Below are 1145763 nucleotides of genomic sequence, written 5' to 3' on the forward strand. Positions count from 1 at the left end.
TCTGCTAATGGAACAGTAATAAATTGACTTCTAACAATGTTCTGCTATACCCATAGAGTAGTGAGTGTCTTGATCATCCATAATCAGAGAAGCTTCCTCCTTCAGTAGATGCACAACTGTGCAGAGAGTGAGAGATCTTGGGATATTCGGTCCTAAACAGAATGCTTTCTTCAAACCATTTCACCTCAGGGCTAAGAAACAATGCAGAAGAGGAGGTAAAAAGATTGAGAAATAAAGATGAAAGCATGATAAAAAAGATTGTAATGCTAACCATGTGGGCGGCCGGGTGCCGGGGACGCAGCCCCGCTGCTCCTAACACAACAGAGTGGCGCCCAGACGTAATGGGCTAAATCCACTTAAAAACCTGAGAGAGCTTAATTTTTTTAAATTTATTTATTTATTAAGGATTTCTGCCTCCTCCCCACAACCGCCTCCCATTTCCCTCCCCCTCCCCCGAGAGAGCTTAATTTTAAACAGAGAAAAAACAGAGTTTAACGCAGAGTTTTGCTCTTTGTTGGTGGCGAGCTGTAGAGAGATTTCCTGATTCAGCAACAGCAGCAGAAAAAAAGCTGAGTCATTTTAAAGCGAGGCTTTCTGGGGCTGTGCTGCCTGCATGAACTCTGGCTTTAAAGCATTTCAAAGGCTTTTAGGGGACTGGATGTTTGTGTTCCCACTTGGGATCGGAAGGAGAGTGCTCTGAGACCTTGCTGATGGCTCAGCGCTCCCCGCCTGCACCTGGGCAGATGGCCTAATCAGCCTTAGGCAGGCAGAAGAGCATGGTGGATTCCTGCCGCCATACAGAGATGTGTTTTCAGACTGCACAGTGCTCTGCCTGTCAGATTTGGCTGTAACTTGATGAAAAGAATTTCTGTGTTGCACACTCAGTGTCAAAATTAAAGTGCTGAGTGCCGCTCCTACCTGGCCGCCCCAGAGCTAGCACAAAATGGTGCGTCCTCAAGTTTGAAATTTTCTTGACTCAGCAGCAGGAAAAAACTGGTTGTTTTAAAATGCCGGCGCTCTGGGCTGTGCCACCATTGCGATCTCTGTCTGGCTCCTGCGGGAGACAGAGCTTTTGAATGGAGCATTTGGAGTAATATGCTATGGCTTGCTTGATGACAATGTGGACTGCTGTGTGCCTGGAACTGTGTGTGGCTCAGGGGCACCAAATGGCTCTGAGGTAGGAGCAGCTTGGCTCAGTTCTGCAATGCAGGCAGGAACTACTGTAATTACCTTAAAAACAGCGCAGTTAAGGTTTCGACTGGGCAGGACACAGGCGGTACCATATTACTTGTACATGATGCAACTTAAGTTTTTAAGAACTGCTTAACATTTTAAGAAATGCTCCTGGATAGTAAAAAAAAAATTACAGATTCACAATGGAACAGATTCAGACACTGTTGGATGAATGTACTTAGGCTTTGGAGAGAGAAGAAAAAGAATATAAAGAATAAAGTTAATGTCTAAAAAAAGGGTAAAGTCTTTAAAGAGACAGAGTACAGATAGTTAAGAGATTAAAAGACATAAAGATTTGGACCTTGAGGGGTTTCTGATCCTACTGCACGCACTGGCTTTGTGGGAGCCTAGGCAGGTTGGATGCTCAACTTACTAGACCTGGATGGAGGTGGGGGTTCCTTGGACTTCCCACAGGACAGGGAACCCTGATTGCTTTTCGGGCTGGGGGGAGACTTAATTGGGGGAGGGGGAGGGAAATGGGAGGCGGCGGCGGGGAAGAGACAGAAATCTTTAATAAATAAATAAATAAATAAATAAATAAATAAATAAATAAAAAAGAAAAAAAAAGACATAAAGAAAAATAAAATAAGCAATGGAAAAATGGAAAATTCACAGAGAGTCTGGACAATGTACATTGTGTTTTCTTTAAATTTTTTTCACTTTTATTTATTTATCTTTTTATTGAGAAAAGGAAAAAAAACAAGTTTCTACCTCCTCCCAGCCTCCCATTTCCCTCCCCCTCCTCCCATTCTTCTCCCCCTCCTCCCACCCTTCTCCCCCTCCCCCCACTCCTCTCCCCCTCCCTCTCCAGTCCAAAGAGCAATCAGGGTTTCCTGCCCTGTGGTAAGTCCTAGATCCTCCCCCCTCCCATATCTAGGAAGGTGAACATCCAAACTGGCTAGTCTCCCACAAAGTCAGCACATTAAGTAGGATCAAAACCCCATGCCATTGTCCTTGGCTTCTCATCAGCCCTCATTGTTCGCCATGTTCAGAGAGTCCAGTTTTATCCCATGCTTTTTCTTTCAGTCGCAGACTGTGAAGGAGCTAAGTACAGAGACACATTTCATTACATGGGCTGCCAAGCTAAACCAGAATAGATATAAGGGTATTACAATTTCCAAAATTTGGGTCTAAGGATATGATGCTTTGGATAGGGTCTTCTTTTGTTTTCACAGAGGACCAGACCCTGTGGATTGATTCTATCCCGATATGGTATGATAGACCACGACCTCCCTAAAAGTTGCTGTGAACACCCTCAAAAAATTACTTCACTCAACTGCTAACTGAGATAAACCTGGCACATAGGTTACACCCTAAATGATCTGATTAACAGCGCCCCCATTCAGCAGGAAGCAGTTTGGAGGGAAAAAACTGTGCCCATGTTCCCAAAATATTGTTTATAAATGTTCTTTTACATTTAAAGGGGGATATGATATAGGTATGAATAATTTGCATTGGTATGGATTTTAAGGTCAATTTTGTTATATGTATATGTATTTCTGATATTGATTAAGGTATTGTGATTGTGTAGTTCATTTTTAAAATGTAATGTATAATTAGGAAATATAGGTTGTTGATGGGTAATCATAAATAATAGTCAAGTTTGTAGTCATGTTACTTAAATTTTCTAGATATATTGATAGGCATTCTTCATATCTCTCAAAGGCTGCCGAATACAGCATTTAAGATATTTTAGTAACTTAGGATTTTTCATGACAATGAGACATGTCTGCTCCTGGCGGCACAAATCTACTTCGAGAGGAAGATGGGCATCGAAGAGGATCCTTATGGAGTTTGATAGCCATTTGGGCAAGAAACTGTTCTTGCCTGGACTGTTGCATAAAATGGACACAGAGAACCCTCAGAGAGAGGACTGCTGAACTTGCCTAAAGGTGAGACAGTCTTTTGGGGTTCATGACTCATGAAAGAGTCTGCGAGACATTCTGCAGGACACAGCAGATGGTGACTGAACTGTCTTTGAAATTTCCTGCTTCATGGAAATGTCTGCTAGATACTATGGGCCTGGAGGCTGAAGATGGATGCCCCAATGGTACAGAGGAACTTTGGGTGACTGTCCAGGCAGTGAGATGTCTCTGTAATTTCTAGAGCTTTGGATTTCTTGTTTGCTTAGGTAATATTATATCCTTCTGGAGTCTTTGATGGAGTTGAAGAATGGTTAGTTATAGTTATAGTTTTCCTTAGTTATGATAAAAGATAAAGTAGATATAAATATTGTAACTGTAATTCTTGCTTGATATCTGTTTTGTTATATGTAATCTTACTATGTTAAACTGAAAGCCTTTCTTTTTTGTTTAAACAGAAAAAGGTGAAATGATTGGGGAGAGTCTTCTGTTTTGTGTTAACTTCATTGGTTAAATAAAGAGACTGCCTTGACCCTTTAATAGGACATAAAATTAGGTAGGCAAAGTAAACAGAACAGAATGCTGGGATAAAGAAGCTGAGTCAAGGAGTCGCCATGATTCTCACTCCAGACACAGCCGCAGGTTAAGATCTTTCCTGGTAAGCCACCTCGTGGGCTACACAGATTATTAGAAATGGGTTAGGTCAATATGTAAGAGCTATCCAATAAGAGGTTGGAACTAATGGGCCAGGCAGTGTTTAAAAGAATACAGTTTCCGTGTAATTATTTTCAGGGTAAAGCTAGCCGGGTGGCGGGACACATTCCAGCCCGCCAATCTTATTACAACATTGTAAGAGCCAAAGGTGGTAGATGACTCCATGGAAACAGTGTCTTCCAGACACAATTGGACTAATACACATATGAACTCATAGCCACTGCGGCAGCATTATAAGACCCTTCTTGGGTGTAAGTCCCCAGTTCTGAGAGAGAGAAGTAGACACAATTTACAATGTTTAGCCAAGAAGCTATTTCCAGCTGATATCCAATTGTAAATAAAATATTAGTTTTCCCCAATGGAGTATCACTGAGTGTATCAGCCATACTACCATCTCCAACAGTAGATGGTCAACACAAAACAAACTCAGTGGGAATTTTGTTGATTGTTTTGTCACATATTTCATTGCTTAGAAATATCATGTCTTACCAATCTTTTGTTTGTATATTTTGGTTTCTGATTTTGCGTTTTCACATGCATGTGTGTTTATATCTCTATATGTGTTTCTTGTGGTTTTGTCTTTTTCACTTGTCTGGTAATTTTTCTAAAGAGAAAGAAGGCATATTGTTGAGTGGGTGAGAAGGTGTGGAGGATCTGGAAGGACATGGGAGAAAACCATAACCAAATATACTGTGTAAAAATTTTATTTTTAATAAAATAACTAACAAATGTAAAATGGATTAAAGACTCAACTATAATGCCTAAAATTGTAAAACTGCTGGTAAAAATATACATGACATTAGTCTGGGTAATGAAATTTTTATATGAATTCAAAAGCACAGCTGGCAAAACTAATATCAGACAAAGCAGAGAAGAACAAATTAAAAAGGTATTACACTGAAAGAAAATGACAATAAAAAGAGACAAGAAAAGTTTGGCAGAAAATATTTATAGATCATGTATCAGAAATGGGACAAATACTTTAATTTTCCAAGAATTGAAAAAATTCTTTGCAAATAATGTATTTTTTATGGGTGAATGACTTATTTATTTTATCTTGGAAGGTGCAAACAGCCAGAAGATATAAAAATGCTTTATATAACCAGTCATAAAATAAATGTGATGAATCAAAAACTCAGAAATTTACTTATACATTTTAACATAATTATAAAAAGGATAAATTTCAGTGAAGATACTGGGAAAAAGAACACTTCCATATTGCTTGAAGGAACGTAAATTATTGCAACTGTTCAGCAGAAACAGTATGTATGATCCCTGAAAACTCAAAAACATAACCACAACATTATCTAGCAATTCCATTGTTGGAGCGTTATCCCTAGAGATGAACTCAGCATGCCAAAGGGATGTCAGCATTCTCTTGTCATAGTGATATTAATTACAGAAGCCAAGATATAAAATAATCCCAGGTACCTATCAGTAAGGTGAACCCATGATGAAAATGTATAAATACATAATTATATATACACAAGATATAAGTATTTGGCCTTTAAGTAAAAGGGAGTTCTTGCATTTCCAAAAACACAAACAAACCAGCAGTACCTTTATGCTATGTGAAGGAAGAAAGGCAAAGAAGACAAATATTGCCTGACAAGACTTATACTTAAAATCTAAAATAGATTACCTTGTATAAGCCAGGAATAGGATATGGTAGTTAATAGGAATTAATGGGTGAGATGAGGCTAACGAGTTGGGTCTAAGGATGCAGACTTCAGTTGGATAGCAGAAATAAGTTAAAGGGATCTGTTGTATAACATGGTGAGTAAAATTAAGTAACTATATGTGGTGATACTTTGTGCTGCAACAAAGAAAGCTTGTCTGAGGATCAGAATGTAAAACAAGCCACTCGTTAGCCAGAGAGGCCAGGCAGTGGTGGCACACACCTTTAATCCCAGCAATGGGCTACCCTGGGTTACATAAGATTGATTGAGTGTAAAAGAGAAACAGAGCCAGATGGTGGTGGCTCACACCTTTCATTCCAGTACTTGGGAGTCACATGCCTTTAATCCCAGTAGTATGGAGGTGGGGGCAGGAAGGAATATGGTTGGGTGGAGAGTGGAATATAGGGTAGGAGGGGACAGGAGGAGGCATTCAGTCTGAGGATTAGTGGAGACAGGATCGCCCAATTGGTCTGAGACTCCCAAACATGGGCTTTTGATCAGATTTCCAGTACCAGTCATGCATTTCCTCAATAGAAGTGGGTTTTTATCGAATTGGAAAGAATTGTTTATCGCCATAGCACTATTGTCACTATTGTATCCATAGGGACATCTTGTCTGGATTGTAATTGTTTTAATCCACAGGATTCACAGATTAGCAATTACTGCTGAAGACTTTTCTCCTCCAGCAGTCTCCACAGCACATTTGGGTACAATAAAATATAGCCAACAAGGAGGAAGCAATAGGGTCTGTGCTGTGGAGTTTTATGTCAAATTGACACAAATACAGTCATGTAAAAGGAAGAGACCCCGTTTGAGAAAATACCTTCACAAGAATGGGTTGCAAGGAAGACTGTAGGTCGTTTTCTTAATTAGTGATTGATGTGGGAGAGTCTACTCCATAAGGCCACCCCTGGGCAGGTAGTATTAGGGTCCATAAGAAAGCAGGTTAAGCAAGCCATGAATGATCAAGCCAGTAAGCAGCAGGTTCCTGCCCTTCATGAGTTTCTCTCTTGACCAAGACAAGTTCTTACTATGTAAATGGATGCTGCTTTTCATTTCCCACTCACCCAGACCCAAATAATCACACAGAAACTCTATTAATTACAACACTGTTTGACCAGTAGCTTAGACATATTTCTAGCTAGTTCTTATATCTTAAATTAACCCATTTATATTATTCTGTATATTGCCATGATGTTGTGGCCTACTGGTAAGGTTTTCTGATGTCTTTCTTCTTGGGCTGCTACATGGTGTCTCCTTGACACAAGCCTGGCTATATTCTGCCCTGACAAAGGTCAGAGAACTTTTAGTTTGTTAACCAAGGAAAGCAACACTTATACAGAAGGACATCCCACATCATCTTACCATCACGTTCTAGTGGGCAACACAACTAAGGTAAATGGTAACAACTTGTAGTTTTGGAGAATCTCTTGGGTCTCATCTTATAGGGTAAAATGATGTTGAGTGTCATAAAAGAGATATAATTTTCTTGAGTACTACAACCTTTAAACAGACTCATACGTGTGTTTGTGTGTGTGTGTGTGTTTATGAAAAGAGTCACTTTTCCACCTTTGTTCTTAGGATATTCTTTATGATAGGAACAGTAACGTCTTTTGGTCATTGATTCAGATCATATGCCATTTTCTATATAGATAACCAATTAAATTTTCAGGTATTCATACCTAGAGACTGGTGTTTTTGAATTGTTTCGGTTTGTTTTTTTCTTTGTTTGGGTTTTAGTTTATATAGACTATTGCACTGTTATATTAAAATATTTACACATGGTTTGTGAATTCAGGGGTAAGATTAGTGAATATATATGTGAAATGGTCTATTATTTTCCTTCTCTGTAAAATGAATTTTTATAATGATTATAACAGTCATGAAAATAATATTCATAAAGTATACATGAGGGCAGAGAGATATTATGAACATAATAAAAAATAGACTTCCCCTTGCCAGGGCTGTTTATTCTACTGTTCTTGTTGTCCAAACTAACAATAGTGGAAGTCCCCACTAAATTACCAGCTGGGCCCTGCTATCCAGAGGAACTATACAGGCACAGAGGCAGATGTTCTTTACTAGAGAGGGGGCAACATCCTTTGTGTTAATTGTAAATTATATTTTCCCTGATATGGATTCTCTTCTGGCCTGTAAGTATTTCTACCAGCAAGACTAGTTATCATTAGTGATTTCTCTTCCCACACTGCTGTGTGCCTTGTTCTTTGAGTCTGTTCCTACATGTTCTGGGATAGCAGCTCCTTTGATCAACATCTCTGATAAAAATCACTGGAGCAGGTAACCAGGAATCCAGAGAGTTTTATTTGTATTGGAGGCAAATAAACCCTATTCTGTAGGTATGTGGTTATAAACCTAGCTAACCCCAACCCCATTACTCAACATATGTCTTGAAAGTGATATGGGTACATGATTCATCTGGTTCTATGAACTCATAAAGGGAATCAGTTTAAATGACCCAAAAAATTCTACTTTAGGACTATGAATATATGTATAATCAAGTAATCTATCCCCATACCTCCGAAAAATTCTTTACTACATTGATATATCTTTATAATACAACATTAATCAATAACTGAAACACTAGGGATTCCAAAGAGAAGTATAAATTAATCATTGTGGACAAGAGATGTTTGATCTCAGTCTTTAAAGGATGTATTCTATGAGTGATGATAAGGAGTAAAAGTATCTCTGGGTGAAAATGCTGGTTTGTCAATCATGTTAGTGCCTATAAAAATAAAAGTAAAAATATAAAAAAACTACAATGTTTATTTCTACAGTTACATGCTGTGAAGAGTAATCACTTGTTCTGTCATTTTAAGTGTTTGTGACACATATTTCTCAAGGTGATTTCAGAAATGATGGACCAAGCAATAGTGCTCCAAAGTCACTCTAAAGTCCCTGATTCGGCATCAAATTTGTGGTGTTTTTTTTGCAAAACAAATGCCCTATAACTATCTATAGGCAGAGCCAGTATTCATACTTAGGCTGCCATAGATCCAGAATTTAGATGGTGACACAATTTAGATCAGAGCCTGAATTTAGATGGTGACACAAGCTCTCTTTTATAACCCAGTGTGGATTAACACTTCCTTCATTTTTCAAGTCTCTACCCAGGCTTAGTTTATGCCCTGCAGGATATTTTTCTGAAGAGACTACTCTCTATTACCTACCTACCACTGACCCCATTCCCCTCTGCCTCTTCTACTTGAGGTACTCGTGTCATTTTTAGGTCTTTCTTGAAATTAAAATTCTGAGAAGCAGCATCAACTATATTCAGTGATATATAGAGCAACTTTGCAGGTTTTCTGTGTGGAAAATAGAATTCGCAATTGCATTCACTCTGCTTTTATGCTCTGTAGCCCAGGCAATCATGAATCTCATGAAGCAAGCTACAGAGCCCCAAGGGCTATGGCCATTAGTTGTCAAGGCTGCAAGCTTTAATGTGGTTCCACAGCACAGTGGGAGATGATGAGAATGCCATACATTATTTTAAAAGACACAGAAGAGCCTTTCTGATTGTCCTTTGCACTAAGTTTAGACTACAGTTGCTTTAGCCATGAATTTGTACTGCAAGCATCTTGAATACAGCAATAAAAATAAATGCAAGTTCTCACTATAAGAAGGTTTGAAGAATGGCATATGTTTGTGAGACCACAGTCTTTAAGGCATTTAAAAATAGTACAGTCACATTGGTCATATGAACTGATTTCTTTACCTACTAGAGAGCTTCCTCCTTTTTTATTATTTGAAGAGTTGGAATCCTATAGATACAGTATGATATACTAAAAGGAGGTAGACAAATCTGGATTTGGTCCCACATTGATCATTTATTAGCTGTATGACTGTGGCTTATTTTCTTAATGCTTGGGTTAAATACATAATCAGGTTGATTTTCCTTCAGTTTTCAATGAAAAAATATTTATTATTCAACTCCCTTGAAGTAAAAAAATTACATAATTTGTTTATATATTCATGTTATAACATATGATGAAGTTTTACAATTTATTATTATGATTAGCATATTATTAACATATTGTTATTATGTTTTGAGAAAGGGCTTCATTATTCATAAAAGTGGTCTTAAATTCATGGTCTTCTTACTTGCCTCCAAGTGTTAGAATAACAGGTTTGCATTAGCATGCTTATTCCTGAAATACAAAATGATTATATTAGTAAAAGTTATTCTTTTATGTGGTAATAATACTTGAGATTTACCGTTTTGATTGGAATAGAGGTGTCTGGAGGGGGAGAGTATTAAAACTGATGACTGGAAAGGGAGACATTTGGAAGTCAGGTAGAAACCTTATGATAAGAAAACTCCCAGGAATCTATAAGAATGACCTTAGCTAAGACTCCTAGTAGTAGTGAATACATAGTCTGAACTGGTCATCTCCTGTGATGAGATTGGTGACTACACAATTGCCATCACAGAGTCTGAACCAAGAACTAGGGAGTCTGTATGGAACTAGCCTAGGCCCCCTACATACTTGTGATGTGGGAGATCCTTCTGTCTATTTGTTGCTGTTATTGGTTAATGAATAAAGAAACTGCCTTGGCCTGCTGATAGGGCAGAACTTAGGTAGGCAGGAAAAAACAAACTGAATGCTGGGAGGAAGAAGGGGAGAATCAGAGGGAGACACCATGGAGCTGCCACCAGAGTCAAACATGCCGAAACTTTGCCGGTAATCCACTGTTATGTGGTGATATACAGATTAATAGAAATGTGTTAAATTAATATGAGTTAGCCAATAAGAAGCTAGAGCTAATGGGCCAAACAGTAATTTAATTAATACAGTTTCTGTGTGGTTATTTCTAGGCTAAGCTAGTCAGGTGGTCAGAAACCATGCAGCCCCTTCCACCAACATATTTGTGACAGTTAAATAGCTTGTTCTACTTTTGGGACTCCTAAAAATGGGAGAAGGGGCTGACTCTTGGGAACCTATTCCTTATACTGGAGTGTCTTGTACTGCCTTAATACAAGGAGAGGTGGTTGTTGATATCTATGGGAGGCCTGCCCCTTTCGGAACAGAAGCAGAGGAAGAAATGATTGAGTAGGATGGAGGTGAGGTGAGTGGAAAGAGTGGAAGGACAGGAGGAAGGAGAAACTGTGGTACAGATGTAAAATAGATAGATAGATAGATAGATAGATAGATAGATAGATAGATAGATAGATAGATAGATAGATAGAACAAATAAGGTATTTACCCTCTTAGCCAATGTGAAATAACACGATGTTATTAACTATACTCACAGTGCTTCACATTAGGTTTTTAGAATGTATTTCTTCTATAATTAAAAATTTTTAACATACTGATCAACATCATCTCATGTCCAATAACACTGAATCTATACTCTCCCTTATAACTCTTTTTCTCTAAGTTTTACATTTTCTTTAAATTCCACATATAGTCTTTCAGTGCCTAACTGAATATACTTTATTATATACTTTCTAGGTGTCATAAGCTTTCCATTGACCAACTCATTTAACGTTCATTATAAACCCATGTACTAGAAAGTGTTGTGTCCATATTATAAATAAAACAACCTGACATCCAATTATACGGCATAAACATTCTAATCTTGGTTGCAATCACATTTTACTTTTATATTCAACATGCTTCTCCTTGCTCTGGGAAAATATCAACAAAAACAATTTAAGGGAGGAATGATTTCAGAGGGTCACAGTCCATCATGGCCTGGAAGGCAATTAGAAATACATCATCTGACAGCAGTAGGAATATGGGGCAGCAAGTCTTCATGATGATGCTGATTAGGAAGCCTAGACCGTGACTGGAAGCAGGAGTGGGTATCATTTTAAAGGGTCACCCCAAGGGACTTAGTTCTGCTAGTCGGGCTTTCTTCCCTATACATTTCACGAACTTTTAACTAGTGTCCCAGGCTGGAGACAAAGAAATTCAAACATGATTCTACATGGGGGACTAATGCAACATGTTTTCAGTCCTACTTCAGAAGTTCTAAAAATGTTAATAGAGCCAACACTACAAATGTGCAAAGTTCAAAGTCTTTTATGAACCTCAAGACTATCACTTAACTAGGAGGCCTGGGAAAAACCAAAAGAATGCCACATATTTCTACTACACAGCACGAAAGAACAAACATTATCATTCCAAGTGAGAGGAATGAATGCAAGCAGAAAAAGATTGAATGGAAGTAAGAGGATAAATATTAAATACTATAGCAAATCATGATTAGTATCTGAAGAAAATGGTGGCTCATTCCTACTCTTATGGCCTTGATATTTTTAGACATGTGATCTTTCTCTTAAGATGGTTCCACTTGGTGCCTGAATGTTTTCTAGGGTCTGCATTAAAGATTATACTTCACCTTAATAAAATTATGCAGAAATACTGACCTTGATACACAATGCCTGATGTAAATTTTTTGAACCTAGTGCAAGCACCATGAGCCTGTAACTCTTATCGTCTTTATGCCAGCAAAACCAGCCCCACATGAATGATGTCAAGTTCCCCTGTCAACTTAATACACTGCAGTGTCTACTGGAAGATGATTATAGCCTCTGAGTGCCTGAGTGTCTGAACTTGGAAAAACTTCCATATGTTGTCAGTTTTATCAAGTTATCCCTATGGCTTTTTTCCAGGTGTTCTCTTTTAAATCATTTTTTAATTAAATTAAAATATAGTTACCCAAGTAAACTTGTGTAATATTATATCTTTCTGGAGTCTTTGATGGAGTTGAAGAATGGATAGTTATAGTTTTCCTTAGTTATGATAAAAGATAAAATAGATATAAATATTGTAACTGTAATTCTTGCTTTATAACTGTTTTGCTATATGTAATTTTACTATGTTAGAGTTAAAGCCTTTCTTTTTTGTTTAAACAGAAAAAGGGGAAATGTATAGGAGGGTCTTCTGTCTATGTGTTATTATCATTGGTTAAATAAAGAGACTGCCTTGGCCTTTTAAAAATATATATATAGTTACTTCTTTTTCCTGTGCTTAACCCCTCCTGTTTTTACCCTATTCTTTCTTTCAAATTCCTGGCCACCATATACAAATCTTGTCAGTATAAATTTACTTGTATGGATCTTACTTATCTTGACATTGGATTTGGGGAAAACAGTTGCAGGATTCTTCCCTGGGGAAAGTTATTGTCTCTGCTCCATACATCCTTTTCTGTCTGTAGTTTCATCTAGAGTTTGGTTCTATGAGAGTATCCACTTCCACATTAGCATGTAGGTTAGTGTTTTCCTTGTTTAGCTCTTGTTTTTGGCAGCCATATTGTCAAGACTTTATGTCTACAGTTTCCCTGACATTTTCAGATGTAACACAACAGACATCTTGTTCCTCTGATTTTTACAGTCAGCCTTCCCCTCTTCCATGAAATGACCTGAGCCTTAGTCATTGGAGTTTAGTGTAGGTGCAGCAGTGAGGGCTTGGTATGATACTATCATTTGCTCTCTACATAATATTTGCTTTTCTGTAATCACCCCCGTATGTTGCAAACAGAAGTTTATTTGTTGAGGGGTAAGAGCTACCTGTAGGTATGTAATGATAAATATTTACAACACAGTTAGGGATTGTGCTGGTTTAGTAAGGCAGTGGTTTTAGCTCTCCTTCAAGATTCATGACCTCACTAGTCTTAGGTATTTTCTTAGGTTTCAGGTACCAGACATGATTTGCCTCTTGCTGAGCAAGCCTTCTTTGTGTCAAATTAGAGAGCTGTCGGTTACCACAAAGATATGAGTGCTACTATTGCATATTCAGGCTTATTGTGTCGTGGTGATCACTTTTATATCCCACACACATCATAGCTCAGCAGGAGTATTGGTTGCATCCCTCATTTAGAAGCTTGCATGGCATGTTCTGGTACCATGAAAGCTAGTCCTTATGGAAGAGACTTTTGGTCAGATTTTGTTCTGATCATCCAGGTACTGTGACCAAAGTAAATGTTGTCTTCAGTAATAGGGATTTACCATAAACCTGTAGGAGACAAACAAGGGCAACAGCTTATAATGTTTCAATAGCCCTTTTGACTCTTCTGACAATAAATCATAAAGTGGCTTCTTGTGCCTGATGTTTGAGTTTTTGTTAGATAGGATGTGACCCTTAGGGGCAACCATTGCTAATGCATTTGAGAAATTTTCATTTCTTTCTATGTGCATGTATACACATATATGTATTATGTGTGAATTTGTGATAAAAGACACTATCTTTTATGAGTTTTCAGACATCCTTACTGTTATTTTATCCTCTTTTCCCCTCTCCTTCTTTGCTACCCTTCTCCCCCCCCATCAATTAAGCACAATCCATTTGTGCATTTCTTCATTCAGATTACTTTTACCCTGCTCTTCCCCGCTCTTTTGCTCACTCCTCACAATGGTTCCTTTTTACTTTCCTAATATTTGCACTTACTTCAGGTTATATGCCCCCACCTGAAGAGCTGGAGTTGGGAACCTCAGATGAGAGAGAACATGGGATGTTCTTCTTTCTGGGTTGGGGTTGCCTTACTCATTATGATCATTTCCAGTTCCATACACTTGTAAATTTTGTGGACTCACATTTGTTTATAGCTAAATAGCATTCCATAGTGCATATGCACCTCATTTTCATTAACCATTTGTCAGCTGAAGGAAATTTATGTGGTTGTTATTTCCTAGTTATTGTGAATAGAGCAACAATGAACACAGCTAAGCAAATATCTGTGGAGTAGGATGCCTTAGGCATATTCCAAGAACTGGGACACATGGCTCACATGATAGACTTAGGTTTACCCTTTTGAGAGTTCTCCATAGTGAATCCCAGAGCATCTGGGTCAGTTTGCAATGCCAGCAGCAGTAAAGGGGTCTGCTTTTTCCATATCCTCTCTGGAATTTTTGATCCTTGCCATTCTGACCAACATAAGATGAAATCTCAAAGTTGTATTGATTTGCATTTCCCTCCTTGCTAGGGACAATGGATGAACACTTTAAGATATTTCTTAGCCATTTTTATTTACTCTTTTGAGAACTTTGTTCAGTTCAATTACCCATTTTTTAACGAATTTTGTTCTCTTTTAGGAACTCTGTTTTCTAGTAAAATATTCCTGTATAAGTTCATTTTCACACCCTGGAATCGTCAATTGGAGGAGTCATGCCCTCAAGAAACTGCCCTATTGTCACAGCAGGAATTGTATGACATCTTTTAAGAGGAACCAATCTCTTTAACAAGTGCCACTGCTTGTGCAAAAGTTGCTTTGAAACTTTGAATGATTATGCCTTCCTTTCTTTGATATACTGCTTATTTTAATCATCCGTTAAGTTCTATTTTCACTCCTTGTTTTCACTATAAATGTAGCTAAAAGGAGTCAGTTATGACTGTGTTACATCTTGAATATTACTCTTTATTAAAATGGCTTTTGACAAATAAATTAGTCCATTTCTTTTGCCTTTAGCATTGCTTAGAACTTCAGGATATAGTGTAATAATGTAGACGGATTCCTTGCCATAATGTGTTATGAACGACTTCTAATTCAGTTCCCAATGGAGCTGTTGCTCACATCTGAAACCTCATGTGCACAGTAGTCATTGTGTAAATTCCCATCATTACTCTGATCACCCATACTCACCCAATAATATTTTTTACAGCAGTTCAAAGGATTCTCTGGTCAGAATGTCTAAATACTTTCTCATTCGTTCATAAACCTACTAACCACAAAGCACTGTACAACCCTGGTATTGATATTCATTCTAGATGGTTCTTGTCTCCATGGCAGTATACCAGTAACAGATTAAGGAAGTAATTATTTGTTTTAATTCATGAACTTGAACAAATTTTGGTCCATATGCAAAGAAGGCAAAATGGAGCAGCTAAGCCCATGGTGGTGCGAACATACAGTGGCTGATCCTTCTCATTTCATAGCTGACCAGAAATCATAAATTAGAACCAAGAGTGGTATAGCATTCAAAGGCACATTCCTAGTGACGTGCTTCCACCAGTGAGCCCCCACCTAAGAAAAATTTCAAGCCCTTCAAAAGTAGTGCCAGAAGCTACAGAACAAATACTCAAAACAAAAGTTGGTGGGGAATATTTCCCATTCAAACTGTAACAAGTACTATGTGCAATTCCTACTCAGCCAGAAGTCTAGACTCGGCTAGGACTTCCTCAGTAATTACCTTGAATTTTCTAAATGCAACTTCATCATTCTGAAGATCAGCAAGGCTCGCTTCAAACGCATGGCCCTTGAGGCCACTGGATGTAATTTTGCTTCTAGAGTCCTTGTGACTAGTTTTTTTCCAGTGTGTCTAATCCTGAAGATATTCAGAGCTTTCATATTATTCCAATCCAACTTAGAAGATGGATCAACCACTTTCTTCTTGACTCCCTTCTCACCACCTTCTATCAAGCGCTTTTTCTTGTCAATCGCTATGATGCACAAAGAGAGCCACAGGGGCCTAGGATTTTATCCTGAATAGTTAGGGTTAAAAATAAAAATTCCATAATAATGAAGATTATTTTATGTATGCATATTTATACAAAGCAATGGTTTTCCCAAGACAATTTTATACATAATTAGCATATTTTTGAAGATCTGGACCCCTCGTTGCCCTCTTTTGTTCTTTATTTCCTTCCCCTTGTTCCCTTTCTCTTTTCTAATATTACCTCTTTCACTCATTTTAATTTAATGTAGTGATGTTTAATTCACATATGACGATAAAGGCAATAATTATGTCTCTGTATTTGGATTACTTTTTAACATAATAATCTTCCATCTTTCCATTTTTCTGCAAATATTATGAGTCAACATCATGCTACTTTTCTTACTTCTTTTCTTCAGATTAGTTTTAAATCAGGTATTAAGCTACATCCAACATTGATTTTAGAATTGATTTTCTAGTTCTGTGACAAATGGTGTTGTTACTGGAAAGATTTTTATCTGGCTCTGACTACTTTACCATTTTACTGCATTTTTCACACAATTTGAAATAAGATTATGAAAGGACATAAAGATATTCATTTATCACAGATTATTATGTCATTAATTGCAAATTCACAATAATAAACCAAAAATATTGGAAAGAATAAGGGAAAGAAAAGTCTAGCCCTGCTAGACATTGCAAGAGATATGAGTAACAGTTAACACCTGATAGTATTTCTAAGCATAAGTAAATAAATAAGAAAAATAGCATTCCAATATATCCTTACAATAAACTAAGTTGGTACGTATTGTAGGCATTCAACAACTATCTACTGATGGGCTGAATAAAAAATGAAGAGGCATCCATCAGCAAGCAGTGGGAAATGAAATGATAGAGAAGCTTTGAGCTCTGTGATGTATAATCTTAAATATATTTTTCTCATAAACTTTGTAATAACTTTATAGAAGAGGTTTTATTTATCTTGATTTTCTAAATGAAGAAACAAAAATCTAAGAGATTTTAATAAAATAGAGCCAACTCAACCAAGTAACTGGTATTAAATCCAGGACTGGAGCCCTGGCTTTTCTGGTCCTCGAACCTATTTTCCCTTGTCTACATTATACAGTTACATTATGATTAGGAAGTGCAAAAAAGACCCATCATAGCCAAATCAAGCTGCAAAACAGTAGGAGGAAAACCCTGCTATGGCTCTCAATCTTTGATATTTTGCATGTTAATGTCTATAAATTAAACACATTGCTTTAAAAATAACAGTGAGCGGTAGGCAGAGAAAGGAATCTTGACACAAATACAACACACAGACACACACAGAGAGAGAGGGCAAGGGAGGGAAAGAGGGAGGGAGGCAGAAAGGGAGGGAGGAAGGAAGAGAGGGAGAGAAACACAGAATAAACAAAGGCGATAGAGAGATATTTCCATCTAAAAGGACATGCTTTCTGTTTTATTTTGTTTGTCTGTTTATTGATTTTGAGACAGGATTTCTCTGTAGCTTTGGAGCTTGTACTGGAACTAGCTCTTGTAGACCAGGCTGGCCTCAAACTCACAGAGATCTGCCTGTCTCTGCCTCCTGAGCACTGGGTAAAAGGACAATGCTTAAGAAATAGCAAGTCACTATTTTCCAATTTTGGTGGACATCTTTATTGATAGATCATCAACTACTCTTAACCTTCAGCTTGAATTTTATCTTATTTCCATGCCGAGTGGCAAAACTAACCATAGACTATTCAAAGCAAACAAAGCTCTTAAGCTCACTTTCTCTTATAGGCAAAATATAAATAGAATTCTGCACTCTAGAATGAACAATGGTTTTAGTCACTAAGGATCTTGAAGAATGTAGACAAACCCCAGACAGTAAAGAGGAGATGAGATGTTGTGCCACGGTTGAGGGTTCCTGGTTCTGCATCCCAGCCACTAGCTGAATCTTGCACTAACACCAACTGGAGGTGCAGAAAACACACTAAACTGACTTAGGGGCTGTGCAGAAGAACCCAAAGGCAGGAAAATACTAAACATTGCTGAGAGCATCCATCCCAGGAAAAACTTTACCTTCCAGGAGCTCTAGACTGGCACCACCCCAGTGAAGGCTACTTATTAAGTCATTATATTTAACTTTATTTTTAGAATTGTATCCTTTCCTGAAACAGTAACAGATCTTTCTTAATGCTCAGATATTTTTTCCAGAAATAAATCCAAAGAGGCAAAGCAAGTTTCCTGAACTTAATTGCCAAGGCAATTTGTGTACTGCCTCTAGCCAGAAGAGAGAAGCCGAGGAACTATTAAAGGTTTCAAAGACCCAAATCTTAACCCAGCTGGAAGCAAAGATCATTTGAGTGATAGTGAGTCTGTCTTTTTATTTCTAGCCACCCTATCATACAACAATTCTAACAATGTCTTTCAGCTACAATTCCTCAGAGGGGATCCTGGGAGAAAGCTTATCTTACTCTCCCCCTTCACTCTCTCTCTCTCTCTGTGTCTGTCTCTCAATCAATCCAAAATTCAAAATTCATATGTGTTTCTATCTAAGTGAAATGATTTACAGTTAATTTTAAAGTATAAATGGTTATTCTTTTCTGAAGAAAACCTTCTTCAACTGATACACAAATATTATCGTCATCATTGTCATCATCGTAAGAAACAGAAAACGTTTTGAGTACATAGCATTTACCAGGATCTCCAATACTAGGTTTACCAATAACTTAGTTAAATACTAATAACTAGTTAAGTAAGTATTGTTTCATCATTCTCATTGTGTTAGGGAGTGAGTTGAAAGACTAAAAATCTTACTTGATGTTCCATAACTACTTAGTGGAGAAATATATTCTCCTACCCTGACTAATGATAGACATTGGTATCTAGTGCATTGGCCTTAAACCGGGAAGGATGACAATGATGTTGGGGAGTCTCCATCTCTGTCATCTGCTCAGATCATGTAACAGTGACTTTGTCAGCAAATAATGGCATCCTTTAAGATCAAGGTTGTTTAACATCAGCATTCACTTCTTGTCTGAAATACATATTGACTGACTCACAGAGAAGTTTCTAAAGATGATTGACTTTGTATATCATCGTCTGGTTTATCTTTTGAAAGGATGAATGATCAGACCTGAAGTTTTCCCTTGAGGTACCTACCATTTAGACTAATGACGGACAGTGACATATGTGGACAGTATAACTTCACCAATAAGTTATGGGGAAGGCAGACAGATATGAACTCAAATATACTAAAGCAAAGAAAGAACATTTCGTATCATTTATACACTTGGGCAAAATGAGTGTGTTTTAAGCTGAGGATATCTTCTGTTTGGAAAGGTGATGCCCAGACATATTCTGTACTGACCTTTAATTACATGGACGTGGTCAACTGCAGGACCACTTTACAAACGTGAAATTAGGAATGGAACTGAACAAGCAAAATGTGTAAGAAATCTTGATGCTGGTCATGTAGAGAGAAGGCTTAGAAGATATCACAACCTGAATATGCACACACACATTGAAATTCCCTGGTAAAGACCTTGTGTTTATCAAACAAAGAAGATAAGAATAAAATGAGAAACAATTAGAAACATCTCTTATCCTAGGTAAATGTGAATGCTGAATGTTCTAGTATACAAAAAATTTAATGTAGCTCTTTGGTTTGAATTGGTCAATTGTATTATAGCTTCTGAATTGATGTTTTGCAGCAAAAGGTAGCTTCTTACATTGAAAATATATAGTATTTACTGTATAGTTTGTATGTGCCAGAATCTATCTAGGCACTTTATGTTTATTATTTCATGTCATTCTCAAAATAATCCCACAGAGTATAATCCCTACCAGAAAATTTGGAGCCTATGATGATAGACAGGTCTGTTGGGCTTTGGGCATGAAATTTGCCCAATCGAATAGTGTGTTGAAGGTTTTTCCTTGGTTCGGACACTATTTTTGGAGATGATGGAGATGTTTTTCAGTGGGGTCTAACTAGAGGAAGTAGGGTGTGTTTTTGAAGGTGTTTATCTGACCCCTGTTTCCCTCCCCTCTCTCCTTTCAGTAACTGTGACATTCAGAATCTTCACTGTTGACAATGGACCCTCTTACAATATGAGAACAATCTTAAGCAGTTTCTCCTCATTTTTATTATCCTTGCCCCTGGCAATCTCCAAGAGCTGTCTATAGATTTACTTGAGTAGGATATTTTATATAATTTCTGGTTTCTTTTAGTTATCATAATGTTTCAATGCTTATACATGTTACAGAATGGATAAGAATTTAATTTGAGACAAAATTATTATCTTTTATTATTTTTTCATTTATTTTACATACCAATAAGTTTCCCATCCCTCCTCTCCTCCCATTTCCTCCCTCTGCCCCCCATCTACCCCTCCCTATTAACTCCTCCATCTCCATTCAGAAAGGGACAAGGCCTCCCTTGTGTGTGAACAAAGCCTGGCACATCAAGTTGAGGCAGGACCAAGCTCCTCTCCCTGAATCAGAGCTGGGTGAGATAATCCAGCATGGGTAACAGGTTCCCCAAAGCCAGCTAATCATGCCAGGTCATGATCTCACTGCTAGGAGCCTCGCAGACAGACCAAGCTACAAAACTCAAACACATTGCACCTAGGTCAATTCCATGGAGGCTCCTTAACTGTTGGTCCAGTGTCCATGAGCTTCCACGAGCTTTGGTCACCTGGCTCTGTGGTTTTCCCCATTTTGGCCTTGACCTCCTAGCTCATACAATACCTCCTATTTTCTTCAGCAGAACTCCAAGAGCTCAGCCTAATGCTTGGCTGTAGATCTCTGAATCTGCTTCCATTAGTTGCTGGGTAAAGGCTTCCTGATGACAATTGGGGTAGTCACCAATCTGATTACAGCAGATGGCCAGTTCAGGCACCCCCCCACTATTGATAGGAGTCATAGATGGGCTCATCCGTATGGATTTCTGGGAATTTCCCTGGCACCTGTTTTCTCCCTAATCTCAAAATTCCTTTTCCCATCTTTTATTACATTCCACTTCTGTCTTGCCCTCAATCTGCCTCCTGTCCACAGCCTTCCCATCATGCCCCATCCCAAAACCCTGCCTCCCACACTCCCAGTTTACCCATGAGATCTCTTCTATTCCTTTTTCTCAGGGAAATCCTCTTTGGTCCTTCCTTGGCTCTCTGGGGTTGTAGATTGTAGGTTGGTTATCCTATACTTTACTCCTAATATCCACTTATGAGTGAATACATACTGTGTTTGTTTTGTCTTTCTGGCTCTGGGTGTCCCCACTCAGAATGTTTTTTCTAGTTCCATCCATTGAAGCAAAATTATTTGACATTGTTTACAAGTATTATAATATGCTTATTTATTACTTTGTGACAATTTAGTTTTTAAATACTCTTTGAATTTTATGAAGAATGTCATTACAAGCGTTTGTGTACAAATGTTTGTTAAAATATCAGCTTTAAATAGATCATATGCCTAGGCCTGGTGATGGTGGCGCATGCCTTTAATCCCAGCACTCAGGAGGCAGAGGCAGAGGCAGAGGCAGAGGCAGAGGCAGAGGCAGAGGCAGAGGCAGAGGCAGAGGCAGGAGGATCTCTGTGAGTTCAGGACCAGCCTGGTCTACAGAGCTAGTTCCAGGATAGGCTCCAAAGCCACAGAGAAACCCTGTCTCGAAAAACCAAAAAAAAATAGATCATATTCCTAAAGAATATATTGTATTAAAGAACATTTTATTATATGCCTTTCCAGAAAATAGACATTTCTTCGTCCTTCCATCAAGTTGCAACTAAACAGACTACTCACTATATCACATACATTAGTTAATTCTATAAACTATAACTCAACACAATATTAAACACTTTGAATATTAACACCAGTGTCTTCTAAATTCTTTGCTTCTCTTTCCAATTCCTTGAAACTTCTTCATAATGTTTAACATACACTAGACATTCTTATAGTGTATCTCATATTTTATATAAATATATCATACATTGATGATCAACAGCAATTTCTACTTGAATCATGTTATTTTAGGGCCAGAGCTGTGTGTTCATAGAGATAGAAATATGCTAGTGTCTTACATAAAATATCTGATAAGAGCATAAACTGCAAATCTTCCTGATTTTATTACTCAGGACCTGTAAAACTGCAGACAAGCTTTTCATTTGTCTTGTTTTCCTCATGCCCAAACTTGGTTTAATTGTGATATTTAATTCATTAAAATGAGAAGAATACATATTCAAAACGCTTAGCATAATGCCTATTATAATACATTATTACTTATGATTTTATCTATTATTAGATGTGTTGCTTAATACAGAAAATTGTACCTGGTGTTAGAAAATGGAAGCTGTAATTAGTGCCAGTAATTTATGGACCATTTAGAATCAGACTCAAAATCCATATTTGAGAGATACAAATAAACGGATATAACTATTTCCATTGATTGAAGGACTCACTATTTCTGAATTCTGTATACCACTCAAAGTAATACATAGATTTACATAATCCCTGCTAAAGTCCCAGTGGCATTCTTCACACAAATATAAAAATTATCTCCAAATTGATAGAGAAACATGCAAAAATCCAGATAGCCTCAACAGTTCTGACAAGAAAAACAGGGGGATGCATATGTGGTTGACTTGTATACAAGACACAGTCCATAATTGTCTTAACATAAATATTTATGTTATGCCTTTGAAAGTTTATATGTTTTCAGAGAAAATGGCTCAGACACCAATGAAAATGGGTGGCCCAGGTGATCCAGCCTTCCAGAGTGCCTCTGTTGCATTTTCCTCGGAGTTCTGCATTAAGAAAAACTTCAAGGCTACTATTTATGATGATAGAACCTCACAGACTACTCTTGTCAGAACTTCAGATAAGGCTTTCATTTTCCCATGACACAGAGACAGAACAACAAATATTATACCTAATTTTCTAAGGATTTAATTATTATCTAAATTTTCTCAGAGTCCCTTTATAATATGAGGGCCTGTTTGTTGGGGTTTCTGTCCTGACCAGTTCCCACAGCTGGTTAGCCCCAAAGAAAATCACACAGAGGTCTCCATAAGATTATACATTGATTGGCCCATTAGCTCAGGCTTCTTATTAACTCTTGTAACTTATATTAACCCATTATTCTTATCTATGTCAGCCACATGTCTCGGTACCTTTTTCAGCAGGGTAGGTCACATCTTCCTTCTTCTGCGGTCTGGGCAGGTATGTATAAGAGGTGGCAGAAACATTGTAAGAGCTAGAGGATCAGGAAGATTGCTGTGAGACTGTCTCTCCTAGTGATTTCAGAAACAACACCTATAAAGTCTCACTAGCATGACTGCCTATAAATGAACTGGAAAAGAATGACACTAATCAACACACTAACGTGAATGGATGAAGGCTGATGAAGTCTCGATCATACACAAAGAACTACACGCAATTAGAGAGTGCTGAGAATGGGAGAAAGAATCTTCCCCAGGGAAGAGCATATAAATGGCCAGTCCTGAAAACATACATATGTGTTTTTCAGACCAAGCCAGTTATATTCGGGGATATATATGTACATATGTTATGATTAAAATGTTTAATATTTAGTTTGATAATTTCATACATGAATATTGTATTTCCATCCCACTTCTTCTTCTCCAGCTCCTCCCACATACTACCCCAATACTTCTCAAATTCATGACTATATATATATATATATATATATATATATATATATATATATAGAGAGAGAGAGAGAGAGAGAGATTTATACATACATACATACACATACACACAAGTCAGATTGAGTCCACATAGTGTTGCCCATATGAATAGATTTCTTTAGGGCTAACTACTTGACAATGTGTATATCAGAGAATTGCTCCTGAAGAAGATTGGTTATCCCTCTTTGAACAGACTGTGTCTACAGATCTTATTTAGAGGTGGGGACTTCTGAGATTCCCCCAACACATGTTGGGATGTGAACTGAAAACTAATTAAGTTTTTTATCTCTATCTGTAACCTGCATGTTTGCCTTTTGTATAACTGTTAGACTGCATTTTGGTTAGGTAGTATCACATAACTAACTGCATTCTGGTAACTTCAATATAGATAGAAATCTGTTTAGTTTTCAGATCTTTCCTGTAAAATGTCTCCTTTGGTTCCTCCTTCTATTCCCATTTAAGCACCTTATTCTTATATTCAGAAGATAGGAACTCCTAGAGGCAGAATAACATTTAGTCTAAGGGTCTTCATATGAAAAGTTGCCTATCACTTAGTGGGACTATACTGCAACTAAGAAATTAACTTTTTTTTTTTACCATATTAAGTCTCAAATAAGTTGAGGTTGTTTTTGGAAAGCAATTAACCTTTAAGAGTGCTATAATTATTTAATTTGTGTCATCAGTGCTTAGTCAGTTAAAACAGAGGGGAAATCAGCTGAAAAGCAAGTATAAAGTGTATTTTTAAAGCAAGGGCTTTCTCTCCATTTTTTTTGTTTTTTGTTTTTGTTTTTGTTTTTTTGTTTTACAAGACAGGTTTTCTCTGGGTATCTTTGGTGCCTGGTGTCTGCTCTGAAACTAGCTCTTGTAGACCAGACTGGCTTGGAACTCACCGAGATCTGCCTGCCTCTGCCTCTGCTTCTGCCTCCTGAGTGTTTGGATTAAAGGGGTGTGCCACCACCACCTGGCATTCTCTCTAGTTTTGTACAAACTGGCAAACCCAAATGACTAGGATAAAGTCAGTGAGGCTTCAGCTTTGTGACACAGTCACTCTTAGCCTTGTACTAGAGCCGAGCTACCCCCAAGAATGAAGTCTCCATGAACTTAGTTCCCTGTATTTTTCATCTCATTCATGCATGCTGGGACCTTGATGGTAATGTCACCCTCTTCTCTGCCTTATTTGATAGTAATACTAAACTAGGCAATTTGGGGGTGGGGAGAATGTGTGTGTCTGTGTATGTGTGTGCATGTGTATGTGTGCTTTCTTATGCTCATGTGCTTGTGTGTATACATGCAAATACACAGAGAGACCAGAGAGGTTAGCATTGTCTTCCTCAATTGATCTTTACCTTATTTTAGTGGTATGAGGTCTTTCGCCACACCTGCAGCCACTCATTTATCTAGGTCTGACTGACCAGAAAACCCCAGCAATCCTCCTGTCTCCATCTCCCAGGGTTGGGATGAGAGGTGACCTCTGAGGTGGATGGGTGCTGGGGAATCTAAACTCGGGTCCTCATGTTTTTGCAGCAAACATTTTACCAAATGAACAATCTCCTTAGCCTCAGATGACTTCTGCTAATTTGTTTAGCTACTAACTTGACGTTGCCAGAAGCCAGTTGATTGACTTCCTTGAGCCTCAATTTCCTTTTCTAAAGAGAAGCATATCTGTGTCTTCAACCTTAGTGAGCAGTGGTTCTTAATATCAAGATATTCAGTTTATTCTCAGAACTGCCGAGGTGGATGAGAGCTTCTCTTACTCATACCTTCCACATCCCTTGAGCACAAAACCACCTCCCTTCTGCTTTCTTGTCTATCTAGAGGCATCTATGTGAGAGATATGTGTCTATGGGTTTCTACATCTGAGCTGGTTTTATGCCTGGCACTCACTTTATCTGCAGAGAAACAGAGGCCACCTGTGTTCTCTTTGCCAATTGCTTTCTCTGGCTAAGCTAGCTGACCAACCCTAACCCTGCCACAAAGACAATTTTCTCTGCCATGATTTTCTAGGGGGAATTAATTTACCCTTTGCTTTGGCTCACTGGAAGGCTCTATCACAGCGACATCTGTTTAATGGCCATGTTTGTCCAAAAAGAGACTTGAGAGTCATAATTTTGGGGCCTGGTGAAAGGACAGGCATAGGAAACTTAAGAAAGCCAGTATTCTCCATATACAATGTGACAGTAACACACAGAATACACATGTGCTCTGTACCTCTTGCAAAATTACACCCTTTGGAATTTCAGTAGAGGTAAATTCTAGGCTGATTGCTTTAAATCCCCCAGTTCTATGTGGTTGGGTTTCTATGAACACTATTTTGAATAAAAGAAGTTTGATGTTAGGAAATGAGAGTAAATACAGAGGATGGAAGAGGGGCAGAGAGCAGAGATGAAGAAAGGGAGAGAGGGAGGGAGGGAGGGAGGGAGGGAGGGAGGGAGGGAGGGAGAGAGAGAGAGAGAGAGAGAGAGAGAGAGAGAAAGAGAGATTTTTTTCTAAATCACAGGAGATGAAAAGGAAAAAGGACAAAAATCAGCTTTACAAACACTCAGAAAAAGAAAAACAACTAACATTATAATTAAAAATCCACTTTTAGGCTGTCATGTACGGGTGGGTAAATAGGAAGCTGACAATCCAGGAGTCAAGGATGTGTGTCTGGATGGCAGAGCTTGTGATTCAAACAACTTAGATGACTGGCATGAAAGCGCAGTAGCCAAGCCTGCTGAGACAGGCATTGCCGCGAACCCTGTAAGTTGGGAGCCCTGGCTGAGACTGGGAGAGGCGTCCTCTCAGTTGCCCCAACTCTGTTTTAGGAGTACTTCCAGACAATAGAAAGGCAACTTTCTTCCCTTTATGTTTGTTATGGGTATTAAATCAAACGAAGAAATAAGAAATATAGCTATTCACTTCGGATGTGGCCTCCTTTTGTATATTACGGTAGTTTGGAATTCCAGTCTGCTATATTTCACTAAATAATCCTATTTGAGGTCATTTTGCAATTTCAATTTCATGTCTCCCAATATATTCTTGATTTTACCCCTCTAGACTGTTTTTTTTATTTTAAATACTATGTTATTACCCTTTCTAATTTTACTAAACAACTGGTTTCGTTGTAATATTTTGTATATGTCTATAATATATTTTGATCACCCTCAATCTTTGATTACATATGGTATCCCCCACACTGTTACCTTTCCTCTACCTCCAAGACCTCGTAATACTTCCACGTATTATCTCTATCATATTCATTTTTATCGACAGCCCTCTCTTGCCAAGAGCTCCTAAGCTAGAAATGGGACTGTGTGAGGCCTTCCTTCTATCTATGCTGGAATTTGGACCAGCTTAAACCTGCGATGCTCTTGTGCATGGAGTCACAGTCATTTGGTTTCATGTGTGCTACAGCCCTGCCACATTCAGAGAACAACTGGTTCACAGTTGCTGTTGGCAATTGATGTCTGCCAGGAAGAAGAGTGTCAGTTTCTTCATATATGGTCCCTGATAGGCTATGCATGTTCCTTTGCATACGTGAACACAACAGCAGCACTAAATTTAGAAAGAAATCATAAAGTTGGGAGGAAAAAGTGGGGTCTGGGGTATGGGAGGAATTGGAGGGAAAAAACTTGGGATGGATTTGATCAAAACACATTATATTCATGCATGAAATTCATCTCAATAAAATGCTCTAAGTGAGATAAAAACAACCAAAAGATGCAATGTAGCTATGAATAACTAGAGTTTCTTTAAAGTTTTTGTTTCAGGGCCCTAGATTTTAGCTCTGTCACCAGGAGAAAGAAGAAATAATGAAAAGAAACAGAGCTCTATTAGCAGGTAGGGTAGGAGGTTGTGTTCATTTGTCACAACCCACCACAGTGTATCTTTGTCTCCCAATGAGTCAGATTCCTCTAATCATTGATAGCAAATCCACATGTAGAAAGCCAGCAATCGGATATCTGGTGGCACCATGCAGCTATCCACATTTCCTGGACCTGCTCTAGATGATGCTAGTGGGAATTAGGAAGTACATGTCAGTAAATCAGAGCAATCCCTCACCCACCGATGTTCCTCTTTCTGTTCCCATGGTTACAGCTGCCTAGTTAATGCCAATTCTTCAAGGCACAAAGATCCTCCCAGGAACATGAATCCTAAGTGAGGCCCCATACTTCTATTGTTCAGTTGATTGTGTAGGACAAGTAAGCTTGATATAGAGTCATTGGGGCCCAGCATTGGAAGTTAAATCACTACCCCTAAACTTGTCAAGTTCTCTATCCCTTGATCTGTATTCCTCGTCTTTCTCCTTTTTTTTTCTTTTCACATGTACTGCTACAAAGAGTTGGATTATTTGCACTCATTCTATACAATCATGATTGACTCACAATCACATTTGAATGTATATAAACCAAATAAGACAAATAACTATGAAACTATCACCTAGTAAGGAAAATTACATTACCAAAACTTAAATCTACCCAGCTACTTATGCTCTGTCATATCTCCTCGCCCTCTTTCTGTTACCAGAAGAGTAACAACTGTCTGATATTATGTATTTGTTGTTGTTATGATTTACTTATTCTCTCTCTCTCTCTCTCTCTCTCTCTCTCTCTCTCTCTCTCTCTCTCTCTCCACTAACACTTTGGCACATTATCAAAACCTCAGTGGCTGCAGCTTTCCGGAGAGCAGGCCCTGCACCTTGCCTGGGCATCACAGTAGTACTGACCCTGCTGGCAGCAGCACAGGTGAGCCTGCCCTGAGTGTCTGAGAGTGGGAGAGTTGGCCCCCACCCCTTGTAAGCCATGTGGCGGTGAGGGCAAGGGAAAAACGCATTCCTCCCATGCCCCTTGCCACCTGTGGTGGGCAAGAGAAATGATCCTGCCCCTCACCAGCTGCAGCACATGGAAGAGCAGGCCTCCCCTGTTCAGCTCAGTAGAGCTGGCCTTGGTGGTATAGGTGTAGGCAAGCCAGTCCCAAGGGTGTGGGAGCAGGGGAACCAACCCTGCTCTTGCTGCTTGCTACTTAGGTGCAGCTAGCCTGGATTGTGTTGGAAAGCTCATCTTGGTGTTGAGAATGAGGCAAAGCTGACCTGATGACCAACTCAACAACCACTCAGACCCAGAACAATACCTATGAGTTGACCCACCCCAACCTTCACCCCATCTGTGATCTGCTGGAGCTCATGACACAGGGCAAAAACAGGATATCCAAGAGGAGTCCCAGTGAGGTCCAGCCTCAATAGTATAGCAGAAACCAGAGACCTTAAACTAGACCAACGGCTTTTTTTTTTGCAATGGACACTTGCAAGTAAAGATGTATTAACCATAGGGTATATTATATGATTCACTATGTCAAACTACAGCTCCCACAATGATATTTTTTATTTCTTTTAAATTTTTCTTTAATGTTGGGAGGGGTAGGTTGCAAGGTCAGAGGATAGAGGCAAAGGGATGGAGAAATGAATGCAACTGAGATTCATGATGTGAAATCCACAAAGAATCAATAAAAAAGTTAAATGAAAAAATTCTTAATGCCTCTGACCTTACCTATGCCTTCTATTAAATAACAACAATGATCCTAGCCCCAGAGCATTTTTTCAGGCTCATGTGCTTGGCTGTATACATAGGGTCTAAAGAAACAATTTGAATATGAAAGTAGTTTTAGCAGCAGAGGCAGCAGCAGCAGCAGTGGTGTTAATGCTGTTGCGCTCCCTCGGCCCTCTTTTTCTTTCTTTCTGAAATCATGATCATCTCCTATAGGACACTATATTTAGTCAGTTGGCTTTTGCCAATTCTTAATTTTCACTACATTCCCACAACACCTATCCATATCTGCATTCTAGCCTGTTTTGTGCTAAAAATAGGTTTGTTTGCCTTTAAAGTAGTGGTTCTTAATATTATGAACACAGCTGGGAACCTTAGAAGTTCCAATCTAAGCTTTTTGCTATTGCAATTAAATGAAACCTTTAATAGTAAGATGTGGGCCTCAGCATTTTTAGGTTCTCCTGGTGACTTTAATGGACAGCCCATGTTAGACCTTAGTGCAGACTTCGGGAAACTCTGACTGAAAAGGTCAAATTCAATTCTTTGTTTTTATTAATAAAGTGTTCTTGCTCAAATTGACTTAATTTATATTTATTTATGGTTAATTTTATACTATAATACCAGAGTTAACTAGACAGTGGCAGACAAAGTGGAGTCATTTGTCTTTGTACGTGCCGCACACAAACTAATTGTATCACTGGAACTCAACATCATTTGCTATCTGAATAATTGTAGACAGAAATGTATTGGCCCCCATCTCAGACAATAACCTAGGTACACGATTATGTCATATACATCTCTCAATTCCCTGCACTCGCCATGCATCATATTTTATTTACAGTTGTTAAGAAATTGCTCAAAGAATGGTCAGAAATAAAAATGAAAATGTTTGAAGTTTGTTTCTTTCAGTTCCTCTGCCATTAAATGTTTTTTTTTATAGAATCTTGGTCTCCTAACTTGTTAGGAGAGGATGAATAGAGAACACTAGAAATATGAAGTCAGGGATGCTAGCTAGCTTTGTTCCCTGTGTTGACTGTCAGAGCCCTGTGCCAGCTTTCTTACCACAGCCATCTGGAACGCTGCAGTTTTAGGATCTTTAATTGGCTTTCCTCGTATTCGAGTCCATTTAGTTTGAAAAATGAACTGGGTGATTTTTGGAGATCTCTTACATATTTTACATTCATGTTGTACCCTGCCTACCCTTACTTAGCTGTTTCATGATTCAATTACTTCTGTCAGAATAAAAACTACCTGAGAGAAATATTTCAGATGGAAGATTGATTGATTCAACTCAAGGTTTCAGTGGTTATTGGTGATCAACTCACTCCATTTTTTGGAGATGCTTTAAGGCAGAAGATTTTTAGCAGAGTGTAGTCCAGCAAAGCTATCCAGCACAAGAAAGCTGGAAATGGCAGGGAGAAAGAAGGGGATAGAGCGTGTATAGTAGGAAGACACACACACACACACACACACACACACACACACACACATGTAGAAAAATGAAGCAACATATTTTCTCTTAATTTTCATTACTTGTCAATAAGTTAATCAAATTGTGAATCTGCCAATTAATTTATTCACTGCTAGGGCCAGAGGTGGGAATTTCCTAAAATTCCCACCTCTGAACACCACTGCATTGGAAACAAAGCCTTTATTTAACAAATGTGCCTTTTGGGGGATACTTTATATCAAATTCATAGTACAGTGGTTTAAAGCTAAAATTTATTTTACTTTTAAAATTTTCAAAACAATAGTTTTCATACGTTCTGACCACACTTCCCCTTCTTCTTCTCCTTCTAGATCATCCCTCCCCCCATCTATCCAACTCAATGCTTCCTTTTTATACTCTAGAAAACAGGCCAAAACACTAACAAAGAAAAGTAATGAGAAATGCACACACACACACACACACACACACACACACACACCATAAAAACAAAAATCAGAACCCATAATATATAATAAAATTACCAATAAGGCAAAAAAAATACCCAAACAAAGCAATAAGGGACAAAAATTCTTCGAAAATATCACTTGGTTTGTTTTATGTTGTTCATCTTTGGTTGGACCTGGGGGCCTACACTTAAGTATTACAACTAAAATTTTTGAGTCAAGGACATCTTGTGTGAATTTTAGCGGTGAAACCATAATATTTACCCTCTGTTTCTGAAACTGCCAAATGGTCACAGTAGTACATAGCATATAAGGTCTTTAAGCAGAATAAATGAGACAATTCCTAAAAAAGACTAAGCACAGTGCTGGGAAAATAGTAAACACTGAGTTAAAGGGAACTATTGTTATTCTCATCATTATCATCAGATAACTTGTATTCCCAGTCATATTATAAAGCCTTTACAAAGCAGTGGCTATCTCTTACCCATTTTTCATCTACTCTTTGCCTGCCCTATACAAAGCAACTCTCAAGACATTAATTGCTTGAATTGCATCACCTTAAATGGAGCTGATGATATTGATGTCAAGCTCCACCTTACCTTACACTCTCCATTGCCCATATCCCACAGCATCTGACTGTTAATCAAGGCCATATAAGAAAAATAGACACGGGAGCGCCAGCGCTGCCGCCACCGCCGAGGGGTGCTGTGTGTCGGCGGAGCAGGCGGCCATGGGGAGCCTCCGCGGCCAGCGCTTGGCGGCTGGACATTGCTTTAGGTTATATGAAAGAAATGCTTCTTCCTCTCTAAGGTCTACCAGAAACACTGACTTGAAGAGGATCAATGGATTTTGCACCAAGCCACAAGAAAGTTCCAAAGCTCCAACCCAATCTTACAGACACAGAGTGCCCCTGCACAAACCCACGAACTTCGAGAGGAAGATACTGTTGTGGTCAGGACGCTTCAAGACGGAGGAAGAAATCCCGGAGACAATCTCGTTTGAGATGCTTGATGCTGCAAAGAACAGGCTCCGGGTGGAGGTCATCTATTTAATGATTGCCCTGACAGTGGCAGGATGCATCTATATGGTTATTGAGGGTAAGAAGGCGGCAAAAAGACATGAGTCTTTAACAAGCTTGAACCTGGAAAGGAAAGCCCGTCTGAGAGAGGAGGAAGCTATGAAGGCCAAAACAGATTAGAAGGATTTGTGCTGGATTTGGAAAACCTGGGAGTGAGGTTGTAGTAACAAGCGTGCACTGGAAAGAATGTGGTACGACACACGCTTTGCACGGATTTATTCCACTTCCCCACTTCTGCTGTAGAAGAACAAATACATTTTCTTAAAGAATGAAAAAAAAGAAAAGAAAAATAGACACTGAAATATGTAACTTGTGTACCAGACTTGGGGATATCTAAAATTAATTCATGTACCTTGTGGAAATAATCAGTAACTATCAAAATCTTCACCTGTATGGATACATAATGCATCTGTTTTTATGTGGATAAAGGAACTGTCAACTAGAGTGGTACTTCCAAAGTGTTTGAAATTTCTAAAATAGTCCTAAAACTCACATCCACAGAATATGCAACAGTACAGACTTTCCATCTTTCACCAGAAAAAAAAAAAGAACAAGAAAGACATTCTACAGCTGGAAACCATTCTTCTGATTCAACATTCGATTGGACTGAGGGACTGCTATGTAGCCTGGGACTAATTCACTGTGGTTTGGAAATGTAATTGTTTATACTTATCAAACACCACTGTACAGGGACTTTCAGCTTGTCTGGACATGACTGCTTTCACTGATTTATTTAACACTGTCCTCGGGAGGATAAATGTAATAGGCACTTCTACCAGTGAGATATGACTGTGGGGCAGGATAAAACCCTTGTCAGTTCAACAGCAATCAGTACAAAATCTGAGATCCTGATTAAAGGGTAGGTTCCTGAGCACTCAAGGCAAATAGCAAAACCTAAGAAAATTTACTTCCCTCAGATCCTGCCTGCCTTTTGCCTGGCCACTGCCCCAATTCCACAATAGGGAATGCATTTCCTTTTCAACATGCCTTTACTTTAAATGTGTATTTGATTAACATTTGTTTAATATAAAAATGAACACTTCATAATGTTATTGGGATGGAGAATTAACACAAAGAAAGAGTGCTTGCCTAACATGCATATGGTCCCGAGTTTAACTCTCAGCGTTTTATAGCAAAAAGAAAAACCAAAATCTAGCTTTATTGAGATATACCTCACATCCATAGCTAACTGCATAACAATGCAATTTGCATATGCATAGGCCTATTGAAGAGATCACCATAATTGTGGTAATCGACACTTGCAAAATTAAAGTATCTTTGTGTGACAGCTGCCCTCTTAGGAAACTTTGTCATGCACATAGCAGTCACATGGGCTTAATGAGTGACAAAGTTTAATATGGGCAATTATCTGAAAGATTTGTATTAAATTCTGACTAAAGGATATTTTTAGGCTTGGGGGGGGCAACAAGAAAAGCATTCTATGACATGATTCTTCCTTGACTGTTATTTTATTTTCTCTTGTTAAAAACAGTGAGATTCTATGAGTGATCAGTGATTTTTAAGGCAAAGCAATTAAATAAAACTAAACTTTCAGAAGCATCAAAGAAAGCACTTGTCCCAAGCTGATAAGTCTGGGGCTCCTGTTCCAGTTTTTAACGATGAGATGCAAAAGGGTCTATGAATAAAAATGGCCTTACAGAAGTTAGGTGAAGAAACATCATTGATTGAGACTGTGAAGAGTTCTGCACAGATACCTGCTGGATGTAGGGTCAGTAAGGCTGGTACTGTGGCATGCAATCAGTTCAGTCTCAAAGAATTCTATGAAGGGGTTCATATTTCACACTTAATAATGAATGGTTGTCTTACAATTCTTCATTTCTGATCTTGGGTTTCTTAAATGAATCTGATGAGATGGTCAAGCTAGAGTGGACTCTATGCTTTGACTTATGTGGGTTTTGATTCTTTTGATCTTCCTGTCTTCCTAGAAATGATTTCTCTGCTCCCTGATACTCTGTATTCTACCTGGCCTCCAGTTCCATATCCCTACTCAGCAACAACTACCTCTCTTGATTCTTATTGGGAGACTTCTGGCAGAGGCATAAAGGAGACTCAGGAACATGTTTGTTGTTTATTTTTCTTTAAACAGCATGCCACCCTCAGGAGGCATCTTTGCAGAACTATTGACAGGTGATTTTGTGGAGGTAAACCTCAAAATCAAAATCTTCCTCAATTAGAAGCCAAACTCTTTCCCCTGTGAAAATGATGCTGCCTTTCAAAGGCATTACTGTTTGGTGTGGGTTGAGATAGCAGTCCTGTGAATAGAGATTGATTTTGTTGTCCTTAGATGGGGCATTGCATGTGCCAGTTGTAGGAATAATCTCAGAGGTGAATCCTAAGAACTGGTGAAAGCTTACATCCACTTGATGTTTATGCTCATATCCAAGAATATATATCACCAAATAGGAAAGAATACCACCAAAAAGAACTTCAGTGGTAGGTAAAGGCAGAGGACAAACATTGTCCCTATTCCCCTCCGTCTGCCAACAAGAGGGAAGCAGGTAGGCAAACTGCAGATCTTCACTTCTCTCCCTGCCTCCAAGTCCAATCTGCTGGTCTCACCCCAATACTGTAGCAGAACACCTAATGTGACTCCCATCTCTCCAGTCTCCATTTCCAGTGCATCATGCAGATCTTCTCCTATGACTTTCCTTCCCAACTCACCCCATTGTCTCAGCCTGCAGCTGCAGCAGGCAGACCCCAGGAACCCACCCACAAAGCCTGCCTGAAAAGCAGGAAGGCCAGTGAATCAGGTAGGTGAGTTTCAGACCTTCACCCCCTCTCCTCTCCAAGTCCAATCCCAGAGGCTCATCCACAGCTCTGTAGAAGACTGTCTGTGTGGCCTCTCTGCACCCCCTACTCCTTTATGAGGGAAGGAAGCAACTCCTGGTAGAACACCCGCTATCCTCCTTTTGTGGATCCCCTAAACTACCTTATGTCTTCTAGCCCATTCCTACTCTTAACAGTCAGCTCCCAATACCTAGAAAAATATTCTACCTGAAATCCCAAGTAGAGACACCCGTGAAAATCCCAGAAGAACATCCTACCAGTCAAACTACAGTGACCACACTCTCGTAAAAGCCAGAGAGGGCAACAATAAAAAGAACAAAATACTTACCCAACAAAGATCAAATCAGTTATCAGCATCTAGAATTATGATCACCCCAAACCCAGATGCTTAGACACCAGTGTAAAAATAAAATCAGTAACAGTCATGACAATGTCTCCACTAGAGCCCAACAACCTCACCATAGTAATTCCTGAGTGATAGGCAGAAATTATGTGATCATCTCAGAAAACACAGAAAGGGCCTTCAACAAAAATCCAGAATAATTTCATGATAAAATCCTTGAAACATGTAGGAACAGAGGAAATGTATCTGAACATATTAACTTTTCTGTATAACAAGGTGATAGTCAAAGAAAACCCAGAAATATTTCCATGAAGATCAGAAAAGAGACATTTCTGTCTACTTGCTCTGTGCCAACTCAATATAGTGCTTACCATTTTAAGTAAAATATTAACACAAGATAAAAACAAAATTATACAATTAGCAAAGGAAAAAGTGAAAATATTCTTATTTTGGGATGATATAATCCTTATTTTTAGATATGATTCTATAGATAAAATTCTAAAGCAATGGTTCTCAACCTGTGAGTCATGACCCCTTTGTGGGTCATATATCAGATATCCTGCATATTAGATATTAACATTATAATTCATAACTGAAACAAAATTACAGTTATGAAGTAGCAATGAAATAATTTTATGGTTGAATGTTGTAATATTTCATTTGTTGTATTTTAATAAATAAAGCTTGCCTGAAGATCAGAGAGTGAAACAGCCCCACTAGTCATTCATACACACCAGGACGTGGTGTCACACACCTTTCATCCTAGTAGACACACTAGTTATCCATAGAAGCCAGGCAGTAATGGTACATGCCTTTAATCCCAGCACTAGAGAGGAATATAAGACACAAGGAGACAGGTATCAGGCTCAGTCTAATTCTGAGATTCCTGGATGCAGGATCACTTTTTCAGTCTGTGGTAGGTGTAACAATCAGTGGATGGCTGCTTTGCTTTTCTGATCTTCAGGTTGAACCCCTGTTCTCTGTCTCTGGGTTTTTATTATTCGCACTACAGTTGGGAGCCACCTCAACATGAGGAACTGTATTAAAAGGCTATAGCATTAGGAAGATTGAGAACCACTGACACTGACTCCTAAAGAAAACTCTTTCAGCAAAGTGGCAGGATACAAAATTAACATACAAGGCTGGAGAGATGGCTGATCAATTAGGATCACTGGCTATTCTTCCAAAGACCCATGTTCTATTCCCAGCATCCACATGCTGGGTCACAACCATCTGCAATTCCAGTCCCAAAGGATGTGATGTGCACTTTTGGTGTGTGTGTGTGTGTGTGTGTGTGTGTGTGTGTGTGTGTGTGTGTGTGCATGCACGCCCCCCACAATGTATAGTTATACACACAGAAAAACACCCATACAAAATTCAAAGAATTAAAAGCCAATAAAACAAAGTTAACATGCAAAATTCTGTAGCCTTTCTATATACCAGTGACACACATACTGAGAAAGAAATCAGAGAAACAATTGCATTCATAAATGTCTCAAAAATCTTTGAATAAATCTAATGAAAGAAGCAAGCAATTTCTACAGCAAAATCATCAAAACACTAAAGAAATAAATTGAGGAAGACACTAGCTATTTAATTCTCATGGATTGGAAGAATTACTATTGTAAAAATATCCATCTTATCAAATATAATCTCAGATTCAATCCAATTCCAATAAAAAGCAATACCATTCTTCATAAAAACAGAAAGTCAGGCTAAAATTCATATGGAAACATGAATAGCCCTGGATAGCCATAGAAATCCTATGCAAAAATAATAAATCTAGAGATATTACTATATTTGGCTTACTGTTATATTTTATAGCCACGGCGACAAATGCAGTGTGCTACTACTAGAAGGAAAACAGAAGCATAATTCAATGAATAGAAACAAAGATGCAGATATAAACTTGTGCAGCTAAAGCCAACTGATTTTAAGCAGAGATTCCAAAACTACATGCTGGAGAAAAAAAAAACAGCCTCTTTGAGAAATAATTCTAGGAATCACTTTGCTAAAGTCTCACTCCTCTGTACAAGATGATGAAGATGGTGATGATGATGATTCCAACTGAACCACAGATCTCAATGTAGGATCTGAAACTCTGAAACTATTAGGAGGAAAGTAAAGAAAAAATGTTCCAAGGTATAGAATATGAAAGGGTTGTATGGCTAGGACTCCAGTTTCTCAGTATATAAAGCCAATGTTTCAAGAATATGACCCCCTGAAATGACAAAGAAAAAGCTAATGGAGTGAAGAATGAGCCTTCAGAATGTCACAAATCATTGCCAGCTATACAGCTAACAGATGATTAATATCTAGAATAGAAAAATAGTTTTTAAAAACAAAACAGCAAGAGATCAAAAAACCCTTAATAGTTAGATTTCTAAAATGAGACAGTTTTCAAAAAAAGAAACACAAACACCATTGTCTTGGTTAGGGTTACTGTTACTGTGATGAAACTCTATGATGAAAAGCAATTTAAGGAGGAAAGGGTTTATTTCACTCAAAGTTCTGCATAACGGTTCATTAAAAGCAGTGAAGGTAGGAACTCAGGCATGGCGTTCTGACTTACTTAATCTGCTTTCTTATAGAACCCAGTACCACCAGCCTAGGAATGGCCTCACCCACAGTGGACTGGACCCTGCTACATCAACGACTAACTTAGAAAATGCTTTACAGGCTTTCTTACAGCTCCATTTTATGGAGATATTTTCTCAATTGTGATTCCCTCTTCTCCGATGACTGTAGCCTGTGTTAAGTTGACATAAAGTTAAGAGAGCAAAATTTATCCCTTGTCAACTTGACACACAACACTTTTTAAGATTTAACTATTCATTTTGGTACATTCTGCAAAGATCTTAGATTAATAAATATAAAAGAAGCATAAAACATATTACAAACATCAAAGTCAGTCTTTTCCAATTTAAACACTTTAAATTTTAATCTCTGTAAAAAAAAAATCCAAAAAGTCTCTTTTAAAATCCAAAGTCTCTTTGAAAAATTCAAAGTCTTTCAATTGTAGACTCCTTAAAATTACAAAATAAGCTAAATACTTTCTTAGTGAAAGAGAGAAGAACCAATATACAATCACAATTTTAACAAATAAAAGCTGAACGCCCACAGGGTAAATGATTAAATGTCCAATATCTGGAGTTCACTCACCATCTTTTAGGCTCCTCTAAAGGGCTTGGATCACGTCTCCAGCTCTGTACTCTGCAGTACACCCAGATTGTCTTCTAGACTCTGGCAGGCTCCACTCCACAGCTGCTGCTGTCCTTGATGGTCATCCCATTGTACTGGAATCTCTGAAATGCTGGTGTGTTCTACTGCAACTGAGCTGTGCTTTCACCAATAGCCTCTTCTCGGCTCTCTTCATGGTACAAAGTTTTAACTTTTCTCCTTGACCCCTTCGGTCCTGGGGCTTCCACTGCCACTGAAGCTGCACCTTCAAGCAATGGCCTCTCACAGTGCCAAGCCTCAGCTGCTCTCCATGACCTGTTCATGCCTTCAAAAACAGTACCACCTGGATGACTTTTAAACCACCAAGTTCGGCTGCCAGTTCAAAGTTCAACCTTGGCCTGCCTCTGGAATACAGCTTCTTTCTGCTTTCAGGAAGAGCATTCCAGAAGATTTCACCTCAACAATTCTGGTCTTGTCTTAATCATCTCTAGTTTCTCAGCTCCTGCTCACCAGCATCGAGTATCCCAGCAAACCAAAGGTTTCGCTTTAGTAGTTCTGGTATCTTGTTAATTATATCCCATTCCTCGGCTCCAGTTAACATGACCCCATGGATTCTTCACACAAATGGCCTGATAAAGTCTGTGCTTCCCTCTGAAACTTCAAACACCAGGCTTGAATCATCTGCATTGCTTCAAAAATCTTATCTTCTAAGTTCCTACAGAACAGCCCACTGAGATCTCAATACTCAATGGCTTTCCTACTTAATGTTCCAAAGTCCTTCCATAGTCTTCCCACAAAACAACATAGTCAAATCTGTCACCAAATTATCCCACTACTGCTGTACAAATTTGTTTTAGCTAGCGTTACTATTGCTATTATGAGACATCATGACCAAAAACAACCTAAGGAGGAAAGGGTCTATTCCAATCACAGTTCTACATAACAGTTCAACATCAATAGAAGTAAGGGAAGAAACTCCCAGGCAGGGCAGGAACCTGGAGAAGAAGTGCTGCTTACTGGCTTGCTCCCCTGTGGCTTGTCCTCCCACATTAACCACTAATTTAGAAAATGCTTTAGAGGCTTGCTTACAGATCAATCTTTTTTTATTACTTTAGAAATAATACCAATCAAAATTTCTACTTCCTCCCCTCCTCTCACTTCCCTCCCACTCTCCCCACTCCCTCCAGTCCTTAGGGATGGCAAGGTACCCTGCCCATTGAGAAGTCCAATGCCCTCCCCCCTATATCCAGGTTTAGGAAGGTATGCATCCAAATAAAATAGGATCCCAAAAAGCCAGTACATGCATTAGAGACAAATCCCAGTGCCATTATCATTGGCCCCTCAGTCAGCCCCAATTGTCAGCCATATTCAGAGAGTCCAGTTTGATCCCATGCTAATTCAGTCCCAGTACAGCTGAAGTTGGTGAGCTCCATAGCTCAGGTACACTGTCTCATTGGGTGGACCAACCCCTCATGGTCTTGACTTCCTTGCTCATATTCTCCCTCCTTCAGCTTTTCAACTGGACCTTGGGAGCTCAGTCCCATGCTCTGATGTAGACAAAAAGGCAACCTAATGAATGGGAGAAGATCTTCAACAACCCCACATCAGACAAAGGACTGATCTCCAAAATATATAAAGAACTCAAGAAACTAGACATTAAAATTCTAAACAACCCAATTTAAAAATTGGGTACTGAACTGAACAGAGAATTCTCCACAGAAGAATCTCAAATGGCCAAAAGATACTTAAGGACATGTTCAACTTCCTTAGCTATCAGGGAAATGTAAATAAAAACAGCTTTGAGATACCATCTTACACCTGTCAGAATGGCTAAAATCAAAAACACCAATGATAGCTTATGCTGGAGAGAATGCGGAGTAAGGGGAACACTCATCCATTGCTGGTGGGAATGCAAACTTGTGCAACCATTTTGGAAATCAGTATGTTGGTGTCTCAGAAAATTGGGAATCAGCTTACCTCAGGACTCAGCAATGCCACTCTTTGGAATATACGCAAAAGATGCTCAAACATACTACAAAAGCATTTGTTCAAATATGCTCATAGCAATATTGTTTGCAATAGCCAGAACCTGGAAACAACCTAGATGCCCTTCAACTGAATAATGGGTAAAGAAAATGTGGCACATTTACACATTGCCTTTTTGTCTACATCAGAGCATGGGACTGAGCTCCCAAGGTCCAGTTGAAAAGCTGAAGGAGGGAGAATATGAGCAAGGAAGTCAGGACCATGAGGGGTCTACTCAGTGGTAAAAAAAAAATGACATCTTGAATGTTGCATGAAAATAGATGGAATTAGAAAACACTATCCTGAGAGAGGTAACCCAGGCCCAAAAAGATGAATATGGTATGTACTTACTCATAAGTGGATAATAGCTATAAACAAAGGACATTGAGCCTGTACTTCATTATCTTATAGAAGCTAAGTCATAAGGTGAACCGGAGAAAAATCTAAATAGACCACCTGGAAATTGGAAATAGACAGGATTGACTGGCAAGATTGAGAGCATGGAGGTGGTGGAGAGGGAAGGGTAGGAGGAGAGGAGGAGGTGAGAAGGGAAGGGTACAGGAGAACTTGAGGGAATGAGATGGTCGAGATGGAGGAAGGACAGAGGTGAGAGCAAGGAGATAGATATCTTGATTGAGGGAGCCATTATATGGTTAGCAGAAACCTGACTCTAGAGATATTCCCAGGAATCCAAAAGGAAGACCCCACCTAGGTCCCTGGGTAATAGAGGAGAGAGGGCCTGATCTTGACTTACCCTGTAGTCAGACTGGTGTTTATCTTTAATATCACCATAGAGCCTTCATCCAGCAACTGATGGAGGCAGAGGCAGAGACTCACATCCGAGCATTGGACTGAGCCCCCAAAGTCCAGTTGAAAAGTGAAAGGAATGAGAATATGAGCAAGGAGATCAAGACCATGAAGGGTTCACCCACTGAAACAGTTGCCTGAGCTAATGGGAGCTCACCAACTCCAGTTGAACTGGGAAGGAACAAACATAGGAACAAAATAGTTCCTCTGAATGTAGTTAACTGTTGCATCGCTGGGGCATAGTGAAGGGCCACTGGCAGTGGCACCAAGATTTATCCCTACCATACGTACTGACGTTTTGGGATCCTATTCTCTTTGGATGGTTACCTTGCTCAGTCTAGATATAGTAGGGAGGGCCTTGGACCTTCCACAAGGCAATGTGCCCTAGCTACCATTTGTTTTTCTGGTAAGGTAGGAGCTTGAGGTTTAAGCTCTTTGAAAGGTGTTTGGTCTGTACAGGGCCAGCCTATATCCAAACATTGTCAAAGAAAAACTCATGGATACAGAATAATATATAAAGATTTTTCCTGGCTGAGAATTCAAAAACTTCTTTAGTTGAGTTAAATGTGGAATAAGATGCTTAAGACTGATATCCCTTTCCCAATAGCATCACTACAATATGGAGACTTCCTTACTGTTACCAGGCAACTAACAACTATTTGCTGTCACTTCTTAAGTTGGACAAAGTAGTTGGTCTAAAAATAGTACAGTTTCAATTGAGAAAAATCATTATATTGAGAGCTTTAGGGTTGTAATGGAGAGAAAGAACTGCATAATATGCCTTCCTTAAAGGATCATATTCGCTTATACGGTTAACAGTATATAGGCAGGTCCTGACTTAGTAATTCATTAAGACATTACCAAGATTTGTTTTCTTCTTTTTTACTTCTCAGGTCTGTTTCTGCACCAAACCTTAAGCAATAGATTTTCTTCTTTTGATCATTAATCACAAGGTGACTGATAGTAGCAGTCAGGCAGAACCTTCTGCATCTTATTGTAGTTGGAAGCAGGGAGGAGAGCACCCTTAAGCATTCTCAGGAATAGTCATAAAATTCATATGTACATAAGTTCAGGATACAAGCCTGCCTCCTGGGAAAGGAACAGAGGCTCAGTCAAAGATGTTGGATGATAGATGTAAGCCTTGTTTTCAGGGTTGGAGGTGAAACACTACCCAAGAAAGTAGACTGAAAATAGCAGGAATTTATATCTCCACACAAAAATTAGACTTCATAGTCAAAAGCAGAATGGTTGCCTGAAGGGCAAACAGCAAATATATGATATAATCATACCTGTTCAATCTCTGATTTTTTTTGATGAATAAAATATGCTTATGTATATAGATGTGGAAAATTTTAAAAGCCCCAACCTTAGATGAAGACCTACAGGCAATTAATACCCATGGAGAGAGAGAAAAATCAGTCTTCTCCAGGGATAAGCCTGCTGATAGATTATCCAATACAAAGTGGTTAACCCCAAGCACATTCATATATGAAACAACATTAAATGGAATATACACACACACCAACACACACTTAAACAAGAGGTCACAAATTCTAGAAAAAAATGGAGGGATATGAGAGCATTTGACAGGGGAGAAGAAGGGATGGAAATGATGTACACAGACCACACAAATATCAAATTTTCAAAGCAACTTTTAATTTTTAAAGGAGAAATATTACATCCAAACTAATTAAAATCGGGAGACTTTTATTTTCTGAAGACAAATCTTGCAAAAGAAAAGAAAAATTCCATGATAAATAAATGTCATGGAAACTAAACTAATGTTTAGCCTACCAAAATGTTTTAGACAAGCTGATATACTAAGACTGCTTGACATCACTTTGTCATATATGTTAAACGTAGAGAGGCCCATAGAGAAAAAATGTAGGAAAGCAACCATTTATAAAGAGAAATCTAAACAGTGGTAGGCATCGATAATTGGTGTTCTTTTATAATTTAAATCACGATAGATATATATGGTGACTAATTAATGCATTGCACTCTATTTTTGAAAATTTCTAAGAAAATAGACATTTAAAGTGTTCTTACCATATATAAATGACATGGGTCTGAGTTAATGCTCATGTAAACCAACTTAGTTTAGCCATCTTGCAATATATACATATTTCAAAAACATCATGTTATCCTTGATAGAAATATGCACCTTTTATGATGGGGTGGAGAAACTCTTCTTCAGTAATATAGCTACTGATAAGTTGCCCATCATCCTAGAAATAATCCTTCATTCATGCTCCTATAAGCAACCTTGTTTAAAGTCACTGATTCACAACAACAAAACACATGAAAAGAGAAAGAGGACTACTTGGAAAGAAAGATGTAGTAGGGATGGGAAAAGAGACAGTAATATAAAAGAATGTGATTGAAATAAATTATATACCTGGATGCAGCTGTCATAATGAAAGTCATCATTATATGTGAGAAACATGACAATACAGTGCTTAATAATAGGAAAAAAAACTATCATAGGTTAGGGTGATTCTTTGAATACTTACCTGATAGGCTCAAGTTACTTGCACAGTTGAACCTCAATTGGTGACACTGGCTAAGGGGTTTATATAGAGTTGCAGCCTTGCTACAGGAAATGTGCCACTATGGGTAGCCACTGAGTGTGCAAAACTTGATTCCACTACCAGTTCACTCTCAGCTTTGTGTTTCCATTTGAAAAGCTGTCTCTCAGTTTTCTGCTCTGGCTACCTGTTGCCACGTTGTCCCTACCAATGTGTTCTCTACCATTTTGGAACTGTAAGCCAAAAGAACCTATTCCTTCTACAAGTTGCCTTGGTTCATATTTTTTTATCACTGCAATGAAAAAGTAACTAAGACAGAAAGAAGTAGGCTATTGCTGTAAAGAAACTGACCATGTGAGTTTTTGAGGAATGTGGAAGACCTTAGGACTTTGAACTAGAAAAGCACTTGAAAGCTATAAGTGCAACTTTATGGGCCAATGTAGTAGGACCTTGGGAGATAGCAGCAGTGAGAGCTATGTTGACTGTGAAGACCCAGCTCAAGAAGTTTCTGAGTGGAACAATATTTACCCCTGGGCAGGACATTACTGTGATATTTTGGTAAAAGTATCTGGATTACTTCTCTTTTGTCCTAAGAACTTGCCTGAGGCAAAATTAAAAAGGAATGAGCTAATTTATTTGGCAGAGGAAATATCAAGAATCTCCTATGCTGTTATTATTATCATTAATGTTTATGTGGGTTTAAAATCAAAACCAGCAAGTAATGCAGAAAGAAAGCAAATCTATACTGTTTGGAGGAAAAGAAAGTACTATGAAGCTCAATGTTGCAGTCAAGGCAGGCATGTTGTAGAAGGGAGCGGTAGGCTGTGTTCCCAGTGCCCGGCCGCTTAACACCCAAAATAACCACATGGATATTGTATTAAATAAATTACTGCCTGATCCATTATCTCCAGCCCTTTATTGGCTAACTCTCACATATTAATTTAACCCATCTCCATTAATGTGTATCGCCACTTGACTGTGGCTTACTGGGATGAATCTAACCAGTGTCCATCTCGGAGAGGAGAGCCATGGCATCAGCCACACCACCTTCTTCCTCCCAGCATTCTGTTCTGTCTACTCTGCCCACCTAATTTTCTGCCCTATTAAAAGGCCAAGGCAGTCTCTTTATTTAGCCAATGAAAGTAATACATAGACAGAAGACCCTCCTATACCACAGGCACTAAGAGGGGCCATAACTATTAAGGAGAATAGCACAGTTAAGGAGGGGACTTTTTCTCTTCACTAAAACAAGAAAATTTCACAAAGGCAAAACTTGTACCACCTCATTCTGCTGAAAAGCAGAAATCCTAAGAAATGTTTTTGATTCCAGAAAACAACTGAATGAAAACACCTTCTGCTAATTTGCTTTGACGGGAAGCATGGTCCATCCAAAGCTGGCAGTCAAACTTGGCTGTTGTCCAAGTTGATGGAAGTATCAAAAATGAAAGAGTACACTTCCTGATCAACCTACAGGGCTACACTGCCCGGTACCTCCTCTCTCTTCCTATCCCATCCAGCTTACATCCAGATCCCCCCACCCTCTGTTTCTCTTCCCCCTCCCTTCCCTGGTGGCAGAGAGCCTCCCTGCTCTGCCTGCTTGGGCGCTGGGTCCTAACCCCAAGCGTAGGGTAAAGGGGAGCTCGGGGGCTTCTTTGTCCCCATAGCCCGCCTGCAGCAAGCAGGGTGGGCCCTTTGTCTGCTAGCGAACCAAGCAGCACGGAGTTTCGATCAGGGCACCTAGTGAGACATCATTGTGGTGAGTGAGTGCTGCCGCACCCGGGAACAGCCCTCCTACACTTCCTGATCAACCTACAGGGCTACACTGCCCGGTACCTCCTCTCTCTTCCTATCCCATCCAGCTTACATCCAGATCCCCCCACCCTCTGTTTCTATTCCCCCTCCCTTCCCTGGTGGCAGAGAGCCTCCCTGCTCTGCCTGCTTGGGCGCTGGGTCCTAACCCCAAGCGTAGGGTAAAGGGGAGCTCGGGGGCTTCTTTGTCCCCATAGCCCGCCTGCAGCAAGCAGGGTGGGCCCTTTGTCTGCTAGCGAACCAAGCAGCACGGAGTTTCGATCAGGGCACCTAGTGAGACATCATTGTGGTGAGTGAGTGCTGCCGCACCTGGGAACAGCCCGCCTACAGTTCCTGATCAACCTACAGGGCTACACTGCCCGGTACCTCCTCTCTCTTCCTATCCCATCCAGCTTACATCCAGATCCCCCCACCCTCTGTTTCTCTTCCCCCTCCCTTCCCTGGTGGCAGAGAGCCTCCCTGCTCTGCCTGCTTGGGCGCTGGGTCCTAACCCCAAGCTTAGGGTAAAGGGGAGCTCGGGGGCTTCTTTGTCCCCATAGCCCGCCTGCAGCAAGCAGGGTGGGCCCTTTGTCTGCTAGCGAACCAAGCAGCACGGAGTTTCGATCAGGGCACCTAGTGAGACATCATTGTGGTGAGTGAGTGCTGCGGCACCCGGGAACAGCCCGCCTACACTTCCTGATCAACCTACAGGGCTACACTGCCAGGTACCTCCTCTCTCTTCCTATCCCATCCAGCTTACATCCAGATCCCCCCACCCTCTGTTTCTCTTCCCCCTCCCTTCCCTGGTGGCAGAGAGCCTCCCTGCTCTGCCTGCTTGGGCGCTGGGTCCTAACCCCAAGCGTAGGGTAAAGGGGAGCTCGGGGGCTTCTTTGTCCCCATAGCCCGCCTGCAGCAAGCAGGGTGGGCCCTTTGTCTGCTAGCGAACCAAGCAGCACGGAGTTTCGATCAGGGCACCTAGTGAGACATCATTGTGGTGAGTGAGTGCTGCCGCACCCGGGAACAGCCCGCCTACACTTCCTGATCAACCTACAGGGCTACACTGCCCGGTACCTCCTCTCTCTTCCTATCCCATCCAGCTTACATCCAGATCCCCCCACCCTCTGTTTCTATTCCCCCTCCCTTCCCTGGTGGCAGAGAGCCTCCCTGCTCTGCCTGCTTGGGCGCTGGGTCCTAACCCCAAGCGTAGGGTAAAGGGGAGCTCGGGGGCTTCTTTGTCCCCATAGCCCGCCTGCAGCAAGCAGGGTGGGCCCTTTGTCTGCGAGCGAACCAAGCAGCACGGAGTTTCGATCAGGGCACCTAGTGAGACATCATTGTGGTGAGTGAGTGTTGCGGCACCCGGGAACAGCCCGCCTACACTTCCTGATCAACCTACAGGGCTACACTGCCAGGTACCTCCTCTCTCTTCCTATCCCATCCAGCTTACATCCAGATCCCCCCACCCTCTGTTTCTCTTCCCCCTCCCTTCCCTGGTGGCAGAGAGCCTCCCTGCTCTGCCTGCTTGGGCGCTGGGTCCTAACCCCAAGCGTAGGGTAAAGGGGAGCTCGGGGGCTTCTTTGTCCCCATAGCCCGCCTGCAGCAAGCAGGGTGGGCCCTTTGTCTGCTAGCGAACCAAGCAGCACGGAGTTTCGATCAGGGCACCTAGTGAGACATCATTGTGGTGAGTGAGTGCTGCCGCACCTGGGAACAGCCCGCCTACACTTCCTGATCAACCTACAGGGCTACACTGCCCGGTACCTCCTCTCTCTTCCTATCCCATCCAGCTAACATCCAGATCCCCCCACCCTCTGTTTCTATTCCCCCTCCCTTCCCTGGTGGCAGAGAACCTGCCTGCTCTGCCTGCTTGGGCGCTGGGTCCTAACCCCAAGCGTAGGGTAAAGGGGAGCTCGGGGGCTTCTTTGTCCCCATAGCCCGCCTGCAGCAAGCAGGGTGGGCCCTTTGTCTGCGAGCGAACCAAGCAGCACGGAGTTTCATCAGGGCACCTAGTGAGACATCATTGTGGTGAGCGAGTGCTGCGGCACCCGGGAACAGCCCGCCTACACTTCCTGATCAACCTACAGGGCTACACTGCCAGGTACCTCCTCTCTCTTCCTATCCCATCCAGCTTACATCCAGATCCCCCCACCCTCTGTTTCTCTTCCCCCTCCCTTCCCTGGTGGCAGAGAGCCTCCCTGCTCTGCCTGCTTGGGCGCTGGGTCCTAACCCCAAGCGTAGGGTAAAGGGGAGCTCGGGGGCTTCTTTGTCCCCATAGCCCGCCTGCAGCAAGCAGGGTGGGCCCTTTGTCTGCTAGCGAACCAAGCAGCACGGAGTTTCATCAGGGCACCTAGTGAGACATCATTGTGGTGAGCGAGTGCTGCGGCACCCGGGAACAGCCCGCCTACACTTCCTGATCAACCTACAGGGCTACACTGCCCGGTACCTCCTCTCTCTTCCTATCCCATCCAGCTTACATCCAGATCCCCCCACCCTCTGTTTCTCTTCCCCCTCCCTTCCCTGGTGGCAGAGAACCTCCCTGCTCTGCCTGCTTGGGCGCTGGGTCCTAACCCCAAGCGTAGGGTAAAGGGGAGCTCGGGGGCTTCTTTGTCCCCATAGCCCGCCTGCAGCAAGCAGGGTGGGCCCTTTGTCTGCGAGCGAACCAAGCAGCACGGAGTTTCATCAGGGCACCTAGTGAGACATCATTGTGGTGAGCGAGTGCTGCGGCACCCGGGATTCCTGATCAACCTACAGGGCTACACTGCCCGGTACCTCCTCTCTCTTCCTATCCCATCCAGCTTACATCCAGATCCCCCTACCCCCTGTCTCCCTCCATCCCTCCCTTCTTGGAGCAGAGTGCCGCCCTGTTCAGCCTGCCTGGTCGCTGGGACTGAACCCGAAGGTGAGTGCAAAGGGGAAGGTGGTAGCTCCTTTGTCTCCATAACCTGCCTGCAGCAAGCAGGGTGGGCCTTTGTTTGGAAGCTAACCAAGCAGCAAGGAGATCGGAACTGGACTCCAGGAGAAACATCACGGGGGAGTGACATCACTTGGAAGGTACATCAGTTGGCAAGAAGACCTGATCCTGTAAAAGAAGATCCATAGGAGAATATTGGAAGGAAGAGATGGGGAGACGCCAATGCAAGAATTCACCCAACAATCTGAAGAACAACACGAAACCACCAGAAGCCAGTGACCTCACAACAGGAGGACATGAACACCTTAATCATGAAAAAGGAGAAAAGACTGACTTCATGACAGTGATTGACACCCTTAAACAGCATATAAAAAACGCCCTTATAGAAATGGATGAGAAGTATAACAGAAAGTTCGAGGAATTGAGTAAATCAGTGAATGATACCCTAGGAAAGCAAGGAAAAACAATCAAGCAGATAATGGAAACAGTTCATGATTTGAAAAATGAAATGGAGGCAAAGAAGAAAACACAAACAGAGGGCCGGCTGGACATGGAAAATCTAGGTAAACGAATAGAGACTACAGAAACAAGCATAACCAGCAGAATACAAGAGATAGAAGAAAGAATCTCAGAGTCTGAGGATAACATAGAGAAAATAAACGCACTGATCAAAGAAAACAGCAAGTCCAACAAACTCTCATCACAAAACATTCAGGAAATATGGGACACAATAAAAAGACCAAACCTAAGAATAATTGGAGTAGAAGAAGGAGAAGAAGTGCAGCTCAACGGTCCAGAAAATATACTTAACAAAATTATAGAAGAAAACTTTCCCAACCTGAAGAAGGATGTACCTATGAAGGTTCAAGAGGCATACAGAACCCCAAATAGGCTGGATCAAAAAAAAAACATCCCCTCGCCATATAATAATCAAAACACAAAATATACAGAATAAAGAAAGAATATTAAGAGCCGCAAAGGAAAAAGGCCAACTTACTTATAAAGGTAAACCTATCAGACTTACACCTGACTTCTCTATGGAAACCATGAAAGCCAGAAGGTCCTGGATAGATGTACTGCAAAAACTAAGAGACCATGGATGCAAGCCCAGACTACTATATCCAGCCAAGCTTTCGTTCACCATAAATGGAGAAAACAAAATTTTCCAGGATAAAAACAAATTTAAGCAATACATAGCCACAAATCCAGCCTTACAGAAAATAATAGAAGGAAAATCACTAACCAAGGAGTCCAACAAAGACCTCAATAACTCAGACATCTAGAGACCCTTCACCAGCGCAACTCAAAGAAGGGAAACACACAAACCCTACTACTTAAAAAGTGACCGGAGTTAACAACCACTGGTCATTAATATCTCTTAATGTCAATGGACTCAACTCACCTATAAAAAGGCACAGGCTAAGAGACTGGATACGAAAACAGGATCCAACATTCTGCTGTCTACAAGAAACACACCTCAACCACAAAGACAGGCACCTACTCAGAGTAAAGGGCTGGGAAAAGGCTTATCAAGCAAATGGACCTAAGAAACAAGCAGGTGTGGCCATACTAATTTCTAACAAAGTTGACTTCAAACTTAAATCAATCAAAAGAGATGGAGAGGGACATTTTATACTCATAACAGGAAAAATTCATCAGGAAGAAATCTCAATCCTGAATATCTATGCCCCTAATATAAAAGCACCCACGTATGTAAAAGAAACATTGCTAAAATTCAAGGCAGCCATCAAACCGCACACACTAATAGTAGGAGACTTCAACACTCCTCTTTCACCAATGGACAGGTCAATCAGACAGAAACCTAACAGAGAAATTAGAGAATTAATGGAGGTAATGAAGCAAATGGACTTAACAGACATCTATAGAATATTCCACCCAAATAGGAAAGAATATACCTTTTTCTCTGCAGCTCATGGAACCTTCTCGAAAATTGACCACATACTTGGTAACAAAGCTAACTTACACAGCTACAAAAAAATATTACTAACCACCTGTGTCTTATCAGACCACCATGGATTAAAGTTAGAATTCAACAACAATGCTACCCCCAGAAAGCCTACAAACTCATGGAAACTGAACAGTCAACTACTGAACCATACCTGGATTAAGGAGGAAATAAAGAAAGAAATTAAAGTCTTCCTTGAATTCAATGAAAATAAAGAAACAACATACTCGAACTTATGGGACACTATGAAAGCAGTCCTGAGAGGAAAGTTCATAGCACTAAGTGCCCACTTAAAGAAAACAGAGAAAGCACATATTGGAGACTTAACAGCCCACCTGAAAGCTCTAGAAAAAAAAGAAGCAGACTCACCTAGGAGGAGTAGAAGACTGGAAATAATCAAACTGAGGGCTGAAATCAACAAAATAGAAACACAAAAAACAATCCAAAGAATCAATGAATCAAGAAGCTGGTTCCTGGAAAAAATCAACAAGATTGACAAACCCCTATCCAAACTAATCAAACGGCAGAGAGAAAATTTGCAAATTAATAAGATCAGAAATGAAAAGGGGGACATAACCACAAACACAGAGGAAATTCAGAGAGTCATTAGATCTTACTACAAAAGCTTGTATGCCACTAAACTGGAAAATGTAAAAGAAATGGACACTTTCTTAGATAAATACGATTTACCAAAATTAAATCAGGACCAGGTGAACAAGCTAAACAGACCTGTCAGTCGCGAAGAACTAGAAGCTGTTATCAAAAACCTCCCTACCAAAAAAAGCCCAGGGCCAGATGGTTTCAATGCGGAATTCTACCAGAACTTCCAAGAAGACCTAATACCTATACTCCTCAATGTATTCCACAATATAGAAACAGAAGGGTCATTACCAAATTCCTTTTATGAAGCTACAGTTACTCTGATACCAAAACCACACAAAGACTCAACCAGGAAAGAGAATTACAGGCCGATCTCACTCATGAATATCGACGCAAAAATCCTCAACAAAATACTGGCAAACCGAATCCAAGAACACATCCGAAAAATTATCCATTATGATCAAGTAGGCTTCATTCCTGAGATGCAGGGCTGGTTCAACATACGAAAATCTATCAATGTAATCCATCATATAAATAAACTGAAAGAAAAAAACCATATGATCATTTCATTAGATGCTGAAAAAGCATTTGACAAAATTCAACATCCATTTATGTTAAAAGTCTTGGAGAGATTAGGGATACAAGGGTCATACCTAAATATAATAAAAGCTATATACAGCAAGCCGACAGCTAACATCAAATTAAATGGAGAGAAACTCAAAGCCATCCCGCTTAACTCAGGAACACGACAAGGCTGCCCACTTTCGCCATACCTCTTCAATATAGTGCTGGAAGTTCTAGCAATAGCAATAAGACAGCATAATGGGATCAAGGGGATTCGAATTGGAAATGAAGAAGTTAAACTTTCGTTATTCGCAGATGATATGATAGTGTACATAAGCGACCCCCAAAATTCCATCAAAGAACTTTTACAGCTGATAAACAGCTTTAGTAATGTGGCAGGATACAAGATCAACTCCAAAAAATCAGTCGCCCTCCTATACTCAAAGGATATGGAAGCAGAGAGGGAAATCAGAGAAGCTTCTCCATTCACGATAGCCACAAACAGCATAAAATATCTTGGGGTAAATCTAACCAAGGAAGTGAAAGATCTATTTGACAAGAACTTTAAGGCATTGAAGAAAGAAATTGAAGAGGATACCAAAAAATGGATGGACATCCCTTGCTCTTGGATTGGGAGGATCAACATAGTAAAAATGGCAATTCTACCAAAGGCAATTTATAGATTCAATGCAATCCCCATCAAGATCCCATCAAAATTCTTCACAGATCTGGAGAGGACAATAATCAACTTTATATGGAAAAACAAAAAACCCAGGATAGCCAAAACAGTCCTATACAATAAAGGATCTTCTGGAGGCATTACCATCCCTGACTTCAAACTCTATTACAGAGCTACAGTAATGAAAACAGGGTGGTACTGGCATAAAAACAGAGAAGTCGACCAATGGAATCGTATAGAAGACCCGGACTTTATCCCACAAACCTATGAACACCTCATTTTCGATAAAGGAGCTAAAAGTTTACATTGGAAGAAAGAAAGCATCTTCAACAAATGGTGCTGGCACAACTGGATGTCAACCTGTAGAAGAATGAAAATAGACCCATATCTATCACCGTGCACAAAACTCAAGTCCAAATGGATTAAAGACCTCAATATCAGCCCGAAAACACTGAACCTGATAGAAGAGAAAGTGGGCAATACCCACAACAGATGGGCACAGGCGATCGCTTCTTAGGTATAACCCCAGAAGCACAGACATTAAGGGCAACATTGAATAAATGGGACCTACTAAAACTGAGAAGCTTCTGTATAGCAAAGGACACTGTCACTAAGACACAAAGGCAACCTACTGACTGGGAGAAGATCTTCACCAACCCCGCAACAGACAAAGGTCTGATCTCCAAAATATATAGAGAACTCAAGAAACTAGACTTTAAAATGCTAATTAACCCAATTAAAAAATGGGGCGCTGAACTGAACAGAGAATTCTCAACAGAAGAAGTTCAAATGACCAAAAGACACTTAAGGTCATGCTCAACCTCCTTAGCGATCAGGGAAATGCAAATCAAAACAACTTTGAGATATCATCTTACACCTGTAAGATTGGCTAAAGTCAAAAACACCAAGGATAGCCTTTGCTGGAGAGGCTGTGGAGGAAGGGGTACCCTCATCCATTGCTGGTGGGAATGCAATCTTGTGCAACCACTGTGGAAGTCAGTGTTTCGGTTTCTCCGGAAATTCGGGATCAACCTACCCCTGGACCCAGCAATACCACTCTTGGGAATTTACCCAAGAGATGCTCTATCACATGTCAAAAGCATTTGTTCAACTATGTTCATAGCAGTATTATTTGTAATAGCCAGAACCTGGAAACAACCTAGATGCCCTTCAATGGTAGAATGGATGAAGAAAGTATGGAATATATACACACTAGAGTACTACGCTGCGGTAAAAAACAATGACTTCTCGAATTTTGCATGCAAATGGATGGAAATAGAAAACACTATCCTGAGTGAGGTATCCCAGGCCCAAAAAGACGAACATGGGATGTACTCACTCATAATTGGTTTCTAGTCATAAATAGGGTTCACGGAGTCTACAATAGGCGAATCTAAAGAAGCTAAGTAAGAAGGTGAACCCAAGGAAAAACATATAGTTATCCTCTTGGATAAGGGAAGTAGACAAAATTGCCGGGGGGAAAAGTGGGATCTTGGGGGTGGGGTGGGATGGGGGTTAGGGGAGATGGGGAGAGAAAAGGTAGAAGGGAAGGAGGGTGGACTTGGGGAAACAGGAGGATCGGGATAAAGGAAGGTTGGATAGGGGAGCACGGAACCACAATTCTTAGTTAAGGGACCCACTTTAGGGTGGGCAGGAGACTTGACCCTAGAGGGGCTCCCAGGTGCCCAAGCTGAGGTCCCCAGTTAGTTCCCTGGGCAGCTGAGGATAGGGAACCTGAAATGACCCTACCCTAGAGCAATACTGACGAATATATTGCATACCATCCTAGAACTTGCATCTGCCGATGGATGGAGATAGAGACAGAGACCCACACTGGAGCACTGGACTGAGCTCCCAAGGTCCCAATGAGGAGCAGAAGGAGTGAGAACATGAGCAAAGATGTCGGGACCACGAGGAGTGCACCCACCCACTGAGACAGTGGAGATGATCTACTGCGAGCTCACCAAGGCCAGCTGGACTGTTACCAGAAAAAGCATGGGATAAAACTGGACTCTCGGAACATGGCGAACAATGAGGGCTGATGAGACGCCAAGGACAATGGCACGCGGTTTTGATCCTATGCAATGTGCTGGCTTGGTGGGAGCCTAGCCAGTCTGGATGTTCACCTTCCTAGATATGGATGGAGGGGGGAGGACCTAGGACGTACCACAGGGCAGGGAACCCTGACAGCTCTCTGGACTGGAAAGGGAGGGGGAGAGGAGTGGGGGGAAGGGGAGAGGGGTGGGAGGAGGGGGAGAAGAGTGGGAGGAGGGGGAGAAGAGTGGGAGGAGGGGGAGGGAAATGGGAGGCTGGTGGGAGGAGGTGGAAATTTGTTTTTTTTTCTTTTCTTTATCCTCCTTTTATCAATAAAAAAAAAGAAAAAAATAAAAAAAAATGAAAGAGTAAAGGGTTTGTTGATCTTCCTCAGTGGTTTCATATGGTTTCTGAACCCAAGCAGTATGTGGCAGGGGAGTCCCTGAGAAGGCAAGAGCCTAACAAAGGCCATGGTGTGGGTCTGTGAAAGGGAAGCCTGGGTTTGTGGTGGAGAACCCAAGATGTTGCAGATTCCAGCACTGTGACACAGACATCTGCAAAAGAGAGCTGCAAACAGGGAGTAGAAACAACCCATGGGAAATTAGAGGGAGGTATGTTTCCTGCAGTAGATCTGAGGTCTTAGCCATCTAATCTTTTAAACTAACTTACCGGACATTGGACATGTAGCTACAGGGTTTGGCTCTTGCCCCACTGAGATTTGACTTATGTCAGAGCAGTATTCCCTCACTATGGCCCCATTGTCCCCTTTAGGAAGAAAATGCACACCCAGTTCCATTGTATGTTAGAAATCCGTAATTTTGCTTTTTTACTGTAGAAGAAGCTATATGAAGAGATCGTCTTGCATCCTAAAAGAGACTTTGGACTTTTTGAGCAGTATCGAGACTGTGAAAGACAATAGAGACTTTTGAAGTCAGACAAAGTGCATTATGCATTGTGATAAGGCTAAGAGTCTATGGGCGCTAAAGAGTGGAATGTGTTAGGTGGAAAGAGAAATATACTACACAGCCTCAGGGACTTGAACACTTGATCCTCCATTGGTGGAACTGTTTGGGTGAAATTGTGGGGATTTGCAGCCTTTCTAGAGGAAGAATGCCACTGTGAACAGGCTTTGAGAGTTCATTCTCTGTTGTGTCTTTGTGGTTGAGGAGAAGGTCTCTCCGATTTCTATTCTGGCTGCCTGGTGTCGTGCTGCCTCCATTATTATGTACTCTCTTCACCCAGAACTGTAAGCCAAAATGAGCTTTCTTCTACAAGTTCCTTTGCTCATGATATGCTATCACAGTAGCAGAAAATCAACTAGTACAAGGGGTCAGGGGGCTTTTATAAAAAAGATCAGTTAACAAATATTTTTGGTTCATTGGGCTGTGCATAAAATAACAGGAGAGCAGTCAACGATACTGCATAAAAAATGAATATGGTTGAGTGTCGGTAAAATTTTATTTACAATCCAAATTGTAGGTTGGACTTGCCTCATAGGTGATAGATTTTTTTGGATATTACTATAGATAGAAAATAATATACAGTGTAGAGTATGTAAATGTAAGTATATTTGAGACATGTTGATGTTACTATCATCTTGATGCCTATGTTCCATATACTTAACCATTATAAACCTCAGTTTTTGCATCTGCATAGTAATGATAACAATTATGGATATCTGAAAGGGTTGTTGTGGGAATTAAAGAAAAATGTGGCGTAGCTAAAAAGGCACATATAGAAAATTGTCAATAAAATGTGGCTGCTATTATTATAATCACTAACTTTAAGCAAACAAATGGGAGTTCTGATGGATAATGCTGTTTGTGAAGTTGACAGGATCTAGAATCATCTAGAAGACAAATGTCAAGGTATGTCTCTGAGGGATTATTGATTTTAGGTTAACTTCTTGGCAGGCCCATGAATGATTATCTAGATTAGATTAATTGGAACATCTGTCTTCGTTGGATTCAGCAGAATCTCAAGCCATGAGGTACTGGACTGAATGAAAACAAGCAAACATTGCTAATAGCAGCATTTTTTGCCCTCTGCTTACTAACTGGACATGTCCTATGACCAGTTGCCTCCAGCTCCTGCTGCCGTGACTCCCCGATTATGATGGACTGTGACTTTGAACTAAGAGCCACTTTTCTTCACTGATTTGCCATTATCATGTAATTTTGTATCAGCATCGCGGAAAGTAACTAACTCCCAAAATACATGCCATGAAATGGTACTACTGTCATAAAATAAACCTGTCCATCTGTGCTTAGGGCATAAGATTTGATTTGCTGGCAGAATATGGAAATGCTTGAAACTTTGACCCCCAAAAAGTCCCTGAATGCTATAAGCAGAGATAGATGGGCCATTCTGATGAGATCTTGGAAGAGCAGAATGCCGAGAGACTGATGGAAAATGGAGGTAAGGCTAATGAGATTTCAGAGGAGAACAAATACTCTCTCAGGAACTGAGTGCATATGGTGTTGTGGCCCCTTTTCCAAACATCAGCAATCAATACCAACACAGATTCTTTCACATTCTGAAATGATTGAGTTGAGAGAGTACTGTTTTTAAATTATATATAAGCTGAATTTAACCCACATAAAGGAAAGTTGATTTAAATGGCAGGGTGTAACCCTAAGGTCTCCATTATATCACTAAACATTAATTACAAATTGAAAGCAAGTGGATTTAATAATGAATTCATGGATGAAAGACATCATTAATAACTATGGGAAACATACTTGATAACTGTTGTCAAACATAGCGTTAATATGTAAAAAGAACAAGTTTGTCTTCCCATGAATACCCCTAAGAGTCAATTTGTTGGATTGGATATTCCCTGAGGCTGATGCATTAAAGCACTTCTGAAGTGTAAATAGCTAATAACTGGTATCTGAATTAATAAAAATGTATATTAACCTTGAGTTTTATGTGATGGTGACCTGTAGCAAGCATTCAAAGACAATAAACTTGTCGTCATCGCCTGGCATTATTCAATACCTGGAAACAATGTTGTTTAAAAAAAGACTCAATAGCCTTAAATGAAGTAATAGAAGTATGGAGGCCTTTTGTTAGTTAGAAACTGTTAGAATCCTGACTCAACAAACAAGAGCCTACCCAGTTAGATAATGTAGACACAGTGTATTTTTAGATGTGTCAAGTAATTTCCCCCCAACTCATTAGAAACACAAATGAAATTTCAAAATTCTAGAAAGAACTGATTTGTTCTGTGTTTCGTTTATAGACTGCTGTCCAGAAAATGAGTTTCAACCAGTTGCTGTGTGAATACCAGTTATTAGAGTGGCTGCTTTGTATCGAGCCTGTGGGAGGTGTAATTAAGTTAGATAAGCTAATCAGGATGGATGTGAGTTCAGCATATTCCCCTTCTATCTCCCATAGCACAAAGCTGTAGCAATAGAAAGATATGCTTTGGGATTGTGGTGTGGCTCAGTGGTAGTGTGCTTGCCTGAAATGTGTGAGACCCTTGGCTACATCCCAGCAGTTAAAAAAAAATACTAGCATGAAAAGAGAAAGGACGAGATGTGCTCTCATTTTTATCTCAGTTACAAACTACATGACTGGGGTAGATAAGTCAGCTGTTCCAAATCTTTATTCATCATCTTTAAATTGAATTTATAACACCTACCTCATCAATATGCAGTGAGCATGAAATGTTATAAATGGATATTCCATCTTTTAGTAATATGAGACTTAACTGAGAACCATTGACAAATCAAAGTTCTCATTACAGTGTCTGGCATAAAGTAGGTGTCAACCAACAATTAACTTCCCATTTCCTAAACAGATACAGAGCCATATTTTATAGCCAAGTGGATGAAAGACTACTTTATGTGAATCAAAGTAGTCTTTGATTCACATAAAGTCCTCCACTATGTTACTATGAAATGAATGGTATTAGTGACTACAATCATAACCAACTTCTCATTGAGCTGGATAGATAGAATACTCATAGTCATTTAATCTACAGGTTAGAAATCAATAAAAGGAGAAAGAAGTTCAAGTATACCTAATAATGGAAATTACTATTAGGCAGTAATATTAGCAATTTAGTGTGTGGATGCCCAAATTATAGTTGTGTTCAAAGACTAGACAGCATGGGATGCCCACTGAGATACATTTACCAAAATTGTCCTATTGACCCTACTAATTGATCTAACTCACCTATGAAACTTTTATTTTTAATCATGAATTTTGAGCCATGAGGAAAATAAAGATCTTTAAAGACACGATTTTGTGGGAAGCATTTTTTATTCTTCTGATAGTAGCTTCTGAACCTTAATAAAGAGACGGTTATAGAGGCCACCAATGCAGAGGATTTTTCAGATGTAACACAAGCTCCCTCATCCATCCTAAGTGTGAGTGGTACTTGATTTTGACAACATTCTGGTAGAAATTCCATATACCCTAAATGTTCTGTTTTTGGAGATCATATGAGAGAAGGTGCATTCAGGGAGGTATGGCCATAGACTATTTTTCTTCAGAGGTCACAGCTGTAGTAATAAAATCAAGGTTCTTCATGGTGACATCCCAGAATTAAAGCAAGGGTGAGTAATTAGATCATCATGAGTAAAAAAGCAAGAGATGTGATTCTCCTCTAGTATTTTGTAGCTGGCACAAAATGGAGGTGGGGTAAGTAAGATCAATCATATACTTCTCCCTCACTGGGGTCTTTTTCAGTGGCTAAAGTCTAGTTACATCTTCATCCATGGGAATATACTCAGATAGACTTTGAATTCAATAGAAATGGAAAAATCAACTACTTATGGCAAGCACCCTGTTCTGATATGCATGGAGATAGATTAGGAATGATAGGAATTTTATTTAGTCTCTGGACACATGCTAGAAATAAAGGGAGAAGCCAGCTACTGTTGAGGAAAGGCATCTAGGGTGACTGACAATCAGTATACACACTGCGACTCACACTGTGTTACTGACTTTATGTAGGGACTTTTCTTAGAGTACTCAGAGGCATTTGGGATAATACAAAGGATTACTGCTAGTAATCCACTCAGGAAACTCCTGTATAAGGCAATCACCACTTTCTTTACTCGCAGTGAGAAGTAACTGGCAAACAGGCTGGAAGACTTGTGTCAGGTGACCAGGAAATATTTCTAAAACAAAACTGAAATAAGAAAGTAACTATAGTCACAGTACTAGGAGACCACTCAGTAAGAAGAAAGTGGTGTGAGTATCACAAGAGCTGATGATACAAATTGGGATGGCTTCATAACACAATCCCTGTCAAATGGCATGCAGGCCAGTATCCCATCTCTGAGATTAAGGATATCAGTGTTCTATTTTTAGTTATTCTTTCTATGTATAGGCACTATACAAATCATTCTGTTGTTAATGTTTTCTTCGCACTTAGGATTGGGGCCTACCTCACTGGATGAACTCAATCAACAAAATAATCTCCTTAATGCTGTATCCTTGGCTGTGGGCGGGGGGAGTTCTAAAGCTTATACAGTAACAGCTTATACCTTTGAGTGTGTGGTACATCTTTTGTGTGTGTGTGTGTGTGTGTATTCTAATTAGTTTCATTAAGTCCAATTAATTCTAATTTCTTTTATAACTCTGTTATGCTAACTTATCTGTCATTCCAGTTGAATTTGATAGTATATAGTGCATGATAACTCTATAATCATTTTAAATGATAAAATGTTTGACAGTCAGAAGTACAGAATTTTAACAAATCTCCATTGCTTTGCGCTACAAACTACTTGAATGAGGGCATGTAAAAGATGTCATTTACTGAGAATAATTCATAAAGAGACCCCCAGAAGTGAAAAATGAGTTGAAGCTCTTAGCCCTGAATTGAGTACCTTCTCTTGGACACTGTGAAGTTCAAATATTTCTTGCAATAAATGTTATAAATCTTGAAAAGATGGTCTATGGTGATAAATAGGTGGCCTTAAGGTAAAGAAGCATAGCTAATCAACTTACATGTTGAATATTCCTATTGACATCAAAAGCGCATAGTATGTTCAGTAAGAAACTGACTAAAGGGCCATTTGAGTGGGTTTCTATTTAGAAATTATGCCTATCTCGACAATTTTCACAAAACTATCCTTGAATCTTCTAATCTATAATCATAAATTTCCTCTCTGTATGTGGAAGTATTCTTGAACTACTTCTAACAATGCTTTGTATTTTTCATTATAAAAGTCTTAAGTTCTTTTTATTAAATTGTACTCATAGATCTGGATGTTTTATTTACATAAATGAATTTACCCACTTTACATTGTTTAATGTTTGTTGTACATTTGCAATAATACGATTAAGTTTTCTATATTGACATTGTATCATGTGACCTTACAATTTTTTTCTAGTAATTTTGCATTGGGTATATATTTGCATGTTCTTTAAGAATTTCTTTTGCATGTTCTTTAAGAATTTCTACATTTCACATTATGTTACCTACAAATAAAAATGGGTTTATTTTTTCCTTCTTCTACTACCTCTCCCAAGAAAATAAATAAAAGAAGAAAAAGAACATGACTATAGGTCATTTGGAATATCCTTTATTATAGAATTAGAAGAGATAAATGAGGATTATTTATGGAAATCTCAGACTCAATCAACATTTATACAACTCTTCTTGTTAAAATTTCTCATATAATCCCAGTACTGAGAAGGGGATTTCATAGCACAATCCGAGTATGTGTATTCAGATCATCTTACTACGACAGTTTATAAAATAATGTAGATAGAGAGCAAGCTACTGACAAAAGAACTAATTGCTTGTGAATGCAAGTAGGGATTGGCACAGTGGTTAGTGAGGCACTAATGGATGAAGAGATATTTCTTGGTGCAACAAGATGAGGGCAATAAGGCCCTATATGGGTTCAGCACTAAAAAAAAAGCACAATCCTTTAGGACAAAGACCAAAGTACAACGGCACTTCATGTTGTCAGAGACCTTGGTGGCTACAATCAATGAGTGATCTTCAGAAGATCCATTACAGAGAAATACATCACCACCAAGAAGCAAGGAACAAAGAATTGATAATTACCAGCAAATACTGAGCAACATTAGATGTTAAGATTTCTAAGAAGCTGTGCCTTTCTAGCACATCATTCCATTTTTTTTTGCAGAAACATCTATATCATCTATTTATACACAGAGCTGATGTGTGCCAAGAGTACAAGACAAGCAAAAGAAGACCCCAGTTCTTGAGTTTTGTGCACAGATGGTGTTAGTGTATATGCAGAGGGCTTTTCAGATGAGTCGGTTGCAAAAGTTCCATGCCATCTCATTCCTCTATGATGTCCTCAATTAGATGACAACACCCAAAGGTGGTCCATGAGAGTATAGCTTGGTAGCAATTGGCAGTGTTTTAAACGGTGAGGCCTAGAAAATCACAACTACTGCAGGCTGGAAAATGAGCTCTTGGTGGAGATTTGTGTCTATTCAGGTAGCAAGAATGTGTTGTTGCTGTTAAATAACTACAATATTACACCTTAAGCAAAAGTTTTTAAATAACTTAGTTGTTTCTTATCCTAAACCATTAGACATAGCCATCTATAGGTTCAGATCTCAAATAGGAACATTAGTGTAGATATGACTAAGCTTGGGTTGACAGATTTAAAGTATGTTAATTGCCAAAAAGGCTATTTCTCAAAGAAAGATGCCAGCAATTAAGCGGTACTCAGTTCAAATGATGAAAAAATCTGATTTGCCAATAGTCAAGAAGTTCAACAGGTTGGATAAGCAGGTGTCTTTAAATGGCAATAAAATATATAGTTTCATGAAAAGGTGGTAGATATTCATGTCCGGTAAGATTGGCTTGTATGAACACTAGATTCTAATTAATAGGCAGAACAGAATTCAGGTTCTAGTCTCTCAATGACAAGAATATTGGTAGGATATGATGATGCCACTATGATCGCAAACAAAGAACCTGAACAAGTAAGTAACTAAGACACAGATGAGTAAAGAAGAAGATAAAAGCTTTGGATTCTGTCCTAGGCACACAAGCTATAGGGCTTGGGCCATCAGAATCAACGAAGATTTCCCTTCATTGGTAGGGAAGTGAAGCTGAATACATCATCATCAGTGTTATATTTTTACGTGTGTGACTCAGACTGGAGATACATTTATCTGCAAAATTTCAGAATTCTTGCAAAAATTGGCCATAACTAGAAAGTTTCTGTTCATTGTCTTCATCATTGTTGCCGTGTCAAGTTTGGTCAGGGGCCATCTTCCAACCAACAATTTCCAGTTGTTTAAATTCCTGGCAGCATAAATGTTCCTACTTGTTTTAAGGTGATGTCACAGCAACTTATTTGTATTTTGGAATTTGTGAAAGTTAATAAATCACTAAGGCCAATGGTGAAAGGGCTGTGCGTTTACAACATGATTTCCTATATTCCTTTTACTCTTAAGCTACATTTTTCTCCTTGCTGGAGTTCGAGAACGTTTAGCAAGGCATTCTCTCGTGAAATGACCAGCCTGGCTACAGTAAAGACATAACTGAGTTTCTTGCTGGCGGGCTCTCTTGGCTGGGGTGACTGGCAGTTGGGCTCCCTGAATTTGCTTGGGCTCATCCTTGGCTTGTAAACCTATGGGGCTGAGGAAGGATAGGTGGTGATTGCTTGTGGAAGAAAACATTGGAACCTGACTTTCTGACTGTAGGAGTTCTGGCTTGTCTTTGTATTTTTTGTCCAGCTGAATGCACTGAGTGACCAAATCTGGTAGATTGCTTATTATGTCTGTGATTTCCTCATCCTGGGTGGGCTCAACTTGTCCCTTTTGGAAGTTGATGCTCTGACTGTTCTCACTATAACTCAGATTTTGAGGAAGAACTTGGAAGGCAGTAGCATCCTGCTGATTGTTGTCTCTACTGTCAACCTTAACATTCATAGGCAGGGTAATTTCTTGTTTCATGGGTTCACCAAATGACTGCTGTAACTCAAGAAGCAAGTTTTCATATTGTTTCAATAGATTACTCTGGTTGGACTCAGAAACGATGTCACAACTTTGCATCTGCTGGGATAGGCAGTCAAAAAAGTGCTTGACTCGGGCATCATCTGCAGGATTGGAAATCTTGAGAGCCGTCAAATAGGTAGTCACCTGAGCAAGAAACCCTGTGGCATTGGTTGGCTTACCATGAAATTGAGGGAGATGGTTGCCTGAGTAGGGTACAGACATCACTGGGGTATTCTGGACAGGCACAACTTGCTCTCTTAAAGTGGGGTTATCATCAGTTGGGTGCTCTATTTGTGATGGCACAATCAATTTATCTCCTTTCAACAAGGAAGTCTCTGCCTTTAAGGTAGGTGGTGATTCTGTGCACTTTTCCATTCTCCTCTGGAATTATATAGAACTGGATAGAAATTCAGTACCAGTATATAAGACCAAGGGACAGGCAGTGATTTGGTTTGGGATCAGAAAAGACACTGTCATGTACAAGCAGAAAACAGCTATTCAATGTCACTAGAGAATGCTGAGAGCTGAGCTGAAGGTATACCACAAAAATGTTATCTTCTACTCATCACTGCTTCTTCACGGAGAATGCCATCATTCAACACACTCAGAAAATATGCATCACCCTGGAACACACAGAAGAGAGGATTTGAATTAAGGAAATATCATAGACACAGTAATATTTCTGCCCTCTGTTTCTTTGTAAGTATAGACATTAAACTTAATACTAACCCTTTATTCTAAAATGTCTTTTATAATCACTGTCAAAGGTTTTAGATTAGAGTTCAAAATAGCATTGGCTATCATCCCGACCAACAAAATTTATGATTTCACAGATTAAAAACAAAGACTCAGAGAAACAAAAATGTTCGCTCAAGGTCACCCAGCTAGTTAATATCAGATTTGGTATGCTCATCAGGGCAGCAATGCAAAACAGCACTTTCTCCAGCAATTCATATTCTGCTTGAGTGTTATGATACATCATGCTACTGATCATTCAAAACCTGATATGGGGACAAGAACATTGGATCTTAACAGAGGGGTTTTTTAGGAATACAGAAATCCAAGTCCCATCACAGACCCACTGAATAACTTTTCACACTTTGTCAAAATTTCCAGTGTAATTAGAATGTATATTGTGGTTTGAGAATTACTTTGTTTAAAATGAAATAATTACTGACTGTATTTCACACTCACACCTTTAAGTCTATTTTGCTGACAGATACCTGGATGCGGTGTTGTTAGTTAATCTGTTTTTTCTCCCTACAATGTCCTTGTCTGAGGTCACATTTTTGTTGTCATGGAAATAATTAGGACATCACAAGTAAGATGAGCACATAAGGTTGAGAACCTCACAAATAAGAACAGGATGTTCTTAAAGGTATAAAGATCAAAATATTGAACACTCTTCCAAGAACTGATACAAAGAATACAGTAATGAATAAAAATCAAAAATATTCCTCTAACATATAAGATGTCAGTTAGTTTGAATTATGCTTTACTTTAGTCCCTTTCATTGCCCTTCCTTTCAGAGCATACACTCTATATGCACTTACATTAAAGGACTTTTAAAAATGTACTTATATGTGCTACCAGGAGGAAAAAAGTATATCACTGAATCTTTCAGACTATCAGTCTCTCAATGGATAGACCATGGACCTAGAAAAAATAACAAATATTACTGTTATGTTATGGAGATGTAGCAACAAATAAACTCCTAGCGGCATTCTGCTCTACCCATGGATCAGTGTCTTGATCATCTATCATGAGAGAAGCTTCTTTGTGCAGTAGATGAGAACTAATACAGACCCATAACTGGACAATTTATAGGTACTGAGAGCCCTTGAGATGTGCCAGTGTAAATGTTATGTCTTCATCACTTTCTCTTCCTCCAGCCTTCAGGAAGCTCTGTAGAAAAGAAGGCAGAAAGACTGGAAGAGCCAGGAGGGATGGTGGGCACCAAAGAAACTCTGTCGTCCAGATACAAGAGGACTGATTGAATATTTGAATTCAGAGACTATGGCAGCATCCACATGGCCTGCACAAGTTCAAGTCAGACAGGGTCCCAGGGCTGGGAGGGGGAAGTGGATACCAGCTTCCATACCGAACCAAAAAGCTATGCCCAATTGTCATCCACTTGCAAAGGAATCGTTATTTTTCTCCAATGGAGTCTCACTGGGTATATTAACCACATTTAAGGGTGAGCCCATGCCTAGCAGTAGATGGTCTAAGGATGGACCAATGCCCAACAGTAGATGGCCAGAACAAAATAACACCCAGTGATATTTTTGTAGATTGTTTTATCTCATATTGCTTTGTTTAGGTATTTTTGTCTTACAGGCATTTTGGTTATATATTATGATGTCTGGTTTTATGTTTTTGGTGTGTGTGTGTTTATTGTGGATTTTTCTTCATTTTTTTCGTCTGGTTTGTTTTTATTTGTTTGTTTGATTTCTAAAGTGAGAAATAAAAAAGGATTAAAGTTAGCAAGGATTGGAGAAAAGTTGAGGGAGGGGAAAAAGTGATCAGGATATATTATATGAGTATATATATAAATGATGCATATCTGAGCAGTAACTGCAATCACTGCACTTGGACTTGGGAGTCCAATGCAGGAGAGATTAAGCGTTTGGAGCAAGATACAGGCTAGCCAGAGCTACAAAGTGAGATGTTATCAGTAAGAAACAAATAAGACTTGTTTTCATAGGTTTCATTGAACAGTCCTATGCTCTAGACTAATAGAATGTATTGTAAGACTGAAACAGCATAAAACTGTTGTCTAGAACTCTGTGACAAACACTAGTGGGGATTAATTTTGACCACAAATAAGTCATTTATGTGTAAGTTTCCATATATATATATATATATATATATATATATATACCTATTGTATCTATGAGAGAGAATGGTTGTGTCAGTGTGCTATAAGAACAATAATCTAGCCGGGCAGTGGTGGCACACGCCTTTAATCCCAGCACTCAGGAGGCAGAGGCAGGCGGATATCTGTGAGTTCAAGGCCAGCCTGGTCAACAAGAGCTAGTTCCGGGACCGGCACCAAACCAAAGCTAAAGAGAAACCCTGTCTCACCCCCCCCCCAAAAAAGTACAATAATCTAGGTGGCAAAAAATGGCAGGATTTCTTCTAAAATTAATTCAGTACAGTTGGGCAATGGGTGCTGCCTCATGAAGCCTATGCATATTACGTGCCGACAAAGGAGAAAGAGCCATTTCTTGTTTCCTTTTCATATCTTAGTATTCTGGAGCCCTGTTATACCTTCTAAATATCTCATTTCTAGGTTACCTTCTGTGACTACATCCCTGTCATTCTTGATAGGTTTCCACCAGTACTAAGATAATAAAACATTAACAAGAGCTAATCATCAGTATATCTCAGGATATTACTTTTTACTCAATATGCGTAACAATCAACTTGGTTCCAGTATCTAGAAAGCCCACTTCAGGGATTCTGGGGTGAATTCCAGGAATAAGCACATTTCCAACTTGGGCTGCTCTTGATTTGTGATGTAGATGGTTCCTGTGCAAAGTATGGTGCCTCAAGGAATAAAGATGTAGTAGTAGTGTCACAGAGAAGTAAGGATTGGAAGAAGGTATATTTCAAAATAAGAAGGTGCTTGAGAGATATGGTAGAGTTGATGCCCTATTTTACTTTTACATAAAATCCATAAAGAGCAGATACCATCTTTCAGATAGCAGCAGAATGCAATAAACAAGAGGCTCTGCAGAAAAAATGACTTGGGCCCAAATCTTGACTCAACCTAAAGTTGTATGGTCTGGGCAATTTATGTAATCCTCTGAGAATCACTGTCCAAACTTTAATATATTCCTCATAAAATATAAGCCCAGCGTTTCTCTTTCTCTCTGCATATAATATATATGTACATGTATATAAAATGCATGTGTACATGTGTTCAACTATATGTATATGTTCAAATGTTTATGCATGGATCACAGCTTTTCTCTGATGGCATTATTCATATTGAGTGCATTCTATTAGTCAGCAATGTAGAGCCTCTGGCCTAAGTCAAGAATGAATTTCCAATTACATTTCGTCTTTAGTCTTAACAGTTCTAAATGTAGTTATCAAGGTACAATGTTTCTCAAACTCACCATGAACATTTTCACAGTACAATAAATAAATCTACTCATAAAAAGAAATGCTTCTAACACCTACCTCCTAGTGTTTTTGATGGCTAACAAATGAACGGACATCTGCACAGCTCCATGCAGATGGCAAAGACCCCATAAATGTTAGCTATCATTTTTCTAGGTCCATAGGTGTGTCATCTGTGTTTTATAAGTCAAATTTCACCTTTTCAGATTTCTGAAAGGTGACACAGAGCATTACTGTTTATTATATAACATTTCCTGCAGTATCTGGGGAAACATCCCATAATTAAGCCATTAAAATTTCAGCAGGAAAAATGTCTGAATATTCATACTGAATTCAATATAGACAAAATTCGTGTCAAATCAGGTCAAGTTTTGCTGCCAACTAGGTTTTATCAACAAAATAATGAAAAATTGACTTCCATCTCATAGGCCTCTTTGATTTCAGAATCAAAAGAAGAAGCATTTGTAGACCTCCAGTAAACCCCTTTATTTAATTGGCAAGGTATGGTTATAAATTTCCCTTTATGCCTTTGCCTTTTGCCCTTTCCTTTTATTTTCAGCAATTTCATATCTCTGTGAGGGATCTTGATTCTATACAGAATTATGTATTCAAGGTGGCTTAGCATTTAATATTTCTAATTATGTAGTGGGGTGAAACACTTGGTAAGATTAAAAGCATTAGCCTACATGCAAATTATACAATGCCACTGTTGTCAATGGCAAATACCCATTCCCTCGGAGAAAATATACCTGGTCATTTCGGTTGGAAAATTCCTTTTTCCAGAGATCATTGACCTTCTATTGGATTCCCCATAGAAGATACTATTGCAAAGACAGCCAGTCTGAAGGATTGGGCCTTAAAGAGCCAAAGCAGAAACAAAGCAGCAACCTGAAATGCATACGTTTTGGAGCATCAGACTAGTATAACTGGACCAGATCTGATACAAAACTGCATAGATTTTCTTAATGTGGACTTGTTTCAGCTATAACAAGAACTACAAATACTTTTAGTAAACTGTTGTGAACCATTTCTTTATATTCACTTGGCTCAAAACCACAGTTAATATTTTCTCTGGACACAAAATTTCCTTCTAAAACCTTTTGAGACCACTTTGAAAGAAATACCTTGCTGTAGATCAGATCCATAATGTGTTACAAAAAAAGGGTTTGTTTTTTATCTTGGATCAACTAGAAGTTGGTAAGACCCTTAATATGTAGGGCATGACAGAAGGCTCAGGTAACCAATGCAAGTTTTCAAGGGGTTCATGGTCCAGTCTTTATTACTCTATTTTCATGTTCTGGACTGTATTAAAATGTGCTTCCTCCTGCCAAAAGGCTAAGAGCAGCAGGGCTGACTACAGATCAAAACCTCCAGACTAGTGAGCCAAAATTAATCTTTTGCTCCCTTAATCTGATTGGTTCTAGTAACAGAAAGCTGACTGTCTCAGGCCATCAATGCTCTAGTGTCTATAAGAGAACTGCAGTTCCGCTGTTCTCCAAGTGTGTAATTACTTCTTCTACCATTCAGAAGAATAACCTTGAATAAGACATGTTTTTCTATTGAAAGACCTGGATAAATCTAGGCCCCTCTAGCAGAAAAAATAGAGCCAAAAATCTAAGCAGGAAGAGAAGAGCCAAAATTCTAGGTTAGCCAGTTCAGTGCCTCTGTTTTAGAAACTAGCTGAAGAGAAAGTTAGATTATAATCTTGAGAATAATCTTGAGAAACAGGGAGTTACCCCCTTGTGATTATCACTGGTATTTTCAGAATTTTTCAATGATCAATGGTATTTTCGGAATTTTCCAATGACTGACCTCCCTACCCCCTTTGGATTACTGGGTTGTGGATTTTTCCCTTAAATACCCCTTCTCCCAGCAACTCGGGGTCGAAGTCTCTACCCCTGTATGGGAAATGAGTTTCGGCCCTAGTGCATGGGTTCCTGTCAATAAACCTCATGTGAATGCAGCAAGGATGGTCTCTTGTAAGTTCCTGGGGGTCTTTCATTATCTCTGGACCTAAGTATCTTTATATGCATACTGAAGAATATTGGGCTTATTATTAAACTTTAGTGTACTCTAGGAATTATAACTGAAATGGTTAGCAGAGGAGCACAGGAGTGCTTTTTTAGGCATTCCTAACAATACTGATTTAAGTGACCCTCAGCTTTATCTTGGGAATATTAGAGACTGACCACACACACATATCATCTCTCTCTCTCTCTCTCTCTCTCTCTCTCTCTCTCTCTCTCTCTCACACACACACACACACACACACACACACACACACACATACACACACACTGTCTCACACACACATAATTACAGTGTTCTCAGAAACTTCTAAAAATTTACCATATAGAATTTTTGATTTCATATATAATAAGTCTGGGACATTGACTCTGGGATGAAACCTGGTAATATGACTATTAAACAGCCTCTGCAAGTGAGGCTGCAGCAGAAACTGCAGTTAATGCTTTTGAGAAACTTTAGGTTTAGTGCTTACGTAGGGCATGTCTTAGCATTTTCTACATTTTTGAATGAAGAGTGGAGTCAGGACTTCACTTTTTAGCTTAGGTTGGACTGAAATTGCTATGCAGCCAGGGTTGGCCTCAAACTCACATTTTTCCTAATTCATCAGCCTAAGTGACTAGATTCTGGGTATGTACCTCAATACATAGATTGTCGTTTTCAGAAGTAAACAAATATGTGTCTCCCAAAGCCCCTAAAATATGGTATGTGGATTGTTTTTTTTCTAAGCCTTCAGTACTTCCTTAAGCAATGTTTCAGTGAAGGTCAGGTCTGGGGACGTGACATTCGGCTAACATGGAGATAAAAGACCATAGGTAACAACTGAGTTTACCGTGTTCTTGGGACTTTGAGGCTCCCTTCCAAAGGGCACAACATTCTATTCTTCTTTATCTATGAATAACAGAACAGTTGCCCACAAACCCCCTATTATAACCACAGCAGCACAGCTGCTATGACTTACATCCTTTTGGCCATTGAAATGAATCAGAGCTCTCAGACTTTCTTTTAATTTTCTATCTCCTTTTATCCTCAGCTGGAGCCATAGTTTGGCTTTTTATGAAGTTACAAGTAACATGAAAATTCCATCCTTCTTCCTCAGTTTTCCTTTATAATGTTTCTTAAGTCATCAAGGAGCTACACTTGCTACATAGAGATTTCTCTATCTACATGCACTAAGATTTATATCACTCAATAACCACTTTCACGTTCATTATTTCATTTCTTGGCTACAGTTTTGCTGTTTTTCAAGTCATAAAACAAGCTACTCTAATGTTAAGTCTGAGTCAGGGAGCAAGGGAGGAGTTTGAGACATGATAAGTATTCTTCAAATGACTCTCATGCAGACTGCTTTATTCTCTGAGATGAATAAAGGACTAGTTAAAGCTAGAATTGGGAAAATGGGACTAGAGATGGGATGACTATCTCTATAAGTTCTGAGTTCTACATCATTGGAGAATAAGCAGAACTAGAATTCCTCCATGGTGGGACATTAGAATACAGACTCCAAGCGTCAGAAAACAGCGAGGCATCATAAACGTGATGTTATTTTTTCAAACCCATGGAATCTATAACGTGTCTGAACGTGGAGATAAACTATGAGGAAATGGCTGTGAAGTGATTAGATTCTCACCTGCAGGTCTACCACTCAAACCAAACTTTACCCACTGTAAACCCATACTACAGTCCCTATTCCTGGGGGAGATTTAATGCCTAAGATACACAGGTCTTGTTTACCAATTTGAAGGCTTAGTTTGGTTTCTTTGTCTGCTCCCTATGCTTACATCATTTCAAAAAGCGCATGCTGTTTCAAGTAAACAATTAGGGAAAGAATGGAAAAATTCTGATCTACAGATTGCAAATAGTCATAAAATGAGCCCTTTAAATTTGAAATGAAAGGTCTTCTCCTGCATTCGTGCTCCCTGCTGTCTCTTTCATCTTTAATTCATTAAGTGCAATTCACTTAGTGCTGAATACCACTTGCAACTGATGAGCTGACAGAGCCTAGCCCACTTAGATTCAAACTTCTTCTGCATTTGCAGGTCCCTGTGGTGTTGGGCAACCTGCTGCTCTGCTCAAGGTAGAGAAAGCTTAATATACACAACTTAGTATATATCGTGTTTCGTGGTTGCAGGAAATCTTGTAAAAGGCACACAGTAGTAGTCCTTCTCAACCTTGTGGGACCAAATGACTCTTTCACGAGGGTCTCCTATCAGATATCCTGCCTATTAGAGATTTACCTAATGATTCCTGACATCACAGTTACGAAGTAGCAACAAAAATAACTTTGTGTTTAGGGGTCAGCACAACAGGAGGAACTGTATTGCAGGGCTGCAGCATTAGAGGGTTTGAGAACCACTTGATTAGAGAGATCTTACAAATGAAGAATTGAGACTCAAGAAACAGAAATTGGTTTGAGTCCTGTTTATGGGCCACTCTACTATGGTCTAATTCCAGGCCCTTACTAGTTAGTCTTTTTGTCCTCACAAAGCTTTGATTGGGAGAGAGTAAGCTATACAGAGATTATATGCTCCATGACAATCAAGAACGGCATTCTGTTATTTCATAGCTGGTAACATCTCACATACATGTAGAGTATTTTGTGTATTCTAATTATCTTACTACTATTTCACTCTTTGATAAGCTATGAAGTTGGTAAGGCACGGCAGCCTCGTTCAATCCAACTCAATAAAATAAGGAGAATGTAAGTCTGTAAGAAAGTGATGGGAATATTTTGATGCAAGTTGGGTGTCGGGAGGAAGGAATGGGTATGGGTATTATTAACATACAGTATATACATGTATGACATTTTCAAAGAAAAAAAGAAAAAAAAGTGTTTAAAGGACCACAATTATTTGATGTTAGATTTGGAATTAGAATCATCAGCATGTGTATTTAACACAACTGTGCCCTTGGAATTAGTTTTCAATGGTGTTTGGTTTTGTTTTTTTTTTAATCTGGAAGTTTGAAATGAGATACTTTGAATCAAAATCCCAATCTCACTTAACCCAGACTATGAGACCTTTAACAATTTACCCCTGTGAGCCTTAGTTTTCACATTTGTAACATCTGTGTTGCTAAGAGAGTAATATCTCACATATAGCTGAGGCAATATCATATGTACAATTACTGGCATTTAGTAGACATCAACATTTGCAACATTTACAGCATTGTATTTTCTGTACACACTGGGAATTTGCTGTCCAAAAATCCTTGTCACCAGCATCTGTTTCTATCTGGAGATCTGTATTGTTGTGGAAAGGTAATTGTGCCCATCTCCAGATGTGCAGCAAGAACGGCTTAATATAAGTCATTTAACATATTACTTGCCCACATATTTCTCCATTGCAATATTTGTATCACTTGTAATGGATTATTAAACATCTATATCTCTTATTAAACTATAAGATAAAAGAGAGAAAAATCCAACTTCATCATTATATCCCCAGAACACAACATCCTTCTTTGTATAAACAGAGGCACTCAGTAATTCTCCTTTGAATTTATAACATTTGTCCATAGTAGCCATAGACACAACTAGATATTGCAGAGCTGGCTCTACTGCTCCTATCCACTATGTAGATCATCTTTTATTCTTTGCTAAAATGAGCAGAAAATCCATCTATGTACCAGTGCATCTAAAATGTGTTCATACCACAGATGTGTGAATTAACCATACAGAAGTAATGTAGGTAACGAACTGTTGCATTTGGGTTAAAGTTCAGGAGATAAGTTTCCCAACCTTATACTTACTCAGTCACCTTTGGAGAGCAATGAGAAGAAATGTTTTGTTTGGAATGTGTATGTAATTTAGCTTGTACCTATTCCTCTGTTAGAAAAGTTTTCCACTATCCCAGGCCCTAAATCAAGACTGTGTAGAGACTTGGAAAGAAAAGAAATGCAAATAAATGAAGGCAAGAGTTATTTAAAGATATGGCATTTAAAGTTGAGCTTTAGTGAAGATGGGAAAATCACTTACCTCTCATTTATAATTGGGCCTCAAAGTTGAGCAATGGGGAGATTCTGGAGAAAATGAAAACAAAAGGTATAAATAGGTTGGATTTTCACGGTGTTTGACCACCAACAGTAGCAAACCCATTTTTATATCCTTATTATTAGAGCTATCCCCTTTTATATGTTGGCTTTCCTTAGCTCCTTGACATTGAGACAGACAGTGGTTTATGTGTATCTCTGGACCATAGCAGTTGCTTAGATGCTGGCATTATTCTTAGGCATGTTAATGTCCTTAAGCTTCATTTTCATTACTCATAATTAGAGCCTCTATTATCCACCACAGATGGTTGATCATTGTATTTAATAAATCTTTAGTGAATACTTGTTCTGTGCCAGATACTACGTTGGACACTAGGAAACAATAATGAGCCCTCATGAAACATAAGCACTGTAGAACACTGGAATTCATGCATATAAACTTCTTAACTTAGCACTGCTTTATAACATCCAATTAATAAGAGATACCTACTGTTGTAATACTTAAGATATGAGGATATACTAATTAGCACAGGATCCAGAATTAGATTTGGATTTCAATTCTATTTTAATGATATCAACGTCATGTAAAACTCTGAGAATTTAGATATGTTTTAGACTTCATCTATGCCTAAATTTCTTCACCAATAAACTAATAATGGACATAAATTTTTGTAAGATTTGGGATTTAAAACTTATTCTTTCTAAAGGCCAATAACTCTGGTCTGAAAACATTATAAGCTAATCAAGGATAAAATGCATCTCAAACTTATTGAACTTTGCTAATGCAAAAAGGAAAATAAAAGAAAGAATATTGTTAGAAAGACCACAGTCTATGTGCAGATATCGCAGAGATGGACAGTTCATAGGTAGTAAGAATATTGTTAGAGAGACCACTAACAGGTCACAGTCTATGTGCAGATACTGCAGAGATTGGTAGTCCATATGTAGTAAGAATATTGTTAGAGAGACCACTAACAGGTCACAGTATATGTGCAGATACTGCAGAGATTGCAGTTCATAGATAGTATGTAAACATTTCCCTGCTTAGTATCCACCACAGGTGAGAAAACACTGTTATTATACTCACGACCTGTTCTTACAACAGACGAAAGATGCAAACTTTGAACTTCTGACTCAAGGAAGGCCATGGGTTGCTTTTTTCTTTCTAATAAGTTATATTCCAAAAATATCTAAATTTCTATGCATAAGGCTGGCTTAAAATATGTTTTATTGGCTATGTGGTTTGCCAAACTAAAATGAATTTATTTGAAAAGTTTAGTTAATCTTTTTGTTTCTGTTTTTTGGAGACAAGTTCTTTCTCTCTCTCTCTCTCTCTCTCTCTCTCTCTCTCTCTCTCTCTCTCTCTCTCTCTCTCTCTCTCTCTCTCACACACACACACACACACACACTATGTAGCCCCAACCTGCATGGAATTCACTATGTAGACCTGGCTGGCCTCAAGCCTACAGAGAGCCACCTGCCTTTCCCTCCAGAGTGCTTGGATTAAAGGTCTGCACCACACCTAGCCTCAGTGAATGAGTTTTGGCAAACATATGCGTCTGTTTAACACCATGAGACCACCGCATCTGAAGATGATAGATTTCTATTACCTCCAGATTCAGTCATGCTACTTTCAGTTAGTTTACCCATCATTAGTTCCAAGCCGCCATGGATTTACTTTTGGTTTCACTAGGTTGACCTTTTCTCAGCACTTAATATAAGTTATATCATACAGCATGTGGCCTTTTGTGTCTGGTTTCTTTAATGTATAATGTTTTCAAGAGTTCACCCACATTGTGGCACATCTCAATATTCCATTCCCCTTAATTGCCAAAACTATTCAAGTGAATGCATATAATACATTTTATTTCATGTTATTGGTAGAGTTTTTGTCATTTTGTTTTTAGTTTCAGGGAAATTTTGCATAGAGTTCCGGGAGCATACATACATTTTCTTGTTTTCAAATTCATTAAAGTACATTTGACAAGTAAGAATGCTGCGTATTTAAAGTATAACATGATATTTTGATATATGTATGCACAGTGAAATGCTTATTGAAATCATTTCTTTTGATTAAATATATAAAAGATGTTCATGAGATAAGTAAAATGTTTAACTTAAGAAACTACAAGCTGTTTTCTACAGTGGCTGTACCATTTTTCATTCTCAACAGCAGTTTATGATTATTACTATAATGTACCTTATCAATATTTGTCTTTGAACAAATGCTCAGCCTTTATATTTTTTCTGTATTTGTTGTCACAGGTACTTTTGGATGGCATGAGTTGTTTGTTCTTTCTCCTATTCTTTTCTACTATAATATTTGTCATTAATCTATTTTGCTTTTTATAACTAAAACTTTATGTAAAGAACTTTTCAAATGGAATATATTATGCAGTGAGATTAGCCAGATACAAAGTCTATACATGATCTTTTATACAATTAGAAAGTCCTGGAGCTTCACGTTGTCTTTTAAACCTTTACTATGACTTATATTTTATGCATTTATCCACAACAAAAAAATGAATTACATAGCTAAAACTCGATAATCAATTAGCTTCACACCCTCTTTCATGAATTGTGTCTTCACTATCTAGATTTAATCCTTCCTCATTACCTAATGTTTGCTGGGATCCACAAGCGTACACAGTAGATGACAATTGATATTTACAAGGACCACCCACTGGACAAGACATTTTCTGATGGAGGATAAACTCATAAACAACATTTATGGATGCATTGCATATGAGTTCAGATTGATTCTGCCTGTAATTCTATTATGTGAAACCATGACTTCTCCCGTAAAACAGCCATGAGATTTATCCCACAACCTTGGCAGTGTGTTTCTCACTTTTTTGGCATCATTATTCCTGTGTACTGACGGAAGGATGACTTCACCCCACACTGTAATTCTCTTGAATAAAACAATCCCTCGTAGTTCAGCCTTTGTTCCACAAAATGCTGAGAAACTGAGAAGCCTGTTCTCTATAATTAGCTAAGCTGACAGGGCAAATCAGCTATACTGAGAGCCTCGGTGTACGGATCACAAGCTAGACTGTTCACAGATTATACGTAAGGACAAAATCGCAGATGTCTGCTTTGTTAAATCAAGGTTTTTTTAGACACAGAGAGAGCTGCATCACTTGCCAGCTTCTCTAGCCAGGCCCAACTGATAATGGAGACCAGCGGCAACTCCTTAATAAGTCCCTTAGCAATTAACACTCTGCACAAACTTCTAACCTCAGTTTATGGTACAAAATTCAAGGCTCAGCTAACGAGCTGCTTATGCTTAAGTCCTAAAATGTATATGGGTAGCAAGAATTACAATTAACCAATCAACCGAGTGAAGAAGAAAAAGAAAAGTTTCACAGATAGCCCTGAACGCAAGATGGGCTGGCCTCCCAGTCTTGAATAAAAAGGTTGCATGCTTCCCTCCTTGTACTATGGGGCTACATACAGGATGAGAAAATGTATCCTTGGGCTTGTTTAGAATTTTATGACTGTCACTGCTCCCATTAGACACAGCGTGTAGTTTATGAACTAGTCAAACTAGGTACTCATGAGAGACTGGAGGAATGTCAAAGATAAAGAAATCAAAGCTTCTAAATATGTATTTCAAAGCAGGGCAACAGATGAGAACTTCCAAACTCTTTCTCAGCTTGGTTTTCACATTCACAAAGACCTATCAAAAATTGTCCATCTGCCAATGCTTTTTCTATCCAACACCCTCTAGCCTTGATATGGTACTGTATGTTTTTAGAATACTGCTTACTTCAACTGACAGCTTTTTTTTTAATAGAACCATCAGCAGTAATATAACTTTAATTCATCTTCACACTTTAAGACTGTCAAGTCATTCTAACTTCGGTGAGAAAGTGACACTGTAAAGGAAACTGGTTGTAGTGTGCAACCAGACCTTAGGGATTCAGTCTTCGGGGAGTCTTGAAAGTTATGCCAGAGTGACTGCTTCCAAGACACATGATCTCTTATTTTCATTGAAAAAAATTAATTCAAGAAAAAAACAAAATGAAAATATATAAAGATGTCCATTTGGTTCTACAGATAACTCTGTATTATAAAAGAAACAAAACACAGAATCAATATCTTTAGGAATGATTACCATATCAGCCATCAAATGAATTTAAGTTAAAGTAGAGGCAATGTAGTATACTAAGTGACCTTATGTGCATTTGTCATTGATAATGGCAAGACATACAGGACATTTGTATTCTTATATCTTCCACTCTTTCTTTTGCCCAAGTGACTCATTTCATTTTTAAAGTTATATAAAGTAATGGGTTTCATACAATCATTTTCATCTTCAAATGTACTTTCTATGACAACTGACATTAAAATGTGACAAAAGAAAAAATTATCTATCTTATATATCACCTAAAAACCTAAAAACAAGAAGTCCACTTGTTTTATGTTATTCCAGGAAGATAACGACCATATATACTGAGTAAGCTTTACTAATTTTAAAGAAAATACACATTATCACTAATTTTTGACATAGACAATTATAAGTCCTAGAGATTCCATATTCAACAGTGATGGAAGTTGTGATTTTTACTGACTTATTTGGGTATGATCATCACTGAAGAGGACAAGAGAATACTGGAAACCAACCATGACTCCCACAATTAATACAGAATGTTCTTGCAAAAAAAATGTGTTTCATTTTCTGTACAGCATACCCCTGAGTAGTGACAAAGATGTGAGGTTAGTCAGCTAAAATCCATTAAGATCTTATTTGTAACAGTCCAAAAACCAGCATCCTGGGCTGGAACTTAACTGAGTGGTCGATCATGAGCTTATCTGGCATAATGCCTAGAGTTCAATGCCCATCACTAATACATAAATAGTGAACTGTTAGAACTAGGTGTGTAGCTCAGTGGCAAAATGTCTGGTGTGAATAAAGCCCTCTGTTCATCTTACCTAAGAAAGAGCACGCATGAGTCAAGGCCTATTGATGAGGACCTAAAGGAGGTAGACAGGAAGCCAATGGGTTTCCTTTCATGTCTCCGAGTTCCATACAGTCATAGATTTATCCATAGTTAATTATGTTAAAGTTCATTAGCAACAGCTTTCAACATTCCTTGAGTGCTTTGCTTTTTGCTATGGTTTGTCTCACAGATATCCATACATTGAGGGTTGGTTCTCAATATAGTGATGTTAAGGGTGTAGAGCCTTTAAGAGGTGGAGTTAGAGTACAAAGAGATTAGGATTTAGGGGTAATCCTTCGAAAAGGATTAAGAAGATTTTGTGAGACAAGAGTACAGTCACTCAAGAGTAGGTTGCTATTTAAAAAAAAGTAATGCTGTCTTCACTCTCTGTTTCTCTACCTTGCTGAGTACTATATACTACTGCATTCTTTACCACCATGATTCCATATGCTATGATCCTATTGAATCCATCACCACTCTGATTCCATATTCTGTCTTGTGATTTAGGAAAGTAGACACTCACCTGAGGGCAAACAGTGATGTATTATGTAGTTAACATTACAACCACTTAATGATAACTCGAACTAAGTCTGTTTGTTGATATCTGGGGATATCTTTCAACTCCAGGATCATAGTGTAATATTAACTTATAGTCAAGATGAGCAGCAAAAATATAAAGGCAGAAATGATCCAAATAATGATCAAATAGCTATCAAATTACTGAAGAGCTATGGCTTTATCTACAAATTTTTAAAATGGGCTTTTAGCCCACTTAAACAATAATGCTAGAGGAGACCTAAAACATGCTCGGTATGGATGCCAATGAAAGATAACCCATAACAACTTCTACTACTACCATCACTTACAAAGTGTTTATTTTGAGCCTGACTAACACATTCCATTTACATGTATAATTTCATATAGTTATGAAAACAACCTAGTAAAGTCACATTTACTTTACAAAGAAGAAAATGATTTTGAAAGACTAATGGATTTCCTAAAACCTTATATTAAATAAATCACAAAGTTCAAAGTCAAACCCATGTAATTCTGATTGAGAAGTTTCAAAGATTAACAAATTATATTGGACTGCTTAGCCAGATAATATCTGGTAATAACTACACTGGAACTGATTGAAATAATTTATTAATTTGTGGAATTCCCCAAGTTCCCAACTTGTTTTTTTTCTATGATTTGAATGATTTGGTGGACAAAAGTTCATGTGCTGGAACCTTGCTTCCTTGTGTGGTATGGACGAGATGGAGAAACCATGAAGAAATGAAACTAGTGAAAGAGAACTAGGTGATGGGGTTTCTACCTCGTAAGTGCATTGAATCTGGTCTCACAAATTATGTTGAATCTCAAAAGGATTCAGTTTTGTTTTATAAGTTTCAGTTTTCAAAATACAGGGACCCACGTATGTTGTCTGTTAGGTACAGGACCATTACTTTTACTGTTTTTCTGCCGTATTGTGACATATCCAATGAGGCATTCATCCGAGCACTGGTAACATATTTGGATTTTGCCAGCCACTAGAATCATGATTGAAGTAAGCTCCATTATTGAACAAAGTTACTCAAGCTCATGTATTTCATCAAAGGAACAAAAAAACATATTAAGGCAATCTAACTGCATCCTTCAGCCCATTGTATAACATTCTATTACTTCTTAGACTTTTCTACAAAACAAAGTTGTAGTAAGTTGAGTTAGCTTGGGTAGGACAGTAGGAAGAAGCTAATGACCAACAAGAAACAAGTTAAGTGTGATGGTTTGAATGAGAACATCTCCCATAGGCTCATGTGTTTGGTCCCTAATTAGTGGAACTGTTTGTGAATGATCAGAGGCATTGCCTTGATGCAAGAGGTGTGCTACTGGGGTTGGGTTTTGAGGTTTTAAGAGTCCAGGCCGGGCCCAGGGTTTCTCTTTCTGCCTGCTGCCTTCAGATCAGGATATAAAGTTCAAAACTCCTGCTCCAGCGTCAGACCCATTTACTTTCCACTAGGATGATGGTAGATTAACCATCTAAAATTCTAAATAAGCCCCCAAGTAAAGGTTTTCTTTTGCCAGAATTTCCTTAGGCTTGGTATCTCTTCACAGCAATTGAATAGTAAAGTAACTAAGGAAGTAGGATATATAATTGGATTTAATAAATTTGGAAGCTTTTCCATAAAACTTGTTTATCATCTCCATATACTGCAATTAATATGTGAACAACACAAATTATCCTTGTTTTACAGATGACGAAGGCAAAAGAATCCCTCATGGAGGTCAAATGTCCTAAATGCCAACCTTGTATTTGATAGCTAATAAGGACCCTGTGTCTGCCTGTGAGCATCATTGTTTTGCTGCTTTTATCTGAGACATGAGGAAACAGCTAATGTTGGGTCAAGCTGAACAGGGGAGAGGGCTGAAAATTACAAAACACAGCAGACCTGAGTCTATATGCCATGTTTGGGGTGCTAGAGAAATATTACAAACTTACATAGGAAATCCCACAATTTAAGTGGAATATTGTCACCTCTTAAAACTGGAAAAAGAGTTTGGCATCAGGGGTTGCCAAGGGATTTTCTGGTTACTTCAGATAGCCTATTGATTTATACAAATACACATGTAGAATGGAATAACAAATCATATTTGCTTTCAGAAACACTATTTTGTATTCCTGAGAAGACTGGTAATTTTATGAGACCCATTGATTTTTATAAAAGTAACAGAATTTAGTCTTGAGCTCCCATGTCTGTGGCAAGAGGAAGGACTGGCACCTTCAAATACTGAGATCTTTTTGATAGTGAGGAGTAGGCTGAGAAATTTATACCCTCAAATATCTATGCCACTTTCAACTCATCTATTCCATTTTTGTGTTTTATTATTAAGCATCTCTAGTTTGCATAGAGAGGTATTGAATAACATTCATTAAAAAGGAGAAGAAACCTCTGGTATAAGGCTTATAACAAAATAATATGCAAAGAATCAAATATTTGAACATGGTCATCTGATAAATGAACAAAAGGAAGAAACAGAGGATGTGTGTTTAGCTTTAATAACCTAATGAATTATCCTTAGGGGGAAATGCTTAAAAAAATAACTTTAGATCTTTGTTTATGCCTTGCCAGTGATTCTCAAGGTATGTTCATTTGACTCATTTGTGCTCAATTTTTCTGGCTTCCTCCTTCCATTATGCTTTCCTTCAGTTTCCTGGCTGTCACCCTCTGAACTTGCCACTTCGCTGCAACCTCCCTGTCTCACACCAAGAATGAGCTCAACTGCAAAGGAAGCCAATTACCAGTGATGTGTCATGAAGGCATGGGCGTTGTTAGTAATCACTATCCACTTCCTTCATGCTATTTTGAAATTACATTTTCCTACGATGAAGACAGTAATGCTATTTCCTGAAACCCTTGGGAAGAATAGTGACTATACAAAAGTTGTAACAATCACAGATGCTTCATAAAATGCTGTTTTCTCCTTTGGAAAATGACTGGGTGCAGAGCTGACATTCAATTTGAATAATTTCTGAAGATCACAAAAATGTGCAAAGGACTGTGAGTATAGAGGGATGCTAGGTGGTGGTGTGTCGATGATGTCATGGCTAAAGGTTATTGTAGCTGGTGCAGAAAGGAACCATGGTGCTGGACATGGTGCTATAGCCAACACTCCTAGCACCCAAGAATCCTAGCAATGTTTTACTTAAAAGTCATAAAGTAGAATATTAGAGACCATCCTGAGGTACATCTGTTTCCCAGCTAAAAAATAAGGTGACTCATGGTAATAAGTGCCCAGAAGATAAGAAATAAGTTCCTAAAATTCTAAGCTTTACTTCTGGTTTCTAATCTTCATGCAACAAGCTTAAAAGTAACTGCTCAGTCCCCAAAGCAAAGTACACATTTGAACAAAATGGAAAAACCAGAGCTGTTCTTAAAATAGAACAGAACATTATGGTCCAGTGTGAACGAACAACTGAGTCTCCAGTTTAAGTGTCAAAGAGACAGACAGAGAGACTAGCTTACCTACTAGCTCACCAAAGTAGAAATTCATGAGCTTTCACAAGAGACAATCTAGAGAAAGGAAAACCTGAGTTACAAGTTCCTAAGTTACCCGTGGGTCCAAGTGGACAAGAATGAGTTAAGAACTTTTGGGACGTTCAGTATTAGGGCATTCACAGTCTTTTGTGTGGTTCACTCCAGCAATGCCTCAAGGTTCTCACAGAGAAGATCAGAGAAAAAATATTCTGCTGTTATCAGCATGTGGAGAGGGAAAGTAACCATTATGAAATCCAGCAGAGCGTCCTGCTTTTCTTAACAAGAAATGCCGCAAGGAGAAAATATTTAATCAAAACCTAATTCAGTGTATTTTTTATCAGCACTTAACTTTCCTAGGCTACTGGCCATACAGAAACCCAGGTCTCTCCAGACCTCTATGTATGTAAAGGTAAATATCCTATTGTAGTCCTCCCTGACATTTGATGTAAAGGAAGAGAGACATCCAACTCTAGCCCCCCAGTTGTTATTTCTCATATAAAGGGTAAACAAAAACTTGAGAAGCATTTGTCATATTCACTTGCCATAGGTAGAAGCTTGCCAAAAATTGGGTACTACTTCCTAAACGATGGAATGTTTCACCTTCCCATACCATATCAGTACTTACAAAAGGGCTTTTAATTTCAGTTGATTTTGTTTTCTTTTCACAATACATGTGCAAAGCAGAATAAAAAGCAAGAAAAGCAATGTGAAGACCTCAAACACACCAGAACCAGTAAGATGTGCCCAAACCTAAATTGAATAAAAATTCTGCTCCTGTCTGTGCATGTGACATGACTAGTTGTGTCTAGTTCCTTCTTTATTATCCCTGTTTAAAGGACCTGGAATTGGGAGTTACAGTAAGTCATTTATAACTTAGGTTGATTTTTGTTAGAGTATTTTATCATAGCAACAAAGATGAATATAGAATAATATTTTATAATTATATCTATTACTTATAGAAAACTATAAAAACAATCATTGATAAAAGATCATTAAAAAGCAAAAAGCAAAACAAACTATGATTCATATACCAAGGACTTTATTGGAAAAGGAGACATATAAAAACAAGAACATCTTGGTAATGTAAACAGGAATAGAAACTCTAAAGTGTGTTAAATAGAAATATGCTGGGCGGTGGTGGTGCACACTTTTAATCCCAGCACTCAGGAGGCAGGCGGATCTCTGTGAGTTTGAGGACAGCCTGGTCTACAGAGCTAGTTCCACAGCAGCCAGTGCTGTTACACAGAGAAACATTGCCCCCCCCCCCGAGAAAAAAATGAAAATAGAAATGTTACAGATGTATAACAATGTTTCTCATATTCAGAATCATGTCAATGAGTAAACTAAATAAGTTCATCTTATCCAGCAAGAGAGTAAAACAGTGGCTATGAGAAGGTGAGAAGACTTTTCAGATGGTAGGGTGGAGGCAAGATGGCTAACAGATACTGCGGTGCAGTCGAATAGAACACATAATTACTAAAAGAAGGAAGAGGAAGAGGAGGAGGAGGAAGAGGAGGAGGAAGAAGAGGAGGAGGAGGAGACATAACTGCCAATGCTTGGTAGCACAATGAGGTAATTATGGTTGATAACTAATTTAATATATGAAAATAGCTAGTAGGCAAATGCTCCAATGTCCCAACACAAGATATGGAAAATATTTAAGCTGATACCAAAGTACCTTACCCTAGTTTTTATATGTTATGTAGACACATTCAAATACCATATTTTACACCACTACATATATAGTATATATAAGAAGGAATAAGTGAAGACACACACACACAAATACACATATATATTTGCTTGTATATATATATATATATACTATTTTATGTCAGAAATAAAATTAATTTAAAAATACACTGCATCCCTAATGAAGAATCTCTTTGTTAGGCTAATTAAATTAATGCACTAGGCAAGGTTGCGGAAGAAGTCTATAAATTTGTTTGTATGTTTATAAAGCAAAGAGGAAAGGGAATCAGCAGTTTCCCTTTGCTCCAGAGGGTGGTCCCATACATATGTTCACTAATTGGACTTACTGGATTATCAAAAATAATAGTAAAATAAGGATATGTGGTGCAGGAGAACTGTCTGCATTCTGTCAATCATGTTTTAAATAAACACTGATTTGCCAGGCAGATAATATAGGCGGGAAAACCAGACAGGAAATAGAAATGATGTAATGAGAACAGGAGAATTCTGGGAAGGAGGAAGTTGATTCCTCCCACTCCTACCCAGATCACTGAAGCAGCAGGAAGTGATCTGCCCCACTGAAAAAGGTACTGAGCCACATGGCTAACAGATCAGAATAATGGGTTAATATAAACTACAAGAACTAATAAGTAGCCCGACCTAATGGGCCAATCAGCTTTATAACTTATGGAGATCTCTGTGTGATTTTCTTTGGAGCTAAAAAGTTGTGGGGAACTGGGCAGGACAGAAACACAAACAAGCAGGACCCTTCATGTTACAGATATGAAGTTGGAAAGGGGTTCATGTTAGAGAAGACTTGACAGGAACTAAACAGGGGAAAATGAGGGTGGATATGTTCATGTTTCCTTGTGTCCTAGCATGGAATTACCAAAAAAAAAAATGCAAGAAATCAGAACAGATAATACAAGGACTACATATAAAATGGGAAAATAAGCAAGAAGGAAGATGAATAATAAGAATTGGTAATTCCCCCCCCCCAAAAAATAATGTCAGGCATTAAACAAAGATCTAGTAAGCATAAAGATCAATAATTAGGAAAATTACTTCCTCCAAAATTAAAATAATTTTCTGATATGAGGACGTATTATTTTTTAATTTCATATAAATATTTTTAACGAGGGGGCAATTTATATTTATACAGTGGCAAAGGTAAGAGTCATAAAAGAATTTTCACAAAATATGGAATCAAATATATAGTGCTAAGAGAAAAAAATCTACTAATCTAGAATGTAGTCCCTGTGAAAGCATCCTTCTAAACTGAAGGAAAACATCACAAAATATATTATCAGTAGACATACTTGGCCAGAAAGTGTTAGAGAAAAGGAGAATGCTATTAGTCAGAAGGAATAAGTGATGATTACATAAAGTCAAATTTTACTTTATTGCTCAGGTCCATGTATTTGCTTATGTGCATTTGCATAGGAACTATGATAGAAAGAGTGGGAAAAAGCAATTGGGATAGTTACAATACTTTCTTATTATAAAGTACTAAAGTTATACTTTTTTAAGACAATGAGCTAGTCTATGATAAATTAAATATTACAATGATACATACACATGACATTACAAATTCATCAGAACCCATAGAGTGTTCAATACCAAGTGAGAAGTTTAATAAAAATTTGGAGGAATTGGGTGATAATGATGATGTAAGTCTATTGATCATAACAAATATGCCCCTGCAGTAAGGGATGCTGACAGTGGAGGATATACGCAGACAGGATGTATATAGGACATCCCTGTACTTCTTGTTAAGTTCTATTATAAACCTCAAACTATTTTGGAAACTAAAGTACATTAGTGATCATTAGGTAAACCCATTTTTTAAAAAAAAACATTATAAGATGTCATCTTGCACAGTTAGGATGATTACTGCTAAAAATGCAAAAATTAACAAAGGTTAGTAATGGAAAGAAAGGATTTTGTATAGTTAAGCCAAAATGAAAAGTGACACCATGGTTGTACAGAAAGGACAAAATATCAGACTAAAAGAAGATATAGAAGTATAGCTCAGTAGAGAGTGTTTATCTAGCTTTGCAGCCCCAGTTTTTATCTTGGACACTTTATCTTCAGAAACAAAAATAGAATTACTACTTTACCAACTGTCCTATTTTTGAGTATATAGCCAAACGAATAAAATAAGCATGTTAAAAAATCTAAATACTGTATTCATTGCAGCACTAATTATAATTCCATCATAATTGAATCAATAGACTTGTATATTGGTGAAAGGAGGAAAGAGCCATGAAAGATGAGGGAATCTTGTCATTTTGGCAAAAAAGTACAGAACTAGAGGATCTATGGCATACAAAACTGAGTGGGCACAAGGACACAAATATGGCATGTTTTCATTCACAGGGAAGCTGAAAAGGTTCATCCTGTGGGTGAGAATATAGTGATTATCAGCAGCTAGGAGAGGAAGCAGGTGGGCGAACAGAAGAAGGAAGTTGATTAATGGGTGATAAAATTCAGTTGGAAAGAACAAGAATTCTAAGGTAACTATATTTTACAGCAATTTGTTTTCAATTTTACATAGCTACAGGACAGAAATTTGGAGATTACTAACAAAAATGATAAGAAGTACAAGTTATCATAATTTGATGATTCTAAATTGCATATCTATATTAAATCATCACAGTGTATTTATCTACATGTACAATTATATGTCTCAACAAAGATTAAACATCCATCCTACATAAAATATATTATTTTTAAAAAACAGTAAACAAATATATTTTAATGTACTTTTTTTTATTTTTGCCTAACTGCTTAATATGATAGGAGAAAACAAAACCAAAGCAGTTGAAAGCCTTTTTCTAGGTGAGCATAATGACATTAGTGCTTTTAAGTTTCTTTTCACATGGTGACATTTTATTACATTGTTGCCCAGCCTGTTTCAGACTGGTTGCAATCTTAGTAAAACTGTGGACATGGAAGATCCCCATCCTGGGCAAGGATCCAAAAAGTTCATTAGCCACAACCTCACAATGGGACAGCTGCCAAAATATTTCTTTGCAACCCCCTCACACAATGAGAATCAACCTTTATGTTTTTAATGAGGATTTTGCAATGGCTATGAACTTTTCTGTATCTTGAAGTCAAAAGGATGAATCAGATTGTGTGCAGACAGATCAAGGAGAATGCCTAAATAGAAATAATTATGTTAAAGTCACAGATCTTTACAGATATTAACAGAGATCATGTTATTTGTTACCTTGTCAACTTGTGTCTATTAACAATACTGAATCAACACACTCCATAATGTGCCTTTGGTGCAGGAGGTCCTTCTTTCTGTGTGTTGCTTGTATTGGTTAATGAATAAGAAACTGCCTTGGACTGATAGGGCAGAATTTAGGTAGGTGGAGAAGACAGAACTAAATTCTGGGAGGAAGAAAGCAGAGTCAGGAGATGCTATGGACCTGCCGGCAGAAATAGACAGGCTGAGACTTTACTGGTAGGCCAAGACCTCGTGGTGATATACAGATTAATAGAAATGAGTTAAATTAAGATGTAAGAATTAGCCAATAAGAAACTAGAGCTAATGGGCCAAGCAGTGATTTAATTAATACAGTTTCTGTGTGGTGATTTTGGGGCTAATCTAGCTGGGCAGCCCTGGCAAACAAGAGGCCTGGCCTTCCTTGCAACATGTCTTAGCATTGTTATGACTGGACTTGAGACAATTTATATTTTTTACTTTATAGGAAATCTATAAATAGGGAGTCCCAGTTAGATACATAATTCCTTTTGTATTTTCATGACAGATAATCATTATTCCATGAGGGAAGTGTGTAAAATTAGCTGCAACACTGGATAAATAAACTATGAGCTGGTTATTGCAATAGGTACTAACCACTGAGATTTAGAAGAAGGACCTGGGCAGAGATGTATAAAAAAATTGAACTGATATAACTCAAGGTCATGATGCAAAATTGGGGATTTTACAAAAGAGAGATAATAAATAAGCAATGTCCCAGAACTTGGGCAGGAAGTCAATTAATCCCTGTACTGGTTTAAATCAAAGAGCAATGTGAACCTAGAAAACGTATGTGGTGTACTGTCTTTTTTCAAATATTGCTTCATCCATCCATCCATTCATTCAAGATCATTTTTCTAAAAAATTAAGGAATCCTAGCCAGGTGGTGGTGGTGTAGAGTTTTAATACCAGTACTCAAGGAGGCAGAGACAGGTAGGTGAATCGCTGTGAGTTTGAGAGTTTGAGAACAGCCTGGTCTACATAGCAAGTTCTAGGACAGCAGGGCTGTTATATAGAGAAACCTCGTCTTGAAAAAACAAACAAACAAAAGCAAAGGAAAGAATATGGAATCCTTTGATAATATATGTGGAACTCTGAAAATGAAGGCTATAGTTTGAAAATCACTTGGCACAGAGTTTAACCAGTAAATTTTATGACAATCTGCTTCAGTGAGTTAAGGATTAAAGACTTAGGGATATTCGGCAAATCGCTATGCTTTCTTGCATGTAAGACTAAAGTCTATTAATCAAAACCAGCCAGCTAGTCTATGATTGAACTACTTGGTACGCGATGAAGAATGAATCAATCCATTATTTGGTAATTTGTAAGGTTTCCAGGGTAAAAATCAGATACCCTCTCTGATAGCAAAATAAAGCAACAGAAAAGCTTGCTCATAATCACCTATTCTAAGCAACATTTTTGTCAAATGTAATTCTACTTGGCAGTCTATTATTTATTATTATTATTAAATAACAGCAACAAAGGATGAATCAAACAATTCACTGGTAGCTAATATAGGCATTACTATATGATACACATAGGAAGATGAAATTCTGAGAACATTAATAGAAAAAAGGGTTGCAGACAGAATAAGCCCAGTTCTCCTTAACCACAGTACAATATTGTACTAGTTCATTCAGTTCACCCTTCCACAGAAGAGGACTAAAAAGAAATGAGTCTCTGGAGCAGTCTCCACCAGTAGGCAAGCCGGTGAGAGAACTGCCTTCAGGCTGTGTCCCAACCCTTACCAACCATGGGACTCTGTCCCTCCAAGACCCACTACCACCCAGTCCCATGTACCTGAACATCCTCCTCATAGCCAGCTCTCCCCATCAACCCAGAATACTAGATAGGCACAAGTGCCAACCACAGCAGTTAGATAAACAGGTAAGTGATTGCCTCTCTACTGGATTGCCCCAAAGTCCAGACCCTAACTAAATCCCACGGAAAACCCTGTGTCCCTTCCCCTCCTAACTCAGCACCAGCAAGGCAACGGGGCCCTGGCCCTGCTCTAGTGTCATCTCCACCAGCCTGCAAGCAGGCACCTGAATACCCTCTCTGTGGCCACTCCTCCCCTGCAACTCCTACAAATGACATAGGCACAGATGTAAACCACACCACTTTGAAGAACAGGCACTGGTACAAGACACACTAGTTGGAAGAACAGAAGAGTAAACACCAGTGTAAAAATACATTCAACAACCAAAAGACCAATATGGTACTACCACAACTCACTGATCCTCCAACAGCGAGACCTGAACATTCCAATGCAGCTGAAACACAAGAAAATGAACTTAAAAGTAACTTTATGAACTTAAAAGTAACTTTATGTAGATAATAGAAGCTCTTAAAGAGGAAATTAAAAATTCTCTTAAAGAATTTGAGGAAGAGACAAACAAAAATTTGGAAGAAATGGAAAAAATCCTTTAAAGAAAGCCAAGAAAAAACATCAAACAAGTGAAGGAAATGGTTCAAGACCTGAAAATTGAAATAGAAACAATAAAGAAAACACAAGCCAAGAGAATTCTGGTAATGAAAAATCTGGGGAAGCAATTGGGGACTACAGTTATAAGCATGACCAACAGAATGCAGGAGGAGGTGGAGAGAGAATCTCAGTTGTTGAAGATAAAATAGAAGAAATAGATTGATCAGTCAAAAAAAAATATTGTACTCAATAAAATCTTAACAAAAACATAGAGGAAATCTGGACACAATGAAAATACAAATCCAAGAATAATAAGGATATTCAACAAAATTATAGAGGAAAACTCTCCCAACCTAAGAAAAAACATGCCTATAAGGTACAAGAAGCTTACAGAACACCAAATAGACTAAATAAAAAAAAGTTCCCTCACCATATAATAATCAAATCACTAAACATACAGAATAAAGAAAGAATTTTAAGAGCTGCAAAGGAAAACGTCCAAGTAACATATAAAGGCAGACCTATCAGAATAAAACCCAACTTCTCAATGGAAACTCTTTTAAAAGTTAGAAGATCCACTAGGGGACCATGAATGCCAGGCCAGACTACTATATGAAATAAAACTTTCAATCACCATAGATGGAGAAAAGAAAATAATTCTTGACAAAATAAAATTTAAACAATATCTAGTCACAATTTCAGCACAACAGAAAGTACTAGAAGCAAAACTCCAATCCAAGGAACTCAGCTACATACACGAAAAAAAAAATGGGTAATAGATAATCTTACAACATTAAAAACCCAAAGAAGGGAAACACAAACACTACCACCACCACTAAAACCAAAGAGGAATTAACAATCACTGATCAATAACATCTCAAAATTAATGGACTCAATTCTCCAATAAAAAAGGCACAGGCTAAAAGAATGGATACAAAATCAGGATTTATCCTTTTGCTGCATACAAGAAAGACACCTCTATTTCAAAGATAGAAATTACCTTAGAGTAAAGAGTTGGGAAAAGATTTTTCCAATTAAATGTATTTAAGAAGCAAGCTGGTGTGGCTATCTAAATATTGAACAAAATAGATTTTAAACTAAAGTTAATTAAAAGATATGGAGAAAGACATTTCATATTTACCAAAGGAAAAAAACCTATCAAGTCTCAATTCTGAATATCTAGACCCCCAAATACAAGGACACCCATATTTGTAAATGAAACATTACTAAATCTTAAGTCACACATCAAACCCCATACGCTAATATTAGGAGATTTCAACACCTCGCTATCACCACTAGACAGGTCTGCCAGACAGAAACTTAACAAAGATATAAAGGAACTAACAGGCATTGTGATTCAAATGGGCTTAACAGACATCTATAGAACATTCCACCCAAACACAAAAGAATATACCTTCTTCTTAGAACTTCATAGAACCTACTCTAAAGCTGACCACAAACTCAGTCATAAAGCCTTTCCTAACAGATACAAAAAACTGGAATAACTCCTTGTATCTTACTAGACAGGTTAAAGTTAGAGTTCAACAACAATGCAAGAAAGCTATAGAAAATCTACAAACTCATGGAAACTGAACACCTCTCAACTGAATCACCACTTGGTCAAGGATGATATAAGGAAATAAATTAAAGACTTCCTAGAATTTAATGAAAATGAGTTGACAACATACCCAAATTTCTGAGACACTATAAAAGCAGTGCTAAGAGGTAAAGGTCATAACACTAAGTGCCTATATAAAGAATTCACACAAGCGACTTAAAAGAAGCAAACTCACCCAGGAGAAGTAGATGACTGGAAATAATCAAACTCAGGGCTGAAACCAATAAAATTGAAACAAAGAGACGAAAACAAAGTATCAGTGAAACAAAGAGTTGGTTCTTTGAGAAAATAAATAAGATAGACAAATCCTTATCCAAACTAACCAAAAGGCACAGAGACAATATTCAAATTAACAAAATCAAAAATGAAACAGGGGACATGACAAGAGACTCCAAATGAAATTCAGAGATTCGTGATGTCATACTTCAAAAACCTTTACTCCACAAAATTAGAAAATTTAGAGGAACTGGACAATTCTCTGTAGCTGAGTGGTATTAGATTATTACATGTGTATTTGCTACAGGAGCTTGTGGTCTCTGATGTTCACCATACCTCAATTTATAAATACATCTGTAGTGCGATGTGAATTAACTCCAAAATTGATCCCAAACCTCAAAGAGGTCCCTGGAATCAATTGGTAATGTCTTACATGGGATCATGAATAGGGAGGGTAGCAGGTAGGCTAAGTATCTGCAGGAAGTCAATGCAAAATCATCAGATAAAAAGGCAGCTTTACAGAAGAGTCAGCTGGGTTGAGCTGCCATGAATAATGGATTGGTACATTTTATTGATAAATTCTGATTATACTGCGTGAGGAAAGAATCTATGTTGAATATGAGCAATTTTTTTCAAAGAAATAAGTTCAAGGTCATCCTTGACTATATAATAAGTCTGACCAGTCTGAGGTGCCTGAAATCCCGTATTTTGAAAAATAAGTAACAAACAGAGAAATTTTGAACTTTCATTATAACATCCCATTGACATTCTATGTGAGGCTCATGTTGCACTGAACCCACAAACTTAAACTCTAGAAATGTCCTACAGATCACTAAACTCTCCATTCTGTGCTGGCTTGTCCTCTTGGTTTAGCTTATTTTTCTTAGCTCATTAGGGATTTTTCCATTCTCCTCCAGTTCCACAGAAAGATCCATTTCCTGTGATGTTGCTCAGGAAGGAAAAGAAAACAGCAAGCCAAATAAATACACCACACCAAAAAAAAAAAAAAAACACCAAATGAAATAAATACATCACGCCAAACAAATATACCAAACCTAAGAAAGAAAATAAACTCCATTATAGAGTTGCTGCTTTGGACTCAGTATGTCACTTAATTTTTTGATTGGATTTTTTGAGTCAAAAGGTCATTAATTTGGACATTCAACTGTTAGTGTATATTGTTTTTATGTTCTTGAATAGTTTCCTAAAAATGAGGATGTAAAGAATGTTGGTTACAAGTGTGGAATCTCCTTTCAGGCTCGTTGACTCAGTATACGGTTGGCTTCCTTTAGAGGAATATTAGATATCGTTGTATGACTTTGGGCAAACAACTTTATCTTTCAAAGCCTAAGTAATTTCATCTGTAAAATGTGAGCTACATTTTTCACATTCAATAATTAAAAAGATAAATGGTATGTGGAGAGAATAATTCTTTATATAAACTTTACAGTAGTAATTCTAGATTACTAATCTGTTGCATTCATTTAAAAAAAACACCATTCATATTTTAGTGTTTTGTATAAGTTATATTTTTTGGCCTCATGGCATCATATTGTGAAATTAAATAACAGTTTATAAACCCATTGGCAAGCTGTGTTCTAGTCCACACACTTTAATGAATACCTACTATGTGTCTATTCTTGTGTTGGTGATATAAAAATTGGTATAATTCATACAAAGTCATGATTTTACTAATATGTACAATTGTTGATAATGCTGGTTTGACACCTATCAAATGGTAATAATAAAACAATGGGATACAAAGTAGGGAAATTTTAAGTCCATTTATTTATCAAGTAATGTGCTATATGCTCTTTCTCATTTTGTTATTGATTTTTATTGAGCTCTACATTTTTTTCTGCTCCCCTCCCTGCCTCTTACCTCCCCCTTCAACCCTCCCCCAAAGTCCCCATGCTTCCAATTTACTGATTTCGTTCTCATTTTTTTTATCATGAAGACTATACACATTTTTGTTTTATTTTGTTTTCATCCCACTTGAAATTTGGCTTAAAATACTTCTGGCAGAGCCAGAATGTAAATCAGGTCTGTTTGATTCCACAGGTCGTGATCTTAAGCACTCTACTTCTACTGCCTAAGAGATGACCTTCTTAGTGAAAGGACGTCTTTTCCTGTTTGGTCTCATAAACACTTTCACATTCACATTATTCCATCTTTGTCCACTTCTTTTTTTAATCACTACAGTTTAAAATGTCCCTTGGCAGAACAAAATGAGTCAGGAGAAATCTATGGCAACTGTTTCCTTAGTCTCCACGTAGAGTTTCTAGAGTTATCCAGTTGAAATGGAAAACAATATTGGCAAGCACTGGGAATCCACTTGCACTCAAGCTTCAGGACTTACAGGCTCAACTTGAGCTGAATAAATGTGTCCCCAGTTCAAATATTTGATCTATTCTATATTCATTTTCTATTGCTATAAAAAATATCTGGATTTTTTTAATGGAAATGGGCTTATTTATCTCATAGTTTCAGAGAATAAAAAACCTAGTTTGGAGTATCCTTCTGTTTGGCCTCTGGTAAGGACCCTTTTGAGTGCATTACAATATAGCAGATAGTGCCAAGGCAGAACATCTTGAAATGCTCTTGGGACTAACTTCTGGATAGATGATCTTGTGAACAATTTCTGGATGAGAGAGAGAGAGAGATTAACTTCCAGATAAGATGAGCTTTCCATGTGACATGGTAAAGGATAAGAGTCAGAATAAGACAAAATATACTATATTTCCAATAAGAAATGCTTCTTAATTTCATGGAGATCATGATGAGATATGTAGAAAGTAAGAAGGAAAAGAAGGGAATTTGGAAAGGATGGATACAGTTCCTCCACTTTTATAGGCTCCCACACCATGGTTATGCTGTGAGCATGGTATAACTCTCAGTTCTGTGGTTAATTATGACATTCCTTACATACTCAGGAGTCATACCCCAGGTAGAAGAACTGTTAGCCATGCTAGGGAATATGGTCTGGGGGCTATCAGAAGGGTAAGAGGAACTGCCGACATAAAAATTGTAAAGTTAAGTGTGGTTAACAGAGGTAGTTAGTATGAAAAGAAGGGAAGTTACTAAAATGAAGACAACTCTGGAGAAAATTGAACAAAAATCCAATTCAATATCAGAATAAACCATAGGAAAAGCAAGAGTTCACCTGTTCAACAAACACTCCCTACTACATATAACCAGCAATACCAATTGACACGGACCCAGGAAGAAGCTACTTCACCACTTGGGCTTTTTGTTTTCTAACTTTTATGTTTTAATTACATTTCTAGAGAAACTTTTTCTTTTTTTGCTTATAAAATATATTTTATTTTAATTCATATATTCATAAATTTTCCTCACACTTTTCATTATTAGGCAATTTTCTTTTCTTCCTTTTAAATTTATTTTATTATTATACTGTTTTTACCCTGTATGTGTTACTTTATAAATTCTGTTCTGCTTTCAGTAGTCTATCTCTTTGTTTTAAAGTGCTTATGTTTTTATTTTAATACATTTCTTCCATTTAACTAATGTTTCAAACCTTCTCAATGGGAAATATTTTGTGTTGTTTTGGGTTCTTTTGAATATCTTGTTCTCTTCTCTACAATTCCATTTGCATATCTTTTATTTACCTTTCTTCTCCTGTTTTTCTCTGCATCCTTGCTTCATCTTGCTCTCTTCCTATGTTAATAATAAATAGTTTTTAGTCTCATAGTGCATTCTGCATTTGTTTTGGCACTTTCTGTTTGCTATATTTAGCAACTCTATAACTTATATTTAACAGAGAAAATGGACGCTTCAAAATAAGTCAGTATTCACTCAGGTCAAGAACACTAATCCAGTACTATAGAAAATTCTGAAGGGAATACAGTATACACAAAAGAAGATAAAAGAAAGTCATAAGGTCAGGACCACAGGAAAGAATAAATTTCATAAGAGGGTTATGTCAACAAAGGAGAGCTGGAAAAGAGTTCATCATGTTCAACTCAGTAACCAGTAAGCTCTTAATACTAATGAGAAGAAAGAAAAGAACAAACAATAATCCAATCAACCAGAAAAATATAACACAATTATAGAAATCAGTAACTATCTCTCAGTAACAATCTTAAGGGTAAATGGCCTCAAATAGTCAATAAAGAGAAGCAGACAGACTCAGTGAGTAGATTGAGAAGCTGTCTCTTGCTTCAAGAAATATATCTCACTGATGAACACACACTGAGACTGAGCCAAAAATAGATTTATCAAGTAACAAAATTCATAAACAAGGGGGTGTAACTATTCCAATATTGGTATAGGAGATCCTTCTGTATTTGTGTTGCTTTCATTGGTTATTAAAGAAATTGTCTTGGCCTAGTTGATAGGCTGGATCTCAGGTAGCCAGGGAAGACAGAATAGAATTCTGGGAAGAAGGGCAGAGTGGCAGACGCCATGAATCTCTGGTCTGAGATGGACGTAGATTAGAATATTGACGGTCAGCCACAGTCATGTGGTGATACACAGATTTAATGGAAATGGGTTAATCAAAATGTGAGAGTTAGCCAATAAGAGGATAGAGCTACTTTGGACTGGAAAGGGAGGGGGAGAGGAGTGGAAGGAAGGGGGAGAAGAGTGGGAGGAGGGGGAGGGAAATGGGAGCCTGGGAGGAGGTGGGAATTTGTTTTTTTTTCTTTTCTTTATTCTCCTTTTATCAATAAAAAAAAATTTAAAAAAAGAGGATAGAGCTAATGGGCCAGGCAGTGTTTTAATTAATACAATTTCTGTGTGGTTATTTTGGGGGTTAAGCTAGCTGGGTGGTGGGACGCAGCCTGCTGCTCCTTACTACACAATATCTGGTAAAATAAACTTCACATAAAACTAGTCTATTGAAATAAAGCAAGGCACCACATATTATTATTAATGGATAAAATAAGCTCATTATATGGAAGTAGTACTAACCTGATATTAAAATCAGGTAAGGATACTAAAAGGAAAAGGAAACTATAGAGCCTTGATGAACACAGGAACAAAAATCCTTGATAAAATTGTTACAATCCAAACTATAGAATTAGTTGGGCACATAGGGGCTCACAGAGACAGAAGTGATAAAGAGGGAGCTGATATGGGTCTGAGTTAGGTCCTCTGCATATACCTTATGGCTGAGTAGCTTGGTGGGACTCTTAACAGTAGGAGTGGGGTACTGTCTCTGACTCATTTTGCCTGCTTTTGGGACTCCTTTCCTCCTACTGAGATGCCTTGTCCAATCATGATATGACAGTTTGTCCCTAGACTTATTGTTATATGTTATGCCCTATTTGTTTTTTATGTCCAGGAGGCCTGCACTTTTCTGAAGGAAACTGAGAGAGGAGTTGATCTGAGGGAAATGGGAGGTGGAGTTGAACTGAGAGGAGTGAAGGGAGGGGAAACTGCAGCCAGGATATAATGTTTTAAGGAAAAGAACGAGTGAAAGAAAGAAAGAAAGAAAGAAAGAAAGAAAGAAAGAAAGAAAGAAAGAAAGAAAGAGAAAGGAAGGAAGGAAGGAAGGGATTATTATGATAATCATACATTACGATCAAGTTGGTTTCATTATAGTGATGGAAATATGGTTCAACATATACCAATCAAAGCGTGCAATACAACACATAAACTACTTTAAGGACAGAAATCACATGATGCTACTAATAGGTATAGAAAAGGCTTTCAACAAAAGTTTAATATCAGTTCATTATAATGAAAAATCTAGGAATCAAATATACATAAACATAATAAATAGCACTTGTGATAAATCAATACCCAACTCTATACTAAATATGGAAAATCTGAAAGTATTTCCTCCTAAATCAGGAGCAATTCTTATTCAATATAAATGTGTAATTTAACTTGAGGAAAAGAACAAAAGTCAGAAATGCAATGGATACAGATAACACAGGAAGAAGTGAAATTATGCCTATTTCCAAGCAATAAGATCACATTCTTAAAATACATTTAAGTATTGATACCACCAGAAAACTATTGAATCAGGTAAACATTTTCAGCAATGTATCAGAATATAAAATAAAATACAAAAATCAGTAGTTTCTATATGTATCAGTAATTAATTTGCTAAAAAATAAATGAAATACCCAAAATATCTAAAAATAATATCTGTAAATAAAACTAATTATTGTGGCAAAAATATTCCTAGAATTAAACTGTATGAAATTTGTAGAGAAGTAATAAAAATATTCTTTAAAAATCTAGTCATTGGTATATCATAAAGATGATTAACATCTAGAACACATAAAGAACTACATTTACTGAACCTCAAAAAGCCAATCAACAAATAAGACAATAACTGAATAGACAGTTCTCAAAAAAGAAATATAAATATCCAATGAACACTTGAAAAAATCCACATATTTAGTCATGAAAACTGCTTTGTGATTCCATCTCATACTACTTGGAATAGTGATTATCAAGAAACAAAGGACGACAAATGTTAGCAAAGGTCTGGGAAAGCCTGGTAAATTTCTAGTGAAGCTACAAATTGCTGTAGGTGGTATGGAAAGCAGCATGGAAGTTTCTCAGAAAACAACCATACCACTCAACTCTAACTTATTTTGTTCCTACATGTGAAGGACTGTGAGCTATCATGCCTCAGTGATATTTGCACATCCATATTGATTGTTGCTATTTAACTTACAATAGCTAGAAAATTATAATAATCTAGGAAGAATGGATAAAGTAAATGTTATACATATATAAAATTGAGCTATATTTATCTGTAAAGAAAAAATATATTTGTAGAAAATTTAGTAACTGGAAAATACTATGTTAAGATAAACCAGACACAAATAAATATTACATATTTTGTTCCATGGAGTATATACATTCACATTTGTGTATATGTTTATAAACACAGATATGAGGTGATACATGGATCTTGAATTTGGAAAGTGGTATATGAGAGAGAAGGAAGGTATCCCAAGTGAGTGAAAGGGGAAGGGATATAATATAATTTGCAGTAGAGTTCATGTGACAGGAAATCAAAAAGTAGTGGTATTCTTCAGGAAGCAGATGACCTGGGTGGTGAGTGGAAATGGACAGAGATAAATAGAACAAAGTAAAATTGTATGTATATCTACAAAGATCATCAGGAAACTCATCATTTAGTAAGACAAATTAAAGGTACTAAAATAAACTTGAAAAATATCGGAAAAATATCCCGATTCCAGTAAGGTGGTAGTTTTAGACTTTACAGTGTCCCACAATGACTAAACTAGTCCATTCCTAGGGCAGTGGTCCAATGGCCTAACCATATTTCACTGGGCACTGACTCCTTTGGGTTTTAATACCTACTGAAAGTACCACACTGGCTAATCTCTAGGTCATGAATCTTCAAGTACAACAGCCAATTCATAGCATTTGTCAACTATGTCACAGCCATAATGGCCTAATTATTTCATACTCTCCAGTCACTTATAAAAAATTTCTCTAGACCACTCTAAGGTAAAATGAGATATAACCTGGTTAATCCATTTCTAATCCTTCCTCAGAATTTTAGTAGAGTCAACAAGAACTTTGGGAGAAGAAAAAAACTCATAGCCACCTACTCAGTCTCTTAGTGTTAAGGGCTAGTTTCGCTCTTCACAGAGAAAAAATAAATTTCCATTTCTAGCTGTTAATGTAATTTTCTCTGCTTCAGAGCCCTACCCAGTAATCTAAGGAAACTGACATTTTACATCCTGTAGCAGGGTTAGGACATTAGTTTGATGATATTTTTTGCCATAAGGAATTTTTATTTCAGGAACTATGGTAGCCAGTGTCACATCTCTTCCAATTACCAAAGACTTGATTTTTCTCTGGGGAGTCTTCATTAGGTCAAAGTATCTACAACAACAACCATTCCCTCTCTTGTTACAAAAGTATCCAAGGCCCCTCTGCATTTCTGATGGGGGCACAGGTTATACCTGGTTTCTGCTGTAGATCTGTCAATAAACATATTGAACCTTTTTATGGATGTTTGTTTCATTCCATGAGGTCTTCGTGCTATAGTTTTATTTAGTCTGTAATGTAGCCAAGATAAACTTCATTATTTTTCCTTCATATATGACAAAACTAAAACAAAAGGCAATGTCCTAAAACAAAAGCAGTGGTTTATACCCATCATAGTTGGCACTTGGTAGATGGAGGAAGCATTATTTGTAGTTCAAGGTCATCTTCAGATACATCGTAAATTCAATATCAATTTGGGTTATAAGAACTGTCTCAAAAATCCTTTAAACTGGAAGGAAATTTGAAAGCCAGATCTCCTCTTGTTCTTTTTTGTTCTTGTAGATAATCTATACATCCGCAGTTTAAATAAGATCTAGATGTTGCTCCTGTTGTAAACCGACACAAGGGAGACCTTTGCGGTGGGTACCATGGGGGGGTGAGTCCAAACAGTGGCGGCTGATAGAATATGTCATGCAGACAGAATTTGAGTGTGGAGTTTATTGAGATAAAGGGAATGGGGAGGGAAGAGAGAATGGGAGAGACAGAGAGTCAGAGAGATGAAGATACAGAGAGAAGGAGAGACAGACAGACAGAAATCTGTCTCTGTCAGAAGAGAGAAGGGAGTGGGCAGAGCTTGTCCAATAAAGGGACCTTTGTACCAGCATGCAGACTAGGACCCTAAGCTGGGCAGGGTACAGCCTGGGTACATCCTGCCCAATGACAGGGCAGGCAAGCATAATGCCTGAATCCTAAGGGCTCCTACATCACTAGGTATTCTAGTAGTCATATAATATCTTTCTTCTTAATTGCTTCAGAGCCTCTGATATTCTAGAACATTGTCTGAGCATAGACAGAGATTTATACCTTGTTGGATATTTGGATAAGCCCTGAAAGGAACTTCTTGAAGGTTTAGAGTGCTAAACCTAGTTGTATATTCTCAGTGTATTTAGGCTAAAAATTAATTATTTTTGTACCCAATAATAAATAATATCTAATAGTTACCAACTGCTTTCCCCAAGACACGAAGTATACTATATGCTTTGCAGAAATCATTCCATTTTCTCTTTTAACTAATCTATGAAAGTATGGACTGTTTTATTCTTTATTGTTTTGTGTTTTTAACCATATAAATATGCTGTCCATCTCCCTAGTAGTACAATATTAGAGGCTTTCTAAGATACAAAGAAATAAATTCAAAAAAGTTGAGCATATGCATTTGATTCCCTAATGTAATGCCATGTGTGAATTATGAACAGATTTTTGAAATATGAAACACTGTATACTTTAGCTATTCAAACCACAATTCAATGATTTCTGCTTTATTCATATCAGGTAGGTATCATCATAGTCAATTTTAGAATATATCATTTCAGTTCCAGTAACTAACCTCTTTGGTGTTTTAAGTAGAGACTGGTCTGGTGTGTATCTAACTCTCTGTTGAAAATTCATTGAAGATAAAACACTTTATCTTTAATGCCACAAATATCATCCAAAGGTGATGAAAATCAACTCTGGGAAGAATTGTGGAAGATAAAAAAGACCCTGTATTTTAAAGAGTAGCTGAAATTGATTTGTGCTGTAATATGTACCTAATTAATCTTTAAAGTCATCAAAAAACATGGAATTTCATTTAAAAATTCTCTGGTTTTATTATATAACATAAATTTAATTGTGTATATAAGAAAAGAATATCTGTGGGCTGGATTCAAATTCCTCACCAATAGTGTGTGACTTCTCTACCCAAGAGGTATGGTTACTAAGATTCAGTTTGGTTGGGCTATCTTTTTCTATCTACATATTTTGAATTGGAGTTATCTGGTTTGTGACTTTGAGTTGCCTATGCTTTTGACTACTGTTGTTTGAGGCCGCTTGTTTGTTTCCAGTTGCTCAGAGCTGAAATAATCACACAGAAACCATATTATTTGCAATGCTGTTTCACCAATAGCTTAAGCACATTTCTGGCTAATTTATAGTTTAAATTAAACAATTTCCATTAATCTCTGTATTGCCATGAAGCTGAGGCTTACTGGGTAGAGTTCCATCCAGCATCTTTGTCTTGCGGAGCTATGTGGCTTCTCACTAACTTCATCTTCTTTCTCACAGCACTCAGCTTAGTTTCTCCCACCTAGCTATGTTCTGCCTCACTATAGGCCAAAGAGGTTTCTTTATTCATTAACCAATAAAAGCAACACTTAGACAGAAGGAACTCCCACATCAGACTTCAGTAAGGATGTTGCTTTTCAGTTAACTTTTTGAGGAACTTCATCTCATATTAGCTCATATCTAAGCTGTGCTCACTCTCTGAAAAGAGATTTGAATTTGAATGGTACACCCTGTATCATTTTCAAAAGATAATACTTGTAGCAAGTTTGTCTCACTGAGAAGCTTTGTGTTCCAACTGCCTGATCTCAAATACCTGGCAGCCACTTCCCAAATTATTATACAAGCTTATATTAAATTATAAATGCTCAGCTAATAATTTAGGCTTAATATTAACTAGGTCTTACATTTTAAGTTAACCCATATTCCTTATTTATGCTCTGTCATGTGGTGGCACATTTATTAGTATGGTGCATTCGTCTCTTGCTCCCTCTGCCTCTGGCTGGCAGCTCCTAACTCTCCCCTTCTTCCTCCCAGCATTCCCCTAGTCTGGCTTTCTTGCATAACTTTATCCTGTTCAGTTATTGGACAGTCAGCTTGTTTATTAAGCCAATCACAATGACAAATCTTCACAGTGTACAAAGAGATTTTTTTCCACAGCAGAATGGTAAACCCTTTACCATTTTCAAAAGATACTACTTGTAGCAAGTCTATCTTACTGAGAAGTCAAATCTCATACCCAGACTCTAGTTTATCACTAAAATTCAAAGTATAAAGTAAAGGTCTTTTTACTTTCTCAGCCTCCAAGTGTATTCTCAACATCAAGACAGGCTGATGTACTATGGAACATCTGTCACTGACATGCTCCCTTTTCTGTCAGATCACACTGCCCACTAAGTGCTTTTGCCAACCGTTCATCAATGGGGCTAATTCAAAGGCTATATTTGTATGGTTGCTTACCTTAAAAGTTGTGTTAAGGATTAGATGATGTGGACCAGATTTCTATGATAGTTTATGGACCTTGGCAGATAGTCATTAAAAATAAAAGTACTGTTTACCATTTTGCTTGGATTTGTGACAGCATACATTCTTGGAGATAGGATATATAGCAGAATATGACTGGCCTATACTTTGCCAATAATATAAATTCAATATTTCTGAAATAATGTGGCCCATCTGAAGAAATAAGAAAATAGTCACAATCTCCCTCAATCTGGGCCTTGCTTGACACCTTCATCATAGTGAATACAAGAATGCATGACTCCAGTCACACTGTCTTAGTGTGTGATAGGTGTTGGTTTTGCTAATTCTGCAAGGTAGATGGAATATTAGCCTGGCAATAAACTCAGCATTGTCATGTCATTTCAGTGGCAAGTCATGTAAAAAGGCTCTTGTTGACTCTCACAGGCATCAGCACTAAAAAACTGAAACTTCGTTTTAGACAGTGTAGTGTCCTTTTAGTTACTATGATGAGATAGTAACTAAGATAGGAAGTTATTATGGGCTAAATTGTGTTCCCCTGCCCTCAAACCTACACTGAATTCCTAGCCCATAACATCTTTGAATGTAATCAATTTTAAGAAATAGTGTCATAGTCTATTTTATTTATTTTACCTCTATGACAAATCTACAGCTTAGGCAGTTAGCAAAGAAAATAAATTTCTTTCTCACAGTTGTTGAGGGTGGAAAGTCAAATATTTAATGACTGCCTCTGAGGAGATGTTTCTTGCTTCATCAAATCATGGCAAAGGATATCATATGGTAAATGAACATGTAAGAGAAGGGGTAGAAGCAATTGAACACTCAAGAAGGAAGCACATTTTAGTAGAAATTACCCTACAATGGTGATCTAAGCCCCATGCTCAATGATAAAAGCATCAATCCATCCACAAGCGTGTAACCTTGAGGACTTAATAACTCTTAAAGTTCTCATCTCCCAATACTGCAATGATGGGGATTAAGTATTAGCATGAATTTGGAAGTAGCATTCAAATAATAACAAACTCTTTGCCAAAGTAACCAAGTCGAGATGAGATCATAGTGGATTATGACAGCCCCACAATATAATGTATTAAGTATCCTTATGGAAGGAAGAGACACATAGACAAGACAGACAAACACAGAGGAAAGACCATTATGTGAAGACATAGATGCACAAAGGGAAGACACCCATGGGAAGATGGAAACAGAGCTTAGAATGATGTGGCTATACACAGAACATCAAAGATTATCACTAAGAGCTAGAAGCTAGGGGAGAAGAAAGTTTGACCCTGCTGATACATTTTTTTTTCAGATTTCTAGCCAGTATGTCTATAGGGCAATACATTTTTCATGTTTCAAGTTCTTCTGTTTGCTGTATTTTGTTATCACAGCTCTAGGCAAACAATCTATGAGGCAGAATAGAAGGAGAGTACTATTGAAAGTCAGGAAACTTCTGGCTTTTTCATTTTTAAACTCTTGGCTTGGATGATGATTTAATATCTCTGAATCTTTATTTATAAATAGTCTCATAAATGTTGTAAGGAGGTCGCTAATTAGTTACTAGCTGCTTAGCCCCAAACTTACCACACAGAAACTATTAATTTAATCACTGCTTGACTTTTTATTGGCTAACTCTTACATATTAATTTAACTCATTTCTATTAATCTGTGTATCACCACGTGGCTGTGGTTTACTGGCTAAAGTTCTGGCATCTGCCTCTGGCAGGGCTACATGGCTTCTCCATTGACTCCACCTCTTTTCTCCCAGCATTCAGTTTAGTGTTCCCCATCTAGCTCTGTTCTACCCTATCAGGCCAAGCCAGTTTCTTTATTAACCAATGGTATTCACAGCATACAAAGAAAAATCCCACATCACATAAATAAAATAATAACATCAATTTTGAGCCCATGGGATTATTATAAAGATTAATTTTGAAGAGTCTATCACATAATAACAATGACTTTTCCACAGTCATAAACATGTATTTTTAGAACCCAGTTTAGTTTAAAGATTTAAGTGCACACACTTTTAATCCCAGCACTCGGGAGGCAGAGGCAGGCATATCTCTGTGAGTTCAAGACCAACCTGGTCTACAAGAGCTAGTTCCAGGACAGGCTCCAAAACCACAGAGAAACCCTGTCTTGAAAAACCAAAAGAAAAAAAAATAAAATAAAAAAATAAAGACTTAAGTGCCTCATGCCTGTATAACCTTGAACCCAGAAACTTCTATGGTACATATACAATAGTAATTCCTAAGGTATACACTTCCTCTTAGGTATATACTCAACAGAAATGCATGTGCAAGAGTGTTCATAGAAGCAACACAAAGAATACTTTAAAACACCATTAGGTTGTTAACATTAAAATGAATAACTGTGGTATATTCGTACAATGTAGCGGTACATAGCAATTAGTAGGAGCTGCTCATAAATGACAAACAGATCTCTAATGCGATTATGAATAAAAAGATAAGAAAAACAATAATACAGACTCTAAACAATCATAAAATTTAAAACTCAGGCAAAAATAATAATTGTTATAAGCCCTAATGCTGAATGAGCTTGAGAGAAAGCAATGGTTGAAATGAGCATTAGGAAAGTCTCTGAGCTGGTGGTAACAATGTTTTCAGATAGGAAGATTGGTTACTTGGGCATCTTCACTTCAAAAAAGTCTCAAGCTGTATATATGATATTTTAATGAAAACTCTAAAAATATCTGCCAATTGACTTAACAATTCCATATGTAAAACTTCTACTTAAGGGAAAATAAAATGATTTATCTGAGAAGTGTCAGCATAGCTATATTATAATTCAGAAAAAATAAACTATATGATATGCCCACACAATGTGAGCAGCATTAGGTAGAAAATTATTTCATATACATTCTTCAATAAAAAGTTGCTTTATCAACTTCAATTGACTGTTCATTAATGATACCTTTAGAGATAGCTGAACTTTAAACTTTTCTGACTCTGTGTTTTATTCACGAGAAAGACTAATTTGCCTGAGTAATGTGCCTGCCCAAGTCACCTTCTGTTCATGTCAAAAGCAGAATAAATATGAGCATGAGATGAGCTGGGGCTGGGCCATGCAGTATTTGAGGCTGAAGAACAATAGAACATCAGTCAACTGGTGGAGAGCAAAGGTTAAAACTTGTATGAGAGAAATAGTAAATTAATAGCACTAGAGCATCTGGAAAGATATTTGTAATGAAAAAAAATGTAGAGTTCTATTTTACTTCTTACATCACAAAATCTAGATATCGCAAAGTGAATAGACTTAAAGAAAACAACAGAAAAATAAACTTAAAAATAGATATATTTTGACATACAGAACGTCTTTTGAATAATGACTCAAATTCTTGAAGCCCTAAAGGCAAGACCATACCATTTAGAAGTTCTTTGTGGAAAAAAAAATGAATGCTATGAAAAGAATTAAATACAACTTCGGATTGCCATATCAGATGGCAGATGCATCAGATGCAGAAATACCCCTCTCCTTACACAGGTTTATTATGTATTCCAGAATAGTCTTGAACTTGGGATCCTCTTGCCTAAAGATGCCCAGTACTGAGATGATAAGAATGAATCACCATGCTAGGCTTAACAATTTTCTTTTTTTTTTTTTTTATTGATAAAAGGAGGATAAAGAAAAGAAAAAAAAAAAACAAATTTCCACCTCCTCCCACCAGCCTCCCATTTCCCTCCCCCTCCTCCCACTCTTCTCCCCGTCCTCCCACTCTTCTCCCCCTCCTCCCACCCCTCTCCCCTTCCCCCCACTCCTCTCCCCCTCCCTTTTCAGTCCAAAGAGCTGTCAGGGTTCCCTGCCCTGTGGTACGTCCTAGGTCCTCCCCCCTCCGTCCATATCTAGGAAGGTGAACATCCAGACTGGCTAGGCTCCCACCAAGCCAGTACATTGCATAGGATCAAAACCGCGTGCCATTGTCCTTGGCGTCTCATCAGCCCTCATTGTTCGCCATGTTCCGAGAGTCCAGTTTTATCCCATGCTTTTTCTGGTAACAGTCCAGCTGGCCTTGGTGAGCTCCCAGTAGATCATCTCCACTGTCTCAGTGGGTGGGTGCACTCCTCGTGGTCCCGACATCTTTGCTCATGTTCTCACTCCTTCTGTTCCTCATTGGGACCTTGGGAGCTCAGTCCAGTGCTCCAGTGTGGGTCTCTGTCTCTATCTCCATCCATCGCCAGATGCAAGTTCTAGGATGATATGCAATATATTCGTCAGTATTGCTCTAGGGTAGGGTCATTTCAGGTTCCCTATCCTCAGCTGCCCAGGGAACTAACTGGGGACCTCAGCTTGGGCACCTGGGAGCCCCTCTAGGGTCAAGTCTCCTGCCCACCCTAAAGTGGGTCCCTTAACTAAGAATTGTGGTTCCGTGCTCCCCTATCCAACCTTCCTTTATCCCGATCCTCCTGTTTCCCCAAGTCCACCCTCCTTCCCTTCTACCTTTTCTCTCCCCATCTCCCCTAACCCCCATCCCACCCCACCCCCAAGATCCCACTTTTCCCCCCGGCAATTTTGTCTACTTCCCTTATCCAAGAGGATAACTATATGTTTTTCCTTGGGTTCACCTTCTTACTTAGCTTCTTTAGATTCGCCTATTGTAGACTCCGTGGACTCTATTTATGGCTAGAAACCAATTATGAGTGAGTACATCCCATGTTCGTCTTTTTGGGCCTGGGATACCTCACTCAGGATAGTGTTTTCTATTTCCATCCATTTGCATGCAAAATTCGAGAAGTCATTGTTTTTTACCGCAGCGTAGTACTCTAGTGTGTATATATTCCATACTTTCTTCATCCATTCTTCCATTGAAGGGCATCTAGGTTGTTTCCAGGTTCTGGCTATTACAAATAATACTGCTATGAACATAGTTGAACAAATGCTTTTGACATGTGATAGAGCATCTCTTGGGTAAATTCCCAAGAGTGGTATTGCTGGGTCCAGGGGTAGGTTGATCCCGAATTTCCGGAGAAACCGAAACACTGACTTCCACAGTGGTTGCACAAGATTGCATTCCCACCAGCAATGGATGAGGGTACCCCTTCCTCCACAGCCTCTCCAGCAAAGGCTATCCTTGGTGTTTTTGACTTTAGCCAATCTTACAGGTGTAAGATGATATCTCAAAGTTGTTTTGATTTGCATTTCCCTGATCGCTAAGGAGGTTGAGCATGACCTTAAGTGTCTTTTGGTCATTTGAACTTCTTCTGTTGAGAATTCTCTGTTCAGTTCAGCGCCCCATTTTTTAATTGGGTTAATTAGCATTTTAAAGTCTAGTTTCTTGAGTTCTCTATATATTTTGGAGATCAGACCTTTGTCTGTTGCGGGGTTGGTGAAGATCTTCTCCCAGTCAGTAGGTTGCCTTTGTGTCTTAGTGACAGTGTCCTTTGCTTTACAGAAGCTTCTCAGTTTTAGTAGGTCCCATTTATTCAATGTTGCCCTTAATGTCTGTGCTTCTGGGGTTATACCTAAGAAGCGATCACCTGTGCCCATCTGTTGTAGGGTATTGCCCACTTTCTCTTCTATCAGATTCAGTGTTTTCGGGCTGACATTGAGGTCTTTAATCCATTTGGACTTGAGTTTTGTGCACGGTGATAGATATGGGTCTATTTTCATTCTTCTACAGGTTGACATCCAGTTGTGCCAGCACCATTTGTTGAAGATGCTTTCTTTCTTCCAATGTAAACTTTTAGCTCCTTTATCGAAAATGAGGTGTTCATAGGTTTGTGGGATAAAGTCCGGGTCTTCTATACGATTCCATTGGTCGACTTCTCTGTTTTTATGCCAGTACCACCCTGTTTTCATTACTGTAGCTCGGTAATAGAGTTTGAAGTCAGGGATGGTAATGCCTCCAGAAGATCCTTTATTGTATAGGATTGTTTTGGCTATCCTGGGTTTTTTGTTTTTCCATATAAAGTTGATTATTGTCCTCTCCAGATCTGTGAAGAATTTTGATGGGATCTTGATGGGGATTGCATTGAATCTATAAATTGCCTTTGGTAGAATTGCCATTTTTACTATGTTGATCCTCCCAATCCAAGAGCAAGGGATGTCCATCCATTTTTTGGTATCCTCTTCAATTTCTTTCTTCAATGCCTTAAAGTTCTTGTCAAATAGATCTTTCACTTCCTTGGTTAGATTTACCCCAAGATATTTTATGCTGTTTGTGGCTATCGTGAATGGAGAAGCTTCTCTGATTTCCCTCTCTGCTTCCATATCCTTTGAGTATAGGAGGGCGACTGATTTTTTGGAGTTGATCTTGTATCCTGCCACATTACTAAAGCTGTTTATCAGCTGTAAAAGTTCTTTGATGGAATTTTGGGGGTCGCTTATGTACACTATCATATCATCTGCGAATAACGAAAGTTTAACTTCTTCATTTCCAATTCGAATCCCCTTGATCCCATTATGCTGTCTTATTGCTATTGCTAGAACTTCCAGCACTATATTGAAGAGGTATGGCGAAAGTGGGCAGCCTTGTCGTGTTCCTGAGTTAAGCGGGATGGCTTTGAGTTTCTCTCCATTTAATTTGATGTTAGCTGTCGGCTTGCTGTATATAGCTTTTATTATATTTAGGTATGACCCTTGTATCCCTAATCTCTCCAAGACTTTTAACATAAATGGATGTTGAATTTTGTCAAATGCTTTTTCAGCATCTAATGAAATGATCATATGGTTTTTTTCTTTCAGTTTATTTATATGATGGATTACATTGATAGATTTTCGTATGTTGAACCAGCCCTGCATCTCAGGAATGAAGCCTACTTGATCATAATGGATAATTTTTCGGATGTGTTCTTGGATTCGGTTTGCCAGTATTTTGTTGAGGATTTTTGCGTCGATATTCATGAGTGAGATCGGCCTGTAATTCTCTTTCCTGGTTGAGTCTTTGTGTGGTTTTGGTATCAGAGTAACTGTAGCTTCATAAAAGGAATTTGGTAATGACCCTTCTGTTTCTATATTGTGGAATACATTGAGGAGTATAGGTATTAGGTCTTCTTGGAAGTTCTGGTAGAATTCCGCATTGAAACCATCTGGCCCTGGGCTTTTTTTGGTAGGGAGGTTTTTGATAACAGCTTCTAGTTCTTCGCGACTGACAGGTCTGTTTAGCTTGTTCACCTGGTCCTGATTTAATTTTGGTAAATCGTATTTATCTAAGAAAGTGTCCATTTCTTTTACATTTTCCAGTTTAGTGGCATACAAGCTTTTGTAGTAAGATCTAATGACTCTCTGAATTTCCTCTGTGTTTGTGGTTATGTCCCCCTTTTCATTTCTGATCTTATTAATTTGCAAATTTTCTCTCTGCCGTTTGATTAGTTTGGATAGGGGTTTGTCAATCTTGTTGATTTTTTCCAGGAACCAGCTTCTTGATTCATTGATTCTTTGGATTGTTTTTTGTGTTTCTATTTTGTTGATTTCAGCCCTCAGTTTGATTATTTCCAGTCTTCTACTCCTCCTAGGTGAGTCTGCTTCTTTTTTTTCTAGAGCTTTCAGGTGGGCTGTTAAGTCTCCAATATGTGCTTTCTCTGTTTTCTTTAAGTGGGCACTTAGTGCTATGAACTTTCCTCTCAGGACTGCTTTCATAGTGTCCCATAAGTTCGAGTATGTTGTTTCTTTATTTTCATTGAATTCAAGGAAGACTTTAATTTCTTTCTTTATTTCCTCCTTAATCCAGGTATGGTTCAGTAGTTGACTGTTCAGTTTCCATGAGTTTGTAGGCTTTCTGGGGGTAGCATTGTTGTTGAATTCTAACTTTAATCCATGGTGGTCTGATAAGACACAGGTGGTTAGTAATATTTTTTTGTAGCTGTGTAAGTTAGCTTTGTTACCAAGTATGTGGTCAATTTTCGAGAAGGTTCCATGAGCTGCAGAGAAAAAGGTATATTCTTTCCTATTTGGGTGGAATATTCTATAGATGTCTGTTAAGTCCATTTGCTTCATTACCTCCATTAATTCTCTAATTTCTCTGTTAGGTTTCTGTCTGATTGACCTGTCCATTGGTGAAAGAGGAGTGTTGAAGTCTCCTACTATTAGTGTGTGCGGTTTGATGGCTGCCTTGAATTTTAGCAATGTTTCTTTTACATACGTGGGTGCTTTTATATTAGGGGCATAGATATTCAGGATTGAGATTTCTTCCTGATGAATTTTTCCTGTTATGAGTATAAAATGTCCCTCTCCATCTCTTTTGATTGATTTAAGTTTGAAGTCAACTTTGTTAGAAATTAGTATGGCCACACCTGCTTGTTTCTTAGGTCCATTTGCTTGATAAGCCTTTTCCCAGCCCTTTACTCTGAGTAGGTGCCTGTCTTTGTGGCTGAGGTGTGTTTCTTGTAGACAGCAGAATGTTGGATCCTGTTTTCGTATCCAGTCTCTTAGCCTGTGCCTTTTTATAGGTGAGTTGAGTCCATTGACATTAAGTGATATTAATGACCAGTGGTTGTTAACTCCGGTCACTTTTTAAGTAGTAGGGTTTGTGTGTTTCCCTTCTTTGAGTTGCGCTGGTGAAGGGTCTCTAGATGTCTGAGTTATTGAGGTCTTTGTTGGACTCCTTGGTTAGTGATTTTCCTTCTATTATTTTCTGTAAGGCTGGATTTGTGGCTACGTATTGCTTAAATTTGTTTTTATCCTGGAAAATTTTGTTTTCTCCATTTATGGTGAACGAAAGCTTGGCTGGATATAGTAGTCTGGGCTTGCATCCATGGTCTCTTAGTTTTTGCAGTACATCTATCCAGGACCTTCTGGCTTTCATGGTTTCCATAGAGAAGTCAGGTGTAAGTCTGATAGGTTTACCTTTATAAGTAAGTTGGCCTTTTTCCTTTGCGGCTCTTAATATTCTTTCTTTATTCTGTATATTTTGTGTTTTGATTATTATATGGCGAGGGGATGTTTTTTTTTGATCCAGCCTATTTGGGGTTCTGTATGCCTCTTGAACCTTCATAGGTACATCCTTCTTCAGGTTGGGAAAGTTTTCTTCTATAATTTTGTTAAGTATATTTTCTGGCCCGTTGAGCTGCACTTCTTCTCCTTCTTCTACTCCAATTATTCTTAGGTTTGGTCTTTTTATTGTGTCCCATATTTCCTGAATGTTTTGTGATGAGAGTTTGTTGGACTTGCTGTTTTCTTTGATCAGTGCGTTTATTTTCTCTATGTTATCCTCAGACTCTGAGATTCTTTCTTCTATCTCTTGTATTCTGCTGGTTATGCTTGTTTCTGTAGTCTCTATTCGTTTACCTAGATTTTCCATGTCCAGCCGGCCCTCTGTTTGTGTTTTCTTCTTTGCCTCCATTTCATTTTTCAAATCATGAACTGTTTCCATTATCTGCTTGATTGTTTTTCCTTGCTTTCCTAGGGTATCATTCACTGATTTACTCAATTCCTCAAACTTTCTGTTATACTTCTCATCCATTTCTATAAGGGCGTTTTTTATATGCTGTTTAAGGGTGTCAATCACTGTCATGAAGTCAGTTTTTTCTCCTTCTTCATGATTAAGGTGTTCATGTCCTCCTGTTGTGAGGTCGCTGGCTTCTGGTGGTTTCGTGTTGTTTTTCAGATTGTTGGGTGAATTCTTGCATTGGCGTCTCCCCATCTCTTCCTTCCAATATTCTCCTATGGATCTTCTTTTACAGGATCAGGTCTTCTTGCCAACTGATGTACCTTCCAAGTGATGTCACTCCCCCGTGATGTTTCTCCTGGAGTCCAGTTCCGATCTCCTTGCTGCTTGGTTAGCTTGCAAACAAAGGCCCACCCTGCTTGCTGCAGGCAGGTTATGGAGACAAAGGAGCTACCACCTTCCCCTTTGCACTCACCTTCGGGTTCAGTCCCAGCGCCCAGGCAGGCTGAACAGGGAGGCACTCTGCTCCAAGAAGGGAGGGATGGAGGGAGACAGGGGGTAGGGGGATCTGGATGTAAGCTGGATGGGATAGGAAGAGAGAGGAGGTACCGGGCAGTGTAGCCCTGTAGGTTGATCAGGAAATGTAGGCGGGCTGTTCCCGGGTGCCGCAGCACTCACTCACCACAATGATGTCTCACTAGGTGCCCTGATCGAAACTCCGTGCTGCTTGGTTCGCTCGCAGACAAAGGGCCCACCCTGCTTGCTGCAGGCGGGCTATGGGGACAAAGAAGCCCCCGAGCTCCCCTTTACCCTACGCTTGGGGTGAGGACCCAGCGCCCAAGCAGGCAGAGCAGGGAGGCTCTCTGCCACCAGGGAAGGGAGGGGGGAGAGAAACAGAGGGTGGGGGGATCTAGATGTAAGCTGGATGGGATAGGAAGAGAGAGGAGGTACCGGGCAGTGTAGCCCTGTAGGTTGATCAGGAAATGTAGGCGGGCTGGGTGCCGCAGCACTCACTCACCACAATGATTTCTCACTAGGTGCCCTGATGAAACTCCGTGCTGCTTGGTTCGCTGGCAGACAAAGGGCCCACCCTGCTTACCGCAGGCGGGCTATGGGGACAAAGAAGCCCCCGGGCTCCCCTTTACCCTACGCTTGGGGTTAGGACCCAGCGCCCAAGCAGGCAGAGCAGGGAGGCTCTCTGCCACCAGGGCAGGGAGGGGGGAGAGAAACAGAAGGTGGGGGGATCTGGATGTAAGCTGGATGGGATAGGAAGAGAGAGGAGGTACCGGGCAGTGTAGCCCTGTAGGTTGATCAGTTAACAATTTTCTTAACAAAGGGTCTTTACAAATCCAAAATCTGGATCATACTCAATAAAAGCTGGGGAAAGAAAATAAAAAAGCAGTTCACAGGAAAATACAAAAGTTATGCAAAAATAAACACAATTACATAATCCTTAACCTAGAGCAAGGTACTGTTTTGAGTGATTTGCACACAAATCCTATCCCACAACAACCCTATAAAGTTGGGGATGGTATGACTCATATTAAAGATAATGAAACTAAGAAACAGGGAAGTTAAGTGACTTGCCCAAGGCAACACTGTGCTAAATAATCGTCCTGGGCTTTGAACTTATGTTTAATTGTTCACATGCTGTTTGAACATTTTAGCATGCACACATGAATAATTTTTCAATTACTAACAATGCCAGTGGCAAACAAATTACAGAGACTATGAAATTATTTAAATTGGCTCAATGAATGTCCATATTCAAATTATCTGACATTTATAAAGGCATAATACACACCAGGTTTTATTCTAAGCACTATCATATCTTTCAGTGTTTTATGCAACATGTCTTGACAATATTTACCCTGTCCTCAAACTCTTTCTGAAGCAAACCCCGTCCCCTACCCACCCAACACTGTTTCATCTTTTTTTATCCCTGATGATCATTTTGTCAGGCCTAAATTTTTATGGTTATGTGGTCTTCCTCTTGAGTGTGGTAGACTTACCAGAGGATACAATCTTTGAGAAAACTTAACAATTGACAATAGCTCCACAGCTAGGGGGTAGGATTGTGTATTGAACCTCCATATCCACTCCTTGTGCTGGGATTTGGTCTGGCATGGGCTTGCACAGGTTTTCTGCATGCTGCCAGAACTCCTACACACCACCCCCCCCCACACACACACACACGAAGAGTGTGTTTTCTTGTAGTTATCTACCACACCCGGATCTCACAATCTTCCCATCCCTTTTTCCCCAATGATGCTTGATAGTATAAATATAAACTCTTCTAACTTTGTTCTCTGTTTTTGTAATAAAATACTGACCAAAGAAACTTGTGGGAGTGGTGGAATCAAACATATTCGGCATAAAAGTTATAGTCTATCATCGACGGAAGTCAGAGAAAAAATTCAAGACAGGAACAGAGGCAGATTCCATGAAAAAGGGTTGTTTACAGGTTTGAAATACACGTCATACTAAGCTACCTTTCTTTTTTTTCTTTTTTTAATTGATTTTTATTGAGCTCTACATTTTTCTCTGTTCCCCTCCCTGCCTCTCCCCTTTCCCCTTAAGCCCTCCCCCAAGGTCCCCACACTCTCAGTTTACTCAGGAGACCTTGTCTTTTTCTACTTTCTACTTCCCATGTAGATTAGATCTATGTAAGTCTCTCTTAAAGTTCTCATTGTTGTCTAAATTCTCTGGGATTGTGGTTTGTAGGCTGGTTTTCTTTGCTTTATTTTTAATCAGCTACCTTTCAAACAGAGTATAGGCACATCAGCCTGAGAATGGCAGTGGCCACATCAAGAAAATGTTCCAGGCATGCCTGCAGGCCAGGCTAATGTAGGACAATTTCCTAATTTAGCTTCTTCTTTCCAGGTGTGCCAAATTGAAAATAAAGATGAGCTATCAAATATACAATAGAAAAATATACACAAAATAGAAATACAAATAGATGAGTTTAAAAATGAAGAAAATCCTAAAATTCTTTCCATATTTCTATTCGTTGACTTGTAAATGCTTTGGGTTTCCCCTATTGTACAGAATAGTGCCGTATACCTGAGTCAGTAAACTTTTTAGAGTCAGATAGCAAGCATTTTAAACTTTATGAGCTAGCCGTTTTCTGTTGAAAATATTTAAACCTTCCATTGTAGTACAGAAGCATCAAGAGATAATAGGTAAATGAGTGGATATGGCTATATACCAATAAGATTTCATTTCAACTTTCTAGGTTACAACTTGTAAGCATCCTCCACAGGTTACTAGTTGTGCCATCCTTTTGTCGCTATGCTGTTTTATCCAGAGGATCCATTGCTGATACGATTCTTTTTACTATTGGAGGCTGTTGTTTCCCTAGGGCCAGTCACAGACATGACTTAAGACTTTAGAACATGTCAGTAGAGAGTTTCTGCTATGATTCAACTTCTGTTCTTAATTACTACTGATCTTCGGAGTTTCACCTCCCTGATTTTCCTCTTGTTTCACCCTCTTCTAGATATTCAGATGCAAATCCAGATAGACCAAGATTCACTAATTATATCTTCGTTGTAGTTGAGGAGAAGTGTCATTATTCTTTCCATTTAAAGGTATTTATTTTCTCTGTAGTTACAGATGCCAGGGGACAACTATTAACAAAGAAGGAAATTGAAAAGAATAATAGAGTCTATAATGAACCCTCTTAGAGTTTAGGAAAGGATTGTGTATGGAGTATTAGTGACCTAATGTTCTTTCATAATCATATTTTAAAAAATTGAGACAGACCTTCCACATTGTAGCTCAGATTGCTTCAAAACTGATGTAGCCCAGACTGACCTCAAATTCATGACAAAGTAGTGGAAATGTGGGCATGAGCCACTGTGTCTTGCTTATAGTTTCATACTCAACTGAATATTTTGTCTGGAATGGTTTTACAATGGATCAAGAGAAAGACAGGATAGACACTGAAATTAATTAGCTACAACAGTATGTTCTTTGCACGTATAGAATTCTTTATGTTATTTAGCCCAGTGGGATTCGGATTCTTCTTTCCAAACTTGAATATTGTCAAATCTCACAGTCAAAGTGATCTCTGAATTTATCAAGCCAGCTTCATCCATTAAAGAAATTACCATGCGCCGGGCGATGGTGGCGCACGCCTTTAATCCCAGCACTCGGGAGGCAGAGGCAGGCGGATCTCTGTGAGTTCGAGACCAGCCTGGTCTACAGAGCTAGTTCCAGGACAGGCTCCAAAGCCACAGAGAAACCCTGTCTCGAAAAACCAAAAAAAAAAAAAAAAAAGAAATTACCATGCTGTCAGACTCGATGGAAAATTGCCACTGTATTCTGTTATATATGCATATACAAATTACATAAATATATCATATATATGATATTCTGTAAGGCATCCTACCTACAAAATACTCTTGCTGAACCATTTTTCTTATTTACATTGTGCTATAATGTGCCTCTTAGAACATCCACTTTCTACACACTGACCGTTATTAGTCCTAAGAGAACCACACAGAAAAAATAAAAATAAAAAAAGAGAGAACCACACAGAAAAGGCACAGGTAAATCTACAGAGAATGTACTATATCTTACTCATTTTCTCTTTTACACACTATATTGTGTTTTTTTAGCCTTTATTTATTGATACAGTCTTCAGTCCATTTATAATTCTACCCATTGTCTTTCCTGTTAGTGTACTTCTTATCACAGAGGCATGCACAATTATTTAGCTATTTAAAATTTTTAATTTATTCTTTCACTTTTTTGTACAATTGTTTTTTAAAGGCAAGAATCTAATAATGACTGAAAAGTTTGAGTATTATTTCAGATGTAGTATTGAGCACATGTATGTATTATTCACTTAATCACTCAATGTTACTGTAAAATGTGTGCTATTAGTCCTGAAAGTTAAATGTGAGGAAATTAAAACACAACTGAAAAATAAATGACCTAAGATTTCATTGTTGGAAAATGCAACTGGGACATGAACCTACCTCTGACTCCAAAGCCCAAGCTTCACACAATCAGTCTACACATTGTTATTACAACATGCAAGCACTTTCCATGGTCACATATGTACTACATTTAGCACATGTCAAACTTAAAGGCAACTGGACAATTAAGTAGCCATTGAAGAAATCCAGAAGTTTTTCCATTAAGTCAATGGTAAGTTAGGTTCTCTATCTTCTTATTATTTTAACTTAGCCATTCACTTTGGCATTAATTCTTGTCACATTCTATTTTATTACTTTTAACCACTAATTTCACTTGTCACACTAACACAATTGTTAAAATGAATTAAAATAAAATATAATGATGTGTGTGTTGGAAAATATCACAAGGGAGCCCATCACTTTATTCTAACCTAAAAATTACAGTGACAATGGATCTTACAGGATAGTGTGGGATCCAAGTGCTATAAACTAGGCTGTCATCCTGATCTGCAAAGTAGATGGCAATCCTTATACTCTCTTGGGGCATATGCCCTCCAACTCCTTCTGGCTCATAGTGTCAGATCTTAAGGATGATTTCTTTTGTATTTCTGACCACTGTGACTCTCAGTTACTATTTGTTTTCCAATGGCAAGACCTCTACACTCAGGTTACTCAGTAGTTTTCTTTTTCTAATTCACCCCAGGGTTTTGGGTCAGTGTCAACCTCTATAGATAAGCCCTAGACAAAGACGTTTCAGTTCCTAAAATTTTCTTTCGGGGTAGCTTACTTCAGATTGTACACAATTAATTTATTTTCATTTATTTAAACAATATTTCTTTTAATTCTTTGAGAATTTGATACAAAGGATTCTGATCATATTAATCCCCCATCAAACATACTTCAGATCTCTTCTAACTTAAAGAACTCACCTCATGTAGATAGAAAGTTTCTCTTTCAAATACCCAAATCTTTTTTTCAAAGATCTAGTTCCTGAAATTTATAATAATCCCAGGCACAAGTAGACTTTCCAGTCACTTCAATTGTCTCATTTTATCTATGGGACCACCAACTATAAAACAAATAAGGACCCTCTCAAGCATAGCAAGATTTAGTAGAATCTGGATTTCCCACTTCAAACTGATACCCTACCAGACTTCAATGGAACCGAAGAACCAGTAGACTGGATTCCTAAAAATATACAGGCCCTGGAGGCACTTACCTTCGCTCAGGGTTTTAATTCAAAATTTGGGTCCCTTTGAGAGCCCAGTCACTTTTTGAAATTTTTTTAAAAGTTTTTTTCATTTTACATCCCTCCACTTTCTCCCCATCTCACCCCATCCACTCCTCAGGGAGGGTAAGTAATCCCATGGGGAGTCAACAAAGTCTAGCAAATCATTTTGAGGCAGAACCAAGGCCCTCCTCACTATATCTAGGCCAACCAAGGTATCCTTCCATGGAGAATGAGCTCCAAAAAGCAGTAGGGGTAAATCCTGGCCACACTGCCAGTGACTCATAGACTGTCCCAGTCATACAAGTGTCATCCACATTCAGAGGGTCTAATTCAGTCCTATGCTGGTTCCTCTGCTGTCAGGCTGGTGTTGGTGAGCTCCTTTTAGCTCAGGTAGATTATTTCAGTTAGTATCCCCATCATGGTCTTGGCCCCTTTGCTAAATTATTGCTCCTCTTTCTCTTCGATTGGGCTTTGAGAGCTCAGTCCGGTCTTCTGCTATGGATCTCTGCATCTGCTTCCATCAGCTACTGGAAGGTAGTCATCAATCTGATTACTGGGCAAGGCCAGTTCAGGCACCCTCTCCTAGTCATTTTTAATTCTAATTCTTCAGACATTGTGGTATAGACTGCCCCCTCCTTTTCTTGGGGCAATCGGCACTGTGACTCTTTGGTTTGTAAAGACTTCTAACTTATTTTTGAGATGGAATATAATAGTCTAGAATACAAGACCCAGAAAACCCTCTTTCATGGGCCATGTGTTATGTAATTTTCTGGTTCTGATTGATTAAAAAATCTGGTTACTTTTCAGAGTACTTCTTTTCTGTAAAATAAATGTTAAGATATTGATGGTGAGAAAATAAGTGTATCTAGGGAAAGAGTAGGAGAAAAGATCTCCAAAACAAAAACAGTCTTACTGTCAATCAACACTGGAAATGGTTAATAAATGATGTCACAGCCATACAATAAGCTATTACTGTGAGCAGATAGACAATTGCTTCATAAATAGAAATCATACAAGACTTTGTCCCCACATGGTAAGAACTAATAAAAAAATTAAACTGCAGAATAAAACAATCGCTAGTGTTGTTATATGACAATAAGGAAATAATCTGAAGTAGGAATCCAGAAAGCAACCCTTTTTTAATAGAACAAGAAATAAATAGGATCAGAGAAGTGAAATGTCTGTACAGTGAAAATTATAAATACTTATGAAAAATTCACACTGGGTATGTGATGTGGGATTCCCTTCTGTATGCTGTGAATACCATTGGTTAAAAAGAATCTGCCTCAGCCTGTGATAGGGTAGAGTAGAGCTAGGCAGGGAAAACTAAACTGAATGCTGGGAGAAAGGAGGCAGAATCAGGAAACACCAGGTAGCCACCGCCAAGAACAGATGTGCTGGAACTTTACCCGGTAAGCCACAGTCACATGGCTATAAACAGATTAATAGAAATGGGTTAATTTAAGATATGAGTTAGCCAGAAATATGCTTAAGCTATTGGACAAACAGTGTCGTAAATAATATCATTCTGTATGGTTATTTCAGGGCTGAGCAGCTGGGAACTAACTAGCAGCCTCCTACAATAAATTGGCCTCCTACTACAAATTGGCACTCCAATGTGTGCTAGCTAGATCCACATAAAACATAAGAGGGCTTGGAAAGGAATTCTAGACACTAAAAAGCAACGTTTAGCCATATTTTGATGGGCTCTGCTTGCTGGCAGCATGCTGCAGCTCCTTTAAGAGAGGTCTTCCTGATTCAGTAGTAACAACAAAAACAACAAAAGACCCACATGGTTTCAAAACAGTAGTATCTTGGTTCTCCATCACAAACAATGCTGACTCTTTCAGGAGGCCGAGAGATTTAAATGGAGTTTGTGAGCAGAGTGCTACAACTGATTAATGGTATGACATAGACACATTGTATACCTGAAACTGGAGCACTCTGCATGGCTTTCAGAGGCTGCGAACATGTTTCCACCATGTTGGACTAGGCTGAGCCAAAAGGCAAAGCAGACTTGGTCGTAGCTAAGACCACTTAACATTAAAGAATGAAAAAAGTTCTGGTCAGAAAAGGATTACAGCCCTATCCTTCTTGGGCTCTCTGCAGGGCCTCTACTCCCTGCATACTGCCTCTTTCTTCCTATCCCACCCAGCTTGCATCCAGAACCCTCCCCACTTCGGGAAGTACCCTACAACAGATGGGCACAGGAGATCGCTTCCTATGTATAACCCCAGCAGCACAGACATTAAGAGCAACATTGAATAAATGGGACCTACTAAAACTGAGAAGCTTCTGTAAAGCAAAGGACACTGTCACTAAGACAAAAAGGCAACCTACTGACTGGGAGAAGATCTTCACCAACCCTGCAACAGACAAAGGTCTGATCTCCAAAATATATAGAGAACTCAGGAAACTAGACTTTAAAATGCTAATTAACCCAATTAAAAAACGGAACACTGAACTGAACAGAGAATACTCAATAGAAGAAGTTCAAATGGCCAAAAGACACTTAAGGTCATGCTCAACCTCCTTAGCGATCAGGGAAATGCAAATCAAAACAACTTTGAGATATCATCTTACACCTGTCAGAATGGCTAAAATAAAAAACACCAATGATAGCCTTTGCGGGAGAGGCTGTGGAGGAAGGGGTATTCTCATCCATTGCTGGTGGGAATGCAGTCTTGTGCAACCACTTTGGAAATCAGTGTTTCGATTTTTCAGGAAATTCGGGATCAACCTACCCCTGGACCCAGCAATACCACTCTTGGGAATATACCCAAGAGATGCCCCATCATATGACAAGAACATTTGTTCAACTATGTTCATAGCAGTATTATTTGTAATAGCCAGAACCTGGAAACAACCTAGATGCCCTTCAATGGAAGAATGGATGAAGAAAGTGTGGAATATATACACATTAGAGTACTACACTGCGGTAAAAAACAATGACTTCTCGAATTTTGCATGCAAATGGATGGAAATAGAAAACACTATCCTGAGTGAGGTAATCCAGACCCAAAAAGATGAACATGGAATGTACTCACTCATAATTGGTTTCTAGCCACAAATAAGGGTCACAGAGTCTACAATTGGTGAACCTAAAGAAGCTAAGTAAGAAGGTGAACCCAAGGAAAAACATATAGTTATCCTCTTGCCTATGGGAAGTAGACAAAATTGCCGGGGAGAAAATTGGGATCTTGGGGGTGGGGTGGGATGGGGGTAAGGGGAGATGGGGAAAGAAAAAGGAGAAGGGGAGGATGGGGGGAACTTGGGGAAAAAGGATGATTGGGATAAAAGAAGGTTGGATAGGGGAGCACGGAAGCACAATTCTTAGTTAAGGGAGCCCTTAGGGTTGGCAAGAGACTTGAACCTAGAGTGGCTCCCAGGAGCCCAAGGCGATGTCCCCAGTTAGTTCCTTGGGCAGCTGAGGATAGGGAACCTAAAATGACCCTATCCTATAGCAATACTGACGAATATCTTGCATATCACCATAGAACCTTCATCTGGTGATGGATGGAGATAGAGACAGAGACCCACACTGGAGCACTGGACTGAGCTCCCAAGGTCCCAATGAGGAGCAGAAGGAGGGAGAACATGAGCAAAGAAGGACCATGAGGGGTGCACCCACCCACTGAGACAGTGGGGCTGATCTATTGGGAGCTCACCAAGGCCAGCTGGACTGTGACTGAAAAAGCATGGGATAAAACCGGACTCTCTGAACATGGTGAACAATGAGGGCTGATGAGAAGCCAAGGACAATGACATGGGGTTTTGATCCTACTTAATGTGCTGGCTATGTGGGAGCCTAGCCAGTTTGGATGTTCACCTTCCTAGATATGGACGGAGGGGGGAGGACCTTGGACTTTCCACAGGACAGGGAACCCTGACTGCTCTTCAGACTGGAGAGGGAGGGGAGAGGAGTGGGGGCAGGGGAAGAAGGGTGGGAGGAGGGAGAGAAGGGTGGGAGGAGGGGGAGAAGTGTGGGAGGAGGGCGAGGGAAATGGGAGGCTGGGAAGAGGCGGAAACTTGTTTTTTTTTTCCTTTTCTCAATAAAAAAAATAAAAGGATTACAAATATGCAATAAAGACAAATCCATTTGGAAAAGATCTTTAAATGGGCCACAGTGTTGGATAAATGTACATAGACTTGGGAGAGAGAAGAAAAAGAGTATAGAGAGTTAAAAAAGCAGTAAATTATTTTTTAAAAATTATTTAAAGTAAACAAAGTCTTTAACAAGACAGAGTACAGACAGTCATAGATTAAAAGAAGTAAAGAAAAATAAGCCCCGTAAAGATAAATAATACACAGAGAGTTTAGACTATGAATATTTTTGTGTTTTCTTTGAATTTTTTGACTGAAGAGAGACATTTGATTCTGGGGACTGTTAAGCTAAACCAACATATATGTTTCAAAGGTTTCTTTACTTTAAAATTTGGGCTAAGGATATGTTGCTTTGGAGGTTCTTTGTTTCCACAGAAGATGAGAGCCTATGGATTTCTCCCAGACTAATGTGGTTTGATGAAGCAAGACCTTCCTGAAAGGTCACCATGAACACCCCCCAAAAAATTACTTCACTCAATAAAAAGCAGAAAGCAATTTGGAAAGAACTACACCCATATTCCCAAATATTAGTTATAAATATTTGCTTACATTTAAAGGGGGCTATGATATAGAGATAATTATTTTGCAATGGTATGGATCTTGATTTCTTGATACAAATTTTAGGTAATATTGTTAGATGTATATTTCTGCTCTTGATTAAGGTATTGTGTTTGTGCAGCTCATTTAAAATGTAATGTATAATTAAGAAATATAGTTTAATAGATAGTCATCTGTAATAGTCAAGCTTGTAGTCATGTTAATTAGTTTTCAAGATATATAGAGATGTATTTCAGTTAGATAGGCATTCTTCATATCTTTCAGAGACATTTAGAATGTGACATTTAAAATGTTTTAATACCTTAAGACTTTTCATGACAATGAGACACATCTGTTACTGGCAGCACCAATAACTTCAAGAGGAAGATGGGTGCCGAAGAGGCTCCTTATGGAGTTTGCTAGCCATTTGGGCAAGAAACTGCTCATGCATGGACTGCTTGATATTATACTTCATGAACTGGACATGCATGACCCATAGAAAAATAACTACTAAAGTTCACTAAAGAAGGTGAGACAGTCTTTCAGGGTTCCTGCTTCATGAAAGGGTCTGCCATGCATCCTGCAAAACATGGAAGAAAGCAACTGACAGTCTTTGCCATCACAAGGCAGAACAGATTTTCAAATTTTCTGCTTCATGGAAATGTCTGTTGGACACTATGGGCCTGTGGGCTGAAGACTGTATGCCCCAAAGGTACAGAAGAACTTTGGTTGACTATCCAGGTAACGAGATGTCTCTGTCAGTTCTTGAGTTTTTAAGTTGCTTACGATGCACTTCCTATTTACTTAGGTAATATTATATACTTCAGGAGTCTTTGATGGAGTTAAAGAATAAATAGTTATAGTTTTCCTTAGTTTTGATAAGATAAAGTAGATATAAATATTATAACTGTAATTTGCTTTTGATACCTGTTTTGTTATACATAATTTTACTATGTTAAAGTTAAAAACCTTCCTTTTTATTTAGATAGGAAAGAGGAGGTGATATGGGATTCCCCTCTGTGTTCTGTGAATACCATTGGTTATTAAAGAATCTGCCTTGGCCTGTGATAGGGTAGAGTAGAGCTAGGTGGGAAAACTAAACTGAATGTGTGGAAAAAGGAGGTGTAGTCAGGAGATGCCATATAGCCACTGCCTGGAAAAGACATGCAGGAACTTTACCCAGTAAGCCACAGTCATGTGCCTATACACAGATTAATAGAAATGGGATTATTTAAGATACAAGTTAGCCAGAAATATGCTTAAGCTATTGACCAAACAGTATTGCAAATAATATAGTTTTTGTGTGGTTATTTCAGGACTGAGCAGCCAGGAACTAACTTGCAGCCTCTATTGCAGGTATGTGGTTCAAACATTAGAATGTTTGCCTAGCATGAATAAAACTTTGACCTCAATCTTCATTACTACATAAACCACAAGCACTTACTCTATTGCAGGTATGTGGTTCAAACATTAAAATGTTTGCCTAGCATGAATAAAACTTTGACCTCAATCTTCATTACTACATAAACCACAAGCACTTATTAGTCTGTGCTACATGAGAGAGAGAGAGAGAGAGAGAGAGAGAGAGAGAGAGAGAGAGAGAGAGAGAGCTGGGAAAATTACTACTCTTTAAATAACCTAGAGTGGTCTACAGATTAAATGCAACCTTTATCAAAATACCAAAGAAATTATTCACAAAAATGTAAAAGCCATTCTAAAATTTATACAGAATCAGAAACACACACACACACACACACGCTAAAATAAAAATCAGACAGATACCACCATCTGGAGCAGAAAGAAAATATCTGGACTATCTGAATTCAAAATGTCCTTTATGAGCTAGAGAAGGGGTTAATATTATTCAAAATCCTCAATAATACTGCACTTGCCTAGCATACATGTGGTCCTGGGTTTTATCCTATAGCACTGTCACCATGAGAAAAGAAGCACTAATATAATACAATGTTGCAGCCATCAAAACAGCATAGTGCAAACATAAATCAGGGCACATATGCCAATAGAACAGAATAGGAAGCATAAAAGTGTATCCATGAATCAACAGGTAACAGTTTTTGACAAAATTGCCAAGAATACCCCATAAAGAAATGAAAGGCTTTTCAGTAAATGAGCCTTAGAAACTGTACATTAATATATATATATATATATATATATATATATATATATATATATATATATATATATATATATATATATATGAATGAATGAAACCAGGCAACTGAATTATTTCAATTATAGAAATAAGGTAAAATTGATTAAAGGTTAAGATGTTAGACCAGAAATCATGTAACTAGCAAAAGGCCAAAAGGCACATAGGTAAAATGCTTTGAGGAAATTATAATGGGAAAAAGATTGTGCACAAGATCACAAAAGCATAGAAAATGAACAAAGCTACAGACAAATATAATTATATAAAATGACTATAAAGCATCTGTACAGCAGAAGAAACACTTGACAGAGACTGCAAACAGCTTACAAGATGGGTGAAAATGCTTGCAATGCTTCATCCAGCAAAGGTTTTGTATTTGTTAGTTTACCATTGCTGTGACAAACTACCAGAGAATTAACTTTTTAAAAAGGAAGACCTCAGCCATCAGTGGGTAAAGGAATTGCCACCAAGCATGAGAATCTGAGTTCTGGCCCTGGAATTCCCCCAGTGAAGGAGAGAAGCAAATCCTGAAAACACAAGACAATAACTTAAAAGAAGAAAGACTTATTCTGAATCATGATTTTAGAGATTTTTGTCTTTAGCCCTTTACTTTTGTTCATTCCTAACACTTTGTGAGATAATACATCATAGTGGTGGAGCCCATGTGGTAGAAGCTACTCACATTGGGACAGTCAGGAAACAGAGAAAGGGAATATAAGAAGACAAGGGAAAACATAATATCTGGTGACGTGTCCCCAGTCATGATTTCTCCCAGGTAGATTTCCTTCCTAACGTCTCTACCACCTTCTGAAGTAGTTCCAGTACAAAAGATTCATGTGTTCCACACATGAGCCTATGACAGCTCATATTAAAAGTATATGCCAAATATTAACTTGGAACATAGATCATTTTGAAATGCCATAAAATGGTGTGACAGACAAATATAGATAGATATTTGAGATTTACTGTACATCAAGATCAATGATTTATTTCTGTAAAAAAGAGTTCAACATACATAGAACATACTATGTTGAAGAAATTAACTTTGCAGAATAAAGTTGACATCTTAGAGCAAATAATCTCTTAGTAGACTACATTTTGGAAAACGTTGTCCTACTTCTCTGTGGAAGTGGTTGTTTGCTGTAGGAATTCAGTTTAATGTTCTTTGTAAAAGTTATCATGGGATAACATAATGTAGCACAAATTCTAGTTGGTCTTACTTAATCAAAATCGAGTCAGAAATAGGGGTTAAAACTGTGGAGTACTACATAGCAGAAAAAAATAACGACAACTTGAATGTTTTGGGCACATGGATGGAGCTAGAAAACATCATTTTGAGTAAGGTAATCCAGACCCAGAAAGACAATTATCATATGTATTCACTCATAAGTGGATTTTAAACATAAAGAAAATAAAACAAATCACAATTCCAGATAACAATGAGGACCGTAAGAGAGACATACATAGATCTAATCTACATGGGAAGTAGAAAAGGACAAGATCTCCTGAGTAAATTAGGAGCATGGGGACCTTGGGAGAGGGTTAAAAAGGAGGGGAGAAAAGAGGTAGAGGGAGCAGAGAAAAATGTAGATCTCAATAAAAATTAATAAGGAATCCTAAAGATCAGATAAGCAGAGCAGTAAGCCATTAGGTAAGTCTTTTATCTCTACCAATTCTACCAATGCTCAGATTTGTAGTAATATGGGGCGGCGGCGGGGCTGCGTCCCCAAACACCCCAGCCGCCTGCCCTGCCCGGCTAGCTTATGCCCCAAATAATTACACGGACACTGTATTCTTTTAAACACTGCTCTGGCCCATTTCTAATCATCTATATAGCGCCCCTAGGTGCGCTTACCGGGAAGATTCTAGCCTAAGTCCATCCTGGGTCGGAGCTTCATAGCGTGCGTCTTCCCTGGAGCAGGTAGCATGGTGGACGTCTGCTCCCGAGAGGAGAGCTGTGGAGTCTGTCCTCACTTCCTCTTCCTCCCGGAATTCTGTTCTGTTTACTCCACCCACCTAAGGGTGGGCCTAGCAGTTTCTTTATTGCTTAGCCAATGAAATCAACAGATTGATATATGACACTCCCACATCACTTCCCCTTTTTCTGTTTAAACAAAAAAAGGAAGGCTTTAACTTTAACATAGCAAAATTACATATAACAAAACAGTTATCAAGTAAAAGTTACATCAGAAACATTTATACATATAACAAAATTGACAGTAAATCTCTATCAATAAAGCAAAATCTATACTAATGCAAATTATTCATGTCTATATCATATCCCCCTTTAAATGTAAAAGAACGTTTTATAAACCATATTTGGGAACATGGGCGCAGTTTTTTCTCTCCAAACTGCTTCCTGCTGAATGGGGGCGTCGTTAATTAGGCCTTTCATGGTATAACCTGTGTGCTAGTTTCATCTCAGTTGGCAGTTGAGCAAAGCAATTTTCTGAAGATGTTCACAGCAACCCTTCAGGAGGACGTGGTCCATCATACCAAATCAGAATAGAAGAAATGAACAGGGTCTCATCCTCTGTGAAAACAAAATAAGAAACTCCTTTCCAAAGCATCATGTCCTTAGACCCAAATTCTGAACTCATACCCTCATGATATCCGTTCTGGTTCCACTTGGCAGCCCATATAATGAAATGTATCTCTGTACTTAGCTCCTTCACAGTCAAAAATTTTAAAGAAAACACAATGTACATAATCCAGACTCTCTGTGAATTTTTCATTTTTACATGGCTTAGTTTTCTTTATTTCTCTTAATCTCTTAACTATCTGTACTCTGTCTCTTTAAAGACTTTACCTTTTTTTTTTTAAGCATTAACTTTATTCTCTATATTCTTTTTCTTCTCTCTCCCAAGCCTACGTACATTCATCCAACAATGTGACTCGTTTAGCGGTCTGAATCTGTCCTATTGTGAATCTGCAATTTTTTACTATCCAGGAGCACTTTTGATTTGCGCCTTTAAATCACTAGGCGCTTAAGAATCTAAGCTGCGACATTCCTAGGTTAACTTTTTGCTTTTTGAGCGTATATCTGTAGACCAGGCTGTCTTTGAACTCTCGGAGATCCGCCTGTCTCTGCCTCCCAGGCATTGGGATTAAAGGCGTACACTACTACACCTTGAACTCACAGAGATCTGTTCGTCTCTGCCTTCTAGGCACTGGGATTAAAGGCGTGTGCTACCACACCTTGAAGTCACAGAGGTCTATCTCCCTCTGCCTCCCAAGTGTTGGGATTAAAGGTGTGTATACACAACAACTCTCTTCCTTTTTTTTTTGTTTTTTGCTTTAAGAACTTCAACTTTCAGCTTGCATATATTTTTAACACACTTCAAACCATTCAGAAATTTTCTCTGTCTTTGAATCTCTCTTTACTGCATATCTCTCTTTTTCTGACCACAAGAGCCTTTAATTTACTAAGCAATATCAGTAGGACTAAAGGCGTGGCTTTGCCAGCTAGATCCAGTCCATTCCTTAGCTTTCCAGCCTCATGGCTGAGGTATTGGCTGCAAGGTCCCTGCCAGCCAGCGAGCTACAACAGACAACACTCAAGTCCTCTCTCTGTAGCCGGCCCTCCTGCCTCAAACAGTCAGAGTTTGCCCTGGCAGGATGGCCCAGAAAGCCGGCATTTTAAAACAACACAGGTTTGTTCCTGCTGCTGAGTCAGGAAAATTTCAAAATGGAGGACGTACCATTTTGTGCTAGCTCTGGGGCTACCAGGTAGGAGCGGCACTCAGCACTTCAATTCTGAGACTGAGCGTGCAGCACAGAAATTCTTTTCATCCAAGTTACATCCAAATCTGACACGCAGAGCACTACACAGTCTGAAAACACGTCTCTGTATGGCGGCAGGAATCCGCCATGCTCTTCCGCCTGCCTAAGCCTGATTCTGCCTTCTGCCCAGGAGCAGGCAGGGAGCTCTGAGTCATCGTCACGATCTCAGAGCACTCTCCTTCCGATCCCAAGCGGGAACACAAACATAAAGCCAGAGTTTGCACTGGCGGCACAGCTCCAGGAAGCCACGCTTTGAAATGACACAGCGTTTTTTTTCTGCTGCTGTTGCCGAATCAGGAAATCTCTCTACAGCAAGCCACCAACAAACAGCAAAAATCTGTGTTAAGTGCTCTCTCCCTTATTTTTAAGCCTTCTCAGGTTTTTTAAGTGGGTTTAGTTAGCCACACGTCTGGGCGTCATTTGTAGTAATAAGGACGGCAGCGGGGCTACGTCCCCAAACACCCCAGCCGCCTGCCCTGCCCGGCTAGCTTATGCCCCAAATAATTACACGGACACTGTATTCTTTTAAACACTGCTCTGGCCCATTTCTAATCATCTATATAGCGCCCCTAGGTGCGCTTACCGGGAAGATTCTAGCCTAAGTCCATCCTGGGTCGGAGCTTCATAGCGTGCGTCTTCCCTGGAGCAGGTAGCATGGTGGACGTCTGCTCCCGAGAGGAGAGCTGTGGAGTCTGTCCTCACTTCCTCTTCCTCCCGGAATTCTGTTCTGTTTACTCCACCCACCTAAGGGTGGGCCTATCCAATGGGCCTAGCAGTTTCTTTATTGCTTAGCCAATGAAATCAACAGATTGATATATGACACTCCCACATCACAGATTGAAGGGGCAATCCTCGTCTCCACCAAATCTCACTCTCCAATGTGTTCTTGTCTTCTCTTCCTTATGTACCTCTCTCCACCCAGAAATAGCACTCCTGTCTCCATCTCCTCAGTGCTGGGATTAAAGGCATGGGATCCCAAGTGTTGGGATTACATTTATGTGGGTTCTATTTCTCCCTTTTAGACAAATTCAATCTCATGTAGCCCATGGTGGCCTTGAGTCCTGGGATTAAAAGTGTGTGCCATCACTACCTGGCCTCTAGTGGCTTACCTCTGCACTATGATCATCAGGGAAGCTTTATTTATTATAACACAAGCAAAATATCACTACAATATCGAGTACTAGTACACCAGGAAATGTAGAACTTACAAAAGGCATTTTTAAAGCCAAGGTGTGCTTATAGTTAGCAGACCCCTATTCAGAATACAGTCTTCTATAATGAGAATTGGAGGATGAACTGCATTGTGGTAAGATGTGGGGTGGGTACGGAATATGCTTTTCTTTCATAGAGCACATGAAGGATGACATTGAAAGGAGATATGCAAAAAGATGGTTAGCACAAGACTCAAATACTGATATATTTTTAGGAAATAACACTTAAGAAAATTGAGAATTTCACAACCATCTCTTTAAAAACTGTTTCTGAATATTCCCTGGAAAGTTATTGTGTACCCTTGAAGTTACTTGCATTCTAATCTGGAGACTTTTAACTTGGAAAGCATGTATATGTTCACTGCAAGACCCTGTTGCATTAAAAACAAGCATCAGCAAAGTCATATAGTTTAGAAATCAAGATTGATTAATTTATAATTTGAAAGCCTAGGGGCTAGGGAAACTACAGCAAAACAATTTTAAAGAATTTGGGGTTCAGTTCCGTCTAGGAGATAGAAAAAGGAACAGGGTGAGCTTGGAGTAATGCATCAAATCTATATCAGGAGCTTTCCTGTATCTCATTGTACATTTTGAAACTCACATTTCTAAGTTTGTGTTTCTACTTTAAGAAAAACAAATATGAGCGGAGGAGAAGAAAAGAGAAAGAGAGGGAGAGAGAGAAAGACAGAGAGAAGGAGACACGCAGAAAGAGAAATATGGGGGAGAGGAAGTGGGAGAAAAAAAGGGAGAGGATAAGGAAGAGGGAGAGGGAGGGAGAGAGGAAGAGAGGGAGATGGTGTCCTTTTCAAAGGTTGTAAATACTGAGCAACAACTTTGGGAATAGAGCTACATAAAATAATACCTGGTACAGGAGCCTTTCAGCCTACAAGCAATAAGCTGAAGATGTAATGTGTGGGTACAGCAGGGCAGGACTTCTTCCCAGACTCTAGAGCTGATGGTGCCTCTCCCTCCCTTGGAAATACACAAACTGACAGGTGGCAGCTTGCTTTTCAAACTGCTTTTCAAAATATTTGCATACGAATTATGCAGAGAAAAAAAAACGCTCCTTACCCTAGTAATAATGGATTCTTATTCAGCTGGGATTAATAATCATTATATTTGCCTGCAGGAAATTATAAATATTTATAAGCAAATACCCTCTTGAGATTTAAATATCACACAGAGGATTTAGCGGTTGGTGCTGTGAAGGGAATACACAATGGGACACCGTGCATAAAGCTAAGACTGAAGTCCCAGGCCAATTGCTCTGTTTATCCCACAGCAAGCAGATAAGTAGGCTTAGTCTCCGGTCAAGTATTAAAATCCTCAGGTTACATTTTTTGCTACTTCTCTCTAACAGTATACCTTTATTTTGGATGGTCTTTTCCACAGTTGTCAATGGTCAGTCTCATGGCTCTATTATAACTACCCCTACCTCTCTCGATATGTTATCCACAAAACTGACTGCCTTCTTGACATTCTTACTTGGATGTGCAGTACACACATCTCAAGTTAAGTTCAAAACTGAACTATCACCCTACTACAAAATCCCTCATTCCAATGGCTAGCTTCTCTGCACTTCTTAATGCATGCCCCACACCTGGAGACCTCTCTGTGGTCTGCCTTCCAAATGTATCCAGAACCCACTTGTTTCTTACCACAGTCATTGATACCACACTGATTATTTTAACAACTATAATTACCTGCCTCAAGTACTATAATAGACTCCTTTAAAATTAAACTACAGTACAAGTGATATTTACTTTATTGGGAATCCCTAAATAACTCAACCATTGCTTCCATAGAGTAGGCTATCAATAAATATCTGCTGGGCAAGGTCACATATTGCATAGTCCTCAAAGACCCACACATTTACCACTTAGTTAAGTAGCTAAGGGATTTCAATTCAACAGGTAAGTTATTTAAATGGAGGCTTCCTGTTATTGGAGACATGGCCCAGAATGGGGTATTGAGATCCATCATCTTCTCTATGTCTGTGTTCTGCCAAGAGAACAATTCTATTCTACCACTCCTTTGCAACTATGGTGTGTTGTGTTAACAGGACTGCAAAGCAATGAGGCTGGTAGATTATGGACTAGAACATTCCAAACAAGACATAATAAAATTCTCTTTGTAGGTTGATTATTTTAGGCATTTAATAACAGTTCAGGAAAACTGACTATCTCACTTACTAAGCAAAGGCAGATTGGTAATCACTTTGTTCCTTCCCAAAGACTCAAGGAATTACACCCCCAAATATAGGAGCTTCACTCATTCATTCATTTAATAAGCATGTATTCAAATATCTACTGTGTGCTATGAAGACCGAAGAAAATGACTCGATTGTCTAGATGATCATAGATAATTCTAAGTGAGACCCTATATATCCCCACAGAGATGTCCTGGGTTTTGATTTCCTTCTTATTTGGAGGCCCCAACATAACTTAAAACTAAAGTGTGCAATTGATACCAAAATTAAACTACATCCTAAGGTTGAAACAATATAAAAATACCCTGACTTGGGCAGATACTTTGTTGCTGTCTGTTTATGCTAGCCCCAAGCCTATACAAGCAGACCTTCTGGCAGCAAGATTGATTCCAAGAGGAATGCCAGTCATTAGCTTCTTTACATTCCCATTAGTTTTTCCAGTTCCTCTTAGTCTGAGATTAGAAATGGGCACATTGTATGTTGACATAAAAAAAACACAGATAAGCAGTATCTAAGGTCTCTCCAAACATCATAATTGTTTTGAACATATAAATGAGATGCCATGTGATGTGTAATCTAACCATTAGCAGCACCTTACTAACTTCAATGGTTCTGAAAACAGGTTGAGATTGTGCGCATCATATATGCCCACATTCACTTTTTTTTCTGATTATTATTATAGTAGTTCTTTGTTGGGTTACAAATGAGAATTATCTAGGTCATTAAAGCTTGTCCTTTTATTGCTAAAATGTCAATATGCATGTGGCCTCAGCCCTACACAAAGAGCTAGATGCAACTTAGTAAATTGCAAGTGGAGAGAGGTAGTCATCCACAGGGAAGGGCATACCACTGTTTGTTCAGTGGCCAAATTTTAGCCATAAAATCATACATATAAGTAACACTATATGTACTCAAAGGGTTTTGTTTGGGAATATATATATATACTCAAATTCATATATGCTTGAAATAATGATGAAAAAGGAGGTTATGTTCAGGAGGATGCCTATATGTTTGTCTTTGGATTCACCTTCTTATTTAGCTTCTCTAGGTTCGCGAATTATAAGCTCAATGTCCTTTATTTATGGCTAGAAACCAAATATGAGTGAGTACATCCCATGTTCCTCTTTTTGGGTCTGGCTTACCTCACTCAGGATAGTGTTTTCTATTTCCATCCATGTGTACGCAAAATTCAAGAAGTCCTTGTTTTTTACTGCTGAGTAATACTCTAATATGTATATATTCCATACTTTCTTCATCCATTCTTCCATTGAAGGGCATCTAGGTTGTTTCCAGGTTCTGGCTACTACAAACAATGCTGCTATGAACATAGTTGAACATATACTTTTGTTGTATGATAGGGCCTCTCTTGGGTATATTCCGAAGAGTGGTATTGCTGGGTCCAGGGGTAGGTTGATCCCGAATTTCCTGAGAAACCGCCACACTGCTTTCCAGAGTGGTTGCACAAGTTTGCATTCCCACCAGCAATGGATGAGTGTACCCCTTTCTCCACAACCTCTCCAGCAAAGGCTATCATTGGTGTTTTTGATTTTAGCCATTCTGACAGGTGTAAGATGGTATCTTAAAGTTGTCTTGATTTGCATTTCCCTGATCGCTAAGGAAGTTGAGCATGACCTTAAGTGTCTTTTGGCCATTTGAAGTTCTTCTGTTGAGATTTCTCTGCTCAGTTCAGTGCCCCATTTTATAATTGGGTTCATCAGGCGATGAAAGGAGACAGAGACCCACATTGGAGCACCGGACAGAAATCTCAAGGTCCAAATCAGGAGCAGAAGGAGAGGGAGCACGAGCAAGGAACTCAGGACCGCGAGGGGTACACCCACACACTGAGACAATGGGAATGTTCTATCGGGAATTCACCAAGGCCAGCTGGCCTGGGTCTGAAAAAGCATGGGATAAAACCGGACTTGCTGAACATAGCAGACAATGAGGACTACTGAGAACTCAAAAACAATGGCAATAGGTTTTTGATCCTACTGCACGTACTGGCTTTGGGGGAGCCTAGGCAGTTTGGATGCTCACCTTACTAAACCTGGATGGAGGTGAGCGGTCCTTGGGCTTCCCACAGGTCAGGGAACCCTGATTGCTCTTCAAGCTGATGAGGGAGAGGGACTTGATCGGGGGAGGGGGAGGGAAATGGGAGGCAGTGGCGGGGAGGAGGCAGAAATCCTTAATAAATAAATAAATTAAAAAAAATAAAGTTATGTACATCATTAGATGATAGAATTATGTATGTTGAATACTTGTGCAGAATCATACGTTGTATACTTGTATATTATGATTCTTTAGATTCATATATTAAATATTTATACATATATTTTTATATTATAAAAAAAGAAAAGAAAAAGTAGGTTATGAATTTGAAAGAGTGGGAAGGGGTGTATGGAAGGGTTGTTATGGAATAAAGGTCGAAGAAAAATGTAAAGAAAATGCAATCACAAATTAAACCAAAAATTTAAAAAATACTGTAAAACAAAAGCTTTGGGTAGATGTCAGTGTTATCTAAGTCTAAGATTACCTAGTCCAGTATTTTGTACTCATTTACATTTCAGCCCAAGTAATGCTTTGTTGACAGGAAGGGGTTATCATGTGTGTTGCAGAGATTAGCAGATGTGAATCCTTTCCCCACAGGATGCTGGGAACCCTCAGATTTCCTGAAGCTGAGAAGTAAAATGACTCTGAATATGGCTAAATGAACTCTGGGCCAGGATCTGGATGGTTAATTCTCTGTATTGGGAGCTAATGGTTTAATCTAAATTCCTCATTTCATAAAAAAAGAAAACAAATAGTGACTTCAAAAGGCAACAGAACCATCCCCGTCCACACTGTTATCCACACCAAAATGTGGGTTCTCCCTTTGTTTCTTCATGCATCTCACACAAAATATGCAATGTCCTACCTGCACTATGTTCAAAATCTTTTTAAAATCCATCTTCTCTCCTACCTACAACAATCACTGTCTTGGATACTATTACGTTCTTTCCCATTAGAAAAGCTAAACATACTTCCTGAGTCTAGTTTTGTCCATTCTCAAATCTGTTTACCCCACAGTGACTAGACTCAACATTTAAAATCTTAAAGATTGGTTTATTCCACTCTGATTCTTAATGTTCACCGTTGGCATCCTGTGCTGCATGTCTCTTGCCCTTCTATATTTCTAAGATGAGAAATATAAAAGAAGATAAAAACTATGTCATTTTGTACCCATCTATCTTCAGTGATGAGCACTTAAGAGAATGTTTTTTCTTGTATTTGATGCTGAGTAAGTGGAAGAAATTTGGGGGGATTGAGTCTTAATGTAGTTGTTACTACAACATGCTGCCTCCCCTTTTTACTGAAAGAGCACAGAGAAAAACTTGTGTTGTAAGTCTACACTTCCTTAAATAGAAGATACTTAATATAATGTAAGAGATTTTTCCTGGTGACTTACTGTCATCATTAAACACAATATGGTGTTTTCATGCAGTGATGCTTTAGGAGCTAGAAGGAGGGGTGTTATTATTTCACTTGGCATTTGAAAGTCCCAAAGAACTGAATTTTTCCTGTGTCTTTTTACTTATCAATTTCTAGTCATGTGTCATTTCTTATAGCTCTAAAGATGATTGATGGAAATCACCTAGGAATCGGTGCAGGGGAGCCCCAGGCTCTGTTCCCTTTCTATTCTGGTGTTTTGAACTTGTTATATACAGAGGGAAAAAAAGAGATCAATTATGTTAAAACTGTATACAGAAAACTGAAACTACATTGTAATAGGCTGATAATGGAGTAGATGCCTTTCTGTGAAATAAATATAAGTGTTAGGTAATACAGCAGCTCTTTGGATCATTAGTAGTATTTTGTGTACTTTTTCTGCTTCTTGGCTGTGCTCCAGCAGGAAATGGCTGCCAGAAAGGAAACTACCTGCTCCTTCCCATTACATACATAGATGAGAATCCATGCCCTGCTTCCTAAGGTCAAAATATACCCCCCAGGATTCTGTTGCAGTGTCGACTTGGGCCTCAAAACTTGACATTTGACACTTTAAGACTCTACAGTGCCTTCAAAGAAAAGAAAGCATTAGGTATTATTTGCAAATGATGCTAACACAAATACATATGAAGCTTGCATAAGTTTGTGGTATGTAGCTATAGAAGAGGAAGCCTAACTTTCAAAGAGGTATTTGGTAGACTGTGGTCCATAAGAAATGCGTGTCACACATCTTTGGAAGGCAGCCTAGCATATTAATGAAATAAGTCATTGAATCCATTGAATAAACAGATCTTTATCTTGAAGAGTAGTACACTTGTCTTGGTAGAGGATCTGAATTACATGAGTTTACATTCTGCTATAAAATTATTTAATTGAAGAATGAGAGTTGCCTTAATGTTTTTTTAAGGAGTTAAAATGCCTGTGTTCTGATGTAAACAATAGCTCAAAGCCAATAATAAACTCCAGGGAGGCATCAGAAGTGAAGAAAGGTAGTAGAATCTAGTATATACCTCATACCGGAGGAAACAGATTCTACATGAACAGCTAGAAGAACTTGTCCAGAAGCATTAACTCTATTAGAAGTTGTGCATGAATAAAAAGGGTAGGAGGATCTTGACTTGGGTTCAGTTGGGCTGAGAGAGATAGGAGTAATAGAAGAGAATAAAACCAGGCAGGCAAAGTTAGTCCACTTGCCTATGTGGCTGTAGTTAATACATTTCTAATACCTTTTTACTTAGGAAGGTATGGGGTAAACAAACAGCAAAAAAGTGAAGGGCAGACTTTTGAATCCAGAAGTCAGAAGCACTCAAGTTGAAGAGATATTAAGGGTCCTATTTTCAGCCTAAATATCCCTGGTATCGACATGAAGCCCCCTTGTTAGGTTTTTCCCATCTTGAGTTGGGTGATTTTATAAGATATGCATGAATATCTTATATTTAAATGATTTTTCAAAAACTACACCACACTGGTGGTTTGCAAGCCTTAATATATATCTGAGATTTGCATAATTGCATAATTAGCAATGTTGACACTTGTAGAAATAAGTTTAGTGTCTCACTCAAACTGATGTGGGATAGCTGTGTGCTACAAAATGCCTGACCTCCTATAGCTTTCAAATAAATAAAGTCCGCTTAACATGGATCTTTGAAGACTTAGTCTCTGTATTTCTCCAACCCATGTTCATCTTTTTCTTCCTTGGCACTGTGTCCCCAGCACACTTATTTTTTTCCAATTCCTTGTAAGCACCAACCTCTATTTTGCCTCTGAATTTCTATATTCGTTGTTTCTCTTGCCTGAGACTTGTTCTTTCATGCATAACATCCCCCTTGGCACGCTTCTACTGATGCCTGTGGCATCAACATGGAAATAAGCTCTGGGAAGCTTCCCCTGCCCCTATACAAGACTGAATTAGGCAGAATCTCTTCAGTGCCCTTTAATAGAATGAAAGTTTTACTTTTATTCCATTTTGCTGCCTAAAATTATAACTATTAGTAGATTATGACTTTCATAAAGGGCTCGACACTTCTATATAAATTTGACTAATGCAATATGTTGTTATATGCAGAAAGTATTTATTAAATGCAATTAATATAAACAATGATTTTATTTCAAAAGATGTGCTAGATCATAAAGTATCTATGGCAGTGTGATACTAGTTTATGCAATAGAAAACCCAGACTTTGTTTAACCTCATTCATTTTCTTTTTCCCATGTAGTCACCATTTCATTCTTTATGTTTCAAGTTTCAATACCACTTTTTCCTTTTACTGTTTCCCAACCTATAAAATAACACCTGCTCAGAGAAGTTCTCACTTGCCATAATGCTATTTCCAACAATACTGCACACATTGGGGTCAATTTTATGACCTGTACAGTTAGGGTATAACTACATAATTAAAAAAAAAGATAAGCAAGATGGCTCATTAGCTACAAGTTTATGCAATGTAGCTTTGGCAACCTGAGTTCAATTGCCAGAACTCATGGTGAAAAGAGAGAATAAATAACAGAAAGCTATCCTCTGGCCTCCACAGAAGGACCTTGCAATGTGGGGACCTGTACTCAGACACAAATATCTCATACATGTGTGCACACATAAACACACATACATAAAAAGAAATAATACATCACTAAAATGTCCCAGATGAAGAATGTTTTAAGTTACTGTGTTGTACAGGAACGCTGATCAATCAAGTGATTACTTTGGGGCTTATAATCTTCAGAATGGTCAAATATAATTAAATGTAACCAATTCCAGACATTTTAGTGCCAGAAAGCCATTGAAATAAATCTGAGTTACTAAAATCTCAGTTCAGCTTCATGTTTAGGAATGGGTCCCAGTAAAGAGTGTGGGAGGGGTTGCTCAGTAGGTACTTTTCAATGCACACAACAACATAAGCAACAGCTTCTATGGTAGTACTGAAATCATAACCTTGGGCAAGGACAAACATAGAGGAGAAAATTCAAGCCTGTCAGATTGATTTCTTTATGAGGCACATAGAAGAAGCTCTTCCCACATTAATTTTGTGGGTATTTAAAAAGTATGTTTTTTATTGCACCTGTCCTTCCTAGCCCATTTGATTCAACAAGTCTTGAGTGAACATGCCTGTAACATCCATGGTACTGAGTTCTGGTAACATTTGCGTTGCTATTATTGTCTATAAATAACAAATAATTTGCTTCTATAATAATTAAAACAACCTTATCACAAATGGTTTTGCTTCCCTTTGTCCATAGTTACCTCTTGAAAAAAATCCCTTCCCATCAGTGCTTCTGGCTCACGTTGACTGTACATCTCACTGTGGTTACTTACTGAAGTTCTTGTTTATGGGTCAGTCCTCAAGCTGCTGAAGAGCTTGTGTTTAATATGGAGAGTACGTCATATCTATGCCAATGGTGCCAAAGGTTAATGGTGCTTCAGATAATGAGATTTTATTAAAGATATACTAGCACACAGGAACATGTCAAATTAGAGGATGCTTTACAAAATGCAGTTAAACAAAGAACGAGTGTCTATTTTTGCAGAAAAGCTGTGACTTGCCTTCTGCCTCTGGTTTGTGTCTTTTCAGTGGTTATCATTCATAAGTAAAAATTTAGAAACTTTATAAAGATTGACCTTCCTTTACCATGGGAGTAGCAAGGCTCCCCATAACTGTGCTCAACTAACAAACTTCTATGGAGGGATTATCGGAGAGTATATAAGGGCCAAATGGAAGATTACCATATAGGTGAACCTGCAATTTGCTAGTGCTTTTCCCTCTTTAATTTAAAAGCGGCAGGCTTAGCTTTATTAATTTCAGTGAAGGTAGCATTTTACCCTAGAGACAGATGCTCAAAAGCATTTAATAGGAAAAAAATGTTGATGATGTATCTATCCATTGGTTTTTCAGCAAATTGAAGAGGTCAGAGAACCTTGTTGAGATGGTCTACTGACAAGCCATATTCCTTGAATTGCCTACCTGGGTCTTTGCTGCAAAAGAACAGCCTGCTGTTCTTTGCCATTGACTCCCTAGTGTTCTCATAACACAGGCTGACTTAGGAAGGATGTCTCTCTAAATCTTAATCTTTCTTCTCTTCCACCTGATACCTGTGAAGATCACTTTGTCTTTTCCTTGGGAAGAGGAAAAGAAGAATCGAGGCTTGAAATGAAAGAAGAGTGAGGCAAGATGAGCTACAGAGAATACTTTGTGTTTTTCTTGTGAACCCTTGGGAGATATACAGTTAAGACCTAGGAATGATATTTCTGTATGCTAGAGTCAATATAACTAAAATTTAATAGTGTGACTAACAGTCTCAATTTTCTCAAGACCAATCTTAGGACATAGACATTCAGTGTGAACATCAGTACCCTCCCCAGAAAATCTTGTATGATTGTTTTACCCAATAAACGAGTAAGAAACTGAATCTGCTGTAGAGAAGACCATAAAAGAAATTGTAGCCCAGAGTTTTCTTAACTTGTACATTATGGGAATAAACCACTACATGAAAGATCTATACTGACTAGAGCCATGTTTCTCATTTGATGCCCTGTCACTAGCACAGGTAACAGTTGCAAGAGCTCACTATTTGGTTGTCAATTGAGTAAACAAATACAAAAGCTTTTGTACTGTCTTTCATTTGGACATCAACAAAGTACTAGCTAAAATATTCTACTTGTAGTTTCAGGATCATATACATGTAACTTCCTAGACAGACATCTATGCAAAGGAGATCTAAATATGTATGTGTAATTCAAATATTCTCTGGATCAATGATAGCAGAGAGAGAAAAGGGAGTCTATATTCATTTTTGAAGTGGCATATATTGTTGACAGAAATATAATGTTAAAAGTATGAAAGAGAAGAAGAGAATTTAAATTACTATTCCAATGAAAGAGCTAGCCTGGATCCGGTGTCTTCAGCTGAATAGTTAGTGACTGCGAAGAAATGCAAAATTAATGGATTTCAAAATAAAGCTCCCTTATAGCAGAAATTCCAATTCACCAAAATGAAAGGCTATCATTAAAGGTGAAAAAGAAAGAATGAGAAGGAGATGGAGTCAGGAAGAGAGGCAGAAAAATGAATGGGCTGAAAAGCAGAGGTGTATTGGTAACTTAAATGTGTCTTATTCATGTTTTAAATGTGATTTAAGGCCAGAGCTCATGGAAGATATCCCACATGTTTGCCTAGACATGTCAGGAGAAGCCCTCTCATGTATGGAAAAAGACTGTTTTATAAGGATTGCTTTACAAGGTAGAAGGAGAAAAGGATGTGCATGATGGAGTATGTGGTTTTCCTTACAGCAAATATATTGGAGTTGTCTCTATAGAATGTGACAAAGCTCAGAATTCTTGGTCTTGAAATAAAGAGGATGAAACAGAGATTATAAAGTTTTAGAAAATGTTTTAGAGAATTGGAGCAAAAAAAAACCTAAATTGTAACAATTATCTTTCCCCAAGTGCAGGAATCAGAGGCAGTGAGATACAAAGAAACAAGATATATAAGTAAAAACAGACCCAAGGGACAAAAATGAGACTAGAAAGATTGATAGTTGAATGCTTTTAAATCTATTGAAATAAACTATTGCTATTTGAGATGTGTGTGTGTGTGTTGTGTGTGTGTGTGCCTGTACTTGTCTGCCTTAGCACATACCATATTATCTTGTTTACCAAGTGCAGTGGCAACTCAGCTGGGGAATTTTTTTTTTCCATTAGGAAGGAAGGACAGCTGTGCACTTGGCAAAATGCTGTTAAGCAAATTGTAGGCTGACCTTTTGTATAAAATGATGTGAATGTATTGTGAATGTTTTCTGCCCCATGTGCTGGCTAACTTAAAGCTGATTTTATTTAAATGAACTAAGAATTTTTATCTTTGAATTTATTTATCTTCTCTGCCTCTGCACACCATATATAACTCCAGGTACACTGTCAGAGGACATAATATTTTGAGTTGAGTTCCATGACTATCTCTAATGAGTCATTGTACCCATCAGGATTAATTACATGCTTTTATGTTTTTTATTTAATATACAGTCGGAAAAGGTTACAAATTTTTAAAGCAAGGTTTTTGAGTAATGAGTTCCCTTGCCATAACATTCTTGTGAACAAAGGGCCAACGAAAAATGCTGCTGTGAGTTTAGGAAAGAGGAAAAAAACCCAGAAAAGTATGTAGCAACTTAGCAATACAAATGATTGGATGAGACCACACAATAAAAAACTGTAAAATGAAAATAAGCAGGAAAGAAAAGAAAAGAATAGATTTGCTCTTTTCTTAACAGTATTCTGATGTAGGTCTTTTGGTAGGTAGCAAAAACAGTAGCTTCCTGGGGATTGTTGCCTTATACTTTCTGAAGTATCCAATCAGTGCTCTATTCTGTTAAAGTTTAAACATCCCATCTTCTCCATGTGAATCCCTGTGTTGTAGATTTGGTTCTGGATAACACCTCTGACAATGGAATCTAGTACTTGAGACCTAAAACAAGGACAGAGAGGTGAGCCAAGATCGTGAGGAAACCTTGTGTTCCCAATACATTGCTGCGTGGAAAATGAACCAGGAGTGTAAGTATTGTTACCATTAGCAGATGTCAAAGGAGAAAAGATCATCAGTACAATCTGCAAAATAGTGGCTGAGGGGCAGGAAATCGTAAAAGCCACAAATGGATCTCCTGCTTCAAGTTCATGCAAAGGGGGTTTAATGTATACAACACATGTGGAGGAAAAAAGCTAAAACATTATCCTTACATAACCAACATTTATTGCTCACAATTGCTGTTATTATGATTATTCCACATTAACCTTGTGTAAGAGCTTGTGAGCCATTCCATATTCCTACAAAAACATCAGTCTGATTTAGTAAATTATTTCTCCCATTTGAAAAATTGTACCTTTCAAAATGTGCATTAGTCCTGGTTAGTGGGGGGGGGGGGGCAGGCATACATTGCCTGCATCAGGGTGCTGTGCTGTGTTGTGGCACCTGTGAAAGTGGATTTAGAACCCATAAATGTGCTATATTAAGGAGCCTGAATTTCAATGTCACTCATAATGGGCAGTCAGCATTAGCTATAAGAGAAATGTCAGAAGCATCAATTAGGGAGAAAAAAAATGCTTACTTCCCCGCCCCCCAGTCCAAAGAGGCAGGAGGATGGAGAGAAAGTAGTATAATATAATGAACAGACAAATAGAAACTTTCCCAGTCTGGATGCAGGCTTGAGCACTAAGGAAAATGAGAACAAATAAATGAAGTTTGAACATATCAGTAGGGTTTTTATTAACTGAAAAATTCAAAATGTTCAAAATGAAATCATTCTGGAAATGAAAGTACTCAACTAAATACAGAATCTTCCCATGAGTTATATAACACACGAAGGGGAAATCACACAAACCCAAGTTCATGTTCAAGTCCTGGTTATTTTTTTGTTAACTGCTTCTGGAAGTCTAATCATAATAATAGACAAGTAAAGTATTATTTATTTAATTAAACTGTACAGTCCTAAAGGATCAATACCTCAGAGACCTATTGTTTATATTGTCAGGCAAACGGTCATATTTCAACAAGAATACATAGATTACTGAGAAATTTATTCTTGGTCAGTTCCAGCTTGATTTGTCGAAGCCCTGTGTCCCATGTGGGTTATCTAATAGGCCCTTCCTTAAGTTATAGAAGTCAACCAATGACAATAGCTAAGATGTACATTGTTCTGGGAGTTTCTTGGACCTCTCCAAAGAATAGCTCAAAGAGAGTTTTCCCCTGCCTGGTATTGAGGATTTTATTAAATACTTTATTCCTCTTGGGGGAAGAATTACTAGCTCAAGTGGTGTAACATGACTTAACTTTATACATGCACACACACACATATGCATACATATGCATGCACACACTTAAGTAAATGTAAAAATACTATACTTCCCTATGTCTATTTCAAAGTGTTCTTAAGTAGGTAGGAGTCAGGCTGACACAGGAGGAGTTGGAGGCAGGTGAGGGAGGTATGAAAATGATGTAAATACAGTACTCATGTATGAATTCTCAGAAAAATAAAAATGAAGTGAAAAAATTCTGATAAGAAATTATTCTTTGACTTTGATTCAGTACTATTTATATTTTGTTAAATTCATTTTCTAAAATCATATCTGAGTAATCATTGATCTAGATGAATCATAAAATGTAATTTCCTTGACCAAAGTATCAGTTTAAGCATGAGCACTTGGTCTAATTCATGCCAACAATGAAGAACAGATAAGACTTCCACAGAAAGTAGTGGGAAAAATTCTGTCTTCCTCTATTCTAGTTTAGTGGGAGTGGGAGGTATGAAACTGTGTCAGCCACTTAACTAGTGTCATGAGAGAGGTTAAGAATCACCCAAAAAAAAAAAACCACCATGTGAAGTATGAAGAGTAAGCCAGCACATCTGTTAGGATACAAAGATGCAGACAGAAAGATTGGGTTGTCATATTATTCAGCATCCATGGAATTTTAAATACAATTATGCCCAAACTAAATTATACAAATTAATTTGATTTGTATTTTTAATTACTCAAAGCAGAATACTAATGAATAACTTAATTCTGCCTTGGATTCTTTTTGTTTGTTTCTTTGTTTTCTTTTCCGCAAAATGAGCCAGTTAGGTTTGACAATGTCTTTCTGTCACCTACAGATGACCATTAATTTACAGATGCATTTTAGAATGGTGTAAAACTGAATTTCTATAATGCATTGAATACCCAATATTATAAAATAAAGAAAAATAATACCATAAGATCCATGTTTGTGGTATATGAACAGTATAAGAGGAGGGCCTGCTTGTTCGTCCCGGCCACCCAGAACTGAAATTGTATTCATTAAATCCCTGCTTGGCCCATTAGCTCTATCTTCTTATTGGCTAACTCTTACATTTTAATTTAACCCTTTTCTATTAATCTGTATATCCCCACAAGATCATGGTCTACCAGCAAAGTTTCAGCACATCTACCTCCGGCTATGGATCTATGGTGTCTCTTGACTCCATCTTTCTTCCTCCCAGCAATCAGTCTAGTCCTCTCCACCTACCTATCAGTCCAAGGCAGTTTCTTTATTCATTAACCAATACAAGCAATGCATAGACAGAAGGACCTCCCACAACAGAACAGTATTGATGTTCAGAGCAAATATAACATTTTCTCTAAGTCTAAGGCATATAAACCATTTCTTTTTTAAAAGTTTGCCTTAGTTATTTCTAATTTTTGTAATCTGGGCCCTTGAGGTTAAGACATCACTAGAATGCTTCCTAGTATTACTACTCAATGTACAAATGGGCATGTCTAGAGAGACGATGCTAATAGTATGTTAGCAGCCAAACACCACACATTGGCTATATCAGCATTGTTTTTCAGGTAAGGTCCTTTCATAACTAGGTGAGGTACTAGGTAACTAGTATCAGCCAATATCTTTGATGTCTTAAATTCCATGCTGCATGTGAACCTTTACAATGGCTTAAGTACAAAGGAGGATGAGACACTATTTAAGTTGCATTATTTATATACCAGGAAAGCACATATTGGTATTTTTGTTTCTTAAATAGTCTCTCAGTCTGATGTCTTATTTAGGGTGTGTATTGCTGTGAAAGGAAATCATGACCAATGCATTTCCTATAAGGAAAACATTGAATTGAGGAGGCTTGCCTACAGTTTCACAAGTTCATTTAGTCCATTATCATTATGGCAGGGAGCATGGCAGCATTCAAGCAGATATGGTGCTAGAGAAGTAGTTGAGAGTCCTAAATCTTGCAGGCAACAAAAAGTGGACTGAGACACTGGGCAAAGCATAAGACACCTCAAAGCCCACTCCCATAGTGATGCACTTCCTCCAACAAGGCCATGCAAACTCCAATAAAGCCATACATTCTAATGGTGCCACTCCCTGTGAGATTATCAGGGCCAATTACATTCAAACTACCACATCTGATTAAAAAAGTAAATTCATTTTTTTGATAAAACCATACTGTGAGATTTCAAAATAAGCAAAGGATTCAAGATTAGTCAATAAAAATACAATATCCTTTTAGCCACAGTGACTGGCTCGAGAGTAAGCTCACAATCCAACTTATTGAATCAGAGAAACTCCTAAGATACTATGAGAATAATTAGAGTTGAGGAGCTTGATTTTTCTATGATTGTTCATATAGTAGAATGTAATAACTTTAGAGATGCACGATGTCTTTTCTATTATATTTTGAGGGTTAGTTTCTAGCACAAACAATGTAGCAGAGAGAGGCTAGATATATCTAAGGCTAGCATTTGGAGTCTCTGCTATACTCAGTTCAGTTCCTGAGACTGAAAACATTCCTGCTTTGATACACGCACCCTTATTTACTCAAGTAGTTTGGATTGTTCTGTCATTCAGGAAGCACTGACATTGAGAAGTGGCACATTATTATATATCCTGGCCAGTTGTTTTGTCAGGTTGACACAGACTTAGAGTTGTTTTCAAAGAGAGAACTTCAATGGAAAAAAATAACCCAACCAGATTGGCTCACAGGCAAGTCTGTAATTGATTTTTCTTAGTGGTTGATGCGAGAGGGTCCAGCTCACTCTAGATGGTGCCACCCTGAGCTGACAGCTCTGGTTGCTATAAGAAAACAGGCCATGCAAGCTAGTAAGCAGCACAACCTCATAGTCTCATGCTTTAGTTCCTATTTCAGATTCCTGCCTTGGGGTCCTGCCTCAATATCTGTCAATAGTAGAGAATGACATGAGAATTATAAGTTGGAAGAATTCGTTTGCTCACCCAGGTTGCTTCATCATGGCATTATTTCATAGCAATAGAAATCCTAAGAAATCTTTAATAAAACACAAAAACACAGACATCTGATAACCCCCTGCCAATATAATCCAAAGAAGGGAAACACACAAACACTACTACTATAAAATACACAGAATTAACAAGCACTGGTCATTAATATCACTTAATAACAATGGACTCAATTCGCCTAGAAAAAGATACAGGCTAAGAGAATGGATACAAAAACAGAATCCAGCCTTCTGCTGTATAAAAGAAATGTACCACAACCTCAAAGACAGACACTCACTACCTCAGAGTCAAGGGTTGGGAAAAGATTTTCCTATCAAATGGAACTAAGAAACAAGCAGGTGTGAGTATCCTAATATCTAACAAAATTGATTTCAAGCTAAAATCAATCAGAAGATATGTAGAAGGACACTTTATACTCATAAAAGGAACAATTCATCAAGATGAAATCTTAATCCTGAATATCTGTGCCCCTAAATACAAGAACACCCACATATGTAAAAGAAAGATTACTAAAACTTAAATAGCACATCAAATCCCACACACTAATAGTAGGAGACTTCAACACTCCACTCTTACCAAAGGACAGATCAACCAGACAGAAAATTAACAGAGAAATAAAAGAACTAACAGATGTAATGAATCAAATGGGCTTAACACACACACACACACACACACACACACACATATATATATACATATATATATGTATGTATATATATATATATAATATTACACCCCAAAACAGGAGAATATACCTTATTCTCCACACCTGATGGAACCTTCTCTAGAATTGATCACATACTTGGTAACAAAACAAACCTCCACAGATATAAAAAAAAAATTGGAGTAACCCCCTGTGCTGTTATCGGATCACCATGGATTAAAGTTAGAATTTAACAATAGTCCTACTCTCAGAAAGCCTACAAACTCATGGAAATTGAACAGTCAACTACTGAACAACTACTGTGTCAAAGAAGAAATAAAGAAATTAATGTCTTCCTTGAATTCAATGAAAATGAAGGCACAACACCTTCAAACCCTATGGGATACTATGAAAGTAGTGCTAAGAGGAAAGTTCATAACACTAAGTGTCCACATTAAAAAAGAAAAAGAAAAACAGAGAAAGCTCACATTAGTGACTTAACAGCACACCTAAAAGCTCTAGAACAAAAGAAGCAGACTCACCCAGGTTGGAGTAGAAGACAGAAAATAATCCAATTGAGAGCTGAAATCAACAAAATAGAAACAAAGAAAACAATACAAAGAATCAATGAAAGAAAGAGCTAGTTCTTTGAGAAAATCAACAAGATTGACAAACCCCTTATCCAAACTAATCAAAAAACTAATTTGGAGAGAGAACATCCAAATTAACAAAATAAGAAATGAAAAGGGGACATAACAACAGACACTGAGGAAATTCAGAGAATCACTAGATCTTACTACAAAAACCTGTACTCCACAAAATTGGAAAATGAAAAGAAATGAACAGTTTCTTAGATAAATACCATATACCAAAATTAAATCAAGAATAGTGAGCAATTTAAATAGACCTATAAGCTGTGAGGAAATAGAAGCTGTCATCAAAAACCTCCCAACGAAAAAAAGCCCAGGGCCGAATGGTCTTAGTGCAGAATTCTACCACAACTTCCAAGAAGAACTGATACCTATACTTCTCAAAATTTTCCACATAATAGAAACAAAAGGGACATTACCAAATTGTTTATCAAGCTACAGTTACTCTGATACCAAAACCACATAAAGACTCAACCAAAAAAGAGAATTATAGACCAGTCTTACTCATGAACATGGATGTGAAAATTTCTCAATAAAATACTGGCAAACCGAATCCAAGAACACATCAAAAAATTATGTATCATGATCAAGTTGGCTTCATCCCAGAGATACAGGGCTGGTTCAACATACAAAAATCTATCAATGTAATCCATCATATAAATAAACTGAAAGAAAAAACCATATGATTATTTCATTAGATGTTGAAAAAGCATTTGACAAAATCCAACATCCCTTAATAACAAAGGTCTTGGAGCGATTAGTGATACAAGAATCATATCTAAATATAATAAAAGCAATATACAACAAGCCAACAGCTAACATCAAATTAAATGGAGAGAAACTCAGAGATCCCACTAAAATCAGGAACAAAACAAGACTGTCCAGTCTTTCCATAGCTCTTCAACATAATTCTTGAAGTTTTAGGAATGGCAATAAGACAACATAAGAAAATCAAGGGGACTAAATTGGAAAGGAAGAAGACAAACTTTCATTATTTGCAAATGATATGATAGTCTACATAAATGACCCCCAAAACTCTACCATAGAATGCATATAGATGATAAATGCCTTCAGTGATGGGGCAGGATACAAGATCAACTCAAAAAAAGTCAGTAGCCCTCCTATACCCAAAGGATAAAGAAGCTGAGAGGGAAATCAGAGAAATATCACCTTTCACAATAGCCACAAATAACATAAAATATTTTAGGGTAACACTAACCAAGGAAGTTAAAGACTTATTTGACAAAAACTTTAAGTTTTTGAAGAAAGAAATTGAAGAAGATAGCAAAAAATGGAAAGATCTTCCATGCTCTTGGATAGGAAGGATCAACATAGTAAAAAATGGCAATCCTACCAAAAGGAATCTATAGATTCAATGCAATCCCCATCAAAATTCCAACACAATTCTTCACAGACCTTGTAAAAACAATAATCAACTTCATATGAAAAAACAAAAAGCCCAGGATAACCAAAACAATCCTATACAATAAAGGAACTTCCAGAGCCATTATCATCCCTGACATCAAGCTCTATTACAGAGCTACACAAATCAAAACAGCTTGGTATTGGCATAAGAACAGAGACGTTGACCAATGGAATCGAATTAAAGATCTGGATATTAATACAGAGACCTATGAACACCTGATTTTGGACAAAGAATCTAGAATTATACAATGGAAGAAAGAAAGCATCTTCAACAAATGCCAAAAAGTGCTGGCATAACTGGATATCAACATATAGAAGAATGAAAATAGATCTGCATCTATCGCCATGCACAAAACTGAAGTTCAAATGGATTAAAGACCTCAATATAAATCTGACCACTCTGAATCTGATAGAAGAGAAAGTGGGAAGTAGCCTTCAATGCATGGGCACAAGAGACCACTTTTTAAATGTAACTCCAGTAGCACAGACACTAAAAGCAACCATGAATGAATGGAATCTCCTGAAACTGAGAAGCTTCTGTAAAGCAAATGACACAGTCAGTAAGACAAAAAGGCAGCCCACTTAATCAGAAAAGATCTTCACCAACCCCATGTCAGACAAGGACTGATCTCCAAAATATATATAAAGAACTCAAGAAATTAGACATTAAAAACTGGAGTACTGAACTAAACAGAGAATTCTCAATAGAAGAAATTCAAATGGCCAATAGATACTTAAGGAAATGTTCAGCTTCCTTAGCTATCAGGGAGATGTAAATCAAAACAACTCTGAGATACCATATACCTGTCAGAATGGCTAAGGTCAAAACCATTAATGATAGCTTGTACTGGAGAGGATGCACAGTAAGGAGAACACTCATCCATTGCTCGTGGGAATGCAATCTTGTACAACCACTTTGGAAATCAGTATGATGGTTTCTCAGAAAATTGGGAATCAACCTACTCTAGGATCCAGCAATACCACTCTTTGGCATATACCCAAAAGATGTTCAATTATACTACAAAAGCATTTGTTCAACTATGTTCATAGCAGCATTATTTTTAATAGCCAGAACCTGGAAACAACCTAGATGCCCCTCCACCAAAGAATGGATAAAGAAAATGTGGCACATTTACACATTAGAGTACTCCTCAGCAGAAAAAAAAATGACATCTTGAACTTTGCATGCAAATGGATGGGATTAAAAAAACACTACTTCATGTTCTGACTTTGTGGGAGCCTAGCCAGTTTGGATGTTCACCTTCCTAGACATGGACGTAGGGGGGAGGATCTTGGACTTTCCACAGGGCAGGGAACCCTGACTGCTTTTTGGACTGGAGAGAGAGGGGGAGAGGAGTGGAGGGAGGGGGAGAAGGGCAGAAGGAGGGGGAGGGAAATGGGAGGCTGGGAGGAGGCGGAAACATTTTTTTTCTCAATAAAAAATTAAAAAAAAACCACTATCCTGTGTGAGGTAACCCAGACCCCCCAAAATGCATATGGTATGTACTCACTCATTAGTGGATACTAGCCATAAGCATTGAGCCTATAGTTTAAGATCCTAGAGAAGCTAAGTAATAAGGTGAACCCAAAGAAAAACATATATAGACCTACCTGGAAATTGGAAACAGACAAGATCGCCTGACAAAATTGGGAGCATGGGAGAAGGGGAAAGAAGGAAGGCGAGAAGGGGAAAAGGAGGGAAGAAGGGGAGGGTTGAGGAGAACTTGAGGGAATGGGATAATCGAGATGGAGGAAGGACAGATATGAGAGCAAGGAAAGAGATATCTTGATTGAGGGAGCCATTATAGGGTTAGCAAAAATACTGGCTCTAGAAAAGTTCCCTGGAATCCACAAGGATGACTCCAGTTAGGACCCTAAGCAATAGAGGAGAGGGTACCTGAACTGGCCTTGCCCTGTAGTCAGACTGATGATTATCTTAAATACTACTACAGGACCTTCATCCAACCACAGATGGAAACAGAAGCGGAGACCATCATCGGAGTACTGAACTGAGCTCCCAAGGTCCAGTTGAAGAGCAGAAGGAATGAGAATATGAGCAAAGAGGTCAAGACCATGAAGGGTTTATCCACTGAAACAGTTTACCTGAGCTAATATGAGCTCACCAACTCCAGTTGGCCTGGGAAGGAACAAGCATAGGACCAAACTAGTCCCTCTGAATGTGGTTGACAATTGCATGGCTGGGGCAGACTGAGGGGCCACTAGCAATGGCACCAGGATTTATCTCTACTACATGTACTGGCTTTTGGGAACCCTATTCTCTTTGGATATATACCTTGCTCAGCCTAGATGTAATAGGAAGGTCCTTGGACCTTCCACAAAGCAAAGTGTCTTACCCTCTCTGAGAATTAGATGGGGGTGAGGCGGGAGGGTATGTGGAGGGAATGGGAGGATGGGAGGGAGTGAAAATTTGGATTGGTATTTTTTAAATAAATAAATAAATAAAAAGAAATTACCAGTAAAAATTCAGTAACTAATGTAGTTACAAAATCACCTAGCATTATGCTAGAGTTAATGCCATATCAATATATACATTTACAAGCCATAGATATGTGAAAATAGAGAAAACATACATAAACAGAGAATTTTAATTATAATCTCTTTAGTAGAATACATATAATCTTCATATTATCTTAAGGATTTTGTCTTACAGTTTAATATAAATTGTAAATTTCTACAGCTGCAATAGATTTCCACAATGTGCAATATGTCTAATTGAATGAAATATATAGATATAGATAAATAGACAGATAGATAGATGATAGATAGATAGATAGATAGATAGATAGATAGATAGATAGATATGACATAGCACACATAAAAAGAAATAGAAGAGATAACTGCAGGATTATTTTCTACACATAGCATATTTCCATTTCATTTCTATTAGAATCTTTCTTTCCCCATTAGTCTTTCTAACATAATTAAAATTATTGTTTATGATCTGAACTAACCTGAATATAGTTCTATTTTGTAACTAATTGGCTTAATCCTTGTACCAGACCAAGGATAAAGCAGCTTCAGTATAAAACCTTCTGGATAAGAAAAAAAAATGAAATGCTAACCATTTTGGGTTGGTCTGCAGTATGGATTTGAACATAAAATAGGCTGCTATGCCTGTAGTCCTCAACTCTCAATTTGGAGTCTGAAATCTGTGGCCTGGTTTAGTTAAACATGGAGCTATGGAAGATCTGTGCCACAAGTGTTCATAACAATGTTTAATTTATCATCTCAATTTCTCTTTGTGTACACATCCAGGAACTCTTCTCATATCAATAAATGAACTCTCTGTTTTCATAAGGAATCTGTGATAACATCAACATGAGATCCAGTCGTCATTTGGCAAGGCACATGCCAGGTTAATTGTAGATGGCTTAGTGGATTATATCTGGGATGGAAGAGAGAACAGATGATTCTCATTGTAAATTTAAATAGTCTGAAAATGTGTGCCTTAAAATGTGGCATTATTCTCTTCCTGATTTGTTGTGTGGCTGCCCAGAATTAGTCGACCAACTTGTTCTGTAAGTACAAAAAATACTACAGAGGAACATGGAAAGATTGGACCACATGGTCAAAGCAGGCAGACATCTTGGTGGAAAGAGTACTCATTGGACTAACTCGAGGTTTTATTCTAGTATGTTGGACAGATATAGACTGATTCTTGAGTCTAAAGGGTTCAACCACAGGAAGGGTACACGTTCTTATTGCCCTGAGAAAGGAGCTGAGAAGGAACACACAGGTGCAAGAGAAGCGGGCGAGTTTTGCTCAAGATACAGTTCCAGGTTGGGAACCAGGATGAAGCAACAGAAGAGATGAGCAACACAAATGCCATGCTGGGCAAAGTTAGGGTTTTTATATAACATTGCATGGGCTTTTTGGCTCATTTGTATAGCATAGACATTTAACATGCTCTATTCCATGTAGTTTTAGACAGTTATACATAGCATATTTTTAGGACCTTAAATGTCTACACAAGGCTGTGTGTTTTTATAATGAGCCATAGGTCACCCTCAGACACTCAGGAGTACCGGTGACATTTAGACCACCTGGGAAGCCATGTTGTAGCCTTCCTCTTGGTCAACTGGATTTTTTATGTTAATTTTGTATGGCTTTAGGTCAAGGCCTTTAGGACCTTATTCTGAGGCTTATTCTCCTTTCTCAAAACAAATAGCCAATTAAGGCTTAGGAGAATCCCACACTGGTGTGGAAAAATACTAAACTTTTTGCAGTTCTGACAACATCATGCCCATTAACTCTCTTTAATTGTTTCCTAAGTCAGCTCATTAGACCAGCAAGGGACTGTTTGGAAATAAGAAGAAACTTCAATTTCTGAAGGATTCCCTGTAAATTCAACTCTTAGAGAAGTATCTCAGGCTCCAAAAGAATTACAGACATGACCCCATGCTGACAGGGAATGGGCAGGGGCACTGACAGAACACAAGGGACAGTTTAAATTCTAAACAGAAAAACATATGCCTCTCCCTGCTGAGAATTGAGAAAACCTAAAAACAGAGACAGAAATAGCAACCCTAGCTCCAACAGTTTCCTCCCCAGAAAAAGAGTGTTGCAAGTGTCTCATATAAATCTGTATTATCTCCAGGCTTAGTTCCTATCCTTTCAGAAACATTGTAAGTTTCCACAGGTGCAATAGGCAGGAAATAGGTTGTGCTCCCTTCTTGGTCAAAGAGAAAATATATAACTATTCTTTACCATTTTTACTTTCCCTTTTTTCTTTTTGTTTTTTTTTTTTTTTTCGAGACAGGGTTTCTCTGTGGTTTTGGAGCCTGTCCTGGAACTAGCTCTTGTAGACCAGGCTGGTCTCAAACTCACAGAGATCCGCCTGCCTCTGCCTCCCGAGTGCTGGGATTAAAGGCGTGCGCCACCATCGCCCGGCTCCTTTTTTCTTTTAGAATCAAGAAGGTATGTACGGTGCCAGGTAATGAACCTGAGCACGTTATATTGGGGTGAGTTTTGTAGCCCTGAAAGAAGGGTGCTAAGCTTTCCTCTTCCATGGTGTAGTCAAAACCTCTTTTTCTTCTTGCCCTCTCTTTGTTCTCAAGTCTAAATAACAGAGAAAATGTAGGTGCCCTCCATAGCCATATTGCGGTTTCAGTTTTAATTCTCCTCCTTGGGCTGAAATTAATATTTTTTCACATGCTACTCCTACCACTTAGCTTTTGTTCATTTCTTTTCCTTCCCCCCTTTTATTGCTGTGAGGAGAATACTTTCTTGTATTAGTGAAGTTACTAAAATGAGGTTGTTTTTATTAAAAACTCCCACTCTGCCAAGGTTACATGAGAAATTAATAATCATCTAAAACCTGTTTAAGCAACTTTGAATTAGAGAAGAAATGAGTAATTTTTCCATTGATTGTCAAATGTACTTTTCTTTGTGCAGACTTGATTGTTTCTTCCTGGCTGAGGAAGAGGCACGGCTAGTTTTCAGAGACCCAGGAAGTGTCAACAGACAAGCAACATTTCCATCACATAATGGATGTGAATCCCTACTGCATTCTTGGTAAATGTAAGGACTCAGCGGGGCTTAATCATTTACAGCAACAGCGGGCTATAGCCTTTCAGGCTCTCATCTGCACTTCTGGACAGGAGACTATTGCCAGCTAGACTTCCCAAGGGTGAAACTCTGAGAGGGTTTAACAATAGATGCTCAGGCCCATTAACCTTGCCAAATTCTTTCTATTGCATTAAACCTCACCTTTTTCTCTGATACAAGGTAGAGTTTGTAACTGGAAGTTCAAAGAACCCCCACTGTTTTCTAGCTCAAATAGCAACATGGTAAAATGTTGCTGTATTCCAAGCTACCTATTACTTCTGAAGGAAGAAAATTCTAAGGTACAGGATGTTCTCTTTAAAACATTCATTTCTTTTGAAATACTAGAGAGACACAAAGATTTCTTTTACATAAACAAGTGAAGACAACTTTTTTCACCATACTTGATAATCCAAGGCTATTTTCTTGCTTGTATATAACATATTTTGAGCATTTTCTCAAGATATGCCCTATTACCTCCCCCTTTCCCTCTCCTTCCCTCCTATTAATTCTCCTTTGTTGTCCTAGATGACTTTGTTTCAGCTTTCACATTATTTATACATCTGTGCTTTTATGTACCTATAACAAATCTAGGAGCCCCAAATGAAAGAAAATAAATGAGGTCTAGCTTTCTGAGATTGGCTTATTCATTTATTAAGATATCTGTCAGAATCATCTCTTTACCTGCGAATGACACAACCTCATTCTTTATGGCTGAAAGAAATTGCATTGGGTAGACATACTATATTTTCTTTATTCAACGCTTTCTTGTTGGACAACTAGGTTGGTTCCTTCCATGTCTCCTTACTCCTTCTCAAATTCATGCCTTATTATTCCTTGTTTATTATTGTTAAATATATACATCTATAAAATATATACAGAATACATAAAATATATCACATATACACATTATAAATACAACTGCTGAGTTCATTGTGTGTTGCTCCTATTATATGTGCTAGTTTCTTGAAAAACATCCATACTGGATTCCTTCATTTCTGAACTAGTTTACATTCCCACCAGCAGCAGGGAAGGGATCCTTTATGTCCATATCCTTGCCAGTACTTTTGTTTTCTAAATGTGTACCATTCCGACTGGGGTCAGATAGAATCTCAAAGTAGTCTTAATTTCTATTTCTTTGATAGGTAGTGAGGATGAACCTTTTTGGGTGTGTAATGGGCTAATCGTCTCTCTTTTAAAAACGTATTTTATTTTCAATTATGTGAATGTAAGGAGGCAGGTTTGTGGACAGAAGTGCAATACCTATCAAGGCCAAAAAGAAGGTACATAAATTGAAGCTGGAGTTACAGAAGGTTGTCTGCTGTGTGAAGTGGATGTTGAAACTCTGGTCCTCTGCAATGGTAGGACCTATCAGTCCAGCCCTGTGTTTCACATATATAATTTAGTACACTGTGTTTTGACTATATTCACCCTTGATACCCAGATTCCCTCTCAACCTACCCAAACTAACTTTCTAACTTTGTTTCTTCTTCTTCTTCTTCTTCTTCTTCTTCTTCTTCTTCTTCTTCTTCTTCTTCTTCTTCTTCTTCTTCTTCTTCTTCTTCTTCTTCTTCTTCTTCCAAGGCCAATTTGTGTTGTTCAAATATTCTTGGATATATAGCTTTCCATTGGAGAATGGTTGAGTTATCAGGGAATACACTCTTAAGAGAAAATTGACCCCTTCTCTGTTGACAGCTCCTCAGCTAGGACTAGGACTTTATGCTCAACTCTTCTGTCCATGCTGAGTTTTGGTCCAATTTGGACTTTCACGCGCCTGGTACATGTTTTTACAGCCACTGTGAGTTCATATATATACATATCATATACATATATACATGTTATATGTATACATGCACTATATATACACATATATTGGTTCCATATACACATACACATGTGTATGTATATATAGTATTTTTCTGCTGTGTCTAGATACTGTTATATACCACTCTGATTTTTACAGTCCTGCACCTTATTCTGCAATTATATTTGATCACTGGGAGAAGGAAGTGTAGTATATATTCTCCATTCAGGACTTAACATTCTGCAATCTCTTATTTGATGCAACTTGACCAGTTGTGAATCTTTGTGTTAATTATTGTCCATTATAAACAGTTGCTTCTTTGATGAGAGGTGATCAATGCATTCATCTATATGCACAGAAATAACTCATTAGGAGCTGGTTTAATACTATGTCCATTTAGCAGAGTAATAGTAGCATGTTCTTCCCTTGTGTCCTATGACCTGTCTAGTCATAAGTTATTGGATCAATAATGATGCCAGGTATGGCTTTTATTTTTTGGAGTAGAACTTAGATCTAAGCAAAAAAGTAGTTGATTACTTTCATGATTTCATGCCACTATTGCATGTCTTGCAAGGCCAATAATTACTGTAGTTAACAGGATTCACAGCTGAGGAAGATTGATAATTACTTTTCTACTTTCCTGGCCTATAATATCTTCCTTCTTTCTAAAAGCTAGACAGTAAGGGTTAAGCTTCCAAGTCAGTAAAAGATTAATTTCTCCATATTCTATGACTCAAGTATGTGGTGGCTTTAGCAATAGGGTCTTACCACTAAGTTATAGAGCATGTGGGTCTTTGGTTTCACACTGACCTGCAACTTTAAGAGAAGTCACTCAGTTTCTAATATCATGCCTTTTATTTGTTATCATATAGTGTCTAGTAGGAGTATTTTTGCCTCATTATACAGCAATTCCATTTTAACTATTTATATGTATGTGTGCACATGTTTTAGAAAACTTCTAAAGTCTTTGCTTTCATATGACTATTTCTAAAAAGGTTTTATTGTTAATTATCTCTCCCAGTATTCATTCCTCTACCTTGTTCTCCCCTTTCCCACCCCAATTTAATCTTTTCTGCTCCAGAATTTCCTTTTAAGCCATTTATACCAGAGTATTCTGTCTCATCTTTCTTGAAAGCCCCTCACCCTGAACGATTAGGATTTTCCTGAGCTTTAAATTAAGAAATACATTATCAAAAACAGTTGGATGTGATATAAAGTCAGAATTTTGAATAAATAGCATAGACAACATTGGTCATATTAGATAGATAAGAACTTTGTGTTATATTATTAATGATTAGACAGAAAAAAGACAATAGCCCTTATAATAAGGAGTCAATTAAAGTGCATACAACATTCCCACATGTTATCTCTTTTCAGATATTATTTAGGATCACAGCATAGTTGAATCCTGGTATCTGAAAAGTGGGGAAAATTCTTTCTAATGGTAAGCAATCCAGCTATAGTTGGTTTATGCCACATTTTCTATGTTATATGTAAGTTGCTTTTTGATTTATTTATTGACTCTGGGTTCTCTTCTTGTAGGAAGAACAGAAATAAAACAGATTAAAAGAATAGCAGTAATTACCTGATTGATTTGGAATATTAAAAATGGAAACAAATACAATCTATTAATTTATTATTTACTTCTTATTTATTTTTAGATAAGTTGTCATGCACTGTTTCTTTCCCATCAACAATATATATATATATATATATATATATATATTTACTTTCACAGAATTTGGTATTGTTAGATGCCATGATCTTAGAATCATTTGTAAAGTTACATGTACAATATAACATAGAGATCTTCCCTAAGGCCCTATCTACTAAAGTTTTCACCAATATTACCAACCTGGTAGATAATCCTTTCACACTTGAGCCATTGGAAGACATATGACATCCAAGCAATAGCAGGAGATTAATGTTTACATATAAAGGAAAAGATTAGGAAAGGCTTGAATACTAAACACAAGCAAAGTGAAAAGACACTCCTCCTCATCCAGTTTCCTACTACTCATTACTATGATTTCCAAACTACACTTGTTACTTTAACAGTTAAGGTAGTGACCAAGTTACCAATGTCAACCATATTGAAGTATGTTTTACAATACGCTAGTCCTGGGATGCTCCATTTTAAAAAAATATTCATGTCAAAGTTTGGAAGGACTATAATATCCTTAGAGATTAATAATATGCAATTTGTACACTGAATTCTCTGAAAAATCTTTTATCAAATAAAGAAATAATTTATATCTTTGCATTTCTCGAAACAATTTGATCATAGAAAGTCTTTTTATAGAATTCTTACAAGCATTCATTGAGACTGATCCTAAGGGTTAAAGAGGACATTTAAAAAGACACTAGTATAGGATAATAAACAATTTAACTTATCTATCAAAATATAATGAAACAGAAAACAGTAAATAATGAAGTAATTAAACACTAAAGCAATCAGTAAATAGAATGGAAGAAGAAATAGGCACTGTCAAAACAGAAGTCTATCCAAACACAACCAGAAACAATGCAAAAGAACAGGAGCTTGTGTGATTCCCAGCCTCAATGGATACATCTGCATCAGAGCTCCTGCATCTGCAGCTCAGGGAACTTTGTGAAAGAGGAGACAGAAAGTTTATGAGAACAAGAATAACAGGAAGCCTGATGTGAAAGTCTCTCCTGAAAGTGTCTGCATAAATAAGATAGTCTGCATTTGCTGTAAAAGGAAGTTTCTTTGATAAAGGATGGTAGCTACACTTATCTGTGAGTTTAAGAATAAGATTTAGAATGTAGTAAGGAATTATACTTATCTAGTAAAATGGTGGTAGTGGACCCTTTTTCAAAGTCTGTGAACTTACTAGCCCAAAGAAGCTGACTAGATTTCCAGAAGCAGGCAGGATTTTCCTCCTGATAAGTGAGTAAGTCCAATTAGACAGCTGTTGGTTACCATCAACATGGGAATTTCACTTATTTCACCTTTATCTATATCTTTCCATGCTGGTACTTGCTGTGTTTCACAGCTCTTTAGTTGCTTCCCTACTTTGGCAACTGGCAGGGTACTCTCTAGAACACTGGAAGTTGAACCACAGTAAAGATACTTTCATGTCAGATCCAGCTTGAATCATCTGAGTCTTGTTTTCTATGAATTCCATGTCTTCGGCAATAGGGACCCAATCTCAACTTCTGAGAAGCAACAGAGGGCTACATCAATAATCTATATTGTTTATGGAATCACTTGGACTACTGTCACCAATCATTCAAAGGGAGGTTTCCAGTGCCTGGTCTTGGAGGCTTTGTTCTTATATGGTTCACCCCTAGACAAAGAACTACAGGGAACTAATGACTGTTGGAAGAATAACTAGCCTTTCCCAAGGGTGAGCCCCTTTATTGTTTGTCCAAATCAGAATAGACGGCCTGGAAACCAAATACCTACTGACAAAAATGTGAATCCAGGAGGCTTTACTTCACTTATACTTGCATACACTTAGACAGAGGGAGGGGAAGAGGAATAAGGAGAGAGATAGAGAAAGCGAGAGAGAATTAAAACATATGTTTTTATGAGTTGGAAGACATCTTCTAAACCTGGGAGTCTAAGATTAGACTAATTCTTCTCTATTATCTAAGGCATTAAATCTCATGAAGAATTTGTGGAAAACACCAGTGTTCAGGATCTACTCAAGATCAACATAATCAGAATTTCTATAGATGAGTACCAATCATCTTATTATTTAAGGTATCATAAGTGATTCAATATGTAGTCATAGTTCACAGTAGCTGAGTTATGATTTTAACCATTGACTAAAAGTTATCTTTCTACTAGATTAAAAATAATATGTCAAAGAATAAGGGAGACTATTATATTTAAGAAAAGGAAGGGAGCTAGTGGGAGGTAGATGAAATTAGAGAGGAGAACGTGGAGTGAAAATGGTCTATACATCTATGAAAGGGTCATAATGAAAGCCACTATTTTGTTTAATGAGTGTATGCTAATAAAACATGTTTCTAGTATAGCAGAGCTAATGATTCAATCATTCTATGTTGCATTTACACATATGTAGAATAGGTAACAGACACCAAAATGTGACCTTGAGAGGCATGCAATAGATTTATCCTCCTTATATCTCTAAATTTCCATTGAGTAACAAAATTCAAGAAATTTTTCTTTGAGAGATGTTATTTTATATTAGCCCTCCCCAAAAGTTCCTTCTTAATGCAAATGCTCTCTAGAGTAAAAGAACATTAAAGCTATTATTAGTCACTGGCACTATATACTATAATGTATCAGCTTGTCACCTAACAAGGCCAGGAGGAACTAGGGAGGATATAGGAAAAGAAACATTACTTACATAGATGTGCCAAGAATTACATCAAAACTTTACTGTCTTCCTTCCTTGTATTCCTCTGTTGCCCTCCCATTTTATTATGAAGATTACTCATCTGACCCTCTGCATTTGCTGCTGTGAACTAATTGAGCCATTTTTATCCATTTTGTTTCTGATGGTGAAATTGTATTTTGTATCCTATAAGGAAATGCAGTAAGAGAGCTATTTTTGATGATAATAATGCTTTTCAGTAATTGCTTCCACTAAACAATGCTGTTAAAATATCAGATAATGACAGGTTGATTCTATACAGACCTTCAAACTACCCTGCTAAAATCTGATGCTGTAGTCCTCCAATTTAATGCTATGGACCTAATGAGCTTTATTACAAAAAAGTTATTTGTAACCCCAGTATCACTTTAAAAAAATAAAGCAAAGCAACAACAGCAAATCTAGAAAAAAAAATCAAACTGCTACAGATGATGTAAATAAGGTGAAAATGAACAAGAATTACAGCACTACCACCTTGCATCACTCATGTTGACTTTAACATATTCTGGATAGTGAAATAAAAAATTTAAAAGATCTCAAAAACCGAGTTCTTTGGAGAACCCATTCAACACTAACTAGAGTATCCAATACCGTTTGTATAAATTCATTGACTTTTATACCCATTATTTAACCATGGACTGAACAACATTATGGAGCCTTAACACTTTACTTTTAAAAGAAATGTGTGTGTGTGTGTGTGTGTGTGTGTGTGTGTGTGTGTATCATTCTTCAGGAGCACCCACATTAGTTTTTTTGTTGAAACACGACCTCTCACTAAAACCTGGGACTTGCCAATTAGATGAGGCTGCTTGAACAGAGGTCTCTATAGAGCTCCTGCTGTCTCTTTTTACCACATGTTGTGATTGCAAAAGTATTTCTACACATCCCCTGGATGCTGGGGTTAAAGCTTAGGTCCTCACAGTTGTTTAGCAAATATTTTGTGGATTGGTTTATCTACCCAAATCCAAGAGATTTCTTTTATTGCCAGAGTTTATGTCTCACACTTCTTTCTTACTCATAATTTTGTGAGTCACACTTGATTGACACTTGATGATATCATTTTTGCACACAGTCAGGCTTTAAGGATATCTGATTTTCAACCTCTACTACATTTGGTATTAGCAAGCTTTCCTACATCCCTTTTCCCCGTTGGTTCATTTTCTGTTATATAATGCTCAATAAGCCCTTGTTCAAAAATGCTTTTACTTGTTCCTTGAGAGAAGGAGTATGCTGTGTATATGCAACACATCAAAGGATTCATAAAATCTTTTCCCTCTAACCTCCTCCTAGGAAGATTTCCACCCTAAAAAAAATAGCACTGTTGTAGCTTGGACTATTGGTTCCAACAATTTCTTTAATTCTCAGCTATTTCATCTATGTTCTATGTATAATTTTATATACTACATAACCCCTCTGAATCCACTGATTTAGTTCTTAGCAGGGTTTTCATAAACACTCATTGAATTCATAAACAATTCAGTAAAAATTTTTCACTAAACTGATTACATATTATCTGTTTAAGTTACTGTGTTTAAGTTACATGAGTTACATGAGCTCGTTGGGGTTTATGCCCTGCCCAGTTCCCACAGACGATAAGCCCCAAAGAAAATCACATAGAGATCTCCATAAGATTATAAACTGATGGGCCTGTTAGTTTAGGCTTCTTATTAGCTCTTGCAACGTATATTAATCCATTATTCTTATCTATGTTAGCCACATGGCTCGGTACCTTTCTCAGCTGGGTAGATTACATCTTGCTTCTTCTGTGATCTGGGCAGGACTGGGAGGAATAGGCTTCCTCCTTCCTAGAATTCTCCTGTTCTCATCGCCCTACCTCTACTTCCTGTCTGGTTGACCTGCCTGGCCAATCAGTGTTTATTTAAAATATAATTGACAGAATACAGACAAATTCTCCAGCACCAAGTTACTGAGCTTATTTTGTGCTTTGTTCATGTTAGTACCCTTCTTTATGTGCACTGGCATATTCTTTCAAGGATTAAACTGTATTCAAAGGAAACAAAGAGGAGAAGTGATCTTCATAACACAGGTAAAAATACATTATCTTAAATATTTGTCTCTTTCAGCCAGGTACAAATGGATTTTGGTCTAAATTATTCAGAAAACTGTAACTCCTGAACAATTTTAGTGTGTGTGTGCTCATGTGCACGTGTGTATGTGTGATTTTATTTTATTTTCTGTAATCAGTATACCCAGCCTAATGGTCTGCTCTACTAAATATACCATGCTATCATCGCCCTAAACTCTAGATCAGGCATAAGAAAACTCTCACCCACAGGACAAATCATTTCCTTAGTCTGTGTTTATAAATGAAGTATTGTTGGCACACAGCCACATTCATTTGCTCACACATTGACTAATGTTGATTTGAGGCTGTAATAGGAGAGATGGAAGTTAGAGCAGAAGCCTTGTTTTCTACACAAACTGAAATATTTATTACTTATCCTTTTGCATTCACATGAATAAAATTTCTTGGCACCTGTCCTGTTTCTTCTTCATTGATTCTGTACATAACTGCTGCATTCAGTGTTCTAAAACAACACTTTCGTCATGTCACATTCCTGTACAAAAACCTTAAGTAAACAATTGGTATGAAGACAGTATATACTGTTATGGACTTATTCTTCTCTTTTTTAGTGTTCAGAATGCATTGCTTTTTTTTAAAATAATTGAAGTTCATCCTTACTGTAATGGCTCTTATTTCATAGAAATATAAGAAAAATCCTTAACCTAACATCCAAGGCCTTTTGTTATCCATGTTTTTAATTGTTCCATATAGGAATCATTATTTTTCTATACCAGTAGTTTATCTATAATGTTTAACCTAATTTGGATCCCTCTGAACTCTCTTCTTTGCTTTCTTGAATATAAAATAGTTCCCTTTCTTCTTTACTGGGACAGTCTTTCTTCTAACCTGCTGCCCAAATATGATTAACAATATTGCCCCTTTTCAGTCCCCAAATTTTTCAAAATTGAACAAACAAAATGCACAGGTATCTTAATTATGATTCTATTCAACATTAAGAACGACTTTAAGCTGTTCTAATTTAGGCAAGCCTTTGTTGGATGAAACTCACAGAGTGCTTTAAATCTCTCCTGATTATTTGACTGTCAAACTGACACAGCCTAGAGTCACCTAAATTGAAGCTCAGATCTGATTTGCCTCTAGATTTGCCTGTGGGAGATTGTCTTTATTAGTAATTGATGTAGAATGGCACAGTACACTGTAGGCAGCATCATTCCCTTGACAGGAAGTCCTAGGTTGTATGAGAAAGCAAGATAAGCATTGTTCTGTGAGCAAGCCAGTAAGCAGCATTCCTCTATGTTTTCTCTTTCAGGTCCCTGCCTTGTATTCCTGCCTTGACTTCTCTCAATGTCGGACAAATAATTCCTTTTATCCCCAAAGTGATTTGGTCATGATGCTTTTATAAGACCAATCAAATTAGAATTCTCTTTGAAGGTTTTAGTATCTACCTACTCTGCAAAAACAGTATCTTTCTAGGTAATCTTGAATGGCCTGAAACTGTATAGTCTATGTTGGCCTCAAATTAATGGAAATTTTAATATTTAACCTCACAAGTGCTGGGATTAAAAGAGGGTACCACCATACCGATATTTTTCTTAGTATCTAAACACTAATGATATCTATAGTATTGAGTCTTAGACCAGAGAGACAGACTTTTATTTTTGTAATAATGACATTCAATTAGAATATAAGTACTCAGCTGGACAGTAGTGGCACACACTTTTAATCACAGCACTCTGAAGGCAAAGACAGGTGGATCTCTGTGAATTCAATGCCATCCTGGTCTACAAGAACTATTTCCAGGACAGACTCCAAGGCTACAGAGAAACCCTGCCTCGAAAACCCAAAATATATCTATATCTATGTGTCTGTCTGTCTGTCTGTCTAACTATCTAAACTTTCCAAAGAGGAAGGATGCCATAAATTTATAAATTTATCCCTGTTAATCACCTAAATATTCTTTCACATGTGTAAACTGAGTTATGTATCTTTATTAGTCAACTTATATACAACTGTACAACTATATGGAACCGTGACATACATAGAAAATGCACCTTAGATTTATCTTTATAATCTAAAACAAGAATAGTTTAGGTAGCTGTTAATCCCTTTTTGACATTACTGGTAAGTCTTTAATCTTTCAAATGATTTTTGATAATCCTCTATTTAGCTTTTATGGCTTGATAATTTTCATTCTCAAAGTGGAACAGCAGAAAGAATATTGTCATAGAAACCTAAGGATTGGAATTTTAAATTTTGGCTCTGTCACTACTTATTCAGCTCTCCAGGCATTAATTTTCTTATCAGTCAGAGAAACAAGTTTATACTAGTTTACTTATAAGAGATAAAAGTTTCAAGTTACAATACTGAAATAATTAATTACTATAACAAGCAGATGACTTTCTCAACATGGTTTTGGATAAGTAATATATTCCATAGAATTAGCTGAATCATCTGCAATTAATTTATCAGCCACAAATTGATTTTCCCAAACACTTTTTGCTTAATTACTCCAAATGTTGTATCTGAGACAGAGAATATTTATTTAGACTGTGTGAGACTGTGCATACTAAACACATATGTTCTGTTAATGAACTTATCTGGTTAATGGAATTTGGGGAAGGTGGAGATTCTGAAAACACAGTAAATTTTCTTTTCCTCTTAGATATCAATTATAAACTACTTGATTTTCTAACCTAAGTGGGCACTTGTGCCCATGTGTATCTGGATTCAAGAATGCCTAACTCAGGAAATTTCTCCTTCCCTTGTACATAGTAGGTACATGAACCCTATATTATAGACCTTCAAATGAATATTGAAAATAAACAAAACACTGAAATTTGTTGTGGTTATATTTGAAATATAGTTTCACTTCAAAAAGTTTAAATTTATGATGCCTAGATTTGCCTTGAAATCATGATCACCCTGCCTCTCTGTGTTCTGAGTGAAGGCATTTTAAGTATGGGCTACTATGCCTGAATAGATCATGATTGCCAAGTCACTAGGATGTATAAAAATCAAAAAAGAAATTGAAGAAGTGGCCCAAACCTTTCTTCCATGATGTTAATTAAGAAGAAAACATGTAGAAAAATTGTTTACATACTTCAACAAGAGAGAGGTACTGTGGCTAATTCCTAGTACTACAGGGATAGAGGATGCATCACATTCACTACAGAGTTACTGACACATGAGGCATGCAACCTACTAGAACCTCAAATAGCTGAAAACAGAAACTGGTGATCTCATCTCCAAATACCTAGAATCCAGTAGGAAAAAAGATAAAGCAGAGTACTGAATGTGTAATCAGTCAAAGCCACCTCCTGGAAGGAACAACCAATACATGGGTAATGAAAATATGATTCATATATAAAATGGAATATTGTTCAGTTGTAAAGAAATTATGAAATCCACAGGAAAATGATTAGAGCTAGAAAAAAAAACCTCGTTCTGATTAAGATAATCCAGGGTTAGAAAACAATCAGGTCATATTCTCTCTCATATGTAAGATGCTTGATTTGAAACTTTAGGTGGGATGTATGGGCAAATTAAAGTATCCACAGAAGGCAGGAAGCAAGTATGAAGCTATGAGGGGTGGAGGGAGATTTCAAAAAAGGGGGACAGAATGGTGGTGTGTAGGGAAAAAAAGATACAATGAAATAGAAATGATTAGGTAGGATGAGGTATTAAAAAGCAATGTAGAGAGTGAAATAAGAATAGGGATAACTAACATTAAATGCTTCTGAAAATGCTATATGCAAACCTACTACTATAATAATTACATATGCATAAGTATGTTTTATAATAAATCCTATCACAGTTGGGAAGCTAAGAGGCCTCAAGGCTGAGTCTACTATGATTCTCCAGCTAAATAACTAAGAGTATCAAACTGGCCTTTAAATTTGTATCTCTCCACCCACAGATTAGCGCAGCTACTGTTCCTTCTGTTTTCTTGCCATGTAGATAAATAGAATTAATCTAGGTAGTGTATATAAGAAAGACAAGGAATATGTGTTTTTTATCACATTGTCCTCAGTTACTCTTTTCACCTCTCTTTAAATTTTTTCTCCATTTAATATAGTCCCAATTCTAATTTAGTAATATATTAGTATAGATGGATTTTCATTTAGATTCTGCATATTAATACCTGTGATATTTATTTTTCTATGTCTGGCTTATTTCACTTAACATAATGCTTGTCAGGTACATTTATTTTCCTGCAAGTAACATAATTTTATTCCTTTTTTTTTTTTTTTTGGTTTTTCGAGACAGGGTTTCTCTGTGGTTTTGGAGCCTGTCCTGGAACTAGCTCTTGTAGACCAAGCTGGTCTCGAACTCACAAAGATCCACCTGCCTCTCCCTCCCAAGTGCTGGGATTAAAGGCGTGCGCCACCACCGCCCGGCTCATAATTTTATTCTTTTTGTCATAGCTGAACAAAATTCTACCATGTGAATATGCTTCATTTGCTTTATCTGTTCATCTATATTTGGCTACTTAATGTACAGGTATCTCTGTTGTATGTTGACTTAGATTCCTTTGCTATATACACAGAAGGGCTACAGTTAGGTAGTTTCATGGTCTTTTTTTTTTTTTTGAGCAACCTCCATTTTCACTTCCATACTGGCTGACTTCCCAAAAACAATATATAAATTCCCACAAACAATATATAAATTTCCTCTTGTTATGATTGATATTATTGCCAAATAATATCAAGAAACATGAAAATATACTTTACAGTTGGGAAGATGCTTTTAAAACATAATTATGATGAGGTTCTATTAATCAGATTGTATAGTAATATCTTGAAACTCAGCAATAGTACAACTAACAGATTTAAAACTAAATGGAGGATTTGAATATATATATATATATGCATGTTAAAGTAATATACAGAAATAACAAAGACATAAAAATATGTTCAATATCACAAATATTTCATGGGATAAGTGCAAAGCAAACATGATGAGCTATTAACTAATATCCTTTTTCTGTACTATTAGAAGCACTGACAATAACAGCAAGTGGCAGGTTGTATACATACACACACACACACATACCACACAGACACACACATACATTTCAACAATTAATGAATTAAAATGTGAAAAAGAGTAAGTAGGGGTATGTGGGAGGGTTTGTAATGAAGAAAGAGAAACAAGAAATGATGTTATTATACTCTACTCTCAAAAAGTAAAAGAAATAATTTTAAAACTTGGATAATGGATTTTTGACATTTATTATTTTTAAGAAATATATTTTGAAAATAAAATGCCATTCCCTCTCACAACTCGTCCATTCACACAGACTTCTCAAAATTAGTAAACAATTTAACATGAGCTATAATTATGTAAAAAAACAATGGAATCCTCGTGTATTTCTGAATGCTGAATCTGTACAATGAATTCACTTGGTTTTTAACCAGTCTTACAGTTCTCTAGAAATCCTAAAGGAGTTACCACATGACTCAGCATTCAAATTCCTAGATCTATCCAAAAAAATTAATAATCATATGTTCATAGAAAAACTTGTATACAAAGATTATAGAAGCATTGTTCATAATTGCATCAAAGTAGAAATAACACAGTATTGATCAATGAATGGTTAACCAAAGCCATGTAAGCCATATCATTTAAAAACATAAATAAATGTAACGCTTGTATATGCTATAAATATTGATGAATCTTGAAAACACTATGTTAAATGATAAGATAAAAATATGCCTGTATTATAAGATTCTATTATAATCAAATTTTAAAACACAGGAAGTACATTAATAGTTCAATCACATAGATTATCAGCACCTAGAAAATCAGTCAAGCTGATGCATGAATATATAACAATATAAACAATATAAAATGGTAATAAACCCTTTCAGAAATATAAACTAGAGGGCATATTACAGTGTAATAAAGAAGTAGGCACAGGCAAGGAAGAAGCAATTCACAAATCAGTAGATCCAAAAATTCACTTGCAGCCAAGGAAAGGCAAGTTAAAGCAAAAATGAAGTGGGACTTTAAATCTTTTTGAATGGCAAAGTTCAAATCAAGTAGCAACCAGATATTGCTAATGGAAATTTAAAGCTCTTTTACAAAGCAATCTACAAACACCTATTGAAGTAAAACATTAATCTATCAAGTCAGCAGCTCCATTTCTTACAGCTAATGCCATAGTGATTACAAACCACATGCACAAACATGTCTATGTCAGCATTCTTTATGGTGATCAAAAGAAAAACAAAAGACTGGAACAAACTAGAGAGTGCTCACTATTGAGAAAGGACTGAATAAATTACTATATATTCACTTAATAGAATATTATCTAGCAATTAGCACTAACACATCACTTTTGTCCAAGACGAATAGGAATAGTTTCAAAGGTATTTTTGATTTATAAAAGCAAGATACAAAAAATACATATAATCTTGTTGAAAATAAAGACAAAATTCCCAAGGGATTACCTGCATATTTACATAAGAATAAGAAAAATATGGAGTATTAAGGGTAAGCATGAGTTATTGTGAGTTATCTGACAGTAGAAAAGAGAGAAGTAGAAAGCAAAGGCATATGAAAATGCAAAGGAAACATGTATGAAGATTATGCAGATGTCTATGTAAAAGTAGGTATTCATCTACATATGATACCTGAAATAATATTAATATTATATAAAATTTTAATAGGGTGTAATGAGAATATTTATCTACATGCATTTTTTGTGAATTGGAAAAGTTATATAAGTAATAAACATTTTTATTATATAAGATTAGAGTACTAGTATATACATGTAACAATTAAAGTTCCTTCAATATAAAAGTGGAAACAGTCTAACTCCAGGCAAACCATTCTTTGGTATATGACGCTGAAATTGGCTGGGTATAAATCATTTTGATGGGGTTATAGAGACAATAAGAAACTTCTGGAAATAGAAGAGAACTCCTGGGTAAAATGGGAGGGGGCAGGTTGGGGGTTGGGGTTTGGGAGGTGGTAACATGAGGGATCAGGATGGGAGGGTTGGGACAGGATGGAAGGAAGGGGAGAGAAATGAAGAGATGTCTAGATGGGGCGTGGCATTTTGGGATTAGGGAGAAACCTGGTGCCAGGGAAACCCTCACGAATCTACAAGGATGACCCTACCTAAGCAATAGTAGAGCGGGAGTTTGAACTGGCCTTCCCCTGTAATCAGATTTGTGACTATCCTAATTGTCATCAGAGAGCCTTCATCTAGTAACTGATCAGAGCCCATGCAGAGATCCACAGCCAGGCACTGGGCCAGGTCCGGGAATAATGTTGAGCAGAGGGAGGAGGAATTGTAAGAGTCCCACAAAGACAGCAGGCCCTGAGTTCATTGGAGCTCAAAGACTCTGGATCAACAGCTAGGAAGCCTGCATGGGACTGACCTAAGCCCTCTGCAAGTGTGTGACTGTTGTGTAGCCTGGTCTGTTTGTGGGGTTGCTAACAATTCAGCTGGCTTTTGGAAACATAGTCCCAATTCTGGGTTGTTTTCGCTAGCCTTGATGCAGGCTGAGGAGCTGGGTCCTGCCTCAGCTTGGTGTGCTGTGCTTTGTTGAAGCCAATGGGAGGCCTGCCCCATTTGGAACTGAGACAGAGGAGGAATGGTGGTGGTGGAGGTAGGATGGAGGCAGGAGAAGGGAATAGAATTGGAGGGGCAACTGCGAGCTAGTGTAAAATAAATGAAAATTATTAATAATAGACTCAATTTAGCCATAAAAAAAAGAAACATCATGTAGAGCTTATCCATCAAACTTAAAACTTCTGTAGTCATTGTAAATGTGACAAAGCCTAGGTGGGGAAAACTAGACTACTGCTTCCCTGATACATTAATGCAAGCACTCCAACTTTCTCATGGTTTAATATTTTAATTTTAAATGAGTCTAGAAATCAACAGGTTTCCATGTAGCATCTTCATTACATACTTCTTTTTGATTACTTTTCTTTCTTTACTCTCTAACCCTCCTTGGAAAAAGCTTTGTAGTTTTACAGAATCTTTTATTTCAAATTGTTCAGCAATCTTCCGAAATACTGCATATAACCAAAAAGATTAAGTGGTAGTTGGATGATAGTCCATGCTAAATTAATGATACACTTTCTGACCATGGAGTACTTAATTTATCAAAATCTGGTTGGAAATCTTCAATTTCTTAAAATATTTGTATCAGGAGATATGAAGAAGTGTGAGAGTTACACTCAGAACATCTGAGTCCAGTTTAAATTCTCCTGTTTTCCAGCTGTTTGATACTGACAATTGAGTCATCTCACTATCAATTAGTTTCCTCATTCAAAACAGTGTCTAATAAAATACCCTCATGTTATTAGAATATCTAATGAGATGTAATAAATTAAAGCAGGTTGCCATTTCCTTTTTCTATATAGACCTTTGGCAAGGTTATATGACTTTCCATTTTATTATAAATACTCTTATAGAGTCAGGAGCCTAGAAATGTTCGGGTGGGTGGCAACATATACTAGTCATCTCTATTCATTTTAATTCTACTTAGGGAAACTTCAGTGTTCAGTCTGTGAGTGTATTCACCAACAAAAGAGAAACCATACAGAAAAGGGTTGTCCAGCATAGAAAGAGATAAATAGCTCCGTAAAAATGTCTATTGCAAATCCAATACAGAGTCTAGGAGCTGTTTATTTTAAACTTCAACTGTAGATACATGGCTCAGCTAAAGCTTAGAGTATCACCTTACACTCTAATCACCCTTTTCTTTATCATGAGCCCCATTAGTCACATTGACTGCATTATCCTTCCAATATATCTTCATGTCCTCAACCAAGAAAATTACTTAATAAATCTTCCAAACTTTTGCTGGTTTCTTGTTATAGTTTTCTTTCAGTTGCTATAAGAAAGACTATGGCAAAACAGACAAATAAACAAAAATAAACAACTTATTTCACCTTACAGTTTATAGTTACTGAGAAAAGTCAAGGCAAAAACTTGGAGACAGAACATGAACCATGAAAAAGTGTTACTTACTGACTTTTTCTCATGGCTTAATCAACTTTATTTTATGGCCTAGGCCCATCTGCCCAGTTAGGGTACCACCCACAAAAGGGGAGCCATTTATACCCATAATTAATTAATAAAATACATTCATAGGTATGTCTACAGGTGTTGTAATGTGGAGCGGCGGGCTACGTCCCACCACCCAGCTAGCTTAACTCCCAAAATAAGCACACGGAAATTGTATTAATTTAAACACTGCCTAGCCCATTACTTCTAACCTCTTTTTTTGAGTTACTCTTTTTTTTAATTTTTTATTGAGAAAAAGAAAAAAAATGTTTCTGCCTCCTCCCAGCCTCCCATTTCACTCCCCCTCCTCCCACCCTTTTCCCCCTCCCTCCACTCTTAATGGCTAACTCTTACATATTCATTTAACCCATCTCCATTAATGTGTATCGTCACTTGACTGTGGCTTACTGGCATGAATCTAAGCAGCGTCCGTCTTGGAGAGGATATCCATGGCGTCTGCCACACTGCCTTCTTCCTCCAGCATCCAGTTCTGTCTTACCCACCTAATCTAAGTTCTGCCCTATCAAAAGGCCAAGGCAGTTTCTTTATTTGACCAATGAAAGCAACACATAGAAAGGAGAACCTCCTACACCATACAGGCTAATCTGATGGAGGCAACTCTCAATTGAAGTTTCTTCATTCCAGGTGTGTGAACTTAAAAACCAAGATTTGCCGTCCTACTTTTCATCATTGATCCTAAATATAGAAAGCCATCTAGATTAGAAAACTTTAGTCTCAGAGGACACTCCTCAAGGCCAGCATCAGCATCTCTATAAATACTAAACCAATGAGAAAATCCTGACCAATTTTAACATGTTGATCATTTAAGAATCCATATCCAATCCCCAGACATTCTGACAGAATGGCCTTAAAATGGCCGTAGATCCAAGAGTATCAGATTTGATTCAAGGGAAAGTGGAGCAAAATCCGAGACAACAAAAATACAAACATTTTAAGCAAAAATAAAAGCTTAAAAGCATGCATCAAAACTAGCCCACCGAAGAGAAATGTAGAAACACATCAAAGATGATGCTTTAATGGCAATGTATATTGCATCCTTAGCTTGTGCAGGTAATTTCACGCACATATTCTGAAATGTTGAAGCCCCAACAGACTACCTTAGTGACAAAATAGTCTACTTTTGTTGTAATACACCACTTCTCTCTCATTTAGGAACTCCCAATTCTTTTCCCATGGTTCAATTATACCTCTTTTGAAATTTCTCTGTAAAGAGAATATCAGAAAGAACATGACAGAAACAAGGCACAGAAAGTGGTAACACACTGTAATGATCTCTAATTATTTCTTTCAAGAGATACTTTTCATCAACAGACACAAATTAACAATATGCATCATATGAATTTCAAACTCATATCAAATAAAATATTTTAAATACACAAATACTGTATAATGCCTATCTCTGTATATTTATCTTTTCAGATCATTAATAAGAAATCTAGGGCTGGGGAGAGAATTCAGACAGTGAAGTGCTTTCTGTGCAAGTTTGAGGACCTAGGTTTGATTCTCAGTACCTACGAAACATGTTTGGCCCAGTGGCAAGTGTTGTAGTCCCAATACCAGGGAGGTTAAGACAGGTGGGTTTCTTGGTCAGCCAACTCAAACTAACCAGCAGGCCTCATACTGGTGAGAGATATTGACTCTCGAAAGAAAAAAGAAGTAGATGGTATCAGAATGGAAATAACACATGAGAATTTCCTTTGTCCCCTACAGAAATCCACAGTACACATACACACACAAAAAAAGAAAAAGGAATAACTAATCTTGAGTAAGAAAAGCACAATGGTGATTGTTGATGTGGTACGAAAAATTGAGTGAAAAGAGCTGTCAAATTAATTTAGGGGGAGTAATGGAAGTGTGTCTTATCAAAATTAAGGTGACCGATACATGGGTATATGGGTTTATTAGACCTATCCTTAGAACTGAGAATAAAAGCTACCCTCAGCCTTAATCTGGCAATCCTTTCCTTATAATGACAATGAACAATGAACGCAGAGACTCAGGACAGACCAAAATCCTAAGAAAAAGTGACAGTTGCAGGCTCACCCCTAAAGAAGATATTTTGATAAAGCCTTCACAACTCAGGTGCATAAGAGGGGATAGGATAAAAGACAGAAGATTGGGTCAATGACTAAAAATGCTATTCTGTCTGTACTCTCAATACCACCCACTATCAGAAACTCAAACCAATGATTGATGCTTGTACTGTGCCCATGCAAGACCATTCATGGACCAAAGAGTCATGGACAGTGGAGGATATGATAGGTTCTTATGCTCTACCAATGAACTATTTCATTGGCTGTCAACTATTTCTGGGAGAGTAAATATGACTAACTTCAGTTGGATATCCACTAATGAACCTACCTAGGTTCTAAAGGATAGTTCCAGACCCATGGTCGCACAAATGGCACTTGTTAAGTTTATGAAAAGGCATAAAAATTTGAAAGATAGATTTGCTGTAGAATGAGGGCAAGTGGAAAGGAGTGCAAGGTATGTAGAAGTTAAAAGTGCTCAATATGAACTGTGTACATGTAACTAAAAATTAAATTATGTGGAATTGTGCATCTAAATGCATGTACTTTATTTTATATAGATTATACCTCAATAGAAATATACATATGAAAAATGAATAATGGTTTGAGGATTGAGCTTTTTCTAATTACTATGAATAGAAGCTTTATATACCTGAAGGAAAGAATATGACTATTCTGTCATATTAATCAACCATGTCTGTGCTATGGAAATTCAGAATGGCCTTTTCACTGAAAAGGAAATAGAAAGCAGCAATTTGCAATCCCTTCCCGCACATTCTTTCTGGCATCAGCTGTCAACTCACACCATGGCCAACATAGCTTATAAAAGAAAGCATTTGTATGTAGATTACACTTCAGGGTATTTGAACCCATGCCCAACATGACAGGGAGAACAGCAAGCAGGCATGGTGCTAGAGTAGTTTGATTCCAAGCATCTACAAAAATGTTGGAATCAGTGACAAGTACTGTCCCATTGCTAGGAAGGCTAAGGCACATAGGTCCTTGGGGATTGCTGGTCAGCCTGACCAAACTCATCAGCAGGCATCAATCATACTAGTGAAAGAAACCAACTCTTAAATGGAAAAAGAAAAGGTAGATGGCTTCTGAATGGAAACAACACATAAAAATTTCCTTTTTCTTCTATACAAACCCATACTACACATACACAATACACACGCACACACAAACACACACACACACATGAACCAGAAGCATGAAGCAAAGACAGCTGACTTGCAATGATGTGAATTTCTGAAACCTCAAAGCCCACCCTAGAGACATATCTCTTCCAACAAGAACATACCTCTTAATTCTTCCAAAATTGTTCCACTGGCCAGGGATTAAATGTTCAGACATATGGGCCTAGGAAGCTACTCTCAGCCAAACCACCACAGTTAGTTTTGTTCTATAGATCTGACCTTGAAAGAAGCAAAAAGACTTTGGAGCATTCTTTGTCTTCCCTCTCCTTTCATCTTTAGCTCTTGGCTTGATTATAGGTATATTAAGTTCACACAGTTCCCTATTTATAGGTTGTTATGAAGTCTGGCTGTCAGTAATCAATAAATCAGGGCTCAAAAGTTTCTGAAAAAAGGGTCTCTTTTATAGTTATTAAAATTCAAGCTTTTTATAAAGAGTAATTAAGGCAATGGTTTCTGAATCAGAGGGGAAGTTAAGATTCTATCAGCTAAAATAATCCCACAAAATAATTAAAGGCTGTTCTTTAGAGAGGCAGGTAAACCACATGGAGCCTAACTAGAAAATGGAGTGCAGAAAATGCAGTTTTAAAACTCCTAATAAAAGCTATTTGACATTACTATTACTAGCAACATTCGATCAAAAGCTTACATATTTAAAATATTTATTATGTGTCTGTCTGTCTCTCTCTCTCTGTGTGTGTGTGTGTGTGTGTGAGAGAGAGAGAGAGAGAGAGAGAGAGAGAGAGAGAGAGAGAGAGAGAGAGAGAGAGATTGTACCAGTATGGGTGCTGGTAACTGAAGTCAGTTCCTCTCTAAGGGCAACAAATGCTGTTTAACTATTGAGCCATCTTCCCAGACCATACCTGTAGCTTTTCACTCATCAAAATGATGATGTGAAGGCCAGTCATAATAGCATAGGCTTATAATACCAATACTGAAACTGTAGAGGTAGGAAATTGTTGCAAGTTTGAGGCAAGTGTGGTATACATCAAGAGTTGTAGGACAGTAAAGACTACTTCATAATGATTCTTTTTCAAAATCAAAACAAAATAAAGGTACGATTAATATGTTCATATGTAATATCCCTCAACTCAGAAAATCAGTTCACTTAACAAACATTGACAATATGGTATGTTATTAATATCTGGGAATCCATAAACATAATTAGACTATTCTACAAATCTGATGGATAGAAGCACAATGAAGAAGTTAAAAGGGCAGCAGATAGGAAGCCAAGGTTTTGTTTGTTTCTGTCTTTTATATTGGAACATATGGTTAGAGGTGATAGCGCCCTACTCCTCATTCTGGGTCTCCTTGCCCAGCCTTAATACATGAAGAGATGTTTAGTCTTACTGTAACTTGATACACCATGTTTTGTTGATACTCAACCTGCCCTTTCCTCAAAAGAAGAGAGGGGAGTGGATTGGGGAGTGTAGAAGCAGAGGAGGTGAGGAGGGACTGAGGGGGGGGGAACTGCAGCTATGATGTAAAATCAATCAATCAGTCAATCAGTCAATAAATTTTGGGAAAAAAGGTCATACTTACAAACTGACACTTGTCTTGGGGTAGAAATGTTCCAGATGTACATAAAGGAAAATTCTAAGTTTCTGAGGTTTAGGATTGTGAATGACATAAATTTGCTCATACATAACAGAAAGCAATTCCATAGATAGAGGCAAAGTGAAGCACAAGTAAGATGACTTTTACAAATGAGGGCAACTCGTAGAGGTTTGGGTGTTAATGTTTTCTTGAGAACTTCCCCAAGTAACTATTTCAGAAACAAATGTTTTTCTGTAATTGCCATTGGCACCTTAGGCAGATACACTGGACTTTATTTGCTTCCTATTCTGTAGTTGAAGAACCACCCACAAACTGATCCAAAGCAGAATGAATCAGTCAGGAGGTCATAAGCTTTGGAGATGCATAGACCTTTGAGTCCTAAACCTACTACTTACTACATGTGAGACCTTTTTTTTTAAAAAAAACTTACATCCCATTCTTTTCCTCTATAAGGTGGTTGGTTATCAAAGTAGTTTTGTCATAGAGTTTAGAAGATTATATTAGATGGGAAACATAAAATATTGAGCCATAAGGTCTGACACATGTGTGAAAAATAGAAGAAATAGGAGTTCCCCCTTACTCCTAGCACATGTCTGGTACTTGAGAGTAGAAACAAATGTACATTGTTATCTTTGTGTCATATCACAGCTGCCGAGGATTAAGCCAGAGTTGCAGTAAGTAGGTAACACTGAAAATACTCAAAGAAGGAGAAAAAAGAAGAGAAAAAAATGCTTTCCCTTGTAAGGCTTGCAAACATTGACTAGGAGGCAAAGAACAGGCATTGGTTCCATTTGGAAATACTCAGGAATAAGAATAGTATCAACGAAATCACTGCTAAGTAATTACCTCCTGGGGAATGTTCAGAAACTATTTGGCAATGTCACATCCATTAAGGTGGAATTACATGAATTTGCTGATATTTTATTGCTTTTTAGCTGTAAAAACTATAATTTTGCGTGATTCAACCAAATGTATCATTGATAAAATTTTAAATTGTTAAAGGGCTTTGTTTAGGTTTTTTGTTGTTTGTTTATTTTCTTCTCTTAAAGAATGAATCAGGGTAGGCTAAGAAATTGTTTCCTTCTACACAGAAAAGGGACATAAGTAGCTTTGATTTTGTAACACAGAATCAGTACTATGTGATTGTCAGACTCTAATGTCATATTATTAGTCTCTTTTGCATTTCATATTTATGGTAGCATGCGGCTAAGATTAAGCTTTTCTTTTAATCTTTCCCTTGTTCTGATTGGAGCCAGAGAGAATTTTGATAGGTCTGTAATTTAGGCAAAATGCTGTTTAGAGACTAAAGAACAGCAGGAAAAATTGGCATCATTCTTTTAACTTGCTGGAGAAAAAGTGGCAAAAGGCAGTGTATTTCTCTGCTTAGAAAAAAGGGGGAGGGAGGAGATATTGGCTGTTAATGAAGAGTAAATTGCCACAACTATGGCCTGAAGAATGAACTGAATGGTGTTTGTTAAAGTGAAAGTTGACATGGAAGAAGAAACACAGTATTTGATGGACAAATATTATATCGTTTGAATTATAGAAAGTTAAAGTCTCTTCTAGGGCCCTTAGAAAGTGTTTAGTCTAATGCTGTTTTATAGACGACAAAATAGAGGTCCAGAGAAGGAAATCAACTTTCCTAATATCAAACAACTAATAATTATACGTTCTCAAAATGATACATGTCTAATCTTGACTGAAGACTGAGCTGTTATAGGGAAAACAAATAAAGTGAGGTTAATTGAACATTCTTGAGTAATTTTGGTGTGGCTAGCAATGGAATGTAGGACCTTGTATATGTTAGGCCAGCACTCTACACATCTCCAGCCCCTTATTCTGGTTTATTCACACATCAATTTTATTATAGTCTGGTTATTTAAAATTAGCATGAATCATCCATAATAAGAGATGGGAATCTTGAAACATTCGCTGGACTATTACTTATACAACTTTCAATCTGGATAAAAGGAAAAAAACTGAATAATTCCAGGGATTGAAAGCAATGAAAAATAGGGACAAACAAACACTCTACTAATGATGAGGATCAAATCTGCTATAACCATTCCAGAGAGCAACCTGGCGTGGCATAATTTCATGAAGAAAACAAATATCCTATGGTTCACCAAATCTCTTCTTAGTATATACTCGAACTCGAAAGACATATGCACTTGGTTCCATAAGGGATATATATATATATATATATATATATATATATATATATATATATATCCTGTATCTCTGCCTGGGGTTGGTGACCATCTAGATTTTTAACTTTCAAAAAAAAATGTGGATGGCTAAAATACAATGGATATGCAATGCACTAATTCACAATTGCATGAAAGTGAATGTATGCAAAAAGCAAACTGGATATATATACATATATACTAAAAGCAAAAAAATGTAGTAAATATCATTTCCATAAATTAGAAACAAAACTAGGGATCTGAGAGTACCTCAGGAAGACAGAGAAGACAGTACCTTCTGTACTTCAAAATCATTTCAAGGAGCTTGGTCAGATATCTAGCATACATGGAAGGGAAGAATAGCTTAAGAAGGCCTAAAACCACATAGGAGAATAAGAAAGATGTAAAAATGGTGGAACATGTTCCTTGGGACAATTGCAATAGGCACAACTATAAGAAAACCAAGACAACACTATGAGACATGTTAGGGAAGACATGTAGAAGTGGTGTCAGGTTGTCAGGTGATAGTATTGTTTTCATTTCAGAATTGGTTTAAGTGCTACATGAAACAAAATTTCCAACAGACATAGACCATCAGTTTTCCAGCAAAGTAGGCTTAAATACCAAATCTAATCTTCCCGACTCTCTTTCCTTGGACCAGTTACTGCTAGCAATGCATGTAACTGACATCAATATGACTGGAGAGCAGAATGCAAATCTGTATGATGACAGTAGCAGAACATTCTTGCTGCGCTATTCTGTGAGTTAGGCACCGTGTAAATAAATCATTAGAGTACTCTCAGCTTTCATACAGAAAGTATAGTGCTGTATATATGGGAAGTATTTTATGATTGCTGACCTACGTTTTATAATTTTTGTCCTCTAAATATAAAAGTTCAAGTATCTATCTTCTCTGCCACTTTCTCATAGAGCACCAAGCTTTATGACTTTGTTATCTGACTGATGTTACTCATTCTTATGGTCTTTAGTCACCCGTTCCCTTCATCCACAGTTGCCAAAGCAGTAAAGCAGTATCCCATGAAAGCACCATAACTATGGGCTCTTCATAACAGCCTAACATCCTTTTTAATTTGCCATCTCATCTAAGGAAAAAGAGGAGAGAGAGAGAGAGAGAGAGAGAGAGAGAGAGAGAGAGAGAGAGAGAGAGAGAGAGAGAGAGATATGTCATCCTAATCATATATCATGTCTGGGAAGAACATAACTTCATCTCTTGACAGTTGAGTAACATTAGGCAAGAGATGGCATTTCTGTACATCTCAGTTTCTACATGTGCAGCAAAGAAAAAGGTCATTCAGTGTGCAGGATGTTGTGGCAAAGAAACAGGATCATGCAGGGATCATGAAGCACTGTAGCAGAGAGTTCAAATGTTTTCTGCAATAGTTGATCCTTTTACTATTTCCTCCAACTGCTGCTCCAGCTTTAGAAATCTGAACACGGGAAACTTTTGTACTAAAGTATTCTATGGGACTATTCCTTTCTTTAAAAGCATAGGTAGTTTCCAATGAGAATAATCCTCAAACCAGTATTATATTTGAATTGCTAAACTTCTACTCAAAGAGAATTGTAAAAGGTATTCTTAGTCTGGATAACAATATTTTGAATAACATCTAAAGAGTTTAATGAGTCGGGCGGTGGTGGCGCACGCCTTTAATCCCAGCACTCGGGAAGCAGAGGCAGGCGGATCTCTGTGAGTTCGAGACCAGCCTGGTCTACAAGAGCTAGTTCCAGGACAGGCTCCAAAACCACAGAGAAACCCTGTCTCAAAAAAAAATAAAAATAAAAAAATAAAGAGTTTAATTAGTCCAAGTCTAGAAAAGCTATCAAACGATATGCGTTTGCAATCTATCTTCTAATCAACTCCAACTCTGATCCAACACACACTTCACCTCCCTGACAGGGATCAGGATATCTAGAGTAGAGGGGTAAGTTTGTGTCTTGATGCACAATTTATGGAAATAGACATACAAAATACACAGTTGATCTCAGAAAAGTGGGTGGGAAAAGAGAATGTCAAGAGTGTCTTGGCACTTCCTATTTGTAAGGAAGATTTGAAGAGTAGAGTTAAAGAGAGCCAAAATTTGGAAGCACTTGTCATATGCAGAATATTCCCAGAGAGTGTAGGGTACATAAAGGGGGATTGTAAAGAGCTCCTCCTGTTATTAGGAATATACAGTTATCCCTTGGTAACCCTGGAAGTGTTGGTTCTAGGAGCCCTCTTGTATACAGAAATCAGAGAATACTTACAGACTTCATATAACATGTAGACTATAGTATGTATGTTATATAAGTAGTTGTTATGATAAACTGTTAAGACAAAAAACAAAAGACAGTGTATGCCCAGGGCAGATATATTTTCAGTTTGTGGAAGTTTAAAACTGCAGATCTACAGGACCAACTATACAATGTCTTTTGCACTTTACACTCTACAGAGAGCATGTATTAAAGTTTTTTTTTAATTTTCCAATCTTTGATATTATAATATAATTACATTGTTGGGTATTTTTATGTAACTTGACATAAGTTAAAATCATCTGAAAGTAGGGAACCTTAATCATTATATAAAATGAGAAAAGATTGTTTTCAATAAAAAGAAAAGAAAGAAAGGAAAGAAGGAAGGAAGGAAGGAAGGAAGGAAGGAAGGAAGGAAGAAAGAAAGAAAGAAAGAAAGAAAGAAAGAAAGAAAGAAAGAAAGAAAGAAAGAAAGAAAATGCTTTCATAAGATCAGGCTGCTGTCAAGCCTGTAGGGTATTTTCTTAATTAGTGATTGATGGGAAAGGGCCCAGGCAGTTATGAGAACCCCTGAGCTGATGGTCCTGGGTTCTATAAGAAAGCAGGCTGAGCAAGCCATGAGGAACAAGGCAGTAAGCAGCACTTCTCCATGGTCTCTGGATCAGCTCCTGTCTTCGGGTTCTGGTCCTGTAAGAGTTCCTGTCCAGACTTCCTTCAATGGTATACTATAATGTAGAAGTAAAGGACAAGTAAATCCTTTTCTCCCCAAGTTGCTTTATTCATCACAGCAATAGTAACTGTGACTATGACATTCTATCTTTCCCCCTTCCCTTTCCTTCCTTTGAATCCTTCTGGTACCTGTTATGTTCTCTTTCAAATTGATGGCCTATTTTCTGACCATTTGGTATTAGACGATTGGCAACTAAGGAAAGAAGAAACCAGGAGAAACAAGCTTCCCCAGGGTAGTGCAGTGAAGAGTTTAACTGTTATCTAATCAGTTTGCACATGTGACTGGTGTTCCTTTGAGCTCAACATGAAGACACTGTGTTTTATTTGTATTATATAGCAAGACCTCTTATACCAACTCAAGTTAATTTAAAAATTTATTCTCTCATTCCCTAAAGAAATAAAGACTGTTTTAACTGCAAAATCTTTCCAAAGTTGCCCCAGAAGTCCTGAGGTACTTTCTCCAAAATATATTAACTTTTTCTATACTTGAAAATCAAGCTATGTTCCTTATTAGGAAAATATGCATCACTTCCAATCTGATTCTTAGATTATTAATGACAAGCTGTCATTTATCTGTTAGTACTTTACAGATACCATCTCATTTAGTTCTTATAATAACTCTTGTACATGGGAATTATCATCTTCATTTCATAAGTAAAGAAACAGATAAAGAATATTGAAGTGACTTTTCCAAGGTCACTCAGCAAACCACAATTCAAGCCCAAATCTATTCAAGGGTGTTACTTTCAATTATTATTCATTGTGTCCTTGAAATAGACTAATGGTAGCATTCTTACTGTGCTGGCTAGTTTTATTCCTACATGACACAACCTAGAGCCATCACTGTTAACTGATGTTTCTATCTGACCAGGTCCCACAGCTATTTAGTCCCAAATAAACACACATTAATTATCAACTGATTGGCCTATTAGCTCAGGCTTCTTATTAACTCTTATAACTTATATTAGCCCATAATTCTTATCTTTGTTAGTCACTTGGCTTGGTACCTTTAGCTGCAAGGCAGTCAAATCTTGCTTCCTCTGTGTCTGGATGATGACTTCAGACTGAATCTATTCTCTTCCCAAGATTCTCCTGTTCTCCTTGCCCCGCCTTACTTCCTGCCTCATCACCCTGCCTATACTTCCTGCCTGGCTACTGGCCAATCAGTGTTTATTTAAAATACAAGTGACTGGGTACAGACATCATCCCACAGCACATCACAGAGGAGGAAACCTCAGCTGAGAAGATGCTTCCACATGATCAGGCTGTAGGGAAACTTGTATGGCATGTTCTTAATTAGTGATCCATAAGGGAGAGCATAATCTATTGTGAGTAGTGCCACCTATGGACTGCTGGTCTTAGTTCTTTAAGAGAAAAGACTGACATTTGGGTTTGGGAAGCAGGTAGGCTAATTTTAGATCTTCATCACTCCTTTCTGTTCTTCAAATCCAATCCCCCAATCTCAACCCCAGCCATGTTATCAGATCACCTGCTGCAACCTTCCTGCCATTTTCCAGAGGATCATTGGAGATCGCCTCCAACCTTCCTTCACACTCATCCTATTGTTCCAGCCACCAACTCCAGTAGGCACTCCTTAGCCCACTAGCAAAACCTTCCAGAGAAACAAGTAGTCCTAAAAAGCAGATGGGCAAGCTTCAGATCTTTATTTTCCCTCCTCTCATCTAAATCTAATCTCCTAGTTTCATGTCCAGCACTGTAGAAGAATATTTGTTGTGGCCTCTCCTTACTCTTTAATCTTATTCCCGGGGGACTAAGCAGGTCTTGGCAAAACACCATGATTTCTCTCTTCCCATCCAGGGAACCCCTCAGTTCCCCAAGAAAATCCCCAGTTTCTAAGTGAAAGCACTCAATACCTAAAAACTCATTTACTGGGAGCTCTCAGTGTCCACTATCAGGGTCCCAGAAAAATTGCCTACCAGGCATCATGCAGCCACCACACTCTCCTAAGAACCATAGACGGCAACAGAAACCAAGGAACAAAACACCCACCAACAAAAAATAGGACCATATATCAGCACCTAGAATTACAATCTTCCCAAATCTAGGTGCCTAGATACCAATGTGAAAATGCAATCAATAACTACTAGGAAAAATGTTTCCACTAGAGGCCAGCAACCCTATCACAGCAGGCACTGAGTACTGAAAAATAGTTGAAGCACAAGACAAAGATCTTAAAATAGCATTTATGAATATGATAAGAGTCTTTAAAAAGAAAAATTTTAAATCATGTAAAGAAATATATGAAAACACAAACAAACCGTGGAAGGAAAGGAATAAAACAGTTCAAGACTTGAGAGTAGAAATGGAATCAATAATGAAAACCTCAACTGAGGAAAATCTGGAAAAGAAAGAAATTTAGCCACTCAAAGAGGAACCTCAGAGGCAAGCCACATCAACAGAATACAAGAGATGAAAGAGAGAATCTCAGGCATTGAAGATACAATAGAAGAAATTAATACCTTGGTTAAAGAAATTGTTAAATGTAAAAAAAAAAATCCTGCCACAAAACATACAGAAAACCCAGGACTTTATAAAAAGACCAAAACTAAGAATAGTAGGAGTGGAAGAAACAGAAGAAACCTAGGTCAAAAACACAGAAAATATTTTCAACAAAACCATGGATGGAAATTTTTTCTAACCTAAAGAAGAAATGCCTATTAAGGTACAATAATCATGTAGAACACCAAATAGACTGCAACAGAAAATAAATTTCCCATAGAACAAAATAATCAGAACACTAAATTTTACACAACAAAGAAGTAATATTAAAAGCTGCAAGGAAAAAAGACCAAGTAGCACATAAAGGCAGATGCATTAGAATAACATCTGATTTCTCAAAGGAGACTCTAAAAGCCAGAAGGGCCTGGACAGATGTTTACAAACTCCAAGAAGCAACAGATGCCAACAAAGACTACTGTACTCAGTAATACTTTCAATCAGAGTGGATAGAGAAAATAAAAAATCCCATGATAAAACCTAATTTAAGCAATATCTATCTATAAGTATTCCAGGTCTCCAACAAACTCAGGACAAATGATTAACTACAGTACTATTAGCATATGAAAGTGCCTCTAGGCTTACCCAGTACCTGTGGCTTTTCTCAGCCCTTCTCACCCAACCCCTACCTACACTAAGCCTCTCCAGCTCAGGGGCCTTAATTCCCTTCTTGCAGCTTCTTCTTCCTATATAAATAACCCTGTCCTCCTGACTATGTGTTCTCTTTTGTTCTCTAGGCTCTGTTCCCCTCTCTCTCTCTCTCTCTCTCTCTCTCTCTCTCTCTCTCTCTCTCTCTCTCTCGCCCCTTCTCTCCTCCCTCTTCCTCACTACCCCTGTCACTTATGGTGTGGTTCAGTCTGCTGGCCATGTTCAGTCTACCACTTTCTTTCCTTGCTCTATACCACTCTTCCTGGGTTTCAGTACCAAATGTTAGAAGCATAGGAAAGAAACCAAAATAGCTGCTCCACAGGTGAAAAGAGGAAAGATTATTGCAAACTGCCAAGCTGCCAAGTCTGTCTCTTGGGAAAGCAGAGAGAAGCAATGGTGGATGGCATGTGAAAGGATTTCCAGGGTTATAAGGGATTGGATACCTGGGACAAAAGGAGATAGTAAGCTGGGTAGGGGGGCTTTGAGGTGTATAACAAGTATTTGTGTATAACAGGTCTGCCATAGACCTTGATACACTGATGGGCATCATAGGCATGTTAATGGAAGAGTTTTATGTCCCTTTTGCCTGAGATAAGGAAAATAACTCATTTTAGAAAGTGGAAATTAAATTCTCAAGTCTGAGGGAGTGATGACTTTTGTCTAAATGCCTGGCTTTGGGAAAGGGAATTTCTTGGGATCTGACAAAAATGTAGCCCTACAGAAGGCACTATAAGGAAAACTTTAGCTTAATGAAGTTAATCCAACAAGGGAAAACACAAGGAATAAATAATCCAAGAACTGCAATCAAAATAGGGAAACACACACACACACACACACACCATTATTACCACCACTAATAACAACAAAATAACAGGAGTCAATAAGCACTGCTTATTGATAACTCTCAACATCAATGGTCTCAATTCCCTAAAACACAGAACAAAAGGAATTCATAAGTAGGATCTAAACAGAAAAATTCTGGTTCTCAAGTACATCATAAATCAAATGGATTTCACATATTGACAAAACATTTAACCCAAGTACAGAGGAACATATATTCTTTTCAGCAGTTCATGGAACTTTCTCAAAAAATGAGACATACGCAGACACAAAGCAAGTCTCAATATATACAAGAAAATTGAAATAAAATCCCACATCCCATCTGACCACCATTAATTAATGCTGAATATCAATAATAGAAGCTTGCAAACTCATGAAAACTGAACAACTCACTACTGACTGAAACGTGGATCAGGATATAGATTCAGCCTCATGGAGCCCTCACTTTATATTAAGACCCTCATAAGAACCACCAAAAGAATGTGCCCCCACACTCTCTCCCTCTACTTCCATTTATCCCTCTCCTACTTTCTTCCACTCCCTTTTGTATACCTTATTCCTGGTTCTGTTTTTTTCCCTCTTGAATTTCCTATCTTTTTCTTCTCTATCATAAGGAAAAGGTCTGCAGCTCCAAGTTATGAAGAAGACACTTTCCATAAGACCAACACCTTGATTATGGACCTCCAAGTTTCTATAACTGTCCATTCCTTGTTGTCAATGCTACACAAATTCTAGTATTTTGTTATGGTAAGCCATAATTGGTAAGAGCAAAGCTTGTATAAATATATAAATGGTGATTTAATTGTCAAATATTTAAATCATCTCTTTCTTTAAATTGTGGAACAAATATGGGCAATCCAGAAGACTAGGCCATATTTTACCATATTTTAAAATTTCTCTCATTTCTGGAGTCAGTATGAGAAACATGGACAAAGGCATCTCCTTTTTCCATACAGTTTAGGAGTATTTCTGTTTGAAAAAAAAAAAAAACGATTTGCTAATTTTAAGGACACTGGACAGCATAAGTAAGAATATTATTTTGCTGTGCTTTGAGACAAGGTTTCTTTATTTTATTGATTATTATAGAGCTCTACATTTCTCTCTGCTCCCCTCCCTGCCTCTCCCCTCCCCTTCAACCCTCTGCCAAGGTCCCTGTGCTCCCAATTTATTCAGGAGATCTTGTCTTTTTCTACTTCCCATGTAGATTAGATCTATGTATATCTCTCTTAAGATCCTCATTGTTGTCTAAGTTTTCTGGGATTATGATTTGTGGGCTGGTTTTCTTTACTTTATGTTTAAAAACCACTTATGAGTGAGTACATGTGATATTTGTCTCTCTGTGTATGGGTTACCTTACTAAAAATGTTTTCTAGTTCCATCCATATTCCTGCAAAATTCAAGATATGGTTATTTTTTTCTGCCCTGTAATACTCCATTGTGTAAATGTACCACATTTTCCTGATCCATTCTTTGGTTGAGGGGCATTTAGGTTGTTTCCAGGTTCTGGCTATGACAAGCAATGCTGCTATGAACATAGTTGAGCATATGTCCTCATGGCACAATTGAGCATACTTTGGATATGTACCCAAAAGTAGTATTACTGGGTCTCAAGAAAGATTGTTTCCTAATTTTCCCAGAAATTGCCACACTGACATCCAAAGGGGCTGTACCAGCTTGCTTTTCCATCAGCAATGCAGAAGTATTCTATTTCAACCTCTCCAGGATAAGTTGTCATCAGTGATTTTGATCTTGGCCATTCTTACAAGTGTAAGATGGAATCTCAGAGTTGTTTTCATTTGCATTTCTCTGATGATTAAGGATGTTGAACATTTCCTTAATTGTCTTTCAGCCATGTTAGATTACTCCATCGAGAGTTCTCTATTTAGGTCTGTACTCCATTTTTTTATTGGATTATTTGTTCTTTTGATGACCAATTTCTTGGGTTCTTTATATATTTTGAAGATCAGACCTCTGTCTGATATGGAAAATAGGTAAAGATCTTTTCCCATTCTGTAGGCTGTAGTTTTGTGATGGAGAAAGGTCATTGGTTAAATAAAGAAACTGCCTTGGCCCTGATAGGACAGAAAATTAGATAGGTGGAGTAAACAGAACCGAATAGTGGGAAGAAGGGAAGTGAGCTCAGACACCATTTCCTCTCCTCTCTGGGGCAGATGCGATGAAGCTCCAACCCAGGATGGATGTAGGCTAGAATCTTCCCAGTAAGTCCACCTTGGGGTGCTACACACATAAATAGAAATGGGAAATCAAGATGTAAGAATTAGCCAGTAAGAAGCTAGAGCAAATGGGCCAAGCAGTGTTTAAATGAATACAATTTGTGTGTTGTTATTTTGAGGCATAAGCTAGCCAGGTGGCCAGGAGCTAGGTGGCAGGAATGCAGCCTGAAGCTCCCTCAACAGTTTTGTCTTGTTGACCATGTTCTTTGCTTTACAGAAGCTTTTTAGTTTCATGTGGTCTAACTTATTGTTTCTCTCTGTGTATGTGCTACTAGGGTTATATTTAGGAAGTGGTCTTCTGTGCCAATGCATTTAAGTGTACTTACCACTTTCTCTTCTATAAGGTTCAGTATGGCTGGCTTTATGTTGAGGTCTTTGATCCATTTGGACTTGAGTTTTGTGCATGGTGATAGACATGGGTCTATTTTCATTCTTCTACATGTTGATATCCATCTATGCCAGAAGCATTTGTTAAATATGCTTTGTTTTTTTTCATTTAATATTTTTAGCTTTTTTGTCAAAAATCAGGTTTTAAAGGTATGTGGATTAATATCTGAGTCTTCGATTCAGTTCCGTTGTTCTTCCTTTCTGTTCTTATGCCAATACCAGGCTGTTTTAAGTACTGTAGCTCTATAATAGGGTTTGAAGGCAGGGATTGTGATGCCTCCAGAAGTTCTTTTATTGTATAGGATTGTTTTGGCTATCCTGGGTTTTTTGATTTTCCATATGAAGTTGAGGACTATTTTTTCAAGTTCTGTGAAGAACTTTGTTGGGATTTTGATGGGCATTGCATTGAATCTGTAGATGGCTTTTGGTAAGATTGCCATTTTTACTATGTTAGTTCTGCCTACTAAAGAGCATGGGAGATTTTTCCACTCTCTGGTGTCTTCTTCAATTTCTTTCTTCAAAGGTTTAAAGTTCTTGTCATACAAGTCTTCCACTTGTTTGCATAGAGTTACTCTGACGTATTTTATGTTATTTGTGGCTATTGTGGCTGTGTTGCTCTGATTTCTTTACTGTAGGGATAAGTCCAGCCCCTTAGGGGGCGTGTTCGCCTCGGGCTAATGTTTACCTATAAATCTGGCGAGCGTGCTCCCATCTGCTACTTCTGCTTTCCTGGTCTCCGTGAGAATGGTGGTTCTGTAAGTCTATTTCCCCATTAAAGCTGTATATATTTTTATAATCTGTCTGCATTCATTTACGCCGTTACACTTTACCAGTATTTTATCATCTGTATAAAGGAGAGCTACTATTTTTTTTAGTTAATCTTATATCCTGCTACATTACTGTGTTTATGAGTTGTAGAAGTTCCTTGCTAGAATTTTGGGGGTCGCTTATTTAAACTATCATACCATCAGCAAATAGTGAAAGTTTGACTTCTTTTCTGATTTATATCCCATTTCAGTGTCTTCTTGCTTTAGCTAGGACCTCAAGAACTATATTGGATAGATATGAAGATATTGGACAACCTTGTCTTGTTTCTGATTTCAGTGGGATTGCTGGGAGTTCCTCTCCATTTAGTTTGATGTTGGCTGTTGACTTGCTGTATTTTGCCTTTATTATGTTTAGGTATGTTCCTTGTATCCCTGCTCTCTCTAAGACCTTTATCATGAAGGGATGTTGTATTTTGTCAAATGCTTCTTTGGCATCTAATGAGATGGTTATGTTTGGGTGGAATATTCTATAGATGTCTGTTAAGTCCATTTGAGTCATAACATCTGTTAGTTCCCTTATTTCTCTGTTCATTTTTTGTCTGACTGACCTGTCCAGTGGTAAGAGGGGAGTGTTGAAGTCTCCCACTGTTAGTGTGTGGTTTAATATATAATTTAAGCTTTAGAAGTGTTTCTTTTACACATGACGGTGCCCTTGTATTTGGGGCATAGATGTTCAGTATTGAGACTTTCTCTTGATGGATTTTTCCTGTCACTAATATGAAGTATCCTTCTTTGTCTCTTTTGACTGATTTTAGTTTGAAGTCTATTTTGTTAGATATTAGGATAGCTATACCCGCTTGTTTCTTAGGTCCATTGGATTGGAATATTTTCCCCCACCGTTTACTCTGAGACAATGTCTCTCTTTGAGGTTGAGGTGTGTTTCTTGTATGCAGAAGAAACATGGATTCTGTTTTTCTATCCAGTCTGTTAGCCTGTGCCTTTTTATAGGTGAATTGAGTCCTTTTATATTAAGGATAATAATGACCAGTGATTGCTATATCCTGTTACTTTAGAATTCATTGTTGGTGATGTTAATTTATGCATTTTTCCCTTCTTTGGGATGTGCTTCTATGAAACCATCAATTGTCTGTGTTTTTGTTGCTGTAGCCAACTTCCTTGGGTTGGAGTTTACCTTCTAGTATCTTGTGTAGAGCTGGGTTTGTGGCTAAGTGTTGGTTAAATCTGATTTTTGTCATGGAATATTTTGTTTTGTCCTTCTATGGTGTTTGAAAGGTTTTCTGGGTATAGTCATCTGGGCTAGCATTCATGGTCTCTTAATGTCTGCATAATGCTTGACCATGACCTTCTGGCTTTCATTGTCTCCAGTGAAATGTCAGGTGTAATTCTGATAGTTCTGCCTTTATATGTTACTTGGCCTTTTTCCTTTGCAGATCTTAATATTCTTTCTTTACTCTGTATGTTTAGTGTTTTGATTATTATGTGGCAAGGAGACGTTTTTTTGTTCTAGTCTATTTGATATTCTGTAAGCTTCTTGTATCTTCATAGGCACATCTATCTTCAGGTTGAGAAAGTTTTCTTCTATGATTTTGTTAAATATATTTTCTTTACTTTTGAGTTGAGCTTCTTTTCCTTCTTTTATACCTATTATTCTTTGGTTTGGCTTTTTCATTGTGTGCCATATTTCCTGGATATTTTGGGTTAAGCTTTTGTTAGACTTAATGTTTTCTTTGACTGATGAGTCTATTTCCTCTGTTGTATCTTCAGCACTTGAGATTCTCTCTTCCATCTCTTGTATTCTGCTGTTCATGCTTGCATTTGTGGTTCCTGATCATTTACTCATGATTTCTGTTTCTGTAATTTCCTCAGCTTGTGATTTCTTTACTGCCTTTATTTCAGCTTTCAAGTCTTGAATAGTTTCTTTCATATGTTTGATTGCTTTTTCTTGTTTTCTTTTTTTTAACGGATTTGCTGATGTCTTCCAATTTTTTGTTTGTTTTTTCTTCCATTTCTTTGAGGGAATTTCTCATTTCCTCTTTTAAAATTTCAAACATTCTCCTGAAGTTGTTTTTAGGTTATTTTCTTCTGCTTCATCCATATTTAGTTGTCCAAGTCTTGCTGTTGTAGGATCTTTAGGTTTTACTGGTGTTGTGTTGCGTGTATTCTTAACTTTTCTACTCATCCTTTCCTCTAACAGGTGTGGATGGGGCTCTCTGTGATTCTGTTGATTAATCTTCTAGGTGCCAGTGAATCCAAGGCTCAGATGGTTGTTCCTTGTGTTACAGTCAGTGCCACGTGTCTAGTTACCACTTTGGTCACTCAGTGTTCCTGGAAGTCACTCAGCACTTCCAGGCTTTGTTCCACTCCTTTGGAATTTGCTGTCTCAGGTCTGCTCTAGCCTAGGTTGTCAGCTTAAACCTGTTTCTGTGAATGTCCCTGGTGTGGTTCTATTCCTAGAGATCCCTGGCTTGGGCTTGGTCCTGTAAAGGACTCTGGCTCTGGTATACTCCCTCAGAGTTCCCAGGCTCAGGTGCACCCAGTCCTGCAGAGGACCAGGCTCAGGCTTACTCCCTCAGGGAGGTTACAGACTCATGCTCAGAACGGCAGATGTTTCTGGTTCCTGCCTATTGCCTTTGATGTACTAGACCAAGGCCCAGACTCACAGAGGTCCTGGCTCAGGCCTATTCCCTCTGAAGTCCCAGACTCATGCCTGGACCAGCAGAGATTTCTGGTTCCTGCCTACTCTTTGGAGGTCTCAGATTAATGAACATTCCTGCAGAGGTCCTGGCTCAGGCCTAGTTTTTCTGAGGTCCTAGACTCATGCCCAGACCCACAGGGGTCCTGAATTGGGTCTACTCTCTTGAATGTCCCAGATTCACATCTGGACCCTCAGGGGTCTCTGGCTCTAACTCACTCGCTCAGTGGTTGCTCCCCTGTACCCGTTCTAGTGGAGTTTGCTGTTTCAGGTCTACTCTGGCCCAGGTCACTGGCTCAATCCTAGTCCACCAATATCGCTGGACTCAATCAGCTACCCCTTGCATGGAGCTTGCTTTCTCAGGCCCACCCAGACAAGGTTTCTCTGTAGCTTTGGAGGCTGTCCTGTAACTAGTTCTTATAGACCAGGCTGACCTTGAACATATGAATAAATTTGGAATTATCTAATACCCTGGTATTTCGTTGACATGCATAGAAGATTACTTCATCTAGATATTGGGAAATACTACCTTCTAGCTATTTCTAACATGTAAAGCACAGACTACTGTACTGAATGAATATCTAGAATAAATCAATGAAATGCAATAGCTGTCTAAAACCATTCATTGATTTGTAGTATGTGCCAAGCAGTAGGCCAGTCAAAGTGTAAAACTGCTATTTATACATAGATTATAGATTATAAAGCCAAGTCTGAGAATAGGGATCTGTCAACAGTAGATTCTTCTCAACCCTAACTTCTAAATGCTGTTTGCCATGTGCTTTTCTTTTGTATTCAGTTTTTTATTAGAAATGTCTAACTCATAAACAAGAGTATTGGTGAAAGAAAAATTACCAGGTTCTCAACATAGATTTATCTCAGCATGGTAGGTGATTTTCTTTGTTACATTTTAATGATATAGTACACACTTCATTTTTCATTTTGGACACAGATTTGAGCTCTGTTAGAGGTCTTTGTTCAAGACCTCTCTAATCCTGCTTACTTCCTTTTAGTCCTGTTCCTTTAGTAAAGCAACCATAAAAACATGCTGCATGTCAATATTGTATTCTTGAAGCCACCCCACATTTCTCAGGAACTCTCAACCCTTACTTTTATTTGTAACTAGTATTCCTAGGCAAATATCTGTCTATTGGAGAAAAGATTGTGTAGCTCCTCTATAAGTCACTTAAAGGACTTGAGTCTAAGTTTCCTCATCGATTAGATAAGGTCAACACAATTGGTGCTATCTGTCTTACCCAGATGGCATGACAAATAATGAGTCTCTCCTGTGAGGGGATGATAAGGAGGAGGTAGAGAAGACAGTGAAAACAAAACGTGGACATATGGCAAGCAATCTGTTATGTGACTTTTCCTAGGGAGTCATGAATAAACATCTGTGATAGACTGAAGAAACATTAATCCTACAGGAGCCTAGTTCAGCTAATCAGTGAGATTATTGGGCTGATTTACAGGAACATGAGTGAAAAGTTAGTTACAGGAGCATGGATCAGTCGGAACGCATCACCCATTTAGCATGGGTGAAGACTCATAAAAGTCACAGTCTCTCAGCTCCTTGAAACACTGGCAGGTAGCTCTACCAATGATTCTTCTCACCACTAGCAATCATTTGCTGCTTACAGAGGCTTGGTGATGGGCCTTATGAACATTGCCTCTTTCACTGCTTTTAGAGCATTGTAAATTTCTAAAGCTTCCTAAGTCTTAAGAGCCTCCTTCCTCCCTCCTCCCTCTTCCTTCCTTCCACTAGAAGGGAGGTTGCTGTGATTAGAGAGAAATAGCTGTAAAACACAGTATTTGTTGATAGAAGAAAGAAGAGCAATACAAAAGGAATATTATAGCAAGATTTGGACTCTTCGCAGTACTGAAAGTCAGAATCAGCAGAGACTAGATAAAGTGAGGTTCACAAAAGAATGTAAACTCTGGAAGCATCAAAAAATATGTTGAATCTGAGTAAGAGGAATAGAAAGAAGAAATGAGAGGGCAAATGGGAGACAGTAGAAAGAACACTTGGGGATGAGCTAGAAATATAACTCCATGGTAGAGCACTTGCCTAGCATAGGTGAGTTCTTAGGTTCAATTCCTAGCAAGAACAACAAAAGTCTTTTAGGGTCTTATAATGTGTGTCCTTCTGGGACTTTTACAATAGTTCTGAAGAGTCTGCAGTTGTAAAGTTATAATTTTAAATCTATGCTCACACATGTGCCTACTAGTGTGCCTATAGCCAGGGCTTCCAGTTTGCCTGGCTGGATTGTTTCAGACAATGGTCAGGAATTAAATGATACACTGCTTACAAATATGTAGGGCAGATCCTCATCAGTAGAAAAATGATAGCCATTGAGAGTGGTTTGCTATTTACAGAGTAGTAAATTAGAGACAGTAACAGGAGGAGTAGGAAATGAAAATATCAAAAGCACTTAGAAGTGCTGAAGATGGTAAGTCCATAGAAAGGAGCCAGCATAAAGATCCCTGGGATCCCAGAGGTGTCATATGGACAAGAGTTTCCTCACAAATCCAGAGAGAGGAGGCAAGGAACCTGAGATGGGTTTAGGAAGTGCCAAGGACAAGTTCCTCAGCTTTGGGGATTTAGCTTTTTGACAGTTCCGTACACTGATTGTTCTGGAATAAGCTACCTGCTGTGGCCACTGAAGAAACCCTCCTACTTTCTTCCTACCAGCTACCTGGTAAATTCAGTTTCCAAAGAAGGTCATAGAGAATAGTAAGTATTGAGTGGAGATGACTCTTAGTTGGTTACAAGTCTGAGCCTACTGCTTCTACATAATGGTAGCATGAGACAGAGAATTGTCAAGCAAATGCTCATCTGGTTGTAGGGAGAGCCTTCTTTCTACAATGAATTACCTATTTTTTTAAAAAAAATTCAGTTTAATGGAAGCCTTGCTCATTAAGTATTCTGGAGTCACCATGGTAGTGGGTTTGAAGACTGGCTCTTCCAGTTATTTATGTTATCTTAAGCATAGTATGAAATCTCTCTAAGCCTTGTTCTTTTTCCTTTTTCATATGCAAAGTAACTGTCCCTACATAACCACTATGAGGTATAAGTGGAGCTAAGAGCATGCGTAAGTTCTGGTTGCATAATTACTGTGTATTTTTCTGTTTTCACACATTGTTCTCTTGACTAGCACACCAAAGCCTACTCCCAGAATGTAAACAGACTCTGAACAAATGTGCTTCAAAATCAAATATTCATTGAGCAGAGTGATGCTGGAGCTTAGAGGAAGGGACGCAGTATAGAAATGGACACCTAAACATCCACTTGCAATCAGTTTCCATTTGCAAATCTGTCATTCTTTCTACTCCCAAACATTTGGCAAAGTTTTCTAAAAACAAACAAGTTTTGAAATAACGTATATCTTCTAGACCTCCTGGTTCCTATCATCCCCAAGCCACCATCAAGATATAGCAGTCATGTTAAATAGCAGAATTTCAAACCAAGTCAAGAAGGGTCACTCTAGGTCACACAGCGAAATCTCTGATGGCTAAAAGAAGTCTAGTGACTTACTCCAAGTTCCATAGAAAGTCAGTGGCTGGATGGGGAGCTGAATCCAAACCTCCTAACTCTTGTAGAGCTTTGCAAAGAAGGTAGTGTGCGAAAATGGCTGAAAATTGTGAAATATCCTCCCAGTAGAACAGCACTGGCTGTACAATGGCATATTTTATTAGGGAATTACAATTGCATTCCTTCTCCCTCTGCTGAGCTCTGTTTGGCACATTGTCGGTACTGAAAATGGAGTAGCTGTAATTCTTTGAGTACTCGCTCTCCCTTCTGTGGGCATGCAATGTTCACAGCCATTTTATTGCCTGGAGATTGCTCATGCTAACAATAATCAGCATATATGCCCAGTATAGATCTAGAAAACAGTTGATATCTCCTAATGGACAAAGACAAAGGATATTGTTTTCATCCTACTTCCTGTTGTTCCCAGAACAAACGGGATTGAGAGGCTTTTAATATTGGCAGATCTCAAGGTTGAGCAAGGTATCCCACTATAGGAAATGGGCTCCAAAAAGCCATTTGCTCAGCCTCGATACAAGGAGAGGGCCTTGGTCCTGCCTCAAGTTGGTATTGCAAACCTTGTTGACTCCCCAAGGAAGGCCTCACCCCTCTGGGGAGCAAATGAGGGATAGGAAGGGGAGGTAGTAGAGAAGGTGAGGGAGAGGGTACTGGGGTTGGTATGTAAAATGAAAAGTAATTAAAAAAAAAACATAATGGCAGGTCTCTAAGTAATATGTCAGTGAATATCAAAATAAAAACAGGAGATACAGAGAAAGAAATATGGAGGACTAATATTGGATAAAGGAAGCACAAGGAAAGGTGGCAAGAGGAAATAGGAGTTTAATGGGTGAGTCAGAAAGTATTACCTGCTTCACAGTTACTATCCTGTAGCACCTAGTACTATATGCATAGCTATATGATGATAGTCCCAGGAATAGAATCATCAGTTTGCTCTATCTGTTGTAGGACTGCTGGGTACCTTTTGTTTGTTTTTACATTCCCAGAAGACATGCAATGTGTTTCTCCAAATTTCCTTGACCAGAAAACATGTTCTTGAACTTTTCTATCACAAGTTCCTTTATATAAATAAATCAATAATAAAGCTACAATTCCATAGATAGTCTATTTATTCTGGTGCTTATGAATATTTGCTCAAAGAATCAAATTCTTGAGCAGTTCTCCTGGTCTACCATATTGTCATACACAGGCAGTATGTAGATGATGGTTTGATGAATTTCGTTTTCCACATTTCCAAATGAAGTCTCTGCCGTTCTGAACACCTTTCGCTCTAAAGATCCCTGATGTGTTGGTGGGAACTTGAGAACCACAAAAAGAAATGACTCAAGCCATGTTCTTAATCATTCAGCAGCCTTGCATGGGTATTAGTCTTTGCAAGGTCTAGTTTCTTCACCATGAAGAGTTAGACCTCTGTGCCTATTCACACAATCACACTCAAGTTTAAAAGGAAGGAAGTCTGCATTGGCATCTGCTAAGATTAATGCAGCACTGAGGGACAATAGCTAGCTGATAGTAGTTATTAGGGTAAAAATACTTAGTGCTACATGATAGTAATATAAGAACTGTTATATCCAAATACAAGATAAAACCAATAACATATTGCAGATTTAGTGAACATAAAGTCAAACAATGCCTATATTTGGTCATTAAAATGTAAAAATAATAATACATCCCAAGTTTGTTCAACACCCTAAGCCATTTCCCCAGATATTATTTAAACAGTCTTACACAAATACAAATCAAACTGTGGAGAATTTATGAAGAATAGATAATATTTTAAATGTCGATACATAATTGTTTAGCTCTGAATGAACTCATTAATAGACTTTGGTATAGAGCAATTTACAATCTCAGAAAATTATATCTTATCTGCAAATTGAAGTGAACATATATACTATATTATATACAAAAATAATATTTAAGTGATTCTAAGGAAATGGTCTCAAAGGACCCTAAGTTGGTTAACAGTGCCCTACAATATTTAACACAAACACTAGGATGCATGAAAAGATGACACCATAGGACAATAATGTGGAAGATGATAACAATGATGAATAGTGCCTCTAAACTTCATTCCATAGGAAAAAGAGTCATTCTCGATCCTTTAGATGACACTCAGAAGCAACTCAAATATTTTCACCCAGAGGCTTTTAACTTCAATTATACATCTAAGTGAATATATTCATAATTTTAATATATATATATATATATATATATATATATATATATAGTCAGTGAGAATACAGATAGGAAAGGGTACCTTTTAAACAGAGGTAGTTATGCTTTTCATTGGTTGAAAAATCAAGCTACATAAGAGCAAGATAAATGTCTCATCTATCAATGTACTCTTATCACCAAGCACAAGATCGAGTAATTATATATGCTCAACCAATAGTTTTTCAGTAAATGAACTGAGCACTAACTAGATGTTGGGCAATAAGCAATTGATTTAAATTATTTCATTTTATTTTAATATTAACAATTCTATGAAATACCTTGTGTCATTACACACATTATTCAGATTAGGAAAATTATATCTACTATTATAGAGATATTTAACCAACCTTATAAAATATATATGCCAAAGTCAGGTACTTAAATTCTTGTCTTAAATCCAAAGCCAATAACTATTCTAGCATTCTGCACCTTTGTCCTTTCTTCTATTTGGAAATTCAGACATCTGTTTAAGATCTTCTATATACTATAAACATTTCCGACACCTCATAACAGTGATCTTTCAATAAACAACTCACACACACATGATATTTTTATGATCATTAATAAACTATGTCCATAAAGCTGTGATGCAGTTTGTTCTATTAGCATTGACAATTTACCATGAGCTTTCCAAGCACTGTACTATACAGGATTTCTATTATTTTAGGTATTTTTTCATAGCACTATAAAATGAAGTTGGCGTTACTATAATTCCTATTTTGCAGATCAGAAAATTAAGGTTTAAAAGAGTGAAGTGACTTACCTTAGCAAATTTTCAGCAGGAGACAGAAATAAGATCTGAACCTACACATGTCTTATCCAGGGCCCATGGCATGACGAACTAGCCAAACTAACGTAAAAGAACTTACTCCTGCCTTAGCAAGCACCATCAGGGCATGCATGATTTTTATATACATACATGCATATACATACATACACACATACATATACATATTGAGCAATGCATCCTTTGATGCAGTTCTCCTCACCATCATTTGTGGAAATTGCAAAAGGTTATTAATCTGAAGTCCTGCACTGGTCTCCAGCCTCTCTGATACACAATGTTCCTCCAATCTGTTTGACTAGACTAGATGCTCACATAGTGGCATGCTTAGGTGCACCGTCTATGGCTTTGATCTGTCACCTGTCATAGTAACATCAGAACTGCTGGGACAGTAGTGCAGCTACAGCGACACAGGAAGGGCACTGCTTTTAAAAACTTACCCTTTATTTTATTGTTTTTCTAACTACTCGCCACAGTGTACATTTAATGCTGAGAGATTAAAAAACATACATAAGCAAAGTAGATAAAAAGTAAAATATCATCATCCAACTACCTAGGGAGAACCTTTGATGACAGTTTAACAGTTCAGTGCACATCCTTTCAGACATGTTGTAAGCGTACAGGCTTTTATTTCCTTTCCATTAAGGCTCAAACTGTTCAAAGTAATTTGTAAACTGCCTTTCCTGTGAAAATGCAAAGCAAATATTTTACAACTGCACTTAATACGTTCTTATACCATTTTAAAATGACTCCATCATACCACATTATAAAATGCAATTGACTTATAATTGAACATTTAAATAGTGTCAATTCTTTAACTATTCAAATAACTGAAAGGAACATAAATGTTATCACTAGGAGAGAAATTAAATAAATATGGTATTATTACTCCATAGGATACCATGCCGCAGTTGTACAGCTTGTTGGAGAATGCTAGGTGATCACATGAATTCAGAACCAAGATACATTATTAAGTAAAATGAGGAAACTACAAAACTACATGGAAGGACACTTACTCTGCTATGTTAGCTGCAGCTTTATTCATAATAGTCAGTATTTGGAAACAACCTAGATGCCCCTCAATCGAGGAATGGCCCTCAATCGAGGAATGGCTAAAGAAAATGTGGTACATTTACAAAATGGAATATAACTCAGCTGTTAAAAACAATGACATCATGAAATTTATAGACAAATGGATCGAACTAGTAAAAACCATCCTGAGTGAGGTAAGCCAGACTCAGAAAGACAAACATGGTATGTACTCACTCATAAGTGGGTATTAGATATAAAATAAAGGGTAACTGTGCTATAAGCTAAATAACAAGGAGGGCTCAAGTGGAGGATACATGATTCCCACTATGAAGGGATATAGAATGGACATTGCTAGTGGATGGGGGGAGGATGGGAATGGAAACAGGAAGGATAAAATGGGGGGAGGATGGAGGGAGAGAGTACTCAGAGAGAAAACTGAAATCTAGGGACATCTCTGAGGTGAGCTAGAAACCTAGAACAATGGAAACACCTAGGGATCTAGGAGGGTGATCCTTGCTAAGACTCCTAGTAATAGGGGCTCTGGAAACTGAGCCAGCTATCTCCTGTAACCAGGAGAGACTTCCAGGGGAGTGACTGGGACACCAACCCAGCCACAGACCCTTCGGCTTGCTATTTGCCCTGCCTAGAAGATGCACTGCTGTAAAGATGGCACCGAAATTGTGGGAGTGACCCACTAATGACTGCCCTCCTGGAGACTCATATACTGAGAGGTAACTCACCTGAGGGCCAGGACCCAGAGACAGGATACCCCAGAGACCTAGGATAGAAACAAACGCAAAAGGCAAACAGGTAACAGAATGTTTTCCAATGGTATTCTGATATATTTATAAATTGGTGCCTAACCCAATTGTAATCAGATAGGCTTCACCTAGCAACTGAAGGAAACAGATCAGTGGAAGCAGAGACCCACAGTCAAACTTTAGGCAGAGCTTAGGGAACCCTGTGGAATAGGGGGAGGAAGGATTGTAGGAGCCAGTTGGGTCAAGGTTACCACAAGAACACCCACAGAACCAACTAACCTGTGCTCATAGGGCCTCACAGAAACTGAACCAATAACCAGGGAGTCTGTATGGGGCTGAACTAAGTTCTCTGCATATATATGTTACAAGTGTACAACTTGGTGTTCTTGTAGACTCCTAACAGTGGATTCTGTCACCTGTGTTTGGTACCCCATTCTTCATACCAGATTGTCTTGTTCAGCCTTAATACATGGGGAGGTGCCTAGTTTCACTACCACTTGATATAAAACGGCTGACTGATATCCCTGGGAGGCCTGCCTGTATCTGAAGAGAAACAGGAGGAGGATGAGTGGATGATAAGGGAGACTGGGAAGAGAGGAAGGAAGCGAAACTTTGGTTGGGATGGTAAAAACAAATATATATATATATATATATATATATATATATATATATGAAAAAAGAAATAAAGTTCTCTGACATATTATATTCAAATAATTGTGCATACAAAGATTTCTCTGGAAGTATATATACAAAATACCAAATTATAAGCAATTGTTTTACCTAGGGAGATAGATATAAGACAAATGATAGGGGTAAGTTTTTTTTTATTTTATATCCATTGAAATCATAAAGAATTTTACCTGGTGCAATATATACACATATAAACACCATGGGGATTGAAAAGAACTTTTTTATTAATATTTTTCATATTGATGCTAGGTGACTTTTCAACATGTTGGAGAAGGAAAATCAGGCTGAAATTACCATGAAACTTAATGCCAGCAATGGTGACAGATAACACTGTGTCAGGAAAACTAACTCAGTCACACGGGGAGATCTGAAATGCAAGCTTGCTACCCTACTGTAGAGTTGCTGAAGGCTGTGTCTCCAGAGATGAGCTATTGCAGACTATAGAGCTGAAGATGAAAAAAAAAACGGGGTTTCAATTCTTTTTTCAAACACAATGGTTTCTCAGCTGTGCTTTCTAACATACTTACAGGTTGGTGAAAGGACATCAAGGCTGAGAATTTGGCTGTCATTTTACTCAAAGGAGATACACTTTGAAAATGAAATCATGGTCAAAATATATGTAAAAACCTCATAATCATTCATCATGATATAGTTCACTTGTATCTACACAAAAGATTCACTTTTAACTTGATGTATATGTCATAGCTCTAGAGTTAAAAGACATTTGATAACTAGTGATCTTAACACAGTACTTCCTGACTTTCCTAGGACAGGGCAGATTGAAAACAATAATGTGTCTATGACACACTGCAGTCAAGTTGTAAGTTTACTCATGGCCAGAAGCAAAGACTGTTCATGGACTCTAGCTGCCCCAGTAGCTACCAGACCACCTAGAAAGATCAATAGCTCAGGACATCTGTAACTAGCTCAGAGCACATCAGTATGCCACAGTTTCTCAGCTGGAATGCCTAGTTCAAAGAAATAAAGGAACCAACTCCCCAAAGTACCAGTTAAAATAAAAATGCCAGCATGAGTACCCTATCATGAATGGCGTGTGGTTGGCAAGAGCAGCCTGAAAAAGGAGAAAAGCACAAAGAGCCTTAGGAACTCACTGATGGAAAGACAGCTAGCATTCCCTTATACAACTCAAGAAGAAGACAGGTACATGGGCATTGGCTACTATGTTTTACAGTAGGTTGTTTAATCCAGCATGTTAGTTTGAGTAAAATCTAATTCAAAATCTTCCTCTAACTTTGCTCTCCTGCATTTGAGTCAAGACACAAGTGTTTCTGGGTTTGAGCACAAAATTGGGTTCCCTGAAGAATCTCATTTCTCCTTTAAAGATGATAGTTGTCTGTTTATGATTACTTGGTTCATTTGAGTCAGGAGAGGGGTGTAGTCAAAAAGTACTGAGCAGTTGACATTGGATAACTAGTTGGTGTGTTCTTTCCTGGGGAAGACTCTTTCTACCACTCTCAGAATTCCTTAGTTGCCTGTAGTATTTTGTATAGGTTTGAGGAAACCTGAGCTAAACATATATGCATGGAACAACACTTAATAAAAAAAAGAGGCTGTGAATTTGAAAAAGGGCAAGGAGGGGTATATGGGAGAATTTTGAGGGAGGGGAAATGGAAGAGGAAATGATATGACTGTACTCTCAATAAATAAATATGATTAGTTTTTAAAACAATCATTAAGTATTAGACTACACATCCTTCTTCCCAAAAGTTTCCTAGGAAACAAGAAATTTAGACACAGACCCTGAAGAAAACTTTCTATAAACAGTAAGACAAGGAAAATAGAAGGCCTGGTTAATAACATTGAAAAATCAGAGAAAGACTGAGCTCCCAAGATTTTAAGGCTCTATTATCATTCTTCAGTCTCACTCTTTCTTGCTCCCTCTCTCTCTGTTTTCTCTCCTCCTTCTCTCACCCCCTCTGAGTTTCTTTCTTTCATTACTTTCTTCCTTTCTCCCTGGTGTGGGACAATTCTGCATTCTGTCGATTATGTTTTAAATAAACGTTGACTGGCCAGTAGCCAGGCATTAAGTATAGGTGGGAAAACTAGACAGGAAGTAGAGGCGGAGCAATGAGAACAGGAGAATTCTGGGAAGAAGGAAGCCCATTCCTTCCCAGTCCTTCCCAGACAAAGAAGAAGCAGGATGTGAGCTGCCCTGCTGAAAAAGGTACTGAACCATGTGGCTAACATAGATAAGAATAATGGGTTAATATAAGTTATAAGAGCTAATAAGAAGCCCGAGATAATGGGCCAATCAGTTTATAACTAATGCAGACTCTCTGTGTGATTTCTTTGGGACCTAAACAGCTGTGTGAACTGGGCAGGACAGAAACCCCAACAATCAGGCCCTCATGTTACATCTCCCTCTCTTATCTTTATGGATATTTACTGCATGTTAGAACTTTTACATGCTATATTTCCTTTGATCTAGTAGATCAAATAAGGCATAGAAAGCAACACTGTCAGTATCTAATGCATAAAAGACATACAATACCTTTGAGGCAAACCAAGCAAAAATATTCTGAGTTTATAATTAATGCTCAATATTCAGGTCAATTGCTGCTCAGACAGGAGAAATGATTTCTAAGTGATGAATTCAGGAATTAATGGTAAACCTGGGACATTGGTATTTTAATCCCATATAATTATACTGCTATCATATCATTAGAACCATCAAGCTAACCAATCAATGAATAAGTGTGACCATGTGTGTTAGTATCTATTCCTTTTAAAACATTTTTTAAACACAGGCTTGACTAGGTCTCAGACTGTCTATACTCAAAATACCACTTGTCTAATTTAGTTCTCAATAAATAGCATATATGAAAAGATCTACAGTTAGAGCTGACACTGTCCTGATAAGTGTGTCCCAAAACATCCAATACACTTTTCTGTGCTATACTTCTATTAATTTAATTCAGAAAGCTTCATGAGAAATCTAGCATAAATTAACATACATATTGTGTCATAAAAATTTTGATAAATATTCTCTGAGAAAGAGATCTAGAAAACACAACCACATTATGGCCAGAAAATTATACTGTAGTTTTACTAGGGATTTAAGGAAGAAAACAGAAGTAGGTAGCATGAATAATATTACCTTCTATTCCAGTACATGGTAGCAGATTAGACAAACCTTAGTGGAAGGCAGAGAAAAACATTTGCCTTTGATATATGAAGAGATAAACAGGAACATAGTTTTTCCATGTTCACTGTGCCCCATCCTTTGAAACTAAGAATATCTTAAGGAGAGAAAAAGCCATGAAAGAGAAATAAAAACAAAAATGGATTTGCATAAGGGATAAACTCAGAAAAGGAAAATAAACAGGGAAATCCTGTTTTGAACTGTGACTGAGAATAACCACTTCCTGAGTTTCTAAGGAGCAGAAGTGTGTGTATGTGTGTGTGTGCACATGTGTATCTGTGTGTATGTGTTTAATATGTCAGTGACTTTGAAGAAGTGATCAAATTATGGTATGTTAACCACATAAAACGGACTTGATTCTCCATAGTTCCTGGAACACTGTGGGAATTTTAGAGCAGACACAAAGCTTAAACACACATACACACACACACAAACACACACACACATCATAATAATTAATATTATAAAGAGAAAATGGACTAATGAGAAGAACTGAGAAATTATAAGACAACCAAAATAGTATGTGAATTGATTGAATTCAGATCCTTCAATACGACTGATGTTTGGGGACACATGTGGAATGATGAGAGATGAGACTGGATAAAGAGCAAGAAAGGGCCAGATGCAATAAAAGGAGATTTTATGTACTGTAAGGTAGGCCTTGGCCCCTGCTGCTCATGAAATCTTAGCCTGTGCTCCTCATGAAATCTTAACTTTACTGAAAGCCCTTTGCATCCTTTCTTCAGACTGCAATGTTGTAGAGGAAAATGAAGGATGTAGGGAGTCAGCACTAATTTCAGTTATCAATGAATATATTTCAACAATATTTTTATTACTATATTTCAACAACATGACTATAACTGACTATTGTCCCTTGCTTAAATTTGAAATTGAAATGTTGGGGAAGGAGCCTTCATTCAGTATACATTCTAACCAAATTACACAGTGATTCCAAAAGAAAAAAAAAAAAAAATATATATATATATATATATATATATATATATACTAATTTAATGAGCTGTACTCAGGTGTATGATGAACCTGGCATAACAGATAATGAAAATACAAATGGGAAATATCCATTATGATCATTTTCTCTGGAATCCCTCCCATCAGCTATGTATGAAAATAATTGGCCGCAATACATAGAAATTATCGACACACAAAAGATTTCTCTGAGGTTTGGACTTGGATAATGACATGGAGAACAGATAAGATGTCCCTTGTGTGGCATCCTGTCGGGTCTCATGGATAGGGTTCTCTGTGGCCTCTGATTTGTGCAAGTAGGCAGTTGGCAGCAAGGAATTGAAGGAAATAACTGGAATGGGCCTTTGCAGAATGAGATTTACTGAAACCACTTGAGAGCAAGGACTGAAGGGGGAAGAAGTGGCGTGTATACACTTCAAGGAGGAATGAAGAAAGGCAGCTTGAGAATACAACCAAAAGCAGTAGTGCTCTGGAGGCCCGAGAGAAGGAAGATGGTAAAAGGATGGGCAAGGCAACAAGATCAATTAAGAACAAAAGACTATGAAAAGGGAGATGAAAGAACATGTCAGCACTTCTCTGGAGACGTTTACTCTGAAGTCTATGTAAGGAACAAATAAACTTTGATACACTTAGAGGAAAGAAAGCTATCTTCAAGGAATAAGCAGCTCTTATGATACATCCAAAAAAGCCTCTAATCCAGATGCTGTCGGCTACACTACACTATGATTCAACATCTTAAGTCTTAGGAGGCAGAAGTCTTATAAAGGTTGAATTACAAGAAAATTTCTTTGCAGCAATATCTGATTATGTTAGAGACACAATGGACCTTTCGGTCAGAGCTTCATCTTCCTTATCCTTAGCTGGCTCAGTATGGTGAGACTATTAAAATATTCAATAAGCTGAAGCATTTGGAGAGCGAAGATCAGGGATTCAGGTTGCTAATTGCTAATGAAATAAATGACTTCCTAAACAGGTTAAGGTTGGAAGTGTAAAATTCCTTATAGGTTTATCTGTTTGAAAACTTGGCCCTCAGCTGAGGGCAATGTTTTAGGATATTGTGGGACTACCTAGTACATAGGATCTTAATGGAGGGAGTGAGATATAGGGAGCAGGTCTTGTGATTTATAGCCCAACCTGGTTCTAGCCCAAATTCACTGCTTTCTGACTTGCCATGATTTAAGCAAGCAGCTTTTTGTTCTACTTCCACAGCTGCAAACAGCCATGAGTACTGCCGTGCCTCCCCCACAGTGTTAGACTATGCCCTTGCAAACTATGCGCCAAAATAGTTTCTCTCTCATTTGTGTGTGTGTGTGTGTTTACTTGTTTTATCACACTAATAAGAAAAGCAACTCTTAGAGTTGCATTTAAAAAAAAAACTGAAATTTTTAAATGAACATGCTGCTTTCTCCAGTGCTTAGCCAGATGAGTACAGATTCTGCCCTAACTAAAACATTCTCCCCAATGTCCCCAGAATCGAGCCTGGATTCTATACCCAGTGTTCTGGCCTACTTGGGCCAACCCTGTCTACACTACATACAACCTCCAGTGTTCCCACAGTAACTGCCCCGCCTGCTCCAGACCCAGACCCACAGGCCCATCCCAAGGCATATCTAACGTCTCCACCAAGGCAAATCCTGCACATCCTTCTCTAGGGTCTAGCTGAGTGACTCCACCTGGTCCTTTCCTCCACACACAATTCTCACCCCCCAGATCCATTCCCAAACTCCAGGCAAGGACCAGGATACATATCCTGCAAATCAACCCATTTCCCTTTCTCCATCTGAGACATACACAACCTAACCCAAACATTCTTTCTTTCTCCCCAACTTGTATATCAGACACAGGAATAACAAAAGTAGTTACATGCCCAGAGCTCATCACAAAAATACAAACAGGAGAAATCAAGATAATATCTCCAACCTGAAAACCTACCAGGCCAGCAGAGTTGTTTTCCCATTAGAATTACCTAGATGCATTCCAGAACACAGAATTTAAAAGAGCAATTATAAAGTACATCAAAGAATTAAAATAAATTTAAAAAGACATGAAGGACATAGTTGAGCATATACTTTTGTTGTATGATAAGGCCTCTCTTGGGTATATTCCCAAGAGTGGTATTGCTGGATCCAGGGGTAGGTTGATCCCGAATTTCCTGAGAAACCGAAACACTGCTTTCCAGAGTGGTTGCACAAGTTTGCATTCCCACCAGCAAATCAAGGACATTGAGCTTATAATTCATGTTCCTAGAGAAGCTAAATAAGAAGGTGAATCCAAAGACAAACATATAGGCATCCTCCTGAATATTAACCTTCATCAGGCGATGAAAGGAGACAGAGACAGAGACCCACATTGGAGCACCGGACAGAAATCTCAAGGTCCAAATCAGGAGCAGAAGGAGACGAAGCACGAGTAAGGAACTCAGGACCGCGAGGGGTGCACCCACACACTGAGACAATGGGGATGTTCTATCGGGAACTCACCAAGGCCAGCTGGACTGGATCTGAAAAGCATGGGATAAATTTGGACTAGCTGAACATAGCGGACAATGAGGAAGAATGGGAACTCAAGAACAATCGCAGTGGGTTTTTGATCCTACTGCACGTACTGGCTTTGGGGGAGCCTAGGCAGTTTGGATGCTCACCTTATGAGACCTGGATAGAGGTAGGCGGTCCTTGGGCTTCCCACAGGTCAGGGAACCCTGATTGCTCTTTGAGCAGATGAGGGAGGGTGACTTGATCGGGGGAGGGGGAGGGAAATGGGAGACGGTGGTGGGGAGGAGGCAGAAATCCTTAATAAATAAATAAATTAATTAATTAAAAAAAAAGACATGAAGAAACAGTTCAATGAACTTAAGGAGAAAGAACTTAAAGAAAGTTAAAGACCTGAGTGAGCACTGCCCAATAAAACACAAACATAAGGCTTATGGAAATGACAACAACAATTAAAAAGTTTAAAATTAACTTCAATAAAGAGAAACATTTAAAATGATTTAAACTGAAGTCAAAAGAGAATCAAAGCCCAATAATCCAATTAGAAAACTCAAAAGAAATCATTGTAAGTAGAATGAATCAAGCAGAAGATAGATATCAGGATTTGAAGTAGAGGATCAAAACCAAATAAGCAATAAATATGAAATAAAATTTAAAACATAGGAACAGAACATATAGGAAATGTGAGAGATCATGAAAATTCCAAACCTTCAAGTTATAGGCATAGATAAAGGAGAAAAATCTCACATCAATGATGTAGACCATGTCTCCAACAAGATCATAGAAGGAAAATTTCCCAAACTTAGGAAAGACATATTCATACAGATACAAGAAGCATATGGAACACCAAGTAAACAAGATCGGAATAGGAAATACCTGTGGCATATTATTGGTAAAGCGCTAAGTACACAGAACAACAACAACAAAATGAGTATTTAAACTGCAAGAGAAAAGTCACAAGTCATATATAAAGGTAAACTCAAGGATAAGAACTGATTTCCCATGGAAACTTGGAAAGCAAAAAGAGCCTAGGGCAATGCATTCCAAATTCTAAAAGACTATGATGGTCAACCTAGACTAAATATACCCAGTAAAACCATCTGCCACGGTTTAAGGTTAAAAAAAAGTGTCAAAATACAAACATTCTACAAATTTATATACAGTATCCAAATCTACATAAAATATGTGAATCAATACTTCTGTCTAAAGAGAACAATGAGTAGAGCAAATACCTGCAGAAAAGGAAAGAAAAGGAAGCCATAATGCTTAAAACACAAAGGACTACCAAGAACACAAACAGTATCAAAACTAAACAATGCAATGACTGAACTCAACATACACCTTTCATTAACGATAACTTTAAATAATGATTGCCTCAATTCTCCAATCAAAAGACACAGGTTAGGATGGACTGTTGATTATGTTCCTCTTTCAGATGCTTTTATGGCATCTTCTAGCATCATGAAAGCTAGTCCTCAAGGAGAAATCTTGCAGGTCAGAACCAGTTTGGAGGACCTCTAGATCCTGTGTCTGAAAGTGTGTGGTGTCTTCAGCAGTAGGGAATGGACCTGCTGTATATATAGAAGCAAAAGTTTGGAAAGAAATAGCAGTGATTTATAATATTTTGGGAAACTTTTGGACTAACAACTCAAATGAGGACTTCTCACACTTGATGTGAAGGCTTTTATGTTAGATGGTCTATGACTCTTGGAGGGAGCATTAGGAACCAAGATAAAAATTTTTCATTTAAACTATGTCTATCTATCTATCTATCTATCTATCTATCTATCTATCTATCTATCTATCTATCTATCTCTATATATTTACAAAATGACTTATAACAATGACCAGCATGCCATGATAAACAAACCTAAGCATGTAGTAATGGTATGAACACCATGAAGGTATCTAAAAGCTCTCTAATTAGATTCAAGACCTGATCAACAAGAGGAAAATCATGCTTAGTACTGGAAACTGAGGCAGTTCCCCTGGACTAGTGAAGTCATGGATCTTGGAGAAGAACCTACAACAACCAATTTTCTATTAGACCAGCATAATCCTTAACTATATTCTAAATAAACATCTGTCCTTATCCCTATCACAGGTAAGTATAGTCCTTATCCCTCATCATGGAAGCTTGTCTTTAAAACATATGGAGAGCATCACTGAAAACAATAACCAATCAAAACACAGAGTTGTGGAGTCCAGTCCCAACTAATATATCTACAATATAACTACTGTACCAAAGGCTCAAGGATCATTACAAAAAGCAGATAGAAAAACTCTAAGAGCCAGAAGAACTGCAAATTTGCTGTGACAGTATATATCTTAGAAATATCAGAAGCTGCTCCAAGGAGTCTCACCAACATGACTGCCTAAACACGATTTGAACAAGAATGCCAGCAACAGACATCCTTAATGCTGACAGAGGAATGCTCATAAAGCCTTAACCATAACCAAAGTAACTACAAACAACTAAGAAATGCCGAGAACAAGAGAAATAGTCTTCCCCAGAGAAGAATATAGCACACCAATCGATGATCTATTACCAGATAGTCATCCCAAAATCATATATGCAAGTAACATTATACAGACTGAGCAGGATGTACTTATGTATAGGATTTTACGTATATAAAATCTTATATGTGCCACGTGGTGGTGGTGCATGCCTTTAATCCCAGCACTCAGGAGGCAGAGGCAAGTGGATCTCTGTGAGTTTGAGACCAGACTGGTCTACAAGAGCTAGTTCCAGGACAGGCTTCAAAGCCTCAGAGAAACCCCATCTCAAAAAAATTGGAACTTGGAAGCAGACAAGATTGCTGGGCAAAAGTTGGGAGCATGGCAGGGGGGAGAGAGAAAGGAGAAGGGGAGGATTGGGGAGAGCTTGGGGGAATCGGATGCCTGAGATGGAGGATGGGCAAATATGGGAGTAGGGAAGAAGATATCTTAATTAAGGGAGCCATTTTAGAGTTGGCAAGAGACTTGGCTCTAGAGGGGTTCTCAGGTGTCCACAGGGATATCCCCAATTAGGTCCTTGGATAGAAGAGAAGAGGGTGCCTGAACTGGCCTTGTCCCATAGTCACACTGATGAATATCTTGAATATCACCATAGAAAGTTCATCCTGTGATGGATGGAGATAGAGACAGAGACTTACATCGGAGCACTGGACTGAGCTCCCAAGGTCCAGTTGAAACGCAGAAGGAGGGAGAAGTTGACCAAGGAAGTCAGGACCACGAGGGGTTGGTCCACCCACTGAGACAGTGAGCCTGAGCTAATGGGAGCTCACCAAGGCCAGCTGGACTGGGACTGAACGAGCATGGGATTGAACCGGACTCGCTGAATGAGACTGACAATGGGGCCTGACTGAGAAGCCAATGATAATGGCACTGGGATTTGTTTCTACTGCGTGTAATGGCTTTTTTAGGATCCTAGTCTGGTTGGATGTACACCTTCCTAGGCCTGGATGGAGTGGGGAGGGTCTTGGACTTCACACAGGGCAGGATACCCTGCCCTCTCTTAGGACTGGAGGGGGAGGGGGAAAGGGGAGTGGGGGAGCAGGAGGGAAATGGGAGGAGGGGAGGAAGTGGAAATTTTGAATGGTATTATTGATAAAGCAATAAAAATTAAAAAACAAAAACAAAAGAATAAAAACAAGCAAACAAATAAAACCTTATATGTGACAATTAAATATTTGAGAGAGAGCAAGGAAGGGTGTCTGAGGGTTTGGAGGGAAGGAAGAAAAAGGGAAAATTGTGTAACCATCTTATATTCTCAAAAAAATTAAAAAGAAAAAGAACATGCTACATGTTATTGAAAAATTCAGACTAATTCAAAACATTGGCATTCATAGCTGTCAATATATTTAAATATATGACAGCTAAAAAAAGATATTGGCAAATAAACGAATGAATTATTGTGTATTCCTAGGAAAAGTTGAAAATATCTAATACACTGCCATCATCTCTGATATCTTTGCTTGTGTTGTGTCTTCCAAGGCTCCTTAAGCTACAGTACTTGATCATTTTAGTTTAGGATTTATTAGATAGGTGTATCATTCATAAGTGTATATAATACATATATTTTATATAAATATAATATATATTTCATATACACTTATGAGTGATATATATGGGGAAGAGAATCAATATTATTTATCAGCATCTCAAAGTGGCCATAAATCATTCAAAAATGAAGAAATCCTTTCAAAAGTGTTATATTTACAATGAACAGTTTGTTCAAATAAATATTGTTTTATTTAAAACACAGCAAATGAGCATTAATACCTGCTATTTGGCCAGTTAGTTCTGCCAATCAGTTCTTGACACTAGGCAATCAAGAAGCATGTATTTAAATCTTAGGGCCAGGAAAACTTTTAGGTTGTTCAAGATAGCTAGGCAGGAGAGGAATAGGTGGGGCTGCCAGGCAGAAAAAATAAATATGAAAGAAGAAGGGGAGCAGCAAGAAAAGGAGAAGAGGATGATACCACGTGTCAGCTACCCAGCAACATAGTCAGCCAAAGAGTAAGAAGGAAAGAAAGAGATACAGAATAAAGAAAGCTAAAATCCCAGAGGCAAAAGGTAGATGGGATAATTTAAGAAAGGCTGGCTAGAAATAAGCAAAGTTAAGGCTGGGTATTCAAGTAAGAATAAATCTGTATCATTATTTGGGAGCTGGGTGGTGGGCCCCCAAATAGCACACAATAAGAAGAACAACTCTATCTTTTAAACAGTGAAGTTGTCACAATAGTATTTTCCTCAGAAAATAGTATAAACTGGAAACATTTATGATTTTACTTAGATTTCTTGCAGTGCCAGAGAAGGAACTGATTTTGATCAAGAACCATCCTTTTAATTTGCCCCAAAGTAGGCATGATTCTTACAGATGGCCTAGTGTTTAGATGATGGCTTGGGAAAGTGTTTCTCATTCTTAGATTCAGGCATCAACAAATAGCTTCCAGGAGATAAAGATAGCAGGTAATTATATCTTTGCAATAGCTCACTAAAAAATTATGGAACCTTTAAAATTACAAATGGATAATGGATATGCCTTCGCAGAGTTGGCAGCTAAAGGGCAAAACTATGCAGAAGGAAAAAAATTAATATACGAGGAGCATGTGTCTAGTAGTAGATCTAGTTTGCGGAACTGGCTATGTAGCTAGAAAATCAAGGTGGATAATGGAGATCCCTATCTGACTCAGCCAGCCATAGAAATGAAGATGAAAGCTCTCCTAACAGAAGGCCTAGTTTGTTACATCTATCTCTCCAGCCATTTCGTCCACATAGATCATAATGGTCATCACTGACATTATCTTTGAATTACAGAGAACAAGACCCCTAAGAAAAAGATTAAAGACCTGACTGAGGTTCACAATGGCTTGTCCTTTGATTCTCTCCAATCTGTCTGTGTTGCTTTAAGGAATTCCTTGGACAGAAGCTTTCATAAGTTCAGTAGGAAGAGCAAAGGTGTTCTCTTTACACAGTGGATATCTTCTTGAAAAGTTACATGTAAGTCACAGATGAAAAGCCAGCAAGGTGTGTATAGTTTGCTCTGCTAAAAGGGGGTTTTCATTTATCAGTATGGCTCTTTAAAAATACTATGCTCACAGAAACTATGTAACATATTGTATATATTAATATTTTTCTTACCAACCACTGTATATACATATTCATCCCTCTTACACACACGAAGATGGATTGAGCTATTTTACAACAATCTGTGATGAAATATTTAAGTTCCTCCACAACTCATTAAGAAAACAGATGCCCACTTACTAGTGAGTACATACCATGCTCATCTTTCTGAGTCTGGGTTACCTCATTCAGGATGGGTTTTTTTCTAGTTCCATCCATTTGCATGCAAATTTCAAGATGTCCTTGTTTTTATGCTAAGTAGAACTCCAATGTGTAATGTGCCACACCTTCTCTATCCAGTCATGTATCAAAAGGCATTGAGGTTGTTACCAGGTTCTGGCTATTACAAATAATGCTGCTATGAACATAGTTGAACAAATGTCCTTATAGTATGATTGAGATTTTTGGGGGTATATGCTGGATCCTGAGGTAGGTTGATTCCCAATTTTCTGAAAAACCGCCAAACTGATTTCCAAAGTGGTTGTACAAGTTTGCATTCCTACCAGCAATGGAGAAGTGTTCACCTTACTCTACAACCTCTCCAGCATAAGTTATTTTTGGTGTTTTTGATCTTAGCCATTATGACTGGTATAAGATTGTATCTCAGAGTTGTTTTTATTTGCATTTTCCTGATGGCTAAGGATGTTGAACATTTTCTTAAGTGTCTTTTGGCCATTTGAGATTCTTCTGTTGAGAATTCTATGTTTATTTCTGTACCCCATTTTGTAATTGGGTTATTTGGAATTTTGATGTCTAATTTCTTGAGTTCTTTATATACTTTGGAGGTCAGTCTTCTGTCTGATTTAGGGTTGGTGAAGATCTTTTCCCATTCACTAGGCTGCCTTTTTGTCTTATTGACTGTGTCCTATGCTTTACAGATGCTTCTCAGTGGATACTAGCTGGAAAGGAGTGGGGGGAGGGGGAGAAGGGTGGGAGGAGGGGGAGAAGGGTGGGAGGAGGGGGAGGGAAATGCGAGGCTGGGAGGAGGTGGAAACTTGTTTTTTTTCTCATTTTCTCAATAAAAAAAGATTTAAAAAAATATTGAGCCTATAGTTTATGATCGTAGTGAAACTGGGTAACGAGGCAAAAACTAAGAAAAACCTATATAGATCCACCTGGAAAGGGGAAAAATAGGAAGGATCGCCTCACAAGATGGGGAACACGGGGGTGGGGGAAGTAGGGAGAGTGGAAAAGGAAGAAGAGGGGAAAAGAGGAGGGGGAGGAGAACTTGAAGGAAGAGATAGTCAAGATGGAGGAAGGACAGAGATGAGAGCAAGGAAAGATATTTGATTGAGGGGGGCATTATTGGGCTAGCAAGTAACCTGGCACTAGAGAAATTCCCAGGAATCCACAAGGATGACCCTAGCTAAGACCCTAAGCAATAGAGGAGAGGGTGCCTAAACTGTCCTTGCCCTGTAGTCAGACTAATCAATATCTTAAATATCACCATAGAACTTTCACCCAGCAACTGATGGAGACAGAGGCCTAAACCTGCATCAGAGCACCGGACTGAGCACTCAAAGTCCAGTTGAAGACTGGGAGGAATGAGAATATGAGCAAAGAGGTCAAGACAATGATGGGGACACCCCCTGAAACAGTTTACCTGAGCTAATGGAAGCTCACCAAATCCAGCCAGACAGGGAAGGAAACATCATAGGTCCAAACTAGTCCTTCTGAATGTGAGTGACAGTTTTATGGCTGTGGCAGATTGCCAGGCCACTAGCAGTGGCACGATAATTTGTTCCCACTGCTTGTACTGGCTTTTTAGGAACCTATTCTCTTTGGATGTATACCTTTCTCAGCCTAGATATAGTAGTGAGGGCCTTGGATCTTCCCCAAAGCATTGTGCCTTACCTTCTCTGAGGAGTGGATGGAGGGTGCGGTGAGTAGGTAGGTTGAGGGAATGGGAGAAGGGGAGGAAGTGGGAACTGGGGTTGCTATGTAAAATGAAAAAGTATAGTTTGTTTTCTTTTAAAAATAAAATAGAAATCAATTGAAAAAAGAAAGCAAATATCAAGTTGTTAGGTTCTGATAGCAGTTTCGAAAATTGTAGTTCAGGGAAATTTCAATTAATTGGTGTTATAAACCAAATCTTCTTTTAAATCCTGTTTAAAGGAAATATGTACACAGGATATCATGTTTTGTTCTCTCTAATGGTAATCACATTTCACAGAATGGTAAATTCAGTATTTTTTCAGGCATTCTTGGAAATGAAGGTACACAGATATTCAGTGTGGGGAAAAAGAGAGATACTTATTGTGCTAGTGGTTACTCAGTAGCACTGTCAATGTCTCTCAATTCAGAGAGAAGTTTTTCTTTCTTTCTTTCTTTCTTTCTTCATTCCTTTCTTCGGGCTGATGAGTGAGGGGGACTTGATTGGGGGAGAGGGAGGGACATGGGAGGCGGTGGCGGGGAGGAGGCAGAAATTTTATTTATTTATTTGGTTTTTTTTTGTTTATTAAATATTAAAAATTCCCTGCCCTGTGGGAAGTCCAAGGACCACCCACCTCCATCCAGGTCTAGTAAGGTGAGCATCCAAACTGCCTAGGCTCCCACAAAGCCAGTACGTGCAGTAGGATCAAAAACCCATTGCCATTGTTCTTGAGTTCTCAGTAGTCCTCATTGTCCGCTATGTTCAGCAAGTCCGGTTTTATCCCATGCTTTTTCAGACCCAGGCCAGCTGGCCTTGGTGAGTTCCCGATAGAACATCCCCATTGTCTCAGTGTGTGGGTGCACCCCTCGCGGTCCTGAGTTCCTTGTTCCTGCTCCCTCTCCTTCTGCTCCTGATTTGGACCTTGAGATTTCTGTTCGGTGCTCCAATGTGGGTCTCTGTCTCTGTCTCCTTTCATCGCCTGATGAAGGTTAATATTCAAGAAGATGCCTATATGTTTTTCTTTGGGTTCTCCTTATTTAGCTTCTCTAGGATCACTAATTATAGGCTCAATGTCCTTCAATGGAAGAATGGATGAAGAAAGTATGGAATATAAATATATTAGAGTACTACTCAGCAGTAAAAAACAAGGACTTGTTGAATTTTGCATGCAAATGGATGGAAATAGAAAACACTATCCTGAGTGAGGTAAGCCAGACCCAAAAAGAAGAACATTGGAAGTACTCACTCATATTTGGTTTCTAGCCATAAATAAAGGACATTGAGCCTATAATTAGTGATCCTAGAGAAGGCAGAAATCTTTAATAAATAAATAAATAAAAGAAATTTGAACGAGAACAACGGAGAAGCACATGAAATGATGTAATTATATTATTGTCTCAAAAAGTAAAAATAAATGTTTCAAAAATTAAAAACAAAAGCAGAAGATAGTGGAGACTCTTCTATCATTTTGGCTTCCTTGGGTGAGAAAATAATTCTGTTATGAACAGCTCCCTGAATGTACATCAGACCTGACAAGCAGATTTAGATATTTTCAGAGACTTTAAAAGGAGAATAGATCATGGAGAATACAGCCAAAAAGAAAAACAAAACAACAACAACAAAAAAACACACACACACATTCACTCTAGAACTTATTGGCAAGATTAATTGCCTCATAACTGCTTTAATAAAATGACTTCAAGCATATTGCAACTATAATTATCCATAAAACACCTAATAAATTCAATTTCTCCAGAAATTAGCCTGCTGTAACTGGGGAGTGTAGAAGAAGTGGGGGAGGAGGCGATACTGTTCTTCGGAGGGCAGGGAGGATATAAAGAGAAGGACAGAAGGTTGGAGGAACTACACAGTTCTTAATTGGTTCAAGCATATAGGGCTGGGTAGTATTTATTCTGCTTTTCACTTTGTGATGTTTCATAGTGATCTATGTGCCAATTGATTTGCAGGTCAATGTTTCTGTTTAAAAGAATTTTGTGTGTGTTTTTTTCTCTTTTTGAGATAGGTCTTCTCTGTATCTTTGGAGCCTGTCCTGGAACTAACTCTTGTAGACCAGACTGGTCTTGAATTCACAGAGATCCACCTTCCTCTGCTTTTTGGAGTGCTAGGATTAAAGGTGTGTGCCACCAGCACACACAATGTTTAAAAGAATTTTCTAAATGACTGTCACTTCCTTTTATTCTCTGACCATAGCTGCAGTCTGTTTGTATATACAAAAATACTTACTTGTGTATGCATGAATTTAGTTCCAGTCGTCTTTAATATGTATATTCCATTTCTCATTCTGGTCACATTGCTCCTGATTAAACTGAAAGCAGGAAAACACTGTTCTATGCTAATTCCCACACTTGCTTCACCCTGCTATTGAGGCCACAATCTACCTGCCTAATGGTTTCTTAAAGCACATTTCCACTGTTTCCACTTCTTTGTTCCCTGAGGCAGACATGCTCAGAGATGGTATCCCCCTCTTCTCTATGTGGAACATTTCCAGTTTGGGCCCTAGTCCTGTGAACTTCTGCTATGCCCTTGCTGTACAAGAAGTACAATGACAAAGGACTGAACTTTACACTGGAAGTCAGAATGAGCCTAGACCCCTCAATGACCATAACATTTTGTGCCAAATCACTAATTTCATCAAATGTTAATTCCTTTAAATGCCATTTTTTATGTCTGAAAATGTCAATTCAGTAACACAATTTGTACCTTCAACTTCACAGGTTTTATATAAACGATGATATATAAAAGAAAAGGACAAATACTTGCAGACTGCTTTCACAATTTCATATCTATTTTTCTAAACTCTGAAATAATAATTCTGTGTTAATTATTCTGCTATCAATCACCCTAAATGCATAGACAAGGAGCCCAGTCACAATGGGTACATTTGCAACACAAATTGCACACCTAAGGCTAGTGGACCATTGGAGAAGAGGGGGAGGAAAATTCCAAATGCCAGAGGGACTAGAAGTTTGCTGTGTGATCGTGTCTACTAGAAATGTCAGAAGCTACACCCATGAACCTCTTCAATATGACCACCTAAGCATGTCACGAACAAGGATCATACCAAGAGACATGCTAGCATGGATGAAAAACCCCAACTGTATAAAAAGAAACACGGTGACTGAGAAATGCTGAGAGTGGGAGAAATAATCTTCCTCAGGAAGAGCATACCAATTGGTTGTCCAATTCTAATGGCCAGAACTGAAAACATGCATATAAGTAACATTATATAGACTGAACAGGTTGCATTTATGTGTTTAGGAACATACATTGTGGTGGTTTGAATAAGAATAGCTCCATAGATTCCTATATTTAAATGCTCGATCTGTTGTTGGTGGAACTCTTTGAGAAGTATTATGAGGTGTCTCCTGTTGGAAAAGGGGCTTCAAGGTTTCTCTCTATTTCCCCCTCCCTCCCTCTCTCTCTCTCTCTCTCTCTCTCTCTCTCTCTCTCTCTCTCTCTCTCTCTCTCTCTCTCCCTCTTTCCCCCTTCCTCTCTCCCTTACCCCCACCATATCCTCATGCTTCTGGATCAGATGTAAGCTCTTGGTTACCATTCCAGTGTTGTGATGCCAGCCTACCTGCTGCCATGATCCAGTCATAGTGACCATGGACTGCAAATCTCTGGAACTGTGAGTCCCCGAATTAAATGCTTTCCAAGTTTCCTTTGTCATGCTGTTTTGTCACAGAAATAGAAAATGAACTAAAGCATATATGCATATAAGAATACATATATTTATATAATGATTAAAGCAAAAGGAAGTCAGGAATTTGAAAGAAAGGAGGGGTATATGGAAGGATCTGAAGTGAAGAAGGGGAAATTATGTAACTGTATTATAACCTCAGAAACTAAAAGAAATATTTTTTTAAAGAACTATTAAGTTAATTAAGCCAGGTACAGAAAATAATTAGTGTGCTTTTCTATTCACAGCATAAGCTGAGGAATTGAGTATTAGCAAAGCTGAACCATGTGTCCAAGGTTACCAGCTTGAATTCATCAGCAGGACTGCATTACTGTGACTCTAGTGGGCTTTGTCTTTTATAAACTCCAAGTTAAAATGTAATAGTTATTACAAGATTTCAAGAGGTGAGAGCAGGTGATATTTTAAAGACATGCTTTGTGGTTTGCCATAATAAATGCACTAATCTCTTCACTCTATTAAGGAACTGATAGATGTGTTAATCGGCTTTTCAGTTTTTTGACAAGATGCCTCAAATGATCAACTCCAAAGGAGGCCAGATCTATTTAGGGAATGGATGGATGAAGACAGAAAGAAGAGAGAAACAGGAAGACAGTGAGAGACAGCAAGAGAGGGGGGAAGGAGGGAGGGAGGGAGGAAGGAAGGGATAGAGAGAGAGAGAGAGAGAGAGAGAGAGAGAGAGAGAGAGAGAGAAGATCCTCATATCTCCTTAAAATACATACTTCAAATGACCTAATGGCTTCCATTTGGTTCTACATTCTAAAGATTTTGCTGTACCTCACAGTAGTGAGTGACCAAATTTGGAGCTTATAATCCAATTGGGAAGTTTTAGTTTCAATTATAGCAGTGTCCTAACATATTCTCTGGAAAGTAGTTTGCTATAAAAGCCATAAAGTACCAGTCCAGCCTGGACAAGTTTCATGCCATGTTAGGCTATACAGAAAAATCAGGTCTGAAAACAAAGCAAAAACAAAAAGAAGTTCAAAAGTACATTAAACCAACTTGACTATGCCTTGTGGAATCCAAATCTTTCGTGATAGAGCCCCTCTGGGACTCTGTAAACAAAAGACCATTTAGATGATGTAAACCTGTGATCTTGGACTAAAACTGTGAGCCAAAATTATTGTATTTCCCTTACCATTCCCCGTCCTGGACTATTGTGTCTTAACAGCCAAAAATAAGCTAAGATATGTATAAACCTCAATCCACAGGTCTTTCTGTAACACAATACTGGGCTGCATAAGCAGGAATGTACAATATTAATAAAACCAAATTTAAGCAATACCCATTTACAAATCCAGCAGTACAGGAGGCACTAGAAGGAAAACTTCAACCACACACAAGAAATAAATAACTCTAAGCCAGCAAATCAAAAGGAAGTAGAACATACACCACAAAAACAAAGTAACAGAAATCAACAAATACCACTCATTTGTTGGAAGCAAAGCACAAAGCTCCTTAAGGCCGCAGATCTCCCGAGAAACCAGGAATGTTAAGCACCTGGGATTGTCTTTCCAATCGGAAAGATGAAAAACCTATTCTTCCATCCAGAAACCTGAGAATTGGAAATGATTAAACTGCCTGGTGATCTGAGTTATCTGTTGGGCCAGGCCATATCAAGCTTCTACAAGCAGGACCAGAGATAACTTGTAATCAAAATGACCCTTATAGCCAGAGGCTCCTTCAAGCTCCCACAACCAGGACAAGAGGTAGATAATAGCCCAAATTACCTCTATACTATCTGTATGACTAAGACCAGACTAGACCTTTGCACCCTCAAGCTAGTACAAGTAGCCTATCTCTAGAACCCATCTTCTTGGAGAAAATGACTTGTACCCTGAGTTGAGTTTGAATTTAATTGTACTTCTTTGTGCACCAGGGATTGTATTACACCAGGAAACTATTTTTTTTTTCAAATTGTATTGGGCTTGAATACATTGGAAATAAACCACTTGTTATTAGACCCCCGAAAATCTGATCAGGTTGATGAAGTCAATCTGCACTGGGTTTTCATTCTGATCTTTTGCATATTTTGCTACTCTGTATGACACCTGCAGAGACACCCCTCACTCATTAATAATTTTCACCATCAGATCTCAATTCCTCTATAAAAAGACACAGAGTAACAGAATGGATGTTAAAATGGGATCCCTCCTTTTGCTGCATCCAAGAAACATACCTTACCATTAAAAATAGACACCATCTCAGAATTTAAAAAAGGTATTCTAAGAAAATGGACAAGTGTGATGTTGTATTAAGAGTGGCAGGGCTGTGTCCCTGGTACCCCGGCCACCTGGTAACTTATGCCCCGAAATAATTACACAGACACTGTATTCTTTTAAACACTGCTTGGCCCATTAGCTCTAGCCCTTACTGGCTAATTCTGATATCCCGATCAACCCATCTCTAATAAACTGTGTAGCACCAGTCTTACCGAGAAAGATTCAGCATGTCTGACCTGGCAGCTTGCTTCATGGCGTCTGCCCAGGAGAGGGGAGCATGGCCTCTGTCTGAGGCATCTGCCCCAGAGAGAGAAGAGCTTTCAAGTCTGAGCTCACTTCCTCTTCCTCCCAGCATTCTGTTCTGCCTACTCCACCCACCTAAGGGATGGCCTATCAAAATGGTCCAAGGCAGTTTGTTTATTACCAATGACCTTCCTCCATCATTGTGACAATTTTAATATTAGACAAAATAGACATCAAAACCATACTAATCAGAAGAGATAGGAAAGGACATTACATATTCCTTCAAAGAAACTATCTACCAAGAGGACACTGTAATTCTTACCATCTATGCACCAAAGCAAAAGTGCACCCAAGTTGTAAAAGAAAAACTACTACCACTTAAATTGTACATTAAACCTCACACACTGATAGTGAGAGACTTCAATACTCCACTCTTGCCAATACATGTCATCCAGACAAAAAAAAAAACTAAATAGAGAAACACTGGAGCTGATGTCATAAAACAACTGGACCTAACGTATATTTACAGAACATTTCACCCAAACACAGGAGAATATACCATCTTCCCAGCACCCAGTTGACCAGAATAGGAGGGTCAACCAGGGAAGCAGAGGTAAAGAGGGGATAAGGGAAGGAATACAGGGAGAAACAGACAAAATAAAGGGCCATTTGAGGGGTCATATGGAAATCTGATACAGTAGAAACTTTCTAAGTTCAATACATATATGAAGACAATCAGGGGAGATAGAGCCCAATTAGACACTTCTCATCACAAATGAAATTTCAGTACTGGCATCGGGTTACATCTAATCAATTTGTTGGTCAAAGAGTTTCCATGGGAAGCCCAAACAACATAGGTTGTTACAAAGCCTACACAAACTGATAGCAAGACCTGCTTACTGAAAACAATACCTACACAATTCATTGAATATGAAGAAGTAGAGCTAGTGCCTCCCTAGAGCTTTCACCCTACTGGCTAGTGTGCTTGTTATGAAAAGATACTCTTCATGTAGCTGCTGAATGAGAAATGTAAAGCCCATTCCAGCAACAAACCCTTCAATCTACAATGGTGTCCTGCCCACACGATAAACCAGTGCAATGGTGACACAAAGCCAGCGTCTGGTTTGACTTAAGACCTACTCCATGAGGAAGAATCCCTCCCCTACACTGCTTGGAGAACCGGAGACTAGATAGTGTATGGACCTAGGGTAAAACTAAATACTACCGTTCTGTAAAAGATATGTAGCAATAAGTGACTCCTAATGACATTCTGCTATCCTCATAAATCAGTGCCTTGCTCAGCCATCATCAGAGAAGTCTCCTTCTGAAGTATATGGTAACAGATGCATAGAACCATTGTCAGACACTACATGGTGAGTGAAAGATATTGGAACACTCAGTTCTAAATGGGATGTCTCCATCCAATCCCTCCCATCACAGCTCAGGAACCAACTAGGAAGAGGAAGTAGAAATAATGTAAGAGACAGAGGGGGTGGAAAACACCAAGAAAACATGGCCCTCAAAATCAACTGAGCAAAGCTAACATGAACTCACAGAAACTGATGTAACATGCCTAGGGCCTACACATGTAGGCACCAGGTCATCAACATATACATTACAGAATTCAGTTTAGCATTTTTATGCAACTCGTCAGTGTGTGAATGAGTGGGTCTCTGATTCATGTGCCTTCTCCTGGGCTCTTTTCTTCTGTTGGTTTGTATTGTCCAACTTCAATATGATAGTTTATGTTTTGTCTTATTATATTTTACTTGTTGTATTTTTTAAATGAAAGAATGGATGAAGAAAAATCCTGCCACTAGGTTAACGGCTAACAACTGAACTTTCATTTACACCCTCAGGGAGAATGAAAATGAGTTTTCTCCAAAGTAGTGATACTCGATATATCAAATACTCCAGGGCAGGCCTCACGTTCAGGAGTACTTGACCAGCATGTAATGGACTCCATAGTTTTGTTGTTCTGTGTATGCTTTTACTTGGTTACAGTTTGATATTTTTGTTGCTTGTTTTCCTTTTTGTTGCTTTTTGTTTTGTTGCTGTTTTCCTTTTTGTTGCTTGCTTTCCTTTTTGATGTGGTTTTACTTTATTTTTCTTAGTTTGGAGGAGTTATGTTGTATTGGGTTTTGCTTATTTTTTGAGAGAGAACTTAAAGTTGGATGGGGAGGAAGGGAAAGAGAATGTGGAAGGACTTGGGGAGGGGAAGATTTAATCAAAATATATTTAAAGTTAAAAATGGAAAGGCACAAAGCTTCTTTTTGTCTTGCTGAAAATACTGAATGAAGTAAGCTAGAGGGGGTGCAGAAGTGGGACTGGATTGGGTCAGAGCAGACACTCATCTTAAAGATCAATGATAAAAAACATCCATCCTTAATTTTTTCCATTTGTTTTCCTCCAATCTCCATTTTGAGAGGGCTTGTTCTGGTTTAGGACAACAATATATTGAAAACAGGCAAATATTAGTATGTGTGGAAAACATAATCAACCTTCAGAAAGAGAATTTTTTCTGAACCTTCCAAGCTATGAGCCACATTGATAAAGGATCCAGTCAGTGAAAATATTCCTGGATGATTTGTATTGTGTTGTACAATGTCCAATTGCTTAAGAAATCTATTTAGGCAATTGTTTTGAGAAATCCATTAATATTTAAACTCAGGTATGTCAGTGTAACCATTAGAGTATCTTTGACCTTCACTGAATCTGCTTGTCAGACTTGTTTCAACTTCTTTTTTAAGATTTAACTCCAGAACATTTGAAACAGCTTAGGGAAAGTCAAACGCCTGTGTGTTCTTCAGTGCCATGAATCTCACTAGAGGCATATCAAAGATGCAAGCCCCTCAAAATGGATTTTCAACTTTGATCAACAAAGGCATTGTGATCACAGGGTATGTGCACTGAGACACTGTTTTTAAAAGAGAAAGAAAGCATAAACATTGGTCGTTTTGCCAGTTTGGCTTAGAATGTGGCAGTAATGAAAAAAACAGGAACCTTCAACTCTGTTGGATCCTTTGAGAAATTGTCCTTTAAATTATTCAGGGTCCATTTGTCTCCATCTAACAGTGCACACAGTGTCAGATTAATTTTCAACAGTTAAGAATTAAGGCTCTTGAGTAACTCTGAGAGGAGAGTGGGCAAGTGATACATGCTAAATTGATGATGCCTGGGACAGTATGCCTCTTTTGTGTCAGGGGCTCAATGAGTTGTCAGGAATTAAACAATGTGAACAGGAGAGGCCAGATGCTTGTGAGTCAAGCACCTTACCATTACAAGATGATTACAATCTGGAAAATGCAAATCATTCTTTCAGATCACATAGCCAGCCAAGGCCAGAGAATGGCACGTGGTCTTCTTAGTTTAGAGAACCTTGCCTACTACTTTGGTTCATTTTATGTTGAAAATCCTGGAGATTGGGTACTTTATTTGAATAAGAGTTTGAATTAGCTCGCAATTATAGATGTTATAGATGCCTGTGCCTTGTTACAAATGAGCATGAGCACCTTCTAATTCCATGACAACATGGTAGATAGCATCAGGGTAAGAACACATACAAATGACTTTACACAGATGATAAGAAAGCCAAAGGCATTGGTGGGCAGAAATGCTATATGTATGACAATCTTATCTCTCAGGAAGTAGTCAGGCTCCTGAAAGAACTATGCAAATCCCTTCCAAGAGCAGCACCCCAACAATTTAATCACCATCCACTAAGCTTCAGCCCTTAAAGGTTACTTCACTTCTACACTAACTTACTAATAGCCAATTTTCCAGCACACAAATCTTTGGGAGATACATTCAAGCCATAGCCAAACAATAATACCCACTAAACATTAGATTTAGCATAATCTGAATGGTAGATTGTTGACGGCTACAATCACGTGAGATATTAAGGTGATACGGCTCAGGAAACATGTGTGGAGGGTACAACCCAAGGGTAGAGTACTTGTTTAGAATGTACAAGGCCCTGACATAAATCCTAAATACAAGGAGAGAGAAAGATTTGGGGTTGGGAGAAGCTGGAGAAAAGAAGGGAAATGACCCACTCTGTTTTTTCCTTGTAATAGCAGAGGAAGTTACAACTGGTAAAACTGATGCTCAGAGAGGGTTAAGTAGATTATTATTTGTATTCATATAATGTATGATATGAAAGTGGTATTGGAATTCAAAAAATATTGTTTCATATATGCCAAATCGGGTATTCACATTTTCAAATTTTATTTTTTGGAAAAGAATCCTTCTGCCAAAAACTTGGCAGGGATGGAAAATGTTTCAGCAGTTAAATTATTTTCCATACAGCAAGAGGAACAGAGTTCAAATTCCCAGAAACCACTAAATACTGGGTGGTCATGAAAACCCACTTGTAATTTTAATGGTGGGATGCAGAGAAAGAGGACCTCCAGAGCAAGGTGGCTAGGGAGATTAGATGAACCAGTGAACCCTAGGCTGGATGAACAAACCCTCCCTAAAAGAATATGGTACAAGAACAATTGAAAAAGGTTTTCAATATCCACTTCAAGCCCTCCCCCACAAGCATACAAGTACACAAACCTATTCGCATGTGTGCTCCTATATACTTGCGAAATATGCATGCACACATGCCTACATACCACACACATGCACATGAAAAAATCTAGCCCAGAAGCCCATGCACTGTACATAACTAGGTGTATGTGTGTATATGTGTATGTGTGTGTGTGTGCGAGAGAGAGAGAGAGAGAGAGAGAGAGAGAGAGAGAGAGAGAGAGAGAGAGAGAAATAACAGAGATTATGATTTTAAGTTGCCAAAACTATAAATGAAATGCTTCAGTACATTGGTCTAGGAAATGACATTTTTTATGTAACCACAAAAAATCATGTATTTAAGAGTTTCATGTCTAACTTGAATAAGAAACTCAAACAACCCAATAATAAAACTTCTAGTCTAATCAAAACATAAGTGTAAGCAAAAGATTGGGATAGACATTTGCTAAATGAAGACATAGAAATGGCTTACAAGTATACTGAAATGTACTCAGTCACACCAGTCATCAGTGAACTGCAAATCAAAACCACAAGAGCATATTATAACCTCAGGCACACTAAAAAGAGTGTAAGCTAAAAAGTAAACCTACTCATTTTTATAGAAAAAAAAAGAAGTGAGAAGAAAGTTTTGGTGACAATATGGAAAAAAGAAACCCTACACTGTTAAGCAGAAATTTCAGAAAATAGTAAGTAGATTATTATTTAAAAGGCCAAAAAATAAAATTATCCTATGACTCAGAAATCCCACTTCAAAGTAAATAACCAAAAGAAATAAAAGCTATGTTAAAGAGGTGTCTGCGTATCATATGGTCACTGTCAAATTATTCATAAGAACAAAACTATGGAATTCAAAATTTGACATTCTTTATATTGAATGTCTTGCTTTTGAACCATTAGCAAGTCAAACAACAAGAAATGGGACCATTGTAGGGCCGAAACAATTTATATTCCCTCTTTTGTCTGTTTCTCAAGTTACAGTGTTTTGTTTTCAAATCAGCTCTTTGTGGTGCTTCCCATTATTGTCACATATACTTAGATTTGATAGTTGATTGGAGATTCTGAGAACACAAATGAGATTTCTGACCACAGTAATGCAACTACAAGTCTTACTATTAGTGGGACAATAGTTGGATACACTTACTGTCTAGACGTATTTATTATAAAAGCTCTATTTTATTTTGAAAAGAAGTTTCATTCTATAGGATAAATTATGTGCCCATCAAAAATTCATGGTGAGTCACTTGCTCAGAATTTTGGATGTCAATAGCTCAAGTTCTTGTCATTTGCCTGGTCAAATATCATGAGGAACACTCTTTCAAATTCCTTTCTAGAGGGAAGGGCTAATAGTTTGCCAAATAATAGAAACTGTCAAACAAAATGGTACAGAGTTAAAAACATGACACACAAATCAAGGCTCAAGGAGAAACAAAGGATGGTTTAAGGAACAAGAAAATATTTCAGAAAAAAATTCTGGTTAGAAACACTGCGAAGTTATGTTCAGAAAGACAACAAGAAACACTAATTTGGGAACTGTACTTTTTTTAAACTGGACAAGATTTTTTGCATCACTCAAGGTGGGGAATGTCCAAGTTAAAATAAAGCTTCGCTAAGTCTGAGCCTTTAATATAAATGTATAAATAAAAATTATAATATAAATAACATAAAATATGTGAAATAAAATATAAATAAAAATAAAGGTGTATTTCCTTAGATAATTAAATCACTTTCCCATGTAAAAAGGACATGGGGCACTCTTTTAGTCTTATTTCCAGCGTCTGGATAATTTTCCAAACATAACCTAGAGGAAGAAAGCATTGGGACTTTAGCAACCAGAATCCAATTTCTCTCGATCATAAGTTTCTTACAATACTCAGGATGTCTGCTATTCATGTTCTCATAATTCAAAGATTCCTCATTGGATCATTTCTCAATTAACTGTAGTGTTCTTGTTGTTCCCCATGACAGAGAATGAGTTAGGATTAACTCATTTGTTTGTTTGTTTTGTCTGATTGTGGTGCTGGGGGATGGAATCCTGAGTCTTGGGCATGCTTGTCAGTTACATCTCAGACAAATGTGTAGTTTTTTTATTGAGGTAAGGAGAATCTGCCACATAGTAAGTATTAAGTAAGAGAGTTCTTCTATTTGACCCTTCTTTCCAGAAGTACGTGGTCTCTCTAGTGTGGTCTTTTAACAATACTGTGGGGTAAAACACATTCACGCTCACAGTTCCCCACTAACAATCTAGAATTCATCTTTCTCAATTTTGTTAGAACAATCAACCTTGGTCTATATGCTTTCTGTAAGACTGCAATATTAGAATCCAGCCACAGCTCTGGCCTCGCTTCTTGAAGCAGCCTGTAATCCTTTCACACAAACAGACAGGCACCTTCCTGAGACATTGTCCTTGAGTCCCTAGCAGGTGTCAGAATCGCTCACCTGGGGGGAGCAGGCTTATACAAAAACAGGATTATGACCAGAGTCCTGCTAGCCACCTTGGTGGAAGCAAGTTTATGCTAAATCTTCTGTCATCAAGAAAGTATAAGAACAGATTTAGTCCTTTCCACACTGTTTTAGATAGGCCTCTCTATCAATAGCATTAAAAATTCTTCCAATAAACACTTTAATCCCAATAATTTATTTGTGTCCCTTTGGACTTCTATCTGAGACCATAGCATAGTCACCCACCCTTGCCATTTCTATCATTTTCAAACAGGTTGGGAGCTGCAAAACTATTTAACACTTTAAACAAACTAGCTCTCCAAGAACAATAGAGAGTGTGCTCTATTTCCCAACCTTTGGGATGATGTAAACCTACTGCTGTAATTCCAGAGTATCTTACCACACTAACATCTTACAAAAGACACCTTGGGAAAGACCCATAAAGTCTCACCAACGTGGCTGACTAAAGATAAGTTGAACAAGGACAGCAATAGACATGACAAAGTGAAAGAGGTAAGACCCCCCCAAGACCTCAATCCTATACATGGTAATATAGGCTGTAGTGATATTTTGTTTATAATCTAACAAATAAAGCTTGCCTGAAGATTAGAGTGCAGTTAAGCCACTAGTAAGTCACAGAGGTCAGCCAGTGAAGGCACACACTTTAAATCCTGCACTCAGGAGATAGAGGCAGATGGATCTCTGTGAGTTCAAGGACACCCTGGGCTACACAAGATTGAAAATGTCTGAAATAGAAATAGAGCTCACACAAAGGTGATGCCAGCACTTGGGATCACAGACCTTTAATCCCAGCACTAGGGAGGTGGAGACAGGAGTGATATGCCTGGGCAAAGAGGAATATAAGGCAGGAGGAGACAGGAATAGATGTAGTCTGAGAATTCAGTCTGAGCAGTGCAGTCTGAATTTTCAGAGAGACAGCGTTCAATCTGAGAATTTGTAGAGACAGGATCACCCTTTACGTCTGAGCATTGGTAGAGGTAAGAACTCTAGTGGTTGACTTCTCTGCTTCTCTGATCTTTCAGCACTAACCCCTACATCAGACTCTGGGTTTTTTATTATTAAGACCAATTAGAATTCACGCAACAACAGGCAACTGAGGAAAAGCTGGCAGTGGGAGAGAGGTGATCCTCTCCAGGGAAGTAACATTATATGAACTTCACAGGTTACATTTAGGAATAATATATATGCATTCAATAAAAACTGATGAAAAAGAGACCACAAATTTGAAAGAGATCAAGGAGGAATAAAAGGGATGATTTAGAGGAAGGAGAGGGAAGGGAGAAATGTTGAATTATATCATAGTCTCAAAAGTTTTTTTAAAAAAAAAAACAAATTTAGCTTCATTTTAAAAAGAAAATAGGTACCACCATCTTGGAATCATTTCAAAATCAATAGCTTGTGTTTCCTTGCACGTATGACCTTGAGCAACATGAATGGATTTACTGACCCATTTTAGAAAAGGATATGGCGCAGGCTGTCAAAGGTTGACTGGTCCGAATACTGCATTCTTTAAACTGAAAGCCAAATGCATAGAAAGGAAAAAAACCATCTGTGATGACAAAGGAATGGAGATCTCCAAAAAGACGGCAGGGAGAGCCAAGAATGGCTGATGCAGCAGACTCAGAAATGAACTAACTGCCCTCCCTAAGTCTCCCACAGAAGAAATAACACCAAAGTGAACCATGCTTACTCAATATGTGGTCTTTCTTTCAAACACTGTTGTGTTTAACTTTTCTCTTCAACAATGCTGTGAGATTGGTGTGAGTTTCTCTTCATTTTGTTTAGTGTTAATGATACTGAGTCTGAACATCTCACACAAGGCCAATTAGCAAGCTTCAGAGTTGCCTTTGAACTCTTGCTTTGTTTGTCTCTGCAGTTGATGTTTTTAAATGCTGTGCAGAACTACATTTCAGAGAAAAAGTTGTTCAGGGAATCTATATCACAGTTCCTGGAAAAAGACCAGAGTTAGCTGAATGCTAGTGTAAAGCTGATCTAAATGACATGCTCTCGCCTTTTTTTTTTTTCTTGAGACAGGGTTTCTCTGTAGCTTTGAAGCCTGTCCTGGAACTCCCTCTGTAGACCAGGCTGCTTTCAAACTCACAAAGATCCACCTGCCTCTGCCTCCTGAATTCCGGGATTAATGGCGTGCACCACCACCGCCAGGCCATGCTCTCGTCTTTAGCCACAAGACTTCCTCCTTTGGATGGAGGCCCAGAAGTTTACTCAGTTTGATGGCTGTTTCCTAAATTACTTTGGTGAGGACAAAATTTTGTCTACTGAAAGCTGAACTCTGAACTACCTATCACCCTAGACAAAGAAATAGGGCTAAAATGCCACTGGGAGACAGTGGCCCAATAAGGCAGTATAACACAATTCATTATTGAAACATGTAAGCCTGACTCTGGAAAATTCTTTAGTTTCAGTACCTCAGTTTATGTGCTTATAAGTAGACATTAAGACTTATTTAGTGACTATATCAAAAGCCTTAGGATATGTCTAGTTCACGATATATAGTTGATTAGTTTGAGTTATAATTATTGTCCCCATATGAGGCCTATTCTAATTTGGTAATGGTTACGTTCGAGACTTTATAGTGTGAGCACTGAAAGAAATCAGAAAGCTAACAGTAACCTGAGCCAAGAGTCTGTGGAAACAAAGACACTAGTCAAGTAATGCCAAGTACTTGAAATCTTCCTTTCTTGCCAGTGCCATCTTTTGGAATCTACTCTGTATTTGTCTTTAAGACCTTGGAGAGTTTTCTAGTGCTACCTGTTCCCACCCTTTTGTATTTCTAATCTGAATGCATGCCTGCTTCTTAATTATTGCTTTTGGTTTCGTTTTGTTTTTTGTCCAAAGTGCCGACCTTTCTCTGTCAGGAGGCTCTTCTTTCTACCACTTCTCTTCATTAGTGTTTTTTCCCTTTTTTTTATATCTAACTCTGTGTCATTGCTATTTTTAAAAACTATCCAAGATTTCTAATTAAGCATTGAAAATCCCCTGAAGTGTTTACAGAATGGATTTGCAACAGATTTATCTATAAAGAAAACACAACTTTCCCTAAAAAATAGCCAGGTAGCCGCTGGCCTTGAAATTTTCCTCTAGGCTTTCAAACTGAATGTATCAAATTTTCCTTTTCCTCCAGACCCATGATGTTTCACCCAGAACTACTCTTCTGTAGCAAGCAGATTTTACTCAACTAGTGGCTAAGAGCCTTGAGGTCTTTAGAGTAACATAGATCTGGATTGGAGCTGTTTGCTAGTGACCTTAGACATGTTATTAATTGCTGTTCAGTTTATCTGAGAGTCAATTTTCTTCTGTATGAAATGTGAACAATGCTAAAACCCACTTTATTGGGTTTTTGAGTATCAAATGAGAGGCAACATATAAATCTGTCAGTACGGTTCCTAGAACATAACAGTAGTTAACACTGGGGCTTACTATACGGCAAGCAGTGTTTTAGAATGCTTTATATGTATTTATTTACTTGCTTCGAACCACATAAGTGCCATTAGTATCTGCAGTTTGTGAATGAACAGTGTTCTGCACTGAAAGGTTATTCTACTTGTTATCGGTCACAAAGCACAGTTGGTATCTAAGGTCCGGAAATCATGCTCTGCAACGCCTTGCTTTGGCAACTCCCACGCACTATGTACTCAAACTGTCAACATACTTTCAACAAAGGATGAGAACTTTTTTGGCAAGTTTACCATGTATGAAGTTCATCAATCCTAAATTATAGGAGGTAAGGATTGTAGCTCCCCAATCTATAGGTAAAGAAATTAAGATCCAAATATTTAACACAATTTGTTGAAAGTGAGCAAGCAAGTAAATGAAAAAGCAGAATTCTAACCACACATCTGTGTGATGCTACTGAGAATCCTATTCATCATCCTGAATATTCTTTCCTCATAAAATAGAAGAAAATAATATTACCATTTTAAGGTTATCATTTAGTTCATTACAAACCAGGTGGTGACTGTTTAAAAGAGGTAAAAATTTCTATGTTAAACAGAAAGCTTTTGTTATAAGATTCCATCTAGATGTAGAGATGCCAGAATAGCACCCTTAGGTAAACAAGAGTCATTCTAATGCCTTCAATTGAAAAAAAGTAAGTCAAGTAAAAGTAAATCTACCTGACCACAAAACACTGAAAAACAAATATTCTTGAAAATATACCTCTTTTTGTACTTCTATTAGCTTAATTATGACGCCCCATGAATTTCTGATTAAGTAAATGCCCTGCAGCCAGATCTTAAGGAGGCATTTTCTCAACTGAGTTTCTCTAATTTATGTCAACTTGACATAAAACTAGCCAGTGTACTTATTCATTCCAACTTAATAACCATTTTTTTCATAACTTACATTGTGGGTAAAATGGAACGCTATACTCTAAAATGACCAAAGAGAATATGAAATTGACCCTGACATTCTTCTACTTAAGAAAATAAATGTTAAAACAAAAAGAATATTTCTCATGCCTGACATGGTAGATCATGCTCACAACCCAAACATTTGAAGGAATGTGGGATGAGGGATTGCTTAAAGTCTATAGTTAGACTGAAATATAGCATGAGACTCTACTTCAAAAGCCAGAGATAGGATGAAAGAATGAAAGAAGAAAGGTAGGAAGAAGCTGTACATCATGATTCTTAAACTGTTTAATGAAAAACATTCTAGGGAGGATTTTGGTTAAAGGGTACCAATTTTTAGTTTTATAGAAGAAATAATTTCTAGATATCTGACAAACAACATAGAGACTACGGTAAATCACATTTTAATGTATATTTCAAATTTACTAATGCAGTGTTAAATGTTCTTACATAAGCTAAAAACTATCAAATATATGAAGTGATTAATTTAGTAATAAGCTTGATTGTGGCAATTATTTCACAATAATAGATATTAAAATATCATAGTGTACAATTTAATTATACACAAATTTGTCAATTATAGTATAAAAAGCATTTTAAAATAACAAATTTCTTGAGCTTAAGGCAATATTATAAACTTAAGGGCGTGGAACATGCATGTGTTCAAGTTTTGGTGTTGTTACAGTTTCATCTTCAGTCTTAGGTACATGGTATTTTTATCAAGAGGTTAATGAATAAATGTGTGATATAAACTAGTCCCATGTAAAATAACAGTAAGTAACTCATTGCATGAATAAGTCATAATATTTTCACATTGTCAGCAATTTATGTTTTTTTTTTGTTTCTTTCAGAAGTCTGATCTCAGAATTGAGGTCAAATTTTCATTCACTTTTTAGTCACTATTAATCTTCCGTCTTGTCTTATATATGAAATGTTCAATTCCCCATCTTACCCTTTTGTCTCTGAAAGCCCTTCTTGTTCTCCTTAAATCCTCAGAGAGTATCAACGTATCAACTTAGTTCCCATTGTGCTGTCATCTCTTTCTTACAATCTTTAACTGAGGTGGACCTACTGTTGTTCTATTGTGGTTTCTATTCTCTCCAGAACCAAAAATTTTACAGTATTCCCTCATGATAGGTGACTCTATCATTGATTCTTGGCTCTGTTTCTTTACCCTACAAAAGTTATAATCACTACAGACTCAGCTATCTCTGTATTACTAAATTCCATGAAATAAAAAGCTCACCATCCTTTAAATGCCCCTTCCCTATACTTGGGATGCAGTTAAAAAGAAGCATATGAGATTATTCACTTTTGTAGATTCAAGTTCAAGAATACCCCATTCCTTTTGAGTATACTCTCTTTCACCAAAAATACTTTTTCATTGCCAGGTAATAGGCATCATCATGCCAAGGCCTAATGGCTAACCCATTTTTCTCTCAGTGATTGGCACAAGTCTTCCTGCAATCTCTCAACATGAAGACATGACCTGAGAAAGAAAGAGAACAGGATGAAATAATAAACTAATTTGAATATAAACTTAGTGCCACAAAGCAACTGTTATCAGCTCTATAACGTCTCTTTTTCTCATTAAAATTTATCTACCTTATATCTTCTTCTTAAGGATCTTGCTCAATAATGTTACTGTCTTAAAAGTGAATCTGAAGAAAGGCATAAATATGATTAGTGCTACTTCAGAATGCCTCATTTCTCATTATGGTACCCTATACGGTCATTTGTTGACATGGAATTACAAACTGGAGATCTAGGTATCTGACTGTTTTAAATGTATTGATAATTTCTGGTTTTTCCATATGGTAGAACATCTTTAATCAAACCACTAGCAGTTGAAACAATTATTCATACTAATTATGGAATATAAAAAGATTTCAAGCTGACTGGAAAACAGGTTAAATAGTTCCTGACCTAACTAGTAGTTGTGACTTGTTTGTGCAGAATTAAACTTTATGACCATTGCCATTAGTTTATCCAAAGTTCAGAGAATGGAGGTTGCCTTTATTACAACAGAAAAGAGAAGTGGTCCTCTCTTAAGATGCTGCCAACGATTTCAATTGAATGATATAAATATTACCTGGAATTTAATTAACTTTTTCCATAATTAATTTTGATGCCGCAAAGCAATGATCAATTAGGTCTTTCCCTAGAGTGAACACTACCCCTCAAGGCTACTGTGACATGTGTCTAGGAATAAATTGGACAGCAAGAGGAGAAAGTGAGCTCCAAGGATCAAATGATTATAAGCAATGCTTAAAAATGTTGCTTCTGCACATGTTATTTGAAATTATCTTTGGCTATGTATTGAAAAAGAAAGAACAACTAAGTGGGGGTGGAAATAATAAAGAACAAGTTCTATGCCTAGTCTGGGATACAGGCTTTCAAGGCAGAGAGAATTGTAGGGATAAGCCTAATAAGCTTATCAAGCATATTACCCTAGAACTATTCATTCAACTCACTTGCACATCAATTTACCAACAAAATCAGCCACAAAAACATTTATCTTGCTGAATTTTTAGGAGTAATAACTTACACAAGAGATGCAGAGTCTGATATACACAAGGTCTTTAAGAAGCATTGATTTCTTCTATTCTTTTCTTTGAATTTTGGCTGGGATTTTGGACAAATCATGGACTATCCTAACAAGAAGAAACAGACTTATCTTTTGAGTTCAGTGGCCTCACTTTTACAGATGACACTAGAATCCAGCAAAGTTAAATGTATCTAACCAGGCTCTGAGTTCCCTCTCCAGCACTCTGAGGATGTCTGTAATTTTCTATACTTGCTGTTCCTTTCCACATAAGGACCATGGACAGGAAGAACTCTTTATCTGTTTTTTTTTTTTTTAGGGCTTACATTTAAGTCAGCTTGACATTTTAAATGGACAATCATCGATCTATAGCCCACAATTTTTGTAGCTATGTGCTAAGTAGCTCTGAGAATTACTTGGGATGTGGCTATAATCAAAGCAGACAAAAGAATCAAGGGGCCAAAGAAAAGAAATGCTATGGAGAGGAAACTGACAAAACCTGAAAGCCTGCTTTTAAGTGACAAGAAGGAATGGGAGGGGACACCTCAGATGTAAGTTTGAACAACCGGAAACATCATTGGACTATAGATAAAGTTGTGTGTGCATGCATGTGTGCGCATGCCTGCGTGTGTGTTTATGTGTGTGGTTTGTGTGTGTGTGTGTGTGTGTGTGAGAGAGAGAGAGAGAGAGAGAGACAGACAGACAGACAGACAGACAGACAGACAGACAGACAGACAGAGATTGGAGATTAACCCTATGGTCTTAAGCACACTAGTCACAAACTGCACAACTGAGGGACATTCCCAGATATTAACAGATATTTAGACTTTTCAAATAGGAATGGACTGATAGTGGCCTCAGAAAAGACAATGAGTTCGGTTTCCGTGTGTTATGTTGACGGCAGCAGCAAAGCACAGCACTCAGGTAGTGACAGCCAGCAGGAAGCCAGCCTTCTGGAAATGAGGATGAGTTCAGGTTTCAGTGTAAGATTGAGGTACCCTTGGAGCATCTGAATGCAGTTTGAGATGCAGGGTTCACAACAGAGCTCTAGTTACAGCTAAATAATTGGAACATATTTACATAAGAATCAGGGAACAGGTGAATCTAGGGAGGAAGAGAAGAATAAAGGTAAAGTAAATGAATGACAGGGAAGGAAGAGTGTAGCAGAACTCCACAGCCTAACTACATTATTAAAGCAGAGGAAAAAAAGGATTCATTTGGCATGAAAAGTGCTAGTTTTATCTACCTAGTGTTACTCAGGCTGTGTTTGAAGAAGCATAAGTATAAACCTCACCTTATTTTATCAATTTTTACTATTTCATGAGCCGCCTGCATTCTCACTGCATTTCAAATTCTCCTGTCCCTGAGGATATCAAAGGACAGAGTGTTCCACATGTGCTACCAGCTTGAATCACGGATCTTAGTTAAAAATGAGAAAACCAAATTAAAAGCCCCTTATGCCCAAAGTTAAACAAGGACTCACTTCCTGACTTCTGAATCAAGCCCTTGCCCTGGGTTATAGTGACTCGACATCGACATGTATTTACCTTTACAAGGAGTTTTAATGACTCTTATCCAAGCTGAATTCTTAAAAGAGCCTTTGTGAAGCAGGCAGAGTGAGGAACACAACCTTTGTTTTACAGGTGAGTTCCCCGAGGCTCAGGGAAATGAACAGATTTATACAGAGTGATCTGACCCAGTGGCAGGGCTGTCTGTGGGATGCAGTCGTTCATCTTCTTTGCCTACAGCTATCATCCCAATAATATGTTGCAAAAAGGATTATTATGTAGTAGCTTTATATGTGTTCAGAAGAACCTGTTATTTGTGGCTCCAAAATCTGCTTCAGTAATTGCTGAAAATGATGATGATGCTCATGGTCAATACCCCAAAGTCAATTTCATGTGCTCACCATGGTGACAATGCTCATACAGAACACAATAGAGACACCCCTGCCCTTAAATAAGATTTCTGAATAGTACATAAAGTCCAAAGGGTATTTCAACAGAGTTTTACTTTCTTACACTAACCACTTTGTAAGTAGTCTGAAGACAAAACTCCCAAAAAGAATCTGTGTCTACAGAGATGTATTGACTGGTTAGAATTGCAGTACTGTGAGGCATTTGGAATGTTGCAAATACAGAGGCTAATGTTGCCTTATCTTGGAACAGGTATAGCCTTCCAGAATAGTCATTCCATGCTCACCTCTGTGTCAGAACTAATATCTTACAGTTAATAGCTAAAAACCCTTTGAAATCCATAAACTTAGCAGGCAACTAGCTCCCGCCAATTCAAAAGCTAAGAATGTCATCAAATAGCATCTTGAGTCTGTAGAAAACTTCCCCCATCTCTCTGTACTTTTCTCTCTGATGTACCCTCCAATAAATTTTATACTCACCTTGCTTTATGGCTTTTGTTGTTCTGTAAAACTATCAAAACTTCATGAAATTGCTCCCAGTTTGGAACATAGAATTTGAGGTAGCCTAAATCTGTGTTCCTAGTCCATGGTCACTCAAAATGGCTTCAGATAAGTTGTCTCTGTCTCTTATTTATCGTAAGAAGAGAGTTGTGGATTTTGTGTCAATATTAGTGACAATACTATGAAGATTCCTTGTGAAATCATCTATCTAGCCCTGGATGAGGGAGACACATGGGAGAGGATGGCTAAGCAGAGACAATAATAAAAGATGAAAACACTGATGAAACAAAGTAAGACTGTTAGAGTTTAAGATAAGCATCAGACACTGTGTGATGTGTATATGGAATAGATGGCAACTATGTTCTGTTTACTTTTCATACACACATACTCAGCTATTTTCCACTGATTCATTCAGTCAGCTGAGTTTTGTTATGTGAGGGCTTAAAAAATTGTCCAATATTTAGAAAGCATTCAGTGAATTTTAATTATTCTTTCTTTTTCTCACCACTGAAATTGTCATCATCATCCTCATAATTGCCACTGGAAATATTTTAAAGTTTGGGCACACACAATGTGTGGGGAAATATTTGAAAGAAAGGTAAGAAAATTCTAAATGTGAAAATTATCCACCTTAATAACACAGCAAGACCTTGATTCTAAAGAACAAGTTGAGGGTTTGGGTTATCCTGGCTAGTTCTTATGTCAACCTTACACAAGCTAGAATCATCTAAGAAAAGGAAAGCAAAAGGGAGACAATGCCTCCATAAGATGAGGCTGTAGGCAATCTTGTAAGGCATTTTCAAAATTAGTGATTGATGGGGGAGGACACAGCCCATTGTGGGTGGGCCCAATCCTGGCCTAGTGGTACTGGGTGTTTTAACAAAGTACGAGCAAGGAACTCAGGACCGCGAGGGGTGCACCCACACACTGAGACAACGGGGATGTTCTATCGGGAACTCACCAAGGCCAGCTGGCCTGGGTCTGAAAAAGCATGGGACAAATCCGGACTAGCTGAACATAGAGGACAATGAGGAATACTGAGAACTCAAGAACAATCGCAGTGGGTTTTTGATCCTACTGCACGTACTGGCTTTGGGGGAGCCTAGGCAGTTTGGATGCTCACCTTAGGAGACCTGGATAGAGGTGGGCGGTCCTTGGGCTTCCCACAGGTCAGGGAACCCTTATTGCTCTTAGAGCAGATGAGGGAGGGTGACTTGATCGGGGGAGGGGGAGGGAAATGGGAGGCGGTTGTGGGGAGGAGGCAGAAATCCTTAATAAATAAATAAAAAAAAACAAAAAAAAAAAACAAAGTAGGTTAAAGAAGCCATAAAATGGAAGCCAGTAAGCAGCTTTCCTCCATGGCTTCTGCTTCAACTCCTGTCTCCAGGTTCCTGTTGTACTTTAGTTCTTTCCCTGAGTTCCTTCAGTGGTAGATTATAATGTGAAAAAATAAGCTGAACCATACCCTTCCATCTCCCAGTTGCTTTTCCCCAGGATATTTTTTTCAAAGCAATAGAAACCCTAATTAAGAGACTGGTATCATACCTTTCTACATACTAGTTTAAAAATCTCAAAATATTATAATTGTTAAATTGAGTTTTCAGGGGTTGGACAGATGGCTTAATGTTTAAGAGCATTGGCTGCTCTTTCAAAGAACCCACATTGTAACTCCTAACCTTCTGTGACACCAGTTCCAGCAGGTCTAAAACCCTCTTTTGACTTCTAGGGATACAAGACTTGCAAGTGCAGGAAAAACACCCAGACACATAAAAATAACAATGCTTGTCTCTGGTGGGTCTAGGTATTTATTCCTATCTGCTGCAGGAAGAAGTTTCTCAGATGATGGTTGAGCAAGGCACTTAGATATGAGTATAGGAGAATGTCATAAGAGGTAATTCTATTGCTATGTTTTTGTTTTGTTTTGTATTTTAAGAACAATAGTTTGGAGGTTTCCCCTAGGTCTCTGAGCTATTAATTTTTAGGTTCTTGGTCAATATGGATTCTGTCTTGTGGAGCCTTTAGTCAAATTAAAATATGGTTGGTTACTCCAACAAACTTGTAACACCATTTCCCTGGGATATTTGTGAGGCAGGACACCATTGTAGTTCAACAGGTTTGTGGCTGTGTTACTATTTACATTTCTCCTTTGGTGGTATGCAGAGTACCTTCCCTTGCCAAAGACAGTAGAAGGTGTGAAGGCTCTATATATGGACCATCTCAGATTCTCAACATTCAATGACCTGTGTTGCTATTGTCTTCAACAATGAGGTCTTGCTTTTAGTTTGTAGAGAGCAACCTATAGTCTTAGAAACAGCCTGGGTTGTTTGTGGATTATCATCAGACCCCTTTGGCCAACAACTCAATTAGATATAACCTATTTGTTGTACTAGAAGTTTCATTTGGTGACAAGGGGTGTCCAGATTGGGCTTTGTCTTCCCATTATTAAGCAATTTAGTTCAGATTTCCTTTATATCTGTATATGTTTTGCTTCTATTTCACTGGGCGTTATATCTGTTTAAATTGCTTATCTGATCTTGATTTAACTTTGTTAAGTGGTATGTATAGAAAAAATTATCAATTTCCTTTAGATTTACCAATTTGGTAGAATTTTTTTGAGGGGGGGTTTAGAGACAGGGTTTCTCTGTAGCTTTGGATTTTGTCCTGGAACTAGCTCTTGTAGACCAGGCTGGACTGGAACTCACAGACCTCCACCTTCCTCTGCCTCCTGAGTGCAGAGACTAAAGATGTGCGCCACCACTGCCTGAGTGAGTATAGATTTTTAAAGCATGTCCTGATGAGTCTGTGGTTTTTTTCAGTGTCTGTTTTTATATCCCCTTGTTCATCTCTAATTTTGTTAATTTTGATCTTCTCTCTCTTTGCCATTTAGTTAGTTTTGATAAGGGTTTGCCAATTCTACTGATTGTCTCAAAGAACCAACCCTTTGTTTCTTGATTCTTTGTATTTTTGTTTGTTTTTATTTTATTTATTTCAGTCCTGAGTTTGGTTATTTCTTGCTGTCTACTCCTTTTGATTTATTCTAAATTAATCTCACTTACTACAGTCCTTTTCCTGTGAAATGAGTTCTCTTTTGCAGAGTGAAAGACTCTTGTCAGCTGCCAGAAGAACTGCAGGAGTAAGGGGCAGCCTTCTAAAAGACTAAAAATGCCACTGACTTTGAGGAAATCTTATACAATGTACTTGCTTCCAAGATCGAGTCCCATTGTCATTAGAGATTTCTATGAGCTATAGCTGATATGCAGAAACGAGGTAGCAGCCAGCCTTAGCCTTTTGTAAATGGCAGTGCTTTTCAGTCAACCATGGTTGTGTAGCTTACTTTCAAATCAAAACAAAACAAAACAAAAAACAGCATACCACATCAATAACTCCAAAGGAAATCAAAAAATGAAACTTCCACTATTTTGAGATTCAAAGATTGGGCTTTGTTCTGATCCAAAATTGGAGTTCACTAGGAATGACTGATACGAGTTTCTGAAGCAGTAAGCTTAGATTCTTCCCTGCTCCCTAAAATCCATCCTATTAATAATGTTTCCCTTGGAAAACAATTCCAAACCATTGCTAGAGATTTTGCTTCTTTATGTCTTGCAAATAAATATTAAAGTACTGGGGAGTTATGGGAAAATATACTATTACCTAGCTATGTTTAAGGCAACCTGTAAAGAAGAATGAAAACAAAGAAGGTTTCTGAAAATTGCTTTGATTGCTAATGGTTTGACAAGCAGCTGCTCACATTACTAACTACCACTTTTTCTTATAATAATGACTAGAATTGCATGTTACAGATACCAAAAAGAATACTAAAAAAAAAAATAATGTAGCAGCTGACAATGAAACAGACATCTAGACAGCACTTGATTATAGACCTATGGGAGGTTATTATACAAGAAAAAGACTAAATTCTCAAACAAATGTTGAGTGCTTATTATATGTCAGCACTATGTCAAGTGTTATTTATATTTCCAAAAGCTAATAATTATTGATATCACCAGTTTACTAATAGACATCAATATTTTTGCTTTCTTTTTGCCGAGGTAAGATCTTACTCAGTTGCTCAGACTGATCTTGAAGTCCTGGACTCAAGTATTTCTCTTATCTTAGTCTTTGAAGTATTTGCACTACATATATGGGCTATTGCACCCAGATCATACACACACACACACACACACACACACACACACACACACATTCATTTATTCTGTGCATGGAACTGACCTGGAATCTCACACAAGGATTCTACCTCTGAATTACACCCCAATTTACAAAAAAACAGAAGTATCATCTTTCCCATAATGACAAATGCTGATAGATTGCTGGGATGTAACTCAGTGGAAGAAGGAATGTTTGCCAAATATATGTGAGGCCCTGAGTGAAATCCCCAGTACTAAAATGTGTTGATGGAGATAAAGACTCCATTTAGAACAGTACTAAATAAAAATGTATGAGGTTTATTTGAAGATCATTTTAAACTTTAAAGTATCATCAAAAAGTATAAAGGAACACTTGCATAAATACAAAGATGTACTATTTTTGAATATTCAAATTCAATAATATAAGTTGATGATTCATGTGTTAGTCTGAAGTTTATTGTATTAATTTAATTGTGACCCAAATGGCTATTTCAGCAGAACTTTTTAAATTTAAACAAGCAAGAACAGAAGCATTCATACAACAGTCAGAAAAGTAATGAAAAGCATAAAGCAATGGCAATTACAACAATGCAGGGCGACTAGTAGGGACGAAACTAGGCTAATAGAGTACATAGTCATGTTGGTGCGACTTTATGGGTATAGTTGCTCAAATGTAAGTTGAACAAGGAAGGCACCGATGGACATGAGAAAGTAGATGAGAAAAAGCCCACGAGACATCAATATTATACACACACACACACACACACACACACACACACAAACTATATGTAACTAAGGGGAGCTGGGAATGGGAAAAGTGGTCTTCCCCAGGAAAAAGCACACCAACTGGCTATTCAGTACCAAATGGTCAGCCTTGGAAACATATATGCAACTAACATATATGGCCTGAACAGGTTATATTTAGAAATATATACATATACTGCATGTATAAAATAAGAATTCATGAAAAAAGAAGCGATGATTTTGAAAGAGAGCAAGGAGGGATATACAGGAATTTTGAAGGTAGGAAAAGAAGGGGAGAAACAGAATTATATTATAATCTCAAAAATAACTATAATTATTAGATATAATAAATAAAATGTAGGCTAATATATATTACATGACATCATTTGTATTTTTATAGTGCATTACATTGCATACAAAGTAGAATATGTGTGCAAGTATTTACACAAAATATTACAATGATTCTTTCAGGAAAATTGGACTAAGAAAAAAAATTACTCTTCATTACTATACCAATTTGTGATGTTCAAATGAGTATATACATATTGTATGTGTAAGGACAGAAAACTATCCAAAATTATAGTAAAATTTAGTGAGTCAAACAAAAATCCTATTTTAAAATGAAAATACTGTTATACATGGGTTTTTTGTTTGTTTGTTTTGGCTCTTTGAGACAGGGTTTCTTGTAACTTTAGAGCCTGTCCTGGAACTAGCTCTTGTAGACCAGCCTGGCCTTGAACTCACAGAGATCAGCATGCCTCTGCCTCCCAAGTTCTGGGATTAAAGGCGTGTGCCACCACCGCCTGGCTGCTATACCTGTTCTGAATAATGGGGAACTCAAGCATGTGACCATATAAAAAATATTTGCATGTTGTTGTTAATTACAAGCTAAAATTACACCAATTAAACGACATGACTAATGAAAGGGCTAAAGCAATTTTAGTAACTGTATTATCCAGATCAAGAGAATTTATTGCACCAACTTACTGTGTACTCTTTCAGCTATGCCTAAAGTATTATCTTCATTTCATAAATTAGGAAAGATATTCTAAGAAAAGTATCCAAGAATAAGAAGAACTGAAGAAAAAACTGAGAATGTTTAGTTTCTGTGCTGTTTATTTTTATAATTAATATGAAGTTAAAATTTTAATTTTTGAGAATTTCATATATGACTTTCATATGAGATGATCTCTCATCCTTTCCAGGCACATTATATAGCCAACAATGACCTTCACCTTCTGATTTTTCTGCTCTATCTCCCAGAGTGCTGGGATTACTGGCTTGTGTGTCATCCATAGTTCTTTTCTTTCTATCTTTCAAGGATTTCTTTATAAATGAAAGGCAAGAAAAATTAAAAAAAAACTATCTTAAAATATGAGAAGACTATGGGGTTAAACTCATTTGACATTCTTCCAAATAGCATTGCTAAATGCTCTGTGATCACAGGTGTTGAAGGTAGTAGCAAACCTTAATCAGTATAAGAATGTTCTACCAATCTAGTTGTAAGGTAGAAGCAAAAAGGGAGAAAAATATTTATTCTATGTTCATGCCACATTCCTTGCATCAATAATACTAATCCCCACAGCAATACTGCAAGGAAAGTGTTATTATATGTTTTCCATGGAAGAAAATGGAAGATCAATAATGATTTTTACCTAAATCCCAAACTTACTTCCTTCCTTCCCCCCAATATCCATCCCTCCCTCTCTTCATTCCTTCTGTTCTCCTTCTGTTCTTCCTTCTCTCCCTTTTTCTCTCACTTCTTCTCATCTTCCACCTCCATCTTCTGTTTTCTGAACAACAAATCTAGGGTCCTTTGTATACTAAGCACACATTCTTCCATGGAACTCCAACACTAGCTAGGGCATGGAGTTAAATATTCTTTACCACATTGTCTTTCAGTCATTTTCCTTTGTTTGCCTTATAATAATGCAGATAAAATGTTCTTCATAAAGCATAAATCTGGTAACCTTTCCTTATTTTCCTGCATAAATGACTTAACTGAGTATACCAAATTCGTTATGATCTGATCCTTGTTTATGTTTCTGTTGCTACTCATCGCTTGTGGCCATAAAGGCTATTTGTTCGATATCCAGATATATACAGAAAAGGGTTGGTGTTTCAGTGGGAAAATATGCATCCCATATAGCATATTTTCCTACATTACCATAAATTGGCCTTGTATGTTATCTTTTATGTGGTTTGCAATTGTTTGTAAATCGTAGTTAACAATGCTTTGATCCTTGTTAAAATGGTAAGGGAAGACCACTTGAGAGGGGCTGGGGTTGTACCTTAGTTGGTAGAGTGCTTGTGCAGTGTACAAAATGCCCTAAATTTAATCTCTAACACCATATAAACTGAGAATGGTAGTGCACTCCTGTAATCCCAGTTCTGTACAGTTAGAAGCAAGGGGTCTATAGTTTGAAGTCACTCACTGTTAAATAGTGAGTTTGAGGCAACCCAACTACATGAGACCCTATCTAGGAAAATGAAAAAGAACATCCAAGCCTTGCATAAGGGAGAGAGACAGATTTTTAACTCTGAATATTACAAACATACATGGCAATTTACCAAGGAAAAGAACATAAGTGTGTAAAGATGTGGGAAGGTCATTTGTCTATCTGTTGCTTTCATTGGTTAATTAATAAAGAAACTGCTTGGCCTGATAGGTTAGAACATAGGTGGGTGGAGTAAACAGAACAGAATGCTGGGAAGAAGGGAAGTTAGGCAGACACCATACCTCTCCTCTCCAGGGTCAGATGCAATTGAGCCAGCCACCAGGTCAGACATTCTGAATCTTTCCCGGTAAGACACCACTTCGTGGTGCTACACAGATTATTAAAAATGGGTTAATCAAAAGATGTGAGAATTAGCCATTAAGAGGCTGGAACTACTGGACCAGGCAGTGTTTAAATGAATACAGTTTGTGTGTTGTTATTTCAGGTAAAGCTAACCATGCGGGAGCCAGGCAGGATGAAAAACAGGCCTACCCACCTCATCATTACCCCTCCATTATAAGTGGAGATCAGTGGATGAAAATTTTTCTAAGAGAAGTCTCTAGGGTAGGGAAACTCATCCAATAGGATCCTTGATAAAAGCAGGTGAAGGATTTAGATAGCAAGAGTAAAGGTCAAGAAAACTTATCAAATAGAAAAGGTAGGGAGATAATATAGTAGGGTCACTAATCCCTGGCTTCAAAGTCCAACTGCAGGACAGAGACTTAGCCAAGGGGAATGCAGAGTACTTCCACTTAAGTTTGGTCGAGGAATATGAAGAGAAATGATGGAATTAGAGATCTGTAGGGTCAGTCTCAACTCTAAAGTGATAGAAATGTGATACAGGTGCCAAGCTCTGCGTCACATTTCTATGAGCACTGAGTGAAAGGGAGATCAGAATAAAATGGACTTCATCTCTGTGACTCTCCCATAGGCTTGTGATAGCAGCTGAAATGGCCTTTCTCGTTTGGGTATATTAAGTTCCAAGCAAAATCTAGGAACCAAAGCATAAAGATGAATTCGATTTCGAGGGTGTTCCTGGATGGACTACTGTGAATTTCTTAGTGAACATCATTGTAGAATTTTAATTGAAGCTGCTTCTTTCTATTTGTGTGGGAAAGTCACACCAGTGATTTGCTAAAGAGGGAATTGAAATGAGCTCAATGAAATGGTGCAAACAGCTTGCAACATACACATCTCTTCCCTGACAGGCACTTTTTTTGACTTCTATCTGAGAGTGCCAGAGGTAACACTTGGGATAAACAACTTGAACAACCTAGTCATTTGACAGGTACAAACTAATCATGGGGTCTCATGCTTCTTTCTCTCATTTGTACCCCAGGAGGCATAAAAGAGGGACAGACTTTTTGTTAAAACCCTAAACATAGCTCAAATCTCTAATACCTATTATTACACTCCACATCTGGAGTAATCTGAACATTAAAGTCATTCAGCTAGGCTGGAAACTTAAAACAAGAAGATTGCATTGAAAATGGAAGGTGGTAACTGTCTCACCTTCATAGACAATCTATATGTTTTTTATCAATGTGTTTTTCACTTCTAGTTTTGACACAACCATAAAAAAGTGGGGTTTTGAGTAACTCATCCAACTTGAATTTTCTGTACATCTGTCCTTTCCAACCTAGGAAAGAAATCTTTATCAATTACTAAAAGCCACTTAATCAAAAGAATTCAGAACTGACTATAGCAGACTGCAATGAGAAGAAGAGAGAAATTACTAGGCCAGTTATCATAGTATGGATTCCAGCCTGGCAGGGATTCTGAAATCAGATTTGTGAAACTACGGTATCAGGAAAATTAGAGGATACACAGTTTACAGAACTCATCTCATTTTAATGGCAGACATTGTTAAGTTCATAATTTTGCAGCTATTAAAACTGCATTTCCCAAATTTACACTTACATATGTACATGTCTCTCTTATTTATAATAAACTATTTTTCAGATTTAAACTATATTTTTGATTACTTTTTATTTTTGAGATTATAACATCATTACATCATTTCCCTCTACTTTTTTCTACCTCAAAATCCTACCACAAAATCCTTCTTACACTCTTTCAAATTCATGGCCTCTTTTTTAAATTGTTGCTACGTGTGTGTGCGTTCCCAAATAAATAAACATAACCTCAGTTTGTATAATGGTATGTGTATGGATGTCTTTTTAGGGCTGACTGATTGATATTAGATGACCAATCAGTATGCTCTTCCTTGGGGAAGACTATTTCTTCTAAACTCAAATCTTCTTAGGTGTCTGTGGGTTTTCTTTAGGGTTGCAGTCTTATAGACTTTCCCTTGTCGATTTTGGCATGTATAATGGGACTATCTTTTTTCATCTCATGATTTGGCAGTATTTTGAGTGAGACTTTATAGGTATAGCTTCTGACATTCCTAGAAGACAGAACATCACAGCAAATTCCCTGTTCCTCTCTCTTCTACTCTTTCCATCTCTTTTCTACAATGATCCCCTAGCCTTAGGTTCAGGGGTTATATTACAGATATATCAGTTGAAACTGGACTTTACAATTCTGCACAGGACAGTGAGTTTTATTTCAGTAATCAATCTGGCATTAGAATTTGTCAGGCAAGCAATCTACCACAGTAGCTGCAGTTGTTATGAAAAGAGTAAGATCACAGATTAAGAAAAAAGGATTTATATGTATGCATGTGTATGCCTGTTTATGTATGTATTCATAGGAATGGACATGTATGTAGAAACCAGAGAATAAGTTCAGGTGTCATTCCTCAGGTTCCACCTACTTTTTTATCTGAGACATATCTCCCTGACCTGGAGCTCACCAAATAGGCTAGACTGGCTGACCAGGAAACCTTGGGGATCTATTTGTCTCTGTCTACTCAGCTCCGGTGTTGTAAGCACCACCATGGCCAGTTTTTATTGTTCGTTTGCTTACCCTTGTGCCTGTAAATTAAGCACTTTACCGATTGAGCCATCTCCCAAGTCACAAAAGGTTGCTTTTATTGCTTTCTTTTATTTCATAAAGATATCATTATAATCCTGACCACTGAAGAAAGAGAGATTAGAAAGCAATGGAAAAAAATCAGGAAAAAATCGTACTGAAGAGAGGAATCATTGGTTAAGAATACTTCACGAATTACCTTAATAATCTGCTTCAGAGCAAGATAACACAAGTCAAAATTTACTTTAAATAGGTTCATTTAGCTCTATTTCATTTTCTCAACTTATGTTATTTTTTGATAACAAGGATGGCAGAAGTTGTTTCCACCAAAATTATCCCCTAGAGTGAGCACAGGAATCAGAGATGGACCTTTCTCTTCTGCTTCGCTGGAGTTGAAACCTGCTTTCCATTTATCGTCGTATCTCATGCTCATAAGCTTCAATCGTTTGTTTTTATTTGAAAGCTTATGACTTTATCATCTAAGTCCTTTGGACAGGGATTGGAAAGATGGCTCAGTAGTTAAGAGTGCTGGCTGCTTTGGCAGATGGCCAGTGTTTGATTCCTAGCAACCATGTCCATCACCCCATCTCCTCAGGGTTCACTGCCTGTTTCTGGCCTCTAAGGGTACTTGCACACATATTCACATTAAAGCATACACACATACACAAGAATAAAAGCCCAAATCTTTAAAAATCCTTTGGATAAAACTATAACCAGGAATTTCCATACATTTTAAATAAAGAAGAATATGTACTTTAAAATGAAAACACTACTTCAGATTCATCTTGGTTTATCATCATTAGGAATTTTGAAATGTAATTTGACACCGTGGTTGTAAAAATATTAGAAGACTACTTATTGAGAAAGTCAATAATGTATTACTTTTAATCCTCCACCTTAAATTATAAAAATACAATAATAGGTAAGAGTGAAAGACAGTGCAAATAATCTGATGTCATAAATGATTAAATCCAGACCCAATTTATTCATTCTAAATTCTGTAAGGTTGTAAAAATGAAAAATTTCTTTAGTAAGCCAGCTTTCAAATACCTTGTATACAGTGTTATCTTGTGCAGAATACAAACAGTATAAACAAGGTCTGTACCAAAAATAAAGAATATCTTTGTATATTGTATATTGGACCACTGAAGTAAGTGTAAAAAGAAAGAAAAGGAAAGACTGGGACTTGAGACATGATTATGACTCTGTTGTTAATAGTAATTGCTAAAAAACAGAAAAAATATGTATATGCATATGTATTTGTATCTGTATCTACGTGTGTCTGTGTCTGTGTGTGTGTATGTGTTTATGTATTTGGCTCATGTACTTCTAGATGCAGAAATGTTCAGGCAGAAAAGAGTTAATTATATGATTCAGTTCTAATTTGAAGGTCTAGGAACAAGGAGAATCAATAGTATAAATAATAGCTTCAGTATGAGTCTAAAGATAGAATACTATCCCAAAGAAAATCAAGTACTAAGAAAGCAGTTTTTCTTACTCAACTTTTTATTCAGTTAGGTCAAACAGATTACACAAGGCCTATTTCCATCAGGGATATGGTCTATCTACATGTGTTATACCAGGTCTTCCAATTCATCATTAATCTTATCCAGAAGTGAACAGACACACAGCAAATGATTAACTACATTAGTGTACTCCCTGGTTTATTTAAAATTAACTAAAGCAGGTACTTAGAAACTCACAGTTTGTGACTAAATATTGATAAAGATAAATGTCCAGATCAAGCAATAATCTGTCTACTTGTTCATATATTGGTCTCCATTCCTGTCCCTCTAAATCATTATTAATTGGTCTCAGCAAAATTAAGTGCTACCTCTCAGTACTTTCCATGTTCTCTACCAAGTGTCCATCATGGGATCATTTGGTGATAACGTGGTAAAAATGTAAGACCTTTTCCTTAACTCACTTACATATATTCCTAACTGGCTAGGCTTCTTCCAAAAGTTTTGAATCTTTTACTTTTATTTTTTTCTCACTATCCACTTGATAATATTGGAGTCTGGCTTAAACACAAACTGCAACTCAGTCTGGAAAGGATGCTCATAGGACTTAAGAGCTGAAAGGATGGACCATCAAGGGACAGTTAGGCTGTTACAGAAGAAAACTTCACAGAAACACACAAAATCTTGTATTCAATCTTTCCTCCTTTCCGAATGTCAAAATCCATTTTCCAAATACTTTGGCTCCTGTAGGAGCTATAAGGATGTTAGGTTACATGAGACGCTGCATTCAAAATAGGCACTCTCTCAACAGATGGTGCAAAACTTGGTAGTTGAAGGGAGAAAGCTATTGTTAGGCAACATTTTAAACAAGAAAAATAGTTTGTAGGGGCTAGGGGAGACTGTTTTGTTTTCGTTCAAAACAGTAAATTACCTGAATGGCTTGCTCTATCTCAATCTAAGAATATCAAATTATCCACTGAAAAATCTGGCCTCCTAACTGCTTTTTGCAAATGTATATTATTTGTTCAACAGATTTTCTGTTCTCATGTATCTGAAGAGAAATTTTTAACATGTTCTTCGCATCACTAAAGAAAAATAGATTTTTAAAAGGAGACTCTAGAATCTACAGGATGAAACACCACATTTCTCTGGAAATATGCAAGTTCCTCTCGGAAATAATTATAGCTGCCTATAACAAATGGTGACTTTCATTTGTGTTGATCAAGCATGAAAACCTCGACAAGTCACTGCCAACTTTAGTATAATAATGTTCCTTGCATCTAAAACCTGAAGAGTTTATAGACACTTATTCCCTTTGTTGTATATGGAGAAAACTGTTGACCAAATCTGTTTAAAGACAGCAGATTTGGCAACAATTAAAAAATAAGAGAGAGGCACAGTTTTGTGAGGCCAGTTTTCATGGTTTGAGGTAGTCAATTCTTCCAGTTCTCAAAGCAACTAACTTAAAGTTAAAGCCAATAATACCTTCAAATATTTCTGCTCTGGCCAAAAAATAATTATCACTAGTCATTGGGAATATTCCAAATTGTCTTCTGGAGTAATTCCACTCTATTTTGAACAATAAATTGAAATGAAGCATAGTGGAAAGAACATGAGCTTTGGAATCAGACATAGGTTTCATTTTTGGCTCAGTCATATACTCGTTGTGATATGTTCAACGATTACTGAATATTTCTGAGTTTCATTTTCCTGAACTAAAATATAAAAAATTTGCTTTACCTCCAAAATTTAGTGATAAACAAGTTTTTCTTAAAGCACATGATGTGCCACATGGGTGAACATTATGAACATAATGCTAAATTGAAAAAAAATCAGTTGTGATGGGATATATATTACAGAATTTAATTCTTGTGAAATACCTAAAGGAGACAAACCTATAGGGATAAAACAATCAATTAGTAGTAGCTGGCAATCTGGTAAGGATTGAACAAGGGAATGATTGGTAATGCATACAGGTTTCTTTGGGGGTTGATATAAATCTTGGTCTTTTAGATGTTATATTTAAACTATATTTGCAGTAATAATTAAAATGGGGGGGCTGAAGTGTGTGAGTTCTGTTAAATGTTTTGTTTATTTCTCCTTTCTTTCCCTTTTCATGCCTCCTTTTGGGTTACTTCAATGTTCCATAGAAATTCATTCTGAGGTATTTGAATTTTTATAATTTATAATATATTTATACATTGTTTTAGAGATTATATCTGCCTCCGCTTTTACTGACTCCCATGCTTCCTTTCATAAGTTCCATTGGATTCCTTATAGTTGTTATTCCATGAATTGATTTTCTTTAAGTAGGCACGGCAATGATGAAGTTTTAAATTTAATAATATTTTTCTCACCCTTTTACTCTTCTTCTAACTTTTTTATTGCATTGAGTGTAGAGGAATGTATATCTTCAGAAATAGTAAATATTGTTCTATGAATACGCTAATCCCTTATACTTCCCTTTTATTTTTTGAATAATATTTCTGTTGCTTATAAGATAGGGTTTTTAGATTTGTTTTTGTATTAATCATTATGGCTCCTAAGGCTTCACATCAGAAATATATTAATACTCAGTTCTTTATATGTGATTAGTAATTTTGCCAAATTAATTGGAACTCATGCCATTCCAGTTCTCTCTCTGTCTCTCTGTCTCTCTGTCTCTCTCTCTCTCTCTCTCTCTCTCTCTCTGTCTCTCTCTGTCTCTCTCTCTCTCACACTCACACACACACACACACACATACACACACACACACACATACTTGTGGACTAAGATTGCAGCTTTCAGCTGCTCCATCAACAATGTCTGCTTGCCTGATGTCATGCTCCCCACCATGATGGTCATAAACTCGAAGCCTCTGAAACCATAAGCCCCAAATAAATGCTTTCTTCTATAAGTTGCCTTAGTGATGGTGTTTTATCATAGCAAATGAAAATAACTAGCACAGAAGCTGATGGCAGGAAGTGGGCTATTGTAAAGGCATGGCCATGCTGGGTTTGAAGAAATGTGCAAGACTTTGGGACTTTAAACTAGGAAAGTAGTTGAATGCTGTAAATACAGCTGAATGGCTATTCTAATAGGAGCTTAGAAGACGATAGTGATGACAGAAATGTGAATTATGGAGGTGGTTCATCTCATGAAGAGGGGAATAATATTAGCAGCTGGCGTAGAGACCATTCTTGTGGTATTTTAGCAAAGATTGTGCCTGCTTTTTTCCCTTGTTTTAGGAATCTTCCAGAGGTTAAACTGAAAGATAGTAGTTTGTCTTTCTTGGTGGATGAGAATTCAAGACAACCTAGTATTTACTCTGTTATGAGTTTGTTTGTTTGTTTGTTTTAGCAATCATTCTTACGCAGGCATGCAATGAAGAAGTTAGAATGGTACAAAAGATGTGTACAGTTTGAAGGGAAAAATAGCACCAGGAAATTGACTGTTGGAGTCAAGGCTTATGCTGAAAGAGTTAAGGAGATTCAGGAGAGGCCTAATCTGAAAGGTAATAAACTGTGAATGCCCTCAGGATAAGACCCCCACCCAAACAAGCTCCTAATTTGTGAAAAGGGCCCTAAACATATTCTGTTCATAGAAAGTAACAACAAACAAAGGTTATTGCAATTGTGATTTAAGGGGTAGAGGGCAATGTCGGCTATAAACTGGTAGCCATACTTGCCAATGCCTTGTAGATGATGCTGGCTCTAAAGTCATGAGGGATACAAAGGATTGAGATAGTCATTGAGGCAAGGCATAAGGCAGGAAAATTCCTGCACAGAAATGCCTGAGAAGACATTGCATGAAGCTGTGGAAGAGAAATCTGAGTTATGGTGGAGACCCCAAGATGTCATAGATGCCAGAACTGTGGGATACCTCCCAAGGACAGCTGCAGACAGGGAATGAACAAGTCAGAGACAGATGTATCTTGCAAGAATAAAAAAAAAGCTGGTGCCATCTAAGTCTTTGACCTCATACATGAAACTACAGGATTAGGTATTTGCCCTTCAGGATTTCATTCTTGCTTTGGTCCATTATTTGCTTACTATGTCCTTATTCTTCAATTTGGAAGGGTAATATAGATTCTGTGCCATTGTGTATTGGAAGTACATAGTTTGCTTTTTGATTTTTACATAGGTTTATAACTAAAAGATTACCTTGAGTCTCAGAAGAGATATTAGTCTTTGAACATTTAAATAGTGTTGGGACTGAAATATTATGGGTCCTTGTTGTGGGAGTCTGCTTGTTTGTTTCCTGGCTGCCCGGACTTCTTAAATAATCACACAGAAACTATATTATTTAAATCACTGCTTGGCCCATTAGCTCTAGACTCTTATCGGCTAACTCTTACATCTTTATTTAACCCATATCCATTAATCTGTGCATTACCATGAGGTCATGGCCTACCAGCAAAGAAAGTTTCAGCATGTCTATCTATGGCTTCTCTCTGACTCTGCCTCCTTTCTCCCAGGATTCAGTTTAGTTTTCTCCTCCTATCTAAGTTCTGTCCTACCAATAGGGCAGAGAGTTTCTTTATTCATTAATGGTAGTCACAGCATACGGAGGGAAATCCCAAGTCAGGTTCTTTTGAAGTTGCATTATGATTTGGCTATGACAATAATATTAGCAGGGAATGGAATGTGGTAGTTTGAATGAAACCTGTCCTCCATAGTCTTTGGCATTTGAATACTTCATCACCAATGGGTGGTACTGTTTGGGGAGGCTTAGGAGGTATGGCCTTGCTCAGGAAGTATGACAATGTGGATGGGTTTTGAGAACTTAAAAACTTGATGTATTTTAAGTTTTCTCTCTATTTCCTGCCTGTGGTTCGAGTTGCAAGCTCTTAGCTGTTCCTGTTGCCATGCCTGGTTCTTATAGCAATGCTTCCCTATTGTGATGGTGACAGACTCATCACCCTGTAGCAGCAGTCCAAAATAAACTCTCCCTTATATAAATTGCCTCCATCATGGTATTTTAGAAGAGCCATAGAAATTCTAACTAAAGTCTTTCTGTTGAGTGGTGTCTATTCTGTAATTATTATTGCCATACCCACCCATGAAAAAATAGGTTCTTTTTGAGTGTGGCTAATTTCAACTAACATAACAAGTTCTAATTTTGATCTTTATTGTGTATATCTATCCTTCACTGCCATCAGAATCCAGCTTGTTCAGTCTTCCAGTGTGAACAAAAATACCAGCACATCTCCAGAAATCTTCCAGGCCTTCAGTGCCATACTGGGGTTGCTGAATCATCCAGTCTCCCCAGCACATAGATTGCCAGTCCTTACCATGTAAACAAATTGACTTTTGTTAGCTTACAATGATTTATGTTTCATGGAAGCATTTTTCAAACACAGTGTTTTTATTTCCCACAACCCCTTCTTCCCCATTATCTCTCCATCCCTTCTTCTCTCTCACATCTAGTATTCTCCTTTCTATTTTTATGTCACACATGACATTTGTCTTTAATGTTTACTATATATATATGTGTGTGTGTATATATATGTATATATATATATATATATATATATAATTGTTCTATTTCTCCTATTACTCTAGAGAATAGCAACTAACATACTATAAATAATTTGCTTTTTTTGCTCTAGGTTCCTTCACATTTGTTTTTTTCAAAATTTTGATTATTATTTGTAGACAGAAGTTTCTGTCCTGCCTGGTCTCACAGCCATTCAGTCCCAAAGAAACACACAGAGGTTTGTATTAATTATAAACTGTTTGGCCTCTTAGCTCAGTCTTATTATTAACTAGCTCTTACAAGTTAAATTAACCCATAATTCTTATCTATGTTTAGCCATGTGACTTGGTATCTTTTCTTAGTGAAGCATTTTTATCTTGTTTCCTCTGTGTCTGAGTGGTGACTGCAGACTGAGCCTTTCCTCTTCCCAGAATTCTAATATTCTGGTCTCCCCACCTATACTTCCTGTGTAACTACTGACCCATCAATGTTTTATTAAACCAATATGAGTGACAAATCTTTACAGAGTATAAGAGCATTATCTCACAGCAAAGTTCTTGTTTTCAAAACAAGAACTCAGAATATAATCTCTTTTGTTTAGCCATTTCTCCTGACCATTATCAATAACAACTTATAACCAACACTCTAAACAAAGACAAACATCCATAATCCACTTTTTTAGGAATGTGGGCATAGTTTTCTAGGATACTTACTGCTTATTGGGGTGTTGATAATCTTATAGACACCAAAACAAAATTTAGGATTATGGTCAAGTCCTAACTAGAGTATTCTGTGAGCCTGAATCATCTCAGCCAACCACTTTGAGGCTGTACTGGATGTAGAACTTATAGAAAACTGCAACAGAGGTACTCTAAAACATCACATTATCTGGGGCATCCAATCTTATTGGAGATTTTACATAGGGTCTTCCTCGATCACGCCTTATTTTTCTTAACCAAGAATGAAATCACTGGATCTCATTTTCTGTAGAAAAAAAAATCTTCTCTAAAGTAACACATCTTTTGACTTAAATTTTGAAGTCAAGGCATTTTTAAAGTATATAGGTTGGATTAATCTAGCAACACTTATAATCAAATGTCTTTCAGCAGGTGTTGCTCCTTCCTCATCAAACAATTCAAAGACAACACAATAACATACAGTACCCACATTTTCTGTGTATTTTCCATCTGTATGTGGCTTTTTTACTCTATTTTTTAATTTTTTATTTTATTTATTTATTAAAGATTTCTGCCTCCCCCCACCACCGCTTCCCATTTTCCACCCCCTCCCCCAATCAAGATCCCCCTCCCTCATCAGCCCAAAGAGCAATAAGGGTTCCCTGCCCTGTGGAAAGTCCAAGGACCACTCACCTCTATCCAGGACTAGTAAGGTGAGCATCCAAACTGCCTAGGCTCCCACAAAGCCAGTACTAGGATCAAAAACCCATTGCCATTGTTCTTGAGTTCTCAGTAGTCCTCATTGTCCGCTATGTTCAGCAAGTCCGGTTTTATCCCAGGCTTTTTCAGACCCAGGCCAGCTGGCCTTGGTGAGTTTCCAATAGAACATCCCCATTGTCTCAGTGTATGGGTGGTGCACCCCTCGCAGTCCTGAGTTCTTTGCTAGTGCTCTCTCTCCTTCTGCTCATTGTTTGTAATAGCCAGAACCTGGAAACAACCTAGATGCCCTTCAATGGAAGAATGAATGAAGAAAGTATGGAAAATATACATACTAGAGTACTACTCAGCACTACAAAACAATGACTTCTTGAGTTTTGCATGCAAATGGATGGAAATAGAAAACACTATCCTGAGTGAGGTAAGCCAGACCCAAAAAGAGGAACATGGGATGTACTCACTCATATTTGGTTTCTAGCCATAAATAAAGGACATTGAGCCTATAATTCATGATCCTAGAGAAGCTAAATAAGAAGGAGAACCCAAAGAAAAACATATAGGCATCCTCCTGAATATTCACCTTCAGCAGGCGATGAAAGGAGACAGAGACCCACATTGGAGCACCGGACAGAAATCTCAAGGTCCAAATATTTTTTAATTTTTATTTTTAACTTGAGACAGGGGTTCTCTGTGTATCTTTGGCTGTCCTGGAATTCACTCTGAACACCAGGCTGGCTTGAACTGGCAAAAATTCATCTGCCTCTGTCTCCCAAACCCTGGGATTAAAGGTGTGTGTGCCTCCCAAGGGCTGGGATTAAAGGCTTGTGCCACCATACCCAACTACTCTATTTCTTTTTTTAAAGATTTTCTCTATCCTTTTTCTTTTCTCTCCAAAGCCTATGTATAATTTCAAACACACTGTAAATTATTAGAAGGGTTTTTTTTCTGTGTGAATTTATCTTTATTGTGTGTATCTTTATCTTTTTCTGATCACGTAAGTCTTTAATTCAATAGTGATATGGCTAAGATTAGAGCCCTGGCTTTGGTGACTGGATCCGCCCCATTCTTTGGCTTCCTGAAAGTCTAGCTTCATGGCAGAGGTACTGCTGAGAGCCACTTTTTTTTTTTAACACAACCCTGTGGAGTTTCTAGGTCTATGCCACAAGCAAGAATTATGCTGTTGGGCTTCTCATAAACACCATTTAAGTGTTTTGTAGCAAGGTCTCTTAAATGAGCTGTACAGTTTTTGGTGCTAATGCTGAGTCAGAAAGCCACTATTAAAGAAGCCACACCTCTGCATGCCTCTAGCAAACAGAATCTACCTGAGATAGTGCTGCTATCAAGAAGCCATGCTTGACTTTGTTCTTTTGTCTGTCTAGAATACTTTTTTTTCTAAAGTTTTCTCAGACTTCATGTGGATACTGTTGCCAAACATTTTAACATTATTTGTAAACAGAAGTTTCTGTACCGCCTGGTTCCACAGCTGTAATATAAGTTATTATTATAAATTCCTTTGTGCTTAGCACATTTGGGGATCACACAAATTCTTTTTGTTCGAAACAAGTATTAATGTTGCTTTTAATTTCAAGCTCTTTTCTACCTATTTATAGGTATCTATAATTTTTCAGGAGTAGTTTGAGTTAGCACATAAAGTAATGGGTTTAATTATGACATTTTCTTTTCTTTTTTTTTTTTTTTTGGTTTTTCGAGACAGGGTTTCTCTGTGGTTTTTGGAGCCTGTCCTGGAACTAGCTCTTGTAGACCAGGCTGGTCTGGAACTCACAGAGATCCGCCTGCCTCTGCCTCCCAAGTGCTGGGATTAAAGGCGTGTGCCACCACCACCGCCCGGCCTATGACATTTTCTTATTGGTTTCCCATGGCACTTTCTTTCCCCATTACCTTCCCCCCTCTTTAGTGATGCCCATCCTTAACCCCTTCTGCTTTCAGATTATGTGTTTCTATTAATCTCTTTATTATTCAAATTCTTTCCTTCTTCCCATCCCCTTTCTAGCACTCTAATGTGTGTGCGTGTGTCTGTATATATACTAATTAAAATGTATATATACTAATTAAAATTTGAAATCCTCAAATGAGAAACATGATAATTTCCTTTTTGGGTGTGGTTAATTTCAACTAACATAACAAGTTCCAATTCTGATCTTTATTTCTTTAAAATGTCATGATTTCATTTGTTCTCCTTTATAGCTGAATGAAAGTCTCTCGTGTATATGGACTACATTTTTAAAATCTGTTCTCATGTAAATAAACATGGAGGCCAGCTCCATTTTCTATCTATTGTAACAAACATGGACATCCAAATACTCTGTGGTATTCTGACTTATATGTCAAGGAGTATATACACCCAGGAGCGATGTAGTTGGGTAATACAGTATTTCAAATTTTGACTTTTTGAGGATGTAACAGTTCTGATTTACATGGTAGATTCCCAAATTGACATCCCCAGCAGCAGGGAATAAGCATGTCTTTTCCCCCTCATTCTCACCAACATCTGCTGTCATTTGTATTCCTCATAACAGTCAATCTGACTTAGTTGAGATGTGATCTCAAAGTAGCTTTAAGCAGTATTCCCTTGATAGCTACGCTGTTGAAAACATTCGAAAATAGTTAAAAAACCTTCCTAATATTTTAGTGTGTGTGTGTGTGTGTGTGTTAGAGAGAGAGAAAGATAGAGAGAAAAGAGAGAGAGATTGTGCATGTGCATACAGGTTCCTGACAAGGACAGAAAAGGGTGTCAGATCTCCAGCGCAGGTGTTGGGAATCAAACTTCAGTCCTCTGGAAGAACTGTACCTACTCAGCCACTGAGATATCCTCCCCAGGTACCATTTTCAAAAATATTTATTGGTAATTTGTCTTTGGAGAACAGTTTATTCAGTTCATTAAGTCATTTATTGATTAGATGATGTTCTAGCTTCCTGTCTGTTGCTGTATTAAAACATTCTGACAACAGTGTCAGAATAGCTCAGGGGAGGAAAGGATTTATTTGGCTTACATTTATAGGGCACAATCTGCTGTTGAAGGATGTCAAGGCAGGAACGTAGAGCAGTTAACTGCAGTAATATTTTATCTGTATTTTAATAAATAAAGCTTGCCCGATGATCAGAGACTAAAATAAACTCACCGGTCAGCCTTACAGGCCAAGCAGTGGTAATACACACCTTTAATCCTAATAGTCATAGTAGTTGCCATAGAAACTGGGTGGTGCATGCCTTTAATCCCAGTGGTGCACACTTTTAATCCCAGCCCTAGAGTGGATTATAAAATGGGAACAGACAGCTCTCAGTCTCAGTCTTCTTTTGAGGTTTCCTAGGGGTAGTACCACCATTTTTGGACTGAGGTAGAGGTAAGAGCCAGTGGCAGGCTGTTTTGTTTTTTGACCTTCAGATTGAACCCTGATTTCTCTGGGTTTTTATTAATCATGCTTCAGTTAACCATGAAAGACTACCGCTTGTTAGTTTGTTCTCAGGGTCATGATTAGCTAGCTTTCTTACATAGGTTAGTAACATCTTTCCAAGGAATGGGCTGGCACCTTGGATTTTCCTTGATCAAAATTATACGGGGTTGTTAGCTGCCCAATGTGGATGCTCACATACAGTCATCTCTAAGAGCACTACATTCTCTTAACCAGTGAGCCACCTCTTCAGCCCCTCTGGTGTAGATCTTAAATGCCATCTAAATGCTATGAGTTAAGGCTTGGTTGCAGGCTGTAGTATTACTGAAAAGCAGTATATTTAGGAGGTAAGAAATCAGGTGATTGAGGAAATGCACTTGAAAACAATATTGGATTACCAGATCACATCTCTCCTTTTCTCTCTGTCTCTACTTTCTAGCTGTTCCCATCAAGCAACTTTGCTTTATTAATTCTGTTATGCTGGTTTTTGTTTCTTTGTTTTCCACAGGCTTAATGTAATAGGGCCTATTGACCATTGATTGAAACTTTCAAAATGATGCGACAAAACTAAATCTCCTCCCCTTACAAATATTTTATCGCTGGCATTCTCTAATAGTTATGGTGTTGTAAAACCCCTTCAAAACAAAACCTTCCCTCCTGGAGGGAAGTTTGAGGCTTATAAATCTGAGGCACTAACAAAATTTACAAGGCTCAGAAAGCTCAGAGAATTATAAGATATATAAGGTCCCTCCTCAAAAAGTGTGTGTGTGTGTGTGTGTTTGTATGTGTGTGTATAACTTGGAGTAAACACATGTCACGGCACATGTGTGGAGATCAGCGGACAGCTTTCTGGAGTCTATTCTTGCCATTCACCTTGTATTAAGCAAGGGCTTCCCTTTTTTATGCCACCTCTCAACATTTTGAAGGCTAGCTGGGCCATGAACTTCCAGATGATTCTCCTGCCTCCATCTTCCACCGTAACACAATAATGCTGGTATGTGAAGTGAAAATATTTAAACCCAGGTAATCAGGGTTGCACAGCAAGGATTTTACCCACTGAATCTTCTCCCCAAGTGCCTCACACACATCTTTTGAAATGTCTCAGTGAAAGACAAAGTCTCATTTATTTCCCAGTAAGGAGCATATTACTGAAATACATTTTTCTCTGAATGAGTCATTCCATAGTGGGCCCCCTTCCTCATTATGGAACAACGTGACATATTCCATCAGTACATCATGGCTTTTAGACTTCATTGCATCCCAATTTGTATTCACTCAGCATTATCTAATAGTCTGATCAAAGAGCTATTCATTCAGTGACAAACAATGTGGCGTGCATCCTTTTCTATTCCAGGTACAGAGCTGTTGAATAAAATGTAGACATTGTTTAATAGTATAATATATTCAGGAAAAAAATGTGAAAGAAATGTGTAAGAATGTGTACCTCCATTACCAAAATACTCAGAGTAATTTCACTTTAATGTTTGATGGGCTATTAAGACTTAAAGGTAAGAAACTGTTTCCTTACTTTATACTGTACTTACACTAGAATAAAGAAAGAGCTAAACCTTGAGCAAATTGCCACTCAGCAGTTAGTAGCCATCTGTTCCTCTAATGAATGCAATTCTTTCCCTATGAACTTGCCCTTCAGAGGCCGCTCAGATTCAAGGGCTATCAAGATGAAAGTCACTGGCCTGATTGTCATAGAAATTCTATAACAAAAAGTATGACCCTTATGTAGCTTGTAAATTATAGCGATGAAATAGATATGAAGCCATTTGTTCTGCCCTTTTAGGTGACTAATTCACATACTGCCATCCAAGACATCAAAGTCTTCCTTCAAGAGCAAAACAATCTTCAGGCAAAATCTGGTGCATTTAGTCTGGTATGATCATAGGCAAGGCAACCCTTTTTTTTATTACCTCTAAAGTGAAATCATAGGCCAATAGGATGACTCAGAGGGTAAAAGAACTTGAGTTTTATCCCCAGAATCCAGTGGAAGAATAGAACCAGTGACCAAATGTTGTCCTCTGACCTTTCTAGGTACATCAGAAACAAGCACACCTGCATTAATACACACTAATGACAGTGAGTAAAATATAAAGAAAGAAAACCATCATGTCTAGGAACGTGCATTATAAGCTCATTGTCCTTTATTTATGGCTAGAAACCAAATATGAGTGAGTACATCCCATGTTCCTCTTTTTGGGTCTGGCTTACCTCACTCAGGATAGTGTTTTCTATTTCCATCCATTTGTATGCAAAATTCAAGAAGTCCTTGTTTTTTACTGCTGAGTAATACTCTAATATGTATATATTCCATACTTCCTTCATCCATTCTTCCATTGAAGGGCATCTAGGTTGTTTCCAGGTTCTGGCTATCACAAACAATGCTGCTATGAACATCGTAGAGCATATACTTTTGTTGTATCATAGGGCCTCTCTTGGGTATATTCCCAAGAGTGGTATTGCTGGATCCAGGGGTAGGTTCATTCCGAATTTCCTGAGAAACCGAAACACTGCTTTCCAGAGTGGTTGCACAAGTTTGCATTCCCACCAGCAATGGGTGAGTGTCCCCCTTTCTCCACAACCTCTCCAGCAAAGGCTATCATTGGCATCTATCCTCAAACTACAGATAATTCCTAATAAAGATGGTAGAGTTAGAAAATACAGAGTCACTTTACTTAAAAGCCATTAAATTTTCCGAGAAACTGCTATATTGATTTCCAAAGTGGCTGTACAAGTTTGCGCTCCCAACAAAAATGGAGGAGTGTTCTTCTTGCTCAACATCCTCTCCAGCATGAGCTGTCTCTTGAGTTTTTGACCTTAGCCATTCTAACAGGTGTAAGATGGAATCTCAGCATTTTGTTGTTGTTTTTGGTTTGCTTTTGATTTTGTGAATCAATCAACCTCAACACCCAGCCAGAGATTAAAAACAATGGCACCATGAAACTTGAAGATAAATGGATGGAAGTAGAAAAACTCATCCTCAGTGAGGAAACCCAGACACGAAAAGAAGAACATGCTATGTACTCATATATAAATGGATATTCTTTGTAAAGTAAAGGATGCCCGTGCTACAATCCACAGATCAAGAGAAGCTAGGTAACAAGGCAGGCTCAAGGGGGCCATGCAGATCTCCCTGGAAAGGGGAAATAGAAGTAATTTTGTAGGTGGACTGGGGCAGGTGGGGATGGAACCTGAGGGATTGAGTGGGGGAGATCCATGTAATTCACAGTGTACATAGGGGTCATACTTTTATCATAGAATTTCTGTGACTATCAGGCCATTGACATTCATCTTGATAGCCCTTAAATCTGAGTGACCTCTAAAGAGCAAGTTCTTAAGGAAAAATCAGACTGAAAGAACTGACTGGAAAGGGGGTCATTTTAGGGTCAGGTAGAATCCTGGTGTAAGGGAAACTACTGGGAATCTACAGAAAGTATCCCAGCTAAGACTCCTAGCATGAGGGGATATGTAGCCTGAACTGGAGATATGACACCTCATCTGGTCTGAGGGCTTTGTTCAGTTAAGAACTAAGGGTTTCTGAAGTTGGCATGTAGATGGATGGAACTAGAAAAAACATCCTGAGTTAGGTAACCCAGACTCTGAAAGATGAATATGGTATGTACTCACTGTTAAGTAGATACTAACTGTAAAGCAAAGAATAACGAGCCTATAGTCCATGACCCTAGAGAAGCCAAATAACAGGGTGAACCCTGAGGGGGAAAAACATATATAGATCCTCCTGGAAAGGGGAAATAGACAAGATCTCTTGAAAAAATTGGGAGCATGGGAGTGGGGGAAGTAGGGAGGGTAGAAGGGAAGGAGGAGCAGAGAGAGGAGGAGAACTTGGGGGAATGGGATAGTCAAGATGGAGGAAGGACAGAGATGGAGAGCAAGGAAAGAGATGTTTTTATTGAGTGAGCCATTATGGGGCTAGGAAGAAACCTGGCACTAGAAAAATTTCTAGGAATCCACAAGGTTGACCCTAAGACCCTAAACAATAGAGGAGAGGGGGCCTGAACTGGCTTTGCCCTGTAGTCAGGCTGATAAATATCTTCAATATCACCATAGAACCTTCATCAAGCAACTGATGGAAACAGAGGCAGAGACCTGCATTGGAGCTGCCTCCCAAAGTTTGTTGAAGACTGGGAGAAGTAAGAATATGAGTGAAGGGGTCAAGACCATGATGGGGACACCCACTGAAACAGCTTACCTGAGCTAATGGGAGCTCACCAACTCTGGCTAGACAGGGAAGGAATCAGCATATGACCAAACTAGACTCTTTGAATGTGGGTGACAGTTGTATGACTGGGACAGACTGTGGAGCAACTGGTAGTGGCACCAGGATTTATCCCTACTGCTTGTACCGGCTTTTTGAAACCCATTATATTTGGATGAATACCTGTCTTAGCTTAGATATAGTAGGGAGGGCTTTGGTCCTTCCTCAAAGCAATGTGCTTTACCCTCTCTGAAGAGTGAATGGGGTTTGGGGCTGGGAGGTGGAAGGAATGGGAGGAGAGGAGGGAGTGGGAACTGGGATTGGTATGTAAAATGAAAAGTGATTGTTTTATTTTTTAAAAAATAACATAAAAAAATAACATAAAATAACAAAATAAAATGGAAAAAAAGAACTAGGGGTTTTCTGCTCTGCTTCTCTGATCTTTCAGTATTTACCCTGATATCTGACTCTGGGTTTTTATTATTAAGACCAATTAGAATTTGCACTACACATGAACTCTGACCTACAGTCTGCCCTGCCTGTGGAATGTCCTGGGGTAAAGGTGGAACAGAGATTATGGGAATGACAAACCAATGAGTAGTCCAGCGTGAGATCCATGCCACAAGAGTGAGCCCACCTTTGACACTGCCTGGAGCTCCAAGACCCAGAGGCTGGATGATCCAGGAACCTAGGATAGACTCAAACAGGACTGGAGAGAAAAAATTCCAATGTAATGATGCCTAATGATATTCTGCTATATGAATAGATTGTGCCTAGCACAATAGTCATCAGAGATGCTTCATCCAGCAATATGGGAAAACAGATACAGAGAACCACAATTAAACACTAGGCCAAGCTGGTGGAATCCTCCTGAAGAGAGGGAGAAAGGATTGTAGGAGCCAGAGGGATCAAGGACATCACAAGAAAACCGACAGAATCAACTAACCTGGGCTTATGAGAGCTCAAAGAGACTAAAGTGACAGCCAGGGAGCTTGCATCAGACTGACTTAGGCCCCCTGCATGTATGCGGGTTATGCAGCTTGGTCTTCTTGTGGGACTTCTAACAGCAGGATCAGGAGTTGTCTCTGACTCTTTTCCTGGCTTTGGGAGCCTACTCCTCATACTGGGTCACCTTGTCCAGCCTTAATAAATGGGGAGGTGCTTAGTCTTACTGCAACTTTATATGCCAGGTTGTGTCAGTATCTATTGGGGGCCTGTCCTTTCCTGAGGAGTAGTTGGGGGCGGCAGAGGGGAGGTGGTGGGGGGAAGCATCGAAAGGAGGTGAGTGAGCGGAAACTGCAGTCAGGATATGAAATAATTAAAAAAAAACATTTAATTTAAGGGCTCTTTCTTTCCTTCCCATATGATGTAGGAAACAAAGTTTTTCTAGGTAGTTTTTTAGTGTTGAAAGTCTGTTTCTGTGGGTCTTCATCTGTTACAATATTCCAACTTTTGTTTCTCTTGTTTGTTTCCTTTGATTTTTTGGCTTTTTAATATAAGGATCCATGTAATTAAATTAGGCTTTATACAGATAATCCAGGATAATGCCTCCTTCTCAAAACCCTTGTTATTTGCATGAACAAATCCCCCTTTCCGTGTAAGATAACAGGTTGGTAGGTTCCAGGGATTAAGGTAAAAACACCTGCAAGGGCTGAGGGTGCCTCCCATATTACTTGGCATAGTTACTGTTCTGTTGCTGTGAGGTCACCAGAACAAGGCAACTTATAAAAGAAAGCATCTAATTGGAGGCTTGCTTACTGTTTTAGCAGGTGAGATGATTTCCGTAATGGTGGGAAGCATGGTAGCAGAAACATGGGCGTGGTACTGGAGTGGACTCAGGTGAGAGTTTACAGCAGGGTGCAAGCTTTTGAAATCTTAAAGCACATCCCCAATGATACACATCCTCCATAAAGGCCACACCCCTAAGCCCTCCTAAAGTAACCATCAAGTGGAAACCAAACATTGAAATATATGAGCCTATGAGGCATTCCCATTTAGACTACCACACTATTGCTTTTACTAATTTATTATCTCAGAGTCCCAAATCCCTTGATCTCTTGATCTCTTGGCTTATGATATCTGTACTGACTCTACTGATTTTTTATGTTGACCCTGGTTTCTGTCTGGATATTTTGAATTTTTCTGTCTGTTTCTCAGAAAAAAAGTACACAAACACATACACACACACATACACACTACATGGAAAAGGAAAAGGAGGTGTGTTAATCCCTCATAATAACTTATAAGATAAATACTATTATCTCCATTTTACAAATTGGGACATACAAAGGTGCCTTCACTCACCTAGGCTGCACAGATAGGAAAGAACAAACAATATTTGAGAAAATGTTAACTGTTATAATGCTAGGCTCCCAGAACCAGTATATCAAAATTAGACAAAGAAAAATGCTATGTGATACCCTGGGTTTGCACAAACATTTATTTTCCTCCCTGGATCTTGAGACAACTTGTCTTTATTTTTAACTTTAATTTAATTTTTAAATTAATGTATTCTTTTTAAGTTCCGTACAAATACATAATACATTCTGGTCATGCTTATCACCCAACACTCTCTGTTTTTTCCTTCCCCACTACCAAACTCTTCTCACCTCTCCAAAATTCCCTTCTACTAATAAGTTTTTGTTCTTGCTGGGATTTTTATTTTGTTTTTGTTTTATGACTCCATGGTTTTACTAGGTCTGCTTTTGTAGGCATAGGTATGGCAATGTCAACGGGTGGAGAATTCATTGGTAGATACATCACTGAAGAAATGATTCCACATTCCTGAGAACCCATCAACTGCCAATAGGTCTCCACAGAGGGTCTGGTCTGAGTACTCTATTCTCCATGGGTAACTCTGTAGTCTCCATTGTCTCAGAACTTCCTTCTTATTTTCCTTGATTTCCATTCTGTCTCCAAAGCAATAGCTCTCGTGGTTACTCAGAACATTTGGTAAAGTCTGGGCTGCATGACTCTATGTGAATACTTGTAAGAAACCATTTCCATATTACCCGATTTAATATGGATCATTTCGTCAGTCTTTTTCTAAGTTGCCTCTTGGGATCTGATATTTCCCTATATGCATATGGCAATATTTCCTATATTTATACAGCCAAGGACAGAGAAGGATCAAAGTCTGAATCCTTATCTTAGAGATGGTTCTTCTCTTGATGCACCAACAAAGCCAGTCTGTTGACCTTCTGGGTAGTGTGCCAGATAAAGGTTTCTGGGTACCTTGCCTATACCTTATAGCATATAGCAGAGTTTATTTACTGAATAACAGAACTAGAATTATCAACTTTACTTAAGTCACAAACACTAACTAAAACAATATTGTCTAGTAATTTGAGAAGAAATGTTGAGATTTGAGAGTCAATCCCACTATAGAGTTTGTGTTTGAACTCTGTATTCACAGACAATACTTTCTCATGTTGCCTATTGAAAAACATTCTGTCTATAAAGTCAATGTGAGAGGTTTTTTTGGGGGGGAGGTTCAAACTGAAAGAATATGGTTATTTTGAAGCACTGAAGAATTGTTAGAGTAAGTGGTAGCACAAAATGTCAGGCTGAGGCAATCGAGTGTACTACCTTATTGAGTTGACTGTAGGGTCAAGTTGGACTTACATTAGCTCTCCCCCCACTTGATATGGCAGAAGCTGTATTCTGGACTAGGGTGGTTATTTTTCCATGTGTCCTCGACTGAGTTCACTGACATTAGTTGGTGGTAGAAGATAGTATGTGACCTTTAAGCCAAAATCAAATGTCTATTCATCCAAGTTTGATATTAACTGTGACGAATAATTTTTGAGTGGGTCTTTGTTGTGTTGCTTAGTTTAGTTCCCAGAAGCAATTTAAGATAGAAAATAGAAGGGGAAAGTACATGAATTCTGAAAATTGGAAAGTCTGTCTTGTAAGCTTTAAGAGTAAAAATATAAAACATATTGAAGAAACCACTTCCCACTTGGTAAATACTATCCAAACCTGGAAGCTAAGCATGAATATAGGCACTCACTAGACCAGAATCATAAATGTTTGATTGTGTACTTTGTCCCTCTGTTTTGCTCCATTAACTACCAATCAATCACAATGAAATTGTTTGAAATTAATAAATCAAGTCATTCAGGCTATTACTACACTAGAGGGAATATGGTTGATCCACCTGCTGGAAGTAAGACTTGAAAATCAAATGATTTTTAGTTAAAAAAAAAAAGAACCTATCAATTTGGCTTCTCACCAGGCACTCATTTGTTCAAATAAAGATGAAGGGAAAGAGTAGTAAACATAAGATAGGTAGGTAGAATTCAAGGATGAGTCCTGGTTTGTAACACTTGACCTATGTGCATCCTGTAAAACTCAAAGGCTTTCTTATGTTTATCAGTAGTTACAAAGCAAACAAAAAAATATGGTGATGGTGATAGCATTTTAGTATTTAGGCTAAAACTCGGGGACTGTCAGAGCTCAGTAATACATAGTGTTGAGGATAATGCTATCATAAAGGAAGGGTTTGATCTAGTTGCCAGGAATTTCCCATTATTTTACAAGAGCACAGGTTATTATTTTCAGATATATTGATTTCTGTTTTCAATGTCTCTCTATATATTTTCTTGTGTTAAACAGGCACACACATACTAAGAAGAGAAAGCATGTTGATTACCAAGACAAGCATTTACTACTGAGCACAGAAGTATTTTTGTTTTATTTTTATTTTAAAGCAAGTAAGTATCACCTTATCTTAAAAAACAATGTCAAAACATTGAGTACAAAGGGACTAGCATTTTTGCATGTCTAATCTGTGATAAGGCATTATGTTGAGGGCAATTAGTTCTTGTTCCATGTCTGTAAGGGAGCATATTAACATTACATCTGCATAACAAATATGTGAGGAAACACCTTATAAAAATGGATTTATTTAGATCACAATTTTGGACATTTAAGTACATGATATGTTGGTCTCATTGTTTTGAGGCGGTAGCATATGGTCGGTGTACGTAGTGGTATGAAACTGATCTCTTCATGGCAAGAGGGCAAATGATAGGAAGAAAAAGAGAAATAAAGAGGGGGAATGTGGCAATTTGAAAGAAAATGGCTCCCAAAGAGAGTGGCACTATTAGGAGGTATGGCCTTATTGGAGGAAGCACATCACTGTGGGTGAAGAATTTGAGGTATCGTATACGCTCAAGCCAACCCTAAGGTTTAGTTCCCTTCCTGTAGTCTGTGATTTTGGATTCCCCTCTGTATGCTGTGATTACCATTGACTAATAAAAAAGTTGCTTGGGGCCTATAGAAGGGCAGATAAGAGCTAGGCAGGGAAAATTAAATTGCATGCTGGGAGAAAGAAGACAGAGTAAGGAGATGCCATGTAGCCCTGCCAGAGACAGAAGCTGGGGAGGGAACTTTACCTGGTAAACCACAGCCACATGGCAATACACAGATTAATGGAGATGGGCAAGTTTAGGATGTAAGAGCTAGCCAATAAGAAGCTATAGCTAATAGCCCAAGCAGTGATTTAATTAATACAGTTTCTGTGTGCTGATTTTGGGTCTGAGCAGCTGAGAACAAATAAGCAGCCTCCTACAAAAGGTCTGTGTATCAAAAATGTAGAATTCTCCAGCATTATGTCTGCCTGAATGTCACCATACTCTGGGCAACATGCTTCCCACAATGATGAAAATGAACTAAACCTCTAAAACCATAAGCTGCCACCTTAATTAAATGTTTTTCTTTGTAAGAGTTGTTATGGTCATGGTGTCTCTTTGTAACAATAGAAACCCTAACTAAGGCAGGGAAAAAAATGAAGGGAGAGATAGAAAGAGCCAAGCGCTTAGACTTCCCACTAAGCCCTACCTCTAGTATATTCTACTCCCTAAAATAGTGCTATCTTAGACACTAAGCCTTTTACATATAAGTACCAAAGATAATCCTAAGAACCAAACTAAAGTGGAGGCATTATTAACCTTATTAGAAGAAAACAAACACCATCATTCAAAAAAGTTTCAATGAATTATCTAACACCACAAATAACTGTTTTATTTAACTTCAAAGTCACAAGCAATAGATTGTCAAATTCTCAATAAAATCTTCCAGTAAATAAAATTGATGTTCTATAATTTAAATTAAAAGTTATGAAATGTCCACCAACAGGCACTATTCCTCTAGTAGCTCACAACTTGACTCCCAGCAAGATATTCAAGGGTTCTTTGAGTGTAAATGGAGAACAGAAGATTGTCCATTTTTCAAGGAGCTATTTCTATTTAGCTCCAAATTCACTGACTCTGGGCCATAACAATGATGTTTGGCCTTCTTCTGAACTCTCATCACCATGGAAACATCACACTCTGAAAGATGGATCCAATTCAAATACCAAAGGACAAATCAAGTAATAAATCTGGACTAGATTAATATTAGATATTTGTTTAAGGTTTATTTCTATCACATGCTCAATTATATCTATTGTGACCCTTTTGTGAGCCCTTGCTCTGTTACCAGGTATGTAATTGAAAAGTTGTTTAGATAAGGAGTTAGAAAAAAAGAAGTCTGTTTTTTCTTTGCCTAATATAATGCAATCGTGTATTCTGAATTCAAAGAACAACCCTATTTCTGCTTCTTGAATTCAAAGAAGTTGATGGATGTATAGCTAGGTACTAGACTATGGTTTGCTTTATGAATAGTAGTAATAAAAGTTTAACATTATTTACATATTCATTTACAGAGAATTGGATCTGAAAACAGTGATAATTTTAAGCCTTCTTTGAGATCCTCTCATGGAACAGGAAGAGTGGTGGTTAGAATAGGGAATTTTAATTTTTTTTTCCTTTTCGAGACAGGGTTTCTCTGTAGCTTTGGAGCCTGTCCTGGAACTAGCTCTTTAGACCAGGCTGGTCTCGAACTCACAGAGATCCACCTGCCTCTGCCTCCCAAGTGCTGGGACTAAAGGCGTGCGCCACCATCGCCCGGCTTTTAAAAAGGTTAAAAGATATTGTTCTACCTAAGTGGGAAGCCAGAAAACTCACATCTACCACTCAAAGAGAAAAAGAAAAAGTAGATTTGCTGTCTATTTCAGCAAAGGCCCTTGTAATCTCTTCTACCTTACCCAGGTGATCAAACTGACAAACTAATAAATAGTAAAAGTGAAAGAATATAATCTTTGCCTTATGCTCAAAATACTCAGCATGAAGTCCTAGAGCAAAATCTAATGAGTAGAAATTGACTGTCATTCCTTGATATGTCTAAAGATGCCTGTCATGTTCATTTGGGTCAGTTGATCACGAAGGAACAAAGAAACATAGACTGTGCTTATGCCATGCAGAAAAGTCTGGTAAGTCCAGTAAAATATACTTAATAGAAATTAAAACATTTAAACAGCACATTGATATCTATTATCGATAACATGTAATACCTCCATAAGATAAGCAAAACAATGACATAAATTATGACTCCATAACTAGGCTTAAAGTGGTACCCTGACTTCAAAGAGGAATCATGGGAAAGAGGATTTATTGCCTTCTATAAGGATAGCAGACACAATTCTTTCCAGAATAGATTTATGTTGCTATTTGCCTTATTTGACATTTGGGGGCTTTACCACTTATATCTGAACTTCGAGTTTTTGCTACTCTTTATCTCAGATGACCTTTCTCAAATTTCCATTGATCCATTCAAATTTTAGTACCAGAAGCAGCCCTGGTCTCATTTACTTGGGCTTCTAGTTCTAATATGTTCTATTTTGTAATTGGTCATATTTTTCTTCACCACTTTATCTTCATGTATTAATCTCTGACACTGTCCATGGGAGCATCAAAACAAAGCTATATGATCAGCTATATATCACATATATGTGTGTGTGCAAATATATGTATATATGTATGTGTGTTGTAGTCACAGAAAATTATGTGAAAGTTCTATTTCTACCACATGTTACCATGAGCGTATTACTTAACCTCTCTGACCATCAGTTTCATTAGTTGTAAAATGGCACAGGGCTTAGGGACGCTGTTAGAATTTAAGACGTAATGCAGCTAAGCGCCTGACACACAGGCAATAAATTGTAACTATTATGATCAGTGAGTTTTTAGTCTTCATACTTGGCACAGTGCCTGACATATAATAGACGTTCGGTAAATATTTATTGAGTGGAACCAAACATCTCCAACAAGAGGTACATAATAAAATATCATCCCTAGAAAGACTGGATAGGAGTAGACAAGATAATTAGTTGGCTAAATGAAAATTAATGATGTTGAATTCTTTTCTGGAGGAGATACCCTTTTGTTATAAATGTTAAGCGTCACTTGCCCCTTGGAGATTTGGGGTGCCTATTGTTTTTTTCTTTATTAGGAAGCTGGTGAAGAAAGAGTAGATGTAATGGATTGGTTTTAATAAACTGATTTTAAATCTTCTTTTGTAACAATGTCTAGATAATTATTTATATGATCATACATATATATGTATGTAGATAAAGATAGATAGATAGATAGATAGATAGATAGATAGATAGATAGATAGATAGATAGATAGATAGGGAGAGACAGGAGAGGGAAAGCGATCTTGCTAAGTGAAACAATTCAGACACAAAAAGAAAAGTTTGCCTGATCTCACATATATTTAGAATATAAAACAAAAACCATTCTTATAAGACCACAGTTTGAGGCATCTGGTTGATGAAGGATGTGGTTGGAGAAAATGAAAGATGGTAGTGAAATGATAGGAACTTTTAGTTATAGTATAAACATTTGAGGGAGGATCTAACATGTAACATGGTAACAGTAGTTACTAATCCTGTATTGACTTTTTGATATCAAATGAGAGAGAAGAGTCTATGTGTATGGACTACAAATCAAAAGAGTATTTTACAAGTGGTGATGGATGTGTTCATTAATTTGACTAAAATAATCATTTCACAGAGTATGCCCATACCAAATCCTCATATTACTGGACATTAGTACACATTATTTTGTTAATGAAATATTTCAAAATTTAAAGGAATACAAAGAAAAGTACTATGCTTCAATAAAAATGAAAAACTTCTTTTTTTTAATTTTTAACTCATAGGCATTACAGAGAAGAGATCAAACCAAAGCTCATTATGATCCTAAGTTCTGGTATTTATCAGCTCCAAATCTCCTCAATTAGGAGGCTTCTAGAGAAAGGTGTAAGCAGTGATTTTTCCTCACTATGGCTCAAGTCCTATTTGACTCAGATATAAACCCTGTCTTCCACAAGTAGAGAAGGATGCATTGCAAAAGGCTGTTGAAGTGCTGCTCTGAAAGTCTGCAGGCCCTGGGCTGTCAGTAAGTGCACACAAGTGTGTCCACATATTGTGCGGATTTTGGGGAAGGCCAACAGCGAGGGAAGTCAGCTGATGCTTGGAAATTCAAGAGGCTACTTTGAGCCTAAAATCCAGAATGAGTCTATGGTAGGATGAGAATCTCTGAACTACATACAACTTTCCCATTTGTAAATGGCTAAGTTTATTTTCAATAATCCTTTAACAATTTCCTTTCTATCATACTCTACTATTTAGGTACTGTGCTGAACTTTGCCAGTACTGATATTCAACAGGTCTCACTTAAACATTTGTCTGTAATTATATATCTCATTTGCATATATCTTCCACAGTAGTTATTACTGTATAAAACAGACCACCCTGATAAACTCATTTCTGTACAGGTATCCTCCTACAATTATGACATTTGGCAAAGCAGCCTTCAATATTGCCTTAGATTAAAAACAACATTGCTGGACAACTTCAGATACCTAAGGCATGGTGTTCCATACCTTTCATCCCAGAACTCAAATAAATCTCTATGAGTTCCAAGTCATCTTGGTCTACATAGTGAGTTAGTTCTAGGTTATCCAGAGCTACATAGTGAGACGTTGACTCAAAAGAAAAAAAATTTTAGACACCACAAAGTTAAGTAAGGTTAATAACTATCATCATGACACACTTGACAATAATGGCTTTGAAAGAACCAGGCCTAGGCTTGTGAACTCCAAACACATCTCCTACCTATACACTAAAGACTCAGTTCATGGATTGGTTTTGTCTGCTTCTCTCAGAATCTCTTCATCACTTCATCAACTACTATGCCTGACTGCTATCAAAGTACACCATGCACAGAAAGGTAAGGTTTGATATGGAGTGCATGGGCCTCATATTAATCCCAAACACCTCTTTTTAGGTACTCATGTCTTGGGTGGAAAATCTTTAAAATAAGAGATATATTATGATTATTAAGTGAACCATCTATTTGCAAGAACATGAGTTGTAGGACAACTAAACACAAACTCTGCATGTGTTTCATGAACAATATTTGGAACAAGACTATCACCAAAGACAAGTTTAAATGATGGTAGGAAAAGGAATTGATGATTGACAAATGGGGACGTGCTAGAAATGTAGCTTAGTTGATAGAGTACTTTTCTATCACCCATGGAGGACTTGGCTTAATCTCTAGTATTGCATAAAAACAGGAGTAGTGGTATATGCCTATTTCCTAGTACTCATGACGTTGAGGCAGGAGGATCCAAAGTTCTAGGTCATTCTTGGCTATCTAGCAAGTTCAAGGCCAACCTATGATAAGTGAGAAACTTTATAAAGCAAAATATCAAACATTTCAGTATTCAAAGCACAAGGTTTAGTAAAGGACAAATATATAAAACTCACTATCAATACTTAGGTACTTAATGCCTGTTTAGCATTTCCTATGAATATTTGCCAACCTTTTTAATGACCCTAAAGCATCAGTCATAACACTATTATATACCTATGGAAACAGACTTGTAGAAGTCTACCTCCATACATACCTCATCAGGATAGGAACTAGAGTTTGGGTTCATGTATTTATCACTCCCAAACCCACACTCTTGTCTTTATTCCCCAGTGCTTTTTAGTACCATGCTCCTGGGTCCTTTGGTTAAGGGGAAAGCCTCCAACAATGGGAAATACACTAGGAGGGCTTCATGGAGGAGGATACTAAGCTAGATCTCCTTGGAAAGGTACTGAATGTTTTCAGAGGGGGCTGGAAGAAAAGAATAATACTGAAACAGAAAACAATGTGCACAAAATATATCTCTCAAGTGGGAGATGTCTTTAAACACTACAGGAGGCATTTAGTGTCCTACCACTTTCTATATCACTATCAATTCCCTATTCACATCCTCTTACATTCAGCCATTCAGCAGGCTGCTGCCAGCCTATATTAGTCTTGAAGAACCTAAATGTACACATTTTCTCAGTTCAATGCATCCATATATGAACCATTTAATAAGCCATGGTAGAATTATTTACACTATAGAAATGATAGGTGGTAGACCTAATTTTATTTCTTTCTTGATTTTCTGCATTCCTTTCAAAGCTAGGTATCAGCGATCATTATCAGCACACCATTAAACAAATTCTTCAGTAGTGTGTCCAAGGAATCTGCATTTTTTTCAAAAGCTAGTGCTCAAATTCTTCAGTCAATTAGGTTTGAAAGATTTTGGCACTGCAATGAGAAAAGTGACTAACATGTTAAAACATGAGCCTCATCACCCAGACTTTTTTTTTTCTGACATTCAACTTCACCATGGAAAAAGCAATTGGTTGAGTACCTGGAGTGCCAACTTTGATCAAAATGAATATGGGTGGGTGGAGGCTAAAGGAAGAAATGTACAAAGTGAACGAGCTATGGCCAATTACAGCTATTCATTCTTAGTCATCCTCTTTCTCACATTTTCATTATGCACATCCGTAGTACAGCAGAGAAAATGACTGTAAAGTCCAGAGACTACCCAGGGAAGGGAGAGGCCTGGTGCTAGGAAAGAGGTGAGTTTAGACAGTGAAACGGAGAAAGTCAAAAAGGCCGCGAAGTACGGTAGCTATGCCAGGAGGCCCCGAAGTTAAAATGCCTGGGTTTCAAAATTTGTCCTTCCATTTATTAACGGTGTCACCTCTGGCAAGTTATTTAATAACTCCGCACCTCGCATTTCTTAGCTATAAAATGTGGCTATAATTAGCAACCACATGCTGGGCTTGACATGAAGATTGAATGAGTTCATATTTATGAAATGCTTAAATGAGTGCGTGGTGTACAAAAACTATTATCTGTGTTTTTAAAATGAATTGGCTAGTCAGAAAAAGAAAACATTCTTGAGGGCTACGGGTTAGATACTGCTTTAATTGTATTATGTTATATAGTCTGCCCAAATGTTCGATGAAAATCAAATTATTGTGGACTGCAACACTGAACTCCCATCCTCTATCAAATGCTCACCTGCATAGCAATGAAAGTCAACATAGTTGTTCACGTGAACAATATGAAGGTTTTCCTGCTATTTGCGGCACAGAGCAAACAGAAAACTCAAACAATGTCCCCCTTCCACTATGCAGAAGATTTCTGATGAACTTGATTAGGCAAGGTAGAAATAAATGTATTTATCCAATCTCATTTGATGCTTTTCCAAATATAATATTGCACTATTTTTTTCTTTTCATGATATGCCTCTATTGAGATGATGAGTTTTAATGTTTATATTTTAATCAGAATATAACTACATCACCTGTATCTTCTCTTTCCTTCCTACAACCCATGCCAGTTCTCATCTTACTATCCTCACTCCCTCCTAAATTTATTGTCTCTTTTCTTTTCACACACGTATGTATATGAATACATACTTACAACCACTTAGCATTGCTTCTATGTGTATTTGTAGATATGTATTGGATAATCAATTAGAGAGCTCATTTGTGGGAAAGACTAATTCTCCCTCTCTCATCAGTGTTTTTCTGTATCTCTCCATCTAGGGGTGGAGATTTCCTTTATTCACACTGACATATTGAAATCATTTTCTTTTTGGTTTTATGAAGTTGAGTTTCTCTGTGTAGCTTTGGTACCTGTCCCAGAATTAGCTTTTGCAGACCAGGCTGGCCTCAAACTCAGAGAAGTGCATGCCTCTGCCTCCCGAATGCTGTGCACACCACCACTTCTAGGCTTGAAATAATTTTTATCCTTCTTTCTCTAGCTATCTGGATTTGTGCCTGTCCTTGTTGCACTATTAGTACCAAACCTAGACTGCAAAATTCAGAGCATGTATCTAACCATATGTGGGCCAAGGTAAGCATATCACTGATTAACATAAATTCAGCATTAAGGCCTACACGGCAAAACGTGTGGAAAAGCTAATAGTTTTTCCAGGGGGGAAATGATTACCGTTTCTAGAAATTAAAAGGCATCACTACATGAATAGGAAGGTAGTACCATAAAATCCCACTGGAAAAAAAAATGAGTGTTAAGTTACATTGTAACAGCAATAAAGAACTTTCTACACTAAGTCAGCACTGAGAAAGTTGAAGCAGGAAGATTGCAAGGTCAAGGCCAGTTGGGATACATGATAAGACTTTGCTTCAAATAAACTTCCAGGGGACGAAGATAATAGAGTGTTCCATGGTTTATTGGATGAGGCAAGGATAACAAAGGCATCTATTGTGCAAACATTTGATAAGGTCTGCTGGAATATGCTGGGGTAGTCCTAGCACATCTTCTCTTAAAGGAAAATATATTAATTAAAAATTCCTTCAAGGTATCTTCCTATGACAATACTAACTGCAAATGTCTGCATAAATATCTTGAAGGTATAACAGATGTCCCTGGGGATGGAAAACTACAGATTATTGCCCCCTTCTTAACACTTACTGTGGAAGGTGTTGCCTCACGGGAGTGGCAGAGGTAGAAGGCACCTTACTTAGCCCATGGCCAGCTTATCCTTTTGTCCTTAAACTACCTGTCTCATTTAAGATATTCAGGTTCAAGTTAGAATAGATTGCAGCAAGGAAATAGAATTCTTTTAAGTAGATAATATAAAACATGTGTAAGGAAACTCAATGATAATTGTATTATCTCTGGCACACTGTCAGGGAATTATCTGCATTGTATTAGGTGGTGGAAGGATGCCAAAAAGCTGTTTAAAATGCAAACCCGGTGGTGCCAGTCAATCAGACTTTGGTTACAAATGAATAAGAGTGCTGGAAGGCCTCATATTCATAATTTCGGTCACCCCCATCTTTACTAACAGTGACAAGAACTGAATACAGTTAACAAGAGCTTGAACAGGCTGAGGAATAAAAAAATCTTTGCGATGATAATCTCATATCCTCACCTTTCTTCCTCTTCTCACATCCAGTTCATACTGTCTGCAAAATGTTCCCCCAAGGAGAGATGTTAAGCATCCTGCGCATGCTTCAGCTACTGCTGAGAATTGTCTATAATTCTGTCTTCATGATGCATTAACGTTTGTATCATAATATGCTCAATCTGTACTAAATGAGGGTGAAAACATTAGTAATGATTTTCTTTCCTCCGTCTGCACTCCTCTCACTGGTAACTGTCTAGAAAGCCCACGAGAGTTGTCAGCATTACATAGTCCAGGGCCAAGGGATTTTCTTAGCAACCATGTGCCATCAGCCCCATCCAGCATTTGTTTGAATCTTTCTAGTGAAGAAATATCTTCAGTGCTTTAGGTAATACAAAATGTGTTTTTCTCACTCTGGCTACTAGAGCTAAGCCTCTTTCTAATTCAGTAGTTCAATATGATCTCCCACATCATAAAAGAAATGTACTGTACATCATTATGTGATGACCCACATATGTAATCGTGTGGAAAAAAGAGGAGATTTCTGCCAAAACTGAGTTCTAAGCTTCAACTCATTACACATAGAGTAGTATGGTATAGTCCTTTTTTGTAGGTGGGAATAGATCCCCTGGATATATATATCTCTATATATTCAAGCAAAATGTAAGTTCGTATTTTTTAGGGTGATAGACAGATCCTTTGTTGATCTCTCAGAACTCGCAACCCATACTAGAAAGGGGATCTTAACTTCCATACTGACTGTGAAAGGTCAGAGGAATGGGGGGGGGCACCGAATATACTTGAGGCACTTGAGATGAGCTCAAGATAGTTTGCCTTCTCATATTCATTATATCTGTTGTGTAGAACAAATACCGAGGCGCTCTTTACAACGAAAGCTTGAGCATAACACAGCCGTGCAAAGAGTCTGAGCAATTCAGCAATCCCCACAGACCCACAGTTAGCTCAAACTATTTCCTAATAAAAAAGATTTGTGTTGGCTTTTGAAACTCATTTCATTGCTCTCTCCTCTGCTCATAGTAGACTGAATTACTTTTAGGAAGCAAAGCCCTCACCATTCTGGATTTAGATAGGTGTGATGGGGTTAATACATCATCCATCTGATCTCATAGAAGCACATGACCTGGGCCTAGCCAATAAGACTGAAGAACATCCAGCCATCATGTAAGCTTAGGGAGGTTGGCTACCACATTTTCTAGCAGTTGGGAAGAGCTCTGTCAAGAACACTACCAACAAAAAGAAAGATAGAAACAAGAGACAGGAAGACTCCTAATAACCTGGCTGGAACATCTTAACCATATACAAAATCAGCCCCCAGTAGATTGGTTACTTTTGCCTTGGAAAACCATGTTGAGATTTTTTTATTAATTATTGTTCACAAATAAAGTTCCAGTTCACAAATAACCAAACTATGGTATCTGTTATTTGGAGAGCACTTCAGAGTTCTTTTTAAAAACCCAATTAATTGAATGTTTATTTTCTTTACTGATAATAGTCTTGCAATTGTTTTGATTTGTGTAGAATTCAATTTTAATAGAGACCTTTGAAAAAATATGACATAAGTCCACAAAGCAAATAGTTTTCAAATCATCAAATGCTCCTAGAGTAACAAAACAACTGGATCTGAATCTTAAAGAGGTCTCTCTTTTATGTGGTTATCCAAAATTCAATTACATTCTAGAAAAAAAATGCACACAGAGTTCCTTTGAGGAGATATGTTTGTATCAAGAGCCAAACTAGAAAACGTATCTGAGAAATTTTTAATGTGTACATATAAGCCTATAAATACATGACTGAAAGGAATACTGGGGTGGCTGGATCTAAAGAACTAGAGAGACAGAGTGTAAAAGATATAATGGCCAAGAACAGAGTGAGAGAAGGTGTGGAGGAAGAAGTACTCTATACATGGAAATCTTCATAGTTAAGTCTTCAAAGTTTAAGCAAAACCACATCCAGTATGAAGTACTCAGACTCTAGACTCGTAGCTGCAAATTATTTGATCATGCCCTCCACTACATAAATATTTTGGAAGCTATATCCCGATGTATGTAAATTTACTTGTCTCTCAGTGACATGCAAATTACATTGTAATTCCTTAATATCCCAAATGCAAACCATATTGTTAGGATAAGATCTGACCATTAAGGATAATAGACATAAATATAAGGCATTATTTTCAAATAGTATTCATGATCATATTTTTCGTCTTTGGCTTTATTTTAGACTACTTTACCAAATTAATAAAGTCACCACAGTTTTCACTTATAAAGCAATGATGGATGAAAATCTTGTACTAGAAGCAGAAGTGCCAATTCTTCTATTTATTGCTGTTCATTTCTACTGATGTATTTAGCATGATCTTTAGACCAATGTCAGTTTAACAAAATATTTATTTAAGCTGCATGTTTATTTTGTGAACTTTTATTTTATTAATGACATAAGTATATTTATCTGAGCATATGTAAACTACAGTGCTTCACAGTGGTTTGAAAACTAATACATGAGTCTATAGTTCTGGAATTCAGAAATGTGATGGTTTAAACCAACAATATTTGCCAAATACTTGGTCTCTAATTGGTGGCGTGTTTCTAGATGAATTATGTCACTGTGGGCTGGCTTTGAAATTCAAAATCTCTTGCCTTTCTCTCTCTCTCTCTCTCTCTCTCTCTCTCTCTCTCTCTCTCTCTCTCCCTCCCTCCCTCCCTCCCTCCCTCTCTCTCTCTCTCTCTCTCTCTCTCTCTCTCTCTCTCTCTCTCTCTCTCTCTCCTTGCATTTGAAAATGTACACTCTCAGCTTTCTGTTCCTGTTACCATGTCTGATCCTTCTTACCATGCCTCCCCACCATGGTGGACTCTTAACCACCTGGAACCATAACCCCAACTAAACTGTTCCTTGTAAGTGTTTCTTTTGTTCATTAGAGTTTATTATAGCAACAGAAAAGTAACTAAAACCATGACCTTTCGTAGGCTACAGAGTCGATACGTGGTTCTCACTGCTTTTATGTTCATTATTTAATTTCCATTCATATATGGGAGCATCGACCAGGTCTAACCTCTGAACAAAACAGTGTTAGTTTTTCTAATGTTTAATGAGAGTTATTGATTTTAAGACTCATAACATTCTGGGGGATCACTGTTGTCAGAAATGGATCATTAGATCTTCACACAGCTAGTAAGAATTTATTGGATTAAATTTCTCATTAAGTATGCAGAGTCCAAAGGTTTTAAGTTAAGCAACATAATGACCTCAATTCTTGAATAGAGCTTTTCCACTGCTATTGGATTAAATGAGTCAATTTCTTACCCTACGGATGCTGGAATGAACTTCCTGCCACTCTTGACTAAAATAAACATGCTTAAAGAGACTATTCTGTCCCTGGGCTTTTTTAACCAATAATATATTTTAATTTCCAAATCCATTTAAAAAAGGAGGGGGTACCCATTACTGCAGGATAGATTTTTATTGAGAGGCAAATGAAGCTGGGGAAGGGAAGAACATAGAACCCAAAAATAACCTAGAATTTTAAAGTTGTTTTCACATAAGTTTCTGCAACAAAAATTTATAGTCGAATAGCCAACTTACAAAATATTTCTCTAGTGCTAGTTATGAATCCTAAAATAAAGTCTTCTTTTAAAAATGGATTCATTGTTGGGGGTTCAGTCTATGGTAATTATTAATATGCAAGCATTCTATGGTTAGAAGTATGGTTATTATAAATTTGTGATATTCTAAAACATTTTATGGAAACCACTTTTATTGTTTAATTATAGTGTTCATCCTTAATATAAAAGAATAATTTTGTTTTGATGAAGCCAAAGTGGACCTCTGTGTCAGGCTTCATCTGAATTTACTAATTTCCTCTGCTCTGTTCCTGACAGAGAAACAGAGCCTCAAGAGAAGGTATCCCAGATGGAGGACAAACCACATCACATTCTCTCTTATTTGTAGATCTTAGTTCTGACTGTTTAGATTTGAGTATATAACCTACATAACCACAGAAGCCAATAGAGTATGAAGGGGCCACAGCGGGAGCTCTAGAGAAGGGAACAGTAGAACACAATTGCTGAGAAAAGATAAAGGGAAGGAATGGGGTGGGAGACATTATCTGGGGGAGGAGATAAAAGAGAAAAACACTAAGGATTTTTGAAAATGCCATAAGTAAACATTGTTTCCTAAACTTCTTTAAAACACATATATGCATATAGGTATGTGTATGTGTGTATGTATATATATATATATATATATATATTTATTTATATATATTAATGGAGTTATACCATGTGGATTCATAATGCTTCCACCTGGAGCCATTTACTAACAAAAACCCTTAGTGCCAGGCCTGACAAACCTCAGTTCAAGATGGTGGTTGGGAGTCCAAGAGACTCCCAAAGCATAAGCTAATGCCATTACTCTTTATTTTTGACCAGAACTTGAATGTAAGACCCTGTTGCTAAAGATATCATACAGTCTGGACCTAGAACTTGAAGGAATTGAACTGGACATGACCTGGACATTTCTTCCTGAAAACTAGTTCTCATAGTTTTGGAAGGTGTTATGCAAGCTGTCAATGGATAAAAGTAATGAGCAGCCTTATTTATTTGGGAAGTCTACAAACTACAAAATGACTGCCCTGTGATGTATCTCTAATGGCTCAACAGTGGTATCTTTATCTCCAGAGTAAAAAAAATCTGTCTTGTTAGATTTGAGGCAAGCTCAACATGAAGGACCTCATGCCTGATACTATAAACCTAGCCAACTACCTATAGCTGTAGAGGACATAGACTAGAGAGTATGCCACTACCATTTCCTTAAATTAACAAAATGTCTAACTATGCTAAATACTTATGTGAACATCCATAGATCAGTGCAGCTGTGACCCCTTTTGAGAGAAGCTTCTTTATAAAAGCAGACAGAGACTATAACAGAAACTCACAAGAAATCAAACTACAGAGAGTTATGGGATGCCCATTGCCAACTGGTATACATTTAGCACAAGCCCTACACCTAAGGCGCAGGTAACAACACTGAGAGGGTAGTGGGACATTGGTTGTAAGAGCTGGACGACAAGAACATTGCTGTAAATTAGTGTCTTCTAGAAATGACAGAGATGTTGTAGCCATAGATCTTAACAATATGGTTGCCTAAATAAGCCCCTATAATGACAGCACCATTTGACATGCCAACATGTCTGTGGGAAATTATACAAGATACAATGTTTAGATGGAAAAACTACTGGTGGTTAGTGGGCATTGGGAAGGAGGGAGGGAGGGAGAGGGAAAGAGAGAGAGAGAGAGAGAGAGAGAGAGAGAGAGAGAGAGAGAGAGAACCAAGATTTCTATTCCTTGGAGACAAGACCCCAATAGGCTATCCAGTCCCAAGTGGTCAATTCTAAACACACATACACATGATCAACACTAAATAGGCTCAGCAGGTTGTGTGTGTGTGTGTGTGTGTGTGTGTGTGTGTGTGTGTGTGTGTGTATGAAATAGTCAGCTGATTGGGAATATAAATATTTATGTTATACACATGTTCTATATGCACATATATACTGAATTGTAAAAAAGAGGTTTGTGAAAAATAGAAGTTGAAAGGGGATAATAAGAGTAAAAATTATGTAAATATGGTATTCATACATGAAACTAAAAATTTGATTTTTAAAAATTAAGAAAAGAGTTCTCATATGATCTCCCCCAAAAAATCACTTCTGGGAGCAAACACAAACTGACTTAGAGAAGAAATTTGTCCCAATATGTGTATAGCCCCTTCACAGCACCATTATTTACAAGAGTCAAAGGGTTGAAAGAACCATGTATCTATGAGCAGACCAATGAGTAATCAAAATTTAGTATACATTAGCTTTAAAGGGGCATAAAGTACATGGATGAATCTTGAAAACACTATGGTGAACCAATTAAATACACACAAAAGACAAATATTTTATGATTTTTACTTCTCTGTTTTATATATATATATATATATATATATATATATATATATATATATATATATAAAGTTTAGAGTAGGATATTAATATTCAAAATATGTAAGAAATTCCTTCAGTTCAATAGCAGAAACCCTATCAGTAATCCTATGGGAAATAGGCAAAGGAAAGAAATCAATATTTCTCAAAAGACAAAACAAACAGAAGGGTATAAAATATAAGCATAAAGCAAAGAAAACCAGCCTACAAACACAATCCCAGAGAATTTAGACAACAATGAGTTCACTAAGAGACATACATAGATCTAATCTACATGGGAAGTAGAAAAAGACAAGATCTCCTGAGCAAATTGGGAGCATGGGGACCTTGGGGGAGGGTTTAAAGGGGAGAGGAGAGGCAAGGAGGAAAGATGTAGAGCTCAATAAAAATCAATAAAAAATATTATTAACTACCTCTCATTCCAGTATGTCTAGCACCCAGGAAATTGAGGCAAAAAGCATGCTATAAATATAAAAAGGTGATGAAATTAGACTACAAAATAAGTTCTATGCCAGCTTGGGGTAGAGAAATAGACATTATCTTTAGAAGAAATTCACTAACCCTCAAGAAAATTCAAATCAGATACACAATCATGTTATTTTACATCCACTTCAATGGCAATTGTCAAAAAATGGGGTGGAGGCTAACAGATGTCTCTTTAGTGTTCAAGAGCACATACTGGTCTTGCAGAGGACCAGGTTTCAGTTCCGAGCACACATATGGTGGCTCACAATTAACTTCAACTCCAGTTGCAGAGATCCCATGCCCTCTTCTGATATCTATAGGCTCCTAAAAGCACATAGTACACACACACACACACGTAAATTAATTAATTAAAAATCAGAATAACAAATAGAAAGGATGTGGAATAAAAGAGAAGCCATACATGTGTTCATAAGAATGTAAGTTGGTGCAGTGTCTACTGTAAAACATCATAGAAGTTCCCTCCAAAACACTAAAATTTCAAAAAATAAATAAACTAGGTTTTAAAAAAGATAGAAAAGTCAAATAAACAAATAACAAATAAAGAGCAATGGAGACATTGAAACTTGACCAGTAATGCCTGGACGACTTGTTTATCATGCCCATTTGCAATCCATTTTTTTACATTGTGTCTTATAATACATAAATTTAATTAAACTGACACTTAAGCTAAACAAAAGAATTACCATCTCATGATGGTAATCTCACTCTATGTGTAGTTGAAGTCAGGGTCTGGATCTGATGGCTCTATGCTTATATATGTTGCAACATTATTCACAATAGTCAAGGCACAGAGTTAGCTCAAGTAAACACTTATAAACAGATAATTGGTAAAGAAGAGATTATACATCTACAATAGGATGCTACTTAGCCTTTTAAAAATGAGAAATCCTGTCTAATTAGAAAATACAGATCAACATGGAGGATGTTATGCTAACTAAAATAAGTTAGACACAGAAGGCAAATGGTTTATGATAGCAATTCAATGATTGATATAAAATTCATAGAAACAGCATAAAAGAGAAATTGCAGAAAGCAGGGCAAAAAGATGAAAAGGAGGTATTACTTAAAGGGAGTAAAGTTTCAGTAATTCAAAATGAGTAAGTCTTGAGGTTTGTGAACAGCACAGTTCCTATCAAAAATACTGCATTCTATGCTAACTGCTCTTACTCTCAAATAAAAAATTGAAGAAATAAAAATAACGTGAGAGAATACATTTTTCAAAAGAGATATGTTTATGGCACAGATTTTGTTGATAGTTCATAAGCATATACTTATAAAGTCATAAACTTTAAATATTTATAGCATTTTTATGTGAGTAGTGTCTCCAGAAGTGCATTTTGTACAAAGTAAAACAACGATATCCAGTGGATTTGGAAGAGGATCATGAGAGATTATTCTTTAATGTGCTCAGAGATTCAGCAGAGCAATAAGAAGAATTTTTCAGACGTGTAAGGAACTTGTGCTAGTGTAACAGTGAGGATAGACAAAATGTCATGCAACTGATTACTTAAAATGGCTAAAATGTAAAACTGTATTCTATGCATGTTTTATCACAAATGCAAAAAAAAGTAACAACAAAAAATCTTTAATGGTACAAAAATATCCATGTCATCCATGTCTATGCGTCGCCAAAAAGTGTTGTCAATTTGCCTTCTAAATATTTATGCTTACATGTAAATATTTATGCTTACTTCTATAGACCTTGGTCAGACAGTCTTCTTTTTGCAGTGGGCATCAGTCAATGCAGAGACTTATAGCTGAAGATCTAAGAAGTAAAAACTGAATGCTTAGCTCTAAACAAGTCATTTTTATCAATCCTCCACCCCCACTAAAGCTCAGTGAGCATCAAAGAGGAGGGGTGGAAAGAATGCAAGAGTTAGGAGATGGGGAGGAGTACTGTGAAATGCTGTCTTCTAGACATGCCATTGCCATTGTACTCAGGAACTCACATCAGCTGTGCTTACTTGCACAAGACCTACATAAGATCAAGCCAAACAAAATTTTCACATCAGTGGGGTCAAAGATTGCCAGGCTTCAGTTCTTACTGAGATACTATTGTCGGTTGATTACTGCTGAAAGAGGGAGAATTATTTGTTTTTTATTGTATTGCCACTCTTCGATTCCTTATGTTCCAATTATGCTTCAGTGGGTAGTCCTACAACCGCACATATTTTCCTGGATTTTGTGAGTTACCAGAAAATAAAAGACGATGATGAGGAAGGACAGAGAAGAAGATATGAGGCAAAAGGAATACATTTTGGAGTCATAGGAAAAAAATGAGGAGTGAGGGTATATATGGTCATATTTTATTTTATATATGTACAAAATTCTCAAAGAATAAAAATTAATTCAAGAAAGAACGTATGCAAACAATAAGAGGGTACATACAGCTCTTAATTCTGCTGGGCAGCACCAACTATAATCGACATTGTTAGAATTTCAATCTAGATGAAAATTTGTAACAAGCACTGGTTTAATCTGTTGAAACAAGGTTACTTTCTTATGCTTAGAATATGTGAAGCACTTCTCTAAGACCATCTTACTTATTAATTTGTTTATATCTTTCTACAATCCTATAGAGTAAATAGTTGTATTAGTCGTATTTCACAGATGATAATAGAGCATGAAGAACCTACTGTGGTATGTGACTTTTAAGATATTACTGCATAGTAAACACACAGTCTGCTATAAGTCCCACATGTTAATTCATAGTAAAAACACAGTTTACTATAAATCCCACATGTTAATTCAGAGTAAACACACAGTCTACTGTAAATCCCACATGTTAATGCATAATAAACACACAATCTACTATAAATCCCACATGTTAATGCATAGTAAACACATATTCTACTATAAATCTCACATGTTAATTCTTTCTTACAAGCAGTTGCCTACTTCGTTGTACTTTAGTTAGTTGCTGTGACTGATTGTTTTGTTACTTATTTTACTGACTAGACCCCTCAACTTGGAATAAAAGAACAAAAAAGTTCGTAAGATCTTCTTTTGGACAAACATGTTGAGGAGAATAAGTATTTCTCCCATATGACATACAAGCATATCTACTCCAGGGTTGTTTGGTACCTAAAGCCGATAATGGGTAGTGGGTAAGACAGGGGAGTGAGCCTGGAAGTCTGCATTCTCATTTATACATCACTGTAATTAAATACAGCGGCCCTCGTGATAATACCTTTTAATAAGTAGAGACAGTGTGGATTGAACTTGAGCAAGAAAATATCCACTGATAAAATGAGATATGCTGAAAGGTGAGGAGGAAAACACTGAGCTCAGATTGCCTTCCTAGGTATTTTGCATCAGTATCATCTGCCAATATTTGTGCTCTTCAAAGTACCAGTGGTAATCCTTTGTTAGATCCTCAGGCATGTGTGCTTCTAGCTCGATCCTATAAGACTGCAGTAACAGTAATTCAAAAGTTCAGCCTCTCTCTCTGACAAGCAAATAACTAAAACAGCAAGCAAAGCACATAGTATTTCAGACATGTGGTGAAAGGAAAGCAAGATGTTTTGGTCCGTGCCACAACCGCAGTAGCAATGGCCACTGCTACATAGGCATCACTTAGTTAAATAAAATTACTAAAATTACAACTGTTATCATTTATAGGGGTGGATAGTAGATGTTACGATACTACTAGATTATACATTCTTCATTAACCCTATTCTAAAGCCTTGTTTTTATTTCATCTATGACATCCTCACAATTATATTTGCCATAATTTTGCTCATTTCTTAAACTAGACCGCAGACTTCAAGGAAGGGCAGGAACTATCCTTAATTTTGTTTTTTATTTAAAGTCCAATGCTAACACGGTATATATATATATATATATCATATAATTCCAAAACACTTTGTGAAAAGGACCTAATTGAAGGTGGGACTAACTACAGGCCTTTGGCCTTACCCACAAAACTATGCAGTTTTATTGCTCTGAACTCCCAGTACCCCATTTTAATCAGCACCTAAGATCAGTCTTCTGTAACATTCCACAACAAATGCAAATGCGATTCCATGAGCTCTGTCAAAACAGGTAGAGAAATTACAGGCAGTTATCCTAAAAAAAGAAAAAACCCAATCTATTAGATGCTGCCTTCCTGTCTGCCTCCCCTACTGTCTAATTCTAGGCAGCACGATTCCAAGTGGGATACATACTCATCCGAAGCATCTAATCACATATAGCGGGACTGGGTAGACGTTTACACAAACACACACACACACACACACACACACACACACACACACACACACACACACACACACTGTCTACTCCACCCTCTGGCCCTCTGTTCTAATTAGTTCTTTTTCTAAGCTCCTTTGTAGCTCTGCTTTGAAAAACTGTTAAAATTAAAAGAACATTTTCCAGATCCAATCCCCTTCTTGCACTTCCAAGTCATCAGTTGTCTATTTATGACTGTGTGCTTCATTTTCCTAAGTTCTATTTCTAGGCCACTAATATCATCTCACGCAGAGAGAGATGTATTCAGCATTCCATGTGGTGTCATTTTCTGAAGGGGGTGAAGTCTCATTTTGAATGCCTTACTATTCTTTCTTACAGAGTTTTGGAGCACATAAACCAACTGTCTCAAAGGAATAGCTTCCTTCTGCTACTGCCATCCACATTACTGAATTCTAATGGTGAACAGTGAATGTGTACACAATGATACGGCTCTCAAGAAAAAAAAAGTTCTTTCCTCTGGGGCCAATTTTCTATTCTCCAGGACTTTGTAAACTCTACGTGCAAAAGGCAAGGCAATAACCCACAAGAAGCTCAAATGTGTCCTCGATGATTCACTGCCTTCCATGTTTGTCATATTGCAAATGACTGAGCAATACAGAATCTGCCATGACTGAGTGTTATCATTCAATAAAAGCTACATTATATTGATGCCGTCATTACATAATTATTATTAAGAGGTTAGCGAGATTACTCAGTAGGTACTCAAGCTTTTATAAAGCTTGATGACCTGAGTTCCAAACTCAGATCCCATGAGGTGGCAGGAGAGAGCTGACACTTACAGCTTTCTTCTGACCCCCACGAGCTTACCCTATCCAGAGACACAATCACAGACACACACACACACACACACACACAGAGAGAGAGAGAGAGAGAGAGAGAGAGAGAGAGAGAGAGAGAGAGCACGAGAGAGAGAGAATAAATAATTCTCATTAAAAATTAATGTATGTCAGGTATTAGTTAGGTGTTTTTCCATTTTCCCATTTATGCAGTTTTTAGGGAGCCCAGCAACTCTTGAAGTTGGTGCATTACCATTTCCATTCAATACACAAGAGAACTGATCTATAGAGTGGCAAATAACTTACCCCAGGATCAAAACTTTGAATTGAAAGTTGAGACTATAATACGTTCATCCTACTTCAAATATCACAGTTTCAATATCCACCTATCTTACTTACTTTTCTATCACTGTCATAAAACATCATGACCAAAACAACTTATAGAAGGAAGGGTTTATTTGGACTTAAGTTTCCAGGGGAATGAGTCTGTGGTGGCACGGAAGCAGCACACACAGTGGCAGGAATAGGAAACTAAGAGCTCAAAACAGGAGCCACCAAAATCAAGCACAGAGAGTACACTGGGAATCGTGTGAGGCTTTCAAATCTCAAAGTTGGCCCCCAGTAACATATTTTATTCAGCAAGGCCAGACCTCCCAAACTTATCCAGAAAGCACTGTCAGTTGGGGACCAGGTATTCAAATGTTCAGAGAAGAGTGGAACACCTCCATAACCTACCTAAACAGAAATCATGGAGGATGTGTCACTCAGTCTACCACACTACCTTATAATGCCTTTCAGGGAGACAGTAAGGAACAATATAAGAGGGCTAGGTGAAAAAAATACGTGAAACGATTGTTATCTTGTTTCCATAGTAAAGCAAAGTCAAAGAATCCAAATATAAAAAGGCAATTAAGAAAATGACATCCTAACATATAAGAACATATTTCAGAAAGGAATACATCTAAGAAGAGGAAGATGTACAAAAGAAATTTATATAGACATACATACCTCTGAGGAAGAGGTAACAGGAAGTGACTGCCGAAAGAATATTGGCTCTTGGGGATGGATGAAAACAAGATCATTGTGGTGGTTGTATACCTGAGTATTCTAAAAATTTCTGGATTAAAAATTTTATAATTGTGATTATGTGGTATGTCAATTATATTTTAATAAAGGTATTTAATAAAACAACAATAAAGATAAGTATAAAATTAGAAAGTTTAAGAATATACTAATAGACATATGTTTCAGAAAGAGCTATAAAACAACTAGATGCTTAAAGTAATTTGTTCTGTACCTTTGGGAACATACCAGAAAAACTCTTCTTAAATTTACCTGGAAATTTTGAAGATAGCATCATTGCCTGTCCACATAGCAGCGCCTCCTCTGGACATCTGTGCTTGGTGTCCAGAGTGGGTGGGGACAAGAGTCCATATCTACACTGAATCTTTTTTTGAAATCAGACTAATGTTATTCCTAATTTAATCCTGTTGGCGGAGAGATAATTAGTACACCAGTCTGGGAGATGGCAGACAAGGAAGAATCCCAAGAACAATATTCTGGGAACTGATAACAAAAGATATCAGGGCCGAGAGAAAACACAGTATAGACCTTCAGGAGGAAGTGGGGCTTCGCTACATACCACATCCTGAAGGTTCTTCAATAAGTTGAAAATTAGTCCTTTAAACAAAGACTTCCTAATGCAATTGAACTATTCTCAATTTGTCAGTCTCTGGCCTGAAAATGACTCGAGTGCTTAAACTTACACTCATGTCTTCACAGAGTATATATTCAGCATTTGTTTACAATAAAACTTGGTCCATTTTTTCAGCAGTTTATTGAATCTGACTTTATAACTTGGTTAGGATACCCCATTTAACTGGTACAATAGGAAGATAACTATTTTTATTTTTCATTCTCTCCAAATGATCCTTTTTACTGAATATTATTATCCTGGTCCCTGGAAATAATCTTAATGAATAGTTCTTATAACCTATCTATTACCTTTAATACATTTTAGTACTTCTAAGTAAACACAAGGCTTTGTACATTCTAGGGAAGCTGCCTGCTATGGATATATATCCCTAGCCCTAAGGTTTTCATATTTTAATTCCTTGCTTAACGATAAAGTGAGAAGAATATGAGAAATAGATTTTGTAACTATTGTTAGAAAAGATAGACACTACAAACACGAAGAGGTCTGACCATATAGTTAGTGATTAATGAGCCTGTTCAGATCAAACATGTTACTTGAATTAGTCCACTTCCAACAGGCCATCTTCCCAATACTGCAGAATCATCATCTGTAAAAACACTAATGATTTATTAAGAAAGAGAGGAACCTGGACATCTTTTATACACAAACAATTATTTGGTGACCTTCTCCATTGAACCTTTCCTTAACTAATAGTGATTTAGAGTTAGGGCATCATCCATTCATTTCAAGGATAATTTCCCCTGGCTTTGCAACAGATGCTCTGATTTAACCTTTGACCTTAATGCCACAAGTTCCCATTCTTGGCAAAATGAACAACGTCTTAGTCTAATAACTTTCTCAGTAGGGCATGTTCTTAGGCCATGCAAATAAATGGGGTCAATTTATATAGCATCGCTGGTATCCATTACTGTTGCTAAGTATATATTTAGAATGTATATGAGCCATACAAGTAGAGTCCAGTATAGCAATCCTGCATTCATTTTATTAAATCTTTAATGCATTGGATCAAGCAATGTTTTAGAGTTTTAGGATTCAAATCTGGGTCTTAGAAACCTCTAGAGAAGTTATAAGGGAAAATATTGACTTCACAATCTCATGACTGATCTTTAATACCTCTTTAACCAAACCACTTTTGTATGTTTAATATATCAAGATTAATATACTATTTGATTTGAAAAAAATCACATGAGTAAAATATCAATATTTTATAAATAATTACTGTAGTATATCCAGACATCATTAATCATGAGCATTCATTGAATCTCCAAATAATAAATTCAGAGTAACAAAGAAAGCTTCTTTCTCAAAAATACTTGGTTACATTTACTATTCCTTAACTTAACGCATCCATTTATTAAACATTTGTTAGGCCCAGAGTAGAGTTAAATGTATAATGACAAGGAAGGATATAAAATAATTGAATAGAATGCAGACAATAGTGGTTAAAGAAAAAAATTGATAGGGTAAGTCAAGGTAGACCTCTAAAGAGGTAGTATTTAAGGTGAAAAAGATGAAGCTGGAACTCAGTAGCGTAGTGAAAGAGATGTATGGTGATTCATTCAGGATTTAGAGGGATAATTTTGCAACATTAAATGAGTGGAAACATGATTGAACTAGCACTGGCAAGCAAGCCCCGCCTGGATTCTAGGGATCAGTTTTGGGTAGTCAGTCTTGCATAGCTGACCCGTTACTTAGTGAGCCTTTTCACCTGCCCTTTAAATAGTATAAGGTTCCCACATATTACATACAGCATGCCTTTCTTATACTGTCTGCTCCTCCATAGCATTAATGAAATGGTGTGGCATTCAGAAATAAAGTAAAGAAGGAAGAAAGAAAGGCAGGAAGGAAGGAGTTGTTTGTGAAAAAAATGGGGGAGAACTAAGAAAGCATCAAGACTGAGTACTGTAATTTAAGTGAGTAATGATGGTAACTTGAATTAATGTTCTCAACATAGACTGGGGAAAGTATTCAAAACAAACATATCCTGAGTAAAGTGGAAAATGGCTGATGACAGATTAAACACATATTTTAAAAGAAATAAAGAAATCAAAAACTATTCTTTAGCTTTAGCAGTAAGAACTTGGATCTGTAACTGGACCAATGAAATCACATGAAAACATAAATAGAACATCATCACAAATAGGATCGGCCAAGGTCAAAAGAAGAGTAGAGGACCAAGTTAAAGCAAATTATGTAAATTTCTGGTATGTCGCCAAGAGAGAGTAAGAAGTCAGTGGGATATAGGAGTCTGGAGAACAAGAGGGACAATAAATTGAAGACTCATCACTCAGAAACGACATAAAAGCTAGAAACCTGACTGAGATTGTGCTGCACGATTTCTAATTGGTCTTAATAATAAAAACCTAGAGTCAGATTTTTAGGGGGTGAAAGCTGAAAGATTAGAGAAAATAGAGCAGTCAGCCACTAGTTCTTACCTCTATGAAACCCTCAAACTGAAAGAAGTATCCTGTCTCAACAAATCCTCAGATGGAATGCCTTCAGCTCCTGTCTCCTCCCACCTTAAATTCCTCTCTCCACTCAGCCATATTGCTTTCTGCCTCCACCTTCCTAGTGCTGGGATTAAAGGCTCATGACTCCCAATTACTTGGGATTACAGGTGTGAGCCATCACCACCTGGCTCTGCTTCTTTTTCAGACTGGATCAATTTTGTGTAACCCAGTGTGGTTTTGAACTCACAGAGCTCCATCTGCCTCTTTCTCCCAAGTTTTGGGATTAAAGGCATGTGCCATCACTGCCCAAACTTTATGGCTAACTAGTGGCTAGATCTGCACTCTGGTTACCACACAAGCTGTATTTGTTAAAACACAAAAAATCAACACATTTCCCCTTCTTGTCTAAAATAAAAAGGATGCTAGATATGCAACTAATATGAGAAAACTATATGCAATAAGTACAATAACTATATGCAGTATATACACGCAATAAATAAATCAACAATGTTTAGTCCATTAGCAACAGATGAATTCAGTGAAAATACTCCACATCTATGTCAGTGATTACAGATGGTGAAGAGAAATTAGGCCACAAATAAATCCTAGATAACCCCAATGATAAGAGACCAGGAAAAGAGGTGAACAACCAAACTGCAGAAGGGAACCACTGTCAGAAAAAGAGAGACACAGCAGGATGTAGAACTGTGAAGGTCCAGAGAAGAGTATTTCAGCAAGGATGATGTAGTCTTCTTTGTCAACAATTTCTGAAATATCAAATAAATTCAAAACAGAAATGATAACAGAATTTCACCATTTAACAAATCAGTAATAAGTTTCAGGAAAGAAGTAGGAAGTATAGTTTTTCAACTTTCTGATATGCTGTCACATATCTAGCCACTTGCATATTCAGGAAAAATAACAGCAATACAGAGAATGAATGATGTAAAAAAATCTAGAGAGAAAATTGTGAAGAGTAAACAGCACAAACAAATGTTAACTTTCCCATTGTTATATAATACTCTCACTTTAACAGATGGAGTCTTTGATTTCTTAAGGGCTAAAGGAAATAACCGCACGACAGATGTTCCTAAAGAAAGACACGCATTCCCTGCTACCTCTGTAGAACAGAACAAGTCAATAAAGATTCAAAATGTGTACAAGGAAATGTCAATATTAATCCTGTGCAGATGGCATTCAAATCATTGTAGCAGAGAGATATAGAGGCAATTTAAAACCATGACCTTCATCAATGAAGGATATCCTAGAAGCCTTAGCCCATAGTAGTATTGCAACATACAATCACCTCACCCTCCTTGATCTTTCTGTCCAATGGTTAACCAGCTCATTTGGCACTGATTTGGGTGTTTCACAAGTACATATCTTCTAGCAAATGGTAGAGATGGACTTCTGATAAAAACAGATGAAATATACTTGTAATTACAACTAAGCATTCAGTACTGGCTCATTTTAAAGTAACGAATGTTTCTACAAGTGTGAATATAATTCTTTTATGCTGAAATTAATGCAGAACACTTTATTCGTTGCTATTTCTGAGTATATGAGCTTGTTAATCAACAAACCCGCTCTGAGATCTAAGTACACTATACTTTTGAGAAATGAAATCACATGGTACTCAATCTGTTATATTTTCCTATATTAACAATGATGAGTTTGTGTTCAACATAATTTTGTATAGATACTTTTCTAAAATAATCTTATGCTCTTATTTTAAAGGTAAAATAGTTATACTTTTGTACTAATTAACTATACTTTGCATAGTTTCAACCGTTTTAACCTTAAGTCTATTTATAACATTAATTATATGAGTTCTTAAGTCATAAATAACTTTTTTACAAGAGCGATATTTCATAACATTTTAAATAAAAATTCTCTTTGCATACTGTAGGCTAGTCTAGTTCTCATTATGTTGTCAAGGTTGCCCTCAAACTTGTAATCCTATTATCTCTCTGCCTCTCAAGTTATGAAATTTGCCACCACACCCAGCTAAAGGTTATCTTAATGACTGACTTTGTACAAGACCCTTAATCATATACAAGAATATTTGGGAGAAAATATAATGTGTATGTCCTGTGGCCACAAAAATCATCACAGATGATCGGAGAAGTTGTATTTCAGTGAGATGAAATTGTATACCTAACTTTAATTATCAACTTTCATATTGAAGTGCTGAAGTGTATTCAGCTGAAGCAGTTATTTGCTCTGATAATTATCTGAAGATTTAGAAGGTTTAGAATTACAGCATTAAAGACAAAAACAGAGATATAAGCAAGGTAACATGATATGTAATCCCCATAGAAGGGTCAATCATAGTTTTATGTTTTAAAAAAATCAATACATGAAACAAAAGCCTCACAATCTAATTTATATTTGCTCCAACAAGAATGAATTACTAATCTAAACATTATATATTGAAATCTACAAAATGCTCATGAAAATCAAAGACTTAAATAAAGCAGCCTACCATGTACATGGACTGTGTAATTCAAAATGTTAGATTTCTCCAAATTGATTCTTGTTGAGTTGATACAATTCCAAAATGAAAACACATCCAGTGTTCATGGATTGGTAGATTGTGAACATGGCTATCCAACCAAAAGCAACTTATAGATTTACTATAATCCAAACCAAAATCTCTACAAAATTCTTTACAGAAAATAATCTAAAATTCACATAGAACCAAAAAAAGACCCTCAGTAGACAAAGCAGTCTGAACAAAAAGAATACTGAAAGAATTGCTATTGTAGAATTCAAGATACATAAAACAACATAATACCAGCCAAAAACAGCTATGTAGACCAATGGAATCAAATAGAAGATCCAGCTATTAGTAGTTGTAATTACAGCCATATGATTCCTGGCAAAGAAGCAAAAAAGGCATATACTGGAGAAAAATAAAGCAGCAACTTCAACAAATGGTGTGGGGAAAGCTTTTGTCCACATGCAGAAGTGTGAAATTAAATCCATATCTATCACCCTGCCAAAAATTACATTCAAGTGGATCAAGGAACCCAAATTGAAACATGAAACAAGAAAAATGATAGAAGGAAGGATAGAGAGGACACTACAAAATATTCCTTTCAGAAAGGACTTTCTGAATAGGAATACATGCTCCAAGGAATGAAGGTTAACAATGGATATGTGGGATCTCATAATACTAAAGAGCCTCTGAGCAGCTAAGGAAACAGTTGCATAAAGAAACCCACAGATGCGAGAGAACTTCTGACAGAGGATTCATATCCAGAATATACAAAGAATGCAAAAATACCCCAAAGAAACAAATTACCCAATTTTAAAAATGGCTTGGGCTCTAAACATATAGTTTTCAAGAAAAGAAATAAGAATGTCTAAGTACTTTTTAAAGGGTTCATCATCCTTATCGGTTAGGAAAATGCAAATAAAAACAACTTTGAGCTTTCATCTCACTCTAGTCAGACTAGCTAAAATCAACAAGACAACAGAGAACAAATGCTGGTGTGGTTGTAGAAAAAGACAAATGCTCATTTATTGTAGTTGGGAATGCAACCTGGGGCACATACGCTGGAAATCATTGTGGAGAATCCTCAAAAAATTAAATCTGCTATATGATTTTTTTTAGTTTATTTTAGTATATCATTCCTTGGCATATGCCCGAAGGATTCAACATGCTACTGTACCAATACTTGTTCATCAATGTTCATTTTGGATGTTTTCACAATAGCCAGGGAGTGCCGGGCAGTGGCGGTGCACGACTTTAATCCCAGCACTCGGGAGGCAGAGACAGGTGGATCTCTGTGAGTTTGAGGCCAGCCTGGTCTACAAGAGCTAGTTCCAGGACAGGAACAAAAAGCTACGGAGAAACCCTGTCTCGAAAAATCAAACAAACAAACAAACAAAAAAAAAAAAACCCCACAATAGCCAGGGAATGAAACTGAGCTAAATGCCCTTCTATAAACTAGCAAATAATGAAAATGTGTATATACTCTATGGAATATTATTCAACTGTAAAGAAAAATAAAATGAAATTTCCAAGCAAATGGATGAACCTAATAAAGATTATATTGAGTGAGGTAATACCCAAACCTTCAAATTCTTAGATGTGACTATAAAACACAGAATAGCCACAGAAACTAGAAAAATATAAAAAGACCATGGAGGTGGTCTTAGGAGGAGACTAGCAGGATTATAGGTGATATAAATGACTCCAGCTGGAAGGAAGGAAGGGGGTCAATACTGAAGGAAAAGGAAAGACAAGTGACACATAGCACCAAGGCTATCTGATAAATTCCCAAGGAATCTTACTATTTTATAACTTCATAAAATTATATACAATACATAAGTATATGTACATGTATGTAACTTAAAGGAATTTAAGTTACTTGAGCTGGCACTACTCCCAACAAGAACCATAAACTGTATTAGCTAATTAGTTAAAAAAAAAAAAAAAACAGTACCATACACAATCAACTTCCTTTCAAATAGTTTGTCAGAATAGTCTAAGTGCCCCCCTCCCAAATTATACAGGTTATCAACATAACCCTCGCTTGCTTCACAGGGGATGCAGATGGGCCCCATATTAATGAAAACACTAGACATTTACGACACAGGTATCAATAATTAGGGCTGGATATGATCTGAAAGTCTCTTTCCTCCTGTCTAGCTTCTTTGGCTCTACAATATACAATGGAAGTTAGCAAAGGAGGAAAGAGATTAAATAGCCTTCCTCAGCTACAACACCTATGAACCTCAACAATTACCAGCGTAGCAAGATATGCATGAAGGTTCAATAACTAGCTTTCACATGTTGGTGGCAACCAATGTAGGGATAAGCCCAGCCCATTAGGGGGCATGTTCTCCTCGGGCTAATGTTTACATATAAATCTGGCCCCACTGTTCTCTTTGTTTGTATTTCCTGCTCATCGCTGGATCGCTGGTGTTGTAAGATATCCCTTCATTAAAATTTGCTGTTTCATATTAAGCTAGCCTGGTTATTACGCCACCTACAAACCAACAACTGTCTAATTAGACTTAAAGTCAACTCAAAAGGCAAGGAAGCAAGCCTGGTATTAGAAACCAAGTTAGATCCTCTGGGTTTGTGAGGTAATAATAGATCTTAGGTCCAAATCTACTATAACTTTGATAGACCATTATAAGTCTTTAATACATTCTAAATCTTATCCTTATACTCACAGATAAGATAGTTACTATCCCTCATAAAAAAGGTCCTTTTTACAGTAAATGAAGAGCATCATAGAAAACCAACAACTAAATATAACAAAGAGACCAACAGACTGTGGGAAGCCCAGCCCCAATAGACATATCCACATCACAAAAAGACTGTCATTTATGTTTGTATGGCTCAGGGAAATATGTGGAAAGAGGAGGCAGAAAAGTTGTGAGAGCTAGAATCCAAGAAAGTCTGTTGTGAAACAGTTCTTCACAGAAATAGCTGCATAAACCATATCATTATAATGGCAATACTAATAGACAAGTTAATGTGGAAGGGGGGAAATTTAGTTGTGCTCCATGTCTAGAAAAAGAACTACATGCAACACATGACTGCTGAGAAAAGTTTAGTCTTGTCCAGGGATGAATTCCCAGGCAGAGCAGTCAGTATTGAAATCGTATACACAGTATCAACAAAATGAACTCAGCATGCAGTGTGTGTATACATCCACATATACACATATATTTATGTAACAAGGGTAACAAAAACGACTATCACCTTGACAGTGAGAGGGGTTTAATATGTAGATAGCTTGTGGAGGCTGGAGGTAGGAACGAGAGAGGGGCAAAGTGATAATTTCATTCAATTAAAAACATTTGAAAATAAGATTAAACAACTCATAGGAGTGTTGTTTCAGACATAGACGAGCTTACTCTAAAATGTATATGATAAAATCATGGGCCCAAGTATAAAAAAAGTAATAGTAATAACGAAAATGTAAGTTCTCATTCTACTTTATATGAAAGCTCATAGACACTCCAGATAGTACTGCAATAGTGGAAGCTTGGACGTTTAAAACAATGAAATAGAAGAGAGGATATAGAAGTAATATATGCTCAAAGGATCTTGAAAAAAAAAAACCTTAAAAATATTTGGCAGAGATGGGCAGCCTCTTCAGCAAGTCGTCCTGGAACTATTGAATGCTTTGGGGCATAAAACTGAATATCAACCTGAACCTCCCTCACCTTACACTAAATGTCTAAATGTAGAGCATGGACTTAAATTCAAAACCAGAAACTATAATACTTAATAAAAGGCAAGATAAATATCCTCTGGCTCTAGTAATGAGAAAAGATTTCTTAACACTGACAATTCGTAAACTCATAGTCTACAAAAGGAGATATTGATAAACTCAATTATATTAAATTTTTTAAAAAGTTCTTTGACATACCCTATGAAGAGACAAAGTACAGACACAGAGGGATGGTAAATAGTTGCAACCAATATGTTCATCACAGGGCTAGTTTCTTGAATATACAAAGAATTCTCAGCACTGAATAGGCAAAAAGAAGCAAATGAACTAAATAGAATATGAGGAAAAGACATTTCACTGAACACTATATATGTATAATAAATAAATATGATAGGTATGGTAAATTATATCAATATAAACTTCCTGTGATATTTATACCTATGTAAATATCATGGACAGAAACTAAAGTATATTGATGATAATTTAAATGTTTTCATTAACTTACTGTATGTGTTTATATTTGTGCATATTCTGTGGCATGCACTTGTAACGTCACAGAACAACTTGTGGAAGTTGGTTCCCTTCTTCCACCATGCAAGATCTAGCAATCAAATTCAAGTCATCAAGGGCCACCTTTACCCACTGAACCATCTCATTGACCCTCAATAAGATCTTTGTTTGAATTCTTTTACTTTTCTTCTTCTCTTCCTTCCTTCACCTTATTTTTCCTCCACCGCTCTCTTCCCTGTTTCTTCCCTCTCTTTCTTATTTTGTGACAGGGTTTCATTAAGTAACGTAGAGTAGCCTTGAACTCACAATTGCCCTACAGTCATTATAGATTGCTATTGCAAGTATGCCCCACCATCCCTGGCTTGCATGGAGATGAAAGTACAGTAAAAAATAAAAGTATTATAAATCAGTAAATATTTAAAAGAATATTGATGATAAAAAGTATATCTGGAAATGGAAATATTTCTCACATAGAAGGAAGCTCTTGTGTAGGTGCTCATCTTAGTGGAATTTGCTTTGTCAGAGTCGCTTTTGCTCTCTTATCTGATTCTCAAGTATGTTCTCAGTGAGATAGGCACATTTTGGACCTCTCTCCTTTCTGTGCATTGCTTTTCTTTGCCTGGTTCTTGACATGTTTCAAGAGCACTACAACTACCATTGAAAGGCAAGCAGAGGAAAATTCTCTTTGGGGAATATAGGACTGGAAAAAAGTAATATGTATACATATTAGAAAAAAACAAGATGTTAGACTCTGGAGAAGGAAAAATCCAAATAATAATTATAGGACAAATGCTTCTTGACTCTATTTCTTCTTCTGGCTGTATTCCACCACCCCTGGCAAATACAGAGGCATGCCTTTACACTGGGGGTTGTAATAGATACCAATACAGGGATTTCAAAGGGAATGCTACTAGAGCTAACAAGAATAACTGAGGAATCATAAATGACAATGATGCTTTGACTAGAGCTTCTAGTTTACTGTTGTTGACTTTTAATGAGGTAAGTCCACAAGGTTGTGTGATGAAATCAGCCCCACTGTTGTTAACGTGGGTTATTGATCACAGTGTCTAAGTATATACAACTTGCAAACTCATAATTTACTAAGTAGATTCTGATGTCTACCTGTCAATTTGATTCGTTTGTTCTTGTGTCATGTCAGAGAGAAGAACACTGACTTGGGCCACTGCACAGACAAGTAGTTGAGATCCAAACCCCAGGCATTAGAATTTAAAATTTTTAATCATCAGTTTTCTAGTTAGTATATGGGAGACCTTGAAGAACAATTTTTTTTCAGGATGTACTTTCTACAGGGTCTACAAATTCAAGGTCAACCCTTCAACAAATATTTATTAAGAACCCAGTAAATGTCAGGCATTATTCTAAGCTCCAGAGATGTGTTAGCAAACAAGTCAGACAAAATGTCTTGCCCTCACATGTCTTACATACTAGTAAGGAGAGAAAAATGATAAGTAATATTGATTGGGGACATTATATACTAAAAAAGTAGCATGTCCCAGGTTCTTTTCTCTTGTTGCATTTATATACACATGGTTATAATTTCTGGAGATCATGCTCATCTCTCTGTAGAACTTTACAAGCCCCATCTCGGTACTCCAGTTTCTACAGTCACATTTTTAGCTGAGCCCTAATCTCCTGTCATGTGCTCAGCATCACGATCTCATAGGCCTTCTACTTGTCTTCTGTCTCCTTGTGTGATGAAAAATGGTAATGGTTACAAGGCCGAAAAGAAATGATCATAAAAGTGATGCTAACAGAAACTATTTCAAACTTCTACTTCCAGAATAAAGTACCAAATACATTTCTATCTATGTCACCATTAAATAAAACTACAACGATGGAAACAACACTAAAAATAAATGGAAGAAGATTCTGAAGAGTGTAGAGAAAAAAACACCCAATCTCAACACCAAGCTCAAAATGAATTATTTACATGTTTTTATCTTCCTTTGTATAACTCAGAGTTGTAAGCAAAGAACTAGTAGCCCAGTTTTGTCAATGGTACAGATGAAGGGAAAGAAATCTGAGTTGTACTACTCAGAGTACTAGGAAATAAGTTTAATATGAGATGAAGCTGTAGACTATACAGTTCATTCTAGCTACATGTCCTGTGAATATGGGGGTCTAGGGTAGTACTAGGTATGACCACATAAACAGACTTTCATTACTAGATATCCAGGAATATTGTCATCATAGGACTAGCATGGAACTTAGACATCTGTTTTCTTAGCATCAACAAAAACCCATTTTTTTCTTATTATACCTAGCCATCCTTGTTATGGATTGCCTATTTGTGCCTATGCCACATTTTATTTAATCATTTATTAATTGATGAGCACATATGTGGTTCGACATCTTAGTTATGGTGAAGAATATCTCAATAACATGCACATGGAAGCATAGCACAAGTAATTTTCCCTTTAGATATATGGTCAGATGTGAGATATCTTGGTAATACGAAAAATCTATTTTTCTTTTTTCAAAAAATTGCCATACTGATTTCTATAGTGTCTCTACTACTTCCTACATCAGTGTATGAGAGTTAACTAATCTCTGGATCCGCACAAACATTTGTTATTCTTATCCCTTTTTGTCATAAATGTTCTGAGATGATTATATCTCATAATGGTCTTAAATTGCATTTCCATGACTGCTAATGAAGTTGATCTTCCTTTCTTAAAGCTGTTGCCTGTTTTGAAAGCCTTCCTTTAAGCAGTATCTATTCTTACTCTGCACCTACAGTAGTTTATTATGTGCTTTATAAAGAGCTAGTAGAGCTTAAAGATTCTCAACACAAAGAGATGTTGAATTGCTAAGGAAACAGAGTGGCTAATTATGCTGATCTGATCATTATTGAACAGAAATACTGAAGTATCACAACTTTCCATACATCCATATGATGTACCCTTAAATCTTAATTTTAAAACACAAAATAAGTACAAGCATTTAAAAGAAATCATTAAAGCCAACTCCACTTAATTTCTTGTAAAAATAGAAAATTGTCATTTTACGTTAAGATGCAGATATTATTCTACTCAACCAGAGAAACAAAAATTCTCAGCCAATATACCTCTCACAAATGCAGATAAAATCAAACTTCCAAAAGTGTTAACAGTTTCATTTTATAACATAAAAGCGGTAAATATAAATCAAGACACACTAGTCTTTGTGTACGAGGTATACATGACTGATTCAGTACTGAAAAACCATTAAATGTACTCCCTGGAAATTCACTGACCATACCAACCAAGGAATCATGTAAGCAATCTTCACTCTCCCTTCTGTTCCCCAATTCCAACTGTCAGTCTCATCCCTGGCATTGTTGCAGACCACACACCCCATATGACCTCCTCTTTACTGTTTACCTTTCAAGGAAATCACCCAGATCTTCTACAGCCTTCCCCAACAAACCTATCCCTTTGTTCTCAGCTACCGCACTTTAGGCACTCCCTGGAAACCCACTGGCCATACCTGCCAGTACATCAGGTAGGTTGTGCACACTCTACCTCATCTCCTACAATTCCAGCCCCCCACTATTATTCCCATCTCTGTAGCAGACTACCTACTGTGGTTTCTCCTTTTTCTCTGCCCCTAGGCTTAAGGACCTATAAGGATCTTTAGTGGCACAGAAAGCATTTTTACCTCCTGTGAACCTTCTAAGCACCCCTTCCCCAGGCCATTCCCATTTCTTAGTGTCAGTTCTGAATACCTAGAAACAGTTCTACCAAAGACACCCAGTGAACACACTTATCAGGATCTCAGAAACATTGCCTGCCTATCATGCAACACACAACCAGTACATTCTCCTGAGAACCAGGGAGGAAAACAGAAACCAATGAACACAACATCCACCCAACAAACAAAAGACCATCTATTAGCACCTAGAACTGCAATCACGGTACAGTAGTACTTGTGTCAGAGGCATACGACTTATTTAGTATTGAAAAATCATTAAATGTTCTCCATGGAAAGCCAGATGCCTATACGCCAGCATAAAACATAGTAAGAGCCAGGGCATTATACCTCCATTAGAGTCAGCAACCCTACCTGTGGTGGTCTGTATAACAATGGCCCCAATAGGTGCATATGTGGCCTTGTTGAAGCAAGTGGGGTTCTGGTGTGAGGTTTCAAAAGCCCTCACTAAGCCCAATCTCAATCTCTCTCTCTCTCTCTCTCTCTCTCTCTCTCTCTCTCTCTCTCTCTCTCTCTCCCTCCCTCCCTCTCTCCCTCTTTGTCTTTCCCTCTCGGCTGAAGTTGCTAATCAGTATGTAGAACTCAGCAACTTCTCCATCACCATGTCTGCCCGTGGGCCACCATGGTTCCTGCCATGGTGATAATGCAATAAGCCTCTGAAACTGTAAACAAGACCCCAACTAAATGGTTGCTTTTATTAGAGTAGCTATGGTCATGGTATCTCTTCACAGCAAAAGAACAATGATTAAAAAATTATAACACAAAGACACATGCTCAACTATATTCACAGCAGTATTGTTTGTCATAGCCAGAACCTGGAAACAACCTACATACCCCTTGACCAAAGAATGGATAAGGAAAACACGGTACATTTACACAATGGAGCACTATACAGCAGAAAAAAATAACATCTTGAAATATGCAGGTAGAAATATGGAGCTAGAAAACATTATATTGAGTGGGGTAACCCAGACCCAGAAAGGCAATTATCACATGTACTCACTCATAAGTGGTTTTTAAATATAAAGCAAAGAAAACCAGCCTACAAATCACAATCACAGAGAACCTAGACAATAATGAGGACCCTAAGAGAGACATACATAGATATAATCTACATGGGAAGTAGAAAAAGGCAAGATCTTCCGAGTAAATTGGGAGTGTGGGGATTGTGGGAGAAAGTGCAAGGGGAGGGGGAGGAAGCGAGGGGAGCAGAGAATAATATATAGCTCAATAAAAACAATTTAAAAAAGAAAAGGAAAATATATAAAAATTTTAAAAAGAAACTACAACAGTAGGTTCTAAGAAATGCAACGTAGCTGAACCACAAGACAATTACTTCAAAATATCTATTATGAATATACTCAAAGTCTTTAAAAGGATATAAAAATCCGATAATGAAATCTATAGAAAACATAAACAGCAGAATGAAATGAAGAAAACAGTTCAAGACATGAAAGTGGAAATAGAATCACTAAAACTGAGAGAAAATGAAATGAAAATTTAGGAACTCTAACTGGAACCTCAGAGGTAAGCCTCACCAACAGATACAAGATATGAAAGAGAGAATCTCAGGTACTGAAGAAAAGATAAATAAAATATATATACTTTGGTCATGTTAACAAAATATTAAGACTACAAGAATCCAGGTACAAAATATCCAGGATCTGATAAACCATGAAGAGACCAAATCTACATAACAGGAATAAAGGAAGGAAAAGAAACCTAGGTCAAAGGCACAGAAAATATTTTCAACAAAGTAATAAAATAATATTTTCCCATTATACAAAAAAAGAAAAGTTTATCCCAATCATCCCATTTCCCCAAGTTCCCCCCATCCTCCCCTTCTCACTTTTCTCTCCCCATGGCCCCTTACCCCCCTCCCACCCCACCCCCAAGATCCCAAATTTTTGCCCTTCAATCTTGTCTACTTCCCATAACCAGGAGGATAGCTATATGTTTTTCTTTGGGTTCACCTTCTTATTTAGCTTCTTTAGGATATCAAATTATAGACTCAATGACCTTTATTTATGGCTAGGGGTGCACCCACCCACGGAGACAGTGGAGCTGATCTATTGGGAGCTCACCAAGGCCAGCTGGACTGTGACTGAAAAAGCATGGGATAAAACCGGACTCTCTGAATATGGCAGACAATGAGGGCTGCTGAGAAGCCAAGGACAATGGCACTGGGTTTTGATCCTACTTCATGTTCTGGCTTTGTGGGAGCCTAGCCAGTTTGGATGTTCACCTTCCTAGACCAGGATGGAGGGGGGAGGACTTTGGACTTTCCACAGGGCAGGGAACCCTGACTGCTCTTCAGACTGGAGAGGGAGGGGGAGCGGAGTGGGGAGGGGGAGAGGAGTGGGAGGACGGGGAGGGAAATGGGAAGCTGGGAGGAGGCGGAAACTTTTTTTCAATAAAAAATAAAAAAAAGTTTATTCAGCCATAAAGAAAATAAAGAACAAAATTTAATTGAAGGAAAATAGATGGAACTAGATACCATCATGTTAATTGAAATAAACCAAACTCAAAAGGAGAAGTTTTATCTGTGTATTATCTTCCACATGAGGTCTTCAGAGAAGAAAGAAAAACCAATGCCATTATTACAAAATGGGACTGCTAAGGAATCAGATACATAGGTTTGGGAGAGATGTTAACAAAAGGTAATAAAGGTAGTGAATATAATCAAAGAATATTATCAACAGTACTGACTTAGTTAAAGTTTTAATTGCTGTGAGGAGACACCATTACCACAACAACTCTTATAAAGAAAACATTTAATTGGGGTTCCTTGCTTACAGTTTCAGAGGTTCAGTCCATCATGATGGGGAACGTAGTAATATACAGGCAGATGTGATGCTAGAACTGAGTGTGCTTCATCTGGCAGGCAACAGGAAGTCAACTGACACACTGGGCAGTATCCTGAGCATAGGCAACCACAAAGCCTGCTCCCATAGTGACACACTTCCTCCAACAAGGCCGTACCCACTCCAACAAGTCACACCTCCTAACAAAGCCACTCTCTATAAGAATACATTCAAACTACCACAAGTTCTAAAATATCACAAAGGAATTCAGTATCCTATACAGTTTATACACACACACACACACACAAACACACACACACACACACACACACATATATATGAGGGGTATAAAAGACATCAAGCATGGTAGTACTTAATAGTAATCCCAGTACCTGAGAGGAAGAGACAGGAAGATTGGTATGAGTTTGAGATGAGTAAAAGGTACACTGTGAGCTCCTATCTCACACAAGGGGGAAGGAGAAGGAAAAATGAAGACGGTAAGGAAAGAAGGGAAGGGGAGAGACAAAAAAGGAAAGGATAAGAAAATGTTTTTCAAAATAGTTTGAAAAACGTTGGTTCCTCTAGCAAAATATAAAAGCCTTATATGATACATAACTATGTTTATGTGTTAGAGTCAGAATATTAAATATTATAATTTGCATATAAGTTAAATTTCCATTAAACTCCCATCAAAGTACCAGTGTTTTTTTATTTTTTTAATTAAATTTATTTCTTTTATATCCAGACCACTGTTTTCCTTCCCTCTTCTCCTTCCACTCCCTCCCCCATCTCCCTCTGCCCCCTCAATCTACTCCTACTCTGTTTCTGTTCAGAAAGGGGCACACTTACCATGGATATCAACAAAGCATTGCACATTAAGTTGTGAAAAGACTAAGCATCTCTTCTTGTGTTAAGACTGGGCAATGTAACCCAGTATGAGGAATTAGATTCCCCAAAGCCAACCAAATCATTAGAGACTGCCCCTGCTGTCCCACTGTTAGGAGTTCCACAAGTTGACCAAGCTACACAACTGTCACATATATGTAGAGGACCTAGGTCAGTCCCATGCTGGCTCCCCCACCCAGGTTACTTTAGATAAGAACTAGATCATTCTAATTTTTGAGACTAAAATTGAATTATAACATTTTCCCATTCCTTTTCTCCTTACAAATTTATGGTCTCTTTTTGAACTAATTGTTATTGAATACACACACACACACACACACACACACACACACACACACACACATATATATATATATATCCAAATATAAACTGTTCAGTCTGAAAAATATTACTTCCATATATATATATATGTGTGTGTGTGTGTGTGTGTGTGTGTGTGTGTGTGTGTTTTCAGGGCTGACCATCTCTTATTGGATAACCAATCAGTGTGCTCTTCCCTGGGGAAGACCAACTCTCTTCCTCTCAACTTTCCTCAGTTGCCTATAGTTCCTTGTGTAGGGCTGAGACTCATGGGCTTTTCCCTGTGCAGTTTGGCATTTCCATTGGTGTCATCACATTCCCAGCCCACATTCAGGCAGTCATGTTCGTCAGACTTTATAGGTGTAGCTTCTGATATTCCTAGGAGACACAATCTGACAGCAAACTCCCTGATCCTCTCTCTGGCTCTTACAGTCTTTATGCCTCCTTTTCTGTAATGTTCTACAAGCCTTTGGTACATGAGTGTTTTGATAATGTATCAGTTGGGACTGGGCTTGACGAGTGCATTTTTGTCTGCTGAGGTTTTCTGTAGTGGGCTTTGTCTGTTGCAAAGAGAATTTTCCTTGATGAAGGATGAAGACTGCTTTTAAGCAAAAATAGATAAAGCAATTTTGAGGGGAAAATAAAACAAAGTGGTAATAACTTGGTTTCAAGAAATAACTTTAAAGTAAAATAAAAAAAGACCATGTAGTATTGGCAAATATATAAATAAATCAATAAATAAAATAGAATTTGTAGAAATAAGCCGAAACAAACATGTGAACTGATTTGAGGAAAAGATAGAAAACATTTTACTAAAATTTAGCAATTTTAAATTAATTAAAGTTATTAAATTTTAAATTAAATTTACTAAAATATTAATTGGATTCTTGGCTTCCTTTTATCAAATCTTATGTTTGTCACTTTTTCATTACAAATATGTTTGTTTTTCTATCACTTTCACCTTAAGTAGTGCTCAAGAATAAATACAGCACTTGACAAAAAAAAGTTATCTTGTAGAAATGAAACTTACCTCAAAATAATAAATGTTATATACAACAAACCCATAGCCAAAATTACATTAAATGAATACAAACTGAGAGCATTTCCTCTAAAATCAGGAAGAAGACAAGGATGCCTACTCTCCTCTCTTTTGTTTGATATAGTTCTTGAAGTCTTAGCTATAGCAATTAGTCAAGATAAAGACATAAAATTGGCAAAGAAAAAATGAATTCAGATTATCCTTATTTACAGATGATATGATTCTTTACTCATCATTTTATCTGTAAGTATTACATAATAAAAATCATTTCATATGTAAACAAAGACCATACAGAGACCTCGAGGAAACTTGTGGGCTTAAACAATTAACATAAGGTTGCAGAATACAAAATAAATAATTTTAAAATAGCCTTCATCATATAGTAGCAATGTAGTCTCAGAGAAAAACATAAAAAAATATCCCATTGAAAATGACTCTAAAAATGAAATATTTATGAATATATTTTCTACAATAGTGGAAGTAGCCTTTATCAATTCAAATAATAATTTACTTTCATTATTATTCATTCATGAAGAGATAAACTATAGATGTTCCAAAATCAGTTGTGACATTTAAAAAACACAGAGGAAGGGCCAAATCTGTCCCCTGCTTGTTTTTCAAATAAAAATTTAATGAATATATATAGATATATAGATAGATAATTCAAATAATATATATTCAGACTTATATACATTATTTGCAATATTAGGTTAATAAGATAATATGATTCTTTTATCTTTTTCATACATCCTTACTAGTATTTTACCCTCCTCCATCCTTCTTTCTTCTCTTTTGTATTCATCTCCCTCCTCCCTCCTTAATTATAAGGCCTAATCAAAGGTGATAGCAATATAAGACTAATATTTCAATACTGAAAGGGAAAATATCAAAAGTCCTCAACCTATAAATAAAGAACTAACCCCTAAACAAAGAACTATAAGCAACTACAGAATGCTGAAGGTGGCAGAAATAGTCTTCTCTAAGAAAGAGGCCCCTAATTAGCTATCTAGTACTAAGTGGTTAGCCCTGAGATCATTCTTTTGTAGATAGTTAGGTAAATAGACAGACAAACAGAAAGATAGATGCAAGATTGTTTGGGCTAAGCAGGTTGTAATTATATAGTTAGGAGTGTGTGTGTGTGTGTGTGTGTGTGTGTGTGTGTGTGTGTGTGTGTGTGAAGAAATATACATTTGAGTGCAGTATCACATAGAAAGGAGAACAAAAAGGATAAATATTTAATATTAGGTAATGAGGAAGGACTGAATGTAGGTAATGAACACGTTATAAAAAGGATATAAAGCTAATTGTTTTAGTAATTTTAACTCTGTTGTGCACTTTTGGGGATTAGTTGTAGTGGATAATAGAAAAAAATACTTGACAGTGAAAGTTTAAAATTTACTGTGAAGCTCGACAATTTAAGAATGGCTATTTTTAACTGTATAGAAGATGAATTAGATATATAGAATTTGGATCTGCTTAATTTTGTCTTATAATGTTTCTGTCTGACAGCTTCATTTTTAATTAAAATTGATTTTTCATACAATATATTCTGATTACAGTTTCCTGTCACCCAACTCCTACCAGCTCTTCCCTACTTCTTCACCCACCAAATCCACAGCCAGTAGGTAAGTCCATGTGAGCCTGTTTGAAGAGATAACAAGGATTTATTATGATACACTCATGGACACACAAGGTAAATGGCCACCATGTTTTTCTGTTCTCCCTGGGGTGAATGGAACCAGAAGTCCAATCTCTGACCACCACACAAGAGAGAATGTGATGTCTCTTCTTTAAAGGGGATCACATTGGCAGACAAGAAGCAATGCCTCAATCAGGTCAGATAGCCCAAGGTCATGGGGAGAGTGAATACTGTAAACAGAGACAGTACTTTCTTTTCCCAGCCACCCATACCCAAATAATCACACAGAAACTATATTAATTATAACACTGTTTGTCCAATAACTCAGGCATATTTCTAGCTAGCTCTTATATCTTAAATTAACCCATTTCTATTAATCCAATGTATCAGCATGAGGCTGTGGCTTACCAGTAAGGTTCTAGCATCTTTCACCTTCAATAGTTACATGGCATCTGTCTGATTCCACCTTCTTTCCTCCTCTATCTCTGCCTGGATTTCCTGTCTTGCTCTATTTTGCTCTGCCACAGGCCAAAATAGCTTCTTTTTAAACCAATAGTAATAAAACATATTCACAGCATATAGAGGGAAATCCCACATCATAATATCCACTATATCTCCACCTTTTGTCTATAAAAGAATATTCTAAACAAAACTATATACCATAAAGACAATTATCAAGTTTTGTTCAGGAAAAAGAGAGAGTAATAACATACACAAAAATAGAACTAAAACCAAGAAGAACAATATCAAACAAGAAACACATACTAAATGTCCAGGCTATAGATAATGGCAAATAACAGAGATTATTCCAATAGCTGTCATATCCTGAAGAGTCTAAGTCTCGTATCTAAAATGCCTTCACTAAGATAGGAAAGGATAGTAACTGAAGATGGGTGCCCTAATGTTGTGGGGGACTTTGGGTGACCAAACAGGCAGTCAGCTCTTTCTGTCATTTCTCACATTTTCCAAAAGTTGCTTGCTTGCACTTCCTGCATACACAGTTAATATTATTTCCTTTTGGGGTCTTTAATGGAGTTCAAGACTAGATAGTTATATGTAGCAAGCTGCGTGAAGCCACAACTGTTGGAGATGTATAATCAACTCCTATGGCTAAAGTCTGATTTATGCCTGATCACGCAATGATCATCAGCTGCTTGCATATGCGTGGGCCTATGGGCAATGCCCACCTGGCAATCCGGGATTGGTAGCCCATGCCTACTTAAGGACTGGGAGAGGTTTGCTCAGGGAGAGAGAGAGAGAGAGAGAGAGAGAGAGAGAGAGAGAGAGAGAGAGAGAGAGAGAGAGAGAGAGAGAGAGAGATTGCTATAAATAAAGTCCTGAAAACTGCTGCAAGAAGAGCTCCGGGTGTTGCGTTTTCCTTGCTGGTCGAGGGTGGACGCGACAGTTATAACTATAGTTTTCCTTAGTTATCATAAAAGATAAATTAGATATAAAATTTTAGACTCAAAAGATAGGAAAGATGATAAAATATTTTCTTTAATTTTGTCAAATATAAATAGACTGGATATTGCCACTGATTCTTAACCAGAATAACACAGCACAAACAAACAAAAAAGAACCAAAGAAAAAGCAAAAGAAACACATGCAGATGCTGAGACACACATATTTTCAAACATAGAAAGCTTATGAGAACAAAATTGGAAAACAATAATTGGTAAGTGAAAGATCTGTAAACATTAAATAAAAGAACAAATGAAAAATGACCAAAGCACTGTGAGAGAAAACAAACTACAAAAATACCATTAAGTTTTCTTTTGTGTGTATGCGCTGGCTATCTACTGCTGGGCATGGGACATGCCCTTTAATGTGGTTATCATTTGGAGACAGCTTCTGGGTTAGAGACTGGGGCTTGTGTCTACTTCTCCTCTCAGCCCTGGGACCCCATTTGGCTTAGACACATAGAGGACATATGTCTGCTACACAGTCTCTGTGAGCTCATATGTGAACCAGTCCTGTTGTGCCTAGAAGACCTGTTTTCTTGGTGTCTTCCATCCCCACTGATTCTTATAATCCTTCAGCCTCCTCTTCTGTAAAGTTCGCTGAGCCCTGAGGATTTATTGGAGACATCCCAGTTAGGGCTGAGTGTTCCAAACTCTCTCACTCTCTGAACATTGTCTGGCTCTGACTGTCTGTATTTATTCCCACCTGCTGTAGAAGGAAGCTTATTTGATGATAGCTGTGCAAGATACTGATCTATGAGTACAAAAGAATGCCATTAGCAGTCATTTTGTTGCTACATCCCATTTTCAGAATAATAGAATTTGGTTTTCCCGTATGTCCCTGGCCTATCTAGTCTCAGGTCCTTGGCCATCTAGACAGTATCCAGCATAAGTTCCATCTCATGGAGTGAGCCAATCAGGCAGTGCTTGGCTACTCCAACAACTTTTGTGGCACTATTCCACCAACATTCCTTGCAGGCAGGTCACAGTTATATATCACAGGACTTGTAGCTGAGTTGGTGTTTATCTTTCCCCTCTGGTGGGTTGCAGAGTACTTTCAGTACTATGACCACTAGCCAAGAGGGTTGAAGGCTCTCGGTAGACACCAGCTTGACTTCTTCGAGTTAAGTGAGTTATATAGGTGTTTTCTTCAGCAATATGATTTTACAATCAGTTTGTGGAAGGCAACCAATAGCTTTAGCAGTAGTCAGGGTTGTTTGGGCAGTTTCCATGGGGCCCTTTTGGCTAACAAATAGATTAGTTGTAACCTATTTCGAGAAATGAAGTTTCATTTGGTGGCAAGTGATGTCTAGTTGGGGCTTTGTATTACCAATTATTTGGTGGTTCCATGTTGATTTCTTTCATATATATATAAAGAAAATTCTACTACATTGTTTCCATATGATCCTGCAAATGGCCCTCAGTTTTCACTGTCCCTTCCCATATTCTGTTCTTTAAGCTCCCTTTCCTCTGCCTCCCTATTTGATCTTCCCATCCCAGTCTCCAACCTCTGTCCACCCAGAACTATATAATCTATTTATTCTTCCTAGGGAGATGTTTCCCTCCCCTTTAGTTGTTTACTGTAACAAGAGGGCCTGCTCATTGGGGTTTCTGTCCTGCCCAGTTCCCATAGCTGTTTAGCCCCAAAAGAATCACACAGAGATTCTGCATTAGTTATAACTGATTGCCCTCTTAGCTCAGACTTCTTGTTAACTCTTATAACTTACATTAACCCATTATTCTTATCAATGTCAGCCACATGGCTTGGTACCTTTTTCGGTGGGGCAGGTCACATCTTCCTTCCTGTGTGTCTGGGCAGGAATGCAGGAAAGAGCTTCCTTCTTCCCAGAACACTCCTGTTCTCCTTGCCCTGCCTCCCGCCTATACTTGTAGCCAATCAGCGTTTATTTAAAATATAATTGACAGAATATAGAATTGTCCTGCACCAGTTTACTCTGTACTTAGCCTCTGTGGTTACATTGACTGTAGCCTGCTTGCCGAAGACTTAGCAGCTAATATACACATATAAGCGCATAAACACCGCATTTGTCTTTTGGAGTTTGGAGTATTTCACTTAGGATTAGTTTTTATTTGAAAGTTCTTTATAATAATAAAACTTTTATTATTTAAAATAAAAACTACCTCCAGGTGGTAGTGGTGCATTCCTTTAATCCTGACACTCAGGAGGAAGAGGCAGGTGGATTTCTGTGAGTTCAAGGCCAACCTTATCTACAGAGAGAGTTCCAGGACAGCTAGGGTTACACAGAAAAACCCTCTCTCCATACCCACCCAAAATATACTACCTTTCAAAAAGAACATTACATAAGAAACTATGCATTAAAAAATAATTGTTAATTAACACAGAGACTGTGAACAGCTTCTAAACTCCAGGAATTAGAGTCATACACAAGATGCCCAAATAAAGTATAAATCTCATGCAGCAATTTCAACATGCTTATCCCCCAATCATCAGTCTAGTAAGTGATAGCAAAGCATTTTTACTTAGAGCGTTGATTTTAAATACTCCAGACTTCAAAGACAACTTTGGGGTCCTCACACCCAAGCCCACACCTACTGCTTCTTTTTCTTTATTTATTCTTTTATTTTCCTTTTTACATTTCTGACAATTAGGAATGAATAGACACCTTTGAACTTGGCTAGTAGAATGGGTAGAAGCATGAGTTGAAAGGGCAAATGTATCTATATATCTGGATATGTATTGGATATTGGATACATACTAGTCAACTAATTTAATATTAAAAATGTAAATAGAAGGCATGAAATTATACATTCAGTGAGCCAGCTACAAAAGTAATAACAACTTATTTTCTCGGCTCCTCCTTCCTAAGAATCACAACAAAGTCCATAGAAGTGTAGGATAGATTTAGTGTATTTTATGCCAGAATCACTGAATACAGGCTAGGTTATTTATATAGAAGCAGATTTATTTTTTACAGTTCTGGAGTCCAATGCCAATGTGTCAAAGTCTAGAGAGAGAGTTCACTCTGCAACAAAACATGGCAGAAGTGCAAATTGGCAATACAAGGCAGAACAGAAATCAGGAAGAGCTATCCTATTTTATCTGGAACTCACTCCTAAAGTAATGGAACTGCTCTTGGGGCAATATTAATATATGCATGAGGCCAGAGCCCTTAGTGTCTAATCTCCTCTTAATTCTGTTACAATGGCAATTATATTTCACTTGAAGAAGAAGTAAAAGAAGGAGGCAGAATGTTGAGTGGGAGAACATGGAAGGCTACACACTACTACTATTTGTGCAGATCTGTACTACATCTGTTCTATGTCAGTTCATCACTTTGTATCACCCCTACCTCCCAACGCCCACATTCACTGTCTAATCTAGAGGTTGGGCATGATGGCATTTTGGGATGCCTGCTCGAGTTGGACATAGAAATTCATTCTTTAAGTATGGAAATAATGATTTCTGTATTTGGGTAAAAGGTGAATTGTGAGCCTGTACTTCAACAGTCTTTTCAGATAATACATAAAAGCTATAGCCCTGGGAAAAAATGACTTTACAACATAATGAGAGATTCTGCCTATTCAACACAGTTAATACATTTGCAGTGCTGTCAGGGCTTCTAGAGGACTCTGACTTCATAATCCAGAGAGGAAAAGCAAACTTCTATTGTATCTTAGGAAAGCTCCTGATTGGAAAAAATCATTGAACAAAATAGGAAAGTCGTAATATCTAGTTCTCCATGAATTTCCCATAGGAAAAGGAAAATTCTCAAGATATTAATGAAGCCCACCATCTATGAGAACAAATCTCTAACTAGATATTACTAACTCTGAACTCTCAAAGAAAGAATGATATAGTTTTCACTCCTTCTTATGGCTAAATAAAACTTACTTATGGTAAATGAAATATATATAATATTTATGCAAATATATATAATGTTTATACAATCCATTTATATATTGGTGGACACCTAAGCTGATTCCATGATTAGGCAACTCTGAGTATTACCACTATAAACATTTATATGCAGGTGTCTTTATTGTATGATAACATTGATTCCTTTGGGTATATTCCCAGGAATGGTAAACCTGAGTCATATGGTAGAGCTATTTTGCATTTTCACAGACAATACACTGCATGCCAAGCATCCTTAAGAATTTCATGGGCATACAAAAGAAATATAAGACAAGTTCTTGTTTTCAGGAGTTTATACACTAGCTGTAATACACATAAATTAATAGCAAAAGACTCTCGCAATAACAATTGGTCTGAAGATGTCTTTGCTACCTGGTGAACATGACTTTTGACATTTAAAGCTATGAAGAATGTACTACATCCTTAAAGGCTTTCCCAACTTAGAATTTACTTAAGAATAAGCTTATATAAAAATACAGACAGAATTTAATGTGCCACTATAAAGGAGGCTCAGGTTTTTATTGTTTAGATTTGATGTTGCAGTAGCTGTCGTTGCTGTTGTTTGAAGATCACATTTTTTGTGCCCAGAGCAGAGGTATCGTCTCAAAGCATTGGGGTCACTGGAAGTGGAGTGCTGTAAAAGTTCAATGCCAAGACTAAGGAACATTTTCTCTCTAAGGATCGCTAAATGCAGTCACGAAAGTCAATGACTCATTCTAAGACCTCCTCAGGGAATATATAGAGGGCAACTCCAAAGTCAGATTTAAAGTTTCCAGGCTCTCTTTGTTCATCATCTGCTGTCTAAATGCAGAAGGATTGGAAGATGATTCCTATCAGGGCCATTATTTTGGCAAAGTGCCCAGCATCTGCCTGAGAATGAAGACTGTGTTTTGTTGCTCATGAATAAGACTGGTAAATCCTTTGTAACATTGCTGAGGGGACAATGTCAACTTCAAGACAAAAGGTCATACACAGGCTGGAGCTGGGAAGAATACAACAGATTAGGTAATGGAGTTGTTCATTGATTTTGGACACAGAATTTAGAGTCCTACGGTATTGTTCAACTGTAGCTCGAGCACTTTTGACAGATTTTCAACATTGGTCCCACCTCAATTACTTTATAAGCAAAGTTATAATAATAAATAATAAATACTCTAAAGATTGTTAAAGCAACAAGATCTTGTGTACAAAGAATGGGTTCTGTACCTGGCACCTTGTAGATGCTCAGGAAACAGTTTCTTAGTATCATATTTACTACCATTGTAATAATGAACTTCTGGCCATATTAGTGGCAAGGACATTCTTAACTTATAGATGACTTCCCAGAGGTTAAGTACTTTGAAAGTGTCAACACATTAGTTCCTATGGTTTCGAGTCTAAAACCCTTTGGAACATAATGCTTTCCACAGCTGGCTTCACCCAGTCTCTTTCATATCATTTGCTATTGAAGCCATTCACTTCTATGATCAGGACTATTGAATGCCTTATAGTGTCTAACCATCACTGGAGTATGATGTCAGTTTTCTAGTCTCCAGAGAGTGTATGTGTTAATTGATCTTCCTTGTGCATGGTACTCATGAAGCTTAGAGTAACAGTTGTTTTCACATCCCCGTAGCATGTCTGTTCACTAACTCATGTTGATACAGTCCAGCTGACAAAGATTCACCTTAGCTTCCTAATAAGAATGAAGGTTCTTGCCTATCTGCCTAGATCTAACCAGCCACTCCCTGTTCAGAGAGTGAGGCACTGTTGCAAAGTACATCCTACCATGGATGGGCCTCTTATTGCAAAATAAGAACCAAAATATGATCCAGTAACAAACCTTGAGTGTTATTTTTCAGGTGGAGTCTCTTAATGACATGACTGAAACTCCAAGACATTCTTGAAAATATTGCATTAAACTTATGATGCTTCTGTCAGATTCACAGCAGGCATAGAAGTTCCACTCCAAGAGAATACAAGAAAAAAAGTTTAAGTAAGGGGAATCTTTAATTTATGTGTGAATAATAGGATAAGTCAACAAAGAATAGTAAAATTCGCAGACATTTGCAATAGCAGAGTAGCTATTGCCACCCCTGACTAAATAGACAAATCATATGGAATTTCCATGTATGCATTAATAGGGTCATAACTGCAAAGAGATGCTTGAAAAAGCAATTTAAAGGAGGAAGGTGCTATTTTGGCTCATGTCTGAGAGGAATGTATGGTGATAAACGAATGGTAGCAGAGAAGCTAGGTCAAAGGTATCAACTGAGAAGCAGAGAAAGGATAACCATGTTTATCAGACTTTCTTCTTACTCCATTATAATTCAGTGAGCGACCTCAGCTCATGGGACAACCCCACCTACTCTCAGAGTAAGTATTTCCCCGTTAATTAATCCATTCTGGAAAGGACCTCACAGATAGATCCAAAGGTATATTTCACCAGTGTTTTAAGCATTTGAGTCAAATTGTCAATAAAAATTAATCATCACGCTCTCCTACTTGTGACCTTTGGTAGAGTAATTCAGCTACTAACAACCAAGGATAAAGTATAAATAATAAATATATGGAAAGCTTTCTTTTCTCATATATTACCATTGTTTCAAATTGGCCGTACCCAGCCAAGATGTCAAAAGCCAAAAATAGCTGAATTGACACATCAGTGGAGGTCAGACTCCTGAGCGTCCAACTGAATTCAAAAGCTCAATGACTGGGTCTAGAGGGACAAATAGAAACTATTTAGTCTAAGTAGATACTTCTATTTGAAATAACTCATCAATCATTTATTGATAAAGTAGTTATAATCTATTCCATGCCCTTAAAATCTTCCCTATATTATGCCAAGTCAGAGCTGTCCACAAGAGAAATTAACTTAAAATTTGAATGATTAAAAATGAGAGAATCCATTTTAACATTCTGAAGGTCATTGTTGGACAAACTGCCATTTCACATAATAATTATGATTACTTAATTGGTGACCCATCTCATTTCATGAAAAAGAAATTGAAGACTTTAGTTCCTTCAGTTACCACAAGACATTCTGCTTCTGCTTCACTAAATCCAACATCAGTTATGTATAAAGCTCTGCACTTAAGGGAGCTAGCTACACTTGCATGCCTTCCACATCCTTAAAGCTAGAGGTGATGAAAGATGAATACAAATTCCAGGTGTTCTCATGGGATCCAGTTTAATCTTCTACACTTTCAATTTGAGTTTGTCCCCTCTCACTGGCCATGCTGATCATGGACTTAATACCAAATGCGAAACTAAAACTTGTGCCAGCCTTTTTCTTTTGGTTCACCAACCAGCTCCCAAAACATGACACAGAGACTTATTAGTTTTGAATGTTCAGCCTAGTTTTGGCAAGTTTCTGGATAGTTCTTTTAACTTAAATCAACCTGATTCTCTTTATCTAACTTTTGCCTCAGGGTTTAGTGCCTTTCCTACTTATACTTCAGTGAAAGTATATCTTACTTTCACTGTTTTTCTACGTGTTTGTCTGAATGTCTTCCGATTGGCTTCTTGCCCTGGGCGTGTCCCTTTTCTCTTTCCCTTCTTCTCTCATTCTTCCTCATTCTTTCTGAGCCTAGATTTCACCTCCTCCTATTTATTCTTTCTGCCTGGCAGCCCCGCCTATCCCTCCCTCTGCCTAGCTATTGGCCATTCAGCCCTTTATTAGACCAATCAGGTGCCTTAGGCAGGCAGGGTGAAACAAATACAAACACATCTTTTCATAATTAAACAAATGCAGCATAAATGAAAGCAACACACCTTTACACAATTAAAGTAATATTCTGCAGCATTAACAAATGTAACATATCTTTGCCTAGTTAAAATAATAGAGACTTATAGAAACAAACCCACCCCTACAATTGTATGATGGCTAAACCATCTTATTAAAACCCTTTATTCTCTGTTTCTGTGGTGGTTCTACTGAGAAAACTTTAGTTGAGACCTGGGTAAGTATCATTACTACCCCTATCTTAAAGGTGAGATAACAAAGACACATAAAGATCAGGTCAAGATAGACTGTGACTGCACAGAGCAGACCAAGAGGTGAATGACCAGCCTCCCAGCTGGATAGCCCAGTCTCTAGGCTCTAAGCCCCAGGGCAAAACCTCAGACCCCTCCCCCAACCACCTCAGCTACATTAAATAGTGGGAAAGTCTCCTGCAGGCAGGGTGCTCCAACACCCCATCTAACCCTGTAATCTACAAGTCCCACTCCACCTCCATAACCAACCCCCCCCACACAACCTCAGTGGCTCCATGTACAGAGTGAACCAAGAGATGAGTGACCAGCCTCCTAACTGGACAACCCAGGCTCTAGGCTGTAGGCTCCAGGGCATAACCCCGGGACCCCTCCCCCATCTACCTCAGCCGCAAGAGCAAACCTCCTACAAGCAGGCTGCAATAGCACACATCCATCTGGCCCTGTAATCTCCAAGTCCCAGTCCACTCCCCAAACCACCCATCCCCTGAGACCTGGATGCTCCCAGAGACACAGACAGCAACTGCATAAAGCAGTCCAAGACCACTGAGACACAGTGATTGCACCATTTGGTTCAAGAGAGGATCCCTGAGACACAAACACCAAGGGCAACTATTGGACCCAGAGCCAAAGACACTGCCTGCACCAACTGGAAGAAGAGGTGGATAGATGCAATGCAAGATTATATTCAACAACCTAAAGAGCAATATGGTACCACCAAAATCTAGTAGTCCTACAATTAGAAGACTTGAACATCCCATCCCAGAATAAAGAGGAGAAAACAACTTAAAAATAATTTTATGAAGAAGATAGAGACCCTTAAAGAGGAAATGAAAATTTTTCTTTAAAGAAATGGAGGAAAAGACAAACAATGAAATTGGAAGAAATCAATAAATCTCTTAAAGAAAACCAAGAAAAAGCTGTCATACAAGTGAAAGAAACAGTTCAAGACTTAAAAATTGAAATAGAGACAATAAAGAAAACACAATCCAAGGGAATTCTGGAAATGGAAAGTCTGGGTAAATGAACAGGAACTACAGAGGCAAGCATAAGCAACAGAATATAAGAGAAGGAAGAGAGAATCTCAGGCACTGAAGATATGATAAAGGAAACAGATTCATTAGTCAAAGAAAACATTAAAGCCAATAAAGTCATAACACAAAGTGTCCAGGAAATCAGAGGCACCATGAAAAGACCAAACCTAAGAATAATAGGCCTAGAAGAAGGAGAACACCAATTCAAAGGCACAAAAAATACATTCAATAAAATTATAGAAGAAAACTTTCTCAAGCTAATGAATAAAATGCTTATGAAGATACAGGAAGTTTACAGAATACCAAATCAACTGGACTCTCACCACATAATATTTCAAAACACAAAATATGCATAATAAAGAATATCAAAAGCTTCAAAGAAAAAAGACCAAGTAACACATAAACAGACACCCAACAGAATAACACCCAATTTCTCAATGGAGACTCTGAAAACTAGAAAGTCCTGGACAGACATTTTGAAGACATTAAGAGACTATAAATGCCAACCCAGACTACTATATTAAGCAAAGCTTTCAATCACTATAGATGGAGAAAACAAGATATTCCATGACAAAACAAGAATTAAACAATACCTATCCATAAATTCAGGCCTAAAGAAAGCACTTGAAGGAAAATTCAAACCCAAAGAAGTTAGCCTATAAAAACACACAGGCTAACAGAATGGATAAAAAAACAGGATCCATACTTTTGCTGCATACAAGAAACCACCTCAGCTTCAAAGACAGACATTTCCTCAGAGTAAAGGGTTGGGGAAAAAACTATCTAATCAAATTGACCTAAGAAGCAACTTGGTGTAGCTATCCTAAAATCTAACAAAATAGACTTCAAACTAAAAGTAATCAAATAGATAAAGAAGGACATTTCATATTCATCACAGGAAAAATTGATAAAGATGAAATCTCAATCATGAACATTTATGACCCAAATATAAGGGCACCCAAATTGGTAAAAGAAACATTACTAATAATTTAATCACACATCAAACCACACACACTAACAGTGGGATAATTCAACACCCCACTCTCACCAATGAACAGGTCTGCCAGACAGAAAATTAACAGAGAAACAAGGGAACTAACAGATATTAGAATTCAAATGGACTTAATAGACATCTATAGAACATTTTACCCAAACACAAAAGAATATATTTTCTTTTCAACACCTTATAGAACTTAATCTAAAATTGACCACATACCCGGTCACAAAGTAAATCTAAACAAATACCAAAAAAAAAAAAAAGGAATAACCCCCTGTATCTTATTGGATCACCATGACTTAAAGTTAGAATTCAACAACAATGCAAATTCCACAAAGCTTAGAAACTCATGGAAATTGAATAATTCTCAACTGAATCACCCTGGGATAAGGAAGAAATAAAGAAATTAAAGACTTCCTAGAGTTCAATGAAAATGAAGGTACAGCATGCCCAAACTTATGTGGCACTATTAAAGCAGTACTAAAAGGAAAGTTCGAAACATTAAATGCTTATATAAAGAAGTTGGAGAAATCTCATACTGGCGAATTAACAGAAGACCTGAAAGCTCTAGAACAAAAAGAAGCAAACTGACTCAGGAGATGTAGATGACAGGAAATAATCTAATTGAGGGCTGAAATCAATAAAATAGAAACAAAGAGAACAATACAAAGAATCAAGGAATCAAAGAGTTGATTCTTCAAGAAAATCAACAAGATAGTCAACTTATTCAAACTAACCAAAAGGCAGAGAAAGAATATCCAAATTAAACAAATCAGAAACAAAAAGGGGAACATAAAAATAGACACTCAGGAAATCCAGAGAATCAACATATCATTTTTCAACAACCTGTACTCCACAATATTGGAAAATTAAAAAAAGGGACAACTTTCTTGATAGGTTTATATACCAAAATTAAATAAAGACCAGATAAGCAATTTAAATAGACCTATAACCCCTAAGGAAATAGAATCAGACATTAAAAGTCTCCCAGCCAAAAAAAAAAAAAAAAAAAAAAAAAAAAAAAAAAAAAGAGCCAGGGCTTTTTTTAAAAATTCTACCAGAATTTCAAAAAGCTCATTCCAATACTCCTCAAGTTATTGCAAACAATAGAAACAGAAAAAAATTGCCAAATTCCATTTTGAGCTACAGTTACCCTGATACCCAAACCACACAAAGGTGCAACAAAGAAAGAGAACTACAGACCAATTTTGCTCATGAACATTGATTTAAAAATACTCAATAAAATACTGGGAAGCCAAATTCAAGAACACATCAAAAAATTATCATCCGACATGACCAATTAGGCTTTATTCCAGAAATGCAGGGTTTGTCTAACATATGGAAATCTGTCAATGTAATCCACCATAAAGACAAACTGCAAGAAAAAACCCACATGATCATATCATTAGATTCTGAAAAAGCCTTTGACAAAAATCCAACACCCTTTCATGATAAAAGTCTTAGAGAGATCAGGGATACAAGGAACATATCTAAACATTACAAAAGCAATTTATAGCAATCCTAATGACAACATCAAATTAAATGGAAAGAAACTCAAAATGATTTCACTAAAACCAGGAACAAGACAAAGCTCTCTGCTCACTCTATATCTATTCAATATGTACGTAAAGTTCTAGGTAGGGCAATAAGACAACAAAAGCAGATCAAGGATATATGAATTGGAAACAGAGAAGTCAAATTATCCCTATTCGCAGATGATATGATAGTATACATAAGTAACCCCCCAAAAATCTACCTAGAACCTCCTAAAGTTGATAAACACCTTCACTAATTTGACAGGATACAAGATTAACTCAAAGAAAATCAGTAGTCCCCTGATGTATAAATGATAAAATGGCTAAGAAAGAAATCAGAGAAATATCACCCTCTACAACAGTCACAGAAATAAAATATCTTTGGTTAACTCTAACCAATAAGTGAAAGACCTATATGTGATGTGGGAGTGTCATATATCAATCTGTGGATTTCATTGGTTAATTAATAAAGAAACTGCTTGGCCTGATAGGTTAGAACATAGGTGGGTGGAATAAACAGAACAGAATGCTGGGAGGAAGAAGGCAGTGAGGTAAGATGCCTCAGACAGACGCCATGCCGCTCCTCTCCAGGGCAGACGCGATGAAGCCAGCCTCCAGATCAAACATGCTGAATCTTTCCCAGTAAGACTGGTCCTACACACATTAAGAGAAATGGGTTAACCTAGATGTGAGAATTAGCCATTAAGAGGCTAGAACTAATGGGCCAAGCAGTGTTTAAATGAATACAGTTTGCGTGTTGTTATTTCGGGTATAAAGCTAGCCGGTGGCCAGGAGCTGGGTGGCAGAACACAGCCCACAGCTCCTTCAACATATATGACAAGACCTTTAAGTCTCTAAAGAAAGTAATTGAAGAAGATATTAGAAAATATAAAGATCTACCATGTTCTTGAATATGTAGGATCAACATAATGAAAATGGCAGTCTTACCAAAAGCAATCTACAGATTCAATGCAATGGCAATCAAAATTTTGACACAATTCTTCACAGACATTGAATGAATAATATTCAAGTTCATATGGAAAAAACAAAAACAGGTAAAAACAATTCAGTACAATAAAAAAAAACTCCTGGAAGCATGACCATCCCTGATTTCAAACTCTACTATAAAGCTGTAGTAATAAAAACAGCTTGGTACTGACATAAAAACAGACACATGGACCAATGGAATTGAAGACCTGACATTAATACACACACACATGAACTCCTGATTTTTGACAGAGAAGCCAAGATAGTATAATGGGAAAAGGAAATCATCATTAGCAAATGGTACTGCATAACTGGATTTCAACGTGTAAATGATTGGAAATAGATTCATATGTATTGCCATGTAAGAAACTGAAGTACAAATGGATCAAGGATCTCAACATAAATCCAGTTGTACTGAACCTGAGAGAAGAGATATTGGGAAGTAACCTTGAACATATTAGCACTGGAATTTACTTCCTAAATATAATATCAGTAGCATGGACACTGAGAGCAACAATCAATAAATAGGACCTCTTGAAACTGAAAAGTTTCTATAAGGCAAAAGTCATGGTAAATTAAAAAAAAATGACAGCCTATAGAATGGGAAAAGATCTTCACTAACCCTACATCTGACAAAGGAGATGATCTCCAAAATATATAAAGAACTCAAGAAACTAGACATCAAAATACAAAATAATCAAATTAAAAAATTGAGTACAGAATTCGCAGCAGAATAATCTCAAATTACTGAAAGACATTTAAGAAATTGGTCAACATCCTTAACCTTCAGGGAAACGCAATTCAAAACAACTCTATGATACCATTTTACACCCATCAGAATGGCTAGGATCAAAAATACTATGGACAGCTTCTGTTGGATAGGATGTGGAGTCAGGGGAATACACCTCCTCTACTGGTAGGAGTGGAAACTTATACAGTCACTTTGGAAATCAGTAGGGAGGTTTCTTAGAAAATTGGGACCTCAGGACCCAGCAATAGCACTGCTGAGCATATACCCAAAGGATGCTCAGTCAAGGACACGTGCTCAACAATGTTCATAGCAGCATTATTTGTAATTGTCAGAATCTAGATACAACTTAAATGCCCCTCAACTGAAGAATGGATAGAGAAACTTGGTACACTTATGTAATTCAGTATTACTAAGGTGTAAAAAAATGACATCACTAGTAAAAAAAATCCTGAGTGAGGTAATCCAGATTCAGAAAGACAAACACAGTATGTACTCACTCATAAGAGGATATTAGACGTAAATCAAAAGATAACCAGACTATAATCTATAGCTCCGGAGAAGTTAGGTAATAGGAAAAACCCTAAGAGGACACATGGATCACCTTGGGAAGGGGAATTAGATGAGATCTCCTAAGATCTCAAGGAAACACAGTAAAGGGGAAGGGATGGGAGATGAGAACATGAGGGAACAGGATGGTGGAGGGTAGAGATGGATGGAGTGGAAGAGCAATGAAAGAGAAATCTTGATAGAGAGCATCACTATGGAGTTAAGGAGAAACCTGGTGCTAGGGAAATTCCCAAACAAATCCACAAGGATGACCACAGCTATTCCTCCTAGCAACAGTGGAGAGGGTGCCCAAACTGGCCTTCCACTGTAATCAGAGTGGCAAATACCACAACTATCATCATAGAGCTTTCATCCAGTAACAGATGGAAGCAGATGCAGTGATCTACAACCAAACACCAGGCCAAGCTCCAGAAACCCAGTCGAAGAGAGGAAAGAGGGAATATATGTTTAAGGAAGGTCAAGATCATGATGGCGAAAATCTACAGACAGCTAAACCAAGCTTATGGAAATTCATGAACTCTAGACCAACAAATGTGGAGCCTCCATGGGACTGAACTAGGCCCTCCATATGTGTGAGACAGTGGTGAAGCTTGGACTATCTGAAGGTGCCCTTGGCAGTAGGACCAGGACTTAATCATGATGCATGAACTAGCTTGTTGGTGCCCATTTTCTATGGTGGGTTGTCATGCTTAGCCTTAATGCACGGTCTACTAGCTTGGTACTGCCCCAACTTAATGTGCCAGACTTTGTTGACTCCCAGGAATTGAGAGGGTTGGGCTGGGTGGTGGGGCGAGGGGGGCACAAAGAGGAATTTTGGGGGGTAACTGTGGTTAGAATGTAAAATGAAATTAAAAAAATAAAATGATTAGGTCAATAGTTAAAAGTCAAATAATCTGCACAGGAAACAAAGTTTTGAATTTAAGCAGTTTAGCATGAGTGTGTGTATGATTATCTACCTGCCTGTCAAACCTCAGTTTATAACTGTGTATAGGGAATTAAATGTGTACTGTAAGAAATACAATCCTTTAATAGCACAACAATATCACACAGGAGCCAGAATGTGATTCTGCATTTATCTGCATGCTTATTTACTATAGCATATCTAAAAGATAATGTATCTCTAACAAATTAGCTGATGAAGAAGGAAGAGCCTCACTTGTCTGAATTCAATGAGGGGGGAGCAAAAGTGGAATATGATGGATGCTTATTTTACAACAGAGAAACTAACCTGCAGTAGCATAGCCATGTAGAAGTTGATTTCAATACTAAGAATCGAGGGAGAGATGGTATAAAGTGCACCAGAATGTGACTCAAGAAATTTGCCCCACAATTAATGGAGGAAGGTCATTGGTTAAAAATAAAGAAACTGCTTGGCCCTGATAGCTTAAAACATAGTGGGTGGAGTAAACAGAACAGAATGCTGGGAGGAAGAGGAAGTGAGCTCAGAGACGCCATGCTCCCCTCTCCTGGGCAGACGCAATAGCTCTGCTCTCTGAGGCAGACGGCGATGCAGCCAGCCACCAGGTCAGACATGCTGAATCTTTCCTGGTAAGCGCACCTCGTGGTGCTACATAGATTATTAGAAATGGGTTAAGAGGCTGAAACTAATGGGCGAGGCAGTGTTTAAAAGAATACAGTGTGTGTGTTGTTATTTCAGAGCATAAGCTAGCCAGTGGCAGGAGCTGGGTGGCAGAATACAGCTCCGCAGCCCCATTACTACACACAATCTTTATTCTACTACAGATTTTCTATATAACTCTCCATTCAGTTTCTTTTATCTCATCCTCATTTCATCTTTATATGATGAAATAATTGGACTGAATGATTTTTAAAAGTCCTCTCAGTTAGAGCATTGTATAGCAAGCAGCCTATTATATTAAGAGCAGTTCAACTGCTAGCTCAGTCAAGAAAGAATCTGGGAATCTCAGGTGACTGAATATTTGCTGACTGAATAGGGACACAAAGGTTAAGCTGACATTCAGATGGTTTTGCTGAAGTTCAGAATGTACCAAGACAAGGAGGGGACAGGTTAATTGTTCATAAGAGAAGCAAGGCATGGAGGGACAGTTACATGTTCATAATGGAACCAAGGCACAGTGGGCCAGTTTACATTTTCGTAAGAGAACCAAGGCATGGAGGCACAGTCTTCATGTTCATAAGCAGCTAGCTCTTGCAGTCGTTATAAATTATAAGCCATTTCTCATGCTCAGATCTCATGTGAATTCTTGAGTTACAATAAAAAAGGCAAACACATTCAATTTGGAGAAATGATCTCTTCATCCAAAAAGTCTCGAGGGTAAGTTTTATCAAATAGAGGAATGTGAAAGCAAAGCATGATTCAAGGAAACCACATGAACTTCTGCCCAGAAAAATGATGAATCCTTTCTGCCTTGGTCAGGAAGAAAAATATGAACTAGAATTGATTCACTCTATTTTCTTGAGGGAAAAAGTGAGACCGAAGGAACTAGAGATCTCATTTTAAGGCGTATGGATTCAGATTTCTTATTTTCTCAATATATTGAATTTAAATAGAAAAAATACTTCTTTTGTTCAGTGATTGGTTTTTGTAGTCTTATCTAGATAAAGTTTTAATTATATTGAATTAGAATTTGAAAGCAAGCAGTTTAGATATCATACAGTTATCTCAAATAACTATGGTAAGAGCTTCTGATTCAGTCTAATATCCTGACAGTTTTATATCTAACTGAAAAATTGAGCATAAATGTTTTCTTCTTAGTTTTAATGAGAATGAGACAATTCTGAAAAGACTGTTGTTAGCACCAGAAAGAGCTATTTCCTGAAAGTTTATGGGTGGAATGATATCACATTACTTTGGCATAAAGTCAATAAGGAAGGTAGTTATTTAATGTAAGAGAAATGAATATCATTTCAATGGGCTAGTTTTTCCCCAACAGGAAAAAAGAGCTTAATTAATTGCTAATAAATTATATTAGTTCAAAAGATGGAAAGTACGAACTGAGCTTTGTGTTTGGAATAAAAGCCACATCATGAGAAACTATTTTTCATTTCTTTCTTATTTGTTCCTTTCCTTGTGACATATGTGTTCATTCAATTAATGGGTTCATTCAAATTGTATAAAGAATGGGTTTTGTGTCAGGTACTATGAAAAGAAAGCAAGAAAGTATCATCATATTCTTTTTAAGTTTTATTTTAAATGAAAAAAGATTTTCTTTCACACAATATATTCTGATTATGGTTTCTCCTCCTTCAATTCTTTGTTCTTGTGGCTCTTTGCCTTTCAGAATTTCATGTAAATGATGAGAATCAGAACTTCAGTCCAAATTTTCATATTTTCCAGTTTGCCTTGAAAATCCCCTGCATATTTTGGTTTTACTCCAATCCATCTCCTAGATTCATATTATATTGTATTAGAAAAAGATAAGGGAGGTGTGTCGCACAAAATATCATAAGTATAAGACATATTTGGCTTATAGAAGGGAGTTTCAAGTGCCAAGACATAAGAGTAAACAGAGCATGCCCCTACCTTGCAGTAGCATTTGTCTTTACCATTGCAGTTTTGTGATTATTGCTTTTCTATTACAAAAGAATTTTCAGTCTCTAAACTCTCATTCACTAGCTCTAAAATAGTAACTTTATCCAATCAGCATCCCTATAAGTTCTCTTATTCTGGATTGTTTTATTTCAGAGCACCTCAATATATTACATATTTGTCTATCATCTTTGTAAGTCAGATGTTGATGCTGATTGCTTTTGTCTGTCTGTTCAGGCACAACTCTGAACTATATTAGTACCTATAATAGTGCTTTGCACATAGGTAAGTCCTCAAAAATGTTTAATAAATGAATAAACAGCATCTGTTTTTCCATTTTACTGTATATGAAGCTGTGGGCCTCCATGTGGTTAAGATGTACAGTTCTGACCTAATCCTCCCTTTCCTCTGTCTTGTTTGCCAGTACCTAACACAAGATTCTGATTAGTGAACTGCACCTACATATTAACCCAGTAGGAAAAATAGCCACATCTGAAGACTTTTGCAAATAGTGGGAACCACCCTCAAAACAACATGTATTTTTTCCTTCCTGAATTTATCTTCTTATGTTACTATATTTTAATGAGTAAAAAGCTTTTGATTTTGACAGCCCCTTTCGATGCTCTAGCAGGAGAATACAGGTATGTATCATATAATACCCCTAACTAAAGAAGGCCCTCTGCTATCTGTGAAGACTTTCCACTTGAACCCAGAACGCAGCTTCAGGAGGTATGCACAGAGAATGAGTGAGGAAGGGAACACCCCTCTACCCAGTCAGATCAGCTGGCCTAACACTAGCAATCGACAGCTAACAGATATCACAGCCAGGTCATTCAAACCTGATGCTTTTGATCTTATCACAAGAATTAGAAACGTCCCTGGTCATCACCCGCCACAAGATTTACACCCTTCATCCAGGCTATGTAGCTTTACTAGAATTATTCTCTGTCCTAGGTAATAGTAGCATTTTATTAGGCCAAAATACTGACACTCAGAAATAAAAACTTCTACTCTACTTACTCTACATAAATTAGAGGACACTAGAAATGGGGGACTTTGTTACTCCCTTAGAAGACATTCTGACCCACTATCCCACCTCTAGAGTGGATAAAGTATATGTGAAAAGATTTAGGAAAACATTTCAGTGCTAGGACTTTGTTTCCAAGACTATTCAATCTAAGCCATTACTTTCTCCTTGACAACTGCCATAATTACATCCTCTATGCAAAGAACATACCAAGAGCACTTCTTTTCCCATTGACAACTCAAGAGACTCTTCACACTCTCTTTGCTCACTCTGTGTTACAGTTAAATTTTCTAAAAGGGTGCACAGTCAAATGAGAGAAACTCAGGGAGAACTGAATTGCTTTCTACTTGAGATGTGTATCCAGCAAAAGTTATATGTTTCTAAGAAGAAGTGTAGGAGTTGGGCTTGAGTGGAGTGAGTTGCATGTTGGATGAACTCTCAGAGATGAGATAATGAGAGAAGAGCTCTCTATGACCTTTGACAAATAAACAGGAGGTTTGAGGGTAAAAGATTAAGAGGACGAGTGTGTGTGTGTGTGTGTGTGTGTGTGTGTGTGTGTGTGTATTCATCTGTATGTGTGTATATTATGTGTATATATGGTTTTATACATATACACATATATGTATTGCCTGTACATGTGTGTTTATGTGTGCAGAGGCCAGAGATCAACATCATTCATCTTTCTCATTTACTCTTTATTTTTTATACAGTGTCTTTCACTGAACTAGTATCTCAATAGTTCACCTAGACTGATTATCCATTGAGGTTTATAGACCTGTCTAACTTCACACATCCCCTTCCTCCAACATGAGGATTACAGGGCTTCATTGCCAAACCAAGCATTTTTATGGCTGCTGAGGATTTAAACTCAGTTCCCCAAACTTAGCCAAAAAGCACATTGCCAAGTGAGTCATATCTCCGGGGCCCATACAGGCATTTATTTAATAAATAAAATTAAATATTTTGGAATAACTTTAGATTCACAAAAAAGTTACAAAGACTGCTTGTAAGTATCCCTTTGCTTCTCACTCACTTTCCCCTAGTGTTGACAATCACTAAAGATAAATTTTTCACAAATAAGAAATTAATTAACACTGATGCAGTCCTATTAGCTAAACTATGAAACTTTACTAGTTTTTACCACCAATTTCATTTTCTCTGTTTCTAGATCTAATTCAGGATTACACATTACATGTAAAAGTTATCTTTTTGGTGTAACATGATAGCTAATCAGAAGCCAAGAAAAGGTCCAGGCTCATCAGAGGGGATTAGCTTGACCTAATCAGGTCTTTTTTCCTGACTCTAAATACTAGTTACTCTATACTACATTATGCCTGCAAGAAGAGTTAACTAAGTGGTTTGCAAAGGACAATTTGCAAGAAAGGCATCATTCACATACTGGAAAGGCATGAGAAAAAGCAAGCTAAAATATAGGTTTCAAATAGAAATCAAGAGTATTAAAAAAAGGAATTTGATGGCCACTTTGCGAGAGGTTCCAATGTTAAAAGCTTTCAAGAGTCGGGCGGTGGCGGTGCACGCCTTTAATCCCAGCACTCGGGAGGCAAAGGCAGAACTCTGTGAGTTCGAGGCCAGCCTGGTCTACAAGAGCTAGTTACGGGACAGGCACCAAAGCTACAGAGAAACCCTGTCTCGAAAAAAAACAAAAAAAAATGAACTTAATGAAGGATAAAATAATTGAATACAACTAACTAATAAAGGGAGTGGCAGAGGTATGATCATGTATGAAAAGGGCACTATGAACACAGAGAGTCAATTCCCTGCATTCTGGTCTATAAAGAATGACAACCCTATATTATGAATGGGCATGTAAGAATCACTAAATTTATGTCCATCAAAGTCATGGAATACTACAGACCAGGGGTTAGGAAATTGCAGCCCTGAGGGTAAGATCTTGTCTTCTCCTTACTTGTATAAATTTTCATGGAAGGAAGCACTTAGCTTCTCCTATTCCTCTATATATCATCTATGGCTGCTTTTGAATGGCAAAAACAGGGTTGAATAGTTGAAGCTGAGACTGCTAATGACTTTCAATGCCTAAAAGAGTAACTTTCCAGCTCTTTACAGATTTAATTAACAGCCAGAGAAATAGAAATCTAGATGAGTCCTACCAGTGGAGGCTATGTAACCATTAGCTGATATATGCAGACTCTGATAGAGGTCTGGTATATGACTACTCACATACTCAGTAATGTGGGGAGCTTCCTAGAATCTCTAGAAATGTCAGATTGTTGAATTTTCTTGCTACTCCAGACCCTCTGTCCAAAACTTCTCATTAAGAATAAAGCAATAATCCATTGAAAGGATAACTGGATATTGAAAGAAATGAATTGTTCCTTAATAATTCTCTGAGAGTTCTTTGCAGTAACAAGATAATATGAGAACAAAAATGAAGGAAATACAACGTATTTAGATAACTGTATACTTTTGCCAAGATCAAGTTCTCCTTAGGCTACCACTAAAAGACAGTTTGTATCACCTAAGTAATTATTGGATACTTAGTACATGCAATGTCCCCTTGATTACAAATAGGAGATATAAACTATGGTTGAAGTGAGAAATAACAGGCACATCCTCAACTACCTGTAATAAGAATACAATGTGGGAAGTACCCAAAACATCTAAGTAGCCCCAATCTTTGCTCTCTTAAAATGGCTCTTCATTTATTCTCTTTACAACAGCCTTCCAAAATTTGCCACTGTGCTACTATGTAATCTCCATTCCAAGGCAAGCACACTCTCCACAGTACTTAAAGCCACTTCCCACAATAACTCTTTGACTAACTGAATTATGGCTTTCAAAGAACCCTGTTTTCCTTCCATCTCTCTTAAGAGCAGGCTGCTCCATTGTCTTATACTTCAAAAATCTTACTACCACCGTAACTTATTTTATTATTTCCATTTTAGTGATAAGAAAACTAATATTTACGAGGGTCAATCAACTTGGTTGCATAGCTGACAGGTAGCAGGACTAGGATGAGGACACATGGAAATAATTGGAACATTCTAGCCAGCCTTTTGGAACTTTCATGATCTCCCATTATGATATATTGCTACTGAAACAGCTGATGACTAGTCCTGAATAAAATATTTTTAGGATCAGGTACTTAGAGTACCTGACACAATGGAATGTTATGTCCATAGAGGAAAGAGAGATTTCCTAGGCTCATTTGATGGTCTGTAACCTATTCACTCTTCTTTCATAAGGGAAAGACATTGTGGAAAGAACTTTAATTATAACCTTTTGAACAGTTCTTATTTAATAGGACAAGCATAAAAAGCCAGGTACAAGCTGAAATAAAGATAAATCAAAAGAAACGTAACTCAGAGAGCTAACTGGGGTGTATTTAGGAGGATTCTGTTAACCAAGATGTTTTAAATCATTTGTTCCAGGACCTCTGATGCGCTGTAAATGAGTTTACATTTGCTAATATGTGGATGATATATTATCCCTGCAGACTCAAGGCTCTAGTGCTCATCTTTTTATACCCAGAGTCCACAGAAATATTATCTACTAATATAACAGTTTCCATACATGGAGTTGAGAAGCATTGACACTGAAGACAATCGGACTGATATCCCAGGTAGCAAAGACCCTATCACTTGTGTACCATGTACAACTCCTTTGTGCCTAATCTACTTCTATGTTAGAAGCACAGTGTTTCTCAAAGCATTTTGGAAGTAGAATATTAGTTACTTTATTGTTGCTTTCACAACATAGCTCACACAAAGCAACATAAGGAACATAGAATTGCTTTTGGTTCCTAGTTGAAAACAAGTCAGGTGCTGTGGTACACACCTGTATTCCCAGTACATGTGAGGTAGAGACAGGAGAGGCAGGAATTCAAGGGCATTACCAGCTATATAGTAAATTCAAGGCCACATAGTATGTTCAAGGCCAACATGGACAATAGAGTTGGATCCTGTTTAGAAAGACAATAATCATATTAATGGGATACACTCTATCATGGTGTGAAGACATAGTCGAAAATTGAGGGATCTAGTCACATTGGGTCCAAAGGCAAGAAACACAGAGAGATGAGTATCATTATTTAGCTACCTTCCTCCTTTTCCCTTTTTTATTCAGTCTGGAACCCCAGCCTGTGATATGATGCTATCCACATTTAAAATGACTTTTTCCTACTGTTGAAAGCTCCTTGTACATACCTTTACAAACATGCCCAGAGATAGCTATCTTAGGTGATTCTAACAGGAAAATTCATAGTGAAGATTAAACATCAAAGCAGGGCATGAAAAAAAAATGTGAAACAGAATAGGCGGCCCCCTAAGGATGAGGTACTCTGACGGCATGCAAGGTAAACTTGCACCTATTCTCTTAAAACAATTCTGTCTTGGCAGACAGTTTGCTTAGCATGCAAGTGAGATGAGTAAGCAGAAATTAGCATACCAGCAAATAGGTGAACATTTCCACTGTCAATATGTCCATCACATCATCCCTGATGAGGTACAGACCGATATATTGTGATTCTTCAAATGAAGTAATGAGAACAAATACAGTCTTCGAAGGCTATACAACTAAATTGTAGATAGTGTTTGTCCCCTGTGCTTCTGTGTCTGTTTACTTTAATATTGAGCATGCATTTGTCCTATACCAAAAATAGAAATGAAGGTACTCCCATTTTTGGAAAATAGGTACATGATGCAACTGCTTATTTGTTCTGTGGGAGCAGAAGAGACTTCACAGGTAGAAAATACCACCACAAAAATAAAGCACAAATGTTCTCTTAAATACTTCAAAGTAACATTGAAATTCATTTTCTGTTCTCAAACAGCTAGAAGAGAAAGTGGGGAGCGTAACTCATAACACAGACATAGGTAAGAACTTTCAAAAATTATCTAGTTTCTCAGGAATTAAGGATGACACCTGGTAAATGAGGCTTCATGAAATTAAAAAGTTCCATAACATTAAAAAAAAACCTGTTAACAGAGTGAAAATTTGCCAAACATGATAATAGAAAGAAAATATTTGCTAGCTGTACATCTGATAGAGGATTAATATCAAGAATTACAAAAAAGCCCCAAAACTAAATATCAATAAAACAAACAACCCAAACAAAAATGAGCTCTGGAACTGAACAGAGATCTCCCTAAAGAAAAAAATACAGGTGGGTGCAAAATCGTTTTTTTAAAGGAATTTGAGTAGAAGCACACTACATGGGTATACAATGCGTCCCGCAGAAGACACGGACTATTAAATGATATTCTTAGTGCCACGTGTAGTCACTTAGGAGTTACGTATTGGTCGATCCCCAGAGCTCTTCCACACACTACAGCATCTTGCCATTGTTCTTGGATGTCCACAAGAACCTGATGATGATTTCAGCCTCTATTGCTGAAAACATTGCACATTTTGGTTGCCATGCATAAATCAAGCTGAAACTGGGATACAAGATTTTCCCTGCCAGATAACCTTAACATTACCAAAAGGTTTTGTACATGCTGCTGAGAGACAAAAGTCATCAACAATCTTCCTTACTTTTGAATACTGAGAGCTATTGTAATGATCTTAAAGGCAAAATGTGCCTTTTAGTACAATAAATGCATGATGGTTGAAAGGTTAACCAAATACTTCTGATTGGATTTGAGGCCTGCTTCATGGGAGATAATTCATTTCTGTTATTATGAGCCTGGTCAAAAGTTCATGGCTGCGGATGTCACAACCCCTAGTAGATAGCCTACTACTACTGTCATGTTCAATGGACATATTGTTAAACTACCTCCTAAATATTTATGTATATGTCCATAGAGTAGTCCTGCTTTCATCCTTGGTCAGAAAAACATTTCTTTGCAGCAGTTAGCAGTTAATGCAGAAAGTCACAACTGGTCAGGGTGCTGAGAAGAGATGCTAAGTGGCTGTTTTACCCAAAGGAAAAGACAACTATGTAACTCACTCCAAGGCTCATGGAACACTATAGAAGAGGGGATAGAAAACACTAAGAACAAAATGATGGAATGGAGTAACATAATTGTTGCATCATTATCACACAGCAGCTCTGGTTACATGCACAAAGCATTTCAACATTCCTTTATGGACTGATGATGGCCACATTAGAATCCAACCCTCCTTGAGGAGTTATTGCCAGCTATTGGTTGCTGGGTGGGTCATTTTTTTTTCAGTCAGTGGTTTATCCATTGGTAAGTTTTCCATGGTGTGATAAATACATCCAATCCAGACTTAACAAGCATGGGGTTAAAATAAATTTCTGGATGGTGGTGGAGCATACACAAGCAGAGGCAAGTAGATCTCTGTGAGTTGGAAGCCAACCTGGTCTCTGTGAGTACCAGAACAGCAGAGCAGTTACACACACACACACACACACACACACACACACACACACACACACACCTGTCTCAAAAAAAACCCAACAGTAATAATAATAAATATTGTTAAAGTACAGGGAAGAGTTGAGAGAAAAAGATAGTTCAGCAAGCATGAAAGGGTAATTGGATGACTGTGATCACAAAACATATATGTTGTGAAATGTTCAAATATAGTGGCAAAGTCAAGCAAATGTCTTTTAAGAAATTATATAATTCAATAAAAAATAACTCCAGCTAAGAATCTAACAAAATGGTACCTAAACGGCCCTTCCGCTGTAATCAGATTAATGACTACCTTAATTGTCATCATAGAACTGTCATCCAGTAACTAATGGGAGCAGATTAAAGATCCACAGCTAAGCAGTGGGCCAAACTCCTAGAGTCCGGTCACAGAAAGGGAAGAACAATATTATGAGCAAAGGGGCCAAGATCATGATGGGGATACCCACAGACACAGTTGACCTAAGCTAGTGGGAACTCACTGACACTGGATTGACAGCTGGGGAACTTACATAAGACTGAACTAGTTCCTCTAAATGTGGGTGGCAGTTGTGTGGCATGGGGAGTGTGTGGGGCCACTGGCAGTGGAACCAATACTTATCCCTAGTGCATGAACTGGCTCTTTGGAGCACATTCTCTATGGAGGGATACCTTGCTCAGCTTAGATACAGGGAGAAGGGCGCCTAGGTCCTGCCTCAAGTGATATGACAGACTTTGTTGACTCCCCATGGGAGGCTTCCCTCTCTGAGGAGTAGATGGGTGGTGGGATGGGAAGAAGGTGGGGGGAGTGATAGAACAGGAAGGAGAAATAACTGGGATTGGAATGTAAAATAAGATTGTTTTAATATATATATATTATATATAATCAATATTATCAATATAAAAATAAATGAAAGAATCTTGTAGAAGTTTTATAAACTTCTTACTATCTTAGTCTATTCTTTATATGTGAATACCGTAAGACAAGTAACCAATAAAGACTTGGGACTTATTTGGACCAAAGTTCTGATGGCACAGAAGACTAAGAGTATGATGCTCGCAATTGGTACAAAACTTCGGGCTACATCATAACACGGTAGAAAGTATCACGTGGTGAGTACAAGGGATAATGTCAGTTCGGGTTTCTCACCCATCCTTCAAATCTATCAGTTCGTTATGGAGGCTACTCACTGATAGACATTCCTAATCCTAATTACTTCCCAACACATGGAATGTGGGGGACATAGTCAAGTTATGGATTCATGACACAGAGATATAGCAGTTTGAAAGTTGTCAGAAACATAAAAAGCAATAATAGCAGTCAAGTTAGGAAGTCAATAAGCATTTTTTTATTTCTTTTATTTTAATGAGAAAAAGAAAAAAAAAGTTTCAGCCTCCTCCCAGCCTCCCATTTCCCTCCCCCTCCCCCCCTCTTCCCACCCTTCTTCCCCTCCCTCCAATTCTCTGCCCCTCCCTCTCCAGTCCAAAGAGCAGTCAGGGTTCCCTGCCCTGTGGAAAGTCCAAGGTCCTCCCCCCTCCGTCCATGTCTAGGAAGGTGAACATCCAAACTGGCTAGGCTCCCACAAAGCCAGAACATGAAGTAGGAACAAAACCCCATGCCATTGTCCTTGGATTCTCATCAGCCCTCATTGCTCGCCATGTTCAGAGAGTCTGGTTTTAACCCACGCTTTTTCAGTCATAGTCCAGCTGGCCTTGGTAAGCTCCTAATAGATCAGCCCCACTGTCTCAGTGGGTGGGTGCACCCCTCGTAGTCCTGACTTCCTTGCTCATCTTCTCCCTCCTTCTGCTCCTCATTGGGACCTTGGGAGCTCAGTCCAGTGCTCCAGTGTGGGCCTCTGTCTCTATCTCCATCCATCGCCAGATGAAGGTTCTATGGTGATATGCAAGATATTCGTCAGTATTGCTCTAGGATAGGGTCATTTCAGGTTCCCTATCCTCAGCTGCCCAAGGAACTAACTGGGGACATCGCCTTGGGATCCTGGGAGCCACTCTAGGTTCAAGTCTCTTGCCAACCCTAAGGTGGCTCCCTTAACTAAGAATTGTCCTTCCATGCTCCCCTATCCAACCTTCCTTTATCCCAATCATCCTGTTTCCCCAAGTTCCCCCCTCCTCCCCTTTTCACTTTTCTCTCCCCATCTCCCCTTACCCCCATCCCAACCCACCCCCAAGATCCCAATTTTCTCCCCGGCGATTTTGTCTACTTCCCATATCCAAGAGGGTAACTATATGTTTTTCCTTGGGTTCACTTTCTTATTTAGCTTCTTTATGTTCACCATTTGTAGACTCTGTGGCCCTTATTTATTGCTAGAAACCAATTATGAGTGAGTACATTCCCTGTTCATCTTTTTGGGTTTGGGTTACCTCACTCAGGATAGTGTTTTCTATTTCCATCCATTTGCATGTAAAATTCGAGAAGTCATTGTTTTTTACCGCAGCGTAGTACTCTAATGTGTATATATTCCATACTTTCTTCATCCATTCTTCCATTGAAGGACATCTAGGTTGTTTCCAGGTTCTGGCTATTACAAATAATACTGCTATGAACATAGTTGAACAAATGCTTTTTCATATGATAGGGCATCTCTTGGGTATATTCCCAAGAGTGGTATTGCTGGGTCCAGGGGTAGGTTGATCCCGAATTTCCTGAGATAGGTTGATCCCGAATTTCCTGAGAAAGAGAAACACTGATTTCCAAAGTGGTTGCACAAGATTGCATTCCCACCAGCAATGGATGAGGGTTCCCCTTCCTCCACAGCCTCTCCAGCAAAGGCTATCATTGGTGTTTTTGACTTTAGCCATTCTGACAGGTGTAAGATGATATCTCAAAGTTGTTTTGATTTGCATTTCCCTGATTGCTAAGGAGGTTGAGCATGACCTTAAGTGTCTTTTGGCCATTTGAACTTCTTCTGTTGAGAATTCTCTGTTCAGTTCAGTGCCCCATTTTTTAATTGGGTTAATTAGCATTTTAAAGTCTAGTTTCTTGAGTTCTCTATATATTTTGGAGATCAGATCTTTGTCTGTTGCGGGGTTGGTGAAGATCTTCTCCCAGTCAGTAGGTTGCCTTTTTGTCTTAGTGACAGTGTCCTTTGCTTTACAGAAGCTTCTCAGTTTTAGTAGGTCCCATTTATTCAATGTTGCCCTTAATGTCTGTGCTGTTGGGGTTATACCTAGGAAGCGATCTCCTGTGCCCATCTGTTGTAGGGTTCTTCCCACTTTCTCTTCTATCAGATTCAGTGTGTTCGGACTGATATTGAGGTCTTTAATCCATTTGGACTTGAGTTTTGTGCATGGTGATAGATATGGGACTATTTTCATTCTTCTACAGGTTGACATCCAGTTGTGCCAGCACCATTTGTTGAAGATGCTTTCTTTCTTCCATTGTATACTTTTAGCTATAAGCATTTTTTTAAAGGAAAAGTGGGGGAAGGCCCTCTGACTGGAGAGTTTCAGTCACATAGCTATGGGACTGTCTGTGCAAGAAAAATGAAAAATAAAAATTAGTGGACACTCTTTAGTTTCCAGTGAGATTGTTTAGTTTCCATTAGAAAGAGGCAACAGAGAAAGGAAGTTAAGTGAAATGCAGATGGATTTGCATTTGCCTCGGGAGGAAATTTACCCAAATGCCACTAAAAGAATTGCTGCACCACTGATTATTCTTATCTTGCTGTTGTTCTCCTATTTTTCCTTTCCTTAGTGATATAAAAGAATTAATGAACCTAACAATGTCCCCCAGACAGGACACCGAAAGATTCACCTTGTGAAATGTGAATATGCCATGCAGATGGGACATTACTGTTTTTGTCACTGACCATAATAACTTGAGACTCTTAAGTAGATCATAAAGCTTGGATATAGTTACTAAGACCTTTTTCACCTGCAGAAGCATGGTGCATTTTTTATTCTGAGGAAATGTTTGTCACATTTCATTATTTCCTGTCAGATGCACAAAGACAAAAGTGTGGAGTATGTTTACCTTTAAAAAGAAGAAATCAAGAATGGGAACAGAGTATGGAAAAGTTTCAAAGTCAAAAGCATAAGATGGGTAACCACAGAAGAAGCTCAAATGGTTCATGCACATTTCCAAAGTACTTCATTCTTTGTGCCAGGTCCTGTTTGTAAGATTTCACACATAAGGTGCAGGCTATACCAGTCAGAAAAACAGGTGAGTGACCCACATGTCAACTGAACTGCCCCACTCCCTAGATTTGGCTCCCAAAGACTCATTCTGCATCTCACTTCCAGTCCCACTGCCAGACCCCTGCCACCAACTCCTGCAGGCTTCCCCTGCTCAGGTGCAGTTCATGTAGTCAGAAGAACAAGTACAGTTAGAAGAACTCATGCAGGCCAAGCAAGCCAGCAAAACAGACAGGCTAACTCAGGCAGAGATTCCCTGCTGGATCAGAAACCATACCTGCAGCCAGAACCACAGACAGGCATCCCAACAGTGGACTTCTTCCACTCACTGAGTGCAACCATCATCACATGTCACCACCACCCCCCAAACTCGGGCAGAAATGCCCTGCTGCACCCAAGATCAAGGAAGCCTCCAGAAGGTCATCCCCTAACTTGGATAGAGACTCCCTACTGGATCAGACGTCATGGCAGCTACAAGAAATTCTGGATGCAGATTCCAAAAGACCAAAGAGGAAACAGAAACCAAGTGACAAAACACCCATTCCACAAAGACAAGCACAGAAAGCATTCCCTAGACCAATAGTCATCCCAGATGCAGATGCCTAAATGCCAATGTAAGAACTCAGCCAACAACACCTAGGGCAATATGGCACAACCGAAGTCCAGATGCTATCCTACAGCAAGACCTGAGTATTCCAATGCAGCTGAAATACAAGAAAATGATCTTAAAATCAACATTATAAAGATGATAGTGGTCTTTAAAGAGGAAATTTAAAAATCCCTAAAGGAAATCAAGGAAAAAACAACAAATTGGAGGAAATCAATAAATCCCTTAAAGAATGCCAAGAAAAACAAGGAAAAAAAGAACAAAACCAACAGGTAAAGAAACTGTTCAAGACTTGAATATTGAAACAGAAGCAATAAAGAAAACACAAACTGAAGAAATCTGGAAATGGAAAATCTTGCTAGGTGAACCAGAACTACAGATGCAAGTATCAACAACAGAACAGAGACTCTCAGGCATTGAAGATACTGTGGAAGAAATAGATTCATCGGTCAAAGAAAATGTTAATTCTAAAAAGTTTGTAAAACATCCAGGAAATCTGGAACACTATGAAAAGACCGAAACTAAGAATAATAGGAATAGAAGAGGAATCCTAGCTGAAAATCCCAGAAAATATATTTAACAAATTCACAGAAGAAAATTTTTGTAACCTAAGATGGGCATGCCTATAAAGGTACAAGAATATTACAGAATACCAAATAGATTAGACTAGAAAAGAATGTCCCCTCCCTACATAATCAAAACAGTAAACATACAGAACAAAGAAAGAATCTTAATAACTGCAAGAGAAAAACACCGAGTAACATGCGAAGGCAGACCTATTAGAATTACACCTGACTTCTCAATAAAAACTCTGAAAGCTAGATGGGCTTGGACTAATGATGCCTTTCAGACTCTAAACCTATGAATGCCAGCCCAGATTTCATTATCCAGCAAAACATCACCAAAGATGGAGGAAACAAGATATTTCATGACAAAGTCAAACTTAAAGCAAATCCACATATCCATTCATTCAGAAGGGACCAAAAGGAAAACTCCTACCCAAGGAGGTTAACTATACCCGTGAAAACAAGACAATAAATAATCTCACTCCAGCAAAACCCAAAGAAGGGAAAAATACAGACACAAAACACACACACATACATACTAGCACAACCACCACCAATGACAACAATAATAGGAATTATCAGTTATTGGTCATTAATATCACTCAGTATCAATGGTCTCAATTGTCCAATAAAATGACAGAGACTAACACATGGAAGTGAAAACAGGATCCATCCTTCTGCTACATAAAAGAAATGTGTCTCAACACCAAAGAGAGATATTACCTCAGAGTAAAGAGTTGGAAAAAGATTTTCCAATCAAATGGACCCAAAAAACAAGCTGGTATAGCTATACTAATATCTAACAAATAGACTTTAAACCCAAATTAATCAAAAGAGACAGAGAAAAGGGGCATTCCATGCTTATCAAGGGAAAAATCCACCAAGATGTTGTTTCAATTCTTAACATCTATGCCCCAAACATAAGAGCACCTACCTTTATAGAAGAAACACTACTAAAACTTAAATCACACATCAAACGTCATGCATTCATACGGAAACTTCAAAACTCCACTCTCACAATGGACAGATTATCCACACAAAAACTAAACAGGGAAATTATAGAGCTAACAGATATTATGAATTGAATGAACTTAATAGATATCTACAGAACATTTCACCCAAACACAAAAGAATATACCTTCATCAGAGAACATTCTCCAAAAGTAACCACATACTCAAACACAAAGCAAGTCTCCACAAAAACAAAAAAATTAAAATAATCCCCTGTATCCCATCAAATTGCCATGTATTAAACCTGGATATCAACAACAACTTAAATGAGAGAAAGCCTATAAACTTGTGGAAACTGAACAGCACTCTACTGAACAATTACTGGGTCAAAATAGAAATAAAGAAAGAGTTCCTAGAATTCAATGAAAAAGGAAAGTAGTGCATACCCAACTTTATGGGACAAAATTAAAGCAGTACTAAGAGGAAAGTTCATAGAACAAAATGCCTTTATAAAGTACTTGGAGAGATCTCATACTAGTAAACTAACAACATGCCAGAAAGCTCTAGAATAAAAAGAAACAGACACACCTATGATGTGGGATCCTCCTCTGTATATTGTATGTTTTATTGCCATTGGTTAATAAAGAAGGTGCTTCAACCTATGAAAGGCCAGAATATAGCCAGGTTGGAAGAAATAGAGAGTTGACAGAGTCAAGGAGATGCCATGTAGCTGCCAAAGGAGAAGGATGCTATCTGAACATTTCTGGTAAGCCACAGCTTCATGGCAACACATGGTTTAATAGAAATGGGTTAATTTAAGATTAAATAACTAGCTAGAAATATAACTGAGTCTTGTGCCAAACTGTGTTGGAATTAATATAGTTTCTGTATGATTATTTAGGTCTGGGTGGCCAGGAAATGAGAGCACAGTCTCTGTTTACAAATAGTGCCCACCAATTGGGGCATGGATCCACATATGACCTAAAAATAATTTTTTAAAAAAACAGGGCTTCTAGACCTACAGACAAAAAGCCAAATGTAGCTCCTTGGTAGCTGATTTTTTTTCAGATAGGCTCTGTTTGCTGGCAGTGAGCAGAGGCATGGATACTTTAAGAGAAGACTTCCTGATTCAGCATTAGCACCAAAGACTGAATGACGTCTTTGAGAGATGGCTTCCTTATACATGCTGGCAGCATGAACTCTGGCTCTTTCAGGAGGTCCTGCACTTAAATGGGTTTTGGCAACTCACTGAGTCCCTGGAGCTGGGCCAGTGAGCATGGCTAGCAGAGCCAGTGAACATACCTCTGCCATGGTGGACAGGGTAGAGCCAACAGTCAGGGCCACAGAGTTGATCCTAGCCATGCCCACTTAGCATTTTTAAAAAGGCACTTTTTGTCAGAAAATGATCAACACTTTCAAAGGCCTACAAAATATGGCATTTTAAATATTTTAAGAACTTAGACTTTTCTTAATAGTGAGACATGTCTGCTTCTGGCAGCACCAATTACTTCAGAAAGGTTGATGGGCTTTGAAGAAACTTGTTATGGAATTTGTCTTCAATTTGACATGGCTAGTCTTTTGCGCAAGAAACTGTTCTTTCCTGGATTGCTTTATGGTATGCTATATGAACTGAACAGGTAGGGCCCACAGAAAAGTGACTGTTGAACTTTCCAAAAGACAGGATGGTCCTTCAGGGTTCCTACATCACAGAAGAAACTGCCAGACATTCTACATGACACAGAGGAAAGCAACTGATGAAATATGTTAGTACAAGGCAGAATAGATCTTCAAATTTTGTGCTTTGTGGATAAGTCTGCTAGATACTCTGGGCCTGTAGGCTGAAGATAGATGCCCCAAAGGTACAGAAGAACTTTGAGTGACTTTCCAGGCAGCAAAATGTCTCTGTCAATTCTAGAGTTTTGGAAGTTGCTTACAATGTACTTCCTGTTTACTTAGGTATATTAAATCCTTCTATGGTCTTTGATGGAGTTGAAGGCTAAATAGTTATATTTATGGGTTTTTGATTATAATGCAAGATAAATTGTGTGAAGCTTTAGACTCACAAAATATTATAACTGTAATTATTGCTTAATACCTGTTTGGTTATAATATATGTTTGTAATTTTACTCTGTTAAAGTTAAACCCTTCCTTTTTATTTAGACAGAAAAGGGGAGATGATGTGGGATTCCCCTCTGTATGCTGTGAATATGTTTTATTACCATCAGTTAATAAAGAAGATGCTTTTTGCCTATGGCAGGACAGAATATAACCAGGCTTGAAGTAATAGAGAGAGAGAAGGCAGACTCCAGGACATGCCATGTAGCTGCCAAAGGAGAAAGATGCTGCCTGGTCATTTTTGGTAAGCCACAGAATCGTGGCAATACACAGATTAATAGAAATGGGTTAATCTAAGATTAAGGAGCTAGCTAGGATATGCCTGAGTCATCAGCGAACAGTGTTGTAACTAGCATAGCTTCTGTATGATTATTCAGGTCTTGGTCGCCGGGAAACAAAGGCACAGACTCCATCTCCACACCTAAGAGGAGTAGATGGCAACAACTAATCAAACTGAGGGTTGAAAACAATAAAATAGAAACAAAGACAACAACACAATGAATCAATGAAACAAAAAGATGTTTTTTTAAGAAAACAAATAAGATAGGCAAACCCTCATCCAAATTAAAAGGCAGAGAGAAAATATCCAAATTAACAAAAATCAGAATCCAAAAAGGGAATATAACAAAAAAAACAAAAGAAATCCAAAGAGTCACTAGGTCATATTTCAAAAACCTATACTCCATAAAATTGGAAAGTTTAAAACAAATGGACAAATACAAAAGTTAAATCAACGTCAGATAAACAATCTAAATAGACCTATAACCCCTAAGGAAACAGAAGTAGTCACTAAAACTCTCCTAAACATAAAAGCCCAGAGCCAGATAGTTTTAGCACAGAGTTCTACCAGACCTTCAAAGAAGAGCTAATACCAATACTTCTCAAATTATTCCACAAAATAAAAGTGGAAGGAATATTGCAAAATTCATTTTTGAGGCCACAGTCACCATGATGCCCAAACCACTCAAAGATTAAGCAAAGAAAAATAAATACATATCAATTTCTCTAATGAACATTGATGCAAAAATACTCAATAAAATACTGACAAACCAAATCCAAGAACACGTCAAAAAGATCATCCACCATGATCAAGTGTTTTTCATTCTAGAGATTCAGGGATGGTTCAACATACAAAAAGCATATCAATGTAATCCACCATATAAACAAACTGATAGAAAAAATACGATCATTTCATTAGTTGCTGAAAAAGCTTTTGACAAAATCTAATACTTCTTTCTTATAAATATCTCAGCAAGATCATGGATAAAAGGGACATACCTAATCACAAGAAATGCAATTTACAGCATGCCTATAGCCAACATGAAATTAGCTGGAGATAAAGAAACTCCAAATAATTCCACTAAAATTTGGAACAAGACAAGGCTGCACTCTCTCCATATCTGTCAATATAGTAAATGAAGTTCTAGCTAGAGCAATGAGACAACTAAAGTATTTCAAGTGGATAAAAGTTGAAAAGGAAGAAGTCAATATATCACTATTTTCAGATGATAAAATAGTATACCTAAGTGATCCAATGAGTCTACCAGGGAACTACTACAGTTGATAAACACCTTCAGCAAAGAATACAAAATAAGCTCAAACTAGTTCTCCTATACACAAATGACAAACAGATTGAAAAAGAAATCATGGAAACAACACTCTTCAAAATAGCCTCAAATAATATAAAGTATCGTGGAGCAAGTCTAACCAAGCAAGTGAAAGACCTATAAAAAAACTGTCTGTCTGTCTTTGAAGAAGGGAGTTGAAAACTATATCAGAAGATGGAAAGATCTCCTATGCTCATGGATTGGGAGAATTAACATAGTAAAAATGGCCATCCTATGAAAAGCAATCTACAGATTCAATGCAATCCCATCAAAATTTCAAAACTATAATTACAGACCTTGAAAGAATAGGACTCAATTTTATATGGAAAACCAAAAACCCTAGGATAGCTAAAATAGTCCTGAACAATGAAGGACTTCTGACAGTATCACCATCCATGTACTACAGAGTTGTAGTCATAAAAACTACATGGTATTGACATAAAAATAGACATGTTGATAAGTGGAATTGAATCAAAGACCCAGAAGTAGTTTCAAACAACCATGGAAGCCTGATTTTTGACAAAGAAACCAAAATTATACAACTGAAATGTATTTGCTTCGTATTCTGCAAATGATGCTGCTCTGACTGGATGTTGGCATGTAAAAGAATGCTCCATCTATCACAAGAACACTTCAACTGTGTTCATAGCAGAAACTGGAAACAACCAAAATGTCTCTCAACTGAAGATTTATATGTAGATATTAGCTGTAAAGTAAAAGATAATTATACTATGGCCCACACACCCAGAGAGGCTAAGTAACAAGGAGGGTTTGGACAGTAGGTGGGATGAAGGATCTTCCTGGAAACAGGAAATAGAACAGATATCTTGGGTTGACTGGAGATGGGTAGGGTTAAGAAGAGAAAGGATCAAATGGGGAGAGTAAATAATGGAAGAAATGACTGGAATTGAGGGGGGAGTTTGGAGAATAAGGTGGAAACCTAGTGCAAGAGACACACCATGGAATCTATGAGAGTAACCCTAGCAAAGACTCTTGGTAAATGGGGAACCCACCATCTTCTGAAACCAGGCAAAGCCTCTAGTGGAGGAATTGGGATACCCACCCAGACACAAAACCTTCTGCCTATAGCTTGTCCTGCCTGTTGAATATTCTGAGACTAGAGTCTGCAAGAATCCTCATCAAAGAAACCAGAAAGACTTCATCCAGCAACTTATTGGAGCAGATGCAGAGCCCCGCATGCAAACATCAGGCAGAGCTTTGGGAGGCCTGCAGAGGACATCAGATAGAGCTTGGGGGAGGCCTGCAGAAAAGGAGGAAGGACTAAGGAAGCAGAGGGGTCAGGGACACCTTGAGAACACAGTCTACAGAACCAACTGAATGGTACTCATGGGGGCTCGCAGAGATCAGGCAGCATGTATGGGTCTGACCTAGGTACTCTGCACATATGTTATTGTTGAATAACTTGGTGTTCATGTAGGATTCCTAACAGTGGGAGATGGGGCTCTTTCTGATTCTTTTGCCTGATTGTGGGGCCCTTTTCCTTCTACTTTCTTATTCATCCGTGTTGCTATGATATGTGCCTGGTCTTATAGTATCCTATTATGCCATGTTTGGTTGACATCTCTTGGAAGCCTAATCTTTTCTGAGGGGAAGCAGATGGAGGTGGCTTTAGGGGAGAAGGGAAGTTGGGGGGATGGAGAGGAGGGAGGGGAAACTGCAGTTGAGATATATGAAACAAGAATAAAATTAAAATTTCACACACATGAATTCATTTTATCATCACACAGCCTTAGGAGGTTCTCTTACTTCACACTTTACAAATAAACAAACTGAAATGCTAGATTTTGACAATAAAAGTATTTAGGAGACAGAGATGGAGGGGTGAGTCACCACAAATTTGAATCATATCAAGATTATATATTTTAAAAAACAAAAAGGATAGGGGGAGAAGGAGGGGAAGGGAGGAAAGAAGAGGTGGGGATGGAAGGAGGGATGCAGGGAGAGAGGGAAAGGGAGAGGGAGAAATGATGTACAGATTCACTCAAATAATTCAGCAAGTGGTATAGATGAACAACTGAGTCTGAGGTCTTTGCCCACAACTCTTCACTCCATTACTTCTCTAGAAAACAAGGCAGCCTTGTGCACAGGCTGCAATAACTCTGAACAAAGGAAAGCCGCTGCAAGTATCTCATCTCAATTTCTCTAGGCCTTTTATTCTCTTCAAACATTCATCTTTTACCTTACTTGCACTCCTTGCATTCACTGATACTCAGAACACTGACAAAGCATTGGCTCCAAGTTCTTAAAATTGAGTCTTTTACATTTTCTTTACTCTTTTGATCTTTTGAGGCTAGTGGTTCTTAATAGGAAAGGCTTCTGTGCCCTTAACACCTGCTCCTCTTCTTCCTGCCTACTCGGGTTATTCAAGAACATGGTCTCCATTAGAAATGAAAAATGAAACGGAAGGAATTAAAGAATGTGTGGAGAATGCACTGCATCCTGTGTTTATTCTCCCTATTAGCAGACAGAGAGACTACGTCAGCAGGAAGCGCTTGGAGTGTTAGCATTTGACAAAAGCCTCTGAAAGACATTACTGAATAATACGAATCCTTGGGCCATCACTAATCTTTCTCAGGAACATCATATTACTCATCCGAGTTCTAAAGAAGGGGCTGATCCTTTGGATGGAGAAAGTTTCAATAAATCAGTTATCCTTTAAGTTGGAAATCACCTCAATCACCTTATTCTTGACGAATATAGAATTTTTCAACATGAATTGCTTTTCCTCAACACACAATTCCAGTTTGAATAAATATGCTTACCATTAATGGCAGTTTAATGAAAGGCAAAATGCTAAGATGCAGGCACTCTAAGTCACGAAAGAAACCTTTTGGGGACCCTGAAAATATACCTACAAAACCTCATCATCCCAGAGCTGGAAGAATAAAGAAAAGAAATGCCACACAGGCAACTCCCTCACACCATTCTAAGCAAGGCCCTTCTGGTTTTTACCTGTCTATGTAGGAGAAGTGATGAGATACAAATTTGAAGTAACAAAAAGTACCACAAATAAACTAGAGAAACAATATTTCAAATAGAAGTGAGTGAGCAAGAGAACTGCAGGGAATAAGATTTTGTACTGGCCTTGACTCTGCAGGAAGTCGATAATTCAAGGTGATTCCTTTTAATCAACGCAGTGCTTGGAGAGCTTTTTGTGTCACTACAGCAAGAAGGAAGAACCCAGGTGGTATCTAGAGGGAGGATTCAAACATGAATGGGGCAAAGTTCATTTCTTCAAAAACGCTCCACAACCCTAAAGAACAGACCAACTGACCATGGACAATGTATCTTAATCTTTTAATGGCTATTAAGATTGTGCGCTCTAGTCTCAAAACCAAGATAAATGGGAGCATTTTCACAGCTCTGAGAATGACATTCTTACAGTTGTTGTGTATGTTTTGTGTCATGCTTCTGCACTTTGTTTTCTGAGATGGCATTCTAAAACCCAACAGAGCAACTTAAGGTGAACACGGACTATACCAGTTCTGATTCTCAAAGTGGGAATAGTTTGCCATTTTTACACACAATAACACCTAGCAAACAGTATATGATCAGAAACCAAAAAAAAAAGGAATGTAGCATGATGATAGCAGTAGAGCAGCGTGAACACCTTGAGTGTCGAGCATGGAAAGGGACAAAGAAATAGAGTGAATGTTGCCAGGTACAGAAATGACTGGCGTCTAATGAAAGGTAGGGGTGCCTGACTCAAGCTGATACCAGGCAGGAAAAACAGGTGCACTTTGCTCTTTCCAGGAGCTCTTAAATATGAAGTGTACTATAACCAAATGGCCATGACGGGGAATTGAGAAGACTGACAGGCACCCTGAGGTAAGGTAAGACTTTGAAACCCTATGAATTTCTAAGGAGGTGAATGGTTTAGAGCCAAAAATGTGTTGTAGAAACTGTTCCTTAGATCTAAAGGAACAGAATATAGAAGTGAGAAGGACTGAGACCTTTCATGCTTGGCAGATCATAGGCAGAGCCAGCAGCACTACCAGAGTACGCACATTCCCCTGGCCTGTTGGGCTATACCATGGTCAAAGTCTGCCAAGTGAGTATAAGCAGAACTCAGAAAAAAATAGCGTTTATCTATTCTGTTCCTGCAAGGTCTTGGTTTTAGTTCTTGACTAAGACAAGGGATATGAATTAACTAATCTTTTATTCTAGAAATAAATTAATAAAATAAATAAACGTGCTTCCTTGTGGATATGGCTATGAAGAAAATAAATGGGTTGCAAAAGCTAACATACCATTTCTAGAAGGCATCCATATAGAAGGCCAGACCTGAGAGGTGGCTAGGAAACCTTTGGGAGAACCACTTGTGTACCCTAAATAAACTACAAGGGACTCCAACTAAGAGAGACTGCTTTGAGACTATGAAAATGACACTAACTTTGAAGTCAGACTCCCAGAGTTTAATCTCAGAGCTATCACTCAATATTTGGCTCATCACAAACAAATCATCCCCCTCCTCTGCAGGTGAGATTTCATAACTGTAAAATCAGCTCCATTTTTTTAATGAGATAGATAGTTGAGGTTTCAAATAAAATGTATATTCTTCCTGTGATCCTTCCCCAAACTAAGGCTGTCTTTGGAGGGAGAAAACTAGTTGACCTGTTCTCAGAGACTCATACAATTCCCTCTGGCCTTGAGAGAATGTATTAGAGTCAAGGAGTGAGAGACGCTCATAGAGGCTTAGCCCCTTTTCAAAGGAACTGCCGCATAGCGAGAGCTTGTGCTCTGTTATGAACCTTAGATTCATCATCTCACTCAAACCCCTCACAGCCCCATGGTGGTACTATTCTTCATTTGACAGCAAGAAATTGAAGCGCAGAAACATTCTGTGATTTTGTCAAGAGCACGATGCTAGTACTTTACTGGACTTTAGTCCAAAATTCATTCTCTCTCTCTCTCTCTCTCTCTCTCTCTCTCTCTCTCTCTCTCTCTCTCTCTCTCTCTCCTCTCTCTCTTTTGATTACAAATATTACCACTATGTGAAGTCAAATTTCTAATTATGTAACAAAAGTCTTTATCTTCAGCCAAACGAAATGTAGGAGGATTCCATGAAAAGTGCTTTCTGTAGCAAGAAAGACGCTACTCAGTATACTTATGTCAAAGCATATAGAGGCAAGATTGGGCTTAGAAAACAAATACCACCACTTGCATTTGACCTGCGTTCAAAAGTTTGCAGAACCCTGGATCAAGGAATAATGCACTGGAGCTTCACAATAAGTCTTGAAAATAAACAAGGCTGTTATTTTTACTGCTTTTTATCAGAATTAGGGTAGTGAGTCTTAAGAAAGTCAAATAATCAGCCCCAGGTAATGAAGTTAGGAACTTGGCAGCACCAACATTTAGATAATAGGATTTCTGACTGGATTCTACACATTCGAGTACTTTCTACAGCTAAGGCATTCTACTGGTGCCTGTGTGATATGAATGCTCAACAAATAATCAATGATACCTACTGCCTGCCTCCAAATCAGGAGGACACAATGCAAATGTGATCTTTGAATCTTAAAGCGCCGAATCTGAAAAACAGATAAATGAAGGGAAGTGCAAATTGTGTGCCAGGTGCTTAGTATTCATCATTTAGCCTCAGCAGCAGGCGTCAACATTGAGACAATTCTATTTTCAGATGCCGCTAAGTAAATTCATCTCCTTCCCCTGGTATGACAGTAATAGTAATAAATTCTCCTGAATTTTAAAGACAGGACTCTACCTCCTTTCAGCCTCTGAAGCTGAAAATACCACTCAAAATAGGAGGAAACAAACCCATACTAGAAATTCCTCAATAAACTGCTCTTAGGGGAGGCTTTTCTACTGGGAATGACAAAGAGCGTGAAGCAAAGCCATGAATTTCTGTGACAGAGTTAATGATAATTAACCGTAACAAAAGTCTCCCAGTGACTTAGTGCTAACGTCACATTTTGCCCTGAGGCTTATTCCAATCCATCTGATTTTTTTATCTGAAGAATCATTTCAGTTTAATTGAGACAGGTCAAGACTGCTAGGAAATCCAGTAGGTTAGAAAGTACTATGAGCACGAGGCTCTAAACTGATTTCTATCACTAATGATGTCAGATGAATCATTTCTGCTTTCATTTGTACAAAACTAAGTCAGGTCCTTTAATCTGCTTCTGGGAAAAAAACCCATCTGACATGGTTAATTTGGCTTTATAACTAATAATGTAAACATTGTCCCTGCATCATCTATGTCAAGATGACAAAATATTAAAATCTAACAGGAAGAGTGAGAAAAAATTGTTTTCTAGCTGAGAGGACAAAGAACAATCTTCCCTCTTTGGAGGGCAGTTTGTTCTCTTACAGAAGTTTATAACAGGCAAAATTGATTCAAGTACAGCAGATGTTCTCCCGCAGTTTTATTGCTTATCCTTGTTATTGTTCTTAAATCGGGATGATTTGGTTATCCATGGACCATATAGCAATATTTTCTAAAATGCCTATTTTTTTCTAAAACTTTCTTTTGTAAATTGAAAATCTAATTATATTTAGTTGGAACCAATATTTCTGAAAATGCATACAGTTGAAGAAAATACTAAGTTCCCGGATATTAGAGCATTACCATCTTAAGTACGTGGAAATGGTCTTGGTCTGAATGAAGAGGGGACATTGGAACATAGTTTTCTTCAAAACAAAGAGAAAACTATAAGACCAGTCCTGGAAAACAGCAGGTATGACAGTGTGTGCTTTCAAAAGATTAAATCACACATTTTTATTACAGAAGTTCCTGATACATAGTAGTCACCGAACACAGACTAGGTGCTATTTAATCTTACTTACGATTGGGAAGCTGTTTTTGCCTTCTACTTCTCTAGCAAGACAGTTTCATGTTCTATATGCTCCAAAGTTCATATTCTCTCCCTACCCCTTCTCTCTCTCATAAATGACTAAACTCATTCCCACTGAGGGGCTTATTGTCAATAGAGCTGTTGGTATTTTGAAGAGACAATAGTAGGAAAAAGTAGTGATTTTTTTCCCCAAAGGAATTCATCCTTTGTGGGCAAAAGCTTCCTGCTACCATTCTGATGAATATATAACCAGGAAGAGGATTTCATTTTAGAAATAGAGGTGTTCACTACTTGAGAACAAGATAATCTGACTGCAAGATTTTCAGGTTCACTAACCTCCTTTACGTGCACTTGCAACATAGACACCTAGGACATGCAATCTCAGCCTGCCATGAAGGTCTGATGAATCACCAGCTACTTGGGAACTGACACGAAAGGATTACTTTAGCCTAGGAGTTCAAGAACAGGCAGTATACCACAGGAATGCTTTGTAGCAAAAGAAAAAAGAAGGGAAGTCTGTTTGTATTTGACTTTTTTTCTTTTTTGTTATTTTTTTTAGTTAGCATACAGACTAATAACCTTCACTTTAGCATTTTCATACTTAGATATACTTTATATGTAGTTCTCATTTTCCACTCCATATTACCTTCACCACTTGTCCTCCCTCTGTCTTTCATTCCATTTCCTCTCCCCCAATAGCACTTCTGTAACTGGCTTTCTTTTGGGCCACCAACAAGCTCCCAAATCATGACACAAAGACTTACTATTTATGAATGTTTGGCCTTATCGTATGCTTGTCCCATTAGCTCTTATAACTTATTTTTACCTGTTTCTCTTCATCTCCATTTTGCTTTGAGGCTTTTTACCTTTCTTTCATTCTGTATGTCCCATTTTTTCCGTTTCTTCCATGTCTGGCTGGCCCCAGGCATCAATTTTTCTCTCTTCCTGCTACCATCAACCCAGATTCCTCTTCTTCTTTATTCTCTCTACATGACAGTTTTGCCTATCCCTCCTCTGCCTAGCTATTGGTCATTCTGCTTGTTATTAGACCAATCAGATACCTTAGGCAGGCAAGGTAAAACAGCAATACATCTTTACATAATTAAACAAATGCAGCATAAGGGAATGTAACACATATTTACATAGTTTAAGTAATATTCCACAACATAAACCATTGTAACACATCTTTACATAATAAAAATAATATTCTGAAACATAAACAAATGTAACACATCTTTACATAATTAAAGTAATATTCTGCAACATCCCTCTTTTGCTTTCATGTCATATATGTCCAATTAGCCTCTCTTCCCTACATCCATTAAGAGCCTTCCTCCTCCCTTATCTTCTCCCTTATACTTTCATGAACACACCAACACACAACACACCAATATACATGCATAAACATACACACATAAATTTAAGAAAGAAGTCCCTGAGTTTTATCTTTAGTAATTCATGGTATGCATGAATTACATGGACTCAGTAATTCCAGGACTCAGGAAATAGACAGTCAGGAGGATTTGAAGTTCAAGATAACTCCCAGGTATATAGGAAGTTTGAGGCCAGTGTTGAATATGTGAGAACCTATCTTTAAAAGAAGAGGAGGAGGAAATGAAAACGGAAAGACTGAGATCAAAGTTTCAAATAAGTAAGAAAGCATAGATGTAGATCAAATATCAGTCTGAAAGAACAGACACATTTGTTTATCTGCAGCATAGGAAGGCTTGAACACTGGAGCTTTCTACACTCTTTAAGCACAAGGCAATTCCCAATATCATTCATAAACAAGAATAGGCAGGCAGATGTGTCTTAGTTGCCTGGGGTGTGCAGCACTCACTAATCATACATATGCAAGATCACTGCTAGTCAGGCAACACATCACTCCTGTCTCTACCTGTAGTAGAGCAGCTGGGGTACTGACCCAACTAAGGATGGAGAGGACAGATGAAATAAAAGTGGACTGCTAAAGAAGTCTCAAGAGGAGTAGGAACATTACAGACTTCCCCCAAAAACCAAAGGCTTTAGGCTGCAGTGCTCTGACTTTTCTGTCTCAGCTCCTGCCCTGAAGAAAACATCACAATCTTAAAGAATATCAGAGCTACAACCATGCTGAAAGGTCGCTTAACCCAACCTGCCCTCTGCTAATAGGAAATTTATTCTGGCCCAGAAGTCATCACTTCACTTAAGGGTTTATTTAACAAAACATATCAGGGAGAAAATAATCAAGTGGATGCAACAGCCGCATGTCCTTCATTCAGGATAAAAGCCATTATTACATATTTTCAGAGAGAAATTGAGGTTGATCCATTAAAGTTATTATCCTGGGGTAAAATGAATAGAAACCAATGAAACAGACAACCATGTATTTGCTCACAATCTAACAGACTTTGCTGCTCTAAAGCTTCTGATTTTAAAATAAAGCTTTACACACACAGTTGAAATTCTTTGTATGTTTCACTCACCTGTCATCATTTCTACCCAGTCCCACAGTTTGTGACCATATTATTAAACTGGTGTAATCACTCAAAAATGTTTCTTTGTGCTTTTCTACTTCCTATGTGTTTATACAGTATATGCTATTTAAATATTTGAAAATGTATGTAAATGGCCTCATAAGTTTCGTACATGCGACATGTATATATCACATTCATTATATTTATCCACTCTCCGAGAAGTTTTTTGCTTTCTAATTTCACTCTAGAAAAACATTTGCCATAACTATTCTTACAAATATCTTTATGATTATTGAATTCAGATAAGAGATTCTCTCTCACATTTACAGACAAGGAGAATTTTGAGTATTGGGCACTGAGAAGCTTCAAATTCATAGACTTTCTCCTCCACACTCACATTGTCAACAGACTGAAAATTATTTTTTCATTTTGAGCCTTAGTAGGATTACTATTAATGCATAGAATTTATACTAGAAGAAAGGTTTATATGTACAGCTAGGTATGCATTGCAATTCTAAAATCAAAATTATCATTAACCCTTTGCAACAAGCATCACAGGCAATACTGGAAAGTAACACTTCAAACAGAGTACAGGAAAAAATGCATTTAGCCTGAACTCGAACTAAGAGGAAAGAAAGAAAGAAAAAGGATCTGGTCTTTTTGACCTAGGTTTATCCCTCCAAACTTACCAATTAAAATCAACCTCTTTTGTTACCTGAGGAAGAGTGAATTAAAGAGTAAAAGAATGCTTGGAATATTTTACCAATGTATAGATGAAGGATGCTTGTTTGTTCCTGGCTGCCCAGACCCAAAATAATCACACAGAAACTATAGTAATTAAAACACTGCTTGGCCTAATAGCTAAGGCTTCTTATTAACTAACTCTTACATCTTAAATTAATCCATTCCTTTGTATGTTACAACAAGGCTCATGGTTTACCAATACGGTTCTGGCAGGTGTTTTTCTTCTTCGGCAGCCACATGGTCCTCCTGACTATACGTTCTATTCTCCTATATCTCTGCTTGGAATTCCAACCTTTATCTATTCGGCTCTGCCATAGGCCAAAAGAAGCTTCTTTATTAACCAATACCAATAGAACATATTCACAGCATATAGAGGGGAATCCCACATCACCTCCCCTTTTCTGTCTAAATAAAAAGGAAGGTTTTAACTTTAACATAGTAAGATTACATATGAGAAAACGGTTATCAAGCAAGAATTAGTTACAATATTTATATCTATTTTATCTTTTATCATAATTAAGGAAAACTATAACTATAAATTCTTCAACTCCATCAAAGACTCCAGAAGGATATAATATTACTTAACAGGAAGTACTTTTTAAGCAACTTCCAAATCTCTAGAATTGACAGAGATATCTTACTGCCTGTACAGGTATCCAAAGATTTTTTTGTAACATTGGGGCATCCATCTTCAGCCTACAGGCACATAGTATCTGACAGACTTTTTCATGAAGCAAGAAATTTGAAAATCTTTTATATCTTGTTCTGGCAAAGTTCATCAGTTGTTTCCTTTTGTTTCCTGCAAAACATCTGGCAGTTCTCTCATGAAGCAGGAACCCTTAAGAACTGTCTCACCTCATTTTGGCAAGTTTAGTAGTTGGAATTCCACATCACCAATGGACTCCTTCCAGTGTAGAAGAATCTTCTAGTATGCAATAAGCATGGCCCAGCCATAACAAGTATCTTCAGTATAACCACATATTGACAAATTAATCACTTGAAATTTCTGTCATTTAATTGCATTTTCTGACTCTCACTTTCCTCACATGCACAGTAACATTGGAATAGTCAGACTTTACATATTTCCAATTTGATGGGAAAAGAAAAGTGGTATCACATTGCATTTATTTGTATTTCCCTAACTCTAAAGCTGGGCATGCTTCAGATTTTTGATTTTGTGACATGCTTGGTTATCCATTTTGTTTCTAGGTAAGTTGTCATCCTTTTTTCTTGTTTTTGTGGATATGTGCCTAATATGCTTGGGATTATTTCCCAGATAGATGTACTGCAAAGACTACTTTTGTGTTAACTGTCTTTTGGTGCATAGAAACTTTTCCTTTTATACATTAATCAATTGTGATCCCACTAAGTTTTGTCTTTCTTATGTCATATTTATAAAATCTTTGCCTGATTTGATGCCATGCATTCGACTCTAGAAAAACTTTAAAGTTTTTCTTTACCACTTAGGTATTTAATATTTCAAATCCTCTCTTTCCTTCAGGTTTGTTTTTATTAACTTTATTGATTGCTTTAGAATGTTATGCACTTGTTACTGTTGTGTGTGAAGTTTTAACAACGTTTTCTACATTTAATTGCTGCTATATAACTATGACTTGTATTTTGAAAGTATTTTTCTTGGAGCTGGAAGGATGTCTCAAGGGTTCAGTTCCCATGTTGATGGCACATTCACAACTACCTGTAATTCCAGCTCTGTGGCTTCTGATGCACTACTCTGGCATGCAGGAGCACCTACCTGCATACACAAGCCAACACATAGACACAAAATATACATATAATTAAAAAAATAAATATTTTAAAATATCAATCGTGTGTGTGTGTGTATCTGAATTACCTTACAAGTAATTATAGTTTATCTGTAGAGTAGTATTCTCTTTCTAGGTAATGATATCCTTTACCTCCATTCACACTATTTGACTTAAGTATGGTTTGTATTTGTCATGTATTTTGCAATAACATTTCCCCCCTAGTGTACACATCAGATTTCAGGTTTTTTCTTCCCTTTGTTTTTCTTGTAAGTTTCTTATAATTTTTTCTTTTTCTTTTCTTTTCTTTTTTTGGTTTTTTCGAGACAGGGTTTCTCTGTAGCTTTTGGAGCCTATCCTGGAACTAGCTCTTGTAGACCAGGCTGGCCTCGAACTCTCAGAGATCCGCCTGTCTCTGCCTCCCGAGTGCTGGGATTAAAGGCGTGTACCACCACCGCCCGGCTTATAATTTTTTCTTAAATTTATTTATTTAATATGTGTATTAAGCTATCTCACCAGTCCTGTTACTCTTTTAGATGTCTCCCTTAATGTTCATACAACCAAATGCTATTCCATTTACAATTAGAGATTATCCTATATCCACATCCTCAGAGCTGAATTTATAAGTGTGCACCACCATGCCAAGGGTTTTGATAGTTTTGCGGATGTTGAATTGTTATGTTTGCATGACAAACATTTTATCAACAGATTTACCTCATAAACTCCCGTTAGAACTCCTGTATACTTACTTTTATTAGTAGCAAACTTCAAATGTATGTGCATAAAAATTATAATTTTATTTATGTTTTAGTGAGTAACCTTATTTCTTTAATTTTTTACTAATTTTGTAAAATAGTACAGTTAGCAATGACTTTTCATACATGCAATAAGGTAGTTTGATCATGTCCACCTACAACTACCCATACTTATAACCCTCTACAGTAATTTAGGTCACCTTCATGATCCCTATTTCCTAATTTTACTGTTTATATTTTCATGTCACTTTTTGGTTAGATTTTACATGCAAGAATGGATGTGACTTAATTTTTATATGATATTTTTTATTTTTTATTGATTTTTATTGAGCGCTACGTTTTTCTCTGCCCCCTCCCATACAATTCTCTCCCAGGGTCCCCATGCTCTCAGTTTACTCAGGAGATCTTGTCTTGTTCTACTTCCCTTGTAGATTAGATCCATGTATGTCTCTTTTAGAGGCCCCATTGTTGTCTAGGTTCTCTGGGATTGTGATTTGTAGGCTGGTTTTCTTTGCTTTATGTTTAAAAACCACTTATGAGTGAGTACATATGATAATCGTCTTTCTGAGTCTGGGTTACCTCACTTAAAATGATGTTTTTTAGCTCCATCCATTTGCCTGCAAATTTAAAGACATCATTATTTTTTTCTGCTGTGTAGTACTTATTTGTGTAAATGTACCACATTTTCCTTATCTATTCTTCGGTTGAGGGGCATTTAGGTTGTTTCCAGGTTCTGGATATAACAAACAATGCTGCTATGAACATAGTTGAGCACTTGTCCTTGTGGCACAATTGAGCATCCTTTGGATATATACCGAAAAGTGGTATTACTGGGTCTTGAGGAAGGTTGTTACCTAATTTTCTGAGAGATGGCCACATTGATATCCAAGGGGACTGTACTAGCTTGCACTCCCACCAGCAATGCAGGAGTGTTCCCTTTACCCCATAACCTCTCCAGTGTAAGCTGTCATCAGTGTTTTTGATCTTGGCCATTCTTACAGGTATAAGATAGAATCTCAGAGTTGTTTGATTTGCATTTTTCTGATGACTAAGGATGTTGAACATTACCTTAAGTGTCTTTCAGCCATTTTAGATCCCTCTTTTGAGAGTTCTCAATTTAGGTCTGTACTCCATTTTTTTTGTTATAATTTCTGGAAGCATCAAAATCCCTGGCTTTAAACTCTGCTACAGAGCTACAGTACTGAAAACAGTCTAGTATTTGCATAAAAACAGACAGGGAGACCAGTAGAACCAAATCTAAGACCTGAATATCAATCGGCACACTTTCGAACACCTGATTTTTGACAAAGAAGCAAAAAATATAAAATGGAAAAAGAAAGCATATTTTAAAAAATGGTGCTGGCATAACTGTATATCAGCACATAGAAGAATGAAAATAGATCCATATATAACATCATTCACAAAACTCAAGTCCAAATGGATCAAAGACCTCACCATAAACCCAGCCACACAGAACCTCATAGAAGAGAAATTGGGAAGTACATTTGAACGCATTGGCACAGGAAACCACTTCCTAAATATAACCTCAGCAGAACAGACACTGAGAGAAACAATTAATAAATGGGACCTCTTGAAACTGAAAAGCTTCTGTAAAGCAAAGGACACAGTCAACAAGACAAATCTACAGCCTCGGAATGGGAAAAGTTCTTCACAAACCCCACATCAGACAGAGGTCTGATCTCCAAAATATACAAAGAATTTAATAAATTGGTCATCAAACGAACAAATAATCCAACAATTATATAAATTTCTAAAGGAGACTAAAGTTATCTAATGTCTCTTTACTCCTTTCAAATAAGAGAAAACTTTAATATGTTCAATATCACTGAATATCATATTTCTTGTAGTTATTTTCTAGAATTTAGCTTTTCATTGAAAATGTCTGTATGTCATTATTGTATATAGTTCACAATTAATTAAATATTAAGCATAATTTATTGCCTCTATAATACTCATTTCTATTTCTCATAATCCATTTTCATTCTTGTTTTCTATTTTGTTAAAATAAAAGCTGATATACTCTTTTGTAAAGATTTTTCTGTGGTTGATAAATTATCTTAGTTACAAAAATGTTTTATTTGTCCCTTACTCCTAAATAAAAGAAATTCAATAACTTTAGATTGATAGATATCTTCCCACAGCCCTTTGAATAAAAAACCCTTCCATTACTATTGGTATATTATTCCATATATATATATATATATATTTAATTAAAAATTTGATTTCTTTATTTTCATATTTCCAAATGTGTGAATCTTTTTCATTTCTGTATGGTTGACATTTTAAAGTGATACCTATATATACTTGAAAAATTTTAGTACAGTTTTTAATATTCTGTGGTAGGTTTTCAAGCCCAGGATGGAATTAAACTCCATATGTAGCCAAAAATGAACCTGAATATCTGATCCTCATGCCTCTACCTGATGAGTACTGAGATTATAGCAGCCCAGTTTATGTAATGCTGAAGATAAACCCAGTGCTTCAAACATGCCAGGAAAGCAGTCTACTAACTGAGCTATATCCCAGTCCAATATATACTTATTTCAAAACTATTATCTTTTTACAATGTTTTTTTCTTTGATCTGTCATTGATTAATTTCCTAATTTCTGATTTCATTCACTATCTTTTTTCAGATGTAAGTATCTTCTATTTCAAGTGCTAGTTTTTAAGTATCAGGTGAAATAAGATCAATCAAGGACCCTGTCTATGTTTAACAAGTTTTTAGTTTTCAATATTCATGAACACCTTTCAGCCTAAAGTACAGTCCACAACGAAATGGTTTTTAGGCCTGGTATGACATTGATCCTTTTCTTGTGGGACTCCTAACATTGGGAGCAGGTGTGTCTGACTCTTTTGCCTGCCCTTGGGACTCTTTTTTTTCCTGTTGAGTTGCCTCATCTGGCCTTGATATGAGGTCTTTTAACTGGTCTTTTTGTATCTTATTATATTTTGGTATCTTGAATGATTGCTCTTTTTTGAAGAAATAGAAAGAAGTGGATCCTGGGGGAAGAGGAGGAGGAGGGAATCTGGGAGAAGTGGAGGGAGAGGAAACTGTAGTCAGGATAGGAGAATAATCTATTTTCAATTTAAAAAGATTTGACGACAGTGGGGCTGAACTATTGGGAGCTCACCAAGGCCAGCTGGACTGTGACTGAAAAAGCAGGGGATAAAACCGGACTCTCTGAATATGGCAGACAATGAGGGCTGCTGAGAAGCCAAGGACAATAGCACGGGGTTTTGATCCTACTTCATGTTCTGGCTTTGTGGGAGCCTAGCCAGCTTGGATGTTCACCCTCCTAGACCAGGATGGAGGCGGGAGGACCTTGGACTTTCTACAGGGCAGGGAACCCTGACTGCTCTTCAGACTTGAGAGGGAGGGGGAGAGGGGTGGGGGGAGAGGGAGAGGAGTGGGGGGACGGGGAGAGGAGTGGGAGGCTGGGAGGAGGCGGAATTTTTTTTCTCAATAAAAAAAAAAAGATTTGAAACGTGTTTATGGCTACATTCGTACCATGACAGTCATGTAAATAGGTAAACTATACAGTTGTCAAGAAACATCACCTCACACTGACAGATCTTTAAGTTTTACATTTTGAAGCCAGAGGTAAAGGATAAAGAAGAGCTAGCTGTAAACTGCTAGATGGCTAAAGTCATGTCCAACAATTACACACAAACTGAGAGGGTTCCTATGTAAAGACTAAGAAATATTTTGGTTAAAATAATATAAAGAGCCGGGTGGTGGTGGCACACACCTTTAATCCCAACACTCGGGAGGCAGAGGCAGGCGGATCTCTGTGAGTTCGAGGCTAGTTCCAGGACAGGCTCCAAAGCTACAGTAAAATCTTGTCTCAAAAAAACCAAATAAATAAATAAATAAAATACTATAAAGAAATCTCTGGTCATTAGTTTACCATATGGAAAAATAAAGCAGACTTTTCAATAATCATATTTGATAAAGAATAAGACTGGGCAATGTGACTCATGGACTCCTGTGGGCCATGAGTGTGGAGGTGTCTGCTTGGTTCCAGTTGCCTTAGAGTTCTCCCTGTGGCAGCCTACCTTACCCATTGGTGCTATACCACTATACCACTATCCCTACCTTCCAGAGTGTAGACCTCAACAGCAGAAATATCTCCTGGGTTTTGCCTCCAAGTTTTGGGTCCAATTTTTCATTAAACTTTGATGAAGCAACAGAACAGCCTGTGAAGAATAGAATGTCCTCTAACATATTGGGAACACTTCAGGAAAAACCCCCAACTTGGGCTAAGTCAACAGGTGACAAGTGCAGTGGCAGCAGGAAAGATTTGGAGTCATCTGGAACATGGAGAAGTAACTCTTCTGAAGCAAGCTCTGGAAAAATCTTAGACCTCAAAGGAGAAGGTGATATGCATGACAATGCAGACACAGACTTACAAGCCACCTTGGAGATAATGGAAAATAAGCCAATAGCTGCTGCTCCTATGCCCACCTGGTGGCTTCAGCCTGGCCCTGGATCTATCTAGTAGAAACTCAGCCTGTTCTTGGGTTAGTTTCTTCTCTTAGAGCTCTGTCCCTCTGATATTTTCCATGCTTGTGAACTTCACAACATCAGCCTGACTATATATCTTTCAGATTTGGGTTATTAAAAAAAAAACAAACATTTGAAAAAAAAAAGACTAAGACTACAAATTGGTCCAAAAAAGTCACTAAATAAATAGCAGAGACAATAAAATAAATGCAAGTATAAAAAAAGCATCCTACTGGGACTTCATTTCCAGAATTACTGCATTATATTATTTTAAATGTACAGTTTTCAAGCAAGTTTACAATACATGCAGAGAAATAAGAAATTATAGCTTACGCATATGAAAAGAAGTGGTCAGTAAAATTGTCCCCGAGGATGTCAGATGTTGGATTAATTAGACAAAGACAAAGATATCTTCTTTTTGCCTTTTTGAAACAGGGTCTCTTTATGTAACAGGCCTGACTGTCTTGGAACTAGCTGCTGTAGGGAGGTTGTTTGCTGGTTCCCAGCCACCCAGCTAGCTTAGACCCGAAATAATCACACAGAAACTGTATTAATATAATCACTGCTTGGCCCATTAGCTCTAGCTTCTTATTGGCTAACTCTTGTATTAATTTAACCCATTTCTATTAATCTGTGCATTGCCACATGGCTGTGACTTACCAGGTAAAGTTTTAGCACATCTGTCTCTGGTGGCAGCTCCATAGCTTCTCTCTGACTCAACCTCCTTTTCCCCAACATTTAGTTTAGTTTTCCTGCCTACCTATATTTCCTGAGCAGGCCCAAGACAGTTTCTTTATTAACCAATGGTATTCACAGCATACAGAGGGGAATCCCACATCAATTTGCTCTGTAGACCTAGTTGGCCTCAAACTCAAGGGATCCACCTGCCTCTGTCTTCTGAATTCTGGGATTAAAGACTTGCACCACCACCTCCTGGGACACAGATATTTTAAATATACTGAAAGAACCAAAGAAACATAGGAGAGTGATTCCTTAATATTAAGAAATAGATATTATAAAATGAATCAGATAAAATTATGGTATTGAAAAGTACAATAATTAAAATTATAAATTCATAAGAAGGGCTTATCGTCAGATCTGAGAGAGTCAAAGAATTATTAAATCTGAAGATAGATCAATTAAGTTATAAAGTTTGAATAACAAAATAAGAAATAATGAAGGAAAAATAAAAAACCAAAAGATTGGTGGGTGCTATAAAGTACAAAGTTTATTATAATGGTAATTTCACAAGAACAAAAAAAGATAGGACAGATAAACTATGTGAAGGAAATATAACTAAAATTTCTCTTAATTTGAAAAGAAGCCTTAATCCTATGTATTCTGAAAGATTATATAATCCTAAGCAGGATAAACTCAAAGAGATCAACTCAGACAAATCATAATTTATTTAAAGTAAGGCTGAAAGGAAACCTTTAAAGATATTATGAACTTTTGACCTAAATATGTTTGCCTTGTAATTCATCTAAATAGACAAATATAAAACTTATTTTCTTTTTGTTTGCTCCTTGTTTGCTTTGTATTTGAGACAGGCTTTTGCAATGTACCTTGTGTGGCTACAAACTGCTGCCTCAGCCTGGCAAGTACTGAAATTACAGGCATTGTCATCATGCTTAGAGTGTCACCTTCATAAAAATGAATACTGTAGAGCATTTGAATGAGAAATGTCCCTCATAGTCTTGGGGTTTTGTACACTTGGTCTCTAGTTGGTGGTACTGTTTAGCAGGTATAGACTTGCTGGAGGAAGTATGTGACTGGGGGAAACTTTGAGAACTTAAAGCCTCACCCTACATTCAGTTGGCTCTCCCTGCTTCCTGCATGAAGTTCAAGATATAAACTCTCAGCTTACTGCTCCTGCTGCCATGCTTGCCACCTGTTGTCAAGCATTCCTCAGTGTACTGAATCCCTTTAGAACCATAAGCCCAAATAAACTCTTTCTTCCTATAAGTTGCATTGGTCATGGTGTTTTATTACAGCCATGAAAAAAGTAACAAATTCAACTTGGATGGCAAAAGGTATGTATTTTTCTCTGTTGTTATATAAATTTACAGAAAGCCTGCTAGAGCCATAATCAAAATATTATTAACAAATCATCTCAGAGAGAGAAATATACATTGAATAGTAAGTAAACCAAAATATAAAAATCATGACAAAAATATTGCAACAGTCACCCTCCATTTATTCAGTTTGTTTGGGAAATGGTATGTTTCTTAACCACTGGGCAACTAGGAGCTCAGTCTCCCTGTTTACATAAACTGACATTTTTAAACCATCAGGATTTAATAATTACACGTATTACACAGAAAACAGAAAATCTACTGCGAGTAAACATTTTTCATCAATTAAACTTTGTTTGTAGCTTTATTGTCTCTGTGAAGACTATGATTTCTCATTATCTAGTAGCAAGGTTGTGACTAATTTTAGAGACTTCAGACAAATGCACACTGTGTTTTACCAATCATTAAGTGTTGCTTTAAAAATGATCATATTCCAGATGTCAGGTTGTGTATTTTTTTTAACAATCAACAGGGTAGAAAATGCCAAATATCTTTATTTATTTGACCTTTTCCATGAGTTGGACTTCTGATATATATACATACACACCATACATACATATATATATGTGTATGTATGTATGTATGTATATATGTGTATATATATATATATATATATATATATATATATATAACCTGAGTATAAATTAACCATTCTGAAATTAAATATAATTGCTGTGTCTTGTGGTAAAGTAAGTGCTCTGGGATGGTTTCAGGGAACTAGCGTAATATTAGGAAGGTTTTTTTTTAAGATCTTTAAGGACAACTTAAGATACCAGTAAGTTCATCCAACGTCCAACTTTAGTAAAGATGAAAGCTGGTAACATTTTGGTAGAACAAGAGAATCTATTTAAAGTGGTTATAGAGAAATGTGAATATTATGATTTATTTAAGAAAAAATAAAATAAATCCAGAATCTTGTTTGTATTAAGCTTATGCCTAGGGTAGAAATAGAGTAGTTCAGAACTGTTGGAGGAAATGTTATCAGAAAGTTTTTAGGACATAAGAGGACAAAAGATGTTTCTTCCAAAAGTCTTGACCATAACTATTTATCTCCTTGTGTTAGTCTGGAACACAATAATAGCTTAGTTTCTTAAATATAAAAGAAGACATAATTTGTTAGGAGGGAAATAATTTATTTACTCATTCAACATTATGTAAGAGAAAGCTATAATGAGCATGACCCTATAAATAAAACAGACACCGTTTCCATCCACATGGATATATGGAGGTTATGGTCTAATAGCTAATTATCCTTCCTTTAAGTCCTAAATTATACAAACTTCCTGTAATAATTCCTTAAACTCGGGGACTATATAGAGAGATCATTCAGTAAAGAGCTTACCATACAAGCATGAGGACCTAGGATTAAGGTAAGGCCAGGAATCAATGTTTAAAAAAAAATCTGTCACTATGTCACCAGCATGCATAGGGTCTAGGTCAGTCCCATGCATGCTCCCTAGCTATCAGTCCAGAGTTTGTAAGCTCACATGAACTCAGGTAAACTGTCTCTATGGGTTTCCCCTCCTGATCTTGACACCTCCCCCTTGCTTATATAATCCTTCTTCCTGCTCTCTTCAACTGCACTGCTAGAGCTTGGCCCAGTGCTTGGCTGTGAATCTCTGCATCTGTTTCCATCAGGTACTGGGTGAAGGTTCTATGATGACAATTAGTCACCAATCTGATTCCAGCGGAAGGCCAGTTCAGGAACTCTCTCCACTATTGCTAGGAGACTTAGCTGGGGTCATCTTGTGGATTCCTGGGAATTTCCCTAACACCAAGTTTCTCCCTAACCCCATAATGGCTCCCTATATCAAGATATCTCTTTCATTGTTCTTTGTCTCCATCCCTCCCCCAACTAGACCATCACAGTCCCTCATGTTTCCATCCCCCATTTGTTCCTCTCTAACCCTACCCCTAGTTTACCCATGAGATTTTATCTATTTCCCCTTCCCAGGATGATCTATGCACACCTCTTAGGGTCCTCCTTGTTATCTAGCTTCTCTGGGGCTGTGGATTGTAGCCTGGTTATGCTTTGTTGACCAGGACAGGTCCCTGGCACACGAGCTGGTTTTTAGGATCCCATTCCTTATGGTGGGATGCCTTATTCAGTCTTGATGCAGGGGGAGGAACTTGATCCTGCCTCAGTTTGATATAACAGGTTTGTTGATTCCCCATGGGAGACTTTACCTTTTCTGATGAGTGGATGGGGGTGGGTAGAAAGGAGATGGGCAGGAACAGGGAAAGAGGAGAAAGGGAAAACTGTGGTTGGTGTGTGAAATAAATTTTAAAAAGTTTAAAAAACAGGGGTGATGCTGTATATTTCTACATGAAGGGATGAAGACACATAGATCCCTGGGCCTCACAGGCTAAGTAGCTTATAACTTTTGAGTTCTAGGTTTGGTGACAGATCCTGTCTCGAAAATCAAGGCAAATAGCTATTGAAGAACAACAATGGTTGACATCTGACCTCCACATGCAAACATATGCACATGTACCCACACCAGGACACACACATATATGAATAAACAGAACACACCAACGAGTGCTTCTTAAATTTGAATGGGCATAAATTTAATTCTAGTCGCATAAATCCAAGTGCTAATCCTAGTACTTGGGAGGCTGAGACAGGAGAATCACAAATTTGAAGCCAGTCTATACAGCAAACTGAGATTCTATTCCAATAAAATAGAATTAAACAGAACAAAAATGTTTTCCTAAATACATTCCACAGACCATCTCAAATCTGTGTTGACTACCAAACCCTGAAAGTTGGAGCAAAACAATGGCATCATCCTTCAACACCTTTCAAGTTGTAGAACACTAAAACATCTGAAAAAAAAATGGAACCCTGTAACCTTAATGGAGACCATTGAAAGCCCCAAAGACCATAGTACTCTATGCTAAAAAGCTTTGAGGAACAAGATGGCATGCTTAAATTTCTGTGTTCCTCATATGTTCAGTCTGAAGATATAATTCTCTTTTCAAGCAAAAAAGAAAATATCTTGAGCAAAAGATCTTTATCTTAGTTCTTACATGTTTTGGGCAGACCCAAAAAGAAGAATCAAGCCCCTTCCAAATGGCATATTTTGTACTCTTTTGTTAACACTCAAGTGAGCTGACCAACAAAAGATGCTTTCTCCTCTATTGCTTCCCTATAACAAATAATTTGTAAATGTGCATAACTGTAAGCATGCATCTTAGAGGTTGTCAACATGCATTATTTTGTGATCAGAGGATCATATCTTGGTTCAGGACTGTTGAAAAATAGCTTTATTGATCAATCTTTACTTTGAATGGAGTAAAGCAACACACAAATCTATCATGCTGAGGGGACAAGAAGGAGGACTACAGAACTGAGTGAAATTTATTTTGCCCACAAGAATATATAGGGCATACTAAATACATTAAATCTTAGTTTTCCTAGTGGCTAAATAAATGAAAGTGTAAAATGACATTTGGCAATGACAAGAAATCATGAGACTTTCAGCTAACTCCAACACTGGAGAAGTGGCACAAATGGATTCATTATTGATATTTCTCTATATAACGCATAAGAGATAAAGACAAACTTAGGTGAAGATCCAGAACACACTCAACAGTCAGTCCTCCCGAGGTTGTGAGGCGGGACTGGAGACAGCAGTAGAAAGGGAAGAAAACCCAGCACCTGCAAATAATTATCATTTGGGTGAGTACAACTCTCTAAGTGCTTTATAATTGCTTTTTCCATTGAGTATTTGCTAAGTAACTTAAGAAAATAAGATAGTAATCTAGATAAAGTAGCTATAATTCGTGACCTATAAAACACTCACTATCAACATTCACAATTTACTTGCATGTCTTAACCTGATTGACAACTGTATTCTTCCCATTTGGAGAATTAAACATGGGAGAGAAATTTAAAATATATTGATACACCCTGGTTGTCCTAATTTCTTTACAAATAACATCTCATTATGTAGGTCAGGGAATACGCAAATTCCAGGTGACTCACCTACCATCACCTACCACCTACACCACCACATCTGGCAAAATTTCATCTGCTTCTGTTTTTTTTGTTTGTTTTGTTTTGTTTTCAGTAATGGATATTGAATTCAGGGGGGCTTTCTCCATATAAATCAAGTACTCTTATTGCAAGGGAGTCACTTGTGAGCCGCTTGTTGTTTCCCGGCTACCCAACTAGCTTAGCCCTGAAATAATCACACAGAAACTGTATTAATTAAAACACTGCTTGGCCCATTAGCTCTAGCTTCTTATTGGCTAACTATTATATCTTAGTTTAACCTATCTCCATTAATCTGTGTATCACCATGAGGTCATGGCCTACCGCCAATGTTTCAGCACATCTATCTCTGGCAGCTCCATGGCTCTTCTCCTCCTCTGCCCTTCTTTCTCCCAGCATTCAGTTCCATCTTCCCTGCCTACATAAGTTCTGCCCTATCAACATGTCAAGGCAGTTTCTTTACTCATTAACCAAGGAAAAGCAACACACAGACAGAAAGACCTTCCACCATACTCTACCATTGAGCTACATCCCAAACCCTCAGATATATTTCAGAGAATGTGCCCAGATCCCTTCCCCATGGGGGAATGAGAAAAAAGAAGAGAGCTCAGCAACTCCTGCCTGACCTTGCTCTTCAATTACCTTGTGTACATCCAATAGTCGGCAATAAGGAGACTGGAAAAAAAAGAGCTTTTGAGAGTCCAGGAAAATGGGTAACTGAAAAAAATAATCTCAACTAATGTTTTTTGAAAATAGCATATGGCCACTTCTCAGTTCTCTAAGTGCTTCTATTGAAGCAAAAAGCACAGTTGGCCATTTAAGACAGAGTCACTTAATTCCATGTTTCCCTATAGCAATCATAGATTGGCCTTAAGGGTCTATAAAACAGGGTTTGTCTATTTATATGATGGAACACTGGGGCCAGAAGCATGTTGGAAGGGAAAGGGTTTATTTCACTCACAGTTCCATGCAACAGTTCATCATCAAAAGCAGCAAGAATAGGAATTCAACCAAGCAGGGCAGAAACCTGAAGGGAGGAGGTGATATAGAGGCCCTGTAGGGCTGCTGCTTACTGACTTGGTCTCCATGGCTTGCCTAGCCTGCTTTCTTATAGAACCCAAGACCACGAGCCCAGGGATGGCACCACCCACAATGGACTGGGCCCTCCTCCATCAATCACTAATTATGAAAATGCCTTACAGCCGAATCTTATGGGGGCATTTTCTAAATGGAGATTACCTCCTCTCAGATGATGCTAGCTTGTGTCAGGTTGATATATAACTAGCCAGGTCTGGCATTCATTGAGGGTAGATTCCCTTCCTTAATCAGTTTTGCAACCTACCTCCTATATCCCTGTTATATACTAATTTTGAGTGATGTAGGATTCCCCTTTGTATGCTATGAATATGATTGGTTAATTAATAAAGAAAAATGGCTTGGCCTGATAGGGAAAAAGAATAGAAGTAAGCAGGGAAAACTAAACCGAATGCTGGTGCTGCAGGAGCTCCTTCTGCTCCTTCAGCCAATAGCCTTTAAGATTCCAGCCCACTTGGGCATGTTCTCTTTTGCTTTAAAAAGCAGCAGTAGCCCTGCTCTCTCTCTCTCTCTCTCTCTCTCTCTCTCTCTCTCTCTCTCTCTCTCTCTCTCGATGTGGGGGTGATTTCTTTCTAATCTGTTGCTTTCATTGGTTAATTAATAAAGAAACTGCCTAGGCCCATTTGATAGGCCAACCCTTAGGTGGGTGGAGTAAACAGAACATAATGCTTGGAGAAAGAAGCTGAGTCAAGGAGTCGCCATGATTCTCCTACCGGATACAGACGCAGGTTAAGATCTTCCTTGGTAAGACACCTCATGGTGTTACAGGGATATTAGAAATGGGTTAGATCGATATGTAAGAGCTAGCCAATAAGAGGCTAGAACTAATGGGCCAGGCAGTGTTTAAAAGAATACAGTTTCCGTGTAATTACTTTGGGTAAAGCTAGCCGGGTGGCAGGAAGCACCCAGCCGCTCCTATTACAACTCTCTCTCTCTCTCTCTCTCTCTCTCTCTCTCTCTCTCTCTCTCTCTCTCTCTCTCTCTTGCTTACGGCTATGCTTCCAGCAACTAGACTCTGGTCCTGATCACTCAGGGGGCTGTTGTCTAGGACAGTAATCTGTAAGTTTCCCCTTAAATAAATAACCCTTTTATTAATCATAATTCCAAACTGACGTGGGATTGTTTTGTGACTTACATTTATATGCTGGGAGAAAGAAGGACAGAATCAGGGAGAAACCATGGAGCTGCCGGAGATATATGTGCTGAAAATTTGCTAAATTAATGGAAATGGGTTAAATTAAGATGTAAGAGTTAGCAAATAAGAAGTTAGAGCCAATGGGCCAAGAAGTGATTTACTTAATACAGTTTCTGTGTGATTATTTTGGGTCTGAACTGAGCTGGCTGGAACCAACAAATGGCTTCCTCCTACATTTGAGGAAAGAAGATGTGTTGCAATTGCCTCACCTTAGAATTTGAAATGCCATGGTTAAACATTGGTAACAACCTTTATAAATGGCTTCCTCAAAGAATGACAATACCATTTGATAAAGACAAGGACTTTCTTTGCTTTCCCAGGCAACGCCAAAGGCTTCCTGTAATAATGAGGAAATCCTGTTTCACATTTAGAATTAAAAGGTGAAAAGAAAGAGGATACACCTGCAAACATGTTAAGAGGGAAGGAATGACTAGCTCCTTAATGAGATATGTGCTCACTCATCCCAGAAGTCACTTCCTTAGTGCAGTTATTGTAGATCTCCACTGTTAGCACTTTCCCCTCTTCCTAATAGCCCAAGTCTTCTTGTCCTAATATACTGGTTCTCCCTGGACACTCTCAAACTCTCACCCCATCCTCCACTCGCACACAGTGGTTTGCAGAATTCCATTGCTGAGCCTGCCTGCTTTCTTGACCTCTAACTTGGAAAGTCTATTCTTCTTTCTTCCACTTACCTAGCTCCCTCCCTACAGTCAGATATCTAGATTGCCTTCCCTGTGTTTGTATGTGTGTTTGGTTTCTTGGAATTTTCCTAAACTCCAATAAATTTGCCTTTGAATTTTTCTTTGAATCTATTTTTAAATTTTATCTGTAAAACTGAAAGAACCCATGTTCCCCTGAACCATCTGACCTCATAATTTGGCATTAATACCCTCCCTCCACCTTCCTCCATCTACAGTGGCTTCTTAAATTTTTCTTCAAAAATACAAATACACATGCCGAAGAGGTGACTTAGCAGTTAAGAGCACTTTCTTCTTCATCAGAGGACCTACTTCTCAGCATCCATGCAGGGGCTCACAACAACCTGTAACTCCAGCTCCAGAGGATCCAATGCCTACCTCTAGTATCCATGGGCACCAACATGCACTCACCAACATCCATCATTTTAAAATAAATCTATAAACACAAACATACCTCAATTTTATGTTCATCTTACTATTCCTTTTATCTAGAAAAGATAACAATTATTCCTTATCAAAGTTCTCTATCCTTGTCTCTCATAGTATGTAATTGCCAAGGTTTTGTCTATGTTTAATATATACTTCCTCCCACTAGAATAGAAGCTCATGGAGTTAGGAGACTGGCCTGTGTTGCTCATTGCTTGTATTGTCTGTGCCAAAAATGCTAATGGTGATCTGATGAATTTTAAATAAATATGAGTCAAATAAACAAATGAGCCACTGAGTAAGTCTTTACAGAAATTAAACAATCCTTTATCTTAGTAAAAGTATCCCCACGGAATACAGCTTAAAAATAGGTAATTCCCCCCCCCAAAAAAAATTATCTGAGGGTTTTGATTAAGTGAGGAACATGATGACAGCATGCAATTGCTACTAATGTAAAATCTGGTCACAAGGAATTATCAAAAGCAATTAAAAATATTTTCTCGTAGGTGATTTGGAAAGAGAGAAAAAATAAGTAACTTTTATTATTGTCAATGTTTTGTTCCTCAGATATATGAAAAAAAACCAGACAAACAGTTTGGTCCCAAATGTGTTTTGAGGATTTGACAATTCTGTTAATTGACTTGAATTTTCAAATAATTCAAGGCTTGTTGAAACTTGGCTTATTTTCAAAATAGATCAGATCCATAAGTTTAATTAATGGCATGCTGTCTTCTTTGAAATGAAATTTTACATTTGTATCATTTTTAGTTTTCTATTTTTCTTATGTGGATTATTTTATTTAATGTTATTTTGGGAGATGGATATTATTGACATCACTATTTTCTACATAAGTTTTCCATATAAGAAATCTGAGATCTAGAGAAGAAAAAAATGGCATTCTCTCGGTTACACACTTCACATATATCAGAATCAGGGTTTTAACCTAATATCTATCTCCCTGTTAAATATTCTTTTTATGCCTTTTGGACTCCATATTTTGCTCACAGGGAAGTTTGGTTTTGTAGGAAAACACTTGGTCCTTTTTTGATATTTCTTTGTTTTAGTGCTGAAAGTCTTCTGTCCCAAGAACTCTCTCAGTCTCAGCAAACTTGGATGACTACCCGAGTGTCCATCCAGACCAGAGGTACAATCTCATTCACCATGCTTTCTCCTCAACCATAGCTATATCGCAACTCAATCAAATGTTACTGAGCTTAATAGTTTCCTATACACATATCTACTGCATACAGACAACAAAGACTCAAAGAGTACAAGATTATATACATAATTTTCGTTGTGGCAAACATAGAATGTGATGTAAATAAACATTTACTCATGAATATTTAATCCTTCTGTGTTGGACAATGTGATCTGTGGCCAGAAAGAAGCAGGAAACTTGAGGTTAGAGGGCTGCCTGGGTCAAGGAAAGTAAGGGGTTCTCTATGCTTTGATTTCAAGCAATACTTTTGCCTTCTGCTCATCCTGTAATGATGAAATTAAATATGTATAAAATGGCTGGGTACATTAGCAATGTTACATTAGAAAAGTGTGAAAGTGATAACAAGCCTAGCATCTTATGTGCCTTGTGGTAGAATGGCTTGGTTCTTGCCCTGGGAGGTGAGCCATAGATCATTAAAGTCGTGAAAATGAACAAATTAGCTCACATCATTTGGCCAGCGCAGGTACAGCCTTAGCTTGTTCTCGTTATGGCCACCTGATGGCTAAACATAGCATTCTTTCATCCTTCTTGAATCCTATTTACTTATTTATGAAATTTGCCGAATGTGTTCCCTGCCTCTGGGTGCAATTAGCAACAAGCAGGATGTGACATCCTTGTTAGTGCCTAGACCACTTCTCAGAAGGCAGGAAACTTAGAAACAGCCCCATGGTCATGTTTATAGATACTCAAAACAAATGCAATTAAGGAAAATGAATAATATTAAAGTCCTGAACCTCAAAGAGCATATAACCCACAGTTTCTTTATCCAGAAAGGAAATGACATATGTAAAAAATTCATCTCTGAAACAGCCGGTTGTTTATACTAAGAAATCTGGTGGTGCATTGGTGGCAAAATCTAAGATTAAATCTGAGAAAAGAAACACATGATGAAAAAAACAGGGAAAAAGCATTTGCAGTTTGGCATTTCATTATGAGTCTGATATTTCTACCAGAGCCAGAATGAGAACCACAATGAGGCTGCTGTCACACTGACCATGAGCGCTGAACTAAAGCAATACTTTTAAAGCATTCCCCTCCGCATTCCCTGGCGGCTAAAATCTAACAATACTGATCTTACTACATCAGTCATCAAAATAAATCTACTTTCATTTTGATGTTTCCCTCTACACCCTCAATTAGTGATCATCTCGAACTAATAGGCCAGGTGCCTCACTCACGAAACCCCTTGCCCACTATCTGCATTGCTAAGGAGAGAGGGTAAAGCAGAAAACTGGGATTTTGTTCTTACTCTTGCTCCTCTTCATACATCAGCTACAGAGGGTTTTTTGTTTTGTTTTGTTTTCTTTCCAAAGCTCCCTACTAAATAGTACATAAATCAAAAAACCTTTGATCATCTGCCCTGCGATATCTCAGTAACTCCTCTGGCTTCATTTTCTATTTTAGATCCAATCTCTTGGTGTTGTTTACAAGACTGAGGACAGATACTGGGGTCTCTTGCATGCACTATACCACTGAGCTGTATCTCCCAACTGTAGCAACACTTTCTTTCACTCAGCTTTCATCATGCCCCTAACCTGTACATATGCCAGCCATTGTCTTGGTTGAAGACCTTTATGTTTGATTTGATTCTAAGTCTTCCTGACATATCTCCATGTCCTTATATTTTACTCACTTGTGACATTCTCCATCATCCTTTCCCTAGTATGTCTAAAGCTCCCATTCTGTCGTGTGGGATACTCTTCATATATCCTGTCACCTTCCTCTGTCTCCTGGGTCCACCTGGTTCTCACAGTCATCTAGCATACAATGGGATGTTTTAGTTCTCCTCTTTTAGTACTTTTCTCTTTCAAAGGAGTTTACATAGGGGTCACTAGCACTTAGAAAATGCCCTTTAGCCAGGCAGTGGTGGTGCATGCCGTTAATCCCAGCATACAGGAGGCAGAGGCAAGTGGATCTCTGTGAGTTCAAGGCCAGCTAGTTCCAGGACAGGCCTCAAAGACACAGAAAAACCCTGTCTCAAAAAACAAAACAAGAAAGAAAGAAAGAAAGAAAGAAAGAAAGAAAGAAAGGAAGGAAGAAAAAAAGAAAGAAAGTAAGAAAGAAAGAAAGAAAGAAAGAAAGAAAGAAAGAAAGAAAGAAAGAAAAAATACCCTCATTGAGGAAATGTATCTATTAAATAAAGAATATATATTCTTATTTCTATGCTTATAAATTATATTTAAAATGTATAATAAATGTCTATAAATATAATAAATATGGGGAGATATATGTATATAAACTTGGAAATGAATGAATGAGATTTATCATATATATGCATATATATATCCTATATATCAAATATATAAAGTAAGAATCTGCTGAGGGTTTCTTATTTCCAAGAGAAGAAAGTGAATAAATGGCTTAAGTGCTTACATAGATAGGTCTCCTTCTGCAGACAGTTTCAGGAGAGACTTGGATACTTAAGAGCTTAGAGATGGCACCCCTCATTCCATATCTACCTTCAAGGTAATATGTCAGAGGCACCCAGTCCTCATTTGAGGTACTCAGTGAAAACCACATAATAGCATAATAGCATAATATTTAGTACTTATTTATGGCTAAAGCTCTATTTCTTAAGCTATCATAAACTGAGAATTATTATATACCAGATCTTTTATATAACTCATAAAATGAATACAAATGAGGGTATATATAATTGCCTCATTTTGTACAATACCAAACCAAGACTCAAGAGAAACTGAGTAACTTGACGGAAGTCTATGACAAGGGGTGTAGAGAGGTGAGTTTCTATAAAATGTATCACTAGCGCCCAGAGATTCTTCTCTCACTTTGCTGCCGTGCTCTAAAAGTAGAGCAAGGGAACATGAGCTTATACAATGTTTTGTTGTTTTGTTAATTCTAACCTGTAGGTCAAAGTCATCAGTCTTGGTTTTACATGGCATTTGTAGGAACATTTTCAATTTCCAACTACAAAATGCTTCTATAATGACAGGAACTGAATTGCTGCCCTGCCCTACCCCCTGCAGTACATGACAACAAATATCTATCTTTTCCCTTTCAGACTATTCATTAAATTTGCTTGACTATATTTCATCCTATTAGCATTGCTGGCTAGAAGACCAAAGTACCAGCATTTTACACTCTGTTGCTTTCAGTCTAACCATTTTAGCGAGAGCATAATACATCATTTATTTCTTGTTTGGTACACTCTAACAGGAGCTAAAGAATCCCAAGCCTATAGCACTATACAAGCACCTTCCCTGAGAGAAAAATGTTCCACCAAGCAGAAAATGAGTGGGAAGAAATAGGGCTCCTTGAGATATATTAAAAATTGTTTCTATATTTCTTATAACTACCTTATGACAAAAATAATCTGTTATTCATTTGCTATATATATTGATAGAAGGAACTAATCAGGTCCTGTGGTTAGTGAATATGACAGAAAGGACAATATATGCTTATGTGGTTATGGAAAAGAAATGTGTAATTCAACAAATGGCTACATAATGTGGCAAATACCATGGTGGGTGTAAGAGGAAATACAGGGAGCAAACAGAATCCTCCCATTGCTCCAACATTTCCTGGAGGATATAGAAGAGACTTTTCTTAAACAGGCAAAGCCTTACACGGTTAATTCTGATTTCATCAACCAGACAGTTATATATCAGCCACATTTTCCAAGATACAGTAGTGGACCTTATTCATTCACGTGTTTCCTTCAAAATGGCACCAGCAGGAAGCCTACATCGTGGTCGGTACACTGAACTGCAATGGCCAGGATTCTGGCCCACACATCTTGGTGACTTTATGACATATGCGTTAGAAGCATAGTCATTCCGAACACAAGGCAGGAGTCAAGTAAAAATCTAAATTCTGGAATTCTAAAGGCAAAAAAAAAAGGATATTAAATTCTCCCGGTAGAGCGGTTTGTAAGCTACAGTGAAGTGAGGTGGGATTAGAATTGTATGTGTACGCCCGTCAAGACACAAGTGACCAGGCCCCTCCCACAAGGACCTCTAACTGCCAGGTGCCACACACAGAATACTCTAACTGTGCTAACTTCTGGACTCTGTACCCACCACACAGAGTAAAAAGTCCAATCTCTAGGCATGAAATCCCACTAATACCCACCCTGGAAAGTTCTACCCTAAAAAGTTGCACCTCCTTCCCAAGAAACTCTACATAAACCCTCTATCCTGTTCAATTTGCTGTTGTTTCTTGCCCCAAGAGAGGCAGCCACCTCCTGTTTTTTCCCCTCCCAATAAATCTCTTGTTGTGCATTGTGACTTTATGATACTCCTTGGCTTCCAGTAGCAGGAAATCTTTCCCTTCACAGGTATAGGTATAGCCTGACTTCTTTTTTTTTGGGGATTTTTTAATTAATTAATTTATTTATTTATTTATTAAAGATTTCTGCCTCCTCCCTGCCACTGCCTCCCATTTACCTCCCCCTCCCCCAATCAAGACCCCCCTCCCTCATCAGCCCAAAGAGCAATCAGGGTTCCCTGCCCTGTGGGAAGTCCAAGGACCACCCACCTCCATCCAGGTCTAGTAAGGTGAGCATCCAAACTGCCTAGGCTCCCCCAAAGCCAGTACGTGTAGTAGGATCAAAAACCCATTGCCATTGTTCTTGAGCCTGACTTCTGACAGCCAGGATACCTTTCCCTGCAGAACTGTAACACCTACAGGTATAGCCTGGCATCCAACAGCCAGGATATTTTTCCCACCAGAGCTGTAACACTTACAGTATGGAAGTATTTTTTTCCTTTTTTCTTTTTGTTTCTTGAGACAGGGTTTCTCTGTGGCTTTGGAGCCTGTCCTGGAACTAGCTCTTGTAGACCAGGCTGGCCTCGAACTCATGGAGATCTGCCTGCCTCTGCCTGCCATGTGCTGGAATTAAAGGCGTGTGCCACCACGGCTCAGATCACAATATGGAAATCTTAAAACTTTTGATTTAAGTTTATATACTTTTTGATACTTTATATATTGGGTTTCTGGACCTGTTGGTGTCATTTACTTGGCACTCTCCAATTAAGGATGCTTCTCTAAAGAGGCTAAGAGCATCATCTGTTACAAACATTCTATAGAAAAAGTGCTCCTGTTCAGAAAACTTTAGGGCAATAATTCTCAGGGTGAATGGTTTGCTGCTACAGGAAGAAATTGGCATGTGCTGCCATAGACAAAGAGAAAAAGAACAAAAAGTATGCTGAATGTCCATTTATTCTCAATCAGCATCAGAAGCCTTGAAATCAGATCATAGTCAGGGTTTAAAAATCAGAATAGCCACATGCAACGTGGCAGAACATGGAAAGTTGTCCATTGGAGGAATTGAAAAGTACAAATAACAATGTAAAAGGTTTTCACCATCTTACTTCATTATTCACCTACATGAGAAAGAAGATGTAGTGGTACAAAAGGGGTCTTAGTCTGGAACTAGCACCAGAGTATAATGAGACATTGAATTCCCATTAGCATCACATGGGAATAGTAAAAGACACATATACCTAGGCTGCAATCCCAGTGATTCTGATGTAATTAATCTGGAGCATGTCCCAGACCCTGGAATATTGTTGAAGCTTCCAAGATGATTTCAACATGAAGTCAGATGTGAGTGTACTTTTTCACTGATCTTAATCTTAAGCAGACAGCCTAAGTTTCTCCCTGTTAGTCAGTGGATCTCAAGGCATGATCTCCAAAAAAATAGAAACAGCATTTAGACACCCACCTCTTGGGAACCCAATTTCAGATCTATTGAACCAAAACCTAGCAATCTGTTTAAATGAGCTATCTTGGCAGTAACCACTGGATTTAATTAGCAGTGACATAAAATGAATCTATCTTCTCTGCAATAAAGAACAACTATAGGCACCCTGACTTGTTTCTGGAAATAAAGAGAAGATCCTAGTATCTTAAGAATGACTATCACTTTACTTCAAAGCTAATATCAACTTATAAGTGAGTACATACCATGTTTATCTTTCTGGGGTTGAAATACCTCCCTCAGGACAATTTTTTCTAGTTCCAACTACTTGCCTATAAATTTCATAATGTTATTTTTTAACAGGTGAGTAATACTCCAAAATGTAAAAGATAATCATGCTACAATCCATAGACCCATAGTGGCTAAATAACAAGGAGGGCTCGAGGGGTGTGATGGTTTGAAAAAATGGTCTCCAAAGGGAATGACACTATTAGAAGGTGTGGCTTTGTTGGGGTAAGTATGGCCTATTGGAGAAGTATGTCACTGTGGGTGTGGACTTTGGGGTCTCATATATGCTCAAGGTCTGAGGCCACTTCCTGTTACTTGCAAGTCAAGATGTAGAAGTCTCAGCTAGTTCTTTATCACCATGTCTGCCTGCCCTCTCCTGTGTACCACCATTATGATAATGGACTAAACCACTGAAAATGTAAGCAACCTTAATTAAATGTTTTTTTTTTTATTATAAAAGTTGCCATAGTCGTGGTGTCTCACCTCAGCAAGAGAAAACCCCAACTAACACAGAAGTTGGTACTAGGGACTGGGGTATTGCTGTGATAGGCCTGACCATTCTAGTGTAAGAAGGACTATGAACCTTGGGACTGTGGATTAGACAGGCATTTGAAGGCTATAAGAGCTGCTAAATGGGCTATGCTCAAAGAACATTGGAAGAAAATACTGCAGAGTGTGATTTGAACTATGGGTGCCTAGCTCAAGAGGTTGCCTAGGGATTGTTCTTGTGATATTTTGGTGAAGAATGTAGTTGCTTTTTGCCTTGATCTAAAGAGTCTGCCAGAAACCAAAGTGAAAAGATTCGGGTTAGTTCCATTAGCAGATGAAATCTCAAAACAGCCTAGTACAGACTCTGTCACATGATTATTAGCAGTAACTCTAATGAATATTTATAATAAAAAGTAGTAAGCAGAGAAGGGCAAATTACAAAACCTAAAATTTGAGGAGAAAAGGAGCACCAGGAAGTAGAATGGAGCTAAGGCCTGTGTTCAAGGAGGTAAACGGATTAAGAAATGGAATAAATAGAAGAGAAAGTGGAAAGTACACTTGAACGCATTGGCACAGGATATCACTTCCTAAATAGAACTCCAGCAGCACAGACACTGAGAGAAACAATTAATAAATGGTACCTCCTGAAACTAAAAAGCTTCTGTCAAGATAGGGACATGGTCAACAAGACAAAACAACAGCCTACAGAATGGGAAAAGATCTTCACCAACCCCACATCAGACAGAGGTCTGATCTCCAAAATATACAAAGAACCCAAGAAATTGGTCACCAAAAGAATACATAATTCAATAAAAGAAATGTTAGGTCTGTACAACCTAACAGAGAATTATCAACAAAGGAATCTAAAATGGCTGAAAGACACTTAAGGAAATGTTCAACATCCTTAGTTATCAGAGAAATGCAAATCAAAACAACTCCGAGATTCCACCTTACACCTGCAAGAATGGCCAATATCAAAAACACTGATGACAACTTATGCTAGAGAGGTTATAGGGTAAAGGGAACACTCCTGCATTTCTGGTGGGAATGCAAGCTGGTACAGCCCCTTTGGATGTCAGTGTGGCAATTTCTCAGAAAATTAGGAAACAACCTTCCTCAAGACCCAGTAATACTTGTGGGTATATATCCAAAGGATGCTCAATCGTGCCACAAGGACATGTGCTCAACTATGTTCATAGAAGCATTGTTTGTCATATCCAGAACCTGGAAACAACCTAATTTCCCCTGACCAAAGAATGGATAAGGAAAATGTGGTACATTTACACAATGGAGTTCTACACAGCAGAAAAAAATAACATCTTGAATTTTGTAGGCAAATGGATGGAGCTAGAAAACATTATTTTGAGTGAGGGAACCCAAACACAGAAAGACAATTATCACATGTACTCATTCATAAGTGGTTTTTTAAACATAAACAAAGAAAACCAGCCTACAAATCACAATCCCAGAGAACTTAGACAACAATGAGGACACCAAGAGATACTTACATAGATCTAATCTATATGGGAAGTAGAAAAAGACATGACCTCCTGAGTAAATTGGGAGCATGGGAACTCTGTGAGAGGGTTGAAGTGGAGGGGAGAGGTAGGGAAGGGAGCAGAGAAAAATGTAGAGCTCAATAAAAAATTGATTAATAAAAGAAATGGAATAAAGAGAATGGTGACCCCTAAGGGCAAAATCCCACCCAGCTAAGCTTCCAACTTGTGAAAAGTAGTTAAAGAGAAGCTTAGAGCCAGGTGTGGTGGCACATGCCTTATCCTAAATGCTGGGCAGGCAGATCTTAGTTTGAGTCCAGCCTGGTCTAAAGAACAAGTTCCAGAACAGCCAAACTCGGGCAGTGAAGGTAGCCATTGGAAACATAAATCTGGTAAAGATGTAATTGAAAGATCTCTGAGTTCAAGCCCAGCCTGGTCTGTTGCGGGAGGTCCTTCCGCTCCTCCAGCCAATAGCCGCTGAGATTCAGTTTCAGGAGAGCCAAGCTTAGGAAGTAAATTGAATGAGGGCGCCATGTTCTAGCCCCAGCAAGCAGCAGAATTTGGCAACTTCAGCCACATTGTCCTGGAGTTTAGGAGAGAAGAATGGGGCTATGCAAAAAAAAAAAAAAAATTTTTTTTTTTTTTTGGTGAAGAAGGAATGTCACTGAGGCCAGTCATGTGTAAGCAGTGTCCCTGAATGGAGGCCTAGAGAGGCCATTGTATGAAGCTGTGAAGTTCAAGCTTAGATTGCTTTGGAGATCCCAAGATGTTGGAGATACCAGAGCCATGAGGTACCTGCTGTGGAGAGGTGAGGTGGTAACAGGGTATGGGACCAGCCCAAGGGAGAGAAGTGTGTTGCAGCCAACAAAGCTGAAAGGAACTGGAAATCTGAAGAACATTTTGACACAGTCATGAAGATGATGAATTTGGAGTTTGCCCAGCTGGCTTTTGGTTTTTGGTCCAGTATTTTGTCACTATACTACCTTCACTACCATTTGTCTGACCTACAAGATGGGCTGGAGTAAAAGGACGTGCAGAAATGGGAGTGGCCAACTAACGATTAGTCCAGGTTGAAACTCTTGGCATGAGAGGGATCCCACCCCTGACACTGCCTAGAGGGCCAGGAGCCAGAGGCTAGATAACTCAGAGCCAAGAGGAGCCTGGCATAATCATCATCAAAGAGGCTTCATCCAATAACTGATGGAAACAGATGCAGAGACTCACATCAGGTGGGGCTAATCCTGCGGAAGAGAGGAGGAAGGATAGTAGGAGCCAGAGGCGCCAAGAACACCACTAGAAAGCCCACTGAATCAACTAACCTGGGCTCATAGGAACTTGCAGAGACTGAGACAACAATCAGGGAGTCTGTATTGGACTGATCTAGGCACTCTGCATATATGTTACAGTTGTGTAGCTTTGTCTTCCTGTGGGACTCATAATAGTGGCAACAGGGCCTGCCTCTGACTCTTTTGTCCACTCTTGGGACCGTTTTCCTCCAACCGGGTTGCCTCATTCAGCCTATTTTTACTACAACTTGATATGTCATGTTTTGTTGGTATTCCTGGGAGGCCTGCCCTTTTCTAAAGGGAAATGGAGAAGGAGTGCATAAGGAGGGGAGGGACTAGAAGAAAAGGCAGGAGGGTAAACTATGGTCAGGATGTAATATATGCGAGAAGAATGATTTAAAAAAAGAATGGGTATCACATCAAACTGTAACTGTTAGGTTTAATCCAATGACAGCAGGTGCTATATCCTGAAATATTCAAAAATGAACAAAACCAATGACTCAAAGATGTAACTTATTTCTGGTACTGAGGGTTTTATTTGCTAGCATATGATTTTTAGTTGGGTTTATTGTGTTCTCCATTACAAGGAAACTCCATCCAAATTCCGTGTGTGTGTACAGTATCATACATAAGACTTTCAAAGGACATTTAGTGTTAGCTTTACCCCCTATAATCCTTCCTCTGCCATTCCCTTCCATCCCCCCTGACCTTCTAGTCCCCCTGTTATAATTTCTGCTTTGTCCTCTTATAACACTATATTAAATTTCCCCTTCCTTGGGAGATCCCTTATACTCCCTGCTTGCTCCTTTACTAGCTACCTAGTCTATGTGTATATTCCAAATAATATACATATCTAAAGTGTAAAAGCTAACATCTACCTATAATAGAAAACATAAAATGTTTTTCTGGGTCTGAGTAATCTCACTTATGATTGTTTCTAGCTCCATCAATTTGCCTGCAAATTTTATAATCTCGTTTCCCTTTACAACTGGATAACAGTTGTAATAATGTATAAATGTACCACATTTTCATTATACATTCATAAGTTGACGGACATCTAGGCTGCTTCCAAATTCTGGCTATTATGAATTCAGTAGCAATAAACACGGATAAGCAGACATCTCTGTAACAAGGCAGAGAATCATTTGGGTATTTATTTAACGAAAATGGCATAGTTGAATGTTCTGGTAGATGTGTTTTCAGATTTTTAAGTAACCTCCACACTGATTTCTATAATGGCTGTATGATTAATTATATATTTTTGGGTCATTGGCCAAATTATTCCCATAGAGCACCCCCCGAACATCACAAGTTATTGTCTATGCTATTGTTTGCCCTCCACATCTTGACAGTAAAATTCTATTACTAAAACTCCACATATTTATATGACATAGAACATGAAGAAATTTTGCTAGTACACAACTGGAGGTTTCATCCCTATTTGCTACTGTTCCTAATGCTTGAAGCTGCTATAGAGACTACCAATGGAGGAAAGTCATCATAAATCACAAACAGCTTCCAACGCTCTGAATTATAAAAATGATCTGCCTACGAGATCTGCCTACGAGTGCAATAGTAGCATAAACATTATGGGAGTAACAAACTACTTGTTTATTGGATTTAAAGCCCACTGCATGAAATGAAACATGTACATGATATGGCTAAAGTGGCCAAGAACCTGAGACTAGATAGGTCACAGGCCCTAGGAGAAAATACTATTATTCTGCTAAAGGATCATAACAATCAAATGAGTACTATTAACATATTGCTACACCCACAGTTCAATGAATCACTCAACCCTCATCAGAGAAGCTTTTTTTTTCAGTAGATAGTAATTTACTCAAGGCCCCACAACTAGACAATACACACAGAGTGAGAGAATTTGGAGCAACCAAGTCTGAATGGGATGTCTTCAGCGAACTCCTACCCTCAAGACTCAAGGATCTATGCAGAAGAGGAAGTAGAAAAATTGGAAGAGCCAGAGGTGGTGGATGATTCCAAGGAAACAGCTTCGTGTAAGTACAGCAGGGCTGATATACCTATGAGTGTGCAGCGTCTGAGAAAACTGAGGACAAAGACTGTCAAGGATGTGGAGAAAAGGAATCCTTCAATTACTGTTGCTGAGATTGCAAATTGGTCCAGTCACTCTGAAAATCAGTACATAAAATCCTCAATAAGCTAAAAATAAATATACAATATTCCATACAACTCTTAGACCTATGCCCAAAGGATCCAACATCCTACAGCACAGATACTTGCTCAGTCATTTCCATTGCTACTCTATTCACATTAGCTAGGAAATGGAAACAACCTAAATATGTTTCACCAGGCACATGGGTAATAAAAATGTAGTACATGTACACTATAAAAGGCTGTAAAGAAAAATGAAATTACTAGAGCCTCAAAGAATAATGAAATCATGAAACTTGCAGGCAGATTGTCTTAACTACAAAACATCATGTTGAATGAGGTAAACCACAGAAAGCCAAACGGCACATGTTCTCTCTGAGGCTGCTATATACAAGTCTTCAGATATAAGCACATATCTGGATCAACTGAAGAAACTAGCAAAGTAAAAGGAGAGCATGTAGGGGAGGGAGGACTAGAGAGGGGACTAGCAGGGAACAAGTGATCTGAAGGGGAAAGTGAAAAAAAATGGGAGAAACTTTCATGTCAGAGGGATGAGAGAGATAAATATGGAAAAATGAGGGAGGAGGGTAAAATAATGGTAAGGATGTCTGCAAAAGTCAAAAGGCATAATATTATCTACCTATAATTACATAAAATACATATAAGTCTACATGTACATATATATGTAGTTGAAATTAAATTTTTCAATCTGAGATGACAATATTCCCCCCAAGCATCATTAGAATATCTAACAAAAATACCAAATACAGGAATTGTAAGCCCTCTTTTGAATTGTTAGTCAGGAATATCCAAGAGATTTCCAAAATATTATAGGCTATTGTTGGTGTCCTTTGTAGCTTTCCAAAGACTGAAGGTAAGACTCTATTGCTGAAGGTGCCTGGTACTTCAGACACAAGGCCAATGGCCTTTGAGCTGGAACAGATATAAAAGCCTCTTCCCTATAGACTAGCTTCCATGGTACCAGAAGTGAAATAAACAACAACTATGAGGCCTATAGACTTCAACAAATACCAGCATGACAGGATAACCATAAGGGTACTATAGTAGCATATTAGCATACCTTGTTAATTAGCAACAGCCCCCTAATTGAGCATAAGGCCCACTTAACAAGCTAGAAACCATGGCTGGTATCAGAAACTAATCTGAGGCTAGCAAATCGTGGATTTTGGAAGAAAGCCCACAACTGTCACTTTTCTAAACTGCCACAGCTCCTAACTACATTCTAAATATTTATTCTTATACCCACAGGTAAGTATACATCTCACTTTTGTCAAAGAAGCTTCCCTTTTCAAGAAATGAAGACCCACAAAAAAACCATAAATGGTCAAACTTCAGAGAAAAAAAGAGATGATATTTTATGCAGCCCCAACAAATATATCTACAATACAACTTCTGCACCTAAAGCTCAGGGGATATATGGAAGATGGGACATAAAAATTGTAAGAGCCAGAGGATCAAGAAGTTTGCTATTTGGTTGTGTATCCTATAAGTATAAAAGAAGCTACATATATAAGGTCGCATCAACATGGTTGCATAAATAAGACTGGAACAATGTTGACACCAATAGAGATGCTAATAAAACTCTTGGTGCCTCAACTCTAGACAACAAACTTCAAACTACTAAAGAATATTGAGATTAAAAGAAATTGTCTTTCCTGGGGAAAAGACCCCATTTGGTTATCCAATACCAAATGGTCAGCCCCGAAGTCCTATATGCAGTGGGAAAATCCTATTGTACATTGTAAAGATTTGTTACTCATATTGGTTTAATAAAATGCTGATTGGCCAGTAGCTAGGCAGGAAGTATATAGTCAGGGCAGGAGAACTGTGGGAAGAGGAAACGCACTGATGCAGTCATTATCCAGAAGCAGAGAAAGCAAGATGAGATGCTTTACTGAAAAAGGGTACCAAGTTGCATGTCTAAACATAGATAATAATTATGGGTTAATTTAAATTTTAAGAGGTAGTTAGTAAAAAGCATGAACAATAGATCAAACAGTTTATAATTAACATAAGCATCTATGTGTTTCTTTGGGACTAAAGAGCTGCCAAACTGGGTAGGACAGAAACTTCATTCTACACCTATACATTCAAGTAACATTATACAGACTGAGAAAGTTATATTTGTATATTTAAAAATATATACATACACACATTATACTATACACACAAATATACACTACTAAATTATCAAAGTATAAAATAAATAAGTAAAACTAAAAAAATAACTAACAATGTCTATAACCCCAGATAATCACAAGTTGTAAGCCAACCTGGGTTACATGATGAGTTTCAAACTAATCTAGACCACACAGAGACACCCTAACTGAAGACAAACTAAGAATTCGAAGAACAAATACTGATTTGTACCTAAAAGATTCTTTTCTTAAAAAAAAAAAAAGAAGGAATTTTGGTTGTAGTAAATGAGGGCTAGCTCAGTCAGTATATTGCCTGCTGCCTAAGTATAGGGATTTGAACTGAATTGCAAGTAGCCATATTAAAAAGAAAAAAAAAGCCAGACAGTGAGGCACATGCTTATAAGCACAGTACTGCAGAGACAGAAACAGGAAGATCCCTGGAGCCTAGACTTCTTGGTGAGCTTCAGTTCAGTAAAAGGCCCTGTCTCAAAAACAAGGTAGATGGCCCCCGGAAGAATAACACCTAAGGTTGGTCGCTGGTCACCACGTACATATGTACCTGTACAATTACTCTCTTTTTCTCTGTCTCTGTCTTTCTCTCTCTTTCTATTTCACACACACACATACACACACACGCACACACATACATACATACACAAATATAATAATGAGGTGAGGAATATGTTAATTAATTTGATTTAATTACTTCACAATGAATATATATATCAAAATATGTTGGGCATTGCAAATATATACAATTTTAATTCATCATTTATTGGTTAATATAGCTGAGGGAAGATATGAAAAAATAATTTTCTAAAAGTATTTAAAAGTTATTAGCAATGGTTAGGAGAACATTGTATATCCTACGCATATTTACAACACAACAACTGTATATAGCTTTGTAGTTTCCCATGACCTGGTTGAACTGATTAAAGCAAGGACAACACATTTTCATAGTACAAGGTTGCTGTTTAGTATACTTAGGAAAGTGCCTTAGGCATAGCCAATGTAGGCATTTACCCACACCCTGATCTTTGACTTCACTTGGTACACTGCATTAGGAAAACAAAAAGTACTAGAAAGGAAAGAAACAGTTTTAGAGATCCATGCTAATGAGTCAAACATCCAAAGTTTTACATTCGTCCACCTATCAGGACAGATGACTATATTGCCTCTTTGATTGCTGTTATGGAGAGGCATATATGATTTCTTCTTTGAAGATGAACTTGAAACAATTTTAAATTTCAATTAATCAAAATAAACACACTAAGGCTGGGAACCTATTGTGCAATGTCTGCCTCCCTCTCTTTTTGCCTCCCTCCCTCCTTGCCCACCTTCCTTCTCAATAGGCTTCACTGTCCATGAGCAAGAGTGAGCCCTAGCAGGTAGTCCAGTGATAATGGCTGCCTTGCCTTCCTTCAGTTTCCATTTGATATGTTCTCTTTGAGGGTTCTGCACACTTGTACTACAGACCAGGTTGCAATCTTAATTTAACTCCCTTACTTCACACAGCTTCTTTGAGCTTCCATGTTTAGTGTCGGCAAATATAGATCACAGTATTGTGGTACCAGGACAAAATACCAGAAACTGTTTTCACACTTCTTCATTTTCTAAAGACATATCCTGACAGATCTTCAGAAATAAAATCCATTCTCTTTCTAAAGATCACCAGGGATAATGATTCCAAAATCTCAAGAACTTTAATGCTAGCTATCAATCACCAGTTTCCAAAGAATAGAAGTTACTCAACATAAGCAAGATGAAAATCAGCTAATGTATTGCTGAGGCTCCCGGTCTCCATCATTTCTGTTCTTTCTCTCACTATATTTTCCCATACTCCTTCATGACATTCTCATTGTATTTTGAATGATTTTGAATGATTTTGAATGATTTCATATAGTAGATATATACAGACCACTTAGCATAGAAACCCTCCAGGATACAGTTACATTTAAGAAAATAAGTCCAATAGTGATAAAAAAACAGATTTTAATATCAGTGAAATAAAAAAAGAAAGAAGGAAGCAGAACAAAATTGGTACATATATACATAAAGATAAAATAAGTTTTACAATTTAAGTATCATTAAGGTATATTTAAGCAAAAGTAATAACTAGAAAGACATGTAAAATAAAATTTGTGACTATAGTGGCAAAAAGGCTTAGGAGAAATAAATGGAAGGGTTATTGTAAGGCACACATGTGCTACCAAAAGTAGTACAATATTTTATTTAAAGATGTATCTTACACTCTTATAGAAGTAGTAAAAATATCTAACAGTTAAAGCTTATAAGCCAATAAAAGAGATTAAATGTCATTATAAAAATACAATTCCTCTATATAACAAATAAAAAAAACTAAAAAGAGAGCAAGGGATACATATGACAAATGAAAAAAGAATAGAGGAAAGATTTCAGTCAAATCATAAACACATTACTGTTGTTCAAACAGTTCAATTAAAAGGCATATTTTTTCAATTTGAATATAATAATACAAATCTGTATAATGTCTAAGTAAAACACTTTTCAAACAAGACAGATACAAATATGTTGAAGAAAAGTGTTTTTTTTTTAAAGATACACTTTGAGAGCTTGTTTTGAGGTTCTAGACAAAAACGAGGACCCTAAGAGAAACATACATAGATCTAATCTATATGGGAAGTAGAAAAAGACAAGATATCATGAGTAAATTGGGAGCATGGGAACCTTGGGAGAGGGTTGAAGGGGAGGAGAGAGGCAGGGAGTGGAGCAGAGACAAATGTAGAGCTCAATGAATATCAACAAAAAATCTGAAAGTTAAGGTAACATTTTATTAGAGTGCATTGTGAAAATAGGACTTGTGTTCAAGGTACACTGCCATCTTCCAATTAAAGTATCTGATCTCCTTTTTTTAAAAAAGATACACTTTGTAGACCTTATTCAAACACAATTAGGATGACTATTAGTCTATTTCTTATTACTATGATAAAATACTATGACAAAACAGCTTATGAGACAATGAGTTTATTCTGGTTCATCATGTTGGGAAAGTCAAGGTACCAGGAACTTGAAGTAGTTGTCATGTCATATGTACAATCAGGAAGCAGAGAGTGTTGCTACTCAGCCCTTTTTTTTGCTTACACTCTCCAGAATCTGAACCTGGAAATTGGGCATTCACAGTGGGCAGGTCTTCCCACCTCAATTCTCTCATCAAGATCTCTCTCTCTTGTTCCCTCTCTCCCTCGTTCTCTCCCTCCATTCCTCTTCCTTTCCCTTTCCCCCACAAATACACACACACACACACACACACACACACACACACACACACACACACACGCCCAGAAGTTTGACTTTTAAGTGATTCTCAATTCTTCCGAATTGACAATTACTACTGACAATCATACAAAAATCCAAGATTTGTTAGATAGTCTAGCCACATTTGGAATGAAAGGGCACTTCAACTCTTCAATTCTGTAAGAATAGCAATATAAATCTCCATATAATTATTACTTCTTGATGAAATATTGTTTCTTTTCCCCTGCTATCAGAAAGAAGAAAAGAGTCTTTATTCTCAACATTTTCATTCAAACCAATAGGTTTTTTTAGCAGCTATAACTTAGGAAAGAAAAGGCAAAATAATCTTACTTAAATCAAAAAGAAAGATGTTAAACTAGATTTTATTTGTAAATAACATTTATAAAATATATAGATGAATCAATGCAATCTACAAAATAGGTTATCAAAAGTAACATTAGACTCAGGAAAAATAAATGTAAATATCAATATAAAAACTAATTTCAATCTGGACAATTGGTGTCAAACACCTTTAATCCCAACACATGGGAGATGGGGCAGGTAGATCTCTGTGAGTTTGAGGCCAACCTGGTCTACAAAGGGAATTCCAGGATTGCCAGGACTGTTACACAGAGAAACCCTGTCTCAATAAAAGAAAATGAATTGCATTCATATAGATTAGCAATAAAGACTTAAAAATAAATAAAATAAGAAATATATATGACAGCATCAAAAATGATAAATTTAGGAATAAAACTGACAAAGCTCATTCAAGACCTGTTCACTGAAACCTATATACCATTGCTGACAGAAATTGAATAGATAAACAAATATACTGTGTTTATGAGATAGGAGATTCAAGATCATTGTCATTTCTCTATAAACTGCTCTTTAAATTTATGGAATGGCATTCAAAAATTTGGCATGAATTATAGTTACAGAGAAGAAATTTGTTACCAAGGCAAAAGACTATGCTATAAGAGTTATAGATTATACAAACATATATCAAACCACACTAAAGTGAAGTTTTTGTATGAACATATTTCATTACATTTTTTGAAACAAAGTCTCAATATTTAATACAAGAAGGCCTCAAACTCTTGGTTCCTTTACCTTTGCCTCCCATGTTCTGGGATAACTGGCATTATCTCAGTTCCTGTTTCTAAGATAAAGTTTTAAATGGATTAAAGTTTTAAATAGATTAAGATAAAGTATGTAGGAAGATTAATATACTTCTGCCCTCTGAATTTTGTGCCCACTTCCCTTTTCATATTTCAGAACTTATTGTCCAGCATGGTGTTAAAAGTTGAGACCTATAATGAATGAATGGATCATGAGAGATGGTGTTTTGAGAGTTTGATCAGTACCCTTACATAAGAGGCTTTAGGGAACGTGTTTATCATTTCCATATTACATATCCTAGAAAGCAGTGATTAAACTCTCAGTAGACACTGTCTCTAGATACCAGGTCTTGAAATTCTCAGACTCCAGATTTGTATGTAGTAAATTTCCTTTGTTTGCAAATTTTTCAGTTTGAGTTATTTCACTATAGCATCTCAAAAGCATAGATCTACTATTTCTGTCTGCAAATAAGAACTAGGGATGGTAACAATATCGCAGTAACAAATCCACCTAGAGTCCAGATATTCAGTTTTAATGCCATTCTCCAGGGAAAGAAATTAAATTTAGTTGAAGAAGTATGTGAGTATAGGACATGGAAAGCACAGTGCAGGACTGGACTATCTTGAAGTATTGTTTTTAAAATGGAAAAGAGGAACTTATCAAAGAGTTACATTTTCAACCTGAAAGAGCTTTGAATGTCCAAAACTGGATCAACTTGAGCTAAATGATGAGACTGTAGAACTAAAGTCCATTGCTGATGAGAACACCTACACAATTCATTGAATATGGTGATGTTGAGCCAGTGCCTACATAGAGCCTTCACCCCTAAGTTCCAGCATCTTTGATCCAGGAGGGTGCTCTTAATGCTATCAAAAGAAAAAAAACACAAAGCCAGCCACAATGCCTTTATCCACACTGGTGTTTTGCTTGCATAACTAGTGCACAGGTGGCACAAAACTCGAATAAGCAACCAACCAATAACTGATTTGACATAAAGCCCACTCCATAATATCAAACCCATTTCCAACACTGCAAGGGTGAACAAACATCTGAGACTAGATACTCCAGGGACATAGGGAAAACCATATAATGCTGCTCTAAAAAGGGGTGAGGGGTCTAGTAATAAAATGACTCCTAATGACATTCTGCTATTCTCATAGATCAATACCTTGCTCAGACATCATCAGAGAAGCTTCCCCCTCCAGCATATGGGAACAAATACAGAGACCCACAACCGGACATTACCCAGAGAGATAGACCTTGCGACAGACATTCAGCTCTAAATAGAATATCTCCACCAAACCCCTTTGCTCAGAGTCCAGGGAACTCTTAGGAAAAGGAGGTGGAAAGAATTTAAGAGGCAAGAGGGATGAGGACACCAAGAAAACAATGCTCTTGAAATCAACATGAGAAAAGTTCCTTTGAACTCACAGAGACTGAGGCAGTATGCACAGGGCTTGCATGGCTCTCCACCAGATCCCTAGTGTATATATTATGACTTCCAGATCAGTGTTTTTTATGGAATTCCCAAGGGTACGAATGAGTGGGGCTCTGATTTCTAGGCCTTCTCTTAGAGCTCTTTTGTCTCTATTGGTTTGTCTTGTCCAACTTCGATGTGATAGTTTTATCTTACTGTATTTTAGTTTACTATTTTTTATGATTGGTGAATGAATGAATGAATGAATGAATGAATGAATGAATGAATGAAAACCTGGCCACTAGGGTAAAGGTTAACAATGGAACTGTCACTTGTACCTTCTAGGATAGGAAAAAAAAATCAGTTTTCTCTGATAGAGTGACACTGAGTATAACAACCACTCCTGGACAGACTTCATGCTTAGTAGTAGTTGACCAACATATAATGGATTTCATAGACTTTTGTGTGTGGTTTATTGGTTTACAGTTTGTTTGTTTTCTTTTGGGTGTGGTATTTTTTGTTTTCTTGGTTTTGTTCTTGTATTGTGTTTTAATTTGACTTCTTTTTAGAAAGAATTAATGTTGAGTAGGTAAGAAGGAGGACTTGGAAACAGTAAAGAATATGGTCAAACATATCTGAATTTAAAAATTGTTTTAACCATCCCATTCCCCCAAGCTCCCCCTCACCCTTCCCTTCTCACTTTTCTCACCCCATTTCCCCTTACTCCCATCCTACCCCACCCCCAAGTTCCCAGTTTTTGCCCAGCAATCTTTTCTACTTCCCATATCCAGGCGGATGACTATATGTTTTTCATTGGGTTCATCTTCTTATTTAGTTTCTCTAGGATCACAAATTATAGGCTCAATGTCCTTTATTTATGGCTAGAAATCAATTATGAGTGAGTACATCCCATGTTCATCTTTTTGGGTCTGGGTTACCTCACTCGGGATAGTGTTTTCTATTTCCATCCATTTGCATGCAAAATTCACAAATAAAGGAAGGGTGGATATGGGAGCAGGGAAGTATATATCCTAATTAAGGGAGCCATCTTAGTGTTGGCAAGAGACTTGACTCTAGAGAGGCTCACAAGTGTCCAGGGAGATGTCCCCAGCTAGTACCTTGGGCAACTGAGGAGAGGGAACCAAGGCCAGCTGGACTGGGACTGAATAAGCATGGGATAAAACCAGACTCTCTGAACATGGCGGACAATGAGGGCTGATGAGAAGCCAAGGACAATGGCACTAGGTTTCAATCCTACTGCATGACCTGGCTTTGTGGGAGCCTAGCCTGTTAGGATTCTCACCTTCCTGGACCTGGATGGAGGGGGGAGGACCTTGGACTTCCCACAGGGCAGGGAATCCAGACTGCTGTTCAGAGAGAGAGGGGAAATGGGGTAGGGGGAGTGGGAGAGGAGGAGGGGGAGGAGGGGGAGGAGGGGGAGGGTAATGGGAGGCGGGGAGGAGGGGGAAATTTTTTCAACAAAATAATAAATAAAAAATAATAATAATAAATTGTTTTAAATAAAAATATTATTTTTAAAAAATTGATAATGTGTGATTCCAAGACAATTAACAAAATAAATATCTGAGAACACTCATACTTACATAAATTCTTCAATAAACAACTGCTTCTCGCTTAATAATTCTAATTAATAAATGAAACTGAATAAGTAAAATAAAATAGCTATTTGAGCACCATAGTAACAGTTGCTACAGACAAAGTACACTGATAAACGCTATCACTACTGCATCCAACCTTAAGAAGAAATAGGGTAGTTACATAACCTCTAAATATATTTTCCAAAACTTTTACTAATTACTGTGGTTACTTTAACATATACCCACACGTTTTGTTAATAATCCTCCTTCTTGAAGATTGAGATAAATTAATTCACCTCCTCTTAAACTGAAATTGGTCATTTTCATTTTAAGGAATAAACCATGAACACAGACAAACACTATTTTATTGGGAAGAAATCCAGCTAATAATACCTGAACCAAGTGATCAAGTTCAATACCACTCATGGTAATCATTTGCCACCTATATTATATGAGGAGAAGGGCACTTCAACTCTATGGTATTATAACCTTAAATGGACAACCTCAGTCCAGTAACAAAAAGACTATCAGACAAATCCAAAATGAGGAACAAAATACCAGGCTACTGTGTTTCAATAGTGTCAAAGTTAGAAAAATGCAAGTAGAAGAAATCTGATTAAAATGTATGGTCAAATAATATACCAGAATCAATTTACTGATTTTGATTATTGCACCATTTTTAATGTAAGCTATGAGCATTCGAAGAACCTAAAAATAGTGGAGATGGGAAAATTATATAGTTTTCAACTCATTTGTAGCTCTAAAATGACTTTTTCAAATGCTTAAAAACTCCATGCAAGATCTGTTGTAGATAATGCCAATTCTAAAATGTGGCAAAGTGATTCTAAAATTCAGTTGCAAATGCAAATGATCTAGAACAGCCAAAAACACTTCAGAAAGAATAATAAAGCTGGGAGACAAGCTACAAAATTTCAAGATTTTTAAAAAGCTCTTTATTGAGGTAACATTGAATATAAAATGATGCATCTAGCTAGGTATTACAGAACAATTTGTGAGTTTGAAGATGACTATCTACCCATGACCCATGAAACCACAATGAAAATCAGTTCCATGAAAATATTTGCCCCTAAAAGGTCTCTCTCTCATTTATATATTTACCTTGTCCCTTGTCATAAGAATATTTAACATAATATTTAACATAAAATTTCCTCTGTTAATTGAAGTAGAGTAGAAATAGAGAACTATATAGTCTATTGCTAGTTATAGACACTGTGCTCTAGCACTTACTCAGTTTGTATAATTGAAGCATCATAACATACCCCAAATTTATGGGACACAATGAAAGCAGCGTTAAGCGGAAAGTTCATAGCACTAAATACCTACATAGAGACTCTGGAAAAATCCCACACAAGTGAATTAACAGAACATTTGAAAACTTTAGAACAAAAGAAGCAAACTCATCCAAGAGAACTAGAAGGCAGGAAATAATCAAATTGAGAGCTGAAACAAACAAAATAGAAAGAAAACAATACAAAGAATCAATGAAACAAAGAGTTGGTTCTATGAGAAAATCAACAAAATAGACAAATCTTTATTAAAACTCACCAAAAGACTGAGAAAGTGTATCCAAATTAACAAAATCAGAAATGAAAAGGGGGACATAATAACAGACACAGAGGAAATCCAGAGAATCATCAGGTCGTATTTTGAAAATCTCCACAAAATTGGAAAATTTAGAAGAAATGAACACCTTTCTCAATAAATATCACTTACCAAAATTAAATCAAGACCAGATAAAAAATTAAACAGACTTCTAATTGCTAAAGAAATAGAAACAGTCATCATCAGTGTCCCAACCAAAAAAAAAAGCCCAGGAACAGATGGTTTCAGCTCAGAATACTACAAGATTTTCAAAGAAGAACTAATCCCAATACTCCTCAAATTGTTCCACACAATAGAAACAGGACAAGCTCTTTTTATGAGGCTACAATTACACTGATACCCAAACCACATAAAGATATTACTAAGAAAGAGAATTACAGACCAATCTCACTCATAAACATTGATACAAAAATACTAAATAAAATACTGGGAAATTGAATACAAGAACATATCAGAACCATCGTTCACCATTATCAAGTTGGCCTCATCTCAGAGATGCAGGGTGGTTCAACATACCAAATCCATACTTTCTCCTCTTTCATCTCCTTGTACATCATTTAAATCTCTGTTATTATGAGTTTCCATAGTTTAATAAGTAGCACCATATAGGATTTGTCCTATGATAACTTCCTTAAAATAATGTCTTGCGGGTTCATCTATGTTGTCACATATGGCAGGGTGTCTTCCTACTTGAAAGACTGGCTAATCCTCCACTATGTATATATGTGACATTTTTATTTTCCATTCATCAACAGATGTTTTGATTGATGATATATTTTGGATAATATGAATAATGTTTGAATGAATGAATCTCACCTAAATATTGGTTTCACTTCCCTGGATTAGAGTTATATGTCACACATTTGTGTTCTTGTCCCACAAGTATAATGGTGGATCTATAAAATAGTAATAGATTTTAGAAAACCCTATCACCTAATAACATCTTAGCTATCTTCATATTGTATCACAAGGTGTTTATCATGTGTTTATAGTGGCACTAGTATTAACAAACTTGCTATTTTGCCAGTCACATATAAGTATAGATAGCATCATCTAATTTGCTATAGTATATAACACTGGTGAATGATAATAAAATGGATGTTTTTCTATGTTTATTGAACTATAATTGTTATTGTTATTTTTACTGTGTTCCTACTTATTTAAAATTCTTTAGTGTAAAACTGTATGTCACATTAGACCACTAATCTCACATTGACCACATCTCTTAATTGTATCCTTTTCTTTTTTTTGTGATTTGATCATGTTCCCAGTTTAACACAAATCCAGGCACAATAAACTGTACTATAGAGCATATTTTACCATAAAGACTAGATGTACAATATGCACATAGGTTTATATTAGCACACTTAGTTGTTTACACAAAGGCAAATTAGGCTAACATATTTTCCAGAATGGTTTTCCACAAAATGCTATATCCAGCAATGTTATTGCTATATCACATGATAGTGCTATTTTTAAATTTATTTTACATGTTTTATTGTATTTATTTTTCTATCTGTGAAGAAGGATGCACATGCTGTATGGATCTCACCATCTATCATATGAGTTCCAGAGATCAAATTAATTTGGATTGGAAGCAAGTTGCTTTACTTACTGAGTTCTCTCAACAACCTTTTTTTCCCAGAATCTCTATGCTGTCATCCATAGTGCCTGTACCAATTTACATTCCCACCAAGAACTGCACAAGGATTGTCTATAACTGCACACTTACCAATGCTAAGTATCTTTTTTTATCCATGCTAACTATCTTAGCAAGTGTGCTAGCTTGATTTATGTCAATATGACACAAACTAGAGTCACTGGAGAGGAGGGGACCTCAACTGAGAAAATGCCTCAATAAGAATTGATTATACACAGGCCTGTAGGGTATTCTCTTAATTAGTGAATGATGGGGGAGGGCCCAACTCATTGTGGGATGTGCCACCCCTGTGCTGGTATTCCTGGATTCTAAAAGGAGGCAGACTGAACAATCCATGGGGAACAAGCCAGTAAGCAGCACCCCTCCATGGCCTCAGCATCAGCTCCTGCCTCCATGTATCAGCCCTGCTTGAGTTCCTTGCCTGACTTCCTTTGATGATGAACATTGCTGTGGAAAAGGAAGTCAAAAATATCCTTTCCTTAACAAGTTGTTTTGGTTATGGTGTTTCACCACAGAAATAGAAATTTCAACTAAGACAGCAGGTATGAGGAAATTATTTCCTTGTAGTTTTGATTTGTACTTACTGAGTGATTAATGACATTTCATAACAGCAATAGAAACCTTAACTAAGACAGCAAGTATGAAGAAATTATTTTCATTGTAGTCTTGATTTGTACTTACTGGATGATTAATGACATTCCCATTAATGATCATGCTGTTCATCTGTATGTAATTTTTAGAGAACTTCAGTTATTTTGTATGCTGTTGCAGAGCTAGGAATCCAAGTTAGGGCTCTGTGCATTCTATGCACTATGCATGCATTCTGCCACCAATAAACAGCTCTAGATATTCCACTCAGTTGTGCTACCCCTTGTTAGGGAATTTTTTGACTGCCTTGTATATCTACCAGCTATCTGCTTTGCAAATATTTTCCACCATTTTGTAGGTTACATATTTTTTATTGTTTATTGTTTGATTTTGGGCTACTTTTTGCCCCGATGGGATTCCATTTGTCTATTTTTGCTTTTGTAAGCCTGTGCTTTTAGTATAAGGGCCAAGAAATCACCCACAAGGTCAATAGCAAAGTCCCCCGAATATCTTCTTCTAGGAATTGTACAGGCTCGGGTCTTTAAGTCTTTAATTCACTTCCGTTGACCTTGTGGAATCATGTCTCATTTCACTCTTCTGTGTGTGAATAGCCAGCTTTCTAAACATCATATGTTGAAATTCAGACGATTCTCCCTTTGTATTTTCATCGCCTTTATTTAAACATCAATGAACTGTATATGTGAGAAAAATGCATAAAAATTGGAAAGAAAAAACCAATTATCTCAGTATGCAGGTGACATGATTTTATACAAAACAATCCTAAATGTGTTATAAAATAATTATGCCTAATAAATCCAGCAAAGCTCAAGAATGCAATCTGCCAACATACAAACTAACAAACTATCCACACACTAAGAAATTATCCAAAAGGGAAATGAGTAAAATAATCCCATTAAAAATAGCAGTAAGAATGAATTCCTTAGGAATAAAGTTGTTAAGGAAGGAGATTACAAATACGGACACTGAAAACGATAAGACACTCAGGATATTTTATAAGGCTAAGTAATTAATACAGTATGCCATTCATTTAAGAATGGATCAATGGAACAATGGAAAAGAATATAGACCCAAGAAATAAACCTACACATACCTGCTCAATTGACTTTTTAGTAGCAAATAAACAGAAGATTTAATAGGAAAATACAGGATTACCAATAGAGAGTTCTCTTAAAATTAGTCATAAAAAACTGAAATTCATCTCACAACTTAGAAAGGAGTAATCTGAAAGTTGACCACATACTTAAAAGTAAACCCCAAAATTTTAGAACTTCTAGAAGACATAACAGAATACTTTTAGGTAAAAGATTCCTTGGATACAGATGTTAAGAGAAAACTCCATTGAAAGTAATTAAAAAAATAAATCTTCAGCAAAAATGTTAATTCTTTTCTTGAAAGAAAAATACTAGAGGTGTAGGAAATGGCAGTCTAAAGACTGAGTACTGGCACAGTGGCACACACCTGTAATTCCAGCTCGTGGGAGGCGGAGACATGAGGATCAAGGGTTCAGTAGTGGAGCAACAGGATGGATCAGGAGGAAAGGTGCTAGCCACTATAAACAATGACCTTAGTTCAATCGCAGAGATGCATATGGGGAAAGAAGACAATCACAGTGGAAGGAACATACTGACTCCTGCCAGTTATCCTCTGTCCTCCACACACATGACATGGCTTATAGGCATGTGTATACATATGAGCACACAAATAAGTAAATTGATGAATAAGTAAATATAGATCATATATCAATGCCTGGCAGGGCTACAGAGCAAGTTTGAAGGTAGTCCATACATACTTTATGAGATCTGTCTCAAAATAAACAAATAGGCTGAGAAAATCATTGCCAAGCTTATGTGATGAATATCCTTCAAATCTCAATATAGAAAACACCAGTTTGATTTTTAGGGCTAAGAACTGAATAGGTGAGCTGGTCATGGTGGCAAATGCCTTTAATACCAGCACTACAGAGGCAGAAGCAGCTGGATCTCTGTGACTATGAGGCCAGCCTGGACTACAAAGCACATTCCAGGACAGCACAGCTAGGGCTTTTACACAGAGAAACCCTGTCTCAAAAGATAAACAAACAAACAAAAAGAATTGAATAAGCACTACAACAAAGAAAATGTGCAGATCACCAATAAACATGCAAAAAGATCTTCAGTATCACTAGTCCTTAGTTAAGTATCAATTGAAGCCATAGTGATATGCTTTTACATAACTTTCGGAATGACTAAAATTTGATGGATTAATAATAGTAAGTAACAATATTAAGTAATAATATTATGGCAAGGATACTGGGAATTCCATACAGTCTTCTTGGAAATGTACAGTAATGCTTTTACTTTAGAAAATAATTTCAGTTTCTTTAAATGTTAAAATTTAAACACAAATATGACATAATTTAGTTATTCTACCCTTGAAAATTTATACAAGAGAAATAGGAGTGTGTTTCCTTTCAAAGATTTAAACGTGAATATTCACAAGCACTAGGAACAATTCAACTGTCCATCTGTATGCAAATAAATAAATAAACTGTGGTATATCCATACAGCGGAATATCGCTCAAGGAATCTTCATTCCTTGCCATCAATGCATCACTTTGAATCATAGCAGCTCTACTTCTATCTTGGTAGATGAACGTTCTGGATCAGATTTCTATTTAGACAAAAGTTTTAACTACTGAAATTATGTTTCAAGAGCTCTGCAAAGCACTGACAATCCATTCGTGGCACCCAAAAAACTGAAAGCACGTACTATGAACCATAGACCAGAACACGGTCACCTCCTACTTGCAGTGAAGCACAGAAGTTTACTTTGGGGTTTTTGTCTGTTTGTTTTTGTTTTTGTTTAATGCTGGCTTGTTTGTTTTTTGCCTGTTTGCTAATTTGTTTTCTAAAGATACACACAGTTCTTTTTTAAAAAATAACAATTTAATGTAATCAGCTACTAGAGAGTAAGCTTTGTCTGTCAAACACTCAAAATATAGCCCCTCGAACGCCAGTGAGTAGGAACCAATGTGTACAAAGAATTTGATGCAGAGATGGAGCTTACCATGGATTTTAGTGTGAATCAGTTACCACAGGTGAGTATAGTAGGAATATAAGTAGAACATTTGGTCAAAATAGCCCCCCTAGGAATATATCTTAAGATAGGAGAGAAGATAATCAGAATAATAATTTCATTATATTTCAATCATGAACTGAAAAGACTCAGGATGTCTAGTCCTAGCAGAGCCAGGGTCCTTTGCTCTGAAAAACCTCTGGTTAAGATTTCACTCTCACTCCTATCAGTTCCACATCTAGATTTTTAGATTTCCATCTTAGATTCAAACTGTGGGATTCAAAGAAGTCTCTGACAACCCCGACTTGTTATGCAAAATTTGCATGCGTATGCCTGATTCTGGGAAGAAAATCTTTAATACTGTCTAGAATGTCAAAGAAGTCTCTACCTCTAAAAGTTTTGAAATTTACTGATTTGGACCCGGTTTCTGTGAGTGAGTAAGCTTGGCATGGAGCCCATTCTGAGATCAGAGGTTGCCCACCTGCCTGGCCTGAAAACTCTCAAAGTAAAAACTAAGGCTGGGGCTTTATTTTTTCTGCCTGCCTGGTTATCTGCCTTGCAAAGCACATTAACCAAATTGAATCTCTGAAAGTAGTGGGGCGCATGAGGAGAGGTAATGAGGGGAAACAAAAGCTAGGAGTAATGACAGGTTATTTGGTGTTGTGTCTTCTGTTTTTATGGCACCAAATAACTTGTTTAACTAAACATTTTGTCATTTGATGCACTGCTTCTGTTGCATATACAGATAGCCCAATACAAGGGGAAAAGGCTTGGACTTCTTGGGATAAGCTAAACATGGCTTCAAACCAAATTCAATCATCCTGGAGCAAGTTTCAAGGTATTTTTTGGCGGGGGGGTGGCTTTTCTTTGTTTTAAAAATGGGAATGATAAGTGCCAGTTCATGTTGCTGTGCAGATAAAATATCAAAAGACAAAATGCCTGGTAATACAAGGAATGTGCTAACTGGGAAAAATTACTAGAATCCTCTATTCTCACCATAAAACTATTTCTTGGGTTTTGTTTTGTCTTTCTTTCTATCCTTTTATCTATTATGCTGCTTGGCCTCTCCTTTCTCTGTTCATCTCTCAGTCTGTCTTTTCCAGTACCTTCCTACTTCCTTCTCATCTTTCTTTCCTTCATACACGCTCCTGCTAGTCTACTGTCAAGAAAGAAGGAAATATGAAGCAACGTGAAAGATTCTAAGGCAAGAATAGTCAAGGAAAAAGAAAAGGCATTTGCTAAGTAAAACTTAAGAAATGTACCAGATCTCATTATTGGAATGCAACATCTTCGCATGAAATTTTATATAAAAATATGCAATTACCTCTAAATTTACACTGTCCTATGAATGGCTTCTACCTCAGCCAAAACCAGTGACAGGTTTCCTGTTGTACTCAGAGCTGAAAATGAATCCCTGGGTGTCATGGAGATTTGAAGTTCTCCCAAGAGCTTCTGAGATTTTACTTAAATGAAAATCCAAACATGCAAGCAATGTTTACTCAGGGATTTGTTTGGTGCCTTAATGGAAATACAGCATAAGCTCTCTTACCAATGGAATCAAGACAGATAAATGTCCAGATTGCTGAAGTACCTTTTAAAGTAGTAACAGTAAGAAATAACACACATGCCTTTGATATGTTTCTAATTTCTAATGTGAATCTGTATTCACTTTGCAGTATTCTGATGCAGAATCTAAGCCTACACAATCAATTTCTCTGGATAAAATGCCCCCATAAATATCATCAATGGTTTCAGATCTTTTATTCCTTTTAACAAGGAAGTAAAACCCAGTACATAGTTTTAAGTCCTGTGTTTTACAATTTTGTTCTCAACTTGTGTTGCTTAGACTTCCACTGAACAGTAGTGTTGTTAGTGAGATTTATTTGATGGATTTTTTGTATCACTTAGTTTTAACTCTGAAGTGTATCATACATAAAGCGAAATGTAGATATAAAATATATACCGTAGCCATTAAGTCAACACCCATGTACTCATACCCCAATTGAGCAAATATATCACGCATGGGAAGCTGGTACAGTCGCCCTGTCACAGTTGCGTGCATGCTGTCAAAAATCAATCCAGTTCTTTATCTCTACGCCAATAACACACTTTGGTGGTGTAACATAATAAGACCTTAAAAAGGAGCTGGCCCAAGTGTTCCAATTTTGCTCTTATTTTGGGATTATTTCAGCTACTCTAAATCTCTTTTCTGCATGAATATCAAGAGACATTGCCCCCCTCAAAAACAGTAAGGAATTCATATTGGCATTTTGATTGGGAGCAGGGTAAATCTATAGACAAATTTGGGGTAACTGATATCCTAGTAATGTTAAGCCTATCATCTGACTCATAGATATATCTCTACTTATTAATATTTCCCAGCAATGAAATAAATTCTCTTATTACTTAAATCTTGTGCATATAATATTAACCAATAGCTAGAAATTTAACATTTTGATGCTATTTTAATGATATTGCTTTGTTTATCCTGTTTAATGTTAATGGGAAAAGATAACATTCTTGCATTATTCATCGTTCATCTGAGGGCAAATCCTTGACATTTGAACTTTTAAATTTGATGTTAACTGTAGGTTTTTGGCTAATGCAATTTATCAGGTTAACAAAATTCCCTTCTGGGTTTCTGAGCATTGTTATCAGGAATAGACACTAGATACTAGACTTTGTTAAATACCCTATATATCTACTATGATAATATTATTTTTCTTTCATGTACCAGCATGGTGAATTAGATTGATAGACATATTGGTTGGTAAGCAAATCTTGCATTTGTTTTCTCACTGTGTCTTATCATTTTAGATATTTTTAGAAACAATTCATCAATATTTTGTTCAGAATTTCTACACTTCGCCTCATGGAATAAATAGATTTTTAACTTTCTTTCCCTGCAAACTTTTGTGTGTTTTTCATATTGCAATACTGCTGATATGCAGGATGAATTAAGTATTCCTTCCTCTCCTCTTCAATTTAGTGAAAAGTTCATTTAAGATTTGACTTCATTTCCTATTTAAATTATCGGTAGAATTTATCAAGGAAATCAGCCTTATAATTTTCTTTCTAGAAAGATTGCTTAATTTCCTTTCCTTTTCCTATTCTTCTTTGCTTCCTCTTTCATGTTTCCAAAGGTCTTGCCATTTATCTGAAGCCTCACCTCACATTCATCATCCTTTCATCTAAACCACCTGAAAGCTGGTATTGCAGGCATGAGCGAGCACCATGTGTGCCTAACTAAAATGTTTAATTTGTATGTTATTTACTTCTTCTACAATGAGCCTTGGAAACCTGTATCCTTTTAAGTACCTAAATATAAATTTTATGTCTCTTACATTTGGGTTCAATTTAATTTCCAGCATTTTTTTTTAATTTACAGAATATTCTACTATTGTCCATACAGTTTTCTAACCTTTCCTCCTCTTTTTTGAGAACTCAAGTTAGATGTTTTGCTATTCTGCAAAACCGTTCTTTGTGATTTTATGTGTAGAAAGGGAAAGGAGTCTCATAGACCTACTTAACAACTTCGATCTTTTTTCTAGCTTCCAAGCATAGGACATGTTCTAGTATTTTAATATCCCTCTCAATTAACACTTTCACCTGTGTCATTTGTGACTTGCTTTTTTCTCCTTATTTGGTATCTTGCTGTCTTGTTGCCTTTGAAGATATAATAAATAATTTTGGGTGCATGTCAGTTGTAGCCACTTCAGTGCTAGAACATTTTGATTCATTCAAACACTATTAGTATTACAGTATTGGGCTCCTTGATTTACATGTGGTCTTCTGGATTCCTTATCAGAAAAATGTTGACCCAATTAAACATGACCTCTTCTGTTTTATTTTCTAGTATTTTTAAAGACTTGTATAATTTTTTGTTCTCAAAATTTTAGTAGGATTCACCAGTGAAATTATTTAGCACATATATCTTCAAAGATTTTTTAATACAAATTTAATTCCTTTAGTTGGTTTTGGGATATTTTTATTATCTTTTTCTCCTGTAATTTGTTTTAATCTACTGTATATTTTGATCATAATACTTTTATTTTTGGGACTATATTTTGTTATAGTACAAATTCTTGATAATTTCCTGGCTCTATGGGTATTTTAACATTATTTCTTACTTATTTAAGTATTGTGAAGGTATTACTTCTAAATTTGTGCTGTAAATAGTTTATATTTCACAAATTCAAACCCAGAAGACTTTTGGATCACTTTAACTGACTTTGCAATTTCTCCTAATACGTATTTAGTATAGTCATTTTGGCTGTACACTACTCATTCTTTGTTCATTTAGAAATGATTAGAGCCCACCAGCATGGAGGCCCGATCTCTTAGTGCCAGGAGAGCCAGTGTTGGGGTGAGTTTCTGGCCCCGCGGCGCCAGCCTGGGAAGGGGAGCTCAGAGGTTCCTTGGCCCCCTATCCTTCTTGAGCTCTCTGCAGGGCCTGCACTCTGTGCATACCACCTATTTCTTCCTAACCCACCCAGCTTCTATCCAGAACCCTCCCCACTTCGGCCCCACCGCCCACTTTCGGCACATAACATCACCCAGCTCAGCCTGTCTGGGCACTGGGTCCGAATCCTCGGGGCACCCAAGCGGGCGGGAGTCCCTTTGTTTCTATGGCCTGCCTGCACCAAGCAGGGTAGGCGCTTTGTTTGCTAGCTGCCCAACCAGCATGGAGACCTGATCTCGCAGTGCCAGGAGAGCCAACGTTGGGGAGAGCCAGCGTTGGGTAGGCAAGGAGACCTGATCCAGTAAAAGAAGATCCATAATGGAGCATTTGGAAGAAGAGATGGGCAGATGCCAAGGCAAGAATTCGCCCAACAAGCTGAAAAGCAACATGAAGACACCAGAAACCAGAGACCTCACAACGGGAGGACATGAACACCTTAATCAAGAAGAAGTAGAAAAGGTTGACTTCATGAAAGTTATTGACGCCCTTAAACAGCATGTAAAAAACGCCCTAATAGAAATGGATGAGAAATATAACAGAAAGTTTGAAGAATTGAATAAATCAGTGAATGATACCCTAGAAAACTAAGGAAAAACAATCAAACAGATAATGGAAACAGTTCAAGACTTGGAAATTGAAATGGAGGCAAAGAAGAAAACACAAACAGAGGACCGGCTGGTCATGGAAAATTTAAGTAAACAAACAGAGTCTACAGAAACAAGCATAACCAACAGAATACAAGAGTTAGAAGAAAGAATCTCAGATTCTGAAGATACCATAGACAAAATAAACACAATGATCAAAGAAAACAGCAAGTCCAACAAACTCTCATCACAAAATATTCAGGAAATATGGGACACAATAAAAAGACCAAACCTAAGAATAATAGGAGTAGAAGAAGGAGAAGAAGTGCAGCTCAATGGTCCAGAAAATATATTTAATAAAATTATAGAAGAAAACTTTCCCAACCTAAAGAAAGATATACCTATGAAGTTTCAAGAAGCATACAGAACGCCGAATAGGCTGGATCAAAAAAAAAAAAAAACATCCCCTCGCCGTATAATTATCAAAACACAAAGCATACAGAATAAGGAAAGAATATTAAAAGCTGCAAAGGGAAAAGGCCAAATTACTTATAAAGGTAAACCTATCAGACTTACACCTGACTTCTCCATGGAAACCATGAAAGCCAGAAGGGCCTGGATAGATGTACTGCAGAAACTGAGAGACCATGGATGCAAGCCCAGATTACTATACCCAGCCAAGCTTTCGTTCACTATAAATGGAAAAAATAAAATTTTCCAGGATAAAAACAAATTTAAACAATACGCAGCCACAAATCCAGCCTTACAGAAAGTAATAGAAGGAAAATCACTAACCAAGGAGTCCAACAATGACCACAATAATTCAGACATCTAGAGACCCTTCACCAACACAAAACAAAGAAGGGAAACACACAAACTCTACGACTAAAAAAAATGACCGGAGTTAACAACCACTGGTCATTAATATCACTTAATGTCAATGGACTCAACTCACCTATTAAAAGGCAAAGGCTAAGAGATTGGATACGAAAACAGGATCCAACATTCTGCTGTTTACAAGAAACACACCTCAACCACAAAGACAGGCACCTACTCAGAGTAAAGGGCTAGGAAAAGGCTTATCAAGCAAATGGACCTAAGAAACAAGCAGGTGTGGCCATACTAATCTCTAACAAAGTAGACTTCAAACTTAAATCAATCAGAAGAGATGGAGAGGGGCATTTTATACTCATAACAGGAACAATCCATCAGGATGAAGTCTCAATCCTGAACATCTATGCCCCTAATATAAAAGCACCCACGTACATAAAAGAAACATTGCTAAAACTCAAGGCTGCCATCAAACCGCACACACTAATAGTAGGAGACTTCAACACTCCTCTCTCACCAATGGACAGGTCAATCAGACAGAAACCCAACAGAGAAATAAGAGAATTAATGGAGATAATGAATCAAATGGACTTAACAGACATCTATAGAACATTCCACCCAAATAGGAAAGAATATACCTTCTTCTCTGCAGCTCATGGAACCTTCTCAAAAATCGACCACATAGTCGGGAACAAAGCAAACATCCACAGTTACAAAAAAATATTAGTAACCACCTGTGTCTTATCAGATCACCATGGATTAAAGTTAGAATTCAGCAACAATGCTACCCCCAGAAAGCCTACAAATTCATGGAAACTGAACAGTCAACTACTGAACCATACCTGGATTAAGGAAGAAATTAAGAAAGAAATTAAAGTCTTCCTGAAATTCAATGAAAATAAAGAAACAACATACTTAAACTTATGGGACACTATGAAATCAGTCCTAAGAGGAAAGTTCATAGCACTAAGTGCCCACTTAAAGGAAACAGAGAAAGCTCACATTGGAGACTTAACAGCCCACCTGAAAGCTCTAGAAAAAAAAAAGAAGCAGACTCACCTAGGAGGAGTAGAAGACTGGAAATAATCAAACTGAGGGCTGAAATCAACAAAATAGAAACACAGAAAACAATACAAAGAATCAATGAAACAAAAAGCTGGTTCCTGGAGAAAATCAACAAGATTGACAAACCCCTATCCAAATTAATCAAACGGCAGAGAGAGAATTTGCAAATTTATAAGATCAGAAATGAAAAGGGGGACATAACCACAGACAGAGAGGAAATTCAGAGAATCATTAGATCTTACTACAAAAGCCTATATGCCACAAAACAGGAAAATGTAAAGGAAATGGACACTTTTTTAGATAAATACCATATGCCAAAGTTAAACCAGGACCAGGTGAACAATCTAAATAGACCTGTTAGTCGCGAAGAATTAGAAGAGGTTATCAAAACCCTCCCTACCAAAAAAAGCCCAGGACCAGATGGTTTCAATGCGGAATTCTACCAGAACTTCCAAGAAGACCTAATACCTATACTCCTTAATGTATTTCACAATATAGAAACAGAAGAGGCATTGCCAAATTCCTTTTATGAAGCTACAGTTACTCTGATACCAAAACCGCACAAAGACTCAACCAAGAAAGAAAATTATAGACCAATCTCACTCATGAACATCGATGCAAAAATCCTCAACAAAATACTGGCAAACCGAATCCAAGAACACATTAGAAAAATTATCCATTATGATCAAGTAGGCTTCATCCCAGGGATGCAGGGCTGGTTCAACATACGAAAATCTATCAATGTAATCCAGCATATAAATAAACTGAAAGAAAAAAACCATATGATCATTTCATTAGATGCTGAAAAAGCATTTGACAAAATTCAACATCCCTTTATGATAAAAGTATTGGAGAGATTAGGGATACAAGGGTCATACCTAAATATAATAAAAGCTATATACAGCAAGCCAACAGCTAACATCAAATTAAACAGAGAGAAACTTAAAGCCATCCCACTAAACTCAGGAACATGACAAGGCTGTCCATTCTCACCATAACTCTTCAATACAGTGCTTGAAGTTCTAGCAATAGCAATAAGACAACATAAGGGGATCCAGGGGATTCGAATTGGAAAGGAAGAAGTGAAACTTTCGTTATTTACAGATGATATGATAGTGTACATAAGCGACCCCCAAAACTCCACCAAAGAACTTTTACAGCTGATAAACAGCTTTAGTAATGTGGCAGGATACAAGATCAACTCCAAAAAAATCAGTCGGCCTCTTATACACAAAGGATATGGAAGCAGAGAGGGAAATCAGAGAAGCTTCACCTTTCACGATAGCCACAAACAGCATAAAATATCTTGGGGTAACTCTAACCAAGGAAGTGAAAGATCTATTTGATAAGAACTTTAAGGCATTGAAGAAAGAAACTGAGGAGTATACCAGAAAATGGAAGGACCTTCCGTGCTCTTGGATTGGGAGGATCAACATAGTAAAAATGGCAATTCTACCAAAGGCAATTTATAGATTCAATGCAATCCCCATCAAGGTCCCATCAAAATTCTTCACAGATCTTGAGAGGACAATAATCAACTTTATATGGAAAAAGCAAAAAACCCAGGATAGCCAAAACAATCCTATACAATAAAGGATTGTCTGGAGGCATTACCATCCCTGACTTAAAACTCTATCACAGAGCTACAGTCATGAAAACAGTGTGGTACTGGCATAAAAATAGAGAAGTCAACCAATGGAATCATATAGAAGACCCGAATTTTAACCCACAAACCTATGAACACCTCATTTTTGATAAAGGAGCCAAAAGTATACAATGGAAGAAAGAAAGCATCTTCAACAAATGGTGCTGGCATAACTGGATGTCAACCTGTAGAAGAATGAAAATAGACCCATATCTATCACCATGCACAAAACTCAAGTCCAAATGGATTAAAGACCTCACTATCAGTCAGAACACATTGAACCTGATAGAAGAGAAAGTGGGAAGTACCCTACAACAGATGGGCACAGGAGATTGCTTCCTATGTGTAACCCCAACAGCACAGACATTAAGGGCAACATTGAATAAATGGGACCTACTAAACCTGAGAAGCTTCTGTAAAGCAAAGGACACTGTCACCAAGACAAAAAGGCAACCTACTGACTGGGAGAAGATCTTCACCAACCCCGCAACAAACAAAGGTCTGATCTCCAAAATAGATAGAGAACTCAGGAAACTAGACTTTAAAATGCTAATTAACCCAAGTAAAAATTGGGGCACTGAACTGAACAGAGAATTCTCAGCAGAGGAAGTTCAAATGGCCAAAAGACACTTAAGGTCATGCTCAACCTCCTTAGCGATCAGGGAAATGCAAATCAAAACAACTTTGAGATATCATCTTACACCTGTCAGAATGGCTAAAATAAAAAACTCCAATGATAGCCTTTGCTGGAGAGGTTGTGGAGGACGGGGTACACTCATCCATTGCTGGTGGGAATGCAAACTTGTGCAACCACTTTGGAAATCAGTGTTTCTCTGTTGCTATCCATTCTCTACTTTTTTGCTGTATATGGCCTAAGGTTTTATAATTATTGTTGTTTCTTATTGCTTCTCTCCATACTCAGAACTGAGTCCAGGAGCTCATGCTCTTTGTATTTAACCACTGTGGTACAAATCAAGTCATAAAGTTATGGATCTGAGGTTTCTCTTGATTTTTAATAGAGGTATTTATAGTGATACTTTTAATTAGTACTGGTTTTCTGTACCTCATAAGTTTAGTTATGTTGCATTTTCATTTGAACACATTTTTCAGTCTCAGGATAAAATTATTTCCATCCAGAGATATTTACATGCCCTCTGTCAAGCACCTAGCAACCTGCAAAGTATCACTTTAAATTACATGAATTTGTTTCTAGTATGTTATTGTTTATACATTCACTTCTTAAAGGTTTTAACTTCAAATTTGTGTATATCTTAAGCTCAAATATGGGTGAGGATTATCTTGCTTTAAGAAATTCTTAGGAATTGGTCATCTTGCTAACATTTTTTTTTTCACAGCAAGACAGCTTTTCATGCTGTCTTCTGAGACTCCAGAATTGCTAAAATTAGTTCACTTTTATTTCATGGGGTTTAGCTTTTTTAGAAGAATTGTCTTTAACAGCTCTTTACCTTCGTTTGACACAAGATAAACTTCTGTCCCATTTGCCCACTTAAGAGTATAAAAATGATCAATTTCAGTTAGTTTGTTTGACGCAGTCTCTAAGTACAAAAGTGGCCTTGGAGCATAGCTTATAACTTCATTTTTCAGTATCATCTTAGATTTGGACACAGCAACACATTAACAATTAGCCATTTCTTAGTTGCTTTTAAAATAATTTAAATCATATTTTTAAACCAGTGGTTATTAGTTATTTTATTTTCATTTTAAAATGCAAGCGATTGAACCCAGGATGTTAAGCATGGTAACTGCTTAGAAAAAAAAAAGGCTCCCCCACTGAGCTACACCCAAACCGCAATGGTTAGTTTTTAATTGGAGAACCTTGTCAATAAATTAGCATTTCCAAGCATGGCATGGCAGTTCACTTCAGTAATTACAGAATTCTAATATTTGGAAGTTTGATGGAAGAGAACCACTGGATTTGAAAATTCTCATGTAGGACCAAGAAGTAATTTTCCTAGAATTCTGAGATAAACCCTTATAGAGTTGAAATAAACTCACATGAATTTCAATGACTCATCTTTACTTTCTTTAATATAAAATTCATATGGATGTAAACTCATATGAATTTCAATGAATCATCCTTTTAAAGCTTTTCAAATGTGAAACATTTTTACATTTTGTCAATATTGATAAATGAACTTGACCTAAAATTCTTTTTCTTATTGATATTATAAGATTATTGGGGCACCATTGTTTCTTTTTGTATCATTGAAAATATCTTATATATGATCATATATCTATCTGGATCTGCTATTTTCAAAATAGAAAGATCTTCAATTAAGGAATAAGTTCACTGAATATAATAATAATTAAACAAACTCCTTTTATTGGGTCACCTTTGATAAATTATACTATCTAGAAATTGGTTCATTTCAGAAACAGTTTTCAATGTATTAGCATAGAGTATTTCACAATATTCTTTTATTATTCTTTTCTGTATCGTTAGTCAAGTCACTTGTTTGATTTATTCTTACATTGTTCATTCAACTGAGTTTTCATATAAATAATTCTGTTTTTGTAGTTATGTTTCATTACTTATCATAATACTAAAATTAGACTACTGAATTGCAAGAAAAGGTACAATTGGCTTAAAATGCAGTGGGAGTAAATACAACTGAATCTTGACTCGCAATTCTCAACTGTTGTTGGTGATATTATTCTAGCTTTAAAAAAAATACACCTCTTAGCTGAAAGCATTGGCATGCTCATAGGTTTTTAGAAAAACTGGAATCTGTAGTGTTTATTGCAAATCAAATTTCCTATATTTATGCAGGAGAAAAACAACTGTTTCAGTTTTCCATGAAGCATTTTAAATGTGCTTTTCAATCTTCATGCTCAGATATGTGGTTGTCTTTGAGTTTCCAGTAATGCGATACTTTTTGTGCTTTCTCAAGAAAAGGAAAATCACTGTTTGGGGGCTTTTTGTTAAATATTCAATAAACTTCCAAGTGTTAAACACATTCTTATATAATTCCTGGCTGGACTGTAACACGGATGGTCTATGTGACAAATATATGCTATCATGATCCGTATGAGATTAAGTTATAGAAAACTGTGGCCTTTCTTTACCTTAGTATATGTTATTATTTGGATTCCTTGCTTTGGAGGAAGCCGGCAGCTACTAGGATATGAACTTGGACTATTTCTTAATCCATGCAAGAGACTCCTGGCCAATAGACACAGAGAATCTGAAGTCTAGAAGTGGATTCTTCAGTCAAAGTACATATTTAGTTGACGATGGCTGGCATGTTGTCTGAGCACTCATGAAGAAATGTAAACATGAAATATACAACTAACACCATCCCAGATCCCCCCACCCTGACAAACTGTGTGATATAATAAATACCTTTGTTTTGGCTTCTATGTTTCAATTTAATGATTTACACAGTATATAATAAAATAGTATTCTATGACTTAATTCTGTCGATATTACATCAAGAAACATTTATATATTATAAATAAAAGCTCTGTATTATTCTTTTAGTTATTGGTTATATTATATTATAACGTAAGTTTAACAATTTGTAAATCATTTACTATTTACACTTAGGTTGTTTCCACATGCTTGCTGTTACAAACAATATATCTACCCGTTAAACAATGTACATTAATTGAATTTTTCCTTGGAATAAATTACTGGAAGTGGAATTGCTCCTTTAAAACCTACATTTTTTTCAAGTTTATATATATATTCAATTGCCTTCACAAAAGGCTATATGAATTGATTTCCTACCCATTATGTATATACCCATTTCCATACTTCCATATGAACATTACGTTTTGCTATTTTCTTTATTCTAGTTTGAAAATTACATTTCCTTAATTGCAGGTGTAGTTGAACCTTTATAACACTACTAGTCATATGCATTTGTTTCCTTTATAAATTAAGTGTTAATACTGTTTACCCATTTCCTTATTTTGCATCATCTTATAGGTTCATAAAACTTCATTATGTGTTAAGCAAATTTAATCTCATTTCTGACCTATATGTTATAAATATTTTCCTGAGTTTTATAATTTTTTAATGTGTTTTTCAAGTTTTTTCATTTTCGTAGCCAAATATATGTGATACATTATGGTTTCATTTTTCATGCAAGTAAAACTCTCAAAGTATCTTCTGTGAACCTTTGTGACATTTTTCTTTAAGTAATATCTATGCTGCACTTTTGAAAAATACATTTTAATTAAAATAGAAGTATAGCACATTTCTCCTCTTTTTTATTCCTTCCTCCAACCTGTTGCCTGTCCCCCACTATCATATTGATATCTTTCTTCTTTAGTATTTTTCCATACACACATTTATGTATACGTACACACCGATATATAAATACAACCTGCTGCATTATTTTTCTGTGTGTAGATGGCATTTTTAATCTTAGCTAATTTTGTTGTCGCAGTAATATGAATTAAGCACATCTTTTACATATCCTCACTAGGTTTTGCCCCTGATATAATGGCCAAATATTACCTCATTTATCACTCCCTTAAACTCAAGTAACACAGTTTAGAAATAGTTATCTGCTGATTGAGGGAAAGATGGGAAAATGAGCATAGAAATCTGCCTTTAACTATAATGAAAGGCCTACCACAATAAAACTGATAACTGAGCCGCCACTCATATTGCAAACCCTAAACCGGTGTCCCAGGGAATCTATTGGCTTATGCCACAATTCTAGACTTACTAGTTCTAAAGGGTATTAACTTAATTTTCCTTAGATTCTCATATAGACAATCACATTATACTAAATGACTATTCTTTCTCATCTTTTTGAATAAACATGCCTCTTAGTTTTCTTGTATTCAATCTATGACTTTCATGATGATGGTAACAGTGGTTATTAAAAGCAATACTGACTTATTGATTTTAATAACTATTCTTTATATTGCCATAATTATAATATTGTCTGTTATTGTTATTTTTCCATGTAATGGAAATATTTATCTACTGTAATTATACTTATATCAGATTGAATGTTAACTTTCCTTAAGTACTCTTTTGGTATCTATCAATCAGGGTAATCTTCTGAGTTTTTCTTGAACTATTAACATAATTAACTTCATTAAAATATTTTGTGACTGAAATCCAGGTGAAATGAGTGAATAGCACTCTCCAGAGATTGTCTCCTGGCAGAAACATAAATTTAAATAACTATCCACATATGAAAACATCTTCATAAGTATTAAGGCAGTCATGTAACATGGGTGCATAGCACAAAAACAAAATATTCTTTAAAAAGATAAGAAGGAAAGCATTATATTATTTAAATTATCATTCTCTCACCATTGAGAGAGTATTATCCCAGAGGTATCATCTATAGTCTAGAGAGAGGTATTATCTGATTGAGATGGCTAAAAGTGAGAAATGAACACAGAACTTGTCCTTGAACTCTAACAGAAGGTTCATCACAATAAAACTCAGAAATGACCAGGTATGCATATCCCAAATTCCATGCCAATGTCGTAGGCCAGCTGTCTGAATTTCAGAGTGTACAGTGGTTATGATCTGTATTCTGTACCACTTCTGAGAGGACTTCAGCTGCCCTTGCCACCACAAAGTCCTCAGTAGGATGCCATCTCCTAGAGGTTTCAGGCTAAACCTAGTGCCATAGCAGCCAAAGTAGTCCTTAAGGCTCAGTACAGTGGGAACATATTTCATTCCAACCTGAAAAGCTATGGGCTTCATGTCCATACCAGAGGACCTAGTCAATAAGTGTAAATATAGGCTCGAGGTCAAAACAGCAAATGACCTAAACAATAAGCAAACAGATAAAAAACTAAAATTTAAAAGAATATGCTGAAAACAGCAAGAGAAAAAATAACACATAAGGAAGTTTTAATATGGCTACTCGTTATTTCCTGGCACAACACTTACAAGTCAAGAGAACATAAAATGATACTCTAAGTGCAAAAGGAAAAAAAATGTCCCCACACAAGAATACTGTCCTCAACAAAGCACTTCTTCAGGAACAAACAACAGTTGAGGAAGTTTATCACCAGGCTTGTATTATAAGAACATAACAGAATCCTTCAACCTGAAAAAAACAATGCTATTGAGTAATATATAAAACTGTAGCACACTAGTAAAAACAAGCATTTAGATTTAGAATGGTTTAGTGCTGTAATTATGAAAAATAAGCATTCAGATTAAGAATGGTCTAGTACTGTAATTATGGTATTTAAGCCATTTATATCTTTGGTGTGAGTGTCAAAATATTTTTTAAATGTCCATAATAATTTGCCAAAGGTAATGTAAGGGTAAATAAATTAACTTTTTCATATATCCTTATGACTATTTTATCCTCCTCTCTCCTCCCTTTGAATTTACCAACTGCCCTACCCAGCTATGAAGCCTAGAAGGCACAACAACCAGTATGTTATGATAACCTTAAGGGTTCAGTAGTGGCAATAACCAACAGCTCTCCGTTTGAATGTAAGACCACTCAGCAAGATGGAAATCATGTCTGGTACTGGAAATCTAGCCAAGTGTTCAGAGCTAGTTAAATCATATATCTTAGAGAACCTACAACCACCACTTTAATAAACCAACATAATCCCTAGCTACAGTCTAAATATTTGTCCTTACAGCCACGGATAAGGAAAGCCCCATCAAGGGAACTTACCTTTTCAACAAATGGAGACCATTATAAGAGACTATTACAGAAAATCACAATCAAGTACCAATGGATATATCAACAAAACAAGTCCCACATCTGAGGCTCAGGAAACATTGTGAAAGGGGGGTAGAAGACGGTAAGAGTCAGATCATTAGAGAATTTGCTATGAGACTGTGTCTCCTTATAATGTTAGAAGCTACATCCATAAAGTGTCACTAACATGGCTGCCTAATCTTGAGCTGAAAAAGGACAACAACAGATGTGCTAACATGACAGGGAAAAGATCACGAGGCCTCAACCCTACTGCAAGCAACTAAGGAATGTTGAGAGTGTGAGAAACCGTCTTTCCTAGGCAAGAGCACATAAATTGGTTATCCAGTACCAAATGGTCAGTGCTGAAAATATACATATGAGTAACATTATATAAACTAATCATATTATATTTAGGAATATATATGCCTAATAACTAATGAAAGAAAGAGGCCATAAATGTGAAAGTGAGCAAGGATGGGTACATGGGAGGGTTTGTATAAAAGGGAAAGAAGAAATAATGTAATTATATTATCTGAAAAAATAAAAGAAGTAATAAAAAAGAAGTAAATGGTGATGTGGAAATTCAAAGAGGAGAGAGTGTAATAAAAGTCTTTTCTCTTATTTTCAATAGTACTTAAATTCTTATTGGTTTAAAGTAATCAATTATAAGATTTTTATAAATCTCACAGTCATTATAAAGCAAAAACCTGTAATAGGAAAGCAAACATAAATAAGAAATAAAAGCATACCAATAGATAAAACTACTTCATTCCTAGAGAAAGATGAGAGACTGCCAAATATTAGGCAGAATTCAGGAATTCCTTTAGAAGAAGGGGAGGAAGGATTGTAGGAACCAGAGTACACCACAAGAAAACTCAGAATAAACTAACATGGGCTCATAGGGGCTCACAGAGACTGAACTACCAGAGAGCCTGTATGGGACTGACCTAGGCACTCTGCACGTGTGTTACAGTTGTGTAACTTGGTCTTCTGTGGGACTCCTAACAGTGGGAACAGCGGCTGTCTCTGACTATTACCTGATTTGGGGACCCTTTCATCCAATTCTTAACAGAAGAGGAGGTAGCTAGTCTCACTGCAGCTTAATATACCATGGCTGGCCTGACCTAATCTCTGAAGAGAAACAGAGGAGGAGGAAGAGTGAATGGGTAGGGGAACAAATTAGGAGGAGAGAAAGGAGGGGAAACTTAGTTTGGGATACAAAAAATGAAAATAAATAAATAAATAAATAAATAAAAACAAAAATAAAAATGTAAAAAAAAATACTTCAGTACAAACTAAGATAGCAATGCACGAAAAACTAAAGAAGACTCTCCAAAGCATCTAGAAAACAATGAACAAATTATCATCAGTAAGTCCCTCCCCATCAGTAAATATTTGACTGTAAATTAACTGTATAATTAAAAGTCTCTGTGGCAGAGTGGAAAAACACAGGATGCTGATGTGGGATTCCCCTCTGTATGTTGTGAATATGTTTTGTTACCATTACTTACTAAAGAAGCTGATTGGGCCTATGGCAGGGCAAAATAGAGCTAGGTAAGAAATCCAAGCAGAGACAGAGGAGAAAAGAAGGCAGAGTCAGAGAGATGCCATGTAGCTGCTGAAGGAAACAGACGCCCAGTAACCTCACCAGTAAACCAAAAGCCTGGTGGTAAAATACAAGATAATAGGAATGGGTTAATTTAAGATGTAAGAGTTAGTTAATAAGAAGCCTGAGCTAATAGGCTAAGCAGCGTTTTAATTAATACAGTACTGTGTAATTATATTGGGTCTGGGTGGCCGAGAATGAGCAAGCAGCCTCTGCTTACAGGATGCAACTGTACACTGCCATGCAGACTCCCTTCTTATGGAAGGACACATATAAACTGGAAGTTAAGGGATGAAAATTAGGTAGGTGTAGAAATACTTAGATAAAAACATATATTAATTTGCATGAGAACTCATGAGCAATGGCAATGGGTTTTTTATCCTACTGCACGTACTGGCTTTGTGGGAGCCTAGGCAGTTTGGATGCTCACCTTACTAGACCTGGATGGAGGTGGGGGTTCCTTGGACTTCCCACAGGGCAGGGAACCCTGATTGCTCTTTGGGCTGATGAGGGAGGGGGACTTGATTGGGGGAGGGAAAGGGGAGGCGGTGGTGGGGAGGAGGCAGAAATCTTTAATAAATGAATAAATAAAAAAACATATATTAAGTCAAAAATTATTTTTAAAAATGCATATAATTTTAGTTTAGGCATAAAACTCATAAAATGAAGTAACACTTCCTAATTCATAGTGGAGTACGTAAATAGATAACACTAGTATTAATAGTCTGGGAAGGAAGGATAGACATCCATAGGAACATTACTATTCCAATTTCATCAACAGACATACTATGTATGTACAAAATTGATACAGAAATATTAAATTTAAACTATACTTTAGCTATGCCAAATGCAGCATGATACCCCCAAACTGCCTAATATCCATTCTTCTCAGGCTTACCTGAAACATTGTCCAGGACAGATTATATGGTAAGCTATAAAATCTAAACAGGCTTAATAAAATTAATAAAAACTATTAAATATATTCTCTGACCACAATTGTATAAAACTAAATAACATTAACAAGAAGAACTTAGAAAAATAAGAAGTATATAAAAACCAAAAACCTATTCCTGAACAATTGATGGCTGACTGAAATGGATTATAAAGTAGATTAGAAGACGGATAAAATTAATAAAGGATCACTGGTATGAGAAGGTTTACACTATCAAAAAGACTAATCTAAAAATATCGATGCATTTCTACTCAGGTAAAGCTGCCCGGGTTGAATAGAACAAAGTAGAAAATGAACAGACGAATGAGCAAGATTTAATCAACTAATAAAACAAAGAAAAGCCCAGAATGTGACCGCTTCCACTACTGAATTATATTAAACATTTAAAGAATTCGTGTCAATATGTCTTAAACCTTCTTTCAAAAAAAAAAAAGAAAAAGCAATAGTATCAGACTCATTTCATAAAGCTAGTATTGCATTGCCCTGATAACAAAAATTAAAAATAGGTAATTGAAAACATAATAACTTCTTTGGTAAACATAGATGAAAGAATCTTCAACTAGCATATTTGATGGGGAGACTGCCAGGTTTGAATGGATAGTTCAAACCCTATGATGGCACAAGTGGTCCTGTGTAAAATCAATGGTTCAAAAAGTAAAACAAGAACGTGCAATTGTGGGAGAGTGACCTTTAGAAAACAGAGGGTTGATAGGAATGGGAGAGCAATGAGGAGGAATGGGACTAAATAGAATGTATTGTATACATTCATGAAATGACCACAGAGTAAATTTAACGAATCAACCAACAAAAATCTTCAAAAATAAAACAATCTGAGGAAAAGGGAAGGAGTGGGGGGACTGAGAGGAGGGGTGGGTGGGGAGATTGTGGTTGGGATGTGTTGTGTGGGAGAATTAATTTAAAAAATTAAAATGAGATAGCTAAAGCATTCCTGAAGCAATCACCACAGAGACTTCAAGCTATATTATGGAGACATAGTAATAAAAACAGCTTGATATTGGCACAAAAAACTAACACATAGCTCAATGAAACAAAATGAAAGACCCAAACTTGTGTCCAAAAAAGACAACTAATACATACTGAGAACATCTTCAACGAGTGGCTTAAAAGTTGGAAGCACAGCCACAGGAAGAAGTATGTAGAATAGAAGAAGAAAATGGTGGAGGGGTGGTTGTGGAAATTTCAACTGGCCAGAAAGAATAAATACAAGACATATATTATACAACATGGAGAATATAGTTAACCGCACAATGCATTATTAATAAATTATTAGAGAATACGTTTTAAATGTTCTCAGCTTAGAATTATACCCATGGGATTCAGCCAGTCCACAGTATGTGTGGATCTACATTTCAAAACATTGTTTTATTCATAATAAATTCTATTTTATGTGCAAAACTTTAAAAATTAAAATGGAAATATCCCCAAGAAAACAAGCTGTGTATTCTTAAACTAAGCCCTTCTGGGTCAGAGAATATTACTCTTTCCATCACTTCTACATTTATTGGTGTACTACATTAATAAAATTTTTGAATCCATATTCATATATGAGGTTTCCCTTTTAGTTCTGTCTTTGTCATACAAAGTTTCCAGAAGACAACTCATTTTTAGAAATGAGAAGTATCCCTTACTTAGGAAAAACTAAAATCTCACAGAAAGTATCTGTACTGTAAATGTTCAGAAAAAAGCTACTTATTTAAGTGTAGAAAGTATTGCTTCTATATTTGTGTTGTTGGGAGACTTGCTAGTTATCTAACAACTTTTTTATAAGTTTTGTTTTTGTCTTTTGACACAGGATTTTTCTTGGTATGTAGCTAAGGTTGCCCTGAAAGTCACAATACTCCTGCTTTGGATTCCTGAAATGTGATTACAGGACGTCCAGAAAATCTGGGCATTTATACTTATTATTTTTTCTATCTTCCTTAATTTGTTTCTGAAAAATTTCACAGAATTTTAGATTTACTACATTGTCATTTTCTATCACTCTCCCTAACTCCATGCATACTATCCATAAGGGGAAGCAAAATGTCGTTATTTTCACTGAAGGCTCTGAAGTCAGTCTACCTGGGTTTGAAGTCTTTCCTTACCAATTTACTTAAATTTTCATAATTTCTCAATTTAAAATAGAACTTATTTCAGCATCTTCTTCACTATACTGCTGCAATGATGAAAGTAGTTAATCTATAAAGGTGCAAAACAAAACAGTCTCTTAAATGTATTTAGCCTTCAATTATTATTGTGTCACTTTCCTGTTACACAAAATATAGCCAAGTGGAACATTTAAAGCCACATAGATTCATTCTCTCTGTTTTGGAGGCCTGTAGTCTTAAAAGGGTACAGGAACACACTCCCCTGAAAAGCTACAGAAGGAGAAAAAAGGAACTGTTTTTTTCTCTTCCATTCTCTGACCTGGAATTTCATACATGTTAGCATGGCTCAAATTTCTACTATCATCTTCAGTCAACTTTTGTCTCCATTCCTCTGGTTTTATATTCCTGTGTATTGACAAGGACTTTGTTGTTGTATTTAGGGCCCACTCTAATCCAGAATGACCTCACCTTAGCTTAATAATATCTGCAAAGCTCCAATTTTCAATAAGGTCACATTCTGAGATCAGGTGTGATCTCATGAATATTAGGAGGATACAGCTCAAATACATCTAATGTGAATTCTTATCACTTTTTCCTCTTATATTATCAATTACCATGGGTTTGTCACTTGTGGTTCACTTTGTAAACTGGCTGGCATTTATTTCTTTTCTTTTCTGCTTCATTTTTTCTTTGTTATACAAAACTTTCTCTTCTTCCTGATTTTTAAAAATGTTTTTCTATCTACCTTTATTATTTACTTTTCCCTTTTAAATTTGATAAAAATTATATGAATTTGCCTTTATTTAACCACTCAATCTATTCTCTAAACTCTTATTATGCTTCATTCATCATTCTTATCAAAATAACATCATTGAAGTTCTGATTTTAGTTTTGATGCCAAATTATTTAGTATGCTATATTTCCTTTGTTGCACATGGTTTTGCTTGGTTATTTACCTGTGGTTTTTAACATATGGACTCATTGAGTCATGATGATATCTTATAATATTATGGCCTAAATTCCTAATTTATGAAATACTTTTCTTTTTTGGTGTTAAAGATACAGTATTTAAAAATATTTCACACTTAGTTAAGCCATTTATCTTGCAGGCACAAATATGCAGAAATAGTTATTTTCATAGAACTAAATACTTTAGTTATATTATGAGATTGATATGTATCTTCCTACCTTTCTCTTTTGAGTATTTGCAGTGCAGAAACTGTTATTTGTAAATCCAACTGTCTATCTCATCTTTCTTTTTAGGAACAAACTCCTGCCTGATTATTAAATGGGTTTGTTGCCACTCAACATAAAATAGTATGTTTCCAGCTTCGCTCATGGCTACCATGTAACTAGACTCTGGCTGCTGTGGTATATTGAATGTGTGGAAGTGGAAGCTCATATTCTTCTTCCCCCTATTGGAATATAGAATTGATAGGCTGGAATTGGAAAAGCCAGTTCAGACTACAGAAACGCTACAGATGACCCTCAACTTATAATGGATTTATGACCACATAAAACCATCATAAATTGAACATATTTTAAATCAAAAATTACATTTAATACAACCCGTATACCAACATAATAACACCACAGCCCACTTAAAGGGTAGGTCATGTCTTCTCATTCTCATACAGCCAAAGGGGAGTTGTGGTTTACTGTTGTGGCCTAATATCACAGGGGGTTCACAGACTAGGGCTGCTAGACCAGGAAAAGATCCAAAGTCAAGCTTCGAAATACACAGTAGTCTTTTATGTGTTCACAGCATTGCACTGAAATTGTCCTTGATAGCATCCTTTTACTGCTAAATTCCAAGGTACAGTCTTCAATCATTATTAAACTTTGTCTTTCTAGAACATTTCACACTTAATTTACATGATACGATTTTCTTCTGGCATTCTTCCAGAAACACAGAGTCATACTTCTGACTTCTAAGCTGAATGTTCCACAGTTACATCAAAACTGAATGGCTCTTGTGCCCCCTTAATCTTACTTCCACTAGTTAATGTTTACATAGCCAAACTTGACAGCATCCTTCCTTTTTTCTTCCTTCTTAAGTGTATTTCCAATTATCTATCAAAGCATACCTCACAAATACCTCTTAAATTGTATCCTAGATACAATTATTATACAATGTATTAACTCAGATACCCCACTTACTTTTTTCCAATGCTGGTGTTGAAACCTAGAAGACGCTAGGCTGGCACTTTACTGTTGAGTAACAAGCATCTATCCCATTGACTTTGTCTCAGGTTATTCCAACTTCTACCTTCATGTTTCTAGTCCCTCCGTCATTCATAAAGCTACCCATCTAAAATATATTTGGTAGTATATCCACCTTGCTTGCGAACCTCCACTAATTCTTCATTGTTAAACTTCATTGTTTAAATTCTTCATTATTTGCACCTTTCTTGTAGAAAATCTTTGACTCTCAAAACTCATCATGCCTTCCCCACATAATACCTGTGTTCTAGGAACAGATTCTCATACCACTAGAAAACATGCCAGGTGCACATCTTTTCACAGCCTCATAGGTTGGTACCTGTTTTCTTTTAATAGATCACCTTTATGTTCTTTTTATGACACACTCATATTCATCAGTCAAATCCCAGTTAACATGTCACCTCTTTCAAGAAAACTTTCCTGGCTCTCACAGTTAGGACTCAGTCACTGGTACTCCTTAAGACTACCAGTATTTTTGCTGACACTGTTGCTATAGTATTAATCAAGTTTCTGCTCTCTTATTCAAGGCCCATTTCCCTCCTATATGGAATAAGCTCTATGAGAACCAGAAACAACTGTGTAAGTTATTGTTAAATCTAGCAGTGTCTACCTCAATAAAAGACTAGTAGCCAGAATCAGATTAAATAAAAGTTCTATATATATACTTATACAGACACACACACACACACACACACACACACACACACACACACACACACACACATATATATATATATATATATATATATATATATATATATATATATATATATATATACTTATGCATTCCCAGATCACTAGTGTCTAACATTTCCATTTTCACATTTGTCTTATGGTAGTCAATCTTATTAAAATATGATTCTAGAATGGGTCGAAAGCATTCATGGTTATTTTACCATACCTTACCTGAAATTGTATGCAATCGTGAATTTTCAATACTATCGTGAAAGAGACATATCATATTTTGTTGACAAAACTTTTGATTCTTTTCCAATAATGATCTGTGTCATCTTAGTAGCTAAAGATGAACAATTCACTGTTTTTAATTAATACCCATGCTCTTTTGGTTGAACATATTGCCATATAGTCCCTTATTTACCTACTGACTACACTGCATATTCCATGATGACAGAGATTTGGGGTGGTTCCCTAAGAAATCCCAATCAACACCTATTTTTAAATGAATGGGTAATAAAAGTGTGTGTGTGTGTGTGTGTGTGTGTGTGTGTGTGTGTGTGTTCATGTGCATGAACTTATATAAACAGGGAGGCTAAGACAGTTGACTCAGTGGTAAACAACATGTACTGCTCTTACAGAAGATCCAAGTTAGTTCCCAGGCCCTGTATCAGGCACCTCACAATCACCAATAAGGCCAACAGCAGGGCATCTGACATCATCTTCTCATCTCTGAAAGTACCCACATAAATGTGTGTGACAAATAAAAACAAAATGCTTCTTTAGTATTAGAAAGAAAGGATAAGGTAGCTAAATTATATTATTTTTTCTTTCAGAGCTCCTACCCCCTTTATTAATCAAGGACAATGCAAAACCTTGAGTCTTTTGCATCAAGACACACCTCCACAATCATGACCTCTTGTAGTTCACAGTCTGTTGTTCTATTATTGGAATCATCTGACCATGGCATCTGTCAGGAGCAATGGAGAACAAATGCTTACTTTGAAGTATGCCCTAAATATTAACCCATGAGAGCATGCTCTAATGATACACTCTAGGATTACTATTATCCCTTACAGAGCACCTTACTGGGGTGTATATTACTTTTGATCAAATTCCTGCCAAGAAGAAACTTAAGGGGGCAAGGATTCATTTTGGTTCACGGTTTGAGAGAATATAGTCTGGTGTGGTAGAGCAGCAAAACAGCAGATGGCTCTCATAAGTGGTGGAACATGAAGCTGGGACTCCTTACACCCTCACATCTTTTTTGGCCTTGATTTGTTATTTTATTTTTTACATCCTGATTACAGTTTCCCCTCCATCCGCTTCTCCTGGCCCCTCACCACACCCTCCCCTGCTCCCCATTCACTCTTCCTCTGTTTCTATTCAGAAAGGGTATCTGCAAAACATGGCATATCGAGTTGCAGTAAAACTAAGCACACCCTCCCTCATATTAATGTATAGGGAGTAGTGCACCTTCACATCTTAGAAGAACAGAAAGTATCCAGAGGGCCGGAGGGAGGCCAGACTATAAAATTCAAGACTCATTCCCCAATCACTTGCTCTAATGGGTTCCAAAACTTCAAAACATTGCCACCAGGTAAGGAGCAAGCATTCAAACTCATGCTCAGATTTAAAGCATAGCATGTAGCTTTGTCCTCCTATGCTGTGTGTATGTATTCTGTATGTATGTATGTACATATGTATGTATGTGTATATGCTTAAGAACACACATATTTTTTCTATACATCACAGAATCCTCATAGTGTAGAAATGGCTAGCTGGTCTATGAATTCACAATAGGAACAGCTATACAACATTGCTTAATATTCCTGTGCAGGTGACAGTAAATCTCTAACGGATCACTCTGCTTGTAAAATCAAATATTACTATTACAGTACAAAATTTGATGAAACTACTGATATATTCTCCACCAGTTTCTTGCTCAACAAAGACTAGCCTCAGAATACATGGTTTTCATACTGGTGACCTGGCTGGCTTTGAGCATGTCAAAACCAATGTCATCATCAGATCCTTGATCATAATAGGTTATATTGCATGTGTCAGAACTCAAACTCACTGAACTGACAAATGAGATGTCTATAGTTGGTGGAACCCACTTGAATTTAATCAAAACTGAATTCTCGGATTCCTTTAAGTAAATTACTATATTAAAGTTGATACCTGCATAGCATTTACTGCTTTGGCCTTGTACTATTGTAAATGTCTTCTGCTATTATTTCACTTAATTGTCTTAACAAGATCAAGGTAAATGCAACTTTTACATCCATTTTACAAGTTGAAAAATTAGGCACAGACAGTTATCACTTGTGCTGGAAAGAATATTCAAGCTCAAAAAGTTTAACATCACATCCATATGTCCTCTGACAATTTAAAAGTCATGGCACCCAGATAAATAGTCTTTCTATCCTGTCTGTTGCTCTTATCCTACAATCTCCCAGTGATGTTCTCCACTATCTCTACCTTCTGTCATTTATTACAAATGTTAATATGTATTCTCCTCTACACACTAAGACCGATATTTTGGTAACTTGTATGGTATATAGATTTGTTTTTCAACCGATGCACTGAGCCTTCAATTATATTTCCAAATAGCTCTTCCTCAATGACTGTACTTCAGCCACTCACTCTCAAAACTAAACTCTTTTTAAATACTTTTTCTTTTTTAAGATTAATATAACTACATCATTTCTCATTCCTGTTCCTCCTTCCAAACACTCCCATGTAACCGCCCTTTTGCCTTCTTCCAAATCATGGCCTCCTTTGTCATTAATTGCTGCTACAAACATATATGCATATACATATATTTCTAAATATATCCTTCTGTTTCTGTAAAGTGTTACTTGCATGTCTGTGTTTTCAGGGCTGAAACTATCAAATGCTATTTTGTGTTAGATAAGCAATTGGTGCCCTCTTCCCTGAGGAAGACTATTTCTCCCACTCACAAACACATTCCTGATTTGTATAAACACCAGCTTCTGTTCCTTTTCTCATATGCCTCATTCTAACCCCTGTCTACTTTTCCTTGGAATGCCTTTTCTAATTCTCAAGATAATGGAGTCTCTCGATCTCAGTTGGACCACCATTAACTCCTCTATGTTCACTCTCCCCATATTCTCCCCTGTTGTTACTTTTCCCCACGTGGAGCTTTTATTAAACAGCTCACCTCATTCCTAGCTCCCTCTGTGCACTAAACTCCCACCACACTCACCTAGAAAATCTCACAATAAATTAAGTACCTTCCTTTTCCTCATCTGTTCTCAGTAAGTTGACCAATTTTAAAAGAAACACGATCAACATTGTCTGATGATTCCAGTTCCTTACTTGACTAGGTATCTCATTCTCAAGTTTTTCTCCCATTTCTTCAAAATCTCTAAATCTGGGGTATGAACAGATGGCTCGTCAGTTAAAAGCACTTGCTGTTCTTGCAGAGAATCCTGGTTTGTTCCCCAGAATTCACAGGGCAACTCACAACCATCTGTAACTTGTCTTTTTAGGCTTCTTTTGCCCTCTTCTGGCCTCCACAGGCACTGCACACATGCAGTACACATATGTCCATGTAGGCAAAACAGTCTTACAACACAATAAAACATGAATCTTGAGCCACATGCTCAGCTTTTTAAAACAAAATAATCTCTAAATTCTCCCACCCAGAGTTTACCTCCTCAGGAAATAGTAACTAGCCACAGAAAATAGTAAAATATCTTAAGGATATTACCTCAGCTGCAAACCACGAAACCCGCAACTTTTCTGAATCCACATTAATACATTTACTCCTTTCATGATGTAACCAAAAAAGCTACTACTGTGCCCTGCTCTCACATCTAAAGCTAATATTGTCATATCTTTAGGGCATCACTATGCTGTTTATCTCTGCTCTTCTTCTCACTGTCCCTATTGGTCTCACATAAATAAGCAAAACTCCCATCCCAACAACCCTGACTTCACCTGCCATACCACTTCATTTTTTTCTGCAGTCTGAATAAGCTATCTGCATGCTTACTACTTCCATCTCCTCGTCTACAATCCACTGCTCAATCCAGGATATTCTCACTAAAATCAAAGTACCAAGGACCATCCATCACACCATTAACACGGAGAGTTACATTTTGCCCTTATTTCACTAGACTTCTTAGCAACATTTTAGCAACTTCTTAGCAAAATATTGCCAATCCTTTCTTCTTAGAGACATTTTTTTCCTCAGCCACTATCCTCAGTTGTCCTCAGAATATCATTCTATTCTCATTGTCCTCACTCCAGTATTCTCTGTTGCCTTTGATGGCCTTTACTTAAGGACTTGATCTTTATAAGCACCAGAGCTTGGCCTTCACAATTTGTCTCTCTTCTCTCTCCTATTTATATTCTCTCCCTAGGTGATATCATTTTAATGCACGGCTTTAAATAACATTTGTATGCTGACAACTTCCAGATCTTGCTACTGACCTTGACCTCCCTTTTGTACAGCTTGAGACATATGTCCAACTTTCTTTCTTCTCCCTTTGGATGTCGTAAGCCATCTTTAACTTTCCATCTCCTAGACTGAACTCATGTCCCATCTCTGAAATATGCAGATCCATCAATTTATGTACATAATTGAAACAGTATCATGATTCACCTACTGGTTCAAGCCAGAAAACTTAAAAGTCACCTTTGGCACAACACTCCAGAATTCATCATTAAGTTTGACTAATTTTGTTCCATAACTATTTTTTGACTCAATCATCTTCTTTGTATTTTAGATGTCAGTTGTTGCTTCTTTCCTATATCATTTTAGAGCCACCCTCGTTGGTCTAGTCTTCTGTCACTAGTCTTCTGCCCCTTCAATTCATTCTCCATAACCAGATTCATCTGACATCATTTCATTGTTGTGTACCTCTTCTTCAATAATATCTCATTATTTTTTTTTAGTGTGAAAGTAAAAGTTCCTAACATGGCAATAAGTCTTTGCACTCTCTTTTATAGTTGCATAATTGCATAATAAACTCCTTGAATCTTCTTGTTTCTGTTCTTTCTTCTTGGAATCTACAAAGCCATTGCCTTTTTTTCCAACTTTCTAGAACATACATTACTTAATGAGTAAATGTGCAATATAAGTAATATGTAGATGATAACCAAGTGAAGAAGGGTTGGGACAATATTCCAGACAAAGGTAATAGCATATTGATCTTCAAGAAAAAGCCATTCCACAATCTTTTCTAATTATCCTGGTGTGGAAAATAAAAGCAGTAGTGGAAAGGGAGAGAGAGAATCAATTCTAAGTGATTCAGAATTGACAATGGACTTTAGTGATTTTATGAATACAAAACCTAAGGGATAGGGAAAAGGCCACAATAAACTCAAGTCTAAAGGTCTGGTAGAAGAGAAATCTTAATTATATTAAACTCATTATACTTAAACTAGAGTGTTAGAATATAAAGACATTAAAACCATTGAGTTTTAACGGATGATTTAACATGTAAGAGATCAAATATGAGATGGAATTAAGGATATTTCCTTGTATGTATATAAGAGATAATTAGAAAGTGGTGTTTTCTATTTCGTAGTTATATAAATATATAAAAAAGTAACTTTATAGCTTTTTCATATTGATTATAGAATTATATATAGAAGAGTAAAGCAATAACACACAACATCCAAATTGGAGAAGCTAAGGAATAAAAAAAGATATAGAAATATAATAGCAACCTGGAAGCAACAAACTATTTTATACCACTAATTGACTTGAATGCAAATTGATAATGTTCTGCAATTTAAAAACAGAGATTAACAGAACATATTTTTAAAACATGATTGAAGTGTGTACTATTTAGATCCAAATAGTAGAAAAATATTCCATAGGAATAGTCAATAAAATTTAGTCTTAGTAGTGATAATAACACTAGACAAAATGGACTTCAAGTGATGAAAAACAGTCACAAGACACAAAAAAGAATACTATATATTTATAAGAGAAACATAAAGAAAGCATAAATGTTATAGACAATGTAGACAAAAACTACAAAACAAGAATCAAATGCTAAATATGTATCTAAATAGTAATAGTTGAAGACTTCAATGTTCTACTTTCAGTATATATAAAATAAGATGAAAAATCAATAGGAAAATAAAGGACTTGAATAAATATTCCAAGTCAAATATGAGAGATGTACAGATAGACCTCAGGGATATTGCAGAGCTGGTTCAGGTTACAGCAGCAAAATAAAACAGTAAAGCAAGTCATGTGAATTGTTTTGTTTTCCACTGCACATAAAAATGATATGTATAGAATACTGGAGTCCAGTAAGTACATGAAGCATTATATCTTTGACAATGTACATATTTCCATTCATAAATTCTTTATTATGAAAAGTAATAATGATTGCCTAACACTTTAACACACCATGATGCTTTGTTGTTAGTGGAAGACGATGCTTACAGTTTATGGCTGATGAATGACCATGTAGTTGCTGAGGTCATATTTTAACATAAGACAAGAGAGTATGTCTTGTGAATTAGCTATTTCTTTCATGAAGATTTCTCTGCAGCCTATGATACTATTTGAATTTACTCAAGGGAGCAATTTCAAATGAAGTCACTACTCACAAACTCTGCCACAGCTTTGTCAACTAGGTTCACAAAAGCATCCTGCCTCAGCAGCTTGAGTACTAGAATATAAGCATGCATCGCCACATCCAGATCTTTTCATAACTTTTTACAAATCTTTCTCATTAGCTTTAGCACTTGTAGATTTTTTTATTTTGAGTGATATGCATGTGATTCTTTTATTTTAACATTTAGAGGCCAGTAATGGGCTTATTAGACTAATTTCAATAATTCTATACCAAGAATAGAAAAGCCCAAAGAAAGAAATGGAAGAATAGCTGGTCAGTATTGTAATCAGAGCACATACAATATGTGTTCACACAATACACTAGTTGATGTGGGCATGATTTAAGGACTCCAAAAACAACAACTATAGTACCATTGAATATCTTTGATCACAGATCACCATAAAATGTATGGTAACAATGAAAAAGTTGATACACTGCAAGATGCAAAGACCTGAATTGAGCACATGCTTTGGAAAAAGTGGCAATGATGCATTCCCAATGCACATTTGCCACATAATGTAGGTAAAATAATGAGTGTTAGATAAAATAGTAAAGTACAGTAAAAATGAAGTTTTTTTTCCTTTTCTTTTGGAAATGGAATATATATACATATATGTGTGTATATATAAATATATAGGTGTGTGTGTGTGTGTGTGTGTGTATATATATATATATATATATGACTCATTATATTGACCAAGATGTCCTTAAAATCAGAAAGATCCACTTGCTTTTATTTCCCAAGTACTAGAATTAAAGACACATGCCACCTACTAAGCCAGCACAAATAACTTTCTTCAGTGCATATGGAACATTTTTCAATAATATATATGCTAGAAGTCTCAATTAAATTAAAAAGACAGAAATCATACACAGCATTTTCTCTGACCACAATAAAATGAGTTAATGAATAGAAATGAATAATAAGAATGTTACAGGAAATTTTTGAAATATATGGAACATAAACAACAAATAAATAAAAGAACAAATCATACAGGAAAATTTAAAAATGCCTCAAGAGACCAATGAAAAGACAATTAGCTTTAGTTAACTTTAAAAAATATCCTACATAGCAAGCTCTAGGCTAGCCAACCCTACAGAACTATCTCCAAAAAAAATAAAATCCAGACCAATAAAATTTAGCTAGATGCACTAAGAGAAAAAAGGAAATATTCAAATAACTAAAATTGGTAAATGAAATAGGGTACATTACTGGCATCCATAAATAAATAAAAATGAATATCAGAATAATAATAATTACAAGCCAGAAATTAGGTAATGTATGTTGAATAGAAAAGCTTCTAGAAACTTGCAAACTGTCAAAAATGAAGAAATAGAAATTCTAAACAAATCTGTCACAAACAATAAACGTAATCAAAATTTTTACCCACTAAAGCATCCTGTTGTGATTTGAATAAGAATGCACCCATAGGCTCAAATATTTGAATACTTGATTATCACAGTATGGCACTACTTGAGAAAGATTAGGAGGTGTGGTCTTGTTGGAGGAAGTATGTAACTGGGGGTGAGCTTTGCAGTTTCTAAAGCCCACACCAGACCCAGTCCCTCCCTCTCTTCCTGTAAATCAAGATGTAGCTCTCAACTCCTTCTCCAGCACATGTCCTCCTGGGTGCCACTATGCTCCCCACCATGATAATAATGGACTAAACTCCTGAAAGTTTAAGTAGGCCTTAATGAAATGCTTTCTTTTATGAGTTACCTTGATCATGGTGTCTCCAGTGGCTTCACTGTGTTGCAGAAGATGTTTAAAGAAAAATTAACACCAACACTTGTTAAACAATAGGACCCTACACAATGGCTCAATGGGCAAAAGCACCTGCCTCCCAGCTTGCCAGCTTAGATTCAATCCCTGGGTCCAGGTAATAAACAGAAAAAACTTCTTATCTTCTGACTCCCACATGGGTTCTCTTTCCCTTTCTCCCTCCCTTACTCTCTCCCTCCCTCTCTTTCTCCCTCCCTCCTTCCCTTTCTGTCTTGCGCACACACATACACATAAGTACATGTAACAAAATTATAAAGGGAAGAAATACTTCCTTACTCAACTAATAAGACCAATCTTAGTCTGATACGAAAGTCAGACCAAGATATCATAAAAACATACAATGATAGCCTTATACCTCTTATAAATATAAATGAAGAAATACTAGTAAGCTAAATATAACAACATCATAAAGTACTATTGTATATTATGACTTAGTGGGCTTTGTCTTTTAAATGTGTATCTGTTTCAATATGAAAAAACAGATCTAATATGGAAATGGTAGAATTATAAAAAATAGTAGGACTGTCAAAATTGATGTTAGAAAGAAAGAATTCAACAAAACTAAGCACTATTTCTATGACAGAAACATTCAACAAACTAAGACTAGAAAAGAATTTTTTCAAAGTTCTAGGAAAACCTGTGATAGCATCAAAGTCGGTAGTAAAACACTGAACGATTTCCCCTAGTATCATGAGCAAACTGAGGTTCCCTATCTTTCTAGTTCTGTGTAATACTATACTAGAAGTTCTAGCCAAAACAATTAGAAAAAAAGAAAGAAAGAAGTCACATCAAAATTGGGAAATAAAAACGGAAACTTACAGATGGCAAGATCTTATATAGAGAACATCTTTACAAAGTCCACCAAACACATACTAGAGGGAATGGGTAGGTTGGCAAAATAACAGCATGTAAGTTCAAATATGCAAGCATCAGTTATATCCATACACTAGTAATGAGAAACCTCAAGATAAAATTTAACAATTTAATTTGCCCTACTATCAAAAGAATATAATATTAATAGCAAAAAGAACCAAGAAAGTATATTTACATACTACTAAAAGAAAAGAAACTTTTTTATTGATTTTATTGAGCTATACATTTTTCTCTGCTCCCCTTCCTTCCTCCCCCCCCCAACCCTCTCCCATGGTCCCCATGCTCCCAATTTACTCAGGAGATCTTATCAAGAAAAAAAACTTTTAAATAGATGCAAAGATACAACATAGACTGAAATAATTCTTAGGATAGAAATAGTTCCCAAAGCTATCTAAGAATATAATTTCATAAATATAAAAAATTTAATGGATTTTTTTAAGAAATAAAAATACTGATCTTCACATTTATATGGAATTGGGAGACACTCAAAGAGATAAACCAATAAAAAATAAATTAGAAAATTCATACTTCCCAATTTCAAAATTTAATGTAAACTTCAGTAATTAAAAGAGTTTGTCACTAGTATAAAGATATGTATTGAGACCAGTAGAATAGAATCAAGGATTCTGAAATAAAGGAACATGTTTATGACCAATATATTTTTATTTTTAAATGTCTGGATAGGGCAAACTTTACTCTTTTCCAGAGGGTACAATCAGAAAAGCAAAGAGTTCAACTAATTTTTGGCAAGGTACCAAGTTCATTCAAAGGGGAGAAAGAATAGTTTCTTCAACAACTAAGGGATGACTACATATCTACAAGCAAAAGCATGATGTTGGATCCGTATCCCTTACCCTATAGTAGGGGCAGTTAAAGCGAAGACCATACCTGCCAATCCCAAAGCTACTTAGCAAATAGTAACAGAGCAACAAGACCCGATAGAGTTTGCCTTATCAATAGTTACTGCCACCTAACCACAGGAAAGACCGTTTTCAGTGACTAGTGTTTTGTTAGATTCTGTGACTCTATAAGTCCACCTTCCAAATTTACTCAGGGCAGTTCCACTTGCATTCTTATTAACGCTGAGCTCAAGGAAGCCCTTAGCTAAACCATTAACTGTGTTTCTATTTACATTTCCTTTGTTAAACATAATGACTATTTTAACTGGAGACCTCATGTCTTGATTACAGGGTTCCTGCTCTGATAGAAGCTTGAATATACCTTTGGAAATAAAATATATTTTCAATTACAGTCATTCATGAACCTAATTCAAACAAAATTTTCATTAAATAAATAGTCTTGGCAAGAGGATTATGTCTTACGAATGTGCAGTTTAAATGTGGCAGTTGTTCCACGTGTTGGTCTTTACAAGTGACACATGTCTACATATTTATGTTATTGACTAGGAGTTGTCCAAAGCAAGAAATGCAACCCTCACTCACCAAAACCTTATTTTTGTAAAGCAAGAGCTTGCTCAGCTGATTAAAACAGATATTCCATGCTTCCTCCTGCACTTTATTTTGCAGAATTTCTGATCAGAATGCCACAATTCAGTTTAGTGTTGTTTGACTTCCTGGGGCAGACATAGTGCTGGGTGTTAAAACCTACAATCACACCAAGACACTTTTTCGACACTCCACAGTATTTTAAGAACAACCTCTTCTTGCATTCTGCTCCATTTCCTTAGCTTTTGTCATTGTTGAGATTTTTCTCTAACACGCAGATAGTTAGGAGCTGCTTCCTTGAAAATAAGCATCTGCTTTCAAAGTGTTCAACTGACGACATGATACCCTGCACATCTGGATGCGAGGCGCATTGTTAAAATATAAGCATGCTATCTGGGGTAGTCAGAAGAAATTTCATGTTGGGTTATGGTAAATAGCAAGACAAAGAACTATGTCTCTAGGGCAGAATCTGAATGAAAAGTCACTGTTTGGGGACAGATAGCAAAACGATGAGAACTCAAGAGTAAATTCAGTCCAAAAACTGGTTCTCTATGAAAATCAGTACCCTCTTCTTTTTCAGGGAAAGGAAAGCTTCATGCTGGAGTTATTCCTTCCAGATCTTTGCTGTAATCAAACACACTAGTGGTAGTGTGTACTTACCAAAAGTTAAGTGATAATGTGGAGGTAGCAATGTTGAAATCAATGAATCCAAGCATTTGTCGAAACTGATTAATTTGTAGACATCTATTTTTTTTCTCACCAGTATTCAATATTATCTAAGACGGTACAACACACAAGGTGGGGGCATGCCATGTGTGTTGAACTGAGATCAATACGTTTTTGAAAGTAGGGCACGACTTTAAACAAGAATAGTTGTCAACACAGAGGCGATTTGCTGCTAAAGGAACATCTGATCCCATACAGAGATGTTTTCTCTATCACGGGGTGGGGGCAGATTCCTATTGTAAGCTAGTACATACTGGCACTGCTAATCATCTCACAATGAACACTACAGCACTACATCGCTAAACATGCAAGCATTGGGATCCAAATGTGAATAGTATCAAAACTAAGAAACTCTATCTAAAGTTGGGAAACCTCACATCAATCTTTTGGGTTCCACATATCAATCTCTTTTTGTCCATCACCCTACATGAAATTTGGATCTACATATGCCATTTACCACTGTTGCCAAGGCAGTGGGAGGGAACAATTACGTAAATTGTTAAGTCTCTGCTGCAATGTGACAGCCATAACTGTCAAGAAATTTGAATACAACAAGTCATGGAGGCAAACCAGCCTCTAAGTTAGCTAGATGTGGGCTTCAATGAGTCAAATAGTTGCTTTCAGTTTGACTTTGCACCTCTTGTGTAGATATGGCCTTTTGTTGTGAACAGCCCTGTGAGAATTTAACAGACACATGCTCTCAGCCACCAAAGTAGAAAGGTGAAATAATTATGCTATCTACAGAGACTGAGAGCCAACCAGCCCCAAGGCTGACAAAAATCCCAAACAAAGCTTTGGGCATCTGCTTAAAATAGCTTCTCATACTAAGAGAGCATCCACTACATTTGTTCTGGAATTTGTAGATCCTGGAGCTTTGAACTGTTGTTGGCATATCATTTTGTTCATGTGTTAATCTGAAAGAGTTTAGAGGATGGTATAGAAGCTGAATGAGGCAGACTCAAAAAAGAGAAATTTTGGTCTTAACCACAAACCACGGGAAAATCACCAAAATTTGGAAGCACATGTTATTCCCATATGTTAAAGACAATCACACTGTGTAGAGGACTTTGAAGAACCGATCTCACAAGAACAGGGCTTTCCTTCTGGCTGAGTATGCTGGGCTTGGAGAATAAGCCTCAGCTGCAGGGCAGTTTTGCCAAGGAAAGTTGGAACCCCCAAACACTTGTCCATAGCCAGCATATTCTACTTACCCTGCAAACCAGAGGAAAGAGTCTCTTAATTACGACATAGATCTGTCTTGCATAGAAAACTGCATGCCAGAGTTTACTGGGTCACAGCAAAACTGCCTAAGAACAAGGCGAAAGGGCAGAAAGTCTCAGAATCAAGCACATCTTAAAAACTATCCCCTAAGTCAGTTTTTAAAAACGTCCTGGAGTGTTTAAACAGTACATTTCTACTCTCCCTCTTGCCAGGCTCCGGACTCTTAAATCCCTCAAAGTAATTAATACCTTTCTTCTTCAATGTCTGCTTTCCACACAAAAGTTTAATACTCCAAAATACTGGACCACCTCCTTGCTAGGAGACCAAAGGACGAGGGGAAAGCGTTTTTCTTAGTGACCCAAGAGGAAAGTTGCTAGTTCTCACACAGAACTTGAGCAATCCCAGCTAAAGAGGAACTGTAATGGAAACCCTCCGCTGTTTAGGCAAGGGAGGCAGCCCTGGCGCGGTCAGAAAGTCTGTCTGCTCAGGCTCATGGTGTGTGTTCCAGGGACTGCGGGAAGTACGGTACCGCTGAGCTTTTTTAAAGCTAGGGTTGTTCTGAGAACGTCGGCAGGGGGAAAACCGCAAAGCCGGAGGTACCAGCTTGGCATCCAGAAAAGCGGCGGGTTGCATGCAGTCCATTTTCCAGACACAGCTGGCAAAGGAGACAAAGCAGAGAGGTCTGGGCATTCGGGTGGGGAGGGTCTTGAGATGCTGAAGGTTAAGAGATCTAAGTATCTGTAGGGTGAAGTAGAAGTCTCAGGCTTGGGTGGGGGAGCATTCAGCAGATCACAGAAGGGTTTTAAAAGGTTGGCATTTGGAGACTCTCAGAACAGGGTAAGAGGTACAAAGGGGTTGCGAAGTGAACAGAGAGGTGTGTCAAGTGACCTGAAGACACAAAGATCCAAGAGTCTCCCAAGTGTCCAGTGACACCACCCTTCCCCCAGACACTGAGACTAAAACTAAGCAACTTGGCTCCAAATCTTACAACAAGACTATCACCCTTTGCTTCGGTCTAGCCTGGGTCTTGCGCTCCGAGGCTGCCGGCACCAGGTAAAACTGAATTCTGACAGAAACCTAGAAACCGGATCCAGAAGATGCCAGGTCCCTGAGGACACTGAGCCCCTGTTCCGCTGTCCCGCGGGCAACATGCCCTCGCTCCAAACTGATCAACTCCTCTTTCTCCAGGATGACTCGCACAGTTCAGGCGCTACTAACACAGAGCCCTAGTTGAGATGGACGGGTAGGGGTCACTGCCCAAAACAGGAGACACTTGGGGAAAGAGGTAAAAAGGAGATTCTGTAAACCAGGCGCCAGAGGCGCTCCTGTACCCGCTCCCCTCACCCGCGCTCAGCCTCCCCTAGTCCCTCGGGTCTCTGCCACCACCCAGGGGAGGGGGAGTCTTGGGGAAACCAAACGAAGGAAACAGAAAATTCCGTACCGAGGGGGGAGAGATGAGACGGTGGGACGGGGCAGCGGGGGCTGACTTGGGGCTGCGGCTGCGGCTTGCGGCTTCTTTCCACCCCTGGCCACCGAGCTACAGAGCAGGGAGGAGCGGTTGCCCCGTCCTCCTGCTTGCCCTCCCCCCTGCCCGCCTTCCCCGCCCCGCCCGCCTCGGCTGAGAGGCGACCGCCAGCTAGGCTTTGGCCAGGGGCTGGGGGAGGTGAGAGGTGCTTTCACCAACCACAGCTCCTCTCTCTTCCCGCCCCCCCCCGCACCTCTCTCTCTCTCTCTCTCTCTCTCTCTCTCTCTCTCTCTCTCTCTCTCTCTCTCTCTCTCTCTCTCTCTCACACACACACACACACACACACACACACACACAATCAACCGCGACGGGTTCTCCACAGCTCTCAGCCAACCCCAAAAGAGAGAGGGAGACGAGCAGCAGATAAGAACCTGGAGCAGATAGAAGGGAAAAGAAGAGCTCAGGGTTGGACATTTTGGGATCTAGGGGTGGGGAGGAGAAAGGGAGCGCGCCTCCTTGATTTTCCCCTCCCCACCCCTCTTTGCTTTTCTCTCCCCTTGGCTGGTATAGGATTTTCCTGAAGCAGCAGCAGTAGGGGACAGAAACCTTTAGTCTAGAAAAGAGGGTTGGAGAGGTGGCTGGAGCTCCTATCAGCTACCTAGCCTGAGGGTGCGTGCCTGTAAGAGTGTGAATGTGGTTTCTTTCCACGCTCACCCCTCCACACACACTTCTCTTCCTACCGGGGTATCAGTTAGCCTCAATTTCCCGGTGTTGGCTTCTCCGCTTGCTCTTATTGTTTGTGGCTTGCCGCGTGAAGCGGGTGCGTGTGTCTGAAGGGACTCAGGTTGGGAGAAAGAGCTGAAAGAGGACAAGCGAGAGCAGAGCAGGAGCACCACTGGAGCGAAGAGTTTCGGGCACTGGTGAAGGCGAAAGGTGAGGAGATCTGGTCAGAGGGAAGTTTGGCAGTAACTGAAGAGCAAAGGGGGAAGCCCAGGTAGGAGTCAGTCCTTGGGTCCCTCTCGGCACCCTGATTCCTCTGCCTGTGCTCAACCATCCACCCACACGGCAGCCTCCAGACCCGGGACTGTCCCAGGCGGCTGCCTTTTGCGCGCCGCGGAAGAGGAGTCCAGGAAGGCTGTCGCACCACGCGCCCTGGTGCACGGACTCCAGACAAGGCAAATCTGAAGAAAGCTCTTAGCCTGGGGTAAGTTGGTAAGCGGCACGGGTGCTGTCCTATTTGTTGCTGTGGAGCAGCAGGGAAATGAGGCTTGAATGAAGGTGCTGAGCTACTGTGGGCTGGAAAGATGCTGGCTGGCTAGCTGACTGTGGGCTGGGGTGGTGGGATGCAAATGGGGACCAGCAACAGATTGTTTTGGGACACCTGGGACAGTCGTGAAATGGAGGAGGCAGCCTTAGAGGTTTAGGACTGTTGGCACCTACCAAAAGCATCGTTTTTATTAGCAATGTTCTCCTGAATCAGAGCCTAGATAGTGAGTTATTGTGATTTCCTGAGGTAGAAATTATGCTCCCACCCCACCCCACCCCGGACAGCCTGCTCCCAGACCCCTTTAAAATGGTCCCAGGATGAGTGTAAGAATAAAGATACTCGATCTTCAAGGACAGCTTCCAACAAGAGAACCAAGAAGCTGATCCATGAGGGCTCAGGGACCAGAGCTTCCTTTTACCTTGCTGGTTTTGTAACCTTCAATCTTAAGAGCTGGCCAGTTCAGTTTACCTGGATTCTTTTAAGGGACCCAGAATTCAAAATGGGGCTACTAGTCAGATCTCTGCTCTTAAGGGGACACATTCCTGCACCATATGCCACAACTGGAACACTCACAATCATGTTCCATATACCCAGGTTCTGAGCTCAATTCACAGATCCTGGCCTTTCTGCTGCATCTGTGAGAAAGCCTGGGAGGAGGTCCTTTTCCCTATTGCCGAGGTGGGATGTTTGGCCCACAGCCACACACCTGGTGATAGCCAAGTGTTTAGCAATATTATCACTCCTTTATGAAAAGCCTGGAGCCGGGAAACTGGCCTGGAACACAGAATCCCTGAACTTTACCCGAGTTTATTGTATGAGTAGGAAAGGCAAAGACTAATCAATCATGTTCTACTTAGAGATGGCGTGTGTTTTCCCTGGCTTCGAATGAGTAACAATTACTATACTCATATGGTACCCAGTTGTCTATTGCCATATAGCTCTCTTTGTGGTATTTAGCTGGAGTGACGTGTTGATATGTCAGTATTCCCAATTGCCTATTTTTTTATTTCTTGGATTTAGGGGTATTCTATAGATGATCTGTATTGTTTCTTTTTTCCCATCAAGTCTTAAAAGCTGAAATTTAAATGGTACCTTTCACTAATCTTGAAAATCTACTAAATTAAAAGGCATGATAGTACATTCACGTAGTGCCAAGTTAGTTTTAAAGCAAATGTTTAGCCTGAGAAAAGGGGAACAATAAAAGTCTGTAAGGTTGAACAAAGAACAGAATAGCACTTGAAGCTTGTGTTTTAGTTCCAGAGTGTTGCTGTTTTCATAAACTGTGTATCTATATTCATAAACTATATGTGTGGGGGTCTATATCTGTATATAGATAGACTGATTTGGTTCTTTTGTGTGGGTATATATAGTTTTTCAAGGACTCCAAACAACGCCATACAGTCTGGGACCTGCTTCTGTAGAAGGGAGGGTGCTGAAAGTGTGTTTTCAAAAGCATCCATGCTCTTTAATTGAACTTTCTATTTATTAGATGCTACTGAAATATAATTAATTGCCTCCTTTCAACTCGGCAAACAAGGGAAACAGATTCTGCATTAAGTGAAACTGTTTATGTTGCGTCAGACAATTTGCTCTAACGCGTATTGCCGAGAGACCCAGAATGAGGCTTACTCAGGTACAACCTGAAAAGGTGCCCATGCTGTTATTTTGCCCCTTTCTGATATAAACCTCTTCTTGTATAGGGTAAAATAGCAAGGACAAGAATACAGATGGATAGAAAAGAACCAACAGCTTCACGATTAGGGAAGAACTCAAAGTATCAACAGGGATGAAGCATAAGGTCTTGAGTATTTGCTCTGTTCTTAGCTAGGTGAATATCCAGCTGCTGAAATGGTCCTGACCTGGGATTACTCAAGAGACAGGGAGATAGGCGGCTGCAAGGAGTCAGAAGCACTGTAGACCCAGCTCCCTTGATACAGATTCACCGGGCTTTAGCAGAAGCTTCAAGAGCAGATAAGGCTCAGATGATATCAGCCAGCCTTTCCAGATAGAAGATTTGTAATTCTGATTGTGTTCATTCTAGAACTAACAACTAAAACAAGAGTGGCACCCAGAATCACAGGAGGCAGGGCCAGAAAATCAGAGATTCGGACTGGGGAAAAGAAGGGAACAGGAGGGCTGAAGGCGTTTGGAAACACATGGAAAGAAAAGCATCCAGGTGTTTGCTTTGGCTTGAAACAAAATTAGTTCAGAAAATCACCTCAGATGTGAAATACTGTAAAACTGCCTGCAATTCGACTTGTAAACACTGAGTAAACAGTAACAAAATTCCTTAGAAGCAGGGAATTGGGGACCTTGGAGAACATTTGCAGCTTTGTCATTTCCTTTCACTCCTTAGCACACTAAACTCCAATCTACTAGCCACTCGGGTGTTTAATTATCAAATGAATGTTTCACACGTGTCGTGTCGCGCTACTTCCAGCCTGCCTGGCTCCGAATCTTCTAATTTGCCTTTCGCCTGGCTCCGTTGCTGAAGAAAAGGAAACAAACCATTTCTGACTGATTTCCTTCTGCAGAGACTTGTGCTTGCAGCTGAAAACACAAAGCTGTTCTGATGCCTCCTTCTAGCTGGTGGGAAGTGGGGGCCCTCATCATACTTCAAGAAGTGTCCTGTGCCCCACGATGCCACCAACTTAATCCTGTCCAGTCATTTTCCATGGTTTTTGGAACAGGTATGACACATTTTGCAGCCTAGATTCCGAAACGATGCCTGTCAAGGCAGAAGCAGAAGCTAGTCAACCCCGGAAGAGGACTACAGCGAAGTTAGCCCTTATTTCTAGGGACTAGGAGCTACTGATTCTTCATGCTGTCTTCTCTCTAAAACTCGCTACACTTTCCTCTGTTGATGGGCTCCTAACGCCCCTTGTCCAACGAGACTAGCAGACCCATCCTGCCAGCAAGGAATGATTCCTGGATGACTCAGCTATGGTCTCATAAACAAACATGCATTTTGAATCATCTTCATCTAAGTAAGAGCAGATTGTTTAAAGGATAAAAGCTGGTGGGGCTAAGAACAATTACAATTCACCAGGTCAAGGGAATTTTAGCTGTGCCCCGGGTTTGGTTCGCCTTTACTCCTTGCACAGTTGTCCTTTGGATTCTGACAACCAGTGAAATTACCCCCAGCCATTTTCCTTAGCAAAAACGAAATTAAAATGATGCTGAGAAAGTGACAGGTGTAATAGCCTCATTTTTCTCATAGAGAAATCGGTACTTAGAAATTAGAGATAGCTTGTTTAGGTAACAAAACTAGCTAGCGACCAAGCCAAAACAAGAACTCAGGACTATCTTCTCATACTGAATAACTTTTATAAAGTTCCCTGGCGATCCTTCCAGGAAATTGACTGGATTCTAAAACCAAATTTATGATCATTATATTCTACTTTCTTCCCATATTTATTGTTATATGTTTTTTTATTATATAATGTCTAGTTTATTTGGTTTGAGACAAAGTCTCATGGTGTAGCCTAGTGTGACCTTGAGCTTGCAACCCTCCTTCCTCAAACTCATTAGTACAGGAATCCAAGGCACCCTTTCTGCAACAGACACTATTGTTGCTCTACCTCAGCAACTTATCTTCTCACTTATCCCCTTTCTTCTGACTACACAAAGGGCTGTTAAGATGATTCAGCTGCTCTTTAACTGTACTTTAGCTGTGCTTGTCAACAAGCCTGAAGATTCAAGTTCAATTCCAGGGACACATGCGGTAGTAAGAACTGCCTCCCGAAGTTCTCTTTTGACATTTACACCCATACAGTAGTGTATGCACCTCCCAATACACAACATATGTAAATCTAAGTCAAACACACACACACACACACACACAGAGAGAGAGAGAGAGAGAGAGAGAGAGAGAGAGAGAGAGAGAGAGGAGAGAGAGAGAGAGAGAGAGAGAGAGAGAGAGAGAGAGAGAGAGAGAGAGAGTTAGAGTTCTCTTGCTACTGAAGAAAATATGGCAAATACCCACAACTATTATTCAGAAGGAGATCAAGGCTAACATAGTATTAATAGGTTTGTAGCCAAATAATCTTCAAAATGAGAGAATTACAACTCTTCATCAGATAAGTGGAAGATGATTTGTGTAAAATAAATGATGTAGGTAAAGTAAATATAATTACAGTTTTTAATCTGAACCAACGACCTTGTAAAACACTCCCAATGGGGCAAACATATCATGTTTAAATCTCCATCTAGGCTTCAATGACGATTTCTTCAAAGAGCAGACATTTGACATAAGATAAAAATTACATTGATTTGTCAAAATATTTTACAAAAGTAAGCTCAACAGCAATAAATACCTACATGGTACTTAGTTGTTTACCATTTTCCATGCAGTATCTCATTTAAACTTTCTCAAGAATATGAAATAACTACATCTTCATTCATATTTTATAGATGAATCAGTAGCTAAAGCTCAAAGGAATGATGTAATATTCCCTTTTATATCCATTTAATGACTTAAGTGTTTACTATACCTGTCACTGTTTTATAGATTAATAATAGTGACTCCCACTTCATCCCTACCCATTAGCAAGTAATACTTTCTTGCTTATTTTGCTCACCTGTAAAATATGATTGGTATAATAATTGTAAACTTCAATAAATTCACTATGCATTTGAATCTGTAAATACTTAGTTGGCATATGTAATCTGGATAGCCTAATTATAAAGACACAGAGGCAGACCACAATCTCTGAGTGCCAGTTTTTTGATGTGTAAGATAATACCCAACTGCTGTTTGGAACTCAGGTTGCCCAACATGCTTTGACTTTTCAAGTAGATCAGATTCGTATGGCATTAGTCATCTTAGACCATACGAATAGCTAATTTCTAAGATTTCCATGGCCACAATAATAAACAATACACATTTTATCAATTGTTGAACATTTTTGTATTAGCTTTCTATTTCTGCTATGAAAATTTAGCGTACACATATTAATCTAGTACTCGTTATTAACTTAAAATAGATCAGGTTTAGATTTTTATTGTTGTTGATATCATTTTATAATTCAGTATATTCAATATCTGCTAGGAAACTCACTGAACTATAATCAAGGAGTCAACAGAATGGTATTTTCTTCTGGAAGTTTGAGGGGAAAATCAGTTCCCTTGTTTATCCAGGTTTTCTTGGCACAGTTCACTTCCTTGGGCATAGGACTAAGACCCAGAGTGCTTTGAAGGCATTCAGGAAAGTCCTTTATAGCTACTAGATGCATTCACATTCCTCAGTATCCTTCTTTAAAGCCAATTCCAGCAAATTGAATCACTTTTATAATCTCTCACTCTTCTTTATCTCTCCTCCTCCTCCTCCTCCTCCTCCTCCTCCTTCTTCTTCTGCTTCTGCTTCTCTTTCCTCTCCTGTTGTATTTTAAAGTTGATTTACAAATAATGTTTATATAAAGGTAGAAGGGTTTTATTTTTGCATACATTGGAAATCTATCAACTGAAGGTAATTACCATATCACCTCAAACTCTATCACATTTGTATGGTGAGTACATTCAAGTTCATCTTTTCTAATTATTTTAATATGTATAATGCATTTGTGATGAGTACATTTAAGTTCATCTTTTCTAACTATTTTAATATGTATACTGCATTACAGTTTCTCCAATCTAACTTGAATTGACTAACTTGAGTTGAGGTGGGAGTGTTACATTGATTCTCTGCAGAAAATCAAGGATAACCTGCATATTTAACTACTTAATATTTTAATACTTCCTGACACCCCCTTGCCATGTAACATAATACATACAGGTTCTGAGGGTAAAGGTTGGTGAATTGGGAGATCACATCCTCTCTAGCACAATCTTCTAGGCACTGAGTAGTATAATGCATGATATCAAATGATTGTAAACATAATTTATTTGGTAAGCATTATTCCCATTTAACAGATGAAAAAAGAGGAGTCAGAAGATACATAGTACTATATTACATGGCTATTAAATTATGCAGCTATAATTATAAATACAAACCTTCTTCCTTTAAATACTGCATTTTCCCCTTTGGTCTACATTATACTGCCTCTTTTTATCAAAAAGCTCTTTGATTGTTTGCTCTGTAGTTATTTAGGGCTTTTACTTTTTTAGTTATCAATGACCAACTTCAGTCTGAAAATATTAACTGGGAAATTTCAAAAGTAAATAATTCATAAAATCTCAATTGTGAATTGTGTAATGAAATTTTATGCTGTCCTGTTTCATTCTAACTAAGACCTAAATCATCTTTCTGTCTAATATATAACACTACATACACTATCTATTCATTAGTCACTTGGTGTCCATCACATTACCAGATTTATCACAGTGTTTGTGTATAAATAATTACATCAGCATATTAGCCCAACAGCACCTCACAATCCCTTTGACAGTCACCACATTTTCTACCATCATATAGAAATTTTATCATCTCACAGCATCACAGGAAGAAAGATGAATACACTACAACAAAATATTTTGAGAAAGAGAGAAACAATATACACATAATTTCCATTGTAGGACATTATAGAATATTATAGACATAATAGCTATTCTGTTTTATTATTGATTGTTGATATCAGCCCCTTAATGTGCCTAAATTATATTTTTAAGAAGACAGAAAGTAGAAATTTACTCCTTTGAAATTGTTAAAGATTCATTTATTTTTATGTGCATGAATGTGATATATATATATATATATATATATATATATATATATATATATATATGCACCACAGGTGTTTCTGGTGCCAGAATAGTCGAAAGAGAAAACATCAAATTGTCTGATTCTCTGGTACTAGAATTGCAGATGGTTGTGAGCCACCATATGGGTTCTGGAAAGGGAATTGAACCTGGGTCATTTCTGTAAGAGCAACAAGTGCTCTTACCAACTCTCCAATAACCTCTAAATCATAAGTTCAACTATATCATAAGAGTGTATGTATAAGAAAAGAGCGTAGTACAAATATAGTTTAGTTCTGTCTACAGTTTCAGGTGCTAAAGGTCTTAGAATATATCGCTCCGTGGATGGGAGGGGTGGAGGATAATTAGTTTTTGTATTACTGTGATTAGCTACCTAACAGGAAGCAGCTTAAGGAAAAAGAGGCTTATTCGGGCTCATGATTTGAAATGCTTTATGGTGATGAAGGCACTGTGATCATACAGAAACTGGAGCATGTGGCAGCTGTTGTTGGAAAGAGAAAGACATGGATGCTACAAGACATCAGGCTTTTTTCTCTTCTTACTCAGCCTGGGCCCCTAACACTTGGAACACTGCACCTGTCTTAGGGTAGCTTTTCCCTCCACAGTTAAATCTCTGGAAGTACCTGCCAAGCCATGCTTAGAAGTGTGAAATTCTAAACACAGTCAGGTTGACACCGAACAGTGACCATCACGGGGGGCGGGGAGGCTGGGCACTACTTTATTTTCTTTCCTGTTTTCTCTTCTTTATGTTCCACTGTGCAGAGATGAACCCTGGGGCTTTGCGTATGTTATGCAAAGGCTCTGCATGGATCCACATCTCCAGCCTTTTATCATCCTTACTAAAATTTTGAATAGGTAATTTATGCCTGTGGTTCAAAAATCGTAATATATAAAAGAGCATTCAAAGCAAACTTCATTCCCACTCTATTTCCCATCTGTGCAGCTGCCATCACCCTTAATGTTTTTGTTTGTTTTCATTCAAAACTTCTGAATGAAAATATAGGCAACTGTGAATACAAAGGTTTTATGCTATGACAAACTGAAACTCCAGTCCATTTTATTCTTCTGTTATAGCACCATAAGGCAAATTTAGGAGGACTATTATCAATGTTAAGTGACAAAGAATTAGGTCAATCAGTTATCCCACCAATTGGTAGTTTCCACTGAGTTTCTAAGATGCGGTATATCCCCCTTTAGATCCATGATGATCACCTGAATAGCTTGAATATTGTATAATCCTAATGTCTCAATTTTGTTGTTTTCTTTCCATTTTATGTAGGTCATTTCAGAGTCCCATAGTTTCAGAAATTAAAAGTTGGGGTAAGAGAAGAAAAATAGGAGAAGAAGGAAGAAGAGAAGAAAGATAAAGATGAGGATGAGGACAAGGTGAGGAAAGGAAACAGGAAAAAAGGATAATGAGTAAGGGGTCCACAATACACAGCAGAGGGAGAACTCTGAAAAATTCACTACATATAATTTTGTTACTATATAAAGTAATGAGGTGGTCATGATGCAACAAAGTCCAATACTTTATTTGTAAGATGTCTTTGAAAACCTTACACTGCTCGCTCTTATCTTGTAGGAGAACATACAACTCTTACATAATTATCTTCATTGAAACAGCCTGCCACATAGCTAGGTAGCCCCTTATATGTAAATAGGTACCAAGAGCAAAGCCAACATAGTTGAATAAATCTAATAACAAAATCAATGTACCAGAGATAATTCCATTTTCAGGCTTGCTGTGAATATTTATTTGTCTTTACCTTCAACTTCGGAAACTCTTCCTCCCAATGTTAGTAGAAGACGATGTACATGTATCTTCTAACAAAAAAAAAAAAAGCATTTGATTGCTTTTTTTTCTGTTTGCTTCTATCCTTCAAAGCAGTGTTTTTTTAAGCTTTTGGAAATTATTGGTTAATGTTCTGCTTAGTAGTCAATACAAGTATTGACTCATATTGGCGCACACCTTTAATCCCAGCACTCGGGAGGCAGAGGCAAGCCAATCTCTGTGAGTTCAAGGCCAGCCTGGTCTACAATGGCTAGTTCCAGGACAGGCTCCAAAGCTACAGAGAAGCCCTGTCTAAAAAAATCTAATAATAATAATGATAATAATAATAATAATGTGAACACCAAATAGTAAGAGTAAATATTACCATGTGAAAACTTTTCTCTTTCAGTAACATACATGTATGAATAAAATGTGTGTGTGCATGTATTATATTTATACATGCATGCCCATGTTTGTGGATGTAGTGGGTCCAATATAAAACTTTTTCTTACTATTGGTTACTGGCAAAAAACTTGATCAACATTGAGGCAGGGAGGGGAGCAGAGAAAAATGTAGAGCTCAATAAAAATCAATAAAAAATGTAAATACTTTCAAATTAACTAATACATATTCCCTGCCTCAAAAAAAATCAACATTGTTTAAAATGCTTGAAACCATTGAAAACATGGCAGATGTTATAAATATTCTAAATCCTCATAAATAAATGAATTCCCTTCCATCATCTTGAAAGCTTGACCTTTCTGAGCATACTCATCTAAGTAGAAGGGGATTCCATACTGTCCCTTGATATCGTAGCTCCTATTCTTGCTGTTGGGGAAATGATCAGAAAGCAGCAAATATCCAAAGAAACACTAAGAAGCCTTATTTATTTCTGTGATGCACGAACATCTTGAGATTTATTACACATCAGAATTGGGACGTGTACTTTCCAGTTGTCACTTTCATTGGCATCTCATGGATATAGTGCTCAGGGGACCCTGGCTAGTACTGAATGTGGGCTGAAAGTCTGAAACTTGCATGAAATATTTAAACTCATGGGTTTTTTACTCTGCTGTCAGCTTCAGTCAGTGGTCGTCTCCAGAAACCTTTCCAGAATTAGAAACTTTCAATCTGATGTTAAACATCAAGCAATGACAAAAGATTGACAACAAAAAGATAAAAACTAATACCATAGTTTCAGAGTAGGAAAAGACTGACAAAGTGATAGTGAGTAACTAAAATCACCCTGAGATATTGGTGTGGCAAAAAAGAGGATGGCCCATGATAATTGTACTGCAATTGGGTCAGGGAAGAGAAACACGAAAAGACTAGCAGAAAGAGGAGACCGTATTTAAAAGTGATCAAAATTGTAGTCTTCCAAGGGGTTATTGATAGCCTATTTTTAATCGAAGGGCAAGTTTTCACTCAGTATTGTGCCTAAAAGGAAACCCTGTGGAGAAACAAGCATTCACACTAATTCTTTTTCCTGTAGAAGCCTACCAAATGGTCAAAACTGAGCCAGATGACATGAAAAGAGATACTAAGATGCCTGGGTAGGGCACTGCAATTTAAGCTCTTCATAGAAAGTAACACAGTTATACTTCCAGAAGATACGGCATTTGCTGTGGGAAAATTGTGCAGGGCTTTATGTATAAGGCTGAGGTTGGATCCCATTTGATGAAAGGGAGAAACAAAACAATTTGGAGATGGGAGGGGAACTAATGATAACATGTTCAGAAATGAATATTTTGAAACAGCATTCCAGAAATATTGAACAAAAAGTAAACATTCCAACTAGGAAGGAATTCCAGAATTCTAGACCCAAAAGTTAGAACAGTATATAGCTAGAGAATTGGGGCACAAATCTATCAGGCTGATTCTGGCTCTGTCACCTTATCTATGAACATATAATACTGGAAATATCTACCTTACAAAAATGCTGTAGATTGGAGTCAGTTTACATATACAAAGTATTCAGCCCATTATCTACCAATTTTATTTGTTAAAACTGATATTGGTGGTATGTAGTGGGAAACCTCCATGCCAATAATGAAAGATCCTATTAAGAGTAGATATATTGTAATAAATGATTGTATGTGGAAGATAAACTTAGTCAAACTATTACTGTGATTTTAAGTTTCTATATATTACTTACCTTTTCCTCAGTTCTGTGATAAATTACTTGGATCTAAGCAAATTAAGGAATGAGTGTATTTTTGGCTCACAGTTCAAGAGGACAGTCCATCCTAGCAAGGGAGTCCAAGCGTCAAGAGCTTGAGAATGGGGGTCAAATAAATCATAAATCTCAGGAGGCTGAGAGTGAGGAATGCTTATGTCGAACTAACTACATTTTTATGCAGTTTGTACCTAGTCCACGTAATGTTTCCACTCACATTTAGCATGGGTTTTCTCACCTCAACTTCAAGTAACCTAATCAGTTAATCCCTCACAAGCAGGCTTAGAGAGAGGCTATTCCCTCAAAGATGATTTTACACGCCGTTAGTGGTAGTCACTGTTAACTATCATAAGTCCACCTCTTTGTCAGCTTGACCTATCATTTTAAACCATAATGTTCCACCCTTTATTTCCATAGGCTCTTGACTGTCTCATCACGCAAACTGTCTTCAATTCAATTTCCAATCACTCCATAGTCCTTAACAGTCCAAACACTGTTCAAAAGTCCAATGTCTCTTCTGGGGCATAAGGTAATGTCTAAAACAAAAGCACCAACAAAATAAAAATGCTGCATAGTTCCAATAAACAGCTGTGCAGAGTAAATATTCATATTAAGAAACAGAGGAATGGGGGCATTAACAAACCAAAGAAAATAGCAAACCAAGGCAAGCCTGAATCCCAGCAGGGCCAACACCATGTCCTTTATCTGGGTTTTATGATAGACTTTTCTAGACTCCAAAGTCATTGTGCAGCCCTATCCCTCTGGCTCCACCAGCTGCAGCACAGATAACCTCTCTGTTGAGTTTATTCCAGTTCGTGCCTGCAGATTTTCTTAACAAATGTTCCATAATTCTGGCATCTTCATTGTCCTTGGGCATCTGCTGGAACATAGACTTCCCCTTCACAGCATCACAGCGCAGTCTCTGGTCTTCCTAATAGTGACCCTGATACTACTATACATTGCCTCAGTTTGCAGCTAAAATCTTGGCATAAGATCCCATGATCCCCTCAATCTTTATGCCTACAAAACTAGTATAGCATGGACAGCACTGCCAAGTTCTGCTGTTAGCTTGAGGTATAGGTTGTCCCTTGGACTAGAACTACAGTGACTTCTATCTGCCTAAACAGTTGTTTTAGAGCAGGGCATCACTTCATGAGCATCCTTTATCCAGGCTTTCATCCTTTTAAATAAATACCCATTTTCACAAATTGGAGTCTTCAATGGGTAAAGTTTTACTCTCGGGACCTTTCCTGTTGTTCCAGTGAAGAAAGTGAAGTTTCTCTTTAATAATTGCAGATGTTTGGCTCTATCCCCATTATTCTACTTGCCTGCTATTTTAAACTTTCTCTCAAATTTCTCGATAAACCTCATGTCTTTCGTATCATTTTTGTTCTCTTCCGTTACAGTTCTGAGTAAGAGCAGTAAGTAGTAGTTGCTATCTTGCAATATCTTCCACCAAAATTTAATTTCATTAGTTTGGATTCATCCTCATGAATAGCTTCTTGTTCACTTCCTGATGGAGTTCCTTCTCCCAGAATCTCCCTAAGCCAGGCTTCCACTACTAGTGTTCCTTTCACCAGAAAGCTCCCCCAGAACAGTCACTGTACTCCGCTTATACAGAAGGAAATGTTCCAGCCCAAAGTTCCAGTTTTGTCTACTTTTTTTCCTGCAAACAAGTTCCACAGCCTTAGAACATCATGATCACCTTCACCAGAGCAATACCAGGTAATGAAGAAACTAAAGAAAGGTTTCGGTTTAGGATTAAGTTGGGAGTCGGGGGGCGGGGGGGGGGCATCCTAATGAAAATGGCCACAGTTTGAGCTGAAGTTTAAGAAATTTAGAAAAAAAAATGGGAGGTCATATACATCTGTATATAAAATTCTATCTCTGGAAAATAGACTAAAAATAACCAAGGGAGGAACCCAGTAGAATGAGAGAAGCAAATACAACTCAACTTCAATGGCCCATGTTTGCTAGAAAAAGAAGGGCCCAGAAAAGAGTGACTGAAAGCAAAAGGAGGTGTGTACAAGTCACTTCAGGGGATTTTCATAGATGAGAAACTTGCAAATTTGTGACAGATGCATTGTAAATTATGCAATGTGCAAAAGCGACATTCAATTTTAAAATGTAAATTCCCAGTGTTGATAGGGAGTGGAGAAATGATGCAGTGGTTAAGAGCACTTGCAGCTCTTGCAGAGGACCTGGGTTCAATTCCCAGCAACCACACGATAGCTTATATCCATCCATAACTCCAGTTCTAAAGGGTCTGACACCACTTCTGGACTCCTTTGTCACTGCTTGCATGAGGTGCTCATACATACATGCAGGCAAAAATTCACTCACATAAAATAAAAAGATACTGTGTGTGTGTATATATATATATATATATATATATATATATATATATATATATATATATAGTATTTTATTGACTAGAGAAATCAGGAAGGCCTCAGGCATGTTTTAGAAAGTGAATGATAGATGACATTTGGTGATTTAGTAGGAGTACTATTCAGATATGAACAAGTTGTGTAATCAAATGTGAAGGGTTAGAAATGGGTACATAAAATTTAACGAAAGAGAGGGCTGATAAAACATGAAGAAAGAGAAAAGGGCAAGCAAAAAAAAGAAGAGAAAGCTTATTTATTTTTTTTCAAATCAATCATAGTGCAAATCTGGGGTTCCAACTGAAGATTTAAAATGTTCAGTGTCATCTTGTATTTAAAGCCTAATGTTTCATGCAAATGCTTTTTTTTCACATGAAAATGAACCCCCACCTCCGGCTTAGAAAAGTTAAATGACTGAGTAAACAGTAAAGCTGTTAAAAATAATGACGAATGATGGCTGAAGTAAAAGATCATGTTTGGGTGAAGATACAAGTGGGTGAGTAAAGAACAGTGAATGGGATTTGTGTCACGTTGAAGTCCTGATGCCAATGGTGCATATAGATACAGATAAGCAGTTAGTTAGATGATTGCCATACTCAGAGCAAAAATCTGAGCTAAAATATGCATTTGGCAGCAATTATCTAATGATAATAGTGTAAAAATATTTATTAAGTATATACTATATTAAATATACAGGTCTGAGAGTTTTAAAAACCACAAAGTGTTTAAGTATCACAATAATCTTATGAATACATTGGTATTTTTATTCCCATTTAACAAAAGTAATGAAAGAGAATTAGAGAGGCCAAGAACTTAAGATCACATAAATAAGGTCATGATTTAACCCAGGTATATACAGATCAGAAACCTCGCTCCCAATCACTACATCAATGGTGGGTGTTAGTTTTGCCAGTAGAATCACTACAGCAGAGCAGAATATGGCTGTGATACGGTGTCTCCTAGTTTCACCAACATGACTGCTTAAATGTAAGCTGAACAAGGACAACAATAGACATGCCAAAATGATCAGAGGAAAGACCACAGGACCTCAACCCTACACAAAGAACTACAGGTAACTAAGGTATAATGAGAATGAGAGAAATTATCTTCACCAAGAACAAGCACACCAACTGTTACTCGATACTAAATGGTCATCCCTGAAAACATATATACAAGTAATATTATATATATATTGAGCAGGTTATATTTAGTAATATATATGTATAGATATTTATGCATGTAACAACAGTTTACTTAAAGAACAAAAGAAGTCATGAATTTAAAAGAGAACAAGGAGAGGTATATGGAAGGGTTAGGAGAGAGAAAGGGGAAGGGGAAAGTGATGTAATTATATTGCTATCTCAAAAAGAAAAGAACTAAAAAAAAACTTAAAGAATTACGTCAACTGTTGATCCTTGAACATAGTGTTTGAGAAATAGGTGGGAGTAATGAACTACTTAGAACAGATACAGCATTCATATAGGTAGAAGGAAAACTAGGAATAAGTGGTAGCATCAAAAGAACTTTAGCCATTGGCTATTGCAGAAGCCTTGAATAATGCAGTAGTTAGAGCAGATGCAAGGAAACCACAACCAATGGATGTAACTGACTCTGTTGCCTATTTTTATACAACTTGCAAAGTCAACATGCTCTTTACATTTTCAAATGTCTGAAAAAAATCAAAAGAATGTATTTCATTATATGAAAATCATATGAAACTTAAAATTCAGTGTCCATAAATAAAGTTTTATTGGAACAGAATCCCTCTCATTTATTTATGTATTGACTATGGCAGTTTTTCTACTACAGTGGCAGAACTGAGCAACAGAGAGCATATGGTATGCTAAGCCCCCAAATTTTCCTCATCTAGCCTCTTATAGAACATGTTTTGCAGTTCCTGGCTTAGAGTATGGACTTTCAGACATGGCTACCGCAGTTAAAGTCCTAATTCTGCCGTTCACACATTCATGAGACCTTGAGTAAGTCACTGAAAAGCTCTAGCAACCACCATCTGTGGTAGTATTCAGGCATCTGTACTAGCCTGACTGTGGCGTTTTGACAGGATACGTCCTCAGCTGCATCCACTAAGAGCACCTCTTGTGCCCATTCACTACATATCCTGTCAGAACCCCAAGGTCAGGCCACTACAGATCCCTGAATACTAACAATCTGTATCATGGAGATTAAAATGAGACAAAATTCTAAAGGATCATTAGAAAGATCAAATGAGTGCATTGCATAGTACCTTGTACATGACAAAAAACGAAATTTATCCCCTGGCAATGCTGAAGCATGCACTGGCAGCCTGTATATGGCGATTCTGTTGAACATGTTCATATTGGGTTTCATGGTCTAAGTTGATGAGGACAACTGACCAGGTCTCTTCCTCAGGAGGGCACCAGATCTCATTACAGATGGCTGTGAGCCACCATGTGCTTACTGGGAATTGAACTCGGTACCTTTGGAAGAGCAGGTACTGCTTTTAACCGCTGAGCCCACCTTGTACTTAGTAAGGACTTAATAGACGGTAACTATTATTAATGCTCTGATGTTGTAAAATGAGTGGTGGGGATAGATAGAAAGGCAAATTTCTATGGTTGGCAACGGGAATTGAAGATGAATATTACTAAAATGGAACTACCCTAAAGATTTTTCACAGTGGAGTTGAGGAGGGCTGATGAAGCAACTCCAAGAAAAGGAGAAATTTTATTTTTAATAAGAAGACTCAATCACAATTAAGGGTTGAAAAAATGGTATAAATGGTGAGGACAGGAAGGGAGTAGGATGAGGAAGATCATAAGCATGGTTGCAGGGTTAGGCTTAGAAAAGGATAGGAACAACTCTTCCTTGAAAAATAAAAGAGTTACAAACAACTATAAGATTTGATGGCCAGGTGGTCGTATTGCATGCCTTTGATCTCAGCACTCCAAAGGCAGATCTCTGTGAGTTTAAGGCCAGCCTGGTCTACAGAGCAAGTTCCAGGACAGCCAGGACTACACAGAGAAGCCCTGTTTCAAAATACAATGGCAATCAATCAGTCAGTCAGTCATTAAATAAGTAAATAAATAAATAAATAAATAAATGGATGGATGGATAGATGGATGGATCGAAGGAGGGAGAGAGGGAGAAAGAGAGAGAGAGAAATGGATGAGTTGGACATAGTATATATACTAAAGTCTATTTCTTCTGTGAGTTCATGAATAAGATTTTCTGTTGTGAGGCAGTAGGGGGATTTGAAGGCACACTAATTAAGGGACATGGGACTTTCACGAGGAAGTTGATCCAGGAGATTCAAAAAGAATATGTAGGAGGTCCTGGTGGGCTTGTGGAGCTTGGAAAAGAAGTTTCAGTATGTTAAGCCACACAACTTTCTCCATAGGTATTAGGAAACCTCAAAGGAAAAAAAAAATCATCAAATGGAGGATTGAGTGGAATCAGGACTTGGTAGTTGTACTGAAAAACATAGCAAAAGCAATGACACTACTGGCAATTATAAGCTCCCTTACCAAGCTATCCTGGGAACCACTGGCTCGCAGACTGTGGCCTTGTCAGAAGGCTATGTAAGTAGTTAACCTTCACCCTGTTCTCATATGCTATATGGTTTTCACACTGGCACTACCTTCCCAGCCATTTCTCCATTTCTTTCCTTGAAATCTCCCTGCAGCATAACAGAGACAGACAGTGCATTCAAAATCTCCAAGGGAAAACATAAACTGCGACTTTTATGGCAAAGGAAAAATACTTCTGAAGGATGGAGATCAGTACTAGAGACTGTTTGAGTACCTTTCGGAATGCCATGAGCCAAACAATAAAATCGCTTTTAATTTGTGAAATGCAGGACTAGAATTTTATGATGTTCGGCATGGATCCAAATAAAATGCAACAACAGCTGGTATATTAGGTTTTCTCCTTTGAGACTGCAGGGGTAAAATCAGAGGGCTAGCCATCCAACTCTTGTTTGAGCAATCTGAAGTCAAAATAGAGAAGGAGAAGCGGATATTTTCACAGATGCCCGCAGATCCAGAGAATAAATGCTTTGACTGAGAGTTAAAATGACAAAAGGGGGGAGGGGTCAAATATTCTGCCAAAGGTGCCTAGTGAGGCTCTTGGAGACTAGACTTGCAGCCCAGGGTGTGCTCCAGATAAAATGCATCCAGAGTGCCTGAGCCTCCCACTGGGCAACATAGGTCTCTTGCAGGTATTTCATCTTCTTTTCCTGACCTTCCAGCCTATAGAGAAGACAAGCATGCATTCCTAGAGTGTTCCAGGTCCAAGTGAAAGTCTGATAAAATGACGGAGAAAGTCAATTTGTATTCACATAATACTTCACACACCAAAGCCCGTTCTCACATATTATTTTAAGTACACACATCCAATATCATGAGCACCATACCTAGCATTCAAGAGTTCTAAATGTAATCCCTAAATCTGCTGCTTTCTGGGGGTATGGCTTTAAGAAAGACATTGAATCATTCTAAAGCTCAGCTCCTATGATTTGATAAATGAAGATAACAGTAATAGTGCCCTTGTGTAGTTGTTGGGAGGATTAATTAAGACTGCCTAGGGCTCAGCCTCATGCATGGTAAATATTCGTTAACTGCCGTTGCCATCCCTATTTAACAAACAAGACCTTAAAGCAAGACTTCCATTAAATTCAGCTTGAAGCCTGGCTCTGCGGCTTACTCTGCTTGTAGATATCAGGCCGCCCTGTACAAGTTGTATAACGTCTTTGAACCTCACTCTTCTTCATTGAAATCATGATTTTTAATCAAAAACCGTATGTGGTGTGTGAAAAGTAAAGAACAACATACAGTGTTTGCACTCATTTTCTCTTGAGAAAGCTTTGCCTCTTTTTAAAGGTAGAGAAGCAAAGGCAAGTTCCCTATAAAGCAAATGCTAGCCTGGTGTGGGAACCAAGCCTCAACTCCCCTTCTGGGGCTCTGCCAGCTTAGAGTCTCCAAGAAGTGCTTGATCCAGAGGACAAAGTTAATAGCATTTGGTATTGTCACAGAGACTCCATGTTTGGTTCCTATCAGGCAGCTCAATGCCTAGAATTCCAGCTCCAGAGGATCTGAAGCCCTCTTCTGACCTTCTTGGACATCCTCTCATATACATGCACAAACCTACAACTAACATATTTTTTAAAAAATGGCCCTCCACTCATACACAGTGTGGAAACTGTTAGGGCAGTGTTTATTTCTTTGAGGCTTATAAGCCAGAATGGCAGCATCACTGACTGGCTGGACTACCTGCTGCAGGCTGACATCAGAAGACAGAATGTTACACCATCGTCTTGACTCCAGCACAAGTAATCGCAGAGTATACCAGCCATACCACTCAAAATGCTTTCTTCTCCCCACTTCCATCTGACACTGGCGTCTGACTCCTCATCATTCTGGCTTTGTTTTATTAGGCCTCAACCCTTATTCAGAAGGCGAACCGCCTTAAACTCACAATGATACCTATTACCAATGAGGCAACTAGCCGCACAACAGTACCGGTGACGTTTGGTAGTTCTTTGTTCTTTGATAGAGAAAAAGGAGAAATTCCAAGTATATGATACCTTTTTGGCTTACTGTATGCTAGAACGCACTAGAGACAGCAGGAAAGACATAATGAATAAACACAGGTATACAAAGGAAAGCCTGGCTGAAGCAGCCTCTACCATTCCTTGGGATAAGGGGCAGCAAAGGAAAGATGAATGAACCATCTCTAGCATTGTGAAAGGTACCAGAGCTAAAAGTGGAAAGGTCACAATAGACAGATTTTAAAATCCTTTCTCTACCTTATTTTCTTCACCTGTAAAATGAAGTAATCATGCTATCCACCTCACAAAAACCATGTGACCTACTTATAAATCCCTGTCCCTGTCTAAGAGATGATTAAAGATCCATTTAATTCAGAACAGGTTCCAGGATTCTGTGACCTTGACCATGAGATGGCCAGGTGAGACGCACCTGGCATTCATTCCCCCTGGCCCCTCAACTGCTAAATGGAGCAGTTCTTGCACCTGTCATGCTTCATCTTTCTTCCTGTCTCTGGAAAACGTGAAAGAGTTTGCTAATTCTTCCTAGACCTCAAGAACTGTGGTCTGAATGCAGCAAAATTTGGTCATGGGAAAATATGCATTGTTTCTGAGGCTGAATACCTTCTAGCCAGCCGTACCCTTTCAACATACAGGGAATCTCTAGTTCCAAACTGGGGTAGGAAGAACAATGCTGTTTGTATAACCCCTTGGGAGCATATAGCTGTGGAGTTACTAACACAGTGACATAATTGTCATATCAAATCTGAGGAGGTAGAACACATTGCAGCAATATGAAAAAAAGTTGTCTTGGAAGAGGAAGCAGTGCACAACGAATTGCCAAAGCTATTATTCTTTTCTATTCTCTCTTTTCCTCTTCCTTGATCTCACTTGAGCCAGAGGAGCATAATGGGTGATAGTCAAAACAACACAGGTGACAAGGGACAGACTGGTCAGAACCAGGGACACTTATAGGTCATAGGTGGTCAGGGGGTTTGTAAAAATATCTGCATATATGTCTTACTATCCCCCACAATCATCTCTGATGGACACAGAAAGGAATGAAATGTGATTTATCCTAGTGAGGGAGAGAAGGGAAATGGGAATATTAGTAAAAGAGACAAGTTCTTCAGACCTGCTTATCAGGGCACTATTTCACTGCTTTAACCACACAGGACTTTGAGCAAGGCTGTCTCCCTGGTGAAGGATATAGGTAGAGTTAATGGTAGCGTGCTTTGATATAACCCTGAATAAAGACCTTATCATAACCCCCAATAAAGCCTGTCTCTAAAGTAACAAGAATGGGGAAGAGCCTTTTTGAAGATGGAAATTTAGGGTTGATAAGGAAGGAACCAAACCAATCACATTATCGCTCAAGTTCCGCAATTTGAGTTAAGTTTCTGTATACTCCCCTAGATTTCCTTTGTTTTATCAAACAAGTTTTATGAGCCAGACATTGCTTCCCAGCTGTTGAATCATTATGTTCATCACAGCCCTCTGAGATAATGACCATAATAATCCCCATTTTAGAGATGACACGAAACAAATCACAAGGACATTTAGTACATGACCCCAAGAACGGAGCTAGCTTCTGAGATAACTAGGAGACACAATCTCACAGCAAACTCCCCGATCCTCTGACTCTTACAATCTTTCTATCTCCTCTTCCACAATATTCCCTGAGCCTTGGGAATGGAACTTGCTTTGTGGATTTATTCATTGGCATGGGGCTCAAGGACTTTGCATTTTGATTGCTTGTGGTTTTCTGTAATGGTCGCTGCCCGTTGCAAAGAGAAGTTCTGTTGATGAGAGATGAGGACTCCACTTATCTGTAGGTATAAGGACAAATGTTTAGAGTGTGGTTAGGAATTGTGCTGCTTCAGTAAAGCAGTGTTTGGAGGTGCTCCTCCAAGATCCGTGACTTCATTAGCCTGGAGAGTTGGCTAGGTTTCCACTACTGGCTACCATTTCCCTCAACTATAAAGTCTCACCAACATGACTTGCCTAAACATGAGCTGAACAAGGACAACAATAGATAAGCCAAAGTCAACAGGGAATGGGCCGTGGGGCTTCAACAGTAAATAAAGAACTACAGGCAACTAAGAGACTCTGAGATAGAGAGAAATTGTCTTCTCTAGAGAAGAGCATACCATTTAGTTATCTAATATCAAATGGTTAGTCATAAAAACATACATACAAGCAACATTACACAGACTGAACAGAATACATTTTGGAATATGTGTGTGTGTGTGTGTGTGTGTGTGTGTGTGTGTGTATCAACAATTAATAAAAAAGGTCATGAATTTGAGAGAGAGAAAGACAAGATATATAAGAGGGTTTGAAGAGATGAAAGGGAAGGGCAAAATGATGTAATTATATTATCATCTCAAAAATAAAAAGGGAAAAATCATCTGTAAGTTGTGAAACCAAAATTCAAACCCAGCCTAGCCCAATTCTACAGAAAAAATCCCTAGTCTTTACCACTATGCTATACTACCTGACAACTTAGGTTCAAATTATACAGATCATATTCTACTGCCGTGAAATAGTTGTTGGCATTCTCCTATACTAATATAATAGATAGCAGATCTCATGAGATAGGGGACCAGATCTTGACAGTTCACTATCAAATCCCTAGAGCTTAATTCAAAGACTGAATTACTAAGTGATTTCATTAATGAAATTCAGATTCACTGAGTATTCAGTGAAACAGCTAAGCGCTAAATTCATGGGGTATTTAGGATAAAACAAGATTGCATAAGATCCAACTTCTAACCTCAGGCTTGCTTTACTTGTAAGACAAATAACTGCAATGCCTTGAAATGTGGGGGCATCTTCAGAATATGCATGGAGTTGTAGATGCCTATGGGGCCTTAATGAAGCAGAAGGGTTTTTTTTTTCTACTTGGGAAAATCAGAAGACCTGTATAGAAAGAATGTAAAACCTGACCTAAGGCTTTAAGGAGAAATAGATTTTCCCGGAGAAGAGGCACCAAGGAGAAACATCCCTGGCCAGGAGAAAGACACGAAGAAGATGAGCCCGGTGATGGGGACAGGTAGTTTAGGGTTACTGGAATACAGCATACATGAGAAAGGCCATGGAAGAGATATGATGAGCTAGGTTGGAGCTTGCTGGTCTGTTGACCTTATATTTGGAATAGGATATGTACCCACTTTTAGGTGCATAAAGGGATTAGAGTTGCCATGCCAGTGTTAAAATGGAGACAGCGGAAAACATGAAAATGAGGAGCCCACAAACAGGCGCTTGCTGTAGTTCTGTTAAAGAGATTATTAGTTATTAAACTCATCCAATAGGGCTAGCTATGAGACATGTTTTAAAGACCACATTGATAATTCTTGGCAGTAGGATAAAATAGAAAAGTAATAAAAAAGGAAGATTTAGAAATGACCCCAAGATTTCTGGCTTGATAACCTGGGTAGATGGCATTGCCCCAAACAGTTATGAAATATATGAGGTGTATTACAATGGGAGTGATGAGTTTTATATTGAATATATTGAGTCTAAAGTATGTGTACAAGTATCAAGCAGTAGTTGTGCTGTTCAGAAGGCAGCTTGACAGCTCTCGCGCTCCAAAAAAGACAAAAGGAAATTAGATTTTTATCTCATCACTATACAAATCATTCACTGAAGTCATGTATGTGAGTGAGATTGGTTTTTTTTATTTTAATCACACAGACCATGATTTGATTCATCTCCACTGAACGAGAACTCTCCAGGTTTTCAGATAAAAAGGGATAAATTGCTTTTTCATGAACTATTCTCCAAACATTTTCTTAGGCAGATTACTCCTGATACATTTCGAAAGAAAATCTCTGTTTCCTACTCACTAAGCAAAGAGATTCCTTTATTGAAATCAATATGAACAAATCAAGGAACCATTAGTTATCTAGGCTTGAGGCCTTCGAATGCATTGAGAAAGATAACAGCAGTAAATATAAATCCCTGTGGTGTATTTAGTTCTTCTAGGCCAAAAGGAATCATGAAAGCCATGGAAGAAAATCAGGCAGAGAGACAGTGCTGTACAGGGCAGTAAGAAGGAATGTAAGAAGATGAGCAATTCAGCTTCCGCCTAGACTGCCTGGAAGAGACAACTGAGGAGACTAACAGATGCGCAAGGAATAAACTATTGTGAGATAAATCAGAATGCAGGACACTGTGGGCTTGACTGTAGCCCAGAGTTCAAAGAACACTGTAATCTGAAGGTTCAGTCACATCCCCTTGTCTCAAGATCCAGTGATAACAGGTGGATCAGAGAATCAACAAAGTTCTCTGAGAACATCCTTTCCAAAGCACTCCAAGACCTAGATTTATTTTTTTTAAGCATGGCCTCATGTAGTTGAGGATCCTGAGTACTGGGATTATAGGCACTGGCCACCACATCTATTTTATACAGCACTGGGGATTAACTAGAACTCAGAGCTTCATTCTTTCTTTTTATATTTATTTTTAAAATAGTTATTTTTATTTTCTATGCATGTATGAGGACATACCAGTGCATAGATGGACTACTTTTATGCTTGGTTTTCAGAGAGACCAAAAAAAAGTTGTCGAATCCTCAGGAAATGGTGGTGTTTCTGTGCTACTTTTTGGTTGCTGGGAATGGAACCCAGGTCCTCTGCAAGAGCAACAAGTGCTCTTAACTGTTGAACCAACCATCTCTCTGTCCACAAGGCCTAGCTTCTCAAACTGTGAGTTGTGGCCCCACGTGGAGTTAAATAATTGAATGTGTCATTCATGATAAGTTTTTGTTTTAATGATAAAAGATTTCTGAGCACGTGACAACCCAAAATGAACTGAAAATGAAATGGAAGGAATTGCGGCATCTTACACAGCGCTTACCCTGGTGCTGTATGGCACATACTAACTTCACTGTAACCTCATATCCGAACATGCACCACACACGCCATCACAAAACACAATGCTAATAAGCACTTCCTGAACAGCACAGCCCAGATTCAAGAATGTTGTAGAATATGAGTTGTGTGTTTTTGCTGTCTTTGTGAACTTTTCATCTCGTATGAAATCTTATACTGGTGTAATTATGGGAAACAAAGACTTTTCAGTTTTCCTACTATGAGTCCTCTACATCTAAATTAGTGTATCTTTGCACTGGACTGTGTTTTAAAAACTGGTTTTTGAGTGACTGCCTTGGACTTCTCTAAAAATTGATTAAATGAGGATTAATGAGATGATTCTGTTGGCAACGTGTTCTTCTTGCAAGCATGAGGGCATGAGTTCAATCCCCAGATTCCTGTCTTAGTTAGGGTTTCTCGTGCTGTGGGGAGACACCATGACCATGGCAACTCTTACAAAGGAAAACATTTAATTGGGGTGGCTTACATTTTCAGAGCGTGGTCCATTATCATCAAGGGAAGACATGGTGGCAAGCAGGTAGACATGGTGCTGGAGAAGGACCTGAGAGTTCTACATCTTGATCTGCAGGCAACAGGAGACACCGTGTCATAGGCCTTGCTTGAGCATATATAACCTCAAAGCCCACCTCCACAGTGACACACTTCCTCTGATAAGGCCAGACCTTCTGATAGTGTCACTCCCTGTGGATGAAGCACTCAAACACCTGAGTCTATGGGGCCACACCTCTTCAAGCCACCACAGATGCTATTTAAAAAAATTGGCAATGTACAGTTGTAATTTGATTAGTGGGGATACGGAGATAGGCAGATAGGAAACAGATCTGGTTAGCCTATGTGGTGAGTTTGAAGCTAATAACAGGCACCATCATTTTTAAAAAATTAGCAATGCCTGAAAATGACACCCAATGTTATCTTCTGGCCTATGTATGCATGTTTATACATGTATGCATAAATCTCTAAATGAATCCTAAGCATACTTCTGCTGTTTTATGCTATGCATTTATGCCAAATAGAATTCTAAACGTTGACCATTATAAACTCTGAAAAATTTTGAAAATGTTCTGCATGCTGCAACATCAAATATTCAGGCAAGATTTTAGTTCTTTATGTGAAAATAAACCAATACACCCATCTCATCAGGGTGTGAAACTTATTTCGTCTTCAATAAATGGTAAAAATTTATGTATACCAAATGTTATTTTAAGATAAATTTCTTTAAAACTTATTTCAGGCAAAGAGGAGTCATGAGTTCAATTAAAGAAGCCTTGGTCAGGGGATAGAGGTATTTCCCAGTGGTTAAGAGCACTGCCTTTCTAGAGGACTCAGTTTCAATTCCCAGCACCCTCATGGCAGCTCACAACTGTCTGTAACTCCAATTTCAGGAGACCCAGTGCCCATTTCTGGCTTCTGTGGGCACCGTATGCACATGGTACATAGGCATACATATAGGCAAACCACCCATATACATAACATAAAAATAAACAAAAAGAAGCCTTGGCCAGATACATCATTGAATAACATCAAAGCAGAAAAGGAACATCCCTAGGGACATCACCATTATTTTTCAGTCTCCTGCACTACATGTGTGAGTGCCCTTAGCTTCTTCTTCACCTTTCACTAAGATGGACATCACGTGACTTCATGTCTTGGTCATTTCTCCTCTGTGTTTTGTTACCATTTCACCAGATTTCTTCATTTCTGTTATCCTAACTACACACCCCTCTCCTGCAAGCTAGTGTAATTCGCATTACTTTCTTCCTGCCACAAGTTTAATCTTCTCATGATTTTACCCTTTGCTGAAAACCTTTAAACGTTGCCTCCCATCCTAAAGGATAAAGTTCACACTCCTTTCCCACAGACCACAGACCATGTGCTATCAGCCACAAACCACATATTCAGTGTAATCGCTGTGTTAATAAGTATTCTGTCAAACTGTGGCTCCTAGTTCTGAAACGCTTCTAATGAGTTAGACAAAGATCAGGGTATTCATTGCTTTGGATTTACAGCACAGTTTCATGTCCAGAGAAGGCCATGTGGCAGAGCAAACCAGGGAATAAATAAGAACAGACCTTGTCTGAGATCAAGAGCCCTAAGAACTTCCCGGTCCAATGAAGGTTCATAGAACCTGCCAGCAGTGCCACCATGAGGAATAAGTCCTTTATACATAGACAGTGAGTGAAATACTACCAATATTCCAAAAACCCCTCTGTTCTAGAAAACCCACTATTTGCAGTGTATCCCAGCATAACCTTTGTCTTTCCCACATTGGCTTAAATAATCCATGCTATCAAGAATATAAGACATTTTTGGTTTGGTTGTTTGGTTGACTTGGTTTACTTTTTTATTGTGTGTGGGGGGGAGGATGTGCGTCTGTGGTTGTTATTGCTGTTGTTGACATTACAGAGTGTAACTATATAGCACTGGCTGACCTTCAATTCACTATAAAGTCAAGGCTGACCTCAAACTTGTAATCCTCCTGCCTCAACATTCCCCATGCTAAAATTGTAGGCATGCTCTACCATGTTAGGAAAGAATATTGGTTTTGCTTTAATGTGACTTCTAAAATATTGTCTGTCCTTTACAAGTCACCTCAAAAACCACCACACCCAACAAATATATACTAGATTATTGCTAGTACCTAAAGCTGTTGCTAGCTTTCATATGTTTTTATGATTGGTCCCTCCTCTGAGTACATTATACAGTGTCTAAAGACTGCAGTTGACTCTGTTAAATCCTTCTTTTATAACATTATCAACCACTGTGTTATGTTGAAACAATTTTTCTTCCCAGGTAGGTTTTACGGTTCTAGAGAGACTGTGTTTCTGTATCTCCACTCCTCACTCCACACCCTGCAAATAACATATTGTCTTGCATATAGTGGGAAAGCCATAAATATTTTTAAATTATTTTTATAACAGCATATTTCTAGTCAGAAATTCTATTTCCTTGGGAGACTGTGACTAGCTGGCAGTTCCTAAAGCATCTGCAAGAAGCAGGACAAAAGTAAAATAAGCTGGCTGTCTCCGTACAATACAATTGAATTCCAGATAAAGAAGGAAAACACACTGGTGCTAATTAAATGGAATAGCCTGAAGTAATAATGAATTCTTAAGGTGTGTAGGAGAGAGAGATTTATGACAATAACTCATAATGGAAAATAAAATTATTGTATCATTGGAAGGACTTGTCCCTAGTTTTAGACAGAACTAATTGCAAACACTCAAAGATTTGCAGTTTGCAAACTCACTTCTGTGAATTAATATGAAGAACAAACAGAGGTGGCTGTACCAGAAGAACATGTTACTGGATTTTTGTTTTTTCTTTTTTCTGTTTCACTCCCTTTTACTCGCTGGCTGGTTCATAATCCACTAGAACTCCTCACCTCTCTCATTCCGGCGTATGTGTATGTGTGTGTGTAAAAACACAAGCTTATTAGCTGCCTTGGTAGAGATTGGTCTTCTCTGTCTGTAATAATTTGACCATGAAATGCCAGCTCAGGCTTCTGTTTTGGAGCTTGTCCCCAGCTGGCGACACCATGTAGGCAGGCTATGGAACCTTTAAGAGCTAGAGTATGGCTAATGTTTGCACTGATTTGTTGATGAGCTGGGGCAAACCATTGGGGGTCATTAGCCTGGCTTCTAGTTCCAGTTGTTCTGTTCATTGGTTCACTGTGATGTAAGGGTTGCCCACCACAAGCTCCTGCCACCATCAAGTTCACCATGTTCTTATCACAGTACTGAACTGAAATGTCCCTGATATCAGCATCCAAAGTCAATCCTTCCTCCATGAAGAAGCTTCTGGTGGAAATTTGGTCACTGCAACGCGAAAGTAAATAACATCCACAGCATTCTTGACGAATTCTCATTGTTATGTGGCCTCAGTCAGAATCCCAAGCCAGATGGAGACTTTCAAGGAACCTATTCCTGTTGTGTTTTCACCCAGGTCTTCCTTTACTTCACGCTCTGGTAGGACTCACCCTCATCTCAATTCAAAGGCGAATACAGTCATAGCTTTCCCTCCCGTCATTCTGTTTCACACATGGTGTTGTATTCTCTTTTAGTTTCAAGTTCTCCATGGCCTTACAGTGCAGCAAGCCTGTCTCATACCTAAGGATCATTGTAACAGAAATCCCCTAGAGTCTGCGCATCACAAACAATCCAACACGCCCGAGGGATGGTGTTCCATAGGTGGTGAAGATACCCCCCACCCCCACCCATTAATTCCTTTCGCTTTTTCACAGCCTGCCCTGTAGTTTTCATTGTGAATATTACCAAAATTGAACTTGGCCATAGAGTACAAACAGCTTGGTGCAGTTCAAGAAATCCTGTGGGTGTTTAATTAGTAAACACTTGTGACTAGCTCTAAAAGCCTACAGACTGAATCAGACACATATCAGAACATAGGCAATTCAGGGAGTGTTTTCTTCAATAGTAGAAGGATGTTTCCAAGTATGAAATATAGCATCAAGGTTTAAGAAATGGCCAATTGTAGTAGGGTTCAGAGGAAAGCTGAAAGTAACCCAGCAGGCATTTTCATCTAGGAGTCCAGACAAATATGAAAATGGAGAAAGACACCTTTTATTTTCTCCAACACACAAGGCATCTGTAGAGGCATGTGTTTAAAGAAAAGGCAAATTTCAGCTAAAAAACCAACCTTCCTTTGGAAATTCCTTCCAAATAGGCTCTGTTGATGATTCTAAATCGATTTGGCCCATTCATTTAAGGGGCATACTCTAATCAGCTGCATTCCTTTTTGCAGCATGATTTACTGTGGGAATTTCTGTTGGGAAGTTCTGGTATGTTCATGTGTTCTGTTAGCATAGAAGCACTGTTCTAAAGTGGGTTCCATCTAGGAACAGGACGCAGAAAGAACCAAGTATTTTGACAGAGAATCTCAATAAGGTTCTTTCTTTCAAATATATTAATATCAACATATAATTTATTATATTACTAGTATGTCATATGCATAAAAACTCTGACATGCATCAATAATGGAGAATATTTCATATTAAGTTATTTAAAGAGCATATTGTTATTATTGACAACCTCACTTTAACTCGTAAAGGCAATATGTTTTGTTCTCTTGTCTCCTCCTTCCAGTTCTGAGTAGCTAGCGCCATGTGGCCCCATCACAAAATTCTTACTTTGAGCTAGTTCAACAAATGTAAATGTATCCGTACATATAGCAGAAATATGTGAAAACTATTGGGTAAGGAATGACCAGGTCCGGTGAAAACAACAGTGGTTAATCAAGATGTGCTTGATGCACATTTTTATGTAAATTTATTCTTTTTTTATATTCTCCTATTAAATTTGTTCTTTGATAATTTCATACATATATCCAGTGCTTCCTAATTATTCCTATTCACTCTCTTCCCACCCAATGTGATTTAAGTTTGAAACTTTTTAAAACCACATGCTTACTAAATATATACTTTGAAGTTTGGAAATCAATTTTTGAGTACTTAATTTTCTTTTTAACACCAACTAGGACTAGAAAGGAAAATGAGTGCATTTGTTAGGGTATCTTTTACCTCAAAGATTTTGTTATTTTCTTCTTCACATTGTATATTAATCAGAATCCTTTAAGGGTCACACTCCAAATGTAATTCTGTAAAAGTCCCTTTCCCTCTATCTTAATACAACTACCCTTATTTCCTACTCATTTTTGCACAATTCTCCTTTGATTTAAACCAATGTGCAACATTTCCACAGCAAGCCATCAGAATTGTCCATAGATGGTCTCCACAAGACATACTCTAGCATTTTCTAGACTATGAAGCAGATTTCCTACTTTAGTCTTGTTCTAAGATAAGCACAGGTGAAATTGAGACAGAAACGCTAGGTAAACTGGATGCTCCTGGGAAGACGGAGCACGGCAAGGTTTAGAAGCATCTTTTCTTTAACCTTTCTAACTTTCCATCCCTTCCACTGAAACATAATACAACCAAAAGTTCCAGAAATCTGCTTTATCCACTGAGTGTCTACCCTCAACTAGGCTCTTTGAGGGGATTCTATGCCAATGATCTGAATTTGGGGTTCAGAAATGGAACTGCATCACATGGCAGAACTGTACCAACTGAAAACTATTAGACAAATTTCATGGAAAGGGAAGGCGGAGACCATTCCATGTATTACACATGGAATAGTACATAATATAATATAATATAATATAATATAATATAATATAATATAATATTGCTGAATAGCCTTCTGAGGGGTAGAATAGACTTAATGGCACCATGCAGTGATGCAAGGTTTGGTTTAGTGAGTTACAATTCTCTTACCATGTTTGAGCATCGTCAAATGGCAATAAGGCTGCTGAAGAGTCAGGATTGTTGAGTCATAGCCCTACATGGATTTTGAATGGGAATTTGATAGAACAATTAGTATTTGGTAGAGGTTATCTTGCTCATCTACTGTTTGTATTGGAGAGAGAGAGAGAGAATGTATGGCATGGTTACGGTGTCAGGCTCTGAAACTAGTCACTCTGTGTGTTAATCTCAGTTCCACGATTATCTGTGAAGTCTTGGCAAGTTCTTGAAACTTTTCTGTATCCAATTCCTTTTCAGTTTTTGTAACTTTTCTGTATCCAATTCCTTTTATCTTTAGCATGAGGATAATGATATTTTACCCTATAGAGTTATTGTAGAAATTAAATATGAAGCATACAGATCAGTGTCTGGTATGTAATAAGTACTCAAAATTCTGCTATTATTAATATATTTTCTTAACCGCTTTTAAGAGTAAAAATTAAAATCAATGTTTACTATTTTAAGATTTAAAGGGACCTTAAGTAAATCATATCTCTCCCCAGGGTCTCAGTTTCTTCCATTATAAAATGAAATGGTAGCACTATATCAAAGATTTTGTAGGGATTTTTTTGCTAGCACACACTTATATCGGAGGTCTACTAATGTCAACTTTTGTCTAAATCATATTTTGCATGCCCCCCAGGTTCTGTTAGTCCCCAAGATAGAGGGTGAACCTTTCTACTCTGCCATTTCTTGGTTCTTTAATCCTGTGACACAAGAAACACAGAATCAAAGGCTGCCCCCAGCTCATCTGCTTACACCAGCTGTTAGCAAGCAGTGCAGCTCATCTTTTAGCAGTGAAAGCTGCAACATGAATCTAAGGAAAATGTGTTATTTATCACTGGTCTCCCTTTGTTCCCCATCAAACCTGACATTGGTCAATGGAATCACACAGACCAGCTGGTAGGCAAAAGGACTTCTGTTAATGCAATGGCCTGTTTGTCATCCCTGACTGTTATGTTGAATGCCAGGCATAGATTGCTCCTAAAAGAGTCCAGCCTAGCAGGCCTGTTCCAAGCTGGGAGAGGAAATTGTGACATTGTTCTTACTTCCCTGGGAGGGGGCTGTGCAGATGTCACTTGGCTTTTTAAAGGCTGTTTAAAAAAACAGAATTTTTAATCACTGCCCTTAGTTGTCTCGCAAAGATACTGTAGGGAAAGCTAAGGCTCACAGAAATGGCAAGCAGAAACTAGCAGAGGTGGTTTTTCACCTTTTAAATATGCCGTTGCCAAAAGGGGAGATCATTGCTCATCAGAAACAAAATTATTCAGAGAGCTTATTGAGATACTATATTTCTAGTTCTTACTGAATCTGCCTTGGCAGGACTAGGGTACAAGCTAGTGTCCTCTCCTTAGGATTCATTCGTCTACTATAAATTTGATCTAATAGTCATCAGCTTCTTGAATCCAGCTTGAAAAGTTGATCAGTTTTAGGGGTAACCTCAGTTATAGATCAGTTATCTGTGGCCAAGATATGGATTTCAAATGGAGATGGAGACAATTAAATTGAGGCAAGAGCAAAGTTTTCTGTCAGAATAATCCAATAGAAGTGATAGAAGCTCAGACTTGATACTTCAGGAAAAAAGTCCTGCACTTTTTGAAGCCCCCAACTATGTGAAGGAGACTCATACTTTTGTCTCCAGGAATAATAATAAAAATGTAAGTGGATATGTTCCTTTAATTTTGCACTATAAACTTTTTACATCCATGAACTATGAAATATAACTTATTTTATAGCCAAGGAAATAGAGAAGTCTTACAGAAGAAAATCCATTTTTCCAAGGTCACATAGCTAGTTGGTTGGTTATAAATCTTAAGTTATTGATGAAAAGAAGAAACTTATTTGGCTTATTTGCTCCTCTGCCTCTATTTACTTCATTCCTCTAAATTTTAAGATTAAAATAGTAAAAGATTTATTTAAAATTACATGTATTGGGGTGGGAGGGGTGGAATGGGTTATGTGAGGTATATGGAGGTCAGAGTATAACTTAGTTCTCTTCTTCCAACATGGAATTTGAACACACGTCACCAGGCATGGCAGTAGCCATCTCTTTGATTTACACTATTCATTCGTTCTGCTAAATCTATAGTGATGGAGATTTAATGTTTGTTAAATAAAATAAAACCTCTTCTACACATTTGTGTAGATCCCTAAAAGGAACTCTAGTCCTGCTTATAGTGAACGTGAAAAAGAAAAGATTCAAAACCCCTGTTCACAGAGGTTTGGGTGCTCTCGTCAGACCTTCAAATGACTGGAACTAAACTTTAGATGTTACAGCTCTCTATAGTAACAGAAAAGCAAACTCTTAAAATATCTTACAAGATAGAAGAGTAACTATTGTATTAAATTAATTATATAGATTTCAGAAAAATAACCAAACAACTGTAGTTGCCAGCTATAAATGCAGCGTGCGCTCATTACTCCTGGTAAGAGATGCTGCTGGGCACTATCACAGAGAAGGAAACATAATCAATAGGAAAAATGACCCCCCCCTCTAGAATCAGAGTGAGCATATGCCCTCCACCCCCTTGGGATAATGAGTGAGAGCCCATCAATAACTTTTCATGCACGACTAAGAAGAAAAATATACAGAATACGTGGCTGGGAAAAAGGACTTGGAAATCATTAAATTAAATTCTTTTCACTTAATTTCTAAAGAAATTGAGGCTCAGAGAGAGAAATTGATTAACCTGGAATCTCATGGCTAAATATTGTACTGTGAGTATTCCCTAAGTAAAACTCATTGGTAGAATGATGATTTTCACTGAGCAATATCCCCCTCCCTGTTACAAAATTGCACAGTGGATCCCTCTTGCCTACTGAGTTGAATCTAAGCACCTCAGTCTTTTTATTATCTCATCCTTTTACTATTATTAACAAGTGACACTCACTCCCTTAAGAGTTATATTCTGCTACCTAGACCAGTCCACATAACCCTAGAATGCCTAGCTCAGAAATCATTGCCCCAGGATCCTCTCTATTCTCCTCTGCCTTATCAGATTTATTTTCTGATCTCACATGATATCAAAATATGGTAACATCTGTGTGCTATAGTCAAACCCCATCTGTGTTAGATCAGTTAAATAATCTAGTAAATGGAAAGAATAAAACTTGATAAATACACAGTTTGTGGGCCTTTTAAATACATATATCCACCTAAACTAGTAACTCATTGAGTATTACCAAATACCAGCCCAGCCAGGTCTCTTGTTATTAAGATTTTTATCCTCCTCACTTCCCCTCTTAATTCCAAGGATTTTCTGATTGGAGTGTATGTAAACAAGTTACATACACACACACACACACACACACACACACACACACACACACGTCATACCCATGTAACCTACCTAAAACCACTTTATTGTGTTTTCAAACTGATACTACCAACAAAGTCTGATGTCTCAGTCATGTCATGCTGTCTTAGGGTTTCTATTGCTGTGAAGAGACATCATGATCACAGAAACTCTTATAAAGGAAAATATTTAATTGAAGTGGTGGCTTACAGTTTCAGAGGTTTAGACCATTATCATCATGGCTCAGAGCATGATGGATGGGAGTTTGGGGGTGTTCAGGCAGACATGGTGCTAAAGAAGTCTACATCTTGATTTAAAGGCAACAGTAAGTACACTGTTTCGCTGGGTGTGGCTTAAGCATATATGTGACCTCAAAGCCCACCTCCACAGTGACACACTTCCTCCAACAAGACCACACCTACTCCAACAAGAACATACCTCCTAATAGTGCCACTCCCTTTGGGGCCATTTTCTTTCAAGCTACCAAACATGCCAACTAGTAAGCCGGCCAAATGAAGAGTATTGCCAAGTTCAAGGTCCTTAGCTACAGAGTAAGTTAAACACCAGTCTAGGCAAGTTAGTGAGCTCTTGTCTTAAAATTAAAAAGTAGGAGTAAAGAGAGTAAGGATGTCATTCAGAGGGAGAGTGCTTGTCTAAAATGTATGAAGTCCTAAATTAAATCCCAATAACATAAAAAAAGAAAAAAGTAAGCCCCAATGCCACCGTCTACGAGAACAGAAACTGGCATATTAAGTATTGTTCTGTCTTTTACAACATACCACAGAGGCCATGTCCTTGGGGATAATAACTGAAAACACCATTTTCCCAGCATGCGTTTCTCAAGAATGTTAAGAGGAAGTGTCAATTCAGCATGAAGAATGTTGGGATAAGCTATGAAAAAAAATAGGCCTATTTTGGCAATGTAGACAGTCTTTAAATATTAAAGATCTTAAAGTCATAGCCTATAATATTCTAATATACATTGCACATCTATGAGAGGATAGTAAAGTCTATTGTGGGATTTTATTTGCCCAAGTTATTTGACTGTGGAGCCCTCCTACAGCCTTGCTTGTGACACCTCAGTGCTTTTTTTTTTTTTTGGAACAAGCTAAATTACTGAATCATGTCCCACACTCCCAAAGCTTTTCTGTACATTTTTATTTCAGCCACAAATAAGCAATATTTATACATTAAAATATATTTTATCCTAGCACACATGCTGTGCATCTCACTTTCTGAACTGGTGACCCCCTGTAATTGACTATGATTCCAGATGGCTCTGGGGGAGGGAGTGGTAGAAAAAGCATCATTTCCTACCCAAATTGGAGACAGGGCAATTCAGAATGCCTTTAAGCAAAGGCAGCCTCATGATAGCTGACGTTATGTAAGCAGAATGAGATGTAACTGTAATCATGGCAATTTCTAAGAGCTTTCATACGCACTATCTCATTTCTTAATAATTATGATCTGTTTGACCATCCCCACTTATAGATAAAACTTAGCAAGATCAGATGTTTCTCAAAAAGATGTTCATTATCAGAGGCAAAACTTTAAAGGGGGTCTACACATTCCAATTTCAATGTGTCCTTTAGTGTACCAAGGCCGAAAGAAGAAAGATTATCTCAGATTTATGATACCCCAAACCCATTGAGACCTACCAGACCAGGAGGCAAGAAAAGGTGAGAGGTATCTTTTTAAAGGTTTTCTTTGATTTCTTTTCTGCTACACAAAGTTAATCATTCTGTTCATTATACAAAGGCCAAAAGCAGCAAAACGAAAATAATTAAAGTACCAATAAACACGTATAACTATCTATCCATAAACTATTATCTTTGACACTTTAGCATATAATGTAACAGAGCCCTTTCTATGCACGTTAGATTCTAAACTATACTTTATTTCATATTCTAGAATTACTTGAATTACACTGGTTTTGAAGTGATGTTCATAGTTGATGCCCTAGTAATCTCCTCATAAAGATGATTAGGCATGAGGATGTGTCTTAAAATTATGCCGTCTCAGGTCTAGTGAAAGACCTTATGTTTTTCCCCCAAATTATGCCAGATTGTTGTTTGGGAACCTTCTTCTATCACTCTGTAAAACACATCCACTGATTGGGTCCACAGAAATTTTTTTCAAAAAACACCAATTTCAGGACATTTTTAAAAAGTTTTACACTTTTCCCAGGAACTCATGATAAGCAAAGACTTAAGAGCATACTATATGCCAGACATTGTTCTGAATTCTTAAACTAGGACAATGAACAAAACAGACATAGACTCAACCTTCCATGGGTTCTTAGTAAGAACTGCAGACATTAAGCAAGCAAGCATGTGGATACTTACAGAAATTTTTGAATGATCAAACTGAAAAATAAGAAAATTATTTCTTAGACGTCAAGGAAGGCCTTTCTAGAGAAGCTGAGATCTAAAAGATGCTAGAAACTAGAATGGCTGCACCATAGTAGAAGAAAAAATAACGTGTTTCTTTCCAACCTGGATCAGTGGTCTATTTTTCAACCAAACCGCAGGGTAAAGAGTAAACACAATTATTGTTTTAATTAGCATTTTTAAATTACTTACTAGACTGAGGCAGGTATGGTGGCCAAACTTCTATAATCCCAGCACTGGGAATAGAAGGGTAACAGCGAAGGTAGGAGGATTCCTGCAAAGTTGAGGCCCACCTGAGATGCACAGTGAGTTTCAGGCCAGCTTGGGTTATATAGTAAAACCCTGTTTTCAAAACTACAACGATTGAACATTTATTTTTGCTTTAGCATTTCCTCTCTACCAGAATAGCTTGTATCACCCTACTGTGATCAAATTATGTCTACCAGTAATAACCATGGTGAAAAGTTAAAACGGTGTTTCCCTGAGTGGCTAATCTCTGGAAACTTTTGAGTATGTGCTTCTTGTCTGAAAAATGTTTAGAAATGCATTTTCAGGCTCCAGAAGAGACGAACTGAATTGGAAACTCTGAAGATAGGGACCTGACAATCTGGGTTTTAACAAATCCATCACATGATTCTGATAACTTGGAAACACTTTCAAGGGGAGACACATGTCTGTTTGTGAATAGATATATGACATCTGATTAACACCTCTACCGAAGAAACAAACCAGAGAATATGGGGCTCAGATGAAGAGCAATAAAGCCTTAAGAGTCCATTTATGCACCCATGCAATAAGTGTCTTTAAATACCTACTATACACCAAAGGCTGTACTAGATACTTACAATTCAATAAAGAAACAGGACAAGAGTTCGTTTCTTTATAAAAATTAACTGTCTAGTAGAGTGAGACTGGGTTCTTGCATACACTTTTGTAAATTTGTTGCTGTTGTTTTGTTTTGGTGTGGTTTGTTGTTGTTATTGGCTTTTGTTTTGTTTTGTTTTTTTGTTTTGTTTTGGGGATTTTCTTGTTCTTTTTTTTTTTTTTTGGTTTTCGGGGTTTTTTGAGACAGGGTTTCTCTGTGTAGCCGTCGCTGTCCTGGAACTCGCGTTGTAGACCAGGCTGGCCTCAAACTCAAAGATCCACCTGCCTCTGTCTTCCAAGTGCTGGGATTAAAGGTATTGCCACTACTGCCTGGCTAAATTTGTAAATCTTAAAGAGCAAAAATAATGGAGCAATTATAATGTAAATTGAGGAAAGAACATCCAAAGTGAAAGGAGAGGAAGGAGCAGAGGTGTCACTGAACTTGATTCTACTGAGACTGAGTTAAAGGCTACTCCAGAACATACATAGATTCCAGATAGGGAAAATGTCACGACTCTATATGATTCTTATTAACCCTGTTAATACTCTGAATTGTATCTGCCTTTTCCCTTTTCCAGACAGCCCAGTCCTGACTTCCGTGGATTTTTAAAGTATGCCCCAGGGATTTGTAGCTCTATGTTAATGCAATACATAAAATAGAGTCACCTTGACTTTGCATTTATCTGGCTTACGTAAGCTCTAACCTTTTGCTGCAGTGCAACAGAAATGCCAGACCCATTTTGTCTAGGCATGCAAACAAACACTCGAGGAAATAATATGTCAGGGGACCTGGTGACTGTGAGAGCATGACAACCTGCAGGGGGTGGAGCATCAAGCTTCTGCTCTGAACCTCGGTATAGAGGGAAATACCATACTCCGACTCCAGTCGGCTTCCCAATAGAAGCCATCATCGAAGTAAAAGCTTTCAAAAAAATCCCCAGAACTTTTCCTTCTGAGGAACAATCCGCTGCCAAAAAAGAAAACAACAACAAACCCTATCCAGAAAAGGGATCTGATGAGTCTGTGATGAGTTTGCAATCCCACCAAGTCCCTCAGTCAGGACAAACTCTGTTGTCTTTCTTCTTTTCTAACACAGAAAAAAAATTACACACAAGTGCTGGGTAGTTTAACTCTCTATGGTTTTCTGTTAACACAGGGCAAGGTTTCTCAGCCTCGTTAGTATAGGCTCAGTAATTCTTTGCTGCAGGGCTCCCTTGTGTGTTATATTTAGGGACATCCATGGACTCTACCCACTACATGCCAACCAATGTCACAGTATATGTAGTCATTAGCAATATCCCCTGGGCGAAACAGTAATCAAATAAAGTTGAGAAATACTGATCTACAATCAAGGGTGTTTAGAAATCCTGGACATTATTCTCCAGGGAGCCATGTACATAATACTTCCACATTTGCTGAATCAAGGCACTCTAAAGGAAGATATAGGCTAGAGTTATAGCTCAAATTCTAGAGTGCTTGTCTATCATGAACAAGACCCTGAACACGATTCCTCACCAATAATAATAATAATAGACAATATTTGAAGGTACATACAAATAATTTGAGTACTTAGTTCCCTCTTACCTATATTAAATCCTTGGCTGCCTCATTTGGTGTAACTATGTTATCAGAATAATATTTTAATCTCTAAAAATGAATTACTAAGAGCCAACAATTAGAGAAGTCGGAAGCAAGTCACTGCAGTGGCTCTGAACAGGTATGTGACACAGATCCCCCTCTTTCCCTGCAGCTTATTATTTATGAGTTAGTTCCTATGCCCAGGAGCCTTTTGCCCTCTATCAGTTCTATTAGTTTTGTGTGGATGTTCAATCTTAGTGGCAGAAAACAACAGAAACTCATCCTCTCACAGGTTTGAAGGTGAGAAACTTGAAATTAGTTCCACCGGGATATAATCAAGGCCATGCTGCCATCAGAGGCTCTGAGTTAAACTCTGTCCCTTGCCTCTTCCAGCCTCTTGTTAACGACTGACACATTCCTTTGCCTTGTGACCACATTTGCCTTCTCCTCTGCCTCCACAGTGACATTCCCCGCTCTGTTTATGATTGAATCTCCTCTGCCATTCTTTCGTTTTGCCGTATCCTCTAACAGTCACAGATTCCAGAGGCATGGACACTTTAGGAGTCTTTGTATCAACCCATCATACTGCTGATTTAGATTTTATAAATAAAATTTTATGTATACTTTATAGATAAGGAAACAGAGGCTTGACAAAGTTAAAAGGCTTTAAGAATTCCCCTCACCAACTACCTTTCAGAGCCTCCCCACTTGCCAGTCACTGTTTGGCAAACTCACCTTGAGGCTTTCCTGCCTTGAGGTTCTGTGCTTATTACCCATGCATCATATGTTTATGATTTCTCCAAACGCTACGGACTAAACAGTGGACAGGATGCTCTGCTAACAAGCATGCCTTTACTCCATGTTAGTCTGGAAGGTTATTTGGTTTTTGAGAATATAATATAATTATATCATTTACCCCTTTCTTTCCTTCCTCTAAAGTGTCCCATATACTCCTCCTAGCTCTCTTTCAAACTCATAGCACCTTATTATTTGATCGTCGTCATCTTCATCATCATAGTTGTTGTGCGTGTTTCTAAATACATAACTGCAACCTGCTCAGTCTGTATGTTATTTGTATGTATATGTTTCACAGGCCTGATTGTTCAATGTTAGATAACCAATTGGTGTTTTCTTCCATGAGGTAGACTCTTTCTTCTGTTCCTAGCATTCCTTAGTTGTCTACTCATGCTACCTGTCTCTCAAGTTCACACACACACACACACACACACACACACACACACACACATGAACAGGCGTGTGTACAACCCCAAAACATTTCTATAATAATCACCTCCGTGGAATCAAGAATCCAGAACTTCAGACTCCCCATTTTCGATTAACCATGGCCCAGGAGGATATAAACCTATTCCCCTCTCTTCTAAAATAATAGGACACTGTGAAATTTTAAGCATGAGGAATGAGAAGATAGACTTTTTAAGCTTGAGAAGGTTCTAGAAAGCATCATATCATACCTAGAGGATTAAGGATAAGAAACCATACATAGTTGCACAAAGTATTGGAATAGCACCAGGGAAATGAAAAGAGACTTATTATAGCACAAGAAGAAAGCAAACTATTGCCTTTTAATATTCATCGAGTCTATGGCAGCATGCTGTTTCGCACACTCATCAGCATTTTACATTGGCAATAAAGAGTAGGCATATGCCATGTATAATTTTACAAACCTCTTTCACAAAATAGTCTCTGGATTGGCTCCTCATGACATCTCTATATGAAGGGCAGCTATTCTCATCATTCTATTTCACAGGTGAGAAAACAAAAATTTTAGAAATTAATTTTCTCTAGGAAGAATAAATTTCATACTTTCTTTGAAATCATTGTCTCTTCCAAATAATGTATCCCATTTAAGAATGGAATAGGGACATGCCTCATAAAATTATAGGTCATGCCTACTGACATGTCAGTATTACATGTCCCCTTTATTTGACACCACAAATGTCCCTTTATTTGTTCAGTTATATTGTTCAACCCTCACTCACTTTTCATGTAATTCAGATACACGAACAAAAGGTGGCAGTAAGTCCCTGGGGTAAACGGCTTGAATGCTCTACCTTAAATTGTTAGGTTTGCCTTATATTATGACTAAAATTTAGATTTCCAGGACTTTATGATGTCAAAATTTATACTTTGCTACTCCATTTTATTTTAAATAATATTTTCAGCTATGCTTAAAAGTCATGGACATTAAATTATATTATGAGAATAAAAATACGTAACATATTATATTTTAAAAAATCTTCTATTAACTACAATTTCACCAAAGCTTGGTCTTATCCTCAGGCTATAAGGTCAGAACTACTTCATTCTAAGTGTTTGGGGGCAAATCTCTTCCTGTGTAGTACATGACCGTAAGATTTCTGTTTAACGTAACAACAAAAGAACCAAGAGCTTTATTCTCAAGAGAGAAAAGATTTTATCTTTTTTTTTTTCCTTTCCTGGTTTCTCTCAAAGCTTTCAGGTAAAGTGCTTCAGAAGAACATGAGGCTGTGTCTCCTTTGCAGTTCCCGAATTCCAGCATTTCTGCCTCTCCTCAGCAGAGAATCTATCAAATGGCAACATGTTATTACTGAAAGCAGAGGCCTGCATATTTTTTATTCTAAAATATCACAGTCCCTCCTCCTTTCAGGGATCTGCAAAAGTAGCTCCCTGGTCAGTGCATCATAAACTGTCTATGTTGTGAAGTTTTCTAGAAAAATCCTTAACGACCTGCAACTTTCAGAGAGCCTTTCCCACACGGATATGCTTGTTTTGTCCAAGTTAATGGTTATAAACCTAAACGCACACCATAATATCAAATCAAAGAAACTGATCCATGTATATATGCATATATATTATACGTGTGTTTGTGTACTTTTATAGAGTGGTATGTAATTGCTGAATAAGAGATCAACTGGTACATTATAGAAAACACAGTCCATGTTCTCAATGGAAAGGTTGTTACTTTCTTGACTTGGCACCATGCTAGAGAACATGAACACTCAGAAGACATAGAAGCTGAAGAAATGTAAGCCACAGCTCCTGCCTCAAGAGATTTGCAAGACAATTGAGATGAGATTCCTAAAGGAAGCAGTCCTATATCATTGTAATATCTACATCAGCACATATTCAAAAGAATGTGTAGAAATGGCATGAAGCATGGTGCATTGTAGTACAAAGTTTCTTGGGAGAGAAATAAAAGGTTAGGTACATAATGCATAACCATATACTAAAGAGAAGAATTAGCTCACGAAGTTTGAGAGGGGAGATTACAGCCCAAATGCAGACATGCCTAGGAAAAGCAGAAATCGGGGTGGAGAAACATAATCAAGTTATAAACTATCTAAAGTTAAGGAATGATGATCAATTTATTTTTAATGATTTATTTATTTTTATTTTATGTGCATTAGTGTTTTGCCTGCATGTATTATCTGTGGGAAGGTGTCAGATTCCCTGGAGGCAGAGTGACAGGCAGTTGTGAGCTGCCATGGGGGTGCTGGGAATTGAAGCCAGGTCCTCTGAGAGAGCAGCCAGTGCTCTTAACCAATGAGCATCTCTCCAGCGCTGATAATCAATTTCTCAACATTACCATCTGCTTCTGTAGTATGAAGGACCAGCGGGCTGCTTCCCACCACCTAACTAGCTTACCCTGAAATAACCACACAGAAATTGTATTAATTTAAACACTGCCTGGCCCATTAGCTCTAGCCTCTTATTGGCTAGCTTTCACATCTTGATTAACCCATTTCTATTAATGTGTATCACCACTTGACTGTGACTTACTGGCATGAGTCTAACCGGCGTCCATCTAGGGTAGGAGAATCATGGCATCTGCCACATTGCCTTCTTCCCAGCATTCTGTTCTGTCTACTCTGCCCACCTAAAGGCTGCCCTATCAAAAGGCCAAGGCAGTTTTCTTTATTCAACCAATGAAAGCAACACATAGAAAGATCCTTCTACACCATGCTTCTTTATTGTGACTGCATTCTATTTTTTAAAGATTTATACAATATTCCTTCCATGTATGTTTACATGCCAGAAGAGGACACCAGATCTCATCGTAGATGGCTGCGAGCCACCATGTGTCGCAGGGAATTAAACTCAGGACTTCTGGAAGAGCAGTCAGTGCTCCCAACCTCTGAGCCATCTCTCCAGCCCCTGTGACTGCATTCTAAAACTTAAGAATAAAAATGTTTCCAGAGAAAGTCTGTAGTCCCAACTAGTGACAGAAGAGAAAGTAGATGTGGCAAAATGAAGATGGCCTGCCGATGAGATGAAAAACAGAGAGAGAAACCTTGGCCCTGAGATGGTAATCCACAAAGCAAGAGCACAGGTCATCAGTGTTACTAGAAGTCTAAACATATTGAAGAAAGGTGGAGTGCTGTATTTGATATGGTGAAACTTGAAGATTAATGGTACATACACCCTTAAGAGGCAGTTAAAGATACAACCCAAGATAGAGGAAGAGAGTTTAAAGAAAGAGCATCCTTTGCTTTTGGATTAACAGAGCATGGCCCATTAAAAACATCAAGGTCCTTCTATGTCTAATGTGTCACCTTCTTCTATTTTTCTATCATATGTTCAGCTCCATTCATCTTCCCTTCCAAGCGATCCTATATTTAGTGGTTGTCATATGGCTTAAGAAATTTGACCACAACACTGTCATTTCCTGGATAGCAGGAAGAAGACTTATACTAAAGTCCTTGCAGAAGAGAATTTTCAGATAAGATATGCACTAGTCGTATCTGCAAAGAGCATCTGTCAGCTTCCTTGTAGGCTACACATAGGGAACTAACTTCTAATCCTTAACACTCTGACTCTCTCATGCTGCTTCTTCTGAGTGGAATGAAACATGAAAATTAAGGCCAGTTGATTTGATGAACATTTGAGTCGTCACTGTTCTACTGTCCATAAAGTAAATGAAAAAAATTTCAAATTGACCAGCTTACCTAAGACTGTTGAGAACAAGATAGCCAAGGCTATAAAATGCCTTTCAGCAAATAAAAGGAACCACATACATAAAATATGTTGGTGTCTTTCCAGCTACGGAGCAAAGGGCTATATAATCCATGGGGAAAAATAGATCAGAGTCTTCTGTCATTTTCAAGGCACTGGTCCAGAAATTAGCAAACAAAACCTCAGCAAGATATCTTAAATCCTCTTTACCAGCTGAGTTAGTCGGTTGTACATAAAAAAATTTAAAGAGACAGGAATTCAGTTACTAAGGAGATTATGTCTGCTTCTTCGTCTAGTGATTGTTAGCAGAATATGAGGGGCTCCCTTTTCACTTTCTGAGATTTCAGTTCCCTATTGTCAGTGGTGGCCCAAAACTGTTATGTGAAGATTCTAGATATAAACCATTCACAACTTTGAAATTGTTCGCTATCCTGAGTAGTATGATGAAATCTTGCACCGACTCATTTTTTCCCAACTGATAAAGGACTTATCCGTTTGTCCAATGTATCCACGCTGTATGTACTGCCCATCTGATAGTCACCTAATATCTTCTCTGGTATCAGATTTATTCTTACAGAATCACAGCAATTGTGATCAAGTAACCTTTGTTTTACTTAATAGCAGCCTCAAAGTGCGAGAATGGTAACATTAACTATTTAGATATACCACAGAGTAGCCATAGAGTGCCTCTCAAAAGTGAAAGATAAAAGTACAATAAGATATTTTGAGAGAGACCATAACCACATAACTAATTTACAGTATATTGTCATTATTCTGTTTTAGTATTATTGTTAAGCCCTTGTTAGTTATATTCTTACATTCAACCTAATCATAACTATTCATGTATAGAAAAAGTATACATATAGAATTTAGTACTATCTGTAATGAGGCATCACTGTCTCGTATAGGAACATACTTTCTACAGATAGTGAAGGACTGGAATATAGTGGTTTGAACAGTGTAGATTGGAGAGTCTGGCTACCAGGATTCAAATCTCAGACCTGTCAACTTGGAGTTGCATAACCCATAAGCAAGTTATTTCAGCTCTCTAAGCCTCTGTGGTCTCTGTAAGCTGGAGATAATAGCACAATATTAGCTCACAAATAGGATTGCATGGATCAATGTATTTAAAACACATAACATAGTATCTGACACACAGTAAGTATTCAAAGGAAACTAGAAATGTGGTTTGAGTTTCTTCCAAGGTGCATGGCTCTTTGACATCAGCTCCATAGGTATTAGCAAGAAACAAACTATAATGATAATGCTTAGAATTATTACTAATTTTATACAAATATATTCACTTCCATGCTTATACATAATGTAGCAGATTCCGTTAAACCTATACCTCCTCACCCTTACCACATCGGTGCATGAAACCCCAAATTTCTACTGTAAATATTGTCATTTCTTTTTTTTCCTGTACATATCTTTTTTATTACTTTATAAATAATACCATTCAAAATTTCCACCTCCTCCAATTTCCCTCCCACTCCTCCACTCACCCTTCCCTTCTCCCCCTCCAGTCCTAAGAGAGGGCAGGGTACTCTGCCCTGTGGGAAGTCCAAGGCCCTCCCCACTCCATCCAGGCCTAGGAAGGTATGCATCCAAATAGAATAGGATCACAAAAAGCCAGTACACGCAGTAGAGACAAATCCCAGTGCCATTATCATTGGCTTCTCAGTCTGCCGCAATTGTCAACCACATTCACAGGGTCCAGTTTCATCCCATGCTTGTTCAGTCCCAGCCCAGCTGGATTTGGTGAGCTCCCATTTGCTCAGGCACATTGTCTCAGTGGGTGGACCAACCCCTCCGTGGTCCTGACTTCCTTGCTCATATTATCCCTCTTTCTGCTCTTCAACTGGACCTTGGGAGCTCAGTCCAGTGCTCTGATGAAGGTCTCTGTCTGTATCTCCATTCGTCACCGGATGAAGGTTTTATGGTGATATTCAAGATAGTCATCAGTCTGACTATGGGACAAGACCAGTTCAGGCACCCTCTCCTCCACTGTCCAGGGTCCTAGCTGGGGTCGTCCCCGTGGACTCCTGGGAACCCCTCCAGAGCTCAGCCTCTTGTCAACCTCAAAATGGCTCCCTCAATTAAGATATCTTCTTCCCTGTTCCCATATCCGTCCTTCCTCCATCTCAACAATCCCATTCCTCCAAGCTCTCCCCAACCCTCCCCTTTTCCCTTCTTTTTCTCACATTAGAGACTTAACAGCACACTTGTCATTTCTTTTGCTGACTTTCTCTGGATTCCAGAGCCCACTTTTTCAATCCCTGCTGATGCAATGAGCATACAAAGAGAGTAATAGCATTCCAATGAAGACTAGTAATTGTGCAGATGTATTTAAACTCCAGCCATTCTCTATGGTAGCTAGTTCAATTATACTCTCACTATGATATGCCTACTTTTTTATTTTATTTTATATTTCATGACCCCATCTGGCACCAGTATTTTCTTCAACTCACAAAGAAACTACCAAACAATTTCTGTGATTGTCTCAGGATCAGTTTCTCAGTGAACCAAAAACTAAGCTCTTCTCACAAAACTATGAGAAAACGAAGAGCAAGCATCATACATTCTGCCACAAAGAAACTGAATTGCATATCATATGAGTAAAGAAAGAGCTAGACATAGAAGTCACTTCTCCTGGGTTCCTGTATTTGTTGTTGTTAATGAGTGTATGTCATACCTTTCCCCAGGAATATGCCAACAAATAATGCCAGGAATCTCAATATCTTCTTCCTCATTGTTGTCAATTGATTTCCTGAAAGTCTTTTCTGGACCAGGCAAGGAAGGGTCACACTCTCACTGACACATAGCATTAGACTTCTCCATGTGTTTCATGCATATTTATGACTTTGTTCTTTAAATATCTGATCCTAATTCGCCATCTACCTAATGAACACTGAGTTGTCTGCCAGAATCTGTGAATGGATTATTGTGGTTCATCGGGACTCTAACATAGAAATTCTGAATGAGTGGCAACTGATCTTTTAAAGTAATGCTTAGAGCACTGATTGCATTAAACACAATGTAAGGTTCCTTTGATAATTTTTTAGACAATTAAATATCCAAACAACCTTAGTGTCTTGTGTGTACCATCAGTTCTCATTACATAAGAAGATGTATGTAACAACTGAATGAAGAAAGTTATCTGATTAATAACAATAGGCAATAATATTTTTTAATATGAGACACCATCATTTCAGGACTTCATATTCTGTATCTCTCACCTAAAAGGGAAGTGCCCTTATAGTCTTGGATACCATAACTGAAAGGCTGCTTATACTGAGCGTTTGCTAAATGTAGATTACAAGAAGGTTATGTCCATTGGGTTCTCTCATTTTAAGAGAGTCCTTAATTAGTGGCCATCTGGCCTCCTAAGAAAGACTGTAATTAAAGTAGCCATGAAACAGCAGTGAACACACAAACAGTGAAATCTTGCCTAGTTGTGCCTTAGCTCTGGGATGCCCAGTACTCAGGTGAATGCCAAGGGCACATCGGGCTATTTTTATTTTTTCATCAAAATGATTTGGATCCAGAAGATGGGATTAAATAAATCACTCACTAAATGATGTGGCAGATACAAACCTTACTAATATCTGAATCCCCTTAGCAAATCTGATGCAGTACAGATCTTCCACTTCCATTGTCCCTGTTTGTTCCAGTTGATTTTTTTTGGCACTGTGTGATAGTAATAGGAGTTTCTTGCCACTTTGGGCTAGGTGAAGGAACTGAAGAAGACCCATGGCTTTGTTAAATGTGTGCATACATATTTTTGTCCCAAATCATCTAAGAGTAAGTTACACCCAGTTACTAAAGAGAAGCATCAAAGGAATGATCTTGACCCAAGCTCCCAAATAGTATCTGCTGTGTTTGAAATGATCTCTGATGCAATATTCACACATGGGGTTATGAGCAAAACAGTATTTTTTCTAGTATTGTTAAAAATAACAGAAAGAAAAGAGGCTCTGTGTCTCCTATACGTTGCTATCTACAATGCCTATAGGTAAACACCTCTAGAAGTTCCACTTGTTCACCGAGAATGAAATCAGAAATGGATTATTGAAACGGTTACAACCCACTTACGTGTTTAAACTATAGCATTTAGCTATCATGTATTTCTTGGAAAGAGGTCAAATTATGAGAATCACTTAAAAAGAAAAGAGCCACACTTTCCACTTGCTATGCAGTTTTTAATCATTTTTTAAAAAATCCACTCTCTAGCTTTAAAACATATTTTCTAAACTTTATAAAAAATTGAGATGATAAATATAATTTTATCATTTCCTCCTTCCTTTCCTCCTTTAACCCCTCCAATATATGTATTGACTAACTCTAGGCCTTACAGTAACCTGAGTTTACTATGAAAAAAAAGAACCTTTACCCAACTCTTAGTTTACAAAGTTAACAGCCTTACAGACATGCAACAAAGCTAAGGATCCAGAGCTAAGCAAAACAGTCACCTGGGCACCAACCCTACACACTTAAATTTGTAGGATTTCTTCAAAGTGAGGCACTATTGGGCATGGCTCAGCTCAGAATGGACACTTACATATTGTGCATAATCCTAATTGATTGTTTAGGTTTTGTTGAAAGTTCACCAAGAGATTACTGAACAAGGATGACTAATGGGCGCAATAAGGTGAATGTGGGAAAGGCCACAAGGCCATACCTTACAAGAAGAACTAGAGGACTGAGGAATGCTGGTTTGTGGGAAAAGTAGTCTTCCCCAGGGAAGAGCACACCAATTGGTTATCTAGTACCAAATGGTCAGTCCTGAAAACATACATATAATTTAAATCAGACAGACAGAGCAGATTAAATTTAGGAATATATATGTATATACATATACGCATGTAACAACAATGAAAAAAGAAGCCATGAATTTGAAATCAACCAAAGAGGAGTATATGGGGGGGGGGGGTTAAAGGAGGAAATGATAAAATTATATTATCATCTCAATTTTTTATAAAGTTTAGAAAATATGTTTTAAAGCTAGAAAGTGGATTTTTTTAAATGATTGAAAACTGCATAGCAAATGGAAAGAATAAAAGCTGACAAAATAATTTGCAAGTTGCGGATGTTTAGTTGTGTAGTGAACATTCTTATAACCTGTAATGGGTCCTGAGGAGATCACTGGATAAAGCACACCGAGAAGCTGAAAATCATAACATGGACCCTGAGTCATCAAGAGAAGATGAAGTGATATTCCATATATTCTGCCTAAGGAGGCAAGGAAGGGTGCAGTATATGTTAAAGTCTCCTAACCTGAGTGGTTAAATTTTTTTTTTAAAAAAAATGTAGCATGCAAAGAAGCAAATTTAAACTCCAGAAATTTCTGCTCCCCAGAAATATTCCTTTTTCAGAGCTCCATCTGTTGCTGAGGTTTCTCTCCCCATCAGTTTGACCTTCTCCTTTACAGTCTTGGTCACCTCCTAGTAAGAGAAGATGAATTTCTGGCTGAAACTCCTTTTTACAGTGGAAAAAAATACAAGCATGGCTTTTCCAAGTTTTTCTATGCTTGGAAGGAAGGGGGATTTTTACAAATTTACTATTCATTGTGAATCACGGAGTAGTCCTACTCATATTGGCCATGAATTTCCAATACAAAATCTAGTACAAATTAAGATAACCTGGAAGTGAGTGATAAGAGCCAATCATACAACGTTGCAGAAAAACATTGGTCCAATTAGATTATGAGATAATTAGCATTATTTCTTACTTATATCCTCAGCACTTAGTTTCCACTTCACATGCAGCAACTGGCAGATCTATAACCTACATTTTCTGAAAATGTCAAAGAAACAGATTGTGTTTGTGAGGAGCAGTTCAGAGATTTTGAGAAGGGGTAAGCATAATGGGCCTAGAGTAGAAGGCAACAGAATCAGGATGAAGGGAAAGTCTCATGTCTCTTTTCAGAGCTACTAGAGGGCTAAAGCTGTATCTCTAAGGGATGGACACACTCCAAGACAGGTTAGTGAGAGGTGATAAAGCTAAACTGACGAAACGACATTGTCACAATTTTCCCAGTAACTAAATAATAAGATTTCAGGGGAAGTCACCAGTATGAATAAGACAGAGAAAAATTTAATAAATGTGCCTTCAGTGGTAAGAAATTAGAGAACAGATCTTTAACTGGATTGCAGCCTTTAGTGTTAAGAGCGAAAGCTCAGGAAGGGAGATGTGCTGTGTAAACTGCTAAGAATAGATAGAAAGAAGACTTGTCAGGAAAAATGAGGCTACTAGGAGAATTACCTAGGATGTTGGTAGCACAACGAACTCTTACAAGTAATTATAAAAAGGGAGAAAGACAGAGGTACCAAGGCAAAAAAACCCAAAGAATAAACAAATACTTTAGCAAAATTTATCTGTGGATACATTTTGAAGAAAGATTATAACTGGTCACCGGACTTTGAAACACTGTATGATTTACTTCTCATTGCATTCATCACTAGGAAAATCTTGCCAGTGCTCTACACCCCTCAAGTGTCATGGTTAGCGTGTAAAACTTAGAATTCCGAAATGAGCAAGAGTGCCCTTTTAAGGGTTTCTGTGGGGATAAGGGTTGTCCTAGAAAGGATTTATAGCATTCATCAGCCCAGCCTTTCAGAGTTAGTTCTGGATTCAGTGGCCCAGAAGACAACTTGAGTGTCAAGGTTGACATCAGTAGGATGCAGCACAGAGAGTACCGAACTCCCATCCTTTTACAGACACATTGGAAAATAAGCAGGAACTGTCAGAACAAACTCTGTCAGAAATCTGGGAAATGGTCAAAGATTTATAGAAACCCAGCAAGTAATAAACCAAGAAAAATGAAACTTCCACATAGTTGAAAGGTTTTAGAAGTTTTAACTCCACTCTGACCTCACCTGTGTCCCAATTTGGCAATGGTCTTGAAGGTGACAGCCTATGTTCCCTGTGTTAGACATTGGGACTCCTGATTTCAGAGAAAGTGGAGTACATTGCCCCAAATAATTGTGTGGGTCTGTCCAAAGTTGTCTTGGGGCTTCCTGGAGGATGGATGCCAAGTACTCAACTCCATTTCTCCTAGCTCAGAAATCTCTCAGCATATAACAGTGGCAGGCATTGCTCAAGAACAGTGTAAGGTGGATGACAAACTCATATCCAACTTGGGCAAAATATCATGGTTAGTGAAAAGAATATACGACCTAAAGTCTTCAGAGACACTCTAGAGAAATATTTTTGGTAAAGGAGAACAATCAAAATCACTCATGTTTACTGGACAATGCTGAAACTCAGGCATATGCTCCGGGCAGGGCATATGTTCAGAAGAGACCTATGAAGACCTTAAGCACGTACTGATGGCTCATCTCTTGGCCTCATATAAGCAATAATTGAAGGCTAAAGCAAAAGTATAAATAGCCTAACTGTTAACAGAGGGTACCAGAACTGAACCTATTGAATATGTGAGAATAATTTAAGGAAATCTCTGTCAAAATACTTGCTGATCACAATCTAAAGGAACAGAGACTTCAGTAACCAAACACGACAAGGACCGCAATCTGGAAAAACAGTTGTGATATGTTGTTAAATAAGTAGACAAAGAAAGTCTTCCATCATCTAAAACAGAAAATCTTAGAAGGATGAAAGTAGAATCCTCAAAACATAACATTAAAACATTAACATATATTTCAATAATTATTAACAAGGCATAGGAAGGAATAGGAAAGTATGGCCTACTTTGGGGAGGAACAGGAACTGCTTCCTAATAAAGTTCATTGTTAAAATGAAATTTACAGCTACACATTGAAAAAAGGAAAAGATTTAGCAGAGAATTGTGTCACATGCCTATAATCCTAGGACTTGGGAGACAGAGGTAGGCAGATCTCTGGGAGTTTGAGGTCAGCCTAGTATACACAGTTAGTTCTAGGAGAGCCAGGACTGTTACACAGAGAAACCCTGTCTCAAAAACAAAAAAAATTGGAGTATCTTTCTTTTATGAAATTATGGTAGTAATAGGATATAGTAGTATCTGCAGAGGGTTTTTAAAACTTAAAAATATTCTTCACAAAATATAAAACTTGGCAAAAACATATTTATATTCCTAAAGAAAGGGGAGAGAGAGAAGAGCATTTTTCAATCAACATTGCAACTTTTAATTTTAAAGAACTAGATAAAGAAGAGCAATGAAAACTTAAAATGTTTAAGCAAGGATAATCAAAACTGAGTATGAAAATAACAGAATCATTGAAAATAAGAATAGACTCTGACAATATCAGCAATATTGACAAGCTCATAAGTAGACAGATAAATAAAAGAAGAAGCAAATAACTAAATATGATAGAATCATTTCCCTCCATGTTACAGAAGATTCAAAGAATAATAGAATATCACAGGGTTACGGAGATGGCTCGCCAGTATGAGCACCTGAGTTCAGATACCCAGCACTCACATAAAAGCCAGTGGCATGGTGGCAACCCATAATTCCAGGACTCAGGAAGCAGAGGCAGGGGATACCCAAAGCATGCTGGATAAAGTAGTCAAATTGGGAATTTCCAGGTTGAACAAGAAACTTTATCTCAGTAAAGAAAGTGGAGACTGATCAAAAGAAGGTACCCATCATGTGTGCGCATATGTACACACCCACAGACATGCACTTCCACATGTATAAAAACATGCATACACACCTAATAAAGAGACGTAAAAAGAGACAATACTTTAAACAATTGTGTGGCAACATATTAGACGACATAACTGTAATGAGGAAATTACTATATACATAAAAATTTTTAGAATTACTTTGAAAATCAATAAAAGTTGTAAATTACAAAGAGATGACATCAATGATGTAAATAAAATAAATTTGAAAATAATTCTCAACAAAGAGAATTTTACAGTGTTGTGGCTTCACTGTGAATCCTATCAGTCAGAACATAATTGAAATTAGGGTTTTCTTTTCAAATTGTTTTAAAATGTAGAGGATGAATTGAATACTGGTCAGCTCATTGAATTAAGTTAGCATAACCTCACTACCCAAAACAGATATAGTATGAGAAAACTATTAACCCTGCACCTTATTAGAATGCATACAAAAATCTTTAACAACAACATACTAGTAAATTTAAATCAACACTATATAAAATAATTTTAAATTATGACCAGGTAATATTTACCCTAGCAGCATGAGTATATTCAGAATAAGAAAATTTATCAATATAATACATCATACTAAGAAAAGAAAAAGAGCCAGGTCGTGGTGGTGCACACCTTCAATCCCAGTACTCAGAAGGCTGAAGCTGGCAGATATCTGAGTTTGAGGCCAGCCTGGTCTGTGGAATGAGTTTCGGGACAGTAAAGATATGTATGAAAATCATATCTCCCCCATCTAAATTTACAACCAAGAAGGTGAAAAAAAAGAATGTCCTTTTCTTGGAAGCCTTCCAATTCTCACTTTTCATTAATAAATCTATATGGTTTGCTCTAGAAGAAAGAAGAAAGAGAGAGAGAAGAAAGAAAAAGAGAGAAATGAGAAAAATAAATGGATAAAAACATTTGCGTATCACATAAAGATTTGGAATCTAGCCGGATGGTGGTGGAGCACACCTTTAATCCTAGCACTCAGGAGGCAGGCAAATCTATATGAGTTCGAGGCCAGCCTGGTCTACAAAAGCTAGTTCCAGGTCAGGCTTCAAAACTACATAGAAACGCTGTTTTGAAAACCAAAACAAAAAAAAATTGGAATCCATTATATTTAACGGAAAAAAAAAAACTATTGCTGCATATAGAGAACCAGGCCTGCCTGGGCTACAAAGTGTAAAACCACCTCTCAAAAATAAAATAAAATAATAAATGTCTTGCAATTGAATAAAAACAAGTAAATCCTAATTTGAAATGGGCATAGAACTTCTCCACAGAAGATATATAAACTCCCTACAAGCATATGAAAAGATGTTTAACACCATTAGTCATTAGGAAATGAAAATTCAAACTAAAGTGAGAGTGTTCACACCCAATAGATGGTCTTTTAATTTAAAAACAGACAATAATAAACATTAGGGATTTTATGGAGAAATTGAAACCCTTGTTCATTGTTGGTAGATATATAAAATTATCTAGAACAGTTCTGGTATACACATGCACACACACAGAAAGAGAGAGAGAGAGAGAGAGAGAGAGAGAGAGAGAGAGAGAGAGAGAGAGAGAGAGAAATCGCAATTTATGCTTTTTTATTTTTACCTTATGATGATGTGACCATGCTACAGATACAGTAAAAGCCACACTTCTAATTTTGTACTTTCTATTGCTATGAAGAGGCATGATGACCACGGCTATTCTTATAAAGGAAAACACTTAATTAGGGCTTGCTTACAGTTTCAGAGGCTTAGTTCATTATTATCTTGGTGGGGAGCATGGCCATAGACCTGGGCCTGGTATGGGCTTTTGAAATCTCAAAGCCAACTTCCACAACAACACACTTCTTCCAACAAGGCCACACCTACTCCAACAAGGTCATACCTCCTAATCCTTCTAATCCTTTCAATGAGTTCCTCTCCCTGGTGACTAAGCACTCAAACATATGAGCCTATGAGGGCCATTTTCATTCAAACACCACAGAGTTTGGCAGGAAACTCTCTCTAAGTGCTGACCAGCAACAAGCCAGAGTGCCTACTAAGCCATACAATCACAAGGGAAACAATCCACACTGGGATATACTATGTAGTTAAGCTATGTTGTTTAGAACATTATTTATATGGAATGCATTTTCAACTTAATTTTCATTCTATAACGAAGCAAAGCATACTATAATTATGTACAGACTTCTTGTTTATTAAAATTTTTTTCAAACAATGTAATCTGATCAAGGTTTTCCCCCAGAAACTCCCATATCCCTACATGCCCAACTCCATGTCTTTTTCTCTCTTTCTCTAGAAAACATCCAGGAAAATGCATACAAAGAAAAATCATAAGATTTTGACTTTTTAAAAATACATGCAGTAATTTATGTATTTTATCTAATTTTGTAATGTATTGACATAGATATGTTGATACTTGGTTGCTGTAAATTTATTTTATTGTTTACTTCTTTGAAATTATTTTATACCTAGACTGTTTTACTAAACTTTACCAAAAAATCAAATACACAACTTTGAACATTATAAAATATATTACCTTCTGATTTGAAAAGACAATATTATTTTACAGTAAAAACAACGTTTTTCAGTGTTTTTCACATTTATTGTGGTAAATCTCATCATAAATTTGGGAATATCTATACAATGGGATGGAATACATGATATAATTTGGATGAGCCTGAAAGCATTAATATTGGGCTAGGTGAATAAAAATAGACATGAGAAATCATAAGTTATATGTTTCCATTCATATGAAACATGCTTGATATATAAATTATACATACAGAAGCAGAATGTAGTTCAGTAATTGTTAGAATTTTGGAGTCAAGTGAGGGGAGAAGCGATGAAGAAAATGGGCACATCCATAATAATGTTTGACCAAGTATCTTGGCATCCCATCTAGTAGCCCTGTCAAGTTGACAAAGTTATTAATCACAGGAGTGAAGTCTTATCTCTTTCTCTGGGCAGATTGGAAGTGAAGGGTCATTAGTTCCCTCTTTCCGCACAAGCAGGATTCAGCATCAGTGGGTCTTATTTTTGCAATGATACAGATTAGATGAATCTTATAAAACCAGATTCCTATAGAAGTGAATTTCAGAGACTTTGAAAAAAAGGAGATTACTAGTTAGAATGACCTTTACAGATATTTTCTTTTATTTTGATTGATAAAAGCACATAACTCACCCACACATCCTACCCCACTCCTGTCATACATACACCTCTGAGGCTTTGGCTTGGTTTGGAAGTATGAAAACGTATTAGCAAGGAAGCTATGAACTTCAACAAAACATGAAAAGTAAAAGTGTAGATTACAAACAGATTATAGAGGCTCCCTGGTTGTCAATTCAGTCTTTGTGAGCTCCTATGAGCCTAGGTAAGTTGATTCTGTGGGTTCTCTTGTGGTGTCCTTGACCCCTATGGCTCTTACAATCCTTTCTCCTCATCTTTCACAGTATTCCTTGAGCCCCACCTAATGTTTGACTGTGGGTCTCTGCATCTGCTCCCATCAGCTGCAAGAGTAAGGCTTTCTGATGACAATCAAACTGAGCATCAGTTTATGAGTATAGCAGAATATCATTAGGAATCATTTCATTGGCTTGATGTGCCGTATTTTGTTGATTTCCATAGGAGGCCTGCCCTTTTCTGAAGAGAAATGGAGGAAGAGTGGATTTGGGGGTGTTCATAGCAGAGGTTGGAGGAAGGGATTAGTAAGAAAGGAGGAGGGGAACTGTAGTCAGTATGTATAATAATAATAGTAATAAGATTATATAAGCAGAAAATAGAAATATATCAAGGAGATAATACAAATATAGGGAGTTCTAGAAACCAAATACAATAACATTTTTTGAAAGGAAGTAGATACAATCATACACTGAAACTTAGTAGTTAAATAAAGAAGCTCTAGAAGGTAGAAGATGAATCCTGACGAGAGCAGGATAATAGTAGAGGTCCACATGAGGCCGTGGAGAGGAAATGACTCATAAATCAGACAACTTCTCCATCTCAGACAGTGGGCCTTTTAGAGCTTTTCATAGTATTGTGAGACCTGCTTGCCAAGATCTGGCCAGTTCAGGACAAACATGACTTCGAGTTCCTCCATCAGTACCTTCGTCAGAAAATTCTGCCAAGGACTATGAGAAAATCACATGAGGCTGGAGGCTGAGAACAGATTTCAGTAGCAGGTGGTAGAATTACAAAGAGAAAGGCCAAGAAGAAAGGAGACCAGAAAGAACACGGGGGCCTCAGTAGTGTTTGAAAGAAAAACTAAGCAGAACTCCCTCAGTGCCCAAGAACAGGTCTAATGGGAGTGTTTCACACTGTTGGGATCAGAGCATAGAAACGCTGAGCTGTACCAAAGCAGAAAATGGTCTTATCAGTAAACCTCATAGCAGTTACTCTTACCCAGGTAAAATGCTACTCACAGTGAATCCCTTGGTGATTAGCACATTTCTTTTTTTTTTCTCGAATTCAAGCCAAGCTAGAAGTCTTACCTGCCTTGCTTTCTTTTTGTGGTTATAATTTCAGAAATGCTATAAACTTCTGCCCCAGTTCTCACTGAGCCTAGTCATGATTTCATTCTCCCACCTCATGACAATTACAGTACAATTCACCATTTGTGATGCTGATTGAAGGTACTTATTCATTCATTCAATGTGAGTATTTAGCTCATACTATGTACCAAGCACTGATTGTTTGGAGCAACAGAGATAAAGCAATGGGAATGTCATAAAAATTCCCCTATTTCATATAGCTTATGTTCTTGTGAACGTTTGAATGTGCTGCTCCGAGGATCTGAAAACCCAGATGTTTAACCTCTCCTACCATACATGGCACTAGCAGTCTTTCACTTCAAACAGAAGTTCATTCCTCTCTGTAGCAATCTCATCATGTTCCTTCTGTAGCATCTGTTGACAGTCGGAATATGTTATGGTGAATGTGAAATAACTCCCACAGTTACGGATCTGATTGCCTGGTTCCCATTCTCCATAAGAATGGCAAAAGACTGGGATAAAAAGGAGAGTAAATGTGTCTTAGAGCATCCAGTTCTTAGAGCATTCAGTTCCACAGAAATGGTGGATCTTCAGCTACTCATCTGTTGGACTGAAATGTAGGCCTATTCCTGACCATCAGGCTCCTGAGCCTCTTGAAGCTTTTGAAGCTAAATCCTTTGGGAACGCTCATGCAAATCCTACAGATACCTGCTACTTACCCATTAAGTGCCACACAATTGACACTTAGTGACAATTACTCATGTGACTCATTCTTCAGTTCCACTCTGTCAGGTATAAAGAAGAGATACTCTTAATTTTTATATGCTATGGATAGAGTCTAGGGTCTTGTGCATTTTAAGAAATTGTTCTATCACTTGGCTCTATTCCAAGTTCCTATTTTTGTTTTTGTTTTGAGATGGGGTTTAGAAATAGCCCAAGCTGACCTGAAACTTACAGTTCTCCTACCTCAGATTCCTTACTTAGTGCTGTGGTTTGGGGCATGGACATCTAAATGTTATTACCCATCCTAAGCTTTGTTTTTCGAAGTGAGATGTGGAAATGACTTACCCAAGGTCATGGGCAAACTGTTCCAGTAACTTCATAAATCCTGCCCTCTAGTATTATTTGCAAGAATCTTTTTCTGATTAGTCCCTCCAAGCACATGTGTTATACACTCCTACTATAACATACATAACAGCCATATTGAAACGTCTTTTCTGCTCAGTGAGTATCGTTCCCTTTGCCTGGGAATACCAAGAGAAAAGGAGAGGAGATGGTGTTGGCAGTGAAATGATAGTCGATAGAATAAGACAAAGAATCTAAATTTCTGTCCCAAGTTTGGAAGTGGGGAATACGAGGTCTGAGAAGTTTTGTAAAAGACATCAATATAATGGGAGTGCCACACTCTCAGACATTTGAATAAATTGTGAAATTAATATTTCATGGCACAGCTTGGTGGTAAAGAGAATTCTTCAGTTTTGACTTGATTCCTGGAGTAGATAGAAGCATCTTCCTTGACCATCTGGAGGCTTTTGTGGATTCCATTTCTGTTTGCTTGCTTTCTTCTTATTGTTTATTGCTTTCTTATTTTTTTTTTGTTTTGAGGGCTGATGCTGTGGAGTAGTCTTACATTGCAACCATAGAGAGTATCCTACCTCACCAAGACAGTTCTAAGTTTTATTTAAGGGGTGGAATAGAAAAGCTAAACAAAGCAATATGAAAGTGGCTGGTGATTCTTTATGACTTAGTAGAATAGATTGTCTCTACCCTAGCTCCCATCAGACCTTTCTCCAAAGTTTCTGACAATAAGAAAGTAAACTGATTTTATGCCAATTACTTCTATTCTCCGGTGACCCTGTAGTGGAACTGGTAATGAGAAGGATAAAGATCTTGAAGGCCAGCAGTAAATGGAAGTTCTCGAGCAGCCTGAAGCATCAGGCAAGTAGATAAACATCCCCCGGAAGAGTTGAAAATTGATTGCTGTCTGAATGGAAAAAGTCAGTTTCAGTCAGGTTATTGATTATTTGGTTGTTGAAAAATTATCCTCAGTGCCTGAACCCGTGGAGTCATGAACAATGAAAATGGAAACATTTGCAATAGATAGATAGATAGATAGATAGATAGATAGATAGATAGATAGATAGATAGATAAATTAGCTGATATGACAGGGACACAAATGACGTGCGAAAGGTAAAGAACACTGGAGGCAGCTGTGCCTTTAAATTTAATCGTGGACAAAGTCAAATGTGATTGTTGCCAGTCAGGCCCCAGAGATTCCATTTTTATTTTTTCTGCCTCTGCAAAAAATAATACTTGCTCGTCTCATCACATTGATAATGCACTGTCAGCACTAAGGGGACAAACTGTGTGCTTTTCAAATTCAGGTCTAAGCAAGCCATTCAGGTAAATATTCTTTGGGACCTTGGGATGTTACATTTCCTTCTGTGTTCCCCATTGCTGAAACTCTTGATGAAGGGAGTTTAAATAGAGCATTACGGTACACAAATGTTATTTCAATGCAAAGCGTTGCTGACCCACCTAGATGTTTAACTCCCTTTCTGAAAGATGAAGAGTCTAACACTTTTGCTCTCAAATAACCCAACCACTCCTAGGTCCATGAGGAAAAATGAGGCACATTGTTGTCCAAGTTTCTCCCTTCATAAGTACTTGTTTTAAAGACAAATAAGACATTTAAAAACTGAGAAATTAAACACAATTCATGACTTAAAAGTAATCACGTTCAGGGTGTCAAATATGAAGAAGAAGATAAATTCTGTAGAGAGGAGGCAAATAGACTTGCTTTTCATCCCGCCCAGCTCCCGCATGGTTACTTTACACCCGAAACAACAACACACAAACTGTATTCATTTAAACACTGCCTGGCCCATTAGTTTCAGCCTCTTATTGGCTAACTCTCACATCTTGCTTAACCCATTTCTAATAATCTGTGTAGCACCACAAAGTGGTGGCTTCCCAGGAAAGATTCAGCAAGTCTGACCTGGCGGCTGGCTCCATTGTGTCTGACCCTGAGAGGAGAGGAATGGCAATTGCCTCACTTCCCTCTTCCTCCCAGCATTCTGTTCTGTCTACTCCACCCACCTAAGGGCTGGCCTATCAAATGGCCAAGGCAGTTTCTTTATTAACCAATGAAATCAACACAAAACGGAAGAGCCTCCCATGTTAAAATTCAGTGTCATATACAAATTATTTTTATTAGTCGAAATCTCAAATCATAGGCATTTGAGCCCTGGGTTTGGTTTGTCAACTATATAAGAATGGAGAAAGTGAGCTGAGAAGTGAGATGGTGTACATTCTCTCTCTGCTCTTGACTGTGGACATGACTAACTACTTCAATTCCCTACTTCCTCCACTTCCTCACAACAGTGGACAGTATAACCTGGAATTCTAAGCCAACTAAATTTTTTTACTTTATTTTATTTTATGTTAGTCTGTTTTTGTTTTGTTTTTGGAGACAGGCTTTCTCTGTAGCTTTGGAGCCTGTCCAGGAATTCACTCTATAGACCAGGCAGGTCTCGAACTTACAGAGATCTGCCTGTCTCTGCCTTCTGAGTGCTAGAATTAAAGGCGTGCACCACCACTACCTGGCACTTTCTACTTTAAAGTTGCTTCTGTGGGGGTATTTGCCACAGCCATGGGTGGGGAGAGCTAAAGTGTTTGCAGACGCAGGGAAGGCACAGCAGCTGGAATGGATCATTCTGTGGTGACGGGAATTCACAAGGGAATCTTCTCACGTGGTATCAGAAAGCACAGAGAGTTTGAGGGAGAAGCAAAGCAGATCTTGATTCCTCCATTCCCCATGAACCCGTCCCCAACTCAGCGCCACATTCTAAAGCAGTGGTTTTCGTCCTGTGGTTTGAGACCCCTTCGGGATAAAAGGACCCTTTCCCAGAGTGGGCATATGGGATAACCTGCATATCAGGTATTTATACCACAATTCACACCAGTAGCAAAATTACAGTTATGAAGTAGCCATGAAAATATTTCTATGGTTGGAAATTGCAGCATTAGGGAGGTTGAGAATTACTGTCCTAAAGGCACAATTTCCCAAATGACCAGCTGGGAGCCAAGCATCTAAACATAGGAGGCTGTGTGAGACATTTCACTTTCAAGCCGTAACATCTTCTTTCAACAGAGTCTATAGAAAGAGCAGAGTCTATATAATGAGGTGACTATGGTCACCACCCACTGAAGGCTCTCCCTCCCTAGACCTCCATTTCCTCTTCTGAAAATTGGAGGAGGTTTTTTTTGTTTTGTTTTGTTTTGTTTGTAATATCCTTAGCATGCCTTGGTTCACAGTCTCTGCTACAGTTTCTGGGGATAGTTAGTTCCTTGCTAGGCTCTGTCAAACTACGAACTGACTTCTGTTTTCTGTTCATAATTTCATCACACCAAAAAGATGACTGACAGTCTATAAGCAGCAGAATTCAAAATAGGACCCAGACTTCCCACATTTCTGGGTGAATATATCCCTTGCCCTGGGTATTGAACAAAACATCAATGTAAATACAGTTTTGAAAGTATTACAGATGTAATTAAATGACTAAATAATCTGACCATAAAATAGAGCAATTGTTTTGGTTAGATACATCAAACAGCATAAATGCTTTCAAAGTGGAGTGTTTTCTGTGGTTGATAAGAAAGAAGTTACAGACAAGACAAGAAACAGTGCAAATCCTTTAACAGCTGAGTGAACCCTAGCCACTGATGGTAGTAAAAACCCATTTCTGCCAATAACTTACACAAAATTAAAAGAAACCCTAATTCCTGCCAGGCCATACAGTCTGGGCCAGACACCTTGAGTTCAGTTTAGTGAGACCATAACCAGAAATCCAAGCATACTCTGCACAGACTTCTCGCCTACAGAAACTATAAAAGCTATCTAAATATATGTTAGTTGAAGCCATTATGTTTGTTGACATTTTTATGAATCCATAAAAAACCTAATATAGGCCCTTTTAGTCACCAAATATCAAGTCCTGTTAGTCTCTCCTCTTTTGTTGCATTAAATTTCTCTTAACTTGAGAACTATTTTATCGTGTACACATCACTTCTCTGAGCAGAAATAAAGAGAATTTACAGATAAATAATTCTTAATTGAAGCAGTATTATATCATGAGCCACAGCTCTAACTTTCTCTCATTAGTGAAATTAAAGACTTGAAGTAAGATGGTAGTGAGGTTGCTCAGTGGGTAAAGACACTTTCTACCAAGCCTGATAACCTGGACTTGATCCCTGGAACTTATCTGGTATGAGAGAACCAGTTCACACAAGTTGACCGCTAACCTCCACACAGGATCCCTGGCATGTTCATATGTACATTTGCACGTGCACACATCCATAAATGAATAAGTGTAATTTTTTAAAAATTAAATAATATGAATTAAATGCCCAGTTACATAGAATCCAAAATGATTTCATGTATTGTTTAAGCAATTTTAGGATTCAATACAAGTCCAATTCCTTCATTTGGCTATAGTTAGTGGAGCATTAGTGCATGTCAGGTAACAGGGCTATCATGGTGAATAAGACAGACAATATCTAACCTTGTGGAACTGACAGTATAATAAAACACGTTCCAGGGAAATGTAATTAAAATCACATTTGTTATTGTCAACTTTCTATGATGTGTGCTCAAAACGACCATGGAAAGAGGAAGCACTCATGCAGAATTCTTAATAATGTTTTTTCCATGCTTTGTTTGTAATAATTCGTCAACTGTGTTCTGCATTTTACATTTATCATGTATCTCATTTTGAACTAGCCACATTTCAATGGCTCGATAACCATGTTCAGCTTCTGGTTACTATCCGAGATAGCACCCACCTACATGACACTGCAACAACTTCTTGTTACTCTTGCCCTTACAATCTGTCTACCCTTTCTTCAGCAATGATCCCTGAACCTTAAGTACAGAAATCATGGTGTAGATATATCATTGTGACTCTACTTGATCTTTAGTCCTGCTCAGTTGGGCTGGAAAGATGGTTCAATTGTTAAGAGCACTGCCTGCCCTTCCAAAAATCCTGAGTTCAATTCCCAGCAACCGCATGGTGGCTCACAACCATCTGTAATGAGATCTGGTGCCCGCTTCTGGCCTGCAGACAGAATATTGAGAATATTGTATACATTAAAAATAAATAGATTTAAAAACGAGTCCTGCTCAACAAGAGGAAAACAATGCCTGGTACTGGAAACTTAACCACCTGGGACTAGTAAAGTCATGGATATTGGAGGAGAGCCTACAAACCACCATTTTATTAAACCAGCACAATTCTTAACTATATTCTAAATATTTATCCTGATACAATATGCCCACCCACAGATAAGTGTACTTCTCACCCCTCTTCAAAGAAACTTCTCTTTGCAACAAGCAGAGATGATTACAGACAACCATAACTGATCTAAACAGGGAGAAGAGATCCTATGGTGCTCAGTCCCAATCATCATTTTTTAGCTCTAACTACAGTCATGGTTTGACTCCTTTGTTACCCTTTGCATATAAATGTTGAAATACGGAGCGGCGGGCTGTGTCCCGCCACCCGGCTAGCTTTACCCGAAATAATTACACGGAAACTGTATTCTTTTAAACACTGCCAGACCCATTAGTTTCAGTTTCTTATTGGCTAGCTTTTACATATTGATCTAACCCATTTCTATTAATCTGTGTAGCCCACGAGCTGGCTTACCAGGAATGATCTTAACCTGTGTCTGTCTGGAGTGGGAGAACCATGGCGACTCTGTCTGAGGCATCTTACCTCACTTCCTCTTCCTCCCAGCATTCTGTTCTGTTTACTCGAACCACCTATGTTCTAAGCTATGAGCCCAAGCAGTTTGTTTATTACTTAACCAATGAAATCAACAGATTGATATATGACACTCCCACATCATATAAAAATCGAGGTTTCAAAGAACAACATGATTTATTCAAGGGAGTGTGGCAAGTGAGAGGGACAGACGCAATGTAAACCCAAGCAGACTGAATTTGCATAGGTAACACTTGTCTACTGTTATAATGTCCCTCCCTTCACACAAATTACCCAAGACCACACATGACAAATAGATGGATAATTTCAGCAAAGTTCTTAGGAAGGTGAGATGGTGGTCACTCTGGGAGAGAGAGTTTGAGTAGATAGTGATGGAGTGCCTCATGTAGGACGTGGGAGAGAAAGACCATTACTGAGCTTCCACTTACTGTTTCTGAGTCTGGTCACACAGGCCAGCATTTGTGCCATCTTACCTCTACCATGGGCTATCCAAAAGAAACGTGAATGCATGTAAGCGAGACTAAATAGCTAATAAAATCAATACAACTAGGCATGTTTCATCTGCATACATACATTTGCTCCTGCGTGCGCACACACACACACACACACACACACACACACACACACGCCAACCTTCCCAAAGTACTCCTGTAGAAGATGTACAGCATTCAATGTCTCAGGACTGCTCGGCTCATTGATCACCTGTTCTTGCCTTTGATCCTCTAGAGAGGGGAGGTTGGGTAGCATTATGCAGGAGCTGCATTGACACTCACCCTGAGAAAACAGAATGACTAACCATTTCCCTCCCAACCTTAACATCTGTCTGGTTGTCCCAAACTTCCGTCTCTGTAAAGAATAATTAAGGTCTCAAGAACTGGGCGGTGTTTTCTAAAGTTGACTGTGAGATTCAAAAACAATTCAAAACATTCTTCTGCCTGATCTGCTATTCTAGATTTGAGCTAGATTTGATTTGTTTTGTTCTGTTTTCTTGGAGCCTGTGATCTCTAATTTGCCCTGTGCTTTAACAATATGCCCGTTCCTCTTCAAATGGTGAGATGACAGCTCTCGGCACTGCACATGGAGATGAAAAAAATCACCAAGCCCTCCAGACACCAGATCAAGATAAACAACCTAATTATTTAACTCTTTCCTTCATTGCCTTCTGCCTCCTATTAGGGGAACATTTGCTTGGTTCTCCTTATCTGCTCTATTGGTCTTTCACTTGTCATTGCAAATGGACACCTGGAAATTTTGACAGAGGACTCCCCTGTATATCTCACGGGTGTGCTTTAAAGCCTTGCATTGCTTACAATGCTTAAAACCTCTGAGAACTGGGCTTACAAACTCACCCATCACAGCCTTTTGTACAGAGTCCTGGATGAAGAAAACAACATTTCTTCCCTCAAGACAGTAGTTTCCAAAGTGCAGTACCTAGAATGACAACATTCACACTACCCGAGAACTTACTAGAAATCCAGACCAACTGCAGTAATCATTCGCTAGAAATTCTGGGGCTAAGGAAAGCTATATGATTCAGGTGACTGTGACCTGAGGCTGCATTTCAGTGCCATTGCCTTCCATAATCCTCCCCAACAGAAAGCCAGGAATTAGAGGTACCCTGGCTAAATGACAGGAAGAAACAATGAAAAAGAAGTGGCTTTGGTTTTAAGAGTGGTCCTCAACTATAAACTGACATTAGAATTTCCAGGAGAGCTCTGAAAATACCTATACCAAGGTCCCATACACAGAGGCACTCAGTAGATTTGACACGGGCCTAGACTTATTTCTTAAAAGCTCTCTAGGTATCTCTAATGTGCAACCTAGACTGAGAACTACAAGTTTAAGAAATATAGAATAAGATCTCTTCTGGAGACCTTTACGTTTTTAGTAAGCAACTGATACATGTCCTTATTTAGGTCCAGGGATTGCCAGAGTGGCTCATGGGTAATTTGGGAGGTATTACCAACTAGATAAGGAAGATGGCAACGACTGACTACCCAGCCCACGCCAAACACTATGCCCACATTTCCTTGAGTGGATAGAACAACTGGAACTAATCACTGTGGAGCATCTCGTGCGAGACATTAGGGTAATATGGTTAGTTCACAGGAGCATACACGGAGAAGTTTCTCACCACAGTCCCTGAAGGAATGCATGGTGAGAAAAAAGAAGGGAGCCAATCATACATTTAGGATGGCTTACATCCCAGAAAGCTTAAATAAATAATCTCACGTTTTCCCCCAAATTTCTCCTGAAATGTTTTGAAAGATGTAATGACAGGAATGGGTTGGAAACTGTTTCTCGCCTGAAAAATGATGGGAAAAACTGAGCTATAGTCTCTGGAAACCTTGCTCTCTAAAAATTGTGAGATAACCAGGTAAATTTTGGGAAGACCGAGTTTGAGTTGCAGGTTCACTGAGATACTTATGTCTCACAATATATGATAGAGGGCCATCAAAGAAGTAATCCAATGTCAGACTTTGGCCTCCACATATACGCTCAGAGAAAGGGGATACAAAGGAAGGCAAGGAATAAGAAACACACAATACAATTTACCAATGGATTTTTGGCATCTAAGCCGTTTTGTTTCAAAATCTATCCAGCAATACTGAAACAAATTTTAGTGGCCCAGACAGTCTTTATAAATAAAGGGATGACTAGCAATAGTGGAGAGGGTGCCTGAACCAGCCTTCTCCTGTAATCAGATTGGTGACTACCCTAATTGTCATCATAGAACCTTCATCCAGTAACTGATGGAAGCAGATGCAGTGATTTACAGCCAAGCACTGGGCCAAGCTCCCAGAGTCAAGATGAAGAGAGGGAGGAGGGATTATATGAGTAAGTGGGGTCAAGACCATGATGGGGAAATCCACAGAGACATCTGACCCAACCTAGTGGGAGCTCACTGCTCTAGACCAACAACTAGGGAGCCAGAATGGGACTGAATTTGACCCTCTGAATGTGGGTGACCGTTGTGTGGCTGAGTCTGTTTGTGAGACCCTGGCAATTGGTCCAGGATTTATCCCTGGTTCATGAACTGGGTTTTGGAGCCCATTCACTATGGTGGGTTCCCTTACTCGGCCTTGATGCAGTGGGGAGGGACTTTTTCCTGCCTCAACTCTAAAGGGAAGGCTTACTTGACTCCCCATGGGAGGCCTTACCCTCCTAAGGAGTGGATGGGGGGATAAATAGAGGGGAGAAGCAGGAGGAGGGGAGGTAAGGGGAACGTAGTTGGTACATAAAATGAAGCTTCCTAGGCCTGGATGTGGGGGAGAGGCTTGGACTTCCCACAGGGTAAGGTTCCCTACCCTCTCTTAAGGAGGGAGGGGGAGAGAAGAGGGTGACTGGGGGAGCGGGAGGGGAATGGGAGGAGGAGAGGAAGTGTAAATTTTTGAATGGAAAAATAAATAAAAATAAATAAAAAATAAATATAGAGGTGTATATATAAAACATTCTGATGCTGCCTCAGAATATGTTCTACATACATGATCAATTTCTAGCAGGCAGAAAATCGCTCCAACTACTGTAGTACTACTACTGGAGGTAGCTTAATCATTAATGAGCAGCTAGCAACCAACTGAAACCACCTGATTAAACACTGTACTGACCCATTTAATAATTAGAGCTTTCTGCTGTCTACATAGTACACTGGAGTCTCTTCAAGGGAGAAAGCAGTGTGGAGTAGGTGGGAAACATTCTCCATAGATGACTGAAGCCAGCTGTTTATGCTTAGCAGGATTCAGGCTTGGACAGACATTTTGACAACTCTTTAACACTGGAAGCTGAAAAATATTTTATAAAGGATCTCAGAAAACCCTAAAAACAGATCATCAGGAGACATTCAAATAAAGAAGAGAACTAGGGCAACGGAGAGCAGCTAGTCTGCATCCAAATTCCTATTGCTCAGTAGCTGTGTGAACCTCAATATGTAATTTAGCATCTCTGAATTGCATAATCATCTGTCAAGAGCAGGCAATAACACCTGTCTGACAAAGTTTTGAAGATCGGCTATGTAGAAAAATGGCCTATGGGATAGACCTTTTGGTGCATACACACACAAACACACACACACACACATCTTAAGAACTTCATCAGTGAGAATGGTATTATTATTTTAAATTACCTTTGCATGTAAAAGCAAAAAGGGATTAACAATTAATGAGGTTCATGCAGAATGCCATGGGGCATAGCTAAGAAGCCATGGGTACAATCACAGAATTGCCCTAGTTGACTATTTTAATGACAAGCACACCAATGTTGCTTGGTTCAACCGAAGATGTGAATCAATGCTCCACTTCCTAAAGCTGAACCTATTGAGAAATTATTGGTGCACAGGAAAACAATAGCAATTCCCAAATGTTTGAGTGTTAAACTGAATATATTACTAAATATTCAATATGGGGAGCCAACAGGTGGTACTAGAGGCAAACAGAGCCTTCTCTCTCTGTCCCTCCCTCCCTCCTTCCTTCCCCCTTTCTTCCTCCCCTCCTCTCCACTTTGTTAACTGCTTTTGCAAAATTTCTTCATTTTGGCCACTCGTATGTCCCCACTCCCTTCCTTTCCCACCTCTACAGGGATATAAGGGCAAAGAAATATTCAGTTCCTACTGCAGATGTCTTGGCATATTGCAGAACCCTAGCATGCTGCAAGTGCTACCGCAGAGCCCCACCATTCAGGCAGAAGTGCTTAGCCCAGTCAGAGGGAGTTGAGATGGGTAACAGACTTTGATCCTTGAGATTGTGTGAGCCTCCCTCCAATGGGAACAAACTGTTTCATGGAGCCAGTTTCTGCTAAAAGGCAGCAGATGACTCTAAGTTGCAATCATTATGATGTCTGTAACCTTTCCATCATAAAAAAAAATCTATGCACATTCTGCTGATCTCTGTTTACTTTCCCTTTCTTTGGGTGGGTACTGGGTTTTACACCCACAAGATCAGACACATCCTGATTTGCTCAAGCACTACCAATACAGATCCCTCTATTCTGGAAACAACAAAATCAACCATAGAGATTAAGTCCTTCTAAACTTAAAGAGACAGCAAGATGCTTTCCTGACAAATGTTCTAAAATAGAGCCAAATTCCAGCCAATGAGCCATTCTTCCATGCATATAGAAGTTAGCTAATCTTTTCCTCTACAGCCTTCTCAGACTTAGCCTTTTCTTTGTCCATGTCATGCTGGGAAGAACTGAATGCTCTTCCATACAGAATTAGGACTATAAGCCCGAATGCTAATTCCTTTCTCCCTTGATGCAAACCGGTAACTAACTAGCTAGTTCTCTCACAGGCAAATATCTATGGGTTGTGCATGTATTTAACATGTATGTAACAGTAACTGTGATGGTTTGGTTGTGGTTTGTCCCTCAATGGCTAACGTATTAGAACAGGATGACAATGAGAGATGTGGTGTGACCTTTAAGAAATCAGGCATACTACAAAGTGATTAGGTCATTGGACCCCTGCTCTTGAAAAGAAACCATGGGATCTCATGAAGTCCTGTTAGTTCTCATATGAGGAGTTTTATAAGGAGCAAGTCTGACCTGGAATTCTAGGCTCCTATCTTGCCATCTCTCCCCTACGCATGTGCTTCTAACATGATGCCATAGCACAATGGGGACTTATCAAAGGCCAAGTACATGAATGTTGACTAATTTTAAGCTCCAAATTTCCAAAATCGGGAACCAAATAAGCCTTTTGTCTTTAATAAGTACTTAACTCTAATATTTGATTTCGATAACATAGAATGTACTATTCCAGGTCATTTATTATTCTCATGATAACTTTGAGATAGATACACAACTATTAAGCCCATTTCACACATGAAAAACCTGAGGCAGAAAAGACGAAATAATGGGCCCATGGTCAAAGAGCAAGTTAATAGGACAGATGGATTTTGACCCAGCAGTATAACTGACTCCAGAAACTGTTCTCCAAATAATAAGAATACCTTTGCCTTTTCTAGTGGTAAAGCCCATTTTCACCAGGGCTGGAGTTGAGAGGCCTTAAAGGTGCCTGCTGTAACATGGCTTAAAGGGGCTACTCAGAAAAGCAGATATTGCTCTGTGCATTGATGATATCACAAGATCATTTCCCAGGATAAGAAAGCCCCTCAATTGAAATATTACCTCCACATAAAATCACACTTCTCTCCACCAAAAACAAAGCTTGCTTACTTAGAAATTCCACAGAAAAGTGAAGGACTGTGTGGCTGATAGCATGAAGTGGTGCTGACAGAAAATACTTAATGTTCAATATACAGCAAAAAAAAAAAAATGTGACTCAAAAATGTAGACTCCAACTGTGAAATCCTTCTCCCTTGTATTACTGAGTTGAAGTTCACACTCTATTTCTTCTTCAGAAGCACCTGAAGTCCTTCTTGAATTGGGAATAAAATTAGGCATGAGTAGTCCAACTATCATCAGTTATAAATGCACATTATAATATCCACAGCTCTGCAGAGTACCAAATTATTAGGACTTGGACCCCTGAGCAGGCAAGTTGTGAAAAAGACAAGCAATGCTTAGGAAATGCTAATGGCTGGCAGAGCTGCCTTGGCTACAAAAGATTCAGGGTGATCATCCTGAGCATCCCTAAGTAGCATGAGATTTCATGAAAATACTAGATATCTAGAAGGCAAGCCCCCATAAAGAGAAGTAAGACTCCACCTAAGACACTTGTGATTCCACCCTCCTCTGGCATCAGAGGTTATGCCATAAGGTAGGACTAACACAAACATGACAGGCAACAGGAAAGTCCTGTTCTCAGTGGAAAAGTCTCCCAAGCTAACAAAGAAGGCCCCTGGTGGTACACATGGTCTGGCCCAAACACAGAAGCTCTTTCTTCTTGGCTGTAGTAAAAGAGCCACGCCTCAGTGAAGTCTGATTCCAGTACACTGACCCTAGAGTCATATAGAACAATGTAACATGCAAAGAATTTAGGCCCTTCCATAGACTAAAGAAGACAAAGCTCTAGACTCCAGAGGTGATAGGCTTCCTGAAAAGCTTGAAGCCCAAACTTCCCACTAAAGATGGCCACACAGCCCAACACACTTACCAACTGACTTTGGCTTCTCTCACACTTGAGATTATGATTTATATTCCATTTCTGAGTCATTTGACATCTTAGACACTTATAGTATTTATAGGCATTAATTCATTCAAAGCCAGGCATGGTACCACACACCTGTCGTTACCAGCTCTTGGGGGCCTAAAATAGGAGAGTTGTGAGTTCAGTGACAACCTGAACTGCATATCTAGTTCAAGCATAGCTTGGACTAGTTAGTGAAACCCTGTCTCAAAAATATGCAAAACAAAAATCAAGCGAGTTTTGACTCCTTTAATCAGTACAATAGTTTATTGAGCAATTATTATTATTATGCACAGCAAACAGTTTTGAGAAGTAAATGGTCAACAGTTGCATAGTTAATAATTGGTAAATTGAAAGTTTTCTGTCTCCAAAGTGACATTCTCTGCTTCTAAAATTCAAAACTGCACAGCCAGAGAAATGGCTCAGTGGTCAAAAGCACCTACCATGAAACCTAACAACCTGATCCACACATGGTGGAATAAGAGAACTTGCTCCTATGCATTGTCTTCTGAGCTCCACACATCTCAAGGCACAAATAAAAATAAATACAATGTACAAAGTACTTTAAAGCAAAATACGATATGAAAATGGATGTGACGCCTGCATCAGGCTCTATCAAATTTTCACCTCTTATTTGGAAATATAAATTATTCTCAGGTCTGTGGCATTGCCAGTAGTTTGGGAATCAGGGAAGAGGGGAGCCAGTGTCACATCACCTAAAGCACCTAGTTATTTTTCTGCTGCTGTGCTAAAACGCTATAACCAAAACCATCTTCTTTTTTTAAAAAAATTTACTTTTCATTTTAAATACCAACCCCAGTTCCTCCTCCCTCTCCTTATTCCTGTCTCCACCTTCCATTTCCCATGCCCCATTCACTCCTCAAAGGGGAGTAAGGTCTTCCTTAGGGAGTCAACAAGCCTTTCCACAACCCCCCTATCAAGGCTGAGCAAGGTAGCCCACAATAGGAAATGGGTTCCAAAAAGCCAGTTCATGCACCTGGGATAGGTCCTTATATGACTGCCAGCCCCCTCGACAACAGATAAAGCCATCTAACTGTCACCTACATTAAGAGGATCTAGTTTGGGGGGCTGGAGAGATGGCTCAGCGATTAAGAGCATTGCATGCTCTTCCAAAGGACCCGAGTTCGATTCCCAGCAACCACATGGTGGCTCACAACCATCTGTAATGAGGTTTGGTGTCCTCTTCTAGCAGGCATATATGCAAACAGAATATTGTATCCATAATAAATAAATAAATATTTTTTAAAAAGGGGGGGTCTAATTTGGTCCCATGAATAACCAAAAGCATCTTACAGAAGAATTTATTTTGACTTAAGGTTCCAGAGGAGGAGGAATTAAATTCCATAATATTGAGGAAGACAAAACAGCAAACATCCAGAGGAGAACACCAAAAGATCGCAGCCACACACAGAACACAGGGAGTTATAGCATGAAGTAGGGCAAGACTATAAATCCTCAAAGCCTGCCCTGCCCCCAGATTTGTACTTCCTCCAGTACGGCTGCCAATCCTAAGGTATCCATAACCTCCCCCAAACAGTATCATCAACTGGGAACCAAGTGCTAAAAAATTATGAGCCTCCGAAGGTCATTTCTAGTCTAAGTTACAGTAGTATCAATCCCCTTGTTTGTGCTTAATTTTAGCCCCCCTTACCAAGAGACTAAATTATAGGCATATTTTTTTTTGATAACTTTCACTGGGACATGGAATAGAGGGCCCATTTTTTTTTCTCGAGTTGCAATTTGGAGTAGAACAGAGTACTTAAGACAAATATAGGATATAGAGAGGCTATCCCAATGAGTGGATTCTCTCTTTAAATCTCTTTACTGCACAGATGGTTGGGTCATGGTTGGTAGACTTGTGTATAGTCCTTACATAAGAAGTTGCAATAATGCTGGTTGGCAAATAATCTGCCAGGATGCATCAAAACTCCCTGATTCCCATGAGTCCAAATTGTGCCTTCCTCAGAGTGGCCTAAAGAGAAAACAAGGCTATCTGCTTTGAACCTATTCAAAGATACTTTAGGGTGTCCTTGGGCCCTAGAAGGTAGATGTGGGAGAACAGGGTCAGAGAATTGCTGGGGATGCCACGGAGAAGGTAGATCAGCATCATTCATCTGCTATGCCACCATACTCGCTTGTAGCTGAAATAATTGGCAGCATCCACACAGAATCTTAGATCCAGAGGTTGGAAGAAGTTCCCGCTGTGCTCTCTCAATGAAGTCCATGTAGGAGTTCACTTTCTAGTCCAAAGAGACTGTCCACCTCTGGCACCTAGGAGCAATCTTTAAAGAAATCTTTCCCCTTCAACAGAAGAAATAAAATGTAGCTTTATGACAAAGCAAGAGGTTAGATAACTTTCAGGGTAGTCTCCAGTGTGAACTAACCACATTCACAGTCTTTTGAATGGCAAGCACGAGGGAGGAAGCATGTGAAAGTCTCCAAAGCAAACACGTGCTTCTCAAACCAGTACCTCTTCTAGTCCTGCCATTTGGTCACACAGAACTGACCTCAAAGAAGTGATGACGCTCATGGGAAGTGAGACACGGACATTCACAAAATCCTGTTGATTCTAGTTTCACATCCTCTTCTTTGTAGCATCTTTCCACCCCTCCCCCATGCCCAGAATTTACCACTCCCACCTCCCTTACTATCCACCTTCTTCATTGGCTTCCCATCTCTAGGACTGACTGCATGGGCATATTCTCTGAGTAGCTTGTGCTTTAAAGCCCTATCTGTATCACCATGAAAGTCTCAATACTTTTCAAAGAAGTCCTAGATTTTTTTTGCATTTTGCACTGGGTCCTGTACATTATGGAGCAAGCAGTGCCTGACTTTCCCCATCTGAGCCCATTGTATTGGCAGCACATTTTCTAATGCTGAAAATAGTGCCCTTGTATGTCTAATGTCTCTTCAGTGCCTCTAGAATAGAACTACAACCTATCAGGCAGACCCTTAAGGCCCTCTATTACCTGGCCTTTATGTAATCATCTATACAACCCACACAGGTTCTACCCACTCTACAACTGTGGATCATTTTTGTCAAAACTAACAATAGCAAAGCCATTAATAGCTCATATTCTGGAGTTAAAAGGGATACCAATAGTATCCATTTCCTAAGGTTAAGTGAGATGATCAAGCTACACAAAAGTCTCTCAACACAGAGACTGACTGACGCCTGACAAATGCTCAAAGAATACTCAATACTAATATTATTGCTTATTGCTATCATAGTTACAGAGATGACTCATTCTAGAAGTCACTTTTCTTTGTTCCAATCTAATCTGCCACATTGTTGGATGGATTGGTATACCACATAGTGGCCTATTGTGTCTTTGAACTTCCATCTCCTGTAATGTCAGATAACCTTCTTTGGTTGTAGATGCCCATAATTTGTAGGCTGTTTGGTTGTGTTCACCAGCTCCTCATGTCTCTCTCTGATTGTGTGGGAGAGGCCTCATGGGCTAGCAGAAGCTGCAGAGGCAGCCACAAAGAGGGGCAGCATATTTGCTAAGTAGGATTTTTGAGGAAAGAAACTCAGGAAACCTGTGTTCAGGATGTGAACTCTTCTTCTTTTTTGCAAGGTTATCCATTTTCCTGCTGTACTTGCTAGAAGGCGTTGGAGCAACACAAATTTCAGATGAGCATGGTCTAAGGCATTTGTGTGAAATGGCTCTGGGATGCCCCACCTCAGTTGTATCAGATCAACTCTCATCTTACAGCAAAGGTTTATCCTGAACTGCTGACGTCATTCACAGTCAAGGAAGAAGTGGTTCACCATGTATGAAATAGGACTGCCCCAGAGCTTCCACTTTCTGCATGAGTCCTTTGCCACACCCCAGTGGCAGTGAGGAGAACAACAGCTGGCAGCATCATTCCCTGACCGAGACAAGAGTATTTCTTCTCACCCCCAACTCATGAAAGACTTTAACTACCAAAGTCATAGTTAGTAGTATTAAGAGGATGGAAACTTATCAATGTTTAGAAGTGGAGCCATTCAGAAGTAAGGATTATGTTAGTTCTTCAGGGTGGAGGCCTCTATAATTAAATACTGGTAGCCTTGTAAAAGAAGAAGAAAAACCAGGACACATGTGTATTCCCTGTCTCTTACCATAGAGATACCCTGGATTACCACAGCAGCCAGCCAACAAGAAGTTCAATACCATATGAGGCCTCTAGACCTTGTGCCCTTAGAGCCATTAGCTGAAGTAAAGCACTTATAAAGTGGTCTGTCTCCCATGAAATGGATTAATATACACTCTGCTCCTTCCGCCCAAGGACAAAGGTACTTTATTCTGCTCTCAGAAATGGAAGTCTCCACCCAGATAATAATGCAGAATCATCTGTAGAGATATGAAATGCACCATTGTTGAGGCATCTTCAAAAGTGATCAAAGCTGATGCTATGGGGTTTAGGAGAGGACCCCCAGAATTGGAGATATCGAGTCCCCACGCATTTCTTCTTGAAATTTTCATGCATTTTTAGATAAAACAGAATTATATCACTTTCCCCATTCCATTTCTTTCCCCCAACCCCAACTAGGTCTCCCCTGTTCCAACCTGTCCCATGAACCTCCCTCTCCAATTGATAGCCTCTTTTTCTTTGATTATTATTTTTGCACATATAAGTACGTGTGTATACATATGCACAAATTATAAGTATAACCTGTCTGAATTTTTGTTGTTTGTGTGAACATGGTTTCAGGAGGGAAAAGAACCAAAAGGTAAGATGAGAATAATAGCTTCTAGGCCAATAGCCTCGTCTCCATGTCACCATATTCCTTAAATACCTCTATGGTAACTGAAAAAATAAAGTTCAGAAGTCCCCAGTAACTCTCTGGTCATTTTCATGTCTCCTTTATCCATGTCTTTTGCTCTGACCTTTATGGGTCTTTACCTGTCCACAAAGGCACCCCCTACCTTCATCTCATAGAAAGTTCTCTCCCTGTTTCCCTTACCTAGAATGCGCCCACTCCCCACCCCATTTGCTAACAGCGGTTCTCAAACATAAGCACGCAAACAAATTCCCTGGAGAACTTGTTAGAGCACAGCACGTTACTAACAACTCCCCAAGTGCTTGCTGCTGCTCTTACTGCTGGTCAAAACAGCACCTTTGGAAAACAAGTTGTCTTGGGGGGGAGTGGGGAACTCTTACAACATAACATGTCCCCTTTCAGGACAATGCCTTCCTTTACTTCCCACCACTTTTCCCCAGGTGAGAGTGAGCACTGCTTCTCTATTTCCCCATGTGTATAAAGGATAGTGGGTGGTGATGATTTTATATTATTATCACTTATTACATTCATTTTCTTGAAAACTTACCAAATTTTTGAAGAATTTTTAAGAAGCATACAAATAACTACCCCCACAACCTTGCCACAGAGAACTCTTTCGTGTTGCACCAGTGATCCCAGCAGTGCCCTTCATGCAAGAGTTCAAAGGCTCAGTAGTAGAACATTCAGCCCATGAGCACAGGGCTTGGGTTCAATGCCCAGGAAGGCATGAAAAATCAAAGAGAGAGTGGGAAGGAAAAAGGGAGCGAATCCAGTTGCGGATCACAGGTTGTGATTATTGGTCACACTTCCACAATCATCCATCTGAAACATACTTATATTGGGGGACATGTTGGCTGAGGCCCTGGTGAAGATCCCGGGCCAGCCACTGCAGAGAACACCTCTTAATTTGGTTTATCTGATCATTCCCTGTCATGAGATTGGAGTTACATAACTGAATGCATAGAATAGGCAGCTGTTCTTCCTGCCTTGAATTTCCAAAAAGCTTCTTGGAAATTGACAGAGAAACTCCAGGAAGGAATGGTTCTAGTCAGTGAAATTTCAGGGAAAAAATGATTCCAGACAGTGAAATTCCAGGAAGAAATGATTCTAGCAGGATCTGCTCTTGGGTTTTGCTCACGCCGTACCAGTGATTGAATATACTTGGCTCGTACCAAGTAGGTGCTCTGAGTTCTAGGCTGCTCTGTAAATTAAATTTTTAAAATTTAATGTAATGGCTTCATTGTAACATTTTCATATGTGTCCTTTTATTCTTATTTTATTTTTTGCCTTAGATTTGGATTATTTTTTGATATAGGCTCTCTCTATGTAGTTCAAACTGGCTTCAAACTCATTGTCTTCCTGGCTTAGCTTCCCAAGGACTACTATTACAGGCTAATCCTACCTTGCCTCCTATGGAAAAATTAATAGAACAAGTTTGTCTCCAGCAACCTTCCACCTCTCTTCACTGTCTTCCTCTTACTCTCAAGGACTTTTTAAAAATGAATTACATTTATTTTGTTTGGGAGGATGCCTGTGCCAGTGTGTATGTGGTGGTCAGAGGACAGCTTGTAGGAGTTAATTCTCTCATCCCATTATGCTGGTCCTCAGAATTACACCCAGTTTATCAGGTTTAGGGGCAAGTGCCATTAACTGCTGAGTTATTCTGCCAGCCCTAACATTGTGGGTGCTCGTGCTGCCATGCTTGGTTTTTTCCTGGGAACATTGGATCTGAACCATGGTCCTCCTGACTTCATGACAAGTGCTCTCATCTATGCACCATGTCTCCGGCTCTTCAGTCAGGATTTTTATACTGGTTGTGATAGTTGTTCAAAATGTTCCACAACCAAGGTTCTTGTACTCTAACCATACTTTTCCGCTCTTCTGATGTGTCCTCCAATCTATGTCCTTTACTAAGTAAGGTGCTCTATGGGTAGGATGACAGCTAAGCAGAACCCATAATCATTAAGAGCAATAATTCTAGTGTCAAATAAGTCTGGTGGATACATCGTCGACATGACAGTAGGAACATACTAAGCTTTCATTCGTCTGTCATGTAATGATATTTTATATATTTCAACATAAGTTATGATGCCTAAGAAAGGTATGTATAGCACATACCATCTAATCTGCTCACATGAAGTGTTAAATAAGTAGTTTTCATTACAAAGATATTAGAAACTTTACTATTACTATTTGCTGAAGACTTTGTCCACTTACCACCTGCACTCCTATTCCTTTCCACAGAACTAGCAATTTCTGTTATTATTTTGTCAACGTAGTACTATGTAGTTCAGGCTGGCTTAGAACTCACAGTTCTTCTGCCACTACTCGAGTGTTGAGATTGCCGTTCTGAGTCACCACTTGTCATCAGGAAGGGTCTCTGAGGGAGCTCTAATGTTTGACTATAGAATGATTCTTTTCAGATTATATACTGAGTCACTATCTTCTCTCACTTAAATTATTTCTTATTGAATGCTCTTGCTTCTGAGACATAACTCTAAATTCTTTGGTCTTTGTGGTTTTGCATTCAGTAACTACTATTTGAGAGTACTTGGCCATTTAGGAACTTTTTGGATGTCATAAATAACAAAGGGGCATTTAGCGGGTCAGGGTCTGCAACCTTGCCTATGCAAAGTGGCTCTCTCTACCCACAAACAGATTCGTCATACTCCAAAGCCAGCCTTGTCAGACTACAACTAAATCTCTCACCACTCCTTTGTCCTCTGCACCCAGCTGCCCTGGCCTTGTTTCTATCCCTCCACAGCACCTTGGACCAGCTATTCTTTCTTAGACTACAATTCTTTCTGAGAATTCCTATAAGTCTTATGAGCCCCACAAATCTTGGCTTAAGTAGTATTTCTCTGTGGAGGCTTTCATTAATTTCCTAGTTGTGATGGTTAATCTCGGTCATCAATTTCACAGGATTTTAGAAACACCATGGAAACACGTCTCTGGGAGTGTTTGTGAGGGATTATCTAAATGAAGTTAGTTAATAATTGACCTCAGATAACCCACCTAAAATGTGAGTGGTACCATTGCATAGGCTAAGGTCCTGGACTGAAGAAAAAGGAGAATATAAACGGAACACTCCCTGTCTCCTGACTATGAATTCATTGTGACCAGCTATCCTGCAGTGACTTCTCGCCATGAGATACTGTACCCTTGCAATTTCTCCCTTCAGTTGCTTTTGCTAAATATCTTATCAAAATAGCAAAGAAAGTAACTAATAAACTATTATTTCATGCACGTTCTTCAAACTGTGTGCCTTTCCTTCAATGTATTTGTCAGTTTGTAATTATATATTCACTTATTCAATTAACTTAATTAATGCCAGTTTCATCCATGAGATCACAGCCTCCAAGAAAGCAGGAACCACATCTGTTTTGTCTCACCACTGTGCACAGAGCACCTCGCTCCACACTTGTCTTCTTGTTGGCCTTTGGTCTTCGTTGAAATGAATGCCAGCATGTGCAGTGAGTACTGAGTCTTACTAAGCTGCAAAGAAAGGCGGCAGCTACCAACCTGATTAGTTTTGGAGGCTCTCATAGAACTCACTGATGTGAAATGGGGAATTAGAGTCGAATGATTCTTCCCTTTAATTATTTTGTTTTCATTCAAGCATATTAGAATGCAAAGCTTGGTCACAATGCATGTTTCCAATTTCTCCCTTATTCTAAAATGCTACACTGAGACACTCTGATTGATTGCTTACTCTCAATCTGAATTTTAGTTAAACAAAGAGAACATTTAAAGCACATTGTCCCTTCATTATTTTAATGTTTCTCAGGCGTGTAAGAAGACAACAGTCCAATTTTTGGAAAATTTGAAAAATACACTGTCAAGAGACTAACAATCTTGGAACATGACACTGCATGTGCTGGACCTAATTAAATCCCAGATCTCGTGAGTTCTGCATCAAAATTCCAACCAATAGGCGACTTAAGCTCTAACTGGTTTGCAGTTGTGTTGTCTTTTTAATGCCATAGTCTAAGTAACCATAAAGAATGAGAAATGGAAATATGAGATACGGACAAAGGGAGAGGAACCGCAGAGTCAAGCAGAAGCACACTTCAGTGGCGACAATGGTGCCATTGAGGAGAGAATATGGTGCCACACAGCACAGATCTCACCCTGACAGACCACATTAGCCAGAGAGTGAGACACTGCATTTGTGTGAGTGTATCACCACTATGATATCTATTTGAGCACATTTTCTGCACCACTAAAACATAGCGTTAGCAGAATCTTGGAGCTGCTGACCCTCACTTGGTTTCTTTTTTTCTCCTCCTAGACATCAGATGCTTCTTGCTCCTCCTCCCCAGGGGTTTTGTTAAGATTTGGGCTGGAAACAAGATTAAATTCCTCGAGTACTTGGCACTGCTCCTGAACTGGAGTTCTAGAGAACTTGTGTTTGTAAAACCAGAGAACTTTTCCCCCACTAAATCTTTTGGGGACTCGTGTGGTTATAAGATTTAACACAAATGGACCTACCAGAGCCTTCCTAGTTTGTAGTTCCTTTCTCTTTCAGAATATAAATTCTTATCTCTGAGCAAATATCTATGGATTCCATTTTATTTGGAGCTGTAAATTCACAATCTTAAATAATCCAAAGCTTCAACAATGTCACCAATAGCTTTTAGATTTTCTAAATTTTTGCTACCACTTTTCTACTATAAAGTTTTTATGTATTTATTTTCTAAAAATCTATTTTTTCTCATTTTACATATCAATCCCAGTTCCCACTCCCTCCCCCCCCATACTCATCGATTTCTCAGAGAAGGTAAGTTTTTCTATTTGAAGTCAACAAAGTCTGACACATTACTTTGAGGCAGGACCAAGGCCCTCCCCACTATTTCTAGGCTGAGCAAGGTATCCCTCCGAAAAGAACAGGTTCCCAAAAAAGCCAATACACGCAGTAGAGATAAATCCTGGTACCACTGCCAGTGGTCCCACTATCTGCCCTAGTCATACAACTGTCACCCACATTAAAAGGGCCTAGTTTGGTCCTATGCTGGTTCCTTCACTATCAAGCCAAAGTTGGCAGGCTCCCATTAGCCCAGGTAAGCTGTTTTAGTGGGTACAACCATTATATTCTTAACCTCTTTGTTTGTATTCTCACTCCATCCACTCTTCGACTGGACTTTGGGAGCTCAGCCTAGTGCTTTGCTGTGGATCTCTATGGTGTCTAATGAGGAACAGCATGTCTTTTGTGCTGAAGATCAAACACAACAATTAGCTTATACACTATCACTGACCTGTATCCAAAACCCTGCTGGGTTTTCTGTTTGCTTTTCAACTTACATTTAGGTTACCATACTAAATAGTGAGTTTCTCTATAGCATTTTCATATTTTGATACTTACGTGTCATTATACTTCATTATCATTTTTTATCTTATCCATTACCCCCCATTTCCCTAGCAGCCCACCGACTATTTCCCTTCCTTTCCCTCATCTGCTTTCATGTCACATGTATACTATTACTCTTGTTTTATGCCCCTCCCATAAGATCACTTCCTCCCCTTTTATTATCCTCCCTTTTAATTTTTAAAAAGGCTTTTATGTATATAGGTGTTTTGTCTACATGTATGCTTGTGCACCATGAGCATCCTTGGTATATTTGGAGTCCAGGAAAGGGCATCATATCCTTGGAACTTGAGTAACAGAGATTGTGGGCTACCATGTGGGTGCTGGGAATCGAACCCAAATCCTCTGGAGGAGTTACCAGTGCTTTTAAACACTGAGCCATCTCTCTACTTACATTAAAAAAATACTTTAGCATAGGAAATGTAATATAGTTTTGCACACAAAAATACATATCCTGGCCAGATCAGTCTTCAGTTTTCTTCCCATAAATACACTAAAAATATATGATTGTTCTCTCCTATTTCTATAATCTAGTCACTGTGCTGAGGATTGAACCTGCAACCTCAAACTATGCAACCTCTATCTACTGAACTACATCTCCAGCTATAGTCTGTCATATTACATAGCAAATTGCAAAAATATGTTTCTATAGATATCAGATACTCATATTCATACCTCATGTCTACATAATAATATATCATAACTCCCCGTGTACTTCCATAACACACACAAGTATGTATACATACACATATAATAAAATTTAAACCTAGGTTCTGTATATAAAAGAAACAATGTAGCATTTATTTTTCTGAGCTGGGCTTATTTCATTTAACAATGATTTCAAATCCTATCCATTTTTGTGCAAATACATGACTTAATTTTTGTTTAAAGCTAAATAAATATCCATGGTTTATATTAACATATTACCTTCATATGCTCATCTAGGCTGTTTCTATTTCCTGACTGTTGTAAATAATATACCAATAAACAGGGATGTGTATGTTTCTCTGTGGGATAGTGACTTAGAACCATTCAGAAGTGTATCCAAGGGTGGTCCCATAATAGTTCTATTTTTACTTTTTGTTTTGATTTGTTTTGTTTTAGTAACTTCCAAACTGAATTCCAAAGTTCAGCTTGTAGTTTTTCGAGACAGAGTTTCACTGTGCAGAGTAAGCAGCCCTTGAACTTGATCCTACTGCCTCAGTCTCCCAAGTACTAGATAACTACAGTGACGCAACAAACATCATGATCAACTAGGATATTAAAACTACAAGCTGATTCTGATCCAGTAACCATGATGATGAGATTACAATAAGCAAGGAGAAAAGCAATAGAAAATTGAGATTAAAAAGATCACTACGATTAGATTTTTTAAAAAAAGCAAATCCCATTCCTGTAAGCAGAGTCATGAAAGATCTTTGAACAGATAAACAGCATGATATAACTTATGCCCTTTCAAGGTCACTTTGGGTGTTTTCTGAAGATAAGATGGTGGAGCTTTGCATGTTGCGAGGAATAAAGGATATATGCAGTCAGGAAAGGTAGGAGGTTATCTTGATATATCCAATGAAGGGAGATGCTACTGTAGACCAGATAATGGCAGAAAAGACAATAAACACTGATCAGGTTCTAGGCACATTGTGAAATATCCAGAATGCCTTTTATATACCAGGCATTGATCTGTGTGTTTGGATACAGCATTGAACAAAACAAACCACAGTCTCTTCATAGGGCTTGCTTTCTAAAATAATAACCAACAGTTTTTGAGGACTTCCTGTGTTCTAACAATTTTGCTTTTTTAACTCACTTGATCCTCACCACAATCCAACCACATAAGAATATATGGGTATTATCTTCACATAAAATATGATGAAATTGGGACTGATGAGATGGCTTAACGGTGACAAGTACTGGCTGACCTTCCAGAAATCCTGGGCTCAATTCTCAGCAACCAAATGTTGGCTCACAACAGTCTGCAACTCCAGTTCTAGGGAATTCAGCACCCTCTTCTGGTCTCTATTGGTACCGGGCATGCAAGTGGTATACATACATATGTGCAGGGGAACCACCCATATGTATAAAATAAAAATAAATATTCTTTAAAAGATGATTAAACTAAAGTAGTACAAAGGAAAATTTGTTCCTTGACAGCTTACAACTTGATAAAGAGAAACCCAAGAACTTCAACTTGAATGTCCAAGAACAAGTCACTCTGCCTCATGACTGCCTTTTTGCCACGCCATTATTTTCACAGTGTTGCACCTCTCAGGGTGCTTTATCCACTTTTAGCCTACATATTTCTTATTGCTGTGTGATAGAAATTTTCATAGAGGAATACCAGGGTGATATTACTGTCCCAAATTTCTGGAGTTGGCTGTTGGTGTGTCAGGTTATCAGAAGACCTAGTGAGCTTCCTTCCTTTTGATATGCACTTAATATTCATCATTATTGATACCAAGTGTCCTTGAGCATGGTACTAACACACACATACAGAGAGAGAGAGAGAGAGAGAGAGAGAGAGAGAGAGAGAGAGAGAGAGATACAATACAGGACAGTCTAGAAAGTACTTACTGGGCCAAATATGTGTGCAGCCTACCAATTTGTGTTCAGAAACAAGTACTTTTAACTACATATATAGTTGTCCCTCAGTTTCTGAGGAAGATATGTTCCAGGACGCAGAAACAAAACGCCAGGGGCACTCAAGCCTTTTATATATAACATTATATAATATTTGTATGAAGCAATACATATCTTCTTAAATGCCTTTAATAATTTCTACATTACTTATAAACCCCAATGAAATGTAAGGGCCATATTAACAGTTGTTAAACTACGTGATTTAGAACAGTGGGTCTCACACTTCCAAATACTGCGACCCTTTAATACAGTTCCTAATGTTGTGGTAACCCACAATCATAAAATTATTTTGCAGCTACTTCGTAACTGTGATTTTGCTACTGTTATAAATTGTAATGTAAATATCTGATATGCAAGATATCTGATATGCAACCCCTCAGTTTGACCCCCAGTTCCTCTTAATCAACAAATGCAGTTTAAAAAGCTTTATCTTCAAATTCTTTCTGAAACAGCTTTATAAAGTATATAAAGATAGATTTCTTTTTTTGTTTAATCTTTCATTTGTCTTATTGTTTTATTATTTTTTTAGATTTTTTTAATTTATTTATTTATTAAAGATTTCTGCCTCTTCCCCGCCGCCCCCTCCCATTTCCCCCCTCCCCCAATCAAGTCCCCCTCCGTCGTCAGCCCAAAGAGCAATCATAGATTTCTATAAATGTACATGATTGAATTATAATAAACTTTGCATATTTTAAGAATGACATCTGTATGCACCTATGGGATCATCATCATGATCAAGATAAAGGAGAATGGAAATATGATCACATGCAAATATTCCTGGGCCAAAGTTGGATATTTTTGGTTAACATTTTTTTTGGATTTAAAAAACAAGGTCTTATTGAATAGCCCTGCCTGGTCTCCAATTCACCATACAGACAAGACTATCTTAATTTACTGTATAGACCAGACTGGCAAACTTGTAGAAATCTTGTACTTCTGCCTCCCAAGTACTGGGATTTCAGGTATGTACTCCTAAACCAATAAAAATATTTTCTAAGTGTACTAAACAATCATTTTCAAGAGTTTCAACTAGTCATATCAACTCTATACTTAATACACTTGTTTGATTCATGTCACAGTTTGTCAGTCTGTAAGTTGAGATTTTCAATACTAAACTTTCAAATTCAAGTATCAACCTGACACCCAACCTAAGTATAATAAGCAAAAAGATGATAAATTTTGAGTTAGAGAATCAGTCCAAGGAGTCAGTGAGGCTGATTGATTTTTTTCTTTTTAGAAATAAAATATGTGGATTATTTATCAGATAAAATGAAATCTTAGTGATCCTTTTGGGCTTTTATATATGAGAAAATATGGGCTTGGTGTTTATAAGCTTTTGAAAAATCTTTGTATTACCTAGCAAAGATATTTCCAGTCTATGACAAAGGTGCAAAGCCAGACAGCAGCTAAACTCATTTAAAAGGAAAAGACCGAGAGAGGGGAAGAAAGAGAAAGAAAAAATCTACACACCTGCTTATTTGATGAATGTGCCTAGTAGTGATAGATTACCACCAAATTCTTAGAAAATTATGCTCAGGGTCCCTGAAGGGTTTTTCTTTATCAAACTGATTTATCAATCACCTTTGCTCAAGTAGAGCCTGCACCTCCCACATTGCTATAACATTTTCACTCTAAATGGAGAGGAAAACTGAGGTGGAAGAAGGATTGCTTGAGCATCTGGACCATGACAAACCACTGCCCTGGGCCACTTTTACCCACCCGTTTGATTTACAGTCTTGTTCATAAAATCTGATGGAGGGAAAAGAAGACGAATATCATTTAAAGCAGTATAGCATTAAGATGAAAAGAGCAAGTTCCGTGTACTAACATGGAGAGTGAAGCATTCTTAAGGAGGTATTGGATACAGGGCCAAAGGAGGAGGAGGAGCCTTGCAAATGCCATGTAGCCACCAGGGAGAGCAAAACAAATGAGAGCAGCCTCTGCAGTGCGTATTGAGGGGAAAGAAGCATTTCCAGCATTAGCTGTTTCTAAGCGCACTGTACTACTGACCTAAAAGAGACAGGCACCCCTTCCACCAAAACAAAAAGGAAGAAAGAATAAAAAGGGGAAAGAGAGAGGCAACTGGTGGGAGTGAGACAATAGTTCCAATTAGTTCTGTCTTTCTACCACATTTAATGGCAGTCAGATTTCTGGGTCTTTTTATTTCAGACACACCCTTGTCTACCCATCACAGATACAGCAATCCCACTTAGGCAGCGTCTGTAAGCAACAGAAATTAGCACAATAGAAAAATTTATCAGGAGAAAGAAATTGTGCAGATAAAATACTCCCCCTCTCTTCATCAGTGAAAATAGAGAAATATTCCATAGTAAGAAATGGCTGGAACAATTTTCAACCTTTACGTGGTAGGCTATCTGAGAGTTGAGCACTTCCAATGCCCAATTTCTCCAGTGAAGGCAGGTTGTAACTCATGCAGTGGTCTAGAAAACAAAAAGATCATTTAAAAGGACTAAGGAGAACAATATTTGTTTGTATTTCATTGACTAGGTAGAAATTGAATCCCAATTTTTTCAACAAATATGTGGAAAGACACTGGTGATGTTCCGTACAAAAAAGAAAAATCTCTAAATTCCAACGAGTCTTCAATGGTGAAAAAGACCTGGCCACTCCCAGTGGGAATGTCTCTCTAACCCTGTTTAAAGGTAATCTTTCCTGTCCAAAAAAAAAATAAAAAAAAATAAAATCAATTATATTATATAATGGCCTTCGCTGTGGCATTTGTTATTTAGAGTGACAGAGCTGAATTGCCTCAATACTCACCCCCATAAAAAACAAAAACCTCATGCTTTCCAGTAGTAACTAGAGTCAGATATCCTGGGAGCATGTGTGCCAATGTACACTAAGGGTATGGGGTGAAAACGGAAGACTGGAGAAATCCATTTATATCAGCTTGATATGAGAGATTCTTCATTTAATATTGTAGCTTATGGAGCTTGAAAAGATGTTTAAAGTGTGGTTGATTGGTTGGTGAGGTAAACCAAGAAGCAATGGATTCCCCATGACTGAATTAGAAGTGTTAGAGCTCTCTTACTTTAACGAAGAGGAAGAGATCCAAAAGTGTAGTGAGAAAAGGATTTTGAGGAGAATTATCACTTCAGACCACCTCAGCAATTCTTGAAAAGTCCAGAAAACATGATTCTCTATGACTGTGAAAAATAATCTGTAAGTTGACCATTAGTGTCACTACAAGTTCTATGACTGCTTAGTCCCAGACCTTGTGAAATGTCAAAGTGATGAACATAGTTGAGTGCCAGGGGCAAGTGTAACACTCAACCACGACCAAAGTACGTGTGTGGTAATATAAAGGTGCCAAAGCAGCAATCAGTATGGTGTGATATAGGCAAACTTATGGCATTAATTAGCTGATTATGGAAATCCTGAAAAGTGAAATGCACAGGAAGTCTAATCAGTGGTTTGATTTGCAGAATTTAAAAGGTCCTGTGTCAAATGAGCAATAAGATCGAGACACAATCATAAGAGTAGAGTCAGTGAACTCCCTGACTTCCATCAGTTTACAGACTCAAACACCTTGAGTGAAGAAGAGATTAGGTCCCTTAATGAAGGATCTCAGTCCACTAGTGTAGGCGGCGTATTAACCAGACTAGCTTAATATGAAACAGCAAATTTTAATGAAGGGATATCTTACAACACCAGCGATCCAGCAATGAGCAGGAAATACAAACAAAGAGAGCAGCGAGGCTCACATTTGCCAGATTTATATGTAAACATTAGCCCGAGGCGAACACGCCCCCTAATCGGCTGGGCTTATCCCTACATCTCCCCCTTTTGTCTAAATAAGACAGAACTAAACAAAATACAACTATATACAATAATAACAAATAATAAATATAACAAACAATATTGAGAACAAAAGTTTTGCTAAACATTCTATCTCAAGGAGTCTAAATAATGTAGAGAGTAACTACAATTATCTAATCTTCAACTCCGTCACAGATCTGAGAAGGGAATAAATATTACTTAACAAACTAGAGATATCCAAAATGTGCAACAATTGACAGAGACAACTGACTACCTGGGCAATCACCCAAAGTCTCGTTTGCAATGTTGAATCAACCAACTTTGGCTAAGGCCTAACATAACTGACATACCATGATTAAAGGCAAGGAACTTTCTTAGAACTATGCTACTTTGTCTTGGCAGGATAAGACAATCCTGTTTCATCCACTTATGGATATCCTGTATCTTTGTCAGAAGTTGAGGTATGGGCTTTTCTTAACCCAAAGGCCAGTTCTGCCAAGAAGACAAGCTCCCAGTGGAGTGTCTTTGGTGCTCAACATTCTCTCGGGAGTAGAGTGGCATTGCCAGGAGTAATTGTGTCTCGTTGGCACAGAATTCTAGGTTAGATTAAAGGCCATTTTCTACAGCTCTTCAAAGAGGCTGAAGATTATACTATCTATACTAAATATAATCTCTATGTATCTAAAAGACCTGATTAACCTAAAAATAAATATGACAAACATATAATTCTCAATACCTATCTAACTTGAAGACTAAAAGAATAAACAACTGTGCAATATATGAAGACAATGATCTTCAACTGTAAACAATGTCATTACATATCAAATGTAAACAATGTTATTATATAAATAGTATCAGAGGTAGAAATGTACATCGTAATATGGTAGATGTATCAATACAATATAGAAAAAGTTATAAACATACTCTTATACAAAAATAGAGGTAGGAACACTCACATTCAATATTCAATATATCAATATACAAGAAACAGTACCAATACAATTTTCTAAAAACAGTAATTCACAAATACCAATCATCCCATCAAACCAGTTAATCCCCCCCTTTTTTTTGAAAATACCCCTAATTCCATAAAATATCTCCCCATCCCCTCAACCCTAAACCAACCGCTAAATTATGTCCCTAACCCTTAGGGCAAACTCTGTTGGGAGAGGGGACATTGTTCTCTAAGATTGCTTCTAGCTGGCATGGGGGCGACTTTCTTCTTAGGGGCCCCTGTGAAAGCAAATGATGGTAAAATTCCCAAATTAACCTTTGACCTAAGAAAATTGTAACTAGTCTCTGAGCGTTTTGAGAAGGTCCTACCAGAGTGTTGTCAAAAATGTGCACCATTCGAAATTGTCTTGTGCAGTTGGTACCAAAAAACAGGTCTAATTTTAGCGCTTAAAAAATATTCATGACGTCATAAAACCCAGATTGAGTTGATGTCGTTGGGCCCCATCTTCATCCTGGAAACTTCAAAGATTACTGTAGAAAAATTTGTTGCTTGTTATAGGAAATTTAAACATTAACAACAAGGACATATACTGACATAGAAAGAAAGAAACAGATATGAAGAAAAGCAAAGAAAGTTTATTAAGTACATAATTATTCTTATTCTGTCCCATTTCATGGCTCCTGACCTGAGACAGAAACTCTGAGATATCTCTTATCAACAGGCTTGGAACTAAAGAGGGACTGAGCCATAGTCCAACTCCAAAACCAGCTCTACATATTTATAAAGAAATGTTTAATAAGACATATATATATATATTAATACTTACAGAACATGTCCATCCATCAGTAATTAAATATTCAGGGTCCCTTAAATACTTTGAAGATGGGTATTTTCCTGTGGAGATAAGAAAAGAACCTTGCCCCCAACCTATCTGTATTTCTTACCATCAGTATGTTCGCCATCCTTGTGAATGAATTGTTATTTATCTTTTCCAAGTGGCTTCTCTTCTTCAAACTGAACCTTTATTAATTTTGACGGTATCCACAATTTTTCCTCACCTGTGGAGACAAGAGCAAAACCCCTTCCCCAACGCAGCACATCTCCTGGCTTCCATTGTGAGGTCATCACATGCTTGAAATAAACTGGTTGATAGTTCAGTAGACTTTTCGATTATCCAATGCCTTTCTGCAGCCATTGTTCCCTTCTCATTGGCATTGAGAACAATTCAAGGTTAACAAAGCATTATGTAACCTATTTCTGGGGGTGTTTTCCACCCCTTTCTGTTTGTTCAGCATATCCTTTATAGTTCGATTTGATCTTTCTATGACTGCTTGACCTGTAGGATTGTATGGTATACCTGTAACATGCATGATATTGTAATAATCAAAAAACCATTTCATTTTCCTAGAGACATAAGCAGGACCATTATCTGTCTTTATTTGTGTAGGTATACCCATGATAGCTATGACTTCTAATAAATGAGTGATTACTGAATCAGCTTTTTCTGAACTTAAAGCAGTTGCCCACTGAAAGCCTGAATAAGTGTCAATGGTATGATGAACATATTTTAATTTGCCAAATTCTGCAAAGTGGAACACATCCACCTGCCAGATTTCATTCCTTTGGGTGCCCTTTGGATTAGCCCCTGCAGGCAGTGGCATTTGGTTATAGAACAAGCAAGTAGGGCATTTCTTTACAATCTCCTTAGCTTGTTGCCATGTAATAGAAAACTCTTTCTTCAAACCTTTGCTATTAACATGATGCTTTTTATGAAATTCAGAGGCTTGTAGCACACTAATAATTGATCAATTTCTGTATTACCTTGTACTAGAGGACCTGGCAGACCCGTAAGGGATCAGATGTGTGTTATATACATAGGGCAAAGCCTGTTCCTGATCAAATCTTGAACCTGGATAAACAATGAAGTTAGTTCTGTATCATCAAATATAAATTCAGCAGTTTCAATATGTAAAATAACTCTGCGTATTGTGAATCAGTAACTATATTAATAAGTTCTTTAAAGGCCCTTAGCACCATAAGAATGGCATATAATTCTGCCTTCTGGACAGAATCATAAGGACTTTGTTCCACCTTACCCAAGTCTTCTGATTTGTAACCTGCCTTCCCTGACTTATTGGCATCAGTATAAAACGTATGGGCTCCAGTTATTGGAGCATCACGGACGATTTGAGGAAGGATCCAAGAAGTTCTCTTTATGAAGTTAAGCCTCTTGCTTTTTGGATAGTCGTTATTAATATCTCCCAAAAAATTAGCACAAGCTCTTTGTCATGGTTTATTATCTTCCCATAATTTCTTTAGTTCATCAGCAGTGAAAGGCACTATAATTTCTGCTGGGTCTATGCCTGCTAGTTGACGAAGTCTCAGCTTGCCTTTTATAATTAACTCAGAGACTTTTTCCACATAAGTTTTCAGTTTCTTACTTGGTTTATGTGGTAAAAATATCCATTCCAAGGTAATATCATCTCTCTTCATTAAAATTCCTGTAGGAGAAATTTTTGATGGTAGTATGATGAGAATACAATCAAGCTCTGGATTCACCCTGTCCACATGTGCCTGTTGTAATTTTTCCTCAATCATTGTCAGTTCCTTTTCTGCTTCAGCTGTTAATTCTCTGGGACTGTTTAAATCTTTATCACCATCCAAGGTTTTGTTCAAATGAATTATTAGATCATGTGTTATCCCAATAGCTGGTCATAGACTGGAAATGTCTCCTAACAGTCTTTGAAAGTCATTAAGAGTCCATAGGCGATCTCTCCTAATTTTTGCATTTTGTGTCTTAATTTTTTGCAAACCTATATTATAACTTAAATAGTTAACAGAATCTACCCTCTGAATCTTTTCAGGAGCAAGTTGCAATCCCCATTTAGGTAAAAGTATCTTTATTTCTTCAAACAGTCTGTTCAAGTTATCCATGTTTGAATTGGATAACAAAATGTCATCCATGTAATGATATACTATCGAGTTGGGAAATTTCTTGCGGATTATTTGCAATGGTTGATTCACAAAATATTGGCACAGGGAGGGGCTATTTAACATACCCTGGGGGAGGACGGCCCAGTGGTACCTCCTCAAAGGTTTTTCTATCTTCTTTTTGTAAAGGTATAGTGAAAAAACGGTACTTTAAATCAATAACTATGAGAGGCCATCCTTTTGGTAATAAAGAGGTCAAAGGAATTCCAGATTACAGAGGGCCCATAGGTTGAATAACCTTGTTGATAGCCCTGAGATCTGTCACCATTCTCCATTTACCTGATTTTTTCTTAACCACAAATACAGGAGAATTCCAAGGGCTGGTAGATTCTTCTATATGTCCAGCATCTAATTGCTCTTGTACCAGCTGTTCTAAAGCCTGTAACTTTTCTTTAGCTAAAGGCCATTGCTTTGTTCATATGGGTTTCTCAGTCAACCATTTTAGAGGCGAGGCTGTTGGTATCTCTGAAGGGACAACAATTGCTTGTTCTTGTACAGCCCGAATGGCCAGTTTTCTCCGTTTGTAATATCTTTTAGTATTATTCTCAGAAATGTATGCTCTAGAAGTAGCAGGAATGTTAATTTGAGTAGTCCATTGTTGTAATAGGTCACGACCCCATAAATTCACTGCAATATTGGCTACATATGGCCTTAATTTTCCTATTTGTCCCTCTAGCCCTATGCATTCAACCCATCTCATGCTCTGCCTTACTCGACATAGGGTTCCAATTCCCAGGAGCTAAACATTTACATTCTGAAGAGGCCAATATGGATGCCAAGATTCTGGGGTAATAATACTTACATCAGCACCTGTGTCCAACAGGCAAGTAATAAAAATGCCATTTACACACACTCTCAGCTTTGGTCTTTGATCACTTATAGAAGTTTGCCAAAACACACGGAACTCATCTTTCTGATCATTATTGCTTGTAACAGTAGGCATGGGGCTTCCTAATTGTCCTGACAAGGCACATTCTCTGCAGTAACTGGGAATGACTGAACCATGTTTGCCATGGGGGCCTGTGAAGCCCCCCTCTCACGTTTCCCATCTGTATCAGGTTGCCTTGTCTATCTCTTGTAGACCTGCATTCATTCGTCCAATGTCTGCCTTTCCCACATTGTCTACATAAACCTGAAGGCTGAGTCCTCCTATTTCTGTTATTTCTAGAAGATGCATTATTATTATTTCTGAAAATCCATTTTCTACAATTCCTTTTCATATGACCCATTTTGCCACAATTAAAACATTTGGTATTCTGGTATCTCCTTTTACCATTGGAAATTGCTTCTTCTACCCGTGCTTCAGTGCCATAGTCAAATGTATCAACATTCAGTGTATGCAAGACCCATTCTTCCAAGGGCACGGATCTGAGTTTTAAAGGCCCCAAAATCCTTTTACATTCCACATTTGCATTTTCATAAGCCAAAGACTCAATCATTATACATCTTGCTTCTGGGTCAGATATCCCTATTTGTACAGCTTTAGTTAGTCTTTATAAAAAGTCACTAAAGGGTTCTCTCTGACCCTGTTTAACTCTGACAAATGATTCCATTCTCTGTCCTGGGTCTTGTACCCTGTCCCAAGCCCTTGAGGCTGCTGTAGTACATGCAGAGAGTGTGTTTTCATCAAAGTTAGCTTGTTCCTGAGGGTCGGAAAAGAGCCCTTCACCTAGAATTTTATCTAGGGAAATGTCAATTCCCTTCGCTCTTTCCTGCTGTTGTAAAAGTCTAGCCTCTTGCCTGAATAAGCATTTCCATTTCAATTGCAGTCCACTCTCAAGTACCGCAGAACTCAACTGGAGCCAGTGAGAGGGTGTTGTTCTGCTTGTTGTGGCCCAAGATTTTAGCATCTCTTTAACAAAAGAGGCATGCACCCCAAAAGTCATGACAGCCTGTTTAATTTCTTTGAGATCATTCATACGGACAGGCTCCCCTGTATCTTCCTTGATGACCCTAGGGTTTCTGGAACCAACCACTCTCTCTGTTGTTATTACTAGAAAGGCAGGTAGAGTTGTAGGTAGAGCTTTGTGGGAATTGTCCCAGAGAGATTTGCCCACAGATGGAGTTAAAATTTGCCTTTCTACCCTTTGCTTCTCTTCATCAGAATTTAGAAATTCCTCAATCTTTTCAATTCTATTCACCATTGCCTTCTGCAATGTCTGAATCTCCTGTCCAGAATTATGTTCCAAAGCCTTCATTGAGGATTCTAAAGTATGAAGTTTGTTCGTTAGAGATAACATCTTATCTTTGGACATAATTTTTATGGCATAAACTGTGCCTTCTTGTATTGACAATCTTTCTGCCAATCTGTCATAAGCTTTAGACAAAATCCGATTGTCACATTCAGCAGTTTTGATTCTCTCATTTAATGTTTCAGTTCCTACAGAAAGGGACTGAAGCTTACAATCCAAATCAGCTGTTCTCTCTTCCATAGTAATGAATTTCTCCTTAACATCAGCCTGTACCTTTTCTAAATTTTGCTCAGTTGATTGATTCATGTTAAACAAAGATCTGTTCCCTTCCTGGAGAACTTCAAACTAATTCTTGAGAAGATTGTTGTCATTCTCAATTGTTTTTAAGCATTCAACCTCTGCCTTAAGAATCCTGGATTCATCTCATAAAGACTTTATCATATTTCTGTTATCAAACCATATAGTACCAAGGAAAACTACGACTCCCAGAAAGATCCATAGATGTGGGGTGACAGACACCTCTTGTAAAATCTCCCACATGGTACAATCAAAAAGGCTGTTAAAGTCTTGAATGGTAATGTTTTCAGACATTTTCAATCAAATCAGTATTTATTTTTATCTGTAAAAGAAAATTTTTACCTGGAATGACCGGTTCCTGCCAGTGGTGGCTAAAGAAATGCACCTGAGTCCACGTGGCCGAAGTCAGAGCAGGTCTGAAAAGTCTACTCAAAACCCAAAACTGAAAGTTAACTGTAAGCAGCAGGGGGGAGGGCCAGGAAATGGGGCAGAGCCAAGGCAGGACTTAGCCACCAGTGGGGAGAGGACGCAGAGCAGTCAAGTGCACGGAGTAGCGTTGTGTACTGATCACGCTGTTTACTGCTAGGTGCTGGGGGGCTAAATACAGAGGTGCTTGCACCACTTATTAGATCCGAGCAATTCTGGCAGGCAGGTTGGGGCCGCACAGACTCCTGCAGGCCGCTGCTCTGTTTAGTATGGCAGGTGGGGCCGAGTGGAGTCGCCTATCTGCCCAGCTGTGACTGTACCGTGGCCTGGGCAGAGACAGGAACTGGGGAAGGGAAAGTGAGCCGGAGTGCGCTGTTAAAGCTAGCTGGCTACGTGCTTGAGTCCAGTTGCACTTCCTGAGCTCCAGTAGCTAACTTGCTCATACAGGCTGGGAAAGATCGAGCTTGCACACCCCCCCCCCGTGCCGAGGTGGGGGAAAATTGCCCGACATTGGAGCGCCAAAATGTAGGCGGTGTATTAACCAGGCTAGTTTAATATGAAACAGCAAATTTTAATGAAGGGATATCTTACAACACCAGCGATCCAGATCCAGCGATGAGCAGGAAATACAAACAAAGAGAGTGGCGGGGCTCACGCTAGCCAGATTTATATGTAAACATTAGCCCAAGGCAAACATGCCCCCTAATGGGCTGGGCTTATCCCTACACACTAGATAACTCTATCCTGTTCATCTTTCTCCTAGCCTTCCTAAAAGAATCCATAGGTTTCTGACAGTAGAACTGTGTATTGTTCTAAAGGGATAGTGTGGCTCACTGTTCAGAGTAGTAGCTTATGGAAGTCAGCCCTGGAGTGTTTCCAAGGTGGACACAGTTTTACCCAAACCCTTCAGGTAGCTTTTTCCAAAACTCAGGCTGCATAATTGAAATACATACACACTTGGCAGCTGGTAAAATCACCATATTCCATCCCTTACCTGTACATTGAGAAATATGAGTTGAAACAGATCCCACTAGAACCATCTGTTTTTCAATAAACAGTGAAACAAAAGCCATATTGTATTTCTGGAAGAACTGCAAAGAGAAATGCTAATAAGGTCTAAGAATCCTAAGAGTAGAGTCAGTGAACTCCTTGACTTCCATCATTTTACAGTCCCAGAACACCTTGAATGAAGAAGAGGCTAGGTTCCTTGATAAAGGATCTGAGTTCATTAGAAAAGTCTATACTGTTAATATTTCTTTATTAACAAACATAAATTTTGACTAATGAGGACTTGAAAAGTACAGGTGTAGTGATTCTTGCCACATCACCATTCAAATTATCCTCTCAGCATATTTAGACAATAGTTGGATCATGGAGGATAGCAGTGAATTATTATAAATTGAAGCAGATATTGATTCCCATTGCAGCCATTGCATTAGATATAGTTTCATTTCATAAACAAATTAATACACCCCCTCTGAGTTAATTTCTCTGATGCAGTGATAAAATACTTTGACAAAGACAAATTGAGGGATAAGTGATTGATTCTGGCTCCCAATTCAAAGGTAGAGTCCATTATAGTGAGAAAGTCAAAGAGGTAGGAATATAAAGGAGCTGATCATATGACATCCTTAACTAGGAAGCAGAGACTAGTTAATGTATATTGCTACTCTCCTCTCTTTTTTCATTTATACAGTCCAAAGTCCAAACCAGGGATCTACTACTCACAGTGAATAAGTCTGGTCACACCAAATGTAATCAAGATAATTCACCCATAGACATATCTAGATGCCCATTTCCCAGACAATTACAGATTCTCTCCAGGTGAAACAGAAACCATCACATCATTGTCACTGGAATGCAACTACTGATTGCAAGTGGATCTTCTCCAGCTATGTGGATAAAACATCACCAGAACCCTTTTCATCACATTGGTTCTGTTTCTCTGGAGAAACATTTAGGGATACATACCTAAAATACACATTTCTTGATACACTTTGTAAATAATAAATGTGTATGACTACTTACTATGAATTTTAGGTATAGCTTTGAAAGTTGCACTTGAGTTAATATGTGAAACAACCAAGCTACACGTAGGAATTTTGTTCATCTATCAGTAACATAAATGCATTCTTTTTTTAATTCAGAACATTTTAGTGCTAAGAGTATTTTCTTAATTATTGCACAAATTAAACTTTTAAAATAAAAATTATACACCATTAAAGAATATTGATAGATATTTAAAAGTATTTTTTGTCTAGCATGTAATATTGTTGTGAATTTTCTTCTAATAACAGTCCCAAAATTTCAATACACTGATCAGCTCATAACAATTTCTCTTTGATTTCTCCTTTGAAACATAAATTTTCTTAGAAAAAAAAAGTCTTAGGTTCCAAGTATTTGAGTTTACTAAATCATATTTTTGCTGTTAATTTCTATTTTAATTTATTTGTGGCAAGAAAACATACCTTGTTTAATTTGAATCCTCTGAGTTGTACGGGCAAATTTTTGTAGCTTAGAATGCACTCATAAATGTCCCATTGGGAATATGGGGAAATGTGTGTGGTGCTGTTATTGAATGGAACAGTCTGTAAATGTCAATTATGTTAAGTTGACTGCTGATCGTGTTTGAAACTGCTGTAACTTCTGGATGCATTAATGCTTTATCAATAAGAAAGGACCTTCTTTATCACTGATTATGTCCCATGTTCTAAAGTATACTTTGTATAATGTTAATATACCCACTCCATTTTCCTTTTCTTAATCTTTTTTATTTTATTGTTTAAAAAACAACTATCTTTTTTTTTAAATTTTACCTACCAATTCCAGTTCCCACTCCTTCCCCTCTTCCCATTCCCTCCACCTTCCTCCCACTTTAGCCCCCCATCCACAGAGAGGGTAAGGCACATTACTTTGGGGAAGGTCCAAAACCCTCCCTACTATATCTAGGCTGAGCCATGTATCCCTCCAAAGTGAAGAGGATCCAAAAAAGCCAGTACAAGCATTAGGGATAAATCCTGGTGCCTCTGTCAGTGGCCCCGCAGTCTGTCCCAGCTATACAACTGTCACCCACATTCAGAGGGACTAGTTTGGTCCTATGCTGTCTCCTCCTTTTCATAATCTTAAAATGTATATCTCAACCATCCTTCTACTTTATCCAGTTGTGTCTTTATATTTTAAGTAACTTTACTATAAACAGAATAAAGTTGAGACTTCTTTTTACATCTCATCTGAAAATGACTTTCTGTCATATGGCTACTAATATGGTTGGGTTAGTATCTGTCATCTTGATACTTCTATTTATCTTATCTATTGTTTGTTGTCTTTTCCATTGTTTTATTTCCACTGAATAGAGTATTTTCTATAATTTCACTGTATTGCTTTTATTTCTTTCTTATCTCTATTGTATTATTTTCCGTTTTATTTATGACTTACAGTGCACGTTTAAACTCATAACATTTTACCTTAGATTAAAATTGTACCCTTTCATGTGTTGCATATAAAATAAAAATACAATGCTTGCATTTTTTAATATTCCAGTCTTTGTGATATTAATGTCGCTGGTTTTGTTTTTAAATGCCTCGAGTCTTTGCTTAATTAAATAGCACATTACATTCAAAGAGACTTAAATAGGAAAACCACTTTTCTTTCTATATATTTTATTGGTTATATTTCCTGTTGCTGTGAAAAAAATATTCTCACAAGAGCAATTTGATGGGAAATGATTTATTTTAGCTCACATTTAAAGGATACAATCAACCATGGCAGAGAAGTCATGGCAGCAGAAGCTAGCTGCAGCTGCTTGCATTGCATCCAGTCAGGAGTCAGCATGATGATTGCTAATGCTCATCTTTGATTCACATTTTTATTCAGTCCTGGACCTTCTCTCATGGAATGTTTCCATCAATATTTATGGATGGCCATCCCAAGTCCACTATTAACCTAATGGAGATAACTGCTCACAGACATGCCCAGGACATTGTCTACTCAGTAGCTGTGGATCCTGTCAAGCTGACAGTTGATATCAAGCATCTGATATACCCATGAAGTTTCCAATTTTAGTCTTCATCATTCCCTTTTACAATCCCATATTTTTATATTATCTTTCTTTGACTGAAGTATTTCTCCTACTATGGATCTGTTGCTTGTGACATCTTTCAGATTTTTTTCATCAAAAAACTTATTTCATCTTTATTTCTGAAAGGTATTTTTGAGTATAGAATTCTAGGTTACCTAATTGTCTTTCATCATTGTAAAGATGTTGCCTTACTTCTTTCTTGCTGTATGACTTCTTAGAACTCTTCAGTCCAATTATACTTGTAGCTGAGAACTTAAGTTTTCCATTCCTCTGAATGCTATCAAATTTTTATTTATCAATAATGCTGAATAATTTGATTCTGATGTGTCTTCACAGCAGAGTTCCCTTCATGTTTCTTATTTTCATGTTCATGATCTATACATATGTATGTTTATTTCATAAAACTGATATGTACTTCAACCACTATAGTTCAAAGACTTTCTTTGCCAGCCCTATTTTTCTTCTGCTATGGGAATTTCAGTCACAAATGGTGATGTCTCTTTCAAAGACGCTCTTCAATTTGTTGATACACCTTTGTCATTTTTTGTGTGTCATTTTAATAGCTATTGCTATATATTTATGTTTTCTTTGTTGTGTAATTGCCATTGAACTTTTGTAGCACAATGAAATCACATATTGCACTTTTCATCTCTAAATGTTTAACTTGGATCTTTTATACTTTCAATGTGCCTGCTTAATTGTGTCTTATGGCTGGATACTGGTATGTGATTCATATATGGCACATACTAATTGCCCAATTAAAATGTATTTCAGTGTCTTTTAGTGTATTCGTAGATCTGTGAAACAATCAGAATCCAAGCAACTACAAATGGACAAAACATGTCTTTAGGCATCAGAAAAATATAAATCGAAACTACTTTGAGATTCCATGGCACCCCAATCAGAATGGTCACTATCAAAAAATAAAAAAGGTAAATGGTAGTGAGGATGGGTGGAAAGAAAGAACCTATAGACATTGCTGTAGGAATAAAATTAGTGTAACCACTGTGGAAATCTGAATAGATGTTTCTCAGAAAACTGAAATGACAATCTAATATGATCTTGCTGTATTATCCCTGTGTATATATCCAAAAGAATCAAAAGCAGCATATATAAAAAATCCTACATGCATGTTTATGGTGACAATATTCATAATAGTTAAGTTACAGAGTCACCTAAAGTCCCCAGCAAGAAATAAATGCATAAAGAAAATGTGGCATCAATACACAATGGAGTATTATCTAGAAATAAAAATGAATGAAATCATGTTGCTTGCTGGGAAATGTTTGTAACTAGAAATCATATGAGTGAAATAAACCAGCAGAACAAAATAAATATTGCAAGTTGTCTCTTACATGCAGAATAGGGATTTTGACAAAGAGATGTGAAAAGCAGAGGGTGATTATTTGGGAATAGATAAGGGACCAGGAGGAGGGAAGAAATGGGACAAGAGAAAACAATGGCTGTCATGTATACAGACACAGTATGAGTGTGTAAAAATGCCACAATGAAACCCATTATTTTGTATGATTTTTATATATCTGTGCAAAAGTCACTACAGCACAATTTAGAACATTTTCTTCTACTCAACAACCACTTACCCTTTAGCTAACGCTTGTGCATCTTCCTTCAGCACAGTGGTTCTTAACCTTCCAAATGCTGCAAACCTTGAATACAGTATCTCAGGTTGTGGTGACCCCAACCTTAAAATCATTTTCATTACTGCCTCATAACTGTAATGAATCATAATGAAAGTATCCAATATGTAGGATATCTAATATGCCACCCCTGTGAATCGACTCCCCCAAGGGGTCAGGACCCACAGCTTGAGAATATATATTTTTTATCTCTATAAATCTGCCTATTCTGAACATATCATAAAATAAATTCAGAAATTTGAGGGTATTTACAATTGGCTTCTTTTCTTAACATATTGTTTTCAAAATTCATCCATGTTGCTATATTTCCTTGTACCACAGTTTCTTTTGTGTCCAAATAATATTTCAAGCTATAGCTGAGCCAACTTTTATCTTTTCATCAGTCAATGAACATGGAGGTCATTTTTAACTTTTAGTTATGATAAAAGAAATGCTATGCACATTTATGCACCAGTTCTCGTGTAGGGATATGTTTTCACGTCTCGAGTACATGTCTAAGAGTAGAATAGCTATATCAAGGGGTAAGTCTATTGGGGAGGTAGTAGACTGATTTCCAAGGTGGATGATACATTTTGTATTGCCGAAGTATTGTGTGCAGAGTCCAATATCCTCATAGACTCAAAAATGTCAGGTATTTTTTAATTACAGCCATCATAGTACATATGAAGTAACTTTCCACTATTGCTAAAATTAGCATTTTCCCAGAAGTAATGATTCTGGCCATTTATCTGTCTTCTGAGGAAAAATACAAATTTTAAGTCCTTTTCCCATTTAGAATATTTTCTATTTTTTGAGTTTCATGCATGTATATAGTGGATTGCAGCACTTTTTTCACTCCCTAATCTCTTGTCTTATTTTCTCTTCTTTCCTTCCAAATTCTTTCTTCTTTCTAACATGGTCCCATTCCTGCTTCCATACCTTTCCTGTGTGTATAACCCACCGAGATTACTTAGGGTTGCCTGTATGAGCACAGATGTAAGATTATTTACTGGAGCATGGGCAACTAATTAGTGGCTACACCACTGAATAAAGTAACCCTTCTTCCTCCAGTCACCATCAGCTATTAAGTCTCTCAGTGAGGGCTGAGCTGTCATGATCCATTCCTCCATTAATGATGAAATATTGATATACCCAACCTGCAGGTCTTCATTCAGGTAATCACAGCAGTGTATCACTGGCTTTATCATTGTGGTGGTTTGAAAAAAAAATGGCTTCCAAAGGGAGTGGCTTTATTAGAAGGTGTGGACTTGGAGTAGGCATGGTCTTGTTGAAGGAAGTGTGTCACTGTGAAGGTGGGCTTTGAGGTCTCATATGTGCTCAAGGTACCACCCAGTGTTGAGACCACTTCCTCTTACCCACAAGATGTAAGATTCTCAGCTATTTTTCCAGCACCATCTCTGCCTGCATGTTGCCATGTCTCACCATGATGATAATGGACTAAACCTCTGACTGTAAGCCACCACCTCAATTAAATGTTTTCCTTTGTAAGAGTTGCTGTAGTCATGATGTCTCTTCACAGCAATAGAAACCCGAATCATGTGAGATGACTTATGTATATTTTATTGGTTGATGAATAAAGCTGTTTTAGGCAACGGCTTAGTGGATAATAGCTAGGCAGAAAATCCAAACAAAGATACAAAAAGAAAGAAGGAAGAATCAGGGAGACACCGTGTTGCTGCCAAAAGAGAAGGACACTGGAATCTTAACAGTAGGCCACAGCCTTGTGGTGGTACATTGATTAATAGAAATGGGTTAATTTGAGATGTAAGTGTAGTAATAGGGGGCGGCAGCGGGGCTGCGTCCCCAAATCCCCAGCCGCCTGGCTCGGCTAGCTTATGCCCCAAATAATTACACGGACACTGTATTCTTTTAAACACTGCTCTGGCCCATTTCTAATCATCTGTGTAGCGCCCCTAGGTGCGCTTACCGGGAAGATTCTAGCCTAAGTCCATCCTGGGTTGGAGCTTCATAGCGTGCGTCTTCCCTGGAGCTGGGAGCATGGCGTCTCTCTTGCGTCTGCTCCGGAGAGGAGAGCTGTGGAGTCTGACCTCACTTCCTCTTCCTCCTGGCATTCTGTTCTGTTTACTCCACCCACCTAAGGGTGGGCCTATCCAATGGGCCTAGCAGTTTCTTTATTGCTTAGCCAATGAAATCAACAGATTGATATATGACACTCCCACATCACTTCCCCTTTTTCTGTTTAAACAAAAAAAGGAAGGCTTTAACCTTGACATAGCAAAATTACATATAACAAAACAGTTATCAAGTAAAAATTACATCAGAAACATTCATACATATAACAAAATTGGCCGTAAATCTCTATCAATAAAGCAAAATCTATACTAATACAAATTATTCATATCTATATCATATCCCCCTTTAAATGTAAAAGAACGTTTATAAACTATATTTGGGAACATGGGCGCAGTTTTTTCTCTCCAAACTGCTTCCTGCTGAATGGGGGCGTCGTTAATTAGGTCTTTCATGGTATAACCTGTGTGCTAGTTTCATCTCAGTTGGCAGTTGAGCAGAGCAATTTTCTGAAGATGTTCACAGCAACCCTTCAGGAGGACGTGGTCCATCATACCAAATCGGGATAAATGCAATCCACAAGGTCTGATCCTCTGTGAAAACAAAAGCAGAATCTCTTTTCCAAAGTATCATATCCTTAGATCCAAATTTTGAAATCATACCCTCATGATATCCGTTCTGGTTCCACTGGGCAGCCCATATAATGAAATGTCTCTCTGTACTTAGCTCCTTCACAGTCAAAAATTTTAAAGAAAACACAATGTACATAATCCAGACTCTCTGTGAATTTTCCATTTTTACGCGGCTTATATTTCTTTATTTCTTTTAATCTCTTAACTATCTGTACTCTGTCTCTTTAAAGACTTTACCTTTTTTTTTAACATTAACTTTATTCTCTATATTCTTTTTCTTCTCTCTCCCAAGCCTACGTACATTCATCCAACAGTGTGACTCGTTTAGTGGTCTGAATCTGTCCTATTGTGCATCTGCAATTTTTTACTATCCAGGAGCACTTTTGATTTGCACCTTTAAATCACTAGGCGCTTAAGAATCTAAGCTGTGACATTCCTAAGTTAACTTTTTGTTTTTGAGTGTACATCTGTAGACCAGGCTGTCTTTGAACTCTCGGAGATCCGCCCGTCTCTGCCTCCCAGGCATTGGGATTAAAGGCGTACACTACTACACCTTGAACTCACAGAGATCTGTTTGTCTCTGCCTTCTAAGCACTGGGATTAAAGGCGTGTGCTACCACACCTTGAAGTCACAGAAGTTTGCTTTAAGAATTTTAACTTTTAGTCTGCATATATTTTTAACACACTTTAAACCATTCAGAAATTTTCTGTCTTTGAATCTCTCTTTACTGTATATCTCTCTTTTTCTGACCACAAGAGCCTTTAATTTGCCAAGCAATATCAGTAGGACTAAAGGCGTGGCTTTGCCAGCTAGATCCAGTCCATTCCTTAGCTTTCCAGCCTCATGGCGGAAATACAGGCTGCAGCCATGTTTATAGCATTTCAAGGTCCCTGCCAGCCAGCGAGCTACAACAGACAACACTCAAGTCCTCTCTCGGTAGCCGGCCCTCCTGCCTCAAACAGTCAGAGTTTGCCCTGGCAGGATGGCCCAGAAAGCCGGCATTTTAAAACGGCACAGCTTTTTTCCTGCTACGGCTGAAAACCGAAAAGCATGCGTTCAGCTTTTCGTCAACACCGTTTAAGTGTTTCGTGGCAGGACCTCTTAATGAGCTGCAGGCTTTGCAGCTAAAGCTGAGTCAGGAAGCCTCTTGGGGCTACCAGGTAGGAGCGGCACTCAGCACTTTAATTCTGAGACTGAATATGCAGCACAGAAATTCTTTTCATCCAAGTTACATCCAAATCTGACATGCAGAGCACTGCGCAGTCTGAAAACACGTCTCTGTATGGCGGCAGGAATCCGCCATGCTCTTCCGCCTGCCTAAGCCTGATTCTGCCTTCTGCCCAGGAGCAGGCGGGGAGCTCTGAATCATCGTCAAGGTCTCAGAGCACTCTCCTTCCGATCCCAAGCGGGAACACAAACATAAAGCCAGAGTTTTCACTGGCCGCATGGCCCCAGGAAGCCACGCTTTGAAAATGACACAGCGTTTTTTCTGCCGCTGTTGCCGAATCAGGAAATCTCTCTACAGCACACCACCAACAAACAGCAAAAATCTGTGTTAAACTCTCTCTCCCTTATTTTTAAGCCTTTTCAGGTTTTCTGTGGACTCAGTTAGCCACACGTCTGGGCGTCATTTGTAGTAATATGAACGGCGGCGAGGCTGTGTCCCCAAATCCCCAGCCGCCTGGCTCGGCTAGCTTATGCCCCAAATAATTACACGGACACTGTATTCTTTTAAACACTGCTCTGGCCCATTTCTAATCATCTGTGTAGCGCCCCTAGGTGCGCTTACCGGGAAGATTCTAGCCTAAGTCCATCCTGGGTTGGAGCTTCATAGCGTGCGTCTTCCCTGGAGCAGGTAGCATGGCGTCTCTCTTGCGTCTGCTCCGGAGAGGAGAGCTGTGGAGTCTGACCTCACTTCCTCTTCCTCCTGGCATTCTGTTCTGTTTACTCCACCCACCTAAGGGTGGGCCTATCCAATGGGCCTAGCAGTTTCTTTATTGCTTAGCCAATGAAATCAACAGATTGATATATGACACTCCCACATCATGTAAGAATTATTTTAATAAGAATTCTGAGCTAATAGGTCAAGTAATGATAGAATTAATATAGTTTCTGTATGATTATTTGGGTCTGGGCAGCCAAGAACAAAAGAGTAGTACCCATCTACACTATAACTAAGACAAACCTCAATTTTACTTTGGAATATTTATTTTATTAATGTTGAATTTTAAGACATCTTTGAAAAGTCCATCATAAGTTATGTCTTTTTTCTTTAAACATTTTTTCATACAATGCTTTTTGACCCTTTGTGAGTAGTTTCTCCCTGTGTGTAAATTGTCTTACTGTTTTTTGACATTGTTTTTCACATAGCACAAGATTCTAAGGTCAATGAAGTACAGTTTATCAGTGCATCCCTTTAAGGTTCAAGTCTTCATTGTTATATCTATAAAACTACCATGTTCATCAGGATTTTCTTTTACCTTTAGAGTATGTAATTTTTTATTTTGGCCTATGATCATCATGAACTAGTGTTTAAACATGGTGTGAGGTTTGTCTAGGTAAATTTTTGAAAGTATATCTCCAGTTGTTTCAGCACCATCTGATAGAGAGATAACCTCTGCTCTACTGTACTGCCTTTGTTCTTTTGTCAAAGATAAAGAGTCAGTGTTCACAATGCTCTACTTTTGACTCTCTTATCTATTCTATTGATCTGCTTGTCCATTCTACTGCCAACCCCATACTATCTTGATCACTTTATCTTTAAGTAAATCTTTTCAAGGTGGCAGGAGGCATCTCAATTTATTCTTCCCCTTCAATTCTGAGTTCACTATTTTTGGTATTTTATTTCTTTTTTTTAATTTTTTTATTGAGAAAAGGAAAAAAAGTTTCTGCCTCATCCCACCCTCCCATTTCCCTCCCCCTCTTCCCACCCTTCTCCCCCTCCCCCTACTCCTCTCCCCCTCCCTCTCCTGTCCAAAGAGCAGTCAGGGTTCCCTGCCCTGTGGAAAGTCCAAGGTCCTCCCCCCTCCAGACCCAAAAAGATGAACATGGGATGTACTCACTCATAATTGGTTTCTAGCCATATATAAAGGTCACAGAGTCTGTAATTGGTGAACCTAAAGAAGCTAAATAAGAAGGTATTTTGTTTCTTTATATAAATACTACAACCAGCTTGGCAATATCCAGAAAAAAAACCAAACCTTATGTTGAATTTATACTTCTAATTGAGAACTAACATCTCAACAACACTTAGTTTTATTATCCATTCTCATAGGTATCTTTTTTCCATTATTTTAAGGTTATTTTAACAAAATTTTAGTCTTCTTGTCTATATTTTCTTAGACTTACACCTCTATTCTTGATTTGTTGATGGAGGTAGTACAAACTGTAATGTGACAAGGTCATGCTCAACTTCCTTAGAGATCAGGGAAATGCAAATCAAGACAACTTTAAGATACCATCTTACACCTGTCAGAATGGCTAAAATAAAAAACACCAATGATAGCCTTTGTTGGAGAGGTTGTGGAGAAAGGGGTACACTCATCCATTGCTGGTGGGAATGCAAACTTGTGCAACTACTTTGGAAAGCAGTATGGCAGTTTCTCAGGAAATTCGGGATCAACTTACCCCTGGACCCAGCAATATCACTCTTGGGAATATACCCAAGAGAGGCCTTATCATACAACAAAAGTATATGCTCTACGATGTTCATAGCAGCATTGTTTGTGATAGCCAGAACCTGGAAACAACCTAGATGCCCTTCAATGGAAGAATGGATGAAGAAATTATGGAATTTATACATATTAGAGTACTACTCAGCAATAAAAAACAAGGACTTCTTGAATTTTGCATGCAAATGGATGGAAATAGAAAACACTATCCTGAGTGAGGTAAGCCAGACCCAAAAAGAGGAACATGGGATGTACTCACTCATATTTGGTTTCTAGCCATAAACCAAGGACATTAAGCCTATAGTTAGTGATCCTAGAGAGGCTAAATAAGGAGAACCCAAAGAAAAACATATAGGCATCCTCCTGAATATTAACCTTCAGCAAGCGATGAAAGGAGACAGAGACAGAGACCCACATTGGAGCACGGGACTGAAATCTCAAGGTCCAAATCAGGAGCAGAAGGAGAGAGAGCATGAGCAAGGAACTCAGGACCGCGAGGGGTGCACCCACACACTGAGACAATGGGGATGTTCTACTGGGAACTCACCAAGACCAGCTGGCCTGGGTCTGGAAAAGCCTGGGATAAAACCAGACTCTCTGAACATAGCAGACAATGAGGACTACTGAGAACTCAAGAACAATGGCAATGGGTTTCTGATCCTACTGCACGCACTGGCTTTGTGGGAGCCTAGGCAGTTTGGATGCTCAACTTACTAGACCTGGATGGAGGTGGGGGTTCCTTGGGCTTCCCACAGGACAGGGAACCCTGATTGCTTTTCGGGCTGAGGGGGGGGGACTTAATTGGGGGAGGGGGAGGGAAATGGGAGGCGGTGGCAGGGAAGAGACAGAAATCTTTAATAAATAAATAAATTAAAAAAAAGAACAGCAAAAAAAACTGTAATGTGGTATTTAATTTACAATGCTGCATATTTAGTTTTGGTATATAGGAAAGAGATCAGATTTATATTATTAATACTGTTTCCTATAACCTTGGCTTTAGTTTCAAGAAAGTTTTCGCCTCCTGATACTTCCAGATTTTCTACATAGATAATTGCGTTTTTTGAGAACAAAGACATTTTGTCTTCCTTTCTAATTTGCATATACTTCATTTCCTTTTCTTTTTATTGCATTAATTAGGCATTCTAGTATGACAGTCAAAAGTAGTAGTCAAATAGACTTCCCTGTCTTATGAAGCAACAAGAGAAAGCTTCAAATGTCACCCCATAAAGCGAGATGTTAGCTATAGAATTTTTGTAGTAATTCTTAATAAAGGTGATGAATTCTACCTCTATTACAAATTTATTGAAAGTCTTTTTTAGTCTCAAATGGAAGAGGGGCCATTGTCAAATATTTTCTCTGTGTCATATTGTCATATGAGTTTTCATCTCTAGCCTATTGATATAATAAATTAGATTAATTCATTTTTTATTTTCATAAATCAGTATTTTCATAAGACATTATTGGTATACAAAGAGCAATAAATATTTAATATTGATGACTTAATGATTTTTCAATATATAACATACCTGTGAAATTAATGTGATTTATAGCATAAATATATCCAGAGTCTGGAGAGATGGTTCCACAGTTAAGAGCACTTGCCGCTCTAAAAGAGGACTGAAGTTTGATTCCCAGCAACAATGTTAGGAAGCTCCCAACCACCTTTAATTCCAGTTATAGGGGACCCAAAGCCCATTTCTGCTTTTCTCAGTAAGTACATGCAGGTGTTCATAGACATACAGATACCCATATAAATAAAAATAAAATGTATCTTAAAATAAGAACATAGCCATTCTCTTTTAAATTTCCTCCTAATTTATTATTTTTGATGAGGATGTTTAATGTAAGACCAACTTTCTAAGCATATGTTTAAAAATACAATATAATACTCTTAACACTAAACCTGCTATTGTATACTAGATTTTGGCACCCACTCATCTTTTGTAATTCAGACTTTGAACCCTTTTATTTATATCTACCCTGATCAGAGTCCTTAGTAATCGTCTCTTTATTCTGCTTCAGTCATTTTGACTATTTTAGAATTGCTGGATGTATGATATTGTGGATTTCCAATTTGGCATATTACTAACATCATTTGGCATAATCATTTAGCTTGTAAATAAAGAATTTCTTTTAGGTTTTAAGATGAATAATATTAAACTGGTTAATTAATATCAAATTGTATAGATTGAATTTTCTTTATTCATTTGCTGTCAATCAGCACGTAGCTTGTCTCCATGTTTTGCCAATTACAGAGAATGCTGAACTGAGCATAACAGAACATCCATCTCCAATTCTGTTTCCACTCCTCTTAGACCAGATTTTCCTCTCGCTTAAATGCAGCTAGCATTTTCTCAGAAGTTGTGTATTTTAAGTTATTAAATGTGATCCCTCAGCAAGTCATATTATGCTTGTTTTCCGTCTTTTTTTTCTTTTGTTACTTGTTTTATTATTTTTATTACTGTTGTTTATTTTATGACTTTTCAGGCTAGTTCTGTGGTACCAGTATCCTTTGTCCTTTGTAGCCACAAAAGTCTGTTCACTTAACTTGATGGGCAAATGTTCAAAAGAGATATCTTAAAATGTCTTGTACTAGTAGTCCTCCTACCTTTCTGAACCGCTGTGTGTTGAAACAAGCATCAATGTTCCAGCAGACAGGTAATATTTATGTATTAACCTCCACTTTCTATTGTTTTGAGACTCAACATTATTTACATGGGCCAGTAAGGCCTTCTCAGGCCATTTCTGGGTAAATATAGAATGAAAGATAAAACAGTATTTGTCTTTGTTTATCTGGGCTATTTCAGTCAATATAATATTTTTCTACTTCCATCCATTTTTCTATGAATCTCAATTATCTTCACTGCTGAATATTATTCCATAGTGTGCACACAACACATTTTTATTATTCATTCATCACCGAATGGACATTTATGCTGCTTCCATTTCCTGGCTGCTATAAATAGAGAAGCAATGGGCATGACTGAGCAAGTATCTTTGGAGTAGTTTGTTGAGAGCTGGGGGCATATGCCAAGGAGTCAAATAGCTGGGTTATATGCCATATTTCTTTTTAGCATTTTGGGAGTTCTTAACACTGGTTTCCAAAGTGCATACACCAGTTTTTAATCCCCCAAAGTATATAAGGGTTCCTCTTCCTGGTTGTTTTCTTAATCTTAGCCATTCTGATTAATATGAGATGAAATCTCAGTTATTTTCATTTACATTACCCTAATTGCTAAGGATGATGGCTTTTTTGAGATATTTCTTGGTTATTTTTATTTCTTCTCTTAATAGCTCTCTGTTCTGATCCATAACTCCATTTTTAAATTGGATCCTTTTTTTCTTGATTCTTTGTTTTTATGAGTTCTTCCTGTATTATGGATATTAATCCTTTGCCAGGTATATAGCTGGCAAGGATTCACTTCCATTCTGTAGAATTACTCTTCCATTGGTTTATTTTTACTTTTCTGAATAGAATTCTTTTAATTCATGAGGTACCATTATCAATTGTTGATACTAATTCCCGAGGAAATTGTATCCTATTCAGAAAGTCCTTTCCTTTCCCACACCTGAAGGGTACTTCCCTGTGTTTTCTTTTAGAAGTTTCACATTAAGGTCTTTAATCCATTTGCAATTGAATTTTTGCAGGGTGAAATAAATGAGTCTAATTTCACTCTTCTGTATGTAGACATCCAGTTTTTCAACCATCATTGAATGGAGATTGCAGTGATATTTTGTTTACGTTCTAACAAATAAAGCTTGCCTGAAGATCAGAGTGCAGAGCTAAGCCACTAGAAGCCAGGAAGTGGTGGCATGCACCTTTAAGCCCAGAACTCAGTAGACAGAGAGAAGCAGAGGGATCTCTCTTCTCTTCTCTATTAGTTCAAGGTCACTCTGGGCTACACAAATCTGAATCTGTCTAAAAGAGAAACAGACCTCACACAAAGGTGATCCCAGCACTTGGGACCACACGCCTTGAATCCAAGCACTAGGGAGGTAGAGACAGGAGTGATATGGCTGGATGGAGAGAGGAATATAAGGCAGAAGAAGACAGGAGCTCAGTGCAGTCTAAAATTTGGTCAAGACAGATGGAGTCTGGAGATGCAGTCTGAGGACAGCACCACCACTTCAGTCTGAATATTGGTAGAAACAAAAGAACTCTCTAGTGGCTGGCCTCTCTGCTTCTCTGCATTAACCCCTATATCTGACTCTGGGTTTTTATTATTAAGACCAACTAGAATTCATACCACAGAAGGTGCTGTCTTTTCTCTAGTGTTTTTGTTGTTTTGCTTGTGGGGTGATTTTTTTTCAGAGTTTATGAAGCTATAGTTACATGGTTTCTTGGTTTGGCAGAAAGCACCAATCCAAGGTAAACATGTGTGTTTTTGTTACTGAGCATGCATTCTGATGTGTGTATATATACATACATACATACATACATACATATATATACACATATATATATATACTGTAGCTATATTCAAATCGATTTTGGGCTGGGGCTGATGGCACATTCTGAGGCAGCAGGCTCACAAACAAGTTCAAGGCCCGCCTGAGCTGCCGAATAACTTTAATACCAGCCTGGGCAACCTAATGAGAATGTGTCTCAGAGCAAAATAGAAAGAGGGCTAAAGATTTATCTCAATGGTAAAGCAATTTCCTAGTCAGTACATGACCTGGGTTGAACCTCTAGTACCACAAAGATTTGGGTTGTTCTCTTTGTTTAGTTGGTTGGTTTGTTTTGTTTTAGTATGGGTAATTTTATATTATGAAATTAATTGTTTATAAGTGTATATATCATTTAAATTTAAATTTTATTTTATTTTAAAGTTTTAATTGAAATAGAATTATACCCCTTTCCTACTCCTCTTTCTCCCTCCACACTGCCCCAGTTACTGCCCATTCCCACATACTACTGAAGTATAGCCTTTTTATCTTTAGTTGCATTAAATGTGTGTGTGTAGAGATATGTATAAATTGAACCTACTGAGTCTGTGTTTGTGATTTGTGTGTATATGGTTTCAATACTGACCACTCCACATTGGACAACCAACAAAGGGGATCATCCCCAGGTGAGATTACTTCTTCTCTCAGCAGTTAATAGCTGTCTGTCATTACCTGTCTAGAGGTAGGACACCATGAAAAATTTTTCCCTTCCACATAAATATAGATACTGTTATTGTTCAGGTCTTGTTGATGCGGGTCTTTCTAGCAAAGGCTGTTTTATAGCAGACTTCCTAATATTCTGGTTTCTCTAATCAGAAATTAGAAAAATTGAAATTCTGCCCTTTCTTTCAAGATGTTCCCTCAGCCATCGATGCAGGAGCTGTGATGTAGATTAATCTGCTCGGGCTAGGCTCCTCATAGTCTATTGATCTCTACAGTGTATCCACTTGTGGCTTTCTGTGATGCTCTCCATTTGCTGTAGAGAGAAGCTTCTCTGAGGAAAAGTGCAAGCCACACTTACCTCTGTGTTTAAATATAAGATTTAGAAGGCAATAAGGAATTATGTTAGTCTAGTAAAATGGAGGTAGTATGATGTGGGATTTCCCTCTGTATGCTATGATTACCATTGATAAATAAAGGAACTGCTTTGGGCTTATAGCACAGCTATTGGGAAACAGAGCTAGGTGTGGAAAACTAAGCTGAATGCTCGGAGAAAGGAGGCAGACTCAGAGAGAAACCATGTAGTCCCACTGCAGCAGATGCCAGAACTTTAGCTAGTAAGCCACAGCTATGTGGTGATACATAGATTATTAGAAATGGGTTAAATTAATATATAAGAGTTAGCCAATAAGAAGATAGAACTAATGGGCCAAGCAGTGATTTATTTAATACAGTTTCTGTGTGATTATTTCAGTTCTGGGAGGCCAGGACAAAAAAGTGGAGAGTAGCCAGGAACCAGAAAGAAGCCTCCCTCCAACAAATTGGCACCCACACAGTCGACTAAATCCATGAAAAACCTGAGAAAGATTAAAAGGGAATCCTAGACACAAAAGAACAGAGCTAAGCATGGTTTGGTAGCAGCAGTTTCTTGACTGGGCTCTGTTTACTAGAAGCAGGCAAAGGTGTGACTCCTTTAAGAGTGGTCTTCCTGATTCAGCAATAGTAGAAAAAAAGCTGTGCCATTATAAGATGTGGCTTTCTGGGCTATGCTGGGCTAGACCCCAGAAAAGAAGCTTTCAGATCAGATCCAGCTCAAGTCATCTGGGTCATGTATCCCGAGAGGGTGATGTCTTCAGCAATAGGGGCTTACTCTTAACCCCTGAGAGGAAACCGAGGGCTACCTTGATAATTTATATTGTTTTGAGAATCACATGAACTACTCTGACTAACTCATTGGAAGTATGTTTCTTATCAGGCACTAGGGTTTGTGTTTGTCTCTGGTTCTTATAGGGAGCGATGTCAGTCCAGGTGACTTAACTTACTTTACACATATACACATGAGCATGCATGAGTATATGTTTTAGAATATACATTTTTTATATAAATTCTGTGTCAAATTTCCACATGTGGTTCATTTTCTCTGCCATACTCACAAAGCGATACATAAAAGAACAGTATTTCTTTAAAATGACAATTTTTAATAGACAACTTAGAAACAAGAATTTCCTAGTTCATGGGGTTAGAAAGATGGCTCAGTGGCTAAGAACACGTTCTGCTCTTGCAGAAGATCTGAGTTCTGTTCCCAGCACCCATATGGCTGCTTATAACCCTCTGCAACTTTAGTTTCCAGAGAATCTAGTGCAATGCCCTTTTTTTTTTTTTGCCTCAGAGAGCACCATATGCATGTGGTGCATAGACATACACATAGGTAAAACACACACATAAAAATAAAATAAATGTTAGGAGAGTTTCCCAATTAATAAAACTCAAGAGCAATATTAAAATGAATATAAGTCAGGGGAATAGAGTTTTCTTAGAGATGTCTTTCAGGCAGGACAAATACAACTGTTTTGGCTGGGTCTTGGTGGAGGTTAAAACCCATTCTGTTCTTTCTAGTTACTACAATGATTCAGAACATTTCAATGATTGTATTTTTAGGTCTGCAGGATCTCAGGGCTACCAAAAATCTACAGAGTGGGTTAGAGTTTTAGTGAAGGTAAAATTGTCACAATTTTTCCTATTTCTATCAAGAATAAAGTATTTTTTCTTAAATAAATACTTTTTGGATTATTACAAGGCTTTGCTTGATTTCCAGAATTCTAAAAAGAATTTAAAACATTTTTTGACAGTTTTCCCCAGAATTTTCATAGCTTTCATGGGGGATTCGAGTCACATGACTTTTTAAACACTGGTGTATGAGAAATTAGTCTTATGTGCTGAGCATATTCGCATTCCCAAAAATATTCTTCTTTATCTGTAATAGAGGCAAGATACTTAAAAACAAATTTACCTTGAGGGTAAAATTTTCAGATGAGATCACAGACTGATTGATTTTGGAGGCTACCAAGGCAAGACTTCTCAACTCATGCTCATTATTCTGGAAATTTCCAGTAAAGACAGTAACCATGGGACCTATAATGATTGTTCTGCATGAGTACTGGGGAATGGTATTTTAAATATTTAAGCTAGTTCTCTCTAGTTGTCTGCTGTCACATACATGTTGTGATCATTGTTCTCCTTAATGCCAGCATGAAATCTTATCCAGATATCTGGGGCTCTTTTTTCCCAACCCATTGGGCTGTCCTGTGACCTCTAGTTGCCTTCATTTTCACTTCATCTCTGTCTGTTCATCACAGTGAATAGCAGTCTCTGATTCAGTTCCTAATCCATAAACCCTGGCCTTAAAACTCAAGGTGACAAGCTTGGACAAGTATAGGATTCTTTTCACTTGTTTTTTCCATCCCTCAGTGGCCACTTTCATTGGCTTATATGTTCTATTTTATTTTTCTTTGTTTCAAACAGAAAATTAAATTCAACTATTACTTCACTTCGTTTGGACCAGAAGCATAAATATGTTCTAGAAACTCTTTTAATATTCCACCACTTCTTTCTGATAGAAACCAATAAAATAACAAATCTAGCCCTAACATGAAGCATTTGCCAAACCACAAGGTATAAAAGAATCACAAATACCTTTTTCCATGGCCAATTTTAAGCTCTTAAAAATATATAATGTTTCTACAAGATAGGTATAAGAAAAATTAACTTGAGAAGCCTAAATAACAGTAAAATGTAGCAAAAAAGAAATAAGATCTGATATTTAAGTTACTACTTTGTTTTTACATATTTAAGTGTAAATTGATATAATTTCAGTTCAATAGTAACCAAATTGAAAAATCATTCTTACAAATTTAAAAATCAGCTACGTAGCCATCTGTATCATACAACTGCCTCTATGTCTGGGAATTAGAATCACTGTGGAAATCAGTAATCAAACAAGAGAATTCATTTATCCTTGCTCCCTGCTCACCAGTGTGGTTGGCTATCCTGACAAATACACACATATGCATTTCACTCTACAAAAACAAAATCTATTGTGGTGATACTTTGTTTGTGCTCTAACAAATAAAGCTTGCCTGGAGATTAGGGGGTGGAGTTAGCTACTAGCTAACCATAGAGGCACACACCTTTAATCCCAGCACTTGGGAGGTGGAAGATTTAACCAGTCTAAAAGAGAAGCAGAAAAAAATAAATGAATAAAAAAATAAAAGAGAAGCAGAGCTCACACAAAGGTGATCCCAGCACTTGGGATCTCATGCCTTTAGTCCCAGAACTAGGAGATTTTATTATTAAGACTAATTATCAAGAATCCACACTATAATTTATACAAAAACTTTTAAAATAAAAGTTCATTAAGATAGATCTTTATGCCTTTTTCTATTTCCAAGTATCACTTTTCAGGTTGATAAAGTACTTCCTGTGAGCAGCAATACCTTAAACCTTTTAGTCACCTAACACCTTTCAATAGCATTGGCCCATAGGGTATGTGCTTGGAAGGTATAGTAGAGACAAATGTAGAAGAAAAATTAAAAATGAGAAGTACAAATTCACAAATTAAAAATGTATCCCATGCACTTGATTTTGGGAAGTCAGTTCTGAAATATTCACATATCAGAATATATTACAGAATGCAAAATAATAACTGTATCCCCTTCTCCAGACCTAATTATTCACTGTGGGAAAAGTCACATTGTGTGCTAGCTATCTGTCCTACCTTGATAACATATTAATTTAAGGAATAAAAATATAATAAGGCCACCAAGAACCTTAAATGTTTATGGTAACTTTACAATAGGAGCAAAAACTATTTTAAAAGTGAAGGATGTACAGTAGTTCATATAATAGCAGAAAACTCATAGTGAAAAGCCAAAGGAAAGTGTGGATGATTGATATGATAAGGAAATTTGTGCCTGTAATACTGAGAAAGAAATCAGGAAAGCAATCCAATTCATAATTCCCTTAAAATGCCTTAGAATAAACCTACCCAAGGGAATGAAAGACCTCTACAGGAAAAAAAAGCTTTAAAACACTGAAGAATAAAATTGAAGATAGTAGAACATGGAAGAAAATACTAGAACATAAAAGGACCTCCCATACTCCTCAATTGAAAGAATTAGTATTGTGAAAGTGGCTATATTCTACCATAAGCAGTCTACAAGTTCAGTGCAATTTTCATAAAAATGCTAACGATGTTCTTCACAGAAATAGAAAATGAATTCTTAAAATTCCCATGGAAGTGACTGGAAGATGGCTCAGTGGGTACTGGGACTCCCATGGTTGAAAAGTGAGGACCAACTCCCACAATTTGTCTTCTGACCACACACACATACTACAGTCGCACACTGTCGCTCATACACAAGCACACCATGTAAATTTATAAAGTCAAAGAAAAATTTTCGGAAGCTCATGAAAGTACAAAAAGTTCTAGATAACCAAAGCCATTCTGACTGAAAAACAATGCTGGGGCATACTTGATTTTAAGCTATAATACAAAGACATAGTACTGAAACAACTTGTAAATGGCTCCAAAACAGATCCAAAGATAGGAAGAATAGAATAGAGGACCTCAATATTAGTCCATGCAAGTTCAATCACAAAAAGGCCAAAGGGATCTATTAGAGAAAAGATAGCTTCGGCTACAAATGGTGCTCGTAGAACTAGATGACCACATTAAGGTGAGTGAAACTGGGTCTTTTGCTCACTTTTTACAAAAACCAACTCCAGCTGGATTATAAATCTTAATAGAAGGCCCAAAACTTTGAATCTAACAAGATTAAAAACTAGGGGAATCACTTTAAGACACAGGCAAAGGCAATGACTTTATGTGTTGTGGGAGGTCCTTCCGCTCCTCCAGCCAATAGCAGCTGAGATACCAGCCCATTGGGGCGTGGTCTCTCTCCCTTTAAAAAAGCGGCCACTTTCCTCTCCTCTCTCTCTTTGCTTCCTGCTTTGTTTCCGGCGATTAGACTCCTTCCTGATTGTGCAGAGGGCTGTTGTCTGGGACAGTTATCTGTAAGTTTTTTCCCCTTTAAATAAATACCACCCTATTAATCAATAATCATAATTCCAAACTAGTGTGGCATTGTTTGTGACTTACGCCTTCATTTATGAATATATGAACTCTACTCACTTAGGAAACAATGTCAATAATTGACAAAGGGGATTTCAAAAAAATTAAAAAATTTCCACACAGCAAAGAGTTAATTGAATGAGTGTACAATCTATAAAATAGAAGAAATATTTGCTAGCTATGTATCTGACAGAGGAATAATTTCTAAAATATCCAACGAACTCAAAACTAGTAAACAATAAGAAATCATAAATCCAATTGGTAAAGGGGCCAGTGAAGTGAATGAACCAGTCTCAAAAAATGAAACACAAAAAAAAACATTGGAGAACAAAAAAAAAATGAAACACAAATGGCTGGTAAATAGTTAAAAGGTGTTCAACCTCACTAGCCATCAAAAATGCAAATTAAAACAACTTTGAAATTATAATTCATCCCAGTCAGAATGGCAATCTGTGGCGAGAGAATGGCATCCTGAGTGAATGTGTATTGTTGTCATGAACACAGTCCTGGACAGGACCCCAAGGCCTCAGAACCATAGAAATGGGAAGGCCTTCTCTGGGTGGGGCTCAGGAGAATGGTCCTCCCCTGGTCTGAGTAAAGACGTTGAGAGTGTATAGAAAAGGTATCAACCACATCTTTCTCTTTTCATATGACTGCAGGCTGAGTTGCTCCTCTACTGAGCATGCCTACCAATGTCGGCTAACCTATATCCTCACTCAGCTGTATATAATAAGCTGAGTTTCCAGGCTGCAGATGCATCTCCATCAGAGCACAGGACCCATTCAGTTCCAGGGTTTTTTTTCAGTGTGTGTCTGCCCTTTCTCCCCTCCATCCCAGTGAGGTAATTCCAAAGTCAAGCAGGTCACAGCAGCAGTCAGTAAGAAAGTAACTGACAGGACTGGAGAGATGACGCTGTAGTTAAGAGCACTTGCTGCTCTCCCAGAGGACCCAGGTTCGGTTCCCATCACCCATGTCACAGAGCTCACACCTGTCAGATTTTTCTAACCCCTTCTAACACCAAACCTGACCCAACCTTTTACTGCCTGCCATACGTAGAGGTTTGTGATATCAATTGTATTATTCTAAAAGGAAATCGATGAATGGATTGATTCCCATCCTGTGAATTTCTGAATTTTTTAAATGTGATTATTTTGGATCTGGGCAGCCAGGAAACGAATGAGCAGCCTCTGCCAACATTCTAAACGGTAAAGAAATGTAAAATGGGGAAGGTTTCTTCTACCAAAATGACAGGGTATGAGTATATTTGTTGTGTAAGCATCATGCAACTTCACAAAAATCCACAAGGGCAAAATCTTCTCTGGATCCTAAATGGCATACTGGTCTCCAAACACAACAGGAAGTGAAGCCTTGGAATGTCTACAGAGAAAACTCACAAAAAAGGTTTCTGCTTTAATCACTACGTCTCATTGACAAAATAATCTTCCAGTAAATGAGAAATGCCTGACATGTGGAATCCAGAAATTTGGATTATGATCCTGACTCTACCACCTATTAGTGCTGGAGTCTTACAGTCATTTATTTCTATGATGCTAAAAATACTCAAGGCAGATGATGACTCTGTGATGTAGGCAAGGATAAGTGAGAGAATTAATGAGACAATGTATGCAAAAGAAATTGGTTAACTATAAAGCTCTAAGAAAAATAAAAGCCTGCTGACTCTAGAGACATTTCATCTAGGAGTGCCAGTGGCCAAGAGGGACTTTTCTAATGAGAGACACAAAATCCCAAGATAGCAGTAGTCAAGAAAATCTGAAAAGAAATAAAAGTTCCACAGTGCACAATGCATTACAAAACTCACAGAATCTAATTTGCTGATCTGCTTACTATAAAAAGTAGTAGCACAATGTGTCTAGCTACATCCTACTTCAGAAAGATTCAGGTCAACTGATATTAGTCAAGTGACAATTCCGTGAATCCCTGGTGATGTGCAGATTACACCAAGCTGTCTGCCAGGAAAAAAATATGAGGAAGCCATTAATTTATGTACACAAATGGAAAACAATTTAGCTCATCGGTAGATTTTGTCTATTTCAGGGTTTTAATTATAAATTTCTCCTAGGACTTTAGTGACCACTAGCATACACTCAAGGTGTCATTGGCGGCTTGGTTTGCTTTTATTATGGTCTCGAACTTGTGTTCGTATTTTAAAATGCTGGTAAGAACTTCCTATTGTCATATCAGAGTATAATATTACATATTTACTCAATTTCACCAGAAAAAGATACTTCCCAACAAGGAAACTGGTGGGACAAAGGACAGGAGATACAAAGCAAGGCAACTGTAACCTAAAATAGTCTATGATAGAGGTGAAAATAAAGTGAAAAGAAGCCAAAGTTTTCAGCCAAGAAGAACAGTTTGCATCATCATTTAATGAAGAGAACGGGGTACAAACTGGATAGGTAATTAGAAATATATGAGAGGAAGAGGAAGAGCAGAATACAAAGCACTTGGTAAGCAGGCCATTGCACATGTTAGTGCCTGCTATTTATATAAGGTTGTGTGCATATTGAAGAACTAGGTGAAATGCTTAAAAATGTAACAAGCCTCCATCAGTAATTATGTGGGGCCTATAGAGTGCATCGTGACTAATACATGATCTGCCATCCAGAGGTGAGAAATGCTGAAATTATTGGTGGATGACAGTGATATGTGTTCCATGAATAACAGAGATAATAGGCATAATATTCATTCTTGAAATGGACAAAGGAGGAAACTATCTCTTCCAACAAAGTAATCCTTAGACTCAAGTAGAAGAAAGACCTTGCCTGATTCCCCTTATGATGCAAATCAAAGATCACAATGATCCATTAAGATGGTGCTGAGCAAAATGACTGCTATTTCTGGAAGTCAGCATTGAAAAGCTATAGTCACAAACCACAGAAAATCAGAGTAATCCCTTCTTTTAGGCTAGCTCTGTTCTTCCTTTGCAAAAGGCTCGTGATATTAGAATGAATTCAGTGCAGGAGTTGGGGATTCTATCTGGATTAGCTAGTATATTTAATCAATAACGGAGGCATACACTTCTTGAATGTTTGCCTCCAAGATTCCTGTCTTTTGGCCTGAATTATCCCATTTGCCATTCTGTATCAAATATGTAAATGACTGACAATTGTACCCTCACTTGGTGCTGCACATAACCCACTGAATTCAAAGTACTTTAAGTGTTGCTCAAGCTTTTAAAATATTTATTACATTAATAAGTAGTTGGTTTTAGGCCTGGCATTGATCTTAACAAGTGTTCTTCTTATCTTCTTTAAACTATAGTGAAGACAATGGAGACATAAGTCTTAGCTGATTCATACTTCCAGTGAGTGAAGAGCTGGGACTATAACCAATTCTAGAATGTATTTTTTATTTGTACTATTTGACACACAGCAGCATATACTAGTCTTTCCATCTAAGTCACTGTGATGTGTTTTTCTCTTTTGATTTTGAAGCTAAACTATTATGACATCCCAAATTCAAATGTTGCATGTTGGGCCAGACAAGGAAGGAAAGAATTCAACAATTTTGTGGGAAACTAAACTCTTTTTTAGGTAAGAACAAGTTTGCAATGGTTTTAGAGATCCCAATATGCAAAATGAGAAAGTCACATGGAAGCTGACTGCATTTATAAGGGGGCATTCAGCAGAACTTCCTATATGCATTTAAGTGTTTAAGATCATTACTCGGCAGAACCTTCTGGTACAGAGAAACAAAGTTAAATAGAAAGATCCACTACCAAATGAAGACCAAAAGGATGAAATAAGCATCTTTGAAGTAATAGTGGAAGTCAGGAAGAAATAGAATCTAACAGAAATTCGGTTTACCTTGACAATAATAGGGACCTGGTAATCAGCCTACTGTGTGACCTTTCTTAGTTACTCAGAAAGCAATCCTCTCGTTCCTCAGCATAGACTTGGGTGTTTTCTTGTGCGTCTTCCTACGTCTCCTCTCCTCTATCTGTTATCAAGTCCTGTTTTGTCCTTCCTTTCAAGTAACTCTAAAATTCTCCTCCTTTCCATTCTAAATGGATTCCCCTCATTTGTAGCAAAAGTTCTATTCTCTCACAGTTTGGTTCTCTATTGGTTCAGCAATTGGAATCAAACTGAGGTCAAGATGTAAAATAAGTAAATAATAAATAATAAAAAAACACAAGGGGAAAAAAACATCTTTCTTGACCTCTTTTTCTTTGAGGACTTAAGAGGGCTTCCCAACACCTAGTTTCTCAACTAGATTTTCAATCTTTCAACACATGGCTGGACACACCTCACCTATTCCTATATTATTTCCTTTACCTATTTCTATATCATTCCCTTTATTTTCAAACCTAGCCCTACCTTAGAGAGTGTAAATTCCTATCCTTGACTTCTGATATAATAAACATTCTTCCAGCTCCTATAGCTTCCTATTTAAATACTACCCAACCATAAAGATTCAACCCAGGCTCTAGTATTCTAGTTATTTTCCTAACTACTATGCCCAATACCTCAACTTAATATTAACCTTTAGGATTTTATTTACTGACAGCTATGCTCAGGGCACTGATCTCTGCTTTGTTTTTGTTTTTTGTTGTTGTTGTTTTTGTTTTCTTTTAGAGATGGAAAAATTGTCTGGGATGGTAGTAAAGATGTAGATGCTCAGCCACTCGGGGTAGCATCAGGAGTTCAGGCCATTCTTGTCGGCATAGTAAGTTTAAGGTCAGCTGGGATTACCTGAGACACTGTATTAAAACAAAAAAAAAGGTAGAAAAAAGAACTGTTAACATCTGCTACCCATTCTGTAATCTCCTACTCTGAAAGAGAGATGATTCCTTGTGACTATGGGGAATGATAGGCCGTCAGTTGAAGGGCTCCAAATGTCTCATCTTCACAAGATCAAAGGACGATAAGTTGAAAACCCTTAAATGGATTTCATCCACGCCAAAGTGTCCATTTGTTAAGACAGCACAGACTCTTGGAATGGCTGAGAAAGAAAGAACTTTGAACTATCATTTACATTGAACATGAAGGGTTAAGTTTTGTTACCTGGGATTTCTTGTGTTTTTCTCCCCATGTAAAAACCACTGCTGATAAAGGAAACCAATATTAGGACATTCATCAGTATGTAGTGAGAGTTTTTTTTTAATGCCCTGGTAATTTGACTTCTGGGAAGCTGTACTGGGAAAATAATTGTGAATATATATAAAGATCTTAATATATAAATATATGTATAATGTCAAAGGCTAATTTATAGCAATAAATATAAGTGAATGCAACCTTAAATGTCTTTAAAATGGAGAATAGTCAAGTTTATTAACATTAATAAACTATTATATAGCCACTTAGCATGATGTGCTAGCATGTGACTGTATGAAACACAATATCTCACTCTTAAATTGAGGCCACTCTCCTACAAGGGAAAATAGTGCTGAGGATGGAGATACAGAAAATGTTAATGTAGGAAGTGATGTATGAAATATTCCTACAAAATATTAAGTAAAAACACTGGGTAGAAAAACCTATGTTAAGAACAAACACATTAACAATACACAGAGGGGAAAGATAAAGGGTTAGTTTAAATATCATTTGAATTTTTATGAGAAAGTGTTCATAAGTTACTCATATGCATACATCTAATTTTTATTCTGAAATAATTTCATAGATGTAGAGAAGTTGCAAAAATGAATCTAAAGAACTCTCATGTACCCTTTGCCCATATCCTCTAAATGTTCCTACAATTAATAAGAAGTCATTCCGCCCCATTTAAAGAGACTTTGCCAATAAACTCCCTTGTGAACATTGTCACTTCAGATTTCAAATTTAAGGGGTAAGCGAAGGATGACACCGATTTGTCATGAGCTACGCAATCAAGGATAAAAGCAGCTCTCAGCCTAATATCCAGATGCCGCACCTTTAACCAATTATACTGCCTTCTAGTTTCTACAGTCAGTGTCATTGCTTCCTGTCTTCCCTTGACTGCTTCAAAGAACATCCTGAAGACATGGTGATAATGAGTTTCGAGCAAGAGATTTAAAGTCCCCTGTGCAGCAGAAGTGACATGAAGGAGAAAATATATAATTTTGCTCAAAGTGAACAGTATTGACTTAATCTAGCTTCCACGGGTGTGACAAAACTTCCCTGAACATTATCAAGTGGAGGAAATATCCTACATGGAGAAGAGTACTGCATACATCCCCAAAGCCATGAAAATGCATTCTACAAATCAAAGGACCCAAATTTGGTCGCATATGCTGTATAATTTTTTGTAGAATTGGAGAAATCTTCTTTACTATAGACATTTCAAAGGTGAAGAAGGCATTTAGGCCAACAAGCATGAAAGCATCCTATTCCTCCAGAATCCAGCATCATATTATGGACATGTGTCTGTTAAGTGTGTAAAATGTGGCTGGTAGTAGGACCAACCTGGGCCCTCTGCATGTGTGTGACAGCTGTATAGTTTTGTGTGTTTGTAGGGCTCCTAGCAGAGGTATCAGGACCTGTCCTTGGCAATTAAGCCAGTTTTGAGGAACTATTCCCCATGCTGGGTTGCCTTGCCTAGCCTTTATGTGGTGGGAGGAGCTTGGTCCTAGCTCGCTTTGTTGAGGCCCATGGGAGGCCTGCCTCTTTCTGAACAGAGATGGAGGAGGAGTGGATGGGGGAGAGTTAGAGGAGAGGCAGTGGGAGAGGAGGGGATGGGAGGAGAAGAGGGAGGGGAAACAGATCAGGTTGTAAAATAAATGAAACATTTTAAATAGTAACCAATAAAAAAATAGTATGTAGCTGGTACAACAGAGGGGCTGAATTATTTCATTAAATATTCACCTGTGGTTTATGGCTACTGTGCTTGAAAACAAAGATCTAAGCCTTTCTCCATCCTCTATAGACAATTTCTCCTTGGGAGACAGAGGCAGACAGATCTCAGTGAGTTCAAGGCAAGCCCAGTCCACAAAGCCAGTTCCAGGATAGCCACCAGAACAGTCACATAGAGGAACCCTGTCTCGAAAAACCAGGAAAGAAAAAAAGAAAGAAAATTTCCCAACAATTCTAATCTCTTTCTGTTATCTATGATGACTACATCTACTCCCAACAGCACTCGATGTCTTTGACAATGATGGTGGTCTGTCTCACATGTGAATTACATTCGTTTGGGGAGCTATTTTAAAATGTTAATGTAAAAGTACCCAGGCATGGGTACTTTTTTTTTTAACACTCTTCAAATGGTTCCAATGTACAGCAAAAGCTGAGAACCTTTGAACAGTATACTGCTGCTGGGAATTCTATCTCTGTCCTTCTCAGTGCTTAGTTTCAAATGTTGACTAGATTTCTCCTCCAAACATCTTAAAACTTATTTTTCATTTCCCTTGTCCAAATCCTTCAAGCAGTAATCCCTAGGCTTCTGCATATTTAATATTTATTTTCTATTTCTTTTATAAACAGTCTTTGTTCCGCAGTTCATCATGACCTGCTTTTCTCATTTCCCTTTCTGGGTATTTTTACATTATTCTCTCCCTCCTTCCTTTAACTCCTTCTCTCCTTCCCTCTCTCTATATATCTGTATCTCTCTATCTTTTTCTGTTTTGCTGTCTCTGACTGTCTCTGTCTCTCAGTTTTTGAGTCAGAGTCTCACTATGCAGCTCTCACTGTCTTGAAACTCACTATGTAGATCAGGCTGGTCTCAAAATCACAGAAATCTGCCTGCCTTTGCCTCCCATGTTCTGGGATTAAAGATGTGGGTCACCATGGCAGGCTTTGGTTGTTTTCTTATTATCTACCTTAGAATTTACAGTTAGTATCTTCGAGTATTTCTCAAATGTATAGATTCATTTTGTCTATTAAATGTTGATAGGTCAATCTTTCAGATACTCAGTGTCGGATTTTGATTGGAGGAAAAGGGTGTGAGTCCAATTCAGCGGTAACCAAGGAAACCTGCAAATGTGACTTCTTGCTGGGTAGCCTGGGTGCTGAGCCAGCTGTGCTGCTTTAGCTGGGCCTGGGCAATGTGAGAAGTGAGAAGGCAGGAAGGAATCCAAGTTGGTCACCAGGCTGGGCTGCATGATCAACTTAAACTGGGCCTTCTGGTAATGTGGGGAGGGCGCAGGTGGGTGGGAATCTGGGGCAGTCATGGCTCAACTAGCGCACAGAATACATGAGCAGAGCAAAGCCTGAGAGACTGGGACCAGTGTTAGCAAACAAGGTTCTAGGGAATTGACCAGCCTAGGCCAATGTATATGCTGGGTGAATGGAACTCGGCCTGGGAGTGTAACACATGCAAAGTTAATTTCTGTCGGGTTGGTCGATGGATAGTGGAGTGACAATTGGAATTCCTTAGTGTGTCTTTTTTTTTTGGTATCTTTCCTTCACTTTGCTCAAAATTTTCATATAATTTGTATGCAGTTATCATTCCATTTAAAGATCATTTTGCCCAGTTCTGTATAAACCCTGAATATTTGGTACTTTTTAGAATATATATCCTAGTGTGGAAAATTTAAATGTATATTGTGATATGGGAAATTGTATTTTGTAGATAAAATCCGTCTATTCAGTAACATGTTTTCCTATTCCCTTAGGCCTAGTTTTATACTCTCCAATAAATTTGTTACATGATTAGTATTCCTTTTTGTTAAGTTTATAACTAAGGATCTTTACATGATGTTCCTATGATGAACTGGATGTTTTCATGGAAATTTCTAATTGACGGTAATAATTTTCTTGTATTTTGTCACCCCACCAAAATTTCTTGTATTTCTAACAGTCCTTTGTTAGTTTCTTGGATGTTTTCATAGACACACACACACACACATATATATATACACTGTGTATATAAATATGCTTTTTATTTCTGTCTAAATATTCATGATTATTTCATGTGCTTTCCAATATATTACTCAGAATTTAAAATTCTGAATACCAGTAGTTACAGTACCATCTCTATGTTGTTGTTAGATTTTAGTGGCTATGAGTTTACTATTTCATAAATTGTTGGATTTTTATTAATTTGGAATAATAATAAATTTTGTAGAATTATTTTACTTACTTTATAATTTTACTTAGATTTTCTTAAGTAAATGAGTGCTCAATGTTAATATTTGATTCAAAATTCTCGAAGGTTTTGTCATGATTAAAATTGGTATACAGTTTTGATTTAGGGCATTTTCATTAGGTTTGAACATTACGTTATTCTAGCTCCACAGAGTTAGTTTGAGATTGCTCATTCTTTTTGTGATCTGAAATATCCTTTTTTGAAATATTCTTAATATCAAGAAAATCAGGTGTCTTTTTAAAGTTCTATGCACAGATATAAAATCATCTGAACTGAGTGACTTTGAATAGATAGATATTTCAGACTATTTTAATGGAACTATTGTTCACATTTTCTATCTCAGAGGTTTCATTTTGGTAATGTATATTTGAGAAAATGCTATTATGTGAGTGGTGTTTTTAGTTCTTTTAACAAAATTGGATAAAAGTAGATTATTAGGAAATGGGAGCTATCATCTTACACCTAGAAGTACAGAAGTTGAGCGAGATTCACGAGGATTAATTCAAAGACCCAATTTAGGGCATCATTACCATGTATGCTACATGGCTTAATGTTTGTCTTTCTGCACATAATGGCTGCTGACATCTTTGGTTTCACGTTCAAATGACATTGGGGTGGGGGGAGAAAGGAAATAATCTCTCAGAACATCTCATTGGTCAGAATTATTTCAATTCCCTAAATCTAGCTTTCTGCCTCTCCAAAGAAACAAAATTACCAATATTGGGTTAGCTTTATAGTGATTAAGACTCTCCGTGTGGTGAGGGAGTAAAGGCATAAGTCATAAACAATGCCACACCAGTTTGGAATTATGATTAATAGGGTGGTATTTATTTAAAGGGGAAAAACAGATAACCGTCCCAGACAACAGCCCTCTGCGCAATCAGGAAGAAGTCTAGTCGCCGGAACCAGAGCAGGAAGCAAAGAGAGCGAGAAGGGAAGTAGCCGCTGGTATCTCAGCGGCTATTGGCTGACGTTATGGTGGTGACATACATACAAACAAAAGCAGGGTCCTACCAACAGAGCATTTCCCTGTCTATCTCTACTACTCTGTTATGTGGTGTTTCCATGCATATTTATTGAGAACCTACCATGTATTGACTTCTGAGAACTGTCAAGCACACATGATGTATAACGCTATTGTTCATATGGTATTTATATGAAAGAGCTAAGTGCTTAAATAATAAACAATATGTGGACAATTGAAGAAGCTTCTCCAATGAGGAGTCAGAGATGCCCTGATCTATTGGTATAGAAATATGTCATTGGGAGTCATTTATTGATATGTTCCTTTAGCAGAATAATAGCATTAGATTTTCCATTAGGGCCCATGACCAAGCTAGCCACAGGTTCTTGTTCACTTAAGCAGTATCAGGTTTTGGTTCCATCTCATAGAGTGGGCCTTAATCCTAAAAAAAAAAAAAATGATTGGTTGCTATCATAACTTTATGAAACAGAATATCAATTTCAGATAAGGAAATAATTGAAAAGAGAAAAGCATGATTACTAACATCAAGTATTGCCAGGCAATCAGTGGAGGGAAAAAAATGGGTTTTTGGACATTGCTCTAGAGGGAGCACATGCTGGGAACTGAAAGTTGTACGCATGTGATTTCAGAAAGAGATTAGTTTCCTATCAGCACAGGTGCTCTGTAACCACATGGTCATTATCAAGGACATTGTCACAGGAACCTTTCACCTGACTGGAGCATATTATAGATGACCTGCAGAACATTCTGCAGGAGAATAATCATATGAACTTGACAGAGGATGACTATTGTTTTACTACTTTCCTGTTTAGGAAGTTTGAACTGAGAGTGGTGACTCACATCTATAATTCGAGCATTCTAGAAGCTAAGGTAGAACAATGAGTTAAAGGCCAACCTGAGCTGCATAGTGAGATCCTGCTTCAAAAGCCCAATAATAAATAAAATGAAATAAAAGTAGGAATTGAGCAAAATTGTAGTTGGAAAGAAGCCAAAGTGCTCTGACACTCTACACCCACAACCCTCCTCTGACTAATTCACAAAGGGACTTTGGTCTATGAAATACACACCATAGACATCACAGTGTTTGGCATACAGCAAGATTCATTGTCAGGTATCCATACTTTAGGTGGCAAAAATGTACCATTAAATTTCTTTGCATCAGAATGTCAATGAAGGTGTGTTCTATTGGATATTTAACATGGATAATGATGAGAGGTCACAGAGTTCCCAATAGTAAAACCTCAATCCACCCGGCACACAATCTAACCAGTGTGTGTATACCAGATACCTCTAACGAAGTTAACTTTTAATTAGGTGGAAAGCCAGACTGTATTCTTCACAAAAAAAATAAAAGGACCTGTGCGGGCAGTGATCTGGGCTGGGATTTGGCAAGTCAACTTTGTACTCTGGCCTTCTGCCCAGTCCATCGATTTAGCTCCTGAAATCACATGATTTAATCCCACAAATGTCACAGATGCCATTAGACAAACTCCTCTGGTCAGCATCAAAGGAAAGAGAGAACATGATAAGCCCTCTGAGACAGCTTGTTAGAGAATTTTTAATCTTTCATGTTTGGGGAACTCTACGGACAATGGGCTTTACTGGCAGAATGCCATGAAATACAGGCTGGTTTTGTTTTCTTTATTTAAGAACGGACCTCAAACACTTGCCTTAAGCTAATGAGGGGCAATCCGGCAAGTCTAAAGGTAAAGAGCAACAGGAAGGAATCTTCCCGCTAACAGTTCAAGAGACCCCAGACACTCATCATCAGCTCCTTAATTCCTTAATAATGGTGAAGAGAAACTAGTAGTAAGCATATGGAGAGGAGATCAGTGTCCAGCTGAAGTGAGGAAAAAGTTATGAGGGCCGGGTGGCTCCAATGGTGGGATCTAGAAGAGTTCAAAGGGGGTAGCAAGTCATTAAGCATTTGCATGGGCCCGTATATCAACAGGTAACACAGGAAAGTGGCTTTTGTTTCCTTTTCAGCACATAGTGTAGAGCTAAGCGTGGCTCCTTAGAAGAGGTTCCCAAGAATAGATGGAAAGACCCACAGCCAAACATTAGGCAGAGCTCAGGGAATCTTGCTGAAGATGGGGAAGACGGATTGTAGGCGCCAGAGGTCAATAACATCACAAGAAAACCCGCAGAATTAACTAACCTGGGCTAATAGGAGCTCACAGAGTCTGAACCACCAAGCAGGGAGCCTATATAGAACTGCCCTATGCCCTCTGCACATACATGTAACAGTTCTATAGTTGGGTCTATTTGTGAGACTCCTAACAATGGAAACATGGGCTATCCCTAAGATTTTGACTGGCTCTTGGGAGCCTATTCCTCATACTGAATTACCTTGCCCAAGAGGGGGGGGGGGGTGGGCAGTGCTTAGTCTTACCATGACTTGATATGCCATGCTTTCTTAATACCCATGGGAGGCCTGGCCCTTTCTGAACAGAAATGGAGAACGGGTGGATTGAGGGGAGCAGAGAAGGGAGTCTTGGGGATGGGAGGAAAGGATGAAGGGGAAATTTCAATCAGGTTAAAAAAATCAATTAATTAAATTTAAAAATGATATGCTCATAAAGATGTTCCCAAGGTCAGACACAAGGCCTCTCCCTTTTCCCTTTTTCACATCTTTTCTGTCCTTCTAGTCAGATAAACTTTTATTTACAAGATAATAACATTTCTAATGATGGGATCCATGTAAAGCTATTACGAGATTTTAGCCATGTGATTCTTTATTGCTTCCAGTGGTTGTTTTGGAGATTTAGTGACTTAATACAAAAGAATCACTCTGTAATATCATAATCTCAAACTAAACTCTGGAGGTGAGCTTTTCAACTTAAGGATTCTATGAGGACTCTCCTACCGCAGCTTACTGCAAACAAAACACAGCAGATTAGTTCAAATGTAAGAGACAACGTGAAAAGCTAGACTATGGTTTGACTATATATCATCCAATTATGCTTGCTTCAAGCCTCAAATTATCGTGAGTTTAGTGTCATCTTCCTTTGTGATTTTAATCCACGTACCTAGCACCTGGCACAGAGTAAGAATGTAATGAATGGCACTGCTTGCTGCGTTCATTACTATTAGAAGCGGTTGTAGTGATGGTGCAGACCCAGCAGCTGGCACAGTGCCCAGGAAACATTAACTATTCAAAACTATAATGATTATTTTTATATCTTTATTGCCCAAACTTCCGATATAATGCCTGGCACATAATAGAGAACAGAATGGGTTTTTTTTTCCCCTTCAATTTTATTTTTGCCTGAGATACACGTATCTTCTGTTTCCTCCACAGTGGTATTTTGGTAAGATGGTCATAAAGCTCCCTGAAATGCTCATCCAACCTTTTTGTCTATTGTGGTTTCTTAAAAGTCGAAAATCTTTAAGGTCACTACTCAGCTGAGAAAACTGAGGTTATGAATTACACTTCTAATACTTATATTTTGCTGTAGCTTGAAAAATAGCCTTCCCTGCTGTCCCCAGCAATCTCTCAGCCAAGCCATGATCAATCTCATCACTTTTCGTCTTCCCTCTCTGGAGCAGAATGACTGTCACATTTCTATAGTTAATTTATCCTCCCCAAAATTAGCACAACATTTGCTCCATGAACCCTTTTCCAAGGCCTCCAGTCCTTGCTGAGATCACAAAGCATCAAATTAGTGCCACCTACTTAGTACTTAATTCCGCTAACTTCCAATTGGTTTTGTTCCTTAAATGCCTATTTAAACTACTACCTGCCGTGTTCTAAACCCATGTGAGTGCTGGGAGTACAGAGGTTTTAAGTCCTGTTACCCTAGTCATAGAAAGACAAATGTGTAGTTGGCATCACTGAAGAAATGTGATTAACCTAGCAGTAGAGAATGGGAAGACTGGCTGAATTCCTGCTTGCACTGGGTAAACTTTTGCAAAGAACAGAATTATGATTGAGGAGGTATTGAAATATGAGGAGAAGTTAGCTAAGTGGAGAGAATAAGGTGATGTCCAGATGCGAAGAACTTGCCGAAAAGAACAAGTTCAGAACATGGTTCAATGTGGCTAGAACTCGAGAAGGGATGAAAAGAAATAATGAAATAGTATGTAAGGTTGGCTTATTTACTCATCTAGCATCAATCTAGTATCCAGGTTGTGCCAGTCACTGAATAGGGAGTGGGCACCAGAAAACCAGGACTTGGTACAATTCTTGATCTTGAGCTTTAAGGCTATTTAGAAAGAACAATGAACTGATAAGACAAATAAGTAGAAATTTTGGTAAGCATTAAAGAGGGAGAAGACAGGGCCATAGAGAGAAGGATAGGTAGGGACTAATTTGGAGAGCCATAAGAGGGCGGCTCCAGTGGTGATATATTTGTAAGAACTAAAAGATGGAAGGACATGGAAAAAAATGATTTAATTTGGAATTAAAGGTCTCTGAGTTGGAAAAATCTTGGCATCACAGAAGAATCAAAAGAGTCATCATAGGTTAAACATTTGTGGCTAGGATGAGTAGTTTAAGAAGAGGTCAGAAAAGTAAACAAGAGCCAAGCCTCTGCAGACCTTATAAAAGGTGGTAATTGCATTAGAAGACTAGCTGGAGGGGCTGAGACGCTCACTAAGTAAAGTGCTTGCCATCCAAGCATGGGAACCTGATTTTACATCTCCAGGTACCCACATTAAAAAAAAAAAAACTGAGCATGAGCGTACACATGTATAATCCCAGGACTTAAGAGGCAAAGAAAAGAGGACCTCTAGAATTTGCTGATGGGAAAGTCTAATCAAATTCATGAGTTCAAGGTTCATTGAGATACCCTGTCTCAAAAGTTAAGGTGGATGGTCACAAAGTGAGACACCTGATATTAATCTTGGTCCTCCATATGCCCACGTGTACACACACACACACACACACACACACACAGAGAGAGAGAGAGAGAGAGAGAGAGAGAGAGAGAGAGAGAGAGAGAGAGAGAGAGAGAGAGAATCAAGAAATGATGAAAGATTAGCAAAACGAAATCAGATTTGTGCTTCATAGAATAAATTAGGGGTAGACTGGAAGTGGAGGGGAAACAGTGGAGTCAGGCTGATCAAAAGTTCCAACATGTTTTAGCAGTGAAGATAAAAATGGTGAAGACAGGGTCTGTTCTGCCATCTTACCCCCACCACAGGGATTAGCAGATACCGGACACACTGGAAGTGCTTCGATCAAGTAAGTTATGTGACAGAAGCCTGAGAGCTCCTGAGTCTGTCTTCGGAGGCTCATCCTCTTCTCCCCTCCCACTTTCTGATGCCGACACAGATGCAGAGAGGCAGGCTAAAGTTAGTGTTATCAAAGTCATACGCTGTTCAGTGGCAAGTGCTTTCTCCGAGTGCCAATTTTCTTTAGACTCTGCTAAGTTCTTTGAAAGTAGCTGTTCTGGTTTTCTTTCTGTTGCTGCGAAAAACTCCATGACTAAAAAGAACTTGGAAGAGAAAAGATGTATTTGTCTTACACTTGCCGATCCCTGTCCATCAGTCAGGGCAGGAACTCAAGCAGGTACAGAAGGCGGAACCATAGAAGCAGCTGATTACTGGCTTGCTCTGCACAGCTTCCTCAGCTACCTTTCTTTCTTTCTTCCTTCCTTCCTTTCTTCCTTCCTTCCTTCCTTCCTTCCTTCCTTCCTTTCTTTCTTTCTTTCTTCCTTCCTTTCCTCCTTCCTTCCATTCTTTCTTTCTTTAATTTTTTTCTTTCTGTTTTCTAGACAGTATTTCTTTATATAGCCCTGACTGTCTTGAAATTCACTCTATAGACCAGACTGGCCTGGAATTCACAAATATCTGTCTGCCTCTGCCTCCTGAGGACTGTGATTAAAGGTGTATGCCACCACCACCCAGCTTCAGCTACTTTTCTTAAGTTTCCTGGGCCCAACTCCCTAGAGATGTCATCACCCACGGTGAACCAAGCCTTCTGATATTAATTTGCAATCAAGCTAATGTGATGGAGGTCAGTCCTCGGTTAAGATGGAGACTAGTCCTCGTTTGAGGGTCCCTTTCTCTCCAGGTGACTGGAGTCTGTGTCAAGTTGACAAAACCTAACCAACACACTAGTGAAAGACATAGCAGAGTCTCTCTAGAGAGCCAAGCAGCACCTGCTCTTCTGAGATCTGGACAAAGAAAGAATTCGTCATTTGGGCCTGTTCATGGCCAAAGGCAGCCAGCAGTCATCTTCAAATGCTAACTTCCCAGAAGATCACAAGGATATGAATTGCAAATGCTACTTGATCTAATATATGCTTCTCACTCTGCCAAAGCAGGGCTGTAATTAACTGAAAGAGTGAGGTAAATGTTTGTGGAAGTTCCTCGCCTTCCCTTACAGCCAGGAGATGAGACAAGGGGCTCTTTATCACATTTCCATCTCCTTCCACTACTGAAATGGTTCCTTAATGAAAAGTACTAAAATAAGGCCATCTTAACTCCAGAGGGGCTTGGAGACCGTGGAGACAGAACAGCCAATCAGCTAATAGATCTAATCTCATTTTCTGCCTCTGAAGAGTACCATCATTCCCACCTCACAGGGCCAGTGCAAGCAGTCAATGAGGAATGGGAGTGAATTTGATCTGTAAATTGCAAAACAAGAGCTCTACCCTGTGATTCATTCCATATGATTGCAGGCACAGGTGCTTTTCTTTTCTTGGTCTCGCAGAGAAAATTTAACCACATTGCCGGAGCTCAGTACAAACCTATTTAGTTTTCACCTCAGCATCAGTTCTATTAAGTGCGATCTGACCTTAGATCTGGCACAGACAAAACAGACCATTCATTTCTCAGAATTAAGTCAAATTGATTCTCCAGTCTGTTAGCTTCCGAGTTTGGCGTGGTGGCAGAAAGAAATAGGGGTGTCTTTGGGGAGCTAGTCCAGGCTTATCTTTTGCAGATGGCTTTGTCCTGTGAAAGTCAATACTTCTCCAGTGACCATCATCGAGGAGCAGGGCTGCACTTAACACTAAACCATATATGTGTATGTGTGTGTCTTATATATTTATATAATATATATGTATATATATTATATTATATTATATATATATATATGACATGGTCTCATGTATCCTAGGCCAGCCTTGAGCCCACTGTGAAGCCAAGGATGACCCTGAACTTCTGATTCTCTTTTCACCACCCTCTGAGTGTTGGGATTGCAGTTATGCACCCATCCAGCTCATGTGGAGTGAGCAATCAAACATAGGGTTCTGTGGATGTTAGCCAAACATTCTACCAACTAAACTGTACTCCCAGCTCCTACAACAGCATGTCAGTCTGAAATGTGCCTCTGGGACAGTGGCAAGTGTAATCTTGGAAATTAGATTGCAAAAAAATCCACAGACCCGGGAGAGCAAAAGTAACTGGCCCTACGCAAGCAGCAACTTAGCACCACTGATCATCAGTATTAAGTATTCCCGGAGATATTTTTCGACAGTGAAAAGGAAGGAAAGGACAGTGGACTTTGTGCTATATTTTAGGGGGGCTGGTAATCCATAACTCCTTAAACTATCAGAGTAGCTTTTCAGGGTAGTGGCTGTTCTCTAGCATGAGACTTGGTAAGCACTAGATGATAACTGATAACTGCTAATAACATGAGTATGGATAATATTGGGAACAAATGCAGTAGAGGGTTTGAGTAACTTATCCAAGATAACAGGGCTGGTGAGTGTTAAATAACTGTTCGAGCCCAAGTCTTTCTGACCAAAGCCTGGGTTTCTGCTGCTCTGCTCCTCAGCAACAGTGAAACATTGATGTCATTGTGAAACATTGATGTCATTGAAACGCTTCGAAATTTTGAAATCCCGTTAGAAAGGAATTGATGAGTGGCCATTTGAAACCTTCAGGTAACCAAAACTATCTTTTCTCTCTCTCTCTCTCTCTCTCTCTCTCTCTCTCTCTCTCTCTCTCTCTCTCTCTCTCTCTCTCTCCACACTTAGCTTTCTAAGTTGATGTGAGCCATGGCCCAGCTGTACTACAAGAAGGTCAATTACTCACCTTACAGAGACCGCATTCCCCTGCAAATCGTGAGGGCTGAGACGGAGCTCTCTGCTGAGGAGAAGGCCTTCCTTAGTGCCGTGGAGAAGGGGGACTATGGCACCGTGAAGCAGGCGCTGCAGGAGGCTGAGATCTACTACAATGTCAACATCAACTGCGTGGATCCTTTGGGCAGGAATGCCCTGCTCATTGCCATCGAGAACGAGAACTTGGAGATCATGGAGCTACTGCTGAACCATAGCGTGTATGTGGGCGATGCATTGCTCTATGCCATCCGCAAGGAAGTGGTGGGCGCTGTGGAGCTTCTGCTTAGCTACAGGAAGCCCGGTAGAGAGAAGCAGGTAAGAGAATTCACACTAGGATGGTACCAGTCAGAATATCAGGGCATCAGAGTCCAAAGGAAAGGTTTGGCAGCCTGGAATTGAGAGGGCTTGTCTTAGAAACTGTTATCAGTTGTCTCGGTAGCTTCCTTGGGCGGTCCCAGCTATTTTACTCTTTTGCTGTGTCTCTTGGTCTTAGTTACTTATACATATTGAACACTTAACAGTGCGAAGACATGCTCTTCATGTCTAGAATATGTAAATTCTTTCCATTTTCTTTACCACCTCCCATTATATCTTCATTTCCTTCCCGTACTCAAAAGTCACATTCTAGAAAAGAGAGCAAATCCAGACCTGCGCTTTCTCCTTGAAAGGCTGTTCTTCCACAGAAAAAGGCAAGAAGACTTTAGCCTTGAGTGCCGTAGTGCAAAGACGAAGAGAAACCTCACTTGTTTTCCTAGTACACGCTATGTGACTGAATTCTACTCATAGGCGTTTGCAAGTTTGCTTCCATGAATCTCATAATCTCTAAGTCACCAAAAGTTGGTATCTTTGTATAGTTATCTTTGATTTCTCAGTCAAATCTTGCCCCCATATTCAATCCCCAAGCTTCATGGTTTCTCCCTCCATCTTTCTTTCCTCTCTAAGCCAGTCCCCACTAGTATTGCCTGCTCTGTCATCACTCTCCTATATGAGAGGGTCTCCAATTGCAGCCCCTAGACTGGCAGCAGCAGCATTTCCTGAGAACTGAGGGAAACTGCAAAGCCTTAGAGCCCCACTATAAGGGTACTAAATCATAAGCTCTGGGATGTTGCCCAATAAGCAGTGCCTTAACAGGCCCTCAGGGGGGATTCTGATGGATGCTCAGGTTTGAGAATCACTGTTCTACCCTAACATAAAAATTTTCTCATTAGTCTTATTGCATCAATTCTTTTTGCAGATCTGAAGCCATCCTGAAGAGTCTGGTTTATCCTTTCTGAATTAGGAAAATGATCTTACTATTCTTGTCTGTCTCTTTAGTACTACAATGTCTTCTATTAGTTTGTCCTCCATTGTTAGGAGGAAATGCTCGAGGTGATGTACTTTATGAAGCAGAGGTCTGTTTTACTAACCATTTTTGGAGGCTGGATGTCCAAGATAAGGTGGCTTAGCTGCCAAACCTCTGACCTTGCTTGCATTATAGCATGATAAAGAAAATGGAAAGGAAACTGGGCAAATATAGAAAGAGACAAACCAGCACCTTGATGAACATGGACAATGAAAATCTGTCATCCTCAAGCATTAGGAAATATGACCAAAGCTGAGCTTGAAGAAAATCCATAGCTTTTAATACAGATGCATTTAGGAAGAGAACAATGAAAATAAACTAAGTGACAACTCGCAAAGCACTGGGATTTTCAGAGTAGAAAATGGAGGGAAAATCTGGAATGGACAGATTAACAGTTCCTTGACTAAAATGCCTACATCCCCTTCTCCTTCAGCATTTATAATACCCCCAACGAAAAGAAGGATTTCATCTTTCTTGTTCCTTGTTATATCACACTACCAGAGAAAAATGCCTGATAAATGTTTATTTAATGAATGAGTAATATGTAACCAGTACTGAGCTTAGCATCTTAACATGACTTATTCATTTAATCCTCTAGGGAACTCTATAAACTGAATATTATTATTTATTACTATTATTATTATCATCATCATCGTCATCATCATCATCCCTGTTTGCCAGTGAGAAACAAGATTGTTAAGTCAATTGTTTAAGATCCCACTAACTATTGGAGTTAATAGCTTCTAAACCTTTTTATTTGCTAGGCTCTGATCACTCAACTAAATCAGGCTGTTGCTAAAAGTTTGGCAACAAAGGCTGGAGAGATGGCTCTTTAAGAACAAGCATTGCATGCCTTTAATCCCAGCATTTGGGAGGCAGAGGCAGGTGGCTCTTTATGAGTTTAAGGTCAGTCTGGTCTACAGAAGGAGTCCCGGTACAGGCTCCAAGGCTACAGAGAGACCCTATCTCAAAAAATCCAAAAGAAAAGGAAAAAAAAAGAAAGAAAAGAACATGCATTGCTCTAGCAGAGGACCTGAGTTCAGTTCCCAGCACCTAAGTGGAATGCCTTGTGAGCACTTGTAACTCAGTTCCAGGATATTATTCTATGCCCCTTATTTTGGTCTCCACGGGCACCTGCACTCATTTGCACAGCCATATAGACAGACGAACACACATAATTTAAAATGATAACCTAAGTCTTTTAAAAATTGGCAGCATCACAAGGCGCCTGAATGCACAACAGTAAAAATTGACTCAGACTCAGCACATTCAGTGAATGTCAGGGGTTTCTGGAAATGCTCATTCATGATGTATCTGTCACACAACCTCATTGCAGCCTTGGTTCTGAACACACAATATGCACCCTCTACATTGCACACGCTAACACTATATACAGTGACACTTCTCAGCCCAGACTGGGGACTATTGACTGATGTGAAGTGCAGTGTTTTATTTTACATACCAAGGGTTATGGTATTATGGAAGCATAATGGTATAATTATGAAAAACAAAGACTCAGTAATATTTTTCTCCTAATCCCTCAGCATGTTAAGCATTAAATTAGTATATCTTGGAATTAGATTGTTAAAATGTTTGATTTTAAGAGCTGTTCACTGAGCTATTTCATTAAAAAAAATCTGTTAGTGGATTTTAGCTTGGGACAGCACAGAATATCCAAGTTTCTTAAATAGTCCTAAACATAATTCTGCCATTGCATACTATATAGTTATAGATAGCAGCATTCTCAGCACTGGTGGTTATAAAATTTAAATATTGTTCAACCCTCAAAATCACCAAAAATGATCTATATTCTGCAGCATCAAACATTCAGTAAAGATTTAATTCTTTATATAAATATAAGCAAGGACATTCATCTTATTAGTATGCAAATTAGGTCTCATCTTTAATAAAGTAGATCTTTTTCGAATAAATTTATTCATTAGTATCAGTAAATACTTAATATATGTATACCTATATTATATACCTGTACACCTGGGTTGGAAAAAATTTCATGGGTGAAAGGGAGTTTTAAAAGCCCTATACTTGGCCTCATTGCTTCTCTGGAAATCTTAGGATCCTAGCACAGAGAATATGAGATGGGTCCAAGAATAGAAGACAGATGAACTCCCTAGTAACAACAGGCCTAAGAAATTTAGAAAAGAAGTTCCGTTTGTTTCCTACTCAGTCCATCTTACCAAGGTCATCAAAACTGATTTGTTTTGTATCCCCTTCTCCTAGCTAAGCACCTGGGAGGCTTCTGAAGGCCTTCTCAGCTACAAACCTCTAAGTTCCTGTACCACACTGGCTGTTTCCTTTATTTGAAAACAATCTCATGCCACCTTGTACTAGTGGGTGCCCTCATTCCTAGGAACATCTAGTCCTCTTACTGTGTACTATCAGTCTAATGCCCACGTCTTTCCATGCTGTCTTAGTTAGGGCTTCTATTGCTGTGAAGAGACACCATGATTACAACTCTTATAAAGGAAAACATTTAATTGGGGTGGCATACAGTTCCAGAGACTTAGTCCATTATCATCATCATGGTGGCACACAGGCAGACATGATGCTGGAGAAGGAGCTAAGAGTTCTGCATCTTGACCTGCAGGCAACAGGAAGTGAACTGAGTCAGTGGATGTAGCTTGAACAAAGGAGACCTCAAAGCCCACCCCCACAATGGCACACTTCTTCGAACAAGGCCACACCTCCTAATAGTGCCACTCCCTTTGGGGGTCATTTTCTTTCAAGCCACCACACATGCTTACCCTCTCCATACTGAACCAGTGCACACAAGATAAGAGTGGTATATAAATATTTGCTGAGGGACATGAAGGATTTAAAGGTATCTTCCAGAAAAACCACAAGACTTTCTTTGAAACTGGACTTTTGGGGGTTTTGCAATCAATCACATTTAATCACATAACTGTCTAGAGGAAGAGGAGAGCACAGGACAATTTCCTAGCTGGGTAGTGAGTGTAGACTGAATCCATGTTTGCTGGTCCCATTTCTCTCATCTTTTTGTCTGCTGTAGTAAATGCTGGGGATCTGCCAGTCAGGAAGGAAGGCATCATGTCAACTTATACTAACGTGCATGTCGTGACCTCTCCTTGTCAGAAGCAAAACTTAGCTCATAGAAGCAAACTGCTCATGGTGATAAAATGAGACATATGAAACCTAGGATAGGCGACTCGTGCAGCTGCAGTTTTGTTGGGACCTTTTGTCATGCACCGCCATAAATAATCCCTCCTTGGTCAATACCCCACTCTCATAAATAAACACTGTAGTTTAAACCGTACAGAACCTTCAACTCCATCCGCAAGTCTCCTCAGTAGCTTTTTCCTCTCCGCCCCAGGCTCAACAATGAACTTCTACTATTTAATTGTCTTCCGTTATTCCGAGAGTCACTATGATAGTTCATATATGAGTAACTCTACCAGGTTGCCACAGTGTTCGAGAATCCTATCTTTCTTCAAGACAAAAACAAGATTGGTTTACCTGGAAGCAATCGGGAATGTGAGCAAAGCAGACCCCATTAAGGCCCTTGAGTTCAGCGGGGCAGACCATTTGCAGGAAGGCACCCCTCCACACACAATCTGAACAGCAACAGCAAACCTTTGGCACAGAGCACCACTGCCAGCTGCCCTTCGTCGCGCTGGAAAATAAGGCACAGCTGACGTCCATCAATACTGGGAAGATAAAGCAGAGCCATCTTCCACATTAGTAGACAAGGTCTTAAGTTCCAGGCTGGCAGCAAAATTCCCTCTGTAACTCCTTTACCCCATTCTCCCTTATGCTCCGCTGTAGGAAGTTAAGGCCTATCAGGCCCAGAGGAGCCAACCTAGAGTCTGCCTGGTGCCTCATTGGCTAGGCATGATCAGGCCCTTTCACAGCACCTGGTAGGCTACAGCTTCCTACACTCCTACCGCTACTCAGCCATATTAAAACTACTTTACAATAAAGATCAAAAGCCCAGCACAAATGGCTGTCGTTGGCTTCTAGTATCGGTACTCATACAGAGACCTGAATTTTCAATAGGAACCAAATCTTAAAATAAAAATTGTGGTATCTTTTCCGGTAGACTATCCACACCCAAAAGATGTAGTGGGGGTATGTGTGTGTGAGTGTGTGTGTGTGTGTGTGTGTGTGTGTGTGTGTGTTGCTCCAGATTCTGACCCTTTGGCCAACTTTTTAACCTACAACAGACTATTTCTTTGGGAGTAAAATTTGACAATTTAGGGGCTTTGTGATTTCTTTTACTTTTTTTTTCTCAGATAAGCACTCTTAGTCACAGAATACAAAATTTAGGGACAACTAAACATCTGATGCCAGCCTACTTCTTATGTAGACTGCTTACTGCCTTCCGGCCACTGACTTTGGGACCGCTTAAAGGAGCCTTGTCAACAGGGAAGGCAGATTCAGCTATAGTTCAGAGAAGAGGCTGGTATTTGTGTGAATGTACAATACTAACTCTGAATCACTTGTTGTGATTATGGGAAACTTGTCAAAAGCCAGGTTCCTTGGTACATGCCTACAGTATTAGCACCTCAGGATTTTGGCCTGAATCCAACACCTTAACAATCTTGTCTCCACCAGTATCTAGATAAGATGTCTATATGGCTCTCTGTATTTATTCTCTATGGTTACCATTAAAAATTATCATAAACTGGATGGCTTAAAACAAAATAAATGTATTGTTTCACAAGGAAAAGGGCAATAAGAAATGAAGGTAATAGTAAGGCTGATTCCTTCTTGGGGGGTTTCTGATAAGATGTGTGGGTTGCCTACAATCCCTCCTGCTTTTTATATTTGTATCACTCCAGTCTCTGCCTCTACAGATACAAAGTGCTCTTCCGTTGCCTTTCCTCTGCATTCATCCCAATTGCCTTCTTCCTAAGTGGATGATCGCAGCATTGTGTACAAACGCATCTACAAAGACCCATTTTCCAAATACAGTCATACTCAAGGCTACTATAATTTGAACATAGCATTAGGGATGCACAGTTCTCGCTCTGTGAGAGATACTGGTTCAGAAAAGTGGCTTTCATGGTTTTATAGCAGTAGGAGCCATTCATAAAATCCCACTGAGACTAGAACCAACCAGAGCTTCTTTCATCTAACTGCAGATTGGAACCAAAACTTATATTCATTCACTCTCGTTCTTGCTTTCCCTTGACCTTTGAGGAATCAGGACAACTTGAATACTGTCAGTGTAGAGGACAGAAAGCAGAGTTCAACTCACCGTTCAATGCTAGCCAGTTCAGTTCCATCAAGAATGACACTAATAACAGCTACCTGCTACCTAACCCAGAGGTCTGTTTTGAGGAAGAATTAAGATTGAAATATGTGAAAGACTTTGGGAAAACTCTGAATGTTAGACTGAGGTCAGTGATGACCATTTTCTGATTTATTGCTTTAGTTTACTTGCGATTGTCATATGGTGTGAAAAGACAGATGGCCCGTGGCCCTGGTCACAAGGCACCGTGAGTACAGTATGTGGGAGGGTTCACAGATCACCTCCCCCTGTCTGGCCTAGATGGCGACAATCTTCCTTCTGTTACCAAAGAAGCTGCATGACCTCAAAGGCACCCTTCCTTTGTAACAAGAGTTTAAAGGTTTGTACAATGGATAAGTAGAGCTTCCAGTCATTGTACCAGCAGTCCACCCAAGTAATTTTCTTTCTTGGTCACTTGCATCACTGCAGACATCCAGAAAGAGGCTAAGCCAACCTTTTCCCTGTGGCTTACCCCTCTGGGCTCTGCCATAATTACTCATTTGTCTGTGGCAGATGGCTCCAAATTAAAATTGGTCTCACAGATGAGCTACAGAGATTAAATCTCAACAGCACTGATAAGTGTTTGTGTTGAGGGTATAGAAAATCAGCGACAGGACACTGGTACCCACCCCCTGCTTCTATCTGGCTCTTGACCTCAGGATGAGATTTTACAGTTTGGAGGACAGACACTGAGAACCTGCACAAAGGTTACTTGAACACAGGGAGAGGACCTAAAGATCCGAGACCATCAATTTAACTCACAGTGAGATAGAGCAGAAAGTAAAGGAGAGATTGTAGAAAAAAAATCCCCTTCTATTTATAGAACATCTATGCTTTGGATTCAGCCCCTTTTAGATGTGTTTCCTTGGACAAGTCACTTTAGTGTCTCTATACCTCGGTCTTTTTATCTGTGACTCAGAACAATGAGGGAATGGACTTTCTAGAATTATAGTAAGAGTGGAATGAAGTATGGAAGCATTTAACTAGGATGGTCCCTGGCATGACCTAAGCACCCACTAAAACAGCTAGTAGTGCTCCTGCTCTGACTAGCTAAGTCATGCTAATGCCATCTGCAGGTTAATGCCACCTATTTTCTCAAGTGAAACTGGGACAGGGCTCAATGTGCAAAGTGTCTCCTGTGCATGAGGAGGACCTGAGCTCTGATTCCCAGCATCCATCCATGTAAAAGTTGGATTTAGGAGCATGCATCTGTAACCCAGCACTGGGTGCAGACAAAGAGATAAGTGAATCCCCAAAGCTCACTCTCCAGTCAGCCTCACCAAATCAATGAACTCCAGGTTCAATAAGAGACTCTGCCTCAAAAAGTAAGGTGAATATCCACCAAGTAAGACACCTAAAGTCAACCTCTGGTCGCCAAACATATGCACCCACATGCACACAGGCACACCCATGAACAAGTTGAATACGCTACACACAAGAAAAGGGCACACATGCATGCACATTAAGTACAAATTGTACACAGTGGTTTAAATGTTCAATTTGAGGTGCTGAAAAGGTGGCTCAGCAGTTAAGAGCACTTACAGCTCTTGCATATGACCTGAGATTGGTTCCCAGCATCAACATCAAGTAACGTACAACTGCCTACCTATAATGCTAGCTTCAAGGATTCTGTTCTCTCTCTCTACCACCCCCTCTCACACACACACAATAGCTCACTGGTAGAAGAGTTTTCTAAATGATCATTGCATTAAACTTTTGAAATAATAGTTTGCTATGACAAATTACCTGAAAAAGCAACTGCCTTGATTTTGCTTCACAGTTTGGTACAGTCTATTAGAACAGGGAAATCATGGAACACGCGCTGAACACAGCTGGTCATAATGCATCTGCACTCAAGCAGCAGAGAGAGATAAATTCAGGTGCTTTTTAATTCAGTCCAGTATTTCTCGCAATGAAATAATGTTGTCAGTGTTGAGAGTGGGTTTTCTCACCTCAATTAATTCTGTCTAGAAACTCCTTCACTCATGAGTCTAGATTCTGTCACATGTAGCCATTATTAATCATCAGATAATATTAATGTCTCAATCAATTGTGTTGCCTAAATTTCTCAGGGTTAGAGTAATGAATTTTTATCTTTTTATTAATCTGAATAATAACTCATTTTATTATTTGCTTTCATTTCCATATTACTCCTCCAACAGTCTTACCTTTCTTCTATTCTCTTCTCCAGCCAGAGAGAGGAGAGGTCCTCTCTCTGACCCCACAGTTCAGTGTCTATGTACCATATTTTAGCACATTCAGCAACTTAAATGAGACAAACTTAATACATAAAGCTTTATATATTTAATGGGTATGGCTTGGGATCTGGACATAAGCATAATAAACATAATAAATAAGCATAATAAACAAGTCTATCACTTCAGAACGTTTCCTGCTGCCTCCCCTATTCTGACTGTGTCCTGTTTTTATCTCCTGGCTTCCAAACATACCCTCCCAGCTAGATTTCTCTGACTACTATTTGTTCCTTGTATTCTGGTTCCTACTGATAAACTCAAACAAGATTAAGTTAGTGCAATGTACACAATGTTCTCTGTCTGACGCATATGCCAGCTCCGTGAAGTTCTCAGTAGAATGAAGAAAGCATGATTCGCAGGAACTTCAATGAGGGACAGTTTCGTGCTTCACTCTGATCTCCAAGGACTGTTGTCATCAGTTAATTAGTGAAAAGGGATCATGAGCTCACTGAGATAATACTACTTTGTGGAGTGAGGTTTAGTCCTCTTGGAGTCCTGGGGATTGAATTCATCATCAGACTTGCATTCTGGGACAACAAGTACGAAATAATAAAAAGAAAATATCACTGGATATGGTTGCACACGAGATGGAGGAATGAACATCAAAAATCAAAGTGAATTTGGAAACAGCCTGGGATACATGCGATCTTCTCTTCCCACAGCACAGAAGAGAGAAGGCAGGCTCATGGTTCCACTTAGTTGAGCAACTACTGGCATCAGATTGCTATTGGGTGAGGACAAATCAGTTTTCCTCAGTGGAGCGACACCTGGCATGTTGACCAAAACCCCAGGCAGGCCCCATACCCAGGTGTAGATGGAACTGGGGCTGTGTTCCTGCCACCCAGCTCCTGGCCACCTGGCTAGCTTAGGCTCTGAAATAACAACACACAAACTGTATTCATATAAACACTGCTTGGCCCATTAGCTCCAGCCTCCTACTGGCCAACTCTCACATCCTTATCAACCCACCTCCATTAATGTGTGTAGCACCACGAGGTGGTGACCCACCAGGAAGATTCTAGCGTACGTCCATCTTGGGCTGGAACTTCATCACGTCTACTCCAGAGAGGAGCGGCATGGCAATTGCCTCACTTCCTCCCAGAATTCTGTTCTGTTTTCTCCACCTACCTAATTTTCTGTCCTATCAAAGGGCCAAGGCAGTTTCTTTATTAACCAATGAGAGTAACATATAGACAGATCATCATTTCCTCCATCACCCAGGAGTAGTTGGCCATGCAAACTGAACTCAGTGGTTTCGAGGCTTTTGTTATTTGTTTTTAAAAAGAAGGCAGAGAGAAAGAGAGGAAAGAGAGATGGAGAAAGGGAAGGGTATGAAGTTGGGTGGGTAGGGAGATAGAGAAAGGAGAATGATCAAAATACAGTGTATGAAATTCTCAACAAATAAATAAAATATTGTTTTAGCATAAGTAAATATACAGAAAGAGCCATCTAAAACAAATAGAGTCAAATAATGGTATAATGTAAGGAAGAGGAAGTTGGTACCAATGACAGATCCCCTCTCTTTCTCTCTCCCCTTTCCCTTTCTCTCCATGGAAAATGGAGTGATGACTAAACTTTCTGAAGCTGGAGAGCACAAATTTGAAATTCCTTTCTGCTCTTCCAAGGCAGCTTTACAGATATTACCACCTAGCTCCACTGTCCATCTTAGGACTGTGGGTAGAACTCTGGCTTAGAAATTATGAACAGAGACACCCCACTGCCCTTATCATTAAATAGGCTTTATACTTCAGACACCAGACAGATAATATGTCTCCACCACATAATACCTTAGACCAACAGCCAAAGTCTCAAACACTGTGTGCTTTGTCTGCTCAAGCAAAACAAACATGTGTCACTTTTTTTATTTAATTTATTCAAGTTCTCCTTGCACACCGGGATTTCTTATCTATTTGATGCAAGATGCAAACCTTTTCAGCTATTAGGCTGCAGGGGCACTAGCACCCTTGTGTATATTCATTTGCTCATTTTTGAGTTTTGGTATAAAAGAATATATGGTAGCTATAAGAAGTATAACAGTATATATGAATATTAGAAGGAAAATATTTCCTGTTTCCGATTCCCAAAAGTAACTCCCTAAAAGTCATGATTAAGAACAACATACGTAGGTCCTTCTAGATACTGTCAGTACTTATTTAAACAGAAACAGAGAGAGACTTTTTTTAAACAGATGCTTTACAATAAGATTTACCTCTAAGAACACATTTTTGCTTTCTCTGTTAGAATGTTTATCCATACTGCATTATTTCAACCAATATTGCCTTGTACAAGTGTGTCATGCTTATTTGCCTGGTATTTCACTAAGTGAGCAGTTAGGTGGTTTCAAGTTTGGTTAAATTCTTTTTGTTTTCTAAACAATGCTGTGATGGATCTCCTTGTACAGACCTCTCTGAACAGCTGCGAAATTATTATCTATAAGGCAAATTCCTAGTAATTAGATTATAGAGACATAGAACATATGCACCGTTTAATATGAATACCAACAGTCCCAAGGCATGACTGCTTCTTACATTTTTGTCATCATGGCTCAAAAAAGCATTAGAAACACTTCCAATCTGACAGTCAAAAAAACCATCTTATTATAATTTCATATTTGACTTTTTAAAGAGTTAATTTAAGGTCAAAAGAGGTGATTGGATCCCTCAGAACTGACATGTGTTTGTAAGAAGCTCAGCTTCTTACTTGGGAGCTAGGATCAGAACTTCAGTCCTGTGATTGATTGTTCGGCGCTGAACCATCTCGCCAGCCCTACGTTTGATTTTTGTTATAAGCAAGATTTAACATATTTTAATATCATAAGCCATTTGTTTTATTCTTCTTTGAACATCTGATTATGTGTTTTATCCCTTTTTCTACTAGAGTTGTCATATTTTCTACTTGTCTAACTTCTTTTTATATTAGACGTGTTAAGCTTACTAATTTTGTAAATCTGTTCACCTTGATTTATTAAAGATCGGGAACTTAAACCAAGTTCCACAGCATGTCTGGAGCAAAAAGCAAAGCTAATTATATTTTAGGACATGTAACTTTGCTGCATATAAATGTAAGACTATTTTAAATGACATTTAAAATATCTTAATATCTTTCTAGGATAAAAGTATTCATGCATAATAGCTCATTTATTTTTAAGTTGCCAGTTTAGTGCTTTAGCACCTTGTTTCAAAAGAAAGAAGGGGACCAACTAGGCCTGCATGCTCAGCCAAAGGGAAATAAAATGACACAGAAATGTATAAGTTAGTCTTTAGTATAAGAATGAGTTCTGACAAAATAGCATAGCAAAAATCTTTTTCACTCATTGTTTTTCCTGTCTTCATTAGTAGTACAGTAGCTATTTCAAAAACAGAAAAGGTAGCCGGGCAGTGGTGGCGCACGCCTTTAATCCCAGCACTCGGGAGGCAGAGACAGGTGGATCTCTGTGAGTTCAAGACCAGCCTGGTCTACAAGAGCTAGTTCCAGGACAGGCTCCAAAACCACAAGAGAAACACTGTCTCGAAAAACAAAAACAAAACAAAACAAAAAAACAGAAAAGCTGAAAAAGGGTAGAAAATTTGAAGAAAAAAAGGTTTTCCTTGGTGTATTAAATAGTGGAGAAATTTATGAGTAAGAAAATCGTATAGACAGATCTATACAATTTCTTATTTCAGTTCTTCAGTCGTCTGCACTGATCACATGAAGATGATAATTTCCAAATTCCTTCTTTGTTTGATATCATTCAGACATGCACCATCAAGGTTAAGAATGCTTAGCAATGTAACAGTTTCTATATTCAAAAAAAATCTGTCTTTTCCTGGTCCTCCAAGTTAAACACAGAAATCCAAAGATTCAAAACTAAGGTAGACATGATAAAAGGGGGGCATAACATTTTTTTTAAATTAGGAATGAATATGTTTGGAGGCTTAAACTGTAGTTCAGTGGAAAAGTCCATTCCTAGCATGTACAAATACTTGGGTTCCATCTCTAGTACTTCCTGATAAGATGTTTGGGGCATTAAGGTGGTATATCAACATGAGTATCCAAATGGACAGTCACGACATCCTGACTAATAGATAATAGGCCATAAACATTCTTGGTGATGCAGAGATGGAGATGTTTCCTCCAGTAGTCAGTCTTTGGGCTCAGCACACAACAGCTTTGACAAGCTTGAAGACAGGAAGCCTTCTCTAGACTGATGCTACAGGCAGCCTCAATGGCTTATTACTGTCATATTTTCGTACTTTGCTTTGATAGGAGCTTTTGGAAATTTAGGAAATTCACAAGAGGAATAAATTGTGCTCCCTTGTTTGAAGGTAAAAACAGCAATTATAGAATCTTAATGTCTGAAAGGAACTCAAACAATAGGGGAATGCATGAGATGTTCACAAGAAAAATCTTTAGACTTGCAATCATTCAGGAGAGTCTAAGAATTTGACCACCACACCACTCCCGACTGACCACTGCCCATCCTCCACCCACTTGATCAGTTACAGTAGCCCCCCTAAACGAGTTTTTATTTGTTCATTTGCCAGTTTGTTTCACTCTACCCTCACACACTGTGTTTTCCCCACAACCTGTAACCACTTATCTTTTTAATATATATACTTATTGAAGACAATTTTCATTCACTATATTCTGCTCAGGGTTTCCCCTCACCCAACTCCTCCCAGATCATCCCCACCTCCCCCTCGCCCAATCCCACACCTTCTTGCTCTCTTTAGAGAAAATAAACAGATAAACAAACAAAAACAATGAAAAATTAAAAACAAAAAGCACAAGAAACACACAAAAAAACAAATAAAAACACAAAATCAGAAACCATAATACACAAACAAAATGCCCAAACAAAGCAATATGAGACAAAAAGTCTACAGATTCACTGCCATTTTATGTTGGCTATGTACTACTGAGCACGGGGACTGCTCTTAAGTGTGGTAGAGCTAAGTGGGACTCTATTGGAGAAACACAGTTTTTCCTTTGCAATTAGAAGGTCAATTGGAGATAGCATCTTGATTAGGGATGGGAGTTCATGTCCACTGCCTCCTCTTAATGCTGAAGCCCCACCTGGCTTCCACTTGTGCAGACCCTGTGCAACATGTCGCAATCTCTGCAAATTCATATCAGCATCAGTCCTGTTGGGTCTGGAAGACGTTTTCCTAAGCGTCATCCATCCCCCTGACTCTTCCATCTGCCTCTTTTTCCACATAGCTTCTTGAGCCCCAAGTCAGGTTCAATGAAGACATCCCATTTAGGACTGAGTGCTCCAAAATATCTCATTCTCCATACATTGTCCAGTTGTGGGTCTTTGTGTTACTTTCCATTTACTGCATGGAGAAGTTTTTCTGATGATGACTGAGCAAGACACTAATCAGAATGTTATTAGGAGTCATTTTATTACTATAAATCCTTTAACAGAATAATAGCATTTGTTTTTGCCACTAAACCCATGGCTTATCTAGTCTCAGGTTCTTAGCCACCCAAGCAGTGTCAGGCATCATTTTCATCTTCTGGAGTGGGCCTTAAATCCAAGCAGAGACTGCTTGGTTACTCTCACAACCTTTGTGTTACAATTTCACCAGCATATCATACAGACAGATCACAACTGTAGACTGCAGGTTTTTGTAGCTGGGTTGGTGTTTACCTTACTCCCCTGGTAACATGCAGAGTACCTTCCAGTACCAATTCAAATATAAGAAAAGCAGTCATTCTGCTCAAAGCCAACCAAAGTTCTTCAGTGCTTAAGGAACCCTGCATGATTTGACCTGTTATCGTCTGATTTCATTCGCTAGCTCTTTCTCTTTCTCAACCAACTCTAACCATTCTCACTTCCTTGGGTTCTTGTTTTGTTTAGGTGCTATAGATGGAACCTAGAGCCTTATATATGATAGGTAAATGCTCCACCTGTAAACTATATCCAGAGGACATTGATGAATCATTTTTGTTGTTTTTATTGTTATTGTTGCTTCTGATTTGTAATTCTAGGAATGGAAAACAGGGCTACTTCCATGCTAGGAAGATCCTCTACCATTGAGCTTCTCACTCACTCACCACACTCAATTGTTTCAAGAATTGTGTAGCTCAAGTGTTTGGTTAAGTGATTCTCATCTAGGTAGCTGCAAGGCTAGCTCTTCATTGCCCTTTAGATTTGCATTCCAATAACAATTTATGAGCCAGACACCCCCTTTTCTTCCTACCATCATGCTATTCTTCAGGACTCTTCTTGGCATTATCATCACCTGACAGACATATATGTGCTGCCTCTGTCACCTTCTATTAAAGGGACTTTATTTGTTGTTTGCACTTGTGAGCCTCCAATGCCTACAGTAGTTTTTATAACATGGTAGGCTTTTCGTAAATAATTTCTGAATGAATAGAGAAGAAATAGTAGTAGAATGCTAGACCTGGAAATATTGTCTTGTTCATCTCTTAATTTTATTGTGAAAGTGACAAATAAAAAGTTATCTGTCAAGGTTCAATGTGCAACTTCTATAGCAGAGCAAAGAAATACAAAACGTCTGACTTTGAATTGATTATTATACCCAGGACACTGAAATTAAATTATTCTACTATTAAATCCATTCTGAACGAAGTCTATGGCATCCTCCTCACCACTGTGAGTTATGTTCCTTGTATCTAACCTAAATCCTACATCTTTTTTACATGTTATTTTATGTGTATGGATGTTTTTCCTACAGGCATGCACTGTCCATAGGGGCCAGGAGAGGGAGACGGAGCCCCTGGGACTGGAGTTAAAGACAGTTGTGAGTCATAAGTAGCTCTTCGATAAGAGGACCAGATTCTCTAAGAGCAGTGAGTGTTCTTAGCCACTAAGCCATCCCTCCAGCTCCAAATCCAACATCGTACAAACTAAAACATATTCTCTAGTTCAGTTCTTGGAGGGGCACTCTAAATATATATAAACCTTACAAACCGTATTTTTTATACTTTCTCTAAATAAAACTGAAAGCAAGATTTTGGTCTCCATGGTGCCCTAAAAGATATCAACATCATAAAATACATCTGTAATTCCATGACAGGGGTCTAGGAGCATATGATTAGAAGGGCGTTTAAGTGACAATATCACTGATTCCACAGCAGTGACGTCTGGGCAGAAGACTACTAAAAGCATGTACTCTAATAAGGAAACACATTTGTAAAGTTTAAAAGCCAAGTCCATTAAGTTTGCCTTCAGCTTCTCCTGGCATTTAATTAGAGTCCTTCACTTATGATGCAGAAGTATTTGTAGTTCAGATTGGTTGCTAACAAGGTAGCCTTCCTTCCACTGAAAATAGTAAGGGAGTACCTAGTGGAGAGCCCTGGCTTCGCCTTGGTGTCTTTATCTTTCTGGCTTCCCTGTGTAAGGAATGATTTTTCTCCTCGTTAAATATCTTACTAAAGTCAGAGTGTCATTATTTCTATTTGTAAACCAGGGAGTGATACAAGGTAAGCATGCAGTTTCTAGTGTCGATAGTAAGGTCTTCTGGGTAATTGCTTGTCTGATCAGGGGATAGTGATTTCTGGATCCTGGAATTTAGTTGGAAGAAAATAAGTGAAGCTAAACTTTAGTGAAAGTTGTTATTTGGCTATTGCTACTACTGTTTTACTTAAACAATCCAGGAGCAATGCTGAATGAAAGGATTCCTCTGCTGGAGTCATTCCTAGCCAATTCATTTATCTTCAAGATTAGAGGATACATCAGGCAGAAGTGGATGGCCTGATAAAATCGCGAACTAGCACTCAGTGCTAAGTTCTTTCCTTTCAACCTGGCTGAAATAGTTTTTCACAGACACTTGAGCATTGCAGCCCGTGGACTGAGAAGCTAAGCTTGAAGCCACCCTAATGCCTAGAGGCAATGAATGTCAAGATAGGAAAGCTTTATCACTATTTAGGGAACTATACTAAGTGGCTTGACTTTATTCTAGAAATTTACAATTACAAAGCACTCTAGAATTAACATTGGGGAGCTTCTTTTTGAAGGTGGATACAACACTGATGAAGTAATGCAGTAGCACCTAGTTCTTGGTACAGCTACCATTTCCTCTCCCTCTCCATTTCCTACTTGGCCACTTCATTAACCTGACTTCTCACCCAGCACAAGTCAGAAACCATAACATTATTTCTAAGGACTGACCAGATATTTGTAGAGATCAGAAACTTCCTTTTTGAAATTTTATTGATTTTTATTGAGCTCTACATTTTTTTATTGATTTCTATTGAGCTCTACATTTTTCTCTGCTCCCCTCCCTACCTCTACCCTCCCCTTCAACCCTATCCCAAGGTCTCCATGCTCCCAATTTACTCAGGAGACCTTGTCTTTTTCTACTTTCCATGTACATTGGATCTATATATGTCTCTTTTAGGGTCCTCATTGTTGTCTATGTTCTCTGAAATTGTGATTTGTAGGCTGGTTTTCTTTGCTTTATGTTTAAAAACCACTTATGAGTGAGTACATGTGATAATTGTCTTTTTGAGTCTGGGTTACCTCACTCAAAATGATGTTTTCTAGCTCCATCCATTTTCCTGCAAAATTCAAGATGTTGTTATTTTTTCTACTTTGTAGTACTCCATTTTCCTTATCTATTATTCAGTTAAGGGCCATTTAGGTTGTTTCCAGGTTCTGGCTATGACAAACAATGTTGCTATGAATGATTGAGCATCCTTTGGATATATATACAAAAGTGGTATTACTGGGTCTTGAGGAAAGTTGTTTCCTAATTTTCTGAGAAATTGCCACACTGACATCCAAAGGGGTTGTACCAGCTTGCATTCCCACCAGCAATGCAGAAGTCTTCTCTTTACCCCATAACCTCTCTAGCATAAGTTGTCATCAGTGTTTTTGATCTTGGCCATTTTTACAGGTGTAAGATGGAATCTCAGAGTTGTCTTGATTTGCATTTCTCTGATAACTAAAGATGTTGAGCGTTTCCTTAAGTGTCTTTCAGCCATTTTCAATTCCTCTGTTGAGAGTTCTCTGTTTAGGTCTGTACTCCATTTTTTATTGGATTATTTGTTCTTTTAATGACCAATTTCTTGAATTCTTTGTATAATTTGGAGATCAGACCTCTGTCTGATGTAGGGTTGGTGAAGAACTTTTCCCATTCTGTAGGCTGTTGTTTCGTCTTTTGACCGTGCCCTTTGCTTTACATAAAGAAACTTCCCTTTCTTTTCTCCTCCTTTCCTTCTCCTCCTCATTCCTACCTCTGTCCCTCTGCTTTTATTCTAAGACAGAGTTTCTCTAGCTAGCCCAGGCTGGTCTTGAACCTGCAATCCTCCTGCCTGCTTCTGTGTTCTAAGTACTGTGATTACGGGCATGCATCAATATATCTGCTAAGAAAACATTCCTTTAAAAGAGTTTTATAATGGGAGAGGGTGGAGTCTGAGGGTGTTGAATTTGATGGGAAAAATGAAGTGTGCTTGTTCATACAAGTTCAAAAGGATAATCTCACAATAAAGGAGAAACTGAGGAACATGTCATAAGAGGCAGTGGTAAACAGGTAGGAATGTCATTAAAAAGGGTTAATCATCCATTATAAGATAAGACCATGTCATCTCTGAAGACTCCTCAAACCGATTTTGCAATGTGTTTATCAGCTGTCACACATGACCATGATGAGCAAACTCAGGTGGTGTTTCTGTGTTTGCTCCTGCAATTCTTAGGGAGCAAGAAGCAAATTACTCAACCTCGCTATAGCTTCACCTCTTCCCATTGAAAAGTTGAAAGATAGTGCTAAATGATCTCAAAAGAATGCTATGAGAACAGGAGCAGAACTCCACATTACTCTAAGTGTATTTGATAAACCCCCAATAAAGAGGTCTGACTGGCATAATTGGCTTAGTAAAGGAGCAAGAGGGCAAAGCCACATTAAATAAAAAACCTTCTTGGGAGTTCACTAAAATCCTATACACAGAACCTCTAGCATTCTAGGGAATGTCTGTTTGCTGGTAGTATACTTAATTACAGAATCATTAGGATTTAATGAAAACAGTGGCAGTCTATTCTTTATAAACAGAAATAATTTTAAAGATTTGTGGTAAATAAGAATGAAGCCTAAATCCATTAGGGAAAATTAAAACTACAATCGTTTCTGTAGGAGGAAGTGCAACCTCAAGTGTTAAAAGCTTAATGCAAGTCTACTGCATAAAAATCAGCATTGAGAGCACTTAGAAAAAGGAATACTAGTAGGGAAAGGGGGGAAATGAGAGAGGAGATAAAACAAGTTAATGAAACATGAATAGAAGCCCTCAAGTGCGTTTTTAGAAACAGGATTAACAGGGAGGGACAGGAACCTCACCAGGAATGAGACCCTAGATGCGATAGAAGGCAACCTAGAGCTGGAATAAAAAAAAAAAATCTGCAATTCAAATCCCCTGATTTTAAATGGCTTAATCCAGCTGCTACTCCACAAGCCCCAGATTCAGAAAGACAAGTAAATCAAACACAGGTAAGACCTGCAGGCTTTCAGAACTGTTCGCCCTGAAAAGCCAGCGTCAGGAAGGTACTTTGTTCACACAATGTACCTGCTGACATGAGAAGATAATACGCCAATGGAAGGCTTATCTTTTTTTATCAAGTGATCAGCAGAATCTCAGACTTTCTTAGTAGTGGATCTTGAAATGATTAACTTTACTGGCTTCTGGTATATGGAGCTGGGGCCCTTCTATCCAATGCTTGCAAAGCTGCCCCATTTTGCGACGGCCAGCAAAACGGGTAGTTATTTCAGCAACTCCTGCTGCAAACCATAGGGCTACAAACACCTTGCCTTCTGGGAAGATTCATCAGAGGATTGTCTCCTTTAACAGCATTTTTCAACGTGTAGACCCTGTCCATTCACAATAAGAACCTGCAGAAGAGACAGGCTAAGCCGTCAGTGTGCGCATGCTCGGGCAGTGCCCGCCCCACTTCTCTGCCTTAGCTGCTTCCATAGCAAGAGGAAGCCCTTCCCTCTTATACATTCATATGTGCTGTCGTGGCCTTTGTGTAAGATGTGTTGAAAACGGTATAAACTGAGAAATCTCCAACTTTTGCCTACCCACCAACCCAAAAACTTCATTTGAAGAAATTAAACTGGGTGAGTTCAAGGCCAAGCTGGCTAACTCGGCAAAACTGTGAGGGGTTGGGAACTCGATTCAGTGCCCTGGCTCTCCCACCCCACCCCCACCACACACACAACAAAAGATCAAAACTGGGCTCTGCAGTGGGTATCTGCCTAACATTCCCAAGACCCTGACTTCCAGACCCAGGATCAGGAATAAAAGAGAGGAGAGTAAAAAGGGAGGGAAAGAAGAAAGAGATAAAGGAATGGAGAAGGGATTGAATTCTTACAGAGACTTCTTGCTGTGATTCCCAGAAAGATTTAGCACAAATAGTTTGCTCCTAATCTAATCTACTGAACTGACATTTGACAATAATGTAACCGGATAAGACCTTCTAAGACATGGCGACACTAAAATACGTTACAGAAAATAGAGGCGTACACTGATCCACAGCAGACCGAGAGCAAATATGCGCAATAAAGCGTGCACACAAGCACACTGCTGATTATGCAACTAACGCCCGTTGGTGCAAAACACGATTTCCTAATGCACACAGGAGATTATGAAGATGAATAAACAAGAAGGAAGGCCGAGCAAATAGGAGGATCTAAAATGCAGCGTGAGAAAAAGGTAATTGCAGAGCGATGTTTTCACCTGTAGTGGTGTGTTTAGGTAAATTCTTTATTATCATAACAGAGGCAGAACAAATCAAATGGCGAGTCTCTGTGGTTAAGAATGCTGAATGAATGAGAGAGACCATTTACAGATTACAAGTCATTCTCATGCCATCTCACATGAAAAGCCACGGGCCACTTGTAAAATGGAATTCTCTTGCAGTTCCCAGTGCCTCCTGCATGGTTCCTGAAGACTCCACACTGAGTTCTAGTCCCACTCTCAAGAGAACAAAAAAAAAAATCATAAAGACAGTTTAGGCATCTAAATGAATTTCTAATCTAGCATACATTGTTTTAGTTTGCAACTCAAAGGGAGGAAATGTGAACGGCTCTAAGTATCCATAAAAATGTGAATGGCCAAGCATATCACTGTGCAGAGGTTCTCACAAACCAGGTTGCTCAACTTAAAATGTTTGCCTGGTGTGACGTCCAGCTGTCAAGAGAAAGCAATTCAAAGGCTATTACCCAGCTGATAAGCCAGGGGGAAGGAGCCTTGCAGACTTTGTCCTGCAGTACCCTTCCTGGGTGACAATAAAACAGGTCTTCATGGATGATGTATTGTGTACAGAAGCGCTGGTCAGAATCAGGTTTAGCATAATGTGCAATGCTGCTGATGCTCGGACGCACGTCACTGTCTGTCTTGGGCTATCTGCTGAGGACCTTGGCCCCTGTTGCAGCAATGAGTCTCAAGGCAGTGAAGAACAGTCGACCACCAGTATGTTTTCCACAAGCACTGTTTGCTTAACAAGACAAGTGCTTGGAATGTTGGTCTTAAAAGTAGGATTAGGAGGGCCCACCCGCGGCAACCTCTGGAATTTCCATTGCGCCCTACCAAACAAGGCTCTTTTATACAGACAGACCTCCTTCTCAGGAGTCTCTTCACTCTTGCTAACAGAGTCAGGAAGCATGATAGGCGTGTATAATGATAAAGAGATTTTAATCAAGCTGCCAGAACATTCCAGTTCTGCAACAGAGCCACAGGCTAATAAGTCTATTTCACCATTAACCAATGGAGTCTCCTAAGTGATGGTTGGATACAGGAGACAAGCCTCTCCTCCTTCAGTTCCTCTGTGAAATTAAGTCTCCTCTCTTCTGTTTCTGATGTTAAGTTCCCTCCTGGTTGGCTGCCTCTGAAGATTACTTTTGCTGCTTATGTTTTTTTTTTCTTTCCCGATGTTTTCAAAGTTGTCTTAGCCCTCTTAGAAACAATTTCAGGGAGACTTAGGAAGCAAATTCATGAATTGAGGATTGTCAGACTTTGCCATCCTTTGCCTTTTGAGTCTGGGTTTGTACTGATACTTTATTCACAACATATCTGACTCAGAGGACTAAACCTCATTTTTTTAGTGAATTCTTCTTCCCTTCTGCATCACCAAATAAGTTTGCTCTAGATGTGTCTTTTTTTGGATCTGAAACTGTATTGTCACGTAGCAAACTTTCAAGCTTACTAAAGCTGGATCATGCTGTCCAGTGGTCTGTTTATCTCGAGGCTTAGGATCCAGGCTGAGCTGCAACAAACTGGACATCCTCACCCAACACAGTCACTCATACTATCACTACGGGAGATATGCTCACATCCTCCTAAGCACACGGGCTCTGTCAGAAAACTAGTGCAGTGGGAAAAGAGCAGTCACTTCTCTAAGCAGGAGAGCACTGCTCAGCTGGGGACCCAAAGCCTATCAGCAGAAGACTCCACTGCATCTTCAGGAGGAGGCTTAACTCCACCTGCACCTTTAAGGTCCAAGAGGCATCCTCAGAGGCCTGCACAACATCCCTTTAGAGGACGTGGGCACCACATGACAGTCTGCTGGTCACCCACCCAGGATTCCATCTTGCCAGGAGTTTCAGAGCTCAAGAGACAGTTGGAGCTTGGCTGCCAAAACCGACAGTTTATTCTTACGTCACTGCAATCCACTTAAGATATGTTAACCTCTAACCTCTGAAAGACTTATAAGACACCCCAATGCTGCTCTGATGGAACAGAACCTTGGCAGAGTATGAACTAAAACCCACGACAATTCTGTACCAACTGTCAGTTGTTCAGAATTCTCACATGTATGTTTGGGGCCTCTGTGGGGTCTCAAGTTTGTGAATGTGACCACAGAGGAAGCTGAACTGCTTCCTTATACATCTGGCTCCCTTTGCTGCCCTTTTCTGACGAAAGAAAAGCTAGCCTCATACCTAATGAGCCGTACAAGAGCTCGCCACAGTATTTCCAGGTCCACTTTTCTTCCGTCTTTGAGGTCTTTATTAAGTATTAACAGAAAATGGAAGGAAAAACTAAGTATGTTTAATTTTGAAGCCCCTTCCCTTTGAAGACCTCCCTTGGGTTAGCGCTGGTCTGTGCTGCTAAGCCATTGCTGCAGAGCGAAAGAGCACCCTGAAGCTGGATGGTATCTCCATACACGTGTTGTTCAGATAGAGGCATATGTTTCACAAGTGACTAAAATGTCATCATTGCATTTAAAATACTTTGCCTTTGCAAGTTTCAAATTGGGACACATTTGACTTCAGAGAAATAAGGACAAGCGAGACATCTGATTTCAGTTTCATGATTCTGTCATAATCAGTACCTAGCTGGCTTCTGTTTCTGGGTGGAGACAGTATCCTACACCCCTTGTGGGGAATATAGAGGAAGAAAACCACAACAGGCAATATCAGCAGTTAGAAGTGAATGTAGCTTTCTTTCTCAATCCCTAAACACACAAGCTCCTGATCCTTTAACACTTAGTCAGTCCTGACAAAAACAGAAGGCATCAAGGCATGGCATTTGAAATCTGAGATAGCAGTGTTGACAATACATCTAAAAGTGATGAGAGGGGAGGAAAGAGGCACAAAGAGAGCAAGAGGGAGGGAGAGATGAGGGTAGAGGGAGAGGGGGAGGCAGTGAGAGAGAGGGAAAGAAAGATTGTGAGGTAGGAACACTGTTGCGTTATTCCCACTCAAACTGTGATAAAGGAACACACACGTATACAATACACCACAAGTCTATTGGTTCTTTTTGCATAAATTTGACAAAAAAATCACCTCAGGAAACAAGGGAGGAAGGATTTACTTTGACTCAAGTTTTCAGAGGCTGCAGTCCACAGTTGTTGGCTCCATGTGTTCGGGCAAAATGTGCTGTTGAAGCCTGCGACCTAGTAGCTTCTCAACTTCAGGAAAGATGGCATTCAGGAGAAAAAGGACTGAGGAGAAGATGAAACTTTCCATGTCAGGCCTCCTGTGATGTAGTTTTTCCAGCTATGTCATATTTCCTGCCATTTCCACCACTACTTACCAAAACAGAACCACCAGTTAGAGGCAATGTATTCAGCAGGTGATCCTTTGGGGAACATTTCATATTTGAGTATAATGAGGAAAGGTAATGCATGATCAGAGTAGAGAAAACTTTTGCTTGTCAATAACTGTGATTCAAGAAAAACTTGCGTATAGCTGAATAATGTCAACAGGATAGATAACAGTTCAATCACAAAATGGCTTAAGTAACTTTTTTCTACCCATCAAAAGTTACGTGTTCTTTCTCTCAAAAGAATAAACCAGAAAAACCATCAAGACAAACAAATAAAACTAAACAATGAAGTTGGAGGAGCAGGGATGTGGGAGCAATCTGGGGGTAGTTGGAGGAAGGGAAAGACTATGATCATAAAATAGAGAAAATTTTAAAGAAAAATAAGTTATTTAAACACACACCACAGTTACATGTTCTTCAAGTGGATTCTATTTTATCACTGAAACATTCATCTAATCTTAGCCACTGTATGCTGAAAATCAGTTGCTTTCTTGATATGTGCTGTCACGGCCACCAGAGATGTTTAACGCTCACATTTCTGCTGAGGAAGCAAATATTTCTGCAATGTGTCCCACTGAGACATTCAAGGGAAGTTAAGCTTCTTGGCGTCCGTCAGGCTCATGAGGCTTCCCTCAGAGACTTCCTCACTCTAGTCAAGTCTTGTTCCAGAGACACGAATTTACAGTTCCATGAACATTTTACAAGAAAAGCCCTTTGGAAATATCCCAGATAGGAATTAAATCCCCAAATCCTGTTTACAAAATTGTTCCCAATGTGTCTCTGGCAGTACCAACAAGTACAAAAGTTTCCTGCAGGGTGGACATAGAAGGGCTGGGAAATGAGAGTAACTGGAGAGCATGATGTGAAATTCCCAAAGAATCAGTAAAAATGAGTGTTTAAAAATGTTTCTTGCCACTAACAGTGCCATTGTAGTTTTGGCTCATATTTTCCCCTCATGGAGTTTCCATCATGAAAATCAATGATAGCAGACAATGAGGACTACTGAGAACTCAAGAACAATGGCAATGGGTTTTTGATCCTACTGCACGTACTGGATTTGGGGGAGCCTAGGCAGTTTGGATGCTCACCTTACTAAACCTGGATGGAGGTGGGCGGTCCTTGGACTTCCCACAGGTCAGGGAACCCTGATTGCTCTTCGAGCTGATGAGGGAGGGGGACTTGATCGGGGGAGGGGGAGGGAAATGGGAGGCGGTTGCCGGGAGGAGGCAGAAATCCTTAATAAATAAATAAATTTAAAAAAAAATAAAGGCATATGCCACCAAATAAATAAATGAAAATCAATGATATATCCACGCTTCCTTTACATGATAACTGAATATAATACCAGCATGGCCCGTTAAAGCAATCACCATTATGACCTCCCCATTTCTCTGTTGCCCCAGCCTTCCCCTATCCTCCAGCAGAAACACTTCAATTTCAGGGAGTAACTCTTACTCCTATTCTCACAAAATGACACTTGTTATCCAAGATCAAGAGCCAGTCTTGTAGCCGGGTGATTACACACTTCCTTAATTGCAACACTCAGGAGGCAGAGGCAGGCGGATCTCTGAGTTTGAGGCCAGCCTGGTCTACAGAGTGAGTTTCAGGACACAGAGAAACCCTGTCTCAAAATCAATCAAACAAACAAACAAATAATAAAGAACCAGTCCTGTTCCTAGTCTTGAGGACTCTCAGAACTAGAGATAATCAGAGCTCAGCAGGACAACATCTAGTCTCCCAAGCTTCTGGTCCCTTCAGAGTCTGATATAGTGAGAGGATAATCTTGAACTCTTGATCTGATCCTCTTGTCTCTTCTTCCCACATTCTAGGACTACAGGCATGAACCACCACATAGACTTCAGTCTCTTTTGAATCTTATGTTTTGGTGACAATGCCTGAGTCCTTACCTTGATGGTGTGTGATCAAATTTCTATCTTATTTATTCATGTGTGTGCTTCTTTATTAATTGTTTCTACACCATTCAATGTACTAAATGACAGGAAATTTTGGCCTCACCCAGTGGAATATCTAATGCTATGGTTTAAATATGCCTCCCCCCAAATTTTATGTGTTGGAAACTTAATCCTTGGAATCATCTATTAATGATATTTAAAAGTCAGGATCCTTGGGAAGTGGTTGAGTCATAAGGGATCTAGGCTCACCAATGGATTGACCTGTACATGGATTGATAGATTAATGGGTTTATTATAGAGGCAAATGTTTTGTTTGCTTTGTTATAGAAGCAAACTCTTTCTGACTTGCTTGTTCTGTCTGCACAGATGTCATATCTTTCTCAATCTTATGCAGGAAAAAGGCCCTGTGTGATGTTTGCTGGTGTTAGCTTCATGCACTCGGATTTTTCAGCTTCTAGAATTATGAGACAAATACAACTATTTCTAAATTACCATGGTTTTCAGTTATAGCAACTGAAAATGGACTAAGACAATGCTATAGAAAAGGGAGACCATTACTAACAAGGAATACCTGAGAATGTAGATGTAGCTTTGGGATAGGGTCATGGGCAGAAGCTGGAATAATGTGAAGATCCAGACTAGAAAAAAAAAAAGAATTATATTACTACAGACAGAGCATTAAGGTTAGTTCTTGTAAAGGCTCAGAAAACAAGAATGAGAAAGTTCTGTAACTCCCTAGAGATTAAGTACTGATGAACCACTAAGGGTTAGAACCATCAGAGATCTCCCAATGAAAGTAATGTCAACACAAATGTGGGATACAAACTTACAGAAATATGGAGAGAAAATGCTATTCTGATAAGGTCCTAGATGGAACTGGGGGGAAATATTGGAAACTGGAGTGAAAGCCGTATTTATTATTAATTTTTAAAAATTGTGTATCATGGGGGCTAGAGAGATGGCTCAGCGGTTAAGAGCATTGCCTGCTCTTCCAAAGGTCTTGAGTTCAATTCCCAGCAACCACATGGTGGCTCACAACCATCTGTAATGAGGTCTGGTGCCCTCTTCTGGCCGGCAGACACACATGTAGACAGAATATTGTATACATAATAAATAAATAAATATTTTTTAAAAATTGTGTATCATGGACTGGGACAATATGGAATGTAGACTTTAAGAGCAATGAGCAATGAATGAGGCTGAAAGGAGAAAGTTCTAAGCAATAAAGCATTCCAGTTAGTGAATGACTACATTTTGTGAGTTCATGAAAATTTTAATTAATTTTTTTGGCAACTTTATACAGCTATATAATACATTCTGACTGCTCTTTTCCCCACCCTCTCATACCTATCTCCCTCTGATCCTTCCATTGCCACCAGTCCCTTTCTTAGGTTCATGACTTTTGGTTTTGTTGTGTAACCCATTTAGTTTAACCAGGACCACCTAGTTAAATCTGACCATTGGATTAGCACTATCCACTGGAGCCTGGTGGAGTCACCAGTGGGTATACAGCTCAATTCAACGACTCTAGTGATATTTCATTTGTCTTCTAATAAATAAAGCTTGCCTGGAGATCAGAATGCAAACCAGCCACATAAGTCAGCCATATAGGCCAGGGAGTGGTGCCTGGGCCAGTGTGTAGCCCTGGCTGTCTTGGAACTAGCTCTGTAGACCAGACTGGCCTCGAACTCACAAAGATCCACCTACCTCTACCTCCCAAGTGTTGGGATTAAAGGCATGCACCACCACCATGCAGCTTCTATGGCTAATTAGTGTGGCTGCTGGGATTAAAGGTGTGAGCCAACACTGCCTGGCCTGTATGGCTGACTAATATGGCTGTTTTGCATTTTGGTCTTCAGTCAAGCTTTATTTATTAAAATACAAATAAAATATCACTACAAATGACTTCCCCTCTCTTTGATCTACCTGCTAGTAAATATGCAGCAGCGAGAGGTAGAGACCCCAAGCCTCTCCTTCATCCATGCCTGACTGTTGACAGGCCCGTTCTTATACAGACTCAATGCATATAAGCCTTCACAGATGCCAAGTTTGTGATTGCAATGGATGTATCCTGCACAGAGCACGCCATTTCCAAGCCGTTCTTCTAACATCTGGTTCTAACATTCCTTCTGCCCTCTCTTTCACACAGTGTTCCCTGGACCTTATTGGAGATGGTGTAAATGTCTTGTTTAGGGCTGATCATTCATTCACCACTTACTCTTAGCACCTTTTTATAGCCACGAGTATGTGCATTCATTAAGGTTCACTGAGTAGAGAGACTTCACTGATTAAGGCTATGATTATATTCTATCTATGGGTATAGACGTAATTATTTAGAATGCAGTTTGATGCTGTATCCATTTAACTTAATGACAGTATTCAGTTTCTCCCTGAGCCCTATAACCTCCCATGCCATGGGTTTTTGACTTGGTGTACAGAACCAAACATAAATTCCTTCCTTTATAATGGACTCCAAATACAATCAGAATAGCCTCATAACAGTAATGCCAGTACTACAGAAATGGGTATAGCTTACCTGGCAGGGTGGTTTCTTGGTTCATACTGTTAACAGCTAGAAAAGACTATTGGGGCCATTTATCTTCCCCAGCACCTTCTGGGACTACAAAGGAAGCTTCCTGCTCAGTTTCAGTTTGACTTCTCTATCTTGCGACTAAGACGTGTGCTGTTTTCAGCATTAGGGTCCTATCATGTAGTTCTCACGGGCAATCAAGAGGAATGGAAAGAATGTGTAATGCTTGTGAGGGGGAGCTCTAGGCCTTCCCTGAGCAACAACTCACAAGGAGGTAGCCTACCTCTAGCACTGAGACTCTTGTTTAATAACCCACAGCTTCGAAGAACAGCTTTTTCCAGCCTCCATGGCTACTTTTAACTGCTTGCAGTGAAATGGGATAGCAAAGAAATAACTTAAAATAGAACTTATAATTAAAAGGGAAACAGAGCAGAAAGATTTAGAAAATTCGCAGCCCAGCCATGTGTTAGAGACTAAAAGAACATTTCGAAAGAAGAAACCAAGAGTGTAACTGAGCAACTGTCTGATGGAGACATTAATACAAATAGGACAGAGGGATCATCAAAATAAAGGAAGAAAAGCACATTAGGCATTTCAGAAATCTTGAAGTCTGCCCCTCCCATTCCGGGTTCAAAGTTCCAAGGGACAGAATGGTTTTACTGACAGGCCATGGACATGTCCATATACTCATTGCCCAAGACTGCCTCAAGTACTGAATCGCAAATGTGACTGCAATGCCTCTTATCCTCCTTAGCTAAAAGTCAAGTAGGACAAAGGGTGGCTCAACCTCCTGCTGTAAAAGAGCAAGCTGTACTTGGCAACGTCTACCGTGTGCTAATTCTGCCAGTGCACACAATACAATGGACAGAGACATGGAGACTTCCATCTGGATTTCAAAGCATATTACAGACAACCTGAAAAAGCCGTCAGAGAATTGTTGCATGTTGAGAGTCATTACAGATAGCCCTGATTCGATAAATATTGAACAGGAGTGTGCGGTTAGAGCTGTCACAGAGATTCTCCATGAAGACAGTGCTTACTGGACCTGAAGTAAGGCTGCCATGGAGACCCTAGAACTGTAAGGCTGCCAGGGTGCAACTCCAAACTGGTAGAACTATAGTGAGGAGTGACTTTCCAAGGCCTTGAGAGTCTAAAACCAATATGTCTAAGAAGGAGTATGTGGAGTCAATAGTGATTATTCTAGTGTTTAAGACTGATTTGTCCTGTGGAGCTGGAGACGTGCGGGACTGGTTAACTACTTTCTTCTCAATTATTTCTCCCCTCTGAAACGGGACTAACTGACAGACAGTAATAGTTTATTTTAGTTTGTTTTCTTTTTCATTGCTTTTGAGAGTGATTGTGAGAACACTATAGTTTTATAACTTTCCTTCCACACAATATGAACCAAATAGTTCACTTTGTTTATCCTCCAAGCTCTTCTAAGCCTGAATTGGAATACCTTGTGATAATATCCATCTTCCAACTATATGGCTTTAAGCTGCCTAAGCAAAATAGAGACTCCTAGTTCCTCTATTCCCACAAAAAGCTCCTCTTTCCACTCATTTCTTATTTGATTTTGCTGGCAAGCATGCTCTTAGGAAGATCTGTAGCTAAAAACACTTGTAAAATAATATGTGGTTATTTATATTGAATCCTATCATATAGCTGATGGCAAACTGGTTACCACGTACCACCATGGTCTTTTGTCTGTACCAGAGTTCTCCACCATAACCAGAAGCCATATTTATGTTAGCTAAACTAACACTACTCGTGTGATGATTAGTCACGTGGACAAATAATCAGTTTGTCACTAGAGGGCTGAGAAGAAATAGATACCGTCCTCTGTCTAACAAAGAATCTACAAAGGGATTTAATTTTTAAAAAATCACGTAAAGCCCTGTGGAAAATGAACCCAGAACCGTGGTCTCCCTGAAAGACTGTTTACATCAAACTCAGCTCCAACCCCTCCTGCAATGGTAACTAAAGCCCAAGTCACACTGGCAAAATAGGGTTTCATTCTTTTGTAAAGTACAAAAAATACATTGGTGAGACTTTCACTCCTGAAATAGTCCCCATCACAAGTTGCCTGGGTTCAAATTCTGACTTCATTACTTTCTAGTAGTGTGACCTTGTTCAAGCCATTTAACTTGTCTTCAGCTAAGTTTTCTCAAATGTAACATGAAGACATTATTATACCTAAAGCCAAGAGTAATCATGAAGACTAAATTGTATTCTTCAGCATGTTCCTTGTATGCGCATACTCACTAAATAGTAACCATTAGTGTCAGGCTTATCCTTGCTAAGGTGATGCTTGCCACTATTATGTATGTTAATGATCTGTTTTAACTTTCTTTTTTGAATTAATTAATAGTGTTTTATTTATGTACACACATAAGTGCACAACTGTATATGTGTGTATGGGGTACATGTGCCATGTAGAGGAGACATGCTGATCTCTGGTGTCTTCTTTATCATTCTTCACCTTATTTTTTGAGACAAGGTCTCTCCATGAGCCAGTTAGGCTAAGTTGGCTGGCCAATGAAGTTCAAGGAACTTCCGGCCTCGGCCCTACCAGCACTGTGGTTCCAGGTATGTCACTATGAACAGCTTTTTACATGGGCACTAGCTATGCAAACTCAGTTCCTTGTGTTTCCACAGAAACTGTTTTGCCCACTGAGCCCTCTTTTCCAGGCCCATATTATTGATTTTTATTTAGCTTTTTAAAAGTCAGGTGAGTTCTGTGGCTTTTTCCTTACTATGGTTTGAATATAGGGCACACTCTCTCTAGTCCCATATGTTAGAAGATTGACCCTAAAATGGTATTTTGGGGAGGTTCTGTGAACCTTTAAGTGATAAGGCTTAATTGGAGGTCCTTACATGATTGGCATCACAGCCAGCACTCTCTATCTCTCCTGCTCCAATATGAACTCATGCCATTGCCATCTGACACCTTCTCCAGGGGCCAAACCAATTTACCATCTGATCATGGGTTTGAACCTCCAAACTATCAGCTAAATCTTTCCCCTTTATGAATGGATTATCTCCTATAGTTTTGTAGTAACATGAAGCTGAGTGATGTACTCCTGTTTTGTTCATTGTAGTTGTCCGAGCTAAATTATTAACCCAAATTATTACATACACTAGCCTTAATATCAGCTGACACGATCCAGCAAATTTGAATTCTTATGGCTTTGTTTTTTCAAGTCTGGAAAACAGATTCTTCCCCATCTGATGCCATTGCCTGTCTCCAAACTAGCTCATACATCACAACTACTAGCTATCTATTCTTCTGTGTAGGCAGCAAAGAATAGTAATGGATGTGATTAGATATTGGTGTTCTCTATTTCTGTGTAATACAGAAAAATGAAATATCATTTCTAATAGTTTCTGGAAAGGGCTGAACATTGATTTTCTCTGATATATTTGGACGGGGGAGGAAAGACGTAGCAGATGGAAAGGGAGGATTGCAATTTCAATCACTCTAGACATAAGGCAGGAGATTAATTTCCAACATGATGCTATCAGGCTACTTCTTTGAGGAAATGGCCATCAGAGAGAATGAGTCTGAACAGATGGTGCTGTGGGTATGAATGAAGTGGCTACTGAAATGGGTCTTCCTATTAGTTGCAAATAGGTAGTTCAAATTTCAGAAGGCTGTGGTAAATTCTACCAAGAACGCCTGTCTAAGTCAGAAAACGTAGAGTCCAGAAAATTGCCAAGCAGTCTATTCAGGGTTGAGGTTAAAGGAAGTTGATTTATCACTTGGGTCCCTTATGAACAGAAGCTCTATAAAAGCTTGAGCTACTCTTAAAAGTGAGGAGATTATGCCATCACCTATCCCTCTGCGCCATCCTTTGTCAATAAAATTTAAGAAAAATATAAGGAAGGTGATTTTCTCTCACTCTGTTCACTGAACTGCTTGGATAAGCTCTTAGCTGAGCAATCCTATCCTATGCTGACTAATCTAGAAGGATCCCAAAGTATAATCCTTAGTTTTCAACAAGGATTCCTTGGGGGATGGTAGGAACAAACTCAGTAGGGTCTAAATGCAAAACCTCAGAGAAAGGCAGGCAATGTAACTTCTTTAGTGGCCATGTCCTTAGCACACATCATTGCAAATTCTCAAATTCAATCAAGTCAGCTGATGTACCAGGTTTCTTGCAGATAATATAAGCCAAATTTAATTTATTAGCCTGATGATTTCCCTCTCTTCTTCCAAAATCCCTGCCAGCTTCTTTTTTATTTCATTAAAAAAGATATGGCTTTAAACTGGAAGCCTAAGATCATTCGGCTTGATTTTATAGTTCAAAGAGAAGGCAAGTTAGGTAAGAAGATAATAAAATTGAATTTTGCATTTGACCTCTATTTAAACAAAAACAACAGTTACAGAATATTTAAAAGGTCAACAATAAAGTTTGATCACACAAATTTAAAATGAAGATATGTCAAAAAGTTTATCTTATAAATTAACAAGAAAATGTGTAAACAGGACTTTGCAAATTGTGGCACATAAACAAAATTCTGTGGTCATCACCTGCTTTTTCAAATACTATTCTGTTGGAGCACAGTCATATCCAATCATTTAAAGCATTGCCTGTGGCAATTTTGGTCCTACAATGGTAGCATTGTAAGGTCCCACAATGCCGAAATACTCACTCTCTGGTCTTTGACGGGGGAAAAAAATGTTTAAGACTGCCAAGAATGTGGAAATAAATTCATAGGCGTATGCAGCGGATCAATTATCTGCACAATTAAATGTGTCCCACCAGAGAAGAAATATTTGCATTGTAATGTATAGAGCAGTATGTTTTTTTTTTAATTAAAGGCAAAAACAACCCAAAAAAATGTAGTAGGTAGGACTTCCAATTTCCTGCTTCGCACATTGCAAAGTTGTTCTCAACTTTCTTTGCCAATTGCTAAAGAACCATTACAGGTAGCAAAGTTTATCTATAAATGAGAAGAATAAATACTCTATGGTAAAGTGTAAGGCCTTGAGAAAGGCTACAGTTACTCTTTAAAACAACTAACAGTTCAGTTCTGGAAAACTGCAGCTTTCACACAAGACCCAGGGGTTCTTTCTGGATGTTATCAATTAAATATAAATAACCTCTATCAGAGATGATCCAGATATGTTTGTCAATAATTAATGTTTAATGACTTGATATTGACTTTTCCCCCCAAAGACTAGCTGATCAGTCGGTAACTTATAAGGATACAAAGGTCTAAGGACGTCCATGAAATTTTTATTAACTTTAGATAATAAGACTTGCACAGAAATACACTAAAATATAACAACAGTTCCAAGAAGACAGTACTGGTGATGCTCACTATAGCACAAATAATAAAAGCCCAGAGACAGATATTAGGGTTCAGGCTAAAGATCAGAAAAACAAAGCAGCCAAGTCACTAGAAAGCTATTACCTCTATGAAATTTTTAGACTGAAAGAGAGCAAGTTCCTGGCTCATCCCACCTCTTATTCCTCTCTAGTGCTAGGATTAAAGACATACAGCCACCATTTCCTGGCCTCTATGACTAACTAGAGTGGCTGCTGGGATTAAAGGTGTGTGCCACCACTGCCTGGCCTGTATGGATGACTGGTATGGCTGTTTTGCATTCTGATCTTTAGGCAAGCTTTAGTTACTAAAATAAAAATGAAATATTACTACATCCCCCCTTTTCTCTAAAATAAAAAGACTATAACTAACATAAGAAAAATTATAAACACGTAGTACAATAACTATATACAATATATACAGGAGATAACTATACCAACAATGTCTAGTCCATTTGCATTTGACAACTTCAGAGAAAATACTTTCTATATATCCTATCTTGATGAGTCCAAAGTCCTGTACCTAATTTACTTCCTATCATAACTTGCTTTCTGCATCTGGTAAACAAGAAAAACTCAACTATCTAGTTTTCCATTCCCTCAGAAACCCAAGAAGGAAATAATATTAGCTGAATAAGCAGTAAATGCGAGCAAGCAACTTCCAAAAAAAAATGTGAGAAATGACAGAAACAGCTGACTGCCTGGACAGTCACCCAAAGTTCTTCTGCAACGTTGGCGCATCCATCTTCATCCTACAGGCCTAGCATTTTGGACAGACCTTCCTTTCTGTGGAGCAGAAAATTCTGAAGGGCTCTCCCTCCTTGTCTTGAGAAAATTTGGCAGTCACTTATTTTTGTGTCCTGATTGTCCAATTAGGACAGCATACTGTCAGAAGTCAAGGCAAGGGCATTTTCTTCCCCGATGGCTTACTTTTGCCACAAAGAAAAGTAAACTCCATGTGGAGTTTCTGTGATGTCCATTATCTTCTCTGAAGTAAATCGGTGCTGCCAGGAGCAGACATATCTCATTGTCGTTTAAAAAAGAACTGATGTTATTAAAAAAATCTTTTTAATTCATTTTTATATTAAAACATCTTAAATGCCATATTTTGTAGATCTCTGAAGTGTTCAAAGATAATCTGTCTATCTAAAATTTATCCTTGTTTGACCTTGAAAACATTCTTAATATGACAAGTTAGATTATAGTATGTGATCAACTACTAACCTGCATTTCCTTATTATTCTAAACAATTGATAATAATTTTCAAGGGTAAGAAATCTGCATTACTTTGTTAAATGAGTTGTATAGGTACAATACTTTGAACACGAGTTGAAATGTATGTACAGTATGTTCTAAACAATTAATCTCAAATTTGTGTCAGTATATAAAATTGTATATAATATACAAAATTCCAATCTAATGTAAAACATTTAAAACTAGTAGTTGCTTTTTAAAAGGAGATTCAATAATCTAACTTTTTATTTCATCATATCTATATCCTCCTTTTTTTCTTTTCAGAGTAGATTCAATAATCTACCCTTTTATCTTATTATATTTATATCCCCTTTTTTTCTTTTCAAAACAAGAACTCTATCTCTGACCTTCTTTGTTCAACTTTCCTCCTGACTATAACAAATCACAATGTGTAAGCAAACCTCCTAAACAATAACAAATATCCATAACCCATTGAATGATCGAAAACCACACACCCTCAATAATGTCTTCATATTATGAATCCATCAGTAGATTAATTCTTTAATTATTTCAGAGCCTTCATGACCTAGCCTCTCTAGAAACACCATCATAGATATCCAAAGATATGCTTTACTAAAGTCCTGGACTTTCCAGTCTGATCACCCAGAGAAAACTATCCAACAGGTTGACACCCACTCCACCTTCTCCCAACCACTTGCGATAATGACGAAGTTTGGAAAATGTCTTCTGCCTAGAGAAAGGACAGATCTTCCAGATATGAGCTCTTTTCTTCCTGGACAGACGATGACAACCTGCTCACTTTCCATCTCTCCCCACTCCATGGCCTTACAGCAGTTGTATTTATGTTCATGGCCCACTCAGACCTATTTCTTCCGAAGCCTGTAGGCTTATGTTAATTTCTGAGATTATTCTTTCCTGTGTCCAATTTACTTTATAAGCAGAGTTGTTCACTTCCCCTGGTTTTGTTTGTAGCTTCTCTTTCCCAATGTTTTCCAATGCTTACTCACTTCTCTAGCCTAGCAATGACTGACAGCCTTCAGAGGCCGATGCAGCTACTCAGTGAGGAAAGTGGGGTTTCTTGCAGTCTGTTCCCCTTAATTTTCCTCCCTCTCCCCCTTTTATTGCCACTTCCCTGTTTTAGAAATCCCTTATACAAAGTGAATTAAAAAAAATAAAAGGAAAGAAAGGAGGTAAAAATGATGAAAACCAGTATATCATGATTTTGTAAGGTCACCAGTAACTGTAGATTGTTATTGTTGTAGTCTTTAAAAGATAGAAAGAGAGTGTTGATTAAAACAATATTTTTCTATTTAATGAGGCTCCCAACTGTCTTCCTCCCATTGAAAGTGAGTTTTGACACTATGTACTTCTTTTCCTCAAATGTAATCAGATCAGTATTTCCCCCATCTGCTGGAATGCTACCCATGCTTTACACACTCAGATTTTTCTTCCAAAAACCTTCCCCTCACTGTCTCTGTTCTCCTCAATCTTCTGGTTCTTATGTGAGTCTAGGGAGCTCCCTGGGCTTCCATTTTATTTTCATTTCTGAGACAGAATCTCCTGTATTGCTAGTGTCATTGACCTGTATAGATATAGCAAAGGATGTCCTTGAAATTCTGATGTTCCTGCTTCCATCTCCAAGGTGCTAAGATTACAGGTATTCTCAACATTGTCCAGTTTCTATGGTCCAGGTCACTGAAACAAAGACTTTGTGCATGCTAGACAAACAGTCTACTAACCCAACTGTGACTCCAGACCCTCTTGCTTTCTTTATTGGCCTGAAAACAAAGTCCCCTAAGATTTATTTTCAAGTTGGAAGACTACTCTAACTCATTTATTAGGGTCTATGCTCTTCTCTAGGTGTGATCCGGAATACATAATGTTCTCTGGCTATAGATACCATTTCCACCAACATCGCATTCTAGACAACAGTTTTATCAAATGCCCCTTGTCTTTAGCAATGCTGCCTGAAGCATGGAACTCCTCATTTACAATATTACTTCTCCCTAACAATACCTAATTCTTTCTACCTTCCTGGACTTGGAAGAAATTGAATTAATCCTCTAAAGTCCTGTATGCATGCAAAGTCAATACCATTTGTAAGAGTCTTTTCTGTTGCAATTATGGCTTTATTTAGTTGCATGGTCTTCAAAATGATTGCTTGTCTTTGGTCTTTGAAGTCAATATTTCAGCAGTTTCAACAGCTATTGAGCTAAACATGAAACACCATATACCGTTAGGACTTTATGATCTTCAGCCAGAAGACCACAAGCAAGATCTTCTCCTTCTTTGTTTTCCTTGTTCTGTTAGATAAAACTGGACATATCATGATAGCCTAATTTTAAGAGCGGACCTTGACAATTTCACTACCTGGGTTGAATTTTGGCCTTCCTACTACTACTACGTAATTGTAGGTGTATCCATTAGCCTCTCACAGCTTCTTCCCATGGGAAGAATACCTACCAACTAGGTGCTGTGAATATTCCATAAGTAAATGCAAGGAAAGTGCTTAGGGAAGTGCCACACAGCAGCCCACAAACATTACCTGCTTAGGTAAGACGTCACAAGAGACTAGAAAGTTCAGTTTCTGAATTACCAACTGAAGCTCCTTGTGTTCCTAACAATAACCCTGCCCTCTGTGTTTCTCATTTCTTGCATTTAGATACCCACTCTGCTGATGGACACCCAGTTCTCTGAGTTCACACCAGACATCACTCCCATCATGTTGGCCGCCCACACCAACAACTATGAAATCATCAAATTGCTCGTCCAAAAGCGGGTCACTATTCCACGGCCCCACCAAATCCGCTGCAACTGTGTGGAGTGTGTGTCCAGCTCAGAGGTAGACAGCCTGCGCCATTCAAGGTCCCGACTGAACATCTACAAGGCTCTGGCAAGCCCCTCACTGATTGCCTTATCAAGCGAGGACCCCATCCTCACTGCCTTCCGGCTGGGCTGGGAACTCAAGGAGCTAAGCAAGGTGGAAAATGAGTTCAAGGCCGAGTATGAGGAGCTCTCCCAGCAATGTAAGCTCTTTGCCAAGGACCTGCTAGACCAAGCGCGCAGCTCCCGAGAACTAGAGATCATCCTCAACCATCGAGATGACCACAGTGAAGACCTTGACCCACAGAAGTACCATGACCTAGCCAAGCTGAAGGTGGCAATCAAATATCACCAGAAAGAGGTAAGCTGAGATCATCTTTGGTTCCTGGAAGCTTAAAGCTTTCAGGGTCCACAGCATCAAATCAAGACTCAGTATTTTTCTATCACATAAGACTTCAACCATGTGTGCTTGGCTAGGGTTTCCAGTTAGACCCATTTATCTGTGATACAGACAGCTTCTGTGTAGTTTCTTCTTGACCAAAAAAGTAGTCACCTGATTCTTTGAAAGGGAGGCATTTTATCATTCAACCAATAATTGTCAAGGACTGTTCTCTGGGTTTAGAATACTGAGGAGAGGAGAAATTGCAGTCCTCCTGGTTTGAAGATGTTTTACAAGTTTAACTTACTATATTTGGGAACAAAATTTATAAAGATAATGATCTTCATAATTTATATAATAATATGAATATACCTGATCACTTATTATTTTACAGTTAAAAGCTTTCTTTATGTCGATATGAAACAATACAGCTAGTTTCTAGTTTGAACATAAGTAAATGAAATCTAATTTTATCTTCACAAGATTACCTACACAAAGTGAATTTAGCATTTTCATGATAAAAAAGAATCCCTTAAATTCCTTGGAAATGGGGCTAGAAAAATGGCTCAGTGGTTAAGAGCACTTGTTGTTCTTACGGAGGACCCAGGTTTGGTTCTCAGTGCCACTTAGTGGCTCCCAACTATCTGTAGTTCCAGTTCCAGGAGATCCAGTGATCTCTTCTGAAATCTGTGGACAGCAAGCACACATATGGTATACATTCATACATGCAAGCAAAACACCCATACACATAAATCATTCAAAAACTTTAAAACTTTTTCTTAAAGTCATGTGGTTTATTTGTCTTAATAAACTGAAGAGAATGACATATTAATTTTTTGTTTATTATTCTTATATCCATTTTTCCTTAGTTTTGGTGGTAGTGGTGGTGGTATGGTGTATATGTGTGTGTGCATGTGTGTGCATGTGTGTGTGTACATGCACACCTAAGAATGCATTTGTGGCATTTGAGACAGGGTCACATGAAGGAAGCTCCTTGGACACATGATCTTCTTCCCAAAGGACTGAGTTTACAGACATGTTCCACTAGTTTCAGTAGTTGCTTACGGGACGGGGGGGGGAGTTGTTTCATTTGGGGTTTTGGTTTCTCCATATAGGGTTTCTCTGTGTAGCCTTGACTTGTCCTGGAACTCACTCAGTAGACCAGGCTGGCCTTGAACTAATAGCAATCCTCCTGCTCTGCCTCTTGAGTTCTGGGATTAAAGGCATGTGCCATAACTTCTCAGCCTAGTCCTTATTATTTTTACTTTTGTCTCTGTGTTTTGTCCTTTCCCCTTCTACACACTTAATAGTATCATTAAGTGTGCACATAACTGAGTGTGTGTGTGTATCCAGCTGTGATATACGATGCATACACATGTGTGTACAGGCATAGTCACGCATTCATATGCCCAGGGGTTAGAGAAGGACGCTGGGTGTTTTACTCCACTGTCTGCTTTTTCTCTTGAGACTGGGTCTCCCATTGAACTTCAAGCTAGGCGGATGGCCAAGAAACTCCAATAATCATTCCAAACCTGTAGTTACAGCATGCACAACCATACCCAGTTTCTACCTGTCATATCCCTCCCCCCTACACAGGGCGCTGTAGTTACAGCATGCACAACCATACCCAGTGTTTTACATGGGTTTGTGGGATTTGAACTCTCAGGTCCTCATGTTTACACAGCAAGTGCCCCTACATCCTGAGCCGTCTCCCCAGCCTAATTATTAGTTTAAATGGATCCTATCTCCTGATGTAATGCAACAAATTCAATCAAGAGTCACATATTCAGAGCTCATAAACAATTTGAAGACATTTTAAAAAGATAACTTTCCTAATGACCTTAAGACCCCGAAGAAGGCTGGTAAAAAGGATGAGCAAAAATCTCTCTCATAGGTCAAAGGTATTCAAAGAGTAACAACCTCTACATGAGAATGAGAGAATACTCAAAAAGGAAAAAAGTGTTTAACAGTAAATCAGGCATGGTGGTGCATGCCTGTAATTGCAGTTTCAATCTTCTCTTGGTATATCCACATTTCTCCTTTTAGGGAATGTTCAGTAGGTAACACTGTGTTTAAGTATGAACCTCTGTGGTTTTTTTTTATTTTATTTGATATTGGATCATAGAAGATTATTTTAAATATGAGAGCAGATTCTGAACTTGAAGTCTTGAAGAACGTTAAAATTGTTAAAGCTTAGGGGATATGTAGAGTTAATGCATTTTGCATTATCAAATAGCTATGAGCCTATGAGAAACAGAGACAGAGTGTTATGACTTAAAGTTAATATGTTCCCCCACAGGATCGTGTTTTGAGTGCTTTTTCTCCAGCTCATGATATTATTTGAAAGGTTGTAGAGCCTTTAGGCAACAGGGCTTGGGTCTCTAGAGCAGGTCTTACGAGGTTATACTTACCACTCAATCTGCCCATGTCATTGCTTCCTGGTCCCTAGGCAACTGAGCACCCAATACCATAGACAGAGCTGCTCTCGCCACCATGTCTTTCTTATTATGGTTAACCGCAACCCTCTAAAACCATGAACCATGAGCCAAAATAAACCTTTTGTCCCTTAAGGTATTTCTGTCATGTATTTGGAAACAGCAAAGAGAAAAGAAACCGGTATAATATTGTCCTCAGAAACAAAATCTTAGCCTAAAATGGAAGATAATTCATTATTCCCTAAAGGGCTTTTTCACTGCAGTTTTCTCATAATTATTCCTACTACGATTCAAAATAGGATCTTCAAAAGAATTTAATTTGGTGAAAAAGTATGCTCCAAAGAATTAAACAAAAGCCAGTTCCGAATTATAATTTTTACATAAAACAGTAGAATGAGGAAGCATTTGTCTCTTAGTAACAGGTGCAAACTGTTGGACTGTCCTTACATGTCAATTAAATCTTCAGGTATTTTCATATTGACATTTGTTGGTATGGAATGACTTTGGAAATGTCACAATTTCATATATTCTAGTCCATTGGCAGATACACCAAAGCCTTTAAAAACCATGTTATTTCATTTGTTTTTTTTTATTTATTTATTTTTAATTAAAAATTTCCACCTCCTCCTCTCCTCCCATTTCCATCCCCCTCTCCCCATCCCCCTCCCCCTCCCTCTCCAGTCCAAAGAGCAGTCAGGGTTCCCTGCCCTGTGGGAAGTCTAAGGTCCTCCCCCCTCCATCCAGGTCTAGGAAGGTGAGCATCCAAACAGACTAGGCTCCCAAATATGCAGAAACGTGTAATCTTCATTTTACAAAAGATGAAGCACCATGTTCATTTACTTCTTGGAGATCATCTGACAAGTCAGAAGTAGACAGTCAGGCTCGTGGTACAACATTCTCATTGGTTATATTCCATGACCTTCTGTTGAACAGAGACTTTTCATGGCAGTGTGGTAGCCTAGAAATTTACTACTAGGTAATTTAAAGTGACTACAAGTTTTTTGAATTTTCAATCAAAGTTTATTAGTTAAAATCTCTTAAAAACAATAATGAGGTTTGGAAAATTAGTCAATAAAGATCATAAGCAATTATAACATAATAACTTGAAAAATGATCACATATAAGGATGCAGATATGTAGCTTATAGAATATATGCAGGTATATAGTTTTCCTACTTTAGCTAAAGCATTAAGATTTGTACTTTCTACTTCAGTGCCATCTACTAGCCTGTCTCTCTTGATCTCAACACCTCTAAATTTGTCTCAAAATATATAGCCTTGAGCCCTCTCCACTTCTCTATGCAATACAAAATCTGATTTTGGCATTAACCTCAAGAAGATCCAAAACAAGGCTACTTGAATAATGGACCAGCCACTCACTCCACACTCCTGGAACAGATTCAACATCTCAATCAGATACGTCCCATAAGCATATTATTAATACTGCTCCTTTTAATTTAACTATCTACTTAATCTATATCAACTATCATCTAGGTTCTTCTAGCAATATCTTAGGGTTGACTAATTTTCATAAGGCACAGACTAACTCACTTAGGAAGTAAGCCCATCTCAAACAACTGTGCAACTCTTGGCAATTTAAAATGTTCTCTCTACTGAAAATACCCTCCCCAACGGCTCTTGTGCTTAAGTGTGTTCTTACTACTAAACTTTCTCCTTATCACCTTTAGCCCTATTTCTAACCCTGTTCCATACAGCAACCATACTTAATACAAGAATCTATTTCTTGAAGTAGAATTACAACATAGCAGTTCTTAAATGCACATGATTATACAATCAAAGCAGATACTGAAATTACATTTAGTTCTTAGGTGCTATTACACTTCCATCTCTCCAGGTGTTACAAGTAAATAAGAGGCTAAGCAGATCCACTTATTACGAGCTTCCACCATCTCCTTGTTCTGATGTCTAAGAATCACAGTCTCCATTCACTATTGTTCTGTCTTGTTTAAGGCGTTGTCCTATTGTCAAGTCTAGAGTAGGCTTACAGGCTTCTCTTATTAGGGCGTGCCTCCGTTAATTGTTTGCTCTCTACAACACTAACAGTTTTAACAAAGTCTCATTAATCAGTTGTGGGATGGTTCTAAAGCCTATATTCTCGAGTTCTACTTGGATTGCTGTCTACTCTTCAGCGTGCCTATCATGTTTGTGCAGCATCAAGTTTGCTCTCTCTCTCAGGCAAATTGCTCACCCAATAGAATTAACAGTAGACTGGTGGCCCCTCTCTAGATGTTTCCTAAATTTGTCCAGTTATTTATGATTTGAGTTTTATTTTGACAGAAAATTATACCTCGTATCCTACAGTTAGAATTTCCCTCACAGCAATATATATTTCCCCTAGTTGTTTCTAAACCCTTACTTAAAGTGTAGACTATGTTTTCTAACTGTCCTACAGTTCTTTGATTGTTATCATTATTGGTAAATATTCTTATTGAATGTGAAAAGAATCTTAACTGTTTCACTAATTATAATTATTACTACTCATTAACATTTCCTACTGGCATGGAAAAATAAACTATTTCTTCTTTTTTTCTCCAATCTGCTTAGGTTTATTTTAAGGGCATCACCTATTTGCTTCTTTGGCTGTATCTATGTGCCTAGAATCTTTTTTCTAATGGGTAAATAAGATTCAACTTGCTTATACAAAGTTATTATAGCAATAGTCTTACTATGATATGTAACTGACCTCAGCATTTACATTTTACTATAATCTTCATTTATTCTGTTTGTACTTTTGTCATGTTAGTTTTGTATCTGTCATGTTAGTTAGCTCGGCCTGTATTATGATCTATATTAAATGCCATATTAATTTTTTTAACTATGACATGCTTTAGGACTCTACATAAATTGGTAAGAAGACCATACTATCTGTCCATGGAGGTGAAAGAATTGGATGGCATAGGTTGGTCTAATCTGTGTATTTCTTGCACATTTATCTAGTTGATCTCTGCTTCAGCAAGAAGGTTCTTCAACTATCATATTTCACTTTTCTGACATGTGGAAGATTATTCTGTCACAAATATTACTAGGGTAAGGTTTAGCCATCCTACTACATTAGGCTTTCTGTCCATATGTCTTAAACTCAGTTATACACAAGAAGGTATGCAATTACCCTTGGAGACCATAACCTCCAGGCTGATGACTTAAGCATTTGACTTGCTGTTGATGAAGTCCTTGTCAGGCCTTGTCTTGCCATTCTAGAACGTCTTTCTTTGGTCTTTGGTACAAGCTTCAGTTTCCATCAGAGAAAAGGATTGTAACAAAGCTGCAGCATGCATCAGCATTTGTGTAAGCAGTCTTTCATGGGAATATCTTGGCCCCAGAATTCTCAAAGGTCTGGTCCCAGTAGGTCTGGAAAACCTTTCTATACCTAGAACATCTTTCTATACTTTTATTGTCTAGAAGACGTTGCACTTTCAGAATTACTTACCTTAACTCTGCCATAGAAACCTGTCTTTTTAACATGCAATGTCTCAACGTTGTGCTGTCCATGTGAAAATAGTCACTGTAATATGGGCGTGATTACCCTTAGAATTTCCATGAATCCCAGAATAGTAACACTAAGAATCGCTATGTGGTAAAGTTCATCAGTTCTTCACTCTATTCTTAGGTAAATTCAGTCCCCTGCTATTATTCAGCCATATGAAGAATCCTAATAGTACAAGGAAAGGAAGAACTACATAACTAAAGTCAGTCTTTTGAATTAAAACTTAGAAAAAAATAGTTTTGCCAAAATGAAATCAAAGCTTCCCTATTCTACATGGTTTTAATAATGAAAATATGCATAACTAGAAAAAAACACCTAATGCTAACGCTTAGAAAACAGAACATATTTGAAATAGAAAAATGATTTTAATATGCTGAATCTTATTCGCTTTCTGTATCATCCTTTATTGCAGGGAGTATATCCTCATAGATGTCAGTCATATCTATCATACTGTCATCTATATCAAGGATTAGGTCTTCATCTTCTTTTACTGAAAGTATTGATTCTAAGTCAGAAAGATCAGCAAGATCCGGTAGAGAATCTTCATCAGGAGGAGGTGCAGCTGCTGCCGCTGCTTCCGCTGTATCATTCTGTTGTGCCAAAGGAGCTTGTTCCTGTGAGACAAACTGCAACAGCTCCTCGGCTATTCTTATTAGCTGGGCTACGCAATCAATAAGTCCAGCAACCAGTGCAGGGATCGACACAGATTCCATGGCTCAGCCCTCTTCTCAAGAGATAAAATATTACTGAAAGCAAATGAGTTCTTGATAAGAGTGGATCTTGTGGAGGCGATTAATGGCCCTTCTGTTGGCGTGGAGAAGAAATGAGGCAGTTGGTGTGATTATGATGATGATAATCAAGTATGGAAAATGTCTGAACTAGTAGTGGATTACTATTGTAATCATCACAAGATTGTCACATCCAAGACAACACACCAAATCAGATCTAATAATGGAAAAAGACAAATACAAAGATCAGCATCCTTTGACCTTTTATCCATACTTCAGGTTATAGACACAGATACAGCTACACAAGAATTGTCCATAGAGTTAAAGGAGACCTCTAGCTATTGTTCTTCCTTTTTGAACACCCAATGAGGATCTATTGCCTCCCTTTTCCTTTGAATTTCTCATGATATTTATTTTTGCTCAGGGATTTCAGAATAAAATGAGTATAGGTGGTGTTTATATCTCTCCTGAACATCTCCATTGAGAAAAGACACCCCATCACTCAGCCTTTAACTATATATATTAGCATCTTTGCCTCATTGCCATTTATATCTGAACGGTTAAATGCTTTGATGTTTTTAGTTATTAACTCATTCAAGTTTTCAATTGTCCTGCATCCTGGGGACAGATGTTACTTGCGATAAATTGTAAAAGCTCTTCATTTGTTCTTATTAATTAGGCTATGCAATCAATAACTCTATTAACTATTAGAGGAACTGACACTGATTCCATATCTCAGTAGTCCTCTCAATAGATAAAACATTACTAAAAAGCTATAGCAAATTGTCTTTTGATGATAATGAATCCTGTAGAGCTGACAATGGTTACTCCATTCATTTAGATGAGAAATGAGGATTTTAATTTGATTATGATGGTGACCAATTGTGGCATGAGGCCAATGGTGCTGCAGAACTTGTTGATGGTATTTGGGGATTGTGTCAATTGCCAAAGATTAAATAGCTGTAGAATATTGACAAAGTAAGATACTACTAATAAATATGAAAGAAGTATACTACTAATAGAAATAAATATTAATATAAAAATATTATATTTAGTGAAAATTAGACATAAAATAATACATACTGTATACTATTCACATAGAATGCTAGAAAATCTATGATGCAAAAAAAGAATAATTGTATCTAGGGAAATGAGAAGTATTTAAGAGAATCATAAGTGAACTATCTAGAGTGGTATTAATAGTTATATTTTACAGAGTTTTAGGTTATATAATAATATAAAATTGCTGGATTTCATTGACTACTATTGTACTTTTATCACCCCTCCTAAAATAACCAAACATAATCAACCCCCTACCTGCAAAACAGATGTTAGATGAGATGGCATACCCATAATATTGTAATAAATTATCAAATTTGTGGAAGGCCTATAACATATAAAGCACCAGGTAACCTAAATTTACCTTTTAGTGTCTAATACTTACAATAAAATAACAATATGAAGTTATGATTGGGAAAATTGAGAATCATAGGTTTTAACTGTGTTATTTATGGTCAGTCACATGGTGGAGCTCGGAAATTACTTCCAAAGATCTATGTCAAAGGGAACGCATTTGTGTACCTATACTAGCATGTTTACTTTAATGGGTCCATAGCTGACATTTCATTCTCCTAAACAGGAATAGAATGAGAATGTTCCTTACAATTGTAATCCCTTGAAACCGGCTAAATTCTGAATTGAATGTGTCTAACACAAATTGATGGAGAGAAGTGGATCCTTCTCCTATGGGGTTCATGTCATTATCAATTGTTTCATGGAGATTCACAGATGTGTCCATTCAATCCTCCTCTGATGTGCTGAATTTATTTAAACTGTGGAGAGTTACTCACCTCTAATAGAATCAAGATGGACAAAGGGCTTACAGCTGTACCTAGAAAATGATTGCTGGAGTTCTGCCTTCAAATAGATTGCAGATGCTCCTGCAACAACCAAAAAAATAATAATAACACATACACTCAGAGAAAAACAAAGATAAATTCCAAAATTAGTAGATCTAAGGCTATCAGAAAGGGCTGGAAAGAGGAAAAATGCAGAGACCTTTCTAATGTGAGCTGATGGTAGCAGGCATTTTCTGTGGCATTTGCTAATTCTGGGCACAGCTGGAAGATAAAGATAGTCCAAAGGTAGAAGGTCTCTACCAAGGAGTGAGAAATGCCAGTGTAACTGTTGCCAATTGCAGGAGATCAGTATAATGGACTGAATGGAATTTTGAGGTATACAAGGCTAGTTTTTTGAGGTATGCAGGGTTAGTTTTTCTTACCTGAAATTAGCTGAGTTCTAGGCTGGCCCCTGGGTAGGAAGTTCTCACGATAGGAATGGGTATTACCACAAAAAGCCTGCTGGTCTCCTCCTCAAAAAGACACCTAGATTTTGAAATTGGAGGGACATAGAAGAGGGCAGTGAATCAATAAGATCAATACTACTCTTGAAGGACACTCTGGGCAAAACTCTTCTAAAACATATAAGCACATATAAAGAACCGTGCCTCATAAGGGCAATACTAGAGGATTTATACTACCAGATATCAAGCCTGAGGCACAGAGAGACAAACATTTCACATTATCTCTCCAATGTGGAAGTTACAGTTTGTCCATTTGAATGCAGAATACTGATTACTAGAAACTGGTAAGGGCTATAGAGAAGAAGGATAAAGAAAGGTTAGAAAATGGGAACAAAAAAACAAGTTAAATATAATGATTATGCTCTGTATTTCCATGACACAGTAGGTTCATAATAACAAACTATATTTTCTGAGTAACCAGAGATAGGAACTCAAAGATGCCAATCATGAAGAAAGGACATGTTAATTACCCTGATTCTATTAGTGCATGTTGTATGCACATACAGAAACACAATGTCATATACCATGAATTTGTGCAATATTACACATCAACATAAGCAAACATTTTTAAAATAACAAAGCTAAATGTATAGCTACAGACATTAAGGCCACATAGTACTGGTACACAAATAGACAAACCAATGGAACCATGACCATGATCATACATCAGATACTAATTTGAAATGGATGGTAGACTTAAATCTGAAAGATAAAACAAGTATGTCACTTAGACCATAAGAGAAAAGCTTCATGATCTTAGGAAAACAAAGATTTGCTACATACCCTCCCAATTAGCTAATTATTCTTTTCATTAAAATAAGAGCTTTTATCTATCAAAAAGATACCTTAAGATGGTAAAATGGTCAATAATGAAGTAGGAAAATATTCAGAAAATATTCTCAATAGAAGGTTTATACCTACTTACTCTGTGCACATATTTTGAACCCCTACAAATCAAAAAGAACAAGACAATGCAAATCTCAAAGCAAGAAAAAGTTAGCTACTATTTGTAGAATAGACTATCTACATGACCTGCAAATACACAAATAGGTATTTGTCAAATGAAAGAAATGCTAATACAATCCACAATGAGATATATCAAACCCCACCAGAAGTAGAACATTTGAAAGGACTGATAATAAGAAACAGAACAACGGAACTACTGGAACTCACATACATTGCAGGTGAAAGCACTGGCTTGTACACCTACTTTTGAAAACTGCTGGACAGTATCTCCTAAAGCTAAATCTACATCTATTGCATGAACCTGTAGTTTTACTGCTAAGTACATACATATCCAAATTAGAGTGTGAACATCTACCAAAATACCTGTAAAAGAATGTCAAAGGAAACCAGAAGCATAAAAGTATGTCAATCACCTCATGCCATTTAGATGAAATTTAAGACAATGATGAGTGTTGCCAGCATTGTTTGACGAGCCTGTCATTAATACTAAAGAAACAAAGCATAAATATTCAGTGAGGGCTCTCTTTGCCTGGTGTAGATACTTCATGTCAATGCAAAGGCAGGAGGTCCTGATTGCCAAACAGTTTTTACTTGATGCAATATGACATAGTCTGCCTCTCATAAGTAGCTGAGAGAGCTAGAAGAAAGGTGATGCTATCTAACTCATAACTTGAATCTGTCTGCTTGTCTTACTTTTTGTCTGCATGACTAGTGAAAACCCACCATTTTCTTCTGAGTTCGTAGCCTGTTATTTGGCACCAGTTCCAACTAGAAATCTGGCAATAAGTATCTAACGGTGGGACAGAAAAGGAGCAAAAGAATCCAAATCCACTGGGCCAGTGTTTATAGTCGATAAGCTTCCCTGCATCAGGCAAGGTAAATTACTTTATATCCAAGGGGAACAGAGGGAGTTATATGGCAGTGATTAAAATGTGCCTTTGGTGAGTACAGGTTCCAGTTCTGTATTCGCAAGTAGGACTTTTTTGTGCTCCCTTCTGCAGCATTGCAGTGCCATTTGGACACAAGCATTTAATTTAAATGCCTAAACAAACAACACTTCTGTTAATGGTTCCTCAGCTGGTGTTGGGATTACACCTCCCTGCCCTCAGTGCTGGGAGCTTTATCTGAAGACCCTGCAGGTTTTATGCAATACAAACAGCACTTGGTAGGGAAACAAGGAAAGTAAATAAATAATCTCCAAAGTGGGTGGGAAAGGATAAGAGATTTTTGAATGTGGTAAAAGAAGCAGTTGGAGTAAATACATTGTATGAGATTCTCAAAGAATTACTAAGAAATTCTTATTTTTAAAAGCCACTTCTAGACATATATAATTTCTCTTTGTACTCTTTACCTCCAGGGAAACATCAGGAAGACCTATCCCATAATTTTTATATACTAGGAGCATCTCTGGGGGGGATATAGTAAAAATAATCAACAGGATTTATCTCTACACCTGTTTTTTAAACTTTCTTTTTATGTATTCTTTGTGTCTTTCACATCATGCCTCCCAAACCCACACAGCTTTCCCCTCAATAAAATGAAATAAAATAAAATAAAATTTAAGAGAAAAGCGGGGAGAAAGAAGGGGAAACCTCATCATGGAAGTTGCAGTGTGACACAGTGAGTCACGTGGTACACCCCTTTGTCCATACATTTTTACATGTGGGTGTTCATCACAAAGACTCATTGGTCTGGTTCAAGGCCCCTGGTCTCTGATATACTATCGATGCTGGACCCTCACTGGGACTCTTCCTGGACATCCTGTTGCTGCTCTTGCTGTCCTCTGCCACTTACACCCCTTTTTGAAAGGTAGAAATTGTTGCTTTTACAGAAACTACATGCAATAAGGCATGTGCCTGGTATAGGGTCTGACATTTGGAAATGTCCATGAACCATCTTTAATTTATTAAGAATAAAAGAAAGAGGTGTGTAGGTGAAGGGCTAAACACGGCCCCTGTCTGAAAAATATTAAAAAAAAATCAAAACAGAAACCAAAATAAGGGGGAGCAGAATGCCTTTATAGTCAATTTAAAGCCAGTTGCTTTGACTTTCTTTCCTCCTCTTTCTGATTTGTTCATTGCTGAAAGACTTACTTACCCTTAAGAAAAACAACTTGAAAATGTCTCTTAGTTCTTTTCCTAGACAGACACATAGCTTTTCAAAACGCTATCCAGCCATGGGGTCAGCTACCTTATCTTGGCTGAGGCGGACATAAACAGGCTTGTCTCTGAAGCTTAGCTGCTATAAGAGTACTCCAGAGCCCAGGGGGGGGGGGCGGGAAAAGATGTAATACTTCCAGAAAGAGTTTGGACCCTCAAATAGTACTAAGTGCAGAAGAAAAGGCTGAAAATTAGGTTGATAACAAAACTGAGGGATAAAACAGAACTGAAGGGGCTAGGAAAATGAGGTTCACTTTTGTGAGAGGGAAAAAGAAAAATTGGAGGGGTTTGATGGGAAAAAATATTCTCTTTAGGAGAGACACCAAAATGATAATAGTGACAAAAAAGGTTGTATATTGTGACAGACTTATATTTTCATCCTGACTTTACTAAATAAAATGTTCCTAAGCTACATTTGCCTTAATTTCCTTATCTGTAGAATAAGAATAGCAGGAAGATTGCATGAGTTATTTCATGAATGGTTCCCAGTTTATAGTAAGTGCTGTATAAATGCTATCTGTACAGTCTTGCTAGGGGAATTCCTGGATCCAGGAAAAAATGTGTGGTGAATCCTGGTCATTACTAGTGACTTCTGGAAGGTAAGAGAGACGACTGCAGGCCCTGCAGAAACTGGAAGAAAGTAGTAGAGATATAGTTCATCTCATAACTCAAACGAACTTTACGTAACGACTTTAGACTTTGAGAAAGATGCAAAGGTGAATACACTCTCTAGATATTGAAGGCTTCTTACCGTATGTCTACCACGAATTCACCAAAACTAGAACAGACTTTCAAATCTTCCTATGTGACTCATTTAAGTAACAAGAGGAAGAAACACAAAGCCTCTTACCCTTACCATCCCGGCCTGGGTTTTGTTCTAAGTTTCAAGTGCAAGACTGAGCCCTGGAGTTCTGACCTCCTCTCCCTTTCTGCAAATGTCAGTTGGCCAAAAGAGGGCACATCCATTTTCCTAACAGGAATGATCAGAGATAATACAGTCCTCCTCTGTGCCTGAAAATGTGCTTATGCCATCTGACAAAGAATGCACCTTTCTGGTTTTAGTGGCTTCAAAATATGATTCCATAATTCCACTCAGTTAACTCATCCCAGGGTTTTACAGGTTCTTTCTTCTGGAACCATATCCTCAAGCACATTCCCATATATTGAACTACAATAGTCCTATCTGACAAAGATTTGTATTGCACAGCTGAGGGAGTGGAAACGGAAACATATTTCACCTCACATCTCATTGCTGTGAGGTTGATAGGGTAGCATGGGGGCTATATCTCCACTATGTATCTAAGAAAATCAGAAACCTTAAAAGCCAAATGATGCAAGTGCTCAGCTGGAAACCTGATTTGCTGCTCTTCCCATAGATCCCAATAATACACTGCAAAGTCCCTAATCCTTGAAGAAAAGTCTTCCAAATTCCTTCTTAGAACAGACACATACCCTGCATATACCATTACCCAATGCTTTAAAAATCTAATAAAGTATTTTGCTAATATATGAGAATCAAACCACAAAATCATCTATAGAGCCTAGATGGGGAACTGCCAAGTGAACCTCAGAGACTAGGATTCCCATCGTCATTCCCTTCAAGAAAGAAAATATGATTTGAGTATCCAGGCTATCCAATTAAATGAATCACCTGTTTCTTCCAAGCCACTCTGCCTTCCTCTTGAATGATACACAACACCAAACAGTTCTCTACGGGAACGTAATAACACAAACGAGCAAATTACAGTGCAAGTAAGAAACTGCGACCTAAAGTAAATCCCAATGGCTGCTTCCACTGGGCCACTAATTGCTGATGTTGAAAGCTTTTTCCTATCGCCACTGCCACACAAGAAGAGTGGAAACTCTTTTTAAATGCACCACTAAAGGGAAAACTGGTATTTACTTGGCAGGAGGAGAACAGGATACTTCATGCTTGGCATACTGCTACCATTGGCATTGGATCCAGAAGCTGCTGCATTCTGCAGGAGTGGCAACTATTTTGTCCTCGGGATAACATAGTGGAAGATACAGCTATATTTATGTGCAGACTTTTTAATAGAAATGCCTGTCACCCCTGGTAAGCTCACATGAGGTGACAGAAATGGCACAGCCAAGAAAAGGCAAGCCAAGTCTTTAGTGCCTTCTGGTAGCTAAATCCACAATAGCAATGAAGAAGACCTGGATCTTTTTCTTGGGTACCAGAGCATTACTATACAGGAAGGTATACAGTAACTGTCCCGAAAATGACTGAAGTAGGCCAGATTTGTCTTCTATGTTTTTTTCTCAAACCACAGTAAATTAAATGGCTGGAAGTTAAATCTACTGCCATGTCATCTCTGATGGCCATAGTGAAACAGAAAAGTTTCGTATGTAAACCTCACACTGAGGGTAGAAGTATCAATATAAATAAAAACTGATAAATGTTTGATAGAAGCCTATCACTGAGATACAAGCATCATTGAGCCATGAAGGCATGACTACCACAGCCACAGAGACATGTACAGAAGTATTTGAGACTGGGGAAGAAGGAAGGGCGTAGAAAAGAAACATTGTTTTAAGGAAGATAGACATCGGAGACAGAGAAAGTTAGGTTCAAACCTACATGTTTCCTTACCTTAACCATTCAATTAAGCTTACCATGAGAGAGACAATTTTTAATTGTTGGAAGACACCTTATCAATTTAGGTAAAACATGAAAGTGTGTGATCTCAGTTCAGGCATAGACTTAAGCATTGTCTCCTTGACATTCATTGAGGAAAGAATTCACTTCCTGTAAACTTGTGTTTTGTCTTCTATATGCTGAGGATGGTGAGGGCACCTGTCTCAAGGGGTGGTATGATGATCAAGTAGGATAATTCCGAAAGGTCTTTTATAAGTCATGGAGTTCAAGGGAAAAAAAAAAAACTTCGACTGGAGTGACCAACCAATCTGGTTTTCCAGGGATTAAAGCTTTTACAGAACTCAGAATTTTTGACATTTAATGAAGAAAATCTCGAGCAGCCTGGAATACTTAGAACGCCTTAGTTATCACAAGACCTTAACTTGACTGAGCCCATGATTGGGCTGCCACTGGTCTTAAGCAGATATAGGTTCTAGTTTAACCTTACCTTGTCCCTGAGTAGACCTTCACTATTCTTGGACCCTTGCTAGGTTTTAACTAGCCTCCAATTAGAATTTAACTAAGACTAGCTCTTGGGGGTGGGGGGAGAAAAAGTAAAACCTGATGGGACTAATGAGTCCTGGCCTTCAGCTGGATGTTGAGACTACTGAGTCCTGGTCTTCAGCTGCTCTTCCCTCCTAGAACCTTCTAATTAAAGTTACTAGAAGCTGTGCCTAGCTTAGAGGATCAGAGGATGGGATTTTCACCTGTTGGCCATTGACTGCAGTGCATTTAAGCCTACGTGGTGCTAATAAAGAGGGGCTTTGGTATCAGTGTTTAAAGGTCTGCGAGTCGGTCTGTCTCTGCGTGTGTATTCTCAACCTCCAGCCCCTTGCCAGAAGCTCGCGAACTGGGGTCTAGCGCATAGAGCGCAGATTGGGGCCGCAGTGCGCGGCAAAAACCCACTATGCTGGCTCAAACTTCCTGTATCTGAAATTAGATTCTGAATAGGCCTTCTCTCTCTGGTTTGTGTCCTGGCAAGATGTTAAGAATACTATGAATAGATGTTAACCAGGCATGGCCTATGACTAGGTTAACTGGGATCTATTAGGGCTTACCCAGGCTTAGGCTTAGCTACGTGTTAACTTCACTAGGCCTGAAAGGGAACTCCCACAGAGGAACAAGTAGCCATAGCTGTAACGGGCCTTGAGTGGGACAACCTGTGAGGAATAGTACAGAAACTGACTATCGAAAATTCCTCTGTGTGAAGAAGCCATGACCTCAGAATGGGTTGATCTGGCATGCGCATAAGAACCCTGTATGAACTCTATGGTTATACCAGTCAGTGTGATGGTACAGGTTAACAGAGTTCAGACTCTTAAGGCCTTGGGCTCCCACATGGCCCTTGGACCGATCTGTAAACAGACAAAGGTAAACAAGACAAAGCCAACTAATTCTGTCCTGACACACCTCTTCTCAAAATGCTGGCTAAACTAAATGCCAGCCTTGAGCTACGTTACCTAACTGGGCCTTCTCTAGACCAGGACTGCTGTGTATGATGGTGTACAGGCCAGGCTACCTATACTGGAGTAGGAATGACTTACCAGACTCCACCTAACAACACAAATGGGACAGTTTAACTGAACTACCTGTTCAGGTCAGAGGAGAAGCCCAAGCTGCAGAAAACGAAAAGGGCTCAGGCAGTGAATGGCTCAGGAGGCAGAGGCCGGTGAATCTCGGGATTTGAAGCCAGCCTGATCTGCAGAAAGAGTTCCAGGGCAACCAGGACTACATAGAGAAACCCTGTCTCGAAAAACTTAGATAGATAGATAGATAGATAGATAGATAGATAGATAGATAGATAGATAGACAGACAGACAGACAGAGAAAAGGGCTGTACCAGACTAGTTAACAGAGCCGGAGCTCCTAATTACACATGCTTTCTGACCCCTAGGATATTTGCATTCGCTTTGCATGAGACAGTAGCAGACTGTCTCCGTCCCTGATTTAGAAGTGTTCCCAGGAAGCAAGGATCAGAAACTAACATCCCTTAGTTGCAAACAGTAAGAGAGCTCCTATACTTTTATCTGTCCTGCTGGGAATGGCTCTGGCAGGGCCCGTGACCACTGGGTGCTGCTGCAATAGGCTATCAAAAAATACGGCATAGCCAGCTTTCGACTCAGATCAAAAAAAGGCTTACCTATTGTTCAGGAAATCATAATCAACTATTCAAAATCAGATAGATTCACTGACAGCAGTGACCCTCCCAAACTGTAGAGGATTAGATTTGATGACCACAGAAAAGGCATGATTTTAAATGAGGACCGCAGTTTTTATGCTAGTAAGTCAGGAATCGTATGAGAAAAGGCCAAAAAGTTATTAGAAAGGATTAGAGGTACAAATGAGAGTCAATGAAGTACGATATGGACAACACGGTGACCCTGACCGGCTCCTCTAATAGTGCCTCTAACAATAACGCTAGGACAGGACTTCTATTAGGACCCTGCTCCCTGTCCAGCCAGATTCATCAGAACTAGAATAGAAGCAATAAAAACTACAAATGATACATCAGAAGTACCAAACCATTTCTTCAAGATAGACTCCTAAAACATTACAGAGGTGAGGAGGTGGAAATGAAGTAGAATAAGGCAGAAAAGAGCAATTACTGGATTGATTTAAAGCACTATTTGTACTGCTCCTTTCCAAGCATGATTTCACTTGCTACCTAGAACACAGTGACCTGAAGAAATCGCTGAAACAAGGAGTTGTTGCCCTTAACAACCTGGCCACCCAAGCTTACACCCGTCAACTCTCAAATATGACATTAAAAGCAAAAGGCTGACTGCCACGTAAGCGTCTGTGAAATAGCAGCTGCTTGCTCACCCCACCTTGTGGCTTTAGAGTATAAAATGAGAAGGCCAACTGGACCTGGCACGGGAGCCTTTCTGGAACTCTCCTGGCTTCGGTTCCCGGGTGAAAACAGCTCCGCTCTTCCTCTCCCATTAGTGTCAAAGGGCTTATTCCAGAAAGATTCCCACAACACCTTCTCTAGATTTATAGCCCAGCTGGGGACCATCAAGGTTTTCACAAGATCTCAACTGAGATTTAGACCGGGGTGGGATTAAAGTGGGTTTTGAACAGGTCTAAACTATGTTTACATCCTAGTCAAACTTTAATAGGGCTAGCTAGGGCTTTAAATGTCTTAGGTTCTGATTAGACCAAAATTAAAGGCTGATTAGGCTTCAGCTAAGCCTGGCTGGGCCTTGGCTGAACCGATGAAGCTCTTACTAGACTTTGGTGCTGACTAGACCCTCAAGGGCCGGACTAGGCCTTATCTTACTGAACTAGCCCTTGAAAAAGTTTTAGACCCTTGCTGTATTCTAGCAAGACTGTGACAAGGCGTCGTATAAACTGAGGTTCTAACTAGATTTTCACTTTAGTCCCTACAGAGGTATTAACAAGGCTTTGCCCTGGCTAGGCTTTAACAGAGCTGTTGTGGTTTTAGCTGGGCAGGAATAATGTAAAAGTTTAACCATAATTCAGAGAGGCCTTTATCAAGATGGATAATCTGGAAGTAATCTTAAATTTTGCGTGTACCTTAAAAAAAGATTCGCACAGGACTTAACCGTGTTCTGACTACATCTTCACCATAGGCATGGGTGTGGGCCCTGCCATAAATAGTTTCTTTCTCAAACTCAATATTTGGGCTTTAACCAGTCTCCAATTATGCAGGCACTACTAGGGCTTGCTACACATCAACTAAGTGTAGGCTTCAGCGAGCTGAACTGGAGCTAAAGCTGACATTGTCTTTATTTAGAGCTGCCCAAAACTCAACTACACCACAAGTGGACAAAATAAACTTTAATACTTAAATAATTTAGGTGAGTTTTAAAGCAAACTCGTTTTCTTTTAACTAGAACAAGACTTTGAGTATACCCTACTAGGACTCTGACAGATCTCAACTCTGCTGAGGTCTGGCTGATTATACTGTGACTACATTGCAAGTATGTTTAGGGTCTTGACTATGCCTTAATGGAGTTGACAGCATTTTAACCAAGATAACTAGTACTTAGGTAAAGAAATATTCTGCCTAGGTGTTAACTAAGGTGACTAGGCCTGTACCAGGTTTGGTTTCTCAGTAGGCCTTAACTGGGTTCTGACTGGGCTCAGTTATTGGTTAAGCTTGAAGTACAATCTAACATTTAACTATCTTGAAGGTCTGCTTAGGAATTAACTAGACTTAATTACATCATAGCCACACCTATGCTCTGGTTAAGTCTAAAGTAAGTTCAATAACACTATGTGATTTGTATGACTTTCCTAGGACATAATTTGGTTACAACTAGAAATTGACTAGGCTTAGGCTTCGGTAAGGACTTATCTAAGCTCTGACTTAGACTGAACAAAGTTTGGGCCCTGCCTATGTCATAACTGGTGTCTAGTTATATTTAAACTAGGCTTAAATATCAGCTAGGTTCTAAGTAAGCCTCTAATTGACACTTGAACTAAACTACATTTATGAATTTATAACTCTTTAATTAATTATATTATGAATAACAATAGGTTTATTCTCAGGGAGAGGGTTTGTCTGGGCTCCTGCTAAACCTAAACTAGCCTTATATACTCAAAAGAGCTTATGTTCTTTCTAACTAAACCTGCACTACTTGGGTTTTAACAGAATCTAAAACAGGATTAGATCCTGGGAAGATCTGAACTAGGCTCTAAGTAGGACTAAATGAAACCTGTGCATTAAATGTGCTCCCACTAACTTTTAACTAGTCTTAATCCCTGCCAAGAACAGTTAGACTTAATTATATCTGAATAAGGCTGAAGCCCCAAACTGTTTTAACTAATATATTAATATACCTGAAACAAACTTCTTTCCTGCATAGAGGTTAACTAGTCCCTCTATATACCTAAATAAGGTTTAGACACAGACCATGTCTTAACTGTGATCTATAACATCCCAAACTAGACTTAGGTACTAGCTACACATTCTCTGGACTTTGATCAGTAATATTTACATAGGCTTAGGCCATACCTAGACTTCAGCTAAATTTTGTTGTATATTCACTCATCTGAGGCCTTTGCTGACTCTTAAGTTCATCTAATAGAACTAAACATTTATATCATCGCTAGGACTTAAGTACTGTATATCTCAGACTCAATTAATCTTCGGTCCTAACTAGGTTTTATATGTACTCATTAGAGTTTAGCTATGTTTACAGCCTGGCTGGAAGTAATAAGGCTCTTACTAGACCCAACATAGTCTTAGACTCTCATTAGAGAGTCTGGACTGTGAGTGGAAGTAGGATTGGACCCTGATGAGAGCTCAACTAGCCTCTGAATGAAGCTAAAATAGACTTAGATGTTAGCTAGGGCTCAGCTGGGCTATGACCAGCCTGAGTTAGGCATAAACCCGGACAGGTGCTTATCGGGAATCTTTCTGACAACAATTAGATTTGTTACTACTCATCAAAGCCTGAGCTTGGTTAAGATGTAATCAAGTCTAATTGAATTCTAAGCATGATCTGGACCTACTAAAATATCAAAGTCCATTTAAGGCCAAGGTAATTCATAAGCAGGTTTAGGTTGAGACAGAGCCCTATTGAGCCTGAAGACTAGTTAAGGTCTGAAAAAAAAAGTCCAAGCTTAACTAGCATATAATAAAGCCAGTGGCTGGAGCAACAGCTTGAATTAAAGATTGTATTGTGCTCTTAGAGAGGACCCGATTTGTGTTCCTACCATCCACATCAGATGGCTCAAAACTGCCTGTAAGTTTAGCTACAGGAGATACAATGCCTTTTCTGCATTCATGTGCACACACCTACACACACACACACACACACACACACACTTAAAAATAAAACAAATGCTATCTAAAACATGGTAGTAATATTAAAAATATCCCCACGTACACCTTAACTAGGCTTTACTGTATCTTAATCAACTTGGGTCCTAGCCAAGTGTTAACTAAGCTATAACTATGTGTATGAACTACAGGATATTCAGAGACCTAACTATACTAAGACTCTAACAAGGGCTTAACAGGACAGTTAACAGGCACTGGCTAAGGCTTCCCTGGCATTGGCAGTGAGTAGATCTGAACTACTTTTAAAACCTAAACCTAAACTCTAAGATTTACTTTTTTCAGGTTTTGTTTGCTTTTTGAGCCAGTGTTTTAGAAGGTAGCCCACGGTGAACAAGGACTCACTGTGAAGAGAAGGCTGAAATCCAGATTCGCCTGCTCTGCTTCTCCCACACACAGCCTCCTGCGTGCTGAAATTAAAACCATGTGCCACCGCTGCCCCTTTTGTTGTTGTTGTTTGGGGTTTTGTTTGATTTTTTTCCTGGGGTGGGGTCGGTCAGAATTTCACTATATCTGGCTGAATTAGAATGTGCTAGATAAACCAGACTAAAAAACTCACAAACTGACTGCCTCTGCCTCCTGTATGCTCAGACTGAAGGCACGTGCCACACTGCTCCTGCTCATGTTTTTTGTTTTATTTTTGTCTGTTTGTCCATTTGTTTAGGAAAGGGGGTTCATTATACAGCCCTCTCTGAACTACAACTCACTACTTAAACCAGACTCAAACTCAGATGTGCCTGTCCCTGCCCCCGCCCCAGCCCCTGCCCTGAGTGTTGAGATTAAAGGCGTGTGTAACCCTTACTGCCCCCATCCCCTCTATTCTTTGAGGCACTGGAAATGGAACCCAGAGTCTTGCATATACTAGGCAAATAATTTACCACTGAGCTACCAAGAAAGAAAAGAATCTCTCTCTCTCTCTCTCTCTCTCTCTCTCTCTCTCTCTCTCTCTCTCTCTCTCTCTCTCTCTCTCTGAACTAGGATCTTTCTATGTAGCCCTAACTGGCTGGTACGTGCTATGGTATGCTAGATGGGACTCAAACTCCAGCATTCTTACCCTGTCAGCCTCCCAAGGGCTGAAATCATGCCTAGAGAAATAGTTTTTAACTAAATATGCGTCTTTACTACAGATTAATAAAAATACTTAAAAATATCTTAATTTTGCTGAGGTTCCAGTTTTACCCTATGAGCTTTTAAAATCTTAGTTACATTTTAGAACCCACTTAGACCTAAACTAGGTGACTAAACTTTAAACTGTGATGCCTACACCTTAAGTTCAGCTTGACCTTATTCTTAAGTAGGCTCTGATTAGACTTAAGTACTTTGCGTTCCCAGGTTTGCGACCGACTTTGACTAACTTGCAGTCACTTTTCATTAAGAATAAATCCAGTTTGACCCCTTCTAGCCCTGAACTGCCACAATTTTTATCCTCTTTTACCTCCGAAAGTCTGCAGTTTCAGGCTGCTCTCTGAATCCCAGAGAAGTCAAGAATATACCCCATCTTACCGCACCACAGCAGGAAAGAAGACTGTGTCCAGCTCCACGGCTCCTGGCTCCACTGCGCCCAGCTCCACTGCCCCTATTCATATTTATAGTGTGCCACAGGAAGCAGTTATGCTTATGTTATCCCTCAAGAAACCAAGGGATATGATTGCTTGCAACACCCAACCTGGAAGTATATTTTTGTCCTGCCCAGTCACATGATCTGTAAGACTTTTATACTTTGTAAGAACTTTGTAACAGATATGGAAGGAAGTGTTCCCATGAACACAAGACCTAGCTAGAGCTTGGATGTGCAATTCAGAGTTAAGAGGAAAGATAACTGATAGACTAGAATTGCGCTAAAGGGGATTCTGTACTTTTTACAAGGCTAAGCTCTATGATTTGTAGACCCTATGAACCCTGTGAAGTTAGCATATCAGTCCCACTGTAAGGAAGTGGGCGGCCTGATGTGTACAACCTTGGCTTATTATAGGATATTGAAGTTTTCTGTTGATCCCGAAGGAACAAGATGATAAAAACCAGACCAGAGCATGAGCAGTCATCCATATCTAATGGTTTCATGGATTCTTAGTGACAAAAGACTGATAATTTGTTCCAAATCCCCACTGTGCTATTTGGTTTAGAAGTGTTTTTATGCATTTACTTTTTAGGTAAACACATGTTTTCTTTCATTAATCTCTTCAACTGTTGACTGATTTATTGGACTTTACCACAGAGCAGTAGGAAGATGTGCAAGGAAATAATAAGGAATTTATGAAGCCTGCAAAATGTGACACAACGGGACAAGAGATCTGAGTTCTTTTCCCAGTCCTTCTCCCAATCCAGCTCAGTTTGTTTGCATTCATTCTCTGTGACCATAACAAAGAAACACCTTCCAGAAACCACAGGCACCCATTAAGATGGCATATTACAGTTTCAGGGACACATTTCAGAGCCATCCCCCTTATTCTTTTTTTCCTTTCTGCAATGTTCACATTTCAAGTTCAACCAGATGAATGAATACCAAAGACTCGGGGTCTCTGCTCTATTTGACCACTGAATTGTCTGTACATTTTTTTCTTCATCTTTTCTTCTATGAGGTTTGATAAAGCCCCTGGATACATTGGTTTGTTTTTATGATTATTTGTTTCTGTTTGGTTGGTTGGTTGGTTTGGCTCTTTTCAAGACAGGTTTTCTCTGTGTAGCCTTGGCTCCCTTGGAACTCACTCTGTGGACCAGGTAGATCTTGAACTCAAAGATCCACCCACCTCTGACTCCCAAGTGCTTTTACTTTTTTTTTTGAGCAAGGGCTCATGCAACCCAAGCTGGCTTCAAATTTACATGAGGGATTGGTAAGGTTGAGTTGGGGGGAAGGACATAGAGCAAGAGTAAGGAAAGAGATATCTTGATAGAGGGAGCCATTATGGGGTTAACAGGAAACCTGACACTGGAGAAATTCTCAAGAATCCACCTGAGTGACCCCAGCTAAGAATCTAAGCAATAGTGGAAAGGGTTCCTTACAGCCCGTCCACTGTAGGCAGATTGGTGACTACCTTAATTGTAATCATAGAACCTTCATCCAGTAACTTATGGAAGCAGAAGCAGAGATCCACAGCTAAGCACTGGGCCAAGCTCCTAGAGTTCCGTTGAAGAGAGGGAGAAGCAATAATATGAGCAAAGGGGTCAAAACCATGATGAGGATACCCACAGAAACAGCTGCCCAGAACTAGTGGGAGCTCACTGACTCTGGACAGACAGCTGCAGAACCTGCATAGGACCGATCTAGGCACTATGAATGTGGGTGACAGTTGTGTGGCTTGGACAGTTTGTGGGGCCACTAGCAGTGGAACCAGTATTGGTCCCTAGTGCATGAACTGGCTCTTTAGATTCCATTTCCTAAGGAGGGATATCTTGCGCAGTCTAGATATGGGACAGGGCTTTGGTCTTGCCTCAAGTGATGTGACAGAATTCATTGACTCCCCACAGGAGACCTCACCCTCTCTGAGGAATAGATGGGAAATGGGGTGGCAGGAAGTTGGGGGGAGGGGAGTGAGAGGGAACCAGGATTGGTATGTAAAATAAAGTTTGTTTTTAAAACATAAGATAAAATAAAAGTTACTATGTAGCTAAAGATCGTCTTGACCTCTACATCTTCCTGTCCCGGCCTGATTTTTATGATTAAAGGAATATGCCATCATCTTTCTGAATAATCTTTAGTTCTTCACTTTCCACTTCATCATACTACTGACTGCAAAATATTGTCATATCTATCCCCAAATATTGCTTTCACATCCCTTTTTTGAACCCCGGCTGTGACCTGGACAGTCAAAGAAACTCCTACTCAGTCCCTCTGCCTCCAGTTGTTTGATCACCTCACTCTCGTTTGTCTGGCCAACTATTTTTCATGCTCTGAAGAGTGAGCCTTCTGGTACACTAATCTGATCATGATGCATGTGTGATCACCATTCCACTTGTATGGGGGTCATGTAGATGGAACCCGAAGAACAGCATTAAAGTAAGTTTCTCAAGCCTTTGAGCATAATGGCTGTATGACATGCTAACTAAGAAATATCGTTAAGACCTATTTAATATACCAAATAAATTATCTGGGCTGTAAGCAAAATGGGAGTGGGGATACAATACCTCAAAGAAGGCAGGAACTCTGAGTTTGTCAGGTATAGCTTCCCGTCTTCCTATTTCATCTTCGGAGCCGTGGAAAACAACCACAGGCAAGGCAAGAGGCAAATGCCAAGAAACTCTGGGTGGTGCAGAGCAGTTATAGATTTGGTATTCATCTGAAACAAATTCAACTCATTGTTATGTTTTTCAGAAACAAAGAACTTTGGAGAAAATTCAGTCACTTCTCACTCCCTTCCGTTGTAGTCTTAACTCCCTTAGAGCCCTACTTGCCAATAATTCCTGTTGCAAGACCCACAGGCTTTCTATTCAAGACTGTCACAAAAGCCAAGAATTTACTTGAGGGCCATTGTTATCTCTTCCAGGAAGTAAGTATCCCATTTGGATAAAGAAGGGCTCTAAACATGATATAAAAAATAAAATTTTTATCTGCTCTCAGACACTGGCAAGAATTGAGTTGTTTGTGAAGTAACTCATCTTGGAATTAGAATACTGACTTCCACAGAGGCATGAGAAAAAGATGGTCACCAGCATAACTGTCACCAAAGATTTGTTTCTATAACAGTGGGAATTTTCACCATAATAAAGAGGTACACCCTCTCCCCACAGAAGACTCCCCTATCTGCTGTCTTGCCATTTTTCCCTAGCTTTTTCGCTACCGCTTAATTAAACCACTCTTTTTATTTCATAAAGATCTTATTTCTCAAAGCAATTCTCCCCTTATTTTAGGTAACCCAGAGACAGATAGAAACACACATATGCACATATCACAAATAAACATGCTTCCCTTCAATGTTTGTTTGTTTGGATGCTGTGCACCAAGTCCTAAGGCCTTCTTGTACACACATGCTCTACCACTCAGCTTCCCTCCTAGCCCCCTTTATTATTTAATACCGGTAAAGCTCTTCTAAACAGGAGGGGATAGACAGCATCTTAGCATAAAGAAATTTAGAGTCTCATTAGGGAAACCAACCAAGCACAACTAGGAATAAAAATAACACACTCATTTGTTCTCCGCAGTTGCTACAGGAACATAGAGAATGCAGACATCAGCATCCACTGGAATGTTTCTGAAGCATTCCCATCCTTCAAGATGGAGTTAGAGTCCATTCATGTGCCACACAAGGACAGGGATTCTGAAGATTAAACAAGAATCATGAACTTGGAGCTGAAGATTCTGTCCTCCCATACACACCACAACTCTCTCCTATGTAGCTTAGGCTGAAAGTATTCAAAAGCTTGTTCCACAATAGGTACCCTGCTGCTAATCCCCTTCCCAGCCCGAACTTCCATTAATGTCCCTGTCCCTACTCCTAACTACTTCTAACCGTAAATAAACTTTTGTCTTTTCCTCAGCAACCCACAGCCCTAAAAAAGCAAACACTAACAAGAAAACGAAAACTACAGATAATTGGTATTCAAGTGAACATTCATTATGTGCCCGGCACAGCACTATAGTCTGTCTGTCCTCGTTGCTACTGAAAATACTTTAACTGGCAAGTTGAAGGAATTCACTATGTGCCAGGCAACTGGCGGGATCTTAGGAACTTTCATATGTAGAATCTCACATACAGCAACTCTGAGACAATTATACAAATAAGGAGACCGAGCCACAAAAAAATGTAAAAGAATTTGTCAAGCACATCCTGCAAAGTAGGGGCAAAAGCAGAGTATAACTTCAGGTCTATCTCAGAGCTTACACGCTAGAGACTGTGTGGGATAGTGGTTATCCCGTGACCAGAAAACAAGTATATTTTTGATGTTGTAGGGCAACATTTTCTCTTGTGATACTCACTCCTGCCACCCTCATTACCAAAGAAACCTTAGGTATCATGTAATGAATGAGCATCATTTCCACAAACTGTACTTTCAAAAAAGAAGGAATCATAATAGACTCGATTTGGTCCATAGGCTCTTATATTCAGATGACCTCTAAGTTAGTGTATTAATGGTGTGATAAGGGCGACTTTGGTTTAAAGACCCGGTTCCTACGCTGTAGACAAGCCACATGTATCTGTCACAATTTCTTCATCAGCACGACAAAAAATAATGTGTCCTCTCGGAGTCATCATCGGGAGAATTAAGAATGAAAGGAATGAGTAATTGTGAATTATCTGGCCTACGGTAAAGCTCCCAATAATTCACTACTATTTAAAGCCCACCACTGTGACTGGAGGATTAAGTGAGTGGTAGAACATTAGCCTAGAGTTCATCAGCCCTGCAGAAGAAAGTGAGTGGTAGAACATTAGCCTAGAGTTCATTAGCCCTGCAGAAGAAAGGGGAAAGAGGAAGGATGGTGGGAAAGCCCACCATAGGCCAGTCCCTAGAAGGAAGGAAATGGATATAGGTTAGGATACTTCCTTTGCTCTTAACGCAAGCCACCAAGGCCCTAGTGGTCCCTGTACTTAGAAGAACTATCACTCCCGTGGATTTCCAGATAATTTGATTCTCTTTTCAGCTGCAGAAACAATGGGTTCTTTTGAGTTTACCTTTCTGTTTTAATCATTAGTTAGAAAGTTTTCTGGCTTCTTGTAGCTCTGTCCCACCCCAGGAATCCCATCCTGGGAGGCAGCAATCTGATTGTTACAAATGTTAGGATTCTGCTTCAGGAATTCCATTCTGGCAGCATGAGTCTTGATGACTGTGTCCTAATTAAGATACTAAAGGTTCTAGGTGATGCAGGTTCTTATAAAGGTTGCTTACTTAAGTGTTATAGCCTAGACAGGAAGTTTTCATTTCAGTGCTGAGGACTGGAATCAAAGGAATCAAAGCCTTGTGCATCCTAAGGAAGAACCCTATTTCTCAGTCACATCCCCAAACTGGAAAGTGACTTCTTAGAAGACTTCCAAGCATTAAAAGCCCTCCTATATATACCAGAGCAGGAAAATATGATGGACTGAAAAGGTGGAGAAATGAGTACAATGGCTAGGAGGATTTAACAGCAAATGTCATACTGTTCCTGGGTTGCATTAAACACACGGGAGCCACACTCCATTGCTGTCTTATGATTCTGAAAAAAGTGACCCAGTAAAAGTCTCCCTGTAAGTTTCTTGTTTGTGTCAGCAAGGAATACTTAGATTTGTTAAAGAAAAGTTAGGGGGAAATTTTCCTAAGAGTGGGAAGGGTTCCAAGAGAAAGATGCCCTCAAGTTTTTACTTTGAGTGAAAACCCTACTCATGCAATCCTTCATCCGGGCTTTAAAATCAGCCCTGAGATACCTTAGCCATCCTTTTTGCTGGCCTGATTTCCCAGTCTCTCACAAGAAAGATTTCTCTGTTATCTACCAAGTTACCCTCCATCCTTTGTGATATGTCTTGCATAACAATCCAGTTTTCTATTCCAGAATTCAGTTATTAGAAGGTTTTCATCGGATCTGACTATAATAAGGAGTCTGCTGACTCCAATTGGATGTACTTTTCCAATACAATAGCACTTTTGTACCTCACCATCTTTTCTCTCTTCTGCCACCACCACCAAACTCCTTTCCAGAATTCAAAGCCGAAAATTAGCATAACAGGACACATCCACAGAATGTACACAGGGACTGATAATGGAAGCAAACACGATGCATACAAATTATGTCTAAGCATGACTTGGTTAAATCATACATTTCATCACCTCAATACTGTATATGTATATATATGAAGCAGCTGTTTCTCCATCTATTTCACAATAACAATAATGATGAAAATAGCTACCCTTTATTGAGTGAAGGGCTCATTTAATACTCATAATAATCCATGATTAAATAAAATACTTGTTTCTTAGTTGCCTGGCAACTGAATTAACTCCCTTAGTCCTCATAATGACAGTAAGATATGGGTTGCTTTATAATCCTCATTTTGCAGATAGGAAAACTGAGGGCCAGAAACATTTAGTAATTTGTCCAAGGTCATCGTGCAAAGAGGCTGTCACTTGAACACCATGTTTCTTCTTCTGATTATAAAGGAAAGACTATGCCCTTGGCTTTGCAACATTATCATTAGTAGAGCATACTTTAGGCCAGCAGCTTGTATTATTCTGCCATGTGATCAAAGAGACATCCATCTGTCCAACATTGAGAACATTGTAAAGTACTTCCCACCCATGATCTGTATAATTGTCCTAACAGTTCTGTGAAGCAGGCAACACTGTTACATAGAAAAAGAAACAAGCCCTAAGACTCCTTTGCGTTCCATTGCAAATCACAGGTCAAGTCAGACTAAAAGTTCAGTATAGATGCCCCTCCACTTAGGATATAGCTTGTCCTTAAATCCATGGCTGGTTCAAAGTAGAAGTCAAAACTGCATTTACTACAGCTAACCTGTAGACTGTCCCAGCTCAGTGACATAGTACACTGTAGTGTGTTCATCACTTCCAGTTGTGACCATGGGACTAACCGGAGCTGTGGTTCACCACTACTGTTCAGCATCATAAGAGTTTCAGACCACATTAGGGATTGTCCCACAAAGAAAAAAATTTAAAATTCAAAATATGATTCCTATTGAATATGTACAGCCTTCAGACTATCATAAAGGTAAAAAGTCGTAAATTAGACATTAAGTTTTGTGGAGTTTTTATTGCTATGAGGCCTCAGTCAGTAGGCCAAGCTAACCTCAAACTCATAAGTAGCCCAGGCTGGCCTTGAAATCATGGCAATCTCCCTGCTTCAATCTCTTGAGTGCTGGAATTATAGGGTAGACCATCACACCTAGTTTGAAGAGTTATAAATTGAGTATTATCAATGCATTTACTAAAAGTCATTATTTTTACTTATCTGAAGTTTATATTTAATTGGGCAACCTGATTCGCACATGTTAAGCTTGGCAAACATAGTGATGACTGCTGCCTTCCCACTGAGAATTACCTGACCGATGGTACAGACAACATGCTATTGTTCTAGAAGTGAACAAACTTTAGAGTTCCAAAATGCTTTTGCTCCTGGAGGAGAGGCAGGAATGGGGCTGAGATGGGACTTGTCAGCACCAGAGCCCCTTGCATCCTCCCAGGGGCTGGGCTTGATGCCCCAGCCCTCAAAGAACAGCCAGCTATCTAAGACATGCCACCAGGATCAGTTACAACTTTAGTTCTCATCAGATTCCTAACTCCCTGCTGGGTTTGTGGTATTAGTTTGACCGCTAGTTTATAGTTCTCTGCTTTGGTATGCTTGTTCTTCAAAGTATTTCCCCTTTCAGCTTTTCAAGTTAAGCCAGCAGGGCTGCAATTCTGAGGTGACCTGACCCTGGCCATATGCCCTATATGAATTCTTGCATGGCTTTACTCAGCTATGAGGCTCTCCATTTTCCCTAGCTTTCATGCTCTGTGTCACCCGCTCCCTGCCTGCTGAGCAACTTTCCAATACAGGGTCCCTTTCCTTTCAGAAGGCCCTTTCAAAGAAGGAATTTATTCCTACCAGCCTCTGCTTACCATCTCATGTCAGAAGAAATCATTGTATAAGATATAATCCAGCTGTTATAATTTCTTTAAAAGTCCATCTACCATATCCAACTCAAGAGAATTAGAGTATTTGTGAGGGAACACCATTGAACCAACACTGACCACTGTGTGTAATTATTTTCAAATTAAAATAAATGTACTTAAAATATGTGTTTTGAGATAGTTTCTAGCGCCATTTTGCTCCATTTAATTCATATTAGTGGAGTTCAGGTCTAGCTTGATATAGGAAGTGTATTTTCCTACTGACGTCTTTTGTTTTTGGTTTTTTTTTTTTTTGGAGAGCTGGTATTTTATTTATTTATTTATAATTTATTTATTTATTAAGGATTTCTGCCTCCTCCCCGCAACCGCTTCCCATTTCCCTCCCTCTCCCCCAATCAAGTCCCCCTCCCTCATCTGCTCGAAGAGCAATCAGGGTTCCCTGACCTGTGGGAAGCCCAAGGACCGCCCACCTCTATCCAGGTCTCCTAAGGTGAGCATCCAAACTGCCTAGGCTCCCCCAAAGCCAGTACGTGCAGTAGGATCAAAAACCCACTGCGATTGTTCTTGAGTTCTCAGTATTCCTCATTGTCTGCTATGTTCAGCTAGTCCGGATTTATCCCATGCTTTTTCAGACCCAGGCCAGCTGGCCTTGGTGAGTTCCCGATAGAACATCCCCATTGTCTCAGTGTGTGGGTGTACCCCTCGCGGTCCTGAGTTCCTTGCTCGTGCTCCGTCTCCTTCTGCTCCTATGTTCATGGCAGCATTGTTTGTAATAGCCAGAACCTGGAAACAACCTAGATGCCCTTCAACGGAAGAATGGATGAAGAAAGTGTGGAATATATACATATTAGAGTATTACTCAGCAGTAAAAAACAAGGACTTCTTGAATTTTGCATACAAATGGATGGAAATAGAAAACACTATGCTGAGTGAGGTAAGCCAGACCCAAAAAGAGGAACATGGGATGTACTCACTCATATTTGGTTTCTAGCCATAAATAAAGGACATTGAGCTTATAATTCATGTTCCTAGAGAAGCTAAATAAGAAGGTGAATCCAAAGACAAACACATAGGCATCCTCATGAATACTGACGTCTTTTGTAAGACGTTTTTTGCAAGCCTGCGTGTTGGAGGAGGCCACTTGTTTCATTCTCGGCTGCTTAGCCCCAAAATAATCACACAGAAACTGTATTGATTAAATCACTGCTTGACCTATTAGCTCTTACTTCTTATTGACTAACTCTTACATATTAATTTAACCCATTTCTATTAATCTGTGTATTGCCACATGGCTGTAATTGACCAGGTAAAGTTCCCAGTGTCTGTCTCTGGTGGCTGCTCCATGGCTTCTCTCTGACTCTGCCTTTTTCCACCCAGCATTCAGTTTAGTTTTCCCCACCTAGCTAAGTTCTGCCCTGCTATAGGCCCAAAGCAGTTTCTTTATTCATTAATGGTAATCACAGCATACAGAGGGAAATCCCATATCACCTGCATCTGTCTTTCCCTTTAAACTAGTAGCCCAGCTCCAGGATCAAGTCTGCAAGTTAATGGCAACAACATAGTTGGCTTTGTATAGAATATCTCAGCAATGCTGAGATAAAAAGGCATCTCCTTTTTGCATAAAGTTTACCAAGGATTTATGATGTAGCTGAATAAATATAAAAATGCCCTTAAAAAGAGACTACAAGGCTACTTCCAATTATACACTGGGCTAAAACTCCCTACTAAATATTGGTGTCAGGTGCCTGCTGCCTTGGTAATGATAGAAGGGGCATGTTTAATGAAGATACAGCTTTGCAAACTCACTGTTGTGGTTGAAGGTTAGTCCTAGAACAGTGGTTCTCAACCACTGTTGACTCCTGAGGTCAACTGACCCTTTTCCAGGATAGGGGAGCCTAAGACCATTGGAAAACACAAATTTTACATTACAATTCATAACAGTAGCAAAATTACAGTTATGATGTAACAATAAAAGTAATTTTGTGGTTGGGGTTCACAACATGAAGAACTGTAATAAAGAGTTGCAGCATTAGGAAGGTTGAGAACCACTGCCCTAGAATGTATTTCTCTATTTGCATTGCCATTGGTTGCCTTCTTGAGCTCAGCTTGATTGGCAGCCACAAAGGAAACAAAAGCAATTCCATCTTAAATCATTTCAGCTGAGCTAGTTTTCAAACACCCTCTTGTTCACAAACCATCTTTTGCAGCTGACCTCTGATACAATAGAAGTCTGGCCCATTTCAGTGTGCAGCCATTTACTGATGAAAAAAATAGGTGACTCACTCCCCCCCCCCCCCCCCTCTCTCTCTCTCTCTCTCTCTCTCTCTCTCTCTCTCTCTCTCTCTCTCTCTCTCTCTCTCTCCTCTCTTTCTCCCTCTCTTTCTCCTTTTGGTTTTTCAAGACAAGGTTTCTCTGTGTAGCCTTGACTATCCTGGAACTTGTTCTGTAAACAGGTTGGCCTCAAACTCAGAGGTCCCCTGCCTCTGGATCCCTAGTGCTGGGATTAAAGGCGTGCTCCATCACCGCCCTGCTGACCTGCATCTTCCTGCCTTTAGAAAAGAATCACTAATTCTTCCCTCTCAAATCTTTCTACTTTCAAAGTAAAGAAAGAAATATTTGTATCCATTATAAACTGGCCAGCTTGAAACAAGTTTGTTTTTAAGCATTCGAAGACAATTTGTTGCAGTAACTGCAGAGAACAGTGAGCTCTCTACTCCAGCAACTGTTCCTCCTTGGAGACCCAAACCCTCAGGTGCTCAGGTCTCCTACATAAAGTTCTCCAGTATTTGCATATTATCATAAATACTTTAAATCATTCTCAGTTTGCTAATAATACTGAATACAATGTATGTGCTACTTAATAGCTGTTAGGCCGAATTGTTTAGGGAATACCAAGAGAAAAAAAGTTTATGCATGAATCAGGGAATGCCAACTACACTATCTCACAAACTTCTAGCTATTCAACACATGTTTAAGAAAAAAACCTTCCTTTCAGTCTCTTCTATTGAATTTTATGTACATTACCATCTGAAAATAGCCAGTGAGATGGTTCAATGTGGGACCAACATTCTTTATCCAGGTAGAGATTTAGTCCTTCCTACCTACCTTCCTTCCTTCTTTCCTTTCTTTCTTCTTTACTTTCTTACAGCCTTTATGGCAGGACCAGGATGAACTGAGGAGTTACTGTTTATTCCTGACAGAGCCCACACAAGCTCCATGCCTGCTGACTTGTTCTGTCTCACAACCTAGCTCACTTCTTAAAAGTTTACTGAGCCCAGGTCCTCTGCTCTCCAAGGAAATTATCCTACACTTTCCATTGCCTCTTCAGATGATGGAAAGTGAATATCCAGAGAAATCTGTCCCTACCTTTTTCTTCTTCAGTGAGTGCTTGCATTAAAATGTTAGTTATGGCTATGATTATTATTATTTCATCTGTCTGAGCCTCAATTACTTTACCTGTAACTGGTTGTAATAATAGTACCAAATTCCTAGGTATGTTGTAGTAGCTTTCTTCCACTTCTGGTGGGCACGCACACACATAAGTCTGCTGTACACTGTAAATATCTTTATTTGGAACTTCTGTGCAACCCCATCTACTCTAGACAATCATTGTTTCCCTTCATGCTCCTGTGACTGACTAGGAGCAACGCTACTGCCGCTGCCCATTACCACCAGTGAGGATAAGATGGCATATGCCTAGCCCAAGAAAAAGTTCAGATTTGTATTTCATTTTATTCATTCTTTTATTTATTTTGATTCTATGAGGATATGTCTCACTCTTTGGTCCTAGCTGGCATGAAAGTCATTAATACAGTAGTTCTGTACCTTCCTAATGCTGACACCCAACCATAAAACTATTTGTCTTGCTACTTTATAACTATAAAACTATAATTTTGCTAGTTATGAATCATTATATAAGTATCTGATCTGCAGGATATCTGATATGGGACCCCTGTGAAAGGGTCATTCAACCCTCAAAGGGATTGAGACCCCACAGGTTGAGAACTGCTTCACTAATATAACCCAGGATGGCCTCAAATGCACAGCAACAAAATTTTAAATTTGAAGTACAATTTATACTGTGTGCATATTGCTTTCGTAGCATAAGAAGTCCAAGCATCATGAATCAGGGACCATCTGTACACATAAAGAGCTTTTAAAATTACCCAAAGCACAGGAAATGCTGTGCATATTTTGTCTCTGACTCTTATGACTACTGATAGAGACATGCCTTGAGGGAATCCAGAATTTAGATGAAAAGAGAAATGGTGTCTGCATTCCTGAGAACTTGGCAGGGGCCTGTGCTATATGAGTTATGTGCTTGAGTGGCCAAGAGGGAAAGATTTCTGACAGTTGATCATTTAAGTCAGAAATTTAGCAGGGAGAAGAGGGAGAAATTGCTTCATATTGTCAAACGCCATAAAAGCCACAAAGCACGCTGAGATGGAAATGATGCATGTGAAAGTGTTCCTCCCTCAGCAGCTTAACAGTCTAATAAAGGCCAAGTCACAGGCACAGTCTCCACTCAGAGCAAGTACAGCATGAGGACCAGCAAGAAGCAAAGTCACCTGGGCTTAAGGAAGAATGACAAGTCACCTCCGGCTGGAGAAATCAAGGAAGGCTTCCAGAAAGAAGTATCATACTCTGATTTCATGATTTTCTCCAGCCTTTCCTTAGTATTTTGGTGCCTGCTGATTATTCCTGCTTCTGAATAACCTATGCTGTTTCCTTTTCATACTGCATAAATCTTCCTCCTTTCTAATGAATGTCCTAAGTTCCCATGACAAAGCTGTGAGATTTCCCCAAAGCTATTACGTGGATCTACACTGAATGAGTGTATTTCATTTTAGCTCTTTCTCTTATAAAATGGTAATAGGAAATAAAATATGCAAGAGCTTTTCTCTAACCTTTACTTGGCAAAATAATCTCTGGATTTTGAGAGGGGAGTGGCCTTGATTATCTGTAGAAGCCAACCATCTGGGGACCTAGCCTGTCTACCCTCTGTGTGGCTTCTGCAAGCATTTTAGCGCTCAGGTGCTTGCCTTGTTAATAGTTTCCTAGTAATTAGGCTCTTGAAGGCTGGAAAACATCCCAAGTCTTGTCCGGTCATGCTCCTCCAGCAAGCACTAGTCAGCACTGGGCTGTAGTGGGTATAAATACTTATTGAAAGTTCCATATGCATCCCTTGCAATAAGAAAATGAATTTCTGATGTGCCGAGCTACTAAAGCCAACTGACTATTTAGACAGCTGTAGAAACAAGCCTCTCGTATGTGACTTTTGTTAGGGAGATGGTTCTCCCTTTATAAATGAAGTCAGCATTCTACTAAGAGGAAAGCCAAGAAAACTTTCCAGTTTTCTGGGCAAAGAATAAGCACTTGCCAATCCAACTTTGCATCATTCCTGCCAAGAAGTACTCCTGCAAGGGGCAAAAAGTAACCACGTCACTCCACTTAAAGCAGCGGTTCTCAACCTGGTGTTAGCAACCCCTTTGGGAGTCAAACAATTCTTTCCCAGGAGTCGCCCAAGACCATCAGTAAATAAACACAGATATTTACATTACAATTCACGACAGTAGTAAAATTACAGTTATGAAGTAACAACACAAATAATTTTATGGTTGGGGGCTCACTACAACACAAGAAATTGTATTATGGGGTCACAGCATTCGGAAAGTTGAAAACTACTGACTTAAAGCACAACCTTAGGCTGCTGAGATGGCTCAGTAGGTGAAGAACTCAGTCATGCAAGCCTGGCCGCTTCGGTTTGATCTCCAGAATCCATGTAAAGGTGGAAGGAGACGACCGATTGCACAAGGTTGTCCTCTGACTATCACATGTGTGCTGGCAAAATTCAATTTTTTAAAGAAAGAAAGAAATCTTAGGCCAGGCATGGCGGCTCCCAACTGTAATCCCAGCATGGGAGAAGCAGAGGCAGGAAGTGAGATCATGCTTGGCTTGAGCACCATAATGAGACCCCATCTCAAAAATGTAAGTGAACAAAAGGAGCTTAATGTTGAAGGGGGAAAGGCAAGACTTTCGAAGAGTTCTGTGTATTATGTCAGACACATTTCTAATAAATTGCAACCACTGCCTGAAATTTTTGAAGAACGAGGCAGTCCAAAGGAGCAGGTCAATGGCACTGAGGAAAATTTGTGCAGAAGGGTTCTGTGTATTATGTCAGACACATTTTTAATAAATTGCAACCATTGCCTGAAATTGTTGGGGAATGAGGCAGTCCAAAGGAGCAGGACAATGGCAGTGAGGAAAATTTGTGCAGATTTGCATAGTTTGGAAAGATGGATCACATGCAGATCTGGCTCAGCTCTTTGGTACTTTTCTTTCTTTTTTTTTTAAGATTTTTATTTACTTGTTTACAGTGTTCTGTCTGCATGTATGTCTACAGGCCAGAAGGGGGCACCAGATCTCATTACAGATGGTTGTGAGCCACCATGTGGTTGCTGGGAATTGAACTCAGGACCTCTGGAAGAATAATCAGTGCTCTTAATCTCTGAGCCATCTCTCCAGCCCCCTATCTTTGGTACTTTTCTGTGTTCTTAAGTAGGCCCCTTCTGTTTTCACCTTCCCTACATGCTACTCAGGGGCCTGATCATTTCTAGGCTTTATTGGCAGGCAGGTCCCTTAACTGGCTAATGTAATATGCTAACTGGAAACTGTTGACACTGTTTCAATGATCCATGTACTATGGTAAGTGATATGAGCATTTCTATTAGGGTGGCAAGGTCTAAAAGCAAGATGTGAAGAGATTCATCTTTCTGTGTTTCTCAGACCATACTACCCTTTGATTGTCAGAGAGCACAGTGTTTGTGAGCTTAGCTCAGGGAGTCAGTCAAACTAGGGTTCTGGCTCTACTACCTACCAACAAATGTACCTTAACACCTGTTGTGTGAATTCTAATTGGTATTAATAATAAAAATCTGGAGTCAGATATCAGGGTAAATACTAAAATATCAGAAAAGTAAAGGAGTCAGCCAGTAGAGAGACCTTTTACATCTACCAAATCCTCAGACCAAAATGGGCAAGATCCTATCTCCACGAATCCTCAGACTGGATGCAACAAATTCCTGTCTCCTCCCACCTTGTATTCTTCGCTCTGCCCAGCCATATCACTTCCTGTTCTGCCATTTTAGTACTGGGATTAAAGGCATTTGACTCCCAAGTACTGGGATTAAAGGTGTGAGCCACTACTTCCTGGTTCTGTTTCTCTTTGATACTGGATCAATCTAGCATAGCCCAGGGTGACATTAAACTCACAGAAATCTATCTGCCTCTGACTCCAGAGTGCTGAGATTAAAGGTGTGTGTGCCAACACTGCCTGGCTTCTATGACTAACTAACTCTGATCTTCAGGCAGGCTTTATTAGATCACAAAGTATCATCACAAGCACCATTGGCATCATCCATAAAATGAGTATGATACCAATATCTGCTGTTATTGTGAGCTGGTGCATGTGAAAATCTCATTATGAGGCACTTTATAAGATTCAGTAATGCCCCCATGGTAAGAATCTGTTCTGTCTACTCCGCCTATCTAAATCCTGCCCTGTCAAAAAGCCAAGGCAGTTTCTTTATTAACCAATGAGAGTAACACAGACAGATGACCCTCCTCCTAGTGCACAAAATCAAAGCAGTCAACATTCCAGCATAAATGGGGAAGGAATTTATGTGGCCCCACCCCTAGCTGAGAAGCTATTGGCAGTTGGGGAAGGGAAAGTCAGTTTTCTTCAATAGTTTGGCTCCTGATTACCCATGGTCCACATGGTAATGTGGATGATCTCAAACCCATGGATGTTCATGCAGCATTAATTGAGTTCTGAGTTATTTTAAAAGGAGAGAGACAGAAGCAGAGACAGAAAGACAGAGAACATGAAGTGGGAGAATTTGTTGGGGAGGAGTAGGGGGCAAATAAAAAAAGTACAATTTGTATATTGTGAAATTGTCAAAGAATAAATGAGACTATTTTAAAATATTTATTTAGCATCAACCTTATGTAGGGTGTTTTGCAAAATATTAAGAATCTATTGAAGAATAAAGCATGTTCTGAATCCAGGAAGCTATTCAGAAGCTCCTATCTTCCTTAAACTTCATTTTGCTTTGCTTTATTGGTTTCGTTTATTTCTTTTGGTGTTCCTGAACAGAAGAATTGGGAAATAAATGCACCATTTCCCCCAATTCTCACACATGACAAGTTAAAAAGTCACAAAAAAACACTTTCAGAATGGCAGAGTCCGGACTTCTGAAAATTCACTCTTACAAAATAGCACCAAGACCTTGAGAATTTCTTTAAAATTGACGTTTTCCCCCAGAACTCTAGATATGACCCAAAAGCTTCCAACAATCAGAGATTAATTTACCCAAAGGAACCAGCTGAATATCAGGAAGAACAGCAAGGTTTGCAGCATTTTAACAGATCCTGTTCTCATCTTCCTTTACCCAGCCCATAGCAACACGGAAAGCCAAAATCCCTGTTGCCACAGTATCTGTGAAAAGTCAGCACCTGGCATCCACTGGAGTGAGCGGAATGATTATAGATCGCTCTGAATAAACCTATCCCTAGAGAACTGTCAGTATGACTGTTAGGCAACTCTCTAAAAAGATAAGTGTCAGTCACAGCCCTTGCCTTCTTACACCAGCAGCCCTTTCAGGGGCATTTTGGAAAGCATAAGCAACAGTTGTTTAAAAACTAGTCTGCCTGAGGCCGACTAGTTGGGGATAATAATAGAATAAACAAAAAAACCAATCTGATTGCAACAATGTATAAAAAGGATCACACACCTAACCAAATGGAATGTATCCCAGGAATGTGAAAGCCATTCAACATAAAATCAACCAATATAATGTAGTAGTGGAGAAAAGGATAAAGCTCATAAATAAGATCTCGTTGGTGGGCACACAAAATAGCTCTTGATAAAATCCTACAATCTGTCATGATTGAAACATGTGAAAAGTGTAACTAGAAGAGAACCAGATAAAAGCTAACTATGGAAAACTATGAAAGGCTTTTTGCCCCAAGATCTAATCAAGACAAATATCTTCACACCCTCGCTACTTCATCACTTTACTAGAGCTAGTCATTAGTTCAGTTAGGTAAAAGGAACAAATCAGCATCCAGTTCAAAAAGGAAGAATTAAAACTCTATTCCCAGATGACATAGTCTGGTATCAAGAAAATTCTAAGGAATAAACAACAACCAAAACTATTAGTTCTATAAGTGAGATGGTCACAACTACAACATACAATATCAATATGCAAAATCAGTGAACAATAACCATGGAGGGGACATTGTTTTGAACTGAGCTCAGAAACTAGGCTTCAACAGACTAGACCAAAACAAAATAGTCACTTACACTGATTGTCACATAATCAAACAAACACTTTAAGGATCCGGATATTACTCAAAGTAGATGAGTATTTTGGAGAACAGGAGGTTCAGTCTACCTGAGTCCACATAATAATGAAGTTCTCTGTATTTTGATAGCAGAAAAAGTAAATAGAAGTAACCTGATGTTAGCAATTTGCTTTTTTCTCTTTTTGTTTTATTTTCTTCTCCCTCCTTTATGTAGTCCATTGTTCTGCCATTGTCTAGTGGGAGCTTTCATTTCTAGTTGTAGAATACAGGTTGTCTCAATTTATGAATCGTGACTAAAAGCTCAGTGCTTTAACTAAATTTGTTAAAATTTTATCTCTAAATATTTTCTACTCTGTATCACTAAGCAATCCAAAATTAAAATTGAAAAGAAATAGCATCGAAATTAATAAAATGCTAACCAATAGAATTAAAGAATTAAGTGTAAGACGTGAAAATTATAAAACATGGTTAGGAGGAATAAAGACCAAATAAATGAAAAGATATTCCATAATGATTAACTTAAAATTTTAGTAATGTTCAAAATTATATAACTAATACATAGCAGAGCCAGGAGTTGAACCAATATATTTTATAGAATACTATAGTCTAAACCACTGTTAAGTGTATTTTACACTCATCTCTGGCCTTTACTGGCACGCTGGTTCCTTAACTGCATAATATAATATGCTAACTGGAAACTGTTAACAGTATTTAATAGTTCCATATATTCCACTTTCTAAATATGTGAGTAAAATTTTGATGCTTCTCCCACAGCAGTAAGTGATGTGGGCATTTCTATCAGTGTGGCAAGGTCTACGAGCAAGATATGAAGAAATCCAGTTTTCTCTGTCTCATACCATACTACCCAAGGAGTCTCAGAGAACACGGTATTTGTGAGCTTAGCCCATAAAGTCAGCCGGACTAAGGTATCAGTTCTGGCTTACCTTCTACCAACAAATATACCTTGGTGTTATTGTCATCATCTGTAAAATGAAAAGGATACCAGTATTCTGTTCTACAAACTGTTAAAGAAACATGCAAACATGCATGCCTGTGTGTCCATACACGTTTCCCCATTGCTCTTAGTGCTAGTCTGCATCATTTATGGTGTCTCAAGATTAGATCATTTGATATGCTGTTTGACCTCTCCCTACCCCCAGTCTCATCTTTTATCACTTACAGCCAGCCTCACAATACAAGCTGCAGCCACACCAAAACTGCTCCCAAGATGAATAATACTCTTCGTCACCTCTTTCGATGCCTTTGGTTATATCATCCACTCTGCCTTTGTTGTTTTCTCCTGTTCCCTCTCTTCTCCTGTATCTAGCCATCTTCTACACATCCTTTATACTCCACTCAGGTGCTGCCCTACCCTTCAGGAAGCCTCATTTGTGTTCCCTGTAATGCCCCGTCCATACCCTTGCAGTTCCTGTGCTGCACGGTTGTAAACCTGTCTTGGGAGGGTAGTCTTTCCTTGCACATTCATGTTGCTGTCCATCACAAAAGTGTCCCTCTTTCCTCCTTGGCTGCTTGAGGACAGCCATCATCATGAATGGCGCTGTAATTGTCAAGATCAGGAAATTGATGACCAACCATCTACCTCAGAAGAAACAAATGGTTGTCTATGCCCTTCACTCTGGAAAACCAACAGCACTGAAGAAAGAAATTTGGCCACTGCTAGCCAAAATACATAAGACCATACCAGATGTCATTGTTGCATTTGGATTCAGAACCCATTATGGTGGTAAGACAACTGGATTTGGCATGATTTATGAATCATTTAAATAGGCAAGCAGAATGTGCCCAAATACAGATTGTAAGACATAATCTATTTGAGAAAAAAAAAACAGTGCAAGGAACACAGAGTCACATTGAACAAAGGTCGTGGATTGGGCGTTTGCAAAGGCCAACATTAGAGCTAGCAAAAAGGAAGAAGACTAAAATCCTGCAGTGACTTAGTCTGCCATAATGAGGCACATTTCGAAAGAGAGAACTAATAAACTAAAAACTTATAAACTAAAAAAAAAGGCATCCCACTCTTCATACACTGTGCTCCTCATGAGACTAAATTTTTTTCATTACATCTGAAGTTCTAGCTTTACCCTCCATTTTTCCTATATCTTCTTGGGTTTCTTTAGCATAGTCTGTGATGCCTAGAAAAGTAAAAAGGGTCTATTTGATTTTGTGTATGAATTGTGGAAAGGAGTTATAGGTACATAATATAAATTATAAACATATTTGGGTGAAATGACGTCAGAGAATAAAAATATTTTGGAAATTAGAAAGCATTTGATATATTGTGTATGAGAGTGCTTTGCCTTTGTTTGTATATGTGTGCCACATATGTGCCTGGTGCCCACAGAGGTGAGAAGAGAACATTAAATCCTCTAGAACCAGAGTGTTACAAATGGTTGTGAGTTGCCACATTGAGGCTTGGAACTGAACCCAGGTCCTCTGCAAGAACAACAAGTGTTCTCAAACACTGAGCCGTTTCTTTAGTCATAGAGATTATTTTTCATAGTTTCATAATTTTCATCTGCTTTAAACCTAAAAACATATGGTGACTTAAAAACAAGAGAATTTTCTCATACATGTAATGGTTCAATATAAACATTCTTGGTCAGCATGACAGTTATCTTCCTCATGGATAATGAGGGGCATGAACTCACAAAAGTCCCCAAATGGGGTAAGGTCACAGGAACAAATGGAAACCGTCTATGGGCCGATCCTTCAACTGTCACACATCATTTCTATTCCTATGCCATTAATGAGGATTTAGTCCCATGGCCAGGAATGCTGGGAAATTGTCTACCCATGTGCTCAAGGAGAAGAAGGATTCAACTGAGAATTTCTGATCATTGGAAATGTAATAGTAGGGTTGGGATCGTTTGCCTTAGGTGTTAGCTAAATGGTGGAACAGGTTTCTGTCCTCTCTACTAGTATGCTACGCCATGTAGCTATGTTAATCTGTCCCCTGGGAAGCTTGAATAGTCAAATGTAGGCAGTATTTCAAATCATTGGTTGACAGCTGAGCTCCCTATTGAGTCACTTACCAGGAAGTAGCAGCTGCTGGGTGACTTGCCTTGCTGATTATGCTTTAATTATTAATCACTGACACTTTGTAAAAGGCCTTAAGTCAAATCCCAGCTGGGTTAGTTTACAATATTATAGTGTTGGCCCCCAAATATTTTTTCCCGTGTTGTATATCTAAGCTAGAAAGGGTATTAAGTAGATAACAAAGTAGCAACACGATTTGTTGCAACCCAAAACAAAATGGGAAAGAGGCGAAATTAAAAAGGGGACTAATTTCCATTTCAAACCATAGCACAGGCACGGCTTATTCTCCGGCAGTTTGTGTTTCCCCAAACCAACTGCACACTTGATGGTGACCACATGTAGGTGACGGGAATACGTAGAAGCAAATCAGTCTGAAATAAAAATCCCCATGATTCTCAGCTGAGAGGCACGCATATTCCCAGGAAAATTTAGAAAACTGATGTCCAGGCGCTATCTCTCCACACCTTAAGGACTCCGTCAGGAATGGACCTGGGAATTAAATTTTTCAATGTGCTTTTCATGATTTTCAGCCTCCACTGTGATTGGTTACATTGTCTCTTGCTGGAGAAGACAAGAACATATGAACATTGAGTTTTTCCTGGACATCTTAGATGCCTAACGTATTTGCTCTCTCTGTCTCTCTTTTTTTTCCCCCTAGTTTGTTGCTCAGCCAAACTGCCAACAATTGCTTGCCACCTTGTGGTATGATGGCTTCCCTGGATGGCGGCGAAAGCACTGGGTAGTCAAGCTTGTGACCTGTATGACCATTGGCTTCCTGTTTCCTATGCTGTCTATTGCCTATCTGATCTCACCCAGGAGCAACCTTGGGCTCTTCATCAAGAAGCCCTTTATCAAGTTCATCTGCCACACAGCTTCCTATCTGACCTTCCTCTTCATGCTCCTCCTGGCCTCTCAGCATATCGTCAGGACAGACCTCCATGTACAAGGGCCTCCCCCAACTATTGTGGAATGGATGATTCTGCCTTGGGTTCTAGGTGTGTGAAACAGAACAACAATAATGACCAGGCTCTCTTCTAGTCCTCCCAAAAAAAAAAAAAAACACTGGAACATGTCTTCAGAGTAGCTCTGAGCTAGGAGCTGCCCCCCCCCCCCCCCCCCCGCAGTAGGCCTTTGTTGAGAATCTAAGAAATGTGGTTTCTTCGATCCTAGGCATGGGCCACTGGAAACCAGGCATGTTCTCAGTGTTTGCATCTGCTCACATAACATCTCTTAGGATGGAGGAAAACTGCCTGTTATGGTTTAGGGGAGAAAGCTTTGTGTTCGTCCATATAGGCTTCAGGTAAACTGGATCGGGCAAGCACTAAGCATTCTTCTTAAAGCGCCCTCTCCCATAACCAGGAAGCATGTGGATTCTGTTGATTTCTTGTGATTGTGTCTACTTACACCATCCTAGCACCTGTTCAGGTTCCATGTTCTATTTGGATACTGATCCCATAGTCAGCAGAGAAACCTGGGAAATTCCCACTGGCAACAGTGAAGTTGATGTACTTGTGTCTCTAGGCCTAATTCGATGTTATCAGACTATCCAGTACATGCCATCTTCTAAGTCTTTATCACCAGACTATGAACCCCAAGCTAGCATTATGAGCATCATTGGGATTTTCTCAGAGACAGCTTAAGTGCTACCCTGGTTCTGGAGGGTTCATATGTAAAGTCTGGGAAGTGATGAGCTTGACCAAAACCACATACTTTTACTGAAATATCTCTGTCATCAGGCAAAACTCCACAAAAGGCCAACATAATGAAAGGAACACAGAGAAAATAGGATCCTAAATTATTTGGGTCCATAATGCCTAGATTCGTCACTTACATCTGGCAATTTGGTCCCTGGTCGACCTACTCACCTCAAAACCCATGGAGAGCTTTTCTCCTTAGCACCTAGTGGAAAGTAAGGACCATGGAATAATACTGATGAAGCCAATTTATTACACTCCAAAATGGGAAAACTGTAGAGTACAGTGCTTTAAATTTCAGTAGCTAAATCAACTTTAAGACAAAATTGATACAGCATCCAATTAAGGACAAAGTGGATGATAAATATTTCAAGAAGCATTCATCATCCTTAGCCATCAGGGAAATAAAAATTAGAACTACTCTTAAATTTTTCTCATCCTACTCATAATGGCTGTCATCACAAAAGTAAGGGATGCCGTGTACTGGAGAGGGTGTGGGAAAAGAAGAAGCCTCATTGGCTGATGGTGAGAGACTTAAGCAGGCAATGTGAAAATCAGTGTGTCATGAAACTGTACTATGCCTGGCTCAGGTACCCAAAGGACCCACTATCCCACCATAGAGACACTTACACTTATACCTCTATGTTTATTGCTGCACTGTTGGCAAAAACAAGGAAATGGAACCAACCTAGATGCCTGTCGACGTAGATAATTAAAAACACGGTACATACACATAATGGAAGTTTATTCAGTTGAGAAGAATAATAAAATTGAAAACTCTAAAGGAAATGGGTAGATTCCAGAAATATTCCATTGAATGAGGCTACCTAGACTAAGAAAAAATAAGTACCTCATGTTCTTTTATACGCAGATCCTTACTTTTAATGGTCTGATAAATATATGAGTGTTGGGTGTGAATAGAGGTCATAAAAATAGAAAGAAAACCATGTGAGAAAAGAGGGTATTGAGGAAGAGGAACTAGAACACATGGGACTTGAAAGCGGAAATGAGTAGAAGGGAAAGGGAGGAAGAGAGGTGAGTGAGAAGCGGGGTTAGGAATAACAAAAGCAAATTATAATTTGTGTCTCAAAATGACACGATGAAACCTAAGACGTCATATGTAAATTTTGAAAAATGAAAGTGAAGAGTGCCTAGAGGAGTGAAAAGCATAAGTTTGACAAATTCAAACTTGGGAGGTTGAGTAGACAAAAAGAGACCTAAGTGATCTCCACCTCTCAGAGTCTCACCCACTCAGTCAAGTTCATTCATGAACCTCCTCCTTATTCACTTGGGGGACTCCTGTTGTGATGTTCAACACTGCCTTGATAAAGTAATAAATAAACTTCTTGCCTCCATTCCTCAGGTTTCATTTGGGGGGAGATAAAGGAAATGTGGGATGGTGGATTCACGGAATACATCCATGACTGGTGGAACTTAATGGATTTTGCAATGAACTCCCTCTACCTGGCAACTATTTCCTTGAAGATTGTGGCCTATGTCAAGGTAAAAATGAAATGTGTAGCATTTTTCTTCCTCAATTATTTTGGATGTGTTGTGTCAATAAACTTTTGAACTTGGAGCAGGAAGTGTTAATAAGAAAAATGAATGAGTGTTCCATTAATGTTAGAAAATCCTACAGAGACTCAATAGTCTGTAAGTAGTGTCTACTTAAGCAAAGCCAGTGAAGAACAAAAAAAATTTTCAGATGAATCCTTAAGCTTCTCAGACTTCATGGTAGAGCTGTCTTCACCTTTCAGTGCTTAAACATCAAAAATGTTCTTCTGAAGGAGATGGCACGCTGATATAGGTAGGGCCAGGGAATTCACTAAATCCATTTCCTCCAAAAAGCCTCTGTTTTCACTTTAGTAAGACCAGTTATTGCATATGTAATTAACATTTTCCCATGCAATATCCATTGGGAACTCCTCCTACCCATGGAGACATACAGAATAAAATGGTTTTTCCTCTATAGTTGTACCTCTGGTATAGCTAAGGTCAGCTCTCCTTTACCTTCGGAGTCATTGGTTCGCAAAGCCAAACATCACCACTTCCCTCACCATTCTTCATATGAGAAGCAGCAAAACCCCAGAAGCTGTGTGGCACATAGGTCTACAGTAGCCTCTGCTTTCTTTATTACTTCTTCTGTCCAGATAACCATTTGATCAGTTACAAACCCCAAATTTTCAGTATCCCTCTACCAGTTCAGAAAATATATATACTGTGCACACCCCATCACTTTGATCCTTTCCCTGCGCATGAGCACCTTAGATTATCCAGAAAATTGTTTTAAAATGTGCACAATTTCAATTTTTAATGAGATCGGTAAATGGGTAATGTCTGGTTGCTCATCCCACAGAGATACAGCCCTTCCCCAAGCCAAATGAAACAAGTGTGAAGGAAAGAACGTTCCAGGCACCTCTTCACAAGCCCCTGTATTTGGGGATAATCACAGGTCTGAGTTCAGGTCTGGTACTTAACAGAATATGTGGCTGTGCTCCTTCTACCTAGAGTTGAGTTTTCCCCCCATCAGTAAAGACTGACAATTCATTCCCCAAGATGTCTAGTCAGTCCTGCTTTTGATACTAAATTTCACTTTGAGGACTTTGAGAATGGGAATATGGCTGTCCCCCAAGTCTCCAACAACTTAGTTTATTTTTATATCCCTAATATGCATATTGCATAAATTGCAAGACCTTGAGAGTTATATAGAGCATGAATATTGAATGCATTCATGAAACATTTTTGAAAGGAGCCCAAGAGTATGCCTTATGTGTGTGGTGATCATTTAACACATACTTACAACTTTCTTAGAAGAAAAGCCTGGTGAAGACAATGTTTAACTCTCTGGTTAATGCTGCCTGGGTTAACTCCATGGCACTCTTTAGCTAAGTCATACAGTTTTCCCTTAAAATTACATTGTATGCATGTATAAAATTAATAAAAATATTATATTTTTATATTTCCTTAAGAAGTAGAGAAACTATAACTTATAAATCTTGACATTGCTAGGTTTTGTTTAAGCAGGAAAGTTTAGAATGCTTGATGAAAAAAATTCTTTCTATCTGGGGTATTAAAACGTGTCTCCAGATGCTCAGCATCAGTTAATCATACCATCTTCCCAATTTCACTGGTAAGGCTTCCAAAGAGCTAAATATTTCTCCATCACAAAGCATACTAAACTCACTCTGCTAAGCCCAGAAAGTCTGCCTCTTACCACTCTAAGGAAACATAAATAAGACATGTCACATGCAGAATTTGAATTTTTTTATTTCAAGACAGGATTTCTCTGTGTAACAGCCCTAGCTGTCCAAAAACTTGCTTTGTAGACCAGGCTAGCCTTGAATCATAATGTTCTGCCTGCCTCTGCCTCTTGAGTGCTGGTATTAAAGGCATGTACCACCACACCCAGCCAGAATTTGGATTTTTAAAACATATTTATGTGTATGAGTGTTTTGTGTGCATATGTTTAGTGACCATAAAGACTAGAAGAGGTGGTCCTATTCTCTAAACTTGGAATTACAGGCAATTCGTTATGAGCCACCATGTGAGTGTTGGGAATTGTATGCAGGTCTTCTCCAAGAGCAGCAAGTAGTCTTAACCACTGATCCATCTCTCTAGCCCCCAGAACTTGTAAGGGGAAAGAGTGTGGTCCTCTCATCCACAAAAAATGCAATCAGTTTAGACATTCCGCGAGAAGGATGAGACAACCATTAAGACTGAAGTCACATCCAGTAGTGATAGTGCACACCTTTAGTCCCAGTACTCAGAAGGCAGAGGAAGGCAGATCTGTGTTTGAGATCAGCCTGGTCTACAGAGTGAATTCCTGGACAGCCTGAATTACACAGAGAAACCCTGTCTTGAAAAAAAAAAGTTACAAAAAACATTCCACAGGCCCCTTAGAAAACTTCAAATCACTGTTGTTTGGAGTCAATACAGAATTGTATTGAAATGAGATGAATCAGCATTTTAAAATTCCTTAATTTATTAATTAATTTATTTTTAACTGTGTGTGCATGTATGTCCACATTTGTGAATGGATGTTGTTGAATGTCTTCCTCAATGGTTCTCTACCTTATTTTTTGAGACATGGTATCTCCCTGAACCTGAAACTCACCACTTCAGTTAGCAGGGTTGGCCAGCACGACCCTGGGATCTATCTGTCTCCACCCCACTCCTAAGCAGCAGGGTTGTACCACTGCATTTGACTTTGACATGACTGCTAGGGATCTGAACGCAGGTGCTCTTGTCACAGTAAGCACTTTACCCACTAAACCATTTCCCAGATCCAGATTTTTCTTTATTTATTAGAGTAAAAAAAATTCATTAACAACACATACTTCACCTCACAGGAATTAAAGCAACAAGAACCAAAAGACGTTCACCAACGTAACCCAAGAGAACAACTCTACATATGTTTGACCCTCAGTGCCCACACACCCCTTCAAATGGAGGAGCATCAGCATTTCAGCTTCTAGCATATCACTTAGGTCTATCCCTCCTTCACCATGACCCAGACACAGACTGAATTTGGACTTTACTGAGTTGTGGCTATTTCTTCAACATTTACTTTACTATAGATGCAAATGCCTCTCCATGTTCACACCATAGTCAAGTTCCCATGTCAGGCTATTCCCCTTCAGATTTCACTTTTGGATTAACAGATTGTAATCCACACCTCTTTGAAAAAAATTGAGGCCAATTTCAAATGCCAATCCATTTCAAAGAATATAAGGAAAGTCATTTACTTCCCAGTATCAATAATCTAGCTTCTGGACACAGGGATCTGGTCCCTGCTCACACTTGTGAGCTAGATCACCACCAGCCAATCCCTCTGCCTCTCAAAGCCTCAGTCCTGCCTCTGATAAATAAGCAAATTAAACTTCATTAGTGGTTTTCAAGTTTTGTATTCTATGGAAACATTTCATCAAGCAGAGATTACACAGAACTGCAATATATAAAACAGCCCAAAGGGCTAAGTTTGGCATGAGCAATGTATCATCTCGTCATCTTTTTTGACTCCAACAACAGCCATGAGATGCCTCCATTAAACCCTGAGGGTCTAAGAAATACAGTGTAACATTTACAGTATTAGAAGTAATTAAAAGTTACAATTTAAAATTTACAATACAATATCACAAAATTAATATGGGTTATTAAACTATGGTCAATGGACCAAGTTTGACTCACTGTCACATACATTTGCCTATGTACTGTCTTTGGCCATTTTAGTGCTACAAAGGAAGCAAATGTTATGAAGTTGTAACAGAGACCCTCAGTTGACAAAGCTCAAACTATGCACTATCTGACACTTGACCGAAAAATGCTGTTGACATCTGGGCTAGATGAACTCTGAGCTAATCATCCCCCTGCTAAGGTGCTGTTCTTCAGAGATATAAGATGCAAACTAGAGATGTCTCGGGGGAATTGTCTTTCATACTTCTGAGTATCCTACACACTCAGATTCTCCATCCTGTGGGTAACAGATTTCCCTGTGCTGGAGAGACAGAATAAAAGTAAAATAAATTATAGACTGTACATATGCCATCTGATTATTTCTCATTTTAAAACATGGGCACTGTTTGGTTGTCAGCAAATAATCTCCACCTCTCACATAGATCTCACAATGTGTAGCAACCTTTGTAACATCTGTGTTGTGAGATCAACCCCCATGTGAATGACATTTTATGGAAACAGTGCTAGACTTAATGTCGAGATATGTGGGGTTCTGGCTTTATCAGCAAATTTGCTGTGTGATCTTTAGCAAGTCACTCTGCCTCTCTGGATTTCAGTTTCTCCGCTTGTGAGACCAGCATACCACCCACTTGCTAACGGAGATGCAGCAACTGTTTTTAGTTTGCTTTTTTTCTTTGAAGGAAAATGTGGAAAATATGGAAAATTTGGCTATGATTATACAAACTTGTTCAGTCACCAAAAGGACTGTGTGAAACAGGAGCACACATGTGTCGTGGTCTCTCTTATTCCTCTGACAATGAAGAATATTGGCCACACACAAGTGATTTTAACACCATCAGTTTTATTGGTTGTTGGAAGTGAATCACACTTGAGAAATACAAGATAATTTGGGCCCCAACACATTTTCTCAGGAAAGTCATCTACATTTAGTCCTAGAGAAATCTGGGATATTTAAATGAGAGTATAAAGTAATAGTGCTTTAGACTGAATTCCAGGCCAAAACCCGCCTCTGTCCCTGGGAAGGGTTAACAATTAGTCCGTTATATTTCCATACCATCCTACCTCCTGGAGTATAGAGACTCTTGCACATAAACACAGTACCACAAACAATACAGCAGGAAGGAGTGACATTAGCCGCCTTTTATTGTGAAGGTAAAGTTACAGGCAGTTTTAAGTGACAATTTCCAAACTGGAGTCCAGACTTCACCATCCCACCCTTTCCTATGAGGCTATTCTCCACATTTCAAAAGCTAGAGGCCTTCAAGAGGCTGGAAATGGGCAACCAACCCTATAACTACTGGCTATTCCCTCTCCTTCAACTTCCTGGTTCTTCATTTGCACTGGGAGGCCTTTCTAACTTGTAAGGTTGTTAAAGAAACAGTAAAATACATCCATATGCTGCTATGTAGAGAAGTACTAAATTTGCTACCTGGAAGGTTGACATGCCATTTGCAATGGTGTAGAATATATTACAAACTGCTAAAAATGCAGCAGAAAGCTCTGAAGAAAGGCTCCCTAAGGACTCTCTATCAGCCCTAAACTGTATCAGCCTCGAGAATGAACACTGAGGAGGTTGTATCTGTCTATTGTCCTAAAGCAGCTTCCAATTGACCACGTGTTCGAGTCAATGAGGGGGGAGCATAGATCTGAATTGAAATCTCACCAAGAAGAGGAATAATTGGTCCCTCCTAGCTTGAGCACCCCAATGGCTCCTTTTCAGCAGCACACAACAACAGTCTGGGAAACTCACAGTTAGAGATGTCTGTTGACAAACCCCAGGTGGCTGCTGCAGATGATGGCTCCGAAATTCCTTCTGCTATGTATATATGCTTGGTATATATTTGGAGAAGAGTAGGAGGGAGAGAGTTATTAGCACTGTGTACTGATTGAATGGGGCAAAAACGACAAACAAATAGTGCCATGCACGGGGGAATTTTATGTAAGCTGGGTGTCGGGTGCATGTTTTGTGTGTGGACGGGTACAAAGGGGAAGATTTGGAAAGGCTCACTGTACTTCTCATATTGTGCACTTCTGTTGTTTTCTTTTTCTTTTTCAGTATAATGGTTCTCGTCCAAGGGAGGAATGGGAAATGTGGCACCCGACTCTGATTGCAGAGGCGCTCTTCGCAATATCCAACATTTTAAGTTCCTTGCGTCTCATATCCTTGTTCACAGCCAACTCCCACTTAGGGCCTCTGCAGATCTCTTTGGGACGCATGCTGCTCGATATACTCAAATTCCTCTTTATCTACTGCCTAGTACTGCTGGCTTTTGCCAATGGACTGAACCAGCTTTATTTTTACTATGAGACCAAAGCTATCGATGAACCTAACAACTGCAAGGGGATCCGGTGTGAGAGACAGAACAACGCCTTCTCCACGTAAGACTCACATCTCTCTTTTGCCTTCTTTCTGTCTTCTTGTTGTTCTATTTTCCATGGCAATTTCATCAGTATCTTTCGATGGGCTAGCAGAGCTCTCTGCAGATCTACCCAAAGGGTCTGGGGTAGGAGAAAGTTCTTCTTTCAACACAGAGTACTAGGAAAGTAGCACGAGAAGAGAAAGAGATTTAACAGAGACAGAGAGAGCCTTGCAATAACTCCAGAAAAATGTACTTCTGAGTACTCTTTGTAGCAAAAGAGTGGCAGTCACAAAACAAGTGAAAATGCAAGACTATTCCTAGAAGCTCACAACCACAAAATTAACTTGACAGCTGTAAGTCAAGCTCAAAGCAAAGGAGACAAAGGTGTCTTAATACATCAGTACACTAGGATAGAGTGGATAGGCTTGGGGCAAGATTATAGTCAGCTAGCCTACTAGGCCAGTTTAGGGATGGAGGCGGGGATTAATTGAAAATGCCTGTGCTCCCATTTTGGGTGTAAAAGGAAGTTTATCGCTCTTTGTCCAGAAGTTCACAGTCTCTAGGCAGATAAAGTCTGTGCCTTTCCTTCCTTCTGTGAAGACCTCCTTTGGAAGTTTTTCACTCCCTAAACAGCTTGAGAAAGATAGTGGAAATAGAGAAGAGGGGGAAAGCAGCAGCTAGATGATGTGACACACTTGGGTGGCTGAGGCAGGAGGCTCGTGAGCTTGAGAAGAGCTTTGGCAACACAGTGAGACCCTGTCTAAAAGGAGCAAAAGCAAAAAAAGGAGGGAAGGAGGGCAGAGGGAGGACAGATAATTCATGCAATTTTCTTAGGTTAGAAGCTGCATTGTGCATCAGTGTGCATTAACTTTGTCCATCTCATGATCCATTATGGAGACCCAAAGCTTGTTCGTAATTCTCAGTCATGAAACAAAGAATTCGTCTTTTACAATTTTTTGTTTTTTAACAAATAATTGCACATAAAAAATTTATACAGATCTTGCAGGTACAAGGTGAAGTTATGATATATGAACACACAAAGTACAATGATCAAATCTGCATAATTAGCATCCTCATCAATTCAAGTATTTCTCATTCCTTTGTGGTGAAACACGCAGAAACTGTTCTAGCCAGTTTAAAATGTACAATGTGCTATTCTCATCTGTAGTCTCCCTATTGTATAACTGATCACCAGAACTTCTTGCTCCGATCCAACTGCAACATTGTTTTTGTTGGCCAACCGCTCCCACCCTTCCCACTAGCCGCTCTTCCTCAGTCTCCTATAATTACTGTTCTGTTCTGTGCTTCTACAATATCAAATCTTTTACATTTCATATACTGGGGAGATCATGCGGTCTTGGTATGGCTAGCTTGTTTCACTTAACATTAATATACTTTGCATTAATTTATGTTTCCACGGATGTTAGAATTTTAATATTTTATGGCCAAATAACATTCCAGTGAATTTGTGAGTCCTTTAAACATGTGTGTGTGTGTGTTTGTGTGTGTGTGTGTGAGAGAGAGAGAGAGAGAAGAGAGAGAGAGAGAGAGAGAGAGAGAGAGAGAGAGAGAGAGAGAGAGAGAGATCACATAAATGAAGGCATAATTCTAGACATTGATTCTCTCCTTCCAGTATGTGAGTTCTGGAGCTCAAACTCAAGCCATCAGGCTTGGTGACAAGCACTTTTACTCACTGGGACATCTTGCTGTCCATTTCATTGATTTATTTTTTTTCTTTTACTCTATAGGTCAGTTCAGTGAACTTTGACATTCTAGAAAAGTTTTTAGTAACCACAGCCAGGTCAGGGGTGGTAGCTTATGCCTAGAATCTCAGCACTTCCAGGATGAGGTAGGAGGAATACAAGTTTGAGCCCAGCCTCGATTACCCAGCAACTCTCTATTTCAAGAACAACAAAAAAGGGCCAGAGATAAAAGGCGTCTGCTGCTGCTGCTGCTGCTGCTTCTGCTGCTTCTGCTGCTTCTGCTTCTGCTGCTTCTGCTGCTGCTGCTGCTGTGCTGCTCCTGCTGCTGCTGTTTGGAAACAAAGTCTCATGTTATTCCAGACTGGCTTTGAACTTTCTATATAGCTGATGATCACCTTCAATTCCTGGTCTTCGTGTCTCCACCTCCCGAGTGCTAGGATTACAGGTTTTCGCCATCATACCCAGTTTTGCAAAGGTATTTTAACTTGATCAAATATATTCACAGGAAAAAAAATCAATGTTTTCTCTCCTCCCCATGTGATTTGCCTCTAGTTGTATTTCCTAAAGCGAGTTATAGAAATCCCTCAGTTCAATCGATTGGTAATAGGCATGAAAATAGAATCTGAGGTGAGATGTATTTTAGAAATGTTCAGACAAAATTTGGAAGTTCTCTTCACTGTGGGAAGTCTCAGCATCCTTCCACTGTGAATCTCCCTCATGGGAAGAGGAAGAGGTCTTCCCAAATATGTTGTCTCTAGACATGCTTCCTCCCTCTTACCTTTCACATGATCTCTCCAGTGAATATGCTGGAGTGAAGCATGTTGGCTCATTCCATTGACACTGCAGCACTCTTCACCTCCACCAGGCTATAGCCCACCTCTCCTCCCAGAGGCCAGAACAAAATCTCCCAGAGTGGCTTAGTCAAGAATTAGCACTGTGTTGTTAAGCCACACAAGTCTAGAACAGTAACTTAGCATCTTGCTGAAGCTTCTTCACTAGGAACTTTGCCTTCTTCTCTTGCAGGACTCTGGAGACAGAACTCATAACAACCTAGTTTCATTAAAAAGCATAATTCTACAGTGTCTTTTGCACCAAGTGACAGCATTATTCCCATAAAAATGTTCCAAAGTATGGAACAATTGAAAGCAAGGTGCTTCTCCGGAAGCCGGGCTCTCACCCATTCTCCATCCCTGTGAGTTCTGCCAAGGAAGTGTGTGAAATGCCTCCCTCAAGTTTGTAATCATTATTAACACATGTGTAGCCAATGGATATGTTGCTCCCATCCTATCATTTGCTTAGCAGAAACTATCAACAAGAATGGGCATCTGCCATACATGAAATTATGTCCCTGAGGTATCAGGTATGAAGGCACATTGTCATGTTAGACCCAAATTAGCAGTAATGTCACTTCAACTTTCCCCCTATCTTTGGATTGGTTTTCTGATTCAAATTTTTTTAAACACTTTGACTTTGACATTGATAATAATACCTATTAAAATGCCTGCTGCTCGGCTGGAACATCAGAAAGACAGCTTTTTACAGAAGGGGAATGTGAGGTTGTTTAGATACCTCATGAAAAGTTTGGTGTCTGCCCAATGTTTCCTCTCCCCTATGATTCTCCAGGAATACCATTGCTTCTGTTCTTTAAGATGTGGCAAAAGTTCTTTTCCCCTTGAAACGTATTTTGTGAGGAACACAATACACTTGCTGACAACTCCATGGCAACACTGTTGTTGATTTGAGCTCCACATTCCACACTGGGAGTACCAGCCCTTCATCTGCTCTTGGAAGAGGCAGTTGGGAAGGCACCTTCACTCTCTGGGCATAGCATTTGTGAGGGTTACAGAGTGATAGTTAGTGTAAATATGCTAACCTGAAAGTCCTGCGTCTGGTTTCAGTGGTCCAGACACTCATCTACAGATGCCTCCTGAAAACCCCTGGCTCTTCATTCCACAGGATACTCAAGATACTGAATGTCCACAACTAAATCACTTATGTTCATGTTGTCATTCTAACTTATTTTCCTTTTATTTCCTCAGCCAGTAAATGACAGCAGCCAGGGTTCTAACAGTCATTTGACATTCATACACTATTCTCATATTCTTCACGTAACATCCAGGGTTTCAACTCAGCCAGTCAGTTGTACTTTCTAAAGCTCCTGCAACACACACACACACACACACACACACAGAGAGAGAGAGAGAGAGAGAGAGAGAGAGAGAGAGAGAGAGAGAGAGAGAGAGAGAGAGAGGCGGCGGGGAGAAAGTTCAGGTCTAAATCCTAAGAACTCCAGCAATAGCCTCTTAACTGGTCTTTCTGCCTGCAATCTTAACTCCCCCTCATAATAATCTCCACACCTTGTGGAAATTTCTTTGTGAGTCCCAGTATCATCTCATCACCCCCTGGCTCCATGCCTATCCAACGTCTGCTGTTCTCTGTGAATCCTGCCTCTTTACCGTAGTGGAAGTTTACACCGGGTCTCTACGTGCTTTCACTCTTCTCCTTCATAGTCAATATTTTCTGCTCCCCAGATAGGAAAAAAAAACCTTCTTGTCTTAGTTGCATGGGCCTCATACATGATGCATCACTCCCTTTGCCTGGAGTGCCTGTCCCCACTATCCAAGTTAGATTTCTGTTGCTGTAATAAGTGGCTCTGAGCTAAAGCAGCTTGGAGAAGGAAGGCATTATATCACCTTACACTTTGAAGTCATAGTTCATCATTGTGGGAAGTCAGTGCAGGAACTCAAGGCAGATGCCTGGAGGCAGGAACTAAAGCAGAGACCATGGAGGAATGATACTTACTGCTTGGTTCCATATTCATGCTCAATAACATTTCTTAAACAGCCCAGGCCCATCTGCCTAGGGATGATACTGCACACAGTGGGCTAGAACCTCCTACATTAATTAGAAATTGGTAAAATGTCCTTACAGTCAAGCCCACATTCAGTTTGATGGAGGCAGTTCTTCAGCTGAGGTTCTTTCCTCCCAGTTGTGTCAAGCTGACAACTAAGATTAGCCATCGCACCTACCTAGCAAATCGGCAGGCTCTTCTCTAGCCTTATAGAATCTAACAGTGTCACTTGTTCTAAAGCCTTTTCTCACCCCGTTTCAACTGTGGATTTCTTGTATTGCACTACAGTATTGTAAAGACGTCTTCTGTAATATGTAACCATCTGCATTTTAGTTATCTGTCTCTGTCTCCACTAAACTGAGACGTCCATCATAACCAGGTTTGTACTTACCATACAGGGGCCCAGAACATAAATGTATTCAAAAGGTCCATCAATAGCTGAAACAATGAAGACTGGTAATAACTATCATTTCTAATCTGGAGATAGATTTACATGCATGCAAACATAAGAAAAAATATAAGATAACGTATGAAGTTTTTATCTGATGTTCCACAATGGCATTATCTCATGTAAATATGCACTATGACCAGAAAATCAGCATTGGTGAGTGTAGCAAACTCATTTAGAGTCACCAATTCTACAAGGAAGCCATTTGCAACATGGATGGACATGAAGCAATCCCATTATTAATTGTATATCACTTGCTTCAATGTCTACCCATTAGGTAGTTGTCTATCCAGCTCTGCCACTCTACTGATCGCTTTAAGCTAGCTTTCTACAAAACCCCTTGGATTTTTTCACTATTGCTCTCATCCAGCACTTGGACACTTGGCCTAAGAGCAAAGCTATACATGTATCTCTATTATATTCCATCTGTGAGTTTCAGCCCATTGCTTCAAGCTGATGAAATGTTTCTAATCTTTTTTATTACATTTTACAGGGCAGGGGGAGGGATGTGTGCCACGGCATGAGTGTAGAGGTCAGAGGATTACTTTGTTTCTTAACCTTGATTCTTCATTTCAATGTATTAGCTATCTTTCCCAGGCCTGTGTCGTCTGAAGATCTATGAAGCCTGCCATTGATTTTCAGCCAAAGCATTAGCGATTTTGTCAGTCTCTGTCTTTGCTAAGTGGAGTATTGGGATGCTATATCAAAATGATACATATGAAGATTGTACATAAAAAAGTCTAAACCCCAAATTTGTAAAATTTATTTTATTCATTTTTTCATTTACATATTATTTACATGTTGGGGTGAGCATGGGCCTTCATTTGTGTGCAGAAGTCAGAGGACAATGCACAGGAGTGGCTTCTCTCTCTCTCTCTCTCTCTCTCTCTCTCTCTCTCTCTCTCTCTCTCTCTCTCCACCATGTATGTTCTTAGGGACAAACTCAGGTCATCAGGTTTGAGTCAGAGGGCAATGCACAGGAGTGGCTTCTCTCTCTCTCTCTCTCTCCACCATGTATGTTCTTAGGGACAAACTCAGGTCATCAGGTTTGAGGGCAAGCACCTTTACTTGCTCAGTCATCTCACTGGCAAATATAAAAACTTTAAAACATAAAAAGTGGATGTATTGTGGTCACAACTCTGAAGCACTAGAGACATGAATGAATAATAATCTATGAAGACCCAAAAAGCTACAAGGAGCATAGGAACATGAAGACAGAGAGCTTCACAGTAGTAATAAAAATAGCTAGCATTTTACTGAATGCTGTGAAATCTGAGTACTCTTATAAATCAGATCTACATGAACAAACACACTCGATCCTCCCTCCCTAGCCATGATGTAGGCAGTCTTAATCCACTGTATAGATGAAGAAACTAGGGTCCAAAGCAATTAAACAGGCTGCTTCCAGTTTTGCAAATCCTAAGTGACAGAGTCATGATACCAATACAGACATACAGGCTCCAGTCTGCACTTGTGTCTAGAGATATTGGAATATAACTGGTTCTATGGAGGTATATAAGGTTGGTTGTAGAACAGGCATGGTGGTATATACCTTTAGTACTTAGAAAGCTTGTGCTGAAGGATAGTGAGTTTAAGACCAGCCTGGACTTCCTAACTAGTTCCATGTTATCCTGAGTTATCACGAGGCTGTTTCAAAAAGAAAAAAAGAAAGAAAGAAAGAAAGAAAGAAAGAAAGAAAGAAAGAAAGAAAGAAAGAAAGAAAGAAAGAAAGAAAAGGATTTGTCACACGAAGGTAGAATAATCATGGATAGATACAGTGCTAAAGAGGATAAAGGTATATTACCTAGCAGGCTAGTCCCACCTTTCTTCCACCATACAATGACCACTTATTGGCACCTATTCCTACTTAACCAGTGGAAATTTCCCCATCTGTCATTTAGTGTATATTTTCCTACCCTATTCACTTAGCCACAAACTTAGTCCTGACTGAAGGCTCTTCTCTAGTTCTGCTCATGTTTTAAGGGTTCATTGTTGTAGGAGGCTGCTTGTTTGTTCTCGGCTGATCAGCCCCAACTTTATTAGTTAAATCACTGCTTGGCCCATTATCTCTAGATTCTTATTAGCTACCTCTTACATCTTAATTTAACCCATTTCTATTAATTTGTGTGTCACCATGTGGCTGTGGCTTACCGGCAAGTTTCTGACATGTCTATTCCCGGCAGCAGCTACATGGCATCTCACTGACTTCTTCTTCTTTCTCCCAGCATTTAGTTTGGTTTTTTCCCCCACCTACCTTCATTCTGTCATACACAGGCCCAGGACAGTCCTTTATTAACCAATGGTATTCACAGCATACAGAGGGGAATCCCACATCAGTTCTTACTAGTTTTTCCCTGCTCTCCTCCCATCCCTCCAGTTTCTGTGGTTATAGATAATGTCACTCATTTGAACTTGCCTTGGTTATGCAGTTCTGTAATCTTTTATAAATTTATTAAGTGAAAATGGAGTACTGCACAGCAGAAAAAATAACTACATCTTGAATTTTGCAGGAAAATGAATGGAGCTAGAAAACATCATTTTGAGTGAGGAAACCCAGACCCAGAAAGACAATTATGACATGTACTCACTCATAGGTGGTATTTAAACAAAAAGCAAAGAAAACCAGCCTACAAACCACAATCCCAGAGAAGCTAGACAACAATGAGGACACTAAGAGAGATTTACATAGATCTAATCTATATGGGAAGTAGAAAAAGACAAGATCTCCTGAGTAAATTGGGAGAATGGGGAACCTGGGAGAGGGCTGAAGGGGGAGGGTAGAGGCAGAGAGGGGAGCAGAGAAAAATGTAGAGCTCAATAAAAAATGTATATTCAGTCACTGCCATGAAACAGGCAATGAGGATATTAAATAAGATGAACTCATTATAATAAAGAAATTTATAGTGTAATGGAGAACATAAGTACCTAGAATACCTGATGTAGGAGGGTCTTCTATCTATCTGTTGCTATCATTGGTTAATTAATAAAGAAAACTGCTTGGCCTGACAGGTAGGCGGGGAAGAACATAGGTAGGCAGGAAAGACAGAACAGAATTGTGAGAGGAAGAAAGCAGAGTCAAGCAGACACCATGAAGCTCCGGCCCAAGATGGACGTAGGTTAGGATCTTTCCTGGTAAGCCACCATTTCGTGGTGCTACACTGATTATTAGAAACGGGTTAATCAAGATGTCAGAATTAGCCAATAAGAGGCTAGAACTAATGGGCCAGGCAGTGTTTAAATGAATACAGTTTCCGTGTTATTATTTCCAGGGCTAAGCTAGCTGTGCAGGAGCCAGGTGAGATGAAAAGCAGGCTTGCTCGCCTCATTACTACAAATACCTACCATATTCGTGTGTGTGTGTGTGTGTGTGTGTGTGTGTGTGTGTGTGTTGCTGAGAGTTGACTTCAGGGCATCCCACATGCTAGTCAAATGTTCAATGACTAGGCTACAATCCCAACCCCATTCAATGGCATCTTTCACATTTACCATATACTAAACATTTTAATGAGGATGTGCCATAATCTAGAGTAAGGTGATTAAGTGTTGGAGCTTGACTCAAAGAAGTTGGTTATATATCCTACCCTGCTACTTGCTGCACATGTGGTCTCTCTGCTATTCAGTTTCTTAGCTGTCCAATGAAGAATAAGAGTAGGTACTTTATAAGGTTACAGTAGAATACTTTAGTATATGCTAAGCACATAGCAAGATGCTAGGCATACAGTATATTCACTAGTTTTCCATCACTGTGAAAAACTACCTGGAAAACAAATAATGGAAGCAAGATTTCTTTTTTTATTGCTTGCTATTTTTACCACATTTTCCTTATTCATTCTTTGGTCGAGAGGCATTTAGGTTGTTTCCAGGTTCTGGCTATGACAAACAATGCTACTATGAACATAGTTGAGCACATGTCATTTGGATATATACCCAAAAGTGGTATTACTGGGTCTTAAGGAAAGTTGTTTCCTAACTTTCTGAGAAATCACCACACTGACATGCAAAGGGCTGTACCAGCTTGTACTCCCACCAGCAATGCAGAAGTGTTCCCTTTACCCCACAACCTCTCCAGAATAAGTTGTCATCAGTGTTTTTGATTTTGGCCATTCTTACAGGTGTAAGGTGGAATCTCAGAGTTGTTTTGATTTGCATTTCTCTGAGGACTAAGGATGTTGAACATTTCCTTAAGTGTCTTTCAGCAATTTTAGATTCCTCTGTTGAGAGTTCTCTATTTAGGTCTGTACTCCATTTTTTATTAGATTATTTGTTCTTTCAATGACCAGTTTCTTGAGTTCTTTGTATATTTTGGAGATCAGACCTCTGTCTGATATGGGGTTAGTGAAGATCTTTTCCCATTCTGTAGGCTGCTGTTTTGTCTTGTTGACCACATCCTTTGCTTTACAGAAGCTTTTCAGTTTCAGGAAGTCCCATTTATTAATTGTTTCTTTCAGTGTTTTTGCTCCTGGGGTTATATTTAGGAAGTGGTCTCCTGTGCCAATGTGCTGTGTGCTTCCCACTTTTTCTTCTATGAGGTTCAGTGTGGCTGGCTTTATGTTGAGGTCTTTGATTTATTTGGACTTGGGATTTGTGCATAGTGATAGATATGGATCTATTTTCACTCTTCTACATGTTGATATCCAATTATGCCAGCACCATTTGTTAAATATGCTTTCTTTTTCCATTTTCTTTTTTTTTTTTGCTTCTTTGTCAAAAATTAGGTGTTCAAAGGTGTGTGGATTAATATCCGGGTCTTTGATTCGGTTTCATTGGTCCTCCTGTCTGTTTTTATGCCAATACCAGGCTGTTTTCATTACTGTAGCTCTGTAGTAGAGTTTGAAGTCAGGGATTGTGATGTGGGGGCAAGATTTCTTTGTGCTTATATTTTCAGTACACCATAGCAGAGAGGTCATGATAAAGCATAGTAGTCCATACCATGGAAACAAGAAAGCAGAGAAAAGGAATATCTGTGCTGATGGACTTTCTCCTTTTCCTTTTATTATATCTAAGCCCCCAACCTAAGAGATAGTGCTCTCCACATTCAGGACAGACCTTTTCCCAATGAGTTAATCCTAACTGAAAATAAAGACACAGAATGCAAGTGCCTTACCATTCTGGTAGGTGCTTCTCAATACAATCAGTATTAACCACCATACAAATAATTATAAAGTACGGTACATATATATATGAAAATGCCACAATGGTCCCTACTACTTTCTATGCTGATTTTTAAGTTAAAAAGAAGACCTGGGGATATAGCTAACTAGTACACTGTGTGCTAACCCAAGCACTACGTCAGCTGGGTGTGGTGGTCCACACTTGTCATCTCAGAATGGGAAATGTGGATACAGAAGGCTGATAGAGAAGATCAATGTCATTCTCGGCTACATAATGAATATGAGATGAGCTTGAGATAAAAGAGACACTGTCTGAAAATTAAAACAAAAAATAAAGAAAAGAAAGAGAAAGAAAAGAAAAATTTGCTATCACACAATGAGTACAACAAACGTTAGAAATTAGTATTTTTCTCACCAGTGACCATTTTAGGAATAACTAATATTTACAAAGGTTCTGTAATTTTCGAAGTTATATGGCCAATAAGTAGAGAACTGTAAAATTTGACCTTAGCCACTCTCCTCTACTGCCTTTCCACTATGTTCTGTCCCTCTGTGGGCTAATACTAGAGTACCTGGAAGCACAAAAGAGGAATAGCCAAGCCTATCTTGTTAAAAAAAAAAAAAGTAGCTAGAGCAGTCATTCAAAGGAGATGAGGCTTTATGCAAGCCTAGGAAGTCAAACAAAAGTTGGACCAAGTGGGCTACAGGAAAAGCACATTCTTTCCAGAGAAGGAAGTTTGTCAGGGGCATGGTGAAGTGAGAAACAGTAGGTCCCACGAGCTCAAAAATGGATAAAGTTGATGACAAAGGGCCTCAACCTTCCTTTCCTCTCTTAGGTGTAGCAAAATCCAGTTAAATGGTGAAACACAAGAGGGTGTCATTTCTTTTTCCCAAGCAGCTGTTCTATTCCAATTCACCTTCTAGTTCTTCTTTCCTGGTTGGAATTAGGTTCAGAGGGATAAATTCTCTCCACACTCCTCTCCTTTGGAAGATTTGCCCCTCAGAAAGATATGCAGCAAATGTCCCGAGAACTGCAGTTGCCATCTCTTTTGCCTATGCCCTCCTAGCTGTGTAATCTAATTGTGGCTGGCTCCCCACATGCTAGTTTTTTGCCTCAAGCACTTACTGTGGGTTTGCTTTCCATTCCTTCACTATCATGTATCCTAGAACTTTTGTATCTCAGCATGTGCCCCTTTTTGAGTTAGCCCCTTCCATATGTTTATTGCCGCTGAACAAAAAATGGCTGACTGACCTCTCCAAAAGTATTTCCTTTGAAATCGAAACGCTGTCCTGTTGTGTGATATTTCACTCTTTTTGCTTTTTTTTTGGGGGGGGAGGCAGCAGCACTCATCTCTCAAGTAAAACACACATGAAGGCTTATTCTTCTCTTTTGTGGCTTGAGAGACAGCTGTGGGTGCTGGGAACTGAACTCCTATTTTTGGTTGTGAGCCTAGCCTTTAACAACTGAGCCATCTCTCCAGGCCATGGGGGCTTATTCTTAATTATAAGTGCCCGACCTTAGCTTCACTTTTTTCCTAGTCAGCTTTTCTTAACTGAAATTAACCTGTATACCTTTTTCCTCTGGTTCTTTTTTCCTTTTCTTACTTCTGCATATCTTTCACTCTTACTCCATGGCTGGCTGGATGACTGGCCTCTAGCATCCTTCTCTCCTTCTCTGTTGCTCTTTTCTTATCTCTTCCAGATTTCTCCTTACACTTATACTTTCTCCCTGCCAGCCCCATCTATCCTTTCTATGCTTTGCTATTGGCGATTCAGCTTTTTATTCGGACCAACAGGTGTTTTAGACAGGCAAAGAATCACGACTTCACAGAGTTAAACAAATGCAGCATACACACAGGTCACACACCTTAAAATAATAGTCCCCAACACTTTCCCACTGGTATTAGAACTTGGTTAATGTGTTTATCCATTTCTGTGATGATTTTGTTATAGAATAAGTAATGCCCCTATAAAGTCAGCCGACAATTCAACTGTTTCTGTAAGTCATGGGGTTTCTTGCCAGTATCTTTTTAAAATAGTCTTATCCATTGTATATACCAGGCCCTCTTAACTTTTCTGGACCCAGGGTCTCACTTTGTAGCCCTGAGTGTCACGGAACTTCTTATGTAAACCAAGCCGGCTTCGAACACACAGAGATCATTCTGCTTCAGCCTCCCAACTGCTAGAATTAAAGGCACATGCCACCACACCTAGTCAAGTCCTTTATTTTACTTGAGCATGCCATTCAATAAGCCAGCCTCTACTGGTGACCAGATCACACTGTGACAATTTGTGTGCCCTGTTGAGGAGTTCTTTCTATCCACCATTGAGGAATAATGTTCCTCATTACTCTCCTTTTCCTCTTCTTGTACCACTTTATCCATAAGGTGGGTTTTACATTCTCAAATGTATACTTTTATGGAATCTTTGTATGAGCCAATAGAACAAGTAGCAGTGAATTGTGTGTCAATATTAACCATTGAAATTTTACTTTTTGCAGATGTAAAAGTAGGTGAAGGAACTTAACATAGTCCATTCAGGAGATGCAATTAACTCAGAGCCTATTAATGCCTTGTTTATGGCATTATTGTCTGTTGTGCAATCAACAGATACTGAATATTTTCTCTATTTGAGCATATTCAGTTTCTTACTATCTCTGATGCTTCAGGATGTAATTTCTATGTATCATAGTTGTTTTCCTTTTTTCTGAGCCCTAGATGCCTTAACTTATAGCATCTAACTGCTGTGCTAGATTTTTGCTCCATTTCTGGTGTCCTCGTGGTCCTAGCTTCTAATGTGTAAAAATCACTTGTGCTGTGTCCTCTTAGCAGAACTAGATTTCTGCGCCCCGTATCTTCTCTATAATTTTAGTCTTCTGATGGACTGTGGGATGCATCATATTGCTTAGTTCTGACTTCCAGTCTCCTGGAAATTCAGAAGAGGTGGTAAGAATGAGGCTCACACGGCAGAGTGTGTGCCTAGTTTGCATAAAGCCCTAGGTTCTTTTCCCCCAGCATTGCATCAGTCAGGACAGTGGCATAGATCTGTAATCCCAGCATTTGCCATATTTTTTTGCTTCTCATATCCTGGCCCGTGAACTATAGACTCCCATCTTACTATTGATTCTCAAATGCCTCATCATTTCATATTTACTTGCATCAAACAAAATGTAAGCTTTGAAATGGGGATAAATGTAAGCTTCTAGAAGTATAGTACTAGAACAGAATGGCACCTCTCAAAGATTGGGAAGAGAAGGAGGGAGGAGGGAGAGAGGGGAAAGCTTGGTCAATGGGAACAATGGTGCACTAAAATAGGAGCAAAATGTCCTGGTGTCCTTGTTCTCGGTAGGGTGACTCTAGATAAAGCTAATGTATATTCCAAACTGGCTAAAAGAGTGGATTTTAATGTTTCACCGCAAAGAAATGACAGATGCTAGAGACAGTAAAGATGGTGATTAACCTGATGTGGTCACCACACAGAATCCACCTGGATCAAAACTTTATCCCACAAGTTAGAATAATTATTATATGTACATTACAGATGCACTAAAACAACCCGAAGAGATAAGATCTTTTTTTTTAAAGAAAACAAATTCCTGGGTTTGGGGTATAGTTTAGTGGGAAAGCATTTACATGCATGTGCAAGGCCTTGGTTCCATCTTCAGTAATGCAAAAAAAAAAGAAGACGAAGAAGTATGAGTGTAACTTTCCTATTTCCAACTTGGGACTGTCTCGCATAGATCATGCTGCCTCCAAATCCCTATGTAGTCGTGGATAACACTGAACTCCTGATACTCCCGATACTCCTGACTCCACCTTGCAAATGAAGAACCATACACTTTGAGCAAACTGAAAAAAGTGTATTCATTCTTAGATTCGTGTTTCTTATGCTCTACAATTCTTTGGACTTGGGAAATGACTTATGTGCCCCCCATGAGTTAACTGCACTGTATTGCTGTAGGCAGATTTCTGAATTCAAGACAGATGAAACCCCAGTTGCCAAAATTATATCTGCAAAGTTCCACATTTGGGTATGGAGACTAAAACAGGAAGCAATAATTTGCAAAGCCATCTAATAGAGACTGATGTAATGGCTTGGCAAGGTCATGAAGACCTGCCCTTGAATTCTGGCTCAGGACTTGCTAGCTGAGTGTCCTTGAGCCAATCAATCTCTGAATGTAACATCATCAATAACAATAAAGAGTTTTAATTTATTGGTTTCTTATTTATTAAAAAGTTGATATTTCCTCCACAGATTTTGAAATCCTCTAGTTATCATATAAAAACCTTCTTTAGGGTTTGTCCTTAAGGTCCCCATCACCTGTTTCCCCCTTTATTTGCAGTGCCACATCACTTTATAGATTAGTAACCAATATTCTATTATAAAAGCTACGGTTTTTTACAGTAAAGTTTTATGAGTCATGATAATGTAGTCATAAAAATGGAAAACATGCCAGGATGTGATGGTATAGGCCTTTAATCCTAGCAATCAGGAGGACGAGGCAGGCAAATCTCATTGAGTTTGAGCCCAGTTTGTACAGGAAGTTCAAGTGAGCCAGAAGACCTTGTGAAGATTTTTTAAAAGAACATGTAAAAACTGCTTCTACAGAGAGATCTTAAGAATACTTAATGTATATACCATTAAAATATATAACTTATTATTTTGAGATTCATCAAGCTCTTCCACTGAGCTTAGTACCAACTGAGCCCCATAAGAACCATAAAGTGGCAGGTTTTGTTTGGGGTAAAACTCAGTGGTAGAGATCATATTTAGCATATGTGGGGCCCTACATTCCATACCCAGGACCAAAAAAAAAAAATAGAGGGGGAAGACAACTTGCCCTCATGTACTTACTCAATGAGTGAGAGAAAGCAAGAGCCAATTGAGATTTCAACCTAGTGCAGTATAGCTCAACATAGCTTTACTTTAAAAGTTTTTTTATCATTTTTAATTACACGTAGTGATGTGTGTGTCCTTATGTCAGTGTAGACCTATGAGTTCAGGTGCCTACAGAAGCCAGAGACCGACTCCCTGGAGCTAGAGTTACAAGCTGTCGTGGTCTGGTCCTATGAACTGAATGTGGGTCCTCTAGAAAAGCAGCAAGTGCTCTTAACCATTGAGCCATCTTTCCAGCCCCACTACCTCCAACTTGTAAAGCTCCATACTCTTTCGCTCTGAATGTGCTGACCCCAAATAATTAGGAAAGCAGTCGATAACATGGTCTGAAGGTGGGAAAGGTGGTTAGAAGAGAAAGTGGCCCGTGGAATAAACTCTGAGCATTTTTAGGTTGCCAGTACACTGAGAGGGGAGAGATAATATCCCAGAAAGAAGAACAAAGTGTTCAAATGCAATGTCCTGGCTACACTGTTATGGTAACAAAGAGACTAATATGCAAGAGCATGACAGTCACCTGCCCCAAATCTGACTGCCCGCATAGAATACCTCATGTTCCCTCTTTTGCTCACATTATTCATAGAACTACTCTGTTCTCACGTCTCTTTCAGGCTCTTTGAAACCCTCCAGTCACTCTTCTGGTCTGTATTTGGCCTTTTAAATCTCTATGTCACCAATGTGAAGGCCAGGCATGAGTTCACCGAGTTTGTGGGAGCTACTATGTTTGGAACATACAATGTGATCTCTCTGGTAGTGCTGCTGAACATGCTCATTGCCATGATGAATAACTCCTACCAGCTTATTGCCGTGAGTAATTGTTTTGCCATGGGGATTCCTTGGGTTTCTAGAGAAGGCACAGTGATGTGGCGCCCATTGCAAGCTCAATAAAACAGTCTGATCGTCTCAATGAATATACATTAGTCAATTATTCATCTGCCTTCTTTCCAGAACAATGCTGTTTGCAGTCTTAGTCTACAGAAAGTCAGTAGTATAGATTGGGTTACTGGATTTGATGACTTTCTTGCTATCTTTTTAAAATGTTTTAACATATTTGAGACAATTTTTTGTCTTGGTAAGGAAACCTCAGGGGATATATTACAGTGAGCTACTCAATTTTGCACTTCACTTATATTCTGGGTAAATCCAGTTAATCTGTTAATAACATTGCAAACATCCTCCCCAGTTTCTGAGTTTGATTGAGAAGATGACCTTCTGGGAAGAATAGGGGCTATTTTGTTTTTGATACAATGTCTCATAATGTTTAAAGTTGCATTAAACTCACTGTGTAGCTGAGAATGACCCTGAACTCCTCCATATCTCAGGTCCTGAAATTACAGAAGTGCACTATAATAATCAGTTAATAAGAGGGGCTATTTCTTGTTAAAGTAGAGATGAGTAACTGTACTCTACCGTCAGATCAATCTTCTTCGATTGAGCTTATTCTTTTTATAACAGGTGTCATTGTATAGACCAGGCTGGTCTCTAATTCCCAGTCCTCTTGCCTCAACCTCTGGAGTTCTGTGGTTGTAGGCATGCACCATGACATCTTGAATCTTGCATTCCTTAATTTTTAGTGCTATTGGGAGGCAATAGAGCCTTTAGTAAGTGGGGCTTAATAAGAAGTTAGGTCATTGGGAAGTATACTCTTGGAAAGGATTATAGGATCCTACCTACCCCTTTTTCTCTTCCTCCTTGCTCTCTTGCAGTCATGGTCACCTGCCCTGCTGTGCTGGTCTGCCACCAGCTGAAAGCAACCATTGACTGAAGTCATGAGCCATAATAAACCTTTCTCTTTATAATTTGATTTTTCTCCTATACTTTCTCACGGTGACACAAAGGTGAATTTGTAGAATTTTTGCCATTGGGGATTTTTTTTAAGGTGTAAAATTGTCTGCGAGGGTACTTTAGGTCATAAATACTTAAATGACTGGCTGTAAGGGGAATGGGAGTATAGTAGAAAAAATTAAAAACCAAGGACTGTAGTCTTGGGACTGTCTTTTATCATCAAGTCAGCTTGGGTACCTTATTTCCCCTTCTTAGACTTCTGATTCTTCATCCCAAAAGTGATGTGTTGCATTGGTGATAAGTAATACCATTGCCAGCGCAGTGAGCCTGTGTTTACAAATCAGGATAGCACAGCAAGGTCCTTCCTAGCTCTGAAATTCAATCCCATTGGTGTCAGGAAACAAACAATACAATATAGTTTAGCTTCATTTCTTGCCTCTCATAGTCTCTCTCTCTCTCTCTCTCTCTCTCTCTCTCTCTCTCTCTCTCTCCCTCTCCCTCTCCCCCTCCCTCCCTCCCTCCCTCCCTCCCTCTCTCTCTCTCCCTCTCTCCCTCGCCCTCTCCCCCTCCCTCCCTCTCTCTCTCTCTCTCTCTCTCTCTCTCTCTCTCTCTCTCTCTCTCTCTCTCTCCTATTCTCCCTTTTTCCCTTTCTCCCCTCCAAGTCCACCTTCATTCAAATCCAACTAGACGAAGAACTTTGAGATGATTTCTGCTCACACCTAGTCTGTTCTCTACAAGGGATAAGACACACATGGAATCTAAACGGTTTCTTTTTTCTGCCTGCAAAGGCAGTTGTGGTTATCTCACTAAGTAGCTAGCAGTTAATTATTCCTAGTGACAGAAAAAAAGGTAAAATTTTCTTGTCATCTAATACAGGGTTTCAGAGTGCCCCACTGAGCGGGGTGACATTTTCTAGCAAGAATGAGAATCATCAACTCTAGCTTTTCGTCACCACCTGCTGGTAGCAGGTTGAGTTTTAATACTCCCTACTTCCGCACCTGAACAAAATACCTTGATTCCTGTCACTAAGGGCCTGAGTAGGTGGCCTGAATGGGGCCTACATCATCTCACACATCTGCAGTCGAAGCAAACCAGGCTGAATCCTCCCTGCTGCTCTGGAATTTCCTGTTTGTATATTTACAGCATTGGATTGGAAATGAATCCAATTGGGTGTTAATATTGGGCAAACTGATGGCACAAATACCCAAGTTTTTCCAAGGGGTAAAGAATAGAAAGTAGATTTCATTTCATTTGTAATATTTCTACTTCAGCCAGGTGATGGTGGCACACACTCTTAATCCCAGTACTCAGGAGGTAGAAACAAGAGGATCTCTGTGAGTTCAGGGTCAGCCTGGTCTACAGAGCGAGTTCCAGCACATCAAGGGATACACAGAAACCCTGTCTTGGAAAAAGAAATCTCTACTTTAGAACTGTCCCTTTAGAAGGCCTCTGTTATAGGGATAAAGACTTTAGGAAGAGAAACCACTGGAGACACTTATCTTCTCCTTCAATGGGTACCACAAGCTGCCTCAGCCTTGGTAGGAATTCGGGTGTCAGCAAATATCACTAGAAAATTATTCAGTGTTTATTCTAGTTCAAAGGTTAAGAGCCACAGCTATCCCAGGAAAAGTTGTGCTCTTTATCAGTGCTTCATGAAGGATTAAGATACTGAGGAAGTGGCTATTTTAATAGTCAGTTGAATCTAAACAAGGAAAAAATGTACAAATGAGAAAAACATACATAAACTTATCATAAAATGCCAGCACTCAGAGTCAGGTTTTGCCATGTGGCCCATGTATTTCTTCCTTTAACATTTTCTTCCCAGTTCTGAAACAAATGTGATTTGAGCTGTTAGTTACCTAATGACAGTTTAAAGGTATAGGTCCTGTCTCTTCCTGAGATCAAGTAAGCAATGAAAGGTTTCATGAGGGCAATGTGTGTGCCTGAGGAAGAGTCAGAAGGGATACCAACAAGAAAACGTGATTAGAAGCACAAAAAATTATGATTTTGTAAAGGCTCAGGTCTGGGCAGCAACTCCCAAGTCAAAGATACCAGCAGCCTCCATATAAAATAACAACTGCCAGTGGACTTTCTGGGGACGAAATAAATGGCTCTATTTGTATTTCCAGAGAGCAGAAGACAATATAACCCCGCCCCCCGGCCATCAGTCTTACCAAAGAGTTCAAACTCTGAAAGCTGGGCTGAAGTTAAGCAGCAGTGGACTCCCTTTCCAAGTGAAGGACTTGTTCGGTTCAAGATGCATTAGGGAGTGCATAGCAATCCAGAAACTGACTCTTTCTCACCCCGGTTTCTGCTTTTCTATGATACCAAACCACACTGAGGGACCTGATCCAGGACTACCACATTCATGAAGGAGAAAGAAGATATGCCCATCCATCTAATACATAGAAAGTGTTCCCGTCCTTGGGTAATGTGGAATGTATAAATAGCTGTTAGTATTCTATTTTCATCAGAAACGTACTTTTTCTATTACTGCTATGTACGGAGACTCTACCCAGAACCCAGAGCTAACTGCCTGACCTGCCAAGTCCTATTTTTTCATCCTTAGCCAAAGCTAAGAGAATAGAGTTTTTCTAAGATGTCAAAATTCAGTAGCTACCATTTAATAAATAAGAAACAACTGGCATATGGTCATACTTTATCACTGTAACTATAGTCGTGTTCACCATTCACCCATGGGCCACACATTATATAAATGTATTCAGTGCATGTTATCTCATTAAATCATCAAACTCATTTTATGAGGTGTTGTTATTAATTTCACTTTGTAAATGGGGAAACTGAGGAAAAGAGACTGAAGTGACTTGTCTAAGGAGGAATACTCTGTTTCCTTTCTGATTAGCGTGCTTAAGTTATACACATTAGTGAGTTTCAGATAATATTTCATGGCATGGCATACACTATACAAATCCAGCCTCTCTATCTAAGCTACCCTTCTTCCATCTCCAGCAATCACTATTCTGCATTTGGGTCACCCTTTCTTTAAAAGCATGCACTTGTGAAAGAGAATATGTTCTACTTGCATTTCTGCATCTGGCTTAGTTCACCTAACATAATGTCCCACATTTCCATTCATTTTGTTGCAAAATAAAAGGTTTTCATTTTCTTGGTGGCAGAATAATACTCCATTGTGCATATTCACCACATTTTCTTTACCCATTCCTGTGTTGATAGGCACCTAGGTTGGTTCTGTATTTTAGCTATTGTGATAATGCCACAATGAACATCTGGATGTAGATATCCCTTTGGTATGCTGATTTCATTTCCTTTGCGTATATGTCCAAAAGTGAGACAGCTGGATATTATGAATTCCATTTCTCTTTTGTTGAGGAGCCTCCATATTGTTCTCCATAATGGCTATGCTAATTTTCATCCCTATCAACAGTGCAAGAGAATTCATGTTTTTCTTCACAACAGCATTTGTTATTTCTTGCCTTTAGTTTCTGTCTTTTTGTTTTGTTTTGTTTTGTTTTAATAGCCAAGGACAAATTTACAGTAAGGCCTCCTGATCCAAATTAACAATATCATACCTCCTCCTTTTGGCCTACATCCTGATCAAAGGCCCTGATGCACACAGGATATTCAGCTCCTATCTAAGCTCAGCCCTCCTTTCCCTTGGCTGGCTTGCTGGCTTCTAATCAAAGGGATCCTGTAGGGGGACTTGCTTGTTTCCACAAACAGTGTCGTCTTTGATACACCTGTATGCTCAGCACCATGCCTCCACCTCCAGCTTTCTTCTTCTCCTTTAAGGTGGCCACCAGATGTCAAGCAAGTTCTTTCCCCTCGACTCTGCCCTTATTTGTGCCAGACACATGGCCCACTATGGTGAATCTCATGTTTACTTTCTTAAGACACAGTCTTTTGGTTTTATGTGTATGGGTTTGGTTCTCTATACATATATGTGCAGTATGTGCACTCTAGGTGCCCTCAAGGACTAGAAAAGAAGTTACTGGAGTTACAGACAGTTATTAACAGCCAGAGTAGAACCTGGCTCCTCTGAAAAAAACAAGAAGTGCTGCTGGTTCTGTAGTAACTGCACCTCCCCAGTCTGTGGCTCACACCTTTAATCCCAGCCCTCAGGCAGCAGAGGCAGCCAGATTTTAGTGATCAGTGTCAGCCTGGTAAACACAGCAAGTTCAGGACCAACCAAGGCTGCATAGTGATACTTTGTCTAAAAAAAAAAAAAATCATACTCTGTCAAAAAAAAAAAAAAAAAAAACAAAGCCCATAGCCACAGAGAATAAGCAGGCCACCACACTCATGACAAGGACTCATTATCTCGCACATCCTGCCTTGAGACACCTCAGCCCTCTTTCCCAAACAGTTCTTGCATGCCTAAAACGTCTCTGGAAATTATACCCACACTAGTAAATGAACCGTCAAACCTGGTGTTCCAGGACTGGAGACTGAGGCACTCTCAGCAAAGTCCATAGAGTTAGCAGCCACTGTTATCTGCTCAGACCGCCGGTCTCTGCCTGGGCTTGGTTTGGATCTCCCCCTGGTGGTCTAACTTAGGAACAACATTTTCTTCGTCCTATTGCTGCCTGGCCTCAGATTTTGTCTGCTAGCCATTGGGAGGGTGGGTATCTGCTGAGGACCAGAACAATTCACCTTGAATTTCTCACAGTACAGGGTAGCAGGATCCTGTTGTGCGCCAAACTGTTTCCAACTGTAAGTGTAGCCTGTGGTGCTTGCTGCTGCATGCTAAGAATTTTAGTGACTGACAGAGGGGCAAGGAGGAATGGGAAGAATACACAAACAGCCGTCATTTTCTTTCTTGCTATTTAAAGGCAACCTAGACACCCAGGCTGCTTCTCCGTTACCCAACAGGTTGCCTGTCCTGGGTGTTCATCAGTAGCAGAAATAATTCTCATAAAAATTTCATCTTGGATCCACCTAACAGAAATAGGACTGCTTATGCCAGTCACCAGTTAGTCCCAATGCCTCTCCCTAAGTGCCAGAGGAAGTTGGGGAGAGACAACAGCAAGAAAGAAGTGATTGGAGACACCAGAAATATTACCAGTTCCCGAGCCAAAGATGCCAGCAGCCTCCATGGAAGACAGCAATTGGTAGTAAGCATTTCAGATGAGTTCCAGGCTGAGATTCAGAAAAAAAGCGCATCTCCCTGGACATTGGTCTCAGGGTGTTCTAGTCATAAGTTAAAAATTACATTGGAAGACAGTTCAAGTGCCCATGGCCCAGAGGTCCTTACCAAAGAGTGTGGTTCTTCATAGATTTTTGCCTACTCTCACAGTCCTTGTTTTGGGTGCCATGCATCTTTTGACTAGAACAAAAAATGATACAAATATTCTTTTATTTCTGATTGGCCTGAGGGTTTTTTTTTGGTCTGCTCGCTTTTTCTTTCAGTGTTTAAGATAGGAACTCACAGTGTTGCTTCCACAGACAGGCCTTGAACTTTTCATCCCCCTCCTACGTCACCCATGTGTTCGGGTTGCAGTTGTGTGGCCACAAATCCAGTGTCTGTTTGGGATTTCGAAATGAAATATGGTATTGGACAAGGATTAGCAGCTCTAGGAGTCTCACTGCTTTTGCTGAGGATCCAAAATCGGGGACAGCTCACATATGCCTGCGACTCTAGCTTCCGGGGATATGATGCCCTCTTCTGGCCTCCGTGGACATGAACACACATGCACTTTAAAACAGGTTTAGAAAATATAAAATGTTCAGTTCTGAGTTACCGTTAAGAAAGCCTTTCTCAGGCCAAGTTGGTGGTGGTGTATGTCTTTAATCCCAGCACTCAGGAAGCAGAGGCAGGGGGATCTCTGAATGTGAGGCCAGCCTGATCTACAGAGTGAGTTTCAGGACAACCAAAGCTACAAAAAGAAACATTGTTGGGGGGAAAAAGCCTTTCTCTTCCTGTGATCACCAGAGCCCAGTGGCATAGCCTTCCTCAATACAGGCAGTAAAGTGGGCAGGGAGTGTTGACAACACAGAAGTAAAAATACCCAAAGGAACATCAGGGATGTTGTCTGCCTTGTACTTGAGATGTAGCAGATTTATCTTACCTCAATTGTTATAGTAAAGTTGCTGGATTTGGTTTATTATTTTTATGTATTCTTCTCTCAATATAATATATCCTGACCACAGCTTCCCCTCCCTCTTCTCCTCCCAGCCTCTCCCCTTCATCTCCTCTTTCCACCAGATCCACTCTATTCCCTGTTCCCTCCTCTCCCCCCCCCCAGAAAAAGCAGGCCTCCCAGGGATATCAACTGAGCATAGCACAAGATAAATCTGCTCTTTTAAAGAGTGACAAGGGAAATATCATGATAAAATAAGAAAAGAATAACATCTCTCTCTCTCTCTCTCTCTCTCTCTCTCTCTCTCTCTCTCTCTCTCTCTCTCTCTCTCTCTCCTCTCCCCTCCTCTACTCTCCATTCCCAGTCCTTCCTCTTCCTTTATGTCTCTGTTTGCATCACAAAGTTTGGCTGTCTTTTGCTCTCCTTTTCACTTTTCCCTGGGTAATAAAGAGGATGAGATGCATAGTTATCTCAAAGGCTCTTTTAATAATAGTGGCACATCAGAAATCTCCAAGAATGGCAGAAAAGACAGCATTGTAGGCTTCTTCACTCATTAAGGAATCAACACTTATTAAAGAAGACTTAATTAAAGGGTTTTAAACACTCTCAGTTCCCTCCATCCAGTGTCCACGGCCTGGATCTAAAGAGGACTTCCTGGTAGATCTAAGAGATAATGCCATGGGGTTTTGCTCATACAAGCTCTTTCACACATTTCATACAGGCAAACTAATTGACGTAGAGATATTTTAAGGCAGAGGGTCTCCATTCTAACCAGGACACATGTTCTAAAATATTATAGGCTCATTTTTAAATGTGTTTGAGGACTGGAGAGACAGCTTAGCAGTTAAGAACACTGACTGCTTTTCCAGAGGACCTGGGTGAAGAAGGACGCTTAAAAGAAACCCCACACTAGCTCAGAATTGAGAATAATAGAGGGCTATGTATTTAGGGGTAGACTCGCGAATCACAATCCTCTGCTGGAAAGGAGAACAGCAACTTAATCCCGCAGTGGGAAAAGAGGGTGGATGTGCACTTTACATCTGCATAAATAGTAGCAGAGGCCCCGCCCAAGTGGGTAGGTAACTTTAAGGCTACTGGCAGTAGGAATTCCTACAGCACCTGGGTTCAATTCCCAGCACCCACATGACAGCTCACAAGCATTTACAACTCCAGTCTCCGGGCTTCTGACATCCTTGTCTAGCCTCCATAGGCACCAGGCATTCAGATGGTGTATAGACATACATAGTAGGAAAAACTCCCAAGTACACATAAAAATAAATTTAAAAGAATGTAAATGTATCTGGAACATGAGTAAACGAATTCACTGTGCTTTTAAGTACACAGTGAAGCCGAATGTTTTTTTATTAAAAATTTCCACCTCCTCTCCTCCTCCCCCTTCCCTCCCCTCTTCCCTTCCCCTTCCCTCTCCACTTTGGTCTAAAGAGCAGTCAGGGTTCCCTGCCTGAAGCTGACTATTTTGAAGCACGGAACATTTTAGACAAAGCTGATCAAAACTCATCATATTATCCTCTAGCCAGGGGCTAGTGACTATATTAATTACTTGTCATATTTTTTTGACAAAATACCTGGTTTCTATTGCTGTGAAGAGACACCATGTCCATGGCAACAGGAAAACAGTTCATTGGGGCTGGCTTACAGTTCACAAGTTCAGTCCGTTATCACAGTAGAGCATGGCAGCATGCAGGCAGACTTGGTGCTCAAGGAACACTTGAGAGTCTTACATCTTGCAGGCAATAGGAAGTAGAATGAGTGTCCCACTGAGCAAAGCTTGAACAAAAGAGACTTCAAAGGCCACCCCCACAGTGACACACTTCCTCCAACAAGGCCACACCTTCTAATAATACCACTCCATTTGGGGGCCATTTTCTTTTAAACCACCACATCTGAAAAAAATAAATTAAGGAAGTATTTATTTGGGATCCAGCATAGAGACAGGGACTTAAGGTAGCTAGTCACATTGTACCTACAGTCCATAAGAAGAAAAGGATCACTTTTGCCTTTTAGTCTAGAACCCCAGCCCAAGAAGTGGTGTTTCTAATATGAAGTTGTGTCTTTGCGTCTTAACCTAATCTAGAAATTCCTTTACAGACATAACAAGAGACTTGTGTCCTAGGTAACTCTATATTCTATCAAACCGACAATATTAGGCATTGCAGTGAACTTTCCCGTAAAGGGCCAGTTAGTAAATATTTTAGAGTTTGTGGACCATATATTCCGTCTCAGCTACTCAATTCTTTTCTCGTAAGACAAAAGTAGCCAAGGCAATACATAAACTAATGGGTATAGCTGTGTGCCAGTAGTTTTTCATTTTTATTTAAATTTCAAGGGGCAAAATATTATACCTTTGATTATTGAGTATGTTAAAGTGTAAGACAAATATTCTTAGCTTGTGATATATACAAATACTAAGTAGCCAGTTTTCCAATTACATGGCTGATTTCAAAATACATGTCTCTTCAACCTTTGCAGATCAAAGGGATCATGGCTTATGTTTTCTTCATATTCCACCGATGCCTAGAAAAAAACAGGTTCTACCTACATATAGTAAATATATATTTTTGTAAATATAATATAAAATATTAATATAAAATAAATAGTAAATATATTTTTGAATTGATAGGAAAATGCTTTGAGCAATCTCTGATATACAATTTTTCAGCCCAGCTTAAAAAATGGATAAATGGATTTATATTCATTACAAGTCTTTCAATAGCAATGATAGGGGAATTATATAACTAGAAGAAAATCTACCTCAATTTTAGATTTCATGATAATAATGAATACAGTTCCCAGTTTTAGTCCCTGGCATCAATAATACACAAATCATTTCTACTTAATCCAGTGCTGACCACTTTGTAAAACACGCTTGCATATGACTTTGACAATGTTATCTTCATCTTACCGGTAAACAAGCTTCTTGTAGATGTTGAGACATGGCTGAGTTCATGTGGCAAATTTATTCATCCCTTCCTTCTTCGCACAAGTGCACGTGAGAGCCAATGAAGTAGAAGTCATTGTCTTTGGTGATACAGCCACTGGCGAGTTACCCATGCTCCATTGGATAACTTCACACCTATGTGCACATAAGTAGCTCTAGTTAAATCCATTTGCTTACAAAGCCAAAGAAAATCAAAACTAATAATAAAAAAAAGACATAAAAGTGGGGTGAGGATGTGGTGGTAGGTGAGAGGAGGACAAGATGGGGCTGAGAGATGAATGTGACCAGAACATACTACACACACACACACACACACACACACACACACACACACATTTTTCAAAGAATAGATTAATTTTTAAAAAATCTCCTTTCTGGTCATGATGGCACACAAATGTAATCCCAGCACTAGGGAGGTGAAATGAGGAGGAGGGTGAGTTCAAGGTCATCCTGAGTTATATTTTGAGACAGTCTCTCTCAAAACAATCTAGTGACCACAGCTGGGGAACATGATAACCAGCAGTTTCATGGGGTTAGACCCATTGCTATAAGCACTCATGTAGTTTGAAAGGATAAAATAGGCTATCATAGGGCATCAGTACTAGATTGCGAAGGATGCTGTAGGCAGGCAATGAGTTATAGCTGGAAAGCTTTCTGCCCCTGATGTTCTGTAGCTGGGTATAGGCACTTTATTTGAAGTCAATAAACCGTTTAAACTAATCCCCAGTAGGTTTCAAAATGAACAGTTCATTCTAATCACCTAGAAACTTCAGACAGGACAGGCTGATTGAGTGTTGAACAGGAAATCAACCACTTCCTAGACTGCTACACACATGTGATAAGTTAAGGGAGGGAGGCTGGGCTTGAAAGAAACTGAGAACCATATTTTTGAATATTCTAGTATTTTTTTTAATGAATTAAAACAAAAATGAAAATCCAGCATGGGCCACCATGCTAGAAATCTCACCACCTGAGAGACTTAAGACAGGAAGGTTTCTGTAAATGTGAAACCAGCCGAGGCTACACCTCATGTTCCAGGCCAGCCTGGGCTACAGAGACTTCATCTCAGAAAGAAAGAAAAGAAAGAGGGAGAAAAGAAAAGAAAGAGAGCATGTATAGAAAGGGAGAGAGAGTTAAAATTACAATACCTTTAAACTATCTTAAATTGCATTTTACCCTATAGGATGCAAGGTATAACTTTTGCTATGGTCCACAAATCTGCATTTTAACAGTTGGCCCACATGATTCTGATGAACGGCAATACTTAAGACACAAATCCCAAATTCTACCAGGAGAAAAGGGCATCCCAAGTGAGATCGACATCCCTTGAGATGGCAGAGCAAATGAATATTCTCACTTCTTTTTAGGGTGTGCATGTCACAGTAATTTTTGTAGCTTTCTCTATCAAGGGGAAACAGAGCTTGTTGTCTGTTCAAATGAAGGTAGCAATTGATAATTAGTGCAAAAGATCCCAAAATAGCCCTCTGATGAGTTGTCCCTAAGGCCAAAGATTCCTGGGAACAGCCTTTTGCTTTAGGGGTTGTTATTAGCTCTGCTCTCCCTGGGTTTGTGCTGTTTTCCCCTCTGCATTATGTTAGAACTTTTCCAATTTGCTAAGCAAGATGACTGCTGGCAGGAGATCTGAGAGAGTGCTTGAGACTGTCAAGAACTCAGAAAGAAGCTGGCCCCATAGTTTTGATTGTAAGAAAAATCACCTTGAGCTTGTATTTATTGAGAAATGTGAAAGTGAGCAGATACATTCATTCCACCGAGCTCCATGTACTTCCAGTCTGAGTGAGTCGGTAACCTCAGAGGGTATGTTCTAGCGTCAGAGTATATTGGATCCACACAGCAAAAGAAGGTAAAGCGAATAGAAACTCTGACCTGCTCTGCAGGAGATCATGATCTCAATGACAAAGCAGGGCACACAAACGGATTATAACACACCATTAAATTATCACGGAGTCCACAAGATGATAGCACAACAGACCTAAAAGTTTGGGGAGGTTGGAAAGGGATGGACCACTATGCGGTTGAGTGACTAATTTTTGAAAATGTTGCAAAGTCAGAGTTGAGTCTGAGGGAGGAAGGCAAAGAAGAGTGGGCATGACCAGCAGACATACGAAATAAACAAGATGAGATTCAATATATAATGAGTCTACCATATAAGGTTAAAGACTAGTCCTGTCCTGGACAAAGAAAAAAACTCCTTGGCATAGTTAGGGAAGGTTTAAATGAATGTGAGGACAATAGTCATATCTATAATAATCCTGCCGCTCAATTTGTACCAAGGTTGAGAATGAAATCAGCATCTATATACCACATTGTTCACAAAATCAGTATGTAAATACTCACCTTTTTTATTAACCAGTGCCTCATACCATTATGATCTATTATTTACTGGTGTATAGAATTCAGGGGCTACCCGACAACCTCAAGTAGTGTGCCCAGTTACGTGCTACATTCTACTTGTTCAATACCGGAACTGAAAATTGACCAGGTGGACATGTATGAATTGGTATACAATAAATGAATGAGAAGGAAAAAACTAGTTCAAAGATTATTTATAATAACTTCTCTGTCACTTCCCAGCATCTTTGGTAATTCCCAGCATGAGGCTGCCTGAGCGCTAAGGGGATAGGAATGGAGTTCTGTCATCTTTTCTCCAAAATGCTTAGCTGAAATTATAAGAGGAGCAGCTGCAAGAAGGAACATCAGAAAGACCCCTAAACTCGACAAAAGTTGATTGTGACTTAGAACTTGGCCCATCACATATTTGCATTCTTTGCCAAAAGCAAGTATATTTCTCCATAGACTTGTAGCAAATTACTTTTTTACATTTTCTATTTAATTTTGAGATTATAATATAATTACATCATTTATCTCTTCCCTTTTTGCCCTCTAAACCCTCCAGTGTAATCCTCCCTGCTCTTATTTCAAATTCATGACCTCTCTTTTTCATTAAGCAAATTACTTTTTAAAGGACATAGCTGCTTATATTTTTAAACATGTATCAAATCCCAGGAGGCATAAAGTACTGGATCAGGAGTTTGAGGCCAGCCTGAGGTACAGAGAGACACTGTTTCAAACCAACTAAACACACATAAACAGACACACACAGAGACATACATGAAAATACAACACATACCCCCCAAAAGAGCTGTACTCACATAGGAATTACAAGGGCAAACAAACAGTAAGACAAATGATTCCCAAATATCAGAGTGTCTAGCCAAATTATATCAAAAAGTAACTGAATATGCACAGGAATCATAGCATCATTCTTCCTTGTGTTCACATGATATATATATATGTTCATAGGTATGTACACATGAGCATGCAAAGTACACAAGCACATGTGGAGATTAGGGGGTTGCTGTCAACTGTAGACCTTGATAATTCTCCATCTATTTTTTGAGACAAAGTTACTCATTCAACCAGTAGCTCATTAAGTCTGCCAACTGGCCAACCATTGGACTCCAGAGTCTCGCCTGTCTCCACAAATCCAGCACTAGGATTATAGGCAAGAATCATACAATTTTATGTAGGTCCTGGAATCCAAGTGTACATCCTCATGCTTGTACAACAGGTACTTTACCCACTGACCCTTCTTCACAACTTCTCATATTCTCCCATTTTGAAGATGTCTAGGAATAAAATTTTGCATTTGGAAATACAATTCAGTTCATTTGAAGAAACACTTATTGAATGCCTTCTTCATTTAAAGAAATATGCCAGATATACAAATGTATTTCCAAGATTGGCAGGGTCTCTTCTCTAGGATGTCAAAATATGCAATAACTCAAGGTTTGTTTCAGTATTTTATGCTCAGAACTAACACATGACATAGCTCTTCCTTCATACCAGTAAGGTAGTAAGTAGCGCGTGAACTTTACATTGACTTTAACAACATTTTAGCTTAGTACCTATTTCCGACAGTTTTAATGGTTGAGAAGACCAGAACTCAAAGACTTAAGTTTATTGGTCTGAAAGCATACAACTAGTAAGTGGCAGAGCTTTCTTCCAAACCCTTGTTCAATCCTCAAACTCTTGCTCACTTCACAATAGCAGGGTTCTTCTCATCATGCTGCTACCTCCTGTAGCACAATTAATAAAAACTCAGAGAGAGAAATTGGGGTTCAACCAGAAGGTCAGAAAAACAAAACAACCAGCCACTGGTTCTTAGCTCTACCTCAGTCCGAAATGGCGACCCTGCCTCCAGGAGTCTCAGAATGAAACTGTGTTTGTAAGCTATCTTGTCCCATTTCATATTCCTCTCTAGGGCTGTGATTAAAGATGTGCACCATTGGGATTAAAGACATGCGCCACCTGGTTTCTATGGCAAACTAGTGTGGCTACTGGGGTTAAAGGTGTGTGCCACCACTGCCTGGTCTGTAAGGCTGACCAGTGGGGCTGTTTGACTCTCGATCTTCAGGCAAGCTTTATTAAACTATAAATGAAATACCACTACAACTTCCTGTCTTTGCATCCTAAAGTAACCGCACCAACACAGCCTACCATAGTCAAATCTCATCACAGTCGTGTGCACATTCGCATCCACAGTCTATTGAAGCTCTCTCAGTTCAAGCTCCCATGAAGGGCACTTGCTTTTGTTTTTCACTTTTCTATTAGTTTAGAGAGAATCAGGCTTTCTGATAGCATTGTCAACAAAAGTAGCTTTTGTTGTTTCTCTCCCTCCTTGTTCTGTTCTGTTCATCTCCCACGCAACACTGAGCACTTCAATTCCAGTAGCTTCCTTTTGACTTTTATGTCACACGTGACCACTCCCCATTCTTAGCCTCTTTTGTCTTATTTCAAGGACTCCCAACTAATTTTAGAGTCAATGACTTACTCTTGCAGCCCCTTATTTGTATAGTTAAACCACTGTAAGTTAGGATCCACATATGAGAGAGCATGAGGTTTTTTTTTTTTTAATTTTATCTTCCAAAGATTTGGTCACCTCAGTCTTAAGATTATACCGCCAAGATCCATCCACTTTTCTGAAAAATTGAATGATTTCAGTATTTTTTCTTTTACAGCTGAAGAGCCCTCAGACTTTCATTTCACTGATGAATCGGAAGAAACAAAACTACATATTTCCCTTAAATTTTTGAGTTGAGATCTAACATTTATATAAGTTTAAACAGTAATATAGGACATAAATTATGGAATATGGTAGACTCACATTTAAAATAAAACTTTTTTTAATTTTTTTATTGAGAAAAGGAAGAAAAAAAAACAAGTTTCCACCTCCTCCCAGCCTCCCATTTCCCTCACCCTCCTCCCACCCTTCTCCCCCTCCTCCCACTCCTCTCCCCTCCCTCTCCAGTCCAAAGAGCAGTGAGGGTTCCCTGACCTGTGGTAAGTCCTAGGTCCTTCCCCCTCTGTCCATATATAGGAAGGTGAACATCCAAACTGGGTAGGCTCCCACAAAGCCAGCACATTGCATAGGATCAAAACCCCGTGCCATTGTCCTTGGCTTCTCATCAGCCCTCATTGTTCGCCATGTTCAGAGAGTCCTGTTTTAACCCATGCTTTTGCAGTCACAGTCCAGCTGGCCTTGGTGAGCTCCCAGTAGATCAGCTCCACTGTCTCAGTGGGTGGGTGCACCCCTCGAGGTCCCGACTTCTTTGCTCTTGTTCTCCCTCCTTCTGCTCCTCATTGGGACCTTGGGAGCTCAGTCCAGTGCTCCAGTGTGGGTCTCTGTCTCTATCTCCATCCATCACCAGATGAAGGTTCTATGATGATATGCAAGATATTCGTCAGTATTGCTATAGGATAGGGTCATTTCAGGTTCCCTATCCCCAGCTGCCCAAGGAATTAACTGGGGACCTCGGCTTGGGCACCTGGGAGCCACTCTAGGTTCAAGTCTCTTGCCAACCCTAAGGTGGCTCCCTTAACTAAGAATTGTGCTTCCGTGCTCCCCTATCCAACCTTCCTTTATCCCAATCATCCCGTTGCCCCAAGTTCTCCCCATCCTACCCTTCTCATTTTTCTCTCCCCATCTCCCCTTACCCCCCTCCCACCCCACCCTTAAGATCCCGATTTTTTGCCTGGCAATCTTGTCTACTTCCCCTACCCAGGAGGATAGCTATATGTTTTTCTTTGGGTTCACTTTCTTATTTAGCTTCTTTAGGTTATCCAATTATAGACTCACTGACGTTTATTTAAGGCTAGAAACCAATTATGATTGAGTACATCCCATGTTCATCTTTTTGGGTCTGGGTTACCTCACTCAGGATAGTATTTTCTATTTCCATCCATTTGCATGCAAAATTTGAGAAGTCATTGTTTTTTACCGCAGCGTAGTACTCTAATGTGTATATATTCCATACTTTCTTCATCCATTCTTCCATTGAAGGGCATCTAGGTTGTTTCCAGGTTCTGGCTATTACAAATAATGCTGCTATGAACATAGTTGAACAAATGCCCTTGTCATATGATCGGGCATCTCTTGGGTATATTCCCAGGAGTGGTATTGCTGGGTCCAGGGGTAGGTTGATCCCGAATTTCCTGAGAAACCGAAACACTGATTTCCAAAGTGGTTGCACAAGTTTGCATTCCCACCAGCAATGGATGAGGGAACCCCTTCCTCCACAACCTCTCCAGCCGAGGCTATCATTGGTGTTTTTGATTTTAGCCATTCTGACAGGTGTAAGATGATATCTCAAAGTTGTTTTGATTTGCATTTCCCTGATCGCTAAGGAGGTTGAGCATGACCTTAAGTGTCTTTTGGCCATTTGAACTTCTTCTGTTGAGAATTCTCTGTTCAGATCAGTGCCCCATTTTTTAATTGGGTTAATTAGCATTTTAAAGTCTAGTTTCTTGAGTTCTTTATATATTTTGGAGATCAGACATTTGTCTGTTGCGGGGTTGGTGAAGATTTTCTCCCAGTCAGTGGGTTGCCTTTTTGTCCTAGTGACAGTGTCCTTTGCTTTATAAAAGCTTCTCAGTTTCAGTAGGTCCAATTTATTCAATGTTGCCCTTAATGTCTGTGCTGCTGGGGTTATACCTAGGAAGCGATCGCCTGTGCCCATCTGTTGTAGGGTACCCCCCAATTTCTCTTCTATCAGGTTCAGTGTGCTTGGACTGATATTGAGGTCTTTGATCCATTTGGACTTGAGTTTTGTGCATGGAGATAGATATGGGTCAATGTTCATTCTTCTACAGGTTGACATCCAGTTGTGCCAGCACCATTTCTTGAAGATGCTTTCTTTCTTCCATTGTATACTTTTAGCTCCTTTATCGAAAATGAGGTGTTCATAGGTTTGTGGGTTAAAATCTGGGTCTTCAATACGATTCCATTGGTCGACTTCTCTGTTTTTATACCAATACCAAGCTGTTTTCAATACTGTAGCTCTGTAGTAGAGTTTGAAGTCAGGGATGGTAGTGCCTCCAGAAGTTCCTTTATTATATAAGACTGTTTTGGCTATCCTGGGTTTTTTGTTTTTCCATATAAAGATGATTATTGTCCTCTCAAGATCTGTGAAGAATTTTGATGGGACCTTGATGGGGATTGCATTGAATCTATAAATTGCCTTTGGTAGAATTGCCATTTTTACTATGTTGATCCCCCCAATCCAAGAGCAAGGGAGATCTTTCCACTTTCTGGTATCCTCTTCAATTTCTTTCTTCAATTCCTTAAAGTTCTTGTCAAATAGATCTTTCACTTCCTTGGTTAGAGTTACCCCAAGATATTTTATGCTATTTGTGGCTATAGTGAAAGGTGATGCTTCTCTGATTTACCTCTCTGCTTCCATATCCTTTGTGTATAGGAGGGCGACTGATTTTTTGGAGTTGATCTTGTATCCTGCCACATTACTAAAGCTGTTTATCAGCTTTAGGAGTTGTTTGGTGGAGTTTTTGGGGTCACATATGTACACTATCATATCATCTGCAAGTAATGAAAGTTTAACCTCTTCCTTCCCAATTTGAATCCCCTTGATCCCCTTATGTTGTCTTATTGCAATTGCTAAAACTTCAAGCACTATATTGAAGAGGTATGGCGAGAGTGGACAGCCTTGTCGTGTTCCTGAGTTAAGCGGGATGGCTTTGAGTTTCTCTCCGTTTAGTTTGATGTTAGCTGTCGGTTTGCTGTAAATAGCCTTTATTATATTTAGGTATGACCCTTGTATCCCTAATCTCTCCAAGACTTTTATCATAAAGGGATGTTAAATTTTGTCAAAAGCTTTTTCAGCATCTAATGAAATGATCATATGATTTTTTTTCTTTCAGTTTATTTATATGATGGATTACATTGATAGATTTTCGTATGTTGAACCAGCCCTGCATCTCTGGGATGAAGCCTACTTGATCATAATGGATAATTTTTCTAATGTGTTCTTGGATATGGTTTGCCAGTATTTTGTTGAGGATTTTTGCGTCGATGTTCGTGAGTGAGATTGGCCTGTAATTTTCTTTCTTGGTTGAGTCTTTGTGTGGTTTTGGTATCAGAGTGACTGTAGCTTCATAAAAGGAATTTGGCAATGACTCTTCTGTTTCTATATTGTGAAATACATTAAGGAGTATAGGTTTAAGCTCTTCTTGGAAGTTCTGGTAGAATTCCTCATTGAAACCATCTGGTCCTGGGCTCTTTTTGGTAGGGAGGTTTTTGATGACAGCTTCTAATTCTTCGCGACTAACAGGTCTATTTAGATTGTTCACCTGGTCCTGGTTTAGCTTTGGTATATGGTATTTATCTAAAAACGTGTCCATTTCTTTTACATTTTCCAGTTTTGTGGCATACAGGCTTTTGTAGTAAGATCTGATGATTCTCTGAATTTCCTCTGTGTCTGTGGTTATGTCCCCCTTTTCATTTCTGATCTTATTAGTTTGCATATTCTCTCTCTGCCGTTTGATTAGTTTGGATAGGGGTTTATCAATTTTGTTGATTTTCTCTAGGAACCAGCTTTTTGTTTCATTGATTCTTTGGATTGTTTTCTGTGTTTCTATTTTGTTGATTTCAGCCCTCAGTTTGATTATTTCAAGTCTTCTACTCCTCCTAGGTGAGTCTGCTTCTTTTTTTTCTAGAGCTTTCAGGGGGGCTGTTAAGTCTCCAATGTGTGCTTTCTCTGTTTTCTTTAAGTGGGCACTTAGTGCTATGAACTTTCCTCTCAGGACTGCTTTCATAGTGTCCCATAAGTTTGAATAGGTTGTTTCTTTATTTTCATTGAATTCCAGGAAGACTTTGATTTCTTTCTTTATTTCTTCCTTGATCCAGGTGTGGTTCAGTAGTTGACTGTTCAGTTTCCATGAGTTTTTAGGCTTTCTGGGGGTAGCATTGTTGTTGAATTCTAACTTTAATCCATGGTGGTCTGATAAGACGCAGGAGGTTACGAATATTTTTTTGTAACTGTGGAAGTTTGCTTTGTTACCGAGTATGTGGTCAATTTTCGAGAAGGTTTCATGAGCTGCAGAGAAGAAGGTATATTCTTTCCTATTTGGGTGGAATGTTCTATAGATGTCTGTTAAGTCCATTTGATTCATTACCTCCATTAATTCTCTTATTTCTCTGTTAGGTTTCTGTCTGATTGACCTGTCCATTGGTGAGAGAGGAGTGTTGAAGTCTCCTACTATTAGTGTGTGCGGTTTGATGGCAGCCTTGAGTTTTAGCAATGTTTCTTTTATGTACGTGGGTGCTTTTATATTAGGGGCATAGATATTCAGGATTGAGACTTCATCCTGATGGATTGTTCCTGTTATGTATAAAATGTCCCTCTCTATCTTTTCTGACTGATTTAAGTTTGAAGTGAACTTTGTTAGAGATTAGTATGGCCACACCTGCTTGTTTCTTGGGTCTATTTGCTTGATAAGCCTTTTCCCAGCCCTTTACTCTGAGTAGGTGCCTGTCTTTGTGGTTGAGGTGTGTTTCTTGTAAACAGCAGAATGTTGGATCCTGTTTTCGTATCCAATCTTTTAGCCGGTGCCTTTTTATAGGTGAGTTGAGTCCATTGACATTAAGTGATATTAATGACCAGTGGTTGTTAACTCCGGTCACTTTTTTAGTATTAGAGTTTGTGTGTTTCCCTTCTTTGAGTTGTGCTGGTGAAGGGTCTCTAGATGTCTGAGTTATTGTGGTCCTTGTTGGACTCCTTGGTTTGTGATTTTCCTTCTATTACTTTCTGTAAGGCTGGATTTGTGGCTACGTATTGTTTAAATTTGTTTTTATCCTGGAAAATTTTGGTTTCTCCATTTATAGTGAACAAAAGCTTGGCTGGGTATAGTAATCTGGGCTTGCATCCATGGTCTCTTACTTTCTGAAGTACATCTATCCAGGACCTTCTGGCTTTCATGGTTTCCATAGAGAAGTCGGGTGTAAGTCTGATAGGTTTACCCTTATAGGTAACTTGACCCTTTTCCTTTGCAGCTCTTAATATTCTTTCTTTATTCTGTATGTTTTGTGTTTTGATTATTATATGACGAGGAGATTTTTTTTTTTTTTGGTCCAGTCTATTCGGTGTTCTGTATGCTTCTTGAACCTTCAAAGGAATATCTTTCTTTAGGTTGGGAAAGTTTTCTTCTATAATTTTATTAAATATATTTCCTGGACCGTTGAGCTGTACTTCTTCTCCTTCTTCTATCCCAATTATTCTTAGGTTTGGTCTTTTTATTGTGTCCCAGATTTCCTGAATGTTTTGTGATGAGTATTTGTTGGTTTTGCTGTTTTCTTTGATCAGTGTGTTTATTTTCTCTATCGTATCTTCAGTGTCTGACATTCTTTCTTCTATCTCTTGTAATCTGTTGTTAGTTCTTGTCTCTGTAGTTCCTGTTCATTTACCCAGATTTTCCATCTCCATTCTTCCCTCGGTTTATGTTTTCTTCATTGCTTCCATCTCATTCTTCAAGTCTTGAACCGCTTCCCTAACCTGTTTGATTGCTTTTTCTTGTTTCTCTTGGTTTTCTTGCGTGTCTTTGAGCGATTTATTCATTTCCTCTACCTTTTTGTTTGTAATCTCTAATTGTTTATGGCAGTTTTTCACCTCCTGTTTAAGGTCCTCTATTATTTTCATATAGTTCACTTTTGAGTCGATTTCTTCTATTTCTTCTGGAGTAGGGTGTACGATTCTTCTTATTTCGGGATCCCTGGATTCTGGTGGTGTCATGTTGCCTTTCAGGTTGTAGGAGGAATTCTTGCCTTGGCGCCTTCCCATCTCTTCCTTCAAATGGAGCCAGGAGAGGCCTGGTGTCTTGGTCCAGTCTCTGCTGTGATTGACTCTCTGGGTGTATCTCTTCAGTGTAGAAGCAGGAACCGTTCCCGTCCAGATGGGATTCCTCAGCAACTAAACAGGGCCGCTAGGTATCCCAATGATCCGGGGGCAAAAGGATGAACTGAGCAAAGGGGGGCGGTATCCAGAAGAGTACAGGAAGCCTGGCGCAGGAGCTGAAGGTAAGCGGGCTCCCTTACAGGGGACCCTGAGGCCTGCCCGGTAAGCAGGCACTCACCGCTCTGGGTGGGTAGCCTTAGTGTAGGAGTTTAAAACTGTTCTTGAGCACTGGTCCTAGCATACAGCAGGGCAGGGTTGGGGAGGGGTGCTGGGGTGCTGGGTCTTGCGAAAGAAAGACAGCCCTGCAGAAGGAGCTGGGGGAGGAGGGGTTTGGGCTCTCTTCCGGGACAGTCTGCCCCTGGATAGCACACACTCACCCGTCCAGACGGAATTCCTCAGCAACTAAACAGGGCCGCCGGTAGCCCAATAATCCAGGGACGAAAGGATGAATGGAGCAAGGGTGGGGGCCGGGGCGGTATCCAGAAGAGCACAGGAAGCCTGGCGCAGGAGCTGGAGGTGCGCAGGCTCTCTTACAGGGGACCCTGAGGCCTGCCCCGTAGGCAGGCACTCACCGCTCTCTAAAATAAAACTTTTCAATTCCTCATTTGAGTATTTCTAATGGAATCAGAATGCCATAGTTACTTGTTATGCATAACCAACCACATGTTTAAAAATCAATGGTTTAACTCCTTCTGAAAGGGAAAAAGTTTCCATTACCCTTTTCCTTGAATTTTTATTTGCATTACACATAACCACATTTATTACATTTAGAGGCTCTTATTTTTGATTACCTTGTCATTTGTTATGACAAACTATAAACTAAAATTTAAGTTTTACTCTCAGTAATCATAAGGTAATGTTAAAATTATTCTTTTGAATTTAGCTAGCATTCAAGTAATATGAAAATGTTCAAAGAAACACAAATACTATACAAATTTTGATAGTCACCAGACATAATTTATTTTTATTGAAAATGTATTTCTTAAAGATATGAATGGGGCTTTTATTCCAATTAGTTATTATATTCACTGATGAATACAGAATAATATTCAGAAAGAGGAGTCAGCATCAATTATATTTTAGAAGAAATAGTTTTTATCTGTAAGATACTTTATTATGCTATTGTCAATTCATTCAGAGTTTTATGTCAAATTGTCATATAATAAATTTTTCATAAAATAATATTGTTAACAGTCTGTCATCTGACAGCTTTACTGGGTTGGCTACAAACCTAAACGTATTAGAAGCCATGCACTTTTTTTTACTGCGATAGCTCTGTAGTAGAGCTGGAGATGAGAGATGCGGATAACTCGGGAAGTTCTTTAGTGGACAGGAGGCTTCTGGCTATCCTGGGTTTTTTGTGAAGTTGAGTGTTGTTGTTTCAAGGTATGTAAAGAACTGTGTAGGAATTTTGATGGGGATTTCATTGAATCTGTAGATTGTTTTTGGTAAGACAGTCATTTTTATTGTTAACTCTACTAATCCTTGAGCATGGGAGCTCTTTCCATCTTCTTATTGGGAGGAGTAGAGGGAGGGGACACTGTGGCTGAAATGTAGCACATGAGAGAATAATTTTAAATGATTTAGAAACCATCTGACTTAGAAAAGACTTGTTGGGGCCAAGGAGGACTCCCTGGGAAAAGTTCTTGCCCTGCAGGCATAAGAACCTGGGTTTAATCACTATGATGTGGGCTAGAGATAGTGAGATCAAAAGAAGAGGATCTCTGGGGCTTTCTCTCCAGCCAACAGAGCCAATTAAGCCAGCTCCAGGGCCTACAGAGAGATTTTATCTTTAAAAAAATGTGATTGAGGAAGACACCAAACATCAACCTCTACTCTCCACGTGCATGCACAGATGTACACGTGAAACACACACACATACACACAGAGAGAATGAAATGAAAAGGGTTTGTTATCTAGTATCACAGTCATTTGGTTTCTCACTTTATGGAAATGATCCTGTGTTTGGTAGTGTCAGAAATGAACTCCCTGGCTACTATCTCCTTAAGCAATTTTCTTTCCTTGAGAATGGACAGGACCTATGGAACCACTTTTGGGATGAACAATATGCGGACTACAATTAAGAATAGGAGATTGGATGTTTGAAGTCACTGAGAACATCTTGAATGTTCTCTCTTAGATGTATGAAATGAGAGATGTATTAATTAGTTTAACTCATTTAACAATGCATATGTATATCAAATATTCCGCACACCATAGAAACATGCAACATTTAATTGTCAATTACACTTTTCAAAATCTGGGTATAAATGAGAAAAAATAATTTGCAAGATTAGGCTATGAACATATTGGCTTTTCTCTTTTCTTACTGGTTAAAGACATTTACAATGCTATGAGTTGCCCTGGAACATGTGACAAGGAACAGAGATTGTGCAATCAACAACCAATAAGCAGCTAAGTCCTTCAGTCCAATAGACAATGAAATACTGAACCCTGCCAACAACTATGCAAGTGAGCAATATGAAGCCTATCAACCACCACTTCTCAACACTAAAATCAAGGTGTTTTCAACAAAATCAGAAATGAAAAGGGGGACATCACAACAGACATGGAGGAAATACAGAGTAATCATCAGGTTATATTTTGAAAACCTGTACTCCACCAAACTGGAAAACTTAAAGGAATGGACAACTTTCTGGATAAATATCACTTACCAAAATTAAATCAAAACCAAATAAGCAAATTAAACAAATCTATAACTGCTGAAGAAATAGGAACAGTCATCAAAAGTCTCCCAACCAAAAAATAAAATAAAATAAAGCCCAGGACCAGATGGTTTCAGCTCAGAATTCTATAATATTTTCAAAGAAAAACTAATAACAATACTCCTCAAGTTATTTCACACAATAGAAAGAGAAGGAACATTGGCAAACTCTTTTTATGAGGTTACAATTACCCTACTACCCAAACCACAGAAAGACATTACTAAGAAAGAGAATTACAGATCAATCTCACTCATGAACATTGATGCAAAAATACTAAATAAAGTACTGACAAATCAAATCCAAGAACACATCAGAACCATCATCCATCATGATCAAGTCAGCTTGATATGGATGGTTCAACATATGAAAATCTGTTAATGTAATCCACCATATAAACAAACTGAAAATAAAAACCACATGATCATCTCATTAGATGCTGAAAAAGCTTTTGACAAAATACAACATCCCATCATGATAAAGGTCTTGGAGAGGGTAGGGATACAAGGAACATACCTAAGCATAATAAAGGCAGTATACAGCAAGCCAACAACTAACATCAAACTAAATGGAGAGAAACTCACAGTGATCCCACTGAAATCAGGAACAAGGCAAGGTTGTCCACTCTTTCTGTATCTATTCAATATAGTTCTTGAAGTTTTAGCTAGAGCAATAAGACACCAAAAGTAGATCAAGGAGATACAAATTGGAAAAGAAGATGTCAAACTCTCACTGTTTGCTGATGATATGATAGTTTACATTAGTGACACCAAAAATTCTACCAAGAAACTTCTACGATTCATAAACACTTTCAGTAATGCAACAGAATACAAGATTAACTAAAAAAAAATCAGTAGTGCTTTTGTACACAGATGATAAAAGGACTGAGGAAAAAATCAAAGAAACATCACCCTTCACAATAGCCACCAATAGCATAAGATATCTTTCATTCACATGAAATCTCTCGTGGGAATTTTCCTTGGGCCTCCAGATCATAATATAACCCCTTTGTGTCTCCTACAGGACCATAACATGAATTTTCATTCATTGGTTCATTCAGCTACAATCACAGTGTATTTTCATGCAAAGTATATTATAAGTAATTAATTTTATGTTAAAAAAAATCATTTAAAAAAAAGAGTTCCAGGGAAGCCAAGACTATTTAGTGAGTGTAGTTGGTTTTTGTTTTTTGGGTTTTTTTTGTTTTTTTGTTTTTGTTTTTTTTTTTTTTACTCTTTACTCTTAGGGAGGTCTGCCACCCAGCTCCCAAATAATCACACGGAGACTTATTCTTTGTTATGAGTGCCTGGCCTTAGCTTGGCTTTTTTCAAGCCAGTTTTTCTTGACTTAGATTATTCCTTCTACTTCTTGCCTTTGGGCTTTTATCTTTCTCTACTCCATATGCCTTTCTTTACTTCTTTCTCCATGACTTGCTGTGTACCTGGGTAACTGACCCCTGACGTCCTCTTCTCCTTCTCCTTTTCTTGATCCTCCATCTTCTCTTCCCAGATATCTTCTGCTATATATTCTCTCTGCCTTGCAGTCCCATCTACCCTTTTCCCTGCCTAGATATTGACTATTCAGCTCCTTATTAGACCAATCAGCTGTTTTAGACACACAAAGTAACACAGCTTCATAGAGCTAAACAAATGCAACATAAAGAATGCAGCACATCTTTGCATCATTAAATAACCGTTCCACAGCATAAACAAATGTAACATATCTTTAACTAATATGCCACAAGTGCGTCTCTATCTCAGAAAAAGACTTTAAAGAATCCATTATTTCATATACCAGATGAACCAAGCTTTTGTCTTGTATTTTGGTGGAAATGCTGGAATGCAAAGCCTTTAGAAGTTAAATATGTATGCTATTACTGAGCTATAGCCCAACTCCTACAGTAGGAACTCTTTATCTAATGTTATTTTAAGATAAAAGTTAATGGGTATGAACAATCAATTCTAAACTATCATGGCCCTTGAAATAAATAAAGCTTTACATAATGCATAAATGGAAAGGCCTTAAATTTTTTTGAAAATTCCAAAGTTGCAAATATCATGACATTTTGTTCAAAAATGCTGTGTCACATATTCAATGACCATAACACAGCTGAGAAATTTAATATTGGTAGTTACTAACTTAGAGTTCCCTTTCTATCTCAAGCATGTCCTTTACAGATAATCGAGGATCATTCATTGCATTTGACCATCATATCATTTCAGCTTATTTTAAACTCAAAGTCATGCTGCCTTTTTGCTGATAATAGCACAGATCATCCCCTAACTTTGAAAGCAAGCAGTCCATGGTATATGTAAAATAACATCCTGAAATCCACACAAGCAAGTGGAATAGGTTTGCAATTCCTCTTCAGATAGCCAATTGATCTGCACAGCAGCCCCTTGAAAATTATCTATTTACAGAGATTTTGGTCTTTTGTGTTCACTTATTCATTTATTTAAGGGTGTGGAGGTGCGCATGTGCACATACATGTGCAAGAGTACATGTAAACATTTCACAACATGCATGCCACTGTCATCTTGAGGCTGGTTGTAAAATGCAATGGCAAAGAATTTGGTTTGGGGCAAAGTGACATACAAATACCTTGTTGCTCTAAAGAATTTTAGAAGAACCTTCAGTTGAAGATGGAAAAAAATCGTTTTTTTCCATTTGCTAATGGCTTTAGTTGGTGAACAATAAAAATATTCAGTTCTCTCATAAACCTCCCAATATTATAAACTAAAAAAGCTTTCTTAACCCCATCTTCACCTCTTTAAAATAACCATGATTTATAGTTTGGTATATATACATCTGCCAAGAATATGTAAATATGTAATTTTTCAGTTGAATTAAGTGAGATTTTTGCTCACAGTATATTTTTTTTTACACTCAGGATCTTCAACAGATGCATATATTCATATATATTCTATACATAAAGTACTACCTATATTTTAGAATTAGATTGTAAGTCATTTTGTTGTTGAAATATCATTTATTTAAATAGCCTTCTACTATTGAATATTTAGGTTGTTTACAGTGATTTGTTATTACTATACTATACTATACTATACTGAAGAACCCTGTGTATAATCTTTCTGCAACCCCCTCCATTTATGCCATCTTTCATTCTTCCACCATCTTGTTTTTTGATTTTTTACTTCTAGTAATTGAACCCAGGGTTTTCTACATGCTAAACAAATGCTCTACCACGGAGTCATACCCCTATTAACTTTTCTTGTATTTTAAGGTAGGATCTTACTATATAGCATAGACCAATCTCAAACTCATGATCCTCCCGCCTCAATTCCCTGAGTAGATGGGTTTAGAGGCATGTACTACCAAGCCCAGTAAGATTTATTTCTTAAAATGGATTGCCAGATCAATGTGATTTGCACTTACAGGGTATATGTAATTCGAGTTTATATAGCTACTTCCGGGTTGTCCTCTACAGAAGCAATTACAGAGGCTAAAATTAGACATATCTATATTTCCCGGTTTTCTGTCTCTCCCAACTTGCATTTGTGTCTTTCATAGGATCATGCTGACATTGAGTGGAAATTTGCAAGAACAAAGCTATGGATGAGTTACTTTGATGAAGGTGGTACCTTGCCACCTCCTTTCAACATTATCCCCAGTCCCAAATCATTTATGTATCTTGGCAACTGGTTCAATAACACCTTCTGTCCAAAAAGAGACCCTGATGGAAGACGGAGACACAACTTGAGAAGCTTCACAGTAAGACAAAAAAAAAATCTGTCTCTTTTTACAAGAAACTGTTTTCTTCCTTCCCCTTCTTTATGACAGTTCCTATCATAAATATTATAAAATAATTCCAACTAATGTTCTTGCTATCTGTCAGGGAGGAGCTATTGTATCATTCTACAATCCTAATATTTACCAAATTCTTGGGGTGGGTAAATGGCTAAGTGCTAGCCAACTGATGGAAACCTCTCTGTCCATTTTGAATTACAGGAACGCCATGCTGATAGCCTGATCCAAAATCAACATTATCAGGTACTGCTTACCCATGGTAGATAAACACAACAGTTTTTGATCAGTTCTGTGGGGGTAGAGAAGCAAACTCTACTCTAGCTACGTCTAAACTTAACTTGGGTAGGAACCCTGGAAAGACTAATTCACTCAAGACTGAAGTAATTTATCAGGTCGGAGTCAACTGCTTGATATCTCTGTTGATATCCCTTTAACACTACCTCGTACGAATGTGAGTCAGCCATACCTTAGAAAGCTATCTTCCTTGAGATTAAGCAGCAGATGAGTAGTTGCTCAGTCAATGAGTAAATGAGTACCTATTGCACACAAGACACTAAGACACACATTAGAGAAATCATTGTGGAAAAGCAAGACACCTTAGAAGCCTATCATCTTTCAGGGATGAGAGATATTACTTCATTAAAGCTAATAAAATTAACTGACCAGATGGGCAAAAACTTACTGCGAACAAAAAGCACACACAGCAATGGGAATACACAATAAGTAGCAAATACAGAATACGAGGAAATTATTAGCAACTTCAGCGAAGTAAAATCTTTTATCAGGACACAGATCTTTCTAAATTATAAACATGACTTTAATCAAAGGGGCAGATATGTGCTTCTGATGGGACCAACCAGAAGACAACTAAGCACACAGATATGTGAGATATTTATGGAAAGTAATCTTTGAAAATCGCAGATAAAAGACTATATTTAACGTTCTAGATCAAAATAAATGCAGAGTAGGTAGGGGACATATCTCAGGTGGCAGACTCATTGCCTACCACACATCAGGCCCTGAATATGATCCCCAATGCCATCTAAACTGAGTGTGATGGGGGCAAAAAGATCAGAAGTTCAAGGTTATCCTCAACTATGTAACAAGTTTAAAGGTCATCTTGAGTTACATGAAACTTTATCTTAAGAAACCCAAACAGAAAAATATCCTACAAGGTTTAAAGGAAAGGACACTCAACCTTATTCCACAAATGGTTTCCCAAATTTTATTCATCTTAGGCACAAATAGCAATGAGCAACACAAAGTACAGTGTTTCATAGGTGACCCTTTCCTCACTATGTCTACCTCCATCTCTAATCATGATAGAAAATGCTGACACCTAGGCAAGATTCATTGCTTTTACTTTCTGCTTCAAACATCATTAACAGGACATTTCCTGGGCATCTCACTGACTTATTGAAGTTCACCGAGTAGCAGAAATGGTAGCCACAGCATTATTAACTATTACTATAGACTCTGGAATCAGCTTGAAGTAGAACTGAAATCTAATTTTTCCATTGTCTAGCACTGTGATCCTGAAGACGCCAGTTAACAACACTAAGCCTCAGCTTCTTCATTTGTAAACCAGGAAGAAAAATAAAAGCTAAATTACAGAGTGGTGAAAATTCAGTGGGGATGTAAACCAGGAATAACAGTAAAAGCTAAATTATGGGGCTGGGAAAATTCAGTGGGGATGGCGCCTGGCACATTGCAGTAAGCAGCAACAATCGTCAATACCAACCTGGCAGCCATGTGTGTTCCATTAAACATTAAACCTGAGGCTAATAGAGGCATTCCCTGTAAAAGTGAAGTGTAGGTTGATTCTATAAAACATATCTTGATCATAAAATTACTAGCTCGTGATAGGTGGTGATGGCACATGCCTTTAATTCTGGCACTTGGGGGGCAGAGGTAGGCAGATCTCTGTGAGTTCCAGGCCAGGCTGGTCTGCGGAATGAGTTTCAGCATAGCCCAGGCTACACAGAAAAATAACTGTCTCAAAACGCAAAACAAACAAAAAATTTACTAACTCACTTAGTGACTCCCAACTTCATGAAGAGAAAAACCCCCTATTTCACTAAAAGTACTAAAGTTTAATCCATCCCAGAGGAATGGATATTGAATTGAATATGAGCATTCAAGGGCTATAATGCTTTCATCATACACACACACACACACACACACACACACACACACACACACACACTACATGCTTACTTTATACTTGAGTAGAAATTCTTCCTTTGGGGTAAATTTAATGGTAACTGGCACACTCGGCCACCAAAATTCAGAGATGCAATGACTTAGTAACTCAATGAACTTAAGGTTTTTGGCAGAAAACTGCTAGGTACAGTGAGGATTTCCTATGGCAAAGATGATCTAAGTGAGTCTTCTGCGCAGATTCTTTATTTACCTGATAGTCTGAACAGGAAACTGAATACCTTGTCATGCTTTCTCAATTCCAGGAAGTTATCAAAAATTTAGTCAAGAGATATGTGGCTGCAATGATAAGAAACTCCAAAACAAATGAGGGATTAACAGAAGAAAACTTTAAGGTAATTTAATCATGAAGTGGGTAAATCTCTCTCTCTCTCTCTCTCTCTCTCTCTCTCTCTCTCTCTCTCTCTCTCTCTCCTATATTTTCATATAGTGCAAGAAAAACTCAATTACAAGTCTTATTATTCTAAAAATTATTCTTTATATTTTTTTAAAAAATTGAGTTTACGTGTGTGTGCATTGCCTGCACATTTGTTGTCTAGGTGTCAGATTGCCCCTGGGAGTGGTGGTACACAGGTTGTTGAGAGCCACCATGTGGGTAGTGGGAACTGAACCCAGGTCCTCTGGAAGAGCACAGTTCTCTTAACCACTAAGCCATGTCTCTAGCCCCTGCAATTCTTATTCTGTCTTGGAATTATCTGCCATCCAGTAAGTGGAGAAAATTTTTCCTTTTCTAAAAAAATTATGCTTATAATAGAAATAGAATATTACTTTTCATCCTTCCTCCTGCTCCTCCCAGCTACACACCACCATATCTCTCCCATATTCCCAACTCTATAGTTCATAGCTTCTTTTTTGTTTCATATATTGTATAAATTGTATGTGTATATATATATGTATATATGCATATATACATATATATATACACATACATACAATTTTTTTAGTATAAACAGAGACTGTGCTGTTTTCTGGATGCCCAGACCTGAATCACACAAAACTATATTAATTACAACACTCTTTGGCCAAAGGCTTAGGCATATTCCTAGCTAGTTCTTACATCTTAAACTAACCCATCTCTATTAATCTGTGTATCACCACGAGGCTGTGGGTTACTGGAAAGGTTCTGGCATCTTTCTCCTTCAGCAACTACATGGCATCTCCTTGACTCCACCTACTCTCTATATATCTTTGTTTGCTTTTCCTGCCTGGCTTTACTCTGTTAAACCATTGGCCAAAACAGCATTATTCATTAACCAATAAAAGCAACACATATACACAGAAGGACATCCCACATCATTTTGTGTTTTTGTTATTTACATTTATATGGCTTCAATGTTGATCACTTTACACTGAACAACCATTTAGGAAACTTATCTCTGGGGGAGAGGTTCATTCTTCTCCTCATAGTCACTATTGCCTATAATTTTTTGTCTCAGATTGGGGCCCCACACAATTTGGGGTCGAGAGGTTTTTATCAATGTCTGTTACAATCAGTTTTATGACCAAAGTGAACCTATTCTTTCCTTTGATAATATCAGGGTGGAGAATAATTTACTTAACTGATATAGCAAGAATGCATGCTAAGGGATAAGGCAACAAAGAGAAAATGCCTGGAGACCTTAAATGCCTTCTTTAAAAGATCGGCAATTAAATCCAGAATATGTATTTTTAAATTTTAAGTCTAAAGAAACTACAATTACATAGTAGAATTTTTCCACTCTTGGTATCAACCTAAAAGAGTGATTCTCACACAGGGGCATTTATGTAGTTAGGGCACATTTGGCCATCTGGAAATGTTTTAAATTGTCATACTGGCATCTAGTGGGTACAAAGAGGGTTGCTACTAACAATCCCACAATTAACAAGATAGCTTTCCATCATAGAAAACTATCCTACCAATTTGGGCGGCGGTGGTGCACACCTTTAATCCCAGCACTTGGGAAGCAGAGGAAGGCGGATCTCTGTGAGTTCGAGGCCAGCCTGGTCTACAAAAGTTAGTGCCAGGACAGCATCCAAAGCTACAGAGAGAAACCCTATCTCAAACAAACAAACAAACAAACAAACAAACAGGGGGTTGGAGAGATGGCTCAGAGGTTAAGAGCACTGGCTGCTCTTGCAGAGGTCCTGAGTTCAATTCCCAGCAACCACATGGTAGCTCACAACCATCTATGAGATCTGGTGCCCTCTTCTGGTGGGCAGACATGCAGGCAGAACATTTCATACATAATAAATTAATAAAAAAAAAGAAAACCCCACCTGAACAAACAAACAAACAAAAACTATCCTGCCAGACATATCAGTAGAGCCTAGAATAAAAACCCTATCCCAGGATCCATGACACATGCACACACAGATATATAACATCCCTGGAAGGCACTCAGGAATTCTATTATCTTAATCCACAGATGGAACTTAGGTGTTGAAGACCAATGTGCCAATCACTTTGCTAAGTTATTATTGCATGTCAGTTCATGAGTATAGGAGCTAGGGGAGTTAGAAAAAGGAAAATGGAGATGGAGAGGTACCAGGTAGCAAAAAGCCCTGTGGTCCATGATACAGTATTTATAGTGTTTCCTAAGACAAGACACGTTACCAAGACATTTTAAGCATGTGAATGACTTGATCAGACTTAAACTTTGAAAACCTCTAAAGGAACAAGTTAATAGTATACAAGCAACTGTCTCATCACCTGATACTTCCTTTCTTCAGTTTCCTTCCTGGATCCTAAAGGTCTTCTCTTCTTCAGCTGTCCTTTTACTTCAGACACTCAGGAGAGCCAGTTTTCTAATCAAATAACTTGCCAGCAAGCACTTTATTTTTAACATCTTGTGTGTGAGAGTGTTGTGCCTATATGTGCATTTGTCTGCATATATGTATGTGCACCATGTGTGCACTCATGCAGGTAAAGGCCAGGAGAAGGTGTTGTTGCATCCCCTAGAACTGGAGTTACAGGTGGTTGTGAGATGCCATCTGGATGCTGAGAATTGAACCCAGGTCACCTGGGAGAGGAGCCAGTACTCCTAACTGCTAAGCCATTTTTCCATCCTAGTTATTACTTTGTTAGGGATTAGTTTATGTTTTTGTTCCACAGGTTCTGAAATAAACCTTACCCACTGTAGTTTTTCCACTGGTCACAGAAGTCTTTCTGTGCTTAACTAATGAAAGGTTTTTACAGTACAATGTGTGCTTATTGGTTTATTACTATGTAAAACAGCCTATCCAAAATTCCAAGTATCTTCTTTAAAGACCTTTTTTTTTCCTAACAAAACATGTCTTCTTTCTTTTGCTAGGAATTAAAACAGGACATCTCAAGCTTTCGATATGAAGTACTTGACCTCTTGGGAAACAGAAAACAACCAAGAAGAAGCTTTTCCACTAGCAGTGCTGAATTCTCTCAAAGGGATGATACCAATGATGGCAGTGGTGGGGCACGGGCCAAATCTAAGAGTGTCTCTTTCAATTTAGGCTGCAAGAGAAAGGCCTGCCATGAGGCACCTCTCATCAGAACCATGCCAAGAGCCAGCGGTACTCACGAGAAGTCAAAAGCAGAGTCGTCAAGCAAACGGTCCTTCATGGGCCCCTCTTTCAAGAAACTGGGTCTCCTATTCTCCAAGTTTAATGGTCAGAGCTCTGAACCTACTACGTCAGAGCCAATATACACCATCTCCGATGCCATTGCCCAGCAGCATTATATGTGGGACGACATCAGATATTCTCAGATGGAGAAAGGGAAGGCAGAGGCCTGTTCTAAAAGCGATTTGAACCTCAGTGAGGTAGAGTTAGGTGAAATCCGGGGTGCTGCTCGGAGCAGTGAATGCCCCCTAGCCTGTTCCAGCTCTTTTCACTGTGTATCCAGCATCTGCTCCTCAAATTCTAAACTTTTAGACTCATCAGAGGATGTGTTTGAAACTTGGGGAGAGGCTTGTGACTTGATCATGCACAAATGGGGTGATAAACAGGAAGAACAAGTTACAACTCGGCTCTAAGTCAAGCCCCCACCCCCCCCCATCATCTGTTCTGAAATTCAAGAGAACATTTGTAATTCCTCATTCTCAGAGGTGACCGCAAATATGGTTCCCTCATGGTCCCCCGCCAAGGAGTGGAACTCTTATTATTTTCCGTCTTTTATAGCCACATTCTTCGTGTTCTGTTTTACTGTTATTATAATTTGCCTTTTTATATCTATAAATACTAGATCCATCTCAAAACCAACGGAAGCAGAATTGCCCCAGTCAGCAGAGATGCAGTTGCGTGCTTAATCCCTTTGCTTTGCTGTTCTTATCCTTGTCTCGTTGAAGCTCCTGGTGCCACTTTGCTACAATAGCTGCCGCACAGATTCCTGACTTTCCTCAGGATCTCACACCCATCTCCCGACAGAGCTGAGGGATATGGTCCGCAGTCCCTACCAGCTATCAGATAAGGCAAATCAACCTGCCTGTCTTTGTTGCTCTACAGTGCTACACGCTGCCCATGCTGGTTCAATAAACACAATGAACAGCATGAAAGGGAGACTGGACTCCAAAGAATTGTCAGCTTGTGGTTTCTAGGTAGACCTGGCCTTTCTGTTTTGTTTCAAGACACCATAACTTCTAATTGTGGGGACTGTTGAGGTTTTGTTTCTTAACGATGTGTTAATTTTTTAACGTGTGCCAATGAGATATTTACTCTACAGGGTGTGTCACAGCTAATTTTTAGCTGCTTTGCTTTCCCGTGTTTGTATATTTTGGTTAACTTATATATTTTAAATTTTGAGAGTATCAAAGTTAGTATTTAGGATGTGTACTTTTTTCCAAAAAAAAAAATCTTCTACTGCATTCTAACCAATAGTTACTACAGCTCAAACATTGGCAAGAAAAAAGATAATTAGCTGGTATATTTATAGGGTCCTATCTACTGTGGATAGTTTTAATCATCATTGATATAAAGGCATTTTTAAGATTAAAGACTGGATTTGAAATATTTTTTATCAGAAAAATGACATTTTACCGAGGTGTTTAAATATAGGGGGGAAAGAGCACCTCAATTTAATTAATTGCTTTCTGGAAAGAAAACCTAGCAGACACAATTTTAGGTTCAGATAACCTAATTCAGGTTGCAGCTGCAATATCCACTGGGGGACAGTGGAATCTGCATGTGTGAACTGTTAGAGATATAATGTAATAATCCTAGTGGATTCGTAGAACTCAATTCTGCCTTCAAAGAAAGCTACATTTACACATTCAAACTCTTTCCCATAGTCCAGGAGTATTTAATTACAACACAAGTTCAGATGAATTTAGGATGAATATGGTAGCCATCTTAGGATTGATATCCACTAAACAATGGCCTACTGAGCAAGCATAGTTTTACCATCATATGTGTTGCTTGTGGAGATTAACAATTTATATGGTAGAAAAGTAAACCTGTTCATTGGGCACCACCTGTTCTTTTTAAATGTCAACACCAACAAGAATCCATCTACATTCTTGTGTAATGTCTGCTGGATGTGAAATAAGGAACTGTTAATGTAAACGTGTCTGTAGACTTGCTTTTGACAGTGTAGTTTATGTTAAACCGATTTTCCACCTCTATCCCTAGTATTGGTGAATGATGGTAAAACTGTTTCTTGTGGAAATGAGCCAAATCACGGACAAGGGAGGCAGGAAGTGGTGTTGAATACAACTCAGATACACAGAAAAGGGAATTATGAGAGCAAAATGAACCAACACACATTTGGCAAGGGTCTGTTCCAAAATAATCTTAGTCTTATCTGAAGTGCTCATATATTCAAATCCAACTGCTGCCCTACTTTACTGAGGGACTATCACAAATAGCTCCAATACTGAGACAGATTACTTTCTAAAAGGAAGAGTTCTAAACTAATTTCAACATTTCCAACTGTAAAATTTATTCTTAATGATAAACTAACCTACTACAACTGTAACTCACAAAACCACCAACAAAACCAATATATAAGCATATAGTAAAAACATCTTTCTCACAAATATATGGACTATTAACAATCTATGTGGGTTGTTAGCAAGAAGGTCTAACAGGAAAGGCAAACAAACAACAAAAAGATAAACAAACAACAAAAAAAACTGCTGAAGAATCTACAGGAAGAAAATGAAAGGTAAAATTTTGGACTCAACATTCATAGCAGCAGATGTAGTAAGATGAGGCTCAAATAGAAATATGAAAGCAGCTACCTGAATTCTCAGGTCGTCTGAAAAATATAATGTCCAAAGTAGAAGCTTCCATACAAGATCTAATCATTTTATTTAAAATACAACTTCATCAATCCCATAGCACTACACTTCCACAACCAAGGCACTTAGTTGCCTGGAGTCGAACAAGTGACAATGACATATTTAGGAAGGAGAAGCAGTCAGAATTTAAATGTTTTTCATCGATTCTACAAGCAATGACACTAAAATCAATGCTAGTGTGGGCACACAAGGAGAGTTCTAAACCCAGGCCATCAACCTCGTTAGTTTACTTAATGTTAAAGGGAATAGAATTTCCTAAAGTACTAAGTTTAGACTTAACTATTTGAATCCCCCCCCCTTTAAACACAGTATGACCATGGTCTCTTATTTCAGTGGTAGAACAGTAACAGACCTTGTCCAGATTATTTCGGTTCAGATAAGACTAAGTACAACCTTTCCAAGAAAAATAAATGGATTTGTTTTTATTGCTTTTCATGTGTATACTACAGGTAATAATCAATAAGAGAGAAATATTTTAACTGCTTACAGATTCTGTTTCTTCGGTAATTTACGAAATGGGGATAGAGAATTTCTTCCTAGTCAAAACAGTGAATGCAATTTGGAGCTACAGACTTAACAGTTGATATAGGAAAGAGAAAAATTAGAAAATAGAGGCTATGCTTGATAAATTTTCTCAGCGTAGTCAGTGACCCCTCACACATCATCATAGAGAAAATGTTTGTGTCAAAACTAAGGTTATAATTATATCTCCTGAGTTTAATTTATGAAAGAAAAATTTCAGTGTTTGTACAAATGGCATTTTGACTCTGCAGATTATTTTAAAAGCTAAAACCTCTGAGTAATTACTTTATTTAAATATTTTCTGTAACAAGTGCAAAGTTAGTGTCAACCTGAAATGTGTGAAAAAGAATCTTGTATAATAATTTTGTGTGTTTTTAGCTCCAGTATAAAGAAAAATATAGCATTTACTTCCCCTCCCACAAAATGTATGGCTACTTAGAAATAAGATGTTTTGTTCCTCCTTTTCCAATGTAACCATTTATACCTATTAATAAATGTTGATGGACAGCATTGGGTTTTGCACTATAATTTAACCAGCCGAAAACACTAACAGACTATGGAAGTACAAAATAATTTGAAAAGTATGACTGAAAATCAATATTATTTTAATAGTTCTTATGTAAAAGGCCATTACTATTAAGGGTTGAAATAGTAAAACTGAAAATGGTCCACTCACCTCAATTAATTTTAACTACAAATATTGACCATGTACTTCACAAAAGTAGTCTTATACAGAGCTAGTGAATATCTTTGAGAAGTATAAAATTTTAAGAACTCAATTAACTATTGATAGGCTTCCCCAACCTCCTAGATGTCTTAGCAAGATCTGTCTGGACCTTATAACTACTTTAAAATCTTAGTTATTTTCAATATTTAAGACTTTTTAATTGATAAAGACTTTCCATACAATATATTTTGATCATGGTTCCCCACCCCAATTCCTCCCAGATCCTTCACAGTACCCTACGCACCAACTTTGTTCTTTCTCTCGTCAAACCAAGCAAGACAACAAAAATAGAAACATTAAAACTCTGAACTCTTACTAACTTCTTAAGTCACCAGGCATTGCTTTATTTTTTTATTTATTTATTTATTTTTAGTTTTTCGAGACAGGGTTTCTCTGTAGTTTTGGAGCCTGTCCTGGCACCAGCTCTCGTAGACCAGGCTGGCCTCGAACTCACAGAGATCCGCCTGCCTCTGCCTCCCGAGTGCTGGGATTAAAGGCGTGCGCCACCATCGCCCAGCTAAGGCATTGCTTTATTATGAAACTTTCTGGGCACAAGGTGAAAGTAGAGAATAATAAATACAGTGGACCTAAGCTTTAACTCAAAGGAGCTTTAGCAAACAGTAGTTACCTAAGCTCAAGTGCATCTTTTCCTAAAACTACATTTTCCACATGTTCCTAACGAGTCCTCTGAGGAAAACTCTTTGATAGTTTAGCTAAAAGACATACATGTATTCTAAATCAAGTTGCTTCCATCAAAATCCAATATTCTATATGCTGGGGGTGGGAGGAAACAGGAGATTCTCTTTCACTATATTAGTTCTCTTACATTCTTAAACTTTTATTGTAAGAGGAAAAGAAAATGCTTCAAAGATGTATCATGTGCAATGGTCTAAATCTGACCCACAGTTAGAAAAGCCTAGATTCAGTTCAAGCTCTACCACCCTTCCAAATACATCATTTTGTTTTTCATATAGATTTACATCTGAATTAAGTTTTGAAAGTCTAGTATTCACATTAAAATATAATTTATTTGCTTACATTTTTATCCAAAGATAATTAAATGGTTATGCCTTAATTATAGACTCCAAGGAAATGAAACATTTGAAATTCACAATTCTTAAATTTCAACAGTAAAATAGAATATTTTCATCTGCTCTTAATTAAGGAGACAATTAGTTTTGAGAATAAATACACACAGCTTAAAATGAATCCTTCTTGCTGTGGAAACTACTTAGATTTCTGCCTTTAGCATAACCAGATTAAATCAGAAAAGAAGTCCCAAACCTTTGTTTCTCCTCCCAATAATTCCAAAATTGCTACTTGGTTAACAATAAAGAGGAGATCAGCTTTTGTAGTGTCAAGGAAAACTAAAGAGGTAAAATGTAAAAGTTAAGACTTGGGAAAGCTCCATCAGCCAAGTGCTTGCCAGAGAAGCTTGAGGATCTGAATTTGATTCTCAAGACACCCATGTAATGAGCCAGATATGGTAGTGTACATTTTTTTTTCCAAGAAGGTGGAGACAGACTGATCCCTGGCCAACCAGCCAGCCTAGCCTAATTATTGAGTCCCATGTCCCCAAGACTGTCTCAAAAGAAAGTAAGGAGATAGTTTCTGAAGAGTACTACCAGAAGTCGTATTTCAAGCCTCCACATGCATGCAGAGACAGGGATAAATATACCATAACTACCTAAAACTGTAGACTGCCAACGTTTCTGCTGTTTTTGAGTTTTTAAATTACCAAGTTATTTGCTTCCTTTTTGGTAGTTATCTTTAGTAACAACTCCAGACTTGTGCAGCAATACAGGTTACTCTAACCCTACTGCAGCCTAACAAGAAAAAAAATTGACTGGAATATGTTGTGTAATGTTTTCACCTTTTTGAGAGGCCCACCACCTCCCAAATAAATCATACACAGAGGCTTATTTCTTAATTATGAACACCCAGCCATATCTTGGCTTGTTTCTAGCCAGCTTTTCTTATCTCAAATTATCTTCACTACCATTTTCTTCTGGGTTTTTATCTTCTTACTTCTGTATATCTTATTTTCCTTCTTACTCTGTGACTGGCTCAGTGGCTGGCCCCTAGTTTCCTCCTTTCCTTGTTCTCTTGTTGCTCTTTTCTTCCTTTCTCCTTCTATTTATACTCTCTGCCTGCTAGCCCTGCCTATCCTTGCTTCTGCCTAGCTATTGACCATTCAGCTCTTTATTAGGATCATCAGGTGTTTTAGACAGGCAAAGAATCACAGCTTCACAGTTAAAACAAATGAAGCATAAACAAGTCACACACCTTAAAATAGTATTTCCAACATTTCCCTTTTTTTCTTTCTAAACAAAAATGCAGTTTTAACCTTAACATAGTAAGATTGTATACAATAAAAACAATTATCAAGTAAAGATTACATGCATAATGTACTAAATCCAATTCATTTCTTTCTGGTAAATGTAAAGAAAATACTCCATAATCTATTCCATCTCAACAAGTCCAATTTTTTTTTTATTTTTTTGGTTTTTCGAGACAGGGTTTCTCTGTGGCTTTGGAGCCTGTCCTGCAACTAGCTCTGTAGACCAGGCTGGTCTCGAACTCACAGATATCCATCCGCCTGCCTCTGCCTCCCGAGTGCTGGGGATTAAAGGTGTGCACCACCACCGCCCGGCCACAAGTCCAAAATTTTATACCTAACTAACTTGTTATCATAGGTATGAAAACTGAAACTATAACTATGTAGTCTTCAACTCCATCAAAGGCACCAGAAGAAAATAATATTACTTAAATAAACAAAAAATGGATTGCAGACGACTTCTAAAAAGTCTAGAAATGACATAGACATCTGACTGCCTGGACAGTCACCCAAAGTTCCTTGGCATAGTTGGGGCCATCTTCAGCCTACAGGCCAATACAATCTCGCAGACTTTTCAATGAAGCAGGAAATTTGACAGACTGTCCCACTTATATTGGCAGTTTTTCAGTCACTTTCCTCTGTGACCTGCAGAATGTCTGACATTTCTTCTGTGAGTCAGAAACCCTGAAGATCATTCCACCTTTTTCAGTCTGGCAAAGTTCACTAGTGGTCCCTTTCCTGTGGGTCCTGCATGTCCAGTTTATACAACATACTGTCAAGCAGTCCAAGCAAGAGCAGCTTCTTTCCCAAACAGCTAATCTTGCCACAATGATAGCAAACTCCAAAAGGAATTTCTTCAAGGCCCATCATCTCTGAAGAAAATTGCTGCTGCCAGGAGCAGATGTGTCTCATTGTCATGTAAAGGCTTAAATAAAAAACATTTAAAATGCCATATAATGTAGATCTTTGAAAGGTTTGAAAGCCATCTATCTAAAATCAAACTATGTATGATATGGAAAGCATACCTAGCACATATCTACAGATTTGATTGTTATAGATGAATTAACTACTGACCTGTATTTATTATCCTAAATAGTTCATCATGATAGCTTTCAAAAACTAGAATTTTACTTTACATTTTTAAATGAACTACCTAGATACAATACCTTAAACAAGAGCAGAAACATATACACAATATGTTGTAACAAAAATAACCTTAAATACTTAACATACAGAAATCCTTTAAACAAGAGCAGAAACATACAATATGTTGTAACAAAATAACCTTAAATATTTATCAACATATGAAAATCTTTTAAAGAGTAAAAATGATATGCAATAACAAAAATTACCTTAAATTTGTATCAATATACAAAAGTCCTTTAAACAAGAGGAAAAACATATACAGTGTAACAAATTTCAGCAGTGTAACAAAATTGACTGAGTTTATACTTATATACCAAATCCATGCCAATGCAAAATATTTGAGATAGTTATTTTATCCTATATTTCTACAGTAGCCTAAATATAACAACATCCATGTCCTACAAAATAACCAAAGACTGCTTCCTATGGAATGTGGGCAAAGTACTTTTAGGATCCCCAAAAGAAAATTTGAGATGATGGCCAAGTTGGAAAGACCAGTTATAACCTTTGTTGATAGCTATCATCTGTCAAGTTTCAAGAGCTCTCCCCCAATCAAACCAGATCCATATCAACCTGCAATGAATCCACAGCTTCTTGTTTAAAAACTTCAAAATCAACACAATAACATACAGGATCCAGACTCCCCATGTTTCCCATCTTTACATGGCTTTTTTCATTTACACTACTTGTACTGTCTCTTTAAAGACTTTACTTTTTTATTATTTTTAATCTATTTCTTCCTATGACTGCCTATACCCATTTTCTCTAGCCTAAGCACATTGTCAAACACACTGGAACCAGTTTAGAAGTTTTGTTTTGTCCCCCCCCCCCCCCGCCCCAATCTGGACCTCTTTTGCTGTTTATCTTTAGCTATTTTTGACTGCACAAGCAAACTTTAGATTGCTAAGCTATACCTGGATCCTCTGCGTGCTCTAGCAACTGGCTCTGCCCACTCTCGGATCAGGTCATGAGAGACAAGCCCAAAGCTTGTCTGAGGTTCCTGAAAATTTCTTTAAACCTTGCTAGCTATGGAAGCCAGAACTTGAATTGTCACAAGCCTTTTTTTTTTAAAGTTGTTTCTAGTTTAGTGCTGCTAGCTGAACATTAGCACCTCTTAAAGTTCTTTTTATTTTCTTTTTCAGCTTTCACAGGCTCTAGATATATTTTTGAGCCCCACAATGGAATGCAAAAATTACTGTGTGATGTTTTACTCTTTTGGCTTTTTGAGGGGCCCACCACTAAACTCCCAAATAAATCATACAAAGAGGCTTATTTCTTAATTATGAACACCCAGCCATACTTTGGCTTGTTTCTAGCCAGCTTTTCTTATCTCAAATTATCTTCACTACCTTTTCCTTCTGGGCTTTTATCTTCCTTACTTCTGTATATCTTATTTTCCTTCTTACTCTGTCACTGGCTCAGTGGCTGGCCCCTAGTTTTCTTGTTGCTCTTCCCTTTCTTTCTCCTTTTGCCTGCCAGCCCCACCTATCCTTGCTGCTGCCTAGCTATTGGCCATTCATCTCTTAATTAGGACCATCAGGTGTTTCAAACAGACCAAAAAAAAAAAAGCTTCAGTTAATCAAATGCCATAACCAAGTCTCACACCTGAAAATATTCCCCAACAGGAATACATAAGCAACATAAGCAATGTGGTTTAAAGTAACAAATGTTGTATACTTGATTTAATAATAACAAGTTCAACTCATTACACAATGGTTTAAATTTTTAAGGACAATTATCAAATTATGCTGCATCGACTGGTAATGAATGTTCTTAAGACAAGGCAACATGTTGTGTAATGTTTCATACTCCTTTGGCTTTTTGGGGACACACCACCCAGCTCCCAAATAAATCACACACAGAGGCTTGCTATTAGTATACTCCTTTGGCTTTTTGGGGACACACCACCCAGCTCCCAAATAAATCACACACAGAGGCTTGCTATTAGTTATGAGTACCCAGCCTTAGCTTGGCTTGTTTCTTGCCAGCTTGTCTTAAATTATCCCCAACTACCTTTTGCCTCTGGCCTTTTATCTCTATTTCTATATCCTTTCTTTACTTCTTTCTCTGTGGCTTGCTGTGTAGCTGGGTGGCTGGCCTGATGTTTTCCTCCCCTTGTTCTTTCCCTCATTCTCTCACCTCCCAAATTTCTCCTTCTATTGATACTCTCTACCTGCTAGCCCCTCCCCACCCCTGCTCCTGCTTCGCTCTTGGCCATTCAGTTCTTTATTAGGACCATCAGGTGTTTGAAACATAGTAACATAGCTTCAAAGTTAAACAAATGTAGTGTAAACAAAAGTCACACACGTGAAAATATTCCCCAACTACAACAACTTAAAGTTTGCAATAATAAAAGCATACAACAGAAAACTTACGGCAGAAGTGATCACTTCATAACCATATAAATCCCTGACCCTATTTTCAAAATGTGTCAATACATTCTAAAACACTCTTTAGAAGCTTAGTGAAACATGAATTGACTTGCTGTATTAGTTTAGAAGTGTTGGGACACTCAAAACATCAGAGAATGGTTACTTTATGCTACATGAACCAGTGTTCCATCATTTGACTTGTTTCAGGGTCTTCCTTGGGCCATCCACACTGGACTACAACTATGTGAGTGAGTTCTGCCTATAAGCCACTGATTCTTTTCCAAGCACTTGACTGCTGAAATTGCAGGTGTATACAACCTTGCTTAGTTGTCATCCGATTTCCTTTATTGAAGGTTTCAGATGCCACTGTAGTTTTACCAAGAGCGAGCAAGAACAAAAACTCTAACAAAAACTTAATAATTTTTTGTTTTCGGGTTTTTTATTTTTTAATTTATTAAAAATATCCACCTTTTTCCATTTTCCTCCCCCTCCCCTCCCCTCACTCCCCCTCCCTTTCCAGTCCAAAAGCAGTCAAGGTTCCCTGCCCTGTGGGAAGTCCAAGGTCCTCCCCCCTCCATCCAGGTCTAGGAAGGTGTGCATCCAAACAGACTAGGTTCCCACAAAGCCCGTCCATGCATTAGAATCAAAGCCCAGTGCAATTATCATTGGCTTCTCAGTCAGCCCTCATTGTCAGCCACATTCAGAGTCCAGTCCAATCACAGGCTCGTTCAGTCCCAGTCCAGCGTTTTACGTCAATAGTCTTTTATTCCCTAGCCAGCAGACTACACAGGAAACTAGCCCAAATCATATAGCCATATTTATTTGCTTTTTATGCACAAAAAACATGTACTGAAGTCAACAAACTTCAATTAGTAAGAACAATAAACAGCTAAGGAGGCCAAAAAAGGAAAACTGGTAAACGTAGGGACTTCAACAGAACTATGTAAGGTGGATTAGGTCTTTGTTCTCATTTTGGCAGGTGTTGGGGTCCATGTGCTGGGCTCTTAGGTCATAATGGTGCCTTGATGTCTCCAACATGGCATCAGTTGTGCTAATTAATGTTTGGGTGCCCGTTATATATTAAATATCTGAGAATACAAAAGTGAGAGAAATTTCTCACCCAATCACACAAGGATGCAAGGACCAGTCTGAACCAGGCAAGTGTTTCTAAAATACAATTCCACAGAAAAGGATACCAGCATAGACAAAAGGCAAAAAGGGGGCTGGTGTAATGATTTGGCATGAGATAGTAGTTCTTAAAATCCTAATTGCGAGAAATACTGGCCCATTTTCCCAAAGGCTGCTACTCCAGAATGGCAAGCTTTGCATTCTTCTAGCATAATCCTCTTCCCACATTCCCCATCCTACTGGTTAAGAAAATAAAGCTTTATCTAATGAATATCTTGGGGCTTGAGATTAACCCCTTTTCTGATTGGAGGCTTGGACTCAATTGGCCTGCAATTTGCCAACTTTCAGAGTTCCAAGACAAGCGGGTGCAAGTTTCCAGCAAGGAGAGAAGAGCCTAATGTCTCCTGCTTATCTGTGACTCTATAGTGAGCTCTAAGTACACCCCATAATGAAAATCAGCCATAATGATTTATTTCTTGCAGAACCTAAACCCAAAATCCCAACTAGTACTATGTCCATTATGAAGTACAACTCTAATATACTGATTCATTGGGAACTCATTAGTTCAATCATCCTGAGAACAGCAGACTGAAGGCTGTTAGGTATCTTTCTTTGTAATGGATTCCATTCTAGCACAGTTTAAGCACCTCATGCCTTAATGTCCCAAATATTTTGCTGTTCTGTTTGGTTTGGATTGGGTCTGGTACATAGCTCAAAAGTGAAAGCTACGATTTATTCAGAAGCAAAATTAACCTTTAAAACAAGGTGTTATTTAGAGTCAAGGCATGGACTCAGTGAATAAAAGCACTTGTTGCCAAATTTGATTCCATGAGTTCAATCCCTAAAACTCACAGATTAGAAAAAAGAACGGACTCCCACAAGTTATCCTCTAACCTACACATGTGGATAGATAACAACACTCACCCAACACACATACACACACACCCCTTAAAGAAAACGTCAAAATTAAAAGATACTATTTACAAACACATTTTGTAGTAATCAAAGAATATTTTTGTTGCCATGTGTCTGGTAAACAAAGTACTTGGAACAAATTAAGCTCCAAAGGGCTGGTCAATAGGAAACTTGTTTGGATACACAAAAGGGCAGAGATTAAAAGGGATGATGGAGTATCACAGACAAGCATGCTTTGAGAGAGTGCATACCTGAAAACACAAAATGCCGACATAACAAATGCTGACTTACAGAAATTAACACAAGAAACCAAAGTTTCTTAAGGAGGCTAACAGAAATATGCTAACTCATATTCATGCTCTAGTATGTCTATCATCCCTTTCTTAGACCATATGCTTAAAATCTGTTTTAAAATATCTTTAATAAACCTTGACTGTGCCTTAAAAATATTAGTAGTGTTGAGGAAGAAAAGATAGATAAAAGAATGTGTGTGCTGCCAAAGCAAAAAGCAGACTATTGGGGGTGGGAATGTATAAGGGGTCAGGGCGACAGGAGAGGACAGCAGAGAAAATGGGAATAGGAGGTCCAACAAAAACAAATTATGTTTCTAAATGCCATAAGGAAACCGAATACTTTCTTGGCTAACTAACTAATTTCAATTGGAAAAATAACCTGAATAGAACATTATCAGCAGAAAAGAAAGATATGCTAGTATTTACTGATATGGGGCTGAAATTAAATAATATTTTAAGTGGTCTTACAACTATTCCTCACCAATTCAAGCTATAAATTCATTCTTTGTAACCACAATGTCTGCAGAAACATGTTGAAACAATCAAACATCTGGTATCCTCTTTGTTGCAAAAAGAAAACTCCACTCATTTTGGCAATTTTAAATGCTAGTTTTTATTTACCGCAAATTGTGCAAAGGACACTATAATACTGTGCAGTAGGACAGTTATATAAATCCAGTATAAAGAATACCATATGTGGCAAATGTAAAGCAGAACACCATGTGCTTTCAAAACTTATTAATATCAGACTACAATTTGGTTCTGACAATTCTTAAAGAAATCTCATTTAATACAAACAAATGCTTAGGAGCATAGGTTCTTGTTTTTTTCTGTTTCTTAAATTTCTCGAAAAGTGGAAATCATTATCAATTTCAAATAGTTGATTAAGGTGCACCATATCTTAAGAAAACAAGTTGTATGTTTTCTTTCTTTTAGCAATTGGCACCATCAGTTAATACAATGTTCACAAGCTGGCTAACAGAAAACTGCCTACAATGAGATTGTTCATTATAGGCACTAGAAGTACATTCATTTCAATTTTCTTATTCATAACAAATAGATATTCCCTTGTTTTAAAGAAATATTTTACTTCAAAAGTAAAATAATTTTCAAGAGATACAATACTCAACGTTTTTACCACCTACACCACTTAAGAACTAATAAGACATTTATCAACCATAAAAGTAAAAATGGCAGCAAAGAATATTTTATATTGCCAAATTTTAATTCTGAGGTGTATAATGAGGTGTGTTAGGTAGAAGCATATAGTTAACTGGTCCAGAATTTATAGCACCATGCATTTGGGCAGAACCACCATATGCTGGACCAACTGGATGCCACATGGCAACACTGGGATAATCTGATGCCACAGGAATGCAAGGATCAAAACCTGGCAAAGTTGACCCATAGGGATCTGCCATTACTGGATAATAGACTGCTCCATGAGGGACAGGTACGGCATCAGCAACGGGAAAAGTATCTGAAATGAAAAAGGTTTTATTACACACACACACTCTATCGTAAAAACTCACTAAATATAAATGAATACTCATACAAGAAAAATTAAATATATTATTAATTATAAGAAAGAACACAAGACCTGTCAGCAAGGCTGCTCAACGGGTGGAGATGCTTGCTGAAAGGTCTGACGGTCTAGTGAGCAACATGGGAGGAAGCTGACTCCTTTCTTGGGCTGTCCCCTGAGCGCTGCATGTGAATCATGGCAAGCACATATACACAAAGGCAGACATACATTCATACTCACACAAATTAAATAAATAAGTGTAATTCAAATATTTTTTAAAGATCACAGAGGCCAGAGAGATGGCTCAGTGCTTAAGAGCATTTGTTGCTCTTCCAAAGGGCTTGGGGTCCAAAACCCAACACCCACCATGGTAGCTCATAACCACCTGTAACTCCGGTTCTAGAAAGACAATCCACAACGCCCTCTTTTGAACTCTTCAGGAAAAAAATGCCCCTACATGAAAAGATCACAGCAACTACAAAGAGGAATGCTTTATTCTTGGTTTTGGTTTTTGTTGTTCTTTTGAGACAAGGTCTCTACGCAGTCTGCTTGTCCTGAACTTGCTACGTAGAACAGGCTACCCAACAACTCAGCGATCCACCTGCCTCTGCCTCCTGAGTTCTGGAATTAAAGGAGAGTACCACACCTGGCAGGATCATTTTAGATATGAATAATAGTTTCTACAAGGTGTTTGAAATCTTCCAAATTAAAAAGCTGTATGTACATGAGCTTATACATACAAATAAATCAGGATGGGTAACATTATCTGTTCATAACTGGGGAATTCAGTACTTATTTAAGTTACAAAGATCTTGAAAACATAGAAACAAATCTTTAGAAGAAACTAGATTCACTAATAGCTCCTACTGGCTTACTAAGAGTTTTAGATTACTAGAAAGCTGTTAAACTCATAATAACAAGTTCAAGTTTGCAAAACCTCTAATTTTTATTTCAAACAGAATTTTCTTTTGCTGTAAATTCAGCAAGCTGCTTTTTTTCCCTAAAATGACAGGCCCATATTTTCATTTGAGAAAATGTTGGTCAGGCCAACCATGTTTGTCTATCATTCTCTCGAGGTAAAAAAAAAAAAAAATGTTGCATGTTAACAGCCCACAGTACTTTTCCTAACTTGTCAATTGTGGTGACACATACAGGAAGGATTTGCCAAAATAGAAGGAAGCAGGAGGATCATGAGTTTAAGACCACATTTAAAGTCCTAGGTACCAAATGGTGATGGCACATGCCTTCTTTAATCACTGAATCACTGAACTCGGGGGGCATAGGAAAGCGGATCTTGGTGAGTTCAAGCCAAGCTTGGTATAGAGTGATTTCCAGGACAGCTAGAGCTACACAGTGAAAGCCTGTGTCAAAAACCAAAATAAAAGTCCTAGGCTACACATTTTAAAAGAGAGTGGTGGCTTAGCAGTAAAGATCACTAGCTGCTCTACTTGCTCCTCTAGAGGTCATGAGTTTTATCCCCTGCAAGCACATATTGGCTTACAACTTTCTATGAAATCCAATGCCATCTTCTTGTGTACAGGCCAGCATACATGCAGACAAAACAATCATCTACAAGAAATACATAAATCTTAAAAAATAAAATCAAACTTCATTCAATTTATAGAAGTGTTTCATGACTAGTTTCTATATTTATCATGAAGAAAACTAAATACTATTATCAAGAAAGAATGAAGCTGATTTTTATAAATGAACCTTTCTGAAGAAACAAAAAAATCCACATTTTATACAAACTATAGTAGTAATAAACATACTGATTTATTAGCACAGCTTGTTGCCAGTGCCATGATATGTTTTATTCATCATTGACTTTACTACCATGAATGTAAATGTTACAAGTCAATATGGACGTTTGAATGAGAATGGCCCTTATAGGGTTGGCTATACATTTGAGTAGTTGGTAGAGCTATCAGAACTATTAAGGAGGTGTGACCTCCTTGGAGTTACCTCCTCCCTCCATCCCTCTCTCTCTCTCTCTCTCAGACACACACACACACAGAGAGAGCCTCACGATGGTGAATCAGATGTAAGCGCTTAGCTGCTACTGCTTCAGTACCATGCATGAATGACTGTCATCATGTTCCCCACACCATGATGATCACACACTAATGCTCTGGAACTGTAAGCAAGCTCCCAATAAATTCTTTTTTCAAGTTGCCTTGGTCATGGTATCTCTTCAAACAACAGAAAAGTAACTAAGAAAGTCAAAGAATGAGATGGGGCTACAACTCTGGTGGAACTCCTGCCTGGAATGCATGAAGCCCTGTGTTCAATCTGCAGTACCACAAAGAGAAAGAACACATAAAATCTTAGTATCATTTGTAAAGACTACTGGCTTCATGCATGGATTCTTTCAAAGAGCCTCAAGGATCACAAGGCATCTAAAAATTATATTTTCAGAACTGATAGTCTAAAATCATATGGATTTAATGAAATATCTGAAGATGAACTAATTATACACAATAAAATCCAACTGACTTTCTTGCTAGCAATCTCATTATATACTCACCATTTGTTGATACCCCCGCCTGTGTGTCATCTGCCCTCTCTACATCACTGTACAAATGAGGAACACTTTGGTCTACAAGAGGTTGCTCAGTATACTCCGGATAACTCTCTACATGAAGCTGCTGCTGCTGCTGCTGCTGCTGCTGCACATGTGGCACATACACCATGGAGTGCCAGTAGTTATGATGATAGCACTGGAGAAGGAAAAGGTACAACTGAAAACTTGAAAGCCCTTATTGTTCTCTATTCTTAAAGTAGGAAAATTCCTAGCTTAAAGAAATCAGGTCTCAATTCTCAGGTATTGTAACATCGGATATGGATCTTTTACACCACCTATAACTCACATTTATACCAACTATAGCTATTATTTACACCAGCTATATAGTTCATTTATACCCAACTATAGCTATTATTTACACCACCTGTAGCTCATATTTATACCACCTATAGTTCATATTTACACCTAGGGTTAAATTTAGGTAATCATATCATGGAAACCAAACATATAAACAGACTTATACACAAAGATATCACTTGTAACCTTATTTTTAAAGTAAAAACTACTGAAAAACTTAAGTATTCAATGGAGTTGAGATAATTATCTATCCATGGCAGAATACTACACAGGCAAAAAGTCATGCTATCAAATATATAAAGACAAAAAACCAGGCTGGAGAGATGGCTCAGCAGTTGAAATCACTGACTACTCTTCCATAGGTCCTTAGTTTAATAGCCAGCAACAAGACGGTGGCCCACAATCATCTATAATGGGATTCAATGCCCTCCTCTAGTGTGCAGACATAACATACAGAGCACTCATATACATGATATGCATAAATAAATTGTTTTAAAAAGACAAAAAGGTACTCAAATTAAGATAAAAGATTAGAAAATTACATAATATGATGCAGATTTTTAATAAAAATTCAAAATCTATAAGATTGAGCAAAATTTCTAATTCTCCTTTTCTTAGCACCTTACAAGTTTCCAAATATACTGTAATGAACACTAAAACACTATCACTTTTAATATAAGAAAGTGAAAAAAAATGTATGTTATCTATCATTCATCTCTTAAAAAGGAATATACTACAACCACCTGGCTTGGTTGATGGTTTTGTTTGTTGTTGTAGTTTGTTTTTTGAGAAGAGTTTCTATATGTTATTCAATCTACCTTTGCCCTCCTGAGCTGAAGTGATCCTTCCACCTCAGCTTCTTGAGGCACATATCATAATGCCTGGCTAGGAGAATTATTCTTAAATACCTCAGTCTTGTGAATTATATATAAATGTTTCCATATGTGTGTAATAACTAAAGGGACAAATAATTATCAAGTCTTAAACTACATTTGAAAAGATAGTATCAAAGAACAAATACATACCTACTATTCTTAATTTAGCTGTATGTTAAAGGAGGAAGGTTTTCTCAGGGAAATTATAGCAATGGGCTAAGAATTAACTGAAACATCTTGAAGAGACTATTAGTTTAATGTCATTTGCTAAGTATTCATCTGCATAATTATCAGGAAATGCTACCTGGTTATAGGTTACATTAGTTAGAAGTGAAGTGTATTTAAAGGAGAAAAATGATCCCTGGCTCCACAAGTACCTATACCTCTCACACTCAGGGAGGTGTTTGGCAAGATCTAAAGTTAGTGCTTTAAAAGGTTATTTAAATGTCTTTGAACTAAGTCTGATTTTCACACAGAATATAGAAATAACCATAAAATATTAAGTAAACAATGAATCACTCATTCATTCTGGGCATATATCACTGAAGGGCTGGCATATAATGCTAAATATGAAGCATAACCTAATACATATTAAGTTGTGTTGCTTAGAACCTAGTCCTCATTCTCTTCAACTGAACACTATTTCATAGTAAGACAAACTGAGACATGCTAAAGAAAACTGACCAACATCATCTTCAGAGATTTCCTGAAAGGAATAAGACCTTTTTAGACATTCAGAGTATGGCTTGTAAAGTTCAAAAATCTGATTTCTCAAAAAAGATTATTTGATGTTATTCCTACCTGCAATCCAAGATTAAAATAGTACTGCAAAACTTTTGTATCTAAAACAAAATAAAACTTTTATTAGATTGACACAAACAATTTAAATTATCACTTAAAAGCATTTCCCTGCACATTACTAAAGTAGATATAGACATAGACATCTCACGCACTACCACCACTCTCAATTCTGTTTTAAAGGACTACTTTTTCACTTGACATAGCTATGATCATTTTGTGACACAAGATTTAATCACTCAACACAAATTTCATTTCTGTTCTTAGTATTAGACTGATGCTACTAAAATGCCATTCTGTTACTAAGAAAATAGCTAGAAAAGGCATTTTCTTGCTTGTCTTGAAATGAAAATTTTTACTACAACTACACCTCAGTTGCTAGCACTACTACACAGCACAAACTGCTGCTCTACTAATGCTGAGGAGTGAGGCCCACTGAAGAAACTTGGCATACTCACCTTGTTTTGGTTTATCATAACACACTACCACCAGAACTCCAAAGAGGGGACAGTAACCAAGGCAGGTGAAAATGAAGTAAAGCCTAAAAATGATAAAACTTCTCCAAGAATATAACTCAAATAGTTCATGAATTAACCAAAACCAGATGCACAGCAGAAGGCAAGTTTGCAACATTCTTGGGTGTTTTTTTTTTTTTTGTATTATTTTAATGTGTGGAATGGACCCCAAGGCCTTGGAAATACTTAATAGAAATTCTACCACTGAGCAACATCTTCATCACTATTCTGAGTATTTTATTTATTTATTTTTAATTTATTTATTATGTATACAATATTCTGTCTGTGTGTATGTCTGCAGGCCAGAAGAGGGCACCAGACTCCATTACAGATGGTTGTGAGCTACCTTGTGGTTGCTGGGAATCAAACTCAGGACCTTTGGAAGAGCAGGCAATGCTCTTAACCACTGAGTCATCTCTCCAGCATTGATTATTTTCATAGTATCTGTAAGTGTATTTAACTTGACTGACCTAAGTCCATTATAAATATAGCCCAAATTCTACTAACAAGATGAATTTGTGGAAAATGTCTCTTTCATAAGCCATAGCCTTCCTATGGAAATGCATTCATTTATTGTTATTTTGAAAGAATCAGTTTAGATTTTGACTAATATATAGGGCCAAATGCTCAAGTTAAAGAATATGAGAAAAATAGGAAGTAAATTCTCCAGCACAACATAAACATGAACACAAAAACCATGCCAATGTTTATGGCAGTATCATTAATAGTCAAAAGCAAAAACAACCCAAATCCCCATCAACTAATAGATAACAAAAGTGGAACAACCATACAATGAGTGTTATTCAACTATACATAGTGTGAAGTACTGGTACCTATATACAAGAAGGACGAACCTTACAAACATGCTATTATTCACAAAGGCCAAATTCTGGAACTAGCCTAAATACCTATATAACTGAATGGATAAAGAAAAGGTGGTATATATACACAAGTCTAATTCAGCCATAAACAATAAGAAGGTCATTACATCTATTGAAAACTAGATGGAACTACAGATAGTATTGAAATAAGCCAGACTCAGAAAATGTTTGCTCTCAAATGGAAAATCTAGTTTGAAAGGTTATCTTTTAGAACCTTATTTTTTTGTATGGGGGAGGGGATTTCAAGACATTTTCTGTGTAGCCCTGGTTCTCCTGCAACTCTCCCTTGTAGACCAGACTGGCCTCAAAAGCAAGAGATCTACCTGATTCTGCCTCCCTGGAATTAAAAGTGTGTGCCATGCCACCACACCTAGCCTAGAACTCCTTATCTTTATTCATGCCAAGGTTAACACCCTACTGCCAAGTGTATTTGATGCACTAAAAGAATAAAATTGGAAAATGAAATATCAAAGTGCTAGAGAATGACAGGAAGGCTCTAAAATGAGGGTGAGAGGAAAACAATAAAGACTAATGGGTTGGGAATAATAAATCACCACATATTGTCATGTGAATCTAGACTTAACTACATATAAGTGTATAAAAAGACATGAAAGCAGAAGGGAACTATCTAGAAAGAAAGAACCAGTGGAGGCACCAAGTATGGGGGATGATAGTGGGAATGTGAATATGGTCAAAATATAATAATATACAGTACAAAAATGTCACAATGAAATTCATTATATTATGGTATGGTAATACAAAACCTTGGCTCCAAAGCCACAGAGAAACCCTGTCTCTAAAAACCAAAAAAAAAAAAAAAAAAACCTCATAGTTCCAGCCTTACAAAATCCCAACACAGAAAGGAGAAAATAGATACATAATTCCACCACTAGTTTAAGGGATAATAGTGCTAATAGCTTCTAGCCAGTTTTCTTTAGTGGTGTGAACCCTGGTAGGTTACCACACTATAGAGCAGGCTCCAATCATAAATAGCAGCTTGAATAACACAAACTGGATTCTATGAGCAAAGAAGAAAAAAGAAATCTCAAGATTGTGTGGAAAAGGATGGAAGGTTGAGAGGTGCTAAGGAAAGAACTTGAGGGGCATGAATATGTTCAAAAGACGTTTTATGAAATTCTCAAAGAATTTATAAAAAACATGTTTTAAAAAAGTACTGGAATATTCAATTAAATACTAATCATAGAAGAAAAACCAAGTGAATCACTAAAGAACATAGATGAACTCAAACACTTATGCACAGTTTAAGAAGCACCGTGCAAGTTACACACTGTACTGATTACATTTATATGTAAAACTAATCTATGATAGAAAACAAAATAGCCGAGCAATGATGATATCTAGGAAAAAATGAAAATGACCAAGGGAAAGACAGGGAAGTAACATAAGTAAATTGTGGGACAGTACAAGGAAGGTAAGTATCTGCCATGCAGGCACAAAGGCATATAAATCCAAACCCCAGAACTCATGTACAAAATGCTAAGCATGATGATGCACAGTTGTCACCTCAGAACTGGAAAAACTGGGGCAGGAACTGGTTTGGCTGGCTGGATAGTCTAACCTACTTGCTAAAGTTCTTGGGTGATCATATACAATCTAAAGAGAAACAAAAGGAATGTCTTGAGGAACCACAGAGGCTGTTCTCTGGCATGCACATACACGAATGTGCACATTCAGGAAAAAAAATTATTTAACCAAAAAAATTTAAAAAAACAAAGTGTTGAGACAATGACAATATTTTACAACTCAGTTGGTAATGAGCTACATAGATAACTTATGATTTTGTGTTGTAATGAATACATGAGTACAAATATTAAATTACAGAATCTTTCAAGAAATGAATACATTGTACAATAATTAAATTATTGTACAATGATATAATATATTGAATTAAACATTCTATTTTGTTTTGTTTTTCAAAAGAGGGTTTCTGCTTTGTTTTGGAGGCTGTGTGAAACTCGCTCTGTAAACCAGACTGGCCTCAAAGTCACAGAGATCCACATCCACCTGCCTCTGCCTCCTGAGTGCTAGGACTAAAGGGGTGCTGAGTGCTAGGATTAAAAATGTGTGCCACCCCCCGCCCCAAGTACATAAACATAGTCTTCATTACAAATATTTACCATTCCCTTGTGATAAGAACATTTAAAATCTTTTCTTACTTTCCTACTGTGCAAATACAGCACCAAAACATAGTCCTCATTCATATATATGTAATTCTGTACCTAATAACCAATCTTTATTTACCCTCATATATTCTTCTCAACATCTAGGGATTAATATCCTATTTTGTATTTCTATGAGATAAAAGCATGTTTTCACACTTCTCAAATAAGTTGAGACATGTAATATTTGTCATTTTTTACCTGGCTTATTTTACCAAATACTGTATATGCCTTCTAGATTAATACACAAATGAGAGGATTTTGTCTGTTATATATATGTGAGAAATATTTCCTTGTGTATATATACTCATTTTCATTATCCTTTATGGTTTGGGAGGTCTACTGATAAATACAATTTACCTTTAAAGCTATCAAAAACAAGATGGGTTAATTTTCAGTCACATGGACAAAAGGAACAATGAGCAAATACGTGATAAAACAATACAAACATCAACAACATAATCTTGCTAGCAATTATACTATCAATTAAAAAATTCAACAATGTTTATCTGGCTATCTTCACAATAATATGCAAAAAAAATAGAAAATCAACATTATGTGATGATGGAATACAACTTGGGTGCCAAAGGTGGATAGAATAAAGGAGTCAGGATTTAGATATTGGGTTAAATTAGGTAGAAACAACAATAATACTTACAAAATATGAAACCAAGAAGAGGAATAAATGTTTTGTGTTGACTGGTGAAAGACAAGAGGAAAAAGATGAGGAATTTCATTAGAGATCATTTAAGTCTGAAAGTCAAAAAGCTAAGTGAAAATGTCTAGTAAGAACCAAAATTTCTGAGCAAAGGCTACCTAGATTTAGAATAGACTACAAAGACATACTGTATGGAAAAAGAACAGAACAGAGTTGGAGAAAATCTTGTTAACTAGTTCAGGGAATGGAAAGATCTTGGGGGGAAAAGCAGCAGCTAGAAAAAAAATCAGAAAAATGTTGTAAGCAAGAAAATATAAGTAAGCTGCTAACAACTTTCAACTACAATTCTCTTTGAGTAATACTACCAAACTCAGGACAACAAAGAACCTCCGTTGTTTAAGGAAGCAGAAATATGTGGTTGATATTCAAAGCAGATCAGATGAATAGAAGTTTTTTCCACATCCTCAAAATTCAGTTGGTATACCAAGTATCAAAAAGCTAACAATTTCATACACTTGGGGAAAGACTTTAAGAAATAGAAGAAAGCTTTTAATACTAAATCCCAATTTAAAATAAAATACTTGAGAAAAAAACAAGGTATCTGTTTGTCAGGAAAGTCATCGAGTTACAAGAGGGGTGCAGAGGAATAGTCAAGATTCAATCCAGCTATCTACAAGATTCTCACAGTCGCTCCTTGTTCATCACTTAGAATTATATGCTCAAATCACTCCCAGTTAGTTCTGTACCCATCAATTATCCAGAAAATATTCTAGATTCAAAAACCACCTCAAACCTAAATATCCTGCACCAAATCTCAAAATACACTACCTTGTGGCAGATCACTTCCACTTGGATCATAGGAAAAAGGTGGCGGTGGTGGCGGTGGTGGTGGAGGTAAGCCTGAACCATCTCCTGCTTCAAAAGAAGTTAGAGAAGGAAGTGGAGGAGGAGGTGGTAGTGGTATTGCCATTGCTGTTGCTGCTGAGGGCTGAAGATAGGCTGCAGTAGAATGGGAGAATTATTAGGGACAGGATGGCAATAACAAAGAAACAAAACATGAAATAGTAATGCACAACTGTTGCTCCTTATAAAGCAATAGCTGACTTGCTTTTTTACCCCCACCCTGTATAATAACAGAACTCTGAATTCTCATGGGTTGACTTAAAAAACATACACTTGGATATCACCGAATGCAAATTTAAAGATGTTTCCAGCAACCTGTCACAAAATTACACACAGAGGTTTTAGCAACCTTACAAATTCTCCTGGCAGCCTCCAAAGAATGTAGGGAACTTTAAATTATCAAGATTCAATTCTAAAAAGACAAAGAACTTAAAATGGGATAGATACAATATTGTATCCTTGTAATATCCTGTATCTATTACAACAGCTTTAAAATATTCATCTGGGAGTTTCAATTTTAATACAAAATTGAAATGTAATTATGTTTGTGTATTAAACTTCTATGATGATAAACAGTATGTTTCCAACATAGTAAAAATATCTACATGTAAATAATATACCAGGTTAAAACTGATATTTTGACAAATGCTAAATGAAACAATCCTTCAAATTTAATTGAACAATTTTAGTCAATTTATAAATTAAAGTATCAAACTTCAAAGCTGTGCTAGATACATGATATTTTTAACAATAAAGAGTTAAATTCAGAGTCCTAACACATGAGGTTTAGCTTAAAAACAATCCACAAGGTGAATTTGTTACTCTGGAAATTTAGAAAGAAAGGATCTATTTTTGCCTTCATTCACTGGCAATGCTAATAATACATTCATCCTTTAAATACAGTTATATGCTAATAGTAATAGAAGGATGTGTCTACAGATGTCACCAAAGCAAAAATGAACTCATAAGCAATTTGAGGAGATGAAGAAACAATTGTCTTTCGACTGGAGTGTTGCTTTCATTAACAATGCATGTGTGAAAAATTTACAGAACTGGATACTAGGAAGTAAATTTTATTAAACCTAAACTGGAAATTTTAACAACTTAAGTAAGTCTTTAGGACTATTTTTTTTTTTAAGACAAGGTTTCTCTGTGTAGCCACTGGCTATTCTGGAAGTCCACCCCTCTCAGTAGACTAGGTTGGCCTTGAACTCAGAGATCCACCTGTCTGCCTCCCAAGAGCTTGGATTAAAAACATGAGCCACCACCACCAAGCTAAGTGAATTCATATTAGCTCTTTTAGGATTTTTAAGAAAACCAGGTCACCTAGTTTTGTTGCAGATGCTGTCTATGGCTCTGGATTTTATTTTTCCATTGTTATATGGTGACTCTGATGGAAAAGCTATGCTGTTGGCTACCACTTTTCTAAAACTCTCAAAATTTAAATTATAGTACTTCTTTAAAATTCGGTAACTACTCCATAAACAGGTGCTGTTGGCATTCCCAAGCTCACAGTAATTTGTGTCCATAACGTGTCTAAAACTGCACAGCCAGTGAGTAGTAAAACCAGGATTATAATCTCAGATTTCTTAAATTCTAGAGCTTGGTATTTATTATGACATTCACAAGACAAGGAGTTATTACATGAGTATAGGTTTTATAATAAACTTTAAGGAAATTTATTGCATAAAATAACATCTCTATGTCAATCCTCAAGTAATAAAAACATAGCTCATGGGGCTAGCACGATGGATGACTATTGGATACAAGAAATTGCTAGTGACCAGTTTGATTCCTGAAATTCACATAAAAGTGAATTATCTCATTAATTCCCTCTAGTCTCAGAATGTTCATCCTTGTCCCTCATAGACACATAAAACGAAAAATTTACAAAACTCAAAATTGTTGAAATAATGCAAGAGCTCTATTTATTCACTGAATAGCAAATGGCAGGTAAAAAATTTTATAGAGCCCTATTACAAAAAAACAAAAACAAAACCACCAGAATTTAGACTCCTGACTCATATCTTACAGATTCCTTGGCGATAAAACAACCTTAAGAATAATTAACATAATTATTTCTTGAAACTATAATGCCATCTAATAATTAGAATAACAGTACATACATATCCATGAGTAGAAAAAGAGGTTTCTAAAGCAAATAAACACTAATAACCTACCTTGACTATCTTGTGCAGAAGGAGGTACAAAGACAGGCTGTATGGTATCCTGTGAGGAAACATCAGAGGTACTTATTGTTTGATTATTTCTTGTATAGTTAGGTAAGACTGGAACAGGAACATGATCGGCCCAGGAACCTGTAATTGTTGTAGAATTTTCTAACACCTATTAAGTAGAATAAAGGTTAAAATTCTTAAGTTTGGTTTCTCAAATCATATTTGTTTCTTCTCTGAACTTTAATTATAATCTTTCTGGTGACAAAGCACTGAGATAACAATCTGTATGCAAACCATATATAAAGTTACTTCTTTTGCAGGATCTCTGATTATATTGAGAGCTATCATTCTTTCTGTAAAGATAACACATCAATATTAAAACAATAAAGCCAAAAGTTGGGCATGGTGGAAAGTTTCCCTCCAACTCCTATTCTCTATAAGCCTAGGTGTCATCTTTCTAAAACGCTAACTTCTTGACCCCCACAGATTTGTAATATATATTCATTCTCACTTATGTCTATATATAAGACATATATATGTATACGTGTGTGCGTGTATCCACATAAACATTTAAGTAGAAAAGCTGCTTTGTATTTAAGTGTAATTGAATGACTTAATGAAACTAATTTTTTCCTGATTTGGGTGCAAATTTAAAAGAACATACTACTTCCCCAGGGCATATGGTATACAGTATCGTGTATAAATATAATAAATAACAGTCTGGACTGTGAAGGTGCATGTTTTAATCCTAGATGCTGAGAGGCAGAGAGGCAGGTGGATCTGGATCTCTAAGTTCGAGGCCAGCCTGGTCTATAGAGCAAGTGCCAGGCAGGACAGCCAGGGCTACTCAGACAAACTGTCTCAAAAAAGAAAAGAAAAAACCAAAAGAAACAAATAAAAAACCCCAAATCAAACAAACAGCAACAACAAATAGCAAAATAAATAAATCAAATAACAGACTCTTAAACAATGTCTTTACTGGCAGCCTCCATTTCTCTTCTGAGTACCACAATATGGCTCTTACCCAGTCAGATCATCTAAAACGTCAAAGACATCAATCAAATCCTACTAGACTCTAGTTAATCTTTACATTGTTTGACCTCTTAGTAAAGAGTCATATTTACTCCTCCTGGAAATGTTCTCATTCCAGGGTTTCAATATGTTCTACTTTTGCCCTGTTCTCGACTATTCCTTATCTACTCATCTTCAAAATTTTGCCTGTGTTCTAAATGCTGGTCTCATACTCTTTCCTTTTCCAGCACTACAAATTCAGCTACCTTTGGAAATGCCAACTTCCAATTCCTATCTCAGTAATTAAGAGACTTGAAAAGTAACTTATTATTGACTGATTCATAAGAAGCTCACAGTAAAGCACACAACAGTATCTTATATAGTAGGCACTTAAGTGACTTGTTAAAATAAATATTAATCACTGTGCCAGGTTGAACAGAAGACATAATAATACTTAATGGAATATAGGCAGCTGCTCAGAATTTTGATGAAGGCAAAGAAAATAAATCATTTTTTGTATTTAGTTCACTGTAAATGAGTGGTAATACTATGAAGATTACCTTCTCGGGGTAGTTGTATGAGGTAATTGTGTCTTGAGGCACAGAACATGGTTCACTGTCCTGAAGAGACTTTAATAAATACAGAAATATAATTGAATATAAAGGGAAACCAAGAAACAAAAGGCAATTTTCACTCTCCTTTCTACCCTCCAGGCTCATCCCCAGCCCTGTAGTGGCCTGCCTGCAGGTGACACTTTTCCCATACTACCCCAATGCCTGGGTGACTATAGAAACACTAGATGTGGATCCAGCTTTCCTCCTTTTTGTGGGCCCTCTCTCCCAGCCCCAGCCAATTCTTATTCTTTTCTGACAGTCTCAACCTGAAAAACACTTAATACCTAGTTCCCCCAATGGGTATACCTGGCAGTGACTGAGGTATGTAATTTACACTATCCTTCCCCCTCCATTAAAATTTCCATATTCCATTCTCACCCTCAGACAGATTGCTTACAGATGACCCTCCTGCCACCTCCAATTCCATTAACTAAAGACTCCAATTCTGAACCAAGCTTCCCCCTAAGCTTTTCATGTCTGTCTCTCCAGATTATTCTTTGCCTTATTTCAACCTACCTCCATACCTCCAACCTACTCCCTAGGACCCCCACCTCTTGATGTGAACAGGATACCCTTGCCTTTTTCCTGAAGCCCCTCCCTCTCAACCTTTAGTCCCAGTCAACCCTCCATTCCTCTCAGCAACCCATCAACCTGCAGAAGCACTCAATAGCAAGCAACCCACAGATACAACACTTTCCTAATACCCAAAAAAGGCAAAAAAAAAAAAAAAACAAAACCAAAGAATGTAATAAATACTCAACAAATACAAGACCTGATATCACCACCTAGAATCACCTCAATTATACTGATGCCGGATATCTAAACACTAGTACAAAAGCACAAACATCAACAGCCATGACAATATGCCTCCATCAGAACCCAGTAGCCTTATAGTATAGTAGGAACCAAGAAATGCAATATAGCTGAAGCACAAGACAAGGAAAGACTTCAAAACAGCTATTGTGAAAAAGTCTTGAGCTCATTAGTACAGAGAATGACTTTCTGAAGAGAACACTGTTAGCAGACACTAAGAATAACAAATGGGACCTCATGAAATCTAGTAAGCCTCTAAATGGTAAAGGACACCATCATTCAGACAAAGCAGCAAGAAGCAGAATGGGAAAAGATATTTACCAACTACCATGTGACAGGGCTAATATCTAAAAGGTATAAAGAATTATAAAAACTGAACATCAAATAACACCATTATAAGGTTCAGAACCAAACAGAGTTTCAAAAGATGAAATCCAAATGACTGAGAATCACATAAAGAAATGTTCAAAATCCTTAACCATCAGGAAAAAGTACTTTGAGATTTCATCTTATACAACTCAAAATGGTCGGAGATTAAATCTCTACCAACAGATAGATGGATAATAAAAATATTACGGTATATTCAAAAAATGACCTATTACTCAGCTGTTTAAAAGAAACACAGAATTTGCAAGTAAACATGGATGGAGCTAAAAAATTATCCTGAATAAAAGGTATCTAAAACTCCAAAAGTATGTTATGTATTCTTGTATATATCATGCTTTGATAGACATGCTACAATCCTTATAACCACAGAGACAGTGGCAGCATGCACATGGCCTACACAGATTCAAGCCAGATGGGGTCCCAATGCTGAGTGAGGAAGTAGACAGAAGTTCCCATTCATAACTCAGAAGCTATTTCCAATTGACAACAACTTACAAAGAAAAATTTCTTTCCTCTAATGGAGTTTCACTTAGTACACAAAGCACACTTAAGGTCAGGCCCCATGCCCAGCAGTAGATGGTCAACACAAAACAAATTCATTGGTATTTTTAGAGGAGGGGAAGATGTCTCACATTGCTGTAGTTGGTAATTATTTACTTTACGGGGCTTTTGCTTGTGTTATTACAGTTTCTAATTTTGTGTTTTTATGAGGTGTGAGTGTGTGACTTTTTGTTACCCATACTTTTTTTTTATTGTTTTTATTTGTCCATTTATTTTCTAAAAAGAGGTAGAGAGAAGACATGGGTGTCTGGAAAGGTATGAGAGATCTGAGAGATGAGGAAGGGGGTATAGTGATCAGAACATATGGCATGAAAAAGTTATTTTCTATAAAAAATAAATAGAAAATAAGTAAAATATTTTAATTTGCTTTAATGTCAAAAACTAAATAAAAGTGATCTTCCTAAAATCATTTAAGTTTGGAAATAACTAAATAATACAAAAGTGATCATACTAATTCCTGATTTAGGTGCTCATCTCTTTATCTATAGTCACTACATCCTCCTGTAGAACAATTAAGTACTAAAATGCAAATGAAGATCGAAATGTAAGCACTTAAGGTGAACTTTCTGACCAAAAAAATAAAAATACACCTTCAAACATACTATGAACAAACAGTAACTTTAAAGAATTGTAGCTAGGAAGGATGTTAACAGATTGAATAGGATCCAAACAATCCTGCCCTCTGGTATAAGATCCTGACTTTGTAAGATATAATTTAGAAAGGCTATGTCTCATATATGAAACAAGGTGATTGAAAAGTAGAGTGGCATCTGGCAGTGGTAGCCCACGCCTTTAATCCCAGCACCCAGAAGGCAGAGGCAGTGGATTTCTGTGAGTTTAAGGTCAGCCTGTTCTATAAAAGCTACTTCCAGAACAGGCTCTAAAACTACACAGAGAAACCCTGTGTCAAAATAAAAAAAAAAAAGAAGAAGAAGAAAGGCAAAATAGAACATAACATAGAGGCACTGACTGCTATGGGGTATGTGATAAAGTCAACTTTTGAACATGAAAAGCGAATTTAAAATGACAGAAAACAAAGTGTTCATTCTTGTCATCTTTAAGGCTGGGATTTTTAAAAAAAATATTTATTTATTTATTATGTATACAATATTCTGTCTGTGTGTATGCCTGCAGGCCAGAAGAGGGCATCAGACCCCATTACAGATGGTTGTGAGCCACCATGTGGTTGCTGGGAATTCAACTCAGGACCTTTGGAAGAGCACCACTGAGCCATCTCTCCAGCCCCAAGGCTAGGATTTTGTTTCCCTTTTCATTTCAGCTATTTCAAGAGATCATATTTTTAAAAGCTTATAAGAATAGTTTAGGTGGAAAAAGCTTTTAATTAAATGGAAGAAAGGAAAACCAAAGGATAAAAAATTAAATCAGAATTTTTACTTGCTTCCTATGTTATTTCATAAAACATAAAAGCAAACATTTAGTTTATGAAACTACTAGTTAACAATTCAAAAATATAGTCGCTATACAAGTTCTTCAAATACAACTTCTCCAAGATACATGATAGGAGTGCCTTTTTTGTTTCAATATCACATTATACGACTTAAGCCATATGCAGAAAGAAAATTTCTGTTCTCTCTCATATATGGAAATTTGAATAAAATTTAAAATAAAAAGTACCTGAAAGTGGAAGACAGCTGATTAGGAACTGAAAAGGGGCCAGAAGTAAAAAAGGGGAGATGGGCGGTGGTGGCGCACGCCTTTAATCCCAGCACTCGGGAGGCAGAGGCAGGCGCATCTCTGTGAGTTCGAGGCCAGCCTGGTCTAGAAGAGCTAGTTCCAGGACAGGAACCAAAAGGCTACAGAGAAACCCCGTCTCAAAAATCAAAAAAAAAAAAAAGTAAAAAAGGGGGAAATAATGGACATAAGTAATGAATGATACTTCCATGCACAGAAATGGAACAGAAAATCTCAATGTGTAAAAATAACATGTAACAATCATAAGAAAATGAAAAGAAAAATAAAGTTAAGTGTTCACTGAGATGTGGGGGGGGAATCCAAAAGCATAATTTAGCTCAACACAAACTGGTAACTAGAAACAGGATGCTGCAGCAAAAGAAAACTAAGTGGGAAGGAGATTATGATTTGTGGCAGTTGTTTAAAAAATGATTGTCAATAATGTTTTGACCTTTTTAACAGAAGTATACAGACACCATTAGCAGTGTGTAGACTGGAATGAAAGGGAATAAAATCTCTTGCATATAGGAATCATAAGGTTAAGAAACACTTATTGTAAACTTCAGCAACAGAAGAGACTAAAAGCTTTGAATGACAAAAACAAGTTAAAACTCAGTTCCATAGTATGCATCAATATAGGTACCTTTAATTTTTTATTATTTCATTAACTTTTCTGTAAAAATAACTAAGATCTCTGTGTACATTATGATGAATGACTCAAAATAAGACTTGAATGGATTCAACACATGTAATTATTTCCTGGAAAATTTATGGATCCTTCACTAGCACTTGATGTACTAAATTTACTTGGAATCAAATGGAAGAATAAAGCAAGGCAAATATAAGCAGTGCATCTAATCTACAAAAAGAATTAGCAATATGGCTACTGATAATCAAAATCTAAATAAATTAATCAGCTAAAAAATTCATAAGCCAAAAACTAAATCTGTGCAAGTAAATAAAATAATTTTGGGGGCCAACCAGTGGTAGCACATGCCTTTAATCCCAGTAAAGCTTGGTCTACATAGTGAGTACACGGAGAAACCCTGTCTCGAAAAACTAAAGAACTACAAAAAATAAAAAAATAATAATAATTCCTGGCTCTCCAGTTTTCTTTAGAATGTATACCAGGTGTGGTGTCAATTTGCCTTTTATCCCAGAACCCAGGAGGCAAAGGCAACAGATCTCTTGTGAGTTCAAGACCAGCCCATTTACATGGTGAGTTTCAGATCAATCAGAGCTATATAGTAAGACCCTATCTCAAAACACCAAAACAAATAAGAAAACCAAAAACAATGCAGGACAAAAAGTCACTCACTATTCATTAATTCCAACTTCAAATATGGCCAAGGAAAAAGAAAGCTTTAGAATCATTGGCTAAGAGTCCCCAGATAGTTCCATAAATAGCTAAGAGACCAACAACAGAATGTATGACCTCAAGATCTCAGAAATGCTACAGATCAGTAATTTTTTTCTTCTATATTCCTATATTCTAAGCAGGAATTTTATTACAACTTTTCTTTTTTTTTAAGATTTATTTATTTATTTACTTACTTACTTACTTACTTACTTAATGTTTCGCCTGCATATACTCTGTGTGAGGGTGTCGGATCCCCTAGAACTATCAATTATACACAGCTGTGAGCTGCCATGTGGGTGCTGGGAATTGAACCCAGGTCTTCTGGAAGAGCAGTCAATGCTCGTAAACCTCTAAGCCATCTCTCCAGCCCCCTTATTATTACTTTTCATCTACTCCATGACTAAACTGAGCTACAGGCATGGTATGAAGGCTTTTAGTTTTAGACCTCCAAGATTATATATGTGTGTGTATGTATACACACATATATATGCATACATACACACATGCATGTATATGGATTCAGTATCTACATATTACCCAGAAATATTGGGCTTTGCAGTTACCTCTTTTGGAGTAAGAGCTAGTGCTAGTAGTTTAACTTTGGGAAGGAGATAACATTAAACACAGTTCTTATTCTTAGTCCTATCAAAATATTTCCAACTTTCTGTTTCCTAGACACTGAAAGGCTCTAGTGGGATTTGCTGTGGTAAGTAAAATGAAAAGGAAAATGGTTAATTGTTCTCTCCAGTGCCAGCACACCATACAGTTTCTGCCTTGCAATCATGAAGGCCACATCTGAGTCCCTAAGCAAGCTCTCCTTACAGACCTCCCCTGTGCCCTAACTATACAGTATATAAGCTATTCATATGCATTATTATTAAATACCTACCAGGTTTGCTGTAGATACAGTTGTGGTATATACACTGGAAGTTTCATAGCCTTGTTCTAGAGGATATAGCCAAAGCAAAAAAAAAAAATGAGCATTATTTTACTTTAACATAAATAAACAATGAAGAATATCAAATTAAATCTATATTTCACTGACCTGAAGAATAAAGATAATCTCCATGATATCCTCCTAGAAAACAGAAATGTGTGTACACAGATCTTTTTAAATTGGCAGAGTAAAATGTCCAGTTTGGGCATATTTTCAAAACTAAAATATATGACTTAGTCATTTGAGCCTTCTTATTAGTCAACAAAAGACAAAGTAAGCTGTCAATAGTACAAATCTCTGCTCAAAATTCCCTGAGATAAGTAGCAGAGACAATTTTAGAAGTATATTATTAATAAAGTCACTCAAAATGTCTCACACACCCTTACAGTACATAATTCTCCAGAATAGTTCAATAATAATGTATCATTGACTGGTAAATAGTAAAAATAAACAAATGCCAAACAAAGAAAAGTAGCTATTTTAAGTATACATAGAGACAAATACAAATCATAGTTTGGGTATAAATGAGGAATGGTCTTTGGGAAAGGATGAGATTGTAGAGCAGATTATATGAATACATGCAAACATGCACATGCACACACTGAATTGTACACTGAGTAAGTAAATTGTTTTGGTATGTAAATTTTTATCTCAAGTTAAATATGTGTCAGTGCCATGATCAAGAGTATAGCCTTTACCATTTCGTCGACTTTTGAACCTCAATTTCCTCACATATAATAAAGAAATGCAGTATTTCCCATAATTATCATAAAGACTGCGAATAAATTATAATCATTTACTAGAATGGATGGTAGATAGCATTCAATAAATGTTAAAATGTTTTCAGTTCAAGTAAGAACTTTTGGGGTCACATGGGCCCTGGGATTTGAACTCCAGTCCTTGGGTTTGCCTGGCAAGCACTTTATCCGTTGAAGCATCTCACCATTCCTAATACTTCTTTCAAGTTATCAGAAAGGTATGAAACTCCCAAAATAATATTTCCAAGTTCTGATATACAAATGCAACAATCAACTTTTCAAAAATTACTAAGCACTAATTCACTCACCGTTGCCACACTGGTCAGTGCTGTTTTCTGAATTCAAAGTTGGTTTGCATGAGTTATATCCCTGACTTGCAACACGGTATCCTGAAGTAACAGGAACCATTGAAGTGGAATCACTACTGCTCTGTACCAAAGAAAAACATATGCACATGTATTTGTCAGAGAAAAGTTTGGAAGGGTATTCTAAACGTCAGTTAAAGACACTAAATTTTGAGTTAATACCGTAAAATTAATGTCGCTACTTTAATACTTTAGAGTCCAAAAGAGGTGAAGCAATAAAAGAGAAAATGTTAGTTTCCTTATACCCCAGACGGTCTAAACCACTATCTTCTCAGTAGCAGCTCCAAAATATGTTTTCTTAACTATAAATCGCTAAGGTAATGACTTCATAGTTTCTGAAGATTTTATTTTATTTCATATTTCATATGAAAAATGTTAAAATTAGGGCTGTGGGTGTATTATAGAGGTAGAATACTTTACATATGCAAAGCCTAGTTTTGATCCTAGGGGTGGGGTAAGGGTAGAAATCATATATGATATATAACACACATACACACACACAAAAAAAAACACATTTCACCATATAGCATTTAAAAAAAAAAAAGAAAAATCTTTTTCAGTAAAGTTATCACCCACTTACAGGTAAAGTTACATTCTCATTCCCTTCAGGTGCATAAAATGTAACATTTTCTTCCACGCCATTCTTAGGAACAAAACCATACTGGCATTCCTTATTCATGCATTCCATCTGACGGTGGCTACGCCTAAAAGAACTTAAGTTTGGAAACCAAAATGGGAAAATAAGTTAAAATATGACAGTAATTTGCTTCTAATTTTTCAGTGAAGACAAGTATCTGCTAACAGATGCTTTTGGGTTTAATTTATGTGTATGGGTATGAGTACTTTGCTCACTTGTATGTCTGTACACTATGTGTATGGTGTCTATAGAGAGATCAGAGGATCTCCTAGGATTTGAATCCTGTTCTCCAGAACAACAACTAATGTTTTTATTCCTTAAGCCATCTCTCTAGCCCCAAACTAAGGTTTTAGAAAGATGGTACATATTATCATTGCTTAGCAAAAAAACTACCCACACCAATTTTTTCTCAACTTTTAATACTTCAAATTCTTACCGAGACCTATAGGAGACATTATCATAGCTCTGGCAGCACCTTCTACCTTGGCCAGGGTAAAATCCAACTTTAGGATTTGGCATGTTTTGCCTGTTTACTAAGTGAGACGAATCCCTAAAAATAAATAAAAAAAAAAAATAAAAAAAAAAAAAGAAATACCTAACTCTTGCAAATCTCAATAGTTAAGTAGAATTAACATAGTTTCTGAAAACATTCAACTAGAAAGACTTTTGTAATGGTATTGGGCCTATCAAATACTAATAGAGACACAGGCATATTTCATATAGACACTTGTTTCTGATGGCATTCTATCTTTAAGCATCTAAGTGTTCACATTTTTGTAGACAATGAATATATAGTTATGCCAAAGGATGACAAGGATAACTATGTGTCAGCTCCATGCTATCTTTTGGCACAAACTATAGAAGCTGTATTTGTCAATTATACTATAATTCAGTATGGGAATTATTTCTAAAAACCAAAACAATGGCATACATTATCATGAAAATCAATTAATTCTTACCTGGGCATCCCATATCCCCGACCTTGTCTTTGAGATGAATGTTGCGGGTAGAAATGTTCACTAGACAAAATTTGGCCAGCTGTCTGTGAATAGTACAATAGTGGGTCATGCCCAAAATGCATACTATGCTGAATTCTGGGTGGGATAAGCGGGTCTCCTCTGCTATAAGCCATGGTCATATAAACTTCTTTTCCTCGAACTTTCTTGGACATCTTCTTCCGTTGCTTCATGTTCATATCTGTCATAACTTTCAAAAAACAAATAGTAAATAAGCATTATATCCAAAGTAAATGGTTATGTTCTTCTATGCTCGTCATACCTTAAAACTGTCACATAGGCCGGGCGGTGGTGGCGCACGCCTTTAATCCCAGCACTCGGGAGGCAGAGGCAGGCGGATCTCTGTGAGTTCGAGGCCAGCCTGGTCTACAAGAGCTAGTGCCAGGACAGGAACCAAAAAAAGCTACGGAGAAACCCTGTCTCGAAAAAAAAAAAATCCAAAAAAAAAAAACTGTCACATAGATACTTTTCTTAGAAACAAAATAAGTATGGAAGTATAAAGTAGAAATTGATGCAGTTTTTCAAAGATATATATCAATTGAAAGGGCCAAAGAAACAGTTCACTTCTGTGTTTTTGGGTGTTTTAAATAGTATTTCAACCCTCTCTTTAATACTGGCAGATTTGGTCATCAGAAAATAGTCGTCTAGTCAGTCACCCAAATTATTTTTCTCTAAAAAATACATTGAATACATCTGGTTGCTTTTATGAGATGTCTTCCTAACTCTTTGAAAATACTTAAACTCTGTTTATGAGGTAGTCTAGAAAGTGGTTTCTCAAACAAGGACAATGCTGTCACCTGCCTCCTACAAGAGTATATCTATTAATGTCCAGAGACAATTTTATTGTTATGACTAAGCAAAATAGCCTATTGGTACCAATGGTATAGGCATCAAGGATCAATCTAGAATATACAGGATACCACTCTTCTCTCCACCAAAGCATTAGCTATCCTAGCACAGCAGTGTGGAAGAAATGTTACTCTACAACGGAACATATGACATACCTTTAGAAATTATAATGTAAGTAAACTGAAATATAAAATTAAAAAAAAAGAAAACCAGTTGGGATACAAACCTATTTGTGGGAAATAGCCTCCAGTTATAGCCTGGTAACCTCTTCCTTTACGGGTTGGAATAGTAATCCAGGAAGGAAGAAGTGCCACTTGGTTGACTGGTTTTACATTAGTCATTGGAACTGCATGCCTTGAAGTGAAAGATATCATGAAGCCATTATAACACACACCTAGCTCTCACCCAAGTAAACAATTTAGCCTTCCTGCTTCAGTTTTAAGCACATTTCCTTTTTCAGTTTTCCTTGGCTGGCCTGGAACCCACTGCCTCAAGCTGAGATATTTGCCACTTCAGTCTCCTGAGTGTGAGAAATAAGGCACACGCCTCGACCCCTGACTCAAGTGCATTTTCTTTAAGTCTTTTGTTACACTAGCTTTCCTATACACTTGTTAGTTTATATACTTTTACAGCCATTTAGTGTCTATCACATCCAGAATATGATAGGTTGTATTAACTCACAAAAATCTGCTTTCTTTCCATGAAAGAAGATCATTATTTACTAACCAGACTCCTATTAGATTTGGGTATATAAATTACACTTACTTTAACCAATTAAAAAGTGAAATGTTTTTGGAGTATCAAATTGTCATGTCATGGTCTTATTTTCTATATCTGTGATCATGAAAGCATGTTTCAAAACAAACCTTTAGCCAGAATCTGACCTTCAAGCTCAAGACCAGAATGGAAAACTAGTTACTGTCTCAAAATAAAAAGTAGTAATGTATATACAAATACTGAAAAGGTAATATATTTAAGAATATATACATATGTGCATGTAACAATTAATAAAAAAAAGAAGAGAAAGTATATGGGCAGGTTTAGAGTGAGATAAGTGAGAAATGACGTAATTAAATTCTTGTCTCAAAAAAATTAAAAATAGTAAGGGCTGGGAAATAGTTAAACTGCTTGTCTAGTAAGTATAAGGTCCCAGGTTTAATACACACTGTTGGAGGATGTGTGTCACTGTAGGTGGGCTTTGAGGTCTCATATATGCTCGAGTCATACTCAGTGAGACAGATTACTTCCTGTTGCCTGATGAATCAAGATGTAGCAGCTCCTTTTCCAGCAATATAGTTGCCTGTACACAGCCATGGTCATCCCTGCCACCCCCATGATGATAATGGACTAAACCTCTGAAATGTAAGCAACCACCTCAATTAAATGCTTTCCAAGACTGGTCATTGTGTCTCTTCATAGCAATAGAAAGCCTAACTAAGAAACACAGACAGAAACTCAACAACTCACTTTTCAAATTATCATGAATATTACATCAAAATTCTGTTGGACTTGATATATCAAACTGTCCAATGTCTAGAATGGAGAATTTTCATATGGAACAAATTTTGATATTTTACTTCTCAACATTGACTTTTATTAAGCAAAATAATTAGTTTAGCAGATACAATTGAGTTTCTTTACTAGAATCCTGATAATTCTCAATCTAATGAGCAAACACCTATTAAATTTAATTACTATACAATCTTACTTTTCTGCCAGTTCCTCAATGAAAACTATTAGTGAGTTTTTGTCACTTTCAATTTCTTGAATATGAGCATTATAATATTTTCCATCTGGTTCCAAGCAAACCTGAAAGATAGGAAATAGTAGTTATATAGTAATTCATCTGGTCTTATCCACTGACAAATGTGTTTAGCCAAATAACCATTTCTCTCTAAATGTAATTCAATGTCTACTTTTGCAGATTTATCTATCTATCTATCTATCTATCTATCTATCTATCTATCTATCTATCTATCTATCTATTATGCATGCAGTGTTCTACCTACATGTATGCCTGCATACCAGAAGATGGAACCAGATCTCATTACAGATGATTGTGAGCCACTGCATGGTTGCTGGGAATTGAACTCAGAACCTTTGGAAGAGCAGTGTTCTTAACTGCTATGCCATCTCTAGCCCCAATGTCTGCTTTTTTAAAGTAACTGAGATCATAGCCAGTATATGAGACATATATCAATTTACATCAAATTATCACAAAATCAGTAATTAAAATTTAACACAATTAAAAGAAATCTTTCTTCTAGCATTTTGTAAAAAAGTCTTCATCAACGTTTTTGCTGTTGAGCTGGGCATACAATAGAGAGCCTTAGACAGGCTGGCCAAGTATTCTACAACTGAGCGCTATACCCTCAACCCTTGTTTTTTCAGACAAAGTCTGAAAAAGCTCAGCCTGGCCTTGAATGTATTATTCTCCTTTCTATGCTTCCTGAGAGATAGGATAACAGACGTGCATCACAATGCCCAGGATAATCAACTCATGTTAATGGTTAAAGGTACAAATCATTATCTTTAAAGAAGGAACTGACCTGACACTTGTCCCCTAAATGGTAAAGTCTTCCAGCATATTCTATGCAATCAGGTTTTTGAAGTTCTATTAAAAAAAAAAAAAGATTAAAAGTTCAATTTAATTGAATCCTTTTTCTTACTGCACATTATTTAATTACCTCATTTAGTTTAACACAATGTATTTAATGATGCTGTTAGTAGAAGAAATGTCCCAAAGGGTCATTCTAACACCCTTGATGGGTTATTGCTATGGTCAATTTATTAAACAGACCTGCAAAATCAGTTCCGCAATTTAAATTTAAAGCACACTTAGGTAAAAATTTGTAGTTTCAGATTTGGTTAAACACAAAAGTCACAATTTGAAAGTAATACCAAGAAGCCTCATGCACATGTGTATAAGTACTTATAAGTATTTCTTTTACTTTATGTTATACAAGGTCTTAACTTTCGTTCTCATTAACCATGCTGAATTCATCAAACTTCAAGAAGTTGAATGTGAGATATTATCCCATGCAAGCAGTATATTAACAGCTAGTTTGATGAATTCAATTATATATAATCTACATAAAACAATTTATATTAAGAGTTACTTTTATTAAAAGTTATTTTCATAAATATGTCCTATAAAGAGCCAGACAGCCAATTTTAGATATTTTGCGTCACTAAACTTTCAAAATTAATCAATTCTCTGTGGGTGAGGGCACTTGTTATTGAACATTTAAAATTTGTCCTCTAGACTGGATGATGGTGGCAAAAATCTTTAATTCCAGCACGCTTGAGGTAGAGGCAGAAGATCTTGAGTTCACAGCCAGCCTGGTCTACAAAGCAAGTTCCAGGAGAGCCAGGCTACACAGAGAAATTCTGTCTTGAAAAATCAAATAACGAGGGTATAAAATTTGTCTTCCCATGCAATGCACCTTTAGTACTGAGTATACATAGATATGTACGTGAAAATGAATAAAATTAATAAAAATATTCCATTCTTAAAATATTTAATAAACACTGAGTTATATAATTTTCATGTCTCAAAAAAAGTAAATAATAAAAAATAAAAATTGCAAATATCATTCTCAGCTCATGGACCAAACAAAAATGTGTGAGGTCAGAACTCATTCAATGTCCTGATTTATTTATCAATCAACATAATCACAATACTTAAATTTTGGATAAGTTTTTTTCCATTCACTAAACATCCATTGTACTCTTGAAGTTACCTACAGGCTTTCTCTGTACATCATCATAGTTTTAGTCCCAGGTAAATATATAGCTCCATTTATAAACCTACTTTTCAGAGATTTAAACCACATACAGATAGTACTAGGTTCCTTTGATCTTTTTTATTTAAACAGTTTGGTAGTTTGAAATTTAATTTGTCCCCCATAATCTCATAGCGAGTGGCACTGTTAGGAAGTGTGGTTTTTTGGGGGCAAGTGTGTCACCTTGGAGGCGGGTCTAAGGTCTCATATATGCTTGAAGCACGACCAATGAGACAGATCACTTCCTGTTGTCTGTTGGATCAAGATGTACCAGCTCCTTCTCCAGTACCATGTCTGCTTATATGCCACTATGCTCCCCACCATGACCATAATGGACTAAACCTCTGAACTTTAATCAAACCACCCAAATTAAATGTTTTCCTTTATAAGGGTTGCTGTTGTCATGTCTCTTCACAGCAACTGAAACCCCAACTAAGACAAACTGTTTGATGAAAGCATGTCTTCTAAGAAATAACTTACAATATGATCTCTTGTATCTATTGGGATTAAGAGTTACCTTGCTGATACATTATTATTACCTTTTCTACTGTCCAACCAAGCATCAAATTCTATATTGCGATAGATTTCTGGAGCTAGACCTTTCAGCACTTTATAAGGAAAGGGAATCTTCGATGGAGTTTCTGGAGACTGAAACAAAATTAGTAATGCTATAAACTCATCATCTTTAAAGTCATCCTTTTATGAAAAATGAATCAAAGCTCATCTCTTCTTTTTTAAAGTGTACATAATTCCCCTTTCCATTGTCATTAAAACAAAAAAGCACAAAAATTTACCATGTATTTAAAAACAAGAGATTAAAAGAGCAAAATGTGTCTAAAATCAAGTAGGTTTTACATATAGAAATATTTCTTCTCTTTCTTCAACTCTTTAAGATGATTAGCATGTAATTTTATAATTATAGGTCACTTAATAAAATGAAGCAATATCAGAATAGACTACAAACTAAGTATTAAATTTATATTACTTTAATTTCAAAATAAAAGTTTCTAAAATAATTTGAGTGTTCAGAGTTAGTTTTGAAAATTCTACTACTTAAGAATAAAAATCATCGAGCTGGAAAGATGGCTTAGTGGTTAAGAGCACTGGTTGCCTTTCTAGAGGTCTTGGGTTTAATTCTCAGCAACCATATGGTGGCTAGCAGCCATCCACAATGAGATCTGGTGCCCTCTTCTGGCCTGCAGGGAGACATGCAGGCAAAATACTGTATACATAATAGATAAATAAAATCCTTTTTAAAAAAAAGAATAAAAATTATCACAAAGTACATATTTTACATATTTAGAAAAGTAGGATTTCCACAGAAGAAAAAATATTATTCTTGGCTCTAGATAATTAGAATGGACTATTTTGTTTTGATTATTTTAAGTTATGGTGCTCTAAGACAAGAGTATGAACATTCTCTGCCTGAGAAAATATCAAACCTTCTGTTCTTCTGTTCCTTGCTTACTGTCTTCTGGTGTATTTTCGATACTGGAGCTGGCACCAATCTCTTTGATTCTAATTGAAAAGATTCAGAGAAAATATTATATAAATGCAGCAACTGTTTCTCTATGTCTCACCTACGTCACACCACTCAGTGGTAATTCTAAAAAATGAAGCAAGTTCTCAACACATCCTCATTAGGTTTCTATGTTAAGTGTGTATTAAAAGATACTTAGCAGATTACTTTCTATTAAGATGGTCCTGTGATCCTCACTTTTAAATGTTCACAGCTTCTGATTCCTTTGCCATCAAGCTGCTTCTAATCATAGAGAACTTATGTAATCACATTACAAATAGAACATACACAAAAACCCCTTTTTGCCCACCCATTTTGATGGTATCTTTTTCCCCTGTTGCCATTATAAAAGTAAGTAGCCATGTTCATAAAATTCAGAGTAGGTCACCCTTCCTATCAGTCAACAACAAAAAACTAAACCTATCAATTAACTAGAAAGAATAAAATGCTACCAGGCACCTTGAGTGTGTATTTCCCAAATCCAGTTAAGAACTCAGTCCTGGACAGCTTCTTCATTACAATCTTGTGACATGATTAATAGAAGTATATGCTAAGCCATGGCATTATTTCTAAACCACATGAGCATCAATGAGTTGTTTAAAGCTGGCAACTTTGTAGTAATATTGCCTCTTAACTACCATAGCTTCCATAAAACCAAAGCCCTTAAAAATTAGCAAAAACTAAAGAAATCTTCACTTGGACAAAAAACTGTTGCCACTGCTCATGCTCCCAAATAAGCTTTAAATAAAATATTCTTCTGATGGTTCAGTGGGTACAAGCACTGGCTGCTAAGCCAGATAACTGACCTGGATGTTATGTTGTCTTCTTAAAGCAGATTCTTAAACCCAACCTGACCTCATATGTTATGAAAAGGTACAGAAATCTGTCTAATCAACAAATAACTTATATATAACTAAATTTGGAGAATACTAATTCTAAAGTCTCTTCTAGAAAAAACGATGATTCTAACTTTAACTGAACTCTAAGTCTAAGCATTTCTTACAATACAATTTGGTAAACTTTTGTCTTCCAATTAAAAACAATTTATACCTAGCATACATAAATGTGCACGCATACATAAATGTGCACATATGTAATCAGGCTATTTCTACTTTCAGATGCTAACTCAAAGAAGTATGAAATCATAGAGTTGACAACCCTTAATCATAAGAGTTGACAACCTTTTTCTTTCAGTACCTATCCTGGGTTGAGCTTTTCTCATCAGTACTGGCATCTATATTTCCAGTCAAAGCATGGTTTTTGTTTCTCCTGGAACCACTTCGAAACAAATCAACTGCAGTTTTCAATAGTTCTTCATCCACAGCAAATACATCTTTATAAAGCATTTCATATAATATAGCTGAAGGAAGAAAAATAACCAAAATCAGAATTATCATAACAATGTTAAAACATTCATGAGACAGCATTTAGGTTCTATAGGTGGCAACAATGTTTTAAAAGTCCTTCAGTTTAAAGACTGATAACAAATCATCTGAAATCACACCCATACATTTACTTATTATACCTTGGCAAATTCCTGCAGTTGATTGAAATTCTTTTGAGTACACAGAATCATAGTGGCCATTATTTGAATAACAGAGAAGAATCTAAAGAAAAACATACAGAATAATTGTTATTGTTAACATATCTTTTGTAACCATAAAATTAAGATGGAAATCAGCAGTTAATAAACTAAATTGAATTTTATTCTTAAAAGACATTTAGCAAATATATAAATAAGAAAATACAATCTAGACTTCAAAAAGAAACTATGACTTTTATGCAACAAGATTGAAAACACCAGCCTCAATCACATTCCTGAAATTCACTAAAGTCCTGACTGATGGATTTGCATTAAGATAGAATTTTTCACAAATTCAATTGCTGAACAAAACAGAAAGTCTAATGTCGGAAGTCTAATCTTAATTTCTCGGAATAACAGGAGAAATCATGTAAAATATCCCACTATCCAACTATCCAAAATCTAGACAGAATGAAAAAGGACAAATATTAAACAATTTGTTCAAAAGGGTAAAAGAAGGTCCAAATGAGGAACAGAAAGAGGGAGAACAGGAACAAGGAAGTCAGGACTCCGAGGGGTGTGTCTACCCACTGAGACAATGGGACTGCTCTAATGGGAGCTCACCAAGGCCAGCTGGACTGGGACTGATGGAGCATGGGATAAAACTGGACTCTCTGAATGTGGCTGACAATGAGGGCTGATGAGAAGCCAAGGACAACAGCACTGGGTTTTGATCCTACTGCATGTACTGGCTTTGTGGGATCCTAGGCAGTTTGGATGCTCACCTTCCTAGACTTGGATGGAGCGGGGGGGGGGGGGTACCTTGGACTTCCCACAGGGCAGTGTACCCTGACTGCTCTTTGGACTGGAGAGGGAGGGAGAGAGGGTGTGGGGGAGGGGAAAGGAAATGGGAAGAGGGGAGAAGGTAGAAATTTTTAATAAAAAAAAAAGGTAAAAGAAAAATCACTGCAGAATAGAATATGAAGAATATACTATGGAGAAAGGACATTTCTGTTTTGAATCAAGCACTAGTGAAAGAGCAATGCCAATTGAAAACTCAAAAAAAAAATCTCATGTAGGAATGTAGAGTTTAATCTTTTTTTTTTTTTTTTTTTTTTTGAAACAGGGACAAGGTTTCTCTGTGTAGCCCTGGCTGTCCTGGAACTCACTCTGTAGACCAGACTATATGGATTAAAAAATTCCCATTAATAAATGGACTAATGAACTGAGCAGATAGTTCAAGAGAAGAAACACAAGTGTCCAATAAAATATTTTAAAACATGTTAAACATCCATTGCCATGAGATAAATGCAAATTACAATGGGTTTGAGGCTCCATCTTACATCAAGCAGAATGGCTATCATCAAGAAAACAAGAGATACATAAATGATTCCATGAGTAACGTGTTTGTTCGGCACACATGTATACCCGAGTTCAGATGCCCCATGTTTACATAAAACCTGGCACAATAGCTCAAGTTTCCAGTTCTCAGGGGGACAGAAATAGGTAGGATCCAGAAGCTCAGTGGTGATCAACTAGCTGAAAAGACAAGCTTCAGGTTCAGTAAGAGACTCTGTCTCTCAAAAATGAGGTAGAGTGGGCTAAAAAAAAATGGCTCAGTTGTAAAGAGCATTTATCACTGTTGCAAAGGAACCTGAGTTCAGTTTCCAGCATGCACATCAGGCTACCTACAACTGACTACCTATTAACTCCAGCTCCAGGAGATCTGACACCCCTGGCCTCTGCAGGCACTGGCACTCTTCTGCCCACAAACCACACAGATGTACACACATAAACACAATTAAAATTTAAGTCTCTTTTAAAAATAGCATGGAAACAGGAAGATTCCTAAGATCATCTTTTGGCCATCACAAGTACATTGGCAAATGTACCCACAAACAAACATGAACACATGCATACACACACATACACATGATATTTTAAAATTTAAAAAGAAAACAACAAAATACACTGGCAAAGATGCTGGGAGAAAGGAACCTATATACATTATACTAGTGGGAATGTAATCCAGTACAAAATACTATGGAAATCAGTATGGCAGGTCCTCAAAAAACTAAAACTAAACTGTTGCGGGAGGTCCTTCCGCTCCTACAGCCTATAGCCGCTGAGATACCAGCCCATTGGGGCGTGGTCTCTCTCCCTTTAAAAAAGCGGCTACTTCCCTTCTCGCTCTCTTCGCTTCCTGCTCCGTTTCCTGCAACTAGACTCCTTCCTGATTGCTCAGAGGGCTGTTGTCTGGGACGGTTATCTGTTTTTTCCCCTTTAAATAAATACCACCCTATTAATCATAATTCCAAACTGGTGTGGGATTCTGAATTTTTTCTTAGAGCATAATTCATAGAATAATATTGTGAATATCTGTATATTCACCATCTAGTAGTTCTTATCATTGTTTGTGACTTACGCCTTCACTAAACTACTATATGAATCAGCTATATCACTCCTGGACATATACCCAAAGGACTGTAAATATATTACAGATAGTTGTACATCCATGTTTACTCTGCACTACTCACAAAATTAAGAAATTGACCCAGCCTAGACATCTACCAATAGATGAAAACAGACAAAGAAAATGTGGTACATGTATACCACAAAGTTTAAGTCAGTCATAATGAAATCATAGAATTTCTAGGAAAATGGGTATAACTGAGGTTGTTACATTAGGCACAATAAGCAAGACTCCGAAAGAAAAATACATTTACTCCCATATGCAGAATCTAGATTTCGATTTATATGTGTGTGTCATGAAAATAGAAAGGAGATCATGAGCAGGAAGAAAGAAAGCTTAAAAGAGTGGGGGGAGAATGAGGCTAAAATTCATATGAAATAAAATCAGGAGACACTCTGCATGAGGAAGCGCACTAGTACAGTATAGAAGAAGTGGAAGATGTAAGGTAGCAGGGAATGGGAATAAATTAGAAAAAAAGCTATCATGAAACACACACATGAAAATACCATAATGAAATCACACATTTTGGATGCTAACAAAAAATTCAATGAATGGAAAAGTTCTTTAGAGTTCAACCAGACAAGTTTTCTTAATTTCATTTATTTATGTTAATTTTGTAGGCTCTGGAATGGATCTCAAATTTATTTTACTGTTTATTTAACACTCATTTATTTCCTGTATTAAGTATACCGCATTTTCCATGGGCAATGTTTCCTCTTATTATCAAACACTTTGATTATTTACACACTGTGAATTTAAGGGACTCCAGAAATGGATTAGAGATGAAGAGCACTAGTTGCTCTTCCAGAGAGCCCAAGCTCAATTCTCAACACCCACATAACTGCAGTTCCAGAGAATCTGCTATCTCCTTCTGGCTTCCTCAGGAACCAGGCACACATGTGGTACAGATTATACACTCAGGCAAAACATATACATAAAATAAAAATTATGCCAGCTCTGTACATTACATAATTAGAAAGATTTTATATAGATACATTAAAAAATGAAAAGCAATGCAATACAGCAATGGAAATTAGATATTATATCATTTTCCTAATTATATACTAACCCTATGCATGTCTCAAAATATGCTACTTTAGCTTGTACATACAACATTCTCATTATTTCTATATTCTTACGGTTCTAACAGACAACAGTTCCCACTATGTCGATATCCACAAAATGAACAAGACTCATTTAAAAATGTAACTGTACAAAGATAAGAACTACTAGATGGTGAATATACAGATATTCACAATATTATTCTATGAATTACCCTCTAAGAAAAAATTCAGAATCAAGCATAGGGAAATAGAAAGTTTGAAGATCCCTGAATAGGATCTAAATTTCCAAATCTCATCTGAAGCTGTCTACTGCTCAAATATACACAAGAACATGCTATTTCTTCAACAATTTTGATTATTTCATACTTTCGCTTAAAATTTTTAAAGTTAGTATTAAGAGATAAGTGCACTGATGTCCAAAATTTACTTCAACTAATTATGTCAGAAGGCTTATTTCTTAGTATTGTGGTAAACCAGCAGCATCATTCAACTATATTTCAGTCAACATTCATTTTCTTACCTTTTTTTCAAAGCCATTATCTGTGACATGTATTGGTGGCTTTCCAGGATACCGGTAAAGAATGAAATCTCGACTACAGGTAGAAAACAAAGGTAGGTGGGAAGAGATTACTTAGTATATATATAAGATAGCTATAACTGTAAGACTTTTCTTAATTTCCCCATGAAGTTTTATTATCAAAACCTAATGTGAACATTTGAAGGATCATTCGATTATTGAAGTATCTAAATTTTTTTGTTCTAACTTTACAATAGAAATGACACTACCCTAGTGACAACATATTTTTTAAAAAGTCAAGCATTCATAAGTTTTAAAAGACAGCTATCCTGGTTTCCTACTGGAAATATTACCAGTATAGCATTTTCAGCCTCTTAGTTTGTCTTGAGATAACATCTTGTTGTGTACCCCAAGGTGGTCTTAAACTCAGCATCATCTTGCCTCAGCCTCCCTTGCTCAGTTCTACTATTATAAGCAAGTCCCAGGACACCTGGCTTACATTTAATCTTCCTTTCCAAGAGACACACAAACTCTAGGACAGAACCAGTAATAAGGTTCTTCACCTAAGAACTCTATCAAATGGATTTTAAATTTAACCTGTCCTAAAGGGACTCTGACAGAAATCTTAATTATACACAGTCGTTCTCACTCATGTTCATATTTTCCCTCTGGTACAACTTACTTATAAATTAGAGAAAGAGCTCTTAATTCCAGCTGGCCAGCACTCTCCTAAATATAAATACAGAATTTTGATAAACTTTCAGAACTATTAAGTAGTGTTTACAACATTTTTCAGCTATTTGATATTTCAAGAAAAGTATTTGTACAACACACTGTAATTTGTTCTGAATGAGAAAATTAAGATAGCTAGCAACTCTATGATATAAACTCAAATGGACCCAAAATTCTACTTAACCATAAGGTAATAACTACATGATTTTTTAAGTATAAAAAGTATAACTACTATTTTAAAAAAGGTGGCAGAGTATTTACTAAATGTCATTTAACTAAAAATTGATTACTATCATCAAATAGAAGTATTTCTAAATTATTATGAATCTTCCTTCTGCAAAAAAGAACTTCAAATCAGGAAAATATTAATTTTTAAAAATTAGTAAACATTACCATCCTTCTTTCCCATTACAGCGAAAAAGCTTTAAGTGTTTCCCAACATTGTCCTCCCAAGCACTGTGTACACTCAGCAGGCTACAGAAACTGTCAACACAATTCTCAATAATCAACACAAACAGGCCATCGCTTCTTATCCAATAATTATTATTCAACACAGTTAAATATTTAAATACTTTGAGGCATTATAGACATAAAAGTATGTTTGGGTTACTATTTCAAACAACCATGAAAAGATGATATTCTCATATTTGAACTTACCATGGGATCTCCCAACCGTTCAAGATATTTCTCAAAAGATCCCTCCACATACTTCAAAACAAAACAAAAAAAACCTTGACTTAACCAAATAAATGATTTTACTGCAATCTGATTATATTCTACAGATATCAGTATCTAATGACTTTTATTTGAGATTATATTTGTTATTTCTCCCTTCCCTTTCCAAGCCCTCTCATATACCCCTTCCCACTCTATCAAATTCATGGCTTCTTTTTTTATCACATTCATATGTATATGTATGTAGACATATATAGTCTTAAATATAATCTGCAGTCTGTACATGGGATTAAATGACTAGTTCACAGCACCTCCAGATCAACATATACACAAAAGTCGAGTGAAACAAGGTATTTCGGAAGCTGTCTACATATTAGTGAATTTCATCAAATGCTTTTACCTTCCAGTTTCTTTTAAAATGTCAACTTTAGCCGGGCAGTGGTGGCGCACACCTTTAATCCCAGCACTCGGGAGGCAGAGGCAGGCGGATCTCTGTGAGTTCGAGACCAGCCTGATCTACAAGAGCTAGTACCAGGACAGGCTCCAAAACCACAGAGAAACCCTGTCTCGGGGAAAAAAAAAACATAAAATGTCAACTTTATGTAACTTTACAATTTTAATCAATTAAGCAAGACCAACAATCATTAAGGATAAAATCTTGATAAGAGACATGTATACAAAGTTAAACTAATATAAAGAGAATTTCACTGGTATCAAAAAAAAAGCCCTGGGCACAACAAACTTTTGCTGGTGGTGGATATGGTCTACCTTGCTTTTGATGGCAGCTGCAATGACTTTTAAAATGGCTCAGAACTAAAACTGTTATTCTTAAAATGAATGATCTTATTGTAAGTAAAATATGCCTCTATAAAAAACTGAATTAAAACTCACGTTCTCTATAGTTCTGATATATACCTAGCATGAACTAAATAGAGTAATTTAAATAGCACAAATTTTGACCATGAACTGTAATGTATTTCAGTTATTATTATATTATAATAATATATATTATTATACACTGTAATGTATAACAGAGATTTAAGATAATGAATTTATCTATCGCACTCAAAGGTGCCCTTGTGCCCTTAAGATTGGCTGGTATTTTTTTCTAATTTTTACTGAAAAGACACTTAAATACAGCATAAACTTTTCTAGGGGGATGGGAGAGGAAGATCAAGCTTTGAAAAGTATGTTTAACACATCTTTTGTTAAGCAAACTGTGGTCTAGGAAGTAACAGCACCCTTAATTTACAAGTTTGATTAAAATGCAGAAATCTGAAGCCTCTGCTCAAACCTACTGCATCAGAATGTATAGTTTAACAAAAGCCCCAGTGTTATGTGTATGCACAAAATACTTGAGATATGCTGCATTAGAACTTAAGTCTTGCATCTCAATGTCAGGAACAGTATTTTTCCCAGGTGTGGATAAAACTGATCAACAAGATTTAAAGAAGCCTTTACATTATTTTACAGTTCACTGAAACCTGTTGAGAAAATTGAAAACAAACCTCCAAAAGCAGGAGGCAAATATGCAAAAAAAATTTTGCCCAGTTATTATACACATTACCAACAACTCTGTTCAGTGCATATATTCTACTTACAGACTCAAAAGTTTCTTGATTTTCCTTCATATATGAGACACAAGCTCTCCTGATTTGTAAATGATGGATCTGGCTGTAAAACAGCTATAAAAGATAAGACTAGCTCACTGTCATGTCATTTGAAATAGAAGCTTTTCAATTAACACAATGAACTTAGACATTTAGTTTCCTAATCTAGAACACATGTTGGAAACAGAAAAATTAAGTCCATCTGTTACTACACCTGGTCTTCACCAAAGGCCAAGAAGCCATGCCTCATCTTACGAATGGTCATCTCTAGTAAGATTGAAGGCTAATAATTCTCTCCTAGACTTTCAACTCCATAATGGTACAATCTATTAATCTTTTTCTTATGCATAAAACAAAAGGGAGGACACGCTTACAAACAACTGAGATTCATTTCAAAGTTTTCTTTAATCCCACATTAATTTACCCCTCCCCCATTACAAACTGAAAATGAAAAGCAGAAAAGTAGGCACAGGAAAACAGTATTGCTCTAATCAGCAATAGCACAGTATTTCACTGTACTTTTCAGGCAGGCCTGGATATTATCACTGAAAAAAACAGAAAAAGTAACGCTTTTGTTTCTTTCAGTATGCTACAGATGGAGCTACTCGAACATGGCACATCTCACTCTGAAAACTTACAAACAAGACATTATCCAGTTGTCATATTTATATTTACCTGCTCAGAAATAGCCCGGAAAAGGCAAGAGGCATCCTTGGCAATCACCTTCCGAAACAGCCCTAAACTGCCTAAATATTCATCCATTGATGCCTCACTCAAAGACTTCTGGCCGCAGTTTTTCCATCCTTTATTCATTGTGCATGGGATGAGGAGAAAGGAACAGAGGGGTGAAAAAGAAGAAAACACAGAATGCAGGGAGGACTAGGCAATGGCGGCAAGTTGTGTAGGCAGGTATCCGAAACAGCTCAAGGTCTAGGCAGAAGGCAGGTGCGGCAGGGCTGAAGAATCTTGGCAATTTCCAGAAGCAGAAGCAAGAGGCTGACTGGCGCAGGACAAGACAGGACCCTGTGGAAAAACAAAACGAAGAGCAGATGCTCCAAAGAATAAGAAACTTGAGAAACAAGGGAAGAAAAAAATTAAACAGTTACAGAAAGGTAGGACTATCAAAATCAGCTAAAGGCATAAAAAGTGACTAAGCAGCTGAACTCTGGGGATCTGAAGAAAAGCTTGGGGAAGTTACTTCAAGAGGCTGCAAAGATTATAAAAAGCCTCACGTGTGTAAAACAGCTTACTCCACGAAAAGTACTGAGAGCATTCCCAGAATTTCCAAATAATTTCTGTCCTTCAGAAGCCCTCCAGAGTTTAAAGGAAGTAGGGGTAGGGTATTTAACTAATTCTCTTTAGTACTAAGAACATCTTTTTTAAAAGACAAAGAGAAGAGGAGGGACCTCCATCTGCTGGGACAAAGATCACTTAAAGAAAAGTAAAAATGCCAAGCGACTGTTTCAGGTATAAGAATAAAGTCAACTCAGTCAAATCTAGATTAAAAAATTGTCTACAAGGACCACTGAAAATAAATCCACTCATACTACTAGGAAATCCAGATATAATTCTTGAAGAATGCCAAGTTGCTGCAGAGTACTAACAAAAACAGGGAGTTTTTTAACTGAAAACAATGAGAGCTAGAGATGGCTCAGCAGCTAAAACCATGTGCTGCAAAAAGACTAGAGTTCAGTTCCCAGCACCCACACCAAGTGGGTCACAACCAACTGTACTTCTTCTGGTACCCATGAGCATCTGCACTCATAGACAGTGCACATACCCACACAAATATATGCATTTAAAAAATAAATCTTCAAAAAGTGGAAACAATGAAAGCAGCATAAAATGAAAATACCTTAAACAGAAACTTTTAAAAATGTACATTTAAGATTTGACGGCACATTAACATATTTGACATGTTGTTACATGTTAGTGTACTTTGCAGAAAAAAAAAATTCTCTGAATCTTGGGGGGGGCTCCATTTTTATTATTTTGTTTTGACATCAAGTACTATTTTTACTTAAATGCCAAAATACAACCCTCACACTTAAAGTGTTAAAAAGTAAGTTTTAGGGGCATACAGCTCAGTAATAAAGCTTGCATACTAGGTTCTTGTACACTAGATTCAATACCAGCATCCCAAATAAATAAGTCAACAGCTTTTCTTTCCTATTGATCTAGAAATGTTAAACTTGTACTTTTCCTATTTGTACAGTGATAACACACTAAATTAAATATGTAAGGTCCTAGCTACATGGGTTTGGCAAAAAAAAATAGTATACTCTAAATCAAAGAAAAACGTTGACTTTAAAGACATTGTAACGTAAAGTAGCTTTCAAAACTGTTATTCTTCTATGTGAGTCAGCAGTAATTAAGACTGCTATCTATAGAAGAAACAGGGACCATCACTTATAATTTAAGAATGAAATAAAATCATGATAAGGAATAAAATCTTGACTTTCCTTACCATACCAATTTCATATTACCTTGTTTCTTTTCTAAAGAAACCATAATATACAAGAATTTTGTACAAGTTCTGAACTATACTGTTTGGTTATAGGGAAACCATCATTTTTTAAGATCACTAGTTCAAGTAAGAAAGACATATTTAGGATTACAATTAAAAAGTTGATTCATTTTGTCATATTTTACAAGTAAAGACAAAATACAAATTCTTTACATCTTCTGAACTTTAAACATGGATACATAAAACCTCAACAAATCCTATTCATATACTTCAATTTGAAAAAAGAACTGGAGGGGAAGGGGTGAGAAAGACAATCAAAATATAGAGGAAACCAAGAAACAAAGACCAGAAAAATCCTCAACAAAAAGACAAGAGAAAGAAAAGTATGTACTAGGAAACCAAGCAACAGACAAAATTTATTTTTGACAAAGGAACAAAGGCAATACAATAGATAATACAATATTTATATCAAGTGGTGCAAGAATTGGCCATTTGTAATACAAAAATTAACCCTAGACCTAAATCTCAGGCTTTGTTTTGTTAATGCAAAGCAGACTAGATCTATAAAGTTTCTGTGTTTATCCTGATAGCTGCTTCCCAAGGGAGGGTTAAGACAGTAAGAGAAAAGCTGCAAGGGAGCCCCTCTGTGCCCTTTTGTATTGTATATTTTAGCTTCTGACCTACAAATATTTGGAAATCAATACATAAAATCAAAGTTCTTAAAAATATTTTAAGAAAAAACATTCAATACCTTGGGTTAGATAAAGTTGTTGAAAAGCATACAGATTGTACTTTCACAAAATAACTTTTGCTCTACAAATGAAATTGTCAGACAGGTGACAACCGAAGTTACAAACTAGGGTAAAATACATGCATATCATATATTTATCAAAGAAATATTTGTATTGAATATATATATTATTATTATTAAAAAATGACTAGGAATGTAGCTTAGCTGATACACTGCTTGCTTAGCATGCTAGCAACCTCAAGTTCAATCCTCAGGAAAACATAAAAGTGGCATGGAGGCACAGGGCTTTAACCTCAGCTCTCCAGTAGTAGAGTCAGGATTTCAGACATTTACAACCACCTGCTGCTACATAGTTTGAGGCTGGTCTCTACTACACATATAGAGTTAGCAATGACCAATCTAGTTTTTTTCAATGGGCAAAACATCTTAATGTTTTACTAAAGGTAAATGAAAGGGAAGTTACAATATAGTTAAGGTGGCAGAATGCTTGCCTTGTGTATAATATCCCAGCCTTAGAAGAAAGCTGTAAGACCAGAATTTTAGGGTTATTTTCCACTAAACAAGAGTTTGAGGCCCATCTAGGCTAGAGTCTCTGTCTAAAAAGCGAAATGAGTAAAAATGGCTAATAAGTAGTTAGAAGATGTTCAGCATAATTAGCCATAAAAAATGCAAATTAAAACCACAATGAGACAATTACACAGGTACTGGGAAGGCTATATAAAATAACTGTGAACATGAGTGTGGAAAAAACAGCCCTAAAAAGCCAGATACAAAAGGTGTGATATGAAATATGCCAAAAGGCAAATCTAGATAAAAATCACATTAGTAGTTACCTGGGGCTGTGGTGGAACAGGCATTGGCAATAAACAAGCATTTAGAAAGATAAAAATCTGAAAATCTTTCCCAACAGTTTCACTAAAAATTACAGAATTATACTCTTTAAAAAACTGGTTAATTTTGCCAGGAAGTGGTGGTACATGTCTTTAATTCCAGCACTCAGGAGGTAGAGGCAGGTGTACCTCTGTAATTTCGAGGCCAGCAAAGCTAGTTCCAGGACAACCAGTGCTACACAAACACTGTGGGGAGGACATGGTTAATTTCTAATATTCATCATAAGTGTAGAATTAAAATAATTTTTCATATATTCAGAGTTACACATCCATCACAATTTGAGAAAACTGTCACTTGAAAATGAAACCCTATTCTTACAGCTATTATCCTCTAATTACCCTATATCACCAACTCAGTAGTTGCCTGCCTATCTTTAGATTTACCTATTCTGAACATTTCTAATAAATGTAACCATACATTTTTATATGGTCCTCACTTGTTATACTTAGCACAGAGTTCATTTTAAAAACCATCATTCTAAAACAAGGTGTTTTACAAGTTATTACTAATTCTCTGAAGCATTATTTTAGGGCAAATCCAAAACTTTAATAAACACTGCCATCTCTAAAATTCACAATCCCTATATAAGCAATATTAAAGGTTCTTGAGGAATGCTTGTTGAGCTATCAGAAGATATAGTAATAAAGACTTTGAGAATGATGAAAATACCAAGAAAGACATGAAGAAAATAGTACCAGAAGATAACTTCAAAACACAAATATTTAAGGAAAACAACAGCATATAACTTACTTGTAATCAGGTAAACCAATTGGGAGAATTTTTCCCCATGAAGTCTATGAATAATAGTACACTTTAAAATAGCAATGTAAAAAACCCAAACAGGTCCTGCGTCTATAACTAACATAAATGTTCAATTTGGGGGATATTGATATAATTTAAAACACTATCTTATTATACCAATAAATGATGAACATGCACTAAGAATTCAGTGCTCCAATTACCATTCCCAGATTATCCCCCATTGTTTGGATCCCTTCATCTACAAAATGGAACAAAATGAAACTATTTCTTAGGATTACTAGAGGCTAAATAAATTCATATGTAAACTGAATAAGTACCAATATATAAGCACTTAACAAGTGTTAAACATAACTATTGTTCTTTCTTCCCTAGTTTCCCCAGAAAAATGTGGTATCATTTTGTACAGCACAAAATTGGCTCACCACGTTTATCATCATTACATGTTCCCAAATATTCTCCAAAAGCCAATTTCAAATAATCTACCCATACATCATTTACCAGAGCATATGCAGATTTAGTCATCTCTGCAAATTGTTACATGAACATGAATTGAGTGCTATTATCTCACTAACAGCAAAAGAAAAATGCCTACAGTACTTTTAGTCATTCCTGACTTTAGTCTTAACTTTTTTTATATTGCCCTTTGACTTAACTTTGTATCTGAAATCAACAAACACCTGACTACTTTATGCTTCAGAACCTTGTAACAAGTTCATTGGTTAGACCTCCCAACCATTCCAGCTCATTCACTCCCAACTATAAGCCATCAAATCTAAAATTCCCAGTTTCCAAGATCATCTCATAACATCAACCTCTCATATGCTCAATTTTGTAGGACCAGAAAAGTCACTTCTGAATCTGTCCATGGCATCAATTTCCCAAAAATCATTTTTTTGCCTCCTTATATCTGGAAATCTAAATAACACTAATAAAAAGTATTAAACAGCATTCCACTTATCCAGTGACTTTAAAATTAACTTTATTCAAAAATATTTCAACTAAAATCGTTTTTTATAAGAAATAGTAACATATAAACCTGATAGCCTTTTTTACACGCCAGTACTATTTTCAAATATCTTTTATCTCTAATAGTCTATATAATTGTCTTAAAGTGAATTAAGTCAATTAAAACAGTTCTCTAAACCGGGCAGTGGTGGCTCAGGGTTTTAATCCCAGCACTGAGTCAAGGCCAGCCATTTCTAGAAGAAAGGCTAGTTTAAGCTAGAGCCAGGGCTGTAACACAAAGAAACCTTGCTTTGAAATACCAAAATAAATAAGGCAATCCTCTGCCCTTGATCCTCAGAGAACTTTTATAAATTTCAAAACGCGAATCCCAAGTTTTAGTTCTAAGTAGGGTTGTCATGCACCAAGGAAACTCCTGGTATATAGAATTACTACTACTGAAAAAAAAAGGATAACTTTTAACAATTTAAATTTAAAAATATCCCTGGGTTAGCTATGAAACAAAACAAATAAAAGCATAAAACGAATATTATGCCATGGTAAGAAAAAATGCAGGACTCAATCAAGTTGTTTCTCATGGTATTTCTGTCAAAAGGCTGTTTTCTTAAGCAAATTGTCACCTCTAGTATTTTTCCTCAGTTTAGAAAATACACAACTTAAAATGTTGAAAAATTTTGTCAAGCAAAATTCAAATTATCTTGACTTAAAATCTCATAATATAAAATACCAAAGGTATAGTCAGAAATATTACCACATACCACAAAGGATTGTTGAGTAACTAAAACTACATTATGTGGTCTAGTATGAAGTATTAAAGAATTGGAAGCCTGTTGCTTTTCCAGGTATATTTGAATAGACTATTTCTGATTCTTTATGGTTAGTTGTTCAAGCCACAAAGTCATTTAAAAGGCTGTGACCAACATAAACATCAGACCACAATTTTCTCAAATGAGAAAGGTATTTTAAAAAACCAATTAAACATTAGGCTTTTATCTCTAGATGTTAAATAAAAAACCTTTTGTAAAATTAGTATAGAAGGCTGGAGAAATGGCTCAGCGGTTAAGAGGATCGCCTGCTCTTCCAAAGGTCCTGATTTCAATTCCCAGCAACCACATGGTGGCTCACAACCATCTGTCATGAGGTCTGGTGCCCTCTTCTGGCCTGCAGGCATACATACAGACAGGATATTGTATACATAATAAATAAATTTATTAAAAAAAATTAGTATAGAGCTGGTGAAAGGCTAAGAATGTGACTTAGTAGTGTGTGCCTTGCTAGGATTTGAGCAAGTGCCCCACCAAGGACATAAAAATGCAATACATGATACAATGGGATTATAAGCTCAAAACTGAGGTGGAAACAAGGTGCTCACTGGCCAGCCCGTCTAGTCTAGTAAGTGACCTGGCCAGGGAGCAATCAACTTAGAAGTAGATGCTATTTGGAGATAAAACCTGAGTTTGTTCTCAGGCCTCCTCAAGCACAGGCATGCAAATAAATAGGCACATTTTCTTAAAAAGGATAACTATATATAATAAAGGCATAATTACTATTAATTCTCACCTATGAAGATGTGAAATGTGAACTATTTACACTTAGATATCTAATTCTCACCAAAATTTTAATTCAGAGTATTTCCTCAAGAACCTACTTTTACCATCAGTAAAATTTAGTATTAACCCAAGTAAGGGACAATCAAGAAAATAAGTCTAATATATGCAAATGCATTACCAAGTAAAATGTTTGAAACAAAAGTTATGCCTTTAACAGTCACGATCCCATCTATTCACCTGATTTAATTTCTTACTGCATAGGCTCAGAAGAACCTGAAACTCACTATGTAGCACAGCTGAATTCAAGAGTGCTGGGATTACAGCACCATCATGCCAAACTCTCAAATTTCTATTTTTTTAAATATTTATTTATTTATTATGTATACAATATTCTGTCTGTATGCCTGAAGGCCAGAAGAGGGCGCCAGACCTCTTTACAGATGGTTGTGAGCCACCATGTGGTTGCTGGGAATTGAAATCAGGACCTTTGGAAGAGCAGGCAATGCTCTTAACCACTGAGCCATCTCTCCAGCCTTCAAATTTCTATTTTTATGGATAAACTGTATCTAAAATTTCTACCAATGAACTATTAGACTTAAATATATTATCTTAAAAGTTCTGAGACCAAACTCAGAAATTTTATATACTGAGTTCTTGTAATTTAAAAACTATGCATTTAAGCAATTATACATATCACACAATTGTAAAATAATTTTTATAAAACATAAATATTGCCAAATTCTGTCATACATTTCATCACTGTAGAAGGCATTTAATTTTGTGTTTTCATGTAGTTATTTTTCTGTATATCTGTGCACCACACACATGCCTGGTGTCCACAAAGGCAGAGGGGGTAGGATACCCCGCCATGTGGATATTTATAATAGAACCCGTGCCCTCTAAGTTAACATATATTTTTAAGAACCAAACTTATGTCCTCTGAAATACAACTCAACTACTGAGCTCGCTTCGGCCACCAGATGTGAATTATAGTACCTCAGTGGTAGAGCCTATTACCCAGCATGTGTGAGGTCGTTAAGTTCAAACCCTACTATGTCTATCCAAATGAATAGACCAATGACATGGATTGCCAGCAAGTGTCCTGTGCCAAGCCTAGACACCCACATTTGATCCTAGGGACTAACATGGCTGAAGGACAGAAACATCCCAGTTGTCTTCTGACTTACACATGAACATATCCATACACACACAAAATTAAAAATGTAAATAAAAAACAACCAAGTCATACTGTTATATCTCTGGATTTATTCTCTATTCTTTAAAGCACTGATAAGATTATCACATTCTACTTACATGTGTGTATGCATTCATTCATGTGAATGTAGGGATGTGTGCCATGGTCAGCTGGTAGAAGAGGAAAACCTCAAGCTCAATGGTTAATTTCCAACTTGTTTGATACAGGGTCTCTTTTTGCCACTCACTGTTGTGAACACCAGGCTGGCTAGCCCATTATCTTCAAGGGATTCTGTCTCCATCTACCATCTCATCATAGGCAAAGGGATTCTAGATACACACTACCATCCCTGACTAATGTTGATTATGAGGATGCAAACTCAGGTCCTCACACTTGTGCACCAAGTACACTTTATTCACTGAGCCATCTCCCCAGCCCTTCTCAGAGGAACAAATATCAGGTGTGGTAGTGTGTGCCTGTAATCTCAACACTTGAAGGATCAGAAGTTCAAAAGGTGAACTTATATCTACTTTATTCTTCAGAAAAAAACTTACTTGAAGTACACTAGATCAATTACTTTGATCATCTTTTTCAGATAACTATTAGCTCCCACAAAGTAAACCCATTTTTCTCTGCATAATACAAAAAAAAGCTGTCTCAAGATTATAAACCAACAGATGCTGACTTTCTCACCAAATGTTACATTGTTAGCATTTTATTCTTTTCTTCAAAGTAACATGTTACTAATATCTGATTTCTACTAACATTTTTCAATATTTTCAGTTTGTGCTTTTGTTTGTTTCAGTTTTTGGAAACAGAATTACTCTGTGTACCCCTGGCTGCCCTGAAACTCAATCTGTAGACCAGACTGGCCTTGAACTCAGAAATCCACCTGCCTAAGCCTCAAAGGTGTGCCCAGGTTGTTTTTGCTGGGTTTTGTTGTTGTTGCTTAAGCAATCAGATATCCATTTAAGATTCTAGGACAAAACTGTGAAGACTACATTTTCAAAGTTAGGAACTCACTACATCACTACATACTCAACGTTAGGGAAGCTTCATAAATTTACTGATTAGGATTTGGACCCAACTGCAATGTTTATGCCACAAAATTCTCTATATATTCTATTTTTATAGTAAATATATTAATTTGTATTGTTCTACAAATGCATTTCATAAACTTATTTTGATTTTATCACATTTCATGAACTGGATTTAGGGGTATTTTAAAGTGTTGAGAGTTTATTTTTGTAATCCAACAACTTTATCCAAAAATGCAGAAAATTTTTCTGGCTGGCCAGGAGGATAACATTTCAGTGTTGATAAATCCATTGACTGTAACAGCCCAGGAAGCGTGCTAAAACAAAAGAAGAAAAATATCAGGTAGCATGAGAGAAAGTTTCATAGCTTATCTGCTGCCCATTTGATGAATGAACTGTGAATTTTTGTAATTTTAATATTATGGGGATATACACACTACTATTGCCAACACGAAGAGTACCATAAAATATTGGATAAATTGAATAGACATTTTTAGTTCAGTCAAATGAAGTGTTTCAGAAATGTCGTTTCAAAGAAATTTTAATTATACTGCTTTTTAATACTCTCCAAAACCACACAAACATAAAATAAAGCAAAGTTAATTTATAAAAACAGAATAAATGAAACCAAAACAATAGGTATCAGAAAAGAAAGCTAGAGTTATTATACTAAATAACATGCATATCGACTGTAAGAAAACTTACTGAAAATTACCATGAATTCATAACTAATCAATATGTAGTCATCATGTATGTTGGAAATAAGGTTCTAAACAGCATAAAACTTACTTCAGAAACTTAAACAAGTGAACTAAATTTGAACAGACATACCACCATCCAACCTAGGTTTGGGTAAAATATAATCAATGATTCTTGATACTATCAGAAATGACTTTTCTAAAATTAATAGTTTCTAAAAATGTTTAAAAGATAGGGAGAGGGCAAAGAAATTGCTCTGAGGGTAAAAGTAATTATCACCACGCCTGAAAACGGTGAAATCAATCCCCAGAACACACATGGTAGAAGGAGAGAACAATTCAAAGTTGTCATCTGTCTTTAAGGCCCACAATACAGCACACATATATAAATATTTTTTTTTCAAAAAAAAAAAAGGAAGCATACAGCCATTTCGTCCTGCAAAAAAAGTTAGGATGTCTTTATATATTTTTTTAAAAAAATCTATTTTTTGTATTTTATAATATACTAACAAAAAAAATTCAGAGCTAACTAGCTGGGGACAGTAGCCCATACCTATCTATCATCTCTAAAGCTCAGAAGGATCAGGAGCTCAAGGTTAGCCTGTGCTATATACAGAGATCATCTCCAAAAAAAAATAGAAGTGAACACATTTTGAATGAAATTCCTTTTCAACAGCCCCTAGAAATATTAACTTTGATACATTGTTTAGGAAGATCTGTTCCTATGAAGTTGTCAACATTTAACAGTATCAAGTACTTAAAGGCAGATACACCAATTATCTGAACTGTTCCTAATTTCTAGCTTTTCTTCTGAGTCATTTTACCAAGACATTTCCTTTCTTTCATCATTATAGTTAAGCACACTACCAGTTTTACAGTTTGAATAGTAATCACTGACTAAATCTGTCTTCTCCCACTGAAAACATCAAGCTTAGTTCACTGATATATATGTATGTATATACCAAATGTCTAAATAAGCATGTCATAACAAGTGTTTCATACTTAATGAATGCACAGGTATACACCAAATGTCTGAAAGAAACAAAAGTAGGGCTGGAGAGATGGCTCAGCGGTTAAGAGCACTGATTGCTCTTCCAGAGGACCCGGGTTCGATTCCCAGCACCCACATGGCAGCTCACAACTGTCTGAAAATGCAGTTCCATGAGATCTGACACCTTCACACCAACAAACATAATAAAGTTAAATAAATAAATAAAAGTTTAAAAAAAAAAAAAAAAAAAAAAAAAAAGAAACAAAAGTAAAATCCAAAGACACACTTACCATGTTCTAACTTTAATATAAGACATAGACATACAATTAATTTCTTTATGAGATTACTTTTTTAAAATATCAAGTTAGAAAAGTTTTTAAAATTAAGCAACTGGGAATTACTGACCTGGCCCTTTGGCAAGCTTCTAGTGTCCCAAAGAAGAACTAACAGAAAAACAGCATTTTTCTTCAAGCTTCTACTGTGATGCTGATAAAACAATACTCCTTACCAAAGATCCCTTTGCTTAAAGTGCTCCGTGGCTTCTCATTAAACATAAAATAAAATTAGAACTCTTAAATGAGCTTATGCCCTCCCAGCTTCATATTCATTCTTCCCTGGTCACTATGCTTTTACCATACCAACCTTCCCTGTTCCTCAAGCATTCCAAACGCCAAGTTCATTCCTAAATTAAAGGTTTTGTAACTCAAGCTCCCTTGTCTTTGAATTTCATATGATTGGTTCTTCCTTCTAATTCAGGACTAACCTCAAACATCAGGTCATTTGTCAAGCCTCTCCTGAAATCTACCTAATTCTTCCTTATCCCAGCTACAACATTGTCCTGTCTTTTTATTTCTAGCATAGTTCATCATGTGAAACTTTAGCACCATAATGTAAATATTATGTTTGTCACTGTAACCCAAGCACTTAAAAAAGTACCAACTTTTTATTAAGTAGAAGAGAAAATGTGAATGAATATATGGGCTTCCAGTGGATTTACTAAAAGTCAAACTTTAACAACTAAAACTCATATATATGAAACTGTCCAAATAACTGAATTAATTAGTCCTTAATATAAGCATACACCTTCTTTGAACACTGAAAACCTGAACAGTGAACTATAAAACTTTGTTTCTTGGAAATCTGCACACCCATACGCACTTTCAGACATTCAAATTCACATACACAGAGTTGGCCATGAATACAGAAAAAGACAACACAGAACCAAGTCAAAGCTAAGACAAATAAGAGGTTAGTGTGTGAAAAGTGTAAAAGTCAAAAGGTTAGACAGGTGGGTAACAGCTGGGAAGGAATTAAAGGCAAGAGTTCAACTGATCAGTCTCTAGTATACCTGCAGGTACAATAGAAGAGATGTCCTTCTTTGTGCAACTGCTTTGCCAATTCGAATTGATGATTGTTCATTAACTTTTCATTTACAACTACCACAAGTGGCTTGCCTTTTTCCAGACTCTCCAAGCAACTTCCTGCACCTACAAAAAATAACTTATTAAATCATTTTTTTAACTTATGATACACTATCATAGTTTTATTTCTAAAATCAGTCAGTAAAATTATAAAACCAAACCTTTTACTTATTTCTTAAAAATGACAAACATTAAGTTTAGTGGCATATGCCCCAAATTCCAGCATGTGGGAGATTAAAGCAGGAGCATCATGGGTCATACAGGCAGACTCTGTATCATCAACAAAAAGAAAACGTACCAACTAATTTTTCTCTAATGTTTTTTGAGGGGAGGGGAATAGAAAGTCTACATCCTAATCTTGCCTGAAACTTGCTACAAAGTCCAGGCTGACATTGAACTTACCATTACAATACTGTCCTGTATACATACAACCTCCAGAGCTCTGAGATTACCAAATCCCTAGCTGCTACCATTAACAACTTCACTTCTATCCAAATATGAACAGAAAAGGCAGGTTTATGCCCTGAAGACACCCACATTAAAAGCTGAGTTCAATCTGTAACACCAATTAGGGGAGGAAGGAGACAGGAAATCCCTGGAGTTCATTAACCTATCAGGTGACCTGAACTGATAACTCCAGGTTCAGTGAGACCCTGTTTCAAAAAATAATGTGGAAAGCTTAGAGATGGCTCTCATAGCTACCTGTAACTCCAGTTCCATCCAGGGTGTACAAATACACACAACTAAGAAATACATATTAAAAACCAGTGGGAGCACACCTTTAATCCCAGCACTCAGGAGGCAGAAGCTGACAGATTGTTGTGAGCTCAAAGCCAGCCTGGTCTACATATTGAATTTTAGGCAAGCCAGGACTACATAGTGAAACTATATATATAAACTAAACGTGGAGAACAACCCAGTAAGACAGCCATTGTCTACCTCTAGCCTCAACACACACAGATGTATTACTCACACATACACACACAATCACACAGATGCACATGCACGGACCGACATCAGACACACACATACCAGATACAAAAAATAAAGGTGATTTTTAAAAATTATTGAGTTTTTAAGATAGCCCCAGAGCCCACATGGTAGAAGACAACACACACACACAGAGGAAAGGACAGGGGAGAGAGGAAGAGAGGTAGGTAGAGGAAGAAAACAAATAAATGCACTAAATTTTTCTTACATTTTTAAAGGCTAGCCTATAATAGGACAAGTACTAAAACAGAAAACAGTCCTTATGCTTTTACCCCTGAAGGCTATTCCCAAGATAGTCATGACTAGATCACCACGAATGTGCAAATTTTATGATCACTTCTACTTTGAGATTTAAAATTCCTTAGAGGGCTAGGGAGAAGGCTGAGCAGACACATGTCACAAAGCCTGAAAACCTGAGCTCCCACCATGGAAACCCCAGAGTAAAGAGAATCAATTCCCACAAGTTGCCTTCTGACCTTCACATAACATGCCATGGCACACTTGCAACCATACACACAAGTAAATGACATTTAGGAGGACTATTAGAGACTATTTAGAGTAAATAAACCCTTTTTGTAAGTGTTAGGGTAGTAATTAAGACAGACTCTGCTGCTAAATTGTTATATTCTACAACTACGAATTACTGAACATCCATGTGTCTCAGTTACCTCACACCTAACAAAATGTGGATGCTAATAATGACTTTTCTTGTTTTTCTGGTTTTGGAGACAGGTTTCTCCAGTAGCCCTGGCTAGCCTGGAACTCACTCCAAAAACCAGGCTGACCTTGAACTCCTGTTTCTGCCAGTGCTGGGATTAAATCACCGCTGCTCAGCAGTAACATCTATCTCTAAGAAGTTTTCTCTCCTCAAATCAAGTCTTTAGAAAAACCACCATGTCACCCACAAATACCCATAGCAGACAAAAAACTGCACTGTTCCCCCAAAACATCTTTTCTAAGAGTACTGGAAATCTCAGGAACTCCGTTAGTTTGATCTCTTAAGGCTAGGCTACAATATACTTTCTAAATCTATTAGCTTATGTCTCTGAATACACAATTTATAACTCTAAAATTTTTAATTTTCTTACCATATCCTATTCAAAAATAAATAATATTTTACTGCATCTATTTTACATATATTCAACAGAAGTGCTAAAAAGACAATCCTTAAATGGTTATTACTACAACCCACACCTACTACTGAAAAGGCTTAATGTCCTTTAGATCTAAGCCTAAATACTAATTTTACATTCACAATCTGGCCAGGTGGTGGCATGCACCTTTAATCCCAGCACTTGGGAGGTAAAGGCAGGTAGATCTGTGAGTTTGAGGACAGTCTGGTCTACAAGAGCTAGTTCCAGGCTCCAAAGCTACAGAGAAACCTTGTCTCGGTAAAACAAAAAAAAAAAAAACAAATTCACAATTTGTTATGATCATTGAATACATTATCTTTCCCCTCTGTTTAGAGTTTTGTACTATAAAAGTGGACAAAAATAGCTTTATACACTCTTGTCTAGAAATATCCTTCTCTCCACTAAAGTTATCAATGGATACATTCAAATCAAATAATTATATTAAAATGAAGCTGCCATGAATTATTCTGTGTAATTAACTTACAGATTTTTAAGAAAGTGTCTCAAGTAGCCCAGGCTGGCCTTCACCACTTCGTCTCAAGGGCAAGAATTACAGCCATGGGGCCTGGCTTTCCTAATTGTGGTGGTAAGAACTGGAACCAGATCTTTCCACATGCTAAGCATGTGCCCTGAATTAGATCTCTAGTCCTTGTAAATTCAGTCTGAAAAGGTTAAAGTGTCTGTTTTTTATTTTATTTTATTTATTTATTTATTTATTTTTGGGTTTTCGAGACAGGGTTTCTCTGTGGCTTTGTAGCCTGTCCTGGAACTAACTCTGTAGACCAGGCTGGTCTCGAACTCACAGAGATCCGCCTGCCTCTGCCTCCCTGGGATTAAAGGCGTGGGCCACCATCACCCGGTAAGTGTTTTCTTAATCAAAGATAAAAACCCAAGATTCTGGGGCTGGAAAGATGGCTCAGCAGTTAAGAGCACTGACTGCTCTTCCAGAGGTCCTGAGTTGGATTCCCAGCAACCACGTGGTGGCGCACGACCATCTCTAGTGGAATTTGATGCCCACTCCTGGTATAAAGGTGTGCATGCAAATAGAACACTCATATACAGAAAATAAATAAATAAATCTAAAAAAAAAACCAAGATGCTCAGACATTTTACCTGCGTGGCTGATGACAAGATCTGCTTGCTGAAGGTCTTCTTTCAAAGAATCCTTATACCTGTAAACATCCAGAGTGAATGACTCAGTACGGAATGGTTCAGGAACCACTGTGCCTCTCCCAATTTGGAGGACAAGTTGGTTGTAACCGAGACTCTTGAGGATCTAGAACAGGAAATAAGAAAATGCAGTCCTTTTAAATGAGATCAATCCTTCATGAACAGCAGTTAAGCAACCTCCAAATTGCTGCTCAAGTGAAGGGCGCAACTATACAAAACCTAACTGACCAGTTAGCGTTCAAAATTAGTCCTTTCCCTGCCCGCCCCTGTCCAGGTACCACCAGGGAACCTCACTGCCAGCAAGCTCACAGAGGGCAGAAAAAAACAATATACCTTGAATGAGGAGTCGGAAACCAGGCGGGAATCAAGGGGAGAGCCTGTTTCATTTATTGTTGTTGTTGTTTGTTTTTCAAGACACGGTTTCTCTGTAGCTTTGGATCCTGTCCTGGAACTAACTCTTGCAGATCAGCCTGCCTCTGCCTCCCGAGTCCTGGGATTAAAGGCGTGCACCACCACCGCCCGCTTGGGAAGAGCCTGTTCATCTCACAAGTTGAGCAGGGAGGGGCAAACTAGTAGGGTAGGACAGGAGCCACTAGGCGGAGGGAGCCACCCCAAGGGGAAGACCCTCTTTACCTGCTCAAAGAGTGGGGGCAATTTGTTTGGGGGCAGAGAGAAGACTAGGGGTGCTGTGGAGAAACCATTACTGGCTGGAGTAGAAGGTCGCAAAGAGAGCTTACTGGTGGGGCAGGGTGGGGCAGGGTCCGCAGAGACTCTTTGGGCAAACCATTACTGGCTGGGGGGGGGGGGATCCATTGACAGAGATGGCTGCAGGCAAACCATTACCGGCGGGGGAGGGGGGGGTCAGCAGACAGAAACACTTTGGGCAAACCATTACTGGGTGGGGGATCCATAGACAGAGATGGCTGCGGGCAAACCATTACTGGCAGGGGGGTTCCACAGACAGAGACGCTGCGGGCAAACCATTACTGGCTGGGAGGGGGGTCGCAGACTGCGGACAAACCATTACTGGCTGGGAGGGGGGTCGCAGACTGCGGACAAACCATTACTGGCTGGGAGGGGGGTCGCAGACTGCGGACAAACCATTACTGGCTGGGGGAGGGGGGTCGCAGACGTAGACGTGGCAGGGAAACCATTATCAACCTGGGGGTGTGTCACAAAGACGCTGCGGGGAAACCATTACCCGCCGTGGAGGGGCGGGGGTCTCGAACTGAGGCGCTGGGGATCGGGGAACGATATAATCGGCTTAAGATGAAGCCTGGGCAGACACCAAGGGGAAAACCGTAGCCTGCCTGACAGGGGTGAGGTCCACAGGCCGGCGCCTCAGGGCAACCCGTGTCCAGTCTGAGGGTCCGCGGGCCGAGGCAACAAGGAATGAGCCATTAGTGGCCAGAGAGGTGAAGGGTCGCGGACCAAGGTGTCCGGAGGGGCCCGACAGGGCTTCGGGGAGCGACCCAGCCACGGGAGCGAAGGCGTGGGTAGTAGAGACTCTAAAGTGGAGGGGACAAGGCCCGGCCGAGAGGTACGGGGTTGGGGGTGAGGGAGACTGCGAACGGGGTAGGGTGCCCGGTGGGGGAAGAGGGAAGACTGCGCCGGGAGTGGGACAGGGCAGCGGTAGACAGCGCAGGGGGTGGGGCACGGCGGTGGTGGAGAGAGGCTGAGATGGGGCCTGTCGAGTGGAGAATGGCTGTGAGAACACAGCAAAGAGCGAAAGGAGGCCTGGCGGTGGTGGAGAGCTGGCTGTAGGGGACGGGACACTGAGGTCGCGGAGGGACGGAGAAGGAAACCCGAGGGGGACTAAAGAGGTTTGGGGCAGGGCGCCGGGTACCCGAGAAACAGCTGCCACGCTTCCTTCTGACCGCGGCGGCCAGAGAAGGGCAGCGGAGCTGAGACAGCTGAGCCCTGGGCCGGACTTACCTCGACGCAATCCGGAGCGGCCACACTAGCGACGAGGTCGTCGAAACTGGTGGTCCCAACAGTCACGAACGCTCTCTTCATCGCGCGGGTTCCAGATTCGGAATTCCTAAAGCGGACGTGACGTCGGCGAATTACGCCGACGTCGGCTCGAGCAAGGGAGTGGGAGTGGGAGGAGTAAACCGTTGTGGCCCTGGGTCCCGTGACTACCGGCTGCGAGGTGGGGGGCGGGGACCTCTCCTGGGCGGGGAGGGGTTCCGTCCCCGCCCCTCCCCCCCCCCCCCCCGTTCAGCCGCGCGTCTGGCAAACTTCCTGAGCCCCCTACACATTTGCATATAAACACCCTTGGGCTCCGTCAAAAAGTCGGACCCCCCGGATAACGGGGTAGGTTGGAGGTTGCCGAGTCTAATTGTTGTCTACTGAGAAAAAGAAAAACCCCCAACACCTACTTAGACCTTGTGCAGAAGGCATTGTTTGAATAGCGCAAATCTTTCCCTGATAGGATTGAGATTTTTCGCTTGACATCGTAAACGTCCACCGCTCTTTGTTCTGGCGTGCCCTTTGCCTTTAGGAAAGAACAGCTTTTCTCAGGTAAATCTTACCAGATCTTTGAAGTGCACTCTCAGTCCTGGCTCGTAGAGGCAACCGGATTGTTGGGAGCTCAAGGTCAGCATGGAATATATAGTGAGATCCTACCTCTAAATAAAGAAATAAAAATAAAAAGCCAACTTTTCTTAAAGATTGTAAAAAACATCAGGTGGTAGTTCATCCCCATTATCCCAGCCCTTGGGAAGCTGAGGCTGAAGGATCAGAATTTCCAGGTCAGCCTGGGCAACATGAGGCCCTGATTCCAAAAGCAAGTAAACAGACCCATCACAAATCACCAAGTATACATGAAAATTAAAATACGTATTTGCTACGAAGGGCTATGACTTTTGTAAAAGAATAACCAATATTTTTCTAGTTTAGGGTTTTGTCTTATTTTGAAGTTTCTGTAGTAGTGAGGTGAGCCATTTGCTGTCCTAATTACTTATGGCCCCAGGCCTAGTTCAGAACATTTTAAAGTTTGTTTCAAAAAAAAAGAAAGAAAGAAAGAAACATTAAAAGTTTGAAACAGGGTGGGTGGTACTGGTAAACACCTTTAATTGAAGCCAGTCTGGTCTACAGAGCAAGTTTCTAGAACAGGCAGGGCTACACAGAGAAACATTGTTTCAAAAAAGAAAACGTTTTAACCAGCTTTGAGTGAGTGGATTTCCTGTTTAATCAAGTTGATTAATTTTTTTCGAAACAGTGTTTCTCTGTGTAGCTGTGGCTGTCCTGGAACTAGCTCTGTAGACCAAACTGGTCTTGCACTCACAGAGGTCCGCCTGCCTCTACCTCTCCGAGTGTAGGGATTAAAGGCATGTGCCACCACTGGCCCGCAAGGACAAATTTTTAAGACAGGCTAGGCGGTGGTTGCATGTGCCTTTAATCCCAGCACTCTGAAAGGAGCTGGTGGATCTCTTGAGTTTGAGACCAGCCTTTTGGTCTACAAAGTGAGTCAGGACAGCCAAGCTACACAGAGAAACCTTGTCTCAAAAAAACCAAAAAAAAAAAAAAATTTTTTTTAGACCTGCCTGATGGCCCAGACTTTTAATCCCAGCACTCAGGAGACAGAGGCAGATCAGTCTCTTATGAATTTGAGGCCAGCCTAGTCTACAGATCTAGTTTCAGGACAGCCAGAGCTACACAGAAAAAAAAACTATCTCGAAAAACACCAAAATAATAATAATAAAATAACTTCCAGACAAGACTTTTTCCCCCCAAACAAAGGAAATAGCAACAAAGACAGCACAAGGCACAGAGAATCTGTTTTCCTCTATTATTTTGGTTTGGTTTTCGGTTTACTCCAACGGTAAACAAATCTTTTGGAATTTATCAATGCTATATCAAAAACTTGTTGAGAGGAGGAAGAAAAGGAATTCAACGATATTAAGAGAAATGTTTGTGGTGTATGTGAGTGTGGTATATGTTCACGAGGACATATGTCCAAGTGCCAGTGTGGAGGCCAGAGGATGCTATCAGGTATCTGTCCTTAGCACTCTGCCATACTCCCTTGAGACAGGGTCTCTCGCTGAACCTGGAGCTAGGCTGACTGTACAGCAAGCACCAGTGATCTTCAAGTCTCTGTCCCCAAAAGTACTGGCTTTACAAGTGCTAGAGGCCTTGAATAATTTAACTAGGGTACTTGGGATCCAACTCAAGTCTTTGCACTTGTGCAGCAAACGATCTTACACCTTGAACCATCTTTCCAGCCACTAAATTCTAGAAATTTTTAAAACGTCAATATTTTAGGTTGTTGGTAGTTGTTTTTTTTTTTTTATTTCTGTAACCTTTTCTTATTCAAAGTCTTACCAAGTAAGAGGTTGGGTTTTTTTTTTTGGGGGGGGGGGTGTTTGCTTTGTTTTTTGTTTTGTTTTGTGTAAAACTAGACCATTCCTGAGGGTGATCTTTCTGAGGGCTTCAACTTGTAAAACTACAATGGCTCACTCTGCACTTAACTCGCTACCTGCTACAGGACCTGGGCAGAAGATTTAAAAACACACTCACGGAAACGCCTGGACAAGGGTCATCCTTGATACAAGAATTCCAAGAATGCCCACTTTACCACGCTCAGGGGCAGCTTACTTAGGGCTCTAGCCACGCCCCAGCTCTCCCGATCTTTCAGCTGCTAAATCATCAGAACTCACTCCCCAGCCATCAGGGTCTCCTGCTCAGAGCAGCTGCAGCAAAGAAAACAAGTTGTTTACAAGAAATTCAGGGTCTGGTGGTCCGCAGTACCCAAGAGTTTTGTTTTTTCTGTTTGTTTGTTTATTTGTTTTGTTTTGTTTTTTGAGAGAGGGTTTCTCTGTAGCTTTGGAGCCTGTCCTGGAACTAATTCTTGTGGAGCACGCTGGCCTTGAACTCACAGAGATCCACCAGCCTTTGCCTCCCCAGGGCTGGGATTAAAGGAGTGCACCATTACTGCCTGGCCTAAGTAAAGTTCGTTTTTTTTTCTTTTCTTTTCTTTTTTTTTTTTTTGGATTTTCGAGACGGGGTTTCTCTGTAGCTTTTGGTTCCTGTCCTGGAACTAGCTCTTGTAGACCAGGTGGCCTCGAACTCACAGAGATCCGCCTTCCTCTGCCTCCCGAGTGCTGGGATTAAAGGTTTGCGCCACCACCGCCCGACCTAAGTAAAGTTTTATTGAGAAGTAGAATAACATCAAGGCGGGGTCCCTAAACTCAGTTGCTCTTTTGTCATAATTCTCGGTATTTAATCCACCTGTATGCTTTCTTCTCCTTTGGACTATAAAATCTTCAAAGCTAGAAAGTATAAGCAAACCATCTCTAAATTGAGTATGTATACAATCCTAGTATATATGCAGCTCATGCTCAATACATCTTCACTGAGTTGAAAATTAGGAAGAGCTAACGGTATATATAGCTCAGTAGTAGAGCACTTGCGTGAGATCCTAGATTATAATATAAAGCAGTATCAGCAAATAAGCTTTAAACAATGATAAGCCAGAAATGCGTCGTCTTAGTCTTTTTAACACAGCTCATAACAGAATCAATGAGGTGCCTTTAGATTTTTTTCATTTTCTATTGCTCATCAAAACTTTCAGAGACTGAAGAGATGGCTCCGAGGTTAAGAGCACTGGCTACTCTTTCAGATGACCCTGGTTCAATTCCCAGCAACCACACAGTGACTCACAGCTGTCACAACTCCAGTTCCAGGGGATCTGATACCGTTACAGTACCGATGTACAAAAAATAAAATTTAAAAAATATTTAAAAACTTTCAGTGTAGGGCTGGAGAGATGGCTCAGTGGTTAAGAGCATTGCCTGCTCTTCCAGAGGTCCTGAGTTCAATTCCCAGCAACCACATGGTGGCTCACAACCATCTGTAATGAGGTCTGGTGCCCTCTTCTGGCCTGCAGGCATATATGGAGGCAGAATGTTGTATACATAATAAATAAATAAATATTAAAAAAAAACTTTCAGTGTATTTTTTCTGTATTACTACAGTAAATGTATTATTAAAGATGAAAAGTTGAAATTATAACACATTTGCTATACAACTGTGCTTTATGGATCTTTGTGTTCTTGTCAACTTGCCACAACTGGACTATTTCTCTAACTCCTCCTACTCCAAATGTTGTAAATGGCTCTTTTTCTTCTTCTTCTTCTTCTTCTTCTTCTTCTTCTTCTTCTTCTTCTTCTTCTTCTTCTTCTTCTTCTTCTTCTTCTTCTTCTTCTTCTCTTGTTTTAGGAATGGCAAAGTGATTATTTTCTTTTTCTTTCTATTTTCTTTGGGGGGTGGTTGAGACAGGGTTTCTCTGTAGCTTTGGAACCTGTCCTGGAACTAGCTATTATAGACTAGGCTGGCCTCGATCTCAGAGATACACCTACCTCTACCTCTCCAGTGCTGGGATTAAAGGCATGTGCCACCACCACCTGGCTCAGAATGATTATTTTCTAGTTGCACTAGTCAAGTCTTAGTTCAAATAATACTATTATTGAGTTATTTTGGTGAAGAACCATAGAGAAAAAAAATGGCTTAACTTGTATTTCAGTGAGGTTCAAAATGTTCAGTATAAGTTGCCCAGTTTTTTGTTGTGTTGTTGTTGTTGTTGTTGTGGTGGTGGTGGTGGTGGTGGTGGTGGTACAGGGGATCAAACCCAGGGCCTTGCACATGCTGGACCTTACCACCAGGCTATGTCCTATTTCTTCAAGATCATAGTGGTAGATTCATTTACCAACAGTTCATAAAAATTCTAACATAATCAAAATTTGAAGAGAAAAAAGAAACTGAGACAACAGAAACAATCAGCTATGATAAACAATATCAAAATCATAACACTGGTCTTTTGGTCTTTGTTTTCCTTTTGTCCTTGCTGTACAAGTCAGAAACTGAAGTTTTATTTGATGGGTTAATTTGTGGGTTTGTTTTTTGTTGCTGTTGTTGAATTTTTTACAACATTGTTTTGGGTAGCCTGGGATGGCTTAGAACTCTCTATAGAGCTGAGGATGTCCTTGAACTGATATGATGGGATTACACATCTGGGTCACACAACTATGGGTTTTGGGGACAACTGTTTTAATAGATTATAGTGAAGAGTAACTAGCTGTATCACTCACTACTCAAGGCATCGAAGAGTGGGAGAAATGATCTTTTACTTAAGACTTCTAGGCCGGGCGATGGTGGCACACGCCTTTAATTCCAGCACTCAGGAGGCAGAGGCAGGCGGATCTCTGTGAGTTCGAGACCAGCCTGGTCTACAGAGCTAGTTCCAGGACAGGCTCCAAAACCACAGAGAAACCCTGTCTCAAAAAACCAAAAAAACCCCCCCCCAAAAAAAAAGACTTCTAATAGGCAAAGCTTTATGGCAGGTAAATCCGACCTCATTTTACCAAACCTTGTTTTGACAGTTTTGAAGTGCTTAGATGAATTTGGTGTCATAACTTTGATGTTTTACAATACCTCAAGATTTCAGGAATGTTTAAGTTATGTTATTTTTGTTTTATTCTATCTGCATCAAATTTTGCTAGCATGCAATAGAGATTCTACTTTGTGAGTCAGGGGGAAAAACACCAGCCTCCAAGCCTCATGACTTGAGTTCGATCCCCAGGGCCCACATGATAAGGGTAAGGAACCAACTTCTGAAAGTTGTCTTCCAAGCTTGTGAAACGATCACCACAGCACACGCACCACCACCCCCATACAGACCCACATAAGTAAGTAAATGCAATGCATTTGTTAGAAATCACTCATCAGTTCAGCAAGGTAATCATGTTACACCTGTAATCATGTTACTCAAGGTAGGGTAAGAGGCCAGGTCCAGTTACCATAACAACTAAGCCAGGCCACCTGTAGTCAATAAGTCAGTTACAAAGCCAAGTAGACTGGAACCAAGGCTGCTGAGGAAGCTGGTGGGCAGGACTATGACTGCGCATCTCCAGTGCTGACCAGCTCCACTTTCTTCAGAGCTGTCTACAAGGGCAAGAGGAGAAGCAGTCCCTGCTTTCCCACCAACGTCAGTGAGACCTTCATGCTCACTCAAGAGGAGAGGGAGGTGTCACATACAAAGTCTGCCAAGTTGTGAGTGAGACTTTTACAGACATCAGACATGGGTGGAGAAGGTCACTAACCCCAGCCTGAAAACCTTCAAGCCCATTTGCCTGGCCTAGGTGAGCTTGTGAAACATGACAGATGGCAAGAAGCCCTTAGAGTGACTGGTGACCCCTCTCCTGGCATCCTTGATCTGTATGCCCTAAATGTTGGTTTCCTCCTGAGGTTTTGCTCTAGGGACACAGGGAGTTGAGTGTGCTCTAGCTTGCAGGAAAGCCCAAAGCCAGTGGGAGTGATACCTGAGGCCCCCTCTTTTCTTCTTTCAGAATCTCAAACTGTCTGCTGCTCCTGTTATGGGAGAGAAGTCTGATCCTTGCCTGTCTTTGTCGTTTTCCCCTAACCAACTGCGTCTTGGGTAGTGACTGACTTTGCCAATGTCTCAGGGGCTGCAATCCCAAACCCTTCTGCTCCCTTGCCACTGAACCTCAATTTCCCTCTTTCACTGGCCACTTCAAAATCAAGAGGGAGAGGAGAGGCCTCTGTTTCTCTGGACGTTAGTACTACTGGCTTTGTCCTCTAACTAACTAGAACTAGGACATAAGCAGCCCCAGCAGCAGCCAGTTTGGTGCTTCACCCTGTTCCCCCAGGGGAAAAGAGGAAGCTCTGAGTGACTGAAGTTCTGAGTGTGGGGGGTGTTGTTGATGTGAGCTGGCTGTGTCAAGGACCAAAACCTCAAACCTGTGGGAAAGTGTCTCTGCCCTTGAGGCTCAGAGGGATGACAAAGTCTTCCTTTGGTACAAGCGTCACTGTTGATAGCCAGTACAGAAAATGTCCACTGTAGCTTTCCTCCCCCAGATATTTAATGCCTGAAGGCTGCTCCCCTACAGAGATTAGCTAAACCTGCCCTCCCATACAGAGATTAGCTGAACCTGACTCCTTGTTTCTCTATCTAATAACCTTGGCTCCCTGTTAAACTGTATTTAATAAACACACTGAGCTTCCATGGTGCTAGAGAGCCCAAATTGTCTGATTGCAGATTTCCTGTGTGTCTATGTGTTTGTCGTCATTCCCTCCCTGTCCTAATCAGGTCAGTTACAAGCTGTGCAAAGTGTGGCAATCCCCCATCCTAGACACTTTCTGCTCTTAGAACCTGAATACTTGGGAAGCCTCTCCCTCCACCCATACTAACCAGAATTTATTCCCCTTTCTTCTCTCAACCATCTCAGGGATTGGGTCCTTAGGGTGATAGCGATCAGGCCTGGTCCCCTGATGCCTGAAGCTCTATGGGCACAGCATTGCCCTTGAACAGGGATGCAAAGACTGACCCTGAAGGAGCTGACATCTTTGGAAGGCTGACTTGCCTGGTTCTGGATCCTGGAGTGTATTTTGGGGAGGGTAGATCAAAGCAGGTGGCAGAGAAAGCACATTAGAGAAACGAGGTCCAGTGAGTCTCCTTCCCCAGAAAGTCCATCTTTCCAGATCCTGATATGAGGTTTAGGTTTAAGTAGATGGGAAGAGGCATATATAACTAAGCAGTCCTGGTAGAGGTGTGATCTGGCCCCTCATTGTCTAGACTCCAGTCTGTCCTTCAAGTTGGTCTGACAAGTTAGAACTGTATGAAATCCTTTTCTGAGCCTGGCGTGGTGCTGCATGCCTTTAATCCCAGCACTCGGGAGGCAGAGGCAGGCGGATCTCTGAGTTCGAGACCAGCCTGGTCTACAAAGCTAGTTCCAGGACAGGATCCAAAGCCACAGAGAAACCCTGTCTCGAAAAACAAAAACAAAAAAAAAAAAAAAGAAATCCTTTTCTGAGAGAGAAAGCCCATCTCTGGCTTGCATCAGATGTTAGCTTTCTCCTCTCAGGGTGAGATTTCTTGGAGGGAATTCTAATTCCTTGGGAACCAATGTTTTAACTGTCAAATAGATGGAGGGAAGTAAGGATCTCTTTAGAATATTTTCATTCCTACCAGAATGGTTACAAATCTCAATAGTTAGATAAAAGGGAATCAGGAGTTCACCTTCATCCTTAGCTTCATAGGGAGTTAGAGGCCAGATTGATCTGTGGGTGACCCTGTCAAAAAGAAGAACTTACAGCTTATACCATTATTTATAATTGTTGGCAACCTGACTTGTCACTTAAATGTGGTAGTTTGAATGTAATTAGTGCCCATAAGCTCATAGGGAGTGGCACTATTAGGAGGTGTGGCTTTGTTAGAGTAGGTATGACCTTTTTGGAGGAAGTGCATCACTGTGGGGGTGGGCTTTGAGGTCTCATATATGCCTAAGCAATACCCAGTGTCTCAGTTCACTTCCTCTTGCCTGCAAGATGTAGAACTCTCAGATAGTTCTCTCTGCACCATGTCTGCCTGCACACTGCCATATCCTGCCCTGGAGACAATGGACAAAACCTCTGAAACTGTAAGCCGCCCAAGTAGATGTTTTCCTTTATAAGTGTTGCCATGGTCATGCATGCTGTCTCTTCTCAGCAATAGAAACCCTGAGACAGTTAGGAAAAATCCATTCAGAAATGCAGTATATGTCCTTCATACTTTGTGTGTGGTTTCCAAAGTGTGATAACGTACAAGATAGAGCACTGGCAGACAAAAGAGAGTAACAGATGTTGTGGAGTCCTGGAAAGCTACTTGTGATGAGGGACCAACCAGGACTAACACTTCAAGCCGAGGTCATCAAGGATGGAGAGCTTAACAAACAGGATGATAAGGGACTCTATCTGCACAAGAAAAGCAGCCAGTGATGTGATGGTATTGGAAAGCTCAATAAGTCCTACCAGGCCCAATGGGGTTTTTATTTTGTTTTGTTTTGATTTTGATTTTTTTTTGTATTCCCCTGGAAGTTTTTTTTTCTTTTTCTTTTTTTTTTCTTCAAGAACTGAGTTTATGCCAAGTGTGTTAGTGTATTTAAGAGGATTGTTTTGCTTCTTAAAAAGTGTGATTCTTGCTGCAAAAAATGGCTCACACCTTAGGAACCTAACGGGAAATTGCCATAAGGTTGAGGACAGCCAGGGCTATGCTGCACATTTCAGAGTTAGGACAAATCTCAACATGGGCTATTTGTAGGAATAATTCATCTTAATGTTTAATTTTCAATTGTAATATTATACTGGCAGTATAGTGAAAAAGAAGCCTGTGTTCCCGTCCCTCTCCATTTCTGATTCATACTTCTGAAGGACAATAATCTTAAAAAATTACAGCTGCAGGATAATAACCTAAAAATTATAGCTGCTCATGTTTCTACATAAAATAGAAATATGGCAATCATTTGATTTTTCAGCCCATTAGGATCTGTAAGTTTCCTATTTCAAAAAGTGAGTTGCACTCATTTATGTGCCCATAAACATCCATTACGCTTCCTCATAGAATATTTTGAGAGTGTTCTGCTTAGTGGCCTACCTCCCAAAACATGTGGGTCACAGTTTTTTGTTTTGTTTCATGGTACTAGGGGTTGATCTCAGGGTCACACTAGTCAAGTCCTAAGATACATCCCCTAGGACTTTTCGTTCAATTTGTTTGTTTACGTATTTGTTTTTATTTCAAGACAGCATTTGGATATTGGAAGATGGGTGACTAGGTGAAGGTGCCTTCCACTAAGTCTGAGCCTGTGTTCTATCACCAGGACATACATGTTAGGCGAGAAGCCCCTTTGAAAGTTTGTTCTGTGGCCTCCACGTCATGTGTACAGTACCCAAAATCAAATAAGTGAATATGTAAAACTAAATAAATAAGTAAAAAGACAGCATTTGGCTAAATTGCTAAGGCTGGCCTTGAATTTGTAATCTTCCTGCTTTAGTTTCCAGAGGAGTAGCAGATTACAGGTATGTGGTACTACACCCGACTTAGACCACTGTTCATTATAAAAATCAAATTTGATGATTATATTACCATGATTTTATAATCATCATTCAGAGTTGAACCATGTACTGAGTGTGTTGTTCAATTTCTTTTTCTATAAGATTTTTGTTTCGCCACATTTGGAACTTTTCTCAGTATTTTCTTTATGACTATACCACTTATGCAGCCTCAAATTCCCTCACCAAAAATAGTCTGTACATCTCTGCATGTTCTAGCACTTCATGTTATTTATAACTTTATTTTTATCTTCATCAAAATGGCTGTGCCTTGGTGTAGTGGCACTGGCATTATAATTCCAGCCCTTGGGAAACTGAGGCATGAGAATTGTGAACTCTAGGCCACCCTGGACCACAGCAAGACCCTATCTATAATTTAAAAAATTAAGACTGAAGTGGGAATTTTTCTCGTTGCACAAACATCTGAATTGGTTTAGTCCTTGTGAATACTGGTCCTTGAAAGGTCTACAAGAAGGAAAGATAGTCAAGGGAATTAGTGACTGAAGACAATACAAGCCTTATTTGGGAGAAAAACCTTTGGTGGTGGTGGTGGGGCTCTGTAAGAAACATCCTGGAAGTCCTTGAGGCCTGCCAGGTAGGCAGGCACTCACCGACAAGGGGCGCACCCACCCACTGAGACAGTGGGGCTGATCTATTGGGAGCTCACCAAGGCCAGCTGGACTATGACTGAAAAAGCATGGGATAAAATCAGACTCTCTGAACATGGCGAGCAATGAGGGCTGATGAGAAGCAAAGGACAATGGCACAGGGTTTTGATCCTACTTCATGTTCTGGCTTTGTGGGAGCCTAGCCAGTTTGGATGTTCACCTTCCTAGACATGGACGGAGGGGGGAGGACCTTGGACTTTCCACAGGGCAGGGAACCCTGACTGCTCTTTGGACTGACTGGAGAGGGAGGGGGAGAGGAGTGGGGAGAGGGGAAGAAGGGTGGGAGGTGGGGGAGGGAAATGGGAGACTGGGAGGAGGCTGAAACTTCTTTTTCTCAATAAAAAAAAACCATCCTGGAATTGGCTTACAAGCTAGGGTAGTTATAGAGCAGAAGAAGGGTTGAGGAAGGAAATTGTAAAGTTTTTTTGGGGCCCACAGTTGACCATTGCTAAAGATAACTAGTGCGGAGTCAAAGAATGTTAGGTCATAGGTAAACATCTTTCCTGCCAGGTCATTATTTTGGTCCATGGAGGAGGGCAGATCGGAACCTAAGGAAACAAGCTAGTTTACTTTTTAGAAACCAAACTAATGTAGTACTAGTGAAAGACCCTTGACGAGGACCTCTTTTCGGGAGGAGACCTCCCCAATGCCAAGGAACAGGCCGGGACCGCATGGATGCAAATCGCAAGAGGTTTATTGAGTAGACACAGATACCTGTGGACAGCAAGATCTCTCGGAAGATTTGCACACCTGCCAACTGGAGGGCGGGCTTTTTATAGGGAAGAGCAAAAAGCAAGTTTACAGAAGCAAAAGCGTGGTTATCAGTCGACCGGAATGAAGCGGGGGCATGAATGGTTTCCTCTCTCAGCATGGGTGTCAGCAAGAAGCAAGTTTACAGAAGCAAAAGCATGGTTATCGGAACGCGGCGGGGGGCATGAATGGTTTCCTCTCCCAGTACAACAATCATCATGTTTTTATCTTATAGCTAACCTGCTTTGTTGACATCTTGCCTTGCAGTCTTCCTATCTCTATCAGATAGATATCCTGCCCTCTCAGGCACATGGAATGTTCTTACGGGAGCAGGCTGGCTGCTGATCCGGAGAATTTTTTTTTTTTTAAAGCAAACAGGACGTTCCCCCGGGAGCATGCTAGCTACGGGTTTTGAGGAGGGGGTCTGTAGGGTCTTTCACTAGAATTATCACAGTTCAAACGAAATGGGGGAATTTAAAAAATGGCATAGCCTTGTATCTTAGCTAGGGTTTCTATTGCTATAAAGTGACAACCGTGAACACAGCAACTCTTACAAGGAAGACAGTTGGAACTGGAATACTGTTCAGAGGTTTAATCCATTGCCATCATGTGGGCAGCATGGTAGCAAGCAGGCAGACATGGTGCTAGAGAGGTAGCACCATGTCTGGATTGGAAGGCATTGGAAGAGCGAGAAAGAGGCCTGGCTTGAGCTTCTCAAACCCTCAAACCACACCCCCAGTGACACACTTCTTACAACAACGCCATAGCTTTTAATAGTGTCACTTCCTATGGGCATATAGGGATCATTTTCATTCAAACCACCATACCTTGGCTAATACTCCTGAATTTTTTTTTTGTTGTTGTTGTTTTGTTTTGTTTTGTTTTCCGAGACAGGGTTTCTCTGTGGTTTTGTACTCCTGAAATTTTACATTCCTTATATGCTGAATTTTATTATACCTGCCTATTATTGAACTCTATTTTCTTGATCCATGTCTCCCTCACTTTTGTTTAACTTTCTCATTGTAGTGAACAATGATTCTTTAGTAAATTTGTGAGAAAATATGATAACAAATCTTACGTGTGTGAAAACACTTCATTTGAAATTCCCATCTGTTAGTTCAACAGACACAGAATTCTACATTTTATACTAGTTTTGTGTTGTTGTGATAACTAATTAACACACATTCAGGGGTCAACACAATCACAAATGATCTGAGAATGTAGTTGTAGAAGAACTTACTTAGCATGTATGATTGGATTCAGTGTCCTGAACTGTTCAGTGAAATAAAACAGAATATAAATGTATTTGTTCTATTTTACAAATCTGAAATAACTTTCAGTATTTTTCTTTGGCAATGCTGAGAATTGATCCCACCATAGGCTTTGTGCTTGTTGGGCAACTGCTACCCTGAACTATTATACCTCTAGCCCTTGCTGGTGATTTCAATGTGTTATAATGAAGATGTTGAAAAGAGTGTTTCGTAAAGGAATTTCTGAGAAATGATTATGTTTGCATTCCCAAGCTTCTTGACTCAGGGGCCCTTCATCTTCTATGCCAATTTCTGCTTCAGTCTTTGCTTCTGGCTTAAATTTTACCTTGTCTTTCCTATTTGCCTTCCATAAATACTCCTATTATTTATTACATTAGACCTACTCACATAATTCAGGGAAATCTTCCCCTTTGATACCCTTAATTTGATAGCACCTGTAAATTGGGTTATGCCGTGTAAAGCAATATGTTCACAGACCCATGCAGAATATGATATATCTTTGGGGGGCTATGTTATTTAACATGGCACAGTTAGAAATTACTTTTCCTCAGAACTTGTGTTTAGATCATGGGAGAAGGAACATTCTTTTTCTTTCTTTCCATTTATTTTTCAAATAAATACAGAAGAATGAAGAGAACAAGAGAGAAGAAATTACAAACAACTGACATCAACAAAAACTGAAGACTGAGCCAAATATGGTGAGGCACGTCGTTAATCCTAGCACTTGGGAGACAGAGGCAGGCAGCTTTCTATGATTTCAAGGTCAGTCTGGTTTTCATAAGCAAGTACCAGGCTAGCCAGAGATACATAGTAAAAACTTTTCTCAAAAAGAAACCCCTGGAAAATGTTAAAAATTTAAGTCATGGTGACATTTCTGCTCTTAGAGGCTCTGGGTAACTAAGGAACAGGATGAGGGAGGGCTAAAAAGAGGATCCAATGAAAGTCAAGGTTAAAAATAAATAAACAATAAAAACAGGAGCCATGATATAAGGTTAATTGTTTTTCTTATCTAACTCTGTCATAGACTTTTCAGTTTTGGTGAAGAAGTGGCTAAAATGTATTCAATAGTGGAAGTATAAAATCCAGTGTGAAGCTCCACAGTATAGTGTAGTATCCTACTGATAACTATAACTGAATAGAAGTTCATTGAGTTGTATAGTCTTTGAGTTTGCTTAGTTAAGGTGTGTGATGATTTTATTTAATCATTCATTCGTTCGTTTGTTGTTTACTTTTTAGTTCATAGTTTAATCACAATCACATCTCTCCCTTCCATTTCCTCCTCTGAATCCTCCTAAATACTCTTCATAACTCTCCTTTGAATTCAAAGCCTCTTGTTCATTGATTATTGTATGTACGTGACGGTTTTTTCACTTGCAACTTTTTTTTTTGTCATTCTGATTTCTTTCTTTCTTTCTTTCTTTCTTTCTTTCTTTCTTTCTTTCTTTCTCTCTTTCTTTTTTTCTTTCTTTCTTGAGACAGGTATTGAGGCTGACCTCAGTCTCACAGAGATCCACCTACCCCTGCCTCCCTGATGCTGGGATTAAAGGTGTATGCCAACAATGCCCAGTATTTGCAACTTTTAAAATAATGACAGGACTGCAAAAGGGGGGGAGCTACAGGGAAGGTGCTGAAAAGCTTCAGAGAAGCCAGAAGGTGCCAAAAAGTTCGAGAGCCCAGAGCCAGTGCCTGGCCTGCTGGGAGAAGGAACGGGATCTCCAGCATCCATCTCTGGATTCAGACACTTGTACTGGCCTGCCCTTGAGGTCCTGACACGATACATCCTCAGCTACAGCCAGGAAGAGCACCTTTTGTGCAGGTTCGCCATGTTCCCTTTTAAAAGGTTGGCCTTACCCACCTCCCAACTCTTTCTTTCTTTCCCTTTCTCTGCTTCTGTGCCTCTCTCTGTCTTTCCCCCCTCTCCCTCTCTTCCTCTTTCTTTTGTTTTGCAGCTATAATCCCCAAAGGTCAGTCTCCATTTTCCCTCCCCCATATCCCCATTCACTTTCCCCCAATAAAAACCCCTTTTGCTGGGCTCTGTGTCATGGGGCCTCTCTCTCTTAATCCACTATGTAATATAACAACACTTGTAATTTCATCAGTTTGTGACTATTTCGTGATACTTCCTGGATACTGATTTGTGTTTATATGAATTCACATTTCCATGTGAACTTCCCTTCGAAGTTTCCCCAGCACCCAACAGGATGAGTATCTAACCCCCACCCACACTGGAGGAGCTGGCAAGGCAGGCTCTGCTGCAAAATGAGTCCTTGGCCATCTCTGCTCTGGAAAACCTGCCCAAGATGCTCTTCCCAGCACTGTTCCAGGAGGCCTTCAGTGGCAGACGCACTAGGATTGTGAAGGCCATGGTGGCAGAATGGCCTTTCCCCTACCTCCCTGTGAGGGCCCTGATGAACACCTTCTCCCTGGAGATCTTTTAGGCTGTGCTTGATGGAATGGATATCCTGCTGAGAGAGCAAGTTCACTCCATGTCAGTAAGATTCATGTAGGGGCAAATGGAAGATTCTGGAGTACAGGGGAGGGATACCTTGGGTTGTGAGAATGGGGTCATAGCTAGTTCAGAGGCCATTGGTAGCATCAGCTTGGAAGACTGCAGAAACCTTGACTGCTGTTGAGATCTGATGGAGAAGGACAGTCTCCTATTCTTACTTGTATTCCGCATATTGTTCATCCCAAAAGTGGTTCCGTAGGTCCTGTCCATTCTCAAGGAAAGAAAATTGCTTAAGGAGATAGTAGCCAGGGAGTTCATTTCTGACACTACCAAACACAGGATCATTTCCATAAAGTGAGAAACCAAATGACTGTGATACTAGATAACAAACTCTTTTCATTTCATTCTCTCTGTGTGTATGTGTGTGTGTTTCACGTGTACATCTGTGCATGCACGTGGAGAGTAGAGGTTGATGTTTGGTGTCTTCTTCAATCACATCTTTTTAAAGATAAAATCTCTCTGTAGGCCCTGGAGCTGGCTTAATTGGCTCTGTTGGCTGGAGAGAAAGCCCCAGAGATCCTCTTCTTTTGATCTCACTATCTCTAGCCCACATCATAGTGATTAAACCCAGGTTCTTATGCCTGCAGGGCAAGAACTTTTCCCAGGGAGTCCTCCTTGGCCCCAACAAGTCTTTTCTAAGTCAGATGGTTTCTAAATCATTTAAAATTATTCTCTCATGTGCTACATTTCAGCCACAGTGTCCCCTCCCTCTACTCCTCCCAATAAGAAGATGGAAAGAGCTCTCATGCTCATGGATTAGTAGAGTTAACAATAAAAATGACTGTCTTCCCAAAAGCAATCTACAGATTCAATGAAATCCCCATCAAAATTCCTACACAGTTCTTTACATACCTTGAAACAACAACACTCAACTTCACAAAAAACCCAGGATAGTCAGAAGCCTCCTGTCCACTAAAGAACTTCCCGAGTTATCCGCATCTCTCATCTCCAGCTCTACTACAGAGCTATCGCAGTAAAAAAAGTGCATGGCTTCTAATACGTCTAGGTTTGTAGCCAACCCAGTCAAGCTGTCAGATGACAGACTGTTAACAATATTTTATGAAAAATTTATTATATGACAATTTGATATAAAACTCTGAATGAATTGACAATAGCATAATAAAGTATCTTACAGATAAAAACTATTTCTTCTAAAATATAATTGATGCTGACTCCTCTTTCTGAATATTATTCTGTATTCATCAGTGAATATAATAACTAATTGGAATAAAAGCCCCATTCATATCTTTAAGAAATACATTTTCAATAAAAATAAATTATGTCTGGTGACTATCAAAATTTGTATAGTATTTGTGTTTCTTTGAACATTTTCATATTACTTGAATGCTAGCTAAATTCAAAAGAATAATTTTAACATTACCTTATGATTACTGAGAGTAAAACTTAAATTTTAGTTTATAGTTTGTCATAACAAATGACAAGGTAATCAAAAATAAGAGCCTCTAAATGTAATAAATGTGGTTATGTGTAATGCAAATAAAAATTCAAGGAAAAGGGTAATGGAAACTTTTTCCCTTTCAGAAGGAGTTAAACCATTGATTTTTAAACATGTGGTTGGTTATGCATAACAAGTAACTATGGCATTCTGATTCCATTAGAAATACTCAAATGAGGAATTGAAAAGTTTTATTTTAAATGTGAGTCTACCATATTCCATAATTTATGTCCTATATTACTGTTTAAACTTATATAAATGTTAGATCTCAACTTAAAAATTTAAGGGAAATATGTAGTTTTATTTCTTCCGATTCATCAGTGAAATGAAAGTCTGAGGGCTCTTCAGCTGTAAAAGAAAAAATACTGAAATCATTCAATTTTTCAGAAAAGTGGATGGATCTTGGCGGTATAATCTTAAGACTGAGGTGACCAAATCTTTGGAAGATAAAATTAAAAAAAAAAAAAAAAAACAAAACCTCATGCTCTCTCATATGTGGATCCTAACTTACAATGGTTTAACTATACAAATAAGGGGCTGCAAGAGTAAGTCATTGACTCTAAAATTAGTTGGGAGTCCTTGAAATAAGACAAAAGAGGCTAAGAATGGGGAGTGGTCACGTGTGACATAAAAGTCAAAAGGAAGCTACTGGAATTGAAGTGCTCAGTGTTGCGTGGAAGATGAACAGAACAGAACAAGGAGGGAGAGAAACAACAAAAGCTACTTTTGTTGACAATGCTATCAGAAAGCCTGATTCTCTCTAAACTAATAGAAAAGTGAAAAACAAAAGCAAGTGCCCTTCATGGGAGCTTGAACTGAGAGAGCTTCAATAGACTGTGGATGCGAATGTGCACACGACTGTGATGAGATTTGACTATGGTAGGCTGTGTTGGTGCGGTTACTTTAGGATGCAAAGACAGGAAGTTGTAGTGGTATTTCATTTATAGTTTAATAAAGCTTGCCTGAAGATCGAGAGTCAAACAGCCCCACTGGTCAGCCTTACCAGGCAGTGGTGGCACACACCTTTAACCCCAGTAGCCACACTAGTTTGCCATAGAAACCAGGTGGTGCATGCCTTTAATCCCAATGGTGCACATCTTTAATCACAGCCCTAGAGAGGAATATGAAATGGGACAAGATAGCTTACAAACACAGTTTCATTCTGAGACTCCTGGAGGCAGGGTCGCCATTTCGGACTAAGGTAGAGCTAAGAACCAGTGGCTGGTTGTTTTGTTCTTCTGACCTTCTGGTTGAACCCCAATTTCTCTCTCTGAGTTTTTATTAATTGTGCTACAGGAGGTAGCAGCATGATGAGAAGAACCCTGCTATTGTGAAGTGAGCAAGAGTTTGAGGATTGAGCAAGGGTTTGGAAGAAAGCTCTGCCACTTACTAGTTGTATGCTTTCAGACCAATAAACTTAAGTCTTTGAGTTCTGGTCTTCTCAACCATTAAAACTTTCGGAAATAGGTACTAAGCTAAAATGTTGTTAAAGTCAATGTAAAGTTCACGCGCTACTTACTACCTTACTGGTATGAAGGAAGAGCTATGTCATGTGTTAGTTCTGAGCATAAAATACTGAAACAAACCTTGAGTTATTGCATATTTTGACATCCTAGAGAAGAGACCCTGCCAATCTTGGAAATACATTTGTGTATCTGGCATATTTCTTTAAATGAAGAAGGCATTCAGTAAGTGTTTCTTCAAATGAACTGAATTGTATTTCCAAATGCAAAATTTTATTCCTAGACATCTTCAAAATGGGAGAATATGAGGAGTTGTGAAGAAGGGTCAGTGGGTAAAGTACCTGTTGTACAAGCATGAGGATGTACACTTGGATTCCAGGACCTACATAAAATTGTATGATTCTTGCCTGTAATCCTAGTGCTGGATTTGTGGAGACAGGCGAGACTCTGGAGCCCAATGGTTGGCCAGTTAGCAGACTTAATGAGCTACTGGTTGAATGAGTAACTTTGTCTCAAAAAATAGATGGAGAATGATCAAGGTCTACAGTTGACAGCAACCCCCTAATCTCCACATGTGCTTGTGTACTTTGCATGCTCATGTGTACATACCTATGAACATATATATATCATGTGAACACAAGGAAGAATGATGCTATGATTCCTGTGCATATTCAGTTACTTTTTGATATAATTTGGCTAGACACTCTGATATTTGGGAATCATTTGTCTTACTGTTTGTTTGCCCTTGTAATTCCTATGTGAGTACAGCTCTTTTGGGGGGTATGTGTTGTATTTTCATGTATGTCTCTGTGTGTGTCTGTTTATGTGTGTTTAGTTGGTTTGAAACAGTGTCTCTCTGTACCTCAGGCTGGCCTCAAACTCCTGATCCAGTACTTTATGCCTCCTGGGATTTGATACATGTTTAAAAATATAAGCAGCTATGTCCTTTAAAAAGTAATTTGCTTAATGAAAAAGAGAGGTCATGAATTTGAAATAAGAGCAGGGAGGATTACACTGGAGGGTTTAGAGGGCAAAAAGGGAAGAGATAAATGATGTAATTATATTATAATCTCAAAATTAAATAGAAAATGTAGAAAAGTAATTTGCTACAAGTCTATGGAGAAATATATTTGCTTTTGGCAAAGAATGCAAATATGTGATGGGCCAAGTTCTAAGTCACAATCAACTTTTGTCGAGTTTAGGGGTCTTTCTGATGTTCCTTCTTGCAGCTGCTCCTCTTATAATTTCAGCTAAGCATTTTGGAGAAAAGATGACAGAACTCCATTCCTATCCCCTTAGCGCTCAGGCAGCCTCATGCTGGGAATTACCAAAGATGCTGGGAAGTGACAGAGAAGTTATTATAAATAATCTTTGAACTAGTTTTTTCCTTCTCATTCATTTATTGTATACCAATTCATACATGTCCACCTGGTCAATTTTCAGTTCCGGTATTGAACAAGTAGAATGTAGCACGTAACTGGGCACACTACTTGGGGTTGTCGGGTATCCCCTGAATTCTATACACCAGTAAATAATAGATCATAATGGTATGAGCTACTGGTTAATAAAAAAGGTGAGTATTTACATACTGATTTTGTGAACAATGTGGTATATAGATGTTGATTTCATTCTCAACCTTGGTACAAATTGAGCGGCAGGATTATTATAGATGTGACTATTGTCCTCACATTCATTTAAACCTTCCCTAACTATGCCAAGGAGTTTTTTCTTTGTCCAGGACAGGACTAGTCTTTAACCTTATATGGTAGACTCATTATATATTGAATCTCATCTTGTTTATTTCGTATGTCTGCTGGTCATGCCCACTCTTCTTTGCCTTCCTCCCTCAGACTCAACTCTGACTTTGCAACATTTTCAAAAATCAGTCACTCAACCGCATAGTGGTCCATCCCTTTCCAACCTCCCCAAACTTTTAGGACTGTTGTGCTATCATCATGTGGACTCCATGATAATTTAATGGTGTGTTATAATCCGTTTGTGTGCCCTGCTTTGTCATTGAGATCATGATCTCCTGCAGAGCAGGTCAGAGTTTCTATTCGCTTTACCTTCTTTTGCTGTGTGGATCCAATATACTCTGACGCTAGAACATACCCTCTGAGGTTACCGACTCACTCAGACTGGAAGTACATGGAGCTCGGTGGAATGAATGTATCAGTTCACTTTCACATTTCTCAGTAAATACAAGCTCAAGGTGATTTTTCTTACAATCAAAACTATGGGGCCAGCTTCTTTCTGAGTTCTTGACAGTCTCAAGCACTCTCTCAGATCTCCTGCCAGCAGTCATCTTGCTTAGCAAATTGGAAAAGTTCTAACATAACGCAGAGGGGAAAACAGCACAAACCCAGGGAGAGCAGAGCTAATAACAACCCCTAAAGCAAAAGGCTGTTCCCAGGAATCTTTGGCCTTAGGGACAACTCATCAGAGGGCTATTTTGGGATCTTTTGCACTAATTATCAATTGCTACCTTCATTTGAACAGACAACAAGCTCTGTTTCCCCTTGATAGAGAAAGCTACAAAAATTACTGTGACATGCACACCCTAAAAAGAAGTGAGAATATTCATTTGCTCTGCCATCTCAAGGGATGTCGATCTCACTTGGGATGCCCTTTTCTCCTGGTAGAATTTGGGATTTGTGTCTTAAGTATTGCCGTTCATCAGAATCATGTGGGCCAACTGTTAAAATGCAGATTTGTGGACCTTAGCAAAAGTTATACCTTGCATCCTATAGGGTAAAATGCAATTTAAGATAGTTTAAAGGTATTGTAATTTTAACTCTCTCTCCCTTTCTATACATGCTCTCTTTCTTTTCTTTTCTCCCTCTTTCTTTTCTTTCTTTCTGAGATGAAGTCTCTGTAGCCCAGGCTGGCCTGGAACATGAGGTGTAGCCTCGGCTGGTTTCACATTTACAGAAACCTTCCTGTCTTAAGTCTCTCAGGTGGTGAGATTTCTAGCATGGTGGCCCATGCTGGATTTTCATTTTTGTTTTAATTCATTAAAAAAATACTAGAATATTCAAAAATATGGTTCTCAGTTTCTTTCAAGCCCAGCCTCCCTCCTTTAACTTATCACATGTGTGTAGTAGTCTAGGAAGTGGTTGATTTCCTGTTCAACACTCAATCAGCCTGTCCTGTCTGAAGTTTCTAGGTGATTAGAATGAACTGTTCATTTTGAAACCTACTGGGGATTAGTTTAAACGGTTTATTGACTTCAAATAAAGTGCCTATACCCAGCTACAGAACATCAGGGGCAGAAAGCTTTCCAGCTATAACTCATTGCCTGCCTACAGCATCCTTCGCAATCTAGTACTGATGCCCTATGATAGCCTATTTTATCCTTTCAAACTACATGAGTGCTTATAGCAATGGGTCTAACCCCATGAAACTGCTGGTTATCATGTTCCCCAGCTGTGGTCACTAGATTGTTTTGAGAGAGACTGTCTCAAAATATAACTCAGGATGACCTTGAACTCACCCTCCTCCTCATTTCACCTCCCTAGTGCTGGGATTACATTTGTGTGCCATCATGACAAGAAAGGAGATTTTTTAAAAATTAATCTATTCAATCTATTCTTTGAAAAATGTGTGTGTGTGTGTGTGTGTGTGTGTGTGTGTGTGTGTGTGTAGTAGTGTGTGTGTAGTATGTTCTGGTCACATTCATCTCTCAGCCCCATCTTGTCCTCCTCTCACCTCCCACCACATCCTCACCCCACTTTTATGTCTTTTTTTTTATTATTAGTTTTGATTTTCTTTGGCTTTGTAAGCAAATGGTTTTAACTAGAGCTACTTATGTGCACATAGGTGTGAAGTTATCCAATGGAGCATGGGTAACTCGCCAGTGGCTGTATCACCAAAGACAATGACTTCTACTTCATTGGCTCTTACGTGCACTTGTGCGAAGAAGGAAGGGATGAATAAATTTGCCACATGAACTTAGCCATGTCTCAATATCTACAAGAAGCTTGTTTACCGGTAAAATGAAGATAACATTGTCAAAGTCATATGCAAGCATGTTTTACAAAGTGGTCAGCACTGGATTAAGTATAAATGATTTGTGTATTATTGATGCCAGGGACTAAAACTGGGAACTGTATTCATTATTATCACGAAATCTAAAATTGAGGTAGATTTTCTTCTAGTTAGATAATTCCCCTATCATTGCTATTGAAAGACTTGTAATGAATATAAATCCATTTATCCATTTTTTAAGCTGGGCTGAAAAATTGTATATCAGAGATTGCTCAAAGCATTTTCCTATCAATTCAAAAATATATTTACTATTTATTTTATATTAATATTTTATATTATATTTACAAAAATATATATTTACTATATGTAGGTAGAACCTGTTTTTTTTCTAGGCATCGGTGGAATATGAAGAAAACATAAGCCATGATCCCTTTGATCTGCAAAGGTTGAAGAGACATGTATTTTGAAATCAGCCATGTAATTGGAAAACTGGCTACTCAGTATTTGTATATATCACAAGCTAAGAATATTTGTCTTACACTTTAACATACTCAATAATCAAAGGTATAATATTTTGCCCCTTGAAATTTAAATAAAAATGAAAAACTACTGGCACACAGCTATACCCATTAGTTTATGTATTGCCTTGGCTACTTTTGTCTTACGAGAAAAGAATTGAGTAGCTGAGACGGAATATATGGTCCACAAACTCTAAAATATTTACTAACTGGCCCTTTATGGGAAAGTTCACTGCAATGCCTAATATTGTCGGTTTGATAGAATATAGAGTTACCTAGGACACAAGTCTCTTGTTATGTCTGTAAAGGAATTTCTAGATTAGGTTAAGATGCAAAGATACAACTTCATATTAGAAACACCACTTCTTGGGCTGGGGTTCTAGACTAAAAGGCAAAAGTGATCCTTTTCTTCTTATGGACTGTAGGTACAATGTGACTAGCTACCTTAAGTCCCTGTCTCTATACTGGATCCCAAATAAATACTTCCTTAATTTATTTTTTTCAGATGTGTTATTTTAAAAGAAAATGGCCCCCAAATGGAGTGGTATTATTAGAAGGTGTGGCCTTGTTGAAGTAGGTGTGGCCTTGTTGGAGGAAGTGTGTCACTGTGGGGTTGGCCTTTGAAGTCTCTTTTGTTCAAGCTTTGCTCAGTGGGACACTCATTCTACTTCCTATTGCCTGCAAGATGTAAGACTCTCAAGTGTTCCTTGAGCACCAAGTCTGCCTGCATGCTGCCATGCTCTACTGTGATAACAGACTGAACTTGTGAACTGTAAGCCAGCCCCAATGAACTGTTTTCCTGTTGCCATGGACATGGTGTCTCTTCACAGCAATAGAAACCAGGTATTTTGTAAAAAAAATATGACAAGTAATTAATATAGTCACTAGCCCCTGGCTAGAGGATAATACAATGAGTTTTGATCAGCTTTGTCTAAAATGTTCCGTGCTTCAAAATAGTCAGCTTCAGGCAGGGAACCTGCTAAAGGAACTGCTCTTTAGACCAAAGAGGAGAGGGAGGGGGAGGGGAAGAGGGAAGGGAAGGGGGAGGAGGAGAGGAGGTGGAAATTTTTAATAAAAAAACATTCGGCTTCACTGTGTACGAAAAGCACAGTGAATTCGTTTACTCATGTTCCAGATACATTTACATTCTTTTAAATTTATTTTTATGTGTACTTGGGAGTTTTTCCTACTATGTATGTCTATACACCATCTGAATGCCTGGTGCCTATGGAGGCTAGACAAGGATGTCAGAAGCCGGGAGACTGGAGTTGTAAATGCTTGTGAGCTGTCATGTGGGTGCTGGGAATTGAACCCAGGTGCTGTAGGAATTCCTACTGCCAGTAGCCTTAAAGTTACCTACCCACTTGGGCGGGGCCTCTGCTACTATTTATGCAGATGTAAAGTGCGCATCCACCCTCTTTTCCCACTGCGGGATTAAGTTGCTGTTCTCCTTTCCAGCAGAGGATTGTGATTTGCGAGTCTACCCCTAAATACATAGCCCTCTATTATTCTCAATTCTGAGCTAGTGTGGGGTTTCTTTTAAGAGTCCTTCTTCACCCAGGTCCTCTGGAAAAGCAGTCAGTGTTCTTAACTGCTAAGCTGTCTCTCCAGTCCTCAAACACATTTAAAAATGAGCCTATAATATTTTAGAACATGTGTCCTGGTTAGAATGGAGACCCTCTGCCTTAAAATATCTCTACGTCAATTAGTTTGCCTGTATGAAATGTGTGAAAGAGCTTGTATGAGCAAAACCCCATGGCATTATCTCTTAGATCTACCAGGAAGTCCTCTTTAGATCCAGGCCGTGGACACTGGATGGAGGGAACCGAGAGTGTTTAAAACCATTTAATTAGGTCTTCTTTAATAAGTGTTGATTCCTTAATGAGTGAAGAAGCCTACAATGCTTTATTTTCTGCCATTCTTGGAGATTTCTGATGTGCCACTATTATTAAAAGAGCCTTTGAGATAACTATGCATCTCATCCTCTTTATTACCCAGGGAAAAGTGAAAAGGAGAGCAGAAGACAGCCAAACTTCGTGATGCAAACAGAGACATAAAGGAGGAAGGACTGGGAATGGAGAGGAGAGGAGGGGAGAGGAGAGGAGAGGAGAGGAGAGGTGTTATTCTTTTCTTATTTTATCATGATATTTCCCTTGTCACTCTTTAAAAGAGCAGATTTATCTTGTGCTATGCTCAGTTTATATCCCTGGGAGGCCTGTTTTTTCTGGGGGGGGGGGAGGGAACAGATAGAGTGGATCTGGTGGAGAGAGGAGATGAAGGGGAGAGGCTGGGAGGAGAAGAGGGAGGGGAAGCTGTGGTCAGGATATATTATATTGAGAGAAGAATAAATAAAAATAATAAGCCAAATCCAGCAACTTTACCATAACAATTGAGGTAAGATAAATCTGCTACATCTCAAGTACAAGGCAGACAACATCCCTGATGTTCCTTTGGGTATTTTTACTTCTGTGTTGTCAACACTCCCTGCCCATTTTACTGCCTGTATTGAGGAAGGCTATGCCACTGGGCTCTGGTGATCACAGGAAGAGAAAGGCTTTTTTCCCCCCAACAATGTTTCTTTTTGTAGCTTTCGTTGTCCTGAAACTCACTCTGTTGGCCTCAAATTCAGAGATCCCCCTGCCTCTGCTTCCTGAGTGCTGGGATTAAAGACATACACCACCACCAACTTGGCCTGAGAAAGGCTTTCTTAGCGGTAACTCAGAACTGAACATTTTATATTTTCTAAACCTGTTTTAAAGTGCATGTGTGTTCATGTCCACGGATGCCAGAAGAGGGCATCATATCCCCGGAAGCTAGAGTCGCAGGCATATGTGAGCTGTCCCCGATTTTGGATCCTCAGCAAAAGCAGTGAGACTCCTAGAGCTGCTAATCCTTGTCCAATACCATATTTCATTTCGAAATCCCAAACAGACACTGGATTTGTGGCCACACAACTGCAACCCGAACATATGGGTGACGTAGGAGGGGGATGAAAAGTTCAAGGCCTGTCTGTGGAAGCAACACTGTGAGTTCCTATCTTAAACACTGAAAGAAAAAGCGAGCAGACAAAAAAAAAAAAAAACCCTCAGGCCAATCAGAAATAAAAGAATATTTGTATCATTTTTTGTTCTAGTCAAAAGATGCATGGCACCCAAAACAAGGACTGTGAGAGTAGGCAAAAATCTATGAAGAACCACACTCTTTGGTAAGGACCTCTGGGCCATGGGCACTTGAACTGTCTACCAATGTAATTTTTAACTTATGACTAGAACACCCTGAGACCAATGTCCAGGGAGATGCGCTTTTTTTCTGAATCTCAGCCTGGAACTCATCTGAAATGCCTACTACCAATTGCTGTCTTCCATGGAGGCTGCTGGCATCTTTGGCTAGGGAACTGGTAATATTTCCGGTGTCTCCAATCACTTCTTTCTTGCTGTTGTCTCTCCCCAATTTCCTCTGGCACTTAGGGAGAGGCATTGGGACTAACTGGTGACTGGCATAAGCAGTCCTATTTCTGTTAGGTGGATCCAAGATGAAATTTTTATGAGAATTATTTCTGCTACTGATGAACACCCAGGACAGGCAACCTGTTGGGTAACGGAGAAGCAGCCTGGGTGTCTACCCTGTTAGGTTGCCTTTAAATAGCAAAAAAGAAAATGACGGCTGTTTGTGTATTCTTCCCATTCCTCCTTGCCCCTCTGTCAGTCACTAAAATTCTTAGCATGCAGCAGCAAGCACCACAGGCTACACTTACAGTTGGAAACAGTTTGGCGCACAACAGGATCCTGCTACCCTGTACTGTGAGAAATTCAAGGTGAATTGTTCTGGTCCTCAGCAGATACCCACCCTCCCAATGGCTAGCAGACAAAATCTGAGGCCAGGCAGCAATAGGACGAAGAAAATGTTGTTCCTAAGTTAGACCACCAGGGGGAGATCCAAACCAAGCCCAGGCAGAGACCGGCGGTCTGAGCAGATAACAGTGGCTGCTAACTCTATGGACTTTGCTGAGAGTGCCTCAGTCTCCAGTCCTGGAACACCAGGTTTGACGGTTCATTTACTAGTGTGGGTATAATTTCCAGAGACGTTTTAGGCATGCAAGATCTGTTTGGGAAAGAGGGCTGAGGTGTCTCAGGGCAGGATGTGCGAGATAATGAGTCCTTGTCATGAGTTTGGTGGCCTGCTTATTCTCTGTGGCTATGGGCCTTGTTTTTTTTTTTTGACAGAGTATGATTTTTTTTTTTTTTAGACAAAGTATCACTATGCAGCCTTGATTGGTCCTGAACTTGCTGTGTTTACCAGGCTGACACTGATCACTAAAATCTGGCTGCCTCTGCTGCCTGAGGGCTGGGATTAAAGGTGTGAGCCACAGACTGGGGAGGTGCAGTTACTACAGAACCAGCAGCACTTCTTGTTTTTTTCAGAGGACCCAGAATCTACTCTGGCTGTTAATAACTGTCTGTAACTCCAGTAACTTCTTTTCTAGTCCTTGAGGGCACCTAGAGTGCACATACTGCACATATATGTATAGAGAACCAAACCCATACACATAAAACCAAAAGACTGTGTCTTAAGAAAGTAAACATGAGATTCACCATAGTGGGCCATGTGTCTGGCAGAAATAAGGGCAGAGTCGAGGGGAAAGAACTTGCTTGACATCTGGTGGCCACCTTAAAGGAGAAGAAGAAAGCTGGAGGTGGAGGCATGGTGCTGAGCATACAGGTGTATCAAAGACGACACTGTTTGTGGAAACAAGCAAGTCCCCCTACAGGATCCCTTTGATTAGAAGCCAGCAAGCCAGCCAAGGGAAAGGAGGGCTGAGCTTAGATAGGAGCTGAATATCCTGTGTGCATCAGGGCCTTTGATCAGGATGTAGGCCAAAAGGAGGAGGTATGATATTGTTAATTTGGATCAGGAGGCCTTACTGTGAATTTGTCCTTGACTATTAAAACAAAACAAAACAAAACAAAAAGACAGAAACTAAAGGCAAGAAATAACAAATGCTGTTGTGAAGAAAAACATGAATTCTCTTGCACTGTTGATAGGGATGAAAATTAGCATAGCCATTATGGAGAACAATATGGAGGCTCCTCAACAAAAGAGAAATGGAATTCATAATATCCCCCTGTCTCACTTTTGGACATATACGCAAAGGAAATGAAATCAGCATACCAAAGGGATATCTACATCCAGATGTTCATTGTGGCATTATCACAATAGCTAAAATACAGAATCAACCTAGGTGCCTATCAACACAGGAATGTGTCAGGAGCCAATTTCCTCCTAAAATCATTACAGGAACCATCACCCTGGGGAGTCTGCAGAGAACCCCACACCCCTAATTGTGTTAAGAATGGTTCTATTGACAAAGCCTACCCCACACCCAAATTGGTTGTTAATGAGAGCTATCTGTTAGCGGAACCCACCCCACATTCCAAACTATCTAGGGAGCTAGGTGAGCCAGGCCTACTGTGACTTGACCGAAGATAACCTGCTGCCTACGTGACCAACGAGGACCATGTGACCAACGTGAACCACGCGGCAAGAGCCCAGAACCCTGTGCCCATCCCCCCAACTCCTTACCCTATAAAAGGTTGTATCTCGTCCCTAATAAACGGAGGCTCTGACAAACTTTGCATGGCCTTCTTCCTGTCTCCTAGCCCATATCTTCCAGGTAGTGCCTCTCCGTGACCCTGGAATAACTGAACCGCCAGGCGGGCTACTAACCCTAGACTAAGTGGCCCGCCAAGGCAATCGACAGTGGCGCCCGAACAGGGACGCGGAGCACGGTCAACTATCGGACGACAACGCGCAGTCCCGGGACAACAAGAAGAAAAGAGAAGGTTCTGCGGCTGTAGGACTCGGACAGATCTGCAGGACAAGGTAGGCGCAGGATCACCGTCGTCCAAAAAGATATGGGACTTTCAAGGGAAGAGAAATTCATACAGAAATTTAATCAATCACTCAGGGAGAGAGGAGTAAGAGTCAAAAACAGAGATTCATGTGTTTACTTCATATGTTTGCCTTATGTGTTTGCTTGAGGACTCAAAAGGGAGTCCCTCGAGATGCGAGAAGTTAGGGTACAATCCACACAGTTATGCCTGCCAAGCAGGCTGGCTGCTAGGGCTAGAGAGCCTATGTCTTTAACCCCCTGCCATATGGAGCAAAAGCTGACAGGCAGGTTTGCTATACAGGAATCTAGATTCAAAAAGCTACAGCTTCATTTAGGACAGTAAATATGCTTCCTTTCCATTTTAAAAATCTTGCTTCTTGGTCAAAAATCTTTAGTTTGTAGGTGTATAAGTATATCTAAGGTAGATTAATTTCAGTACTGTGTTTCTGTAGGAAAGTTTTAAAATCAAAGATTGTGATATATTCAGAGGATTTTTAGAATTGTTTAGGCTATCCTGAGTTTTTATTTCTTTCGTATAAGGTTGAGGATTGTTCTTTTGAGTTCTATATTGTTCTTTTGAGTTCTGTAAAAAGTTTTGCTATAATTTTAATGAACATTTACATTAAATCTGTGAGTTCTGTGAGGAATGTTGCTATAATTTTTAGTGGACATTTACACTGAATCTGTAAACTGCTTTCAGTGAAATTGTCATTTTTGCTGTGTTTCTTCTGCTTTCGCAAGAAAGTAGGGGATCTTTCAAGATTTAAAGTTCTTATCCTACAAGTTTTTCCGTTTGTACGGCCCACTCCTGGGTGGGAGTCGTATTGTTTCAGCTTGAGGTCCTTTCCTGCTGCCAGGTGTGGCTTCAGGGTGGAATGCTGAGACTCGGGCCTCTTAATTAACTTTATCAAGGGCCAGAGTTATACTCTAACAAATGATAATGGTTAAAAATAAAAAACATTTCCGCCTTCACAGGCGGAGATGACGGGACCCAAAACTTCTGTCCTGCTTGCTTGGAGTTACTCCAAGATATTTTGTGGTATTCATGGATATTTAAAGGGATGATGTCTCATTTATCCTAGGTGTAAAAGAGGTACATCTGGGTTATTTTCAGATTCTAGGCTATGATAAAATGGTTCTTCTATGGGCATGGCTGAGCACGTGTCCTTCTGGTTTGGTTAAACATCTTTGTATTTAGGCCCAAAAGGGGTATTGCTAAGTTTTGAGGTAGATATTTGCCTAATTTTAAAAAATAGACAAAATGAGGGTCCCTCAATGCTGGGGAGACTCTCACTTGGGTCTCTGGATGGCAAGGGCCTGGAGACCATCCTTGCTGAGGTCGCGCACACATGGCCTTGGTTGGTGGGGGAGGAGTTCGACCCCCAGTGACCAGGAGAAAGAATTTTTTGAGGAAAGGGGCCACACCGCAGTGGTCCGGGAGGGTCGTAAATTCCAAAAATCCTGTGGTGGTTGCAGGAGGACAGCTCTCCTGGCTCGGGACCACTCCCAAGGTCCTAATCCCCTAGTTCCTAAAACTACTGTGATAATTGCAGCTGAAAAACCTGTTTTTCCGAGGTCAAGGCTTTGTCTTCAGCTGGTTCCTAGGGCTGAAGCGGCTAGCCCTGGATTTTTGGTTCTTCTCTTCCTGCTGGGAGAGTCTGGTTTATCCAGGATTTTCAATACTAGGTATGATCCAAAAGTGGCTGTGCCAGTATGCACTTCCAGCAATAAAGTTTTTTCTTTACCCTCATTTTCTTAAGCATAAATTGTTAATAATAATTTTTAATCTTGGTAATTTTTACAAGGATAAGATAAAATCTCAGAGTTTTAGTTTGCATTTCTCTGAGGACTAAAGGTTGTTATGTTTGAGCATTTTTAAGTGTCTCAGTCATTTTTAAGTTCGTCTGAGAGTTTTCAGTTTAGGTCTATAACAAATATTTTTGGGGATTAAAATTTTTAACAACTAATTTCCTGAGTTCTTCATATATTTTTGGAATGGATTTATGATAAGTAAAGATCTTTTCCCACTATATAGTCTTGTTATACAAAAGTTTCTCAGTTCAGGAGATTTATGGTTTCTCAATGTTTATGCCACTGAGGCTATGTTTGAGATGTGGCAAAGTGTGCTTCAAAAATTTTTCTTTGTGAGGTTCAACATAATTTTTATATGCTGAGGCCTTTGGCTCATTTAAACTTAAAAAGTTTTGTACATGGAGATGAATGTAGATTTATTTTCATTTTTCTACATGTTGGTGTCTAATGAGGCCAGCATTATTAGTCAAAAAATGCTTCATTTTTCTATTTTCCTATCTGCAAGGCAGAGTTAAAACTTAAGAGGGGGATTGCTTAAAAACTTTTAATTAGATATACAATGGTTAAAGCCCTAGTTATAATATTCTTATGAAAGACCTTGAGCCGCTAGGTAAAATTCTTACAAAAAACAGTTTCCAATAGAGAGCTTAAAGCTGCCTAACAGGTATTCAAGCAGGTAAAAAAATATAAATCAACAGGTAAAATATACAATAATCAACAAATACAGTATATTAATTATAATTCAGCTATGACAAGTGTGTATATTAAATGTAAAACTTATTCTACAACAGTTTTATAAAAAATGCTGTTTATGGCTAAACCTTCTCAGTTTTGCTAGTTAAGATATTAAACTCTTAATTTAAAGCCTGTCTGATACAAAAGGGCAGGATAAAAGCTGGAAAATGGCTTGACAAAATATTGACTATAATCAATGTTTCTTATACTAAATAATAGATTCATTGATAATTTTAAGACTGGTTCGTAGACAATTGTCTTTGCTCAATTCAAAGGCAAAAACAATAATCTTTTCCCAGATCATTGCTACAATTCACACACCTGTATTTTGCTAATGTTATAGCTAAAAAATCCCTTAAAGGATTTTATGCTAAATTTTACAAATGGCTTTTCCAATGGAAGAGCTGCATATATGGCTAATAAAAAAAAAATTGTGGAGCGTAACAAGGCTCCTTCAAAGCAACTCATAAAAAGTTGCAAGCAGATCCTGATGCAAACGGATCTGGCGTGATAACACCAAGCTAACCTTTGCTAAGGCAAGGTGGAAAAGCCCTTGCAATGCATTATGAAAAAAACCCGACCTATATATATTTGGGGTCGAGGATATGTTTATGCTTTTTTCACAGAAAGAAAATAAAAGCTGGATCTGCTGTCGAGGCTGCAGATGCCCACAGAGGAGTTCCAGAGGAGACTGGGGAGAGGTCCTTGGTCCGGCCTTTCCTGCCCCCAAGGAGTGGAGTGCCTGATAACACAACCTGCTACTTTACTCTGCAGGGTGTCAATTCTGCCCCTAGAGAGTCCAGGGAGACCCGCCTGAGATAAGTGCCAGGATGTGCTTCAGATAGCTGAATCCTGCTCACCTCAGCCAGGAATCCCACCTGTCCTAAAGCACAAATGCTGAGCTGCTTGTGATGCGGACTAAACATCAGACAGTTTTAATCTTTGGGACACAAAACTCATTTTAATTAAAATATTAATGCTTCTTCACTTAAGAAGGGGGAAGATTGGGAGTTCCTGTCACTGTTGTTCAGAGACTAGAACTGGTGGTATTTGATGACAACAATGTATGTCACTGTGCTCTTACTGCAATTGATCTAATGATACTTATAACTGCTTATAGATGTTGGGAAAAGTTTGACACACGCTGTAAAATGTTTGGGTTTAATGCATATGCTAAAAAATTTTAGATTTAGATCCCTTTTACACTGCCCTAATTATTGGCAGGCAGCACACGTAATCTTATTGTGGAGTAGGCATTTAGGAAGGAGGATACCTAAGGCCAGATTAAAAGGTGAATACTGGGTTTGGAAAATGCCCTTTCTTCTTGTCTGGAAGATGGAGTTATTGGTGCCCAAAATTATATCATTATATTTTGTTTGAGGAGCTACTCACAGCCTTTTCATTAATGATAGACACAGGGGCCCAATGACGGGAGTTAGTGTGGATCCTCGCCTGAACAGCACACCATACAGAGGCTGTACTGGCCGGCTCAACATGGCATGGTGCCAGGCACGAGGAGTGCCCTCCACATGGCCTAAGACAGGGTGACCTGTGATCTGTTTATTTTAAATCTCGCTAGATACCTTTCATTTGAGGAGCTCCAAGGACGGGTGACTTGTGGCAGGAAATCCCCCAACCTAAGACAGGATACTGGGAATCCTAGGACGGGTAAGGGGGATAAAGACCTGGTCCCCACTAGACCTAAGAATCATAAGGCACCCCTCTGTTCCCAGGAGAGGTAAATTGCTTCACCATTCGAGAGGAGGGTCTCTCCTTGGTCCCAGTCCCTTCTCCTTTAGATCTGACACCTTGGTTGGACTCTGACCTGATGCCCTTCACTTAATAGCTACCTGTCTTTATAAAAGAAAGGGGGATCTGTCAGGAGCCAATTTCCTCCTAAAATCATTACAGGAACCATCACCCTGGGGAGTCTGCAGAGAACCCCACACCCCTAATTGTGTTAAGAATGGTTCTATTGACAAAGCCTACCCCACACCCAAATTGGTTGTTAATGAGAGCTATCTGTTAGCGGAACCCACCCCACATTCCAAACTATCTAGGGAGCTAGGTGAGCCAGGCCTACTGTGACTTGACCGAAGATAACCTGCTGCCTACGTGACCAACGAGGACCATGTGACCAACGTGAACCACGCGGCAAGAGCCCAGAACCCTGTGCCCATCCCCCCAACTCCTTACCCTATAAAAGGTTGTATCTCGTCCCTAATAAACGGAGGCTCTGACAAACTTTGCATGGCCTTCTTCCTGTCTCCTAGCCCATATCTTCCAGGTAGTGCCTCTCCGTGACCCTGGAATAACTGAACCGCCAGGCGGGCTACTAACCCTAGACTAAGTGGCCCGCCAAGGCAATCGACAGGAATGGGTAAAGAAAATGTGGTGAATATGCACAATGGAGTATTATTCTGCCACCAAGAAAATGAAAACCTTTTATTTTGCAACAAAATGAATGGAAATGTGGGACATTATGTTAGGTGAACTAAGCCAGATGCAGAAATGCAAGTAGAACATATTCTCTTTCACAAGTGCATGCTTTTAAAGAAAGGGTGACCCAAATGCAGAATAGTGATTGCTGGAGATGGAGGAAGGGTAGCTTAGATAGAGAGGCTGGATTTGTATAGTGTATGCCATGCCATGAAATATTATCTGAAACTCACTAATGTGTATAACTTAAGCACGCTAATCAGAAAGGAAACAGAGTATTCCTCCTTAGACAAGTCACTTCAGTCTCTTTTCCTCAGTTTCCCCATTTACAAAGTGAAATTAATGAGTTTGATGATTTAATGAGATAACATGCACTGATACATTTATATAATGTGTGGCCCATGGGTGAATGGTGAACACGACTATAGTTACAGTGATAAAGTATGACCATATGCCAGTTGTTTCTTATTTATTAAATGGTAGCTACTGAATTTTGACATCTCAGAAAAACTCTATTCTGTTAGCTTTGGCTAAGGATGAAAAAATGGGACTTGGCAGGTGAGGCAGTTAGCTCTGGGTTCTGGGTAGAGTCTCCGTACATAGCAGTAATAGAAAAAGTAAGTTTCTGATGAAAATAGAATACTAACAGCTATTTATACATTCCACATTACCCAAGGACGGGAACACTTTCTATGTATTTGATGGATGGGCATATCTTCTTTCTCCTTCATGAATGTGGTAGTCCTGGATCAGGTCCCTCAGTGTGGTTTGGTATCATAGAAAAGCAGAAACCGGGGTGAGAAAGAGTCAGTTTCTGGATTGCTATGCACTCCCTAATGCATCTTGAACTGAACAAGTCCTTCACTTGGAAAGGGAGTCCACTGCTGCTTAACTTCAGCCCAGCTTTCAGAGTTTGAACTCTTTGGTAAGACTGATGGCCGGGGGGGCGGGGTTATATTGTCTTCTGCTCTCTGGAAATACAAATAGAGCCATTTATTTCGTCCCCAGAAAGTCCACTGGCAGTTGTTATTTTATATGGAGGCTGCTGGTATCTTTGACTTGGGAGTTGCTGCCCAGACCTGAGCCTTTACAAAATCATAATTTTTTGTGCTTCTAATCACGTTTTCTTGTTGGTATCCCTTCTGACTCTTCCTCAGGCAACGCATTGCCCTCATGAAACCTTTCATTGCTTACTTGATCTCAGGAAGAGACAGGACCTATACCTTTAAACTGTCATTAGGTAACTAACAGCTCAAATCACATTTGTTTCAGAACTGGGAAGAAAATGTTAAAGGAAGAAATACATGGGCCACATGGCAAAACCTGACTCTGAGTGCTGGCATTTTATGATAAGTTTATGTATGTTTTTCTCATTTGTACATTTTTTCCTTGTTTAGATTCAACTGACTATTAAAATAGCCACTTCCTCAGTATCTTAATCCTTCATGAAGCACTGATAAAGAGCACAACTTTTCCTGGGATAGCTGTGGCTCTTAACCTTTGAACTAGAATAAACACTGAATAATTTTCTAGTGATATTTGCTGACACCCAAATTCCTACCAAGGCTGAGGCAGCTTGTGGTACCCATTGAAGGAGAAGATAAGTGTCTCCAGTGGTTTCTCTTCCTAAAGTCTTTATCCCTATAACAGAGGCCTTCTAAAGGGACAGGTCTAAAGTAGAGATTTCTTTTTCCAAGACAGGGTTTCTGTGTATCCCTTGATGTGCTGGAACTCGCTCTGTAGACCAGGCTGACCCTGAACTCACAGAGATCCTCTTGTTTCTACCTCCTGAGTACTGGGACTAAAAGTGTGTGCCACCATCACCTGGCTGAAGTAGAAATATTACAAATGAAATGAAATCTACTTTCTATTCTTTACCCCTTGGAAAAACTTGGGTATTTGTGCCATCAGTTTGCCCAATATTAACACCCAATTGGATTCATTTCCAATCCAATGCTGTAAATATACAAACAGGAAATTCCAGAGCAGCAGGGAGGATTCAGCCTGGTTTGCTTCGACTGCAGATGTGTGAGATGATGTAGGCCCCATTCAGGCCACCTACTCAGGCCCTTAGTGACAGGAATCAAGGTATTTTGTTCAGGTGCGGAAGTAGGGAGTATTAAAACTCAACCTGCTACCAGCAGGTGGTGACGAAAAGCTAGAGTTGATGATTCTCATTCTTGCTAGAAAATGTCACCCCGCTCAGTGGGGCACTCTGAAACCCTGTATTAGATGACAAGAAAATTTTACCTTTTTTTCTGTCACTAGGAATAATTAACTGCTAGCTACTTAGTGAGATAACTACAACTGCCTTTGCAGGCAGAAAAAAGAAACCGTTTAGATTCCATGTGTGTCTTATCCCTTGTAGAGAACAGACTAAGTGTGAGCAGAAATCATCTCAAAGTTCTTCGTCTAGTTGGATTTGAATGAAGGTGGACTTGGAGGGGAGAAAGGGAAAAAGGGAGAATAGGAGAGAGAGAGAGAGAGAGAGAGAGAGAGAGAGAGAGAGAGAGAGAGAGAGAGAGAGAGAGACTATGAGAGGCAAGAAATGAAGCTGAATTATATTGTATTGTTCTGTTTCCTGACACCAATGGGATTGAATTTCAGAGCTAGGAAGGACCTTGCTGTGCTATCCTGATTTGTAAACACAGGCTCACAGCACTGGCAATGGTATTACTCACCACCAATGCAACACATCACTTTTGAGATGAAGAATCAGAGGTCTAAAAAGGGGAAATAAGGTACCCAAGCTGACTCGATGATAAAAGACAGTCCCAAGACTACAGTCCTTGGTTTTTAATTTTTTCTACTATACTCCCATTCCCCTTATAGTCAGTCATTTAAGCATCTATGACCTAAAGTACCCTCGCAGACAATTTTACACCTTAAAAAAAAATCCCCAATGGCAAAAATTCTACAAATTCACCTTTGTGTCACCGTGAGAAAGTATAGGAGAAAAATCAAATTATAAAGAGAAAGGTTTATTGTGGCTCATGACTTCAGTCAATGGTTGCTTTCAGCTGGTGGCAGACCAGCACAGCAGGGCAGGTGACCATGACTGCAAGAGAGCAAGGAGGAAGAGAAAAAGGGGGTAGGATCCTATAATCCTTTCCAAGAGTATACTTCCCAATGACCTAACTTCCCATTACACCCCACTTACTAAAGGCTCTATTGCCTCCCAATAGCACTAAAAATTAAGCAATGCAAGATTCAAAATGTCATGGTGCATGCCTACAACCACAGAACTCCAGAGGTTGAGGCAAGAGGACTGGGAATTAGAGACCAGCCTGGTCTATACAATGACACCTGTCATAAAAACAATAAGCTCAATTGAAGAAGATTGATCTGACGGTAGAGTACAGTTACTCATCTCTACTTTAACAAGAAATAGCCCCTTTTATTAACTGATTATTATAGTGCACTTCTGTAATTTCAGGACCTGAGATATGGAGGAGTTCAGGGTCATTCTCAGCTACACAGTGAGTTTAATGCAACTTTAAACATTATGAGACATTGTATCAAAAACAAAATAGCCCCTATTCTTCCCAGAAGGTCATCTTCTAAATCAAACTCAGAAACTGGGGAGGATGTTTGCAATGTTATTAACAGATTAACTGGATTTACCCAGAATATAAGTGAAGTGCAAAATTGAGTAGCTCACTGTAATATATCCCCTGAGGTTTCCTTACCAAGACAAAAAATTGTCTCAAATATGTTAAAACATTTTAAACAGATAGCAAGAAAGTCATCAAATCCAGTAACCCAATCTATACTACTGACTTTCTGTAGACTAAGACTGCAAACAGCATTGTTCTGGAAAGAAGGCAGATGAATAATTGACTAATGTATATTCATTGAGACGATCAGACTGTTTCATTGAGCTTGCAATGGGCGCCACATCACTGTGCCTTCTCTAGAAACCCAAGGAATCCCCATGGTAAAACAATTACTCACGGCAATAAGCTGGTAGGAGTTATTCATCATGGCAATGAGCATGTTCAGCAGCACTACCAGAGAGATCACATTGTATGTTCCAAACATAGTAGCTCCCACAAACTCGGTGAACTCGTGCCTGGCCTTCACGTTGGTGACGTAGAGATTTAAAAGGCCAAATACAGACCAGAAGAGTGACTGGAGGTTGGTTTTTTTTTTGCGCGGGTGGGGGGGGTGTGTTTGCTTTGTTTTTTGTTTTGTTTTGTGTAAAACTAGACCATTCCTAAGGGTGATCTCTCTGAGGGCTTCCACTTGTAAAACTACAATGGCTCACTCTACACTTAACTTGCTACGTGCTACCGGAACTGGGCAGAAGACTTAAAAGCACACACACAGAAACACCGGGACAAGGGTCATCCTTGATACAAGAATTCCAAGAATGCCCACTTTACCGCGCTCAGGGGCAGCTTACTTAGGGCTCTAGCCACGCCCCAGCTCTCCGGATCTTTCAGCTGCTAAATCATCAGAACTCACTCCCCAGCCATCAGGGTCTCCTGCTCAGAGCAGCTGCAGCAAAGAAAACAAGTTGTTTACAAGAAATTCAGGGTCTGGTGGTCCGCAGTACCCAACAGTTTTGTTCTTTGTTTTTTTCTGTTTGTTTATTTGTTTTGTTTTGTTTTTTTGAGAGAGGGTTTCTCTGTAGCTTTGGAGCCTGTCCTGGAACTAACTCTTGTGGAGCAGGCTGGCCTTTAACTCACAGAGATCCACCTGCCTTTGCCTCCCCAGGGCTGGGATTAAAGGTGTGCACCACCACTGCCTGGCTTAAGTAAAGTTTTTTTTTTTTTTTTGATTTTCGAGACAGGGTTTCTCTGTAGCTTTTGATTCGTGTCCTGGAACTAGCTCTTGTAGACCAGGCTGGCCTCGAACTCACAGAGATTCGCCTGCCTCTGCCTCCCGAGTGCTGGGATTAAAGGCTTGCGCCACCACCGCACAGCCTAAGTAAAGTTTTATCGAGAAGTAGAATAACATCAAGGCGGGGTCCCTAAACTCAGTTGCTCTTTTGTCATAATTCTCGGTATTTTATCCACCTGTATGCTTTCTTCTCCTTTGGACTATAAAATCTTCAAAGCTAGAAAGTATAAGCAAACCATCTCTAAATTGAGTATGTATACAATCCTAGTATATATGCAGCTCATGCTCAATACATCTTCACTGAGTTGAAAATTAGGAAGAGCTAATAGTATATAGCTCAGTAGTAGAGCACTTGCGTGAGATCCTAGATTATAATATAAAGCAGTATCAGCAAATAAGCTTTAAACAATGATAAGCCAGAAATGCGTTGTCTTAGTCTTTTTAACATAGCTCATAACAGAATCAATGAGGTGCCTTTAGATTTTTTTATTTTCTATTGCTCATCAAAACTTTCAGAGACTGAAGAGATGGCTCCGAGGTTAAGAGCACTGGCTACTCTTTCAGGTGACCCTGGTTCAATTCCCAGCAACCACACGGTGACTCACAGCTGTCACAACTCCAGTTCCAGGAGATCTGACACCCTTACAGTAACAATGTACAAAAAATAAAATTTAAAAAAATATTTTAAAACTTTCAGTGTATCTTTTCTGTATTACTACAGTAAATGTATTATTAAAGATGAAAAGTTGAAATTATAACACATTTGCTATTCAACTGTGCTTTATGGATCTTTGTGTTCTTGTCAACTTGCCACAACTGGACTATTACTCCTCCTACTCCAAATGTTGTAAATGGCTCTTCTTCTTCTTCTTCTTCTTCTTCTTCTTCTTCTTCTTCTTCTTCTTCTTCTTCTTCTTCTTCTTCTTCTTCTTCTTCTTCTCTTGCTTTTAGGAATGGCAAACTGATTATTTTCTTTTTCTTTCTTTTTTCTTTGGAGGGTGGTTGAGACAGGGTTTCTCTGTAGCTTTGGAACCTGTCCTGGAACTAGCTCTTATAGACTAGGCTGGCCTCGATCTCACAGAGATACACCTACCTCTGCCTCTCCAGTGCTGGGATTAAAGGCGTGTGCCACCACCACCTTGCTCAGAATGATTATTTTCTAGTTGCACTAGTCAAGTCTTAGTTCAAATAATACTATTATTGAGTTATTTTGGTGAAGAACCATAGAGAAAAAAATGGCTTAACTTGTATTTCAGTGAGGTTCAAAATGTTCAGTATAAGTTGCCCAGTTTTTTGTTGTGTTGTTGTTGTTGTGGTGGTGGTGGTGGTGGTGGTGCAGGGGATCAAACCCATGGCCTTGCACATGCTGGACCTTACCACCAGGCTATGTCCTATTTCTTCAAGATCATAGTGGTAGATTCATTTACCAACAGTTCATAAAAATTCTAACATAATCAAAATTTGAAGAGAAAAAAGAAACTGACACAAGAGAAACAATCAGCTATAATAAACAATATCAAAATCATAACATTGGTCTTTTGGTCTTTGTTTTCCTTTTGTCCTTGCTGTACAAGTCAGGAACTGAAGTTTTTTTTGATGGGTTAATTTGTGGGTTTGTTTTTTGTTGCTGTTGTTGAATTTTTTACAACATTGTTTTGGGTAGCCTGGGATGGCTTAGAACTCTCTATAGAGCTGAGGATGTCCTTGAACTGATATGATGGGATTACACATCTGGGTCACACAACTATGGGTTTTGGGGATAACTGTTTTAATAGATTATAGTGAATAGTAACTAGCTGTATCACTCACTACTCAAGGCATCGAAGAGTGGGAGAAATGATCTTTTACTTAAGACTTCTAGGCCGGGCGATGGTGGCGCACGCCTTTAATTCCAGCACTCAGGAGGCAGAGGCAGGCGGATCTCTGTGAGTTCGAGACCAGCCTGGTCTACAGAGCTAGTTCCAGGACAGGCTCCGGAAAAGCTTTATGGCAGGTAAATCCGACCTCATTTTACCAAACCTTGTTTTGACAGTTTTGAAGTGCTTAGATGAATTTGGTGTCATAACTTTGATGATTTACAATACCTCAAGATTTCAGGAATGTTTAAGTTATGTTATTTTTGTTTTATTCTATCTGCATCAAATTTTGCTAGCATGCAATAGAGATTCTACTTTGTGAGTCAGGGGGAAAAACACCAGCCTCCAAGCTTCATGACTTGAGTTCGATCCCCAGGGCCCACATGATAAGGGTAAGGAACCAACTTCTGAAAGTTGTCTTCCAAGCTTGTGAAACGATCACCACAGCACACGCACCACCACCCCCATACAGACCCACATAAGTAAGTAAATGCAATGCATTTGTTAGAAATCACTCATCAGTTCAGCAAGGTAATCATGTTACACCTGTAATCATGTTACTCAAGGTAGGGTAAGAGGCCAGGTCCAGTTACCATAACAACTAAGCCAGGCCACCTGTAGTCAATAAGTCAGTTACAAAGCCAAGTAGACTGGAACCAAGGCTGCTGAGGAAGCTGGTGGGCAGGACTATGACTGCGCATCTCCAGTGCTGACCAGCTCCACTTTCTTCAGAGCTGTCTACAAGGGCAAGAGGAGAAGCAGTCCCTGCTTTCCCACCAACGTCAGTGAGACCTTCATGCCCACTCAAGAGGAGAGGGAGGTGTCACATACAAAGTCTGCCAAGTTGTGAGTGAGACTTTTACAGACATCAGACATGGGTGGAGAAGGTCACTAACCCCAGCCTGAAAACCTTCAAGCCCATTTGCCTGGCCTAGGTGAGCTTGTGAAACATGACAGATGGCAAGAAGCCCTTAGAGTGACTGGTGACCCCTCTCCTGGCATCCTTGATCTGTATGCCCTTAATGTTGGTTTCCTCCTGAGGTTTTGCTCTAGGAACACAGGGAGTTGAGTGTGCTCTAGCTTGCAGCAAAACCCAAAGCCAGTGGGAGTGATACCTGAGGCCCCCTCTTTTTTTCTTTCAGAATCTCAAACTGTCTGCTGCTCCTATTATGGGAGAGAAGTCTGATCCTTGTCTGTCTTTGTCGTTTTCCCCTAACCAACTACGTCTTGGCTAGTGACTGACTTTGCTAATGTCTCAGGGGCTGTAGTCCCAAACCCTTCTGCTCCCTTGCCACTGAACCTCAATTTCCCTCTTTCGCTGGCCACTTCAAAATCAAGAGGGAGAGTAGAGGCCTCTGTTTCTCTGGACGTTAGTACTACTGGCTTTGTCCTTTAACTAACTAAAACTAGGACATAAGCAGCCCCAGCAGCAGCCAGTTTGGTGCTTCACCCTGTTCCCCCAGGGGAAAAGAGGAAGCTCTGAGTGACTGAAGTTCTGAGTGTGGGGGGTGTTGTTGATGTGAGCTGGCTGTGTCAAGGACCAAAACCTCAAACCTGTGGGAAAGTGTCTCTGCCCTTGAGGCTCAGAGGGATGACAAAGTCTTCCTTTGGTACAAGCGTCACTGTTGATAGCCAGTACAGAAAATGTCCACTGTAGCTTTCCTCCCCCAGATATTTAATGCCTGAAGGCTGCTCCCCTACAGAGATTAGCTAAACCTGCCCTCCCATACAGAGATTAGCTGAACCTGACTCCTTGTTTCTCTATCTAATAACCTTGCCTCCCTGTTAAACTGTATTTAATAAACACACTGAGCTTCCATGGTGCTAGAGAGCCCAAATTGTCTGATTGCAGATTTCCTGTGTGTCTATGTGTTTGTCGTCATTCCCTCCCTGTCCTAATCAGGTCAGTTACAAGCTGTGCAAAGTGTGGCAATCCCCCATCCTAGACACTTTCTGCTCTTAGAACCTGAATACTTGGGAATCCTCTCCCTCCACCCCCACTAACCAGAATTTATTCCCCTTCCTTTTCTCACCATCTCAGGGATTGGGTCCTTAGGGTGCTAGCGATCAGGCCTGGTCCCCTGATGCCTGAAGCTCTATGGGCACAGCATTGCCCTTGAACAGGGATGCAAAGACTGACCCTGAAGGAGCTGACATCTTTGGAAGGCTGACTTGCCTGGTTCTGGATCCTGGAGTGTATTTTGGGGAGGGTAGATCAAAGCAGGTGGCAGAGAAAGCACATTAGAGAAACGAGGTCCAGTGAGTCTCCTTCCCCAGAAAGTCCATCTTTCCAGATCCTGATATGAGGTTTAGGTTTAAATAGATGGGAAGAGGCATATATAACTAAGCAGTCCTGGTAGAGGTGTGATCTGGCCCCTCATTGTCTAGACTCCAGTCTGTCCTTCAAGTTGGTCTGACAAGTTAGAACTGTATGAAATCCTTTTCTGAGCCGGGCGTGGTGCTGCATGCCTTTAATCCCAGCACTCGGGAGGCAGAGGCAGGCGGATCTCTGAGTTCGAGACCATCCTGGTCTACAGAGCTAGTTCCAGGACAGGATCCAAAGCCACAGAGAAACCCTGTCTCGAAAAACAAAAACAAAAAAAAAAAGAAATCCTTTTCTGAGAGAGAAAGCCCATCTCTGGCTTGCATCAGATGTTAGCTTTCTCCTCTCAGGGTGAGATTTCTTGGAGGGAATTCTAATTCCTTGGGAACCAATGTTTTAACTGTCAAATAGATGGAGGGATGTAAGGATCTCTTTAGAATATTTTCATTCCTACCAGAATGGTTACAAATCTCAATAGTTAGATAAAAGGGAATCAGGAGTTCACCTTCATCCTTAGCTTCATAGGGAGTTAGAGGCCAGATTGATCTGTGGGTGACCCTGTCAAAAAGAAAAACTTACAGCTTATACCATTATTTATAATTGTTGGCAACCTGACTTGTCACTTAAATGTGGTAGTTTGAATGTAATTAGTGCCCATAAGCTCATAGGGAGTGGCACTATTAGGAGGTGTGGCTTTGTTAGAGTAGGTATGACCTTTTTGGAGGAAGTGCATCACTGTGGGGGTGGGCTTTGAGGTCTCATATATGCCTAAGCAATACCCAGTGTCTCAGTTCACTTCCTCTTGCCTGCAAGATGTAGAACTCTCAGATAGTTCTCTCTGCACCATGTCTGCCTGCACACTGCCATATCCTGCCCTGGTGATAATGGACAAAACCTCTCAAACTGTAAGCCGCCCAAGTAGATGTTTTCCTTTATAAGTGTTTTCATGGTCATGCATGCTGTCTCTTCTCAGCAATAGAAACCCTGAGACAGTTAGGAAAAATCCATTCAGAAATACAGTATATGTCCTTCATACTTTGTGTGTGGTTTCCAAATTGTGATAACGTACAAGATAGAGCACTGGCAGACAAAAGAGAATAACAGATGTTGTGGAGTCCTGGAAAGCTGCTTGTGATGAGGGACCAACCAGGACTAACACTTCAAGCCGAGGTCATCAAGGATGGAGAGCTTAACAAACAGGATGATTAGGGACTCTATCTGCACAAGAAAAGCAGCCAGTGATGTGATGGTATTGGAAAGTTCAATAAGTCCTACCAGGCCCAATGGGGTTTTTATTTTGTTTTGTTTTGATTTTGATTTTTTTTTGTATTCCCCTGGAAGTTTATTTTTCTTTTTCTTTTTTTTTTCTTCAAGAACTGAGTTTATGCCAAGTGTGTTAGTGTATTTAAGAGGATTGTTTTGCTTCTTAAAAAGTGTGATTCTTGCTGCAAAAAATGGCTCACACCTTAGGAACCTAACGGGAAATTGCCATAAGGTTGAGGACAGCCAGGGCTATGCTGCACATTTCAGAGTTAGGACAAATCTCAACATGGGCTATTTGTAGGAATAATTCATCTTAATGTTTAATTTTCAATTGTAATATTATACTGGCAGTATAGTGAAAAAGCAGCCTGTGCTCCCGTCCCTCTCCATTTCTGATTCATACTTCTGAAGGACAATAATCTTAAAAAATTACAGCTGCAGGATAATAACCTAAAAATTATAGCTGCTCATGTTTCTACATAAAATAGAAATATGGCAATCATTTGATTTTTCAGCCCATTAGGATGTGTAAGTTTCCTATTTCAAAAAGTGAGTTGCACTCATTTATGTGCCCATAAACATCCATTACGCTTCCTCATAGAATATTTTGAGAGTGTTCTGCTTAGTGGCCTACCTCCCAAAACATGTGGGTCACAGTTTTTTGTTTTGTTTCATGGTACTAGGGGTTGATCTCAGGGTCACACTAGTCAAGTCCTAAGATACATCCCCTAGGACTTTTCGTTCAATTTGTTTTTTTACGTATTTGTTTTTATTTCAAGACAGCATTTGGATATTGGAAGATGGGTGACTAGGTGAAGGTGCCTTCCACTAAGTCTGAGCCTGTGTTCTATCACCAGGACATACATGCTAGGCGAGAAGCCCCTTTGAAAGTTTGTTCTTTGGCCTCCACGTCATGTGTACAGTACCCAAAAACAAATAAGTGAATATGTAAAACTAAATAAATAAGTAAAAAGACAGCATTTGGCTAAATTGCTAAGGCTGGCCTTGAATTTGTAATCTTCCTGCTTTAGTTTCCAGAGGAGTAGCAGATTACAGGTATGTGGTACTACACCCGACTTAGACCACTGTTCATTATAAAAATCAAATTTGATGATTATATTACCATGATTTTATAATCATCATTCAGAGTTGGACCATGTACTGAGTGTGTTGTTCAATTTCTTTTTCTATAAGATTTTTGTTTCGCCACATTTGGAACTTTTCTCAGTATTTTCTTTATGACTATACCACTTATACAGCCTCAAATTCCCTCACCAAAAATAGTCTGTACATCTCTGCATGTTCTAGCACTTCATGTTATTTATAACTTTATTTTTATCTTCATCAAAATGGCTGTGCCTTGGTGTAGTGGCACTGGCATTATAATTCCAGCCCTTGGGAAACTGAGGCATGAGAATTGTGAACTCTAGGCCACCCTGGACCACAGCAAGACCCTATCTATAATTTAAAAAATTAAGACTGAAGTGGGAATTTTTCTCGTTGCACAAACATCTGAATTGGTTTAGTCCTTGTGAATACTGGTCCTTGAAAGGTCTACAAGAAGGAAAGATAGTCAAGGGAATTAGTGACTGAAGACAATACAAGCCTTATTTGGGAGAAAAACCTTTGGTGGTGGTGGTGGGGCTCTGTAAGAAACATCCTGGAAGTCCTTGAGGCCTGCCAGGTAGGCAGGCACTCACCGACAAGGGGCGCACCCACCCACTGAGACAGTGGGGCTGATCTATTGGGAGCTCACCAAGGCCAGCTGGACTATGACTGAAAAAGCATGGGATAAAATCAGACTCTCTGAACATGGCGAGCAATGAGGGCTGATGAGAAGCAAAGGACAATGGCACAGGGTTTTGATCCTACTTCATGTTCTGGCTTTGTGGGAGCCTAGCCAGTTTGGATGTTCACCTTCCTAGACATGGACGGAGGGGGGAGGACCTTGGACTTTCCACAGGGCAGGGAACCCTGACTGCTCTTTGGACTGACTGGAGAGGGAGGGGGAGAGGAGTGGGGAGAGGGGAAGAAGGGTGGGAGGTGGGGGAGGGAAATGGGAGACTGGGAGGAGGCTGAAACTTCTTTTTCTCAATAAAAAAAAACCATCCTGGAATTGGCTTACAAGCTAGGGTAGTTATAGAGCAGAAGAAGGGTTGAGGAAGGAAATTGTAAAGTTTTTTTGGGGCCCACAGTTGACCATTGCTAAAGATAACTAGTGCGGAGTCAAAGAATGTTAGGTCATAGGTAAACATCTTTCCTGCCAGGTCATTATTTTGGTCCATGGAGGAGGGCAGATCGGAACCTAAGGAAACAAGCTAGTTTACTTTTTAGAAACCAAACTAATGTAGTACTAGTGAAAGACCCTTGACGAGGACCTCTTTTCGGGAGGAGACCTCCCCAATGCCAAGGAACAGGCCGGGACCGCATGGATGCAAATCGCAAGAGGTTTATTGAGTAGACACAGATACCTGTGGACAGCAAGATCTCTCGGAAGATTTGCACACCTGCCAACTGGAGGGCGGGCTTTTTATAGGGAAGAGCAAAAAGCAAGTTTACAGAAGCAAAAGCGTGGTTATCAGTCGACCGGAATGAAGCGGGGGCATGAATGGTTTCCTCTCTCAGCATGGGTGTCAGCAAGAAGCAAGTTTACAGAAGCAAAAGCATGGTTATCGGAACGCGGCGGGGGGCATGAATGGTTTCCTCTCCCAGTACAACAATCATCATGTTTTTATCTTATAGCTAACCTGCTTTGTTGACATCTTGCCTTGCAGTCTTCCTATCTCTATCAGATAGATATCCTGCCCTCTCAGGCACATGGAATGTTCTTACGGGAGCAGGCTGGCTGCTGATCCGGAGAATTTTTTTTTTTTTAAAGCAAACAGGACGTTCCCCTGGGAGCATGCTAGCTACGGGTTTTGAGGAGGGGGTCTGTAGGGTCTTTCACTAGAATTATCACAGTTCAAACAAAATGGGGGAATTTAAAAAATGGCATAGCCTTGTATCTTAGCTAGGGTTTCTATTGCTATAAAGTGACAACCGTGAACACAGCAACTCTTACAAGGAAGACAGTTGGAACTGGAATACTGTTCAGAGGTTTAATCCATTGCCATCATGTGGGCAGCATGGTAGCAAGCAGGCAGACATGGTGCTAGAGAGGTAGCACCATGTCTGGATTGGAAGGCATTGGAAGAGCGAGAAAGAGGCCTGGCTTGAGCTTCTCAAACCCTCAAACCACACCCCCAGTGACACACTTCTTACAACAACGCCATAGCTTTTAATAGTGTCACTTCCTATGGGCATATAGGGATCATTTTCATTCAAACCACCATACCTTGGCTAATACTCCTGAATTTTTTTTTTGTTGTTGTTGTTTTGTTTTGTTTTGTTTTCCGAGACAGGGTTTCTCTGTGGTTTTGTACTCCTGAAATTTTACATTCCTTATATGCTGAATTTTATTATACCTGCCTATTATTGAACTCTATTTTCTTGATCCCTGTCTCCCTCACTTTTGTTTAACTTCCTCATTGTAGTGAACAATGATTCTTTAGTAAATTTGTGAGAAAATATGATAACAAAGTCTTACACGTGTGAAAACACTTCATTTGAAATTCCCATCTGTTAGTTCGACAGACACAGAATTCTACATTTTATACTAGATTTGTGTTGTTGTGATAACTAATTAACACAAATTCAGGGGTCAACACAATCACAAATGATCTGAGAATGTAGTTGTAGAAGAACTTACTTAGCATGTATGATTGGATTCAGTGTCCTGAACTGTTCCGTGAAACAAAACAATATAAATGTATTTGTTCTATTTTACAAATCTGAAATAACTTTCAGTATTTTTCTTTGGCAATGCTGAGAATTGATCCCACCATAGGCTTTGTGCTTGTTGGGCAACTGCTACCCTGAACTATTATACCTCTAGCCCTTGCTGGTGATTTCAATGTGTTATAATGAAGATGTTGAAAAGAGTGTTTCGTAAAGGAATTTCTGAGAAATGATTATGTTTGCATTCCCAAGCTTCTTGACTCAGGGGCCCTTCATCTTCTATGCCAATTTCTGCTTCAGTCTTTGCTTCTGGCTTAAATTTTACCTTGTCTTTCCTATTTGCCTTCCATAAATACTCCTATTATTTATTACATTAGACCTACTCACATAATTCAGGGAAATCTTCCCCTTTGATACCCTTAATTTGATAGCACCTGTAAATTGGGTTATGCCGTGTAAAGCAATATGTTCACAGACCCATGCAGAATATGATATATCTTTGGGGGGCTATGTTATTTAACATGGCACAGTTAGAAATTACTTTCCCTCAGAACTTGTGTTTAGATCATGGGAGAAGGAACATTCTTTTTCTTTCTTTCCATTTATTTTTCAAATAAATACAGAAGAACGAAGAGAACAAGAGAGAAGAAATTACAAACAACTGACATCAACAAAAACTGAAGACTGAGCCAAATATGGTGAGGCACGTCGTTAATCCTAGCACTTGGGAGACAGAGGCAGGCAGATTTCTATGATTTCAAGGTCAGTCTGGTTTTCATAAGCAAGTACCAAGCTAGCCAGAGATACATAGTAAAAACTTTTCTCAAAAAGAAAACCCTGGAAAATGTTAAAAATTTAAGTCATGGTGACATTTCTGCTCTTAGAGGCTCTGGGTAACTAAGGAACAGGATGAGGGAGGGCTAAAAGGAGGATCCAATGAAAGTCAAGGTTAAAAATAAATAAACAATAAAAACAGGAGCCATGATATAAGGCTAATTGTTTTTCTTATCTAACTCTGTCATAGACTTTTCAGTTTTGGTGAAGAAGTGGCTAAAATGTATTCAATAGTGGAAGTATAAAATCCAGTGTGAAGCTCCACAGTGTAGTATAGTATCCTACTGATAACTATAACTGAATAGAAGTTCATTGAGTTGTATAGTCTTTTGAGTTTGCTTAGTTAAGGTGTGTGATGATTTTATTTAATCATTCATTCGTTCATTAGTTGTTTATTTTTTTAGTTCATAGTTTAATCACAATCACATCTCTCCCTTCCATTTCCTCCTCTGAACCCTCCTAAATACTCTTCATAACTCTCCTTTGAATTCAAAGCCTCTTGTTCATTGATTATTGTATGTACGTGACGGTTTTTTTACTTGCAACATTTTTTTTTGTCGTTCTGATTTCTCTCTCTCTCTTTCTTTCTCTCTCTCTCTCTCTCTCTCTCTCTCTCTCTCTCTCTCTCTCCTCTCTTTCTTTCTTTCTTTCTTTCTTTCTTTCTTGAGACAGGTATTGAGGCTGACCTCAATCTCACAGAGATTTACCTACCTCTGCCTCCCTGATGCTGGGATTAAAGGTGTATGCCAACAATGCCCAGTATTTGCAACTTTTAAAATAATAACAGGACTGCAAAGGGGAGGAGCTACAGGGAAGGTGCTAAAAAGCTTTAGAGAAGCCAGAAGGTGCCAAAAAGTTCGAGAGCCCAGAGCCAGTGCCTGGCCTGCTGGGAGAAGGAACGGGATCTCCAGCATCCATCTCTGGATTCAGACACTTGTACTGGCCTGCCCTTGAGGTCCTGACACGATACATCCTCAGCTACAGCCAGGAAGAGCACCTTCTGTGCAGGTTCGCTATGTTCCCTTTTAAAAGGTTGGCCTTACCCACCTCCCAACTCTTTCTTTCTTTCCCTTTGTCTGCTTCTGTGCCTCTCTCTGTCTTTCCCCCCTCTCCCTCTCTTCCTCTTTCTTTTGTTTTGCAGCTCTAATCCCCAAAGGTCAGTCTCCATTTTCCCTCCCCCATCTCCCCATTCACTTTCCCCCAATAAAAACCCCTTTTGCTGGGCTCTGTGTCATGGGGCCTCTCTCTCTTAATCCACTATGTAATATAACAACACTTGTAATTTCCTCAGTTTGTGACTATTTCGTGATACTTCCTGAATACTGATTTGTGTTTATATGAATTCACATTTCCATGTGAACTTCCCTTCGAAGTTTCCCCAGCACCCAACAGGATGAGTATCTAACCCCCACCCACACTGGAGGAGCTGGCAAGGCAGGCTCTGCTGCAAAATGAGTCCTTGGCCATCTCTGCTCTGGAAAACCTGCCCAAGATGCTCTTCCCAGCACTGTTCCAGGAGGCCTTCAGTGGCAGACGCACTAGGATTGTGAAGGCCATGGTGGCAGAATGGCCTTTCCCCTGTGAGGGCCCTGATGAACACCTTCTCCCTCGAGATCTTTTAGCCTGTGCTTGATGGAATGGATATCCTGCTGAGAGAGCAAGTTCACTCCATGTAAGATTTATGTAGGGGCAAATGTAAGATTCTGGAGTAGAGGGGAGGGATATCTTGGGTTGTGAGAACGGGGTCAGAGCTAGGTCAGAGGCCATTGGTAGCATCAGCTTGGAAAACTACAGAAGCCTTGACTCTTGTTGAGATGTGATGGAGAAGGATATTTGGGTGGGGGAAGAACCACCAGACAATGTGGATGCAGAGTAAGGAGCCTGTCCCTGTCTCTCCACAGGCCCTAGTAGTAGCAGGTCTAGAGAAAGTGAATGGGGGAAGTGAGACAGAGGGCTACTGATGCAGCTTAGAAAGAGCCATTGCTTGGCACCATTGTTGTTCTTTTTGGAGACGAAAAGACCGCACATGCGCAGAAGGATCGCGGGACTACAATTTCCAGAAACGGCAGAGGATACAGCATCCCACCGGACTACAATTCCCAACTTGACAAAAAAGCCACGCATGCGCAGGACATTTTTCCCAGACGCACCTGGATCCCCCTTAAAAATGGGGATTGCCATAACTTGCCCCTTTTTTACTCTTCGCCCCCATCCCTCACCTGTTGTCACCCCCCCCATTAAAGTTTACCCACATGGACCCCCATGCGTCTCGTGTCTCCTTTCCAACCCCACAGAAAAGAACAACAACCATGAGGACTTTGTTGGACACTGGGGAAATCACACAAACACTGCCAAGGTCCAGATGGGAGAAAGAAAGAGCTGGCATTAGGGATATGTGGCCAGGAGCTGAATGTCTGCCCGGTCTTCTCTTGTCATGCCACTTCACCTGTTTTCCTCACAGGAGGGGGAAACTTCAAGTACTCGATTTTCGGAAGGTGTCCCGTGAGTTCTGGACCATCCAGGCTGGAACAGAGAATGGGAACTGCTCAGCAGAGACTGTGAGTGAGAAGCAAGCAGGAAAGCCCCCTCCCAGACATGAGCTGAGGCAGCGTCGAAATTTGATAGCTGACCTCTACTTGATGTCCCAACTGGATGAAGAAAAAAAAAAGTATGTCCTGCAGTGGGTCCAGCAGAGGAAAGACTCCTCCAGCTCTGCTGTGAGAACATGAAGATAGTGTAACTGTCCCTAGAAAATGTCAGGACGGCTCTGAGTGTTTCCGAGCCAGAACACATCAAGGCGTTAGAGCTCACCACAGATTGGAGTTGGTACGCTCTGGCATGATTTCCTACCCACCTCGGTGAGATGAGAAACCTTCCCATGCTTTCTCTAGTGCGAATCCACAAGAACAGATTTGGGGTTGCCTACACACCGTGCTTAGATAAGAAGTTGATACGAAAGTTCGATGTTCAGTTCTCCAGACTCTGCCATCTCCAGCATCTTTAGCATCTGCGTGGCACGTGTTTTCCCAGCCACCACAGGAAACACTTGCTCAGGTATCTAGAAACTCCCTTGGAAACCTTCTCTGTCACTCACTGCCACTTGTTCCAGTCACACTTGTGTCACTTCTCCCAGTGTGAGCGCCTCCATCAACTAAGACATCTGGACATGAGTGGTGTCCTACTGTCCAGTTTATGGATGATGCTTCTCAGGGCTCTCCTAGAGAATGTGACCGACACTCCTGAGACTCTGGAATTGCAGGGGTGTGGGATGAAGGACCATCAGCTCAGTGAACTCCTACCTGCTCTCAACCACCGCTCCCAGCTTACCAAGGTCAATTTTTATACCAATGACTTCTCCATGAATGTCTTCAGTGACCTTCACCACACAGCCAACTTGAGCAAGATGACCATGGGGCAGTACCCTGCCCCTCTGGAGTGCTATGAGTGGAGTCACATCTCCATAGAGAAATTTCTTAGCTTTGTTCTCAGCTCATGGATACGCTCAGGGCCATAAGGCAGCCCAAGAGGATCGCCTTTGCTACAGATGTCTACAGTAGATGTTATAAGTGCTGTGTGTATGACCAGGAGACCAGACTTTGTTCTTGCTTGCAGTAAATAGGGGAATGTTACTTTTGGTCCTTGCCTTCTCAGGGTGGCTACATAGAGGACTTTGTGCAGACCTGTTATACTAAAGTGAGCAATGCAGACACACACATCTTCTATAGAGGAGGTTTGGGGATTTATAGAGGCTTTTAATCCAGAATACTCAGTGTAGGAGGCACGTGAACATGCCAAATGGCAGTAGGGAGGGCATTGCAGAGCAAATGGGATGAGTTTTAACCCATGCTATGCACTTTCCTTTTCTCTGTCACTTAAAATAATATCTGAATGTAATTTGCTGGCCTTGACCTCTTATTATTATAACTTTTCATTGTTTTTAGTTATGTTTATGTGATGAGGAGGTACATGCCTCTTAATGCAAGTGCCCTAAATCAGTTGCTTGACATGGTTGCTAAGAGCCAATCTTGGGTCCACTGGAAGAGAAGTAAGTGCCCTACAGTCCTAAGCCATCTCTCCAGCTCCTGGTCTATGGACTCATAGTAGTCCTGTTCCCCTCCCTGCTTCTCCCCTCCCCCCTTCAACCCTCCCCCAAGGACCCCATGCTCCCAATTTACCCAGGAGATCTTGTCTTTTCCATGTAGATTAGTTCTCTAAATGTGTCCTCATTGTGGTCTAAGTTCTCTGGGATCATGGTTTGTCGGCTGGTTTTCTTTGCTTTATGTTTAAAAACCACCTATGAGTGAGTACATGTGGTAATTGTCTTTCTGGGTCTGGGCCTCACTTAAAATGATTGTGGTTTGTAGGCTGGTTTTCATCTCTTTATGTTTACAAACCACATATGAGTGAGTACATGTGATCATTGTCTTTCTGTGTCCGGGTTACCTCACTCAAAATGATGTTTTCTAGCTCCATCCATTTTCCTGCAAAATTCAAGATGTCATTTTTTCTGTTGTGTAGTACTCCATTGTGTAAATGTACCATATTTTCTCTATCCATTCTTCAGTTGAGGGGCATTTACATTGTTTCCAGGTTCTGGCTATGACAAACAATGCTGCTGTGAACATAGTTGAGCACATGTCCTTGTGGCATGATTGAGAATCCTTTGGATATATACCCAAAAGTGGTATTACTGGGTCTTGAGGAAGGTTGCTGTTTCCTAATTTTCTGAGAAATTGCCACACTGACATGCAAAGGGGCTGTAAGAGCTTGAATTCCCCACAACCTCTCCAGCATCAGTTGTCATCAGTGTTTTTGATCTTGGCCATTCTTACAGGCATAAGATGGAATCTCAGCGTTGTTTTGATTTGCATTTCTCTGATGATTAAGGATGTTGAACATTTCCTTAAGTGTCTTTCAGCCATTTTAGATTCCTCTGTTGAGAGTTCTCTGTTTATGTCTGTACTCCATTTTTTGTGTTTTTTAAAATACATATTTATTGATATTTATTGAGCTCTTTTTTCCCCTCTGCTCCCCTCCCTGCCTCTTCCCTCCCCCCTTCAATCCTTCTCCAAGGTCCCCATGCTCCCGATTTACTCAGGAGATCTTGTCTTTTTCTACTTTCTACTTCCCATGCAGATTATATCTATGTAAGTCTCTCTTAGTGTCCTCATTGTTGCTTTTTTTGGTTGAGAGACTTCTGATGACTATTTCTATTTCTTCACCAGTTATAAGTCTGTTTAATTTGCTTATCTGGTCTTGATTTAATTTTGATAATTGATATTTATCCAGAAAATTGTCCATTTCCTTTAAGTTTTCCAATTTTTGTAGAGTACAGATTTTCAAAATATGATCTGATGATTTTTCTGTATTTCCTCCATGTCTGTTATGCCCCTCTTTTCATTTCTGAATTTGATAACTCTGCCTTTGGTTAGTTTGGATAAAGTTTTGTCTATTTTGTTAATTTTCTTGAAGAACCAGCTCTTGGTCTCATTGATTCTTTTTATTGTTTTCTTTGTTTCTATTTTGTTGATTTCAGCTCTCAATTTGATTATTTCCTGCCATCTAGTTCTCTTGGGTGAGTTTGCTTCTTTTTGTTCTAAAGTTTTCAAATGTTCTGTTAATTCACCAGTGTCGGATTTTTCCAGCTTCTTTATGTAGGTAATTAGTACTATGAACTTTCCTATTAACACTGCTTTCATTGTGTCCCATAAATTTGGGTATGTTTTGTGGTCATTTTCATTGAATTTTAGAAAGTCTTTAATTTCTCCCTTTATTTCTTCCTTGACTCATTGATGATTCAGGTGAGCATTGTTGAATATCCATGTGTTTGTGGGGTTTCTGGAATTAGTGTTGCTGTTGAATTCTAGTTTTAAGCCATAGTGATCTGATAAGATTCATGGGGTTATTCCAATTTTTTGTATCTGTTGAGGTTTGTTTTATTATGGAGTATGTTGTCAATTTTTGAGAAAGTTCCATGAGGTGCTGAGAAGGTATAAGAAGGTATATTCTTTTCTCTTTGGATGGAATGTTCTATAGATGTCTATTAAGTCCATTTGAGTAATAACATCTGTTAGTTCCCTTAGTTCTGTTCATTTTTTTTGTCTGACTGACCTCTCCAGTTGTGAGAGTGGAGTGTTGAAGTCTCCCACTATTAGTGTGTGTGGTTTGATGTATGATTTAAGCTTTAGAACTGTTTCTTTTACATATGAGGATGCCCTTGTATTTGGGGCATAGATGTTCAGTATTGAGATTTCCTCTTGTTGGATTTTTCCTGTGACTAATATGAAATGTCCTTCTTTGTCTCTTTTGATTGACTTTAGGTTGAAGTCTATATTGTTAGATATTAGGATATCTACACCAGCTTGTTTCTTAGGTCCATTTGATTGGAATACTTTTTCCCATCCCTTTACTCTGAGGCGATGTCTTTGAGGTTGAAGTGTTTCTTGTATGCAGAAGGATGGATTCTGTTATTGTATCCAATCTGTTAATCTGTGTTTATTGAATCGATTTATATATTAAGGGATATTAATGACTAATGATTGCTTGGTCCTGTAATTTTAGTTTTTGTTGGTGATATTATTGTGTTTTCCTTCCTTTGGGATTTGCTGCTGTGAGAACATCTATTGTCTGTATTTTTGTGGATGTGGCTAACTTCCTTGGGTTGGAGTTTTCCTTCTAGTACTTTGTGTAGGGCTGGGTTATTGGCTGTGTCTTAATTAAATCTGGTTCTGTCATGGAATATGTTTTGTCCTTCTATGGTGATTGAAAGTTTTGCTGGGTATAGTAGTCTGGGCTGGCATCCATGGTCACTTAGTATCTGCATAATGCTTGACTGCTGAGTACCGTGGCCCCGGTCTGCGCTCTATGCGCTAGACCCCAGTTCAAGGGGCTGGATGTTGAGAGCACAGACGCAGAGACAGACCGACACACGGACCTCCAAACGCTGGTTCAGAAAGCCCTACTTTAATTAACACCATGTAGGCTTAAATGCACTGCAGTCAATGGCCAACAGGTGAAAATCCCATCCTCTGATCCTCTAAGCTAGGCACAGCTTCTAGTAACTTTATTTTTTTTTTTTTAAATTTTTTTTTAATTTATTTATTTATTAAAGATTTCTGTCTCTTCCCCGCCACCGCCTCCCATTTCCCTCCCCCTCCCCCATTTAAGTATCCCCCCAGCCCGAAAAGCAATCAGGGTTCCCTGGCCTGTGGGAAGTCCAAGGAACCCCCACCTCCATCCAGGTCTAGTAAGTTGAGCATCCAAACTGCCTAGGCTCCCACAAAGCCAGTGCGTGCAGTAGGATCAGAAACCCATTGCCATTGTTCTTGAGTTCTCAGTAGTCCTCATTGTCCGCTATGTTCAGAGAGTCCGGTTTTATCCCAGGCTTTTCCAGACCCAGGCCAGCTGGCCTTGGTGAGTTCCCAATAGAACATCCCCATTGTCTCAATGTGTGGGTATACCCCTCGCGGTCCTGAGTTCCATGCTCGTGCTCTCTCTCTTTCTGCTCCTGAATTGGACCTTGAGATTTCAGTCCTGTGCTCCAATTTGGGTCTCTGTCTCTGTCTCCTTTCATCGCTTGCTGAAGGTTAATATTCAGGAGGATGCCTATATGTTTTTCTTTGGGTTCTCCTTATTTAGCTTCTCTAGGATCACTAATTATAGCTCAATGTCCTTGGTTTATGGCTAGAAACCAAATATGAGTGAGTACATCCCATGTTCCTCTTTTTGGGTCTGGCTTACCTCACTCAGGATAGTGTTTTCTATTTCCATCCATTTGTATGCAAAATTCATGAAGTCCTTGTTTTTTATTGCTGAGTAGTACTCTAATATGTATAAATTCCATACTTTCTTCATCCATTCTTCCATTGAAGGGCATCTAGGTTGTTTCCAGGTTCTGGCTATCACAAACAATGCTGCTATGAACATTGTAGAGCATATACTTTTGTTGTATGATAAGGCCTCTCTTGGGTATATTCCCAAGAGTGGTATTGCTGGGTCCAGGGGTAAGTTGATCCCGAATTTCCTGAGAAACCGCCATACTGCCTTCCAAAGTGGTTGCACAAGTTTGCATTCCCACCAGCAATGGATGAGTGTACCCCTTTCTCCACAACCTCTCCAACAAAGGCTATCATTGGTATTTTTGATTTTAGCCATTCTGACAGGTGTAAGATGGTATCTTAAAGTTGTCTTGATTTGCATTTCCCTGATCGCTAAGGAAGTTGAGCATGACCTTAAGTGTCTTTTGGCCATTTGAAGTTCTTCTGTTGAGAATTCTCTGTTCAGCTCAATGCCCCATTTTATAATTGGGTTGATTAGCCTTTTACGGTCTAGTTTCTTGAGTTCTTTATATATTTTGGAGATCAGACCTTTGTCAGTTGCGGGGTTGGTGAAGATCTTCTCCCAGTTGGTGGGTTGCCTTTGTGTCTTAGTGACAGTGTCCTTTGCTTTACAGAAGCTTCTCAATCTCAGGAGGTCCCATTTATTCAATGAGGTCCTTAATGTCTGTGCTGCTGGGGTTATACGTAAGAAGTGGTCTCCTGTGCCCATGTGTTGTAGAGTACTTCCCACTTTCTCTTCTATCAGGTTCACTGTGTTCAAACTGATATTGAGGTCTTTAATCCATTTGGACTTGAGTTTTGTGCATGGTGATAGATATGGATCTATTTTCATTCTTCTACAGGTTGACATCCAGTTTTGCCAGCACAATTTGTTGAAGATGCTCTCTTTTTTCCATTGTATACTTTTAGCTCCTTTATCGAAAATCAGGTGTTCATAGGTTTGTGGGTTAATGTCAGGGTCTTCTATTCGATTCCATTGGTCGACTTCTCTGTTTTTATGCCAATACCAAGCTGTTTTCAATACTGTAGCTCTGTAGTAGAGTTTGAAGTCAGGGATGGTAATGCCTCCAGACGATCCTTTGTTGTATAAGATTGTTTTGGCTATCCTGGGTTTTTTGTTTTTCCATATAAAGTTGATTATTGTCTTCTCCAGATCTGTGAAGAATTTTGATGGGATTTTGATGGGGATTGCATTGAATCTATAGATTGCTTTTGGTAGAATTGCCATTTTTACTATGTTGATCCTCCCAATCCAGGAGCAAGGAAGATCTTTCCATTTTCTGGTGTCCTCTTCAATTTCTTTCTTCAAAGACTTAAAGTTCTTGTCAAATAGATCTTTCACATCCTTGGTCAGAGTTACCCCAAGATATTTTATGCTATTTGTGGCTATCGTGAAAGGTGATGCTTCTCTAATTTCCCTCTCTGTTTCCTTATCCTTAGTGTATAGGAAGGCCACTGATTTTTTGGAGTTGATCTTGTATCCTGCCACATTACTAAAGGTGTTTATCAGCTGTAGGAGTTCTTTGGTAGAGTTTTTGGGGTCGCTTATGTATACTATCATATCATCTGCAAATAACGAGAGCTTAACTTCTTCTTTTCCGATACGAATCCCCTTGATCCCTTTATGTTGTCTTATTGCTATTGCTAGAACTTCAAGCACTATATTGAAGAGGTATGGAGAGAGTGGACAGCCTTGTCGTGTTCCTGATTTTAGTGGGATGGCTTTGAGTTTTTCTCCATTTAATTTAATGTTAGCTGACGGCTTGCTGTAAATAGCTTTTATTATATTTAGGTATGACCCTTGTATCCCTAATCTCTCCAAGACTTTTATCATAAAGGGGTGTTGAATTTTGTCAAATGCTTTTTCAGCATCTAATGAAATGATCATATGGTTTTTTTCTTTCAGTTTATTTATATGGTGGATTACATTGATAGATTTGCGTATGTTGAACCAGCCCTGCATCTCTGGGATGAAGCCTACTTGATCATAATGGATAATTTTTCTAATGTGTTCTTGGATTCGGTTTGCCAGTATTTTATTGAGAATTTTTGCATCGATATTCATGAGTGAGATCGGCCTGTAATTTTCTTTCTTGGTTGGGTCTTTGTGTGGTTTTGGTATCAGGGTAACTGTAGCTTCATAAAAGGAATTTGGCAATGACTCTTCTGTTTCTATATTGTGAAATACATTAAGGAGTATAGGTATTAGCTCTTCTTGGAAGTTCTGGTAGAATTCTGCATTGAAACCATCTGGTCCTGGGCTTTTTTTGGAAGGTAGATTTTTGATAACGGTTTCTAGCTCTTCGCGACTAACAGGTCTATTTAGATCGTTCACCTGGTCTTGGTTTAGCTTTGGTATGTGGTACTTATCTAAAAAAATGTCCATTTCTTTTGCATTTTCTAGTTTTGTGGCATACAGGCTTTTGTAGTAAGATCTAATGATTCTCTGAATTTCCTCTGTGTCTGTGGTTATGTCCCCCTTTTCATATCTGATCTTATTAGTTTGCATATTCTCTCTCTGTCGTTTGATTAGTTTGGATAGGGGTTTGTCGATCTTGTTGATTTTCTCCAAGAACCAACTTTTTGTTTCATTGATTCTTTGGACTGTTTTCTGCGTTTCTATTTTGTTGATTTCTGCCCTCAGTTTGATTATTTCCAGTCTTCTACTCCTCCTGGGTGCATCTGCTTCTTTTTTTTCTAAAGCTTTCAGGTGTGCTGTTAAGTCTCCGATGTATGCTTTCTCTGTTTTCTTTAAGTGGGCACTTAGTGCTATGAACTTTCCTCTTAGCACTGATTTCATAGTGTCCCATAGGTTTGAGTATGTTGTCCCTTTATTTTCATTAAATTCAAGGAAGACTTTAATTTCTTTCTTGATTTCTTCTTTGACCCAGGTGTGGTTCAGTAGTTGACTGTTCAGTTTCCATGAGTTTGTCGGCTTTCTGGAGGTAGGATTGTTGTTGAATTCTAACTTTAATCCGTGGTGATCTGATAAGACACAGGTGGACACTGATATTTTTTTGTATCTGTGGAGGTTTCCTTTGTTTCCGAGTATGTGGTCAATTTTCGAGAAGGTTCCATGGGCTGCAGAGAAGAAGGTATATTCTTTCCTATTTGGGTGGAATGTTCTATAGATGTCTGTTAAGTCCATTTGCTTCATTACCTCCAGTAGTTCTCTTACTTCTCTATTAGGTTTCTGTCTGATTGACCTGTCCATTGCTGAGAGAGGTGTATTGAAGTCTCCTACTACTAGTGTGTGTGGTTTGATGTCTGCCTTGAGTTTTAGTAATATTTCTTTTACATACGTGGGTGCTTTTATATTAGGGGCGTAAATATTCAGGATTGAGACTTCATCCTGACAAATTGTTCCTGTTATGAGTATAAAGTGTCCATCTCGATCTCTTCGGATTGATTTTAGTTTGAAGTCAGTTTTGTTAGAAATTAATATGGCCACACCTGCTTTTTTCTTAGGACCATTTGCTTGAAAGATCTTTTCCCAGCCCTTTACTCTGAGTAGATGCCTGTCTTTGTGGTTGAGATGTGTTTCTTGCAAACAGCAGAATGTTGGATCCTGTTTTCGTATCCAATCTCTTAGCCTGTGCCTTTTTATAGGTGAATTGAGACCATTAATATTAAGTGATATTAATGACCAGTGGTTGTTTACGCCAGATATTCTTATTGTTTTTGGAAGTAGAATTTGTGTGTCTCCCTTCTGTGTGTTGTGCTAGTGAAGGGTCGCTAGATGCCTGAGTTATTGTAAGCAGTGTTGGCAATGTTGGATTCCTTGGGTTGCGATTTTCCTTCTATTACTTTCTGTAGGGCTGGATTCGTGGCTACGTATTGTTTAAATTTGTTTTTATCCTGGAATGTCTTGATTTCTCCATTTATAGTGAACGAAAGCTTGGCTGGGTATAGTAGTCTGGGCTTGCATCCATGGTCTCTTAGCTTCTGCAGTACTTCTATCCAGGACCTTCTGGCTTTCATTGTTTCCATAGAGAAATCAGGTGTAAGTCTGATCGGTTTACCTTTATAAGTTACTTGGCCTTTTTCCTTTGCAGCTCTTAGTATTCTTTCTTTAACCTGTATATTTTGTGTTTTGATTATTATATGGCGAGGGGATGTTTTCCTTTGATCCAGTCTGTTTGGTGTTCTATATGCTTCTTGAATATTCAAAGGAATATCTTTCTTTATGTTGGGAAAGTTTTCTTCCATAATTTTGTTCAAAATATTTTCTGGGCCTTTGAGCTGTGACTCTTCTCCTTCTTCTATTCCTATTATTCTTAGATTTGGTCTTTTTATTGTGTCCCATATTTCCTGAATGTTTTGTGATGAGAATTTGTTGGCTTTGCAGTTTTCTTTGATCAGAGCGTTTATTTTCTCTATGTTGTCCTCAGAATCTGAGATTCTTTCTTCTATTTCTTGTATTCTATTGATTATGCTTGTTTCTGTAGGCTCTGCTCGTTGACCTAGATTTTCCATATCCAGCTGGTCCTCAGTTTGTGTTTTCTTCCTTGCTTCCATTTCAGTTTTCAATTCTTGAACTGTTTCCATTACCTGTTTGATCGTTCTTTCTTGGTTTCCCAGGGTATTATGTACATATTTACTCATTTCTTCAAATTTTTGGTTATACTTCTCATCCATTTCTATAAGGGCATTTTTCACATGTTGTTTAAGGGACTCTACAGCTTTCATAAAGTCAATTTTTTCCACTTCTTCTGTGTTATGGTGTTGGAGACCTTCTGTTGTAAGATCTTTGGGTTCTGGTGTTTTCATGTTGTTTTTCAGATTATTGGGTGAATTCTTTCCTTGGCGCCTGCCCATCTCCTCCTATCGATGCTATCTAAGGGGTCTTTTAAAACTGGTTCAGGTTCCCCTGCTGGCCAGGGGCTCCTCTTACAAAATGCCCTTGCTCTGTTTCCTGGTTCCTGCCGGGGGCCAAGATCCCTCTCACCCCTCAGAAAGGTCTTCAGGAATAGGACCCGGCTCCTCCTTTGCCAGGGACCTCCCCAACCGAAGGCCTACCTCTTTGGTTTAATTGTAGTGGGGCGATCTGTTCTTGGTGTTGCGCGCGGTCCCTGCAGCCTGCTTCTCCTGCTGGGACGGTTCCTGCCGCCAACAGCCTGTGTCCTCTGCTGCCGCTGTGGTCCCAGTGGGTCGCCGCCGGCTGCGCTGGGCGTCCTCCGGCCGCGTTCCGCCGCCCGGTGTTCCGGCCGCGTTCCGCCGCCCGGTGTTCCGGCCGCGTTCCGCCGCCCGGTGTTCCGGCCGCGTTCCGCCGCCCGGTGTTCCGGCCGCGTTCCGCCGCCCGGTGTTCCGGCCGCGTTCCGCCGCCCGGTGTTCCGGCCGCGTTCCGCCGCCCGGTGTTCCGGCCGCGTTCCGCCGCCCGGTGTTCCGGCCGCGTTCCGCCGCCCGGTGTTCCGGCCGCGTTCCGCCGCCCGGTGTTCCGGCCGCGTTCCGCCGCCCGGTCTCTAGTAACTTTAATTAGAAGGGTCTAGGAGGGAAAAGCAGCTGAAAGCCAGGACTCAATTAGTCCCAAAACTTGACCAGGACCTTCTGGCTTTCATTGTTTCCTTTGAGAAGTCAGGTGTAATTATGATAGGTCTGCCTTTATATGTAACTTGGTCTTTTTCCTTTGCAGCTCTTAATATTCTTTCTTTATTATGTGTGTTTAATGTCTTAATTATTATGTGGTGAGGGGACGTTTTTGGATTCAGTCTATTTGGTGTTCCGTAAGCCTCTTGTATCTTTATAGGCATATCTTTCTTTAGGTTGGGAATGTTTTCTTCTATGATTTTGTTAAATACATTTTCTGTGCTTTTAAGTTAAATTTCTTTTCCTTCTTCTATACCTATTATTCTTAGGTTTGGTCTTTTCATGGTGTCCCATATTTCCTGGATATTTTGTTTTAAGCTTTTGTTAGATTTAATGTTTTCTTTGACTGATGAGTATTTCCTCTATTGTATCTTCAGCACTTGAGATTCTGTCTTCCATCTCTGTTGTATTCTGTTGTTTTTGTTTGCATTTGTGGTTCCTTATTGTTTTCTCACGATTTCTGTTTCAATGATTCCTTCGGCTTATTTTTTTTATTGTTTCTATTTCAGTTTTCAAGTCTTGAATAGTTTCTTTCATGTATTTGATTGCTTTTTCTTGGTTTTCTGTAAGGGATTTACTGATGTCTTCTAATTTCTTGTTTGTCTTTTCCTCCATTTCTTTGAGGGAATTTCTCCCTTTTTCTTTAAGGGTCTCAAACATTCTCCTGAAGTTATTGTTTAGGTCATTTCTTCTGCTTCATCTACATTTGGTCGTTCAAGTCTTGCTGTTGTAGGGTTTCTACATTTTACTGGTGTCATGTTGTTCTTTGTGGTATTGCATGTGTTCTTACCTTGTCTACTCATCTTTTCCTCTAATTGGTGTGGTTGAGACTGTCTGTGACGCTGATGCTTAATCTTGTAGGTTTCAGTGGATCCAAGGCTCAGATGGTTGTTTCTCTTGGTATAGTCAGTGCCATGGTTCTAGTTGCCCAGTTGGTCACTCCCTGTTCTTGGAGGTCACTCAGCACTCCTGGGGGATTTGCTCTGTTCCAATGGAGTTTGCTGTCTCAGGCTTGCTCTGGTCTAGTTTGCCCGTTCAGTCCTGTTTCTGCAAATGTCCTTCATCTGGATCTGCTCCTGCAGAAGTCCCTGTCATGGGGTTGGTCCTGCAAAGAACTACTCCCTAGGAGTTCCCAGGCTTGGGTACGCCTAGACCCATAGAGGACCTAGCTCAGGCCTACTCCCTCAGAGGTCCCAGACTCATACCCAGACCTGAAGTTTCTGGTTCCTGCCTACTTCCTGGCTCAGGCCTGCTCCCTCAGAGGTCCCAGACTCATACCCAGACTCTCAGAGTTCCTGGCTCAGGCCAAGTTCCTCAGAGGTCCCAGACTCACACCCAGACCCACAGGGGTCCTGGCTCTGGTCTACTCCCTTGAAGGTCCTGTTTTGGGCTCAGGTCTACTCTCTGGAAAGTTCCAGATTCACGCTCAGACCCACAGCAGTCTCTGGCTCTAGCCCACTTACTCAGCAGTTGCTTCCCTGTACCTGCTCCTATGGATTTCACAGGTCACAGCTCAGTATTGCTTCGGAAAATGTCTCTGGTCTGGATTTGGCCCCACTCCCATGGAGCTTGCGGTCTCAAGGCCTCTCCTCTGGCCTAGGTGGCTAGCTTAATCCCATTTCCGTGGAGCTTGCCACCTCAGGCCTCTTTGGGCCTAGGTTGCTGGCTCGGTCCTGTTTCTGCAAATGCCCCTGGTCTGGATCTCCTAAAAGTGGGATCTGGGGCTGTCTCTGACTCTATTTCTGACTTTTGGGACCCTTTCCTCCTACCGGGTTGTATTGCACAGCCTTAATAGTATAGGAGGTGCGTATTCTTACTACAAGTTGATATGCCATGTTTGGTATATCATGTTTGGTATCCATGGAGGTCTGACCTTTTCTGAAGAGAAAGGGAGGAGGAGTGGGTGAGGGGGAGAAAGTGTTGGGGAGGGACTTGGAGGAAACTGGTTGGGCTGTAAATAAAATGAATTTTTTAAAAAAGAAAAATAGCTTTTTTTAATTTTAATTTTTGATTTTTTCAAGACAGGGATTCTCTGCATATTCACGGCTGTCCTGGAACTATCTCTAGACTATACTGGCCTCAGACTCACAGAAGTGGGCCAGCCTCTGCCTCCCAAGTGCTAGGATTAAAGGCGTGCGCCATCACCACAGCGCTGCATTTAATACATTTGCAATACTTACATTGCTGTGGAGTGTACTACCTTATTTCATGCCTGTATAACTTTTTGTAATTTTAGTATTCTACAATTTACATTCTCATTCTATTTTTCTTTTCATTTTTGGTATTTTCAAGATACTATGTAACTCTGGCTGTCCTGGGAATCACTATGTAGATCAGACTGGCTTCTGTCCCCAGAGGGCTGGGATTAAAGGCAAGTGCCACTATGCCTAACTCTCAATCTATTTTTGATAGAAGCTTTTGCAGTTTCCAAAGGCTAATGATGCCTTTATGAACATTACTTTTGTGTTTTTTGGGTATACAATGTAGTTGCAATAGGTATATATCACTGAGTACAGTATTAGCTTTAATAGGTTATAACAACATATTCAAAATGTTGTACCTGTTTCTATGTCACTTTAGCCAAAACCTAGTGACCTCTATCATTTTCATTTTAAATATTCTGTTCACTAAAGTTGTCGTTGTTGATGATGCTCTTCTTCTTCTTCATTTTTTTTCTGATACAGGGTTTCTTTTTTTTAAATTTAATTTTATTTTTTTTTAGTTGTTGCAAAAAAAATTTCCCATTTCCCTCCCCCTCCTCGCACACATCGCCCTCTCCCCCCATTCCCCACTCACCTTCCCCCCACCCCATTCCCCCTCCCTCTCGAGAATGAAGAGCAGTCCAGATTCCCTGCCCTGCGGGAAGTTCACGGTCCTCCCACTTCTATCCAGGACCAGGAAGGTGAGCATCCAAACAGGCTAGGCTCCCACAAAGCCAGCTCATGTATTAGGATCGAAACCTAGTGCCATTGTCCTTGGCTTCTCATCAGCCTTCATTGTCCGCCACGTTCAGAAAATCTGGTTTCATCCCATGCTTATTCAGTCCCATTCCTGCTGGCCTTGGTGAGCTCCCAATAGATCAGTTCCACTGTCACAGTGGGTGGGTGCACCCCTCGTGGTCCTGACTTCCTTGCTCATGTTCTCCCTCCTTCTGCTCTTCATTTGGATCTTAAGAGCTCAGTCCGGTGCTCCAATTTGGGTCTCTGTCTCTATCTCGATCCATCGCCAGATGAGGTTTCTAAGGTGCAAGATACTCATCAGTATGCTATAGGATAGGGTCATTTCAGGTTCCCTCTCCTCAGTTGCTCAAGGTACTAGCTGGGGACATCTCCCAGGACACCTGCAAGCCCCTCTAGAGTCCAGTCTCTTGCCAACCCTAAGATGGCTCCCTTAATTAGGATATATATTTCTCTGCTCCCGTGTCCACCCTTCCTTTATCCCAACCATCCCATTCCCCCAACTCCCCCCATTCTCCCCTTCTCACGTTTCTCACCCCATTCCACCCTTAGCCCCATGCCACCTCATCCCCAAGTTCCCAGGTTTTGCTCTGGAATCTTGTCTACTTCCCATATCCAGGCGGATGACTATATGTTTTTCTTTGGGTTCACCTTCTTATTTAGCTTCTCTAGGATCACTAATTATAGGCTCAATCTCCTTTATTTATGGCTAGAAACCAATTATGTGTGAGTACATCCCATGTTCATCTTTTTGGGTCTGGGTTACCTCACTCAGGATAGTGTTTTCTATTTCCATCCATTTGCATGCAAAATTCGCGAAGTCATTGTATTTTACCGCTAAGTAGTACTCTAATATGTATATATTCCACACTTTCTTCATCCATTCTTCCATTGAAGGGCATCTAGGTTGTTTCCACGTTCTGGCTATTACAAATAATGCTGCTATGAACATAGTTGAACAAATGCTTTTGTCATATGATAGGGCATCTTTTGGGTATATTCCCAAGAGTGGTATTACTGGATCTTGGGGTAGGTTGATCCCGAATTTCCTGAGAAATCGCCACACTGATTTCCAAAGTTTTTGCACAAGTTTGCATTCCCACCAGCAATGGATGAGTGTGCCTCTTACTCCACAACGTCTCCAGCAAAGGCTATCGTTGGTGTTTTTTATTTTAGCCATTCTGACAGGTATGATGGTATCTCAAAGTTGTTTTAATTTGCATTTCCCTGATCACCAAGGAGGATGAGCACGACCTAAGTGTCTTTTGGCCATTTGAATTTCTTCTTTTGAGAATTCTCCGTTCAGTTTAGTGACCCATTTTTTATTTGGGTTAATTAGCATTTTATCTTCAATAAATGGTGCTGGCAGAACTGGTTGTCAACCTGTAGAAGAATGAAAATAGATCCATATCTATCGCCATGCACAAAAATCAAGTCCAAATGGATCAAAGACCTCAATATCAATCTGAACATACTGAACCTAATAGAAGAGAAAGTGGGAAATACTCTACAACATATGGGCACAGGAGACCACTTCCTACGCATATCCCCAGCAGCACAGACATTAAGGACAACATTGAATAAATGGGACCTCCTGAAACTGAGAAGCTTCTGTAAAGCAAAGGACACTGCTTCTGTAAAGCAAAGGACACTGTCACCAAGACAAAAAGGCAACCCACTGACTGGGAAAAGATCTTCACCAACCCTGCAACAGACAAAGGTCTGATCTCCAAACTATATAAAGAACTCAAAATACAGGGTTTCTATATGTAGTTGTGGCTTTCCTGGAACTCATTCTGTAGAGCAGACTGACCTCAACCTCATGTAGATCTGTCTGGCCTGGCCTTCCAAGTACTGGACTAAAGGCATTTGCCACCACACCCAGCTGTTTATTAAAGATCTCAAGATATAGAAAAATGAGTCCAATACCTAACTTTAGTATTGAAAACTTTAGTACAGTAATTTAAAGATGTTATCTAATTCTATAAAGTTGCACTGCTTTTTCTTGCTTCCTATAAGTTTACATTTCATTGTTGGCTTTTCTCTGCCTAAGTACTTGCATTATCACTGGACTCTATTTTTGTTACCCAACAGTCATTCCAAGCTCAATGTTCTCATTCCTAAGGCTTTTGACATACAGCACTATTTCAATCACCTTTCTGTCAAAAGAAATTTACTCTTGCGCTAAAGAAATGGCTCAATAGTTAAGAGTGCTTGCTGCTCTTGCAGGGTACCCTTAGTTCAGTTCCTATCATCCCTTCAAACAGTCCGCAAGTGCCTGTACCTGCAGCACCAGGATATAGACACCCTTTTGGGCCTCTTTGAACATACCCACTCATCTTCATATAAGCCTACACACACACGTACAAACATACATATTTCTAAAAAACTTATAAAAACTTTTAAAAACAAATTTGTGGTCAGAGAGATGGCCAAGCAGTTAAGAGCACTTATAGAGGACCCATGCTCTATTTCTTGTATCCACAATAGGCAATTACAAGGGCCTGTAACTCCAGAGTCAGTGGAATGTGTCTCTCTGCTGGCCTCCTTTGGTAACCGAATGCATATGGCATGCAAACACAAGCTCAGGTGCACACATACACTGAAATTTGAAGTTTATGCCCTGGTGATGCTGAAGCAAGCATGGGCAGCCCATATATGGCTGTTCTGTTAAACTTATCCATATTGGGTTTCATGGTCTAAGTTGATAAGCATGACTGACTAGGTCTCTTCCTCAAGAGGGCACCAGATCTCATTACAGATGGTTGTGAGCCACCATGTGTTTTCTGGGAAATGAACTCAGGCCCTTTGGAAGAGCCGGCAGTGCTCTAAACCTCTGAGCAATCTCTTAATCACAAGTCAGAAACAACCGTCTGCATAACGTCATATTTGTAGTTATGATGTCCTTCTAAGAATATTTACTATACTTGTATAAAGTTGGTATTTTTATGTATTTGCTCATTTATTTATTTGTTAACAAGACGTGGTGTTAGTAATGTTATGCAAATATGATGGTGTATCAAAAAAATGAACAAAAGTTTTAGAGTGAGGAAGTAGTCAGAGCTCCAATTTTTGTAAAAGTCAAAAACTGATATGACAACTATGTAAAAAAAGCGAAGTCCATTATTTTCAAAAGAAATTCCTCACATCTAACTAACATGGGTTAAACCCTATAACTTAACATGTTTTGTTATTCTCATGTAAGCTGAGCACCAAACCTATACTATCATTTTTCCCACTTTTTCTTAAAGCCAGAAAATGAGGCTCCCAATCCTTACTTAAGAAGTAATCCCAAGGTAGCAAATATAGGTATGTAATAATATTTTTATTTAGTTACTTAGTATGTGCAGAACATGAACACTAGATGTTTGGAGGTCAGAGAATAACTTCTTAGAAGTCCATTTTGACTTTCCACCTTGTTTTTTGAGGCAGAGTCTCCCTTGTTGATTATTACCACAGTACTATATTCTCCAGAATAGCTGGCCTAGTTCTGGAGATTCTTTTGTTTCCACCTTCTATCCTGCTGTAGGAGTGTTGGGATTAGAGATTGGTGCTGCATCATCCAGCTTCTTTTTTTTAAATTTTATTTTTATTTTATATACATGGGTGTTTTATATATATATATATATATATATATATATATATATATATATATATATATATATATATTCTATACCACATGTGTGCCGTGATCCCCTTGGACTGAAATTACAGATGGTAGCTGCTATATGGGTGCTGGGATTTGAACCTGAGTCCTTTTGTTGAGTACTCAGTGTTCTTAACCACTGCCATCTCTCTCCTAGCTACTTCTTTGTTGTTGTTGTTTTAATATGGGCTCTGGGGGTTGAACTTCAGTCTTCAGGCTTGGATGGCAAGTGCTTTTTAGCTACTTTCTTAGCCATTCTCCTAGCCCCGGAGATAATCTTTTATTTGATGGATAGCTCAATTCATTTCAATTATTGAATTTTTTGTGTCACCAGGAATCAAACCCAGGCCCTTTTACAAGCCAGGTAAGTAAGTACTCTACCAGCAAGCAGTATCCCTAGCTTTATTTGTCTGCTGTTTATGATTAAAAAACAAATGGTAGTTATGAGATGACCGTGGAACACAGTTTAAGTAAGAGGTCAGCATGTAAACATAGAATTATATGTTGTTTTTCTTGTTCAGAGAAACGGAAGAAGACAAGGTAGGTGATGATATTTGAGTGATGCGTCATAGATTATGGATTGAACCATTTATAGTTCCTATAATTCTTCAAGCCTGAGCCCATGGCAAACATCCATCACATTTATTTTCTTTTAGATATCCAGAAGCTTCAGTATGCTTACTTTCCTGGTATTTTTCTCATACTTCACTTCCAACAGACACTCATTTAGTACCAATAATAAAATAAACACTCAATAAATGTTTTCAAAAGATTATGTCACTGGTAAAAGGAAGTTTTTTCCCCGATCTCCAGAAAGATTGCTGTGTTTGTGTTTATAAATGTTATTTTGATTTTAGTTAAGAGAAAATCCACCAGATGGCAACCTTACCCACATTTGAAGCATGGTATGCTATGTAATCCTCGGTAACCCATTTCTGGTCCCCCGAGACAAATATTCCCTGATTAGTGGTTGATTTCTATAGCAATCCTAGTAAATGGCTACCTGGAAGTCACTTGGGAGTGATTGTTGGAAGGTAGAAGAGGGATCTGTTACTACATGTTACTAAGGATGAAATAATATTTCTTAATAATACTAAAAGCAAAAATATAGTTTCTTTTTTTAACTATTGCTTTCTAAGTACATCTCTGACTTGGTGCTAAACTGAACCAAATTAATTTCCCCCTTGTTTGAGGCTGTAGACAATAGTATTACCTCAGGGGTCACCAGTTATTCTAGTTACTTGCTGAACTTAGTGCTATTCTGAAGGTTATCTGGCTCTCTGCTTAAAGAGCAAATCGGCTTCCTCATGTCTGAGCTTGATAGTGTGTAGAGAGTCCTGCTGGGGATATTTAATGTGTCCCTTCTTGTTTTCTGTTTATAAACAACCTGCCCTCAGGTACTAATTAGGTGGAAGATATTGCATATATTGATCAAATACAGTTGTGTTGTTCCACACCAACAGATTTGTGGTCAAGACCAAAGTTGTTGCTGAAATGATTATGACCTGCATATTACTAGATGTAGATGCAACAGTAAATGTTTCATAAAAAAAATATAATGGGTTTGTTGACATCTATTCCTCGGCAGCTATAGTTCCAATGATATCTGATATTTCATTAATAAAGCCATTTCCAAAGCTGAGAGTGGTGGCGCATACCTGTAATCCTAGCAATTGGGAGGTGAAGACAGGAGAATTAGAAATTCAAAGTCATCCTCAGCTACATAGCAAGTTGGAGATTATTCTGCTACATGAGACCCCATCTCAAAAACAAAATCACAAGTTGATGTATCATAAGTAACAAAGCGTATCATCTTCTTTAAAATCATGTAACTGAAAAATCGATTTTTCCTGTTTCCTATATATTTTATAATAATTTAATTGAAATGTATTATATATCACAATTCATTAACTTGCTGTGTGTTAGGTTTGGGGGAGGGAGACAAGAAATGGGTATTTGACATTGAGTCTGATTGTCCTTCAGGAAAAGAGTTATTAATATTGCTGTAGGAAGTAGTGGGGATCTGAACTAAGACCGGTCTGCTTGACAAAGCGGGGTATCTACACTTACAGGTTTCTGATGAATGGGGAGGTCCTGCAGCACAAGAAAGCAGGCTTAGTTAATAAATGACCTGGACTGTGGAACTTCAGGCAGGCCACCTCCCATCCCTGTCAGCAAACAGGGAAGAAAGGGTAGAAAGCATTTGCTTTTTCTTCATGGCTGGGAGTGGAGAAAGGCTACAGCTGTTGGGCATTGCCTCAGCTTTTTTGGAGCAACTTTGAAGGGATGGATTCTCATGCTCTATATTTCAATGAATTTTAGTGAATTTAGGTTCACTGAGTATTTTTTAAAATAGTGCAGCTTCAAAACAAATTTTTTTTTTAAAAAATTAAAAAATAGTATACCTTCAAGGCTAGCAAGTTGACAAAATTGGTAATGGCACATGCCACCAAGCCCAATTACCTGAGTTCAAACCCTATAGCCCATGACATAAGGAGAGAACCAACACCTAAAAGTTTCCCTTTGACCTCCATTATCTATGTATGGGCATGATGAGGCCTCACTCAAATGAATTTCTCTTTCTCTTCTCATTAAATAAAATGAATGCTATACCAAGGCCTAAATGATTTTTACTTATTACATAAAGTTGCGGACGATTTTGGTAGCACATCTATTTTTGGTTCCGAATGTACCTGTTATAAAATACTGTTCTCATTTTTTTGTTTGCTTGTGATTTAGAATACAGACTCACACTACACTGAGTGTTGAAAATTTAACTTCTCAAATAAAATTAACAAATCTAACCTTTATTACATTTTGCTCATGTAATCAGAGATGGTAAATATTATTTTAATTTGATACAAATTCATACAGACATTGCATGAAACAATTTAATATTACATAAAAATGTCTTTGAGCTGGGCAGTGGTGGTGTATGCCTATAATCTCAGCACTTAGGAGGAAGAGGCAGACTGATCTCTGAGTTTGAGACCAGTCTGGTCTACAAAGTGAGTTCCAGGACAGCCAGGGCTGTTACACAGAGAAACCCTGTCTCAAAAAACCAAAAGAAAGAAAGAAAAGAAAAAAGAAAAAAACTGTATTAGAAGGAATTACAAAGTAATTAGAAAAAATGATCCATGTATGAAGAGTAGATTAATTATAATTGATCAATGAAAGCCAAGTGCTATTCATCAAGACAATAAAAGAATGAGAGCTTTCAAGATGGTTCATTGGATAAGAGTCCTTGCTGCCAAGCCTATGATCTGAATTCTATCCCCAAAATCCACTTGGTGGAAGGGGAAAACTGATTTGCCGAATTGTTCTCCAACCCTCACTTGCATGCTGTGGCATGTTCATACATGCAGGCATGCACACAGTGCACTCATATGCATACACACACAGAAGTGAAATGAGTAAATAAAATGCAATAAAAGAAAAAAGAGGAGGGCTCAAAAGACATTTTGATCATCAGGACTATCACTTCTACCACGGGCCGGAAGTCAAGCCTAGGTGACACAACTACATCAAAAGGAGGAACACCAGCTGAGCATGATAGTCCATGCCTGGGGCTGGAGAGATGGCTCACAGGTTAAGAGCACTGGCTGCTCTTCCAGAGGTCCTGAGTTCAATTCCCAGTAACCACATGGTGGCTCACAACCATCTGTAATGAGATCTGGTGCCCTCTTCTGGCCTGAAGCAGACATGAAGACAGAATACTGTATACATACTTAATAAATAAGTCTTAAAAAATGATAGCCCATGACTATAATCCTAGCACTCAGAAAACAGGGCAGGGAGATCACAAGTTTTGGGTCAGTCTAGGGTCTTCTAAGACCTACAGGATTACATAGAGAGATCTGTGGTAAAAATAACAAAAACCCCGAGACAGATAATAGGGTTTAACCTGAAGACCAGAAAAGCAAAGCAGCCAGCCATTGTCTCTTACCTCAACCTCAGACTGAAAATGGACAATATCCTGTTTCCACTAATCCTGAAGAAACCACACTCCATACTTCACACTCCACTAAGTTCCTGTCTCTTCCCCTTTATATTTATTTCTCTCTCCGCCCAGCCATATTGCTCCTGTCTCTACCTTCCTAGTGCTGAGATGAAAGGTGTGTGATCCCACGTGCTGGGAATCACCTTTGTGTGAGCACTGTTTGACTTTTAGACAGATTCAATCTTGTATATCCAGGTGGCCTTGAACTAACAGACACCCATCTGCCTCTGTCTCCCGAGCCCTGGGATTAAAGGTGTGTGCCACCAGTTCCTGGCCTGTATGTCTGACTAGTATTGCTAGTTTGCCCTCTGATCTTCAGGCAAGCTTTATTTATAAAAACACAAATAATATGAGATCCTTTCTTTAAAAAAATTCCTCAGCACTTGGAAGGTAGAGACAAGGAGATTAGAAGTTCAGTGTGATTGCTGGCCATGCAAGTTCAAGACTAGCTTGGGTTACATGTGACTTGTTTTTGTTTGTTTGTTTTAGATGAAGATTGAAATCATTCCGGAAATAATGTCAATAATTGATACATGGGAGTTCATGAAGTTAAAATGCTTTTGTATAACAAAAGAAACAGTTAATTGAATACAGTACTAGCCTATAGAATGAGAGACAATTTTTGCTAATTATACTTAGGACAGAGGATTAATATGTAAAATGCACAAAAAATTCAATAAACTAATAACAAATCAAATAACAATAAATAGGCTAGTAAAATGGATAAATAGTTATCTAAAGGTAAAGTAAAATAGCCAAAAAGCATGATAAATGTGCAACCTCAATAACCATTAGAAAAATTCAAATGAAAACTACATCAAGGGTTAGGTGATGGACAGGTAAGAGTATTTTCTGTGTAGTAAGACTGATTGCTGTGGGATAATGCTCTTGTACCCTGTAAAGATTTGTCACTTGTATTGCTTTAATAAAACACTGACCAATAGCAAGGTAGGAAATATAGGCAGAGCAACCAGACTAGGAGAATTCTGGGAAGAGAAAAGGCTCAGTCTACAGTCACCAGTCAGACACAGAAGAAGCAAGATGAGAATGCCTCACTGATAAAAGGTACCAAGCCACGTGGCTAGCATGGACAAGAATTATGGGTTAATTTATGCTGTAAGAGCTAGTTAATAATAAGCCTGAGATAATAGGCCAAATTGCTTATAATTAATATAATCCTCTGTGTGTTTCTTTGGGACTGAATGGCTGTGGGACCAAGCAGGACAGAAACTCAGTTTACACCTGATGACCTGACTTTACCCACCAGGACATAAAGTGGAAGAAAAAAACTAACTCCTGTAATGCTATCTTCTGACTTCCACACATGGGCTGTGGCAATATGCACTTGCATTCACATACATATCATATATATATATATATATATATATACAATTGTTATAGAAAGTCTATGTAGGTATTCCATCTCAACCCAGTCAGAATAGCAATCATTAAGAAGACAAATAGCAACAAATGCTGGCAAAAATATTCCTGTAAGTATGCAAATCAACATGGAGATTCCTCAAAAAAATGAAAATAAGTCTACTATATGACCCAGTTATACCATTCCTGGGTATTTACTCAATGGATTCAAAGTCAATATATTGCAATATCAATACACTGTTTTAGTCACCATTTTATTGCTCTGTTGACACCATAACCAAGGCAACTCTAATTTAGGAAAAAAAGTATTTAATTTGGAGCTTGCTTACAGTTTCTGAGGTTTAGGTCATTATGATTATGGTAGGGAGCATGGCAGCATTCAAGCTGATGTGGAGCTGGAAAAGTATTTGAGAGCTAAATTCTGGTCTGTAGGCAGAGAAAGGGAGAGGGAGACTGCCTTGCATGGGCTTTTGAAACCTCAAAGCCCATCCCAACTGACACACTTCCTCCAACAAAGTCACACTCTCTTCAACAACTCCTAAGCCTTCTCAAGTATTGCCACTCCCTGATGATTAAGTGTTCATATATATGAGCCTATGGGAATATTCTTATTCAAACTACCACACTTGACAAATCAGTGTTTATGGTAGCACTATGCACAACAACTAAGTTATAGAACCAAACGAGGTGTTCAACAACAACAGAATGGTTAAAGAAACTGTGGCATAAGCACTTAATGGAATTCTATTTAGCCACAAAAAATGAAATTCTGTCATTTGCAATATGAATGAAATTTCCCAGAAAGAAACTAGAACTGCCAGCTGTGCAAGGTGGCTCATGACTTTAATCCCAGAACTCAGAGGCAGAGGCAGGCAGATCTCTGTGAGTTTGAGGACAGTCAGCCTGGGCTACAAAGTGAGTTCTGGGACAGCTAAGGCTATACAGAGAAACCTTGTCTCAAGAAAAAAACCCAAATAAATAAATAAATAAATAAGTCTACAACTACAAAAGTATGGTGGACTGATTACAACTTCAGTGTTATGGCAAACCTGGAATGATGCAGCACAGAGCCAAGTTATCATGGGCCATCTTTATCTCCCTTAATAGCCATTCGTTGCACACCTCTATATGTGACCTGATGTTCTTGTGACTATTATTTGAAACATTTTAGGATACATTAAGTTAACAGACCACTGGCATCCACCAACCCCAAAGCTAAGAATGTCATCAGACAGCATCTGGAGCCTAGAGCAGAGGTTTGCCTGCTTTGTTGAAACCCACCTATCTAATGTTACCATCAATTTTCTTGAATTACATGATGTTTTTTTAATCTGAAAAGTGTTGATTTATGACTTTCTTTGTTCTATTATGACAATTAAAAATTTCATGAACCATTACTACATTGGAATATAGAATTTGGAGAAATCTTAATTTGGATCCACAGGCCACAAATACACAGATTTGGCTCCAGAGTAAAGTATCTGTTTTTTTAAAGATTTCTTTATCTTGAGTTTTTATATGTATAAGTGTTTTACCTGCATGTATATATGTGTTCATGGAGATCAGCAGAGGGCATCAGATTCCCTGAAACTGGAGTTATAGGTGGTTGTTAGTCATACTGCCTGGATGCTGGTTTCTCTGCAAGAGCAACAAGTGCTTATAGCCAACTGAGTCATATCTCCAACTTGGGTCCTCCTTGTAAACAGAATTTGTAGCCAATACCTTCCTTCTAGTAGAGACTTTAGGCATGCCCCAAGAAGAAAAAAACCTAACTATTCAATGAGAATAAAAGATATGGTTAAATTATTATATTCACCAATGTTAGAGTGACACAAAGTAAATCCTCTATTGGCTACAGCAAGAACTATTTTCTATAGTTTCATCAATGTTTTTCCCCTAAGTATAAGAGCATATCTAATAATTAAGCCATTGAAAAGTTTCTGATGCTTTCTCATAAATTGTGTAATTTGTGCAGTATTTGCTCAAATACCATGCTATTTATATAAATTTGACCTGTGAATGGGTAAATGTCTTTATTGAACTAATAGTGTTCCCCATTCACATGCATAATTATGTTGGTTGTTATGAACTGTGAAGATATCCTGAATTTTGTTCTGTTTTTCTACATTGAGGAATCCTAGCTTGGTAAGACAAAACAAAATGAAAAAAAAAAAAGACGTAAAAAGGAAAAGACATGACTGCTTTAGATATGGTGAAGGAGAAAGTTTATGGTAGATAAAAGGGAGAGCATGGGCAGAGGCAGGGACATCTGGGAGAGTCCAGAGTGAATGTGACCAGACTGAGCCAGGACCTGTGAGGAGAGGGGGTGCAGAAAAGGGGAGAGGAAGGCCAAGAGGCTAGGAAAGTAAAGGTTAGATGAAAGGGTCAGATAACCAAAGTGGCAACATTATGTAGGGAAGGGCAGTTGAGGGAAGAGGAGCCCAGGCCCTGGGTTGAAAAAGTTTAGGGTACTCAGCCATACCCTGTAACAGATAGGGACTGAGGAATACTGGGAGAACCTGGCAGACAGGTCAGCTTTGATATGTTATTGGCACCTCAATTAGCCATTTGCCAGGGGTTTGAGATCTGACAAAAACAAGGGGGAGAATGGGGGTGGTGTGGGAGGTGGGGGAACTGGGAAGAGGCGAGGGAAGATAAACTTTGATTGGGATGTAAAAACAAACAAAAAAGAATAAAAACCGAACAATCAAGAAACAACTTGTATGAGGAGTCTAAGATAGAATCATGAGTATTTTAAAATAATACCCGATGGAACCCATGTCTGACACTGTTCAGGTGGTCAAGAACCTGAGACTAGACCATGGATACCTAGGGGAAAACCAAAGACTGTTACTCTGCTAAAGGAAGAAACCAATAACATTGACTCCTAATGCCATTCTGCTATACTCACAGATCAATACCTTGCTCAGCCATCATCAGTGTAACTTTTTCCTGCAGTAGATGCCTAACAAATAGAGACCCACAGCCAGACAATGTGCAGAGAGTGAGATAATTGGTAATACTAACTCCTAGATGGGATGTCTTTATTAAACCCATCCCCTTTGGGGCTCAAGAAACTATGTAGAAAAGGAGGCAGAAAAATTGTAAGAACCAGAGGGGATGGAATACCAAGGAAACAAGAAGACCTAGATACAACAGGACTCACACACATATGAACTCACAGAAACTGTGGCAGCATGAATAGCACCTGCACAGGTTTAAGCCAGATGGGGTCACAGTGCTGAGAGAAGTGGACACACGCCCACGTCCCTATTCCTAACTCAGAAGCTATTTTCAATTGATAACCGGTCACAAATGAAAAATTAGGTCTCTCCAATGGAGTCTCACTGGGCATACAAACCACACTTAAGGACAGCCCATGCCCAGCAGTAGACGGCCAATGCACAACCACAAAATGAACTCAATGGCATCTTTGGAGTTTTTAAATATGCATTATAGTTTCCAATTTTATGTTTTTATGGGATTTCTGTATGAGCAAATGTGTCTGTACGTCTCCATGTTTGTATGTGTTTCTTGTACTTTTTCTTTGGCTCTTTTTCCCCTGTTAGTTCATTTTGGTCTATTCTGATTTGTTTGTTGGACGAATGACCTTGCAGGCTGTCTGTTTGTTTTCTAATGAGAGAAAGAAAGAAAGGATGTGGATTTGGGTGCATGGAGAGATAAGGAGAATCTGGGAGGAGTAAGGGTGGGTGGGACAGTGACCAGAATAAATTGTATTAAAAATATATTTTCAGTAAAAAAGTAAGAAAAATATCTATTTAATCTTACCAACATGACATGATTTTTCTACTGCTAGCTTTCTTTCTTTCTTTTTTTTCTCTCTCTTTCTTTCTTTCTTTCTTTCTTTCTTTCTTTCTTTCTTTCTCTTGTTTTCTTTCTTTTTTTTTGAGACAGTGTTTTTCGGCGTTGCTTTGGAACCAGTCCTGGAACTAGCTCTTGTAGACCAGGCTGACCTCAAACTCACAGAGATCAGCCTGCTTCTGCCTCCTGAGTGCTGGGATTAAAGGTGTGCGCCACCATGGCCTGGCTCTCTGTACTGGCTGTTTTTTTTGCTTATTTATTTATTTATTTATTTATTTATCTATCTATTTATTGATTTATTAAAGGTTTCTGTCTCTTCCCTGCCACCGCCTCCCATTTCCCTCCCCTCCCCCAATCAAGTCCCCCTCCCTCGTCAGCCCAAAGAGCAATCAGGGTTCCCTGCCCTGTGGGAAGTCCAAGGACCACCCACCTCCATCCAGGTCTAGTAAGGTGAGCGTCCAAACTGCCTAGGCTCCCACAAAGCCAGTACGTGCAGTAGGATCAAAAACCCATTGCCATTGTTCTTGAGTTCTCAGCAGTCCTCATTGTCCACTATGTTCAGCGAGTCTGGTTTTATCCCATGCTTTTTCAGACCCAGGCCAGCTGGCCTTGGTGAGTTCCCGATAGAACATCCCCATTGTCTCAGTGTATGGGTGCATCCCTCGTGGTCCTGAGCTCTTTGCTCGTGCTGTCTCTCCTTCTGCTCCTGATTTGGACCTTGAGATTTCTGTCTGGTGCTCCAATGTGGGTCTCTGTCTCTGTCTCCTTTCATCGCCTGATGAAGGTTAATATTCAGGAGGATGCCTATATGTTTTTCTTTGGGTTCTCCTTCTTATTTAGCTTCTCTAGGATCACTAATTATAGGCTCAATGTCCTTTATTTATGGCTAGAAACCAAATATGAGTGAGTACATCCTATGTTCCTCACTCAGGATAGTGTTTTCTTTTTTTTTTTATAATTTATTTTATTTATTTATTATGTATACAATATTCTGTCTGTGTGTTTGCCTGCAGGCCAGAAGAGGGCACCAGACCTCTTTACAGATGGTTGTGAGCCACCATGTGGTTGCCGGGAATTGAACTCAGGACCTTTGGAAGAGCAGGCAATGCTCTTAACCACTGAGCCATCTCTCCAGCCCCAGGATAGTGTTTTCTATTTCCATCCATTTGCATGCAAAATTCAAGAAGTCCTTGTTTTTTACTGCTGAGTAGTACTCTAATATGTATATATTCCATACTTTCTTCATCCATTCTTCCATTGAAGGGCATCTAGGTTGTTTCCAGGTTCTGGCTATTACAAATAATGCTGCTATGAACATAGTTGAGCATATACTTTTGTTGTATGATAAGGCCTCTCTTGGGTATATTCCCAAGAGTGGTATTGCTGGGTCCAGGGGTAGGTTGATCCAGAATTTCCTGAGAAACCGCCACACTGCTTTCCAAAGTGGTTGCACAAGTTTGCATTCCCACCAGCAATGGATGAGTGTACCCCTTTCTCCACAACCTCTTCAGCAAAGGCTATCATTGGTGTTTTTGATTTTAGCCATTCTGACAGGTGTAAGATGGTATCTTACTGGCTAATTTTATGCCAACAAACTAGAGTCATCAGGGAAGAGGGAACCTCAGTTGTGAAAATGTCTACATAAGATAGGGTTGTAGGCAAAACTGTAGGGTACTTTTGTAATTAGTGATTGATGTGGGAGGGCCCAGGCCATTGTTGGTGTGACCATGCCTTGGTTAATTTTTCTGAGTTCTATAAAAAAGCAGCTTGAATTGACAGGCAGTGAGATGTAAATATTGTAACTATAATTCTTGCACTGTAGCTTTTTTATTGTATGTAATCTTTCTATGATAAAACTAAAACCTTCCTTTTCATTTAGACAGACAAGGGGAGGTGATGTGGAATTCCCCTCTGTATGCTGTGATTACTATTGAATAATAAAGAAACTGCTTTGGGCCTATAGCAGGCAGAACAAAGCTAGGTGGGAAAAACTAAACTGAATTCTGGGAGAAAGAAGGTGGAGTCAAGGAGAAGCCATGTAGTCCTGCTGGAGATAGATGCCGGACAGAACTTTTACCTGGTAAGCCACAGCCATGTGGTGATACACAGATTAATGGAGATGAGTTAGTTTAGGATATAAGAGTTAACCAGAAATGTGCTTAAGCTATTGGCCAAACAGTTTGCAAATAAAAACAAGCCCCAAAACCAAAAACCAAAACAACAACAACCACAACAAAAAAGAAAGCAGGTTGAACAAGCCATGCCAAACAAGCCAGTAAGCAGCACCCATCCATGGTCTCCACATCAGTTCATGCCTCCTGGTTCCTGCCTTACTTGAGTCCCTGCCCTCACTGCTTTTGATGATGAGTGAAATAAACCATTTCTTCCCCAAGTTGCTTTTGTTCATGATGTTTCATCATAGTCATAGGGACTTTAAATAAAACATTTTCCCCCAGACAGGGACTTACATATTCCAGGCTGGTTTCAAATTCTCTGTGTAGTCAAGGATAATGTTGAACTTCAGGCCCTCTTGCTTTATCCTTCAGGTGCAGAGATTACAGGTGTGTCCCAGCATGCCTAGTTTATGTGGTACTGGGGATGGAACTTAGCGGCTTGTGCATACTGAGCAAGCTTTCTACTAGCTCAACTACAGCATTAGTGTCATAATTTTAAAAAGCTGCAGGTGGTGACCTTGGCGGGTTGGAGCCAAGGGGCCCCGTGGAGGGTGAGAGAGAGACAGCACTCACATGGAGAATTGTTTAGGGGAAAAGGAAGAGAAAGGAGACAGAGAGGGAGTACAGAGTGGCCTTGTGGAAAGAGAGAGAGAGACTGGTAGGCGCTGGGGAAAGGAGAAGTCAGAGGAAGAGAAGAGGAGGTAGGGAAGGGAAAGAGAGGAGGTGAAGACACAACCTTGCAGGAAGAGAAAGGAAGAAAGAACAAAAGAGAGAAGAAAAGAAGAGAGAGAAAGCAGGCAGGGTTCTGCCTTTACTCACTAATCTCTCTTCCCAGCCCCAATGTACACCTTAAAGTGTCAAAAACCATCCCATCCAAGGGAACAAGGACATAGATGCTCCATAGCAACAAAACAAGAAGGAATAAGTGGATATAAGTTTGAAATCACTCTTCACATTTTTTTTCTCTGCATCCCACTTCACAAACTCTAGTAACTTGGTCTAGTGAAATGTCTGGGCAGGCAAAGGCACCTGCTACCCAAAGATGCAAGTGTGACAACCCAAGTTTGATGCCCAGGGGCCACAAAAAGGTACAAAGAGAGAATGGTCTGTACAAAATTATCCAGTCTCAATGGCATGTGCACAACCTCCCCACTTACACACACATACATGGTAATAATAAATATATTTTTTTAAAGGAGTGGCCTATCTGTTAAAGACTATCCACTGATTATTGGTATACTACAATAATTGGTATCCTTTTAACTTGGAATGTTCTCTAAGGATGCTTCTGAGGTAATATTTATATAAGCATTTTACAAATGTATAACATACCAAGTTTGTTTACAATTTGTTATTATATATGGGTATTAGATTTATATACATGAGCATAAAACTCATAATTAATCTTTTTAGTCATAATCACAGGTAGAAAATTATTTCCTATATGATATAGAACTGTCTGATTCATTTTCTATTAATGTAGTTTTTGCTCTACCATAAGAGTAAACACCTAAATACAAAAATTCAGGATACTATGAATACATTTCTCTCTCTCTCTCTTTCTCCTTTTTTTAGCTTGCTGTGGTTTTATGGTTATTACATGTATACATTTTTATATAAGAATGTAATTTCAGATAAAATAGACTTCAGGACAAAGAGTATTTATTAATCTGAACTGTTCATTCTCTAGCCTTTTCAAATTTACCTGCACCTATATTTTTCCTTTTGTGCAATATGATTGGCTTCATAATGACTTTACGAGCCTGCATTTTCACCTGAATGGTTTTAATTTTTGTATTAAAGAATTGTTCACTTATTGTCAGATGACATTTTTTTTTAAAAAACCTTAATTAAATGGTCAAATCATTCCTGATATTTAAGTGAGAATGCAATTTCGTTCATTCCTCAGTTAGCAATTTAACTTCAATAAAAATCAGCTTCTACTTTTCTCTGTGGACTTGTCAGTCACAAATGTATACCAATTAAAGTAAAATCTTTCCACCAGGGTTTAGGTCATCATTTTTCTAATTATGGCATAATTCCCTCAATGGAAAAAGATCCCTCCATCTGTAAAGAAGCAACTCCCAATAGAAATTTTCTATCTTGTAGCAACAGTTATTATAAATTTCTCAATACCTCTGCCAAAGGCAGCAGGCAGCAGTCGGGACATTAAAATTATAGTGGCTAAGGGAAAGATAAAATACACTGGAAGAAAGTAAAAAGCACCGAGTATAATAAGTGATGCATTTGATTTCAGAGTCTTGTTTTTGCTGCACAAAATTGAAATATTTAAAAATCTGTTTTTTTGTACTGGGCAAATTAAATGAACTTTATTTTATGAAGAATAATACACTTTTATTTTTCTCAGATAGTTTTCTGTCCATATGAAAACATTTGAGTGCCCCTGATATAATTTAGATGGCAACATAACCTGTAGTTCCTAGGCTATTGTCAAAACTAGCATGTTATTATTTAACTTGACATTAATAGGTTGTTTAATTTGTACTGATGACAATACCTTGATTGTTTCTGATGTGATTTGTAAAAATTAGTTGGCTGAAATGAATTGATCTTGATAAATTCATCTCATTCATTTAGACATGGCATGTGATTAATTTTCACATTAACTGAGAATGTGATACATTTGTTTTATGAAATCTATTTTTAATAAGAATAAATACAAATTATATAATATATGCAAAATCATGATCTAAATATATAAATAAAATGTAATAAAATTTAAAATATCATAAACAAAATAACAAACAATGTAAAAATGTAAAAATTATTCATGTATCTCTGGTCATTTTATAGTATTAAGTCAACATTTAACCTATCGTCATCTCATAAAGTTATTTGTTTAATTTATGTATCTTGCTGCTATAAATATTATTCAAAGGTTATAAAGAAAACTGCTTCTTGTCTCCAATACTTATAGGTAGGAAAATAACAATTGACACAAATCGGTATGGTTCTTCATATCTAGATGTCTTTATAATATCTCAGAATTGGAAACTAGATCATTTAGTTATACTTCTGACTCGATTATAAATCTACTGTAATATGGCTAATAGACATTGACACCCAGGGAAAATGCTTTGGAGACCAAATTGAAATCTGATTTCACTGTATCTTTCCTTAGGGGTATTCTTTAACATCACTCAGCATGTCTTTTCATTTCCTGATCTATAGAATAAAAATAATGATATTTACCTTTGATGATATTTAATAAAGCCATCACTGTTTGGTAGGCACTGGGTTTTACAGAACAAACACATACATTTCAGTTAGCCTTCTTCATCTTTCATATTTAGGGTCTCCAAAATTATATGTGTTGATTATCTAGGATAACCTGAAAATACTTGGAGCATATTTCTTTTTTATTGAAAATAATATATAATGCAATATATTCAGACTTGGTTTTTCTTCCCCAACAAAGACAAAAGACAGCATCTTCAACTAGTGATGCTGTTCAAACCAGATGGCTGCATGTAGAAGAGTGCAAATAGATCCATACTTATCACCTTGCACAAAACAACTCCAAATGGGTCGAAGGCCTCAACATAAAACCAGATACACTGAACCTGATAGAGAAGAAAGTAGGGAAAAGTCTTGAACTCATTGGCACAGGAAAGGACTTTATAAACAGAACACCAATAGCACAGGCACCAAGATTAGCAATTAATAAATGGGACCTCATGAAACTAAGAAACTTCTGCATGACAAAAGACATTGTCATTTAGGACAAAGCAGCAGCCTACAGATTGGGAAAGATATATATCTCTATCTATCTATCTATCTATCTATCTATCTATCTATCTATCTATCTATCTATCTATCTATCTACCTATATATTTACCAATTACACATCTATAGAGGGTTAATGTCCAAAATACATAAAGAACTAAAAAACTAGTTATCAATAAAACAAATGGCCCAATTAAAACATGAAGTACAAATCTAAGGAGAATTCTCAGAAGAAGAAACTCAAATGGCCTAGAAATGTTTAACATCCCTAGCCATCAGGGAAATGCAAATAAAAACTACCTTGAGAATTCATCTTACATATGTCAAAATGTGAAGCATCAATAAAACAAGTGACAGGTCATACTGGCAAAAATGTGGAGAAAGGGGAATACTCCTCCACTGCTGATGTGAGTACAAACTTGTACAGCCACTTTGGAAATCAGTGTGGCAGTTCCTCAGAAAGATGGAAATTTATCTACCTCAAGATCCAGCTATCCCATTCTTAGGCACATACCCAAAGGACGCTTCATCTTATCAGAGAGAAGTTTGTTCAAACACGTTCCGTGTTGCTCTAGTCATAATAGCCAGAAATTGGAAACAACCTAGATGTAACTAAACCAAAGAATGGATAAAGAAAATGTGGTACATTTATACAATGGAGTATATTACTCAGTCATTAAAAAGAATGAAATAGTAAAATTAGCAGTCAAATAGAACTGTAGCAAATCATCCTGAGTGAGGGTTCCCATACCCAGAAAGTCTCTGCTCATGAAAACCTCAAGTTTTTGTCCTAAAGGATCTTTACATAACAAGGCTTCTGCTCTTTTTATTTTATTTTATTTCAAGACAGGATTTCTCTGTATAGCCCTGGTTGTCTTGGAAACCACTTTGTATACCAGACTGGCCTCAAACTCCCAGAGATCTGCCTGCCTCTGCCTCCTGAGTGCTGGGATTAAAGGTGTGAGCCACCATCACCTGGTCCTCTTTTTTACTTTTAATGGCACTGTTACAAGTAAATTAAACGTAATTTAGATAGTACTGGGGCAAACAAATTTTTAAAAAGTCATGAAAATGTACACTGCATTTATGTACATACATAAAGGGGTTCTCAATATCATTATTCATTAAGCCAGTGACAGTCAAAATAACCTTGGGGCTATTGGGATGGTTCATCAGATAAAGGTGATTGCCAACAATCCTAGTAACCTGACTTCAATCCCAGAATTCACATAGTAGAAGGAGAGAAGTGACTCCCAAAGCTTGTTCTCTGACCACACTACGCTCTTTAAGGAAACAAATAGTTAAATGTACATGAAAAATTTAAATCAAACCATGATACCAATGCAATTCACTATATGGAAAATAGCAGGGCTGATGACAATATGGAGAAATGTAAACCCTTATATAAATGTGAATTGTATAGCCATTATGGAGAACATTCTAGCAATTCTACAATCTACCTCAAACTACCATTTAACTCAGATTTTTTCCTATAAATTAACAACATCTATTCAAATAAAATTTCTTCATGGATGTTTATCACAAAATTATTTATACCAGCCCTGACTTGGGAACAGCCAAACTATTCATAAGCTTGTGAATGGATAAAAAAATGTGCTTTTCCTATACAAAGGAATATGTTTTGGCATTAAAACAATGAAGTATTGATTATGTATCATGACATGGAAGATCCTTGAAAACAGCATGACATGTGAGTCTATTAAAATTCTTATTTGTAGGGTTAAGACAGCCCCTTTAGGGGGCGGGGCTTGCCTCGGGCGAATGCCTGCCAATAAATGGGCACGTGGGGAGGCGGCTCGGCCCTTTTTTCCTTCCTACCTCCTGTACTACGCTGGAACTTCGGTTCTGTAAGTTTATCATTAAAGTGGTAAATATTCTTTAATATCTGCATTGCATTTATTTATGCCAATACATTTGGCGCCCTCCCTGTGGGGCTTTGCCGAGACCCGGCCCAAATCGGAGTCTCTTGAGGCCCCCAGGCTGCTGTGGCGGTCTCCCTGGGTGCATGGAAGCAGCTGACATTCTGAGCGACTCAAATTTCCCTGCTGCTTGCTAGAGAATCAAGCGGGACGGGAGAGCTAGCACTCCCCGGGTTTGAAATCGGCAGCGCCTCTGTAATAGTGTGATCACTCTCTGTTCCCCTCCCACCTCCGCCAGCGCTTGGGTCACATGACAGCGGCCCTGCGAGCCCCGGCACAAAAACGCCGGCATCCCTTTGATTTGTTCACTTTGTTGGCTTTTCTCTATTGCCTTTCTGGCCCAATTGCTACTTATCAGTCTGGTGTCTGTTTCAATTTTGTTTTTGAGTCATTTATTTCAGATTTAGGCCACGTGGACTCAACTGGACTCTTTCGCCACCACTGGCAGGAACCAGTCATTACAGGTAAGAGAATTTTTTCTTTTATAAATAATGTCTGAGAACGTGACAATTTCAGATTTCAACAGCTTTTTTGAGTGCACCATTTGGGAGATCTTACAAGAGGTGTCTATCACCCCACATCTATGGATATTTCTGGGATTCTTAATTTTCCTTAGCACTATTTGGTTTGATAATAGGAAAATGATCAAATCTCTTAAGGCAGAGGTTGAAAGTTTAAAAACTATTGAGAATGACAACAATCTTCTCAAGAATCAGTTTGAAGTTCTCCAGGAAGAAAACAGATCTTTGTTTAACATGACTCGGTTAACTGAGCAAAATCTAGAAAAGGTACAGGCTGATGTTAAGGAGAAATTCATTACTATGGAAGAAGGAAGAGCTGAATTAGATCATAAGTTCCAGCAGTCCCTTTCTGTAGGAACTGAAACATTAACTGAGAGAATCAAAACTGCTGAATGTGACAATCCAATTTTGTCTAAAGCTTATGACAGATTGGCGGAAAGATTTTCAATACAAGAAGGCACGGTTTATGCCATAAAAATTATGTCCAAAGATGACAAGTTATCTCTAATGGGCAAATTTCATACTTTAGAATCCTCAATGAAAGCTTTGGAACATAATTCTGGGCAGGAGATTCAGACATTACAAAAAACAATGGTGAATAGAATTGAAAAGATTGAGGAATTTCTAAATTCTGATGAAGAAGAGCAAAGGGTAGAAAGACAAATTTTAACTACATCTGTGGATAAATCCCTCCGGGACAATTTCCACAAAGTTCTACCTACAGCTCTACATGCCTTTCCAGTAATAACAACGGAAAAGGTGATTGGTTCCAGAAACCCTAAGGTCATCAAGGAAGATACATGGGAGCCTGTCCGTATGAATGATCTCAAAGAAATTAAACAGGCCGTCATGACTTTTGGGATGCATGCCTCTTTTGTTAAAGAGATGCTAAAATCTTGGGCCACAACAAGCAGAGCAACCCCCTCGGACTGGCTCCAGCTGAGCTCCGCGGTCCTTGAGAGTGGACTGCAATTAAAATGGAAATGCTTATTCAGGCAAGAGGCTAGACATTTAGAACAGCAGGAAAAGGCGAAGGGAATTGACATTTCCCTAGATAAAATTCTAGGTGAAGGGCTCTTTTCCGATCCTCAGGAACAAGCTAATTTGGATGAAAACATACTCTCCATGTGTACTACAGCAGCCTTAAGGGCTTGGGACAGAGTACAAGACCCAGGACAGAGAATGGAATCATTTGTCACAGTTAAACAGGGTCAGAGAGAACCCTTTAGTGACTTTTTACAAAGATTAACTAAGGCTGTACAAATAGGGATATCTGACCCAGAAGCAAGGCGTATAATAATTGAGTCTCGCTTATGAAAATGCAAATGTGGAATGCAAAAAGATCTTGGGGCCTTTAAAGTTCAGATCAGCGTCCTTGGAAGAATGGGTCTTGCATACACTAAATGTTGACACATTTGACTATGGCACTGAAGCATGGGTAGAAGAAGCAATTTCCAATGGTAAAAGGAGACACCAGAATACCAAATGTTTTAATTGTGGCAAAATGGGTCATATGAAAAGGAATTGTAAACAACGAATTTTCAGAAATAATAATAATGCATCTTCTAGAAATAACAGGAATAGAAGGACTCAGCCTTCAGGTTTATGTAGAAGATGTGGAAAAGACAGGCATTGGACGAATGAATGCAGGTCTACAAGGGATAGACAAGGCAATCTGATACAGACGGGAAACGTGAGAAGGGGGGCCTCACAGGCTCCCATGGCAAACATGGTTCATTCATTTCCAGTTTATGCAGAGAACATGCCTCGTCAGGACAATTAGAAAGCCACATGCCTACTGTTACAAGCAATAGTAATCAGAAAGATGAGTTACATGTGTTTTGGCAAACTTCTATAGATGATCAAAGACCTAAGCTGAGAGTGTGTGTAAATGGCATTTTTATTACTAGCCTGCTGGACACAGGTGCTGATGTAAGTATCATTACCCCAGAATCTTGGCATCCATATTGGCCTCTTCAGAATGTAAATGTTCAGCTCCTGGGAATTGGAACCCTATCTTGAATAAGGCAGGGCATGAGATGGGGTGAATGTATAGTGCCTGAGGGACAAATAGGAAAATTAAGGCCATATGTAGCCAATATTGCAATGAATTTATGGGGTCGTGACCTATTACAACAATGGAATACCCAAATTAACATTCCTGCTACTTCTAGAGCCCATATTTATGAAAATAATATTAAAAGCTATTACAAACGGAGAAAACTGGCCATTCGGGCTGTACAAGAACACGCAATTGATGTCCCTTCAGAGATACCAACAGCCTTGCCTCTAAAATGGTTGACTGAGAAACCAATATGGACAAAGCAATGGCCTTTAGCTGAGGAAAAGTTACAGGCTTTAGAATAGCTGGTACAATAACAACTAGATGCTGGACATATAGAAGAATCTACCAGCCCTTGGAATTCTCCTGTATTTGTGGTTAAGAAAAAATCAGGTAAATGGAGAATGGTGACAGATCTCAGGGCCATCAACAAAGTTAATCAACCTATGGGCCCTCTGCAATCTGGAATTCCTTTGCCCTCTTTATTACCAAAAGGATGGCCTCTCATAGTTATTGATTTAAAGGATTGTTTTTTCACTATACCTTTGCAAAAAGAAGATAGAGAAAAATTTGCCTTCACAGTGCCTACTTATAACAATTCTCAACCTTCGAGGAGGTACCATTGGGCCGTCCTCCCCCAGGGTATGTTAAATAGCCCCTCCCTGTGCCAATATTTTGTGAACCAACCATTGCAAATAATACGCAAGAAATTTCCCAAATCTATAGTATACCATTACATGGACGACATATTGTTATCTGATTCAAACATAGATACCTTGAACAGACTGTTTGAAGAAATACAGATACTGTTATCTAAATGGGGATTGCAAATTGCTCCTGAAAAGATTCAGAAGGGAGATTCTGTTAATTATTTAGGTTATAGAATAGGTTTGCAAAAAATTAAGACACAGAAGGCACAAATTCGGAGAGATCGCCTACGGACTCTTAATGACTTTCAAAGACTGTTAGGAGACATTTCCAGTCTATGACCAGCTTTTGTGATAACACCTGATCTAATAATTCATTTGAACAAAACCTTGGATGGTGATAAAGATTTAAACAGTCCCAGAGAATTAACAGCTGAAGCAGAAAAGGAACTGACAATGATTGAGGAGAAATTACAACAGGCACATGTGGACAGAGTGAATCCAGAGCTCGATTGTATTCTCATTATATTACCATCAAAAATTTCTCCTACAGGAATTTTAATGCAGCGAGATGATATTATCTTGGAATGGATCTTTTTACCACATAAACCAAGTAAGAAACTGAAAACTTATGTGGAAAAAGTCTCTGAGTTAATTATAAAAGGCAAGCTGAGACTTCGTCAACTAGCAGGCATAGACCCAGCAGAAATTATAATGCCTTTCACTGCTGATGAACTAAAGAAATTATGGGAAGATAAAGAACCATGGCAAAGAGCTTGTGCTAATTTTTTGGGAGACATTAATAACAACTATCCAAAAAGCAAGCTGCTTAACTTCATAAAGAGAACTTCTTGGATCCTTCTTTGAATCGTCCATGATGCTCCAATAACTGGAGCCCGTACATTCTATACTGATGCCAATAAATCAGGGAAGTCAGGTTACAAATCAGAAGACTTGGATAAGGTGGAACAAAGTCCTTATGATTCTGTCCAGAAGGCAGAATTATATGCCATTCTTATGGTACTAAGAGATTTTAAAGAACCTATTAATATAGTTACAGATTCACAATACGCAGAAAGAGTTATTTTACATATTGAAACTGCTGAATTTATACCTGATGATACAGAACTAACCTCATTGTTTCTCCAGGTTCAAGATTTGATCAGGAACAGGCTTTGCCCTATGTACATAACACACATCTGATCCCATACGGGTCTGCCAGGTCCTCTAGCACAAGGTAATGCAGAAATTGATCAATTACTGATTGGTAGTGTGCTACAAGCCTCTGAATTTCATAAAAAACATCATGTTAATAGCAAAGGTTTCAAGAAAGAGTTTTCTATTACATGGCAACAAGTTAAGGAGATTGTGAAGAATTGCCCTACCTGCTCTTTCTATAACCAAACACCACTGCCAGCAGGGGCTAATCCAAAGGGCACCCATAGAAATGAAATCTGGCAGATGGATGTGTTCCACTTTGCAGAGTTTGGCAAATTGAAGTATGTTCATCACACCATCGACACTTATTCAGGCTTTCAGTGGGCAATTGCTTTAAGTTCAGAAAAAGCTGATTCAGTAATCACTCATTTATTAGAAGTCATGGCTATCATGGGTATACCTACACAAATAAAGACAGATAATGGTCCTGCTTATGTCTCTAGGAAAATGAAACGGTTTTTTGATTATTACAATATCAAGCATTTTACAGGTATACCATACAATCCTACAGGTCAAGCAGTCATAGAAAGATCAAATCGAACTATAAAGGATATGTTGAACAAACAGAAAGGGGTGGAAAACACCCCTAGAAATAGGTTACATAATTCTTTGTTAACCTTGAATTTTCTCAACGCTAATGAGAAGGGAACGACGGCTGCAGAAAGACATTGGATAATGGAAAAGTCTGTTGAACTAAATCAACCAGTTTATTTCAAGGATGTGCTGACCTCACAATGGAAGCCAGGAGATGTACTGCATTGGTGAAGGGGTTTTGCTCTTATCTCCACAGGTGTGGAAAAATTATGGATACCGTCAAAATTAATAAAGGTTCGGTTTGAAGAAGAGAAGTCACTTGGAAAAGATAAATAACAATTCATTCACAAGAATGACCGGCATTCTGATGGTAAGGATTACAGATAGGTTGGGGGCAGGGTTCTTTTCTTATCTCCACAGGAAAATACTCATCTTCAAAGAATTTAAGAGACCCTGAATATTTAATTACTGATGGCTGGAAAATAGTTACGACCCACTAAGTATCTATACATACTGTAAGTATTGATTTTTTATATATATTTATATGTTTTATTGAACACTTCCTTATAAATGTGTAGAGCTAGTTTTGGAGTTGGACTATGGCTCAGTCCCTCTTCAATTCCAAGCCTGTTGATAAGAGATATTTCAGAATTTCTGTCTCAGGTCAGGAGCCATGAAATGGGACAGAATAAGAATAATTTTATACTTGATAAACTTTCTTTGCCTTCCCTCACATCTGTGTCTTTCTTTATATGTCAGTATATGTCCTTGTTGTTAATGTTTAAATTCCCATAACAAGCAACATATTTTCCTACAGTAATCTTTGAAGTTTCCAGGATGAAAATGGGGCCCCACAACATCAACTCAATCTGGTTTTATGACGTCATGAATTTTTTTTAAGTGCTAATTTTAGACCTGTTTTTTGGTACCAACTGCAAGAGACAATTTCATATGATGCACATTTTTGACAACACTCTGGCCAGACCTTCTCAAAACACTCAGAGACTAGTTATAATTTTCTTAAGTCAAAGGTTAATTTGGGAATTTTACCATCATTTGCTTTCACAGGGGCCCCTAAGAAGAACGTCGCCCCCATGTCAGCTAGAAGCAATCTAAGAGGACGACGTCCCCTCTCCCAACAGGGTTTGCCCACAGGGTTAGGGACATCTTTTAGTGGTTGGTTTAGGGTTGAGGGGATGGGGAGATATTGTATGGAATTAGGGGTATATTAAAAAAAAGGCAGGGGGATTAACTGGTTTGATGGGATGATTGGTATTTGTGACTTACTGTTTTTAGAAAATTATATTGGTACTGTTTCTTGTATATTGATATATTGAATATTGAATGTGAGTGTTCCTACCTCTATTTTTGTATAAGAGTATGCTTATATTGTATGGATACATCTATCATATCACAATGTACATTTCTACCTCTGGTACTATTTATGTAATAACATTGTTTACATTTGATAAGTAATGACATTGTTTACAGGTGAAGATTATTGTCTTCATATATTGCACAGTTGTTTATTCTCTTAGTTTCAAATTAGATAGGTATTGAGAATTATATGTTTGTCATATTTATTTTTAGGTTAATCAGGTCTTTTAGATACATAGAGATTATTTTTAGTATAGATAGTATAATCTTCAGCCTCTTTGAAGAGCTGTAGAAAATGGCCTTTAATCTAACCTAGAATTCTGTGCCAACGAGACACAATTACTCCTGGCAACACCACTCTACTCCCGAGAGAACGTTGAGCACCAAAGACACTCCACTGGGAGCTTGTCTTCTTGGCAGAACTGGCCTTTGGGTTAAGAAAAGCCCATACCTCAACTACTGATTAAGATATGAAACAGGATTGTCTTATCTTGCCAAGACAGGGTAGGATAATTCTAAGAAAGTTCCTTGCATTTGATAATGGTATGTCAGTTATGTTAGGCCTTAGCCAAAGTTGGTTAACTCAGCATTGCAAACGAGACTTTGGGTGATTGCCCAGGTAGTCAGTTGTCTCTGTCATTTGTTGCACATTTTGGATATCTCTCATTTGTTAAGTAATATTTACTCCCTTCTCAGATCTTTGATGGAGTTGAAGATTATTTAATTGTAGTTACTCTCTAGCAAAACTTTTGTTCTCAATATTGTTTGTTATATTTATCATTTGTTATTATTGTTTATAGTTATATTTGGTTTAGTTCTGTCTTATTTAGACAAAAGGGGGAGATGTAGGGTTAAGACAGCCCCTTTAGGGGGCAGGGTTTGCCTCGGGTGAATGCCTGCCAATAAGTGGGCGCACGGGGAGGCGGCTCGGCCCTTTTTTCCTTCCTACCTCCTGTACTACGCTGGAACTTCGGTTCTGTAAGTTTATCATTAAAGTGGTAAGTATTCTTTAATATCTGCATTGCATTTATTTACGCCGATACACTTTTTACATGATTTCATTTATATGGAATATCCAGAGCAGAAATATCTATAGAGACAAACAATCATGATTGCTTGGGGATAGAGTGAATGAGGCTGCTATTAGAAACAGAGTATGCTTACAAAATAATGAAAATGTTCTTTTATAAAAAAGATTTGTTTTATATGAAAATATCTTTTGCTTATGCACCCTTAGCATATCTGGTTCCCAGGGCGGTCAGAAGAGGGTGTTGGATCTCCTGGAAGCAGTTATAGGTGGTTATAAACCACCATGTGGGTACTGGTAGTCGAATTCTGGTTCTCTGCAAAAAGTTAAAAGTTCTTTTAACTGCTGAGTCATCTTTCCAGCACCCCAAATATTTATTTATTCTTGTTCTATGTTTTTGAGTGGTTTCAATTCATACAACTGTACCGTGTGAGTCAAGTGTCCAGGGAGGCCAGAAAAGGTCATCAGACTTCCGAAACTGAAGTTATGGATGGTTTTGAATTACCATATCAGCACTAGGAACTGAACCTGGGTCCTCTGCAGGAGTTGCAAGAGCTTTTAACCACCGAGCCTTCTCTTCAGTTGAAACTTCTCTTTTAAAATGGATTTTATTCTATTTTGAATTGTATATATATATATATATATATATATATATATATATATATGTTGGAGGGATGTGTGCACATGAGTGTAGGAGCCTGCAGGGGTGAGAAGAGAGTATTGGATTCCCTGGGTCTGGAGTTGCAGATGAGCTACCCTATGTGAGTGCTGGGAACTGAACTCTGGTCCTCTGTAAGAGCAGCATGTGCTTTTAACTGTGGAGCCATCTTTCTAGTCCCACTATAAAAATATTCTAAAATTAGATTATAACAAAGATGATACAAATAGCAATATATTGAAAATGTAAAGGGATGCATTTTATAGACTGGAATTTATATTTCAACAGAGCTTTTAAAAATGTAGTAAAGACATAGTAAGTGAAAAATTAAGTAACAACTCAGCTAATTCTCCTCTTGTACCCCATGTCTCATTTTGTTCACACCCTGGGGTATATGTGACTGTTTTGGAAACCTGTGGTGTAAAACTCATTCTCTGTCCAGAAAATAATATTATGTAGTTGCCAAAACTGTAGGGCAGTAACATATACTCTCTACTTTTAATGGATGTCAACTTGATAGTAAATGCTTGGAGAGGAGGAAATAACATTATTGATTTGGTATACCAGAATTTTTTTCTTTTGGGGGGCCACTAACAAGCTTCCAAATCATGTCACAGAGACTTATTAGAGTTATTATTAATTTTGAATGCTTGGTCTAGCTTAGGCATGTTTCTGGCTAGCTCTTTTAACTTAAATTAACCTTTTCTCTTTACCTGCTTTTGCCTTGTTTTCTTCCTTTCTTTTGTTGTGCCTAGATTACAACCCCCAGAGAGAGACCACCAGAGAGGCCCAGACTGTAACAAGCACGGTTTAATCAGCATAATACAAACATGTTTGGAACTCATCTCCATCCCTGTTACAATAAGGTAGAGAGGAGTTGTATCTCCTCTGTGGGGTAAGCTTTTTAAGGCATAACTACAAAGAGAATCTTTGAAGATGCTTTAGCATTGGTACAAGAACTTTTGCTCCCTCCCATTCTGTTAAGTCAGCTTTTTCCTTGTTTTTAGAGCAGGGTCACTGTTCTTGAGTTAGGCCATCTTTATCAGCCTGTAACAGGAGGCTGGTTGGGCTGAGCTAAGTAACCTTGTGCTTGGAATCTCCGGGGTGGGAGAGGCTACTATCTTCCTGGGAAAACATTCTGCTAGGAAATTTCTTCTTGCCCCTTTGAGAATAAGAGGTGAGGGTCTCACATTCCCCACTCCTCTTGGTCCTAAGAATCAGCTCATTCATGAGCTTGTTTTGCTAACTTTGGCCAAATTGTCTCTTAAAATTACAGAGTCTTTTTATGTTTCTTTTGACTTAGCATTTTAACCAGGGCTTATTGGATGATGTATTCTTTTAACTGCTTCCAGCTGACTTTGGGGCATCGTTGTCAAGGGTTAACAAAGGTGAAATGCTAGTCAAAAAGAGAAAATTTTAGGAACGTTTGGTTTGTGGACTTTGTTCAAGAGTCAGGGAGTATTTATATCGGCTAGCTAGACTGGTCCACATCACTTTTTTAGCAAGTCCATGGTCCACAGTCATTTTGAGCAGGTTGTAATCAACAATTTATGTTTGTTTGTGTCTGCCAACCAAGGGGAAACCTGTTGAGACAAATTTAAACTAGGAACAGAAGTTAATACATTTGAAACTTTTAGGCCCATATTAAAATTTATATTATAGAAATAGCAAATAACAGTAAAAATACTTATACCTTTGAGTTTCAGCAAAAACAGAAAATCCTGAACTTGTAACCCAAACAGTATGTAGTCATTGTTTTATTGTTTATTAGTACTACCTTAAATTATTTTTTTAAACCCTTAATGTGGGCTGGAGAGGTGGCTCAGTGGTTAAGAGCATTGCCTGCTCTTCCAAAGGTCATGAGTTCAATTCCCGGCAACCACATGGTGGCTCACAACCATCTGTAATGAGGTCTGCTGCCCTCTTCTGGTCTGCAGACACACACAGACAGAATATTGTATACATAATAAATAAATAAATATTAAAAAATAAACCCTTAATGTTTATGAACTTTTATACCCTTAGACCTTTATATATAATGAGCTAACAAGCTGGCTATAGCTTTGTGTAAGGATTTGGATATCCTTTTTGCTCTTAAATTGATATTATAGCTGGCCTAACCATTAATACAATCAGAGATCTTAGAAGGATAAATAAATTATATTTAAATACAGAAAAAACAGAAAAACGACAGAGACCATTCCATATACAGTCATACCCAGGTCTCTATAGCATTGGAGGCTTAAGTATCAGAACAGCAGGCTTTACCAGACCCATAAGGTGATTGGCTTCTGTGGAAGAGGGACATGGAAAAGACTGACCTTATTTTGTCTAGGCAAAAGTGGTGCAATAAATTCTCCAAGGTCCTACTGTTTGTCCACAGTCTGGGCTGGGTCCTGGCAGCAGGTCCTGGCAGCAGGTCGTAGCATCAGGGCATTCTGCCCAGTGGTCAGCGTCATCATTATCCAGGTGAAGACATTGTGGTGTCTCATAGTCTTCTTTGGAGACCTTGGGTCACTGTTAGGATCTCAGAGTCTCTGTCTGATATAAGCTCTTTAAACATTATTTTAAATGCCATTTTCTATAGATCTCTGAAGTATTTAGGACTGTCCAGGTATCTCTGATTAGACAGACTTTATTATTATAAATTACTTGTTTTAAGCTTTAAAACATATATAGGGGACTAAATAAGGCTTATCCCTGTATTTATATCAGTACTTTGAGGATGACTGATTATTAACTTGTATTTTTAACAGTTTAGAACTGTATACCATATTTTTGTCAGATTGAACCTTTAATGATTTTCGCAAAGACAATGAGGCTAAAATCTAAATATTAACAATATGAAACATTTTATAAACATATATGTCTTATAACTTACTTTATTATAGTTGACACTTTTGGTGACTATTACCTGGCATTGGTGGTTTTCTTTGTAGCTGTTTTTTCCCCTTTGGGAGTCTAATTCCAGCTATTCTTGGTGGTAACTGACATTCTTGTATATCAATAAAGAGCAGCATAAAACATTTTAAACATTATCTATATCAAAAAGACATCCAAATTTTTGTGAACCCAAATCTAATGACCAGAGCTCAGAGAAAAATTACAAGTACAAAACTTATAAGTACGAGAGAATATTTTTTTAACAAAATAAACATATATAATTTTAAAGAAATAACCATGACCCTTTAACAAGACAAACAAAGCTTTTTAAAATTAGAATTAACTGTTAAACATTTAGGTTCAAGAAATTATATCAAACATCTTTAGGCCTTTTATAATTTTAGGTCTGGCTCTTTTTTTTGTATTTTTTTTATTGGTTTAGTCAGACATTTTTTAGACAAATATTTTATTATTATTTTAGTTTTTGTCTTTTTTGTTTCTGGACAATATAAAAACGTCTATTAAAAACCTTTTTAGACAATATGTAAATTTTTATCAAAGTCTTTTTTTGTGAATTTATTTAGCAGAACATTGCATAAAATAAAAGCAGAAATGTGAATCTTAATTAAAGGTGATAATTATTTGTAACCCATATATTTTTTTCCCTGTGGAAACAAAAGCATTTTTAAACATAATGTATTTTTTGACATTTACTTTAAAATTAACATTTTTTTAAAGTTACAGGTTGGTATGATTATAATTATAATCTTATAAGCAGTATCAGGACAGGAAAGGGTTAAGAAGGGAAACTGCTGGCCAGCAGAAGAGACCTTGAGTGTTATCACACTGAAGAACTTGGCTCAGAAAAGAAAAGAGGGGGCAGCAGCAGTGGGCACAGAGAGTGTCCTTGGTTGTCAGTGTTTTTTTTTTAAAGTTTTTTGTTAACTTTTTTTGACCATGATCTCAGATTTTTTGTTTTACATTTGCACAGTTTCTTAATTGTAAGCGGTCAATTCCCTGCCACCCTCTTTCCTGCCTAAGGCAAAGACCCTTAGGAGAGAGAGAGAGAGAGAGAGAGAGAGAGAGAGAGAGAGAGAGAGAGAGAGAGAGAGAGAGGCTGCCCTGTTGTGCTGCAGCGGGCCTCTCTCAGTCACTAGCTCCACTGCCTGCCTTCTGAAGAGGCATTCCTCTGCCCTCAGCTGGGTGCATGATGATTTTGCCACCTGCTCCATCTCAGGTGTCCTTGCTCCCTGGCCTTGGAGCCCCCCAGCCCCCTCTTTTGGGCGCTCTGCAAGATTTTGCCTCTCTCCTCTCCATCCCTAACGTCTGGGGGGAGGGGGCTGGGGCTCCATAGGAGTCTCAAGGATAGAAGTCGAGAGAGAAAGAAAACAAAGCAACAATCACCATAACGTAACATAAAAGGACTTTGACAAATTTCTGGGACAAGACACATAGTAACATTTTCTCCCAAGGTGGAAGAAACGAAACAGCTGTCTCTGAGGTAGCTGCAAATGAATGCCGGCTCCTGTCTAATGATACAGGAGCAAAATTCCCTGTCTGAAAATGACCCGGAGTCAGAAAGGCCCCTGTCTAGAAGACCCGGGGCCAGCAAGTCCCCTGTCTGGAAATGACCCGAGAGTGGGAGAATTGCCATCCCTGTCTGGAAATGACCCAGAGCCAAAAGGCCCCTGTCTGGAAATGGAAGACAAGGCATCCCTTGCTTCTCCAGGGTTTCTGTACAAGCGCGTCCACTTCAGAGAACACCTGTCAATACCAAAATCCCAAATCAGTAGACTGGTACAAAACCAAAGCAGCCATAGTCAGACAGACAAGACAAAATGACAGAGACAAGAGACAAAAGACCAAGAGCGCTCTCTCACGGGTAGATGCTAATAAACCTCCGGACTTCCATCATCCTGGTGGAATCTCTGGGGTTCCTGGCCAACGCACCATATGGTGTGCCCAGATTACGACCCCTAGAAAGAGACCACCAGAGAGGCCCAGACTGTAACAAGCAAGGTTTAATCAGCATAATACAAACATGTTTGGAACTCATCTCCATCCCCGTTACAACAAGGTAGAGAGGAGTTGTATCTCCTCTGTGGGGTAAGCTTTTTAAGGCTACAAAGGGAATCTTTGAAGATGCTTTGGCATGGGTACAAGGACTTTTGCTCTCTCCCATTCTGTTAAGTCAGCTTTTTCCTTGTTTTTAGAGCAAGGCCACTGTTCTTGAGTTAGGCCATCTTTATCAGCCTGTACCAGGAGGCTGGTTGGGCTGAGCTAAGTGACCTTGTGCTTGGAATCTCCTGGGTGGGAGAGGGCAAGGCCACTATCTTCCTGGGAAAATATTCTGCTAGGAAATTTCTTCTTGCCCCTTTGAGAATAAGGGGTGAGGGTCCCACACTCACTCTTTCTTTCTTTCTTTCTTTCTTTCTTTCTTTCTTTCTTTCTTTCTTTCTTTCTTTCTCTCTCTCTCTTTCTCTCTCTCTCTCTTCATATCTTTCACTGCTTCTCATGTCACTGGCAGGTGGCTGCTTGGCTTTTTGCCCCAGGTGTGTCCCTAGTTCTCTCTTCTCTTCTCCTACTTCTCTCTTGATCTTCTTCCTGAGCCTAGATTTTCCTTCCTGTTTATTCTCTCGGCCTGACAGCCCTGCATATCCTTTTTCTGTCTAGCTATTAGCCGTTCACCTTTTAAGTAGACCAAACAGATGCCCTACGAAGTTATGGTGAAACAAGTGCCACACATCTTTACGTAATTAAACAAGTGCAACATAAACAAAAGTAACACACCTTCACACAGTTAAGGTTATATTCTGCCGCATAAACACATATGAAACATCTTTGCCCAGTTAAAATAATATTTCACAACAATTTAGACTTCATTTTACCTTAATTTTATTCTACTGTCATGCATATTAACCCAAATGGGGATTTACTTAACCAAGAATATCATTTTAACCAATTAAATTCTGGCTGAGGGAATTGAATGAGCCTTAAAGACCAGCAAAGCCACAATCTAATGATTTATCTAATGATTACTGTGGTAGTTTGAATGCGAATGGCCATATAGGCTCATATATTTGAATGTCTGTTTCCCAGTTGGTGGCCTGTTTAGGAAGGATTAGGAGTTGTGACCTTGTGGGATAAGGTATATCACTGGGGATATGTTTCAATAAACTTGTGCCATTCCAAATTAGCTCCTTGCCTACTACTTGCAGATAAAGATAGATGTTCTCAGCTACTGCTCCAGCACCATGCCTGCTGGCCCACCATGATGGTCATAGATTCACCTGAAACTGTAAGCAAGCCTCTAGTTAATTGCATTCTTTTATAAGTTGCCTTGCTCATGGTGTCTTATCACAGCACTTGAACAGTAACTAAACACAGTTACTATAAATATTCAGAGACTATACAATTATGCTGGCCCCTATACCAGAATTACTTATAAACATTTTTTTTTTAGCAATTGTCATCTTTTAAATTTGCACAGCTTGCTGGGCAGTGACTGCACATGTCTTTAATCCCTGCATTCAAGAGGCAGACACAGACGTGTCTCTGAGTTTTGAATTCAAGGTCAGACTGCTCTTCAAAGCAAGTTCCAGAAAAGGCAGAGTGATGTGGGAGTGATTTCTTATTAATAAAGAAACTGCCTAGACCCATTTGATAGGCCAACCCTTAGGTAGGCGGAGTAAACAGAACAGAATGCTGGGAGAAAGAATCTGAGTCAAGGAGTCGCCATGGTTCTCCCACTCCAGACAGACTCAGGTTAAGATCATTCCTGGTAAGCCAGCTTGTGGGCTACACAGATTAATAGAAATGGGTTAGATCAATATGTAAAAGCTAGCCAATAAGAAACTGAAACTAATGGGTCAGGCAGTGTTTAAAAGAATACAGTTTCCGTGTAATTATTTCGGGGCATAAGCTAAAGCTAGCTGTGCAGGCGGCGGGGGTGCCAGGGACGCAGCCCCGCTGCCCCTATTTCAACAGCAGAGCTACACAGGAAAAAAAAAAACTGTCTTGAAAAACTAAAACAAAAAAAATGTGCAGCTCAGAGTCAATAAAACATTGTACAAGTTCCCTTAAAGTTGTCTGCATTTATTACTAATTTTCCTTTGTCTCTGTTCCAATCACAGTATTTTCTATATTTTATTTCTAGGGTTTTCAGACAGGACCTCAAATATTCCTGTCTAGACTTGAACTCTTTATATGACTTAAGGACGACCTGCATTTGCTTTAGTGCTGCGATTACAGGCATGTACCAATAACCAGTTTATGAAGTACTGAGGATCAAACCTAGGGCTTTGTGTATGCTAGGCCAACACTGTGATAAAAGAGACATGCCTCAAGTCATATATTGTTTTCATATTGGAATTTTCTCATTATCACAAATTGTATATTGGAAATTACCAAATTAGTTAAGATATAGTTATGTAGTATGGCTGAAAACCTGTAGAAGAAATGTTTTATTAATATCTAAAGTTCTTATAAATCCTAACAATATGGAAAAACATGGCCACAAATTTTGCATGCTAATGCTGCATTGTTTCATCAACAGTGTAAGCTCATTTGAGGAAGATGCTATTTAATTAAAAATTTTTTTGAAAGGCAAACTTTGTAAATTTCACTTATTCAAAGAAGCAATCTTTATAAGTTTCTGTATGCCATAGACTAAACTTTTTATTATGTGATATATTTTTAAATCTTTTTGTTGTTTAAACTTTTAAATTGATAATTTTGTACACATTTTTTATCATATTCTTCTTTCCTTCCACCACCTTTCTTTTCCACGCAGTGTTGTATAATTTTTTTTTCTCCATCAAGGCCAATTTATCCTACCCAAATATTCTTTGATGTGTGGCTTTCCACTAGAGCATATTAAAGGATACACTCTTAGACCAAGTTGACTTTTCCTCAACCAGCAGCAAACAGTTGCCAATAGCTGCTTGGCTAGGAGTAGAACCACCTGCCCAACTCCCCCCTCAGTGTCAGATATGGAGTGGTTTGAGCTAGCACAGGATTAATGCATGTTGTCACAATCTCTGTGAGTTCACATGTGTAACTGCCCTGTGTCCAGAGCATATCCTGTGTCCAGAAGACACTGTTTCCTTGTAGTTACCTACCACTTCTAACTCTTATATTCCTTTTATCTCCCTCTTCTGCAATGATCTGTGAGCCTTTGGAGGAAGAGATGCAGTATATGTGTTCCATTTAGAGCTGGACATTCTGTAGTCTCTAATTCTCTGCACATTGGCAAGTTTGTGGGTCTCTGTATGGATCATAACCTATTATAAATAGAAGCTTCTCTGATGAGGGTTCACAGATACCTTTATCTACAGGTACAATGACCGGTCATTAAGAGTTCATTTAAAACTGTATACATTTAGCAGAATAAGAGTAGTAGCTTTTCTGCTAAGATCTATGTCCTCTCTAGATGGAAATAGCCATGTATGTGGTTCATTTTGTCACGTGTGCCTTAAATCCAATCAGAAAGTGGTTTGTTATTTCCATTACACTCATGCCACTAATGTACCTATGGGTATCTTGCCAGGCTGGTAGCTCAGAGAATTCACAATTGTGTAAGACTGATGACTTGTTCTCCTCTGGTAGTTTCAGAGCACCTTCTAGTGCTATGTAAACTACTCAGGGGGGATGAAGTTTTTGATTCAGTACCAGTTTGATTTCTCTATGTACTATGGACTCAGGTACGTGGCGTCTTCAGCAATAGGGCCTTACAGTCAAGCTCTGTGGAGTAAACAAGAACATTAACAATGGCCTAAAATGTCTTGTTGGGGGTGTCTATAGTACCTTACTAGTCAAAAACTCTAAAAGAAGTAGCCTATTCCTGGAATTGGGCTTTTTATTTGTTGTATTGAAAGTATTTTATTTACTTCCGTGTGTGTGACACATGTGTGTGGATGTCCGCAGAGGCCAGAAGAGTGTGTCAGGCAGGTGTGAGATACCAAATGTGGCTTATGAAAACTGAACTCTGGTACTTTAGGATAGCATCAAGGGCTCTTAACTGCTGAGCCATTTCCAGCCTTGCCTGCTAAGGATTTTTGTTTTTATTATGTGAATTTGAGATTTACTGACTCTTCAAGGTTTTCATGGAAGTTCTTCGGAAGAATTGAAATAATTCACAGCTTCTCTTTTGTATACACTCACTGGTTTGTTCACTTGCTTGTTAGTCAATTCACATTTATATATCCTTTACAAAGTTATAAAAAATGTCCAAGTTCTTAGAGTTTATGTTATAGTTTAGTTACAAACTTTATATTACATGAAGAAACAAAAATACAATGTAATAATATCTGAATAGTATGTTGATAAGGAAACCTCAAAAATACTTTCAGATTCTTCATTAGCTATGGAGATATCCATGCATCTTCTTAATAATTAAAATGCAATCAGCGAGCATATATATGCCTATATATATATGCCTATATATATATATATATATATATATATATATATATATATATATATATATATATATATATAGGCTTTGTAGAAACAACAGTTTAGTCAGTGAGAAGGCCTGAAAATTAACACACAATAAATTTTGAACATTAAGAAAATGGTTACTGTCTAGGAGAATCAAACATGAACAGTTAGATCCTGACTCAAATTAGGGACCTGGCCCGTAACTGAATTATTTTCTTTTCTTTTTTTTAATTTTTTTTATTTTTCCATTCAATTATTTACACTTCCTTCCCTCCTCCCAATCCCTTCCCGCTCCCCCACACCCCCTCCTCCCTCTCCCACCCTGCTTGAGAGAGGGCAGGGAACCCTGCCCTGTGGAAAGTCCAAGGCCCTCCCCCCTACATCCAGGCCTAGGGAGCTGTGCACCCATATAGACTGGGGTCCTAAAAAGCCAGAACATGCCGTAAAAACAAGTCCCAGTGCCTTTATCAATGGCTTCTCAGTCAGCCCCCATTGTCAGCCACAATCAGAGAGTCCGGTTTGATCACATGCTCATTCAGACCCGGTCCAGCTGGATTTGGTGAGCTCCCATTAGAACAGGCACACTGCCTCAGTTGGTGGACCAACTCCTTCCTCATTTGTCTTTTCCCTCCTTCTGCCTTTCAACTGGACCTTGGAAGCTCAGTCAGTTCCTCTGATGAGGGTCTCTGTCTCTATCTCCATCCTTCGCCGGACGAAGATTCTATGGTGATATTCGAGATAATCACCAGCATGATAGTGGGGCAAGGACCGTTCAGGTACCCTCTCCTCTGCTGTCCAAGGATCTAGCTGGGGACATCCCCATGGACACCTGGGATCCCCTCTAGAGCCAAGTCTCTTGCCAACCCTAAAATGCATCCCTTAATGTAGGTATCTTCTTCCCTGCTCCTATATCTGCCCTTCCTCCATCTCTACCTTCCCACTCTCCCAAGCTGTTGCCAGACCTTCCCTTCTCATTTGTTCAATTATGTTCATAGCAGCATTATTTGTAATAGCCAGAACCTGGAAGCAACCTAGATGCCCCTCAGTGGAAGAATGGATAAAGAAAGTGTGGAATATCTACACATTAGAGTACTACTCAGCGGTAAAAAACAGTGACATCTTGAATTTCACATGCAAATGAATGGAAATAGAAAACACTATCCTGAGTGAGATAACCCAGACCCAAAAAGATGAATATGGTATGTACTCACTCATTTGTGGACTCTAGCCATAAACCAAGGTCATTAAGCCTATAGTTCACAAGCCTAGAGAAGCCAAATAACAAGGTGAACCCAAAGAAAAACATTTATAGATCCTCCTGGAAATTGGAACCAAACAAGATCAGGGCAAAAGTTGTGAGCATGGGGGTGGGGGCAGGGGTGGGGGGCGAGGTTGGGGGAAAGGGGAGATGGGGAGAGGGAAGGAAGAAGGGAAGGTCTGGATTTTTTTCTTTAGTGACTAAGCTCAGTCTTGTCTTCTTAAATCATACCTCAACCTCAATTTGGGTAAACTGGCATAATATCTGGGTGTGGTGGCACACATATTTAATCCCAGCAGTCAGGAAAAAAAGGCAGGCTGTGACTTCGACAAGGCCAGTCTGGTCTACAAAGTGAGTTCCAGGACAATCAGGACTGTTACATAGAGAAACTTTGTCTCAAAGGAAAGAAGGAAGGAAGGAAGGAAGGAAGGAAGGAAGGAAGGAGAAAAAGAAATTTATCTTTAATCTTTAAGTAGTCTCCAATCTCAGAATGTTGTAAAAGTTCTTATTTTATAGCCTGCTTCCCCATTGATACTAATTTCTTCTGCATATGAGCATTTCAAAAAAGGAGGACAAAATAATTTTTTAGGATTTGCAAATGACTAAGTTTTCTCAAGTATTTAATTTAATGCTATTGCAAGTGTTAAAACTTATAAATATCATATAAATCAAAAAATATTCCTAAAATGCTAAATTAATTACCCAAACTGCCATATAACAACAATTAATGAAAAAAGGCTATTAATTTGAAAACAAGTAAGAAGGGTTATATAAGAAAGTTTGGGGATTTTGAATCTATAGATTGCTTTTGGTAGAATTGCCATTTTTACTATGTTGATCCTCCCAATCCAAGAGCAAGGGAGGTCCATCCATTTTCTGGTATCCTCTTCAATTTCTTTCTTCAATGCCTTAAGGTTCTTGTCAAATAGATCTTTCACTTCCTTGGTTAGAATTTTACTAATTTAACTAATTAGAATGTTACTAATTTTTTTCAGTCATATGTATATGAAAATACCTGGGCTGTGGGATAATTAATTTTTATAATTTATTTTGTATTTATGCTATAATGTGTTTTTTCAAAACATTCATATAATATGTAATAATCAGATAAATACAGTTAGCATCTCAAATCCAGGCATGGTGGTATGCACCTATAATCTCAGCAGAAGGATCAGAAAGTCAAGATCATCTTCAACTATAAATTGACTTTGAGAGACCCTGTTCAAAACCAAAACCAAAGATAATTAGAATCTCTATGTCTTTAAAAATCTATTGTTTCTTTGTATGACAAAGAATTAATTATTTTAAAAGACAGGATCTCACATATCCCTCCACTACATAGCAAGTCATAGGTGAGTCTGAGCTGTAGTAGGGAGCTGCGGGCCTGCTTTTCGTCCTGCCCAGCTCCCGCACGGCTAGCTTTACATACACCAGAAATAACAACACACAAACTGTATTCATTTAAACACTGCTTGGCCCATTAGCTCTAGCCCTTACTGGCTAATTCTGATATCCTGATCAACCCATCTCTAATAAACTGTGAAGCACCGGTCTTACCGGGAAAGATTCAACATGTCTGACCTGGTGGCTTGCTTCATTGCGTGCGTCTCAGAGAGCAGAGCTATCACGTCTGCCCGGGAGAGGGGAGCATGGCGTCTCTGAGCTCACTTCCTCTTCCTCCCAGCATTCTGTTCTGTTTACTCCTTCCACCTATGTTTTAACCTATGAGGCCAAGCAGTTTCTTTATTACTTAACCAATGACCTTCCTCCATCACTGAGCTAACATTCCCTCCCCACACAGAAAACAAATTTCTTCTTCCTCATAGATGCTCAATTGATAGATAGATACCTGTAAGGAAATAAAATGTAATGTTGGAATTATTTTTACTTCAATTGACTGGACTCTTAGCAAAGAAAAAAGCTATTAATTGATGGATACAATATTTTGAAACATATCAGATTTTTCTAACAACTAACATGAAATCCCACAGACAGAGACAAGTATAGACCTTATAAAAGCCGAGAATCCTGAAAGGTGTATCTAGTAACATCTAGCATGCCTTATAAAAAACCCAGTATCCTTTTATATAATCTTCAGTGTTTCATAATTTGTACAGATATTAAAATAATCTGTTAATATCTAATAGAGATATCACAGTACTGCTGAGTTTATTAGATATTCTCTGACAAGAGGGTATCAAACTAGCTCAAACTGGGAAATTTGAGGTATGATGTTTATAGGGCATTTGGGGAGGAGTTAGAGCTTACATATGTTGTGGGACAATGGTCTTTTATTTTGTCACTTGTATTATTTTTAATTAAACCCTGATTGGCCATTGGCCAGGCAGGAAGTATAGGTGGGGTGACCAGGAAGGAAATAGAGACAGAGCAATGAAAATTCTGGGAAGAGGGAAGTTTCATTTTGCATTCGTGACCCAGATGCAGGGGAAACAAGATGTGACTGCCTTGCCAAATAAGGTACCGAACCATGTGGCTAACATAGACAAGAATAATGGGCTAATATAAGTTATAAGAGATAATAAGAAGCCTGAGCTAATGGGCCAATCAGTTTTATAATTAATGTAGACCTCTGTATGTTTCTTTGGGACTGAATGACTGCAAGACCAGATGGGACAAAAACTTTGGTCAACATACATAGGCAATTTTTAGGCTGGGACTTGATAAAGATTGGGTAGGGTATATGATATAATAGTTTTGGGATGATAAACATGGTAGCGATGATGATCTTGAAGTAAATTAAGCTTGATTAGTTGATTGCTTCTTCAAGAGCAAGGATTAATTAGGGTGGCTAAGAAAAAGAAGCTGTGCTTAATATCAGTATTATTTACAAGTGAGATAGGGATGCATAACTATTCTGCTGCTGTGGTGGCATACATCTGTAAGCTTATCACATGGGAGTAGACAAAGGAGGATCAGGAATTTGAGGCTAAGTTCAGCCTTTTCTACATGTGACCCTATCTCAAAAATACACTTGTTCTCAGAAATGCTTAATGCAGGAAGAGGCAATTATGCTATTATGTTTTGTTAAAAAGTATGCTACACCCAGTTGTTTCTATAGCTTGCTCTGTTTGCCTAATTACTGCAAAAATCTAATTTTGGAGATTTAATGATATATAATTGATAATGTGTGAACTTTTGAGACCTGAACACACTCCATTCAAAAATGGCTACCAGGTAGAACCTGAGGGATGCTTAAGGATTGCTTTGTGCTGAAGCTATTTGAGATTGAACAGATGCAGAAAGAAATCTCCTTGGAGCTTCCGTCATCTGGCTAAAACCAGACCTTTCTGAGAAATGAGGACTGCCATAAGCTTTGTCTTTGAGGAGATTTCCACTCTCCAGAGACCAAACCTAGTGGAAATCACCTCTCTCAGGGAGTTTCGTGGTCAAGAGGCAGAAAGACTACTTACACCTGAATAAACAAAAGTCACAGATCATCCAATCTCTCATTTTTTTTCATCTTTAATCATTTGGGTTAAAAAAACCAAACTAAACCAAACCAAACCCTTACTCTCATTTTTTCTTCCCATATAAACCCTCCTCTTTCCTCTTTTCTTACTGAGTGAGGCATATAGGCTGTATCCCCTTTGAGTTACTCATTACCAAATAGCCCTACATAGATGTGTATTGTAATGTAAAGGGAGCTATTGTCTCCTGCTGATCTGCTTGTTATTTTATTCATATGCTTCCAGTGACCAAGTACAAGATTGGTAAAGCAAAATCTTTTCATCCCTGGTAATTTTAACATGCTGTTACCTCCTATTGCACTGGCAACTTTTGATAAGCAGATTTGAGTAAATATACATTTGTGAATTTTTATGATTATAGAAATTAGAATAAAACAAGTTTGAAAGTTTTCCTGGTTTAACTCTTTACATACCTGCAGCTATATCTATAGATAAGTTTGTCTACAAAGTTACTATAGATATAGGTACAGATATGTAAAGAGCATATGTCTAAGTTCATCTATACTATTCTTGCCATTGTCATTATTTCCTGCCATCAGAACCCAGATTCTTCTGTCTTCCAAATGGACAGAATGCTATGAGTTCTCCAGGCCTTCAACACGAAATTGGAAATCCTGAAGCATCCAGCCTCATGGACTAAGCATTTACTGTGTTTTCAGAATCTCCACTGTAAAGACAGCCATTGTTGGACTGATCAGACTGTGGTGTATAAGCCAATCTAATAAATCCTCTTTATTTGATCTATTATTTTTTTCTATTGAGAAAAGGAAAAAAGAGTATCCGCCTCCTCCCAGCCTCCCATTTCCCTCCCCCTCCTTCCACCCTTCTCCCCCTCCCCCAAACACCTCTCCCCCTCCCTCTCCAGTCCATAGAGCAGTCAGGGTTCCCTGCCCTGTGGAAAGTTTAAGGTCCGCCCCCCTCCGTCCATGTCTAGGAAGGTGAACAACCAAACTGGCTAGGCTCCCACAAAGCCAGAACATGAAGTAGGGTCAAAACCCCGTGCCATTGTCCTTGGCTTCTCAGCAGCCCTCATTGTTTGCCATGTTCAGAGAGTCCGGTTTTATCCCATGCTTTTTCACAGTCCAGAAGGCCTTGGTGAGCTCCCAATAGATCAGCCCCACTGTCTCAGTGGGTGGGTGCGCCCCTCGTGGTCCCGACTTCCTTGCTCATGTTCTCCCTCCTTCTGCTCCTCATTGGGACCTTGGGAGCTCAGACCAGTGCTCCAGTGTGGGTCTCTGTCTCTATCTCCATCCATTAGCAGATGAAGGTTCTATGGTGGTATACAAGATATTCGTCAGTATTGCTATAGGATAGGGTCATTTCAGGTTGCCTATCCTCAGCTGCCCAAGGGACTAACTGGGGACATCACCATGGGCTCCTTGCCAACCCTAAAGTGGCTCCCTTAACTAAGAATTGTGGTTTCGTGCTCTCCTGTCCAACCTTCATTTATCCCAATCCTCCTGTTTCCCCAAGTTCCCCCCCCCCTTCCCTTCTAACTTTTCTCTCTCCATCTCCCCTTACCCCCATCCCACCCCACCTCCAAGATCCCAATTTTCTCCCCGGCAATTTTGTCTACTTCCCATAGCCACGAGGATAACTCTATGTTTTTCCTTGGGTTCACCTTCTTATTTAGTTTCTTTAGGTTCACCAATTGTAGACTCTGTGACCCTTATTTATGGTAGAAACCAATTATGAGTGAGTACATCCCATGTTCATCTTTTTGGGTCTGGGATACCTCACTCAGGATAGTGTTTTCTATTTCCATCCATTTGCATGCAAAATTCGAGAAGTCATTGTTTTTTACTGCAGCGTAGTACTCTAATATGTATATATTCCATACTTTCTTCATCCATTCTTCCATTGAAGGGCATCTAGGTTGTTTCCAGGTTCTGGCTATTACAAATAATGCTGCTATGAACATAGTTGAACAAATGCTTTTGTCATATGATAGGGCATCTCTTGGGTATATTCCCAAGAGTGGTATTGCTGGGTCCAGGGGTAGGTTGATCCCGAATTTCCTGAGAAACCGAAACACTGACTTCCACAGTGGTTGCACAAGATTGCATTCCCACCAGCAATGGATGAGGCTACCCCTTCCTCCACAACCTCTCCAGCACAGGCTATCATTGGTGTTTTTGATTTTAGCCAATCTGACAGGTGTAAGATAATATCTCAAAATTGTTTTGATTTGCATTTCCCTGATCGCTAAGGAAGTTGAGCTTGACCTTAAGTGTCTTTTGGCCATTTGAACTTCTTCTGTTGAGAATTCTCTGTTCAGTTCAGTGCCCCATTTTTTAATTGGGTTAATTAGCATTTTAAAGTCTAGTTTCTTGAGTTCTCTATATATTTTAGAGATCAGACCTTTGTCTGTTGCGGGGTTGGTTGTAGTGGCGTAAACGAATGCAGACAGATTGTAAAAATATATATAGTTTTAATGTAGAAATAGACTTACAGAACCACCGTTCCCACGGAGACCAGGAAAGCAGAAGCGACCGCTCGGAGCATGCTCGCCAAATTTATAGGCAGACATTAGCCCGAGGCGAACACGCCCCCTAAGGGGCGGGACTTATCCCTACATGTCCCCTTTTTGTCTAAATAAGACAGAACTAAACCAAATACAACTACATACAATAACAACAAATAATAAATATAACAAACAATATTGAGAACAAAAGCTTTGCTAGACATTCTATCTCAAGGAGTCCAAATAGTGTAAAGAGTAACTACAATTATATAATCTTCAACTCAGTCAAAGATCTGAGAAGGGAATGAACACTACTCAACAAACGAGATATATCCAAAATGTGCAACAATTGACAGAGACAACTGACTACCTGGGCAATCACCCAAAGTCTCGTTTGCAATGTTGAGTCAACCAATTTTGGCTAAGGCCTAACATAACTGACATACCATTATTAAAGGCAAGGAACTTTTCAAAACTAACTTACCCTGTCTTGGCAGGATATGACAATCCTGTTTTATCCATTGATGCACGCTCTGTATCTGTGTCAGTGGTTGAGGTATGGGCATTTCTTTGCCCAAAAGCCAGTTCTGCCAAATAGAAAGGCTCCAGGTGGAGTGTCTTTGGTGCTTAACATTCTCTCGGGAATAGAGCGGTGTTGCCAGGAGCAATTGTGTCTCACTATCACGAAACTCTGAGTTAGATTAAAGGCCATTTTCTACAGCTCTTTGAAGAGGTTGAAGATTATCTATCTATACTGAGTATAATCTCTATATATCTAAAGAACCTGATTAGTCTGATTATAAATGACAAACTTAGATGACTATTTATCTATATAATTCTCAATACCTATCTAACTTAAAGACTAAGACAATAAACAACTGTGTAACAAATGAGGATAATGACCTCCAAATATAAACACTGTACAAATATACATTGCAATATGGCAAATATATATCAATACACAAACATTATATAAGTATCTTAATCAGAGGTAGAAATGTACATTGCAATATGGTAAATATATACAATATATATATCAATACAATATATGTCAATACATAAAAATATTTTAAACAGACATAGAAACATGCATGCATACAATAGTCAATATAATTTAACTTTGTTTCAATATACAAGAATTGATACCAATTTATTTGTCTAAAAGCAGTAACTCACAATTATTAATCTATTATCCCATCATTCCCTCTTTTTTTTTTTACTGGCCTGCTGGACACAGGTGCTGATGTAAGTATCATTACCCCAGAATCTTGGCATCCATATTGGCCTCTTCAGAATGTAAATGTTCAGCTCCTGGGAATTGGAACCCTATCTCGAGTAAGGCAGGGCATGAGATGGGGTGAATGTATAGGGCCAGAGGGACAAATAGGAAAATTAAAGCCATATGTAGCCAATATCGCGATGAATTTATGGGGTCGTGACCTATTACAACAATGGAATACCGAAATTAACATTCCTGCTACTTCTAGAGCCTATATTTCTGAGAATAATATTAAAAGCTATTACAAACGGAGAAAACTGGCCATTCGGGCTGTACAAGAACACGCAATTGATGTCCCTTCAGAGATACCAACAGCCTTGCCTCTAAAATGGTTGACTGAGAAACCAATATGGACAAAGTCATGGCCTTTAGCTGAGGAAAAGTTACAGGCTTTAGAACAGCTGGTACAAGAACAATTAGATGCTGGACATATAGAAGAATCTACCAGCCCTTGGAATTCTCCTGTATTTGTGGTTAAGAAAAAATCAGGTAAATGGAGAATGGTGACAGATCTCAGGGCCATCAACAAGGTTAATCAACCTATGGGCCCTCTGCAATCTGGAATTCCTTTGCCCTCTTTATTACCAAAAGGATGGCCTCTCATAGTTATTGATTTAAAGGATTGTTTTTTCACTATACCTTTGCAAAAAGAAGATAGAGAAAAATTTGCCTTCACAGTGCCTACTTATAACAATTCTCAACCTTCGAGGAGGTACCATTGGGCCGTCCTCCCCCAGGGTATGTTAAATAGCCCCTCCCTGTGCCAATATTTTGTGAACCAACCATTGCAAATAATACGCAAGAAATTTCCCAAATCTATAGTATACAATTACATGGACGACATCTTGTTATCTGATTCAAACATGGATACCTTGAACAGACTGTTTGAAGAAATACAGATACTGTTATCTAAATGGGGATTGCAAATTGCTCCTGAAAAGATTCAGAAGGGAGATTCTGTTAATTATTTAGGTTATAGAATAGGTTTGCAAAAAATTAAGACACAGAAGGCACAAATTCGGAGAGATCGCCTACGGACTCTTAATGACTTTCAAAGACTGTTAGGAGACATTTCCAGTCTACGACCAGCTATTGGAATAACACCCGATCTAATAATTCATTTGAACAAAACCTTGGATGGTGATAAAGATTTAAACAGTCCCAGAGAATTAACAGCTGAAGCAGAAAAGGAACTGACAATGATTGAGGAAAAATTTCAACAGGCACATGTGGACAGGGTGAATCCAGAGCTCGATTGTATTCTCGTCATACTACCATCAAAAATTTCTCCTACAGGAATTTTAATGCAGCGAGATGATATTATCTTGGAATGGATCTTTTTACCACATAAACCAAGTAAGAAACTGAAAACTTATGTGGAAAAAGTCTCTGAGTTAATTATAAAAGGCAAGCTGAGACTTCGTCAACTAGCAGGCATAGACCCAGCAGAAATTATAGTGCCTTTCACTGTTGATGAACTAAAGAAATTATGGGAAGATAATGAACCACGGCAAAGAGCTTGTGCTATTTTTTTGGGAGACATTAATAACAACTATTCAAAAAGCAAGCGGCTTAACTTCATAAAGAGAACTTCTTGGATCCTTCCTCGAATCGTCCGTGATGCTCCAATCTGGAGCCCGTACATTCTATACTGATGCCAATAAATCAGGGAAGGCAGGTTACAAATCAGAAGACTTGGATAAGGTGGAACAAAGTCCTTATGATTCTGTCCAGAAGGCAGAATTATATGCCATTCTTATGTTGCTAAGGGATTTTAAAGAACCTATTAATATAGTTACAGATTCACAATACGCAGAAAGAGTTATTTTACATATTGAAACTGCTGAATTTATACCTGATGATACAGAACTAACCTCATTGTTTCTCCAGGTTCAAGATTTGATCAGGAACAGGCTTTGCCCTATGTACATAACACACATCTGATCCCATACGGGTCTGCCAGGTCCTCTAGCACAAGGTAATGCAGAAATTGATCAATTACTGATTGGTAGTGTGCTACAAGCCTCTGAATTTCATAAAAAACATCATGTTAATAGCAAAGGTTTGAAGAAAGAGTTTTCAATTACATGGCAACAAGCTAAGGAGATTGTAAAGAAATGCCCTACTTGCTCTTTCTATAACCAAATGCCACTGCCTGCAGGGGTTAATCCAAAGGGCACCCAAAGGAATGAAATCTGGCAGATGGATGTGTTCCACTTTGCAGAATTTGGCAAATTAAAATATGTTCATCACACCATTGACACTTATTCAGGCTTTCTGTGGACTCAGTTAGCCACACGTCTGGGCGCCATTTGTAGTAATAAGGGCGGTGGGGCTGTGTCCCCACCACCGCAGTCACCTGGCTAGCTTATGCCCCAAATAACAACACACAAACTGTATTCATTTAATCACTGCTTGGCCGTTTAGCTCTGGCCCTTACTGGCTAATTCTGATATCCCGATCAACCCATCTCTAATAATCTGTGATCACTGGTCTTACCGGGAAGATTCTAGGTCGGAGCTTCACCGCGTGTGTCTGCCCGGGAGCGGGGCATGGCATCTCTCTCTGAGGCATCTGCTCCCGAGCGGAGAGCTGTGGAGTCTGAGCTCACTTCCTCTTTCTCCCGGCATTCTGTTCTGTTTACTCCACCTACCTATGTCCTAACCAATAAAATGGGCCAAGGCAGTTCCTTTATTAGCCAATGACCTTCCTCCATCAGTTGGTGAAGATCATTTCCCAGTCAGTAGGTTGCCTTTTTGTCTTAGTGACAGTGTCCTTTGCTTTACAGAAGCTTCTCAGTTTTAGTAGGTCCCATTCATTCAATGTTGCCCTTAATGTCTGTGCTACTGGGGTTTTACATAGGAAGCGATCTCCTGTGCCCATCTGTTGTAGGGTACTTCCCACTTTCTCTTCTATCAGGTTCAGTGTGTTCGGGCTGATATTGAGGTCTTTAATCCATTTGGACTTGAGTTTTGCGCATGGTGATAGATATGGTTCTATTTTCATTCTTCTACAGGTTGACATCCAGTTGTGCCAGCACCATTTCTTGAAGATGCTTTCTTTCTTCCATTGTATACTTTTAGCTCCTTTATCTAAAATGAGGTGTTCATAGGTTTGTGGGTTAAAATCCGGGTCTTCTATCTGATTCCATTGGTCGACTTCTCTGTTTTTATGCCAGTACCACACTGTTTTCATTACTGTAGCTCTGTAATAGAGTTTGAAGTCAGGGATGGTAATGCCTCCAGAAGATCCTTAATTGTATAGGATTGTTTTGGCTATCCTGGGTTTTTTGTTTTTCCATATAAAGATGATTATTGTCCTCTCCAGATCTGTGAATATCTTGATGGGGATTGCATTGAATCTATAAAATGCCTTTGGTAGAATTGCCATTTTTACTATGTTGATCCTCCCAATCCAACAGCAAGGGAGGTCCATCCATTTTCTGGTATCCTCTTCAATTTCTTTCTTCAATGCCTTAAAGTTCTTGTCAAATAGATCTTTCACTTCCTTGGTCAGGGTTACCTCAAGATATTTTATGCTGTTTGTGGCTATCGTGAATGGTGAAGCTTCTCTGATTTCCCTCTCTGCTTCCATATCCTTTGTGTATAAGAGGGAGACTGATTTTTTCGAGTTGATCTTGTATCCTGCCACATTACTAAAGCTGTTTATCAGCTGTAGGAGTTCTTTGGTGGAGTTTTTGGGGTCGCTTATGTACACTATCATATCATCTGCAAATAACGAAAGTTTAACTTTTTCCTTTCCAATTCGAAACACCTTGATCCCATTATGTTGTCTTATTGCTATTGCTAGAACTTCAAGCACTATATTGAAGAGGTATGTCGAGAGTGGACAGCCTTGTTGTGTTCCTGAGTTTAGCGGGATGGCTTTGAGTTTCTCTCCGTTTAATTTCATGTTAGCTGTCAGCTTGCTGTATATAGCTTTTATTATATTTATGTATGACCCTTGTATCCCTAATCGCTCCAATACTTTTATCATAAAGGGATGTTGAATTTTGTCAAATGCTTTTTCAGCATCTAATGAAATGATCATATGGTTTTTTCTTTCAGTTTATTTGTATGATGGATTACATTGATTGATTTTTGTATGTTGATCCAGCCCTGCATCACTGGGATGAAGCCTACTTGATCATAATGGATAATTTTTCTAATGTGTTCTTCGATTCGGTTTGCCAGTATTTTGTTGAGGATTTTTGTGTCGATGTTCATGAGTGAGATTGGCCTGTAATTCTCTTTCCTAGTTGAGTCTTTGTGTGGTTTTGGTATCAGAGTAACTGTAGCTTCATAAAAGGAATTAGGTAATGACCCTTCTGTTTCTATATTGTGGAATACATTAAGGAGTATAGGTATTAGCTCTTCTTGGAAGTTCTGGTAGAATTCCACATTGAAACCATCTGGTCCTGTTTTTTTTTTTTGGTAGGGAGGTTTTTGATAACAGCTTCTAATTCTTCGCGACTAACAGGTCTGTTTAGATTGTTCACCTGGTCCTGGTTTAACTTTGGTATATGGTATTTATCTAAAAAAGTGTCCATTTCTTTTACATTTTCCAGTTTTGTGTTATACAGGCTTTTGTAGTAAGATCTGATGATTCTCTGAATTTCCTCTGTGTCTGTGGTTATGTCCCCCTTTTCATTTCTGATCTTATTAATTTGCGTATTCTCTCTCTGCCGTTTGATTAGTTTGGAGAGGGGTTTATCAATCTTGTTGATTTTCTCCAGGAACCAGCTTTTTGTTTCATTGATTCTTTGGATTGTTTTCTGTGTTTCTATTTTGTTGATTTCAGCCCTCAGTTTGATTATTTCCAGTCTCCTACTCCTCCTATGTGAGTCTGCTTCTTTTTTTTTTTCAAGAGCTTTCAGGTGGGCTGTTAAGTCTCCGATGTGTGCTTTCTCTGTTTTCTTTAAGTGGGCACTTAGTGCGATGAACTTTCCTCTTAGGCCTGATTTCATAGTGTCCCATAAGTTCGAGTATGTTGTTTCTTTATTTTCATTGAATTCAAGGAAGACTTTAATTTCTTTCTTTATTTCTTCCTTAATCCAGGTATGGTTCAGTAGTTGACTGTTCAGTTTCCATGAGTTTGTAGGCTTTCTGGGGGTAGCATTGTTGTTGAATTCTAACTTTAATCCATGGTGATCTGAGAAGACACAGGTGGTTACTAATATTTTTTTGTAACTGTGTAAGTTAGCTTTGCTACCGAGTATGTGGTCAATTTTTGCGAAGCTTCCATGAGCTGCAGAGAAGAAGGTATATTCTTTCTTCTTTGGGTGGAATAATCTATAGATGTCTGTTAAGTTCATTTGTTTCATTACCTCCATTAATTCTCTAATTTCTCTGTTAGGTTTCTGTTTGATTGACCTGTCCATTGGTGAGAGAAGAGTGTTGAAGTCTCCTACTATTAGTGTGTGCGGTTTGATGACTGCTTTGAGTTTTAGTAATGTTTCTTTTACGTATGTGGGTGCTTTTATATTAGGGGCATAGATATTCAGGATTGAGACTTCATCCTGATGAATTGTTCCTGTTATGAGTATAAAATGTCCCTCTCCATCTCTTCTGATTGATTTAAGTTTGAAGTCAACTTTGTAAGAAATTAGTATGGCCACACCTGCTTGTTTCTTAGGTCCATTTGCTTGATAAGCCTTTTCCCAGCCCTTTACTCTGAGTAGGTGCCTGTCTTTGTGGTTGAGGTGTGTTTCTTGTAAACAGCAGAATGTTGGATCCTGTTTTCGTATCCAATCTCTTAGCCTGTGCCTTTTTATAGGTGAGTTGAGCCCATTGACATTAAGTGATATTAATGACCAGTGGTTGTTAACTCCGGTCACTTTTTTAGTCGTAGGGTTTGTGTGTTTCCCTTCTTTGAGTTGCGCTGGTGAAGGGTCTCTAGATGTCTGAGTTATTGTGGTCATTGTTGGACTCCTTGGTTAGTGATTTTCCTTCTATTATTTTCTGTAATGATGGATTTGTGGCTACGTATTGTTTAAATTTGTTTTTATCCTGGAAAATTTTGGTTTCTCCATTTATAGTGATCGAAAGCTTGGCTGGGTATAGTAGTCTGGGCTTGCATCCATGGTCTCTTAGTTTTTGCAGTACATCTATCCAGGACCTTCTGGCTTTCATGGTTTCCATAGAGAAGTCAGGTGTAAGTATGATAGGTTTACCTTTATAAGTAACTTGGCCTTTTTCCTTTGCAGCTCTTAATATTCTTTCTTTATTCTGTATGCTTTGTGTTTTGATTATTATATGGCGAGGGAATGTTTTTTTTTTTTGATCCAGTCTATTCGGTGTTCTGTATGCTTCTTGAACCTTCATAGGTACATCTTTCTTCAGGTTGGGAAAGTTTTCTTCTATAATTTTATTAAGTGTATTTTCTGTACCGTTGAGCTGCACTTCTTCTCCTTATTCTCCTCCAATTATTCTTAGGTTTGGTCTTTTTATTGTGTCCCATATTTCCTGCATGTTTTGTGATGAGAGTTTGTTGGACTTGCTGTTTTCTTTGATCAGTGCGTTTATTTTCTCTATGTTATCTTCAGAATCTGAGATTCTTTCTTCTATCTCTTGTATTCTGCTGGTTATGCTTGTTTCTGTAGTCTCTATTCGTCTACCTAGATTTTCCATGTCCAGCCAGCCCTCTGTTTGTGTTTTCTTCTTAGCCTTCATTTCAGTTTTCAAGTCATGAACTGTTTCCATTATCTGCTTGATTGTTTTTCCTTGGTTTCCTAGGGTATCATTCACTGATTTACTCAATTCCTCAAACTTTCTGTTATACTTCTCATCCATTTCTATAAGGGCGTTTTTTATATGCTGTTTAAGGGCCTCTATCACTTTCATAAAGTCAGTTTTTTCTACTTCTTCTTGATTAAGGTTTTCATGTCCTCCTGTTGTGAGGTCTCTGTGTTCTGGTGGTTTCATGTTGTTTTTCATATTGTTGGGTGAATTCTTGCATTGGCACCTGCCCATCTTTTCCTCCGAATGCTCCCCTATGGATCTTCTCTTACAGGATCAGTTCTTCTTGTCCACTGATGTACCTTCCCAGTGATGTCACTCCCCAGTGATGTTTCTCCTGGTGTCCAGATCAGATCTCTGTGCTGCTTGGGTAGCTTGCAAACAAAGGGCCCACCCTGCTTGCTGCAGGCAGGCTATGGAGACAGAGGAAGTATCTCCCTCCCCTTTGCCCTCCCGATTCGGGTTCGGTCCCAGCGCCCAAGCAGGCTGAGCTGGGAGGTGCTATGCCGCCAAAGAGGGGAGGGAGGAAGGGAGATAGGGGGCGGGGGGATCTGGATGTAAGCTGGATGGGATAGGAAGAGAGAGGAGGTATTGGGCAGTATAGCCCCTGCAGGATGACCAGGAAGTGTAGGAGGGATGAGGAATGTCTGAGTTCCCTGTTCCCGGCTGCCGCTGCACTCATTCACCCAATGATGTCTCTCCTGGTGCCCAGATCGAAACTCCATGCTGCTTGGGTAGCTCGCAAACAAAGGGCCCACCCTGATTGCTGCAGGCAGGCTATGGAGACAAAGGAACTACCGCCCTCCCCTTATTTGATCTATTATATAGATTCCTCCTATATATTCATTCTATTACTTCTGTTTATTTTGAGAATTCTAACTAAATACAAATGTTAATAGCTAAATGTTACTTCCTTTTCCATTGTCTAATTCACTAAGCAGAAATTTAAGTCCTATGTGTGAGATTTAAACATGCTATACTTTATACAAAAGCCATCTTAAAAATCCAAAGTATCTTTCTTATCTTTTTTGTTTGTTTTTACATCCCTACCAAAGTTTTCCCTCCCTCCTTTCCTTTCAATTTCTTCCCCATCCACTCCTTCTCCTCTGTTTCACTTCAGAAAAGACTGGCCTCACCATGGCTATCAGCCTGCCATGAGATATCAAGTTGCAGTGAGATTTGACACCTCCTCTCCTATTAAGACTGGATGAGGTAATCTGGTAGGAGGAAAGGGTCCCCAAAGCAGGTAACAGAGGCAGAGACAATCTCTGGTCTCACTGTTAGGAGTTGGACAAGTAGACCAATCTACACAACTGTAACATATATACATAGGGCCTAGGTCAGTCCCATGCAGGATCCCTGGTTGTCGGTTTAGTCTATGTGAGCCCAGATTACTTGGTAAAAATCAAAAATATCTTAAATACTTTTAGATAAGACTTTCAGAAAATAAAACTCTTCTCTTAATTTAAATTTTTTTGGTGTGTGTGTGTGTGTGTGTGTGTGTGTGTGTGTGTGTGTGTGTGTGACAGAGTTTGAGGTAGCCCAGGCTGGCATGGTCAAATTCACTATGTAGCCAAACATGTCCTTGAACTTCTGATTTTCCTATCCTCACCTTCCAAGTGCTAGGATTAAGGTGTTCAGTGCCACTGCTGGCTTAAAGCCATCTTGCTGTATCTTGCTTGATGCCCTCTTGAAATACTAGATTAGTTTGTGTATGAATAATATTTTGGAAAAGTAAATATTTGCTATATTACTTTTAAATATCTATTAAAGTTTTAAATGCATTTTAATTGGTATATGGAAAAGATTGTACATGTTTTATGGGGTAATGTGATGATTTGATATAAGTAACCTGATTTAAACACTATACAATGTATACATGTATTTAAATGTCTTCTAAAATACTAATGGTAGCTGTGGTTTGGAATACATACTTGCTTAATTCTATATTCAAAATGTAATCCTCTCAGATATGGTGGCTATTTTAGCTTCTTTTCTGTTGGTGATAAAATATTCTGACAAAAGCAATTTAAGGGCAGAAAGAATTTATTGGGTTAAATTTCTTGGATCATAGTTGATCCCTGAGGGATGTCAAAGTAAGAATTCAAGCAGAAACTTGAGTAGACAGAATCCATGGAATATTACTTGTTGGTTTACTCAGGCTAGTGTTTAGCTACCTTTCTTATATAGCCTAGGACTACCTGCCCAGTGAATTATGCTTCCTAAAGTATACTTGTCCCTTCTCCATCAATTAACTATCAAGATAATCCACCACAGAAACAATCTATTTGCTGATCTGATATGAGCAATCCTACAATTGAAATTCCCTTCTCAGATGACTCGAGGTTTATCAAGTTGAGGGTTGAAGCTAATTAGGATAATGGCCCATGTTCGTAATATCAATATTTGGGAGGTTTATGTAAGAGGATTTCCTGGTAGGTTAAAGCCAACTTGGACTGCAAAGTTATAACCCACTTCTGAAAAACAAAACTAAACAAAGGACATAAATCACTTAGGAATCACACACACACAGATACAGAGACACAGAGAGAAATAGAGACAGAGAGAGAGACTCACACACAGAGAAATAGAGTAGCAACTTATATACCTGCTGAAGTAAAAACAAATTCATCACTTTTATCACTATCTCAAGGGGTGCCAGTGAAAAAAAAGAATTGCATTTTTTTTATTTCATAAAAGATGATGCCCATGAATTTTGCTATACTTCTTTCCTCTGGAGAAGCACCCCTTCCTTCCTTTTCTGCTAGTAAATTTTGTTTCCCCACAGTCATCTCAGACCTTCTTCTTCTAAATTTGATTCTCTCTGTGTCTTTGTTTTATCATAATTATCCCTTTGCTTTTCTAAAGCATCTTGTTTGTCTGTATTATATGCTCTATAGGACAATTAAGTTGATAAACACTTGCTTTCTCTGTATACTGCAAACTTCCCCAAACAGTAATGGTGGTTTGATGTGCATGTGTGTGTGTTTCAGGCAAGTGACCACGATTTCAGATTTATATGTATAGACATTTCTATCCACAGGACTACAGTCCAGCTTTATAAGTACAATTCGTGGTTTCTTCAGTTACTTTCTTTGAACAATGAAGAACTAAACATATAAACATCTTAATATTTGCTGCTGAGAACTAGATACATGTTTTCCAAGCATTGCTAGACTTCCTTCAAAACTGACCAAGTCCAAGTTTAATTCAGTTCTTGGTTTTAGGTTGTCAGCTACTAATGAAAGAAAAAGCAAAGGCACCTAGGAAAAAGAGATGATTTGATGCGTCTTGTTTACTTGGCCCTCATAATGTGATGTTCAACAACGTGGTGTTCTGTCAGCTTTCATTTCATCAGAACTGTGTTGTTTAATTCTGTTGGCTAATGCCGGTGTTCATAAATCGCACCATGTTATTGTTGCTAGGAAACATTGTAGTCGCTTTCGACTAACCAAATCAATTTTGAAAAAAATAATAGCATATTAAATTTTATTTGTGAGTGCATATTATGTGCATTTCCAGCTGCATAAACTTATAATAAACAAAGCATAAAACATTCTTGTTTTTTGCATATGCCAAGGGTGCGTACATTTGTATTACTCAGATGACATTGTTATTTAGTATTACATCAGACTATGAGAGAGGTCAGACAGGAAGTGGTCCAGAGTCGTTAAAAAAAAAAACTAAGTGCTCATCTAATTTTATAAGCTGTAAGTGCTTTGCTCTTTTCCTATGAGGAAATATCAGCTTAATAAAATAGACCTGGTTTTATTCCTTTCTTCTGGCAATTTAGCTTTCAATCTGAATAAATAAGCAAACAGTTAGGCTCTTGTATTCAAGCAGCCAGATTCTCCACACCAAGAATTATGTGATGAAAAAGAATGTGGGGTCAGTTACAGGGACCTATTTGAAAAAATAAACTGATGAAGAAAACTGAAATTCTCCCATTGTCCACATACAGAATCTTAGAGGATCAACACCTATAATTATTGCAGTGGATGTGATGGCAAAAAGGCTTGTGCAAATGCAGTTAAGCTTCCAACCAGTTACTTTTAAATTAAATAGAGAGGGGAGATTATCCTGGGTGAGTCTGGTTTAATCAGGAAAGTCTTTTAAAGAGAAGCCAGGTAGAGGCTGGCATATTCCTGCTGGCCTTTGAAAGTTGCCATGTATCTGAAAGTTGCAAAGCAGTTGATTCTGCTACATCTTATCTAATCTTGGAGGGAAATCCAATGTCCCAGACAGATATCGCTCCTGGTGTGCTCTTAGGTTTTAGATTAAAAAATGATGGTCAGAAAATACACTTAATCCATGCCTATACTACTAATTCAAGAAAATAACCAGATTTTTTGTTAAGCTGATAAATTTATGGTATGTTTCTATGAGTTACTATTATATCCTCCTTTGATCTAAGAATAATCTCCTCCTATAAATAAATTGGTAGGTTTTTAGATAAATAAGTCAGAAAAAGAATGAAATGCCCAAGAACAATCTGAAGTCTTGGTTAGGTATATTTTGACTAATAAGTGGCTTTTATCTACTCTAATAAAGAAAACAAAAATCTTTGAAAGAAACATGCGTGTTGTTTTTCTTTTTGCTTCCATATTTTGTCTTATAATTTAAAAGAATTATATGCTCCTTTTGGAAAATTTGGAAACAAATAGTTGGGGGGAGAAGTTAAGGTGTTTGCTACACAAATAAATGTGAGGACTGGAGTTCAGACCTCCAGAAATCCAGAAAAATTTTTAATGGGCCTTGTGACCTGTCTTTTTAATTGCAAGTTTGGAAAGCAGGGACAAGGGATTCCCCAGAGAAAGCTCTCTAGCAAGACTAGCCATAGCTGCAAGATCTGAGTATGTTTGAAGAGTCCCTTGCTGTGGGATAGTCTTCCTGTATGCTGTGAATATGGGTTGTTCTCATTGGTTGATGAATAAATATGCTTTGATCTATGGCAAGGCATGGTAGAGCCAGGTGGAAAATCTAAGCAGAGATACAGGAAAAGAAGGGCAGAGTTTGGAAGACACCAGATAGACACTGAGAAAGCAAGACATATAAAAATTGAGATAACAAACCACAAACAACATGGCAAAGCACAGATTTAAAATATGGGTTGATTTAAGTATAAGAGGTAGCTAATAATAAGCCTGAGCCATTAGACAAGCATTTATAAATAATATTAAGCCTCTAAGTTATTCAGGAACTGGCAGACAGGAAAGAAATCTCCGGTTATAAATGACATACTAATGTGGAGCTCTCAAATTTCCATAAAAAGGGGCTTCAAAACACACAATAATAGAGCCACAGACAGCTTCCTAGTTGTGTTTCTCATATGGGCTTCAGTACAGAAATGCATCCCTTGGCTGTAGCATGGCAGACTCCCATGGTCTCTCAGAGCCATAGTACACAGAGGCTTCTCCCAGTCACTGCCTGTGGGCTTGAAAGCACAGCTGCATGCTTCATGGTGAGTTCCCATAGCATCTTACACAGAACACTGTAAAGAGTCTTCTCCAAGCTGCTGTCTATGGGAGGTAAAGGTGACTCTCATTGGTACTTCCACCATGTTGGAAAGTCTAGTGGGGCAGAGCCAGCAGCCAAAGCTGAGCCTTTGGTCCTAATCATGCATGCTTATCAGTTTAAAGCAGTGGTCAGAAAAGGATTACAGACAAATTCAGACAAAAAGGCTTCTAAATTGGTTATAGTGTGTTTGATAAATGTACATAGGCTTGGGAGATAGAGAAAAAAAGGTAGAGACAATCATAGATTAAAAGAGTAATTTAATGATAAAAATTGAGTATTAAAAAGGAATAGAGTAATAATTATATTAAGTCACATAAAGATGGAAAATACAGAGTCTTAATTATGTATATTATTGTGCATTCTTTGTATTTTTGACTGTTAATGAGCTAACTGCTGAGAGACATTTAAATGTGGGGGTTGCTAAACTAAACCAACATAAATATCTTAAGGTATCCTGATTTCAAGATTTGGGTCTAAGGATATTTTGCTTTGGAAAAGAGATTCTGCTTTTGTTTCCACAGAAGATGAGATGTTATGGATTCCTTCCAGGCTAATATGGTTTGTACAAGCAGGACACCATGAAAGCTCTCCAGTAGGTTCAATGGCCTAGGTGATCCAACATCCACAACAACTTCAAGGCTGCTGACTGAGATGGATCAACCACATAAAATACCCCAGTTAGGAATTGACCATAATTCTGAATTTTCTCAGGGTTCCTCAATGATTACTAGGAACCAACAAACAACAGGAAGCAGTTTTGAGAAAATGATGTCAACATTCCCAAGAGTTCGTGGTGTGTGGATAGTCTTTGGTTATTTTATGGGCTATGGATGTTTGTTATATTTAGGGAAATATAGGGATATAGGGTAAAAAGACAACTATTAATCTCAGATAATTTGCATTGACAGTGATTTTGGTATAGATATACAAATTTAAAGTTAATTTTGTTATGCTGTATATATGTTTCTATTCTTACTTAAAGGATTTTTGTATATTGATAGAAATTTATGGTTATATTGTTACAACATATTGTATATATGTTTCTACTCTTCATTAAGGTATTGTAACTATTTAGTTCATTTAAAATATAAGGTTTAAAAGCTATTATTATAAATTATTTAAGATAATCAGAAAACATATATTAATAGTCAATTATAATAATACAATTTATAGATATGTTAAATATGTTTTCAAGATCACATAGAAATAGATTTATTTTAGATAGATGGTCTTTAAATGGTTCAAAGACCTATAGAATATGGCATTTAAAATGTTTTTAACCTAAGATGTTTTTAATGAGAATTAAAACACATGTTCTGGCAGCAATTACCAATTACTTCAAAGAGGATAATAGACATCAAAGAAACTCCTTATAGAGTTTACCTTTAATGTGGCAAGGCTAGCCATTTGGGCAAGTATCTTTTCTTGCCTGGAGTGCTTGAGAGTATGTTGTATAACTTGGACCCACAGGACCCACAAACAATGCTGAACTTTGTTAAAGCAAGGTGGGATAGTTCTTCAGGGTTCCTTCTTCATGGAAAAAACTGCCAGATATTCTGCAGGACACAGAGAAAAGAGATTGATGAAATAGGCAGGACAGTGTTCCAAATTTATTGCTTCACTAAAATGTCTGCTGTATACTATGAGCCTGTAGGCTGAAAATGGATTCCCCAGCATTACAGAAGAACTTTGGGTGACTCTCCAGGCAGCCAGATGTCTCTCATTTCTAGAGTTTTGTAAGTTGTTTGCTTGCCCTTCCTGTTTACTCAAGTAATATTATATCCTTCTGAGGTCTTTGATGGAATTGAAGACTAGATAGTTATATCTTTCTTTAGTTATGATAAAAGATAAATTAGGAATGAAACTTTATACTCATAAAGATAGGATAGATAATAGAGTATTTTCTTTGATTTTGCCAAGTACAAATAGACTAGATATTATAGCTGTAATTCTTACTTGATAACTGTTTTGTTATATTAATTTTTACTATATCAAAGTAAAAAACTTCTTTTTCATTAGACAGAAAGGGTGAAATTCTGTGGGATGGTCTTTCAGTACACTGTGAGTATCTGTTTCTCTCATTGGTTGATAAATAAAACTTCTTTGGCCTATGGCAAGGTGGGATAGATCCAGGTGGGAAATCCAACCAGAGATACAAGTAAAGAAGGGTGGAGTCTGGGAGAAGTCAACTAGCCACCAAGGAAGCAAGACATGTAAAAAAAAAAGAGGTAACAAGCCATGAACCATGTGGCAAAGCATAGATTAAAAATAGATTAAATGTAAGAGCTAAATAATAATAACCCTGAGCAACCAGCCAAGCATTTATAAGTAATAGTAAGTCTCTGAGTGGTTATTTGGGAATTGGCAGCTGGGAGAGAAACTGCCGATTAGAGTCCCTTCTTCAATACATAAGGTGAAAGAGCCACTGACATCCACATGCACAAGAATATTTATGCACATGCATGCCCACACATGTGCCTACATACATGCTAAAATATGCATAAACACAAATACACACCACACACATAAAAGTAGAAAAAGAAAATTTGGAAACCATCAAAAGGCATATTGTTGTAGGATTTCATAGCAGTTTTATTCTATTTTTCATTTATTATGACCACTTTTGCCTGCTAATGACACTTAGTCCTAGAACAGTGCCTGGTTCATATTGGATGCTAAGATAATATTTATTGAACACAGAAGGTATGATATGAATACATATACCATTTTATATTGTTTCTATTTTAAATACTAATTATTTATTTCATTTTGATTTACTTATTTTATTGTTTCTTTTATTAAGAATAGATTTTTTTGAGCAAAAAAAGGCCTCGACATTCCACCCTTTAAGTTAAAATGGGGACAATTGGGACAGGAATGAGTTGGAACGGGATGATTAGAAAGGGCTCAGGATCACTAAAATTCTAATCTGTTGAAGGGAGTAAGCCACTGCTTGTGAGTTCCTGGCCACCCAGCTAGCTTACATAGTCCCAAAATAATCACACAGAAACTGTATTAATTAAATCACTGCTTGGCCCATTAGCTCTAGCTTCTTATTGGCTAACTCTAAATATTAATTTAACCCATTTCTATTAATCTGTGTATCGTCACATGGCAGTGGCTTACTGGCAAAGTTCCCAGAGGCTGTCTCTGGCAGCTCCATGGCTTCTCTCTAACCCTGCCTTCCCCTTCCCATGCTATAGGCCAAGCCAGTTTTTTATTTATTAACCAATACATAGACAGAAGGACCTCTAGTCTACTTAGTTTTGTTTTTTGTTTTTTTTGTTTTTTGTATTGGAAGGGCTCCTTGCCAGTCTCATTGAGAAGGCAAGTGTGGACAATGGCTTCTGTCACTGCAAAGGGGGGGTCACAATTGGCAAAAGGACAATGGTGTTCAAAGTAACCCTTCTTCTCCTGGCTGACAGTCTGGGGAATGCAGATGCTGGCACGGCTGTTGGCAACACCAGCAGAAAAGTCATTGAGGTTGAAGATTTCAAGGATTCCAGTCAGATGCTAGGCATGGTCCAGGCCTCCCCTTGGGATCATAGACCTGAATATGGTACTAGTTCCACTTGCTTAGTTTTACAATGGCCTCTTCAATGTACTTCAGACCATTCTCCTCCCGAATGGCCTTGGTGCAGAAGTTGGTATGGCACCTTGCACCATTCTGGTTCCCAGGAATGAATTGGGATCAAAGGTTGCTATTACCCCAGAGTCTTCACATACACGGTGCGAAATGATACAGGCCACTTAGAGATGATCTCCCACGTTGATTCTTTCACAGATTCCTGTTTGGAATTCCCACTGGGCTGACAAGACCTCAGCATTTGTTTCTGTAAACTTGACTCCAGCATACAAACAAACCCGGTAGTGAACCTTCACAATATCCCTGCCATTAGCTTTGTCTGCTTCCACACCACAGTAATATGAACCTGGGGGCCCAGGGAAGCCATTGGAAAGCCAACCAAAAAGGTGTCCATCTGTTCCCATGAGAGTATATTACTATTCCACTTCAAATCATGGGTGCTGGTGGTTTACCATGTCCATTACCCGTTCACAAGTATGCCTTAAATTGGTCTCTACAGGCTTCCAGTTATACTTGAAAACTTCACCGAACACCAACTTGGGCTCTTTAAGGAAGTGCTCCCTAAACTTGGCGACGAGACTGTTGGAGCCCTCAGACTGAAAGGTACTAGATCCATCAAAATTCCACTCAGGTAACTCTTACACACTTGGGCTCACAGTCCAGGGTGCAGATCTCGCGGCGCAGTCCTTCTCCGGTACATCAACCCAGATATACATGGGCTGGATTTTCTCACCCTGGGGAAGGGACATGTACATTTACTTGATGCCTTTGTTCAGGTGGGAACTTGTTGAGGTGGCCATGGTGGAAGGCTTTCCGAGCGGTGTCTGGCAGGATGGTGGATGGGGTGTTCAGGCTACGAGAGCAAGGCAAAGAGGGAGGAGATGTGTGTGGGAATCAGACAGTCCACTCTATTCTCACTCTCAGCTCTGAATAATAGATTCTTTTCTCATAAAATATATTCCGACTACAGTTTTCCCCTCTACTAATTCCATTTCCTCCCCACCTCCCCTTCCATCCAGATACACTCTGTTTCTGTTTCTACAAGAGCTAGTTCCAGGACAGGCTCCAAAGCTACAGAGAAACCCTGTCTTGAAAACAAACAAACAAACAAACAAACCAAAAACCAAAAAAGAAAAAACAGGCTTCTGAGAGATAATGATAAAACATAACAAAATAAAATATAATAAAATAAAGCAAAACCATCACATCAAAGTTGGACAAAACAAACCCAAAAGAAGGAAAAAAAGCTCAAAAGAAAGCTCAAGAAACAGAGACCCACTCATTCACACACTCAGGAATCTCAGAAAAGCACTAAACTGAAAGCTATAGTATATAGGCAGAGGACCTGTTGCAGTCATGCAGACCCATGTGTGCTTGTGGCTTCAGTGTATATGAGTTCATATGAGCTTTACTCAGTTTATTTAGAGGGTCTTGTTCCCCTGGTGTCCTCCATCACCTTTGGCTCTTATATTCTTTTCACTACCTCCTCCATGGGGTTCCCTGAGCTTTGAGGAGAGGGATTTGATGGCGACATCCCATTTAGAGCTATGTGTTCCAAAGTCTCTCTCTATCTGCCCAGTGTCTGCCTGTGGGTCTCTGTATTTTTCCCATCTGCTGCAACTGGAAGCTTCTCTTTAGGATGTCTGAGCAAGATACTGATCTGTGAATATAGCAGACTATCATTAAGAGCAATTTTATTGTTAATTTTTTTAGACCAGTAATATTTGGTTTAATCCTATATTTTTGGGGTATCTAGTTTCTGGTTCTTGGTTACCTCAGATAAGGGTTATATCTGGTGGACTAATTGGCCTTTAGTCAAATCAGACATTGGTTGACTACTCCCACAAACTTTGTGCCACTATTGCCCTAGCATATTTTTTAGGCAGGACAATGTGGAGATCAAAGGTTTTATGGCTGGGTTGTTTACATTTCTCCTTTGGTAACCTACTTCTTCCCAAACCAAAGACACTAGAACATAGAGGTGAAGTTTCTATGCAGGCACAAGCTCAACCTCTCTATGTTCAAGGAGTGTGTGTGAGTGTGTTGTCTTCAGCATTGGGGACTTGCCCATTGGAAGAGAACAACCTATCATCTTATCAACAGCCTGGGGTGTTTGGGGATTTCCATGGGACCCCCTTGGGCCAACACCTCAATTGGATGTAACCCAGACTCTAAGCTTTGATTTTGATTTGTGACAAGATATGGCCAGTTGGGAGTCTCTCTCTCTCTCTCTCTCTCTCTCTCTCTCTCTCTCTCTCTCTCTCTCTCATTATTTGGAGACAGGATTGATTAGGATTGCCTTCATATATTTTAGGACATTTCCACTGCACTGGGTTTCCATGCCATCCCTCCAATGCACCTTAATTCTAGCTGTCTCTCCTTGTATCTCCTCCCTCAACCCTGTCTCTCCTTTCTCTCCCTACCTAATGCTCATTCCCATCCTCCTTGTCCCTAGTCCAGTCATAAAACCTATTATATTTTCCCCTCCACAGAGATTCATTTGCCCTCACTAGTCCCTGTTATATACCTGATTTCTCTGGGACTATGGTTTGTAGCATAGTTATAATTTATTTAATGGCTAATAACCACATATAAGCAAATGCATACCATATTTATCTTTCTGGGTCTGGGTAGCCTCACTCCAAATGTTTTTATTCTAGTTCTATTAGCCTGCAAATTTCATGTTATGATTTTTTTAACATATGAGTAATATTTCATTGTATAAATGTACCATATTTTCTTTATTCATTCCTCTGTTATGGGATATCTAGTTTGTTTCCAGTTTCTGGCTATTATGGATAGAATGACAATGAACATGGTTTAGCAAGTGGCCTTGAACTCAGATGCCCACCTTCCTCTGCCTCCAGAATGCTGGATTAAAGGTGTGGACCATCACAATCCAGGATGAAGTCTGTGTTTTTCCATTTTTTTATTGATTTTTATTGAACTCTACATTTTTCTCTGCTCCCTCCTTGCCTCTCCCCTCCCCCTTCAACCCTCCCCCAAGGTCCCCATGCTCCCAATTTACTCAGGAGATCTTGTCTTTCTCTACTTCCCATGTAGATTAGATCTATATAAGTCTCTCTTAGTGTCCACATTGTTGTCTAAGTTCTCTGGGATTGTGGTTTGTAGGCTGGTTTTCTTTGCCTTATGTTTAAAAACCCACCTATGAGTGAGTACATGTGGTAATTGTCTTTCTGTGTCCGGGTTACCTCACTCAAAATAATATTTTCTAGCTCCATCCATTTTCCTGCAAAATTCAAAATGTCATTATTTTTTCTGCTGTGTAGTACTCCATTGTGTAAATATACCACATTTTCCTTATCCATTCTGCAGTCGAGGGACATTTAGGTTGTTTCAAGGTTCTGGCTATGACAAACAATGCTGCTATGAACATAGTTGTGGAGTCTATTTTTTAATAGATAAATGTTAACTATGAAAAATGTATAGATAGCATCATATTTATTTATTTATTTTATAATTTATTTAACTTTATTTTATACATTGGTATAAAGGTGTCAGCTTCCAGGGAGCTGAAGCTACAAGCAGTTGTGAGCTGCCATGTGGGTGCTGGGAATTGAACCCGGGTCCTCTGGAAGAGCAGCCAGTGCTCTTAACCATTGAACCATCTCTCTAGCCCAATAGCATCATATTTAATGGTGATTATTTTTCCTCTACTATAGTTTGAATGTACTCTCCAAAATCATGTGTTGATAACTTAATCCCAAATGTGAAATTATTTGGAGGTAAGGGCAAATTTTCTAAGTCATAATGGCACCAACTTGATAAATAGATTAAGGGAAATAAAAAAAAAGAGCTTTAAGGAGGCAAATTTGATTTTTATGCTCTTATTACCATTAAACATTCACTACAGTTCTTTCACTATAGTTCATGATCCTAGAGAAGCTAAGTAATAAGGTGAACCCAAAGAAAAACATATGTAGACCCACCTGGAAATTGAAAACAGACAAGATCGCCTTACAAAATTGGGAGCATGGGGGCGAGGGGTAGAAGGAAGAGCAGAAGGGGAAGAGGAGGGGAGAAGGGGAAGGCTGAGAAGAACTTGAGGGAATGGGATAGTCGAGATGGAGGAAGGAGAGATATGAGAGCAAGGAAAGAGATATTTTGATTGAGGCAGCCATTATGGTGTTAGCAAGAAACCTAGCTTTAGAAAAATTCTCAGGAATCTAATAGGATCCAGCTAAGATCCTAAGACCCTAGAAGAGAGGGTGCTCGAACTGGCCTTGCCCTGCAGTCAGACTGATGATAATCTTAAATATCACCATGGAACCCTCGTCCAACAACAGATGGAAACAGAGGCAGAGACCCACATTGGAGCACTGGACTGAGCTCCCAAGGTCCAGCTGAAGAGTGGGAAGAATGAGAATATGAGCAAAGAGGTCAAGACCATGATGGGTTCACCCACTGAAACAGACTGCCTGAGCTAATAGGAGCTGGCCAACTCCAACCAGACTGGGAAGGAACAAGCATAGGACCAAACAAGGCCCTCTGAGTGTGGTTGACAGTTGTATGGCTGGGGCAAACTGAGGGGCCACTGGCAGTAGCACCAAGATTTATCTCTACTGCTTATATTGTCTTTTTTGGGATCTATTCTCTTTGGATGGATACCTTGCTCAGCCTAGATGTAGTAGGAAGGGCCTTGGACCTTCTACAAGGCAAAGTGCCTTACCCTCTTTTAGGATTTGATGGGGGTGGGGTGGGAGAGTGTGTGGAGGGAATGGGAGAAAGGGATGGAGTAGGAATTTGGATTGGTATATTTTTTAAAATCTAATAAATAAAAAAACCTTTCACTACAAGATAATTTAGTGAGAAGGCCCCTGTCAAACATCAATCTCTTGAAATTCAAATTTCCAGTCTCCAAATCTATGTGGGCAATACATTTCTCTTTGCTATTATTAGATTGTCAAGACTTCAGTTTTGCTGGGCAGTGGTGGCACACACCTTTAATCTCAGCACTTGGGAGGCAGATGCAGGCAGATCTCTGTGAGTTCGAGACCAGCCTGGTCTTCAAGAGCTAGTTCCAGGACAGGCTCCAAAACCACAGAGAAACCTTGTCTCGAAAAACCAAAAAAAAAAAAAAAAAATGACTGCAGTTTTCTATTGTTAACTGTACAACATGAACAAAAACAGCCTTTATTATCTGGAGTAAATGGCATGTCCAGACTTAACCACTTCCATTTAGCATTATATGAAATGCTCTATCCAGTGGAATTCAGCAAGAGAAGGAAATAGCCCACACTTGAAAGCAGTAAGTGGAATGATAGTGTATAATAACATGAATATCTGAAGGAATCTATTAAGAAGCTACTAGACCTAATATGTGACTTTATTAAGTTTGTGGGTTATAAAATCAATGCACAAATATCAGTTATACTTTTATATATTAGCAATGAGCAGACACAAATTTACCTTTACCAATCAGTGTCATTTATAACATAAGAGGGTTCGAAACCACCTAAAGGTACTTAGGGATAAACAGAGATAAAACTGACAAAAGATGTGCAAGGAAGGCCTGTCAACACAAATCTGATCCCTGGAAAACATGAAAGGGTAGGAGAAAAATAACTCTACAAAATTGTTCCTTTACATTCACATGCATGTTGGGGAATATGTGCCCTCCTCGCATCATATAATCACACCACACACACACACACACACACACACACACACACACACACATCAATCAATTACTTACTAAAAGAGGTATGACAACTGTATAGTAAAACATGAGAATAAAAAATAATTATATTTTGGTTGTGAGCTTATCCTTTAATGGCTAAGTCATCTCTTCAGCCATCTCTACATCTTTCCAAAAAGTGTGATCAATATAATGGAAACAGAAAAAATACAAAGAATCAATGAAACAAAGAGTTGGTTCTTTGAGAAAATCAATAAGATAGACAAACACTTATCCAAACTAAGAGGCAAGAGAGTGTAGGTGGTTCTTCTGTCTATGTGTTTCTTTCATTGGCCTTTTGATAGGGCAGCACTTAGGTAGGCAGAGTAGACAGAACTGAATGCTGGGAAGAAGGGCAGAGTGGCAGAAATCCATGGATCTCCTGCCTGGGACAGACACTGGTTAGAATCTTGCCGGTAAGCCACAGTTATGTGGCAATACACAGATTAATGAAAATGGGTTAAATTAAGATGTAAGAATCAGCCAATAAGAAGTTAAAGCTAATGAGTCAGGAAGTGATTTAATTAATACAATTTCTGTGTGATTATTTCGGGTGTAAGCTAGCGGTGGGGCCCAGGACCAAAAGCAGGGCCTCTCTCCATTCAACAGTGAATATCCGTATCAACAAAATCAGAAGCGAAAAGGGAACATAACAACAGACACTGAGGAAAACCAGAGAATCAGTAGATTATACTTCAAAAACCTATACTCTACAAAATTAGAAAATCTAAAACAAATGGACAGTTTTCTTGATAGGTACCACATACCAATATCAAATCAACACCAGATAATTTACATAAACCCCTAAGAATATAGAAGCAGTCATTAAAAGTCTTCCAACCAAAAAAAATCAATAGACAGATGGTTTCAGCACAGTATTCTATCAGAATTTCAAAGAAGAACTAATACCAATACTCCTCAAATTTCTGTATGTTGTTTTCATACAACAGAAAGAGAAGAAACATTGCCAAATTCTTTTTTAATTTTTTCCAGTTACTCGGATACTCAACCTACACAAAGATGCAACAAAGAAACAGAATTGCAGTCCAATCCCTTCATAAATGCTGATGTAAAAATGTTCAATAAAATACTACCAAACTGAATCCAAGAACACATAAAAAAATCTTGCCCCATGATCAAGTAAGCTTCATCCCAGAGATGCAGGGATGGTTCAACATGTGAAAATATGACAATGTAATCCACCACATGAACAAACTGAAAGAAAAAAGAACACATGATCATCTCATTAGATGCAGAAAATGCCTTTGATGAAATCCAACACCCCTTCATTATAAAAGTATTGGAGTGATCAGAGATAAAGCAAATATCTCTAAATATAATAGAAACAATTTATAGCAAACAGACAGCCAACATGGAGAGAAACTCAGAGTGATTCCACTAAAATCAGGAACAAGACAAGGCTGTCCATTCTCTCCATATCTATTAAATATAGTACTTGAAGTTCTAACTAGAGCAATAAGACAAGAGAAAATCAAGGAGATACGATTTGAAAGGGAAGAAGTCAAACGTTTGCTATTTGGAGATGATATGATATAACACATAAGTGACCCCAAAAATTCTTCCAGGGAACTCTTACAGTTGATAAATACATTCAATGATACGACTGGATACATGATTAATTAGAAGAATACTCAACAAGCCTCCTATAAAAATGATAAATGGGCTGAGAAAGAAAACAGGAAAACAACACTTTTTTGCAATAGTCACAAATGATATAAACTATCTTGGGGTAACTCTAATCAAACAAGTGAAAGACCTATATGACAAGATTTTCAAGTTTTTGAAGAAGGAAATTAGGAAGGAGATAACAAAATGTCAAGATCTTTCATGCTCATGGGTCCATAGGATTAACATAGTAAAAATGAAAATCTTACCAAAAGCAATCTACAAATTCAATGCAATCACCATCAAAATACCAATACAATTCTTCACAGTCCTTGAACGAACAATACTCATCTTCATATGGGAAAACAACAACAACAACAAACCGCAGGATAATTAAGACAATTCTGTATAATAAAGGAATGTCCAGAGGCATCACCTTCTCTGACTTTAACCTCTACTATAGAGCTATAATAATAAAAACAGCTTAGTATTGGCATAAAAACAGACAGGTGTATCAATGGAATGGAATCAAAGACCCTGACATAAATCCACACATCTATGAACACCTGATTTTTGGGAAAGAAGCTAAAATTATGCATTGGAAAAAAGCAAGAATCTTCAACAAATGGTGCAGACATAATTGGATGTTGACACATAGAAGAATGCATATAGATCCATATCTATTACCTTGTTTAAAATTCCGCATAAATCCAGTTACACTGAACCTGGCAGAAGAGAAAGAGGAAAGTAGCCTTGAACGCATTGACATGGGAGAGAACTTCCTGAATAGAACAACAGTAGCACAGACACTGAGATTGACAATAAATGGGACCTCATTAAACTGAAAACCTTCTGTAAGGCAAAGGACACTGTCAATAAGACAAAACGGCAGCCTACTGAATGGGAAAAGATCTTCATCATTCCCACATCTGACAGAGGGTTGATCTCCAGAATGTATAAAAGAACTCAATAAACTGGACATCAAAATTCCAAATAATCCAATTAAAAATGCGGTACAGATCTAAATAAAGAATTCTCAACAGAAGAATGTCAAGTGGTTGAAATGCAGTTAAAGAATTGTTCAACATCCTTAATCATCAGGAAAATACAAAATATATGTTTTTATTTGGGTTCACCTTATTACTTAGCTTCTCTAGGATCACGAACTATAGGCTCAACGTTCTTGATTTATAGCTAGTATCCACTAATGAGTGAGTACATACCATATTCATTTTGGGGGTCTCAGTTACCTCACTCAGGATATTGTTTTCTGATTCATCCATTTTCATGCAAAATTCAAGATGTCATTGCTTTATACTGCTGAGTAGTACTATAATGTGTAAATGTCCCATACTTTCTTTATCCATTCTTTTGTTGAGGGGCATCTAAGTTGTTTCTAGGTTCTGGCTATTACAAATAATGCTGCTATGAACATAGTTGAAAAAATGCTTTTGTAGTATGATTGAGCATTTTTGGGGTGTATGCCCAATAGTAGAATCCTGAGATAGGTTGATTCCCAATTTTCTGAGAAACTGCCACACTGATTTCCAAGTGGTTTTACAAGTTTGCATTCCCACCAGCAATGGATGAGGGTTCCCCTTACTCCACATCCTCTCCAGCATAAGCTATCATTAGTGTTTTGATCTTAGCCATTTTGACAGGTGTAAAATGGTATCTCAAAATTGTTTTGATTTGCATTTCCCTGAAGCTAAGGACACTGAACATTTCCTTAAGTATCGTTTGGCCATTTGAGTTTCTTCTGTTGAGAATTTTCTGTTCAGTTAAATACTCCATTTTTAATTGGGCTATTTAGAAATTTAGAATTCTAATCAATTTGGAAATTATTACCTAATTTCTTGAGTAATTTATATATTTTGGAGATCAGACCTGGGTTGGTGAAGATTTTTTCCCATTCAGTAGGCTGCTTTTTTGTCTTATTGACTGTGTCCTTTGCTTTATAGAAGCTTCTCAGTTTCAGCAGGTCCCATTTATTTATCATTGCTCTTAGTGTCTATGCTACTGGGTTATATTTAGGAAGTGATATCCTGTGCCCATTCATTGAATGCTACTTCCCACTTTCTCTTCTATCAGGTTCAGTGTGTTCAGATTGATATTGAGGTCTTTAATCCACTTGAGTTTTGTGCACAGGGATAGATATGGATCTATTTTTATGCTTCTACATTTTGACATCCAGTTATGCCAACACCATTTGTTGAAGATTCCTTCTTTTTTCATTGTATAATTTTAGCTTCTTTGTCAAAAATCAGGTGTTCATAAGTGTGTGGATTACGATCCGGATCTTCAATTCAATTCCATTGGTCAACATCTCTGTTTTTATGCCAATACCAAGCTGTTTTCATTATTGTAGCTCTGTAATAGAGCTTGATGTCAGGAATGGCAATGCCTCCAGAAGTTCCTTTATTGTATATGATTGCTTTGACTATCCTGGGTTTTTTGTTTTTCCATATAATGTTGATTATTGTTCTTTCAAGGTCTGTGAAGAATTGTGTTGGGATTTTGATGGGGATTACAATGAATCTATAGATTGCTTTTGGTAGGATTGTCATTTTTATATGTTGATCTTCCTATCCAAGAGCATGGGAGATATTTCCATTTTATGGTATCTTCTTATATTTATTTATTCAAAGACTTAAAGTTCTCATCCAATGGGTCTTTCCCTTCCTTGGTTAGTGTTACCCCAAGATATTTTATGTATTTTGTGGCTATCGTGAAAGGTGATATTTCCCTGATTTCCCTCTCAGTTTCTTTATCTTTTGTGTATAGGAAGGCTACTGACTTTTTTGAGTTGACCTTGTATCCTGCCACATCACTGAAAGTATTTATCAGCTGTAGGAGTTCTCCAGTAGAGTTTTTGGGGTCACTTATGTATACTATCATATCATCTACAAATAATAAAAGTTTGACTTCTTCCTTTCAATTTGAATCCCCTTGGTCTCCTTTTGTTGTCTTATTGCTATTGCTAAAACTTCAAGATTTATGTTGAAGAGATATGGAGAGAGTGGACAGCCTTGTCTCATTCCTAATTTTAGTGGAATGGCTTTGAGTTTCTCTCCATTTAATTTGATGTTAGCTGTTGGCTTGGTGTATCTTGCTTTAATTATATTTAGATATGATCCTTGTATCCCTAATCTCTCCAAAACCTTTATCATGAAGGGGTGTTGAACTTTGTCAAATGCTCTTTAAGCATTTAATGAAATGATCATATGGTTTTTTTCTTTCAGTTTATTTATATGATGGGTTACATCGATAGATTTTCATATGTTGAATCATCTCTGCATCTATGGAATGCAGCCAACTTCAATATGATGGATGACTTTTTGATGTGTTCTGCCAGTAATTTATTGATCATTTTTGCATCGATTTTCATGAGTGAGATTGGTCTGTAATTCTCTTTCTTGGTTGAGTCTTTGTGTGGTTTTGGTATCAGGGTAACTGTAGCCTCATAAAAAGTTTCATTTCATTAGATGCTGAAAAAGCTTTTGACAAAATTCAACATCCCTTTATGATAAAAGTCTTGGAGAGATTAGGGATACAAGGGTCATACATAAATATAATAAAAGCTATTTACAGCAAACCCACAGCTAACATCAAACTAAACGGAGAGAAACTCAAAGCCATCCCACTAAAATCAGGAACACAACAAGGCTGTCCACTCTCTCCATACCTCTTCAATATAGTGCTTGAAGTTTTAGCAATAGCAATAAGACAACATAAGGGGATCAAGGGGATTCAAATTGAAAAGGAAGAAGTTAAACTTTCGTTATTTGCAGATGATATGATAGTGTACATAAGCGACCCCAAAAACTCCACCAAAGAACTCCTACAGCTGATAAACACCTTTAGTAATGTGGCAGGATACAAGATCAACTCCAAAAAATCAGTCGCCCTCCTATACACAAAGGATATGGAAGCAGAGAAGGAAATCAGAGAAGCATCACCTTTCATGATAGCCACAAACATCATAAAATACCTTGGGGTAAATCTAACCAAGGAAGTGAAAGATCTATTTGACAAGAACCTTAAGGCATTGAAGAAAGAAATTGAAGAGGATACCAGAAAATGGAAGGACCTCCCTTGCTCTTGGATTGGGAGGATCAACATAGTAAAAATGGCAATTCTACCAAAGGCATTTTATAGATTCAATGCAATCCCCATCAAGGTCCCATCAAAATTCTTCACAGATCTTGAGAGGACAATAATCAACTTTATATGGAAAAACAAAAAACCTAGAATAGCCAAAACAATCTTATATAATAAAGGAACTTCTGGAGGCATTACCATCCCTGACTTCAAACTCTATTACAGAGCTATAAGTAATAAAAACAGTGTGGTATTGGTATAAAAACAAAGAAGTCGACCAATGGAATCGTATAGAAGACCCGGATTCTAACCCACAAACCTATGAACACCTCATTTTCAATAAAGGAGCTAAAAGTATACAATGGAAGAAAGAAAGTATCTTCAAGAAATGGTGCTGGCACAACTGGATGTCAACCTGTAGAAGAATGAAAATAGACCCATATCTATCACCATGCACAAAACTCAAGTCCAAATGGATCAAAGACCTCGATATTAATATGAACACACTGAACCTGATAGAAGAGAAAGTGGGAAGTACCCTACAACATATGGGCACAGGCGATCACTTCCTATGTATAACCCCAGCAGCACAGACATTAAGGGCAACCTTGAATAAATGGGACCTACTGAAACTGAGAAGCTTCTGTAAAGCAAAGAACACTGTCACTAAGACAAAAAGGCAACCTACTGACTGGGAGAAGATCTTCACCAAACCCGCAACAGACAAAGGTCTGATCTCTAAAATATATAAAGAACTCAAGAAACTAGACTTTAAAATGCTAATTAACCCAATTAAAAAATGGGACACTGATCTGAACGGAGAATTCTCAAAAGAAGAAGTTCAAATGGCCAAAAGATACTTAAGGTAATGCTCAACCTCCTAAGCGATCAGGGAAATGCAAATCAAAACAACTTTGAGATATCATCTTACACCAGTCAGAATGGCTAAAATCAAAAACACCAATGATAGCCTTTGCTGGAGAGGTTGTGGAGGAAGGGGTACCCTCATCCATTGTTGGTGGGAATGCAAACTTGTGCAACCACTTTAGAAATCAGTGTTTCGGTTTCTCAGGAAATTCGGGATCAACCTACCCCTGGACCCAGCAATGCTACTCTTGGGAATATACTCAAGAGATGCCCGATCATATGACAAGGGCATTTGTTCAACTATGTTCATAGCCGCATTATTTTTAATAGCCAGAACCTGGAAACAACCTAGATGTCCTTCAATGGAAGAATGGATGAAGAAAGTGTGGAATATATACACATTAGAGTACTACTCAGCGGTAAAAAACAATGACTTCTCGAATTTTGCCTGCAAATGGATGGAAATAGAAAACACTATCCTGAGTGAGGTAAGCCAGACCCAAAAAGATGAACATGGGATGTATTCACTCATAATTGGGTTCTAGCCACAAATAAAGGTCAGTGAGTCTATAATATGATATCCTAAAGAAGCTAAATAAGAAGGTGAACCCAAAGAAAAACATATAGCTATCCTCCTGGTTATGGGAAGTAGACAAGATTGCCTGGCAAAAAATTGGGATCTTGGGGGTGGAGTGGGAGGGGGTAAGGGGAGATGGGGAGAGAAAGTGAGAAGGGGAGGATGGGGGAACTTGGGGAAATGGGATGACTGGGATAAAGGAAGGTTGGATTGGGGAGCAGGGAAGCACATATCTTAACTAAAGGAGCCATCTTAGGGTTGGCAAGAGACTTGGACCTAGAGGGGCTCCCAGGTGCCCAGGGCGATATCCTCAGTTAGTTTCTGGGGCAGCTGAGGACAGGGAACCTGAAATGACCCGATCCTATCGCCATATTGATGAATATCTTGCATATCACCATAGAACCTTCATCTGGCGATGGATGGAGATAGAGACAGAGACCCACACTGGAGCACCAGACTGAGCTCCCTAGGTCTCAATGAGGAGCAGAAGGAGGGAGAACATGAGCAAAGAAGTCAGGACCACAAGGGGTGCACCCACCCACAGAGACAGTGGGGCTGATCTAGTGGGAGCTCACCAAGGTCAGCTGGACTGTGACTGAAAAAGCATGGCATAAAACCGGACTCTCTGAATATGGTGGACAATAAGGGCTGCTGAGAAGCCAAGGACAATGGCACTGGGTCTTGATCCTACTTCATGTTCTGGCCTTGTGGGAGCCTAGCCAGTTTGGATGTTCACCTTCCTAGACCAGGATGGAGGGGGGAGGACTTTGGACTTTTCACAGGGCAGGGAACCCTGATTGCTCTTCAGACTGGAGAGGGAGGGGGAGAGGAGTGGGGGGAGGTGGAAAGGAGTGGGAGGACGGGGAGGGAAATGGGAGGCTGAGAGGAAGCGGAAATTTTTTTCTTCAATAAAAAAAATAATAAAAAAAGTTTTGGCAATGTCCCTTCTGTTTGTATTAAGTGGAACACTTTGAGGTGTATAGGTATTACCTCTTTTTGGAAGTTCTTCACTAAAACCACCCATCCATGGGTCTTTTTTTTTTTTTTTGGTTGGGAGGTTTTTGATGACAGCTTCTGGTGCGGGAGAATTGTCTGTATTTTGTCAATCATGTATTTTAATAAAACACTGATTGGCCAGGCAGAAAGTATAGGCGGGTCAACCAGACATGAAGTAGAGGTAGAGCGATGAGAACAGGAGAATGCTGGAAAGGAGGACGCCCATTCCTCCACTCTTGTCCAGACTCTGAAGAAGCAGCATGTGATATGTCCTGCTGTGAAAGGTATTGAACCACATGGCTAACATAGATCAGAATAATGGGTTAATATAAGCTACAAGAGCTAATAAGTAGCCTGAGCTAATGGGCCAATCAGTTTTATAACTTATGGAGATCTCTGTGTGATTTTCTTTGGAGCTTGGCGGTTGTGGGGTACCAGACGGGACATTAACCCCAACAAGCCAGATCTCATGTTACAGAATGGCAGGCCCATTCATGTTACAAGCTTCTATTTCCTTGCATCTTATAGATCTATTGAATTTGCTCACTTGGTCTTGATTTAATTTTGGTATATGGTATCTATCTAAAAAATTGTCTATTTTTTTACATTTTACAATTTTGTGGAGAACAGGTTTTTGTAGTAAGACCTAATGATTCTCTGAAATTCTTCAGTGTCCATTGTTATGTTACCCTTTTCATTTCTGATTTTGTTAATTTAGTTTTCGCTCCTTCTTTTCATTAGTTGGTATAAGGGTTTGTCAATCTTGTTGATTTTCTCAAAGAACCAGCTCTTTGTTTCATTGATTCTTTGTATTGTTTTCTTTGTTTCTATTTTGTTGATTTCAGCCCTCAATTTGATTATTTCCTCTCTTCTACTTTTTCTGGATGAATCTGCTTCTTTTTGTTCTAGAGCTTTCAGGTATGCTGTTAAGTTGCTATGTGAGCTTTCTCTGTTTTCTTTATGTGGGCACTTAGTTCTATGAACTTTCCTCTTAGCACTGCTTTCATAGTGTCCCATAGGTGTGGACATGTTGTGCCTTCATTTTTGTTGAATTCAAGGAAGACTTTGATTTCTTTATTTCTTTTTTGACCCAGGGGTGGTTCAGTAGTTGACTGTTTTGTTTCCATGAGTTTGTAGACTTTCTGGGGGTAGTATTGTTGTTAAATTCTAATTTTACTCCGTGCTGATACAATAAGACACAGTTGGTTACTCTAAATTTTTGTGTCTGTGGAGATTTGCTTTGTTACCAAGTAGGTGATCAATTTTAGAGAATGTTGCATGAGGTGCTGAGAAGAAGGTATATGTTTTTGTGTTTGGGTGGAATGTTCTATAGATGTCTGCTAAGTCTATTTGATTCATTACATCTGTTAGTTCACTTTTTTGTCTGTTAAGTTTCTGTCTCTTTGACCTGTCCATTGATGAAAGAGGAGTGTTGAAATCTCCTACTATTAGTGTGTGTGGTTTGATGTGTGATTTAAGTTTTAGTGATGTTTCTTTTACATATGTGGGAGCTCTTTTATTAGGGGCATAGATATTCAGGATTGAGACTTATTTTTTTAAAATATTTATTTATTTATTTATTATATATACAATATTCTCTCTGTATGTCTTCAGGCCAGAAGAGGGCACCAGATCTCATTACATATGGTTGTGAGCCACCATGTGTTTGCTGGGAATTGAACTCAGGACCCTTGGAAGAGCAGGCAATGCTCTTAACCTCCGAGCCATCTCTCCAGCCCCAGACTTCTTCTTAATGAATTGTTCCTGTTATGAGCATAAAGTGTCCTTCTCCATCTCTTCTGATTGATTTTAGTTTGAAATCAACTTTGTTAGATATTAGGATAGCCACACCCACTTGTTTCTTTGGTCCATTTTTTGGAAAACCTTTTCCCAACCCTTTACTCTGAGGTAGTGTCAGTCTTTGAGGTTGAGGTGTGTTTCTTGTGAACAGCACAATGCTGGATCCTGTGTTTGTATCCATTCTCTTAACCTGTGTCTTTTTTATAGGTGAATTGATTTAATTGATATTAAGCAATATTAATGACCAGTGGTTGTTAACTCCGCTTATTTTTGGTGCTAGTGTTTATGTGTTTCCCTTCTTTGGGTTGTGATGGTGTAAGGTTATCAGATGTCTGTGTTATTGTGGGTGTTGTTGGATACCTTGGGTTGAGGTTTTCCTTGTAGTACTTTCTGTAAGGCTGGGTATGTGGATATATATTGTTTAAATCTGTTTTTTCCCATGAAATATCTTGTTTTCTCCATCAATGGTGATTGAAACCTTTTAAATGTGGGGAATACTCTCTTTTATCTGATTCCTCTGTTTAAGAATTTGTAATTGTCTTATCAAATCTACCAAGGATGTTGATGAATGTGTGAGGCTGGTTGCTGCTGCATAAAATAGTGTAATCCTGGATTTCAAGGCAGCTACCTAGTTTGACCAGTCGAGACCAGTCTGGACTGGTCGGAACCGGTCTGGATCGGTCTAGACCAGCATGGTCTGGTTGGGATCACTAGGAATATGGTACAGAAAAAGCCATAAACTTACTTGAAGCATTTTGAGAATCTTTTTTGTGTGCAATTGTGTGTGTGTGTGTCTGTGTGTGTATGTGTGTATGTGGATGACAATAGTATGTCTCAGTGTCAATAAGTCAGACACATGCCTGTATGTCTCACATTCACAGTTGCTGCAAGATAGTGAGGTTCTGGACAATAGGGGTAGAGGACATCGGTTGTTAAACATATAAGCACCTACCACATGCCTGGCACAAGGCTGTAGTCAAGGGAGGCAGACATCCCTCATCACAAAGAGAATACATTTTGGAGCAGGCAAAGCCCCAAAGCTGTTGAGCCCCCGAGTTGAGTACAGACAGAGATCCTGTTTGCTTTGCTTTCTGCTGTTACCTCCTCTGAGGATAACCTGAATTCCTTGGAAATGGACACAGGGTACATTCAGTGGAGTATCATCTTTTCTTTGGTGTTCTTGGCTTGCCGGGAGGCCAGCCATGCTCGGGGAACTTGGTATATGCCTGAGACTTGTTGCCCACGGGCAGGCTCAAGACCTCAGGATGTATCGAGTATGTGGCAAGCGCTGGTCCCAGAGGCAGATGGCTGGAGCAGCTGCTTTCAGGAGGCTCCTGCCCCAAATCAATATGGCCATCATTTTGTTTTTCCTTCCCTATGGCATTTCTGGAATCACCAGCCATTACTTTGACTAATGCCATCCTGGTACTTGCTCAGGAAATATCCAAGGCTGGTTGACTATGCCTTGGAGTGGACTCTAGCCCCAGAATGAACCTGGGCTGGCCTTTGAGAGGATGAATCACAGGACATGTAGACTATATGTGGCAGCTTCTCTTTCCATGTAGGACTGAGTGACATTAGCAGCACTTCTGGGGATGGGGAATCGATGCTGCAGGGAGGGCTTTCTGGAAGGACCAGGATCCTAGGCTACAGGAGGACAGGAGGCTACTCTGTGGGACAATCACGTGGGGGGAAAAGCAGAGGCTGTGTATGCAGCAAGGGTGAAGCGGGGTGGGGAGGGGGGAGAGGAGGGGAGGGCAACTATGAGTGGATCCTAGCAGTGACAGGGTGAAGGGCCCAAGTGGACAAGGTAGGACTCAGGAGTCAGAGAGCCTGTGGAAGACCTCATGCAGTTCCTCCCCAGGACGGACTGAACCCCGGCTAATAGCTCCCCCCTTCTGTCTTCTAGCCATCACTTCTCCTGGGTCATCATGGGACATAATAGAATGTCCCCTATGGCAGGCAGAGCACCTGTACATGGGCTTTGTCTCTAACCCCCACATTTCCCCTCTTTAGCATCTAACTGTCCTCTGTGGCGCTCCACAATACCCTACAGGGGCTCCCAGGAGCAAAAAGACTGGCTTTGGCTTAGCCACTTGCCATCTTACAAAACCATCCTGTGATCTTGCTCTCTCCTGGGTCCTTTTTAGGACCCCATGATCAAAATTCTAGTTTTTCCCCATTTCACTGGCAGGGAAACTGAGACACAGAGGTCTTGTGCATTGTAACACGCCAAGAAAACCAGAATCCTGTAACTCTGGCCTGATAATCCTTGGAGAACTGTGCCCCGATAAGCTGCGTGCTGCCACTGGGGTTTCTTCTGAATACTCTTATGCTCCATTCCTCCCCACATTGCCATCCCAGCCTGTAAAAGCAAAGTAAATATTTAAAGAGCTTGGCCCTGGCCTCCCTGAGCTGGGGCATGGTGCCTATTCAGCTGTAACTTCCCATATTATCCCTTCTACTAAAGGGAGCTAATTATCCTCCGTGATGTAGGCCCAGTACCTCTCGTATATCCCGACTGAAAACCTCTGAGAGGCAACACTAATTATTGTCATCTTACAACCCAGGATGATAGGCCTCAGAGAGGCCTCAGAACTTGTCTGAGGTCACATAGCTAGGTAGAGTCAGGGACAAGACACTGACTCCAGAGTCCTTGTTCTGAGTCTCTCAGTGGTGATGGGAGAGCTCAGCTACAAAAAAACAAAAAACAAAAAAACAGGCTCCATGAAACAGAATAATAAGCGTGGTATTTGATATTGACCCTTCAACGTTTCTTTACATTGGCCCATATATCCTAACTGTCTGTGTTCTAAAGTTTTTGAATGTGAGTGATCACTCTGTATTATTATATATTTGAAAGATGTAACTCTCTTATTTTATAGGGGCTTATGTCCAAGAGTGTTGCTTGAATCTTAGAAGAAACTTTGAGTTTGGAAACTTTAGAATACTTTGGGAACCGTTAAGACTTTGGGGACTCCTTAAGCTACATGAATATATATTTTGCATGGTGTGATGCCCATGAGATGCTGGGATTCAGACACAGAATGCTACAGTTTACATGCTGAACATTCAACAGAGACTCGCGATTTGAGTGCTTATTGCCAGGCTTTGCCCTTTTCTGAGGGATGTAGAGTCTTTAGGAGATGCAGACAAGTGGATAGAAGTAGGCCACTATAAATGGCACCGATATTTGACCTAGTTCACATGGACAGCCACTGAGTGTTAATATGGAAGTTGAGGATAGGTGGCACATGGTCAACAACAAAAAATTTTGACATCAGTATAGCACCTAGAGGATTGCATTCTACCAAAAGCATGGGTAGACAACCCTCTAAGGCACAGAGAAGATATGGTATCCAATGACTTCATAGCATCTCTGCGGCATGCTATAAACTCATATATGTCAAATCCCCTGAGCTATAAGTGTTCTGATATAATGAATGCAGTCTGTGTTAGGATACCACATTTACATTGCTTCTCTTACACAGAAGACAAACATGTCACCGCCTCCCATCCAAACTACTGACATATCGCCCATGATTAATCATGTCTGTTTGTGCCCCCGTGTTCCCAGTACAATTGTTTGTGGAAAATCTGGCCCTCATCCCAAGGATCCAGAACACTAACATGAATGCATTACATTACCCTTAGAAGTGAGAGAGCTGATTCCAGAGAAGGTACAGTTGCATGGAAGAATGTTGACAACTCATCACTTTTATGGTCTGGAAAACAGTGCGGTGAGGACCACTGTATCAGTGGGAATGACACATGAACTTAATGCCTTCTTCTCCTAGGGACAGGTGTGCTGTATACCAGGGGGCTTCCAGTGTTCCCAACATAGCTGCGACTATGAAAATCCATCTCATGGTGAACAGGGATCTGACACAGGAATTCTGGAATGTGATTCCAGGGGTGTGCAATTACACTCAGAGCTCACCCATCCCTCTAAATCCCTTCACAGTGCCTTTTCCCCAACCTCTGTTTCTTGAACATTCCCACGTAAAATCACGAAGGAATTAAGGCAAAGGGTGGCTATTTTCAGAGAGTTTCATTGAAAACTATTTTTTCAGGATGAATAGAAGCAACATTAATGGAGCTGTGACCAGTGACTTTGCCATCAGAAGCAAAAACATTATGGTTTGATTTGAGGAATGGTTTCCAAGAATATTTCTGTCATGATTAATAAGGGTTCTCTGGTTACAGTGTGATTCCATGGTATTTATTCTATACAGACTAGGTAAACCTTCAAGAATCAGGTTGATTGGCAAACTAAACTATTTTCTGGACACTTTTTTTTTAAAAAAAAAAAAGATGTACTTAAGAGACAAGGTCTTACTGTGTATAGCTCTGGCTGGCTTGGAACTCACAGAGCTCTTTCAGCCACTGACTTTGGATTGGAGACATGGATGGGCAAAGATTTAGTTATGTGTATGTGAGGGTACCCTGGGAGGCCAGAAAAAAGTGTCAGATCCTTAGAAACTGGAGTCACAGTTGATTGTGAGCAGATACGGATGCTGGGAATGGAATTGGAGGCTTCTGAGAGAGCAGTAAGCACTCTTAATTGCTAACTCCATCCTTCAGCTTTTTTGCTGGTCATTCTTCTTCATCCATAGTATCGCTCCTGCTCACCCTACTAATGCTTGATGAGGAGCAGAAGGGAAGTCTCCCTCCCCTTCAATTGTGTGAGCCATGGTTAGGGAGAGAGAGATGGGATGCCCTAGGGTCACAGGCTTCAGTGCTCGTGGTGGCTGCAGGTAGGACCATGCGAGGCTAAGCCAGGTATGCCGGGCTGCTCTGGGCTTTGTCGTATATTTGGATATTTCCTAAAGGAATGCTGAGCTAGGAGTTTAGCTCCGTGGTAGAGCGGATGTCTAGAGTACTCAAGGTGTTGGGTTTGTTCCCCAGCAAGGCAAAACAGAACCACAAACCAGCCTCACTGCTGGATACACAAAGGAAAAGTCCAGACTTCAGCCGGCTTGGTATGGGCCTGTAATCCCAGCACTTGAGAAGCAGGAATAGTAGAGAGTTTGAAGTTCAGAGCCAGCCTGGTCTGCGTACAGTTTCAGACCAGACAAGACTACATACCAAGACCTTGTTTCAGAAAGGACAACAGAAAATGGATTTTATACCACCAAATACCAAAGAAAGGAAGTAAGATTCACAACAACCCAGGCAAAAGAATAACATGCATCAGCCCAACAACCTCTGAGGGCTTTTCTTGCCTCAGTACTTAGGGTGAATCAGGATAGAGGAAGTGAGGGTGTGCAGGGTTAGCAAGCATGAGACAGGCCTGGCAGATTTCTAGCCTCAAGCCAGCAAAACTAGCAGTTCTGGGCGGCTTTGAAGTAGATCTTGGGGGAGTAGAGACTGTCTCTTAGCAGGTCGGGTGGGTGCATTCCGGGATGGAGGAAGATAGTAAGGTTATGGGAAGGTTGTAACCCAGTGTGAGTCAACCTCAGGGGTGTGTGTGGGCTAAAGGGTTGGTTTGTCTTTGTGATACGTTGCTTGGTTCAATGTGAGAAGGCATGATAGGTGTCGTGGTTTAGCAGATGTGGCTGCTGGTAATGGACTGGGAGTAGGTGCGAGTGGGAGACAGACCTCCTGCCAGGTGCTGAACGTGGGATACTTGCAGGGGACACTCCCATGCTCTTGGTCAGCATCTGGCTTCTGCACACTTGGAGGCTCCCAACTATCTGTGATGAGATCTGGCGCCCTCTTCTGACAAAGGTGTATATGCAAACAAATAAAGGGGTGTTTGGAGGGAGATGTCCCATGTTCATTTTCTCATTGGTGGGTGGTAAGTACTGACACTCAATCCAGGCTCCTTTCCTGGTGTCAGCTTCCATTACCCCCTCCACCCCTTCCCCTCCAGGGAGACGACTTCGCGGGAAGGCCTTCTAGAACGTGGGTGAGAAAGTGTACTGCCAGGAGGACTTCCTGGTGAGTCTGCACTGTGTTGCTGGCCCAGCTGGGTGGGAGCGGGGGCGGGACCCTCCTTCGGACTCACATGCAGACCTGAGGCCAGCGACAGTGAGTGCCCCCTTGTCATGTGACATCCTGGATCCTGTGTCTCCTCTCAGTACTCCGGGTTCCAGCAAACTGCTGACAAGTGCAGCGTGTGTGGACACCTTATCATGGAGATGGTGAGAACCTCCCCGTGACCTGGAGTCCCCCACCCTCTGCTGCTCTAGACCATTGGTGAGGCCCTAAGCCATGGCCTCTGGGGTGCGGTGCTGTGCCTCCTGCCCATGCTAACCTTTTGGTGCTTCCCCCACATCCTGCAGGCCCTTAGCAAGTCCTACCACCTGGGTTGCTTCCTCTGCTCAGTGTGTAACGAGTGTCTGGATGGCGTTCCCTTCACCGTGGACGTGGAGAACAACATCTACTGTGTTAGAGACTACCACACGTGAGTCTCTCTTGCTGAAGAAGCAGTGTGGGCCGCAACATGGCCTCCCCAGCTCTCTTTCCTGCCTAGCTCTGCCTCTTTGGTCCTGGCCTTTTTTTCTCTTTCTGCCCTCATGTTTTCTCTGCAGTTGGGGTAGGGACAGCTCTGATCTTGGTGACAGGAGCAGAAAGATGGGCCTCCTTATATTTTGGTGGGATACATCAGGAAAGAACTGGAGGTGGTATCAATAACTATTATGTTTCCAGAATATGTTTCCATATGTGTTCCAATTCATGGGCCTGGGGATGGTTCCCAGTGACGCCATAAGGGCAGGGCAGGGACATTTGTGATTCCTGGTCTCTGTTCTGGGCTCTTACCTGACTGTTCCCTGCCATTGGGCCTTTTCTTCCCGAGGAGAAAGCCCTGGTGCCACGTGGACAGCCAGTGCTTATGTGTTATGGTGGCTCCGGGCTTAGGCCTCAGAGCCTTGGGTCTCTGCTGCTGCTGATTTTTGAGATTGGTGCTGGCATTTGTCCTTGGTACTCAGGGTGGAGCAGAAGTCTCCCCTAGGGATGGCTTCAGTCTGGACATCAGGGACTAGAGAATGCATAGGAGATGGCTGGAGGGAGCCAGAGGCAGTCCTGAAGGAGGAGGGAGGGAGGGCACAGATAGGAACTGTGTCAAGCATTAGTGCCAAGAAGGCAGAAGCTGCACACCCGCGTGTCTACACAGGAGGCAGGCTATCTTAGAGCTGTTGTGGTAGCTCCACCCATGTCCCCTTGACTACCTTCTCACCTTCTCACTCCTACTTCCTTTATCCTTCCAGGGCATTTTCTCCAAAATGTGCTTCCTGTGCCTGCCCTATCCTCCCTACCCAGGTAGGAACACTTCACCCAGAAGCAGAGGGTGCGTGATCCTGAGGCTTTGCCCGATCCGATCCTGCCTGCTTTGACTCAGGCCATATTAGGAGTGGTCAAAGGTGGCCATACTCTGCATTCTGCAGGGCTGAGGAGTATAGAGGACGTTCATGCAGGAGGTGGGGCAGGTGTACCCTGGGTGCATTACAGGGAAGAGGTGGCCCTGATTCTCGTGACCCACTGCGGCACTCTGCTCCATTACTTGTATTGGGAGGGGCTGCTCACCTGGCTCATTCAGTTTTGCAGTGGATGTTGGGTAGCCTAGGGCTAGAAGAACAGATATGGAGGCCTTGGCATGTGTAGCTCTCTGGGTCTTTCTGCATGAACAATATCTATTGAAGTCAGCTTCCTGAGGAACATGGCTGGTAGTGGGAGTTTCTGCATGAGCCAACACCCATGTGACTTTCTTACTGTCACATACCTATGTGTGACTCCAGTTGAGGAAGATGCCTAGGGCACATACACATTCCTCTTGGGCACGTGCTGTAGTGCGCTGTCCTTGTCCGAGGGACATGTCTACTCAGGGTGGCACATTGTAGAGAGAGGTGCTTTAATGGACAGGACATAGTGCTTCAGGTCCAGGGAGCACACATGTGAATCTGCCTCTTTTTCCAGGGCTGTGGGACAACCATTCGTGTGGTGTCCATGGACAGAGACTACCACGTGGAGAGTTACCACTGTGAGGTGAGCTCCGGCCTCACCCACCCTCCCCTGCAGACACTGTCACCCTCCACCCTGGATCCTCTCTCTGTAGCTTCTGCTCCATACTCCCTCAGTAAGCCTTTTCCTTTCTTCCCACCCATGCCCATTTTTCTTTCAGACAGTCCCATTTTCACTAAGTGGGTGTTGGATTTAGTAGAATAGACAGGAATTTAGAATTGGCAGTGTCCACATGAAATAGTGTGTTGCTGTTGAAGGGAGTTGTCAGGACCTTGAAAACCTATGGAAGGTTTCCTGGGGGAGGCGACACCCAGCCTAAACTTTGGAGGGTCATAGGAGATAGGATGTGTCCATCAGAATTCTAGCGGAGGATGAGTACGCCGTTGCTTCATTTATCCGGAGTCACCAAATTACATAGAAAAGGTTTATTTCAGTTTGGTTGTAGAGGTTTAATCCCATGATGGTTGGTTGATGCCATTGCTTTGGGCCTGTGGTGTGGCAGAGCTGATCACCTCATAACTGGTAAAAGAACAAGAAAGAAGGTTTGGAGAGAACTTTGAGATGGCCCACTGTGTAAGGATACCTGCTACTGAGTCTTAGGACCCACGTGGTGGAGGAGATAGCTGATTCTGCAAGTTGTCCTCACCTCCACAGGCATGCCATGGCACCCACTTCACATGCAAATAACACATGCAGCCAGCCTGGTCTACAGAGTGAGGGCTAGGCCATCCAGGGCTACACAGAGAAGCCCTGTCTTAAAACCAAAACAACAACAACAACAACATCATCAGTAATAATAATACATGTATAAAAAAAGAGGTCAAGGTTCTGGAGTTCCATTGATCAAAGAACCAAAGCCTCTTTGTCACTTCAACCACTCCCTCCATGGACAAGGGACCAAGCTTTACCTCCCCCCACTTTCTTTGTTTGTGTGTTTTTTTGAAATATGGTCTTACTGTGTAGCCCTGTGTAGTAAGCTTTCTTGTTGGACTGTCTTGGACCACCAGCCTGCAAATAGGGACACAGACTTCTTAATAATGAAAGCTTGGCCTTTGGCTTAGGCTTTTCCCAATTAGCTCTCATAATTCAGATTAACCTGCTTTTATTAATCTACATTCTGCCATGTAGCTTTTACCTCTCTTCCATTCTGTGTACCTGGCTTGCTCTGTCTTTCATTAGTGTCTCTCTGCACCTAGATTCATTTTCCACTGACTCCCCAAAATCCTGCCTGTCCTCCTGCCTAGCTGTTGCTCCCGGAAGGCCCAGGTGGCCACGGTTGAGGTGCATAGGAGGGGGCATAGGAGGGTCAAAGGCGGGGCATAGGAGGAGCATAGTCGGGACATAGGCGGAGCATAGGCAGGGTATAGGAAAGGCATAGGCAGAGCATAGGCGGGGCAAAGGCAGGGCAAAGGTGGGGTACAGGAGAAGCAAAGGTGGGGCATAGGAGGGACAGAGGTGGGGCATAGGAGGAGCATAGGCAGGTCATAGGAGGGGCAAAGGCGGGGCATAGGCGGAGCATAGGAGGGGCAAAGGTGGGGCATAGGAGGACAGAGGTGGGGCATAGGAGGAGCATAGGAGGGACAGAGGTGGGGCATAGGAGGAGCATAGGCAGTTCATAGGCGGAGCATAGGAGGGGCATAGGCGGGGCATAGGAGGGACAGAGGCAGGTCATAGGCGGTGCATAGGCGGGTCATAGGCGGAGCATAGGAGGAGCATAGGCGGGGCATAGGAGGAGCATAGGCAGAGCATAGGTGGGGCAAAGGCGGAGCATAGGAGGGGCAAAGGAAGGGCATAGGCGGTGCATAGGCGGGTCATAGGCGGAGCATAGGAGGAGCATAGGCGGAGCATAGGAGGGGCAAAGGCAGGGCATAGGAGGAGCATAGGCATGGCAAAGGCGGGGTATAGGAGGGGCAAAGGCGGGGCATAGGAGGGGCAAAGGCGGGGCATAGGAGGGGCAAAGGCAGGGCATAGGAGGAGCATAGGCGGGTCATAGGCGGAGCATAGGAGGGGCAAAGGCGGGGCAAAGGCGGAGCATAGGAGGGGCAAAGGCGGGGCAAAGGCGGGGCAAAGGCGGGGCATAGGAGGAGCATAGGCATGGCAAAGGCGGGGTATAGGAGGGGCAAAGGCGGGGCATAGGAGGGGCAAAGGCGGGGCATAGGAGGGGCAAAGGCGGGGCAAAGGCGGGGCAAAGGCGGGGCATAGGAGGGGCAAAGGCGGGGCAAAGGCGGGGCAAAGGCGGGGCAAAGGCGGGGCAAAGGCGGGGCAAAGGCGGGGCAAAGGCGGGGCAAAGGCGGGGCAAAGGCGGGGCATAGGAGGGGCAAAGGCAGGGCATAGGAGGGGCAAAGGCGTGGCAAAGGCGGGGGAAAAGGTAGGGCATAGGTGAGACATAGGTGGAGCATAGGAGTGGCAAAGGCGGGGGAAAAGGTAGGGCATAGGTGAGACATAGGTGGAGCATGGGCGGGGCAAAGGCGGGGCATAGAAGGAGCTTAGGGGCAAAGGCGGGGCATAGACGGAGCATAGGAGGGGCATAGGCGGGACATAGGTGGAGCATAAGGGGGCATAGGTAAGGTAAAGGCGGGGCCTTTTTTTATAGCTCTTTGAAGAGGTTGAAAAATAATCTATATTAAATATAGTCTCTATGTATCTAAAGAACCTGATTATCTAAATATAAATATGAAAAACATATATGATTATAATTTTCGATACCTATCTAACTTGAGGACTAAGAGAATAAACAACTGTGCAAATTATGAGGACAATGATCTCCAAATGTAAACAATGTCATATCGGAGGTAGAAATGTACATTGCAATATGGTAAATGTAAACAGAGGTATAAACATACTCTCATACAATAAATAGAGGTAAATAGAGTCTACTTACTGAAGTAGACTCGGAACAGGTGGGCCCATAGGTATATTAAAACCGTGTCAAGAATACAAAGACACAGCCTGCCAGGTTGCTCAGAGGGTAAGGGTGTTTGCTGCCCAATCTGAGAACCATGGTGGAAGGAGTGAAGCGATTCCTGCAAGCTATCCTCTGGCCTCCGCAGACATGCATGCCATGGCACACGTGAACCAACACACATGCACAGAGAAACACACATAAAATAAATGTGGAAAAAGTTTTTATCAAATACACAAGCCCAGCAGAGCATGTAACACCCTTCCTGAACCCTGTAAAAAGGACGCTAACCCTGTGGTGGCGATGGTCTCACTGGTGTGCCACCTGATAAGCTGGCATGTAGCAAGGAACCAGCAGTCAGTGGACTCCCAGCTATACCCAGGGCTTCAGCCAGTGGAATCCCTTGACCTGGCCCACTCCAGCTGACTCCTGCCCATCCACCCATCTATCCATCTTTTGACCTATCCCTTCCATTCTAATGAATGCCCATGCCTCTGCTATCTGGGGCTGGCTCTTGGAGCCTCTGGGACCAAGCCCTTAACATCCTTCCTGCCAATCCAAACTGATGCCTAATCATTATTAACTCTCTGCCTCTTAATCTAATTGAGGTCTCATAAACTCTCTGAGTCTATAAGGTCATGAAGTCTATAAGAACTCTCCTGAAGTCTATAGGGTCATGCTGCAACCCACATATATGTACATATACAGATGTGTGTGTGTGTTTGTGTGTGTGTGCATCAATAAACTCTAAAGTGTGAACTGAGGGCTAGTACTAGTATAAAGTCTGGAATAGAACCGGTGGTTGCCAATCAACAGGATGGAGCCAGTGTAAAGTCGCCAGCTGCCAGATGACAGGCTGAACACCTAACTCCATGAACCACGTGGTGAGAAGAGAGCACCAATTCCCATTAGCTGTCCTCTGACTTTAAGGGTTTGTGGGCTCTCTCCCCACAATAGCTACTGGAAAAACATCTCACCCCCAAGAGCCTAAGGTGACAGTGGCAGAAAGAGGCCACTGAAGACAAATTCTGCCCTGCAGATAGCCCAGGCCCTCCTGCTGGGCTCCCTTCGGGAAGGCCCATGTGATGGGTGTCTGGTCATAGCAGGAAAAAGTTGTCCAAACTGAAATCTGAAATCAGATTTCTGAGGGCCAGAGACAGGCGAGTCTCTGGAGACGGCAGCTGGGCCGGCTGGAGGTTGGAAAGCAGAAGGACACATTTGTCCCTTTCAGATCATTGCTACCAAAGAGCTATGCCATCAGCCAAGGCTTTCCAATGAAAGCCCCACCCCCAGCTCCCTGGGGTTCCCGTCAGAATTCATAATTATTTTCCGCAGCTGTCTGCCGAGATGGCTCCCATTAAGCCTTAGTCTCCTCCATGTGGCCTCCTTTTGGGCCAAAGCTTCGACTAAAATTAAAATGTACTCATCAACAAATACTTCAAGATTGACTTGCTTCTTGGGCATGCTGGGGAGCAGCTTGCACAGCCACGCACAGCGACATGCCATTGGTAAAGAAGTATTAAATTCAATGACACTTGAGAACATGCGCTCCTCCAGGCTGCTCTTCGTGTGTGAGACCTAACAGCCTCTGATCATGCAGCATCTGCTCCCTGACAGTGAACACACAGACGCGCAGGCTGCTTGGGTCGTCCCTCCCAGACTAACCTCCCCAGACCAGAGGTCTCACTTTGGAGTCTACTGCTCTGATCAAACACCATGACTGATAAGAACTTGGGGAGGACAGGGTTTCTTTGGCTTATGCATTCCAACCACAGTCCATTATGAATGGGAAGCCACGGCAGGGACTCCAGGAGAGAACCGGGAAGCAGGAACAGAAGCGGAGGCCATGGAGGGATGCGGCTTATTGGCTTCTTCCCCATGGCTTTGCTCCTTATACAGCCCAGAACCACCCACCTATGGGTGGCACCACCATTCCCGGACCAACCCCCCCCCCCACCAATCATAATTTTTAAAATACCCTCCACAGACTTGCCTACAGGTTGGTCTAATGGAGGCAATTTTTTTTTCAGTTGAGGTTCCCTCTCCCAGATAATCCTACTGTATTTCAAATTAACGAAGCAACCCTACCCAGCACGCCACAGTTCCCACACCACCTGCTTCCTGTGGGACCAGATGCATCGATTCCACCTGCCAAAGTCTGCACCCCTTGACGAGTAATTCCATTTTCACAGAGCTTCCCTCTGATGTTAGGTGATGAGAAGCCCAGCCTTACCGACATAATGGTAAAGCATCATCAAGGAGAGCAAGGCCACGGCTCTTTCCTCACCCCTGCACAAAGTCAAATGGCAGTTCCTCTTCTGTGAGTTTTCTAAAACAGTGATCCCCATTGGCTTTCATGGACCTTTGGACTCAGACTCCTGGGCTCCAGTACAGCCTGGGTCTGGCCTCCCAGGTGCTCTAGCGACCGATGTCTTCAAAGCCAGTCTGCTCACATCTGTGCTGCACCAACGACGAGGCTGGCCTATGCTGAGGGTGGCTGAGGAGTCTGGGCCTTTCCTTTACCAGTCTGGCAAGTCTGGGCCTTTCCTTTACCTTTTCCTTTATTTGCAGATCGAGGATCCTTCTAGCTATGTGGTATGGTTGTGTTCTCTCCTAGGTGGGGCAAGTCTTTGTTCCCCGGAGGTGACCCTTAGAGTTCCACTCTGCTCCAGTGGGGAAGTTCAGTCATGGAGGGTTTTAGACCAGTAAATGTAACTGACACGTTGAAGGGGGGGGTTAGAGATTTTACCAAAGTTCTCCCCTGAGAAATCGACTTGATTTGGTCCTGGCTTGCAGGACCCAAAGCAAACTCCCATGTTTATGATCAATTGAATCTCAACAAAATGCTACAAAATCATTCTTAAAAACAATATTTTTAGCTGTGGTGGTGCACGCCTTTAATCCCAGCACTCAGAGGCGGGCAGATCTCAGTGAGATTGAGGCTAGCCTGTTCTTAGAAGCTAGTTCCAGGACAATTTTTTTCCAACAAGAAATGATTCTGGGGCAATTGGGTATCCACGCATGGAAAAAACAAGTGCTGGTGACTGTGAAACACCACCAGTAAACTCACTCAGAATGCAACATTAAATGTATGAAATGAGATGCGCAAATTCTAAGACAAGGACATGGGCACACGTTGTCGTGACTGCATCAGGCAAAACTGTGTTAGGATATTAAAGCCTAAAAGTTCCATCACCATGCCCCAGCGTGCTTCAGAGACACCACCAAGCAGAACAAGGCAAGATGGCTAGAAGAATAAAATACTGGCCCTTTCACGTGCCTAATGAAAAACTCACATCCAAGACATACAAGCAACTACAAACACCAGCAAAAGGTTAATCCAATTTAAAGCCAGAGAAACTATCTAGACCTCCTCTATGTGGTATACTAACCGCCAATGGAGACCCCTGAGGGGAATGCAGATGTGACCCACACACCACATCAAGAAAACCTGGTTTAGTTAAAAAGATCGAAAAAGGAGCTGGAAAGATGGCTGGCTAGTGGTTAACAGCATTGCCTGCTCTTTCAAACAACCTGAGTTCAATTACGGACAACCACAAAATGGCTCACAAACAGCTCTAACGAGGTCTGTGGCCCTCTTCAGACAAGAGAAAGAAGAATATGGAGAGATAGCTCAGTGGTTAACAGCACTGCCTGATCTTCCAAAGGTCCTGAGTCCAATTCCTAGCAACCACGTAATGGCACACAACCAACTGTAATGAGGTCTGCTGCCCTGCTCTGGCCTGTAGACATACACACATAGGGCCATGGGGCCATAGGGGCCATGGGGCCATAGGGGTCATAGCGGGCATAGGGGGCCATAGGGGCCACAGGGACCATAGGGGCCATAAGGCCATAGGGCCCAATTACCACGTTCTCTACAGATCTCTCCTTCAGTCACACCACATGCAGCAGGTTTAGCATGGCTGGGATCACAGGCAGGCATCATGGCGAAAGGGACTCTATCTCTCCAGAGCGTTTTGAGATGTTTCTTGATCTGTTGTGTAGGAAGGCACCAATAAAAGACTCCTCTCCATGGGGGAACAAGCAGTTCCTTCTAGACAATGACACACATGACACATATTAAGGACTGGTGTTGTTTTTGTCCCTGCCTGACACTGGCTAAGGGAAGTTCGTGGTGGTGAAAATAAAGGAGAGACGTATTTATTTGTGTGTGAGCCACTGAGGTTTGAAGTGATCTTCACAGTATCATGGGTGAGGGCTCCTGTGGTTATCTGAACACACCTAGTCTCTCGCATCCTAGATGACACCTAATGAAGTCCCGGCTAACCAGAAATGCTCAAATCATGTCCCAAACTCAGGGTGTTGCCAGTTTCCTGTCCTTTGTCCACAGACACACTGCCTAGACAAGATCGCCTGACAAAATTGGGAGCATGGGGTTGGAGAGAGTAGGGATGGCAGAAGAGGAAGATGAGGGGAAAAGGGGAGGGAAGAGGAGAACTTGAGGGAATGGTACAGACGAGATGAAGGAAGGACGGAGAAAAGAGCAAGGAAAGAGATATTTTGATTGAGGGAGCCATTATGGGGCTAGCAAGAAACCCGACACTAGAGAAATTCCCAGGGATCCACAACCCTAAGCAATAGAGGGTGCCCAAACTGGCCTTGCCCTATAGTCAGACTGATGAATATCTTCATCCAACAACTGATGGAAACAGAGGCAGAGACCTGCATCGGAGCACTGGACTGAGTTCCCAAAGTCCAGTTGAAGAGTGGGAGAAGTGAGAATATGAACAAAGAGGTCAAGGCCATGATGGACACACCCACTGAGACAGTCTACCTGAGCTAATGGGAGCTCCCCAACTCCAGACAGGGAAGAAAACAGCATAGGTCCAAATTAGTCCCTCTGACTGTGGGTGACAGTTGTGTGGCTGGGGCAGACTGTGGGGCCACTGGCAATGGCACCAGGAACTATCTCTACTGCATATACTGGCTTTTTTGGAACCTATTCTCTTTGGATGGATACCTTGCTCAGCCTAGATATAGTAGGGAAGGCCTTGGACCTTCCCCAAAGCAATGTGCCTTACCCTCTCTGAAGAGTGGATGGTGGGTGGATTGGGGGAGTAGGTGGGAAGAGGAGAGGGAGTGGGAAATGGGATTGGTATGTAGTGAAAAAGATAGTTTGTTTTCTTTTTTAAAAAAAATTAAAAAAATAAACAAAAACAAATTGATGGGTTCATGGAGTCTTGCTCTATGATTTCAAAAGAATTTGAAACTAGACAATGTGTGACAGGGTTGGAGTCCTTGCATTGAATTCTTGAGAGGCTATGTGTGAATCTGTGAGGGTCTTTAAGGTTTCAGTGGAAATATCAGAATGTTCATGAAGTCAAGAGCATGGGGACGTGTGTGGTAAGAGCTATGAGTATGGAATAGACCTGGCTTAGCAAAGAATCTGGGTGTGCTGAGGTCAGAAGAGCTACTGAGCTATGGCTATCAAAGTTTTTGGAGCCCAGTTGATTATATTATGAGCTCCAGAAGCTTGACACACAGCTGCAGGATCTGATGTTTTTCATGCTGGATTTTGGTGTGATTATTTCTTGCTATGTGCAATCCTTCCATTTTGGATTAGGAGTGTTTACTCCCATTATATGTTAGAGGTACATAACGTGTTATTCTATTTTACAGGAGCTTACAGTTAAGAGTCTTTAGACTATTGAAGTGTAAGAATTGTTAAAGGCTATGGGACCTTTTGAAGTTGGATTGTATTTTGCATTATGGAATAAATATGAAACTTTGGCCAATATATGGAAAGATGTGTTTAAAGTGATTTGTTTGGGTATCAAGTTGTCAAGAAGTGAAGTTGTTAACATTAATTACAATTGTCAACCTCATGAGATTTAGACTCACCTGGGAGACAGGCTTCTGGGCATGCCAGTGTATAATTATTTTGATTAAGTTAATAGGGGTGATCAAATCCACCCACTCTCTTTGTATGGTACCATTTCCTGGGCTTTTGTTTTGGACTGTATAAAAAGAAAAAACTGATTTGAATGTTCCCACCTTCATTTTCTCTGGTTTTTGGCTCTTAATGCAATGTAACCAGCTGTTTAAGCAACTGTTGCTTTGATTTACTCATCATGGTAGACTGTACCCCTGCAATTTGAGCCAGAAGAAATTCTTTCTCCCTTAAATTGCTTTTGTGGAGGTATAACAGTCATAAGAAAAGATACAAAGAAAGTCATTTTAAAAATTAGTTTGGCAATTTTTCAAAAAGTTAAATGCACTGTTACCAAGTGATGAAGCCATTTCATTTCTAGATGTTTACCCAAGTGGTGGTGGTGGTATGGAATAAAGGTTTATGCCCTACAAAATGTGTACATGAAGATAGGTGCAGTGGACTGCACTTTCTATAGACAACAGGAGCCAGCTCTCCAGTCCTACTCCAGCTGTAAACTTGGAAGCCAATGGACATTTTCATGGCAAAGTTTAAGACTCCATTGTAATTGGATTTTTCTTTGGGCTGCCAGCTCCCAAATAGCAACACAGAGACCCATCATTGATTATGATAGCCCAGCCACCTTAAACATGTCCCTAACTAGCTCTTATAACTTAAATTAACCCATATCTTTTAATATAGGTTCTTTTATGTGACTTGGCTACCTTGACTCTGTACTGACATTCCTGTTTTTTAAAAGTCTGGCTGGTGACTCTGCCTTCTTCTTCCCAGTGTTTCCTCTCTGCCCAGAAGTCCCTCCTATCTCTCCTGCTTAGTTATTGGTCATTCAGCTTTTTATTATACCAATCACAACAATACACCCTTGCTGTGTATAAATAGCCCACAACACTCTACTTCATTGTTCACAGACACTTCCCAGCCCTTTACCCCTTCAACACCTACGCTTTCCTTGGCAATCCATTTGGGATTTCAATGACCCTGACCATGGTCTAAGTGTATTAACCAAAATAATTAATGTTTATACAAACTAAGCATAAACTAAAATAACTAAAAATAAAGTCACAATTAGTTGTCATGTTGTGTCTGAAATAACTACTGTGTTCTGTTTAAACATATGTTGCAAGATTACCTTGACCTCAACTAACATTGATGTAATTGTGGGTTTTTGCCTTTAAAAATGCTGTACCCCTGAGCTTTGGTATCAAAAGACTCAAACAGTCACCTTTTTTGGTAACTGGCAAAAACTGAAGTACTCTTCTCTTATATTCTTAATTGGCTTAATTAATGTGATGTCTAAATCTTTCTTGAGTGGGTCGTTTCAGTATCATTTCATGGGCTGGATAAAAACAGAAATTAGATGAGCACAAGCATTTACCTCTGCTTTCTGATCAAAGATACCATGGGACCAAATACTTCATGCCTCACGAATTCTCCATTGTGGTGGGCTGTACTCAAGAGCTATGAGCCAAAATAAAACTGTCCTTCCTCAGTTTCTTTTCCCAAGCATCACAACTGTGAGAAAAGTAACTAATACCAAAGGAAAGTAGGTAGTAGAGACTGAGAACAGACAGAACAAGGAAGAGTTGATGGGTACAGCTGGGGATGTAGCTCAGTTGATAGCATGACTGCCTAGCTTTCAAGAGGTCCAGGGATGGATTCCTAGCACTTGAAAGGTGGAAACAGGAGGATCAGAACTTCAAGGTTGTTATAAGGATTAGAAAGAGAATTCAAGGCCAGCCTGACTATATGAGACCCTGTTTCAACAAAACAAAGCAAAAATATCTAACCATGGTACTGAAGAGTTCGTGAAAATCTGATTCAAATATTATACTATACACAGACAGGCAGACACAGCCACACACAGTCACACACACACACACACACACACACACACACATAGTACCCCATTAATATTTACAATTTATACTTTGTGTATTTATTTTAAAAATTAAATTTAAGTAAACTACACATCACAAAGTGTAGAAGTTTCACTTTGAAAAGGGATAGAAATATCCCTTCTTTTTCAGAAGGCAAAAAGTAGATATGACAGAACTGTAGACTGGCATATTTAACGTCCAGCTATCATAATTTCTGTTACGTTATTTATTTCTCTTCCTGAACCTTAGGCTCAGCTGGTGTGAGGCTTGGAAAGGGGAAGTGAGCAATGTCTGTCGGTGGTCATTTGTAATGTGAATCTCAAATACACCGGCAAATTTCTTTTCAAGGATGAAGGCAGCTAAATCAGAATTAGAAAAGCAGCAGCCTCATTCTGGCATTCTACATCAAAAGCAGTTTCCTTAACAAGCCAGTTTTTCCTCTTTCTTAAAAAGATTTATTTATTTATGTATAGTGTTCTGCCTGCCTGCATGTATGCCTGCCGGCCAGAAGAGGGCATCAGATCCATTACAGATGGTTGTGAGTCACTGAGTGGTTGTTGGGAATTGAACTCAGGACTTCTGGAAGAGTAGCCAGTGTTCTTAATCTCTGATCCATCTCTCCAGCCCTTTTGTTTTGTTTGTTTGTTTGTTTTTGTTTTGAGACAGGGTTTTTCTGTGTAGCCCTGGCTGTCTTGGAACTCATTCTGTAGACCAGGCAGGCCTTGAACTCAGAGATCCTCCTGTCTCTGCCTCCCAAGTGCTGAGATTAAAGGCTTGCACCATCACCATCGGGTTGCTAGTTTTATTCTTTGGTTTAGAGACTAGTAACTTCGCGATTTGTTTCCTGCATGTTGTCCAGAGGTTCTAATGTGGTTCCTAGAGATCTAAACTCAGGTCCTCATACTTGTGTGGCAAGCACTTTACCTACTGAGCCATATTCCCAGACTTCTCTTATAAAATGTTAGGAAGCTTACAGAAACAGAGAGGAAAGCCATTGAACTTGGCGAGAGGTGGTTTATCGTTTCTTCAGTTAGCCCAGTACATCTTGTACCAGATCGTGAATTGTACAGAAAAGTACGTGTTGTTCTACCTTATCCCTAGGAGCTTCCAGAAAAGGCCAGACATTACAAAAAGCTACATCAAGAAAAATGAGAGTCTTCAAAAATATTTCTTTGCTTTACTTTAAGGGCACTTCCTGTTGGTATGTGATTCACTAATTGCTATTTGCTCAGAATTTCCAGATGAATCCTGTGACTTCTGCCCTTTTTTCAGCTTCTTCCTGCTTTCTCAAGAGTTTTTTCCTTCTGAATGTCGATTCTTTCACTACTGAATGAGTGAAATAGCACCTTTATTTATATGCTGTACAGAGGGCGAAAGAAAAAAGTCTTACAACCATATCCATAAGTTGTGAAAAGAGCATATGATTCCTACGAGAAGCACTTAATATGCACTTACGTACACACACTACAGACTCTGATACATTAGGGCATTGGTTTTCAATCTTTGGGTTGCGACCCTTTCAGGTCAAAAGACTCTTCCACAGAGTCACCTAAGACCATTACAGACATTTATGTTGTGACTGATAACAGCAAACAAATTACAGTTATGAAATAGTGAGAAAAATAATTTTATGTTTGGAGGGGTCACCACAACATAAAGAACTGGGTTCAAGGGTCACAGCATTAGCAAGATTGAGAACCACTGCAGTAGAGGGTTCTTGAGTTCAGGAGTTTTAATTACACCTGTGTATGTACGTATGTAAAAGTGTATGTTATGCGTGTGTGCTCATGTGTGCCTGTGCATGAATTCTATACCTTATGTGTTACAGTCAGAAGAAAACACTGTTAATTGATGAGAGAATTTACAGTGCAGAACATCAGCATTGCTATCTGTTAAGACTGCACATCTGTTCTCACCACCGTGAGTGGGTTTCCATCAAAATATAAAAGTTCAGCTTTTCAGTCTCTCAAGGCTGAAAATTACAGGAATTTTAGTAAACTTAAATTTTAGGGAAAAGGTCGAAGCAATTTTCTTAGCACACACACATATACTTTTCCATTTCTGCAGCCTGTCATTTTCTTAAGGAGCTTTTCTAAAACTCCAAAAAGAAGCCAGCAGGTGCTAACTTCTAAAGTACTTGCCCCTTTTTTCTTGCCTGTTTAAAATTGAGACATGCCTGTGTATTCTCATAAAGTATCCCATAATAATAATTTGATTCATTTATGATGTGTAATAAATGATTAGTGTTCTGAGCTAGCTTTTCCATCACTTCAAACTCAGGTCATCAGATGAGAAGCAAGAGACTTTACCCACTAAACAATATTGCCTGCAGGTGATGATGACTTTTATAGTCCCTGTGCCATTTCAATGACTTTTAGAACATTAATGGACTGTGTTATATGGTGCTATAATCTACATATAGCCATGAAAAGTTGCATGTCCATCTAGGACTTAGTTTCTTTATAAAATCAAAGATCATAAAATTTTAATCTTTCATATACCATTCAGCTTAGAAACTCTATTCATCTGCTAAGCATACATATTATTAGGTCCATCATTCTTTACTGAACATGCTGAAAAAAAGGTAGAGAAAAGTACAAATACAGATGATAAAAATGAAGGAGACCTGGGAAACTACATTTTTATTAATACTGCTCACGTGGCACTTGATTATGATTTATTTTCTGACATCACTTCTGCTGTTATTTAGCTTATGTATTGAATGACCCTATTAAACTCACTTAAGTAAGTCAACAAATAGTTGTTCATCATCTACTACTCACAAGAACTGTTGTAGACACTGCGTATACAGTGCTTAAACATCAAATCGATTTGGATTGCCAAAAAGATTAAAAATAGCTTTTAAGTGAAGGACTGCTTTAGGCCCTTTATAATTACACTCTGCTGTCTTGAATATGACAGGTCCTCAGGTGATTATTTTGACTTAGACTTGGTTTAAAATGGAATCTTTATACAGGAGATCTATGCTTTCTAAGCAGGTTGATTTACTTTATAATTTTATTTTAGATGTATTTATTTTATGCATATGAGTATTTTTGCTGGCATGCTTGTCTGTATAACACTTGCATGTACGGTGCCCATAGACACCAGAAAGGGGCATTGGATCTCCAGGAACTGGAGTAAATGATAGTTGTGAGCTACCATGTAGGGCTGGCCACTGAATCCAGGCCTTCTACAAGAACAACAAGCACTCCTGACTCCTGAGTCATCTCTCCAGCCCAAATTTATGATATTTTGAAACATAAATCGATAATTTATTCAGACACTTCTTCATGCTGCGATTTCGCAGAATTGCATCAGGTACCTACTTTTAGAACAAGGTTTGGTAATACAAATGGCTCAGTTATGGTAATGATAAACCAGTGAAACTTACACGTTCATTTATTGAGGCAGAGTATCGTGTAGTTCAGGCTGGTCTTGAATTTCCTATATAAACATGGATGACCTTGAACTTCTGATCCCCTAGTCTCCATCTCCCAATTGCTAGAATTACATGGTGTGCACCTCTATACTCGTTATACAGAGTGCTTGGGATCCAGCTTGGGATTTCATGAATGCTGGGCAGACACTCACCAACAAAGCTTCATCTCCAGCCCAAAGTTCTCCTTTTAAAACCATAATTTATGGTTTGAAAATGCTTTACAGATTATTATTCAACACACACACACACACACACACACACAACCTGTATACATCTATTTTTTAGAACAGAAAGGAAAGCTTCACAAAATAATTTGTTATGTGTGAAATGTACTTTTATATAACTTATAATATTCTTCTTTAATTAAAAATGCTGGTTGTAACAGTGCCAAAAATTCCAGACTCATTTTGTCAAGCCAGTATTATCTTGATACAAAGGCCAGACTAAAATGCTACTTGAAAAATGAAGAACCATATCTTTTATGAATATTTATGAGAAAATTCTTAACATAATACAGTACACCAAATTTAACAGCAGGTTAAAAAGATTGTTGTGAACTAAAGCTCCCGTATAATAAATCCATACAAGTGAACAATTCTATAAGACTGTTTGACAGATTAGGAATCTAGCAAACTAGAATGTTGCAAGTCTATAGGTAAGATTATCACTGGCTATTGTTAATACCCTTAGTGACCATGCATTGCCCATCTCTGTGTCTAGGTAGCTTTCTTTCATCTATCAGGTGAAATTATGGGAATGTGTTAGCTGGCTCCCACCAACCCTCAAACCTAAGAATGTCATCAAATAGCATCTAAAACCTATCAGTTTTCCCCACTTTTCTCTAACCTACCTACCAGATATTTCCATCCATGCACTTAAAAAATACCTTGATTTACACCTTCTTTTTTGTTCTCTGACTATAAAAAGTTCACATAACCACTTTCATAGAAGAACATCTTATTTAGGGGTAATCTGAATCCATGTTTTTAGGTCACAGTAATTTATATTAGGATATTAGGCTCAGAATAAAGTCTCTTACTCCTTTAAAAGTGAAAGCTGTGATTTATATCAACAATTTATATCATGACCTACTGGGATTCATCTTTAGGACACAAGGTTATTTTAATATGGAAAAACTCTATATAATATTTCATATTGATAGGACAAAGAACAAAAATAATGCATCACCGTTGTGTAGTGGTTGTGAACACTTTTATTTCTAGCACTTGGGAAGCATAGGCAGGCAGATCTCTGAGTTCAAGGCCAGCGTATTCTGCAGAGTGAGTTCCAGGATAGCCCAGGCTACACAGAGAAACTTTGTCTGGAAAATCAAAAAGAAATCATGTCAATTGATCTAGAAGCATTTTTTAAAGTCCAGCAGCTTTTCAGTTTTCAACACTCAACAAAGTAGGACTATAAGAAAATACTAAAGATCTCATATGACAAGCCCATGGCTAACATCATAATGAATGGTAAGAAGTAGAAAGCTTTTTCTCTAAGGTCAGGAACAAGAAAAAGATACCAGCTTTCACCGCCTATTCTCTTTTGATTGACACAGCAGTGGGAATTTTGTCTAGATGAATGAGGACAGAAAGAGAAACAGAAGAAATCCAAAATAGAAAGGAAGAGATGAAATTGATCTGCTCACAGATAACATGATCTTATATATGAAATGTTGTGTCTGTAGGGAAGGGACATGGATCTGGGAAAAGTTGAGGGAGGAAATATGATCAAGCAAGTTGAAGGAAACTCTCAAAGAACTAATTTAAAAAAATGATGAATCTTAAAATGTGACCGAAGAATTTCACCAAACTTAAAGCTGGTAAATGATTTCAAAAGTCACAGAATGCAAAACCAGCAAAAAAATTTAGCTGTGCTACTCTACATTAATAATGAATTATCTAAAAAGAAAATTAAGAAACAATACTAGCACTTGGGTGGAGGAGACAGAAGGAGTTGGAATCCATGGTCTCCATCTGCTACAGTGCCAATCCAAGGCCAGCAGGAACTACATAAGCTCCTGCTTTTGACACATTTTGATTATGTATCAAAAGCCCCTTCTCCCTCCAAAAGAAAAAGTAACAAAGTTGGAAGTATTGTGTTTCTGATCCTTGAATTTTGCTAGCATCCCTCATACTATGTGATCTCTTATACGTGTGCTTCTGCTTAAGTTATGCTATTTCCTAGCATTTAAATTCATTCAACCCACATTGTATTTTCTCTGTATGTCCCCCATCTCCCTGATTTTTAATAGTTTTTCTGTTCCTTCTTTCTTTCCTTCCTTCCTTCACTTCTCTTTCTTCTTTTTATTTTTAATATTTCTTTTCTTAAAATCATGAATGAGGTAACCCAGACCCAGATAGAAAGACATAATATGTACTCACGCATAAGTGGCTTCTAGACATAAAACAAAGTAAAACTAGCCTATAGTCCGGAATCCCAGACAAACTAGACAACAAAGAGGACCCTAAAAGAGACATACATGGATCTACATAGGAAGGAGAAAAAGGCAGGATCTCCTGAGTAAATTGGGAGCCTGAGAGTCATGGAAGACGGTAGAAGGGCAGGGGGGAAAATGTATATCTCAACAATAAAAACAATTATATATATTTTTCTTCGTGTGCGTGCGTGCGTGCGTGTGTGTGTGTGTGTGTGTGTGTGTGTGTGGTGCCTGTGGAGCCCAGAAGAAGGCTATAGATCCCTTGAAGCTGGAGTTAAAGGTGGTTGTGAGCTGCACAATGTGGTGCTGGGAACTGAACTTTGGATCCTCTGCAAGAGCAGTATTTGCTCTTAAAACCCCTGCAAACCCTTGTCTTTTGCTGCTGCTGTTGTTGTTGTTGTTTTGTTTGTTTTTAAGTGGGGCCAGGATGTCATGTGACTTAAGCTGGCCTCAAATTCTGAGTAGTAAGGATGACTTTGAACTTCTGGTCCTCCTGCTGGGATTCTTTCAAGTGCCAGGATTACGAATGTGTACAGCACATACACAACAGGTCCCTATATTTATAAGGAATTAGGAGACAGTAATTGAAAAAAAGGAAATGGATTCATTTTTCAGTTTGGCTTAAAGATGTAAAAGGAAATGAATTCATTTTCAGTTTGGCTTAAAGATGTGAGATGGGAAATAGTTAAAATTTCTCTCTACTATATGCTCGTCTTACAATTAAAATTTTAGAAACTTGTGAGTCAAAGACCAAAACATAAGTAAATTAAATTGTGACATAGACTAATGAATTGGTCCTGGGAGTAGAGTACTGTGCTCTAGGTAGGCTTACCAATTAATAGTGTCTACTGTTCTTGATGAGGATTCAAACTCCATCCCCAAGACCCTATTTATGTCAGGTAGCTCATGACCATCTGCATCTCCAGCTCAAGGGGATCTGATGCCCTCTTCTGACATCTCAGGGTACTGCACTCACATGTGTGCATACATGTGTATTGCATAGGTGTGTCTGTGCATGTGCGAGCATGCATGTGTGCACACATACATACACAGAGAGACACATACGCACATGTGTGCGTGTGCACAAGCACGTGCACATGGAATAAGTTTAAAAAATAATTGAGTTACTGAGATGAAGAATTTCTCTCTACTCCCAGCTTTGTGGTGACCTTTGTTCATAACTCCATTCTTTTAACAGGTGCAAAGTGAGCCTTTTATATCTTTTCTCTGAAAGTCTGCTTTATGTTCCAGATTCTGGCAACCCAGTGAAACAACCTAATTTTGCTAGTGAAAAGAAAGTGTTACTCTGAAAGCAGAAGGAAGTGATGCAAGAGGGGAGAGCCTGCTCCTTAGCAAAGGCAGCTTCTCAGTGTCTCTCTCAATGTCATCTACCAACAAGTTCTCCATGGAGGCTGAAGAGGGAGACTTTTTTTATCTTGGTCTCTCAGTCCTTAAACTGTGACATAAACACATGTATTTTTATTTGGATATTTTGTTGCAGCAACAGAAAATGTTCGAGAATAACAGTCAAATGATCTTCAAAATGTTCATAAAGCCTAAACATCAGGGAAGTGATATAAGCTTTTTAAAACATAGTGTTGGTGGGCTAGAGAGATGGCTCAGTTTTTAAGAGAACTTGGTGCTCAGTCATGAGGATCAGTTTGGATCCCAACATCCATGTAGCAAATTCAGTGTCCCTCAAATACTTGTTGTAGCTTCAGCTTCGAGGGGTACACCATCCTTTTCTGGCCTCCAAGCAAACATGTGCACACACACTATATATTCTAAATAAAATAAGATAAAATGCCTTTTTATAAGAGAAAGGTTGGATTATTGATTACATTGCTAGTCATTAGAGGACAAAGACACAGCGCAATGGTGTCACCCTCAGCTGTCTGAGGAGTTTTTCTAATCTTTTAGAGACCTTGACTCAGGCCCAACTGAGATTGCTGACTTTGAAGCAGAAAAAGTTTCAGGTATAATCAGTTTGAAGCAGTTGATGACTTTATTAATGTTAATAAAGGCTCTCAAGAACAGAGAGTCAGGGTAAACAGGATACAGCCAAATTTAGATATGGGTCTTCAAGGCAGAGATACAATGAACTATTTTAGCATAGTCATAGATACCTCTTTGGTGGCTCTCAGTTTATATCTCACTAAGTCATTGAGTATAGGAAGGAGACATGCAAGCTACTGAAAGAGAAAGCAATCAATAGTCCTATCTAGCTGTAACACCTACAACCACAGCCATCACCAGCATAACAAGATATTCCTAAAGGTGCAATAGTGGCATTTTAGTGCACTAGATTAGTGCAATGGCAACCTAAATGAAGTTAAGTCCCACCCAATAAGAGGGAATTCCTGTCTGGTACTGTAAACATAGCTAACTATTATGGCTGGTGAGGCCATAGCACCTAGAGAAGAACTTACTACTTCCACTTTTCTGACGTAGTATGCTACCAAACTGCATATATATATATATATATATATATATATATATATATATATATATAAATTCACATACACACAGATATAAAATTCACCCACACAGACTCACCCACTGGCTAATTCTCACATATTAATTTAGCCCATTTCTAATCATCTGTGTAGCGCCCCTAGGTGCGCTTACCGGGAAGATTCTAGCCTAAGTCCATCCTGGGTCGGAGCTTCATAGCGTGCGTCTTCCCTGGAGCAGGTAGCATGGCGTCTCTCCTGAGTCTGCTCCGGAGAGGAGAGCTGCGGAGTCTGACCTCACTTCCTCTTCCTCCCAGCGTTCTGTTCTGTTTACTCCACCCACCTAAGGGTGGGCCTATCCAATGGGCCTAGGAGTTTTCTTTATTGCTTAGCCAATGAAATCAACAGATTGATATATGACACTCCCACATCACTTCCCCTTTTTCTGTTTAAACAAAAAAAGGAAGGCTTTAACCTTAACATAGCAAAATTACATATAGCAAAACAGTTATCAAGTAAAGTTACATCAGAAACATTTATACATATAACAAAATTGACCGTAAATCTCTATCAATAAAGCAAAATCTATACTAATGCAAATTATTCATATCTATATCATATCCCCCTTTAAATGTAAAAGAACATTTATAAACCATATTTGGGAACATGGGCGCAGTTTTTTCTCTCCAAACTGCTTCCTGCTGAATGGGGGCGTCGTTAATTAGATCTTTCAAGGTATAACCGGTGTGCTAGTTTCATCTCAGTTGGCAGTTGAGCAAAGCAGTTTTCTGAAGATGTTCACAGCAAACCTTCAGGAGGACGTGGTCCATCATACCAAATCGGAATAGAAGAAATGAACAGGGTCTCATCCTCTGTGAAAACAAAAGAAGACTCTCTCCAAAGCATCATATCCTTAGACCCAAATTCTGAAATCGTAATACCCTTATATCCATTCTGGTTTAGCTTGGCAGCCCAGGTAATGAAATGTCTCTCTGTACTTAGCTCCTTCACAGTCAAAAATTTTAAAGAAAACACAATGTACATAATCCAGACTCTCTGTGAATTTTCCATTTTTTACGTAGCTTATTTTTCTTTATTTCTTTTAATCTCTTAACTATCTGTACTCTGTCTCTTTAAAAACTTTACCTTTTTTTTTAACCATTAACTTTATTCTCTATATTCCTTTTCTTCTCTCTCTCTCAAGCCTACGTACATTCATCCAACAGTGTGACTCATTTAGTGGTCTGAATCTGTCCTATTGTGAATCTGCAATTTTTTACTATCCAGGAGCACTTTTGATTTGCACCTTTGAATCACTAGGTGCTTAAGAATCTAAGCTGTGACATTCCTAGGTTAACTTTTTGCTTTTTGGGCGTATATCTTTAGACCAGGCTGTCTTTGAACTCTCAGAGATCCGCCTGTCTCTGCCTCCCAGGCATTGGGATTAAAGGCGTACACTACTACACCTTGAACTCACAGAGATCTGTTTGTCTCTCCCTTCTAGGCACTGGGATTAAAGGCGTGTGCCACCACACCTTGAAGTCACAGAGGTCTATCTCCCTCTGCCTCCCAAGTGTTGGGATTAAAGGTGTGTACACACAACAACTCTCTTCCTTTTTTTTGTTTTTTGCTTTAAGAACTTCAACTCTCAGCTTGCATATATTTTTAACACACTTTAAACCATTCAGAAATTTTCTCTGTCTTTGAATCTCTCTTTACTGTATATCTCTCTTTTTCTGACCACAAGAGCCTTTAATTTATTGAGCAATCTCAGTAGGACTAAAGGCGTGGCTTTGCCAGCTAGATCCAGTCCATTCCTTAACTTTCCAGCCTCATGGCAGATATACAGGCTGCAGCCATGTTTATAGCATTTCAAGGTCCCTGCCAGCCAGCGAGCTACAACAGACAACACTCAAATCCTCTCTCGGTAGCCGGCCCTCCTGCCTCAAACAGTCAGAGTTTGCCCTGGCAGGATGGCCCAGAAAGCCGGCATTTTTAAACGGCACAGCTTTTTTTCCTGCTACGGCTGAAAACCGAAAAGCATGTGTTCAGCTTTTCGTCAACACTGTTTAAGTGTTTCGTGGTTGGACCTCTTAATGAGCCGCAGGGTTTTGCAGCTAAAGCTGAGTCAGGAAGCCTCTTGGGGCTACCAGGTAGGAGCGGCACTCAGCACTTTAACCTTAGCCAATGAAATCAACAGATTGATATATGACACTCCCACATCAGAGACACACACAGAGGCACATACACAGAGGCACACACACACACACACACACACACACATTTCACAGTGCTCAGTACAGGGTGTCCCTTCCTGTACTTTCGCACAGCAAGTCCAATAATGAGAAATGAAGACTTAAAAGAATTTTGAAGGAATTCATATATAAAACTTTCCCTATTTCTAACTGCATTGTAAACATTTATCCTCACAGGTAAGTGTAACTCTCATCCCTCATTAAAGAAGCATTTTTTTTTTTTGCAGTAGAGGGAAATCATTACAAAAAGTTACACCAGGTTAAAATGCAGACATCAGTTGATCATGGGCTGCCTGTTCCTAATCAATATATCATAATCCCTATAATTAAGACAGAAGGGCAGGCAGAAACATTTTGAGAGTGAGAGGAACAGGGCATCTACTATGAGGTAGTTTCATCTAAGAAAAAGGAGGACAAGAAGTTGGGGGAGGTAGAAAGGAAGGGCTGGATCTGGGAGAAGTTGGAAAGAGGAGTCATGGGTGAATGTGATCAAGATACAGTGCATGAAAATTTCAAATACTTAATAAAATATTATATCCATATTAAAAGAGAAACCTTTCCCCTTCTCTTTCTTTTGGTAAGTGAGATTATCAGGTAGCCATGGAGATGCCCTGGATATAATTATAACCAAGGAAGGTAAAATCAGAACTCACTAGGATCCTACAAGCGATTTGGCACATGTCCTTTCTCTATAAATGAGGTTTCTGCTAATGTTATTGAAAATTATAGGTTTACAGATGGAAAGGGAGAAAGCCTTTGTTGCAAGGAGCCGGTTGTTCATCCTGGCTGCCCAGAACTAAAATAATCACACAGAAATCATATTATTTCAATCACCGCTTGGCCAATTAGCTCTAGCTTCTTATTGGCTAACTCCTACATCTAAATTTAACCCATCTCCAGATGGAAATAGAGAAAGTCTTTAAGCAGTTATTTGTTGTATTGGAATTCTTGTTTCATTAATGGCTTTGACCAGACTCCTCAGTGACAATTTCCACTGTCTTTAATCCTACCTCAACATCATGTGTAAAAAGTAATTCAAGCAGTTTAAACACTTGAACATAGCATCCCAAACTATAAAGGTCCTAGAAGAAAACATTAAGAGAAAATAGCATGTCATTATCTGGGCACTTATTTCTTGTATATAACGCCAAAAGCACTGGCAAAAGAATGAAAATATAGACAAATATGACTGTCTCAAACTTCAAAACAGTGTTTGTATAGCAAAGAAACAGTGGACTGAAAATATATCTTATCCCTGAGACCAGACTATGCCCTATTCTATGTTACTCCATGTTGTGTAAGACAATTGTTTTTCAGTCTTTGAAAATATTTCCTTGACAGATCCCATTCACAAGCAGTGTTTGACTACATTTTCAGTGCAAACACAGACAGGATGACTCTGCACCTTGGTGGATACAGTAAAGCACAAAAGACACCATCTGTCCAACACTACCCACAAGACACAGACTGTTGAAAAACTTAGTCCTAAAAATAGTCCTGTAAGTTTATGTAAGTAAATTGGGACCAAAGAGCACATGGGCATATTATCATCATATTAGGATCTGGTGAGATAACTTGGTGGGTAAGGGCCAGTAAACATGACCGCCTGAATTTGATCCCTGGAACTCACATGGTAGGAGAAGAAGTTTAACTCCTGACATGGCATGCACATACCCAAACACATGTTTGTACTGCTCCACATTAGCCTACTAAGTAAATAAAGGAATTAAAAAGAAAGGGAGGTAAGAATCGGTTTGTTTAATCTTGTCTTTTTACATGCACCATGTGAGAGCTCAGTAAACAATTCCTCACCAAATTCCAGCACCTTAATCTCAGACATGGGAACCTCCTGTCATGTGAAAAATACATTTATATGCCCTATAAACTTTATACTTTATACCTTAAGACAAGGGATTATTATTTGGAACATACAAAGAAATCTTACAACTCAATAGCAATAAAACAAATACCTTGATTAAAATTAATTAATGAATCTTTAAGACAGTCTAGTTAAGTAGTCCTGACTGGCCTGGGACCCTTGCTACCCAGATCACCTTGGCTTTCTGCTTGTAGCTATCCTCTGCTTTTCCCTCCCATATGCAAAGCTTATAGGTATCAATCACCATTCTTGACTTTATTCTTTTTAAGATACAGGAAAACTGTATGGTAAAAGGACCAGCCAAAGAAACCCACTGAAACCTGAGCTGGTAAAAGAAACACTTTAGCCCTGAACCCAGAACCTAAGAAACACACCTGACTCTGAAATCAGAGCCAAAGCAATACATTTGGGCCCTGGAATCACACCCAGTGAAAGAAATATGCCCTGGCTCCAAAACTAGAGCCAAAAGGCTAAAAAATGACAGTCAAAGAAACATTGTTTGACCCTGAAACCATAATCAACTCTGTCCCTGAACAACTAAACCAGCCTGTCCCTGAGCAGGAAAACTAACCAGTTCGGAGCAGAAAATCTTGGAGCCCTATATAAGCCCTATATAAGCTGTTCAGTTGCTGGCTGTCCTTTTCCACCCAGAAGCAGCCACTCTCCTAGACTCCTCCTTCCAAAATAAATCTCTTTCTTAAAAGAGTTTTGGGTGAAGATCTTCTTTTGCTGGTGTGGAATGGAAGAACCTTTGCTGACACGTTCCCTTAGGGGGGCTGAGTTGAAAAAAAAAAACCCAGAAGAAATAGTTAAATCTGCCGGAAAGCTCCCTTGAGAGCAGAACAGAAAAAGTGACCGGAGCTAGAGGAGATTGCTACATTTCTGCAGGGGTTTTCCCTTTAGCAAAGGTAACATCTTAGATCAGAGCTGAGCAGAACAGAAGAAGAAATAGATAGCTCTGCTAGGATGTTCCCTTAGGGGAACATCCGAGCAGAGCTCAGGTGTAAAGGCCCTCTCTCGGAGAGGAGCAGGATTGCTTCATCCTGCGGGGAGACCATCCCCCATTGCACCACAACTTCAGGTATCTCCTGGCTTCCCCATGAGTCAGGATACTTTCCCTCCAGAACTGTCCCTTCCCAGCTTAGGTATGGCCTGACTTCTTGACAAATCAGGACACCTTTCTCTCCATCACCATTCTGGGCTTCATATATATATATATATATATATATATATATATATATATATATTAAGATACAGGAAAACTAGTCAGGAAGTCTCTAACTTAAGTGCTTGATAACACTGAGGCTGAAATTGAAAAAAAATAACAGTAGTTGGGGCTTTGAACTTGTAGAATACAGCATATGCTCTTCTTAATTATTTATCCAGATACCAATGTATTAGGTAAACAAAGAAACACAAGTTACTGCACAGTTCAAGGAAGTTTTGGAGTATTTCTCCACAGATAAAACATCTGATATATTTTAATAATATTTACATTAAAATAATAATTCAGATCTGGATCATAATGGCTAATATGTTGTATATGATCCAAGAGACGTTTTCTTAATGGCCTATACCAGCTGTTCTACCCTCTTGAAGACTGGTCCTAGTCACTACTCAAGACTCATCTACATTAGATCCTAGCGATAAGCCTCCTGGCTATGAGAGACCTTTGAATTTTCAATACATGCCTCCCCCCTGATATGCAATAAATGTGATGTTTGGCCAATAGGAGGAACTATGGATGAAAATTCCTGAAAAGAAGCTGAGTCTGGCTGTGAACAAAAAACTCCTGCTAGAAGTCTGTGTCTGCAGAGCCTTCTGGACTGATTGCAATCTCAGTTCTGTGAAGAGATTGGAATTTGTGTCTGCAGAGACTTCTGGACTGATTGCAATCTCAGTACTGTGAAGAGATTGGAATTTCGTACATCAGAGGCTAATTACATTATTGTGGGCTACTTTTAGCCTTCTAGAAGAGCTGTTCCTTGTCCCATTCTGAACTAACACCATAATAATAAATACAAAGCTTTTAGGAGCTATTAATTTAACAGACCGCTAGCTTCAACCAATCCAAGAGCTAAGAGTGTCATCACATAACATCTTGTGCCTGTAAAAAATCTTGTCCCAGTCTTGATGTCCTGCCTTTCTGATGTATCTACCAATGTATTTAAAGTTGCTTTGCCTTGATATATGATTTTCTTTGTTTCTGCAAAACTATACAAACCCCATGAAACTGCTTCCAGGTTGGAACATGAAATTTGGGGTAATCTGAATCTGTGTTTCTAGGCCATGGTCACTCAAAATAGCTCCAGAACAGACTTCTCTTATTCTTTTAAATAATAGCAATATTTACATTAAATACAAGAGTTACTTTTTAAAAAGTGTGTTGAAGCTGAGTATGGTGTCATTTTTGTATTAGAGTTAGAGTAGCCATAATGTCCCATTAGAGAAAAGCTTCTTCTGGTCAAGATAATAGCATCTCTTGCCTTTGGAGACCTAACATTGCATTTGAACAGGGTCAATGACCAGGTTAGGAAACCATCCCACAGGAAGGAGAGATCACTCCCAGGAACAGGGGTTCACTTTAATCTATGCTAGAGAGCTAGGCAGAACAGTTATCTGTTTAATGAGATACTATACTTTTTCTTTCCAGAATTCCATTCCACATTTCACAGTCTTTACAAGCTCCTTTGAGATTCATGCAGTTGTTTTGGTCAACCAAACAAAAGGATGTTTCCTTTTCTGTCTTTTTTTCAGCTGCTGGCTAGAACCTAAGTAAGCTTTGGCTGGTGAACCTAAGTGATGTGGGAGTGTCATATATCAATCTGTTGATTTCATTGGCTAAGCAATAAAGAAACTGCTAGGCCCATTTGATAGGCCCACCCTTAGGTGGGTGGAGTAAACAGAACAGAATGCCGGGAGGAAGAGGAAATGAGGTCAGACTCGACAGCTCTCCTCTCCGGAGCAGACGCCATGCTCCAGGCTCCTGGGCAGACATACGCGATGAAGCTCTGAACTAGAATCTTCCCGGTAAGACCGGTGCTCACAGATTGTTAGAGATGGGTTGATTGGGATATCAGAATTAACCAGTAAGGGCTAGAGCTAAGGGCCAAGCAGTGATTAAAAGAATACAGTGTCTGTGTAATTATTTCAGGTAAAGCTAGCCGGGCAGGCGGCTGGGGTGTTGGGGACGCAGCCCCGCCGCCGCCTCATATAACTACAAATGACGCCCAGACGTGTGGCTAACTGATTCCACAGAAAGCCTGAGAAAGCTTGGAAAAGAATAGAGTAAAGCATGCTTCTTATAGCAACAATTTCTCTGGTCTACTCTGCTTGCTAGAGGCAAGCAAGCGCTCTAATCTAAGAGAGGCTTCCTGACTCAGCTTTAGCTGCAAAGCCTGCAGCTCATTAAGAGGTCCTGTCACGAAACACTTAAACGGTGTTGACGAAAAGCTGAACACATGCTTTTCGGTTTTCAGCCGTAGCAGGAAAAAAGCTGCGCCGTTGAAAAATGCCGGCTTTCTGGGCCATCCTGCCAGGGCAAACTCTGACTGTTTGAAGCAAGAGGGCCGGCTACAGAGACAGTACTTGAGTGTTATCTGTTGTAGCTTGTTTGATGGCAAGGACCTTAAAACACTGTAGACTCGTGGCACTGAACGCGGCTCTGGCTGGTACCTCAGCCACAAGGTTGGAATGGCAGAAAGCTAAGGAATGGACTGGATCTAGCTGGCAAAGCTACGGCTTTAGTCCTACTGATATTGCTTGGTAAATTAAAGACTCATGTGGTCAGAAAAAGAGAGATATACAGTAAAGAGAGATTCAAAGACAGAGAAAATTTCTGAATGGTTTAAAGTGTGTTAAAAATATATGCAAGCTGAAAGTTGAAGTTCTTAAAGCAAAAAACAAAAAAAAGGAAGAGAGTTGTTGTGTGTCGTAGTACACACCTTTAATCCCAACACTTGGGAAGCAGAGGGAGATAGACCTCTGTGACTTCAAGGTGTGGTAGCACACACCTTTAATCCCAGTGCCTAAAAGGCAGAGACAAACAGATCTCTGTGAGTTCAAGGTGTAGTAGCAAACACCTTTAATCCCAATGCCTGGGAGGCAGAGACAGGCGGATCTCTGAGAGTTCAAAGATAGACTGGCCTACAGAGTTATTCCAGGTCAAAGATATGCACTCAAAAAGCAAAAAGTTAACCTAGGAATGTCACAGCTTAGATTCTTAAGCGCCTAGTGATTTAAAGGTGCAAATCAAAAGTGCTTCTGGATAGTAAAAAATTGCAGATTCACAATAGGACAGATTCAGACCACTAAATGAGTCACACTGTTGGATGAATGTACGTAGGCTTGAGAGAGAAAGGAAAAAGAATATAGAGAATAAAGTTAATGGTTTAAAAGAAAAAGGTAAAGTCTTTAAAGAGACAGAGTATAGATAGTTAAGAGATTAAAAGAAATAAAGAAAAATAAGCCACGTAAAAATGGAAAATTCACAGAGAGTCTGGATTATGTACATTGTGTTTTCTTTAAAATTTTTGACTGTGAAGGAGCTAAGTACAGAGAGACATTTCATTATATGGGCTGCCAAGTGGAACCAGAACGGATATCATGAGGGTATGATTTCAGAATTTGGGTCTAAGGATATGATGCTTTGGAGAGGGTCTTCTTTTGTTTTCACAGAGGACCAGACCCTTTGGATTTCTTCTATCCTGATTTGGTATGATAGACCACGACCTCCCAAAAAGTTCCTGTGAACACCCTCAAAAAATTACTTCGCTCAACTGCCAACTGAGATGAAACTAGCACACCGGTTATACCTTGAAAGATCTAATTAACGACGCCCCCATTCAGCAGGAAGCAGTTTGGAGAGAAAAAACTGCGTCCATGTTCCCAAATATGGTTTATAAAACGTTCTTTTACATTTAAACGGGGATATGATATAGATATGAATAATTTGCATTAGTATAGATTTTGCTTTATTGATAGAGATTTAAGGTCAATTTTGTTATATGTATAAGTGTTTCTGATTTTGATTAAGGTATTGTGATTGTGTAGTACATTTAAATATGTACTGTATAATTAAGAAATATAGGTTGTTAATGGATAATCATCGATAACAGTAAAGCTTGTAGTCATGTTAGTTAGATTTTCTAGATATATAGAGATATATTTTAGATAGACATTCTTCATGTCTTTCAAAGATTACAGAATAGGACATTTAATGTTTTAATAACTAAGGACTTTTCATGACAATGAGACACTTTGCTCCTGGCAGCACCAATCTACTTCAAGAGGAAGATGGGCATCGAAGAGGCACCTTATGGAGTTTGATAGCCACTTGGGCAAGAAACTGCTCTTGCCTGGACTATTGCATAAACTGAACACAGAGAACCCACAGAGAGAGGACTATTGAACTTGCCTAAGGTGAGATGATCTTTCGGGGTTCCTGATTCATGAAAGAGTCTGCGAGACATTCTGCAGGACACAACAGATAGTGACTGAACTGACTTTGAATTTTCCTGCTTTATGGAAATGTCTGCTGGATACCATGGGCCTGAAGGCTGAAGATGGATGCCCCAATGGTACAGAGGACCTTTGGGTGACTGTCCAGGCAGCGAGATGTCTCTGTCATTTCTAGAGTTTTAAAAGTTGCTTTTTTCTTGTTTGCTAATGTAGTATTGTATCTTTATGGAGACTTTGATGGAGTTAAGAATAGTTAGTTATAGTTATAGTTTTCCTTAGTTATGATAAAGATTATTGTAACTTTTACTTGATAATTGTTTCATTATATGTAATTTTGCTATGTTAAACTTAAAGCCTTTTTTTTTGTTTTTTTTTTTGTTTAAACCGAAAAAGGGGAAATGATGGAGGAAGGTCATTGGTTAAATAAAAAGAAACTGCTTGGCTCTCATTGGTTAGGAGATAGGTGGGAGGAGTAAACAGAACAAAACGCTGGGAGGAAGAGGAAGTGAGCTCAGACTCCGCAGCTCTCCTCTCCGGAGCAGACGCTTCAGAGAGACGCCATGCCCCAGCTCCGACCCAGGATGGACATAGGCTAGAATCTTCCCGGTAAGACCGGTGCTACACAGATGATAAGAAATGGGCTAGTCCAGGTGCGAGAGTTAGCCTAGAAGAGGCTAGATAGAGATGGGTCAAGCAGTGTTTAAAAGAATACAGTGTCCGTGTAATTATTTCGGGTAAAGCTAGCCGTGCAGGCGGCTGGGGTGTTGGGGACGCAGCCCCGCCGCTCCTTATTACTACAGGCTGGTACTTTGGAATTCCTTATCTATCTATCTATCTATCTATCTATCTATCTATCTATCTATCTATCTATTCATTTATTTATTTTAGAAAACCCCCATCCTCATTACGTGGCTACCTCCCACCACGTGGTGGACCTCCATGTCTATTTAACTCAAATAGCATGGCTGTTTTCTTCTCTCTTCCTGTGACAGATTCTCAGATGTACAGCTTGTTTATCCTGTTATTTTTAAACCTCCAATAAAATTGTCCTCAAGTTTCTATTTGAGTCCACTCTTTAATTATTTTATTAACGAGTCTAAGAACCCACAAAGGAGATGTGATTTTCCCAGTTTCCATGGAGGGCCTCTTAAAATTTTCAGTAACTTTTGGGGAAGCAGAGGAAACAAGACTGTTTCAAGTTCAAGACCAACCTGATCTACACATGAGTTTTTTACTTTCCAGGGCCAAATACAAAGACCTTGTGTCAAAAAAAAATGTGATAAGGGAAGAAGTGGGAAAACACAGAAAAACTAAAGTAGTTGGTTTGGGATTAACTCATATCTTGGCTTTGGTAAGGGTACAAACAATGTTGTGGATGCTTAACAGACAAAGAGAACCAGGAGTACACCTATAGCTGACCCAGAGGACTTTATTGTTTTTTTCTGTTGTTGGGATATCTGTCTTTGTACAGTCTGTCTCAAATAACACCAATGAGCACAGACAGGGATTGAATCACTGTCAATAAGCCATACATAAGTCTGAGAAGGCAATGTTTTAATGATGGGAATAGGAAATAGATTAGGGATAGGAACCTTGATGCTCATCTTTAGCCACAAGCCAGAAATTTTGATTTTTGTAGAAATACCAGATACATTTGGGAGCTTTGGTTCCTAGTCTGATTTATCATTCTCTCTCTTCTCCTTTTACTCATGCTAACGAGCACCACAACCTGGTATGTGAGGATGTGAGTGAAACTGGGGTGCTTGGACACGTGGTGGGTGGGATGACTCGACTGATCAGCTCACCTCTCCAACAGGCCAGAATAGAAAAAAAGCCTTAACCCATAAATAGGAAGCCTTGATGGTATCACATCTCTGGGACCTGTTTTTGTTCCACAGGAGCTCTGCTTCATTCCTTTCTCTTAAGCTCTCCCCTATGGTCTACTAGCAAACACCTTTCTAAATCCTTACCCTTCCTGTTGTCCATGACATCTATTCTTTGAGATCGTAAGACAAAGGACATGGAAGCCACTGGCTTTATGGTGACTTTGAGAGTAAATCAGAGCAAACCATGTGGGGTCTTAATATTTGTCTGACCGTCTGTCTAATTGCAACATATTCTTCACCCACATAGGAAAGAAAGGTTGTTCTTCTAGAGACCAAAATGTTTTGAACCATGTGCATATCTCGGTAAGAATAGTAGCATCATATTGTGAGGGTGATTAAGTATAGAACTCTACTCAGTGTCCTCTGGTTTCTGGCATGATGTGGTCTGTGAAAGCTGAACAAAACAGTGGCGTGACACATGGCCAACTTGCCTGACAGGTCACTTTCAGTATTTCCAGTCTCATAAAAGGACCACTTGTAGATTTTTATAGCTTACTTGCCCTTTCCAGCAACCACCACAGCCTAAAGTATTACTTAAGCGCATTACTCAGCTATGTTCTCTGCCAGCTTCCTGTAATGCAATTTATCACTGACCCAGTCTAGGTGTTTGCTAATTCACTCAGAATTAATTGTGCACTTTAATCATTCTCATTTGAATCAGTTCCAATATCTGTAGCTTTTATAACAATAAGTACTAGCTCAGACTGATTAAAAATTTTCCCATCAGTTGTGTATGATGTATTACCATAAATTTTCTATTGAATTTTTCTGGTGTGACTCATAAATTAGCTTAGATGAGAGTTTCAAAAGTGAGTCCAGTGTTTCCAAGTGATAAATATATTCATAGAATGAATGTCCTTTCTTTTCTTAGGAAAACATTCATACACTTATATTCTGATTTGCTGACACAATCTAGTTATATTAGTTAAAACTAATAATTACCATTTGAACATTGTTGCAAGAATCCTTATTTCCTGTGAGAGTTTTCAACACTTTAAGATTTCAGAATATCATTCTATACACTTGTTTTTTTTGAATAATAGTTTTTAAATGATGATGTTATGGTTTGCAATGATTGAAGTAGTCTCACTACTAGCTAGTGATAATGACTGTTACCCCCCATTCACAGCCTGTATTAATGGCTGGATTGAGACAATACAAAGCTAGAAGGCTGCTTAGTTAACTTGGGTTCTGCAAATTTTGACAAGTCACACACTCACACAAGGCTGTAGAGATCAGACTGCATCTTCCTTTAAGTTGCTCAATGTTGTGTAAATGAGTAAATTTTAGGCTGTGCCTTGGCCTGGGGGACTCCATTTTACAAGTAGCACATGGATCCCTTTTGAGTGCAGACACAGAAGCAGGTTAACTGCATATCCCTGTGTACATGGCTAGTACCAGCAGTCCTGTACCACCTATTAGGCAGAGATTCATAACTAACTTATTCTTCAAAGTAAAAAGGGCATCCCTCTACTAAGTGTTAAATAAATTAGAGAGATGAATATACAGGTATATTAAAACCTATCAGAGCTCTTTTTCACACTGCTCTTTTGAAGAGGCAGACTGGCCCTTGACTCTTCTTCCTTTTCCTCTATCTCTGTATTTCTCTTTCTCTCCCCACCCCCACCCCCTTTATAAACTCGCACGTAAGCTTTGGGAAAAAAACATATCAGAAAAACCATGCTTGAGAACATACTGAACAAACCCCATAAAAAGAACATGTAATTGTGGGGGCCAACCATGATAAGCTAAGTATGAACAGGTAACCCAAAGGAAGTTCTTTATTTCCAACCATTATCACCTACCAGAGTAGAACTTGGCCCTCGATAAATTTAATAAGAGGCCTGAGTCTCAGTAGCTTACCCTGAGGCAATACCTGGTTGCAGGACTGAACCAGACCATTAAAAGGAAATGCCTAACATTCCAACTATGGAAGATAGGATCACCTGCCAGCGCACACTCACCAGGACACCCCTAGACAAATGTCAGCCAGTTAGGGGTCCTGAACTTCAGAGATCCCTCACCCCCACCTTTACTACTATAAAAACCCAATTCTAACTGAGCTTGCAGCTCTCTGGTTATTCCAATTTGTTGGACATGGAGAGACAGAGTTTTCAAACTTGATTAAAATAAAGGCTCTTTGCTTTTGTATACGGCACTTGGTTTCCTTGTTGGCTTGTGTGGGGACCTCACAGATTTGGGCATAACAGTAATATTGTGAAGATAAACCTCCCAATTATCATGTGATCACTCAGTGTGTGTCAGTGTACTGACAGAAATCCTGTACATGTTTCAGAGGCTTCAGTTTAGCTTGGTCCCTATTGCTGATGCATGTTCTATACCTTTACTCTACAGTCATGTATTCCTGCACCTTCACTTTATATGCCTCCATCTTAGATGCCTCTGCTGCTTGACCCAACCTTTAGGTTCTGGCTCAACCCTGACACTCTACTGATGTGGGAGTCCCTTCTGTGTGCTGTGATTACCATTAATGAATAAAGAAACTGCTTTGGACTTATAGCAAGGCAGAACTTAGGTAGGCAGAGAAAACTAGGTTGAATGCTGGGAGAAAGAAGGGCAGAGTCAGGGAGATGCCATGGAGCCGCTGCTGGAGATAAATGTGCTAAAACTTTGATGGTAGGCCACAACTTCGTGTTGATATACAGATTAATAAAAATGGGTTAAATTAATATGTAAGAATTAGCCAACAAGAAGCTAGAGCTAATGGGTCAAGAAGTTATTTAATTAATACAGTTTCTGAGTGATTATTTCGGGTCTAAGTGGCCTGGAACTAACTAGTGGCCTCCCTGCCACATTCTAGCTTCACTTGGTGTCTTGGGAGCTCTCCAATTAAACTTTTAATATCTGTTTTAGATTATAGTGGGGGGAAGGTTCATACAGAGTTCACTATATATCTCAGGCTGGCCTATGTGCTAGAGGCTTTTTCTCCAGAATGGCGAAATGGGTCTTTGGAAGAGCTCTCCAAGGGGATTGTAGGATCCTAGTCTCTTCTTCATATTTTTCTTTATTTCCTAGCTCATGAGGTTAACCACTTACACAAAATTCCACTACAGTATGTTGTGCTGTGTCATTAGATGCCCAAAGAAATGGACCCAATCAGTCTTGGTTCTAGAACCTTCAGTCAAGCTTTTTTTCTCTTGATAGGTAAAATGTCTCAGGTATTTTGCTAAACTGCTTGTTTATGATTAATACTTTTGTATATTTTGAGACAGGGTCTCATTGTGTAGCCCTAGCTGGCCTAGAACTCACTATGTTGACAGAACTTATCTTGAACTCTTACCTCTGCTTTCCTAGTGCTTGGGTTAAAGGCATGTGCCACAGTGTCTAGTCTTATCTTTTTCTTTTTGAGACAAGATCTCAGGTATCCAAAGATGGCTTTAAATTCTCCAGGTAGCTGAGAATGACCTTGAATTTCTGTTCCCTTATTTTCCAAATCTCATTGTTAGACTTACTGATATTCTCCATCATGCCCAGTTATACATGGGTGGTGATCAATCCTAGGGCATTGTCTATGCTAGGCTAGAACTCTACCAAGTGAGCTACATCCCCAGTACTTGACGAATAAAATTCTGTCTTCAATGTATCATCCTCATGATACTCGAAGTATTTATTTATTTTCTGGTATCTAAAGTGGTCTAGATTCATTTTACATTAAAAATTTCAGGAAAAGTTAAGAGAAAAAGTGAAAGTGCTTAAATTATCACTTGGACACTCTAGTTAAATGTTATATACTAGAGCTACTTAATAATGTCTTGAATTTTTTGAAATGTGCAAAATATTTCACAATAAAACTTTTATTAAAATTCCATTCTCAGAGTATTGTCTTAACAGGATGATCAACCTATTAACAATTATTGCAGTTATAGCTATATTTGTACTTAGTGCTGCTATCTTTTGTGTGGGTGATCCTGAGAAGAGAAACTAGGGCTTTGTATATGCTTCTAGTACTGATTATTAAATGTATTCTCATTCCTATTTTTATTTCATTTTTTCTTTTCTTTCTGTTGTCTAGATTGATCATGTTTTGTTTTCATTGTGAATATATTCTTTCTATGCCTCTGACTGATTTTTAACATATATAATTATTTATATATACATGTATAATAAAACAAAAAAAATTAATCTTTTTATTAGACAATAATCATATAATATTTATAATGTTCTTCCTGTTGTCAGCCATATTTAGATCTCCTAGAAGTTTATTCTCTTGTAAATAAAAATTTTTATATTGTGCATCTATAATTATCTGAACTTACCTAAAAACTTTATTTTACTGTTTGTTGATTTTCTTTTTACTTTTATTTTATTGTTGTGAGGTAGACATCAGAGAAGACTGCCTGGACATGGATTTAAGTCAATAAAAGTCTTTATTACTCAGACAGCAACTACACTGGGTGTTTAGTATCCCCTTGTACCAATGGCCTTTCTCTGTGTGAGCTTTTAATCACAAAACCCATATTCTGGGTTGACAATACTTCATTTAACAAGAACAGTTAGAAATGTAACTACAGAAGTCAAAAAGGAAGGTTAGTACATTTTAGAGACTTTTCCAGAACTATGGACTTTGATAAAGTAGTCCTTTGTTTTTGTTTTGGCAGGTAGTGCTGTCTAAATGCTGAGTTTTACAGCCTGAATGGTACTTCTGTTGCAAGGAACCGCTTCTTTGTCTTGGCCAACCAGAACCTAAATAATCTCACAGAAACTGTATTATTTAAATCACTGCTTGGCCCATTAGCTCTAGCATCTTATTGGCTAACTCCTACATCTTAGTTTAATCCATCTCCATTAATCTGTGCATTACCACGTAGCAGTGGCTTACTGGCTAAAGTTCCAGCATCCGCCTCTGGCAGCGGCTCCATCCTTTCTCCCTGACTCTGCCCTTCTTCCTTCCAGCATTCAGTTCTATCTTCACCGCCTACCTAAGTTCTGCCCTATCGACAAGGCCAAGGCAGTTTCTTTATTAATTAACCAAGATAAGCAACACACAGACAGAAGGACCTCCCATATTATTTCCCCATTTCTGTTTAAACAAAAAGGAAGGTTTTAACTTCACATAGTAAAATTATATATAACAAAACAGGTATTAAGCAAGAATTGCAGTTACAATATTTTATCTACTTAATCTTTTATCATAACTAAGGAAATATGTAACTATAACTATAAATTCTTCAACTCTATCAAAGACTCCAGAAGGATATAATATTACCTAAGTAAACAGGAAGTACATTGTAAGCAATGTCCAAAACTCTAGAATTGACAGAGACATCTCGCTGCCTGGACAGTCACCCAAAGTTCTTCTGTACTGTTGGGGCACCCATCTTCAGCCTACAGGTCCATAGGATCCAGCAGACTTTTTTACAAAGCAGGAAATTTCAACGGCAGTTCCACCTATATTGGCAGTCTGTCAGTAATTTTATTCTGTATCCTGAAGAATGTCTCGCAGACTCCTTCATGAAGCAGGAATGCCTTTAGGCAAGTTCATCAGTCCTTTCTCTGTGGACCCTGCATGTCTAGGTCAGCAGTCCAGGCAGGAGTAGTTTCTTGCCCAAATGACTAGCAAACTCCATAAGGAGCTTCTTCGATGCCTATCTTCTTCTTGAAGTAGATTGGTGCTGCCAGGAGCAGATGAGTCTCACTGTCATGAAAAGTCCTAAGTTCTTAAACATTTTAAATGCCATATTCTGAAGGTGTCTGAAAGATTTGAAGAATACCTATCTAACTGAAATATATCTAGAAAATTTAACATGACTACAATTTTGACTATTATAGATGGCTATCTATTAACCTATATTTTAAATTATACATTACATATTTAAATGAACTACATAATCTCCTGAAAGACCCAGAGGTTGTGTTGGCAGCACATCCCCAAAAGCCTGCATTTTAAACTGGCTGAGGCTTTTTTCCTGCTATGGTTGAATAAGGAAAATCTCTCTTAAAGGAGCTGTAGCACGCCACCAGCAAACAGCAAGAAGCTGTGTTAAATTCTGTATTTTTTGACTAGAATTTCTTTTCAAGCCCTCTCAGGTTTTATATGGATTTAGTTGGCCACGTGAGCACCAATTTGTTACAAGGAACTGCTTTTTCATCCTGGTCACCCAGAACCAAAATATGCTTCCATCATGGAGTCTGTTGTGTCCCCTGGCACGCGTGTTATATGAGTCTTCTTTTACTTTAGTAAGCACTTAGTTGTCTCCTTTACGTCCAAAGGCTAACATCTTTTATAATTTCCTCTTCTGTTCTTTCATTTTGGATTTCCCATCACATGATATTGAAATTATAAAGCTAAAGTAATTTGTGTTATGGATTTCATAATATCCTTATTTCTTTTTCCTTCTACATTGCTTTGTTTGACTTGATAGTGTAGCCCACATTTTTTTCTCTTACGCTATGTAACATATGTTCAGTTTCCTTTTATTTATATATTTCTTAAAAGTTAAAGTTGGTTCTAGTTTTTATTAAGACAATCATCATATAGCATTGACCAGCTTGGAACTGGCTATGTAGACTTTGCTTGAACTCACAGAGATCTACCCACCCCTGTCTCATGCACCACTGCACCTGGCTGGTTCAGCTTTTCTCAAAATATCTATTTCTATTTGTGTGTATGTCTGTGTGAGGGTATGTACACACACACACACACACACACACACACACACACACACACCCATGTAGGCCAGAAGAGAGTGCTGGATCCCTTTAGAGCTGGAGTTCCAGTCATCCAATGTGGGTGCTCAATGTGGGTCTTGGGAACTCAGCTCTAGTTCTCCACAGCAATGACACATGCTCGTAATGCTGAACCATCTTACTGTCCCCATTCCTGTAGGTTTACAAAAGTTTTTACTTTATTTTAATAAAGGATGTGTATGTCTGTGCAAGTGTGGGTACTTCACACACCAGAAGAGAGCTTCAGATTCCACAGAGCTGGAGTTGCAGGCAATTGGGAGCTACCTGATGTGGGTAGTGGAAACAGAACTCTTGTACTTTGAAAGAGCAACAAGTGCTCTTAAGTGCTGAGTCCTCTGTCCATCATTCCTGGTTCTATTTTAAGTATGTGTTTTTTCTTGTTCATAACCGTTTATACTCTGAGAACATTACTTATACCTTAAGTATGTTTTTCACTTGCTATCTTACTTTTTCTCTTAGATGCTAGTCTTTGTTCTTATTGATTGTGTGAAGTTTCTTACATGTTATCCATAGCTCAGATACTAATGGGTCTGTCTTGGTTTTATGCTTATCTTTGTTCTTGAGAGTCTTTAATAATATATCTACAAATAGGTGCTCTTTTCTGGAGTAAAGCTTGCCTTTGATTAATTTTGGGAAGGAAATACAGAAGTATAACATGCTACTAGATGGAGTATGCTAATAGTTTGACTTCTAGATTTAGCAGCTCACCATTCTACTTATTTTAAGCAAAAAAGCAGCAAATAAAAGGCAGAAACAAAATTTGTGCCAAGACTAAAGCAGTGTGTAAGAGCTGGTTCCCAGAGGCACAGTTATTTAAGATGCTCTGCATAAAACTCTCTCATTAATTATGCTGAAATTCTGCAATTCCCAAAGGCTCTTTTTTTTTTATAACATTGCCCTAAACTTGCAGATGACGGAATCTATCTTTACAATGGTTTTCACATACATTTTTGGTTATTTTTTTTAGTTTTTTATAATCAAAGATTTAGTTTTATTTCATGTTTATGAGTATTTTTTTGCATGAATGTATGTGCATCTTATGTGTCAAGTACCTAGTAAAACCAGATGAGGGCATAGGATACCCTTGATCTGGCAGTACATATGGTCGTAAGCCACCATGTGGGTGCTGGAACCGAACCCAGGGCTTCTACAAGAACAGCACGTGTTCTTGATTGCTGAGCGGTTTCTCCAGTCTTTATTGTCATTTTTCTAGATATAAGGAACATGATTTTCAATCTATAAAATCATGTGAGTTGTGTCAGAACTATCATAACCTTGATTTCCTTTGCATCAGTCACCCAAGTCTCTGAATTACTTTTTTGGAATTACAGTGTGTATACATGTACGGCTTTGCATGAACTACAATTCCAGTACCAGTTCTGGTCACTAGACTTTATCAGTACAAACATTAAGTGCTGCTTTCTTTTCTACGGCAGTCATTATATATAATCTGGTCAATATTAGGCTTGCCTAATTTTACCTATGTATAAAACATTCAAATGAGGAGCTGTAGGATAAGAGAATCAAATCATATTTAGGATCAACATCATAAGATTTACATTTCTGCACAACTTACAATAGATGGATATGAGTAACAGGGCCAGTTGCATACTCAATCCACATATCCAAGATGAATATATCACGGTGTTCTAAGTGTACAAAGTCTAAGATTACATCCCTTTTTGGTCACTTGTTCCCGATTCAGTGCTGTATGTGGCCACTCTACTCTTATATAGAGCTTGATTATTTGTTCCTGGCTGGAGAAGAGCTTTTGGGCCAGAACCTTCTCACAAGGATATCTCAAGTTACCATTGGAAAAGAAAACCAATTCACTCAAAAAAATAGCTAATGGACTCTTGCTGACACTCACAGAAATGTTAAATCTCTGTGCGTTTCACCTCTTTGTCAAAGAGATATGCCTGGCTGCGGTGCTTATTAATATATTAGACCTTATGCTGCATGTTATATTGGATAATTTTGTAACAAATGCAAATACTTTGTTAAGATCGAGTACTTGCCTAATTGCCATCAGAAATAGTCTATCTAGTAACTGATGGAAGCAGAGACAAAGATCCCAGACAAGCACTGTTCTGAGCTCCAAAGAGTCTTGCAGAAAAAAGGGAGGAGGGATTGTACCAGCTAGAGGGGTCATAGGTGGCGGAACCCACAAAGACAGCTGATCTGAGTTTGCAGGAGCTAATGGACAGTGGACCAATAGTCAGGGAGCCTGCATGAGACCGACTTAGACCCTCTGCATGTATGTGACAATCATGTAGCTTGGCCTCTTAGTAAGGCTCCTAACAGCGAGAGACGGACCTGTCCTTGGTGTTCTGGCTTTTGGTAACCGTGTTCTCCATGCTAGATTACCTTGCCCAGCCTTGTAGGGAGAGGAGCTCTGTCCTGCCTCAACTTGATGTGCCATGCTTTGTGCAAGTCCGTGGGAGGCCTGCCCTTTTCAAAATGGAGATGGAGGAGGAGTGGATGGGGAACAGGGATAGATGGGAGTCAGGGGAGGGAACGCAAGGAGAGGAGGGAGGAGAAATTGGTTTGTATGTAAAATAAATGAAGAAAAGGTTATTTAAATACATAAAAACACACTTAAGGTCATGCTCAACCTCCTTAGCAATCAGGGAAATGCAAATCAAAACAACTCTGAGATATCATCTTACACCTGTCAGAATGGCTAAAATCAAAAACACCAATGATAGCCTTTGCTGGAGAGGCTGTGGAGGAAGGGGTACACTCATCCATTGCTGGTGGGAATGCAAACTTGTGCAACCACTTTGGAAATCAGTGTTTCGGTTTCTCAGGAAATTCGGGATCAACCTACCCCTGGACCCAGCAATACCACTCTTGGGAATATACCCAAGAGATGCCCGATCATATGACAAAAGCATTTGTTCAACTATGTTCATAGCAGCATTATTTGTAATAGCCAGAACCTGGAAACAACCTAGATGTCCCTCAATGGAAGAATGGATGAAGAAAGACCCAAAAAGATGAATATGGGATGTACTCACTCGTAATTGGTTTCTAGCCATAAATAAGGGTCACGGAGTCTACAATTGGTGAACCTAAAGAAGCCAAATAAGAAGGTGAACCCAAGGAAAAACATATAGTTATCCTCTTGGCTATGGGAAGTAGACAAGATTACTTGGGAGAAAAGTGGAATCTTGGGGGTGGGGTGGGTTGGGGGTAAGGGGAGATGGGGAGAGAAAAGTAAGAAGGGGAGGATGGGGGTAACATGGGGAAACAGGATGATTGGGATAAAGGAAGGCTGGATAGGGGAGCACGGAAGCACAATTCTTAGTTAAGGGAGCCACCTTAGGGTTGGCAAGAGACTTGAACCTAGAGTGGCTCCCAGGAGCCCAAGGCGATGTCCCCAGTTAGTTCCTTGGGCAGCTGAGGATAGGGAACCTGAAATGACCCTATCCTATAGCAATACTGACGAATATCTTGCATATCACCATAGAACCTTCATCTGGTGATGGATGGAGATAGAGACAGAGACCCACACTGGAGCACTGGACCGAGCTCCCAAGGTCCCAATGAGGAGCAGAAGGAGGGAGAACATGAGCAAAGAAGTCAGGACCACGAGGGGTGCACCCACCCACTGAGACAGTGGGGCTGATCTATTGAAAGCTCACCAAGGCCAGCTGGTCTATGACTGAAAAAGCATGGGATAAAACTGGACTCTCTGAATATGGCGAACAATGAGGGCTGATGAGACGCCAAGGACAATGGCACGGGGTTTTGATCCTACTTCATGTTCTGGCTTTGTGGGAGCCTAGCCAGTTTGGATGTTCACCTTCCTAGACATGGACGGAGGGGGGAGGACCTTGGACTTTCCACAGGGCGGGGAACCCTGACTGCTCTTTGGACTGGAGAGGGAGGGGGAGAGGAGTGGGGAGAGGGGGAGAAGGGTGGGAGGAGGGGGAGGGAAATGGGAGGCTGGGGAAACTTTTTTTCCTTTTCTCAATAAAAAAAATTAAAAAAACAAATACATAAAAACAGTTTGTTAAAATATAATTGCTCAGTTTCTTTTTATTATGTCAAGGACAGTGCAAAAAAATATAACAGAATTCATTATGGGTCTTAGACTCACTTTCCCCCAGCTTTGGTAGTAATGTTTTAGGTATTTTTGTTGTTGAGTTTTTTGTTCTTTAAAAATATATTAGTGTGTGTGTGTGTGTGAGAGAGAGAGAGAGAGAAAGAGAGAGAGAGAGAGAGAGAGAGAGAGAGAGAGAGAGAGAGAGAGAGAGATGCTGTTTGGGAGTGTAGTCATGTGTGTGCAGGTAAGAGATCTATTTTCAGTTTTCAGGAATTGGTTCTCCATTCCACTTTGTTGAGACAGCATCTCTCTTGTTTCTGCTGTGCTGTGTTGTGTATTCCAGACTAGCTGGCTTTGTGAGTTCTCAGGCAATTCCTGAGTCTCTGCTTCCTATCTTGCAATATTAGTGTTGCGGTTAGAGATGTGTTAGACCATATCTGTCCTCTTGCTAAATTGCCTTGAAGGTCTATTTTTTTTTAGAACCTTGTTCTCGTGTAGCCCAGTTGACCTTGAATTTGCTGTATTGCCAAGATCATCTCGAAATCTTGATCTTCCTGCATCTATCCTGAATGTTCTAGGATTAAAAACTTGTGTCACCATGCTTGTTGTCATGGTTTAGCTAATAGTGGCTTTGTGCAACTAAAAATAAATAAGCATGGGCTCTGTTACTAAGTAACTTGAATTCTGATCCCTAATTCTTCAGTGGAGTCATTGGGAGTTTGTTCAAATTCTTCAACCTATTAACCTCCTTTCTCAGTTTTGTCATTGCAGCCTACAGAAATGGTCAGAATAGTACATAGTATAAATCCCTTAATAAGTGTATACAGCCTCAAAATAAGTCAAAAATGCCATACACTGTGCTAGGTGTAGCTCAGTGAAAGAGTGCTTCTCTAGTATAGACAAAGTCCTAGTACTAGGAAAAGGTTGTATATTGCATACTTTTATGAATATGAAATATCTGGAGATAAAGATAAAATAGTAGCTATCAAGGATTGAGGGGAGAGTTAGAAACAAACAGGGAACGACTGGCAATGAGTATGGGATGCTCTTACCTTTTTTTCTTTTTTTCTTTGTATCGATCTGCTTTCAGTATGCAGTCCAGGCTGGTCCAATCTCGCCTACCTCGTGAGTGCTGGGAGGGAGTGTGGAGTATTTTTTTGAGGAAAAATTATTCTAGAGTTAGTGGTGATCGTTACATAATTCCATGGCTATATTAAAGAGACTTTTAAAAATTGTGCTGCTGGTTTAGGTCTGTAGCTCAGTGGCAGAGCATTTCCAAGGCCTGTGTAAGAACCCAAGTTCAACCCCAAATACAAATAAATAAATAGGCAATAAATTCCCCCTGCTTATTTAAACTCATACTTTATTCTGTAGTAATTCAATTTTTTTATGTTTGGTTTTTAGAAACTGCACAGATTAAATAAGTAGTAAGATAAAAAGAGCACTTCTTTTTAGAAAACACATTATTATAATTGAATCGTAGTTTTGCAAACTGTTCCCATAAGAAAATTATTCTGCAGTTATTACTGTTAATCCATTAAATCAACAAAGTGGTCAGATTCAGCATTTTTAGAGGCCCCTTCTACAGCATTTCCAATGCTGCACAGTGGTGGTTGGAAACCTGGTCTCATTGTTCAATTCTAGCATGTGAGATCGAGTAGGAGATGGAGCAAATTGCAGTGAACTTTCTGCAGGGACTGGTCTTCTATCTGGAACCTCATAGCCATTTAGCAAACATTTGTTGAATGATTCTATGAATACGTGACAAAAGTAATCACATTTCAAAAAGTCCGCAAAACTTTGCAAAGTTATTAACCTTCTCCCCCCTTTTAAGGAGTAGTAATCTTTGATGCCTTCTGATTCGTCAGAGCTGTATCATTCATCCAAATATTATAGCAACAGAAAAAGAGGAAATTTTTGTGTAATCACTTGGTATACCTACAATGCTGCTTAAAAGCCTTAAAGATTATCTGAAAGTAGAATTCTCTTTTTTCCCCCTTTTTGAAGATAGACAGCACACATAGTATCAAGCGCTAAGCTGATAAATGACTGAACAGGACAAACTGGAGCTTAGAGACAGAGATCTTAATGACTAAATAAGAATAGATAAGAAACATTGCATCTCAATGGGATTCTAACTTAAAACATGTGGTGATTTAATTTGAGATAGACAGCCTACTCCTTATTAATATACTGAGAGAATCCATGGTGCACGCTTGTTCTAATCATCTCAGGTTCCCATAGCAAAATGATATAGGCTAAGTGGTTTAAATAATGGGGATTATTTTATGATGATTCTGAAAGCTAGAAGTTTAATATTAAGATGTTGACCAATTCAGTTCCCTGGTGGTGATTCTCATCCTAGCTTTCAGTAACTGGTTTGTTTTGCCTGTATGCTCACTTGGTGGAATGATGATGAAGCAGAGATTGAGAAGAGAGTGGGGGAGTTCTCCTTTATTTTTATAAAGGCATCAATATTAAAAAGACTCTACTGTCGTGATTTCATTTAAGCCAAATTACTTCCTAAAAGTGATGTTTCTAAAACTCATCAAACTGGGGGTTAATACTTTGACATATGAATTCCGAGGAGGCCATAGTTCAATTATAGCTGTGCTCTAAATGGTTTTTGCAATCTAATAAATTGAGAACATATTCATTTATTCAACAATCAAGTCTTTATCGAGCCTTTACTAGGTGCTGCATTTTATTCTAGACTTTCAGGGATATAGCCATAAACAACAACAGCCAAAATGCCTGCGTTTTCATAGAAGTTTCATACTTATGTTTATCTTACCATTTAGCTCCTCTATGAAACCCTTGCTATGGGACTGATGCTTCTTCCTGACTTGTTTCTAAATAGAGCCTTGACTGCTATATAATTCCATTAGTGATTAGGTGGCAATACTTCTTAAGGAAAGACAATGGCCTCTTTGCAATAAGACTAATTTTTTCTTGATAGTATGAACTGGATTACACTTATTTACACAAGTAAATAAGGAAAGAGTATTTTTGTTTATAAAAGATTTTTCAAATTATGTTTGGTTTTCCTTTTGTGACAGGGGCTCTTGTCACCCAGGCTGGTCTCAGAATCCCTTCATAGCTGAGGATAACACTGAACATTATCCCGACCTGGAGAATTAGAGTCTGGCACTACACACTCAGTTGCTGGGGATTTAACTCCAAGCTTTGTGTATGCTGGGCAAGTACTTGGCCAATTGATCTGCATTACTAGCCTTTCTGATTGATCTTGAGGCTCCTTCTACTTCCATGGGACTGAGTATAAATGATGATGATGATGATGAGTCGCATTTCCATTATCCCTTCAAGTCTTGCTAAACCAATACAAATCAATTGCAACAAGTAGAAAGTGTAGTATATGTGTTGCAGATTGGGAAGCATGGTAGGGAAACAACCCACCTCTTCCTCTCATTATCAGGGGGAAAGGAGTATGTTGTTATTTTCAGTTTGACATAATTGGGGACATTTCATAATTTCATTATTTTATCCAGAAAATATTCAAAAAATACAGACAGGAAAGTGAATGAATGGATTTTCTATACAACACCACTAATGCTTTGTAATTGATAATTTACTTTCCTTGCTTTATCACATATTCTTCCATCTATTCGTCATTCAGAAGATGAGGATTTCAAGTACTTTTTGCCCATACTATTACTAGAGCAGGTTCAAAAAGAGAACTCTTAATTGTTACTGCTTTGTCCCATGTTCGGCTTTGAATTTAATCTCTTTCATGTGACAAATCGAGTTTAGTTTTCAAATGCTGATAATTCTGTAAGGAGTAATCATTTCTATTAAGCTCTTGTCTAATTGAAGGGGATTAACTCAGTTGAAAGGTTTCTGGTGGTTTATTTATTTAAACATTTTTTTCAATTGCCCAGCAGGTGTCCAGAAGCTCAGATAACCCATGAATCTCATTCATCTTAATAAGATATGCTTATAATAATAATTCTATTAAATGTCACTTCTTATCCCTGGGCTTTCTTGATTTAATCCAGAATGAGTCTATTGCTGCCAGCTTCTTTTGTGGACTGTACATGTTAAATTAATTACAAGACTGGAAACATGATTATCTCTATTCATGTTTGACTTGATCTTTGTCCTTTTCACCCTTTTCTATTTTCTTCTGTACATTTAGTTCTTATTCACCTTAGTGATAATGCTGAATCTGAAATAAGTAATATAAAGGATTAAAACCCTTGTCAAAAGACTATCAAATTCTTAACCCTTAAATATAGTTAGGTTTAACACAATGAACTTATATTTAAGAACATTAGCCCCACTATAATTTACATGTAAAAGTCATCAAGAAAATGCTATTTATTTAGAGTATCTCTTGCATCCTTAAATAATGATCATGGGTCAAATAAGAAAAGAAAAATAAATGAGCAAGTGGATTGAGCCAAGGATTTTTCCCAGGAGAATTCAGACCTTTATATATGGGATATTTTCTTCTGTCTCTTGTGGTAATGAAAGTTTAGTATCTTCACAGCTCAGCTAACTGCTTAATTGCAACAGAAAACAATAAAAGTAAAACGATATCTTTGTAAAAGGAAAGAATGTCTCTGAGTTTCCCAAACTGTTTATCAAGAGCAACAACTACGTCTTACTATTACATACCCAGCACATAGGAAGCATATAGTATATGTTCAGTAATTATTTTAGAATAAAAATACGACCCTTTCATATTCAAATTTTTGTATGTGGAACAAATTCAGCAAGACTGGCTCTTGAGACCTAGATGAGGGGGTGAGAAAGTGGGATCCATGTGTTACATCTGGCCTCCCAATCCAACTACCTTTATTTGTCTATGTGCTACTTATATCCATTTTATTGATACAACAGCACATAGTGCACTACCTATGAAAGAGTTGACTGCATTACTCAGAAATCTTAAACTTTTTACTTACTGTCCCTTTTACAGAGCATGTTATCCAAAATCTCCTCTAGGGGATTTTTTTTTGGCAAGAATAAGGGGGAGTGTGAATTAAAATCAGTGAGATACCAATTGACACCTTCTAGACTGGGAGAGAGTGAGACAGGGAGGGAAAAAATGAGAGAGAAAGAATTTGGCAGGTTTTCAAAAACCAAAGCATAGAATTACTATATAAGCAGCTACAGGTTACATACCCAAAGGCTCTGAAAGCAGGGACTCAAATATTTGTGTGTTAATATTTATTCTAGTACTATTTACAGTAGATAAAATGTGGAAACAATTAAAATAAAATAAAATATCCATCAACAAATGAATAAACAAAATGTGATATAGATATACAATAGAATCTTACTGAGCAATACAAAAGACCCAAGTGTTGATGCACGCTACCATACAAATGAACCTTGTAAACATCATGGTTAGTCAGTGAAAGAAACCAGACACAGCAAGACAAATTCTGTATGATACACATATATCAAGGGCAGGCAAATTCAGAGACAGAAAGTACATTGGGAAAGAGAGGGAAACATGTGGTTATTGATAAATGGTAGTGAGGGGTAATGTTGGTAGCAGAATCTACTGGGGCCTATGACCCCTCCAACCATGGCCTCAGTCTGTGAAGCCATGGTTGGAGGGGTCATAGGCCACCATAGATCCTGATATTGTTATTTTGCTCAATGATCATGCTGTCAAACTGCCTTCTAAGTATTTATGCTTATACTCAAAGACCTGAGCCGCTCTTAACTTTGGTCAGAGAAGATTCTTTTTATAATGGACAGCAGTCAACTCAATGGAAAGACACATAACTGATTATGGTACTAAGAATAAGAGATTGAGTGTTCAGTTCTAAATGGGACATCTGTATTAACCCTCCACCACCAAGGCTCAGGGAAATCATGGAATTGGAGGCAGAAAGAAGCTAAGAGCAGAAGGATAGGCAGAAATGCTAGGAAATGCTTTCCTCTGGGCAGGATGTTGTTATTGAATTTGTGAACTCAGAGCATCTGTCTTACCGGCACAAGATCACCTCAGCCCAAATTCCAGCATAGATGTGGTAGATTTCTTAAGCCTACACATATTGAGGGAGTTTGCAATGGGTAGTTGCTGAGAGAGTGAGAATTGTTCTTTTCAAAATAATATTTTTACTTTTTTGAGATAATAATTATAATACTTCCTTCCCCCTTTCCTTTTTTTTCTTCTTGTTCTCTTTAAAATACATGACCTCATTTTCTCTTTTTGTAATTAATTAAATGTTTTCATTTATTTTGCATTCTGACTGCAGTTTCCGCTCTCTCCTCTCTTCTCATTTCTCCATCCCCATTTCCCTGCTCACTCCTCATCCATTCCTCCTTTGTTTCTGTTCAGAAAGAGCAGGCCTCACATGGGTCTCAACAAAGTATGGCATATCAAGTTGAGGTAGGACTAAGCTCTTCCCTTTCTATTAAGGCGGGGAGAGGAATCCAGCATGAGAAAGAGGTCCCCAAAAGTCGGCTCAAGCTTTAGGGACAGGCCCTTATCCCACTGCTAGGTGTCCCACAAATAGAGCAAGCCACATACACAACTGTCACACATCTGTAGAGGGTAGGTCGGGTCCATACAGGCTCCGTAGCTGTCGGTGCAGAGTCCATGAGCTCCTATGATTCCCAGGTTACTTGCTTCTGTGGGTTTCCCCTGTGACGACCTTGATTCCTCTGGCACATACCATTCTTCATCCAGTAACTGATGGAAACAAATACAGAGATTCTCAGCCAAGCACTGGGCTGAGCCCTGGGAATCCTGTTTATGAAAGGGAGAAAGGATGGTACGGGCCCCATTTTTTAAAAAATTGTAGTTAGTAAAGATGTGGTCACTAGTAGTCGTCTCATGATCAGGGGATATTCACATACTTGTGCGCATGTCGGCAGCACTAGCTGGACTCAACAGTTTCTCTGAAGAAAAATTTCAGTAGCTAAGAGCATTTGCTGCTTTTGCAGAGGGCCTGGGTTCAGCTCCCACCACCTACACAGTGGCTCACAACTATTTAAAATTCCAGTTCCACAGGCTCCAGTGACCACTTCTGACCTCTGTATGTATCAGACATGCATGTAGTGTACATGCAGGCAAAACACTCATACCCATAAAAATGAATCTAAAAACAAGACATGAAGTTGGGAGAAGGTGTGTTGGAGGAGCATGTGGGAATTGGAGGAAAGAAATTGGAAGTATATATGATCATATATCATTGTATATTTGTATACAAATTTAAAAATCACACTATATATGTCTGTGTTTGTGTGTGTGCATGCACGCACATTCATGCATCACAGCACAGGCGTGGAAGTCAAAGGACAACTTCAGGGGGCTAGTTTTTTCCTTCTACCTTCTATGTTCTGCGGATAGAATTCAGGTCACTGGCTTAACCCAGAAACACCTTTATGACCCGTACCATTTCACCAGCCCCAGCTTTCTACTGTCTATATATCTCAGGACTCCAGTGCAGGAAAGAGCGCTGCATGTTTTTTCCCACCTCAATTGACCTAAGCAACCTGAACCCTCCCAGGCATGCCTGGAGCTTAAGTAACTTCTCACAGGTGTGCCTGCAGGCTTGCCTCCTAGGTCATTTCCAGTCCTGTTGAGTTGACGACTGACATTTATCATCATAACCTTCAGGGCAGTTTATGGGGGATGAAAAGTTCTCAAAAGGTCACTGCATGCTTCAAGTTCTGTAATAACCATGAAATGGCATACAGAAATATGTAAGTGATCAGTGCTTGCCGTGGGTTCTCATAGATATGGAAGAGACCTGTGACCATAAAAGGAAACCAAGAGAAGATCTTGTGATGACAGTGCTGTTGAGTCTCTTGATTATGGTAGTAAATACGCACACCTACATATATGTATTGTACAGCCACAGATGCAATAAACACCAGTGATTTATATAGTATAACTGTCCAAATTTAAGTAAGTTCTATGTATGGTATAAATCTCAGTTTCTTGATTTTAACACCTTACAGTGGTATAAAATATCAATGACGAAGGCTAGAGAAATAGTATGTGAAACCTTGTGTTAGCTGCTTCGCTCTTGCTGTGATAAAATATCATGACCGAGGCAACTTGCAGAAGGAATAGTTTATTTTAGCATATGGTTTCAGAGGGAAAAGAGTCCATCACAGCAGGGAGCAACAGATGTGGCCCTAGGATCAGGAAGCTGAAAGCTCATATCTTGAAGCACAAGCACAAAGCAGAGAATGAACTGGAAGTGGTGCAAGTTTTTAAACTTAAAATACACCCTCAGTGATAGACATCCTCCCACAAGCACCACCTAACAACCCCCCTCCCCAAACAGCGCTGCCAACTGGGGGCTGACTGTTAAAATACCTGAGTCTATTTAGGATATTTCTCATTCAAACGACCATGGGCATCCCTGCTTATATTTCTCTTGCAAATTCTTGTGACTCTGTAATTATTTCAATGAATGTTTACTTATATGTGTATTTGTGTATAAGATGAAGTAAACAAAACAAACTTTTACACAAATATACATTGAGAGAGATAAAGATGAAAGTGAATGAATGAGTGTTACCTTCAATTCAAATAGCATTTTCTGAGTGAATCTATGACCAAGATTCTGATTAAAGCAGAGCTGAATAAATACATTTTCAATGACCATCCATTCCATTAAAGAGACTCTTTCTGAGAGGTTCCAATCAATATAACATTAATCTCTCAAGAGAAACCTATTAGCCAGAAACATAAAGTAATTGAAATCTATCAGCTTCCCTCGAAATAGATTAATTATGATGATTGCATAATTTATTCTTCTTTCTGCCGCTCTACTAAACCAATTTATGTAAAAACCCGCAGATATGGCCTGATTTGCCAAATGGAAGTCCTAGACGACCTCTCTGAAATCCTGTTAACCGATTTCTCCTTTTTCAAAATGACCCATTTCTTCAGCTTTCCTGACACCGTTCTTTTTAAGTTCCCATTTATGTCTCTCTAGCCAATTTTACTTGTTTCTTTCCCACACAATTTCTATGCTTTCCTGTACATTAAGAAATAAACTCCCTATATCTTTTCCAGTATTAACTTTGCTAAACTAAGACATTAATTATTAAATACTCAATTGTATCCATTTAAAGAATGCCCAGAGTTCTCTAATTTCATTTGATTTCTTTCCCCCTATTCTTCCTCTTTACAGGTGCCCTATGTAGTGGATGTTCAATAAGTATCTGAATTAAAATAGAAACACTCTTGATGTTCTGAATAACACACAATTCTACTATTTTTTAAACTTAGAAACTGCAGTGGAATTGTCTGTCAGCTACCTTTTGTGACTCTGAAACGGGCTTGTGCTTAACTAGTTTTCATATATATACACTTGTTGAGACTGCTTGAGAAGCCCACATCTCAATTTGGTGTATACGACCATTTCTCTAAGCCCTTCTTTCTACTAACATCTGCTTAAATCCATATTAAATGTCTCTTCTTAATAAGCTACTGCTTCATACTGATTTGCCCTAAAATTTCTTTCTGTGACACAGTAAAGATTTTCAGCTACACCAGAGTCCACATACCTAAAAACAACTCAGCCTGCTACAGCAGACAGCATGGGGATCTGTCCCCAGCTTTCACGTTCACTGCCGCTGACAGTTCCATGTCTGTGTCTACCAATGAATGATCAGAGATGTGTGTGTGGGGGGGGGGTGGGAGATGGAGAGGGAGACACAGAGAGGAAGACAAAGAGAAAAAGGGAGGAAGGGAGAAATTAAAGTGCTTCCTATGATATAAAATCATAGGTCTAAACTGTATCTTGGATTTATCGTTTGCTTTGATTTTCATTGCTGTGACGAAATATATGGCCAAACAACTGTAATGGAGAAGGGTTTCCTCAGTTCACAGTTCCACATTACAGCCCAGCATTGTGGTGAAACAAAGGCAGGAACTCCAGGCAGCTGGTCACATGACAGCCACAGTTAAGAACAGAGTGAAATAAATGCATGCACACCTCTTGTGCTTAGCCCATTCAGTTTGAAACTCAAGACAGGAATGATTCCATCCACTTTTATGCTAGTTCTTCCTGTATCCGTTAATATAATCAAGACAATCGCCCACAAATGCCTTCATGGGCCAACCATTTTTAGGTAGTCTCTCATGGATATTCTCTTCGCAGGTGATTTTCTTTTGCTTATTTATTTATTTTTTATTGAGAAAAGGAAAAAAAAAGTTTCCCCCTCCTCCCAGCCTCCCATTTCCCTCCCCCTCCTCCCACCCTTCTTCCCCTCCCCCCAATCCTCTCCCCCTCCCTCTCCAGTCCAAAGAGCAGTCAGGGTTTCCTGCCCTGTGGAAAGTCCAAGGTCCTCCCCCCTTAGTCCATGTCTAGGAAGGTGAACATCCAAACTGGCTAGGCTCCCACAAAGCCAGAACATGAAGTAGGATCAAATCCCGTGCCGTTGTCCTTGGCTTCTCATCAGCCCTCATTGTTCGCCATATTCATAGAGTCCGGTTTTATCCCATGCTTTTTCAGTCACAGTCCAGCTGGCCTTGGTGAGCTCCCAATAGATCAGCTCCACTGTCTCAGTGGGTGGGTGCACCCCTCGTGGTCCCGACTTCTTTGCTCATGTTCTCCCTCCTTCTGCTCCTCATTGGGACCTTGGGAGCTCAGTCCAGTGCTCCAGTGTGGGTCTCTGTCTCTATCTCCATCCATCACCAGATGAAGGTTCTATGGTGATATGCAAGATATTCGTCAGTATTGCTGTAGGATAGGGTCTTCGCAGGGAATTTTCATTGTGTCGACAATGAAAACAAACCACCATAAAAGTCTTTTTTTTTTTTGCTTTTGTCCTCAGTCATTTACTAACTATGTGACCTTGAGAAAACTATTAGTACCTCTGACCACAAAAACACTAAGCTAAAAGTTAGGTAGCTGAGCTAAACAGAATATACCTCCAGCTCTAAACTCCTGTGAGTTCTAAACAACAAAAATAACCTAAGCAAGAATCATAATCCTCAACACACTTAGATTGAGCATGTACAACATGGAACTACTATATGGAAAATACATTGCTCAGATTCTACTCTCAGAAACATATAAATTATATAAGCAACATGACAAGCCAAAGCACATACATTAAAAGAAATCACAATCAAAGAGTCATATATGGGATGCATATGAAGATCATTTCAATACTGGCCATTTCTCTGGAACTAGGTGTCAGTGTCAAAGACAAATTTCATGGGACTAGTTAATCAAGTAAGGTTTTATTCCAGTCTACTGCACTAGGAAACAGGTTGACTTAACCGCTGACACGGGAGGGAAATGGGAGGTGGTGGCGGGGAAGAGACAGAAATCTTTAATAAATAAATAAATTTAAAAAAATCTTCCCATGGTGAGAGGAGTGGGGGGAGCGGGAGAGGAGTGGGAGGAAGGGGAGGGAAATGGGAGTCTGGGAGGAGGCGGAAATTTTTTTTTTCAATAAAAAAAAATCTTCCCATAAAAGTCTTTTGAAGCCCAATTTCTGGTTGGACAATCAAAGAGCTTGTGACAATTTTCAAGTGAAGAAAAGCAAGCCTTTAAATTATTTCATTAGTACTATTATAAATGCTGTTGGAAATCTGGTGTGGTGCTCATGACATTTATCCCAGCCTAGGAGGCAGAGGCTGGTGGATCTCTGTGAATCTGAGGCCAATCTGGTCTACATAACAAGTTCCCAGACAGCCTGAGGTATAATGTGCAACCCTGTTTCAAAAAGACAAAATGCCGTTGTCAGAAAGTTATTTCCCCTGGGTTTTCGACAAGGCCATTTGCAATCACAGAGTACAGGCTGTTGTGGTTACCTGAAAAATAGTTTGGCTCAGAGCCATGGCAATGAAATAAGCAAAGCAATATAGAGAAAGCTAAATGCATGGTAATTATAATGGCATTGTGAACATTTCTTCTTAGATACAGGGAAGGGGGTCATTGGGCTTACACCTGAGATTGCACATCTAACTCCCTTCTTCCCCCAGCTGCACATGGTCTTAGGGTGTTAGGATATGTAAGAGGTGGAAGAGACTTCATTTTCATGAATTATTCCACATGCTTAGAGTGGACCTTTACTGAGAGCAACCTGTTTTTGAGTCATTCGTGTTCCTGTAAGTAACTACTCACCCATATTCCAGTAAGTAAACCCAACTAATTCATTATTTCACTGAGCTAGACTTGGACGAAATAATTTCTCTGGACTGTTGGTGCCATATTTGGAGTGAATAGATCTGTCGTCAAGTCTCCTTAGGAAAGGCCAAGCAGCACATTGTGATTCTCCAAATAGTAGTACTAAAACAACTTAATAATGAATCAAAACTGAGTTTTTGTCTATGCAATGTAAGGTCTGAGAATTATTAGCTTAACAGGAATTTAAGAGTGAAGTCACAATATTTCTAAGATTTTAAGTTCAGTTTTAGCTACATCTTTGAGTTGGGTCGGGAGCTTGACTATATTTAGGTAATGCCCATGGTTCAATGACTTAATGTTTTCCAACTTAGCCTTCTAAAATGAACATTCAGAGCATTTTTGTTAGTTCTCTCAGAAAGTTGTTTTGATGTAAGATAGCTCTGCTTATTGCCCTTGGGGGATTTCCAGCTCCTCACTGGGCAGTGTTACTGGTACTTATAATAATAGTTGATGTGGGAGGGTCTTCTGTTTTGTGTTGATTTCATTGGTTATTAAAGAAACTGCCTTAGCCATTTGATAGGCCAGCCCTTATGTGGGTGGAGTAGACAGAACAGAATGCTGGGAGGAAGAGGGAAGCGAGGCAATGGCCATGCCTCTCCTCTCTGGGTCACACGCCATGGAGCCAGCTGCCAGGTCAGACATGCTGAATCTTCCCTGGTAAGCCACCACCTCATGGTGCTACACAGATTATTAGAAATGGGATAATCAAGATGTGAGAGTTAGCCAAGAAGAGGCTAGATATAATGGACCAGGCAGTGTTTAAAAGAATACAATTTGTGTGTTGTTATTTCAGGTATAAAGCTAGCCATGCAGGAGCCGGGCGGGACAAAAAGCAGGCCTGCCCACAGCTCCTTCTACAAATAGTGATTGACTTTTTTCAAGCATTGCTGCTGGAGCAGATTAATGATTAAATCACCACCCTGAGAAAGAATTTAGAGATATACATTGCTAGTAATGTTAGCTTAAGATGTTTTTGTTAATGACTTGATATAGAAAATCTTGAGGAATAGTTTAAGGTTTAGAAAAAAACACTTAATAGTTGAGCAGGGGACTCATTGAGGTCAAGAAACAAGAAGAAAGGCAGCCCAGTTAGGACATAGCTGATATACCCTTCTTGCTAAGGATGGTAATCAAAGGCAATGGTTAATTTCTTGTATTCAGTTTTACCCTCAGCTTCCTGGTATGATTTAATAAAAATTGGTAATGAATGGCTATATACTTTGAGAACTTAAGTAGAAATGACTGGTTTTTAGATATAAAAGCTTAGATTGTAGATATGAAACTTTAGAGTCATAAAGAAATACTGTAACTATTATTCTTGTTTGATACTTGTTTTTTTTGTTATATGTAATTTTACTACATTAAAGTTAACATAGTAAAATTTATTTTTAAGTTCATTTATTTATTAAATTTATTTATTATTAAGTATATTTAGACAGAAAAAGGGAGATGGTGTGGGATTCCCTCTATATGCTCTGAATATGTTTTATTACCATTGGTTACTAAAGAAGCTCTGTTGGCCTATGACAGGGAAGAATATAGCAAGGCAGGAAATCTAAGCAGAGATAGAGGAGGAAAAACAGTAGAGTCACGGAGATGGCATGTAGCTTTCCAAAGGAGAAAGATGCCAGAACCTTACTGGTAAACCACAATCTCATGGTGATATACAAAAATCTAGATTAACCAGGTTCAGTGACTGTTTCAGGAACTAGCTGAAGATAAAGTTAGATTATAATCTTGAGAAACAGAGAGTTACCACCTTGTGATTATCACTGGAGTTTATGGAATTTTTCAATCATCACTGGTATTTTCGGAATTTTCCAATGATGCCCTCCCTACCCCCTTTGGATGGTTTTCCCTTAAATATTAAAAAGTATTCCCTTAAATACTCCTCCCAGCTACTCGGGGGTCAAACTCTCTACCCCTGCGTGGGAAATGAGTTTTGGCCCCAGTGCACTGGTTCCTGTCCTGTCAATAAACCTCATGTGATTGCAGCAAGGATGGTCTCTCATGAGTTCCTGGGGGGTCGTGTAATCCCAAGACTTGAGTGAGAGTCTCCCTGCTCTGGAGGTCTTTTAGTAGAAATAATATTAAATATACTAAATATATAATACTAAAGTTAGAAGGAAAACACCAGGAAAGATGTAGAAGCAAAAACATCAGGGAGGAAGTAGAAGGTCAACATCAAGGAAGAAATAGAAGTAGAGCAAAAGGGAAAGTATTATGAGATAAACCAGGAAAGACTGACAGAGTAGATCTGGGAGGTTGTTAAAATCAAAGGGAATGTGTTCAGAGGATAAAGGTCCTTTCTCCCACAGCTCACTAGGGAAACCAGGAATGTTAACCAGCAGGATTGTCTCTTTGAAGGAGGAAATGCATTCCTGTTTTCTGCCCAGAAGGCTGGGAGTGGGTGTTGTTAATGACCTTGGTGACCTTTGCTATCTGTAGAACCAGACCTCACCCAAACCCCTCAGAAGGTTTATCCCAGATTCTCCCTCCACAGACACCTAGTTGTAGCTTTGTCTAGTAAATAGAATCCATCCTTAGGGGAGAGGTTGCTTGTATTTTGTAACCTGCTGACCTCTGTACTATTTTAGTCAGAGACCACACCAGATCCGAGGCCTTTAAGCTATACAACCCATTTTCAAGGTCACGTGTACTTTGAGTTGAGTTTCAATGTATTTATGCCTCCTTGTGCACCAGGGATTGTATTATACCAGGAAGGTTTTTTTTTCTAAAATTTTATTTATTGTGTTTAAATATGCTTATAACAAACTACTTGGTGTCAGACTCACTGAAGTTTGAACTTGCACAGACTAAGTCAGGCTGAGTTAAGTTTTCCTTCTTGCTTCTCATGGTTTGTTTCTCAGTTGGCTATGATGCTTGCATGGACTTCCCCAGTAATGAGTTCATTTTAGAACATTTATATGGAGCTCTTCAGAGCATTCATAGCAAGAAAGCAACGTGAGCTGAATTCATTTTAAAAGGTAACCATGACCATTATGTCTTAAAATCTTGGGAAAGGTAAGTGCAGGAACACGAAAGCCATTAAGTTAGCCATTTCCATAGTTTATGTTTGAAATGAAGGTGATCCAAAACTAGGAATGATAGGAAGGAAGTCAGTAATGGATAATTGGACATGTTTAAAAGTTGGAACCACCAAGATTTGTTGATGGGTTAGATGTGTGTGTATGTCTGTGTATGTGGTGTGTGTGGGGGGAGGGAGAAGAAAAGGGAGGGAGACAGAGTACTTAAAAGCTTCAAGTCTATCTGGGAGGAAAGCTCAGTTGAATGGAGGAAACTATTTCAGACATCAAGAGGAGGATAGGTATAGCGAGGGCTGCATTCCCGGTACTAGGAAAGTTTTGGTCAGCTAGAGACATAACAACAACAACAACAAAATTACAAGTATATGGAACACTTGTCTTGAGCTGCCTTCTTTACAACTTGGAGACCTGGACAATGGGACAGTCCTTAGAATAGCAGCTGAATATCTTTGAGATGACATGTCTCAGGAGGATTCTAGGCATCACACAAAGAAATAGGCTGTGCAATGGTGACATTAAGAAACACCTCCATCTACAGAGGGAAGTATACTATAGGATAAGGTAATGGCACTTGCGATACTTCAGTCATGTTAGGAAAATGAATGATAGAAGATACCAAAAGATAGCACTGCTTAGAGAAGCACATGGGTTAAGGCAAAGAGGAAAGTCCAAAAAAAAAAAAAAAAAACACTAGGTAGACAGCATAAAGGAAGACTGTGAAACCTTGGGTATGACAATAACGTAAGCATCTAGGACTGCCCGGGATGGGAAAAACTGGCTGCTCATGCATGGTTAAGCATTGCCAGGGCATAAATGATGATGATGATGATGATGATGATGATGATGATGATGATGATGACTTGGAACTCATTATGTAAACCATACTGGCCTCAGTCACAAATATTTGCCTGTCTTTGTTCTCTAGGTGCTGGGCATAAAGGCAGATGCCACCATGCCCAGCATTGTTGTTTCAAAACAGGGTCTCATGTAGGCCAGGATGTGCACCAACTGACTGAGAATGACTCTATGTTCTTGATCTTTTTCCTTTGGCCTTCCTAGTACTGAAATTCCTGGTATGTGTGTGTTGGTTTGTTTTTGTCCACAATACAAACTAGTGTCACCTGGGAAGAGGGAATCTCAGTTGAGGAACTAACTTCATCAGACTGTCTGGTAGGCATGTCTGTGTAGTATATTATTGATTATTAATTGATGTGGGATGGTCCAGCTCACTGTGGGTGGTATCATTCCTGGGAAGGTGGCAGTGGCTTTTATTAGAAAGCAAGCTGAACAAGTAATGGGTGTAAAGGTAAAAATAAAATGCTGTAAGATCCCTGGCAGCTGCAGCTGCAGAAATGCTGCAGGTCTGCAAGTGGTGGCAGGCAGACGGCCATGTGGTGGCAGGCACGGGGCAGTGGGTCCAAGACAGCCAGTCCCAGGCAGGGATGAGACTATGCTGCAGGTCTCTGAAGGTGGCTGGTCCCTGGCAGTGAGCCACAGAGTGAGCTTGGATTTTTTTTTTTTTTTTTGGTTTTTCGAGACAGGGTTTCTCTGTGGTTTTGGAGCCTGTCCTGGAACTAGCTCTTGTAGACCAGGCTGGTCTCAAACTCACAGAGATCCGCCTGCCTCTGCCTCCCAAGTGCTGGGATTAAAGGCATGCTTATTTAGTGGGTTATGGAAGTATGGAAGGGAAGGGGGAAAGTAGAAGAGCAGAGAGGAGAGAGAGAGAGAGAGAGAGAGAGAGAGAGAGAGAGAGAGAGAGAGAGAGAGAGACAGGAGACAGAAAAAGGAAGAAAATCAGGCTGCAAGCTGGAAGAAATATCTGTCTGCCTCAGTGGATGGGGGAGGGAGTGGGTGTGACTTGTCTCTTAAAGAGACAGAACCGATCATTACAATGGGGAGCAAGCCAGTAAGAGACTTTTTTCCCCAAATGCCTTTGTCTCGGTTCCTGCCTTGATGTCCTATCAGTGTCTTCTCTTTCTGTAAGATAAAACAAACCCTTTCTTCCCCAAGTTGATCTTGGTCTTGGTTTATTCTCACAGCAATAAAAGTAATTAGGGCAGTATGGCCACCACTCTATGCAGTGATAGAGATCTGGGGCATCTAGATGAGCACTTTGCCAACTGAGCTACATTTCTATCCCCCCTTCAACTTTTTTTTTGATCTGAATAAATGGTGACATTCCAGAGAGAAATGTCTCAATGCTCCTTCATTAAATGGTTTATGCTATATGGCTTAACTATGCTCATAGAGGGTAGGGACAGAGTCTAATTAAATTTTCTTCCACTGTGATTAGTACAGGATTATAATACAAGAGACTTTAGTGGATATTGCTAACTAACTCTGCTAAGCGAGTAAACCAATCAACACCCCCCCCCCCAAAAAAAAGGAGTAGGTTTGGATGTTGGCTACCAAGGAAAGTTTCCAACTATAGTGACTGTTCCTATCCTATCCCCGGATACTTCAATAAAAGAAATGCATAGTATCTTACTGCCCATAAGGAGTAAATTGACCTGCTTACTGATAAAGTTCATCTAGATGAGTGTCAATATCTTAAAACTGCATATGAAAGAATACAGATATTTACATGTATTTGAATTCAGAGTATCAGAAAACAACAAAACACTATTTTGTACATTTTACTCATATAGAAAAGGGGACAGATTAATACCCACCAGAAAACTATAACCAAATTGTATATGTTCATGAGATGCCAACCTGTTAGTTTTGATCACATTCTAAGCCTTTGTTAATTGCATAGATAAGATAGATTTTTCTGCTGCAATTTAAATATGAATTTTTGTTTTTTGTAAATTTGAAATAGAACAGAAGGACCTTTTCTTCTCTTGTTCTACATGCTATTCACAGTAATTATAGTGCTATATAGAAATACAAAGGGACAATAGTGCTTGGTTAGTAATAGAATTTATGTATAAAAACAAGTGATACATATTCATGTCCATTTCAGAAACTCAATATTGTATTAGTCATTACTGTGTCATGACTTTTTTGATTGAATATATACATGAATTCAATATAAATGTGCATAGCCATCATGATGAAGTTTCTTTTATTAAATTGTGATTAAACAGCCATCAGCATATTTAAATATTACTTTACAATTTTTCATATGGTTCTTTCCTAATTACCATCTGAATGTAAGCAAGCTTTGTTATCTACAGTTTTATTTTTTCCTATGTCAACATTTTGGTACAATAATGAATTTGTGACATCATTACTAATTTCTAAAAGAACTTAACATAGTAGGAATGACATATATACAGCTTCATAAGTAATCAAGCAAATTAATGGATGATGAAATCAAATGATACATTCCTTTTTTTTCTGTTGTTTATTTCTTTTGAGATAGGATCTTGCTATGAAACTATTGTGGGCCTAGAACTCCTTATATAGGCCAGACTGTCCTGGAATTTACTGTGATCTTTTTGTCTCCGCCTCTCAAGTGCTGGGTTATAGGTGTGTGTTACCATATTGGGGTTTTAAGGGAAAAAATGAAGCATTTACATTTAGTTACTTAATTTCTTAATTAGGTTTCTATTGCTGTGACAAAACACCATGACAGAAAAGCAAGTAGGGGAGGAAAGGGTTTTTTTGGCTTACCTTTCCATATCACTGTTCATTATTGAAGGAAGTCATAACAGGAAAAAAAACAGGGCAGGAACCTGGGTGCAGGAGCTGATGCAGAGATTACGGAGGAGTGCTGCTTACTGGCTTGCTCCCTATAGCCTGTTCAGCCTGCTTTCTCATAGAACTCAGGACCACAAACCGTGGCACCACTCACCATGGGGTGGACCCTTTCCCACCAATCACTAAAAAAATGCCCTACAGATTGATCTTTTTTTTTGATATTTATTGAGCTCTACATTTTTCTCTGCTCCCCTTCCTGCCTCTCCCCTTTTCCCTTCAATCCTTCCCCCAAGGTCCCCATGCTCCTAATTTACTCAGGAGATCTTGTCTTTTTCTACTTTCTATTTCCCATGTAGATTTTATCTATGTAAGTCTCTCTTAGTGTCCACATTGATGTCTAAATTCTCTGGGATTGTGGTTTGTAGGCTGGTTTTCTTTGCTTTATGTTTAAAAACCACCTGTGAGTGAGTGCATGTGATAATTGTCTTTCTGTGTCTGTGTTACCTCACTCAGTATGATGTTTTCTAGTTTTATCCATTTTCCTGCAAAATTCAAGCTGTCGTTATTTTTTCTGCTGTGTAGTACTCCATTGTGTAAATGTACCACATTTTTTTAATCCATTCTTTGATCGAGGGGCATTTAGGTTGTTTCCAGATTCTATGACAAACAAAGCTGCTATGGACATAGTTGAGCACATGTCCTTGAGCACGATTGAGCATCCTTTGGATATATACCCAAAAGTGGTATTATTGGGTCTTGAGGAAGGTTGTTTCCTAGTTTTCTGAGCTATTGCCACACCTACAGATTGATTTTAAGGATGCATTTGCTCAATTAGGGTTCCCTCCTTTTAGATAACTCTAGTTTGTGTGTCAAGTTGACATAAGCCTAGCCAGCATACCTGCTTACTTAGAGAAATGGTCTCGTGTAACAAAGGTGGGTCTGGAAATCACTATGTAGCCCAGTCTTGCCTTGAACTTACTGTGTAATGCAGACTGGCCTTAAACTCCTAGCTTTCCTGCCCCAACCTGTGGAGAGCTGGTGTTCCACGTGTATGGTTACTCTGTATTGTTCTCAAAATGATGCCTTCTAATTAAAATTAAATGAAGTAATTCAAATCTAAGTTCCTACTATGAAACAAAAGATTTTGAAGTGGTACTAAGAGCAAAGGCTAGAAAGAAGTAACTGTCACATTTAAAATTTATTATGTTTATCCTTTCTACATGTAAAGTCTCAAACTGAGGCTCAACTGAAGTAGAAAATTTCTTAATTCAGCATTTGAACAGTGAGGTAAACTAAGAAAATATACAAAGAACAGTCAAGCCTACACTCCCAGAACTTGAGAGGCTTAGACAGGGGATGTGTGAGCTGGAGACCAATCTGAGATGACTAATCACACCCTGTCTCAAAAAGACAGGGGCCTTAGGGTGTATGTCAGTGGCAGAGTGCATGATGAGTGCACAGACAGCTCTGGGTTCTACCACCGTTATATCAAAACAACAACAGCAACAATACAGCAGATGTGGCTCTATTGAATTAACAATGGGGTGTTGTTGCTCCAATCTCGGCAATGAAAATTAAAATTCCTGCTAAATCTGTCTTTCAGTGGGGATGACCAAAATTAATTCCATCGTGGTAAAATAGAGTAGCTGGGCCAGGGCATGGACTTTGGTCTTGTCCCTGAGCAAATTCAGCCAGAAGTGTTAGAGAAAATATGATAAGAAGAAAGAGTATGATACTTGAAAATCATTTCAGAAACTGTATTAATTCTTTAAGTGTGCAAGTGCTTTGCCTGCATGTGCATCATGTGCATGCAGTGTCCCCAGAGGCTAGAAGAGGGTGCTAGAACCCTTGGAACTAGAGTTCTGGATGCTTGTAGGTTGTCACGAGGGTGCTGGGAACTGAGCCTCTTGAAAAGCAGCAAGAGCTCCTAACCCCTGATCCATCTCTCTAGCCCCAAAAGTTTGATGCTTTGCTATGCAATTGATCATCCAATTACTATCAACTTAGGTGCTAGGTTTTGTGTTAGTCAGTGAGGATACAGGAAAGAATTCTTTCCTATAGGATCTCGTGCACGCGAAGGAGAGGATTGCAACGGAGAGAATAATGCACGAACCTAAGCAATCATTGCCACTGCCATCTGCTGATATAATACAGAAGTGGAAGGGACTTCGCAAGCAGCAGGAGAGAGTGTTTCTTTTTTTTTCTTTTTTGAGGCGCATGCTTTTAATCCCAGCATTCTGGAGGCAGAGGCTGGTAGTTCAAGGCCATTCTGGACTCCCTGGCAAATCTGAGTTCAGCAGGGGCTGTCTTTGAGACTATATCAAAAGTTAAAAACAAGCCAGGTGGTGGTGGCGGTGCGCGCCTTTAATCCCAGTACTTGGGGGGCAGAGGCAGGAGGATCTCTGTGAGTTCAATGCCATCCTAGTCTACAGAGTAAGTTCCAGGACAGGCTCCAAAGCTACACAGAGAAACCCTGTCTCGAAAAATAAAACAAAACAAAACAAAAAAGGATATTCAGTTAAATATCACCAGATATCTGTGGAAAACTTTCTACTTTAGAATTCCATGTATTTAAAGTGTAGTTCCGAGGTGCTTGATCTTATAGTAGCTTGATATACCATGCCTTGCTGATGCCCATGGGAGGCCTGCCTCTTTCTGAAAGGATGGGCAGGAGTGGTGAATTGAGGGGAAAGCAGAAGAGAGAAGGGGTAGAGAATGGGAGGAGAGAAGGGAGGGGAGGCTGCAGTCTGGATGTAAAATAACTACATAAATAAAGTTAAGAAGCAAAATAAAGTGCAATTTGGTACATTGTACTTCTGTGTGCATTTTCATAAAACTCCCGACAATGAGGGGTGAGACTCCTCCTCCTTTAATCCCTGTGATCACAGCCTCAGTTATTGTAGTCTTGAAGGAGAAGGATTTGTACTAGAGCGCAGGTTAGAGCAAGCAAATAATCAAGGTTTATTTTAGCAAGTAAGAAAGCTAAAGCAAAGTACAGCCTCTGGTGTGGCGGTAGACTAAACTGAGTGGCAGTGCCTGAGGCTGTCTGAGTATCGGGAGGCACACACCGTGGTGGTCTCCCAGTAAGTACGCCTCTCCTTGCCTGTGCCTGGTAAAAGGCTCTGAAAGGCTCAAGAGTGGCAAACATGGCGCTGACAGATTTGCCTTTTACCCTTCTCTCCCCCTTGCTAAAAACCATCAGATCACATTCCTAAAGCTGGCCCCTCAAGGTCCAGTCCTTTATTTGGCCATTGACTCATTCCTAAAACAAAGCGCCAAGGTCCAAAAATCAAAATTCATGATTTGTTTAACATGTGCAATCAGGATTTACCAACGCACCCCAGCATAGATTCTCCCTCCCTCTTTTCCCTTAAAAATTCAACTTGCTGTTGCCGTTTGCTGTCTGCCTTAGCCTGATCCCCAGGCAGACCCCTACCCCTCCTGTGTTAGAAATCTCCATTGTTCTGAGAATTTGGAGTCAGGGAGTGTCCTGTACTGACTCAGAGGGGTCGCCTCTCCCTTACACCTGAAGTGGTCTGTAGTGTTCTTCCTGAAACCGGTAGAGGCTTTTTTAGAAATTATCCTTATATACTGGATTCTGTGTGTGCAAGCGTTAACTACTCAGAAGGCTGAGATGTTTACTGCAAGGGCAGTGATGACTTGGATGCGCTCTTCAGGGGGGCTTTGTTAATGCTGCCTGGAGCATGCTGATAATAACTTCGTTATTGTTCCTAGGGCTCTGTTCTTTTTCTTAGCTAGTCAGCTCAACTATCTCCTACTCAGCTCAAAACCTTCTTTTTACCTTCCTCTGTGTTTCCAACCTCAAGCTTTTAACCCCACCATTCTTTTTAACTGTCATGTTTGTTTTAACCTATCATCAGTATAGTGAATATATCTACCACCCGAAGACGTAATTCTCTTGAACTCTTTCTTTGGTCCACGTGTTGGTTATTTTTATTGTTGCCATGACAAGCTATCTGTCCAAAGAGACTTGAGAAATGAAGGGTTTATATTAGCTTATGGTTTGAGGGTATATAGTGGAAGTGGCAGTGGAAGACATGGCAGCGGGAGGCCGAGGCACAGAGTCATATTATGCTGTCAGTTAGAAAAGAAAGAGATGGATGCTGCAACTTAGGTCATTTTCTCCTTATGCAGTAGGGGATCCCAGCCCATGGGAGGGTGCTGTTCACATTCAGTGCGGAAATTTCCTCCTCAGCTAAACTTCTCTGGAAATACCATGGCAGACATGCCCAGAGGTGTGCTTCCTCGGTGATTTGAAACCCACCCCAGTCGGTAATTAAGATAACCCATCACAACTTATTACCAAGTAAACAATGATCTGTTTTCTTTCCTTACAGATTTGCTTCCTGTATGATTTTATATAAATGGAATCTTGGTGATGCATTATATTTTGTTTGGTTTATTATCTTTAGTGTAATTATTTTGAGATTCCTCACTGTTTCTTCAAACTCCCTGTAAAGTGGAGGTAATCTTGAACTTCTGGTCCTCCCATCTCCATTTCCTGAGTACTAAAATGAGAGACATGTGCCACCAAACTCAGCTGTTTAAATCTTTTTATGACAGGCATGTTACAAAACACATCAAAACGTATGCGACCTTCCAACCAAGTCATATGTGAAATTTTAATTTTTATTAGCATTTTATAAACATAGAAAAAGTTAATATTAGTTCAACTAATGTAGTTTACATTATCCAAAATATAAAATTATAGTTTTCAATATGTGATAGGTATGCAAACTAGGAATGATCTAGTTTAGATTCATTGTTCATATTATATCTTTGAAAGCCCATATGCATTTCAATTTAAATCTGTGACATTTCAAATCCTCAATAGGTGCATGTAGCTAGAAATGGCTATTCAAAAACATTCCTTTGTATAAATGAACGGGTTCTTTTTATTCAGCATGAGTGTGTCTCCATTATTTATTTCAGTTTGTACTTCATTTCATCAGGAAATGGTGAATTCATTCACCATTTCAGCAAAAATAGAAAATATATAAAAAATAAAACAAAACGTGGAAATAGGATGGCTCAGTGGGTAAAAACTCTTGCTATGCAAGCCTGACGGCCTGAGTCCAAGCCCTAAAACCCACAGTAGGAGAAAGAACTAACTCTCCAAAATGATCCTCTCACTTCAGTACATGTGTCACGACACAAATGGGCCTTCTCACACAGCAATAATAAAAATTTTAAAATAAAGAAATTAAAAATGGAAATAAAATGCTCAATAAAAGCAAAATGTAGGGGAAATAGTCTTCCCCAGGAAAAAACACACGGATTGGTTATCCAATACCAAATGATCAGCCCTGAAAACTTACACATGAGTAACATTACACAGACTGAGCAGGCCATATTTACGACTATATATGCACATACATATATACATGCAATAACAACAAAATTTGGAATTTGAATTTGGAAAAATAGCTAAGAGGCGGATATGGGAGAGTCTGGAAGGAAGCAAGGGAAAGGAGAAATATATGTATATTATAAACTCAAAACTACAAAGGTAAACAAAAGAACAAAACAAAGACAGGACCACATGGTTATGGTGGTACATGCTGATTGATGAGTGCCGACAAAGATGAGGCAGAGGAATCACATGTTCAAGGCCAGTGTTGCTTAAGAATGGAGTGTGGCTTAGTTGGTAGAATGCTTGTCTAGTACACATGAAGTCTCGTGTTTTATCCCTAGCGGCACATAAACTAGGCATGATTGCACACCCTTGTAATCTCAAGACATGAGAAGTGGGTTAAGTTCAGGGTCATTCTCTTCTATGGAACAATGGTCTTTTAACTTGTCACTTGTATTATTTTTAATAAAATGCTGATTGGCCAGTAGCCAGGCAAGAAGTATAGGTGGGGCGACCAGGCAGGAAGTAGAGGCAGAGCAACAAGAATGCTGGGAATAGGGAAGTGCAGTCTGCAGTCGTGACCCAGACACAGAGGAAGCAAGATGTGACTGCCTTGCTGAAAAAGGTATGGAGCCAAGTGGCCAACATAGACAAGAATTATGGACTAATATAAGTTAAAAGAATTAGTTAATAAGAAACCTGAGATACTGGGCCAAGCAGTTTATAACTAATATAGACCTCTGTGTGATTTCTTTGGGACTTAAGTACTTTGCGAACCTGGCAGGACAGAAACCTCAAATAACAATTCTCATCTGCATGTAACCCTGCCTCAAAACAAAGAAAACAACAAAGAGAAAATAAGAAACATAAACTTTGTCCTTTACATTGGGTATAATAAATATGTTAATGCTTAAAATTATTCCCAAAGATAATAGAAACTGAATATCTAATTCATCAATAAATACTGTAAAAATCAGTTGAAAATTTGGAACAACTGCAAATAGTGCAGGAAGGGAGAAAAAAAGCGCAAAGAAAAAACAAAGATAAGAGATAGATAATGGCCCCACTGCCAGTGGCCCCATACACTGCCCCAGTTACATCGTCGTAGCCTGTGTTCAGGGAGCCTAGTCCAGTCCTATGCAGGTTCTCCAGTTGTCAGGCAAGAGTCACTTTTCTTCTGTTAGTTCAGGTGAACTGATTCCATGAGTGTCCCCATCACGGTCCTGTCCCTTTTGTTCATATTATCACTTGTCCCTCTCTTCTCCTGGAGCTCAGCCCAGGGGTTAGCTGTGGATCTCTGAATCTGCATCCATCTGTTTCTGGAAGAGGATTCTAGCATCTCAAGGTTTGTGGACTGTAGACTGGTTATCCTTTGCTTTCTGTCTGGAATCCACTTACGAGTGAGTACATACTCTATTTATCTTTCTGGATCTGTGTTACCTCAGGATGGGTTTGCCTAATTCCATCCATTTGCCTGCAGAGATACCTTGCTTAGCTTAGGCAAGGTGGAGAGGGTCCTGCCTCAATGAGGTGATGGGACATACTTAGTTGACTTTCCAGAGGGGGAACCTTAATTTCCCTGAGGTGGGTGGGGGAAGGGAGAGAAGGAGAAGAGGAGAAAGGGGGAACTGGGATTGGTATGGAAAAATAAATAAATTTTAAAAAAGGAAACACAAAGATAAAAATTCAAATCAATTGGCAATCCCTGTAAATGTAAATGAGCTGAGCTCATCAATTAAAAGAGTATATTAAGAGAAAGTAAGAAATCTAGTCTTAGGGTTCCTATTGCTGTGAGGAGACACCATGACCATGGCAACTCTTATCAAGGGAAGCATTTAACTGGGGCTGGCTTACAGGGTCAGAGGTTTAGTCCATTATCATCATGGCAGGAAGCATGGTGGCGTGCAGGCAGATGTGGTAATGGAGAAGGAGCTGGGAATCCTACGTCTGGATTGCCATGCAGCAGGAAGAGAGAGTGAGTGAACCACTGGTCTTGGCTTGAGCATAGGAGACCTCAAAATCCACCCTAGATGACACACTTCCTTCAACAAATTCACGCTTCCTATTATTTCCACTCCCCATGAGCCTATAGGGTTATTTTCTTTCAAACTACCACGAAGTCCAACTGATCTTCCACTTGTAAGATCCGCCCAAGTTACAGAACCTGTTTACTTTAGATGAACAAGTGAAAAAGTGTGTACCCGGCAAGGACCAACTAATAGCAACCTCATGAAGCTCTATTAATGTGATAAAATATTTATCCAAGAAGGTGGATAAAACAATTGCAACATGTTTATTCAGGGATATACGACAGTAAAAATTAATGATGATGATCTCAAACTTAATAAGCAATCATTATCATAATAAGTTGCTGGAGGATATGTGCATTATGATCCATTTATAGTATTTAAAATATGCATCGCATGTTTTTTAATGTACCATATATAATGAAACAAATCAAATTATGCATTGTCATGTGAAGCACCAAGCTGAGAACAGTGATATCATCAGCAGAACCTGTTGGCTGGTTTGTTTACTCTCTCTGGTCTCAAAATATCAGTTCCCTAAGTGTTGCTAGAATCTCAGAGGGAGAAAGACAAGGCCGGAATTTATTGGGAATTGAAAGTTTGGTCAGCAGGGTGCTTTTAGATGGCGATGCAGTACAATGTTAGAGCACACACTTATCCTCATGCAAGACTTGACACCCAAGATGGCAGTAAACAAAGGAACAAAAAGTAAGACAAATTTTTCAGTGTGGGAATTTAATTAGGGTTATATATGAATTATGGTACAACAGCTTCCATTTAGCAGAAACAGCAGAGTTTTTAGTTTTGCTTTCTCATGAATCTCTGTCATTATACTGTGTTCTCATTGGCTCCCTTCCTCTTTACCTACTATCCTCTTTCAGTCTCGCTCCAGCCAGTCCTTCTGTGCTGCTTAGATTTTTGTCAACTTGACACAAGCTAGGTTCATCTGGGTAGAGGAACCGCGAATGAAAAAAAATGCTTCAATCAATTTGACCTGTGAACAAGTCTGTGAAGCATTTTCTTGATTAGTGATTTGTATGGGAAGGCCCACTGGTGCATGATTAATAAAAACTCCGAGACAGAAATTGGGGTTTAACCTGAAGGTCATAAAAGCAAAACATCCAGCCACTGGCTCTTATCTCTACCTCAGTACAGAATGGCGATCCTGCCTCCAGGAGTCTCAGAATGAGACTGAGAGCTGTCTCCTCCTGTTTTATAATCCTCTCTAATTCTGGGATTAAAGGCATAGTTATACTACTACCACCTGGTTTCTATGATAAACTAGTGTGTCTACTGGGGTTGAAGATGTGTGTCATTGTGGCTACGTGGATTAAAGGTGTGTGTCATTGTTGACTGGTCTGTAAGGCTGGCCAGTGTGGCTGTTTTACTTTTCTGTTCTTCAGGCAAGCTTTATTTATTAAAACAAATGAAATGCCACATCCCTGTGGATGGAGCCATTCCTGGACAAGTGGTCCTGAGCTGTAGAAGAAAACAGACTGAGCAAGTCAGCAAACAGCATCCCTCTATGGTCTCTATTTCAACTCCTGTATCTAGGTTGCTGTTTTGAACTACTACCTTGGCTTTCATTCATGGTGGGCTACAATTGTAAACTGAGAAAAACAAAGCAAAACAAATATTTGGTCATAGTGTTCTACTATATCAACAGAAGACAGCTACAAGTTGATTCTATTTCCTTACTGTATGTATTCTATTACACTCCCTATGCCCCCACTTCCCTTAAACTCCACTTCACTCTCATGACCCCTTTCAGTTTCAAAAACTATAAACATACATACATTAAATGCACACATAAATAAATAGTATACGAATTACATATATTTTATAAATACAATTATAAACATACACAAGTATAAATCTAGATTCTACATGTGAGAGCAAATACATGGCACTTTTGGGTATATAACCAAAGGAGAAATTGACACTTTCAAGAAAAAGTTGATGAGTTTCAAGGGAAATTCCTATAATAAAAAATTAAAACCATCTTTCTAAACAAGAGTCTTCTTTTAATGCTTATGGAAGGCATATTGGGGCCTAAGAGTAAGGGATCTCAGTGTCAGTACCTAAGCTGAGAAGGAAGATAGATGATTCAATTCTCAGTATTTAACTCTAGAATGGAGGACTGGGTTCACAGGAGTGTGCACAGGAGCTTCTATTCTGATTCTAATGCTTATTTCTTTAAAACCAAAGAGAAGCAAACAGGGTAAAATGTTTCAGGTATGCCAAGGTGTACTAAGAGATTTATAGAAAATTCCTTTGTTTTTAATAGTTCTTTGTATTTTTATAAAAGCTTAAGACACTCAACAATTTTATTAGGTGTTTTTGCTTCATATTTGTTTGGGAGCTGGATGGCAGGTCCTCCAAAAGAGTCAGAGTAAAAACAAGCAACAACATACATAAGGTATACCCTCATTGCCAAGGGGCCATATTTTACTCACTGTTTCCTTGGATGAGAGTATCTTTCTATAGCATTGTCTCTTCTTTTGCCCATACATATATACATAAATGCATATATTTGTACAAATACATATATACATATATCTGTGTACATATTCTTTGTGTAGTGTAGACATGTACATACATGTGTGTTTTATGTGCAGAGAGGTATAGGTATATGTTGTATCATGTAGATGCATCTGTTCATGGACACAGACAGAATCTAAGAAGTTCTGTGAGACACTTATTTGATTGAACTTCTTAGCCAGTATCTGAATAACTCCTGCAGCATATACCATGCCATGCGCCATGATGGTAGCAGCTGTCTGCAGATGAGAGTGACATCTCACTGGCGCTTATTTGCTTTGTGACCTGGGACAAGTTTATAAACCTGAATATCCCATAGATAAAATGGGGCGATAATAATGACTACTGTGCAGGCTTCTGTTAAAATTATCCTAAAAAATCCAAGTAAGATAGTGAGCATAGAGCTTGAGACAAAATATATTAGTAATTATAGAAAGGTTTTATTTTTAAGTTATATATTTGTGGGTTTGTGCACACATGTGCAGGTGCCTGCCCAAGGAAGCCACAAAAATCTGTCAGATGCCCTGGGACTGGTGTTGCAGGAGGCTGGGAGCCACCTGATATGGTTTCTGGAAACTAAACTCAGGTCCTCTGTGAGATTACTATGCTCTCTTAACCACTGAGATTTCACCACTTCACCATTTCTCCAGTCCCAGTAATTGCACTCTGATCATCACCATTATCTCTGATAAAAATGATCAGCAATTTTCATTTAAATAGTATTTAACTTTGCAATGCTGGCTTGTGTGACTGGAAATCCACATTACTGGAAACACAATGACTTTAAATCATTTCCCTTTAAATTTGATATTCTGGTTGTACTTTTACCTTTTGAAATTATACAGGCCATGTCTCTACAATTTTAATGTGAATGCATTGATAGCTTGAAATGTTGAATTTTGAAGGGCTTAGCATATTCGACATTAGCCTATCTCCAGGCATTTAATGAGGTTTAGAACCTAAGGTTGGGTGTAAAAAGGTTTTTTTTCAGGCTCCCTCTCCTCAACTGCCCAAGGAACTAGCTGGGGACATCTCCCTGGACACCTGGGAACCCCTCTAGGGTCAAGTCTCTTGCCAACTCTAAAATTGGCTCCCTTAATTAAGATATATACTTCCCTGCTCCCATATCTACCCTTCCTTTATCCCAACCATCACATTCCCCCAAGTTCTTCCCATCCTCCCCTTCTCACTTTTCAATCCCCATCTCCCCTTTCCCCCATCCTATAGTCATATTGATGAATATCTTGCATATCATCATAGAACCTTCATCTGGCAATGGAAGGAGATAGAGACAGAGACCCATATTGGAGCACTGGACTGAGCTTCCAAGGTCCAAATGAGGAGCAGAAGGAGGGAGAACATGAGCAAGGAAGTCAGGACCGCGAGGGGTGCACCCATACACTGAGACAATGGGGATGATCTATTGGGAACTCACCAAGGCCAGCTGGATGATGGAACATGTGAAAACCGGACTCCCTGAACATGGTGGACAATGAGGGCTGCTGAGAAGCCGAGAACAATGGCACTGGGTTTTGATCCTACTGCATGTACTGGCTTTGTGGGAGCCTCGGCTGTTTGGATGCTCACCTTCCTAGACCTGGATGGAGGAGGGAGGACCTTGGACTTTCCACAGGACAGGGAACCCTGACTGCTCTTTGGGCTGGAAAGGGAGGGGGACGGGAGCGGGGGAGGGGGAGGAAAATGGGAGGCAGAGGCAGGGAGGAGGCAGAAATTTTTAATAAAAAATAAAAAAGAAAACAAAAAAGTTTTTTTAATTTATTTTTATTATTTAATTAAAAATTTCCACCTCCTCCCCTTTTCCCATTTCCCTCCCGCTCCCCCATCCCCCTTTCCCTCCCTCTCCAGTCCAAAGAGCAGTCAGGGTTCCCTGCCCTGTGGGAAGTCCAAGGTCCTCCCTCCTCTATCCAGGACTGGGAAGGTGAACATTCAAACAGACTAGGCTCCCACAGAGTCATTACAGGCAATAGGTCAAAACCCAATGCCGTTGTCCTTGGCTTCTCAGTCAGCCCTCGTCAGCCACATTCAGGGAGTCCGGTTTGTTTGTTTGTTTATTTTTTAATTTATTTATTTATTAAAGACTTCTGTCTCTTCCCCGCCACCACCTCCCATTTCCCTCCCCCACCCCCAACCAAGTCCCCCTCCCTCGTCAGCCCAAAGAGCAATCAGGGTTCCCTGCCCTGTGGGAAGTCCAAGGACCACCCACCTCCATCCAGGTCTAGTAAGGTGAGCATCTAAACTGCCTAGGCTCCCACAAAGCCAGTACATGCAGTAGGATCAAAAACCCATTGCCATTGCTCTTGAGTTCTCAGTAGTCCTTGTTGTCCGCTATGTTCAGCGAGTCTGGTTTTATCCCAGGCTTTTTCAGATCCAGGCCAGCTGGCCTTGGTGAGTTCCCGATATAACATCCCCATTGTCTCAGTGTGTGGGTGCACCCCTCGCGGTCCTGAGTTCCTTGCTCGTGCTCTCTCTCCTTCTGCTCCTTATTTGGACCTTGAGATTTCTGTCTGGTGCTCCAATGTGGGTCTCTGTCTCTGTCTCCTTTCATTGCCTGATGAAGGTTAATATTCAGGAGGATGCCTATATGTTTTTCTTTGGGTTCTCCTTATTTAGCTTCTCTAGGGAGTCCGGTTTGATCACATGCTCCATCATCCAGCTGGCCGTGGTGAGCTCCCAATAGATCAGCCCCACCATCTCAGTGGGTGGGCGCACCCTCAGGGTCCTAACTTCCTTGCTCATGTTCTCCCTCCTTCTGCTCCTCATTTGGACCTTAGGAGCTCAGTCCAGTGTTCCAAAGTGGGTCTCTGTCTCTAGCTTCATCCATCGCCAGGTGAAGTTTCTATGGTGATATGCAAGATATTCATAAGTATGGCTATAGGATAGGGCCATATCAGGCTCCCTCTCCTCAGCTGCCCAAGGATCTAGCTGGGGACATCTCCATGGACACCTGGGAACACCTCTAGAGTCAAGTCTCTCGCCGACCCTAAAATGGCTCCCTTAATTAAGATATATACTTTTCCTACTCCTATATCCACCCTTCCTCCATCTTAATAGTCCCATTACCCCAAGCTTTCCCCATCCTTCCCCTTCTCACTTTTTTTCTCCCTATTTCCCCTTACCCTCACTCCATCCCTACCCCCAAGTTTCCAATTTTTGCCTGGCAATCTTGTCTCCTTCCAATATCAGGAGGATAACTTTATGTTTTTCTTTGGGATCACCTTCTTATTTAGCTTCTCTAGGATCTCATATTATAGCCTCAATGTCCTTTATTTATGGCTAGAATCCACTTATGAGTGGGTACATACCATATTCATCTTTTTGAGTCTGGGTTACCTCACTCAGTATCGTGTTTTCTATTTCCATCCATTTGCATGCAAAATTCAAGATGTCATTATTTTTTACGCCTGAGTAGTACTCTAATGCGTACATATTCCACACTTTCTTTATCCATTCTTCCGTGGAGGGGCAGCTAGGTTGTTTCCAGGTTCTGGCTATTACAAATAATGCTGCTATGAACATAGTTGAACAAATGCTTTTGTAGTATGATAGAGCATCTCTTGGGTATATTCCCAAGAGTGGTATTGCTGGATCCTGGGGTAGGTTGATCCCGAATTTCCTGAGAAACCGCCACACTGATTTCCAAAGTGGTTGCACAAATTTGCATTCCCACCAGCAATGGATGAGTTTTCCTCTTATTCCACATCCTCTCTAGCAAAGGTTATCACTGATCTGATGTTTTTGATTCTAGCCATTCTGACAGGTGTAAGATGGTATCTCAAAGTTGTTTTGATTTGCATTTCCCTGATCTCTAAGGAGGTTGAGCATGACCTTAAGTGTCTTTTGGCCATTTGAACTTCTTCTGTTGAGAATTCTCTGTTCAGATCAGTGCCCCATTTTTTAATTGGGTTAATTAGCATTTTAAAGTTTAGTTTCTTGAGTTCATATATTTTGGAAATCAGACCTTTGTTTGTTGCAGGGTTGGTGAAGATCTCCCAGTCAGTAGGTTGCCTTTTTGTCTTAATGACAGTGTCCTTTGCTTTACAAAAGCTTCTCAGTTTTAGGAGGTCCCATTTATTCAATGTTGCCCTTTTTGTCTGTGCTACTGGGGTTATATGTAGGAAGTGGTCTCCTGTGCCCATGTGTTGTAGAGTATTTCCCACTTTCTCTTCTATCAGATTCAGTGTGTTTAGATTTTTATTGAGGTCTTTAATCCATTTGGACTTGAGTTTTGTGCATGGTGATAGATATGGATCTATTTTCATTCTTCTACAGGTTGATATCCAGTTATGCCAGCACCATATGTTGAAGCTGATTTTTTTCTTCCATTGTATACTTTTAGCTCCTTTGTCGAAAATCAGGAGGCTACCCACCCAGAGGGGTGAGTGTCTGCCTGCCAGGCAGGCCTAAAGGTCCCCGCAAGGGAGTGCGGGCACCTTCAGCTTGTGCTGCAGGGTCTCCTGTGTCCTACTCGACCTAGCCCTGCTCCCCACATTAGCCCTTTTGTCTGCGGTGTCCTGGGGCTACCAGGCGTCCCTGTTTCAGTGCTGAGGAGTTCCATCTGGACGGGTCTGTGTGCTATCCTGGGGCGGCCTGTTTCGGAAGAGAGCACAACCCCCCTCTTCCAGCTCCCGCTTCAGGGGTGTCTTTGTTACATAAGACCCAGCCTCCCCCAAACCTGCCCTGTTGTCTGCAAGGTCCTTGGCTCAGGAATAGTTTCCTGCTCCTGCACTAAGGCTACCCACCCAGAGGGGTGAGTGTCTGCCTGCCAGGCAGGCCTGAAGGTCCCTGCAAGGGAGTGCAGGCACCTTTGGCTTGTGCTACAGAGTCTCCTGTGTTCTACTGGACCCCGCCCTGCCCCCCACATTCACCCTTTTGTCTCAGATATCCTTGGGCTACCAGGCATCCCTGTTTCAGTGCTGAGGAGTTTTATCCTGAGGGGCTATCCACCCAGAGGGGAATACCAGGCAGGAACAGTTACTGCTCCTACACTGAGGAGATCCACCCTGAGAGTCAGTCACAGCAAAGTCTAGACCAAGACACCAGGCCTCCACTGGCTCCATTTGAAAATGTTTTTTTAGATTAATTTTTTATTGTTTTTATTGAGCTATATATTTTTCTCCGCTACTTTCCCTTCTTCTTCCCTCCCCTTATACCCTCTTCCACGGTCCCCATGCTCCCAATTTACTCAGGAGATCTTGTCTTTCTCTACTACCCATGTAGTTTAGATCCGTGTGTGTCACTCTTAGGTTATCTGGGATTTTGAATTATAGGCTGGTTTTTCTTTGCTTTATGCCTAAAATCCACTTATGAGTTAGTACATATGATATTTGTCTTTCTGGGTCTGAGTTGCGTCACTCAATATGATGTTTTCTAGATCCATCCATTTGCCCACAAATTTCAAGATTCCATTGTTTTTTTTTTTTTTTTTTTGGCTATGTAGTACTCCATTGTGCAAATGTACCACATTTTCCTTATCCATTCTTTGGTCAAGGGGCATTTAGGTTGTCTACAGGTCCTAGCTATGACAAACAATGCTTCTATGAATACAGTTGAGCACATGTCCTTGTGGTACAATTGAGCATTTTTTGGGTATATAACCAAAAGTGGTATTACTGGGTCTTGAGGAAGGTTGTTTCCTAATTTTCTGAGAAATCGCCACACTGACATGCAAAGGGACTGTAGCAGTTTGCACTCCCACCAGCAATGCAGGAGTGTTTCCTTACCCTACATCCTCTCCAGCATAAGCTGTCATCAGTGTTTTTGATCTTGGCCATTCTTTCAGGTGTAAGATGGATTCTAAGAGTTGTTTTGATTTGCATTTCTCCAATGGCAGGTGTGAAACTTTTTATATTTTCTTTATTTGCATTTGGATCAAGGTTCCTACTTTTACTAAATTCATTAATTTTGATCCATATCTTCATATATTTTGCTGTTTTGCAGTTCAATTTCCTACCAGTTTTGTTTTCTCAAACCTGTCCTCTACAAGCCTAAGCATGATAGTATCTGTCTATTGCATTAGTATCTTTATTTTTATTACCACTTTCTTTGGTTCCATAATTCTGTCTCATCCTTTTCAAATAGTCCCTTTATGGACATCTATTTCTCATCTTTAAAAATTAAAATGTAATTCCATGATTTCCCCTTCCTTTTCTTCCCTCCAACTATTTGCACATCACCTTTGCTCCCCTTCAGATTCATGGCTGAATAATGTCAATATTCGACTGAGTTCTTTTTTTTCTGATACAGGGTATCTCTGGGTAGCCCTGGCTGTTCTGGAACTCAATCTCTAGACCAGGCTAGCCTCAAACTCAAAGATCTGCCTGCCTCTGCCTCCCCAGTTCTGGGATTAAAGTTATACACCACCACTGCCCAGCTCTGCTGAGTTCTTTCAGCATTGCTTGTATATACATGCGTTCAGGGCTGACCATTTGGTACTAGAAAATAATTACGGGCCTCATCCTTGGGGAAGACTAATTCTCCATTTCTCCGAAGTCGTTTATTGCTTGTATCTCTTCATGTAGGTGTAGGCCCCATGAAAATTTTCCTGTCCTCATTGGGATGTCATTTGATAATGTCCTTGTTCAGGTTTTACGTAGGCATTTGTATTGTTGAGAGTTCAGTGGTACAGCTTCCCTGTCATATCTAGAAGACACAATTTTGCCGACTTTTGGTTCTCTGGCTCTTACAGTCTTTCAATCACCTTTGCCACCATGTTTCCTGAGCCTTAGGTGGGTTGTGTTGGAGATGCATCAGTTGGAGCTGGGCACCCCACAGTCAGCACAGTTCTCTGCATCCTGACCACTTCTCTATTATTTATTATGGTGCATGTAAATGGTGTATGTCTACATGTGTGTGGTTACACATGCACACATGCTTGTATGTGAGAAGGTCAGATGTCAGCTTTAGGCATTTCCCTCAACCACTCCTTCACCTTTGAGACAGAGATTCTTACTGAGCCTGAAGCTCACCAATTGGCTGAACTGACTGGCCAGCAAGTCACAGGGATCCTCCTGTCTCCGTATCTCTAGTGCTGGAATTAGAGGCACATGCCATCACACCAAGGTTTTTGCATGTGTGCTGGGTTGCAATCTCAGGTCCTCATGCTCGTGTGACAAATGCTTTGTCTATCCACTGAGTCATTTCCGTGATCTTCTGTTCCTGACCTTTGCATTTAGAGTTTGCATGTGTTATCCCAGCTTGACATCTTGGCTGTGAGTCACTCTTTTACTTTTCATGTTTCAAACTACCTCAGGTTGAGACTGCTTAAACCTCGGATTTTCCCTTAAATTGCTAGACATGTGACTAACATTCCCCAAACAAAAGAGGAGCATATGTGGGCAAATGCTACACAATTATCATTTTTTGGTGTGTACTACAAATTCTTCCTGAGTGATCACATCCAATAACACTTGCTAAATTTATCTGTTACAGTTGAACTTCTTTTTCTGAGCTCTGGACCCATTATTCAACTGCCTCTTTAATGTCTGCATTTTAATGCTTCAAATGTTTTCAAACTAAACATGTCCTCAATTGAATTACTCTCCCCTTTGACCTGCTTTTTTCCATCTAAGTGAATAAGGCCATTAGACCCTTGCTCGACCTTATTCTTTCTTATCCCACTTATGCTATTCGCTACCAAGTAATGTTGATCTTATCTTTATCATAAGGCACTTTGATAATGCCTTCATTGGTCCATTTACATTTTATCTTGCTCTTCTTCATTCCATTTTCAACCGTGCTGGCATAGTATGATTCCCTAAACTTACAATAAAAATTTAAAAAACCGGAGAGCATTGCTCATAAAGTTCTACACACATTAGTCTCTTTTCCAGGTTAGCCTGCATGATGAATAAATGAGTAAATAAATAAATGATTTATTCAGATTTCAGATGTTTTAAATTTCTTATTTGTTACTTTTGTAAAGACTTTTTTTTTTGAGGTAGCATATCTTGTATCCTAGGATAGACTCAAATATGCGATGCCGCTCAGGTTGACCTTGGTCTCCCAATCCTCATGCCCCCTCATCTGGAATATTGAGAGTCTACGTGTGAGACATGATGCTCAGTTTATGCAGTGCTCATGATTGAAACTGGGGCTTCCTCTGTGCTAGGCAACTGCGCTACAGCCCCAGGCCAGAGGCATTTTCATTTCATACTTGCCATCTCTGCATTGTGTAATCTGTTTTCCCCTCAATATTATATATGATTTAATAAATAAACACTTCATAGGAAAACAAATTAGGAGCTCAAAAGTCACCCAAGTCACTATCCAAAATGTCTTCACCTACATTCATTTCTATAGTACAAATCTAGTCTTCATCTTCCATGATCATACTCAAAGTGGGAATTGAGGTTTGTCATCAAGTTTTAAATTTTTTCACTTACAACTATGTACTGGTAGGATTTTGGAAGATAAAATGAAGACTTTGCAATCAATTCTAATGTCTATAATTACTATTTCTTTGGAGAACTAATTTTTTCAAAACAGTCCATTCTAATGTCTATAATAACTATTTCTTTGGAGAAATAAATTTTCAGAATGATGAAAGAATCTCTCTAGTTCATTCTTTGTGGGTGACTAAAGGAAGCTGGTCTAGTTAGTAATTATTTCTGCTTCAGCGTTAGCGCATTTATCATGGATCCCAAGTCATTGTACACTGGAAACCCGCTACAATTTAACCTCATTTATACCTAAGGGAAGTGTTCTCATTTCTGCAGTTGGGGAGGAAAAACAAAACAATCACATATATAAAGAATTGGCATCGTTTGTGAATAGTCAATCAAACATTAGAAAACTGGGGTTTACACTATAGTTCATAATCCTAGTATATTTCTGCTCATTCCTTTGATCCATTTAAATTAAAAATGTAGGGTCTAATTTTGTGTAAACTTTCCCACAGTTTGGTAAAGAATCTTACTGCAATTACATTTTTTAAGAGATAGCAGGAGCCACAGATATAGCTCGATTAGTAGAGTGCTTGCCTAGCATGCATGATGCCCTGAGTTTCACATCCAGCAATGCACAACATAGTTGTAGTGGTGTACGTTTTGCAGTGGGCAGGTGGAAGCAAGAGAATAATAGGTCCTGCTGCCTACATTCTGGGTCTGTGGCCCTGCAGAGGCCAGTATCTGGAGTAGTGTCCACGGCTCCTGTTGCTACTGAGGGTTCTGCAGATGCCCAGCATTTGATCTGCCATCTGAGACCATGTTGGTGTCCGAGGGCCATGCTGCCACCAGGGCCATAGGAATCTGGGTGACCTGTGCTACCACCAGGTCCATGGCTATGTCTGGACTTGAGCTGCTGCCAAAGGCCATGTCTGGGCCCATGGTCCTGCTGCAACTGGGGTTTGTGTTGATATCTATGTCCCTAGTTGCCACAAGGGCTCATAAGAACGATGCCTGTGGAAGTGTGAGGGCCTTGCTGAGTTGGCTCTGCCCTGCTATAGTTGGATACTGCAATAGGAGAGCTAGTCCTGCCCATCAAGAGAGAGATAATCTCCACACTTAAGGAAGATGGCCCCATCCTTCAACATGGAGTGCTCCTCACCTGGGTAGCACACGAAAGCTCACCCTGTTGGAGGGGGCACAGGAAAGCCATCCCTGAGGTACTGAGAACAAGAGAACTGGCCCAGCTCTTTGCTGTAGGCTGCATTGAGTGAGCTACCAGAAATGCTGCTGAAGAGCCTGCCTGGATAGTGACAATGAGGGAAAGCTGGCTGGCTGACCAACCTAGCTATTACTCAGGCCCAGAATCAGGGTCATGAGTTAGCCCAAATTCACCTCAACTTTGAACTGTTGGAGCATGTGAAAGGAAAAAATCCACAGATCCAAAACTTCAGGATCTCCAATACACAAGGCAAAAACCGGGCATCCCAGAGGAATCCCAGTGAGAGCCCAGCATCTATAGTGTAGAAGAAACCAGAGGCCTCTAACCAAACCAATGACTCATGGCAAGGAACACTTACAAGTCAAGATGAACAGACTAAAGGGTAAAGGGTGTGATGCATAGGGCCACACTACAGCTATCACATCGAGATTCTTTTCCTTTTCTGTTGTTGTTGCTTTGTTTGTTAGGTTTTTTTTTAATTTTGTTTTGTTTTTGGGGTTGTAAGGGCAGAGGACAGACACAAGGGGACAGAGAGAAGAGTGGGGTCAGGCTACATGATGTGAAATCCACAAAGAATCAATAAAAGCTAAAAGAATAATAAGTTTCAGGTCATCTCTTGCTACATAGCGAGTTTGAGATCACTCTGGCATATATAAGACTAACTAAAACAAGTGGCAGAATTATAATTATTTGTTTTGAGTTGCTTGTGATGAAGAATTAATCAGTCCTAGGGCATAACTCTGTTATAGAATGGATATATTTGAAATGTTTATTCAATACTCACAAGCAAAGTGTGGGGAGAATGCCGAGGTAGGAGTACAGAAAAGTGCAGGGCAATCTTGATTTTGTCTCTGAATTACTATGAATAGCTTACAAATCTCCCCTGCTTCCTGTGCTGTCTTGTCAAATACACTGCATGCTTTCTCTACTGTTATTTATAAGGTTACTGTGAGGGTCAAATGAAAGTACAAAATGGAAGATCCATTTAAAATGTAACCTATTGCCTTAGATTGATGGCTCAGGAGGTAAGAACACTTGTCCTTGTAGAGGACCCAGGTTGGATTCCTGGTACCCATCTGGTGACTTACTATCATTTCTAACTTGAGTGCCAGTAATAGGAAACTCTCTTCTGACCTCTGACGGTACCAGAAATGCACATGGTGCAGTTGCATACATGCTGGCAAACTACATATATACATAACACTGATCAATCTAATTTTTTAAGAAAAATATCCCATTGGTGTGTGTGTATGTTAGAGTATGTCACTTCAGATGCCTGATCTCACTCATCCTTCATATTCATTCTCATTGATAGTTGAATGTTATTTGATTTTTTTTCATCTTAGTGCTAAATAAACAAGTTTGCCCATCAGTTTGCAAGTAGGAAAAGAATGATAGCTGGGAGGTTAGTAAACACAGAATAATAATGAGACCTCCAAATGACAAGTTCCAGAAATTTGTAGCAGTTATTACAATTTATATTGCGATGAAGAAGCTAATGCCATGCAATTTACATCTTCGGACAACAGCCATTTGTTATCAGCAAACAAAAGCAGTCAGCGCTTATTATCCAGGATCAAAGTGACATGCTGAATATTAACATAAATATGATTCCATTTGAATACCCTATGAATCTAATTCAAATATAACTGAGTTAAAACCAAAGAATTCTCGATTTTCTCACACAATTCTTCATTTTTGTAAAAAAACAAAGCTATTTTGTACAAACACAGGTGAATAAAATGTCTTACTTAATATAACTAGTTAAATGCACTAAATGGACCCCTTACACCTACTTAGTAAGTATGATGATATCTACACAATCAAAATTAGCTTTTGAAGTCCAAAATTTTTAATTTGGCATGCATAGAAATGTTTGGTTAGATAAATTAATCTTTCCTTGTTTAACATTAACAGTTGTTACCCAGTACATGGTGCATAACCCTTTACAATATGCCTTGTTTCATATGACTAGTAATTCTGAAATATATGCAATTATATATCATTAGTAGTTACCATATTAATGTATACTATTTGGAGAATTCATGTGTTCTTTGTATTATGTTACATTGCAATGAATTGTTGATTTATGAGCATTTTTATATACATATGATCCAATAAAATAAAACTTTTCTTAGAATAAAGTACACATACATGTAAATGACCTACCTGTTCATATCCCAGTTCACATGCAATTTGAGGGAGAATGGGATGGGGCAGGGAATCATCGAGTCTATATTTTGCACAGAAAAATAAATTCAAACTATGCCCATGGGTTCTTATAGCTGACTTTTAAAGCTGTAGCATACTAATTAATACATTCAAGGATATAATACACTTGAATTTTTCCTCGCTATCGTGAAAACATTCAGTTTATTTTCTTAAAGATTAAACACCATGTGAGTTACCATAATGACACTTCTGCTTAAATGCATTTCCATTTATGTTAAACCACTGGAAGCTGTGGTGGATTATGTTGCTATTTTGGTGTAATCTCTGCTGTGTGCCTTGATTCATGCTCAGTTAAGATCTGGATCCCACAGGGGTTTTTGTGATGAAAGAGGGTGGTTGTTTTCCTGGTGAGTAACTTGATCATAAATTAGGAATCATCACCCAAGGTAGTACTTCCAAAGCAGCTTTAATATTCTGCAATTTGGGTTGTGGTGGTTAGGTAACTGGGAGGCTGCGTCTCCATCAGCTTCAGCAGCAAGGCATTGAGGAGCTTCCTGTTTACTGCTGTGGAAATTGTAACCATTTCTGATATTTATCCAGCCACTGATTTCTCTATGGTAAAGTGCATTCAAATACTGTGGGCAGCAAAAGGAGAACCTGAAATAATGGGATACCTGCGTCCTTAAGTTCTTGGGTCTATTGCCCTCCTTGGGGTAGCCTATGTATGGTTAAAAGTAAAACATTTCGAAAGTCCATGGAGTCAGAGTATTGAATATAAACACAACTTAAATCACCAGTAGGTATTCCTGTAAGGATTGTCTTTGCATTTCAGAAAAGATAAAGCCCAAAGTCCTAACTACATCTTAGGCTACCTGCTAATTTCTTCTGAATGGTGCAGAATGCAGCTGCTACCCCTGACAATGCACAGTTGTAACAGGTGTGACAGTCAGCATTGCTGCTAAATTTAGCTCTGCGTGTGGGGATTTCATGCTGTGCAGCCCCTTGGAGAGGGGAGCATTGGCAAATGACTGTGTATAAAAGTAGAAAGCACTTGGGAGTTTCACCACCATGCTAGATTTAGATCACAGTAAAAGGGCCAATCTAAATTGCTTACAGACTGTAGAGAGACATAGGCCTGGCACGGCTGCCATGAATTTCACATCCATTCCATTTTTGCACAATCACCTCAGTCCCCAAGGGGCATTCCCTGAAATTTAATGACAATGCTTTAATTACAAGGGGCAACTGATTTTTTTTATAAGCAGGTAAAAATCTAAGACAGGCATCCCATTTCTTTGGCGGTAAGAATATGACCAATTTTGCAACTTCGAATTTGTAAACGTCACTTGTCTCCTTTGGCTTCACTTTGAAAAGTAAAGTTTTCTTTAATTAAATTATCCATCACTGGCACACTAGAGCTACTCATTAGAATGGAAATTTTCAAAATATACTTCTCTTATAGATAATAAGTGAAACACTTCAGCTTTTGGCAGGGATCAGGAAGGAAGGAACATTTTCTGGGAAAGACAAATGTGACATTTGAGGACATTGATCTTAATAACAACTTGTTGCAGTGTAACTTTTAGTTTTATCTCCTTCAGTCTGTGTGTGTCTTATACTCATATCTAAAAAGTGATAATGAAATAGCTCTCTGAATAGTTTTCAACAAGAAAAATTCGAGACCTAGAAAGCTGGCATGCTTTGGTCAAAGTCACAGTCACTCAGTAACAGAATCCCAACATCATTTCATTCTGCTTTGAAATAGACACATGTGTCTTCATTGCCAAGTCAACCTTCAAATCAAGTTCATACTTATATGCAACTCAATCCTGCTTTGGGGTAAGGAGGGAGAAAAAGACAAAGAAGCTGCATGTATAATGCAAAAATCCTTATGAGAAAAGTTTGACTTATTTTTTCCTTGATTTGGAAGGAGCTCATTGTCCCAGATTGTAGTAATACATCTGCCGTTATCTGCGTTTTTAAAAGTCCAGTAATAGTAACAACATAGATATAATATGCACATTTTTCTCATTCACCAGAAACTTTCTGCAAAATTTCTCCTTAAGTAGTAGCAGGCTCTTTAAATCTCTTCTTTAATTTGGGAGAAATCTGAAGGCCTATGATAATTAAAGCATTGTTCTTTTGAGGAAAGATTAAGAATCCCTTCCATTCACCTGTGACACGATTTAGCTCCATGTCAAGAGATGTCTGTGTTATGCATGAAATAATTCTTTAGAGTTAAAGTAATAAATTAAAGCCTGTCATTTTCTTGGGGGTCCTCAGAACATCCTAAGGGAAATTCTTGTTTGCAGCTTCCAAGGATCTTGCATTTTAACAACTGCTGCATATGAATTTCTGTGGTCTGCGGTTTGTTCAGGGCTCAGGAGCTCTCTGGTTACTATGGAAACCTACCAGCTCAACCAGCTGCTATTTGCCGTATTCCTTTAAAAGAATGACTCTTAAGCCTCTTAGATGTCCCACAAGCACAGTCAAGATGAAGAATGACGAACAAAAAACACGAGCAGCTTGCTACATGCGAAGCCTCACAAGAAAAAGAAAGCCTTCCTGTACATCAGCCCCTCCAGGCTTTGCTCACATCTGAGGAAGTCTCGCCAGCGTTCTGACTTTAAGGAGTGGGAATTCGGCTTTGCATTTCTACGTCGGTGAACTGAGGAACATTCTCTGTGCTCTCGGTGATGGGCGAGATGACATGCTTGAGCCGAAGAAGCATTGTGAAGAGCAGGATGAGAAGAATGGCCAGGAGGCTCAGAAACAATCCTACATACATGTACAGGTTGGAATACTTGTCTGAAGTCGTGTCAACGTCTGTTGCCAGAGTGGGGAAATGAGCCCGCCCCGTGAGATTTCCATGATACTTAAAGTGCGCCTCCGTCATCACTCAAGACTTCAGTTGATATTTGCTCCTATTTAATTTCTATTGCCCCTGAGGCATTCCACAGTCACCTGGCCTGTCTGTGAATGTTTTGGTGGTGTTTCAACAGTGATACAGACCAAAATCAGTAGCGCATAAGCAAGAAGGCAGTGAGTAGTCTTCTACTTTACCAGTTGTTACACTTCCCTGTGCTCTAGTAAGCAGACCCCTCACAAATAGGCCTACCAGAGCTTCTTAGTCAGTTAAGACAACAAATAAATAGTCAGTTTTCACACTCTTAATCTTACACTGGTGAAAATAAATATGGTAAACAACTTTATAATACTGGCATGGAGACAAGAATCTCTTAATGTATTATATTAGATTGTTGAGGCTCTCTTTTGTTTTGTTTTGTTTTGTTTTTACTAGAAGGAGAAAAGGCTCCTTTTTATCCACAGTTCATCTAGATCCTCAGACTAACGTTGTAGCTTTAATTGGGCTCCCCTGTGAGGTGATTTGGTAAAGGTTTTGTCTATCTCTGGCTCAGCATATCCAAGTTTTCAGCCCTCTTGCCTGACTTTGTCAATCTTCCCTAAGGTTGGAGATTACAATGTTCCTGCACAGATGCCCGGGTTGAAGGATGTCAGAGTATAGGGCATGAACATCTACAGCTTTGTTGACTTTCCTCACTGTATCCTGCAGGGGAAGGGTTGTCAGAGCTGTTGATTCTCAGCTGGAGAGGGTCTCAGATATGCTGACAACAGGCCAGGGCTCAGAGAATCCAACTGTTAGGATTCTTCACAGGTTAATTTTCCTGAAAATAAATAAGAAAGAAAAATGGTTCAATTATCTAAAAAAAAAAGTAGGTGGCAAATTATTTTGAAATAGATATGACCATAGGTATTACAAATTAGTTTTCTGTAGGAAAATTAGATTTAAAATAAAAACCCCATGAGTTTACATAATTTTAAATGCCTTTTTCCTGTGCAGGAAATGGCCTTTAAAAGGCAAAAGAATAAAAGAAGAGATTAAACAGAAAGGGAGAAAACAAAATGAAACAAAAATTTGAAAGCAAAATCGTATCACTTGCTAAACTGGAGCTAATTACTAGGCCAGATTCGTATGGTGTTTTTTTTTATGCTGACAGACCATGAGATTTACTTAGTGTTCTTATTAATACGCAGACCCTGGTCCCCAGCCTAGATTTTTGGCTACCAGTCTTCAAGGTACTACTTGAGAGATTCAGACTTTATTTGTCCGGGATGAGGCTCAAGCAGTGCTAACTTTTCAAAGCTCCCCAAGTAACTCTAAACTGCAGCCAGGACTGTGAAGCACTGGAAAGCCAGCCATTGAATTTCAAGCCTTGGTTTTCGGTCTCCAGGTGCCAGTGCCAATTGCCATTTTAATGAATCACAGAATGTTTAGGAATCCAGGCTTCCCTAACATTGTTCTTGTTCTTTCTCATCTAGGTTTATGGTGTGGGGATATACACTTGATGAATATTTGTAGATAAAAAGAACTTGGGGGGCATGCCTATTCTGAGTAAAGAAATGACTCCTTCCGAAAGATGTAGGATAAATCCCTGTCTTCATTGGTAAAAATATTCCTCTGTGTAAATAGAATGGTTCTGATTGCCATCTCAAAGATCAACATTGAATATAAGTGGCCAAAATAAACAATAGAAAAAATGCCACCATTTGTCACACTTATGTAGGCAACAGTAGCAGATTGCCACAGTAGCCTCCTACTGCCTTTTTTTTAAATCAGATCTAATGAGTGTTAATAGAAATAGCTCCAAAGCCACATTACTCACAGTCACCTAGAGTGTGAAACTCTTCAGTTTGAGTTTATATTCCCTAGTCTTCATTGCTATATTTTGGGTGATTCCTATGCATCTTAGTCGCTCTACCAGTGGTTCTCAAGCATCCTATTACTGTGATCTTTATTTAATACAGTTCTTCATGTTATGGTGACCCTCAACCATAAAATTATTTTCATTGTTACTTCATAACTCTAATTTTTCTAGAGTTATGAATTATAACATAAATATCGGATATACAGGATATCTGATAAATGAGCCCCGTGAAAGGGTCATTCAATCCCCAAAGGGATGGAGACCCACAGGTTGAGGACCACTGATCTCCACTTAGTGCTCCTGCTTCCGACACAAAGTCATCTTGCTCATAAGATATGAGCAAAATCCAAGGTCCTCCCCACTCCATCCAGGTCTAGGAAAATGAGCATACAAACAGACTAGGCTCCCACAAAGCCAGTACATGCAGTAGGATCAGGGCAGGGAACCCTGACTGCTCCTTGGACTGGAGAGGGAGGGGGAGGGGAAGTGGGGGGATGGGGGAGGGAAATGAGAGGTGGAGAGGATGTGGAAAATTTTAATAATAATAATAATAAAATAAAGTTTAAAAAATGTATAATTCAAACTAAAAAGATATGAACAAAAGAGAAAGAGTCTGCTTGTTTTATCATTGATGCAATGGTCTAGGATACATACTTGCTATACTTTAAAGTATATAATTTTTTGATTTTGGGTTATCTGGGATCAAGGTCTAGAAATACACATTCTATGCGAGTGATTCTTTGCACATTGAGCTTTGAGAATGAACTATTGTTTTCCCTCTATATAGCAGATTTATTTTATTGATTGCTTGAAGGACTTTTTAAATTAATTTTTTATCACATATATTTTGATTCCTTCCCAAACTCCAATTCCTCTCACATCTTCCTTACCCACTTAAGATCATATTCTCCATCTCTCTCTTCCTCTCTTAAAAAAAACAAAAATGAAAAAATAAAAATCAAAACAAACAAAAACCACATAAGGCAAAAATAATAAATTAAAACAAAAAGTACACACACACACACTCACACACACACACCATGGAATTCATTTTGGTCTAGCCAACTACTCCTGGGTACAGTTTGCCCTAGAGTGTGGTTAACATACCCGGTGACACTCCATTGGAGAAAACAGATTTTCCCCTTTCCCAGCAGGTATCATTTGTTACTAGCTTCTTGGTCAGGGGTGTGTCCACTTCTCCTTTTTAGTGCTGGTATTTTGTCTGATTTGAACATGTGCAGGTCTTGTGCCTGCTGCTCTTACCTCCAGTACCTGTGACTCTGACCTTATGTGGTAATAAGGCCTTTGCAGATGTAATCAAATTAAAATGAGGTCATTGTATTGGCCATAATCCAGTGACTAATGTCCTTTTAAGACACACAGGGAAAAGACTGTAGCAGAGGCTGCAGTGATGGACCTACAGACCAAAGAATGCGAAAGATTGCCAGCAGACTGTCGAGGCTAGATGAGGCGAAGAAGGATTCTCCCTTACAAATTTCCAAGGATGTGTTTCCCAGCTGATGCTTGGATTTGCATTAGTGGCCATCTAGGCAACCTTCTAGACTAAGAGAATAATTCTGTTTTTGAGACAGGGTTTCACTATGTAGCACTGGCTGGCCTGGAACTTGTTGTGAAGGCCAGGCTAGTCTCCAACTTGCAGAAATTGTCCTGACTCTGCCTTCCAAGTGCTGGGATTTGAGGCTTGTGTCATACACACAGTATCAATTTCTGTCGGTTTAACCCACCGAGCTTATGAACCTATGTTATGGAACTTTTAGTAAAGGAACACACAAAATAGTCACCAGGAAGCCCTGGGCTTTGCACGATAGTATTTCTTAACAGGAATGGAGAGAAGTCTCTTCAACCAGAATAATGCACCTGGAATATGTTAGTTGAAATGCAAATTCCTAGGCCAGTTCCCTCGATAGCTGCTAAGACTCCCTGGGGACAAGACCTTGAAATTTCTGTTTGTAACAAGTTACCCACTTTGTTTCTAAGCATATATTCTTTAGGGAATGTGTTTTAGTCATGGGTATTCTTCAGGATTACTTATTAAGCTTCTGGAGTGTGTTTACAGCCACACACACACACACACACACACACACACACACACACACACACACACCCTGTAGAGGTTCTGAATCACTCAGCTTATGTGGAGGGTGAACATCTACATTGCTTAAAAGCTTCACAGGTGACGTTAATATGCATCAAGACATAGAAGCCCCACTCTCCAAACAGAACAGAGTAGTTCAGATTTAGGACTCTTGGCAGTCATAGGCAACTCACACAGAAGCATCTTTTGATCAAAGTGCCCCTTTGGGTATCAAATACCTTGTTTTTTCTTAGCTAGCGTGACAGTCTGAACAGCTTTCCTTCCCAACCAACCTTCTCCCTGTGGCTCCTTTAATTAAGAGTACTACACCAGCTTAGAACCAGCCTTGGTATATGGCATTAAGCTCAAGAGGTGGAGGCAGAAAGACCAGGAGTTCAAGGTAACTTTCAGATACGTGGGAAAATCAGGGCCAACCTGGGCTACGTGAGAGCTCTCACAACCTCTTCCACCCAAAAAACCAAACAACAGAAGGAACGATACTAGCCTAGCCTAAAAATAAGAGCTTGAGATGCTTTCCACCCTTACGTTTTCAAGTTACTTTCCACACACCTTTCAGATGAGAAGCAGAAGGAAAAAGAAGCATTCGCTATGTATTAAGCTAAATGAGAAAGACCTTAACAATAGTATAATAGCTTTCTGGTTGCCCTTGTAGATAAAATACACAGGCTTTGATAAATCTTCTGCCTTGAAATTTGGCACATTGTCATCATTAGTAAACTCAAGATTTTGTTTACTGAGGAATACAGTGAACAAACATAGACACAGACCTGAGAGTAAATATCAACTGCAAGAGGATAATCATTTATATTTTCCTCATCTAATCCACTTCTTTCAAGCAGTAGCCAATACCCAACACCTTGAAATTTATTCAGCTGCCAATGCCTAAGTAATGTTCATAGAATGTATTTGAAAATTTGAAAAAAATCCAGCAACAAAGGAATATATAAAAAAAATAAAAAAATATTCTATACAGTGGAAGTTTTCAGCCACAAAGATCAAAGTTACATTGGTTCCATGAAAATGGATCCAACTGGAAAGATGCATATTAAACAAATTATGTTAATCTCAGGAAGACAAATAACAGGTTTGTTCCCATCTACAGGTCCAAGACTTTACATAGACACATAAAATCACACACACAGACATGGGAGGGGGGGATGAAAATAGAAGCAAAACTGTCTAGGAGGAAAAGGGATTGTTGGAAGGGTGAGGATATAGGAGATATATACTCAGTGTACAATATGCACTTGTACGACATGTCTTGATGCAACACAGTAACACATGCAATGAATATACACAATGAAACATTTTTAAATGTTTTGGCTTATGCATAATGCTCAAGTTGTTATTTTTACCTTACATTCTATTAATATATGATTTGATTTTGACTTCCTTACAATAACAGGATAAAGGAGATCACAAATTGCTTTGAGGCTTCTTATTGCCATTGGACTTTGCTCCATTCTCTTTAACTTGATATGTAAGATTACCAGTGTGCAGACTGCCCTTAATTCATTCTAATATCCTCCTTTCCAGCAATACCCACTCAGTCTGATTCTTTGCTTTCAGATTTTTGTTGGGAAAATTTCCTCTATCTTTATATATCTCTGCATAGGGATATACTATCATTCTTGAAGCTTCAGCTCATGAAACTGACCTTGGTTTCTCACCCCAATTTTAATTCCCACGTTTTATTTCTCTCCAAGAGGAATTACCCTTGGCTAAAACTGGAGAAATCTATTTGCTATGTTTTCTATACTCCTTGATGTTCTCATATAGTATCCCGTCTCTTATATAAATCTGCTTACAGTAGCTGGTCAATACCAATTGAATAAATGCATGGATATGAATGAAGAAATGCACTTAGTACTGAAGGCTTGCAGAAAAATACAACCCTCCCTTATTTCTGATTTAGTTGTGACTGTAACTGCCCCTTAGCATTGGTTACAGATCCCCACAGCTTCCAGAAGTCCAAGCATGCTCACTATCTTATGTAAAGTGGCTCATTTACATAAAATTTTTATACATCTTTCTGTATGTTATGATCCATCTGTAGATTACTGGTAATACTAAATACAATGCATATAGTACATAAATTATTATATCTATTTTTACGGACTAGAGAGAAGAAACAAAAGGTTATACAACTCAGAAGAACACATTTTTAAAAATTAATTTGCCATCTGCAGTTGACTGAACCTGCAATTGGTTGGATTCATGAATTTAGTACTCTCAGATAACAAGGACTAACAGCACAACCTAGAGAAAAGCCTGAATTTCTTTTTTTTCTAATCTTCTTTCATTCTTCTCAATGGCTTATTGTATAGAGACTAAATTCCAGATTATAATATGGAATTGAAAGAATAATAACTATTAAAACTTCATTCTTCAATTTTCATTTTAGTTATGCACTTTTAAGAGAAAACTACAGGCGTGAACTAAATTTTCTTCTCTCTCTCTTTTGGCTGCTATGGGGATTGAACCTAGAATCTTATGCCTGCTGGTCAATTGTTCTACCACCAAGCCACATCTTCTAGCAGTTAATTTTGAAAGTTTACAAAGTATACTTGTAATTATATGGCTTTTGGTAATAAATGAGAGTGCATTTTTTTGGGTCCTATATCATTGACCAGGATTTTTCCTTAGGCTTGAATACTTATTAATTACTTATCAGAATTCTATGAAGATTGATGAAGGTTAGATAACAATGACATCTGTGACAATTGTCAGTTTCTGTAAATATTCAATTTGATTGTTCAAAAATTAATTATACAATTTCTTAAAACCTCTGTAGTTTGTGGATAGCAAATGCCTGGGTCGATTTAGACAGGTGTATCAGTTTCATTTGTAAAATTCATAAAGGGCTTTGAATTTAACTTTGTTAAATGAAAAGTTAAGGATCAGGGAATTGTCCCTGTGTTCCTATATCTGTGACAATGTCTCATAAAAGTTTTCCAAATAGCAATACTGTGGCTTTTTGATAATTAACTAATAAATTGCACAGATAACAGGACTTTTCCATGCAAAGCTCTGCACCATATGAAAGGAAAAAAGCAAAACAAAAAAGAACAACATTTCTATCCATTCTGGGGATCTGATTATCATGGAAAGATTTTTATAGAATTATTTTCTCATTCTGTATTCTTTTCCTGAAATTATATAAATATAACTTAATTTCTAGTCTTTGTAGAAAGTGATTGGAAGGTGTTGCTGGATAAAGATAAGAGTGAACGATGGACATTAAGGTGAGAATCTAGAAAAAGACATAGGAGAGGAAATTAGGAAAGAAAGGAGAGGGAGAGAGAGCACGGAAAAATTCCAAGGTGGGTATAGATAAAGAGGGACATGGGGGAAAAGAGATGGGAAGAAATGAGTTGTTGAGACAAAGAGAAGGAAGAGAAATGGGAAAATATTGGGAAAGGAGAGAGGGAGAAAGGAAAGGAGAAGGAAGTTTGGAGGAAAGGGAAAAGAAAAGGACATTAATACAGTTAATTGGCAATCTCAACATAAACCTAACAACTATCTGCTTTACTTCACTTATAATGTAAATAAACATACCCAAGAGTGATGTGAGTGAAACTTTGGTTTTGGTTTTCTATTTGCATATTTAATCATTAACTTGGTAAACAAATTCTTGGTATTAAAAATCTTGTATTTTACTATAAGATTTGGATTGCTAAATTTAGTGTATAAAGTCCCATAGGAATAAAGTTACATACACTCATAGATCATGAATTTTTCTCCTTAAAATAAGGAAAGAATGTGGCACTTTCTTTGTCTATCCACCCCAGGGGGGATCACAAGTGTGAGCCTTATTTCTAATGAAAGCGGCAAAGTTCTACATAGGTCTACAAAATCAGACTGACATTTATTCAGTCAAACTTTACTGAGTGCCAATCAAATTCCAAGCACTAAGGTTAGTGCTGGGGACACAGAAATCAGTGTAAACTTATCCTTGTTTTGGTCATTGAGGTGCCCCAATCGTTGCTTATTCTTTTTATTGATAAAGTTCTGGAAACAATCCTGGGCCATTTTATAGTTCTTTGCATACTACCTGCTGTACATAATTTCAGAGCTGATCTCCCAACACACAAACAGGGAAGAAAAACAACCAATAAATTCCAGAAAGCAACTCCCAGCTGTTAATTGGTATCACTTTCAAGAGTTAACACATTCTGCTTGCATATATCTGCCTAAGGAGGAACCAGAAACTAAGGGAGGTAGATACTCTTAGAGTATCCAGTTTCTTAACAGCCTATGGAAAACCAACGTCAGCAGTGAGTGCTCCTTCAATGGTTGGAGACATGAAGTAATAAGCTTGCACAAGTGGGAGTTGCTATATTTTTTGCCGCAGAAGGTGCCTGTTACACCTACTGGTAAATAAAATTCATGCTCACTTCGGCGTGAATAGCATCATTGTACCTCTACATATTTCTTACCTTTCCTGGGTCACAGAATGAATGAATGCAGTTGGCCTTTTACATATCCCCCTTGAAGCTCAGACCAGCAGACAACTTGTTCAGGAGCACCTCTGGAATATCTGGAAAATAGAAGAAAACCCTGAAGAGTCCCCCTACCCAAAGAAACAGTACTATGCCCATGCACTCTCTTTCACCTTCCTGAAGAGTCAGCCTTTTCAGAAAAGCAGAAAAGCACCTTCAGTTAGTTACTTAAAATCTGTTAGCACTTACGGTTTCAGAGAGCAGTTTCTGATGTGCGTTTCTTCTAAGCTTCAAAGAGCACTGAGAAGTCTCCGAATGTGTAGATGCCCTCTTGGAACATTTGAATAGAAACAGCCAGAATTGGTTAAGTTCCTCGTTCCTCCTTTACAGGCAACAGTTTAGCGAATGCAGGAAAGGTGACGATTCCACTCAGCTCAGCTCTGCCTGAGCGGTGTGGAGCCCCAGAGGGAGGGAGGAGATGCGAGAGCAAAGTTTGTACAAGCCTTCCACTTTAACCCTTTCGAGCCTCCTTCGCTGAATCTATGGGATTAGCTACGGCTTTCTCCCTTTGTAGAAGCTGCTTCGTGTGTCGTTTAAGAGGATCAGATCTCTTGTTCAGTTCAAGGGATTTTCTCCTCCTAGTTCTCATAGCAATATGGGCTTAGAATGGAAACATGCCAGGGTGTGGTGGTATTTAAATAATTCCATCTTTACAAAGAGAATGAATGTATGTGGATATTTCTGGGCTTGAGAAACTTCTTTTAGGCATAATGCTAATAAAGTTTAGGTTGAATATAATGTGGAAATTAAGCAGCCGCCTGTTGCCAGTTAAGGACAGAAAAATCTTTGAAAGAGGAATGTTATCCATTAGAAATAAAATAATCTACCTGTAGTTTAAATACACTATCTTGCATATACTAAGGAGGAGACTAGCATTTCTTGAAGGCCAAATATACATACAGCACTGATTAAAACGAAACTTCATTTCCTGGGCCAGGTGTGATGGCAGCATTTGAGATCTGAGACAGGGTGATTAGGAGCCTGAAGCCAACTTGTCTATGTAGTGTGTTCTAGGCTATCCTGGGCTACATGAGACTGTGTCTCTACAAACAGAAACCAAACCAAAGAAGTCAATTTCTTTTCCATTGGAATATTGTGGTTTGTACAAAATGATCCTCCTTTTAGTAACTGAGAACCCGAAATTCACAGAGAAAGTCTCCAGTGTGCCTGAGGGAGGATGAAACCAGCATGTAAGACAAGGCAAAGTGGTCCCAATGTCTCTCCTCTTCTCTCTGGAGCAGTGGTGCTTAACCTCTGTCAGTCATGGATTTCTTTGAGAATGTAATGAAAGTCTGGTTTGGAGCCATCAGCATCGCTACTCCAGTGTTGTATCAGCACCAGTGCGTTGTTTATTCAACAACTCCTGGTTATCAATAATTCCTAGTATGATAACAATAAGAACTTTATTAATAGCAGCCAATGTCTTGCCAATTTGAAGACATTACTGGGCTGGGCATGTGGCTCAATAGTAGCGTAATTTCATAGTATGCATGGGGGCCTGGGTTCAATTGCCGGCACTGCAAAAAATTAAATAAATGGCTGCTTGACTTTCGTTTTATTCCCACACTCTCCTTAACAATTTAGGATTTTATGTCCTCATTTTCCATCACTCCAGTAGTTACAATTGTTTGAGGTCTCCTTGAAATCCTAGAGCCTTACTTACCAGGTAGAGGGTGCTGGGATTTCTCTAACTGGAACACTATGCTTATGAGTAATGAAACTGCAGGATAAAGCTAGTATGTTTTTCTAGAGAGGTGATTTCACATAAATATTTGGAAAAATAATAGTTACATAATATGATTAAAATTCAACTTTCCAGGAAGATAATAGATGTTCTATAGTAGATGAGAAACACTGGAGCCAGACCATCATGTACAGAATTTACATGGAAAATGCTCTAATAGATAAGAAGCCTTATTAGAGAGGGAGCAGCAAAGGAGTCTATGGAAGAATTTCTTTGCAGAGAGTTATTGTCATCTTTCACTTCATCACCCATAAGAGTGACAGGACCAGAGTGAAAATTACTACACCTCAAGTGCTCTCAAGCACCCGCAGAAGAGGAGGTATTCTCAAGAGAGACACTTATGTCATTCCCTTTGCCAACAGATGTGCAAGAGTCCAAGCTTGAAAATGAGTGTGCTTAACAGGTGTTAAGAGACAAGGATTGAATATGAGTGTGATCTACAGGTATGCAAGAGTCCAAGCTTGAAAACGAGTGTGCTTAACAGGTGTGGAAGAGTCCAAGTTGGAAACTGACCTGGAAAAAAAAATGTCTTTCTTTATTTGCAAAAGAAATGGACCTAGGAACAAAGAAGTCTGTTAGACATGGAAGAGCTGGGCATTTACATCCACCATCCTAGAACCCTTGAGATCATTCTCACTTTTAAAAATGGAAGAGTTTTTTTCTTTCTTATTGATTTTTATTGCGCTCTACATTTTTCTCTGCTCCCCTCCCTACGTCTCCCCTCTCCTTTAACCAAAAATGGGAGAGTTTAAATGGTAAGCTACCTCAGACCTCTGATACTCGTGCCTGCAAAGCTGATGCAGGAGGACTATCATGAGTTCTAGGCCAGGCTTGGATACTTAGTGAGTTTGAGGCCAACCAGAGCTGTAGTGTGAGATCTTTTCTCAAAACAACAAAGCACCACCAACAATAACCAACAAATACTAGTCAGAGACCCCTTAAGATGGAATGCCAACCCAATTTTCCTCATTTGGTCAAGTCTCAAGAAAAACCTACCTGTCTCTGTAACACAGAACAGAGACAGTGGAAGAACCTAGGACCTGGGTTGACTTTCTCCCCAGGAAAAGATTTATTGTGGTGTTTCTAATACACTACATGTGGGCTGAAGGCAATTAGAGATATCTGTGAATACAGCCCAATACAAAATCATATACCTACTTAAGACATTGGGAAATTATTGTGTGTATGTGTGTGTGATTTCTTTTTATATTTTTTTTCTAATTTGGTTGTTCAACTCCTTTTTTTAAAAATTTATTCTCCTGTCTTTTATTACATCCCAATCACAATTTCTCCTCCCTCCCCTCCTTCCCATCTTTCACCCCAGATCCACTACTCCTTCATTTGCCTTCAGAAAAGGGCAGGCCTCCCAGGGATATCAACCAAAGATAGCATTTCAAGTCATACTAAAAATAGTCACATGCCCTCATACTAAGGCTGGATGAGGCAACCCAGAAGGAGGAAAAGACAAGTCTTGCTTCCACTGTTAAGAGTCCCACAAGAACACCAAGCTACACATCCATAACATATATGCAGAGGACCTAGATCAGACCCATACAGGCTCCCCAATTGTGATTCAGTCTCTGTGAGCCTCTTTGAGCCCTGATTAGTTGATTCTGTAGGCCGTTTCTTGGTGTAGGAGGTCCTTCTGTATTTGTGTTGTTTTCACTGGTTAATAAAGAAACTGCTCTGGGCCTGGTGATAGGGCAGAAATTAGATAGGTGGGGAGACAGAACTGAATTCTGAGAGGAAGAAAGAGAGAGACAGAGAGCCACCATGAAGCTGCCAGAGACAGACATGCCAAATCTTTCCAGGTAGGCCACTGCCACGTGGTAATATACAGATTAACAGAAATGGGTTAAATCAAGATGTGAGAGTTAGCCAATAAGAGGCTAGAGATAATGGGCCAGGCAGTGATTTAATTAGTATAATTTCTGTGTGATTATTTTGGGTGTATTTCAGGTGTAAGCTAGCTGGGATGACAAGCAGCTCGCTCCTACAACAGTTTCTTGTGATGACTTGACCCCTTTGACTCCTACAATCCTTCCTTGCCTTTCCCTGCAGGATTCCAGGAGCTCTTCCTAATGTTTGGCTGTCAGGCTCTGCATCTTACTCCATCAGTTGTTGGATGAAGCCTCTCTGGTGATGATTATGCTAGGCTTCAGTCTACGAGGAACACAGAGTATCATTAGGAATCATTTTATCGACATTTTTTCACCCAGGCATGTTTGGTTCTATCCTATGTTTCTGCACTATCCAGTTTCTGATTCCTGACCCTCGAGGCAGTGTCCGGCATGGGCTCCTTCTCGTTGCATTGGTCTCAATTTGGACCAGTCTCCCACAAGATCTGAGCCACCTTTACCCTACCACATCTTACAGGCAGGATGAATGGTAGATAGGTCAAAGATTTTGTGGCTGGGTTGGTGTCCCAGGCTCTCCGCTGGAAGTCTTGTCTGGATGCAGCAGATGGTCACCCAGTTCTTGAGTGAGTGCTTTGTAGCTGCAAATTCCATGGTGCAGGGTCAAAAGGTTGGGCAAGCCTGGACTAGTAAACTGTATCACAACGAATTTTATGTATGTTGTGGACTTTACCTTCTATTCTTATTTTGTTGAGTTTTTATGATATAGATATGAATAATTTGCATTAGTATAGATTTTGCTTTATTGATAGAGATTTACGGTCAATTTTGTTATATGTATAAATGTTTCTGATGTAACTTTTACTTGATAACTGTTTTGTTATATGTAATTTTGCTATGTTAAAGTTAAAGCCTTTTTTGTTTAAACCGAAAAAGGGGAAATGATGGAGGAAGGTCATTGGTTAAATTAAAAGAAACTGCTTGGCTTTCATTGGTTAGAAGATAGGTGGGAGGAGTAGACAGAACAAAACGCTGGGAGGAAGAGGAAGTGAGGTCAGACTCCACAGCTCTCCTCTCCGGAGCAGACGCAAGAGAGACGCCATGCTACCTGCTCCAGGGAAGACGCACGCTATGAAGCTCTGACCCAGGATGGACTTAGGCTAGAATCTTCCCGGTAAGACCGGTGCTATACAGATGATAAGAAATGGGCTAGTCCAGGTGGGAGAATTAGCCTAGAAGATGCTAGGTAGAAATGAGTCAAGCAGTGTTTAAATGAATACAGTGTCCGTGTAATTATTTTGGGGCATAAGCTAGCCGAGCCAGGCGGCTGGGGTGTTGGGGACGCAGCCCCGCCACTGCTCCCCCTATTACTACATTTTTAAAATAATATTTATTAATTTTCTTTGAGAAGTTTATAAAATGTATCTTGATCATATTCATGCTCCCACTCTGTCCCCCATCTCCTCCCAGATATACCTCCCCCAAATCCAGTCACCATTTTGAGTCCTTTTTCTCTTCTTTAAAATACATATTTTTGAGAGAGGGCTGGGTTTAATGTTGTTATGCAAAAGAGGATGTCCTTGAACTTCTGACCCTCCTTCTGCTACCTCCTAAGTGTTAGGATTACATGCTTGTGCCACTATGTCTGGCTTATGTGGTACTAAAGATGTTTTCACTTCATCTTCCCTAAAAGTGAGAGGTCCAGGGTGATAATACCTCCTGAACCTTAAGTGCAGCCGTGTAACAGTGCTCTCATGCTGAAACGCTGATAAACGAGGAGCATTTTACCAACTGATGTACAGCCCGGCCTTGCCTCTTGTTCTTCTATAAATTGTTATAATAACCAGTGGCACAGTATGCTGGAAATTAGATTTCATTCTCCCCACAGTTCGTCCAAAAGTAAATAAATCCACTTTTCTCAAGGTAGCAGGTAAGTACATATGTGCTAGGTAACAGTGGAAAAATAACTCACCAGAATTTGACATTTATTCTCTGCAACAGAAGCAGAACATTAGAGCTACAAAAGCCAGTGTAGCCCTCAGCAGAAGAAGAAGGTTGATGGTGTTGGAAATTGTGCTAGAATTGTTCTGTATTTGGTTAGTTTTTCTTGATAGACCATGTTTAAGTGTTTCCAGGGAATCAAATGGAGGTTAACTCATCCTGGACCCTATAAAATAAAACCATCTAGAGGAGGGGTGGTTTCAGGAATCCCTGCAACAGGAAGCTGGAGAAAAACCTCTGAATACCTCAGCATAGAAGGAGTTGAACACTAAATAGAAATGTGTCAATTCAAAACTCCCAGACTACAGAAGATGGATTCTCAGTGACAAGACCTTTGAAAAGACCAGAGACCCCAGTAGTGGGAAGCCATTTCACTAAGGAAAAAAAGACCAATTTCCTTATTTTTTCTTCTATATTCACATGCCCACCCTTTTGAAGATTCAAAGTGGAAGGAAAAGAAAAAAATTATGTGTGCCCCCATAAAGTCCAATATCATATCTCTATTTAATATCTCTTCCAAAGACATTTGAAGTCTATGGGCCTTGGTATGGCAAGGGGAGAAGAGTTTATCTGGAGGAAAGACTGAAGAGATATTCTTTTTTTTTGGGGGGGGTTGTCTCACGTAGCTCATAGTGGCCTCAAAATTACTCTCTTTCTGAGCCTAAGCATGATCCTCCTCCAGCATATACCTTCCAAGTACTGGGATTATGGGCCTGTGCCACCAGACAGTAAGACTGAGGAATTTGATTAATCTCTTAGATGAACTACATACCGATTGCTAAATCAAGATTATTGTTGTAATATGAGCGGCACGGGCTGCATCCCGCCACCCAACTAGCTTTACCCGAAATAATTACACAGAAACTGTATTCTTTTAAACACTGCTTGGCCCATTAGTTCTAGCATCTTATTGGCTAGCTCTTACATATTGATCTAACCCAGTTCTAATAATCTGTGTAGCCCACAAGGTGGCTTACCAGGGAAGATCTTAACCTCCGTCTGTCTTGAGTGGGAGAATCATGGCGACTGTCTGACTCAGCTTCTTTCTCCCAGCATTCTGTTCTGTCTACTCTGCCTACCTAATTTTCTGTCCTATCAGAAGCCAAGCAGTTTCTTTATTACCTAGCCAATGAAACAACAGATAGAAAGATGACCCTCCTCCATCAGATTATGTTTTGTCTTTTAGTGTGACTGGAGAATTGCCATCTGCCCAAGTTTTCATCTAAAGCAGTGTTTATCAGCATGTGGGTCATAATCCCTTTGACAAACCTCTATTTTCAAAATAATATTTGCATTAAAATTCATAATCATAGCAAAGTTATGATTATGAAGTAACAACAGAAATCTTATGGTTGGGGGTCACCACAACATGAGGAACTGTATTAAAATGTTGGAGCCAGGCAAAGGTTGAGAACCAATGATCTAGAAAAAGTCAGAAACAGCATACCTCAATGGTGTATTTTATTGGAGCATTGAGAGACAATAATAAATTGCACTTTAAAAAATATCAGTGTGGGCTGGGAAGATGGCTTAGTTCATAAAGTGTCTGTTCTGCAAGCTTGAGGGCCAGGATTCTTATCTGGATTACCACATGAAAACTGGGAATAATAAAGTGGATCCATGCTGTGGGATTCCCCTCTTTATGCTGTGAATACCATTGATTAATTAAAAAAAACCTGGCTTGATCTGATAAGGTAGAACAGAGCTAGGCGGGGAAAACTAAACTGAATGCTGGGAGAAAGGAGGCGGAGTCAAAAGAAGCCATGGAACCACTGCTGGACACAGACGTGTTGAAACTTTTCTGGTAGGCCACGACCTCAAGGTGATGCACATATTAATGCAGATTGGTTAAATTTAGATGTAAGAGTTAGCAATAAGAAGCTAGAGCTAATGGGCCAAGCAGTGTTTTAAAAATATAGTTTCTGTGTGATTATTTTGGGTTTGAGCTGCCAAGCCACCAGGACGACCAGGTGGTTTTCCATTACAACAGATCCAGAACGTCAGCACTGAAGGAACAGAGACAGAAGACTCCCTGGAGCTCTTAGCTAGATGGATAGGCCCCATGTTCAGTGAAAGACCCTGTCTGGAAAAATAAGATGGAGTGTGATGGAGACAGATACCTGATATTGTCCTGTAGCATCTACATGCACTGCACACATGTATACATGTACCTACTTGAATGCACATATGCATACATACTACCAATTGTACTTGTCAGTTCATTATTTTATTCAACAAGCGTCATGCATTGTGCCAGGGGTAGGCCATGCAATGAGAAGGTTAAAAAAAAAATCCTTGCCCTCAAATTGCTTATTGCCTATAGCAAAGGTTAACACATCTTTTTTTTTTGTTTTTTTTACAAAAGACCTACCTGATAGACCAGATAGATATTAAACTTTATGGGGTACACATGATTTTACCTTTTTCCTTTCTCTCTCTTTCTGTTTGTCTGTCTCTCTATATATATATCTTTGATCTTTATTGAAACAGGGTCTCATTGTGTAGCTCTGAGTAGCCTAAAACACACTATTTAGACCAGGTTGAGCTTGTACTTGTTACAATCCTCCTGCCTCTCCTTCCTGAGTAATGAGATCATAGGCCTGTACTAACACACTCAGCTAGTGTGAATTATTCTTTTTAAACTAACCGTTAAAAGCAGGCATGGCTGATATCTGCAATCCCAGCACTCAAGAGCCTGAGACAGGAGAATAGCTGCAAGTTCAAGGGCAGCTTGTGCTACACAGCGAGTTCCAGGTCACTTTGGGTCACAATATAAAACAAAACCCAGAAAATGAAAAGAATAAAATAAATAGATAAGCCAGCAATTTAAAACTAAAAATGAGTCTTCCTTGAGAGCTAAACGAAAAGAGGTCATGTGTCAGAGTTGGCCTCTAGACCCGTATTTGCTGCTTCTTAAACTACAGGCGAAGGAAAATACTTAAGTACCAGCAATTACTATACATTATTATTAATTTTAAGAACACATTTATTCAGCATCGCAATCATTCCACTACGTTTAGCAATCGACAGCATGGGCAGGAGAAAAAAAAGGGTCCACATTAAAGCCTTTGTTGGAAGGCTTTATACTCTCTACAGAATAGAAACTAAAATGACCTGCTATACAATTAGTCATAAGTACAGTCCTTGATTTTTTTGCCTACACATGAGTATTGTTTAAGACATCATTTTCCTAGTAGCTAGGCACTGCTACCTTGGTGATTGGCTGAGCACACAGATCTGTTGTAACCTGCAGCTTCCCTGTCGTTTCTCTGCCTCTTGTCTCCCGCTAAGCTTTGTTTCTCAGCAATAATTAAAACCTTCTGCCCCATCATAGCCACTGCTGCTGCTGGAACTGCTGGATCCACTTTGGTTTTGAGGTTTCACAAATTGTTGGCCTCAAACATGATAGGAGTCAGAGCTTCTGCCTCTAAAGTTTCTTCCTTTTCATAGATGCAAAATTTGAAAACTGACGACAGAATTTCCAAAACCACTGTAGCTTCTTCCATCTTCAAAATTTCTCTCACTACCATCATCAAAGCTTCCTCTACTTTCTTGGTTTATGGATTTCATTTGAACCAGCATAGCCACTGTTCTGGATTCCATAATGCTGCCTACCTCTTCTATTGTCTCTGCTTCCTCCACTGTAAACAGGGCCACCTCCTCCATAACCACCATTACTAAATACATTACAGCCACAAAATTCTACATCATCCATCCCCACCTCAGCTGCCTCCAAAGCCACCATATCACTGTCACTAAAACTTTCCTACTTAGAGAGTATGGAAATCTCTGGCTTGCAGTACTGTTCCCATCTTAAACACAACATTAATGATTGTAGGCCAGTGAGTTTAGTCAATATAGATTAAATCTAGCAGTTTTTAATTGATTGCTTTTTGGATTTTTACTGAAGTAGGATTATCAGAAAAGTTAGTTTGGCCATCCAGTTACTATTTTTTGAACGAACTCACATTAAGGATTGCCTTCTACCCTTATAGTCAATCAAAATTGAGGGAGAAATGGGTAGGAGAGAATAGGAGTGTCCCAACCTTTGCTGTTACTGTCTTTCCAGTGATCTGTGGTTCTTACTCAGGACTGTGCTTTGCACATAGGAAAAAGAAAGAAGCTAGGCTAATTCCCAGACATTTCTAAGCCCAAGGCTCATGAATTTTGTTTTGAGACAGGGCCTTACTAAGTATCTGTTTTTGACCTGGAGCTTGCTATTGTAGACCACAGTGGCCTCAAACCTCACAAGGACCTGTTTGCCTATGCGTCTTGAGTGCTGTGATTAAGATATATGTTACTATTCCTGGCTCTGAATGTGTATTTTTAAAACAAGCTCTTCAGCTAAATAACCACTACCAAGGCATGCAAATGCCTACACATCTAATTGAATGAAACAATATATCAGACTCCCTTAATCTATGCTTAGAAATTCTTGAGAATGAACTATATAAAATTATACTGTAGTGTTTGAGTTCATTGTGATAACAAAATATTCTTTTATTACCAAATAAATTGGATGTTATTGCAGCAATGAATATGATTCTCTTTGGTGCTATATTCTCAGAAGAAACATCAAACTGTATTTGAAATGATTTTATGCATTTCATAAAGTTAAAGATCAAATACAGATTACTGGCATGTATTGATTCAACATCCTGAGATACCAAAGGAATACAGAAGATACAAATTTACAATGATGGATAAAATGGGAATGGCGTTATTAGATAATGAAGTTGTATGAAAGTTAGGAAGCAGGGGAGTGGTAATTGGTGAGGCTGTGTAGGGAAAGCCACAGTTTAGAGTAATTGCAGGGGTGATACACTGAAAGGGAAGATTGGATGCTGTGGTTTAGAAAACTGTCCCACAAAGGTCTGTGACTCAAGGCTTGGTCTACAGGGTAGTGCAAGTGGGATATGGTTGGACCTGTAGGAGGGTTCACAGAGTGAAAGGGGATCGTCCTCTAGATGTTGCATTCATGTCTTTGCAAAGGATGGTGGAACACTGACCTCCCCCTCCCCAAGCCTCTTGTGAAAGATGTGCTTACACGCTTCCTCACACATGCATAGTTGACGTTGCCATTCATGCCATGACATGAGGAAGTTTAGGGACATCCTTTAGTGAGCTCGTGCTACTTTAAAATTGTGAGTTCAATAAATGATTTGCCACTAATCTTTCATTGCAGCAATACGAAGGCAATTAAAACAACTTTCTTCACATAAATGGCTTGAAAAAGAAACTAACACAGAAAGTGGGAGGTAAATGAACTCATTTTTCACACAGGTGATTCATTGCCCTCCTTAATCTAATTAACAGAACGCCATATATATATATATATATATATATATATATATATATATATATATATAAAACGAGTTTCAAAAATTGGGGGTGATATTCTTTACAGAAGTGCAGAGATCTTAGAGAAAATTCATCCAACATTGTTGCATTTTAGGACACCCTACAGCAAGATAACAGACTTCTTTCGTGTATATAAAGTTTCTGACTACTTTTTAAAACTTTTATTTTCCTATTCTTTGATATGAATAACAAACCAGTGATCAACATATTTGAGAAATTTTTTCAACATAAAGAGAGATATAAATAGACAAAAACAGAGACAAACATTAGAATTATGGTGTTGTCCTAGTTATTTTTCTACTGCTATGACAAGACTCCATGGCCAAGGGAACTTAAAAAATAAAGCATTTAATTTGGGGCTTATGATTCCAGGGGACAGTAAAGCACATGACTATTATAGAGATGAGCATGGCAGCAGGCAGGCACAGCACTGGAGCAGTAGCTAGCTTACATGCTGAAACAAAAAAAAATTGAGATGGGAAGAGGAAGAGAGAGGGGGAGGAAAGGGGGGGCACTCATTGGAAATGACATGAACTTTTGAAAGGCCCACATAAGATTGTAGCCATAATGCAAAATTCACTTAGGCCAACTTCAAAAGTCTGCATACTCTTTTGGTCTCAACACAGTTTAAAAATCCAAAGTCTCTTCTGAGATCCAAGACAACCTCTTAATTGCAACAACCTATAAAATCAAAAAGCAGATTATGCACTTCCAACATACCATAGCTCTCTCTCTCTCTCTCTCTCTCTCTCTCTCTCTCATCTCTCTCTCTCTCTCTCTCTCTCTATATATATATATATATATATATATATATATATATATATATATTAAAAGGGAAGAATGGGGACATAATGGGGAAATACTGAGCCACAGCAAGACTAAAACCCAGCAGGTCCAACTCCAAATCTTGTGCCTCCATGTCTGATGTCAAAGGGCTTAGATGGCTCCGTTCTTCCAGCTTTGCCGACTGCAACATACTCTCTCTTGGGACAGTTCCATTCTGTGTCTGCAGCTCTTATTGGCAGATATCTCATGAGCCTGGCATCTCCAACATATTGTGATCTCCAAGGCAATCCAAGCTTCACTTTCACAACTTCACAAAATAGCCTCCCCTGTCCTCATATGGGTTTAAAGCAGTTACCCTACAATAGGGTATTGTATCAATACAATTGGGGGAACAATGCCCCAACTAGATACCTCATGATAGCAAACGAAAGCCTCAGTACCAGAAATGGGTCACCTCTTTTTGTTGGTCTATGGAGTCACATAGACAGCCCCCAAAATTACTGGCTACTGCCAATACTCTTGGCTACCCTCTAGAACTATTGTTAAGGACAATGCACAGTTGCCTCATATAATGTGGAGAAATCAACGTAAAACTCATCCGGAAGTCTCATCTGCACTGGACAGTTGGTGCTGGAAGGTGCTGTGTACGTTGCCAGAAGAGAAAAACAGTTATCAATCTCACTTGTCTGTGAACTCTAAAAGGTTCAAAACTAATTGGTCTGAGAATAAATAGCCACTGTTGCAATAGTGGCATGGATGTCATGGAGTAACTAACCATTTGCTGATTCTTATCTAAAGCTCAGTTAATTGGATGGAACCTATACCTGACACTGTTAAAGGAGCCATGAACCTGTGACTAGGCCCTAGGGAAGAGCACATTTTATTCTACTAAATGAACATAATATCAAAATAACTCCTAATGAATTATTGCTATACCCATAGATAAGAGAATCTCTCAACCTTCATTAGAGAAACTTTTTGTAGTAGATGGTAACTAACACAGAGACCTCCAACTAGTCAGTGTGCAGAGAATGACACTATGGAGTACTCAACTCTAAAAATGGGGCATACATATTATTCCCTTCCCTCCAAGGCCCAGAAATCTTTGCATAAGAGAACTTGGAAGGATTGTAAGAGCCAGAGCTGGTCGATAATGTTAAGAAAACCTTTGAACATATAAACTCATGGTCATTGTGACAGCATGTACAAAGCCTGCACCAAATCTAGCTGGAAAACAGGACGAAGAAGACATGAAATCACATCACTAGCTGAGGAACTATTGGCATTTGATAGCTTCTGGGAGAAGATGAATGAGTTTTCTTTAATGACATGATCCCTGGTATGTTGAATACATACCAGAGTAGGCCCTATTCTCAGGACTAGCTGGAAATTGCAAATTGGACTTGATGGGGAAAAATGTTGAGTGGGAAGGTACTTTGAAGTTTGTGCCAGCTGGTGTCTTCGACCTTGTAGCATTGTGACATGGCATTGCTACTAGCAAATTTCATGCTTTAGAGCTAAACAATTAGTTTACAAAAGAAAAGCTCATACTATTTGGTGTTAAACCACATTATAGTTGAAAACACCTGCTACAAAGAAGAAATTTACATTGTACCATGAGGAGCCAAGTTTAGCTTTCATTATAAATCCATAGTATATTATATTTGGCTTCATACACATATTACATAAAAATACTTCTTAATTGCTTAGAAAATTGTTTTCAGTAATAATTTTAGGTTTTTGCATGGAGACAATTGACACCATGGATAAAAGGATTTTGATTAGAAAAAAATTAAGTGATAAATATTCGTTGAACATTTACTTTGTATCAATAATTCTATTAAGAGTTACAAAGGTACTCCAAGACTACTTAAGACTCAGTTTCGGCCAGGCAGTGGTGGCGCACGCCTTTAATCCCAGCACTTGGGAGGCAGAGGCAGGCAGATCTCTGTGAGTTCTGAGGCCAGCCTGGTCTACAGAGGGAGTTCCAGGACAGCCAGGACTGTTAAACAGAGAAACCCTGTTTTGAAAAGCTTTGAAAAAAAGATCCAGTTTTTGTGCAGGAGAAAGTTGAATCAGTACAAGGAGCAATATAAGAGTAAAAATGCTTAGTAAGTGTCGTAAAAGGCTGAATTGTCAGTGTTAGATCATGGTTACTAGAAAATCTGGCAGTGAGAATGTGTAGTTAGCTTGGATTGAAGTTACAAAGGACTGTGAATAGGCTGCCTTTGGTTTTAAATTACAGAAAAGATAGAATAGGTCAAGAGAGGGACGGCCTTAGAGGAAGGAACATGAGCAATGGCCTGGAGCAGAACTTTTTCTTTTTATGTATTATTAGAAATTTTAATCTTCTCTAATATCACTAAAAAGCTTTTTCTGTTTAAATCTTCCTAATATAACAACTTTCTCTGAGTGGATCATTTTTTTCTCTCTGACAGTGCAGTAAATTTTGTGTCGCTTTACAGAATGGGAGCTGCCATTTTCTAAATGAGCCCTTCTCCATTCTGCCCTCCTTTGGTGCCAAGTCTTAATAAAGACAAATGGCTTCTCCCATCCTGTGGCTGCCATCCATCTCAGCGGATGACTATGAGAGTGAGTGCCTGACCCCCCGTCCTGTCAAATAATATAAAAACCTTTATCTTTATTTATTGGCATACTTTAATTACTAGAAAAAATCCTCTCAATTAAGGAACAAAGGGTTTGAAAAGTCATTAAAACAAAACCAGGATTTCTGAGCACATAAAAATGTTTACTATTTTTCCTGTGTAGGAAGAGAAGTGTTGAGGGTGATTGGTGTCATTTGGGTTAAATTCTAAGGCATACAATGTCACAGTATATTGTTCCATGGAAGAATGTTTTTGGCAAAAATTATAGATAGCATTATGGGTGGGCCCACCAATTTAAGGCTTTGGGGTCAGTTCAATGACAAATTTCGTCAGGTGATTAGACTTTACAGGTGATCCTGGAAGCTCTTTACAGACATAGCCAGAGTCAGTCCATCAGGCTTTTGAGTGGTTTCCTGGCAGGAATCACTATGACATTTAGAAAAACGTGTTTGTTCCTTATGTGTTGCTCTGTAATGTAAAAACAACAGGAACTGGCCACCTCGAATATTTTTCTGCTCTTTTTCTGTTTAAAATCTAAAATGCCATTCCTCTACTCCCTGGTGGTACAATTTTGCATCTCTATAGAGCCTCTGGTAAATGGCAGGTCAGATTTTACTGGCCTCCTTTGGCTCTTTAATACTTTAATGTGAATTTGTTTATCTGAGTATGTGTGTCTGTATGCAGCAAATTTTTTAGAATAACAATTCTTTCTTACAAGTTTTAAGTTATAAAAATGATAGCACAATTTGTATGCTATGAAATCTGACATTTGTATGAGAACATTTGCAACATATGCAAATATTTAAGAAATAATTATGAAATGAACAGCCGCTTGTTAACTGCTCAGCCTAAGAAATTGAATGTAAACAACCAAAACCTTTTCAGTACGTGGGTCTTCTCGCCTCCTCTCCAAAGCTGGCAATTATTCCAGGATTGAACTTGTTGCCCTTTTGTTCTTACTGATGCATGTGTCTTTATATAGTGTGGCTTGGTTTTAATGCAGCTTTCAGATCTTGACATATGTAAATCCATTCTGTATTGATTTTCCTGAAGCAATCTTTGCTTACTATTTGGTGAGATTAACTGATGTTGATGTGTGTGGATTTGTTTAGTCATTGTTATTGAACTTTCTATTATATAGATACACCATAATTCATCCATTCTCAGGTCAAATGCTTACATTGGATTAAGCCCTTTTTCATACGACAATACGTGCTACGATTGGAAAGGAAAACCTCAAGAAATGTGGAAACATATGAAGTAAAATTTGGCTCATTCTCCCATCCTTTGTATGCAAGCAAGCACTACTAAGAGTTTAGTTCCAAGTATGCCATGTTTTGTTCATATTCATGGGAGGCCTGCCCTTTTATGAATGGAGGACGAGTGGGTGGGGCATAGAGGGAAGGAGGGGTGAAAGACTGGGAGGAGAGGAGGGAGTGAAAGTTGTAGTTGGGTTATAAAATAAGTAAATTTTTTTTTTACATTTAAGAGTTTAGTTGCTATATTTCAAGAATTTTCTGTACACATATGTTTTATTATGTGTGTACATGCATAACAAACAAAATTACACTCACATAATCTGGTAATAAATTATTTTTACTAAGTAATATATTAGGGATATCATTCTATGTCATTAATTTATATTTTGTCCCTTTTAGTGTTGTCCACGTATACATTATTATTTGTAACACGATTTCTAATTGATTTTGATAATAAAAACCTGGAGTCAGCTATTAGGGGTTGAAATCTAAAAGATCAGAGAGTCAGAGCAACCAGCCACTAGTTCTTACCTCTCTGAAATTTCCTGTCTGAGGTCTCATAGAGAAGTGTTTCAATCTGAGGACTTGTAGAGGCAGGATACTCATTCAGTCTGAGGATTCCTGGAGACAGGATCTTGCCCACTTTGGTCTGAGGATTCTGTAGAGGGAAAAAGTCTCTCTAGTGGCTGGCTCCTTTACTTCTCTGATATTTCAGCATTTTCCCCAATATCTGATTCCCAGTTTTTATTATTAAGACCAATTAAATTTGCTCTACAAGTATATAGATATTTGATGAGTATTACTAATGAAAAGTTGTGCCATTATAATAATGCTGCCATGACTATTCTTAAAAAGACATTTGAATGAAGATAAAAACAGAATTGATTGAAAGACAGTTTTAATTTTTCACATACTTGTCTTTACATTTCTGTATTGCATTTTATTTTCCTCACGCTTTCTATAGTAATTCTACATGTTTTTTCTTCTAATTATCAAAATATACTTCATGTGTAGATAATTTGGAAAACAGAGAAAAGTAGTAAGAAAAAATAGCACCTCCATATATCTTGACTGTGTCTATACTTTTCACTCATAAGAGTGATTTTTGGAGGAACTGTAGTCAGTAACTGAAACAGACTCTTAACCAATTTTGCTTATGTTTCCATGGACAGAACACAGAGGAATTGTTCACATTAAAGATCTATCACAATGTCAAATTCAAACAACTCTACAATATTATTTATTTGGAAATTCAACTTGGTCCTTATGAGATGAATCCGTGGGAAGTACTTGCTTTCAAACCTGAAGACCTGAATTTGATTGCAGGGAACCACGTGGTAGAAAGATTCAAGTTACTCATGCAAGTTGTACTCTGAATTGCTTGTGTGTGTGTGTGAGTGTGTGTGTGTGTGTGTGTGTGTGTGAGAGAGAGAGAGAGAGAGAGAGAGACAGAGACAGAGACAGAGACAGAGACAGAGACAGAGAATAAGGTCATAGGTCATAAAAAATAAAAATCCCCAAATCCTACTGCTACGTAAGTATTATTTACATATTTTTACTCTCTCTTCCATACCATTAGCAGCAATGGCATTTATAATCTTCTTTTTAGAGCACTTTGAATCAAACTGAAAATAATTTGATGGTGCTACCCACAGAAACAGCTGACCTGAGCTAGTGAGAGCTCACTGACACTGATTGATAGTGGGAGAACCTACATAGGACCAAACAAGGCCCACTGAATGTGGGCTCAGTTGTGAGGCTTGGGCAGTCTGTGGGGCTACTGGTAGTGGGACCAGGATCTATCCCTAGTACTTGAACTGGTGTTTTGGAGCCCATTTTCTTTGGAGGGATACCTTGTTCAGCTTAGATATAGTGGGGAGAGCCTTGGTTTTTGTCTGGAAGTCAAGTCTTAGAATTTGTTGATTCCCCATGGGAAGCCTTACCCTTTCTGAGGAGTGGATGGGGGTGGGGTGTGAGGAAGGGTGGAGCAAGAGTAGGGGAGAGATAGCGAACTGGGGTAAAATGATAAAATATTGTATTAAATAATTCTTAATAAAAATCTAAAAGAGAAATTAATAGCTATTCATTTTCACCATATTTTCCTTTTTTATCATTGACACATTTTTGAATGTGCATATATTTTCAAGTCTACTTAACACTGGAACTGTAAGTTTTTGTAGATTTCTATATCTTTTTGTAGCTATGCCTGGGCTAATAATGAAAACTGATAATTGCACTAATGATTTCCCAAAATGAGTAGAGCATCTCTGTATTATCTAGTATGCAAACATGATCATGCCATTTTGTAGTTTTGCTTTGTTTTCATGTTTCCACAAAATACTTTTATGCTAGACATTTTAATGCATAGTTCTATTTTTTCATTTTTGTGGTCTTCTTTTACACTCAACATACAAAGATCCACTTTTAAAAAATAATTGGGTTGTCCTATAGAGAATAATGTTCTATAATTTGCTCAAGCATTATCTTATATGTCATTTAGACTTTATTTTATTTGTGTGGTATTATGACCAATACTCTACCACACCCGCCTGTACTACATGCCAGTATGGCACTACTCCTGTATTGTGGTGCCTGCACTACAGCACCCTTCGTGAGCCAGGCAAGGGCCTGGAGATTTAAGCATACAAAGACACACAGACACAGACACGGGTCATCGTTGAAACAGGAATGCCCCCTTTACTGTGTCCAGGGGCAGCTTATATAGAGATCCTTAACTGATAGCCACACCCCAGCTAAACCCACCTGAAACCACTCCCCTGCCGTCAGGGTCTCCTGAAAGAAGAAAACAAGATGTTTACAAGAGATTCAGGATCTGGGGGTTCACAGCTCCCAACACTCTATGAGTTACCAGTTGTTTCAGTTTATCTGGAACCTTTTTGGATTCATCATGAAAAGTTTCAAACTCCAGAAAACCTCACTTTTCTGCTAAAACTGAAATGGTGGGCTACCATAGTCTGCCAATTTTCCCATTTATTTATTTATTTATATATTTATTCATTCATTTATTCATTCATTCATTCATTCACTGGTACTTTTGTTGCCATTGCATCTATTCCCAGGAGTGAGATTGCCAGGTCATCTGATTTGATTCATACATAACACTCTGTGCAAAGGGTTTCTGGAATAGAATTCCGGTTCCTTTTAGGGTGTAGAATGTAGATAATGAGTCATAGATTAAAAATCTAGTCTGTATTAGAATTCACAATAACATTCTTTCATCAGTTGACCATTTCAGTAGAGGAAGAGGAAATTGCAGAAAGAAGATGAGGGATAGGTAAAGGAGAGAATGTTAAAGAACCTAATGACAAAATTCATCTTCATATTTTATTTTATTTTATTTTTTCTTTTCTTTTTTTATTTATTTTTGGTTTTTCGAGACAGGGTTTTTCTGTGGCTTTGGAGCCTGTCCTGGAACTAGCTCTGTAGACCAGGCTGGTCTCGAACTCACAGAGATCCACCTGCCTCTGCCTCCCCAGTGCTGGGATTAAAGATTTCTGTCTCTTCCCCGCCACCGCCTCCCATTTCCCTCCCCCTCCCCCAATCAAGCCCCTCTCCCTCCTCAGCCCGAAGAGCAATCAGGGTTCCCTGCCCTGTGGAAAGTCCAAGGAACCCCCACCTCCATCCAGTTCTAGTAAGGTGAGCATCCAAACAGCCTAGGCTCCAACAAAGCCAGTACGTGCAGTAGGATCAGAAACCAAACAATCTCAGTGGGTTTTTGATCCTACCGCACGTACTGGCTTTAGGGGAGCCTAAGCAGTTTGGATGCTCATCCTACGAGACCTGGATAGAGGTGGGCGGTCCTTGGGCTTCCCACAGGTCAGGGAACCCTGATTGCTCTTCGAGCAGATAAGGGAGGGGGACTTGATCGGGGGAGGGAAATGGGAGGCGGTTGCGGGGAGGAGGCAGAAATCCTTAATAAATAAATAAATTAAAAAAAAAGAAAAAAGAAACCCATTGCCATTGTTCTTGAGTTCTCAGTAGTCCTCATTGTCCGCTATGTTCAGCGAGTCCGGTTTTATCCCAGACTTTTTCAGACCCAGACCAGCTGGTCTTGGTGAATTCCCAATAGAACATCCCCATTGTCTCAGTGTGTGGGTGCACCCCTTGCGGTCCTGAGTTCCTTGCTCGTGCTCTCTCTCCTTCTGCTCCTGATTTGGACCTTGAGATTTCTGTCCGGTGCTCCAATGTGGGTCTCTGTCTCTGTCTCCTTTCATCACCTGATGAAGGTTAATATTCAGGAGGATGGCTATATGTTTTTCTTTGGGTTCTCCTTCTTATTTAGCTTCTCTAGGATCACTAACTATAGGCTCAATGTCCTTTGTTTATGGCTAGAAACCAAATATGAGTGAGTACACACCATGCTCCTCTTTTTGGGTCTGGCTTACCTCACTCAGGATAGTGTTTTCTATTTCCATCCATTTGCATGCAAAATTCAAGAAGCCCTTGTTTTTTACTGCTGAGTAGTACTTTAATATGTATATATTCCATACTTTCTTCATCCATTCTTCCATTGAAGGGCATCTCGGTTGTTTCCAGGTTCTGGCTATTACAAACAATGCTGCTATGAACATAGTAGAGCATATACTTTTGTTGTATGATAAGGCCTCTCTTGGGTATATTCCCAAGAGTGGTATTGCTGGGTCCAGGGGTAAGTTGATCCCGAATTTCCTGATAAACCGCCACACTGCTTTCCAAAGTGGTTGCACAAGTTTGCATTCCCACCAGCAATGGATGAGGGTACCCCTTTCTCCACAACCTCTCCAGCAAAGGCTATCCTTGGTGTTTTTTATTTTAGCCATTCTGACAGGTGTAAGATGGTATCTTAAAGTTGTCTTGATTTGCATTTCCCTGATCGCTAAGGAAGTTGAGCATGACCCTAAGTGTCTTTTGGCCATTTGGACTTCTTCTGTTGAGAATTCTCTGTTCAGCTCAGTGCCCCATTTTATAATTGGGTTGATTAGCCTTTTACGGTCTAGTTTCTTGAGATCTTTATATATTTTGGAGATCAGACTTTTGTCAGTTGCGGGGTTGGTGAAGATCTTCTCCCAGTCGGTGGGTTGCCTTTGTGTCTTAGTGACAGTATCCTTTGCTTTACAGAAGCTTCTCAGTCTCAGGAGGTCCCATTTATTCAATGAGGTCCTCAATGTCTGTGCTACTGGGGTTATACGTAGGAAGTGGTCTCCTGTGCCCATGTGTTGTAGAGTACTTCCCACTTTCTCTTCTATCAGGTTCAGTGTGTTCAGACTGATATTGAGGTCTTTAATCCATTTGGACTTGAGTTTTGTGCATGGTGATAGATATGGATCTATTTTCTTTTTTTTTATTGAGAAAAGGAGAAAAAAAAACAAGTTTCCACCTCCTCCCAGCCTCCCATTTGCCTCCCCCTCCTCCCACCCTTATCCCCCTCCCCCCACTCCTTTCCCCCTCCCTCACCAGTCCAAAGAGCAGTCAGGGTTTTCTGCCCTGTGGTAAGTCCTAGGTCCTCCCCCCTCCGTCCATATCTAGGAAGGTGGACATCCAAATTGGCTAGGCTCCCACAAAGCCAGCACATTATGTAGGATCAAAACCCTGTGCCATTGTCCTTTGCATCTCATCAGCCCTCATTGTTCGCCATGTTCAGAGAGTCCAGTTTTATCCCATGCTTTTTCAGTCACAGTCCAGCTGGCCTTGGTGAGCTCCCACTAGATCAGCTCCACTGTCTCAGTGGGTGGGTGCACCCCTCGTGGTCCCGACTTCTTTGCTCATGTTCTCCCTCCTTCTGCTCCTCATTGGGACCTTGGGAGCTCAGTCCAGTGTTCCAGTTTGGGTCTCTGTCTATGGAAGTCAGTGTTTCGGTTTCTCAGGAAATTCGGGATCAACCTACCCCTGGACCCAGCAATACCACTCTTGGGAATATACCCAAGAGATGCCCTATCATATGATAAAAGCATTTGTTCAACTATGTTCATAGCAGTATTATTTGTAATAGCCAGAACCTGGAAACAACCGAGATGCCCTTCAATGGAAGAATGGATGAAGAAAGTATGGAATATATACACATTAGAGTACTACGCTGCGGTAAAAAACAATGACTTCTCGAATTTTGCATGGAAATGGATGGAAATAGAAAACACTATCCTGAGTGAGGTATCCCATACCCAAAAAGATGAACATGGGATATACTCACTCATAATTGGTTGCTAGCCATAAATAAGGGTCATGGAATCTACAATAGGTGAATCTAAAGAAGCTAAGTAAGAAGGGGAACCCAAGGAAAAACTATAGTTATCCTCTTGGCTAAGGGAAGTAGACAAAATTGCCATGGATCTATTTTCATTCTTCTACAGGTTGACATCCAGTTTTGCCAGCACAATTTGTTGAAGATGCTCTCTTTTTTCCATTGTATACTTTTATCTCGTTTATCAAAAATCAGGTGTTCATAGTTCTGTGGGTTAATGTCAGGGTCTTCTATTCAATTCCATTGGTCGACTTCTCTGTTTTTATGCCAATACCAAACTCTTTTCAATACTGTAGCTCTGTAGTAGAGTTTGAAGTCAGGGATGGTAATGCCTCCAGATGATCCTTTGTTGTATAAGATTGTTTTGGCTATCCTGGGTTTTTTGTTTTTCCATATAAAGTTGATTATTGTCTTCTCCAGATCTGAGAAGAATTTTGATGGGATTTTGATGGGGATTGCATTGAATCTATAGATTGCTTTGGGCAAAATTGCCATTTTTACTATGTTGATCCTCCCAATCCAGGAGCAAGGGAGATCCTTCCATTTTTTGGTGTCCTCTTCAATTTCTTTCTTCAAAGACTTAAAGTTCTTGTCAAATAGATCTTTCACATCCTTGGTCAGAGTTACCCCAAGATATTTTATGCTATTTGTGGCTATCGTGAAAGGTGATGCTTCTCTAACTTCCCTCTCTGTTTCCTTATCCTAGTGTATAGGAAGGCCACTGATTTTTTGGAGTTGATCTTGTATTCTGCCACAATACCAAAGGTGTTTATCAGCTGTAGGAGTTCTTTGGTACAGTTTTTGGGGTCGCTTATGTATACTATCATATCATCTGCAAATAATGAGAGCTTAACTTCTTCTTTTCCGATACGAATCCACTTGATCCCCTTATGTTGTCTTATTGCTATTGCTAGAACATCAAGCACTATATTGAAGAGGTATGGAGAGAGTGGACAGCCTTGTCGTGTTCCTGATTTTAGTGGGATGGCTTTGAGTTTCTCTCCGTTTAATTTGATGTTAGCTGTCGGCTTGCTGTATATAGCTTTTATTATGTTTAGGTATGACTCTTGTATCCCTAATCTTTCCAAGACTTTTGTCATAAAGAGGTGTTGAATTTTGTCAAATGCTTTTTCAGCATCTAATGAAATGATCATATGGTTTTTTTCTTTCAGTTTATTTATATGATGGATTACATTAATAGATTTTCGTATGTTGAACCAGCCCTGCATCTCTGGGATGAATCCTACTTGATCATGATGGATAATTTTTCTAATGTGTTCTTTGATTCGGTTTGCCAGTATTTTATTGAGAATTTTTGCGTCGATAGTCATGAGTGAGATAGGCCTATAATTCTCTTTCTTGGTTGGGTCTTTGTGTTGTTTTGGTATCAGGGTAACTGTAGCTTCATAAAAGGAATTAGGCAATGCCTCTTCTGTTTCTATATAGTGAAATACATTAAGGAGTATAGGTATTAGCTCTTCTTGGAAGTTCTGGTAGAATTCTGCATTGAAACCATCTGGTCCTGGGCTCTTTTTGGAGGGGAGATTTTTGATAACAATTTCTAGTTTTTCACGACTAACAGGTCTATTTAGATCTTTCACCTGGTCTTGGTTTAGCTTTGGTATATGGTACTTATCTAAAAAAAAAATGTCCATTTCTTTTGCATTTTCTAGTTTTGTGGCTTTTGTAGTAAGATCTAATGAGTCTCTGAATTTCCTCTGTGTCTGTGGTTATGTCCCCCTTTTCATTTCTGATCTTATTTATTTGCGTGTTCTCTCTCTGTTGTTTAATTAGTTTGGATAAGGGTTTGTCGATCTTGTTGATTTTCTCCAAGAACCAACTTTTTGTTTCATTGATTCTTTGGACTGTTTTCTGTGTTTCTATTTTGTTGATTTCCGCCCTCAGTTTGATTATTTCCAGTCTTCTACTCCTCCTGGGCGCGTCTGCTTCTTTTTTTTTCTAAAGCTTTCAGGTGTGCTGTTAAGTCTCCGATGTATGCTTTCTCTGTTTTCTTTAAGTGAGCACTTAGTGCTATGAACTTTCCTCTTAGCACTGCTTTCATCGTGTCCCATAGGTTTGAGTATGTTGTCCCTTTATTTTCATTAAATTCAAGGATGAGTCTAATTTCTTTCTTGATTTCTTCCTTGACCCAGATGTGGTTCAGTAGTTGACTGTTCAGTTTCCATGAGTTTGTCGGTTTTCTGGGGGTAGCGTGGTTGTTGCCTTCTAACTTTAATCTGTGGTGATCCGATAAGACACAGGTGGACACTGATATTTTTTTGTATCTGTGGAGGTTTCCTTTTTTTCTAAGTATGTGGTCAATTTTCGAGAAGGTTCCATGAGCTGCAGAGAAGAAGGTATATTCTTTCCTATTTGGGTGGAATGTTCTATAGATGTCTGTTAAGTCCATTTGCTTCATTACCTCCAGTAGTTCTCTTAATTCTCTATTAGATTTCTGTCTGATTGACCTGTCCATTGGTGAGAGAGGTGTATTGAAGTCTCCTACTACTAGTGTGTGTGGTTTGATGTTTGCCTTGAGTTTTAGTAATATTTCTTTTACATAAGTGGGTGCTTTTATATTAGGGGCGTAGACGTAGATATTCAGGATTGAGACGTCATCCTGACGAATTGTTCCTGTTATGAGTATAAAGTGTCCATCTCGATCTCTTCTGATTGATTTTAGTTTGAAGTCAGTTTTGTTAGAAATTAATATGGCCACACCTGCTTTTTTCTTAGGACCATTTGCTTGAAAGACCTTTTCCCAACCCTTTACTCTGAGTAGATGCCTGTTTTATGGTTGAGAGGTGTTTCTTGCAAACAGCAGAATATTGGATCCTGTTTTCGTATCCAATCTCTTAGCCTGTGCTTTTTTATAGGTGATTTGAGACCATTAATATTAAGTGATATTAATGACCAGTGGTTGTTTACTCCGGATATTCTTATTGTTTTTGGAGGTAGAATTTGTGTCTCCCTTCTTTGAGTTGTGCTGGTGAAGGGTCGCTAGATGCCTCAGTTATTGTAGGCAGTGTTGGCAATGTTGGATTCCTTGGGTTGCGATTTTCCTTCTATTACTTTCTGTAGGGCTGGATTCATGGCTACGTATTGTTTAAATCTGTTCTTATCCTGGAATGTCTTGTTTTCTCCATTTATAGTGAACGAAAGCTTGGCTGGGTATAGTAGTCTGGGCTTGCATCCATGATCTCTTAGCTTCTGCAGTACTTCTATCCAGGACCTTCTGGCTTTCATTGTTTCCATAGAGAAGTCAGGTGTAAGTCTGATCGGTTTACCTTTATAAGTTACTTGGCCTTTTTCCTTCGCAGCTCTTAATATTCTTTCTTTAACCTGTATATTTTGTGTTTTGATTATTATATGGTGAGGGGATGTTTTTCTTTGATCCAGTCTGTTTGGTGTTCTGTATGCTTCTTGAATATTCAAAGGAATATCTTTCTGTATGTTGGGAAAGTTTTCTTCCATAATTTTGTTAAAAATATTTTCTGTGCCTTTGAGCTGTGACTATTCTCCTTCTTCTATTCCTATTATTGTAAGGTTTGGTCTTTTTATTGTGTCCCATAATTCCTGAATGTTTTGTGATGAGAATTTGTTGGCTTTGCAGTTTTCTTTCATCATTGCATTTATTTTCTCTATGGTGTCCTCAGAATCTGAGATTCTTTCTTCTGTTTCTTGTATTCTATTGATTATGCTTGTTTCTGTAGGCTCTGCTCGTTGACCTAGATTTTCCATATCCAGCTGGTCCTCAGTTTGTGTTTTCTTCCTTGCTTCCATTTCAGTTTTCAATTCTTGAACTGTTTCCATTACCTGTTTGACCGTTCTTTCTTGGTTTCCCAGGGTATTATGTACGTATTTACTCATTTCTTCAAACTTTTGGTTATACTTCTCATCCATTTCTATAAGGGCATTTTTCACATGTTGTTTAAGGGCCTCTATTGCATTCATAAAGTCAATTTTTTTCCACTTCTTCTGTGTTAGGGTGTTGAAGACCTTCTGTTGTAAGATCGTTGGGTTCTGGTGTTTTCATGCTGTTTTTCGGATTATTGGGTGAATTCTTGCCTTTGCGCCTGCCCATCTCCTCCTATGGATGCTATCTAATGGGTCTTTTAAAACTGGTTCAGGTTTCCCTGCTGGCCAGGGGCTCCTCTTACAAAATACCCTCGTTCTGTTTCCTTGTTCCTGCGGGGGGGGGCAAGGTCCCTCTCACCCCTCAGAAGGGACTTCAGGAATAGGGCCTGGCTCCTCTTTTGCCAGGGACTTCACCAACCAAAGGCCTACCTCTTGGATTTAATTGTAGTGGGGCGATCTGGTCTCGGTGTGCGGTCCCTGCAGCCTGTATCTGCTGCCAAGACGGTTCCCGCCGCCTGCGGCCTTTGTCCTCTGCTGCCGCTTGGGTCCCAGCCGGTCCCCAAAGGCTGCGAGGGCGGGGGGGGGGGGGGGGGTCCTCCGTCCGCCTCCGTGACCGGGTTCCGTCCGCCTCCCTCATCTTCATATTTTAATGTATAACCAATCAGCATTGCTGTGTATGTCTGGTTTAAGCACAGAGCAGGGAGATGAGAGTCTGGAATTCTATATTGTTTCATGTCTTTTTAAAAAATAAAATGAGAAGAACTAGTGTTTTGTTTCTTTCTGGGGTTCTGTGTACATTAGAAAACTAGACTCCAGTCTTAAGACAGACTTAGAGCACTTCAGCTGTTATAAGGGTTATAAAATACGAATATTGCTCCCAGCAATCCACAGATGTCTTCTTGGACTGTTTACAGATGTTGGGTTATATTACCATCTCTTCATTAATACTGAACAAATAAGGTTTCAGCTGGCTTATTTAATATGCACATGTACAGCTTCTTCTGCCATCTGAGGTAGCAGATCGAGCTAAGATTCTCAATATTGTTTGCCGCCTGGTTTTTGTAAAGCGGCAATTAAGGAAGGAAGAATATGTGCCTTCCAGGACCTTGCACTCATCTGTCACTTCTGAAATAGCTTCAAGGCGATTTGTTACATAGTGCTGACTGAATGATTGCTTTTACTGTGATAATTGCCAATGAATTTCCTGTAAGGGCAGAAAAGGAGAGGGGCAAAGGGAGAAGGTTAAGAAAGAACATTCTAAGGCTCTTTGTTCCTTATAATAGTCTTAAGTCATTAGAAATTCTTAGATTTAAAACATCAGAAAAGAACAGCAAATAATCTGCTACACTGTGATGAAATCCTCAGTGGATGGGAAGCTGACCTTGAGGCGCCAATTTAACTGAGAGACAGAACCGTGGAAGGTCTTGCACACTTATAGACCCAAACTACACAACAGCTTCCATCCAAAGATTTCAGATGCCTCTGTGTGTGAGAGAGAGAGAGAGAGAGAGAGAGAGAGAGAGAGAGAGAGAGAGAGAGAGAGAGAGAGAGAGAGAGAGAGAGAGAGAGAGAGAGAGAGAGAGAGAGAGAGAGAGAGAGAAAGAGAGAGAGAGAGAGAGAGAGAGAGAGAATATGAAGCAGGGACTGTGGATTTATTTATCTCTGTTGAGTGGTTGTTGAGTTCAGGTACTGGCCATTAATTTCTGTCTCCTAGATGTGGCTAGTAATGCCTGTGCTGTCTGGAAAGACAATATCAGATAGTCATTCTCAGTGCCAACTATGGAACCAAACTACTTTAGTTTCAGTCTTGCTTGTGCTGTGGATTTGTTATGTGACTGGGCTAAGAAACTCTGGACCACTCCTCATTTCGCAATCTGTTACATGGGATAATGACACTGCTTCCCAAGGACTGTCAGAGGTTAAAGTCATTCTCTTTATATGTGTCTCTGTGTTTTGCACATGTGTGTATGCATGTTCACAGATATGTAGATACACTAGTGTGTACTTCTACATATTCGTACGTGCATGTGTGTGAACATATGGAAACTTTAGAGACCGACACTAGAGACTCTTCCTTGATAGGTTTTCCCCTTATTAATTGTTACAGGCTTCCTCAATTTAACTCAGAGTTTACCATTTGGCTAGGCTAGCTTGCTGACTCCTGAGATCCCTGCCTCTGCCATCTAATCTCTGGGATGGCAGGCAATTGGCTGTCCCCCCCCCCCCCCAGCGTTTATGTGCATGCTGGGGATTTACGCTTCACTCTTGTGCTGTAAGTGCTTTATTCATAGAACCTTCTCCCCTGATCCCGCCTTTAAAGATAATTCATGACAAGTACACAAAACTCTGTCTCACCTAGTTTTCAGAGAATTGTGATCACGTGTTATCATAGGCACAGAATCTAGCCACCCTGTGTCTAAATCATGATTCTGCAGATTAAGTGACCCTGGAATATTGCTTAGCCTCTGTATGCTTTCAGACTATCATCTGCAAAGTGAGGATAGAAACGGATACCTACTTAGACTAGTTAAAACAATTTGTTTCAGACTTCCACAATGAGCTTCCATAAATAATGGGGTTCGGATTTTAGCTTAGATTTATCTATTTTCTAGCATTCTTATTTTATGACATTTGATAAGTTTTTGTTTAGGTACTTGCCTTCAGGCCTGATGACCTGAGTTCTGATCATGGAACCTACATGGTAGAAGGAAATTACTGACTCCTACAAGTTTTCCTTTGACATCTGCATGTTGTACGCATAGTCTTCCCGCATTCAGTCAGTGTCCTGTTGCTGTGAAGAGACACCATGACCAAGGCAACTCTTATAAAAGAAAGCATTTAGTCGGATATTGCTTCAAGTTTCAGAAGTTTAGTTCACTATTACCATGGCAGGGAGCATGGAAGCATGTAGGCAGGCATAGTAGTAGCTGAGAGTTCTAGATAAATATTGATCCACATGCAGCAGGAGGAGAGAGCCACAAGACCCAAGATTGGTCTTTTAAAACCTCAAAGCTTCTTCTAACAAGGGCATGTCTACTCCAACACGGCCATAACTTCCTAATCTTTTTCAAGTAGTACCATATTCTGATGACCAAGCATTCAATATATGAACCTACAGGGGTCATTCTTATTCAAACCATCACATTCCACTACCTGGATCCCATGGTCTTGTAGCCAAATCACAGTGCAAAAATCATTCAGTACAATTTCTAAAATCCTCATAGTCTGCTTTAAAAATTCAAAGTCTCTTCTGAGACTCAAGGTACTCTCTTAACCATAACATCCTGTAAAATTGAAATGCAGATCACATACTTCCAACATACAGTGTGGAATGTACATTACCACTTCAAAAGGGAGGAAAGGAAACATAACAAGGAAATACTGGACAAAAGCAAGACTGAAACAAGCTTGGCAAACTCCAAACTCTGCATCTCCATATCTGAGGCCAAATCACTCTTCAGATCTCCAACTCCTTTTAGCTTTGTTGACCACAACATATTTCTCTCTCTTGGACTGGGTCCACACCTGATCTGCAGATTTCTTTGGCAGGTATTTTATGGCTCTGGTATCGCCAACATCTTGCGGTCTCTAAAACAATCCAATCCATGTTTCACCTTCAGTGCTTCACATAAGGGCCTCTCTGGGCTTCCATGCAGGGAGAACCCTGAAACATACCTAGTCTCACTGGCTTTCCTTAACGAGAGAGAGAGAGAGAGAGAGAGAGAGAGAGAGAGAGAGAGAGAGAGAGAGATTCTAGAACCCCTTTATTGTATCCTTGACTATAAAGCCAGAACCACATGGTCAAAGCTGCCAAGTTCTGCTGCTTGATGGCGCTGGAACTCAGTCTCCTCATTCAGTAACATTTGTACCAATTTTCTGTTGGTGATGATTTCTTTCACTGTTTAAGTATTTCTTTAATTCCCTTTTACAAGTTGGAAGCTTATCTGGTTGGGGTCTTTCCCTGAGGATATCATTCACTTTATTCCATTTAGCAACGGGCTTTTCTTTAAATTTTTATCTCTTTGAGCACTGAACTTAGCTCCATTATGCTTCAAGGTGCTCCTTTTATCTTCAAAATGTACATTTTGTGTTTTTTTCTTACTTAGTGTGTTCCCTTTCATTATAGATCTGCATTAAGAGTGATCACTAGTAACCCCATAACAGAGTCAATACTAAGCTGTCCTGAAATCTTCTCTGCCAAAGTCATTAGATCAAAACCTCTTCATTTTAGCCACAGTCAACTTTAGACAAGAGCAAAAAGCAACCACATTCTTTGCCAAAATATCACAAGAGTGGTCTCTAGACTACTTACTAATATTTTTCTTCTCTGAAACCTCTTGAGCTGAGATATTATAATCTAGAGTGCTCTCAGCCCCACTGTCTGCCATGCTCCTACTAGTATGACCCATTAAACCATACTGTTTAACATGTTCAACTGCTTTCCTAAACCAAAATTCCAAAGTCCACTCCCTGGTGGCTAAACTTTCAAATATATAAGCCTATGGGGATCATTCCTATTCAAACTACCACACTCCACACGTACAAAAATAAATAAATGTCAAGAACAATTTAAAGACCCCCCCAAACACAGTGTTACTAATAATGAATCACTCTACAGAATGAAAGATTTGTCTGGTAGCTTGGGTGAAGAAACAGCAAGACTGCTATAAGCATCTTCCTTATTGCTATACTTGTCTGCCCTATTTTCTGTACTGTGAAACCAAGAGGACAGCAGTGGTGTTTATCAGAACTGAAATTCAATTTGGAACTATTGTTGTAAATATCATCTGGATCCAGGCAGTGGATAAAACTGATCCAAAGTGCTGACTTTAGAAGTTCTAAATTTATAAAAATGCAACAACAATAAAGAAAGAAGGAAAACCAATTGGTGACAGGGTAGATGGTTCCTCCCTTGAGTTCTACCAGACTAACATATAAGTAAAATCAGCATAGTACTTATTCCCTCTGTTCTTTGAAAATATGTAGTCATTCATCTAACTTTACCTTTGGAATTCAGCCTACATAGCATTGATTATAATGGTGACTAGTGAAATGGGGGAAGTCCTACTCTGTACAAGTTTTAAAAATATCTCTTTCCCATGGAGACAGTAAGAACAGATAGCAAGGAACAGGTAATAAACAGACATATATTTTAGTTACAGTTGTGTAGTGTTTTCCAAAGAATACACATGAATAATATTCTTCACGGGTCATATTTTAGAGACGTACATTATAGAAAACATATAGTATAAAAACTTTTCTCTTTTTAAATTTAGTTGTCTCTCTGTCTATCCATCCATCTGCCAATCCGTGTGTGTGTGTGTTTATGAATGTCATGGTGTGTATGTGGAGGTCTGAAGACAATCTCAAATATGGATCTTCACCATAAACCTTGTGTGAGTCAGGATCTCTTGTTTGTTATTGTGTACACTAGGTTGAATAGACCATGAGCTTCAGAGCAGTGTCCAGACTTTACTTCTTATCTCCCCATAGGATCATGAGGACTGAAGATGTGTGCCTCTCTATCCTTCACATAAATTCTAGGAACTTGAACTCTGGTTTTTATGCTTGTTTAACAAGTACTTTACTCACTGATCCATTTCTTCATCCCAGAAAGGCTTATTTTGCTTTTGAAATGTTCCTTTTACTGGGGGCACAAGATAGTCTTTTGTTAAATATGATATGGGCTCATGTAAGATTATGTCTTAGGAAGACTTTGTAACTCAATTGATGCAAGATTCACCAGTGGAGATTAAGAAAAAATTGATTATTTACTTTTTTCCAAATAATACCATGGGATGACTACTACTTTGAATGGAATCACAATTTCCTTATCTTCATTCATTCTGAGTGTGCACTTGTTGAAATGGTTATGACAGACTACAAGCTTTAGCAAGCAAATTTGAATATTAGATAAACACCAATAATTCTTTTAGAATAAATTTGTTCTGTGCAATAATTATACTTTATTTTTAAATATTTTTATTATTTAAAACAGTTTTTAAAATTTAAAATATATTTTGATCACATTCTTTCCCTTCCCCAAGTCCTTCCAGATTTTCTTCTCCTCCCTACCCATCTAACTTTAAGTTCTTTCTTAAATACAAACAAAGAAACCCAGTACTACAATAAAATCCCTCCCAACCAAGAAAGCAAAATACACCCCAAAAAACAGAAAACACCAAATTGTAATCAAATAAAAGCACACACAAAAAACTGTGTGAGGTCTATTATATATTGGTCAACTACTCCCAAACATGACGCCTGCCTTGGAGTAGTTGACAACACTCAGTATCATTCTATTAGAGAAAACTGATTTTCCCTCTCTCAGCAGGTATAAATGACAATTCAGTTGTTAACCTTTAACCTAGTGTCTAGATATTCATTTATTCATTCATTTAGAAATATAGCAACATAAACTAAGAAAAGACTATCACATTGAAGTTGGAGAAGACAAACAGAAGGAAAAGAGCCCAAGAGAAAGCACAAGAATTAGAGACCCACTCATTTACCTACTCGGGGATCCCATAAAAATACTTAACTAGAAGTCATAAGTATAGAGGGCCAGGGGCAGACCTCTGCAGGCCCTGTGCATGGTGTTTCTGTCTCTGTGAGTTCGTATATATCCACTGTCACTCCAATGATTATATTTTAAAAGTGACGTGAAATTTAATGTCATGTTGTATTTTTATTTTTGTTTCATTTTTGAGACACGGTATCATATAGCCTATACCTTTATAGCTGAGGATAACTTTGAACTCCTAACCTTCTTCCTCCACATAATGGGGGCTGGGATTAGATGCATATGCCACCAGGTCTGGTTTATGTTCTTCATTTTACTTTACAGACTCACCAAAACTATTTGTATGGTGTCTTCTTTTTTAAATTGTTTTTATGATTTCTTTATTCTTTTTATTTACCGTCATATAGCTCAAGGAAATGGCAATATATGTAAGAAGTGAAGGAACTCAAGCACAGAAGCATTATTGCATGTTCTCATTTATTTGTGGAAGCTAAAGCCAATCTCGAGGAGCTTAATTAACATTTGGAATGTTTGGGGGGTCAATGGGAAGAGGTTGGTTAATGGTTCCAATGATGATAAACAGAACTTCTAATGTGATACAGTAGTCTGATGTCACATTAACAATAACAATGAACAATAACATTGACGTGTTCATTGTTATTGCTATTGACAGTTAAAATGTTTGAATGTTGAGTCACCTGGGAAGAGAGACTCAATGAGCGGTTGTCTAAATCAGGTTAGCTGCGGGCATTTCTGTGGGCCACTGTCTTGACTATTTTGATTGGTATGGGAAGACCCTGCTTAAAAATGCGTGGCAGCATTCCTTGGTTTTGAGCCCTGTTCTTGCCCGTAGATGTGACGAGATGCTTCACATTCCAGTCTCCACTTTTGTCGGAAAATTTTGTCACAGCAGCAGAAAACAATGCTAACATAAGTAGGGTAGCTCTGATTGAGAAGAATCAATTGTATATTTCAAAATAGCTAATAGGATTTTGAATGTTTCCAATGCAAATAAATGATGATAACTAGGCAACAGACATGTTACTACCGATATGATTATACTTAGCATCCACATATAAAAATTTCACACTGTATGTTATGCATACGTACAATTGCTGTACGTCGATTAAAAAGAAAAATCTATTTTAAAAAGAAATGAATTGAACTCAGTTACATTCCAGCATTAAATAAGGGAGAGAAATGACAGAGGGAAAGCAAGTACATTTCAAAACAAGGCAAAATTAGGCAAGGTCTTTTTATTTATTTTATTTATCCATACTGCATGTATATGCAAGGCCTTTTAAAGAAGAAATTATACAAAATGGTAAAATGAACAATTCCCAGCGAATAGTTAACAAAGGATTGAGTTTGTAGTTGCCCCTGAGGTGGGGAAAAGCTACAGAGTAAATGTACACTGAAAGCCTTTAAGGAACTAAAATTTTTTAAAACTTTTCTGAGATGGGGTTGATTTCTCTGTGTAGCCCTGGCTAACCTGGAGATCCCTCTATAGACTAGGCTGGCCTCGAACTCACAGAGATCCTTTTGCCTGTACCGCCAGAGTGCTAGGCTTAAAGGCATGAATCACTACTGTCCTGCAAGAGATTGGTTTTTAGTCTGACAAGTGGATTCAGGGGTAGTTGACTCATCTTTTATTATTATCCCTTCAATTATAGATATGCTTATCTTTTGGGCAAAATTTCATAATAAAAATGAAAAAAAAAGGATTTCTATATTTGTAGGCTATCTGCCCAATGTCAGTGTTTGACTGAGACACGCTATTTTTCTAACTCAATGAAAACGCAAAATTTCAGTTAGTTTATTTCTATTTAATGCTTAAGTCAGACGTTGTTTTCTGCATCAGGTGTATTTGTACAATTCGAGACGGACCATTTTGTGTGAACAGATATTTTGGTTTGACATAAAGTGCTTCCTATAAATCACCTAACTATGCCTTATATTTAGCACACAATAACTCACTGACAGATACCAACTGGAAGGACGCCATTTGTTAAGTGACTGTGATGTATATCAGTCTCTGTTGCTATTAGAGATGGCCTATGTGAAATTGCATCTGTGCAATTCAATGTCGAAATGGACCGCAGGCACAGGTAGTGATAAATCAAGCTGTAGTGATTGCATCACACTTAAGGGAAACCATGAGTGGTGTCTGCCAGACCGTACTGCAGAATTAATTCCTTGTCTTGATCTTTTACTTCAGATAAACTGCTCTTTGCTTTAGGCTGCAGACTCAGGAAACATACTATAGGAGCATAATAATGTCTTTTATCATGGGCATACCACTCAATTGCTCTGTACTCCAGGTTCCTCTTGAATAAATACAAAGAGCTTAAGTAAGTAATATCTAAAGTTACTTTAATATCAACATGCTATGGTTCCATAGTTTGAGAAATACTGTCAATCCATCTGTGATATTCCTTATGATTTTAAAAAAATTATTAGCTTATAAAGAATTAGCCTCTACTGTGGATTTTTCAAATAACATTTGTTTTTGTTGTTTCTCCCCCCTTTCCTCTTCACCTTCCCTCCTTACGTGTGCTCTCCTATCCCTAGCAACCACATTTTCACTTCCATGTTGCATGCAATCTTGTTGTCTCCCTGCCTTGCAAAACTCCTTCTTCTCTTGTGATCTCCTATCTAGCTTTGTAGCCTGTACTCACCCTATAACAACTCCCCTAAGAAATCAGGGAAATAAGTCATCATTACCAATCTAAAGATAAGGAAAGCAGGGCTTGTACTGGAGAGATGGCTCAGCGGTTAAAAGCACTGACTGCTCTTGTAGAGGATTTGTAGTTGATTCCTAGCACCACATGCTGGTTCGAAGCTGTCTGTCACTCCAGTTCCAGGGGATCTGTTACTCTGTTCTGGCTTCTGATTGTTACCAGGCATACACTTGGTATGCATGCAGGCAAAACACACATACACATAAAATAAAACAAATATACATGTTTTAAAAAGGAAACTATCAAATATGCAATCCATTTCAAGGAAATTTTAAGCATCACTGAGACCGACTAACATTTGTATTGATGCTTATATATAACATTTGATTTATAACAGACATAGAATTGCAAGACTGTGGTGGGAAACTCGGACTATTTAGCACGTAGCACTGAAACAAATGAATATCCATATGGATAAAGTGAAATTGGATCTTTATTTCACATTATATACAGCAATCAAATCCAGATGGTTTGAGGGGGTCTATGTATAAAATGCAAAAGTGTCAGTATAAAAAACATTTTATTGTAAGAAAGAAAGGTTTCTTGAATGAAGCAAAGGTATAAACTAGAAAAAAGAAAACATTTAAATTTTACTGTACTAAAATATTGCAAGAGAGATAACTGAGTGAATGGATTAAGAAATAAAGAGTTGAGTGTATTTCTTGAAGTTTAAAGCTTGATATAGATATTAAATGTGATCTCACATATCTGAAGGGTTAAGGAAGGAGGTAGAATTTGTGAGTTAGAATCTTAGCCAAATCAAGGGAGAAGTCGAGGGACCCAGATTCATCATCTGTGTCAATATAGATTAAATGAGATAAACCAAGAACCAGAGCAAGGCAAACAGCATCAAAAAACACTACACACAGAAAGCGAGATGCCTAAAGGGATTTGTCTGGGAGCAAGGGGCAGGGAGGCAGCATTTCACTTGTCATTTTGTAGCACTCTGTACTGTTTAGGGTTTTATTAGCCATTTACATGTTCCCTATATAATAAAAAACATAATTAAATGAGTAGGCAAATAAATATGACCAAGTTTTAGGCTTTGACCTCATTTTCTAGCCAGAACTTTCAATAAGACATGAGAGGATCAAGTTGGCAGGTTAGATTCTAAGCATTGCATCTGTTAAGTCCCTGGAGAGATGATTGCATTTCTGAAATAAGGCAGAAGCAGGTTGGAAAGTGTTTCAATCCTTCTCCCGTCTCCTCTGTTTACATGATTCATGGGGAACAGATGGCCCATCTGTCTGTATTTAAGAGAAGTGTGTGTGTGTGTGTGGGGGGGGGTTGTTCATGGTTTGTAATCAATGAAGCAATAATTACATCCATTTCGAGTAAACTGGACTCCATAAAATGTTGTTTTGATTTATGAATGAGATGGAGGACAAAGAGAAGGTAGGGTGATTGGAGTGTAATTACAGCATATTGAGGAAAGAGTCTTTAACACTGAAGCAACTAAACACCTCACTAGAGCCCTGATAACACTATGGTAGGGGAATAGGACTATGGATGTTTTTGATTGCTCTATCCCTACCTTACCTAACCAACTTCACACTATAGCTGGTATTTTGTTCAAAACTGACATATTCCCTTTCATCCAGGAAAGACTACTGTTACTAAGAATATACTGGAGTCAGTCAACTTCAAGAGCTAGGTAGGAAAGCTTTATTTCTTCCTTTCTAGACCCCTGGCATGTTTAAACATTATTATTTGGTGCTATTAACTCCTTCCCCTCTGAGAATGCTTCTCAGCAGTAAGAATGAGAATGCTTTGTGTCTCTCAAATAAACGTTGTATAGCTGTAAAAAATGATTGGAGTTATAGGATTAAAGAGAAGGACAAAAATAAATTCCATCCACTTCCTGGGGTTTTGGAATGTATAAATACAGTCATGTCATTCTTAGCAGTGTCTTTTATTTACTTAGGGTTCAAAATATCTATCCATATGCCAACAAAAAAAATTAAAAGGAAAGTTCCCAGCCATTAATTCCTGTGCCATTATTTCCCAGCCATTAATTCCCAGCTTGTTTACTCCATAGCAGCATATTCTAGCTGTGTCTATGTAACTTTCCCAAATTTGTTCGCTTCAAAGGGCCATCAATTGGTAGGACGGTCCATGGTGCACAGGTAATGGTCAAGACTGGAATTACATGGGAATCCACTTTTCCAGCTTTTTGTCTTAGGTTGGCACTTGGAAAGATCTATAAGTATATACTGATAAATATAAATATATTTGGCTTTCAAGGCCAATACATTCTCTTGTCAAACTCTGACATTGTAGTACAAAAATGGCCATGGATGGTAAGAAAATAGATATGCTATTTTATGCCAATAAAATTTTATTCACAAAACAGATAATAGATAGGTTGTTTATTTTTGCCCTAAATTAGTTTTTCCAAATTTTACTACATGGTTTAAAATACATTTATTTGGAAATGTATATGGCAGGCACACACATTTATACTAAAGAAAGAGAGATCTTTTCAACTTTCTTTGTGGCCAAGATTATTATCACTGTTCTTGGAGCATAGCAGGTAGTCAATCCATAAAAGTTTCTTTTTTATTATTTTGTTGAGACAGGATGTCTCCCACTATATCCAACCTTGATCCCTAATTCCAGATCCTCCTGCCTCAGCTTCATAAATCCAGGTATTACAGACTTCCTTCAGCACTTTCTTGAATAGACACTAGTACAGAGAACACTAGAGGTAATGCTTCTATAGTGTTATGAAAAATAATCTAAACTTCTGGCTTTATCAAACTCAAGTAGATTTGCATAAAAACTTATTTAATGAAGCAAAGCCTTGATTTAGTGAGCTTTAGACATATTTTGTAAGCCTACCTCATTTAAATAAGTCATAACCAAGACAATGCTTGACACATAGAAAGCATTCAATAAGAATTTGTTTTAGGTTGGGTGATGGTGATGCATTCCTTTAATCCCAGCACTTAAGAGGCAGAGGCAGGTGGATCTCTGTGAGTTTGAGGTCAACCTGGTCTTCAGAGTGAGTTCCAGGACAGCCAGAGGTACACACAGAGAAATCCTGTCTCATAAAAAAACCTAAACAAAAAAGGTCTTATTATATTTAAATAATAGAATGTATCCTTCTTGGGACTTTTGCTATAGAAAACTAAAGTGCACAGCCAAACTCATTTTAATTGTTTTTCTATTCCTGGCATCTTGAGAGGAAGGAAAGATGGGAGGGAGAGAGGGAGGGAGGGAGGGAAGGAGGGAGGGAGGGAAAGAAAGGAAGGAAAGAAGGAAGAGAAAGAAATGAAGGAAGGAAGGGAAAGGAAAAAAGGAAAGAAGAGACAGGAAGGAAAGAAAGAAAGATAAAGATAGATGATAGATAAAGAAAGGAAGACAAGGTGGGAAGATGGGGAGGAAAAAGGGAGGGAGAGAAAGAAAATAACAACTCAGCACTCAGGTCTCAGGACATATGATGAAGGGATACTTCATCACAAGAAACAGAGACATTAACCACACATGATGGCACATATCTTTAATTCCAGAACTCAGACAGGGGCAAGGGGCTGCCACAAGTTCAAGGCCTGAGCTATATAGTAACAAAACAGAGACTGAAAGACACACATACACAGAGAGACAAGCAGAGAAAATTTTTTACAGAAGAAGGTGAACTTCTCACACGCAGAGATGAACTTGCTTAGTTGTAACTATTTTCAGTGGTCGATGGCTTGTACATAAAATCGAGCATCACCTTTGTAACCAAAGATCACTCTTAAGGCAACCTGCTTGAATTTTTCTGGGGGAAGCAGCCCTTAGTTCATCTTCTTTCTTGTGGGTCTTATTAAGCTGTTGTGAGTGTTGATGACACATAGGCACAGGTACAGAGTCCATGAAAACTACAGTATGTGCCTTTGTGGGGACAGAGAAGGCAGTGTTGGTGATGAGGTGGTAATCCCAAGGGAGAAGGCTTCAGGAGCATTTCCAATGCCGGAATAGTACCATGCATCTGAAAAGCAGTCCAACTCAGGCAGCTGGAGTCACCTTGTTAGATCTGGGGCTTGTTGTTTGTGGTAAATTGGATCGTGGAGCAAGGCATATCTGTCTCATAAGCGTGTATGACCCTGATATTTACCAACTGTTGAACTCAGAGAGCAGAAGAGACACCATCTGCCTGATTGAGCGAGGATGACCAACACCCAGAGGCTATTTCTCTACTAGTTATAGCCACGACCAACCTGTGGCATGCAGACTGCTTGCATCCCAGGGTATAGGAGACCCTAACACATTTGAATATATCATGTGGCAATGTCAAAAGGCGGGTCATCTCTCACAGAGTGTATCAAAATTGTGTGTGTGTGTGTGTGTGTGTGTGTGTGTCTTAGTTAGGTGTGAAGAGACACCATGACCATGGCAACTCTTACAAAGAAAACATTTGTGTTTAATTGTGGTGGCTTGCTTACAGTTGAGTGGTTCCGTCCATCATAGCCGGGAGCATGGGAGCATGCAGGCAGGCATGGTGCTGGAGAAATAGCCGCATGTCCTACATCTTGCAGACAAAGAGAAGTCGACTGACTGTCACACTGAGTGAAGCCAGAGAAAAAGACCTCACAGTCAGCCCCCACAGTGACAGACTTCCAGCAGAAGGCGTGGCCCAGATTAAAGGTGTGCCCTGCAACCTCAAGGTCTGAATTAAAGGCGTTTGTCCTCCAGTCCCCTAGAAGACCACACTTCCACACAACAAGGCCACATGTCCTGATAGTGCCAATCCCTAGGAGCTTATGGGGGATGGACAATTACCACAGTGTGCAACACAAATCGAGAAATGTGTTTCTGGAGGAAAGACCAAACAAGCTCTGATTCTCATGCTTATTTCACATGACACTGCCATGATTTCTTGCCATGACAGACTGAAACTGTGAGTTCGGATAAATCCCTCATCCCTTAAATTACTTCTGCCAGGTATTTTGCCATCTGAAAAAACTAATGATGGAAAAACTCATATACCATACAAGAGAATGCTACAGCAATGGAGGGGAGCAAAGTGTGCCTGCCTAGATGTTGCAAATGTTGATGAATTAAAAAAACATTATATTAAGGGTAGGGAAGGTGGATCAGCGAATAATTGCTTGCTGTGTAAGCACAAGGATTTGAATTCAGACCCCAAGAACCCACAGGAAAAAAATGCTGTGCATCAAGTGTGTGGGATTGGGGTAAACAGTGGAGGCAAGAGGATCCTAGGGTTCTGTGGTCACACTGTGTATATTGGAATGATTGTTAATGTATATGAGAATTATCTCCAGGGTGATGGAATGTCCTCTGGAATTATTGAAATGGTTGCACAACATTGCTAATGTATTAAACCATTGAATCCTATTTTTTTGAGAGAACTCTCATAATTTGAAGAATGATTCTAGTCATATGAATTGTATGTTAATAAGCTATGCAACTGAAGATGCGCTTGAATTTCTGACCCTCCTGTCTTTACCTTCTGAATGTTGGTTGGGATTACAGGTGTGTGTTACCATACCCATTTTACCTGACAATCTCAATGCCCATGTATAACATATCCCTCAAATATTAGCTGAATTCCTGTCATAAACACTCCCACTAGGTATGTCTGAAGAAAATGGACTAGAGAAATGGTTTCATGGGTAAGGACACCTGCTGCTAATGTCAATGAACTAAATTCATTGTCCTCAGGACCCAGGAAGTGGAAGTAGAAAACAGACTTCCTAAAGTTGTCCACTGACTTCCACATACTACTATGGCATGCATTCACCCCCCCCCCACACACACACATAAATAAATGTGCTTTATGAAGTACTACATTTTGCCGAGTATCTAATGGCAATTGACAGCTTCTGGGAGAGGTACGATCAGTTTTCTTAAAAGTGTGGCCCCTGCTAAGGTGTCTGTGCTCCAGTGGAGGGCCACACATCCAAGAATACATGGACAGTGCAAATTGGATTTGATGGCTTGAAAAAAAGAGGACGCCTGAAGGGTGAGTAAGGAAGAAGGCTCATCTGAATGAAAATGATCAAAACACATTGTTTGAAGGTCTCCAAAAACTAATGAAATATTTTTCATTAAAACTTAATAAAAGGTTCCTAGCAATGAGATCAGGACCTGCCTCTGGAGCTTAGCTGGCTTTTGAGAACCTGTTCCCAGTGCTGGATTAATTTGCCCAGCCTTGATGCAAGGGGAGGAGCTTGGTCCTGCCTCAATTTGATGTACCATGCTTTGTGCAAGCCCATGGGAGGACTTTCTGAATGGAGGAGGAGTGGATGGGGAGAGGGGTAGATGGGAAGATGGGGGACACAGAAGGAGAGGAGGGAGGGAAACTTCAGTCGGTATGCAAAACAAGTGAGAAAATGTTATTTCAATATAGTAAAAAACAATAAAAAGACCAAGAGGAAGAAGAATTGAATGCAGTACATTACTTGCTTATTATCCAATGTCTGCACATGAATTTGGTATGACTTTATCCAGAGATCTGATCTGAGAATATCAGTCCATCACAAGGTCAAACGAGTCTCATTTTAAAAGAACTGCAGCTTGCTGTGCATTAGCTTTGTGACATTGGGCAATAATTTTAACATATCTGGTATACATACAGCTACCTTTAAAAGGTCAGAAATGTATGCAAAGATCCATATCTAAGAACATTCTTACTACATTGATTGTAAATGGTGACTAAAACCATTCAAATGCACTCTGACGGGGGAGTGATGGGAAAAAGCCATGATGCAATGGTAGAAAATTGCACTGCCATTACAAAGGCATGATTGGAATATTGGTAATGATGAGGGAAATTCCTGCAAAATAAAAATCAAAATAGATGCAGGACATGGTGCACATGCCTTTAATCCCAGTATTTGGGAGTCAGAGACAGGCAGATTTCTGTGAGTTCAAAGCCAGCCTGGTCTACAAAGTGAGTACCAGGTTAGCCAGGGTTACACAAAGAAACCCTGTCTTGAAAAACCAAAACCCAAAACCAAAACTTACACACACACACACACACACACACACACACACACACACACACACACACTATATGTAACAATTTTAGAACCACCCAACACTTGAGTCTAGGTGGGCAGATTACAAAACATTTCTATTTTGTTTCTGTATACTTCCATATATTTTAGAAGATTTTCGTTGTGGACAACTCTTACATGCATGTGCACTATATTATTTGAAATATCAACAATAAGAATAATAAACTTCAAGGAAGTTACCATTTCCCCGTGCCTTTCTGGATTGCCTTGCTTTTTGGTTGCTTATCCTATTGAATCAACCCATGAGAGACAGAATGATGTACAAGTTTTACCATCAAGTAGGTCAATTAAAGGGCAAGGGCATAAGATTGAGTGAGATATTTGAAGGATGAGAACTGTGGAAAGCAAACTAAAATGTGTGAAATATGATCAGTTAGCAGCTGGAAAATATCCAATGAGAAGACTTGTCTTTCACGAAAGACTGAAGAACAGAGGATTAAATTGCAGCTGGAGGGAATTAGAGCAAAGCTATTGCAATACAATTGACAATAAAGACTGTTAAACCCAGCAGTGGTTCACATGGAAATTATTGCTCACCCATGCAAGATGATTTCAACTCTAGATTTATTTACAGGTGGGCACAGAGAACGAGTGACTTCATGTAATATTTATCAGACACAGAATCCTATGATTTCATGTTTCAGTAGGAAAGAATGGCAGCGACTACTTATGAGAAGGAAGACAGTCAAGGAGAAATAAATGAGAACTAATAATCGATTGCATTTTCATCTTTCTGCCATGTCCACTGGTAAGGGATTTCCATATTTTCAGAACACAGTCAAATATTACTTATTGCCAGTACACAATGGCAGCGTTTTGTTTTGTTTTTTTAACACAATGCAATCAATAAATCTCAAAGAGTTTTTTTCAGCTGACATCTTCAGTAGCTCTTAATATATAACAGCTCTGAAGAATTCTAGGTGTCAGGATCCTGTAAATGGTGAGTCTTGGCACTGGAGCTCTGGGAGATTGACTCAGGCTCAGGGACACATTTAGCTGATGCTATGTTTTGAAATCACCCTGCAGTGCTTCTAAGTGCCAAATCTCAAGCTAACTCAATGGCTTGACTCTGCAAACTTAACAGGATCCCAGGAAGCCCATTGCAGCAGTGTGAGTTGTTGCTGTTGCTCAGCTAGGGAATTGTTACTGTGAGTTACAGCTCTCTGTGCCCTAGACAAAAACACTGAGCCCAAAGGGAGTGCTGTGTATCTTTGAGTAGGGGAAAATATCTGGGACCTCAAAAGAATTTGATGGTAATTCTCTTCTAGCGGCGACATGAGAGGCAATGAGAAAGTCTGAAAGATTACTTCTGAAAGATAGCTGGTTGATATAAATGTGTGCCTTTGGCAGCAAAGCACAGTATTTCTGTAATAGAAACTAAAACTTGCTATGCATCATTTTTTTGGTGAGAATAGGATGATAGCAAATTCATCCATACTCAAGTGAAGTTGTAGACAGAAGTTTCTACTTGGTGGATAACTGACGTCGGATGTACACTTTCTTCAGGAAACGGGTTTCAAAACAGAAACAAGGAGAGAAAATGAGATGGCAAGATGAATCTACCTCTCTTCCAACCTCATCCCCAGAATATATATATATATATATATATATATATATATATATATATATATATATGTGTGTGTGTGTGTGTGTGTGTGTGTGTGTGTGTGTGTGTTTCTTTATAAGTGCGCATGGGTATAGGCGAAATATGTTTAAATATTGTGAAGAAATATTCATACTTGCTGGATACCCATAGACGCCAGACATTATGCACTCATTACCTTATTCTATACTTACAAGGGAATTGTTGCTCCTCTTTTCAGGAAAGTGAGGCTAAAACTTAATGAAATGCTTGCTCAATACTTTAGACATTCCTGAGTCTGGAAAGAAAATGGATACAGGGATGGGATGCTACTCTTAGATTTCTACTTAGGTTTAAACATCTTTCATTGAAGTAATATTACACACACACACACACACAGAGAGAGAGAGAGAGAGAGAGAGAGAGAGAGAGCGCAAAAGTTTTAGTATTTGGAATAGGGCTGGACCTCCTTGGAGTTCTGAGTTACCATAAATTGGTGGGTAGAAAGCATGATACTTAACTCCCCTTTCAAAGGCTTCTGTTTTTATCCATTTCAAGGCTAATTTTCTTAGCTTTGTGTTTACTAATCTGACGTCCCTGAAAGCCGTCTTTTGCGACCTTAAATCACATAGCCTCATTGAACTTTTAACTGGCTTTTCTCCAAATGAGTCATGTTTAGTCTCTAACTTTATTATCCAAGAATATCTCATCCTGCTTTTCCACCTGGATAACTGCCACTCTTCACTAGAATAATTGCTGAAGGTGCCAGGCAGACAGTTCTACCCCAACTGGAGAGCACACCACCTCTTGGGGCGGGGGGATCAATACCGAATCAAATCAGAGAAAGACAATAGGATGGCATGTGAACCTATCCTTCACAACTCAGCCCCAGAGAATCCTTATGCATGTTGTTTAGTATGTACGTTCCCCAGGGTAAGGTGAGGGCATGGGATTTAGTTTAAAGCTAATAAGTAACAGAAAGTTAAACAATGATTATGCAAAACTACTCTTAAAATGTATTCAACCATTTGCGTGGCGTTCCAAGATGCATGTTTTCACAGCCTTGTATGTATATATGAATGTGAAATATATGTAGCATCAAATTGTAAAATCGCTTTTAGAATAATGCAGTGAATCACTGAAACCGTGAAAGTGGGAACTGAGACCTAACGAGGGAATCACAAATGCCAGTCTGCCTGTCCGTGCTCACAGAATTCTGGGACCCGCTGAGAATTCTTGGTAGCCTGAATTATTAAAATTACGTATTTGTTTCCCTTCAAAGCAGTTGTGATCCTTTAGGCAAAAGCTCTATAAAACTTTCCCCTCGAAACGAACTACTCTTAAGGGTCGGCCACATGCCCAGCTGTAGAACTCAACAGAAAATGAACTCAGTGTCGTCTTTGTAGGTTCTTTGCCTCATAATGTAGTGTTGGGGCTTTTTAAAAAATTATGTTTTTTTAAGACTTATTTTTACTTAATAATACATATATTATTATTCATTCTCTATATGTCTCTTACCCTCCAGGTCTTCTGCATATGTGTTATGACTGAGTCCAGTTTTGGGCTTTTATTTCTGTGTGGGAGCAAGTGGATCCCTGTGTCTATATCTGTTTCTTGTGCCAATCCCTGGCCATTTTTCTTCTGCTTGCTTTGTCCTATTCAGATGTGTGCATTTTGTTTTGGCTTATATTTTATCTTATTATTATCCTTTAGGAGCCTGTTTGTTTTCTAATGAGAGACAGAAAGGGGTTGATTCCAAATGGGGAGGGGTGAGATGGGGAGGAACTGGAAGGAGAGGGGAGACTATAATTACGATATATTATATGAGAAAAATTTATTTTCAATAAAAGGAAAAAAAGAAGATCCCCACAAAAACAAAACCACACCAAAACAAAACAAAGTTCCCCTTCTTTCATGCAGAATTATCATCCTAGGATTCTGTTCAGAGCTCTACTATAGGACCTAATGGGGTTTACCATAATTATTGAAGTGTTCATTTTCTCATATAAACTGGGAGCTCCTCCCCAGTATGATCTATACCATCTTCTTTATGCCTCACACACCATAGCACCTAAGCCAGTTCTTTGCAAAATGAAGTTAGAAAAATCTCAAAACTATTGGAAGTTATTGGGAAATTGTACTTGTGTTTAGCTTTTCTGTGTGAGATAGGAAACACGTGTCCTTGATCGTGACTGATAACTTCATTAACGTAATAATAATTATCATAATAATATCATAATATCTTAATAACAAAAGAAGGAAAATGAGTCCACATGACATTTTTATTGTGGTAAAATATACATAATATATAATTTACCATCTTAACCATTTAAAATATATTGTACGTAAGTATAACGTTGCTGTACAGGCACCACCACCATCAATTTCCAAAACTTCCTTAGTTGAAATAAAAAATAAAGTAAAACCCACTGAAAATGACAATTCCACTTTCCCACCCTCTTGTCCTTGGTAATCACCACTTCCACTTTCTTTCTCTATGAATTTGTACTAGACACTTCATGGAGAGGTGCCATCAATGTTTATCTTTTCATTGCTGGCATATTTCACTAAGCAGAATGTCTCCCAGGTTCATCCATGTTGCAGCATATGTTAGGATCTTGTGAATATATGCGTTTTTTTGTTTCCTCTTTTGACAGGCAGTTGGATTGATTTCATCTTTTTATTGTCATGGATACTGCTGCTATATGCATGAGGATACACGTATCTGTTTTTGTTCCTGTTTGTAATTCTTTGAGACATATGTTTCTTGTGCCATTCCTTGGTTGTTTTCCTTCTGCTTGTTTTGTCTTATACAGATGTGTGCATTTTGTTTTGTCTTATATTTTATTTTATTATTATCCTTTAGGAGCCCGTTTGTTTTCTAGTAAGAAGTGAGACTGCTGGTACATATGGTAGTTTTAGGTTCGATTTTTAAAGAGTTTCACCTTATTATTTTCCACAGTGGCAACATTATTTTACATTCTTGTCAGCAGTTTACATCTACATCTTTGCTGACACTTATTTTCTTTCTTTTTCTCTTTTATTTTCATCTTAATTGTGATGAAACTAATGTGTTTGGAGTAATAGCTTATACCTTTGATCTCCATTTCCCTAATTGTAGTAATAGGAGCTGCGGGCTGTGTTCCTGCCTCCCCAGCTCCTGGTCGCCTGGCTAGCTTATGCCCCGAAATAACAACACACAAATTATATTCTTTTAAACACTGCTTGGCTCATTATATCTAGCCTCTTCTTGGCTAACTCTCGCACCTGGACTAGCCCATTTCTAATAATGTGTGTACACCCCAAGGTGCGCTTACTGGGAAGATTCTAGCCTACGTCCATCCTGGGTCGGAGCTTCATCGCGCGTGCCCCCGAGAGCTGAGCTATGGTGTCTGTCTGAGGCATCTTACCTAACTTCCTCTTCCTCCCAGCATTCTGTAGTTTACTCCTCCCACCTATGTTTTAACCTATGAGGCCAAGCAGTTTCTTTATTACTTAACCAATGACCTTCCTCCATCACCTAATAATGGACATGTTGTCTTTATTGGCCCTAAGTGTATTTTATTTGGAGAAATGTTTCCTCAAATTCCTTTCTTTTGAATTTTTACATTGATTGATTGGTTGATTTTGTGTGTGTGTGTGTGTGTGTGTGTGTGTGTGTGTGCACAATTTGTGCATGCATGTGAAGCTCAAAGAACAACTTATGAGAGTCAGCTCTCTTATTGTGATAGGTTTCAGGGCTTGAACTTGGGTCATCAAGGATTGGTGGTAAGTGCCTTTACCCCCTGAGCTTTCTCATTGACCTTCCTCACACATTTTTAAGTAAATTTTTACTACTACTACTATTATTACCATGCATTGATTGGTATTTTTAAATTACTAAATTGAGGAACCCCAAAGTCTGTTCTAACTTTCTAGCCCAAGTGTGTATTGTAGTGAGCTACCTAGTAATGTCCTTGTCTTATCTTAAATTCTGAAATCTGGGATTATATTCTCTTATGTGAGCAAGGGGGGCTTTGCATCACGAGATGCAGGGATGAGCTAGGTGAGCCCATTCTAACCACTGTGATGAATCTCATAGCTAAGGAGCAACAGGGTAAGAGTGGAGAAGGAACAATGAAAGCAGAGCATCAAGGAACTCAGGACTATGAGACAAAGCTTTTAGAAGCCAACAAGGGCAAAGAGTGGAATTTCTTTTAGTATCTCCAGAGAGAATACAGTCCACCAACACCTTGACTGTAGTCCTAAAAGATCCATTTCAGATTTCCAGCCTTGAACTGTTAAGAATTTTTTAAAATAAATATTTGTTTACAGTAATGCCTAATAGTAACAGTAAGAAATGAATGGCCTACTTTATTGTTTAAGCTACTTGGAACTGTTTTGTGCTTTATCCAGCTAAGTTTATCTTAATTGACATATCAAAGAATTCAACAATAAAATAATAGCCAATTACACATTTTCAGCAAACTCTGACTACGTAGCAATCAGTCCCATTCAAGGAGGTAGCTGCTAGGCACTCAGCATATGGCAAGGGTCTGGCTCCATAACGAAATGGTGATGTTTGATGATGTACCAGTTAAAGAATAACCAGAATGGCACTCAGTAAATATTTACTTGATTAATACATGAATGATTTTGTTGACCAATTTGGTTTTTGGTGCTTGAAATACCCCCTGTGGTGGGCGGCATTGGAGAACTTTGTGGAACTGAGCTAGAAAGGCTGTGGATGCCTCACGATGCTCTGGTTTGGCAGGCATGTTTAAAGGTACACTATGCATAGCTGATTGTTGCCCCAGAGGCCCATCTTATAAACTCAGGCTCTTGTGCAAAGCCCAGCTTGCCTCCCACAGGGATCTTTTCCTTCTCTGTTATTTGTTGTTCCATCGCTAGGCTGAGGTAGCACCCAAACAACAGACCTTTTCATTAAGTCCCCGAGGACAGAGACTTAGTCCAACTACTTTGGACCAATTCTGCTAAAAGTCCCCAAATCATCAATGAAGCTGAAATGTCTCAGCCCCTCAATCCTCACATCCTGATTCCACATTAGTAGTCTGACACTGTTGCCTCGAAACAGACAAAAACACAAAACAAACAACAAACAACAAAACCTCAGCAGCACCACCAACAAAAAGACGGACTTATTTCCCTACCCTTCCTGATGTTTGTATTCAAGCCTGAAACTGACTTTCCCCTCTTTCCTCTCTGATGACAGTGTGGGGAATTACAGAACAGCAGTGAAAAAGATGGCAAAGAGCTTGCAGATGGTTTCAAGGGAAAAAATGCTTTCTGGAAAACATGTAAGCAAGCCCTGTGCTTAGAGGTAAAGCTGTTTTCCAAGATAAAGTTTTCCATTCTATCATGCGTCTGTTTTCCAAGGATTAGATCCAAACAACTGGAGATGTAATTATCTTCCTTTCTAGGCCAGTTGAGCATCTCAGTTGAGGATTATTTAGAAATTTAGTTTTCCTAAATCCCCTCAAGCTGCTTGAATTTTGGACTTTTCACAGTAGGTCAGTGGCCAAATTAAAGCTTACATACTGTCCCAGACAACTGCTACCCAGATCTTAAGAATCATGAGAAACTGTTTCTGTGAAAACAGGTCATCAGCTAACAGCATGACACTTGAGCTTCAGGGCTTAAGAGGTGACCCAGCCTGTCTAGAAAGATTTGTCTTGCCTTGTGTGTCTCACAAAGTCACATCCAATATGGTACTTTTCTTTGGCAGGAAGACAGGCCTGGCTTCAAATCTTTGTTATCTCACAATACTGCTTGAAATTAACTTTGAGGTCATTTAACCAGTTTGAGTCTAAATTCTGTCTTCTGCAAGATAAAGATAATCACTAGCTCACAGTTCTGGTGGGGGGCATTAGAAGAAATAATATGCACACAAATGCTTGGTAAATGACAAAACAATGGAAATACTTGCAGTGGCAATTTGGGGTCAAGTTTTTGGCCTATGGTGATCTAGACTTGGTTGCTATCAATAAAACCATCCTTCTTTCAGGACCTTTAAAATGAACTCTTGATAAACAACTCCAGAACCACTTTCAGTCCTGCAGGAGAAGATGGCGTTCGGCAGTTCTGTATTCCTCAGTTCTGCCATGTGTGATTTATTATGGCATATTATAAGGAATGAGCAGCTTTCCCCCACAGCAATGAAGCATTTAGTCTAACAGGTTTCACATCATTACTTATTATACTAAATCGCAAATCCTATTGCCTAATTGGACAAACAGATATTTCATTCCAGTAATGTTCTTTTACTTCAGTGACTCCCAACACTGCAGAGAGAGCAGCCTGCATTGCTGAACAGGTTGCCCTTTCCCCTCTCTCTCCCTGTTGGGTTTTGTCTCATCACTTCTTTTTCACGGGGACATTAAGATTCAAGGGGAATATGAATCTGTCCCTGCTTGAACTACTGACTACAAAAAAATATCATCAGAGTCTATTTCATTCCACTTCTAGAGGAGTACATTAATCACTTTCCCTTTCCAAAAGAAGTACATAGGGCCATTAAGTGATCAATACAACGTCCAAGCTTGCCTTATGTCCACCATGAGAATGATACTGAGTGCAAAGAAAATTTGTCTCCTTATCACTAAGGGGAATGTCTTACGTCAATGTATGACCCCAGTAACTTTCTGGCATCATTTCTTCTAAACTTGGCAATTAGAAATAGGGATAAATATATACATTTGTGATTCAGATGGATCAGAAGAGTAAAAAAGACATGAGAGAAGCCTAGATGTCCTATGCTTGGATATAGGTTTGTTGTTCATAAACAGAACCTAATTGATAAGACTTAAATAAACATGTTAAGGTCTAGAGGTAGGTAGATCTCTGTTATAAAATTGTTCAGGAATCTAGACTCCTCATACCAAACCACTGTTTGAATAGTTCTCCTATCTATACAGAACAAAAACCTTTCTGCAATGTTGATGAATCAAACAGCCCGAAGGAAATAGGAGGTGGTACTGTCTTGTGAGTTTGATCAGAGTTCTTTCTTCAGGCCTCTTACATCTGCATCTCACCGGCTTTTATCACATGACCCCAAGGAGCCGCAAGGAAGCAGAGGAATGTACTCTTTACTCAGATTACCACCAGCTAAGGACCATTTTACTTAGTGAAAAGGGGATAATGGACATAAAAAACTGATAATGAATATTAAAATAAAAATAACATTTTACAACCTTGTCATGTCTTTAAATTTCTAGAAGAAAAGCATCAGACTAATTGTATTCTGACGATAAACACATTCAAGTTGCATTTCTGTCAATAAATACCCTTAGGTAGCCACAAAGACAGGGTTGACACATAGTCGATCTGCCTTACTATAGTTGTTCTGACATTGAATTTCTAATAGCCTTTCATATTGACTGGTGAACAGCTACTGCTTTAAGAATCCACATTTACTTACCTCTTTTTCTGACCACCTCCACCATGACCTGTGCTTCCTATGATTCTGCAACTAAAGTGGTTGAGGCCTGGTTTAGCTAAGACATTGCTGTTTCTAATTGTTTCCAACTAGTAGAGATAGATAGCAACCAATTTTGGCCACCACTCCCTTGCTGGCTATGCCCCATTAGGAGTTAGCTCAAGACTTTCTTGTTGCCTGACTACAAATACTTGACATCTAGAATTAGTAAACATTCTACACACTTGATTATGACTGACGTAGCATCATTTCTGCATCACAAAAATACAAAATTCCTTTGTAAGAAAGGAATTTCATCCCAATCTAGTTAAAGGGAACTTTGAAAGAGATCACTCCATAAAGCAAATGTGGGAAAGCCATTTGAGTGAGGTTTTAAATGACAAGGTCTGACAAGAAGAAGAGGCTGTATTCTTCAAGAAAACAAGAGCACATCTGGATGGAGTCTCTAAGCAACAACACTAGCATCTTTAAAAACAGAATTTTAAATGAATGTATTCCCCTTATCCAGGCAGGAAGAGTCCTGCGGATTGGCTTCCTCACTCTTATTTCCCACAGGAACACCTAACAGGCAGAATGTGTGGAGACTCAGAATAATGGCATAAAGCTAATCATGCCCCAGCGTGCACCTTTACCCCATCAATATTCCATCTCCTTTTGCATGCCTAAGAAAGTAGGCGAAGAAAATCTGGTTTAGGAAATTCTCTTAACCATTATGAGCCTTGGTGACAACCAAGATGAGATAAATCTGTCTGCCTTCCAAGATGGTTGTGAGGTTCAAAATGAGAAAATGCACATTTTATCTTACAGTTGTGGGAAATGGTAGGTGTTTAGAATTTTTCAGGTCCTTCTTTGTCAGTTTGCCACCATTTCTAGGTCACCATTTATTGCCAATAGTAGGAATTTAAAGGCCAGATTTGTTATTTTGTCCCTGTACCCCTCACATTCAGGAGGTTGAGGTAGGAGGGCCTTGAGTTTGAGACTACATAATAACTTCAAAGCCAGTCTGAGCTACAGAGCAACACCCTGTCTCAAAAATAAGTGAACAAGTAAAAATAAGGTAATTACACCACAGATCATGGGCCTAATTTCTCATAAAATTTCAAATGTCTCCACCTTACCTGCTACCCCTGCTCGTGCCCCAGGACTTTCGATTCTTTTGGAGATCACCATATTAGCAGAGTCCCATATGAGTGTAAAAGGGTAAAGGTTTCAAGTGAATCTTCAAGGCAGAGGCACCTTCTGGTGTATTCCATCTTTGTACCAGTTTCTCTTACTCTCTACACTCTTGTATGTGTTTGTTCCTCTATGCCTGTGTCATCTTCTTTCCATCATAGGCTAGCTCTCCAAGGAGTCACTAAGAAAGCCCCATATTCAAGTCCATCTCCAGCTGTACTTCTCCTCTCCACTGCTGCATCCAGATTTGATGATAAGGAAATTCTGTTGCCTGTCTAGACTTAACCTTCCTATCCCTGTGTGCATGAATCCAATATTTTTGGTACTTTCAAAGCCCTATTACTTTTCTTATACTTCCATTCTTTGGTTGTTTTAGTTAGCTCCCTCCCACTAGGATTTTAAATGGGTTCAAATATTGTGGTAGTTGGGATGTAATTGGTGCCCATAAGCTCACAGGGAGAGGCACTATCAGGAGGTGTGGCTTGATGGAGTGGGTATGGCCTTGTTGGGGCAAGTGTGTCACGGTGGGGCTAGGCTTTGAGTTCTCTTATGCTCAAACTACCCCCAGAGTCAATGTTGGCTTCCTGTTGCCTGCAAGATGTAAGACTCTGGGGTATTTCTCCAGCTCCATGTCTGCCTGCATGCTGCCATGCTCCCAGCCAGGAAGATCATGAACTAAACCTCTGAACTGTAAACTGTCACCTCAATTAAATGTTTATTTTTTTATTGATATTTATTGAGCTATACATTTTTCTCTGCTCCCCTCCCTGCCTCTCCTCTCTCCCTTTCAACCCTCCCCCAAGGTCCCCATGCTTCCAATTTACTCAGGAGATCTTGTCTTTTTTCTACTTTCTACTTCCCATGTAGATTATATCTATAAATGTTTATCTTTTTAAGGGTTGCTGTGGTCATGGTGTCTTTTCACAGAAACAGAAACCCTAACTAAGACAATTATCTGCTGTCATTTAAAAATATCCCATAGTTAATAAATGGTGAGGTGGCTCAGCAGTTAAGGATATTCGCTGTTCTTCTGAAGACTAGAGTTCAGTTCCAAGCACCCAAGTCAGGTTCACAACCTCCTATAACTCCAAGAATTCAATCCCAAGAATGAAATTCAGTTCCACAATGTATCTTTAAAGTGGAAGGATGATGATATCTTTTTAAAAAAATATTTATTTATTATGTATACAATATTCTGTCTATGTGTATGTCTGCAGGCCAGAAGAGGGCACCAGACCTCATTACAGATTGTTGTGAGCCACCATGTGGTTGCCGGGAATTGAACTCCGGACCTTTGGAAGAGTACACAGTGCTCTTAACCACTGAGCCATCTCTCTGTCATCTTGAAGTCTCGAATTCCCAAACAAAGTTACGGCTTTCCGTTCATATGTAGCAATCATATAAGAAACTTAAGATATGAGATTCTAAGGCCTAGAGAAATTGTTCAGTGATGGAGATGTCTTGCTGATCTTGCACAGGATCTAAGTTCAGTTCCCAGCTCCAAAGTAGTTCACAACCACCTGCCACTCCAGCTCCCAGAATCCAATGCCATTTTCTGGTCTCACTGAGTACTGCACACATACTTTCACACATAATTAAAAATCAGTGTTTTATCATGTTCACAGGTACCTTTAAATACTGTTTCCTCATCTATAGATGCCAAATATATCCCAACTAAAAACAAGTAAGCTGTAGTTTATTCTATTTGTGCCAGTTTAATTTCTACATCATGTTCTGTTTTTTGTTTTGTTTTAATTTTTGCTTTGGGCAGGCAGGCTTTAGAGGTTGATTTTTCATTCTGTGCAAGTCTAGCTTTCAAAGGAAATTTAATTTTTTTCTTGAGGGTCATTCTTTTTTATTGTGTTTATTGAGCTATATGTTTTTTCCCGCTTCCCTTCCTTCCTTCCCCTCCCCTTCTACCCTCTCCCATGATCCCCATGCTTCCAATTTTCTCAGGAGATTTTGTCTTATTCTACTTCTCATGTAGATTAGATTCATATATATCTTTCTTAGGGTCCTCTTTGTTGTCCAGGTTCTTTGGGGTTGTGAATTATAGGCTTGTTTTTCTTTGCTTTATGGCTAAAAGACACTTATAAGTGAGTACATAGTATATTTGTCTTTCTGGGTCTGGGTTACCTCACTCAGTATTGATGCTTTCTAGATCCATACATTTGCCTGCAAATTTCAGGATGTCATTTTTCCCCCCACTATGCAGCACTCCATTGTGTAAATGTGCCACATTTTCTTTATGCATTCTTAGGTTGAAGGGAATTTAGGTTGTTTCCAGGTTCTGGCTATGACAAACAATGCTGCTATGAACATAGTTGAGCACGTGTCCTTGTGGCACGATTGAGCATCCTTTGGCTATTACCCAAAAGTGATATTGCTGAGTCTTGAGGAAGGTTGTTTTATAATTTTCTGAGAAATAGCCATACTGACATCCAAAGGGGCTGTGCCAGTTTGCACTCTCACCAGCAATGGAAGAATGTTCCCTTTACCCCACGCCCTCTCCAGTATAACCTGTCATCTGTGTTTTTGATCTTGGCCATTCTGACAGATGTAAGATGGAATCTCAGAGTTGTTTTAATTTGCATTTCTCTGGTGGCTAAGGATGTTGAGCGTTTCCTTAAGTGTCTTTCAATCATTTTGATTTCTCTGTTGAGAGTTCTCTGTTTAGTTCTTCACCCCATTTTTATTGGATTATTTGTTCTTTTGATGAGCAGTTTCTTGGGTTCTTTGTATATTTTGGAGATGAGTCTTGACTGCCATTCTTAAGTAACAATTCTTAGTAGTATTAGTCTCCTATGATGATCCATTTTATTCTACAGATAATGACATCTGTCTGTCACTATTACAAGAGACAAAGAAAATTAATAGGGTAAAACATCTTAGAAATGTACTAAACTCGCAAAGTCTCAAACAAAACTTGCATTTTCTGTACTTATTCCTGTGGAATATTATTTCATGTATATCATTTCCCTTGAAAAGTAGTTTCCCATTGACTTTCTTTTGTTAAGGCCAGAGAAAGATCAGTATGGCTTGTGATTTGTCTTCCACAAGTAATCTCTCTTTTTCTCCATCTCTACAAATAGGTCTGTTGCAGCTGAGACAGGACCTTCTCTTTCTAGGAGATCTTCAGGAGTCAGAAAACTCTTTCTACAATAATCATCTCTGGGACAATGCCCCAAGAGGCAGGTGGGCCACAATAGCCTTTCACTATTTGATAGCTCCAGTCTTGCATAGTAGTTACATAGGGTCCTTCCATGTAACTCTCAACATCAGCTGCATCTGGGAATTAACAGTGAAGGCAGCATGGCTTCTAACAATCTAAACCCTTCATAGTCCGTAACCGGCAAAAGTCTGTTGCAATTCATCTTGTCATTGTTTTCAGTTTTCTGCACATAAACCTTGTAGTTCAAGGGGCATGGGTCACAGTATGTTTTGAGATCTTAGTAGTGTGAAGATCAATTCCACCCACTCAGGTGGGTCTTCCCACTGTCCCACTTGGTCCCCACAGTTGCTCTTATCTAGTGTCCGTGCTTTTAACTGACTATGGGCATAGAGTAACTTTTCCTCATTTGCTTTTTCAACCACAAAGTATCATAATCTAGCTTTGTTTCATATCAAATGATTATTATAAGGACAAATAATGCCTCCAAATGCTCATATGTAAATCAATTTTGCTAATTATAAAATAGTATAGATGCAAAAATTGATTGTAAAGGCCTATTATATTCTGAAAATAGCTATTAAATTCTGAAAAATTCATTTCAATTGCTCTCTGTGTTTACCTTTTATATAATGACGCCCTCTGCTGTTCTCTGGTGTAATCTACTTCAGACCAAACAGTACTTGGTCTGCTCAAGATCATTATTAGAGTTTGAGTGACATTTGGAAGTCATCTCCCTCATTTTATTTATTTACTTTTTTGGGTCATAAAGCAGAAATGCTTCCCAATTTATTTCCTTTCTTAAAAAAATGTTTTTTTTATTTTTTCATTAAAATATTTACACTTCCTTCCCTCCTTCCAATCCCCTCCCACTCCCCCACTCCCCCTCCTCCCTTCCCCTCCCTCCTTGAGAGAGGGCAGGGAAACCTGCCCTGAGGGAAGACCAGCCCCCCCCCCATCCAGACCTAGGAAGCTGTGCATCCAAATAGACTAGGGTCCCAAAAAGCCAGAACATTCCGTAAAAAAAAGTCCCAGTGACTTTATCAATGGCTTCTCAGTCAGTCCCCATTGCCAGCCACAATCAGAGAGTGTGGTGTGATCACATGCTTGTTCAGTCCCAGTACAGCTGGATTTGGTGAGCTCCCATTAGAACAGGCACACTGCCTCCGTTGGTGGACCCATCTCCCTCATTTTAAGATGAATCAGAAAATCATACACATAGGAAGGAAGAGCCTAAAGTCAGTCACAACACAGGTTTACCTTCGATTTTTTGAATACAAGATCAGTCTTCTTTAGTCAGAATGTCGGTACAGGAGGAAATAAACCTGAGGTGGTACATGCCTGTCATCCCTTGGGATGGATGAAGCAGGAGAATTGTGAATTTTTGAGCAATCTAGACTGTGTAACACATTCCAGGTTAGCTTTGTTTATATAATGAGGACTGTTTCAAGGAAAGAATAAAATCAAACCAAACAAAGCCTACTTCTGAGTTTTCCTTAAGTGCTCCGTCCATGTCTAGGAAGGTGAACATCCAAACTGGGTAGGCTCCCACAAAGCCAGAACATGAAGTAGGATCAAAACCCCTTGCCATTGTCCTTGGCTTCTCATCAGCCCTCATTGTTCGCCATGTTCAGAGAGTCCAGTTTTATCCCATGCTTTTTCAGTCACAGTCCAACTGGCCTTGGTGAGCTCCCAATAGATCAGCCCCACTGTCTCAGTGGATGGGTGCACCCCTCATGGTCCTGACTTCCTTGATCATCTTCTCCCTCCTTCCGTTCCTCATTGGGACCTTGGGAGCTCAGTCCAGTGCTCCAGTGTGGGTCTCTGTCTCTATCTCCATCCATCACCAGATGAAGGTTCTATGATGATATGCAAGATATTCGTCAGTATTGCTGTAGGATAGGGTCATTTCAGGTTCCCTATCCTCAGCTGCCCAAGGAACTAACTGGGGACATCGCCTTGGGCTCCTGGGAGCCACTCTAGGTTCAAGTCTCTTGCCAACCCTAAGGTGGCTCCCTTAACTAAGATTTGTGCTTCCCTGCTCCCCTATCCAACCTTCCTTTCTCCCAATCATCCCGTTTCCCCAAGTTCTCCCTTCCTCCCCTTCTTACTTTTCTCTCCCCATCTCCCCTTACCCCCATCCCACCCCACCCCCAAGATCCCAATTTTTTCCCCGGCAATTTGTCTACTTCCCATAGCCAGGAGGATAACTATATGTTTTTCTTTGGGTTCACCTTATTTAGCTTCTTTAGGATCACCAATTATAGACTCCGTGACCTTTATATATGGCTAGAAACCAATTATGAGTGATTCACTGTTTCTAGCTCCTTAGGGTGGTTGGAGAGTAAACTTTGACCATAACAGGTGAGACTTAACAGCACACCTGAAAGCTTTAGAAAAAAAAGAAGCAGACACGCCCAGGAGGAGTAGAAGACTGGAAATAATCAAACTGAGGGCAGAAATCAACAAAATAGAAACGCAGAAAACAGTCCAAAGAATCAATGAAACAAAAAGTTGGTTCTTGGAGAAAATCAACAAGATCGACAAACCCCTATCCAAACTAATTAAACGACAGAGAGAGAACACGCAAATAAATAAGATCAGAAATGAAAAGGGGGACATAACCACAGACACAGAGGAAATTCAGAGACTCATTAGATCTTACTACAAAAGCCTGTATGCCGCAAAACTAGAAAATGCAAAAGAAATGGACATTTTTTTAGATAAGTGCCACATACCAAAGCTAAACCAAAACCAGGTGAACGATCTAAATAGACCTGTTAGTCGCGAAGAACTAGAAACCGTTATCAAAAATCTACCTTCCAAAAAAAGCCCAGGACCAGATGGTTTCAATGCAGAATTCTACCAGAACTTCCAAGAAGAGCTAATACCTATACTCCTTAATGTATTTCACAATATATACTCAGCTTTTGAGAACACATCTTATCTTTTCTCTTAAGTATATATTTAGGAGTGAAATTGCTGGATCACATAGGGACTCCATGTATTATTTGTGAGGAATGGCCAAGCTGCTTTCCAAAGAGACTGAATCAGTTTATGTTTCTGCCTACAATGTGTAAAGGTTAAAGTTTCCCCATGCTCTTGTAAAGGTTTCTTATTTTCCATTTTCATCTATTCATTGGACTAGAAAGATCTTAGGGAACTGATGTGGTTTCTCCTTGTGATTTTAATTTGCATCTTCCTGGCAATTAGTGTTAAGAGCAAATTCCATGCAATTTTCATTGTGTATCTTTGGAGACGTGTTTTTAATTTTAAAAAAGACCTTGACCATTTGAATTTAATATTTTTCTAAATTAATTTATTTTAAAGAAATTCAACATGCATATAATGTATTTTGACAATGGTCACTGTCATTACCGCCTCATTTTCTTTTTCCGATTGAACCTCTTTCTACCTAGTTTTCTTTCTACTTTTGTGCTCTTTTATTTTATTAAATTTATTTATTTATTTTACATACTGACTGCAGGTTCCCCTCCATCCTCTCCTACCATAACCTCCCTCATCTCCCCTCTGCCTCACTTAGCCCACTCCTCCTCTGCTTCTGTTCAGAAAAGGGCAAGCTTCCCATGGATATCAACAAAGCATGGCACTAAGACTAAGTTCCTCCCTTGTATTAAGGCTGCGCAAGGCAATCCAGTATAAGGAATAGGTTCCCAAAAGTCAGCCAAAGCATCAGAGACAGCCCCTGCTCCTACTAGTTAGGAGTCCTACAAGTAGACCAAGATACACAACTGTTACATATATGTAGATTTTCTATGTCAGTCCTGTGCTGGCTCCCTGGTTGTTAGTTCACACTCTGTGAGCTCCTATGAGCCCAGGCTAGTTGTTTCTATGGGTTTTCTTGTGAGGTCCTTGGTCTTTCTGGCTCCTACAATCCTTCCTCCCTGTCAAGCAGGATTCCTTGAGCTTCTTCTAATATTTGACTGTGGGTTTCAGCATCTGTTTCCATCAGTTACTGATTGATGTCTCTCTCATGATTATTTGGTAGTCACTACTCTATACAAGTATAGCAGAAAATTGTTGGGCATCAATATATTGACACTTTTGTTTTCTCCAATCATGTTTGGTTCTGTTCTAGATCTCTCTCTGGTCCATTCTGCCTCTGGGTCCTGGCACTCCAGGCAAAGTCAGGGGTGGGCTCCCTCTTGTGGTATGGGTGTGAGTCTGAACCAGTCATTGGTTGGCCACTCACAATCTCTGTACCACCCTTACCCATCCTACCTCCACATCCCACAGGCAGGACAGAGGTCAAAAGTTGTGTGGCTAGGTTTGTGTCCCAATCCCTCCACTGGAAGTCTTATTTGATCACAGGACTTGGCCAGTTCAAGCTACATATCAACTATAGCTAGGAGTCTTAGCTCAGGTCATCCTAGTTAGATACCTAGGAGTTTCTGGTGCACCAGGTTTCTACCTGACCCCTAAGTGCCCCCATTTCCAATCATCTCTTTCAGTATTCTCCCCCTCTATATACTCCTCATGTTCCCATCCACACACGCCCCCAGTCCACCCACAAATTCCTTTCTAGTTCCTCTTTCCAGGGAAAAACATGCATCCCCCCCATTGGGCCCTCCTTACCTAGCCTCTCTGGTGTTTTGGATTGTAGCATAGTTATCCTTTAGCATATAATCCACCTAAAAGTGTTTACATACCATGTTTGTCTTTCTGGGTCTGGTTTACCTTATTTTTTGATACATTGAATTTAATTAGGGTTTGTTTCCATGGGCACTGGCCTCGAGTAATATACCAGAGCAGAAGAATTATTTGTTTTTAATTGCTGAGTTTTCAAAGCTCATGTCTTTGAATCCATGTTAATTATCTTTATTATGAGAGATGGTCTCACTGTGTAGCCAAGATTTAAGTTGAACTGGCTGCGTAGTTGAGGCTGGCACTGATTCATGATCATCCTGTCTCCATCTGCCACTCCCAAGTGCAGGCACTCTAAGAGTGGGCCACCATGCCTAACTCTGAATAAAAGTCCCTTAATAAAATACACGATTTTCAAACATTTCCTCAATTCTATGGTATGTTTTTCACTTTTTTGATAATTTCCTTTGAAATCTAAAAGTTAACTTGAGATTGAAAGTCACGGAACATAAAACTGACCTTCCTGAAGGGAAACATTCAGTGGGTTTTCGTGCATTTCACAACCACAGCTGCTATCTACTTCCGAAAGCTTTTCTTTATCCCCAAAGGAAATTCAGTGCTCATTAAATGGCTGCTCCATCTTCTGCCTTCCCTCTAACCCCTGGCAACCAGACTTGTGTTCTGTCCCAGTGGATTAACTTTTCTCAATATTTCAAATGAGTGGAATCAGTTTCTTTCTGTCTGTTTTCTTTCAGTTGCTATAATGTTTCCAAGACTCTTCTACACTGTATTGTGCACCAGTATTTCATTCTCTAGGAAGCTGAATAATGGCAAGGGTGAGTTTTCCAACTTTATTCTTCAAGACAGTTTTTTTTTCAACTTGGGGATCTTTACAGTTACCTTTCATTTCAGAAATTGCATGCCCATTCCCATAAAGTGACATTAGAAAGTTTTACTTAATTGTTTTTAGGAATTTCATATATGAATACTGTATTTACATGACTTCTACCCTCTCTTCCTTTCCATCCCTTCATATCCACTGCCTCTCAAATTCATGACCTAATTTCTTTATTTATTTGCTAAGGACTGAATAGACTAGCATTGGACAGTATCATTATTATAACAGTATTGGGTCTTCCAGTCTTTGAAAATAGGATTTCATTCTATTTTCTATCATCTTCTGCATTGGACAGTATCATTATTATAACAGTATTGGGTCTTCCAGTCTTTGAAAATAGGATTTCATTCTATTTTCTATCATCTTCTTTAATTTCTCTTAGTAATGTTTTCTAGTTTTTGATGATAAAATATCCCAAATTTCTGTTTAAGTTTATTCCTATATTCTTATTTTTGTCTGTTTTATGTTGCTGTTGCTACTCTTGAAATGGTATTCTATGTTGCCAAGCCTAGGTAGTTGAGAACAACCTTGAATCTCTGATCGTCCTGCCATCACACTCAATTTATGCAGCACGGGATTGAAAATGGGACTTTGGGCATACTGAGCCACATCCCCAGCCTTGTCTTAACTTCCTTTGGGGGTTTTCCATTGCTCATATATAGAGGCAAGAAAAAGTGATTAGACATCGCCAAGCTGCCTTCATTATTTGGGTCAAAATAATGTTGATTTATTCATCGCTTGTGTTAATGTAATATGTAATTGGTATTCATTTAATGATAATCCATCATTGCATTCATGGGATAAGTTCCACCTGTTCATAATATATAGTTCTAGTAATTTGTTTGGATTTGATTTTCTATTATTTTATTGAGAATATTTGCACTTATATTTATACAGGATATTCATCCATAGTTTTCTTGTGATACATTATTATGGCTTTGGTTTCAGGGTGCATCTGCCATGATATGACTGGATATATTTCTTTTTCTATTCTTTTCTTTCTGGAAGAAGTTGACAAAGATGGCTATAACTATTTTAAATGGTCTGCAAAATACCACCAGACAAGGGTGATTCTCAACCTTTTACTAAATAAATTGCTATGGACATAGGATTTTATTTCTTCTTGAGTCAGTTTGAAATATTTATAGTTGTAGAAATTTGTTCATTTTGTCTAGATTATCTTATTCACTGACATATTAAATGATTTTGATAAAAATCTTTCCTAAAAAACCCATTTCTAGTTTTTATTGCTTATATTTTTATTGTCTTATTTGAGAAGACTATGCATAACCTCAAGATAAGATTTATTCTTACATTTACTCTAAGATGATTTATATTCCTTCCTTCCTTCCTTCCTCCCCTCTGTCCTTCTTCTTCTCTTTTTATTCTCCTCCTCTTACCTCTCTCTCCACCACCTCTTCTTTTGCTTCTTTCTGTGACTTTTATAGCTTTAACTCCTACATCATTGTCTATGATATTCTTGATCCACTAAAATTTTATAAAGTAAGATAATTTTTAGGGTTCATTATATGCTTATTGATCTATATGGCTACTCAATTCTTTTGTTATTTTTATAACAATTTGGTTTTGATGCCCATTAGTTCTCAAACTTACTGTAGAATTTAATACCAGGGCCAGGATATTTCAGGGAAAACTTCAATTTTATGTCATACTAACTAACATCAACCTGGGGCTTCACACCTTAGCTAGAGGGCAGAGCATGACGTTTGTATTCATGTAGCCATTTAGATTGCTCTATACTACTGTCTACCTGCTTGAAAGTTATTGAACTTGTGGTAAATGAGATGAGCTAAAGTCTGAGATGCTCACAATAAAACACATGCCTTGTTCTCTCTGATCCCATTTCTCTTACGACTCTCCTCTGCTTTCTAAACTTGTTTCAAATAACCTGGGAGATCACCTGAGATTCTGTACAGGCTGGTCGCCACCATGAAAGTAGACAGGAAGAAGAGAGGAGGAGAAATAAAGATGTACTTGTCAGAAATTGAGAGGGAGAGAGAAGGGAAACCGGAAATGAGTTAGGGGTGAAGAAAATGGGCATCTGAGAGTACAGCAGCTTTAGCTTAGAACTCTGCTGAGAACGGAGACAAAGACAAATTTTAGGAGAATAACAGCTGGCTATGACCACATTGAGCTGGAGAAAAATCAGAGGGGCAGGGCAGCAAAGAGACAGCACCCAAAATAGAGAAGTAGGTAATGCTTCTATGTTTTAACAAAAATAAAGATATTAATAGCATTCCACTAAAAGGTAAACATGACTATTATTTTGATATATTTCATTTCACTCTTGTTTCTATATTTATTTTCCAACACACATAACAATTATCCTTGCGGGGGGGGGAGGATGTGTTCCAGTTGTATTATCCAATGTTGACTCTAGGGGCAAGTGTGGTAGAGTTGAAGGGTTGCAGGTCTTGTCCCAATATAGAAACAGGTTCAAATCTTTTTAGTTCTGCCTTACTCTCACACTTCCCACACTTCTATGTATGGGTGTCTTGAGTATGTTATAAAATAACATTATTTCCTTCCACTCCTTTTTGATTCTCTAACTCTTCATATGTCCCTTCCCTCTCAAATTCATGGTCTTTTCTTCAATTGTTATTGTTTTACATACATACATACATACATAGACACACACAAGTATATCAGTAAAATTACTGATCAGTGTTGTTGGATACATATTAATTGAGTGCTGACCACTTGGTATTAGATAATTAATTAGGGGGCTCCTCCCTGGGAGAAAAGTTTCTTTTTACCCAATGTAACATTACTTTTATTGTAGATAACAAAAATTTAGTTATATTATAATTTTCAAGAGGCCCCAAATCAATATGCTGCAGTTGGAAGAATGATCTGTTTGTGACACTATGAGTTTCACAAGCACAATTTTGAACAAACTGAGCCAGATTCAAAAGAATATATAGCATATAACTCAATTTTTGCAAAGTACAAAAGAAAGGAGAGGTAGTCTATATTGCTACTGATTGAGTTAATGGCAACTTTACAAGGGAGCCAGGTAGTAACCTTTACAGCTGGCTCCTTTTTTTCTCACTATTACATTTATGAAATTTACTATGTGTGTGGAAGAAATTGTGTTTGAGAAGGGCATGAGGTACCCCCAGGACCTGACAATATTCTGGATGTTATGTGTATCCCTTTTGTGAAAATTTATTTCTCCTCTGAGTATATTACTTTCTAAATGAATCTTATATTTCAATAAAGATTTAAAATATGGTGGAGCTGGATGTGTTTGGTGCATAGTGTTACTCAGCACTCAGAAGGCAGCAGTAAGTGGAGCTCTGTGAGTTCAGGGTCATCCTGGTATACACAGCCAGATCAAGGCTAGCTAGGGTTATCTAGAGAGACCTGTCTACACACACACACACACACACACACACACACACACCAATCATGATGGACAGAGGATATATGATAGATGGCACATGGCATATGTGTATATGTATGTATATACATACATATGCATTTAGGTTTTCTTTGCTTTTATGTTTTGTAAAAATTAAAATTTGCTGTGCATTCCTTTGCATCTGGCTCTTTTGGCTCAGTATTTCTCTCGTGAAACCCATTCATAGTGTCACATGTGGTTGTAGATAATACTTTTCATTGCAGAATATTCACTTTGGGCCTCTTGAAAATTATTATGCAATTAAATTTTATTTTTCACTATAAAAGTAATGTGTATAATAATGTGCCAAAATACAAATCATCTTTGGTGCCCTTCTCTGAAGCAGTCTTCAGAACAAAGGGAGTTGTTTTAGGCCACAAGATGGCAGCATTAGTTGCTGTTTTATGCTCTCTACTGCTCTGGTAAACACAGAGACTAAGCGGCTTGGAGAGGAAAGGGTTTATTTGACTTTGCGTTCCAGGTCACAGTCTGTTACTGAGGGCAGTCAGGGGAGAAATTCAGGTAAAACCTGAAGCAGAAACCATCAAGGAATGGTGCTTCCTGGCTCCCTCCCTCTGGCCTGTGCTCAAGCAGGTTTTTTATACAACCCTGAGCCACCTCCCCAGGGGCGGCACTGCTGACCCTGCTACATCAATTGGCAATCAAGAAAACACTGCAAAGTCATGGCCACAGGCCACTCTGAAAGAGGGAATGTGCCGATTGAGACTTCCTCAGGTAGCTCTGGACTGTGTCAAGTTGACAGCCGAAGTTATCAAGGAGACTACACAGAAATCAAATTCCAAGGTTTTTAAGAAAAAAAAATCTTAAGTACTGAATATTTGGTATATTATTTTAGAAAAGAACTTAGTTGGGCTTGTAGTCAGAGTTCCCTAAATTTTCCAGTGAAAAAAATAATGTCATCGAATGAGGATGTGTCTGAGAACCTATTGCCAGTCAGAAGAACCCAGGCTGACAACTCAGATTCCTGGGCTATCAGCTCATCCTTTCACACTTGAAGCTCCTATTTTCAGCTACAGCTCCATCCTCTCCCAGGTTGGAAAAGGCCATTTCCCAGTAATAAGTGTTCCCCCTTAACTCTAGCAAAGTGAAGTCTCAAACGGAATAGAAAATGCATAGAATTGGCAGGATTGACAAGCTGCAGCATGACATTTCCTTATATGGGCTTTTATAAATATCACATGGCTGATTCTGATGGAGCAGGCGTAGGTTTCTCCTTCTTTATATGTGACAGATAAATCAGATTTCACCAGTTTCTCTAACATGTACTTGCTTCCCCTCCCTTTTATCACCTTCTTTTTCTCATTTGTCCACCCCACCCTTGCTGTCACTCTCTCTCTATCTCTTTCCTGCTCTCTGTTCCACTTTCCTTGTTTATTTCATGTCTTCTCAGGCAAGAAGCATTGAACTCCGCTATTTAAAAATTGACTGCCTGCTATGCTCAAGCATAGATAGCACAGTGCAAGTTTATGAAAGAGGCTATGAGAGTCTGAGTGAGGTGAAGCAGCCAAGCAGACTTATAGTCCGTCTTTGATAGTTTGTTCCTTGACATCACTCCTTGTCCATACATGACCAAGGAGGTCACTTCTGACATCCAAGAAAACAGGGTTGTCACTTTGCCTTGCAGCTCACTGCTTCCAATCTCTGCCTTTACTTCTCTACCCACGGCCCTGCTTCTTGTCACCAACAAGTGTAAAGGACACAAATGCAAAAACATATCAGAGGGAAACCAGAACACATGACTGGGAGGAATGTTTGGCTTGATTTACGTTTCTGGGTAAAAGTGAGAACCCGAGCAGACATTGTTTCAATGCTTGCAGCTGAAAATGACCCTCCCCCCTCTTGCTCCTCCCTCCCTCTTTCGCTCCCTCTCTCTGAAACATGGTCACTTTTATCCCACACTGGTCTCTAGCTCATTCAGTAGCCAAAAGTAATAATGAAGTTGCGATCGTCTTGTCCCCACTTCCTGAGTACTGGGATTGCAGGTATACAAAATGATGCCTGGTCTTATGTGGTGTTGGTGATGGAACCCAGGGTTTCTTGCACTCTAAGTGAACACTCCCACATTATCCAGCCCTTGAAAAAAAATCATGTGTTTCCATTTTCATGATAGGAAGTAAAGCTACAGAACATTTCAGAGCAGAAGCTTCCTTCATTTAGATGATTATTTGTTTATCAATGGTCATACTCCATGAGTAGAGTGATGGGGTAGTCCAGTTCATCGTTTTACAAACGAGAGAGTGAAAAACCTGGCTGAGAAAGTAAGTCTGCAACCCCCTTAGGGTCACGGAGTTGGAAGAGCATAGATCCAATTTGTATCATCTAAAATTGGGAAGGAAAATAATCTTGCTTAATTTGAAAGTCTTGAAGAGTGTAAATAGAAGGCACGAGTTCTCCTGCCCTTCACCTATTTCTCAAAGTGCTGGCTAGAACTGCTCTGACAAAGGCAACGATTGAAGCAATTTTCTGAATCATTTGAGCTAAAACCCCATCGCACAGCCATAGCCTTTAAATATATGTGGTGTGGCTATAAAGTAATGTGACCAGTTTCCACAAACCACACAAGAAAACTGGGCATGCTATTATATATTCATGCCGAATGTTCTGAATTTTCCATGAATACAGAGGACAGGAAATCCAGAAATAACCCCCAAACTTGTTTTGAAACTAATTTCTACCTCCACCTTCAACAAACCTTTTGCAAAGGGTCAGTAAAGAGAAGTCAAGTTGATTTATCCACACCACCATGTTTCTTCTTATCTCTTCTCTTGGGCCTGTTTATTTTATTGTCTACTAATGCAAATACCAAAGAAAGTCACAAAATAAAAAAATGTCAAAAGGAAAGGGAGATTGCAAAGCGATGACAAATGCAAAACGGCCTGCTTGTGGAGTAAGAGAAACAAGTATGAGACCACTGGTCATGAGGACAGCACTGAGAGCAGAAGTCAGTGTGTTGACTTCTTGCCTTGTTCATAGCACAAAGGATTTCCTCCTCAATGAGGTGTCTAAGTTTCAGCAGTAATGGCATGACCTTGATTGTATGTTCCAGATGCAGGATCTGAGGGCACCATAATATACCTTAATGAAAGACAAGTAAATCATAAATGTACACAAGAGAAAAGTTAAGAAATGTGATAGCATGGTCATTATTTGCATATGAAATGCCCCCCTCAAAAAGGCTTATGTGTTTTGGTGGTGTCCTTGAAGTGCTACTGAGAAGAGATTGGAACATGAGGGTGTTACTATAGCAATGCATTAATCCATCAATGAATTCATAACTGATTTTGTTACTAGGATGTAAGGCCTGGTTGGAGGAGGTAGATCACTGTGGGTCTGGATTTGGAAGGTGTATCTTATCCCTAGTCCCTTTCTATGACTCCATTCTGCTTCTAGGCTACAAGAGGTGAGCCATGAGCTACATAAGCATACTTCCGCAATACCATTCCACCATATGTCCACCTTGCTTTAGCCCTAGAAGCAAGGGAGACAGCTAAACATGAATTGAACCTTCTGAAATTATGGACCCAAATAGTTCTTATAGAATCAGATGCTCATTTTTAATAGAGTTCTAGACCTTTAGGGGGTGAAGATCTTCAGAAGTCTACTAGTCCAATCTCTTCATTTCAATCATAAAAAGACTGAAACTCAGAAAGAAGAATTGACTTGCAAAATTTATTAAACTCATAAGCTCCAGAAGCATGGAGAGAAACTTGGTGTTCCAGGTTCTAATCTACAGTTATACTCAACAAACTCTATATCAGTGCTACATACATGTCAATATGTATGCAAATGACTTGGGGATCTTTTGCTAGAGGCTACTACTAAGGATAAGTTGTTGACAGAGGTTTCTGTCTGTCTTGCCCAATTCTTTTTTTTTAATTTATTTATTTATTAAAGATTTCTGTCTCTTCCCCGCCGCCGCCTCCCATTTCCCCCTCCCTCGTGAGCCCAAAGAGCAATCAGGGTTCCCTGCCCTATGGGAAGTTTAAGGACCACCCACCTCCATCCAGGTCTAGTAAGGTGAGCATCCAAACTGCCTAGGCTCCCACAAAGCCAGTATGTGCAGTAGGATCAAAAACCCACTGCCATTGTTCTTGAGTTCTCAGTAGTCCTCATTGTCCACTATGTTCAGCGAGTCCGGTTTTATCCCAGGCTTTTTCAGACCCACGCCAGCTGGCCTTGGTGAGTTCCTGATAGAACATCCCCATTGTCTCAGTGTGTGGGTACACCCCTCGTGGTCCTGAGTTCCTTGCTCGTGCTCTCTCTCCTTCTGCTCCTGATTTGGACGTTGAGATTTCTGTCCGGTGCTCCAATGTGGGTCTCTGTCTCTGTCTCCTTTCATTGCCTGATGAAGGTTAATATTCAGGAAGATGCCTATATGTTTTTCTTTGGGTTCTCCTTCTTATTTAGCTTCTCTAGGATCACGAATTATAGGCTAAATGTCCTTTATTTATGTCTAGAAACCAAATATGAGTGAGTACATCCCATGTGCCTCTTTTTGGGTCTGGCTTACCTCAAACAGGATAGTGTTTTCTATTTCCATTCATTTGCCTGCAAAATTCAAGAAGTTCTTGTTTTTTACTGCTGAGTAGTACTCTAATATGTATATATTCCATACTTTCTTCATCCATTCTTACATTGAAGGGTATCTAGGTTGTTTCCAGGTCCTGGCTATTACAAACAATGCTGCTATGAACATAGTTGAGCATATACTTTTGTTGTATGATAGGGCATCTCTTGGGTATATTCCCAAGAGTGGTATTGCTGGGTCCAGGCGTAGGTTGATCCCGAATTTCCTGAGAAACCACCACACTGCTTTCCAAAGTGGTTGCACAAGTTTGCATTCCCACCAGCAATGGATGAGTGTACCCCTTTCTCCACAACCTCTCCAGCAAAGGCTATCCTTGGTGTTTTTTATTTTAGCCATTCTGACAGGTGTAAGATGGTATCTTAAAGTTGTCTTGATTTGCATTTCCCTGATCGCTAAGAAAGTTGAGCACGACCTTAAGTGTCTTTTGGCCATTTGAACTTCTTCTGTTGAGAGTTCTCTGTTCAGCTCAGTGCCCCATTTTATAATTGGGTTGATTAGCCTTTTACGGTCTAGTTTCTTGAGTTCTTTATATATTTTGGAGATCAGACCTTTGTCAGTTGCGGGGCTGGTGAAGATCTTCTCCCAGTCAGTGGGTTGCCTTTCTGTCTTAGTGACAGTGTCCTTTGCTTTACAGAAGCTTCTCAGTCTCAGGAGGTCCCATTTATTCAATAAGGCCCTTAATGTCTGTGCTGCTGGGGTTATACGTAGGAAGTGGTCTCCTGTGCCCACGTGTCGTAGAGTACTTCCCACTTTCTCTTCTATCAGGTTCAGTGTGTTCGGACTGATATTGAGGTCTTTAATCCACTTGGACTTGAGTTTTGTTATCTTGCCCAGTTCTATAGCCATTCAGTCCCAAAGAAATACACAGAGGTCTATACTTATTATAAACTGTTGGCATAATTAGCTCAAGCTTTCTTATTAACTAATTGTTACATCTTATATTAGCCCATAATTCTTGTCTGTGTTAGCCACATGGCTTGGGACCTTTATCAGCTAGGCAATCTCATCTGTGTCCTCTGCATCTGGGTGACAACTGCAGACTGAGCCTTTCTTCTTCCCAGAATTCTTCTATTCTGCTCACCCTGCCTATACTTCCTGCCTGGCAACTGGCCAATCAACATTTTATTAAACCAATGAAACTGATAAATCTTTACAGGGTACAAGACCATTGTCCCACAGCAAGAAGTAACATTGACTAATGAGAAAGACAATCTTTCACCTTAAAGGGAGGGAAATGAATCTATTTCCGTCATCTTAGCTTATTACTGAAAGCCAGGTGATGGGACTTCCTCAGTCAGTTTGCCCCAATCCATTGGCCCTCTGGAGTTTTCCAAGATGGGGTGGCTATGGCTGTCAGCATTTTCAAGGTCTCAGAGTGAGTGCATGTGAGGCAACAAGAGAAGGCAGCTGTGCTCACAATAAGGAGCAAGCAGCATTTGCAGCTACATCTTCTGGTAAATTCCCAGGAAAAGGAGAAATAAGAACAATCTAAGAAGTAAATCATATCCCACCTGACACTTCCATTTCTCAAGACCACCAGGAAGTGTCAATTTCACCCCAAGTGCTTATTTTCCTCTTTCTGTTCATCCTTCTCTGAGATCAGACCAAGTTTGTCTTATGACCTCTTAGTGCTTGTCCATAGCCTCAGGTTTTGAAGTGAGCTAAAAGGAGACAGAAGAGGGGGATTGTCAGAAAGCCAAAGTTATGTTCTGTAAGAAGAGTATGCTATTGGTATGGCATCTTGAGCCTCTGTCTTAAAAGATACAGAGAAAAAAAAGATAAAGAGCTTTCCTACTTTCTCAACATTTCATTTCTGATTACCAAAATTATACAGGGGAGTCCTCTCTCCCATTAACCGATTCTCTACTGGGCACTAACTGGGTGCTCTATACTTTAGTTCAATTATGCCATTGTCTCCCACGATGTAGTATCAGATTGCAGAAGCTGATGCCTCAGTTTGGCAAAATTACACCCAACTAGTTCAGGTGCCAGTCACAAATAGTATCTTATCTCCTGTACTTGGACTACAAATTGGGAAGTCCCTGCCTGTTTGAGATGATGGTGTAACAGTGACACAGATGTTGTGGGAATAACAACCACTGCCTCATTGGCTTTAACTCCACCGCCATGAAATAGAGCCCATGCCTGATACCACTCAGGTGGCTAGGTACCTAAAACCAGCTAGGACTAGGGAAACCCAAATACTAGTGTTCAGCTTAAGGAGGATAGCAATAAAATGACTCCTAATGACATTCTGCTAGACTCATAGATCAACATTTCACTCTGACATCCGAGTAGCTTCCTCTTGCAGTAGATGGTGACTAACACAGAGATTTGCAACTGGACAATGTACAGAGAGTGAGAAATTGTGACACCCTAAGCCTTAAATTGGATGTCTTCATCAACTCTATCCCCTCAAGATTCAGGGAGCTATGCGGAAGAGGAGGCAGAAAGATTTTAAGAGCCAGAGGGGATGGAGGACACCAAGAAAACAGTGTCTTCCAGGAACAACAGGACTGACGCACATCTGAACTCACAGAGACTGTGGCAGCATGCACAAAACCTACACAGGTCCTAGCCGGACAGAGTCCAGTGCCGAGAGGGGATGGAGACACAATTTCCCATCCCTGACCAAGAAAATACCTTCGGTTGACAACCATTTTCAAAGGGAAAATGAAGGCTCCGTGGGTGTATAGACCATGTTCATGGGAGGGGTGGTGCTCAGTAGTAGATGGCCAACACAAAATAAACTCAGTGCTGCTTTGGGAAGTTTTGTTTTGTCTCATATTGCTTTGGGTATTTTTTTTTTAATTTCATTGGTCTTTTGCTTGTGTATTATGCATTCCAATTTTGTCTATGGGTTTTGTTTCTCTCTCTCTCTTACTTTTTCTGAGTGTGTTTTTTGTGCTTCTTCACTTTTTAAAAATATTCTTTTTTTCTGCTTTATTTGCCTGTTTGTTTTCTAGAGAGAGAATGAAAGCATGGAGTCGATGAGTGGGAATGTGGGGAAGATCTAGGAGGAGATGGGGGAGGGGAAACTGTGATCAGCATATATTGCGGGAATTTTCAATAGAAATAAATAAATAAATTGAGTAGTCCCGTTACTCCTTTCTCGGGTTTTTGATAAGCTAGAAAAGTGAATAGAACCAGGGAGGGGCAATGTGATGACTCAGCAGATAAATGTTCTTTCTGCCAAGCTTGACGAGGTGTATGCAATCAGTCTGTAAGCCACTCATGGCACAGGGAGAAATCCGACTCTTTCAGGGTGTCCTATGACTACTACACAGGTGCCATGGCATACCACCACACTTAGAAACCAGCACATGCATGCACGCATGCGCATGTACACACCCACACACACACACACACACACACACACACACACAAATAATGAGAACTGGCCCTTAAACTTGTCCTCTAATATCAGTGTACAGGAGTCCATACTCTCATAGACAACTACATGTACTTACACCATACGCACATATCACACAGACACATACAAAGAGTAAGAAATGAGAGAGAGGTTTAAATATGGCTCAAAGGTTAAGAGGACTTGCTATTGGTTGGAGAGGATCTAGCTTTAGTTCCCAGCACTCACATGACAGCTCACAATTGTTTGTAACTCTGGTTCCAGCAGTTCAGATACTCTCTTCTGACCTTTGAGGGTACCAGATATACATACATGGTGTTCATACACACCCACAGGCAAAATACTCATATGCCTAGAATAAATAAATCTAAAAACAATTTTAAAAAGAAAGGATACAGATAAATACCCAGATGAAGAAGAACATGGCACAAGGCCTGGAAATGTGTTGAATTGCAGCAACTTCTGTCTTTGTTGAGCTGATATGTGTTTGCCAACTGTGAAATTCTGAATTCTGCCTTTGTGTGTGGAGAGTATTACACAGCCACCATTGATTACACCATTGTCATTGATCAACTCAGCCCTCAGTTCTTCTTTCCCCATGGGAGACTGAAAGATGAGCTTAAGTTTTAATCCTCTCATCATGTGGTTGTTTCCCTGGCAACTAGGCCCTTTAACCATTAGTCATCTGCTGGCATACAAAAAGATTCTTATCTTTTTGGAGATTCTAAGCATTTTTGGAGTTATATGCTAGGAGCCTGGGACATACTTTTATTATTTCATAATTTCACATCTTTAAATCTTAAAGAAACATCCATAATATCTGCATGAGTCAAAATTCCTACATAGTAAATGACTGCAATCTCGCTTTCACAACAATAGATTTTGAAGATCAGGAATTTATTCAGAGCTTTGCTGAATACTTAGTGATGGATAGGATGGTATGGAAAATTCAAGATAGTATCACTACATTCCCGTGCCTTGTGCCTTTGTGGAGCCTGGTCTTAGCTTAAATTGAATTCTTATAAAAACTAAGCTTCTTACATAGAAATTGTCTTCCCTCACATGTATTATTTTAGAAGAAGCAGGAAGAAGCTGGATATTTTTTATAAACTAACAAAAGAAATCATGTAATATAATTACTGCCATATCATGCTGGTTGAATGAGTTATAAACTCACCTTGATAGAAAGGGAGGAAATGTTGACCTTGTTTCTGAATATAAGGAATGGTACTGAACTTGAGGCTATTTAATAAAACTCCATAGTGTATAATAGTTTTATAGCACTATGAGAACCCTAGACTGAAACAGCTATACCGCCAAATATCTCTCTTTCCAATATAGTTTGGAGCCCACACAAAATTACAAGCTCTCCTGTTGTATCCTTGGCCTAACTAATTGTGTGTATGTTTAGTGGTAGAAGCAATTTTGGGGGTGTAAGAGGTTGTATCTAGAAACCTGGCACATAGAGCAAGGACATTCAAGGATGCTCAGGGAATATGACAAACTGCTTTTACTCATTGATTTAGCTAGATAAATCATCCCACAAAATTGATTATATTATACCATCCATCTAATTTTAGACATTCATTGTAAATAATTTGACAACTACATTGTTTGAGGGTATTGCTATTTTTTAAAATCAAGATATGAGGCTGCATAAACATAACACATACACCTAAGGATATTTGTTGGGTCCTCCCCCCCCCACCTTTCGTGAGACAAAATCTTGGGATGTAGCCTAAACTGATCTTCATTTGACAGTTCTTCAATCTCAGTACTGAGATTTCAAATATCTCTCACCACTTCCACCTACACATCACATCTTTCTTTGGTGTAAAATGAGAAGGAGAGTGAGGACCCAGAAAAGGATGTGCATAATCTCTCTTTCCTATCTCCCATCCTCTTCCTTTTGTAGAACATACACACGGGGTATCTCCTTTCCTCTGGTCCTACTCAGATTGCTTAAACACGTGGAATGTTTCTTTCTGTACTAGCCCCACCTGGAGTCAGAAAGGATAAAAAAATATATACTAAGCAGAAACAGGAGATCAAAGACAGCCAAGAGAAAGAAGTCTGTTTATTAATTTATTTTATCAATATATTTTCTATACTTCATCCTAGCAGAGTGGTCTAATTGTGTGGCCCCAGCAGGTCACAGACTACATGAGAGAATACATGTATCCCAGCCGGGACCTGAACTCACTATGTATAGGAGGATGACCTTGAACTTCTGATCCTACTGCCACTATGTCCAGTTTATTCAATTGTGCAGATGGAACCCAGTGCTTGACAGGTAAGCACTCTAGCAACTGAGCTACACCCTGATCCATTTATTTCATTGCTTTTTAAAAATCAAACCTCAAATTTTTACAAAACAATTGATTACAGTTATTGATTTATTTTTTGAGGAGGGGTGTTTTTGTACATTACAACATACATGTGGTGGCTAGAGGACAACTTATGGGGGTCAGTTCTTATGTCCATCATGAGGACTGAACCCAGGTTGATTGACAAAAGATCATGTACTCTCTGAGCAGGCTGAGGGACTTTGATACTCTCTCTTCTTTATTTCCCTGCAGTTAAAGTGTGGGACACCTACTCTCACCAATGACTTACTCTGTGCCAGGCATTGTACCAAGAACATTATATGTATTATTCTACTTAAAACCCATAAGACCCCAGGACACTTTCCCTGAGAGGGCAGAGGTCAGCTATGAGCCATTCGGTGCCATGAGGCCTGGGTGCAAGGACAGTTACAGCTTCACCCCAGGACACTTGCCCTGGGTTGGTAGACATCATCCGTGAGCCACCTGGTGCCACGTGACACTGGAGAGTTGGGTACCATTATAGTAAATGAGTATATGGTGGGGAAATGGGAGAGAGGGAAAGGGAATGGGAGAGGGAGGGACACAGAAAGCTTCATGTGCTGAGGAGAGGCAGGTGATGTGGGTGGCCTGCTTGCCATCAAGAGCCATAGCGATGTCCAGGCCTGGGCTGTTGCCAAGGGTCGTGTCTGGGTTCATGGCCCTAATGCAGCAATGGTGGTCTGTCTTGACGTCCATGGTTTCTGTTACCACTGCAGATGCCTGGAGTCTGGGCCACCACCTGTGACCACGTAGGTGTCCAAGGAATGTTCCTCCACAGGGGCCATGTTGTGACTTTCGGACCCGAACTGCGGCCAAGGGCCATGTCTAGCTCCACGGCCCTAACACAGCTAGTGTCTGCCTTGATGTCCGTGGCTCCTGTTACCATTGAAGGTCGAGCAGATGCTTGGGGGTGCGCATTCACCTGGGGACAGGTTGGCGCTTGAGTACCATGCTGTGACTGGGGCTATGCTGATCTGGATGACCTGTGATGATGACATCTGGACCCATACTGCAGCCAGGGTCGATGTCTGGTCTGGACCCATGGGCCTATTGCAGCCTGGGTCTGTGTTGATGTCCATGGCCTGTGTTGCCATCAAAGGTCACAGATTCCCAGGATTTGGGCCACCACCTGTGGCAGAGTTGGTGTCTGAGGGCTCTGCCAGTGACGGGGCCATATAGACCTGAGTGACATGTGCTGCCAATCTGGTCCATGGTGTCATATCAGCTAAGCTGCAACTGGAGCGGTGTCTGGGTCCGTGGCCCTGCTACAACCGTGGTCTGTGTCAAAGTCAGTGGCTCCCTTTACCACCGAAAGTAATGAGGACAGGGCTGAAGAGTTGGCTCCACCCCTCACTAGCTACAGTACTAGGGAGAACTGGCTCTGTCCCCCAACAACTGCAGCACTCAGGAGATTAGACCCTGCACCTTGCCTGGGCAAAAAGTAAGAGCTGGTTCTGGTGGTGTGGGTGTTGGTGAGTCAGCCCCAGGGGGTGAGAGCAGGAGAACTGGTCCCCCTTTCTTGTTGCATTGCAACATCCATCCTGCAGTGGATGAGCTGAGGGTGGGGTGCTGGAGAGCTCACCCTGGTGATGACAATGAGGAAAGGCTGGCAAGTTGGCAAACCCAGCTACCACCCAGGTCCAGAACCAGGGCTTTGAGTAGGTCTACCTCAGCATTCACCTCATCTATGAATTGCTGGAGCAGGTGAAGGGGCTGGACCTGCCAATCCAAAGCTGCAGGATTTCTATCATACAAGGCAACACCAGTATATCCAAGAGGAGTCCCAGTGAGGACCCAGAATGGACGGTGTAGCAGAAGTCAGAGGGTTCAAACCAGATCAAAGATTCATTGCATGAACACTTCCAAGTAAAGATGTATGAACTAAAGTGTATACTGTATGAATTACTGTGTTACACTACAGCTTTTATTTTGAGACTTTTTTCTGTTGTTTGTTTTAATTTAATTTTTTGCTGTTGTTGTGGCAGATTGCAAGGGCAGAGGGCAGATATGAAGAGACAAGGAGATGAATGGGATCAGGATGCACGATGAGAAAAGGATCAGTAAAAAGTTTTATAAAGGACCCATACGAATTATATGAAGTAATTGATATTATCTCTAGTTCATGGGTGAGAAATCCAAGGTTCAGTAAGTTGCAATAACTTGTGGTTCACATTGTGACCATAAAGCAAAGGTTAGTTTGGAACTCAGGTAATCTGTTTCTCAAAGTCTGCAGAGAGTGATCTCTGTGTTTTTCTCAGCTGAGCAACATAGACAATAGTAATCGCAAAGTTATAAGGACAATGTGTTTATCATCAGTAAAAATGTGTAGGGGCTATGTGTAAGTAATATTGGCTATAAATGGCTAATATTAACAAAACAAGATTAGATACTTATAAATAGCAGATAATTATAGAAATGATAGTTAACATTTCCAGTTTTTAGTGTACCAAAAGTTAATGAATCAGTTTACTTATATGGATCTATTACTTCTGCACAACAACCTGGATAGCAGGTAGTATTACGATCACAGCTTACAACTGAGGAAAATGAAGCATACCGAAAATAATTAAGATTGTTGCAGTGAAGTGGCAAGTAGTGGACTCAGCAAATATTTAAACGCAGTAAGTTTAACTAGGGAATTAAAGTTAATAATCACTATACAGTAATGTCTTTTTGGATTGCATCAGTCCCTGGAAGCTGAAATTAAAGACACTGTTAATCTTTTTGAAAAGGTGAAGATACATGTCTTCCTCTAGATGAACAAATCGATTCCATTCTGGTTAAATTTGTTAGGAATCATTAGTGAATGAGGAGGCTCTATGCTAACCACTTGGAAAAGATATGAAAACAGCAATCCTCCAAAGATCACATCTTATTATTTATTTTTTTAAATAAATAAGTTTATTTTATATTATTTCTTTTATATCCATAGCATTTTCCTTTTCAACTTTAAAGATTATCTTTCTATATTGGATCCCTTAATCCTAGAGCTCTTATATTATCATAAGTTAGTGTCATAGCTGCCTTCAGCTGTCAGCCTGACAGAACCCAGAGTCATTTGAGGAGAGGGACCATTATTGTGTGACAAAAATTTTCCTGGAGAGATGCAGCACACATATCTACTCACCCCATATAGGGAATCCACAACAGATGAAAGTACAGACACCACCAAAGTTCAACTTGGTGAACCAAAGAGTTTTATTAGGGTTACTGGAATATGAGTAAGGGGTTACTTATAGAAGCAGGAATGATTTAATGACAGCCTCATCAGCCAGGCCCATCCCAGCACGGTGACAGCTCACAAAACTGGGAACCTGGAACACACTGCACAGCCTACAGGCAGCTTAACATGTTGGAGAGTTCCTTTCTAGGTGCCTCAGTTGGTCCAAACCTCGTCTAGGCAGCTCGTCTAGTTTCTGCTTTTTTTTTTGAATTTTCAAGACAGGGTTTCTCCATAGCTTTTGTAGACCAGGCTGGCCTCGAACTCACAGAGATCCACCTGCCTCAGCCTCCAAGTGCTGGGATTAAAGGCATGCGCCACCACCACCTGGCTAGTTTCTACTTTTTTTCAGGCAGCTTCTCTGGTCTCAGTTTTCTTTTCTAGCTTGGCTTGTCAGGAAGTCTTCTTTGCACCTTCATTGCTTACTCTGAGAGGGAGGGGCCTAGTGAATCTGGTCAGTTTCAGGGACTTCCTGAAGCTATTTTGATTTATTTGTCTTCCTGCTTAAGGAGCTTCCCTGCCAGATGGAATGTTTCAATCTCTGAGGAAACTGTTACACAACAAACCTCAACCCAAGAATTGTTCATGTCAGTTTGGCCTGGGGGCAAGTCGATGAAACATTTTCTTTATTGCTAATTGATGTAAAAGGGCTTGCCACGGTATGGGTGGGGTCAACTCTAGGCAGGTGGACCTGAGCTGTATAAGAAAGGTAGCTGGGCAAAGCAGAGGAAATGATCTAATATGCAACACTCATCCATGATGGGCCTCTGTTTCAGTTCTTGCCTCTAGGTACCTGCCTTGAATGCCTGTCCTAGCTTCCCTTCACGATAGAACTGTAATCTGTAAGCTGAATGAAACTCATTCTTCCCAAAGTTGTGTTGGTCAGTGTTTTATCACAACAGAAAAGAGACTAGAAAAGTCAGTCTTGTTTCCAACTTGTACCTCTTCCACTTCTCTAGAAATGGTACCTCACATAGAGATAGCTGACTCCCTTGCCATATTCTGCTTAATTTGTACCCACCAACAAGCCTGATGCAGAAATCATAGTCGGAAATCCTTATTAAGATAATAGCTTAGCTTTTCTTTCATGCAATCTCAAGAAATGTCAACCCTTTCAACGACATGCAAACTTATAAACTAATTGATTTCAATGTTTTCTAACATCTGTTGCCACCCACACTTGATCTCCTCATCTCTCTCTTCTCCTTATAAACATGTATCAGGAAAACAGGCTTCTATGCTCAGAAACTATACCATGTTTATTTTTATCTCTTCATGTGTTTTCACTTGCCTATTGCTTCCTTTATGAATGCTGTATATTATAGCTAAGGTAACACAATTCTCTTACTGTAATAGGCTTTTGATATTTCATACATCATCTTGGGTTCTATAATATAATTATAAAACCTATGTACATAGTAATTGGCCATTTAGAATAAATGGACCACTTTCTTGAAAAACATGAAGTATCATAAGTGACTATAGCCTCTAAGTCAATTGTGTACATATGTAAAAATGTCCTTCCATAGACAGTGCCATGTATAATTACCATGTATAATGAATATATAAGATCAAATATATATTAAAAATAAAATTCCAAAATTGACCTCTAAGGACAGAATTTTGAATCATGACCAAAGGAGTCATTCAAGAATAAAAGTAAGTATATAGGAAAACATAAAAGCCAGTAGCTTTTTTTGTTTTATTTTATATTTCTTTCTTTTTAACTACTATTTTCCCTGTGTAATTTAAAATGTATCAACGAAGTAATGATTATAAATTTATATTCCACATACTATATATGAAAAGATTCAAAATTGTATTAAAACAACAACAAAGGGCTGTAGAGATGGCTCAGTTGTTGAGAGTGCTTCCTGCTCTTGCACAGACCCATGTTCAGTTTGCAGCACCCATATTGGTCAGCCACCCATAACTCCAGCTCGAGGGGACCCAATGTCCCTTTCTGATCTCCACTGGAGCAAGATGACAGATACGATCTCTCTATTATTTTTTATGGCTGTAGGTAGTGCCATAATAACCTTAAAATAAAAGTATAATTAAAAATCAGAACACACAGAAAACGATCAAATTTCTGAGTGGCATGATAATATATCTTAAAAAGGATTATAGCTGGCTTTTACTTTTCATCTGGCTGGGCTTAACAAGACTTTTAATTGGTCTAGTATGAACTACTGTATTAGTACATTCATTTGTGTTATGTGAACAGATTAGCGTGAAATCATAGGACTCTTATTTTTCTCTGTCTACTTTCCCACAAGTTTCTGAAGTTATTTAAACAGTCTCCTCATACAAAGCATTGACTTCATGCCACTTCACTCCTATCTGCATTTCAATCTTACATTTACTCTGTAGAGTTTACCACCTGCATAGCAAGGATCAAAGGCATGCCTTAAGGCTAGGATCTGGGAATGAATTGCAGGTTTTAATCTGAGGAAAACACAGAAAGGATTTAGAACATTAGAGGTGGAGGCCACAAGAGCCTTAACTCCATCTCTCATAAAATACACAATAGCAGACCATGGTAAATTAGAACAGGGCTTGTGGGAGCTGGTGGTGTTTTATTTTGTGCCCAACACATTCAGCTTTCAAAGAGAATCAGAAGTAGGTATCTGCATTCTTTTTCTTTTCTAGAAATGTTGATTCTTATATTCTGGGGAATTAGTACTTTATCACTCATAAATGAAAAGGCAAATCTCTGTAGAACATTTTAAAAACACCAACGTTTGCCTTTTATTTTAAAAAAGCTGTCACCTCCAGGAGAGGGAGGTGACGGAGGAAGGTCATTGGTTAAATAAAGAAACTGCCTTGGCCCTGATAGGTTAAAATTTAGATAGGCGGAGTAAACAGGACACAATGCTGGGAGGAAAAGGAAGTGAGCTCAGAGGCCATGTTCCCCTCTCCCAGGCAGACACGATGAAGCTCTGACCCAGGATGGACATAGGCTAGAATCTGTAAGTGCACCTTGGGGTGCTACACACATTATTAGAAATGGGCTAGTCCAGGTGTGAGAGCCTAGAAGAGGCTAGATATAATGGGCCAAGCAGTGTTTAAATGAATACAGTTTGTGTGTTGTTATTTCTGGTGTAAAGCTAGCCATGCGGGAGCCGGGCAGGACAAAAAGCAGGCCCACAGCTCCTACTACAGAATGGTGCCCAGACATGTGGACAACTGAATCCACCAAAAGCTTGAGAAAACTTGGGAAAGAATAGAGTAAAGCATGTTTTCTTGGTAGCAGCAATTTCTTGGGTCTGCTCTGCTTGCTAGAGGCAAGCAAGTGCTCTCATCTAAGAAAGGCTTCCTGACTCAGTTTTAGCTGCAAAACCCTGCAGCTCTTAAGAGGTCCTGTCATGAAACACTTAAATGGTGTTGATAAAAGCCAACTCAATGCTTGTTTCTTTTCAGCCATAGCAGGAAAAAAGTTGTGCTATTTTAAAATGCCGGCTTTCTGGGCCGTCCTGCCAGGGAAAACTCTGACTGAGGCAGGAGGGCTGACAACAGAGAGAGGACTTGAGTATTATCTGTGGATTTAATGCTGCAGCTTACTTGCTGGCAGAGACCTTGAAAAGCCATAGACTTGTGGCATTAAACATGGCTACAAACAGTACATCCGCCATGAGGCTGGAAAGCTAAGGAATGGGCTGGATCTAGCTGCCAAAGCCACGGCTTTAACCCTACCCATATTGCTCCGTAATTTAAAGGCTCGTGTGGTCAGAAAAAGAGAGATATACAGGAAAGAGAGATTCAAAGACAAAGAAAATTTCTAAATGGTTTACAGTGTGTTAAAAATATATGCAGGTTAAAAGCCAAAGTTCTTAAAGTAAAAATCAAAAAAAAAAAAAGGACAAAAGAGAGTAGTTGGATGTGGTAGTACACACCTTTAATCCCAACACTTGGGAGGCAGAGGGAGATTGACCTCTGTGACCTCAAGGTGTGGCAGAATATGCCTTTAATCCTAATGCCTGGAAGGCAGAGACAGAAGGATCTCTGAGAGTTCAAGGACAGCCTGGTGGACAGAGTTATTCCAGGTCAAAGATATACAGAGAATATAAAATAAAAATAAATGAAAAAGAGGTTAAAACAAAGCTGCACAAAGATGGAAAATACACAGAGAATTTTGATACTGTATGCTATTATGCTCTCTTTGAATTGTTTGAAAGCTGAGGAAGGAACAACAGCTGCTAAAAGATATTTGTTTATAAATGCTGCTGAACTAATCCAACATAGATATTTTGAAAATACCTTGACTTTGAACTTTGCATCTAAGGACATGATTTGGAAAGGAGTTTCTTCTTTTGTTTTCACAGAGGATGAAACCCTGTGGATTGCTTCTATCCCAAGATGGTATGATAGGCCACGCCCTCCGGAAAGGTTGCTGTGAACACCCTCAAAAAATTGCTTCACTTCACTGCCAACTGAGATGAGCCTGGCACACAGGTTATACCATAAAAGGCCTAAATTACAACGCCCCAATTCAGCAGGAAGCAGTTTGGAGAGAAATAACTGGGCCCATGTTCCCATATATTGTTTATAAATGTTTTTTTTTACATTTAAAGGGGGATATGATATAGGTATGAATAATTTGCCTTAGTATAGATTTTGCTTTATTGATAGAGATTTAAGGTCAATTTTGTTATATGTATATGTATTTCTGATCTTGATTAAGGTATTGTGATTGTGTAGTTCACTTAAAATGTAATGTATATAGGTTGTTAATAGATAATCATAATAGTCAAGTTTGTAGTCACGTTAGTTAAGATTTTCTGGATGTACATAGATATATTCTAGTTAGGCATTCTTCATATTTTTCAAAGATTATAGAATATGGCATTTTTAATGTTTCAATAACTTAGGGCTTTTCATGACAATGAGACACGTCTGTTCCTGGCAGCACCAATCTACTTCAAAAGGAAGATGGGCATCAAAGAAGATCCTTATGTAGTTTGATAGCCATTTGGGCAAGAAACTGCTCTTGCCTGGACTGTTGCATAAACTGGACACAAAGAACACGCAGAGAGAGGAGTGCTGAACTTGCCTAAAAGTGAGATGATCTTTCGGGATTCCTGATTCATGAAAAAGTCTGCAAGACATTCTGCAGGACACAGCAGATAGTGACTGAATTGCCTTTGAAATTTCCTGCTTTGTGGAAATGTCTTCTGGAAACTATGGGCCTGTAGGCCAAAGATGGATGCCCCTACGGTACAGAGGAACTTTGGTTGACTGTCCAGGCAGCAAGATATCTCTGTGATTTCTAGAGTTTTGTAAGTTGCTTACTTCTCATTTGCTTAGGTCTTTGATGGAGTTGAAAAATAGATAGTTATAGTTTCCTTTAGTTATGATAAAGATAAAATAGATATAAAATTGTAATTCTTACTTGATAACTGTTTTGTTATATGTAATTTTGCTATGTTAAAGTTAAAGCCTTCCTTCCTTTTTGTTGAAACAGAAAAAGGGGAAATGATGGAGGAAGGTCATTGGTTAAATAAAAAAAACTGCCTTGGCCCTGATAGGTTAAAATTTAGATAGGCGGAGTAGACAGAACAGAATGCTGGGGGGAAGAGGAAGTGAGCTCAGATGCTATGCAGCTCTCTCCAAGGCAGACATGATGTAGCTCCGACCCAGGATGGACGTAGGCTAGAATCTTCCCAGTAAGTGCACCTTGGGGTGCTACACACATTATTAGAAATGGGCTAGTCCAGGTGTGAGAGCCTAGAAGAGGCTAGATATAATGGGCCAAGGAGTGTTTAAATGAATACAGTTTGTATGTTGTTATTTCTGGTGTAAAGCTAGCCATGCGGGAGCCGGGAGGGACAAAAAGCAGGCCTGCAGCTCCTACTATAGGGAGGAGCTATGATATGAGCAAGGGGAGGGTTAAAGACCATGATGGTGATATCCACAGAAACGGCTGACCTGAGCTAGTGAGAGCTCACTGACTCTGGACTGATAGTGGGAACCTTCATGGGACCAAGCTAGGGTCATTGAATGTGAGGGACAGTTGTGAGGCTTGGGCAGTTTGTGGGGCCACTGGCAGTGGGACCAGGATTTAACCCTTAATGTGGGGTGTCCTTTTGTATATGTGCTCTTCTTGGTTAATGAATAAAGCTGCTATGACCTATGACAAGGCAGAATATAGCCGGACTGGAAGGGATATATAGAGAGAATAGGCAGAGTCAAAGAGATGCCATATAGCTGCAGAAGGAAAAAGACGCCACTGCCAGAACCTTTCCCATAAGTCACAGTCTTGTGATGATACCCAGATGAATAGAAATGGGTTAATTTAAGATGTAAGAGTTAGTAAATAAGAAGCCTAAACTAATAGGCCAAACAGTGTTGTAATTAATATAGCTTCTGTGTGATTATTTGGATCTGTGAAGCTGGAAACCAAAAGAACAGTCTCCCTTTACAAAATGGGGCCAGTGTGGGGCAATTACATCCACATAAAAACACAGAGCTTGGGAAAGAATTCTAGACATAAGAGAACTGAGTTAAGCGCAGCTTCTTGGTGGCCACATTTTTTTTTTTTTCAGATAGGTTCTATTTGCTGGTGGTGATCAAAGTCAAGGCTCCTTTAAGAAAAGGCTTCCCGAGTCAGCATAAGCAGCAAAAACAGCAGGGCTTCTTTATAAAATATCTTCTTGTTTCATGCTGGCAGAACAAACTCTGGGTCTTTTGGGAGGTCCTGCACTTAAATGGGGTTTATGAGCAGTGTGCTACTAGTTGCTTAATGGTGGCATAGATCTGCTATGTCCCTGGAGTTGTGGTGATCATGGCTTGCAGAGGCAGTGAACATACCTCTGCCATGTTAAACTGGGGGGAGCAAACAGGCAGGACTCTTGAGTTGGTCCTAGACACGCTCACTTAGCATTTTAAAAAATAAGATGCTGCTGGTCAGAAAATCATCACAGATATGCAATAAAGACAGATTCATATGAAAAGGACCTCTGGATGGGTCATAGTGTTGGATAAATATACATAGGCTTGGGAAAGGGAAGAAAAACAGTACAGACAGTTATAAAAAGAAATAGGTTTAAAAATGAAACAAAGTCTTTAATGAGATTGTAAAAGTAATATAAGAGTATAGGCAGTCATAGATTGAGTAAAGAAAAATAAGCTATGTAAAGATGGAATTTATACAGAGTCTGGATTATGTATATTATTGTGTTTTCTTTAAATTTTTTGACTGTGAATGAGCTAACTAGAGAGAGACATTTCATTGTATGGGCTGCTAAGCTAAACCAACATATATATTTTAAAGTTATCTTGACTTCAAAATTTTAGTCTAAGGATATGTTACTTTGGAAAAGAGGTTTTGCTTTTGTTTCCACAGAAGATAAGAACCTGTGGATTCTTTCGAGTCTAATGTGGTTTGATGGAACACGACCCTCTTAAAGGTCTCCATGAACCCTAAAAATACTTTGACCAAAATAGCAGGAAGCAGTTTGGAAAAAACAAAGCCCAAATTCCCAAAATGATTGTTTATAAATATTTGTTTCATTTTGAAAGGGTTGTTTATAAATGGTTAATAAAAATAAGGGGGATATGATATTGAGATGAATACTTTGCAGTGGTATTGATCTTGATTTATTGACACAAATTTAAGGTGCATTTTTATTTGCATATCTCTATTCTTGTTTAAGCTATTATGTGTTTGTGCAGCTCATTTAAAAATGTAATGTATAATTTAAAAGTTATAGATTAATAGATAGTCATCTATGATAGTCAAATATAGTCATGTTAGATTTTCAGAGATATATTTCAGATAGAAAGGTATTATTCAAAGATCTACAAAATACAACATTTAAAATGTTTTAAGAACTTAGACTTTTCTCAACAGTGAGACATGTCTTCCTCTGGCAGTACCAAATACTTCAGAGAGGTTGATGGGCATTAAAGAAACTCACTATGGAACTTGCTTTCAGTGTGACAAGGCTATCCATTTGGGCAAGAAATTGCTCTTATCTGGACTGTTTTTCATATGTTGTATGAACTGCACATGCAGGACCCACAGAAAAGTGACCACTGAACTTTCCAAAAGATGGAATGGTCCTTTAGGGTTCCTGCTTCACAGAAGGAACTGCCAAACATTCTGCAGGACATAGAAGAAAGAAACTGATGAACTTTGCCATTACTAGGCAGAACAGATCTTCAAATTTCCTGCTTCATGAAAAATTCTGCTGGATACTATGGGCCTGTAGGCTAAAGATGGATACCCCAACATTATAGAAGAAGTTTGGGTGACTATTCAGACTGTGAGATGTCTCTTTTAATTCTAGAGCTTTGGAAGTCTATTACAATGCATTTCCTGTTTACTTAGGTGATATTATATCCTTCTGTGTTTCTTGATAGAGTTGAAGACAAGGAGTTATAGTTTTCCTTAGTTATGATAAAAGATAAGTTAGATATGAAACTTTAGACTCACAAAGATAGGATAGATAATAGAGTATTTTCCTTAATTTACCAAATATAAATGGACAAAATATTGTAACTATAATTCTTGCTTAATAATTGTTTTGCATATGTAATTTTATTATGTTAAATTGAAAACCTTTTTAATTAGACAGAAAAGGGGAGGTGATGTAGGATGTCCTTCTGTATATGTGTTGCTTTTTTTAGTTGATGAATAAAGATGCCTTGGCCTAAGGTATGGCAGAACATAGCCAGGCTGAAAGGGATATATATAGAGAGTAGGTGGACCCAAGGATATGCCATGTAGCTGTTGAAGGAGATAAATTATGCTGTCAGAACCTTTCCAGTAAGCTATAGCCTCATTGTAATATACAGATAAATAGAAATGGGTTAATTTACGACATAATAATTAATAAGAAGCCTGAGCTAAGCCAGGCGGTGGTGGCACACGTCTTTAATCCCAGCACTCGGGAAGCAGAGGCAGGCAGATCTCTGTGAGTTCAAGGCCAGCCTGGTCTACAAGAGCTAGTTCCAGGACAGGAACAAAAAAGCTATGGAGAAATCCTGTCTCAAAAATCCAAAAAAAAAAAAGAAGCCTGAGCTAATTGGCCAAACAATGTAGTAATTAATATAGCTTCTGTGTGATTATTCTGGTCTGGGCAACAGGGAAATGAAAGAGCAATCTCTCTTTACAATCCCTAGTGCTTGATCTGGCATCTTGGAGCACATTCTCTTTGGAAGGATACCTTTCTCTGCCTAGATATGAGGATAGGGTGATAGATAATTGATACTTCCTCAAAGTGATGTGTCAGGCTTTGTTGACTCCTCATGGAAGACCTTTCTCTTTCTGGGGAGTAGATGTGGGGGTTGGTGTGAAAGAAAGGGTGAGGTGGGAGGTGGGGAGTGAGAGGGAATGAGGATAGCTGTATGGAATGAGAAAAGATTTTATTAAACTAACTAACTAAAAGCTTTCACTTTGTTCTTCTCTCTCTCTCTCTCTCTCTCTCTCTCTCTCTCTCTCTCTCTCTCTCTGTGTGTGTGTGTGTGTGTGTGTGTGTGTGTGTGTGTGTGCATGTGTACAATTGCACCTATTTCCATTTCAGGTCTTGAACAGTTTCTAACCATTTTATTTGTTCCTGTCAACTATTTGTCATTTTTTTCTTGATGATCTTGACATTCTTTAAGAAATTTATTGATTTCCTTCAATTTTTTGCTTATCTTTTCCTCCATTTCTTTTTTCTTTTATTTGTAAAACAATCTTATTTTATATACCAATTCCAGTTACCTCTTCCTCCCATTCTCTACTCCCCCCACCCTCTTTCCACCCTACCCCCATACACTCCTCAGAGAGGGTAAAGTCTCCCATGGGGTGTCAACAAAGTCTGTCACATCACTTGAGCCAGGACCAAGGTCCTCCCCTGTATCTAGGCTGAATAAGGTATCCCTCCATAGGGAATGGGCTCCAAAGAGTCAGTTCATTCACTAAGGATAATTACTGGTTCGATTGTCAGTGGCCCCACAAACTGCACAAGACACCCAACTGTCACCATTATTCAGAGGGCCTAGTTTGGTCTTATGCAGGTTCCTCAGATGACAATCCCGCTAGCTTTGGTCAGCTGTTTCTGTGAGTTTCTTCATCATAGTCTTGACCTCTTTGCTCATAATATCACTGGAGTTGACATAAAATTTGCATACATGAATATACAAGTCTTATATCATAGATTGATTAAGTAATTTGTTTTATTTTAGTGTGTGTGTGTGTGTGTGTGTGTGTGTGTGTGTGTGTGTGTATGTGCCTGGCACATGTGTGGATGTCAGAGGATAACCTTCAGTTCTTTCTTTTTACTATGGGTTCTAGGATTTAACTTAGGTTGTCAGGCTTTCATAGCAACTGAGCAATCTTGTCAGTTCCTAATAAATTCTTTTTTTCTATTAAATTCTTATTTGTCATAGTTGGCTTCCATTATCAACTTGACACATCTTAATTGAAGAAATGTACATGCTGTATTGGCATGAGGCATTTGCTTAGTTGTTAATTTCTAAAGGAGTAACCAACACACTGTGAGTGGTACCACAGTTCCTGGGCTATATAAGAATAATAGCTAAATATGAGCCTGAATGAAAGACAGTAGGCAGCATTCCTCCAAGGTGTAGAAGGAACAGCGGGCTGCGTTCCTGCCACCCAGCTCGTGGCTGCCTGGCTAGCTTATGCCTAGAAATAACAACACACAAATTGTGTTGTTTTAAGCACTACTTGGCCCATTAGCTCTAGCCTCTTTTGGCTAACTCTCATGTCTTGACTAACCCATTTCTAATAATCTGTGTAGCTCCACAAGGTGGTGGCTTACCGGGAAAGATTCAGCATGTCTGACCTGGCGGCTGTATCCATGGTGTCTGAGTCACTTCCTTCTTCCTCCCAGCATTCTGTTCTGTTTTCCCCGCATACCTATCAGGCCAAGCACTTTTCTTTATTAATTAACTAATGAAACAACAGATAGACAGACGACCCTCCTCCATCACCATGGTCTTCTCTTCAGTTCCTGCTTTTAGGTTCCTACGTTGAGTTCCTTCCCTGACTTCCCTCAGAAGTATAAGATAAAACAATGCTTTCCTTCCACATGTTTGATTTTGGACATGGTATTAAACTAGGAAAATATTGATTACATCTATTGATGGACGTTATTCGTCAATTTTCACACAAGCATGTCTAGTACTTTGACCATACTGAGTTTTTTTTTCTTTCTGGCTAGAAAGAACTGAGTATCTATAAAACTGAGAATGCGTGTTTCTTCCTGCTCCCCCACCTGGAGCAGACACTAGACCTTGCTTCCCCTCCTCTCTTCCTCTCTCTTCTGAATCTGGCTATGAAATCCTGGAAAGTTATTCTGACTTTCTTCTTCCCTTGAAGATTCTCCTGTGACAGATGCTCTGGGAAGACAGAGAGCTACAAGAATGTCAAACAGCCAACTTTGCCAAAGTTCTAGCCAACTTTGTACCCTGCATCATAAACCTCTTTCTGCTCTATCAGAGATCACCACAGCTATTCACTTCATCAAACTTCACACAAAATAGGCACTTTTCTTGATTCTTTGGGCTTTCACTGTTGGAGAGTCCTAGCTAGTGTGAAATGCATAATTAAAGGTAGTTGTGTGTTTTCCTCCTGATAGTCTGTCCAGGACCCCTACAGGTGTAAAAGAAACCTTCCTTGAACATAGCAGAAGCACTACTAATTCTGGAGTGTTGAAGTTGATCTTTTAACTTGCCTTTGATATGAATACAAGTTACTTCATTGATCAAAAGTGAGATTCTATCTGTTGTGGAGTAATATTCTATCAGACAGAGGTAGCACATTTTGCTCATCTATTACATATTGAAGGGTATTTCTATTTTTCTGATCTTAGGAGATTATGAATATTGTTATAAACACTCACAGAGAGCTAGCATCAAACAATTAGAATGCATTTTCATCATTTTCACTTCCATTTCCCTTTCATTCCCATCCCACTGAACTCCCCTTTCCCCAAAAATGCCCACCTATTTCTTGTGTCTTTTTTGTTTGTTCTATTTTTTGGAGACTCCCTGGGTTTAATTAAGGTATCCTATATGAGCATGGATAGAGGTTATTTATTGAACTATGGGAAACTTAACTATGGTTAAATCATGGAAGAAAATGACTCCCTGTTCCTTACCAACCAATAACTGCCAATAATTGTTCATGAAGTTATTCCCCTATGCATAACAGGATGTTGATGGGTCCAATTTTGTTCAGGAAATGACAGATGCTTATGAGTTCATAAGTACAAAGACCATTTCATGTCCAGAAGACATCATTTCCTAGCATGCCACATAAAGAGTTTTTATGTATTATTTTCTGTTCACCATCTTATTTTTAACATCTCAAGTTATTTACTTTTTGTTTATATTTGAATAAATAGTTGTTTCTATTTATACGTACATCAAGTTGTTTTCATGTGGCAGACTGGGTTTTCTAAGATGGAGGCCATCATAGCTACTATCTTACAAGCTGTTCTGCAGTATGACCTTGTCATTTTCCTATTAAGAGATACTTCTTTCCATATTGAATTTGGAAAGCTTTATTAATCAGTTAGAATGTGGTGGGACAGACACTTTGTTCCCTTGGCATGCTTGATCTCTGAATTTACTCAAGCACCTAATAGTAGGTGCTCATATTCATCACTTTCCCCCTCCTTCAGACAGTGACAGAAACAACTTGAGAGAAAAGAGGATTATTTTGCCCCAATGTTACAGAAGATACAGTCCGTCATGTCTGGAAAGGCATAAATGTCTTGGTACAGTATTGTTAGAGCCTACAGCTGCTTCTTCCCATATCTTGACCAACCAGGAAGTAGTGTTTGGTACCCAAAGTCCAGGAGCTGGTTAGGGTCACAACTCTAAAATGGGCTATCCAAAGAAGTCTACTCCATCAGTTAGTTACACCCCATGACTCAAAGGTTCTACACTCCCCAAAATGGTACATCCATCCATCTAAGGATCAAGTGTTCAAATGAATTGAGTTTAAATATAGTATTGGTTTTTATTAGCAATCCACAAACCAAGCATGAACCCGTCTATGAAACAGAAAGGCTTTTTATAGAACTGGATGTAGTAGAGCACACCTATAATCCCCCATACTTGGGAGGCATAAACAGGAGGATCAATAGTTCAAAGCCAGCCTGATCTACACATGCAGGCTAGTCTGCATGCCATGGTAATGGGTCTTTGTAAATACAATAATAGCAAACAGTGTTCCAGTGAGCATGGCAGATCATTTAGGAAACAACACAGTACGCAAAACATATTAACAACAGCTAGTAGATATAATATTTTATATTGATTGGACACCTTTAAATTGGTTATGGTGAATATACTGTTTTCTTGAAAACTGTTACATTAAGTTCAGTTTGACTATATTGAATCTACCATAAATAACATTATTTTGGTCTCTTTAAACTAGTTTAGGAGCTCTGCCTTCCTTAAATCATTTATTTATTTATTTACTTATCAATTTATTGTTCATTTCCTTTAAAAGTTCATTGTATATATTTACTATACATGCCTCTATGCTACATAATGATATTTTCACGCAAGTGTTTATTATATGGTGAGCATATTCCTCCTGCAGTTATTTATTTTTTGAAACAGAGTCTTGCTGTATATTCCAGACTGTCATTAACTTGGGATTCATTTGTCTCGATCTCTTATGTGTTGGAATTATGGGTGTGAGTCCTATGTTCAACTTTTAACTTTACAAGAAACTGCAAAACTGTTTTCTGGAGATGTACTCCCACCAGTAATAGTATCCACTGCAATACTCCCTGATTGGAGTACAATGGTCATTCTTACCATTGCAATTTTGTTATTATTATTATTCAAAGTGCTAGGGTGGGGAGGTCCAACCCAGGGTCTCATGTAAGAAGTGCTATCCTTATAACTCCAATTGTTCTCAATCTTCAGAGCATTTAGGGTTTCCTTCCTTCCTCCCTCCCTCCCTTCCTTCCTTCCTTTCTTTCTTTCTTTCTTTCTTTCTTTCTTTCTTTCTTTCTTTCTTTCTTTATTTCTTTCTATCTATCTTTCTTTCTTATTATTTTAATCATTCTTATAAGTGTGTAGTGATATTGTTATTGTAGTTTACATTTCTGTAATTGAAGATAAAAGTGGATACATTGCCTTGTGACTAATTGCTCCCCATATATCCTATTTAAAGTACTCATTAAAGTTTTCTTACTTATTGTAATTATTTAGTGGGTGTCTGTGTTTATGCCACCTGGAGCTTGTGAAGGTCAGAGGACAACCTTCATGAGTTAGTTCTATTGAATTCAGGTCACCAAAATGGTATAGCAAGTACTTTTACCCATTGAACTATCTTGCTCTGCATCCCTCTTTTTTCCATATTTTTTAAAAAAATTAAAGTATAGTCACTTCATTTCCCCCATTCTTTTTCCTTCATCTAAATCCTCCCATAACACTCCCCCTAATCTCTCTCAAACTCTTGGCCATTTATTCCTTAATAGTTATTATTACATGCACACACACACATGCACAAGCACACACATGCATGCAGGCTCGCACACACACATGTGAGAGAGATGCAACTTGTTGAGTCTTTTTAGTGCTGTATGTACATGATTTTATGTTTACCACTTGGTATTGGCCACTATTTAGGGGACTCCTGTATGAGGCATGACTGCTTCTCCTGCTTTCAGAGTTCCTTAGCTGCCTGTGGTTCTTTTGATAAGGGAAGGGCCCCATGAATTGTCACCCTTCTACTTCGGTATGCTTATTTCTGTTCTCCTTGTTCAGTTCTGATTTAGGCACCCATATTGCTAAGATATCATGAGTAAAGATTTTCTGCTATTTTTTGATGGTTTCCTTCAGACCCTTTCTTTATTCTTCTTTTTCCTTATCTATTCTTTATTTTCCTGGTGATTTCCTATTCTCATTCTTGATGTTTTCCTTCTAGCCAATTTTAAATCTTTCTCACTCTATCCTTGTTTTTCCCTTTCAGTTTATATACCCCAGCAAAACCTTTCAGGCAATATAAAAATTGCAATGTGGTTACATTCTGTTTTTCAAGTGAATGATTACAACAAATACCAAAAAAACCCCAGCTTCAAACAGCATATTTTCCATATCCCTTACATGATTAAGCCACTAACCTATTACAGGTGAAAAACAAATTATCCTAAGATCCCACATACATTCATACCCAAGCAACTAGTTCTAGAATAACTGTGTGGTCAAGCAAGGTATTCTTGTTAGGTCTTGTACTAGGAAGCTGAGTTTTGGAGTTACAAAGAAAGAACCAAATACTTTATTACTTAGTTTGAAATGTGATCTTATAAGGAATTTTAAAGAAATCACAAACCTAATCTTTTATATATGAAAAAGAATCAGTCAACTCTCTTCTAAATCTTTAGGGTACATACCCACTCATTAATAGTTTTTTTCTTATCAGGAGATTGAGGACAGAAATGGGTATAAGGAATTAAGTTACATAATCTCACAGTAGATACCCTAGTTGTCCGGCTCTTAACGTCTTTTCATCCTGCCTTCTACAGTGTTCTCTGAGCCTTAATTGTAGGAGTTGTGTTATAAATGTAGTCTTTGGGTCTGGGGATGCCATGATCAGTTGTCCTTTGCATTTTGACTAGTTGTGGTTTTCTGTAATGGTCTTTGTTTGTGTAAAGAGAACCTTCTTTGGTGAGGATTTGAAGTTATACTTATCTTTTGGTATAAGGATGAGTAGAATGCAGTTAGAAATTATAATGGTTCAGGAAAATCTGAGATCTATGACATCACTAGCCTCATATAGTTGGCTAAGTTTCTAGTAGTGGCATGATTTCCTCTCATTTAAAGTAGGCCTTGAGTCAATTAGGTAGCCTTTGGTCATAGCTAAGATGTTAGTGCTACTATTACATCCTTAGGACCGTCTTGCAGTACTAGTCATTACTGTGTTTCATAAGTATCCTAGCTGTTTAAGACTCTTGATTGCTTTCCTCCCTTAGCATCACTACAATGCAACTCACCTTCCAGTACTTTGAAAAGCTAATCCCAAGGAATGCGGCTTTTGGAACAGTCCAGTGATGTAGGAGTGTCATATATCAATCTGTTGATTTCATTGGTTAAGTAATAAACAAACTGCTTGGGCTCATAGCTTAGAACATAGGTGGGTGGAGTAAACAGAACAGAATGCTGGGAGGAAGAGGAAGTGAGGTAAGACACCTCAGACAGAGACGCCATGCTCCCCTTGCCCGGACAGATGCACGCAATTCAGCTCCGACCCAGGATGGATGTAGGCTAGAATCTTCCCGGTAAGCACACCTAGCTGTGCTACATAGAATATTAGAAATGGACTAGTCCAGGTGCGAGAGTTAGCCTAGAAGAGGCTAGATAGAAATGGGCCAAACAGTGTTTAAAAGAATACAGTGTCCGTGTAATTATTTCGGGTAAAGCTAGCCGTGCAGGGCAGCAGCCCCACTGCTCCTACTACAACAGATGGTGCCCAGACGTGATGGACTAAACCCACTTAAAAACCTGAGAAGGCTTAAAAATAAGGAAGAGAGAGTTTAACACAGATTTTTGCTGTTTGTTGGTGGCATGCTGTAGAGAGATTTCCTGATTCGGCAACAGCAGCAGAAAAAACGCTGTGTCATTTTAAAGCGCAGCTTCTTGGTGCTGTGCAGCCAGCATGAACTCTGGCCTTAAAGCATTTCAATGGCTTTTATGGGACTGGATGTTTGTGTTCCCACTTGGGATCTGAAGGAGAGTGCTCTGAGACTGTGCTGATGGCTCAGCACTCCCCGCCTGCACCTGGGCAGACGGCCGAATCAGGCTTAGGCAGGCGGGAGAGCATGGTGGATTAGGACTGCACAGTGCTCTGCGTGTCAGATTTGGCTGTAACTTGGATGAAAAGAATTTCGGTGCTGCACGCTCAGTCTCAGAATTAAAGTGCTGAGTGCCGCTCCTACCTGGCGGCCCCAGAGCTAGCACAAAATGGTACGTCCTCCATTTTGAAATTGTCCTGACTCAGCAACAGGAAAAAACTGGCTGTTTTAAAATTCTGGCTTTCTGGGCTGTGCTGCCACTGCAATCTGTCTCTGGCGGGAGACAGAGCTTTTGTATGGAGCATTTGGAGTAAAGTGCTACGATTTGTTTGATGGCAACTAGACTGCTGTGTGCCTAAAAGGGGGACATTGCGTGCCGCAGCTCAGAGACGCAAGCAGCTCCGCCATGCTAGTGGTGCAATGTGCAAGGATCAGAGGCACGAGCGGCTCCGCCATGTTGGACTGGGCGGGGCCAGCAGGCAGTACCTGTTTTTGACCTAGGAATGTCACAGCTTAGATTCTGAAGCACCTAGTGATTTAAAGGCACAAATCAAACGTGCTCCTGGATAGTAAAAAATTGCAGATTCACTATAGGACAGATTCAGACCACTAAATGAGTCACACTGTTGGATGCATGTACGTAGGCTTGAGAGAGAGAGAGAAGAAAAAGAATATAGAGAATAAAGTTAATGGTTTAAAAAATAAGGCAAAGTCTTTAAAGAGACAGAGTACAGATAGTTAAGAGATTAAAAGAAATAAAGAAAAATAAGCCACGTAAAAATGGAAAATTCACAGTGAGTCTGGATTATGTACATTGTGTTTTCTTTAAAATTTTTGACTGTGAAGGAGTTAAGTACAGAGAGACATTTCATTATATGGGCTGCTAAGCTGAACCTGCACATATGTTCTAAAGGTATCTTGACTTCAGAATTTGGGTCTAAGGATATGATGCTTTGGAGAGGGTCTTCTTTTGTTTTCACAGAGGACCAGACCCTGTGGATTGCATCTATCCCGATATGGTATGATAGACCACAACCTCCCGAAAAGTTCCTGTGAACACCCTCAAAAAAAAAATTACTTCAATCAACTGCCAACTGAGATAAACCTGGCACACAGGTTACACCCTAAATGATCTGATTAACAGTGCCCCCATTCAGCAGGAAGCAGTTTGGAGAGAAAAAACTGCGCCCATGTTCCCAAAATATTGTTTATAAATATTCTTTTACATTTAAAGGGGGATATGATATAGATATGAATAATTTGTATTAGTATAGATTTTGCTTTATTGATAGAGATTTAAGGTCAATTTTGTTATATGTATATGTATTTCTGATCTTGATTAAGGTATTGTGATTGTGTAGTTCATTTTTAAAATGTAATGTATAATTAGAAAATATAGGTTGTTGATGGATAATCATAAATAATAGTCAAGTTTGTAGTCATGTTACTTAGATTTTCTAGATATATAGAGATATATTTCAGATAGGCATTCTTCATATCTTTCAAAGACTGCAGAATATGGCATTTAAAATATTTTAATAACTTAGGACTTTTCATGACAATGAGACATGTCTGCTCCTGGCGGCACCAATCTACTTCAAAAGGAAGATGGGCATCGAAGAGGATCCTTATGGAGTTTGATAGCCATTTGGGCAAGAAACTGCTCTTGCCTGGACTATTACATAAACTGGACACAGAGAACTCACAGAGAGAGGACTACTGAACTTGCCTAAAGGTGAGATGATCTTTTGGTGTTCCTGATTTATGAAAGAGTCTGTAAGACATTCTTCAGGACAAGCAGATAGTGACTGCCTTTGAAATTTCCTGCTTTGTGGAAATGTCTGCTGGAAACTATGGGCCTGTAGGCCAAAGATGGATGCCCCATCGGTACAGAGGAACTTTGGGTGACTGTCCAGGCAGCAAAATGTCTCTGTCATTTCTAGAGTTTGTAAGTTGCTTACTTCTTATTTACTTAGGTAATATTATATTCTTCTGGAGTCTCTGATGGTGTTGAAGAATAGATAGTTATAGTTGTTTTCCTTAGTTATGATAAAGATAAAATAGATGTAAATATTGTAATTTTTACTTGATAACTGTTTTGTTATATGTTAAATTTAAAGCCTTCCTTTTTTTTTGTTTAAACAGAAAAAGGGGAAGTGATGTGGGAGTGTCATATATCAATCTGTTGATTTCATTGGTTAAGTAATAAACAAACTGCTTGGGCTCATAGCTTAGAGCATAGGTGGGTGGAGTAAACAGAACAGAATGCTGGGAGGAAGAGGAAGTGAGGTAAGACCCCTCAGACAGAGACGCCATGCTCCCCTTGCCTGGACAGACGCACGCGATTCAGCTCCGACCCAGGATGGATGTAGGCTAGAATCTTCCCGGTGAGCGCACCTAGCTGTGCTACATAGAATATTAGAAATGGACTAGTCCAGGTGCGAGAGTTAGCCTAGAAGAGGCTAGATAGAAATGGGCCAAACAGTGTTTAAAAGAATACAGTGTGTGTGTAATTATTTCGGGTAAAGCTAGCCATGCAGAGCGGCCGGGTGCCGGGGACACAGCCCCACCGCTCCTACTACAACAGTCCAGCTCAAATCCTCTGAGTCCTATATCCAAAGTATGGTGCTTTTTGCTTTTTTTTGGAAACAGGGACTTACCTTCAATTTCTGGAAAGCAACCAAGAGTAAGCAATAGGCTATATTGCTTGGGCTTCCCTTAGCAACAACTTCTTGAAAAGAAGTTTCTCATTCCTGATGCTGGGGGCTGGGGTTATAGTGTATAGTTCTTGAGGATAGTAGTATCAGTTCAAGTGGTATAATTTCATTTCAGCTATATAACATTGCAGAAGGAAAGGGAGAGCATAGAAATAAAAAACACTAAAGGTACTTGAAAAAGGCATAAGGAATAATTATTTTATATTTACCTAAAATTACATACAATATTTATGAATGTATTCATACACACATATATGTTTTTCATTGTATCTTATTCCTAAGTAATATTTTATTATGTGAGTAAAACATTGTTTATCTAATCCTCTATTGATAAATGTTTGAGTTGTTTCAAGTTCAAACTACTGTTAATAAATTTTTACAAAAATCATATAAAATTCTTCTTCTAAATATATATTGTCATTATCTTGGATCAAAACCTAGTGGTTGAACTGCTGAATCAGAAGGTGCAATGCTTCAAGAAAGTGTCATGCTTTTTCAAAGTGTCAAGAAATACTTCTATTATCCAAGGTGCCTTAGGAATCTCCGACTCGTCGTTTTCCCCGGATTAGAAGTGCTCTTTATTCTGGAAATTGTGGAGGTGGCACGATTTGCACACCCTTCCTGGATCAGAATTGACTTAGGAATATATGTGGCTCTCTTAGCAGCTCTGTGCTCACAGCTGTCAGCCCTGGTCAGAGGGAGGTGGGAGGTTTAATTATAATGCTTCTGACAGTTCTGAGCAGAGAAGCCAGTGCCTACTGCAGCAACAGCTGAGCTCCGCCTGAAGCTGCCATGTGGAAGGCCCACCTCACAGTTATTTGACTCCTCTCCTAGAAGCTTGCTTAATGGAGCAAGAGTTTCATGTTTCCACATGCTCAAGCCCTGTTCAGATGCAGGTGGCATGCACACTCCAACTTAAGAGGCCTTATGTCACTTTCCTCAGCTTGACATAGTGTTAGTTGCTGGTGCAGGATATGCGCAGGGAGACCACTTCAAAGGGGAGCTCTCAGATCAATTCATATTCCAGATTTGCTTTCTCTGAATATACAACTTCTGATTGCCCTTTGCCAAGGTTGCTCTGTGATCCATTACCAACTTGCTTTCCCCATGACTGATTAGATGCTCAGGGTCTCCAAGAGAACAGGGAATCTTGGTTCTCTCTGTCTATAAATTCTCTATACTCCCTCTTATAAATTGAGCTGAGATGTTTTTAAAAGGGATTTTTTTCTTTTATTATTTTCACATGGATTCTGCCCGCAGGCTGGCCTTGTAGCTCAGGCTGGCCCTGCACTTGACCCCACTGCTTCCACCTCTGGGGTGTTAGGATTGTCGGTGGGCCTCATTTCACCCACTCTCTTGGCTGCACCTGTTTTGTAGAAGTGGATATTTTCTACTCTGTATTATTGGCATCTAAAGTGATTTTCCTCATAAAGTATTTAAAATTATTTATAAGGATAAATCAGATGCAAAAGAATATTGTAAATTTCACATGAAATAAAAGAAAGACCTGATAGGGATATGCAGTGAATCCAGCAATGTCATTTTGATACTTTAGTCCTCCTGTTAGTGACAGCCATAAGGGAAGGAAGAGCTGTGCTTGATTCATTTTCCTATTTCACGCAAGATCTAAACAACTCTTAAAAAAAAGCCTTACCAAGATCTAATTAACATACTATAAAATTCACCCATTTAAGTAAAAAGTTCAGCAATAGAGTTGTACAATTATCATCATAGAATATTTTTATTATCCTTGAAAGAAGTCCAATATCAATTAGCAATTATTCTCTATTTCCCCATAAACCCAACCCCTGAATATCATGAATCTATTTTCTACCCCTGTGGATGTGCCTATTCTGGATATTTCAAAAATTGATGTCGTCATTCATATCTGGCTTCTTTCATCTAATATAATGTTTTGATCATTCATGTTAGGGCGTGTGTGTCAGTACTGGATTTTCTTTGATTTGTGCACAATATTCCACTCTATGTTTTTTTAAAAAATCACATTTTGGTTGTTCATTCATCTACTGATGGACATTTGGATTATTTACTTTTTTGACTATTATGAATAATTCAGTATGCATCTATGTAAATAAATTTTGTATTTTTTTGGTATCTGCCTAGGAGCAAAATTGCTGGATTGTACGGTAATTCTTATTTTCATTGCTGGAGAAACTGTTTTCTAGACTGTTTTCCAAAGCAAAAGCACTATTCTGATGACTTTGAGGGCTTCAGTTTCTCTAGTCTTGTCAATACTTTCATAATTTTTCCCTTATATCTATTGTTTGGCTCTTTCATATACATGTATGCAATGGATTTTGATCAAACCTACCCACACTACTAATCCTGGGATACCCCTAAACCTTTTCTATTCCAAACTTATGTCTTCTTTTTTATTATTACCATTGCTAATAACTCTCCAAATCCAATTAATGCTGGCAATGTATGCACTGTATGGGACTATCCATTGGGGGCATAGGCAATCTACCAGTGGCCATCTGCCAAAAGAAAAGTGACCCTGTCTTCCTCATCAGCCCTCAACTCTGGATAGCTTCCACTCCCAAAAGGTTGGGCCTCATATACTATTTCCAAAATCCCTGCTAAAATTTTGACTGGCTTGATCCTGTATAGCAGCAGTTCTCAACCTGTGTGTCATGACTTCCACAGCATTCACATATCAGATATTTTACATATCAAATATTTACATTGTGATTTATAAAAATAGAAAAATTACAGTTATGAAGTAGCAACAAAATAATTTTATGGTTTGGGGTCACCACAACATGAAAAAGTATATTAAAAGGTCGCAGCATTAAGAAGATTGAGAACCACTGCTGTATAGGTTTTATACGGGCAACCACAATTGTGAATTGACAAATGTATAAGACATACCATGTCCAGAAGACAGATACCCTTCCCCTCCTTGGATCTTCCTTCTCTTCAGTGATGTTCCATGATCCCCGACTGTGTGGTAATTGATAGTTAAATACCATTTTGGGTTGTACTAACAGTCACTTATTAGCATTCTGACAAGTTATGACTATCTGAATTAACAGCTACACAATGCAAAAGGCAACTTTGAAGGCATAAGTCACAAACAATGCCACACCAATTTGGAATTATGATTAATAGGGTGGTATTTATTTAAGGGGGAAAAACTTACAGATCACTGTCCCAGGCAACAGCCCTCTATGCAACCAGGAAGGGAGTCTAGTCACCTGCGGAGCAGGAAGTGAAGAGAGAGAAGAGAGGGAAGTGGCCTCTTTTTTAAAGGGAGAGAGACCACGCCCCAATGGGCTGGTATCTCAGCGGTAATAGGCTGGAGGAGTGGGAGGACCTCCTGCAACACAACTTCTCTGACCAAGGCCAAAAGTAGCACAGATCTATAGGTATACACACGCAGTCTAGAAGGTAATTTGATAGCATGAACATCTAGTGAAACATCACCAGTAGTGCTTCACTAGGACCCATGGGCTTTTGATCAGGATTACAATACCAAACATGAAATCCCTCAGAGGGATCAGGCCTCAAACTCAAGGAAAAGGTGATTGATTATGCCATAACAATCATGCCACTATTGCACCTGGGGGCACAATTTGTCTGGCCTACTGTTGTAGCATTCAGGGTCCAGCACTAGGTGAGACCACTGATATCTTTTCTCCTCCAGCATCCTGCATAGCATGTTCCAGCACTGTGACTAGTAGTCAGGAGGAAAAGTTTCCTGGTCTGTTGGCTTTGATTTCTCTGTGTCTTGCAATAAAAGTGGTGATATATTCAGCAATGTGGTATTGTCATCTAGTTTTGATATGCAAAAAGAATCAATGGTGATATTCTTTGGGTACCCTTGGAACCTCCCTGACAAAGCCACTCGTATGGAGGCATCCCACTCCTGGAAGTGAGATTAACAACCCATGTCTTCTGGGAACAGTATTGCCCACACATGTAGGATGAATAAATTTTGTGTAAATCCACTGGTTTGTGATCTAATTAAAAATGTATAATATAAAAAAGAATGGAGGTATCCCATCAGTACCTTTTATTGTATGTCCTCTTTTGTTCTGCCTTCCTAGTGAGTATTAAATAGAATCATATATTGGTTTCAATTTCTCTAGTGACTAATTAAGTATCTTGTCATGTATTGCCCATCTGTGTATTTCTTTGGAGAAATATCCACTCAGAGACTTATTTTAAAATTTAAGTTGATTCTTGTGTGTGTGTGTGTGTGTGTGTGTGTGTGTGTGTTATATGTGTGACTGTGGGTCCTTACATGAAGCTAAGGGTTGATGTCAGGATGTCTTTCTCTGTCTTATTCATATCACTTTTTTTTACGAGTGTGTGTGTGTGTGTGTGTGTGTGTGTGTCAGTACCCATACCATAGTGATACGTGTGTAGAGACAGATGACCATTTGTGGGCGTAAGTTCTCTCCTTCTACCATATGGGTCATGGCTATCAAAGTCAGCTCATTAGGATTAGCAGCATTTGCCATTATTCACTGAGCCATCTCACTGCCTTCTACCTTATTATTTATTTTTGACATGCATTTTAATTGCAAAATTGCTTCTTTCCCTTTCCTCCTTTAAAATCCTCTAATATACCAATCTCTACTCACCTTCAAATTTATGATCACTCTTTTCACCAATTGTTATTGTGTGAACATATGTATTTTGCATGCACATATAGTCCTAACTAAAACTTGTTGAGTCCATACAATGTTACTTACATGTATGATTTCAGGACTCACTGGTAGTCATGAGACGACTAATTAGTGTGCTTTTCCCTGGGAGGCTCACCTTACCTACTCCCAGTTTTATTCAATTGTCTATGGAGTTGAGGCCTTGTGGGCTTTTCTGCATTCAGTCTGGAAAGACCATTGGTGTCATCCTTGCTTCAGTCCCATTTGAGTAGTCACGTGTGAGACCTGGGTGTAGCTTCATGTACACCTTGGTGATAAACAATGGCTCTATAATTGGATAATCTCAGCAACAGGAAAACCATGCCTGGTATTAGAAACCTAGCTAACTACTCAGTGATAGTGAAGCCATGGTTTTTGGAGGAGAATCTAGAACCCCTAATTTATTAAGCCAGCTGTCTTAGTTACTGTTCTAATGCTATGAAAAGACATCATGACCAAGGAAACTCATATAAAAGAAAGTATTTAATTGGGGACTTGCTTACAGCTTCAGAGGGCTAGTGCTATGGGACAATGTGCTGTCACTTGTGTTTAAAATAAGCACTGATTGGCCAGTAGCCAGGCAGGAAGTAGAGGCAGAGAAACTAGGCAGGAAGTAGAGGCAGGGCGATGAGAGTTCTAGGAAGAGGAAAGATTCAGTTTGCAGTCATGACTCAGCCACAGAGGAAGCAAGATAGCCTCACTGAAAAAGATACCAAGCCAGAAGGCTAACAAAGACAAGAATTATGAGCTAATATAAGTTGTGAGAGTTAATAAGGAGCCTGAGCTAAGAGGCCATTAAGTTTATTATTAATGTAGACCTCTGTGTCTTTATTTGGGACTAAATGATTGTGGGACTGAGAATTCCACATGCTGATATGCAGGCAGGAGAGAGAGAGAGAGAGAGAGAGAGAGAGAGAGAGAGAGAGAGAGAGAGAGAGAGAGAGAGAGAGAGAGAATGAGAGAGAGAGACAGAGACAGAGAGAGAGACAGAGAGAGAGACAGAGAGACTAAGTATGACATGGGCTTTTAAAACCTCAAAGTTCAATCCCAATGACATTCTTCTTCCAACAAGGCCACACCTTCCCATTTGTCCCAAGCAGTTCCACTAACCGGACACCAAGCATTCAAACACATTAGCCTATAGGGTCCATTTTCACTCAAATCACCAGAACAGCACAATCCCTAACAACAATTTATAAACATTTACCCTTATACCCACAGAAAAGTGTATTCAACACCTATCATCAGGGAAACTTCTCTTTGCAACAGATGGAGAACACTAGAGAAAATCACAATAGATAAAAATGCCAAGTTGGAGAGTCCAGTCCCAATGGATACATCTGCACAACACTCCTACACCTAAAGTTCAGGGAACAATATGGAAGAGAGGGATGGAAAGATTATAAGACCCAGGAGATCAAGGAGTTTACTGTGAGAGTGTGTCTTCTAGCAACAGCAGAAGCTACACCTATAAAGTCTCACCAACATGATCTACTTTATTTTTTAAAGAGTTTCTAACTGGACCTTGCTGTGTGACAATGATCTTGTACCCTGTAAGGATTTGTCACTTGTATTGGTTTAATCAAACGCTGATTTGCCAGTAGCCAGGCAGGAAGTATAGGCAGGGCAACCAGAATAGTAGCTTTCGGGGAAGAGGAAAGGCTCAGACAAGAGTTATGGATTAATGTAAGATGTAAGAGTTAATTAATAAGAAGCCTGAGTTAATAGGTCAACCAGACTATAATTAACATAGACCTCTGTGTGTTTCTTTGGAACTAAATAGCTGCAGGACTGAGCTGGACAGAAACCTCTGTCAACAGAACCTAAAATGTGTAGTATCAGCTAGACTGGTTGGTCAATGAGCCCTAAGGATCTGTCTGCCTTTGCACACACATCCAACTGTCCCTGGCATTGATGTTATAGACAACCAGCAATGCTCAAACATTTGTGTGAGTGCTTGATCAGCAAGCAGCTTACCCACCAAATCATTTTTCTAGCTCCTTGCTTTTTATTTTACATGTGGAAGAGTTCTTTATCCATTGAACTGTATCCTTAGCACCTTTTTCTTATTTTATATTTGCAAGGATTTGAAATACAAATCTTTTATCAGCAATCTGATTTTCTAATACTTGCCTCATTCTGTGAGTTATCCTTTTCATTCAATGTCATTTGTAGAACACATGTTTTAAATTGATGAAACTCAAGCTAGGGATTTCTTTTTGTTTGTCGCATGTGCTTTTTATGCTGTGTATAAGGAAGTTTTGTTTAAACTGAGATTATGAAGACTTCTCAGCCAGTTTTCCCAGAGTCAATATACCCACATTTCCCAACAGTTATCATTGATTGAACACTGTGTTCTGTTTGACTCTTTGCTATATAATTTCATAGGATACATGTGTAAAATTATAGAAATGATAGTACCTAACTTTATTAAACTTGTAATGGATGATCTAATTCAAATATCACAACAAATAGTTGGGTTAAATATTAATGTTTCCACTTTAAAGATATGGGGGAAAGGATCAGAGATGTTTGTTACCTGCAAGGAATAAATGCCCTAGAATTGTATCCACATTCTAATCATAACACAAATATGGAGATCAAGTTGGAAAATTTAGAAAGAACTAGCTATCAAACTAAAAGTCAAAATAACAACATTAATGCCCAACATTTATTGAGAACTTTAAAAAGAGTTATGACACTTAATAATCACATGAGTTCTTTGTGGAAAAATGTATTATGATGGCTCTTACTATGAGTCTCAGAGATGTTCAGTATTGTCTCACACCTTGTTAGTTCCTTCCAGTTATTCCTACATTTCCACCTTCCTGTGTTGTGTTCAACAATTACTTTCAGGTGAAGCCAAACTGTTTCTAATCCTGTGGAGGTAAATCACAACTAATTTGAACCAATCAGTGCTTTCATTCCTCTTACAAGTAATTAGTTGGGTCACTTTTGCTTAAAACTGTCAGTTCTGGGTATGGTACGTAGAACATATATAACGCTGTAGTTCATCTGAACTGACATTGCTGAGAAGAATATAAGGATCTATGAAAACTAGTGGATTTTCTCAGGTTTTTTTCCCTGAGGGCCAATAAATTTGAAGAGCAGCAATTGGTAATAAGAGTACTAAATGTCTTGTTTTTCAGTTAGAGGAAGCTCAGACATGCATCCCTTTTAACTTACATATCTGGAGTATATGAATGGTTGTATTTTGCAACTTAGCTACAACATTGTATCCTATATGCTTCTTTCTTTTACTTTGAAAATTAGAGTACACATTAATAGGTTTTGTTATGGCACCTTCACACATGCATATCATATACTTTTCTCATATTTCCTCTCATTATCTTCTCCAATAAACTCCCACATTTGCTTTCTGCCTGCTGTCCTTCCAAAGAGGCAGCTCACTGCCTCCCTCCCCGTCTTTTCTCTCTCTTTCTCCCTCTTCCTCTCTCTTTCTCTCTCGCTGTCCCTTTCTCTCTCTCTCTCTTACCCCATATACCCTTATACCTTTCCAATACCCACTAAATAAATTCTCCATACACCACTCAAACTAAACTCCCACAGGTCTTATTTGTCTCCTCAAACCATTCCATTCAACTCCTATGTTTATCTATCTATCTATCTATCTATCTATCTATCTATCTATCTATCTATCCATCCATCTATGATATATGTATAAATCTAGATTCTCCATATTACAAAAACATGATATTTGTATTTTACTTTGGTTTATTTGCTTCCAGTTCTATCCATTTTCACGTAAATGAAATTCATTTTTAGTATGGACAATAGTACCATTATGTCTATTTATCACATTTTTTCTTTTCTTTTTTTTTTGAGACAGGGTTCCTCTGTGTAATATGCATGGATGTCCTGGCACTCTCTCTGTAAACTAGGCTGGCCTTAAACTCACAGAAATCTGCCTGCCTCTGCCTCCTCAGTGCTGGGATTAAAGGCATGTGTCTCCACCACTCAGTTTGTATTTTCTTTATTCATTAATCTGTTGATGGACAACTAGGCTGATGTTCCTTCTACTGAATGGAATAATCTATGGTTCATTGCTTTGAATCTCAGCAGGGCCTTCATTGTTATAATCAACCAAGTAATGCAGAAGAGGCGTCAAATTATTTTAGAATCTAAGTATTTAAAAACAAACATACCTCTTTGAGATGACGACATTTGAGTTCCAGAAATCACTCATCTATTTCAATGCAGAACCTCCTAAAGGAGCTCAGTGGTTATAGATCCCCTTCTAGAAGCACTCCCAAAGTTATGTCCCCAGAGGTGTGAAGTGGGCACCACACTTAACCAGACATAACAAAAAAATTCTAAATTCTTACCCCTTCCTACAGTCATATTCTTTATGAACTTCCATGTATACACACATGACTATTTCTGTCTTGTTCATCAGATTTTCTTCAGTTTAATTTTCAGACCTCAAATATATAAGGAATGGAGAAATAATTTTCTTCTCCAACATCAGCTACCTCTCTATGAGACAAATGAAACAAGTCCAAGTAGAGACTCCACAAGAAGGATGCAATATGAACAACTGAGGTCACCAAATCACATCCAGATATTTGAGGGAACTTACCTAGAGAAGTCTTCCACCCGAGGCACAAAAGTTATAGAGCAGGTACAAACCACTCTCACCATGCCTTGTCCCAATTCCTGACAAGGATATGAGAATAGTAAATTGTTACTTTATGCTTTCAAAATAATAAGGTTATTATTAATTATATTATTAATAATATATTAATAATAAGAAGGGATGTACACACAGAAATTCAAGGACATTTGTGTAGGTTAACTTAAATAATCTACAAATCATAGCTATCATTTGATTTTACCAAGTACCCCGAACTTTACCTGCATTATTTCATTTGCCTACAAATTGCTTCCAGACTTGTTATATTATCTACTTATAGAGCTGAGTAAATTGAAGCCAGATGAGAATAACTAAGATGCTCGGGGCTTCAGGTAAAATGTATATGCTCTTCCCAATGCCCCATGATTTATTCAGGAAGGCCATGTTTTCTATGGAACAAAAGATAGGATTCTAGGATGTGATTCCAGAAATCGGTCTCCATTTCCAGTTCTTGTCTTTTTTGACTATAATTGATATGCTACTTTAGCTTCTGGTTAGGTTCCCTGCTTTTCGAGTACTTAGTTTGCAATATTCTTAAAAGTTATTACATTTTACTTATTTATATTATCTGTGGAGTTGCATTGTGTAAATATGGAGGTCAGAGGACAGTTTGTGAGAGACTGTTCATTCCTTCTGCCATACAGAATTGAGCAAAGATCATCAGGCTTTGGATGTATCCCCTTTATCCACTGAGTAATCTTGACATGTTGCAAAAATGAATAAATTAAAATGACATATAGCCTGCCTTCTGTCCAGGAGAAAGTTTGACCAATGTAAAGACAGAGAGAGGAACTGCCTATAAATATTACTTGAACAAAAGGAGAATAACATTCTCAACCTATATCAATAACGAGTATATGGGTACTTACGTTGTCTTTCCAAAACTATGAGGAATATTGTGGCCATAAGCTTATATTAAATACAAAGAAAAAATTCCAGGAGGCACACACTATATAAGCTTTATCCAGTTACTATAGGCAGATCCAGTTACGAAGGCTGGTTAAAAATATCCTAAGAGGCAGAAATGATGGTTCAGTGGGCATTACCATTGCAGCCTGGTGACCTGAGTTCAAGCTTCACAATTCATGTAAAGGTAGAATTGAGTCCACAAAGATGCCCTCTGACCTCCATACTTATTATGGGGCATGGGTACCTACAAGCATATAGCCATTGTGCACATAGGTACATATACACAATAATGATAACTACCAAGGCCAGCTGGCCTGGGTGTGAAAAAGCATGGGATAAAACCGGACTCGCTGAACATAGTGGACAATGAAGACTGCTGAGAACTCAAGAACAATGGCAATGGGTTTTTGATCCTACTGCACGTACTGGCTTTGTGGGAGCCTAGGCAGTTTGGATGCTCACCTTACTAGACCTGGATGGAGGTGCATGGTCCTTGAACTTCCTACAGGGCAGGGAACCCTGATTGCTCTTCGGGCTGACGAGGGAGGGGGACTTGATCGGGGAAGGGGGAGGGAAATGGGAGGCGGTGGCGGGGAGGAGGCAGAAATCTTTAATAAATAAATAAAAATAAATAAAAAGTAAAAATATAAGAAATAGAGATTAAAATAAAGCCACATAAAGATGGAAAACAAAACAAAAAATTCTCAAAAAGTAAAAATATCCATGTATAGCTCAGGAAGCAGAACACAGAAATGCATAATACAGCTTTAAGGAGGCTTCATCCCAACAAGTTGCTTTGAGCTTGTACTCTGCTAGGCTTTGTGCTAGCACATAGAGACAAACAAGGAGGAGACAAATAAGAAGAGGACAGGTACTACCCAGAAAATTGATGGCATTTTTGATTGAGCCTTCAATGAATGCAAATTTATGTTACTGCCTCTTTATGGGAAAAGGCTTGGAGCTTCCAAGTTCTTTATTTTGCTGATATCACAACTCCATCCCTTAGGTTTTGCTTTTATATTTATTATAGTAGTGTGTATCCTTATTGTACTTAAGACATTTCCATTCAAAGTGAATGGAGTTACAATAGTATCTCCCATATTTATAACTATCCGCCCAATGTCCTTCAAATTAATAATTATTTTGCTTCAGCTTTCCAGGTGCTAGGATTACATGTGTGTCCCACTATACTCCAGAAACTGAGTTTGTACATTTATTAATTTTTATTTAAAATTTATCTGTTTATATTATTGTGTGTATACAAAGTGTGCAGTGTGAGTATACCATGGTGTGCATGTGGAGGTCAGAGGACAATTTCTTCGAGTATGTTCTCTCCATCCATCTCTCTGTGGCCTCTGGGGGATCAAACTCAGGTGGCTAGGCTTACAACAGAAGCACCTTTACTCAGCCCACTTCTGGGTTCCAATCTGTCCAAAACGTCTCAAGTTTCTCGTCCTAGTCATCTGGCAGTTATTTTGCTGTTATGCTTGAGTTGTGGTCTTATTTTAACTCAGCTGCTGGAGGCTATTGCTCCACTTGTTCCTGCATCTGATGTTGCTAATGTCATAATGATTCTTATTCCACTGTGGTCTTTACTTTTCTATCTGAAATGCTTTACTATTTTTACATTATTTTGGGCAGTCTACAGTTTCACTATGTTGTTCATATATTTGTTTTTCTTATTCTTAAAAAATAACAAGTGTTTAATGAGGAAATAAAGTAAATCATCTGCTTGTAATTTATGATGTGTGTGTGTGTGTGTGTGTGTGTGTGTGTTTAAACTAGCCTTTACAACCTGGTCAAAAGACAATTAACTATGATTCTAGCATCAAAAACAGCCATGTGTTAAAGTATTGTCTACTAAGAGTTCAAAGATGCTGGAAGCTTTGCTCCATGAAAACAAGGAAACAAATTAAAAAAGAAGATACAAGATTCAGTAACAAGGGATCCAGTAAGAAGAACTATAAAGGGATGTACTAGGACAAGGGCTATGTATCAGGTCCATAGGCTATACAGTTAGAGTCTTATGCATGGTGATAGATACAGCGTCCTTGGTAAGAATGCTGTTAGGTTTGGGAAATACGCAGAACTACTTGACAAAGGATGGTTTCTAAATACATTCAAACAAGGGCGATTCTTATTAAAAAAAAATCAGACACTTACTAACTACAATAAAAGCTAATTGATAGATTAAGAAATATTTATGTACTATATTAATACTAAATATATACTAGAATAGTTGGATATAATGATCTGAAAAGTAATACTGTGAGCAAACAGTGACAGTGTACTATTTATTTTATCAAAATTGATATTTTAAAAACTATAGATGTCTAGGGTCTCTATTTTGTGGGTGTGACTCATGAGTTTAATCAGGGTTGCTTCATAGAAGCATGGCCAAGGGGTACTGTGGAGGCACATGGGCAATTTATTAATGGCTACACCACTGAAGAAAATGTTTCTTTCTCCCCTAACAATCATTAATTGTAGATTTCTCAAGGAAGGATAGAATCTCATGAGCTCCTTAGCATCTGTAAGAAACGGTTGGGCTCCATAGGCCCCTCCCCCTCAACATTTGGTTAGCTGTCTATAAATCCTCAAGCAGCAGTGGAACCTTACCTCCCAATATCTGTTAACTGTCTATAGCTCTCCAGGGAGGGGTGGGGCCTCATGAGTCCCTTGCCTCAGCATCTGTTAACTGCCTATAAATCCTCAGAGAAGGGAGGGTCACATAAGTCCCTACATTGATTTAAGTTCCTTAATTCAGTTTTTAAATATCGTCTTTGTTTGGAATCTACAGAGCTCTTTTAGTCTGAAGACTGATGGTTTTAATTTTGTTTTGTTTTTTTTTTCCTAATTGTAACGTCTGCCTTACTCTCTATGGTATAGTTCACACTACTGTACCGTTAGCGAGCAGGGCAAGGGCCTGGAGATTAAAGGAACACACAAGAGACATGGGTCATTCGTGAGGAGAGAATGCCAAATGACGTTTATTTGAGCTTAGAAATAACCTTATATACCTAGCTGTTGCACAGTGGAAATCCTCCTAGGCAGGTGGGAAATTACCAGGCTCAAGAGTAAACAAAACCCCTAAGCTAACAACCAGAGGGGCAGAGGGAGCACAGGAACAAACAGGATGTTTAGCCGGAAACTCTTACATTATGTTTGGCCAGAAACTGTCCTCAAGATGAACCTTGGGAGGAGGGGCAGCCCTGTGGACCCTACACCTAATCATTTTTTAAAATATTGTTTCCTTATCATTGTCTCCAGTTTTACTCAATGAGACTCACAAGCCTTTTCAGGAGGTCTGGGTTTGCCATCTATTCCAGGACGGCTCACATTGTCGGTCTCCTGCTCCTACCTCAGCTTTCTGAGTGCAGGTATTAAAAGCCTGCATGGTATGTCAGAAATATTTATTCATTCTGTTTTTCTCAATTTAAAGGAAATATGAAATAAGTCATTTTCTATATTTAGTCAAAATAAATTTTAAATTTCTCAGACGAGTTTTTTTTTTATTTAAAAGCAGGACGCAAGCAATCAGATCCTCAGGAAAACAAAACAAGAAAATATACAAAACATTAATAATTGTGTAAATAAAAAATAGCCTACCAAAAAATACCAGTACAGTGGTGCAAAGTGTAAAGAACTGGTCAGTCCCTGAAACCCATGTAAAGGAAGAAAGAGAGAACTGTTTGAAAAGTTGTGTGGAAACTACATGTCAACCACACAAGCACTATGGCATAGCAGCTTCACCCATTTTACACACACACACACACACACACACACACACACACAGAGAGAGAGAGAGAGAGAGAGAGAGAGAATAAAAAAATGAATTAATTTAAAAAGTTTACTAGCAAGTGAGCGATAATATACCAAAGAATATAATTAAATTATATAAATTGATACAAAAAAGCATTTGATTAAATTCATGACCTATTCATTCATTTAAAAAGAAAAACGTAGAAATAAAGGAGCGCTTACTCAACTACATAGAGAAACTGTATAATAAATTATACAGTAATAAATCCTTAGAGCTAACATCATGTCTAAGTAGTAAGGACTGAATGTTCTCCAGTGAACATTGGAAACAAGTGAAGGGTGATTCCAAACTGCTACTCACTATTGTACTGGAGGCTTCATGCAGTGAAATAATGGAGGAAAGAGAAATAAAAGGCGATTAAGATTGAAAAAGAAGAAATAAAGACATTTGAAGATGCTGCAATGATATATATAGAAATGTCCATAGAAGTACAAAGTCTTCTGGAACTACTAAGTTAATTTAATAGGTACAATGTGTATAGTTCAATATATATAAACCAAACACAATTTTAGATGTTAGCAGTAGACATATACAAAGTAGCATTTTAAGGACAATACTATTTACAACCCTTAATGTGAAATATTGATGTGCAAATATAATAAAACTTGTACAAAGAAGTATATGATGAAAATTACAAAGCATGTCAGGTGGTGGTGGCACACGCCTTTAATCCCAGCACTCGGGAGGCAAAGGGAGGTGGATCTCTTTGAGTTCAAGACCAGCGTAGACTACAAATGCTAGTTCCAGGACAGGTTCCATAGCTACTGAGAAACCCTGTCTTAAGCCCCTCCCAAAAAAAACCTAAAGAAAAAGAAAGAAAAAAATTACAAAACACTTAAGAAAGAAATTAAAGATAATCTACATTGATGGAGGGACATACTATCTCAATTCCTTTTCTTGTTGCTGTGATAAAGCCCCTTAACAAAAAAAGCAAATTAAGGAGAAAATGTTTATTTTAGCTTACAGTTCAGTGTATAGTTAATAGCACTGTGAAGACAATGCAATAAGAGCTTGGAGCAGCTGGTCCTTGCACCTCTAGTCAAGAAGCAAAAATCAGTTAATGAATTCTGCTGTTTGATTCCCTTTCTCATTTAATCAATCCAGGATCCTAACTAGAGAATGGTCCTACCCTTAGTGGGAGGTTCTTTTCATATCAATTAATGTGATGAAGACAATCCTCACAGGTCCATCCTGGTGATTCTCAGTTCTGTCAAGTTATTAGGCATGGAAGAATCAGTACATCTGTCATACAGGCTAGTACAAGTCTTATAAAATGTGAGAATGTTTTATATAGACAAGACCATTATAACATTTATATGGGAGGTCTGAAGAACTCTAACAGGGAAAATAATTTTAAAACTAAAATGAGTGAAATAAGTATACTTCATTTCAAGATAATAAACAGACATTATACTCACAACAGTTTGATAGTGGTGGAGGCATAAATGCATAGATCAATAGAATAGAGAAACTAGAAATAAACCTACACCGATACACATGAGTTGATACATAGTAATTGTATTTATTTATGGGATGTATTATGATTTCCTAATCTATAATGCACATTGATCAAATCTGGATATTAACATTTCTACTGTCTCAAACATTTATCAATTTTGGGGGGAGTTGGTTACCATAAAATTCTCTTCTAGTTCTTGTTGGGCCTGTACAGTGGCTTGGCAGATAAAACAGTAAATGGTTTTTCTACCAAACCAGATGATCTGATGTTGATTCCTGGAATTCACTTAATAGAAGGAATGAACCACCTACTCTGACCTCTACAGGCATGCTATGACACACACAAATAAGTGAAGCATTTTTAAAAAAAGAATCGCTATAAGGGATGGGAGAAAGATGATGGGAAAAAACCCTGGTTATATGAATACATTTTAGAGATTGAAATATCAGCCTTCTCTACAGAACTCTTAACAAGATAGGAGAGAATGGGATAACACATTCAGAGTACTGGAGGGAAAGACTTGTTACTCAAGAATACTATACAAAGAAAAGTTACCCTTCAAAAATGAATGACAAGGTCTTTCTAAGACAAGGGAACACTGACAGAATTTATCACTACTAACCAAGGGACACAATAAATGCTTAAGTTAGTCTCCCATTTGGAAACAAAAGAAAAATAACTCTTATCATGAAAACATAGAAAAGTATAAAACTCATTGGTAGAGCACACACACACACACACACACACACACACACACATATATATATAAGTTTTCTTGTACCATACATATGTATATTATATATATGGTACAAGAAAACTTATTAATATAGAAAGTGAGCAAAACATAAAAATTAATAATAAGCAAAAGAAGGGAGTAAAGAATGTACAAAATGTCAAGAAAACAAATAAAAAAACAAGAAAAAGTTCTTATTTATTTGTTAATAATAATTTTAAAGGAAAACATAATAACTTTCCAAATTAAAAGATAGATACTGGTCAAATGTATTTGCTAAAACAAACAAATGTGCATACTTATGAGAAATGCACTTCACTGCTAAAGACACGCAGGCTAAATGTTAAGGGATGAAAAATATATTTCATACAAATGAACAACAAAAATAAGTAGGAAGCACTTGCCAAAAGTAAGTACAAGTATTCATATCAGATAAAATAGACTTTAAGTCATGTACTGTTAAAAGAAAACATGTTATGAGACAAAAACAACGATTCAGCAAAAGCATATTACAAGCACACATATATCATGTCCAAACCAGACCACCCAAGCACATAACACAAATATTATAAGAGCCAAGGGAGAGATAGATTCCAGTGCAATAACAGCTCAGGACTTCTACACCACAGTTCAATAAATGGGCAGATTATCTAGCTTTAAAAAAATAGAAAACATCAGAGTTAAGCTATATTATAGGTCAAATGTACTGAACAGACATCTATTGAATATTTTTCACAAGAACTACAAAATAAAGCCTACCAATCAGCATGAGAAATTAGTTTGCTTTATCTCTTGAATAAGCCACAAGGACAACACTCAATAATTTGAAAACTTCTTAATTGCCTTAGTTATTGCTCTATTGTTGTGAAGAGGCTCTTTGAAGCAGTAGCTGAAAACTTTGTATCCTCATACACAGGCATCAGGTAGAGAGAGAAAAAGAGTGTGAGAGAGAGACAGAGAGAGAGAGACACACACACACAGAGAGAGAGAGAGAGAGAGACAGAGAGAGAGACAGAGAGAGACAGAGACACAGAGAGAGAGAGACAGAGAGAGAGGAGACTGAATCTGGCTTAAACTTTTAAAACCCCAAATCCCACTCTCCAGTGACATGCTTCCTCCAAAAAGATGACACCCACTCCAGTAAGGCCATACCTCTTAATCCTTCCCAAACAGTTTCACTAAGTGGGGACCAAGTATTCAAACATATGAACCTATGGGGGCCATCCTCCTTGAACTTACCACACTAATTATATTATGTATCTTCCCTGAAAAAGCACTTACAAGAGCAACTTTTGAAATTGAACAAATACAAGAAAATAACATGTGGAGTGATCCATTGGGGCAGTAAGAAATCAAAAGGCAGATAAGAAATTCTTGACAAATGAAAGTGTTAACACAACATACTAAAACTTAGATATGACTTGAATCTGTTCTCCAGGGTTTCCTGTGGAAGATCGGTCCACAGCGGGGTAGGTCACTGAGGATGCAACCCTCAGAGAAGACTCACAGTGGTCATGGGATGAGTTAGTTCTTATGAGAGTGAGTTATAGAAAGGGCAAGTCAGGCTCCTGACTCCCTCTCGGATTGCCTGTACTGTCATGTAAGCCCCTTTTCTTCCCCACACTTACTCCAGGATGTTGGCTACCAAGCTGAGCCTTAGCTAGATATTTCACTACGTCCAGTGTGCTCTTGCATTATCAAAACTGTGATCTGAATAAACCTTTTCTTTTCTTTGTAAGTACAAGGGTCAGACTTTTTCAGCAGATTATTTTTTTATTACTTTAAGATAAAGTAGACTAATGTAGTACAAAATACCAAGAAAGCAGGACCAAGAAAGGAAATTAACAGCAATAAATTTCTACATAAAATTAGATTGCAAAAATAACCTAGCAAAAACTTTAGGACACAACAGTAGCAGAAGGAAAGAAATAACAAAAATCAGAGCAAAAATAAATACAATTGAACCTAAAAACACAAAACACCAGCAAAACAGCAAGTTGATTGTAAGATATATAAAATTAACCAGGATTTAAACCCTAGTACTTGAACTGGCATTTTGGAGTCCATTCTTTTTGAAGGGGTACCTTGTTCATCCCAGATATAGGGAGGAAGGCCTTGGTCCTGCCTCAAAGTGATGTGTCAGACTTTGTTGACTCCCCATGGGAAACCTTAGCATTTCTGAGGAGTGGATGGAAGACTGGGTTTGGGGAGAAGGTTGAGGGGAACGGGAGAAGGGGAAGGAATGGGAACTGGAATAGCTTTGTAAAATGAGAAAAGATTGTTTTAAAATATAAATTTAATAATAAAAAGTAAAAATCTAAGTAAGAAATTCTTAGTTAGACTAAGAAAACAAGAGAAAAATTTAAAGAAATAAAACAGAAGCTGAACAAAGAGATGGAGAACAAACACTAAAAATATAAACGATGATTATGAACAACTATTTGCCTGCAAATAGAAAATATAGAAGAAAGCATAAATTTCAGGATCCATTTATCCCACCAAGATTGAATCATGAAAAAATAGAAAACTCAGACCCATAACAAATAACAAAACTGAGTTACTAACAAAAGACAAGTCCAATGTTGGATGTCTTTGTGGCTGTGAGAGAAGAATCACTACCAATTCTCCTCTGTTTTGAACAAATAAAAGGAAGCAAATTCTTCCCAGGTTTATTATAGATGGCCAGCACGGTTCCATTGCTAAAACCAGAGAAGGGGACACACATGCACACATACATGCATACATGGATACATGGCAAGGTGGGTATTACAGACCTCGATGAACACACATACAAAACTTCTCAACAAAATATTAGCAAACCAAATCCAGTTATACATGTGAAAGGTTCATGGCACAAGAATAGAACTTATCCTGAGAATTGATTGGTATTACAGCACGTCCAAATCAATAAGCATAATATGTCACATCAACACATTGAAAAACACTACCCACAAGATCACCTGAATAGGTATAGAAAAGCATTTTTAAAGCAATGCTTCTTTATGACAAAAAAAAACCCCTCACAATTTAGTATAGAAGGATCATACTCACACTAGCATCAGATTGAACAAGAAGAAACAATTTCATCTAAGATCTGGAAAGAGAAAAGATGCTACCTCCCATGACTTGTATACAACATTATGTAGAAAGTCCTCGCCATCCTAGCCATAGCAATTAGGCAGGAGAAAGAAATAAAAGACATTCCAATTGAAAAGGAGGAAGTTAATCTTGCTCTTTGTTTTCAGATGCATTAACTTTTGTATAGAAAAACCTAAAATCCACAAACATTAGAAAGGCGAAAAAAATTGTAAAGCTTTAGAATATAAAATCAGTACAATGACTTTATGTTATATTTTGTTCAACAGTAAGTGAGCAAATCACGGCTTCAAATCTTTTTTTTTCTGTGTGATAAGTTTATTTCAGAAGTGTACCTCAGCAAAATTGAAACAAAAGATGACAAAATAAAATTAAAAAAATACTTCTATTATATGGAGAATCATCAGAAATGTTACATATGAGTAAGATGAAATGCTATTCTATTTATGAAGAAGTAGTAATAATTCAAATTACAGACAGAGTATTAAGTTGTGACTTGATTTTCATTTTCAAAAGAAGGTCTTCAATACGGCTTCAAATCTTGTGGAAGAAAATTTTGGCTAAGGCTGTGAAAGATAGGTACAACTTGAAAAGTATGGAACATTTTTTTCCTAGAAAAATGCAAGGGTTGAAGAAGTGTACATGTGCCTTATTATATTCTGCCGCAGGTCACTGCTCTTTGCAGGTATTATAGTGTACACAAATTAGAGCTTTGGGACTACCCTCAACTGAAAATTCTGTCAATGGCATTTGTCCAGTAGCATGCTCTCTTAAATTTTCAAACAATGTATTGTTATTATGCCTCTTATGGCGATCCACAATGGGGGTGCTGCTGTTTATGTTTCAAATGGTCTGTAAGAATCAAAAGCTGTGCCTGTAAAAGATAATGAACTTAAGTGATAAATGTTGACTGTGTTCTAATTGTCCCACCTGTTCACACACCTCTCTGACTTCCCTTGCGTCTTCCTATTCTCAAAGACATAACAATATGCACACTAGGCCAATTAATACTATACCATGGCCTCTAAGTGCTTAAACAAAAAGATACTTCCATGTAAGATCTTACATTTACCAAAGTTTTAATCTGATAAATTGAGAACCATCAAGTACTAAAAAGTCTATTTTATTGCAGAACCTTGCCTCCGATGGAGGTGTACACATTAAGGTCCTGTGGAAGAACTTATGATCAAGGTTCAGATTCAGTGCTTCTGAAATAGGGTGGTAAGAATATATTGCTGTTAGAAAGATACACTTAGTATCCATAAGTGAATAAAATTAAATTATTTTCTGTTTCTCATTATTGAGTTAGAGAAAACATGAAAAGATGGTTACTGAATGTCAGGTTCTAAGAATTGTGTTTATTTGTTGAAGCAACATTTGAATATTTACTCACTGAGTAAATAGGTCTATAGGTCTAGAGGCATTGGGCTAGATAAGTGGGAGACGAAAATAAGCTGGTATCTAGTTATACAACATCTAATTTGTCAAACTTAGTACCTGGTGTCGTAGCAAGGCAAGACCAACTTTATCATATATGAAAAGCATATTCCTACAGAAAGAGGACAAAGATTACATACTAAAACAATAGTAGGGCTTTGTGTGAGTAATTGGGTAGAAAGTTAAGTACTGTGTGAATGAATACAGTGTAAGTAATAGTAGGTTATGATTTTAGGCTCTGGTAAACTTACCATATGTATCTGCTAACCATCTGATATCCTCATATTCACATGTGTTTTTATGTTTTTTGATCTTTAAAATTAGTCAACTAAGTAGCAAGTTTCTTAAGAAATTTCCATACATACTTTTTCCCTCTTTGATCGACAACTCCAGCCTTGTGTCTCTGCTTCTGTTACTCATCTTCCACTATTCCCAGTATTCAATTCTCCTCTTCCTTCCTTAACCCATTTTCCTTCTTATGGGTTCCTTTGTACACATGTATGCATGTACACACACACACACACACACACACACACATTATAAGCTAGGAGTCATAGGATATAAAACAAAAAACAAAAACCTTTGTCTTTCTTAGCCTTAGATACCTCTCACTCAGTATAATATTTTCAGTTTGACCCATTTTCTTGTAAATTTCATAATTTCACTTTCACCTGTGGATAAATAGAATTATGCATATGCACTGCACTTTCATTATTAATTTAACAGCTGACTGACGTCTGAACTGATTCCATTTCCTTGGTATTGTGAAAAGAGCAAGAGTAAAGTGAATGTGCAAACTTCTCTATGGTAGAGTTGTAGTCTCATTTACGTATGTTTCCAGGAGTGGACTAGGTAGTTCAATTTTGCATTTTTCTGAGGAGCAGATGAATCAAGTTCTATAGAGATTGCACCAGTTTACACTCCCAACATCAGTATATAAAGATTCCCCTTTCCTTACATTATTCCAGCATTTGTCTGTTTTCTTGATGATAATCATTCTAACAGGAATTCTGATGGAATCTTAACGTAATGTTAATTTGCATGTTTCTGATGGCTAAGGGTGTTTGAACACATAAGAACTATTTCTTGGCTATTTGTATCTCTTTGTTTAAAAAGTGTCCATTCAATTCTTTCACACATGTATGGATTGGCCATTTTGTGGTGTTTGTTTATAATAAAATAGTCTCGAAATTAATTGCCCATGTACAAATATATAGCTGGAAAAGGGTTTCTTCCATTTTGTAGACTGTTCACTCTGCAGATAGTTTCATAGAAGCATTTGGAAGAAATTAAAATCTAACTTAGGCTGTAATTAAGTCACCCACCAAATTAGACCTTGAATCTGACTTTAGGCTATGACCTCTATGGCTGAAATAGATTATAAAACTATGCAGTTAGCTGAGAATTTGAAACTTTGACCTACACATATTATCTCTCCCAAATAATCAGAAACGTTGTGTGATTATTAAGCTATCATAAAACCATTGAAACAATCACATGCCATTTCAA

General features: G+C 38.7%; 5 protein-coding genes and 4 pseudogenes across 12 annotated transcripts; 4 read left to right on the forward strand and 5 right to left on the reverse strand.

Annotated features, from left to right (window-relative positions):
- The first annotated feature begins 31664 nt into the window (after nt 1-31664).
- LOC142840728 (protein FAM162A pseudogene) lies at nt 31665-32340 on the forward strand (annotated as a pseudogene).
- A 28479-nt stretch (nt 32341-60819) lies between these two features.
- On the reverse strand, nt 60820-439556 carry Rtl4 (retrotransposon Gag like 4). 2 transcript variants are annotated; one of them, XM_075958175.1, is made up of 4 exons: nt 439457-439556; nt 438006-438101; nt 73371-73414; nt 60820-63864 (listed from the first exon to the last, which is right to left on the reverse strand). In XM_075958175.1, the coding sequence occupies exon 4, from the start codon at nt 63614-63616 to the stop codon at nt 62699-62701; it is 918 nt and encodes a 305-aa protein (XP_075814290.1). In that variant the 5' UTR covers nt 63617-63864; nt 73371-73414; nt 438006-438101; nt 439457-439556; the 3' UTR covers nt 60820-62698. The 2 variants fall into 2 exon arrangements, with proteins under 2 accessions (XP_075814290.1, XP_075814291.1); XM_075958176.1 differs by lacking the exons at nt 73371-73414; nt 438006-438101; nt 439457-439556 and adding an exon at nt 64795-64897 and having other exon boundaries at nt 60825-63864.
- A 61-nt stretch (nt 439557-439617) lies between these two features.
- Trpc5 (transient receptor potential cation channel subfamily C member 5) lies at nt 439618-717529 on the forward strand. The gene is made up of 11 exons (XM_075957321.1): nt 439618-440684; nt 574510-574908; nt 612101-612622; nt 655878-656214; nt 658277-658416; nt 664163-664485; nt 680084-680279; nt 707794-707994; nt 708232-708273; nt 710496-710585; nt 713541-717529. Exons 2-11 carry the CDS (start codon nt 574531-574533, stop codon nt 714234-714236), a joined length of 2925 nt encoding a protein of 974 aa, XP_075813436.1. The 5' UTR covers nt 439618-440684; nt 574510-574530; the 3' UTR covers nt 714237-717529.
- Nucleotides 618960-619292, reverse strand: Trpc5os (TRPC5 opposite strand). The gene has a single exon (XM_075957322.1). It carries the CDS (start codon nt 619290-619292, stop codon nt 618960-618962), a length of 333 nt encoding a protein of 110 aa, XP_075813437.1.
- Nucleotides 717530-726538: 9009 nt separating the features above from the next.
- Alg13 (ALG13 UDP-N-acetylglucosaminyltransferase subunit) lies at nt 726539-782334 on the reverse strand. Of its 7 annotated transcripts, XM_075958772.1 has the most exons (26): nt 782184-782305; nt 780192-780250; nt 776883-777021; nt 764221-764304; nt 762602-762652; nt 761895-761941; nt 761216-761288; nt 757162-757243; nt 756834-756996; nt 755560-755635; nt 754657-754765; nt 752882-752946; nt 752041-752141; nt 750559-750686; nt 749427-749673; nt 748904-749017; nt 748411-748543; nt 747774-747894; nt 746816-746848; nt 746660-746715; nt 740904-740972; nt 739336-739501; nt 737081-737251; nt 732022-732062; nt 729992-730184; nt 726539-727419 (listed from the first exon to the last, which is right to left on the reverse strand). In XM_075958772.1, the coding sequence occupies exons 4-26, from the start codon at nt 764248-764250 to the stop codon at nt 727163-727165; spliced, it is 2526 nt and encodes an 841-aa protein (XP_075814887.1). In that variant the 5' UTR covers nt 764251-764304; nt 776883-777021; nt 780192-780250; nt 782184-782305; the 3' UTR covers nt 726539-727162. The 7 variants fall into 7 exon arrangements, 5 of the variants coding, with proteins under 5 accessions (XP_075814887.1, XP_075814886.1, XP_075814885.1 ...); XM_075958771.1 differs by lacking the exons at nt 780192-780250; nt 782184-782305 and adding an exon at nt 764905-765032 and having other exon boundaries at nt 776883-776967; XM_075958770.1 differs by lacking the exons at nt 776883-777021; nt 780192-780250; nt 782184-782305 and adding an exon at nt 764905-765159.
- An 8293-nt stretch (nt 782335-790627) lies between these two features.
- LOC142840311 (PRAME family member 10-like) lies at nt 790628-834145 on the forward strand (annotated as a pseudogene).
- A 33608-nt stretch (nt 834146-867753) lies between these two features.
- LOC142840312 (glutamine synthetase-like) lies at nt 867754-910117 on the reverse strand (annotated as a pseudogene).
- A 16067-nt stretch (nt 910118-926184) lies between these two features.
- Nucleotides 926185-933151, forward strand: LOC142840313 (Wilms tumor protein 1-interacting protein-like; annotated as a pseudogene).
- An 84150-nt stretch (nt 933152-1017301) lies between these two features.
- On the reverse strand, nt 1017302-1017770 carry Sertm2 (serine rich and transmembrane domain containing 2). Its single transcript, XM_075958224.1, has one exon. It carries the CDS (start codon nt 1017684-1017686, stop codon nt 1017417-1017419), a length of 270 nt encoding a protein of 89 aa, XP_075814339.1. The 5' UTR covers nt 1017687-1017770; the 3' UTR covers nt 1017302-1017416.
- Nucleotides 1017771-1145763: the final 127993 nt, after the last annotated feature.

Source organism: Microtus pennsylvanicus, chromosome X, assembly GCF_037038515.1.
Source record: "Microtus pennsylvanicus isolate mMicPen1 chromosome X, mMicPen1.hap1, whole genome shotgun sequence".
In the NCBI taxonomy this organism is placed as follows: Eukaryota; Metazoa; Chordata; class Mammalia; order Rodentia; family Cricetidae; genus Microtus; species Microtus pennsylvanicus.

Excerpts from the sequence above, each read along its gene's own strand:
- Rtl4 (XM_075958175.1), bottom strand. The coding sequence starts at position 63,616 with ATGGAAAAGTGCACAGAATCACCACCTACCTTAAAGGCAGAGACTTCC.
- Trpc5 (XM_075957321.1), top strand. The coding sequence starts at position 574,531 with ATGGCCCAGCTGTACTACAAGAAGGTCAATTACTCACCTTACAGAGAC. Across the intron at positions 612,623-655,877 it reads TCAAATATCACCAGAAAGAG|TTTGTTGCTCAGCCAAACTG; the intron begins GTAAGCTGAGAT and ends TTTTCCCCCTAG. Across the intron at positions 707,995-708,231 it reads ACAACTTGAGAAGCTTCACA|GAACGCCATGCTGATAGCCT; the intron begins GTAAGACAAAAA and ends TTTGAATTACAG.
- Trpc5os (XM_075957322.1), bottom strand. The coding sequence starts at position 619,292 with ATGGAATCTGTGTCGATCCCTGCACTGGTTGCTGGACTTATTGATTGC.
- Alg13 (XM_075958770.1), bottom strand. The coding sequence starts at position 765,042 with ATGAATAAAGGATGGAAAAACTGCGGCCAGAAGTCTTTGAGTGAGGCA. Across the intron at positions 761,289-761,894 it reads GCTCTTTCTCTAATTTATAA|TCGAGATTTCATTCTTTACC; the intron begins GTAAGTTGTACC and ends TTCTACCTGTAG. Across the intron at positions 757,244-761,215 it reads ATAATGGCTTTGAAAAAAAG|ATTCTTCTCTGTTATTCAAA; the intron begins GTAAGAAAATGA and ends GTTTTTCTTTAG.
- Sertm2 (XM_075958224.1), bottom strand. The coding sequence starts at position 1,017,686 with ATGACGGAGGCGCACTTTAAGTATCATGGAAATCTCACGGGGCGGGCT.